Source organism: Aptenodytes patagonicus, chromosome 4, assembly GCF_965638725.1.
Source record: "Aptenodytes patagonicus chromosome 4, bAptPat1.pri.cur, whole genome shotgun sequence".
Lineage (NCBI taxonomy): Eukaryota > Metazoa > Chordata > Aves > Sphenisciformes > Spheniscidae > Aptenodytes > Aptenodytes patagonicus.
Window position 1 is genome coordinate 53545767 of NC_134952.1, and position 1117863 is coordinate 54663629.

The 1117863-nt window shown below is 40.1% G+C and overlaps 5 protein-coding genes across 11 annotated transcripts; 4 read left to right on the plus strand and 1 right to left on the minus strand.

The window, feature by feature from the left end:
* The first annotated feature begins 66998 nt into the window (after nt 1-66998).
* GRID2 (glutamate ionotropic receptor delta type subunit 2) lies at nt 66999-822992 on the plus strand. Of its 6 annotated transcripts, none has more exons than XR_012995185.1 (17): nt 67169-67275; nt 220065-220220; nt 507207-507491; nt 524705-524910; nt 579480-579533; nt 587621-587794; nt 592950-593111; nt 600982-601101; nt 658729-658830; nt 676003-676200; nt 683175-683487; nt 707461-707599; nt 717266-717461; nt 747223-747389; nt 818064-818304; nt 819930-820325; nt 822424-822471. XR_012995185.1 is itself a non-coding variant. In XM_076336770.1 (16 exons), exons 1-16 carry the CDS (start codon nt 67188-67190, stop codon nt 822844-822846), a joined length of 3024 nt encoding a protein of 1007 aa, XP_076192885.1. In that variant the 5' UTR covers nt 66999-67187; the 3' UTR covers nt 822847-822992. The 6 variants fall into 6 exon arrangements, 4 of the variants coding, with proteins under 4 accessions (XP_076192885.1, XP_076192881.1, XP_076192883.1 ...); XR_012995186.1 differs by lacking the exon at nt 822424-822471 and adding an exon at nt 821138-821228; XM_076336770.1 differs by lacking the exon at nt 819930-820325 and having other exon boundaries at nt 66999-67275; nt 822424-822992.
* A 16621-nt stretch (nt 822993-839613) lies between these two features.
* Nucleotides 839614-840483, plus strand: ATOH1 (atonal bHLH transcription factor 1). The gene has a single exon (XM_076337638.1). The coding sequence runs from the start codon at nt 839614-839616 to the stop codon at nt 840481-840483; it is 870 nt and encodes a 289-aa protein (XP_076193753.1).
* Nucleotides 840484-934278: 93795 nt separating this feature from the next.
* SMARCAD1 (SNF2 related chromatin remodeling ATPase with DExD box 1) lies at nt 934279-980242 on the plus strand. 2 transcript variants are annotated; one of them, XM_076336771.1, is made up of 24 exons: nt 934279-934392; nt 934685-934943; nt 944966-945140; nt 948411-948588; nt 950638-950701; nt 955031-955119; nt 957163-957252; nt 957916-958000; nt 959481-959872; nt 966754-966956; nt 968203-968293; nt 969538-969637; nt 971162-971221; nt 971421-971496; nt 971974-972109; nt 973153-973290; nt 973598-973693; nt 974574-974691; nt 974953-975074; nt 976230-976418; nt 977324-977442; nt 978395-978577; nt 979307-979416; nt 979701-980242. In XM_076336771.1, the coding sequence occupies exons 2-24, from the start codon at nt 934742-934744 to the stop codon at nt 979760-979762; spliced, it is 3078 nt and encodes a 1025-aa protein (XP_076192886.1). In that variant the 5' UTR covers nt 934279-934392; nt 934685-934741; the 3' UTR covers nt 979763-980242. The 2 variants fall into 2 exon arrangements, with proteins under 2 accessions (XP_076192886.1, XP_076192887.1); XM_076336772.1 differs by having other exon boundaries at nt 973601-973693.
* A 2583-nt stretch (nt 980243-982825) lies between these two features.
* Nucleotides 982826-1013211, minus strand: HPGDS (hematopoietic prostaglandin D synthase). Its single transcript, XM_076337639.1, has 6 exons — nt 1013153-1013211; nt 1001243-1001384; nt 989757-989849; nt 987004-987113; nt 983957-984055; nt 982826-983312 (listed from the first exon to the last, which is right to left on the minus strand). The coding sequence occupies exons 2-6, from the start codon at nt 1001373-1001375 to the stop codon at nt 983148-983150; spliced, it is 600 nt and encodes a 199-aa protein (XP_076193754.1). The 5' UTR covers nt 1001376-1001384; nt 1013153-1013211; the 3' UTR covers nt 982826-983147.
* Nucleotides 1013212-1046556: 33345 nt separating this feature from the next.
* Nucleotides 1046557-1085690, plus strand: LOC143160090 (melanopsin-like). Its single transcript, XM_076337640.1, has 10 exons — nt 1046557-1046649; nt 1062615-1062757; nt 1065069-1065202; nt 1066704-1066907; nt 1067308-1067479; nt 1069268-1069423; nt 1070556-1070663; nt 1076557-1076731; nt 1080924-1081073; nt 1085304-1085690. The coding sequence occupies exons 1-10, from the start codon at nt 1046557-1046559 to the stop codon at nt 1085688-1085690; spliced, it is 1722 nt and encodes a 573-aa protein (XP_076193755.1).
* Nucleotides 1085691-1117863: the final 32173 nt, after the last annotated feature.

Sequence of the window (1117863 nt, forward strand, 5' to 3'; positions counted from 1 at the left end):
ATTTTACTTGACCACTATTAATGGTAGCAGTGGGAATAAATTCTTTTTCACCAGAAATTCTTTCAAGTTTTAAGCTTACATAGCAAATTTGAAAGACGACAGTCAGTTTAGAAATATGGCTTTATGATGAGCACTTTGATTCCCATTACCCTGTGAACACTTCCTATAGGATATCAACAGTAGATTTCAACACAAACGCCCAAACTATTCCAAGTTGTTACTTGTATGTTTAAGTATACGAATACCAACTTTGTAATTCTCCAGTAACTATTGGATTTTCATATTTTTCAGGTAAAGTATTTAGCTTTCCCAAATATGAAAGTTACACTTTTGGAAAGAACAATAAAATATTTTTAAAGTTAAAATCAGGACATTGAGACCTTCTTTCTCCTGAGTGTTCTAATAAACACTGTTACAGGATGCTCGGTATCAAACGTGTGTGCACTCCTACACAATGATTTTTGTTCTGATTGACTCCTCCTGTTACAAAACTCAGAAGAGCTTGGAAAGAATGATCCCTCCATGGAAATCAGCTTTACTTTGTCATCACATGAGGAGATGCAAGGTTTTTTCTTCTCTTCAGTGGCAAAGCTTATATAGTTATACAACCATTCCTTGAGATCTTCAGGAAGTCAGGGTTGTCCATGAAAAATAACTACTTCAGGTCTCGCAGTCCTTCTTTTGGCCAGAATTTTTGGCAGGGGGACTCTGCTAGCATTGCTTTCACCATGTACAGGAGCCTTGGGAATACCAGGTAAGGAGCTCTATGTAGGGTAGTGCCTTCTGTAAGTCCCTAATTTAAAAAAAAAAAAAAAAAGCCACCCACAAAAAAAACCAACCCCAAAACCCTTTCTTTTTTTATGGAGCTTGCAGGTAAATGTGGATTCTTGGCATTATCCACAGCTTGTTCATGTCAGACTGCTGTGCACCAGCCTGTGAGGTGGATGCTGTGGCATTCATTTCAGTGTAGTCTAAAATTAAACACTGAATTATTATATGAATTATATTTATATATTGTATTATTTAGAATGGAGATGAACCCCTTTCTCTGTAAGGTCATACATAGAAGAAGCGTGTTAGTGTAAAACATTTTCTTTGTAAACGCACACCTGGAATTTATTACGATGCAATTAAAAAGATCCACAGATTAGCCACTGCTTGATTTCTTCAGGCTTATGTATATTTTTGAGAGCTTTTTGCATTTGTAGCTACCACAATGAAGACAGCCTTCTGCAGATACACTGCTCTTGGAAAGCAAATGCTGTACCTACATAAGTAACTAACTTTTTTCAGGCACTGCCTTTAAGGGGAGAAAAAAATCCAAACTTCTTAAAGGTCACTTTGTAAACCAATAGTTTGTGTCAAATGCTTCTGCAGCTCTGGACACTCTCTAGTGGTCACCTATAATTGAACATAGTAAGAAAATGTCACATCTTTTTGTCACTTGTTCTTTATCTCTCTGAGGGGCCAACTTCCCTCCTCCCCCACTCCCCCACTTGCTTTTGCATTTAAGTAGTTCCATGTCAGTGTGTCTTGTTAAACAATATTGCAGATGGCCCTATAGGTATTTTTTTCTCCACAGCAGAGAAATTTATCAAAATTATTTCTTTCCCCGATAAGAAAATTTTAGAAAATAAGTGTTATGTTTCTACCTTCCAGTCTTTTTTTTTTTTTTTTGAGTAATGAAATGTGAAACTTAATTCTTAAAAATGTTCCTTTCTATGTTTGTCAATCCATTGCATAAGAATAGTGCCAAATTACCTGTGTATTTGTGCTCATTTCCCTGGTTTGTATCACGCTTAGCATAAAAAAGGAAGTGTTTAGTTTATTTCAAGAAGAGTTTGAGATGCATGGTTTTGTCTTGATCCCAGCAGAACACAGTTCAACTATAGAGACACCTTTGGTGATATTTCTCCCACTCCGCCAGCATCTTCCAGCCTTTCCACTTGCTTCTCTGGCAGCTGGATGGCAAGCCATATCACCTTGTTCAGTCTCGTTTTCCTTGCAGACAGCGCTAGACTGCAGATGTTATTTCTGTCACCCTGGGTTTCAAGATGACTTCTGCTGTGCCAAACTGCAGAGGTACTCATGACATGCAATTTGGTAGCTGGCTTGAGGAGTGCCCACAAACTTTAGTCATTACCTGGAGTGTAGTGACAGCTGAAAATAGCTGCTGGGCAGCTGGGGGTTGGGATGCAGAGCCCCGGAGTGCCCCGTGCTGCTGCTCAAGGATCTCTGCCCGCATGAGTCTGTCTCCGCCTGCCTTGTTCTAGGTGGCAGACAGTGTGGCTTCTAAGCCATTGGTGACTGCAGGGTGCATACGGAGACAGACAATCTTGCAGCACATGTGAAGGAAGAAACAGGAGGAGGGAAGGCAGACTGTTGTCACCAGACTAGAGATACAAAGTTGCTGACATTAAAGTTTCCTGTAGCCATTCTTAGTATGTGAAATTTTGTTTGAATGTTCATCTTAAATGATGATGTACTATTATCACCAGTGATAAGTTGGTCTGTCTGGAACTTCCTTTTCCATGATATTTTAATATATTAAGTCAAGTGCTTAGTTTTGCTTTTATTTATTTATTAGTTGGCTGTCTATAGCATATCTATGAGGAAATTCACAGATGTGGTTAAGCCAAAAGCTTTTAGTAAAGTTTTGGGAGAATATTAAATTACTTGTGGAAATTAATCTTATGAGAATTCTGATGTAACGCTTGCTAAACAGCACATCTGTACTTGCCTGAAGCCTATTAAGCTTTATAGGCACAACATGCTCTGCAAATACTACACTTCACAGCATCCCAGAAATTTGAAATAAGTATCGCCTTAAACTCTTGTACCATGCAGATATAGTATATCCCATGGTAATGCACAAGACAAGATATACATACAAGATGTAAATCCTGTTACTGGAAATGTGCACCTATGGTGTCCATCACTGACTGTCTCTCTTGCAGCTGGGCTGATATTGTTAATTGTGTTAATTTCCAGTTGGACAAATCAGTAAAGAAAATAATCAGTGTGCAGGGTACTTGCTTTATGAAAACATCTGCTTTAAGTTGTGCTAACAATAGGTAGCCAGTGAGAGTTATAAATAATGTTTTGGGCCACTGCATCCAAACTGGGAGCTGGTGCCATCTTGCCTTCAGCCTTTCAAGTGCTCTTTCAATCACTCTCACCTAACTGCTTAGCATATAACTGTATTTTGTACTTGGCCCGACTGTGGTACAAGTGCAGCTTCATCATCTGCAACAGTAGAAAATAAGTGGGGTCCTTGAAAGAATGATAGGCAAATGAATCTCACTGACGGTAGCATCAATTAACTTAGTAATGTATTACAATTGCCATCAGTAAAGAATACAAGCCTAGGCAATCTTGAGCATATCAGAGCTCCACAGGATCCTGGCCTTGCACACCTTGTTAGTGTAGCACTGCTAAAGGGTAAAAACAGCCAAATAATCCTTGCAGAACTAATGAGTAACACTTCCAAGTTATACTGGTGGGTCCAGTTCAGCGTGCCTGCTCCTCCCTCTCCTCATGCATTCACAGTTTGAGACCGCCCTCACCAGACCATGCTCTACATACTCATAATTGATCGGTAAAGAGCTTTCAGAATAACACTGCAAATGCATACCACCAGCAAGCTGGTGTTGGTGTTGCTGGAACCATGCTGGTTAATTAGGGCTCTGTGGACTTCCAAAGCAGCCCGTAAGCACACCACGGCTTCAGTGTGCTGCTTCTATCCTCTGGTTCTCTGTTGCTTGCTTTAGCTGCAGGAAGATGGGGCAAGTGTGTTAAACAGGTCCTGGAGACATTATTATGGAGGCATGACTGGTCAGTCAAGGTCTGTAAAGAGATATTGCAGGCAATGATGCTTGTTCCTCTCCCTCTGTGAACCCTAGAATATGCACAGGGCAAGGTAGTAACATGGTACTTTACATTTTTGCTACCATGCATGTGACTGGCATGGTACCTGCATTTGCAGGACTTAGTTGCAACTTCATAGTGAAATAACCCCCATGAAGAGCTAGTTTAGTTTTCACCTACCCAAAGATGATCTGGTAAAGAGCCTTCTTTAGTAACTGTCCTTATACCAGTCTTTGGTTTGTTAGATAGAGGATTTCTTGAGGGAAGGTGACCCTTTGAAGTTGATGTTATCAATTCTAAGCTCTTAAATTTCAGTGAGTCATTGATGGATTTCCTGGTTAAAAAGCTTAATGTCCTGCATCGTCTTCAAAAAAAAAAAAAAAATCAAAAGTCAAATATTTGAAAGTAAGAAAATGCAAGAGTGTTAACTGCAAGAACACTAATTCCACATGTTGACTTTTTTCTCCCCATTTCTGTGTGCATTCCAAAGGTAGGACAGCTTTTCTAAGAAAGAGAAAAAGAGGATGTGACTGACTAATGAGTGTCTGCATCACAATACCTACTTAAAAGGGGTAGGATTAAGATGGAACTTATTGTAGTGCTTGATTTTCTAATTTAATGTCCTCTTGTTACAATTTCCATGGTTTCCATTTCTTTTGGAAAGATGATAGTAAAGATTAGCACTTTCTTCAAATCTTAAAATAGAAATATATATATTTTTGCATTTGGCATTTTCATTTTTTCCTTTTGCCTCCATTTTCTGAATGCAATGAGAATATGCAATGTGAGGGAATTATTTAATGTTTTCCTTTTCACCTTTTTAAAAAACTTTTGTAAATGACAGCTTTCCCAGACTTATAAACTTTATATCTTTCATTGGTATAAGAAAAAAATATAATTTTTTAGCTTTGTTTCTTGAGGGTGGCAAGGCACCTCCATTTTCTGAAGGTTTTTTTGTTTACTATTTGGTTACTTGCATAAAACTGGAGGATTTTAAAGTTTTCCAGCACAATAGAAAGAATCCTAGGCCTGCCGATAGTTTTAAACATATGGAACTTTAGATATGGATGATAACATATTTTTAAAATAGTAATTTGCAGGAAAGAATGTACTTGCAAGCTATAACTTCCTGAATAATTATTGAAACTTGATTTTTTTTTTTCTGTTTTGACATAGCTGACTACCCTTTTTTGATAATATTTTTTTATGATGATGACACGTTTATGTTCACAAATGTGGCCATCTCAATTCCTATGAAAATGATGCATACTGTTCAACAGAAGTCTTAAGGATCATTGCCAGGCACTCAGCTAATGATATGAAATTTCATTATGCCCTTATCAAGGAATGTACTATGTAATGTGATTATAAGTGATTTTTTTTCAATTAAGGTGTACCAGTTTCCAGTTATAACTCTCTTCCTAGTTAATATTTCTTCAGTCTCATTAACATATGTTGTGCAAGTAAACATTGAGAACTATCATTTAGTTCTTCTGCAAGTAACAAAAGCAAAGAACTGAGGAAGGACACCCAGCTAGTTTGACAGTTCAACCTTACATAAACACTTTTAAACCAGGGCTTGAAAAAATAAAGCATACGGTTTAAACTTCATTCAACCTCCTACATCAAACCTATTCCTGGTGCCCTTATTGCAGAGAAAATGCTGTTTCACCTCCGGTGGTAACTTCACATCCAGGCTTACAGGACACAACTTCCCTTTGCTTTTTAAGGACTCAGTCTTGTTATGGGAAACAAATATCTGTAATTTCTCAGCAATAAAGGTTCAACAAATTTTGTTAGAGCTCGGTGCAAATGTAACAATCCTGTGCATGTTGAATGGCTGCTATCTATCTAGCAAAAGTATAAGGAATACTATTACCATTTTATTATATAAGTATTCCTAATAGTAACTACACTATATAACTTTCTGCTCTCTTTTTTTTTTTTTTTTTTTTTAATTTGGATTTTATTAAAATTCAGCTCTGATTTCTGCCATTCTTTCTGCTGTTGGGTAGTAATTTTCTCTGCAAATAGTAACTCAGGCTACTGGCAACACAGTGTTGTTCAACATAATTAAGGGTATTGGTATCACCCTAAACTGTTAACTTGTGCAAATACTATCATATTTGAAGTTCTTGCTTTCTGGAAATGGGGGAAATTGATCTCTTAAAGTGAGTTAGAAATATAATATTAATAAATTGAGATTTATACATTGAAACATCTTCAATGTAATTTGTTTTGTCCAGATTATAAGGCATAAGGGATATTTTTTTCTCTATCTCAATAGACATTCAGTAGTCTAATAGATGTGCAAAAGACATATTCATTTGAACTTCCTCTCCTGTGATTTAACACATTCACATATAGTAACCAAGGCATAGACATTTTCCCTGAGTTACTACACTACAACTTAAGCAATAATACCATAGTTTAAAGACCTCATGGTTGGATTGTCAAGCAGAATATGTTTTTGTCCAGTACTTATAGGGAACGTTAGCTGAAACATCCACAATGAGAGGAAATGAAGATTTGGGGTCCGCCAACACCACTGCTTCCCCGTTCCTTATAGTTCAGATTGTGCCTCGTTAAATTCACGTTTATATTTAGGTTGAGTAGAAATGAGGGGTTGCATATGCATGCAAAATATGGGCTGACAACAATTCCTGCCCTGGGCACCTCTAGGTGACTCAGTGATTTGGTGCTGAAGGTGGTTACCTGCTCTTATTCACAACAACAGGCTTCTGGGCATAACAAGGTTGAACTAGACTAAAAGTCTAAAATGTGAGAGAATTAGCAATGACAGGATCCAGGTGTGTGAAGGAAAAGCAACTTTGCTGCTGAACTTAAAAGGCAATTTTCTTTTTCCTCTCCCCCTTTAAACTTAATGAAAAGAAAAAGAAAATAATGGTGAAGCAGTGAAAGAGAGACAGTTTCAGACAGTCTATTCAAACCATGAGGAAAGATATTATGAGGCAAAATAGCAGGTTTTGTGACACAGGTTAGACAAATATATATGGGGATGGTTAACTGCACATTGCCAGTTTCAGGTTCACAACTACACCAGCTGATAAAGTCGCCTTCTTCCTTGAGTTCGCATTCACTTTTGAGAGAATGCAGAGTTACCATGTAAATACACACTTCAGGCAAGCTAGTTACTCATGAAAAGTTGCCTGATACTTACAAGTTCTAAATGGACTTTTACCCTTTGCCACATCCATTAAGCCATTGAATGTCCATTGTGATTGCAGAGCAGAAGCATCACTTGTGCCACGTGAACAAGCTGTAACTACTTTAATGTGAAAAGAAAAGCATGATGTGATTATAACTAATATTAGACACAGCATTGTAATCCTACACTAATAGGATGTCTAATATTCCTTATGTCTAGTTCCGTATATCTAGTTCCTTATACTGTGTTTAGATGCAAGTGGAGGCAGTGACAGGCTGCAGCTAAGGAACACGATAGAAAAGAATAGATGATAATCTTAAGACTTGCAAATACTTACTGAACAAAATATTAAGGGGGCACAACTCTAGAGCAGCAGGGCAATCCATAGAAGCTCATGCTGCCAAGGACAAGGCAAAAGAAGAGACTGGCTAGAGGAGAAAACAATATAGTTGTCAAATAAGCTTCCTGCACTGAGGAACAAATAGAAGTAAAGACTTGACAGAAGATCTCACGAAGTAGAATTTAATTAATACCAGAAAAACAAAGGACTTGGAGATAAGTTAGACAAAGACCAAGGACAGTAGATGAAGAGAGAGAAGGAGTGAAAGGGTCGAGGAAAGACAAAAAAAATGCATGTGAGAAGACAGGAGATTCACACCAGTATGAAGATGGGGTGTCATAAATAACTTTGAAGCATGAAGGGGTCTGTCACCAGAGTACAATGAGGTGGTTGCTGTCTGCTGAGAATGAGGACTGATACAAACATGAAAAATTCACTATCAGACAAGTAAGATTTTTAGAATGGCTGTCCAGTATGTGTGGTAAAGGTCAAATTCTAGCTGGTTTTGTGTCCTGGTTTCAGCAGGGATAGAGTTAATTTCCTTCCTAGTAGCTGGTACAGTGCTGTGTTTTGGATTTAGGATGAGAACAAAGTTGATAACGCACCCATGTTTTAGTTGTTGCTAGGTAATGCTTACACTAGCCAAGGACTTTTCAGCTTCCCATGCTCTTCCGACTGAGAAGGCTGGAGGTGCACAAGAAGCTGGGAGGGGGCACAGCCAAACTGGCCAAAGGGACATTCCATACCATGTGACGTCATGCTCAGTACATAAACTGGGGGAAGCTGGCCGGGGGCGGCCGCTGCTCGGGGACTGTCTGGGCATCGGTCGGCAGGTGGTGAGCAATTGCACTGTGCATCACTTGCTTTGTGTATTATTATTATTATCATATTATTATTATAATTTTATTTCAATTATTAAACTGTTTTTTATCTCAACCCATGAGTTTTTTTCTCACTTGTGCTCTTCCAATTCTCTCCCCCATCCCACCGGGGTGGGGGGGAGTGAGCGAGCGGCTGCGTGGTGCTTAGTTGCCGGCTGAGGTTAAACCACGACAGTCCTTTTTGGTGCCCAACGTGGGGCTCGAGGGGTTTGAGATAATAACAGATTAACCGGAGTGTATTAAGGAACTTATATCTGTTAATAGTTGTGGGTCACAATGTTGGTTTTTCTGTTCTCAATATTGATTTGTATAATCTGCATCGCGCTCTTTTTCCTGCTGTACATGTTAAAGATGGGTGTTGGGTTTTGCAGTTTGCTGTGGTCTGCAGTGAATAGTGATGTCTCGCTTGTGAGGTTTGTTTTTAGAACATTGACCTTGACGTTTCTGTGGTATGTAAATTTCGCAATGAAGCCGTTACTGTACCACGGAGACCATTTCGTGGAGACAACTAGCAATTACAGTGACTTTTCTGAGAGTTTTTTTACAGAGGAAATACAGAATGGCAGTGTCACTACCTTCTTCTATGATGTTTCCTCTTTCATTACAGTAACTTTTCAGTATTTTGAACATCCTTGGGCAGTTAAGATACTTCTATTAATACTTCTTGGGAATATTGTTTCGGTTTTGTCTAAAGTTGGTAAGCAATTTAAGAATATCATCCAGAGATCTGCCCCAAGGCTGAATAGTTATGAGTGGCAGGGTGTGTGGGACAAGATGGGCAAGTACCTAGGCCAATGGGCACGCCCAGTGTTTTGGAACTTCACCCCTGAGCAAGTGCAGAATCCTGAAAAGTTAGTAGAATATTTGGAAAAAGTATGCTGTCACCCTGGCAGCTCCAGAGAGATGCAGATCATTGCAGCATGCTGGGGCCTGGCCCATGCCTACCGAGCCCTGTTCAACACCATTCAGTACCCTCAAAGGGAAGAGAAGGTCTCTGGCTCTGACAGTAAAACGACACGCCCTGCGGCCACTCAGACCCGGGCAACGCGCCCTGCGGCCACTCAGACCCCAGCAAGATGCACTGCGGCCACTCTGACCCCAGTGACACGCCCTGTGGCTGAACCAAAGAACCAGCCTGTGCCGGTATCAGTCGCCCCTGTACACAAGAAGAAATCTTGGAAGCGGAAGTCGGCTCGTTTAGTAAGGGAGGAAGAAGCTTCTTCTAAAAGGGGGCTGGAGGAAGAACTGTACAAATAACCTGGAGAAGGGCCATCACGAGAACGGGAGGAGGAGAGACAGCCGCTGACTGGGGAGGAAGAAGAGGAAGAACTCATAAACGAGGCAGTGACCACCTGATCTCTATCCCTGAGTGAGCTGCGAGATATACGAAAAGATTTCAGCCGTCGTCCAGGTGAGCATATTGTCACCTGGCTGCTCCGATGCTGGGATAATGGAGCCAGTAGCCTAGAATTAGAGGGTAGGGAAGCCAAGCAGCTGGGATCCCTTTCTAGGGAAGGGGGCATTGACAAAGCAATTGGAAAAGGGACACGAGTCCTCAGCCTTTGGGGGCGACTCTTGTCAAGCGTGAAGGAAAGGTATCCCTTTAAGGAAGATGTCATATGTCGCCCAAGCAAGTGGGCCACCATGGAGAAGGGTATCCAGTTCCTGAGAGAATTAGTTGTGCTGGAGGTGATTTATGATGACCTGAACAATGAACAACTATGTAAAGTTCCAGACGAAGTCAAGTGCACACGACCCATGTGGCAGAAGTTTATAAGGAGCTCACCATCGTCATACGCCAATTCATTGGCAGTGATGACCTGGAAAGATGGAGAGGAACAAACAGTGGATGAATTGGCTAGTCAACTCCGGCAATATGAGGAAAGTCTTTCTTCCTCCATCGTCTCGGCTGTGGAGAAACTGTCTGAAAAACTGTCCCGGGAGATCCAGCAACTCAGAGAGGATAGGTCCTACTCCTCACCTGTACGGACCAGTATCTCGGCTATTAGAAGTAAGCGTTCTTTTGCTCAAGAGAGAGAATATAAAGGGTACACACCACGGGGCACCCTATGGTTTTACCTGCGTGACCACGGAGAGGACATGAGGAAGTGGGATGGGAAACCTACTGCAGCCCTAGGGGCACGGGTATGTGAGTTGCAAGGGAAAACAATCACAGAAAGAGGTTCTTCCAGGAAAATTGCTGCTCCAGTTTCCAGCGGGCAGTTCCCCAGAGAGAGTAGAAGGGCTGATCTTACTCCTGATCTTAATGAAGAAACTTCTGACTGGTACGTACAAGAAGTGAGAAACGAGTACTGTGATGAGGATTAGAGGGGCCCTGCCTCCAGCCAGGGGGAGGAAAGGGACAACCGGGTTTACTGGACTGTGTGGATTCGGTGGCCTGGCACATCAGACCCACAGAAGTATAAGGCTCTAGTAGACACCGGTGCACAGTGTACCCTGATGCCATCAAGCTATATAGGGGCAGAACCCATCTGTATTTCTGGGGTGACGGGGGGATCCCAACAGCTAACTGTATTGGAAGCTGAAGTGAGCCTAACTGGGAATGGGTGGCAGAAGCACCCCATTGTGACTGGCCCAGATGCTCCGTGCATCCTTGGCACAGACTACCTCAGGAGAGGGTATTTCAAGGACCCAAAAGGGTACCGGTGGGCTTTTGGTATAGCTGCCTTGGAGATGGAGGAAATTAAACAGCTGTCCACCTTGCCTGGTCTCTCGGAGGACCCCTCTGTTGTGGGGTTGCTGAAGGTCGAAGAGCAACAACTGCCAATCGCTACCACCACGGTGCACTGGCGGCAATATCGCACCAGCCGAGACTCCTTGATTCCCATTCATGAGCTGATTCGTCAACTGGAGAGCCAAGGAGTGATCAGCAAGACTCACTCACCCTTTAACAGTCCCATATGGCCAGTGCGGAAGTCTAATGGAGAGTGGAGACTAACAGTAGACTATCGTGGCCTAAATGAAGTCACGCCACTGCTGAGCGCTGCTGTGCCGGACATGCTAGAACTTCAATACAAATTGGAATCAAAGGCAGCCAAGTGGTATGCCACAGTTGATATTGCTAATGCGTTTTTCTCAATCCCTTTGGCAGCAGAGTGCAGGCCACAGTTTGCTTTCACTTGGAGGGGTGTTCAGTACACCTGGAGCCGACTGCCCCAGGGGTGGAAACACAGCCCCACCATTTGCCATGGACTGATCCAGACTGCACTGGAACAGGGTGAGGCTCCAGAACACCTGCAATACATTGATGATATCATCGTGTGGGGCAACACAGCAGGAGAAGTTTTTGAAAAAGGGAAGGAAATCGTCCAAATCCTGCTGAAGGCCGGTTTTGCCATAAAACAAAGTAAGGTCAAGGGACCTGCACAGGAGATCCAATTTTTAGGAATAAAATGGCAAGATGGACGTTGTTGGATCCCAATGGATGTGATCAACAAAATAACAGCCATGTCTCCACCAACTAGCAAAAAGGAAACACAAGCTTTCTTAGGTGTTGTGGGTTTTTGGAGAATGCACATTCCAAATTAGTCTGACTGTAAACCCTCTCTATCAAGTGACCCAAAAGAAGAACGATTTCAAATGGGGCCCTGAGCAACAACAAGCTTTTGAACAAATTAAAGAGGAGATAGTTCATGCAGTAGCCCTAGAGCCAGTCTGGGCAGGACAAGATGTAAAAAATGTGCTCTACACCGCAGCTGGGGAGAATGGCCCTACCTGGCACCTCTGGCAGAAATCACCTGGGGAGACTTGAGGCTGACCCCTAGGGTTTCGGAGTCGGGGATACAGAGGATCCGAGGCCCGCTATACTCCAACTGAAAAAGAGATATTAGCAGCATATGAAGGGGTTCGAGCTGCTTCGGAAGTGATTGGCACTGAAGCACAGCTCCTCCTGGCACCCTGACTGCTGGTGCTAGGCTGGATGTTCAGAGGGAGGGTCCCCTGTACACATCATGCAACTGATGCTACATGGAGTAAGTGGGTTGCACTAATCACACAACGGGCTCGAATAGGAAATCCCAGTCACCCAGGAATCCTGGAAGTGATCATGGATTGGCCAGAGGGCAAAGATTTTGGAATATCGCCAGAGGAGGAGGTGATGCGTGCTGAGGAAGCCCCACTGTATAATAAACTACCAGAAAATGAGAAGCAATATGCCCTGTTCACTGATGGGTCCTGTCATCTTGTGGGAAAGCATCGGAGGTGGAAAGCTGCTGTATGGAGTCCTATGCGACAAGTCACAGAAACTGCTGAAGGAGAAGGTGAATCGAGCCAATCTGCAGAAGTAAAGGCCATCCAGCTGGCTTTAGACATTGCTGACCGAGAAAAGTGGCCAGTGCTCTATCTCTATACTGACTCATGGATGGTGGCAAATGCCCTGTGGGGGTGGTTGCAGCAATGGAAGCAGAGCAACTGGCAGCGCAGAGGCAAACCCATCTGGGCTGCCGCATTGTGGCAAGATATTGCTGCCCAGGTGGAGAACCTGGTTGTAAAAGTCTGTCACGTAGATGCTCACGTACCCAAGAGTCAGGCCACTGAAGAACATCAAAACAACCAGCAGGTGGATCAGGCTGCTAAGATTGAAGTGGCTCAGGCGGATCTGGACTGGCAACATGAGGGTGAGTTATTTATAGCTCGGTGGGCCCATGACACCTCAGGTCACCAAGGAAGAAATGCAACATATAGATGGGCTCGTGATCAAGGGGTGGACTTGACCATGGACACTATTGCGCAGGTTATCCATGAATGCGAAATATGCGCTGCAATCAAGCAAGCCAAGCGGTTAAAGCCTCTCTGGTATGGAGGACGATGGCTGAAATATGAATATGGGGAGGTCTGGCAGATTGATTGTATCACACTCCCACAAACCCGCCAAGGCAAGCGCCACGTGCTTACAATGGTGGAGGCAACCACCGGATGGCTGGAAACATATCCCGTGCCCCATGCCACTGCCCGGAACACTATCCTGGGCCTTGAAAAGCAAGTCCTATGGCGACATGGCGCCCCAGAAAGAATTGAGTCAGACAATGGGACTCATTTCCAAAACAACCTCATAGACACCTGGGCCAAAGAGCACGGCATTGAGTGGGTGTATCACATCCCCTATCATGCACCAGCCTCTGGGAAAATTGAACGATACAATGGACTGTTAAAGACTACACTGAGAGCAATGGGTGGCGGGACGTTCAAACATTGGGATACGCATTTAGCAAAGGCCACCTGGTTAGTCAACACTCGGGGATCTGCCAGTCGAGCAGGCCCTGCCCAGTCAGAACTTTTACGTACTGTAGATGGGAATAAAGTCCCTGTAGTGCACGTAAAAAATATGCTGGGGAAGACAGTCTGGGTTATTCCTGCCTCGGGCAGAGGCAAACCCATCCGTGGGATTGCTTTTGCTCAAGGACCTGGGTTCACTTGGTGGATAATGTGGAAGGATGGGGAAGTCCGATGTGTACCTCAAGGGGATTTAATTTTGGGTGAGAATAGCCAATGATCTGAATTATGTGATGTTAAGTACTAATTATAGTTATAATAGTTATACTAATAATACACAGATATACTAATAATACTATTATATGCCATACTAATGTTATTACAATAAGAATCACCCAGACTAATGAAGAATAACTTCAGTGAAACCAAGCAAAGCACAGTGATGATGGTACCAGAACTGACTTCAACATGAAACAATCCAACACCACATACCATCTCCATTTTTTCCTGCCCTGGAAGATTATTATGACAGATGGAGCCCGAAGTCATGGACTAAATGAACTCACCAAACGTTTTAGAGGGATGGCCCACAGACTAAGGGAATGATATCTCTTTCTGTGTGTGTGTATATATATATATATAAAAAAAGGGGGTGGTGATTAATGAAAATGTACTGGAAAATGTGAGACTTGAGCATGATGCAGATGGTATAGAATAAGGGGTGGATATTGTCCTGGTTTCGGCAGGGATAGAGTTAATTTCCTTCCTAGTAGCTGGTACAGTGTTTTGGATTTAGGATGAGAACAAAGTTGATAACGCACCCATGTTTTAGTTGTTGCTAGGTAATGCTTACACTAGCCAAGGACTCTTCAGCTTCCCATGCTCTTCCGACTGAGAAGGCTGGAGGTGCACAAGAAGCTGGGAGGGGGCACAGCCAAACTGGCCAAAGGGACATTCCATACCATGTGACGTCATGCTCAGTACATAAACTGGGAAAGCTGGCCAGGGGGGCCGCTGCTCGGGGACTGGCTGGGCATCGGTCGGCGGGTGGTGAGCAATTGTACTGTGTATCACTTGCTTTGTGTATTATTATTATTATTATCTTATTATTATATTATTATTATTATTATTATTATTATTATAATTTTATTTCAATTATTAAACTGTTTTTTATCTCAACCCATGAGTTTTTTTCTCACTTGTGCTCTTCCAATTCTCTCCCCCATCCCACCGGGGTGGGGGGGAGTGAGCGAGCGGCTGCGTGGTGCTTAGTTGCTGACTGAGATTAAACCACGACATTTTGAAATTAAGCTCATTTAGTATCTGAAAATACACTATTTGGCACGGCTGGCTGACCAAGACCATTCCTTTTGCTCTTATACACATAAAAAATGCTGCTACCTAAAAGGAATGGTTGTGATGTATTCAGCACACTTGTATGAAAAGATCTCAGACAGCAATGGGGTTTCATGGTTGTTTTTTCTTATTAGATCGTCTCTGAGTTAGTTTACTTTGTAAATGTCACAGAACCTCAGTAGCACACACACCTATAGAATAAGCAGATGTTTACAGGGAATCCATTGCAGCTCATATGGTGTGATAGGAGATGAATGGAGGCTTCCTGACACTCAAATTAAGGGAACAAAATGGAAATTGAGTGTGAAAAGTGCTTAACAGTGCAACAAAAGGTAGATTTATTTTCTTTAGCAACCCTATTTTGTTATGAAATTGTAGCTTAGAATTGTGACCATTAAAAATGGTCACAGCTCTCTAATAATATCCCATTGTCCCTAATGCAGGAATGAGAATGAAAAGAATGAGTATTCTGTTTTGATCTGAAACAGTTGTTTTAAAGTAGTGTTCAGATGAAGGAAAGAAATTATAATATGCAGTTATTCTTTATTTCATCACTTTAATTCATTATGTACATAGTTTATTATAAATGTATACAGTCTACAGAGGTTATCGGGATAATTACATGATTTCCTTCTTAATCTAACAGTTGGTAATAAAAAGAGTTCAAAAACAGTAAGCAGGCTTTGCTGGGAAAAAAAAATGTTGTGTTAGTGCTTGTTTTGGATCTTGGTTAGTTTTGATATGCTGAGGGTTATTGAACATTTTATTTCAAGCCATAGCAGTGATTTTTAAATTTTTTTTCTCTGAATTTTTGACTGAAACAAACCCAAATTTTAAAGAAACTCAGTCAATACTATTTAATCTAGCTATATAATAGTACATTTTAAAATAAGAATTCTTCACACCTTTATTGAAAAACTCATAAAGTTAAACAGATCAGAGCAAAAGGAGATGAAATAGAGAAAATTGGCCATGCAGCACTTGATCTTACTCTCCTATAGATAATGTTTGCCTTTCAATGATTTGTGCAATCTGTAGTCACTTTTTCACTCTATCCTATTGCACTGTTTTTCTGGACACACATCCCACTGCTAGAGACCTCTGTGGCTGCTTCTTCAAGATGACAGATGCTATCATATTCAGGTCAACAAATTGATATTCTTTTGTGTGGATAAGTGTTACTATTTAGCAGAAGGTTTAAAATGCTTTCCAGAAGGATATTTTATTATTGGGGGCTGTACGCTACCAGCATGTAGTGAAATCTTTTACTTTTCCAAAATGGAAGCTGCAGACTGAACTCCAGATGGATTAAAGCTCAAAATCTCAAGAGAAAAATGATAAAAGGATGACTTATTTCCATGTGAACAGATCAAAAAAAGAGAAAATGTGGCATTACCAAAAAGAGCAAAGTCCCCTCAGACTTCCAGTACTTATTCCTGCTTTACAGACAGCACGTAGCTTCTCCTATACACTATATTCAAAGTGATGTGAAGAAGACAGATCGGTATGGGTAAGAGTATGACTTAGGATGCTTAGAAATACCTTTTAGGATGGGTGATCTGTTAAATAGAAAACAAGTGAGAGGTGCTGGTAGCTTGATTTGAAGTGCTTTTATTTATACTGGAGATACCAGTATCATTAACCCTAGGACAGAGGGCTGCCATTGTAATGGTTTCCCCCGAGCAGTTAGAATAACAGCTTCCCCTGCCTTCTGTTTTAAGTTTCTTAACCTAGGCCCCCCAAATAATTACTTCTCCACTTTTATTCAGTGCTATGTTAAAAATTCTGTTCCTGTACAGAGATAAATGGCAGGGAACAGTGACTATCAGAAGAAAGACTACACATCTGGTAAACTTTCAGAGTTGCCTAAATGATTAGGAACCACTTGTTTGGTGGTTTAAGTCATTGTTCTGAAACAAAAGACAGAGATGCCTCTTGAGCAGAAAAATCATGGATGGGTGAGGATGAGATAACAGATGTTAATGTAAGATGACATTTTTGGCTAAGCTGGTGAATTTCCTACATCAAAATATGAATGACTTACATGAGTACAGTATCTACACCATGACTACCACAAAACTGAAAATCTGAGTAAGGCAGGTGTCACTTTCCTCATGTGTTTTTTCCCTTTATTTTTGGAGACACTTAACAGGTGGGGGGAGGGGGAAGAGAAAAAAGAATCCCGATAGAGATGCCAAATCTTGAAAAGCACAGTGGATATAGCCCAAACATACTGAGAAGAGATTACTGTGTTATTTCTATAGGACAGAGTGGAAGACTATTAGAAAACAGAGGGAGGGAAGGACTTAGGGGAGTCCTTCCATGTGGGGAGCCTTAAGGATAAGAAGGAGGATAATGGTGATTAGAGTTTGATCCTAGAGCAGAATGTAAAGGTTAGGTGTCATATACAGTGTCTGCTAGTAAATTCTTATTATGTTTCTTTTCTGTGATGGAAAGGCACTGACATAAAGATTGATTAGGTCCAGGTCAACTTTATCAGCTCTGGGAACATAAGTGAATAGACTTCCTTTTGAGCAGATACTGTTGACTTGCCTTGATTATGTCAAGTAAAACTGTCCTATACCACATGTGTTTTATCCCAGTTATTCCTGTGACCTAGAAATACTTTGCTCACATGGAACTTTGACTTTGAAGAATGTAACTTATAATATGAGAAGAGAAAGTGCAATGTAGAGCAAGTCACAGATCCATTGAGACTGAAACCTCGATAACTGAGAGAAGAGAAAAAGTACTTTGATACTCGTATGATGCCCTGTAATTGAAACATTGGCTCATTTGAGTTACTGCTTCTATAAATTCAAGTGCACAATATGAAGTGACAATTTCCTCATGGGAAAGAGGCAAGACCTTGGCCCTTTAACAAGATATATTCAAAATAATGAGGTGCAGTTCTATGCGTTAGCTTCAGAAATATTTGCAACTTAAGATGTACCAATTAATAAATCACAAATGTCTTAATTTGCTGTTCTTGGCATGAGAAACTACCTTATTAAGTCATCAGACTGACATTAAAAGTAATAAATTACATATACCAAGTTTATTTTTCATAACTGAGCAAAAAAGATAATTATCAAGGCTGTAAAAATAATGGTTTGGATAGATTAGTTATTTATCTTTCAGGAGAGTGGTGTGGAGTTTGTTCTTTTAAAAACTTGATGTGCTTTGCAGGATTTTACCCATCTCTAAAAATGAGCTCTAGTCTTGCACTATAAATGTTCCTTAGCTGTCCTTGCAGACACGTCATCCTCTCCTTGGGCAACCTTAATCACAAATTGCTATGATCGTATATAACATTCCGTGCTATACTATAAGCAATTGCAGAGTAAGGCCCTCGCTAACTGGGACTTGCTACTCTGTTTTGTAGTGCTCTTACTTCAGTAAATGGAGTTCTCTCTCCCCCCTCCCCCTTCAGAGGACATCTCTAAACATTAGAGAATAGAAAACAATTAGATACTATAGGAAAATTTATGTGTCAATGGCTGTTAAAATAATTAAATTATTGGAACAAAAATATTCTGCTGTTTCATCTAATAGAGATTTTATCCTAGTAATTTTCATGCTATAGGAACCTTCCAGCTTAAACAAATTAAAACATGTGATTAAGCTCATGTGTGTGTTGTGAAACTAAGAAAGAGGTTTATAATAATAACCTGGTCACTATCTGCTGTAATAGAAATATGAGAGTCTTTCCAAAGAAGCAGGCAATTATTTACAAGTACTCCAGGGTACCCAGCATTGGAACTGTCTAAGAAAGAGAAATTATTTTAATTACTGTTTTAAGTAACTTAATCTCAGAACTGGCAATTTTTTTTTTTTCTCAAGTATTCATGAGCGATTTTTTTTTCATCAACATGATCTCCCATTACTGAATGCAAGAGCATTTTAAGCCATTGTAAATTAAGGCAGCATAGGTTATAAGAACACACCATTTGGCTTTCTGTGCTGAACAGTAAGTAATGTCCTGCACGAAATTACTTAATATTACTATTTGTAATGCAGCAGCATGTAAACATCTCGGCTACCACTGATGAGCTTGAGACTGCACCTGTAAAATAATTATCTATATAGTCCACAATGGAGGAGGAAGCGGTGTTTTCCTGCCAGGTCTCAGACTGCCCTCAGTCATATGGGCGCTCTTAGGAAAAGCTGCAGCTTGAATCCTGTCGAGTGGAGGTAACCACACCAGTGCCTTTCTTCCCAGCAGCTGGAGTAACAGCAGCCAAAACTGCAGAAGCTTGTAAAGTTCAGCCAATGCAATTCAAAACTGAATGAAACTAGGTGTTAGTCTAGCTAGTTAATTTACAATTTGAGAGGCATGCACTGGGATCCTGAAACTGATCTTCTCTGCCTGACTTCTCTGAAGCATTTAATAGTGCTGCAAAGGTAAATGGGATTTTCAATGGTCTACTTTTTTATCTTCGGGCAACAGACAGAATGTGATGTCATAATGATCAGCTGTAATGCCATCATGTCTTCACTGTTGGTGAAAGTTGTGGCTTTTCTTGTCCTATCTCATATACTACATAATACTAAAATGACTGGAACAACGTGTACTTTATTCATGTTATCTAAGGCTTTATCTGCTTCTTCTCTTACCTTCTGTGTTTCTCATTCTTCTTAATGGTTACATAAGAGTTGTATTAATTCTCTAAAGTGAATTTTCCTCATTGATAAAATAGTTAACAACAAAAAAGGGTTTTTCCATCCCTCATATAAATCAGCTTTGTTTTCTTCCTAATCTTTATATCCATCTTGAGTTGTTTTCACAATATATACTTCTGTTGAAATCTCAAAACCATGGACTATAAAATGACTGCATTAGCACTCTAGTCTAAATTGAATCCGTGTGTGTTATTAAAGCCCCATGATGCAAAAGAACTGCCAAGAACCTGCAAACAGTTTTGTTTTATTAATGTAATATTGCAAAAGTAGTCCAATGACTGCAATGGGAAAAATAATTCCAAAATGAAAAATATTAGATTCAAAAAATTTTTATAACTTTTCTGCAGTGTTCACTTGTAACTTGCTGTCTCTGTTAAGTGTGCTTGTTGGCATTCTACTGTGCTAAAATATTCCTTCTACCAGACCCCAAAATGTGAGAAGGATATGACTATGTGTCGTGGTTTAATCTCAGTCGGCAATTAAGCACCACGCAGCCGCTCGCTCACTCCCCCCCACCCCGGTGGGATGGGGGAGAGAATTGGAAGAGCACAAGTGAGAAAAACTCGTGGGTTGAGATAAAAACAGTTTAATAATTGAAATAAAATGATAATAATATGATAATAATAATAATAATAATACACAAAACAAGTGATGCACAGTACAATTGCTCACCACCCGCCGACCGATGCCCAGCCAGTCCCCGAGCAGCGGCCGCCCCCGGCCAGCTTTCCCAGTTTATGTACTGAGCATGACGTCACATGGTATGGAATGTCCCTTTGGCCAGTTTCGCTGTGCCCCCTCCCAGCTTCTTGTGCACCTCCAGCCTTCTCAGTCAGTAGAACATGGGAAGCTGAAAAGTCCTTGGCTAGTGTAAACATTACCTAGCAACAACTAAAACATGGGTGCGTTATCAACTTTGTTCTCATCCTAAATCCAAAACACTGTACCAGCTACTAGAAAGGAAATTAACTCTATCCCTGCCAAAACCAGGACACTATGATTGAATAGCTTGCATTTAAAGCATCAATTCCTCATTTAAAAGGTTTGGCTACCTTGCTGATGTTGCAAATAAAGAAAGAAAATTCTAGCTGTCTAGTACTTATGGTTTTATTAAAAAAATTGAATGGAATTACTTTTTTAAGTATTAATTTTGCTATGATTTGCACAGATCACTTTCCTATCAGGCAAAGGGCTACAGAAAATCTGGTCATCAGTGGTTCTTCTTCGGTTTGCCTCAATGTGACACTGACAGCCAGCAGTTGTTGATAGTAGAAATTCTTGTTTCTAATTCTCTGCCCCCCCAAATCATGAGCACTTTCTTTTGTTTCATAACATGGATTCATCTGTGTGAATGGAAAAGTATTTATTCTGTATAAACTCGATTATAAAGTATCACCATGCAGAGGAAAATTGAACTACTTTTGTCTTCTGAAGTGGAAAATAGAATATAAATGTCTGTTTATATACTTTTTATATCTGGTTATTCACTTTTTCTCTCATAATGCATATTTCATTCTATTTGAAGTGTCTTTGTGGTACCTTTCCTTCATGATAGCAGGAATGTAAGTCAATAAATCAGAGACTAATAAAGACGTAGTATTCATTAGAGATATTACAACATTGGAGGATCTTTCTATAAGCTGAAATCAAATACGCCAGTACTGTAAATGCATTTCTACCAGGAAAAACTGCTATCCCACATCACGGTTTCAAAGAAAATTATTGGTTCATAATTAGGCAGTTGATATGTGGAGTTTTTAGATGTTGAACATGGTTCAAAGTTTGTGTTTCCTGCATGTTAAAATGCCCATATACATATGTTGTTGTGTACCAGGGTACATTTGGCAACAGGTGATAGACTACTAGAAAGATTGCTTCATTTTAAGTGGTAATTTTCCTAGTATTCAGAATGACAACTTGTTTTTAAATATCTGGACATTTGGGCCTTAGAATTTGCTGAAAGGATAAACCCCACTATAACCACTGACCTGCTACAGCAGTCATATATGAGGCCTTCACCTGAATCATTGTGCTCACAGGATTTAACGTGACCTCTGTACAATTGAGTATATGAAATTTCTAAGTGGATGATATTGTCTTCTTGCTTGCAGCTACAGTACTTCAGTTTTATTTAGTTTTCTGTATTTATAGCTTAGCATCATGGAAACTGTAGATAGTTATAGGGGCTTCTTAGGTTTATCAACAAGAGATATCTGAAAGGTAATGGAATTAGATGACCCAGGAAAGAGATTAGACCTTTCTGCAGAAAATAGCTGTAATTTATGGTGCAGACTAAAGAAAGTTTACTTTTTTGTTCACTGTAAACTTAAAGAGCATGTTTTTGTCATCTTCTTTCAAAGATATTTAAAGGCATGGGTCTGTGAGCAAAAAGAGAGTTTGCTGCACTCTTTAAGAATGGATTCAAACAGACACCAAATCTTGATTGGACTTTGGAACTATTGGTGCAGGGCTGTATCTTTTCCTGGTTTGTGGTTTTGTTCCCCCCCCCCCCCCCCCCCCCCCCTTAGATATGAAGGAACAAACCCAGAACTTGGACAGACTTAAAAAAACAAAGGCAAAACATGAAATGGGAAAAAATTGTGTAGAACGTGACATTTTAGTTAATGCGAACTAAGTAAAACCTATTTTCACTGCTCAGATGTGTCGATTGACTTTAACAGAGATGGACCCTAAAGCCAGATTAGCCTTCGATTTGAATAGTATCTTAGTCACTGTTTGCACACTTTTACCCTAGATTTTAACCACATAAGGACAAGACTAATGCGTTCATGTCAAGACAAATTATTAAAAGCTTGGTTAATACAGATAGAGGTTGCTAGAAGGTGAAACTTCATGTGTGTATCAAACCCTCTGAGTTGTGCTTTGCTCTTCCAAACATCACTAAGTGCCATTTAAATACTGTATGTGTCTTAAGAGGACTGAATCTGAAAGTCTCAAAGCTGAAAAGTTGAACTGAAGTTGAAGTTGAAAAGAGGTCCCAAAGCTGAGATGGATTGAACTGTTGGTAAACATGTTCAAATAGTATTAAATATGTCATTTCTGTATCCATTCAGCAAGAATTTGAAGATTAAATTGACTTTTGACGTATATATTAAGTGTAGCAACTGAACTACAGCAAGGAGTAAGACACCTCCGTACTACGTATCTACTGAAAATGCTAATACAGTTGCTTTCCCAATGCGACAAAAGGACACATCAGAAGGACAGCACAGATAAATCACACACACAGGGCAAGCTCTACAAAACATAGGGCTTGCCACAAAAATGGAATAATGGATTCCACTTAAAGTGTTTTATTTAACTAGTGTCAGACAGGAATAGTTTCTAGGCATCATGACCACAATAAAGTCAGGATTTAAGGTGAGATCTAAAAGGAGAGTTTTTCTGAATACGTCTTCCATAGGAATTTTTTTCTCATGTGCAGAAGGCGTGCTGTGGAGGGAGGGAAAAGCCTGAAGGTGGTATCACCATTAGATTATGGTGAATAGAAGTAAATTAAAAGACCCAATAGACAGGAAGGAGAAACACTGAGGTCAGTCAAAGCAAAACTGTCCATTCTGGTGCTGTGCAACGGTACTCTAGAGATGCTTATTTCGGCTTCCTTGTTGTCAGCAGCCTTTTCCTCCTGGGCAGAACTGCAGGTGTAAGTTGGCTTTTCTGTCATTAGTGAGAGCAGTATTTCACTCTGAGGGCCTGATCCAGCTCCTGTTATTGATTGACATGAACTCCACTGAGAGCAAGAGTGAGCTGTGCCAGAGTAGTGTTTCTTGTCAACCGTGGGAGTCTGGTAGATGTACCCTTTAGGTAGCATACTGTGAAAACCTGTCAGGCCCTCATATTCACAGATAAGTAGTCTCTAAGAAAATCCAGAAATGTAATTAAAGTATACTAATTATTTGTAAAACCTGGTTCAAGGAAGTACATTCTACTTGCAGATCAAAGTCGAGACAAGATTTAGTTGGGGGGGGGGGGTGTTGGGTGTTTCATTTAAAGTGGGCAAATGAAGGGGTATGCAGAAAGATTCATGAGCAAAATTCAGATTAAAACGTTGGAAGTCAATGGTTTAGCTAAGGACAAAGGAAGGTAATATAATGAAAAGGTTGTACTGGGACAGGCTGAACATCTATCTAGCCTGCTATCTTGTCTCTGATAGTGGCTGGGGGATAAATGCAAATGCTTGAGAGAGCGTATAAGACTGAGGCAAGTGCATAGTAATACTTCATTACTTTCCTAGCCTCAAACCATTTATAACTTGGAAAGTTACTTGAGATAGAAGGGCTTTCTGTGTATTTTTTAACCCTCAAAGTTCCATGAAGATACTCAGGCTTTCCTTGAACTTGTACTAACTTGCAGCATCCTGTGGCCAGGAATCCCACAGCTTCATGGCAAGCTACGTGATGAACCACCTCTTTTTGGTTATTTTAAAACTGTCACCTAGTAATTTTTATTTGGGACACCTTAGCTTTTGTATCAGAAGAGGTGGTGATCATTCTATACCTTTTCCCTCCACGCCATTCATGATTTAGTAGGTAGTTGGTGCATATCTTTCTCTTTATCCAGACGAATAAGCCTGTACCTATTCATTCATAGAATAATTCAAGTTGGAAGGATTTCAGGAGGTCTTCAAGTTTAACCCCACTTCTTTGAACAGAATCCATCTAATCCTTTCATCTTCCTTTTTTGAACTGTCCAGTTTTACTGGAGCCTGTGTAGACAGAGGATCACGCTGCACAGTCCTTGAGATGCAAGTTTACTATGAGTTTGTAGAGTGTTATAATGATGTTTTCTTCTTTGTTCTTCATTCCTTTCCTAGGTATTTGTACCTATCTGTTGTTTTGGTTTGGTTTTTTTGTTGTTTGGTTGTTTTTTTTAACTAGCTTCTTTAAACTGCAGGTCATGTAAGAAAAGATTTTATACGTGATAAAGTTGTGTTTGTGAAGAAAAGTCATGTGCAAAGTTTTTCCAGTTAAAGTACAGGTACTCGTTGAAAATCTGAACATACAAAATATGTTACACTTCAGTTGAGAGCTCATTATATCAGTGGAGTTTTATAAGAAAAGAAGTAGTAACTGTCTTTCTACTATTAATATTCATAATAATGACATAAGATTAAAAGACAAGACCTTGTACTTAACATGATATTAAAGATAGAAGATGAGGGAGGAAATATATCACAGAAAAACTCTCCCTCAATTACTTTTAAAACTGGGGCAAAGGGTAAAATTACAGCATTTTGCAGTGAATAGCACAGCATATGTTTAAATTGTGGAATTCATTATCCACACAAGACTTCTGTTGTATGTATTGTAAATAGCAAATCTATAATCAGGCTTTAGAAAATCTGAAATTTTATCCTAAGAAACTGTAAATTTATATCTCTAATGTAGACCGGTAACAGTGGAATTTTGATAACACTGCATTTCATTTGGATGTGCTTCTGATGACATAGGTCATACGCTTTCATAGGTATGCCACTTTTGATCATATTGGTAGTTATATAAAGATAGTCCAGACATGGACAAGGACCCAAGTCTAATGCTATTGAAGGGAATAAACTACATAAAGGTACAGCCTTCATCAAAGAATATGTAAAGCAGAGGCAGTATATGACACAAAGACTAAGGTTGTATCAGACTGAACCTTCCCCTTGCTTCGGGCAAATAAAGCTTTCGTGCAGGGTGAGATGTGACAATAGTGGGTATAGAGCCCATTCATCCTTTCACATCTGCTATCACTTCTTCAATGAATGTAAAAAATACCTTTTCGCCAATCTGTAGAACTGTGTCTGAATGGAGTTTTCATGCTGGTCATGGGTATTGCTGAATGTCTAACTTTTATATAAAACTTATTTATAAATGTGCACCACGTTTGGACTTATCTTTAATGTCATACCCGCAGCCCTCTGAGGAATAACATGGTATTATTGGTGACTGTGCTTAAGGGTAGATAGACTATACAGATGCTGATCATCAGCAAAATGAGGAAACAAGACTTGCCTACTGCTTTATCAGTAGTGGTGAAACCTTAGCTTAATTACCATTTCTAACTTTTTGCACCATGCTTCACGGAACTAAGGGAATAAAGTCTAGAACATTTCACTGACAAAATGATAGGAAGCTTAAGAAACTGTAAGGTTTGGAAAAGTCTTGAAGACAATGGATTCTGGGATATAAAGAAGACAGACAAGGTGATAATTTTCAAGTATATGCGAATTAGCTGCAGTGAGAGAATGAATTAAGTATTTTGCATATTCTCCTATGTATCAAACACAACATAATGGCATAAAATAAATTAAAGATGTTTTTTGTCATGTTAGAGAAGTTTTGAAGCAGATGGAAGGAAAGCTTGAGGAATCTATATCACTAGAGGTTTTAGAAAGAGGTTACAGAAATGATATAGGAGTAGTAGCTACTGTCTTGCCACCAGGAGATGGTCTCTTGCAGATGTTTTCTGTATGTTTTTTATGCAGGATAAAAAATTTGCAGTAAAGAAGTGATTTTTTACCTCCATTATTCTGTAATAAAAGTAATGTTGAGACTGGTTCTGCTGCACTGCATAATCTGATGTTGGTAATTAATGGAACAACAACCTGAAGATAATGTGGAAAAGAGCCATAGAAAATGATTGACAGGCTTGATTAAATGTACTAATGGGCTACTTTAATCTAATAGAAGAATCATAACAAGAACTAATGGCTGGAAGCAGAAGATGCATAAACTCAAATTAGAAATAAGACACAGATTTTTATGCTGAGAGTGATTAACCTTTGAAACAAACTGCCAAGGGGAAGTGTGGACCGTGTATTTCCTGAAGATTTCAAATTAATACCAAATGTTCTTTCTGCCAGTTAGGCTCCAGTTAGGCTTGGTAACAGTCCACAAATAGTCTAATCTTTATTACAAGTGGAATTGATGTTTGTTTTGGGTTGGGTTTTGGGGGTTGATTTGTTTGTTTTTGTTTGTTTTTCATTATTAACAGTTATCCTGATCAATTTTGGCTTCTTCCACTCACCTTGCTACAACCACAACATCACTTACTGACCTTCCTTTTGGATTCTAGTTGGTATCAGCCCCTGGTTTAAATAGAAGGTGTAACCAATGGGTCATAGGAAGCAGTAGCACTGGTTCAGAGTTTGGATGTGGGAGGTCCAAAATAAGCATTAGATCATTATTTATTTCTTGTTCTGTTGATGATAGTCAAATCTTGGTTATTGGCATGCTACAGGGAAAATGGGCAAAATTTTAATTGGTGAAATACTGGAAATCAGATCAAACGATGTAATGATGCCTTGAAGACTATGAATGTATTAATTCATATCCAGCTACTACTAGGAGATGGCAATGGTGTGATTACATCTTTTTAGTAATTTGCACCTTGCCTGCTCTAATGCTATTATAGGTCAATTTCTTAAGTAATAAAAGGCAATAAAACATGTATATTTTTTTTCCTTTTATATCATCTTGATTTGGGTCTTTAAAGTTCACCTGTAAATTGCACTATAAATTTTATGTACAATGTCATTCAGTATTAAATCCAATGTTCTGTGCAGCACTAAATTCAGTGATTTAACTACAACTATAGCGTACAGAGCATTGCAATCAGCCCAATGGGGTTATACAACATTCACATTGCCAGGCTCCTGTAAACTGTTTGACTGTCGCTAAGACTGTAGTCATGATAACAAAGATCTCTTTACAACTGTCCTGTGTCCTTTTGTAGGTATAAGAATATAGCAGCATTTTTAAATTGTACAAGTTTACCAGAAATAAGAAATCAAAAAGTCTGGGGGAGTGTGGGGGGTGGAATCTCTTCCCTTACTCAACATTTTGTCAACAGGAGAACTCAGCAACAAATATTAGATTCAGGATTCTTTCCTTGCTTAGACCGCTTATTTACTACCTAGTTAATATTTGTATATTCAGTAGTGTCTAACAGCACTATCAAAGCTTGTTCTGCATACAATAAAAGCTAGTCCCTGGCTAACTAAACATAGTTTAAGTGTCAGCTTGTAATACCCTTGCTCATTTTGCAAAGAGATATACTTTGCAAATAGTCGTTTTGGATTAAGCAATGTACTACTCAGAAGGAAGAAATGATACGAAATGTGGCCCTAAGGATAAGATTCATCTCCCTTAAATTAGCTATTCAAAGTGCAGTTAGACATTTCCTACTTGATCCCTTTTAATATTGATTCAGCTCTCTGGCCCAGGCAGACACTTCCCTTGTATATCTAATGTACTGTACTTTGAACAGTTAGGAGCTTGACTTATGCAGTGCACTTCTGGGCTCTTAGGCTTGCTGTGATTCTTAGAGCTCCCAGCCTTTCCCTGTATTGGCTTCTTCATAGACGTCTGCTGTTTGCTGTACCTGTCCCAACCCCTTTTTGTAGAATCATAGAATCATTTAGGTTGGAAAAGACCTTTAAGATCAAGTCCAACCATTAACCTAGAGCTGCCAAGTCCACCACTAAACCATGTCCCTAAGCACCACATCTACACCTCTTTTAAATACCTCCAGGGATGGCAACTCAACCCTTTCCCTGGGCAGCCTGTTCCTTTCTGGGTTTTGCAGAAAGACATTTGAGGTATTCTGTTCCCAATAACCTCATATAAGATGAGGCCCAGGGGAGCAAAAGAGTTGCAGGGAAGACAGTGGCCAAGCTGAAAACCATGACAGTGCTTATGTCTCCTGGCATTGTGTATCAGGATCACCTGGATGCAACACATGATTTCTCTCCTGCCCACCTCATTGTTTCAGACTTGGTACCTGAAGTAGAGGTTGCTTGCTACTTGGTGCAGAGTAGAGGTCTGAGGCAGCAGGGCAGCTATTCTGGATAATTGAAGGGTTTGACACTGGGATGCCATCGGTAAGAAATGGTGGGAGTGACAGGAAAACCTCTTTATCATGAAATGGCACGTGGGGAAGGAGGAAAGGGAATATGCTGGAGAAGGCTGCTCCACAAAGACTCATGCTTCTCTCTCCTTTATGAGAACTCCAGGGGAAGAAGGTGAACTTCAGAAACCCTTTCAGAAACCTTCGACAATATTTCAGAGTAAAAGGTGTCTGTCGTTGCCCCCCACCCCCAACTTGCAGATGGGGAGAAATCCCGGAGTTATGTAGTTGTGCTCTACAAGCATCTAATAACTCAAAAGATGCTTACAGACATTTGATCTGACGGGCTAAGCATGGGTCTAATCATTGCTCCTGCTCCCACCTCTGCATGAGCCAGCTGTGTAATCTTGAACAAGCATCTTTTCTTTCTCTCGCTGGTGGTTTCCCTATGCATAATATGAAGACCACAATATCTAGCCAATTAGCTTCTGAATTTCGGTGCATGGATGTCACTAAATTTTGTCCACTATACTAAAGAACTAAAATTATCTAGAGGATGAGTTAATCAGTACTGCTTACTAACACCCACCTACTTGTGAAGTGCTCAGGCATTATGTCAACTACTGTATGTTTGGACTCATTATGCTAGAGTGAGCCCACACCTGTCTCTACAAAGATAGATTATGCAATGCTTAGGTTATTCTCTCTCTCAGACCTTGGCTAACAATCTGGGACTGTTGTAAATCTGGGATGGTTATAAATCTCTGCCGTAATTTCCATTATACCAGCCTAGGAATTGAGTTTTTCTCTTGCGTGCTTATGGTAATGAATTGCGGGTTACCAAAATTACCACTTATTGTATCCACCAAACGCAAGCCTCTAACTGACAAAATTACCAATTACTATAATGCAGGTAATTGTTTTCCTTGAGGTTTTAACTCTTCTTTTATGGGATTCTTAATTCCTTTAGATGTTGTTGGTATCCATCTAGCCAGCAAAACAAATAGATCTGCTGCTGCTTCCTCACCTTTAATGCGGTTTTTTTAATAGGTGTTTCTTATTCATCTTGGGTTCTTATGTGTTTTCTGAGAAAGTTTAAATGGAGTTTTCCACCTTGGAATAAATGTACCTATAGAATAAGTATCTATTTTCTGGAGGGTTTTCATTGAACAGTGTGTATGCAGAAGAGCTTATGCAAAAAAAAAAAGGGGGGGGGGGATCGAAACAAGTGGTGTATAAATATTTTATATCAAAACATTAAGTATTATGTCTAGATGTAACTTGATAGTTTTGTTTGTCCTTGTAACTACACTCCTGCAGAAATGCTATTCTATGCTTCCCAGAAAACTTTTAGCAAGCTACTTAAGTATTTAGCTAAGGTTTATTTGGTGTGGAGTGAATAACGTAGACAGAAATCTCTCCCTCACAGATATGTGCTTAGGGACAGTTAGCTGGAGAGCCTAATCCTGCATTTCTTATCCATAGCATAAAAGGTTGGGAGGCACATGTGCCTTCCCAGTGGTATTGGCACTTGTATTTGAACCATTCATGTGGAGAGGAGAGCCACCTTTGTTTATCAGTTAAGGAGGAGAGAAGGTACTCACTCTCTTCTTTAATTTGTCCCACCTTGGTTTCCATGTGCTTTGAGAGATCTCCAAAGAATACAAGTTCAGGAAACTGGTAGAGAAACAAAGCTTTAGTTCTGCAAGTGGCGATAGGAAACTCTCTTGCAGCAACCGAATTTAAAGTTTGGGGAAGGTTTCTTTTAAAACACTTCACTTGGCCCACAGTATCCCATCCCTCTGCTTAAATAGGCATTTCAGTGGTACAGGCCTGTATCTGTCCTGCATCTGACTTGCAAGCTGAAGTTCTCCGAAGGTGCCACCACCAGTATTGCTACTGGGATATTGGAGAGAAGCAACACTTTCTGGAGATCCATAATACAAACTCTTAAATATGTTTGTAAGGACTGTAATGAAGTCTGATTATATTGTTTCTCAAGAGCTAAAGGCAATCTTTGTCTATATTGAATCAAATATTAAATGTTTTCCCACTGAATGAAATGCTCTGTCTTATCTGTAAATGCCAGGTGGCAGATTTTATTTGCTCATCTGTCTTTGAGGAATGTATAGACAAGTTGGTCTTTCTTGCAAAATCTGATAAAGAGCTTGTCTCTTCTTTTGCCCTAGAATTTTAATCAAATAAATTGTTCCCTGCTTGTGATAGGGTTTATCAGGGGAAGCCTACTGCCATTCACTTGTATAGTATGGACAGATATTTAATCTGTTGGAATGAGAGACACTTGGATTATAGGGCAGTGAAATGGTCAGCAGGACCCCCTCCCTGTTCACTTCCAGATTTTCTTATTTTTATGTGATCTTTTCTTTTTGTTGCATAAGTAAAAATGTTTTTAAATGAGAAAGTGCTGCTGGTGTAGTACAGTAGGTATATTCTCTCAAGCTTAAATCCTACTTAATAAAAACAAGTCCACAAACATTTAGACATAATATCTATGTCCTGACCATAGCACGTAAAAAGATAAAAACTAATGTCTTCCAATTCCTAATGGGAATAAATGCTACTCACTTTTAAGGTTCCCCTATGTTTCTAACCTCTCTCTTCAAATGAATGCTTTCTTACACTATACCACGTTGCCTTTTGTTCCCATCTTTTTCCAGCATATCCTAAATCCACAATTACGTGAATCCATGGTTGCCTGTTACGTTTCAGTTCACACTTACGAACCTTGTCTAGATACAATTCTTTACTAAGTTAGACAAGGTAGCTGAATCTTTAGTCAAATGTCAAGGGTTAAATTCGTGCTGTTGATTTGAATTTCTGTCACCTGCCTTCCTGCTCTTCTCTCTACACTGTTTTATGTAGTTTCATAAAATGTTTAACAGGTGCTAGAAAAGAAAAGCTGGTTCAGAAAAAAAAAAGGTCACTCAAATAAAGACACAAAAATACCAAATGCAGCTAGAAAAGCCTCAACCATTTAAAAGGTCAGATTAAATAAGACACACTGGGGTAATTTGCCCCCCAGTTGCTTAATTTTCATGAAAGATGATGAAAGCTCAAGTGAAAGCTCAGAGGTGAAGGAGCTGTGTTTTTTAGAAAGTTTCTGAAGCAAAATTTGATGAAGATAGATGTCTCTTCTGTAAGTTGCCCTTCAAAGATACCTATCCACTTAATAGGTGAATATCTTTGTGCAATGATCACAGTTGTATTGGCTCTCAGGTCTCATAAAGTAAACACTCTCAGAATTATAAAGGGACAAAGAGGGAAGGAAGTTTAAGAGCTGTCTTGGTCTTTGGTGCATCTGCCCTTGAATTTGTGTGTGATGCCTCTGAGTGTTGACAGATTGAAAGCTGTATTATGTGTGGCACATTTGCAAGTGATAATTTGTTTTTATTAAATGCTTCAATTTTTTTTCTTATTCTCCATTGAAAAAAGTCATGTGTTTCTGTTATTTGTAGTGTATGTCAGTGCATGCTTTAGGAAGGTCACATTGTCAAAGAGCTTTCCTGTGTGTCTGTGGTAAATTATCTGTTTTACATCCATCTTTTCCCTTTTACGTTATAGATAAATGTTCAATGAGGTGTATTCAGAGCAGTTCTGTTTCAAATATATTACTTATCAGTTTCAGGGCAACTCTTTGGGGGTGGTTCAGAAACCGGTAGATAATATTCTAATTGCAATGAAAAGAGATCATATGTTTGTGTAAATATGTGCATAAGGTACTGTCTTACAGATGTTGATCATAACGAGGGCTAACTTAGTGAAAGGAAGGAGGAGGAGATGACACTGGCTATCGAAGATGTTTGTCTCAGAATCTGGGAAAATCAGGAAAAACTTTGGGAAAAATTGTCTTCTGTCATAAGAAATTTCTTATATTTAGCTGGTGTTCTCTCCAGTTTTCTCCAGTGTTTCTGCAGAATGACTGGAAGGGTTAATGAGGAATTGTAGGTTACAGTAGGATAGTCACATGCCTTATTTCAATTGTCATTTAGTTACCATTAAGGAGTGTCTTCTGTTGCAGTTGATGCTTTTGTATCTACAGTGATTGTTATTCACACAAGAAAGGGGGTTTGAGGTGTGGTGTTTGGGGGTGTGTGTGTGTGTGTTTTGGGAGGGATTGTTTATGTAATTTTTTACTTTTCTAACTTTCATCCAACTTCCATCTGGAGAGTGCTATTTCAGACTATATGTAAACCACACTGGTAATCCTGATGTTCAGTCCCGCACTGAGTAGGCATTGAACCACAAGCAGAATTCACTAGGAATTTACAGACCCTTAAATGGTATTGAATTTCCCTCTTCCAGAGGCTGTTTTTCTTGCAAAGCCATTGTGTCAATAGCAGAGTTGGTAAAGAACTGAGGCTGCTGCCCCCTTCATTTGAAGGCCAGGGAGCCTGGCCACATGCTCTCTGCTGGAGATAGTTCTCACAGCTCTCTCCTTGGTACAAGGAATTAATCTGCAGGACACAAGAAGAAACCTCTTTTCTCTGGTTTCAGGAATTATTGAAAACGCAATAAATAGAAAATATTGTTCCATGGTGTGAAGCTTGTGTCTTAAGTGACTGAATTTTGAGGGTTTTGTTTATTGGTCATATTTTAGGCAGATTAGTCTGATTGCCTTTTATTCTGTGCTACTTTTATTGTATTATATGTAAAACAAAAGCACTGAGAGCCTAGCCCCACACCTTCTCATGTGTCATGTTAACATTAAATAAGAGGTGTATTTAGTCAATTGGATAACATTGTCACCTGAAATACTTTTAGCAGTCTGCCTGTTTTTTGTTTGTTTGTTTGTTTGTTTGTTTTCCTTAAATAGTCAGTTAACTTGAAATATTCTGGTAAAGATGACTTTTTTCCCCACAGTTCTGTCCCATATTTGTTCTTAGGGGTTCAGTTTGCTCCATCAGCTTTGACGTTTAATCTTTGTCAAATTTGCTTTCTGGTTTTCTGGACAGAACAAATTGTTGCTAGCCGTTAAGTTTGATGCAACTACAAACTTAGTGTTAAATTAGGAACTGATGGTTGTCGTAGCAGGAAGGAATGTTCCAGCTGAATCGTAATATGTATTTTATTACAGTATATGCTTTCTCTGACATAATCAAACACCCCACTTCTGAAGAAAATTCGGTGCAGAACTCCATAGTACCTATGAAATTCACCAGTGTCGGGGGCCTATAGTTGAAAGTTAAAGTACATGTTAGTTAATAGGACCTTTAGCATACATTTTAATGGGATTGGTAAATCTCGTTTGGGTTCTCTCTTCCATGTTACTCAGAGTGCTCCTTTTAAAACAGCTGAGGCAAGAGGGATACCTATATGTTCATAAGTATACTATATAGAGCATGCCTTTGAATGTGGGGAAAAAACTTAAAATAACATACATCAGTGGAACTCTCCTAGATTTTCCTTGTGCTAACATGGTATGAGATTTCTTTTTTTTTTCTCATGAAGTTGGATTAAACTTCAGAGATACATACATACAATTTACAGTGCTTGATTATTCTTGGATTGACATTCTTGCTTTAAAATTTACATTTTTAGCTATAGGATATATTATGTTATACTGCACTTGGTGGCAATCTTGAAAAATATTTTTGTATGCTTTTCAGCCTTCTCCAGAAAGCACAAACAATACCCAGTGTATTGTTGGAGACCACGTAGGAGATGTGTAGGTGTAGGAGACCATGCAATACAATCAGTAAATACTTGAAGCAATAGCTCCAATAGTTTCTTTGTATACATAATTGCTTTATAATTCCAAAAATAGATGTTTTTGTTCCTGTAACACTACACTAACACTTCACTACAGTAGCATTCTAGTTGTATTTACTTCATTAAGTGTTTTTCTTTGTCTCAGTCTAGTTGGGTGTAGTTCTGTGAATCATTTTAGTATTTTTAAAGGCAATGGACTGTGCACTCTTGTGCAAATCTAAGTTCCTATACCTTGTTTGATAAAACCAAGCAAAGCAGAGTAGTTCTGTTTAATGCTTGTGTATTAAAAAAAAAAAAAATATATATATATATTACTCAGACAAATCTGCTGCTAAAGATGCATTTTTCTGACCATGTGCTATGGGATAAAATTCCCCAAATAATGTGCAACTTTCTGATACTGACTTTCTACTGAGAGGTAATCTTGAGGTAGTCACTGCTTCTAAAAATAGAAGGAATCAAGAATTTTTCATCAAAACGCTGTAGTCATGGAAGATTTCAGATACCTTCTTTAGAGTCTAACTGCTTACAACTTATTTTGTGGTTTCAGTTGGATGCACTACTGTTTATCACTACATCTCAAGGTAAATGAGCTGTATGCTGGGCGAGCAATTATACTTTCCTGGTGACTATAGCCATTTCTGTACATGGCAGCATGTAAAAATTCAGAATGAAAAATGGTCTAAATGACAGACAACACGAGTTTATGACATTTCTACTGAGCCATGCCAAACAAACTTCTGTGTTTTACATTCAGTAATTAGTTGATCATGCAGATAAGAGAAGGTAGTAGATGCAGTAAGTGTGGATTTCATTAGGGCATTATTAATCTTTGCCAAAATAACATTTATTTGTTGGTTTGCTGTCTTTTTTTTTTTTTTAAGGGTGTATTGCTCACTGAAACATATGCAGTGCTACACAATGGTTAGAGCATGTTACATTGCATTACACTTGAATCCCATCGTGCATGCCATAAGGTAATGCCACTATGATATGGTACTATATTTTTACCCTGTAATGCTCTCATGGTCCAATCCAAACCCAACTCAGTTTTCAGTATCTACTGCTCCTGTTTTAAAGTAAAATCAGAAATAAACATATGCATAAGCCAGCTATTAGATTCTTTTGGCATGACCTACTAGATTTTCAACAAACCCATGCTGTTTATTGGTTTTCACACGTTTACTCCCACACGTTCACATACTGTCTTCCTTACTATATGCCTGATTACACTTGCTAAAACATAGAGCTGTGTGTCCTGTTTCAATGTTTCAATCACCAGTTAGCACATCTTCCTTTTACCAGTCCTCCGTTATTTCTCCTGTTGTCTGATTTCCTGAAGACCATTTTTATGCCAGTGGGACTTCTTTGGGTTACTTTGTTTAAGGAGCAGCAGGCTCCCACTTGAAGATAGGTGCTCATCTCGCAGACTTGAGCTGTGCAAAATCCTGAACCAGCACAGCGGAGGAAGCAGTGCTCAGAGGCGACAGGTTGAATGGACGAACCAGAAGCCTGAGCAGGATGGGAAAAACTGAAGATACTGATAACACAATAGCAACATGGTGCATTTCGAGACACAAGCTGCAATTAGGTTTTAGCTCTTATATTACAAGCCATTTCCTCATTTTGCCCTGTTACAACTGCTTAACACTCAGTTGTTGGGGGTTTTTTTATTATTTGAATCATGCCTAACTTACAGAAAGGCATCCAGTTTCATTCTGAAAATTCAAACGCTCCTCTTTTCCTTGGCGTTGTACAGGAGTTGAGAATTCCTTTCAAACCTAAAAAACCCTGCATCTGATTTACAGCTTCACCCTGCTTGAGTCTAAAAACCACTGGGCACAATAATCCTGACTCAGCATTTTAAGTCACTAGCCACCAACACAAATTCTAGTACAGCTGAAATAGTCTTAGTGGCTGATTAAAAATTTGGATCAGGCCTTCAGCTGAATGAGCAGCACTGAACTGAATTTTTAGCTGGAATGTGAGAAATGGCAAAGGAAAAAATCCTTATTTTTGGATGTTTGATTTGCTTCCAAATATTTTGCTTCCTGTCCGTGCTTTATGGCCATTTGCTTTTTACTAATTTTAGTGAGGATAATATTTTGCCAGGAAGACTGCTTCTAAAATATGAAAATTGAGGCTGCGGGTAGAATACCTTTAATGGTTAAGGACACACTATCTCTGCTCCTGTTCAGATGTAAAGAGTAGTGTGAAGGAGTAGGCACTTGGCTTATCCCAGCCACCTCTGTGACTCTAGCCAAATCGTAGAAAGCCTCTTCTAATTTTCCAGCTTCCTGACTGAGAGTAAATAAGTTGAGGGGGTGAATGGAAACCAGAAGAAAATCTGACTTCAGTCCCTGCTCACAGCAGGAGGGAGGTAGGCAGGTCTTTCCATGGATGAGAAGAAATTATTTCTGCTTTGTCCCTCTTGGGCAAACATGGAGTTAGAGAAACTGAGGCAGTCTAATTTTTCTCTGTTCACAGGGTAGTTTGCATTAAAACAGTAGTCCCAGCCCCTTGTGTGAAGTTAGGTCAGCCTCTCAAAATACAGAAATAGTGTGTGATTAAAATGACACATCCAATAGGTTAATAATAGATCCCAAATAGTTGGAGAGCAAAGAAAAAAGCGAATAAATGACCAGTTCTTACTCATTAATCGGATTGAATTGTTATTTTTGTAGAATTTTTTGTTTGTGTATTTGGAAATAACAAATTACTGTATACCATGGTCTTTTCATAGCCCATTTAGGTGTAGAAAATATGTTAATTTCACAAAATAGAAGAAAAATTCATAGCAACAATTAACTCCAGTGTTTACAAAAGCAGATGTTAGTTTCTGAAACTTTAAGACATTTCCTCATCAAAATACATTTTGAGAGGGAAAGCCCTAAATATAAATTAGATATATACTTTGTAGAAAAGGATCTGCATAGATAAGTGAACACAGTAAATGTATATGAAAGAAACTACTGAGCATTTGGAAAGGTAATGATAGAAAAAAAAATGTTGCTAGATTAGGACAGCATGCAGTACTACTCTAGTCAAAGTACAAAAGAATAATTTTTTGTCACTTTCAGTGCAATGTATAACAAATATATTCATGTAAATAGAAGTTCTTCTCATGTACCAGAAAGTGAAAGATAAGATATTTATATTCCAAGTCCTAATGTTAAAAAGTTTTAGGATTGATCTCTGCTGGCAGATATAATTCCTATTTTTTAAGACTATTCTCATTTATTATACCTGTCAAGCTAATAGTCCTGTTTGTTTATTCCCTCTCTTTCTTTGTACTAATCATTGAAACAAGAGCCTACTTGTGATAATGCGTTTGTGTGTGGATCGGTGGTGTCATCATGAAAGGGTGACATTGAAGTTAAAAGAAACTACTAAAGAGGGACTCAGGGGACGTGAAGCTAATTAGTCAAGTTAAAAAAAAAAAGGGGGATAATTCATTGCAGCCTTTGTCTTAGAAATACTTTTCAAAGTTTCATTTCCATTTCAAAGTTGCAGACTGTAACTTGCAGAATTATCACGATGTATGTAGCTGGAGAATAACAATCTGGTTCTTTCTGATTGGTAGCTGAACAATATTAATGGCGTGAGTCCCATGTCGTCATCATTTAAAAAAAAAACTTAGAAGACCACATTTCGGGGTGATCCCTCTCAGTTACTCTGAACATGTTTTCCTTCTTTGCTTTTTTTTCTTTTTCTTAGAAAGCTTAAAAAATAATATGCACATACATATAAAAATAAAAATTTCTGCCTTTAAAAAGCTTGGCAGTTTAAGTTCTGCACAGGATTGTGCAGCAGTAGATTATTTGTCTCTCTATGTTACAGAATATAGAAGGTACGTGGGCAATCAAAATCAAGATAACCCAAAATCTGGTTATCTTCACCAGAGTGAGCTGGTGTGAGAGCTGTGGCATTCAGTATAATTGAGGTTTTGTTTTAATTCCCTCTAATCAGAACTGAAAACTTTCTGAATAGTTTCACTTTGGGTAGATAACTTTTGATCAGCTCTTTCAAGCAAAGTCACTTTAGAATCCAAGGAAACTATTGAAATATTACTTCTCTACTTCAAAACAAAAGAAAATACATTAAAACTTTTCCAGCAATTATAGCTCTGAAACAACGTAACTTATAATGAGCAGTAGTTTATAATCTGTCAAGTGAATGCTCCAGTGATGATACATTTAATTGGAATGTGCCAAAAAATCTTGTTTCCAAAACACAAATAATACTAATTTTATGCTGTCATTTTAAGCTAAAAATTACATGGTTAAGGAAAGTATCTAGATGGCAGGAAATGATCAAGTTAATATTCCATGCTCCATGTTAACTCTACCTATTGCATGTGTATATCAGGATGTGTATGTTTTTTCAAATTGTGTTTATAGTACCATATAGCTATGTCTAATATAGACACTCATCTTCTCATGTGATTAACTACAGTTTATGGCAACAGAGTATCTTCATATTGTTTATAATATAAAAAAAACCAACAAGCAATTCCTATTCAACAAGCCAAATGTTAATTATAACAATGTAAAATGAGAGAGAAACATCTGACACATGATACCTGAATCTGCAGTTGAGCTAGCTTTACAATTTAAAAGGTTATTTGGGAATACATATATTTTGAAAGCTGAAGTGAACAGGTATACCAATGATTGCTGACTGAATTGGAATATATAGTCTAGCCAGAAGATAGCTTACCCTATTTGTCTATCCATAAAGGCCTACTGGAGAATTATAAGGAAGCACCTAAAGCAGAAAAGAATGAAAATAATAGCTGAAATACTATGGGGGATGCTTAATCATGTAACTTAAGTATTATTATTACTGACAGAGAATAGAAGTAAAATTAAGATTTCTCCCCTTGCAAGTGTACAGAATACAATAATTTCTCAAGAAAGGAAGCACTGAAAAAGACAGTAAACGGAGTAACTTAATATAGAAAATAATTTAATACCTGTAACCTACATAAACTAATTTACTAGTGTTTTGCATGAAATAATAATACATAATATAATTAAAATATTGTAGTTTGAGGAGTAGACATGACCCTTGTGTTTAAAGACCTGATTCCACAAATAGATGAGCAGCTACAAATCTCACTGAACTCAAGAGGTTGTAGCCTTAAAACACAATGGATTTGAGTGTGTCTGATGCTTGCAATTCTAATTCTAACTAATGTGGTCTGGAAAAAATCCTCCGAGGGAAGACAATACTGTAGAAAAAAAGACGTAGTGCAATTTCTGTTGCAGACAGGTATTCAGAAACTTGAAGAGGGTCTTAGATGGAAATGCAGATTCTGATTTGGCAGGTCGAACTATTTCCTTAGTGAGGCTGCAGCAGTTAACAATGCAGGCCTTTGATATACAGAATTTTCTTGAAAACATGAATAATTTTTCAGTTTGATATTCAGAGCTTTTTAGTATCTTTCTTGGTGCTCTGTGACGTATTGAAATAAACACAGAGCTAGTATTCATTCAAGTAGTAGGTCAGTATACTCAATCACCTCCATTTTTTACTATTTTTCTTTAACAATACTGAGTGAGAGAAATCATTGGGAATAATTTTGTTTGTGAAACACTTAAATTGATAGCATCTGCCAACAACCTGGCCACAAAATGCAACAGTAACAAATTTCCCTATATGATATGGGGGTTGCTGTCCCCTCCCCTTTGCACTTTAGAGGAGCACTTAGTCAATTTTCTTTACATAGACAGGTTTATTACAAAGAGACCACATTAGCTTAGGTTTTCTCCATTTTAAGCTTTTAGCATTTACGTTGATGGGAGACAGGGTGGTTCTTGACCTCTTGAAGTCATTTTGCTTTGGCCATTACTCACTTGCAAGCTCATTTGAAGAGCACCTCAGTATCATCCTTAAGGCAAGAACTTCACTTATGTAATTATTTTACTATACAAAAGGAAAAAATCTCTACTTGGTAGTAGATTCTGATAGTTTAGATGTGTGTTTTCCCCTCATTCCAGTGGAATCCTAATTATGCAATTATGTCAGCCAGTCTTTTATGTCAGCAGACAGTCTTTTTCTCAAAAGACTATTTACTCTATTATGTAAGTCTGTGAAGTAATCTTTGCTCCCTTACGACCAACAAAACCCTGTGGCATTGTGACTTCATTTTTGTTTAATTCCCTTGTGAGAAAAATTCCCTCTACAGAAGTCCTGCGGAAAGCAGCTCTTAGCTTTACTCACTGCCTATGTAGAATACCAGAGTCACCAGTGATGGAACAAATTTGCCTGGTGTATTTTGTCCTCCCTTGTCCTTTTCGTGTCTGGGTGTTCGTGTGTGTAGTGTGTATTTCTTGATTATTTTTTGTTATTTTTTAAAATAGTGGGAGGCAGTATGTAACATGGTGCACCGTTGAGTGGGTAGCTAGTTGTGTCTGTTAAATGATGTCAATTCTCTGTCTGAAATGCCTTTTAAATAAAGTGTTTGGACTGAAGCCTACTGTAGTCAAGAGGAAGATTCTCATTTACTTGCATGTGCAAGTCAAAGGGCTCAGATCTGCCAAAGGATAAGCGGTACTCTATCTGCCTGAATAAACAGTACCATTCCTTCAATTAATAGGGCAGCAAACAGGAAACTTGAGATATGAGGTGTTGGTAAATGTTGTTTTCTAATAAAATGATAATTTAAAAAAAATCTTTTAATACTAAAACTACTATTTTTTTTTCTGCAGTTACCCAGGGTAATGCACCATATTAACCTAAGACATCAATGGTAACTTTCTCTCCATCATTTACAAAAAAAATGAGCCGCAGGGAGACTTGCTAAGAGAACTTATCAAACTGTAGAGAAATATCTACCTTTTTTTTTTTTAAGCAATGGGTCATTCAGCCCCATAAGCTGAGGATGAAACTTCTAATTAACTAGGTCATCATCATAGTTTGAGCAGACATGAGTAGAACTGTTTAAGACACTGTCATATTTCAGACACAAGACCCCATTTTCCTACATGGTGAAGATAAATCCAGATATTCCACTGTGTCAAGAAGCATAAGATGAAGCAGATCTTGGTTTCTTCTCTTTAAATGACAGAAGAAATAGAGGGAGATTGAGATGAAAATATATTGGACTGCAAATTAAAAATGGAATCCCCATTCCACATGGGGATGGTTACAAGTAGAGGCCACCTTTCTTCTGTGTAGAGATCACCTTACTTTCACATTGGCCTGTATCCATTCTCATATGTAAAGCAGGACATAAGGATTGCTTTTAGTTTCAATGGGAGTAAAGAGAAATGTGTATTTCTATGAAATAGAAACACTACGTCTCTATGGTCTATTGTTCCAGTTCAGTAGAATATTTCATCTATGAATACTGATAAAATGAGCGATGTGTTTCTTAAGAAAAGGCAGGTCTCTGCCACTGCCTTCTACTGTTCACTCGCTCAAAGCCTAAGTAACACTTAAAATATATAGAAATAATAAGCCATTAGCCTAGTTTCAAGAGGCAGGTTGGAGCAGATGACCTCCAGAGGTCCTTTCCAACCTAAACTATTCTGATTAGTCACTGCAAGAGACAAAACAAGCAACAGTGTAAGTACAGTCTTTATATTGAAGTGCAATAGTATATTATTAGGAAACACAATTTTTTGGGGCTTTTTTTTCCCCCCTCTCTTTTAGGTTGAACTCTAGTAAATCTTCACTGGACTTTCAGCTTAGAGTTCACCAGCTAAATTATTCAGATTATGACCTATTTAGGCTTCTAGCAGATCCCAGAAATCACCAGACTCTTCATAAATAATCTCTGCAGAGTAGCTGAAAATTATCTGTTCCAGAAGCGTAAAGCATTTTCCTGCAGCTGTTGTAATTGTACAAGTCTGGGTGCTGTATCTGAGGACAGAAACACTTTCTCTCGTGATTGCAGAACTGGTATATTAGCTGCATTTCTGGTTCTTCTGTTGGAAGAGTCATTGTACAACCAATTCTCATTCTTTCTCTCCTCTTTACTTAAGATTTCAGACTTCTAAATATTTAGTCTGGGCTTTTTTTGACAGCTGTTGAGTGTTGCCCTGTGCGAGAACAGAGTGCTACTGTTCAGACCATCCCATGGCTTTCGTGGAGCATGTTCGGTGGTGGGAATGGCTGATCCAGAGGTTTGGGGCTAGAAGAATACAGATTTGTTAATTTAAACCAGGTATCACTATGTGAAGCTTATGAAACATTTGTTCAGCGTGTAGAGCAAATTTTTGATCACTTACGCCACCTGTTTGAACATGGTGATTACACTCAGCTCCATCTTGAAACTGTCAGTTTGTGTGACTCTATATTCTCCTGCTATTAATTTAAACGTTATGAATGCAGTGAAATTTTTAGACTGGGTCAGTACTCTCCTGCAAAGTAAGAAAGAACTATGTTTTGATTGGACTTTCTGCCTGGCTATCATTACTATAAAAGTGGTTGAGGGCACTCTATCCCCCATCCCAAAATTACAGACAAAAATTTAATTGATCAAAATAACAGTGACAATCGCTGTTTTGCTGGAAGTCTCGCAGCAGTTACTGCATTGAGGGATCTCACAGATGCACAGCAAAAGAGCCACGTTACAAACAGCATTGGTCTGTGCACAGGAAGGTCATGCTGAGCAACATCCCCTTGTCTGAGGATCCGCTACATGTTAATATATGCATTATCTTCATATTTGAGGAGAAAAAAGGGTTGGGGGATTTTTAAGCCCAAGGACAGTCAGGTATTCCAAGCACTGTTTCCTCCTTTTACATGATTAACATTATTATGGTGTTAAGGATGTCAAGAAAGTATTTGCCAGCTCTGCTTGTCTCATGGCTGTGCAGTTAACTTGGGGACAAGGATAAGGTGCCACAGCTGCAGGCTGCTGTACAGGTCTGGGGAGGCACAATACCCTAGCTGTTAAAAAAGAAATTGATTGTTTGTCTGTGACTATCTGTCTAGTGCCTATGTAGAAAAACATCATGAATATGAAAGCTGGAAGTGCAGATGTGCTATGAACAGAACTGTAATGTAAACCAGCACCAGTGGTTCATGCCTGTGGTCTAAAATCCAGAAGGAGGGCAGGACTATATTATCTATGATGTGGAATGTATGCAGGAGACCAGGATGCATATCCTGAACTACATTTTTGCCATGGAGTTGTTCCTGGATGCCCTTTAGGATGAAGAAGGGAAAACTGAACAAGAATGGGAGTTTAAAAAGGGACCCAACAGGACTTGTGGACTTTATTCAGTTGTTTATGGGCACAAAGTTTTGGGGCTACACTTTCCTGGCATATAATTCCAAAGGCTATGATGGCTGCTTTCATAGAATCATAGAATAGTTCGGGTTGGACCTTTCAAGGTCATCTAGTCCAACCCCCCCGCAATGAGCAGGGACATAGAATCATAGAATAGTTTGGGTTGGAAGGGACCTTTTAAAGGTCATCTAGTCCAACCCCCCTGCCGTGGGCAGGGACATAGAATCATAGAATCATTAAGGTTGGAAAAGACCTCTAAGATCATCGAATCCAACCGTCGACCCAACACCACCACGCCCACTACACCATGTCCCTAAGCACCACATCTACACGTCTTTTAAATACCTCCAGGGATGGGGACTCAACCACTTCCCTGGGCAGCCTGTTCCAATGTTTCACCACTCTTTCAGTAAAGAAATTTTTCCTCATGTCCAATCTAAACCTCCCTTAGCGCAACTTGAGGCCATTTCCTCTCGTCCTATCACTTGTTACTTGGGAGAAGAGACCGACACCCACCTCGCTACAACCTCCTTTCAGGTAGTTGTAGAGAGCGATGAGGTCTCCCCTCAGCCTTCTTTTCTGCAGGCTAAACAACCCCAGTTCCCTCAGCCGCTCCTCATAAGACTTGTTCTCCAGACCCCTCACCAGCCTCGTTGCCCTTCTCTGGACACGCTCCAGCACCTCAACGTCCTTCTTGGAGTGAGGGGCCCAAAACTGAACACAGTATTCGAGGTGCGGCCTCACCAGGGCCGAGTACAGGGGCACAATCACTTCCCTACTCCTGCTGGACACACTATTTCTGATACAGGCCAGGATGCCATTGGCCTTCTCGGCCACCTGGGCACACTGCCGGCTCATGTTCAGCCGGCTGTCGACCAGCACCCCCAGGTCCTTTTCCGACAGGCAGCTTTCCAGCCACTCTTCCCCAAGCCTGTAGTGCTGCATGGGGTTGTTGTGGCTGAAGTGCAGGACCCGGCACTTGGCCTTGTTGAACCTCATACAGTTGGCCTCGGCCCATCGATCCAGCCTGTCCAGGTCCCTCTGCAGAGCCTTCCTACCCTCAAGCAGATCAACACTCCCACCCAACTTGGTGTCGTCTGCAAACTTACTGAGGGTGCACTCGATCCCCTCATCCAGATCATTGATAAAGATATTGAACAAGACCGGCCCCAGTACTGAGCCCTGGGGAACACCGCTCATGACTGGCCGCCAACTGGATGTAACTCCATTCACCACAACTCTCTGGGCCCGGCCGTCCAGCCAGTTTTTGACCCAGCGCAGAGTACACCTGTCTAAGCCATGAGCCGCCAGCTTCTCAAGGAGAATGCTGTGGGAGACGGTGTCAAAGGCTTTACTGAAGTCCAGGTAGACCACATCCACAGCCTTTCCCTCATCCACTAGGCGGGTCACCTCGTCATAGAAGGCGATCAGGTTGGTCAGGCAGGACCTGCCTTTCATGAACCCATGCTGGCTAGGCCGGATCCCCTGGTTGTCCCACTCATGCCTTGTGAGCGCCCTCAAGATGAGCCGCTCCATCATCTTCCCCGGCACCGAGGTCAGGCTGACAGGCCTGTAGTTCCCCGGATCCTCCTTCCGGCCCTTCTTGTGGATGGGCGTCACATTGGCAAGCCTCCAGTCGTCCGGGACCTCCCCCGTTAACCAGGACTGCTGATAAATGATGGAGAGTGGCTTGGCGAGCACCTCTGCCAGCTCCCTCAGCACTCTCGGGTGGATCCCATCCGGCCCCATAGACTTGTGAGCGTGCAGGTGGCGTAGCAGGTCATTGACTGCTTCCTCCTGGATTACGGGGGGTTCGTCCTGCTTGCCGTCCCTGTCTTCCAGCTCAGGGGGCTGAATACCCTGAGGATAACTGGTCTGCCTGTTAAAGACTGAGGCAAAGAAGGCATTGAGTACCTCAGCCTTTTCCTCATCCTCAGTGACAATGTTCCCCCCCGCATCCAATAAAGGATGGGGATTCTCCTTGGCTCTCTTCTTGTCATTAATATATTTGTAAAAACTTTTTTTGTTGTCTTTAACGACAGCGGCCAGATTGCGTTCTAGCTGGGCTTTTGCCTTTCTAATTTCCTCTCTGTGTGACCTAACAAGATCCCTGTACTCTTCTTGAGTTGCCTGCCCCTTCTTCCACAAGCGGTAAACTCTCCTTTTTTTCCTGAGTCCCAGCAAAAGCTCCCCGTTCAGCCAGGCCGGTCGTCTTCCCCGCCCGTTCTTCTTACGGCATACAGGGACAGCCTGCTCCTGTGTGTTTAAGACTTTCTTCTTGAAGAACGTCCAGCCTTCCTGGACCCTTTTGCCCTTCAGGACTGTCTCCCAAGGGACCCTTTCAACCAGTGTCCTGAACAGGCCAAAGTCCGCCCTCCGGAAGTCCATGGTTGCGGTTTTGCTGCCCCCCCTCCTTACTTCACCAAGAAGCGAGAATTCTATCATTTCATGGTCGCTAAGCCCAAGACGGCCTCCGACCACCACATCTCCCACCAGTCCTTCTCTTTCTCTTCAACTGGATCAGGTTGCTCAGAGCCCCCATGCTTTGTTTTCAGTCAGCTTCTGCAGGAAAAATTGGGCGTGCAAATAATCACACAAGGTGGTAAATTCATATGCATAGAAGTACCCAACCTGAGTATATGTTTCATAGACTCCTCAAAATTTTTACCTATGAAACTAAGCAGCTTCCCTCACGCTTTGGGCATTGAGGGCTGCAAAGGTTATTTCCCCAATTCTTTCAGCACTGATGACTCACAACACCCCCCCCCCCCCCCCGAGTTACTATTGCCAACAAGATGTAAAAATTTTGAGGGAGGCCTCCAAATCATACAGGAATGGGATTATGGTGATAACCCAGTGCACATCCTGTGAGAAAGAGGGCAGTGGAAAGGTGGAGGCTTATTGCTGTATAAATCCCTTTCAAGATACTACGCTGGCCTCCACTTGCATGTCCATGTACCTGTTTATGTTCCTTAAGCCTAATGTGGTTGTGCTCCTTCCTCTCCTCTAGATAGTTATCATCAGAGGAAAAAGGGGGATGTTCAGCCTCCTCCATTCAATGATTTATATACGTGGCCAAAAAGTAAAATATTCAAATCTGTCATGAGTTACAAGGTGATTAATATTAAGTAGGATCCTACTCCTTGGATGGCTATGCAGTCATTGATCGGGTGCTACAGCTTTTGAATCTCACGGGTGCTTTTCCCATGGTGCTATCGAATGCTACCGTGAAAATTACTGGAATCCTCTGGCAGGTGCCACCTTTGGATATTTGTATTGCACAACACAACAAAAGGTGGACCACCCCAGAGATGTGCTTTTTAGCAGCAGGATAAATGCCATTGCTCTAATTGCAGAGATCCTATTTTGTATAAATGCTTATACATTTATTGAAGCATAGATTTTTGTCTCTGGTTTTGATACCTTAGCTGAATGCCTCAAATGCAAATAATGAAACAACAAACACTGAAAGCAGTATCTGCTTAAAAATTTTGTGGGCCACAATGTTTTTCTAAGATATGTACACAAGGAATAAAAGGCCCTGTGTTGATTCGGGAACACTGGGGTGTCCTTTTTTCCAAGGTCTACCCTAACTGTCAGATGATGTCTCTATTGATGTAGCTTTGTTCATGGGGTTTTCTGTACAGCTGAGGAAAAATAGAGTAATGCGAAGAAGGGATTCGCTGCACAGGATTACTAGCAGATCTTGTAAGGTTGACACAAAATCAATCATGAGAGCCATGAAGACATTGAAGTCATGTGCTTTCCTGAGGCTTTGAAATTCAAATGTCCCACTGATTTAGGAGCACAAATCCCAGTGAAAATCCTTGTCTCTGTTACTAATACAGAACAATGTATATGAAAGTACCAGTAGCCTGCATAAAGTAGAACCCAGATTTTTTTTTCACATGGTTTCCCACTAAGCTGCTATTAAGCAGAATCTGTTACTGAAATGCACAGACCAAAAAAATCTTCAAACATCCCTTCACAAACCACAAAAATAAAACCCTTTGGACTTGGTGACCCATTGTTTTATCATTGAAAGATATAACTGCTGGATGAACTTGCATAGTCTTCAGCGCACTGTAAATAAAATCCTACAGGCATTTTAATGTTAGATTTATGCAGTGAGGTCTTGCCAGAAGATGAGAAAGATATCAGAAGTATGTCTTTTAAAATTGTCACTCCAGGTAAAATATGGGCTATTCATATACTTGTTTTGTAGGGCTCTCTGTTCATTATATCTCACTTGTTTTGTTTATTCTCCTTGTTTAATATTTACTCATTTGTAACATAAAATCTGTCTTGCAGCCCTGCAAGCATAGCTTAGATTTAAGAGTCAAACTGACTTCTTTCCTTTTCATTTACTGTCTGTAGTCAGAGAAAGCCCGCAGGCCTGTCATTTCCCCTAACTTTTCCTGCACAACCCAAATCTTTTTGGATTATTCCTCTGGGCTGCTGATCCAGACCTATTTAAGACTAATAGGTATATACATGTGTAATTGAGTGAATGAGCTGAAGTCAGAGAGGGTTTTGCAGATGTACCTGTGAGTCTGCAGTCCTTCTTTTACTTAGGTTAATGTGTTCTATGAGAAGAAGCTGATAGAAAGGAGCATCTGATCCCAGGGAGCTCACAGTGCTAACGTTTTTATAGATAATAAATATTTTATAAAGAAGTCAGTGGAAAAACCCTGCCCGTGGGATTCCCAGTGTTGTTTCCAAAAAGGTGTTTTCTCAAGAACCACACATAAGATCAGACTCTGATGCTATTCCTGGAAGATCTGTGACAAATAGACTGGTGAGATCTGAAATTTTCTAATTTCCATGTAAATTGATGTTCCTGCCATAGGAAGTGAAACCAAGAATAACTAAAAAAAAAAAAAAAATTCTATAATTTCTATGTCCTAGTGATTACAGCAAAGCCTTACTAGATACTCTGTTGATTGAAGCATTAGTCAAATAATTTAATACAGCATCAGTGGACCTAACTGTTCATGGGTCGCATGAAGACGGATCATACTGTCATCTGTTTAGATAGAGCTAAGTACTAGGCTGAAATACTACTTTGTAACACAAAGTAAATATACCAGAGAGCTGAGATTCAAGGTACTAAGATGCACCTGTTTATAAATGCAAGCCTTACTGCTTTAATGCGAGTTGCAGCACTGACTGTATTGCCTTACTGAACTGAACTGTATTGCCCTAAGCTAGTTATACAGTTAATCATTGTGGTAGGGGCTATGCTTCGGTGGGCTGTTCTTATATATGCTGGTCTAAAGTGGACAAACTGAAGTAAATTTTTTGGAGTACTTATTTCTCTTGTTTTTATGAATCTGGTCAGATTAGTTTCAGGGTTTTTTCTCTCTTTTTCCCTGGGAAGTTGTACAGTTTCATAGGAACAGTGGTTTTTGGTTGGGGATTTTTGTTTCTTTGTTTCTAATGTGAAATAAATAAACACAGAGTGCTGAAAATACCTTGAAAATATCTTGGTCACATTCTAACTTAATTTGAATCTATACTAGTTGATAAAGGATGTGTTCTTTCCAAAACCATCAGCCATGGGTAATGATCCCTTGAAAAGTGATATAGATCATGAACTGCTGGTAATCGTCACTGTTCACACTTGAAGTTCAACAGTACATACGTATACAGTGTGGGGAAGGAGAAAAATTATTCAAATTTCAGAGAAAAAAAAATTTGAAGACATTTTAAGAAAGGAAAATGTGTAGAATTTGCATGTATTTATTCCTTAACTTCTAAAATGTGCTTTGTTTGACATCTTTGTCATGTGATGGTGGAAGTAAAAAGTAGAGAAAAGTGTAGCTGATTCAGGTATATGTGAGAAGAGAGCGTGTAGTTGAGTCCTACCCTGGTGTCATGGCAATTTGAAATGTGACATGCTGCACAATTAAATGTGCTCAGTCTTGTTCTGACACTAGATGACAAAAAATTGACTGTAGACAGAGAGGCAAATTGGAGAAATCGGTGGAGTTCATGAGAAACAAACAACTGTCAGTGCCTGGAGAAAGAAGTGAGAGCTGTAAAATTTGCTTATAGTAAATTTTGACTAAGCAAATCTATCTCTGTAGAAAATTATTAAAAATTCACTATTGTTTTACATAATGGAGTGCAAATTACAAAGACTAGCCGAATTTATTGCATAAAAGTTGGAAAAACTGCTAAACCCATGCTTTATTTCAGACTTTATTTTTGAACTGAATAGTTGTACAAGGAGGTAGGGAAAGGCATAGGAAATCTCTGGACCTTAGATTTTTGGAAGTTCAGAGGCAATCTTCTGAAAATATCAGTTGCCTCATTTCTTGTATTTTCTACTTCTTGCACTATTTAGAGAAAGTGGACATTTGCTTTTTGGCCACAATTAAGAGAAGATAGTGGTTAGAAACCAGTCTAACCAGTTTTATTTTATATTCTTATTTACAGTGTGTGCTAAAAATGTACTGATTTACTAGGTCTTATACTGGTGTTTCCCATGTTGTTTGAGTGTATAGCATCAGTGCAAGTGAAATCCAGATCCATAGTGTGAGCTCACAGCTGCAATAACAATGATACTGCATGATATACACGAGCTCATTGAGTTGATCCTATGTTATCTGAGTTCAGAATCAGTAGTTCCAACAGATCTTTCCCAGAAATCTCCAGTTAATCTCAGAGTGGCCAACACAAAACATATTTTTGTAATGCATCTTCAAATAGGCTCTTCAAAGCCTTTTATGTAATATAAGAAATTGGAGGTAGAAATTCAATTTCACACATTTAGTCCACAAGTACAGTTTGCCCTAGCTAATAGAAGTCATACCTTCAGATATGCCAAAACCAGTATTCTCATGTAATTTTCAAAGCATTTAAGGAATGTTTGTTAAGTGTGTGTGTGTAGTCAGAGACAGACACAAAAACACAAGACAAAAAAAGAAAACAGTCAACTTTTTTTATCTGAAAGAATAGTGGGGAACAATTAAAAAACTGACATAAATACATTAGAAGAAGAGTGAACATGGGATATCTGAGGTCTAATCTGAGCATTAGAAAAAGGAAACTATAACTGAGAGGAATGAGGAAGTAGTAAGAGAAGCTGGTGAAGCTATCTGAACTCTGGTGAATGCTGTTTGCCTTTCTGAACCATCTGTTGGATATTTAGGAGAGACTCTGCAAAGAAACATTTTGGACAAAAATTAAGATGAGCTTGGGCCCTATGTACAGAAATGAAAACTGCTCAGGGAAGCTTGGGGTGTCTTGGAGAAGTACTGTCTTTTTAAAGCAAAACTCTGCTCTGCTTCCCTAGCAAGAGTTTCACAACCCTCAGTTCTACCGGAGAATATCATGAACCTACAATGTGATTCTGTATGTCAACACTTCAGATTATTCAGATCTGTCTAAAAAATCAGGTATTTTCCAAACTCTGTAGGAATGAGGCAGTTAAGGAGGAAATTCCTTTGCTGGCAAATCTATTGAAAATGTTGGCTGACTGTGGCAACTTGAGAAGTTTTAATCAGGCATGGAATTAATATTTGGAGAAAGCACAAAGTTTAGACACACACCTTCCTGAGACTAAGTGAATGCCAGGTGAGGACAAGTAAGTTTTCAAAGTATGTGTTTAAAAAATGGAAAGTAAAAACACATGCTCCAATTACTAAAGAAATTTTATGCACTCAAGGAACACCACAGATTGACAGCTTTGAGTGAAATGAATACATCAGCCGAAAGAAATCAGAATGTCTGAAAGTGAACAAATGATGTGGAAACAGTCTGATGTATTTAGATAAGTTGTTAAAATGTCAGCAGAGTATTACATTAGCAAAATATAGATCCTCATAATTGTCAGTGTCCCACACCTACTTATAAGTATTCTTGGTGATCAAAGTAGCATTGCTAGACATAAAAGACAAATCTAAAGAATACATAAAAATAAATCTGTTAGATCTCATTGAGCAGATTTTATTTATGATAAGGGATGATCGATATGTACCTATCACCATTACATTTAAAAGGAAAAAATAAATTGATACATAACACTGTTTTTTATTGTTTTCATCAAATTAGCTTGTTCTTTTTCCCAACTCTCTCTTAAAAGCGATCTCAAAGATTTGTGGACCTATGATTCATCACCTTGATGCTCATTTGCTGTTGACCAGAGTATATTTGTGTTTCAGTCAAAATTATGAGCATGAGCACTGAAGTAAGTATAAGATGAACTCAGCACATTTTAATATTAGAGGGAAAGCCTTCAGGAAAATTCCTGGGCTGAGAAAAAGAGACGAGGAGCGGAAGTCATACTTTTTCTAAATGCTGTTTGATTGATGTTGTACATTTATTATCGCCATGATCATTAACTTCCATGATATGGAAGAACAGCTGAGATAAGACACTTCTTTCAGAGAAATGAAATACTTCAGGGTATCCCATCACCTTTCAGTATATACTATACACCTTTCCAGGGTACAGATCTGGAGTTCTGGATTTTTAACTACTATCATTCTAATTGTGCTGATTAATGAAAATGGTTGATCCTCTGAAGAGGAGTAGTTTAAGTCTGCAGCTCAAATAAAAACCCTAATGTTTCTAGGAATTCATGAATGTTTAAAGTAAAACTTTGAATCTTGCCTTGCATGGCAGATCACATTAAGACATGTTTCATACAGTGAAAACAAACCAGACTTCAAAGAAAATATGTTTGGTTGCTGAAGTATGTGTGCGTATACATATTATATGTGTGTGTGTGTATATATTTTATATATATTTGCGTGTGTGTATATATATGTAAAGTTAAAATTTAAAAATTGTTTATTGACTTGTGAAATATTAATGCTCCCAGCTTTATCTGACATTTTTCTTTACTATTTGGGGGGTATGTAAGATATGCAATAAAACTAATATTTACATGCCTTATTGAAAGTAAATGGAAGTTATTGAAATGTTGAGAGGGAGGACTTTACTGTTGGTATAACAGGTTGTAGCTTTGCTCTTCTGTCTTTTTGGTAGCTTATTTAGTTCAAAATGATGTAAGTACATATTTGACTTTTAGAAGTTTTGTTTGGGAGGTTTTGACGGAGTCTCAAAACCATTGTGTCTTTCAAGGAACTTGCAGGTTTTCCACTATAAAGGAAATGGGCTTTGCTCAGTTCTCTAGTGAGACAGTATAACACTTTGTCATATAAATATCCAAGGCATCGAGCATAGAAAGAAAACGAGTATTAACGGAACTTTTAGCAAGAACTGAAAGCTACCTCAACATAAACAGAACTACCCCAGGTAAATTCAAAGCCAGTAACAAATTGTGTTTATATTATATACTGTATATGAAAACAATGCAGGAAAAGTTATCTTAACTTCAGAAGTTTTCTAAGGTTCAGTGCTAGTACTCTAAACTTTGGGAATGAGTTTTCTTTTTAAAACCTCAGATCTACTCTCAGAAGTGCAGTTATCAGTATACATGTAACTTTAAATTCAAAGTGCATACTGATTTGGAGGTAAATATATGTGGACATTTGCCTATCAACTATAGGCACTTTTTTGCCTCCTTTTTAACTCTGCTCCACAATCAAATTATGAAACATGACATACTTGGAAAGCAAATTATCTGAATGTATGTGAACATACAAGTTTCCTAATTACACAGACAAAACTCAACGAAGTAACTTACCTTGTCTTATACATAACCGTGTTGTCTGTTGTGTACCGTTATGATAAAAAGATGGCTGAGCCAGCACTGTTAAAAATAGCATGGAAACTTACTTGACACAGATAGTTTTCACATACAGTGTGTGTCAGTAACTCTGAGACGATGTGGACTGGAACTGCCCATTAGAAATCATCAAGCAGAGCGTTTCCCTGAAAACTGGAGAGCTAAAGGTCTCCTGCGTGATAGTCTAAGTGGTATCATAAATGTCACTAACCAGATGAAAAGTTTTGGAGGGGTTCTTTTCCCCCTTTCTTTGAGGCTAAGATGCATGTTTTGGAAATGTATGTGGGGAGGTTCAGTTGCATGAGGATGCATACGCAAAAGATTATTTTGCTTAAAAATCAAACAACCGAAAGTTGCCTGACAGCTATTGTGTATCATTAACACTTAACCTTTGTTAATAGTTTTTAACTTTTTTTCGTAGCACAGCATTAGCTCTGCCCATGGCACCATTCTCTAGCTTTTTCTCTCTAAAGATTTTTCTGACTGACTTCTATCAAGGGGTGAAAAATGTGCAAACGGCCAAGAGTAATGGGGAGTGTTACTTGTTGCTAAACACTGACCCTGTTTCTCTGTCTCCTTGGCAGTTTCCCTCTCCTAAATTGTTCTTGTCCCTCCTCTAGATGTACTAAAAGGAGCTGAAACAAAGGGTAGTCACTTTGATATTAGGCTGGAGTTCAGGAAGAAGTCCGTATATTATACACTGGCTTTCTTTTGAAGGGTTATGACCTGCTGAGGATGTGTCAAGTTGGGGATGGGCTCTTCTACTTGTACTGACTTTTACTGCAAACTCTTATAAAGACCAGGTGAATATACTTTCGATGCTTTCATCTCATAGTCTTTCATTTCTTTTTTTTTATTTTTTATTTTTTAAACAAAGATGGGTGCACATCTTTGTCTTTTGCCTTATGTCCCTCAGCACTTTTAAAACCAAAGTTGAAATCACAAAACAATTTCAGTGCCACTGGCTCACTCTGCTATGGCAACTTCTGTGTAACACCTTAAAAAAAAAATAATTGTGGAGCCATTTAAAATATACATGGATTTGGTATGTAATACAAGCAATCTATTTCACAGATGTTTTAAAAGTTTTTAAATCTGTGTCCTTGCCGTAATTAATCTTAAATCTTACCAAGTGCATCCTCAACAAAAAAAAAGAAGGGGGGGGGGAGGAAAAAAAAAGGCATCTCAGAATAACTGCTACTTCTATGGACAGGACCATTCACTGCAAAAGTAGAAGGTCCAAATTAAATCATATGTGAGAATGGCCTAAGCAGAGAATCAATCTCCCTTAGCTGGAGCATTATTTATAGAAAGTGGGACAGCTCTGTCAGGAGCAGCTCAGGTGCATTGTTTAAATTGCTGTACCAAGGAGTACTTCTGAGCTCCTAGCACTGCATATTCACCGTCGCTCTGTCAGGCTCTAGTCCTAGGTGTGTACGAAAGCCTCTGTCCTGCCAGTGATTTGGTTATCTAGGGAAGGCAAATGTTTCTGTTCTGGCCAGGTCCTCTCTCAGGGAACCATGGACCTGAGAGCTCTGAGCACCAATCAGCCAGACCTTGCTTATAGCCTAATAATTCAGGGACTCGCCTGATGTACTGAGATTCAGGTTCCAGCCACTGTGCTGCCTTAGAGCTTAATCTGTGATGATACTGCTTCTTCAGGGGTTTTTTGTTTGGTTGGGGTTTTTTTTTGGATAGCAATGTATCATGCAAAGATTTTGTTTCAACTTGCATTATTTTTCCTTTTTTTTTTTTAAAAAAAAAAGAAAAATTAAATTGATGGCAAAACTCCAACTGTCTATTAAAATGTACACCGTTCTTGGATGAGTCCCTTTGTATCACTTTGTATACCACAGGAAACTGAGCCTGGGATTCAAAATTCACATCCAGTCAGTTGGTTTGGTATTATTTCCCATAGGGTTTCTAAGAGTCCCCTCCTTCTTCAGTCTTTATGCACAGCCCTGTGTTGTTTTATACATGGGTCTAGATAACAAAAGTTCATCCAGAAGAAGGAGGAAATATTGAGGGTGTTTTTTCCCCTTAGTCAAAAATGCTGGAAAAATATTGTATCGCTACCTACGAAAATAGTTTTGCTTCCTCTGGATGCTTTTATGATAAGTCCCTAGAGACTTCTTTTGCTCTTTCGTGTTCTCTCTCTCTCTCTCTCTCTCTGCCCCCCCCCCTTTCTTTAAAAGTGGCTTTCTGGCAAATAGGGGAGGTCATTCCCTTATTTCTGCTCCCCTGAGTAGACCCAAAAATTCAGGTCTCATTTCATTCTACTAAAAGTCTCATTTTTTTATATTGAAATAATTCTCATTTTATACCTAGCTTGATAGAAGACAGAGCTAATTAGTCTAAAGTGCTTAATTCATTACTTAATTTTTTAATTCAGTGTTGCCTGCTGGACTTCGTCTGTGTAACCCTTTTCATGATTATATTCAAGTTCAAGTCCAAGTTTGATAGCCTTGCAAAAGCAAAGTCACTTTCTTTTACAAATGAGCAGCTGTTTGCTTTCTGTTTGTAGTGAGACTGAAATCAGACTTCTACTCCGTATTGTGCCTGGTCATTTCGTCCAAAGTTAGGGGTAGAAGAATCCCTCTGACAGTGTGTTTATTAAAGTTGCTTATGCTCTGTCATCTACTAAAGTACATACAGATATATTTTTTTTTTCCATTTAACTCTGGCAGCCAAAAAGGAGACATGGCAGTTCCTATGGTTTATTGATTTTTAAGCTTCATTTTCTTAAGAACAGCAGTAAAAAAAATGTTATAGAGAACTGATAGACAAATAGTATGCCGTTAAACTCCAGTCCTTCAAACTTTTATTTGTGTGTTCAGCTTTCTGTATATGGGAAAAGCCTCTGATTTCACTGAAACTCGCTGAAGCAGAGTTGAGCAGATGTGTCTAGCCTTGATTTAGTTGAGACTTTAACTGATTTGAAAGGGAGTCAGGTAACCAAGTCTTGATGCTAACACAAGTTTCTGGATATGTTGGAAGTTTTAAACCCCTGAGGTGATTTCCTGCTTTCCAGTTCGTGCCAAGAGTCACCCGTCAAAAATGTTTTAAATGTGATTTAATGCAATTATTGTTTACCCCTCACTGGGTGCTTCCTGTGTCAGTATGGAATTCACTTTGCAAGAGTGGCAGTCTAAAATCTGGAACTGCAGCTCATCAATTAACTTGGACAAGTCCAGGGCCACAGTCTGATGTGCATACCATTATCAGCCGTCCTTTGCTCCTTAAGCAATTCCACTATGCTTCCCTGCAATTACTTGAGGAGTAATGTATATTAAAGGACCACAACTCTATGTATTTGCATAAATGTGTCACCATGTCTGTATACATGAAAAAGAGTAAAAGTGGGAAATAATAACACGGTATTTACAGCAGACCTTCAGTGAAGCAGAACTTACTGAACCTGAATAACTTTTTGATACCCAAGAGAAGTATGCAATCGGGCCACAGATATTCAGGCTAAATGGTTTACAGCTTTTCAAATAAGTAGCTCACGTGTCTGTAGAAGTCCATTCAGATTTGTACGCGTACGGAGGGTCATAAAAGATGTAACTACTTATCTACAAGAATAATTTATATGCATTTGCAGTGTTACACTACTTGGAGAATTGTCTTATAAAGTAATTAGAAGGTGGGGGGTTTTTTAAGGTGCATAAAGTGCTCAGCTTTTTCTTTCAGCCATTGCTAAGCATTCAAAGGATGTTGTTGTTATAGTGTAACATATGCAAGCATTCTGTTTATTGAACACCTTCCCTTTTTTCCATAGCCAAATGACCAATAGAAGTACTGGATATTATTGAGCCATTCACTACACTTTGACAATATTACTGTTGATATTTTATTTTCTGAAGATTAAAATGAGGCTTTATGGAGTAACTTTTTGGGGGGAGGGTGGTTATGCTCTTAATTACTGGGATGTAGAAAGTATTCAGTGCAAGTAACACTTAAAAGAGCTAAATTATTGTTACCACTTGCCTTTTCAGAATACACCACCAACTTGAAAGGCAAAGGACAACAGAATGGGGCACTTTGTCATCGTCCCCGGTGGTGAAATTATTCTCAGCTTTTCACCCAACAGGTAGGTGCTCAGAAATATCTTATATTTCACTGATCATCTAAATGTATACTGACCATCTGCTTATTTTTTGTGACTTAAGCTGATGAAAAAGAGACAGAACAGAAAAGTAAACATTAAAGAGGAAAAGTGAAAAGAGATTAAAGAACATGGAGAACAGTAACAGTTGGAAATCTTGTAATATAAATAGTGTAGAATTTTTGTGTGTGTGTGACAGGGACGATGCAGGAACATTCAATATCTGGAGTCATCCAAAACACATTTTACAGTCATGCTAATAGAAATTGTTTCAATTTATCAGCATGACTTCACTAACGTGAAGAAAATGTTTTAACTAGTCAAAATAGAAAATGCATCTTTTTTCTTTTCAAAATTCACTTTTTAGTAATTCTAAGCAAATGAAGTAGGCATCAATGAAAAGTAGGTCATAATAGGAAGATAATTTTACTTTGTGTTTCTTTTTTTCCGTCTATTGTAGGGTTTTATTAGAATTGTATGTTTTCGAGAGGCTCTTTGAAACGAAGTCTTTCTGACTGGCTTTCATTGAAATAGTAGCACTTCAGAGTTGTGTGGCCTTTCCAGTCTTCCTGGGATGGTTATACAGGGTAAATATTACATGAAAAGTAAGAAGTAAGACCTTGCAGAAGCCAGGTCCAACTGAGAAAAATAGGTTGTTTATTTTAATTTTAGGTACTGTACAGACAAAATTGAATTATCTTAAAAATCACCACAAATAATTTATCATGTTAGTTAGGTACTTTCTTCCTTGCCATGTCATCAGATCTAATGGTTCTTTCTTAATTTATGACAGAAATACTGTGGAATAAGGTAAATGTCAACTATAATGATGCTGTTTGTTATGATGAAAACAGAGAGAGAAGGAAATTTTATGTTTAATGCATCAAAGCAAGAAATTTCAAATAGGTTATTTCAGCTACCTTGATTTAGTATTTCTTTTGGGGAGAAAGGAATGAAGGAAAGGTGAGGAATTCTTACTGAAAATAACAGTGTGAAAATGTGCGTCATAAAGAACAGATAGAGAGTCTTAGATATGGAAACATATTTCTCTCATAGATGAAGGACATATGAACTCTTTCAGAGACTACTAGACATACTAATATCCAGCTATGTAATGACCAATTAGTGCCTTCTGGCATGGAGAATTATTTGAATCTTCACATAAAGACTAGTGATTTATACAGTTCTCAAATTTAGCAGTCATCTTTCTCTACCTGGGTCTTCATTTGGTTCAGTTAACTTCTTGTTTGTTGGAGAAACCTAGCACCAATAATTATACTGGACAGCAAATCCTAGGCAAGACATGAGATTTATTTCGTACTGAGAATTTTTTTTCTAAAAGCCAGCATGCAGAAAGTAGCACACACCATAGTTCAAATCTTGTGTTATAAAAACTTATCAAACGTTTCTGGGATCCTGATCCTAAAAAACATGTGCAAGTTCACAGGTAAAAGTAATTTTTCTCATGGTGCTGCCTCTGCTCGAAAGAGACCAGATGGTGTTCAAATGCACCCAGGAAAGAGAGTGCATAGTTTTGGTGGGGAGTTTCCTGTACTGCAACTTGGGAAATCCAAATTCTGCTTCGGATTTTATGATGTACGACCTTGGGAACACACTTGACTTTCTTGTTTCCCTTCCTGACTCTTGTTTTTCTTGTGTAATCAGAGTGTAGTGTATTTGTGGTGAGGACTATTTTGCTATGCATTTTGTGCTCTATCTGCCACAGTGAAATCTTAGTCTTGCTAGAAGTCCCAATGTAACACTAATGATTACTACTAAATAAAGATGCAATAGAAAAATATGTACAGCTTTGCAGGTGCCAGCATAACTACAGTGTTAAATAACTAGCAATGCCTTCACTATTTGTCCTTCACAAATAATTGAGTCACTTTTGTTAAACCACCAAATTTAACAGGCTTCCTGCTAACTTTTCCAAATAGGTAAAAGAATCTAATGTGCCGGATTTTCCCCTGCTTGAACCATGGGCTCACAGAGCAACAATAATTCTGTTTTCCAATACTAAGCTTTTCCGACTATCTCTTCCACCACCTGCAGTAATAAAGACTGAGCTGATTCTGGTCTTGCATGATATGAAGCAAACAGACAGCATGTGGCATTTCTGGTTCAGTGATGACTTCTGACTGGCCTTTCTTTTACTGTCACAGTTGAAACTCCCTCCTCTCTTCTCAGCAGCAGTGAAGATGTAGAGTGAGATCAGTTAAAATGGGTTGTTCTTGGTTGGCTCTTTCACTCCATGTACTATCCAGAATAGTTTGAGTCCTTCAGCTGCGTAACACTAAAAGGCTACATGAAGAGCTACTTGGATCTGAACTGTGACTTCACCGTGCTCTGCCACCGCTCTGCTGTCTGTCTTTCATCAAAGCTTTTCTTACAGATTCCTCTCCACTACGTGTCATGTTCTCAAAGCTAATTTTCCAGCCTTCCTGATGACTTCTCCTCTGTGCACACCTTCCCCAGTGACTGGTGTAATTAGCTTGGTGGCTTCTCCACAGAACATAAGCAGCCCTTGTTCTAGTTATATTGTAGCCTGAACCTGTGGCTAGACTGAGCCAAAAGTCATTAACGGTTGTCAGCAGAGGAGCTAGGAGTGAGATGGATAGACATCAGACAGAAAACATACACATCTTTTACCAATTGCTAAGAGTGCTGTCTTTACATGTCATTCATACCCTACCCAAGCTCTTAGACCTGACTGAGCACTTGCTGAAATGACTTCTCTCCTGCTGCCAATAGAATATCCATAGGTAGAAATTGTAGCTGTGGCTGCAGGTGTCAGCATATCCCCTGCTTCTCTTGCTTCCCCTACTGGCTTTCTCCACCATTTGTGACTTGCTTTTCACCCAGCATAATTGTGAGGTGGCTTGGGCAGAAAGTGCCTTGCATCTCTTTCACGCTTCTACAGCTATTGAAGTGAAAGGAAAGAAGGGATAAAGGGAAGATAGCAGCAAGAGCCATGATTGTGAAATGTGGTGAATAATAGGAGGAGGAATATTAGAAAGACATGAAGTGCCAGCAAGAGAGAAGAGTGAAACTGTATATATACAGTGTTGAGGTACAGTAAGGCATCTTCAGGAGGAACTGGGAAAGTCCTTGAGGAGAAAACAACTCTGCAAAGTGGTGAATAAGAGGGAGTCTGAGAGAGATCCTCAGAGGTGGAGGGCAACTAGCTGGGTGCTTACAGGGACAGAGAAGGATTTGGCATTAGAAGAATTTGGTTTGATACTTAGTACTTACTGGGCAGATGAAGCAAGAGAAGGGAGAATTTATTCTCTGGTTTCCTTTTAGCCTAGGTAAGATTGAAAAGATGCTACATATATAGACATCTCGGAGCACGGCATTCTCTCCTGTGCCAATGAAATTAATGACTTGACATCATTTTTCCTTCTGTTTTGTTTTCTCAAGTTTTTTTTCTGTTCAGATCATGCCCAAGAAGTCTTACTGCTATTAGGCACTGTGTCCTCCCTCCAGTAACATAACAGCTTCTAAACGAGGTACGTAACAGGATGGCTCAGACAACAGGAGATCTGTAACACAAGTTTAAAGGGAGGCAAAATAAATCTACCTCAGTAGCAGTCCCTGCTAATTCACTCTGATAACATTGGTTGTTCCTAAGGGTTGACTTTACTTCATAACCACTTTCTGAGTTTTGTGTAGTGAGCCTAAAGGATAAGACACAAGCTCTCAACTAAACTCAATAACAATGTAGTTTTAAAAAAGCAAAAAGCTTTGAAATTCTTGCGATGTACTGCACAAATTTTTTGGGATTTCTTCTGCCCAGCAGAATAACTCTTGATTCTGGTTTGGTATTTGTTCCTTTGTGATAAGATATTCAAGGCCATAAGATGCGCACCATCTGTTGAAATGCAGTAAATATTTAATGTTCTGTTTATTTGTATAACGGCCAAATGAAATACTTTCTATCTATTTATCTATCTGCATGTGCACATACACACACACTCTTGCAGATATGCAGATGTTCACATGTTTAAGCTATGGAGAAACAGGATGAAGGAAATTGGAAAAAGGATATAATACTTTGCATTTGAAAAAATGAACTAATTTAGTCCTCAAACTATTCCGGTAAGTAAAGGCAAGATTATCCCCATTATTCAGAAGTGGTGACAGAGGCCTAAGAGTGCATGTTTCACTGAAAGTGTGACAGGACAGATGGAGTCAATGTCTGGGCCGCTACTTAGAATTCAAATGGTCCTATTAACCTGGACCTCTTTCATAATACAGAGAACAACCTTAAAGTTGGCAGTAGGCTAAAGCTTTCATTTAAAGGTTATTTGGCGGGTCACTGAAGCAAGTCTATTTCCTAATGGACAGATGTCCTCTTAACTAAAGCCCTCTCAGATGACTTCTTGTTTGAAGCTATGCCAGGTAAAGCAAAGACTGAGTAGACACGTCAACTGAAGTAATCTCACAGAGCTAGCAGCTTTCCCTGAGAGTCTGGGCACCAGCTCAGTGGCGGAGGAACATTTGCTTGTGGCACATGGTCTCTTGATGGGTCTGTCAGTCAGTTGCTTTATATCAGCACTTTAAGAACGCATTTATTTTAAAAAATACAGCAATGCAAGGTGAGGGATATTTGTCAGTGTGTGTTTTTAAAATGGGGGAAACTCAGTGTTAGTTAGATTGAAATAGCATTGTCAAATGGAACATGTTGTCCTACATAAATTAAGGGGTGGAGGCCCATGGCTGGTTGTCTTACTATCATGAAATACTTATCTGGCCAGCCTTGAGTACACCAAGTTTTAAAGTTAGGCAGATCTTCTCACATCCTACATCATAGTAATCACAAGTAACAAGAATTAAATTAATGTTAATGATAACTTTTTTTGCCTCATCACATGTAAATTAGGATATGATCTGGGAATGGCATCCTTACGGGGAAGATCCTGCGCCCACTGAAATGGCTCTCTGCAGGGAGCTGCCTATGCTGATCTGGTTGCCGAATCTGCTTGTTATCTTACGAGAATTGTAGTACTGAGGGTGTTACAGGGTCCTGTGTTTCATCTATAATGTTACTATATGGTGACAAATCAGAACTTCCAAATATAGTCTGAAGAGAAAAAAAAAGCACATGCTTCCGTATAGCCATCAAAGAAATATGGAGATTCACAGAATTACTGTTAATTTTCCCCTGTCAGGAGCATTCATTTAAAAAATGACCCACAAAGACTCGAAGAAGCTGCAGTGAAAATGAAAACAAATAATATTAAAAGTCCAGAAATAGAAACCAATCTTAGCGATAGTAGGTGGGCCTTCTTGGCCTTTCTCGCATGTTCAGATGGCATCAATAACAATTTGGGTATGACTGTTACGTATTTGTGCTTGATGGTTCTCTCCTGTAACAGATGATCAGTTGTTCTTAATCCCATCCCTTAATGCAATAATATTGAACTGTCTTATGAAAGAGAGGGGAGTAAATTAGAACCAAGTAAAAGAAATGTTATTTTTCACAGCCAGTTGGCACTGCTGGAATTCACTGTTACAGAAGGTCACTGAGTTTAATGCTGATGGTTTTTTTTTTCCCCCCCTTTTTTATTTATTTTATTTTTAGGATAACTCTGTGACTGTTAAGCTTTGTAACTATGGAAGCTAAGATGAAAAGTTTAATTGAGTATCAAACTTCAAGATAGGAGGTGATGTCTTAGGAGGGTCAGGAAGGAATTTCTCCTATCTCCCTTTATCACTGTGCACAGCACAGAACAGTGGGACGGATGCATACTGGGTTTTTTCCGTTGAAGTAATAATTTACGGGCCTTCATGAAAAAGGTGTTGGAGCAAATGGACTGGTGGACTAACCTAGGGTGTAATCCAGTTTCATTTCATCTAAACTTTTTGTAAGTTTAAGCAATACACTCGAATATAAAATATTAAATTCTAATGTGCAAAAGGCATATTTAATGCTCATGTGTGGGAATGGTAAATACTTTCTCTGTAATTTAAGATTGTCGTTTATAAGGCTTAGCTATTCTGTTTATCTCCCAACACTGAAGGCTGTAAGCGAGACTGTTTTATCACTATGATAATTTCTTCAAATACCCAAAGGATCTCCTGGGACTTAGAATTAAACAAGTCAAAAGTTGACCTCTGCATGGTCAGATCTGTTTGTATCACCAACCAGATGAGAAAAGGGGCATAGCACTGTCAAAAATAAGGCTTTAGATGAGTGAAAGGCCTGTGAGACTTTTGTATTTAGCCATCTTTCCTCTGTAGATAGAAGCTCAGGTCCCAAGCTGACTTGGTAAAGGTAGCAGAGTGTTATGTGTGGGTGTGAGGAAATAAACATTAGATGGATACTTTTTTCCCCCTGCTGCATCTGTTTTCCAAGAACGTCCTTTCTTTGCTGCTCCTCTAGGGGTTGCATTAATGTGCAACACTGTAATAGCTGATCAGTGGAAGCATACGGTACATCAACCATTAACCACATTTTAGTTAGACTACTGGAAAGAAGACAACTACTCCCTGTTGTTAGAAACATTGGCTGGTCGATGGTGGTGCTTCTCCCATTGATGCTAATGGTGGAGCTGAAGTGATGTTGATGGGACTGAGGATGTTTTGGGAGGGAAACTGTAGTGAAGGAAGAGCAGCACGGCTGAAACCTGCGGGACTTAATTTTTCAAAGTGCCTGAGGCAGCAATCACTGAAGTCCTGAGAATGGTGCTCATGGCTTATTAGAGGCCTGCATTCACCCAGGTCTGATTAGCAGGCTTTTTTTTTTTTTTAGGATAATATTTTCACAGTATCAGTAACTCCTGTTCTGGAATTCTTTTTTTTTCCCTAACTTCAACTTTCTGTAAATGTTTAGCATATATTGAATAGAGAAGACCGTTATCCTTTTTCAACATTTTTCTCTGATACCTTGAACTAACCACATAGGATAAGATTTTTCAGTCTATTTAAATGGATGACACCAGTTTTTGTTTTTAACGAATAAGAATTGGAGAGAATGAAAGTGAGGAAGTGCAAATTATTTTATCTCTGTGGTGGATGCATATTAAGTCAATAACATGTTCATTATTTAAAGTAAGTTTATTTGAATTTGCTTTTTAAATTTACTTCAGTCTCATTCCTCTCAAATTTTCAGGTAGTGTTCTTTACCACTGGAATTATTATTCGGTGCTACATTCCAAAAGCATTTTTTATTAGTTAGGGGGTATTTGTGAGCTACAAACTCTTGGATGTGCCTCCTGTCCTGTTAAGTATGTCTACAGACTTAAGTGAAAATTTCCATTTAGTGTGGCAAATTCAGGGTACTGGATGCTTTAAAGAGTCAGTAAGGATAGCTGGTTTCTAGATAAGGCCTCAAAATTCTTAGTATTATCTAAACTGAGGATTAAAAAGTTAAAATTTTCCAAAGGTTTCCATTACATTTCCTATTCTGCATGCTGTGCGTTGTACATTATTAAAGAGTACTGCTCTGACATGCCCCCCAAAGAAGCGAATTAACATTTCTTGTGAACTCTGTTCTTTTGTGGAGAAGTAATAATGACTCAAGCAGCTCCAAAAGTTTCTCAGATGAATCAGAATTTATTACTTGTAAAATTAATGCCTATTACACTCACTGATACTGTGCATAAACTGTCATTTATAGAAAAAAAGCCTTTTTTACTGTTTGCTGTTATCGATAACAGATCTGTGACTTGCACAGAGGATGTGGACAAATGCAGCATGCGAGTGACATAATTTGTGAGACTTTTGCTTCACACTGCTCATCTTTTATTCTCTTTACATACCTTTTCTTTTGTCTCTTAAAGTCAATTTTAGTTGTGATTTGTTACAGCTCTTAGAGGGAGGAAGCCCATTCTAGCCAGTGAAAAGATGAGCCCTGCCTTGTCCTTTAGATCTGGCTCTTGAAGCCTTTTGAATGTTACCATTTTTAGGGAAGTACTCACCTGCCAGTGTGGACCTAAGCAAAGTAGAAATTGCTGCTGGTGTTTTTTTAATAGATTCAGTTATCTTGCCCCTTTACATTGATTTTGTTTGTCTTTTCTTAAAAATCTTATTTCTTCCTCTTGAACGAAATCGTTAAATTTCGTAGGTATACAAGTGTGCTTGCTAACTAGTCCCCATGGGTGAAAGGAGACATATGCAAGTCAGGAGAAATATGCAAGTCAGATATGATAAACTTAATCTAAGTGCTATAACTAAGGAGATGCCTTCAAAAAAGGTTCTTTCTGAAGAAAAGGGGTTGATCAACCTCTATTTAGACTTCTAAAAGGACTACCAGGTCTTATCAATGGCTTATGTGAGTTTAGGTTATAACCACTATGTTGGAGCAATTCTTTGAAGTCTGTGTCCTGTCTCTAGTGTGACTAGAAAAATCGAAGTCAGAAGAAAGTGTAATAAGACATAAAGCAGAGATTTAGACTAGTTTATAGGAACATACTTAACCTCTCTGTGCAATTCTGTATCTGTGTAATGGGGAGAATGTATTTAACTACAGCATGAGAAGTCTGAGGATTAATCGGTTAATGAATTCATAGTACCCTGAGCATGAAAAGTGTGCTCTAAATGTTTTCCCATAGAAATTTCTCCACTACCTAAAGAGAGACGAAGAAAAAAGCCAATTCGTTGCTTTAAAGAATTGTGAGAATTCCATCAAGAACACGGATAATTAGTGTCATATTAATAGATTTTTAGGTCTTCATTTTCCCCTTGAGGCCAGGTGTCCCTGATTTTTTTCTTTTTTTTTTTTCTTTTCCCCTTCAAGCAATGTCCCTGACTCAGTTGTCAAAGACCGAGAAGCAAAAGCGCCCATCTAGCTTTGAACTTGATACCTGCGGGGGAGTTACAAGGTTAAATAAATGGGGGGGGGGTGTGGTTTGGGTTTTTTTTTTTTTAAGCTGAGCATAACACTTCGAAAAGATCTTCTCCCCCCTCCCCTGACCCTCCCCATAATGTATTTTTAGGCTGTATGCACTCCTGCCTATGTCTCTTCCTTAGTCCCAGCTGAAGATTTCAAGGGAGATGAGAGCTCTATTTTGTTTCTCCCTTGTATTGCAGATAGGGGGAGGAGGTGGTTATTAGAGAGAAGCGCTCTCGCGCTCTCTCTGTTTCTCCCTCTCTGGCTGATAGCACTTCTCTCTCGCGCTCTCTCCTTCTCCTAGGTGATCCATTTCTAGGCAACGTGCTGGCTGGTGCTGGCGCTGCCAGCTCGCTCTGCATCCCACCAGCAAAGCAAGCTCCAAAAGCAACCTGCAGACCATCATCTGCTTTCCTCTGCCTTGCTCCGGGCATTCCTCCTCTCGCTCCTGCCCTGTCCAACCACTACCTTGCGCGACAGAGACAGCACGCTGGGCTTGAATTGCAGATTTATTTTTTTTTTTCCTCCGGTTGTGGGAAGCAATTTTTTTAAGCGAAGGGTGGGGGGAAATCTCTGCATTACTATCTGCATTACCTTGAAGTTCACTTTGTTTTTTGGCCTCCGGGGGGGCTTTTCCTGCAGGAATCTGGCTGCTGGAAGCGGGATCGCCTGCTCTCCCGGTTGCCCGCTCCTCCTCCCTCGCTGAAGGCGAGCTATCTGCTGCGGGCTCCTGGGGCTTCTCTGGCCAAGAGGGTTTGTGTGTGTGCTTGTGTGTGCGCGTGTCTGCGTGTGTGTGAGCGTGTGCGTGGTGTGGGTTGGAAGTTGCCGTGCAGCAGCCGGGACCGAGCGGATCCCTGGACCCGGCGGAAGGATGGGGATTGTCTGACCAGCAGAGGCGTCTGCTGCCCGCGGCGGCGCCCGGGCTGGATGGATTTGGTGCCGGCGCTCCCAGCAACTCTGGTGCTGCCCAGGAGCCCCCCGAAGTGACGCGGGGTTTCGCCGAGGAGAGAGGCGCTCGGAGCCCCGGGCTCGCTCTCTGCCCAGCCGCGGCTGTGCGCCAGCCACCGGGATTTACACGCTCCGCCGGCGGCACCTCAAACTCTTAGGTTTCCTGCGCCGCGCTATCCTCCGCGGTGGCACCGTTTGGCGAAGAGATCTGTTGTTACAAAGCCTGGACCTCCGGAGGAGATGGAAGTTTTCTCCCTCATCCTGGTCGTGTCCGTCTGTTGGACTCGAACCTGGAAAGCGGCGATTGCAGATTCAATCATTCATATCGGTAAGGGGGTGCTGCGTCTGCTGGTGCTGCTGGACACTTTTCCAGCTCTCCTTTGCAACCTTCCCTCTCTTGGCAGGCTTCCCCCTCCTCCCCCCCGCAGTCCCCGCTGTCTTTTAGCCTTTGCTCGCTTGCTTTTTTTTGTTTGTTCCCCCTCTTATAATTGCTTTGCACCAGGATCTTAGGCTTCCTGTTTTTCCCCTACCGCTCTGTGTAAAGGTTTCTTGTCGGCGGGGTATGTGCGTGCTTTAGACCTTGAGGTTTTGCGCGGCTGATGATCTTGGGGGGGCCAGGGCTCGGGCACTTCCCCGGTCCCTCCCCGCAGCCCCTCAGCTCCAGCTTGCCTTCCTCCTGCCCCGGCTCGCCCTCGGGCGGGGGGGACCCCAAGCCTCCCCCCGTTTCCCACGCCACCGTGACAGCCGCGCAAAGTCCCCCCGCTCTTCCTTCCTTCACCCCCACCCCCCATCCCGCTTTCCTCTCCCGCGGCGGAACAGGTGGTTTGGCAACGTGAGCGCTTCCCCTCCCGCGGGCAGGCGGCTGCAGGGCGGGGGCTTTGGCTGCCCCGCGCCCCCCTGCCCGGGCCGCCTCCCTGCCCGGGCCGCCACCCCGCCGGCCGGCCGGGCGCCTCCCGGGGCCGCGGCGCCCGGGAAGTGTAGCGGCCTTCCCCGCCGGCGGCGGATGCAAGGGGGGGGCAGCCGGCAGCGGCCGCGGGCCCCCCCTCCCGGCGGCGGCGGGGCAGCTCTGGTGATGCCCATGCACGGCGCTGCCCGCACTCCCGACCAGGGAGAGGGCGCCGGGCTTCCACCCCGCCGCCCGTCCCCTCTCTCTCCCCGTTATCCGGAGCCATCCCCGGCCCGGCAGCCCTCCCTCTCGGCGGGCGCATCCCTGGGAAGCGCCGAGCCCCGCTGCCGAGCGCCGTTTTGTTCCCGCGACCGGCGAGAGCGGGTCGCTCCCCTGCGCCGGCCGGGGATGTGCGGGGAGGGGAGAGGAGAGGAGAGGAGGGCGCTTCCCCCGCGGCCGCTCGCCCATCTGCAGGCACCGCACGCAGGCGGAGGGGGAGCCTGGAAACGCGGGGGCGGGCGGGCGGCCGGCGCCGCGCTGCCCCGGGGAAGGTGCATTTGGGGGCAGGGTCCCGCCGGGGGTTTGGGGAGGTCCCCGGGGCGGTGCCGGCCCCGGCCGTGGGGCAGCCGCTGCTCTCCCCGGGGTTGGATTTATAAACATGTCTGCCGGTGCCTGTCGTGGGGATCCGTAGCGGGTTTCTGTGAAAGGGGAAGTGCGAAGAGCGTTTGGAAAGCCCGGCCGTCAAGAGCTTTCCTGCAGGACACCGATATTTGGGCACCGATGCGCCAGCCCTTCGTGTAGCCCCCCCACCCCGGAGCCCACGGGCTACCGCTTCCCTTAGGTACCGCAACTTTATAGGGGTCAGTCCTTATAGCTGCGTGCGACTGGAGCAACAAATGCTGCACAGGGGAGGCAGCGCTTTATGCCCTCCTTTTAAAGGGAGAATGACTTTTTTTTTTAATTCTTCCCGGTTGTAGGCTGTTAAAGCGACACTAGGAGACGGTTACGTCTTACGATTGTTTTCTTAGGAGCTTGTAACAAGCCGATCAAATCTTAGGAGTTGGGGGGAAATTTTGACTGTGTAGCCGATGAGGAGTTTCTTTGCAATCCCCCGTCTCCCATCCTCCTGGCTAACGGAGCGTTGCTGGGCGAGCTGTATGCCTTTGCACTAGCATCAAGGGAGACGATAGCTTTTCTCTCTTCACGTTAATGACAATTTTGTTTGTTTCACTTGTCTATATATGATGAATGCAACCCATCTTACCACTGATGTTTTCTATAATGCTGTTAGTGATTAGATGCATCAACGCAGTAAATCCTCATTGAAAGCAAAAAAAAAAATAGCCAAGTAGTTGCTTCTCACACGATTAATTTGTCTTGAGAGACAATTAGTACAGTTGACAAGGGGATTACCTCTTTTTATAGACTGGTTTATGTTGCCATGAAAATGGCAAACTGGTAATTGTTACACAGAGCTTTAAATCTATTAGAATGAATACATGGAAAATAAAGGACCTGAAACTAGAACTAATTTAACACTAAATGGGTAGACAGCTGAATATTCCAACTTGTACAGCTCACAGATGAAAATTTGGCCCCTAGTAACACCAATGTATTTTGTAACCTGGATGTTCCGACCCCCTTTTGGTTTCTTCCACGTGTACTGAGTAAGCTTATGTATAAAATATTTAAGCATAATAAACTGTATTTATTTATAGGAGTTACAAAAAGCAGTAGTAGGGTACTCTATGAACAAATTAACTATAGAAGAATTCTTAAAAGCCAAAGAAGAAAACAAAACGCTCAGTTCAGGGGAAAAGAAATACTACCAGAGGTAGTACTGATGTCTTAGGCAACAAACAAAATAAATGCATTATCCTTCTCTCCTACAGTGTTAAGATACTCAAGTGGAAAATATTTTCCCACGTTTGGGAGGGGCAGATGGTCGTAAGAAATAATGTTACCTGTGCATACCCTTTTTCTAATAGCACTTACTTTTTCAGTATAATGCACTAACAGTCTTGCTTGCCTATGTATTACTTGATGTGTTTCCTGTGAAGGGATGTTTTCTGTATCGAATTATGTTATCGGCCATCTCTTAGACAATGACAGAAAATGTTACAATTTAGTGAGTAGAGATTAACGACTTGGTGATGGCGGTGGGAGAGGTATGGTGACTGGTATTTATCTGTGATAGGCTTTTTCATATTTCTGTCTTCTGAATGATTATAGCTGCTTCTTTTGATCATTAGAGCAGGTCTGTGTGTATGTAAATGTGCACATTTAAAAATAAACATTTTCCTGTATCATATTTTAAACGTTGGTAGGGGTGCTTATAGCCCGTACATTTCTGCTGCCCTGCTATTATAAATAGGAACTGGCAGTTCAGAAAGACTACATTAAGCACTCTTGTGAAAATGTTGAAACGAATCGACTCCACTGTAATTTTCCTTAGCCTTATATAAAAGAGAAAGGGGCAGGGTTACCATGTCAAAACTGCAATTCTGTATTATGCTGCTTCTCTCAGCCCATGCATTGATTGAGTAATTTCATCAGCCCCACATTACTTGATTGCTTAGAAGTTTCCTAATGATCTGTATGCTGTAGGAAGAATCTGAAAGTCGTGAGTGGAATGGCAATGATTTTGTGTTTTATGAGGCTATTCAAAAAGTCGCTCTGATTTATGTAGCTCGAAAGCGCCAAAGTCTTTGAGATTAGCCACGCTGCCTGATATTTTCTTCATACATCAGTCGTCCCACACTCCTCGCTCCCTGAACAGGAGTTTAGAACAGTGCTTTAATTAAGCAGGGATTAGGTGGCATTCCTTGTCAACTGCACAATTTGTGTATGCTTTGTATCTTCTACAGTTGGTCTCATGCTTTTATATTTTGTACTTTGTGCTCATTTTTTTTCCGTTGATGTGTACATAGCAATACAGCTGTATGTGCATATGTGGATTTCCTATTGCGCCTGTAGAAATGTATGCGCAAATATGTGTGTATTAGGTGCAGCAAAATCACCTAGGGCAGCGGTCACACAGTATGATACAAAAGTTTTTGCTGAAAAAATACACTGAAGTATTTTTAAAGGCTAATTCATCGCTGCAGTGTGCAGCAATAGTTCAGGCGCCCTGATTACTGCAAGTTGCTTTTTTATATTTATCAGTGGCTTCAGTCATATGCAGTCAGTTGCGTACTGCCCTTAGCTTTTTTATTTTCAATGGCAAGTTCAGAAATATATATAGTATATAGTTATATATATGTGCTTTTACATATATTCATACATACACTTTTACTATATATTTTTTTATATATACTGTATTTTTTTCCTAAGACAGAGAATTAGATCTGCTCTTCCCTTACTCCTCTCAGCTTTTAGACTTTGCAGGCCAGGACTGCTGCATTCCTTGTGTTAGACAAGTCCCCAGCATCGCTGGGTCCTGAGTTTTGGTTCACACTTCTAAGCTCTTCTGTACCATGGATAATAATATCAGGGCAATTCCAACATGGGGTCTGTTGCTTACTTCTTCTGTTAATATGGTAGTGCCCTTAAAATTTAAATTTTTTTTGTAAGGGAAGGGGAGTCATCTAGCTTGGTGGCATGCAGGTCCATGTTTCGTCTTGTAAGCTGTTGTACTACAATGCAGCTTGGCTTGTATTGTGTTGTGCATGGGTAATAGGAATTTAATTTGCTTTGCTATTGGTAAAGCGTCATTAGAAGGTATGTAGTGTATGTCACTAACTGTTCATTACACTATTCTCACATACATTTTGTAAAGCGCAGGACAAGCAAGCAAAACAGATTTATTTAAAAAAAAAAAAAATCTCTATCTGCCTATAGTGTCTACAGATAAGCGTTCATGTCTCTTTTTCCTGCTCTAGAATGTGCCAAGGTTACTTGCTTGTTTTAAACATCCATACAGATGAAGACCTGGAATACAGTGTGCTGTGGCTTAGCAGACGGCAGGTTTTATTAGTAACTATGTTCTACTTAAACGCACAGCATACGTGACATACGTTGTGTTTCTATGTGCGCTATTTCTAAAACTCTCTCCAAGGTACTTAGATTTGTGATAGTATTTCAGTCTCTGTAACATGTTTTAGTGCTCGTTACTCTGCAGCTGAACAGGCATCATTTTCCATGCCACAGATGACAGCTTGCTATCCTCCAAAGGCATGCTTGCCATTAGGTGTCACTGCTTTCTGGAGTGTTTCTTGACGATCACCAGGGCCTGATCCAGAGTCTGTCATAATTCAGGTGAGTTGCTTAGTTGACTTCAGAAGATTTTAAACTGAGCCTGTGGATTGCTGACTACAGCAGGTGGCTCCTTTTCATGTTCTTAAATAATTCTTAGCGTTATTTCAAGTTCTTTGTCCTTGATAAAGACAGAGAAAAAACCCCAACCATCCATTTTCAAGTGGTGTCCTAACAAATGGCTGACATGGCAATCGCTGCTGCTGTGTGCTTTCAGATGACTACTTATGGATGCACAGAGTCTTTATTCTCACAATGCCATCTTTGAAAAAACACACTGGAGAAAAATCTTTTGAGACTGTGACTACATAAACCTACCGACTAAGGTTCATTTAACTTAATGAACGAAGGCATTAAGTATGGTTCTCTTCCACTCCCTGGCCCTGTAAAGCAAGTGGTATTGGCAGGAGATGACTTTTGTAAGCCATTAGGTTACTCCATAGATACAGACTTGAACTGACATCATTTTCTTCCATTTGATATATAGCTATCTATAATCTGCCATGACAGTCTGTTTTTTGCTGAAATTTATTGGAGGCCTTTGCCTTTTGAGGTTTGTATTTTTACTCTTTGTCACTGCTACTTCATTGCTTGATTTTTTTTTTTCCCCAGCACTTTAACAATGGTTTTAAAAATATTTTGTATGAAAGAGTAGTTCTATTTGGCTATCAGTTTCTAGTTAATTTTCCTAATTACCTGAATTACATATGACAGCATGGTAAAACTCTCTTCATCTACACACTCTCCAAAGATAATTTATGTTTTATGTCTTCGGTGTTTAAAACACTTATTAGACATAGACAATTACTGTTGCTGTTTGGACTTAAGAGTGACCAATAGGAAAAGGAAACAGTATTCATGAACTGATCTGTATTTTGAGCGAATATGAGAAAATAATTCAACTCTGAAAACATGTAAGTATATATTACAATACATGATAGCTTGGCATGTGCAAAGTGTTGACTTCAGGTGATACACTGGTAATGAGACAAACTAGGACACCTTGCTGCATGTGTGCAAACTCAGATGTCACTTTTTGTTTTGGTTTTTGGTTTTTTTTTTTTAATTAGATTTGAATTCCAGAAGGAATAAGTTATTAACTAAGCTGGTGAAATTAGAAGAAAACTTTGCTTTCAGAGGCAGGCTTGGCATGTCTGTCAAAACCTGGGTGGCTCCACACTTGTGCATCCTATAGGCCTTACAGTCCAGTTCATGGGTCATGCTGACACCTGTCTCTGAGGGCCCCAGATATACTCATCTATTTGTGCTATCTAGAAGTGCCAGAGAGGCAAGTATGACAGTCACAGCCCAACAGTAAAGTATAACGCGCAGTTTGCTGGCAAACTGTCATAGTGGCTGGGAACTGGGCATGAAAGCTCATGTTTCTTTGGAGCATTTTGTACCCTAGACTGGCTGTGCAGCAACTAGCTTCCTACTGGGCTTCTTGGATACAGATGCGATTCCTTTTCTTCTGTGATGTTATTTTATCTTCCTGCACTATCTACTATGTCCATTAGCAAGTAGGAGATGACCTGTGGCTTGCAGTAGTTATCAAAATGAGCTACATTGGCATTTTTTAGAGTAATGTTGACTTATGGCTTCGTTGCTTGTCTAGGCTAGTAGACTGAATTGGAGAAGGTGCAATACTGAGCTGGTGCAATGTGATACTTGGCGTGGAATACGTGCTAAATGCATGTTAAGTAAGTAAGTGTGGCACTGTGCTAGTTAAACCATCCTCAACGCCAGGTAAGGAAGGCCCAGGCAAAGCCTTCTGGGCACAGATTTTAGCTGGCTCGTGCATTTGAAGCAGCACAGGGAGGAGAGGAAGTGCTGTTGTCTCCCACTATGAAGTAGAATTTAATTGTGTAGTCTTGATGTAGAAGTAGTAATTTAAACATAGAGACTAAAATGGAAGCACCCACTGGAAGAATGGGTGAGGAAAAGGTGTCTGTCTTGCCATACCTTTCTGTACTTCAGTCTCTTCCCATGAGCACCAGCAGGGCAGTTTCCTCTGCTATTCTTCATTATAGGAGTCAGGCTTTGTTTTCTGGTTATTGTTGGCCAAACAGTTATGTGAGAGATGATGGAGTAAGGGAAAGATTCTCTTGTGTCTGCAACCACTGTAATTAATAATGGTTTATGTGGCTTGGAGAGTTATAACTGATCTGTGTAACAGGGAGGACACAGGCTGAAATTGAAGGTTAGTAGATTAAATGTACTGGCGTTTGGATGACAGTTATGAAACTTGGCAAGGAAACGGGCTTGAAATTGTGCAGTGCTGTAATTTTGTAAGGTTCAAAATTTATATCCTAGTTTCACTGATAATATATTTAATTCAGAGAAGGAGGTGTTTTGTATTCTGTATTGTACCGCAGAGTGCACTTCAGCTGCAGAGTCTTGTTCCTGCTTTGGTCTGGGGTAACCGCATCAGCTCAAGGAAGGGATATTCTGTGGGCTCTAAGTGTTGCATTAAAAAAACCCCAACAAAACACACACAAAAAAACCCCCAAACACGTAAAAAGTGACACTTGCTTAATGAGAAAGGATAATATTGTAAGTACAGTATTCCTCTGTAGCACTAAAGTTGTGGTGGGAGAGGCGGTACTGTAGTTTTAGTCAACTGTAGACTGGTGGATTTGTAAGTGCAGGGTTAGATTTAAAGTAGGTTTTCATTGCACACATTAGTTCTGGAATGAGGGTGGGAGTAGGGTGGAAAAAAACATGAAAGGGAAAAAGTTTCTTGAAAGTTATGCTGGGTTTATCTGACAAGCTATGCTCAAGAGGAAATTGAAAAAGAAAATGAGTAAAAATGCAAGGAGCAGAGGAAAATGAGATATCAAAGACGAGAGCCACTAGTTCTCTCTGTTTCTTTGGGAGCTGTATAATGTTCCTCTAAGTGCTACGCTAAATGGAAATGTTCTGAATCAGAAAGGGGAAAATGTGAAGATACAGAATTTAAATGAAGAATTATGTGTATTTTAACCTATTAGATAACACTCTGTGCTGAAATGCTAATTATTCCTAATTGTTATATTTGCTTTACCCATGAATAAAATATCACATATCTAATAAAATATGCAGTGAAAATCACTGTAAAATTCCTCTTGGAGTCTTTCATGCAGACTTAAAGGATTTAATCTCTTATTTTTTCATTGCTTTTTAAATCATTAACTTTCTATAATCAGCTGGATTGCTAAGGCCAATATCCAGTGAACCTAACAATAATTGCTTGTTTTGCAGAACAGTTTTTTGTTAGTCCAACCATATCTTTCTCAGAGGCTTAAATCGAGTTGGTGATTTCATTATAATAATTCACTTGTGATAAATCAAAATCAAATAGCATCGCTCTGGTGCTGCGGAAAGTAGCTCTGGATGAGAGCTCCGGAGAGAGTAGAGGATGGTGTGTAGCAGCAGACCTGAATGTCAGGCCTGGATTTGCTCTGCCTTATTTTAATGTATACAGATATAACAATGACCACTTCTGCAAATCAATTTTAAATAGAGAAATGAAAATGTGCACAGGGCAGGCTTCCCTGCCTTGGGACTCCAACTCAAAACCTGTGTTCGGGACGCAGACCTGATGACAAGACGGTAACTTGATTTGTTTTTAAAGTGCACAGGAGCTCAAGTCTGACTGACTGCCAGCCGAGGTTAGGCTCCTGAGCCATTGAGATGTTTTGAAGATGTCAGTTGTCTTTTTCAGGTGACAAGAGACTATTGCAGAGTTACCTCACTGATTGCAACCAGTATTAAAAGTTGTCTGGCAGTATACCATGGGCTTGAAAGCACACAGCGGGGACGTCTCCAGACCAAACACTCCTAAGTGAGGATATTTGTTGTTGTACCCTTTGCCTTCTTGCAGTCTTTATAGTGCTGAGCTTAAAATATATGAGAATGTTTTAAAATCATTTTATGTACTGGAGAGCTGTTAAAGGAAAAATACAGTAGAAAAGATCTGGTGCTCTTTCAGCGAAGCCAGTGTAGAGTACCGGCAGTGTACAGCCAGTGTACAGTACGGGCTGTATGTTAAATGGCAAGTGAAAGGTGATAGCTATTATTGGTCGTATTAAAATACACATACTTCTCCCTTTCACTATTTTTATTCATTTCTTTCTCGTACTCCAAGTTCATGGCAAACAGTTGTGATGGCTGCTATGTTTTATACTCTTAAATATATGTTTTTTTCCGTCCAGGAAGAACAAAGTTAAACATACCGTAACACAAATATCTGTTATTTGGACAGATAAAGCTGGTTATTATTTCTCTGGAATGCCACTTATTTGCCCTCTTTTGAGACAAATATACCCCCAGAAGTTGATTATCCTGCTTAAGAGTAGTCTTTCTTCAGCTCTCCCCTTTGTGTACAGACGCAAGCAATATTGCAGTATATCCACTAATATATTTGCTATATATATCTTTTAAAATGTACTACTCAGGTACTACTTAAATTTCCAGCTCCATGATACAGGTTAATAACTAGCAATGGGGTATATATTTATGTGTGCATATACAATGTATAAATACACACTTTTTCAGTAATCAGGGGGATTATTCTTTTTGAAAATATTTGACTGGATTTTTCTTTAATTTGGGATGACATTAGTTTCTACCTTAAGTAACAGCACAGAGATTTGGGAGGCTTTCTTGCAGGAAGTCATAACATGAATACAAATCATGAAATGGCACCCCACTGTGCTAGAAGCTGTACAAATATGAAACAAAAAGTTGGCTGCCAGAAGATTTCAAGACGAAGTAAAAGAGAGGGCTTGGATCGCTCTGCAACTCAGACAGTTTGTACACCAGGAGACAAAGTTGCAAATCTTTTGGGTCTTTTGAGGGACAGATTCATTCATTCATGTTGGTGAATGATCACTCTGGGTACGAAGGAATGAAAGCATGTAGATATGTCTACAGGGATGTACTGACAGGGCAGATGCGGCGTGGCTGATGTCATTACTTCCCTGGTTTGGGGCACGTGATAACAAAAGTTACAGTGCTGTGAGGTAACTAGCAATGTGTGTATAATAGTTATCTACAGTGCTTTATTGCCAATAACACTGGTTAAATTGGGAAAATAAAATCAGTCCTTATCTCATCAGCTGCCAACATATTACTCTCTGGCTTTAACTAGTGTAGGAACTAATACATGGTTATGCACATGCGTGCTCTCTCTCTGTCTCTTTTGTTTGGACAAATATTTCATGGTACAGTTTTGGAGTGTGTCTAGGTAGAATGGAAGAAGCCCTTTTCAGGAAGGTGGAACAATGTATGTTGCGAAATGCCTAGTTTGTTTAAAAGAGATATTTAAGTATAACCCAGTGATTTTAAAAGCATCTGCAGCCTCGTTACCTAGCCTTGCGGAGTTTCTGGAATGTTATTGAAAGATTATTGAAACAATCTAGAGAAATTATTTTCCAACTCCTTGGAGTAGCTTTCCTGTTATGGAATTCCGATTCCATTGCATCCTGGAGATACACGAGAAACACCCATCTACTTGAAAAAGCGCTCTCATTTTTGCCGGTGCGACTACTTCAAATGAAATGGCTGAGGGGAGCGGGCAGGAGAAAAGCGTGTCCTGTATATAATGTATATGCTAGACAGGGAATGATCAGCAGCGCTTGGTGTTACCATCACGGAGGGTGATGTCTTAGGGGACATCATCGATGCTGTGTCTAGCTGCAAGGAGAGGAGGAGTTTGCAGGTAAAGGACAGCATGAGTCGGCAGGAAGCAAAGCATTATCGGGGGTTTCTCTGCAGCAGAGGGGCTCTGGGAGCACGACTACTGTGGGGAAGGTTCTGATGGTGCCTTCTACGGGGGGGTTTTGGAAGGGGTTGGAGGGTTGTGGTTAGCAGTGGTGGGAGTTGGTTGGGTGGTGTAGGGGTGCGGGAAACATTTGGAGGTGGCTAGCCTAAGTGATGGGCCAGGCTAGCTTTGTAAGAATACAGGATACTTCTAGGGAATAGCAGGTAATGTTACACTTATGTGGACTGGAGACTGGGCTTTAAACATTTGGGACAGGCCATATAGAGGAGGTATATGTGTATGCATATGAGGAAAGTTGGGAAATCCAAAGGAGTGAGGCACTGGAATGGCCCAAATATTATTGAAAAGAATAATAATATAATGCAAACGATGCTTTGAGAACAATATATCTATAAGATAATATTAAGTTTTGAAGAAACTAAATTATAGATTAGAAAATAGGATTGTTTCTCTCCATCCAGCCTCTATAGTTTTATTGTAAAGCATTTGATTTGTGTGGTAGATCTTAATTTTTTTTTTCTTTAGCTGATAATTGTACCTGGTTACTTTGCAGAAAAGCGAGATCCATTTTATCTTTATATTGTCTAGTACTGTTGTACACAGATACAAACAATGAGTACTCTGCTCCCAGGATAACTCCGAGCATATTGTACCTCCCTGTGCCTTAGCATTATTCCTCTGATTAAATAATCTTCCTTTGCTTCCTCTGTGCAGCAGTTTATTGCCAGTCTGTACCGTGCCTCCATGTAAGCTCAGCTTCTGTGGCTGGCGAGTGGGAGGAAGGGATGCACAAAGCCACAGCTTCTGCTCCATTGACTTCTGACCTAATTTAGGAAGGAAGGAAAGGGAAAATAATGCAGCGTGCTTCTGGATTCAAAGCTTGCGGTGTCTTCTGCGGAGTGAGAGGGAGAGCTCTAGCTTTCTCCTCCTCTCTTGAATAGCTGCATAACTTGCATTAAAAGTTAGACCTCTCTTCAGTGAAGCTCCAGAGTGGTGAGTGGATCTGCTTTCATGCTTATCTTGCAACATGTGTTGTCATTTGGGCTGGTGAGGCTAAAGTCCGTCAACATCAGCCTTGTCCAACCCCCATTCAAAGCAGCAAAGGGACAGCCACTGACTTGCATTTCCTCTAAATGAGGCACAATAAGAGTTGGGGATAGTAAGTTTTTAAATATTTTTCTGTTTGAGTTCAATGATCTCTAATAACAGGGCTGAATGTTGTATGGGAGGAGGAGGTAAATACTTCTTCAGGGGAAGGTAGATAATAGCATTTGGAAACTGCTATTGCTGAAAATCATCTTCTGCAGTAGTAAAAAAAATAAAGCTGTTCATTAAAGTACTGTGGGTTTTTTCTAGCATTTTTTTTAAAGGGATGCATTTCCCCCCCCCATTTTTTGTAAGCCTGCCAAATGTCCCTGAGGCTAGAATTAATTGGCTCTTTGTGTTGTGTCAAGTAAGGAGTACAACTGTTTTCAGAAAAAACTAGGTTTACAGACTCCCATCCAGAACATGAAAGGGAGAGAGAGGCTAACTTTATATAAACAAGGTCATTGCATCATTTTATACCACTAGCTTGGAGTAACAAATAGAATATTGAAATTGTCAGTGCTTTGGAAGCTTTTAACAAAGTCATCCCTGCAACCCTCATCCCTTCGTTCTGCCTAATCCTCCCTGTAGAACAAGCGTGTGCCATTTTCTTTCCCTCTCACCTCCAGGCATTTGCAATGAATAATCAAATGTCTGCTGCTTGGGAATAACCAGCATTTGGTTTTTGAGGCAGGTTCAGGAGTAAGTGCCATGGAGAGGTATTTTGTTGTTAGCATTGCTCTAGCAATACAACAGAGGTTACCGGTTGTGGTTCGTTTCACAAATTCCCCCTGACCATTTTGGATTCTAAGGTATTTTATCACTTTTAATACTGCTGTTTCCAAAGCCACTTCTCATGATGGTAAGAAGTCAGTGGACGGCAGCAGATGTAGATGTAAGCTTTGAAATGGCTCTTTTATGGAGGGGTTTGAGGAGTATGTCTTGGAGCCGTTGCATTAAAATTCCAAAGCGTTAACTTAAATGTAATAATGCTCTGACAAAGTGCTACTACCATCTGCTAGGGAGGATTAGTACTATTTAAAAATCTCCGTAATTCCCAGAAAGAGCAGAGGAATCATGGCGTGAAGAAAAGTCTAACTCTAAATTAGTATTTTAGTTCAAGGAGTCGCAAATTCTTTGTGGGGACCACTTCCTACTAGAGATTTTGTGTCACACTCTCAGCTCACATAAAGGAGTAAATATTTGTGGTATGTGACTAGAGTGATGCCCATTTCTAACAGTTTCCCGCTTGGCCCCCAGTTTTGCAGCAAAATCCTTTCTATTTACAACCGCTTCTCACTCACATCACAGTAACAATTCAGCGGTTAACTACAAATACAGTTTGTATGGCAAAATAACACGGGAATGTGCTCACCACAGGTATTTAGAAAGCTTCATTCCTTATCATTTAGCTCTCGTGGACTTGAGAAACAGTTTTTTGCTTAGTGTTTCTATGGGGTTTTGAACACCACCTAAACACTCAGCCCTTTCTGTACGTGAAAGTCAGTCTACACTTAGAGGATGATCTGCTGCTGGAAACGTTCTCAGTAGCAGAACATCTCCATCCCCAGACTTCTCTTAGCTGAACATGCAGAAATAATTCAATGTTTAGTAAGACAAGGGTCAGACCAGCTTCCAACCTATTCCAAAAGCCAGCGTAACTTACTGGTATCTCTTAGGAAATGCTTTCTGCGATGGTATGAAGGCTGCTTTACTCATATTAACGAACAGCTACATCTTGCACAGTATTTAAAGAAGGGAGCAAGAAGAGAAATCTAGTAATGACAGACTACATGTAGCTGTTGATCACCTAGTTTAGGAAGGATTTTGGAGATCCGTATTAAAAGATGCATTTTATAAAAATTCCAGTTGAGAAGAAAAGGGAAAATGTGGCCAACCAGAAGCATTTTTGGTGTCTTTCTCTTCCCTTTTCTAAAAAGGATTCACTGAGTTTTATTTATTCAGTGTTGAACGGACTATAACTAATGCCCTTAACTAGCTCTGCAGAGAAGTAGATCATCTCTCTCATACGCCTTTAGCCAAAATAATTTTTGTCAATATTTCTTGCTGGGGTACCAGTAGTGTGTGTGCGTACATATGCCTGTTGGTACAATGGTTATGTGGTCCATGTAGCCAAGACATACTAAGACCAACTCTCCTTGATGATATACCAGTTCTGCCTTTTATTCTACTTATTTATTGTTTTTCCATGCTGAAAGTACAACTGGAACTGATTGTATGTTTGAAGAGTCAGATCTCTTTCACTTATTACTTTAGGTGTAAAGATCTTCACCTCTTCCAAACTGCCCATCAGGAACCCACACTGCTTTCCTTGTTTTTCATGTGGAAGGGCTGATAACCCATAAAGTTACTTGCTTTAGGCGAGTCACTGTAGATCCAGGGTAAATGAAAGATTCCTTCGCTGTCTGTTGCTCAATCCAAGCAACTATGTTGTCTTGTACTATCACTGAGAGGTATTTTGGCTTATCCTAGGTGAGAGAGGGAGTAGAGAGAGCCACCCTCTGTTGTGTTAGCAAACATCTATCTGAGGCACGGGGAACAGAGGCTGTTTGTACTGTGAGAGTAAGGTCTTATCTTAAGGGTATTCTTGTCATGCTCTTGCTTTTTGCTCAGACAGGCTTTTGTTTCCTTTCATATCTGGTGTATGCGGAGAAGTAAGAACAGATGGATTTTCCACACGTTTACAGTGAATAATAGGCTGTTGAAATAGAATTGGCCAGTCCACTGCCGTCAGTCAGTAAACCTGCCCCTTCGAGGGATCTCCATTTATCATGACTGGGTGCTGAGTAATCTCTACCAGGTCTGCCGCATAGTGACCCTGCGTGAGAACAAAGTCACACGTATTCCCACATCATTTTCCCTGCTTGTCTCCTCATACTTAAATGTTTATCATCCCTCTTAAAAACTGCTTTAGTACTGACAGATTCAAAGTGTATATGAGCAGGAACTGAACTTTATTAAGAGGCAGCTTGTGATAGGGCTAGGGAGGGCAATTTGCATCTCATGAATCCTCATTTTTTTGCAGGACTCGCAGCTACCTTTTCACTGATCCCTCTCATTCCCCGCACCTTGACAAAGAATGGGATGGATTTCACCAGGAGCAAGGGAAGGAAGTGCTTGTTCTAGTAGCACCAAAGAGTAAGGGACAGGGAAGTGAGGAGGTGGTTTGGTTGCAGGTCATCATGGAGTTCTTGCCTCCAGTCTAAAAATGGTAAATGCTGCACAGTGCACATGTTCATTAGCTGTTTCTTCCTTTAGAATCACGGGCTGTAAACATTTTTAAAACTGTGCAGAAAGGTGCTTTGTGAGATTTAAAAAAAATTTTTTAGAAGTGCTCAGAAATATAGTCTTTATGGTGAATCCTTCTCAGCACCTACCTCTATTTATAGGTAAGCAAATGTCTTAAAACTCTTTACTTCTCCCAAGTAACTAGCGATAGGACTAGATAGAACTAGCGATAGACTAGAGGAAATGGCCTCAAGTTGAGCCAGGGGAGGTTTAGATTGGACATGAGGAAAAATTTCTTTACTGAAAGAGTGGTTAAACATTGGAACAGGCTGCCCAGGGAAGTGGTTGAGTCCCCATCCCTGGAAGTATTTAAAAGACGTGTAGATGAGGTGCTTAGGGACATGGTTTAGTGGGCATGGTGGTGTTGGGTTGACGGTTGGACTCGATGATCTTAGAGGTCTTTTCCAACCTTAATGATTCTATGATTCTATGATTAAAAAGCATGATTGCCAAAAGGTAGAGCAGCCTGGGTGAAAGTGAGTAATGTCGGGGGCTTAAATGAGACAAAACTGAGAGTGAGTTAGCCCAGGAATATGCCAGTATAGGTTGCTGAGGAGCCACTCACAGTAGCTAAGCCAGCTCATAGCTTTGTGTCAGGCTGGTTGTAATACAGGGCCAGTGTAATGTTGCCCTCCTTTCATTACCTTCTCACCAGATAAACTAGGACACGCTCCCGGCCACCCAACCCTCCTGCTTTGTGTGTATGTTACTGCCTACCTTTCTCATTCCCAGCAAGCTGCTTTTATCTCATCCCATCCCAAGTTTGCCTTTATCCTCCTACCACAGAAGCCACTTCCAGGGGAGAGTTAAGGCTTTACCTGCATGCCAGCAGTTTCTTGCGCTCATGAAATGCCAAGGAGTGAAGCCAAGCAAGCGGAGAGTTTTCTGCCACTTGGCTGGTACTTATCTGCCTGTCTCTCTCACCGTGTCTTGGGCCGGTCCCTCCAGACTGAATTTAATACCTGCAATGACATTTATCATCACAGTACCTATTTTGCAAACAATACCCTTGGCTTTTTGGAGATCCAGACCTTTAAGATAATGTGACTGAATGTTTGTTGATTGGCGTGTAAGTATTTATGTTGGGATCTGGCATAATGGTAGGAAGAAGTTTCTGGGGCAGCAGCTTTTCAGGCAACAGCTGTCAGCTGAAATTCGTAGCTAAACGGCAGGAGAAGTGTACCTTGTGTTCCCTGATGCTATTCATCTAATAGCATTGCTTAGTATCCATGTTGTGGTAATAGTACCTGAGATCATGGCCCTGTTTTACATGCTGTCTGTGTACATAGTAAAAAGCAGTCCATGGTGGAGTTTCTGTAATCTTGCTGTCTTGTTGTTTCTCGTCAGCTCATTTACTTGGTCTCATGCCCCAGGACAATGCTCTTGTATTCATGTTACCAGAAAAGCAAGGGAAAGCGTCAATAATAGTTTTAGCGTGAAACTATGTGGGAAATGTTTCTGCTTCTATTACCTCTTATTTTTTCCCATCTGTGCTGACAGATTATATTTATTAGCACAACATAATTTTTGGAGCCAAAATACTTATTAAAATCCTCTTTAAATTGCTTATTTATCAGTCTGCTTCTTGTAAAATAGGATTTTTAGGTTCTTGCTGGTGTCATTTCCATAGTATAGTATAATGCCTTTAAATGGCATTGGTTTGGGTCCTAGGGCTAACGCACCTGGGCAAAACATCAAAGTCACTTTTCCTTGGTCTTCTGTTCAGTGTACCGTCTGTATTCAACTGCTTTTATACACAATCAAAAGTGAAGAGCAGATAGAGAAATTCTATTTTTTTTTCTAACCGATAATCATAAATTGTGCAACCAAGAAGTTTATGCAGTGGCATAACAAAGGTTTTTGCATGCATTTGTTTATATGTCATGCAAAACAGTGTTTTTTGCTTTCAGCTGCTGACTGAATACAGCCTTGAAATATTCTCAGACTTAAAGTTTTTCCTAATGTGTAAAGATCTGAAAGAACTTGTCATTGTCTCATCTCACCTGCTGAGCAACCTGGACCATAGTGTGCATTTGAATGTGTTGCTGGATTTGGATGGAACTTTATTCCTGTATTATTTCTTTTCTAGGTAATAGCTCCTACTGGAACGGTCATCAGGATAAAGACTGCTAGCCACGCTCCTTTTTCTTATTTCTAACTGGAATGTGACAAAGGGCTAACAGCATTTTCAAAGTAGTCACTGACTGTCACTTTTTCAAGCAGGGCATGTAATTCATAGCTCACATTATTTTCATAATCCCTGAGGGTTGTGGTTGTGTGGCCACTAGCACAGTCTGATAGACGTGTGTGTGGATAGTATCTTTTTTAGGAGATATGATGAGGAAAAAAGAAAAGATTTCCCATATCACATGTTAGAAAAAGCTGCCAGAGCCATTTAAAAGGAAACAAAATGGGCTATAACTCTCTTCTTACAGATGATTATTTTAGAGTAAATATGTCCTCTGTTGTAGAACATTTGGAGAAATAACATGTCTACCATTAGGCCTAAAATCTGTTCTCTGCTTTTTCAGACTCGGTCTTACATGACTTCTGAAGTCACTATGAATCATTCCGTTGGCTTTATTGGACTTTGGATCACATCTATGTTTATCTGATTCCTTCTTGTCCTTTTATCCTTCCCTTCTCCCTCCTGTCAACTACTTCTTTGCCTTTTTTTATTCAAAGTCATTAGTAGCTGCCAATACTCATAAGCAGCCTTTCACTAATGCAGTGGAGTATTCATGTGTGCGTGAACTGAGGGAGACCGATACGGGAAATCTGCACGTTTCCAGATTTAGACATAGGTGGAAATCTCACTGACGCATTATTCCTATTATTGTTATAATCTTTTGTATTGCTTTAAGTATTTTTGTCTCAAGATGCAAAAACCTTATTCAGGAGCTAGTTAATTTTCAGTGAGCTTAATGTCTTTCTGACGCATCGATCACTGTCAACTACTAAAGACAGGACAAGATGGACCATTGGTCTACATTGATGTCTGTCCAGGGCAAGCCCCATATATCTCGTACTCCATGCTTTGTTCTTATTTCCACTAATAGGAAAGGAGACAAAAAGCAGCTTTATAGTTAAGGAATAAGACTAGAATTTGTGAAAGGTGGATTCAGTTTTGGGCTCCTTTCTGACCTCGAGGAAGATGTACAATGATTGAAGCATATGAGCTGTCAAAATGAAACCATCGGGGCTCCTTATGAGCTAGAGTTGCATAGGCTGGGTTGTACCCTGTTCAGCTGTTGTCTTGACTTGTTGAACCTCTGTTTTCCATGTGGATAGTTATATCCCCTTTCCGAACACCTTTTGTCTTGTCTGCTGAGTTTGCACTCATCAGGTAGAGCTCTGTCTCATGCTATGTTGTATCTGCGTGGCCAATCACAGTGACACCATTTCAGCTGACAGCTTTGAAGTTTACTGTACAACTGTTAGTTGTAAAAATGTATTTTTTGCATCAGTGACTAGAACAAGCTATTCTGTTTCAGGAATGCAAGATTTGGATGCAAGCAATGAGCTTATTCTATGATACGCTTCCAAGATGATTGTTTGTGGGTGATGGATCAGGACTGTTCGCTTAGTTACACTGGAGGGTGGAAAGTGCAGATGTGGATTGCTACTGTTATGGGCAGAAATTGGGGCTTTAGGTGCAAGTTGCATATAAATATATATATGTGTGTGTATTTATGAAAGCAGTCAAGCTCTAGCTTGTGTAAACGTAGCCATGACAGCGTTTCAAACAGCACTGTAAATGCATCTCCACAGGTATGTGAAACTACCTGTTTCTTTTTTGCATGTTCTTATCTGCTGTTGCAGACGAACTTGCATTATCTGAAGGAATCGCTCTATTTTGCATTTGCTGCAATATTTTCAATTAGAATCTGGAATATCCAGTTTGAACTAAAACCAAAAACTGTAAATGATTTCCTGAATTACCAGAGGGTTATTTGTTTGTTGGGTTTTTTTTCTCTGACATATAGTAAATTGTAAATCCATTGTATAGCATTGTAAATCCACCAAATAGTAGGCTAATTAAAACCCTGTCATATAGTCTACAACGCAAAGCAAGTATTAATGCAGAGAAGTGCGCATCATTTTTTGAACTTCTGGTTATATTTCAGGTGAGCTTTACAAGCTTCTTTCATTTCATAACGTTCTTCTTACCATAGTGCTGTCTTTAAACACAAAAGTACTTTTGAGAACTACATTCCCATTGGAAATATTAAGAGAAGACACTGTAGTAGCAAGCTATTCTTGGTAACTGTGACAGACATCATGTGTTTTTGAAGGGAGGGCACCACTAAATTGGTGTGTGCCCTGCAAAATGTATACAACATGTAAAATGGTCTTAGTGATCAGCTGACTTTCAGAGTAATACATGTCTAAAAATGGTCCACAAACAGGCCCTAAAAATCATCTGTAGGGTCATTGCTTACGTTCATCTTTCAAATACATTTTTTTGGGGAAAATTAGGGCATAGGTATCAAAAAACGAGGTGAGCCATGTCACCTGAGCAAAGAAAAAATTATGTATTCTTCCACTGAACAGGGCGCATGCAAGATGAGTGTTTTCTCTGCATGTCCTTACTTATATGCTGACACTTGATCAGCTTTACCTTTTTTGTGATTCAGATAATGTCCACTGTTATGTTCTGAAGGATGTCCTACTGTCCTGTTTTGTGCCTGGAGTTTCTTTAATTTGGGATTCATCCTCCTCATCTGGCTGTCCTAGTGTGCGTGTGTCAGTCTCTCCAGTTGTGTCTCTTAAGGGCAGCAAACTCCAACTTTGTTTCCCTGTTCCATCTGTACAGGTAGCTGAGGTGTACAGGTATAAAGCATATCATACACGTATTCCTTTATTTGTCACCTCATGGGGACGTCTGTACACTGAAGTCCATGGGTTTGCAGCATCGTATACTTAAGATATTTGAAGGGATTAAATTTGAATAAGCTTTAAAAAGTTCATGTACTTCACAGCTTATTTTAAAGTAGTTAAAAGTCTTCATCTGGAAGTCTCGTTAAAATAATGAATAGTTTTATGGTATTTCATGTCAGGCCAAGCAGTGTAAAAGTAGGATTTTTTTTAAAGTTACCCCACAATTCTAAGTCTTAAATGTTAAGCATGAATTCACATTTTAGGAAGATTTGGATTGTTTATTATGCTGGCTGGATTAGTCAAATCCTATTTAAAATACTCATAGGAAGAAATGTCAGCACTCAGTGTAGAACTTCAGCTTTAGGAATATCTTCTGAGCAAACAAGGTCAGATTAGTAGCACACTTTAGAAGTGAAGAATAATGCTGTGGTTAAAGCACTTGCACTCAGGAGATTCCCATATTTTTTTGACATTTCCACAAATTCTTGGGTGACATTGGGCAAGTCACTCGTCCTGTTTTATTGTGTGAATAACTGTGAGTAGCACTAACTCCGTCACCATCTTCAAAATATTATTTTGCAATTATTAGGATTTAGAAGGGAACATGGAAAAATTGGGGCATCCTGAATAGATAAGCAGTATCCAGAGCTTCAAAACAAACAAAAGGCCCAGCCTTGAGCTTTTCCATGTCACTTTGAGGCACACTCAGAATGTTCTGTTCCCTCTGAATGATATGATCTGTAATATGTAGCTAACGTTGCATTGCCAGATCTTGACAAGGTGATGACAGCATATATATAAAATGTTTTAGTGTGGCAGTGGGAATACTTTCTAGACTGTTCATACACTTTTACCTACATAGTCACATGCAACTGCATACTTTTACTATTTTGTTCCCCCAACGATATTCAGAGAGACAATTTACTTGCACCATTACTGAAAATGGAATATTGCTTCTATTTCAACAACTGATTGAAAATAATTGTTTGAAGAATTTCCTCATTTCTGATTGAAGGTTTGTTGCAGAACCATGGCTGACCCACATACTAATATCAAAAGTAAGGGTAGTTATATGTAAAGAAAAAAATCCCATACCTTATTCTTTTCTTTTTATTAAAGACAAAGAAATTACTTTGGTGGGCATTTGTTATTTTTATAGCTTAATGAAAACTTCCTTCTAAGTTTGTGTTGGTTTTTTTTTTTTATGCTGTGCTGTTTAAAAATGATGCCTCTACTCAGATTGAGACTTGAGTACTTTGGCTATATGGATATCTGCTATCCAAATTGGTTAAGACTTGTTATCGTAGAGGGTAAACAATTCTTTCTGGTTACTAATGTTTATTTTTCCTGCATACCAAGTATTTTTCCTTCTGTTCCAATATGCATATGTCGCTCTTCTTCTATGGGTAATTCTGTATTTGTTTGTATAATCCTACAGTGTTTTCTGATAGATTAAGGAATTAATTTGTCTTCTAATTTTCCTCTTCCTTATTCATTGTTTGTAACTATGTAGAACAATGATTAAGAGAAGAGGGAAGAAATGTAGTGTGTTGATTGTTCTTTAAATGCATAGCTGCCTATTAAAAGGGACAGTCAGCTATAAACTCTCTTTATCAGTTAAACATAGTGTTTATTTTTGGAGGGGTGTGTGTGTATAATATTAGCAGGTAGGTGGTAGCATTAGCAGGTAACTTGGCCTTCTGTATGTAAATATTGTTGTTTTTGTGTACCCTACTGGCTTTAGTAATATTTTGCTGATATTCTTGAACTAGACCTAATGCAGTATCTAGTTCTGTAGGAAGCAAGTAATTTGGTTTCTGGACCACAACAGTTCTGAAAACTTCCTACAAGACTCTCTGTCAACTTTGCCCATTGACTTTGCTCTGAATGGAAAAAAGATTTATTTTTCGCTATATGAAAAGGTAGGAGAAATACATTTCCTGAACTCTGAAGAGAAAGCAAATGAGTGTCTTAGATGAGATTAGCCTATATATTTTAACCTTTTAAGCCATTCTGGAATGATACAGTGAGTTGTTAGATTACCTGGTCAGAGTTGTGCTGGAGGATGATAAATTTTAGCCATTAGCACATTAGCAATGTGGAAAAGGGAAAGAAACATACGTCTGTTAACAGGGCTGATGGACCAGTCAAAGTAGCTGGAAAGTCATTAGGTGATGTATTTCCATCAACACATGTCTGTAGCAATTGAAAAACACTTAAGAAGTTGGAGACTTCAGATTATGATTCAGACACTTGCCTTCAGGAAGGCATTTGTTTTTGTGCTGGCTGTTGTGCTTAGAAACATTTCTTAAAATCCTACAGAGAACTACTCTGCAGTTTCCTAATCCTCCTATCATTGTGCAGCTATCTGATGTCTGCAAAAGGCAAAAGAATTTAAGGCTATGAAGAGTGAAAAGACAAATACAATTTGCAGAATTGTTTGCTTGATTTGTGTGTTTTACCATATATGAGATTGGTGTAGAAAATGAACGACGAATATATGACAAGTAATACATTTATTCAATCTGTACTTTCAAAATACGAACATAATTGCATTCTGGTACTTGTTTGCAGCACTGTTTGCCTGTGATAGCTTCTGGGCTGCTTGCCGTCAAATGTGAGCAAAATCTGGCTTTCACAGCATCTAATTCAGACTCCGTGGCCCCTTGACTTCCAACTGCTGGCTTGAACAACTTCTGCCTTAAGTAATTTGGGTTTTTTGTTCTCTAGTAGGACCGCCCCCCCCCCCCCCCCCCCCCCCCCCCCCCCCCCCGTCTGGCAAGTGATGGCCTTCAAAAGATTTCTCTGCAGCAGAAACAAAGAAAAGCCATAAGGGCTCTAGTTGTTCTCTCCCTCCTGTGTACAGCCCTCTGTAAAATATTACATTCTTTTTAATCACAGGTGCCAGGCCATTGCTGCCTTTACACTCTGTTGTGGTATTTTCCAAGGAGAATTGTTGCTCTTGGAGTAAATGGTAGCTGAGGACAGAGAGAGCAGGTTATCTCAATGTGTTCTTGGGCTAAAGAAAGTCTGCGGTTTCTTCAGAATCATTTCTTGGCTCAGTTAGTTCCTCTGAGGACAACAGCTTTGAGGTAACTTGCTAGAAAATCAGTGGAATCTTGGACTTTTTGAAAATCAAGTTAAACTCTTCATGCATATTTAATGAATGCTTCTGTAAAGAAACGGCTTCAGTGTCCATGTGCCAAATTACAAAGTCTCTTTCTCTCTCTCTGTATATGTACAAAGTCACTGAGTAATTACCAGATTAGTCACTGAACAGCTACAGTGCTTTAAGATGAAGACACCTGGCTCAGCTGCTCAGCAGAGTTCGTTATCCCATTAGCCTCCAAGTATCTGAGGTGAATCTGGGTTCCCTATCATCTTATTTCCAGTTGCTACTCTTACTGTTGATCTTTATGCAAGAAGTTGTGGTGGTATCACTGGCATGTAGGGAAGGAATATGCGTTAATTCAGCTTGGATGAACAGCTAGCCCAGTCCCTCAGTTTAGCAGAGGCAGAAGTGAATACAGCTCCGGTAAAATGAAGTGACAAGAAGTCAATTGAAAATATAAGTAATATTATTAACTTTATTCTCAAAAAATAACAACTTTAGTAACCCAACATATTTACTAACCCAAGAAATAAAGGGGAACCACACAGAAAAGGACTTTGCTTAAATTACTTGGTGGTGATGGTACCTTGGTCAGGTTGGTCCTTTTCCACTGGTGTCTTTTGACTGAGCTGGTGTTCATCTAGTGGCCTGGGAGCTAAGTTTAGTTTGTGGCAAGGAGGTTGGGGTTGATGCCTTGTGATTATTTCTGGCCTTGGAAAAGATTATTCAAGCTGTATCTTGCACAGTACTCATGGAAAAGAATCTGTAACTGAGAATTTTCCCCATGGTTCCAATAGCAAAAACTGTAAGAAACATCATTATTCACATAAAAGTAATTTGGGTTAATTAAAAGAGAATGAATATTCACTTTCAGTTATCAGAATTTTATTTGGTTTTGTTTCTGTTCTGCTGCAATTTTAATTGTAAGTATATATCTTACCTGTAGCAGTCTTTGGATAAAAAGGAATACACCTCCATCCTGGGGGAAAAAAAATACTTTTTTATTCCACCTTCTCACACCTCTCCTTCTAACAGTATTCTCTCATCATTGCTGATGTTCTTTAGAAAGGTCTCCTACCACTAATGCGGCTAAGTTAGACAAACAAAAGTCACTACAGCATAGGAAATATGCAGACCATCCTGTATTTGGCTTTAGACACTAGGTTTTATCGGGGCCTTGAAAAGGCCATGGATTGTCTCTTCTTGAACAGTCGCTTTCTGTGTAATTGTCATCGGTTTAAGAAATATGATCTCTTGTCTCTCAATGTTCAGCTGTATTGATTTTGGAACAGACTGGGGCATGCATACCTATACGGAACGCTTTTCGGAGAACTACAAAGATTTTCAATTTGCTGACACGCAAATTGAATTTAATGTGACTATAAATTTAAACACAAAACCAAATTAAATAACTTTTCTATAATTGTGTATGTATTTTGTAAAAAGCTTTATATGTATCATGTTACTTTTGTCTTGAAACTGCAGACTCTAGTTTTAGGTGCGTTGCAAGCATTATGAATTGACGAACTGGTTGAGAAGAAAGCAAACAGATTCTGCTGTGAATTAAACAGGAAATTAGATGTACTATGTATAAAAAGCATAAAGTATATGAAGACGATTGCTTTTTTTCAGTCAGTGAGGCTGCGTTTTGCTTTGTTTCTGTACAGGGCTGTTTGTTTCCAGGTGGGAAATACACTCCACCTGAGAGGAGGAAAAGTAGTGTGCAGCTGTTTTCTCTTTTTGTGCCACATTTGCTGATGTAGAGTAAAAACAAAATAATCCGAGCAAGCTAAAATTCCTGGCAGAGGGAAGTGTTAGGTGTGGGGAAATGGTATGGAAGAAGACAGACAACTTTAAACTGCTTTTTCAGAATTTTGCTGGTCAAGGATTGCTTAAGAACTTCTCACGTGTCTGAAGTGAATAAACCGTGGTCTATGAATTTCAGTAAGCACTTGGTGTAAACGAAACTTCAGAGGAACGGTGATGGTAACATTTGCAATTGCCACACTGGTAGCTTACCCCCCAAATATGACCACTTTCCAGAGGACGATCCCACATTGTGGGTGAAACTAGCTGTCCAGAGACTTGAAACTGGTTGAACCCTACAAAGTCACTTAGCAAGCGTGCTGAATCTCACCAGTGCTGCTTAGCGTAAGAATGACAAGGCTCCGAGTGACTTGTTGCCACACCACCTGTAAAGATTTGTGGCTTGGGTTCATGGATTCCCCAGTGAAAGATCTCTCACACACACATGCTTACTTGGGATTAACAATAACCTGTAATCAGCAAGTAAGAACTGTTTCATACCATGTAGTAACAAATTCCTGAGCCTCCAGTCTCAATCACGGCCCTCTCAATGCTGCAGAAAGAAATAGGTTTTTCCAGCAACAGGAGGTGACCCTGCCTGTTGGGGTAATGGGAGCCCCTCTGGCACAGCCATCAGCAGCCTCTTCCCAGCCTGAAGGGTTAGCAACGCAAGCTCATATTTATAGCTGGTTTCTCAGCAGGCAGTGCAGGTCATGCCATGAGCCAGTGTTCTTTGTCTCATGAGTGGCAATTTCATACGGGATTCAGTGTTTCAGGTTGTCCTGTTTGAGGAGAGGAGCTTTCAGGGTTGCTGAGTTTGGGCAGCATTCAAGGGCAGGGGCGCACGCTCGAGCTTTGACAAGATTCAATGCCAAGGATGAATGCATGGACACACTTGTACAATTTTGCCTTGTTATTTTATGGTATTGTGTCTACTTCTCTATGTGACAGCTTGAAGCAAGTGTGATTAAAGCTTAAATATTTTGCTAAGCGTCCTGTCTCTTTATACAGGGTTTTGCTGTCCCCACTAGAACACCATAGTAAATTGCTACTTAGGATTCTCTGTGTGAACAAAGAGCTGGTGGAGGGCTGGTTACATGTAATCAATTGATAGCTAAAGAAATCAAATGCTATTATAACATTTATTTGATGCTGCTTAAAACAAGAGTCTGTATAGATTAGGAAGTATAAAGCATATAACTTTCCTGCATGCCCTATTGACTTATATCAAACCAGAGTAATGCATATTGATTCATATATGCAGTTCTGTTGGTGTGTGACAGTCTCTCCAACAGCATCTGCTGGTTTGGTTGGATTTTCTTGTAGTGATATTAAATGGCCCACAATAAATCCACCTTAACAGGTCTCCAAAGCCTAGCAGCATTGCCCCAGGACTTGGCTATAGGGCAGTTTGCAAAACAACAGGGTAATGATGTTTTACTATGTTATGTTTTGCCCTCTGAGTTGGTGAGGGACTCTTAGGGTAAGCAGATAGTTGCAGATATTTCTATTATTAGTACCATTAATATTAGGAATATTGAGAAGTACTCATGTAAATGTGCAGTTTTATTGTTTCTGTTGAATAGGAATAGAATAGTCTATATTTGAACTTCAGAATTGGGAGCCATAGGGGCTTGTGCAGAAATTATCAGTTACATGTTATGAGAGTCAATCTTCTGCTTTCTGGTTGGGTACTCCTGTAGCATCTGCTTAAAAACATATCATCCACCTTGATTTTAGAGCTCTAAATTTTGCTTTAATTAGAAGTGACTTGCATGTCAGTTGACAATAAAATGGATAAAGTTGTCTTTACTAAAGGTATTTATAAGAACTAGGCATGTTCTCTAGCTTCATCTTAACAAGCCTTTTCACTTACAAACCTTAAATGCACACTATTCTGTTCTTTTCATCTAATTTGTTTATGTGGCTATCTTCCCTATGCCAAAATTCCCTCCTTTTGAATACCACACCTTTGACCTTTATACTGGAGTTTTAAAGATACATGCACAACTTAACAGAAATCTTAACTTTATCCCCTTTTCTTTCTTGCTTGCTGACTCATACTACAATGAAAACAAACTTTTTACTTCCTCTTCTATAATCATTTAGTTAAGTGGATGCTGCCCAGGTGAAATCAGTTTGCCCTTGTTGAATTTGTTTGACTCCCTTCTGGACAAACACTAACTGCCTGGCTTTTGTAACACATATCAGAGAACTGATATCTCTCCTTTTTTTCATTAACACTTCTTCTACAGAGTCATTTCTTAATGAGATCAGGGACTGGGTAATTTATAATCTACAGCTGAGGAGGTTACAGTTTATTGCATTAATAGAGTAAGTGTTTGCTGCTAAACCACTGAGATCTGCTTAATAAAATAGATGATATCATGAAGGAAGAAACTTTTCCAACCATTTGGACAAATATATTCAAAATAGTGATTGTGGGCGGGAGCCTAGGGATAGGATGCTATCCAGACACCTTTGTCGGAGCTTAAAGGAGTAGACAAAGATGAGCTTATGGGTCTGAATTGAAACCAGGGAGGCTGCTACCTTGAGAACAGTGTTGTCTAATGCCACCAGAGCTTTATAACCCTTTATAATTTTTCTGAGCCTTATTTCCTTCCTTTATTAACTTTGTTAACTAACATTGTTAGCACATGCTAGCACTAATCCTGGCACCTCAAACCATCAGCAGCCATCAGTGCGGCTTTCCCTGGCTATTCCCACAGTCTCAGAGACTGGCATGCCACAACTCAGCCTGAGCAGAAAATATGATGCATGGGGGTACATTACAAGGCCACAGCAGCCTGGCTGCCCTATGGTTTCATTTCTGGGGTGAGTAGTGGTGAGTTATAATCCAAGTGTGTGTTTCAGCTCTCCTTTTTATGATGAGACTGAATGGGATAGATTTTTTTTTTTTTTTGAGATCCTTACTGGTTAAAAAACATTAGAGTCACTACTGATATAAACCTCATATTTACAGAAGTTTATATTTGCAACAGAAGACTAAATAATTTAGGAAAGCATGTAATGTACTTGCTGTCAGTCTTATTTTTATTTTAAATTAGGCAAAATCTTAGCTTTCAGAGAATTTAATTACAAGTAAGAAACCTGTGATGATTGTAGGAATGATAAAAGCTTTCAGACAGCTGTACAGAGCAGGAATACTCCAAAGGTGGATCTTCCAAAGAAACAGATTTAGTGTGTTTTTTTAGTATTGCATGTACATGTTTGTGTGAAATCTCAGACCTATTGCTGTCTTGACAGATGGATTTTGGGTTTTATGTTGAAATAATTTTATGGATAGTCAAAGTCGGTCTTTGAAAAAGTCTTTGAGCTTATCATCTGTACAGCAAAAGTTCTTCACTGTCTTGCTTTTTGGACAGAAAAGAAAGATAGTATTATGAGAGAGCATCTGCCAGTTAAGAAGAAAACCAAGGAATATAAATCATACATGAAAAAGAAGGAAGTTAAGAAGAATTAAGAATATAAATCATAGATTTAAAAGAGGAAGATTATGGACTCTGTAATAACAAAGAATTGGGGTCTAGCAAAAACAAACACCCCTATAAATTGATAGTTTTAGGGATTTGAGGAGAAAATAAGTGCACTGTGTTCATTAGTTATAAAGCCCTTCTTCAGTAATATTCTTAATCAATAGACATGTTTTGTCCTGTAAGATCTTACCTCTTCATTGAAAACTGAGGTAATGACTATTGATGTTTCCTGGGACTTCTGAAAGTGCGACTGCCTTTAATATGCTAGCGTGAACTTAGCTGTTGCTACTATTTTGCCTCTAATAAAAAACTGGACGTACCATCTTCTTTTTTTTTTAGTATTGACTGTATGCCTTATGATATACTCCAGCAAAAGTTACTGAGAGACAAAATTAGCATTTTTGTATGCTCACACTTTATAACATCATTTCCAGAATGCTCCTAGGCTTCTGAATTCAGAGAGCATGACTATGGGACCTAACTATCCTAGTTAGTTGTTCTGTTTGGCTGGCGTGTGTAACCTTCTCCTGCAGCAGCAGATAGCTATTAAATGATATTCAAGGAAGTACTTTGAACTAACTTGTACAAGCTGTAGTCACTAAAACTTAGGACAGTTTTCAGAGTTTTCAGTATCTCCTCATGTTTTGTTCTGCTTTTGACAGATGTTGCTTTTGACAGATGTGGAGTGAGCTTAAAGTTGCTTTCTATAGCTTATGCTACCATTGTGCTCACACTTAGATGAACAGTTTATTCTTAAATCAGGATACTCACATGCAGACAGTGGAACCTAAACCATAGCTGAGCAGACTTGCATGGGACCCAGACTTGGTCTGACAATATGGATATTGGGCTTGTTAGGTGTGTCCATTTGCAACCTGGTTCATAAGAGGAAGAACAAGGCTGGGTATGACAGGCTTTCAGCAGCCAAAGTCTGGCTCATGCACAGGCAGGATGTTCAGGTCTGCTCTCAGGCATTCGGAGCTCTCTTGCCTGGTCTCCTCTCTCATGAGGAAGTACTCTAGGAAATAAGAGGGCTCACCCTTGCCTTGGACTTAGCATAAGCCATGGATTTACAGCAACATTTATGGTGCTGGCAAAAATGGAGTTGGGCTTGTTCTGGTTTGTAACCCAGGCAGATACATTCCCAGCACCGAGTGCCTTATATACTTTCAGGAGGTTTCAAGGGTTTAGTTTTGCTCTGACTGAAATTACTAGTTGTACTCTCCTTCAGTTATAAGGTAGAGTGGGAAGAGAACTGGAGGATATACATTTGCATATTCAGTTCTAAATGCTGTTTGGATATTTCTGTTACCAGTAGCTTTTCCATTCTTAGTTGCACATTACAAATAAGAATAGCATATTCATATTCTATAGAATAGAACTTGAAAATATTTGTTTCTTTCTAGTCACTAGTCATCTTTGTCAAAGTCTCTGTGAGGTGATTATATTGTTTAGAGGAAACAGGAGAATTTTTAAATCTTAATTTGAAAAGTTCATTTCTGCTTGCTTGTTTGAGCTAAATCTGGCTAGGAGTTAATCTACGAATGACACATTTTTCTGAATCACGGGGCCATTTTATAGTATATTCAGCGTAGCCCAGACAACAGGATTTAACTATTTTATTTATATAGAGTATACCTGATTATTTACTCTTGCAGTGTTAGAAATCTGGACTAACTCTACAGAATACTATTAAACCAGTGAACAGTTGTAGGTACTGGAATTAGTAGTAGTACTGTAGCACTTGGAGACTCTGGTCTTTACCAGGGATTCTACTGTGTTACTATGAAACTGATAAAGAACAAAGATAACTTGAAATTCTAAAGCGCCTACAGTGTGAATACAAGATGAGACAACAGCTGTATGTAGGCAGTTACATCCAGACAGATACTGTGGGACTGGATTAGTCAGCTTTGTAGGCAGTCCCAGAAACATTACTGTAAGAAGGGAGAGGAGAAACAGGTCCAGTCTTTCTTTCTGAAAAACATAAAATGAAAATGTGGGGTTTTTTTATTACCTGAGCACCAATGAAGCATCAGAACTGACATTAGTTGCTAGTATTGCTTGAATTCTTGGTAACAAAGGATGAGTGAATAGGAAAGATTACACGAAAATGCTGTCTTCTAATCTTACAGAGAAAATGGAGGCATGTTTCATTCCAGACGACCTTATGACCCTTTATAACCAGTGCTCCTCCATATCAAGTAAGCACCACTGATGTGGGCATTGCTTCTTCCTGCTGTTTCCTGGATTGTCAGAGGTGAAAGAAAGGCAATGTTGCAGCGTACCCTGAACTGACATTAGTGTGAACAGAGAGGTTCACACATGGAGGACTGGACACGTGCTCTTTGAGAGATGCTGTTTTCCCAACAACTTATTTTATCCATTAAAAGTCTCAAAAGTAATTTTAAACTATAGATCAGTGCTCCTCAAATGAAACTGAAGCAGTTTTATAATGGTGCTGAGCCTCAGACTCCTCTCAAATTCAGTGCCATGGAAGGTGATTGTGCTCTTTTGGTTTCATCAGATATGCCCACCCACCCAAATCTGACTCCCAAGCATGTGTACGTGTGTCTGTGTTTGCCTTTTTTTCTCAAGTAATGTTTTCCAGAATGTCAGTGTCAAATAATAAAGAAAGAGATTATTTTGACAGAAGCTTGGGGATGCTGTGACTGGAAGGGGCATGTCCTTCACAGTCAAATCATGGAAATGTTACCTTCAAACTGATGTTCTCCTGGAGGCAGGCCAAGAAGAGTGCAGTGCTTTACAAGCCAGTATGACAAAGGAATAAAATAGTGGGGAAGAAGGGATTTAAGAAATGGAGGTTGTGTGACTATCTAGATGTGATTTTTTTTTTTTTTTAATCTGATTTTGCTATTTTAGTTTCTAAACCGTTTGCCAGTGAAAAGCTGAGAAGTAATTACTATTGACAGTGTTTTGTTTTGTTTTAATTTGATAAACCTGGGTTGGCTGGAGTGTCTGATTATAAGCAGTTCTTTTAAGCTTCGAGTCTGTTAGTTTACTGCATCACTTTCTGAAAAAAGAGGATGCTAATACTGCACTCTGTGTCAATAACCTTCCTTTTGATACAGCTGCTGAGTTCAAATGAAACACCAACATGGAGAATGGAGCATGGATCTAACACTGCATCATGATTTTTTCATGTAGAAAGAAGGAAGGTACAAGCACAGGAACTTCAGATGGTGGAGTAGTATATTTTCTTCATTGTTCATTAATTCGACATTCCTCATGGAGTCTGTCAATAGGTAGTACTGAAGCATTCATTTGGATATTTTGTCCTACTTCCCTTCACCAAAGTTGACTACAAGTCCTGAGCAAAACAAAAAGATGTTGGATGCACAATTGCTTATGTCCAGCAAGCTGAAACACCTTTTCCTAATTTGATGCCAGAGACATTTCCACAGGCATCTAGTCCTCTGCAGTGTCAGAATTTCTACCATTTGTCACAGGCAAACCTGCCTTGGCTTGCACAGTCCCCCGAGGCTGATGAGCCTTTCAGACCTACTCAGACGGAGACCCCGGAGTCCGTAAAGTTGAGTCCTCAGATTGATTTCTCCTTTCCAGTGGCATTTGGTATCATATTGGCTTTTCTTTATTATCAACTAGTAACCTAACTCCACTCTACAAGGTAGGATGAAGAAGTTACTGGCCTTCAAAGAGTTCAGAATTCTGAAGATGAGCAAAGCTGTACTCATTCCTGTTTTAAAGGTCTGGACTATGATGCCTACTCAGCTCTGTGGACTTGGCAGGTGGGAATTCGTATTCTTAGTTTAGGCATATTCCTGCTGATATATATTATACGTGTTTGGTGCCGCAGAATGAATTTTTTCTTGCCAGCAATGAATTTCTGCACTGTTTGGATCTGTGATACGCAAGAAAGGTCTGAGTGAGGTTTTTTTTAAATTTTTCTCTTTTTTTTAATTAAAAATTCAGACCTTGATTGACTGTGGAACTCTGAGATACCAGTTTTGTTTTTGTACTTTAATTATACCCAGCTGTTATCTAAAGTTTTATCCTTCATAACCTTCTTGGAGTAAAGGTCTTTGTTACATATTTGCACTGTAAGTAGTACAATTGGCTAACAAAGCACTGACATAAAGATGTTATTCAAGTAACGCTTGAATAACTGTGAAAGGAATCAAATTTTAATCTTTTGAAATTTTTCTTATTGTTTAATTAAAGTGCTAGGGTTGGGAAAAAAAGAAAGGAGCTGTCTGTTATGAATTCACTACTTTGTCTCCATTTAGAGGAATGAAACAGTATTTTGGTCACATCTCTGAAATATCCAGCAAATTAAATAAAATCAAATAAAGATTTGTGTAATCAGGAAAATCAAAGTCTTTAATTAAACAAAAACACTTGCTGTTTTAGAATAAATCAGTGTCTCAGGCCGCCTTTGCAGGCAGTGAAACAAAAACATAAGTGTGCTGGTTTTGGCTGGAATAGAGTTAATTTTCTTCGTAGTAGCTAGCATGGGGCTGTGTTTTGGATTTGTGCTGGAAACAGTGTTGGTAACACAGGGATGTTTTAGTTATTGCTGAGCAGTGCTCACACAGAGTCAAGGCCTTTTCTGCTTCTCACCCCACCCCACCAGCGAGGAGACTGGGGGTGCACAAGAAGTTGGGAGGGGACATGGCTGGGACAGCTGACCCCAACTGACCGAAGGGATATTCCATACCATGTGAGATCATGTTCTGCATATAAAGCTAGGGGAAGAAGAAGGAAGGGGGGGAGATGTTCGGAGTGATGTCATTTGCCTTCCCAAGTAACCATTATGTGTGATGGAGCCCTGCTTTCCTGGAGGTGGCTGAACACCTGCCTGCCGATGGGAAGGAGTGAATGAATTCCTTGTTTTGCTTTGCTTGTGCATGTGTGGCTTTTGCTTTACCTGTTAAACTGTCTTTATCTCAACCCACAAGTTTTCTCACTTCTACCTTTCCGATTCTCTCCCCCATCCTACAGTGGGAGGGAGTGAGCGAGCAGCTGTGTGGTGCTCAGTTCCTGGCTGGGGTTAAACAGCAGTAACAGCTATAAATTCAATCTAGCACATTCTAATTAAATCTGTCGTTATCTTGAACCCTTCGAGCCCCATGTTGGGTGCCAAAAAGGACTGTTGTGGTTTAACACTCCGAACGTCCCCCCTTCCTTCTTCTTCCCCCAGCTTTATATGCTGAGCATGACGTCATATGGTATGGAATATCCCTTTGGTCAGTTGGGGTCAGCTGTCCCAGCCGTGTCCCCTCCCAACTTCTTGTGCACCCCCAGCCTACTGGCTGGTTGGGTGGGGTGAGAAGCAGAAAAGGCCTTGACTCTGTGTAAGCACTGCTCAGCAATAACTAAAACATCCCTGTGTTATCAACACTGTTTCCAGCACAAATCCAAAACACAGCCCCATACTAGCTACTACGAAGAAAATTAACTCTATCCCAGCCAAAACCAGCACAATGTCATGGATCTGTTGCTTCCTCTTTGCTATTAGCTATAATTTTCCTCCATTCTGGTTGTCTTCCTCCCCACAAGCTGCTAATGCAGCTGCAGTAGGGTGATGATTTCTGTTGGCAATATTATTCAGCACTACTCTGCTTCTTTTTGGAACAAATAAAAGGTTCCACTTGGTCTCAAATGTTTAACTCTGTGATCCTGTCATAGCAGTGTCCTCAACTGCTGCAGTGAAGTTGGCATCTAAAAGAAAATATTACCAACTTCAAAGCAAATGATACCAAAGTATGCTGATGTAAGAGGTAGACACTGACACTAGAGGGTTCTGGCTTGAACACCGAAGCAACAAGAATTAAACGTAGCTTCCTAATTGAAAGAATTGTACAAAGAAGAGAGGACACACTATTCTGGTAGTTTTCTAGGCTCAGTGCCAATTTATTTTATCCAACTGAAACTTTCTAGTAGGAGTCTGAGTAAACTGGCCATCTGAACAGGATGACTAGACCTATGCCTGGGATTATTTCTGCCTGTGTCCTCTCATTCACTCTAAAGGAAAATACTAATGGATAGTGTTTGGGTTTTATGACGATGGGAGTCTTTCTGAGGGCTACTTGGAAGAGACAGTATCCCCCTTACAAAGCTGGGAAAAAGCATCTCTGCCAGAAAGCTGGCCAACCTGGTAAGGAGTGCCTTAAACTAGGGGCATGGTCTGGGGCAGCCAGCTCTAGGTGGCCCTGCTTGAGCAGGGAGGTTGGACCAAACAATCTCCAGAGGTATCTCCCAACCCCAGCCATTCTGTGATCTTAATTAACCTGTATATTCAAGTTGCTTCTATTAAAAATGAGCAACTTTTTAAAAACAGTCATGTCTGAGATGATTATTTCCTGTAGATCAACAAAAAATAACTGTGGTAATTGCTTGGGGTTTTGGGAGTGACTGGTGCGTATGCATATAAAATATTTCCATTCCACAGAATATACATAATGGTCTGAACACCAGGGTTGCAAACTGTTGTTAATCTAGGTGTGATTGCTGGTTCTCTGGACTGCTGCAGGTCTTCTAAACCATTTTCTTTGGGGTTTTGGTTTTTTTTAGGGGGTGTTTGTTTTGGGGGTTGGGTTTTTTTGTGTGTGTGTGTCTATTGCTTTCCCCCCGCCCTGTTCTATGTGTAACTTGGGGTTAATGCTTCAGTACTGGAAAGCAGCTGTGAAGAGATTAAGTAGATAACCTCAGAAAACCACTTTGGTTTTAGCAAATAGCTGTCTATGTATGTGTGATAAGCAAAACTTTCTGAGAGGGCATTTAAAGAAGGTATGGTAAACATCTGTATTTTGATGAATTCAAAATTTGAGAGAAGAGCAAAAGTGAGAAGAAGATACAGAGACTGAACAGACTGGTTTAGCATGGGGGGAAAAAACAAATAGGAAAACAGAGTTGTATAGGCAAGTAGGGAAGCATGCGAAGAAATTTAATCTCTACTGTACAAAGGACAGTCAATGGAGGGGGCAGATAAGGGCCATGGTCACATCAGTAGAATTAAGAAGGTGGTATCTGTCAGTGCAAGAGTTTGTGTGGAGGCAAATGATTACACACACAATAATCACGTTTTCTTCTTAATAAACAAAGTTAACAGGAACTTTCTAACAGCAGCATGTAGAAAGTGGCTGGCTTTTTTTTTTTTTTTTTCTTTTTAAACTTGTCTACATAACTTGTGCCATGAACACCTTTTCCTTCAAGCGGTAGATCTGCCTTTCCCGAAGGAGCAGCAGGATTTGAACCTCTATCTGTCAAATGCAGATAGACCCATTAGTCATTTATTTTGTGTGGTGACTCAGTAGGTGACCCAGTCTTACCTTTTCATGCTCATCTTGCACAACAAATTAAAACTGAGTCTATTACCCAGAAGCAAAATGAGACTGAAAGCTACTGACGGGCTTTCCTTTCAATTAAGCTTTAAAGTTTATCAGCTGACTTTGGTCCTGGCTTTCTGAAGGCAGATTTGAAGATGCAAATCTGGGATGTTTCTCCTTCCGATAGCTGCAAACCAGAGCTATGGTGAGCTTTCAGGTAAAAAAAAAAAACAAACCCAACCAAAAAACCTAACAAACCCAAAGTTTTTTCACATACCTGTTGAAATGCTCTATAGTTCTGCCATAGAAACATTTGAATTACTGTGCACCACACCTCACTTACTTCTAACAAACTTAATTAGAATAGCCGCAGTACTGGGATATCTCTCTAAGGGTAACCTAATGATACGGAGATGCAATGACTGCTGCTTGATCAGGGTAGAATTAGTCTATGTTCTGCTCAGTGGCACAGCAGCTCCCTGCTGCTGTGCCACTAAATGTTGTTTAACCAGGTGATAAATAAGTGTGAAATTCTGAATCCTGATCCCTTTTAATGCAGCAGATTAAAATGGGAAGCAAACAAATTGTGGTAAGTCTCGTTGTTTTTAAATTTTAATTTGTTTTAAGTTTTATCTTGCTTTTCAGTCAGGGCCTCCTTCCTCCACCAGGAGGAAAAAAAAAAATTATTTAATTTTAGTTTTACAAATGTTTTCTATTCTGTCATATTCCTTTTGTGATTTGAGGGGTGACCTTAGACCTTTTCTTTTCAAGCATTTCTTCACTGTTTGCTTCCATTTTTGAATTTCCTGTGGGGATTTAAGAAAATCTTTGGGGACATGGTTAGCCATAACAAGAGAGAATGTATTTTGTGTTTCGGCTGTTTTTTCCAGCTCTCAACAGATGGGGTAAAGCTGCAGGTCAGATGCAAATAACATGATATTCCTGTTTGATTCTGCTAAATATCTTCAGAACAGCCTCCCTTTTACCCACTTTATCCTGTCCATTCTTATCTCTGATCTAAACAAGGAGAAAATCCCAAACAGCTTAGAGAATTGGACTAAAGTCTCAAAAATGAGAACATGTACGATGTACGTGTGTCACAGATGGGCAAGGGTATTGCTCATGGCTGCTAAGGCTGATCTCTCGGTTTAGCTGTGTGTACATTTAAGACCTGGATTGCTAGATGACACCTGTGATAGGCACCAAGATTAGTATATTTTTTATTAAATGAAATTTAAAAGTTTTGAAGTAATATTGATGTTAATTTGGGTCCTGGTCCATATCAGGGGTCACTGGGCACTACTGCAATGCTAATGGGAGTGTTGTTGGGGAGAACCAAGAAGCGCTGAAAAAATGGAATTTCAAAAAGCTTTCAGCTGGAGTTTCTTTTATATCTCATTTGAACTTGCTCACACATCCAGAGTGAAAATTACTGCATAGAACATTTCCATGAAAGCCTTCATCTTTGTTGTACTTAAAGAAAAAAAACAAACCATAAAGTATGGATGTAATGACTGCTTTGTTAGGGAACAGCACACTTTAAAGTTCTGAATGAAAGCTTTTATCTAGTAGCCGGAAATTTTGCTTCTTGGAAGTAGCAGGAAGACACTTCTCTTGTAGGTCTGTGTTTGCCTATATGCAGATGCTGCATAAGCATTTAGGAAAATTGCATTTGTTCAGTGTTGTTGATAATCACAGGAGTTCAAATTGTTTTCTAAGGTGTCCCCAATGTGTAAGTACAAAATTCCAGTGCTGTACAAATAGCACGGGACTTACTGCTTTTACAGGTCTATTTGATGTAAGCAGTCTTGTCAAACAGATAAAAAATTATCCAATAATGTGAAAAACTAATAGGCCTTGACTGTAGCTTGAAAAAATGCTGATCCTGATAAGGATCTAAATCATTCATGATTCAGTTGGATCAGCAGTGAATGATTTTGTGCATCTTTGGCTCCATTCCAAATCAAAGGGTTGGATTTTTGAAAGTGAAGGAATTGGATTTATATGTGACTTACATTCCAGCTTATTTTGTATTCGAGCAATCAGATGGAGATTTTTCCTGAAGCTGGTAAATGTTTGGGTTGCCCAACTCAGTACATCCTGCTTTTTGGGAGTGCTAACCATCTGCCTTCTGGGTTTGGGCAGAATCATTAGTCCTTTCCAGAAATGTTGACTTTAATCTTTTACTTAGTTCTTAAGCTAGCTAAATTTTTATTTACTGGAAAACTGTCATGTAACAGTAATTGTACCAGTATATGAAAACCAGAATGGTAAACTGACTGTAATACAAAGAGAAAATAAATTTAGCAGTGAAGAAGGTCCAAATTTAAACTGAACTGAGTCCCAGTATAGCAAACAAATACGGGAGAAACTATGAATTTGAGTAACCTCAGGAAGTGTGGGTATGATGCTGGCCTTGTTACTTAGCCAAACTGAGAACCGTGAAAAGAGGAATCAGTATTAAGCAGAATAAAACCCCTTCAACACTGTTAAAACTATCATTTCATTATTTTAGGATGCTATAATAATTGTTTACTTCATTTCTTTTAATATGTATTAGGTTGTAATGGACCAATAAACACCGTCCTTTTTCAGGGTATTTACAAATTTGAGAAAAGCATTTTGTATTACTACTTTAAGTGGAACTAATCATGGAATTGACGTCATGTTGATGGAAGTCATCATCAAACTGCCCATTGACTTTAGCGTGTATGACCCATACTAATAAGTCTGCAAGACAAGAACTGCATTTTAGATGTAGCTTGTATGTTTAGGTCATACCAGTTACTTGTCTATGCGAATAGAATATGGAGATAACAGTCACACAAATAACGCCAATCAGCTAATATAGCTTCAAAAGTCAAGCGTTCACAATGCTAGACAAATATTCTCCTTGTGTACCTACATTAATAGTCTTTATATTATGTTCTATTTTTTACTCTACATGGCTTCTACCTCACAGTGCATTGGATAGACTGAATGGATTCCTTCTGTTAGCAACTTTGATACTTTGCTTTTACCTTGATGTTCAGTGTGTATCCCTATATCTTATTTACTGCACTCCATTTAAGTTCTTTCTGAAGTCAGAATTACGCATTGTCTCATGAGCTTTTCCATGGCACTCATTGCCATAGTATCTGAGTGCATCACAGACATTAATGAATTTATTTTCACAACAGTAACTTCTGTTGACTTCAGTCACTGTTGCAAGTGCTCAGCACTTCTGCAAATCAGACCCTAGGGTCTCCAGGCAGGCAACCAGAAAATAAGAGCACGCAATTGCTGACTATCTGTAAAAGCCCACTATATGTGGGTTTTTGTCAGATGGGGTTCATAGATGCTTGCTGATAGCAGAGTGCTGGTGAGACTGGGGATTCTTGGTTGTGTTCCAGGCTCTGGTGTGGAATATACTCCATTTACTCCAAATTATCCCATGTCTGATTCCACTTTTCTCCGTTCCTTGTTCTAGGCTCTTTCTCTTTACTTACTGAGACCTTGTTTTCACTACTTAGGCTTCTTGCCAGCGAGTCTCTCTCTCCCTCCTGCTTATTGTATGAGTCAGTCTTTTTCTTCTTTCTTTTTTTCCCCCTCTTCTTCTTCTGATTCTCATTATGAGATTCCTGTTCCATTCTCCCTGTCCTCTGGATCCAAATTTAGACTTCATTGTTTCCTTCCTGTTCCATTGTCCCATTCCACCACCACTACCTCAGCTCCCCGACAGTCCTAGGTTTAGTTCAGATCTTTGCTGTTTTCCTTTATATCAATTCTATTTCTTCCCCTTAGCTCCTCCTTCTCGTATTTTTTGCAAAGCAAATCCAGACTCCTGCTTTCCAAATTTTCTACGTTTTCTTATATCCTATCATTCATATTCCTGTTTGTCCCAATCCTCATCCAAAATGTTATTTCATTCCTGCTTCCTCTGCTTCTAATGAAGTCCCAGTTTCCCCCCAGGGCCTTCTGGATGCCTTTCCTAAGCATCTTTTCCTTGAATTTTAGACACCCCCCCCATTTCCCTTCAACCTGTCACTGCCAGTTTCCTTCTTTAGTCACTTTTCTTACCTACCCATGACCGTCACTCACTTCCCCCCGCCATTTTGCCCTTATTCTTGCATACCCCTCCTGATGTCTTTCTTGTCCCCCTTTTGTATTCTTGTCAGGAAGGTTCCTTGGCTGTGTTCTGTCCTCCTTTTCCAATAAATCTGGGAAAAGTACTGGAGGAACGAGCTGCCTGTTCTCTGGGCCTGATTTGCCTGCAGTCTACTAGAGCTGCAGCTTCAGGGACAGTCTCAGTCAATCTCGGGCTGGAGCTCCACCACTGTGGAGTAGGTAGTGAATTCAGATCAGAATAGACCTTGTGAATCGGATGTCAGTGTTTGTTTGAACCCTCTTGTGTCAGAGGTCCATGAGGGTGGCTGCGGCATACCTTTGAAATGAAACCTGGGGGGACTGGGAAAGGATGCTGAAACGGCAACATGAGGAACGCTCTCTCTTCTACAACACCAGTTTAATTGTCTTTGTTTAAAAAAGATAAATTAGACTCAGAGAGATACTCACTAGAGGGAAAAAAAAGTGCTCAGGTGGTTATAACAATGATAAGGAATTTATAATTGTCATATCGGAATACGTTTGTCTGAGTGAGAAATTGACATTATCACCTACAGATTCCCCCTTGGCCCCCCCCCCTTTTTTTTTTTTCTTTTCAACAGCCAAAGGTAGATGAGGCATATTCGCATCAGGTAATCAACTTTTAGATGAATGCTGTTGTGTCTCTGCACTTTGACTTAGCATGTCATCATTTTGTACATACGCAGCTATATATATGTGTGCACAGAAAGCTATTCCATTTGTTGGTATACATAAAAGTGGAAGCATTTCCTAGGTTCTCAGTATTTCAGTTGATATAGATTAGTGTAAGGAAACATGAAATGTTCATTTTTTTTTTTCCCTTTTCTGTTGAATAGTCACAGCAATTTTATACTGGCTACTGGGAGAGGTGAATTCTTTTAAATATACATTCCTTACAGAGAGAATTTTAGGGAAATAGTTTTAATTTTGATATGTTGTTACAGAGTGTAAAGAAAAGTGGAAAACTAGGATGGAAATGGGCCTCAAGAGGTAATCCTCTTACCCCAAGTCATTTTATATGTATCGTTCCAAGCAGATATCTGTCTTGCCTGTTCTAATTACAGACTTTCCACATCCTCGCCAGGCAATTTGTCACAGTCTGTTACTCTCTTCACTGTTTGAAAGTTTCCATTATGTTTAATATGCATTGTTCTTGCTGCAAGTTGAATGCATTACTGAACATGGAAAACAGGCTATTCCCGTCCTCTTTGTTAGCAGCCTTTTATGTACCTGTGGATTATCATCCTGCATCTCCTCTAGTTTATCTATAGCCTGTCGTCAATGCTGCTACACATTATTTTGCTAATCGCTGATATCTCAGATGAGAGAATTTTATCCCGGCTTCTTAAGTACTATTTGTTGGAGCTTATCTGAAATTCTGAAAAGGCAGATACTATATCCAGGCAGCCAGATGGGTAGATTTAAAGGGCTGAAAAAAGTCCTCCTTGTTTACCTGGAAGAAAATTTCTCCACTACGTTTCTTTAAGATCTCTGGACTATTTTCATACCCAACTTGTTGTCCCTAACAGACTTTTCTCTACTGTGTGTTGTAGATTTTTTCAGTGACTTTTTGTCTGCCTTAAATTCAGACTGTCAAGGTGTTCCTGCTTCTGTAACTGCATAATGAGTTCAATGCATTTTAGAAGTAACTGGGAACTAAGTTAAATGAAAAACTTTTTGCTTAGACAAAACACTTCAACATCTTTCTCAAAAAAAAAAAAAAAAAGAAAGTGATTGTTAGGAAAATGTCTATTTATATGTGTGAAATTTAGACAAATTTGTTATGGTTTGGGAAACAAACCACAGATGATATAACCTGTTTAGCTCCTTTATATTTTTTGAGCAATGTGAGGGAACACTAAGAACATAGTTAAATTTTAACATGTGGCTTTGGTGTCTAAGCATAACTGTCTATTCAGTTGCTTTGCCCAGCAGTATGCTGCTGCACTTGTTTTCAGTGCTCCCCATCCTGTGAGCTGAGCTAAACATTTTGTTGCCCTGTTTGCGTGGCAAGAGGATTGTTCAAATTGGTTTACTTCTTCCTCATGTCCCCATTTTTCTTAGGTTCCCTGTCTTGATTTTCAGTAGTTGGCAGCCTTGGACTTCACCCCCCTGGTGAAGCACAGTAAGAAAGCATGAGCTTCCTTAAGGTGTAAGCAGGTGTCTGCAGGAGAGGAGGACTAAGGAATAAGCTTGAGGCGCAATGGGAGAACAGTTGAACTTGTACGTATTACTCGTATTACTCGCCAGAGCCTGGGCTTGAACTCGTTCACAGTTAACTGTGAGGATTGGTGAGACCTGATTTGTAGGGTTGACATCTCATATTCTTCTACAGATTGTCTACACAGAGGATCACAGTGTGCTTGTTAACAGTTCTTTCGTAAGCTTATTGTATTAATCTAATTACATGATCAGGTGTTGTTTGGTTTGGTTTGTTGGGGTTTTTTTTCAAATGCTGTAGGCGTGACAACCTGTGCTATGGGAATGAAACAAAGTTGCATAGATCATCTTTTGCTTTCTTTATTTGCTGCAAGACACATAGAAAAAGAGGCAGTGGAATAGAAAGCAAAATAGTCTGGAAAACTTTGCTATAGAGAACCAGCATTTGCTGAATATGCAGCGAGCCACACAAACTTTCATGATTGTTCTTTTCTGGCTCCCCCACTTGATATACATGATATTCACTTGAGGAAGTTCTGAGTGGTTATACTGTTAATCATATAATTAGAAATGTGTTTCATAGAGATATATAGTGGGTTCTAAGATATTGTTTTCTAATTAGCCAGCTACAATTAATTGACTCATGGACAATATTACCTTTCATTGCTGCCCCTCTGTTCCTTGTGTATAATATGGACCACCTAGTTTTACTGGAGAGTTATGATGCAAGATTAATTATGTTTGTTTAAAAGAGGAGCACACTAAGATAATACAACAAGAGAACCATAGAAAGGCCATGAGGAAAGTAATAATTCTGTATTCAGTGCAGGGTTTGGCTTGTATCCAGTAAATACACTGTGGGATTACACTCTGGGTAGTGCATGTGGAAAGAAAAGATGAATAACTGTCAGTTGAGTACTATCCATACCCTGCCTTGAACAAAACAGATGTCCTGTAGAAAGATGATATTTGAATGTAAATAGAGAATATGCCATATGCATACAAGGATGTCAGGGAGAGTTTGTTTAGACAGGTTTATTTCTGGAATCATCCAACGTCTGAGGTATTGAATTTGCTGCTGCCGTATTCTTTAACTGCTAAGAGTTTCTGTGGGGGGTTGTAAAATTCATGATACCTGCATTTTATAGGATGCCTAGCTTTAATTTAGTCTATTGCTATAATAAGCATACTGGGAATTTTCTGGAAGGAAAACAAGTACTGGGATAATAATAAGGTAATATATGAAAGAGTAGGTCATGCACGTGGAGAAATAGTGCCAGGTAGTAACTGAAATGCAAGGTTATATCAGATAAACAAATTAACTATGTCAGGGAGTAGTTAAGAATCCCTATTGAATTTCCAGGCCTAAATTTAGTATAAGTAATAAGACTACGTTGATAAGTGCTTGATCAGTGGAGACAATGAATGTGGCATACCAGGAGAGGTCAGAGGCACTTGTCAGGAAACACAAGAGAAATGTGTTATTTCAGCTCACCATGATTGCTGCCTCCCCATGTCAATTGGGTAGTAGCTGTCAAGCATTTCAGACTAAACTTTTAGACACCATAAATGACTTTTCATTGAGGAAGCTAATCAGGGAATCAATAGAGGGGCAGTTTATTGACACAATGTTATTACCAAAGTACGTTCTGTAACAACGTGCTTGAACTCATCATCCTTTCAGGAGCAACAGAAGTCAGAAGAACCAATTCCACAAACAGACTTCTAGAAAAATGAGGATGTTTGTTAAAAAGAAACTAAGAGAGGTGGCTAAAAAATCATCTTTACAGATGACATGGATATTGTTTCAAGCCACTGTATTGGAAGCTAAAAAAAAAAAAATATGCATTAAAGCATTTTAGAAAGACCAAATTAAAAAAGCATCATTGTTAAACGCCAAGATTGGAGAGATTACTATATACACAAATGTTCTTCACAAAATTGAGTCCCCATTCCAATATGAAAAATAAAAAAGAATGCAAAATCTGTTTTGTTAGATGTAAAAAATGTAGTAAGGCAGAGCAAACAAGATTGAGGAGGAACTTCCACAGACTTTTCTCTAACTTGTTAGGCGTGGGATGCCTGTCGGGTAGTCTGTAAGGCCAGTGGAGGATCAGAGTATAAGAAGTTGAAGGACAGCACACACACACAAAAAGGATTTGTTGCAGTAACAGTAAATGCAAAGTAAATTGGGCAGATTCCCACATGGTGACATCTTTTTTTGCAGGAGTTGATTAGAGGATGTAATTCAGTAGAAGAGGCAGCAGAGCAAGCTGACAAAATAAGCAGTACATATTGGTTAAAAATATCTGAACATGGTGGCATTTGCCCAAGAGTTCTAGAGGATTTTTAAGGGTGAAATAGTTAAATTGAACTGTATTTACTGTGTTGTCTCTTGCCTAACACTTCCTTGGTACCAAAAAGTTGGAATAAGATTAATGTGATGTCAAGCTATAAAACGATATCTTGAGAGTATCCAGGGAACTACTAACTAGTAAGCCTGCGTTCAGCAAATTGATAGAAACTATAACAAGGAATAGTTATTGGACATATAAATAAGTATGATATGCTGGGGAAGACTCAATATGGCTTATTTAGTCATTCCTCACTGTTAGAATTTACTTTGGGGGCTAGAGTAGTCCTGTTGATACGATCTGCTTAGGTTTCCAGAAAGTATTTGGAAAGGTTTCTCACCAACAAGACTATTGAAAAAACTATTGTAAAAAAACCACCCCAAAACAACAGGGTGGGAATTAGTGTTCAGTTTTCTTAATTGAGAGGATGTCATAGGATTTTGCACAAGGGTCTGAATATTCTGGAGAAGTGGGTTTATAGTGACTAATGACGAAATTCTCATGAGATTGCTAAACTAGCCAAGATAATGAAGAGAAGAAGCAACTTCTAAGAGCAGCAAAAAAGCGGATGAAATTCAGTCTAAGTAAATGTGAGGACATGCACATGGAAGTAGAAAAAAATCCCAATTGTAATCATGTACAGTGATGTAGGTGCTGCAATGAATAATTCTAGGCAGATGTCCTATCTCTCTATGGCAATAAAAAAAAAGGTGATATTAGAAATTATTGGGAAAAGAGTGGAAAACCCCCAGAAACACTTTTTTGTGGCTTTGTATAAGTTTACAGTATGCCCATGTCTTGAAGACTATCTTAGAAGGATATGTTAGAACTTGCAAAGGTAAGAAGAAGAATGACAAAGTTTATTCAAGAATTGCTTTCTCCTAAGTAGCAACTGAATAATCAAGGACTCTTGAGTCTAGAAAAAGGTATGACTAAAGGGTATATGACAGGAATCCAGAAATCATTGTTAGGCTGAGGGAAGATGAACGGAAAATTATTATTTACAGTTTCATTCTCTATAAGAACAATAGGGCATCAAACGAAGCTAGCAGAAGGCAGTCTCAAAACGAGCAAGAGAAGATGCTCCTCAGAAGACATAATTAAGCTGTGCAAAACTGTGCTGTTGGGTGTTAGGAATGCTGAGTGGTTTTTCTGGATCCAAAAAAGCAAGTGCACAAAAGCCGGGAAAGAGATTCCAGAGGGCTGTTAAGTATAAATATACCACCACTGATTGAGAAAGCTCCTAAGCAGCAAATCACTGGAGGTAAGGAGCTTTAGAATGATGGCACAAATATGGGAAAGGAGAGACAAAGTGTGGATTTATGATGAAAAGAAGCAAATAATAACAGTGGTGAGGAATGGGAAGGTGTGGATGTGCTATATGAGAAAGGGTGGAGACAGAGAGGAAGAGTGAGCAGAGCTGGTAGAAACTGCAGGTGGCTGAAAGTAGCAAGAATGGGAATTTGGCACCAATGCTGGGTAGCACTGATGTAATTTAGAAAAGGAGTGGTATGAAGACCACAAGAGAATGGCAAAGGAAGGGAGTCAAAAATGCATATATTTTGTGTGTATAGCAATATTTCGTTCTTTGATTGAGTGTTAGAAAGTCTATTGATCCTGATCTAATAGTACACTGTAGGTTAGTTGATTTGAAATGTTAGATTGATTTAATATTTTTAAAGTACAAGAATTATATTTAAGATGTTTGCAGACTATTGTGGTTAAAGAAATTAACATAAGAAAGTTTAAGAATTAGAGCTGTGTTGAGATGTAAATTCAAGTACAGTCAAAGTTTCTTAAGTATGTGTTTTCTCACATGTATGATAATGAAATAGGGATCATCAACTAGCTTAGTAGATTCGCAGAGCCCATACTGTAATTTCATTCCTGGTCTTGTCATAGATCTCTCTCATATCTGTAGAATATATATTACTTTGTTTTTATGTTGTTTTGTTCTCTTACTCATTAGTTCTTTATTTTCTCAGAGCACAGTCACTTTAGCTTGTTTGCATAGCGAGGATCAACAGAAACATCAAAATCTTCCAGGTATCCAAGCAAAAGAAAGTAGAAATGAATCTGGCTGAACTCCACTACTGCATGTTCTTTAAAAAAAAATTCCCCAGTGAATGAAATGATATAAGCTTTCCAAAGAGTTGATTACAGAGAGGCTCAGGAAAGGCCACTGAGTATGAGGTAAGTGCCTATGTTTTACATTAGGCTGAGACATAAAATTAGGGCTGATAAACACAGTGCTTTCAAAGGCATGCTGAAGTTGAGCTCAAAGTCATAGCTAATAAAAGAAGCAGGGAAGAGGACATTTTGCTTACCGAGTAACTTTTTTGCCCAAATCACTGGTTAATCCTTAATGTAGTTATTTCCAATGTCTAGTTAATTCAGACATGCAAAATACTTCCCAATTACATATATCATAGAAAACAGAAATTACCCAGTAGAACGTCAGTTCCAGGAACTCTGCTAAATCATGTTGATTGCTCTCTAACATCTGCTAGTAAAAGACAAAAATTTTGTGGGGTACAGTTTTGCTAGATTTATTTGTCTCGTTTAGATCTAAAAGAGGATTATCTTCCCTTTGAAAGCTGATTCCTTTGATTACTATCATGCATAGTTTCATTTCCAACCTAATATTCTATGCAGAATGCATTGCACATGACTCCTAAGTAGTTCTGTTATTTATTTGTCCCGCTGCAGTGGGAGCTGGTTCAGAATGAAAATCCTGTATTATGTGTTGACAGGTATTAAAGGCAAAGTGTGAAACCACAGAAACCACAAGGTTTACCTGATGATTGTTTTTTACTGCAATTATCTTAGTCTCAATGTAACTAATTGGATTACATGTGAAAATGCAAATAACCCTGGGTTTTCAAGGTTTGAATGAGGAATAACCATTTTGCAATAGTTTTTCACACTAAAGGGAGTTCTCTCTGAGGCTTAGGTCCTACCTGTCATTCAAATGGATTGTGATCATGATTTTGGGCCAACCTGACAAAGTTGCCTGGCAGTTGGTAGTTATCTGCCTATATAAATGCCAGCAGCTATTCTAGGACCTGGGGATGTTCAATGAGTTTGGGTTTTCCTTGAGAGATGCAAAAACATCTCTCTCTTCTCCTCTTTCACCAGTTGTCTGAAGATTGTTTCTTGTTTCAGAGCTGGCATGTGATACGGAGATAATCTGTCCCTTTTTTTTAGGGATGAGGTTAGGAGAATCTTCTCGTTGACTTTAAGGTGTGACTGAGGTTGCCAATGAAAGCTGATGCCATGTCATTTGGTTTGCAGGTATCTAATTTCTGTGTCATACAGAACCTTTCACAAGACCATTCGGTGACTGCTACTTCCTCAGATGGACCTTCATAATAGCCCCAGTTTTTAGGTCTGATTTTGTGACCAAATTTGATGAGTTATTTGATTTGACTCTGGTATACTTACAGAGAGCTTAGGTCTTTGCCTGACTGAGTTTTCTTACATTGCTTTTTTAAATGCATTCTGAGTCGAAGCAGAATGCTGTTTTTCTACAGATGGAGCCTTTTCTGTCTGTCATATTTATTTGTATTTTTCACATTTTCTGTGTAAAATGAAGGCAATTACTCTATGCCTCATTGTGTTTAGACGTTTTTCACTGGGCTTGCAGTGTTGCTTCTGTTATCATTCATTTCTAGAAACCTTTTTATTTGTAGTTCTATGGAATGCTCAAACTATATATCTGCTTCAGTTTTATCTGTCTGGCATAGTCTGTCCGTCTAGGAATACTTAACAGCTGTGGAAGAACTTTGCCTGTCTAAGAGCAGTTTTCAGTGATAAAAGGACTTCTGCAGAAAAGAAAGGAAAGGGTTATTTTACAATGAGTTGTAGAGATATTCAGAAGAATGTTTTGTATTTGTGATTCTGGAGTGCTGATGCAATTTCTATTGAAATAGTGACTTCAGATGGATAGTGTTTGGTTTCAGGCATAAAGGGTTTGTCAGGAAATAGCGAACTGAGTTGCATTTTAGGTGGGAATTGTAAGATTCCTTGGAGACTGATCTGCCATTTCTAGTACATGCTGGACTGCCATTTAAGTCACTCTGAGTCTGGGATGCCTGAAGAATAATCAGGTTGTTTCATCGACTTCAGGTTTTTTTTTTTCTTTATTTTAAGCAATTCGTTGTAGTGAACTGTCACTGGGTAAAGGTAGAGGTATATTTTAGGTCCTCACACCTGTTTGAAGAACCTATATCATCTGCCCAGTATTGCTGAGAATTGATTAATCTAGTGTTTTATTGCTCTGAATCACTGACAGGGAATGCTACTATACATGCTCACATGCTGTCATCCTTCATTTGATGAACACTAACAAAACATAAAAAAGTGCTGATATAATACAATGGAGAAATGTATAAGCCTCTTGACTGATAGTTTCACTTAAACAGTATTGTGACAAAATAGAGTAAACCATATTTCTTAATCCTTTCAGTATGTAACTCTACAGGGTTCCCCCCCTCCCCCAGGCCCCGTTGATCTCAAATGCACTTGAGTTGTCAGGGGAAAGCTCAGTGAGGTCATCAAAACACAAGTATTGGGAAGGGAATATTATTTTCCAGAATAATTTGAAATTACGTGGCTGAAGATGTTACTGTTACCAGGTAACCTGAATATTTAATTTGAGCCCTTTAAGTGTGTTTTGAGTGACCTCATGGCAATCTTTGTTACCAGCACGATGAGACAAATGCAGTTCAAGACCCATTAAGACAAATGATAACCATGTGAATGATACTATTCAAAATGACTCTACTAAAAGCTCTGGCAGTGCTCTTTTATACCGCCCAAAATTCTACTACTAGACAAGCAAGTTTTAAACAGGGAGGCCACAATGAGAGCTTGGTGTGGTTTTTATGTAGATCTGTATTTTGCAAATGAATTCGTCGTTGGTTTTTTCTGTCTTTATGGGTCCTATGATTCTTCTTCCTTCAGCTGCAAATGACATGGAAATTATTTCTTTCACATCAATTGATGGATCTTTCTTCAACCGCTTCTGAAATGTAGAGGGTTTCACTTTCAGTCCATTTCATTTTTTTTCATTTCATAAACACAATATACATACAAACACACACATTAGAGGTTCTTGTGCATGCATGTTCTGGTGTAAAGTGACAGTTTCATGAAGACTTCTGTGAATGCTATTAGACTAAAGATAAGTTCCTAAACTTACCGATCTTTATACATGTAAAAAGTTAGACTAATCATAGATTTAGATTTAGATATCTTTATTTACATAAGGACGGACATAGTTTCAACAGAGAAAAAGACTATTTTTATTGTGGGATGTTAAAGTATGGCAAGTTACAATAAACACTTCACTGATATTTCCAGTGGAAATCTTAATTCCTTTGGAGATCTGTAGACACCATGCTAAAAAAGACTGATGAAACCTAATTACAGTTGCTTCATAGTTAAACTTTCAGCTGTGCACTGAATAATAAAATCTTTTTTCTACATTTTATTCATCATCCCTTCTTACTGAAGACCTAAATTTGAAAGATTCATTAATGTTTTCTATAATTATATGTGCTTTCAATAAAAATTTGTTTTTACTTGATATAATTACCATTTGCATGTAGTAATTGAAATAAATTTGCTTATGTAAATCAGAATACTTATTCGCATATAAGCTACTTTTAATAGCCATGTAATTTTATGAAGTTCTTTATCCCTTTAAACCAGATCTTGTTTTCTAATTTGTATATGCCTAACATGCAAATTACTCGTGTTCCCCATATCTCACTAATGTTTTACTTAGTTTTAATTGCTAAACTTCTTTTCAAGTACTTTGAATGGGAGAGTTACACTGTCTTTCACACTTCTGGCAAATAGGATTTTATTTTATGAGCCTCTACATAATAAAGAGACTTCCACTGAATCATGATTTGAAAAGCAGATTAAATAGCAAACCCCGTGCTACTCCTCTTCTTTCCTTCCAATGGAGTCCATGCAGTAGCAGAAAAAGAATTTAGGCATAATCCACACACCTTCTCCTTCCAGTGGTCCTTCTAATTACACAAAGGAAGATTTTAAATAATAATAATTAAAAAAAAAGTTGCTTCATTTCCTGTCTTCCACAGCCACGTGGCTGTTTGCATGGCAGTGCACTAAAACTGATGCAGTCAACTGTTTGTTGCTTTGTTTTCTTTTTACTCGTGAGTATCTACTGCTACTAATGTGGTTACCCAGTGTAGTTGTTTGTAGATGGAATTTGTTGCTTACCGGTGCTGTAGGAAGTGAAACTGGAAGAAGACCTTTGCTGAAGAGGAACTTTGAATATTTCATCATTACCAGTCCCTTGCTAATTTTTTCTTACTCAATTCTATTTTTTATGGTCTTGTTTGACGTTTTTGGCAGCTCTGTTAATTAAGCAGAAGTTATCCCTGATTAATGTACTGTAAGCTGCTTCTGAAGTGCTATAAATAATGTGGTGATTAATTGCTGTATCCAAACGCAGTCATCCCTTAGCATACTTCACAGATGGATTATTTTGGTGAAATGATGTCCCATTCTCATACATTTTAGCGACATTGATTGCAGAAAAACTTATCACTCAGTTTTTCTGTTTTCTTCCAAAGAATTTATGTCTCTTGATCATTAGGACAGTCAGTATAGAGAAGCCATTTTGAAAATACAAATGTAATATTCCTGCGGATTCTGTACAAGACCATGCATTGCAATTGGAAGAGAATAACATAAAATGTCTGAGCTCTGGAATTTTCAACTTTGTTCAGCTCTTAAAATAAAGTTTACTAACCATGCACAAAGCAAATACACTCTTTGGAGGATAAGGAAAAGATTTTAATCTCAGTTAGCAAAAAAATTGTGGTTTTCATGTTTTTTCTTGCAAGTAAGGCACAAAATACACAGACAGAAGTGTGATTTTTTTTTTTTTTTTAAGTTGGTAATGTCCAATTTGTGTCAGAGAAAAGGCTGAGTATAATGAACCAAAAGCTTATATTAATATTTCGGAATAAATCATCTTTATTTGAGATTCTGATTTTAAACATATTAACTGGAAGGAGATTAGTAGTGCTAAAATCAGCAAAGCTTTTCAGAATTTGTCCCTTTCAGAAAAGGAATTCTCTGTACCACAATAGCGGAACTGTTCCACTTGCTTTTTAGAGCTGCTTAACTATTTTGCTTCTACTAACATTGACAGAAAGCCAATGATCTTTTCCCACACCTGTGAATAGGGTATTTTAAATTGTGTGTGTGTATGTATACATGCATGCATGCACGCGCAAAGAAATCTGTGGGAAAGGGGTGGCACTTGGCAATATAGACAAAGCCCTAGCTTGAAATTAAAGATCTGACGGGATAGTTGGACATTTTCATGCAGATACCCAATTAGAGTAACCTACTACAATGACTTTTGTACAGGGGTGGACACTTTATTGATCATGGTTCTGTATTGGCCATGAAGGCCTGCCTATTTGCTTCATAGTCCACTGGATCAGACTTTGGCTGTGTTTCAAGGACTGCAGCAGTGAAACAATGTGGTTCAGAAATTTTGCACTGTTACTCTGTGTGAGAAAAGGTGTTTGTCCAGATGGGATCTCACTGAAGGACAATCTATGGGTTTATTATAGAGGAGGGGGTAGGGATGACTGTTATTTACAGGAAATTTCTAGTCTCAAATGCTTTGAATATCACCTTGTAATTGATGTTGCTTCCCACTTCTCATCTAGGACTGAGTCATGAGCAGTTTGTAGTAATATAAATAAAATCAAACTTGCATTATGACCCCACTCAATAAATCTTTTGTTTAGTTTGTTTAGGAATAATTTTATCCCATCATTTTAGAGAAGATGTTTTTGAAAATTCTTAATCTCCTAAACTCAATTCCCTCCTCAATTTTTCTAGAAACCCAGATGGTAAATCTAAGTGCTATCTCTGTTAAGAGCCTTGCTCATTCAGCACGAAATAGTATCATCCCTGATCCAGACTGTGGGCTTCTTTGTTTCTACATGATCTTAATGATGACAGCGGGATTCTTTGCTGATATGAAGAAATGGCTGGCAGTCTCAGCCAATTGCCTTTAAGTGTGGTGTTTAAGACGTATGGTTTGGTTTAGCCCGTTAATAAAGTTGTCTTGATTCTAACATAAACCAGTATTGAACTCTTGCTCTCAAAAAAAAAAAAAAATTAAAAAGCATACTGACCTCTCTTCATGACTCAATAGCAACAATCTTAAAGATGATTGTCTCTTAATTTGCAGACTGTCTTCACAGTCCAAATTTGTACCATAATCTTCTTTTCCAGTAACAGAAGAGAGATGTATTTCTGTAATTGTCCTGGGCAATTCAGAGAGTAGAGGAAAATGAACTGCTGGCATGTCCTTTTTTATAAGTGGTGATGTTTCTTTTCTTTACCATCTTGGTATTGTGTTTGTATTGATGTGCAAAATGCAGTACTTGAAAATGGAGAAGTTAAATCTTCCTGCATTTGCAAGCACAAAAACCAGTGAGAAAAGGTAACATGGAATGCTAGGGAATTCTCAGTTTAATGATTTGTAGGAAAAGGGTAGGTGTCGTGGCATTTGAAATAGCCCCTTATTATTGATACTTCTAGCTGATCTATTCTTATCTTTAGTCTAATTATTAATTAAGTCTGTGTGCTGATCTCAACTTCTTACTTCTTTCTGTAAATTTAAGAAAATATGCTAGTACTGCTTCAAAAGTTCCCCCCCATTTGAATACTTTACAACAGATATAGTAAATGCATAATTATATAGAGAAAGAAGATAAAAATAAAGTATTCCATCAAGTATTTCCTGAATTGATACTACCAATGTAGAGCTCTTTGTACATTTTAGAGTCTGCCCTACATTTGAAAGTACTCTCATACAAAATTTATTGTAGATGTTTATAGTGGACTAATGTACTTCTATTCATAAAGTGCAAACAGATGACCCTGAGAGCACTATGAATGAAATGTTTAAGAAAAATAACATGTATATTACAGCAGATTTATTTATATGTTTTTTTAAGCCTCAGGAATATCTTCCCATGCATTTTACACGCACTATTTAGATCAGTAATTTATGAAAACATCAGGTATAGCATACATTCAAACTGCAAACACAGCTGTTAATAAGAAGGGCAGTATATTTGCAAACAGGCATCGCGCTCAGCCAGAAAACTTCCTGTCTTCACAGATGCCCTGCTCTTTCTAACAGGAATTAAAAACCAGCTTAATAGAGTTCAGCTGGCAGGTATTTTTCACCAGTCATCTGTTGCTATTGACCGTATTTCCAATTAGTGCTCTCCTTGTGACCATAGGACAAAATGCTGTTGCTTTGTCAGCCTATATATAAGAAAGCAGAGAAAAATCCTAAATCTTAAGGAGAGTGCTTCTCTTCCCCTTCTCGAGAGAGATATATTGTCAGATATATCCTAGAAGTAAGCCATAGAAATTGAAGTCTAAAATCACTTCAGTCATTTCGCAGACTCCGGTTCTCACAAATAATGTCATGTGCTACCAAAAGTTCGAGAGAACTGAAACGTGAAAAACTTACTGAGAAGATGTCTTTCGGCTGAGGACAAAGCCATGAGAGCAATTATTAAACTAAGGGTATAAAGTGTCACATTTATTGGGTAGGGAGATAACAGATTAACTATGAAGAATGACTTAGTGATTTGTAAGACTGTATCAAGGAGAAAAGGGCATGCAAGAGCTTGTGATAAATTATATATAATTTCTGTACTGAAATGTACAAAAAGAAATGATGTGAATGCAGCTGATAGCTGCTAACTGTGAAATAACATAGGTAAGGCTAAATGTCTGAGTAGAAAAAAACACTTCAAGAGTGTAAATCTGGTGATCCTTGAAGAAAAGATGTTGGCCCATAATGTGAGTACCATTAAGAAATGAACAATAATATACTACTGCAGGAGGCAGGCTATACATAAAAACAACTTGTGGTGGCGAGTTACACCTTAGCAAGAGGTATTGCGTTTCACTGCACCTGTATTGGACATTATGGGGTAATTAGGAATGTGATATTTTGAAGATGTTCACTTAGAGTTGCCAGTTGATCTTTGTCTCAAGAGATATGTGCTGTAAGAAATACAAGAAGTTGATTTTCTTTTAGGTGTTCAGGTTGGGGTTTTTTTTGTGTTTGTTGGGTTTTTTTGTTGTTGTGGTTGGTTGGTTGGGGTTTGTTTTTTTTTTTTAAATTAAGCTAGTATTTGATGATCTTAGCTTTGCTACTCTTATGTTGATGTGTACCTTATGCATTTCCTTGCAAGGTCGGGCTTAAACTCCTCCTGTTAAAGGGATTCAGATCCTTCCCTTTATTGGCATAATTGTATAAAATAATTGGTTTGTTTTCTGCCATCTTGGGAAGTCAGAAATGCAAGTCTATTAAGCTTTTTAATTAATTGTTAAAAAAATGTAGTTGTTTTAAGTGAACAGATGTAGTACACTCCAAACTATAGCATATACTTTCCGAAAAGCTAGGATGGAACACATCTTTCTTTGCCAAGTGTCCTAATTTGTGGTCTGAAATGCAGTAGATATACTGTTAAATATCTATATATTTTTTTTTCAAATGGTTGTCCAGAAAGAAGTGTTATATACTCACCTCTCTGAAATCTAGAATTCAAGGTCAAATTAATTTTAAAATATAGCGTGGAAGTAAAGTTTTATTGAAACAGCTTTTATAAAGGTGACACCTTTTACAGTGGCCTTTTTAAATTGAAAGAATGTAAATTACATATTTCTGAGGACATAAAAGTTATGGCCAAACTGCATTTCCTGGAATAAGGACACTTATTCCCATCTGCAAGAGAAACTTTATATTTTGCAGTACACTGTCAGAGAGTCGGTAAAACTCAATTTCAAGTCATATTTAACACTCATTTTTTCACAGTTTTTTCTATCTAATGGGCAGGTTAGTAGAGCCTATAGAAAAACTAAAATCCAATGACAATTGGTAAGACACATGTAGAATCATTCTGTTGTGGTGGAAGAAATTTACTTTCTATAGTCAGCAAAGAAAATAGACTTACAACTGGAATAAAATGTGTGCTTTTAAATATCTGGTTAAAACAGTAAAGTTCTGTATCTTATTTTTACTTTTGGGTAAACCACTCCTCAAACATTCCCCAGGTATCTCTGTAAGAAATGAAGAATCAAATCATAATCATCTGCCTTACTTTAAATTTTGAGTAGCTAACTTGAGTTGTTGAGTTGTTCTTTTGAAGTAAGTGGGATTATGTGCTTAAAATTAATCACGTGTTTATGTACTTTGTAACGGAGTGATCTTAATTTGCAAGAACACTGAAGTCTTCTGACTTTTAAAGGCAAAGTTCATATCTGTTATGTATGTCTGTCACGCAAGTATGAAAAAAATTACCATAGCTGCAATGTTAGGTAACATTTTCAAATTTACACTGGAAATCCGTAGTCTGATATTCAGTTTTATGTGTACGGTGCTCACACTGGGCAGCATATGAGGAAAAAAAAAAGTATCAGCAGTTCTATGAGGAGAAATGTTCTCCTAACTCAGAGTATTGCAGTCAATGAGAAATTGTCTTTCTGTATCTGCAGCATACAGCCTTCACGTTACTATTCTGCCTGTGGTGGGTTGGATGGCTGCCAGATACCCACCCAGCTGCTGCCTCACTCCCTCTCCTCAACAGGACAGGGGGAGATAACAAGATGAGAAAGCTCTTGGGTCAAGATAAAGATAGGGAGATCTCTTACCTATTACATCATGGGCAAAACAGACATGACTTTGTGGAAATTAATTTAATGTTCTGCCAATTAAAAACAGAGTAGGATGGTGAGAAACAAAACCAAAAATAAAAACACCTTTCCCACCCCCAGCTTCTTCCTCGGCTCAACTTCACTCCTTCATTCCCAGCTCCTCTATCTGCTCCCCCCGAGTGGTGCAGGGGGATGGAGGGTGGGGGTTCCAGTCAGTCCGTAACAGCTCCTCTCTTCTGCTCCTTCCTTCTTACACTGTTCTCCTGCTCCAGCGTGGGTTCTCCATGGGCTGCAGTCCTTCAGAATAAACATCCTCCAGCATCGGCTCTCCATGGACCTCAGCATGGATATATGCCGGGGGCCTGGAACACCTCCTCCCCCTCCTTCTTCACTGACCTTGGTGTTTGTAGGGCTGTTTCTCACACATTTTTTTAACTCTTCTCTACCAACTGCTACACAGGGGGTTTTTTTACCCTTTCTTAAACACACTTTCCCCGAGGCACCACCATCTTGGCTGAGGGCCTCAGCCGTGCCCTGGGGTGGGTCGGTTGGAGCCAGCTGGAACTGGCTGTGTCTGGCCTGGGGCAGCCCCAGCGTCTCCTCACGGAAGCCGCCCTGCAGCCCCCTGCCAGCGCCTGGGCAACTGCACCCAGGACAGCGTCCAACCCCTTATGCCATCTGCTGGTAGTTTATTGTCCTTTGTAGGTTTTGTTACAGAGTTTTTCATGAAATATTCCTCATTTTAAGCATTTGTGTATAGTGGGGAACAAAATCAAATCTTTCTTTCAGAGCATGATTTGACAACAGCGAAAGCAAGCCGATAGTGTGTAAAAAATAAATATACTCTGTATTTATTTGTCTTTGCATAATCACATATTGACAGAGGTGGGAAGCATTTTTTGAGACGTTTTGGACATCAGGAAGGCAACCAGAGAATATTTTTGAGAGAGGGTAGAAAGATTTCCTTATTTTTGGAAGGGAAAGAACAGTATGAAGTTGTGTTGCTTGGGTGTCACTGGCTTGTCAAAGTAATGGAAACTACAGTACAGAAGAAAGCATCACCAGTGAGTTGACCAAAGCAGTAATAATTACACATGTGTATTTGAGGTAACTGTTAAGATTTCCTTATTCAACAAATGAAATACTGTTGTGAAACTCTACTTTTATTTTAGGGTGATGCAAAAAATTGTGAAGATTTCCTCCAAATCTTGCCTGTTTGGTGCTTTGCCCAGGAAAGAGTGAGATGAGATACTATATTGATATTTATCTACAGAAAAAATCAGGCCCACCACTACAAAAACTGTTTTATGACTAGCAGATTAATAGCTGTAGATAGATGTTGTCAACAGGACACAGTCAAATTTTGAAGCTGAATGCCTAAATGCCAGAGATCATGCTGCTTCTGGGCCCCTGCCAGGCCTCAGCAGGGCTGTGGGGACATTGGCTATTTCTCCAGAAGAAAAGGATATTGGGGGTTTTATGTGTGTGGGGGGTACCCCAAACCTTTATATTTTGCAAACATTAACTACCTAGAGTTATGAATGCAGCAAAATTGTTATTTCCTGAACTAACCTAATTCCTAAGTAATCAGCAATAAGTGAATTATTGTTAGCTCTAGAAATGGACTTTTTCTCCTCCACTGGAAACACTGATAGCACTGACTGAAACACAGTAAGATTCAAAAAGTTTTACCTTAAAATAACTGCAGTTATCAAAATAATAACATTATTTCTAATATCCCAAATGCCATACAAAATTAAAAGTTAGTCTGTCATTTCTTTTTCAAGTAGTCCTTAATATGGATTTATTGTGGAAAGTAGCGAGATTTCTCTCCCCAGCTTTGGACTGTTGGGCCTAGAATGGACAGAAGTTTCTGTATTCAGATTATAGCAAGGTACCGGTCAGGGTACTGCTTGATATCCCAGCCTTAGGTGTGGGAAGGGCTGAAGAGTAACAGAAAACAAGACAATGCTTTTGGCCAGATGCACAGGGGTGCAATGGAAAAGCGTGTGCAAAAATGTGTTGGCATTCCAAAATGTGTGTAAAGTTGTTAACATTCTCCTGTCTCCATCAGAGAGTTCTAGCATGTTTATTTCTAGACAAGAGACAAAATGCTTCTGTTTTAATCCTGAAATTCATGATTCTTCCAGTTTATGTCTGAAGGCAAAAAATGAGAACTGAGCCCCAACCATATTAATTTGTTTGTGAAATTGTGCAGTAGATTAATGCCTCCATTTCCTATACTGCGATATTAAAAAAATCAATATTACTATGAACGAGTAATGCTATATAACAAACAAGCCTATCAGTGATCATTATTCTGTCTGATGTAAAGCAGAGTATAAACAACATAAATTTTGTGCATATTTTTATATGCATATTCTATATTAATCTTTATGCTGATCAGAACTCATCTGCATTATGTTTCAAATTAATGTATACATTAAATGCACTTTAGTCATGCATTTCTAGATGTATTTGCATATAAGTTATTTATTAGTAGGGGAGGTGACAATTTTGAGAGAAAAAAGATATCTGGACAAGTATGGTTATTTGCTGTTGTTACCAGGACATGGAATTAACATAAAGCATTGGCACTTATGTTTTCCTTATTAACAGAAAATATAGTATAAAAGATATCAAAACAATTAAAACAAGATAGGTTTTAAAAGTTTATGGATGAAGAACTAAAAGCACTTGGTGATATGTCCATGATGTGGGGCTGCTTTCACGGTTAAGACTTTATCCAACGTGTTGGAGGCTGTGTTAGAATTATTTTTTTTTCCTATTCTAATGAAGATATAAAATTGATGACTGAAACTTTGAATTCTTTCTGTTGGTTATGGCTTTCTAGTTATGGCTTTCTACACTTTCTTTTTTGAACTTGAAGCCCTTCCTCACAATATGGAGGGAAAAAATAGGTAAAACTCAACAGAGCAATTTTTGAAAGGTTTTTCATCTGTTGAGGCAAGGCAAAGGCAAGGCAAAATTTCTAGTACTTGTGACACTACTGCCAAGTAGCGTTGACTGATAAGTATAGGGTCTATGTAAATGATTGAGGCTCTGGGATGTCTTTGCCTATGGGATCTTCTGTATCAGCAAAAATCTCAAAAAAATGAACATTTCCCAAAGACAGGATTTCTTTACCTGCGTTCAGCTGTAGCTTATCATTTGCATCACTTACGGTCACTGAATATATGTAATATCCATGATGCTGTGTAGGGTCACCCAACTTATTTTAACCTTTTTTTGTGTGGTTTTAATAGAGAATAGGAAATGCTTCTCTGTAGCTTCTTGTCCTTAGCTGCTTCTTATTCAATTGATCTATTTATATATTTTTTGCTTGTGAACTCTTTTAAAAGGTACTGTTAGCATAATGAGGTAAATGTTATGCATTGGTGGTAGAGCATTCATTGAATCCCCCCCTCCCAGTAGTAGCTTTAGGGAAAGGGTTTTTTTTGCCTGGACCAAGACAGCATCTCACTATGAGTTAAATCATACTTTAAAATGCCTAAACACCAACTTCAGAGGCAAAATTACCTCAGATATTGTATGATTTGATTCAGGAACTGGTCATTTGGTTAGAAAAAAACGTTATGACTTGGGAAGGACAGAATGTACTTAAGATGTTGAAATCCTCGTAAATAAGCCATTTATTTCATGATGCTAGTTTTATACAGAAGACAATGAGATCTGTGATGATCATGTATTAATAATGAAGGGTAAACAGATGTTCTGCAAAATGGATTTTATGTGAAATGTTGGATTTGTTTAAGGCAAGAAAACAGGGTCAGATCCTCATCTAATGTTATATCTCCATGGAGAACAGTAACATAGATGCTGAAAAATAATTCTGTATCTGTGGAGGTATTTTTAGCATACAGAATAATAGCAATAGCATTAGATGATCAAAATATGACATTATTTAGTACAACCGGACTTATTTTTACATAATGAATTTGTGAAGTATTTAGTTATGTGCCTTTTTATTATTTGCTGTGCAGTTGTCTTTTTAATTAATTTCTTTTGGCATGGGTGGAAAGAAGAGCAGGGAAGTTAATTCTGAAGTCAAGACTATTTGTTACTTCGAAGTAATTGTTCAGCATTTGGTACTGGCTTCTTTTCACTTATTTATTCCCTTTTAGACATTTGCCTGCTTGTATATCTAAAGCTCACACAGCGTGACCCTTATATATTGTGCTGACCAATCCTTTCCTTTCTGGTAGTAAGAGACAACTTGGAAGTCTTTGATTTGGCCTTAGTTAATGAAAGGTTGAATTTGTTAACGGTACATTTAGACTGAAAGTTTGTATTTCTGCCGCTCTTAGTGCTCTCCTTACTTGCATCTGGAAATGTTTTTTAACCTACGTAGCTTGGCATCATTGCCACTGTATTGTCCTCTAGCTGTATGGGCTACCATTTATTAGTTGTTGGAAACAGATGCGATTCCTGTAATAACTGAATGAAGAAAGCCCTACAGCTACTTTCAGCCTATCTCAGTATAATAATTTTGGCTAAAATACAAGATAAATTAGTGCTGATTGAATTTAATTATGACTGTACAAGACCCAATCTGCAAGGGCAGAATGACTATGCAAAGGAGCATAGTACCACGGCTGCTGTGGCTGGCTTTATGGGGATATTTTATGTACGGTGCATAAAGCTGCAAGTATATTTACATTAATGGAGCTGGGCATGACCTAAAATATTTGATTTATTATGTTAGATGGGAAAGAGCAAATTTTGGTCAAAGTGCCCCAATCAGTCACAGCACTGCTTAATTGTTTGCCTGGTGGAATTCTGCAGACCCAGAAAGGGATATTTTTGCCATGTCCCCACTCTTCAACTGTATCGGATATGCATGAAATAAATAGCATTTAACTGCTTAGAGTGTTAAGAAGATTGCTTCCTTTGTATAAAGAATGAAAAATACTGCTTTTTCTTGATAGAGTGTGATAAGTTCTGTGATTGGGAAGAAAAAAGGTATCATTTCTACACAAATGATTTCAGTACTGCTTATGAACTTATAACCTTTAAACATAGCCATTTAATCATGTTAGTATTACAGAGGATTTTGAATGTAGCCTTCTTAAACTTGGGGGCTGGGGAGCACATTATAAATATAATGCATATAAATATATGCATTGGAGTGCAGTGTGTATTCCTGTCTGCTCTTTTCACACACCCTTGAATTTAGGAGTGGAATGACATTATAGTATTATGCTCTGGTTAGTTGTAAACATCCCAGGAGCAGAAGCAAAACAGCAGGTTGCTGTGGCTTTATTATGAAGTACAATATAATTTAAAACATTATTTAAATAAAGATACTTTAGATTCAGTGTGTTGTCACTGAAGTCCAGGTACCCAGAGAAGCTACCTTCAGTACAAGTGCAGACTTAGAAGTGGAGGAGAGTTAAAGCTGGGGGGGGGGGGGGGGGGGGTGCATGAGAAAGAGAGAGAGAAATCAACAGACGTAACAATGAAAAAAAAATTCTCCAGAGATATCTGTGGTAACAGTTTTAAAAGTAGCCTTTATCTAGATGTGCTGGAGACCTTCTGTATGGTTTTGGGAAGAATTCTCAGGCTAAACCAGCTAAAGGGTATGGAGTGCCTCTGCTAGTCTTTCTTTTCTTCCTTTCTCTTTCCACCTCAAGTCAGGTAATGTATTTTATTTTCTGCTAACACACACAAATCTCTATCTTGTATCTGCATCCAGCAGTTCATTTCTAGCTTGCTTCTCTGTCACCTGCTCTGTGCCTTGGTTAGTATGCATTAAACTGTCCACCTATACGTAACTGTAGATTAAATCAAACTTTGCAACTCTGTATCCGATTTTAAAGTTGGTTTTTTTTAACTCATATTTTGGTAAATAAAATTTAACCAATATCTCAGTTCCCATCTGTACAAAAAACCCAGTTGTTATGAAACATGCATGGTAAATATGTGTACTTTGCTAGGTGTATTCCTGTTAGACTGAGATCCATATATTCATGGTTGCTTGTTGTGATCAGGACACAATTGTTTAGATCCCCTATGGCTGCAGGATTAGAGAGTAAATTTAAATACAAATTCAAATAAGAGGTTGTTCATCATCCATTAGTTTATGTGTGTCGTCTTTTTCTTTTCTTTTGAAGGACAAAAGCAATTTTGTATAAACAGCACATTATAATATTGGTGAAAATATTACTTAGATTCTGGTGGACCGAATAATTTAAAACAGAAATCAGCAATAGGGCAGTAGCAGTTTATGCCAGCTGAAGAGTCTTGTCAGAGGAATCTGACTAGGCAAAGACTTAGCACATGTTAACTTGTGAATAGATGCAAAAATCTTTACAGAAGCTGTGTCTTCATAACTTCTCACTGCTAATAATATTTGTCTTCCTGAAACACCAGAATAGTACTGATCTTACGGGATATATGACATATTGAGGTAAAGAAGAAGGTTTGCGTGGATTGAATTCTGTGATCAATCAGACAAGATGATAGTTCCAGTTTTCTTCCTGTTGTTGTTCTTTTCCCCCAAAATAAATATACACGTTAGCTCAAATGAAAGAGATTGTCATTCACCAGCCATTCCTAAAGTGCACAGAAGGAATATATTCTAAGTGATTCTCTATATTTTCAGGGCAAGGCTGCTCTCTACCAGCTCTGTATTAAAACACAGTTGTGGCCTGTTGTACTGTTTGTGACTCGTGACCTAGTGTATAAATCATGAGCTGCTGCTAGTGACGTGCACTCTTGCTCTCAGACCTGTAGTAATGTTCCTCCTTCCTGATGGCTGCTTGCGCTCTGGCTCCCCATCCATAGAAGACCCATTGTAAGCATTCTCTCCCATTATATACACTTAACACACAGTGTTAAAACCTTTGGCTCCTTAACAGAGAATGCCTATGTCTACACTCTCTTAGCAGAGTCAGTGCTAAGTAAACCACACTGTCTTTATCTTCAAAATGTTATGAATTACCCTGTATCACTAGTAACTGCATTGTGCATCCACACATGTGTTGAGTTCTTTGAGGGTACTGTAATTGGATTAGCAAAATTCAGGCTTGATTAATTTGTCATTGTAATCAGGTTACTAAACAATTCACAATGCTCTTGATAACTCAGGGAATGATAAATGGCTTTTTATGAAGGATTAAAGAACAGCTGACCCTGCTTTGGGCAGGAGGTTTGACCAGAGGACCTGCTGAGGTCCCTTTGAACCTGAATTATTCTATGAAAAACTATTAGCATACATTTCCAAATGCCATGGGCAGATCTTCAGCTGGCGTGACTCAGAAAACTTCCTTCAGAAACAATAAGCCCAGGTCACTTCACATTTACCCTGAATTTTTATGTCACTAATGACTTTTTTTTTTTAACTAGCAAATTTTAATTGTCATACTATGTCCTGATGAATATGCCTTTCACCTGGGGCCTTAAATTAGGCTATAAATATTAGTTATGCCTCAGGATTCTTTGCAGTATTATAAAGTACCACAGACTTCAGTTGTAAAATAATCAGTGGCACAGCTAGGAAAAGAATCCAGGAGTCCTAAATCCTAATTTCCAGCTATAATCAGTTAACTACACTTTCTCAATACCAACCATCATGCTGATTTGCTGTGCATCAGGATATGTATGCTGCTCACAGCATTCCGTGTAAATAACCATCTTTATTCAAAATTTGTATTAGATGTGTACTGATAAAAAAAAAAAAAAGAAAAGACTTCATGCCACAGGCACAGCAACTTTTCCAAATGTGAAAATTATGTAACGCTGTCATGCACTATGACATTCAATATAGTACTGCATGACATGCAACGTTAGCATACGTGAAAGCTCTGGGGAAAAATATGCAGGAGAAAGGCAAAGACATACTCCTTACATTCTGCTTGTGCTAGTTTTGTATTTTCTGTCTCAAAATTGTTATTGCAGACCTAGAAAGAACCTTTGATTTTAAAACACGCAGTGTGTCACAAGAACAGCCTGAGGAAGGAGATGCAAAGACAAAGGAAGAAGGATCATTCTCTGTTTGCCCTTTGCATTCATCAGCATCTTTGTCTCGTTCCGTCTGCCAGCAAAAGTTATGGGTAAAATAGCGTCAAGATGAAACAAAGCTTTTGTGAGTCCAGCTGTCATCCAAACCCAGTATCATTTCCTGCAAATTACTGTGAGTTTTAGATAACCCATCTATTGGAATACCTTGTTAGGAGCAGCTGAGTGATCCAGACGGCTTTTATGTTGCCTTATAACCACTCACAGTTCAGCCTTAATTTTTGCCCCTTTAAGTCTGAAAAAGTTAAAGTTTACTAACTGTGGGAAATGGAGTAGGGATTTTCTAGTCTGCTAGTAATTTGTTACCTTGGTTCTTAATGAAATGCACTTTCAGCTGTTACTGTCATCTTTGACTAAGTCCACACTATGGCTGACTCCCAAACCAGATGCAAAGTTGCTTTTGTCCTCATCAGTCCTACAGCGAAGTGGGCACTACAGAGTGCTTGCCCTTGGTAATCTCTACATCCTTTTATCATAATGATTATTTCTGGGTTTTTTTTTGTTTGGTTTTGGTACAGATTAACTGAAATAATGTGAAGCCTGTGTTGCAGTCTGCTAAAGTTGTATTTTTGAAGCAAGAGAACAAGGGTAGATGCTACATGCCATAGGACTTGGTATAAGGGTGCATGAGAGTGTTTGAAGGGACAGAGCTCACTGGGAAAGTGTTGGAAAAATGTTTCAGGTGTGCATGGGGGGTCAAATGAGGTCTAATCTTGTCCATACTGCATATGGGAAATAGTATCTGGAGCAAAATTATGTCAGAGCAAGCTGGTTAACTTGCTTGTAAAGATGGTTTGTAAGTGTGGAAAATTAGAGGAGCAGGACTCAGGAGCAGAGTTCCAGGATAACATAGTCATGATTGATAATGTAAGCTTGATAATAGACTGAAAAACCCAATGAGTTTTCCAAGCTCTGTTGAATGTGTCTTGAAAATTTAAATGGGGTGAATGTGTAGGATGGAAACAGATGGCCTCTTCCACCCAATGTGATGAGACTCCTAAAAAGCCAGGCTTTTTTCTGAAGACATTAGAGAAGAGAAAGGAATAGGAGCTTTTCTTAACTCCATTTGCCAATATGGTATATTATAGAGTAGGAGAAAAAAATCAGGGAAGAGGAAGAAAAACTGACAGTATGTTTTTCTTCTCATATAAAGCCTGAAGAACATTTTTCTGTCACACCTTATTATATAAAAACTTAAAACTGACCCTTTTTTCTGATTTGTCCTTTAAAAATACACACTGCAAGCAATGAGATTTGCTTCTATTATGGGAAACTTAGCCCTTAATAGCTTACTTAAAACACTATATTATTCTTCAAATATCCATTTGCTATTTAAAAGAAAATCCTGTGTCACTAGTTTGCTAACAGCAAGCGTTGCCTTCTGTTTTTCTCACAGCATCTCTAAAAATACCGCTGCTTTAATTAATTCCATTTCCACTAACTTCTTTATAGTACATCGTTAGGTCTTGTCACTTAGAAATCTTGGACAAAACCAAAAAATAGTAAAAATAATGGATTTTAATGTTTTCCTCACCTCTTGTTTACTAAAGCTAAAAGCTTTGTGAGAGTATGTGGCATACCTGAAAGATCCTGTTTTGTTCATTTTTCAGTTTCTGTTTTGTTCTGTTTTTTAGTTAGTAAAGACGAACTATTTAGTAGTAATAGAAATTGGTCTCGCTTTAATGAAATATACTCTTTATTTCAACAATAGTTACAGACCTTTACCTATAATAATGTTTTTCTTTGTTCTAAATATTGTTTCATACCTCATATTTGCTGTTCTGGAAGTCTTGGAAAGTTAACTTTTACATTTATTTCCACTGTTAAAATGTTGTTACAACTCTCAGATGTTTTCTGTTCTGTGAGGGGATGGGAAGGAAGAGGTAGAAATTCAAAAAACTTCATTTGCATTGTTACATAGAAGTATGCATTTTTTAAAATGTTTATTTTTCCTTCCTAGGGAAATAATTATGTCTGTTCCACTGAGAACACTCATCAACTTAAAGCTTTTAAAGTTTTACAGTCAAGTAATTAACAAGAGACTTGGATACTGTCATCTATGTTAACAGTTTTATGATGAATGTTACTTAGTGTAAAATTACCTTGTACCATTCTTATCCGCTTCGCTGCTGGAGGAATTTATCCACTTTACAATCAAAGAAAGTAAGTATGAGTTGCTCCTTGTAGAACAGAACAGTATTTGTAATAATGTGCAAATTTTCAATAATTGTTAAAATCTCAGCAGCTGAGCTTCATCTTCTACCTGATGGATGGCATGTGGTAGAAAGGCCTCTCTGCGGGCACCTCCCTGCTATAACTTATTTCCAACTCCTATTCAGAAAGTAAGACATCATCTAAAAAGTGGGTGTTGCTGCATGAAGAAAGAATGGATGGAAACACACTGGTCAAATGGTACACACCAGTTTTTCATTAAGTCCCTGTAAAACAATTTCTGCTTTGTAGAAATAGTGGAGGAGGATGCTTTGGGATCTTATCCCTAAAAACCCTTAGGGGTTTTTTGTGGCAACTTCTCTGTGAGGACATAGTTTCTGCTGGTGCAGAGGGGAGGAAGGTGTAATGTGAATACATCTCTGAGTCAGCTCATTTATATGAGCATTGTCACAACTTATTTATGGTAAGTGATTTTCATTCCCAGATGCTATTTATTTCACTGTCTAAGAGAGAAGTCCTTTGGTGAAGGCTGCAGAGGGAGGCAAGTCCTGGGGGAAAAAAAAATATCAGGTATCTCTTGAGCCTCAGTTCAGTATGTGAAACCCCCTTTTTTCTAGGAAAAGACCTTATGCTACTTACGTTGTGTACATATGAATAAAGATGAAAGTTAGCCCTTCCAAAAGTGCTAACTATTATGTTAGCATGTGTCAAGCAGATGCTTGACTCTGTTGTACACGTTTAGAGGTATTCGGGTCTGAGTCCAAACTGTTTCTTGAAATGAATTTATTGATATCTATCTTCCTGACCTCTTTGCTGTAGAATGTGAACTTAGTTATTATATAATTTCATCTCTAGTTGTACCATTATTTGTGAAGGCAAAATAAGACCTGGTGGGACAGCGGCTTTTGAATTTATGCCAAGGGCATGTAAAGCACTCCAGCCATCACTCCATAATCTGCATGACCAAAATACTGTATTGATTAAATTTGAGCACTTCAGTAAATGGCACAACTGGTGTTTAAATTAATAGGAGTATCTTTTCACAAAAGATGTGTTTGGCCTTGGCATGTTGGAATGGTATATAAGCCAAGCTTATTTGCTTTTTCCTGCTCCTACTTCCCCTGCCTTCCCTGCCTTTGCCAGAAACATTGTTCAGATGCCAAATTTGCCATTTGTGCCCATCTGACTGCTTTGCCTCAGCTGTATAATTAACATCACTACCTAGATTATGGCTGAATTAAGTTTAAGTTCTTACAGGATGTCATATCACTTACTCAAGGCTATTTTGGCTCAGTTTGATTCTTTGCCTTTTTTACGTGACCTCAAAAAGAACCTCTCCTGTTTTGGTCCAGGCATTCAAATTGAGTCTTGGTCCAGGCATTCAAATTGAGTCTACCCACTTTAACTGCATTTTTTTTTCCCCAAGATTTTTTTTCTCAAGGCAAGAACGACTTCTCTGTTCCTCTTTATATAAGCCACGATCACCCAAACAAGTCAGTTTGGTACTGCTTTCAATGCCTGGGCCAATGTTTCAAGTTTCTGAGTTAGTTGTCTTATCTGGACTTGGTCTTATATCTTGCATGGGCAGGTAGTGCAATGCTAGGAACATGCTTTGGAGTTCAAACCAACACCCTTTCCACCTAGCTCTTCTGATTCATCACATAGTGATTACAGTTCCCTAAAGACATGGAGAAGAAAACCTAGTCCCCTTCCAATGATATTTTTAAATAGTGTGATATAATGCTTCCTTTTTTCTGAAGGGGATCTGAAAAACCAAGTAGACAGTATTTGCTATCAAATACCTGTTCCTAGAGCTGTTCAGTTAGTGTACTACCTCAGCTTAATGAAAGATTTTGGTTAGGAGAAATGTTGGCCACAAATTCAATTCTGCTCTGCTACAACCTGTCCTCAGAAAACACTTTGCTCAAACCTCTTCCTCTGCCTTCAGTTTTATATATGAAATTTACAAAATAAAGACATTTGCCAGAAGAGTTCCAGTTGGATTAGGGACAGAGTTAAGCTAAATTAAATGAGATTTTATATACTGTCATTGTTGATCTTAATACAGTGAGGTTAGTTTTACTTGGTGGTACATAACACCTACCATCTTCTGAGAATGAAAAATGTGTTCTGATCTGACTGGGTGTCCTGGTTTCGGCTGGCATAGAGTTAATTTCCTTCCTAGTAGCTGGTACAGTGCTGTGTTTTGGATTTAGGATGAGAATAACATTGATAACACACCAATGTTTTAGTTGTTGCTAAGCAGTGCTTACACTACTCAAGGACTTTTCCACTTCCCATGCTCTACTGACTGAGAAGGCTGGAGGTGCACAAGAAGCTGGGAGGGGGCACAGCCAGGACAGCTGACCCAAACTGGCCAAAGGGACATTCCATACCATGTGACATCATGTGCAGTATATAAACTGGGGGAAAGCTGGCCAGGGGGGCTGCTGCTCAGGGACTGGCTGGGCATCAGTCGGTGGGTGGTGAGCAATTGCATTGTGCATCACTTGCTTTGTATATTCTTTTTTTAAATTATTATTATTTTTAAATTATTATTATTATTATTATCATTATTATTACTATTTTACTTTATTTTATTTCAATTATTAAACTGTTTTTATCTCAACCCACGAGTTTTCTCACTCTTCTGATTCTCTCCCCCATCCCACCTGGGGAGGGTGAGAGTGAGCGAGTGGCTGTGTGGTGCTCAGTTGCTGGCTGAGGTGTTAAACCATGACACTGGGACTTTCAAATGCCACTTTCAGAACTAAATTGTAGTCTTGCCTATATTTGCTCCAATGTGTTGTTTTTCTCTTGTTACCAGATTTTCTTTGTCTTTTTTTTTTTTTTCACTGCTTTGTACGGAAGAAAGAAGTCACAATTAAGTGTCTATCAGGTTATTAGCAGCATGATTTTTCTGTTTAATCAATAGAATTTTGTTCTTGGTAGGCAGTGCTGGGCTTTGGATTGCTTTTTGATAAACCTTACTGGAAATCAGTTTTCTTCCTTACTTGCCCAGCAGAAGCGTGGGAAATAAATACTGTGTAGGAAAAGGTGGCTCTCATAGTTGCTGCAAGAGAGCTCTGGGGAAACTTTTCTCTCAGTAGTATCCCAGCCTAGAAAATATGTGGGCCTAACTAATATTTAACCAGGTGTGTTGCCCTAGAGTGAAAGTGAGACTTTTTTGTTCTCACTTTTACCTCTTTTTGTGTCTAATTCAGCAGTATTTAAGCAACTACCTAATTTTAAGTGCATGAACAGCCCAATTGATTTCACATGCTGAAGTGCCTTAAACTCTGGGGCAATGCACTTGGCCCTTTATTCCTTTTGAGAAAAGGAACATTGGTGTTTGGGGGCAGCACAAGAATTACATTTCTCTTCTAAGGAATTGGAGCCATTTGTTCCAGGAGAATATTCATAAGAATTACATTTGTTGTCTTGAAGTGAGAGTTGTTACCAGCAAGTAGTTTTTGATGTTAGAAATGGTAATATTTTATGGAAGTAATTCAAGACGACTGTTTATATCTTTCTCTTTTTTTAATTTTCCTTTCCACCAAGCAAGCATGATGATACTGTGACATCTTTTAGCTTCTGCACTTCAGTCTCCTTATAATGCAAAGGTTCTGCCATGTAAATGCTGTCTTTTGTTTTCTGATGGGAATAGTGTTCATCAAGTGTCAGAGAAGATGTTTGTGTGTGTGTGTGTGTTTGTTTTCTTCCTGGGATGAGAAGATCCCTTGGATGATTCCTTGAAAAATGTGAGACTTTCAGGAAAGTAGGAAAAAGGAGGATATTTGAAGTCAATAGGACTATCACAGCATGTAAAACCAGTACATATGTGTGTTTGTGGAGGGGCATGTTCTGTGTCTTGCTGCAGGGAAGCCAGTGTCAGGACAAGGCATTCATTTATACTTATGTGAACCTTATTGTTTTGTTTTCAGTGATAAATTACTGGTTGCATATAGAATATTTTTTTCTTTGTTTGTCATTGTGTGAATTAATGTACATCATATGTAACTAACCTTAAAGCACTGGAAAAAAACCAAGTGATTTGGTACATTTCAGAAATAACCCATGTCAGCTCTAATTAAAGTTTGAGAACAACCTTAGTATTTTTGCATTTGAATAATGGGGGTATATTATGTTTCTACAGAATACCCACATATGTGCTCTGGGGAATCCTGTGGATATAGTGTTGACTTGTGCAGTATTGGAAGCAGCTCTAGAAAAATCAGTGTTCTAGAGGATGGAGCTGAATATTAGAAAGAGGTGAAAACCAGTTTTAGTTAAAACGAACATTTCAAAGTTTGCTTCCTGTCTTTTCATTCCTATCTGTTCCTTGCTGCATCCCACGAGGAAAAAAGTCAGTTTGGGGTGAAATAAGAGTACATTTTTCCCCCCCCCCCCCCCCCATTTAGTTTACTTGTTGTTCTAGTGGCCTTTCAAGTAAGGAGATGTATTTGTGTGTTAGGTTGATTATTTCCTGAGAGTGACCAAGCTACATAGCATGTGAGCGTTAGCAGGAAATTTAACCTGCTGCTTGTATTTGCTGGTGATTCAGATGTTTCTATTTTTCATGCAACATTAATGATGCTTTTTGCTAAATTGCCTCACCAAACTAAATAATGCTAGAAAAATAAGCAACTTTCTTCTCCTATTTTGATGGTAGCATAGTCAAATACATTAGTCCTCGAATGAGTTGTTCAGACATTTAAAAAGACAGCTTCATCAGCAATACAAGGGTTATATAAATAATCATGCAGAAATTATTTTCTTGTTATACTTTCTAAGGAGTTTCTGTGTATCTCTTTGGTTTAATGATGTAGAATTGCAGAATCACTCAGGTCAGAAGAGATCTCAGGAGGTCCCTAGTTCAAGGTCCTGCTCAAAGCACAGTCAGAATTAAATTCAGACCGTGTTGCCCAGGGCTCTAAAGTCTCTGAGGACAGACCTTCCACAACCTCTCTGAGTTCTGATGCTTCATTATCCTCATGGTGAAACCCTTTTTTATCCCCCCTTTACCTAGTTGGAACCACCTATTTATGGGTGTTGTCTCCCAACCTTCCCCTGTGCACTGCCATGAATAACCTGGCTCTGTTTTCTCAATAGCTTCCTTTTAGGTACTGGGGGTCTGCCGTTAAGGCCCCTGGAGCCTTTTCTCTTCAAGGCTGAACAAATCCTGTTTGCTGCAGCCCCTGACCATCTTGGTGGCCCTCCAGTGGACTATCTCAAGTTTACCATAATCTTTCGTGTTATAGCCCAGTAGGCTATCAGCCTTCATTTATTCCAGAGTCCACTGCTGACTCATCTTTAGCCAAACATCCACAAGGACCCCTGGATCCTTGTCAGCAAAGCTCCTAACCAGGCACTTAGGCCCAGCATTACCAGTGGAAAGGGTCAGGGACTTTGCCCTTGTTGAATTTCATGAGGTTCCTCATGCAATATTTATTTATATAAAATAGTGTATTGTTTGTTTAATTTGTACTTTGTTGTACAGTGTGTCTTACAACCTATTTTCACAAAAAAACATAGAAAGGTAGACCAGGAAAAATCTCAGGAAGTTATCCAGTTTGTTCTATCTGCTTGAGGCAGGATTATGATGCTATTGTATGATGATGCTGAGACATACCACACCTATTTTTTAAAAATTTCATATAGTAGTATGCATTAACTGTGAAAGCATTTATATTTTTTACAACACTGCTTATTAAGTATTATCACTATGAGGGGAGAGAAGCAATGGCTTAGTAGATAAGACATTCACTTGCAAATTAAGAGACTTGTACCTTGTCACTGACCTATTATCTACCTTTAACAAAGATTCTGCTTGTATTTCTCACCCTTTTTTTTCCCATCACATTGTCAAGGCATGACATTCCTCCTGCCACCTCTAGTGAACAAGTAGTAGAACTATGGCATCTTCTTGCTTTAAAACTTAGGAGAGTATTGAACCTTGATTCTCAATGTAATGTTTATGTTCTCCAATGGCTTACAAGTTGGGGTATGGGGTAACACAGAAAAATAAATAATGGCTTTAATTGGAGGTGAAAGAACACACCTTTAAGCAGGTCATAGTTATACTGAAATTTAGAAAACCATCAGAAAAATCGGCAATTACTTTTTCTAGTTTGCACTATGGAGCATTCTCTTAGGCAACATTTGGAAAAGGTGATTGCTGCTGTGAATAAAAACTTAATTTCTTGTAGAGCCTGTGCTTTTAGGTCGTTCATACTGGGTACCATTTTTAACCAGGTTCTACAAATGACACAGTTATTCTCAAATTTCCCCTTCACCTCAGCAGTCATTGGCATAACCAATTGTCTTTCGTTTTTGACTTTTTTTTCCATTTCAAAGAATGTCAGAGGTGCTATATCATCCCTATAGCGATTAATATCCCTGGAAGTGCCAGATTTTTTACAGAAATATGTGGCCAAGTTTCCTTGCACACTTGGAAATCTTAGTACTACTGTGCGTAACTACTCTTGTTTGCCTTCTGTCTCTTCTGTCTTTATTGGAGACTGTCCAGACATGGTACAATGTACTTGTGACAGATTCTGTCCTACTGTAAGACTTACTGTAACTGATCTGCCTTGCAAAACATGGTCAGTGAGTCTTAGTTGAGTCACTTTTCAGTTTATAGAGGTGACAAAGGTTACAAGAATACCCTTCAGGAATAGGTCATGCAGAACTTAGTCCGAGTGTTAGCCTTGCTTTAACTCCAGGTATGACCTATTCAGCCAGGAGTTCCTCTGATGGAGAGGAGGAGGATATTTTGAAAGGAAGATGTTCAATTGCATATGTTTGCTGTCATTGAAAAGGAGAGGGGAGAAAAAGGAGGGGGGGTAAGTGAGGAAAACTGGACTGAGTGGATGTTTGGTAGGCAGAAGGATCTAAGTCTTCCACATAAGTGGCCATATCATCCTGGAGGCACTGATGTTGACAGAACTACTCACTGCTAACATGTAGGACTCTCTGAAGATGGAACAGAGTCAGTTACTCAGAAAATGAGTGCTACACTTTTTGAAAGAGAAAATCCTAACTGTAATGACTGTAGTGCTTAGTTTTTGTACTGTATCCTGATTGCTGATTATTTGTTCTTACTTGATCTGAAGTTGTTTCTTTTTTTTTTATCATTTTATAAGGCACTTTTAAACCCACTCAGGATGAGGGGACGTGCTTTCAAATGGACTCATAAAAGATTATGGTTTCAATCAATTTTGAGGTCAGGAGTTAATTCAGAAGCCTTAGACAGAGCTCACAATAGCCATCACCTGTAAGCCAGTATGTCTAAATTGACTTTCTTTGGTTTACAGGGCAGTCTTTTTCTGAGAGCTTTAAAATGTCGAGTAAGTGAGGAGGATGTGTTATTCACTCTACCAACGCTGTATTGACTCAGCAGTATTGCCCTATTTACACAGTGGGCAATTTCAGTTCATTATCCATAACAAGCTTGTGTTTATGCTCTTTTTCCTAGTTAGATACTTTGTACATATTGGCATTTACAAATTAAAAGGTCTATTTTTGACAGATTGGAAAACGTGTGTAATTTCTTAGCACTTTTGTCCCCCACTCCTTCTCCTCTGACTTTGCAGATTTTTTTTTTTTTTAAAGCAAGTAGTCGTCTTTGTATTGAAAAGGGAAACAAATAGCAATATACATGACAGCAATTGATCACTAAAACAAAATATAATTGATTTCAGTATGCGGGAACTCGGGAAGGGAGAAATGCTATCTCTCTATTCCGTTCCAGCAGATGGGAATTCCATTTCTGGGAGTGTAAAGCTAAAAATATCAATGCTGGGTATGCTCCCCCCCCCCCCCCCATATTCCACAATTCCTGCCCCCCCCCCAATATTCCAGGGATTGTCCTGGTTGTGGGACATTTAAATGATTGTTTGTATCCCTGTATACATGTTGTATTTAATTAACCTTGTGCTTTGAACCAGTTTCTGGCTTGTAGAAGAATCAGCTGCTTTCTGAGACAAAACTGTCAAACAGTGTCACTGTTGACAGTAAAAAAGGCCAAGAGCAGCCAAATGACTAAAAGCCAGGCTTGCCTTTTCAAGTCCAACAAAGTACTTTATGTCAAAGGTAAAACCAGCTGATGCACTCTCTCCTGTTAGCACTCACTGTTTCTCTTTAGATGGAAATAGGAGTGATTGATTAACACGATGTATTTCCCTACTGAGGCAAGAAAGGGATGGCATCTTAGTTCTGTGAACATTGAGACCTTAATATGATGGTGTTTAGTACTTTAGATGCATGTGAAAGTATGGAGGAATTTTACAAGGTATTCTAAGAAAATGAAGAGCACGCAAAAATCTGCAAGCAAGGTTTGTAGGCTATTAACCCTGTAGGCTTTGATTTTTTAAAATTACTCTTCTAAGGCCTAGTCTAGAAATGTGAAAATACAAGGTTGTAAAGAATAGCATCTGAAGTCCCTAAATTTTTTTTTAATTGATTTCAAAGTATCACACACAGAGTCAAAGAATGGTTGGGGTTAGAAGGTGCCTCTGGAGGTCGTCTAGTCCAACCCCCTGCTCAGAGCAGGGTCAGCTAGAGCTGGTTGCTCAGGACTGTGTCCGGTTGGGTTTTGAATATCGCCAAGGATGGAGACTCCACTGCCTCTCTGGGCAACCTGCGCCCAGAGATTTCAACCACCCTCACAGTGAATAAGTGTTTTCTTATGTTTAAATGAGGTTTCCTGTATTTCAATTTGTGCACATTGCCTTCGGTCCTTTTTCTGGATACCACTAAGAAGAGTCTGGCTCCATCCTTTTACTGCCCAACATCAGGTATTTATACACATCCAGAAGATCCCCATGAGCCTTCTCTTGAGGTCCTTTGCTGGACTCTCTCCAGTATGCCCATGTCTGTGTTGTACTGGGGAGTGCAGAACTGGACTGAGCACTCCAGGTGTGGCTTCACTGGTGCTGAGCAGAGGGGAAGGCTGTTACCTCCTTGATCTGCTGGCAATGTCGTACCTAATGCAGCCCAGGATTCTTTGCTGCAAGGGCACATTGCTGGCTTGTGTTCATCTTCTTGTCCACCAGGACTGCGAAGTCTTTCTCCTTGGATTCTTACATGTTTCATGTGCTATTCTTGTACACTGCTCTTGCACAGCCGTGTATTCCTGAATCAGGCAGAAAGCAGCATTGCAGTTAAGAGGCCCAAATCCAAACAGGAACTGGGGGTACTCAGCCCTGCAGGATGTACTTGACAATTAGCATGATTGGGTCCTTAGAAAAGGACTGGCATACCCAACAAAAATGCCTCAATAGCCTACTGCTAGCAGTTGCTGCCTGATTTTCTTTTTACGCTCTGCTCTGGTTTCTTTGTTGAGAAAATGTCTCTATTTGTGCTTAAGGTATGCTAGAGGTTCTCCTTATGGCAATAGAGAGGCTAAGGGCAGTAATTTTTTTTTTTTTTTCCCCCAAGCAGACTTTAACAGAGAAGTGATAATGGGAAAGAAGCATCAATTTTTTTAACAGTGATGACTTAATAAAAGCTTGGGTTGTTTCAGGAACTGTCTAGCTGTTCAAGGTGTCCTTTTTACTTAGTTCTTCCAAAGCGTGAAAGTACTTCTTGATTCCTTTTCAACTGGAAGATGATCAGCTTTGGGTTAATTGAATCTTTTAAAAATCTTCAAAACATATTCCTGTCAAATATGTATATGTAGTTCACAGAGCATTGTGCTTGTATTTGACATGTACTTCCACTTTGTCGTGGTTCTAAATTGGCTGCTGTTATTACAAATAATGAGTTTGGGAAAAGCTAATACAGAGGTTTGCCCAATTTACTACTATTTTACGCTGATGTGAAAAGCTCTCATTTTATTTGCATAGGTCTTGATTTATAGATCTACTTACAGTTTACTACATAAAACGGGAAATTTCATTCTTTGACATGAATTGTGAATTGAGAGGGCTTGTGAAGGAAGACTCTGTGGGAAACCAAAATACTCTAGAACAAGAAAATCGATTAACATTGAAATGAAGAAATAATTATAGAACTCCCTGTCATAAAAGTCACAATATTTTTCACTGCTTTTTATTTTATCATGGAAGTACCTGTTTTTGCTTGAGTATATATAAGGTATACTCTTTCCCCTACAGAAAAATGTATTGTTTGTTCACTCGGAAGGAAAGTATAAGAAGGAAAAATGTGGAACATGGTTATGACACTGGAGAAAATTGTCTTCTATTTTTCCCCTGATTTTATTTAATCGCTTTAATTTTTAGAAAATTGTATTTTAATATTTGATTTTTAAAAAATTATTTTATTTTTTATCACATAATCCTTGTTTCAATACTACATGTAACTTCCATAAATGTTTCTAAATTCTATCTACAAAATGTCTATAGATTTTCTACTAACAATTGGCCCTAAATACTAACCTGAAGATTTTACAGGAAGTGCAATAGGACGGTAAAGCTTTCAAGCACCAGTAAGAGTTTGGGGCAGTTGCTATTTTTCAGAACACAGTTTTTCTCATGATGAGATCTCTGAAAGAATAATTAACCTAAATGATTTCTTCTGCACTTTTCCCCTTTTCTCAAACTGTCTTATGCAGATATTTATCAAGTTAATACTGAGACTTAGATATGCTTAAAGTAATGTGAAGTTACAGTATTTTTTACTCAAGTATAGTAAGTTCTTTTTAAGTCAAGTTGGATTTTGCTCTGGGTTACTCAAGCACTTCACATCACAAGGTATCAGGGAGTATATAATGAGTTGTGCAATTGTCCCCACTCTTCCCCCGTGCAGAGACAGTGTTAGGTTCTGTGAGGAAGACTGACTAAGAAGACACTATTTTCTCAAAGTCTAATACTTTCTGTGTTCAAGCTATATTTCATTTAGAAGTTTGCTTCTGTTTTAATTCTGGAATCCTGGGGATAACGCGTTCAGTGTCTGAGTCCAGTAAAAAAAGGGAAAGAAGTCTCCTTTTCTGCCTTACTGTAAAAAACCTTCCTTCCTGTCTTACTGGGTTAGTGTTATTTCTGTGCAAGAGAAAAACTGTGGCGTTTAACCAGCATTTTCTATGGAGTTCAGTCATCTGACTTCCATACTTTTAGGACAGCATATATATATTGAAACACAGTGATTGTAACTTCTGGAAGTTGAAAATTATTGGGAATTGGGCAATCAAATTGAATATTCTGAAACTGAAATTTGGATAAAGCTTCACCCATTATGCTGCCTTACGTTATTTAGTGTTCTCTCATTGTAGCTGGCAAGAGGAAAGAAAGCAAAATGGTAACTGTGTTCTCATTCACACGGCATTAATTGAAATTCAAGCATATGGTGTCAAAAAGGTAACATCTTGCTGAAAGTTCAGGTTTACTTGCTAATGTAAATGAAAATACTGGTATGAAAAGTGGCTGTAAAACTAGAACTTTATAAATGATCTCATTATACATAGTGTATCTAAAGAAATGGCACAGATAAAAGGTTGCTTCTGACCATTATATTTTACAAGACTGTATTCTGAAGCTGGATGGTATATTTAAATTGTTTTGATAAATTACATTTCCATTGGTATGAAAGTACATCTCACTATCTTGATCATAAACCAAGAAAACAGTATTATTAAATGCAAGTGCTTAAAAATTGTTTTGGAACTATTTACTTACTGAATATTTTATGGTTCATATTTGACTGGCTATTAGATTGTATTACAACAATTGTAAATATAAAGCAGTTGGAGGATATCTTCTGTTTGCATAAATGTACAGCTTTCATTAAAGGAAGAAAATGGTTGTGTTTTTAACACAGAGCTGCTGCTTTCTAGGGTTAGCCATATTTTTTGTAAAAATATCTGTGATTCTTTGTGTATTTCCACTTAAATTTTATTAGCTGTATGGCTATGATTGGATATCTTACACATTGAGATTGTGCAACTTGATGAGTTTTACCATTTCCCATCTCTCTCCACGTTTATGTTCCTATTCTCAACCTCCATTATGCTAGTCTGACAAGCCACTCTTCCTCCTAAACAGCCAGTATATAGCTTTAACTTGGGCCATAAATATATATACAGTTGTGCATATTTTAGTCTAAGCCTTCATAAAGCATGATCACCACTGCTGGAGGAGGTAAAAGTTGAAATATATAGATGGGGGTGGGGGAGTGAAAAAGACATAGGTGAGATCGGAAAGAGGAACCGATGGGTGGAAAGTGGAGTATCCAATGATTTAGCTGCTTATCTCTCTTCTTCCTTTAATTGATATCTTGGAGGCATGCTGACTATATAGTAAATCAATACTTTTGCGTAGGAAGCAGGTTTTCTACTTACATGTAATTTTATTACTTTGTATAGCCCGTGGATTTAACAGACTGTTAAGTCTGCAGATAAGGAAGACACTGTAGGTAAATGAGACACAGGTACAAAATGAGGGTGGTCACAAATGTGCCAGTGATCATAATTGTGAAAATAAAGGGAAGTGACCATGACTCGAAGACTTAAATGACAAACGTATTAAACAACATCATTTTCAATATCACCTGTTCATATTTTGCTTGTGTACATTATTATGCATTTTAGTTTTCTGTATTAGCTACAGGATATTCCTCAAAGAACTCCTTGTATAGGTCATGACAGACCGAAAGAGATGAATGAGACAGATGGAGAATGAAAGGTTGAGGTGACAATAAAGCAATGAACGTAGATCTCAGCTCAGCATCATTTTGATGCAGATGCTTATTTAGAAAGCAAATAAGGCTTTAAAATAATTGCAGTTGATTAATTTTTGTAATATATGCTACTTGTCAAATGGTCTTTGAGCTATTTCAATAGTATATTTTATTTTCTGTAATTCAAGAAAGCATTAGGTGATGATTTTAATCTTGACTGCCAAAATACAAAAGCAGCCTATAATAGTTTTGAGAATCTTTTTCCATATTTTTAAAAATTTATCTTATATAATAATGTGAACAATAGAATATATGAAGCATCAGTTATGCCTATATTATTATAGTACACCTGAATGTGAAGGTCTGGGTACTCAGTTGTAGCAGATTGTTTGAATGTATCATTAGATAGTAATAAAATCTGCAGCTTCTAAAGTGCAACTGATATGTTCTTCCTGACTAACAGGCTAACAAACAGAGTGTAATGATTCATATAGGAAAGGATAAACCTACATTTTAATATGAAAAAAATTCTAATTTAGAAGAGCTTGCACAAGTTGTCAAAACTCCCACAATGTAGAGTTAACAGTTCCTACTCATCTGCAATGAAGTCTATTCGAAAGACTTCATTAAAGAAGGAAACTACAGATGGCAAATTATGGTAACTGTGAAATAAGTTTCCTCAGGGGCACTTGGAAAACTCGTAGTTTTCATTTTTTATCAGGGAGTGATGGTCAGTGTCAACAAAATGCAATTTGGTATTTTTTGCCTTTTTCTCTACAATTTCTTAGGCTTGGTTGTGGGATTTTTTTGGGTGTGGGGTGGGTTGTTTTGTGGGTTTTGCTTTTTTTTTTAACTGGTATGTCCTATAAAATTGGATCCCTTCCCCAATAAAATTATTATCATTTTACAGCTATTGGTATTTCAAAGAAAAATGATTTTCCAAATGGTTTACTGAAGCTCATCAGGACAGAAAAAAGAGATCTAGAGCAAAAGAAAAGAAAAAAGGTCATGTACCAAAGCACTATATTTTTATTAGATGAGAAGGCAGAGTTTTGTGATTTATTCTTTCTGGAATTTTAGTAGTTTATTTCCTAATAATTCCTTATATTAGTCTGGAATTTTACCTGTACCGAAATTGTGGTATGCCAAATTAGAAATATTACTTCCTAGTGTAGTAGGTAGTCAACAGGATTGTCTGTAGGAATAGGGTGTTCAATTTGATCTCTAAGAACTCTACTGAGACCTTATTACATGAATCACTCTGTCTCTGTATATGATGCCACAAGGCTTTTAAGCTGGATTATTACCAGTGTAACATGAAAGGGGTCGCTGGCTTGCAGACCTGCTACTCTGGAACAGGTTTTTCTGCTGCTGTGGAATGACTATCAGGGTGTGCACAGGCAGCTGTAGAAACTCATGGGATTTGTGTAGAGCTTCTGGTTGGGGATGCCAGTGGGTCTTAGGTACAGCCCTCCATATTCATAGTTTAGAATACTTGACTGATTTTGTTGTTCATACTGCTTCTCTAATTTACCCAGTTCTCTCCACTCTGAGCCCTTTTGAGAGCATTATGCTACATACTGAAAGTATTTGAGAAGGGAGGAAAAGAGATCTGACTGGTCCTTCTGTGCTTGATGAAGGATGGTATCTTTTCTCTTGTTGCAGGGCCTGAAGGTGACAGGACAATCTTGTGTTCATGCTAAATATTTCTCTTGGGGGGAAAAAAGAATTTTGAAATGAAATAATATTTTAAGATATTTTCATAGAATCATAGAATAGTTTGGGTTGGAAGGGACCTCTAAAGGTCATCTAGTCCAACCCCCCTGCCGTGGGCAGGGACATCTTCAACTAGATCAGGTTGCTCAGAGCCCCGTCCAACCTGACCTGGAATGTTTCCAGGGATGGGGCATCCACCACCTTTCTGGGCAACCTGTGCCAGTGTTTCACCACCCTCAGCATAAAATATTTCTTCCTTATATCTAGTCTGAATCTACCCCCCTTTAGTTTAAAGCCCTTCCCCCTTGTCCTGTCGCAACAGGCCCTGCTAAAAAGTTTGCCGCCGTCTTTTTTATAAGCCCCCTTTAAGTACTGACAGGCTGCAAGAAGGTCTCCCCGAAGCCTTCTCTTCTCGAGGCTGAACAACCCCAACTCCCTCAGCCTTTCTTCATAGGAGAGGTGTTCCATCCCCCTGATCATTTTCATGGCCCTCTTCTGGACCCGCTCCAACAGGTCCGTGTCTTTCTTATGCTGAGGGCTCCAGAGCTGGACACAGGACTCCAGGTGGGGTCTCAGCAGAGCAGAGTAGAGGGGCAGACTCACCTCCCTTGACCTGCTGGCCACGCTTCTTTGGATGCAGCCCAGGATACGTTTGGCCTTCTGGGCTGCGAGCACACATTGCTGGCTCATGTCCAGCTTTTCATCCACCAGTACCTCCAAGTCCTTCTTGGCAGGGCTGCTCTCAATCCCTTCATCCCCCAGCCTGTATTGATACCGGGGGTTGCCCCGACCCAGGTGCAGGACCTTGCACTTGGCCTTGTTGCACCTCATGAGGTTCACACAGGCCCACTTCTTGAGCTTGTCCAGGTCCCTCTGGATGGCATCCCGTCCCTCTGGCGTGTCGACCGCACCACTCAGCTTGGTGTCATCTGCAAACTTGCTGAGGGTGCACTCGATCCCACTGTCTATGTCATTGATGAAGATATTAAACAGTACCAGTCCTGATACGGACCCCTGTGGGACGCCATTCGTCACCAACCTCCATCTGGACATTGAGCCGTTGACCACTATCCTCTGGATGCGACCACCTAACCGATTCCTCACCCTTTACGGGACAGTCCACCCATCCAATCCATACCTCTCCAGTTTAGAGAGAAGGATGTTGTGGGGGACCGTGTCAAAAGCCTTACAGAGGTCCAGATAGACGACATCTGTAGCCCTTCCCATGTCCACTGATGTAGTCACTCCATCATAGAAGGCCACTAGGTTGGTCAGGCAGGAGTTGCCCTTGGTGGAGCCATGCTGGCTGTCTCGAATCACCTCCCTGTCCTCCATGTGCCTTAGCATAGCTTCCAGGAGGATCTGCTCCATGATCTTCCCAGGCACAGAGGTGAGACCGACTGGCCTGTAGTTCTCCGGGTCTTCCTTTTTTTCCCTTTTCAAAAATGGGGGTTATGTTTCCCCTTTTCCAGTCAGTGGGAACTTCTCCGGACTGCCATGACTTCTCAAATATGATGGATAGTGGCTTAGCAACTTCATCCGCCGGTTCCTTCAGGACTCGCGCATGGATCTCATCGGGTCCCATGGACTTGTGCACCTTCAGGTGCCTTAGATGGTCTGGAACCTGGTGTTCTCCCACACTGGGCGGCTCTTTATTCTCCCAGTGCTTGCCTTTGCCTTCTGCGGCTTGGGCGGTGAGGCTTGAGCACTTGCCAGTGAAGACCGAGGCAAAAAAGTCATTGAGTACCTCCACCTTCTCCGTGTCCTGGGTAACCAGGTCTCCCATTTTGTTCCGGAGAGGGCCCACATTTTCCCTTGTCTTCCTTTTATCCCCGATGTACCTGTAGAAGCTTTTCTTGTTGCCCTTGATGTCCCTGGCCAGATTTAATTCTACCAGGGCTTTAGCTTTCCTAACCTGATCCCTGGCTGCTCAGACAATTTCTCTGTATTCCTCCCAGGCTGCCTGTCCTTGCTTCCACCCTCTGTAGGCTTCCTTTTTGGGTTTGAGTTTGTGCAGGAGCTCCTTGTTCATCCATGCAGGTCTCCTGGCGTTTTTGCCTGCCTTCCTCTTTGTTGGGATGCATCGCTCCTGAGCTTGGAGGAGGTGATCCTTGAATATTACCCAGCTTTCTTGGGCCCCTCTTCCCTCCAGAGCTTTGTCCCGTGGCACTCCACCAAGCAGATCCCTGAAGAGGCCAAAGTCTGCTCTCCTGAAGTCCAGGGTAGTGAGCTTGATGCGCGCCCTCCTCAGTGCCCTAAGGATCTTGAACTCCACCATTTTGTGGTCACTGCAGCCCAGGCCGCCCTTGAGCTTCACATTCCCCACCAGCCCCTCCCTCCTTGTTGGTGAGAACAAGGTCCAGCATAGCACCTCTCCTCGTTGGCTCCTCTACCACTTGGAGAAGGAATCCATCATTGACACATTCCAGGAACCTCCTGGATTGCTTATGCCCTGCTGTGTTGTCCCTCCAAGAGATATTGGGGTGGTTGAAGTCCCCCATGAGGACCAGGGCTTGGGTGGAGCATGAGGCTGCTCCTGTCTGTCTATAGAGGGCCTCATCTGCTCGGGTCTTCCTGGTCAGGTGGCCTGTAGCAGAGCCCCACTATAATGTCACTTGTCCCTGCCTTCCCTTTCATTCCCTTTAATTCTGACCCACAAGCTCTGGGTCAGCTCCTCATCCATCCCCAGGCAGAGCTCCATGCACTCCAGCTGGTCCTTGACATAGAGGGCGACACCCCCTCCTCGTCTCCCCTGCCTGTCCTTCCTAAAGAGCCTGTATCCCTCCATCCCAACACTCTAGTCATAGGAGCCATCCCACCACGTCTCCGTGATGCCAATACAGTCGTAGCCCTGCAGGTGCGCACACGTCTCTAACTCCTCTTGTTTATTCCCCATGCTACTTGTGTTTGCATAGAGGCATTTAAGTTGGGCCCCCGATGAAGCTGTCTTACTGGCTGGAGTTCCTTTGTGCTGCTCTTCAGGCGCTCTCCTGCTGACCTGGGTTCCTCCTCCAGGCTCCGGGCATTTATTGCTGGCCCTGGCATCAAACTGGTAGGAGTGATTGCGGTTCCCCTCCCCCGGCATCTTTCGTTTAAAGCCCTCTTCACCAGCTTGGCAAGCCTATGACCAAAGATGCTCTTCCCCTTCTCTGACAGATGGACCCCCTATTTTAATTAAGGCTGATTTTTTTCTTTTTAATTATCATTTGCTGCTGAAGGATTTCCTAACGTAGATTAAAAAAGGGAAACTTGCAGATTGTGTTTGAAACTTGGATGTAGCAGGGAGCAGAGCAGAAGTAGGAAAGCAAAGGTTGAGAAGACCAATGCAGAGAGAGGAATTCTTGTATCTTGGGGGCGTGATGTGACATGTGGTGACTAACATAGATAGCCCAAAGTCAACAGGGCTGCATTAGAAACATGGTGCTTAAATGAAGTCTTTTAACTCATAAAAGGCTGAACTTAGAACGTTGTATCAGCAATGAAGAGATGCTTTAGTTCTCTTCATCTCGCATGTTAAAGATGTGAGGTATTTACCCTGTTATTAATGCAGGCAGGCAACTTGTTTAGTATGTGGAGAATAATAATAGCTTTAAAAAAAAAAAAAAACCAGAAAAATTATATTCAGATTATACTCATATAGACCATTTTGTAATGGAGAAGAAATGAAATAACTGGAAGGAGCAAAATAAAACAGTACAAGTCCTCATAAGTGAAACTGACAATTTAGAAAATTGTCTTCAGTATTCATTTGTCCTTAATTTAATACTTATTTGCAAGTATGTTGCCACCATATTTTTGTCACAGCTTACAACTGAAACAAGCAAAATTTTGAAGAGAGACTAGAAGCTATTACACACTTCAGAATCTTTTGTTGAGCACTGTAATATTAGTTGTAATGGAAAGGATAACTGAGAGATTGCTGTAGGTTGTTTGGATCTACGATCTGTTATTGTCTTTGAAAGTCTTAAATTGTGGAAAATATAATTCATTAATTAGTAGCCATCTTATTTCACTTTTTCCCTGGGAATAGATTAGCTGTCCATAGCTTTTTCTTAAATCACTGTGTGGTCATGACATCACTTTAAAATGCCCCAAGTTTTCGGGCACTGAGAAATTTGAAGTCAGGTGGCAAATTACTGAGAAGGATTCTTGTAGTTTTTCTAGATGGGCTGTCAGAAGAAAGGGCCAAACATTATGTGGCACTGGGTCCTCATGCAATTCCCAGAGCAACCATGGAGACTAAATTTAAAATCTGACAACCTTGTCCACCCGAGTTCTGTGAGGCATTTTCCATGGGTGAAACTAGGTTTCAGATTTCAGTTTAGTTCACTAACACTAGTTAATGTTTGCACACTTAAGCACTGTAGTATAACCTTACAGAAGAGCAAGTCTCCAGTCTGAATGAGACTGAAGTCTGAGTTGAGGCAACGCTTCCCTGACTAAGAGTTGCTTTAGATTGACATGTCTGGTACACTTCAGTATTTCAGAGATAAGCACTACAAACATTGCCAAGAGTGAAAATTACTTTTATTTGCATGTACAAGGTATATTTATGCCTCATTTTGGTATTTTCTAACCTCCTTACTTTTCAAACAAAGCACATTAACACTGCTTATTCATATAGAAAGCTTTCCATGTTTTGTCTATGTATAAATACAAATTTCATATTTTTAAAAAAGTGACTATAGAGATACGTGTGCAAAATGTGCAAGTATGCAGGTATGTTAAAAGAAAATACCATACAAGGGAGCACGTAATGGTGGTGCATGGTACAAGGTTTCACTAGCAAAACTCATATCTGTTCATTCTTACGGTCACTTTGCAGATTTCTATGTAACAGCAAGTAAGCAATCATAGTAGTTCTGTCATGAAAATTATATGGGAGTCATTTGGGAGTTTAGTGATTCAGAGGAGTGACCTTCCTTCTTTCCATTGTTGTGTTTTTAGTATAAATGTTATTGGCACAATAACAGCAGTGATGGATATTCTTTCCTAAAAGAGAGAATCTCTTAGCAGTGAGTATCCCTGAAGTCATTCTTACAGCCTCTTCAGCCATCTGTCTTTGGAGCTTAACAAACAGCTTGAGATGCTGTTATTGACCCCGTGGTGGGACTTTATCAGTGTTCACAGTTTGTTTTGGGTTTTTTTGGTGTGTGGTTTGTTTTGGGTTTTGTGGTTTGTTTTTTTTCCAATAATAATATTTTTTAAAAAAGGGCGCTCTCATCAGGAACGAACAATGTTCTGTGACGTGGTTATTGTTAGGTGACTGATTTTCCCATTCTGGTAGTAGAAAATCAAAGAAAGCTAATGGATTCTTTGATTGCTTAGCCTAGGTTAGCTCAACATAGTTACTTCATAGAGCAGACCTCTGTATTACTGATGTTTATATAAAACTAGCATTTTACTGGTATGTTAAATGTGTCTAGAAACAGTAGTTTGTAATAGTTTTCAGCTTATGCTTCAAGAAGTGGGGTGGAATAGAGCAAATGAAAATTATTTGACATTTCCCACAGGCAATTTCATAAAGGTGGGCTGACTTTCAAACTGCAACTGAATGAGAATCTCAGTATTTCCTCTTTTCACACTATGAATATTTTTGCTAAGAAATCAATCAAATAAAAGTATTATCTTTTCAGTTATATCTAGCTATCTTAGTCAAAATCTTTTTTTCTTCCCTTCAAGCTAAATGGCACTGAATAGAGACCTGACCACTTGTGAATGTTTGGAGTATATCAGAAAATTTTGCTTCTCTTTTAGCCAACAGCTCTAATCCATCTTTTTGCTTTGGTGGATCACCTTTGGGGTGGAGCATTGGAAATTTTTTTTGGGATGACTCATCCCAAAATTCCATTTAAAAATGTCCAAGTAATCTCACATTCTTTTGCTCTTAGGATATTTGAACTTTTGCAGCTATGAAAAATAATAAAACTAACTTATAAAGGAAGCTGATTGAATGAACCAGAAGGAAACAATACAGGTCTCTTTCCACCTATTCTGTGTGTAGGCTGAGACTGGAGTTAAACATACAGTCCAATTTACCAGTCTTTTCTGCTGCTTCTGTTCTGCCACCTCATTATTTTGTGGTTGGGAGTTACAAATTAGTACATCCTGTACGGAGGCAAAGATGTTCTCTCCCAGTAACACAAAAAGATACTATATTGTTGAGACATAAATTTATGATCACAGCTTAAATACATGTCCTTTCATTTTAAAAGTCCAGCTTGCAAGGCCATTAGAATGATACTTGCTTCCCTCTGTCAGAAAATAAAAAGTTGCATAGAGATGTGTAGACTTTTTAATAAAATGCTTTAAATCCTTACTTAAAAAACTTAAATGAATCGTAGTTTAAATAAAGACCTTAAGCTTCTGTTGTTCCTATCTGAAGAATCATCATTCAATAAATTTTCCAAGTAATTTAAGGAAGTTTGTGATACCTACAATGTAGGTTTTTCAGGCATGTGTTTATTGCCCTCTTTCTTTATATTCTTTTTCCCCTCTACTTTTGATCTGAACCTGTGCACTCTTCATCTGCTAGGTTGCTTTTTCTCTCCAGTGAAGGCCATTGTTATGCTTGGAAGCCTACAGGGTGATGCTGCTGTTCTAATCTTTGGCACTGGGTGGGTGTAGCAACAGCAGGGTAAAAGTTTCCATGTTGTTTTCATAGCAGGCAGCCGACGCCTAGAACTGATTCAGACTTTCAAACAGAATAGTTTCTTTTCAGAGATACTTCATCTAAAAAATTGCATGATTTGTGTGAATGCAATTTTGACAATTTTCAATAGCAAAAAAAAAAATCCACATGAGTTGAGAAGCTGTATTGAGAGAAAAAGAGATAGTTTCCTTTGATAAAACATTTCATATTTTAATGCCAGTAAAGGTAGAGTATCCAGACTAAAATGAAATAAAAATCTTCTAGTAAAAATGTTAGAATGAAATTAATTGTAAATATACAGAAGGGACAGCAGTTTTACTGACTGAAATATAACATTTTAATCTGAATTGAATGATTCAACAACACCAAGTTTACATTCATATTTCAGTAGTCAAAAAAATAAAAATATTTTCAAAACAGAATTTCATGGGAAATTTTTACTTTTGTTGGTGTCAAAACAAACTAAAAACTGGAATGTTAGGATATTCGATGAAAGGCAGCTTTCTAATGAAGCTGCTGTTGGATTCTTGCTTTAGTCTTTCCACTGATGGGTAGGAATAGGAGTTCCCCCTAAAATAAATAGAAGGGACCAGTCTGCCACTGTGATTATTGGCCTATCCCAATTTTAAAGGTTTTGCAAATTATTTTATGGTGCCACCTCTGATTTTCTGGATGCATGTATGGCTGCAAAACTAACACACACTGCCTTTCCAAATGTGCAGTCTGAATAATTGCTTTTTTAATTCGATTTAAAAAAAAAAAATACCATCAGGATGATCTCTCAGTTCATGTTTCTCTCAAATGTAAATTGGTGTGTGAATGAGAAGCTTGGCTTCCATTAACCTCCATCTTTTCCAAAAAAGAAATCATATAGAAAATCCCCAACTCTGGGGCTTAAAGAAATGAAACACCATCAACAAGAAATAGAATTTATCCGCTATTGGCAAACTGAAAATACGGCAGCAGCATCCAACTTTCTAGTAGGCAGACATCTGCCTGCAAGAGGGAAGACCTGTTCATTCACACATCTACTATCACAACTCTTGAAGAATGCAGGTCCTCTTAGCAAATCTAGATACACAGTCTGTTTCTTTTTTGAAACAGCCTTAAATTAGTGGTTATATACCATTCAAGATACCTTTTTGATGAGTTTTTAATGGCATGACCTGTTTACCCATTCCCCTTTTGCATCCAGTGAAAACGGGATGATTCATTCCTTTTGAAAAAGACAAAAAGAAAAATGCATTTACTTTCATTATCTGCAGAGTGTCAGCACTATAAATCTATGTCAAGTTTATGTAAGGAAAATGTATCAAGGAAATTCCTACTACAGTATATGGAACTTCTTATTCTTCCGCATTAGCAGAGTACTTTTTGGTCCAATGCCAAATCAGATTTTAAGTAACATCTCAAGGGTAAAGCTTCATTAAAATAGAAGGATTAAACCATCAAAAGTGCTCCCAAATTATGTAAGTCTCTATGGCGCTTTGGTTAACTGGAGCAAATTCAAGTCAGAGGCTAGCTTTCTGTCCTTCATTCTTTATATATATTAACATCACAGAGTCATATTATGGAAACACTAGGACTGTGTCTCATTCATAAATAACAGAAAGGATGAACACAACATGGAAAAGTATTCTTCTTGGCTATAACCATTTATTCAAGGCTTTGAAGTTGTGTTTGGACTGCAGGTTGGAGCAGGGTAGTGGAAGAGAGTCAAGTTTATTATGGATGTATTTTTAAAAACAAAGAAAAATCCAGGCCTTCAAGTTTTGATGCTGGGGTTGGTTTTGGTTTTTTTTAAATAAAGCCCCCCAACTTTAGTAAGGTTTGCTTGTTACTTACTTACTGCTCGGTATTCTGTGGCTACGTTGAGACATCCAGCATTCTGGTGTGATGAGTTTATTGTAAAATGTTGTTAAACTAAATGGTATATAAAGCTGGTATATCACTGCAGTGTTTATTTACAAAATCATGAGGGGGGGATCTCTTCTTTTAATGATGGACTTCTCAGTCTCACTGGAGGAAGTAAAGGCTCATATTTTGTTTCTTATGACAATTATTTGAATGCTATGCATATGTGATGATGAATTACTGGGTTGTTTTTGAAATACAGTTCTGAAGGTGAGAATACTGAGATGTAGAAGTCTCTCTGCTTCTTCGTTTTTGATAATAAAATCCTTGATTTAGTTTTTACAGAAGTGTTTCATTTGCACTTTTTCACATCACAATTTTATAACTAGTTAAATGAAATAAAATACTTTATCACGCAGGGGTTTTTTTTTTGGTGAAAACTTATCTAAAATTAATATCTTGTGAATGTGGAGAAAGCTGATGACTCTAAGCTGTGGTCTGTCCAACCACTTTTGAAGGTACCGCTAAAAAAAAATCATTGAAAAAGCAGCTGGTGAAATAATGCGTGAAAATTTAGAGTGCTAGAGTCTTGGCTTTGAACACTGATGTTTGCTTCGTCACAGAATAAGGTAACATTAAGGGCGATGTTGTGAACCAGTGCCAGCATAAAGTGCTGTGCAGATCCTTGTGGTCTACCTGCTGATTTCTGCATCATTTTTGCCAAGAGAAGTGCAATACCACATTCTCCTGCATTGAAATGGAGCTTCTTACTCTGCTTTGCTACTAATGTAGTCAGTGGAAGCTGCAGAACAGACTTTTCCAATCATAGGTTTCTGGTACCCAAGATAACTAGGAATGCGTGTAACAGTACACATATTATTAAAATATTTTAGCAATTTTGTAAATGCATTTTTCCAGCTGTGATTCCAGGGACACTGGCTTGTGTGTGTGTGTGATTGGCTTTTCATCTGAGGATATCGGGGATATTTATCATTATACTTGCAGCATCAGTAAGAGATAGTTTAGGCGTTGTATATTATCTACATTTTTAAAATGGCTAAAGTACCTAGAAGTGATATGATTCTCATTATCATTGCTGAATATACATTCCAGGAAATATATATATATATATATAGTAAGGTTCAGTGACAAGTGCTAGTCCTTTTTCTCAGTAGAAATAACAGTTTGGAAGACAACAGCAGCAGCATGATGGAAATCTGGTGGTTTGTCAAAATGCCAGTCCAGGACGGAAAAAGTTATTTGGAACTTGCATTCTATGGAGATATCTATGACATATATATAGGGATGTAAATGGATTATGCATGACTAGGAATCAGAATTTGGCAATATTGAGAAAGAAAAAGAAAGATTTCTGAAGAATTTACTTGCTTTGGATTGTCTCTTATATTATCTAATATCCATCCAGGTTTGCAGCCTTTTGGGGTTTATAAGACCTCGATGGAATTGAAAGAAAGTATGCAGGGGGAGGAGAGACAGCATGTTTCCACATGAAATTAATTATTGTTGCTGTTGAATTAACTCATCTGCCCAGTGAAAAATGTAGGGTTCTATGAGAAAGTGTTGTGGCAAGGGATCTTTTCATGCTGAAAAGATGAACAATGTGATAAAAAGCCAGGTAGAGGATAAAAAGATAAGACACCAAGATCTGAAATAAAAAGGTGATAATTTTAATGGAGTTTGGACAGAACTTGAAATCTGAAAAACGTGCTAATAGTTTGCAGTTGTGCAGAGATTATGTGTCCTGGTTTCGGCAGGGATAGAGTTAATTTCTTTTCTAGTAGCTGGTACAGTGTTTTGGATTTAGGATGAGAACAAAGTTGATAACGCACCGATGTTTTAGTTGTTGCTAGGTAATGCTTACACTAGCCAAGGACTTTTCAGCTTCCCATGTTCTACCGACTGAGAAGGCTGGAGGTGCACAAGAAGCTGGGAGGGGGCACAGCCAAACTGGCCAAAGGGACATTCCATACCATGTGACGTCATGCTCAGTACATAAACTGGGGAAAGCTGGCCGGGGGGGCTGCTGCTCGGGGACTGGCTGGGCATCGGTCGGCGGGTGGTGAGCAATTGTACTGTGCATCACTTGCTTTGTGTATTATTATTATTATTATCATATTATTATTATTATCATTTTATTTCAATTATTAAACTGTTTTTATCTCAACCCACGAGTTTTTCTAACTTGTGCTCTTCCAATTCTCTCCCCCATCCCACCGGGTGGGGGGGAGTGAGCGAGCGGCTGCGTGGTGCTTAGTTGCCGACTGAAGTTAAACCACGACATTATGGTGACTTAAAAAGCAAGATGAGCTAGAATAAAATCAAAAGAAAAATCCTTGCAGAATACAAAGTGAACTACTATGTTCTAAGGATTATGAAATTACCGTTGTTGTCTTTGTAAATGAAAAAATTCAACCTGATACCAAATGTCACTTCAGAAAGAAACAGCTACATGTATTAGATTAAAGGTATATTATGGAAGTCATGGCTCTACTATGTTAAAGGAAAAGCAAGTGCATGGAGACGTTTTTGCTTCCCAAAGTGACAAGGGGTCGGTCAATCACAATGTCTTTTTTCCCTCGAGGAAATAGTAGTGGGGCTACTTACAGAAAAATAAGTTAAATATCGAAGAGAAAAACAGAAGTGAGATGTGTGTAAAACATCAGGATTTTGATAGTTATTTTTTAAGATCGATAGTAAAAAAAGGTTGCTTTTGACTAAAGTTGAAACCAGGAGCCAGAGAAACATTTTGAGGCAATACTGTCTCTTATATTTTCTTCTGGAACTTTGAATTTTGGGTAAATCCCATAAATAAGAACCTGAAAGTAAGAGACCTATGAAATCGTTGTATGCACAGGTGAGCAAATGTTTCCCCCACACACCCTCAAATGTACATGTATTTTCTTCTGTTCTTCTTTTCTCTGAAAGATACTTAGACTAAAACTAACCTAAACTCACCTAGGTAGAATTCACACATAGATAATACAAGTGTGCATTCACACATGCACCTGCGTGTACTCTGTGCCTGGTGAGACATCGATTGTAAACACATGGGCGTGTGTGGGTTTTTTTTCTTCTTTTTTTTTTTAAGCTCAGTCTATTTGAGGAAGATTTAACACGTTCATTTGAAATATGGAAACTTCAGTGGAAACTGCAGCTGCTTCTAAAAGCCCTCCTTATAGCTCTGTGGGAGCAGAGAAAGTGATGGGCCAAATGGACTTCCAAGTTCATGCACTGTTGCATGCTGTACCACCAGAGTTGTATTTGGTTGCCTCTGTCCAAATCTCCTCTTTCCATTTTAGGGTCGTTTTTTGTAGTCTTGCCTCTGACAACTATGCTTATGATGTCATTGGCTTTTTCACTAAAACTATATCCCACTGTAAGGGGGGAAAAAAAGGGATGCTTGATCATGCATGGGTACAGGGTCATTGTGTCTTAGATTTGCATCAGTCTTGATAGCAATCCTCAGAACTGCAATTATGAATGTAGACTTAGCTGACAAGCTGATGGGGCAATTCCTACCAGCTGAGTTTCCTGAGGTAACATTAAGCTGGTTTTTGGATAAAAGCTATCCAGCAAAAATCATTTAATGTATCTGGTATATTTTTTAGATTACATAGTAAATCCTAAAACGCATTGTCATGCCATCTGCCAGAAGCTCTTCACAATATTGGGCTGAAAGTATAAGCTTTTTCAGTAGATAACTGAAATTCAATTCTTCTAGAGCTGGAGATATAACTGAACATAACTTGGAAAATAACTGGAAAATTCTGCTTTCATGGCTATACAAATTGAAGCTTTCATTATTTCACTGTGTTACAGTTCTGAGAGAAGGCAACTGAACTTCTGGGGTGTCTGAAACAGTCTTAGAGTATAAAGATGGCCTTTTATTACAAAGGACACCTTTAAGATGCTATTTTTTTACACGGATAAAAATGCCCCATCCTAGAATGTAAGATTTTTCCTATCTCCTCTGATTGGTTATTTCTAGTACCAAAGCAAGAATGAAGGGTCTCAGCATCAGTGCAGCCTAACAAAGGGGAGACTGTGTCCCCTCACATGACTGTTTTCGATGTCCATTAAAAAAATGAAAGCCTGGTCACATTATCTGTGGATTGTTTCAGTCAGGAGACATTGTTGATGAAAGCAGCTCTCTCTGATGCAATCCTAGTTAAGTACAAAGGATGTATTAGGTCCAATCTCTCCATGCATTAGTGAAATCAAATAAGAGGGAACTTCTTCGTTGACATCAGTCAGGATTTTTTAGGAAGCATTTGTCTTAAAATACCCCAACAGTCTCTTCCTAGTTTTTTCTGTTACTTCATTTTGTTTTCCTTCTCTTCTGAGATTCCTTTCTCTCTCTCTCTCTCTCATATACCTCATGCTTTAGGTCTCTGAGCAATTTCACATTTGCCTTAGTTTGTGGCACCAATAGTTGTCTAGCTCTACATGGTCTTAGAGTTGTTACAGTCTTTATAGTTGTTAGACCTCTGCATAGTCTCGGGCATCTCCTGCCATAGTGGGTCTTACTGCTATTTTAAATGAGGTTGACAATTAGTCTTCTGTTATGGTGCACAATATTAGGCTTTTGGTTCTTTGAGCTTTTTTCAGTCCTTTATTTGTGCTGGATATCCTTCCTGGTACACTGCTTGGGTTACGCCACAGTGCAAGCACAAGCCAGAGCTTAATACTTCAAGTAAGCAATTAGAAATAGTAAGATAATATGGAACAGTATCTTCTCTCTATGTTCTTTTTTCCTCTCTTCTTTAAATTTCTTTTAGTCCTGCGGGTTTTATCCTGTTTATCCCGTGGATTCAGGGTATTACAACTTGTTCTGTCTACAGTTCTGCTCTGGGCTCTACGTTTAACCATAAAGAACATATATATAATCTGTCCAGGTCCCCGTGTATAAATAGGATCAGTCCTAATCATTTCATACAAAATGGCTGTTTTGGACAGCAACAAACCTCAGAATAAAAATATAGGGCTTGATTCTAGTGTCTGACACCTAGGTAATGATCTCGCAGAAATCTATTGAACTACTAGTGACAAATGTAGTGTCTTATTGAAATACACTCTAAACAAAAGAGTATTTTTTGAGTTTTACAGAAACATCACTGTTGATTTCTAGTTTCTAGTTGTGCCTAAAAGGTGCTAGGTTCAAATCTACTCACACAAAAGACAACAGTCTATAACAGGAAGAATTTAAATCTTAAAGGAGGGGAACAACAAAAAAAAAGTCAGAGTGCAATTGTGCTGTAAAGATAGATGACATACTGATAGCGAGGCCTGGTAGGAATATAAAGGTTTTACTCTCACATGCTCCACAATGCTACCCATTGCATTATTAGTTTACCTCGAGTTTGTGGTTGGGTTGGGTTTTTTTTGGAGGTAGAGTGGTTATTGTGATGAAGTTAATTGTTGTTGATGGGAATCCTTCCTGTGAAGGACAGGGAGTCATTATAACTAGCCACATGAATAGTCTTCGTCCTTTACCAGTTACCTGTATTGCTTATGGTTCACTGACTTAAATTCTAATCTAGTTGAAAAGGATGCATTATGTTAACACACAAAACTTGATTTGTGGATCAATGGATTACTCCTTCTATACAGTGGGCACTTAAGTATGAATAGAAATGAGTCACTCATACAGATACGTAATTGTCCCAATTAGGTGGCTGTGTATGGTTATGCTTGCCTGCTTGCCTCCCCTTAAATGATGGATTTCCTGAACAAAAAGTCATTTTGTTAATTTGATTGCTATACTTACCAACTGTTGTCAGTTTTTTATTGAGCTGTTTTCAGTGAAGGATAAGGTATGTGCTTAGTGGTTTGTCAAGTACGTAAAAGAATGATGGCCACATGCAGTGAGGTATGTAAAGGATGCATGTTAGCAGGAAAAGCAGCAAAACGGAGAGTGAGGAGTTTCACGTCTGTTCTTTCTACATAACAGATTAATTCTGGAAGTGAACATCTACTCAGGATTCCCTGCAGCTGCAGTGCTCTCTGAGGAATAAATAAAAGCAGCATGTGAATAATTTTGTCTTGCTCCTCCCCACCTGGCTGTTCCTATTCTGTGTGTTAGTTTTGCTGCAGAACAATGATTGCCTATGACTTTAATTTTTTATTTCTTAGAAGAGCCTACCAGAGACTGAAATGGATTGGAATTTTAAACTTCTCAGCTTTCTCTAAGTTTTATTATGGTTTGGTTATCCTGTTTTTTGACCCTAGTCTGTGGCAGGAACTGTTACTGCTTATGTTAGTACAGTTCACCCTTGATACTAACTCGGTCTAAATGACACTAGAAAACAAATGTAAAGTCAGAATTCTGATTCTGCCCCCCCTGCTACTAGCCACTTCTCTTGCAAAGGGTAAGTTCAAGTTCTGGCCTCTCTCTCTTTTTTTTCTTCTTCTTTTTTTTTAAATACCTATCTTCTAGAGCATCATCAGTTTATCCATTTAAGAATGGGAGGGGATCCTGATTTACTGAAGCATCCTTATAAAATACACAACAGGGATATGTACAGGATAGACTCTGAGAACATATGATGATACATGTTTTCAGATACAACTGAAAATAGAAGAGTAGTTATGATGTTGAAGCCTATTTTATTCATCTTCATTAATTTACAACTGGTTTGTGCCATGGAAATAAAAAGAAGAAAGAATGGGGGTAAGAGCAAGCTGCAGCCAGCTGGGGGAGTACCTCAGAACAGATGTATCTGTTCTTAGAGAGGCTGCATCCCTTGCATTCCTTTTCCATTTGTTTCTTGTTCACCTTTTCAGGGTGTGGGCCCTGTGCAGTCAATTCTCTATTAGAGAACCCCCCCCAAATATAAAGAACTGGTTCTAACAGTATTTCATGTGATGCTCTGTTGTTGTCAGGTACTACAGGTACGATAGTAAACTTTGTAAAAATGACCAATAATAATAATAAAAAATATTTTCCATTGGGGAAAAAAAAATCAAGGATAAGTGAGAGTATTTTTATTCTCTGACAGGAAATCAGCTCTTTTTCCATCCCAAACTGCTTAGAATTATTTCATTGAGAGTTATAGACTATCATTTCTGAGGCCTGCTGAGATCCTGCTGCATGAAGTTTCCAAAATATTTTTTTGTGATATTACTTTGTATGTGCTATAGACCGCCTAAAATCACTTTGCTTTGATAAAGAAAATGAATTCTAATAGTGACTTAATCTGTCTTTCTGCTCCTGAATTTGATCTTACTGTACTATTTTGTAGAACACTCTCAAAAGGAGTTAAATTATTCTGAAAGCTTTTTACCATTGAGGATTAATCCAGACACCTTTATTGCTAAGGCAAAAATACTAAACACAATTTTTTAATCTGTGCCTTACGTAACTACTGGGTCCTCTTGGGTATCTTTCATCAAAGCACAAAGATCTCAAAGCAGCTTTAAAGTCAGTGTAATCCCTCCAACACTCTCAACTTTAACACTGTTATCAACTGGCAGGGCCTATGGCCAAACTGGGAAAAGAACTTGCCAGCTTCCCATCCCCTGGCAATTATTATAAATAGTACAAACAGACAGGAAGGCAAGTTTACTAGACTTATTTTTATGCTCCTGGGCTCTTTAGCAATTGTAGCCATGTAGCATGAATGACACATGGAAGTGCTGGTAAGAAGCGTAATTTTTGTTCTTGCCTTAAGAAAAGGGTAAGGAACTGAAAGGATAGGTCCCTACCATTTTATATTAATGTTTCTCTCCTTTGATGGAAATGTTGCTGGCGGGATAATTCCTATATCATTCGTTGATATTAGTATGCTTAGCTACTTATGGATGCTGGGCAGGGCTAATCAAAGTGCGTTGCAGTGAAAGCTGCGATCTAGAGAAAGGAACTACGAAAGCCCTTTGTAGGGAAAAACCTAGAAGTAGCTTGGTCTTGGAGACATAGCTAAGGAAGCAGTAGTGGTTCAGAAAGGATTCGGGGGCTGATTTTATACTATGGCATATGTGTGCAAAGGGACTGCAGATCATTCCACGTGAGGACAGAGGACCTCTGTATATGATTCTGTATTTTCAGCTCTCCTTGGAGTTATTTGGAATCTCAGAAAGGTATTGGTAGACCTTTTGGTGTAAAATTGACTGTGTAATGATTACGTTTTGTAATGGTAATTCCAAGTAGGAAGCTCTGATTGGATTTCCTTTGCATATCACCAACCTGGGAGAGGAACGTTCATTATAGATGTGGCTGAGCAGGAGAGTTCTGGCAGCCAGCTGAAAGAGCAACTTGCGTGTTTAAGCCTAAGGGAACTTAAATCTCAGTCTTTCTGTTGATGATCTAGAAGAGCAACAGCAGCAAAACAGCTTGCCATCTTGGCAATGAGAGAACTTGACACATGAGTTGAAAAGCTCTTTCTGTAGGAAGAACAGTTTAAAGGTTCTTAGACATCAATATTGTACTTGACTCAATGTTTTTGGTTTTTTTTAGCAGTAATTGGTTGTGTCATTTGCATGTAAAGGATTCCTAGTGTGCGAGTCAGTAGTTCTTTCGGTGCTTAGAACGAGAGGGAGGAGAAAGCTGGTTTTCCTTAAATCTTAGCATAGATTATTTACCATGAGTGTATCCAAAGGTATGGTTTTAGTCACATTTATTGAAGCCATTTCATAGAAGATTCTTTTAAGCTAGCTGTAAGTAGCCTGTTGTGTCCCAGGCCTTCTACTGGAAGTGGATGAAAGTGTTATAACTGCTTTCAATCCTCAGACCAGGCTCTACAGTCATGGTGCGATTTCAAATGGAAGTTGTCTGTTTCAGTGTGCAGGTGTGCTGCCATTGGCTCTCATGCCTTGGTTTGTCCATTCAGGTTTCTGAAGTGGAAGAACAATTGAAATATGTATTTCTATAATAGGTGTCTTCCAAACCTGGCATGTGTTTCCACAGAGTTGCCTCTCTGACATCAAAGCAGCAGGAAGAGGCAAGAAGGGAAGTAAATTTCTTTACTGAAAAAATTTCTTTACTGAAAGAGTGGTTGAACATTGGAACAGGCTGCCCAGGGAAGTGGTTGAGTCACCATCCCTGGAGGTATTTTAAAGACGTGTAGATGAGGCGCTTAGGGACGTGGTTTAGTGGGCGTGGTGGTGTTGGGTCTACGGTTGGACTCGATGATCTTAGAGGTCTTTTCCAACCTTAATGATTCTATGATTCTATGATTCTAAAACAAAGTGAGTTGAAGAGTGGCTGCCCAGGCACTTTTTAGTAAGAAAGTGCAGCTTTATGCCACAGTTGGGGAAGCATCAATACTGGAGAACTGCTAAATCTTACCAAGCATTTTAATGGTCTCAAGACCTCCCAAAGCTGTGAAAGCAATCTGGGAAGGTAACAAAGGATCCTTTTTACTAGATATCCAGTACAATTTCCTTCTTATCAGTCTTCCACTGTGGGAAGTGTCAGCCTTTCTTAGTGTTGCATTTAGCCTTGTTGAGAACACAGTCACAAAACTGTAAAAATTAAGATTATAAATGTTTTTATTAACCTGTTTTGACTATAGAACCTCAAGATTGAGTTAAGTTTAGGTATCCAGTAAATAATGGATCCAGAAAGTTTCTCCTTAACTTAATCTCAGCACAGAAAAAAAACAGTAAGCCATGTCACGCTTGGCAGTTTATTTTCAGTAATGGAGGTCCTGCCAGTTTGAAACAATCCTAGGCAGATGAGTTAAAGGCACTTGCCTGCCTATAGAAATTAGAAAGGAGTGACCAAGTAGTTGATGCACATTAAATGAATATATGCTAATTCTACACAGGGGATGTAGAGATTGTTCTGCCTCATTGCACACGGCTAGCTTTTCTTTAGTGGCTGGCTTTTAGTTTACTTGCTAACCTAATTCTCTAATTCTCCAAAAAAAAAAAAAAGGGAAGGAAAAAACCTCACAAATTTCCAAGTAGATGTTTTGGTGCAGTGCTTGTACCTGTCACCAAAGCTTTTACACAACTAGACTCATTTGTTTTTTGTTATTGCTGTGGGTTTTTCTTTTCCCATTAGATGAAACATAAGTGTTACACCTTGCCTTAGATCTCATTAGTTTGCAGTGGCAGTGTTGAAGAACATTGCCAAGAACAGTTTATTTCCTCAACCTATTACTTCCTTCTTATTTTTAAAAAAGGAAAGTTAGATGGTAAATTGGTGGTGAATAGTTCCCTGAATGAGCACTGAAGACCTGTCAACATATCAAATATAATTGAGTCTGCGAATACAGATACAACCTAGATACACTTCGTAGCCTGTTTGTAGTAGTGCAGTGACAAGTAAAAAGCAGGGACGATATCCTGGAATATATATATTGCACTTGCGGTGGTGTAGGTCTGCAGTTCATTAATGCGTGCTGCAGACTCTTAATTTCAGTGATCTCAGAGCTGATTCTAGACATCTGCCTGAATCTCAATCTGTTTTGTTTTTTTTTTTCCCTTGGTTTCTCTGCTTTTAGGGTGATTTTCTTTACTGTGTAAAAACCTTCTATGTTCTATGACAGGAACACATTAGGTTACATGTCAATGGAAATGGTGTGACTTTTTTCCTAAGATTGAATTAAAAAACCTAAGAACAAAGCAAAGAGACGACTTAATAAAATTACATATTTAATTGTAGTTTTTGCTTCGCTTTCTAAGCACGTTTTCTACTTCATGGCAAAAGGAATATGTGTGTGTGAGCATGTGTACATCTGTGTGTGTGTATGTATACATGTCTATATAAATCAAATATATGTAAATATAAACCAAAATCTTGTTATTGATTGAAATACGCTTTTAGCCAAGTCATGCTGGCTCAGGGATAGATAAAAATGTAATCTGAATAGATGACGTGTGCTACTCACAAGAGCTCAGAAGGACTAAGTATATGTGCTGTACAGGATACCTGTTTAGGACATAATTAGTCCCTTTATCAGATAATATATTAAATTCTTATCTTTCACTTCAGCAAAGTGGGATAAAATTGTGCTTCATCTTTATTAATGTGTTCTGGCATCCAGGCCCCAAATTCCAGGGAAAAACAGTGAGGCCAGTAATGTCTATCTCAAATACAGCTATAGATAATTGGTTAATTCAGTTGATTGAAAAAAGGGTTAAAAGGTATTATTCCCCCATTATTATTATTATTATTAAGAAAGTAGCCATCAGGATAGCTAATGTCAAAGATTTAGGAGCTTTTGAGCTATGTACATCAGAGGCACTTCTGAACAGTCTCATAAAACATAATGTCGTTGCTATTCCTCTCACAATATTTGGATTCTCCTTTCAGTGTGCAGGTCATTAGGAAACTGTGAAGCAATCAAGTAATATAAGCCCAATGAAATTACTCATTCCATTCCTGGGCTTATAGGGGACAGTGGATGTATGAAAGTCTAGCTGCTAAGTAGAGCCTGTGCTGCATAGCGAGTAGTCTTCATGTGAAGACTACAAGGTACTGAAAACTAAGGATGTGTCAACTGACCATGGAAAAACAAGTGCAACCTCATTTAGCTTTGCATTTTTTCATGCAAATGTAATCACAAAACAATCTGTAGCTTTAGGACTAGATATCACTGCGTAGAAAGAGACCAAAAAAGCAAAGAAATTTAGAAATACAGTCGTCCATAGCTAATAAAGCTGCCCTCTGCCTTCTACCTTTTTTATTAGAGCTGTGTCTACTCTTTCCTCCTCTACCTTGCAGATCTTTCTAGTCTGCACCTGAATACTTAATTCAGTATTAATCTGTGTGCATTGAGAATGCTATGCTCCATGCCAAAAAGGAGAAAGGGATGCTGAAAGAAGTTAGACTACTAACTTAGGTCTTCAGGTAAAAAGAGTGATTTTTGTGCTGTGAATAGGAAGCAATGTTTCAAAAAATGACAGGGTTATGATGGAGATGGATTGCTTTAGTTTAGGGGAGCAGAAGTGTTGTGCAGTTAGGGTTCCTGAGACCAGGAACTAATTTAAGCATAAGAGAAGGAAATATATCTTCCTAATGTCTGTATAGGTGAAAATGTGACAGCAGAGCTAAAAATGAAGTAGCCACCTCAAATACTTGACTAAAAATGTGAATTCTGGAGGTTCATTGATATGAAGTTGGTTCCTAGGTGTTCAGCGGTGCTTGGATGGATGTCCCGTTTGTTTTAGACGGGTAGTGAGAGGCATTAAGATTCTGAGTGGAAGTTGCTAATCAAACCAATGTGTCTGCAGAGCAAGCAAGGAAACTGTGTAACTGTGTCTTAGTATTTCTTGCAGAGGGGCTGCTATGGTCAGATTTTTTCCTGAAATGTAGGTTATGTAAAATTGAAATTACATGATATTAAGCCAAGTACTGTAATGACTTTTTGAAGAGGCAAACAACCCCTACTACAGACTCCTATACAGAATCACTGTTCAGCTTTTTAAAATATTTCCCTAGAGTGTTTGAGATCCAGATGATACAGGAGTGTCCAGCTGCTTGAGAACCTGAAAATAAAATTAATGGATAAATTGATCAATCTATTTTTATCATTCATGAACTTTAAAAAAGCAAAGTAGAATGTGAAAAATCTGATTGATCTGATTTTCTGTTTTGTAAGCATTTTATAAATACTTATTAATCTATTTCTTGAATCATTTCTAGTCAAATGGGAGAGTATTGGGAGGCAGTTTTGTAGATTCACCTGGAAATGTGTGGGCTTTAGGCTGGGGTCAAATACAGGCTTGTAACTTGCTATGATATTGTACGCCTGGATTAGTTGCTCTCCGTACCTCCTCAGTACAAATTTCTTCATTTGCAGCATATATTTTTAAAAAATCTCACTTCCTCACTACTGGATGCAACCAGCCTCTTATATGGGGAAAGCTAATCTGGGATTGGGGAATGGGCAAAGTCAGGGCTCAGAGCCATTTAGAAAAAGCTCAATGGGTGGGTAAAATGTGATGTGTAGATATCACTGAAACATCAGAAGAGAGATTAAGGCACCCAGTTACTGAAAGGGGCGGCAGGGTGACTCAGGCTTTTCTGTAGCTTTGAAGACAGAAGAGGAAATTATAGAAAAGCCTAGTCTGTAAAAGAGGTTATAGTGATTGCTTTGATTAAATAAAAGAGGAGCTGGAGAATACTCTGTGCACAACTTTCATATAGTTAAATAGGATTTATATTATTCATCAATGATGGTGTTACAGTTAAATCACAAGGGTATTTTCTGTAGTTCTTTTCTCATCATTAGTAATTAGAATGATATTTGCCTGTCAATATAAGTCATCTCCTCACTAATTAGCACACTACTCCAGTGTGATTTGTTCATTGAAGCTAAAGAAGTAGAACTGTGTCCGTGACTCATCCAAAAATGCAACTCGGCTCAGAAAGCAGGAGGTCTACACCATACTTTATAATCTGTTAGCAGAAGAAACAGGTTATTTCAGAAAGAAAAAGGCTTTAGTGACTAAGACTCCAATAGTTCAGCCTAGTCTAATGGAAATCAGAGGTGAGGCTCTACTGATTTCAATGTCATTGCGTAACCTTTGAAAATCAGTTGAGTGGCTAGAAATCTCAACTTCAGGCATTAGGATTTTTTTTTTCTTTTTTACCAATAATTCAATATAGTAATGACTTCCCAGTAGGAGTATCTATTTTAAGTGTGCATTATGTTAATATGCATATTCATATGCATGGGATATCATAGGCAGCAGAAAGGGGACTGGTCTGTGTGCTTTTCTGGTTTGAAACTTCCTTGAGATAGGAAATTTCATTGTTGTATATTTTCAATTCAGTTTTATGACAAGTTTGTACTGCTTCCTCTAACGAAAACCATTTGTAACCCAATTCTTTCCATGCTTTGAATTTCCTTCAGCGTAAACAGTCTTCTTCAGAGTGACATGTAGTAAACTGTTTTTAAGAAATGAGTTTTTGTTCTGTCCTTACTGCTTTTTCTTCATATTTTAACTTCTCCCTGGAAGGCTTCTTCTCTGAGGGTTGCGAGATGCACATTATTTGTTACATTGGTGCATATGCTACTACATTATATGTTGCTGGGTTCTTTGCTGAAAGGACTGAGAGCACAGACTTGGTAATGAACCCTGAAGATGGCAGGGGGAACAACAGTGGAGATTAAAAAAAGTCAAAAATTGTACTTAAACTATAAATTTTTCAGCTTCTTAATTGTTGAGATCTTAGTCTCTTACCCTTTGGGAGCAAGTGCTTTCACTTGTTATCCAGTTGTCACAGAATCTTCTGGCTATTGATGTAGTGTCTGAGTGTGCAGCAAAGCCTGTGAGACCCAGGTGCCAGACTAAAAGAAAAAGCAAGGGAGGGAGCCAAGTCTTTTTGATTGTCTGGTTGTAGGTTCTCATTTTTGTATCTCACACCGTGATCTGTGCCCGTGGAAGACAAATGTGACTTAAAAAGCTGGCAGGAATAAGTATTTCGAAACTAAAAGGCTTCTTAATAGCAACAATTAGCCTTTTTCTGTGAAAAATCTGGGAGAAGGGAGGGCGAGAGGAACCAGCAATACCCATGTGCCCATACCCATTTTGTGGGTGTGTTAACTTCAATTTCTATCCCAGCTTTTTTTTTTTTTAGTATCTCTAAATGAAATGAAATAACTGAAATCTCAAGTTCTGCATAATTAGAGAAGTTCTGTGTTGACTGTTGGGTCAGAAGGCTGCTGACCAGAAAGGAAATGAGTAATTGATGTTATCTGTGGCATTAAGGAGGGCTCTGAAAAAAAGAGGTCTAGTGGGATGTTGGCTTGAACATAGCAAGAGTGATGAATTTCACCTATCCTGTAGAAATCTCTAACCCTTGTTTCTGTTCTTCCAATTAAAGCAAGAGGGGAGGAATTTTTGCAATGCAAATAGAAGTGGTAGTGCGGCATTTTGGGCAAAAAGGAGTATTTTCTTTGAACTGTGGCCAGATTGCTCAGTGTACTAATGGAACTGGGTAAAAAGTTAGTAGAAAATTAGTTGCGCTGCAAAAACGCAGATTTTTTTAAACAAAACAGGAAATTAATTCCTATTAAATGAATCAGTAAATTGTTCACCCCAAATGCTTTGTTCCATTTTCGTATTGTTTATTTATGACATAGATCTACGTGATTTCCAAATTCTATTATTTTACTTAACAAATCTTTTTACAATTTCTGAAAGCAAAGCAAACCAGATTAACATAAAACAATTGGTTTGGAGCTGTCAAAAGGTCATCTGTAGCCCAGTGCTAAATGATTTCTATTACCCAACTTTTCAAAATTGCTAATGAACGCCAAAATTATTAAGCATGCACTTCTAACGGACCAATTGTGTTTGAAACCTGGAATTTCAAGATAAGGAAAGTAGGAGATGTTGAAGTTGGTTAGTGACAAGGTTGTTTATGGTGTCTGTAAGAATTAAGTATCATTTACTTGTCTTTGGGATTATCGTGTTGAACTCTGCCTTCTCATCAAAATATTTGGAGGGAGAAGGAAGAAATATGTTCCAAGGATGGAGTAGGAAATTGCATAGTTAAAAATAAAAACTCCCAAGGTGTTTCTTTGCCTTCTTAATTTTCCTCTTGAAGGTAGAAAGGGTAGTGAAGATTATAATACAAAAGTTAATATTCGTAGAAAGATATCTAAAGCTAAAACAGACCAATTTTATACAGTGTGTGAAAGAATATATCAGTTGCTAGTAGCAACTGCTGTCAAATACTTTCCCTTGTAACTCCCACTTTTCACACATCTGTAGTTTTCCTTAACATTTCCTCTCTAAAATAAAATTTTCTGAGGATTTTCCTTTCAATCATTACTCAATCAAAAGAAAATGTGAGAAACATTGTCTAGATTATTTTTTTCTACCAAGCTTTTTTTTAATAGAGACATGAGAAAATTATTTATCATTTGAACTGGGTGTATTACTAATTGAAGGTATTTGATTTTTCCAATATAAATCCTAGATGTGGTAATTGCAAGCTTTGAATGGTCGTATGAAAATTAAGATTAGTTCTTCTCTTGCTTTGATATCTTTTCATGGTATCGAGACCATTATCATATGACTATTGTGAAAGCTTTTTCATCTTTAATCAGATCAAATGTTAGTCTTAGATGTTTTAAGGGATCTCTAAAGCTTTTGTAAGTGTGCTGTCAGTATTTGGATTGTGTGAATAAATTAACCTCTGATGGTTTTTCCCTGGGGATGATTTCAGGGTAAGGGAGGCAGGCTGTAACACATTCTGTTCCTGGAGTACAATGTGGTTATTGTCAGTCTTAGGGTTCTGGGCCATTCCGTCAATGCCCAGCAAATGAATGTTTCACGATCACTCTGTATCTTCGCCCCAAAGCAGATTTTATTTTGTAAAATCGTAATTAATAGGATTGGAAAGGACCTGAAGAGGTCAGGCACTTATCCCTCCTGAATCCTAACACAAAAGTTGTTACATTTTTATGTTGGGTAGGTAAAGCAAGTTGACAATAAATAAATAAATAAAGAGTGAGGGGAATTCCATATGAATTTTCTTAAAACCCAGTGAAAATCCCTTACTGTTCTGTTTTCAGAAGTCAGGGAAGCCGGAATTGTTTTCCTTCACACATAATGGCTATTTTTCCTTCTCCAGGATTAATACTGTTGTTGGAGAATCTGGGTACTTCAAGTGCATAACCACGCAAGTACAATTTAGGACAGGTGAGACAGAAGCTTTATGTCACAGCAAGAGAACATTGGGACGGCGTCTCCCCCTCTGTGCCCCTGTGCTCTGCCAAGTGGTTGCAGAGACCCAACCTATAGACTGTTTCAGAAAAAAAGAAAGAGGTGAGGAAAAACAATCATTTCAATCTTCACAAAGCCAGGTATTCATCCCTGGGAGGGATGGACTCAAATAGCTTGCTAACTGCCACAGTTCAAAGAAAGGATCAAATGGTAAATAACGTGAGAATGTGGGGAGATGGCTCTTGGTGGAGCCTATAGGAGTGGCACACCGAGTATTACCCTAGCTCAGAAGTGGGGAGTTGGAAACAATCACAGACTCTTAGCTATTTGTTAAAAGGGATGTTATTTTAGTAAAGATAACTTCTTAGCTAGACCCCTCAAATATTAAATACTAATAATTTTACCACCACATTGTCTTTCCTTCAATCTTTCCCCACGGACCAGGTTTTCTAGGTCTCATTGTCCTCACTGATGTTCTGTTTTTGTGTTGTGTTTTTTTGGGTTTTTCTCTTTTTTTTTCCAGAGGACCATCTTATGGTCCATCACTGGACTTACATTTTTCTTTAAGTGATGTGTGCAAAGTGGAATGCACTCCTGCAGCTTCCTTGAGAGCACTCTGCAGAGAGTGAAAGAATTAACTGATGTCTTTTATAGGCTAAACACCGTTTTGTACATCTCAGTGTGATGTTTATCTTTCCCTGTAAAAACATAACAGTGTTTACTTATGTTGAGTTTGTGATCCATTATAATATGCAAATTGGGTTCTGCAAAAATCTTGCCTAACTTCTCATTTTTCATCTTCTATTATAGAAAACATGCTGCACCCAATGGGGCAATAGTCTTTTAAGAATTCATATGTTTATAATTATGCTAAACAATTAAGAGCTCATATGACACTTCTGCTTTCAAGATTAGGGGCTTGCTTTCTGTGCGTTTCTCTCTTCTTTTATCATAGGAAATGATGTGCTTCTGTAGTGGCTCCCATCCCAGACCTCAACACATTTTACAAGTATTAACTAGGTAACCTCAGCACTGATTTTTTTCATAGAGATTCTAGGTCCTTAGGGGGAATGGTTTATTTATTATGAGTGCAAACACGTCAAACAATTTCCCGTATGTTGTCTAGCATTAGTCAATGATCTATAAAGTTTAACATCATTTTTATTCCCAGTGAAGCTAACAAGATTAGTCATAGAAAACGATCTTTCTTAGCTGAAAGGATCATACCTCTGTACGGGCTTGTCTAGCAGTTGAAATCCAACTAGAGAGGCTTGTGTGATTATTATCTTGGTACTGTTAATCACATCAATCATTAGTAATATCTGGTTTTCAGAATCCACCTTCTGAACATCTTAGATTAGCAAACAAAATATGGGATTAACAAATAAAAAAACTCAACCCTCTCAAAAACTGTCTTGGAGGGTGGATTTTTTTTTTCTTTTGAGAACTGTGGAGGGGTTTTTGTTTCCGTTGCTTTTTTTGGGGTGGTTCCCCCCCCCCCCCCCCCCCCCCCCAAAGGTTCTTTTAGTTTCAAAGCATGAAAGGTCACCATAATGTGACACAGGTCACAGCTAATGTGCCAAATAACTTAGATGGACTGGGCTTCATCTACAAAAACCAAAATGTTGTTATTCTGTCAGAGGTATAAAATTTCTTGTAATCTTTTTCAATCCTTATTTACTATAATCTCTCCTTCTACCCCAAAAATGTTGTGGAATTTATAGCGGGTCTGTTGTTTCCTTATCTGGTATTTGTGTCATCAGACTTTCTTCACCAATGATAGAAGTTTCAACTGCTCAAACAGTGCAAAAGGCAGTAAATACTGAACCTGCATTAAGTTTTACTTTTTTTTTGTTGGCATTGTGCATTACTTCTAGCCAAAGAAGATGCAAAAGACGTGACATGTTGCAGAGGTCTAGCTGTGGGCTCTTCTGTAGTCAGTTGAGAACAGGCTATTTGATACTGAGAGTGAAATCTTCTAGATGTCATCTTATGAGTCATCACTGCATTTCTTCAAATGCATTTTCTTATCAACGTAACAGGGCTTCATGCAATGAAAGGAACATTGAATTGAAACAATAGATTACATTTTAATAATATTTGACCCAGAATGCACCAGAAAGATGTTTCTTGCTCCGTGAAGGATGGCACTCTGATCCCAGTCTTTTCTCTAATTTAGAAAGCTGTGGCACTGACATGGCAGGACCGTAATTTAAACGCTTAGAATGCAAGTTCTGGTGATACAAGTCCAGCAAAATATAAGTGGTAGCAAAAGCATGCCTGTTCAGATTGCATCTACTTCTAATCAAGTTTTTCCATGAGGTGTATTTTAACTTTCTAAAGTTTTCTTTTTGTAATGTTTAATTCAGGCCTTAATCTTTGTTAATGTTGAATATTTATTTTTACTATTGTTATTTTATGGCATAAATCCTGCATGTAGACTGCGTTTTCGTTACACTAGACGCTGTTCAAATTGCTAGGGAGGGTGCTGCCCTGCGTTATTCACAGTCTAGGCAACTTTAGAAAAAAACATTTAAGACTTGGCTGGAAAGAATATATTGTTCTCTGGTGCCTCAGTCCATGAGTACAGCAAAAGTTGCTGTAAGTTGCTCATTATTGTCCAGTTGCAAGGGGACTAATTTATTGTTTGCTCAAACATTATCAGTTGAGCAGTGAAATTCTTAGGAATATTTGAAAAAGTAAATATTACACATTTGAACTTTGACAATGCACTTTTACTTGCAGCTGATAATGCACAGATTAATTCTGAAAGATACCACTCTGTCTACAGTGTTTGTTTCTAGATAATTGCCTTTTTCGTATACTGCATGCTGTGAAAAAATTACTCAAACAAGAAGTCATTGTTAAATCCCGAATACCGCGTATCAGAATTTTTCTTTTCTTGGGAATTCTTTGGAAAGTTGCCGAAAGAGTTTCCAAATTTCAGGAGGTGCTTTATTTTATTGGCCTTCAATGTAAGGCAGTGTTGAAGCAAGGTATAGCAAGGTGGGTTACCTTTGTGCACTCGCAATTGGGGCCTTACAGCATTTTTTCAGCTAATACCAAAAAAGTACAAGAGCAGTAATACCATTTTTGTATGTTAGCTGAAGAGTTCCCATTTCCTCTTTAGGGATGATGCAAATTGTAATGATAAAGATATACTTCCTGGTTGAACACTGTTTATTTTCCAGTATTCTGAAATACTTTTTTTTTAATGCTATACTACTTAAAAATATGACCATTTTCTTTAATATATTCTGAAGTTTGTGATTTTAAAAAGCACTGAAGGGAAAGTTAGATCAGAGACTTCATTACAGATTCTTCGGTTGTCTTTAACCGTTATCCACATGTGCATCATTCCAACTTAAAAAAACCCACAAAAACAAACAACTGAGAGATGTCATGTAGTTGTATATATAGTAGTTATCAAATGCTTGATTTTGCATTTTTATTTCAGTGAACATGTCACCTAATCTGCTACATCCACTTGTTCTTACCTCCTCTCCCCCAGTGAACTCTTCATGATATAAGAATCTTTCTTTTTTTCAGTTCTAGGATAGGCTTTTTGAGACACTGTGATCATAGCTGCATGCAGTATTAATTAAGTGGCTACACCAAGGATTTGCAGAATATGAAAATAATTTATGTTTTATTCCTTCTTCCTGTCTGAAGAATTTATTGAGCTGATGTATTCATAGAACTTGCCACAATATTGTGCACTGGGAGGTTTCACACAGTTTTTCGTAGGAAGTTAATACAGGTTTCCCCCAAACATTTTTCTATGATTTCCTTAAATATGTGGAACTTACTATGTCAATTCCTAGTTGAAAGGCAGGAGCAGAAAAAATGCATTCACTGTGTAAACATATTTGCAGAAGTGTACTAAATACTGTGAAGGCAGAGTTTCACTCTAAAGCTGGCTCCACATCAAACAGTTTTAGGGATTGATTTAAAAAATGAAGATATATTGAAATAATAAGTGGAAACTTATAATAATAGATTTGTACATGGGAGGATAGTTGACGTGTACAGCTGAGATCAAAGTACCTGATTTGCTAAAAGAATCAGTGTTTACTAAAACACCTTGAAGTAAATTTCATTTTCTCTGTATTTCCAGCAAATAAAGGTGACCTGCTAAGGTGGAGAAAATAACCAAGGGAGCAACTATTTCAGACTTGATTCTAACAAATAGCGAGGATAGAGCTCAGAGTCTGAAAGCAGAAGGCAATTAGGATGAAAGTGTTCTGAAAACACCTTAGAAACATAATACTTCAAAGGACCACCTGGACCACTGAGTACCATCTCTCTGACTATAAGGTAAAGAAGGAATGACAGCAGAAAATCAGCGGCAATGAGCATTGAAAGGTAGACTTCAGCCAACTTATAAAATAATTAGATAGAAGAAGTAATTTAAGGGATAGAGGTCTTGGGAAAGGTTCCTTAAAGAGGCAATATCAAAAGCACAACACAATGATTTTGATGTAAAACACAGATAGGAATTATATTAAGAGAAAAATATAGTTTAATCAGAGCTTTCTAAAATCAGAAAGAACTATATTGTAAGTGGTAATAGCACCATCTTGCTAATGGCACGTATGAAAGGGTGACACAAACATGTAGGGACAAAATTAAAAAGATGTAGAAAGTTCCTGTGACTAAAAGACATTAAAAGGCCATAAAAAGTGTTCTGTTCGCCATATTAGGTGTTAAAAGAAAACAAAGGAAAACTATAAATCCATTGCTTAAGTGGGAGGAAGAGAAAACAATGGATAGCTCAAATGAAGCTAAAATGCTCCATTTTCTTCTGTGTTTCAGGCCTTTTAAAAAAAGTTACTTATAACAATTTAACATAATTAAAATCAACAGTAGGATGAGAACATAGGCCAGAACAGGAAAAGCACAAGTCAAAGAATATTTATCCTAGCTTGGTGTATTTAAGTCAGCTAGGTCTGATGAGGTTTACGTACAATCCCTCAGGAACTAACCGAATGAATGGCTCAGAAACCGGCAGTGTTTATCTTTGAGAGCTCATAGAGCATGGGTTGGCCCCAGAGGGCTGGAGAAGGGCAAACATAGTAATTAATCTTTCAAAAGAGGAAAAGCAAGCGTGACTGATCTAACAGTCTTTCTTTCCTAACTTCAAGAGTTGAAAAGAGGCTAGAGCAAATTAACAAACAACCGGTTCTTAAGAACCTAGAGAACAAGAATAAGCCAATATGATTTTACAAAGAAAAAATAACGTCAAACCAATGTGACTTCCTTCTGTGTAGGAAAGTTTTGCCTAGCACATGTGATATGGTGAGTTCTTTGGTAGTCTCGCACATGACTTTCAAAACAAGAAAATTGTAAATAATGCAAATGCAAGATGATTCTAAGATAATTACGCCTCATTGGTAACCCTGTCTATAGTAATCATCACTAGTTCTCTGTCATTTCATTAAGAAACAGGGATCACAGTCCCAAAGGTTGTAAAATTATATTGTTATAAATTTTCAGAGATTATCTGAGATCAGTAAGATGAAATTGAATAAGAGCAAATATAAAAGGTTTATTTATATTCCTACTTAGGAATAAAAAAAAACTGGATTCAGGACTGGAAAATGGAATAGCTGGGTTGAAAACAGTATGATAGAAAATCATCTGGGACCTGGTGTTGAAATGGAGATAATGGAGCAGAAACTGCATGACAAGTTAACAGGGTAATGAAAAAAAAAACCCCCAAAACCCCCCAAACAAAAAAAGGATTTAATTAAGGACTGCAGTGTCAAATGTAAGGCTGCAAACATTTATTTCACTCTCTTCATCAGCAGTGGAAACTCTTATGTAGAGTTTTCTGTTTCATTCTGGCCTCTGGACTTCAAGAAAATGTTGGACAAAGTCTATAAGAAGTTGACAATAGTAGGAATGCTAGAAAATGTGTTTTTTCTGTGGATTGTTGGAATATCTGCATTGGAAGAGTTTGGAATAAAAAATGTTGTGATGAGATGTGATTGTCTTATGTATAACAACCCTTTACAAAAATGGAAGTATTCAAATTTGTATTGGAGGAACAATAGGAGGAGCTGCCTTAACCAAAGTGAGATTTAGTTAAGGCATACGAAGGAAAACTTCTAGCTTGGAGAAATTGGACATAAAGATGAGACTTTCTTGGTGCAAGAATGGCTAAGTACTGGACTAGGCTGTGAATTATTTGTGCTAGGAGGGGATGTTAGAATGGGTAAAACAAGCACAGGATTGTCTGACTTTTTTGGTGAGGGAGATAGGTGGAGTTACTTGAGGTACTTTCTAGCAGTATGTTTCTTTGTCTCGTTTCTAACTTATAAAAACAAGGTAGAAGATATAATTTAGTAATATCTCACTCTAAGGGTAATGCATTTTTCTGAATTTTTATTCCTACTCCCTGATGATGTGAGTTGACCCTTGAGTGCAGATTGTTGTAGCTGGAATTGGCACGGGGCAGGAGCATGCTGTTGCTGAGAGCCTTTACCATGAGCAGTTTTCCAGGTGGATTTTTTTCTCTCTTTTTTTTTTAAATAGCTGATGGTCAGCACTCCCCATTTTAACAGCACCTGCTGAGTACATGTAGGCAGAGCTGATGGAGATCTTAGCTTTGACCTTTTCTCTTCTGTAAAGGCACCTCCACAGCTTTCAACTGTGTATTGTACCTCAGAAGGATCACTATGAAGATGCAGCAGAAGAAAACCATATGCAGTCTGCTTTAGCTTCAGTTAAAGCATGGCTTTTTGTATTAAAATAACTTCCTGTTGTAATGACAAATCTGTTGGCCCCTGCAGCAATCACAGAGGCAGAATCTGAATGCCTTCCCAAGGAAGAAAAACCTGCTTTTTTCCTGTAATTCATGGAAGAGCACATTTTTCTAAGTGCAGCTTATATTTTAGTTTTCTCTGCATTCTTGTTTTGACATTATACTTCAATTTCTTTCTCTTCACAGAGTGGCAGTGGGAAGTAGCAAGGATCATTGTACATTAAGTTAGAAAGCAACATTTTGCTGGTGGTTTTTGAGGACCTGCATAGCTTCCTCCCCGCCCCCAACAGCCAAGGCGCTGGCGAGCAAGAGCAGGGAAGGAGCTAGACACACAATATTTATGGGATGTGATAAAAATGATAAAGGAGAGGTCTCTTCTGGAGATGGAAAGAATTTACTACAAACCACCAAATCAGGAAGCCAAAGTCTGACCAAGACCTGAATCTAGGCAGCCAGGCAAATAGGTCATCACCACTGCTACTCACAGACCAGTTTAGATGCAACCTGTCTGTTTCGGTTTTATGACAGTGGATAATGGCATTTATCTCATCTCTCAGGGGAGGTGTAAAGCTTAATATGCTAAAGGGGGGCATAGAAGCTTCAGTAAAAAGGAGTCTTTGCTAGATAACGGGAACCTGCCAGCACATCTTCATAAGCTGTCAAGTGTATCTGGTCTAAAGAGTAAAATTAGGAAACACAAAACATGGGAATTACTTAGGTGTTTTTTCACACTACTTCAGAAATTTCTTTACTATAAGCAAATATGTATGTGTGCACACACACATACACATGCACAGGTGTGTGTATGTATATATATGTGTGTATATACACACATACACACATTTTTTGTGTGTATATGTATCTATATCTACACACACGCAGAGGGTGAGAGAGAAAAAGAGAAAATACGTATTAATGGTGCTTCAACGGCAGTTTCCTGCAGGTAAAAATAAAGCATCCAGAAAGAGCTTAAGACTTCAGTAAAGGACTAGATCGGAAAGGTGGAAAATGTTACACAAAATTAAAATAATTCCAAGAAATGACAGAATGATTGCAAAGAAATACCAGAAACATTGTTAATTTTAATAAGCAAAGTGTAATAGAAATATTTATGGACCACATGGGTAACATATGGGTACTGTAGTTTCCTGAACTCCCCACTCAGTGCTGGAAAGTAGGAGATCAGGAAGCAACCAAGTTAGAATACTACAAATTACAGCGCAGTCTCTAGTGCCCCAAAATACCAAGACAGCAGAATCATGATATTATTTTGAATAAAATTTGAAAGAGATGTATTAATGACTATGCTCCCTAAGTAAGGATCATTGAGGCAGAAGCACTGAAGAAGTTGGAATAATCCTTTATGATTATGCTCATCTACATGATTGGCACAGCAGGCAAACAAACATAACAAATAACTGATTTGTATAAGGGCCCAGGGGAATATTCGTACTTCGACACTGTTGAAAATGCACTGAATCTGACCCAGAACATTGTAAATGTGGAAAAGCAGGAAGAAAGAGCTTATGACTTTTACCTTTTTCTAGTTGAGTTGAGACAAATGTCCTAATAGCAGAAGATATATTGCTGTAAGTCATTTGGATAGCTTTACGTGAACCCTTATAAAAAGAAAAAAAAATCCTTATAGATTTTTTTTTAAAATGTCAGTTCAGTGGTTTGTAAGGAACTGACTCTATAAATCAAGTAAAGCTACTACGGAGGCTTTTTGGAAAAGTTATGAAGAGCAAGGAAGTTGTGTTGCCTTCTGGTAGCATTTAATATGATACACATTTACACTACAGAAATAACATATCCTTTGGTAAATTAATTTGTTTTAGTTTGGCACTTGTCCCAGTAATCCGTTTCTGAAAGGGTTACTTGAAAGGTGGCAAACTTTTGTTTTAACAACAACCTTCATACACATGGTCATTCAAGCACCCCTTTTCTCCTGTTTTCTGTCAAGGACTTACGTTTTGTCCTGCAATTAAATACTTCACCTTCTCGTACTTCAATTCTTCTAATATGTTTTGGCTGTGTTTAAGGCTGTGGTAACCTTTTGCTGTAGTTAGCCATAGACCAATGCTGGATAGTTGTGGTATTATTCATATAGTGGATGTCTGTCTTTCTCTGGTAAGTTGTTTATATTTAAATTGTTGCAGTAAAGATAACTGATTTTTATTTTGTGTTTATGTTTATCAGTGGTGCAAGAGAAATATTTTCCACTTGGCAGAGCATTTCTCAAGCAGTGCTATAGGTTTGACAGTTACAAAGAAGATTTGTACTGAGATTGGCAGTCACTGTGCAAGGAAGACTGACCTCAGGAGGCTGAAAACCCTATAGCTATTTTTAAAGTTTTCAGAAGCTCCTTTCTGCACTAAGGAAAGTCTGCCTGAATGTTTGTTTAAATGGATTTTCCAGTAGGAATAAACCTTTAAAGCTTTCCAATGACTGTGAGGGCTTTCTCCTTTGCAAGACAGAATTCAAGATAGCTTTTGCTGGCAAACCCATTTTGAAGATTAGGATTTTTCATTTGAAAAGTCAAAATAAGGCTTTTAGAATTTAAATGACCGTAGGAATTTCCTCTTCCTATGCTTTTGCTCTCAGCCAAGATAGCACCCAGAAGAACTACTGTGTAAATGAGTAGGGGATCTAGATTGTTAGTCAGTATTTCACGTGTGACTAGCTAGGTTTTTTTATTTTATTTTGGTTTTTACTTTAAGACCTATTGCTAGGTAACTGAACTCAACCAACATGATTAAAAAAAAAATCAGCTGTCTTCCTGCTCTTCTCCCATAGCTGGTAACTGTAGCAGCAATAACTCAGTTGCTAGAGGATGAGCAGGAATATGAGAAATATTGGGATGCTCTCTTCCTTGAAATTAATTAGACCATCATCTCTTGTTTTAGATCACTGCAACCTTTTAAAACAAAAGGAATCTCCAGAAAGTAGAGGAATAAATACAGGGGTGCATAATTTATTTACAGAGCCTGACAGTCTTACTGAGCTACCTTGAAGGATTCAAAAATAGAAACTGATAACTTGAAAGACCAAGAAGGTATCAAGAGCAATAAAATATTAAAAGAATTAACACTGAAGTAAAGTAACTCACAGCCTGAATTAGAACTATTACTTCCTTCTTCATAGCCTTTGGTTACCTTGGCCTTTGAATTCAAAGTGACACTGATGATGCCAGCTTGATGCTACTTGAGTTCTGCTTCGCTCTGTGGAAGAGGTGTCTCCACCTACTGTATAAATTTAGCATGCTTCACTAAGATACAAGCTGCCAGGTTTTACTTAATTTACTTTTGTTCTCCTTCAGAGAGTTCATATTCTTTGCATTTTAAGTTTCCTTGATAATAGGATGCTTCCAGCTTAAAGTTGCGTGGCACCTTTCCATATCATTTTCTGCCAGCGCAATTTTGTATTCTTAGCTGCTCGGTCAAGGTTGCAGCATCCTGACATTTCTGTCACAAAAAACCTGGACCAGAAAACTTTGTTCTTACATAATGCAAGTGCTTTAAGGAATCGATCTTACCTGCAGCTAATGATCATCTGCCATTGCGGATCATTTGAATTTAAATCTGCAATAGATTGCAGTATATTTATTTTTTTTTTAGTTGACAAAGTGAACTACGTACATATGTGTAGCATACTCTCAGTATTAGGTACAAACTGTGCTGGCTCTTGAAGAAAGCAAGTGATCAAGTACTCAAATCATGTATTTCTTTTTTTGTGTGCCACACACTCCCTTGTGAACACGTGCCCAGAGGGTACTGTTGACTCATGGTTTTAGAATGACATTGGAGCTCCTTAAATCTGTCCCCACTGAGCCACTTATGTGTTTTATGACCTTTGGCAAATCATATAATTTTTCTCTTTTTCTTCTTTTTTTAATTTATCTCTTGTGATGGAAAGAGAGGTTTAGCAGGGATGTCCAGGAAAGTGTTATGTAGTTCAACCTCAGGATTGTGCCATCTGATTTTTCTCAAGCCAGTATTGCAGCTAATTATTTTCTTTTTGTTTTCTGGTGATTCTTTAAGTCACAACTGCATAGCATGCACATAAAATTAACTGATTTGTAATTTTAATGCAAGATGGACGGACAGTGTGCTCAACTCTATGCTGTCACGCTTAGGGCTAAGTCTGCATTTTCAAGATACAAAACTACGAAGTCTGAGACAAGACCAACATAAAGAAGGGAAAAAAATCAAATAATGACTGCTGATCCATAGTCTGTCATCCAAACCTAATGGATATTTTCAGTCTCATGAATATATTCTTTGTGACTCTTAAATAGTACTAAATCAGTCATGAAGATTATAAATTGTGAAAATGAAATGCACTAATGTAGTGTTTTAAATTTTCATACCAGTTTGAGTACTTGCATGACCTTTACAAGAGAAAATAAGCTTTCTAGGTTTAATATGCACAATTCAACACGCAGGTCAACTTCCAGGTCTAATGAGAGGGGGAGAAAGAAATCTATCAATCTGTTGGGTGCAGTTAACTGATAACTTGGCATTTGTGTGCCACCTTATGCATTCAGATATTGATAGGTGAACTCTGTAGATGCATAGTCATGTCTACCACTGAGGTTCTAGCAGAGCACCTTGGGTTTTTTTCTGCAGATAAAATGGTTATGGCTCAGAGGACACTTTATAGGTAGAGACTGTTTTGATATTGCCCTGAACTGTCCTGTACTCACTTAGTATGAAGGAAAAAAAAAAATGTGTTTTTAAATCAAGGGAACTTACCTGTGGTTCACTTGGTGAAGTTCTGCTGATGGAAGAGAGGTTTCAGTTTTTACATGAATCAGGTGGTCTAGGTAACTAACCAGTATCTGTGAATCATGCAAGTACTTAATATCTATGGTTAAATTTATGATCTCACGGACTGTGGAATTTTCTAGAAACAGCAAAGCGACAGGTTAACAGTCATTGTAACTTTCACTTTATTAACCTAATAGGACAGCGTCTGCAAAATCAGTCATAGTACTTACCCTTACATATTGTGAGATGTTACTGTTTTTCATTAGGTCTTTACTGTTTACATACTCTCAATTTTGTTTGTTTTCGTGACCTTCACTATCTTTTTGCATAGCAATAAGCCTCTTGGTAATTAAAATTCTGTCAAGATTTTGTGATGGGTTTTCTAATGGACTGTCACACACGCAGTTCGTTAATTGTTTCTGTTCTTAGTTAAGATCATAACTAAACAATATAAACCTAAAGTAATCATGTCCAGTTTTTATAGCTGTGCACGCAGAGGTGATAGCCATGAGCATCTCAGTTTATCTGGCATGCATGCATTTATACAACTATGTTAGTTTGTATTCTCTTCATATTTTACGTGCATTTACGTGTTAGAATATGTATGCGATTAAAAATCCAAACAACAGTGGACCTTCTTAGTGTTGTGACAAAAAAATGTGGAGTATATCTTTGTTTTGTATCACCCAAAGTTACAAATTTAGATATGAACCAGCGCAGATGTCAGAGTATCATAGAAAGTTAAAATCTGGTGATGATGAATGCGGCCTGTTTTGCGGTATTACTGAACTCTTGAGAGAGTAAAGTGCTACTTAAGTATCTCTAATTGCCAAGACTTCTGGTTTGATGAAAAGTGCTGTGTGCTTTGAGGCATGGATAGCCTAATATTTGCCATTCTGGATGATGTTTTGTAGACAGGGCTCTAGCAATGCTGAATAACAACATCTCTCTCGCTGCTTAGGCACCGTACACTCAGCTGTGTGTTTATCTCCTGCTTTTTCAGCTTCAGGTTTTCAACACTGGAAGATTTGGGGATTTTAAAACTGCATTTTATTAAAATGATGTATGGATGTAAATATCTTCATGACTTTCTGCACAGAATAATAGTCCTTTCCCAGTGCAGACCACTCTAAAAAGAGGAAGCAAGGCAAAATTTTGGCCCAAAATCTGGTTTAGTTGAACCATACAAGATGTTGTCAGCAAACTCTGAGTCATTAAATTTATTTACAGTTTTCAGGACAGCACAAGGAATAAATCTAAGGACTATAAATAATCTACAAATAGTTTACAGTTCACCATAGTGTTTTCCCCATTCTTCTTGATACTGCAGTCCCTCAAGAGCAAGCATACTTTGATATGTGAGTGATTTCCATTTAGTATTAATTGCTCAGAAGATGGTTGTCTTGCTGATACTGTGCTTTGCCTTTTCTTCATTAACATCCTGAAAAGCATCTGGTTACTAAATACTTGCCACATAAACCCCCATGTTTAATAATGTTGGGGTTTTCTGGTGGTTTGTTGTTTTTTTGGGGGTGGGTTTTTTGGGGTGGTGGGGTTTTTTTAGCTAGTGAAGTAGCTAGCCTACAGAGGTTATAGGTTTCAATTAAGATTTTCTGCTGTTAGTTCTGGCCCTGGAGTCAGCCAGTTGCAAACGGAAGGGAGCCTTGTGTAGAGAAAGGAAACAAACTTTTGCAGAGTGTTCTTTGAACAAGCATTATGAAACTGTTAGGGGAACCATCTAATAGAGAAATCTGTCAGAATTAAGATACAGCTTTATAGAAGAAGAATCTTGGCTTAAACTTGAGAGCTATTTTCAATCCCCAGGCAAATCAGCTTCTCTTCTATTTTATTTTATATTTTAATGGTACCCCTTGGGTTGCATCTCTTAGTAGCACATTCTCTGCAGAAGTTGGTTTTTAATGCAAATGCAATGATAAAAAATAGGATGAAGCTCTTTAAAGTAGCAACAGTATATAAAATATATTAGGTGTTCTGATCCTTTTTTTCATTCTCTATGTAAGTTTTCTTTAGCTATTGTTTCTGATTGCTCTCCAGGTGTTCTGAAGAGCCCAGAGGCCTGAGAAATACTACGTTTTGGACTAAAGTTGAAAAATGGTACTAATTGTTGCAGAATTATGTGCTAATTTCCTAACATTGTCAGAAACTATAATTAAAAGTATAAAAGTGAAATAAATTAGTAAATATGGATTTTTCTAAGGTCATCGTGAGAGAGAAGCCAGAAATTAGAAAAGACCCTTTCATGCAGTCACGTACGAAACCTGAGGAGCTGTGAGTAAGGAGCTAGTTCTATTTGGGCAAACCACACTGAAGCAAAAGCTCAGTATTTGTATTATTCGTTTCTAGTGTAGCTCACAGTAAATGTTTTACTATGCTTTTAAAATACAGAATAAAATGTACCTATTTCAAGCCTACAGAGGAAATAACTGTAGCTAAGCTAATGATCAATGTTTATTGCTATACTGTTTATTAATATTGAATTTGTTCAAATTAAATTTTGCTGACAGTCTTCTCAGACGATTCCCCTAGAGTTTCGTATGAAAGTATCTATAACATTTTAATACACTTTGAAGGGAAGAAGTGCATATAAATATTAGTGTAAATTTGAGGAACTGTTGAGAAACTGTTGTCTAAAGGAGTCAGAAGTTGGGTCACAGACCTTCTTGCTTCCCAGGTACAGTTGCGTCCATTTCTTCCCTCAGAATTTTTTTTTCTCTTCTACCTATCAAAATCTCATGTCCTCTCCTTTCGCTCCTTGTTGACCAGGCATTAGGGATGATTGTGTTCTTGTTTGTAGCATGGAAGACTTGTTAGTGCTTGAAAAGTTTGTGTTGTCTACTCTGTTTCTCTGTCTCCAGCCTCGTTCTCTGGAGTTGCTTCAGTCCCTTCACATATCCGGGAACTGAACTAATTAATGGTGTATCAATTTTCCATAGGGTGACCACTAGGAGCTCAAGCATCTCAGGTTATATGTCATTACATAATCTGGTGCAAATCAGCTGACAACTGCTCAGTTTAATGTCATTTTTATTCATAGCTGCTTTGGGCTCAGTATTGAGACAACAGAAATGCCTGAGCTAAAAGTCCAGAGGAAAGTCTTCTTGCTTCAGGGCCTTCAAGTATATCCAGACCTGAAACCTCAAAGCAAGTGCTGTGCTTTTGGATCCTGTGGTTATGTATATTGCATTGTGGGCAAAACCTCTCAGTCAAGCCTGCCTCATTGGTTAAAGATTGTTGGAATAGTTGACTGATGTGTTGCTTGGCTCTTTGTTTCCCTTCTCACATAATTGGCCTCCATCTCTGTACTCAGATACAGATTTTACTTATTATATCAACACACACATATATATATATGTTGTGGTAATTACTGTTTATGGGAAGAAGTTCTTTAAATTTCAAAAATAACATGAAGGCTCATCTAGAACATGGGGCATTAGTCCATTAATTTAAAAAAAAAAAAAAATCCAGAAAAATTAGTAAAATGTTCCCTCTCTGCTTCTACCCTGTGCCATTACCCTTTCAGAACAGAAAACCAGACCAAGTCAAGGATGAGCTTTTCAACATGGTAATATAGGCAACGTGACATCTGGAATAGTTTTCCAAAGCTCCCTTTTGAAATATGCACTGGTCACAGTTTCTCCTAGCTGCAAGTAGTTACTGTTCTGAGATCTTTTTTTCTAATAAGTACAAGAAAGAAGAAATTATGGTAAGCAAATACAGTGAGAAGCATGGGATGAAGGGAAGGAACATGATGAGCTTGATATATAACTTTCAGAGTTTCTCCAGAAAGAACTATTTTCTTTCTCAAGCATTAGTGGATTTGAGTTTCTTAAAGATATCTTGGTTTCCCTCAAGCAACCACATTGTAGCACACTCTTTTAGTTTCGTTGTTGCCTATAGCCATACTGTTTTAATGAGCAGTTTGAAATCTTGGGGACAAGTTAAACAGTTAGCTCTTAGAAGCCTATCAAGTCTAGAACTCAGCTGTCAAAGAGTTTTAAAGAGAGCTCTAGAAGGTGAAATACAACTGGGGGAGTGAACAGTGAAAAGCAGTTCCCTGCTGCTTTCTTACAGCTATTTGGTTTTGGTTTTCATTATTTTTTTTTAATATAAGTAACTAAGAATTAAATTGAACAAGAGATAGTCATGAGGTTTTGCTAAGTGTAATTCAAGTAAGTTGCTGCAGCATCCTCTTCACAGTCTGAAATAGAGCTGGGTTGAAGAGTTCAGGTTCACATTTACATATAGTGTGTTTGACTGTTGACTCTGAGTTTTAATTTCTGACAGCCCTAAGTGCCTTAATGGAATACAGACCTAAGAGCAGAGACTACTTACTTTTAACAGCTCATCCTATGAGGCACACAACCCTTGAGTGATGCATGTAGAAAAACACTCAAAGGCTGAGCTGGTTTTGTTTCCTGCCATTCTTTTGAAGGGAAAGGAAAAGTGTGTTACCATGTACTACTGTGTCCTTAGGGCTGCACCGTTCTGTGATGCATTAAGCCTGATTTGAATCCAAAGACCGGTGGTAAAAATGGTAAAAAAAAAAAAAAAAAAAATTAGATGGTCAGACTGAGAGAAAGAGCTGAAAATAACTTGAAACAAAAGGAGGGGAATGTAGAGTTTCTATGCTGTATTCTTTTTTTCTTTTGATTCTGCTGCTTTATGATGTAGGTCTAGAAGGTTTAGATTCTTTTTAAATTTTTTTTTCTTACCAGTTTTATCAGTTCTTTTGCTGGAGATCTTCCCAGTGCTCATAGCTCCTTTGGCCCTTAATCACAAGGATTTCCTTCCAACTGCTTTGCCAGATGTCTGAGTTAAATATGTGTTCACCAAAACAGAATATTTAAGAAACCTGAACAAAAGTCACTTTCTTGCTTATTAAGTCAAGTATCACATCTTCATGGTTCTGAAGACATAATTCTTACAAGATTTCCAATGCATATTCATCTGAGGAAAAAAATATCCTGTAGATTTTTTTTTTGAGGCCTTTCTGTGTCTTTCCAGAGACACTCATTATTGACTCACTTTAAAATACGGAAAGATATAAATCATTGACTAGTTCCTACTTCTGCATATCACTCAGATATCCACGTCAAAGAACGGTGAGATCTTTGCCAAGGGATTTTCTCAGCTTGCAAGTTCCATCAAGGTTAAACCTGCATTAAGCAGACTTGGCCCCCAGACAAGTATCAGGGATTTTAATTCGTTAAAAACTTTTTTATTTCAGTATTTCTTTTCAGTCCATGTTGGAAGAAAATAATAAATGAAAGGGAAAAGCATTTTGAAGTAACCAGTAGGGAATATCATGTTCATTTGAGATGTGAAGGATCCAGCTCCAAGTCAGGACTGAGTCTTTAGCTCTGTCTCAACCAGAATTTTCATCCTGGGCTTCAGAAGCTTTCTTCACTGATTGTTGTCCAAACAAAGGAGTTAAATCTGAAGGACTAGCACTGTTTGGGGAAAACGTGTTCTTGAAAAACTTTGAGACATAGCAGGAGGGTACAATAGATACAACTAAACTAATCAGAGCAGATGATAGTATTTGTACGTCGTTGCTTCTCATGTCAAGTATTAAATCCAGGGAACTGTTGCTTTCAGGTGCGCTTAGCAGATTAAATCTGGTTGGTGTTTCAAAGCATTTGTTGGATTTCCAGGTTAGAGTGCAGCCTGGGTCATTAAAAATCATTGAGCATTTGTATCTTGGCTTGCAGGAAGGCAGGGCTTTGCTGTCAGACTCTGGATGTTATGCCAGCTCCCTCCTGGCCTCTTGTCATGAAAGAGAGCATCTGGCATGTTGAGGTGGGCACGTTGCTTGCATAAAATTTTGGCAGAAGCCAGGCTCCCTTCAGTAGTGTCTGTGGGACTGCTAGAGGAGGTGTTAATGCTGTTCAGGTTTGGATCCAGACAAACTAAAGTTTGTCTCCTGGGTGTAGAAGCTGCAGGTGCCAGTCACCCTGTATGCCCACCTTCTGCAGTGCTCTGCCAGCTGCAGGAGCTTCACGTCAGTCCTGGGATGGTTATGGGCTTTTGAGTCTGATGCTCAAAAGTCACCTGAACACCAGCTTTGTGAAGGTTTCAAATGTTTTTCGTGGTCTTCTGGAAAATTTTGTGTTTCCCTGTCCATTCTTACAAGTGAATAGCAGATAATCTCCCAGCTGTGCTGGGATCGGGAAGAAATGAGCTTCAAGACACAGCTCTATGAAGACACTATTTTATTTATTCTGTTGGTATTTTTTGAAAGCTCTCAGAAACATTCTCACTGTTTTTCTCAACCTAAAATTTAGCCCATCAGTGTGGCTGTACTGAAAATGAATGGGAAAAAAAAACCCTAAGCAAGCCAAAACATAAGAGAACAAAAACCCTGTACAGTAGAAAGGCAAATGAGCATTAGTATAGAAAACATGAGAATCCTGTTTGTTTCACACTGACACTTTGAACCACTCCTTGAAGAAAGGTTTAGCAACTGTCACTGTCATTTGAGTCAGTTTGCTGACCTTTTGCTGGAGGAGCTAGATCTCAGTTATAACTCTCTGACTTTTATTTCCTTCTGTGGTAGTAGAAGCAGTATCATCAAGGTCTCTGGTATTTAAGGTTTCCAGCCCCCACCAACAGCACCTTTTTTCCTGCTTGAAATCTTGGATGTGAATTTTTTATTTGTTGTTGTTATAATATACTGGTGCCCAACCATGCTAATGATTCTTCAGAAATAAGCAAGTCACCTTACCAGCAAAGTCCAGTGCACTATATTATAAGATTTTTATGTTTTTCCCCAACAGTCTTCCTTATCCCCATGAAACACTGTTGACATCAGAAAGCCAGCTAAACAGAAAAATGTACATTCGGCTTTACAGTTCCAATTATGACAGGGGCAAGCATCATCTTGTTTGGATCGGGAAGCAAGTACAAGGGCCACTGCTTACCACTGAACAGTAGAGAAAAGCATTTTTCTATTCCTAGTCCCCATGGACAGCTTTGGTCTTTTAGCACTTCCATGCTACACAGAGTTCCAGCTATCTTTTTTTTTTACCCTCTTGTTTTTTGCACAAGGTCATCCCACAGAAAACAGCCACAGGGAAAGATTTTACAATATTCATGCAGAATTAATGCAGATCTACAGAAGAATTTCTATGTGAAGGAGAGCCTACTTCTAATTTTTTATTTTTATTTTGGGTCATTTATTTCTGTTTAGAAGGTAATGTTCTGGCATCAAGACCAAATTTTGCCTACCGTTCAGGCACCAGTTGTTTGTCTTGCTGCCTAAGACTGTAAGCTGTAGTTTTGAGCTTTGCAGGTGAGAATTCATCATAGTAATATTTACTACCAGTTAGACATGTTAATTACAAAAACATGTTAAGTTTAGATAGGATACAGGCATCTCTGCTTTATGATGTGTATCCTCACACCAAATGAGTTTTCTTCGATTTATGTTAATACAATTAATAAGATAGGAATTAAATACATGCAGACTATTGTTCTATGTTGTTAAGTATTTGTGTTTGGTGTTACAGAATCTCCTGTCATTTAAAGTCTATATTGCTCTTTCTTTTTTTTCTTTTCTTGTTTATCTACATTTCAGGCTTCTCAGACAAAAATCATTAGCTAATTCTCAAACTGAGTTGCTCCAATTTCCCTCTCTAATTGATACATGCAAACCACCCTTTCAACAAATTTCTTTGTGACTCATCCAACCCACCTGACTGTTAACCTGAACAGATGTCCAAAATTTTACCTATTATAGCAGACAGCTATCATCCTTAATCACTTACTGGTGTCAATGATGAGCCATTTTCATTGAGGAAGAGAGAAAAGGGAGGAAGAGATTTGTCTGCTGTTTGTTAGGCTGACCTTTAAGATGATCTTTATTATTGGAATTTTCCACCTTTTGAGTTGTTTGTTCAGAGCATATTATCTGGTACCAGTGATAATGCAATAACTTAACAACAAGCTGGTAGAGCCACTTGAAGATTTGGCTTTCCTAAAATGAGATCTCTGTTTCCACCTGAAGACAGTTTTGAGACACAAGCATTCTGAACTTTAGGAAGGTATGTGCTAATATATATACTTACAATACAATGGTCTTCTCTTGATGCCACATCTATTTTGTTAGTTGGCGAAATTGTAGAGAAGAAGAATCAGACAGAGAGATGGGTGGCTTAGGATCAAGCTGACCATGGCTGTACATCAACTGAAGCTGTACATGCCCCAGACATAAGTACTTTTATATTCAATGCAGTTGTAAGGGCTTCTGGTTCTAACACCCTGTGGCAGGCAATTATTAGAGGAGAGAACTGACAGAAGGACTGCTTGTGCATGCAATGAAATAGCTCTTTTTATTCTAAAAAAAGGCACGTCTACTCTCCAGGCCCATCTCTGGAGGTCAGTGTTGGTGGCTATCAGCTGTACTATTAAATGCAGTACCCATGCAGGGTTGCATTCTTGATCCGTTCTTGGACCAACTGAATGACAAAAGCATTCAAGAGACATAGCACTGAGACAAAACATAGCAGCCGTGGCAGTGCTCCGGTAAGCTGAGTTACCCAAGTTCTTTCTGGTTTGACTGGCAGCTTTTTTTTTTAATATGACAAGAGACCAAAATTCTGACATTGGCTTGCTAGTGAAGCGAATGTAGGAGTATTTCTAGGGAGAAGGCTATTCATGATCTGGATAACCCAACCATAGCCATTCTTAAACTGGTTTTATATGTTATGGTGAGGATTTACACATTCATCTAGGCTGTAGGGCGAGAGAAAATATATCCTCATGACATTTTGAATTGAATTCTATAAACCTTTTATTAAAAGGTTTTTCTATAAACCCCTTTTTTTAAATTAATATACACCTTTTGAAAAGCTAATTATATCTGAGTGAATCCTGCAGGCAGTTTTCCCCTCCTAGGGTTTGCATGCATTCTGCAATGCAGAAAGGGACGTTAGCTGAGTTTTATGATGGTTATTTGGTGTTTGGCAGGTAGCAGGTGTTTGCTTTACTCTTGTCTGAATTATATTTTAATGGGAAAGACACATGCTGCAACAGCACAGTTAACTGGAAAATAAAGGCCTTTTTACTTCATTAATAAAGGGTATGAGAGAAAACTGAAGCACTATGAATTTTTTCATGCTGTAATCTGTTGGCAAACCTCTTCTTCATTAGTGGATGAACTGCCCTGAAATGCTGTGGGTTCGTTAACACCTGAATGAGAAGTGGAGGTCTTCTGCCTGCACTTTTCATTTTTTTTGAGGGTGTCGTGGTTTAACCTCAGCCGGCAACTGAGCACCACACAGCCACTTGCTCACTCCCCCCTGTCCTGGTGGGATGGGGGAGAGAATCAGAAGAGTAAAAGTGAGAAAACTCGTGGGTTGAGATAAAGACAGTTTAATAATTGAAATAAAATAAAGTAAAATAGTAATAATAATAATAAAAGAATATACAAAATAAGTGATGCGTGACACAATTGCTCACCACCAGCTGGCTGATGCCCAGCCAGTCCCCGAGCAGCGGTCACCTCCCCCCCCGCCAGCTTTCCCCCAGTTTATGTACTGAGCATGACGTCACATGGTATGGAATGTCCCTTTGGCCAGTTTGGGTCAGCTGTCCTGGCTGTGCCCCCTCCCAGCTTCTTGTGCACCTCCAGCCTTCTCAGTCGGTAGAGCATGGGAAGCTGAAAAGTCCTTGACTAGTGTAAGCACTGCTTAGCAACAGCTAAAACATCGGTGTGTTATCAACATTGTTCTCGTACTAAATCCAAAGCACAGCACTGTACCAGCTACTAGGAAGAAAATTAACTCTATCCCAGCCAAAGCCAGGACAAAGGGTTATTTTATTCTTTCAAATAGAAGCTGAAATCCTGTATGGTTAGATATCGTAAATGGGGTGCTCAGTTTACTGTAACTGAATGAAGATAACTTGATATTTTAAAAACATTCTGCAGGAGAAGGTAGCCATAGGTTTTGTGTGGTTGAAGAACAGCAAAATTGGACGGTGTATTATTTTCAGTTTATTATACAGAACCAGTATAAGCAACTGAATTCAAAGGACAGATCTTTAGCTACTCTTCCCTGTTTGTGATAATAATAAAAAAAAATGCTACCAGGGCTTCATAGATCATGTTAAATCCCCCAAAATTTGACCACGATCAGGCCTGAATATTTGACATTAATTTGTGTGTTTCATTTTTATTTGGATTAAAATAAACCATCAACAATATATCCCAGGTGATTGCACAAGTTATAATTTAAGATCCTCAAGTATACAGACATCTAGATAGCTCAACAGTAGACTAATTATGTCTGACTATATTTTAATTTTTTATACTGTTAAAACAGCAATGCAGGATTATATTATCTGGTAAAATTATCTTCTCTGAAGCTTGTGAAAAAACACATTCTACTATGTGGCAAAGCTTGTCCTGTCTCGGACAAAAATTATGCAGCTTGGTGGTCTAATGAAAGTAGCAATATGGAAGCATTCACCATTTTTCTTTATTGGGGCTGACTAATCTTGAATGTCTGATTACTTGTGCTCTGTTTTTTTTTCTTTTAACTTCGATTCCCCTTTTAACTTTATGGTGACATTAATTTACAGCGTAATTCTTTGTGTGTGTTTATAAGCGCTGGTGGAAAGTAGTACTTTAATGGGATGTTGACAATTTAAAATCTTGTCATTTTCAAAAAGATCAATTTCATAGTGATTTCAGAAACTGCATCTGATTCTGGGTCAGCCTGCCAATTTTGTTATGTTCTTATAAATGCAATTTCATGTGTTTTATCTCCCTTCCTGTGTTGTTTAAAATAGTAATATACCAATGAAAATGAAAGCTGACTTCCTGACTATAAAAAGAGGTGTGACAATTACTGTATAAGGAACTATGTGTAGTTCATAAAGTTAATGTTAGGAATAAAAGACTACCTGATTTTTTTTTCCCCCCATCAGTATTTTTAGATACAGTTAATATAGTGTGTTTGTAACACCAATAAAGTGGCACTCACCTCTTCAAATGAACATCAGCCTTTTTTAACTGAAGAAAATTCATTCAATACGGTGTGTTTGTAAATGAGTAACTGTGACTAAAGGTTAATACATCTTCAAACTGTAATATATTCCTTGGACTGGTCATCTGAAATGAGACAACTGTTGGCCTCTGTCTGGAAACATGAACCTTTATTTCTTGAGCTAGAAGGCAAGCCTGGTAATTTAGACTCTGCAGTTTCAGAATCGTAAAATGTCTTTGGGATTTACTGAATAGAAAATGGTGTGCTGTGTCAGTTGAAGTTGTACTTGTTCACCTTAATGCAGAAGCCTTGCAAGTCCCAGTCTGATTCTGTTCTGTACAAAAGGAAAATAGTTTTGCAGTGAGGGCAGAAAGATATTTCTAACCCAGAGCAATTCACAGTCTGAGTCATTTGAGGCTTGATAAACTACAGTCAGAATCAGGTTGGCTTTCATTTAGAATAAATTAAAAAAAAAAAACCAAACCAGTTAGTGTTTTCTACAGAAACCAGCCAATTGCAAGATGTTTCAATTTTGATAAGAAACTGATGGTTATGAAAACCGCACAGAAGCCAGGCAGGGTTCCAACAGAAACGTTCCTATTGGAGAGGAGGTACCATCAGAAACTTGCCTAGTTTCTTGCCAGTTCTTTTTCTGCATGCTTGGCAAATGGCCTGAATGATTGCAGTTTATTCTTTGTCACCATCCAGATCTACTCCTGGCCAATCTCCTTCACCTATACGTTCCTCTAATCTATGAGCCCTTTTCTGGAAGTAGTGGGTGTCTGCTTTTCATTGCTTTGACCCCTCATTCTTCTGAGTGGAGAAACCTTGCTTTCAGTTCCTTGAAACCCCTCTATGCCCTACTGATGCAGAGCACAAATCTTGCAATGATTAGGCTCAGTGTTTCTCAGACAAGAAAAAAGTTTCCCAAAGCTGCCAGAGCTCTCTAGTCTTTATGTTCAGTAATATTTTTACCCAAGATCTTCCCATCTGAAGACCTACCAGTTTGTTTCTGATGTTCTGTGTTTCCTCTGTAAGACAAAGTAAATTTTTAAGTAAGAGGTGCATGAGGTGGTCTTAGTACTGCCACACCTATTCTGGACAATGATGCAAGAAGGATAAAAATAAAAACCCCAGAGAATCTAGCACTGTGGAGGTATTCCCCAGAATCTGTCTTTGAAGGAAAAGACAGATTCTGACTTAGGGGAATCAAAGCAGCAGTGAGCTAGCTCTGCTGTGGAACAGAAATACATCTCTTGCAGCTACTTAGTCTTGGCTGGAAACAGAGTTAAGGTGAATCAAAGCAAGAGGAGAGTGAAAAATGAGCCTAAATCAAATGAAAGAGGTTAAATTTCTGTAATTTAGTCCTTACCGGAAGATAGCTGTATAGAAGAAAACTTCTAAAAAGTATATTCTGCAAGAAATCTTCCACACTAGAATTACTTATGTTGGTCTTAAGTTTCTTAAGCGTGCCAGCACAGAGGAGCCTTTGACAAAGAAAATGTTTAGCATGCAGTATTGATCTGATGGTTAGAGGTGCTGAGTACCCAGAATCTCATACAGAAAAGGTGAATGGAGCACATCTCAAATGCCTTCTAAAAACACTGCTTGCATACAAGCGTATGCCTCACTTCAGAAATCAGAGCAATACTGATTTTACTAAGACCATTACGTGAAGTTAAGTACATGTTATCCTTTCGTATTAGGAAGTAAAATGCTGAGTCTGTGTTCACGCCTGTCAGACATGGGGCAGAGCAAGGGAAGTGTTTCAGGTTCCAAGTATGAGGGATTTCGGAGAACAGCAACAAAAACGTTTGCAGATCAAGGCATTTTACAAGGAAAAATGCAGAGTGTCCAGATAGCATGGTGCAGTGCTCCAGAGATTATTTGGTATGTAAATGAGGTAATTTAAATACTAGAAACCTTACACCTGTTTTAATATTTCATTTGGGTTAATCTGGCTGGGGAAATATATACTCTGAGTTAGTACCCTGAACTGAGGCTATAGGCTGACTGACTTGCAGTTAATTTCCATCTGTGTTAGTACATTAGCAGTAGACCGCAAGACTCTAGGTTTTTGATTCCAAAGGTTAATATTACTAGGCTTTCAATAAAGTTAGTAGCTATTGAGTTAGAGAGGAATCTAAAAGCTTGTCTTCAAAGGCAAGTTCACTTTTGTAAGGTTAATGGTACCTGGCTTTTTTTAATGTATATATCTATAATATATATATATCTATGTGACTTTTTCAACAAAATCATCTGTTCCCAAATGAGTGGAGGTGAAATTCATGCAATGCAGCATGTCCAAGCTGATGACATAAATTCTCTTAGAGCAGCATGCCCTCAGGAGGACAGACAGACGTGAATTTTTAATCTCTTCTATCTGATGGAGGGGTGAGGCAGGAGGTGGTAAAGATCTATCCTGTTGTTACTTTGATTTCATAGACAGCAGAGAATGAAACTTTTCATAAACTCGGGCTGAAAAATTCCCGCTTGGAATCAATGTTTGTAAAGCAGTGCCAGAATGCTGCCTCTTGGTAACCAGAAATAACAGTGAGTACTAACCTTCAGTGGATTAAGAAGTCACCAAGTACGCTTCTAATGACAGCAACAGAATATTGTCTGAAGTCTGAAAGCTTTTCAGAAGGTTATGAAATTGTGCCTGATGGGCAGGCTTCAGCGGTAGGTGAGCGCCTTGGGCCGTTCTGTCATCAGCTGTTTGCTGCGTGCTGTTCTTTCCCATGTTAACTTCATTAATGTCTGACACATCGAGGAGAATTACATTGACCGATCTCCGGCAACAGCCTGATTCAATGCCCAGTGAAGCTAATGGATGACTTTACACAGGCATAAGTTGATTTTTAGATTCCAGATGCTCTTCATTGCATATTGTAATTAGCACCATTGTTCTCAGAAAAGAGAAATGACATCTCTGATATTGGAAATGGCGTATCTGCAAAATTATAGAAATTTTTGCTGTTGCGTTGGGACTGATTGATTTCAGATATACTACTTAATAATACTACTAATAATACTTAATACTACTTAATGTAGTATTTCTATTTAAATTAAATGAAGCCAGACTAAGTCTAATGATGTAAAAAGTTATGTTGAAGTCCTTCTAGAATAAGTAAAAACGTATACTCCACATTACTAAGTCTTTATATAAAAATCTTTACAACATATTTCATTACTAATACTTAATATTGGAATCATTGAGCTAACATGTAACATCAGATTAGCAATGCTGCAGGATGTTGTAACGGTAATTATTACACGTAAAAATCTTCTCCTGATAAAATGGCAAATATGTAATCACTAGAAGTTCATATATGGGGCAAGTCTGGCCTAGTGCACTTCTAAAAAAGAAAACTGATAACTATGCTAAAGCTTTTCTGATTTTAGCTACTGGATGATAACAGCAAGCAAATGCTCCAGAGAGGAATCCAGGCTAAGGTCTCCCGACTTCCTGAATTCTCACTTTGATAGATACATTTGCATTCCCTTAGAATATGGACATTTACTGATTTTCTTTGAGTCGTTACACAAATCTGAGGTCAAGACAAATTCCACCTTAGCGCTCCAATGGTGATGGATGATACTTAGCCCAAACCACTGTAGTATCAAAAGATCGCACGGTTCTTCACGTACTTATCTTCATACAATCTCTGTGAGATTGGAAAGTGACTATTATCAGAAGCTTTTGGAAAAATGTTATTTTTTCTTTCAAAAAATAGGGCCAAAATACAAATGATGACATATTCTGCTCTTATTTCCATTTGCAAGCAGCCAATGATAATTTAATTATGTTGATTTAAATCTGATGTAGGCTTCTGAATTGAGTTGATTTATAAAAATAGAGAGTTTTCTCTTAATGCTTGCACTCCTTTCTTGTAACCTCCATTTACTTCTCCACCTACTTACTTGTGTTTAGGTTGCAAGAAAGTGGATGTAGAAGGAGTGCAGCAATTAGGGTTTGTCATGGAAAAGAAGTAGATATGCAACTTTAAAGTAATACTACAGCTGGAACCAGGGAAACTGAAGTCACAATTTCTTTTAAATAGTTTTGTTTTGAAGAAGTCACTCTAAATGTGTAACTGAGAATAAAAGTTTGGGATAGAAAATATATAGAAGTGATTAGACTTATTTTTTTACCTTTTCCTATTTCATTTGTAAGCATTGTATTTATATTCTAAAGGCAGACTAGGATTTATAGGTGTTATTGAAAAACATGTTCCTGAGAGAGACTGCAAGGGAATAGAAAAGCTTAGCAGATGAAGTTAGGAATAGATGGGAGATAGTGTGGTAAATGGAGCAGAGAAAAAAATTGGAGCTAAGGCTGAAAGGGAAAGAGAGGAGGTGAGAACAGAGAGTGCAAAAAAGGATCCAGGCATTAGTGAACAGACCACTAAAAACCAAGATTAAAGAAGAAATTAATGACACTTTTTAAGAGGACCCTCACTTGATTGTGTCGTAAGCTGAGGTCACATAACAAGTTTCTTTCAGGGATGTTTCCCACAGGATAAAAATGGTATTATTTGGTAATCAATCCTATTACCCAGTTAGCACGTTAAAGTTGAAGCATGTAGGTGTAAAAAATTGCCAAGGGGAATTTGTTCTTTTGTTTCCAAACTCTGCAGATGGTGCATCCCAGAAATTTCAGGATTTGCTCAATAATCCCTTAAAAATACAGGGATTTTTTGTTGTTTGTTTGTTCGTTGTTTTGTTGTTGTTGTTGTTTTTTTTAAATCATTTGCAGTGGGTCATGATCAATGCAGAATGCACTGCCCAGTCTTTTAATACCACTCAAAACATTTGTCAAAGAACTCAACCTTGGCAAGCCATTTCATTTTTCCCTGTTTCTTCATAAATTTGTAGAGTTTGAAGAAAGAATCTTTCGTACTTGAGTGGTGTCATCAGAAGCAGCATAAGGTTGGGAAGCAGTAATAAAGTTGAAAAATCTCGTGATGTGTAATATGCTGATCAGCGGTAGCCTGTTAAGTCCTGCAACCTTAAGTGAACATCTCCTTCCCCCCCTCCTCCTAGGAGGAGCTATGCTGTTTATTCAACTTCTGGATGTCGCTTTAGGATATCTTGCAGCTTAGAAAATACTCTCCTTTTTTTGCAGGTGCCCAAACTTTCCTGAAACAGATTGATAGACCTCTGGGTTTTTTGATCCCACTCTCCGTAACATCATTTATTTCTCGTTTGATTCCCTGTCATTGCAATAACCTAGGGGTCCTTAGAAGCCTGTCTTCCTTCCTGAAGCTTGAGGGTTAAAAAGAGTAATGCGATGCAGTCTGTGTGATTGATAAAGAATAGATATCGCAGTCTTTCCTATTTTGTCTAGCAGGGTGACTTTCTGCCATCCATCGCTTTGACAGCCTCTCCCTGTAGGTTGTAATTCCAGTCTTCCTTCAAACGTGTGTAGGCCAGAACCCTGGCAACTTATCTTTTTATCATCTTTTGATTTCATTCATAGTGGCTGCGGTATAAGCATCTCTTTAGGCAGTTCCTTTACTTGGCCACAGGGAAGGCAAGACATGGCATTCCCTATGCTGACAAACGTGTTGCTTTCCCTAAGGGGGAACCTGAAAGGAACCAGTTTGCAGTGTGCGTACATTTTGTTGTTGTTCTTTAAGCTCAAGGCTAGTTGCCAGTTTAATCTGTTTTGAAAATGAAACAAAACCAAAGCTGGTTTCTGGCATGTCATTGACTTTTAAGGTCTTGCAAGTCACTGTCCTTGCTCCAGAAGTTCTGAGCTTGAATCTTCGTTAGGCCTTATGCTTTTTTGAGGGATGGGTTCACCCACATGTTTGTTTACCAGTAGAAAAAAACATCTGAATAAGGTCCAGACCTTACTGAAGTCCTGGACAGTGTTTTTTCAGGAACTGTGTCCGTTTGTGACACTGCAGGTAAAATATTTTCCTAGAGGATAACACCTTTTTTTCCTTGTTTTCACCTCATCATTTATAAATCTCTTTACAAGATAAAACCATTTTTATTAGCATTTACTAAGTTTCATTTCATTTTTTAACATTTTATTTTGGCTTAAAGAATTATTTCTTTACCTGGATGTGAAAAAAATGTAGAAAAGCTGCAGGTTTTCATTAAAAGCGGTAGAATAGAAATTGTCTCAAATACCTGCAGTGCATTCAGCCTTTGCCCATGTTTGAATCCTAACTTGCATGTCCCATGTTGAGGTTTCTAACTCAACATGAGCTCTTTCTGCCCACAAACACAGAGCTGGCTTAGGCTGAGTTATCGATCAAATGACTGGTCAGGCTGCCTATCTTTAAAAAGAGCATGATTAAATTTTGGAAGGCTGCTCCCTTCAGAACCTAGTCGTTGTAAAGCAGTAATAACAGATGCACACCTACGTGTATATATGTATATGTGTGTGTATGGCAGCACACATACATGCATTGGAGAGGTGTGTCCACCCAGCCAGCGCCTTCTTTTGAAACTCTCTCGTCCTTGTAGTGAGGAGAGAATGCAGTGAATTTCCCCAAGAGATTGGTTTAGTTTCAAAAGGAGAAAAACACTTCCTGCTTCCTAAGGGGTTCTTTTTGGAGTCCTTTTGAAAAAAAATTAAATTAAACGTGCATGTGATTCTTTAAAAGAGTGGCTCCGGCAGATGCAGCATGGTTTGCAGCATATTCTTCTTGAATCCAACGGGATGAGTGTAAGTTGCCAACAACAGCAACAAAAGATGGTGGTGGGGGGAGGCAGAGGGAGAAACAGAAAATGTGTTGACAGTGGATCTGACTGACACAGTCCAAAACAATAGGATGCATGTTTAGCATGACTGGCTCTATTCATTCTCCTGTCAGCACTTGGCGTGCCTGCCTCTCAAAGGCAGCAAAGCTGCAGGAAGTGTCTCTTCCTCACACAATATATAGAGAAATTTCCTTGACACTATATTCTTCAGCTGCAAATGGATGGTCCTGGTGGGTTTTTGGTTAGCGAGCAGCTTTGAAAGATCTGGTAACTTAATAGTAGTGATGCTAAAGAATAATATGCATGTGTGAGAAAGGCCTATTATGTAGATCAGCCTAGTGAATGTTGACTGGGTAAGCTTTTCTCTTGTGCTACACAGCACAGTATTTGAGCCTGCTGAAATGTGTAGGAAAAACACTGTCTGCACCCTATAAATGCTGTTTTTCTGGTTCAGATTTACCTCAACTACATTGAGTCCTAGGGATGGCACATGATCAGCTGTTCTTCAAGAATGTGTTTACCTTGCAGCTGACATGCAGCCCGTGCCACATTTTCCTTTAAGTACAACCTCAGGCCACTATTTAATCACCTGCCAAGCCCTTTAATTTAGCAAGAGAGATGCTTGAAAATGACTTGTAAAAAGTGAACCTCCAATTACTCTATATTTGCAGTACTTCAGCATAGTACTTCACTTGCACAATAGCATTCTATTGCAAAACAACTGCGGCCACTTTAGGTTGCTTGGATAATGCCTCCAACCCCACTGCAAATCCATGGGAAGTAATGCAAAGCTAGAAATTCTTTTTTAGTAACTTGCTTCCTATTTCTGCCTCTTTTTAATCTCATCTGCAGCTTCCGGAGCTGCTCTTTTCACAGACTCTTGTTTGTAGGATTTGCAATTAAAAAAGCAAATATATTCAATATCTATTCAAATATATATATATTTATATAAAATATATTCAAATGTATTCAATTCATTTATAGCGTAACTTAAACTGATGGATGTGTGAGGATTCCTGATGAAGGGTTTCAGTCTGTATCTTCTGGTGATTTGTTGCTCCCTGAAGTAAGAGCTAAGCTCTTAGCATTGGTTTCCCATGGTTGATAAAAACCTTTGTTCAATTTCCATGCCCTACCAGCATTGAGTCTCCAGTGCTTGGTGAGAATCTGGTTTTGAATGGTTTTGTTTTAAAGATGATGATATGTGCTCAAGCCATGCGGAGATACCGAGTAGTCCTGCGTGTGTTGATAATCTATTGAAAAATGTGGGCCAAATATCCAGCTCTTCCTGAAACCCACAGAGTTTTTCAGGTTTCTCAGGAAATGTGTCACAAATAATCTTTCTGAAAATTAGTTCTAGTTTCTCAAAGAAGCACTTGATTATATCCCTACCAAGACTGTTTCAGTATATGAACAGCATAAGTAGGTGAAAGGTGGATAATCACTCTGCAGTGATTATCACGATTGATTTCCTGCTTGCTGCTTTAAAAAACTCTTTTATAGGCTCTCTTTTTATTGAAATGGTAATAAATATTTTTTAAAAAACACAGATACTACTTCCAGTATCTGAGGGTAACCCGGTACTTGCGTGCTTTGCAGTAGAGCCACCAGACACTCATTGAAACTTGGTTCTGCACTCCTTTACTTTCAGAAGATGATACCAAGATTTTGATATGGTTGATAAGAACTGAATGTAGTATTCAATAGTGAAAAGGCTGCAAAAAGCAGCCCAGGAGATACTGGAAGATATTTTCAAAAGCAGATTTATTTGTTACTTAAATGAGAGTAGAATTGCAGATTGCAATTGATTCTTCAAATGTTTTTGGAAACACAGGCTACAAAATAAAGATGCTGCCAATGAAAGGAGCATGGACAGCTGTTTACTGCTGGATTCTTAGAAAAAATAATCTCGTTATGGGAGTTTATTAGAAAATATTTTCCCTTTTGCATTTAAGAAATGATTATGGCTGCTCAATCACTCTTAATCATTATTTGATGATCTTATTGTACATAAATTTTCCCATCTCAATATGAATTCAGGTATTATTTTTGTTCCTGCAATTCTCTCTAACTCTTCTGCATATTTCTGAGAATAAAGTAACCTAATATAAAAAGAACAAGTGCAAAAGAGGCAGGTAATATGCAAATCTATATTTGTAGTATGGTAAGCAGTCATATGGAAGAGAAAGTTGGAAGATTTTATTTACGGAAATTTAGATGAAAATTATAAGGTTTTATAATGACTCAGTAGCGTAAGTGCTTACTTAAAGGAAGCAGAACTGACCCCACAAGCTTTTTTTTTTTTTTCTTTTCCAGATTCTCTGCTTTTTCACTTTTGGGTCCTTATTCTTTGGGGTTATAACCATCTCTGAAAAACGAAGTGAGACGTGGACTCATATATAAGGGACTATATATGCTAACACTGAAGAATTGTAATGGAATAGTTAGTCTTCGTTAGCTGCTTTGTCCTTATACATTCTAGAATAGAGCTTATAAATCCCAAATGACCTCCACCTGACCATTTTTTATTATACATTTACAAGGCTCTGGCTTCACTTCGAAAATACGATGTGCCATTTCTTTTTGAGGAAACATGTTCTTTTGCTTCTTCACTCTCTTTCAGAGAGTCTGTATGCATGAGTATGCACAGATGATAATTCTATATGGTGTTCCCCTTCTGTGAACTTGTACATGCGTTTTCATTTTTTAATCAAAGTTTCCATGAATTTCATATTGCAGGCTGGCTTATTTCAGACTGTAAATATAACAATGTGACCTTTTAGAGTGATGTTTTTATTTATATACCCTGCATAGATAGGAAAGGGAACTTCCCTGCCACCTTACATAAAGAAATACTAAGGGATTTTCTAAAGTAGTTGGAGAAGCAAAATATGGTAAGTCATTCATCTTCAAGCCCGAGTCATAGTTTTCTTCCCAATTTTCTGCACATATGTACTCAGACACAGAGAAGTAAGATAAGCAGAAATAGAGACTAAAAGCTTCTGAGGATAAGTAATTCTTCCAAAGCCAGTTTATATGAGATGGAATAGCCAGCTTTATGTATTCAACAGGGTAGAAAGTTATGCAGGCATCAAACTTGTATCAGCTACTGGGGCTCAGATCAGAAACACTCATGGTCTGCATGTGTGTATTGTGGTTATGTTTGTTCTGAGATGACCAAAGAGGAAACCTGAAACTTCAGCCAAAATACATCTTGGTTTCTGTAAGCGTAGCTGGTGACAAAGGCATGCTTTCAAACCTGGCTTTTTCCTGAGTTGTGAGAAGCAGAGAAGTGTAGTATGAAAGTCCTTTGGGATTTACAGCCTTGAATCTTCTACAGGAGTCGGATGCATGAACTCCTTTACCTATGAAACACAGTGGAATGTGGGGGGTCCTGCAATTTCCTCGTATCGAAGAACTTGTAAAAAGCACTCAAGATCTCTGCTCAGATTTTTCTGTCTCACGAGTTTAAACTATGTCCCATGAAATTGTCCCGGCCACCATCACAGTGTCCTGGTACTCTGCAGCAGATCTATTTTCAGCACTGGTGAAGATGTTTTACTATCCAGAAAATAATTGAAAGGTTATTGATGCAAAGCCCATGGAAGTGAAGGAGGGATGGGAAGAGAAACGGAAGATTCTGTAGGGTAATGACTCATCTGGCAGGGCTCTGCATTCTTGTCCCTTCTTCAGTGCCTGGTGTAAATTTTACCTTATGCTTCAGGGAGTCTTGTTTTGGCATTCTATTTCTAAGACCGAAGAGGAAAATGATGTTATCTGTATGTGGAAAAAAAGAGAAAGGGAGGGGGGCGGGAAGTGGAAATGGTTATGTATAAATGGTGTGTAAGATGTTTTGTGAAGCTTATTTTTCTTCAACCTGTAAAAGGAACCATCAGGAGATATTTCACTGGGATGACTAGAGGCTGGAAGAGTAACACTGAAAGAAAATCCTCTACAGTCCAAGAATCGGAGAAATACTTTTTGCTTGCCATGTCAATCCAGTGAATAATTTTTTTTTTCTGTAAAGTATTAGCTATTTTTGAGTTTTGATTCCCCCCCCCCCCCCCCCAAGAGGAAGGAAGTTGAATTTTGCTCATGACACTGTGGATTGCAACCTATAATTTGATTTTAGAGCTGCGTATCTGAGTATAGACTCGCATTGCGTTATATCTGGAACACAGGACATGGAAGAGGAGATCTAGATGTGAGCACTTGCTGTAGTCCCATTTCTTCAGTAAATATTCCTCTTCATTAAGGGCCAGTTTAGTATACATACTCTGTTATGCAGCATGTACATAGCTCTCAAATCCTGGGCAGTATAGTTTTCCTCTTCCTCAGGAATTTTATCTTACAGTAAATTTTACTTTGTTAACAGTAAAAGATTGTACAGTGATGATCTAGCATGGGAAATCATGACTTCAGTAAAGAAATATACACTTTTAAAAATGAGGGATTTGGAGTCATGCCTGCAGCTGCGATCTAATTCCTAGAAATGCCTTTTCTGTTACTATTAAATATAGAATATTTAGATATCCTCTTTTTGCTTGGAAACAGGCCAACAAGAGACATATACGGGGGTGGGGGATCTTCTAAGAGGCCAGTTGTGTTTGGAACAGCATGCTGGGGAATCCCTGTAGCAGTGGTTAATTTTGCAGGGTTTTTACTAACCTCTGGTAAGGAAATCAAGTACCAGGAGTTATGGGTGCAAGAAGCATTTATATTACGTAGAATTCTGGTGTAGTCTTGTGGAGTCATTTGGCAAATTAATTCAACATTCTCCCAGATAAAATGTGCCACAATATACTCAAGGTTTTCTGTATTAATTGGTAATAATACAGTAATAATTAATTGATAATGATGCAGTAATAATTAAGTGATACAGTAATAATGAGATTCAAAACCTGTAGACAAATTTTAAAGCTTTATGTCTAATCATGTGACTGGCCTGCAGGCAAAGTCAGTGTGAGCTAAGTTTACTCATCTTTTCCCAAACGATAAAAGGACTTGATTAAGGTAGAAGTAACTGGAAAATGGAGCTAAGTATATCTGCTGAAGTATTTAAGTGCAAAGGAGGGCAGAATTTGGATTCTAGGGTTGAACATAACGTGTCCTTCTGCTTTGTAAAACAATATCCCAATTTCCTTTAATGTTCATATTTTCTATGTACAGTGATTACTGGGGCTGTTTTCTCAAAGTTGCAGAAATAGTTCATAAGAAATGTCTTTTCTTAAACTAGTGAGCTGGGAGAGTTGCTAATACTAAAAGTGACTACCAGAAGAATGCTATGAATGTTATGCTTCTCGCATGGGTTTCCCTGTGCATTCATCACTTGGGTACTTACCAAATATGACAGAAAATAAAGTGCACATTTTTTTACAGGTACTGTTCTGCTGACTCAAAGAAAACAAAACCTTGATCTGTTCCCAGGATGTTGGTAACAGGAATTATTTTAGGTTATATTAGTGTTTTGCTAAAAAGAAAATCTTTTTTTTTTATGATAGTGGGGGTTTTGCTTGTATTTTTTTATCACTTTCGTAAATTAATAAGAATATTTTCTCAAAATGATCAGCTGGCTACAACCGGCTGCTGCCAAAGTACTTCTCACTTTGGTTGGCTCCTCACAAACTTGAATTGATCAGTAGAGATCATGCAATAATAACAATTTTTATCCCTCCACACATATCACTTCTGGAATTTTTTTTAATTCATTTTCCAGTTTCTGCATTGCATGTTTAAAGTTGAATATGGTTAATGACTCAATATTTTTTCTTGGTTTTCCTGTATAATTTTAACTTTTATTTTCTTTAGCTACTTTCCAGCTTGCAATTTTTTTTTCCAATTTCAATAAGGTGTTAGAATTTTTTAAGAAAGTCTTTGCCTAAGTTACTGGATATCAAGTCTATTCAAGTTAGAGCGATTTTCAAGACATTAGACACAAGATTTTTGTCACCTTCAGTTTACAGCCACTTCACTTAAAAACAAACAAAAAACCCCATACCCCCCAAAAAAACCCCCCAAACCAAGAAAACAAACCAAAACCCACAACCTCCCCTCCTAAACCTCTCCAAACAAAAAAACCCCAAGCCCCTTTTCCTATGAAATTTTCAGATAAGGTGGGATCTATATTAATAGCATACTTACTGTGATTTTAATATCAGTGTTCCAAGATTATACGTGTTAAGTGATAGAAATAAAGACAGGTACTTTGAATAATCAGGTTTTTATTAAATTCTTCCAATTTTGACAGGCAACTAATTACTGAGTGTCGGAGCAAGTCACTGTACATCTGCTTCATATTCCTTAATCTCTAAAATGGGAATATAATTATTCACTTCCATATGGCTTTTTTTAAGTGGTTCTTGACAGGAGATAACTTAAACCAAATGTGTGGTTCTAGGTTTCATTAAAAAAATCAAAGGTCAGGCTAGTTTCTCAAAAATATTTGTGAACTTGGGGTGATTTGAGTTTATAGCAACTGTGGACTGGAGCTGGAGGTTGAAATTATGCTTAATTTATTTCTTCTGTGGTTATTTCTTTAAATGTTAGAGCAATAGGTTCTCAGCCTCAGGTTTGTAAGTAGCCTATTGTATAGCACTATCTTAGGAAGTTGGAAAGAGGAAGGGAATATTTGGATTGAAAGAGGTGTCTGACACATCCACAGTTTATGGAAATAGCTCCGCTGCTGCCTCACTCTTACCTTTTAAGTTTGCCTTCTAAGAGCACAAGAATAATAGAAGCCAATGGAAGAAACAGCCATTCTTAATTCCTCACACAGTTTCTGTCTTAAAATGAGAAATTATGACTTGATTTAAAAAAAAAAAATTACAGACATATGTTGCACCCTGGAAACTACTCTTTAGCAGAACTCAACTCATTTAATTGACTTGCAGTGAGGCTTTGGGAAATGTAAATTCACAGGCATTTCATGTGACAGTGTTATAATTTTCAAAGAGCTTTATGTTGCTGAAGAACTGTAGGGCTATTAAAAACAAAGCATGAAGTCAAATTGCAGCAGAGAATTGAAGGAATTTAAAGCAGACCTTTTTGGTCATATTTGGTGTGTTTCATGTAGAATGACATTAAGCTTTCCTTATTCTCCACTTCTTCTTTTGCCCTTTCTGAAATAGAAGGATCATTACCAGAATTTATTGGGTGAAATTTTTGAAATAAAAAGTCTAACTCAGCTTATCTGTGAGTTATATTCTGAGAGTCTATTTTTTTTAATACACGTGTAAATTATGAGTTGTGAAAGTAGAAGTTATTCTCTCTAACATGAGTAAGAACTACAAAGATGATATGGCACTAGCTTCTATAAAAAATGGTGAGGAATTTAAGTATTCAACATCCAAGATCATGAAGTCACTTTGAGCACATAGCCCTGAATATTTGGAGAGCAAATTTTAAAGCAGCATGGGTTGTCCTTTTACCAAAATGATAAAATACAAAGTTTACAATTAAGGGGAGTAACACTAGTTCAGCAAAATGTCTACTGAGAAGTAAATAAGAAACATGTTAGTTGAAACAGGGTCATCTGTACCCTTCTGGAAAGTGGCTATTTCTTAGGGCATTTTTGTATTTATTTTTTGTGTTGAAATTGGAAACCAATTGCTTCCGGGTTTGTTACCCTCTGTGTGACATAAGAGTGAAAGATGTTGCATATGTTAATTTTCAACTGGAATGTAAATTGCACTCTACAGGACAGTCCTGCCTTGGTGAGAAAATGGGCTAGATGACAATGAGACTAATTTGTTTGGTTTGTCCCATTACCATTCAAAGAGCGTGTTTGCCTGTAGATTTGCTGAATGCCTCTCCTCCAGCAGAATAAAAACCTGCTCTAAAGAATAGAAAAGAAAAGCTGTTTAAGAGGAGGATTAATTTCAGAGTCAGCCTTTGCATTTTTAAACAGGCACATAAAACAGTTTTTCACTGCTGCTTTCCTCCCTGTTGTTATTTAATTTTTGACTGTGGCATTCATAACACTACGCGTGGGATCAGATAGATTTGTAAAAGCAATATATTTAACAGGTATCTGTCTGTACTTCTCTATGATACCCAGAGAAGGTGTGGATGCCCCATCCCTGGAAACATTCCAGGTCAGGTTGGACGGGGCTCTGAGCAACCTGATCTAGTTGAAGATGTCCCTGCCCACGGCAGGGGGGTTGGACTAGATGACCTTTAGAGGTCCCTTCCAACCCAAACCATTCTGTGAGTCTGTGATATGCTGACTCAGCACCTCTCTGTCTTATTTTTTGCAATGAATAGAAGGCTGGATTTATATACTGTGGTGCTCAAGAAATAACCTCTCATTCCTGTAATACCCTCCCAATGGCAATCTTTAGTGTCAACACCTGTGTTTCCGTGTTGTAAGCCAGGCTGCTCCACTGCATGAAATGGTTAAACTATTTGGAGCAAAAGGCTTGTGTAAATTTAAAAGTGAAATAGGAAGAAGAAAGCAGAAAAATGCCCTCCAGAAAAATATCACACTGTAATCTTAGCACTTCTATGTCTGTGTGTGTATGTAGGCATATGTTTGTGTATTGACAACATCTCTAACATATTGGTAATCTCATTCTCCACAAAGTTCAGCTGCTAGTGGAGTAAGGTGCTGCAGCTGCTCCATGTCATAAATAAATGGTTTGGCAGCAGTCTTCCCTCCATCTCTACCTAGCAGTCTGCAGCATTTGATCAATTAAAGCATTAGTTTGTCTTTCAAAAATCACAGAGCAGAATTGCATGTAGAGGCAGAGCAATGAGGATGAAAGCGGAAGACAGTAAGCAATGACAAATGCTTAACAACAATTTAGGGTTTTTTAGGATGCAGTCCTTGTTGACATTGCTTTGTGAGGTGTTCTTGCATTCACAAGTAGGGGCTAATAAAAATGACAAAATAATACATCGAATCAGTGTTTGCTCTGGTTCTAAAACAACATATAAGCAAGCTCTGAATGGACATTATAAGGTTTCTTTTAAATATTTTTTTCAAGAATGCAGATACTATTCAGCAAATTTATGATCATCACACCCATACTAATGGGATATTAATAATGTGGCAATAATATCTACCAAACCAGATGCTTTTCACAGCTAGACCCCAACTTGATAGTTATGGATATGATAGAAAACATGAAAAGCTTCTCATTATTATCAGCTCATTTGTTGCATAATGAATGTGGAGGTATTATCACTGTAGTTAATCACCACATCAAGTTTATAGTGGAACAGTGCATAGAAGATATCTTAATTCTTATCCTGTGAAAGGTACATTGTGTATAGAATGTGTTGTTTATATGATGATACTATTGTGCCCTGCTGCATCTACAGAAGTAGATAGCAGTCTCCAGTGCCACAACAAGCATTTGTGCAGTATTTTTCAATTTGCAGGAACAAATTCTTTGTGGCTCTGCAATTTGTGCAATCAGTTAGTTGGCTATAAAAAATGCAAGATGTATGTCAATTGTTATTCCTTTGATAAAGTAGTTTTTACACTCATTTTCTACGGAAGGATCACTTAAGTTAATGAGAATATAGAGCAGTTGAGAAGGGATTTTATTATTTACCAGGAGATTTTCTAGAATTGCCTTTTTAAGATGCCTTTGATTATATGTTGCATAGAAAAAACCCACACCTGAATAAATGCATTTTTTAGTAGGACCCCAGTGTTTTGCGTTCCTCTCCCTCTGCCCTCCTCTTCCTTGTACTCTCTAGCCGACAAATAACCCTTCCCAAAAAGGGACTGGCAAATGACAGCTGTTTTTTTTAATGAGATTAACGAGACTCAGCAGATGATTTTGACAAATTGTACCATTTGTTGTATTAAATGTAAGTGTAAAATGGTGGTTTAGAACTTGAGAACAATTAGAAATGTCTGTCAGGATGAGCTTAAAATAAATCAACGGTGATTGGAAAGTGTTCATGCTTGTGCATCCGTGCCCAACGGACAGAGTAAAATCTTAGAGTCTGTTCTTTCCAAATGTGAACATAATTCCCAATGACAGTGATGTGTATCCACAGTGTTGCAATAGAATTAAGCAGAAAAAAAAAATCCAATGTGTGTACTAGTACTGCAAACTGTGAGAGCAGTAATTCCCAAAATTTCCTAAGAGCTCCACAGATCTCCAGCACCTGTTGTGGCCAAATGAATTGACCCCAGACTACCTCTAAATGTATTAAAATTTAATTTCATAAAGGCAATGCAAAGACAATTGATTCCATACCTTCAGGCTTGTGTTTCAACTTTCCTAGAAATTCTCTATTGCTTTATAATTAATAGGTTTGACATACAATACCTGTAGCATTGGCTGTCACTGTATGTAAATCTGTTCAGAAAAACTCATAAAAAGCTGAGTCTTTATTTTCTTTGTCAATGTGTCAAACCACCTTAATACTTCCAAAACTGGGTAGTATACTCTAGAGAGAAAACAAAGAAAATAAAAAAAAAGAAAAGGTGTAATACAGTGGAATACCCTCCTGTAGTCAAATCATTTAAAACAAATAACAGACTTCAGAAACAAGCAGAGCTATAACGGTTGTTTTACTGTGAGATTGGGACATTAAAAAACAACCGTGCTTCAGCAGAAGAATGGAGAGACTTTTCTGTGTTTAGATGATAACTGCACTTTTCTTACTTTCGCTGTATTTGAAACAGACTTTGCCTCTAGCAGTTTGCCAGATTGGAAAACCTGTAAAATTCCTCATTCACTGCTTTGTTTCAAGTATTTAAAGTTAGAAAACAAAAAGCAACAAAGAGAAGGAATTGCTGCATCGTTTACATGATGCAGCCATATAGCTGCACTGGGAACAGGGGGTTAATCACTTAAAAAAGGAATAGAAATGGGCTGTGTATTTTTATGGTGTATCTCCCAGAGTGAGCAGGCGTACCTTCTGCAGTGGTTAGAATAAGTGGTGCCATACAAAGTTGGCAGTGCCATATTAAGCTCAGCAAAGAGTCTCGTTTTAAGGTGTGACTTGAGAGAGATTATTCATATGCCTAAAGTTAGGATTATGCATACAAAGCTTTTGCTGAACTTGGGTGTGAATGGGGAAACACAGTGGAAAACTCTTTCATTCTCCAGTCCAGCTCTTTAATCTTTGATTTAATTGTTGTGTCCAACTAAAAGGGTAGCTTCTCTAATTCCTTAAATAACAGTAACATACAATTCACTTGTATATGTCCACCAGATTGCAGGACAAGATGGCAAGATTTGCAGGGAGGGTGGCTTCCCTTGAAAATAATGTGGTTTTTTTTTGTTTTGGGGTGCATTTTTGTCATGTATTCTGATTAGGTGTGGACTGTGTATTTACTAATTTTGCTATTTTTTTCATTAGATTAAAAATGGATGCAATTGTGGTTGATTAAAGAATGTGTTTTGGAGATAGCAGCAACCTAGATGCAGGCGTATGTAATGCATAGTCAACCACTGTCAGTGATCTCAGGGAAACTGGCACTGCTTATGGCATGGCCTGGAAAAATATCAACCCTTCTCTATCAGTAGACCTTTACAAAAGTCCATTGAAAAAAAAATGACAGTAGGCCTGATGCTTCTTTCACTTGAGCATTCTTGCATCAGTGGTAATCCAGAAACATCACTACAGATCCTCTGGTCTCACATGTGCTGCTTAAAGTCACAAGTGGACCTTCCATACGTATGTGTAGATTTAGTGTTGGCAAATACATTCTGTTAAGCTGATTATTTTAATATTCTTTTACATGTCTGATGATAACTAGTGAAAGATATGTGCTGATATGTTGTTCAATTTCTTGAGCTGTGCTTGTAAAAATACAAGATATATAAAGTAGAAAGAGAAATCCTGCCTTTACAGTTTGGTGGGCAGGGGGACATTACTTTCTTTGCAGAAGGAGCTGACACAGGTCCTCCTAGGAGGAGGAAAGAGACCCTGCTGTCTCTTTCACCGTCATCATGGGAGCTTTGAAAGTCTTGAAAAATTAAAATGAACAAACAGGTAGTCTTTTCAAAAATTTCAGCTTGGCCTAGATGCACTCTGGTGCTGAGATCCCCGTGGTGCAGAGCAGGGAGCCTCTGGGGAGCAAATGCACGAGGCTGATGACTTAAGACGCAAGGGACTGGCTCTGCCCTGAGCTAGAGCCCCACGTTGGCCCCGTGTGAGCCAGCCGTGGTCCCCGAGGGCTGGGGGGCTTGACGGCTAAGCCTTGTGCCACGCCTGGCATCTGCAGTGTGATGTGTGAGGTAGCTGAGGACACGTCTGCTGGAAACTCCCTCCTGATGCAGAGGTGATGGAGGATTTCCACTCCCTTTGTTCTGCAACGACAAAATCAAGCTTACTGTGCCCTTTCTAAAGGGTTTCTAAAACTTAGTCAACTTAAAAGAGAAAGGTGAAGCATGCTGATGTTTTCTCTTCACTGACAAAATCAAGATGTGATTGCACATACCCGGCTGCCTTTCAGTCAATAGAGAAACTTAACAGTAGCTCTGTGTCACAAGTGAAATTTAGGCTCCAGCTGTATTAGTGTGTGCTGAATACCATGATAATGGGAGCTGCATACGCAAGGGAAGGTCTCTGTATGTGACCTTCTAAATTCCTACATGAGCGCAGCCAGACTCTCAAACGCGTCCAGTCCCTCTTGTTCTTGTTGACAATAATTTCATTGTAATATAATTGGCCTTCTACAGTTGTATGTATATATTCATTCAATCAGACATGATAGTATGTGGTATAGCCAGGTATTTGCCATTATAGTTAAAAATGAATGGATTCTATAAAAATTTTCCCAACCAGACACTCATATGGCCTAGATATAACGTGGGATTTTATTCTACAATGTATGTCAGCATCTCAAATATCAGTCTCATTGATTTAAGCCCCAATAAATTAGTGTCTCCTAACCTAATTTCTTATGGGGGAGCTAGACCTGTGGTGATGCACTCATAGCCCTGCAGGACACCTCAGATGAGGTTTTTCATGAGGACTCAAAACCCCCAGCTTCCAGTTCTGAGTGTTAACAGCATGGCCATCCTTCTGCCAGCAGCTGCATTAAGTTTCTTATTCAGAATAATAATGTAATAGCAGCAGTTGAGAAAATACAGTGGAATTGGATTCAGACACTGGAACAGGCTGGCAATATCGATGGGACAAAGAATTTTCATAGAATCAGCAGCTGCTGAGAACATCAGATAGTTGCTCAAAAAGTTACTGCATTTTACATTTCCCCTTTTTCTTCCTTTTCTCTCCAAACGTTCCTGGACTTGTGAACTAGTAAATTATTGGGCAAAGTGTATATTGCTTCTATTGGTGAGGTATGTGTGTGCAATGTTATAAAGTGAAAATCAAACTTTTGTGTTGAAATTGAACTGTGACCTCAATTCACAATGGCATTTAATCTATGTACTCCCCCTCCTCTTTGAAACAAGGTACTTATTTTCCTGAGACTAATATGGGGCACTGAGGTCCAGAAATGTCATACTTTCATAGATAATAAAAATACAATACTTGAAAACACTGCAAGCAGTGGACTTTGTCCTTTCTTAATCAATGGAAAGATGAACATTGGTTTAAATCTCTTCACACTTCATCCTTGCAGTCATGACGCATTTCTTTCCCATTTTTACGTTTTCTGGGCTGATTCCAGTAGACTCTGCAAATTACTCTAGAAATAGCTGATAATACCTAATTTGGATTATATTTTTATATGTATGGGTCAGTAGGACAAGTGATCTTTGAAAAGCCGTTCTAATGATGTCATTGGTACTTGGTGAACTTATTGAGCATTTGTATGATTTTATCTATATTCATTTAAATTGACAGATTTCTGGTGACATCGTTGAGTGTGAATGCGATAGTTAAACACAAAGAATTCTCTGCTAAGCTACAGGACATTATTGATGTGCTGAGGGTTTTTAAAAAGCCAGTAGAGAATTACATTTGTGCTGTCGTCATCCAGATTCTGAAATAAAGCTGAAAGTAATGACATGCTAATAAAACAGTGGGGGGAAACTGGTGCAAAGTAGTTGCTGTGTCAGCATGTCGACTCCTGATGCAATCATGGGAATACTCCTTGAGTATAGTTAGAAATGACATGTTTAGTGTGAGGCCTGTTTCAGCTGAGGTGAACAGTGGGGGTGGAAGAGAAACAAACAGCATCTACTTTTGTATAATTTTAAAGACTTTTTCCCTTTGTAAATAGTTTTTTTGGATCATTTTCCAGAGAGCGGGTGTCTTACAGTATCTGTAGGAATAATTTGCTTTTTCTCCTCAGCTGTTCATTACTTTCTGTAACAATTTTTCCTATAGCTGAAAGGGTTCATTTTGGACATGTACTCCAAATAAGTTTGCAGTCATCCCAGTTCTCTTATTTTGCCAGCTGTACATGAGGAAATGAGAGAGCATATAGCTCTCACTATAGAAGTAATTTTAAAGTATGATACCCTTTATTTGTTCATTTGTGTTGTTTGTTTGTTTGACCCGGTTAAAAGACTATGTTTGAAAGAATAAGCATCAAAACTCCAGTGCGATTTCAGGTCTCAGCAAGGAAAGAAAATCATACCTAATACAAAAGTAGTTAGGGCAGCATTTTGAGCTAGCTGTAAAAATTTCAATAGACTTGTTTCACATCAGAAAATTCACTCCTGTCAACCAGAGGATGATTCCTGAAACCACAGGAAAAGGAAAATACTCCAGCAATGTTAGCACAATCCAAAAAATGCCTTTTACCTTGTCATTGAAAAGGCTTTTCTTTTAGAAAACAAACAAAAATAATAACCCCCTCACTTGTGTAATGTAGAGAGATATATAGACACATGGAATATAGTTGAAATAAACCACAGGGACCTAAAAATGTATATATGAGAGTAGGAACAATTTCAAAATGATTTAGGGTTTTTGTGGTTTGTTTTTGTTTTGTTTTGGTTTGTTTTTTTACTTTTCCAATTTTATTTGAAAACTGAAATTAAACTTTGAGAATCAATTATGAAATAAAATTTCTCTTATCACTGTTTTAAGTGTAATGCATGTGCTCCTGTCCACTTCCATCTCCTGAAAGGAACAGTGTCATCTTTATTATATCTTAAAAGGTTTTTTGTGTAGCTAAGTTAGATACTCTAATGAATAAGGCCTTAGTTTCTGAAGGAAGACAATCTAATTCCTGCTAGGATGCTCAGACAAGAACTATGGTTACAACTTTTCTGCAATTCACCTGTATTTATTTGTTTTACCTATGGAGATACTCCTACACTAGAGCATGGGTAATGTCTCGTTTCTGTGAGGTAGCTTGTTTAAAATGTCAGACGTAGTATTGGTTAGAGGAGAAATTTTGAAATTTGCCTCTGATACATGGAGTCATGAAGGAACTAAGCAGTGGTCAGAGCAAAACTGGAGCAATTGTACTACAGTGAGAAAGAGCGTCATTTGTGAGGGCTGCATGGAGTTTCATCTAAGCTGGTTCCTTATATGTCCAGATGCCGTCAGAGGTAGGATTTGTGTCAGGCTGAGAAATGGGAGAAAAAGCATAGGAGTTTATCAGGGTTATCTGTGTGTGAAAGAAACAAGAAAGGTTCTCAAGAAAGTTCATCTGTTGAGAAACTTGATGCTGGACTGGCAAATGCACTGTCTTGGGAGCAGTTCTCTGCTGCCCAGTGGAAGGGCTATGGGGCTGAAGGGGATTTTTATGTTGGCACATGCAAAAGAAATGCTAGATAACTTGGACTTTTCTGTATTGTCTACTCAATAAATGACCTGGATTATTTTGGGGACAAAGCCAGGCTTAAGATGACATTTCCCAGCTGTAGAATAAGAAGCTGTACTCCGCAGTGTTGGCTGGAAGATCTTTGTTTGGCCATGCTGTTCTGCAACACGGTCAACAGCTGCCCTGTGAGCGTGCACGAAACCTGTGCACGTTCATTTCCTTCTAGTGTGGCATTTGTTACAGAATTACTCTACAGGGATAGAATTTGACTAATTACTATCATTAATTTCCAACTTTTTTTTCCTTCTTAATTTTAACCTTGTTACTTAGTAGTTACTTAGTAAAATTGTTCCTTCAAGTGTTTATTAACGGTGTTTGCTAGGCTATGTCATCATCATCAGTATAGGTGTATCCCAAAAATGCAGCATGTGTGGTGTTGGTTTGAACTGTTCCATGAGGTTAGAAACAAACATGCTTTAAGGTGTATCATTTGACAAAGTCTTTTGTACCCTTAAATGCTGCCTGGATACACAAATAGTCATCTTTGTGGAGAAGACACCGTTTGCAGCATCTTGCGTACCAAGCGTATTCTGAGTAATGTGCGGCTTTGCTTTACGGAGCTAGATAAAACAAGGGAAATAGAAGTGGGGGCAAGGGAGAAAATGAACGTTTTCAGCTGAGGTTTGCACAGAGATGACAGGTGAATCAGGTGGAGAGGTAAAGAACAGCTGTTCCAGGTGGCAGCAGCTTTGGGAGGGAAAATGCTGGAGTCAAAGCGGTCAGATTGTAGGAAGAGATGACACTTATGTAGGATGAGTGGTGCTGGCAGGGAGATGAGTGTTGGAGGTCAGTGGGAAAAACATGATAAACACTGTGTATGAAGTTTATTTCTTTTAAAGTAGCCGTTTCCTGTAAATGAATCTTTTTCAGTTCTTTTCAGTACTGATTGCAGGTATTTACCTGAAATCATCGGTGATCCACATTTTCTATTATCGTTGGCTGCCTTGCCACGTACGCTGCCTTAGTTGAGTTTTGTATTGACAACAGACACTCAAGAATAAATAAGCCTGAAAACTGAAGAAATTTCATAATGATTAAATACGGTTTTCAAAAGTCTGTTTTTGAAGCATCCCTTCTGTCTCTTTAATCTACTGCCTGGAAATGAAAGCTTTAAAGGTGCTTGAAAATCTAACAGCCCTGATTTTTGAGGGTTTTAAACAATATAGCATTCTTCATAGGACTATAACAGTGTAATTGGAGCCATCTATACATAAATAGTTCATACAAGAAGCAGATGTAAAATAATAGGAAATTAGTAATGCTTAAAGTGACACTATAGTTTAAAGAAAGCAAAAAAAGGTAAAACCTCTGGATTAGCCTTGGAGTTCTTTTTCAATACACCTGAAGAATTGGCTGTGCAAGGGTTGGACACCCTCACCCTGCTAACTTATCCTGAGTTTAATGGTTTCCTGTTCACGATGCTCTGCTTGAATGTTTTGGGGAAAAAGGCAGAACAGTCACTTTCTGTCACATTTATAAAGGCAGAAATTATTTTAATTAACCGCTTCAAGTTAATTTACTGACTTCAAGAATCAGACAGTTAGCTGGAATGGTTGTTTTACAAATCCAATAGGGATTAGACCTGAAATAGTTTATATCAGCTGCTGACCTGTCTATTGATCATGGTTGTCAATTCTAACTCATTTTCCCAGTGCTGCTACCATTTTAGGCTTATTCTCACTTCATTTGAACTTTTTATTTTTAATTGTCACTAGATATGATGTTAAATGTATATCCTAGCCTGTTGCAGTCATTCCATGTATTAAATGGCACCTTTGGAATAGGTGCCGTTTAATAATTAATTAAATTAGAATTAATTAAATTCTAATTTCTTGGCCATGTTCCTATACAGATAACTTGTTTTGTGCTTAACTAGATTTCTCCAATATTTCTAGCTGGAATCAATGCTTCTCTCCAATTTATGTCTTAAATTATGTCAAAATGTAGAAATTCTGTATATTGTGAAGTAGCTTTTGGGCTCTGTGTTGAGAGAACTGCTCTTCAGGGATGAGTGAAGGGATGATGTTATAGTGTAAAATGTCTTAAGTGCTTATGATTAATGCTTTGGGATACTGCAGGTAAAACGTGCAACGTTATTTTTGTTCTTTTTTTTCCCCCCCCCCCAGGGGCGATATTTGATGAATCTGCCAAAAAAGATGAGGAAGTTTTTCGAATGGCAGTCGCTGATCTCAACCAGAATGATGAAATCTTACAAACGGAGAAAATCACGTGTTCAGTGACATTTGTGGATGGCAACAATCCATTTCAGGCAGTTCAAGAAGGTAGGACATCTAAACAGATTTCCTGCTGTTGTTTCTGCAGAGACATGCAAAATACTACCCTGATAGCTTCCTAGTTTTATGAGAAATTTGTAATTTTTGTTGGTTTCTTTTTACATAGAATATCAAATACTGCATTTAATTTTGGATTGAGCTGCTATGGTTTGTGTTGGCCTAGTGACTTCAAGCTATAAACTTAGCTTTTATACATTTTGTAAGTAAAGGCTCTTGAAAAATGGTAGAGAAGTCAGGCACAGTTTGCCTACATCTTCCCTCTTTTGCAGGCTGTTTTGAAGTTGTTGTCAAACCGATAGTCCTTATTTATGACTTCTTAATACTACCTTTTGGTTTAATTCTGTGCAACTAACAGCACTTAGTTGGAAAACATAGGTTGTTGTGTGGATAACCTTTTCAGCACATGCATACACCTGAAAAAGTTACCTATTTTATAGCAGGGATTAGAGATAACCTGATGACTCAGAAAGCCACCTGTGTCCAATATGATTTTGTACTCAGTCCATCCTTTGTCATTCCCCAATTATTGGACAAGAGATGAGGATGTTGCTTTGGGCTCCTTTGATAGCGGTAGGATGATAACAGGGCTCAATATTTGAAATCCCTGTGAGCTGGATTAGTAAATCGCCAGTGTGACTGAGCAGTTGTCTGGAGAGACAGCTGTATGAAGTCTTTAGAAATATGGATTCAAATTTGTTTCCTAAGCATTTGTTATTTCTTTGCTGTTCTGGCACACTAACTTCTGAGACGCGGATGATGTTTATTGTAGGTATAATATTAAACTTTTCTTAACAAGAAAACAAAATTTTGATGACTTTCTATATCCTTATTGACTCTGTATTGACACGAGGTAGAACTTGAGATTTAAGCAGCAAACTTGCAAACGGTTGCTCTGATACTTGTGAAGTCAAAGGTCAATACCTGTTTGGCTTCAATGGACTATTGACAAGGCAATGTTAATGAAAAGGTCTTTAACGCTTATATGACAATTTTTTATCAGTGACGTTCTTAATTTTTGAGAATTCAGGAATTTTTTTGTTTTGTTAAATTTTACAAGTGGATAGACCTGTGTAATGAGAAGCATTACAGTCTGGGCTTGATAAGGCTGAGGCAGGAAAAGAAGTGATTTTGAAAGTATTCCAATCAGAATCAATTCAATCTATTTCAATCTGAAAAGGCCAACATAAAAACTGAAGCTATTGGACACTTTTAGAATCTAGAGGGACAAAATGGGTAAGTGAGGTCAATCTTTTTTAGATACTTTCCCCACTGTTAGTATTTAGGCTTTTTTCCATTTGTCCAGGATGGGTAATGTTAGCTGATGCTCTGTGATTAATATTGATTAATACTGAAACTTAGCAATTAATTTCCTTTAACATTGTTAGAGCAGTTGCAAATTATTTCACAGAACGATGTTTTAAGCAACTTATTTCTAACTTAAAGAAAGTAAGTGTTTAGTAAAGTAGAACATTCCAAAGGAGTTAATGACCCAATATTTCAATATTCAATTGCTTATTTTTTGCAAAAGTTACATTTGTCATTTTTTAATATACCTTGTTATAGTCAGTATTTGAAATGTGAAAGGAGTAAATCTGACAAAAATTTTATTACCATTTGTTGGGCGGGTAAAGTTCTGTTGTGATATTGATGAGTTCAAGAAAGTATTTGCCAGTAAAAACTGTTTTTTGTAAATACATGGTCAAATACAGCTATGTGGCTAGCAATGCCTCATATTCAGTCTTTTAAGTGCCCTGTGTTTTGTTTGGCATAATTTGAGTGAAGAACAAAGGTTGCATCTTTTGCATGCATATATCTGTGAAATTTTGTTTGTCAAAATGTTTTACCACAGTTAATGTCTTTTAATTTGTTTTAACTGAATATAGGCATAAGCTGCGCTGTAATGTTTCAATTGCTTTGCACCAGTTTCCTCCCTTTCTCCTTTCCTCCACATCTTTATGTCACTTGCCCCCTGTTCTTAATTGGATTTCTTACAGGCGTTAGTAGGAGGGAAGGGGACCTCTGTAACTGTTGCCACATATTTCACGGTTTATCCCTTGGAAAAACGCTTAGCCAAAATGCACTATACTAAACACCAGAAGAAGATCATTTAAACGCTCAGGCTATTTCTGTATTCCATTTGTAAAAGAAATACTAGAATGAGGCTAAATCTCATGGTTTTAAATGTGTATGGCATTCAGTATGCCCAAACTTGCCGTTTCCATGCCAGCGTGACCCTTTCCTTGGAAGCATAACAACACTATTATGAGTCTGAGGTACCACGGCCTCTCCTATCAGGTAGAGCCTAATGTGCAAAAATTATATTATCTATTTATTATTATATTCTACTATTTATTTTTGTTATTTTTTATATAAACTGCTTGAAGTTTGCTTTGTTTTGGTTCACAATATCTGTTTTTTTTTATGGTTTTGACTTCTTTTCATCTTGTCTAAAATTTTTGTGTCTTATAAAATGTTAATTTAAAGCATTAGAGCCATAATAATAACTTAAAATTGGTCTAAATTTGTCTAAAATATGCCCCTTTTAGTGAATAGAGAAAGTTCTTAAAAAACTTGCCTAGGATTTTGGATTTCAAAAAACAAGAAGTCATAAGCAAAGATCTGATAAGACATTAGGTAAAGAGGAGATATTTACAAATTTATTTTTCATAATGATCCACTAATGGACAGCATGTATTATTTCTACCTTTTATTTCATTTTATTAGCAAAATTAGGAAGTAACTCCCAAACAATGTAAACAGGAACACTCAGATAATACTGATTTTGGGTGTAAAGATAATTAATTTGAGAGGATCGGCTGCTGTGCGGTACTTACTGTTCTTCCCTCTGAATGTGTTTTTATAAATTATTATGGTGCCCTGAAATGTCTTCCATTTGTTCCTTAGGACATCCCATTAACAGTTCTGATTGGCGCAATGAGACTGTATTGCAAAGCTGAGTGTTTTATCCTAGAAGAGCTGTGAATGACATGCCCCATAATATCACTGGAAGTGCCCTCAGGGATGATTTATAGGCATGTTCTAGTGCACGGAAATAGGAGGTGAAATTGAGTTCCTTTTAGTTAGGGAAATTTTTCTCCCCTTCAGTATATGCTCTGTCAGAGAGGGCCAACAGCGAGTGTGATGCATGCGGTTTACTGTGCGACTCATGTTTGCATGTCAACATTGTGGGGTGGCACGGGCACCCATCAGGATGGTCTGAGGTTGAGGTTGCCCCATGAGGGGGGAGGCGAGTCCAGGGCAAGCCCAGTTGGTAGGTTGGGGTGAGGACCAGTGAGGTGCGTGGCCAGGTGTGTGTAGCTCCAGCCTGATGGGCGCAGGGGAGAGTTTGCGGAGGAGGAGAGTGGCTGGGAAGGGTGGCTGAGGCACGTAGATGGTGCATCCCAGGCCCCCGTGGCAGCTGCAGCCCAGTCGCTGAGATGTGTCACAGTGACACGCACCTGTGGAAATGTTCAACACAGCATGTTCCTTCCTCTCTTCCTTTCTTTCTTTAATACAAAATACTTCATAATATTTATAATAATCTTTTGTGTGATGTCTCGAAATATTTGTGTGCTTGCGTGATTGAGAAAGGAAGAATATTGTGGCTGGCTTTTTTATGCTGTGCCCACGTCGGGTGCTACAAAGGGAAAGCAGGAATTTAAGTTTTCTTTGTATAGACAATGAAGGAAGTAGGGATAGTCAGTTTTTGCATGGTAGCAAGTCGGTATTTTAGCACTACGAAACAAGGAATTGTTATGCCAGATCCATACTGGTGGCAATAATAATATATATTAGCGTAAACTTTACTTTCTTGCTTGCGAGACTTGAATTTACAGCAGAATTTAAATAGGGGTGGGACAGGCCTATAAAAGATTTTGAGTTCTACAATATACTTAAACTGTAGTTATTTTTGAAGAGAGTCATGTTTCTATATTTCTTTTTAATGGACTTTTTTTTTCCTTTCATTGGGAAATTGGGTCGAAATAAATACATCACTTCTTTCTTGTTTGTCAGAAAATCATTGTGTCCTCTTATCTTTCTCTTACTTTTATTATTCTTGTGCTTACTTCAATACACTAATAATTAAAGCCTAAATTTTATGGTTCAAAGCCTGCTATTTCCTCCAATCCTTAATTTCTCATTAATAATATAATCATATGGTTGCTGAATGGCTAATGTGAAATATGCAATAGCCTATGCATTTTTGTGGGATTGTCTGCTGAGGTACCTTGGTAGACAGACTACTAAATATCTGTTTCAATCCACTGCTAATGATTCTCTAAACCCTCCTTGTGTTCTAAACATTTTCCATGAAGTCGTATTCTTGCAATACTGATTTACTTATATTTGGGAGAAGGTGTTTTCCATTGATGCAGGTAGTATTGTCTGCTGTAATTCCTATCCTAAGGGAAGTGGAGGGAGGGGGGGCTTTGGTCACTTGAACCAGAGGTAACGCTTTGGCTCGTGCTGATCTGCCTCTTTGGGTAGCACAGTTTCTACAGCCCCCATGCTGCCATTTCCACTTGCATGCCAAGAGTTACGGAGCAAACTCTGCAGGTGTTTGCAGTGCTTGAGGCATCTGCAGCATCTGGAGGGTTGGCGGAGCTCGGCAGGACACATGTCCAAAAGTGCGTTAGGGTCCTTGGAGATCCATTGCCAATATTTTAAACCTCATGGCAAACATTTTCTTTTTATTTGTTGCTGATACTTTTTTATCCTGCTCCTTTCTCCTACCTCCTTTTTTGAGAATATCACGTTTTACCTATCTTAAATAATATCTCTATAGTAATCCAATGTTTTCTTCTGTAGGCTACCTATAACACATGACAAATAGATTTGACTGATGCTGTTTGAAATCCGCTTTGTTTGACAAGTTTTCCTATTGCCATCATATATATGTGGGGTTTATTTTTAATTTTTTTTAAACCAACCTTTTTGTCATTCAGGTTAGTCACCAGAGTATGCTTACAGACACCAACTCAAGCCTTCGTAATGGCTTTTGAAAGCTTATTGTGATCAGTGAAGTAAGTAAGGCAGTGAGTCATAACTAAATGGGATTCAGCTGTAGAGTATCAGAGGTTTTGTAGGGCAGCAATATGTATGAAGGTCACATGCAGGATTCTATTCAAGCAAAGTTTTATGGTCAGAAATTATGGCCTGATGGATACATCTGCTTTGGCCTTTGGGAATAGACTGTCCTTTCCCGTTTCCCTGATTGCTGTAGAAACCTGTTTAAATCCACAGATTTCATGGACTGCTAAACTTCCTTTCACTTTGTGTCACTTATTTCTTCAAATTTCTCAGCCTTCCTTGTGCTGTTTATTAATCAGTACATGTTCGGTTTGAGATTAAACCTTTACAGGGTTGCACTTCTTCACTGCCCTTCCATTTCATTCCAGGTTTACGTTCTTATTTCCCAATAAAATGGATTTTGATGTGAAATGATATTACTAATACGGAGGAGGAAAAAATCATTTTCAGCTAGGATTTGAACTATAAAAACTTAAGGGAGAAGAGGAGGAGAAGCATTTCAATAGTGATATAAAACTCCATTGTAAAATCAGAAACTGTTGGAAATGTTTGCAATTGCAAATTGCTTGTATCATCAGTACTTCAGAAAATACGGCAAAAAATCTCTTGAATTACCTATCCTCTGTGCATCCACTAATGTACCAGCAGTGGTGGCACTGTGCCCTGTTCTCAAAGTGCTGGGTGAGAAGCCTGGTACTCTTACACGGGCTTTGTTCTCATTTTAGTCCTGTTAACCCCACAAAATCAATCAGATCTCCAATCTGCATAAATGTGCCATGGGAGTCCAAGTGTTGGCAGCTTAAGAAAAAAGATTTTACAACACTGGTGATAACATTGTGACAGTTGGGAAGACAGTGGTTGCATGGGAGAAGATCAGGGAGAAGGGAAGAGTGAGCATTGACTGAACTAGAAAAGGAACACGTAATAGAGGCTTAGTTTAGGAGGAGCAGGATGCATATTTAACACATTTTCAGCAACAATTTCAAAGCTATTGTGACCTTCCTTTGCCTGGAAGAAATCTACCCAGAGCATACTGCAAACTGTAAAAGGGGATCAGATTTAGTTTGAGTAAGGCCTCATACTGTTACAGCAGTTACAGTAATTGCAAGAATTCCACCGCTCTCCAGTCTTTGAATTTTGGGCTCCAGTGTTTTCTAGTTCCTAATTCTTTCTGTAGTAATGTTTTCTTCAGTTGAAGACAACTTCCATTATCTTTGCTTCCAGTTTGAAAGCAAACTCTGGCAGCTGTAAGCTGTACTACACTTTCAGATACTTGAAGATAAAAAAAATCCTTTATCTTCAGCTCCAAGAAAATCCCCCCCCCCCCCGAATCAAATAAATTAAAAAAAAAAAAAAAATCAGTCCATCAAGAATGGATTTCTGCAGGATAGTTTAAGCAATGTAAGAAACACAGTTTGAGGAACAGTGGTGCAAACCTCATCAGTCCTTAGTATTCACAGATGGCAAATCTAAAAAATTTAAATTACAGATAGTGCGGTTGAAGAGCCTTTTCTGAAGTATACTTTCTAAATCACTGAGCCAAAGGGGGGAAAAAAGAGGCTTTCTCCAGTGCAAGCTAGGGCAAGATCCTGCCATCTTTTAATTACTGTTATCCATGTTGTCTCACAGAGTGCCTAAAACCCACCAAACATACGCTTTATGACTGCTGCATGTCTTTGTTGTGGTTTAAGGAAAAAAATATTAGTGTTTCTATGGAAACCACTTTTCTTCAGGTGACCAGGAAACCCAGTAGCATCCCACTGTTATACTCAACCACATCACAGCATTCAGATGCGACGATACGGCTGGAGGTATTTAAGTAGGACCGCACATCAAACCAAGGATTAATGTTTCAGAGTTTGCATTACCTATCCCACTGCCTTTCTGCAGTCTTTTTTCCCTTCCGCTTTCTCATGACTTTAAAACAGCAAGAGTGATTTTCCTAACACTGATGCCATTTGCCATTGCCAGTTGCCGAAGTTTGGCTCAACATTAATTTTTATGGCAGGTTTTGACATTTCTATCAGAGCTTCCACTTTTAAATGACAGACAGGAATTTTAATAGGCTTGAAAGAATTTCCTTCCCAGGCTTTTGCTTAAAAAGCACGTGACTGTGAGGCAGGCTATTAGCCTCTTTACCTCTTTCAAAAAGGTGAATCAAATAAATGAATAAATAACTGGACAAGTGTGATGCCCTTTGATGGTGGAGTGCTGAGTGAATTTTATCACATTACTGTAGGAGTAGCTAGATAGGCTGATATTCTGCAGTACTTACACTTTAAATCCAGATTGGATCATTTCTGATTTTGCAATATGCGTATTTCCAGTTGCAGTTCACAAGTGCCCAATATATGTTTTCATACATTAAACACGGTGCTTCAGTCTGCTGTGTTAATGTACTCTGACATGCTGCTAGTGGTTTACTTTTAAGAGAGCTATACAAATTGTGATGTGATTAAATAATATCAGTAGTACATTTAAATGTTTAAAGCCACTGTGCCTGAAGGCTTTTGGGGTATTTTAACAAACAGAAGTATAGAGACAAAGCAAATGAGAGATGCTTCATCTTCCTAGATGCCAATTATTTAGATAGCACCCTAGGCTATCAGTCCCCCAAAGTAATCGCCTTAAATAAGTAATGGACCCCCTATCCAGATTCCCTTCCTGTCTTTTTGTGATGCAATGTCCACTAAAATCACTATAGCAGTCAATCATCACTGTCCAACCAGAAATGTATATTCCCAGACAGACCTCACAACCTGCAAGCTTGCAGCAGGTTGTGGCAACTACCAAGCAATAAACTACTGCATTCAATTGTTTTCTGCTATACAGAGTCCTCCCGAGTCCTCTCGTAAAATAATGTTAATTTGGGATTTTGCTTTTGCTTTTTCTGACTAAATTCTTTGAATTAAGTGGAAGTCACTAAGTCTTTGTTTCACCTGACAGTTTAGGTACAAATATGTATCCGACTGCATACAGATCTGTATTTGCTGTATGCACCTATATGTGTTTTTGTCTAAAAGTCAATGTAATTAATTAATTCTAATTAATTTTAATTAATTGCTTAATTAATTTAATTTGCCCCTTTGAGCCTTCCTTGCTCTTCTTCCTTCCCTTCTCCAATATCTTTTGTTTCATTTACAAGCTTTTGTTGTTGTTGTTGTAGTAATCTGTTAGCTCTTTGGGCACAGGCTGTATTCTTAGTAAGTGCACTGATCTGTATTTGAGGCAATTGGGTATTTATGTGATGCAAATAATTTTAAACATACTCCTCTCTATGTATATGATCAGAGACAAAGTGTACTTTATGGAGGACAGTAGTGTTTTAAAATCTAATTCTGATAATGAGGAAATGAGCCATGACACTCTAGAGGTGAAGCCTGAAGTGAATTATGAAGGTCATTCTCTTAGATGGGGGAATTAATTACATTTTAGCCTGGTTCCCTGTTACTTAGACCCTTTATATTGTACACTACCAAGTAATTTTGACTAAATATCAATTTATGAAAAATTATCTGAGCAAGAGAGAGCAGTTACAGGGACAGATTTTGAAACTAGGCAGTGTTTTATTAAAACACTAATCATATCAGAAAACCATAACCTTTCATGTTATCTTTTTGAAAGGATGCCTGCTGTGGGATTTTAATGCTCATTCGATTTGAATGTTGGTATGCCTTTAGCTTCTGTGATTACCGGCCCTTCTGAAACTTTGTTTTCTCCTTAAAATCCAGTATTTTGCAATTCTTCATTGTGTAGTCTGAAAGAGTATTGAGGTGAGCCAAGCCACTCTGAAGGATGCAGCCGTTAAGCGGAGCACTCACAGGGGGACATGCAACAGGTAGTGTTGATGGTAGTCAGAAAACATTTACTCTGAGCCTGGAATAGACATGGGAGCCTTGCAGAGCCTCTCATGTGCTGCTGACACACAAGAGGGAGTTTGCGTTTGGGATCTTTATGTAAGGGTATAAAGCACTAACACATGGGACTTAACCTCATGTGGAAATTAAGCACCTGCTTAAAGGCTTTCCTGAGCAGGAATATACTTAAGCAATCCCAAATCAGTGACTTAATTTTCTTTGGCAGCTGGTATTCATTATTTTGTTTACTTTAAGGGTGTATTTTCTCCAGAAACTTGTAGATCTTAGCAGCGTTTTCGCATCCTGCACCTCTGGTTGCCTGAATGACTATGCCAGGTGGCTGTAGCTCCTCTGCTATTGCTGGAAGCAGAAAATGTGGCTGCAGGTCATGGCCATGCCCTGTGATATCTGGAAAAAACTTTGAAATCAAAACAAATCTTCCAGAGTGCCAGGCTACAAAACACAGTTAAATAAGTAAAAGCCTACAGAGGTTTTGCTTCTGACACTATGTTTTATGACAAGAGGGTTATGATGTACTGGGCTTGGTCATCACAAAGTACCAGAGAGCTGTACTCGGAAATTGCAGTTTCATGTTACAGGTAAACAATTTATGTTTGTCCCATCCCTTCATGACCTGGTGCAGGAAAGGAAGCCAGCAAGAAGCTACTTTCTTTTTAAAAAATGTTATGTTATGTCTCTTTAGTACCAAGTTGTGGCTTGGTGGCAAGCCTTGTGATAGCCAGCCCTTGCAAAGGGCAGAGGAAGGGAGCGTGATCCCCCCCTTCCAGGTGCAGCCAGGTGTTCGACCAGCTTTGCTGTGCTGTTGGGCGCCAGAAGCTGAAAGCAAACAGTCGTTAATTGGTCAAATACAGAAGCAGCCAGCTGCCCTAAGAGAAGAGACCTTTGCATTTCTGAGATGCTGTTTCAGTGAAAAGGGGTGCCAGAACTTTGTTTCCTGATCAGAGAAGAGGAATGTTTGGAGAAGATGAAATCCATTCAGACTACCAGAAGGAGTTTTAAAAAAAAAAAAAAAAATTACCTAGGTTATAACAGCTAACACGCCCTCTAATGGGTGCAATCTGAAGTGTGAGGTGATGCAAAGAGACGGACTTGTCAAGACACTTGTAAAAAGGCTCGGTAGTTCTACTTGAAAAATAGGAAATTTTAGTTTCTTCTTGAAGTCTTTGCTAATCCTAATTCGCTGATAGAAGAAAGGAAAACGGAGTAAATGGATATAGATGAAGGAAGAAGACAACTTCCACTTGGTTTTCTTACCTTTCCAATACTTTCTATCTTTTTAATATATTTTTCATGTCATTTTAATTTGGCACTGATGGATCAAATGCTGAGCCAAAATCATACTCTTCTGTGTGCTTGGCTCATTGAGTTCCACACATCATGGGGTAGAAATTATTTCCTCTGATGAGAGGGGAAGAGAGTCTAGAGATACCTGTGCAGCACAGGAGCAAGTAGTACCTTGCCTAACTTGGTTGTGTTAGACACAGTGACCTTGATTTAGAATAGTAGTAGTAACTGAGTGTAAAACAAACCTCTGAAAACACTAACTTAAGAAAACATTTTTAAGTAATTTCTTTGCTGTGTTAGTTCACCTATGGCATTAAAAGATGTACGGTTCTACCTTATCTGTATCTTGAAAAAAAAATATAACTATTCAGAAAAGCATTTTTCTGTATTCCAGGAAGCAAAACTTTTCTTTGTAGTCTTTGCTATTTACTAGCAAACAACTTCCTTCCTAATAGGCAAATTGTATCTTTCAATGCCAGATAACAGCATTATATTGATAGTTCACAGGAATTCTGTAGTTGGAACATTTTTTTTTTAATTGACTTTCATTATTTGGAGGATTAACCTTTTAAAAGAAGGTCGGCATCCAGGGAAGCCCCGTGCACAGTTGTTGCTTGGCCCTATGAGTCACACTCAAGTCACAAATTTTTAAGCATAAAACATACTTCTTTTTCAATATTTGTCAACTTCTTTTTTGGAGAGCCTTGGAGAAAATCAACATTTTGTTGTTTATATTACAATACACCATGAAGAATTTCTGTAACACTGTTTTGTTTCTTTCTCTCTGCATAGGATCCCTTGACCCTCATCAATTCATGCCTGAAAATACATTATTAAAATTCATTGTGAAGGTTTTTTTTGTGTCAGAAGGGAGGATAAGCAGTCATAATTAATGTAAAGTGCTACTTAAATCTTCCACCAGCTGAGCCTTTAGGTCAATAAGACTTGCTTGAGGTAGCTTCTGATTCTTTGCTGACAAAATGCCATCAAAAATAATTTGGCAGATTGCGATGTGTTACGTAGCATCAAAATTCTTTAAGAATTGGTTTCCACATATAAAAAGCAGTTGTGGATGTACAAATGGGGCTGGGTATGGCTAGTCTTTCCTCCTCCTTCTTTCAATAGACTTAGCAAGAGAGGCGATGTGTTTAAGATACTTGTTTTTAGCAAGTGCTGAAATCTTAAGACTCCTTGGAATTTGAGCAGAACTAGTTCCAAAGCTCAAATCATTTTTTAAAAATGAAATGTACCTTAAATGTATTTGATCAAGATCATATCTTGGAAATTTCAAACTCTGCGTTTTGTGTCAAGTCCCTAAACTACGTTGATACATGTAATAGCTTTGCCAGTTCACATACATTTCTCCTCTCTCTTTGGGTGATTTTCTGCTCTTCAGACATTCATTTCACATGCAGTCTAACTTTATGGGAAAGTTGGAAGCTGCTATGAATCAGCAGATGCTGTTTTCTTACCTAAAACTGAAAAAGTAATTTATTTTACAACATTAAAAAAAAAAAGTGAGTTTAAAACTGTGGATAAGTGATTTTTACATTTGATTTGATAATGAAAAGCAGAATTTTGAGTAGTTTTTCTTCATGTGAATGCTTCTTGTATTGCTAAACTATAGTATCCTCCTCCACAAACAAATTCTAGAGAACTGCTTGAGCTTTTCTTTAAGGGATGACCATAACATATCCACTCCTCTCCCCTTGCCCAATTTATTCCTGTTGGTTATTTTGGGCTGGTCATCGGTTATTTCTGACAGTGCTTGTTTTTATCTGACCGATTTTTATGACATGAATATACAAGAATCTAGAACAAAAGTACTCAGCTTTAGCTGGCATTACAAAAGAATAAAAATTCCAGGCTCAAAATTATCTCTGAAAATCAGTGTGGTTACTCATGCTTGGAAGCACCAAGCAAATCTTTCTGATAACTTCAGTGAGATCAGTTGTACAATAGCAAGTTGGAAAATATTACATGTAAAAAAAATCCATGGACTCAACAATGTATCTGTTGTAGTGATTTTATTCAAAGGTAAATCTGAAAATAATAGAAGCAAAATGGAATCAACATAAGTTATCAGCTTAGTGCAGTATTCTGTGTGTTTTGCAAAGTTTCCTCGCTGCATGAGATCTTGGTGGGTGCCACTCTTCAGTAGAATTTATTTCGGAGTTCAGCTCAGATTCTTCACAATGCAAAGGGGTGTTCAATCTTAGTAAAAGTAGCTGAAATACAGGAAATTTAAGAAAGGTCTGTCAAAAAGCAACAGAAGCAATGTAGCAAATGAGACAGACTGCCATCATATTTTTTCAGAGAAGATTTCTTTCTTACAAATTGATAAGCTGAACTGTGCCACTGATGTATAGGAAAAGAGTGAGGGATGGTACAAAGTGAAAAATGTGAAAATAACATTTAAAGATTAGTTGGTGCCTTTCCAAACATGCTTAATATCATGCATGTTAGAATGCAGTGGTGTTAATGCTAGAGATTTTGATAAACTATCCAAAGGGCAAATGCAAAAAGTTCATGGTGGCTTTTTAAATGCTTTCTAGAAGATGTAGAAGCAAAGTAAACAAAAATGTAGGCGTTTATTGACTGTAGCACAATCAAAATGGCTTGAAGTCTTCCTTCCCTGCAATCTCCTCAGATTTTGAACATTACTGGTGATATGGAGCCACTTGGGAAGCAGTGCAGGATTCATTGTAAGGCTCGTATTACTTATATAAGAGGACTTGTACGTTTTTGAGAAACAAACATCCCAGCTGGAAGCAAGAAATTTTGAATGCAGTTTTTGGTGAGATCTCTGCATCATAGGAGATCTCTACTTGCTACTTGGCTGCAGGATTACAGAGTGAATGAAGGTTCTCTTATCTAGGAAATTATCACTTTCTCCAGCTTTTCAAATTGCTCTGTTTCTTGAGGTGAATTAGGCTGGCCATTTTGATTTCAAAAGATAAGTGTAAGTCTTTACACTTTACTATTCAGACGCTGCAGAGTTGGAGAGCTTTAGAAGTATTAGGGTGTCTGCGTGTGGCTACTGAAGGGGTTAACAGATTTTTAAGTCAGAAGAGTTTAGTACTAAATAGTTCTCTCTCTTCTGTAGAGAGCTGTATTCTATAAAGACTAAGGAAAAGCTGGAGAAACACTCGAGTACAAAAAAATCTGTTATATTTCTTTCTGTTTCTTTGTGGAACCTGAAGAAGAAAGGATTGCAGCCTCTGAGGGCCTCAGTTGTGATGCACAGAACTTACACAAAATTAACAAAATTTATTTTAACTGTAAATATTTATCAAACGAGTAAATTATATCATTCCAAGGTCTAAAATGCATTTGTGTATCTAGTTCTTTTGTAATGGGAAATGAAAGAAACCTTTAGAAAAATATGAAATGCACCTACTTGTCATGAGTTGAAAAATTTAAGTCTAGCATGGCTGACTAATCCAGGATTTCCCCCCCCCCAATTTCTACTGAGGACTCTCAAATAATAGAGTTGAAAAGCTGTCTCCCATGGGTTGGGTTATATCTTTTTAATTGGTGTATAGATCACAGAAAGAGATATGAAGGGTTTAAGCCTAATTCTTTAGCTCTCACTTTCAAAATAGGAATTGAGTAGAAGCTCATGCCTGTAACCTCTGTTGGACTCTGTAGAAAGCCTGAACAGTGACATTGCGAGAAAGGAATGGGATTGCATTTTTCAGCTAATATAAGGAATTTGAGGTTATTTCTTCAAATCAGTCATCTGTATAAATTCTTGGTATTTATACCTAGCAATGCATTAATGAAAGTACTGCAATCAGAAAAAAATCCAAAAGATTAGTTTTGGGTAGAGATGTGTGTGGGTATGTATGGGGTATTGACTTGTGATAAAATTCTTATAGTTACCGAGGCTACGAGAACATACATGATGTCACCTTAAAATGCATCAATAATCTTTTCCGTTAACCGATCATCATAGCAGCAACTTCAGCATTTGAAATAGACGTTTCCTAAAGCTTTACCTGGCATAAAAATTACTTGGCAAAAGTATCTTCATGCAGAGTCATTACATCTGGCAGCTGGAATATATATCTAGATAGAATAGATTGCAGTTTTGGAAATGTCAGACTTTTGGAAAAGTAAAATGTGATTCCCAGGTTATATGTTACACTTGGATGAAAGTGAACTTGAAATGTTTACCTGCTTTTGGTAGCTTGTCTGTCAACTCTCCTGGAGCTCACTCAAAGTCTGCAATCTGATGATTATTTCTTTAAATTGTTTCTTTATCTCCAGATTCATATAAGTTAAATTTAATAATAAGATTTCCTATCTTGACTGTCGCTATAGAATTACATAGAGCATAAGTATGTAAGGGTAAACTTAAATAGTCTGTTTCATGAGGTTTACCTTTGCTGTTTCCAGGCTGCCTCTTGAAACAGTTGAACAAAGTTTTGTCTTTCTGTGTACCGTGTCTGGACTTCACTAAATTTGGAAGGAGCGCATGCTCCTTGGCTGGGTTCCCTATGGCAGACCTCCTCATTACAGATCTGCAGGGCTGTGGTCATATGGGCTAGTAACAAGAAATCTACAGTGGGCCAAAGTAGGGTGAAGGTTTCTTTGTACCCAGAGAAATTTATTTGTGTTAAGCTAGGATATGAATTGAAAGGGGAGTAACTATTTCTGATCGAATCTTTTTGTGGTCTCTTCTAGCCTGCAGAGACTATTGGCTGTGAATCTCCACGAAGATATTTACTTAAGAATAGCTATTTTGGAACACATTTCCATGCAGGTAGAATCTAAGGTATTCAAATTTCAGAGTACCTGAGACAAAGATTCAGCATAATGTGCAGGGGAAAAAAAAACTAAACAAAAAAATCCCTTACCGTTTAGGACAGTTTGCCTTGGTTTTCTTGTTGCTTAATATTCTCATGTGTGAACAACTTACCTGGTTTGGAGAAGATGGAAGAAGAGGGTCAGGAGGGAGCAGAATAAAACTTCTTAGTGCTCCTGGAGGTAGAATTTTCCTATCATTTGGTTTAGTGTTTTATTTGGCGCTCTGCCTACACAACATGAGGTTTTGGATAGCATTTAGTTTTCTGCAGAATAAGTAACTTAATAAGACTTCATTACAGACAAACTGTCTTGTGATCTTCCTAGGAGCTGCTCTAGGGACACTTGTCATTTCATGCAGTTTTGCCTCTCCAGGTAAATAGCAGTTTATACAAAGCATAATTTTTGAATTTTCTAAAATATATTATAAAATATTTATTTTCCCATGAGTGTACCTGCACTGTATCTCAGCCTTATACAGTTATCAGACTGATTGGTACCAACTATAACCTGTCCTCTAATTCTTTATCATCTCTATAATTTTTCGTTATTCTGTTTGTGATGGTGGATACCACAGTGAGAGGCCTATAGTTATTGGGTCACCCTCCTTCAGTATTGCAATAGTAACATTTTTAGTGTTGCAGAAAATCTCCACTATTTCAAAGTTTTATTTTAAAATTTAGTACTGGCATATTAGCAATTATTTCCTCAGCTAACTTTTAGGATTCTTGGATTATAGACATTTAGCTTTACTGATTTGAAAGCATTTCTCCTGGATGAATGAGATTGTTTCCAGAAAATGATGTAAACAGGTACTGCAAATGCATCCTCTTATGAGTGGTAGTGCTGTTTTCCTCCACTGTCTCTCTGCAGCAGCCCACAGGCTTCCTGTCTGATTACAGCATCAGTATTTGGGCTGTTCTGAAGGGCTGTCCGCATTGTGTGATGATGATCCATCAGAAAAAGAAAGGCTGTGATAATGCAATGCAGATGTCCAAGTAGAAGAGAGAAATGTTCCTCAGACTGAGCTAATACCACTTGCCATTTGCAAGTTTTGGAGGCTCACAAGAGTGTCATTTAGCATAATGTGTGGTGTTGGAGGCTGAGAAATCCAGGGCTGGGGCAGAGGAGATGTTTCAGAGGATGATAATTGCTATCACTTGAAAGGCACCATACCTGAGCAGCAAGAATTTGACATCCCTGAGCATCATGAGTCTGTTCCATTCCCTTCACCCACTTCCTGTGGCATCACGTTCTGGTTGTTTTCAATAGCTGTACAAACAAATTAAATCCGTTTATTCCAACTAAAACTCTGAATACAGGAAAGACAAGGCCAAGTTTATTGCCTGATTTACTTTTTGCTCCTTGCTTTGCATTATTGTAAGAGGGCAAGAGAGCTTCAGGTTTTATTCAGTTAATATAATGTATATTTAATTTGCATTTTTAATGTTTTTGAAGGTGAAGGATAACAACTTCAGCATCACTGAACATGGTAATTTAATTGGTTGTAGGGCAATCCTAGGATTCTCAGAAATGGCTTCATTGGGAAATCTTGCACAACCTTAAACAAGCGTACCAGTCAAAATCTCACTTGTATGAAACTATCACCCTCACCCCACAAAGTAGCAGGGAGTTACAACTGTGCAGCTGTCTCAGTGTTGCCTGTTAATTTCAAATGTTTGCAGGAGGAGAAACAAAATCTAAAGGGATGAATAGAGGCTACCAAGGCATGCTAAACGCTGCTGAATGCTTCCTTTAATTTCTCTGTCACTGGAAGTGGTTGCAGTTATCATTTTGTGTATTACTTGTGTACCTAAGAAATGGAGGAACAAAAAAATGGCCCATATTAAAAGGGAGTATATAAAGTTTGTGATAGTGAAATTTATGTCTCCTAATCCAGTGTCTGCCTGCAGGATCAGGGCTTCTAAGACAGCATTTTTTACCTGCGTGGATTGCATGTTATGAAATATACCACAAATAAGATGAGACAAATACACCCCAGGACGTCTGATGGCTAGTGTATGCCATTTGCTATGTTGCTCCTGACATAGAGATGGCGACAATTCTATCAAGCAAAAGGATCTGCATTCTCCAAATTAGATGCTGAGGTGATGATATTTTCAACCAGCTAATAAATGTTCTGAAGTGCGAACTCAGAGAAATCTCTTTAATCAAATTAAAGTAATTAAAGTTGGTCCAAAGAGGCTGTTTATCTATAGTGTGTAATTGTACCACTCACATTTTATCAAGCTGTGATTACCAAAATAGAGATCACTTAAAAAAGAAATTAGGTACTGTTTTTACAGTGTTTTTTCAATATGGCTGAGTGCCCGCTTTTTTGTACTACTTATAAGATTGGTGGTAGACTTGCTTAAGAAGATGTATGTCAGCAAAGCTGGTGTCCTAGTACTAAACTACATACGTATCAGAGGCACCATATATGCTTTCCTCTTCCAAGCCTGCTGCTACATCTTCATTCCAATATATAGTTCTAGACTAGCACATAATACACATCTTTTACTGTTTTCTTCTTTTCTCTAAAGCTTTGATTCTTTTGAAGGTTCCTGAAATGCAAGATTTTTTTAGTGTGAAGTTGATAGTTACAACATGGATATGAAAATAGCCACAGTGTCTAAAACACGATTTTTGACCGGAAGTGGGTGAATCTTCCCAAGATTCCTCTCCTGCCTGTTCCTACAGTGATACATCTTCTTTTGTCCTTCTGGTGTATTTTTTACCATTTGGAAGCCAGAATTACGAATATACTCATTATTACTCATCTGAAGTTGATGAAGATGTTCTGTACAATGTGCAGGACGTTGGCATTTTGTTCATTAACTTTCTCTTCATTAGGCAGATTTTTAGGCTGCTTAACTCCATAATGTATACATGCATAATGTATGCATGTATTTGACATAAGAATCACCAAAAAAAAGATGGGTATGTTGTGACTCACCGGATCAAATATCCTTGCACCTCCTACCACCCCCTTGTAGGCCAAAATATACACATAGAATGGGTCAGGGGATGACTTCATTGAAAACACTGATTTAAAATTACGTCACAATAATTTCAGCAGCATCAAGCCATAGCGTTTAGAAGTTTAATCCTGTATGAATTATTGTTTAGATAAAGGTTATTAATTACCAGCTGCCATTCAGTTAATGGCAACATGCCAAGAAAGCACTCAGAGGCCTCCCTGTTCACTCATCTATCCATTGTAGTGAGTTGGAGTCAATTCGAGTATTTGGCTTTAGAGCAGAAAACTTCAAAGAAATTTGTCTGCCAGGCTTTTAAATTCTTCCAATTATTCTTTCTATTAAGAAAATGCAGATCTGCAGCATCATTTTTAATGTCCAGATTTAGGTAGAGAGGGAGGAGAGAAAATTGATTGGGAATTGTATTAGTACTGTTGTGTCATCCCATCTACTAGCAATTGTTAAAATTATTATTGCAAGTACATTAGTAATAAACTCCAGTGAAAGCTGTCTCCAGTTGTGGCTGTTTTCCTAAGTCATTGGTCTCTTTTGAAAGGTACTTAATTTTTATTGCCTATTCAGTTATAATTGCTTCTACCCATCACTCTTTCCTTTTGTTTCCCCCAAGAATATTTGTCTTTGCAAGACATTACCACACAGTGTAATATATTTTTATCTGGTAACAGGTTACCAAGGCCCATTGTATTATTACAGCACATACAGTGCAAAAACCTATTCAAAAATATGAAGAGAAAATCAAGGGAGAGCAAATTTATTTTCATTACACTTATGCTATTTGACACTTGTAATTTTTTATGTGATGAACTAGTGCTTTCAGATGAAGAGCAGTCAGAGAGTGTGTAATTCATTTGTGTATATTGCAGTGCCGGGTTGTGAAGGAAAAGTAGGACACTTCAGTAACTACGTAACTCCGTAGTTAGGACACTTCAGTAACTACTTAAGTAACTCCGCAATACAAGCGATAACTTCCTCCAGCCAACTCCTGCATAGCACTGGGAGCCCTGGGAAGAGCATCCACTGGCTAAATAAGCACATAATCCCCAAAGAAGCAATGGTGGGAATTTGTCTCCAGGGCTGACAGACATAGTGCTGCTTTAAATGTGCCTTTCTTTTATTTTTAATTTAACTGTACAGCAAGAGGCCTGAAGGGCACCGTGCGGAGATGGTTAAACACTTGTGCAAAGGGGTTTCTGTATTTATAGTGAAAGAATAATTCTGGGTCTGAAGCACTGGTTTAAAAAATGGCATTAGTGAATGTCACGGTCATGTTTAAAGCAAGCAGCAGAGTCCTACATGGTATTTTGGCAAAAGGCAGCCAGTGTTAGGCTCTTTCATTTGTGATATAGGTTTTTTCCCCTGAGATTACCCTGCTCAGTTATAACCAAAGAGCTCTCTGGTAAATTGTGTAGGTACAAATACAGTTTTACAGGAGATGTCATCATTTAGAAACATTTTTACAAGAAAATGTTGTAAGGCCTCAAGCAGAAGCTCTTAAAGCAAGAAGCTTTAACATTATGTATTATTAAAAAACTATAACATGTAGAGAGAGCCATGTAAAGAATGGTTACTGAGAATTGTCCTTGAAGCTGTCCAGATAATCTTGGCACCAAATAATTTCTTGTCTTTTTGTTGCATATTTTATTTCTGTGTTTCTGTTTAAGATATGAGAGTGTATTTTATACACCACAATGTATATAAATAAAATGCGAGACTGCAGCAAACAGGAGGCTTAGCGACCTTTTGTCGCTTGGTATGCTTGGTATGTGTATTAAGACATTACTTATCTATCTGTCATACATCAGTAGTGCTTTAAACCATTTTTCCAGCTAAGATTTTTACTTTGACTATGTTAATAGGCCAAATCAGCAAATGAGAAAGCATGATGGGATAAGGAGGAGAGGAACTGGCGTGTGGCTTGCTGGCTTTGATGCAGAGTGTGTGACAACGGGTTGACTCCAAGAGGAGGTAGACTGACTGACTGTAGTCTTTTCTTCCTGTGGTGGTAGGTTTTACCCCACTGATGCTTGCAGATCGTAACAGCGCGATTCAGCAGGCTGGGGTTTCATACCTGGAAAGTTACAGAAGTGCCCAACACTGTTACTCGCCTAGGTACCTTTGAAACTGATTTGTGCCAGTTCAACACAGAGTTAAGAGGAATTTATTTATTTCCATAAGGAATTGTGGGGCAAGAGATGAGAACTTCTCATCCGAGGAATAGTTCTGCCTGTGCTTTCACTGTAGATCCACATACCAAGTAAGCCCCACACCCCTGGGAAAGAACCGAACCCAAAGCTTGAGATGTATAACAACTTTCTGTGAATGACTGATGTTCAGGATATCATTAAATGTAACTGCAGGCAACTTTCTGTTATCTCACTCTTCCAGTGCAACAGTTTTAGACTAGAGAACATATTTTACGACACCTTCTCGCCTCATGATACTCCTACACTGAAGGAGCTGCTGTTTCCTTTCATCTCATCACTTCATTCATTGCTCTGTGTGGTTGTAGGAAGACTTTATATTCAGCTTGGTACACATATACCTGGCAGCACAGGGCAAGCATCTGAGGATACAAAGAGCTGCTGGAAACTGAAAAGGCCCCTAATATCCTCCCTATAGGGAGAAAGAAGGGGAGAAAAGAGCTATGACATACGCGTTTTTGCAGACAAGTGGAAGGAATGGGAGAAGAGGTACTGGCAATCAAATGTCTTGATTCCAGCAATGGAAGGAAGAGGAGATATAAAATGGTGACTGATGAGAAACTGTTAAGAATACTTATTGTATTTCCACTTTCAAAATCTACAAGTAATGTCTTTCTTCCCTCCACTAAGGTACAAATGTCCAATATCCTGACATAGGTACATGCCATGCTGCTGAAATTGGCATTACTGGGAAGGAGGTAATTTTTTCATGCCATCAAACCAATATGGTGCTAAATCAAGAACTCCTTCCAAAGCATTGTAGAGGTAGATGCCTCAGCTCTACAGGCATCTCAGTAGCAGATGTGCATGCAGGAGAAGTGCTGAGCAACACCTGTATTTGCTGCACATGGCTTCCTGTGCTTGCTTCCCAAGCTTCTCTTTGTGGATGTTGAGCAGAGCTTTCAGTGCCAAGTCCCCACGAGCTGCTGTCTTGCTCCATGTCTTTTTTCCTCCGAACTCTGGTGGTTCTGGCCTGCTCTGGACTTTCCATGTTTGTTGACTCAGTTAACTCTATTTGTCCACCTTTTCTGTCTACCTATCTCTCTCTGGAATTAAAGAGCAAAAGCCAAATTTGTTGAAGGGATAAACTGAGATCATCTTGTCGAACTCCATATGTGATTAGCTAGAATAAGAATTATGCCTCCTGAAGTCTGTAAAGCATTACTGTATATTATCAAATAGTGTCTTTCTTTTCATCCACAGGTGGATGGATATTGAGTTAGACAAACTGGTCCCTGAACAGTAATTTTTTTTGTACCATATGAGGTTTAGGTTGTATTTGAGATCCTATTTGAGGAGACAAGCTATGCAGAGAGAAGCAGATCATGTGGGCTTTACTGATGTGTAAAAACTGGTTTCTTCCTTTTCTGCTTTTGCAGTATGATAGTCAGAGGGGAATTTGTTAATGGTTCCAGGAGAATGATATTGCTGGGTTAGTAATAGGGATGTGAAGTGGAAAATATTTTTTGCCTGACCAAATGGCCAACTTTCATGCTTGGTCATCCTGTTCCACTAATACCTATTGGGGAATTCAACAAATATTTTATTAGGAGGATCATAAAATTCTACTTAGCCAGCCTATCTGGCCTACCCCATCAAACTTGTTTGATGTGATGTTAATGTGCATGTGCTTATTCTCATTGTCTGGTTTGTTGTTAAGATGATCATCCTCTTCTCTCATAATCATTATAAGTGGAAACAATGAGTCTTTGCATCTGCACTGATAAGTTTTCATGGTCATTTTATAAGTCTAATTTAAGCAACTGTCTATTTGGGAGTGTAGGGATTTCTTAATTAAACACAGTTAGGCTTGAGCTTATGTTTTTTATTTCTTGTCAGAGACAGCATCAAGCACTGTTGCAGGCATGTAGAACAATTGAGGCTTAATTGCAGAATGAGATAAGCAAGCATAAAATCCAATTTCTATTATTATTGATCTCCCATCTATTTCAATGAGATAATTTATGCCTACGTACAGATGAGTAGGTCAATTGGAGAGCAATTTATACCTTCTTCTGAGGCATCAGATCTTGCTGGAGGAGCTGACAGACTGCAGACATCAACCATTCCACCCTTCAGCATGGTAATAAGAAAACCTTCGTTAATGGACTTACTGGATTTGTTCTTTATTGGGTATTGCCGTCAGTCTGGAAGCATGAATACAGATAATGCATGATGCCAGACTTCATTTAAGCAAGCTAACAGTGGTACTTAAAATAGAGTGTGAAGACTTATTCATTCCCAGTTTGGTGTGTGACTTGAAATCCCTTTGTGAAATATGTCTATTTTGTATACGTAAATTTTTTTTTTGTTAGTTTGTCTATTGAAGAGTGGCTGTGTTTCTAAAATGTAATGAGCTCTCACACAGCACTGCTTAAATAACATTCTGGCAGTGTTATATTTGGAGCAGAAAAACCTAGGGCACAGTGCTGTGATGGGTATGGATTTCACAGTTACAGGGATTCTGAAGGCAGGAGCTTTCATTTTTATTCCGTTCTTATACTTGGCAGCTTTTAGCGTTATGCCTATTAACTTTTATAGATGTCATACATTTTTATGTTAATGGTGCAGCTTTGAGTATAGTGAGAAGCTCAACTTCTGCTCATCAAACTAGTGTACAAGCAAAATTATGACACTTCTTCAAAATGGTTAAAAAGCTGCTTTTATTGTTTAATGTCAATTTATAGATAGTGTGTTTTTATGGTAAAAAGGGATTTTTTTTTTGAGTGTATCAGGACTAGCAGAACTTCACACCTGTTTAGTAGAAGGATTTATACTTAATTTTATTTTTGTAGGTGTTGGCACTGGCAATTTCAATTTTGCTGAGGCTCGTGCCAGATTTCACTGTGAGGTAGTGGAAAAGCACCTCTGTTTCTGTGGAGCTTCTTTTCATCACTGGATAATGAGTGTTATGGCAGTTGTGTGTGCCTTTGCAAAGTCCCACACCCAAAGAGTATACAGCCTTGTTTTCTTTCCTTCATTATAGCTAGAGGCAAGTTTCTGATTTCATACAAAATCTTGTGTGATTCTTGCAAGGGAAACACCATTTGTAATGTAGGCTGATGAAATAATTGAGAAGCCAGTCTGTATTAGAAATCTTCCAATAGCATGAAGTAGCCAGTGAACCATGCGGAGAAAGAAAAATTAATCCACCTCTGTTCTGCTGGGAGAGCTCCTGGCACAAAAGAAAATACACTGGCAGAAGGCTGCTTCTGTAAGTCATCTGTCCTTTTGCATGTGGCTACTTTGGCAGATGTTTCTTCCACTGACCTATACTGTTTCCTCACTTAGCAGCTCGCGCTCTCCCATTGTTCTGGTACAGAAAGGCTAGACACTGTGCTTTGGTTTTGAGTAAGCTTAGGGTGTGTTGGATTTTTTTTTTTTTTTTTTTTCTCCAGAGAGAGAAAGGAGACAGGTGTAAACTTTGGTTATGATTTCTTGACCTACGTGAAAAGATGCTAAGAAGAAACAGTGTTTGCTTCCTTCTCTTCTTTTGTTTCATAAGTTCCATATCCAGCCTCATTGCTAGGAAAATGTCCTTATTTACAAACAGACGTCCATCAGATTCAGGAAAGTACAGAGTGGAATGCAATGCACTGCAAAATTTGGCTGTAAAAGTATTGTAGTAGTGTTTTGCTTTCAGTTTAGTGTTTTGCAAATACGAAGTTACACACACACTCAAAGTCAGTGTTCGTTATGGACTACTTTCTGTTTTACCTTGCCTATTTAACTTCAGATAGAGGCAAAACAGAGAGGATGTAGTCCACCTCTATTCCTTGTGTGACCTTGGTCAAATCGCTTCAACGCAATTTCCTTGAGATAGAGAAAGTAAAATGGTGTCTGTAGAAATAGTTCCTTAAGTTTTACAAACTGTTGGTAATTGCTGAATATGATGATGTTAATATTCAGAAGCTTCTTGTCCTCTTGAGTTATACAGTGATCTAATCTATCAATAGACCTTAGCCCAATCACCATTTTTTTTAATGTGTGTATGTGAATCTGGACTTACTATAAATTAAAATCATTAGAAAATTCACTGTTCTTTCCAATATTGGCTTCTCATTCAATCACATGCTGTTCCTTTCTTGGAAGTATGGTGTAAGATTATTTTTTTTTAAAAAGTATTTTCCTCTTTTCCCACAAACCAGTGCAACAGTTGCTATTTCTCCATGGTCCTTTTCATCAGCTTGGGTATTTTTTGATTTACAAATCATAATTTACTGTCGTTCCATATGGACCTTTCATACCAATGTGGGAATTTTTTCATTACACAAATTCTAACCAAATATATGATAAATAGCAGCATTGTCTGTGTCCCAGCTAGAGATGGCCCTGTTCCAAGACAAGAGATTTTGTCCATTTGAGCAGTATGCAAGTTTGGAAGTTCAGATTTGTATAGCTGAGCTATATAACCCAAACCCCAACCAAAAATCTTATAAATGCCACTTAATGTACTCAATGTTTGCTCTGTGATTGAAGAGAATTATGATGTATGTGGCTTATTTAGCCATTTATACTCTTAACTATAACTTATACTCTTATACATACCATATGTATGGCTGTGATTGTCCACTGACTTGCGTTACCTATACACGTCTCCACATAATAAAATAAGGGAATGTTAGAATTATTTACGTGACATCGCTGAGGCATACCAGATAAAAAAAGAAATCAATGCCTCTCTGAAACCTTTCAAAATTAATTATTTGCAAAATCTGGATGGAAAACATTACCAGATTAAAATGACACTATTTTTCGATCCAGTTGGCATAATTTGTGAAAGACCATACACAGGTGCTAATTAGGAGAAAATCAGCCCCCGTCAGCCAAGGTGGAAATATCAAAGATGAGTAGAAGATCCAGTGGAAAAATGTCTGGTATATTTGCCAAGTAGGATTTAATTTTTATCTGATGTCATTTCTGTCTGTGACTTCCAAAAGGAGAGCAATGATATTGTTATGAATGCTGATGGGGCATGAGAAAGACAGGATGAGCACTGCTGAGCCCAATGGCTAGGTCAAAATAATTCAGTAAATTCAGTTTACCTTTGGTAATACATTCAATAAACTTATTAAGTGCAGTTAGAGCAAAAGCAAAACAGAAATGATATATAAAAATGACAACAGGAATGAGCAGTGTTTGGCAGAGGTAGACATGACCCCGTACCATGAGAGGCCTGATATTAAAAGATTCTCTTTTTTGAGAGTGTATCTCATCTGTATGGTGTGTATTCGTCAGTGAGTTTCTCTTAGTTTTGAACCAGGGCCATGTAATTTATTCCTGGAATTACTTCAGTAATGCTACTCTCAATTAGTACTAATCTCTCTCCTTTGGGATGTAATGCAAAAAGTGAAATTTTCAAGAGGGTACTTTTAAATCATTATTTTTTTTTACATTGTCTTCGCTGCTCATTATTATTGTTTCTTTCTTGCCCATTTTCCTTAAGAAATATAAATTATAAAGGAAAAAATATTCCTTTATTATTACAAACAGAAGAAGCCTTAACAGATCTCAGCCACATTAAGAAAAGTGAAATGTGTAAAATCTGCATCACGATTCAGATAACTTTGTTGTACTGTAGAATATATCTATTGTACTGTAACAAATGAGTGTTAGATATTTGCTGAGCATAGTGATAAAGGGTCAGATCTGGTAAGGTATTTAGGTTCCTAATTTCTGCTAATATTCTTTGAAGATATTGGAATTGAGAGTTAGGCCTTTGAAAATCAGTGACATAGCTTCTTATGAGATAGTTATGCATAAATTGTATCTACTGTATGTTGAGTAGAATCTTTTTAATGTGATATACAGACAGATCAAGAAGATATAGTTCATGTACCATATAAAAAAGTGGAGAATTTCACACTTTCTTTTTCTTTTCCTGTGGTGTCTGTATCCCTTATTTTTGTTATATCTCTTATTGACTGGATTGCTTAGGCTGGGAAAATAAGAAAGGTGGTATATCCAAAAAAGTCTAATTTAGAACAGCACAAATATCGTGTAGACTGTAAGATGTATTGCTAACCAAGTTATCCACAATGAAAGAAATTACTGAATGGGAAAAGCAAAGGCTCATTAAATCTAGTTAAGTGGTGATTTTGCCTCCTTCCTTCTCACTCCAAAAAATCACAGTTTCTTCAAAAGGAAAAAAAGCAATCTGGTATGAGAGCCAGCAAGGTAAAGCACTGTCTTTGTCTACTGTGTGTCTCATAGATTCTCATTAGCCATCCCATTTGGCAGTCTGCACAGACTTTAGATTAGTTTGCTTTGCAACCAACAAAGCATCAAAGACAGGAGCCTTTTGCTATCAAATAAATTAATAAAGTGGCTTATTTATCTATCCTATCTATTCGGTAGGAATCAGAATGTGTTTCTATCATTAGAAAGATGCAAGAAGCAATTAGAAGGCTGCTGTAATAACATATATATCCTATATATATATAAAAAAAGAAAATACATTTATTTTGGATTTTATATTCGCTCTACCTGAAGAAGCTTTCTGATGCGGGCTGTCATAAGCAGCTGGGCAACTCGACCTGTCCAGAGTCATCCCCATCAAGTGCAGGATGGGTGAAAATCTCAGTTCTAGATTTTCAGATCAGAAGATAACTGGCACTGACCGTTTCTTTCTTTTTTTAGTTTCCAGCTCCTGCAGCTGTACCTATAGTGAATCTAGTACTGAGGGGTAAATTTCTAGCAGGCTTTTCCTCCCAGCACCATGCAGCAAAATCCCTTTGTTTGTAAGTGAAGAAGGACGAATATATACCCTATAAATCTGCGCTTCTCAGGGATATGTTTTTCGTATAGCGTAATGACCATGCTAGTCCAAAGGTGCAGGGTACTCTGTCCGTGACTAAAACTGTAAAGGACAGAAAGGTACAACTTGAAGTTAGATAGGAGCTAAGAAGTTTTGAATTTGGCTGCTGACAGAAATAATCAACATTAGTTCAGGGTTCCTTAGGCATCCTTGTGCTGAACATCTGAAAATCCTACAGTACCATTATTTTCTTGCAAAAGCAAACTTGGCAATCACAATCATCTGTAGGGAAAGCACTTCAAGCATTCCTTCCAGTTGGCGAGATTGGTGGTGGGGTGGGGTTTTCGGTGGGTTTTTTTGTTTGTTTTTTTAAATTGATTCTATATTCCAGTGATTGAAAACACTTTCCATATCATTGGAAACATTTGTGTTTTACTGCAGTGTTTAATATTCTGTTTATCTCCACATATGCAGACTTTCTAGCTTCTCTCACACTGCCCAGCCAAGTGTTCCTCGCAACATGAATTGAAGCCCCATTAGGTCTAGCACAAATACCTATATATTGGCAGGAGATTTGTAAATAACGTTAATATTTGCTGCCTCTGGCATGAGGAGCAGGCGGTCAAGTACGAGCTGGTATTTTTGCATTTGTAGGTATTGTGAAATTCGCCGAGGTTTTCGGACAGGGTACAATGCAGCTCTGGTGCACCCAGTGTTTCTGTTAGTGCTTTGCCCAGATTGCAATTTTGTGCACTCACACATGCCCTTTCCAGAGTGCAGGGTTTTTTTTCCACTGCCCTGGCACAGCAAACTGCTTTACGTCCTGTTGCTCCGTATCCATTGTACCTTTCAGGTGATGGGAGTTGTTGCATTTTTTTCCTTTCTTTCTCCCCAGTGAATGTCTGTTACCCCACTATGCACAGAGCCTGCCGATACTGAAAACTGCATGAGGGTGAAGCTCAGCGGAACCTCTGAGAGCTGCCTGGTACTGAATTAGTATTGCTCACTGAGCTCTGTGCCATCACAGTTATTTGGATTTGTTATTTTAAAGCTAACTGTTCCATTGTAGGTGGATCTCAGAGGTTCAGCTTCCTAATTCCTGCATGCCAACATAATGGCCTCTGACCAGTGTCTGATTAAAAAGACCTAAAATAGCTTCTTTGATCAGATACATTCAGAATGAAGGGGAGAAAAATGTAACCTTAGGAAAGACCTACAGACCTGCGCTTCAAGCAGAGGGTAGCGTTGGCTTACCTGTAGATAAGCTCTGCAATTATGGCTTAAGACACGATGCTAAGTAAGTTAAGTAAGCTATGAGGAGCCAGAGAAAATTCTCCCAGGTGCCTTTCCATAAGTTGTGCTAACATAAAGGAGATATCAGTCACAAAATTTAGAGCTTGGCAGAAATTTCCTATCTCAGGTCAGGTCAACAGGATACTTCAGAAATCATTTTGGGATGGAATCATCTTTCCCCTTCTCTGTTGCAATTTGTGCAGTTAGCCAGCTTAGCATCAAGGAGGCAAACTGAGGTAGAAGTAAAATTTCTACAAAATAAAACAGATTATGCCCCCATTCTTTCCAATTCTGCATGATTTGTGTGTACTCTATGGTGTCCAGTTGAAAAATGACCTGCTCTTTGGGCTAATACTGATCGCATCTGTCAGCAATACAGAAGTGGTGACAGAAGGAGAAATGATACAGATCTGAAGTGCTCATCAGGATGGCTACCCCAGCATCCAGGCAAGAGGGTGCGAAGGGTCTCTCAGAGTACTTTTGTGTGTCGGGTTGGCTTTTGCTTCTAGATGAGTTAACGTCCTTCACTGCTTTTTGCATTTTTTCACACTTACATTAACATGTTGCTTAGGAAAGTGTTTAATCGCATATGGGACGCATGTTGAGATGAGAACAAGAACCATGAACAGAACTGATAGGCCCATATTTATAAAATGATTTCACTACATCTGGGTTGCTACTGTGTTGTCACTGGCAGGAAAGGAATAGGCTGTTGTTCATCCAATTTTAAAGCAGGAGTGAAAGCGGCTAATGGTAGATAATCAATTTGAATGTCCTTTGATTTTCCAGCTCCCTTAAATATGCTATTCCTGGGACTGTTGTCCCAACTCAGCTAATAATATTATCTCTCAGATGTGAAGAATCAAAATTGTCTTGCTGTTTAGAAAAGAACATGTATTTTTATTCGCTTTCTAGGTGGCCTCATGGAAAGCTCACTACATCCAGTAGGTGAAATGGGGGGGATATAATGCGGATATTGTGCCATTATGTTGCCATGAATTGTGTGAGTAATTCTGCTTTCAAAATTGGCTGTGTGGTGACAGCATTGTGTCAGGAGATAGGCAAGTCACTTTTTGGAATGTAGTTGGAAAATTATGAAAATTTTGGAGTAATTGCTTTCTAGATGTGATGTGCCTGAAAATTAAGATAGGCTGTTTTTATGAAAGCTTGAAGCAGGCACCTCCTTTTTATTGCAATATCTTTTGTTTCTTCTAGGGTCAACTTGAGGCCAATAGCTAGCACTCTGTAAACAGGATTATTATCTTAGAAACTTTATTTTACTGTACTTTGTAGCTAATGGCTAATTTCAGTGAACCACAATTCTTAAAACAATTTGGGTAACAGAATTGACAGGAGCGTTTCATTTCGGTATCACTAATTGTTTCTGGTGACAGATTTTAAGCGGTCCAAAAGAGGATGGAAGTAAGAATTGAGATTATGGTGAAAGAGGGGAGTAAATCTGTGCTCTGTCCCCTTCCCAAATCAAGGCCAGTTGATTAGCACAGCAGTGCTGAAACCTTTTTGGACAAATGTCAGCAAATCAGGCTACAGGGCTTGTTCTGCCTGTAGTCTAAACGGGTAATAACTCCCAAGTGCCTTGAAGCCAGACAGCTTTTCAATCCCCAATCTGAATTACTGCTGCAATTTTAACCTGGTTACGTGAATAAATCATCCTAAAAAAATAAAAGTAAGAGGGTATTGAACAGCCTAAGTATTTATGGCCTCTGGTTACACTGGTGCCGGACACAGGGCAAGAAAACCAATTTCCAGGGGTGGCCTGCTTCATACATCACTAGTCAAGTATGCTAAAGTGGTGATGGCTAGGAACACCTAACTATGCATGATTAGACCACGGTGGCAGCAGACGTTTTTTCCTTTCATGTTACTTGGTTTGAAATTTAGAGGACACATCACTCTTCAGCTTCAAAGATCAGAGGTCAAGAAGTTTCAATCTCATCCTTCTCACATCGCAACCCTTATTTCAGTTTTCTGCCCCAAACACTATTTAGATCCATGATTAGATGCCATGGTGAGAGGCACTAAAATATCTGTCTCTTTTGCCTGTCATCTGTCTGTCTCAACAAACTAAATACTATGAACTAAATGTGAGAAATAGCTAAATAAGGCCAGGTCATTGCAAGTATGTCCCCTTTTTCTTTGTTGGATGTAAAGCAGACTAGGACTAAGGGGAGTGACTCGGTAGACTACCCAGGTGTTTGCATTATCTTGCATAGGTGTGATGGTGGCACAGACCAGGAAGTCTTTGAAACATGAAAAACGTGAAAAAATTGCAAAGATGAGATTACAGCCCTATGCCGTAGGCCAGCGGCTGTGAAACTGAATCTGTGTTGCAATTCGACGCTCTAATGGCATCCTCCCAGACCTTTTGCTGAGGGGAAGTTGCATCATTTGGCTTAAAGCAGATGAGTAAACTCCACGCAGAAAAAAGTTTTGCCAAGACTCAGGATGGGTTCTTTAATCATGGTGATTGTTTATTGACTCGCAGGTAAGAATTTTGAAATATCTCAAACTGAGCAGAATCCTTATATTGATTGATTGCTCTTGGGTTTTTTTGTCCTCTTTCAGTGCCTAAGAAGGAATCAGTGACAGTTTGATTATGAGCCAAGTCACCTAGGTCAGGATCTCCGAGTTCCATATTTCTAGTATTCAGGCTTTGCAGCTTTGTCATACAATCCATCAGTTGACTTGTTAAAAATATGTATTTAATATTCCCTACCAGAACGGACCAGAGCAGTGCATTACATGCTTGTACCATCATTAAAATTGTGAAGAAGGGATATAAAATACCTCTAAACTTGGTGGCAGTCCCTTTGTGCAAGTATAAATGAATGCAGAAACTGCCAGGTAATAAATAAGCAGATCTCGCAGTCTTCATTCCTCAGATGTATTTGAGGAGGTAGTTGTTACCTGAGAAGGCGGTTCTGTGTTATCTCAGTCTGGCCTGGGAGTGCTGGGACTTATTAAATTATTAATATTTAAATTTTAAATGTGACTTATTAAATTATTAATATTTAAATTTAAATTGACTCATTAAATGTCATAATTTAATGCATAAGTGAGGTTGCATGATCTAACAACTTCTTCCCTCCCTCCAATCCTGGCCACAGGCTTTTTCTGCCCCCCTGAATGATCTCTGTTGGTCACTTACTCCCTTGGCAAGTCAATTCAGTTTACCAATCTAGGAGAAAACCAACCCAGCCAAAAAGAAGCAAGTCTCTTGTTCAGTGGAAATATGACTGTGAGTAGGAGGCCAGGTGACTGGGGTTTGATAACTACCTGTTTTCATAAACAGCAGCTTGTTGGATCAGCTCTCTTGTGAAACTTCATGCTCAGAGCAGTTTCAGGAGTCACAGCTTCAGCACTCCCTGGCTAGGGTGCTCAGCAGAGGTCTTCCTCCTGGCAGTGAAGTGCAGTGCAGGCTTATATAAAAATAATTTTTATTAGCTCTTGCTTAGCTTTTAAAAAATAATTTAAGAAAATCTCCACATTATGATGAGAGTTACTAAGCTCTGGATGTGACTGCAGTCCCGTGAAATGTTTCTGACACAGGGAATCATGGACATTAATTCAGTTGGTATGGGGTCTGTACTTCTTAGAATAGGAAGTTAAAAGGTTTTCCTTGCATGTGCATAGGGAAGATCTACGGTGCTGTTGATTCTTAAAACTGCCTTGGACTTTCAGTCTTCATACTTGAAAGAATTAATAGCCTCGACATGTACGAAGACATTTGCTATAACAGTATAATGGTGTACAATAGGATGTGTTACGGAGTTTTTGCTCTCTTCTGAACTATCTGTTAAAGGTCTGGTGAAGGCAGAAGTTGTCATCATCCATTTAGTACAGTCTCCTTTGTTCTCCTGTGCTTTGCAGCCATAAAGATAGGCAAAACAGAATCAGCCTGTAATACAAGGACTTCTTTTTATGTTCAATAACATTTATAGTTCTGCATACTAAGAAAAAATAAGCAAAACCTGTATTTTGGGATGCATAATAAATACTAGAAGAAAACAACAGTTGTCCAAAGCAATTGGGTAGATGCTGTGTGGTCAAGCTCCCTGAAGCCTCTGTCACTGGCTTACTGGTTTGATAGACCAATAAATACCCTGATGCAGTCTGGCAAACTCTGTGTTGTAAAGACTTCAGCAATGCAGTTTCTGTATGATTTTTAAGATTCGCTTAAGGAAAAACATATTTGAATGCATTTTTGTGTAACTGTAAATTATTCATTTCAGCAAATTTGTAATCTCCTTTTCTCTGCATGACAGTCACCTTTCTTTTCCCCTCATTCACACAGCTGAATTCTCCTTTTCTTTTCCCTCATTTCTCTCCAGTTTTTATTACTGAAAATGTAGCAGGCATATTGGTGCTTTGTCACTGCCCTCTGAGACCCAGAGTTGTATAATGGAAGACAAGGTCATGCCACAAATGTATGAATTCCATTTCAATTTGTTAATATATGTACAAATAATAGAAATTATTTGAAAGTGGATCAAGTTCTTAAAAAGGAGAGTAGAACACAATTTGTACCAAGCAGAAGATGAATCAAAATCCTAAAATACGTTTTTGCACTTTTTTCAGTAATCCCAGACTAAATAGTGATGGAGAAGTACAGAAAGTTGGCCACAGGTACCACTTGATTAACACTTTTGTTTTCAATATTTCCACATATAAAGCTGAGCAAGCAATTCAGATATTTGTGGGGGATAAATGAACTTTGCTGAACTTCTTCAAACAAACTCTGTATCCTCTTTTCCTTACTCACTAGTTCTAGCATGCAACTTTGCTAGCATATTAGTATGTTTCTAATGACAGTAATGATGTGTGAAGAATGCAACTTTAAATTGCTGTACTTAATTATAACTATTTTTCCCTCTCTGCTCTCCTGCAAAATTGTTTCCTTTTTTATTTAATAGCCAGTGATCAAATGATTTAATGAAATGATCTGTGGAGAATTTCTACTGAAAGCAGATTTGACACCTCTAGTAATTCAAGAGGTTTTGGCTCATTTCTTAGGAGAAATGGCTTTAAAGAGTCTCCAGGGCTTTAATATTAAGTTCTGCCTATAATTTAACTTTTGGATACTGTTTTTAAGAATGCAGTCTCTTCAAAATTGCATTCTTTGCTATTTAAAGCCTAGTATTCAAATGATCTAATGAAATTACCTCTGGAGGTCCACAGTGGTCTAAAGCAATCTCTCATGATAGACTTCAGCTACCTTTAGATTGAGCTATAAAATGTTACATTAGTTACTAGGTTTCAGGAAGCACTGTCTCCATCCAAGAGATCTTATTAAAATCTATGGACCCTTTTAGCACTTGGATTAGCTGCCAATGCTCTGGGTAAACATATTTGAAAGAAAAAGGAGGCCAGTGTCTTTTCTTTAAAGTCCTCTTGGTTATCATCTCAGGTGTCAGTAAATTGGATGTAGAAATTTGAGGTAGAGATGTGCTTTTTCTCCTGCGAGTGAATGTTTCTTTTGCCTGTAGGGCACAATGTGAAGCCTACTGTCTTCTGCTCAGGGGACGTGTTGCATGATGACAACAGAAGGGGAGTATATTTGTATTCTTTTAAATTCTGACTTCAAAATGCTTTTAAATTTTAACTGCAGACAAGGGTGGGAAGAGGTTTGGGGCGGGAAGGAGAGGCACAGGGGATGGCAGGGGAATCGGAATTGCTATGAGCATGTTAGAACAAAGCAGCTGAAATGGAAGAAAAAATTGATATGCTAACTTATGCCTCCTGTTGCCACGTTATGATAGAAACAAGTTATGCAGAAGATAGAAGTTTATGCTGAAGTTATTGTAGCAGACAACAGCATCTTTCTGGTGCATATATGAGCTTGTGAACTAGCAGAATACCTCTCCGAGGGCAGAGATATTGGCAAAAGAAGTGTAAGATGCTCTCTTTATCCTTTCCACTCCATTAGTGCAACAACGTAATGAAGTTTAAGTGAGGTAGTTTGTTATGATGGAAGCTCTGCCTTGGTGCTAACCCATAGTGTAGAGGAGGTCATGCACTGCAGTGTCAAAGAAAATCAGTGCTAATGGAGTAACTTAATTAAAATTAATTGGGTATGATTCTGTCTCTTAAATGTAAGATTGATGTAGGTTATTTTCAGCTGCTTCTGTGCTTAAGGTTAAACTCAGTTTGCTTAAGATATCGAATGTTCTTTCTTTTCTTCTCTTATTGACATACAAGTTGAAGAACAGTGAAATGGTTCAAAGATTTGGAGAATTCAGAGTTGGGAAAGAAGTACCAGGCCATCTAAGTCTGTTGTTCTGCTAGGCCTCATTAGCATCTATTCATTCCCTCATTCCTCAGCATGTATGTTAATTGATGTCACAATAAGGATTGTGTTTATGAGAGCAAAAAAGAATTACATGTGACAGGACATGCTGCATGTTACATATCATCTGAACATAAAATCTGGCCTTTTCTCATTCAGTGACATTTTCAGCACTGCCTCAACTTTGATATGGTAGCTGCAGACTATGGCCTATAAAAATGTATTTTTCATGTCATTCCATGCAACTGGCAAATGTGTGTCAATGGAGGATGAAAAACAGGTATCCTGTTATGTCTTTTGTAGAACAGTAATTTAGGTGCTTACTTGTGTTTTGTATTGCCCTTGGGTAAAGCCTATAGAACGTACATTTTCTTATGTCTGATGTGCTATTTATTTACTATTTTTGCATGTACCAGAAGGTAGCATTTAAAAGTATAAATATTTGTGGATGGAGAAGAAAAAAGGAAAGGTAGCAAATACAGTTGTCTATATTCTTGTTGTTGAAAATGGAATATAGTGTTGATTCATGTTATCATCCCATTTTTGCTGTAATGCGTTCCAGGGAAGATCAAATTCCCTTTATTCATGTCACTGTCACCACAACTCTGGGACAGTACCTGTACATACCACAGACTGTATAATCTGCCACAAAATATTATCTAGTTTTACTGCATAGCTGACACTTTCTGAAGTAGAAAAATAAAAAACAAATGGCAAAATCATGGCAGCCCACAGTGCATCTCTTGCTTATTCTTGTGCAAAGAACTTGTGCTTTCAGTGTGGTATTTCCCTTGTAAGATGGAATTCTTTGCTAGCATTTTGCTAGTATGAGCGAATGCTAATACATTTTTTCTTAGATAACTCCTGTAAGCTGCTAGAGAGATCCCTCAGCTTTCTACTGAAAGACCAATGAATTATTAGCACCACAGGAGAGAGTTGTAATGAATTCTGATTAATCTGTAATACACCACCACTCCAACATTCTTTGTTAATGGAATTTTTGATTAGATTAATATTTGAATTATAAGGGTTTTCATCAATTCTTTCTGTAAAAGCTGTACATGCAAGTGGCATTACCATTTGGGAGTATTTACTTGGCAGAAACTATAGAGGAGCAGTCCCATCTTGACATCTCAGTCCAGAGTCTGCAGGAATCTGATCGTTCTTGTAATGGTTTTCCTCAGCTTCTCTTACAAACTAATTATAGTGACCAGTCACTACTGCCAAGATGTTTTCCCTACCTACTCTTTTCACAGACTGATGCCTGCATTTTATTCCTTTCTAGGCAGATATTTTCAACTTCTTAGCAGACTGACTGAAAGAGGATTAGGTGGGCAGTGGGTATCTGGACTGGGTTTTGGTGTTGTAGTGCATAACCTGCTGTGTCAGAGGCTGAACCTGAAAGTGAGGCAGTATCTCTAGTGTACTCAGGTGGTTCCCCTTGTAGGATTAGCTGTCCTGAACAGGTTTTATAGTCTTTTCTCTGTTTAAAATTTTGTATCTGTTTCATGTTTCATCCAAATTTTCTTAGTCTTCAGTGAGGCAGAACCTCAGAACATTAGTTACTGTATCCCCACCTCTTGAATCATTGAGTATACTGTGCTCCAAATCCTTGGATGATTTTTATGAAACCTGGAAAAATAAAAGTTCTTTTAGTTCTGCAGGAAGCTATCAGAGAAGCTTCCATGAGAGCTTTTAGGTGACGATAAATAGCCTTAATTTTTGAAAGTTTTCATGCTGCAGGAACTCCGTAAGGATAACAGCAAGCCTCCTGGTTGCCTTTCCCAAGCAGGGAAAGGCAAAAGGCCAAAGACTCCTCAAAAACTGCCATGGATCTGTTGGAAAATGAATGGGTTTGGGCAGCATTTAGATAATAGACTAATATTTCTGAGAGATTGTAAAATAGATGACATATAAGGTAGTTCCACATTTGTATATACCTCTCCTCCCTTTTTATTGAAAAACACTTCAGTTATTTAGCAGAGAAAACTCAACTGTACTTACCGAACAACTATTTGACTTATTTTGTGTATTGGTATATTTACCAAATAGTGAGGAATATTTGCCAAATATGAGGGAGATAATGTTTCAGACTGAATTTCTTGAAGTGCAGATAAAGTTCTAGAGAACACCTCGCTATAAATGCATTTAAACGTGAATTTCATCAAAGTACTTGATAAACTAGAGCAGTTTTTTAATTATGCAAAATAAGCCGGTACTACCACTGAAATTATGAGAGAGATCAAGCGTTACCTGCAAGAAAGATCCAGGGAGTTCTACTTAATAACAATAAATCATCAAGGAGACCGGCATTGAGCAGAATAGAGTAAGTGTTTTGGAAATTAAGACTTACTGTATACAAGCCCATTTTTAGAAAGCTAACTTTCCAATGAGCGTACATAATAAATTTTAAAAACATGACTGCAGTTCCTAAATGCAAGAGTCATGATTTTAGAAGGCTTCCTGGCAGATTTGTGATATCTATGGGAGAGAGGGTGCAAGCAGAAGTGAAAGTTTGTGTGTGGGTAATAAAGCTTCTCAGTCTTCAGGTGAGAGCTCATGAGTTCATATTTTGTGCGATAGAAAAGTTTCACAAATATTTGGCATTCTGTAGGTGTGATGAGACTGAGTCAGCTACATCTTCTAGGTGGATTTGTCTCGACTCTTCTCTGTAGCAAGTGTCCCCAGAAGACAAAAATAGCTTTAAATACAAAAGCCAGACTCGCCTTGAGTATAAATTATAACAATTAATATTTTAAAGCAGAAAAAAACCTCAAAATAGCCATGTAAACTGAAACGGATGTTAAAAGTTTACAAATTTTACTCTGCCGGACTTCTCTCCACTTGCAGTCTTCACATGCCTTCCCTGGTACCACTACAGCCTTTCTTCCAGGCCGTGTTTCATTCAGCGATTTTGTGGCTAGAGAACAACGTTTATGTGGTCTCCTCTGGGTCTCCAGATAAAGGCTTTTATCCGTCACCTCCAAGGCCTGACTGCGTGTCTGCTGCTCACTTCTCTCAGCCGTTTCTGCTGTCCAGGCTCATGTCCCTTTGGTAAGCTCCCATTCACAGTCCTTCTTCCTCCCCTCTCTTCACTCACCTTGCATCTCAGCCCCAAGGAAATTGCTGTCCCCAGAAGCTTCATCATGACCCAATATGCAGCAGCAGGACAAAGCAAATAACAGCTTTCTCCCTAATGTGCACCCCCAATGTACTACGTTATAACATACCTGTTGTGGTTTAACCTCAGCCGGCAATTAAGCACCACACAGCCGCTCGCTCACTCCCCCCCAGTGGGATGGGGGAGAGAATCGGAAGGGTAAAAATGAGAAAACTCATGGGTTGAGATAAAGACAGTTTAATAGGTAAAGCAAAAGCCGCGCACGCAAGCAAAGCAAAACAAGGAATTCATTCACTCCTTCCCATCGGCAGGCAGCTGTTCGGCCATCTCCAGGAAAGCAGGGCTCCATCACGCGTAATGGTGACTTGGGAAGACAAATGCCATCACTCCAAACGTCCCCCCCTTCCTTCTTCTTCCCCCAACTTTATAAGCTGAGCATGATCTCAGATGGTATGGAATATCCCTTTGGCCAGTTGGGGTCAGCTATCCTGGCTGTGCCCCCTCCCAGCCCCCTATGCACCTGCAGCCCTCCTAGTCGGCAGAGCATGGGAAGCTGAAAAGTCCTTCACCAGTGTAAGCATTACCTAGCAACAACTAAAACATCGGTGCGTTATCAACTTTGTTCTGGTCCTAAATCCAAAGCACAGCACTGTACCAGCTACTAAGAAGGAAATTAACTCTATCCCTGCCAAAACCAGGACAATACCTTATACAATATACATATACATTATATAGTAAATGGCAAATTAAAAGTAAAACAGATGGTGGTCATCACAGCAAGACATTGCATGTTTGCAGAAGAATGTAAACACAGAAAATCAGCAAAAGTCTAGAAGTGTTGGATGTGCTGTGAAGTCTGAATAATATGTAGAGGATAAAAAGGTACATAGCTTTTTTTCACTAATGGTCAATTCATGGTAATACTAAGGTCAATGGCAAAGCCTTCCATTTCATTAGAACTGGATTTGGCCTTAGTTACTTTTACTTAAAACACCCTGCAGAATAAAAAGAATAACCAGAGTTGCAGTGAAAAGGATAGTGCAGTGGATACAAAAGAGAAAATATCAATAAAGTGGAAATGTATTTAGCATTATGATATATGGTCTTGTTAACCTCAGACTTGAAATACTATGCATGGTTTTGGCCATCTAATATAACCACCTGTTATACTAGCAAGTAGAAAAGCAAGACCATACGTGAGTGGTGATCACGTCAATGCAGGTAACAAAAAAGTATTTTATGAAAAAACAATGCAAAGATAAAATTTTAGATGAGGGATAAGAGACTAAGAGATGACCTCATTTTTTTTTTTTTTCTCTACACACATTAGAGTATTATACACTGTAAAAGAATATGAAATATGACTTGTTCTTTTCTACTTGCAGGAAAGACCTGTAATTGTAATTCATAGTCACAGCTGGAGGCAGTAGAAGTTTGGGCTAGGTATATGATGGGTTTTCTTTTCTCATAGTTCTTAAACTGCAGAACAGTTTGTTGTATAATGCTCAGGCATTCACATGTGACTAGCAAAGAATGATTTTTAAGGAAGATGTCTTCCCTCTGTATTCTTGATAAAAGATACAAATAAAAGTATTCTCTCTTCCTTCTGCTATATTTTCCCTACCTTCATCTTCATATCAGAGCTGTTCTTTTGTATGACTGTAGTTTTTCTTGGCAGTCTTAAGTGTATTATGAGGTTTCAGAGCTGACATTCAAGTGTTCAAACTTGTTCAAATGTAATTTAGCAATGCTAAAAGAAACCAAAACAATTTAGAGAATTCATTAAATACAACAACGACTGTCCCGTGGGGTCATTTGCTGGCAGTGGTAGTGCCGGGTCTTTAGGAAAAGAATAGAAAAGTACTTTGTTTGGTTTGTCCTCTCACCTTCCTGCTACAGCTGCTTCTTTGTGCTTTGGAGGCCTGGGTGGGCTTCCATGAAGTTGGTTAATCTGTTTTTGAATGCACATATGCTTGCATATGTAGCCTGTAAAAAAACACCCCCCAAAAAAAACCCAAAGTATGCTTTTTTATTACATATTTAATTTCCAATAATTCCTTTCTCATCTCAGTTTCTCTGCCATGAATTTCCAAGACAGCAAAACTTACTGTCTATTAGATGGGAGTACCAAACAACCTCTCTCTACCTAAAATATCATCTGCAAAAAATATGTGAGTGTACTTCATAGTTACGTGAAGCAAGAAGGATCAGAAATTCAGCTGTAAGCTCTGTGGGGATCAATTTGAAAATCTACGTGCATGTATTTTGTAGTTCAATGTGAGGTCTTAGGACATGCAGGTGTACTAATTATGGACCAAGCAGACTGATGTTCCAAAGACAAGAATGCACCAAGTGGATCTTTGGTCTTGTATAGACAGTTCTGTTTTCATTTTTCCTTATTTTCTTCTCATAAAACACAATTATGAAAGCAGAGTGTTAGTGATACTGTAGATAGCTGTGCTCATTTTCAGTTAATTAAATGCAATCCTAGGATACTGCCTGGCTTTAAGAAAAGCATAGTTCATGAAAGTCATTTTCTTTCATGTATTGTGATAATCCTTAATTTAGTCTGTTATGAGTTTACGTGCTTTTAACTTTCAACTGCAGGTTATTTTGATCATTTAATCTTCTTTCAGTAGCATGGGAAGGGCCATTCATCTTCACACTACTTTATTAAAACAACAAAATAATGAAGATTCTTTCATGGATAGCACTGGCAATCAGATCCAATAAGAAAAGCACAGAGAAGAACTAATGGCCAGGCTAGAAACATAATTGATTCTTTCCTCTGGACTTTTAATTAGAAATGTATAAATCTCCAGAGGTTCAATTTACTTCATAGAAATGAATCATCTCTCTCAAGTTCACCTTCATATGTTTTTTTCTCCTCTAATGGGTTGTATCTTACTTATGTTCCATAATGCAGTCTAGTTTTCCATACATTTTTTCACACAGTACTGTATATGCAAGGCTGTTGTCCACATTTTATGTATTTTTGTTCATTTGTTTGTTCCCGAAACCCTATATGGAACTTTTTCAAGTAGAAATACTTAGACATCAAGCCTTGGGCTGTACGGACATAACTTTCCACTCACTACTTTGGTGCTGGTTACCTCTGTTACCAAATGCTTAACCAACAGGGTGGAACCATTTCCTTTTCGCCGATTCAGGAGACTCCAGTTTCCAGGGCTTTGTCTCCTCACTAGTTTGCTCAGGAGAGAAATTGTGTTTTGCTGTTTATTGTTTGCAATGCAGATATATGCAACCATTTTACAAAAGCTGAAGACGTAGTCCATTGCGATTATGGCAAATAGTTTCTGGATTTTGTCATTTAGCTGAGATGGGACTCTTTGGATGTGACATTTGGACAATCACTAACCATCATGGACCTATGGCTATGTCTAACATGCAACGACTGTGCTTTCTTTGGTGTTTTGCCTTCAGGTTGTGTATTGGGTGTAGGTGTCTTGTAGGTTTGTTTTGTCTTTGTTTCTCACCATCCTAGTCTATTTTTAATTGGCAATAAATTAAATTAATCTTCCCCAAGTCGAGTCTTTTTTACCTATGATGGTAACTGGTAAGCGATCTCCCTGTCTTTTATCTTGACCCGTGAGCTTTTTCATCTCATTTCGTCTCCCTGTCCTCTTGAAGAGGGGGAGTGAGAGAGCAGCTGGGTGGGCATCTGGCAGCCAGCCAAGGTGAAATCCACCACAGGTTGTAAAATTACTTACTTTTAGAATGGTGCAGTTTACTCTTTGAGTGAGTTAGAGAAGTACAAGGTGCTGGGAAAATACACAGGGATCATGGAGGAATGCACCTTCCCCATCCAACCTGGGACCTGATCTCTGGGAACAGCAACAGATGTGTTGCAGATCTGCATGACAGATGTGGTAGGGTCTGAATTTGCTTGATGATAGAAAAGGATGCAGTGAACCTTCATTTTCTAATGAAGTAGTATGGAAATTCCAAACTGTTTCTCTGAATATCAGATGCGGAAACTGTAATTACAGCTATAATGAACTTCTAATGTCTCTGCTTGCCTGAGGATAGAGTAACAAAACAAACTTCAGTAGAAAAGCTTCAGGGAACTACTTTTAATCTGTACTCTCTTAAGAAGCAACTGTAGTTTGAGAGCATTCAAGAACATCTGGATACAGATGAATCTGTATAGTAATACTGGGAATTATTCTATTCACCTGTTCATGGAATCATTAAGGTTGGAAAAGAGCTCTAAGATCATCGAGTCCAACTGTTGACCCAACACCACCATGCCCACTAAACCATGTCCCTAAGCACCTCATCTACATGTCTTTTAAATACCTCCAGGGATGGTGACTCAACCACTTCCCTGGGCAGCCTGTTCCCATGTTTAACCACTCTTTCAGTAAAGAAATTTTTCCTCATGTCCAATTCATGTTCTTGAATTCCTACAAGATTTTTCTTATTTTCCAAACCAACTGGAACAGGGTAGTGCTAGAGAGATATTATTATCAGTTGCTTTGTCAGTCGTGCTTTTCTTCTAAAGTAAAGAGGGAAGGGGGAGAGAGGAAAAACAGAAGTTATCTGACAGCTATATAGCTTCAGGTTTGTGCTTATTCCAGTTTGATCTTTTAGCAATGAATAATTAGTAAAAGCAGAAACATTTGCTGTGCAGCACTACTGATATGCCTCACAGAGCAAGAAGAATAGAGTTAGTGAATGCCTCAGTATTCTGACGTAAACATTCACACTCTGCCCTAAACACTAGTTTTGTCGTGTGTGTCCCCCCACCCTGACTGTAATGGTCTGGGATAAATCTTGTCTTCCAGCCTACAGAAGTACACTTGAAATGGCTGTAGTTTGGTATGTTAAATGTCTTTGATTTTATTTCTGGCTTGCTCAAGTGCTTGTCACAAATTAGAGTAATACCCCTCCTCTTTTTTCTGTATTGTATTTCCTTTTCTTCTTTTTTTCAGAAACTGAGTTGCCCATGAAGGTATGTTTTTCAAATACCTTTCTGCATTTTACTTTCTAATTACATGACAAAGATGGAGTTATTAATGCTGTAATAAACTATCTGACTGAGTTAGCTGGAGGGAATTCCATTTTTGCTTAACTTCCAACATTTATCAAACCCTAAACTGCTAAAAATTAAATTGGGCCCTTAGAGGTAACACTTCCTTACTAGTGTTGTGTTGAATCTGACACCAACATCCAGGGGTTATATTCAGTATTGCTTGATTGGCATAAGTAAAAATCAAACTAAAAATTACATCACATTTCTAAAACATGAGATTTTATGTTTGCTTATAGGCATTGCTTTCACCTCTCATTATAAATTAAAATTACAGCTAGATGCATCAGTATTCTGTACAAATGATGCCTAATATTATCAACTGTCAGGTCTAACAGATATCAAAGGCAATTCTTGGCCCATGTTGCCTTGACAACACATCTTGGTTTTGGCCTTCTTTGTCAATTCAAATTCTTGAGTTCACAGAATTTAATTAAGCTGCCTTTTTTTTTCCCTGAATAGGAATCATTCAGGGATGCCACTGAATTTGAAATAGATTGAAATAAAACAATTAAGAAGTGGATGCTATAACAATTTGTTTATATTATCTGCTGGAAACTGAGCGTATCTTACTTTCTTATCATCTGCTCTGCTATGAGGTTTCAGTGTGTGGGACTGTCGCCTAATCAAGACCCATTCACTGCAGTTGTTTCTCCCCCTGTGCCGCCCGATCATTTCTCTAGATTCAGTGTTGGAGGTTGTGAGGGGTCGTTATTGCCCTTTAACCAGAGACCTTTCTTCAAGGAGCCGTCACTGAACTATAGAACTGTGCTTTTTGGAAAACCCCGAGCTTAACGTTAATGTTTCTAATGCTGCAGAGCTGATGTCAGCCCATGATAAGGTGCTTCAGTGGTTCATTGCCTCCAGTGTTGAAAATATCCTCCTTATTTTTAGACTGTATTAATCTTACTTCAGGTTTTGGCCATTCGTTTGTGATTCTTCCATTATCAAATTTTTCTGCTTCGTGTAGTTCTTAAAGACTATAATCAAGTCACTCCTTCATGTTTCTTTAGATCAGTGAAACTGATTACTGCTCCTTTTTATGGCACACTTTCCTGGTTCTTTAGGCTCAGGGCTTGAGGTTGCCTTTTGAATCTTCTTCAGTCTTCAACAGTTTTTCTGAAGTATGAACAGCCAGGCAAGACCCAGGAGTCCAGTAGCACTTTGATTCAGTGATAGATGCAGAAGTACCAGGACCCTCCTGAGCCTACTCAGTGTTTGCTTACCTATACAATTCCAAGCTCATTTTTTGACCTACACCATTGCAGAGAGTTGCTCAGGTTCATCTGACTAGGTGCTGTGACCTGTAAATCTTCATCTTCAGACACTGTTCCCTAGGAGAGTGTTGCCATTCAGTAAATCTAGTCTTTGCTGTTGACTCCTAGGAACGTAAGAGTATAATAGTCTACATGGAAAAGTAAGAAAAATAAGGAGAAAAAAAAAGCAGATGGTTTAGTTCAAAGCCGTCATTACAAAATTACATCCCAATTTTGTATGAGAAGAGAAAAAAAATCAGACTTTGGTATTTGTTTTGACTCCTGTCCGTACAGATTCTTTTCCTTAATTTACTTGAAATTCTGGGTTTACTGTCACTCAAAGTCACTATCTATTTACTGGTCTGCTGCTCAGTAAAAGGGTAGCAAAAGTGACAAATCATCAATCAAGCTGCAGTATAAGTGATCTTTTAATATCGTTTTGTTTTCAAAATATATAACTATTGAACGACAAAGCAAATGACTTGTCTACGCAACATCTTGGTTATTATCTGTTTTTAGCAATTTCCTTTCTATTGGAAATTCAAACTTTCACCTCTGATGCAACTCAGCCCACTTGCTACTATTGCAGCACAAAGCCATATTTGTTATTGCATTTGTGCCTCTAAATTACTTACTTTAATAAATACCTGATAGACCATGTTCCAGTTTCTGGAGAACCTTTTAAAATTTAATTTCACCATTTTCATGGATATACATTTCAGGTGAAGATTTTATCAAGAAGGCATTTTGTACTGCATTTCTTCAGTTCCATTCAAAGAGCAAATGGACAAGTAACTTTGTGGTGGGATATTTAATTATTGCCATTTAGAATGGGAATACACATTCAGTTTTGGCTTCAAGAAGCTGAAATAACACAAAATGGTGAGAAAAAATGACAACTTCTTTACCTACATTCGTCTGTTTGAAGAAATACACCAGCTGTGTTATTCACATAACTCCAACAGCTTGTAGGTTTTCTGTAACTATTTTGATGTGGAAGAAGCCAGGGTTTTTTTCTTTTTTTTTCTGTTGTGGGTTTTTTTTTATGCTGTTAGTGATTTATGGGTTTGTTTGCGATAGCACCAAAGGTCCCCAGTCAGAAATGAGCTGTCATTATCTGTTCTGTGCTTAGCTGCCTTTGCCTATGAATGGGTCATCTAGTCTTTTAGTCCCGTTAAAAGGAAAACGCAGTAATTAGGATTAAAAAATAGGAAGAGAAGGGAGGAATGACAAAGTTCAGCATAACAAGGTATGACCATGATTTAAGATAGCTTTATAGTTTCAAAGTATTGCTTTACATGTGTCAATAAATGCCAATAAGTTTTCTGCAAGTGCCACTCAGTTTGGCCATAATTTCTTAACTAATAGCTTTTATGAATCATAGGCAAGAATTAATCCTGAAGAGATTTACTGGAGAAAAAGGCAGTGTGTAGAAGAGCAAGGTACCCAAATTAAAAAAAAAAAAAACCCAAAACAAACAACTTGTGTATTACAGAACTGCCATAGAAACAACTTTTTTTTTTTTTTCCTCTCAGACTGCATCCTTTACTCGCTGTGCCAGATTAATTTGGACTACAAGGGTGAGACATCTGCCACTGTAAACTCTGTCTCAGCGTAGGGAAAGCTGCCCTTGGCACAGCAGACCGTGGGGATTCTGCAGGACGGGGGACAGCTTGTTGCATTCATGTGCAAAGAACTATCTATATTCAAGGCTTCTTGTTTTACTCGCAAACTTCTCTTGCCATTTTAAAAAGCAAATATTTGCTTAAACTATAAATATCAATTTTAAAAAATGCACATATCTTTAAAAAGCTTTATGCTAGTACTTTACAAATATAGCTGTTCCACTTGACATGTATGATTTTTATCCCTAGCTTGGAAAGTATTGTGACAGACTTGAAAGCATGTTTAAGATATATTTGTGGAGCACAAATTCTGAAAAGTTTGGTTTGCAAGGAAGAGTTATAAGAAGGCTCTATCAGAGAAATTGGAAAGTGGTTCAATTAGCCCAATGTAGATTTAAAGGAGGGAGTTTGAGCTTTGAAACTATTACTGGTAATTCACTTTTCTGAACCGGGAGTCCAAGGAAGTCTCAAAATGATTCTAGACATTACTCATTTTTGTACCACAGGAAAATCTGCACCTCAAGTATATTAGCTCAAAAGGCTTGGGATAGACCCATGAAGAGATGCTTGTCGGATTCAGTCAGAGCCTGTATGAATATCATGGTATCTCAAGAGGTTTTAGGTTGAAAGAAGTGTTGATAAGTTTTGTCTCACTTTCTCCTCTCGTCCCTCTCTCCAAAGGTACTATTTGACTTTGCAGCAAAGGACCCTGGTTCAGGTAGTGGAGCTCAGCCCGTGGGTGATAACTTTTTGTTATCAGCGACAAAGAGCAATACCCAGGTGGTGAAGGGCTAGAGAAACCTTCTTAGAGTGGTTTCTTGGTGGTGGTCTTCCTCTACCCCCCAGCAGGTATTGCACATTGTTTTTGAGAGTGCATTGGCCAGTGAATTCAAAATAATGGGGAAAAGCAGAAAGAGCGATAGTGGACCCGTGCTTTTTCCTTAAAATTAGGATAAGCACATTGCGCTGTTTTTTTTAATAATCGTTTTTGTAGCTGTGAACATTTTTCTCTGGTACTCAGATACTGAGACAACATTCTGTATGTCAAAAAGGGTGGCCTTCAGTCTGCAAAAAAGAGTGAAGAGCTGCACCCTGTGGCAAAATTGGGATTGCGCCAAAAGTAGGCTGACTATCCTGATGGGAGCTAACGAGAAACTGATAGCACCATCACGGAAAAATGCTAGGAGTAGTCAGAGTTGCAGACTTTTAATCAGCAATGAGTATTTCTGCACATGGTTCTGCATATGCCATTTCACTGTGTGCAGCTCAAGTAATAAATATTCATATTTATACAACTTTGCAAAGCATCATATGAAAACTTTCAGCCAAGAAAATACACAAAACAGAAGCAAAGAAGCAGTCTCGAACTGCCAGCATATACAAAAGGAGCAGAATACATTTTAGTGTAGGTTTGTAAAGAAATGCAATGAGTGTAATGTGAGAAAGTAAAACGCCATGACACTGCACTCTGTATTCACACATGCTAAAGGCAAACTGTGCCTGGCCATGCAGTTCTTCACCCCAGAGCTCCTAGCTTTGCCATCAACCTCAGCAACAGTTCCAGAGTCAACTTACAGCCACCTAACAGCTTGGAAAATCCTCAGGGACTCAAGGACAAGCCGATGAAAAATAATACTGTACAGTGGCAACGCATATTTTTTTTTCAGTGGCTTTTCTCTTTCTGCATAAGGCAACAACTTCCTTTTAGGGTTAGGTTTAGTGGAGAGCCCCATACTTTTTGGCCATTTTATACATGTTTATTAACTACATTATGAAAATAAACTAAATCAATGGAAACATGAATACTGTAGTTATCTACAAGTTAGGTAAACGTGACAGACATTGTTCTTGTAATGAAATAAGAGGTCTTTAATTTTGACATTTCCACTAAGCAACTTGGCAAAAAATCATGAGTTATTGTTGTGTTGTGCAGCTTGAATGTAAGACCTATTTTCCTAATTATTTTGTGCTGGGTTGTAGAACATCTTGTAACATCAAAAACTCCTTCCATATTTTCTGAAAGCTGAATCTCTCTCCTAGTATTAAGAAAATAACCTTGCTCGGCAACTTTTTTGGCACATCAGTGGTATGTTCTTTCTCTTGGTTGGGAAATGCATCAGATTGCCACGCAAGATTTATCTAACAGTTTCCCCCATACATACGTTGTACAGACTGTACATCCTGAAGATATTAGATTTTGCCACAATTTTTTAGCAGGGGACCAATAACCTGCCAAAATCTTGGATTTATATGAAGCGAAACTTTGAATAATAAGTTGCATAAGCACAGACGGAATAGATCTTTGATACCATTCATGGGTCCTCTAGGAAACGATAGTGAATGTCCCATCATGTTGCTTGATTATTTCTTTGAAACGTTCTGTATAATCTGTGCTGCCAATGCAGTATAATTTAGAAAGTTGCCATTTAAATCCACATATCTTACTGTGATATTAAGTGTATTTAAACCCCATAAAATGCCTTCTAATTTATTTTTCATTTAGTCCATTTAATAAAATAGCAATAATGTTCTTTCAAGTGAAGGTTATGGAAGGAAAATTGTTCCTACTTTTAAAATATACTCCTCAATTTGCTGTACCATTTATTGCACTGCAGAAGTCATTTACCCTCTGGAACATTCACTTAGAATAAAATTATTGCTTAATTTCTTTAAAAAACACTGGAGATTGGTCATGTTCTTCATAACTTTAAATGAAATTTTGTACATTGTTAATGCTTCACGGTTATGCCTAGCAATAAATTTGAAATTTAATTTATCCTTGGTATTGTTTTTGATTTGCTTTCTGGAAGCTTTGTCTTCTTCTGCAGTCTTTGGAGAGGTATTAAAGAATGACAAAAACTGTTATACTGATGATGATTAAGTTATCTTAAAGTGTTTTATGATCCACTGCTGTTGCTCTCAGGTTTCTTCTTGTTACAGAAGAAACCAGTTTTAATATAGCCTACATTGGCTTTGAAGACGTATGGGGAAGGCACACTTGGTTCACCAGCACTGCTGGGAGGACATGCATTTCTGATGTTCCCACATGCTTGGAAGACATCTAGGAAGAAATGTTAAGTTAGCTTTAAGGCTCTTGAGTCTGGTCAAAGTCCAAGCACCATTTCTGCGTTAGGAACCTTTTGTTCTCCTCTTCTCTTCTTGCATCCCCATGTGCAATCCTTTCCTTCAATCAGTACTGTATTCAGAGGGTGAAAGTCCAAGACGGAGAACTGGATCTGCAACCATAACATTTTAGAATTTAATTTCTGTATTTCAGTGATTTTCATATAAAGTATTCTCAATTTACAAGCAACAATATGTGTTTTCTAAACTGCCAGCCCTACGTAGTACATCTGGGAGCTGTAAATCAGGCTGTGTTGCAACTTTAATGATGTTGCTGTGCTTAAATGATATTTTTCCTTGCTCTCCGCTTACACCTGTGTGGTCCTGTTATTTTCAGTCAATATGAGTAGTTGTAACTGTTTGGAACTGCTGATTTGGTACATAAGAGTAGAGCTAAAATCACTAGTTTGCCTTTGTTGTCCTGCAAACTATGGCCTTGGTTTATGCATCCCCGTGGAATAGTTTCGTTGCTGTCTAGTTAAGCGTTACACTTGCCACAGTATTTTATGGATAAAAAACCAGACAGCCTTCCTGCCCACCCCGGAAAAAGATACTTCCAAGATCAGTTCAGTTTAGGGATGTGAGGGTACATAAAAATTACCCCTCTTGGACTTTCAGCTTGGGTTTAAGATTTTAGTCTCAGGCCACTTGCTATTGTCTTCAATCAGTTCTTTTCCTGAATCTCTGAGATTTACATCTTAGGCTCTTAATTCTTTCAGATATATCTACTTAGTCCCAAAGACTTATATCTTTGTTTGGGAAGGTTCAGGAGTACGGAGCTTGAGTGACTTCTTCACTCTTAGGTAATTTGGGACTCTTACAGCTTTCATCGCAACTAAGAACTGTCTGCTGTCGTTTCCAAAATAGAGAATTAATCCATTTGTCACACTTTTTCCAATCTGAAACAAGGTTTATTCTTTCACAGGTATTAAATGCCAGTGATAATAATCATAATTTCTATTTATTTACTTATGAGACTTGATGGTACTAAGTGAGTTTCACTTAGGAAAGTTATTGGTCTTCTTTATGGTTGTCCTATTATTTGTTTATCTTGCATCTAATTTCTTTGCCATTCATTGAGTGGCTCCTAAATATCTCTTCTCAGTATAATATCCTGCCAGACGTTAGAGCAAATAAAACTTGGAAGATACAGATAACTGGCCTAATAGTGGAAATCCCAGTGGCCTTAACAAAGTAATTGTGTTGAAATAGAAAGCTGTAAATAATCACACATGCTGTCTGGCATAAAGACAACACGATTTTTCTTCTTCTGTACATAGCCAGGTGTGTTGGTGGAGGTCGTGTGGTTTGTGAGTATGTGAGAGAGGGTGGGCAGTCACATAGTAGTCAAATGTAACCACAAAGAGTTTTTGGCCAAGCTGGCTAAAGAAATAGATTGGATTACTTTGTTATGAAAGGTCCTTCTTAAGAAGGAGCAAATATGACATAAGAAACAGAAAAATACTGGATCATGCATGAAGTGAAAATGAGGAAACATAGTAACTGGTAGCAAAAACACACACGTGGAGGAAATAAAACAGTCTAGGCTCTCATGTGGTGCTTGTGGTTGACCTTAAATCTCTACCTGGGTAATGAATATTTGAAATGCAGAGCCTTTCTTCCTATTCATATTCTGATGAAATATTTTATTAAAGAGGTAATTTTTTTCAAAACCCACTTGTGATTTTCAAATTGTTTCCGAAGAACTGAGCGCATAGCAAAAGTCACTGCTTTAGCCCCACGGTGCGAAAAGGCACCTTTGAAAATGTCTTGCAATTATGGTGAAATAGAGGATGATCCTTTCTCTTTGTACAGGAAGGTAATGCAGAAGTGTTGTAGCAAGTGTATTTATAATTACCTCTGATGGTAAGACAAATGCCTAGATTCAAGTCTTTAGAATATCTTGTTGTACTTATATACAGACAGAAACACCTACAAACCTAGTTTCAGGATGGCAGTGTGCCTTGTGCTGTAGTTAGTTAGGAACAATTTGTTTTAAATATTTCTTCCAGTTTCAAAATTAACGTTATTGCATTTTGGCAACACTTAAGACAGCTTGTTCTGTTGTTCCTAAATTATTCATGAACTTTCCGTAATACCTTTTACTTTGTTTGTGGTGCCATTGCAAGCTCCGCAAATGGGCTTAGATTTAATTTAATGAGAATTTCCTGTATGTACAGAACAGTGTGGGTGTGTGTTTAGAGATGCACAAAATTGTGTGGGTTTAAAAGCATGATGATTTGTTCTTTTGGTGTTTGAAAATTAATGTTTAATTCCCAAGCTCTTAATGTTTTTTACTAGGAAAGTATGAGCACTTCTGGTAGTATCTGCATGAACATTTGATTTCGTATGCCTTGTGAACAGAGGTTTCTCTTAAACTGTCATGAAGGGGAATTAGACATTATCTGGAGTCAGAACTGTGTATAGACAGATAAGACTAGACTGGCACTTGCTCACTTCCCTTGTGAACATATTAATCCCACCTGTCTATCATTTGTCCATCTTATCCCTCCCCCTTTTCAGTCCATTCTTACACACAGTGCAATCTCCACATATTTCCTAAAAGGAGAGTCTGGTTAAGTTAACATTTGCTTTACTGAACTGAAAGGCATCATAGGAAGTGTCTCCTTTTTTCCTTCTCTTTTTTTCTTTAGTCTTTTGTATAAATGAAGCCTAAGTACTTACAAAGTGTAAGAAAAACAGTCTGTGGGGGGTGGCATTTGTTTAATTTATTCAGCTCTTAAAATCTGTTATCTAGCTGCCTCAGGTCTCCTGGATTTTGAGGTATTTAAGATTGTTTGTTTGACAAATTACATTTATGGTGTTCTCTTCTCAAGTTTACTTGGATTCCCGGAATTAATGCTGTCTTTTCCTGAGGAGCAGAGTGGGGCGGTGCTTTTGGAGATCGTGATCACGGTCCCTGAGAATGACTTCATATCGCACAGAAGTAGTCAGTGCTCTTGAGTCTTTTCAGAGAATGATAAGGATGCTGCACCCTGCCCTCTTCAGCTTGGGAAAGAGTTAGCTTGGAGATATTGTGGTGTTTTGAAAAGCATGAAGGCAGTGTATCTGAGTTAAAGTAGGGGTGGATAGGAGCTGCTTTGCACGCCCCCAGTCCCCATAAAAGGTATTGCAAGAGGAAGCTCGCCCTCCTTTATCAGTAATGGTCCACCTAGTGGTTGAGGTATCAGTAGCATCCATAACAGCTTCTTTCTTTGAAAGCTATTTTTTGTGAGAAACAATTAACACATTGATAGCAGTGTTGTTTCTTTTTTTGTGTCCTTTTAAACAGTCGTGTTGTCTTTAGGAAATGTTTAATTTTCACCTGGCCTTGGTTGTCATTTCAAAGGGGCTAAAGCAGAGCTCTTCATCTCCTCTCCATTAGCGCAGGGTACAGCCTTCCTAGTTGCTGTGGGCAGTACCATCTCTTTTCTGTTGTTTGGCCTGTAACCTTGATCTCATTTTGTTTTGATTACCTCTTATATCCTGGCATCTGCTTTCTTCTTACATGATTTTCTTCTTACATGACAGCTCTAACATACAGCTTTTGTTAGCCATGCACAAATCTAAAAGTCATAACATTTCATATCCCGATAATGCAATATTCTGTTTTCTGGTCTTGGCAGATGCCATATTTTCTGATCCACATCTATTCAGAGCTGCTGCTGAAATATTTTTCTTAACCTGTGACTTAGAGCATTTTGCCTGCTCTCAGCTAACCTATCTCATGGCCCTCCCTTTCTCTATCACGTCAGAATAAGATGCATATTTTTCTGTTAATGACGCTGAAGGCCCTTCCCAGCCTATGTATTGTGTGACATCATGCCATAGCATCCTGTTTCAGACAGCCCGTGATGTAAGGATTTTGTCACCCACATGTTAGCATGCTAGTATGCTTCCTCCTTGTAGCTTGGGAAGCACTTGCATCGACACAAAAACATCTACCACCCTGTTTCTTCATTGTGTCTTTCCTTAATACACCCCTTGTCTCTAGGAAGAGCTTGACAACAGTCAGGCGACTGGTGTGCTTGTCATGCTGACTACCAATATCTCGTCGTTTTCGTATTCTCCCTGGCTTCTCTCCATCAGTTGTCTCATGCCTTGTACTTGGACTGGCAGGTCTTTAGGGCAGAGACCGTCCTTTTTGTTCTGCGTTTGCAGTCTGACAGGTACTCGGGAAAGGCTCCCAGTTAGTACAAGAGGATAAAAAAATGCTAAAAATACAGGAATAATGTATATTGGAAATGACTGATATACAAGTTGGTAGTTATATAATGGCTACTTTTAATAGAAGAGCCGTGCCTCTAGAGTCTGTTACTTTTGAGGAATGGACAATTTTCCTCTTTGTCTTTTCCCCTTTTCACATGCTACCACTGCTTTGAAATTTTGTTATCTATATGTACTAAGAGGATGGTTTGTTTGCCTTATTTAAATATATATCTACAGGCTGAAATTTTTCTGCAGAAAAAGGAAAAGGAAGAACTAAAAAAAAAAAACCTGTTGGATAGTTTTCTAAAATTTGAGGTGAGCCCAAGGAAGTGAATTCTGAAAGTAAAGAAAAAAATGCAAAGCTTAGAAATTGCTATAAAGGAAGTTCCACATAATTTTGCCTTGAACTATGAAAATCTGTTTCAAACTTATAGCTTTGTATCAGATATAACTTAAGACAACCAGGCGTCTATTGAAAACTTGTTTGAGTACACACTTAGGAAATATTTACGTAAAGCTCACTGTTCTGACTAATCTGATGAAATGTTTTACTTGTAATAATATCCACTTAGAATAGAAAAAAACAGGATATAATTCAGGCAAATGAAATTTGTTTTCCAAATGTAAATATCAACGCAACTGAGCTTTTTCAGTTTTTTATTTTCCAACCTTTCTGAGTGAGACCTGTCCTTGGCATGCTGGAGCGTTAGGAGCCAGGCACTGATGGTACAGTTCTCCACCTTGTGGGCTTTACTGATGAGCATCATCTTTGAGCTAAATCCCAAGACTATTTTTTTTACCCCCCTGAGTCTTTCTCTTTTGCAGTGCCATCTTTTTCTTTTCCTTCCACTTTTTCAAGTTCCAATAATTTGCTGCAGCATTGCTGCTTTCATTTCTTCTCGGAAACAGAACTACAGTGATATTTTCAACCTATCAAGTATAATGTCACTTTTCAGGGTTCTCCAGCTGGTTTTTGTTTCCTGGTTTTTGGGGTTTTTTAATGCTCTTTTTGCACTTCACCACCACTGGAGTAGCTATGTGACTTGCTCTACAAGATAAAGCAAATGGCCTGTTGAGGCCGTGATCCCGCTTGCGTCAATGGCTAATGCTTGATGTGTCAGAGGTAAACAGGGCAGGAGAACATACATTGTGTCTTGCTGAAGATCTGAAGCTATTTCTAGAGGAAGTATTCCTTTGTGATCTCTGTGGTGAAGTCCTAACACCCAAGAGTGTGACATGGCCTCTTCACTCCACCTTTCTTGCTTTAAACAAAAAAACCTGGTTTCTCTTTTTATACGTTATCAATTACAAACTCATAATATGAATATTTTCTGCAGAAAACAAATCAAAAGGGAAGGAAATCTTATCTCAGTGTACTAGTAAAATAAACTATTGTATTTTATCTTAGTGATTTATCTTTATATTTCCTATACTAGTGAAATAGCTTCAAGTTATTAAAATGATTGTGCTACTGTGCTTGCTGTTACATTTATCATCACTGTAGTAAACAGGTATGGATTTGTAATTATACCCATGTATAGTACTTAAGCTTCTCTTCCACACATACAGCAAAGAGCATTCCAATATATAATATTTCCATTTGAAATACGGCTGGCAAAAATGTGGGAAAATTATTTATTCCAATGCATTATCTAAATTATTAAGTGTTTTCAACCCCATTCATTCCATTGTAGCGATAATGATAATAGTTTAAAAATTACTTTAATTAATAGGACTCATTTGTGATGATTACTGGCATCTACTCTTTAATGGAGCATGTCCGTAGCCATGCTTCAGCTGAGGGGTGAGGGACTGCTGTATATTGAGACCAAAACTGTGCTCACCTTGTGCAATGTAGAGGCAGGTGGCCTGCGGTTTACTCTTTTTTTCCCCCTAATGCTGGGGCTGAAATGGCCTGTGATTTCAGGCTGAGCAGCAGTGTGGACTTCACTCGATCAGCTGTGTTGGTGAGACCTAGTGCTGCCACATCACCCACATCGCCTTTTCCCATCTTCCTGAAATACTTCTTGAAGTCCACGTTTTGCTATTAGAACAGTAAAGCTGAATCTTAAATGGGGCAAAAGATATGGCTTATAATTTCTGAAATATTCTGAGCTCTGTATTAGTGAGGGCTCACGTGTATATATGCATGAAGCTATTTTCTTTGAAATTTACTTTTCTATATGTTACAGTGTTTAGCAGCTAAATTTGAAGTAGTGAATTTGGTTCAGACTGTTTCAGAGTCCCTTGGGATGCATTTAAGAAATAGGAGATAAGTAATACCCAGGCTTTCCAGACGTTTTCAGATTGCAGAAATGAGGATTTGGTTCAAAGCAGTACTGAGAATCACAGATCCTGAACTAGAAATAAAGATGCACTCACATATGTATTTACTGATTTGTCACATCAATAAAATTTCAGCCATTTTTGCCAGCCAAAATACTCTTCCAAGTATTTCTGGAAAAGTCAGTCACTTTGGCCAAAGAAGGCTGGGAGACACTAGGACATGATTCATTTAGGGGTGTGATGTTTGGGGAAGCTTATTTGAATTTCTTGGGCATCTCTTGTCACAAAGTATCCTTTCAGAAAAGAATGCAGGAACTGTGCTGTTGGTCTTTGCAATTAAACACTTTTGTCACGAACAGCCTTCACCTGTGAGATGCACTTCTCAGATTCTCAGTGCCCCTAGCATGGTTCATCCCTCCCCTTCTCTTTAATCACTGCTCGTCCTAGGCAGGACATACTGTATTTGCAGCACAAAAGCTTTCGTATATATTTGACTGGAACAGAATGGAGGGCTAAGCATGGGAGGTTGGATTTTCAGAAGCGTACAAGTAATCTGGAAGCAGTTTCTTGGAAGAATCAATGGGAGCTGTGCTCCCATGTCATGTAGGTATTTTTGAAAATCCCAGTGAAACATCGAAGGCTTTGTAAAAAGTAAACAGTCTTAGAGTCACTTAATGAATCTTAAGGAAGGTGGAAAAAGAGAGACTCTCTTTGAGTATGCATTTTGCTTTTTCCTGCATGTAAGCAACTAACGCCAATATACTTGCATGACCAAATTCACCCGTTGCTGAGCTCATGCACTGTTTAATTCTATAATGCATGCTGCAGTAGTTAGTTTTATCAAAATAAAGGAATGATAAACACAGAATATTCTTGAGTCCTTAAGACTTGGTTCATGTTTTGGTCTTCTGCTATGTTGTTAACTAGAAAGCAATCTATTTGTTATGAGAACCATATTCAAATCTTACCTCACTAACACTGGAAAGTTCATTGGAAAGATCGTAATACTTCCCCACATAGAACTTTCTGGGGTTGAAATAACAGTAAGGAGGAAAAAAAAAAGAAAGATATTTAAACTGCTTTAAAATGTTGCTGTTAATGCCTTAATACTTATGTTCTTTGTATTTGAAAAGGGGCTCATTGCCTCTGCAAAAAAACATACAGTTTCATATTTTTTCTTTTTCCTGTGCTTTTGGAGAGTCGGCAAGGGATGGAGAAAGCTGCATGATTTTAAAAAATTGCAATGCAATGCAAAGCTTGACCCAAATTTTCCAGACAGTTGGAAGGTTTGAGCAAAATCATGTTGAAGAAGAGACAGTGTGGATTTGAAAGAACAGTATTGATGGAAAGAGTAAGCATTGCTAGGTTCAGTAGAGAAGAGAAAAGATCGTGGACTTCATCAATTAAAAGAGAACTATTACATTGACAACTCCTCGATTCCTACCACTTCCCCTGCTATCACTGCTGTCTCTGCTCCCTCCCCATCCACACACATCCTAAAACTCAGTTTGAAAGAGAGCCCTGTATAAGTTGACCTCTGTTTCTTTTCCTTCCTTCCTTCCATGCCTGTTTTCTTCCTGTGTCATTAGATTAAAAAAATAAACAAAACCGAAACAAAACAAAGCAGAGAGGGATTAGAGGGATGACTTGTGAAGTCGGAAACTTATAAATTAAGTGAAGCCCTGATAATGAATAGTATTAGTGGAGTTGTGTAAGACTAAGGAAATAATTTTCCTTTTAAAAAACAATAAAAAATTCTAAGAGTTTAATTTTAAATTTCCTCCTGGATTTGACAGTGACTGAGAGTTTCCTTGTAGGACCAGTTCTGCTCCCATTCTCACTAGTTACTCTGCTTCTGAGAGGCTCCTACCATCAGTATTTGCTGTAGCTACCGGAAACAAGCTGTCAAAATGAGCTAGCACATGTAACAATCTTTCTGCAGTGTCCTAGCATCTAATTTGGGGATTTGTTAAATAAATTTAAAAAAAAGAAAAAAAAAAAGAGGGGAAATTTTTTAATTTAAGAAAGATCAACTAGTCCTACTGTAGAAATCTTGCTGGCAATTCTGAGGAACCAAATATTGTGGAGTTTACAGGTAGAAGTGGAATTAGGTTCCTTATGGAAGGAATGAATTAATATATTTTCAAAACTAGCGGTTGTCAGTTTCCATTTAATTGGAAATAATACCTCCGGTTCAAAGATCACCTCTGAGCTCTGGGTATAATACGATAATGACATAAAATCATCCAGACCTAAATCATTTTAGAGATTGCGTTTTCTGAGCTGCGTTACACTCTACTAGTGTCAAGTAATAAAAACATAAATCAGCTGCAGTTTTTCCTCCTGCATGCATTTGTGCACAGCATGTCCAGTATTTTGATAGACAATAGCTAATGGATCAGAAAAGACCTCAAAAGACTTTTAAATCTCAACACAAATCTGATCTGTGTTGCATTCATAGTTTGCTATTATTTTGAATGAAATAAAATTAGGCTGTGTCATGAACATCATATTCAAAGTAAAGATCAATACATACATTTGTTTTGTGACGTGCTGATTTTAATTTGGGTAAACCCAGTTTTCTTTAGGTACTGCATTTCAAGTTTTAGAGACATGTACGTGGGTTTAGTGTGTCACACCAAGTAGCTGCGTATGCTACTAGAAAGAGGTGCAAAACAGCAGCACTGGTGGACTGCAAAAAATAATGATTAATGAAGTCCTACCGTGTGATATGTCTTACAGGCTGAAATCTGGATATAGCTGTCAGTTGTGTATTTCACACCTTTTCCAAACAGAAAGCAGGAAGATGCTTATTCTCTTTATAAGGGGTTCTGGGCACAAGAACTGCATCTTTTATTTGTTACGTATCCAGGCTGGGTTTACGCACATCTCGCCCTCATCAGTTAGCAGGCTATCCTGAACAACCAGGCCAGACCCAACAGCTTCAGGTAAAATGTGATTATTCATTGTTTTTTAAATTTAGGTCCTGCATGTATTTCAAGGCTGGAGCTGATAGCAGCCATGAGCCTGAGCCTGAACCACCTGTCTGTGTTCACATAAACAGCAGACATGCTAGAAGGATTATGAGATTAATGTTTCTACCATGTGCTCTCTAATTCTTTAGTGTTTGTTTAAAACATGCTAAGCAGTGTTTATTTTATGGTTGAACAGTTCTAGCAGCACGTTGGAAGTTGCATCTGTTGTTGGCTTTTTAACCCCAACCATCATGGGAAGTAGAGTGTGTCATACCTGTCACAAAAGTACAACAGCAAACACGGGACCGAGCACCGAACCTTTTTTATTATTATTGTTATTATCAGTATGCTCTGCAGAGTCAGTGTCACAGGCCTTGATTAACGCAGGGCAAGAGATGAGCTCTTGTGAATTGATGCTAGCAAAGTGCTGGGGAATTCAGAGTAGCACATTCTCTGGGCATTGCTTATTCCGTTACACCGCACTGCTTGCCTATCCTGTTTTTACATTACCCATTTCCCAATGATTGATTTTCAAAGTGACAGAACATATTCCTTTTATATCATAAAGAGCTTAAATGTATGCACAGAGATTATGCAATGAAAAGAAGCAGACTCTCCTACAAAGTCAGCTGAATGCTGTAAATGTTTTTTTTTCTTTGATTAGGAATCAGTTCTTGAGGAATCGGTTATACGCACTGTACAATTCAAAGATAGAACCTGTCTCTGCACAGGGAGGCTAATGTGTATCAGATGGCAGGATAAGTAGTGTTAGAATTCTAAGATAAGATGGGTATTTATTGGCAAAAACGATGGTTGTGAATTCTTTTCCTTCTCAATTATTATTGAAAGTCTACATTGTATGAATTTCAATGAAGAATGGGTAGCGAAGTGGGGAGGAAATGAACCGGGCTGTATTTATTATATGGGAATGTGCAATTTCAATCTGGTCTTCCAAAAAAATAGTGAAAAGCATGTATAAAAAAAATCACAGAAATGTCCTGTCTTGTGCCATCGGCACAAGAGCCATACCAGTGGCCTTCTGTGTGCTAGGCTCGATGTGGTTTCCAAAACCTTAAATACAAAACCTTATGTTGGCACCATGTATGTGTTCTTTTGTCTTTATATTTTATTTTCCATTAGATACCAGGTGGATAGTAGTGCAATCTGGTTGTTGACTGATGACCAAGCTGCTGTTCCTGCCAGTCAGGAGCACCCCCTTCTCTTGCTTATATACTTCTCAAATCTTTTGCATTCTCCAGAAAGATGGCATTTCTCTGGTCTCCAGGCTAGACCTGCTTTGTTGCTTGTGTGATCTGGGCATGGGACTTGCTTCATATTCATTTGAGATTAGAGATCCTTCCCAGTTCGCTTTGTTTTCTGTTTAAATTATTTAGGTGCACTGTTGTGTGTGTTAGGTTCAGGTAGTTGTTTGTGTCAGTCTGAAGTGCGTATCTCCTTTTTGTCAGACAGTCAGCCCAGAAGGTATCTAATTCTTGCAGTTCAGATTCCCACCGACGTTTGGAATAAGTTGGGGAAAACAAAAATTGTTGCTTCTGCTTCTAAGATCAGGCAGGTTTGTCAAACCAAAACTTTCTGCAGGAATACTCTTGCCAGTTTTGGCAGTGTTAAGACTTCTCATCAAAAGTAAAGGCCCAAAAGTACGGGTACGGAAAGCCAGGATGCAAATTCCCAGCCTACCTGATTCAAACCCTGGTCTCAAATATGCCAGATTCCTGCTTCGTGTTCTTTGAAATCTTCTCATTTGTAAGTATTAGTAATTAACTGCTCATTAGATCTGGAGTTTGAGCCTTGCTGTCCTGTGCTGTAGGTGAGTGACATTAAATAATATTCAATTATTTGTAATAATGCCAGGCAGAGAAAAAGTCCATCCCTGCAGCAATGCAGCAGCTAGGACACTGTCCTGTGTCGAAGGAGACGTAGGTTCAAGTGCAGCCTAAATTGGTCTGTTCAGGAGGACCTTGGCTTGGGATCTCCGAGGTGAGTGTGGGATGATTGGCAGTTCTGCTTAGCGGTATGCTTTGCTCTTTTTGCTTTATTCAAGAAAAAAAAAAACCCTTCATGCTTGCATGTGAACTTCCATAGCCTTTTAGCTTTTGTGCTGAGCAGTGGAGATTCTCACAGCACAGGAGTAGTGGGGCTCAGCTCATCATTCCAAACTGCTAAACCTCAATTATCAGCAAAGAGGCTTTACACTGAAAAACCGCTAGTGTCAAAATAACTCCATACAAACAGTAATAGTCTCAAAGACTAAGATTTTTCCATCAATTAATTCCAAGGAACAAAAAGCCTATATGATATATTAGATATATAAATTGATTTATAGATACCTATAACAGGGGTCTAAAGAAACAATTCAGAACACCTCTGAAGTTGAATAGAGAATAACACCATTTCTTGAACCTTCCCACAGTGCTCAGTGGAAGGGATACAATTCCCTTTCAGACGTTGTAGGAAAGTTCAGCTGCATAGCAAGCTGAGGGATTATTTATGAAAATCTTTAATGATGTGAACAGTTCCTTATAGCTCTCCTTTATCTCTCTAGTTCTATTATTAGCAGACATTGCAAAACATAATTCTCTACTTGTAAAGGAAATAGACTTGAAACATTATGTACAATTTCTAGAAAGACAATGCTTGGAACCCTTTCTTTTGTAGAGATCAGATTTGCTGAAGGATGGTGCTCCGTTTCAGCCTCTTTTTCACTTGCACTGTGTATATGCCTTGTTTTTTTAAAAACAGCCATCACTTGGATCTAGCTAAATACTGTTAATAACTCTGGGAGCGCTAGTCTAGGTGGCCATCGTCAGAGGTATCCTGAATGGCACATCGCTTACCTTGAGCTGGACTGCTGCTGAAAATACTGGTAATAGTACTTGGTAGTCATTGAAATAATCTCAGCAATTTTAAAAAAAATTTTTCTTTGTGTAGGCTGGGCTTTCTCCCTCGCATAAATTGTACAGGAGAACGTGTCACATACGACAGTGTCCCTGAGGTGAAATGTAAAGAAGCAACTGCTGGTTTGTATTCTCTGGGATGTCAGAAATCTGCCCGTCTCTCATTAAGCAATTTTGTATTTTGACCTTTGTATACTGAAACAAAAGATCTTTGGAAGTTTCTGAAATGAAAATGTTCACTCCTTCTCCCCGAGTGCCTCACTGAAGTACAAGTATGTAGTTCAAACTGATTAGAGAGCTTGGAAACGACGGGAAGTAAGTATATGTCACAGCATACATTTGCAGAGAAAACAAAACAAAGGGGAAAATAGGTAATGAAAATGAAGTGGAAGTGAGTGCTGTTTTTGTAATGTCACTGGACTATGCATAAATGTCAGATTTTCTCTGACATTTCACTTTTCATAACTCACGTTTCTATATATTGCTTTATTTTAATGTTCCACATTAAAAATCTTGCACATTCAAAAAGGTGTCATACTCGCTTCCATATTGAGAATGAAGACTCTTGGAGTGGCCCAGTATAAAATGCTCATGTTGCTACGAAAGACTGAAATTAAGGGCCAGTGTGGTTTGATTTGGTTTGCACAAGGACACATTGGATCAGTGGAATCGAAGGACAAGTTTTTCATGTTTCACTCTTGCAGGAGAGAGTAAATAAGTCACAGCCTGAATCCTGCCATTCATAAAGAGCTATCAGAAATCAAGGCAAGTTTGGATGTCAGTTAATTAAAATGTAAAAGGGAAAGGAATTATGAAATGTAAATAGCCTAATGAAGTGAAAATTGGAGGATGCATGGCTTTTGAATCAATAAAACCCAAAATTTTGAGGATTATTCTTTATGCACCATGTTAAGTGTTTAAATCATATGCATTTGACTGGCTTAGCTTTGCTCAAAGATGTACTAGTCCCAGTAAAAAATAACCTGCCTGTTGTTATTATATTTTAATACACTTCTATATCATTAGAAGCCCTTTGCACATGAGATTCCCCAGAAGTAACATAAATGAATTTAGTGTTTAAATCACTAATTAAATGAAAGAGGATAAGCAGAATTTCTCTGAGCAACTTGGATTGAAAGAATTCTCTAGGTATAGAATATAACTTTAAGTCTTTGTGGCTGTGGAATTTCAGTACTAAAAGTATTATGCAACATTTTAAAATATAAAATATTTATAGTAAAGAAAAACTTTAATACTTAATGGGAAAATTCTCATTGTAGTAGTTGTTCTTGCAGTTTTTAAAAATAGAGATAATTCTGTATAGTGTGGCATGCCAAAAAGTAAGGAATATCTTAAGGCCGTACTCTGTTGAATCAAGAAATTTAGAAGCTCATGGTAGAAAAACAAAGGATGTGCATGATGGTTTGCTGATGGAGTCCTAGGTAATCAATTTTTTTTCTCTTGGCCCTCCTCCTTTCACACTCTGACCTGTGTGTTGCTCCCTTGTTTTGCTCAGTTCTTTCTACGACACCTCTTTATCTGTGCCTGTGCTAGCACAGTGTCGTGGTTTAATCTCAGTCGGCAACTAAGCACCACGCAGCCGCTTGCTCACTCCCCCCCACCCCGGTGGGATGGGGGAGAGAATTGGAAGAGCACAAGTGAGAAAAAACTCGTGGGTTGAGATAAAAAACAGTTTAATAATTGAAATAAAATGATAATAATAATAATATGATAATAATAATAATAATACACAAAGCGAGTGATGCACAGTACAGTTGCTCACCACCCGCCGACCGATGCCCAGCCAGTCCCCGAGCAGCAGCCCCCCCCCCCGACCAGCTTCCCCCAGTTTATGTACTGAGCATGACGTCCCATGGTATGGAATGTCCCTGTGGCCAGTTTGGCTGTGCCCCCTCCCAGCTTCTTGTGCACCTCCAGCCTTCTCAGTCGGTAGAGCATGGGAAGCTGAAAAGTCCTTGGCTAGTGTAAGCACTGCTTAGCAACAACTAAAACATGGGTGCGTTATCAACTTTGTTCTCATCCTAAATCCAAAACACTGTACCAGCTACTAGAAAGGAAATTAACTCTATCCCTGCCAAAACCAGGACACACAGCTTTGTGCAGAGAGATGGGAGTTCCCTCAGCCTGTGCTCTGAACTACCGCAGGCTGTGTGAATGTGGTAAGCACAGTCCTGAACCCGGGCTAGAATACCCCGTCTCTTTGAACAGATTATTTCCTCGGGCTCAGGCTTTGCTAATGGCAGTCTCGCTTGTTTGGTCAGCGGTGAGGGCACACGGGGCAAGCGTGTGCCTATCTGAAAAATACCGTCTATTTTTTTGTGTGACTGTGTCACATGCTGGGTCACTCTGAATTTGCCCCCTTGTCTTTAGTGTTATACCAAGTGATTCTGGGTTCGCTGACACTGCATCTGCATGCACATCATAAACTCTTGCTTTAAAACTGGCATTAAGTATGTGTGTATGGTTGTTAGAGTATATCTTCGTATTTGCAGACCTTTGCTATTCCTAACTCTTGTAATCTGTTGGGTTTTTTAATTTTTTTAAACTGTATTGTTGAAAAATCATCTTATTCCTTGAGACATATTTCTAAGTGTTGCTAGAAGTTAAATTTTCATACTAGCAGAATACATTCACACTATGTGAGATATTTTAGCTCTAGTCTGAAAAATACTGTTAAAAAATCCCAGTTCTAACTGTGGTCTCTGTATAAGCTTATTTCTTCTTCTGCAGTATGTGTGTGTCTGGTATTTCAGTTATGCCTAATTACAGTGATCTAACAAATTAACATTGAAAAATACATTCCCTTGGTTACGATCTGCTTGCAGATAAGCTCAGTAGTCTTTTTTAGCATTATTTTTTAACCACTATAATAAACATTTCATCTTTCAATCAGCCATAAGAGCTATCGTCTGCATGTTCATCTGAATCTTACTGTTGGAAAGATTGCTTCAATTTTGAAATTCAAAGTGGTGGTGATTTATCATCGTGGTGATTTACAACAGTCATGGTGTAAATGTTTAAGATGGAACACAGTATTAAGCTTTTTGTACGCAGCATTAGACAATTTACCTAAGTGATCTACAAAAGGTATTTTTGCAGTAAAATTTTGAAATAAAATAGTAAGTAGGTGCAACATTGGGTGCTAAGTAGTAATTCTGTAATATCTTACAAATTTATGATCATATACTGAAGAGGTTGTCGTAGCTGCAGGTTTCGAGGAATTGTGTGTGATGACAGTGGGGAAGTTTAAATGGTTAGGTGAACACTGGGCAATGTTCATCTTGCTATGTAAGTATCCTAATAGGGAATCAAACTATTACAGTGAGCCAGGGAAGATTTATTGCCTGTTAACCTGATGGCATTGTTAAAACATCTCTGAATCTGTGAAGATGAAGTCCCGGCTCACTGCTTGTGACTGCCCACACTTTCCCTGTGGGTTTTAAAAGAAGACAGAGGGAAATCTTCTATTCCAGATATTCTATTTCACCTGTTCTTTCTGGGAAATGTAGATGGCTTAGGATAGGATCTCAAAAAAAAAAAAAAACCAAACCAAAAAACGGTCTTCTGAATTCATAGTTAGGGGCCAAAATCAATGGCGTGTGTTTCTAGTACTCGGCAGGGGGAGATGGAGGGGCCGGCAAGATGTCTGTAACAGGAACCCTGAGGTGGTAAATCCTTTTGAACATCTGGACATTTGTTCAGGTGATTGTTTTGAAATTTATAAGTGTTAGATCATTAACACTGAGATTATTAATATGATCTCTGCCACCCTAGCATCTAGATGTCTCCCAGTTGCTAATGAATGCATCTATGCAGCATGGTAATTAAAAAAAAAAAAAAATTATCTCCAGTTTGTGGACAGAAAATAAATATTGAGTATTGCTACATTCCCAAATCTGCTGAAGACAGTAGAGAAATTATCTGTGATTTGCCTAAAGTGAAAGAAATAGAAAATATGTGACAAGGCTGGGAATGGAACCCACAACATTTGGGTTCCAGGGCAGACCTTACCTCTGTCTTCCTCAATAAGTTTTGAAAATTATAAAAGCAGCCTGTCATCCCACAGAAGACTCAGCGCTTTTCATCTAGAGGTATCAGAGGGTATTTAACATTGCTAATGTGAATTCTAATTCATGTAAATTACTTCACAAGTGTGGCACATTTCTACCCAAACAGTTTTTATTTCACCGAGTACTTAGAATTTAGTTCAGCTGTGGAGGATGATTGCATGCTAAAACATACCTGACATAATATGAAAACAGCAATATTTTGTGGAAGTGATACAGGAATAATACATGGATAATAGTGCTCTGGTGACAGTGATACATAACAGCCACTTGCTTTTCTTCTAGTGAAGTGAATGCAAGCTAAACACGTTCATTTTACGCTACTAAAAACTCAAAAGACCCCATGATTATTTTAGTCCTTCCTTTCTTCTTATTTTGCATACACTTCTAGTTGGTAAATGGTATGTTAACCTCATTCAGAGGATTCCCCAGTTCCTATCTGAAAGAGGAAGCAAGGATTTAATCAGCCCTGTCCTCATTAAAATCTTTCTAATGTAATCTGTTGTTCTCAAAAAGCTTAGCCTCAAATCTACCAAACGTATTTTAATTATGTTTTAGATGGATTGTGTCTGGAACCATCTTTTTTTGCTGAAGCAAATTAATCCATTACATCAGCCAGTTCAAATTCTTTGTCTGTATGAGAATATTTACAAAAGATTCACAGACTAGCTAAAGACACTCAGTACAGCTTTTGGAACAGTGGTTTTTTATACTTAATCTTTTTGTCCCCCACCTATGCATGGAATCTATTAAAAAAAAAAAAGATGACAATGTATGCTTCAGTGATGCATATTTTTAGCTCACAGAAGTGGATATTAGGAATGATACTTACCACAGGTACACTCAGCAGTGAAGCTATATTAATTTATCTAATTCCATCTAAAATCTGTATAACCCATAATAGAATTGCTACAATTAGGAATTTACTACAGAAAACATGCAATAAACAGTAGACGCAGTAGATGATGTTAAATAGAAAAATAAATTTTCAGTTAAAGTGTGCTATCCTGGAAGAGTTCATTTTCCATGGCAAATGATCACTTCCGGTTTAATAAACAAACACTAAACAACTGGAGAAGTCAGTGTGTTGACCGATTAATTAATCATTTTTTAAACCTTGCTAAATACAGTTTATTGTCTTCAAAGTACTGCTAATGACTTCAATTAGCTTTGAAGTGTATCCTTTCTCTCTCTGACTGTGCCTGTAATTTTGAACCCAAGAGAGCTTTCTAGTCTTTGGATGTGTTCGTTCCTCATTTCAAGATAAAATCCAGACCCAAGCCTCCTCTAACTGCCTGTATCCATGAAAGAAATCTGGGACATGGTCAGAACTTTTCCTTCTCCACCTATCTGCACTCCTTGGGTGAATGGGAATCTGGAAACCTGGTGGACCTGTTGGTGTTTGGTCAATAAACAAGTATGGTTGTGGTCTTTATTCTGTGGGTATTTGTGAGGAATGATGGTAAGCACATAGTTAGACTGTGATTTTAAAAGAAAAATACTTAAGTAAATAGACTGATGTTGAAAAGAGTTGAATATTCAACAGCTCGTGGGTTAAGTCACTCTATACTTGAAAGTCAGACCTATTCTTTTGGCAGCAAAGTATGTATTTAGGAGCTCATCTACAGGGTATCTTATTTCTGGAAATCAGAATATGAGATTCCCAAGGAAGCTGAAATACCAATCCTCATTCCATTATCTGCTCTCAATCTATTATCATCTTCAAGTCTTGGAATAGGAAGGTCGTCTAATAAAATGCAAGGTAGGGGAAAAGAGGGTAAGAGGAAGAGTCACACCCAGAGAAATGTTGAAGGAAGGAAATATTTCACATGCTTTTTATCTTTGCTCACGCTTTTCTATCTCTCTCTCTTCTCATTCCTTCTTGTCAATTTATGGGAGGGGATGTTTTCAGACAACAGGGATGCTGGAGGAATCCCAGCACGAAATAGCAGGACTGCTCAAGACGCTGTTAAAATACACCTCAGAGGAGCAGCCACCTCACTCTGGGTGTGCTCAAAGTAGACAGATCCCTTTTCCTTATTAGTTAGTCAGGGAGTGCTGATGGAAGAGAGTGTTTTCCCTGGGTGCAGCTCAGTTAGGAGCCCTGGGGCCCTGCAAATGGGATTGAAAGCTCAGCAGAGTTTGGCATTTAAATGCGCTTTGGCCTGCGCTCAGTGCAGTTTAGCGCAATGGCATGGCACAGGCAGAAAGCTCAGCTGCAGAAACAGCATTTTGCTGCTCTGCTTTTGGTTATTCCAGCGTTAAAGCGCCACCCAGGAGATAGTCTACATGGGCTGGTGGCTGACTGATCATTTATTTTCCATAGCTTTCAAATTCCTATGGCTTGCATAATTAGACCTTCATGTGCTAGCTCAGACCTTGCTCTTGGAGTCCATGTTTGTGAGAGTTCCCAGTAATGTCATGTGAGGTGAAGGGTTTCTTGCAAAATTGGAATCCTCAGCTGGTGATCTTAACACTTAAGCAAACATAGATCTCAATACATTCCATATTGTCTGCTCTTTTTTTTTTTTTCTTTTTTTCTTCATTGTTCATTTCCTTCCTGGTAAAGAAAAAACATGTTGCTTGGCAGGATAAATGACTCCAGGTCATTTTTCACTGGGACTGTTTTTTCCTATCTGTAAAATATTTGGGAGTCAAAAAAGCTGGTTATTTCCCTGATAATCTGTGGGTAAGATTTTTAAAGTGGGCTTAAGTCTACTAAAGAGACAGAAGTGGATGTATCTCATAGCCATATCTCCAAATATCTGCCCATGCCTGAAGTCATCTATAGCGGTGGCATTTCAGTTCTAGTTATTAACAATTTTTATGTTCTGTTAAAAGCTTTGCTGTACTGTCGTATTTAATGAGAAAAATTAGAGCTATGACTTGGAAGAAACAGTTTGAGATACATAAGCTCCATTGCAAGATAATTTTTATACTTCCAAATACTTGTATGGACATATTTGCTTTAATCTTACCATTGCTTTGCTATGGAGTGGGAAAAGGAATGAATACATAAATTATACCAGTTAATAAAATTGTATACATTCTTACAAATGTTGCTCAAATTTCATCCTTAAGGTTAAAGTTTAAGTCGTATTCATTTATTGAATTGATTCTTTCAAACCAACTCAGCTTTGCTTTGACATATACACATTTGAAAAATGAACCCCATTTAAAACTACAAAATCTTACCTTATTTGGCATTAAAGGCAAATATTATTTCATATCAGTTATGTTGTGTATCACCTTTAGATTGCTAAATTAGGGAGAATTTCGAGGTCCGTGATGAAAACATGAAATTGATGATGTTTAAATTTTTAGTTCTTTCTTAGGTGCACCTTTCTCTGCACTTGAAGTTTACAAGCTTTTTCTATGCCATATATACCTCTGCTAGGCTTTATATGTCTTTGCTCTGATTTAAAGGGAAAACATTCTTCTGATGAGCATTAGCATTGTCCTCAGTGAGGTTGTCTTATATTGCAAGACAGCAATTTGTTGCAGTAAGTTGAAATTAACTAGAAGTTAGTGAAATTGTTTGAGCATGAATTTTCCTTAGCATTTCTAGTATCCTTTCAGCCATCTGTTTCTGTGAAAAATGCTGGAGAAGGCTCATAGGGGACCATGTATAGTGCTTGTCTGTATATTATCAAACTTTATTTTTGTTTTATTCAAAATGTTTTGCCTGCAGGCTGCTGAATATATTTGTTGACCTGTTTTCTCAGCTGATGGTTGCACTTTCAATCATAGGAAAATTGATCTAATATGTTCTCAAAACTGAGAAGATAAAAAAAACAGTTAAATATTTTAAAATTCAGAAAAAACATTCAGTATAGGCACCAAATAAAGGTTTTCTTATCTGCTGTGAAAACATTTTTCTATGTCTTCAGACTGAACTGATATCTACAAACTCAATAGGTACTTTTAACTATAACCAAGTCTTGAAAAATGTTTTTTTTTCCTAAACAGAAATATGTCATATTTTCATTAATATGTTTGAGAAAGTGAACCCTTGCACCCCCAGCTCAAGGAAAAGAAACCTACTGTGATTACAGCTTATTTGAACAAGGCCTGACTAGCAAGCTTCCTTCTAATGTGACCAGTATTGAAACCAGTTACTGATTTAATTCTTGAAATATGATTACAATTTGCTTGTCTTTACTTTGATTACAGGGGGAAAAAAATTAAGGGGGAAAAACATTAAATAGATTACCTTTAAGGCCAAAATAATGCACAAAACATTAGCCTTCCTGTTGACTTCAGAGACAAGTGCATTGCGTGTGATACTTGTTGACTTCAATCAATACAGCTTCTGTGATGACCTATGTTTAAGTGTCTGACTTATTGGGAAATTTGTGCAGTCAATGTATTCAGGAGCTGAGTAAAACTTAAATAGATATCGAATGATGAATATTAGTATGATTCTTTAACAGCACAGCAAAGGAGGAGGGTGCGGTATGATGCAATTTTTTTTTTTTTTTTTAATAAATGGATCAGGTATTTTTCCTAACTAATAGCTTTCAAAACAAGGTAGATTATATTTTTTTTTCTCTTGCGTTTTTTTGCAAAGTTTCTGCCTGCTTTTCTAAAGGAAAGTGTGAATGCTTTCGTTACGCCTGGAAGGCAATGGAAAAAAGAAAACAGTGGTAGGCTGAAAGGCATACAACCCCATAAAACTTGTTGAAAAAGAAGGAGCACCTTACAGAATTGCTATTTTAAAACTAATTTCACATTTTAGGTCACAAAGGTGTGATACACTTCAAAAAAACCCCATATATATTGTAGAGAAGCCAATGCATAGTCTAAACTTGTTTTAAAGAAGGTAAAACAGTTCTGCAGTTAAATATTTTGAGAACTGCTGACATAATTGGTGTATATATTTTCTGCAACGCTTTCCTTTAAAAGAGTGCATTGAGTCATTTTTTATTTCTGTCATTTTGGCATAAACACAGAACAAGTCCATTTTTTTCTTAACTGAGATCAGTAATTAGGCATAAAGTTCTCTATGTAAAGAAAAGTTATTCCCAGGAACTTTCCCACCTAAACGGTCCCCAGCTTTCTGAACTATGCATGATCCTCACCCCAAGAAATTTATGTTCATTGGAAAAATTCCTTGGTGTGACCTGGATCAGAGCACTGATAAATCTCTGAGGATAAATTCTCATTTCAAATCTGGAAAAGTATTCTGTGGAATTCCCCTAGACTGGAGAATGTTCTTGGGTTCTTCAAAATCTCTTATGCAAAAAAAAAAAAAAAAAGAGAAAAAAAAAGTAAGATAATGTATTAATTGCATCCCAATTGCTCTGTTGTGTGACCCGATTCTCATCCATGCAGATATGTTGTCTTGTGTCAAAGTTAAATGTAAGATAAATTACTAAAATACTGTGGGTGGCAATCTTTTTTTTTGGGTAACTATTAGCATCAAAAACTATATTGGATGATGTGTTAAAGCATGTGTTCTCTCTTTTGATCTTTCTAGGTGTTGAAGTGCTAGCAATGGTATTTGCAATATTTCTGTTTGATTTTTTTTTTAAGTTTACAAAGCTAGATATAAGCACTGAATGTTCTCAATGGAGTTAAATATTAAAGCACCCTGAAGCTACTTTTAGTGCTGCAAAATGAGAAAATAGAGATAAGAAAGAAAAAACATGCTCAGCATGTAAATTTACATTTCCAAGTAATAGGATTTGGCTCAGAACCAGTTCATTGTATTCCCCGCCCCCGGCCCCCCCTGCCTCCCCCCCCGCCCCCCCTTGACCTGTAGTGTTTAAAGCAGTAAGAATGTGCCAAGGAGTATTAGATTTTTACGGTGGTGCTATACCACTGGAAACAGGAAAATGTCTAACTCAGCAGGCTGTCATTGACTATCGTGTGCTAGATTTCTGAAGACTTCTTGAACAGGATTCGCGTGGCTGACAACAGTTAGTTAAACTGCATTTGTCGTTTGTTTGGAACAGACTGTATCTGCTGCATTCTCACTGCTGTCCTCCAGTTATATGCATGGAGCCAGATTCAGTGGGAATTTTGGCCTGCTTTTCCTATATAATTTGGACAAGGCATGTGTGATCTTCCTGTCTCTGGTCTCCTTCCGAGTCCATGGATTGGTTGTTGGACTCAAAAAGCATTTGATCACAAGCCCAGTTATCTCAAATAACATATCTGAATAACCATGAAGAACCATTTCTTCTCAAGATGTCATGCTCTTGACTTTCTCCATGCAACGTGAAAGCATTATATTCCCTCTTATTTTCTGATAGTATTGAAGAGCTTCACTACTGCCCTTCCTACATCTCTGCTTTCTATGGAAGTTTCAATGTCTCAGAATCATATGAAAGCTCTGGACAGGTTTCGCCCAACCTCTGCCACATTTGTATCTTAATAACCGTTATAATCTGTATTCTTCTAGCTGCTGCTTCTGATTGTGACTTATATTCTTGCTGTAATTTGGATGATAGATTTCAGAACAAAAATTGAGTTACATTTTTAGCTTTGTAACTCACCGTGAAAAGTGCTGTGATTATACAACTGGGCACTGCAATAATGAGAATTCAGTGTCAATATTCAGTGTCAGTACTACAAGTTGAATTTTCTTTTGGTTAAATACAATTGTGAAACACATTTTTAAGAAGAAAATAATGTAAGAATAAATAACGGAAGGGAAGGAAATTTAGTGTTGTGTGGAACTGCTAATACAGTTTATACCTATGAATTCATTTTCAAAGCAACTGGATAAATTCGGGTCTCACTTATGCTTTAGTCATTCCAGACAATAATTTCTGAGATTGGTATCTGAGGTAATCATTTTGAGTACAAAATTTTGTCTGCACACTTCTGAATCTTACTTGTAGCTCTTCATTGCTTGTGCATTAGTCGTTGCCTTTGTTAATCTGCTTAGAGATTGAAATAAAATCAAGATGAGTAAACTGAAAGACAAATATCCAACTGGATACAGCAACAAAGAACGCTGTTATAAATCTTAGTTACTGCTTTTCTTTTACATTTGTCTTCAAATCAACAAACTATTCAAACAGAGAGAAATATGACCAAGCAGTATTGACGCTGGTTTCTGTTGAGACTGAGTTAATTTTAGAAGTAAAACTACTCTTTTTCTATCCTTGAGAAGACAGCCTTGTGTTTCTTCTCAGTATGCATCATTTCCATTGGACAGAATCTGAGCTAAGATCCTCAATTTCTCTGTCTTGTTCCAATGAGAGTAAGAATTGGATGCTTAACTTCTGAGTTAGGGAATACGATATCCATCCTAAAAGGAAGAGTGTCTGGAGTTCCTTTATAGACTACCCGGGCAAAATCACTTCCCTTCCCTACCCTTTTTCTTCTTAATCTTTGAGAAAGACGTCTGTAAATATTTGGTTAGAGTCTTATCTAGAGTGTAGTGAGGAGCGGAAAATAAAGAGAGAATTCTGATTTCTGGCATATTCAGTGCACATGAACCCCAAAATGCTGTTCTCTGCATGAGTCTAAGTTTCAAACTTCACTGGCTGAGTGATAATTGGATTCAGTCTCTTGTAAGTGGTTTCAAGAAGGCAATTTTGTCTTTAATTTCTATCAGTAACAAAAAGAGCAAAAAGCATATTATAAGAAAACAGCTTTTATGGCAAATCAGTGTAACAATACACTGATGAAAGAGCTGATCTGCATTTGTGCTTGGTATTGCAAAGTCCAATGAATGTTATGCATTCATTTTAACGTTGATAAATGTGAAAGGGATTATACAAAATCTACCCTTCCTAATTAATTATTTTACAGGATCATAAATCTGTTTTGTTGTTATTACTTTATAGTAAAATACAGGTGTATATAGTATATTGCCCTTAAAAAGAGTACAGCTGTCCTGCATTCCTGAATATAATTTTAAACCTCTAAATAATTACCTAACTTAGAATATTGGTCCTGTTTTATGCTTTTCCACTTGTACTTTGTGACGGTAGACACTGAATCACCATAAAGAAATCAATGTCTTTCTAAGCAACAAAGAAATGGAGATTTCACATAGGAACTCTCAGAACCATGTGCTCTAGTGTAGGTGATATGTGGACCTGCAAACCTGACCTGACATCTTCTTACCCACACAGCTATTAATGTTAAGCAGAAATTAGCATCGCCCAATCCTTCAGCACTAACCACATGCTGTGGTACGATGCCTTCTGATGTTCAGAGTCACTTTAGCTTCCAGGTAACCTGGATAGGGGAAGGCATTAAAAATGTAGGCATCTTTTCTCTCGTCACAGTTCACTTTCCTGCGATGTGTAATTTTAGGATAACACATTAAGGTACATCCTGAATATTTTGTTGCTGACTGCACTTTTCTTGTCCCTGTTACTACAGCCTCTGTAGCTGTGGTGGGTTGACCTTTGCCAGTTACCAGACACCCACCCAGCCGCTCTCTCATTCCCCCTTCTTGACGGGACAGGGGGAGAAAATCAGATGGAAAAGCTGGTGTGTTGAGATAAAGACAAGGAAATTGCTTACCAGTTACTGTCATTTTTAAATTGATTTAATTTATTGCTAATTAAAATAGATCTGGTTAGTGATAAACAAAAACAAAAGTTAAAACAACACGTCCCCCTCTTTCCCAGGTTCAAATTCAGTCCTTCATCCCCGAATCCTCTACCTCCTTCCCCACCCCAAGTGGTGCGGGGGGATGAAGACTGGGGGAGTATCTTGCAGTACCTTGCTCTTTACTTACTACGAAAGCTATTTCCTTATGGAAAACATTTTGCTTCTGAAATGCCTTTTGCAGCCTATTAGGTCTTGGAAATCCCCTTCAAAATCTGACGTGACAGAGTGTGGAAGCTGTGATGAACTGCAGTGGTTTGACATTTGAAATTGAAATGGATGAGTTTGCGCATCATGTTGTTTAATGAAGCAAATCTTTTTTCAAAAGGTGTTTCTGATTTTCATCATGCCTTACCTGCTATTTCTGCCTTTGCCTTCCAAGTTCCCTCTTGAAGGAAATGCTTGCGGATTGATCAGAGTTCCCCCCTTTCTCTGCCAGCTGTCCTTTTCTTTGACTCTGTCCTTTATCTCTAAATCAGAATGGCATGAAAGAGTTCATATAAAGTTAGCTTTGGAGTCTTGATTTAAAAAAAAGTCCCAAAGAAAGGCTGTCTAATTTTTTTTTTTTTTTTTTTCATTTGCTATTGCAGTTTGAATAGTTGAAATGTTCAGGTAGCCTATTCATAGGATTTTTTTTACTTGTGTCCAAGTAAAACAGTTTCTGCCATAACTTCAATAGTATTTTCTACTAACATTTTCTGCTCTTTTTTAATTTTTTTTTAATTCATCTATTACTAGTATTAAATTAGATGAGTATTTCAAGAAGTAATAATTTGAAAGTTAGAATTAATCCAGAGCTCTGGATCTAAATTCAGAATTTCATGATAGTTCAATTTCAAAGAGATAATTAGGTAATCCTTATCTCATATGTCTTTAGTCTAACATATTTTCTGCAAGTCAGTGCATGAAGAAAGTAAATGGTCATTTTGGCTTTGGTAGAAAGACATGAATGTATACAATTTTTCCTGATCCCAGTAGAGGATGTCAGCTTCTCATGGTGAGAAGACACCATATTTTTCCTTCGAGTTCCTTTGAGTTCCTTCCATAGGCTTCAGTTCAGAATTGTCATCCTTACCCTCTCTGTCTTAAGTGAGCAAGCTTTTATGTTTCCCATGCATCAAACGGATGTTATACTGTCAACTGTAGACACTATGTCAACAGCCTTGGTTTGCTTTCTCCACAGGCTACCCATTGATTTGTTTTTCATGTTGCCTCATAGGCCTGACATGGACTATATCAACTTATGTGCCACGTAAGCTTGCTTGACTTGAAATCCATCCTACAGTCTTGTTATTTTTGATTGGTCTTCCAGCTCTGGTGTCTGCTTCTACCCCACTAGTACCCTCTAGCTTCTTAAACCATTAAGTTTCAGCATTAATGTTTAATAGCTGTGGCCTCAGAATTGATTAAATGCAGTTGACTTCACCTTATTTTGTATGTGAGCAGATTTTAAGCTTGTGTAAAAAAACAGTACCTGATTTTTCTCTTATGTAACACTACTGTCATAAATAGGAACCGGTTCAATAAAAAGGAAAATCTGGATGTATTAAGAAAGACACACATTTTTTTATTTTTCATTTAGTATGGCATTATGGCTAACACTTCATTTTGAAACAAAGCTCAGAGAGGAAAACCAGCCTCTTTATTTTCCTGTAGAAGTAGTAGATAGCATGGAAGGTTGTACAGAGCAATTGTTTCATTGTCCTCCCTACACAGCTAGTGCAACCTCCCGCCCTCCCTGAAAAAAACTAAACAAGCAAACAAAAAACCCCCCAATCAAACAGAGTATAAAATATGAAAAGCCAGTGTTGATTTATTGTGTATTCTAGGTAATTACTTCCAGGGGTCACCTCAGTTGTGTGAGAGATGTCAGTTGTTTGATGGTATTTTGAGAATCAGAGATTGGGCATTGTCACGCCAAGTGAAATTTCCTTTCTTTCAGCTGCACCACTTGAAAGGTGAGAAGTCTTGTGCTAGTATGGTAGAAAATTGTTTTTATTTCACTCTATTTTCTTTTTTTCTCCTGTGTTCATGCAATACAAGACACATGCCGCCTTAGGACTGTCAGTATATAAAATAAAAGAAAAAAAAAGGAAAAAAAAGAAAATTGCTGTAAATCTCCATGTGATATTAAAGCCCCACTTGGCTCACACTGATTAGTATAAATTAAATATAATGGTAATCAACCTCAGCATTTAGCATGTGATATGGAAATCTGTGATTTCCATTGATTGCAGTGAAATTATACATATGCTATTTACGTAATATGCGAATAATGCAAAAATACTTTTTACCACTGGTATTAGTATATTTTGCAATTAGGCTGTATCTTTAATCCTAGGAGGGTACAGAACAGTTCACAAATTATGACTCTAGTATAGCAACAGTGATTAAATGCATGCTTAACTTGAAGCACTTAAATAGTTTCAGTGAAGTCAACGTAATGACGACTGAAAAATTGCACTGGATTTGGGTATGTCAGTACCAGCGGTATGCAGGCAGTGCTGGATATCTTGTGTGTACCAGTAATCTTGTTGACACCCAGCTGCCATCAGGGGAGTTGTATGCGCTAGTACTTCTGGTTCTTTGCAAACCCCTCGAAGACACTCTCCTTAAAAACTTCTGTCTCTGAGAATGAGGACGTTTCAGCAATAGTCGTCTATGCTTTGTCATCAGTTGTGTTTCCTCTTGTTAAACCAACGAATTGGCTTCATGGCTGGCTTCACCAAGATCTTACCCAACGGTTAATAAAGAAACACATTTACATTTACAAAGTATGTCTTCTGTTAAATGAATATGAAAAAGTGATGGGAAAATGTGTCCTTTAAGCTCTACTAAAATAATGAAGTATGCGGACTTTATGTTGCTACAGTGTTATTCATTCCTAGAGGAATTACATTCCTTTACAGCAAGTTAAGTAATTGTGCCACATTGATGCTCTCACAAGTGTAATTTTTAAGCGACATTTTAGTTTAGTTGCAAATCTGTCACTGTAATTCAGATAAGTTATTTACTTGCTGATATAAAAGCTTCTCCACTAATGCATGTTTTTCATTTCTTTAAAAATACATTTTCCCCTTACAGGTAATAATAACTGTTAACTCAGCAGGTAGACCACCCTGAGGTCTAAAACAAGTGTATCTTTAAATAAGGCTAACAAAATTCTAAAAGCAACAAAGTGAGTGAGGCTGAGCATTAGCTGTAGGAAAACATAAAGGAATGTCACAATACCCAGTTGCTGCAACCACTTAGAAAACCCTCTAGACAGCTGAAGGATTCGGCAAGTGAGTACAAATTGGGGGAAAGCAGAAAAATAAGGTATTAAAACCACAAAAGAACCCTTGTCAAGAATAAATTTTACGGAATGTGATAATAACAACTTAAATATGCATAGAGCCTTCCAGCCCCCCAGTTCTGAAGTGCTTTGCAAACTAATGATGACACTGCTAAAAAGACATCCATACATGAAAAGTGGCAGCTTTCTAAGACACAGTTAGATAGAAGAGACAAATAGTTTTCGAACAAAACTGAAAATTGAGCAAAATATCCGAGCTATTTCCCATATGTGAACTCCAGACAGTCCAAACAGTCTGAGTTTGGAGATAAACATACTGCTAAAGGATTTTTCTACTCAAATATTACTTCATCATAAAAGCATAAAGTGATTAAATATGACCTGTCTGTTTTGTACTATTGTGACATGTAAGCTTGAAATCAAACTGTAAAAATGAAGTATTGGAATTTGATTGCACATTTTTCTTCCTTGAATTAATGTTGATTGATTTGACTTTGATACAAACTTCATTTCCAGTTTTGAATGTTAATGACATGCAATAAAAAAGTTAAATACAGGCACGTACCTTGTAGGAAAAAAATCAGGAACAAAAGAAAAGTCATTTAACGAATCAAAAGTATGTGGAAATTTGGAGCAGGTTTAATCCTGGTTTTATACTTTTAATGCTTTTCTTGGTGACATCTTGTTATGAAAGGACTCTTAGAAATCTCTTTGGAATAAGAATGCTGGAGTCACCTCTCTCAGCTTTTTGCACATTGCACCTGTCATTGCTATATGTAAAAAATCAACAGGACAGAAATATGCCCTTCTGCAAAGGACTGCCATTTTTATTAATGCTTGTATCGATGAAGTTATGGGTCATTAAACTATGCTTAAATCTAGGATTAGAATCTGAATTTGGGAATTCAGATACTGGACAGGTCTATTGAAGAGTCTTGCAAACCTACTAGGATTAAGATGGTGGTTAGCACCTGAAGGATGCTTTGGTTCATGTGTTCACATGCATCATTAGACTATAATTAAAACAAAGGTTAGGGCTGGTTTGAGGAAGAAGCTACTGAAGACCTCTGGTTATTAGTTTTCTTTAGGCTTACAGAACTGAAATTATTTTTGATACCAGGTGGAACACTACTGACGAAATGGTTAGCTGTTCAATGTGTGCTTTTGTAAAGTTAAGATCCCTTCAGCTATGATAAAAACTAGGGTTAGGGCTGCAGTTAGGAGTAAGATTCCAGCAATCGGGGTAAAAGCACTGTATTTCTTTTTGTGCTGTGCCAGTGCCCCAGATTTTGGACGAGTGCTGGTATGAGGAGGAGCAACAGCTGATTTCAGCTTTCACTATGTAAGAAAAGTATGAGGCATTGCTCTGGTTCAAATTTCCAGTTAAAGTAAGGGGTTTGGAAAGTAAGAACTTAAAGATACTCTCAACTGTGTAATGAAGGAAGACCTACAGGACTACCTGCTGCTAGTTGTGTTGACTGGTTAAAGCTAGAGGTCAGGTTAGGTTTTGGGAATAAAGGATAGAAAAACTCAGTTTATTGCAGGTTTTTGCAGGGTCTCAGGGAATAATACAAATGACAGAAGAAGAGACTCTCTTAATTTTGGTGGTATTGTGGTTCATTGCCATTTTGTTAAGCTTGAATTAGGGCTATGGGAAGAAAAGACTTAAAATAGTCATATAGTAGTCACGTAGGATGAAGATGGATATGAAAGCAGATTGCGTAACTTTATTTTGGTGCAGAAGTGTGTCCAATGGACTGCGAATAAATACAGAATTATGGTTAGTATCAGAGCACAGGAAATCAGTGACCAAAGTGCCCTCTTTACTGTAGGACTATCCAAAGCATTGGGTCCTAGTCCTTGTATTGGAGGAACAAGTATCTTATATTTCTGGATCAGGGTTGGAGTTTGGGAAGTTAAAAATCTAGGAGGTCAGTTTATTGAGCAAAGCCTGGAGGAATGTAAGCACACTGTGGTGAAGATGTGGGCTGGAGAACTTTAGTTAAAGCCAAAGTTACAGTTAAGGCTTGGAAGCGCAAGCGTTTATGGACTCAGTATTTCAGGAAAGAGCAATGTTCAACTAAGCTAATGTGGAATAAAAAATATGTCCTCGTTAATTTTTTCTTCTAGAAGCCAGCATCTCCACAAGGAGAGGTAAGTGTTTAAATTCCAATGATTATTCAATAGAAGGTTAAATAGTACCTAAAGACTGATTAAAAGCTAGATAACTGAGTAGATAGTTTAGTCCGATGGTCGAACTGAAAATGCGTGTGATTCTACCGTAAGAGAAATATGATTATAAGCCTAGCACTTGGATACAGCCCTGAAGAAACTCAGAGAAAAGTGACTGTTTCAACTCATCCGTGAACAACAATATTGTGCACAGACTCCAGATACACCTTAAAACGATGTACTTGATGTCTTGCAGCTGTATCACTCTTGCTTTGACTGTACACGTTAGCATTCACCATCAAGTGGATGCCAGAAAAGGAGTGGAAAAAGGATTGACGCTGCCTGTATATGTAATTAGCAAAGGTGATGGAAGCAAAAGTGAAAGTGTAAGCTGAGAGTTTGTGCTTTTAGGCTAGTATACCTGGAAGAAGACCCCAGTGTATGAAGTTGTTCTTTGCAGTGCCTTAGTAGCAAATGCGGTGGGACTTTTTTTTCCATTCAAAAATGAAATACGTCACTATAGTTGCCAGACCTTTGATCACTCTTTACTGTGATCATTTCTGGGCTCGCGGAGTTCCTCCACAGATGGTAAAATAGACTGATGTAGTATGTCTCTGAAATGACAAGACTTCTCATGCTAGAAAGAAGCATGGCGTGCCTCTGTGAGGGATATCTGCGTTGCTATCGCTAGCATTAGTTTACAGGTAATGCTTTGGACCTCTTTTTTTCATCTTTGGGAGTTGGTGTGCACATAGGAAGGGAAAACAAATACCAGCATTATATAAAGGGGTATGATTTAAATAGAGACGTTATAAGTTACAAACGTGACATCTGCCTTTCTTGGCAAGAGAACTGAGAACCTGGAATGAGAATGTTTTGGAACTATGGGGATTCATTTCAGAACAAGGTCAGAAACATAAAAGCAAATTACATGGGCCAGTCTGAACATTATTTTTCATTAAAAATCAGTGCCCAAGCTTACTGTTAGATGCATTATTATGACCATATGTTAGGACTAAAGAAAAACTAAATGCATTTGGAAGATGCCATTGATCTTTAATGAGTGTGCTGTCTGTGGCTTAATGAAGCATATGGCTTGTCCAGTTCATGAAGTGGAAGGGATTTTCAATGGGGACATGTTGACATGGCAAATACTTGGTACATTGTAGCCTTCACATTGTCATTTTCACAGTATGGCTTGCTGCAGCACTGAAGTTGCTTCGACCTTCATAATGCAGCAAAACAACAACTGGAAGTTGAAAAGAATTTCCAGTAAAAGGAAAATTTGACTCACTATGGCAGCATTACTGGTTTTGAGAATTAATTTTAAACTGAATTTAATTCTTGTTATGTGAGAATGAGGTATCATTGCTAATCTTGTGTGTAACAAAATGGTATCATCTCGTCATGGTATAAGCTTTTTAACATCATTTCTTCTAGAATGAGGGGTGCCAAAATGCATGTGCAGCTTGGAAGTCAGTATTTCAGGTTTATCAAGTTTCTGGAGGTTTGTCAAGTTTTTGAATAATTTAATTCCATCGAGTTCGGGAAATTAATTGTCCAGAATTTATGGAATTCCAAAATTCACACAGATTTCACTGTGAATGATCAAGAACATGTCTAAAGGAGAAAAAAATGCAGTTGTTTACCCAACTGTTTCCATTGCAAAATCAGTAGAGGATTGTCTCGATGGCCAGCTTGGTAGCTCCTGTTCCTTGTCCATCACTGGCAAGGGTAGGAGAAGTGTGATATGCTCGGGCTCTGACAGGAATGGACGTTAGGGTAAGAAAGCACTTAAATAATGACCAATAATAAAAAAGGGAGAATTTTATACCTTGTGTTTGGGGGTTCACCAGCCCATCACTGAGGGGGTGGGTAGTGCAGGACTCTCTCTCTGCCCTACACAGGCATCTCATGCCTGCTGAAGGGTCCCATGGGCATGATGAAGCAGTGCCCCCACTTGCTGAGTAAGCCCATTATCATTTTCATCTCAGTGACTCTTTGGGAGGCTCAGGTCAAGTGCTGTGCTTCGCAAGGGAGAAAAACGTGTGTGTGTTGTCAGCTGGAAACGCAAGAGGCTGATAGAGTCCACAAGTGCAGTTTTCTCACAGTATTAGCCACTTTTTATGGCATTATTTTTGCAAAAGCAATCAATTCTACATGTCATAATGAAGTTAAATGAGGTGTTGGCCACTACTAGTATATATTTTTTGAGCTAGCATGCAACTGAAATCTGATGTGCTCCAAAATACTAGGGAGCATCACAAGAACTCATTGAGATAAAGAAATATTCAGATAAATGCTGCAGAATCTGGCCCTTCATACTTTGTCTATCATGCAAAATTTTTAAAGTCTCCAAGTGTCGAAGATGACTTGCATGATGTTTGTTCTTGATATCTCTAAATCTTTGATTTCTAAAAGCTAAGGGGTGTGCTGAAGGGGAGGTACCAGTTTTCTGGTATCTTGCATCTTTGCACATCACAGTCAGCACACTGAGTAAATGGATCTTTGTTCAAAGCCATTATGCGTGTTCCTAAATTTTTGCATTATCTTATGCATTTCATCTGTAAACATAATTCACAGTAAAAGTGCCCTAGAGAACTGAAATTGCATTCAAGTACATATAATTGTTAAGCTTCTTTTCTTTACTGGGCACAGAATTGCCTGAGACATCCTAGATCTTTGTCAATACGATGTTTTCAACAGGTTAAGTTTCTTTTTTTTATATATATATATATATTTCCCCCCTACCTGATGTAACTCACCTACTTCTTGAATATTAAATTCTGGGACTTGTACAGTATGTTCAAATTAATTGTCATATTAATCATGAACCTGAGTACACAGCCTCATCTGTCAGACAACCCCCAAGTTTTTCCTAATTGAATGTCCAAAGCCTGAAAATGATGGACAGAGATGACAAAAAAGCAGAACTAATTTTTAAGCAACATACAACTGTCATTGATTTTAGGTGTTATTTATTGCAGCAGGCAGTCCCTTTCCAAAGAGGTGCTGTATTAAGAATTCATTCCTTTACATTGGTAGATAAGAAAAATGAATAGAAGGTATGGTACAATATATATTCAGTTAGTATAAAAAATTAAGCACTGAAATGACAACCAAGGCTAAGTTCCATTTTCAAAACCATGAAGTCTTATAGGTGTGTAAGACAAACTTGAAAATGGAATTTAAACCCCTAAGCCATTGAAAACTGTTCCTAGCCTTACAATAAACTCAAGCAAAGGGACTAGTCATGTGTGTCAAGTTAGGCATATGCATAATTCTTTTACAGAATCAAGGCCTAAATTTGTCACTTTGAATAGCACTGGCCTATTTTACATGCACAGATTAAACTGACTCTTCATTCGAATCTCCTCACAGCAGGAGCTCTGAGCAGCTCCTTGCAGTCCAGGTGCCTAAGTGGCTTCAAAGTAGTCTCCTCTGTAAAGCAGGAAAATAGAGGAAAATAAAATTGATGAGAGAGGGGGAAGAAGAGAACTGGAAAAAGGAGTTAAAAAATTAAACAAGATGACTGTGTAACAAACACCAGTAATTTGAAAATTAAAGGCTTGACTTTCAGTTGCAGAGAATCTGCAGCTCCCATTGACATTTGCATCTCTTCTCACTCCATTAAAAAGAGACCCATAGTCAAATCATTACGTGCTCTTGTAAATTGTACACACAGATATTAAGATGAGTCCTTTTAACGTTTTTATTTTTGAAAGAAGGGAAAAAATAATTGTGTCCTATTTGTCTTGTTGCTTTAAACACTGCTACATCATGTTAATATTCTGTTTGTTCAGCTGTCACCTAAATACCAAAGTTGTGTTATCTCACTTCAGAATAACATCATACCTGACAACTTAAGGATCGAATGGCTTATCTGTGGGGATGCGCATTATGTCCCTTTAGCTATTAATCATTGCAAACATTCAGAAAAATTGTTTGTAGCCCAAGGAACCATTAAAAATATGCAAGTATAATGGGTTTGGAGGAGGGCAAGACTGTAATGCCATTCTGTTGGGGGAGGAGAACTGTGTTGAATATAAGTGGTGGACCTTGGCAAAACTCCCGCTGGGGAGGCCAAGGGTTCTCCGCTCCCTTCTAGTATTTACATCAGAAGTTGTGCGGGGACGGTGGTGAGGCTAGCTCAGTTTTATGACATGGTTTTGGAGCACTCAGCTTCAGAAGCTTTGAAGTAAACAGATTGTAAGTCTGGCTATACAGGTGCTTTTTAGTGCTTCCAACTTAAAAATAGCTTGAGCTTACTGCAAAACTCTTTTAGAAATACCTGCATACAGGAAGCTTCCCTTTGCATATTGAGTGCAGTGTGGCCACTTCATTACCTTTTGTGTGGAGTGCTCCAGGCACAGGGAGCCCCACTTTGCCTTGTTTTTGCCCACTTCTTACCAGGCACAGTGTTGTGGGGGGCTGCTTTCCTTTTTTGCAGAGTCTGGCAGAGTTTGAGGGAGTGCAGGAAGAGCTTTCCTCCTGTAGAGGAGAGGCAGGGGAGTATTGCTGCGCTCTGTATAAATTGCCTGCATAGCTTCTTAATGCGTAAGTCATAATCCGACATTCGTGTTACACTGTCCTTACATTACCATGGGTTCTCTAAGTTGATGAAAGCTGGAGAGAGGAACGCCAGGATTTGCTTGGATCCCCATCCTGTGTATGTATGTGTACGTGCCTCTCTGTTGGTGGATTCCTTATGGCGATGGGCTATTTTCAGACATATTCCATATATAGCTATCATCCTTACATAAACCAATGCTGACTCTTAGTTTCTGACTGGATGTTGCCCTGCTGCTAAAAGCTACTAAAAAGAATAATGATGACATTTCAAAACTTACCGTTATTTTTAATACATTTTGACATTGAAAAAGGAAGGGTGCTTAAGAGCACCCAGTAATGTTATGGCTGTGTGTAAGTTTTTCATATCACAAAAGTCATCTCGCTGTTTAGAATTAAAAATATTTAAACTCACATAATATTTTGTAGATGTATTGAAATAACTGTCAAACAGAATTAGGCATATTAAACTGCTCAGTGGTAATGTGTCATTTTGGTGGTGATCCTGGTTATCAGTAAACATTAGAAGTCACTTAAAAGTTGCAGTTAGCAATTCTGCACAACTGTTCATCATTGCTCTCTTCCACTCCCAAGCCTCAGATCAGTTCTCTGACCAGAAATTTGCACATTGTCCTGTTTTTGTAGCATGATGAATAACTGAACCTCATTTCATCCACTATCAAACAGCTACAGTTGTATTTTTTAATACATTTCATACCTATACCTTTGGAATACTTGAAGCTTTGAAAATAAAACTCTGCACAAGACCACAGTTTTGACTGGCTCATTGGAACAGACCATGATGAATAGGTAATATTGTGTTTTCTTACTGTAGTGTTATCACTGTGCTTAGGTTTTACACAAATAATGAGGTGAGTCCTGCTCCAAAAAACTTGTGATCTTATTTATTAGCTGTACTAAATCTTAGTAACAGAGTGGTAGGAGGTCCATTTGGCAATTAAGAACTAACTTGAGAGATATAGCTGTAAGTGCGTTAGCCAAATTCTATAGAGCCAGTCATGCAAAGAAAGTGAAATTATATATAATATAATTAATTACTCCACACAATACTTACTTTGAAGCTCTTTTTTCTTGTTACTGGTTTTTTAAGTCATACGGTGGCTTAAAGGATCATGATGTAAGCTAGTATAGCTTTCTGCAGAATAATTTAAGCAATTTAAATTTGATCAATGCGATTGTGAATTACGGGGCATTTAACACCTTTCTCCCCCCTATTGTATCTGGAACTGGGTAATGCAATTCAAAAGGATGTTTTGACTTTATCAGTTTTGTCTCCACATTGAAAACTATTTTGATTGTCTTGCAGGGGAGAGAGAAAAGCTTGCTAGTGTATGACACTTTCCGTTCCTCAGAGAAAAACTCACCGAAACCAAATATAATAAATTATCAGGCAAAGGTTCTCTGTCTTTGAATCATACACAAACTGTCTTGCTATCTCCAGAAAAGAGCAAACTGACAATTTTACAGTAAATACAGTGAAAGCTTTGCCAATAAAGCTTATCACTGTTCTGTATCATGATGGAGACATTAGATTCCTGTCTTATCATAATGATACCAGAAAGTAACTATTTTAATCTGACATATCCTTCTGAGAATGAATTAACATGATTTTTTTTAGACTGCATTGTGACTGTTTTGCCAAGAAGTAACGTTTTGTTTTGTTTTGTTTTGTTTTGGATACAAGCCATTTGTCTCCTGTATGCTCTGAATTAATATTACCAATCAGCAGAGTCCACCTTAATTTTACTTACACAGTTAAAAAACCCCAAACCCTATACATTTCTTTTGAAGAGAAGCCTGCAAAATTTCTCTTATTTTGGCCCATCTTTATCTTTCCTTGTTTAGGAAACAAAGTATTTATGATGCGCTTTTTGTGGTGCTGTTTGTGTTGTTTATTCCTTGGGTTTTCTCCTTCCATTCCCCCCCCCCCCCCCCCCCATTTGTTGATCTTATGCTTTTTTGTGTCACCACTATTCTTTGGCAGAGCCATTTTAAAATATTTTTATGCTCAGGAAAAATAAAACCATGCTTAAGGTTCTGTAAAAAATGTAATTATTCTTACATGTAATAGAAAAACATAGAATTACTATTTCAAACAAAAGTTAAATTTAGAAATAACTTCGCTGTTGGTTGAGCCAATGAAGCATGTGTATGTCCAAGAAATCATATGCTCCATCCCCTCAGGGAAGCGTCAAAAAAGGCAGCTGTTTCAAACATACTTGAGAATATTGCCCCTTCTTTCTCACGGACTGCTGCTAGCCAAATTGCTCTTTGAAGCTGGAGGATGGCAGTGGCTGAAGCTGTTGCTTGCTTCTTGCTGATGAAACGACAGGAAATTTGGTACACTTCACATTGGAAAAGTATTAAAGCATTACTTAATAGCAGCTCACAGTAGTACAACAAAGCCCCCTAATTTACCAAAATGTCAACGTAAGATGCAGAACTAATTTTGTCCCGGGAACCAAAAGGCCATCCCCAATAAAACCTACTTAATCTCTGTGGCACTTGAAGCAGGTACGGAGAATTATTGCCATTGTGTGGGTGGAGAGAGTGAGGCAGGGGGGAGCACGTGTGATTTACCTGGCATCTCACAGCAGCCAGCGCCTCGGCTGCAGGGATGCTGAGGAGTCATGCTTACTGCTTTCCCACGCAGTAAACAGCAACTCTGACTTTGAAAGAAATGGGAGTAGCCTAGTATTGCCAAAAATGATGATCTCGGGGAAAATGCGAGCGGGAAATGGGAATAATGTATGCTGCAGCACATGGCTTACTCAAGTTTAAAAGAAACATGACAGAAATTAAGTAAGAAAAACTAGTCGAGCATATTCTCTTTCCCAGCATATGTTGTTAGTAAAGTGGGTTTGCAAGGTCACTGCTAAAGTAGCATCACTTCACAGTCTAAACAGAAAGTGCCCTCTGTCAGCTCAGCTCAAAAGTTTACCTTAAGAAACTTCTCCACTTTAATGTCCTTAACAGATCATAATATAGTCAATGAAAGTGGGGCTCTTTTCCCCTTTTTGGTCACATGTGGTTGTTCGACTAGAATGTGACAGGTTAATCTGAGACCTAAGACAAACAAGCAAAAGAAAACGTCTATATTGCTGGCAGCATCCCATAAAAGAAGGGGTAGCCATGAGCATTTTAGTTATGGGCTTTTCCCATATAAGTCATGCATAATGTACAGTAGCTCTCACTAAAGCCAATGAAAGCATGAAGAGATACTGCTGGAAAAGTTTCAGTAATATGCTGCAAGGAATGGAGCTTCTCAATAAGAAGCAAATATCTAGAGTAGATAATGATAATCTATTTGCTTTCTTTAGGATGCATTTTAATCTTCGAAGATTAGTTTATAACCTACAGTCTGGTCCACAATGACCCTTTCAGCCTTATTTTCCTATTTCCCCTGTGCATTTTGAACTGCATTTTCATTTCTTTCTTGGTACTGCTAAGTTGGTAGAGATCGGTGGTGTTTACTACTTTCATTTTAAGCAGGGTATTTCCAAATGTCTGCAAGGGCTGCAACATCTTAAAGGCAGGGGAGCAAAAGCATATTAAAGACTACGCTTCTCATTTTGCTCATTCTCTATCCTTTTATATGGGAAATTACACAGCCCCTTCAAAAGCAGCCTGTTCTCAGCACCAGATCAAATTAAAAGTGTCAACACAGTTTGGATGCTTTCAGTTTCTGGTTTTGATGTGCCCAGCCTCACATTGTAGGTTCATGGCTACAGGCCGACAGATCCGCAATTCCAAATTCCAGCATTTCTTGATGGATTTTTTTTTTTCACTCTTTTTTTCTGTGGAGTGAAATTCTTCTTCATAAAGAGGACCAGAAAAAAAGGCTTCCTACCATTTAACAGTGTAAGAGGAACTTCAGTGGTCTGCAGGTGGCTTTGCAGAGTTGAAGCATATGTGCCAGAAACCAGATGTTGATAATTTTTGCAGACGCACCTTTACCTGAAATGTATAATAGCAGCTGGGGAGAGACTGTTTCCCTTCACCAGCTGATGCAAAGGTTTTTATGTTAAATTCACCATGTCAGATAGTTGTCTAAGCCCTTCGAAAATAAATGGAAAGGTAGATACCTTCCAAGGGTAATTCATCCTATTTTAAGATAGATGAACTCAAGAGCCCTTTGGAGCTTCCTCTTTCCTTCCATTGACTAAAAAGAGTATCTGTGTGAGTGGCTTAGATTTAAACAACTGACTCTTAGGCATCTAACTAAATTCTTTAAATCTGGTTAAGATGTGCGTACCAAAGTGTGGCTTTGGTCCCCCCTCCTCCTTCTTAAAGGCTGCCTTTGACATGATGCCCCTGTCGTGAATGCCAGAGGCTGGCCTAGTGCAAATAGCATTTGTATTGCACCTGCCACCTCAGCCCTTTCGAGGAGACAAATTATATACAAGTACAATTTTTGTGTGGTTTTATTCTTAATCGACTTTGGACTGTATAGCATTAAACTTCATTGTTTATTCCTGTTCTCTTAAAAAATAGGCAACTTTTATATGTATAACGACAATGCTTTTGGCACTTGATAACATACTAAGGGATTTTTTTAATCTCAAATTGTATCCTTCTGAGACTTTTGATTCTTGGAAAAATGATCAGAAATCTCCTGGGAAAAAGCTTTCTGATAGCTCCTTAAAATCACAAACGGAGCAGAAAAATGTTGAGTTTTTCTATCATGTTTATAATTTTCTCTCTTAAATTTTAATTCGCTTGGGAAAATCAGGAAGGGAAAAGAAAACTCTAAAGCTAAACTTTTTAAATTTCAGAAAAATGGGTAATTTATGTATGTGATGTTCCTCATTTTAGCTGAACTGGTCTCTCCATCTCTTATATGCAATCACACCTCAAGTTTTGCATTTTCAACTTTTGCTACAGGTCCATTAAAAACAGTAGAATTAATGCATTTTCTTCTCTCATTCTTTGTGTGTTATTTTAGAGCTAGAAACTAGTTAGCTCTCTATTTTTTAACATCATCACATCTGATTTATCAGCTCAGTTGCTGGATGTATGCATTGTTTAATTCAAGGCCAGCTAACAACTGTACTTAGTGTACAGACCTTTTAGTCCTCAAAGTAGGTTTATATTTAAAACCCTAGCAGTTTATGACCTTGATCAGATGACTTAGTGTGGTTCTCACCTGGTTGGTTATTTTACCTCCATAGGTATCAGAAAGTAAACCAGGATACTGTATTTGTGTTTGGACTGTATTACTGTACAGTAATGCATTACTGTACAGTCCAAATGCCTGACAATTTATCTAAGAGAGAGGTTATTGTTTAGCTAAAGAAAGAACACAGTTCTATTGATGTGTATAGTATCCATAAAACGTAGCGATAATGGGATATCAAAGTTACTTCACTTATTTATTTTTATGCTTTTTTCCTGATCTTCCCAGTCAACCTCTCACACCTGTACTGTCTTCACAAGTACTTATAAATTGGTTTGGTATGTAACATAGTTGTTAGATGATTTTTGTTGTTAAGCAAGTATATGTTTCTGAGATACTTGCTTGAAAGAAAGAGAAGTTGGCAGACCTTCATGCTATATATTTCAGAGCATTCACAAATGATTTTACACCGATCAGAGTCTAGCCGTGCATTCAGCAGAGTCCTGATTCTGCAGCATGCAGAAGCCCTCCCTTCCTGCCCCTGCTGCTGTTGCATACTGGTTGCTTTTCACAGAAAACCTAAGGGTGTGGCCCAAACGTCACTTTGCATGGATGCCATCCCAGGTGATCAGGTGATCCATGTCGTGCATTATACAAGAATGCAAAAGCAGCCCAAGAGACTATATAGGTGTTATCACCATCATGAGGAGAACATCCTCCTGTGGTTTCTGAATTAGATAATGGTAATGCTAGAACATTCTTTCAATATTGACTAGTCCAGGTATTTTCACTGTGACCGTATATATGATCAGAAAGAGACACAGTAGTTTTGCAAACTAAGTGCTCGCTGGTGATCAGTTAATGGATTACACTGGTTTAGACAATTTATAAACAATAAGCTTATTAACTTAAGGAGCTCAACAAAGCATTATCACTGGACATATTTTATGCTGCAGGCTTAGCAGATGTTTTACTAGCAAAAGTGTGATAAGGCTGAGAAGGATAAGATTGCCATTCCTGCTCTGCTATATGTACTGATATAAGCACGAAAAGAATATGCTTTTTGTGGGGTTTATTCTTTTTAAGAGGAAAGATTTGACATAACAAGAAATGTTTAACAAAAATATGTATTTGGTGCACTAATTTAGCTCACATGAATTAAGCCTCAGTCTCTCAGTGTTCTGCCCACCCAAAGTAATATCCCACTGATGTTCTCATTTATCTAGTACTATTTGATTATAGTAAAATAATTCCTAGCTCTGAGAGTAGTACTGATAGTATCTCAGAGCTGGTGCTTCTTACACTCTTGCATGTTTATGACCGGTCTTTTTCAAGAGAGTAATAGTCTAATGCTGGGTGGATTTCCCTGTAGGACAGGTTTTATAGACATACAAATAAAATGAAGTTTGCGCTAGAAAAACTGTATTCCATTCAGCAGACAGATTTGTCTTTCCCGTAACTTCAGTCTGTCCTTGCTGAAGAATTTGTTACGGAGATTTACGTTTCTCTTGGAACAGGTAAGATTTACGCACATAAATGTACGGCCATACATCCTACAGACTAACGTGTACCTTTAAGAGTGGTGCAGAATGCTGATAGTCAGAGAGGTTTTGCAATCAGGGTATCTCACTTTCCCAGGTTCAACCTTTTTGTATACATGTGCAGCGACAAAATACTCTACTCCTAGGCTGCAGTGATCCATGATCCTCAGACAGTGAAGCTCACTGATGTCACTAGTAAATAGTTCAAATCAGACTTACTCATTGAGTTTCTTCAAGAATAATTCTTTACCTCAATTCTTAAAAAGGTTAAGGACCAAGCAAGAAATAAGGTCCTATTCAGAAGGGCATTCAGCCATCAGCAAACTCATCCCAAAAATCTAAATATACTAAGATGGGGAAAAAATTTAGGCAAACGCTACCAGGAAGGCTGAGACTGAATGTTTTTTGCAGTAACTGATTATTATAAGGTTTTATGCATTCAGCTCACCTTCATTTAAAATAGTGCCATGAAGTTTTTACTGTTTCTACATCACTGCTTGAAGGTCAATAAAAAGATCAGCTAAAAGATGACTTTTACTTACCTTTATCTTCAGTCAGATTATGTAAATCTGACATTAAGATGTGTCTTCTCATAGACTATCCAAATATTCAACTGTATTTCTTAATATTCTTTGTGTTGGAAGCTTTCTAGTTTCTTCAATTTCAGATTTCTTTTATATGGTGGTCAGTCCAATAGCAGACTGAAAAACAGGCATTTTTGAGGCAAAATGTTCATCCTTCAGCAACAGCAATGAAAAAGCTCTGTTGAAAAGACTGTGTTTGCAAATCATATTAGAGAAAAATATTTACCTGCAAGCTATGTATTATATATCAGGCTTTAGAAAAAGAAATGTTTCAGAAGACAAAGAGCAAAGTGTTGTAATTGAAAATCACTGAAATGAGAAATATACATGTGTATATAACAGACTGAGCAGCAAGGAAGGGAGAAATTGGTAGCTCTTTCACTCTTGCAAACTTACTAGAGTGAAATGAATTGATCCTATTAGAGGCAGAAAGGCACTTACATTAACACCACTGGGACCAGAATTTTACTTGTGTGCAGTTTCCCTGCACCTGTAATCCTCTCTGCCCTTTCATCCTGCCAAGGTTTCGCTCTGTCCCATAGTAAGTAATTTAAGGGATGTGATATAGGTATATGTAAGAGAAAATAAGTATGTTCTTAGATTATTAGTGTTCTTTGCATTTATTTCTTAGCAGGCACTTTCACTGGCAAAGCATAGGAACCCTGCTTTGGCTATTACTGACATTAGGTTAAACTGTTTTGTACTCTTCAATCGACTAATACCCGATTAATGTAGCTCAGCCAGATAGAACTTGACATGAATTGCACAGTTCTTAAAGACTTTCCTGCTTTTCTTTGTAGCAATCTGACATAAAAATCCACTTAGATTTTTAAGTCAGTTTATTTTAAAAATCCTCTAATATAACTGATACTCTTTGACTTCCACTCTCCCAGATGCGCCTGCTGCCCCTGGATGCAGTCCAAGGATGCCTGTCACTTACTCAGGCAGTTTGTACCACATTTAAATCCTTTCTTTTAAAACAGAGACTTCTCCTAAATTAGATAACTAAGGACAAATTCTTATCTTAGTAAAACTAGTGTAAATACAGAGAGACAGATTCTGTACAGGTATTTTTTTTATTTCATTGTATATTGTATATTGTAAAACCGGTTAGCCAGTAGTGTTACTCAGTTACAGAATCATAGAATCACAGAATAGTTTGGGTTGGAAGGGACCTCTAAAGGTCATCTAGTCCAACCCTCCTGCCGCGGGCAGGGACATCTTCAACTAGATCAGATTGCTCAGAGCCCCGTCCAACCTGACCTGGAATGTTTCCAGGGATGGGGCATCCACCACCTCTCTGGGCAACCTGTGCCAGTGTTTCACCACCCTCAGCGTAAAAAATTTCTTCCTTATATCTAGTCTAAATCTACCCCCCTTCAGTTTAAAGCCATTCCCCCTTGTCCTGTCGCAACAGGCCCTGCTAAAAAGTTTGCCATCTTTTTTATAAGCCCCCTTTAAGTACTGACAGGCTGCAAGAAGGTCTCCCCGAAGCCTTCTCTTCTCCAGGCTGAACAACCCCAACTCTCTCAGCCTTTCTTCATAGGAGAGGTGTTCCATCCCCCTGATCATTTTCATGGTCCTCTTCTGGACCTGCTCCAACAGGTCCGTGTCTTTCTTATGCTGAGGGCTCCAGAGCTGGACACAGGACTCCAGGTGGGGTCTCACCAGAGCAGAGTAGAGGGGCAGAATCACCTCCCTCGGCCTGCTGGCCACGCTTCTTTTGATGCAGCCCAGGATACGCTTGGCCTCCTGGGCTGCGAGCGCACATTGCTGGCTCATGTCCAGCTTTTCATCCACCAGTACCCCCAAGTTCTTCTTGGCAGGGCTGCTCTCAATCCCTTCATCCCCCAGCCTGTAGTGATACCGGGGGTTGCCCCAACCCAGGTGCAGGACCTTACACTTGGCCTTGTTGAACCTCATGAGGTTCACCCAGGCCCACTTCCCGAGCTTGTCCAGGTCCCTCTGGATGGCATCCCATCCCTCTGGCGTGTCAACCGCACCACTCAGCTTGGTGTCATCTGCAAACTTGCTGAGGGTGCACTCGATCCCACTGTCTAGGTCATTAATGAAGATATTAAACAGTACCAGTCCCAATACGGACCACTGTGGGACGCCACTTGTCACCAGTCTCCATCTGGACATTGAGCCATTGACCACTACCCTCTGGATGTGACCATCTAACCAATTCCTCACCCTTTACTGGACAGTCCACCCATCCAATCCATACCTCTCCAGTTTAGAGAGAAGAATGTTGTGGGGGACCGTGTCAAAGGCCTTACAGAGGTCCAGATAGACAACATCCGTAGCCCTTCCCATGTCCACTGATGTAGTCACTCCATCATAGAAGGCCACTAGGTTGGTCAGGCAGGACTTGCCCTTGGTGGAGCCATGCTGGCTCTCTCGAATCACCTCCCTGTCCTCCATGTGCCTTAGCATAGCTTCCAGGAGGATCTGCTCCATGATCTTCCCAGGCACAGAGGTGAGACCGACTGGCCTGTAGTTGCCCGGGTCTTCCTTTTTTTCCCTTTTCAAAAATGGGGGTTATGTTTCCCCTTTTCCAGTCAGTGGGAACTTCTCCGGACTGCCACAACTTCTCAAATACAATGGATAGTGGCTTAGCAACTTCATCCGCCGGTTCCTTCAGGACTCGTGGATGGATCTCATCGGGTCCCATGGACTTGTGCACCTTCAGGTGCCTTAGATGGTCTGGAACCTGGTGTTCTCCCACACTGGGCGGCTCTTCGTTCTCCCAGTCCCCACTTTTGCCTTCTGCAGCTTGGGCGGTGAGGCTCGAGCACTTGCCGGTGAAGACCGAGGCAAAGAAGTCATTGAGTACCTCCACCTTCTCCGTGTCCTGGGTAACCAGGTCTCCCATTTTGTTCTGGAGAGGGCCCACATTTTCCCTTGTCTTCCTTTTATCCCCGATGTACCTGTAGAATCTTTTCTTGTTGCCCTTGATGTCCCTGGCCAGATTTAAGTCTACCAGGGCTTTAGCTTTCCTAACCTGATCCCTGGCTGCTCAGACAATTTCTCTGTATTCCTCCCAGTCTACCTGTCCTTGCTTCCACCCTCTGTAGGCTTCCTTTTTGTGTTTGAGTTTGTGCAGGAGCTCCTTGTTCATCCATGCAGGCCTCCTGGCGTTTTTGCCTGCCTTCCTCTTTGTTGGGATGCATCGCTCCTGAGCTTGGAGGAGGTGACCCTTGAATATTACCCAGCTTTCTTGGGCCCCTCTTCCCTCCAGGGCTTTGTCCCATGGCACTCCACCAAGCAGATCCCTGAAGAGGCCAAAGTCTGCTCTCCTGAAGTCCAGGGTAGTGAGTTTGATGCGCGCCCTCCTCGGTGCCCTAAGGATCTTGAACTCCACCATTTTGTGGTCACTGCAGCCCAGGCTGCCCTTGAGCTTCACATTCCCCACCAGCCCCTCCCTCCTTGTTGGTGAGAACAAGGTCCAGCATACCACCTCTCCTCGCTGGCTCCTCTACCACTTGGAGAAGGAAGTTATCATTGACGCATTCCAGGAACCTCCTGGATTGCTTATGCCCTGCCGTGTTGTCCCTCCAACAGATGTCGGGGTGGCTGAAGTCCCCCATGAGGACCAGGGAGCTTGTGAGCGTGAGGCAGCACGCCTCTAGAGAGTGCATCCAGTCAGCAAATGGGTGCCTCCATACCTCTCAGAAGAGAGTCGACTACTACTGTCACCTGTTGCCTTTTCTTAGTGGCGCTGGTTGTTATACGGGGGGCAGACTGGGCTGCCCTACTCAGCTCCAGCGCTTCTCCTGGTGTGACAGGACTTTCCTCTTGGGTCTGCAGAGGAGTGAAGCGGGTCTGCAAGGGCACCTCAGGCTTCGGGGGAAGTCTCTTCCTCCTGCTGGTCCTTGCCTTTGCAACCGTCCATTCTTCTGCATTATTGGTCCCCCCTGCTCCCTTCTGTGTGTGCCGGTGGGGGAGTTTTGGGCTGTTTGGCCGTGGGCTGCGGGTCCGCTGCAGACTGTGCTTGGAACCAGCTATCTAGCTCCTTCTCTGCCTCCCTGATGCTACGCAGCCTTCTCACTGCCTCCTGCAGCTCAGCCACCTGCTGCAGGAGGTCCTCCACCTGGGCACACCTTTTGCAGGCAGGTCTGCCACCTGTCCCTACCCCAGGAGAGAGGTCTAGGCACTCCCTGCAGCCTGAGGTCTGCACCGCAGCCTCCCCCTTCAGCAGTTCCGTCTGCGCAGAGGCATCGGCCGCCGCTGGGGTAGATGGTGCAGACCCCCCAGCTGGAGCCGCGACCTTTACCCTCAGACGAGTGCCCACCATTCTGCCTCGAGGGTCGGGTAGGATGAGTGCCCTTGACCTGTGCCCCGTTGCTGGGTTATGTGTACGCCGAGTCCCCCACTCGGCCCGTGGAATGCCTCTCCTTCAAAGAGGCGCCCTCCCTGCGCACCCTCCCTCACGAACTGCCGTGCAAACTGCTGTGCCACGCCCTAGCTGACACACCGCGCCCTGTTTGCCCGTCCTGTTGGCAGCGCTCCTGGCGGCTATCGCTCCCTGGGGCTGCCTTGAGTGGGAGTGGGGGGTGGCAGCCGTTACTGCTGGCCCTGCCCATGCCTCGTCAGCCGCCCTGGTGAGAGCTGCCGGCTCCCGGCGGGTCCCTGCGCTCCCCTGTGGGTTCCCCGGCTCAGGAAACCCCCCTGTATGCCGCAACCCACCGATCCGCTGTGGGACACGCCTGCACCGGGGCTGAGCACCTCTGCGATCAGTTGTTTTTCTTGTTTGGCAGAAAGGTTTTAGAGCAGATGTAGCACCTAAAACTATACTTTTAACTCATTTTAAGAATGACATAGATTACCAATTTTACTGGTTTAGACCTATAAAAGTCTCTATAAGCATTTATACCAAATTTTGTATACATCCTATATACAAAGTATTAAAGTACCATATAAACTACTACAGATTCTGCACAAATGTCCTGCAGCTAACAGGAGGACACTTACTTTTTCTGCTCTTCATTCATATTATTAGTCTTCCCCAGTCCCACTGCACAGCTGAAACTTAGATGTGTTTGTCTTAGACCATCGATGCCAGTTTGACAGAATTCATCATATTTGTTACAGATAAGTCAATCTATGTACATTCTTACTTTAGGATGCCTGAAGCGGACTGAATGTTGAATAGGGCCATATTTCTGTGTGCTTACTCTGGGTTAGACTGATTGAAATTTTGATGCTGGAACGCACAAGGAAGCAGCCAGAAGCATCTGCTTTGTAGTATATTACCTGCGTAATGCTGTGTAATGTGCATGTAGTTCATATTTGGCACAAATGTAACATATCCGCTGATGACAGTACAAAAATACACTCTGGGAAATCTTGGTGCAAATTGGGAAGGGTATGGCATTAAATATTTCTGGTCTCTCGATGAGCGAGCAGCTTGTACCAATGGAGAAAAGGAATCGCATGAAATGGAGCACCAGAAAACAGATGGACATATGAACTCAGACATCTAATTGCAGTACCTACCATATTACTAAAAATGAGCTGTAGGGAGAGGCATCAGTGAGCCCTATAATACAGTGTGCGGTCAAAGTGAGACATGGTAGACACTACACCGAATCTACATGGAAAGCTGTTGGAATGATATTTAACTGGAACTTTTTTATCTCTTCATAACTGAATGGTTGTGTACTTATTCAACTTCTGAGAGCTGAAAAAGAAATTTTAAACAGCTCTCAAAAACATGGTGATAGTTATATATCTGGAAAAACTTCTGGAAACAGTTTTTTTTCATTCAGGCTGTATCTTGAATACTGGTAAATGGACAGAAATTTGGGGAAAGAGCTATAACATCTGGAAATTAATTTGTTTTACTGATTTACTTTAAATAGCTCCAAAATAATAATACAAGAACTCTGATGCATTAAGAAGCTCTAATGAAAAGTAAGTAGTCAGGGACCTCCTGCATTCCCCAGGAGTTAGATATCATTGTCACTACTCCAGTAAAAACATCTGCTTAGTGCTGAGCAACCATAAAAACATTAGGCTGCATTAAGAAAAGAATAGAGACAAATGCTGAAAATATTATAAAGCTGTTGCTTACATCACTGGTGCAGTATTTTGTGGAACACGATGTTCACCTTTTCTGCCCCATTTCAGACAAACCTGTATCAGGTAGGGTAAGCATGTAAGGGACATGGATTGTAGGTGGTGGAAATATACTCAACGCTCTTGTTTTTCTCTTAGTAAACATCACAGCTTATTAAAAGAGATTATTAAGGCTTTCTGCGCTTGACTGCAAACTTTGAGAGAGACTGAATGCATTAATATTTAGCATCAAAATCCCAATTTCTAAGGAGAAAGCCTTGCAATGAAATATCAGTTGGATTCCAGAAAACATGGCCCTTATAAAATTGGCAGAGCCAATGCCGAACATGAGCTACATAAACTCTCACTATAAGTTGGTGTCATTCACTTCAGGTACCGTATCACTTTCAAGTTGACTGAACACTTAACGTGAATTTAGGCAGCTTTTTGCCCTGTCGGCATCATGTATTCTCCCTTAATTTTAATAATGTTAATGCTATTTTTTTTTATTTGTACTCCTGTCTATCCTCACTTCTGTTAAGAAATTTTAAGCATCACAATAAAGAGTAAGCAGCTGTGTTTCAGATTGTGCATTGTTATAATTAAATATATTAATATTGTTAGAGGCCATAGCAGTGACATGTTTATTGGAATAACAAGTGCTGTTTTCTTCTTCCAGAGCAACAAATACCCATTTCAAAAGTTTCAGAATTTTAAACCTGCAGTATGTCAGCCATTGCTTTGCAATTTAGGAAATCATAAACACTAAGATAGTTCTATATCTTCTGTAAGTCTACCCTTGGGGCAAATTACCGAGACTTCCACACAGCTACTTTAGGAATTAATTTGACCCGTAATACTCAGAGCATTAAAAAGATTTAACCTCTCTTTGCTATCTCCTAGCTTTGGGAAATGTCCTGTGTTGTGAGATCCCATGTTCCATTTAATTTTACCAGGACCTGAGGGAACTGGCTTTTTAATTATACTTCTGGCTAAGAGGACACAGACAGGATGGAACTAGATGAATGATATTTCCTGGAAAATCAATGGGCTAATTATACAGAAAAAGCAAAGCTCCATTTCACTTTTGCTTGAAAGTCAAAGTGCCCTTACAAGATATGACTCTTGCTTATAGAAATGGTTCCTTCCTTCATTTACGAATGACACAGAGCATCTTGATTAAAGACATGGCAACAGAATACAAAGGTTGGGGAAGGAAGACATCACAATTTTGATTTTGAAATCAGCCATGGGTTCAGTATGGTTCTTATTTGAATCCTTTGTGTTTTCTGGATGAGTCAAAATTAATTGCTAATTTTACAGAAGAGTATTAGAATATTCAGAGACGTAAATAATCTTTTGTGCCATAGTGTAGAAAGCTTTACTTTTTTTTTCCTTTTAAATCCATTTTAAAAAAGTATGGATTCTTCCTTTTTTGTCAGTTGATTTCATTTTAGAAGAAATGTCTATCTGATTGTAGTCCTTCTTTGGATAAAGTCTCCCATTGCTGTGAGTTTCTTCTGACCAAGTGTCAATACTGATTATGTATAAAGTGAAGATCGTCCCCCTTTTAATAAGATCTAGTTGATGTGATTTATGAGGCTATCATCACTGAGTATTAAATATATTATTATTTGAAGTTTCACGGTACAGCTCATAATGATTTCTGTAACTCTTCACCAGTTTGCATAGCTTCAATAGCTCTTCACTTTCCTGTTTGAAAACTTACCACTCAGTTAATCCAAAAAGTGCATGCTAAGTTGCTGCAGCTTGAGTCTTTAAGGATTTTTTTTTTTTCAGCTGAACTGATATAAAAAAACCCTAAAATTGAACATGGAGAAATTCCCAGATCAAATGCTCGGATCAAACATATTCGAGCCTTTAGAAGCATCTTATTTCCGCTTCTAATTTTATCTGTAATGGTAGGTTCTCAGCTTTCTAGACTGTTATGTGCCAGCCAAGCTGTTGTTCAGGTCGTTGTGACTATGTAGGTATGACTAAGTGTGAATTAGGTAGCAGAAGTTTCTATATTGATCTCTGGCCTCATGTACTCCATCCCGGCAAAGACTGCCTGGCAGCCCTCAGGGTATGATGCTTTTACAACTTTCCTAATCAGAGAACATTACCTTTAATGCATGATGTATCCTATACCTTTGCCAATTCTGTTAGTGTATGGGGACCCTCCATCTCAGAATTAGTTCCGGCAGTATGTGCCTTTGGTTTGTAGTCTAGTCTTGCATAGCCTCTTTCTGTATGCCCATTACATTACAAGAATACTGGTGCTCAGCAGAGTGTATAGGAGGGAAGCAAGCAGTGAATTTGGAAAACAGTGGAAAGTCTGAGGCATCACCAGCTCAAACCAACACATCAAATATTTTTTTTCTCTTTCAGGAGCTATGGACAGACCCTACCTTCTCTGGGTTTCATTTTTTCCATCTTTAAACTTGTTATTGTAATCCTTTCCAGCAGGCAGAGGAATGTTGTTAAGTTTAATTAAATTTAATGAACAGCTTTGTAATCCTCCAATGACATTCACTACAGGAACATCTTGTATCAGTATTTACTTTCCAAATGTTTTTACCTGGTTAATGTGGGAGAAGGTAAACAAATAACATGTACTGAAGGAAGAAAAAAAATGGTCAGTAGATGGGGGAAATTACACAGAGAAGAATGGTAAGAAAGAAGTAAATGGGATAAAAAAATGGAAGTCAGGAGAATAGCTTACCAAAAAAAAGTAAAGATGATGATGAGAAAATCTGTATCTGAGTGTTCTTTTATGCAGCATATGCACTTTGTTTGGCAATATCTTTTAATATATGCCTAGTATACATATTCTGCTATATTAGAAATACAGATTAATTATGAGCACAACTGCATTATATGTATGTTATCTTTTATCTGCCATATCTGAAGCTCTTTAACAGTAAATGGAAAAATTTATCTTTTTTTTTTTTCCCCTCAAGGTTTACTTTCCTATTTCTGTTACTCCTCCTTGTTTGGGATCACTTCCTTTGTTGCTCGTTTCAGAAACCCAGTAAGATTTTTGTCATCTTTTGTATTTTGTGTTGATAACTTGCACAATTCATGCTTGAAATTCTTTGAGTGAAGCTCACTGTCTGACAATTTTTCTTTCTTTTTTTTGTAAGCTTTGTATGATATGGTATGGTTTATAAATTGTCACTTTTAAGTTCTTAAGAGCACAGATGTTAGGAGTGATGATTTGCACTGTTTTTTGTATAAATCTGTCTTCTAATGTCTCCTAAAAGAATTCTTCCATCTCTGTTGACTAAGGCTATGATTCTAACAACAAACAGTTTGGAAAGTCAGAAATTCACCACATACTAGTTTCCTAATCCAGTAAGAAGGTTAGTCATACTTCTGTATCTGAATACTTTTTGAGAATGCATTAATGAGTGCGCAGAGGTGTGAAGATCCACAGCGTGCTGTTATCCAAAGTGCTAGTGTTATTGCTGTTTATTTTCAGGCCAGTGGATGGAATAAGTTTTGAATTTTTGCCCATGGGAACCAACTTGTTTGACTTTATACTTACGGAGGAAAATGCTGCACTGCTTTTGCAGCTGTTTATTTTCTGATGATCCCACATTTTCTATTCTTGATAGGTCTAAAGTACTGTACTCCTAAATTCTAGGTTGGGCTTGTAGACAGGAGAGGTTATAATAAATGTAATGAAAGTGTCTGTTTCTGAGTGAACACCTAGACTGAAGTACTGCAATGCTTGGGATTTGCCGGTCATCCAGAACGCACTACTCAAGTCCTTGTGTGGCCATGAGTGCAGACTGGATCAGTAAGGATACTTCAAACTTTAAAACATGTTCAAAGAGCTCTTTCTAGTCATCAGAATGTCTTACATGTTGCTCAAGAGAACATGTGCACATTATTGTTTCCTTTTTATAAAAAAAGAACTCCGAGATGGATGGACACTGAAAATGGGTGCCAGAGTTGCCTGGGATCAACTAGGTATCAAACATGCTAGCTTTGTTGATATTTCTCCATAAGGTGAGAAGATGATCTGGAAGGTCTGCAGAGCTGTACGGGGTAGTAGATGGAAAGATAGCTATGAAGGCGAGTTCACAAATATTGCATGTAAGAGGTTTGGCAGTGAGGAAGGAGCCTGCTTAACTGGTAAATGGCAAGTGAAGGGTGCACTGGACAGGTGACAGTGACTAGTTGCAGGCTACTCAGTCTGTCACAGTGACAGCACACTCAGGGTTCATAAAGTCCTCTCACAGAGAACTTCATCTACCTTTTTCAAATTTGCTCCCTTTCACTGTTAGGAAAAATAAGACTCAGAGACGCTAAACACAGAAGGCAAATCTTGTTACTTCCCTTTTAGTATCCTATTACTGTACCATAGGGTCTGCCTATTAAATTTCAACTGTTTCCAACTGCTTAGCGCTTCTGAATTATTTATATTGAACTTCTGTTGTGACAAACTTTGAGCTAGGAATGAAAGTTGTTTTGAACAGCTTTTTTCATATGGCTATCTTGAAATTAACTGTGTTTTACTAGTTTAAAGAACTTTCACTGCACTGTTTCAGCTATTGTTGCAATGATTAGGTTATGTGAGCATCACCAAGTTATTTACTCTTAGTTTAAGACTTAGCTGGTGAAAGACGTATACCACGTTTCTCAAAAGTATGACTTTACTCATATCTGCAATGCAGATAATTGACTTCAGGGTCAGACTTACAGTGTACATCCCAGCACGTTTTTAACATTAGAACTAAATACTTGAGTCTTTTAGCACTTCAAAATGTCTAGTGAGTCTGATTTGGTTTGTATGTCATTCTGAATGGAGGGGTTTTGTTTATTTCTTAGACTTTTTATTTGAGAACAGACTTAGAAGGGTGATTTTTCTGGGACATGCATAATTACTGTTAGTGCTTTAAATGAATCTCATAGTGAGACTTTCCAGATGTCCTAAAGAATAGTTGTCTTCGTTTTACTTCTTTCTTCTAGAAAGCGGTTGTAAGATTTCAGAGTTAGGTAAGGTCCATCTTTTTGTATAGACTTTGGAAAAGCACTGGAATATAACTGCATACTAAAATTTCTCAAAATTTGCTCATGCAGTATGTAACTCAAGGTTTCCCTGGAGCATCAGTATTTATAAAAGATGCAAACTGGAATGAGAGCACTGAGATTATAATAACACATCGTATACCTAATCTAGATAATCTCATAGACAGATTTCTGTCTTGGATGAATTAAGAGGCTGCCAAAGGAGATACTTAGTCAGGAGTGGGAAAGCATTTGAGACAGTTGGTCCAGGCCTAACCTACACTTTGGGTTTTGAACCTGCCCCAGATGTGAGTGTGTCGTTAGCTCTTGAAGCTTTTTCCAGCGCTTTTGGCTGCGTGATGGAGATCACAAAGTATATTTCAGACAGTAGCATGAATATTTCTCTGCTTTCTGTAGCAGACTGAAAAGGGCATTGGGGGGGCAACAGCAATAGAGAAAGCAAAATTTAGCAGTGAAATGAGGGTAGAGTAGGAAAACCGAAGAGTTCTTACTCCAAGAGTGAGGTCTGGGCTGTCAGAGTGATGATGAGACGCTTCAGAGACTTACGTTTTTCGATTAAATACTAATTGAAGTACTGTTTTATCAAAGGGAAAATAAGTTGACAGGAGAAAGCAGGAAGGTTCTTAGGAACCAAAAACAGTATTAATGGACTATGAACCATGAAGCTGTATTTGCGAAGAGGACAGGTCATGTAGTATTAGCAGCTGCTCTGAAATCTTTACTCTGACCCTTTTAACTGGCATCAGGGGATGTTTAAAGAGTGTCTGCAGTTTGAAGGTCACACAGTCATGACAGGCGTGTCAGAATATTTGAGAAATGGTGTATAACAGGATAAACAATTTTCCATAGTGGCTTTTTTTCAGTGATCGTGGGGGAGGAAACAACTATGGCATTAATTGTAGTTAGTAAGATTCATACTAATGCAATAGAGGATGCATATACACCCATATAAATACATACCATACAAATTGTTGGCAAGTTATCTGTACTTTTGGCACTTATGTGAAGAAAGGCCCTACTTTACTAGATGTGCAGTGAGACTTATGGTTGCCATGGGAACTGCTACTCTACATTTTGTGAGAATGTGCTTATTATTAATGTTGCACTCATATTGAGATTTTAACACAGGCTTTTTTATTCTAATTGGGCTGGTTGTGTGTATTCCTGCCCAGCTAAAAAGCAGCTCAGAACAAATGAGTGTTTTCATTATTAGATGTTTATCAGATCCAGAAACACAAAGAAAATTGCTTTCTGTCAAGGCGAGGGGAGAGAGGAGAGCCACTGAGCCTTTGTCTCATTAATTTTACAAGAAGGAAAGAGTAGTTTGCAGTTAGCACATGAAGATAACGTCGGTTTACTTTGGTAAACCTTACTGGAAACTTGATAGGTTAAATTTTAATACAATATTTCTGTAGGCTATCATGAGAACAAACGGAAGTATGATTTTATTAGAGCGTTTAGACAGCGTTTATTTTTCCGATCTTGCTTTCACAAGCTTTTGGACAGACCTTAAACAGAAAAATCCGTTTCAAGTAAACAGATTATAATATTGAATTTTCAGGAAAACCTTGGAGACTTAAGAGGAGAATGGTCAAGAGACTGGCAATTTTGTATTAGTGGGATGATAATAACAATTATGAATGGGTTATTCTAAAGGGACAGTAATCTTTTGTAGAAACTGTTCTGGTAAGCGTCCAAAATGTAATTTGTTTGGCTTACTGGGAGCTCTCTAAAAATTAATCATTGTTGTCAGAATGCATTCCTTAAATTGATACAGTCAAGTTTTTAATAAAACTTTTATTTTTTATAAATAATGAAAATCTTCCCTCTGCTTTCTCAAAGGTGCATCTTCCTAACTATTTTATGTGTTTGTGTATTTTACATTTAGTTGTGTACAAATGCTTCAACCTTGTTAGCCGACACGCAGGTTCTAGACCAGGACTGTTAATAACTGTGGATAGAGAGACAGACATATACATATGTGTGTGTGTGTATTTTTATAAGTAACTGAAACAGTTTTGAAATTCACTGTGGATTTTTATTAGTATTTCTGAATTAGTAAGTAAGGACATTTTTGGGACCTTCTGTAGTACATTTTCATGACACTTTGTTCATGTGGTACTTTCTTTTGGATTTCTTTTCTTTATCAGAGGTTTACACTCAAAGAAATAAATTCCTAATAGCAGAACTGAAGGCAATTAATTACTCAGAATGTAATGTTTTCCAGCAGTGAGGTGGTTCAGCTGTAGAACCCAACTTCCTGCAATAACTTGTTTCAATAGCACAGACCCTTTTAACTAAGAACAAAGTAATAAAAGTAATGAGCTGTTAATGAATCTGTTAAAGGAGCTGAGATGAATGGGAGTCACTCAGGCTTCTTGGAAAGCAGACTTTTGATAGTTTCTTTGACAGCATAGGGCAGTAACAAGTTACAGCTGTGCTTGGTAGTATTCTGTTAGGCAACTGTGGCTGAATGCCTTCTAATAATTTAATAAATGGGAGATAAGGTGTCATTTCCTTTCTGATAACTAGAGAGCAAGAGAATTGGCCCTCTTGAAGTAATTATGATAGATTTAGATCCTATTTGTCTTTACTTCCTCCTCTGCTCTGTGCTGATTGCTCAGTGGCTTCCTACTCAAGATTTCCATTAGGAGATCTGGTAGGCATTACTACGAGAAATATTTTGTGCCTTTTCAAAACAAAGTCCCATAGAGGTGGGATACTGCATGAATGAGTCCTGAGCTGGGCTGCACGAAGCGGGGAAAGGTAAAGCTGTAAGAGGATGTGGTGGTTTGCTTTTCAAAGTAAAGTTGACGTTTGTTTTCCATACCTGTTTAAGCTGCTACTTCAGGCTTGAAAAGCCTAGGAAACCTGTTATCAATGGAAGTTTTGCTGGGCAGAGATTAAAGTATTAAGGATATAGGGATCACAAACTAAAATGACACATGTAAGATGTGAGACTAGCAAAATGAGATCATAATTATTTTCTGTGAGAGGTTATCTTATTTAGAAAAATAAGTCTCTCTAATCTGAACCTCAAACACACAAGATGTCAATAGAATTGCACACCTGGCTGAGCCCAGTACACTTTGCCATTCCAAGGCTTAGTAAATTTTCTTTAAGAAATATTGGTGTGATATTATGAAGTGATAAAAAATCAATGAGGCAATGATTTCCCAGTCAGATGGAGTGCTTTGTTGTTAAATTAATTCTTTCACCTGGGGCTGCAAGGGCTAAAAAAAGTTGGAAAGCATTGCTGGGTGACTTGATGGAGATCTACTTGCTGTGTTATTTCAGAGAAGGCTAAAATGAATCTGCAAATGATGTTTTTGACTACAGTAGGGCACCTGCAATTATTCACTTTGCCACTCATGGAAGACATCATTAAATTCCAAAGCCTATTGACTGTAGTGGTGCAGCTGATTATTCTCATCTTGAGATTCTGCATTTAAGGGTGCAGTTAAATTAAAGTTGTTGTTTGGTTGGTTGCTTTTTTTAAACAAAAAGTAGAGATATGGAATGTGTTCACTATTAAGAGAGCTTCCCTCTGAATTATTGGCATTTTGTTTCTGGCAAGATAAAATAGGAGATGTAGGTTTAAGAACTAAAGTAAGAGGTAGGTCTATTTGCAATGGAAGACTTAAGTTATTTCCCGTAGCTTCTGGTGAGATGGTTAAAACTGAGCTGAAAGATAGACAAGAATACCTCAGTTTTCCATGTCATTTGTGTGATCTGCTGCTATTATGACACTCATAAAATTATGAAAATGCTGTACTGAAAGTTTCAGAACTGGAACAATCTAAATAGCATTGGCTTTTACAAAATGAGACGAAATTAATGGTATTAAGGGCTTTGGCATAAAAATGAATCGGCTGTCATGTAAAAATGAAGCATGTCGATGTCATCCCAGGAACAAAGAAGAAACTGTTTAAGTCTGAGTGACTGTAAAATTAAAAAGGAAAGTTACTTTGTTTTCAGTTGTGTTATCAGTAGTAAACAGAGAAAATCTTTAAAATCCTGCTCCTCAGTAGGTAACTGCTGTTAAAGTCTGGTATGTCAACAATTTAATTTCAGTAGAAAAATGTCTTTGAGAAGGAAGTGGTCTCTTTAGATAAGTTAAGACAGATATAACTATCACACATGAATCTATGTCGACAGATATTGAGCCATTTTCTGTGCATCTGTTTTGATCTCTACCTGTATGCTGGCCATTACCTCTCCAATTTAAAACACAAAAGCAGTGCAGGATGCACACCCCAGCATACTTACAGATAAAGTAAAGACAATGACAAAGTCTAGATGACTGTGGCCACTTCAAATGGCCTATGAACTCTGCCGTTCTTTTTTTGGATAGTGAGTAATTTAAAATGTTTGTCTATGTATTTAGTGAGAGTGATGGGAGAAGATCTTGGTGTCTCGTGTTTGGTATGAGTCCTCTTGCTACTGAGTTATTAGATATTTTAAAGGAAGAACAGTGACATTCTTTTCTTTTTTAGGTAGAAAGTAGTTTAACTACCTGACTGGCAGAAAGTTATGGGCCTTCTGAACCTGAAATTCTCTGCATCTCTCCCCATCCTGGTAGTGGAGCTCAGATTCTACTGATTATTTAACTTGTCTTGAGATTAAGTATATTGAAATCATGTTTAAATGTCTACATTTCTTTGTGAACCTGGCCTTGATGGAATTAGGTTTTATTTTCCGTAGGCAGTGTCCTGATTACACGTTGGCTGTTACTGGTCCCATTTTGGAGTCACCCAAGTCTTTCCCAGAGCCTAGGTAGGAGATAAGCATGGGTGATACCTCCACAAATTTGAATTGCCTTCATTGGTCTAGCTCTGTGTTCTCAGTGCTCATCGACATTTCCAGCTGTGTGAGCCTCGGGAATCTATAGAAGTGGAGTGATCAGTGTTTATTGAGATAGGCCTGTTAATGGGGAACAATAATTCTTTTCTGGCTTCTGCTACTTTCTCCAAATAGGAAATGATGACTTTGGGAGAAGTTAGAGGTTAACAGGGGGAAAAAAACCCAACAGAACTTTGAAAAAGTTATGTTTTAAAAAAAACAACCCCAAAACTCTGTAATAATAGCTCTTCCTGTCTTTGCCAATGCTTGTGAATTACTGCACTAGGCGAAAAGACAGGAACAAATTTGCTTCACAACTCTACCTGGTTTTGTCCTGTAAAAGTGACTGAGGTGCAATATGCAAACTTTTTGTTTTAACCCAGTGTGGGGTTAAATGTGTAATGAGATAGCAGAGTCTCCTTGCAGTAATACAGGTGAATTGTTTTCTGTTCAGTTGGATTGTCTTCTAGTGACGATGTTGGGTTAAGAACTGTAAGAGTTTGTCAAAAAAAACCATTTTGATAGTCATCACTTCTTTCTTAGGGAAATTTCAACTCCTTTGTGGTATGACCGAGACCTCTTAGCCCAAGTGCTTTTCATGGTATTATGGTCTCAAACTTGAAAGTTATCAGCTGCATCTGTAAAATGCGTAATTGTGAAAACTTGTCTTGCAGTTGTTTTCATATTCGAATAGTTTAGAAATCACTGTTATCCTTTTCAGCAACTGAAGTCTTGCTATCAAAGAGTTTTTTTGATGAAAGAACAGCTAAAACAAGCATTACTTGCCAATAGTGCTTTAGTGCTGCTGACCCTCATATGAAAGAAATGACCTAATAAGCCCGGTTTTAAAATACTTTATATTCTGTCTTACTATAAGATGCAAAGCCTGACTTTCCCTTCTTAAAATGTGTGGGATAACAGCAATAGCAAGGGGAGCACTGAAGTGCTGCTGGTGAAGTTAACTGGCAGGTTTTGCTGCTTGGGAGGTTTTAGGTGATAACTTACACAACATTAACTTAAACTTCAGTGTTTCTGAACTTCAAGGGCAACTAAAAATGAGACCGTATACTCTCTCATGAAGCAAAAGTTATTCCTGCTTTCTGAAAAAATTCCAAGAAGCTGATGAAGAGCTGAGAAATGCTAGTTCAAGAAGAAAACGTAATTTTGTATTTATTCAGAGGGTATTATATTTATTTTCTAGCTTTGGACTTGTTTTGTGCCTTTCGGTCTTCAGATCATTCAGATTGTCATTCCAGGAAATAAAGAAACGAGGTACTTCTACGTGAAATACTTAAACAATAACTTCCCAAATAGAAGGATATATTAATGCACAGAATTAGAGTTGTTCTGTCTCAATAAGAGGAACCAAAGCATCCTGTGTATGTATCAAGAAACAGAATTTATGGCACAGCATGTGAGGGTACCCCAAGAGCTTTGGTGTGCAAAGGTAAGTGGGTTTACTGGGCAGAAGGGCAATGGAATACTAAAGATTAAAGTAAAGATTAAATCGCAAAAGAAAAGAAATACGAGTTCAAACAAATCCAACCAGATGCTGTAAAGATTTAACCAATTTTCAGCAGAGGATGGGGTCATAAGGAAGGGCAAAAAATGCTCTTCTAAAGTCCTTATGTTTAACTCTTTCACTAACATCTGGGTTTAGTAAGTTAACTGATAGAAAATTTTTCTGAGATTGCTTATTGCTGAAAAAGTAATCAGGGCAAGGTGACAAACAATGTTATAAGCTCTTAATATTTTACCAAAATTGCTGAAGGGCAAAAGTCTTCTAGTGCTGGTGACAGAGTATCAGTCCTTTGTGGCAAATTGTTTTAGCAAGAAAATTCCATAACTTAATAAATGCTGAAGTTTGAAGATGAAGTGTTGCAATACGTATGAGCCTAGGCCATGTTTAGATATGTTAACTGTTGGGGGTTTTTGTCTCCCCCTCCCCCCCAATGGAACACTCGAGGTATTTTTATTTCTGGCTTAAGCTGGATCTAGACACTTGTGTCAAAACGAGAATTTTACTCCTGTAGTATTGATTTCTCTGTACATTGTAACCCCCTCTGCCTGCCTCTGCCCTGTAACTTCTTCCTGAACTACCCAGTTCAGCTGTGTCTCTTCCAGAGATCCAAGGTCTTGCTCCAACACAGCCCAGCTACATAACCTGGGCTCCGATGTCTGAGAAAATTGTGAAGTTATGAGAAAGAGCTGTGAGAAAGCCTGTAAGAAAAATAATAAAAAAAAAAAGGTAAAATTACAGGCAGAGGCAGAACTGTAGAGACAAGGATTGTTAGTACCTCAAAGAATTGAGAAGAAAAGAGCCAATGTGGAAGAGTATAAAAAACTAAAGTAAAGAAAATGGAGAGGCTGGTTGGAGGTCAGGAGATGTAGCTGTGAGCCAGTCAGGTCCTTGATGCCAGCAGAGGTGGTGGGGGGTGGCAGCTTGGCCGCACGGGGAATCTGCTCCAGGGAGCTCCAGAGGCTGACCCCTCTGCTCTGGGCTTGGGTCTGCCTAGCCAGCAAAAACCCTTTGAGTCTTTTATCAGGGTAGTGAGTAGCCTAGCAACTCTTAAACTTGCTGTCTTGCATGTGTGCTCATCAATAAATAATTGCTTTATACTTTTAAGCTGTGTATGTGCTGCCGGTGCAGTCTCTTTGCACATGCCCGAATAAACTTACACGAAAGAGGGTTGGCAACACACCCACCCACCCACTCACCCAACCAAAAAGGTTATTCCAACAAGGTGTCTAGGTATTTAAAAAAAACACAAATAAAACCAAAACTCCAAAACACTTTTTCAGCACAGCATATCCTGTGCTTCCTTTTCTTTCCTTCCTCGGTGATGTACAGGTAGGACAACTTAAAAGAGAAGGAAGTGATTCAGGGTTGTTGAAATCCAGTTGCCTTCTCACTTCTTATTTATCTGCCTGTTAATTGATGTTAAGGATATGGTTCCAAAGATGAAGCATACCATTACTGATGATTCTCCAAGTATTTTGTGTTGTCTGCAATTTCTCTTGCTACTCTTTCAATAGCAATTGTAGAAGGAGTATGATTAATCAATATTTCCCCAGCAATTCAGGGTTGCATAAGGTGTGTGTGAGATGTATTTTGATATTTCAGATTATTTGTGTTTTGTATAATTTCTCAGTTTAAAATTATTTCAAGTTTTAGTATCTGTTGATCCAACTTGATTTTGTATCCTGACCTTCAATATGAAAAGCTTAAATCCACTGTTTCAGCAGCTGCTCAGGAGAAGAGTTGACATTCTGTTTGGTTTATTTCCTTGTCTCTCATTTAATTTTGTTTTGCATTTTGATTTTGGGTTTTTTTGGCTGAAAAATCAGCTTAGCTAAGAAGAGACTTATAAAATATGTATCACTGGAAATCATATTTTCTGCTTTGAAATTTATATACCTAGTATGTGAGTTCAATCCACCCTCATCATGTCTTTCGGATAATAGATTCTTTCATGTCCTTCTTCACCCAGCCCCTTTTCCTTTCTTTCTCTCTCTCTAATGTAATGTCCTCATTGAAATTAAACCCTATGCAGTAATAATCCTTTTCAAGACATCATTGCTAAAATGTACATGACATTTTAAAATATTAAATTCATTGAGAAAAATTAATCTAGTCAAAACAGGGAGATAATGACATCTTTCTAAAGACCACAGTCAATTTATAAGGAACCAATATTTTATTTACAGCATGGTATGTTAAAATACTTGGTGAGCAGCACAAGGTGAATGCTCTGGACCCGATTGTTATTTTAAAAGGCTGAAATTAGTTTACCCCATTAATTTAACTAATATAAAGAATGGAAACGGGCAGATGGTTAGATGACTTCTAAGACACTATAAGAGAAATATTTTGTTTGGTCTATAAATTCAAGATTTTCTTAAAAGTACTGCTACTTGGTGCAGCTCAGAAAAAGAAAAAGCCAGGTGAAGAAAGAAAAACATAGAATAAAGGTTTCAAATAGATGTAGTTATAAAGCTAGTGGTAAGTGATTGTGGCAGAGCCGTGAATGGAGAGAAGGGTACTGAACAAATGCGGTAAATGCCGTAAGGCAGTGGTACTCTTTCTCTTAAGTCCTATATTGAAGCTTCTTGGATTTCTGTAATTTTAAGCTAGTGCTGTGTTCATTGCAGGTGTAGGACATATTTAAAGGAGGATTTATGCTTGTGTTAGCAGAATTAACTCAGTGGCTGGATGCAAATCTATTCTACTCTGGACTTTAAAAAATGCAGCTTGTTGAATGGGTTGCAGATGAATATATAAAACTAGAAAGAACAATGAACAAAGAAAAATATCACATGCAAAGATGAAGGAGAAAATGAAAGATGAAGGGCTTTTCCTTGAGTTGAGTTAAAGGTGGTGGTGGTGGTGGAATCTGACAAAGAGGAAACATACTCGGAGCGAAGACAAGAAGCAAGCAACCTGACAGATAGACCTAAGGATACACAACAAAAAACGAAACAAACCCTGCTGGGAGGGTTGGACTTTCAAGTAGCCCTACCTTGTTTTACACTTCGGTCAGAAGCCAAGCTTCATTTATGTACAGCGTAGAAGTTTTAAAGGTGAGGTTTTCAGTAAGGGGCCTGAAGAGTTAATGTTTAAGACTTACTTTTTCAGTAAGAAATTATTGATCCTGTTTCACTTTTGTGGGTTATTTTTAATGAAGCACTACTGACAGAAGCAATATATATGTATCTAAGCTTTCTGCTTCTCTTTTGAGAACATAATTGTTTAGAAGTGGTCATACAGACTCTGTTCCATATATTGTCTTCCTGCTTGCTTGCTTCGTTCACGTGACATCCATCTGGGAAGCTTCAAAGAGAGTCCTGAGCACAGTATGCCTATAGGAATAGGAAAATTTAAGTCCTCATGCTAGAACTGATAAGCAACTTGAAATAAAATGACTGCAAGAAATTCATATAAAGGTTTATGAGTGTTTGTTTGTAGCTTACAAGCAACTCTTCATCTGTCTATGAAGTATTAGTAACTATAACAATGCACAGCTTAAAATGGTCTCAGACAGATCTGATAGTTTGATAGGCAAATTGGAGCAGCATAAACCTTTGTCCTGCTGTGATTTAGGAGGACTAAGAAAAAAGCACCTTAGACAATTACATTCTGAATTGTTTTACTTTCAACTTCTATTGGTTTCTACATTTTTATTCAATTGAGCAAGTGTCAGCTAAGCATTCTGTCAATGGGCTTACAACAGTGATTGATACAGTCTCCTTCACCAGAAGAAATTAATTGATTTTGAAAGATGAAGCGGTTAAAGTGATTTTTCCAGAGCACTGTAGTTGATGTGTGTGTTGGTGTGTTTATCTGGCTGGTTACAGCCAGACTTGGTAGTGTGATAGAGGGCCTCCTAGGTAATTAACTTGCTGCAGATTTCCTGTAAGTATACAAGCAGGTGATGGGAGATTCCCTCACCCATTTCTAAGAGGGTTTTACAAGGTGAAGTTAAGTGTGTGTGTGTGAAAGAGAGAGATTGAGATTCTCAGTGTTAATTTAGGAAAAAAATAAAATTGAGACTTCCTCATTTCAACAACCATGGCTTCATTGGATTAGACACACGGAGTAGGATGATATAGACACAGGTGTTAAGGTTGTAGCTTTATTTTTATAATGTAATTGACATGACTGTAATTGAGCATAGGTTGCATTTAGTACATGGATATAAGGTGACCACTCAAGATGGTGAGGATATTAAAAAAAAAAAAAAAAAAAAAATCCTTCGGGGGGGAAAAAACAAGGAGATGCATTCAGCTGAATTTGAAGTGTTTTTCTCCTCCTTTCCAAGGTCATGGTCTGCCAGCTTGGGTTCTGTAATGGGTTTTCTTAGTTACGGCTCAAGAGCCATGAGCTTGTTTCTGGATCTGCTAATTGCAGGGGCTAATAACTAAAGCTCACCTGCTAGGTCTTTTGATAGTTTGCTAACTTTGTGACAGCAGAGGAACACCTGCTCTGGGCAGCTTCTGTTTTTTCCTGATGCTCTGGAGGGGTATGTGATTGGTCCTTGTCCATAAGGAAAGTACAGTCTTGCTGGTCTCTGCTGTATTACAGGACCATGTGCTTGTAATACGGATGACTCTGCTTCTGTTACGGCTTGCTAAGGCTGAACAAAGGAGCTGCTATTTACTTTTTGGCAATTTGCTAGCTCAGGTGAGTTCAGACTTATGTATTCTTGTGCGCCTAGCATGCAATCATCTTTCTTATTGGGGCTCTGATGAGGGTGGCCATTAGTGAGTCATCTTCCTGCCTGGCCAAATCTTTCACTAATGGGAAATCTCCTTTTAAGAGTAAAAGTTTCCAGGCAGAATCTGGGCAGGGCCCTGAAACTGTTATTGTTACATGCAGCTATTTGAGACCGGGCACATAATTGCTGAGAGCATCACGCAAAGTACCGCTGCCACTGAGTGATCATTAACAGCAGAGTCTGGACTGAATTCAGCACTTCCCAGCTGGCCATCGTCAAGAAATGGGATTACTAGAGTAACTATCTTAAGCAAAAATATCAGGATTTGTGTCTTTGCATTTTGCGTATATACAAAATAGTTGCATGAATACATTTGTTGTAGCTCGAAATGCGAGCTTTATTCTTAACTGCATAGTAACTGAGCTCGTATTAAAAGGTAAAATAAGCTTCAGTAGGAAGCCCTATATTAATGATCAACAACAGATTTTTACTGGAATGCTTAACTGCATCCCCTGTGCCAGTATTTGAAATTATTTGAGTTTGGATTACAGCATAATATAATTTGACACTGGTAGTTCTGTAGAAATTTTAAATATGTAAATGCATATGCATGAAAACCTGCTTAAGTGATTTTTCTATTCACTGCAATGTGATTTGGATGATCAGTCATTAATAATAGTAATAATAAAAAACCAAGAGCTTATGCCCTTCTTTAATTTTGGGGGATTGCGATAGCATCTGTGGGATTTTATCATGCATCTCTGAAATGAGTAGCAAAACTACTGTTGACTTCGGAGGCTACCCTGTTAGTATTTACAGCGTGCTGGCTGCTTCTGGGCTTCACAGATGGTACCTGCATTGGGCCTGGAAGGATCCTCTTTGACTTCATTTGGGCTTGGGCAATGTCCCACCTTTGAAACTATTGGTTAATCCCAGTGGCTGGAGGTCACAAAAAAGGGAAAGAATTTAAACAGTCAAGTACAAGATGGATTTGAACTCTAGGCTCGTGTCCCTGAAATTGCTTCTTAACAGAACCTGCATGCATATATGGTGAACTTGAAAGCTGGGGCAGATGTGGAGGACTACCAGTTCTCCATTTATAAAGCTATCACTTGTATTTGGAGTGCCTTCTTAGTAGGTCAGTAAATCTTTGACAGAGAACATCTGTGCTTTTTTATACATTACTGAGCATTCAGATTCTCTGGTCCATGCTCCTCCACCCTCAGTGTTTTAAAGATACAAAGGCTTTGTGTGACTCAGAATACAGTGCTAGTCCCTACAGGGATCGTTAGAGGTATTGGATGAAAAATCAGTCAAAATAAAGTTGAAGGAAAAGGAATCGGTGCTAATGAATATGGGAGGAAGAAAATTATATAAACTATAAATTGTATAAAGTTAATTGACATTAAGTACTTGAAGCAGTATTCATGCATGCACCTTCTTTCTTGTATGGGAAGACATTCAATTTTCAATATATTGTGTGTGACGATTCATGGCAGGTATGTTATTTTGTACAGCAGGATTATATGATTCATTGAGCTATTTGCAAAGGACAGGATGAAATAATAAGAGGAAATAATGGGTGATTAATTGTCAGCTCAAATTCAGCCTCTGATCTTGATGTAATTTTCTGATTTGGACACATGGAAATTGTGAAACTTGCCCGCTTTCCTAGGGTGATAAAAGCAGCATTGCAGCTGGGCCTTTTGCATGTTTGCTGTAAAATGAAATTTGACTACTTTCACTACTTTCACATTTGTAAGTTGGAACAGCTTGTTGTACAGGTATTTTCCTTCCCATCAGAATTTAATCAAAGTCCTGGAAACTGATCCCCTCAGTGCAGTGTCAGCTAAATTGACTGGTCACCGTTGCGTTTGCATGCAGCCACTTGTAACGTGGGCATGTAATACAGGTTCCTTCCCCCAGTAACCATATCAGTTTACAGGTAATCTGTGGCAAGTAGGAAGAGGGCAGGATTGCACATCTGGAGATTAAATTGAACAACTGCATGGAAACATCTGTATTTACTGCAGTTGTGCAGACACTTCCCCCCCCCCCCCCTTTTTTTTTTTCCAAGTGGGTGGCTATTGTTAAGATGTTCTAGCATGGCTTGCAGCCTCTGTTACAAAACACAGTTTCTCTTCGGGATTTGCTTTGTGAGGAACAGTAAGATGCGTAATGGTTTGGAAATCTAAGCCTGGAAAGAGCCAGAAGCTGTGAATGGCTCCTGTTGTAGGGCACAAGCTGCTGCAAAGGGGGGATGTTTTGGAGGCAACGTTGGTTTAATTTGCAAATGGGCTGAGGAGGAATCGTAATATTGAGTATGATTAAATGAAATCAGTGTACAAAAAAATCCTACAAGCAAAGACCCACACACCCACCCCACCCCCCTCAAAAAAACCCCCAAAACCCAACACCAAAAAAACCCCAAACCCCTAACACCTTATATTGTCTATTTAGGGATGTTTTAAGTGCATTACACTGATGAAGCACTGAAGATGCTATTTCACATCAGGACTGTACAGATAGGTACTACTGAACTTGATAGGAGAGTAGCAAATGTCTCACGGGAGGCCTCTTCATCATCTTCACATCAGTACAGTGTAATGAAAACTAAACATCTGGGCTTAGGATGCCTAAGTCCTAGGATGCAATCTTAGCCTTTTTCTCACCTCTGGGAGAGCAGCTCTCTTCTCCACGGGTGTTTGGCCTCATTCTCAAAATTTTGCATTGCTCAGCCTGATTCCCCGTCACCGTTCAGAAAAAACCTCCTCTCTGCTTTTCTCGTCTTTCTCATCTTTCCTTGACATTGCTTAGATCCTGAAGTATTTCTGAAGATCCAATTCCTGTTGAACTGAGAGCTTTTGAAGTAAGCACATGTATATTTAGAATTTACTGATGCTTCTTTGAAGAACTGTTCTTGCACTCTTTGAATAGCTCTAATGAGTTTCCTCAGTTTGATTTAGAAATATAACACAGCTTAATGTTATTGTAAAGACTCTAGGTATGTTTCATAATACATCTTATGGAAATGTTTGATGCTGCAAAAGAAAAAAGAGAATGTCTGGGCTTGGCGGTTTTATTTTGTTAGTGAACTGGCAGGCAAAGAACAAACCAAGAACAAAACCTGAAGCTACACCCTACCATTTGACATGATAAATATTGTTTAAAGATGTCTGACACCAACCAGATGCAATGCAGATAATAGGCTTAGTATAGGAAATCGGTTTTGATTTTACATGAGAATGACTCAGCACTTTATTAAAAAATGGGATCTATTGCTCAGTTAATGCAATGAATTAAATAAAATCACTTTCAGAAATTACCTCGGGAAGGGGAAACCTTGTCTCTGATGCTTTTTTTTCTTCTTAGATGTAAGTGAAGGGCTTGGAATTGAGCACAAAGGCATGGACACAATAAAGAAAACCTAACTGTCTTTCATCAATAGTTCTTGGGTAAATGTGTTAGGAAAGCTTTGGTGTGTTGTCCTTACCTTCTCGTTCCACTGTGCATTAGATCTCCAGATAGAGTAAAAGTCCTTAAAACACGCCAGTGGCAACAATGGCTACATGTCAGAACTGGGTACTGCAGTGCAAATCAAAAAGCATTGTTAACATCACTGGATTTATTCTGGGGTTATATTTAAAGAGGAGTGTTTTCTCCTGGAAAAAGTAACCGAAGTGATGTACCTCTCAGAAAATGCCTTTTAGGAACTTGGCATCCTTTAGTGAAGTCTCTGGCTTGGTGTTTGCACGTGAATAGACGTACTTCAGAAGTAATCTAAGAACTGGATGAGAAGAGAAAACTGACTGAGCTGTTGTTTAGTTCCTCTCTAGGCAATTTGGTTGCAAAATATGGTACCCAACACATTTTGAATAAGAGTATTTGTGCTTTGAGTATGGCCTGGGTGGTTCTCCTGTTTTCGACAACCTCTCTTCCATCTTCATCCAAATACTGTATTAGCAGAAAATACTGACTGTAGTTACAGAAATACTTCTGACTGACAGTGATCACGAAAATATTAATCAGTTTTCTTCAAAATCACACGGAACGTCTGCTGAATATCAACTATGGTTTTTAGAAGTACCATCCCTGAAAATCTCCATAGTCTGAGAATTTGATGGAAACAATTTATTTTCCTTATATTCAGCCCTGTGACATTTTTTCTTTTGGAAATGGAAGTGTGGTAGCTTTTTCTTGTTTTGTGGGATGGTGGGATTTAGATAAGTTTTGGTTCTTTTTTCCCCCTCTCTCTAGGTGGGGAAGAATAATTACAGCCAGGCAAATTAGGGGTAAATTTGTAGTTCACTAGCTAGTCTGTGGTTGTGCTCAGTGTAGATACTCTCAGTTCTTTACTCCATTGCAGAGAGATACTTTCTAATTACGGTAAGAATCCTTAGAAGAAAAAAGGCAGTTATGAGGAAATAGTGTGCTACGCACTAATGTCCTTGCCTATTTATATGCAAACTTATCCTATGTAGAGAAGCCCCAAAAGTATTACCTACAATATAAATTCATGAGTTTTTTTACCTGAGAAGTAATACGTGAGAATCAAATAACTTACAATTTGTGTTATCAGTGATTTGTCCAATTCTGTCTTAGTGTTTTCTGCATTAATTTTGTTTCTTTGCTTGATTGTTAAACTTGTTTTGTTGTTCTGGAGAAATTATTCAGGGGGAGTATAAGATGTGTTGATGCCATCTGTTTAATATTGAATTTTTACCTACAGAAGTAATGGATTGGGAGAACAGAGGTAATGGATTGGGAGAACTAAACCCCATTTCAGAATATAAGAAAATAGGTAATTGTAAATATCTCTTCCTCCAGGTGGATTTGGAGGCATTTGCCTTCATACTTTCATTACTATGCTTACAGGAGACTTCCCCATCCCCCGCGCCCCGAAGTGCTCAGCATCTGCAACTCCAAGGTGATGGGTGATGAGTACACTTACACATTGAACCAGAGCAGTTATCTGATAATGCTAGGGTCTGACCCTTACAAGTTTTCTCTACTGAAAAAACATTCACCAGGAATTTGAGATCAGTCTCATAGTGCCTAAATAAGATCTTTAACTCTGCATGGTTACCTCTGTGGTTGTATGCATTCTCAGACCTATTTGTGAGTAACAGTGATTGCTTTAAGGCAAGGAAAATGTTTTGTGCTCTGTGTGGGAAAGACACTAAGTGTGTAAGTGTGTTCCCAGTTAAGCATGCAATTGCTAGTTCTAGCTGGGAACTGAGGTGCATAATGTCTGGAAAATTGCTGTTCATTCAGTGTCTGTGTCAGATCATCAGTTATGCACCTGCAAAAATGTCTCGCTTCTAGCTTTGTTGAGTAAGTTTCCCATGATCATTCCCAAAACATGTACCAAAGTGGAGCTGCTCCTTTTCCTGAGGATAGGATCTTGGTAGTTTTTACTGCTTTTTTAAAATTATTTTTTATTTTTTTAACTTTATCATGTATTTAATGTGTTTTTCTAGTAAACAAAAGCAAAAATTGCCTTGTGCTTTTGAGCCAGTTAAGTGTTCATGACAGTAAAAGAAGCTCCCATTTGGGAGCAGGGACATTTAGAAATTGTCGATTTCATTTTCTGTCTTAAAATTATTTGTTGAGTGATGGTGGAGGGAAAAAAGCCACACACAAAAAAGCCATTGAAGGACAAACAAGACACGGTTGCAGTAAAGCAAATAAAGCTGCTTAGCTCACATCTACCAAATGCCATAGGGAGTAGCTGCTAGTGAACTGTACAATTTATTCAGCTATAAATACTCTGAAGGGGTTTGTCTTGAGTGTTTTGTTCATCTGGAGAAATATGTTCCAAGAAAAAATAATCCGAAAATTCAGAAACCTGCACCAGTGTCTGTGAGTTCACGTTTGTATAAAGCTAACTTGCAAGCAAGAACAAAGATAAATGCAAGTAAATGGTGCATTTCATAGTGCAGGAGTTACTGAGGAAAAAAAATCTGAAGACAGGCATTAGCTAACACCTGGGAGATGTTGCAAACCTAGATACATCACAGATTCAAAAAAGATTAATAATTTGCTTACATTTTATCAATGCAGTTGCTACTGAGTGCTATGAGAAGGGTGGTGTTGGGGCAGCTCTGGAGAAGAGCAAGGAGAAAGCAAGAACAAGGGAAAGTGGAGGAAGTGAAGGATAAGAGAGATGGAGGTCTGAGGGGAGAGGGGCATCCAGCCAAGGTAGGAATGAAAGGATAGGGGCCTGATGGAAAGGGAAAACCTGGCCCTGTAGGCTTGGTTATGGAGCGGTGGTGGTGGTGAGAAACAGAGGATGACATTGGTGGAGGAAAACTGGAAGCCACAGAGGCGAATTTAGGATGTTAATCACAGAATCATTTAGGTTGGAAAAGACCCTTAAGATCGAGTCCAACCATAAACCTAACACTGCCAAGTCCACCACTAAACCATGTCCCTCAGCACCACATCTACACGCCTTTTAAATATCTCCAGGGATGGTGACTCAACCACTTCCCTGGGCAGCCTGTTCCAATGCTTGACAACCCTTTCAAGTGAAGAAATTTTTCCTGATACCCAATCTAAACCTCCCCTGGTGCAACTTGAGGCCGTTTCCTCTTGTCCTATCGCTTGATACTTGGGAGAAGAGACCGACACCCACCTCGCTACAACCTCCTGTCAAGTAGTTGTAGAGAGCGATAAGGTCTCCCCTCAGCCTCCCTCACCATTAGTGTTTAAAATGTGTCTAAACCATCTTTGGGAGGATATTTTGCTTTCTATTCTAGCGTTGTTATTATTACTGAGACTTCTGAAGCCTCGGGGAGGGGGGGGAAGAGATGGCAGGAAAAATCAGGCCGTTTAGATCCAGAGTGTGGCTAGCGTGCTGAGCTCAGGGTACCGCACAGCAGGACCCAGCAGGCACTGTGTAAAGGGGCAAATAGTCTTTTCACTTCCAGGCAGAGGATGTGCTGGGGAACTGTTATCTACACATCATCGCTTGCCCTTCAGAGAAAGGGCAAAACCTACTCTGCGGGTATGGTGTCTGGATAGGGCTCTACGCAGGCTTGATCGCAGCAGGGGGAGGCATGTCAGTGCTTTCTTCATATTATGGTTGGAGCAGATTGCCCTGAATTATTCCACCCTGATTATGTGCATCTCGCGTTCAGACACACCTGAGGCTTGCAGCACTCCTCCCTGCCCATATCCTCTTAGTATGTAAAACCTAGGCTAGCAGCTCTCCAATGCAGATGGTCTTTATCTGTCAAATGTGGTCACGCCCCAGAGGCTCAGTCTTTCTGCTTCATGCTAGCATCCAAAGGGTAGGAATTCTCTACTTTTGATGTCTGATGGTCTACTTGGAAAAATTCAGACGTATGGAACCATCTTGGAGTGCTCCCAGAATAATAGACTCATCATTATTCCAGGTTTATGGAGCTTCTTTCCTGACTGTTTGCAATGAATTGCAATACAGTATTTTGGATACAATTCTTGGCTGTTTTCTTAATTGCGGAGGTTCTGCCTGGCCACTGATAGAAGCTGTGGCCGGCTTGACACCAAACCATAGGCCAGCCTTTTCTCCTGGCGTTGACACCAGTGAAGTTCTGTAGCACCTGAGCGTGGCCTCATGTGCCAGGCTCCGTGAAACTGCATTTATTCCTCTTCATATCAAGTTACCATGTTATAGAATTCCTGCAAGGTGACGTAACTCCTCAGATGCTTTGACTGATGTTGGTACTCTTGGACAAAGAATTAATGAAAAGTGGAAAAGGGAAAGTAACAGTCATTAACCATGCAGTGATAGTTTGAGAAATGTAACACCTGTGGGACTGGCCATCTCTATATCTTTTCAACCATGAGCCTTTTCTTTTGTGAACCAATTTGTAAGTCGGTATTTTAGACCCTGAAGCACTTGCAGACATTTTGAAAGAGCTTTTCTGAAAAGGATAAAACATCTCTGCCCTGTCTGTCTTAGACAAGTGAGCTTTTATCACATTGAAGGCCAACCCCTGCCCACCACACGTGCTTACTAGTTCAGTTGACCTTGGCTCTCTAAACAGAAAGCGCTGTGATCAGATCTCTTGATTTGTGGACAGGTTGTCCTGGTTTCGGCAGGGATAGAGTTAATTTCCTTCCTAGTAGCTGGAACAGTGCTGCATTTTGGATTTAGGACAAGAACAATGTTGATAACCACTGATGTTTTAGTTGTTGCTAAGCAGTGCTTACACTAGTCAAGGACTTTTCAGCTTCCCATGCTCTTCCGACTGAGAAGGCTGGAGGTGCACAAGAAGCTGGGAGAGGGGGCACAGCCAAACTGGCCACAGGGACATTCCATACCATGTGACATCATGCTCAGTACATAAACTGGGGAAAGCTGGCCGGGGGGGCCGCTGCTCGGAGACTGGCTGGGCATCGGTCGGCGGGTGGTGAGCAATTGCACTGTGCATCACTTGCTTTGTGTGGTGTTGCTGTTGTTGTTGTTATTATTATTATTGTTGTTGTTGTTATTATTATTGTTGTTATTATTTTATTTCAATTATTAAGCTGTTTTTACCTCAACCCACGAGTTTTTCTCACTTGTGCTCTTCCAATTCTCTCCCCCATCCCACCGGGGGCGGGAGGGGGGAGGAGTGAGCGAGTGGCTGTGTGGTACTCAGTTGCCGACTGAGGTTAAACCACAACACAGGTACAAAAATTAACAAAAGATTCTATAGGAAATCACTTATGACTGTTTTTCTCAGTTTAACTACCAGTGGATTAATTTCCTTGCCTTGCCTTTCTGGAATAGATGGGAACAATCCTAACCAAAACTCTTGTCAGGTTAACATCAATAAATCAAATTTCCTCCTTCCCCACCAAGACAGTAGCAATGTTCTCCTTTCTGCAGAGTCATTAGACAGAAAAGGAATTTTCATCCCTCTCCTGTCTATGAAAAAGAGAGGTAGGGGAAACACAGATGTTCTGCAGTAGCTGCAGAAGCTGCACACCAATTACATTTCTTTAAGTAATCAGCGGAGAACAAATTTATCCTTCTTAAATGGAGGCCCATATGGTCATTGATTGCAGCCATACTGTACAGGCTGCTGTTCTGGGGGGGTAAAGAAGGCTGGAGGGAATAAATGTATTTGGCAATATTAAACCTTTTATTGTAGGAGCAGGAAAGCATTTGTGATCGCTGTCAGGGTTTACTGCAACAAACTGAAACATTCAGGTAGAATGATCTGTGACCTAACGATTGTATGGATCTCTCATCAACTAATACAGATGCTCTTTGCAAGTTTAGGGTCAGCACATATTTAGGTATTCATAAAATCATAGAATGGTTTGCTTTGGAAGGGACCTTAAAGATCATCTAGTTCCAACACCCCTGCCATGGGCAGGGACACCTTCCACTAGACCGGGTTGCTCAAAGCCCCATCCAGCCTGGCCTTGAACACTTCCAGGGATGGAGCATCCACAGCTTCTCTGGGCAACCTGTTCCAGTGCCTCACCACCCTCATAGTGAAGAATTTCTTCCTTATATCTAATCTAAATCTACCCTCTTTCAGTTTAAAGCCATTACCCCTTGTCCTATCACTACATGCCCTTGTAACAAGTCCCTCTCCAGCTCTCCTGCAGGCCCCCCTTCAGGTACTGGAAGGCTGCAATAAGGTCTCCCTGGAGCCTTCTCTTCTCCAGGCTGAACAGCCCCAACTCTCTCAGCCTGTCTTCATAGGAGAGGTGCTCCAGCCTTCTGATCATCTTCATGGCCCTCCTCTGGACTCGCTTCAACAGGCCCATGTCCTTCTTATGTTGGAGGCCCCAGAGCTGAACGCAATATGTTATATTGCTGTATTAGGACGCTGCTGAGTCACAGAGGCATTATTTCCTTCCTTGTTGTTAAACCTTCTGCCAGGCAGTGATGGCTTGAAATTATATATGAAAGCTGAAGGACATGGCTTAGATAAATATGTATCCTGGAAATAGCATGCGTGCTTCAAATATTTTTAATAATGTGAAAAATTTCTTTGCTGTGTGGATTGGTGTACTTGTAAGAAAATATACTGTATCTTCACTTTGTAAAATGCTGCATGTTATTCAGAGATACTGCGTGTAGTTTGAGAAATTAAGTAGTTCTAGAAAAGCCAAGGATATATGGATTTTGAGGAAAAAAGAAACTGTTTCAGGAAATACTTCAAGATGTAGAGGAACATGTGGTGGACTTGTGGCTCTAAGTACTACTAAGAAATGCCTCTCATTAAAGCTGTTCACATGTGAGGATTACAGAATGATGAATAATATTAGGGAAATTTTAAATACGTTTTTGCAAAACTGAAGATTTCTGGAATAGCACAAAATATCTTGATGTTTACTTGCTCATTAGAGTATCTGTCATAACAAATGTAACTGTTACTTGCCTGTATTTGTGGGAGCATGAAAAGAATTTTGCAGTATGTTTTTAATCAATTATGTTTCTATTCCATATGTCAGTAACATCTGTATGTTCATAATTTATGCTAATTCAGGTGTTTCAGGACAAAGCTGATCTTTGTAGTTATAAACATCTTGGAATTTATTAACAGATATGACTGTCATAAAGCACTATTTGACTGGAATTTATTAAACTATTAACAAATGTTTAATACCTCAGAGGGGACTGCCAAAGGTGAATGCTATTATCTAACCATGTCTAGACTACTTGTCAGACTAGCAGAAGAATTGGCAAGTCTGCTATTTTTAGTTAGGATTAAAATAAGTGACTTGAACTAGAAAGTGAAGTTTGTGATATCCAAAAATATCAGGTAATCAGCATATGTTTTATCTTTGATTATGATCCCTTTTTATCATACTTACAATGTATAGGAGTTGTATGAGTTTAATACTCACAGTACTTTAATGAGAGATGCTGTGAGAATGATAGTGTATTACCACTGAGCAGTACTGAGTATTTCAACTATTTGTATGTATTTAATGTTAGTTCTTTGAACCTATTCTTTATTTTAGATTGGAAAAAACCATAAGAAAATAGTAAAATTTCTGAAATGTCCTTTTCTGAGTGACTATGATCAAGTCCCAAAGTTTGCTGAAGTCATTATGAGTGTCTCCTTTGATTCCTGTGACCTTTGGATCAGGTTGTAAGCACTTCATGTTTTCCTGTAATTTCTCTCTTCTTTCTTTGACATAGTGACATACTTGGGACGTATCCTGAAGTGCTCTGGGAACTGAATTGTTTTGCTTCTGAAAAATTTATCTTTACTGGAGATGTCCTTGGACTCTCATTCTTTGCTTTGAAAAAGTATTTAAGCATCAGGGCATTACACACCTCCAACAGACATGAGTTACTAAAGTAGTTGATCTCAGTGAGGTTTTGGGTGTTAAACATTTGCTATCTGTATGAACACTATCATTTTTTCATTATATTGACCAAAAAGAAAAAAAATATTTTAAGCCATTAAAACTGGCTGATGATTTCTTACACTGAAGTGAATCACAGTGTTCAAAATTCAATTATAAAAAAGGAAAAAGTCCTGTTTCCCCAAATGCTTTCTTTGTGCAAACAGCAGTATTACTCATAAGTAGTGTTCACTCCAGGCTTACTACTTGGAATATCAGGAAAAGTTGAGTATATCTCTGTACCCAGCAAGGCATCATGTTTACTGAAATTCTGTGCTATTTAGCACACAACCCACAATAGAGAGATTGTGGGTTCACTGCATATTTCTCTACCAGAAAGTATATTTCTCTCACAGTTGGGCCCAATTGAATTGTACTCTTTTATAGGACTTCAGGGAACGCTGTGTGGGGTTATTAGAATCATATTTGGTTTAGACCTAGATTCTGTCTTTAGATCTGTACATTGGGTTCCACTGAGGTTTTTATGTGTCCGCTGATAATAATAGAAAATCTTTACATGATACTACAGCTTCAAGTGGATTAGGATGTGATTACCTAAGAGACTGCTGCTTTTGCACGGCCATGTTTCTACAGCTGTTAACAGCAAACTCACCCAAGATGAGTTTGGTGCATGGGAAAGAGGAGTCAGGAACGCATCACCTCCCTGCAGCTTCTGCCTTCCTGGATGGTTTGCAATACCAGCATTTGCTGGTGCCTGCCTTCTTACCATCTGTGTATGTAACTCTCATACTTTCTTCTTGTGGCATCCAGATTTGGGATTGGCATCTGGAGTGGGTGATCTAGTCTCTAATTAAAATAAGAACAATACAAACTGCTAAGACAACCCTGCAGCCCATTTCTCCCTTCAGCTTTGAAAAATCTAGTACGTTTTTTGTTTTGGTATTTTTAGGAGGAGTGTGTCTGTCACTGTTGTTCTGTGCATCCAAGGAGTAAGCTTCAAAACCTCTGGAGGAAAAGACACAGTTATTAAAATGTAAATAAGAAGTTAGTATCTACCAAGTTTTGGTAGCATCTACCAAGTTCTGCTTAGCATCCTTTAATACTTTGAGGCATGTGTAAATACAGTATTATTCATTGTCATTGTACACCTTCCTACTGGAGCAGTGATTAATTTGTCCACATGCATTTGCCTGCTGCGTTGATTGAATTCAGACATTGCATTCAAATACGAGGTGTGCTTAGGAACTACAAAACATAGGCTTTGGCTGCTTGTTTCCGACCATGGCATCTGGGTGATTGGCTCTGTCCTCCTCTCTGACCTCTTGTCCAGCTCCGCTGCTCAGAACTGTAGCAGCTGTGAAACTGTCCATAGGGGCTAGCGAAGGGTTAGATGGCTGCTGGGTAATTATGCAGATGTGACTGTCAGGAATTTAGCTCCCTGTTTGATGTCTGGGAACATAGAGCAAACAGCATTCTGATTTTTTTTTTTTTCACAGTCTCTCTACAGACCATGCACTTGTAATGGTTTTAAAAGACCGCCTATAGGTATTTTCTTGGAACATAAAAATAAGCCCTCATACTCTGACCCCTGAGCCAGTATGTCCTAGTGCTGCTGTTACTTACACTTTATATTTGTGGGTCAGTGACGTATGGGGGGTTACACTTCAGAACTATTGGGTGCTTTTTTGTTAGTTAAAAAAAAAAAGGGGGAGGGGGATGAAAGAAAGCTTTGGTTTTCTTCCAGATAAAAGTATTATATTTATTTTCTTATTCTTGGGACAGTGACAAATTAATCCAAACCAGTAAGATGGTATTTCATATTATTAACAGACCTGGGTCTGCACCAAACCTCAGAGCATAGAAGTAGTCCATAACCAGATGGGACTTCGCCTGTCTCCTTCTCTATCACTTTTTTAGCAGGGTTTGCAACCCCTAACTGGTTGTCACCAGGGCCCGCACATCAAGATTTGACTCCTTTCTACTCTGGTACTGATGGGTGCCGAGTGCTTGCCCTCTGCCAGGCCCTGCAGCTCATGCTCTTCTCCCATTGAGATCTGGAGGCTTCTGCGCAAGGAGAAGAGGTTTTCGAAATAAAACTCCTGCAGAGCTTGTAGGTGCAGCACAGGCGTAAGTCCCTCAATGGTACAGTCCTTGCCGTCTGGGATTTTAAGCTCAGAAATGTTAGGGGATGAATTGAGGTCTTCCTTAATGAAATATTTGAGAAGCCTTGGGCAAAACTTGGATCATGTAATGGGCTTGTAATCAGGATAACTTTGGTGGCGTGGTGTTTTGTAATGACTGCTCTATCCAGTGCTAACAGCCAGCTTTAGTAGTTACACCTCATGCCTCAGTGCCAGTTTACTTTGGTGGCATGTGACGTTAAAGAATGAGTATTACTTGATGTCGGATGCATCCTTGTGTTGAGTTCCTTACAAATAACTTAAGCCAGCTATTGATACCCCTACAATGACTTACACCTCACTTACAGTTAGACCCACTGCTGTGTATTTACACTGCAAATTACAGGGTGACAGCTGAGCTATTTGATCTGACACAAAACCAGTTAGCTTGAGTACCAGTAGTAGCATAGCTGTATCAGCTCCAGAACCTGCAGCAGCCTGAAATGCTACCAAGTGTAGGATAAGAGGTATCAAAATCCTGCTGTGCGTGGCAGAGCCACTGCAGGAGGGAACCCACAGGAGAAGTTGCTCTGTGTTTATTGTGACACGTGAATGTTTACAGGAGAAGTGGTGAGTGTGTTGGTCCTCATCAAAAAGTTTGTTTAAAAGTAAAACAACAATAAAATTTGGCATGCTGTCAGAACCTGATTTTATGATGGCAATATTATAATAATGTTGACTTTTAATTAAATGAAGTTGACATATTTTAAGTCTGCAGATTAACCATCTGTTGCTGCATTAATGAATATCCTTCATGGCATCAGATCAGGACCCATGTTTTGTTATGTTTTGCTTTTTTTTTTTTTAATTCCCCCAGATAGCTTTCTGAAACATATAATTGTTGATTAAAGCATGAAATATTTGCCAGAATCAATTTGGATTAGGCATTTACCCACTGCTGGGAAATGAACTTTGTGCACAGGATTATATTTTCTGTATTTCTGCACTCCTTCTAGGTTAAAATGTTTCTGAGCAAGAATTTCTGGTAGTCGTCTTTACTACTTCTCCATGCCAAATACCTTCCTTTGAACAAGGCCGCCTGATTTATGGTTTGTGAGAAGTCTCTGTTAACATACATATCTTTTGCATAGGCAATTAAACTTAGAAGTTCTTCTGGTTTTCTTTATAAAGGTGGGATGTTTCAAATGACTGTTAACTTAGGCAAAATATCTTCATGTCAATATACAATGTTTTGTATATTGAAATTTTTATCTTCAGCACCAGATGTATTGTGCATAAAACAAATACTGTTTCGTAAAAATGACTCCTGCAACCAACAGCTAAACAATATGCTTAGTTCCATAATGGCAAAGAAAGTAGCTGTAAAGAAGATGTTATGCCATAATTTGCAGCTGCACTTTGCTTTGCTTTAGGTATTTATACTGCTCATTACTGATAGGAATTTTCTGTTTATAAAATGAATTAATTTTACTATAGCTTAATGTAGATGAGCATTGTTTGTCCTCTATTGTTTTTCTATAGGGAGTTGTTTGGATATTGGATGTGCTTCCTGACTTACTTTCAGCATGTCATTTTTTTGTAGATTCTTACTGGTTTTGTTTTCTACTCAGACCCTTTTGTGAACACCAATTAAGATGTCTTCCTTTCTTTGAATGCCAGAGATCTAACATTCAGTTTTGCTTCTCTTGAGAGGGAGCTTAAAATAATGGCAATGGTCAAGCTGGTTTTCATGGAGAACTTTACTCTTACTGGTGACTGTGGAGATGGGAAGGGACAAGTCTTCTGTGAACAGTAGGTGAAGCACAAGTGGCCTCTGATATCAGACTCCTAATGTTGGTCCCATTCAGAAAGTAGACCATGTTGAGCACAGCTGGAAAGAACAGGTCTGGTACTTGATTTTGCAGTGTATCTTTTCCAGCCCTACGTTACGGATCTTTGTCCTTGTGTTATCCTCAAACCAAATGGTTTGGCTAATGAGAGTTGGGTTTTTTCTTTTTTTTTTTTTTTTTCTCCTAACTTAAGGAAGTATGGTAGCTGACAGAAGCATGTGAATAGCTTGATACACATCATGAATTGTTTTTTTCACAAAGGGTGTAAGAAAGGCCCAGACACTCGAGGTTGATTAACAAGTTTATTGCGTAAAGAATGGAAGTAGTAGAAAAGGTGATAGCAATAATAGAAAAGGTGTTAGCAGTCTTATGTCTCTTCTGATGTTAAGAGAAGTAGTGGGCAAAGTGATAGCAGGCTTAAGTCCCTTCTGATGATGGGAACCTTGGCTATCGCAACACCAGATGAACTCCTTCAAGTTGATCACGCTACGCAGATTCCGTCCATGATGAGGTTTGTTGGCATTGTGGTCTTTGGAGGTTTCATAGCATTTTCTTAAAAGTAAACAAACATATTCATCGTTTCTGCTGTCGCGTAAAGGAATGTTACATGTAGGTATGCTGCTTAATCTAAAGGTAAGACAAGGTATGTAGATTGTGTCATGCACATGGTCTAGGTGGGAACCACATACAGCCTCCTCCATTACAAATTCATCATCTAAGTTTGTCCAGCAGCCACCGAGGTGTGCTGAGAGCAGCGCATTCCTATGTGTCTCCATAGGAACAGGTTAAAGGCAGTCATGGTATATGCTCAGGTTATATAGTGGTTCCTCATGCTAACATATGGGTCTCTACAAGCAAAGCCTGTGGTTATACTCTCCCTAGGTTCTGCCTGAAATCACTGTCTCCTCATTACATCATCTTCTGCAGTGGCCTGCTACAAATTCTTAGCTGGTTTGTGAAATTGCCAGATATAGCTAAGGTGCCCTGGAGCAGCCATTTGCGTGGCATGGTGTTTGCCAATAAAAACCTCATGGTGTGGTCCAGGCGTTCCCCTTGCTGCATGAAGAAGCTGAGCGATGAGCAGCTTTGACAGACGTCCTGTTTTATTGAAGCCACCTTCTCTGCAGCAAGGGTCACAGTCCGGCTCCTAGGATGAGGGACAGAAGGAGGAAGAGCTCTGTGCCTGAAGTCCGCAGGGAGAAGGCCTGACGTGCTGATCATTTAAAATCCTTAAGTCAGATGCTGTCTGAGTCAAGATGGATACCTGGCAAAGTAATGGGGAAGTAAAGGCAACCCTGTCTAGGGCTTTAAAGTCAACAGTGCTGTTTTAATATTAATTTTCCATTTTAAAAAGCAGCCTTTGAAAACATCTTCTATGTATCTGCAGGGATATAGCGTGGTATCTCCCATTAATTTGATCAATTCCATATTTAATAATGCTCTACAGCAAACAGAACTCACCAGTTAACTGCTGGATTTATTCTAACATTTGAAGGAAAAAAAACCCTCTTGAGTGTATAAGAAAACTATTAGAGTTTTTTTTTTTTTTTAAGAATGGGAAAAAAGCTTTGCACTTCTGTTAGTATAAACATTGTTAGGCTTTGATATACACATTTTTCACGCCTAATAACTCATTGATATCATTCATCAGTATAATTTGAATCGTTGTTATCCTGAAGGGAATTGCCTGATTGAAAATATTTATCTCTCAAGAAGATGAAAGAATGCCAACGTATAAAAGATTAGCAAGTCAAATTTTCTAAATTCAATGCAAAACCAGAAAGTAAAAGGTTTTCTTTTCCTCTTGCAGCAGCAGAGTGTGAGGAGCTAGCCTCCCCCTCGCTGTATTTTCCCTGCATTGGAAGGAAGAAGGTTAAGCTGCTTGGTGAGCACTTCTAGTTTTGAGATCTTCCTGGTAAACAAGCTGTCAATACTGATCAATCCAAATGCCACTTCAGCTGTGAAAGGGCTTGTGCCTCAGCTACTATTAATGACTTGTGATAGAAATTAAGTTCATATTCTTATAGGTTTTCCTTCTCATTGTTACCACCTGCTCAGACACATTACGGCAATTCCTCTGGAAGCCAAGACTTCACCCTGTGTCTGTCTGTCACTCTCTCAAATTCTCTCCCTTCAGCTTTTGAATATCAGTTCATTTAAATAGACTGCCAGCTGTACAAGAGAGCTGGCCTGTAGCAGCTGTCTCTCCGGAGGCAGTTTAACCCAGCCTGGTGCTGTGTGGTTTGACAACCTGAAGCTGCGGGAAAGATCTGTGAAAATTAATGGGGCTTCCACCAAGAAGGCAAGGACAGACTTCAGAGCCCTGGTCCTTTGGTGATGGGCTCTGCAGCTAGCTGAGGTTCAGCAGCTGTTGCGGGTAGTGGCACAAGCGAGCACAGCTCTGTCCAAGCCGTACTGGTCGCACTGTGTTGCAAGTGCCAAGGTGATGGTAGACTAAAGCAACCTGTGGAGGCAAAGCAATGGAGTTGCCAGGGAAACATGATTTCTTGAATCTGAATGAACATAGAATATGAAATAGCAACATAAATACTGTTATGCTTCATTTCCTGAGGATGCAAACTCAAAATAAATAAATAAAGTTCTCAAGCTTTATTGTTTCTATCTGCTCTGGAAATTCTGTTAATTTTTAGCATGATGAGATCTTCTTGTCGACAGAGCTTATATTCATGTGTTGTGTAGTTTCTGTGTGCAAACATGGGAGCCTAGAGAGCAGAGCACACAGGTTTGTGGTTAAAATCATAGAGTTATTTAGGTTGGAAAAGACCTTTAAGTCCAGCTGTAAACCTGACACTGCCAAGTCCACCACTAAACCACGTCCCTAAGCACCTCATCTACACATCTTTTAAATACCTCCAGGGATGGGGACTCCACCACTTCCCTGGGCAGCCTGTTCCAATGTTTCACCACTCTTTCCGTAAAGACATTTTTCCTCATGTCCAATCTAAACCTCCCCTGGTGCAACTTGAGGCCATTTCCTCTCGTCCTATCGCTTGTTACTTGGGAGAAGAGATCAACACCCACCTTGCTACAACCTCCTTTCAGGTAGTTGTAGAGAGCGATGAGGTCTCCCCTCAGCCTCCTTTTCTCCAGGCTAAACAACCCCAGTTCCCTCAGCCACTCCTCATAAGACTTGTTCTCCAGACCCTTCACCAGCTTCGTTGCCCTTCTCTGGACATGCTCCAGCACCTCAATGTCCTTCTTGTAGTGAGGGGCCCAAAACTGAACACAGTATTCAAGGTGCGGCCTCACCAGGGCCGAGTCCAGGGGCACGATCACTTCCCTACTCCTGCTGGCCACACTATTTCTGATACAGGCCAGGATGCCATTGGCCTTCTTGGCCGCCTGGGCACACTGCCGACTCATGTTCAGCCGGCTGTCGACCAGCACCCCCAGGTCCTTTTCCGCCAGGCAGCTTTCCAGCCACTCTTCCCCAAGCCTGTAGCGTTGCCTGGGGTTGTTGTGGCCCAAGTGCAGGACCCGGCACTTGGCCTTGTTGAATCTCATGCAGTTGGCCTCGGCCCATCGATCCAGTCTGTCCAGATCCCTCTGTAGAGCCTTCCTACCCTTAGGCAGATCGACACTCTCACCCAGAAGTCTGTGAGGACACCAAAATGGCTATGTTAAGACTCCACATAGAGCACGTTTTTTGGTTACTTTCTTTTTAGCTTGTGCTGGTTAGTAATGAGTTAGTGATTTATGGTTTGGTGGAGAGAGTGTATTGGAAGGTGGTATTTTGTAGTGAAAATTCACTGGCTGGAAATAATGTTTTGGTAAATGAACATGACAACGAGAGTTGATCCAGAAAGGTTACAATAAAATATGTCTAAGAAGTATCTAGCACTATGGAGGTGTGCCGGTTTGGCATTATATTGCATTTAAAGTATACAACATTGCTGCATCCTTGTGAACCTAAAGTAATCTGTTCTTGTGTGTGACTTTAAGTGTGGGGTTCTCTTTTGCTTTAACAAAAAACTTCCAAGGTTGAACTGCAGACTTCTAGTCTTCTGGTCAGAAAGCAAAACACGTTAGGGGGGAAATAGTATGAAGTGCTGGAGAATTTGGGGGACATAGCTGGATGCAAACTCTGCTCATACGCTCATATTCTCTACTTGTCTGAGCTTGTTTTGCCCAGCAGCTCCCTTTCCCAGTGACTGGAGCAAGAGAAAAAAGTGGTAGGAATGTGCTAGCATGGTGTGAAGCCTCAGCAAATAACCTCTGCCCTGAGAAGGGCGGTTTTGATCTGGGAAAGAACTGTGACTTAAAGAAGGGCTATAGTACATGCGAAGACAATTATCATTTGATTGCGTGCATGTCTGGCCTCAATTTCTTGTATGCCCCATTTATCTTCATAGGATGGGAGCCCAGCATAAAACGAAATAATGTCATGGGAAGTTGTTGCTGTAAGATTTTGACAGCCAGAAGGAGTTTAGATAAATCCTTCATGTAGCCAGGCAGAAATACTTAAAGGTGATACAGAACTACATTTCCAAATGGGGAAAGCTATGAGGAAAGCTCAGGTTCTTATTTTAAAATGTGGGATTGGAATAGAATTTGAAATTCTAAGTAAATGAAGACAAGCTAGCACTAGAGGAGGTACTGCTGTAGCAACACTCTACTACACTAAAGCTAATGTATGTGGATGTACTGACTCAGGTAGTTTTGCCTTGTTCTCATTGATGCAACATAGACATGCATGAAGTGGATCAAAGTCTACTGTCACAAACATGAACATTAAGCTAAAACTAAGTATATTTAACTTAAAGAAAAAAAAAAAAAAGAATTTACTCCAGGACTAAACTGTGGTAAATAAAGGAGATCAGGCACTGTATTATGAAAGCTTATGGCACAGGCAGCTAGGGTGGATAGATGAGCACAGCACTTCCATGTGTCTCTCTCTGTAAGGAGCATAAACAAGAATTTGAAATGCTGCAGATGGAATCGTGAAGCTGGGGATCTGTTGCCACTTTCGCTGTTAAGTGTGTGTAAATCTGAGGAGGACTTGTTGCCAGTACATCCATCATTCCATTTTCCTTCAGAGATAATTGTCTTAAAATAGCTGATACTACAGTACAGTCCTTGGTTTTTATTTTTTTAATTATTATTATTCAGTTTGAATGGGAAATGAATCAAAGCATGCAGTTCTTGCCCTTTAATAAAAAAGGCTATCTCTAAGGCCAGCTTTCTTCTTCTACGTGGCTTTTGGTCTCTAGGTGTGTAGAGAGTTAGATAGATATCAAATGCAAACTCAGAATAGCATGCAGCATGTCTGGTTTGCCTCTTACTGAAGTTTTTCCTTTCAGCATGAAATACATCTGTCTGCCTGATGGGGTTTTTTTCCAGCATTGCCACTGGCAAATGTGAGCCTCCATGGCCAGAATGGCAATGTATCAAAGTCTCGCTCAGTGCATGACTTGAGCAGAGCACAACTTGGTCAAAAGGTAGAAGGGTGTAATGAGAAGTACATCAAGCCACGGACAAGAAATCATATGGAAGTGATTTAGATTGACGTTTAAATATGCATAAACTATATCTTAATGGCATTTCTCAGTGTTTCTTAGCCACATGGGTTTCCCTTTCACAGTGTATCCAAGCCATGAGGATTTCCCTTTCCACATGACATACCACATGCTAAAACTTTTTTTCCACTTCTAACTCAGAACTTCAAAAGCAATCACCGTTTCTGACAATGGCAGCTGTTTGGTTAGTAGCTGAGCTTAATTGGAGTTGAGCTTGATCGACTGTCTTGTATTAAGTGTGTTGGAATCATGCTTTGGTTAATATAACTAATACTTATAAAATTTTGTTCCAGTTTGCTGTAATTTACAGTTTATCATTCCAAATGCATCCTTCTAATGCAAAACTCAAATGAAAACTGACAGTTCTTCACACAGTGCTTCTTCAGAAACTGTCACTTGGTGAATACCATTATCAGCAGAAGTTTAGGTTGTTGAGTTTTTAATAGAAGTTTCCTGATATTAATTAAAATAGCCTGCAAATATAATTATTTAGACATAAACAGCATGTAAATACCCATGGTTCTCTTTCTACAGGAAGAAAGCTCTTTACAGAAACATTCAAAACATACCTTAGATGTAGGAACTGTTGATGGTATTTCTTGCTGCTGGTGACAGATTGACAACTGCTTAACCAACTCTTGCAAATCTGTGTTCATTATCTGCTGATTATTACCCGTTGACTTGTGTGCTTTAAGTCCCTAAACTTTAGCCTATTGCAGGCAAAGGGTGAGGAACACAAAACTCTTTTTGTCAACCTGAGAGCTATGGTTTTGCAAGCATTAATCTGAAACATCCTGAATACAAAATGCAGAATGGGAATCTTGGCCTTCTTTAAAAAGATATCATGGCCTAGATCTTCTGTCTTCTTTTACGCTGCTTTGCACTGTTCCGGCAGATAGGAGCAGCAGGGCAGCTGGCACAGCTTACTGCCCAAGGAGCATGCTGGAGGGAAGAAAATCCCTCAGTGGCGTCATGCCAGGAGAGCTGTCTTATTTCACTCCTCTTTGCAGCCTGCACTATGAAATATGTGTCAGAGGACACCTTGGGGAGCAGGGGGAAAGGAAACAAAATTTGGCTAGAGTAAATCCCGGAGTCCAGAAGGGCTTTGTTTACTCTATCGCACTTGAGCACAATTTAGAGCAGCCTTGAGGTGGCCCTAATTTGTGATTTGATGATAAAAGGAAAAGGGGAAGGCCAAGGTATAGCCACCAGTGCATCAACAGGATCAGGATAAGCCTTGCTGTGAAACATTCATCTTTAATTTATTGATCGTCAGTGTAGAAGGACGGCATGCACAAACTGTAAAGACAAACATAACAGAGTTCAGTTGCAAAGTTTGAAAAACAGAGATAAAACTTCCATACCTTTTCCTCAGCGTGAATTGGGGTTATGGCTAATTTCAGAAATAATTCTTCAAGTGGACTAGATGAGAACAGGAAACCTGTGTGACTTATACTATCAGCCAGCCTGATTTTTGAAGTGTACAACAACAATGGACAGAAATTGCCCATAATCTCATAGGAACCCTATTGCTGCACTTTGTGGTATGTTTTCATTTTCAGAGCAAAAGGATATTGAGGAGTATTGAAAAGCTAAATTTCAACACAACTTCAGAAAGAAAGTGTCAAGATTGCAGCCAGCTGATCTGTTTCCATTTAGTTGCCAAGGCAACAGTTGCAAACTTCTGAAATTTGACAGGAATCTTTCTATAATGTATATGCACTCATATAAGTACAAATTGTGTCAGAAAATATGAATGTTAGGATTGCAAAAATCAGGTATTTGAAAGATAGGAGATACCAGAATTAAAATTGCCTTCTATCAGTAATCCATTACCTTTTTGTATATAGTTATATTGTAAAACATTTTTTCCTGTGGGGTCATGCATTATTTTCTCAGAAGTCTTACATAGCGAGGAAATTGTCGGTTGTTCAGTGCATGTACTTGTACTTTTAATCCTCCCCGATGTATATCTGAATGTTGTATTTAGTGCACTTCATTGCAACTTCTTGCTAAATACATCATCATTATCAGTGTTGTAGGGGGAATTTTGTATTAGAGGGCCATGGTCTTGAAGTGCTGCATAAACTTTAATGAATTTATCCTAACCATACCCAAAGGGGAGTTATTGCCTTATCTCTATTTTAGAAATACACAATTGACTTTTGAGGAGATTATGATCAAAATTGTCAAGCAAACATTTGTTTGAAGGGCCATGATCTGAATTTTCAGAAGTATCACGTTTTTATGGCCATGTTTCCATTCAGAAAACCGCTCCAGTCAAATATAGTTGCAGTTTGAATGCTTAGCACTTCTGTAGATCAGGCCTCAGGTGTTTCCCACTGTGCATGCAGGAAATGAGAAAGACACAATTAGTAGCCATCTGTGAAATGTTTGCCCAGCATCCCACTGGAGCTTGATGGCAGAGATGGGGATGGAATCCAATTCTCCGAAGTAGCATTCAATTGTCTTCGCCATCAAACCCTCATTTCTCTTCTGTCTGTCTCCTACTCCATCCTACTCCATTTATTAACTCCTTGCAGCATTGGCAACAAATGAGGCATAGAGAGCAACCTTTCCTACTCGGCCCTGATTCATTCGTGTCATATGGTCCCACACTACACACTGGATGAAGCACTCATCCTGCGGGAGAGGAATAAAAAGAACCTTTGTGAAATTAAAACCTGATAGTGTATAGAAAACTGAATACAGGCTTTTTCCCTAGGTTTTGAGGACTTGGCATTACATCCTTAATATTCTTTTAGCACAGGTCTTTTGAGTTTGAAATATTTTATTTTTTATATATTTGTGTGTGCATTTGCGTGCTTGTGTATTTAAATAATTTCTGCAATAATGGCAACTGTTTCTAAAATCACATGCAACCTAGACACACATTTGAAATATTAGGTACTGTAAGACTTGTAGTTGAGGAGTTTGGGAAGAAGTTGACATTAGTAGTAGTAGTAGTAGTAGTATTTTAAGCTTTGACTTGAGAGTAGAAATGAACAGTTCCTAATCTGGAAAATGCAGACCAAAAAGAGAAAAGGAATCAATACACCTTGGGAGTTAATTCAAAACAGAATGTCAAAATGATAGCACCAAGGAAAAATGTTTCAAGAACAGAGCTGAATAGTGAATTCTTGCTAAATACCTGGAAGGTAACGTAAATACAGGAAGTCAGTAGTTTCATGTTGTTTACTGTATGAAGCATGCCTTGGTTTCACAGATTTACTCTTCTACATTGAGACAGTTTGCTCCATTGCAGTGCCTATCAAGGAACATTAAGGTCTGGAGATGAGAGACAAAGATGTGGGTTTTTTGGTCTCCTTCAGGTTTCCCCGAGGACCTGATAATAAAAGATTCTGTGGCAAGAAAATGTCGGGAAAACAGCTTGAATCTCAGACACTCAGATCACTGCTTAATGTAAATCAGTTTGCCAAATGCATTTTCATCAAGATTTAGAACCTGAAAACAACCCTGTAGATTTTCCAGTCAATAGGATGTTCAGATCTATTAGACTGGCTATCACTTAAGACTTTCAGATAAGTTAACTGTTTAGATAAACTACATAAAAACCCCAAACCTAGCTGTTTGTGTGCAATGTGATACTGTCCTGGTTTCGGCAAGGATAGAGTTAATTTCCTTCCTAGTAGCTGGTACAGTGCTGTGCTTTGTATTTAGGAGAAGAGCAAAGTTGATAACACATCGATGGTTTAGCTGTTGCTAGGTAGTGCTTACACTAGCCAAGGACTTTTTAGTTTTCCATGCTCTACCGACTGAGAAGGCTGGAGGTGCACAAGAAGCTGGGAGGGGGCACAGCCAAACTGGCCACAGGGACATTCCATACCATGGGACGTCATGCTCAGTACATAAACTGTGGAAAGCTGGCCGGGGGGGGCCGCTGCTCGGAGACTGGCTGGGCATTGGTCGGCGGGTGGTGAGCAATTGTACTGTGCATCCCTTGCTTTGTGTATTATTATTATTGTTGTTATTATTATTATTATTACATTATTATAATTATTTTATTTCAATTATTAAGCTGTTTTTATCTCAACCCACGAGTTTTTCTCACTTGTGCTCTTCCAATTCTCTCCCCCATCCCACCGCAGGTGCGGGGGGGGGGAGGGAGGAGCGAGCGAGCGGCTGTGTGGTACTCACTTGCCGACTGAGGTTAAACCACAACAGATACCCACAGGACATGGCTGGTTGAGCTCTGTTGATGAGGCTTCGAGGGCAGCAGCAAGTGGAGGTGGTGTGCAAGGAGTACAGCTGCGTTCAGAGTATGGGGGTCAAGGCACAGTCAGGGATGGGTGGGTCAAAGAGCCGAGAGCTGGACTGAAGCCATCAGGGTCTCTGTGTACAAAAAAGCTCTCAAGTACTGTACTCTGCAGACTCTGCTTTCTGCCTTTAGGGCCCTTCTGCACTCAGGGTTTTCTGTCACTGAAACCAGTCAAAGCCAGTTCTTGATGTTCTCCAGCATCTGTGTAAACAGCATCACTTGCTGATGACTCGTCACTTGCTGGTCCCCTGTGGGTCACTACACTTTTGGTGTGTTAAATGGTATATTCCAAGTAAACACAAGCATGCTCCATCTGGGTTTGCAGCTGAACCAAAGTCCTGTGACCACCCTGTCATCTGCTGAGACCTGCTATGTACTTATCGTTGCACTAACAAAGTAATGATATTTGTCTTTATTATTATTTTTTGTTATCCAGAGCCAAGCCAGCAGGAGTAGATCATTGTGTAGGATATTTTCTGTAGACATTTTTTATTAAATAGAGTCCAGCAAAAAGTTATTGTTGCTTATGGCTGCTTAATGCCACTACATAAATAGCAAAATGGTGACAGCACATGATCATCTGTGTTTTATTACCAATACAGGATAGAGCATTGGAACTGCAATATTATTAAACAAAAAAAAAAAAAAAAGATTTGAATTACTGATGGAAGTCACGATCCATGTCAGAACTTGACACAACAGTTTTTCTTGTGCTCTTTCATATACTTAATGTAGTGAATTGAAATGAACTTTTTTTACATGGAACTTCAATCACTATGTATAATATTTCTTGGTTAATATTAGAAGTATATGTCTACATAGGAACTTTAGGCAAGGGTACTGATTACAAGAATTGGTAACAGACCTGTGATGTTGATAAATATGTAGAAAATGCATGTGTGTATATGATTCATATGGATATATTGCATGTAAATGTTACTGTACCCTTCCTTAATCCAAATGAGAGACAATTAAAAGCTTCATAGTAGATAACACACTGTGTTATAATTAGGGATAAAATTCAGGAGACCTAACTCAAGACTTTTTGTTCTAACCACTGTTCCTGTAGTAACTTTCTTAGTGGAACAACATGGTCATTTCTACCGATATTGTGCCTATAGAGACTATGTAATAGTGACAAAAGGCACCATTAGGAGAATCCATGGGTGAGTGGGATGAACACAGCATTGTTATACTTAGCTTGCACATCTTGGGATCAACAATGTTAAATGCCTTACGGGAAAGTTCTCCATACTGTAAATTTTATAGTTGGATTGTGAATATTTGAGCTTAAAAGAACAGTTTTGACTTACATTTTTCATAGTCTGTATCCTGTGTTTAGCTGGAAAAAATAGGGGAGGAAAACCCCAGAGGTAAGAGATTTCATATGTGCTGAAGTATGCATTACTGTTCCGTGAGTTGTCTATTGAACTGAAGTGATTTACCTTTTTGTCTCGTAATTCCGGAGGGTAATTGCCATCTCAAGTGGTATACAAGCAGAGTAATAGTATGAAACTCTCTGGTGGAAAAATAGTATTGATTTGCTCTTGTTTGCAATTAATATAATATTTTTTTCTTCTTATGTTAAAGTCTGTAGTTAATTAATGAATTAAATTCTGTGTACATATTTGGACATTCAATTGTTGATGACCTAGAGACACCTAGGAGCTGGTACCAGAGAGTAAAACCAGCAAGATAACTGCAGCTTGTATGTTAAATCTTTAATACCTCTTTAAACCTTAGGCAGAAACCATGTATAACCAGCAAAATGACCTGAAGTTTTGATGTTGTCAAAACTGAATTAATCTAACTAAATCAAAGTACTTCTGGGTAGTTTGGTATACAGAATAACTGTATTTACTACTACTAATCTGTGTAGTGCTTCTATGGGATTTCATAAGCCTAACAAGGTTTAGCTGTGACTTCTGGTATCAACATAGGCACTGCTGGAAATAATGAGAGGTGTCCTCTTCCCTTTTCTTTTATGCTGTAATGGGACTTAAAAGTACTATGCTATTTGCGCTGTTGTGCTTACGGTGAGAGGTCAAGCTAAAGTACTGAGCAGACTGTTTTAAACCCTGTGGTACTTTTGCAAGAAAAGGTATGTTAAATTTAACGTCTTGGACAAATTCCAGTATGAGCAATTTAGACTGTTTTCCTCTAGTATGACTTGTACAATGCATCTGTGTTCAGGGATTTCTTTTTAACTTAATTTTGAATTAATCTAAGAGTCTTGATGAGGTCATAAAACTATTTTGACATATCTCAAGAAAAACTGACCTGAATTAATGTTTTATTCTGGAGCCAAATAAAAGTAATTTCTCATATGTTGTGAGAGCTCAGGATGTTTTTGAGCTTAGATGAATTAAAACTGATAAATCGGTCTCAATAAATCCACGCAGTGCTTGGATAGATCAGTTTCTTCTGTAGTTCCTATTACATACCGTGCTGTATGAACGCTACTATTTTGTTGCAGAAGGGAACTTCCATAATTTATCTCAGAAGTGATTAATTCATCGTGTTAGACAGCAAGCCACTAGAAAACTGTTTTTTTTTCCGTACCATAAGCATTGGACATCAGAGTTACACATCTGCCATCTGTAGATGCATAGTGTATCATGAGTTTTGCTGTATTTTGTGTTAAAGGTATATAGGCTAACTGAAATTTTAGGAGCATGAAAAATGCCCCTTTTCAATCTTAACTGCTACATTGTCAGCTTAAAACACTTACTGACTAAAGCCTTTGGATACTGAAGAATCATTTAAAAAAATAGCATGTATAGCTGGTGAACTTCTGTCATTATTGGACATTAGTCTATCCCATGCTCGTAATCACCATCTTGGGAAAATGCCCAAGAAAAAGCACTTTGGCTATTTCTGCTGTGTGGTTATCATATTATGAAATGTTATAAGAGCAGCTATGGATTCTTATCAGTCATCACCATCCACCAATCTTGAAGGTGTGTCTACTTTGACTTCAGGTGTTCGTGGGCGCATCTGTACTGCACTGATAGGCTTCCCCAGGGATCCAGTTTCCCTGGATAGTGCCTAGCAGTGCTGGTAGGGTGCCCCATCTGGTGCGTGTGGGTGAAACCTCAAGAGCACCCACCCTCCAAAGTGTGTGCAGACAGTTTCAACGACTCGCACTTCACAGGGACCCACTTGGAATGACCCAATTCTGCCAACACATCTCTCTAAAGGACATATGGCATGGGCCGCACCATCCGTCTCCCACTGCTGCTGGGATGCTTCCACACATGGTGTGCTTCTTTGGAGAGTTGCTCTGCCCAGAGCTCAGGGAGAAGATCTATGCCTTCCTTTCAATATAGAGTGTGTACCTGCAAAACAGTTTTAACAGAGCTATCCACAAAGCCATGTGGAAGGTCAAGGAGGTCTATTCTGAAGTAATAACAACTGTTCATGGAGGTAGTCCTCTTGCAGAGAAGATCTAGAAGGGCTTTGACAAAGAGGCTACAGTCTGAAATGTGGAATAGGCACATCTTTGGGAGGAGAAGAGAGAGGGAAAGGAAGCACACCAGACTTCAGGAATAGAGGAATGTCTTGTAAGAAAAGTGGTCAAACATCTTGCACATTTGCACAATTGCAAGCTTCCCTTAACCAGCTCCTTAGACAGCTTTAGAAATGTCATATGGCCAATGGAAAGCCTCTTTCTGGGGAGACTGTGCCTCAGTCTATCTGTTGGACCAGCAGCTGCCAAAATATCTTCACCAGTTCTTCTCTAGAGCTGTAAGGTAGCCAGGAGGAATCCACAGTGAGCTACAAGGGTTCATCTGGACCACACCTTTTTTCCCCACCCTGAATGAAGGGGGAAGGCCTGTGTCAATAGTCTCTGTTAGGGAACCCACACCAGCCCCTTAAGAAGTAGGAGCAGCATGTCAATGAATGCGTTTCTGGATCACCTTATATTATGAATGAGTTGAAACTAGATGAGGGATCCTGAAAGAGGACTGCAGGATAGCGTTAAGAGGCAGTGACTGCGCGAAGGTTGTTCCCTGACCCAAACCTTACATAAGTGCACTTGTCTTCCAGACTGGCATATGGTTTAAAAAAGATAAAAATAAAAAAGCGAAGGAATACTGGTGACCTGTTTAAGGAGTGACAGCCGTTTTCATCTTTTTTCTTTCCAAAATATTGTGTATTGAGAACAAGGGTTTATGCTGACCTTGTCATCTCTTTTCACTCTAGTGCAGGATAAGACTGCAGAAAAAGTAGTGTCTCCTTATCATGCACTCCTTGCTTGTTGTGACTCAGGGTGGACTTTAATCTGGAAATAAGAGGTGGAGAGCTACATCTCAGATTACAAATGCTTCAGAGAATGTCTCAGAGTCCCTACGAAGGGAGGCAATAACATAGGACCAAGAAGACTGTCATGCCCTTCTGGAGCGGTAGCTGGAGGTTGAGATCCCTCAGCATCTAAACTGGCACTGAGACATAACACCATGAGTCTTTGGCTACCAGTGGTCAGGACTGGGAGATCAGCCATCATCTCCTCTTCCACCACAAGTGTACTTGCTCCCAGACTATGTCCTGCACTCTCTGGACTGCTGAATCTGAGTTCAGCTGTGTGATTATGGCTTGTCATGATGCCGCACACATCTGAGCATGGATGAATAATCTGATAACAGACGTGTTCTTGAGTGCATCTCTCGTATTTTGTAATGTAATGTGTAATGGCTTATAATTTTGATGCAAGGACTGAAAAAGACAAGGAGGGGAGCCTAGTAACTTAATTTTTAGTTGGCATAGTTAGATGGTCTTTCAGACTATCAGTCTTTCTGAGGAATGCTTTATTTTTCAACTTCCTATAAGGGTCAAGACAGACATGGTTTGTATTTATGTTCCTTTTCTGTGTTAACTGCCCTTCCATGGAAATAGCCTCTAGTATAGAAGTAAATCTGAAAAGATCTTGAGGGATCTTTTTCTGTGGCTAAGTGCTCTCTTTTAGAATAGTACCAGTTTGTATTGGCCACAGTAAACAAAGGTGGCCTGTATAAAAGTGTTTCATAGCTATGCTTTGAATATTGTGTACTTGTCCAGTAAGAAGAATAAAAAATAATTTTATTTATGTAATCTGACTGTGCTCTGAGTAAAATATCCTAGTGTCACTGTAAAGGGACTTACCTTTGTATAAATGTTCTCTTTTGTATTTGTTTTTTTGTTTGTTCTCTCAGCGGATGGGTAAATCCATGCAGTGCTGCTGAATGTAGGTTTCAAGGTTAAGTAGTCCCTTTGCAAGGCCAGTACAGTTTGTTTGCACTTAATGAGACCTTTTTTTATACTTGACAACAAAGCGTTTCTATGGTTTATAACATATTTTCTGGATTTACTGCCCTGTATACAAGTGTGGTGGCCCCCAGTGGGACTTTGCAACTGCAGGAGCTTCCAGCAGGGACTTGGCCTGGCAGCCAGGGGACTATAAAAGGTCTAAGACCTGGAGCTGCCAGCAGGATTTGTCTTGCCACATGCTAAGCTGAAGCTGCAAAACATCATGTGCTTCAACTACCCCAACTTTCCAAGTGCTTTTGGCCCAGCAGCTGAACAGCCGGGATTGTGTGTTTGTATGTCTCTGAGTGAGTGTTTCCCCAGAATTCTAAACATCTCTGCTTGAGTGGTAGATCACCTACGCTCAACAAAATTAAGCTGAATGTAGGTTGTATCTGACTAGTTACTACTTTGGGTAAAAGGAGCAGAGACAACAGAGATGGGGAACATGCAGGAGAGAAAATGAAGAATGAATGCTAGGGAGGAGCAATAGCACCTGGGTTCAGACTATGTGGTGGCACTGTGGGTAGGGAAATATTTGGGCAGTGTATAGGTGACACTGTACACAGGCCCTGTGGTGAATGAGTATGTGGGCAGGCTGCTTGCTGTGCCCCTACTCTCCCATTCCTCCTCCAGCACCTACGTTGTGGTCCTGAGCTGCCAACATGATGAGTGGGAGAAGGGTGGGGAAGGTGTGCGCGTGAGGTGGGGACTTCTTAGGAAGTCCAACAAGGGTTGGGCTTGGAAAAGAGTATTCATCCTGACACAGGCTCACATGGGCTAAGGCACTGCAGGGTGTCCTATGTTTTTAGGAGAAATTATTTTTGTCTGTGTGTTTGGAAGGATATATGAGGGAAGGGTACAAGCAGGCCTCTTCCCTGTTGTAGGCAGGTTAAAAAGTAGCTCAGAAAATAAGTGCTTTTCACGTGGTATATTTATGATATACAAGAAGGGAAGGTCTTTTAATAGATCAGGCAGGGAAGTCTAGCACGGGCTGGCAGTAGAGTCAAGAAGTGCTGGGGGAGGTTCTCAGTATCCGATGATGTACCGCTTAGGCACCCGGCAGGAAATGCGCTCTTGGCTAAGGTTTCCTTGGGTACTCCGGCCATCAGGAGAGGCCTGAAAATAATGTGGCAGTAGGAATAGGTGCCCTGATGTACCTACCTACATCCTGGCCTGTCATGGGAGGAACATGTGAAGTTCTGAGGGATGACAATGTTATGTAAATAACTTGTCTGCCTGATATTGTTGTGCATGAATCCTCCTGTTAGCTGGGGATGGGTCTGAGGATCAAAATGGAGTGGAAATGTCTTCTTTTAAAGGACCCAGTCCACAGACCATATTACCTTTACTGTGGTCCTAGAGAGAAACCTGGCCAATTTAATTTGTCTATGAAATAGGAATCTGTTCCCAGCTGTTATCACACAACAAAAATTAGTTTTGATGAAGGTAGTATGTTTTTGTAGTCTTGTGTTCCATACCTCCACAGGCTACTTTTCCAATCTACTTCTTTAAAAAAAAAAAAAAACAAACCTACATTTGCTTCATTTTTTGTGGCTCTAGCAAGTGCATATAACATGTTTAATATTTGCTTAGATTGGAGATATTAGGTTCCAACTGTTGGTAAGTAAGATTCAGTGAAAACTTGCATCCTTTGGTGGTCATAGTTTTAACGATAGGTGGGGTACAGAATGTTTCCAGGAAGTTGCAGCTGGGATAGTGTATAAGACAGTCTTAACCCATTGCCACTACATATACATACCTCCCCTATACAGCCAAAGCTGATGTATTAACTTTGTCAAGACTTGTATAACTTCTCATGCCAATAGAGTTGTTGAAAATTGAATTATAGATGGAGAAGTAATACCGATTTATTTAGAAAGGGTAACTTTACACAGCATTTGTAAGTCTTGATTTTTAGGTTGTAAAATCATTAGATATATAGCGATTTCTCTTCCCATTGCTTGCCTTTTAGCCTGCAGAAGGAAAAAACTACAATAAAACCCTCAAGCACTGGCAAGTATTGCAGCTTGCTTCTCTGTTCTTATGTAGGGCGCTTTGGGATTGCAGAAGGGTTAGGAAAAGATTTCTGAACAATTGACCTGTTCTGTTGCAGACAGCAAGATATCTCAAATTCAGAGAACTTCTGCGGGCTATACAGTTTATTCATTCATCCTAGAAGAATCAATGTTCTATATACATGTGTGTGTGGATATGTTGAATGCGGGTGTCTCAGTGGCTCTGCTTTGTAGCAACTGTCTGAAAGAAAATATAAACCCTCCCATTAGTGAGTGATGGAGATAAAGCTAAAAGCTGTCCAGTAGAGACTGATGTGTTGGAGAGGAAATTTTATGAAGTCTCTTTTATATGTCAGATCTATGGTTGATGGCCAAATGTGGCAGTCTCCCTGTGGTATCTCTCCTGCGACATGTTAGTTATGTTTCTGTTCCTGCATGTCCTGATCCTCCTGACTTGTTTTTAATGACACTTTCCAAAGTCCTTCTTCTCTTGATCCTGATTTAGTAGTAATTATATTTAATTAACAATTCACTGGTATTATTTAGAAGATACTGTAAGTTTATATACTTATAATTTTTAAATGTGGTGCACTTTCAATTGGCCGTGTTGGCTAGGGAAGTATAAAATGAAACAAAGATTTCTGGGCTGTATTCTTAAGAGATGGAAGGATTTGTTTATCAGGCCTTTAAAAATATATAACTGCACTTTTTATTACAGTACTGTACAAGCAGTGTGAGCTATAGCATGTGAAAAAAGGCATGTAGAAGCTCTCAGGAAGATTTACTTGAGCATTATTAGTGGACCAGTGAGTGGTCTGGAGTTCTGTCAGTTTAAGGGGTTTTCCTATTACTGTAAAACAGGTTTATGTGGGGTGTCAGAAAAGGGTGGACTAACAAGTCACAGTCTTGCAATGTGCTTTTTTACAGTTTGTGTTGTACAGGGAGAAATTGATGGATATCTGGTAATTTGTACCTCAGACTTGTAATGACATGATAATGTTTTATTTACAATTTTTTAATCTTAGCCAGTTTCTCCCATGGAAGAAAAAGAACTACTTCTTTGGGAATTTACTCGCATATACTGTTATCTATCATTTTAATAGTACTTAAGCTGATGAATGGTATGTTTATTATCTTTATATTACTGATTTTGAAGTCTTTCTTAAATTATTGATTTTTCATAAGGGAAATATAATGTAGACATGAGTAGAGTTGTTTTCCATATGAAGAGTTGTAGGACATATCAATATGTTGGAGCAGAGGTTTGTGCTTCCAGATCAAGCAGAGTCCTGAGTCAGTAAGTCTGTACCAGAAGAGTAAGTGCTAAAGTGAATACGCCTACTCAGGTCAAGAAGCACTAAAGCCACATTAAGTAAGTAAATTGGCAGCCAGGAAATATTAGTTGTGCCCCACCACACTGAGAATGTAACTCTGCAACTTCTGAATCTATGTGGGCTTATACATTTGCCGTGCAATTGTGCTCCTTCATGCTGCTGGTCTGTAAGTCTCTGGCTGTTAAAGATCGTTTGTTTTCTACTGTTTCCCTGTTTCTCCGTGAGAGTGCTGCTCTCAGTTCTTTAAGTGTCTAGTAAAGGTGTCTACGTTAGCTGGATCAGATGGGCTGGAAACTTTTCTACATATCCCCCAACATGCTTTTTTCTTTCTCTGTCTTGCACGTTTGAAGTTGATGTTACTTATGTTGGTTCTTTCTACTTGTGGTTTCTTTTTACCCTTGAGATCTCTTTCTACTTGCATCTGATTTTGTGCCTCAGATTTCTGGCTTGTACACCAGCCTCACAGTATTGTTTTATGCTTAGTAATTGCAGTCTAGTTTCTGTTTTCCGATAGGCTTCTTTCTTATGTTTAAAGTTAAAGAAAACTCATGACATAGCTAAGGTGGCATCTATTGCCGTACCCCTAATTAATGTCTCCTTTATCCCTCAGACTCTTGAGATCAGTCTTTTGATCGTACACTAAGTTAAAAGCTCTTTCTGCTTCAGGGCAAGCTGAATCCCTTACCCATACTATGGTGTGTAAACCTCTCACTGTGATCTGTCTTGCTTACAGCTGTGACCAGTTTCTCTGCGTCTGCCTCTCCAGCATCCCCAGTACCATCTAGCAGCAGCAGCACTGCTGCCCGGGGGGCAGCAGGGTGGCAGCGGGGTCCTCGCCATCCCCAGCAGCCTGGTGGGCACACATAGATAGCTCCTCAATGCAGTGGGGAGGGATGGGTCTTTCTAGGAGGTCCTGAGCATGGAGCCCATAGGAGGTGTGAGATGAGCCCACAGTTACTGCCCCCGGCAGAGCGCATCTCCCTGCCTACCTGGAGCTGAGCTGAGCACGTTCAACTGGGAGCAGGAATGGAATTAGTATTCATTCAGAAACATGAAATCCGTGATAAGTTAGCTTTTTTTTTTAATTACTGTGGGAAGGATATTCAGAAAATAATGGTTTTTTTGAAAGATAACTATGCTGTCTGGAATGCAAATTTTAGTGGGTCTTTTTTTTTTCTTTTGTGGTGAGCTTGCTGTATCTTGATGTACTACAATAGCTTCCTGTACCCAAGATGATGTAAGCACTTAGTAAGCTCATGACTTGCTATGCTAAAAGTGAGCGAACAAACAGAAATCATAATTATTGGGTTAATCCATTTCTTATACAGAACATTAAAACCAATCAGTTGGCTGATATAATTTGTGGTCTATTCTAAATGAGCTGCTGGCTGTCCTTTTAGTAATTTGCCATTTCTTCTTTGATAGACTGTATTTTACATTTGGGTAAAAGAAGCTAGGAGAGAAAAGTTTTAAATAATGAGCAGGTTTTTTCCTTATTAGTCCACAGTGGGTTCTGGTAGTAGTCATTATTATTTTTATTAATTGTTTTTAGAGGAATTTAGAAGAATTGTTAGAAACTTCTTGCCATTTATCCAAAGAAGTTGGTTGAACACATTGGTCTTATTCTACCTAACAGGCAAAAAAAAAAAAAAAGTCAAAATCACTGTTTGATTAATGCAGTAATCGAAGTCCCAGGCCCTGAGCTGATTTGCGGTTTTTGTTTGTTTGTTTTCTACATATCCATTGCTGTGATATGAAAATAAAATGTTAATTAGTACACATATTTTAGTCAAGGGGAAAAATTACTTTTTAATTGTATTAAAATGTTACAGCAGTGTGCTTTAAGTTTTAGAATCTGACAGATTAACAGCATTAGATTAATACCTGGTTACAGTAATTGGATATTGGTAACAGTGGTGTTAGCAGAGAGATCCTATTAACTTGTTTATGGAGCTGCCTTACATGGCTAATCCAATTTGGAACTTAGCATTAATTATAGCAACGTGGAGATGAATGGATATTGGGTGCAGCACCTTTCTGCGGGGAAGATAGTTCTGGTGGGATAGTGTTAGTAAAGCTGCGTGGATAAATGAGAAACGTCTGAGTTTGATAAGAGCATACCCAGAGAAAGCTAATCTGTGCAATCATTGTGCCTGGAGATCAGGATTGTCTGTACTTCTGGAAAGGAGCAGGCTCCACAGGGGTGTCCTTGTTCCTTGCCACAAAGTGAAAGAGGAGGTGATTATAATTTACGTCTATGAGAATGCAATGCAAAGGTTTGTTTGCACACTTTTATTCTGTGTTTGCATATAGTGTGCTCTAGGTGTTTAGTTATCTGTATGGGCAGAAGTGTGTGCTGGCTCACAAAACTCTTGCCATTGGGAGATGTGAATATAATAGTCTGGCTGAATTTGAGGACAGAAGGAAGGAAATGATCCCCTTAGACTGTCATACATGATACTTGCATACAAAATTTGGTTGACCTTATGCTAAAGTTGTTAAACTGGTTGACATAAGTGAAATCAGGGCAAAACTAGGTAACTCACTTTCCAGTCCACCTAAATGTAAATGATTTGTGTTGATGAATGTGGGGTTAGCTTGCTTTCCACTCTTGTATCCCCTCTTCTAGATGAATCTATAGTCTGCATGTTAATGAATATGGCTATGAGTATTATTTTGCTTTTACCGCAGTCAAACCAAAATAGATAGGAGACTGGTTCAAATACTATAAAGTGAAAGAATGGCTTAAACTCTGGTGTTGCACGTCTGGGTTGAGTACTTTTGGTTTTTTGGATGAAAGTATGCTTGTGTTTCTTGCTTAGTGAATTTTTGCTCATGTTTTTTTTTTTTCCCAGAGCCTCTTTCTATGTGAAAATTCGCAGCAGACTGATTATGCATTGAAAAGATTTGCTCATCATATTAAGTGACATAAAACATCAAAAAATATTATTGCAATATTGTTTTCCCTGAAAAGTATAGGATGAACAGAAAGGTGGCACTAATTAAGACTGCTTTTCTGTGTTCTGTGTGGCTTTCAGTGATGAAAAGGATCTTAACCAAAACCCACATTTAAAGATTTTTGTAGCAGAATTTACGAGCTCGTGAAATGGTATAGCTCTGCACATGCAGTGTGCTTACAATGCATAGATGAAGTTGATAGTCAAGTAAATTGCTGATGTTACAGCCTTTCTATTTTCCCCCTTATTTCTTTTGCAGACTCCCCAAATTTGGCCTCTCACTCAAGTCCTCCACACAGAGCTGTTTCTGTCTAAACTGAGTGCTCCATTTTTCTCCTGCACTTTTCCTGCAGCATCCCCTATACTTACACTTAGTATTTCAGAGCTGACAGAATTGGGTATTCATGGAAAACATATGCAAGATTCACCAGCCAAAGATTTTAAATGTCACAAGGTGAAATTGTAACACTTTTGAAGTCAGTGACAAAACTCCCTTCAACTACAGCAGGACCTAGATTTTATCCTCAATTTTTAGGCCCAAATAAGCACTTCAGACCTGAGATTACCCACTTCAGAGTTCGCAGTGAAAAAAACTGACAAACAGAGAAGTAATGGCTGTTCCATAAAAAGAGTCAGCAATTAGATAATGATGAATTAAAAACTGTGTTATATATTCTTACCTGCTTGCCAAGGTCATATTATGCTTTCAGTTTCTAGGCTGGTACTCATACGTTACAGACCCATGCAATGGTATGTAACCTACTTTACATTGCAAAACACAAAAGAAAGGGAAAAATGGTGTCATCATGTCCTCTCTATATAGTGCTAATGCGGAGTGACCAGGTTATTCGAATTAAAATCAGTTTCTGTCCTTTTATAATCAGACAAGCAAGTTTAATGATTTTACGTAAATGTTGAGTGAAGCAGAAATGCAGGTTTTAGTCAAAGTGATTTGGAGGATGTGCTTTCTTTCTCCTTTTTTTTTCCCCCTCCCTCCAAGACTGTTCAGCAAATGGAACAGACTATCAAGTAAGCATGCCCATTTCAACTGCCCATGCTAAGCTTTCAAAACATGAAAGCACAGTGTCCTGGTTTCGGCAGGGATAGAGTTAATTTCCTTCCTAGTAGCTGGTACCATGCTGTGTTTTGGATTTAGGATGAGAACAAAGTTGATAACACACCGATGTTTTAGTTGTTGCTAGGTAATGCTTACACTAGCCAAGGACTTTTCAGCTTCCCATGCTCTACTGACTGAGAAGGCTGGAGGTGCACAAGAAGCTGGGAGGGGGCACAGCCAAACTGGCCAAAGGGACATTCCATACCATGTGACATCATGCTCAGTACATAAACTGGGGGAAAGCTGGCCGGAGGGGCCGCTGCTCGGGGACTGGCTGGGCATCGGTCGGCGGGTGGTGAGCAATTGCACTGTGCATCACTTGCTTTGTGTATTATTATTATTATCATATTATTATTATAATTATTTTATTTCAATTATTAAGCTGTTTTTATCTCAACCCACGAGTTTTTCTCACTTGTGCTCTTCCAGGTCTCTCCCCCATCCCACCGGGTGGGGGGGAGTGAGCGAGTGGCTGTGTGGTGCTCAGTTGCCGACTGAGGTTAAACCACGACACACAGGCACAGTTTAATTAAATTTATCCAAGAAATCCCCAGACTAAAAAATAGATAAATATACAACACTAATGAGACTGTTCTTCTCTCCATTAATATAAGTGGAAGTGTGTGTTTATGGACATAGGAAGACACCCCCTGCCACTGTATATAATGATCAGTTTGTATTCAGGACTCACAAAGATGTTTCATCTGACTAATCTCTTCAAGCGTTCTTTTTGGAGGGCTGAAGTATTTGTTAGAAGTCTTCAAAGTCTGAATGACTGATTTACAATACTCATAAAACTTTTGTTTGTTAAATTGAACCTGTCAATACTACTTAGTTCATGCTCTCCTGTTTTCCCTTTTAGACTTTGCTGTTGAACAGGAGAAATAATGTGGTTTGAAATGAGACTGCGATGTATGATGTAGTGGTAATAGTTACCTCATTTCAGCAGTGTGGCCGAGCTCCGTTCCATCCAGGACAGAGGATGCAAATAGTAGCGTTTCCCTGCGGGCTCTCTCTCTCGGGTAACTAGAGAAGGTTGTTTGATGCCAGACTTCCTGTGAAGTGCTAACCACGACTCAGAGTGGATGTCCTTTCACGCTGATGTCCTGCTCAGGCAGGAGCTAAGCGCCTGAGATCTGTTTCTGTGAGTTAGGTGATATGCCTTCTCATGAGCTGTCACGGTGACCTACACAAGCACCATCAGCAGCAATGATTCAAATGTCAACAGGATTAAGCAGCAAAGGAGCTTCATCCTGGCCTTTTTGTTTGCTCCTGCAGATTTACATACGTAACAGGTCTGTATGGGATCACAGTACCTTGGCTCTCAGTCGCCTTGGCAAGCAGTCTTTGCAATGTGGTTGGCATGCATAGAATATATGGGGAAAGACCACTTCTGAGGTGCAATGTATGGGGGAAACCCGTGTTGCTTGAAGACATATTGCTTAAAGCAGACATACCTTCTGTAATCTGTGCCACACAGGTGGTGTTGCTCAAAACCGATGGAGTCAGCACACAAATGGTGTCACAGGAACATTAAAAAAGAAAAAGCTAGAAAACTTTTTAAAGGAATAAAAGTCAATTTCAGGAATATCATTTTAGAGCTGCTGCTTAAGAAATAAAGCCTGCTAGATCACCCATATAAACTTTCTTGAGCTTGGGATGTACTGCTTAGGTAAGAGCGAGTATAATAGGTCACCTGTCATAAATCCACTTGAAAATCTATCACTGCACGCTCACCAGATCGTTGTGTTGGGTGTCGTGTTGCTGCGCCTATGTGTTTACAACAGTCCTTCATCAGGGAAAGCTGCAGCCCTTGTTCTCTATTAAGGCATGCTACGACTCACAAGTCTTTCACTGGTATGGATCCTACTTGCCTAGGTCTCAAAGATCAGATATTTCCTTCCCATTATATCCCAATTGCAAATTTTGTGAAAGTTCTGAAATCAATCATTCCTCCTTTTAAATAGCATGAGAAATGCATACATCTAAACAAAACAGTAATTTGAATACTTTCCTTCACTTTTCTCAGTATTCTGAGGTGTGTTGATGAAGACATATCAGCATTCTTTCAGAGACAGTGGCTGGTCCTATGATTAATGATTAATCCCATTTTCACAGAAAAACTTGACAGAACTGAGTTGCCAGTTCAAACTTTTCAGCATGCCCCCTGTTGTGCCAGAGAAAAGATGCTTGTCCTGTGTGTAGGTGAAATGAGGGACAGGGAAGAAGTGAATGCTTTTTTTTTTTTCCTTCTTTCCCCCCCCCTTTAAAAAAAAAAATCAGGAAGTTAGTGGTGCAGAAATTTCATAATGAAAGGAATTTATACTAGTACATGGATTCCCAAGTTCTCTTGCAATTCAGTTGAATTCCAGTTGACTTAAGGACTGCATTGTAGCTGCATTCCTATGCTGGACCTGCTGAGAGGAAAACGAGGTTGTTGACCATAAACTTGTCAATTGGTACTGTTCAATGCTTGTGAATAAACTGAATGCTTTTCCAAAGGAAGGCTTACAGACTTCCAAAACACAAAATATGATTTCATTGTCCTTTAGTTTGAAAAGGTGGAAGAATGAATCTTCTTTAAGGCTCAGAAAAATCTTCTAAAAAAAAAAAAAAGAAAAAACCCAAACAAAACCTCTCAAAACAAATTAAGATCTCTTTCATAAGAGGAAGAGCTAGTATAATGTACCTTGTATCTGTAAAGATAAATCTCTACTGTTTTAATGGGACAATTATTTCAAAATAGAACTCGTTGCAAAAATCCTGGATGTTTTTGAGACATTCATTCTCCCTGAATATAAGGAGGCAAATAGCTTTCCATTTGCCTAATCTGGAGGCTGGCACAAACTTTCTGCCCCTCCCTTCTTTAGTCCGGGTGTTACGATGGAGCTTCTGTTATGCCAGTGGGCTTCACTACATTAGGGGTCAGTCTCAAGTTATGTTAAAGGCATTGCATGGACTTTGGCTATAGTTTCTCTTTGGTTTTGGTGATAATCATGTAGATAAAATATGAGCAAATTTTACTATTACATTAGATTACATTTTAAACCTAATAGAGATAATGTGCTAAAGTCACAGTTACAACACATTGTAAATGAGTTCAGTAATTATGGTCTGCAGAAGCAATTCTGCAGAAGGGTTGTTCAGCTTTCGATCTGAAAAATTTAGCAAAGGTTTGTCTAACAAACGTTGAGAGAGACTGAGGAAAATGTCTGGTATTGGAGTGTCTAATTTGGGTTTATATCTTGGTTTCAGTTTCTGGGAGAGGGAACAGGCACATTCCCTTGTTGGTGTTTGAGTCAAATCACATTCATCCTTTCAGAATTTAGGGTTTCTCAAGAGTTTTTGCCTACAGATGTGGTTAATAGGCTCTTTCTGTGCAGTGGAAGTTACAGTAAAATTTGTGCTATTTCAGAGGGCTTCTTAAAGACCCTCCTCAACTACAAATGCCTTTCTGTGTACTAGGAAGAGACATGGAAAGAGGCAAATGGTTATACAAAAGGAGACAATAGAAAGGGAGTGGATATACCATTCTCATCTGTATTATGCCATTGGGAGGTTTTTTTGTTGTTTGGGGTTTTTTTTATAATTTCTGTCCATTTGTTTAGATATCTGTGGTTTTTTGGGGAAAGAGACAGCCTTTTTATTTTGCCAACACACGCTGGTTTAGCATTGCTGTGGTCTTGCTCCAGAACTGCAGGTTCTAGGATAATAGTGGCAACAAATAATAATGATGCTGAGAGTTGGTCCAGATGTTTATCATGAGGTTAAAATCATATAAAAAATACAACCGGACATGATTTGTTTTCTCTTCTTCCTCCTAAAGCAACGACATATGACAAGTCAGGATGGTGAGCAAAGGATGTTCTTAGCTGTTCTCTTAACCAGTTCAGCAGCCCTTTTGCTCATCCCTATAGCTTCATCTAACAAACTGGCATCACACAAAAAGAATTTTGGAAAGCCTTTATTTCATAAAGCGTTTCATGAATCTGAAAGGAAAGCCTTTTCTAGTAAGTCTTCATACCTGAATTCATAAGAAGTAGCAGGTTAATTTTTTTTTTTTTTCCTTAACTGCATTTGAGGTATTGGTAGCATTCATTAGGAAGCCTGTTGCAGAGTTCTGTAGCTGACTTTATATAGAAATGTTTGGGTTTTAGAAAAAGAAAAAAAAATCCCCCCAAACCGTCATTGCCCATTTACAAAACATGACTGAATTGAAATGTTTGTCCAGAGAGAACATGGTTGGCAGCTGCATGAGGCTTAATTACTTTTCCTGCAATTGACTGGCTGTTTCCATTTTGCGAAGAAAATGCCATTCCTCTTTGCGTAAATCATCAGGAGAGCAGAATGCAGTAGTAATGTTGCTTTCCTTCTCCACCCCTCCCACTGCCCTTGGAAAGTGGGTGATACACAGAAAATCATCTTTTTTCCACTTGCATGAAGATCCCACTCCTTAAAGGTGCTGATGCCCTCCTGAATGGTGGTGAGTGGTAGCAACGACCACGTGACATCAGTGAGGACTGCTGGCACGATGCAGTTCTTGAGAGGCACTTGATGTCATCTCCTGCAGGATAGGTTTAAGATGCACAAAGGATGAAATCCTTTCTCACTAATTACAGCGATGGCATTTTTTTTCTCATGTTTCTGTTTTGTAGGCTGTAGGTTATGAGAGTGAAAACAAGTGAGATGTTTAAAGGAGCACCTAGCTGTCAGAACAGTATCTTCCCTACCAAAATATCCTTGGTTTACTCTCATATGTAAATGACAGGTTTAATTAAAAATGAGAGGGGAGGGGAAAGGTAGGTCCTACCACCTGCTAAAAAAAGCAGTTTCAAAACTGAAGTGAATAAAAATGGTACTCTATTAAAATGTCCGTACAGCTTTTTCTTCTTTTGCCCATTGGGTCTTGTCATTAAATACTTAGAATGACCTGAAATGCATTTAAGCAGACAAGAAACAGCCACCCCTGCCATGTTTTGAGAAATTCAGGTACTGTAATTTGGTACACGGGAAGTACATTAGACACTATCTGTCTTGAAGTAGAGACCATTTAAAAACTGCAAATCCATATGTTTCATGCTTTGTTTTTCTGAGTTACGCTTTGTCTTGCATTAGTAAAATTGGTCCTGAATCAGGAATCACTTAAATGCATGTTTTTCCTTTTCATTAAGGCGGGAAAAAAAAAAAAGAAAAGAAGGATTGGTATATCATTCATTCTATACAATACTGGCTATAGAACTTCCCAGAATTATTCCTGTATAGAGTGAAATAACTTAGGCTTGCAAAAGCATAGCTTCCCATGTAGGTTTAAAGAAAAGCACAAACCTCTCACCTCTAGGAAGTTATGGATATTCTATGGTTACCAGTGTAATTGTAGGCATGTTTTTTAGAGCTGGGCTGTTTCAGTCCATTCCTTTTAACTGCATTATTGAAGTCTTTGGATATAAATTGCATTAAAACATGAAGCCTAATTTGACAGTGTTTCTTTAAATGAATAACATATCAAAGTTCTTTTTAATAGTGTTCAAAAGGAGTATAAAAATGCTAAGATTTGGTTTTTAAGGAAGAGAACTTAAAAAAAAAAAAAAAGGACATGTTAATATGGTCTCCAGCATGAGTAACACTGGGTTATTCATGCAAATTGAATGTATCAAGCTAGCTTAACCATTCAAGCAGGCTTGGAGCCAAGTGGACTGAGAGCAATACTGACAAAAAGTTCACTGAGCTTTTAAAACTTCTTAATTTCTAATAACCTATAGCGTTGCTATTTTAAGGGTTTTCTCTAGAAAGTTAATGATACTGAGTTTCCAATTGGTTTTTGAGAGAATACAGTTCAGCTACTGACTCCAGGACTTATCTCAGGGAGGGAACTTACCACGTTTTGGGGAGCTTTAGCACTGATATAGACTGGGCAATAAACGTTTTTTCAACTGCTCTTGACCTCAAAGGGCAGTCTGGTTTACAAGCGATAAATAAGAAGGAGACACGTTAGATGGGCAATAGCTGAATTCATCTGTTGTTAAAACTCACTAGTGGAAAAAAGAAATCTTCAAGTCTTGTGAATCGGGTAGGTTCTGCGGGGGTCTCTGTAAACCCATGATACTTCCTTTCCACTTGTTGAACTTTGTTTGCTGTTTGGGATTCTTTGTGCTAGCTTGAAGATAAATGTCTTTCGGGCTTGAACTGGAGTATCTGCCTCTGTGGAGAAAGAGCAGTTTCTCGAAAGAACAAGGTCCAGTTGTCAGGTGTTGGGATTTCAGCTGCTGTCACCGTTGCTTGAAGTGCTGTGGCCACTAGCTGGTTGGTGATCATCAACTTGGGGTTTAAGGTCCTGTGCATCCACCTTTCAGCAGAACTCAGGGGCAGTTGTTCCATCTTTCCTTAAGAAATATCGCCCTGGATTCTCTTTCTGGGTTAACGCTAGTGTAGCACAGGGTTGTTTCATCAGCTCTATATCCCATGCAGGAACGCCTCCTCCAAGGCTAAATTCTGTCTGCCTTCTATTCCTTGTGAGGAACAGATACAGGGATAGCAGTGGATGCAAGGCAATATCCCATATTAGACAGTGCAATACTCAAAACTAGTGAAAAACAAGCTCCAGTATGAGAAACGCTAAACTGTGCTTTTCTGTTTCATCTGCCCAGGCTCATATGGTGAGCAAAGATCATTATGGCCTGAGTAAATTTACAGCACAATTGCTGTTTGATGATGAATAGAGATGTTATTTTAAATGTGTGGAAATAATTCCCTATATATATTCTCTCTATGGTTTTGGTATTTTAAAAATCCTCAATGAATACTAAGTGTCTAGTTTCTGAGCCCAGTCCACAGACACTCACGACAATCTGAATATTACCTCTGACACACTGAAACCTACTGGTTTATCTATTTCTAAGAAAATAACGTGTGCATGTGTTTGATTGATATTTAGGAGCAAAACTCACCATTCTCTCTTACTCCGTGTCACCTTGGTGTTTGATTAATGCAGTTGAAGCTTGACCTTTCATCCCTGGTGTGGCCTTCTTAAAGAGGTTCACAATTAATGTGCTGCTTCAGAAGAGGGCTTTTTGATTATTATTATTGCACATAAACTCAGGGTGGAATCCAGCTGAAATTTTTGAAACATACTCACCAAAGTTATAAAGAGCCACACAGACTGCATGCCCCAGCTTGGATATAAAGGAAATGGCCAGTAAAATATTTTTGAGGAGCATCCCTGCAATCCTGTGACTAGGCCGACTTCCATAGCTACAAAATCCTTCAATTTGGTTTTACTATTTTTGTAACTAAACAACTTGACTTTTCTGGCTTATGTGGCTGTTGCACATCTCATTCATATTTCTGCCTTTTTGATTCACTCTTGGAAATCTATACTTCCTGCAATTTCTTCCAAGAGAAAATTGATGTGATAAGGGGGCGACCCCTTTGGCTTATCTTCAGCTCCTTTTGCTTATCCATGTATTTACTATTTTCAGAAGAAATGGAAAGTATCCAACTAGAGTAGTGGGGGTGATTTCCAGATTAGTTTTAGCCCACACCATAACACCTACAACCCTGGAGCTGAAGGCCCCTGTGTCACCAGTTTCCCTTTTTTCACAGTCGGCCATACGCAACAGGAAGGTTTGTAAGTAGGTTTTTATTGTAGCTGACTTGGTTCCCTGGTGCAGAAAGCACGTCAGAAAAACATATCAAAAGGTTATCAAAGCACATGACAGGGCTAGTTCATTTGGACACCAGTGGCTAGCCCTAAGAGGGAAATTGTGGGGTAAGCATAGGTGGCCTTTGAGCTATGATAGGAGCCTCTTTACTCAGTGACCCTCTTACCTCCTTGGTCAGCATAGCCCCTAAAGGTGGTGTCTGAAAGTTGGATCTTTACAGACAGAGTGCAAACTAGAGTGAAGGTGGCAGAAATCTTTTAAAATATATTGTTTATTTACAAAATAGCTATTAATTTATTTTTAAAAACCAATAACATACGATCTTTGATTAATTTTTTTTTTTTTTTTTTAAAAGTCAAATTTGGAAAAAGTTCTGATAACTGAAACATAGTAGCATTTAATTTCAGGTGAGGAGGACTATTTCTTTTTGCCTTTTTTTGCCTTTTTTCCCCCTACTACAATAATAGAGGAAAAAAGAAACCCAGATTGACCTAAAATCACACACACAAAATTGTTTAAGTATTTTTCACTTATACCATCAAAACAAAATAAAAATGTTTGTTCAGCTCTAGCTAATCCCATATTTCACAATGAGTCTTTGGGTACCTTTGCATAACCTTTGACTTTTATGCTTCATTGTTCCCTCTGAGAACAGAACAGTTTGTTGTTTAGCAGATGGGGTGGTTTGGAGTCAGTTATGCTGGAAGAATATTTTGAAGACAAATGAACTGTGCAGCTGGGAGAAGACTACTGAAAGGAAGACCTTGAGAACATGCTGACGTATCCCCTCCTCCTTGCTAAAGCTGTGCATTCCCCTTTATGTCAGAGGGATATTTCTTTTAACATTGAGAACAAACATAAAATTCAATTTAATTTTTAAAAACAGAGATACATTTTAAAATTACTCTGCGAAGTTGCAGTTGCGTGGAGCAGGGGGGAAGAGGAGCTGAGAGGGTTGTAGCATTTATTCTCTCTCCGCCTTAGACTTCCTTTGTAACCCGTGTTAAATTGCTTAATCTCAACACCTTAAGCTTCTGTTTGTTAAAATGGGGATAATGTTCTCACACTTCACGGGAGGTAAGAAATGGAATTTATTCATATCTGCAGAGTGTTTTGAAATGCCTATAAATTAGGTGTTATAAAAATGCAAAGTATTCTTTCTTGATAGCAATTTAAATGTGAGAGCAGCATTAAAACTTAGCTCTCTAACTTTTTCCTTTACAAAGAGGAGCCTTCCCTGCAGAGTTCTTATTCATCGTTACTGAGGTGTTTGCACTGGAGCACCTCCAGTCCTCCAAACATTTTCTCATGAGATTGATGTTGGCGAAACAGTTACCTGACTTGGGTGGGTTGACATATGGCTAGGAATTCAGGTGCTGCTTCACTTACGGTAGAGACAGCCTACATGCATTGCAACTTCCTATAAGTTTTCATGTATTTCCCCCTTTCTATTTTGCATTTCAAAGGTCAGCACGTGAATTTGGCAGAGAGTCTCCAACTGTTGTACAGACAAATGGGTTAAGGCTTCTAACGTTTAGTTTTACTTTTATTCTTCTAGCTTAAAGAAATGGTTGGTAGGGAAATAGATGACCTGACAAAATTTTATTGGGTAAGTTTATGATTTTATATTCACTTATAAAGCGATCATGGGACATACAGGGGTTATTCTGGCGTAATGTAGAATTTAAGATCAAGCTTTACTCAGTCATCTGTGATTAGGTCCTTAGGAGCAATAGAGTCTTGCTGCAGAGTAGCGTTTTTACTTCATTTCATCATTATTTAAGAGGGATGAATAGCATGCCTTCCAGTAAAGACAGCAATAGCTGTGAAAATGCATGACTGTAGCCCAATAGATAAAGCCCTGTCCCCAGGAAGAGGCCAGCAGGTCTCTTGTTGATTCTGCCCTTCACAGAGATGCAATGAATGGCATGCGCCTTGGATTCTTCCTTTTTTTCATGTACCGTCACCTCTTTCTTTCTGTCCCTTTGAATTTTGCAGTGTTTCTCAGGCACTTCTTCCATTTCAAGAGAAAATGCACTGAGGGACCCAGTTTAGACTTGTATCGACCAACAGTGAATAAACAGAAGGTTTGAACTGCTTCTGGTAGGGAAAAGATTAGCCTGCAATCCTTCACCTGCTACCAATAGGTTGTTATTGCGGAGATGCATATTTCTTTTTCTCCTACTGTGTTTCTGCTGCTTTACTTTGCACTTAATTGGGTGTTGTGAGCTTATGTCAGGTGTGTGCTGAGCTACTCACAGGTTGTAAGTGCAGTGGCACGTAGTTTATGAATCCTAACTGGCCTTACGCAGTAGAAGCACTGTGGTGTTCAGGTTGGCCAATAATTCAGTGCTGCAGTTGTGTGCAATAACAAAATGTCTTGTAACGCAGTATGATTTTCATAATAGTTTTAGGCACTTTTAGATGCTTTGGCATATAAGCATCTGGGCAGGAGGTTTCTTAAACTGGCGTGTAAGATTTATCAAGACAGCTAAAATCTGAGTGGATCTTCTGCATATGTCTTTAGTCACTCTGCATGAGGAAATAGTGTGTGCGTATGGTCATACAAATTGTGGGTGCAAACTGAGAAAGCAGTATCACATACACTTTTGCACATAACCACTAGGTTTCTGTCTCCTAAAGTCAGCTGCTGAGTCTCAAAGGTAGTTAGCATGAACAACTTGACCCTCATAGGGTCTATCACCAATCTGCCACCCTCACATAGGGTGGCACACGTAAGAGTTGAAGCAGCAAGGTGGGTTTTGCTTTTAGGGTTGTGGATTGATGGAGGCTCATTTACAGCTCATCAAGAGTTTTGTGTGATCTGTACTAGGCTTTGCTTACGAGCCAAGCACTGAATATGATACAGACAAAAATGCCATTATCCAAACTTAGCCAGGTGTGCTTCATCCATATTTTCACTGAAGTCTATTGCATTTTAAACCATATGGTAATTCACATTAGTCTTAAAACACATAATTGTAAAAATGCTGGAAATGAAAGATTTAAAAAAACCCTCATAATTGGAAAATATCACAGGAAAACAGGTATTAAAACTAAAGATGAGCTTCCTATAACTTACAGGCTATGATAAAGAGGAAATACTGTGTACCATCTGAAATCAACTGTTCCATTAAAAATGCTAAAGCCTACTTCATACCATGTGATAAAACATCTCAAACTTCAAACTCATTACTAGTATATCTGCTTGAAGCAAAAACAGTTTTATCTACTGAAAAAACGTGGCGGATATTGTGGAGTGGGGGTAGGTTTTTATGCTATCTTACGTTGGACAACTTGCGGATCTGAGAGGTCTGTTTTCCAAGTAATAAAATCCTTTCCTAGCCAGTACTTTTGACGGTCTTTTAAGACCTGAGGGCCTTTGAATCTTGCTAGCTCACTACAGCTGAAGCAAGCATGAATGTTGCACAGCGTATGTAAGCTTTCGGTGCATCCTCAATCTACTTGGAAAAAAATGTTGTGGGGCATTGCTTTTTGAGCGGTACACCTTCACTCGAGCTGCGCATTTGAAGAGTCAGTGATGGCAAGCTTTCTTTTTTCTGAATCTCAGTCTATCAAAGGAAACAAAGTAGAAGAGTTTCACTGTGGAAAGGAGATTTCCTGATGATATCACCTAACAATGCACTTTCTGATTTCTGTATCTTCAATGAGAAACAGCTACAATAATGCTGGCAACTGAGGGACTGGTAAAAGTACTTGCTCTTGAACATCAGCTAGAGTCTGAAGAAAGTTTCAGTAAGATCTTAAAAATGCTGTACCTCACGCTTCTCCACTGTTTGCCCTTTTTTTTTTTTAAAGGCATTCTAAAAATCCTATTTTCATTAAATCTCTTTAGCACACCTAGTGCCCTAAATCACTTGCCAGTAGGAAACCTTCATCTCTAAAATTATCAACAAATGCTGTACAGGAGAAGTACAGGATCCAACGTAGTGCTTTCCCTTTTATTTTATAAAAGTATGTATGCAGTTGTGGGCATATGTGATCAGTGAGAGTTTTGACTTGATCCTATGCAAATTTAATTACCGATCCTTTCTGGTGTGATAGATTAATTTTGGTATAGCTCGAGCTGTTTGTATAGCCTTCATTCCCAGTATATAGTATTCTTGGCTACACGGGCAGGCAGTATAGGCTGTAATGGTATTAGTAAGGGCTTTCCATTGTAAAATAATTGTCAATTCTCTGTATGGGTGCATCAAAGCAGAAAAGAAACCCAGGTGAGTTAAGCCAACATGCTCGCATATGAAACCCTGTGGTTTTCACCTGTCTAACTCTTTCTAGTGTTCATTTACATAATTATGTCAAAGCAAAAACTGTCTTTCACTTGCAATCAATTTGAACGTTAATTGTGCATGAACGAAATATTTTAATTCTTTCTTTTGTGACTGGAGAGATTAGCTGGTAAGGCATAAATGAACAGTGATTAGAAGATTGAGCAAAATGGGGGATTTGCCAGTGGAGGGAAAGTGTGGAAATAGGTATGTCTCTGGCCAAGTTTCACTCTTCTTTGGTTCATGAGGTTAATGACTATATCCTAGAGATTTGCTTCAGGCTACTGAAATTGCAGGCAAAAGTCTCAAGTGAAAGAAGGGTCAGAAAGGGAATCCTCTTCAAGCAAAACTGCTCTTTTATTTAAATCGATGCCAGAGGAGACATCTTTGCTCAGTGGCTGGAATATATTATCCTTTTCAAAAGGCCAGTTGAAAAAGATTCAATAGATAAGCTAATTTTAAATCAAAAGCTGTGTGATAAGACATTAATCTCCCCTCGTCTGACACTATCCACCCAGAAAAAAGAAAAATACACAGGCTTGGGCTGACCCAACATAAGGAATTTGACCTACCTGCACAAGTTACAAGGAGGGAGAACGCCAGTATGTGCCCAAGGGCAAGATTGTCAGGGGAAGCTGTGAAGAAACTGAAGTCTTGAGCCACTGTAAGGTCCCACAAAGCAGTAACAAACATATTTCAAACAAAGCTGCAGTTAAAAGAAGCACCATGAGGGTGCATGCCTTTATAGTTCTAAAATCAGCCTCCCCAGACAGTGCTTTCCTTATTGATTGAAATTAATTTCTTCGTGTCTACTTTCTTTCCTCTGGTCCTTTCCTCTGGTAAGGGAAATGGCGTGTACTGTGTGAAATCTTCACAGCCATCCACATTGTATGGTTGGGAATCACTCTTGAAGGTGAGTTGATTATTGTTTCTCTCTTTTTGGGCAGTTCTTATTGAAACACGAATTTCTAAGGTTTATGGACCGCAGCATACCCTGTTTTCCATCTCTGGACATAACCTGCACTGTGCATGTCTCAAATACAACTGGAGCTCTGTACTTGCCAGTTGAATAAATTATACTACATAAAGGCAATTTGTCTCTCAAAACTGATCAACCCAATTGGCTTAAAAGTAAAGAAGCCAAACGAAAATCATGCAGGTCTGCTGAAGTTGCACCTGTGGTACAGTGATGTGTCTCGCTGGCTTCACTTGAATCAACAGCCCACAGAAGTGTCTCAGCTTCTTGAGAGTGCCTTACTCTGCCTGCTGGCCAAAGGGATCTGGAAGATGTATTATTTTAAAACATATGATATTCCCTTCTTGTTTCCTGCAAAATAAAGTAGATTTTTCTCCTGAATTTGGGCCATATGATGAAAGCGCTTGTATTTTTTTGATCTTGCCTTTCAAGCATCCAGACTGAGAGGTGGGAAGGGCAACTGTGAAGATGAGGTTGGTGCGGTGCTGTTGCTATGAAGGGAGGATCAGGGACATGGTTTAGGAAGTTGGAGGCAGATAAATTATGGAATTCTACTTCTGACTGGTTTTGTTAAGCTACAATTTGTATGTGGCATTGGGCACATTGTTTCTTATTCCTTGTCAGTTATTCCTAATGTGGGAATGGATGTAGCAGGAACCCCTTCCCAGGAGGTGCGGCAGGTAAATAGGAAATCTCTTTTTAAATATCTCTTTCTATATTCTTTAAAAAATGGCAGCTATCTCTTGTTTTCTACCCGGTTTTGATGAATATCTTTGCAGTTCAAGCTCAGCCACGTTTGTAAAGCAGAAGAGTAATTCCAAATTTAATGCAGGCATTACAAAACACGGTATGTTTGTGACTCAGTAGCGTTACGCCTCAGATCTCCGATGCAGCTTTTCTCATAAGGCCCTGACTTGCTTTTGTGTGAAAGATGAAACAATGAAGCTGTTGCAGAAACAGATCACCTACGAAACCGTTTCCAGCAAACAGCATCCAAGAAAATTCGCAAGCACAAGCAGTGCTTAATGCAATCAACTGAATTGTTTTAAGTTCTGAAAACATATTATCTCTTATTAATGCCTTAAGCTCACTGGATGTTGTTCGTGCATTTATTTCCATAGTATAAAAATAAGAAAACCTTTCTTCCAAAAAACAGTTATTAGACTTTTTGCTCCTTGTCTTAATTTGAGTGATAATTAGTAGTCATAATCAAATGTTTAACTGAGGCATATACCCAGCTCCTGAATGTGGGCTGCCAAGAACTAGGATGAAATCCTGTCCAAGGTGATATACTTTTCTAAAGATATATAGCATGTAAAATGTAGTGCTAGTATATAGCATTAATCAGGATGTCACAGCTTCTGAAATGAGCTCCTGTCAGGGAGCATATATCGGTGCTCTGGCTGATAATGACCTTGCTAATTTACGACAGACTACCATGTCTGTAATAATAAAAAATCTCCTCCTTGTGCTCTTTTGATATTTTCCCATTGATGCATGTCATTTTTTGAACAGGATAAAACAGTTCTGTCATAACATATAATATCTCTGTTCTGTAAATGCACAGTATGCTATTATATAGAAGGAAAATGTTATACTGTGCTGTGTAGGCAAGATAATATAAACAGCTTTGTATTGTGTTTGTTCTTGGGTAATGGAATCATTTAGCCAGTCAACTCTTCCCCTCCCCTCTGTTTTGAAAGAGGCTTTTTAGAGAAATGTACATAAGGTTTAGTTCATTTAAAAATGAGTTTCTGACTTCAAGAGTGCAGAAGGTTTAGTTTCAAATCAGTAAATTTATCTATTGGTAAAATCACCATTTTACAAATCACAAATAACAGATTATAGTAATCCCTTGTTGGTAGTGAATCTCTCTTGGAAAGAATTCTTTATTTGAATCCTTACGCTACCTTGTTCTTAGTTTAGACTTATCCCTTTTATGAGTGGAGCCTTTTTTATCAGTGAAACAATTACAGGAAGCCCTTTGAATGGTCTGTTTCTGAAAGTATAATTCATTATGCCTAAGTAAAAGGTATTTAATATAGTTTGTTCCTAGTAGGCTCTACTGCTTGTAATTTGAGTGCTAGCTTTTTGGGTAGATTTTAAGAAACAGAGTTTACTAGTTTTGCAAAGTCAATAACTAGGTACTGCACAATATATGGAAATTCACATTTATATACTCATAGTGTGTATATTTGCAGTATGCAAGAAAATTGCCATCCAAGTTGAACACTACAAGATGGTTAGAAGAGGCTAAGATATAACCTATTGATGTATCTCATCTATTTTTAAGAGAAATCAAAGGGTTATCCTTGAGAATTCTTGCCTGAAAAACTGTGTTGCTTTTGAAGGCTATTTTGGCACTAGGGGGAGTGCAGTTGGATGGGCCGGTGTTGCTTCCAGTGAAAATGCAGAGCAGCTTTGAAATTTGGGCATGCTCAAATACTTTGCTCTCAGCCGTCAGGTTAAAAAAGCCCCTGAAGTACTCCAGCCAGTTCATGCCAACTTCTGCTCTCAGTTTAGGAGATCAAAAATACTCTTCTTAATAGTGAAAAATGATAGCAAAGAGTATTTTCATGTTGACTACTCTTGGATTTTCGCAGATGTGTAGTGTCTCGCTACCTATATATAATGTTACAAGATGTGTGAAGATAATGGCATAGGATAGTCATAAGAAGTTGTTACAGTCATAAGCGACTGGTGGAATCTCAAATTTCCTGATTTGCTGACCCACTTCATTGTAGCATTACTCGTTGTCAAAGGCCTGGCAAATGTCCTGCCCACTGGGATGTGGGTGCATGCCCGGAGATTCAAATGCTTTTCTTCACATCTTCCTTTCCTCCTTCTTTGTTGTCAAAATACAATTAGCAGTTCTTTAACCTGTTGGGGAAGTCTCTGGGGACTACTTCCAGCCCCCCACCACAAAGACATTTCTTGTGTCCCTTCCCCATAAAACTGATGAGCGCAATGCTAAAGGGATGGGTGTCCATGCTGAAGGTGGTGGCCTCTGCAATATATCCTCATGGTGCTCTCCACCTGTTCTGGCAAGCTTCAAAAATCTCTGCTGAGCATTTTGATCTGTGACTAGCATGGACTCCCCAGGGAAACTGGATGAAGGGAAAATAAGGTCTGTCCAGCAAAAGGATAGAGACAGTAAGTGAAAAGATTAAAGGATTCATAAGTAGTTTGAATAAATCACTGTCTGAAATACAGGGCCATTTTTCTGTCCGCCTACCTCTCTGTGACGTTTCCCATCAGTATGGTATTGTGGAGCTATTTGAAAGTCATCAGAAATGTTAGTATGTCATCTAATAAACCAATCTAAAGAAGTCAGTTTCCTAAAGTTTTTCTTCTGTTCAGAGCTCTTTAAAATAATACTGAATAGCTTTGGGAAATTGGCCCTTTGAAATACCAAATACCAATATTTCTTGTGGATCAGGTTGGGCATCTGACCTATATTTTGAATCATTTCATTGAATCCTTGGCAAATATAATTTTCTAGTCTAATGATGACTTCATCTTTAACTCCAAAAATGAGATCCAAAAAAGGTAGAAAGAATGAGAGAAATATTTTTGGTGATAAAATAAATATCACCACAGTTTAATTTATTTTTTTTTTTAAAGAAAATAGAGGTAAGGAGTATAGGAGAAGTACAAAGCATAAACACCTTCTCAAGAAGAAAAATACAGGATATATTTTTCTAATCGGAAGAGGAAAGCATAATAAAAAGTAAGGGTGGAGAGCTAAAAGTGGGTAAATTCAAAAGATTTAATGATGATGATGTGTTAATTCAGCAGTGACATAAGCCACTAGACAAAATAGGGAAATCTCCAGTGTCTTGATGTCCTCACCCAGGACCAGGTGCCATTTCAAAATGTGTAGCAGTAGTAGCCAGTTATCCATTGCATGTCTGTCTAAGTCTGCTACTCTCGGTGGTGCTTAGAGTTTGGTGCAGAGGACTTGCACCAAACCTCTCACCGTTTTCTTCTTCTCCCTCTCTGTCATGCACTATGACAGTTGTGAACAGGCAAATCCTTCCCTTCTTTTTGACTTAAGTTCCAGGCAGCAGAATTGAGCAGAAAATAATTTTTTTATGTATCATTGAACTACGCTGGTGTTGGAGGTTAACCCCGGTAGGCAGCAGAGCACCACACAGCTGCTCGCTCACTTCCCCCCCGCCCCCCAGTGGGACTGGGGAAGAGGAAAGGCAAGAAAACTTGTGGGTCAAGATAAAATATGTGTAACAAGTGAAGGAGAAGTGGAAGAAGAGGGAAATAAAATAAAATAAAACAAGTAATGCAAAGGCAATCGCTCACTACCTCCCACAGGGAGACCAATGCCCAGCCAGTTCTCGAGCAAAAGATGGCTAACTCCCCAAAACCCCCTCCTTTCCCCTTTTTTGCTGAGCATAACATTATATGGCATGGGATATCTCTTTGGTTAGTTTGGGTCATCTGCCTGGTTGTGTCCCCTCTCAACCTCTTACACACCCCCCAATCTATTCACTGGGGGAGCATAGTGAGAAGCAGAGAATGCCTTGATGCCGTGCAAGCACTGTTCAGCAATAGCTAAAACATTACTGTGTTACAGCATTGTTTTGGTCACAAACCTAAGACACAGCACCATAGGAGCAGCTATGAAGAAAATTAACTCCAGCCAGCCAGACCCAGTACAACTAGGCCAAAAAAAATGTCATGTGAAAGGTAGTTGATTTTTTATTTTTTCCAGAAAAGTAGTGCAGGTGAAAAATTGGAATGTCCATTATCATAGCAGTCCAATAAATCCAATCCCCTGCAGGAAGCTTAGGCTAGTAACAGTAGGTGGAAGTCAGTAGAGTATGATGGTCACCTAGCCTGGAATGTTGTTGTGGTTTAAACTCAGTCGGCAACTGAGTACCACACAGCTGCTTGCTCACTCCTTCCCCCCCCACATCCCCGGTGGGATGGGGGAGAGAATTGGAAGAGCACAAGTGAGAAAAACTTGTGGGTTGAGATAAAAACAGTTTAATAATGGAAATAAAATAATAATAATAATAATAATAATAATAATGTAATAATAATATAATACACAAAGCAAGTGATGCACAGTGCAATTGCTCACCACCCGCCGACCGATGCCCAGCCAGTCCCCGAGCAGCGGCCCCCCCGGCCAGCTTTCCCCAGTTTATGTACTGAGCATGATGTCACATGGTATGGAATGTCCCTTTGGCCAGTTTGGCTGTGCCCCCTCCCAGCTTCTTGTGCCCCTCCAGCCTTCTCAGTCGGTAGAGCATGGGAACCTGAAAAGTCCTTGACTAGTGTAAGCATTACCTAGCAACAACTAAAACATCAGTGCCTTATCAACTTTGTTCTTGTCCTAAATCCAGAACACAGCACTGTACCAGCTACTAGGAAGGAAATTAACTCTATCCCAGCTGAAACCGGGACAAATGTCCATTAGTTTATTGACCTTAATATGGGAGACCTGAATTCAAGAGAGTCATTTGGAAACTCTTCAAACCCTGGTGGTACTGCATTACTGGCTCTTGTGCAATGAAAGTTCTCTTTGGAGCCTGAAAAAAATCTTCTGTGAAACAAGGTCCAATGAAGCTGATATATTTCTGATGGGGAAGGTGGTGGTAGTGGTGGTTGTTTATTGAGCCTTTTCTGGTGTAAAATGACATAGTCGAACATTAAACTTCACTTGTTGCAATAAAAGGTTCTGCTAGATTATCTACATTAGCATGAAGGTGGTATTCTTGCACTGCTTCTTGCACCTTTTTATTCCAAAAGTAGTATTTACTACAGTCTTTGGTTTTTTGGGTTTTTTGTTTGGTTTTGTTTTTTTTTTAATCATTATAGATCATCATCTTTCTTCATCTTTATATATATAAGGGACAGACACCCACACTTATGCATCCTCTGTATCATATGTTGGCCTATAGTCAGCAAGAGATGTTTTTAGAAGAGTCCCTGAAGGTATCAGCATAAGGAACAAAATTTATTTTTCTACAGCTAGTACAGGAGATAGCTCATGTCACCATTTCTAGTAATACACACAGACACACACACACACATATTTCTATGTTATCATAACTTCAATGAAATTCGACCATAATGTCCATAGGAAAATTAGTTCTGGAAACATTATTCACAGGGGTCCAGGAGACAAGGAGCCTCCTGAAGCTGGGTGATTCAAGAGACTACTTCTGTCTGAAGTAAAACTTCCTAACCTCCTTTTATCAGTATAAGAACTGTCCTCATCAGCATTTTTGGTACATACTGAATTTCAATATGAAAACTTAATTATTTCCTGTATAAGGTATATGGACAAAAAAATGCCTGTGCCTTTGTGGAAAGTTCATATTTTAAACATGAAAATTCTCATATAATAATGCTATATAAATGGAAGGCTGTTATTACTCATAAAGAAAGGTAAGACTTAAGAAGGCTTGAGTATAAAAAACAACAGGTTACCTTTAAAGTTGTTTTAATTACGAAGTAGAAAGCGTACTGCATAATGAAAGGAATTTCCTGGAAATGCTGTAGACTTCAAAGGCATAACATTTTTCTCCAGTAAGCTATTTGTAAAATTTATTTAATAAGTCCATCGAACTTTTACTGGGAAAAATGGATGTTGAGTAATGTCATTATTAAGAGGCTCCTGGAAGGTAAGCGTGGAACTGACCTCACTCAGACCAGTGGAGAAGAGGCTTGAAGGGCTTTAGTGAGACTGCAGGGTGGGACGCTACTGCAGGGAAAGGAGAGCTGACACACTGACTAGTGCTTGACGTTTAGCACCTAGGAGACCTGACTGCTATTCTGGCTTTGCTTTAGATTTCCCAGGTAATCAGTTGTTGGATGATGCATGTGGGCAGTCCAAGGAAAAGGGATTAGGGTGACTTCTTTCACGTGAGTTCTCAAATATGAAGTTGCACTCCTTCCTCTGCTTTGTAAACCTTGATTTATTTTCACTGTGCTGCACCTCCTAGCTCCTTATTCAGCGTGCTGCATGGGGCATTTTTCCCTCGGTAGGTATAGAGTTAAGCCCTCCTCTAGCAGAGGGGCAAGAACGAGCCAAGCACTGTCCTTTCCTCGCTATGATTTCCCAACACTAGGTTATTGCTTATGCAAGGTGAGTAAGGACAGTATCGCTGCTGCCTCTTCCACTCTTTGCTGTGCTTTGCTACAAAACCAAAAGAATGAACATTATATAGTCTTGGGCAAACAGGGAATAGGTAGGTGCCCCACAAGGAGGCTGCTGTGACTGCTAGACTACGTCATTTCAAGGTGCCTCACATTATGGAAGCTGCAGCGTGACAAGGATTGACACCATTTGCGGCATACTTCTGCTGGTGAAGTTTTGGCAGTTCTATGATCAACCTGCAGACTTCAGGCTGTTTCTTGCTCAGTTTGTAGTGTCAGTGGAATCATGAAATCTGCCGATTTCTAGGGTAGGGACCCTGAATGCTGTTTGTGCTCTGTGACGTTGTCATTGGAAAGTTAGATTAAAGATGTGCGAGTCCTTTATTGGATTTGATCCCTCGTTCCCAAAGGAAGCAGTAAATAGCCCTGCACTTCATTTTTCTCTCTCTCTGCTGTATCCCACAGCTACTGATGAACATCCAGCTCATCGCTGGTTAAAAGAATGTGAAGGAAAATGCCTTAAAGCAAAATGTATTGATTCACAGTACAAGAATGAAATGCGTGATAAGAAAGCACTGAAACTTTTTTTTCCCTGTTCGAGTAAGTATAATGCACAGAGGGAAGGATTCAGATCAGTGATTAAAAAAAGGAATTCATGGTAAACAAAAACAAGTTACAATAAAGCTTTTCAGAAACAAATACACAGAGGTTGCAAACTATGAGTGGCTTGCACTGTTTCATCTCTGGATGAACAGGATGCCCAAAGGCAAATGCAGAGACCAAATCCATAGTCACTTTAAAATGAATGGAAGATGAGTGGCAGACTTGCAGTCCTTTTTCTTTAAAATATTCAAGCCCATTTTTTTTAAAGAACAGCGTCAGTGGGAGAAACTGGGAGCACCTTGCCGAAGCCTATGAAATAGCCAGATAGTCACAGTGGGAGATACAGCTTCAGCTCCCTCCGATCAAAAGGGGAGAACCTGTGTTTCGTATTCTGTGCAAGCCCCCTAACTATTGGCAATGGAATATAGCACCAACCAATGTAATCTGTGACAGTTTTGCATTCAAACCTCAAACATTAAACTCTGGTTTCAAACTATCATGTGCATATGGCTTCAGTTAGCAGCTAATTTCAGAAGTGAAAACATTTTTCTACAACCAACCTAACTGATGAAAAGCACTTGTGTTTCACTAGGTTCCACAGTCCTCAGTGAAGGAGAGTAGCTGTTCCTAAGCTAATGCCGTGCCCCCTCTTGTCCAGGCTCTTAGAGAAGCTGGGTATGAATCTGGAAGCTAATCGAACTAATCTTCTGTGATGTCTGAATGATAGGCATCCCTTGACAAGGAGCCTGCAAGAGATCTGTGCACTTCAGTATTCTTTAAATTCAGTTTTGAGGACTTCACTGGGACTCGCATTATATACAGAGAGTTGCAGTTCTGCCTGCTCCTTTTAAAGAACCAGACCTCCTCTGTCCACACAATTTGAACAGCCTTGACAGGACTTGTGTACAGTGGATAAGTTACTCAAATGTTGAGACCTCAGAAGCTTATGCGGGGCAACAGTGTACTTCAAAGGTCTGAAAAAGTATCTTTTTGTAACTTTTTTGAGGGCCATTTTTTTGCTTCTTCCTAGCTCTCAGCTAAACAGTAGTGATGTAATTTTAGACATGCTGTATAAGTATTTTTCTATAAGCATAAAGAAGTATTGTGAAACCTTGGAACAACAGCAGATTAATTATTTTTTCCTCAGCTGTAGTGCCTTGTGCTGGATTGTTTTGAGCATTGTTTTGTTCTTGCTAGATCAGTCCGAGACAATGGAGTGCCTTCATGTCAGTAAAGATTAGCTGGTTTTGTCTTTTCTGCTTCAGACATACAGAGTCTGAAAGGAACTCTATAAGGGGATCAATAGTGGACCATTAAGACGACAAAAATACGGTCTAGAAGTGGCAGCAACGGATTGGGACTTGAAAATCTCTTTTCCACTCCTGGCTCCTCCTGTGGCTGGACAATTTACTTACTGTCTCTCTGCCTTACTTCCATCACATGTAAAATTATTTAGTCATTTTGCAACAAGAATGACTATTAAGGTTATTCCTATGGCTGTGCAGTGCATGGAGAAATAGTGTGTTATTTCATACCCAGCATTAGAGCAGCCCAGGCAGTAAAGCTTCTTGCCTGCAATTAAGCTAGATACTACATCCAGGACCAGGGGCTGCCATTTTCTGTGTAGAAATTACTGACCTGCTCAGGGCAAGCTGGTATATGTCCGTGTGACACTGCATTCCCTTTCCATTGAAAGGGAAATGTTGGACGGGATGTACAGGATATTAATAAGTGTATAAACACCTTCCTCTCTCTTCCAGATCAGTGTATATGGCATTTCATTTCCAACAAAAGAGACTTGTATTTTTAGTGGATGTCAATAGGTAAAACTCAGTGGAGCTCGGCTGATTTACAACCACTGAATATTTGGCCCTGTATTTTCTTCTGCCTAATCCTAATTAAATGTAAAGCAGTGGTTTGATTCTGTTTCCTCGCTGAACACTGACTGATGCTGCAGTGCTTCATCTCTGATTTTATTGCTACTGGCCTTTTCTGTCAGCAACTCTTTTCCAGATAAACGTGGGGAATTTTTATTGACACCTTTTTTAACAGACCTTATGATGAAGGATGTTTCTGTTGTAGAGGTAGAGAGCAGCTGTGAGATGGGTTTTACTGGCTATGATCCAATTTATCTCAGTTGTCTGTCTTGCTGTGACTCATCAAGTACTATAAAAAGTAGATGTGAAATGGGCAGGGGAAAAAAAAAACAAACTCACCTCAGAGTAAAAAGGCACTTTGTGTCATGGTGTCATGCATTAAAGCAGGCCAAGAAGAGCAGACTCATGCTTCCAGTATCTTTAGGTAAAGGTGTGTGTGGTGAAGTTCCTGTCTAAAATAGCAGATGAATTACCGCATTGAGTTCAGGTGTGGGTCTTGAAAAAGGATTGCAGTCAAAAACCAAAGAAAGACAGCATTCGGAGTACTTGCCCTATCTAGGTACTAGTTAGTTTACATGTGTACTGTATCTTCCTGCCTAGGAAATGTTACAGTGCAAGATTGGGCCAATTGCCCCATTTTAAATAGAGCCTTAACATGAAGAGACTGACTCACCAGCTGTATCTGATGGTAGGAGTCGATGCTTCGCTTTCCTGCCCTTTGGGGAGTAACAGTTTGAGAGACGTATTTTGGTGGCTGAGTTCAAATTAAATGATACTTTCAGCTGCACAGTCTTCTTAAGAGACAGTAAGTAGATGATAGTACATACAGTGTGTGTATTTAATTTTTTATGTATACATACAGGTGCGTATATAAAATGTTACATAAATTCTATATAAAAGTATTACTATTATATTAAGCTTATTTAATTTCTTAAAGGGTTTTGTATTCTGTATGGGTTGGTGCTGCCAATGTTTATGAACTATACGTATTACCCAATGACTCATTTCTGAGTGAGGTGAAATCCTATACTTTAACATTTCCAAAGGAACCAACCCAAGGCTTATTGGCATCTTGAGAAAACATGAACTTACGTGGGCTTCATCTCAATCTCTAAACAATTAAATCGGGTCTGTGCTTTCTAGCTGGAGAAGGTTGCTCTAGTGAAGGAAGAAAAGCAGATGAGTGGTGTTTCAATGAACGGTACTTGCAATAAATGGATAACTTTAAATAACTCATTTCTAATATCTGCTAATTTCTTTATGTTTTAAAAACCAGAGCTCCTCTTCTTGTTGACCTAACATTGCTTTCATCATCTCCGTTTTGTGTTAACAGCAAACATGGTAGGAATCTGGAAGGACAATAGGCCTTTGATGAATTTCAAAAATTTAAAAATATATATCTTTTCAGATTTTATCTTAATTACATCCTAATCACTCATTGTAGGTGTTAATTCAAAGCCTATTCATTTTACTCTAATTAGTTTCAGGTAAGTCTTTAGTGACTGCGGTTATGAAAAAATATTTATCAAATATCTTACTACTTTTAAAAAACCACAGTATAAGCAGCTTAAAAATTTCTTCCCTTTTTTTTCATCTTCTTTGACCCAAAAGCTATTCCCTTCCCACAGCAGTATCAGATGTCCCAATGTAAAGTGAAAATTTATCAAGCTTTAAAAAAAAGATGCACACAAAACCCAGTAATCAGAACAGTAATTTCTTTTGGATTACATTTTAAACTAGTATCTTCTGGAGTGTGTTAGCTCAGTACATAGGATTTGGAAGTTAACACTGGTGATTAACATCTGTGCTGGTTTTATTGTTCCAATTTTAGTAGCCTTTGGAAAGAAACAAGAGGTTGAATTATTTCTGGTAGAAATAGGAATAATATTTTTAAGTCCTAAGGTTCTCATTCATTTCTAGAGGCTTCTGTTTGCATCATGCTCTTGGGGTTTTTGCCTTTTTTTGCTACAAACTTAAATACTAGCAAAACATAAAGGGTAGGTCAAGTTTCAGTCATTTCTTAAATCTCTCAGTAATGCATCTTTCATGATTTTAGTCACAGTGGGGGTTTTTTGTCATCATGATTGCACCATTAAACAGGACTGTCTCTCATGGAGACACTCTTCTAGGGTACTTAAACTAAGATAAGCCTTTTGTAGAATTAGTTATGATTTTTTTTTTTTTTTTTTAATTTATAGAGACTGTTCACCTGGAAACGGTACACTGTTTAAAGGTGCTTTGCCACACTTGATCCTTTTTAGTTTGTCACAGATAAGCTAAAGTGGGTAATGGTGAATGTACTTAATTTTATGAAACCATGGTAAGGGCTTCTGATTAGTAACGTGCAAGAAAACCTCTTGAGGACGGAGAGTGGTAGTAACAGCGACCATTTTACTTGTTGCTTGAAAGGTATGAAGTGATTTCCTCTGTGGAGGCAGAAATTCCTCATAAGTTGATAGCTGGGACTCGACTTAGTGTCCTTGAGAGATTTATAAACTGGGGAAAGAAGTAATTGTCCTTTTTAAATATTTGGAGAGGTGACCCCTGAATTTGCAAGGTTTGTGAAGAAGTTGCTTAAGCATTGCTGTATGACTGATTAATCCCCCAATTAATAACATTTATACTGAAATGGCTTCTTACATTAATAATGGGACCAAATGACCTTGACATATTTATGCATAAAACAACTTACTATATATACTGATGATATTAAGCAGTTTTTGCAATTTGCAATTAAATAGCTTAAAGAGGCTTGTACCCTTATTAACTGTTTAAGCATCAAAAATATTGTACAGCATATTTTCCTACTTTCAGCAGTTATCCTTGAATTTACGTGTTCAGACTGCTTGTAACACAGAGTAGACTTTAATTAAAATATTCCTAGAATTCTCTGAGTTAGACTAAAATAAAAGTTTTCCAAAAGGAAAAAAAGAGGTTCCTGTTTTGTTTTTGCGGTCTTGAAAAATCATGTGTGATATATTGATTTCTGTAATCATCACTGAGAAAAAGGTTTCTTCTGGAAGCTTTCTTACCTACTTTTTTAGTGTATGGAAGTAGAATTTTCTTTAGGAGCCTTTTTAATTAGCCTGAACACATACTTCATGGAAGAAAACTGTGCAATAAAAGTAGAAATCCTTTAAAGTGTATTTTGAAATTTGGTAAGGGTACAGACAAGTTTTTAAAATCTCATGCTGCAAAGCATTCGTTATAAGAACAGTTTAGTTTCCCTGTTTCTGTTGATGCTGATGTTTGTGCAAAAATGTAAAATGTAGGTATTAGCAGCAGAATCTGGACCTAAGCAAGTGGAAAACATTGAGAGAATAAAAAACCTTACAAAATAGCACTTAGCGGAGGGATAAATTGACGGTACTTTTCTTCTTTAGTACTTGAATTTCAGTAGAAAGAAAAGTGCGGATATAGTGTAACTAAGTATTTCACAAATCGTAACGTGTCAACCTGAAAGCTTTTTTTTTTCCCCCTGGAGTGGGGATTTTTAATCTCACAATATTGCTTCCACTCAATTGACTATGAAATACTGCAATTCCTCAAAATCAGGTCCACAGTTCAGACTGACCCTTGGAAAGAGGGCTACACTGGCTATTAAATTAGGCTTTAACTCAGGTAAGTTATCCATATGGTTACAGGTTCCGTTTAGTTGCCCTCAGAGGATTCAAATCATGGGCTCAGTTTGCGTATTGGGATAAAAGAGCTCTGCCATTTTGACTGATGAAATCGTAGCATTTTTTAACCCACTGAGGGGTTGTTTTAGCTTTGAGTTTTATTTTGAATGAAACTAAAGGAGGGGAAGGAGGGAGAAATGACCAGAGAAATGAAGCTTCCCTCCTGTTGCAGACCATCTTTTTGGGGACTCCTGAGGTTCTGAGAAATGTCAAACTTCCTTTTCTTCAGCCATCCCTTCAGTATCTGAAATGAGTTGCTTACGGTCATCTTCCATTCAGACAATGTATTACGCGCTGTGTTCCATCAAACGTGTTCGGTTACTCTCATAACTCCAAGATTTTTTTAAATATGCTTTTATACCACAAAGTACACATACTGCTATTAAGTGAGCTTTCAAGGAGCGAACAGATTTCTTTCAGGTAATTAGGGGATTAGGAACTCACCAGAAGTAGAGTTTGTTTGTTTGCCTGGTTGTTTATTTATAGGAGCCTAAGACTGTTCAGATAAGCTGCGGTTCCAGCCTTGGCACCTGTCAACTTTTTAATTATTCTTCTTTTAAGTAAATTCTTTCTTAATCCCCTTTTGCTGTTCTGTATTCTTCATGTATTCTTTCATGGTTGTAGAAACGTTACCATTTTTTCCTCTGCATAGTCTGTTTTTCACCTTTCTCAGAATACCTTAAAATTTCATTGGATCTTAATGAACAGTTTGGGCTGGTTTCATAAAAGTGATAAATAATGCATGGATCATTAATAAAGGGCTTTTCAGTCTTTCCCTCCCTCCCTGTCTTGTGAATATTCCATACTTTTTCTTGTAAATTAAATGATCTGTCCATCCATTCATGGTAAACTTAGAAGGGTATATGGACAGAATGGAAGAGCTGACTAACACCGCTGATAAAATCTACAAGAATAAATGCAAATGACAGATAATCCTTTAAAAAAACCAAGCCAAATTAACTATATCAGAAGGCTGTTAAAAGCAAGGAAACCTTTCCTTCCCTGTGAAGTCTCAAAATACAAGATAATAGAATAAATGCATGGTATTGGTGAATACACACCTGATTGGGAGATTTAAAAAGACATGAGTTGGGGTCCTGGGTGTCTCTGTCTGACTTCAAAAGCACAATTCTCTTCCCCCATTTCCCATCTGAAATTGTGAAGGAAAAATATGTGCTTGCTTATTAAAGTGCTCCTAGAGTTAAGTAATATTTATGCAGTATTTTCACAATACAAAACACTGTTTTAGGCTCAAATATTACTGGTATTTCATGTTATCTTGTGATTCTTATTGTTTTGCATACTTTCACACCTCTGAGAATACAAAAATACAACTTCTGTCACATACTGAAATTCCAGTCTCTATATCTGCTGACAGCATTGCAAGAGGAGAGAAAGCATTATTTTTAGTACAGGTTGCCGTTGTCACAGGAAGAAGTATAGTTAATATTCACTTGGATAAGTTATTGGGATCTTAAGTTATTTTGCTAGTATTCAAATGCCTGCTTATTTTATATTCTAATGTTTGACTGCAGCAAATATGTCGCTATGCCGTTAGGTTTCTTGTGTTAACAGAGGAGGGTGCACACACAGCACACACCTGCTCAGCGGCTGGCAGTCTCAGAAGGGTGTATTCGCACAGAGCTCTTACTGTTGAGCCCCTACAACCCATGTACAAGCAGGGAGTGAAGATAGTGGGAATACAGTAAAAAATATGTTTATTATTTTGTTAGTTTTTCTTCTTTTCTGAATTCTTCAGCAAGTTGAATATGTGACCAAGTCCCATGTTTGGTATAAATCTTTAGCATGTGGTAAGAAGATTGGAACTATCCTAAAGATTGATGTACTGGGGTGAATGTCCAAATCTGCATGTGCCAGTTCCCCATCCTCTGTGCTGGTCTCTTTGAATTATATTCAGGCTTCTTTCACCCAGGTTGTCAGGAGCTACTGTGGGCCAATGTAACAAGCGTTTCTTCTCCCCAAGGAACTGTTGATTTATGAAACCAGGGAGACACGCATGCTTCTCCACATGGGTTTTGTCTGTTTTGTCTTGGATCGCAGCTGCTGATGCTTCACAGGTTGTTTTTCCGCAAAGTTTTTGTTTTCATTTCTGTTTGGTCTCTGACACGATCCTTGCTCACAGAACAAGCAGTGCACAGTGTCTTTTCTGTAAATAAGCAGTTCACATCCCCCCCTCTCACCCTGGGAGGAAAATTCTGCCTCCCTGTGCACCTTCCAGGCAGGTTTCCTCTTATATATGCACTCTTGTCCCTTGTTGGGCGGAGGCAGACGTGACCGTGGGCTGAGTTTTTGTCCCCTTCATTTCCCCACGGACTAGTTCATAAAAGACTTCTAAAACCGGCAGAGTGACCCTAGGACTGAGGAATCAATTCCCTGGTACATGATCGTGGTGATCACCTTCAAGCAGAGGAGAGATCAGTGTTGTGATTTTTCTCCCAGTTCAGTTTTCCGCTCTTGAGTGAATGTGGGTGTTGTTTTGTTTTGTTTCTTTTTACCCTCAAAAAGGATTTTTCAATACATAATCATGCATCATCTCCCTCCAAAGCCTTGGAGGACAATTTAGGTCCCTGTAGCCCCTGTAATTTTAGCAGCTACTGAGAGGCATAGTGGTTAATTGGAGATGATTGGAGGCAATTTCCCTCAGTGTGACATTTTGCTTTGCCATGCACTGGTAGAAAAGGCAAGGTTTGATAGGAATTTCAACAAAATGGAGATAGGCAGGTGCAAACAGGTTAAATATAAATATAATATAAATATAAATATAATATATAATATATATAAATATAACAGGTTAAATATGGACAAATAATATTGTCCACTAGTTCTAAGGACAATTGTTTTGCCATTGAGATGCATAAGACTGCAGTATATATGCAGAGCAGTGAGTGGGACAACTGGGACTGCAGAGAACAGAGTTCCTCTTCTGTGAAGCATCTTATTTATTAGTATGCAGATATTTTAATCTGAGGGCATCCAGGGGTTACTTTAGCTGTGATGAAATGGGGAAAAAGAAAAGGTTTCTCTGTCTTGAGAGTTTGATTCTTCTGTTGCCTTTGGCCCTTGTTCTGAAAAATATAAAATGCTTGGCATGTTTTCATTTGCCATTAAGACAGCATGTACCTAAGGTTAAGTATGCAATTAAGTCTCCTCTAATAAATGTGCCCTTTGTCAACACATCCTTTTACTCTCTGGAATCTAATATAAGCATGTATTTTCCTAAAATTTGCAATAAACGACCTTTAACAGTTCAATAGATCAAATGGTGCTGCTGCCTCTTCCGCTGCGTTCAAAGCCAGTTAAACACAATGTATTCAGTCAGCAAATGGCTGGCTATGTAGCCATTTAGGCCCTCAAAAGCATAACCTGTTACTAGAGATTCCGTGTTGTTCATGCTCTTTCTGTGAGATAAATGTACAGAGGAGATAATGGGCTGGATCTCCTGCCTTCAGGAGGGCCAGGAGTCAGATTCCCAGCGAAATACTGGGAACTACACTCATTTGCACAAGCTGCAGAGCCGGCTCTGGCTCTCTGTGTTACAGTTTCTCTCCATCTCTAACCTGTTTGTAATGCGGCTTTTACTGTAGTTTCCACATCTTGCACTCAAAATCCAGCTTGATTTTAAAACTTTGTATCTCCAGTATTGTTAAATTGTCTTCTATGATGGTCTCCTCCTGGATATTTTAGTTGTAATTTGCTGGGGGCGATTGTGGTTTGTTACTCAGGATCTGCTTGTTTGCTCCCATTTGCAGCTGAATGGGACACCATATAATGACACCAGTATTTGCATTCTGTGTGTGCTGTGTGAAATCCCTGACACCTGATACATGTTGTGTGCAACACTTGGTGTTCCTGTGGTTTACTCCCTGCTAAAGACCAAGTATCACTTTTTTTCCTCTGATTTAACGTTGTCTAATGCCTGTGTACTTTAGCCACAGTATTTGCAGCTTGTTATTTGTTAGGAGTGTTACATGTGTCATTTAATACAGTGACGTGCTCCAAGGTACTGTATGTGAAAGTCTCTATTTGGTTACGCGTTCCAAAGTTAATTAGTCTTGGATCTTTTCAGTTGTTTCCTTGGAACAACTGTGGAATAGTCTTACTAAAAGTTAGAGACGTACTCTTTCCTTAAGAAATTATGAGCAAAAATAAGGTGAAAAAAATTACAGTGAATCTTTTGAAATCAGTTTGAAAGTCCACTCTCTTACTGCCTGTGATTTAAAACAGAAATATATATTACTGAAACACAGCATTCTGGTTTGTGTATTTCTTTAGCTGCTAGCAGAAGGAAAAAAAGGAAAAAAAAATTTCAAGCCCGTATGACTTCTATTGTACAATAAATACAAAATTATTGATTCTAAAATGGTGTAAGCATCCCCATATTCCATAAGTGCGTGTTCTCTCTAGAAGCAGGCTACTTTTAAAAGAATACTGAGGCTCAAATTTCCACATCCCACTTGTAGGTATTTCTATTTGAAGTTTTAGCTTTTAATTTGTTCATTTTCGTTTGGTACTAGAGAAAGTAAAATGTAAATGTGCATTTCTGGGATCACTGGCAGCGATGTGAATTGGTCTTAGAATATGTACATACATATAAGTTCAACTGCTTTTAATGTTGATATTAAGGGTCAATATCTAGGTTGGGCACTAGGCAGAACAATACCATGAAATAAATGGTGAAAGAAGTTGAGTACACCTGTCGTGGTTTAACCTCAGCCGGCAAATAAACACCACACAGCCGCTCACTCACTCTTCCCCCCCCCACGGTGGGATGGGGGAGAGAATCAGAAGAGTAAAAGTGAGAAAACTCATGGGTTGAGATAAGAACAGTTTAATAACTGCAATAAAATAATAATAATAATATAATATACAAAGCAAGTGATGCACAGTACAATTGCTCACCACCCGCCGACTGATGCCCAGCCAGTCCCTGAGCAGCGGTTCCCCCCGGGCCAGCTTTCCCCCAGTTTATGTACTGAGCATGACGTCACATGGTATGGAATGTCCCTTTGGCCAGTTTGGGTCAGCTGTCCTGGCTGTGCCCCCTCCCAGCTTCTTGTGCACCTCCAGCCTTCTCAGTTGGTAGAGCATGGGAAGCTGAAAAGTCCTTGACTAGTGTAAGCACTACCTAGCAACAACTAAAACATCGGTGTGTTATCAACAATGTTCTCACCCTAAATGCAAAGCACAGCACTGTACCAGCTACTAGGAAGCAAATTAACTCTATCCCAGCTGAAACCAGGACAACAGCTTAGTGTTTTGTCAAAAAAAAGTCTTTGAACGAAAGCATGTAAGGTTGGTGTTGTTGATATAGCTTATGAACGGTAATTATAGATAATTAGTCCCTTGAATATTTAGCATTGAGGTAGTCAAAGAAAAAGCCCTAGTGTTTTGCAATGCTGGTAAAGAGTCTGAAACAAACCTGGTGTATCCTAATAGACTCCGTCTCTTGGAGTGCAGTGGAAAGGTCGGGTTGTGAACGCTAATCCAAACTGCATTTCTTGCAGGCAAAGGGACTAGACTCTGAGTTGGTTCTTTTGAAGAAATTAATCTTCTAAGTGATGCCGCATGACTGCAGATAGTAAAGCACCAGATCTTAAAGATAGATAAGACCACGCCGTGCTCTTGCATGAGGTTATGATTCCCTAGCTGCACTCATTTCATTATAGCCTGGAGAAAGGGAAAGCAGTGTGACAGAGCATGGCATCTTTCTAAACAACTACATCAGTAGAAACCCCCTGCAGAATTTTAAGTCATTCATCATCTTCCCACCCTCATCCCTCCTCGCTGTGCTGATAAAATACTTTGCATCCATTATTAAAACACATCTTTCTGTATTAGAATGGCCCTGCAGCCAAAGCTGTTATGTGAGGCCAGAAACTATACAAACTTCTAATTCAGTGTGTTTTCTGACAGTCTGGTGTTGCCAGACTGCTTTTGGCAACTAGCTTTCTTTTTTCCATTCTTCTCTTGAATCAAAAATCTGCAAGTTAAAATGAGGTGACATATTTGTTTGTGGTTTGCATAAAATTGAATGGAAAGACTTAGCACAAACTTTGTGGAAAGGAAACACAAGACTTTAATAATGGGTGTCCAAAGCAAATCACCCAGTTTTAATTCTAACCCAATGTGAGTTGTAGACTTGGTAAAAATGTTGCCTGTGCCCTGCCATGTTGTATCTGGTATACAACATCACCCTGAATATGTCTTGCCTTAGCTCAGTTAGTCTTAAGATTGGGTGAATTTAAAGTAAGTACGACGCACAGGATTTATTTAGTTTTTGTGTGAATCTAAACAGAGTAGGCTGTAATGTGTGACCATCTGTCTAAAGGAAGAATGAAAATTATATTAGAGTTGTCATACGTATTTTTAAGTTTTATTGGAGGCTTCTGATGGTATGAAATGACATATTAGATTAGTATATAAAGGAATAAATTGAAAGGGAGAGAGTGTGAATGAGGTCCTCAAGGACTAACGCAGTATTTTCTCATATAAAAGACTTGTTTACGTAGCTGGTTTTCTTGTATCTGAAAACAGCAAAGACGAGACAGAAAGGTAAATCTCTGAATATTGCTGATTTCTTCCCTGGAATGTTATTTGCCTGTGACAATAGGCATTGTCATACCCTGTTGCAGTGGTAATCTTAGAGCATACGCAGGCATTGCAGGAATGGCTTTGGGTTCTGCTTTGGCATGCTTCATACACCCTAGCTTTCAATATCTTCCTTTAGTGGGACGGATCAAAGGCTCATAACAACCTGCCATGAGCACAGTCAACCTGGACTTTCCATAAACCTGATGCTGGCAGAGTTGATTGTAGTGGTATCACGGGTATGCTTTGCTGACGTAGGGTGACTCCATCAGTCCTGTTTTCTGTTGTCAGGAAATGCTCTCTGTCGTTGCTGGAAGCCGTGAGAATTAACATGGTACAAATAAGTTTGTATATACCCATTTACAGATCATAGAATCATAGAATCATTGAGGTTGGAAAAGACCTCTAAGATCATCGAGTCCAACCGTCAACCCAACACCACCATGTCCACTAAACCATGTCCCTAAGTGCCTCATCTACTCGTCTTTTAAATACCTCCAGGGATGGGGACTCCACCACTTCCCTGGGCAGCCTGTTCCAATGTTTCACCACTCTTTCAGTAAAGAAATTTTTCCTAATATCCAATCTAAACCTCCCCTGGCGCAATTTGAGGCCATTTCCTCTTGTCCTATCGCTAGTTACTTGGGAGAAGAGACCGACCCCCACCTCGCTACAACCTCCTTTCAGGTAGTTGTAGAGAGCGATGAGGTCTCCCCTCAGCCTCCTTTTCTCCAGGCTAAACAACCCCAGTTCCCTCAGCCGCTCCTCGTAAGACTTGTTCTCCAGACCCCTCACCAGCCTCGTTGCCCTTCTCTGGACACGCTCCAGCACCTCAACGTCCTTCTTGTAGTGAGGGGCCCAAAACTGAACACAGTATTCGAGGTGCGGCCTCACCAGGGCCGAGTACAGGGGCACAATCACTTCCCTCCTCCTGCTGGCCACACTATTTCTGATACAGGCCAGGATGTTTCCTTTTATACTCAGAAGGAAGGAGCAAGAGAGATTTAGGAGTATAGATGCTTTTCAAAGGAGCTCTTGAGGGGAGGAAAAAAATTACTTAGTTGAAGTTTTGCAAGATAAAGACCAGTGCCTTTTGGGTGTTTGAGTACAAAAGGGTTAAAAACAACTTGCTATTTCATTTGAAGAAAAGAGCAAATGGAAGACAACAAGCCTACCTACCAGTAAATTCTCAATGCTTTTTCAGTAACAAATTTCCAAATCCTTTGTTGCCAGGCAGTCACCAGGGTCTGTCCTGCTGCCATAAGTGTGTGAGGAATTCATAGAGCTAATTCCCGTAACACTAAGAGGAATTTTGCATGTAAATCTTTCACAAGGAGATTTCATATGTATTTGAATGAGACATTGCATTTTATCTTACCGGCAATCTACAGACTTGTATTTTCCTTACTATTCTGACAGACCATGACAAAACACTTAATAGTGACACAATGGCTCGTTCACAGCTGTTATAGTCTATTGTACTGTATGGCGGTAATTGGGGAATGTTTTAATCCATTGACCTGAGTAACATGGATTATTGACATGCTACACCATGGCAGCACTTGCTACAAGCTAACAGTCAAACATCTCCAAATGTTCCACAAGCTGCAACTCTGTATTGCACATATGCTATGGAAGATGTATTGTAGCAGCTCCTGATAAACAGTAGACAAAAATCTTCACAAGAATTGTCCGGTGGGTGCTCTTACACACCAGTATCCTCAAAGTGTCAGCCTGTAAAGCTCTGTGTTTCATCGAGGGGGTGCTGCTGAAGAGACACACACCCCTAAGTTTGCAGCGCTTTGCTGAAACAAATGGCATCAGTTTTATTTGGATGCTGAAGATCCTTGAATGTGTTACGCTGTGGAAATAGGCATTTCCTGTTTGTGATGATTTCGGCTCTATCCGATCTAAAGCCAGACATCTGTGGTTTTGTGAATTGGAAGTCATCTTCAGTTAATTTTAGTTATCTTTACATATGAAAGTATGTAAAGATTCATTTAGCCTAATGTGAACTGGGGGTCATCCTTGAGATCTGCCATTCGTTCAGGGAAGCGGCAGGTTCCACCGCCTATATAATTGACTGTAGATACAGAACAAGATCTAACCAGTGGAAACCACTGATACTTCCAGCTTATCATTACTAGCTTTCAACTTTGCATATTTAAATATAAATTTAGAAGACATCTCCTCATATAGAAAGAAAAGATATGCTATGATAAAAGAGCGATGTTGAGTGGCCTGGAGCCCCACATAACAAGAGTAAACAAGGGATCCTGTTACTTAAAGAAATTTGAGAATATGGGAGAAGGAAGAGGAGAAACCCACAAAGAGCCCTGGAACATTGTATTTCCCTGGCCTGTGGTGCACAAAATTGTTGATAAGTTGCGGGAGAAATATTAAACAGAGGCCTGGGCCTCTTACCATGTGTTGGGCATCTTAGAGTGTCTTAGCGTTGGGAGAGGGTTCTAAAAGTCTCTGGAACAGATGCAGGCAGTCGGGCTCTCAGGGGGAGTTTTCTGGGAAGATGGAATTCAGACAATGGCTGAGGGGTAAATAATTTAATATATAGAAGCACAAGTTGTATGACCAACTAGTTGGTGGCATCATTAACTTCCAGCATCAAATGTCTTTGGTAAATGATTAAATGACAAAGCAGAGAGGCAAGTGTATTTTGCTGGTATGTATTTCCAGCTTTGAATAATTCAATAATCTTGACATGAAAAATAAAAATACACAGTTTTGATGTCTCTCACAGGTTTGGAAACTCTGATGTGCAGCAGCTTTCCAAAAAGCGTGTTGGAAATTGAGAAGCTTAATCAAAGCTTAGGCTGCCAACTGAATCTGCAGTAGGCAGGAATTTCACAGGGACAGTTTGTTTTGCAAAGTATCCTGCTGCTGCTTTTCTTCTGGGATGGAAATAACTAAGACTACATTCCCCCCCCCCCCCCCCATTTCTGAGCTTCAGGTGGAAACAGAAAATGTGAAGGAGTACAGAATTATGCATTCTCTTAGAGTAATAGGACTTATATACGTAGTCAGAAAGAGGATGCACATGGTACATGTAAACAAATGCTGTTCTGTGTGAGCCTACAGCATCAGGGCTTTTTCCTAGCACCCAGAAATGAATTGTCACAAGCACTCAAAAGTGACTTGTGTTCAAAGGCAACTGTGTATAGTGAGATTTATGTACTTTGTGCTGCACAGTACGTACAGAATCATAGAATCATTTAGGTTGGAAAAGACCTTTAAGATCATCGAGTCCAACCATAGATATATTGAATAAATAAAGTACATAAACAAAGACACTCTTCAGCTCCTTGGAGTTCTGTTTGGGCATTTCCCAGCTCTGAAGGCCTTGTTCTGTCACACTTAGCCAACTATCAGCAGGTGTCTTTGCTAAGAGTCCCCCTTTTCCCTGCCAGAGCCGTGCCCTTCTCCTGAAAACACAACCTTTCGCTCTTCACTGAGCACACATGAGCCCAGTGGATAGTAATAGATTCATCAGCCTGTCCTCCCCTGAAGGATCACAGCTAACCTGATTCAGCACAAATATTTGCTAAGTTAATTAGACTTCTTCTTTAATCACAGAGTAATTTGAAGTAAGGTTTGGGTTGATCCTTGTAATATTTAAATGGATGTACGTGTTCTTCCTTCTTTCTTACAGTTTCTAGTTTTGTCATTGTGAAGCCATCTGGTAAAAAATGGACTTTTCATTCAATTATTCACTTATTTTATATGATCCTCTTACAGATTTACATATAGACTGTGCTATATTTCTGGAATGACTAAGTAGCTTTGTCTACCTGAGCCCATGTAGGGTGAATCCCATGGAGCATTTCTATGGTAGAGAAAAAGTTAGTGGAAAGTCTTCATAAATCTTTCGGTTTCTGTTTCATTCTGGTAGCATCTTCACCGAGCTGATCAATAACAGAGTCTGTCATTTCTCTTGGGCTTCCTGACCTCTTTAAGGAAGATACAATGTTGTCAAAATCACAAAAGGACATACTTCATCAACTTATATCACCCCCAGTGTAGCAGGTTAGAAAATTGAGATGTCTCAAAATGATTTTCAGATCATCTCCTAAAGATTACCTCCTTAAAGTTTTCCTAGAGTTTACACTTTCAAACATTTTGATACCTGTGGGATTGAAAGTGGAACATGTTTTTTCCTGTCTCCTTGGAGACCTTGAAATTGAGATGGTGTTTATTTTAACCTGTAACATAAGCAAACTTTAAAAAAAATAAAATCTTTCCCTACTCTGCTGATGGCTCATAAGCATACTCTAGGAGTCAGTTCTGTAATAGCCTGACGAATGGAAGATTTAGGGGATTTTTTCCCACCCTTTTCATTTTTTATTCTTGTAGAAATATTATCAAGTTTGTTTACTGGGGGTGGATTGATTCAGATATAAGCAGAGTTTTGGGAAGAACTAAATCTGTGAGAGCAAAAGTCAACTCCGTCTCTTCTGCAGCTCAGTGTTTTTCCATCTCCACTGACTATTCCCCCACCTCACCCAACTTCTTTGCGGGTGGAAAAAGCACGTCTGGGTCCAGAGTTCTGCCTTGCTCATAGCTATGTTAGTTCACAGGCCACTTGAAGTGTTAGTAAAGTTGAATGGCTGACTTACATTTTTCATACATGTGGCTTAACACTGAACACTTTTTTCTCTCTTTAACCAACATCCTAAATTGCTTCAAAGTAAAAGTCAAAGGTAATTGTCCTGTAAGTGTTCCTGAGCAGACCAGAGCAAAAAATGATCTTTGTATGTGATCAAAGTTTTGGATCAAGTCTTTTGTCAATCAGCTCTTATTCAAAGGTACAGAGATATTTCAAACAAAGTATCTCATGCCTCCTTAAACATGTGTACAATCTTACACACACCCACCCACCCCCCATTCTGTCTGTTTTGAGGTGATTTTCTTGCCTGGAGGGTTAATTCATTTCAATAGTAAGTCGCTGACACTTTGTGCAAGGCGGGAGACCCCCCATCAGACAAACACTAGTCTTTCTGGAGTTATGACAGTACTGCACTTTGTTTTCACATTCATGCAAAATTATGTGATTGCTTTGATGTAATTGTGTAAAACTGCATGATACTATCTGAGGAACTTGCTTTTTTAAAATCTATTATGTTTGCAAGATTCTCAGCAAAGTATTATTGGACACTAAAAATTCACTTTGGAATAAAGGTCAAAATTCTTTTTATGATATTACCGTAATACCTAAAATAACTTACCATATGTTAGAAATAGAGCGAAAGTAATTTTGATCCATAAAAATGAATGATTAGTTGTGATTTTTATTCTTTCAAAACCAATTACGCAGATTGAAAAGCTAGGTTTGAATCAACTGCTAGATGCGTCCCCTGTAAAATATGGGCAAATCCGCTGAAATTACCAGACTTACACCAATTAAGTATAAATTATATAAATATTCATGCCGTTTTTAACAGTCATTTGCTATTTATAAAGGAAAGTAATATTTTCAGGGAAGATTGCTGTATGTAGTGTTTGTGTTAATCATCACTGTACACTTTTGTTATTAACAGGATTTCTAACGTGGTAATATGAAACCCCGAGTTCTTAATTTCACTTTCCTCTAAATTTTCATAAGTTCTTACTTGACAGTGGATCTTGATCTGAAAAGGCAATTGAGTAAAAGTAATCTACAAACTTTGGTAACTTATTACTGTCTTCAGAGTCAAGTCGATCTTCAACCTGCAGCTTGTCATTTAGAGGTATCTTCTAATATGAGTATGGAATTTGTCTAGCATAAACCGGCATTAATATATCAGTGTTTTCCTGCAAAATATGATGTCATTGTTTACCTAAGCATGTCTAGTGTCTGCTGTAAATAGCTAAGATTGTGATGAGGAGCTGGGGATGCAGGAGTGAAGTTGAGCCTGGGAAGAAGGTGAGAGTGGGGGAAGGTGGTTTAGTTTTTGGTTTTTCTCACCATCCCAATCTATTTTAATTGGCAATACATCAAATTACTTTTCACCATGTTCTGTCTGGTTTGGCCGTGATGGTAAATAGGTAAGTAATCTTCCTGTCCTTATCTCAACCCACGAGCTTTTTCATCTTATTTTCTCCCCCTGGCCTGTTGAGGAGGGGGAGTGAGAGAGCGGCTGGGTGTGCATCTGGCAGCTGGCCAAGGTCAACCCACCACGTAGAAAGAAAACGAAGATCTAACATCAAGTTGAAAACAGGTTTAACTCCGTGATAAGCCCAGCAAACAGACCTTTCTACAGAGGGCAACAACATTTGATCTCAAAACAGTTGTTCCACCAGTATATTCGCTGAAGTTCCTCACAGGAGATGAAGGAACAGGATTCAGTATTCAGACTACCTGAGCTTGTCTTTTTCAGTTCTTCATGTTCTGTCACTAAATTGACAAGAATAAATTGTCTTTCAAATTGCGAAGTCCATTTAAACCACAGGCTACGTTAAGTTCAGGACAATAATTAAACCGAAGTTTTCTGTCTCAGCTGGTAGCAGTTTATGGACTGCTCTTGAAACAGGTTGGTTGATATTAGCTTTTGGATTTTTGAAATGCTGAGACAGACATGTTCCTTTTTCTCATATTCAGGAGAGTAAATGGCTTGCTTGCAATTTACCTTTTAACTGCCAACTTCTGAATAGCGTCTTTCTTTTATTTTTCTTTTACATTGTCTTTTTTAGTTCTACATGTGCCTGAAACATTTTTTTCCTGTCTGTGTGGGTTTACAGGATTGACCTCTGCCTGTAGATTTTCCCCTCAACTCTTTGTGATCCTGGCATACCTATGGACTGGATTCCTAAAGTGAAAATGAATTCAATCCTTCATGCTTTATAAAAGCAGCTGAGTTGTGTACAGTCCACTTACTAGTTTCAAGTATTTTGTTAGCCACAGGAAATTTCTGGTACAAGTAATCTAGCTAGCAACATTTGTCTTCCCCTGAACCTGATGTCTCTTATTATGTTTTAGTTTCCAGTTGGTGTGGTTTAGACAAGGTAAAGATACTCTTGGTTACTATTCCATCTGCATGGCTAGGTCTGTGTAAATAAACAGTAATAATACTAATAGTGTGGAATCCTTAAGAAGTTCATGATCTTTCTGGATCAGCTAGCAAATAATGCTTGCTTACAACTATCACAAGCAGGCTGTAAGTGCATAAAAAAGCAAACTATATCTTGGGTCCCTGAGACCTTTTTCTCCTTTCTGAAGCTGATTAAATAATGTAAATGCAGGCATACATACATAATAAGCATCTGCGTGGTCGGACTGCCAGAAACAAACACATTTATCACCATTGCTAAGGACTTGTTGTATCATGCAAATGTGTCGTCTAAGTCGGATACAGTGGCAGCGCTGTGACAGATTTAACAAGATTAGATGACCTCCAAAAAAAGCTTTACAAAGCATTACAGATAATGCTATGCAAATTGACAAGCAGCACAGACAAAAAGCTTAATAATTACTCCTTCTCCCTTTTAAAACATTTTTCTTTTTTGGAGGTCAAGCCAGGTTAATTTATAGAGTCTGAAAGTGTCTGTTACACACACTGTGGTCATTTTTCAGAAAATCAAGGAAAAAACCCAAACAGTTTAAATTAGGAAAAGTGATCAGTGCAGATTATGTTAACAGGTCTTCTCTGAGCCTCAAAGGTCAGGGAATTTCAGTTTACAACTGGACAAGCTCCAACAGAACCAGCACTCAGAGTTAATGTGACCCTGCTGGGTTAGAAAATGATTTAAAAGGACCAAAAAATCCCCAACGCAGCATTGAAAAGTAATTGCTCCGGCAGTGATACCCTTCTGGATAAACTCAGTGACATCTAATTTATGGGTCATAGTTCCCGTAGCCTTGTCTCATGAATGCTTTCCGACAGCACAACATTTCTCATCAGAGCACTTCATCTATTGAGGAGTTTGCAGAATTTTGCCCATTGGGTTGAACTTGGATCAAATATTAAAACTTTACTGAAAAATCTAACTCCTTTCCTTGGTCCTACAGACAACAAAGTGATTAACTTTGGGTGGTTTTAGTAGTTCTGCCAGCTTCAAATAGTTATATGCAAGTTTCAACATTTTTTAGGCAACTGCCTTTAATCATCCACCATAATCTTAAGAGGATCCATACTATAGCAACTACAGCTTGTGTAGATGGACTTGAGCTTGTTTGGTAATTGGTTATACTTCACGAAATCAGTGTGAATTGTAAATCCACTGCAGAATATGGAAAACTGAAGATTTTTTTTTTTTTTTTTTTTTTTAAAAAAGGACAGAGGCATGGTTTCATTGTGCAGTGGAGGACAGAGTCAGGGGGCGAGCACTGTTGAGTTTTCAATCTGGATGGGGATTTCGCTTTCGAATCATATCTTCTAACCATCCCCCCCACCTCCTAAGAGTAAACTTGGAGCACCCTGACTAGATTTCTTTCAAGTGAATTTCAGTTGGCAAATCTAGCCTGTTGACTGCAGGGCATGCAGTCCACAGGCCCAGCACAGCCTCAAGTTAACCCCCTCCTGAAACATGGGAAGTGTGGACACCGTCAACTGTCACTCCTCAGGTTGGCACTTGCTGGGCCTTGCTGCTAGCTAATGTGGGCTGTTCCCTAAGATACCTTGGGAGCTGGAAAGTGTGCTGTGGAAGAAGTGCCTGTGTGGCTAAGCTGCCCTTCTTAGTAAGGGCTTATCAGCATTATTGCACTGGCCATCTGTAAGGCTTTCCAGGGTCAGTCATATGTAGTACTGACCACACTGTGAGCGTGTCAGATCATGGCTTTCTAGACCATGACTAACCATGACAGGTGAACACATAAACTTTAAATGTCTAAGGCAGAAGATTGCTCACCAGCCTGAAAGACAGTCAATAGCCCGCTCGGATTTAAATTTAGTAGTGGTTTGGGACAAAATTCTCCTATGACATTTTGAGAACTTCTCTTGAAGTCTGTTTTGAAAATGAGACACTGATGACTCAGTCATTGGGGCAGTTTTGAGAAATGCCTACGTGAAAGTGGAATGAGCAATAGAGATGTTGATAAATAAAGAGAGAGCTACCAGTGCCTTTTACGTAAGACTCTCAATGCAGATTTGTGGAAGGCAAAAGTACTTGTAATATCATGTTCGGTGAATGACTGGTTTAAATTACTAAATTTAATAATTTAATGTTAACCTTCATGTAATGTTTGACACAGCTCTGAAATCCATTTTGCAGCATTTTCATTAAAGATTAACAGCCCAGGGTCAGAACTGCTTTCCCAACTTCACTGGTGGTGAATAAAAGGTGAAAAAAACAAACAAACAAAAAAGTCATGGTCCTTCAGGGAGAGTGAAGAATTTGGTCAAAGGTTGTCTAAAGAAGTAGTGTGAGTTGACAACATCAGTATGGATCTGACTCGGGGTTCTGACTGCAGGGCAAAAAGAGGACCTAATATTACACATGAGCGAGCTTTCATGGGCTTTTTCAGGTTAGTGCAGCTTGGTAAATAACTTTTTTTTATTCAAATCAAAGCTCAGTTCCCAGACTGTTGATATTTTCCTGTTATTAATCACAGCCAAACTTTGGAGTCACTAGCAAACCATGATGAATGAGTAAAGGGTCAACGGAAGGTAGCAGAGCCCTAGCTGATATTGGGACCGCATTGCTCTAGGCAGACATCGCACAAGCACGTTGCAGGACCATGTAGCAGAGAATGGGAGAAGACATAGGAGCAAGGGGAAGTGTGGTGTTTCATGTCATACAAAAAGCCGGTGTAACAGTAAGATAGAGCCTCCTCATCTTTTCACTCGAAGGCTACAACCTTAGCCACTTGGCCTTTTTGCTTACTTGCTGTTGCGTTTTATTTGTATGCTTTGGTTGTTTTTTAATGCAAGATCTGAATGGTAAAGGAGGATGAAGAACTGTCTGTAAACCACTATGGAGGTTTCGGTGTTGCACTGTTCAGTGTGCTCCAATATCATCCATTATATCATTTGGAAATCTAGGGATAAGCAACTGTCTACAGTGCAGAAGTTTCGGTGTTAATCTGTTCAGTGTGTTTTAGTATTAATTAATAATAATGGTTGGAAATCTAATCATTTAGTTAGATGGGTCTCTTCAGTATAATACCTTGGACTTCTGCCAACTAAACACATGTAATTCATTGACCAGGTGGCCTCAGCCCTGTCTTCAATTTTGCCTTTTTCTCTTCCTGTTGGCTCACCATGGATGTTTAGAGAATTTTTGCTTCATTCAAACTGATTATCTTGGTAGGGTAAAAAATTAATCTTAGACAACAAAGAAAAACATTTCTGCATTGTAAGTGCTGAGAAATTGTTTTTCAAGGCAAATGATGGATTATGAAACAATAGAATAAAAACTTGGAAGATGAGAATCACAAGACCACCAGGCTAAGATAACCAAGAAAGCCTTTAAAAGTATTATTCTTTTTTCTACTCAAGGTGGTATATTGCTGTGTTCGTTTGTTGCCTTGTTAATTATGGGTTATGATTTTAGTTTTTCTGCGTTGGGTTCTTCTTGTATTATAGAAGAATGCATCTTGTAAGTGGGTTCTAGGCCATCACCTCCAAGATGAGTATATTGTTGCTTGTGTGAAAGTAAGAATAAACAAATCACGTTAGAAAATAGAGGCCGATTGATGTAAGAATCAATTAAAGAAAAGAAAAAGCCAACCCTCCTCTATGTACAACACTGCTTGGGTGGCTAAATGCATTGTGGTTTTATCTACTGAGTTACAAAGCGTTAGCTAGTGGCCACTGCCAGAGGCAACCTGTTGTATTACTTCAGTCAATAGATCATCTTTTGTCGCAAATCCTCTGTTTCTTTGAGATCAATAGAATGGCGGGACTGCCTTCTGTTTCTGAGTTTTTCATGTTCTGTAACAGAATGACTCATTTATAAATGTGCATTTTATTCATGTTAAGGAAACTGATAATTTAAAAATTGGTCTTTTCCTCACCTGTGCAAACATAAGAAGAAAACACCAACTGATAGAATTAATTTAGGGCTAAAATTCAAATAATCTTTTGATTTCTGAAACTTCAGTGTTCTCAGAACAGAAAATACTTTTCAGTTCATGAACCCTAGCTAGCTTTGCAACTGTTTACTTCTCCCTATCCCCTTTTATTCCCTTGATATCAATTTATAGGAATTTCAACAAAAAGACTGCCCAAGGGAAATTAGTCTGTAAAGTCCATTTGAACACTAGAGTTCAAATACCTTCTCTACTGAGCAAACAAGAAGAGGAGTAATGAATATTAACCAAGTCTGTCCTCATTACAGCATAACACCTGAGAGAGCATAGCTATAATCCACAAGACACTGGCTTTGTAGATCTGTGGCTTTTTCTAATATGAAAGGGTCAGGTCCTCCTGACCAGGTGCATGTAAATTATCATTACTATATATTGACTCTTCTAGATTTATTTTCACGTAAGCTAAATATTATGATTTTTCTTTCACATATAATTGTCCTGGTTTCAGCAGGGATAGAGCTAATTTCCTTCCTAGTAGCTGGTACAGTGCTGTGTTTTGGATTTAGTATGAGAACAATGTTGATAACACACCGATGGTTTAGCTGTTGCTAAGCAGTGCTTACACTAGTCAAGGACTTTTCAGCTTCCCATACTCTGCCAGCGAGAAGCTGGGAGGGGGCACAGCCAGGACAGCTGACCCAAACTGGCCAAAGGGCTATTCCATACCATATGATGTCATGCTCAGTATTTAAACTGGGGGAAAGCTGGCCAGGGGGGCCACTGCTTGGGGATTGGCTGGGCATCGGTCAGCGGGTGGTGAGCAATTGCATTGTGCATCGCTTATTTTGTATTATTATTATTATTATTATTATTATTATTATTATTATTTCCCCTTCCTTTTCTGTCTTATTAAACTGTCTTTATCTCAACCCACGAATTTTACTTTTTTTTTTTTTTTTCCGATTCTCTCCCCCATCCCACTGTGGGGGGGGAGTGAGCGAACGGCTGTGTGGTGTTTAGCTGCTTGCTGGCTTAAACCACGACAGTGCTTTTGGTGCCCAACGTGGGGCATGAAGAGTTGACGTAATGACAGATCTGACCAGAGCGTGTTAAGGCAAATTTGTTACAAGCATTCATCAAATTGGTTCAACAGTTGCTGGTCACAATGTTGATTAATTTGCTCTCAAAGTTGTCGCACTTGCTTTCAAAGTTGTGTTATGCAACACCTTACTTGCTGTACGTGTTCCCTGTTGTGCTGTCTGTCACCTCTGGGACCTGGGCCAAGGATATCATTTTGCTGCAAGGTGTAACACCAGTTTATGACATGATAATATTATTGGTCATGAGACTAATCAGGTATTTGTACTTGGCATTGCCATCACCTCCGTACCTCGGGAGCCACCTTTCAGAAACTATTAATAATTACACTCTTTACCTTTTCTCCTCGGGGAACCAATCTATGGGGGAGACATGGGGAGACACTTTCCCCTGTGCCTTCACCTTTCCTTTCTCCTTCAGGGCATCGCTCCAAACAAAAGATCCTCCTCAGTCTTAGTTTTGAGAAGAAAATGTACTGTTATCACACAATTGAGGTCCAGGTATTAACTATAGTCTCCCAGGAGTTGTAGTTTATAAGAAGATATTCTCCAGAATGGAATTAACCCAAATGATCTCAGCTATCTGTTATTTGGCCCAGTTGCATGTTCAGAATCCTGTAAATAATAGCCAAGAACTTGCTTAACTTGCACACAAGTACATTTTGTACACAAAACATAGTTACTTCTTTGTACAACAAATATTTATGTTGTGCAACTTCTTGCCAAATGATGTAGATACTTAAAGTTTATATAGGTTTAAAAAAAATCCAAAGCAATCAGACAAATTCAAGGATGAAACAATCCGTGGAGGACCATTAACTAAGGGACATGAACTCTAGTTTTAGCCAACAGTAGTTGAAAGTTGGGCAAATATGCTAGCGGGGTATTTACTTTCTAATTATCCTGTGTCCTGGGCTTTGTCTGGATCTCATTTCCGAATGATAATGTTAGAGTAAGTTTTCAAGTCAGGGAAGGGGCGCCCCAGTTTATACCAAAAAAATCCATTTAGAAAATCTATTTCAGTATGATATCATGCATTATGGAAAATACCAGACACTTGGATATGATTCCTGATTGCCTTGTACACTGATGAAATAATAAGATTCCATTTGTACTTTGAAGGAAAAAATATCTCAGATTCATTTGATAAATTTAATGTAAGTATCGATAAGTAACTCCTGTGATACTTTCATTTTTTTAAATAAAAACCCCAAAGATTCTGCATTCTCTGCCTTCACAAGTAACACTGGGATTTCAAATGTTTTGAAAAGTATATTTTATATATTGTGTCAGACATCTAACTGTTGCTTGTTACTGCTTTTAGGAATGTAGAGTTCAGCAGTGAAAGGTGAACAAAGCTCTTGAGCATAGCGCCGACATTTCTAAAGAATATTGCTGATAAATTAATTAAGAGCCGCATAAAGACATTGAAGCATCACCATTAATGTTTGATAGCACAGCATAAATCTTCGTAGTTACGTTTGATTCATTGTAACTGGGAAGCAGATCATTACAGGACATAGCTTTTCTGGCATTGTTTTTTTTTTTTTCCTTGTGAATCCTGAGTAGTGTCACATGAAACTGCACAACGAATTCATCCTACATATTTACAGACTGTAAGGTTTGTCATAGTTGACACACATTTAAGTGCATGCTGGCAATTATTTGTCAGAGTTGCTTTGAAAAGCAAGCCCTGCCTGATAGTATTATCCAAGTGCTGAAGACCATGTAAAAAGACATTTATTTCAGACCCAAAGTTTGTTATGTTTTATAAGTCAGCGGTGTACAAATAAGGAGGGAAAAATAAAACCAGAAAAAAGCCAAAATTCCCCAGGCTTTTGTAGTTTGATGCATAAACTGATCTATAGTGAAGCTGAGGGCAGGTGTACAGTTCAGTTGTTAGCATACGGCCAGCTAGACCCTTTGACTTTATTGTGCACATTAAATAATCGTGTTCATGAGTTAATTTCAAACAGATGTGTTTGTAGCATAAAGTATACATGACTTGGAAAATATGGCCATAAAAGTCTGAAATGCCTGTTTCCAAGACTGCAATGAAATGGTTTGTATTAGTAACTGTTGAAAGCAGGCTGTTCTCAACATAAATTCATTGAAATGTTTTGGAGAGCTTGCAGTCAGAAGATAATTTTGCATTTTTACTGGCTTCATTAAACATCATCTTCAACTGGGAATCATAAATATTTTCCAGATTGATATTTCTACTCTCTTTGCAACATAGACTCTCTGTTTGGTGTTAAGTCCTTACAATTTTGAATAAGAAACTTGCTTTAACATTGATAAATATTTTTTAGGAAATATTTCTAGTTTGGAAGCTGGTTAGACTGGTTAATAGAGGTATTATTATTCTGACACATTAAATCACAATAGATACTTGGACTATGCTCTTTTGACTGTGATCTGTTTTTTCCCCTGTGGCTGTTTAAGTCCTCATCTTTCTGTTTCCTTGCATCTTCAGCAGTTGTTTGCCTGTGCAAAACCTAGTCACTCAGCTAGAAGTTTGCGCTCATCTGCTACATGTCTCCATGCACAGAGGGGAAAGAAGTGGCGTGAGCGCCACATGTTTCCAGCCTATTAGTCCTCTGGAAAGATCTAAAGCCACAAGCAATTTTAAACAGATTTAGAACATACAGGTCATATTAGGGTCCTGGCTGGGCAATTCTGGATATCTAGCTCACTTCATTGTTTAAAAGGTATCCTTTGCGGTGATCTTTGTCACACTCTTTACCTTTTTGCACTCTTTTTCTTTGTTTTCTCTTCCTTCTCTTTACTTCCTTGCTGCCATGTCATTTTTATATAGCTGCTTTTTCTAGTTGGAGTGGAGCTGTATAGATAAGGCAGTATTTTGCAGCTGTGTTTCATCTTTTGACCAGTCCATCACTTACACAGCAACTGGAGCTTGCTTTTTGTATCAAACTCTCCCCTGTGCCCAAGCCTCGCGTGCTGCTGGGGAATGCAAGCAAACAGGTAGGCAGCTAATGATCTCATCAGGTGCTGCATCTTGTCCTTGTGTCCCTCGTAGCAAAAAACGCCTTTTGTTGCACCAGAACTTAAACTGGCAGCACCCCAACAAAATCTCCAACAAACGTTTTTGCTGTGTGGTAATCTTCAACCAGCTGGGACTGGAGAGCCTGAGGAATTGAGTTATTCCCAGGCTGAGATTTCTAAAGAATATGCTTTATACTGACTTATTATGATACAATTTCTAGCAGTGGTACATTTTAAAATACTCCTGTGATAGCTCTGGGATCTGGCTGTGTGTCTCAGTGTGTAAGTAAAACTTCAATCCTCCTTCTTAGAGTTAGGTGATAAATCTTTCTGTTCACTGATAAAAATTCAAATCTCTATTTCAGTGAGAAACCAAGCACTTTGAATGTAATTCATGACTTCCTCCCTGAGTACTCCATGAGCTTATTTTAAATAAAACAGCCATAATTATTAATAATAAGAGCTGGAAAAAAGAATATCTTGCATAAGCTGGAAATTGTGATTTATTCTGGCAGTCACGTGCTGAATTCAGGTGAGTAAGATGGGGGAATGCCTCTGGTCCCTGATCTATTCTACTCACCTGACATTGACAGCCCATATATCCTTGTGTAGGTCAGACCAAACTATTATGTTAGTAATAGAGCATATAAATGTAATATAAAAATGTAATATAAAACAGAAAAGCCCAGAAATTTATTTTGCATGGCCACTGAAGCTGTGTCCCAGGTGTAACATGGACAGTGTATTAAAATCTGCTCACAACTGAGATGAGCAGAGATGACGTGCAGCCTGGTTGTTCTCTAGGGAGACAGAGGTGAAAAATCTTAGCTTATTTTCTGTGCTCTTCTAAAATGAAATCTTAGGTACCCTTAACATCTGTGGCTAAAAAAGCATTTGTGGCTCATTGTGGGTATTGAAAACAATAGATGCTGTATAGGCAACAATATGTAGTGGCATAATCTGAAAGTTGAAATTGTTTTTGAGAGAAAATTCAGCAGCTTTTACTGCCACCACTGAAAGATAAATGGCAACTGAAAATAATTTTGTCTTGCTTTTGACATCTTAGTAATAATAAGGTTTTTAATGCCTTAATAATACAAAGGTAGACATGCAGTATCATATTTCATCTTGTTTAGCCCGTGCTTAGCTAGTGGGGATGAAGAAAAGAGTGCTGCAAGAATTTATAAGGCAAATACTGCTCTTCCTGTAACTGCAGTAAATCTAGTCTGATTTATTTGTCTACAGAAGATACAATATTTCAGGAGGAAAAAGATGATACAAGGGCTGTGTCCTTTTGGACAATTAACAGTTTCCATGACTGGTTGTACCCTGACTTGATTATCGAAATGCCTCTATTCTAACAAGTGAATTTGGTACTTTTGAAAGCAGTTTTTTAGTGTTGGATTGTCATGTGGTATTTTTCATTGGAAGAAGAATGAAAGCAAGGATTTTTCTGTTAGTAAAAGCTGGGATTATTTTTTTTTTTCCCCTTTCAACTGCTGACAACCTCCTCTACTTCACAACTGGAACAATCTGCGCATGCAATGCTGTGTTTCTCAGGAGTTCTCCATATCATAGGCAGAGGCGCTGGGAGAGAAATATTTATCTCAGTGATGATTTTCACTGATCGTGACTAGCCTGATACCCTCATTTCTAGGTTTGGGGTTTTTTTAAGCTGGTTGCAACTAATTACTCATGATTCAATACATATACAAATATGTGTAACAATGAATGCAGCTGGGAGGCTTGCAAAAAAAAAAAAAATCACACTGGTTATCACTAATTTTAAAGAGTAGACGGAAGAGCTAAGGTTACATGACTGTCCATGTTAATTCATTTTTTCATTTTCAGAAGTCTGTATTTATTGAAAGATAATTTTACAAGATGAAATGATGACTGGGTAACTGTAACTCCCTTAGTGAAGTTTTGCTTTTGTCACTATCTCATTTACTTCAGTTACTTATTTACCTTCTGGGGGAAAATTCCTTCATATCATACAGGTTATAATATCAACTGGGATATATAGAACAAATATTTAGTCTAATCCCAACCGGAAACTTCTAATAGCTGGCCATACCCAATATTAGCCAGCAGTGTTCAGACATATAAGTATATTGCAAGCTGTTTCTTTGTGCAGCTTGTAGTACTGCTGAGCAGCTGAAACTTCTAAATCTAATGCAGGTTTCATCTAAAGTAACAGCTTTGGCTTGATACACCTTTACCCATCTGTTCAGAATAGTTTTAGAAGGGTAGAGGTTTGGAGGGATTAGTCTGCTAAGATATTTTTCCATTCCTGTAGTTTTCTCTTGTTTCTTCTGCATCTTTCTGTTGCACTTCTGTTCATCTCAAGGAAAAGGCCAAGCTCAAAACCTGACTCAAACATTTCAACAGGGCTTCAAAGGGGACTTCAACAAACCCTAGCCATCTCATGATAAATTTTAGTATTTCTGTGCATAGTCTTAATATTCAAAATGGCTCTGAGAAAGGAGAAGGATCACTACTTTGCCAAGAGCTCTTGCCAGGAACTGATGTTTTCTCTGTAGATTTGTACGCTATATGTCTAGTGGGGAAAAAGAATCATGGTAGCATAATTGAGCTGCAGATATTAACATCAGGAAGATTTAAAATCTGGGCCCAAGGAGACCTGAAAGTTGAGGAGAAAAAATAACCAGGCCTTATTTTCAGGTTCTGAAAGGATAAAGCTTATAGTACTTTACAAGGAAGATTGCATTGTGTTTGCGTGTCTGAATATAGCTTCTGTTATAAAGAAAATTTGTGATGATTAGACTGTTGTGGGCTGGATTCATTAAAGGGATTAGCTTGTGTTTGGGCATATGTGTTTATGTAGCTATATGTGTGATATGTGTATATAAATCTATTCCCACACAGAAGACTTCGTTAGCTCTAACTTCAGATTGCTAGACAACATATCCCACCAACACAACCTGTAAGAGGGGGAGGAAGCTGTTCTTTCCTGTATTCCTCACTCTATGTTGTATTCATTAGTTATATCTTTTAATTGCTAATTACACTTTCCATGCCTTATGCAGAAACTTTGAATCTCTTTTCATACCAGATCATAGTGAAGCAGTTCAGACTTTGACCTATTTTCCTGAATATATGGTCATTATTTTTTCTGATGATGGCTGAAGCTGTTATCAATGACATGATATGTTCTTCCACATGTTGTTTTTCATAGTTTGTAAACTTACAGACTTTGTAACTTGCATACTTTTATGTGAGACAGGACTGCAGATGGCATTTGTGAAAAAAAACCATCTTGAGTTGTGGTGTTTTGGAAATTCAGTGTTTCATGTTGGTCGTCTTTTGTTCTCAATTTGCCTGTATTCACCTCAACTTCCACTCTGCTTTTAATGCGGTCTGAGGGTACGTAAGCATTATTTGTGATAATGATGACATATGGATGATTTATTTAACATCAGTCAATGAACTGTGGGACAGCTGATCTTGGTGGGTAGTGCCAGGGCTTTACCATGATAATTACTGTGGGCAGCTCTTAATGTGGTGATGCCTCAGGAGTCATTCAGTCCAAATATGACTCCCCTTTAAGAGTTCTCCCTTCCTATTCTTCCATTTCTACTTTGCTTTGCAGAACATATCCTCCTAACCTGTGGTTTGCATTCTCAGAAGTTTATCTTTGCCAGAAGAATGCGGCCATAGCCATCTGTTGAAGGATTGCTCCCTAGCGGCTTATCTAATAAAATGTTTTTTCTGGAAATGTCACATATAAATAAAGGCCAAAGATCATTCGGCATCTCAGCCAGACCCTCTCCATCATGCTACGCTTACTGTCACAAGACATTTAGTTTCATAAGAGAGCAGCTGTGCCAAGTGTTACTAACAAAAAATGAGTACTAGTCAAAACTGCTTGGGCTTTGACTGCAAAACCTGCAATTCAGGCCAGGGTCATAAAAAGCTTGCAAATAGGCATCAGAAGTCAGCAGCCGCTGTTGCTCCCACGCTGTCTGTGGAACGGGTGGGCTTTCCCTCAGGTTACCAGTGCTCTACTTCATGTTACTCTCCTTGCATTTGCCAGGGGTCCTGCGTGGTGGTTTCCTCTGCTACTGGAAATCAGCATAAGGACTTCTGCTATGGCCACAGGCTCCTTTCCTAAAACAGGGGAGGGCCAGGAGGCTGCTACATCTAGGACGCAGGGTTTTCTCTAATGAACGGAACAATTTCTTTTAAGGTGATTGGGTTTTATGGAATTACAGAACGTGGCAACGTTGGCATCTTGATTTATCTTTTTTTTTAAACCATGATGAGGGAATTTATTACATTGATTGAATCTAGTCAGTTTGCTTATATATTCTGTGACACATGGAAGTACATGTTATCTGGGCTGGGGTAGGTAGGTGTGTCACTTTTGGGTCTTTTTTCTTACCCTCCTGCTTATCCATACTACACGTCAACATGGCAGATGAATAATGTGTTCTTTAGTCTAACCGTATATTTGCTCTACCTAATTTCTCTTGCACTTTCCAGGTCTCGAATTCCTTTCTCCCCTTGATTGGTAACCATGGTGCTTGTAATGTGCGGCAATTATAGATTGGAACATACCAGCATAGAGTAATTTATGCAAAAGTAATTACTTAAATGACTCTTCATTATATTGCAATCAAATCCTAGATGCTCTGGTATAGATGTTACATATCCGATCTCAGCATGCTACTTCAAGTCTTTGAGTCCAATTCTGAGATGATGTAAATCAGTGCAGCTCATCTACACAGCTCCAGTGCTTTGAGAAGGGCTGCACAGGCTACTGCAAACTGATTTACATCTATAAAAGAAAAGAAATTGACCTTAAAAACTAACACAGAAAGGTAGATCTGAGTGAGGCTAAAGTATTCTGAGAACAATAGTCTCAACAGTGAGAATGACAGCGACCGTATTCTTTCTTCTCTGAAAGTCCTTTGAGATAATTTTCTGTGTTGTTACTTTAGCCACTGAGTTAGCCACAAAGTGGTGAGTGATGCTTATGCCAATTTAAACTGTAGCTGGGGTTTTTTGTTGTTTGTGGGGGGAGGAGGGGTTGCTGGCTGGCTGAAGTCCTTAGCAGTGTGGTAGTCCCAGTTTATCTTTCGATCCTGTTTAAGCTTTATAATAGCAAAGTTGCCTTTGACTGTTCTCTCAGCAATTTTAGGCAAATCTGACAGTAGCTCATTTGGAGGGCTGCATTGTGAGATGCGTAACTGAGGCTTCAAAACGTCCTAATGAAATTAGCATGTCTACTTTATGTTGCAGGATACTGACGAGCGTTTGTAGAGGCAGTTGCTTTAATTCGAAGTATTATAATTGATTGCACTCTGAGTAATGTGGAAACTCAACCTCATTTCCTCTGTAATTCAGAGTGAGGTCTAAAAACGCCCGAATCCTCTCACGATGCACAGAAAGGTTATTATCCACCATGAAGTCTTTGTGCAAGCACTATTTCTGCATTTTAGGCTACATAGCTATTTTTGCTGTGGTTTGAGTGAGTGCAAGGAAAACCCTTTTTGCCGATTCCAGTTTTCATTATATTCAGAGATTTGCATAGAGCACATTTAGTTCAATCAAGTCTTATGGAAAGCAATTCCAGGAAAGTCTAAAAATCTCTCAGCTATGGTACTTAATGTGGTCAGCAGGAAATGCCAGTGAGAATCCATCCATCTTTCTGGTTCAACTGCTTTGTCATTAGATAAACAGCATGGCATCTGTGTTTCACAAAAGTATTTCTTCCAGCAAGAAACTGTTTCCCTCTTTGTATGAAACAGTTTAGTGCTAAGTGTCTTTATTTCTTTGCAGTTCCACCTCCTGCCCTGCTTTCTGTTTATTATGAGACAATGGCAAACTGCTCTCAGTTTGTGTGTGACGAGGTGATGCCTCATGTGAAACATTCTAACGTATACCCTTGGCTAAGTTTGTTTATACTAAAGCTGTTACTACTTTGATTTCATGATTTTATTAGTTGTCTAGTCTGTGGGAGATTACTGAAGCTTTATTTACATGTGAACATGCATGTGAACTTCACTTCTAAGTTATAGCTGCATCTTACTGTATGTCTAACATACCATTACCAACCTGATCTCCTTCTATGACCAGGTGACCCGCCTAGTGGATGAGGGAAAGGCTGTGGATGTGGTCTACCTGGACTTCAGCAAGGCCTTTGACACTGTCTCCCACAGCATTCTCCTAGAGAAGCTGGCGGCTCACGGCTTAGACAGGTGGACTCTGCGCTGGGTCAAAAACTGGCTGGATGGCCGGGCCCAGAGAGTTGTGGTGAATGGAGTTACATCCAGTTGGCGGCCGGTCACGAGCGGTGTTCCCCAGGGCTCAGTACTGGGGCCGGTCTTGTTTAATATCTTTATTGATGATCTGGATGAGGGGATTGAGTGCACCCTCAGTAAGTTTGCAGACGACACCAAGTTGGGCGGGAGCGTTGACCTGCTCGAGGGTAGGAAGGCTCTGCAGAGGGACCTGGACAGGCTGGATGGATGGGCCCAGGCCAACTGTATGAGGTTCAACAAGGACAAGTGCCGGGTCCTGCACTTCGGCCACAACAACCCCATGCAGCGCTACAGGCTTGGGGAAGAGTGGCTGGAAAGCTGCCCAGCAGAGAAGGACCTGGGGGTGTTGGTCGACAGCCGGCTGAACATGAGCCAGCGGTGTGCCCAGGCGGCCAAGAAGGCCAATGGCATCCTGGCCTGTATCAGAACTAGTGTGGCCAGCAGGAGTAGGGAAGTGATCGTGCCCCTGTACTCGGCCCTGGTGAGGCCGCACCTCGAATACTGTGTTCAGTTTTGGGCCCCTCACTACAAGAAGGACGTTGAGGTGCTGGAGCGTGTCCAGAGAAGGGCAACGAGGCTGGTGAGGGGTCTGGAGAACAAGTCTTATGAGGAGCGGCTGAGGGAACTGGGGTTGTTCAGCCTGGAGAAAAGGAGGCTGAGGGGAGACCTCATCGCTCTCTACAACTACCTGAAAGGAGGTTGTAGCGAGGTGGGTGTCGGTCTCTTCTCCCAAGTAACAAGCGATAGGACGAGAGGAAATGGCCTCAAGTTGCGCCAGGGGAGGTTTAGATTGGATGTAAGGAAAAATGTCTTTACTGAAAGAGTGGTGAAACATTGGAACAGGCTGCCCAGGGAAGTGGTGGAGTCCCCATCCCTGGAGGTATTTAACAGACGAGTAGATGAGGCACTTAGGGACATGGTTTAGTGGGCATGGTGGTGTTGGGTTGACGGTTGGACTCGATGATCTTAGAGGTCTTTTCCAACCTCAATGATTCTATGATTCTATGATTCTAAATAATAAAATTAAACCAGGTGCTGACTGAAACATACTGTTCATACAAGTTTACTTTCAATTCACACTTTGAGACTACCAAAACAGAGGTAAAAATGAGAGGTTTGAAGAGACACTTGGCTTATTTCCATTACCCCTCTACTTTCAGGACGTTTTATATGTCAAATATCTTGTTTACATACAGAACAGCAGTGTACAGTTTCCCATTATTGAGTCTTAGAGGAATTTTTTTTATAATATCAAAGGATTGGTTTGGTCAACAAGCTTTTGTTCTATGAAAACACTTTAATTGCTAGATTGACCTAGTGACCTTCTGTTCATCACAGCAGGGACCTGTAGTCAGAATGGGTTGTTGCACTCTGAAAGACATTGTATGAAAATGGCATCGTACGGTGGCATGCATCTTGAACAAAACTTCGGCAACAAGTTTAATGCTGACCAGAGAGACAGTACAGCTGCACTAGCGTAGTGCTACAGTTGGGATAATAATCCCAGACTTAGGTATTTCATTGCAAATACATAGCTTTATATGAAGAAAAGACACTTGTTATTATTTTGCTATTATGAGTAGTTTTCGACTATCTAGCCTGCAGAGATTTATGGAGGCTTTACTTAAATTTGGATGCAGAGACCTGAAAGGTAGGTTACTCAGAACTGGTGAATGTAATGACTAGCTTGAATTGTAAAAAACCACAGATTTTAATTCTTCAAGAAGAAAGGAAAGGACGTGCATCACGTGTATTTCAGATCTGCTGTGTCACCGTTAGTCCTGTTTACTTCATGGGCATGATGAAGGTATTTAAGTCTATAACAATAATAATGCTATATATTTAGAACCATAGTGGAAAAGTGTTTCCCTTTTTTACAATACACAGTCATATAATTTCAGACTCTACACTGTTTTTTAGATAAAGGATCATCCATTTGTCACTAGTTCTGGGCACATTTAGCTCATTTTACAACATTTGGAAAGACAGTGCATATCTGAGGCAAAGATGTCCATTTCTCCTGCAGATTTTTTCAATTTGGAGGATGCGTCTAGCTAGTAAATCATTAGTATGTGATTACCCCGTGTGGGACTACATGGGCATTTTTTCAGCCTGCCAAGGGAGCAGGACCACTGAAAGAGCGCAGATTCTGGCAGTCTCTAGCTTGAAGTACCTGGCAGGTTGACGGATGCAGTGAAGGCCACACCTCTGGCTTTGCTGTTGTCCTTGTGCTAGCTAAATGAAAGCTAATATGGGGTTGTCTTCCTGGCTAAAATCCTACCTTCATGTAGTACATTGATCAGCTTAGATTGTCATGCACTGAAAGGCATAAAAAAGCAGCTCTACAACAGATGTGTGTTCCCATACAAATGTCGTCGGTGAGAAGTGATGATTCAGGAAAGCAGACCACAGCGGCACAGTTCTTGCTCTCAGCCATTTCTTTCCTAAATATACATCATTAAGGCCAGAGTGCCCCTTTCCCTTTTCTTTTCTTTTCTGGATTACCAATTTTGCTAAAAGGAACAAATTCATTTGAAAAACAAAAACAACTTTAAAAGAGGGTATATTATTTAGGTTATTTGAAACTGAATTAGAAATACATAAAACATGAAAATTAGTGCTTTGAAATGTGTGCCTGGGGTCAAAATTGTGGGTATTGAAAAAGCATATATTTAGCTTTAATTGGGTCCCAGCTGAGCCCAGTGGTGGAGGGGTGGAATGGGGGCAGAAAACTGTGTGCTTTTGTTAAAGATGATATAAAGATATAGCAACTTCACGGTCTTCGTTTTGGATATGGGCCCTCTGGTTTTTTGATGGTCCAACCCTTTGTTTTTCTGTGATGCTCCAGTCTAGTAAATAGGTCAGATTTCTGTAAATTCTTAATTAAATTAGTGAAGGAATTTACCTTAGTCCTATTTGTATTCCTTTTTGTCTCTTTCCAAACACTCAAGAGAGTGTATGGATTGGTGTTTCAGATCCGCTGTGTCACCATTAGTCCTGTTTACTTCATGGGCACGATGAAGGTATTTAAGTCTATAACAATAATAATGCTATATATTTAGAACCAGTGACTTTTTATTGATGGTAAAATGCACAAGTAAAAAGAACTTCTGTCTTTATGAGGAAAATCTGAGCTGAAGATTTGTTTGTGAAGTTTGTCATTTTGGGTTTTCTGTCTCTAGTTTAAAATTGTTCTCTTTCTGGACTCTTTGTTTTTAATCTTGGCATGGAACAAACGATTTCTTCTTGGGTAAGTATAGAACTGTATCTTGTACTGGACCCTTCAGGAGTTTCATTTATTTACTTACGGGAAGTGTCTGTCTCATTAATTTACTTAAGATCACCCTTGGCTAACAGAGAGATAGTGGACATTTCATTAAGTAAAGCCCAAGAGTCTGTGTGGAGAATGAGAATGAAAAAAACAACAGCATGAGCTCCTCTGTACCATATTGTGTCAGTCAAGCGGTTACTTTCAGAAGTCACCATATTGAATTGGAAAGAGCAATGAATTTCCATTCTTTTTTAGAGATGAAAAGGAGAGGGAAAGAAAATCTTTCATCTTATTATGAGCTGTCATTAGTTAGGATAAATTTTGTACTAAGGAACGCATATATGAGTGACATGGTTTGGGTACTTTCAACATTGGTGAGAAAGATTATCTGAAATCTGTAACTACTTAAAACTGCATAATTTAATAATTAGATTTAATTAAGGAAAACTGTATCCAGTTTTGACAACCTGCAAAGCAAAGTTCTCCCAAATTACCATTTTTGTGTTTCTTTATTTCAATTCACAAACTGGCAAATTGACTACAGAAATACTTTGCACTGATGTTAGAAACCAATTAAACATTACCTGTAATTTCACATTAAACAAAATATATTTCATAAACTGCCAAATTATAACACTTAGGCCAAAATTTACATGGACCCATTAATTTTGACAGGGTAAGCACCTAAATTATTTTTTTGATCTGTCCCATAGTTCTCTGCTTTGAAAGTTGTACAGAATTAGCATTTATTTTTATCTCTTACTTCTTAAATAGGATGTGTTAAAGTGCTGAGGTCTTGAAAAGGGCTCCTGAAATCAGGTTTTGTGTTGTATTCCGTAAATACTAAATTAATCTTGTGTTAGGATTTCAGGTAGTATCACAGTAATACATCCTTGTCCTGGAGGACCCGCGGTTGTTATGTTATAATGATCCACTTTAGGTATCTTTCATGATATTTGTTTTCTACAGATACAGTGTCTGCTTAGCCTTCTACTATAGCGATGTGAAATCTACAGAGACAGCAAAAATGAGAAAATACTTGAATGTATTTATCAACATTGACACTAATAATGCAATTTACCAAGTTATTCTCTGTAGCCCTCAGCTTCACCAGGATTACTAAGACCCGCCTTTTTTTCCTGTTTTGGAATGCCTGAGAAATGCACAAAGCTCTTGAGGAATTGGAGTTACTCCAGGGATAACAATTATTTCTTGAAAATGTGATTCTGCTTATTTTATTTTTAAATGCTTCATTTCATGACTGCAGAAAGTATTACTCTAATTTGCTCCATGAAGCTGTATGTCCTGTCTTCCAAGGTATCAGAAAAAGATCTGATATTTCAGAGCTGTTCTGTTCTCAAATAATATCAGACTTCACAAAAAAACCTTCTTCCAGTAGAAGTCTCAGACCATAGTATTTTCTGTTTTGCTGATAAACACACTTTCTGGGGCTAGGACCGTGGTAGGCAGAATGTGGCAAGGCTGTTAGTAGCTCTAGAAGAGACAAGTAACAGTCGTCTTGGCACAAGAAATGAGCTATCAAAGGGAGAGTAAAAAGGCTGGGGCTCTTTGGTTTGGAGAAGAAAATGTTGTGGTGAGGATATGACTGAGATGTACAAAATAATAAAGTAGAACAGGGTCGCATGTGCCAAAACTATGGGAAATCCATTTACAATGTGGAAGAGAAAGTACTTTGTTTGTTTGTTTTCTTTAAGAGTGGTATTGAACTTCTGGAATTTGTTGCCAGAGCAGAAAATGCAGACAGACAAGAGCGGGAGGTTCACAGGGGCTTAGTCAAACCTGTGGGCCAGGTTCATAGTAGACCATGCGGGGAAGGGGTAGGGAAACCTTTTCCATCCAACATTCCTGGGTGAGTGACTGGAGTTGCCTGGGAAGGGGAAGTGGGAATGGACAGACTGCAGATATCTGCTTCCAAATAGCTTTTCCTACTGCCACAGTCAGAGAGACGGGGTAGATCGGCATGCTCAGTTTCATGTCAGGTAGAGTGATCATTGGCCAAAAGAGCAGGCCCAGGAGGATATTTCTTACACTCTTAAGTAAATCTGCATTTTACAAAAATATCCACAAAGTGTAGTAGGAGTTGCTGAATTTTAAACATAATTTGTTTGGGCTGTTTGCCTGTCTCATGGTTTTCTTTTGCCATTATCACTTTTAGCACATGTGCTCTCTTCTCATACATACAGCAAGAACAAAATTTCCAGAGGGCTTCAATCACTCTCTCACTTTTCCCGCACTGTTCGCCTGTGTATGTTTACCCAGTTTTAGTCCTGTGACATAAAGGCGTATGTATTGCACGTACACGCATTTGAATCTTGTACAGTTCTGAATCACTTCATAATTTTGTGATAAAATCTGTGTAGTGTTGTTCCAGACAAATCATAAACTCAAAAAGTGTTACCTGCTGCCGACCCAACTGCAGAGCACTGTAACAGGTTGTATCTTGTCCATCTAGCTATGAAATATGGCTGGACTGTATCTTTGGGGGAAAACCAAACCACAGCCGTTTAATGATGCTTTCCCTTATTGTTGCTGTTACTGACTTCCAATACGAAATTAGTCTCCAGTTACAAATGCAAGTGGACGTTAGCTATGGTTCTCTGGTGGTGTGGTTATGGAAACAGAACTAAGAAAAGCTACTTGACTTCAGTAGTCACACCCTGGGAACACAGTGCAATTAGTGGTCTTCAGCTAGCTGAAAGTCTCTGCACAGTTTTCCTTCAACTCTGCAGGAAAGTTCAAATGAACCAAATGCACAGCTTTGGTAGATAAGTAATAAAACAATTTGGATTCTTGGTAGGTGCTTTGAGATTTGGGGGATGGTGACTCAAGAAGCATTATGCAGTTTAGTTTGCATTGACCAGTGCTTGCAGAGTATTGATTATCTGTCATTCGTATATCCAAAATCGTGACTGTTAGGATGAAAGGATCAAAAAAATCCTGCTACAAGATGAAACGTGACACACTCACAAAGGAGATAAAATCAACATGAACACCTGTTGGTAATTCCGAGATCTAGAGAGGAATTCCACATATAAGAGAATAACAAAGAATAAGCAAATAGCTTAAAAGCTAAATTGAAGGAAGGTTTCTTGAATTGTTAAAAAACACAATGTAGTTAGTAAAATACTTGATCTTACGAATTATTTGGTGGATAAATGACCAGCTTACAGCTTTGCATTGGATAGCCAAGACTGCATTTGTTTATATAACTTGGTGCTGCACTTACTCCCATCTCTGTACATTTGCCCAAGAGGGCATAGAGAGAATTGTTTTACTGAGTTGTTGAGTTAAGCACTTGCTCACTGAAGTTTTCTGATTCAGAACTAATGTAAGTGAGAAGCAAGTTTTGTAGTATATCCTGTGTGGCAGTGGGTGAATACTGTGTGTGTGTTCCCAGGATGCTAGCATAGACAGCTGTTCTCGTAGACTGGAATGATAAACTTCTTCCTTCAGAGAGTATACAGGGATAGAGGTACGCTTTATGTACTGCAGGCATACCCAAAGATTTTGCCAGGAACCCAAAAACATCATCAAGTTCATAAATGAGCATGGTATTAGTATTCCTCTGTCCACTCTAACCAGGATATTTCATGCATTCTCATAATCTGTGTAAGAAACTGTTAAGCTTGTGGTACAGAGAAAGACAAAAATCAGTAAGTATATGATGGTTTTTTCCATGTGGGATATTGCTTAAGGAGCAGGACCCCAAATTTCTATCTGTGAGCTCTAACACTGTCACCCCAGAAATGACAGTCTCACCATTGCTTCTATATTTTTGCCTCTTTGATCCCCAAATCTCCATCAAGGATAAAATAAATTGAATATAAAGGTTGCACACTGTCAGTATAACATAGTGATGTGAGTACACCTTACATAGTTTTCCCAGGGATAAGCAGTGTTGGCTTGGAATTTTGTGAAACACCCTAATCCAGTTCATCCCGTAGCCTCTCTAGAGAGATTAAAATATCCCATTACCTTTACATGCTCCCTTTCGTTAGGATTAGTTGCGTTCCTCCAATGAGAAAGAATGGTGTCATGTCATTCATGTTGACATGAGCAACAACGTGATACCCAAATAAACCAAACAGCAAATACTCAGTGCTCTGTAAATGAGCTCTGTATAGAAGTTTCTTTCTAAGCAAGTAAAAATCCTACTTAAAATGCATTTAGAGGAAATTAAAATAGGATCTAATCCAGAGCCCACTAAAATTGCTAGAAGAGTTTGTGCTTACTGCAGTTCTGTGTGATAATGAATACATTCAGAGAAACTGTGATCTGCTTACAAATATTTTCCTAAAGAGATGAATAATATGCATTTGCTTTGAATTGAAACTGTGCGTAAAAATTAGTGGTAGATCCTAAAGGCAGATTTTACTGAGAGCTTTCTGGTGAGTTTTTTTAATTCATAAATCTTCCTGCAGAGATCAGCCTTTGCATACCTTCACTGACAAGCTAGAAAGCTTTGACAATAGTCAGAACTTATTAAGGGCATAATTGCTGATGAATGGCAAGACATTTCACTTATAATCCAAAGTGTGCTTCGTACATCAACCTGAATATTTTAACTGTTATGTAGAATTTAATAGAGAATTAAATCCCTCCTGTCAGATTCTAGAGAATCATAAAAAGAATCTGTAGAAAGTTTATCGCAATTTAATCATTCAGTTCTGGTCTCTGTAAAACCTTTTTTGCCTCTCCACAGAGCCCTGCTGGTATACTCACATTATAGGACTATTTCATATGGTATTCATCAGCTAAATTTCAAGTAAATGTTTGTTACTATAATACAAAAGGGACTGCTATAAAAAAGTGAAATCAAGCTATACGAATAGGAACATTTCAAGTGCTTTAAAATGTGGGGTTTGGTTGTTGTCTCTTTTAATGGGCAAATGCCAGTAAATTTTGGCTGAATTCCTAGGCAGCATCAATCATTTTTAGAAACGATTATGTTTACCTCGTATGTAAATGACCTTGGAGAAGGACATGTAACAAAAAGATTGTGCCACTAGCAAAACCAAACTTTGGCTGATGCTGGTAACTCAGACTTTGTGTTGTGTCCTTAAATACAGTATGTCTCTAATCCATTAAAATAATCCAGTACTGCTTTCTATGCCAGTAGAAAGTTTAAAGGGCAATGAAACTGAGACCCAAAAGTAATAATACACACACTACAACAGGAAAAGGGAGAGAAATGCAGACTTAAGAAAATTATTTGTAGGTAATACAGTCTGCATAGAATACTACATGGCAGCAGAAAAAAGAGGCAAGGCCTGTAAATGGACAATTATGCTTATAATTAATTTTAAATTATTTTGGCACAAATTGAAGAAATAATAGAATTGCATTTGGAGTAATTTGTGCACTTCCAGTGACCTTATAAGAAGGAGGACATTGTTGAGATTAGGTTGCAGCAGAGACAGTCTGCAAGATGCGAAAGATTAGCCAAATTTGATCTGTGACGCTCTAGGGGGACTAGAAAGAGGGAGGTGTATAAAAGGTATCAAGGTGTATAAAACCCTGGGAGAGAGGGAACAGGATTGATGTTAATATCCTATTTTTAGAGATAAGTAACCTAAACCACCAAGATATATAAGAATTTGTAGATTGAGAAGAAATTAATTCATAAGAAATTGAATCACTTTCTCTATGTAGAGAGTAGGTGAAAAACAGACCTAATGTTCTGAGTCAGCGTTCAGTAAATTGGTCCAAGAGGGAGCTGAGCGAGGTTTTGAAAATGTTAGCTTGTGGACAGATTTGGTTTTGGACAGCCATGTTTGCTACTTATCAAGGTTTCTTAAAAATAGAGCTGATGTCCAACTGTCACCTTTGCACTTGGGGGTGAGGGGCATATACCCACTTACCTAAGTACCTTTTCTTTCCCCGCTGAGACAACACTGATTGTTGCCCTTTCACAAATGGTGATGGGGAGGGAGTGCCTGCATGCCTGAATGGCTTGCAGCGGTCATTAGTCCATTTGCTGTTCCCAGCTAATATCTGTTGAAGACATCTTTCTACCAACGGAAAACAGTGGGTCAAAACATCCCCAGACAAATTGTTTTCTTCTATCAGAAAATATGTGAAGCAGAGAGAGACTCTGCCATGTCTTTTTAAAGATCACAGTGCCGTAAACAGCACCCACTCACAGAGTATTCAACATTTCCTTGTGCCGTTCCCAACTGTTAAAAATGTAGATGTATAAAGGCAATGAATTCTGTAGGTGCTGCTAGCAGGTAATAAAACTGGCAGTAATGCTGTTACTGGAGGTGTTGCTTTGTCAAAAGGAGCTGTTCTCTCAAAAGGAGCTGCGCTAGATGATTCATCTCTAATTTGGTTGGCAAAATAGTGATCGGCATGGTAGAGAACGCATCAAGGACTCACCTGCTCTCCTAGACAACTACAGAGAGATAATAATGAAATGTCATTGGCTTAGGCATCATTACACTTATCTTTGAGATCCCTTTCAGTGTTTATCAATTTGATAGCAGCTGCAGGCTTTTTTCTGCTTTTTGTCAGGCCTCATTCATTTGTATTATTTTTTCTCATTGGAGAGCTGTGTAATTTTTCTCAAAGCAGAGCTATGCATCTTCTAGCACTAATAAAATTCTTGTCTCTTTTCATGGCAACTTGCCTCCAGAGCAGGGCCTTCTAACATACTTTGCAGCACAGGAGATAAAATAATCAATAAGCCCGGATCTGAAAATGAAATGCAACATTTGTTTTGTTACTGAGCTCTACATGGCCTAAACCAGATGGCTTTGTGATGATGCTTTTAGTGTGCTCATAAGGATTTTTGAGTCGTGCATGATTTTTATTTTGAAAATATAAATTGAATGAATGGCTACTAGCACAATGACTTGACATCTATTATCCCCCTTCACAGATCAAGAATTATAAGTGATGTACAATTAGAGCAATGCTTAATAGAACTCTTGAAATTAAATGGAACTGTAGCATATTGAGTGCATAAAGCTCTCTCAATGTTTTATGCTGAAAAATATTTTAGTCTATTTTTGTCATTGCTTGTACGGCTGCTTGCGTATGTTGGTCTGTGCTTCTCAGCTTACACGGTGGCAGAGAGTGAATGTATACGCATCAGCATGGTTAGTAAATATTATTTATCTGACGGTGGCAGGCGTGAGACAAAATGTGGGGTTTATGTGTATTTATCCTTTCTATATTCCTCTGATTAATTTTTCTTGCCAGAATATATTAGAATTCAGTTTCTGTCAGATACAGTGTGGTAGTTTAAAAATAAGAAGAAAGAGCACCTTCGTACTGCTGCATAACCAAAGAGGAGGTGTTTGACTACATAAGAGATACCCCTTATCTGGGTTGAGAGTTGCTCCATTATTCCTGGGCATTCAGGGAGCGCAACGTTGTTATGGCAGTCTTCCAGATAACGTCATTTTTAAGGTGGATAAAAGGGATAGCCAGAACACTTTAGGGAGTGAGTGCTATTTGTTATTCTCAATTGGTAAGAAATTGTATCCACGAAGAGCATCCCCTCCTACGTCCATGCATAACTGCAGTCAAGTCCCGATGCCTCTTACTCAGTCATAGGGCAGCACTTAGCTGTGATGCTGTTAGCACAGGCAGGTGGCCATTGCCCCCGAATTAGGACACTGACAGAGGCAGCTGACAGAAATGTAGTAACTGATACACGTGTGCTTAGACAGTCCAAGCAGATCTGAAGCTCTTCTATTGCCTGAGAGCTGTCTCAAAAAATCTTGCGATATCCCCAGTACACCTCAGGAAGCAGTAATAGCTTAAATGCACATGAAGAATTCATACCTTCTTTGAAGTCAATGTGCTCTTGTCACAGACGGTTATTATAGCCAAATAAAAAAATAGTATCAGCAATCTTTAAAATAATTGCTATACATAGGATGCAAAGCATTTCAATCAGTCAGCTAGTGAAAACTTGTTGCATTAATAAATGTCAAGGATTCAAAACAAAACTATTGTTCAAGATTTTTGTAAACTTTGACAGAGGCAGAGAAACTTTCAGTTTGCCATTTACTTAGGAATAGTATAACTTCATTTTTGTTGAATGTAAGTGAAACCATTGGTGGAGAAAACTCCCTAAAACCAACAATCTTCTGAAGATGAAAGATATTTCATAATGCCGTGGGTCGACTGATCAGTCAGTTACCTTCAGGAAGCCGTGGAAGTACTCCGGTTCCATCCATTGCCAAGGGTTTAGTTTCCCCAAGAGGAAAAAGATGCTCTAATGGCAGGCTGTGGGAGATAAGGAGTGCTCTAGCATTTGGCCAGAAACCAAAAGCGCTACTGGTTTGGGATGGATATTCCTTCTAGAGGCACCCAAAAGAGGCAAAAAAAGCGCTTTGAAATGGTTGAGTACCCGCTTTTTAAAAATCCAGTACCCTCAAGAGTAGTCAGTCAGATCACGTCAGGACTTGGAGGAGGAAGAGGGGGATTTGCATCAGGCTAATCACATTTCAATGTTTAGGGATATCTTGATTTTCTTTTTAACTTCACCTCAACCCAAACATCTAATGTGGAGTGTAGGCTGACAGTGCAGATGGTATGCCTTAGAGGTTTAAATGGAAATAAAACACAAATGGGACAGAGAGAATTTGTAGTGAAAGATACAAATGTGTTCTTCCCAATTTGTAAAAATGGTCAACTCGTTTGTGTCCTGAAGTAAGAAGCAGTTCTTAATACTGCCTACTGTGCCACTAAATTGAGCAATCTCAGGGAATTACAATGAAATTGACTAATTTATGGCAGGGATGTGAAGTAAACGCTGAGAAAACAAAGGCATCTCCTTGAAACATTTTACATTTCCTTTAAGAGTTCATATGAACATTAAGAGGCTTTTAACGTAACCGTTTCATTGTGAAATGTAATTTGCATGCTCAGTGCACTAAAATTTCTTTGATAGGGAGGGATTTTGTTTCAAGTTTTGCTGCTGAAACATTTCCTAAATATTAATTTTTTGTAATGTTGCTCCTTCATCTCACTGATGTAGAGATGTTGTCTGCTGATAGTAATTCATCTTTTATGCACTCCATAGGTCACTAGCATTCATTTTTGTTACCAATAAAGAATGCATATAGTCCTAGAAGTAATATGTGTATCTGTGGTAAAAGCATTTTCTGTTCAGAACTGTGATTCCTGACTTTATGAATCAATGGACTATGATCAGTTCTCAAACATAATATTCAAACCACCATAAAGCATTATGAGAGTTGCGCTTGAAAATACTTTAATAGTTCTGCCATTTACTGTAACCTCACAAGATCATGGTTTGGAAATCACAGAAAAACTGGGAGTTAGACTGTTTAATAGAATAAACACAATAAAACAATTTGTAGGTTCCACTGACATCCACTGGAGCAATGTTGGAAATGCACATCCTTTCTGGATGCAGTGGAGGCAGTTGAGCCTTGGGGGTTCACCTGTGCAAGATGATGAGTAATATTTGTAATTCTGCTCACTTTAAAGGCTTTATCAGAAAAAAAAAAAAAGAAACTAAAATTTACAAACAAACAACAGAGATTTCAGCAGTACTCTGAATGGGTTACCCTGGCCTTACTCATTTCTCTGCCCAGCAGAGGCTGTGGAGACTTGCACTGGCTGTACGAATAAAAGATATAAAGCTTTACTTTCTTTCCAGTTAAAACTTAGGAAAGCATGGGCCTCAATGTAGAATAGGTTCATTATATTTGGTTTTAAGATTTAGAAAAACAGAAAATTTATTTCTGTTGCTAAAAGAACAGCTCTGATTACTTAGTGGAACTCTGTAATTATGAATGCTAGATCTCTGCTGATAAAAATTAAAAGAGCTAAAACTTCAGACACTGAGCACCTTTAAAGTGTTTTCCAACCTTTAGAATATGAGCTGTCCTCTTTCATTATCACCTTTGAGGCAAACCCCAAGGGAAAGGTCACCTCCTTGGAACTGGGAGGAAAAAATGATCTGCAGATCAAATGGCACTGCAACTGATTGCTAACCAAGTCATCAAGATTGTCAGGCTGTCAGTCATCTTTCTTTTCGTACTACCATGATTCTGACTGACTTACTAGCTATGAAACAGCATTCCTCAGCAAGCACATTTCCTGCCATTTTTTTCTTTCATTTTAATCATATGTGTGTACTAAGCCAATTCAAGTACCAGTGGAAGTGATTTCTGGTTTTCACTGTGAGTATCATTGTTGATCTGGTTTTACAACAGAGGACGGAGCCTTCACAGTGTCCTGGTTTCAGCAGGGATAGAGTTAATTTCCTTCCTAGTAGCTGGTACAGTGCTGTGCTTTGGATTTAGGTTGAGAATAATGTTGATAACACACCGATGTTTTAGCTGTTGCTAAGTAGTGCTTACACTAGTCAAGGACTTTTCCGCTTCCCATGCTCTACCGACTGAGAAGGCTGGAGGTGCACAAGAAGCTGGGAGGGGGCACAGCCAGGACAGCTGACCCAAACTGGCCACAGGGACATTCCATACCATGTGACGTCATGCTCAGTACATAAACTGGGGAAAGCTGGCCGGGGGGGCCGCTGCTCGGGGACTGGCTGGGCATCGGTCAGCAGGTGGTGAACAATTGTACTGTGCATCACTTGCTTTGTGTATTAATATTATTATTATTATTATTATTATTATTATTATTATTATTATTATTATTATTATTATTTTATTTCCATTATTAAACTGTTTTTGTCTCAACCCACGAGTTTTTCTCACTTGTACTCTTCCAATTCTCTCCCCCATCCCACTGGGGGGGGAGGGAGGAGTGAGCGAGCAGCTGCGTGGAACTCAGTTGCCAACTGAGGTTAAACCACAACACACAGTAATACCCAATCTCTCTGCTAGTCTTTAAACATCTTAACTAGTCTTTATAAGGCCATACAATTAAGTTCTCTAGGTTCATCACTTCAAGGAATATTTGGTGCGTCTCCAGAAAGGCTAATCGCAGTCCTTAAACATGGTGATGGCCGTTCTTCACTGGCATCTCCATCTCATAGAAATGTTCAGGAGTTATTGGCAAAGATAAAAATTTGTCTAGAAGGATTTACAGCTGCTTTGTCTGCCTTGGTGGCTGTCAGATACAGTGAATTAGCAAAGTGCACCTGTGAGAGAATGCCTTTGGCATTCTTGTGGTGTCGGTAATCTCATGCCACTCAGAGAAAAGATATTTCTTCAGTTATCCATCAAGAAATCAATGGACAGCCACAGTCTTGCCAATGTGGATCCATGTTGTGTACTTGCTGTTACTTCCAACCCTGGGAATTACCTTATTGATGTCACGTCATTATGGAGATCTTTTATCAATAACACATCTTCCAAGGGATATTAAGTCATTATGTTAGATCCGATAAAGTTGCTGGGGGGGGGGAATTCAGGGCCTGATGGAAGTCCATTTAGAGTGCTATTTTTTTTTTTTTTTTTTTCCAGTACAATTGCCTAAAGACTTGATTATTGACGGTGCTGGATAACCTGTCCTTTGCAGCCCTCCTCCTCTCCCCTCCTCCTCCCCCAAATCCATTACTGGTTTCATACATTAACGTATAAGAAAGTATTTTTCTATTGTCTGCTGTATAATATAATAAAATATATAATATAATATATATATTATTATATATTATTTATTATAATATAATAAAATATTATTATTTTAAATTGTCCCTGCCCACAGCAAGGGGTTTGGACTAGATGACCTTCAGAGGTCCCTTTCAACCCAAACTATTCTACGATTCTATGATTCTGTGATTTTTCTAGGATCAGTAACTGTGAGTATAGCTTCTAGTCTAATCATACTTTTGAAGAGAGAGAGAGAATAATAACCTCCTTCTGGTTATCATTTATGATGGAATTGTGGTAGATGGTCTGAAAAACTCTGCAGCCACGGGAGAATACATTCGTTCCTGTCTTCAGCTCATCAAGGCTGATGTTATAAAAAATGTCTTCCAAGAGTCTAGCTTATGGAATGTCAACAAGGTCTTTGGATAAATGAAGATGAAACTACCTTACCTTATCTAACTTATACTTCAGGCAGAACAAAGGCAGTGAAGAATGTACAACTGAGCACCATCCTTAAGTTATCTTTTTATTTATGCTGCTGATGCTGCAAAATGGGGCTAATGCTGCTCTCTCGATAATTATCTTCCATTGCAGAGGCCGTAGAATTAAAAACCAAACAAAACCGCTAGGGAGATTGTTCTTTGCAACAATTTAGTCCAAACTGCCTTCCTGACTCTATCACCAGAATGTGAATTTTTGTACATAATGACAGACAATTTTTCTGAACCAAATCCTCTCAGAGTTTTATTCTCAACAAATATCTTGGAAGAGATGCTAATGCCTATCGAATTAATTACTCTTTTAATTAATTGACTTTGAAAAGTTGAAAATCATTATTTCATAAACACTAGCAAACTATGGGCAAAAGCAACTGTACTGTAACTGTAAAGAAATAGACTAGCTTGGTGCAGCATTTTACAAATGAATATAAATCTGCGGAGGCATATCAAAATAAATAGAAAGATCTCTCTCGGGACAGATTCTGCATTGGAGAAGCAGCCTTACTGCCATTGTTTTCAGTCCATCAACACAGGTGGTGAATTTCTCAGGTTCTGCATCAGGACTTGGGCTGCATCTTGTACGTTATGTAGGGGAGATGATTTCTTTTAGGTTTTTCCAAGCTTTCTTAGTATTTCATTTCGGATGAAATTCTGATGGGATACCATTTTGATTTTTCATTCTTCTTGCCATAAGCTAATCAAATACCTAAACATTCAAAAGAGAACAAAACCAAACACACAAAAGCTTGTAACTACCTCAACAATTGTCTGAAAAACAACACAAAAATTTATTTATTTTTTAAGTTTATCTTATAACCTTAAAAAAGGCGGGGGGTGGGGATGGTGTGTAAAATTAGAGACTTACTGCAATGTATTATTGATTTCACGGTTCCTTCTTAATTTTATCCAGAATACTGTTTTGGGGGAGCAGTGGGGAATGGATGAATAAAAAAGAAACAACGAATATGTGGGCTTTTCCTCACAGACATGCAGCCGCTGCTTGGCTGAAGCACAAAAAGCTGTGTGTTAATAGCATATAGCAACAATGTAAGGTTGGAAATAAAGAATAATATCATGCCTAATGAAAACTGCCAATGCAATTTATGCAGGTAGGATGCAATTACCCGAACTGGAATATAATCAGACATGAAAGCATCATACTTTCCGTTTCAGAAAATGCAATGGCTACTTATGATATAACAAGTAGGAATTTTTTCAAGATATTTGCACATCCAAACCCTAGTACTTTACATGCAAATGTAAGGGATTTGTATATTGCTGCCTCAACCATTGATGTATTTTTGTGCTTTTAACATACTTAAGAAGAAGAGTTAGGCAGCTATTTGCCTGAATCTTTAAAAAAAACCCCAACACTTCCTGTGATACACTGTTCTAGATGTTTTGTTGCTCAAAGTCTTAGAAGGATTTATATAGCTCGGGCACATTTTAAATACATGACTTACCAGATTTGCTTTTAAAAAAGGCATTGCTGTGGGAGTATGTTCAGATTAAAAAGAGAGTGTTTGTTTCATACCTCAGTCTTGTTGCAATTTTTCTTCTGAAAAACCCAAACAGTAGATAAACATTGAGTAAATTATTCTAGGACAGTATTTTTCTGAAAGTTGCTGTATTTTATGTAGAAGACTATGATAATACAGCAGTCATTTGAGGCTGACTTTAGAATTGATATGGAAAGTGATGTAGTTCAAGACCTGGACTCTGATATTACAATCAGTTCCACTTACAAAATGTCATTTACATGCCCTTGAGCCATGATAAAAGAAACCCTAAAGTTATGGTAGAAGGCAGTTCTCCACCCTTCTCATGTGTGCTTTATCTACGTGTTTTAGTCATTCTGCTGGCTGGATTTTTTTCATGAGTGTCTTCTGCGGTTCACCCTGTACTACTTTCCATACTGTATACCAGCCTGGGCAAGGGGATCAGATGACCTGCATCATTAACAAGTGAATGTGAACCTGAAGCCCAAATTCATTTCACATATGACTGAGGGCTCGAAAAACACAAAAATCTTATCTTTTCAGATTCTTTATGTGGGCTTACTTAGGCTTGCTTAGATCCACTTCTGAATATTGCTCCATGAACAAGTGTTAGTCCTGGTTTATGAAATTAAAATATCTTCTGTAATCTTAGGCTTTCTTTGAAGTTTAATTGAAACCAGTGGGACCTATACATTGTTGCCTTACGAAAGTGTGTTCCTGATATTGCCTTTCTACACCTACAGACATTCCAATAGTGCAGTTTCACTTAGTTTATATGTTCTTTCAGGCATATAACTAGTACGCCAAGAAGGAGACTGAACTTCTTTCATTGTTTAGCAACCCAAGATTTACTTTGGGTTGGTTTGACTGAACTTGAGAGGTTGATGGTGAAATGGCACTTTGGAGAAATGCCATATAAGCGTAAATCATTATGAAATAAGCTTAAATTGTCCTTAACTGTGGCTCTTTAATCCTGTTACAGAAGACTAATTAGTGCTAATGCATATTTTGGAACTTTTCAAATCATGGTTTCTCCCTACTCATCATACATTAAAAGGTTCACATTCAACTGGCATATTTTTTACGTAACTGAAAGAGAATATGGCAAATGTACATTTTGAATTTTCTCGTATAACATCCATTCATGATACCATTCAGATGTTGACACATTCTTTCTGAGACTAATCAAGATGATTTCATTAGCAGTACTCATTTCTGGAAAGAAAAAAAAAAAAGAAATAATTTATCTTAAGTTGACATTTGAGCCTTCCTGCAGTCCTCAGATCTTTGTTGTCATTATTGTCCTTACTTATGAAGGGTTGGTTCCAAACAGCAGACAAAATAGGCAGTAGCACTAAAGACAGCACGAGACTGACTATGTTGCTGAAGCCAAAGGAGACAAGTTTTGGATGTTTCAAGTAAGCGACCAACCTGATTGTCATCTTTGGCTAACCCTTTGCACCTGCCGATGTCCGGTGCAGCAATGGAGGGCAGCTTTTCCGAGGAAACGATAGTCATCTCTTTGCCAGTGTCAGCAGGAAGAGAAAGCCCTATTCATCTCACCTCTAGTACTTCTCAGTCCTCCTCTTTCCACTCTTTTTCAATTTACCTGTCCTACTGCAGCCCAGGAGCAGACCCTCACCCTTTCCTTTCCCTTTCCCATGCTAGAAAGACATGGATGTGTAAAAGCTGACTTAATGGGAGAAATAATAAGCAGGGCAGGCAGAAATAGTGTCAACGTAGACAAAGGTGTAAAGGATGCTGACACTGTGTCCCCAGGCACTGAGTCAACTGACATGAATAGCCATCGTGTATTCCAGTGAGTTCAGCTTGTCTCAAAAAATCGGGGCGCTGAATAAAAACACCCATTGGGAATGGCCCCTGGAATTTCGTAACCTCTGCACAATGACTGGGAATCGCTGCTAGCTGGCGTGGGGACCGTTTCACATCCTAGTGTGGGAATAACCTAGGGGAGAAGGAGTAACACAAAGGTGACTGGGGAAAGAGAGAAAGGGGAAGACATCTCAGGTGAGGGCAGATTACAAGGGAAGAAGACTTTCACAGGTAGTGGGGTAGTGCCATTTTTCATTATACAGACCTTCCCCAAACCAGTCTCCAAGACATTTTACCCCCAAAATTGACCCGTTGGTGTCAATGACCATTTGAGTAATCCACTGAATTCAGTAAAGAAAGCATCCTGACTAGCTGAAAATTTCCTCCTATATAGCTGTGATAACATTTTGTTTGCTTGATTGTAGTTATATAGGGTATATTTTAAACATTTAAATAATATTTTCCTGAAAAAGATGACAATTTCTTTTTTCATAGTCAAGCACATTTTATTGTTTAACAGCCTAGTTCTCATTTAAATCAAAGGGAATAAGGTATCTAAACACCTTTGAAGATCTGAAGTTACATCTAGAAAGATTATTAAAAATGTAGGGCTCTGTGGTACCTCGATATAGTAGATGACAGAAATCAGAGAAGATGTTTCTAAAAAAAAAAAAAGGATGCTATGTTGGTATATGCTTACTTAGTTGTAAAGAGGGTGCTGAGTTTTTGGTGCATGCTTTAAAATATATATTTACTTCATTGTAAATGTATTTTCCAAATACTGAAAATGTATGGGCTGGGTAATTAATTTGCAACAGATGGGCATTTTCAGAATTAGTATTTGGCCAGCAAAAGTCTACTTTCAAATATATATTTAAAAACTTTTCTTTTGCTGAACATGCCACTGAATTAGCTGTAGATTAGATAATTATCTTTCATTGTCCTTACATTAAAATCAGCTGAGCTTCATTCAGCTTTTTGACTTCTAAGTCTTGTAATTAACTTTTTTATAAAATATGAATAGAAGACAGAAAACCTGGGAGTTTCTTAGCTGCAGGACTTGGAGAGTGACAAATTAGCAGAAAGAGCTGAAGAGGTTGAAAACTCTACCCATATCCTTAGTATTATTGATGGAAGTATCGTGGGGGAATTGAGGTCATGACACTGCTAGAGCTCCACATGTATAGCAAGACTGACAGGTATAAAGACTTTCATCCTCTCTCTCTGATATCCGTATGTTCTTCCAAATACAGTAAGTGTATAATACAATGACATTTCCCTCTCCAAAATTGGTATCTAGAACAAATTTCTAATTATTTTGCTTTTATTCTTTTTTGATGATAAAATTTTTACCATGGAACACTAATGTTCACAAAAACAATATGTAACGGTTGGAGGGAATTTGTTGGGGAAAAATAATGAAAAAAAAAAGTAAGGATAATAATAACTTCTAAAAGAAAGATTATGGAGGAATAGCAATGAAGATAACTGGGATTATGAAAAACCCTTGTGAGATAATATTCCAGATCTCTGAAGAAAGCAATCTAAATAAAAAGTAGAGTTGGATAGAAATGAAAAGCATGCAGATGATCAGAGGGCTGGAGCACCTCTCCTATGAAGACAGGCTGAGAGAGTTGGGGCTGTTCAGCCTGGAGAAGAGAAGGCTCCAGGGAGACCTTACAGCAGCCTTCCAGTACCTGAAGGGCGCCTGCAGGAGAGCTGGAGAGGGACTTGTTACAAGGGCATGTAGTGACAGGACAGGGGGTAGTGGCTTTAAACTGAAAGAGGGTGGATTTAGATTAGATATAAGGAAGAAATTCTTCACTATGAGGGTGGTGAGGCACTGGAACAGGTTGCCCAGAGAAGCTGTGGATGCCCCATCCCTGGAAGTGTTCAAGGCCAGGTTGGACGGGGCTTTCAGCAACCTGGTCTAGTGGAAGGTGTCCCTGCCCACGGCAGGGGTGTTGGAACTAGATGATCTTTAAGGTCCCTTCCAAACCAAACAATTCTATGATTCTATGAAATAATTTGTTCAGGGGTTCAGGCAAAGCTGTTATTTTCAAACTCAACTTCCTTTTTTCCAGTCAGTTTTCTTGTGCACAGACCTTTTTACATATTCTGATCATTCTACTTATAAAGAGATTCATGATTAGCATGTAGAAAACACAGAGGCTTTCATTTATGAATTAAAGCTTGTAGTGAAGGCAATTCCACAGCAAACCTGTATGAGCCTGTGTCAATATACTGGACTATAGGAACCCTTTTTGCTTCTTGTTGTCTAAAAACTTCTGGCCTTTGGTGTTGCCCTCACTTATGTGCTTGGAAGCCATTACTAAGAAATCTTCAAATCATTCCAGCCACAGATAGCTCCTCCTGGTGTTGTATTACTGGGTAATGTTTAATCTTTATGTTTTCAGAAGTCTAAGAAAAAGGGATACAGCAGTAGGAGAGACTCGAATCCAGGTTATGCACATACTTAACCTGTTGTGGCAAATCAGATCCTTTAGGGAAACAGTAATACAGTTTATACAGTGTATTTTGGGTTCACAGTATGGCAAGGCGCAAGTTTTAGTCCTAAAAAACCAGATCATCTCTGTTATTCTCTACTCTTTCTGTGCAGAAGAATTCTTCTGCCAGGGATTGTTCATCCATAAAGGTAAATCTTTGTAACTGCTTGAGAATATGGTCAATGGACACCCTAGATGCCACTGTATTTTATCTTAATGCTTGTGCTATAGGGGCATCAATGACATTTCTTTCAGACATTCATTTTAATATATTGTAATAGTCCTTTGGAGTGGAAGCAAAAGAGGGTTCACAACTTTCTAAATCCTGGATTTCCCTCCTGCTCTTTCCCTTCATAAAGCAGTAATCAGACATTGAAAGAGCTGGAAAGTGTTGCTAGCCAAGGCTGGTAGAAGCAAGGTAGCTCCAACTAACAAGGAAAAGGTTGCAAGTATATTTCCATAAAGTAGGAATCAGTAGTTGTGCTGCAGGCATTGGCACAGACACAGGGAGAAAATCAATAGTGGAAGTTATCTGTAACTGACCTAATGTGTGAATGTAAGGTACCTCACCGGAAAGAAGTTACTGTAGCACTAACAATTACTTACAGCCAGGGGAATTCTGCAAAATGTTTGGAAAAAATACCTTAACAGCATTCTGTATGGGCTTCCGTATAAACAACACTAGTGGTAAACTCAAACATATTTCAAATATATTTGAAAATAAAAACACTAGTAGCGGGCCATACTCTGAGATGTTTTGTAGCATTGTGGGATTTACCAGAGATTTTGGGGGGCCTGACTATAGCCCAGTTTTGTCTGCCGTATGTGGTATGATTCTAGTCCTTGTTGGTTACAGCATACATGTAAAATTATTTATTTTTCAAGTATGAGTTTCAACAATAACAGAAGGCCTAAATTAGTGCTTTGAACTAGCATAAATTGGTGTGGTTCTACTAAAATCACTAGAGCTACACTGATTTATATTGGTTCTGCTTCTCAAAGGGTTTTTTTTCATTGGTCTGATGAACTTGTTCCTACAACAATTAAGTGAAAGATGATAGCTATAAGATGATATAGCAGCATCTGATTGCTGCTACAGAACAGACTCTTCCAGAAGTAATTTTTCAAGTTAATGCATTGCATCTAGCACTCATACATGTTTCTTCACATGCAAGCTTTCCCTGAAACTCCAAAGCACTTGGGTATTACTGAGATGTAATGCTAAATAATTGAACTGCTTACCTATTCAGGTTTTTAAAATGCAGCATTCACCAAGGTATCTGAGTACCTTTCACAGACACTAAGAACACTAATGCATTAAGTCATAGAAAAACCTGTTAGGCAGACAGGCATTACAATTTATGGATTAGTAACATGGCATGACCCAGGTTTCTGAGCGAGGCATGTGCAACACTCGATGGGCTCTGTATTGGGATTGATGAGAATCTCTGCTCCCAGGTGTAAATGGTTCCTGTATGAAGTCATTAAGATCAAAGTTTTGCTATTCTTGGTAAAGTATAAAGGACATTAGTCTCACGTCATTTCTAAAGAGTAATTCCTGAATTGATTCACAAATTTGTTTGCATACCTCCCTGAAATTACTGATGCACATCAAAGTGCTAAGCATGTGCAGAATCGCAAGATTTCGTTTCCCAAGTGCCTTGCTCACTTTATGTGGCTCTTTCTCTCTAGTTAATACATACTGCATGTCAGACTGTGATACGTGGTGGCAAAATGGACAAGTTCTGTTACTTTCCCGGTGTGTGAATGTTGTTTAGGAAATCAGTGATCACTTTTTGTGCAGCTGCCACATTGTACAGCAGAAACTGTACATTTCTAATAGGCCTGTATCTCACACAACTGCGCAATAGCCATTTTAGCATAAACCAAAAGGCGTATGCCCTAGCTGAGGCTGTTTGGGCAAGCCTGCAGACGACCCAAAATACTAATCTTGAGAAGTATAAAATTCTCCCATACATAGTAGTAAGGTGTTGATTCCAGAAGTCAGCATCAGCACCAGAGCATACTGAGAAAATCATGCAAGAAGGAAAACAGGAGAAGTCTATGAAATATAGCCAAGACTTAGTGGATGGGAGAGATGCCTAATATTAAGGGACAATGAAGACTAGCAACCTCCTGACACGTACTTTTTTATTTCTTTTTTCTGCCTCTTCCTTGTGGCATTTTTCCATATTGGAACAGACCTCTTGCCTCACGTGTGCTAAATTCTGTTCATGTAGCATGTGGCTCCCACTTTACAAAGCAGCAGTGACTGCTGTTTAACTTTCAGTGGTAAATTTTTTATGGTAATGTCTTTAATGCTAACTTTTTTTCTGTTGTCCTTCAGACACTTCTTGCTAGGAAGAGTAGTCCTGTACATAACCTTCACATTCTCCTTCATTTCCTACACGGATGTTGAGGATTATCTGGCTGGGCTGATCTCTTGCATCTCATCACTAATCTCTTTTGTCAGCTTGTCCATTCTTCAGATGTTATCTATTCTTTTGAAGTTCCTCACTTCTGTCCCTCGTATTCACTGAAGGAACAATGACAAAAGATCCAGTGAAAATAGCAGCATAATTTACATATTTCAGCTCTTTCTTTAGACTAATGCTAAATGTATGGCATTATGGTGTTATGGCCTTCCTGGTCTCTTCTACCCATTGTTTCATACCTAGGATTTATTAAGACTGTGTTGATCAATAAGAGGTAAAAATTATAGCTTGTTGGACTTGTATGTAGTTGAAAATATTAATATTTGACTCTCAATCATGATGGAGGACTCTGTTCCTTTTACATTTTTTCCTTGTTATTAACTCTCCCACACCAGCTGTCTTCAATACAAAGGCAGGCAGATGTCTGCTGGCAGCTGTATTTAGAAATTGAAGTGCTTTCCAGATTTGAATCCAGGATCTAAAATTTTACGATCAATGCACAGATACTGTGGAGGTGAGAAACTGTTGTTTTCAGACGGGTTTCGTCTGAGTACTACATTGATCTATCGTTCCAATCAGTGTTTCATCATGTTCCTATCCTAGGAAAATAGCAGCAGGCAAAATTGCAGTGGTTCACAGAAGCTCAGCAAGCTGATATTTATTTTTGAGAAGATGCCATGTTTTTGAGAAATACAATACAAATATATGAGACTGATGACGTAGTAATCCTTATCTCTGAGGAAGTCCACCCAGGAGGAATGTTAAACTGGCTTCATATGTTTTCAGCATTAATTAGCATTCCAGATAAATTACTGCGAGTCTGAGCCCTTAGGTTGCACCAACACAGTATCATATTTAAGAGCTGTATAAGCAGAGTAGAATTTCTAGTCATGTTTTGTTCCTCTACCTCTGGCTTTTGTAGTCAAATATCTGTCAAACAAGTTAGTCAGAAAAGTTAAATATCTTTATAAAGGCTGAAAGCTATTTTTCCACGTGGAACCATGCACCTTGTGGTGTAGAATTTTGGAATGGGGAAGAGCTTTTTTATTATTATTATTATTATTATCAACCTATTCAATATTTGTGCTGCAGCGTCTGGGTATAAGAGAGGCTCCTGCACTTCTCATGGTGGTTGGGGGGGGAATAAGTTGTTCCTGATTGTAATTTCAAGCTATGTTGTGAGAAATAAAAAATTGTTCCTCAGGTGCGTTGGCCCCAGCCAGCAGCCAAGCACCCACCCAGCTGCTCATTTATTCCCCTCTCCCACAGGATAGGGAGAAAATGAAAATAGAAGGAAGGTGAGAAGACTGGGGGATCGAGATAAAGATGGTTTAGTAAGCGAAACAAAAGCTGTGTTTGAAAGCAAAGCAAAATAAGGAATTTATTCACTCCTTCCCATTGGCAGGCAGTTGTCCAGCCACTTCCTGGAAAGCAGGACCTAAGCATGAGTTGCTTGGGAAAACAAACGCCATGCCCACAACCATCCTGAATTCCTCCACCTTTCCTTGAGCTTTTATTGCTGACCACATCACAGAGTATGGAAAATCCCTTTGGTCAATTTGGGTCAACTGAATCCCCTTCCAACTTCTTGCCCGCCCCCAGCCTACTAACCAGGGTGGCAGAGTGGGAAAAAGAGAAAACCTTAAAGCTGCGCAAGCACTGCTCAGCAATAACCAAAACACTGATGTGTTATCAGTGCTGTTTTAGCCACAAATCCAAAGCACAGCACCATTCAGGCTGCTACGAAAAATGTTAATTCCATCCCACCCAGATGCAGTCCACTTCCTCATCTCCTAAGTAAGAGCTGTTGCTACTGGTTTTTGGAGTCCAGCAGCAGTAGACAGTGTTCTTCTTCATTTAAACCATTGCAAAAGCATGCATCATCCTGGCAGCAAAAGGTCAAACTTGGTGAGCATCACTTTAGGTTGACCACTGCCAGCGGCCAGTGCCTGACCTCCAAACAGTGCACCCCGCCTTCCTTTCACCCACTCAGAGCTCTCCTTGGTGTGGTTGACAAGGCTCTTAACTGCCCTCAAGTCTGGGCTTTGCCTTAAAATTCACTGCTTAACCCTGGGTGTATTGCTGTTGTACCTTGTGTCACAGCTCCCTGAGCCACATAATAATTCCACATGCATCACCACTTCCTCCCACAGTAAAAATGCTTGGCATCCAGAGGTGGCATTATGGTAAAGATGGAGTCCGTGCTTCAGGAGCAAAGGTCTCTAAAGGCTAAGAAATAGATTAGTAAAAGCTACAAAAGCAGCTGACATATTATATACGTTATACAATACTTTTGTGAGGTATTTGAGATTCTTGTGAAAAAATTAACCCCTAAACTCATCATATGTCCATTTTTAAAACAGTTTTGGTTCTTATAGCCAATATACTTAAAATTCTATTTAAACAGTTTATGAGATGCCTGTAAGATAAAAGTTTTATTCATTGGAGGGTTTTCTTCTCTCAAACCTATTAAAATTTCAAGTGTCAAAAATTCCAAGTCCCTGAGCCAAAATTCATAAAGCTTTTGATACATTATTTTACATAAACAAACAGCCATTGTGCCTGGTGAATTGATGTTGAATGTGTTATATTAAATTCTTAGATTCACCGGTTGCTCACATAGGATTCTTCTTTGCAGGATTGTCTGGTTTTACTTCTTGTGTGATAAGGTAAATGATTAATATACTCATTGTCTCTAGAATGTTGTATCTGTTCTTCCTCAGATTCAGAACTGATCCCACTCTGAAGAGCTTCCCCCTACTCCTCCTCCACTTAATGAAAGTAATAAACCCATGCCTTTCTTTTTCAAAAGTAATTGAACCACTTTAAATGTGAAAGCCTAGATTGTCTCTACACTGTCTCTTCAATTCTCCCACGCTGCTACTTCCCCTCTCCTAGCACTTTCCAATAGCTTCATTGCCTTTTGCTTTCAGTATAACAGCCTCTGTTTCTTCTTAATTTTAGCTTGTCTGAATGCCAGCTCTTTTTCTTATTCTTTCTTCCTGATGTTGCTTTGGCTGCTAGGTTTTCAATTGCCATGATTTCACATGATCTACTCTTCTTCAATCTATACCCTATATATCTTTTCTCCATTGTTTTACAATACTATCTCCTCTTACTTGTTCTTCAAAGTATGTGTATCTGTCTTTGTCTCATTACTTTCCTAAATTCACTTTGACATCTGTTTCGATCCCACTTTCCTGATAACTTTTACTCATTTTCCCGCTCTGCACCAAGTCTTTTTTTCCCCACATCTCTTCCTTCCTTGTGACTTCAGAATGTTTTGGTGGACCTAAAAGAGGACGCTGGCCAAAAGGAAGGTTTGCTACGCCAACTTCCAAGCCCTATGTGCAAAATGAAGGAGTTTGATTTTTTATTTCTTTTCCCTCCTCTAAATAAAAGCAGGGCTTGCTCCATATTACAGTCTGGTCATCAACCAAAGATTTTTAAATACATTTCTCAACTTTGCAGGGGCTAAGAAGCATGTCCCTTTTTTTCTTGGTGCTAATTTATCATTTTATGGCAAGTTGTGTGGAAAATTATTTAAAAACAAAATAGGAAACAATCAGATAAGAACTTTCTTGAATCTGATTACGGCAAGCAAGGAATTTTCCTCAAGAAAAAATAATGACATTAATAACAGATGTTTTGGGCAAATAAGACCAACATTTGCTTCTGTTTATATTTGATACACTCATTAAATATAGATTTAGGTTGCACGAGCTGTTCAGAAAACAAAATATTTAGCTGCTACTCCGACGTTAATTTGTGGTCACAGGCCCCACGTGTGTAATGGGATGTGGTATTACCATATTTATTCTGAAGACCAAGTAGAAGTTCTCATTTTCTGAAATTCTGCCTAAAAATGGCACTGGAATTCCAGCCATAGCCTGTGACTTTTCTACATGGACAAAAGTCTGCCTGCATGAAAAAACACACAAGCAAAAACAAGCGTAACAAATTCATGACTGATTAATTACACAAAAATCTTTATTACACTCAACAAATGATAATGACAGCTACCTACCACAGTGGCTGAACTTCATCTGTTCTTATTATGATTCTTTGTAAGGCTGTATGTAGAAAACCAATTTCAGCAGCATTTCCCAAAGAGTTACAGGGGGTTTTTTGTGGCTGTAAAAACCCTTTCAGTCTAAGGACAGAAAGATTTAGTCAAGTGGTGTATACTGCTGTTGTGCAGACTTCAGTTTTCCCTGGGCTTGTTTGAAGAAAGCAGAAAGCTTAATCTGCCTTCTCTGGCTATCATAATCCAGCCAAATGATTGTGTAAGCAGCTGGCCAAAACTGGAAGATGCTGGCTTGGCTGAAATGGTGGAAGCAGTAGCCCAAATGGTAAGGAGCCTGGGAACAAGGAAATGAGGCAGCATTATTAGGCAAGATTAGGCAATTCCTGTTGTTAGGAAGGCAAGATCTGTAGTGAGCTTGGCTAGCGATGGCTAGATGGATTAAAGGAAAGTAGCCAAAGGTAGCTGCTGAAGTTTGAAGCTGTTTATGCTCCAGAAAAGTTGAAGTGCACAGTTAAACTTCATTTGAACTGGCAGAGCAGCATGGGTGACAGAGAAGGCCCTGGTGGGAGGAGTTACAATATCCTCAGTTTATACTGATGAAGGCATGAACAGGAATTTTAGTTATATGGGAAGCAGGAGGAAAGGTGGGTTCATGGAGGATACTTAGTAGAAGCATGCAATACCGGCTGTTTCTTCTACTAAGTACCCTCCTTGAACCCACCTTTTCTCCCGCTTTCTGTATAACTAAAATACCAATCCAAACAATCCTCAGTGGAAAGACAGCTAAAACAAGTAAGGGCTTTGGGAAAGAAAAAGGTCTTTTCCCAAAAAGACAGCAAATCTTTTGCTGTATTAAGTTCAAACTGAGGGCGAGTCTTCCAGGAAGATGCAGCAGAGAGATGGAGTCAGTAACATCAATCCTGCACATTCCAACATAGTTGTAGGATGGGCACAAAGAGTATTTTTTATTTTCTCCCTCTCCATTGACATTCGGACTTTTGGTTTACCCTTTTCCAGTGTATATTTTCAAGATCCTATCTGCAGTTATTGTTTTGAATACTCTCATCTCTCACTTTTAAAAAAGTTATGCTGAGATCTGCCTATGATCCCAGCCTTAGAGGACTACATAGTGTTGAAAAGTTTGTGGTAAAAATATCTGGTTGTAAATTTCCCTACACCTTTGATTCTACAGCAATAACAAAGTTGAAATTTAAGTATAATTATGTAGCTAACTAAGGGCATACTTAGAACACCCACATATCTGTTGAATTGTCCAGTTTGGAGGTGTATTTGGATACATCCTGAGCCATGTTATCTTTTTTAATAGAACTGAACTGCAGACTAGTCTACTGAGGCTGCTGGTTAATGTGCCTCTGTCATGTTCAACATTTCAAGGATCATATTTCAAAGAGAGTTTATTTTTAAATTGCATTTTAATGTCTGATATAGTGTCTGCAGTTTTGAAAAAAATCAGCAAATGGGGCTAAGTAAATGCGATCACTTTTATCCTGTCAGTATTAATTTTCCACACAATATTTGGAATGATTTAATATTTTGCTTAAATGGAATACTTTCAGTTCTCTCGGTGAAAAGATAGTACAGCTTTTGAATATACGCATTGCCTGCTTTGCCTCTGTGTACTGCCGGTGCCTGCTTGCTTCACAAAGTCATATCTGACATAAAGCTGACTCTGTGTGGGAACAGATTTTTGCTTTTAGTTCCTCCACAGTGAGGGCTGGAGAGGCAATAATAGCTGCGAGTACTGCAACTCATTCCTACAGTAACTTTAATTTTGAAAGCGGAAATGGAAAGTATGATCGTCTCTTTGTTATGTGCAAGACAGACGAATATAGGAGCTTGTTCAATGAAATAGTTGGATGAATTACATAAATTTCAGTGCCTTGAATTCCTTTGAAAAATAAAAGGAATTAGATTATGTGTTTCCATAGCTAAGGCTGGCATAATTGCTGTCTCAATTCAGGAAACTATCTTCCTATTACGATGTTTGTACAGTTTAGCTAATCTGCATCATGGTGGTAACTGACATGCTTGGAGATCGTTTTATATTCTTCTACTGAAAGAAGAAAGCAATGAAGCTTCGCTTTTTTTTTTTTTTTTTTGTGCTACATAAAATGAGGCTGTAGAAAGAAATAAAAGCAGACGGATTTTGCTTCTGTGTTTAATCAATAAGCGTAAGGAAGCCATTTGAACAAAAAAGCAGACTCAACTTGTAGGGTCGTGCTTCTTGTGGAGTCAGCAATTTATTGAGGAATGCTGTGGCACAACTTCCAAAGGTGCAGTCATGGGGAAGCTTTTTGGGCATTTCTTAGATCTAGCATCAAGGACGGTTCTTTCACCCAGCATCTCAGGCTTGTCCAAATCACATTTAGTGTAAGATGGAGTGCATGTCTAACAGGGAAGGAGATCTTGTTTGGGAGTATGATAAATGTCTCTAAGACTCATTTGCCATATCTGTAGAAAAGAAACAATTCAAACGTGATGTTAAGGCACTACAAAATGAATGGCATTGCCATCCTCTGCAGCCTGGCTACAGGGAAGGACACTGTTTACATGGGAATATTTATGTATCATGTTTTCTGTTGCTGCTGGTAGCATTTTCTGATGAGAAAATTTTTCTCTTTCTCCTTTTGCCTTTTGTATAACTTAGATGGTTTTAAGAGCTGGAGTTCTGTTTTACCTGACACATTATGTCCTGTTTTATACTGAGGAACATCTTTCCTTATATCCTCCTTATGAGCAAGGTCAAACCCTGGAAGAGGGGTTCAGAGAAGCCCTGGGATTTCCATTCCTGGAGGTTTTCCAAACTCAGCAAGGTGATGCCCTGAGCAACCAGATCTAATTTTGACATTAGCCCTGCTTTGAGCAGGGGGTTGGACTAGGTGACCTTAAAAGGTCTCTTCCGAAATACATTTTTGTGCTTTTCTGTGGTTGTTAGAACTGAGTTGCGTTTTTTCAGGATAATTATCAACGTGATATTAGATAGCCTTGAGACTGATCTATTTTGGCACAGGAGTGAGTGATGGGAGTATATAATTCATTTCTAGAACAAGTTTTTATTACCATTCTTAAATACATAACCAAGGAATTAGACTTACAGATAGGGGGGTGGGATGGTTTAGGGCTAAACCAGCATGACTATAGGTTATGAAGGAGGAGTAGCTGTCTCTAGTGACTGGAATCTCTGCCATCTGTCATTTGTTTCATTTTTGCCAACCCAGAGAAATTGGGAATGATGACAACTGTTTAGTTTGTTTTGTTTACAACCCTGACATGTTAATATATTTTCTGATTGCTTGTAATATGCAAGTGTACAGTATTCCTATAATTAATAGATTTCAGATAACTGTTTATCGATCTGCTTAAAGAACAGTTAAGGAATTACGCTGTCTAAGCTTTCATAATGTCTTTAATAGGTGGTTTACAAAGAGGTTAAGGATGTTGTATTGCAGTTTTGGAGAGCTGTCTCAAGGATGTGACTCGCTAGTTTTGTGGACTATCAAAAGAGGTGGAAGAAACGAACTTTTAGTTAACCTTAAAGAAATGTATCTGCTGTTGCAGAGAAGTATATATACACCATTCACAATTCCCTTACTTTTATCAATCTAAAAAAGCTCTGTAGCTTGTAACCAACTAATAAGTGGAGAGGGCATTTAGGACATCAGTAATACAGTAAAAGTTATGTTTTAGAGCCTTTTGCTGAAGATAGCATTTCTAAGCAGTTAAGATGATCCCTGGTTTTAGGAGCCTGTGGTATTCACACCTCTAAGTTAGAGTTACACCTCTAAGCTTTAAAGCATAAAGCTAGTTCTCTGGAAAGGCACCCTGTTGCCACTGTTGATCTCTTGTTTTCACAGAAGCTGTAAGACTGCTCCAGGGTGGACTTCCATAATTCACTGTAAGAGCGAAGTAGAGCCTGTATTTCACAGAAGCCTCAGGAACTGCATTTTATAGCAAGGGCACCACATTCAGTAAAGCATGTGGGTGTACATTTGCGCAATTTTTTCTTCTTTCCTTCTTTGACTAGCGCAGCACAAGTTTTTAGTAGGAGAAGTGAAAAGAAGCTATGAACTAGCAACAAGACTTGCTTGAGTATGTTGTCCCTGGTTTTCTGGTCCTTTTGCAGAAATGCAGCTCAGTTAGTGGTCTAGTAAATTGTATTGCTGAACGCTTTTGCCTAAGTTTGAAGGTTCCTTTGTTGTATTCTTCCATGAGCTGAACTACTATATAGGGGATGAAGAAGAGAGGAACAAAAAGGATTGTCCATTAGAAATATGAATATATTTGGCAAGGTGAAGGAATTGGGTTTATTTAACTTAAAAAAATGAAGACAGTAACACTGTTCAGTGATGTCAGAAATGACTGGAAGAGTGCAGGAACAAAGGATTCTCCAAATGTACTTAGGGCAAGAAATAATGGAAGTAGATTGCAGCAAGGGAGCCTGAGGTTAGATATTAAGAAACACTTTTAAACTGTAAAGACTGTGAAGCATTGAAATAGATTGCCTGAGGAGACTGCAGTATTTCCATCTTTTGGAGGTTTTTAAGAATAGGTTAGACAAATATCTGACAGGAATAGTTTATATATAGTTGATCCTGCTGCCGCGACTTAAATGACCTCTTAAGATCCATTCCAGCTCTCTTTTTCTGATTCTTTGTAAGTAGTATGAATTGTGCAGACTTCTCAAGATGCTTGCTTGAAACCCAAATTTTCTATATTATCTTTGTTGCCACAATCAAAAACTGCTTTGTGTTCAAAAATGCAATGGATTATATATTATGTTTGGTCATATTGTGTTTGGTTGTTATGTTTGGTGTTGGATGGATAACACTTATTATTACGAAATACTAAAAGTAAAGAAGTGTGATGTAGGGAAAATATGATTTAATGTGTCCCAAGAATAAAAAGGAATGGACTCTTTTTGTCAAAAATTTTCAGTGGAAAAAGTTACAGAAAAAAATCCATATACCTCTGATTACATTGTATGGACTTTGATTAAAATTCCCTCAGAGAAATATAATGGGAAAATTATGAAATTTCAGTTCAAGCAGAGTTTCATTTTAATTCCAAGTTTTGCTTTTTCATTTGTATGGTGTTTCATGACATAAGTCAAAGCACAAAATACGACAATGTTTTTTGACATGTCACAATGTGATTGATATGTCAAAATATGACACGATTGATTTAAAAAAAAAAAAAAGTTGTGAAAATCAGTAAAGGTAGCTAGTAAAGATTAGGGCATTTTCTTTTCCTCGTCAGATTGTCCCTTGATTGTTTTCTAGTGAACCAGTTGGATGCAATGCAATGACGTGATCTTGTTTTAACATAATATTATATACGTGTTACTGAAAAGAGCTGTTCACTGAGTTAGGACACTGACTGCTAAGCCTGTTCCTCCCAAATCAGTGCGTCCTTTGCATTTCAATTTCAATGAATTGCATTTCAATTTCACCCTTCATGCTGTAACTTTCAAACAAGTCAGTCTCTTCAGCCTCCTTGAAAAGTGTAACAGAATAGCCAATGCTGATGCTACAGGTGGAATAATTGAGAAATTAATAGTGTAAGCTAGTGAATGTGAACAAACAAGATTTTAACAGTTATATTGTTTATTTTATGGGTTTTCACTTATTTGCCACTTGTTATTAAGGAAACATTTAGTTAAACATTAAAAGCTGCAAGTAGAGTGTGAGGGATTTTTCTTATTGGCTCATTAGAGTTACTCCCCTGTGATTTTTTTTCTGTAGATCATTAGTGTTGCTACACCTCCACACCTGACTCTAAAGATTATCACCTGGGTTTATCAGGTTCTGGGTTTTATCAGGGAATGAAGCAATAGATAAATTGGATCTTCACAAGTTGGTTTGCTTTTGCCACTTTGAACTAAGGAACTGACAGGACCTAGTAGATGTTTGACTTCCTGATGCACCCATATATGAAACATTTCCCAGAAGGTAAGTGAGTGTAAGAGTGTTATTAATATTACAATAATCAATCTTTACTGTGAACTTTCTGCTGTACAGAAATAGAACTATGAAGTAGTAGGTGATGTACTGGATTTAAGAAAATCCAGAAAGATTTGAGTGGAGGTAAATTAATCTCTTTTTACATGTTTAATAAAAACATATTAGTGTGAAGTTTGCATGACAGAGGCATAGTAAAGAAATAGTTATAATCTGTTAGAGTAATCAAAAGCAAAATATACAGTAAAAATTTTAAAATAGATTAAAAGTATTAACATATTCGGCTTGCTGGAATTACTAAAGAGAGAGAACTTTATTCTAGGGGTGAAAAAAACAATGGATAATGAAATAGCTTAGAGAAGGTTGTTGGTTTAGATGAGAAATGACAGGAGACAGATTAGATAAAAACAGCTTAGATCTTTGTATCTATGATGAGAAAATAGTTTTCAATAAATGTTGAGAAAATAAATAAATTATGTTCCTTTATGTCTCACCGTGACCAGAATCAACCAATTCATTTGGGCTGCTGCATAAAGCTATTGTGTATTCTGGAAAGAAGAAAAGCCCTGTCTTAGTGTGCAAAATACGGTGTCAGAGTAGCAAAGAAGGCGGCGGTCTAGGCAGTTACTGGTTTTGTAATGCGTAGAGTTGGCCATTTGGCATTTCCTATGTTTTCTGAAGTCTTCTCCCAGTATGCGACAGCTGCAGACCCATAGACCTGGGTAAGAGCAGAGCAAGGATGTCAGAGGAGAGTCCTTCTGTGGTTGTTCTGTCCTCCAGGCCAGGAAACTGAAGACATCAGCAGCAAGAGTATGGTTACCTAAGCGCCGGGTGCTATATATTCAAATGTTTAAATGACTATACAAATGTGTGATCGTATAACATGCGAAGGCACGTGTTTTGCTAAATTTGTATTGTGATGATGGTGGTGCATGTGCAGCTGCAGTGCTTGTCTCTGCAGTGTGAGGAACATAAAAGGGGATTTTCTTCTTTTTTTGTTTGGTTTTGTTTTTTAAAAGTACTGTGTGAAGTTGTTGTAATACCTCAGCTGGGCATCTCTCTCGCAACTGTTAAACTGTTGCACAGAGTCTAGTGTAGGTACAATGATTCCCTCACGCGCTCTCTAATCAGCTGGTGGGTGGCTGGGCATTAATTAATGTTATTATAGGTGTGTGTGTGGGAAAGACCAGAAGGGGATAACAGTATAAAAATACACTGTTTATCAGTAGCTCTGTACTTTACCTTTTTGAAGTTGTGCTATTTTAAAACTGAGTGTAATTAGAAGAATAACACGGAGGGGAAAGAGGAAATGTTTTGCTTGCTTTTGCTGATAAAGGTTTGCTGTGCTCAATATTTCTTAGAGTTGGGATCCTAGTTTGAGGGAAAAAGAATGCTGTTTTCATTTATATTGGCTTTGTAATGAAATACCTGTGGCAGTCCCAGATAATAACGAGACCTGTAAAAGCCCATGCTTTTATCAAATATATCTAACATTTTTATTTGCCCAACATGAGATTTCATAAGGAAGCTTTGCCTTCAGAAAGTGCCGAGTACTCCTGTGCCAGGTACCTGTGTGATAGCACAGCTGTGAGGCTCACTGAGTGGTGAAGAGGTAAAGGTTAACTAGTGTTTTTCATTGCTTCACTTGGAGTGGGGAGCACGGGACACTCTGGAGAGCTGCGTTTTCAGAAATGGAATACCTGGCATAGTATCAAATATATCTAATAAAAACATTAGATATATTTGATAAAAATATTGTAAAGTCATCAGTAGGCAAAGAGCAGCTTCACTTGATTTTTGAGGAAAAAAAAAAAAATCTCACTTGGTTAAAATAGCTCCTTTGTTTTGTTAACAAGCACAAATACAACTTTGAGAGTATATATGATTTTTCTAATAGTCTGAGGACCAGGAAAGTTCACAGTTATAGTCTGACAGTATTTTGAGACTTCTTCCCTTACAAAATGAGGATTTGACCCTTTAGTCTGCAAGCGTCTTATATAAATCCTTTTTAATACACAGTTTATTGACAAGATAAGGAAGACTGTGACTCTTCTGTAATGCTTTGTAATAGTTCAGTTTAGATCCTTGGTGAAAACTTCATTGAATCAGGACCTTTAGAATTATAAAATATTTGGAGAAGGGGAAAAAAACTATTAGATTATAAAATCTGTTCTTTCTGCTGTCTCTCAGGCAGAAGGTATATCTGATATTAAACTGTTGCTCAACTTGATCTTAGCCAAAGGGTTGGGGTGATTTAAGCTTTGTAATAGCTCATGTTTAGGAGTTTTCACTGGGGTATGAAGACATCATTGTGGCCATCTGTAATAATTTAATTACAGGTAACTTTCTGAATGACAGATAAGTGTCTTCCAACAGTTTTTATTTGAAGAAAATTCTGGGAGAATATTCTTGTATTGTACATGAAAATTAAAAGGCCATTTGAGAAGGTAGATGCCTTTTTTCAGGCTTGATTTTGTTGCCCACATTTGCAAACCATAAAATTAATGTTTATTCAAACAAATATTGAGACAAAAGCACAATGACATTGTGGTAATGAGAAAAACAAAGGGAAAAGTTTGTTCCATGGAATGATGTGAAATAAGATCTCATATAGCACACATTTGCTAACTAAGGAAATGTATGGATTCTAATTGGTTCCAAATACTACTCCCCCCCCCCCCTTCGTTAAATTATGCAGTTAAAACATATTAATTAATTGCAATATCAGGGCCCATTGGTTGATACCTTCTGCTTGTGGCTTTGCATCCCTTGAGGGGAAGGAGGCTGTGCTATAGCTGAAAAAGTCATTCATGTTGTAATGAAATGTAGTGGTGCATACGTAACCTTATATCCTAAGGTGAAAAGCATGTGCTTGTCTCATTTTCCTATTGCTATGTACGGCACTTTTTGTACGTAATTGCAAGTTGGCTGAGATCCAGGCCTAATATATAGTCAGTCACAATTGAGAATCATAGAATCATAGAATCATTGAGGTTGGAAAAGACCTCTAAGATCATCGAGTCCAACCGTCAACCCAACACCACCAAGCTGATGTTGAACTATTGAGATCAACCACAGGAGGTATTCTGATAGTTTTGGTGCTACTGGAGAAAGAAAAGAAAAGAAAGGAGAAGGTACACGGGGATATTGTCAGTGTTGTGATACGGGCATTTAAATAAAATGTAACATCTGGCTGATTGCCAAGCAGTTTATTGGGCAGATGCAGGATTATTTTAGCACTGCAGTTATGCCAGGTTTGTTGTGGTTTGTTTTTTTTTTTTTTACACCCCATTTAATTATCGAACAGGAACTTTTGTGAGAACTTCACTAAATTAACTTTGGGGGAGAACATGGATTTTAAGATAGTTTGCAGATTCTGATCATTTTTACTCTTCAGTGTGTATAGCTTTGCAGCTTTACTATTGTGTAGTGTTTCTAAAAAACCCCCAACACTCTATTTGTGAGTATACCTGTAAGAAATCCTTTTAAAAAATGTAAATGGAGATTTTGTGAGCCTGGTGTCTGTGTGCAGCTACAGTAACACATCTCTCACTGACCTTCCCAGAAAGCAGAGTTCTGCCACAAGCTGTGCCTGAGCTTGTGTATGGCCTTGTGGTCTTCTACGGTAAAAAGGCACGATTATTTCTGATGCAAAGTGGCAGAATCTCACCACTAGAAATGAAACCAGTATCGTCTCCTCTTTGTTTGCTGAGGTATTCCCTTTGACATTGATCTTTGCCATTTTTCTGCTGCAGCTAAAATGTAAAGGCTACGGCTGGAGGAAATGTCCCTTGGCTGTCATGGAGCAAACCTGGACCTATGACATGGGTTTAAGAGTTGAGTTCAGAGCTGAGGTGCTCTGTTTCACCCCCCCACCCCCAAGAGGTGGTGGCTGGGTGCTTGGAACTACAATGTTCTCCTAAAACCTGTAGGGGAGGGAGAAGCAGCAGCAGCTCTATCAGTGCTAAGTCAGATGAAGTGGTCCGGTTTTCTGTGCTCAGTGTCATGTAGAACATAGGGCCAGTTCTCTATTTGGTTAAAATTATTTGTGAGAGTCTACTGATGTATTTCAGATTGCCTGGTGATTACAGGAAGACTGAAAATTCTGTAGGGCTTTTACTTTCCTTCTGTCAACACCAACCACTCCACCTCCAGTCTCACAGCCACAATAGCCAGATGTCTTACCCAACCGAGCTGTCAGAATAGCTTTTTTTGAATTTCAGTGGAGTGCATAAGATGGAAGAACTTTAGATCATTTCTGAAGGCTCGAAGCAGCAAAGATTGGCTTTAGCACCATATTTTCCTGGTCCTTATCTTACCTCCGCATTATCCTTTCCAAAGCATGCATCATGCAGTTGGCCTCTTGCAAGTTCAGCGGAGTATGATGGATAGGATGTCAGTGGCATAGAGGCTGTTTCAGGTATAAAGGAGCTGGAGATTTGAAGGGGACCCATACTGAGATCTAACAAGGTTGGGGGAAAACCCTGTAACTCCAATGCTGTAGTAAAGGTCTGGCAAGCTGGGTTGTTTCAGGACACTTTTGCATGTGGCTGATATTGAGGGTTGTTTGGGTTTTTTTCCTAAGATCATTTGAATATTTTTTTAATGCATTATTTTCTTAAATGGGCAAGCCTGCCCTTCAAAGTTTAGGGAGGCATGCTGCTCTCTAGCAGGAATCTGACTTCAATACAGGACTGGCTGCTAATGAATAATAGAAGATAGGAAAAATGTGAGAGCAGATGAGAAATTAATAGTTGTATCTAAATTTGTTTGAAAGTCAGTGTCAGTGGTTTAATCTGAACTGGAGTGCACAGAAATCCCTTGAGCCATTCTGGTGGCTTTCAGCTCGAATGTCAGTCAGTCTATGCAGTGAGCTGGTTACACAAGATTTTTGTTACTTTGAGTTCTATCTGATTTCAAACCCCGTTATTCATTTCTCATAAGGCTTCATAAGATCCAAACCAGAAGATGTATTTGGAGCCAGGAATTAAAATGTAATGCCTGTTCTTTGAAAAATGGAGCAGGACTAAGTGTGATAACTCTTCTTTTAGTCTGGCTTTTGAGGATGTTATGTTTCCTGAGCACTTTGAATGAAGGGTCTTTTTTAAAACTAATTTTCAGTCACTTTTAGCAGCTATATCCTTAATACGAATAAGAAATGACTTGGAAAACTGCAGTGAAAACTGAAAACAGGGGCTTTGGGCATTTAGTCTGCTTCAGTGAACTATAGATCGCTTTCCACAGCTCATGCCTGCTGAATGCTGCAGGTAGAGAAATACGGCAAAAAGAATCAGCAGTAAGTATGAGAGAGGGGTTTGGTAAAAAGATTTGACTTATCTGTGTCCTCAGTAACATAAACCTTAGCTCACTTGTATTAGTTTTTCTGTCTGCCTTCCAGTCTTTTTTCTCAGTATGTATATTCGTATTTAACCTCATATTATTCTGATTTATTGACCACTTCCAATTAGCTTAATTCATGCCTATCCTTCACTATTTGAAAAAAGTTACCAATACGTTTTGTTCCCATCGCTCTTGGTGATGTTAATAGGCTGTTGCTATCATGTTCGCTGTTCTACCTTATACGTTTGTTTTGGAGTGCATTTCCTTTGTGAAACAGTGAAGGGACAGGGGACTGAATGTGCCAACTTCTTGCTACTAGCCTAAGGTTCACTGTGATTAAATGGGGAAAAGGTTTTTCATAGATATTTCAATGGAATGTAAAATCCATAGTGGCAGTGTACAAATGCAGTCAGGTTCAGATGAGGCTTTGTGACTTACTTTTCAAACACAGTGCTATTAAAAAGATGGTCAGCTGAAATTCAGATTAGCTGAACTCTGCGATTTTTAGGCACAGAGAATTTAAATAGAATAGGATTCTTGAGGAAAATACAATCGTGTTGTCAAAAATCATGAGAGGGATAAACAAGATGAATAAAGAGTTATTCGTTTATTCACTCATTGTTTCTCACAGTACTCGAATGGTTGTTGTATGGTGGGGAAGAGTCCATGAAATCATGTCAGAGAGTGTCTAAAGAAACAAAAGAACAGTCTATAGGCAGTAGGACTCATTGCTCCAGGAACTTCTGGTGCAACAAGTTACAGTGAGTTCAAAAAGTGGGGCTTTTTTGCACTCATCTTGGTATACTCCCTACTGTCTGGGCGGGAAGCACAGGGAAAAAGCAGATAAATCTGCCCATTAGGTAGTGAAGTGGGGAGTAAGTTAATGCTTTTATCCAACTGATTTGCCATAACCAGATCCAAACTGTCTAGCATATTTTTCAGAGTAGTGTGCTAATACCTCTTTAAAATCCATTCAAAAATCTAGTTGGAGACAAATGAGGCATAAGAAAAGATGGCAGGCTCTGCAACCAACTAGTGTGCTGAATAGATATTGCATGGTTTGTATGAATTTGAAAGAAGAATAAGAAGGGAAATCGAAAAATTGGAGGGGTCCGTATGTGTGTCATGGTACATATATGCACGATGTATGATATATGCATGGCAGTGTTAGGTTTACGGTTGGACTCGGTGATCATAAAGGTCTTTTCCAATCTAAATGATTCTATGATTCTATTCTATGTAGAGTCTGGTCCTTAACCCTTGTTCAGCATAGATGGTGCCTTGCTTTATGAATAGCCTGGTTATCCCCCTGGGGGAAGAGTAATGCTGTTTGTCAGAGTGGCAAAATCTAGTTCCTTGAATCCAAACGGTGACATATCTTGTTTACTTTATCACTGCTTCCTTTTGTAATCAATCTGAAAGTTCATCTGTTGCAGAGAAGTGACAAATGGTTGGAGCCCTGTATCTGTGGAAACTATGTGGGAGCCTTTGTAAAGGCTGGTGAGGCTGTAGCTGGTAAAGATGTAATCTCATGAATGGCAGAGCAATTGCAATCTGAGAGGCAGAATGGAGATCTTAAAAAATAAAAGAAACATTGGAGAATGCCTGATGAAATCAGATAAAGCTGTGATTTATTTCATATGGAAAAGACTAAGATGCTGACCTTTGTGTTTGGCTGCAGGTTTGTTGAAGCATTTTCAAACAAACATGCTTTTTTTTTTTTTTTTTTTTTTTTCCTGGCGGCCTGGTGTTTCTCAAGAGGTGTGTCTGAAATTAAATGTTTTGGATCTTTCCTCCTTACTGCTTTCTTACAACATTTAGAGGAAAGGTAAATGCAGGTGCAGTAAAGGTCTCATTTTAATTTCACCCTCAGTTCTCCAGCTTTTTTGGGAAATAACATTTACACAAATAGGTAGTGTTCTATACATTTAAAAATGTTTTATGAAAAATTTGGTCCTTGAATTTTAAAAATAAAAGAGCTGGCCTGAGTTCAAGCTGCTTTTGACATGCAGCAGCAGTGAGTGGAAGCGTGGTCTTAAGTTGTATTTAACCAAACTCACTTAAGCACTAAAAGGATGTTAAAAAAACAAAGAGACAAAACCCCCCAAAACCACACCACCACCTCTCCCCACCAGCACAAAAAAAGCTTCCTCAACTGAGGAAGGAACCACGAGCAGAGTATTTAAATGGTTCTACTTAAATAGTAAAAAGGCAGGCTTAAGAAAGAAACCTAAGACAGAAAGAAGACAAAAATTAAGGCACCGGCAGGGTGGGTGCTCTCTACAAAACAGCTCTGTTTTGAAAGTATTCAGGGAGAGCACAGAAGATGGCCCACAGCTGTCAAGAGCTGCTGTTTGGAGTGTTTCTCTTCGATTCCTGGCTGGAGCCTAGTTCCCAGCAGAGCTTGATGGGAAAGACTGAAAACCTAGGGAAGGTACAGGAGAGATCAGTGGCCCTGTACAGCGAGGGCCTCTCTGTATTAACAGGCATCACTGAGTGTGGAAGGTCAGGGTCAGTCCCACTGGGAAGCGATGGGCATAAATCCAATTTAAGTGGGCTTTAAACACTTTAGAACCTCTCTCAGAGGTCTCCTATGGCTTACTTATTTCAACTGCAATTACATGTTGATTTGCACCTGTGGCACTGGGATAACAAATCATCACTAATATCTCCCTAGATATTTAGAATTAGCCACTAACTGAAAATTTCCAAAGTATTATGTAGTTACCATTGCTATCGAAAATGGCATGCTTCTGCATATAACTCTGCAAGTGTACTGTGCGTTTGATCACTTTGATGATTGGGATGGTGGTGGGCTTTTCAAACAAAGTATAGACTGAACACCTTTTAAAATCTATTTGCAAAGGTATCTCGTAGGTCTTTCAGTAGAAATGTTATGCTTCTGGTTCCTTTAACCGATGTTACTTAAAACTCTGTTCAGACCAAAATGAAATCCCACACATTCCAAAAAGACTACATGGACTTTTCAGAATCTTAAAATACATAGTTGAAAATTATTTTTAATTCTTAAAAAAGAAAATTATCTTATTTAAAAATAAAGCTCTCCTCCATCTAGATTAAATAGATAAATATTTCTGCCGGAAGAGGGCAAAGAGAAAGCGTGTTTCATTCATGTAGCAAGCTGCTATTTTACACTGATGCAAATAAAACTACATGTGACCTAACAGCTGCTCTCAAACAGATTGCTGCATCTCACAATCTGCTAAGGGAGCACAGCTGGAGAAATCTGCAGAACATTTTTATCTGACAATCAAACATAAATTAGGAAAGCATTAAGTACTATACATGTAATAGCATCAATGTTTACAAAGGGTTTCCCCATGCTGTACGTAGGGGAAATGACTTCTGTTTTTAGGCTGTCTTCTACAAAATATCCAGCCAACCCATAATTTCCAAGGTATTCATTCCTACCTCAAACACTTCACTGTCTGTCGATACCATGCAGATGTTTTACTGGACTTGTGCAGGCTTACATTTTGTCTGGCAGAATATGAATGTGAGTACCACTTTGACTTGAAGTTGTGTTGTGTCCTTCCTTTGAGTAAGATGTTGGTCTAGGGTGGCCAACAGGTACTCAAAGAAATCCTCATGTCAACCCTAAGAGAAGATATTTCTGACTCAGAGAAGTCATTAAATCTGTCAAGCAGATTTGCTGCCTGTTTTGTTGTTTGAGAAGACAAACTTTTCTTCTTTCCTCTAGTGCATAGTTCAGACCCTTGAGGAAAGCCATGAAGGCTGGATCTGTTTCTAAAGGAGTGAAGAACAGTTACACTTTAAGCGTTCGTAAAGTTAGAGGTAAAGTTAGAAGTGACATCTTTTGCCTTAACTAACTAACCAAAGAAATAAAACCTGAAAATCACTCAGTCGTAAATTGGGAAATACAAGTCTGTAGTACCTATCTTAGTATTTTCTCACCCCCAAAAAAGTCACTTCTTGTCACCAGAGAGAGGTAAAACTGTCATTCATCACTCTGGACCATAGCTCTGTATTAGCATGACCATTTTGACTGGCAGAAGCTAGCTGGTAAGCTATGCCAAGGGTCAGCATGGGAAATGATGAAAAGGGAACCATCCGAGACGGTTAGTTAAACATATAAACTTCAGAGGCCGTTAGGCTAGTAGGTAAAAGTGAAAACAGTGTATTAAGCCTTTGTATACTGGAGATTTAATGAATAAATGTTTGTGGAGTTGCTGAAGGCAGAACAGACCAAAGCATGCAGACATATCAGTCCTTTAAAGAAAAGATTTAGCTGTTTCTCTCAGCTGGAGTCTTCAGCATGTTATGCCATAGCAAAAGAGCACAGATACATATCTCGCATACAAGATACAGTATAAAAGAAATGTGAAGTGGTATATTTGAAGTGTTGTAAAGCATTGCATTGTTTATGGCTACGAACGCCATGGCAGGTGATAGGTTATGCTTAAATATTTACATAACTTCCAGCAGCAGTTGAGAATTTTGACTGGAAGAAAATTATCTTTCTAGTGCTTTTAAAGATTTACCTTTGGTTGTATTTTTTTTTTCTTCTTAATATACTAGGTAACATTCAGCTCTTTATAACTTCAAATGCTTGTTTTCCTTTTCTAGATCAGTACCGTAAGTGCTGAAAGGGCCTGATTCAGCAGAGCATCCTAACAGGTACCCGTACGCTTTGCTGCATCAGGAATATTGTATAGAGAACTACAATTCTCTTTAGTTCACATAGTTCAAAAATTATTATCTGAAGTCAGTGCCTGCTGCTCTGGTTCTGTCCCTTGAACCAGAAATTATTTCTTTTTACATTATGGTGTGAAACAATTGCGTTTGCTCTTTGGCAGTTTGGTTAGTGGCCATGGTACTGTGGCATTTCATTCACTTCTTTGTCCTCTGATTGTTTTGGTGTGTCTTAATTAGTTATAAATAGCATTTATTTATGTTCATGCCTGGTAACTTCCTCCTATGCTTCCAGGTTAAGTGGAGAGATGCAAAATTCTGCCTTTCTATGGAAACAGCCGTTAACATAAGTCTACTGGTTACGAAGTGATATATGCTGGAACATAGTTTTTAAGGAACAGAGATACGTCAAGAAATTTTGCAAGCTAAGGAAAACTTACTAGTGGGATGAGAGTTAAAATGTCTCCTTTTGTGGTGAAGGAGAGTGTGTTTTTTCTGGATGTCTTTGATTTGTCATTAGAGTCTTTGTTCTTTTCTAACTTCTTTAGCTTGTAATGAAAGTTTTATTTTTATTGCTTAAATACTGCTTTAATTTCCGGTTAAAACAAAGTGAGTATAGCTGTAATGAAGCATTATCTGCAACGAGTGATTCTGAGTTATAAATACCTTTTTTTGGAGGCACGACAACTTATTTTTTATTTTACTGTGCCATGCTTTTAGCTACATTAAAAACAATCTGATCCATAATATTTCATATTCAGGCATTGCTTCCTGAATAAGAGACTAACTTTGTTATTAAAAAGGACAGCTGAAGCATATAAATAAGAAACCTAGAAAGGCAACCACAGTGGAAAAATATTAGCAGTTTCTATAGTCACATTAAACAAGATGCAAATAAATTGCTTTGTTTTCCCCCTGCATAGATTAGAGCTCTCTCTTCTGAGGGTATGCAAACACAAGATGAAACAAACTAGCAATAATTGTGGAGTATATAAAAGCCATTTAAATGCCCAAAACTTGTCTTATGATACTGACGTGTCCCTAAACTCTACTTTTATATCAAATAATTCCACCCAACTCTGACTTACAAAAGTGACTAGAAAAATTTTAATTTAAATGAACTAGACTTGTTAAACTAGAATTACTTAAGCGATTTACATTGCAATTGGCTCTACTTATTGTAGCTCTGAACTCCCAGAAACAGCAATGAAACCCCATATAGCTTTACTAGGAGTTCTAACATTGTTATGGCTTGTGTTGATTATCAGCTGTCCAAGTGTCCAAGAGTGCAATGCATTTTCATCCCATTTAATTCTGGGGAAGGAGAAAGGGGCAATGATGTCTGATACAGAAGCAGCTTTCAGCCATAAGAGAGAAATGAAAGGTGCAATTTTTTGTGAATCAGTCAGATAAGCAGTTGCCAAATGCAGATTCGAAGTTAAGTGTTTGGTGTGTGGGTTGTTTTGTTCTTTTTTTTTTCCTCTTTATTTGACCTTGCAATCAGGTTTATGCTGTTTGAAGTAATATCGCAGTTATTTGTTAACTAAAGCATTTCAGTACCTTACACACTATTCTTTTGCACTGGAAAATTGACTGCTGAACCATCCTCCTTTACGTTTCACAGTCAGAACAATAGATACATTATTTTTAAAACAATCTATTTAATGCAGATTACTCCTGGAGGATGAAGATAATTTCATGTTGAAATTGCAGAGACATGCTTGATCAGAAAGGAAAAATAGAACAAAATCATTTTTCATCAAACTAGCCTTTGCTTTTAAAGTGACTTTTTTTTCAAGAGAAAATTGAAGGCTATTAGATTAAAAGGGAAACTGGCTTATTTTGGTACTGACAGGGAAAGCAAAACTTTCAGAAATTAAAATTGAAGTTCTGTAACAATTAATGTTGAGGTGACTTTTGACATCTTATTCAGGCAAATGTGTACTAAAATGCATTTGTTGTTATTACATTCTGAGTTCATTTTGAAGGGTGTTTTTTCTTCACAACCTGCCTCGCATTCTGGTGCAAGGTGGAGAATTTTCCCGATCAGATTTTGTAGGGGGAAATAGAGGGTTCTTTTAAAAAAACTAAATGGGAATAAACAAACATTTATGTAAGATTTAAATGAGCTGAAGCTACCTGGAAAGGGCACAATACAGTTAAGCCTAAAAGAAATTTTTTAAAAAGTATAGAATAATTTTTCTCTATTCACCTCATAACCATCCCAATGCACAGAAAACAAATCATGAATATACACTTTGTATGTGTGCGTTACTTCCAGTAATATTAAATAGTTTTGAGACATTTCTAGGGGAAATGTGCCATAACACAGCACTAACAGAAATTAAAGACAGAGATTTGTTCTAAAAGCATCCCCATGTATTAAGTTTTCAGAACGCAAGAAAATATTCAATAGAAGTGAACAATGAATCTTTCACATCTGTCTTGTGCAAGTAAATAACAAACAAAAGGGAAATTATTCCACACACAGAACTTAAGTTTTTAAAAGTTTAGCCCCTACATCAGTAGCTAGATGAAGTGTGCGTTAGTATTCTTGAAGGAGATCAAATGAAGTCTTGGGGACTTCATTGCTTCAAATGAAACAAGAGTTTCCACCTCCTTTCCTCAGACCATGGAACAACTCAGGAGCTTGTCTGTGCCTCAAACCAATGGGATTGGGATGCAAAGTGCTGCAAGGGGTTCAGTTTCTAAGTGTTGTGTACAAAGGGAATGAGTAAATTGCTAGTCATTATCATCCAATTGAAGCTTCAGGTGATTTCCAGAAGGCAGTGTGTGATACAATTCTCAACTACAGCTTTCTTTTAGTGTAGGTAACTTCTCTGTGCTCCCACAAGGCTGGTTTTAGAGAATGTACTGCAACAGAACGGTAAAAGACATTGTAAGAGCTGGGTCTGTGCTACATGTCATATTCACAAGAGTATGAAATGTACGGTGCTAACAGAGGCTTGCAACTGCAAGCGAACCCGATTTAAAATTTGATACCTAGGAAAGAAACATGGGCATCTGGGTTTGGTTTTGAAAGAATGTATTAAGCAGGAGTGAGAGTAAAAACAACAAAAGCAACAATAGCAACCTTCGGATAAAATATATTAGTGTAATTAAAGGGCATGAATTATAAATATACAACATGGTAAACACTAAGAGAGAAAAAGAACTCATGGGCCCTCCAGAGGCAGTGTTGGCATAATTGTACGTACAGACATCATGTTTTACTGTGGTTAATGTTCTAGATAGAAAAGACTCATAGGCTGTAAGAGAAGGGCAGAGTGCCCCTGTTTATTTTGTGATTACCAGTTGTTCTGAGATAGGTGCTTTTTTTTTTTTTTTTTTTTTTTGCGCGAATGTTAGAGCTTGGACTTCCCAGTTTAGTCCTGCCTCAACAAACCAAATGTGTATAGAGAGGTTGGTGCATTACTGTTTTGTTTTTTTTTAAATAAAACCTGGAAGATAAAATGTATTTTCAACCTGTTTCACCTTTTTCCCCATCTTCACCACTCTGCCAGAAAACAGGAAACCTGACCATGTCAGGGAGTCCTTTATACTAATGGTATTCTGTGCCTCCTTCATTGGAGAATCATACCCAATCAGAGAAATTAAGGATGAACTTATACAGCCTATATAATTCCCATTTACTCCTTTTTTTCCTCATTACCATATATAGTCATTCCCTTTAATTAATTTTCTTTATTTTTTTTAATATTTCTCTGTCTTAATTAAGACAACGGCTGTCCATAAGACATTACAATGTTAGATGAATCTGCTAGATTGTATTATGGTTTGTTGCTCATATTTACATCAAGTCTTATACCAATGCATGATATTTTTATTTGGAGTAAGCATCTGGCATAAAGCCAGGAAGACATGGTGCCAAATCAAGTGTCATTCTAATAGGATATCAGAGCAATTTCTTCTCAGATTGCTTTTCTTGGTTTTACCTTTCATTTATCTCCTGTTTTGATTCTGTTCTTTTAGTGACACTTTCTGTGTTGCCGCCTTCGCTGAAAATAAGATAAACATTCAAAATAAACTTTTGAAGACTTCTTGCCATAGTGGGTGTTTCAAAAAGCAAACTGAGTTTACAATTGCCAGCAAAAAATACTGCCTATAACCACAACATAGACCTGGTACTATGCTTCATAGGCTTTATGTAGCCAATGTTTAACAAGCACTTCGAATGTCAAGCTTTGCTTATACCTAAGGGCCTCCTAGTTTTTTAATATGGCACAGTTAATTATATGCAGCGTTAGAAAGCACACGGTTCTGTTCAAGGACTTGCCTTTTTGTCTTCCTTGCAAGTATGCTGTCTGCTGTACTCGGCTCTCAAATGATTGAAAGAGGAATAAAGATATTATAGGAAAGTAGTCGTGTACAGTTAATTGCCAGATCTCAATTTAAAAAGAAGGAGCAAGCTGGTTCGCTCTGTTCCCAGAGATATAATTGGGAATGTCTCGGAATGAAATTCACTCGGCAGGGGAACGTGGTGTATTTCACTTTTGCCTTCTCCCAAATGTGTGCAGTGGCATCCTGTGTGATTTACTTTTGTTTCATTAGAACAGACTTATTAGAGCTGCGGCATCAGTGGGACATCTCTGATGAGACTGATTTGGCATAATGAGAGTGAATGGAGATGACTGTGGCCTAATTGGGACATTTTAACTAAGAATTCCACTTAATGAAGATGCATTCAACAAGTGCCAAGGGGTAAAAGTGCGATTAACCAAGACTTCAATAAGCATGAAATTCTAGACTTTGTCCGTTTAATGTAGTTTCCAGATAAAGCTTAAAGGAAATGAATGATTATTTTTGTATTTATTATTTTGTTTTCATTTACTTTCTTCAGTGTGTGTGTGTGTGTGTGTATACGTGGGTATGTAAGTGCTTTAAATATCCAGTTGCCTGAGTCAGGACAATGGCTGCCCCCTGAGGATTCTGTCTGAGTTTGTGAGATTACAGAGTTTCTTACTTATTTATTGAAAAGTTTAATTAGTGCTGAATGACTCAAGCATATTTACAATTTGTTGTACACTTGCCAAAACCCAACGGAAGCATCAGTCATTTATCAAATGCTGGGCAAAAGCTCCAGCTGTGGTGAAGCACGTAGAAATAAGACAAAACTGGCCATCATTATCAGATACTTCCACTTCTTTAGATCTTTTGTAGTTTATCTAAAGTGGATCTTAACCAGCCCTGTTTGGGGATTTTCAGAAACAATCATTTTTTTCCCCTTTTTTGGAAACAGTGGGCTAAGCTACTTACACTGACAAAGTATGCTAAGTATCAAAGTATGGCAAGAACCTCAGCAAAGCAACAAGCAAGTGGAAGTGCAGGATATTAGAACAATTGTCCTGGAAATCATATAAATAGTTAATATAATGTATATTTATTTGAATATATTACTTTTCCTGCAGTGCCAGCACCACCGAGGGCCGTGGCACTCTTTAATAAGAAAGAGCCACTATGCAGAAGATCTAGGTGTTGAAGGCGCCATCAGACCTGGGGGGAACAGCACTATGGCCCTGTCTGCGCAGTTTTGTTATACTTTGCTCCTCTTTTTCTGTAGAGTAACACCAAGATAAAGGTAGTTGGAAGCACCTCTCTTGAATTCAAAACATTTGCATTATAATGTTGCAGGAACGGCTGTCTAGTTTCATCTCCTGTTTATAATTGGACTAAAATCTAGGGCTCTGTAACTTCAGCGGCATCGTTAGTTGCTAGCTGCACCTGAAATGTGATGGGCAGTGTTGATGTAATTGATGATATTCTTTGACAAATAAACTCAGATAGAATAGAAAAGGAGTCATGAGTTCATGTGAATTTTCCTATTCATATCTGAAAATTCCTCTGTCTTGGGACCTTTAAGTTTGTTTTAACAGGTCAGTTAGACCTTTCTAGAGACATTTAATAGGAAGGCAATAATGTAACTTCTCTAGATGTTGAAGTGAAAAAGATGTAGCACTTCTGATTGAGAAAGTGTTGTTTGTAGAGATACAGAGTCTTGGGTGAGTGGTTATCTCTGGGCAAGCAGGACCCTTACCCCGTACCCACGAGCCCTAGGATGATGCTCAATGTGGAGGACCAGCACATAAACCAGTGCTGCTGGTGGTCGATTTTGTATGTAAAAGACCTTCGTGTTGGTGATCATTTGTCGTTAGATCGGTGGCAAATATTTTTTGTGAGATATTGCATGTTCCAGGGAAGCGTGTGTGGTTTGAAACCAAAGGGAGTGAGGGATGGTGAAGGGAATAAGGCAAAAAGGTAGGTGTGATTCTTCCTGTGGTCAAGGACTGACTTGACTGTTCCCATGGCAACGGAGCTCAGTGCTCTCCTTAGGCAGCTGCTGATTACACTTTGAATTTTATTTGCATTCATGATTAAGGAGGAGTATAAAAGGACTGAGGTAAAGAATTAAAAAAGCAATAAGAGGATGAAAGACCTTTCAATCAGTGCTCCTTAGAAGCTTTAATTAAAAAAAGTAGAAGGAGGGGGAGGGAAAGAGAGAGAGATGGAAAATGATGGTAAAATTTTGGAATTTTTTATTTAATGGGTGAATTGCTGTTTCCAGAGGTATTGGAAGGATTGCTAGCATCACCATGAACTTCTCATATTTCATAGCTTTATACCATGTAAAAAGTAGATTTCTTCATTATAGGGAGAGCTACTGTGCTTCAGTATAAAAAATTCACTCTAAAACTGTATTTAAGTGAAGGCTTTACATTATGTTAAAACATCTTGGGTTTTTCAGACCTGACTCTACTTTTCATAAGGCTGCTCTGATAATGCGTGTCACCCTGGCTTTTTAGTCTCTTTTATTGTCTTGCATTATTTTTATCAATCATCAGAGACTTCTATATAATAAACACGTTGAGTGTATACTACATCTTTGTATGTGTGTATATTACATATGCATTTATTACCCCCATGTAGAGAGGGAGAGGCTACCACTGAAATTCAGAAGCAATGGCAGTTTCCAAAAGTCTCCTCTTCTACCCTTAATAATTGATGTGCAACTCAGTCAAATTTCTGATGTCATTGAAACAAAAAGCAGAATTTGGCATTTCAGATATACTTTGGAGTAGGTGATTGTGAACTTTTTTACATTTCTTCTAATAAAATAAAACTTTATAAGAGTCTGACAGTGCACAAACAGTCCCTTGCCTTCCAAGAAAAGGGGGGTTGTTGATAGGAATAGGATTTACAAAGGAGGAGAGTTTAGCCATTGCCTCCGGTAGAACTAAGTTTTCTCTATGGATCTTCATCTTCTTCCAAGTGCTGCAGCCCAGTCAGGAAAAACTGCATTTTTCATGACAATTGATATGTTTGTATGATATCATTAATAACACCAAGTTAAACAATTGTAAAACATTGCAATAGTATATAATTATACAGCTAGTTAATACATTTATTATTACTGAACTGCTATGGGATTTGTCATGTCCAAATACAGAAACCTGACTCTAAACAGCTTTATTGTCCGATTTCTGTTTCTATCTGCTTTTGTCTAGCAAGTCTCTCTCTAGCCAAATACTTTCCAGATTGCAGTTATTGTTGTGGCTATGTATGCCCTGGACTGAACTGAAGTGACACCAGGGAAGTAGGACATTTCTCTTTCTGAATCAAATAGATACGGAGAGTTAGGTGCTCAGTCAGTGAGGCAGCCTGCGAGTATTTACACAGAAGAAGGGAAACTGGGGCACCCATATTTTTGCCCCAAGTTGAGAGGAATTTGACCATGGATACTGTTTACAGTCTTGTCTTTTTCTAGACTGCTCTGTATTTGGTAAGCACTATCTGTTGAAAGGAGGAGCTGGTTTTAGATAGCAGCTTTCATCTGGGTGAAGAGATTTGTGGCTGTTTGGTTAAGCGATCATGGTTAAGAGGTATTCATCATGTCTGGTACATTGCAGCAAATTTTTAAGCTTATTTGCCAGCTGGTGGAAATATTCTTTGGAATGATGTATGGCAAAGGAGACATAGGCTAACAGAAATAAACATATGTAAGTATCTAACCTCTAGGTAAATACACACAAAGTTAGTTCTACAGAGTTTTTGGAAACTTTGAAATTGCTGTCATGTTGCAAAATTAAAACTGATGCATTTTGATATTAGCTGTTAGAATGAGAGGTGTATAAATATGAAAAACAGGTTCCTAATATTAAATCCTCATACCTGAAGAGGTACATATAAGGACTGAGCAAAACAAAATATATAGCTTTCTATTGGGAGATATTTATGTCTTTTAACAGACAGTTCTAAAGTTCACCTCTAGAAATACTTTCTTTTAAAATTGTTTAAGGTTTGAATCAGCCTCTGTCTTCAACAACAAACTAACTATCTGAGCTTTTCGGCTAAGATAACTTGACTTGGTGTAGACATCCTACCTACTGAATGCCTCTTTCCCTCCTCCAGTAGTATTTGGAGTTTTGATCCTGCAAGATATTTTTTTTTTTTATTGAACCACTAGCCTGTCTATTATGTCAAAAGATGATTCAAACTTTTAAAGGGTACTCAGCAGGGAATACTGAAGAAAATAGGTATTGAGAAGATGAGTGAGAAAAAAACGCAGAGGGTATAATTTGTCACTGCTGAAACGCATTACTGATGTGAAAGAGATCTGTGAAAAGCTGAGCATTTCTATTAGAAAATGTCAGAATCATGTTTAAGTGAGATTTGTAACAATATATGTGATGAAAATGAATGTTTACTGCTATGTGCTGTGGTAAATCTGATGCTACAAGGAAGCAGCTACAAATATACCCAGAGCACTGACCATTGTCTCCCCATCAGTCCGATGGGGAGATCCCTTCAGGTGTCAGATGTTCATCTTGTGTGGATGCATGGGCCACAGTCCCTTAGGAATGTCTGCTTTGCCATGGAGCACCTTCTCTTCCTCCCTCTGCTCCAACTTTCGTCTTCTCTGCTATTTTCATGGCCCCCATCCCCTCTCTGTGTTCCCTCCTCCTCTCTCCCATGTCTTCTACCCTTTCTTAAACACACTTTCCCCAGGGCGCCACCATCTTGGCTGAGGGCCTCAGCCGTGCCCTGCGGTGGGTCGGCTGGAACCGGCTGTGTCTGGCCTGGGGCAGCCCCGGCCTCTCCTCACGGAGGCCGCCCTGCAGCCACCCGCTGCCAGCACCTTGTGACGTGCACCCGTTAGCAAATGTAATTTTATCTGTTGTTGGTTTTGTTTTGTTTTGTTTTTTTTTAAAGAGCATGCCAAGAATATTAAAACAGTTACATTATTGGAAAACTGTTCCGGTACAACGTTGCTTTTAAAGAAGTAGAAGATAACTCCTCAGGAGAGTCACAGGTTTGACAAAAGATTGGGGAGGTAACTGCATGTGTGTACCCACACACACACAGAGACATGCAAGACGCAATATTGTTATTGCTGATGGAGATAGCGTGCTGTTGGAGAATTACAACAGGCCACCCTGAAAATAGTGTTTTGGATTTATAATGATGGTGTTATTTCTTCATGTTCATCAGAGGATATTGACAAACAAGCAAGTGTCCAGGACTGTATTTTCTGCACTGTAGTTGCTAAATTAAATATTGGGACTAGGTATGTATTTTTATATACAGTTCCTCCCCCATATGCCACATAAATCATTGTCCTGGTTTCGGCAGGGATAGAGTTAATTTCCTTCCTAGTAGCTGGTACAGTGCTGTGTTTTGCATTTAGGATGAGAACAAAGTTGATAAGGCACCGATGTTTTAGTTGTTGCTAAGTAGTGCTTACACTAGTCAAGGACTTTTCAGCTTCCCATGCTCTACTGATTAAGAAGGCTGGAGGTGCACAAGAAGCTGGGAGGGGGCACAGCCAGGACAGCTGACCCAAACTGGCCAAAGGGACATTCCATACCATGTGACGTCATGCTCAGTACATAAACTGGGGGAAAGCTGGCCGGGGGGGCCGCTGCTCGGGGACTGGCTGGGCATCGGTCGGCGGGTGGTGAGCAATTGCACTGTGCATCACTTGCTTTGTGTATTATTATTATTATTATCTTATTATTATTATTATTATCATTTTATTTCAATTATTAAACTGTTTTTTATCTCAACCCACGAGTTTTTCTCACTTGTGCTCTTCCAGTTCTCTCCCCCATCCCACCGGGGTGGGGGGGAGTGAGCGAGCGGCTGCGTGGTGCTCAGTTGCCGACTGAGGTTAAACCACGACAATCATGCAGAGTGGTAGATCCTGGCAAAATTTTAGTAAGGAGAAGTTCTCAGCTGTTAAAAAGCCAACAAATATCTTTCTGGTGCTATCTTTTTAGTATACTGTCATTTTTTCAGTCTAGGAAGTATACTGCGAAACTGCTACGTCAAGAAAACAAGTTCATCTGTACAAGTTTCCATGGAGTATGAAATAATCTCATGAAAATAATCTGAGTTTTTCCCTGTATTTCCCTTCTAAATCAAAGTTGTAGAGGAAAATGACCCTAGATTGGTAGTGTCTGTGAAGTGATTTGATTGTAGAAAATAACTTTCACGTACTAAACTAATGCGACTGCTAGTTAAGCTAAAGAATAAACACAGGTTGCCTTAAAAATAAGGCACTTGAAGAAATGTTTCCCATTCCTGAATAAGGAATCTTTTACATGTATTAATTTCTGAAGCGAACATAGAGGTTTTCTATGCTTTAAATGAATTGAATTCAGTGTGGTCTGAATGATTTGAGATGTATGCTTGCATGCATGAATGTGATAAAAATAACCAAATAAAGCACATAAATGCTTGAGTAATGCATGTTGTAATTGTAATGTCTAGCTTTAGCACTTGCAAAATGATTGCAATATACATGAACGGAAGGCCATATTTTTAAATTTGCGGCCAAAATGGACTGCAGTCAAATTTGAGCTAGCTAAAGCATTTGGAAAAAGTTCAGGTAGTTGGCAAGCCATGAGCTGGCTGTTAATGAATGCAGGATATACTGCCATCTTCTTCTGGGCACGTGGATGTTTCTTTCTGTACTTTGATTTTAGTGAGTTTTTGGATAATACATATGTTTACTTGGTTATATTCCCCTCAAACACCACCACCCCCCATCCCCAAATTCTGTTTTTAAAAGAAAAATGTTTGTCTGTCATTCTGGCAAGCAGTTTATTGCATAGTTCACATCATGGTGGGTGTGGTGTGCTGTTTGAAAACTGCATTCTGATGAGAGTTAGTACGTGTTGGCTTGGGAACAGTTTTTTTTAATTTAATTTCTTCCATTCTAGATGCCCCTACTCCTAGGAAATCACTTATTCTGAAAAGTGAACATTTCTCATGTGCTGAAAATATGGGACATTTTGATAAATTATTGCATCTGGTGAACAAGGTTCTCTCTGACATCTGCGAGTCATTGGCGAGCCCCAGTCCTAGAGGTCTCTGGTTCCAACATCTTTTTTTTTTTTTTTTCTCCTTTCTTCTCCTCCTCCCCTGAAACTGGCAAATGCGATATAGTACGGAACTAATGCCTCTGTCAGAGCAGCTTGCACTTAAATTATAATGGATTGATTGGCCTGTGTTCAGGCCAACAACCATTCTCACAAGTTTCTATTTTTGCGGTCTTTGTCCATATGAGCCAATAGAGCACTCATAACTAATATGCATTTACATGAATTTTTTTTTCTCAGTTTCTTTTTTCCCCTCTTTCTTCTAAATAAGCTAAAAATCAGTGCAGCTTTCTGGGGATGCAATATCTCTGCTGTTTGATTTCTCTATGATAATGCTACAATAGTGCTTGTGGTCAAACATCAGTCACTATTTCCCACAGAGAAGATTTTGGTCCTGAAGTTGGACTTGGCACATCATGGCCAATCACCCCATGGCGAGTGAGCTAGCAAGAGTAGTTACTGTCTCTGTTTGCTCTGCAGGGGGCCGTTATCTAGTGAGATCACCTTTGCACATCACTTCTCTGTAGCACCAAAAAAAATTTATACCTAGAAGACCTATTTCTATGTTCACTTCTGGCTAAAAAAACAACACTGTATCTTGTGTATGTGTTTTGGGTTTGGGGTTTTTTTTGACAGCTTCTTAGCACTTTCCAGCTGATGACTCACACAGTTCCCCATTTCCAGGCTATTTAGTCAATGTGATGGCTCTCGGGTAGCTGCTGATGTGGGCTGTCATTGTGATCTGACATTTCCTTGGTGGAGCTAACGGGAAGTCTGCTTCTGTAAAGGCCATGAAATTTGGAGCCCCCTTCTTGCTTTTCTTATAAATCAGAGAATATTGATTCCTCCAAAGCCTCTCTACAAATGCCAAAGGGAGTGGAAAAAAATAAGCATTTTCTTCCCTGCTCCACTTTTTTCTTATCTATGTTTCTCTCAACCTGCTGAAGCTGTTTAGATGTGTGTCTCTAACAGCGTTCTCTTTACAAGTCCTTGAGAGAGATGCTGTGTAGCAGTAAGATGTGGCAACACCTTGCAATCATTTAAGGAATCATTATTAAAAAAATCCAAGACTAATTTGCTGCTTGTTTCTGTAAGCTTTTTTTATAAGTACATTCAGGCTAGGGACATGCCCGAGCCACTTAGAAACATAAATATCCCTTGTATCAGAGTTAGTTTTGGCAGCAGGAAAGAAAGATGCCATCCTGAGGTTCGATGTCCAGGCTTGCATTTGATGCAAGAAGGATGACAAAGAAGTAAGGGGACAAAAAAGTTTTAATTAAATGTCATGTTTTAAGGATGATCTGATGGCTTAGATCCCATCCAATGACTCAGCAACCTGAAATGGCCTGTGTGTAGTAAGTAAGGAGGAAAGCATCCTTGATGTTGGTATCCCCTACTTCCTGAGGGATAACCAGGAGTGATGAAGCCTCTCTGTTAGGATTAGAAGCGGTGTTACCTCCAGCAATCTAATATGATTCTCCTGATGTTACACGGTGCTTTTCTTAACCTCAGAGTACTGAACAGTACATCCCAATTGATACAGAGCAGTACTATCAGGTAGGTTTAGTAGTTCTCTTATCTTTCTAGTAAGTGTTATGGGATAAGGCAGCTTCCCCTAAGAAAAATGGTACCAAAGAGGTAGAGGGTAAATGAAAGCATAGTGATTTTTTTTTTTAACAGTTCCGTAACAGCATGGAGTTCCATTTGCTTATACTAGCTTTGAATTTGACCCAGTTTTTCCACTCAGAACAAATTAATTATTGCTACTGAGAATTACACTGACACTTTTTTCCATTATATGTAACAATGGAGCTATTGTGCATGCTCCAGCAGAACTTACTTGGAAATATTTATGCAGGTCCACAATGGAATTTTTTGTTTTCCCCAAAGCAACCAGACAGGTTAACGTGGTGACAGGATGTAGAAGATTTGCCTTCCTATTTCTGTTTTCAGTGATTTTTGGATCAGCATCTGGAACTTTTGGTTTCCCCCTTATCCCAGATGAGTGCCATGAACATTATTTCTAGCTTATTGTGGGATGACCCTGGTTCAGTCTTTCCTGTTGCAGCAGTTTCAATCTATAAAAATAAATACTCACCGATCCTTTTAACTTTTCTCTTTTTCGCCTGCACTCTTTCACTAAATATAGCCAAGGTTTGAAGGTTGGTCATTGTCATTTTTGTGGTTTTAATGTTCTTGATAGCAAAGCTTTTAGATGTATTGATTTTGTTCAGATGCAAAGCAATGGAGATTACCGAAATCTCAAAATATCTGTGTGAGGTAAATGGTCTCCTATGTAACTCAAAGTTCAATATCTGTTATCACTGTCTCATGAATAAAGCTGTGTGTGCTCATTTGTAGTCCCTGCTTAACAGCATATCTGTCTCGTAAACTAGTACAGCCAAGAGATTTCAGTTCAGGAAAGAATAGAAGCAAAGCAGAGATAGAGGAAGTACAGTGTGGATTCCTCTAAGTGCCTAAAATGAGGCTTTTCATTTTTATATTTTTGGTTTTAGTATGGTGAGACGTGTCCCTAGTTTCTGTAAGAGAATATTTGGGATGGGAGCAAAAGGTTTGAAGGGTTTGATTTTAAGATATAATCCTTGAAGCATTGTATGGTTTTAGTTTCTTTTTTTATGTTCAGACATTTTGCTGTCTTGTTTGCATTTCCTGTTTGCCTGGCAGGTTTTTAGTTGGGTTGGGTTTTGGGGGGGGTTTTGTGGTGGTGTTTTTAAATTTGAATAACACAAAGAAGTGAGCCCTCTTAGACAATTCCTCATAAGTATTACTTTCTTTGGCAATCTAAAAAATGGCAAAATAATGATTAATCATCAAATCCTGTTGTGTACTTATTTTGATTTCATAATGTCATCTACCCTAAATTAAATTAAATAATACACATTTGTCTTTCAAAATCTATGTAAAGCATCACCACAGGATTCTTTATATTGCTGGATTTGAAGATTCTATATCAGGGTTTTTTGTGCATGGATTTCAGAGGGACATCTCATTTACATTTAAAAAGAAGATTACGAGACTGTGGCATAGAGAGCGTGTTATCGGGTACTAGGACAGAGTGTAAATTTATGATTTGTCAAATGCTCTGTAACTATCTGCAGTAAAAGGGATAAGTTACCTTACTGTTCTCACAGGTCACAACAGGTAAGATTAAATACATGAATTACAATGGTAGCAATGTGCATTTACCCTATCTCACTTGAGTGCCATATCATTTGTCCTTAAGAGGAATGAGACAATTGTAATTCCTTTCCTTTAAGATGCTGGATATGTGTTCCATATACCTTTTCAGCAGTCTGATGTGGGATTTCATGCCTGTGTGCAATTAGACTTCTTGGTTTGGCTGCTGACAAGAAGAGATTAAAAGAATAAAAGACTAAAAAAAAACTTTATTCCAGTAGACGAGAAGTATCTGCTTTACCCGAAGCAACGTGGTTTGTCTGAAGTTTTTGTAAGAAGCAGCAAGGGAGGTGAGAGTCTAGATTCACAGAATTCCTAAGGGAGGAGATTTTCTTCTTTTACATAACTGAATGATTTGTGCACACAGTCAGGATATAGGAGGCACAAATTCTTTTCTGCCACAAAGGATTTCAACTTGTATCTCTCATAATCACTGTACTATAAGGACAGAGTGTCCGATGGGAGAATAGCAGGCTGCTGGGCTCCTGGGTTACAGTCCTTGTTCCATTACATGTTTGACAGCCTATGCCAAGTGAAATGGTCGGAGAGGCAGTCTGGGGCTTCACCACCCAGTATATTCCTGTCCAAGTAGTAACAGGCTCCCTTGGACTGGGGCACATGAGGTGGTGGTGTTAAGCAAAGAAGAAAATGGGGTCTAAATCCTCCACATCCTGAATGATTGCTTTAATTGTTTATGTGTTGATTACAAGTGTAGGCATTACTTACCAAGTGGTAAGTCTGTCCCAAGTAAGCAGGGCAACAAAAATTGTGTTTTCCAGCAAGCCTGTAATTAATGAAAAAATTCTCCCAGTACTGCAGGTCCTCAACGAATATCTGCATTTGGGTTGTAAGGGCTGCATGACATAAAGGAAAAGTAATTTAGCACTGTGGCAAAGCAAGTGGGTAAAGAGAAGGGTTTATGAGCCCAGATTCAGGTGAACCAATTTAATTCTGGAATTTGAAGGCATCAGCAGCCTTCTGGATGAAAAACTGGTGCCTTTTGCTTGCAGATGCAACTGCTGGTAAGAGTTATGAAGAGGTCCTGACTTAAGTCTTGTAAAACACTGTGTCTGTAACATGATAGTTAAAATCCTGCAGCAGCCTGTCAGTGTGGGGGGTTTCACCCATCCTGCCTGGAACAACTCTACTGGTAGTGATAGATTTCCCAAAAAAATGAAGTCAAGGCTTTACTTTCAATTCCACTTTCTGTCATATAGCCTTAAATACATCCGTACGGATTGACCTGAATCGGTAAAATTCATAACGCAATTGGTAAGAACTCTAATAGTCCTTTTTTTAATATTATATTACAGAGTAAATGCGTGGCATAAGAAGTAAACAGAGTACTACAGTGTGCCTGCATTGGACTGGTTGGAATTTTTTTCCCTGTAATTTAGGCATGTGCTGGCTTAGTTCCATTTGTTTAAATTTATAGTATATCTGGCAGTGACCCCTTCCTGTTCACACCAGCTTGGAAAAACAAATGGTATTGTAGATGGAAGCTATGGGGTGAAAACAGTAAAAATCTAGAAAGATGGAGTTCTCCTTTGCTGATGTTTTAAATGAATGTGGAAAGAAGCATGGCTGTCTGTAACTAATGGCAAAGTTGGACAAAAAGCGATCTTTGCCAGCCAACAGTTCCTCCTTCTCTTCACAGATGTCTGCCTCCCCAGTGCCGGGCTGTCTGTCTCTATGTAAAGGTTTCCCTGGTCTAGTTTGTCCAGGCTTACTTAACATCGTAAGGATGTGCTATTTAAAAATCCCCTCACTTGAAGTGGTCAGGTTTCTGATTCACAGAATTGCTAATCCTCTTTATTTCAGCTGCAGGGAAATGGTCGTAGCCTGTATTTTAAAACAGTTGCCCTACTAATTTTATCATTCTTCATGTGAGCAGCATTCCCTATAAAGTGTATTGTTTTGTCTAATCTATTTTTCATAACAGTACTGTTAATTTTAAAAATAAAACAATGGTATCAGTCCACTGAAACAGTATTATGTGCTACAGTCTTCCTTCGTGAAAGGAAAAAACACTTTACAAATAACAGTAGTCCCTAGCTCTGCAGCAGGATGTGCTACTGTGAATCCCTGAGCCTGTGCTAGCTCCTATTAACAGCAAAAAGGCAATAACTGAAGGCAGTGCACAGTTTACATATTCTGCAGCCAGGAGTTTCTATTTCTGTTATACTCCCAGGTGTAAAAAACTTTGCATGTGAAGAAAGCTGTCCTTTAGCTGATAGAAACATGCAATACAGTGACATCTCAGTATACGCATGATTAAAAGGCAGTAGGATATGGTTAATTGGGGATTGTATCTCAGAACTAGCCATGGCCTGAACAGCACATTTGTTGTTCTTGAGAAACAGCTGAATGAGATCCTAGAAAAGGTGAAGTATGAGGATGGCTTGAGGTCTGCAGTCCTCTGAAACTTCCTACCACTTCATAAGAGCTTTTATGGTACCTTTCATTGTTGTTCTCCAGCGAAATCTGCAAACCTGGCTTTTGGTGGTAGGCTTGGAGGCCTTCCCAAGAATCTGTACATGGAAATACACAGGAACTGAGCTCCCAGGCTCCTCTGTGGAAGTTCATGTAGAGGACTTTACTGCAAATCACCAGTGTAGCTAGAGGAATATCTATATAGCCGGTTGTCTTTATGGCAAACATAAAAAGTGAGATTAGCGCACTAGTTCCATGGTGAAACTGTGGCTACAGTTTGTTCCACTGCAGAGGGTAGGCACTAGGCTGAAGCACTTCATACAGGTCTCTTCACGGCTCTATGCCTGCATCTCCTTTGAAGAGAAAGGAAGTCTTGGGAAACAAGGCCACCCAAGATGGAGTTGGGATAAGGCCATGTTGGTGATGCCAGACCTGGGAGGCATTCCCAAGGCATTTAATGTAGTTGTAATCACAATTTCAGACTGCCACCAAAACCTCAGAATCTTGGGATGCCTTAACTGCTGATTGGCACCAAGCAGTCAAAAAAAAAAAAAAAACAAAACAGAGGTGATAGGAAAAAAAGCGTTTCTTACTGGAAGAAACTGTTGAGGATGTTAAATTAGTGGGAAAATAGCTTTAAGCAGAACTTTTTACTGCATTTCCAGGGCTGTGTCCTTATTTTTCAAATAGATAAAGACTGAGAACAGAGCTGGGTGTTTTTTTTTCTTTGGGGTGTTTTTTTTTCTGTTTTAAATACTCTACCAGTTTCTGTTGTTTGCAAATCTTGGCAATGCATGAAGATACTAGGCTTACTCTTTGCCATTCTTTATTTAACATCCCTGGATTTTAACAGTGTTTGGTTTTGGCTCTAGAAATGGCAGTGATACTGAGAATAAGAGGATTCTTTTTTTTTTTCCTCCCTGCTTTGTGTCCCCTTTTATTTCTTACTTTGGGAAGTGTGGTAATTTGACAGTCCTTATATGTGTTTCAAACTTCTGTGCAAATCATGTTATTCCGTGGTATTTGACATTGCTCATCTGCCTTCATACAAAATAACAAGGAATGAAAGCTGCATTAATTCAAATGTCAGTTGCAGGCTAGAAAAGGCTTTCATTTTCTGTTGTGGGGACAAAAATCACTGGATTTTGGGTCATCGCTTGCACTAATACTAAATACGCACCTGTGTTAATCGAAGCTTTACAAAGCACTGACCTTAGACTTTTTCTGTGGTTGGATGGCTTAAAGGCTTATAAATGCAGGCAGCTTTCCTAAATGATGGAGACTATGTTCTTAAAGTTAAAGCCTGTCTTTTTCTCTTGGTTTTGCATTCGGCCCATGCAGCTTGTCCCAGAATATTGCTGTGCACAAGGAGAAGTTGGAGATAGTCATGTGATATTTTCTGTGTATACATACATATTTGGGCGGGGGGGGTGTGTGCTGCAGACATACTAAATAAGAAAATGCTTGCATCTAAATCCTAAAAAAAAATTCTGGTGTATGGACCGCATTCCTATTAAAAATAAGCTGGTATCAAAAGCAGTAAGGGGGAGAGAATGAGAGAAAAATGCAGGCTAACTAACAGTGCCTTAGTATATAGCAGGCTGAAATTCCCCTGCTAACAAAGGAAAATAATTGATTGTATGGAACTTGAGAAATGGCAAAGTGTACTTGGCTCTCTCCTCACTAATTCATAGGCAAAGATCAGGCATAACTCTTGGAAAAGTCAGAAAACTTCACACCTTTCAAAACTGGTGAAATGAGATCAGGGCTATTTGCTAAGCTTAAGCCTCCTGTTTTATACAAGTTCTGCAGAAATGGACTTACAGTCAATGGAATAATGTACTGGAATTATGCAAACTCATGCGTTACAATGCACTTTGAAATTATGTACTCTTGGCAGCTAGTTAGCTGTAATTAAACTTCTGAAAACTGACCGTCTTCCTTTTTTCCGGGGAACGCCTCTTGCAGCACACTAATAAGATGCAGTGGGAAAGGTAGGCAGTGTCTGTTCTTTGATCAGACCAGCCCAATGGCAGAAGGACCATGTAGGCATTACTACAACGGCCTTGGCAGTGCTCATGTTACTAAGAAAATTGTGCTTTACTCAGTCCTAAAGAAATATTTTTGAAACGTCAGCGCTTTTTCTATTGTGCATGCAGGATTCAAGCAGCAGACTTGCGTATTTAGAGTGGCACTTACATATAAATGGACCAGCCTTTTACTGTTTACCTAAGTACCGGGCAGAAAAAAGAGACTTGTGTTTTGTAACTCCAGCTTTTCAGATGTGCTGCTTAATCTGTTATATACTTAAGATGTTGTGGTAAAATGGGAATAACTATACTTCCTTGCTTTCATAAAGTGTTGGACGTGCCTGAATGAAAAGAATACTGTTTATGCCAGTTCTTTTCTCTTTTTTGCCTTTTTGCTCTCCTTTGGCACGGTATCTGTGGTACTGTAGATCAGACAGTCGTATGTAGTACTCTGGTTTAGTGCCAGTTTCAGGGCATCCCTGCAAGCTAAATGATGGTGGGCCCTTTATTCCACATGGGCGCAGAACTCAGTACTGGAGCTAAACGCACAGGTGTGATGCCCCAGAGGCATTTGACATCTGAAGCAAACATCCCTGAGCTTTGTGCCTCCCCTGTGATGTTGCATAGAAAAAGCAGGCTGAAAGGAATGACGCTATTTGCAATCCACAACCAGGAGCTCTCGATACACACAATAAGCCTGGTTCCCCTCTCATTCACATCCAATAGTGACAGACCACCTCGCTTGAAACTCATGAGGTGATACCAATGCAAAATGAGTAAATGTGCCAAGAAGGCAGAATCCTGTAGTGGAGTCAGTACTCTTGTTGTAAGGAGTTATTGTGGCAGTGCGTTTCATGAAAGAGCTGGAGAAAGGGGAGAAAATCATCTCAAGTCACTACATGAAATGCTGCACCCGCAGGATTGAAGACGTCAATGAAGGAGTAAAGTTGCTGGTATCTGAAGTAACGCGGTGAGCATTGGTGCTTAGATCCAACAGCAATTAAAAGTTTTTAAGAGACCTAAGAAGAAAATTGTAACTTCGATTTGAGGGAAAAGCAAGCGAGCAGACTCGGCAGTTCAACTGCTTCGCTCCACGTGGTGTTCCTGCACGTGGCACTGCTGCCTCTGTGCTATACAGGCTGTGGAAAACCGCTTCTGCTCCAGTTTTGGAAGCTGAGACTGCTTGTTTTTTCCTCCCCACGTGGTTTGGTGTTTGTCAGGGAGAGATACAGTTCTAAAATGCTGCTTACAGGCAAAGGGAAGCTTTGCCTCTGATTCCAAATAGGATTTGTGTCAATTGATTTCTGATAGTTGGTCGGGTATGTCTTTTGTTGGACACCTGTCCCTTCATTGTCAGAGACAGGTTTTAAATCTCCTAGCAATCCTGTTTTACCATGGTGTGCATGGTTTAGAACAACTGCTGCTTCCAATTAAGGTTGAGTGTTTAGTGTTACCCAAATGCTCCTCAGTGAAAATGTATATTTTCCATTTTGGAGTTATGCAAATTTCTTTTTCTGTGACATTGGAAAAAGTCAAGGGAAAAGAAAAGCTGCGTTACCTTCTTTTCCTGGCATCCCTTGCAACCATTAAAGTCAAAGCAATCTCAGTAAAAGGTTGCAAGTGGCACCAAAGGAACACTGCACCATTATTATTCCTGGAGTAAGAGAGCAAAAATAGACTCTCAGACTTAGGCCCGTTTTGTCTTCTCTCTCCTTCTCTTCACATGCTGAGGCTGCTGCCAAGCCCTGCTGCTGCTTTGTCTATAGCATGGACCAAGTTGATTTTTCCTCAGTGCCCTTTTAACTGACACATTTGTCAATGCATTGGCTACCTACCACTTCGGCTGTTACAGTACCACTGTCACTGGCCTCCTTGCTGTATCTTCTGCTCTCTTCCGTTTCTCGCACATTGCAGCAACCGGCATCCTCCTCCTTGATGTCTACATGGATTTATTACTTCCCAACTGTGAATCTCACTGCCTCGTCACTTACCGGCTAACATTTAACATCCTTCTCTGTGATCTCAAAGCTGTGATTACATCTCTTTATTCTTCATATTCCTTTATTGTTGTTCCTTGCAAAAACCTATGGTTTCTCTTTTTTGCCATCCCCATGCCTTCCGCTAGTACTGCTTTAACATTTCTGAATTCATATATTCACTATATAAGCATTGCACCCTCAACCCTTTTTAAATGTGTTTTTCTGGGTTTCAGCGTCTTACGTGGTTGTCAGTGAATATATAGCTTATCTGAGGTTGTTAGGACCAATCATGCTGCATGTCAGATATGAAACCATGTTGAGGATGTTTGTAAGTAATACGAACTGAGATGCTGGATTCCTCTGTCGCTGGTGCCAGATACCCAGTCTGATACAAGTATATACCTTTCTCCAAAACGCCTGATCGTGAGTGTTTATTTCCCAGGAGCTGAATTTTCCATGCATGTTTTTTTTCCCCCCTTACCCCAATACTTCATGATTTCCCTTCACTTGAACACTGTATCTGTAATTTTCCTTGTGAAGTGATTACTCCTTTATTGAACACTTCTACTTAAAATACATTCCCCACATCTGCTGTCATTTTGTGTTGTCTGCCAAGACTTTGTCTCCCACCTACAGCTCTGCTTTTATTTACCTCATTCACTCCCCATTACGTACACGCCTGTGTCTCAACATTGTGGCAAATGCCACCCATCCCTCATAATCAACAGTGCTCTTGCTTTGGGGTCGGTGTGCATCTGGAACTCTTTGTCACTTAATCCCATTGTTGTAGGCCACATCGCCTTGCCTTTCAAATCTTTCCTCTTCATAAAGCTTAGCTATATTGGGCTGAGAACATAAAACGCTTCCAATGGCACACTAATGCGCAAAACAAACAATGAAAAGCTGCAACAAAAGACTTTGTTTTCAGTCTTTGTGCATGTTTTAGCTTGGCATGGAAAACAATTTCCTTGCTTTGCTTTCTGACCTTGGGCAAGTAATTCCCCTTGGCACATCTGTTTTTTTTTTTTTTCCTTCTGTGAAATAGAGATGAAGATGCTGAGCTGCTTTGCAAAGCATTTTCAGAGCTACAAATAAAAAAGTGTTCTATAAAAGGTAGCTGATATTTTTATTCTTATCATGATTGTTATTCTGTGTGTCAGTCAGCGAAATAAACACAATGTCTATTCTTAGCAAATAATAATGGTGATAGTTGTTTTGACTCATCTAAGGTTTTCTTGAGTGGCTAAGTTGCGAATGGAACTGATGTTCTGAACTCCTACAGACTTCTCAGTTTTTTTACACCCATGTATTTTTTGCAACTGATGTACTGTCTTCCTTGCTTTTTATTCTCTTACAAAGCTCTTTTATCTTGATGTGGAGTCTGTTTCCCTCTTTCATGGCAAATGCAAGATCTGGCCTCAGTATTGTTTGCTCTTCAGATTGCTCTGTTCGATTCACTTGTCTAGTAGAATTGCCTCTTTTTTCTTTTTTTTTTTTTTTAAAGAATTAAAAGTGTGGGGTTTTTCTGGCTTATGAAAATACTTTTCTCTCTCGACAATGCCACCAAAAAAAAAAAAAACCAAAGTTGCTCTACTGTCCCCTTAGCAGAACATTCCCTGAATTTTTGCTGTTTGCGCTGTAGGAAAGAAAGCTCTCCCAGACTGCTGTTCACAGATTTCTTTTCCCTTGGGGGACGGTCTTATTTTGAGCAGTATTGTTCAGTAATATCTGTACTTGGGAGAATGCCAAGCTCATCCAGGGCAGCACAGGCAGCTCTTTCCATTGTAGGGCTTCCAATTAAACTAATGCTACCAGCTGTGTGTTCTTTTGTCTGCCCTGGACTACGCTGTGGTATTGTGCTTTGCACTGCATCTCTCCAGCAAAGCCTGTTGTCTCCATACTAATAGTTTGGGCAAGAAAGGGGAGCTATGAAACGTGAGCATTCAGAAAAGAGAGGGGATGTAAAGGAACTTCTGGCAATGTGAATTATGCTAAGAAATGGGCCTTCTAATCTTGGAAAAAATGGTTGGGGGGAACACAAATGTAATCCTTTGTATTTAGATCATGCAAAAGTGTTTTACAAAGGTGTCAAAGTATCATAATCACCAAAGCATAAGAGAAATCAGATTACTCATCAAAAATTAGTCATGCAACAAAGTAATGGCAGAGGTGGGACCAGGACACGAGCCTTCAGATTCTCAGTCCAGTGCCAAGTCCTCTAGATCTTGTTGTTTCTTGACACTGGAGGAGATGGGGTGAAGTAGGTGGGGAAAAAACATTTTAAAAAAGAAGAGGTGGAGGGGAAAACATGAAGAGGGAGAGCAAGTTGCTTTGCCTGGCTAGAGCATATCCAAAGGAGAGAGGGAGAACAGGCAATGGGAGGATGAAAGCCAATGTTCTGCAATGTTCAGGGGAAGAAAAAGCAGATAGGAAGGTAAAGTTAAAGTTAGAACCGAGATAGAAAGGCTGGATGGGAAAATTGCCTGACAATCTGACTAATAGGTGGCAAGGAAAGTATAATTTTTGTCAAATGGCATCAAGTTCAGTGTTTTATTCTCCTAACAAGAATGTTGCCCTGGCTTGTTTTGAGCAAGTCCATAAAATGAGAATTGTTGGTGCTTAAGATTTAAACAGGTTTTGTTGTTGATGTTTTTTTCCCCAACAGTTCTACACAGACTTTCAGAGAACACAGAACTAGAGTAAATCCCTATGATTTTATCAGGATGTTATCTTTTGATAAAATTGTCTTTAATTTTATATTAAGCTGCTTTAAGACTCAGCCTTTTTGTTTCCGTATAATTGCTGCTATGCAGCAATTGTCTGCTCTGCAGCAGGCAAGCTAGCTATTAAAAAGGGTATCAGACATTATGTGCTGCTTAGTAACTTCTCAATCAGTGCTGGTTAGGGAAATTAAAAGATTCAGCAACAGTGCAGGGGTGAACATGAACAAAGTAAGGGATGGAGCAAGTTGCACAGTAGATTAAAGTAATATATGCTTCATCGTTAAATAGGTAATCAAGTGTAATCTACCGATGGTTACACATGAAGTGAAAAGTTTTCATGTTGCTGAATGGATGAATGGAAATTGCTCATGCAACACTTTAAGCAAGGATGCTGGCAGTAGGTGAGGTTTGGCTTGTGTCAGTGAAGGATCAGCTCAAAAAAGGGAGGATTTTGGAGTCATTCTTGGAATCTAGGCCCAGATTTCCCTGCATTCCTTACTTTCTAATGGGCTACATTAACTTTGCAGATAGACATCCCTGTTGGGATGTCAGGATCCTAGAGGTCAATTTTGTGATGCATCTCTAGCCCTTTCTCCAATGAATGTCACTGCCTGGTTTTAATTGATTTAAGCTCCTTCTTTCCATGCCCCTCGTCACCCATTAACACTCATATCGAACCTTTCTAAAACTGCACTGGCTAGCACAGTCTCCTCTTTCCAGGTCTGTCAGCACTGCAGCCTCTTTTTACCTCTCAACTATAAGCACCCTGAAAAGCTGTGGCACTTTTGGGACTATACTCATGTTCACGTGCTATAGGAGATGGCAGCTAAAGCCATTCTTCAGCTGAAGATTTGTGGCTGTGTAACTTCTTTAAAATGTTGGAGGTTTTTTTAATGTTTTTCAAAGCAGCTCAGGCTTCTTGAAGGGCTAGGAGCCATCACTCTTCTGAGGCAAAGCCTGGGTGCAATTGTTGAATACCAGGTGAAACCAGATTTGAAAAATATAAGAAGTTGTACTGCTGTTTCTCTGCCTGGTGTGGTAATCTGGCGAGATACATGCCCTCTGTGTGCCTCTGTAGAATTGAACAGAAGAGCTGCAGGTTGGCTTGCAGGAAAAAAAATAAATCTGGACTTTTGTCCAAACAGAGAACTTGTGTTCTGTTGGAACCTTCCATTTGGTAGCCTTTGCAAGTTGCACTTCTGTCAAGCTCTCCCATTGCATCCTGCGAGAGGTGGTGTCAAAATACCTTTTGTGTATAATTCTTGCCTCCCTCCAAACTTGTGAGACTTGTAGTTTATTTTTTCAAGGCTCAGATGAATTATTAAATTTTAATGTGATGGATTTAACATTACCAGAATTGGCAAAGCCTGTATACAGGAAGAAATCTGACCTAGAAAAGACTCTCACAAAGCGCTTTTCAGTAAAAACATCCAAGTGGTTGTGGTGTTTTGTGCAACAGAGATGCAAATGCGTGCTCTGGTAATATTTTTTACTCTTAGATATCAGAAGTTTGGATTATTTTTCCCAAAGAAAGAAATCCCAAGGCTTAGGAAGCACAGCTGTTAAGACTCAAACACAAGTTTGTTTTACAGTCAGGACAAACTAAAATCCCTTAAAGGTTAATTACAAGTGAATTTAAAATACTGTTAGCAGTCCGAGTTGTGTATAATGTAGTGGAAGGGAGGGGGAGATTGGCTAATGTTTACAGAGAAGATGTAAATGAAGTGGCTTTCTGTAACCTTATCAAGAAAAGGAAGAGGATAGACTCTGTTATCTGCACTGCAGAGGAGAATATTCTTTAAAATCCAGTCAATATTCCCACCCCCCCCATCTTACCCTTATTTCCTTCTGAATGGTTTTCAGGATATATTAAAAATGTGCTGTCACTCATCTTGAATTCAGTTCTAAGTCTGGGATGAACCATTGTGTTATGAAGGAAAAATAATTTGCAAGAGCAGAATTGCTATCCAAAAGTGACTAAAAAGATTTATTGAAAATTTGAGGCCAGACTCACTTGATCATGGGTCTCATAATCACATTTTATCCTTACTTCTTGCATCTGAGATTATGAACACCAAACAAAAAGACCGGTAGTTTATCTGTTTAAAGTTCCTGTAAGTTTTCGTGGCTTTTTTCATGTGAATACATTTTCTTTCTGCAATGAATTCATGAATGTTTTGGGACTGTTGCTTAAAGGTGACAGATAAAGACCAAAAAAAATGGCATTGTGGTTAGCATGGCTACTTGATGGGGAGCTAACAGAACATCTCAGTGGAAGAAATCCAGACTTTAACCTTATTCCTTACCCTTTGCAACAGGGAATTTTCATGCTACAGTCCCTCAGTCTTCATCAGCATCCTGAAACTAAGAAAGGATTTTAGGAGCAAATCAAGAAATAATAGCTTATATTTTCAAAGCTATATAGAAGTTCTGATTGCCTAATATCCATTTATTAGGTGCTCAAGTCACCTGATGTTGTATGTTGCCCCTTGAATCAGCTACCTATCCTGATTTGGACGTGGATTAGTACAAATAGGGTGATGGAAGGGATGATAAATTTCCAGAATGTGTTAATAAATCTATAAATACTCTCTTCATGGCTAATGTATGGGGAAAATCTGAGGTTCTTATGGACTAGATTTTTCTCTCTGACCTCTGACTGGATTGTAGGTTCCTGGCTATTTTGTTGAAATGGGGAAGGATTCTGAGTATCCTTCCAGGTAGCCTGTGATCCATCTGGTGGTGAATTGTACAGACCCCAAAAGAGAGTAAGAAGATAAAAAATGTTTCTGTGGAAAGGCTGTACTCACCTCCTACAGGAATCAGGGGAAAGCTTATTTGGCCCAGTTGTATGGAGCCCTCCTGGTTTCAGAGTCCTTGGAGCACTTCCAAAACACAGAGCAGATACACAAGGAAAATACTGTTTATAACCCTTCACTCTCCATCCCAAAACAGAGATATTGGTGAAGAGAGTTTTTTTTTCCCCAGCTTCACATTCAGCTAAATAGCTTTGAGGCACTACACTACATGGGTAATATGTGGAAAACATCCAGGAGCGGTGAGACTGAAATGATGCCAGCTTTGAAAAGGATGTCCAGAGGAATGACATTGGGGTGTCCACGTCAGGCCCATAGGACCAGGACTCTGGGAACGGGGTTTAGATCTAATTTCTGTTCATTCAACATATACTCAGTCAAACAACACTACTGTTCTGGAAGGAGCCTGGTAGTTTCTAAATTATAGAAGATGAAAAGGATCCTAGAATATCTCTCTGATTATTTAAAGGGATACTACCCACTCTTTATGCACAATATTTAGCATTTTCAAAAAAATGTTAAGAGTTGGTCTGACTTTGTTTAACCAGCAATTTAAATGGGAGCAAGATTAAGCTGTTACTGAAGTCTCCAGAGATCTTATACTAATTTTTTTCACTTTTGCTCATCAGTTTGTGGTGTATGAGGGTGATTTGTTATGATTTATGAAGAAAAGGGGAGAAATAAGTAAGAAAATGCTCACATTCAGAGCAATAGTTAAATCTTAGTAGTCCTTTTTTTTTTTGTGCTTCTTATTTATTCCTGCATCTGTTTTTAAACTTGCTCTTAATTATAGAATTATTTTTTTTTTCTAGATTACAGCACTAGTAGTTATTTAAGGACCTGCCATTGTTTCCATTTTACAGAGAACGCATTTTAAGGACACATTTGTAACAATAGCCATTTAAATTCTGCTTTGCTGGAAGTGCTTATACAAGCCGATAGCCTAGATGTAAATTATTTATTTCAAATTGTGTTGGCTATGCTCTTTATTTTAAAAAATAGCACAGTGAACACAAAATTAGGTTTTTTATTTTCTTTAGATGTCATGCCAAACTAACTTAGAAGAGATTTTACTCTAAAAGATCACTTTTTTTGTTACTGGCAATCGGCCCACCAGTGTTGGAAACTTTGCATTTTGAGAAAGACAAGATAAGCTGAAGAGTTAAATGTAATACTGGGTGCATGCTAGTGTGTGCTATGCATGAGATAGTCTCTTTGTATATCTGCAATGAAGAAACATTTTAAATTATCTTATTTTATAGACATTCCTGATATTCTCTCTACACAATGTGTAAAATTCTGTGATCAGTTTTATTCCTTTAGCTGGTGAAGATCCAGTTCTTAATAGCATCCGCTATCTGGCAGTTATGTGGGCAAATTAATGTCTGGACAACTTATGTTTAAACATAACTTATGCTATGAAACAGTATTTTATAAACACTATTACTAATTTTCTGTTCCTTTGTTAAACTTGCAATGGAGCTGTGTACAAGTCCATTTTAATTTGACATTTCTACTGTCCTGAGGTCTTAAAAGACACAGTAATATTTTTCTTTCTCTAGTTAATGGTAAAGTAATATTCCTTGATCATATTGGCAGTAGACTAAATAACAGCTTGGAAATACAATCTCTAAGGAGGTCATAGCAAATTAAATTGCAACAGAGTTTTGAATGGCAAGGCAGCATTTAAGTCCTTTTGTGTGTGTATATACATATACACACGCACACGTGTGTGTGTGTGTGTTGTTTTACCACACATAGGACAAAATATCACTTGGATATTTCAGGCTCAAGAAGGAATGCAATCAGGATTTCAAATATGTTTGAACTAGAGCTTTGAGTCAATTGATGAGATATGGTTGAAAGATTTGGATCACTAGGAAAAGGATTTAATAGAGCTTTTGTTTGTGAGGGGGGAAAAAAGGGTTAAGAAAACATGTAGACCTCAGTCTTACACTTTTTACCAGTCAACTCTTCTACTGGAGCCAACAGAATTTCTGCTTGGCTAAGGAATATATGAATATCATACATGATAGTTTGACATATTGTATAGCCTTTACTTTATATGTGTATATATTGTAGAAATTATATTTCTATTCAAAGAATAATCCAGTTAGACTGACTCAGAGGCAAACTCTGCAACTCATGCACTCATTTTCTAGAAAAGCTGCCTCTGAGATAACAGCCCCTTCTCCAGCAGATAATTCTCTGTGTATTAGATAGTCTCTAAGTGTACAGGAATAAGGTCCATTTGCAAGCATAATTAAGTGCATATTGCCCCAATCCAGCACACACAATTCTCCTAAGTGTATCATGGAAGAAAGAGCCACATGGGCAACTTCAGTCCTGAGGCTATTGTAACAAATGTGATGCAGTGTCGAGAGATGATTTTAATCCCTTATTCAGTTTGTTTGCCAGTATTAGCATTCGGCCCTGTGGAGCTAAATGTTCTGTGCTGTTTTCTTTCTCTTCATGTTTCAATAACAATTTTCACAAAAAGCATGTTTCCCACTTCATAGTATTACAGGGAGTGTATTGGTTATTCTCAGTCTGAAAGTGTGCCTGGAAATTGAGACATTTTCAAGCAATTTTTGTAATGCAGTCCAACTCTGCTATATTTTTAAAAGTAATGTTTGAGAGACTGGAGGGTCACACTACATATTTTACTCGAACAGGTGGCATCAGGGCCATGTAGACTTAAATTTTCATTGAATTAAAAGCAGGCTTTTGCAAAATCTAACATCAATTTTTTTTGTCTATTAATATTTAGCTATAAGGATATCTATTGAAATAAAGATAGCTACAGGTATTTATTGATTGATAGATCAATATAGAAATAAAAATAGTTTGTTTCTCAAGTAGTAGCATTCTCACTGGGATATGCAACCTAGGTATTGCAGTACTTGGTGCAGGAGAACCATATCAGGAAAAAGATTCAGTATCTCCCTAAAAAGATAACTTGACAAGCCTTTCATCTTTGTTGAAAGTGATGATGAAGAATGTAAACAAGCAGCATAAAAGATGAATAGCTAATAAGATTGTTTTGAAATGTTCTGAATATTAGAAACTTGTGAGATACTGATAATTTTTTTGTCCAATTACCAATGATATTTGGTAGTTTTCTGAAAAAGGATACTTGTGGTTATTGAAAATTTATTACCTTTAACCTGAAGCCCAGAAGCTGGCCCAAAAACTGAGATATATTCAGAGCATATGCAGAGGGAACACTTTATCCTAAGCCAAAACACTTTGAAACCTCTCTGTGGGAACACTCACCCTCCCATATTTATCTGCATGAAGGAATTCAGAAGTGTTCCTATCAGACGGAGCCTGAGTGGCATCAGTACACCCTGGGAATCCACCATGGCATGTACCAGATCTCTGCATCTTAACGAGAATAATGCACTGGCTTTAGGAGAAGGTAATTCTCCGCATTCATGACCTCTGGTGCTGTCCTTTGGCTATGAAGTCAAGCTCCACATGGGCCTGTGTCGTGGTTTAACTTCAGTTGGCAACTAAGCACCACGCAGCCGCTCGCTCACTCCCCCCCACCCGGTGGGATGGGGGAGAGAATTGGAAGAGCACAAGTTAGAAAAACTCGTGGGTTGAGATAAAAACAGTTTAATAATTGAAATAAAATGATAATAATAATAATATGATAATAATAATAATACACAAAGCAAGTGATGCACAGTACAATTGCTCACCACCCGCCGACCGATGCCCAGCCAGTCCCCGAGCAGCGGCCCCCCCGGCCAGCTTTCCCCAGTTTATGTACTGAGCATGACGTCACATGGTATGGAATGTCCCTTTGGCCAGTTTGGCTGTGCCCCCTCCCAGCTTCTTGTGCACCTTCAGCCTTCTCAGTCGGTAGAACATGGGAAGCTGAAAAGTCCTTGGCTAGTGTAAGCATTACCTAGCAACAACTAAAACATCGGTGCGTTATCAACTTTGTTCTCATCCTAAATCCAAAACACTGTACCAGCTACTAGAAAAGAAATTAACTCTATCCCTGCCGAAACCAGGACAATATCCACCCCTTATTCTATACCATCTGCGTCATGCTCAAGTCTCATATTTTCCAGTACATTTTCATTAATCACCACCCCTTTATATATATATATATATACACACACAGAGATATCATTCCCTTCGTCTGTGGGCCATCCCTCTAAAATGTTCGGTGAGTTCATTTAGTCCATGACTTCGGGCTCCATCTGTCATAATAATCTTTCAGGGCAGGAAAAATGGAGATGGTATGTGGTGTTGGATTGTTCCATGTTGAAGTCAGTTCTGGTACCATCATCACTGTGCTTTGCTTGGTTTCACTGAAGTTATTCTTCATTAGTCTGGGTGATTCTTATTGTAATAACATTAGTATGGCATATAATATTATTAGTATTATTAGTATATCTGTGTATTATTAGTATAACTATTATAACTATAATTAGTACTTAACATCACATAATTCAGATCATTGGCTATTCTCACCCAAAATCAAATCCCCTTGAGGTACACATCGGACTTCCCCATCCTCCCGCATTATCCACCAAGTGCACCCAGGTCCTTGAGCAAAAGCAATCCCATGGATGGGTTTGCCTCTGCCTGAGGCAGGAATAACCCAGACTGTCTTCCCCAGCATATTTTTTACGTGCACTACAGGAACTTTATTCCCATCTACAGTACGTAAAAGTTCTGACTGGGCAGGGCCTGCTCGATTGGCAGATCCCCTAGTGTTGACTAACCAGGTGGCCTTTGCTAAATGCGTATCCCAATGTTTGAACGTCCCGCCACCCATTGCTCTCAGTGTAGTCTTTAACAGTCCATTGTATCGTTCAATTTTCCCAGAGGCTGGTGCATGATAGGGGATGTGATACACCCACTCAATGCCGTGCTCTTTGGCCCAGGTGTCTATGAGGTTGTTTTGGAAATGAGTCCCATTGTCTGACTCAATTCTTTCTGGGGCGCCATGTCGCCATAGGACTTGCTTTTCAAGGCCCAGGATAGTGTTCCGGGCGGTGGCATGGGGCACGGGATATGTTTCCAGCCATCCGGTGGTTGCCTCCACCATTGTAAGCACGTGGCGCTTGCCTTGGCGGGTTTGTGGGAGTGTGATATAATCGATCTGCCAGGCCTCCCCATATTTATATTTCAACCATTGTCCTCCATACCAAAAAGGCTTTAACCGCTTGGCTTGTTTGATTGCAGCACATGTTTCGCATTCATGGATAACCTGGGCTATAGTGTCCATGGTCAAGTCCACCCCTTGATCACGAGCCCATCTATATGTTGCATCTCTTCCTTGGTGGCCTGAGGTGTCATGGGCCCACCGAGCTATAAATAATTCACCCTTATGTTGCCAGTCCAGATCCACCTGAGCCACTTCAATCTTAGCAGCCTGATCCACCTGCTGGTTGTTTTGATGTTCTTCAGTGGCCTGACTCTTGGGTACGTGAGCATCTACGTGACGGACTTTTACAACCAGGTTCTCCACCCGGGCAGCAATATCTTGCCACAATGCGGCAGCCCAGATGGGTTTGCCTCTGCGCTGCCAGTTGCTCTGCTTCCATTGCTGCAACCACCCCCACAGGGCGTTTGCCACCATCCATGAGTCAGTATAGAGATAGAGCACTGGCCACTTTTCTCGGTCAGCAATGTCTAAAGCCAGCTGGATGGCCTTTACTTCTGCAAATTGGCTCGATTCACCTTCTCCTTCAGCAGTTTCTACAACTTGTCGCATAGGACTCCATACAGCAGCTTTCCACCTCCGATGTTTTCCCACAAGACGACAGGACCCATCAGTGAACAGGGCATATTGCTTCTCATTTTCTGGTAGTTCGTTATACATTGGGGCCTCTTCAGCACGCGTTACCTCCTCCTCTGGCAATATTCCAAAATCTTTGCCCTCTGGCCAATCCATGATCACTTCCAGGATTCCTGGGCGACTGGGGTTTCCTATTCGAGCCCGTTGTGTGATCAGTGCGACCCACTTACTCCATGTAGCATCAGTTGCATGATGTGTACAGGGGACCCTCCCTCTGAACATCCAGCCTAGCACCGGCAGTCGTGGTGCCAGGAGGAGCTGTGCTTCAGTGCCGATCACTTCTGAAGCAGCTCGAACCCCTTCATATGCTGCTAATATCTCTTTTTCAGTTGGAGTATAGCGGGCCTCGGATCCTCTGTATCCCCGACTCCAAAACCCTAGGGGTCGACCTCGAGTCTCCCCTGGTGCTTTCTGCCAGAGGCTCCAGGTAGGGCCGTTCTCCCCGGCTGCGGTATAGAGCACATTTTTTACCTCTTGCCCTGCCCGGACTGGCCCCAGGGCTACTGCATGAACTATCTCCTGTTTAATTTGTTCAAAAGCTTGTCGTTGCTCAGGGCCCCATTTGAAATCGTTCTTCTTCCGGGTCACTTGATAGAGAGGGTTTACAATCAGACTGTAATTTGGAATGTGCATTCTCCAAAAACCCACGACGCCTAAGAAAGCTTGTGTTTCCTTTTTGCTAGTTGGTGGAGACATGGCTGTTATTTTGTTGATCACATCCATTGGGATCTGACGACGTCCATCTTGCCATTTTATTCCTAAAAATTGGATCTCCTGTGTAGGTCCCTTGACCTTACTTTGTTTTATGGCAAAACCGGCCTTCAGCAGGATTTGGACTATTTCCTTCCCTTTTTCAAAAACTTCTCCTGCTGTGTTGCCCCACACGATGATATCATCAATGTATTGCAGGTGTTCTGGAGCTCCACCCTGTTCTAGTGCAGTCTGGATTAGTCCATGGCAAATGGTAGGGCTGTGTTTCCACCCCTGGGGCAGTCGGTTCCAGGTGTACTGAACGCCCCTCCAAGTGAAAGCAAACTGTGGCCTGCACTCTGCTGCCAAAGGGATTGAGAAAAACGCATTAGCAATATCAACTGTGGCATACCACTTGGCTGCCTTTGACTCCAGTTCGTATTGAAGTTCTAGCATGTCTGGCACAGCAGCACTCAGCGGTGGCGTGACTTCATTTAGGCCACGATAGTCTACTGTTAGTCTCCACTCTCCATTAGACTTCCGCACTGGCCATATGGGACTGTTAAAGGGTGAGCGGGTCTTGCTGATCACTCCTTGGCTCTCCAGTTGACGAATCAGCTTATGGATGGGAATCAGGGAGTCTCGGTTGGTGCGATATTGCCGCCGGTGCACTGTGGTGGTAGCAATTGGCACTTGTTGGTCTTCGACCTTCAGCAACCCCACAACAGAGGGGTCCTCCGAAAGACCAGGCAAGGTGGACAGCTGTTTAATTTCCTCCATCTCCAAGGCAGCTATACCAAAAGCCCACCGGTACCCTTTTGGGTCCTTGAAATACCCTCTCCTGAGGTAGTCTATGCCAAGGATGCACGGAGCATCTGGGCCAGTCACAATGGGGTGCTTCTGCCACCCGTTCCCAGTTAAACTCACTTCGGCTTCCAATACAGTTAGCTGTTGGGATCCCCCCGTCACCCCAGAAATACAGATGGGTTCTGCCCCTATATAGCTTGATGGCATTAGGGTACACTGTGCACCGGTGTCTACCAGAGCCTTATACTTCTGTGGGTCTGACGTGCCAGGCCACCGAATCCACACAGTCCAGTAAACCCGGTTGTCCCTTTCCTCCCCCTGGCTGGAGGCAGGGCCCCTCTAATCCTCATCACAGTACTCATTTCTCATTTCTTGTACGTACGGGTCAGAAGTTTCTTCATTAAGATCAAGAGTAAGATCAGCCCTTCTACTCTCTCTGGGGAACTGCCCGCTGGAAACTGGAGCAGCAATTTTCCTGGAAGAACCTCTTTCTGTGATTGTTTTCCCTTGCAATTTGCGTACCCGTGCCCCTAGGGCTGCGGTAGGTTTCCCATCCCACTTCCTCATGTCCTCTCCGTGGTCACGCAGATAAAACCATAGGGTGCCCCGTGGTGTGTACCCTTTATATTCTCTCTCTTGAGCAAAAGAACGCTTACTTCTAATAGCCGAGATACTGGTCCATACAGGTGAGGAGTAGGACCTATCCTCTCTGAGTTGCTGGATCTCCCGGGACAGTTTTTCGGACAGTTTCTCCACAGCCGAGACGATGGAGGAAGAAAGACTTTCCTCGTATTGCCGGAGTTGACTAGCCAATTCATCCACTGTTTGTTCCTCTCCATCTTTCCAGGTCATCACTGCCAATGAATTGGCGTATGACGATGGTGAGCTCCTTATAAACTTCCGCCACATGGGTCGTGTGCACTTGACTTCGTCTGGATCTTTGGATAGTTGTTTATTGTTCAGGTCACCATAAATCACCTCCAGCACAGCTAATTCTCTCAGAAACTGGATACCCTTCTCCATGGTGGCCCACTTGCTTGGGCGACATATGACATCTTCCTTAAAGGGATACCTTTCCTTCACGCTTGACAAGAGTCGCCTCCAAAGGCTGAGGATACGTGTCCCTTTTAGAAGAAGCTTCTTCCTCCCTTACTAAACGAGCCGACTTCCGCTTCCAAAATTTCTTCTTGTGTACAGGGGCGACTGATACCGGCACAGGCTGGTTCTTTGGTTCAGCCACAGGGCCTGTTGCCGGGGTTGGAGTGGTCGCAGTGCATGTCGCCGGGGTTGGAGTGGCCGCAGTGCAAGTGCATGTCACTGGAGTCTGAGTGGCCGCAGTGCATGTCGCCGGGATTGGAGTGGCCGCAGTGCATGTCGCTGGGGTTGGAGTGGCCGTAGTGCGTGTTGCCCGGGTTTGAGTGGCCGCAGGGCCTGTTGCCGGGGTCTGAGTGGCCGTAGTGCATGTCGCTGGGGTCGGAGTGGCCGCAGGGCGCGTTGCCCGGGTCTGAGTGGCCGCAGTGCGTGTCATTTTACTGTCAGAGCCAGAGACCTTCCCTTCCCTTTGAGGGCACTGAATGGTGTTGAACAGGGCTCGGTAGGCATGGGCCAGGCCCCAGCACGTTGCAATGAGCTGCATCTCTCTGGAGTTGCCAGGGTGACAGCATACTTTTTCCAAATATTCTACTAACTTTTCAGGATTCTGCACTTGCTCAGGGGTGAAGTTCCAAAACACTGGGGGTGCCCATTGGCCTAGGTACTTGCCCATCTTGTCCCACACACCCTGCCACTCATAATTATTCAGCCTTGGGGCAGATCTCTGGATGATATTCTTAAATTGCTTACCAACTTTAGACAAAACCGAAACAGTATTCCCAAGAAGTATTAATAGAAGTATCTTAACTGCCCAAGGATGTTCAAAATACTGAAAAATTACTGTAATGAAGGAGGAAACATTATAGAAGAAGGTAGTGACCCTGCCATTCTGTATTTCCTCCGTAAAAAAACTCTCAGAAAAGTTACTGCAATTGCTAGTTGTCTCCACGAAATGATCTCCGTGGTACAGTAACGGCTTCATTGCGAAGTTTACATACCACACTAATGTCAAGGTCAATGTTCTAAAAACAAACCTCACAAGCGAGACATTACTATTCACTGCAGACCACAGCAAACTGCAAAACCCAACACCAATCTTTAACATGTACAGCAGGAAAAAGAGCGCGATGCAGATTATACAAATCAATATCGAGAACAGAGAAACCAACATTGTGACCCACAACTACTAACAGATATAAGTTCTTTAATACACTCCGGTTAACTTGTTATTATCTCAAACCCTTCGAGCCCCACGTTGGGCGCCAAAAAGGACTGTCGTGGTTTAACTTCAGTCGGCAACTAAGCACCACGCAGCCGCTCGCTCACTCCCCCCCACCCGGTGGGATGGGGGAGAGAATTGGAAGAGCACAAGTTAGAAAAACTCGTGGGTTGAGATAAAAACAGTTTAATAATTGAAATAAAATGATAATAATAATAATAATATGATAATAATAATAATAATACACAAAGCAAGTGATGCACAGTACAATTGCTCACCACCCGCCGACCGATGCCCAGCCAGTCCCCGAGCAGCGGCCCCCCCGGCCAGCTTTCCCCAGTTTATGTACTGAGCATGACGTCACATGGTATGGAATGTCCCTTTGGCCAGTTTGGCTGTGCCCCCTCCCAGCTTCTTGTGCACCTTCAGCCTTCTCAGTCGGTAGAGCATGGGAAGCTGAAAAGTCCTTGGCTAGTGTAAGCATTACCTAGCAACAACTAAAACATCGGTGCGTTATCAACTTTGTTCTCATCCTAAATCCAAAACACTGTACCAGCTACTAGAAAAGAAATTAACTCTATCCCTGCCGAAACCAGGACAGCCTGAATGCGGAACTCCATTCCTCACACTGTAACTATTCCCATTTAGATCAATAAATGTTTGTGGAATAAAACATTACTCACTGTGAGTAAGAGCCATATGATACAAGACAACAGGTCTGGTGCTAAAATATGTTTTCTTATTTTGGGGGGAATATATTCTCACATGTGGGTTTCTTGTTTTTGGCTGCACCTGTCGTGTGTGCAGAATATTCCTGCAAAATAAGTAATTGCGCAGTTTAGTATTAGATATGTATATGTAAATACATATTACTCTTTACCATCCCATTACCTAATTTACGTGTGTAAATGCAGGTTAACTGCACGTGTAGCTTTGCCAGTAGCAAATCGAGTATTTCAAAATTTAGCCTTGGGTGTACTCTGGGGAATTATGCTACAAGCCCGTGTTCTTCATTCAAGCTTTCAAGTCTGTTAGAAACCCAATATAAACACTTGAGACTGCTTTATTTCACAGGGTAATCCTTCAAAATTACAGACCTAATCATGATTAATTCTTTTGATATTTATTGATTGCATTAACATTAATCATGATAAACACCTTTGGTATTAATGTGGATGTCATTGGTATTGTACTTCAGACTGTCTGCTGTAACTCAGCCCTCATTAACAGGACCATTAGTTACAAGGGGTTATTTTTTGCATAAACAACTCCATGCCTTTCTTATGGAAGTGAGGAGAGTAAATGTATGTAAACTGTTCACTGAATTTTGAAAACATTTTGCTATTTATGAGACTAGCCTTTTTTTTTTTTTTTTAAAAGAATAAGTTACATAAGATTATTGCATATATCTCTTAAAACCTGAAAGCAACTCATTTTTTGCTTGGACAAGTTAATGTACATAATTATATTCTGTTGTCTTCAAAAGTTGACAGCAAGCCTGAGCTGTTATTTCTTCAGGTTTTCTCTGTATAATGCAAAGATCCTATTCATGGAGCTGTTGTGCTAGACTTTGAAGAGTGCTTATCTCCTTGGGTGGTCATGTTAATTCGGTAGCTGGAATCAGTTCTTACTGTTCCTCAGAAAGCCCAGGGATGGGTCTCATTTTCAAGGGATAATTCATTTCTGGGCAAGGTGGATGGGGCAGTCTTCCAGCTTTGACCATAAGGCAGCTCAAAGCGAATAGAGAAGCCTCGTGATTTTCATGAATTTCAGGTCTGAATTACTCAATGTGCAAAATTTTATCCATATTTCACTTGGTTGAACCTGTTGTGTTTCAATTCCCAGTGTTTGCGTTTCAACAGCAAAGTAGGCCCTGTGCTCTGAACCGCTCTCATCTTGACTATCACTCTGTTTTCTTACAGCTTGTGACCTGATGAACCAAGGCATCCTGGCCCTTGTCAGCTCCATCGGCTGCACCTCAGCAGGATCCCTGCAGTCGCTGGCAGATGCCATGCACATCCCTCACCTCTTCATCCAGCGCTCAACGGCAGGAACGCCAAGGAGCGGCTGCGGGCTCACAAGGAGCAACCGCAACGATGACTATACGCTCTCCGTCCGCCCCCCCGTCTACTTAAATGATGTCATCTTGAGGGTGGTCACGGAATATGCCTGGCAGAAATTCATTATTTTTTATGATAATGACTATGGTAAGTATTTATTTAGCAGGGTGATTTTTGTCAAATCCATAGTTCTGTTGAAAGCAGTCACATTATATCTTTATAGTCTTCCAATAGATTATGTTTTGCTTGTGAACATTTATGGTTCTGTCAGCATTTCACAACACCTCAGAGAAATCTATTTCTAAAATCCATCAACGGTTACAGGTTTATTTGATAATTTCTTTGCTAGAGTTAGCTGATAAATGGAGAACATATCTGGCTTTCTATTCTACCAGTGTTTATGAAGCATAAAAGTGTTTAGCAAGCTCTCTTGTTTTTTGGACTGTAGAAATATAAGATGACACTTAAAGAGGCAATGTGTATGATCTTACATTCTGTAGAATTGTTTCTTGCGTGGTGAATCTCTCCTGTTTATTGGCATATATTTGATAGCCAGGAGCTGAAGCAGTGGTGAATGCAGGACAGAGACCTTGGCAAGAATGAGCTGCTATTCATAAATGTAAAACTTGTAGAGAGAACTTCTGTAGAGTGAAGAACTTGAGGAGGAGGGCCTTGAGAAGACAATGTTCCTCCTTTTTTGAGTTCATTCAGTGTTCCCGAAAGGTGCTGAACTGATGGTGGTTGTGTGATAGAGCAAGTGTGACACAGACGGCAGCAGCACAAGACTGCACCATCCAGCTTGGTGACTCAGTTGAGTTCGGTACAGATATTTTCTACGGCTGAGAGGAGAGCTGGACAGATTTCTGTAGTATAGGTGCATTATCTAACTAATTTTATGATCTTTTTTCTATGGAAAATTGCTCTGAAACCAGACCGCTTTTCTTCAGATGCATCCATTATTCATAAGTAATCATGACTGGTTTGGATGAACATTTTAAAAATTATTTTCAAAGTTAAACCTTCAAGTTAAGGAAAAATGCTCACTTCAGCGATTTGCTGTGCATAATATCTGGTTCATTCAGGTCAGGTGTTATTGATTTTTGTTCCCTGGCTACATAATAAATTCTTAAATTAGAAAGATAGAAAATGATGAATAGGAGAGCTCCTACTTATAACAAAGCAGCACCTAAAAGCACCAGCCATAGGATAAGGAACATGCACATAAAAAACTATCCAAAAAGCTTGCAGCAAAGAGTATTTTTGTTCATGTTTTATGAGTTTGTGCATTTAAGTACCAGTGTACCTATGAAGACCATAATCTTGCCAGCTAAAAGATACCTTTTGCATGTATTTTTGAGTTTAAAAATCTCAAACAAATTTTATAATTAATATTTTTGAATAATTACATTCATAAATACTAGTTTTAAATTATTCAAATTTCATTATTTAATTTGAGAATGCAGTTCAGACACCATGTCATTTTGTCCTTGATTTCTGGGTAAGAATCTCATTATGGTATGACTTATGTAACACAGATGCCTGCCTGCAAGGAATAAGTTTCAGACCAGTAGCTCATTCAGTGACACATCATCCCCAGACGTGACATGTGGCAGATATTAAGTCTTTCCACCAGCCTCTGGCATTCTGACTTCAGTAGTCTACAAGCAATGCCATACTGGCCAAGACAGATTGATAATCTGACTCTGATCAGTGAGCACTATCACGTACATCAGGAAAAGGTGCAAAAAAAATTTCTTCATTTAGTATATACTGAGCAGTCTGTCATCTTTCTAACCACTTGTGTGATTTGGGTATTTTGGGTGGGTTTTTTGTGGGTTTTTCTGGGTTTTGTGTTGACTTTTTTGTTTGTTTGTGTGTGCGCATAGTTTGGGACTAATACCATGAATAGAAAGATTTTAAATGCAACCTGAGTTTTGAGTTATCCTGCAACTCTGAATAGGGCTATAATCTGTGCAAAGGTATAATGTTTCTTTAAATTGTGCTAAATCCTTGATTTCAACAGCCATCCTAGGGCAGCAAGCAGTTTCTATATTCTCTTTATGCTTCCTACAGTTTCTTTATAAAATTTTATGTTGCTGATTTCATTGACTATATCTCCTCCTCCACTTTTAATAAGGAACAAGAGAGCAGAAGTTTCAGATCACCATCTCTAACCTGAGGCCTCTCTTGTTATTTCCATTACCATGAGAGTTGTTCTCTGTCTCTCCAATCCCTCTTCTTGCTCATACTGGAATGCCTCTCTAATTCCTCACTACCCTGTTTCAGGTGAAATCATTAGGCTTGACACAGTATTTTGCCTGTTCTTAATTCTCTTAGCCAGTTTTTGATCTATGGCAGTAGTTTTCCTCGTACCTGCGATGACGTTATTTTCTTAACAGTCCCTAGAGAGCAATCTTGCCAGGAGCTTATTATAAATCTTAACCAATTAAGTTGCTTTTTCTTTTTTTCCTTCTATTTTATTGATATACTCAAAGCATTTCCAGTATGTTAGCAGTGCACGTTTTCTCTTCCCAGGTTCTGTATTGACCAAAGAGGGGCTTGCACAGAGGGAGGGGTGGAGAAATTCAGGGTGTGCAAAGAGGAGCTGGAATCAGTTGTTAATGGATTATAGAGTGGAAAAGTCTGAATTCAGTATTCACCCTGCTTTGAGCAGCAGGTTGAACTATGTGACCTCCTGAAGTCCCATCCAACTCTAATTATTCTGTGTTTCTGTGATGTTTGAGAAAGCCATTCATTTAAATGGGTCTATAGATGTGAAATACTAAAAAAAAAAAAAAAAATTCCCAGCATCAGTTTGGGTTTTATAAATGAGAGTTGGCCCAAGAGCCCCAGAAGAGCTTGAGGAAGGGAACATTACCATTAGCTTCTGTGCCTGTTTTAGAAAGAAATCAAGACTGGGCATGCAGACATGGGGTGGAGGTCCAAGGGTAAGCCATCCCGTTGGTCAAAGTGTCAGTGCAGCTAAGGGTGGTTGCAATTCCCTCTGGAAGATCCTGGTCCCATTCCTCAGCTTGCCTGAGAGGATCTGCCACAGTATGAGATTTATCTCTTCTCTCAGCTCATACAGACCAAAAATCAAATTCTGGTTGGAAGCTTTGCTCAGTTTAAGTGCATGCAGCAGTTAATATTAGAAATTTTAATGTAATATTTAGTATTAAACATTAAAGTAGGTGGGAGATCAACCCTTGCATTAGAATTAGATTCATATTAGGAAGAGATTATTGACATGTTCTGCATAGTCCTCTGCAGAACTGACACTTGTGCAAACAGAGCAATTTCTTGCCCCGGTGGGTTTTTTTTTTGTATGTGATCTTTTGTCCTCAAGGTGTGTATCATACCATTAAGTGATGTCTCCATAGCAGTAAATGGGACTTGAGAAGTAATGGGAATATAGATTCTGATATGTGTTAATCCTTTATTTTTTCCCATTGTTGCCATCTTTTTGTAAGTTAGAAAACATGAAAACACCGTTAGACTGGCTGGTTCCAGCAACCAGCAGAATTCCAATACTTTCCTTTATAAGAAATTATTTTGTGTAGTGATTTAATTTAATGATTTATAACAAAATACTTCAGTTGTATTACTGAAATTATTTCCATTAATAATTTCGCTCTGTGAAAGAAAATGTGGCTTTTGTATTTAAAACAAATTTTCCTACAGTGAAATTGGGCTCATATCCAAAGTAAATACTGTGCTAAACCAGATCCCTTGCACCTTTAAAAGAGGCTGCAACCATTTATGTGTCAATTTATCACTATCATAGTTTTTTAATCCTATGAATTGAATTGCTTTTGATTTTTATCTTGCAGTCTATCATAGATTCCTTTTCATTATCAGAGAGTTAGGGAATGGTTTGTAATTGGAAATGTGTCTTTCTGCAGGGCTGAGAGTTATTTCCCCAATGTTATCCTTTTTTATAACTCCCAAATTCTTCTTTGAATATAAGTAGACAAGTATATTCAGTTTTAACATTTTAACACTTCTTCTATCTAAATGCTAGAAGATTCAAGTCTACTTAAAGGTTCTTTACCAACAAAGAAAGTTAAAGTCTCTGAAGTAAGCAATTCTTCCATTAAGTCATAACCAGCTGGATGTTGAAGAAGTGATGTAGAAATGCATTTCTGAAATAATTGACATCTAAGTTTTTAACTGATGGGTTTTTTCCAAGTAAAATTGTAGGTAGGCTGACTATTCTAACACAAAGCAAAACAAAAGACACCTTGATAATAATCAAAAAAGTATTTTGCTGCTGTTGACTTAGTTAAGCTGAGTAACTAGTGAAAGATTTCAGTAAAGCTGTAGTCTTTTGTCAGTGGTAGAGCCTTGCCAGTAACAAACGTGAAGCTAACACACAGTAACAGTTAATGAGTGAGGAGATAAGAAAAAAGAACATTTTAACTTGAGCAGACTTAGGTGGTGTTTGTTTGTATTTCATTTACTACAATTGTATCTTTACCTTTAGTGTATGAACTCAGATGAACTTGTGAAGATCAGAATGAGATGAGTCGTCTTTTCCCCCATCCTTGCTCTCTGCTGGGATGATCTAGATCAAACTCCAGTGAAAATAGTGCAGTCAGTCCCCTTGTATTCAGTGTGTTTTGCTCCTTGAGGTAAAACAAGATAAAGGCTTGCCCAGGACATGAAATCTGATTTTGTTTAAGAAAATTTTCATATGAGGATATTAAAAGTGTTCAAGGACAATTCTATGCTTCTTCAAATGCCATTAAGGACAGTCTTCTTGCACAGTTAAAGAGTAGGTGGCATGAAATGCAGCAAAATTATGCAGTAGATTGATGCCTTTCTCAACCTGCTATTAAAATTACTATCCACACAGTATGTACAAGCCAAATTTACTTCATTTAAGCAGCCAAATCAGCTCCTACTCTTTTTATTCTTGACTGCTCAGCTCAAACCGTAGAATCACTGTGCTGCAGAGGGTAGCTGTGCATCTCCTTCTTACAAGCTGGTGTAGAATCATAGAATCATTGAGGTTGGAAAAGACCTCTAAGATCATCGAGTCCAACCATCGACCCAACACCACCATGCCCACTAAACCATGTCCCTAAGCACCTCGTCTACCCATGTTTTAAATACTTCCAGGGATGGTGACTCAACCACTTCCCTGGGCAGCCTGTTCCAATGTTCAACCACTCTTTCAGTAAAGAAATTTTTCCTCATGTCCAAACTAAACCTCCCCTGGCGCAACTTGAGGCCATTTCCTCTCATCCTATCGCTTGTTACTTGGGAGAAGAGACCGACACCCACCTCGCTACAACCTCCTTTCAGGTAGTTGTAGAGAGCGATGAGGTCTCCCCTCAGCCTCCTTTTCTCCAGGCTGAACAACCCCAGTTCCCTCAGCCGCTCCTCATAAGACTTGTTCTCCAGACCCTTCACCAGCCTTGTTGCCCTTCTCTGGACACACTCCAGCACCTCAACGTCCTTCTTGTAGTGAGGGGCCCAAAACTGAACACAGTATTCGAGGTGCGGCCTCACCAGGGCCGAGTACAGGGGCACGATCATGTCCCTGCTCCTGCTGGCCACACTATTTCTGATACAGGCCAGGATGCCATTGGCCTTCTTGGCCGCCTGGGCACACTGCCGGCTCATGTTCAGCCGGCTGTCGACCAGCATCCCCAGGTCCTTTTCCGCCAGGCAGCTTTCCAGCCACTCTTCCCCAAGCCTGTAGCGCTGCATGGGGCTGTTGTGGCCCAAGTGCAGGACCCGGCACTTGGCCTTGTTGAACCTCATACAGTTGGCCTCGGCCCATCAATCCAGAGACTGGGCAGTTCTGCCACTAAGTCTCTGAACTCTTCCTTAGGACCATCAGCACCCTTTTCAGTGAAGGCATTTTCAGACTGGACACTATAAATGTGTAACTTATACCTTTGGAAATTGCAAAGTTTAGATTTGTAAAAACAGCCACTGACATCTGTAAACATTTTGAGCAAGCTTTGCCAAGTTATTACATCTTTACTTTATGGTTTCAAGTTCAAAGTAAACAAAATGCAGTTTGAAACAGCAAATCCTGCCTCACCCACAGACTGGCATCTGACAGTGACCAGTCCCTAAATAGTAACATGAAAAAGACCCTTATGCATTCAGTCGCAGAGGAAAACAAATGAAATAGTCATTTGAGATCTGAATGTGTGAGCCCAGGCTATATAAGCAGAGTAATTGACGTAGAATCCCAACATATTGTTGTTTTTTCTCTCTGTGGTGTATCAACAAGGGGCAAGCTGTTGTAATTCATATCTTATTCTTCAGGCAGTTTACAGTTCACTGTATTTTCCAGGAATACATAGATACTTTTCTGTAGTAGTAAATTCTTTATGAAGAAACCAGTCAATCATTGCAAGAACATAATTGTGAATTTTGTGCAATTTACAGCGTAGGTATCTCTGCATTTTTAAGATGAAAGGGAGAAAGTCTAGCTGTTTGAAACATTTATTTTTAATGTTTTCTTGGTGCCAAAGCAGATAGAAAGATTCTGCACTTTATCTAGAAAGGTTGGGGGAATAAGATTATTTCTGGAGAACTAATTTTGTCTTATTTCCTATTCTCTTTTGTAGTGGTGGCAGTAATATTTTAAAACCCTTCTGTATTTTACATTTTTAAAAAAAAAAGTTAAGAAACCCCCCTTCTCTGTCCAAATTTCTGGCCTAACCTTGTGTTTTTCAACCACCATGCCTTTGATATGCAACCATCACTGTCCATTTATGCCGTATTTACTGATTCCAGGACTAAGTTATCTTTGCTTACAGTTTTTTGACCTTCCTACTAATACTATGTATATTTGGCAATGGATATTTGCCATTCCCTTAGGTGGTAATTTAATTTTGACTTCTGTAAAGAAAAGAAACAAAACAAGCATTAAGGCTATGAAGGGGATTTGCTCTGTGAGGCTAAAGGAGACATTCCCATAGCAAATGGAGGTTGAAGAAGTAATTGAAGACCTCACTGAAAGGGAAGGGAGGAGGTTAGCAGTAAGAAAGAGTTTAGAGGGCACCTGTTTCGTAGAAACTTCCTCATAGGTCTCCCCTCTTGCTCCTCAGCATACACAGGGGTTTCAGATTATTTGTGCACCAGGAAAGGATGAACGTACCTGTGTGAGGTACCTGGTCACATCACTAAAAAGATGACTCGAGCTCAATCTGAGGGAAGATTTTGGAGAAAGACAATAAAATACAATCTCAAAGAGGAGAGCAATGAGATCTGTATTACTGAGGATTCCAGCCTAAGTAAAGTCTGTGAAACTATGAAGACAAAAGAGAGCATTCTCCCCATCCCTGCCCCAGGAAGGTGGTTGTTTTCAAATAAATTGAGTGTAATGCTATAGGATGGGAGTACTGTTCTTTAAAGATCCTGGAAAAGAAGGGATTCTACCTGGAACTCAAAAGGCTGAGCTGCTTGCAGAGAGGCTGCCTCCTGTGTTGTAAGAGGGGTGATATTCTGAGATGATGCCCTCTGTACATATGGGCCTGGATTCCTAGTATCTCCTTTAAAAACCATATAAAGTAAGCAATTCCATTGGCACTTTCCTGCATACACATTTTCCAGAAATAAATATATGATGACCACTGACAAAGATATGCTTGAAACCATAACATTTTCAAATCTTTTAAAGTTTTAATGCAAGTTTAATAAAGATTCATAAAAGAATCATACTCTCTTTAATCGATTGCAAATGCTTATAATTACCCTGAGGCTGTTTTCAGCTGCCTGATGACTATAATATTCTCAAGTCTGTCTCCAGACAGTCTTAAAACTCTTTATTACTCATCTGGCTCTTTGCCGACTTGCCATGCTCATTTACTTCACTGTGCCTCAATAAACATATAATTAATTCAAGCTTATTATTGAACTTTTTTTTCATTAGTATTTATTATGTCATCCAGATAAGGAAAGGAACATGTATTTTTCATCTGTGTAACTTTAATGTGGTGCTTAATTATATTGCAAGTTAGCAGCTGTTTGTGAGAACTTTCATAACAACTTGCTTTTGTTGGTTGACATTACCACTGGAAATTGAATATATATTTTGGTTGACCATAAAATTATTCAACTTCTGAGATAGAACTATTCTACAAAATTTCTCTAGTGGAACAATGGCCATGCTTCTGCTTTTTAACCACATAATAGTTGGGGAAATGCATTCCAGGAGCTGTAAGTGAGTATGTAGAAAGGTAAGAGAGGGTTTGTCATTCGCTCATGTTGCTGTCTTTAAGGATGGAATGGATAAAGTATACGAAGGCTTGGCCTGACAGCTATCTCTGTTGTGTTAGTAAGGAAGGAAGACCAAATTTTTTATTATATCTAGAATTTCAATGCTGAGGTCAAAATAAAACTGTTGATGTTCTCCTAATATCTGTGTAATGGGTTGTCGCTGTAAATGAGGTGCTATCTCAGGGTTTTGCAGAGATCTGAGATTTCTTTTGTATATGCACAGTCTGCAAGTGTCAGAAGAAAAGTGAATTATTTCAAGAATATTTGAATACCTGAACCTTGCACTGATCTCCACTATTGTTTGCTAAGTATTTTTCAACTCTCAATGCATTGTTTTAATATCTTCTCAGAAGTATTAAAATTGAGTTTGTAAACTGATATTTTGGTAGCTAAATAAATGAACAGTTATCAAAAGAGGAAACTATTGAACAAAGTACTTTGTGGAATGGAAGAAATTATATCACCATTGGAAAAAAGGCATGATAATAATAATAAAAAAAGGCATAATAATATCGTAAATGTCAGGTAGTATCATAAATTGGAAAGAAAACTTCTCTCTGAGAGTTTTAACCAGTCAAGAAAAAGAGGAAGCAGGGAGACAGGAAGAAGCTAGAAGATATTTATTACAGTATTTCTAAATCTTAGTTTACCAGCATTGCTTTTGTAGCTTGTGTTCTTCACAGCACCAGTCCACTCATAAAATATTCCGGTTCCTATATTGTAAACTTTTAATCAACTGAAAAAAATTATTGAGGAGCAGATTGATGCACAGTCAGAGAACAATTTGTCTTAAGTAAGATTATAACACACATAGTCACACTTGGTTTATTACCAGGAAGTCTGCAAGGACAGTCACTTTGCTGTTCCCCACCACCTCCTTGAAAAAGGATGCATGGTTCCTCATGCTTATAAAAGCCAACAGGGAGCAGTAGGGACCTACAGGGAGATTTGGGGTATCATACAGACAGAAGTATAGAATACTTGCTGTTAAATAAAGGCATATATCTAGGCGGAGATATGGAGCTCTGTTGCACAGCTGTATAGGATTTAAGTATAATTTTTCAAGTTTGTCATGATTTTTAACAGGAGAGTAAATGCTGAAGATAAACAGCGCTGGGCTTTAAGCCATTATCATCTTTGGAGGCACTAGGCAGGGAAAATTTATTTCTTTGCAAGAGGTTGTTTTACTCAAAGGCAACTCCTAGAAGCCTTTTGGAAATCTCTAATGCAAACTGTAGTCAAAAAGAAATTGAATGAAGAGGTAGAAAGCAGGTTACACAGTCAAAGGTATGTGATTATAGAATTTATTGGCTTGTCAGCCTCCACAAGTGAGGGGCGATCACAGTCTGACTCCCTTTCTATTTTTGAGAAGCTAAGGTAGCAGCAGATGCTTTTAAGGATTAGTTCTAGCTTCAATTCTATTTATCTTTTTTTATCCTTTTTTTTTTCCCCTTCCTTTCCAGTTAAAAAACTGAGAAACTCAAAAGAAAAATCTTGTGTCAATCGCCAGTAGGGTTGGAAACGTAAGTCTTGCAGGATTTGAAAACTGGAAAAGTTACTCTCTCGCGCGCAGCATTGATTCAGCTACTTAGGACTATCTATATTGATTTTTCTTAATTAAAGTATAATCTCTAATAATTGATATATGGCAGGAAACAAAAAGTAGCTAATGTAAATGACATTTAGACGATCCTTTAAAATAAGGATTACATAGACATTTCAGTAGTGCCACAATAGTTCATGTCAAACAACAAAATTGAAGTTACATGTTTTTATTATGGTTTGAAATGGAAACATCTTCAAAAAAGAAAAAAAAAAACTATGTAAGTATATTTTTCTTCCTTTTTCTCAACTGGCTGATATTAAGAAATTTGAGGAAATTTGTTGTCTTTTTTTCGGATGTGTGAAATTTCAGAAAATTGCAAGCAAGGCAGGAAAAAAGAGTCATTCTTACCATTTACCTTTACCATTTTCTGTTTCCCCCAAGAAATATCATCCCCACTTGCTAGGTTCCAGAAATTTTGATAATATAAATGAGATTTCATATGTAATTAAACATTTGAGCTTAAATTTATTTATGAGTTTGAACTACTGCTATATTCTCTGAAGCTAGATCATCCAGCTGAAACAGTTCAGGTAACTGCTCCCTCTCAGTTCCCAAATGCTAATACGAAAGAGCTATGTAGATGGTTTTTTTGTTTATTTTACTTTGGAGGTTCACTGAATTACATATAAGCTGACTAATGAGAGGGAATCCCACTGCTGTGAAAGTAGGATGAAAGACTGTTATTGAATCATCATGCTAAATTGTTGTTTTCCTCAGTCTAGATCCTAACCATGTTAATAAATATCAACACATGCACAGGAATGCGAACACTTTGCTCAAGGCTTTAAGCAAAGCAGTGGCACCATCAGAGTCTGGCCAGAGCTGCACATCTCCCTTGTGTGCAGTGCATTTCCATAATTAATAGTTGCTGTCATGTTAGCCATCATTGTGTAAGGAATAATCACTGCACTAGACTTATAAAGCTTTCTTGATAAGAATTTGAACGGTGTCATTTGTTATACAATGGTTTTTCTCATCAACTGTGCAAATAAAGTGGTCTTTTGTGTAAATCAGCCAGTGAATATTTGACAGGTGCATTCACCTTTACTGCCACAGCTGAATCAGTTTGTATTTATCATCTAGATACTATGAAGAAAATGTTCTCAGATCTGAAATGGTATCAGAGGGAGGATGAGCTAATGACTGTAAACTAGGTTTGAGATAACCAGTGCTGAGTAACAGTGAGCGCCTTGTAATTTAGGTGGAATACAATGATAGAGGTGGATAGATTAATTTATTACCATTGGTGAACCGTGCCATCTTTCTCTTCTCCTGGTCGTAGTGTGATCTGAAATTTTTTTAGAAACTTTTTCATCTACTTCTAACTTGTACATTTCTCATTTTTTAATAAGGGTGGAAGAGGTACTTAGCATGTGAGTTGTTTATTTGATATTTGCTGTATATGTTATACAGCTTATAAAATCTTCACTGCATATACATACTGGTTTTCCTATACGAGATGCCTGAACCCCAGCGTATTTTGTTCTAGGGTGTCCTGATCATTAGACTTTCCCCAAGATGGATTAGGGGACTTGCTCCCTCTGAAATTATTCCTCCGCATAGAAACACAGATGGCAAAGGAAAGTTACATAGGGCCAGAGAGAACAAAGAAGTGAGAGGAACATCTGATCCAGTGATAAAAAAACCCATGTGGGAAGGACCACGTTTATTTTTTTTATATTAAGATCAGGTCGTAGAAGTCAGGAATCTTCTTGTACGAGGTGTATCACATATACAGTGTAGAGACGTCAATGAAAAGAGAGCAAAGACACAATTTCTCCTGTAATCTGGTGTCAAGTAAAGCTGTGGATTTTAAATCCTCCTGATCTCCTGAAAATACCGGCTCCTTTTTCCTATCACCTGGCTGTGCATATTTTCTGCCATGCAACTGCTGAGCTTTCCATTAAATGGTGCTATCGATTGTGTTAGGTGACGTCTGAGTGTTCCTGCCGGGTTGGTCATTTAAGAAGATTTAGGTATAGGACCCGTAGTCTGTGAAGGCTGCTTAGCTCTCCTCTGGGCATGCTCTGCAACAGCGTTTAAGATACTTACCCATTTCTTGTGGTTTCTCCAGTATCGAAAAGATTGTTCAATGAAAAGATGGTGTGGTTTTAGGTGCTTGCACTCGATTTGACTTGCGCTTCATTTCCTAAGTTTTTTCTTAGGTCAGGTCCACAATAACTGACATAGTAATGACGAGTCTGTGGTAAAGCTGGCACCTGAATTCAGATCTCAGCTTGACTCATGTCATGCATTTGAATATATCAGTCAGGTCTTCAGAGCTCAGGAGGCCATGGGCCTTGTGCTTACCCACGCAGGATGCTCTGCACGTGCACCTCAGCTGCGGCTGCAGCCAGTCTGGTGTGTCCAGTGTTGGACCTTCTGTGCACCGGCAGTGCAGAGCATAAGATCTTCCTATAGACCTCTGCCTTGTGGTGGCATGGTTATTTATGGGTAGTCAGGCAAGGTCATTTCCAACAGAGTTCTTGATAAATTTTGCTTGCCTTACTCTTTGTTTATTAGACTTTCCAAGCCAACTTCACAATCTCTTAAATTGGTCACAATTTTGATTAAAAAGAGAATGTTTGGTAATGTTTCATTTGAATTTCCAGCCTGGTTTACCCCTATAGCTGATGCTGAGTATCTGCAGAATGGTACTATGTTCTTGGAAGTGATGGCTGTACAGTGAAAAAAACAGAAAATGTAATACTAACTAATAGTGACATGAGTTGGGAGAGGATAGCAACTTTGGCTCTAGCATTGGTCTGTCTCTATATGGTAACTTTGGCTTTCATCAGTAAGGAGGATAATTAATACTGGTGATAATGGGCAGCTCTTCTGCATGTCTGGAAATGACCATGACTCATCTGATTTAAACAGAAAACAGAAATGTGTCTTCTGGCTGGGCAACAGGTTGGCTAGCAAATTCAGGGCGAGAAACACCTGTGTTCCAGACATGAACAGTCCTGTGTCTCCGCAGCTGAGCCATCTGTGCCACAGGTTGCTTGCCAGATTTTTCTGCAGAAGGAGTTTATCTATTAGATGATTCCACAGTGCAGTGTGGATATGTGCCACTTTCAGACAATCCACGCAGGAAAGATAATGCTGCCCATTCAGTGGCAGCATCTGTTCTTTGGCATACGCTTTGAATATGATCACTGCTAGCGTCTTGCCGCTGAAATATTGGAAGCACCATCATGATTTAAATAGCATTTAAATAGCAGGGTGTTTTTATGTGCTTTCTGCTGTTTCATAGCAGCAGGTGAGCATCACCAGTATCTCCATTCTTCTACTGGGTAAGCTGAGGTATAAGCAAAGTCTGTATGTATTTCCTGCCCACAGCTTTGTGTTGTATCAATGCCAAAGGCAGAAGTAGCAAAGAAGTTTTATGAATCCTGGTTTGGTATCTTTTCCATTAGAATGGTGCTATTTTCCTAAAAGCGTATCACACAGATACCATACTGTTGGCATGGTCACCTAATAAATGTAGAACTGTAGAATAATACTGGACCTCTATCCCTTTTGGCCCTTCATTTGGTGAAGATTCAGTATAATTGTTCCATTGTTTATATTTGCAGATATTTGTGGTGAACAAAGCCATTTGATCCCATAATCTGGCTTCTGGGACAACACAGATTATACAGAATATCAACCAATAACTCCAGTGTGTTTATAAATTCAGGTCAAGTGAAATTACATTCTTGTTTTGAAAGGACAAATAAAACTTTGGTGGTTCCTGCCTACCCTGTTCTGGTGTCAGAGAAGAATTTATGGATTTATGCTATAGAATTTAAGTTTTTAAAAAGGCTTTCATAGCCTAAGTAACTTTTTCCCCTGATATTTTGATGGTGTATCTAGATCCCATCTACATGTGTTCCTTGTACATCAATAATTTTGACTCCAACTGGTCAGTTTTATTCAGTTTTTATTCCATTTGTCTGGACGTTGAGTCACTCTCAGAGTGGGTGAGCCTCAGGAACTGTAGAACGAAGGGGTTAAAGTGGAAAGAAGTTACTTTATCATTTGCATAAAACTAGGCATATTTGTTAACAGTTCAAATAATCTTGTTGCTTCTTAAATTGGTATTTAAAGTGCCAAAAAAAATTCTAACATCTCTGATTAGACTGAATTTAATTTTCCTGATTTAGCTATTAAATAGAAGCTGTAATTAGTATCTGATTCTCTTATGGAACTTTATTTTTAGGGTAAGGCTGTACTTTATTCGTGTTTAAACTATTCTTCAAGTGTTTAGTAATACTGGTATTTCGGCAGTGTCTGAAGATGGGGTTGCAGTGCTGAATGCCTAAAATAGCTTAAATGCCTAAAATAGAATTTCTTTCCAGTTCATGGTATTTTAGAGCTCTAGACAAGAGACCCAACTTGCTGATTGTGACAGTCCAACTTCCAAGACTAATCCTGTTTGAATTATTTTTGTGGACTGTTTGATTATAAGCTATTACATGGCTACTTCTTTATAATTTGAATATCTCAGTAATCTGGTGCCAGAGGAGGATGGCTATCTGTAATACTCTCTAGTTAGTACATCTCTGCTGGGGAGACAGGCAGAGCGTTTTCTCTACCATGGAGACTGAACTTTGTTTTCCTTATGCTACCGTTTGTGGCCAAAAATAAGAAGATCAAGGTGTGAATGTCTAAGCCTCAGGTCTTCTTGATAGGGCTGCTGGACTTCTGTGAAACCCAGAACTTCTCAGGTAACTTATTTTGCCATAACCTGAAGTCAAATGCCAAAATCACCTGTGTTTGTCAGAACGTTTAAACTTCAGAGTATGTTGGGCCCCCCAAATCCTCAAATGTATCACTCAGTAAAAAGATTATTCACTAGGCTTGGAAAAGAGGAAAGCTTGAATTTAGTTTTGGTAGTTTTTCCAGCAAAGTCAGCATAAAGATTTCTAGCTCGGGTATTTCCAGCTTTTCCCTGAAGGCCCATCAGGTCTGGACACTGGAGTATTCCTGTCAGGCTCCCTTTCGGCCGTGGTTACTAGCCAGACCTTAGTTGCATTGATCTTATACTTTCATCGTTATAGTTCCCATGTTAAATCCATGTGTAACATCTCCATAATCTTCTCAAGGGTGTGTCACACAGGTTTCTCTGTCATGGTGCTGATGCTTTGCTGGGGGTGGGGAGTCACAGAATTCTCCCCCTGCATCGTGGACGTCCTGCCACGTTTGCCTCATATTTGCAGGACTGACCACAGCTGAGTGCTGGTAGTACTGCTCTCGCGATGGCTAGCGGGGAGTGTGGGGATGTAGGCAGTTTTGGGGGAAAATTTTAGACTTCTTCACAATATTTTTCTCAAAAGGAGTGATTTTCATTATTTCCTCTGGTCTTAAAATAAACTTCAGTTCCTCTAAAAGCTGTCACCTGTCAGTGTACCCCAAGAGAATGTAGCTACTGGAATCCCGATAAAGTAAAACAACAGCTACATGCTCCACTATTCTCTGTGGTTTATCTTGGGGTTACCCTGAGCTGTTATCACAATGCGCCAGCACGGTGTCACTTGTAACACCTGCAAAATAGACCATCCTAAGGGCCAGCAAAGAGCCCTTTCCTGGTAGATTTTATGGCTGTTTGTGTAACATCTATTCTATGGCTTAGAGTCTGTCATGCTCAGGCAGCCCTCCAGTCTGCTTTCAGTCTGATTTTCCAGCCTTTGCTGTCCTCTCGTATCACGTGTGAGCTGCATCTAAGGTGCTTCCAGTAGTATGAATGCTTTTGAGATTCTCCATCCCACGTTAGGATTAAATAGAGCCTTCCATCCCCCCGGATAAGAAGGGCAGGGAGTAGGAGAAGATGATAGGTGATGATGAAAGATCTCAGCCAAGCAGTTGTGAGAATCTAATTGGAAGTTTTCTCAAATATAAGATGTTTCACGAAGAAAGACGCATGATCAGCCTGTGGCCCCAGGTCTTACCATTCCCCTGGAAAATGAGTGATCGAGACAAAGAACTGATAGAGCACCAGGGATGTAGGAGGGAAGCAGAGCAGGAACTGCCATCCAACAGGGATGGCATTGAACACCACACGCCTAGGAGAGCCCAGATTTGGTATTCTAATGGGATAAATATTTTTTTGGTGGGTTTTAACCACAAATGCCCTCCTAAACCTGAGGAACCTTTATTTTCAAAGAAATGTTTCTTCAGATACTCCTTTTTATGTTGGGTTGCTGGTTTCCTCTCCCCCCACCCCCCAAACTAATGCCTGTGTCAGACAGTGTCTGTTTTGTTGGCTCTAAGGCTGCATCTTGTTCCTCTAAATGAGATCAGATGGGTGTGCAGGAGCCTGGCATACCAGCAGGGTAGGAAGGTTTTCCTGCTGAATGTCCTCTGGGAGAGCAGGTCTGAGCGACTGCCAGGGAGAGGAATCACATCAGGGAACTGGTGATTTAGCTCCAGAAAAAAGACTGAGAAACTGCAGTGGTGAGTAGGGGTCAGACAGCGAGGACTCAGTGAGGCTGGAGGGATTTTCCTGAGGTCCAGGAGACCCTGCTCTGACTTGTGAAGTCATTGAATAATTTTAAATTTTAAGCTCAAAGTTTGGTTTTTTAGATAAAGCCATTCAAAAAAGCAGGGAAAAACAAACAAACAAACAAACTTTTTGCTCACTCTTGTGGAATTCACTACTGGAAAAGGCCTTTCAAAGGCTTGGGCCAGCTTGAGGTAGCATCACAATGTGAGAGTATCCAACCATTCCAGTTTGGAAGAGACATTAAAGTTATTACAAGCTAGGTGGTGAACACAGTCAGCATTTTGCTGATCAATTCTTCCTTTCCAAGTCATTTTTAAAGAAGGATTTACTCAGAGTGAGCCAGAAAGCTCTGCTAGAGCAGTTTGCTATGGAAGAACTTGTTAAATTCAGCCAGCAGCAGTGGTATCAGACGAGAGCAGGCAGTACCATTGCAACTATATGTCTGGCTTTTGTTTTGTTTTTGAAAGAAATAAATAGCTGTGCAATTTAGAACAGCATTAAGACTTTTTGATGAGAGAACAGCTCAAACTTCACTGAGATACATTAAGCTACATAGCATTGCAGTGGATAACACAATTTTGAGTCCCACAAAAGAAGAAAACCTGCTTCCTGCCCCTCAGTTTTGCCCTCTGACGACCCTCACTCAAAGGAAGCACTGTGTGTTACAGTCATTATAGCTTGACTGCTGTTATGGATGTTAGTGTGAAAGTCCTTTAAGAAAAATAAGGAACAAGTGTGATGATTGAATGACCAAATCAGGAAAGTTACTAGAAATATTTGTAGGTTTGTTTTCTAGTGGTTCTTTTGGACAGTAGCTGATGTGTGACCATTTCTTCTCCTCTTTTAGTACTTTAAGAAGTGCCATGAGCATAGCTCAGGAAGAGCTCCATTGAGTATTAAGTGAAAGCCCATAGGGGTCTACCTGACACGGAACAAAATGCTTCTGTGAGATGAATTGAACAGTTATTTGTGTCTTTTTTCCACTTACGAATGAACATCTTGTTTGGCTTTTGATTTTCCTAGATATCCGTGGAATACAAGAGTTTTTGGACAAAGTATCTCAACAGGGAATGGATGTAGCATTGCAGAAAGTAGAAAACAACATCAATAAAATGATCACCGGGCTCTTTGCCACTATGCGAATAGAAGAACTGAACCGCTACCGGGACACTCTGAGACGGGCTATTCTTGTAATGAACCCCTCGACAGCCAAATCATTCATAACAGAGGTATGTGTTTATCACTGGTAACTTCTTGTTTTGTTGACCAAGACTGCAGCTGTTTGTCAAAAGATTCAGTTTATTTGACTTCAGAAAAACAAAACACCCCACCCTAAAACCCCAACTAAAAATTTAAATATTCTCTCTTCGAAGATCATTATGCAAGGATGTTTTTTCGTGCTCATAAATGTGCATACAGAACAGTATAACTACATTCTGCATGAGCAAAAGCATTTAGGAAATATGCAGAAGAATTAGCCCTCAAACTTCTGTTTGAAGCTCGTGGATATTGTATTGTTATTTCCTTGTTCATTGTGTCCCTCACTAAAAAAATCTTTACAACTGACAATGATTTTATTATTATTTATTTTTATTTATTATTTTATATGGTTTTATTATATTTTTATTATTAATAATATGTATTTGTGGACAAAATGTGTTTACCAGATTGGTACTTCATTTTTTATATAAAATAATGTTCGATAATGATCATGTACCACTGAGTAGTAGTAAGGTAATGAAATTTATGAACGACTGGATCTGAATGAAGAATTTAAGACGACAGGCTAAAGTTATGCTTATGTATTTAAACAAAAGCTGCAAGCAACATGGGCAGAATTTTCAAAAAGCTCTTCAGGATTTAGAGATGGAAGACCTGCATATTGCATTCAACTGTGACTTGTGTAATTTTTTAAATGAATGGCATGGTTCTTTTTACACAGCACTGTGCTGTTTCAAATGTTGGTTTTTTTTTTTTTTACATGTGTGTATACTCTTCATCACCAACCAATGGTTAAAAATATATTTGTTTTCTGTTCCATAGAAATACGCTTTCTCTCTGTAATAATTTCTCTTTGGATCCATTTGTAACTTGCATTATTTTTCTTTTATACTTTCCTATTGCCTAGGTCTTCAGAAATTGAGGCTTAAAAACTAACTCTGCATATGTAGCCTCAAGTGAATGCCTTTTAGGAATGTTAGTTGGAAGAGGGCTTTTTTGTTTCTTTTTGAATTTTTTTTTTCTTCTTGTTTCTTTGGCTAGAAATTCTGCTGTCCTCATTACACACTGAAGCTTGCTAATTCTGAGTAATGAGGGTTTGCTGCTTTATCCAAATATCTGCAGTGCCTTCTATGATGTAAACAATTTGTGGGCATGTTTTAGATTGTTCTGCACTGTTTTCATCACCCAAGTCACAAATGTTTTATTTTTCAGTAAGTGGCATTGTAAGATGTTTCACATTTCAACCTGAAAGCAGCAGGGTTCAGGGCTCTAGCAACAATAACTCAGCAAGATAAAACTCCTGTACTGTTCCTAAAGAGAAACACTTTTTTTTTTTTTTAAAAAATACACTTTCATTTTCATTTATTTTTACACACCCAAGCATAGTAACAAAGTCATTGTCATCTTTTGAAGTTGCCATGTATGTGTTGTCAAGAAAGTAAACAGTTTATTTTAGAGTTCTCACTTTGGCATTGCCAATCAAAACCCAAAAACCAACGAAAAAAAAACCCATAAACCAAACTGACAATCCCCCTCCCCCCCAAAAAAAGCCCAAAACCAAACACAAAAAAACCCCAACAACAAAAAACTCCCAATGTTTGTCCTTTCTTGGAGACTGTAAGACTACCAGGAAAGGTCATTATCTTCTTTTGTGAGTGGGGTTCAAGGAGAGAGTCTCACATCAGGCGCTACGTTACAGGTTTTGCCAGCATAACAGCATTTATTTGGGGTATGATGTTGTGACTGGTAAAACTGACAGTAGGAGCCTCTCAATAGGAAGAGTTACTCATATAGAAGTATGATTACTGCCGTACTTTATTTCTGTTGGTGGGGGGAATGAACTACGCAACAACTGCACTCCAACACGCAGTGTCTGTGCAAGGAGAAATTTGCTGGGATAGCTTTGCCAATGGATATTAAAAACTGTTATTTTGCAGTTGAACCAGCAGCTGTGCTGTATGGGCAAACACGTTATAAAGCCTATGGATGGCCAATGTGTTAAGATATTCCTAAACAATTCAAGTGTGGACATGCTTATTCCAAAGACTGTGTCTTGTGCATGATCAGTTTAACTTGGAAATTCAGTTTAACCTAGTGGATTTAGCATGTAAACCTTATGAAGTTAGTAAGCAACAACTGCATATGTAGACAAGCCCTTGTTTTTTTAATGGCTTTTCTGCCCAGGAGATGCTTTTGGCTGCCTAGTTGGATTCAGCTGTCAGCCTCTCTCCCCAGACCTCACATAGTCTCTGCTGCTTGGTCCCTTCTTAGATGACTGATTTGGCTGAACCCCCTCATTGTTTAGCTGAGAAGAGGGTCCATTCACTCTGCAACAGCTGTAGTAAGCATGGGCTTGATTACTATGCAAGTAACAACTTTTCCAGGGTAAATAGTCAGACACTGGCCTGTGTAAATAGGCAGTCTGTAAACTGGAGATTCCTTGTGGTAGAATTTATCTTTGTTCTGACTCTCTGAAATTCTTATTTTTAAGAAAGAACATTCTGGGTTGGAATTTTCTTTTTTTTTTTAAGCAGCACTGCTTTTTTATGTTAGATCCCTTCTTTCTCTCCAGCTTTTGTATCTCTAGAGCTTGCATAGATGAGATCTATACTTATATACTCAAGAAAATTGAGATTAAGATGTAAATACGCTATTCTGGCTATGGAGATAAAAACCCACCTTCTCTTTAACCATTATGTATTTGTCCTCTGTAGGGCATGGAAAGGCAAGAAGACTTGGGAGCAAGTATCACAGCATCTCTCCTTACTGACTAAAGGATTAATGTAAAGAGAGAGGGAGGGGCCAGCCAAATTCTCTAATGTCCTTCATTGCTTTGAGCTGGGAATGGAGGGGCAGAAGGGAAAAAATTCTGCTGAAATAGTGACATTCAGTGGGGCTAAGGATTGTGGACGTATGGAGCTAGTGGAGATTGGGACCTCTCCCCAGATCAGTCTGTGGCAGCATCTGGGAAAATCCTTTGCCAGGGATATACTTTTGACTTGTTCAGTTTTTGCAACAGGGGGAGGTCTTTCTGTACCCTCAAATAATCACTCAGATCCCACAGGTGAAGCAAAATATTTCCATTGAAACTTTTGTGATTACTGAAAAGCACCTCAGAATTAATCATCTTGCACAAAAATTGCTATGCTATCTGACAGCACTAGCGACTGATGTGAACTGTGTGCCGCTTGTTTGCTTTTTATTTTGGGGTGGGGTTTTCTTGCATGTGTTCTTCTGATCTGTGATGAATATGCAGGATATGAAAAGGAATAGGATGTCCTGGCCAGCTCAGCACGAGAGCAAAAATCCAGGGTCAAGTAGCAGAAAACAAAGGTAGAAAAAAGAGAAAAAATCACCTGGTGTTTTAGCAAAAGAGCAAGGGACTCTTTGGGCCAAGAAAGTCTCTATCACCATGTCAGCCTTGACAGGAAGGTATCTCAAAACAACAGTAGGAAAGGGGAGAAACCACTCCTGTGTTGAGCGCACCTTGCAAAGCGAGGACTTCTAAAGCCAAGTGTGAGAAGTCTGGGTAGGAGGCGGAACAGGCCAGGAAACTCAGGTTGCAACGGAGGTTCTGGGGATAACAAAGAAACTTTGGGAAGCAAGACTTTAGGAAGCAAACCAGGTGTCCTCAATGGGGCCAAAATGCTGTCAGTACATCTCTGCTTACAGCTTTATTTCTGTTTAGCTAATGAAACTACCTTATCAACTGTGTGCAGAAATATGAATGTGTTCTTCTGTGCAAAGACTCCAGGAGCTGATAAGAAGTTTACAAGGGAGGGATGATGCAGCTGATTCAGTTTTTTAGATATAGAGGAAAATTATGTCGACTAGCGGAAGACTTTACGTGTTGAAAATCCAGTAAGCCATGGGTGAAAGAGCCCTAGTATCAGCCAGGGATTTTGCTGGAGTTTTGACAGGCAAGCTTGGGAGGGCCTTGGTCTAGGAGCTGAAATACGGCCACATCCAGCTGTCAGTTCTTCCCCTCAACGGAGGGATTACCATCCCAGCAGCAAACTCTGCAGATGTGACTGTATACCTTGCTGCCCCTTGCTAGGTCCCTTCTCTTGGTTCTGTTGCAGGGGTAGTGTGCTCTTACAGAAAGAGGTGAGAACACTTTTTAACTGCAGCAGCAAGATTCAGCAGTTAATCTAGCAAAAAATTCAGAGCACTGGCAACGTGATTCAGCCAACAAAGCTGTTGTGAGGGCTTGACAATTTCAAGGCATCAATGCAGTAAGCATTGTCAGTTCCCAGATTGGAGAGAGTACTGCTCTTCAGCTCACTGTACACTATATGTTTTGTGTAATTAAAAACATTAACTTTTCATTATTCCAAAGGCTCCGTTCTGCAATAAACTTGAAGCTACTGAGCCACATAATGTCAGGACTTCAAGCATGCAAGTGATTATGCTAGAGAGATTGGAAATGTTTACTGTTAAACATCTGTATAAAGTTAAGCTCACATGCATCACAGAACTGGGTTATAATTATTTAAAATGTATATTCAACAAAACTAGCAGCTGCTAAACTTGAGAGTTGTAGCAATAAGTCCTGTATGTTGACCTGTGTGTATGCGGACATGCTTATTGTACCAACCTGTATAGGTGCCATTTTATTTGTCTATATTAATTTTCAAAGAAAATTAAAATTATGTAGCTTTTAGGCATTAGTACAATCTACTACATGTGATTTTTGCAAATTAAAATGTATTTTTTTCTACCTCAGGCTGATGTGGGACAGTACTAAAATAAGGTTACCTTGGATGAAAAGAAGCTACGCTACTACTTTCATAAATAAAAGAACTCTTTATAAATGAAATGTTAAAATAGACAGGGAAAATAGAATAAAGCATATAAATGAAGTACTGAAGAGTTCTTGCCATGTAGTGGGCAAGTGAAAAAGAGAAAAGTAAATGTTTAAGGAGCAAATGTAATTTAAAAATGCCTTATGTTATTGAACCTTCACCGTGTTTTTTTCTAATGGTTACTGTGAATGGAATGAGAAGTAACATTTATTCTGTGAAATGGGATTATACCTGTGGCAAGTGTCCTGGTTTTTATTGTATTTGATTATTATTCCTCTGTTGAAAATAATAGGTCATTTTAAACTTAAGTATTTGAAAAAATACAGTTTTTTTCATATAGTGACATAGTTTTTTTTTTTACCAGGTTTCAGCTTTAGATCTGATCATGCAGCAAATCACAGATCCTTTACATCTAAAGACAGGGATTTGCTTTAGTGTTACATAGCATTCTAAACAGCCTTATTTCTTTAAACAGCTTATTTGCTGTGAATTAGGAAAGTCTGTTCAACAACTTCTCCACAAGGTTTATTCAGCCTTTGTGTGTCCAAAGTTCATGGAAGCTCAGTTGTTGGGTTTTTTTTGTTTAACCTTTATTCTGTGATGCTGTGCTCATTGGGTTTTACGTGTATCCTAAGGAATGTTATGACGACATTTGGCTGTTTTATTCTTCTCTTTCTTTGTATTAATAAAGAAAATTATCCTGTCTTTAGTCAAAAGCATGATATATAGACATGCAATGAAGTGAATGCAGCTGAAAATAGGAGTTAAGAATCCAATGCACCTGGGTGCTCCTTCCACTGAAACCTGTGGCAAAAATTCTATAGTTTCCAGTGGGAGCAGATGGCAGTGGTTTTAGTTGAGGTATGGACAGATAACACGCATAGCAGGGAGAGGTGGAAGACTCCAGATAGATACCAAGTCCACATAATTAGCTCTGGAGACGACGTTATCTAATGCATCCCTTAACTGCATGTGCTAGGTGGTACCTTGCCTCTATTTGTGGCGCAGCTGAATTTGTAGCTCCGCTATTAGCTACTGTTTGCCACAGATGCCTCTTTAAAATCTTGTAAATCTGAGCTTTTGATCTTCTGCTATTTCAAAACTGCTGATTTGCCTTTTACATGTGTGCCATAGGCTGCCAGTCCCAGGTGCATTCAGGAACAAGCGTCAAATTGGGATTTAGGAAAGCTGGATTCTCTTCCTCTGCCATGCACGTGCTATGTGACTTTTGAACATGTTACTGAATCACACTTCATTACTTCTTCCCTTGATAAAAAGTAAGAGTAATGCCTGCATACCTGTGTATAGTGCATAACAACTAAATAGTAACATTATTTTATGTACATCCATATGTTTTCTGCAAAAATAAAAGCATATTCATCTACCATCAAAAACCCATGCTGGGTTTTATGTTTTTAAATGAACTCTACTGCCTTGAAGAGTTTCTTCTTGTCAAGGCAATGTGGAGATCGGACGAGAAAGGATTTGTCAGTTGAGTTCAGCAGTGATGAACTGATCTAGTGATGGACTGGAAAAGTATCCACAGGTCTCATGGGAAGCCTGTTGGGTTTACCATTAGGCTGAAGGGTGACTTGGTGGTTTATCACATTTGTATGTACATCATAATTTTCTGGGCACTGCTGAATGTAGTAGTAGCTAGTAGCTGGTAGCTAGTTGATGATAATAATAAATAAGGTAATTTTTCCATCATGCAGATATGAAGGATCATTTCCTTCAGAGCTTTTCAGCATTTTCTTTGTGAAAGTTTATTCATGATCTCTGGGAGTTTTTAAACAATCCTATTTACATAAAATACAAGTCTGAAGTCTCTACAGGCAACAGTTGTTCAGGCAGTTCTCTTTTAGGTGGCAGTGATGAAGGTGAAGGATCAGCAGCAGCCATATGAACTTGCTTACTGCTATATTTTATCTTCTTTTCCTGTCATTTTATCATAAATGTATACGTTGATTATGAAGAATTATGCTGGAATTTATCTAGGAGAGATGGTCTTCAGAGGCTAAAATCAGATCTTGCACTGTCAGTGACTCTGCTCCTCTGTCTTTCTTATAAGAAAGCTGAATGCTCCAATCTTTAAGGTCATCTTTCTCACCAATTTTTTTTAAAGAGTGTTTGAGCTTTTTAGACGTGCACTCTCCTGTAGAGCATACTTGCCTTTTGTGTGTCCGTTCTCTACATCATAGCTTATGGTGAATAAATCCCATTCACCATGTTCCAATGTAATTTGTCGTTGTTAATGTGACAACGTATGTATCTTCTTGTTAATGACAATATGTATCTTCTTTTTCTGTCTTTCTCCAGCATTAAACACAGAATTTATAGCTGCAAGCTGAGCTAGAGGCTTAAAGGACTTTTTACTTCATAGGATCTTCCAAATCTCTAGTAAAGGGATGTTCAGAAAACATGCTCAGAATGCTGAACGAGTTGAAACTTTCATCCTTTAAATGTAGCAGAAGAGTCTCTTTGCTGACTTTTTTTTAACCAGCAAGAAGGGAAGCAGGGGTCTTGGAGGATTCTAGATTTTACCTTTCAGTAAAGATTTGAGAAAGTTCTTGGATTTACCATTTGGTCCAATTCCTTGACTTTTTATGCTCTTGCAGCCTTGAGTATAGGCCATCCAGCTGATGGCTGAATGATTGGATGTGAAAATTCCTGTTATTTTCCTATGCTTGATGAACAGAGTGATGTTGGTATAGATTTTATATCCACTTGCTTACCACAGGGTACAGGTTCAAAAATAAAACATTTTAGTTACAGAAAAATGAAAGAGGAAAGAAAGTCTCAGTGGTGAAATAAGTCATCTTCAAAGGGATTTGTATCATATGTGTCGTTACCGTGACCGTAACCTAAAGCAATCCTTTCTGTTTCTGTATTTTCAGGAAAGTATCAGGAGAGTGAAATTCAGGTTTGCAATGTAGTGATGGGGTTCTTGGGGCAGAATGCAGTGCTCTCTGTAGCTAAGGTGGTTTATTTTAGTACCCGAAACAAAGAGGAAATGTCATGGGAAATCTATCCCAACACAGAGGGTCTAGATCTAGAAGAACAGGAGCTGGTAGCCGTCTGCAGGTCCTCTGCACTGATACGAATTTTAGAACTAGGGCTGTACCTTGCTGTTCCTGAAAAGTAAGGTTGCGTATCAGGCTGGAGCTCAGCTGGTACATTTGTGTTGGCTGCGTGTTGGTTTTGTTTCTTCGTGAAGGTTGCTTATAACAGCAGCTGAGGAGAAGCAGGATATGGGCATGGTCATCTTGCAATCAGCCATGCCTCATATGCTTGTGATGTGAAAAGTGAGACAAAAGCATGCCTGATGTTACAAGTCTGGTGGTACCAATAAACCCTGAAGACCGTACCATGGCTGTCTATGCATTTACATCCTTTACTGTGGTTTTGGTGGTATAAGGAGACCCTTCTTGAAGTTTGTGTCCAAAGCTAATAGGAACTGGAGCATTTGTGTGTTTTATAACATAAGAAAGTCGCAACATATTTCTGCATTCTTCTTCTTTCTGGATTTTCTTCCTTTTGGATTTATGGTGTTTAGTGATGTGACATTTATTTTACGTGGATATTCACATGATGCTGGTTTCCAGCCTATGCCAGAGGATAGCATAATTGCGAGATGTGAACCAGGTCTACCTCTCTGGTGTCAACAGCAAAAGCTGTAGTGTATTATTTTGTTTATAAAAACAACACTTATTTTGTTAATAAAAAAATGCCTATATGTTCATTATATAGATGTATGCATGACAATATGCATGACTATAATTGCTCTGTCTTGTTATCAGTACAAATATTTACACTATCAGAAATTTTGTAGTTCTACAATAAAATTCTTCATCCTGGAGTATAATAAAACAGAAAAATACCCTGCTAAATGTAAGCTTAGACCAGTATTCTGGATTTGAACCTACTTTCTTCTTCAAATTTTGGAACTACCTAATGAGCTTTTAAAACTCTTCTATCCTTAATTCTCTTTCTATCCCAATGTGTAACTTGGAATGCAGAGTCATGAGTCTAAGCACAACTCTTTAGTTTCATTATAATTTCATAAGTATTTTATTACAAATATTTACAAAAACTATAGTTAAACTGCTAGTGTGTTTATCTGAGAGAAAAGAGGAGCTTTAGTGATTAAGTACTGAGTAGAAGATGTAGTATGTACTTTATGAGGATCTCATAATATTTGCTGTTGTGCAGACAACTGTTTGGTTATGCTTTCCTATAAATTTCTTTCTGTTACTCTACATGGCTTTTAATGACTCAGTCTTTGACATTCTCTTCTTTGGGATCTTGCTGGGTATGCCGTTTTCTGGACTAAAATAACTGAGGGGCTGACCTCCCTTGATCTTTAAAGACATAATAATTATTTTCTTCTATTTGTGTTGGCTATTCTTTGTCCTGCTTTCTTAAATTGCTGTCATAGTTAATTATATTCTCCTGTTGTTATACCAGTGATTTTAATTGGATCTGATAGTCTGGGTTACTGCTTATCCTTCCTCCCTGCTTTTATAGCTTCACTATAAACACCTCTGTTGTGTTCCTCTTGAGAGACAAATGTTTTCCCATAGAGAGCAAATTGCTTCAACCAGCCAAACAGAATAAATAAATTAAAAAAAAAAAAATATATAAAACACACTAATGAAACAAAGCTATTATATACACATTGGTAGAGGCAGTCAGTGTATTAAAGTACGTATTTTCCACAGAGCTGAGGGTGGCTGATTCATGTAGGTGTTATAAAAAGCCCACTCTGAACATCTGCAAAACTAATATGCATTTGACTGCCACAGGTTGAGTGTCTTTTTGAAATAAAATGACAGCTAGACAGGATTAACTTAAAGTGGATATAAGATCTGACAAAACTATTTCTAATCCAATTCTTCCTCCAAAGTCACATTGCCTGATTGGCAGAACTGTTCTGCCTCCTTCCTTCCCACCAGTAAATAGAGGTACAGCCAGTGCCTTAGCTTACCTAGGTTTCCCTGAAATGTAACTGATTTCCTAGCTACCATGAAAATTCAGTGTTGAATGTTTCTAACCCTGAAGCACAATTGACTCATAATCAATGAATATCTAAATAGTTTTGTCCATCTGTTAGACTGAAATGAGGAGAACTAATAGTCATTAGTTCTTCTATTTTAAAAACGTTCCCTGTGGCATTGATGAAGCTATCTCATTAGTTTGCTGTAAAGTAAATATAGAAGTTTATACCCTGTCACCCCTTTCATAGTGTTTACTGGGAGTTTGCTTATGAAATTTAGCTGAGCAGGATCTCCCATGGTTTTTCTCCTTTTTTCAGTGTGCATGTTGTAGTTTTATTCTGGCTGTAACGTGTTTGCCACATATGCTACAGTAATGTTTGTGTCAATTTAAATTCTTTCTTTTAAAATTTGGTTGACCAAATTGGATAGTTATCTGCAAATAGACTAAGAGCACATTAATAAAAATGCTTAGCACACTTAGAAACAATTGCTATAATGATGAGTACCTCAGGTTTCAGCTTGCTTTTGTGGATGCTTCATAATCAGCAGTGATATTTTTGAAGACTGTTGTAAGAGAATTTATTCTGTTTTGGAAGTACTTAGCAGACTTTGTGGTCTCCACAGACCGTAAGGAGTTGTGGACTGCTGATATCAAGAGCTGATATTAGCTTTAGGCAGTATTAGTTTCTCACCTCCCCACATAATTTTTCCCTAGTTAGAACTTGTATTATTTAGTTTATTTACAAATGGTTTCAAAAGATTTCAATGAACCTGAACGTTGAAGAGGTGGTCAGTGGGGGGCTGGACTAGATGATCATTAAAGGTTCCTTCCAACCCAAACCATTCTACGATTCTTTGATTTTCTGAAACAAAGTCTGAAAAGTGATACCATACTCCAGACTGTTAGGGTTTCTTGAAACTTAATCTTGAGAACCATATGAGATTTGCTGGGGAAGGGAATCAAAGTTTATCTTAAGATAGATAAATATTTTTATCTTACAAAAGTTCCTGTATTTCAGAGCACATAAAGAATGAGAAGCAGTAGGAGTTTATGGTGTCAGCACAAATTAATTTAAGAAACAGTGGCTGGACATGAAAACACAAGGAGAATGAAAAAGAGGAAAATGAAATTTGCAAGAGGATACTATTGGCCTGCTGTGTTAAAAGAGGAAAGAAGGCTGTTTCGTTTGGTCTTTTGTGCTTTATCCGGCTTCTGAGCCAGCATTGCTGAGGAGTTAGATGGACACAAATTCAGAAGAGATTAAATGAAGAGATTGATTTTTGTCAACTTTCTTTAGGGATTAGGTAAATGAAGTAGCCTTAAAGAGTGGTTCACATATGATATTCATTTAGTTATACAGGCACCAGAGCAGGGGCTACTTTTCACTCCTCAGGTAGTTGGAGACAGGCCACAAGAAGGCCTTCAGGCAGTGCCAGCTTGCCTTAGCTTAGGGAAGTAGACTGATTTTCATCATGTGACTGGGCATTTCTCTGTGGGATTATAGTGGAAAAAAATCCCACAGATTATTACACATGTTATTTGCCATTTTTGCATTGAACAACAAGTGAGATGTGCTGAGGGCGAAGTAGGTGAGGGAAAAGGAATTGGATGATTCAAGCTTTCTCTAGTTTCAATGAACCAATGATGAAAGCAGCTTCCCACAAGCTCTAATTTAAAAAGAGACTTTAAAAAATAACACACTTGGCATTTTGAGATGCTCTGAGGAATGAAAGCTTTTCATGTGTGATCTCCTTAACACAGAGTTCGTGTTTGAATTGCCTGGATACATATGAACAGAGAGAGATAATGTGTCCTGAGAGCCCTTGCAGCTTTCAGAAATAGGTATGTTTTTCATAAATAAACACTGTAGTACTGAAATTTTCCTCTCTCAGGACAGAGAGTCTGTTGGGTCTACAGAATTCCTGCTTCATGGAGAAGCCTGCAGCTGGGGCCCATGGCATCTCCAGCATCCCCAGGTGATAACATGGTAGAGACGTACCTCGTGGAAGCGTCAGGGTACTTTGGGTCAGAACTTTTCCAGGTCCTTTGATGTTCCGTCAAGGGCAAAATATAACTTTCCATCTCTTCAGCTGTTCAAATTGATGTGAGCTTTTCAAACCTGAGCTGTACAGTAGCTCCTGGTCCCCTCCAGAGTGTGATCGACGTGTCAGTCTGGCTGTAAACCATTCCGTTGTTTATAAAATATCTGAGTTATTTTTGCCTCCTCAGTGAAGATCTGTTTCTCTGAAGGCTTTGGTGGTTTGGTCTCAGATGAAGTTAGATGGTAGTCTGGAGGGTAGGTGGTGCATGCTCAGGTCTTTATCAATGTGGTTGTCTGTCAGATTCTAAATTGGGCAACTTTGAAGAACCAGTGTGTGATAACCAGGTTTGAACTGTGCACCTTAGAGCTAAAAGCATTAGCTAGTGTTGGAAAAGCTGAGTTGCAGAGCCTGTCCGTGTTCTGCAGATCAGCACAGAGAATAGCCTGCAAAATACACTCAGCTGGTTAAAATGTAAACTTAAAATGTGTAAATTACACCACACTTCATATCCCCTGTTAATTCTTTGGCACATTCTCATGGTTGCAATGTAAATGTGGATCTGATTTGTGCTGCTTTGATTTTTTAATTTTTTTTTTAAACAGTTTTCCTTAATTTTAGGAAGTGGAAATTAATAATTATAAAATAAAAACATGTTTTATTTATATGTCGTTTCACATATATTTGTCTAACACATAAGCCAAAAAGTGTGCTTGTAGTGCAGAAATCATGCCAGCAGTACGCTGCTGTTGGAATCAATATTTAAGGAATAAAGCCTGTGGCTTCTGTTCTGTAAATTAGTTAAATGTTGGAAAAACTTCATTGGCTTTAAGAGCTCAGATCCTGACTGAAGCCAGCTAAGAGGCTTTTTCCATCAAAAAATTTCAAGTTTCCTATGGTCTGTGGTTCCAAGATAGTCAGGCAGACTACCTGAGAGCCTGGGCTCTGAAATCTCTTTCATAGAATTTAAAAACTCTTGGGTTTCATTCCAAGCTGGAATAAAACCAGATTTTCAAATATCTACATCCTCTGCAGAGTTACGTGACCTTTTTTCATGCTGCTTTTCTCCTGACTAGCTTTTAAATTTACTTCCAAGCCGAGCGCTTCACATTTCAGCCTGGTGTATTATGGTCATGGGTCTTTCATTACAGAGAGAACATTACTGTTTTTGCTGTTAAGGCATCCATATTAGGGCATTTAAGTATCTGTATTGCTAACTGCTGAGTTTGGGCTGAAAGTACTTTTTCATTGTCCATTTCATCAATCTTCATTTTAATCTTGTTTAGATAGTGGCTGCCAGCCTGCTATTACTGAGGAGCCTAATTAGGCTTGCAACAGTGAATCCAAGCAGATTGTCAAACCAGTGTTCAAAGAGGACGCAGAAAGCTAAGTGTTGTCTTCAAACTAGTTGACAGACTTACGCAGGCTGAAGCGTAGCTGGATCTACTACATGCACAATGAACAAGAGAGGAGGCAGAACAGGGTGAGAGCTCCCATAATGTACTACCACTTCCCATCCCAGCTGTCTGATCACACCTGAAGTGTGTGAAAAGACAAACCCCTCAGACTATATTCCCTACCGTTGCCATTGCTCATGGAGATGAACCATGGGAAACTTGGTGAACCACGTCAAAGACTGCTGACAGATCCAAAAATCGGTGCTGTCATCTGACTTCTGTCCATTATCAGAGGGAAACAACCAACTGAAGAAAGAAATATGAAAGTGCCTGTTTAGACCTGAGGTCTAAAGGTAAACTGATAGGTGGAAGGAAGGACATTAATATCTGATTTCTTACAGCTCTTTTGTCACAAGCAAACTTACATATAGTATATGTAGGTATATGTACTAATAGTACAGAAGTTCCGTGAAGGAACTAGTAATGAAATATAGGGTCAATTCTTATAATTTACAGATGTTTTTATTTGTGCTAATTTTTTTCTAGTCTGGAGATCTGAGAGACGAGTTGGGATTTATTTTCAGAAAACAGTATTAAGAATATATGAAATTAACTGACTTTCTATTTGAATCCAAAATTAAAACTTAATCTCACATTGTCATTTCTGTTCACTATCCTTGTTACATCAAGCAGCCAAATCAGAGGCTTTGCAGTGAGTGTATTGTCTGTCTCTATATCAGTGCAGTGATGTTCCCTGAGGTATAACTGTTAGTGTTTGCTCAAGGAATTTTTTCTTATGTTTGTGCAATACTAAAAAAATACATATAGTCAAGGTTTTTGATACTTCTACTGTATGTTACAAAAAATAGGGAAAAGAGGTATGTCTCAATTGCATAATTGAGAATGCTCTCCCTTGGGAGAAGAGGAATAGAGGCATAGAATTCCCCTAGGAGAAATTGTTGGAGCTGCTTTCAGTTTTGACAAATACTTTGTTTGGATTTAAAAATAAATTTGATAGGATTAAATTTGTTGACTTCAAATATACACATATGTAGTAAGAGTGTGAAATACAATTTTAAGCCTGGTACAAGTGTGCATCCCTTCACAGCACTGGGAAGTAATATTGCTTGATGTGAAAAGCTACTGTTCTGATTGAGGTATTCTGTTGCAGAAAGACTTGAGAAAGTGGAAAGAGTCAATGAAGGGCAAGGAAAATTAATGATTGTTGAGGATCAGTTTAAGTGAATAGATTCAAAATAAACATATTTCCATAGTTTGCTTGCATTCTGAACACTTGATATAGTTTATACTTCAATACAATTCATATAGTTTCCACTTAAAAGCATTTTATTCTTTGACTGCTCTTTTGTATATATTTACCTCTTCTTTTTAAGGCAAGTCTTACTATAGCGAATTTTCCCTTTACCACAATATATTATGAAATTCCTTTAATGTTTAGCCTGGTAAATCTTCCACTGAGTAAGATTTTCAGGATGCCCTGCACATCAATTGTTACTTAAAATCAGGTGTATCACTTCACGCGTCTTGCCTTGTTGACTTTCTAAGATTTGCATGGAAACATACATATAATATGGCTATGGTCTCATTCCTTTTGTATACGAGTTTTAAAGAAGATTTTTGCTACCTCCTTTTCTTAGGAATACAGAGTTTGTCTGTCTTCACCTCTAACTGTGGAATCATTTGCAGCCTCTCAGTCTTAAGTGATTACTGCTTGATTCTATATTGCTTTGGATAGATCCCTTTCTGCACATTGCTGCCTTTTCTCCCTTTGTCGCTGATGCCCATATGGACCACAGTCAACAGCTCGCTGTCTTTGTGGGGCCTACTGCATATTGTCAGAGGGAAAATCAGCATGCAACTGCCACTTATTTTGTATCCGACAACAAAATTTTCCATATCTTGTCCCTTCCGATCAGATGACATCCTGCTTTTCATGGGGCGACTGAGTCAGATCCTCCTTTGTGTGATGATCTTGTGTTCACACAAAGTCCCATTTGTGGGTTTTGTTTTGTTTTTTTTTTACCTTGCCAGGAGTTAATGCCCTGCTGACTTGAGATGCTCTTCCTCCTTAGTAGCCCACAGCCTGCTAGCGTGGAGATATGACTGCTTTATGACGTCCCTGCAAACTTCATCAATATGCTATTTTGTCTTTTTTAATTTATCCAGTTCAGTCAATCTGACCTCAAGACAGAGTGCTTGGGATTTGAAGATGATGAGCTGTCTGCCTTCTGTGCACATTTCTTGCTTGCCCGAGGCAATCACACCTACTGCACTCAATAAGACTAAACTGGTATTTTTAGCTTCTGGTTGCTTGAAGATTTTTGGTTTTGTTTGATCCACCTATTAAATTTGATGCTTGTTCTCATATTCCTGGAGAGTCAGGGTGGAGAACCCCGTAACTTCCTCACAGCTCATAGTTCAACTTCCATTGCAGCCTGTTTCTCCTTTACTGTGTTGACTTGAGTTCATTCTGCAGTTTGCTTAGTCCTGCACCTCTACTTGCTCAAGGATTTCACTTCTTGTCCTGATGGGTTTTGCTATTTTGATTTAATATTATGTTATATACAAAAATACCAGATTTTCAGCAAGGAAAATTTCATAACTTTTGCCAGAAAATGCAGCACTTAGTGGTGAAAGTTTATTCTGAGGCAGAAGACAGTTGATGAATTGAAGAGAGAGTATTAGGTGTTTCTCACAAGAGCATATTTCACACCAAAGCATATCTGTGCAAATAAATAGCATTTTTCTACTTTTCTGCAATCAATGTTTCTCACAAAAAGTCTTCCCTGATTCCTTTGTATGACTTTTAACTGATTTTCCTGGTGGTGCTTATTTTTTCAAGGAGCTCATATCTCACATGATACCTGTAGGGTGGATTTGTTTGGCACAACCCATTGCTGTTAATATCTTTTGTTCAATGTGTAGAATTTGATTCTTCTGTCACATTTCTGCACATTCTGTACAAGGATGTTTCCTTTTTTCTACATTAGTGATGTGTATTATGTTTTTCCATACTGGTCATTCCCTATGAATTGAAGTTCTCTGTTGTTTAATGGTAACAAAGGTATAAATATATTCACATCATCCCTTCGCTACATGATAATTTTAAAATACGAGAAATCACATTTAGGATGGAAATGGAAGTTCTTTTCTCATTAAGATTTTGATGGTAATAGTTATCAGTCAACAAAATTTATCAACATCAGTAAGTCCTTATCTCTCAAAGGTTACTACAGTGAGTGTTATCAATCAAATAAATCTTAGTAACCCGAGATTTCATCCTATGCATGACTCTCACAGTATGGATGCTGGTGATTTGCAATTGGGCATAATTATTTCCTGCTGTCTTCTCTATGTACGTAATGTCTGGAAAATTATGTTTGTGAACATAAATTCAGGATCTGCTCTGTGCTGATGACTCACAGATTTACCCTCTTTCTGGCTCTTCGTCCAACTTAAATGTGTTCCCTGTCTTTCAGACATCTGTTCGGTGTCTAATCACCTAAACTTAAGCAATTTTTAATCTTTACTTGTTTACTCTAATCATTCTGGGCAAGCCACTACATCCTCATCCATCCCTTATTGCTCAATTTTGCCCTTTCTCAGGTTCTTCACATCTGTCCAGTGTTTAAATATAGCTAATTCTGTCTAGAAAGCAACTTTGAGTTGCAGACTTTCTCAATAAAAGGTGCACAGATACAATTTGTTCCTTGCAATTGCACAATCTCTTTCTTTGGTCTTGATAAATACAATCTCACCCAGCTTGAAGCTATTCAAAATACTGATGAAAGGTTATTTTTCTAGCTTGTTGCTCTAATCATCTACCTGTTCTTGGGTCTGCCTTCTTAGTGGTGTAGAACACAAACCTTTTGCTTTTTCTCAGAGCCTTTCTGAAGTATTGAATGTTGGATTTTATATTTTAAGTAGTGTTCAGATGTCAGCTCGTGTTTGCTTTGCCCATCTATCATTGTTCATCGCTTGCTTTCTCAGTGATCTTGCTTCTGCCATGACTTTCCCTTGCACGTGGAAAGAGCATGCTACTAATTCACACTAAACCAATTCATTATCCTGCTTCAAACCTTTCCTTGGAAGGTTTTTGTCACCTCGCCTATGATTAACTTGACAATGTACAGGCAGCTGTTACACTGAGACAACTGCTTACTGTGGTGACTAATATTCCATTGCTTCTTTGTACTCCTCATCCAGCTGTCTACCTGTCTAACTACATAACCTATCTATCTTGTTTTTACACTGTAGATGCTAACTTTCAGAAGGCAGGTTCTCCCTCATCTTGATCCATGTGCCCAGATGGGTTTTGTCCTATAGGACTTCCTCGTGCAACTTGCAATGCTATTAAGAAGGTACTTGTGCTGAGGCCCCACACTAGCCTAATTTCCTGGCTGCTGTGGTCCCACCCTCCTCTCTGTCCCTAACTGCATGTTGCAGCTCCTTTGTGCCAACTCTTTCACTTGTTCGACTACTTGCTTAGTTGTTCCAAAGTGCTATGATTCTATGGTTCTAACCCAGCAGGTAATTATCCACTTTTCATGTAAGATGGCTACAATGTTACTTTCTATTAACAGTCTTCAAATAGATGAAATGCCTTTTTTTACTGCACCTGTATCACCAAATAAAACTTGAAATGTGAAGTGTGTTTCTTGATGTCATAAAGCCATGAAATAATATTTGATGTAGCTCTAGTATGAATCAGTTGGTACAAAGAATTATTAAAAGTCACAAACTAAATTATTACTGAAGACCCTGGAAATAAAATAGATAATCAAAAACCATCTCAGGTAACAAAAAATATGACAAAACCCCTTACAGTTAAAAGTGAAATAATTCCAATAAAACTGGCAGATTAAATTCTTGTACCATTGTGAAGGAAGAATGAGGTTTTGGTTCCCATAGTTAATGCATTCAAATATATTGTAACATAAAGAATGATACTTAAAAGAGCTGAGTAATACTGAATGCATAAGTATGTGTAGTTGTAATGACTGCACCATGCAACTTGCATCTTTTCTAATTTACTAAGGTTTTGTTCATTGACACTTATCTCTCTGATACCTGACCCTGGTCGTAACTCCTCATCTTCCAAGAGCGTATTCTGTCAACTCTGATTCCTCTTGGGGGAATTTTAGTTACAGAAGACACTACATGTTATAATTTCATATGTCATATTTGTAGACTAGTCCTGCTGAGCGCCTACTTGCATTAGGTACTGTAAAAGCATAGGAGGGATAAAATACCTCTGCTCTAAGACTTAGTTCAATACTTCAATCTAAATTATGGTTTGCCTTATTTTTACACATCAGAACATTAAATCTGGATAGAAGCTGTTATTCAGTGTGCATATCCTAATTTAATTTCTTGTGCTGTTTTACAGCCATAGCCACTGAGGTGCAAAATTATTGTCTACATCTTCCTTCTATCTATTGTGATTACTGAAAGGGGGGGGAAAAAAAACCCACAAACATTTGTTCAGATTAAATCGTAGGTGTTCTTCATAAACCAAGCTGTCGTAGAGAATTTCTTAAGTCATCGGTAAAAGTAACAACATTTAATTTTCTGCAGTTTGAACACATTGGTTACATGTGGGTTTCTGTCTATTGTTAGTCTCCTGCAGATAGTTGCATACATTTTGATTTATCTAGTGCAACATTACCTCCACAGTTGGCCTTCTGCATACACACATTCTCTGGAAAGAGAAATTAGCCTTTTATGCTCTCACTTTTAACATTTTCCAAAACAAGTGTGTTCTTCAATATTTGTATATTCCTATAAAGAGACGACAATGCATCTCTGGCTCTAAGGTTGCATTTTCTTCCCTCTTGCATCCCAGATGAATTATCTTTGACATTTCCAGTTTTGGTGATGATGGAACCACAAATCTTTCATTTTTAAAGATCAAATTATCCATAGCAATTAGTTCCTCATAGCATGTCAGGAACAGTGTTTTGTGTGACAGATGGGTAAATATTTTCCATTGGTTAACCAACAACAAATGTTTCTGGTAATGTGGAACGTTGGGGCATCATTTAATTACAATCTTCAAATCAAACTATTTTGAGGCATACATTTATTTAATCTTTGTTAAACTTTCTATAGTGTTTCCATCTCATGAACAAGGTGGAACTGGCATAGTAAGACTGTAGGAAAAATTTCCAGAAGTGGTAAGATGTTAAAGGACCTGAAGTCTCGCTTAAGGTGAGGGGCAGGCATTGATGCTTGTAAATTTCAGCAATGCTGAAATAGACTTACCATCTCAAATACCGAAGTCACTCTAAGGGAGAGGTTAATCAGAGGTGGAAGTCAGTATCACAGACCACCTGAGTCTACATGACTTGCCAAAGCAGAGGACCATATTCTCTCACACTGCAGATTCCACTTGTGCAGTGGAGTATCTTTCATTTGTATGAAGAAATTACTTGCCTATATCTATAATCCCCAAAGAGTTTATGAAATTATTTTCAAGGAATGTACCTTTGTTTTCAGTAACAATGAAGTGTTTTCAAGTCTTGATAATATTAAAGTAGTTTGTTTATTTCAGTAGGACAGTACATTGTGAGATTAACATATCGATTAAGAACTACGTGCCAGTATGAGAAAGAGAATGGAAGGTGGACTAAAACATAAATCTTTATTGCCTAAATTGAAAATAACAGAAAATTCAAAATTGATAAATAAGAGGTCATTTACTTTTATGTCTGTGTGGCATTACTTATGCCGAGTCATACATAACTTAGAAAAAACAGTGACAACAATGTAAGCGAGCAAAGCTCATTCAAGTAGCATGTGTGGCCTTAAAATAGGCTGCCTCTTTACCAAGTAAATAATTCTTTCAAGGACATGGTGTTGAACTGACTCTCCTAAAGATGCTTGCTATGATGTTCAGTGGCAAGAGAGCACACATTTATTTTGCTGTTGCAAACTTGAAGCTGTGTTAACCTGTGCCCATTCACACTGAAGAGGTGACTACTATTTCTGGCACTAGTTTGTGCCAGTTAGTATCGGACACAGGGAGCCCTCTTGCTGAGGAGGTTATTCAGAGGTTATTGAGATGATGTCCATCTCTTGGAGAGAGACAGTTTGGTTTATTGTGTCCTGTGACACTGGAACTGGTTTTCTTACCCGTGCAGCTCTAAGCACAGGCTTGACAAAGGTTCTCATTTTACATAGTGATTTCACAATGTCTCTTTCTTTTTTGAAACAATTAGGCGTACAGTAAGAAAATATTCTATATTAATGAGTGCCAATATCCATTGCCCTTTTATTATTTTTAGTAAAATTACTTTCCATATCCATGGCTTTTTAAATTTTCAAAGTACTTCACAAGCGTTAATAGTTTAACTAAGAAATCCAGTGTTTTGTATTGCTGTTGTAGCAGCTTTCTTGCTGCGTAATAGAAACTGATTTTGGAGATGTTAGGTGAAAGACAGTAAAAAGAGGGCAAGAGCAAGTGACACAGCTACTTAGAAAATGTGAAGTTAATTATAAAAGCAGCAAACATGAGATTCCCATTGTTTCAAATATGGTAGCTCAGAATTGTATCAAATTATCCAGTCTCAGTCTTTGAACCAGTTAAAGACCTCACGATTACAACAGTAAATTGTGCCCATCATCTTGTATTAGATGCGTGTAATCTCTAGGCTGGAGCTGAGACTCAAATTTTTTTGGAGACTGCAGAGTGGATTTGGAGAACTATTAAATGAAAAATTCATTTCAATTTTTCAGAGGTTTTTTATGAGTATGGAATAATATCAGAGAGAGATTTGTTCATAAGTCTGTTTGAAATAGTTATGGAGATGGTTACTCTGATGACATCTTTCAGGCTGTATGTTATATTTCATATATACTTTCCTGCAGTTTTCTTTGCTGAAGCTCCTTCCTCGTCACTACGTTGCTGGAGCTTGTTTTTTTTTTATGCTTAGACATAACATACAAACATATACAATCTAAATAGTGAGCAAATGTAAAATGGTCTTTGTTTTGATTAATAGATTAGTACTGTCCTTAACTGTCTTTATTGTAAGACTAATAATTGTGCTTTGCCCTTCATATAATTGAACAGCAACAATAATTAAAATTTCTAAGTGTCAAACGTGACACTTAAAGAAGTACTGAAGTGTGCTGAGATGAGGTCTACTGTTTTGAGTAGTATCATGTAGCAGAAAGTCAGAAATATTCTCATTGGTTCAAGTTGTAGAGGAAAAATATGGTGACTCAAACTGAAAGTTGACATCAAATTTAAAGAACCTAGGAGAATTAGGCATCAAATTGCCATTAAAACTGGGAGTTTACCAGTCAGCACTTGAGTTTCCTAGAAGAATCTGTCCTTCACAGTTGGAAATGATCAGGACCTCTGTCACATGTCTCATTCACATGATTTTATGTACGTTATTTGAAATTAGTTTAGAAAAGATTTAGGGCTGTAAGCAAAGACTCATTAAAATTGTCAGACACAATTAATTCAACAAGCTTTCACATTGCGATAGGAAAATCAAGACAGGTCATGCTTTTAATTTCAGAACCAAAAAAGGGCAAGATATATTCCTGCACTTGCCTCAGAGAGCAGTGAGGTTTCCAATATCAGTGCTACCAGTCCTTAAGGTAACTGCTACTCTACAAGGCAGACAAGGAAGTAAGCTTTGAGTCTAAATTTAGATACCCACGATAGGCTCCTGATGTTATGAAATGGCAATACTCCATCAAGCTATTCATATAGATTGGGCTAAATCATCTAGTTTCAGAATCTGAAGGCAGAATGACTTGAGATGCATGCCAATATTCAGTTTAAATTCTTTAATATATTAAACATTACAAATGTTGCCATTAAATCTATACTGATACCTGAAAATCAATTGCTGACATGTAGGGGAGGTTAAACATTTAAAATTCCCTTTGATTTTTACCCACAGTTTTCCTCAGTGGAAATTTATATGATGTAGACCTTTTTTAATCCCAGCAGATGGGTTAGTGTTCAAGTGTGCACTTAGGTGTTGCTTTGGCTACACTCTTTTAAAAATGTTGGCTTTATGGTATAATATTTTGATGCCCATAAAATATCACACATGCCTTAGGTATCTCTTAGAGGTAAATACGCTCCTGCGTTTTATTTGGTGTATCTAATTATTTTTTTATATATAATACAAATATGTTATACTTATAACAAAATCACTATTGACATGTAATGTAGGTGTGAAATCCGTGGGGTTACAAATCTCAAGTCATACGGATATACGTTCAAACTTCTGCTATTGTATCGGCATCCTGATCAAGCAACAGCTCAATATCTGTGGAGATGGCAGAAACTGGAGAGACAAAAGATGCTCCTCAAATAATAGTAGGCAAGTTCAGCCATCTGCATTATAAATTACTCATTCAGAATATCCAAAAGAGAATTCCATTACATGTTTAAGTGTATATAAAGAAGGGAATATTTTCAACTTTAGCTGTAAAGGGACCTGATCAGAAGAGAGAATTTTTGAGACCTCTAAACTTTAATGAGCTGCAATGAAAAGCCAGTATTTGAAAGTTTCTTTTGGATTGTAAAGTTAGGAAAAGAAACCCTTCTGAAGCATTTTCTTTTCATGATGCAAAAATATAACTAAAAGTATAAATACAATACCATATTAATAATAATAAATATACAGGCATAAAAGCACAAATCCATAGCAACAACAATATCAAGATGTTTGGATGTGGACGAAATGAGAAAGTAAAATTAAATTGTTCTGATATTTCACTAGAGAGAACGTATTACAACTAGCACATTCTCATAAACCTGTGAGTTCGCACACGCATAGGAGTTTTTGTAATCCCCGTAATTGCGTTTGTGTTTGGAGTGAGAGGCTGCTAACAGATGAATTTCCTAGGGCTGTGCCTATGGAATACATTTTAGGCAGACATGAGCTTTCTTTGTCCACATTTAGAGCGGGTAGGAAGCCCACCGAGTTCAGATGGTGTAATGTTGAACATCACTTAATTAGTGTATCCTTCTCCTGACTTTCAGGTCAGAGTGTGGGTGGAGCAACCTCATATTTGTTCATAATATATTGTGCAGATGCAAAACCTGAAACTAATCAAAATACCGTTTGGAAATACTGTTAGAGTACACGTGGCTTTGGGTTACTGAGGTTATGATCAGATTAAATGGATCTTTGAGTAGTCTTACTATTTTAGAGAGAGCTAAACCTTGGTCACAATTCCTCCAGGTTTTTAAATCTTTCTTCTGGGTACAACCAGTGTATTTATAATGGAAATTTCAGTGGCATTTTTCAGGAATAGAACACTTTACAAATCTTGATTCTTGTAATGCATATTCATCCATATATACATAAATGGTTATAGTCTTGGGAGGTAATGTGTTATAAAAGAAAGGAGAGCTTGGAAATCCAATTGTGTAATTAGAAGGTTTTATACTTAATGGACTGTACCACAATTTCATCTAATGTATTTATTTTCTACTGCCTAATAAGTACCATTATTCGCCCCCACTCCCCAGATCACTTCTCTGTCTTGAAGTGATGTTGTTAAGTCCAAACTGGGCAATTACATAATGTAGAGAGAAGTAGGGGAAGCCTCTTTTTGAGTACATTTGCTCATTAGGTAGCTTTTTTATATTTAAATATGTTATAAAGCGGTTCCCAGGAGTCTTTTTTTCTCATCTTAGGAGCCATGGTCTACTGTCCTCATGTCTTTGTCAGACATACATGCTTCCCCCCCCCCCCCCCCCCCTTGACTTCTGAGTATTAATATTTTAGAGAGAGACATTTGGAGGAGAGGAGGAAGGTCACAAACTATACAACAAAGCTTGGGAAAACACCAAATCAGTTTCAAGGCTACAGAGAACACATGCACTATCGTTTAAGCCTTTAAAATTATAAAGTAGGTAAATTGGATTTTTATGGAAATGTCACAGAAAGGCTCATATTTCCAAACACCAGTGTAATATCTGAATCGAGGTGAAATCCGCATGAGATTTGCTGACTTTAAAATTCAGGACTTTCATTTTATGCCATTGAACAAAAAACTAATTTTTTTTTTATCCATATTGCATAACTAACAAAATGAAATTTTACCCTCTGTTGACTGGCAATACCTTGCGTTAGCCAAGATGAAGTCATTAGAGAAGCATTATAGCTTTGCTGCATTTCAGGGTCTGCTGATGTTTCCATTTACAAGCCCTGGCTTTCAGGGTTATGTAAAACTAGAAGTTAAAATTTCTTTCCAAGGAAAATTGAAAACTTCTGTGATCATGGAAGCAGGTTTTTTTATAATAAAATAGAAAAACATTTTTAATAATAAAATAATGAGGATATATGATGACCATTTGCATTAATTGTAGGGGTCAGTAATCTAAACTCCTATACCTGCTAATGACTTGCTCTGTAAAGGTGGACAAGTCCCTTCACTTCTTGGTGGCTGCCACACCTTTGTCTTTTTTGAAATTCAGGTACTTGGGAAAGGATCCTTTGGTTATGGATTTTAGCCACTTGGCTTAGTTTAGCCCAAGTAAAATGACCTAATAACAAAGCTGTTCAACGGTGTGAAATGCAGGAGCATGTTTCTATTTTCAAGAGTAACTGAAGGTGTGGAAGGTAGATTGATCTTAAATGACATTTGCTTGAGTCATTTCAAATTGGACTGATTCCAACCCCATCAAAGGCCAGACCCTCAGCTGTATCTCCCACTGAATAAGCTACGTTGGCATAGGTGGTTTACGGATCTCAGTCCCAATTTTTTGTCATGCAGAAGACCAAGATTAATGCAAAAACTGTTTTGCATTCTGGCAAAGTATCCTTGTCTTACACTTTAAGGTGTTTGAATAATACAAACATGTGAAATATAATTTGTCTTCTGATAACTTATCTGACACCTTTTTCTCACACGGTTTTCAAGATTTGTGCTTCAAATGAGGCAATTTAGTGATATATCATCTTTATCACTTCAGATTCCTCAACAGTATTTGGAACAGTCAGGAAAAAAACCTGTTTATAGTCAGAACTGTATGTGTAGTCCAAACGCACCGGTAAATGGTTCTTCCGGCTAGAAGAATTAGCGCAATCATTTGTTGTTTGGAAAGTTACTGAATAGCTGCTTTAACAAGCTTAAGTCAACACTGTAATTCAGGAACTTTTCTAGCATCTTAACAAACTCCCAGAGGAATGTCTCACTAGCCTGATGTCTGAAAAGTGTATTTTTCTGAAGTGTAGAAAGCATTTGAAATATTTACTTGGTGATTCAGGCTAGAATGCTGCAGATAGGGAAAGTGTTTTACTAGGTCTCCAATGTGTTTTCAGTGGCTACAGAATGAGAAATTAAGTGCAGCACTTCCATGGAAAGGTCCCTTCCATTTCTTTCCCTACCTTTCCTTTTGAGTAGCATGGCTTCTACACTGTAGTGCAAGCAAAAAAGTGGAAAAAAGAAGGGTTTCTTAGGCCCTGTTCTGGCATTTCTGTTGTGTTTCTGGTTTTGTACAGCAAGAACACAGGGCTCATGCTTCTGTAAGCACTTGAAAAGTACTCTCAGAAACAGTAGGAAATAGAAGATTGATAGCTGCCTTTTTGGTAGAGGCTTAGTGTTTTAGAGGAAATGCATACCTGGAGTTCAAACCTGAGTGCCTGGAAGAGACAGTGCTAGCAGCTTAACTGTTTTTCCATATAATGCTCTTTCCATCTTTAGAAAATGCTGAGCTGCAATAGTGGAAGGTCCAGGTGAAGGAAAGCCCTGCTGTGCCTTTATCTGAAAGGTGGCTGCTTACAGTGGAGAGAAGAGCTGAGCAAGAAGGGGAAGAAGGTCTTCTTGGTCTTCCCTCTCTTTTAACCTGATTGTAGCTACCACAGTGAACTACAAGAAATGGTCATGACATGCTCAGACACTGTGGGAGAAAAGAAGCAAGTATGATCCTGTGATGGGTAGAGGAGTCCCTGCTGTCCTAAACAATGTGCTAAGACACTCCTAGCAAGTTATAATCACTCTCGCAGGTTTTTCTTTGTTTGTTGTGTTGTGGGTTGTTTTGGGGAGGGGGGTAAGTTTGAAGTTGGACTAGAAATTAAAACAGCACTTATTTCTTATTGATATCAAGTACTGCGTATAAGCTATTAGAATTTCCTCCTGTCTTTTATACTATGAAAGGAAAGGTCATGCTATTGCACCTGTGCCCACTAAAGGTAGAGAAAAAAGGAGCAGTGCAGAGGCCCTTCTTTCTTCTTTTATCTTATCTTGGCTGTGTTCAAGGAATTAGAGGGCTATGAACTGAAACAGTCCCTTCAGGATGACTCCTTTGTTCCATTTCTTCCATACGTCTTCCATTTTCCATCCTCTGAATCAGTGGATTGTCTAATCTGGCTGTTCATGTTAGGTAATAAAAAACATTTTTCTTAGGAATTTGAGCAGTCATTAACTTTTGTTTTTGATTCCTTCTAGCAAGTGTAGTTATGCAAAAGTAAAATCCTGAGTAGTTATGCAGTTTATTTCTGCATATAATCTAAATTTTGACCAATGCTGATATTATATGCATATTAAATACCCTGAACAAATCCTGTAAACTGGCAATGAATGTCATGTAAAGAAGCTTTCACTAGTGGTACCTTGGAGAAGACAGAACAGAAACGTGCAAATCCAGAGCAAGAAATGAATCCCCTTACCAGTAGTCACGTAAGAAGCTTTTGCAAACTGAAAGCTACAGAGATATTATTCTTAATACACGTTTTTAAAAGCAACACTCCTCCTATATTTTTATAGTATAGATTATATCTTACCCCAGAAATCATCTTACAGTAAGTATGCTAAAAAAAGATACTCTGCTATATAGAATCTATACTATTAAAATGTCAAATTATTGCTAACCAAAGCAATAGCTTTGCATGGAATATTGATGTATATATTGCTATTTTTCCTCAGAAACACAGCAGATGAATTTAAGAGAAGTCAGACGTGTAACTAGCTAGCTTTCTGCTGATCGCTGACATGCTCTCTGAAGAATACCAGTCAACCATATATTGCAGTTACAAAAGACACTGTATTTATACTGAAAAAAAATATGGGGGGAAGGAAAAAAAAAAAAAACCAAAAAACCAGAAGCAACATGTTCTGTCCCTGGGAAAGGTTTTCAGCTTGGCTTTATTGTGATTTACAATTCGAGCTCGGTGTACTATTGGTGGAGCTGGGCAGTGAAGAGGGAAGAACTGTACCAGCAATCAGGTGTCCTGAGGAGACTGACACTACCTCTTACTTTCTCATATTCCACTCAAATAATTTTGGAGACTAAGATGTAAAGACAGCAATGTAGATGCAAATGGACATTCAAAAAGTTGCGATTTCTGTTGTTTGAATTAATCCTGTCCTTAGGCATTTAAAAAAGATTTTATCTGCAGAATTGTTCCACATATCAAGGGGAAAAATCATCTTTTGCACAGATTTGGACATAATGGATGTTTACTCACATCAGGACATCAGGTTCATATAACTGTCTTTTTGAACCGTCGGTAAGCTGGGAATGACTATGTTGTTATGGTATAAATCCAAGGGCCTTAGGAATTAGGTAATGGGTTCTCATGAGGTTCCCTTATTTCAGGAAGGGGCAATTCAGGTGATGCAAACAGCTTGCTACATTTGCCAAACAGAAAAAATACTCTCCCTATCTGGTAAGCCAAGTGTTTCTGAATATAATTTGAAAAATATTTGGTTGTCAGATTCTCAGGAGAGAAATGCCAAAATGAATGCATCTTCCTCTGAGATCTCCTGGCTTCACTTGCAGCATCCCAGCTAAGCAATGGCTAAAATTATTACCCAGAAATTGGCACTACTTTACAAGAAAATATCAGCAGAAAATAAAATATATATAATAAACACCTCATGAGAGAGTAGGAGTGAATCACTTTGAAATATTAGACCTGTAGAATTAGAGTAATGAAAAGTACCTAGACTACAGAATGTGTTGCTGCATGAAACCATTTGAAATAGTTGTATGCAAAACATTTACAACCTAATTAGAAAATGTGGCCACCCCCATAAATACTGATGCAAATGATTATTACTTTTAGAAAATGAGCACTCTGACTTTATCATCATCTTCAGGCTACCGTCCTAGTCATACATGGTTTATTTCTTACTGTCTCGTAAATTCTGTATTACAATCAGAATGGAAAGAACAGGGTTTTGGTTTTTTCTTTTAGAAAAAGCCAGGAGACAACTTTGAAAAAAGAAGTGCACAAGCAAGAGATCTACCCCAGAGAGGTGGTCAAGTGTCTCCGAGCTATAATATGATATTGTGCCTGGCATAACTATGATACTATCCTGGGATATTGTGTTTAGCATGCCTCCCCCCCTGCTCCCGGTATCTCCCTCTGTCCTTGGGCATCAGTTTACTAAAGTGAACGTAAGAGCCTCCTCTTGTTAACTGAAGTGCCGTTTTCACCATTCTGGGTTTCTGTCTGATTAACAAAGGAATTTGCCAGGGTTGGTCAAGAACCTACAGAAATTACACCTCTTTCTTGTCGTCTCTTTTTTTCCTCCATCTTTCTTTTCTAACTGTATAGCTATAGTTAAACCTGAGAAAGACTTTTAGGAGGCAAGTTCTGTATTTTTACCTCCTCTCATTTACATCTGAAGCCACTTTGCTTAGTTTTACTTTCATATTCCATTTCTTTTACTCAGTTGTGACTGAAAACGTAAGAGGGGAAGGTAGTGGAGTAGTTTGTATGAGAGAAGAAAAAGGGTTTTTCAATCTATACAGTTGTTCCATAAAAGCTCTTCCAGAATGATTTCTCTACAGTCCACTTTTCCACTTGGAATAGAATGTTTTATTCTGTTACAAATTAGTTCTCTCTGAAAGTGAAGGTTTTCTGATGAAACCAAAGATGAACACACACATATCTTGGGCTTAACTCTTAGAGCCATGCTGAGGCATAGTATCTGTTGTGCTTTTTAAAAAACATTGAACCCAATATTAGTTGAATTTCAGGTATAGATACACTGAGTTTTATTTTCCTGGACCTCACTTTTGTTCATGATTGGCTATTTCATTCCACTGAGCTGGGTCAAGTTATCCTTAAATGAAAGGAACTTTAATTTTGGGTCAGTTTAGGACTTTGGCTATGGAAACATAATTTGAGTCTTAGAACATATGAGAGACTAATGCCTGTACAGGAGACAACTTGATCAGTGTAAGTGCACATGAAGTTATCTCATCCCATATGAAAATTTCATGTCAGTTCCAAACTTTTCTTATAATTTCCTTAATACAGCTTTTCTAAATAACTGTCTTCCTCTTTTTATCATTTATAGCTTTACTAGCAAATACTCGTGCTGTTAAACTGCTTCTTTCATTCTGATACTCATATGGAGCATTATAGAGGCCGATACCGACCTCCTTTCTCAAATCCAGTAGTTCCTTCCACTCAGCTTTCTAAGCATTTTAGAAAAGTGCTTCCCAGCTTGCTTTTACTGCAATACCTAGGAATTAGTGAAGTTAACTTTTTGGGAATATGGGAACAGACTTTCACAATTGCTTTAAATTGGCCAGACGACAGGGCTTCTGAGATGCCCTGTCCTTAAAATAAAGTTTAAACAACCAGTGCATGATGAAACGGGAAAATAAACCCTTCGAAAGTTTTTGTTTGCTATTACTTTCTTCAAAATGCTAATAGCTTATGGCTTCTAATAATAGAAGGTTTGATCCTACAAATCATTTTAAATTCAAGCTGCAGACAGTGGGAATTGTTTGCATACAGGCTTCACAGCACCTCATTAGCTGGTGTTACAGCAGCTCTGCTATTGCTTATTTTAAATTCTCTCCGTGTAGATGCTCTCCTGGACATAGTCTGTGGGCATTCAGAAGAAAATATTTGCTAAATAATGAGTCAGGGAAGTGAAAGAAATCACTGTTGCAACAGAGATTTCCTCCTTATTTCTCAGGACAGTCATTTTGTTGCTTGCTGGCATTTATGATCCAAACAGTGTACTAAGAAAGAGGTGGGAGAGAATGGGAATTGAGGTGAATTTTCATAAATGTACATTAGAGGCAGAAATTTTGCTGGTCCCTTGAAGTTGCATGGCCTATTTTTATCCCCAGCTTGCAGTTCTCTTTGTTTTCCTGGTATCTTAAAACAATTTAGTTTTAATATGGATTACATCAGCAGTCTTATTAGGAACGTGCCAGCTGAGAGAATGAGGCTCCAAGATGCATATGATCTCTAAAGACCATAATAGAAAATGGAAAGAAGTGTTTTAAAACAAATGTGCAGGTTTGTTTTTTTTTAAGCAGAAAAGGTTATTATTATGGTGAGGTTTTTGACAACAGGTAGTTGTCAACATCCTGCCCCTGTCCTTGTCTTGTGCTTAATTTACTGCCAACTTTAGCTTCTCTACAAGATGCAAAGAATGACATAGTCCCTGCGCTGTGACAGCTTTTTAACCTTAAAAATCCAGGTAATGTGTAAAGCAAGAGATTCAAATCAGTCACCAAGCAGGCCACGCTCTGCAGTGGCATATGTGTCTGATGCTTTTAACTCAGTGAAGAGAAAGGAGCCGCTCGCTGTCGTTTTGCACAACAAATTCGATGCAGCATTTGATTCTTGGAAAATACAAACAGTGCTTGGAGAAGGCAGCCGAGTCTATAGGCTCTCGCTGCCCTGGGAGCCCTTTGCTCCCCCTCGCCTTCCCAAGGGAGGGCCACGTTTCCAAGTGGGTGTCACAGAGACAGCGGGACCCTGCAGCCCACAGCGGGACAGACCCGTGCACTGGGGATTTTGCATTGTAGGAACAGCAATGGTTCCTTTTTTGCAGGCAAAGCAAAAGAAACCATGGGTTTGAAAGGAGAGGTGGATCACCAGTGCATTTTGTTCTTTTTCCACGTTGCTGTGCTGCTGGCTAGAGCTTCAAGAGCAGCATTTCTTGGCACTGATATTTGGGGGGTGGGGGGTGGGTGGGTGGTGGTGTGGTGTCAATTCGCACTGTTTACAGTAATTGCAAGTAGGCAGCCTGGCACAGAACAGTGTTTCAATCTCAACACTGCAAGCCTGTCTTAAAATAAAAAATGAAATTCTTCAAGTACGGGTTTAATCCTGATTTATTTATTTGTCTTTTTAAATAAGGAATGACAGATCTGGTACTCTGGCTCTTTGCCCTGCTCTGCCAGGTAGTGCTTATGCTGTCGTTTGCAAAGGATGAAGGGACTTGCCCTCTGTCTATATTTGTAAAGCAAGCCAGAAAAATATTATCGCTGCTCCTCATTAACAGTTTGTCCCTGTTTTCTGCTGTTTTGGGTGGTTTGTCTTTTTGTTCACATGAGGCAGCAGAGATGCTTCACTGACAACGGTGTGTCCAGGTCTTTTCAAGTAGAATTGTGTACCGGTTCCTTGCACTGTGAGGCAACCTGTTTTTGGGGGGATTCAGGTACGTATCCATTACTCTAAAAAAAGAAAGAGAGCAAAAACCCTATACCTGAAATGTCTTAATTACCATGTCTGGACAGGTGCCTAATGATCAAGAAAATTGGCTGTATTCTGTCTTTCGTTTCAGCTCTGAAAGCTGCAGTATAGAGAAATACTTGAAGAAGCTCTCACTTATTCCAGTTGGACAGACATATCTATTGCTGGGTTCCTGCTTTTGATATACTCCACTTCTAATGGTGCTATGTGTTCATGATACAATAGAAGTTACTGGGACTTTGTGTATATATGTATATACTATAGATCTATATATACTGAACTGGCCTTGTCTGCTTTTCCGTTTATTCTTGACCAATGCAGTCTCTGCCTGCTGACCCGCAAGCACCTGTTGTGTAGGGAAAAGATGTAAAAAATCAATCACAGCAACAAGGAATGATTGCTTAGAAATTGCGCATGAAGAGTTCCTTGATAATTTTAGACCTGGATCAGTTCTTCTGCCTGTTCACCAGACAAAGTAGGACAGGAGAGGAGGCACTTCAGGAGGGGGCTTTCTCACAGGTGAACAGGGTGGGTTCATGGGCAAGTGTCGTTGCTGTGACAGAGCAGCGAGATGGGTTCCCCCCCATTTCATAATTGTCAACTAGCGGTATCACAGAAAGACTGGGGCTTTATCTGGAGGTTTAATGAATTGCAGTCAGCAGGATGTGTGTGTGTAAGGAGTGATCGAGAACTTTCCACTGACCGCCAGAAGTGTCCTTTCTCCAGCAGAAAAAAGGACTTGTTACAGGATTTTGTCAAGTTGTGTTGAGTGTCTAAGGCAAAGCACAAGAAATCAGTTTTCATAACTCTGTCTATTCTAGCAAATAAACTTACAGATTCTTAAGCATTTGAGTTGTACCTGCTATTATTTATATAAGATTTAGGATTCTTAAGTAACCTCATAGTTACCATACTGTTATTTCCGTATTTCTCCACTGAACACCAACTGTATGTTTTACATATAATTGGTAATGCACATTGTATATTAATATGGATTGCGAGCTCGCCAGAATGCACTACAGAATGTGGAGCATAATGGATTCCTACCCTGAACTGGAACTATTAATTACCGAAAATAATAAAGCCATAATAACACCTTCAGTATGTATATATTTTGCAGGGAAAAAAAGGAAGGAGAGAGACAAAGATATGGTTATTGCCTTGACATTTTGGTAATGGGATTTTATGCTGAGCTGGAGTTCAGGAGAAGCACAGCAAGGGAAACTAATAGAAAGTGGGAAGGAAAAGAGCAAAGGTCGGAAGGTACAAGGGGGAGCTTTGAGGTGCCGCATAATTATGCTCATCTCCTCTGTAGAGCTTCCCCTGCTTGCCTGTCTGTTTCTGACAACATCAGCTCTGAGCGGGGGCGGGGGGCGAGCATCACTGCAGTGGCTAAAGGCATCTAGCAGTTAGTAAGCATCACCATAAAGACAGAATCTGTATTTTCATATGTGTCGCTGGGGATTATCTAAGAGCTTTTTTTTTTTTTAATAACAAACCTGTGGGAATTATTACATGCAAGTAGATAATATAAGGGGAAGCTGGTCCCCCTCCCTCTTAGTTGGTCAGTGTCACAGATGCCCCATATCTTGCTTTCCTATTAGTCATTGCTTCCTTTGCTCTTTCCCATGTTTTCATATTTGATTTTGTTTAGGCTGAGAGGGTGGGGGACTTGGTCATTTTGAGAGTGTACTGGCCATACATCCTATGTTTTCCAATTTCTTTATTATTGAAAGTTTAGATGTTTTGCATGCACGTAAAGGCACGTGCACACATTCTTGCATGCGGTTGTGGAACTACCTAAGTGTGTATTTCATACTAGTTCATTTCTCATTTTGAAAGTAGTTTTATTTAAGATACCCTTTGAAAGCTTATACGTGAAGATCTCAGCATTGCTATCATTGATTCAAGCTGTGGGGAATCATTCCCGTAGGTGTTATGGAACTTTCATTTTGGATATATATAATTTGACATGAAAGTGCAGCGTGCTAGTTGGAGCAAATAAGAGATGGGCTTAGCAACAGGTAGCCTTGTGATTATAAAAGAGCAAGTGGGCCAAGGCAAAAGTCATTATACATAATTAATAGGGTTTTGTTTCAGGCTTTGGGTTAAGAGGGGTGTTTGTCGTCTTCTCTTCTTGTTTTAAATTGTCAGAAAGGTTAAAGTAAACTCCCCAGATAATATATTCTTATATGCGGATTAACCAACTGCCATGAGAATTTAGTGAGGCTATAGAGTATGTATAGGGCTCTATGTGTAACTCATTTTGGCTCAGGGCCCCAGAGAGACTTCTGAATAGAAGGATGTATGGATGCATGTGAGATTTTTGCTTTTTGTGCTTCATTCAAATAGTTCTTCATTCGGTTACTTTTTTTAACTTTCTTCTGACTTTTCTCTATATCTGCTGCAAGTATACTACAGAAAATAGATTGTTTAGCATAAAATGCATCTATGTATACATATACGCAGAGCTACTTTTTCCCTGTTGCTGAAAGGTTTCTTCAAAAACATACATCTATAAAATGAAGATAAAATAGTTATAACTTATCCTGGAAAAAGCTCAGTTTCTCAATATTACCTAAGAACATAATACTTTGTTTTGTATGTCAAAACACTTCAAACATAGTTTTGCAGGGCTCGTGTACATATTGCCTATGAGCAAAAGAATCAGTTTCTGACAACATATTCACATGCTTGTATTAGCAAACATAATTAGCATTAATAGGTTTGCATTTAGTTAGGATAACTTAGGTACTTCTCTGTAGCCTGATTATTTTTGGAGTGCCAACTATCCGCTAGTCTTCGTAAGTGCTCAGAGCTACTAACATTGAAGCCGTGGTTCTGTGTCCAGCAGTATGCCCCTGTTGATTCTCCTGCAGGAGTAGTCTGAGAAGCAATTATCATGGTGAGAGAAAAACCTAGAAATAAAGCTCTGTTTTCTCTGATTATTCAGAGTGTTTTTCAGTATGTGGTAACATGAATGGGTAAACTACAAACAGTCCCAAAGTTTGGTGACAATAAGCATCAGAGGGCGTGTCCAGCTAACTAAACAGTCTTGAGTCTGGAAAACACCTAAGAATCAGTTTTCAATAACTGCTGTAATATTCCTAGGTTCTTGCAAGATCACAAATACTACAAGAATAACTGTTTTCTCAGGGTATATTTTAAAACCTAACTTCAGTCAAATCCTGGGAACTGAAAATCAACTACTGTTGAAGAAAACTCTTTTCAAAACTTTGTGGAATAATTTGAATTTAGTTCCATTCACTCTTTGATTCAATCAGACTGCCAATTTGTTACATGAAAGCATCTTGCTTGCTGTAATTACTTATTTCTTTTTTTTTTTTTAATGAATAGTGAGCACTACAGATTTTGAAGGCAATGATTTTGTGAAAAGAACCATAATGAAACATTTATTAGGAGAACTGTTAATTGTCTGTTTATTGGAATCCCTAGAATCATAGAATCATAGAATCATAGAATCATTGAGGTTGGAAAAGACCTCTAAGATCATCGAGTCCAACCGTCAACCCAACACCACCAGGCCCACTAAACCATGTCCCTAAGCGCCTCATCTACACGTCTTTTAAATACCTCCAGGGATGGGGACTCCACCACTTCCCTGGGCAGCCTGTTCCAATGTTTCACCACTCTTTCAGTAAAGAGTGGTGTGAAAGTAGCAACTAAGCAAGAAGTAAATAAAATACTCTCTATTATCCAAAAAGTTAATGGTTTCATCACCAGGACTATGCACAGTGTCTTAGTCTTGGTTAAATTTGTGTCTGTAACTCATTTTGCATTTGAAATAAAAACTTTTGAATAAAAACTTTCTCAATAAGTTATTCATAGCTGAGTTGTAGATCCGGTGGTAAAATTTCATGCTTTCTCTAAATTAAAAGGAAAAACTGTCTTAATAATGGGAATGAAATGAGGCTAGCCACTATGGTTGATGTGCTAATATGCTGTTTAAAAAAAAAAAAAAAGAATTAATTTGTTGCTATGATAAATTCTTAATTTGAAAGCAAGACAGATTATATCAGTTCCATAATTAACTGTAAATGCTTCACCCCAAGGACTTGGCTTAGCACAGTAACTGATTGAATAGAAAGGATTGAATAACTGCAAGTAAATCAACAGGTCTTAAACAGCTTGTGCCCAAACCTCTGTTCTCTCTGTCTCCCCCAAGCATTGCCATGGTACATCAGTAATTAATTGCCTCAGAAGGAGAAGGTGTAGTCTTGATTTATTTTGTAAAATCTAAGCTGGTATATTGATACTCTTCTGGGCTCTGATGTGCAGCTTCCTGCAATCCATGAGCTAAAGAGTTTGCTTATTGAATTCGAAGTTCACATCCAGCTTCAAATCTCATCGAGAAATGGTTTACACTGAATATCATACTCTATCTGCGTAATTTCAGGCTAATTGTGCTCACTGTAGGAATGCTGCCTTTTTCACTGTAGCTCTTATATGTGATCTGGTTTAAATATAATAAGTTTCCATGATTTATGTTGGGGGAGGGGGTATGTTGTACCACCATCTGTCTCAATGCATTGCACTGCAGGACTTTGGTGCCTTCAATCTGAAACTGGATAAACCGTGAAAAAGCACAAACCTAATAAAATAAGACATGGCCACATGGGGTTGTGTATGCCTGGGACTGTTTTTTATTTATTTATTTAAAACAAGCTTGGTAGAGGCTAACTTTTCTTTGTCAGTATTTGTTACGTGCTTTACCTGCCTTAATTACAGCGCTAGAGACATTTTAAGAAATTAATTCATTGTAGTTCCCTCTGTCCTTAGTAATTTGCATTGGAATTCATCTATGAAGAAAAGACACAGTAACACAAGGAAGGTGAGTTTCTCTGTATCTCAGTGTGGCAAAATATCACGGTCACAAAAGCAAGGGCAGATGAGAGCCCTTCACACTGAAACTCTTTTTTTCAAAATATTTGGAAAAGTCTTTGTAAGTATCTGTATATGATTATTTTCAGACATTTTCTCTTCATTCCCATGAGCAAGTTGTACTTCTGCCCTAATAAATCCCTAATATCATCCCCTTATTCTGGGAATGCAGTGATAGCACTGGCAAATAGCAGCAATTGGCTGAAAACAGTCAGCTTCCACTGCATGAAGCAGGGTCAAAGGTCCTGAGGCTGTAGGTAAAGGTTTGTTTCTACCTTTAAGATTGAGGCAGCAAATAGACCTTTAGGGGAAGTATTTCCTTGCACCTAGTTTCCACAATATAAAATATATAAAAAAAATTAAACTATAAAATCTTTTCTCATTTTAACTATGCATATTAAAATCTGGGTGTCTAAGCTCAGCAAGTATAAATTGGCAGAGGTCTGCTGACTTAGCTCTCTTTTTGGGGACCAGAAGCTCAGATGGTAAAACATTAGCTTATTGGACCTATTTTACAGCACAGTACTGTGGTAAAGAGAAGTCACTTGTTTAAATGAACGTTACACAGCAGTTTTCCAGGGTATGTAAGGACAAAGGCTGAATCAATTTATATTGGCTTCATTATCTCACTAGCCAGCATAGATCCTTCACTTCTAAGTTTTGGACAGTGTCATAAATAATTCACATAAAATACTATAAGGTCCTTTTACTAGGTTTTTCTGTGCTGTCACGAAAAAAATATAATTTGTTTTAGTGTGAATAAAAGCTTCTTAAAATTATCTTTGTAAGGGATATAATTTGGGACCAAATTTAATATGGCTACATATCCCTCTTCTATTGTTTTTATATCGTCATTTTGAGCAAAGAGGAAGGTAGAGGGTTGAAAAAGAAGGTGCAGACTTTGAAAGATTTGTGTTCCCTTCCTGAGATTGAAACACAATGCAAACTGAGCCAAGTAGGTGTAAACTGCAAATGGTTCTTCTCTGTCTGAGGTTTTTTGTTGGCTGAGGCTCAGTGCTCTGCGATTCAGTATCCACAGAATTTCCCTGATGTTTCCTTCCCTCTAGGAGGGTGCCATTTTTGCTTTATTTTATAGGTCACATTTTTAAAATCAGATACAGTTTTTTGGATGTATTCTTTCATATCTGTAGTTAGTGGCACTTACTGTAGCTACTGAGTAATAATATTTAAATAGTGCTTATACAGAAGAAGTATTGGGGGTTTATTAACGTGTATGTTTAATCCAGAGGCAGTGTGATGAGACTCTGTTCATTTTCTTCCTCGTCCTTTTTCTTATGGCTTCCTTCAGGTTTCCTCCATGCTTACACAGCAGAAATGGTAAAATTCCAGTTAATTAACGTGCTTGAGATTATAAAGGAAGCTTTCCAGACTAAAATATAGAAAAATCCATTATAATTGCATCAATGTTGGTCACTTTATTATCTGATTTAGTACTTTTGTAGGTGCATTCATACTAGCACCAACACATGCTCTAACATAGACAGGCCTCAGACAGTGTTCAGTCAGCATTAATAAGGTTTGAATGCTGCTTAAGTGCTCACTAGCACCCACCAGTTCAGCTGCAACAGTGCTGGGGAACTGGATATTACTTTTGCTAGTGTGAATATAGCTGAGAATGCTCCTGCTTTGCTCATGTGGCTGGTAGGCAATACCTTCTTTCTTGCTTTTTCAAAGCAGGAGACTGGTTTCAGAAAATTCAGTCTTTTTTTTTTTTTTTTTTTTTTTTTACATCACCGTTATTATAATTTATCTGTAGTAATGTGTTTTCCAGCTGAGTCTAGGACCAGAATCCCATTGAGGACAGAATTATATTAAAAATGAACAAAACCCATTCCCTGTTATGTTTTGTTCCATGTAACTGTTGTAGCACATTTCACAATTGTTCCTTTCAATATTATCTACCCCGGAAAGGAAGGTACAGCCATACATCCTTCCTCCTCTTTCCCATTTATATGTGCCCTGATCGGTAAGGTGATAATGTGACAGAATCTGAAGTGAGCAGAGGGGAAGTAGCACCCCTACTTAGAGCCTTTTTGAGTGTCTCAGTAATTAATTTTGACAGTTGTAAGTGGTGTAAAGCCCAGGCTCCATGCCCCAGTGCGAAAAAGCACCCATAGCTAATACGCAGGAGGTCTGGTGCATGTTCACCATGCCTGTATATCTGCAAAGCACTGCCCTGTCTCAAGCGCAACAGATGGGAACTCATTGCACATGAAAGCATGGTGTGACACCTTCCTGTGTTTTCCACTTGTCCCTAGGACCAGAGGAAGAGCAGAAAAAAAATGTGGTTGCAATATTTTTACTTGTAGGGACTTCAACTTACAGGTCTGATTAACCTAGCATAATGTTTTCAGTGCCTCCATCTCCCTGAATATGTATGCACATGCAAAAAAACACCATAGGCTTTCAAGAAGCATACATCCACAGACTGAACAAAGCCTCAGAGACTTCCAAAGGAGGCAATCCGTGCACTTTTTTCCAGCTAGGTGTTGCCAAGTACATTTGTACTTTAAATGCCCTTTAAACAAGTGAAACACAGCTGCGGGTGGCTGTGGGGAGCCTTGGTGCGTGTATAAGGGTATACTACAAATGGAGTGGGTCCTGGAGTGTAATGAAAAACCTGCTGCCTCCAAAAAGAGGTTTTGTGCTTACAGCATGAAATATTCCAAGACATGAACCTTTATTTTAATTGTATTAGGTGAAGGAGTATGACTTTTCATTCCTTTCCATGTATCCCTCCTCATACTGAACCAAAGCAGCAGTTCTTGTCCTGATACCTCTAATCTTAGCTACTCTCAGATCAAATCTGATTTTGGGGTTGGGAGATACGGTACTGCACATTTAATTCCAAGTTTTTTGTTGCATTTGTTCTCGAAGTAAAGGCAAAATTATAGTCCTTTCTTTAAAATGTCAAAGTATAATCATAAGAACAGTGATAACTTCTCGCTAGAGAAGGTATCTCTCATTTGTTTCAGATATTGCTCAGTCACGTGCCAGGATGCCATTGTTAGACATCATACAAGTGCAGAACAATAGTGATAAAAATATCCTTTTTTGCTATAAATGTATATTAGAAAAAGTCATCTATTGGCTATTGAAACGTACATTCAGGAAGATTCACATTGTGACAGAAATATGGCACTCCTCTGTTTTTATCTTCTTTTGCCCAGGGGAGAGTGAAATAGATACACAATAAGCAATTCTGATGGCCTCTTTTCCATTTTGGAGACATGTTATGGCGTGCAGAGGGTCGTGGATCAAAGTTTGAATCTTTTTCAGTAGAAGAAATTTTCTGTGATGTTTATGAGGAAAATTTTCTGTGTTCCAGGATCCTGGAAAATAAATTTGTAAACCTGTGTAAAGGACATTTTCACATGTACAAAAATACATTTCTGATCTCTCAGAAAAAGCTGACAGCATATAGGACAGGACATGGTAGATGAAATAAATAGGAATAAATGTGTGGTGCGTGCATATATGTATACATGAATTGTGTGTTCTAGGACAAGAGGAAAATAAGCTTTTTTTTTGTTTAGTCAGAACAATGTTATGTTTTCAGATAGCTGTATTTTGTACCCTATGTTGCAAGCATCAGACATTGCAGTAATGAAGTTTTTTAGTATGTTTCAAGGATGCCAGTGCAGAAAATGATCTGAACCTGGATTTCTCATGATTCCTTAGAGCTTTTGTCTTTCTCACTGCGCTTTAATCCATATCTGTCTCTCATGAACTTTAATACATATCTATAGAAAGTCCTTCCCTTTCCCTTCTCCAAGTTTCTGGTTGATCGCAGAAGAGATTTCACTTTTAATTTTTTCTCTCTTTCATTTTTTTTAATAATTCTCTTGACTCCTCTAGAAAAAAACGCTTAGTGTGCACCTAAGAAAAAGTACCGTAAAAAGATGTGGTACGAAGGCACTGCCTATCCAAGTGGCAAGAAGTGGAAGCAAATGTGTCACAGCTTCCCTGGCTCCTCTTGCAGTGACAGCCAGGGAGAAGGCCTCTTGCTCAGTAGGGGACCAGCAGCCAAAAAAGCTGAAAAAACAGAGGGGAATACCCAGAAAAAGCAATAAAATACCCAGCAAAGGCTCTGCTGGTGCAGTTTTCCCCTGCCCCTGAAATCTTTCTTCTCATCCTGATGGTGCTTCAGTGATGGAGATAAAATGTGGCGTTGGCAGACGAGAAAGCGTGGTGACTCCAGGCAGCGGTCTGGGGCTGACAGGGTCATAAGTGCCCATCGTCAGAGTAGGCAGTGCCATATATGAAGCACATAGAGGGAATATAGTGTGCCCCTAAAAACAGCTATAGAAATGCGTTCAGTTGCAGTCAGTTAGCAGTGTCTGAGCAGATATGTTTAATTGCACGGCAGTGTGCAGTGATCATGGTCCCTTCTTGCTTGCAGGTGGGGTTCCTGGCTGGGGAAGGGATGGGGGACAGGGGAAGGGTTTTCCCCCATCCTGCCCCTGACTTAGCTTTGGGAAATGGCTCAGGCAGTTGCCTGACATTTGACACAGCTCTACTGGGATGTGCCAGCCTGTCTGCCTCGAGTAAGCTGGGATTTAATTGAACTTGAGATGGGCCATAATTATGCTCACACATTCAGAATTTCGCTTAGGTGAACAGCAAACTTCACTGTAATTTACTTCTTCATGACAGATGTCTATTTCTCTTACTTCCTGCATAATAGACCAAATAATGACCTTCCTAGATCGTAGTGATTTTTTTCTTTGTCTTTCTTCCTTTTTCTTTATTCTTTTGACTGGCTCAGCTTTGCACTCTGTATACTTGGAGGCCCACAGAGGACTTCTGATGTACTTGCTCCCAGCTGAAAATACAGCCTTATAGCCAACTTGTTTTTCCTATCAATCAGTCTGGAGAGAATAGTGCTCTATCTTGTTGATCATTCTTGTGTAAAGCTCATGTATCACTTCAAGGATTGTCTGGCTATTGGATCTGTCAGTTTGCTTCTATCACCGTCCAAAAGCAAAGACTGTGTGACCATAATATTAATAGTCGGAACAGGAGAGATATATTACTGTTCTGGTTCAGGTTAGTCAAAAAGGATGATTGAAAGAATGCTACCAAAATGCAGTGCTTAAAGGTAAAATGATGTTTGACAGTACCTGTGAGAAAAAGAAATGTGATTCTAGAAAAATTATGACATTCTGTAATGTGCCTTTCATAATTTACATCAAGGTACCTGTGCCGGTAATCTCTTATACATATGAATTATTTTCATCACATGAGTAATTTCATCAACTGAGTATTTACACTGACTTTAGAGGGACTGTTAGCATAAGTATGAGAAGTTATTTATGTTTGTTGATCTAAACTAAAAAAAAAGGCAATTAAAAATTATGGTTTTAGCTTCTTTTTCATGAAAAAATACAGCTAGAATCAGGGCTTAGACTAGAATGGTCTTCAATACTTTGTGCAAAAGTTAAAAAGGTCATCATTTTTCTTCATAACTCATTTTGCTAAGGCTATTGTCGCTTTCACAAACTTAAAATGCAGAAGTAATTGTATTTTTAACAAAATGCATGCTGTTTTTCCTTTTCTGGAATGCTCAAATCGTCTTAAAGTTCTCCCACTCTTTTCTCCATCAAAGCTTTCCAATTTATTTTTAAATGATGATAGCAAGGATCTAATTTAAGCCTCTTTGTTCAGTATGTCAAAAGAAATGGGCAACTGTTCCATAATAAAAATTCGAGAAACAATTCTTAGCAACTTAATCCCCCCAAATTATTAAAGAACTGTACGGAATGGCTAAATTACGCTGTGTATGTTAAATGCTGATAGTTTTCTGTTTTACTTATGATTGCAACCTTTGCCTCCCCTATAATACCTCTGCACTTTGTTTTAAATACCTTAAAACAGAAGTGGTTTAGAATATCTAGCCATACTTGATGACCAGAAAGTTTCATCTGCTTCTGTAAATGAATGCATGTTGGCCACTTGTGCTATCCTTTCACTGATAAAGTACTTTCCAGTCTGTTAGGATCTGTCCTATATCAGAGCCGAGCTGATGTCCCAGGTGCAGCTGTATTTCAGGTGTGCCTGAGCCACAGGCAATGGCAAATTGCCTCATTGCCTCACACAAACAATTCTGGCATGTTTGTATCCCCAATATCTGTCCTTCAAAAAAACAGATGCTGTTAGGACACTTTGGATCCAGATGCAGTTACTGTGTGGAACCAGCTTTTAAACCAACATCAAACAATGATGACAAAAATGTACATAATTTCTTTCTTTTTAGGGCTGGAAAATAATTTAACCTGCATCAGTTTCTGCTGAGTTGTCGTACTTCTGTTAGCTTAACCATTAGCAGCTATAGGAACATGGTAATACACAGGGTGCTTTGTATTCACCTTGAACCTTACTTTGTTAATAACTTTCAATGATATATATGAAGGATTTCAGATCTAAGGTATGCAAACAGATTTCTGGCCAGCAGTTTTTTGGGGAGAAGCTGAATCTGAACTGCGTTGCATGGTCAATGTTAGAACAGACATTGCTTATCATAAATATGTTATGGTACTGTTAAAAATCTTTGAATTATGGCTTAGGTTCGTGTAGTTGACTGGCTGAAAGTTGGGTAATAGCAGAATTTCCTAAAATGTAGAGGTACTTTATTAGGAAAATTATGAAAAAAGGCTGCTGTTTCAATCCAAGCCCTCTCTAAGACTCAGCGAGTCCCTGTGCAGATCTTCTGGGCTTGCAATGCCTTTGGACCTTTAGTAAGAGTGATCCATTTTATTGATCTGTTGTGAAGCACAGAAACCAAAATGGCTGATGGGCTTCGCATTTGATATTGCAATTTGGTGGTCAGAATATTTTTAATATGTTTAGAATAGATTTTGTCTTGTTACGCGTGCTTTTGAGAGGATTTTTTTTCATAGGGAGCTTCAAGCCTGCAGCCACTTAGAAGTCTATTAAACTACTCTTGATTCTTAAACTCCTAATACCAGAAAAAATGCTTTCAGCCTGCGTACTGGGAGAGGAGCTGAATGCTAAGTTTATGTGCAAGTCAGAAATGCAGGCTATCTCGCTTGAACCTCTGCCACTGTTGTTCTCTACAGATATGTGAAATGACAGGAGAGGCACCACCATAAAGCTGAAGAGCGAAAAGAGCCGATGGCTTTAGGGATATTTTGTCACTTGAACGGTGACCTTTGTTAATAACACCTGTGGTAGGAAAATGAAATACTTTCTGTTTCAGTAATGTCAGTCTGATGCTTGGCAACAAATGCTTTTAAGGCAGACAGTGAAGAAGAAAAAAGAACAGCACCGCTATATTCTGTAGTGTATGTTGTTTAACATTTTCCCTGCTACACAGTCAGACTAGATCTTGAGTTTGCTAACAGATGCAAAAGGAGTTGAAACCACATTTCCGTATCACTAATAAAATACACAACATGCTGCCAGCATAATCAGGGCTGGATTTTCAAGGCATTCAACTTACATTTAAAAACCTGAATGGAATGGGCAAGTTTTCAAAAGCACTCAGTATCCTGCAGCCCCTGTTGCGGGAAATCTGGCTAACTTACAGATGCTGAGCAATTCAGAGGGTCTGGCCCTAAAATATTCCCTTGCTATTCTTGGAAAAAGAAGGTGAACTAAGCCATGCATTTTCAGTTTGAAGATAAAAATTCAATCTATACGTTTAATAGTTCTCCTACTTAAATTCTTTCAAAACTTTAAAAACAACAGCACCCACACCTAGTATCAGAAAACAATTAACCAAAATTGGCCAAACCAACTATTTTAAATTCAATTGGTTTTGTTTTGGTTTTTTTTTATTAATTTGGGTTGCTGGTACCTGGGGTGGACAGGAAGTTTTTCATGGAAATTGGCTGCTATTAAGAAAACTAGTATTTTGCCTTTGGGTGTTTTGTTTGCTTGCTTTTAAACAGTGGCAGTCTAAAAGTATTTGTTCACACTACCAAATAGCTTTCTGGATCAGTGATCCTGTTCTTGTATTGCTGTTCTTCACTTACTTCCTTCAAGTTCTTCCTCAAACCCCATGTTTTTCACCCCTTTCTGACAGTGGTTTCCATACTAATTAACTATTCTTCTTATTTAAACTGGTGTAAAGCAAGAGTAACTGCACTACAATCTACAGAATTACTCAGGTATAAAATCAGATATGGATGAGAAGGGCAAGGTTATTTAAAAATACTACCTTTACATGATTCCTTTACAAGTTTTATTCGAATCAATGTCCTTTTGCTGAGTGCAGTCAACCCATACTAATGCACACTGGGAAGGAATCTTGTGCCTTACAGGTGTACTTTTCTTCAGTCTAAGCTGTTCACTGCCTTACAAAAGTGATAACTTTATCTGGTTAATCATGATTCCCAATTAAAAGCATTATGTATATGTTTCCATATTGGCAACAGGTTTAAAAATACGCAAATTCATATTTACTATCTCTTTATATGAGCTACCAAAAGAGCGTGTGTTGAAATTATGACAGATACTATTTTATCACCTGTATTTTTTTTCCTGCAGCCTCCAGAGCTCTCTTCATTAGCAGCCTAATTACCTAAAGCGTATGTTAAGAATGATCCATTGTCAAACTGACATTCCTTTTTCCTCTACAAGTTAAAGCCTAGAGTTAATGGCTGTTTGTCTGAGCGTCTCATGTCACGTTAACAGGTTGAAAGGTTTCTTCATATTGGTAAGACTTGGCATAAACCTGCTGCTACCTATAAAGTCGGCAAAGGGTTAAAAGTAGGAATTGAACTTTTCATTCTGTTTAGAAAAATAACTTAGGTGTATAGATAAGATAAATTTAAATCTATAAAAAAACTTCATTAATCCCCAGCTTTCCCTGTTGTGGAGAAATTCTGGCCTTGGTGAAGTCGGTTACAAAGATGTCAAAATCAGCAAGGCTGTTATTTTCCCTCTATTGGAGGACTTGTCCACAGCCTTTAACCTAGAGTGAGTTCACTCAAAGGGTATCTCCTGAATGTGTTGGAGTGTGGGAGGTGGTGAGGTGTTTAAAACAAACAACACAGTTTGGAGAAATCTCTGATTCTAGCTCTTAATCCATACAGAGGAGGAAATTTTGAGACTTTAGCATAGATTTAGGCTTCTTATGTTTGACTCTTCACCTTCAAAGGTGATGACAACCAGTTTGTTTCAAAGCCTGTGTTCAACCCGAATACTCAAGTTTTCTGCTTAGATTTCAGACTTCCAAAGGGTATTCAGCTTTTAAAAAAAAAAACAAAAAAAAAAAAGAAAAAAGAAAAAACAAGTAACAGATGAAGAACAAGAGATCTTCAGGCATCAATTTAGTACTATCACTCTGAACAAAATCTAGTTATGTATAAAAGAGATTACAAGAAGTTCTTAACAAGAAAGGAAGGTACAGGCAATTGTACAACAGTCATGAATCTGAATTTCTGAATTTACATGAGGGTTTGAATGACTTCGTTACTTTGAAATAAGCAGTTTCTAGGTGGGAGGTACATTATTGTTCATTAAGAAATACTATTCTACATTCTAGCAACTGTCTTCCAGTGCAGGTAGCGTAATATGCTCATGGTTCTGAGTTAAAGCCAAGTAGTTTCAGAACAGATCTGTGGTGTTTTTGTTGGGTTTGGGTTTGTTTTTCTTCTTTTTCAGAGTGGTTATTACAAACAGTTTTCATGAGCATAATCGGAATATAAATCAAAACATAAATTTGGAAATAACAAAACTGACTGTAAGAATAAAATAATCCTTAAAATTAAAGATTCTTAAATTACTTACAAGTATTGTTTTAAACCTATAGTCTACAGGTTGACCACAGAGGAGGATGCATGGTTTTAGATTCCTATAAAATAAATACATTATTAGGTTTTCTCAATGATGAAGGAAATGAAAAATTTAAAATGGCCATTTTTACCAGACAGAATGCATTTTTATTATGTGTTCTCAATACAAGCCTATGGTCATACTCACTGAAGTATTAATGCTGTGTTTATTTACTTCTATTGAACATTAACTGTTGACTTGTTTTCTTTAGCATGGGGCTGATTTCTCTACTTGAACTGCCTCCATCTCTTAAAATTTTAGGGCAAGGGAGATGAAATCTTCCCTGGAGCTTGACTTGTTTCAAATATAATTAGGATGGCAAGCCAAGTCAATATAAAACTAATTATTTAGTGGAATAACCCAATTCTTTTAGTTTAAAAGTATCATCTTTTGAAATAAATCTGAAAAAAGGGAAAACTGATCCAGTACTTCAACTACTTCTTTCTTTTTCAAAGAAATGCGCTCTTATGAGACAAGCAAATGGAAGCCATATCAGCCATCTCACCTGTCCTTAGGAGGAGACTAGAAGATGTTTCCGCCCCCCCTCCCCTCAAGTGCTGTAGAAACTTGCTTTTTAATCCTTGGTACCTAGGTGACTACTGGCGTAGGGGTTTCTCTATCAGATTTCACCCAATGTATTCTTTTTTTTGCTTAGAAGGAACTTGAGGGAAAGGAATCCCAGAAAGGGATGATACTCCGTAAGAATAAAAATAAGTATTGCCATGTGTGGGTTTTTTCCCCTCTCAAGAGTGGAAATGGGTAGAGATTAAAATTAGATTCCAAAAATACTGCCTTTGGTGAAGAGAGATTTTTATGAGCTTTATTTTCTGGTGTGCAAGAATGAGCTTTATAAATCAGCAACTGATTTCCCTACTGAGAAGCTCAAAGTAGGAAGTGCTCTCAGAGCGGAGACACAGAAATGGTCTTGCTGTGGCACCAGCAGGAAGAAATGGTATAAATAGCCTGATAAAATGGTGGTGGTTTAATGAACTAGCAGCTAGATGGAAAAACAGGAGGAAGAAAAAAAAAACCCACAACAAAAAAAACCTTGGAGACGAGGTCAGGATTTCCATGCACAGGTCCTGCAGTGTTTAACTTGGTACACCATACTAATTAGTACAACTCCATGCATTTACCTTTCCAAACTTCAGATTAGTTAAGGCAGTCTTCAGTTTATCACCTAACTTTCTTAGTACTACCTGTACATTAGCTATGTAGTCTTAACTTTCATATTTTGCTTTGCATACCACTGCTTGAGGAGCCATCTATACTACAGAGACTGCTCTAGGTGCCCAAATTAGTCAAATCACATCTCTTCAGTTAAAGGAAATGTTAAGAAATGGCCTCTGACTTCTTCTAATTGTTTGGTGGTTGTTTTTTGGGTTGGTGTTTGGTTGTTTTTTGGGGGTGGCGGTGGGGGGGTGGCTTCCTGTCTCACATATGTGTACAGGAAGCCTGGTTTTTATCATATCTTAGTGGTCAGCAAATTGCTATGTCCCTGGGAGAGAAAGTTAGGTCGAGGCATATATTCACCTATGAAACAGCAGTGGTGACTCTAAGAGTTTGGTCTATGAAAAGACACGGGCAACAAATCTAGTGGTATTGGACGAAAGCAATTTATCAGCCTTCCAGCTGGAGGAGTGCAGTTCAGATTACAAGATGGTGTAAATGGGACATATGGTAGACAGAGGAGGTTTGGAAGAGGTTAGCTGAGAGTTTGTGTCCCAGCTCAACTCTTGGGAAAACTAACTTTCTAAATCACTTTCTAAATTATTTCAATACCGGCCAGTTCCAAAACAAGGGATTATGCAATGCCATCTGCTGGCTTTTGTGAAAAATCAAATGGAAAATGAGGTTTGCTCAGTGGTGGTCCAGCAGAAAGAGATTCACAGTAACTACCACAGCTCCTGGTGGAGCAGAAAGTGAACAGGAAGGCCAGCTCTAGTTGGAGACACTTTTCTTCAGCATTTTGAGAAATGAGTCATGGCATCTGGGTGGCTTGTTGTAGATCAGTCCCAACTGTAGCAAAGGTAAAACTGGAGCCCAGGGTTCTCCCCTATGTTTCAAACAGGAGACACTTGGGATGGCCAGATTCTGTATGGATCTTTTCATACACACAATGTTTCTGCTCATTAGATGTTTGCAAGACTCATCCGACTTGTTGCATGTGTCTGGAGATGAATTTTGAAGACCCAGAACAGTCTTCCTGGGTTTCCTTTATAAGGGTTCTGATCTGTATCTTGTAGTTTTGGCCCACTCCTGTGGGCCCATATCTGTAAGGAAGAAGAGATGTAGAGAACTTTTTATGTCATTTTCCATTAAATTACATGCCCTTTTTGTTGGAAGCTATTTTGCTTTCTTGCTTGCATACAAAGAGCTTGCATGCTGGCACTACTACTGCTTTACTTGCTTTAGATTGTCTTGCATTTAGCCCATTTGAAGGTTTGAGCATGAACAATAGAAATAGTTGTGGTAAATTGTCAAGCTCTTCCAAAGATTCAGAAGTTCTGGAGTTACTGCCAATGACAGATGGTTTGTCCTTGCTCATAACTTGTGTTCTTGACAGCATTTTTCTGCTCTCTGCAAAATCTCCTTTGGTGTGTACTTGAATTCTTTAGAAAAAGAAAATTATTTTCTGCTTCATCCCTGTTCTTGCTCATTGGTTCAATAGCATCCGTGTTTGACTAAGTGAAGCAGAAGTTTGATTTATTTTAATAGGGTGTTAGGAGAACTGCTGGAGTTTGACATGAGCGCATTTCTAAAGTTACAAAGATGTTAAGAATGATCTTTTATATCTGTTTCTGTGGATTTCTATGACTATGAATGGCACTGCGTACTCAACGGGTTGTATCCTTTGCTGCAAGATTTATGCAACTAACGACACAATGTGTTTAAACAGTCCAGTGTGAAGTCTCAGTCTGAGCAGTGGTTGTGTGGGTAGAGAGTGAACTTCTTTTTTCAGTTTTTCCACAATTTCATGAAGTCTGTTTCAGAACTGGCCTGCTAACTTGCTGCTTTGATTCTTAGTGCTGGAGAATTATGTGATATGGCATTAAAAATAACTGAACACTAACAGCCTATAGATGAAAAAATGCTGAATTCATAAAAATTGTTCTTTGAAGTTGTTGGCTGTATTGGGTGTCCTCTGCTTGTTCTCTGACATCTATTTAGTTGGGTGAGACAGGAATGTGTGAGTTGCTACGGGCATTAGACTGCAAGGACGCAGCTCCCCAGTTCATACTGGAGTTCATCTGCTTATGTATGTTCCTGCACAGTGGAGGTATTCAATGGCACAGCAGAAATGCGATCTCAACAGCAAAAAATGCTTTTTTTTTTAGTATTGTTTCAAATATTTACCCTTTCAGTAAATAAAAACGGTCTGAACTGCACAACAGTTAATACCTAATTAATAAGTTTCTGCTTCTTTTAGCTACTGCTAGTACGATTCATCACAGTTAAGAAAGCAAAATATATTTGGAAGCACAAAAGCAGCCATCTTGGGTTAGACCAAAGACTGTTTCGGTGTCTTATCTCCAGAGGTGGCCGTAAGCAGATGCCTGAGGGAGCAGTAAGAACAGGGTAGGCATATGTGATACTGTCTCCTAATACTCTCTCAGCTAGCACCTGTGTTTAGCTTTAGAGAGCTTTCTGCATTGAGTATCACTTTGTGTGTTTAGTAACCCATAGCTGAATTCTTGTACGATTTCCTCTAGAGGAAGTGTGAAAAGATAATTTGTCAATTATGTGCATGGTTTTCATTGTTTTGGAAAGGATCAATTCTCCTCCATTTAGTATCTGTGTAGGATTTTGGTGTTCAGCCCTCATTATGAATACACACTCTAGTTTTTCTCAGTTTTAGCTTAAGAGGCAGCTTAAGAGGCAGCTGCCTAAACAATACTTTCATCTGCCTTCTCTCTTGTATGGAAATTTCCAGTCTGTCCCTTGCTTTTCAGGAATGCACAGTTCTGCTTCCTGTCACGGAGCCAGCAGAACCAGTGGATAAATCTGAAACTTGCATTGTATTAAAATGCTTGGGGTCTTGAAGCCCCTACCTCCTCCATCAAATTGTTTTATTGCTTCCAATTTACAGGATATCAGATTTCTTTTTCATTACTGCCCTTATACCTTTGCAAGCATTATCTTGTACAGTCGTTATTCCCTGGCAAAAACACAAGTTCATGCCAGCTCACTTGATATGCATGCAGATGTGAATTTCAACCAGGAAAAGATCATCACTCATATAACAAATGTGTGTTTTAACTTTCTGAACATATTAGTCATAGAAACCTTCTACACAACTGCATTATATACTTCTATTGAAGCTGTGTTATATCTGCTTTTAGGTTATGGTCAATTTTAAGCAGAACCAGCCATGCTCTTTTGGATTTTTTTACTTTAATCTTATTTGTTATCATCCCTTCCAAGTGAAAATGCAGTGGCTTTTTTAAGTAAACAAAACAGTAAACTCAGTAGATAGACAAGGGCTTCGTGGAACATTGTGTCATGACTGTAAAGGCTTGTTGTGTCCAAGTAATGACTGTTTTACTGACAGATAATTGGATCTAGGTTGTGTTGCTGCTGGCTTTAGATATTTTTTTGTTGTTTTGGAGTGATTTAATATAATCTTGAACTTGTAAACTTGTGGTTATTAATAACTGCTGATCGAGAGAATCTTCTGACTGTCACATTATGCATATGATTACTGTTAGTGTTTGAAGAAAACTTTATAGAGTTGAACAACCTTTTCCTTCAAGCATCAAAACTGAAGGTTTACATAGTACTGTAAAACGGTGGCTGTGCCTGTGCATTCTTCTACACTGAAAAACGTAAGAATCGCAATAATTGGAAAATATTGGAAGACTATTAATGATGATGATAATAGTATAGTGCCCTGCAATTCATACAGACATAGTCAGAATGTGCACTGCCCAACTTTAAAGTCAACTAAATGCACAATATAGGCCATACAGGGAGAAGAGATATTCAGAGGTGAGGGACTGAGATGCAGCAGCCTGATCCTGCTGAAATGGACAGCTCTTTTGTGAGTGGTACCAGTGGGACTAAGATTTCATCAGGTAAGACCAAATGGCCCAAGGGTGAAAAGGTGGCCTTGAAATCCCAATCTCATGCTGAGTCCCATTTTAGATGTAAATCTATATTTCATCAAATAAAATAAAATATAAAAAAAAATATCTAGCAACTTTCTCAGGGCATCATCGGTCATCTTTTTAAGCAACCACTGTCAATCCTAGAACAAGCTTTGGGTGGATGGGCTAAGGAAAATGCCAAAAAGCAGCTTCTGGCAGACTGAAAGGGAAAGTGAATTCTTGAATGAGGGGTATTTGTAGCCCATCTAAACTTAGAATATATTAGTTTGAGTGTCTCTGAGTACGTTACAAGTTCATCTCAATTTGACATAAGCTTTTTGAAAATGGCTTTAATGTTAAGTAGATTCATGAATGCATAAACTTTAATGGATAAAACATGATCTTTCTGCTGAGGAGTCTCGACTGTAACTGAAAAATAGATGCATTTCATCTTATTATTTGCAAGTTGTGAATAAATCTGTCACAGGTAGCCTGAGCTGCTTGAAATAATGAGTGACTTGTGAGACCAGTAAGCCTCTTCCAGAGTCCGGCTTAAGTGGTCTGTGAACTGTACATAATAAAAACAGCGACACTTATAACCATACACTGTTGAAAAGGCCTTGTCTAATTGAAATTTGAGAGCCTAGGCAAAGTAGATACACAGAACCAAGTATTTATAAAGAAAATAAATGAACTGAAACCAAAGTTTTAATGGACGATAAAGTGCATTAAAATCTGATTATCCGAAGCTTCAGGCACAAAGAAGTGATCAACCTCGCTTTTACTGTGTTATTAAAAAAACTTAACAGAAAATGTAAATTTTCATTTTGTGGATTCCTTCATTCTGAAGTTTCGGTTGACTGCCATTTTGAAGCAGAGAAAGAGCTTAGGGGCCATTTGTGGAACATAATTATCATTGTCATTCCCCTTACACCACTGGAAGCCTTGACTCCAAGGGCGTCCCTCTGGCAGGCTGCCTTGGAGCCACAGGAACCTCAGGAGACCTCATCTTGAGCACAGTAGTTAAGGCAGAGCAGACATTCCTAGCGGGACATCCTGGAGCCAGAAGTTAGGAGGGACAAGGTTGCCAGGAACCTGACAAAAAATCAGAAAATGTCAGATGTGCTGTGTTTTGTTTTGTTTCGTTTCTTTTTAAATTCTGCTTGCTTTCAGCAGAAATATATGTAGATTGACTAGCAGAATTGCTTCTGCTTCAGTAAGGTGTTGATTTGTTTTGTCTTACAGAAAATTTAAATGGCATTGCTTATGTTGTAACTGGCATAAACTTTCTATGCTTGGGAACTTTATATAAGGAGCAAATGCTCCCGTGAGAACTTGGTTACTATTCTGTCTATTTTTAACCTTTCTCTGTTCCTGGATTTGTTTGTCTTCCAACTGGTTTGATATGAGAGATCTGATTAGAACAGCCATGCTCCAGCTCAAGCATCCTGGCCTGTAGTGATGCCTCCCATCACTTAGTTACTCAGTTTCTATCTTGTTCCTTTATATGTGCTGTGTGGACACCTACTGTGGAGAATGCAAGAAAATGTCAAAGCAACACGACAAAATACACTGTTTTCACCACAGAGAAAGAGTAGTGAGTCTAAATTCCATGTAAAGTGAGGACCCTGATTCCTACTGCTAATAATGTTGACATTTTCCAGGAGCACATTAGCAGCTATGGCTTTCATTTCCCCTCGGTTCTTGTTGGTGCTGTGAGTTTCAAATAAGAAGTCAGTTCATATATTGCTGCTCTTGGGTTTTTTTCCAGTCTCTCCAGATCAGAATTTCCAATCTTGCCTATCGTTCTAGTAAATAAGCAGTGACCCCAATTCTAACGGCCTTTGAATTAATAATGAAGGTTATCAGTATGGGATCTTTTGCTGCTCTTAAGATTTGTGGCCAGTTGTTCTCCTTTGAACATGGCACAGTAAATTGCAATCATCCTTGGCAACCGCTGTTTGTGATGGTCATCATTAAAAGCCAAACATGACTGCTGTGCAATGGTCCAAGTAATAACAGCCCAGCACTAGTCATCTACTTGAACATTAAAACATTGTAAGTTCCAAGCCTTGTTTCAATTTTGTCTTTGTTTTTTTCTGGGATTCAATGCAGGTTTAAGTATCCAGTAGTTTTGAATTGTGAATCAAGATGAGCATGGTGATTATACAAATAAAATGGGATTAATTATGTTTTAAAATGACTTCAGTGTCAATGCTAATTCATTTAGAAAAAAAAAGTAAAGGTGTCCAGCCTTTTCTGTAGTTTGTTTCTGGCCTCCCTCCTGTCGATGATTTCTTTCCTAGATAATGAGAGCAGACCAAATGAGTTTCTACTGCGAAGGTGAATCAAACATGACACGTCACAAAAGTTTAGTGGATTCAAGGAGGGAAAGAATATGGCTGAGTGGAAGATGAATTAGGAAGTACACTTTCATTCCAGCACAGAGGCAGCTCCTGGAATAATTTTCAGGAAAGGAGAGGGTGCGTGGGAGGAGGATTAGAGGCCCTCTGTGCATGGTGCCTGGGGCAGGCCATCATTCATCATCCCTGTGACAACCCTCTTTCTCAAGAGAACCCTTTCCTCCCCGCTCTTTGCATTTCTATGAACCCCATCGTTTGCGGTGTGGGTTTTTTTGGTTTGGGTTTGTTTTGGTTTTTTTAAGTCGCAGGCTTCCAGGGTAGGTGTACACTGGAAAGGCCTTAGAAGCAGGAGCTATAGAATTCTGACAAGGGTTACTTGATATTCATTTTCCACCTTCCTCTCTGTTGCTCCCTCTTAACACACAATATTAAGGCAATAACAATTTCATTTTCTCCTCAGTCAACTGAAACATATTCTCTTCTGTGATGCCGGCAATGAAATGTATTTTCCATGTTTAATTAGCAAGTCAAACAATAACACATGCTTCTGCAGAATTTTGCTAAAGCTTCTCTATCCTCAGTTGAATAACAAAGGTCTTCGAGAGCATGTGCTTTGGTTTTTGTCATTTGCAGAGAGCATCCATTTAAATTTTTTTCTAGCTTTCACAAGCAAGCTGACTGATAGCTGATTTGTTCTCTATTTCAGGTCGTGGAGACTAATTTGGTTGCTTTTGACTGTCACTGGATCATTATAAATGAGGTAACTGTCAAGTGAACATTGTTGTGAACCATGCATCCTGTTCTCAGGCTTACTGGCAATATTCATGCTGATCTTGACTTCGCCAACAGGAAGCAGTAGCTACGACAAAGTTCAGGCATGCTGTGGGAGTGCATGTTGCTTAATAAGAATAGAATGACAAGTTCTTGGACTTCGCTGTTTTGTCTTGCGTGTTTTAAACAGAAGTCCTTCAATGAATAAATGGAAAATAAAATGAAAATAAACCCTTTCCTTCTGAGTATCTTGAGATTTCACATTTGACTTGAGATGACTGTTTTTAGAGGATCTTTTTAAGGTCTTTTTTCATATGTAATCTTTCATAATGGAGTGCTTGTGTTTTGTTTACATTTTAATGATTTTTCTTAATAATAAAAATAATAATTAAAAAATCCCATCTTTCACTTTCCTTTAAGAATTCCCCTAGAATTCAGTCATGGTTGATACCCAAACCTATTGATATTAGTGGGAGGCTTTTTGGTGCACTTCTGGATCAGGTCATATATGGATGTTCATGAAGGAAAAAAAGGAAGAAAGTTAAATTGAGATCCTGTTTTTAAACTGTGAAATAGGTTCTTCCATGAACTTTTGTCAGCTAAAATATGACAAGTCAATATGTGAAGTAGCTTTGCATATATAACATTGAACAATGCAGTTGTTCTTAGATTTGACAGCATTCAGATTTTTCTTTTGTTTTATGAAAAGCAATTTAGTCCAGAACGGCTGAATTCCCTGGGGAGATAATTCTCCCCTAACATGTAGAATGTGACACTCCTGTATATTCTCAGGATAAAAGGATGCTTGGAGACATTGCGTGTAAATTCCAGGTCTACTCTCTGGATTTACTGTGCACTTCTGTTTTCATACTTAATTACTAGATTTTTATTAGTACAGTGGTGCTAATAGTGAGGCAATTTAATCCAAAACATTTTTTTCAAGGTTACAGTAAGGGATAACGTTGTTGCAGTGGGATTGTACTTTGGCCTACTCGTTTAAACCAGTGGATTTTTAACCGGTTTTCCTTGGAGAAAATTATACCTCAGAAAGTGCTGTGAAGACAACCCAAGTCCAGCAGAAATTATTGGTTTGGGCCCTGCATTGCTCCTGATCAGTAACGTGTGTGTTTTCCAGCACTGAATGGGGTGGGCCTCGCTGGTTGAGAACCCAGCTTTAAGCTACAGATGGTCATGAGAATAACATACGTGTTTTCTTTTTCCTGTCAGATTAAACTAGAATTCACTTGTAGTGAGTGGAATCTTGAAGTAGAGTGTTCATCTCTACTCTTCAGAGTTAACACTTATTATTTTAAAAAGAGCATTAACTAAATCTAAAGCAGTCCACCATTAACCTCTGTATCAACAGATTAGACAACTATTTCTTAGGCAGAGCCCAGATATTGGCTTGCTGTTCAAGTTAAAGACACTGCCACTGGTTTTTCATTTTAAATGTTATTCGAATTGGAAAGTTCAAAAGAAGGTGCTTGCTTTTAGCTGTGTCAGATCCTCCACCCTCAAAAAGCAAAATAAAACCGAGGATCCATGCCTAATGTACACACTTTCTCTTTGCTTTTTATTCAGAAATTAGTGTGTCTGTGGAAAAAATTCTGCTTTCTGATCATTGTTATTTGCACATTGCAGCAGATTAAATGGCAGAGCGATCGAAGTGGTTACCGCTCTAAACTGCCTTCTCCACTCCAAAACTTTTTCTCTGGGCTGCGGTCCCAACAGCTAGGAGAGCTGAATGATGTATGCAGAGAAACATACATCGTCCCTTCTTAGTTTTATAGTCTTGTATATGAAATGGGTGAAAGACACCCATTAATGGGTGAATTAAGTTCATTCTGACAAACTGTGCTGTAAACCATAGTCATTAAAATCTCTGTATCTCATTCAGTCATTCCTGCTGTTGGTTATAAAGAAGGTGAACATATTTAATGCCATCGCATCTTAATCTGCTTCTGGACCTAAATCCATATTCCCACTTAAGTAACTTACTTGCAAGCTCTCTTTGTTTCAAAATGCTAAAAATCTCAGTATTTTGTGGACGCAAAAATCAGATTAGTAATAAATAAGATTTGTAGATAATGATATGGAAAGAATCATGTTTTGCCCTATGTTTCCTTATCGCTATGCTCAAATTACAACAGAAATGTAAATCTTTCCTGAATGATGAATGTTGCATAACATTACTTGCTTATCGCAACATTTTACCAGTTCAGTAATAAGATCGCAATGCCTCCACTTCGGCAGTGCAAGATTTGGAAATGCAATGATTTGTAGGCCCCTTACTGTGTGGTATATAAAATATCTATCTCAACATCCAAGTCCATTTGATATGGTTGTCCATTAGCTGTTGATGACCACAGTACTTCCATATGACTGTGATGAATGATCTCAGAGCTTTGCCCGTTTTGTTGCTTACATAAATCTTTTCTGACATCTTAGACAACTTAGACATCTGTGTTTGTGTGCCTGTATTGGCTAAATCAGGCTGTCAACTAAGTAACTAACACTGCTTCTCTGGCCTCCTAATTTGAAAATCTAAGATGAGCTATTACAGTGAAAATGCATTGTTTTGCAAAATCCACACATGATTCAAATCATTCCTTGCAATGAGATACGAAAATAAGCTGGAATTGTCTTTCCTTTTCCATCACTGTGCCAAGGGGATACAACACGCTTACTGAGTATAGTAATACATAAGGAAAATACCACCTTCAGTTCTGTGATCAGGAATCTGCTTAGGCTTTGTGAGGTAACATCTGTTATTTTAATTGCTCGCTTTAAATGCTATAATGCCTGGAAAGAGTTCCTTAATTTTTATTGTCCTATTAGTTGCTCTTTTATGTAATACAGCAAATTTGCTTGAAGACTGTGTATCATAATGGAAATGCATGTGTGGAAGGAGGGGCGTTGTTCCCATAAAATGAAAGGATTCCTAATTTGCTAAAGCATAATACATCCTATTAGTCCTTTGCAAATAATACAAATCTCTTCTGATCAGTGCAGTCAGCTGAGGAAACACTCTCCAAATAAATGTTCCTATTTCTTCAGGGCCTTAAAGCAGATGGTGCAATTCTTTATTTAAAATTTGCAGAAGTCATAGATTTTAATGTAGTCATGGTAAAATATGCCTTAACAAAATGTGAGAATGGATTTCTCACTCTCTCTCTCCCCCGTCAGTCTGTCTCTGCTTGCTTCTTTTCCTCTGCACAATAGTAAATATAAACCCAAAAAGCCCAGGATAGTAAAATTATATTTCTTTATGACTCTTAAATCACAAGTGTACAATAAGCTTAGATTTTATTTAGTGGAACTGAAGAAGGGGCGTTTGTATGATTTTCATCACTTTTCTTTCTTTTGCTCTTCTTAAATGAAAGAAATGTCTTTTTTAAAATTTTAAATCCAAGTCTCTCTCAAGCATTTCCTCTGTTAAAACATTCAGGGTCATCTTACTATGCCCAAGGCTGCCACCAGTTCTCTGTTACTATTGTTTGCTCAAGGACAGCCCAAAACACTATCCACTGCCTACAGTTACCAAACAGGAGGTGAAAATATTAATGCTACTGTACAAAGGATTGATTGGATTTTGTCTGCAGTAATGTGCACAGTTATGACCAGCTCTATTAAAATTAAAATGGAACAGGTGTTCAGAAAAGCTGATTTGTGTGAGAAGAGACTGAAAAGGTTGGCTTGATTGGCCTATGAAAACAAAGACTGAAAGAGGATATGCTCTCTGTTTATAAGCACATACAGAGCGTGAATAAATACATCGTTGTCAAGGGCTAGAGGACAAGGTTGGCACAAGAACAAATGCGTTCAAATTGCCCATGAATAAATTGAGGGCAAAAGTTAGTAGAAGGCTTCTAATTACCAGAGGCATCAGAGTCTGCAAAAACTTCTTTGAGGAGAGAAGGAAAAAAAACCCCAAACTCTTTTAAAGAACAGTTCATGGAAAACGTTCCAACAGGTTTGCCCATCGTAGCACAAGAGAGGACTGGAGGACCCACAAGGCTGTATTCAAAGCCTACTTTCAGATGAACACATTTTTCCTAGGAGAGGGCCGGTCCTCGGCTGATGCATTCAGCTTGTTCCATTGTGTTTCAGCCCAATGCACTCCACCATGAAGAAAAGCATAGAGCATGACTATGTTTTAAGCTCGAGCAGCTAGATCAGGGCCTAAAATCACAGCTTTGTTCCAGGAGCTCACATAATTCTACATTTTAATATGGATAATTGATTAATAGTAGCATGAGACGTTCATCTGAACGCTTACATTTTCCAATGGTGTTGGCAGGTCACATGTGAAATGCCACCCTCTTTGGTACAGGTCAGCGACCAAGCTGCCAGCTCTTTTTTTCAGACAGATGAGAGCCAATGGACAGACTGACTTAGCCCTGCTTTCTCCAAACTCTTGGATTTTTTTTCTCTGTGAAAGTTAAAATTTGATTTCTCCTTGTCCTATCATTTTTGGTTTTTCATCATCCTCCCCAGAACCTAGAAACCTAATGGAGATATAATGGAGCAAATGATTATGCAGTTCAAGATCTCCCTTTACTTGTTTTGGAGCTTCATCTAGTTATGCCTTCCCCCCAACTATTCCTCTTTGGAAAGTGCTGAGAAATTCAGGGAGGGCATAGCACAAGTACGCCATGGCATGGGCAGTGGCAGCCCAGCGGCCTCCAGGGGTGTGCAGTGGCCACCCTTTCCTTCTCTGCCCTCTGCTCACTGCTGCTGGCTTTTGGAGGAGGAAGAAACACTCTCCTCTCCGAGTGTCATGAAGGATGTGATGAAGACATGGCATGGAAAATAGGACATGTCCAGTATATGATAAATACTGGAATCTTCTTTTTGGCCCAAAGTTAAGATGTTTCTGTAAGAAAACGTATTGCTGCCTTTGTTTGGTGCTTATTACAGGAGCATGTGAATAAATTCTTTCCCTCCATGTCTTTCGCTACTGGTGCGGTTGTTCTGTGGTAAATAATAAGTCTCTGCCGAGGTTGCTTATCTTAAAATAATGAGACGAAGCTGAACGGCAATGTATATTAGGTGTCCAGTATGTAGTCTTGCTTCCCACTGGAGTTGTCTGCCCGATATGTCAAGGTGATCCTCCTCAGTTCCCTTTTCCTAATTCACCTGTAAAAAGCTATTAATTTAAAGTAGCATTTCTTTCCTTATTTACTTGCCTACTCAGATGAAATGTACATCTAATTTTATCCTCGTTGCATTTGAAATAGGACAGCCTCCCCTTCCTCCCCTTTATTCCAAGTTCAGACCAACAAAAGAAAGGTTTGGAACTATATATTGAACTTCTAATTTTTCCAAAAAAACCCCATGTAACCTAGCTTAAATTTATATAGGTGCCAACTCAGTTCAACTTGGCCAACTTTGTAATTTTTTTTGACATTTGGTGCTTGTATAACAGATCATCTGCCATCCTTATGTCATTATACTGTATCCTCCTTTGAAGTGCAAATGAAAATTGTTTCCTCTCATACAATAGTTGCTGTATATAGTTTTCTTAAGTCAGATCCAAAATTCAAGAATGAGAGATGATATTGGAGAGTCATTATATAAAAGGCTCGTCACTCAGTCAATGCCAAGTATTAAAAAAATGATGAAGAAATATATAAATGACTAAAGTTGAATTTGGGTTTGCATGGCATTGCTTTGTTGTTAACCTAAAATCTGAATTTGTGGTATAATCGGTAGAATTCACAGCATTTAAAATAATAGCTGTCATTAATCCATTGATGTATATACCTCCTTGGCAACCATACAAAAATCTCTTTGGTGTGTGGATTCTGTTATTAGTTCCCAGGGGATGTATAAAAATACGAGGTAGTAACCGAAAGGTTAAAATGAGAACACTCTAATTAAAATGCACCAAAAAATTCTAAATACAGAAAAAATAAATACACTTTTGAGGCAGAAAAGATAAATGTTTGAGCAGCTGAAAGTAAAAAATATCTTTTAAAGTATTATTTAGCAATATAACGTGGCCACGCAGGTATCAGCTTTTACATTATTAGAATGAGTCTAATAGTCTTGCTGTTACAGTTTGGGCACGGTGTGTAATGAAACCAGGCAAACTTTTTTTTAAATTCTCTGAGAAAGGATATAGTTTAAAATCAAGATAAGTTTCTTGAGCTCTCCTTTCCGATTATTTTGAAAGTATTATAAAAAAAAATACATGCATTTTGCTAAAAGAGCATTTTTTTTTTTTTTTACCTTGCAGCTAGTGAAATGATACAGTCTAAATGAAAAGACGGCATCTTAAGCTGAGAAAAACTATTATCTATGGTACATTAAGGATTAATCGACCAGAAATGCAAGATATTACACTGGACACAGCTGATGCCATGTGTTATTTTTGTTTTCAGAAAAATCTATATTTCATAAAGAACATTAATAACAGATGAATTCAAAAACTATGACGATCTGTGAAGAAGAATAAAATACTTTTACTGTAGTCAAGAGAGTAGAAGTTAAAATTTACATCTCATGTATTTTTCTTCCAAGCTTTAAAGGAAATGAACAAATGCCAGTATGTCTGAAGAAGTTGCTTCAAAATAATTAATTTAAAGAATTTTAACTGAAGCTCCAAAAAACAAAAAAAGCCAAAATTACTGGGATAGTTGTCTTAACGTTTAAAGAGCTGCTTTTTCAAAAAGGTTGGTTTCCTTTTCACAAGAAAGATTCTCTAATTTGAATTCAAATCTATCTCCTGGTGTCTCCTAAGTTCTTGATTATGGGTATAGATCAGGAAGCTAGACGCAAAAAAAAGATTATGGCGCTTAGTTACAGGTATAACACTGCAGATGTGCTGTATCCTTAAAAAAATGAAAAGTTATAAATATACCAATGAGAATCTGAAATAGTCAATACACTGTGGCTGTATGCAAGGGTGTGATAAATGCAGGCTGCTAATAGGAGCTCCTCAAGCACCTCCCTTACTGGGGGGGCATCCACAAATTTAAATGTCTAGAAAGTTTTGGGGCATCAGCCTCTGTAATTAAGACAGATTATGGACGAACAGTTCAGTATGATGAAAAATAGATTCTAGTTAAAAAGATTGAGCAGTTTTGTAGATTATTTCTTCTGCTTTACAGAAAAATACAGACACAGAATTGCCTTGAAAGCTACCAGCTGACCCTGTTTGAGTCGTCAGAAGAAACCTGTATTTAACTTAAGTTCAAATTCTTACGTGAAGGTTGGAGTCAGTTGCTGTTGCTTATGAGCCCACGCTCCTCTTGTTCTGTGTTCCCCAAGGGCCTCATCGTTCAATGGTGTAAAACTCCATGTTGCCAAAATGCAGGAATTTATCCTATGTAAAGAACTGTTTTTCTGGTTTCCCTAACCTGCCTTAAAGTTAATATTTTAAGCTTAATATTTCACATATTGATGTATTTACTTAGTTATTTTTTTTCTTCTGTAGAGCTGAGTGTTCAGCTGTAAGCCTTAATAGGTACCCTATGGAGTAAAAAGTTGGTTTTAAATTAGGTTTTGCTATAAACAAGCATGTACACACCTAGAATGCTCTAATGTATTTTCTTTGCCCTTTTGGTAAATTATGTTTTCTAACTTGCACATTGTTTATAGGTTCTTTATATTCTGTTTCCAGGAAATGAACACTTAAGGCCTGAATAATTGTCTGTACCTTCACAGCTCCTAAGTAATGCTACACTTAGAAATACATCATGCTATGACTTCCTACTGATTTACACATTATCTGCCAAGGATGCTGTGAAACACTTTTAAATAAAAGATCAAAGGTAAAAGGAGAGGGAGAGAAAACCTAAAATGAAACAACTAAGCCCAGTTATATCTACAAAGATTGTGAGGTTTGGGCACAGTACATTTTAAACTTTTGCAATTACTGTAAGGGTGGTATGTCAGGTGTTTTAATGAGCATACATACGTTCTTTTTGAGGCTATGGCAGAGCTTGACAATAGCCATGTAGCAATCACACGCCTCTTAGTCCTCTCAATTTATTTTTTGTTTATAATCTGGTGGTAACATTTCTATATTTTAACTTCTATGCATATTCTCTCCCTTGCCTTATCTTCCAGGAAATAAATGATGTGGATGTTCAGGAGCTGGTGAGAAGGTCAATTGGAAGGTTAACAATTATTCGACAGACGTTTCCAGTCCCCCAAAACATAAGTCAGCGCTGTTTCCGTGGCAACCACAGAATATCTTCATCACTGTGTGATCCGAAGGACCCTTTCTCCCAAAGCATGGAGGTAGTTCATATACCAGTCTATTCCCACCTGGGAACTGTCTTTCTAGATAAGTTCAAGGTTTTTCCCCAGGGCCTTAGTGTAATTTAATGTTTATTTTTCATGTCCTCTCTGACATGTAGTTTAATGGCTCATGGCATGACAAGAAAATACTTGGGCAGGGGGCGGGTGTGACTGATGGACAAGAACAACTCGCCTGCTCCACAGCAATTGAGAAAAAAGTCCACAAAAGCCACCTGATCTCCAGGCAGTGGGGTAGTTGTTTTGTTGCCCTGCTAAGTTTTACTTTTTGTCATCTCGCCGAGAAGAATTTCTTCCCCATAGCCAATGTCTCCTGAGTTGCTGTGCTTCTCTAAGCCTCAAATGTGTTGTCAATAGGAAAGCCTTCCTGGGGAGCACCCACATCATCTGTTTCAAGTGTCTTGGTGTACGCACCTAAATCTATGCTTATGTTCCAAAGAGGCCTTATTTTCAGGGTTGTTAATTACAAGTCACAATTAAACTACAAGAGCATTCCTACCACCTGAAATCAGCAACAGGATCATGGTCACTGTCCTCCTGACTTCACATAGTTTTTCCAAGAGCAAGTCCTCTATCTCTCTTGTATATCTGGTTAGGCTTCGTCATGACAAACCTATGGCAAATCAGGAGTGTGAAATTGGCTTAAGATGTCAATTTTACTTTGGGTTTTTTTGCGTGGTCATTTATGAAATTGTGGAAAGGCGACTGCATCAGCAGCGGTGCAGGAGGAGCATATCTGACTTAGCAGCAAAGAGAGCAGTCGTCTTGTGATGCTGAAGGAAAGGAGTGAAAGAAAACAACGGGAGAGAAATAGGGAGGTGTTGAAGAGTGTCCTTGCTTAGAATGAAAACATGTAAGGGGAAAAGGAGGAAAAGTGTGGTTCGTCTTGCCCTGTTTCAAGTTAGCTGTAAAAGCCTTTGCCTCACTAATTGTTCACAAAGCAGCCAGTAAGCAACTACTGATGACGTGAAAAACTTTGGCCATAGCACACTGCACAGTGATCCTATTAGAGTTCTTAAAATAAACAGGGCTCTGTAAGGTCAGTAGATGCATAGGATATCTCTAGAGGCTATTTAGGAACTCTGAAAAATCTTTAGGTTGCGCCATTCTGTTATGGCAGCATGGTCCTAGGGGGAACTTCAGTAGTCTATGGATAATGCGTAAAAGCTGGGGGTGTAATTACGTGCAGCCACTAGAGATTGCAAAGAACAGTTTTCATGAACAAAGTTACTAACTAGAGCAAGGCAAAAACCAAGAATCGTGTATCGATGGGAGGCTTCATGTTTTGATTTATTTTCTCTTCAACTTCACTATCATTTCATTTTCACTTCAACAGTGAACTGACTCTAGAAAAGAAAAGTTCTAGAAATCAACGTTTATTCTCTGCAAATTGGCAAATTCCATTTAACATGTTAGATTGGACCATATACCTTAATCTGTCCTTCTCGATCAACCTATAGCTTGGAGAGCTGTAATATTCCTATTGAAAGCTTTCATAACGTTTTGGTTCAAAGGAATAATGGAAGCTTGACTGGTTTAACTGTTCTGCACAGTTGAGTTGCTTTTTCCATGCTTTCCGTGAGATGGCTGCACTTCATTAGTAACTGAGTGGGACAATACTAAAAAATTAAAGGAAGAAAAACTCTGACACAGTTTCCCTGGTGTCTTCATACGATGCACAGACCTTCGAGTAGCTGTGGGGTTTGTTCGCTGTTTCTTTGTTCTCCCCAACAATATTATAAATTAACTTCTATTCCAGTGGGGAGTTGAAACAGTTTATAAATTGAAATTTCTAATGCTTTTTTTTGTGCCATTGAAGTGTGACTAATCAGAAATATTCTCTGCAAATTATAAGGGTGGATTTCTTGATTTATTTTTTTCTGACTTACTCCCCCTAAAGTCCGTGTGAATAATTAAATTTTTTTCAGCATCTTAATTAAAACACTGAAAATATTTTGGTGAAGATCTCTCATTGTGTCTCTGGGATTGTCCTAGTTGAAACAACAACTTCTATAAATTTGTATCGTTTTGGAGGAAGTAAGTTAAAAACTGGATTCACGAAAGTATTTAGTACCGTAACCCTTTTGTCTAAAAACTATGTGCAGTAGTCTAGGTATGCATAAAAGAAACACCGTTAATCCAGATTAATCACTCCTATTTAATCTGATTGCTAAATACCTTTCTTCTACACACTGGAACAAAAAATCACTTCTGAATTTTGAATTACATCAACGAGAAGTTATACAGTTAGATACTGCTTGGTAATGCAAGTGTCCAGCCATTAGTCTAAGAGACTTGGAATAAATAAGGATCAGTAATGGATACCAGGCAATGCGTTAAATGTCCCAGTACATTTATGTGGGGAATGAATTAAAGTGTAAAGTGACTTTAAATTACAGCCCCACTCTGTGCATCGGGACAGTTACTAATGAAGTATATACTTCTGGTAGTGACAGGGAAAGGTGATTTTGAGAAGCAGAAATTAATCATAGTGTCTTTATCATTGCATTATCAGTGATTGATTGCTGTAAATGTTAAGCTGAACTATTAGTGAAGGAATAACAATGCTTAATAATTGCTGAACTCTGTACTCCTGAGCCCTGTTAGTACTTGATGAAGGCCCAGCTATATTACTCTTAGATTAGTGAGTGCATCCTTCCTCATGAACTGTGATAACAGTCTTCTATTCCCATGATATTGGGTTATGGAAGCTACCTTGAAAGCAGTGTCATTTTTTTTGGGAAGTGATGACTTGGCATCTGTAGCCCTTCATGTACCAATTTAATCTCATTAGTGACCTTATTGTCTCTGCTCTCTAGAGGGTTGTTTTTTTTTTTTTTTTCCTTTGCCGAAGGCTTATGTAAGATAAACTTGCCTTACAGCATAGAAATAATTCCTTCTTTCCCCCTGAAACAAATGTCCCTGTGGTGCCAACTTTTTGGAGGAAATATGGTTTTAGCTGAAATGCTTTGAATTCTTTGTAGGTTTACAATACACAGACAAATCATCCAAGTTATTTTAAAAGTGCTTGATTAATCTGAACCAAGATCCTCAATCCATGCTTTTAATCCTGTTATGCATAGTGATGCCTGGCCTGTGCATCTGTGGAAAGTAAATTAGTTCCTGGGTGAATACTGAAATGGAAATATTCACAGCCACTGGAGTCAAGGGAGAAGCTCGAGTAAGAATAAAGAAGCATTTTCCAGAAAGAGGGAGAGAAGGATCATTGTCATTTAAAAAATACGGATCAGAAATTCTGTGCGTTTGTGGTACTAATGATGTAGAGTTGTAAAGGCAATAGAGGATCCCAGGAGTTTATCGGGAGGGAAAGCAGCAGACCATTAGATCTCCTTCGATAAAATGTGGAAGGCAAAATGCCCCAGGAAATTCTGGCCGGGTAAGGAGAAAGACGACCTCTTTCCTGGATGCTAGGCAGGGAAGGAGTCTGTCACAAAACGTTCCTGTGAGAACTGTACAGAGCAGATTGCGGATGACGCAGGCAAAGCCAGCATAAAGATGGAATTTACATAAGAAAATAAAAACATAAAAAAATAGGTTATATGGAAAGGAATAATTAGGCAGGAACAGAGGGTATTCTTTTTTTTTTTCTTCCTTTTTTTTTCCTTTTTTTTAAGGTGATATGTGGATTTGCCAATCAGTGTCTCAGATCTTCGGCATTATTGTGCTTCCTTGGCATACACCCCCTCCCAATAGCTGCAGGACTTTCCCAGTCTTTGGATACTTTTAAGAGGTAGAATAGGGGCATTCTCCACAAAGTTGGCATACTTTGCTATTTTAAGCTTCCTCCTTCTTTTATGGTTTTGTGCAGACCATCTGTATGGAGAAACCCTTACACAGAGCAGTCAACATATTCCACAAATCTGGGAAATGTCTTTTGGCTTGTCTGTTACTGATGGAGGAAAAAAAACAGCAACCTTGCCTCAGTTAGCAAATTGCTGCTGGCTAATTTGTCTTCGAGCACTAGGAATGGTCTACAGCCCCCTTCATAGTGCAGCTGTTAAACTGAGTTTCCCTCAATAACTTCAGGCCCCATGGCTTCAAATGACCACTAAGTTATCGAAAAATAGTATTCCCAAAGGTCCTTCTCATTTCTGAACATCATTTCTCTTCCTGAGAACCTCTGTTCAGGAGAGCTGAGGTTTCTCTTTATGATAGTGTTAGTAACTTAAATGTTCCTGCCATTTGAGGACAGAAATGACTGAAATAAAGCTATATTGTAAATTACTTGTTTCAGAAGTGTTCATGAATTCTGAGCTTCTGTTCTGTTACGTTGAATTGTATCTTTCACATCTGACTTTGCACTGTGTGCATTTAGAAGTACATACATAGAAATAGTACATGGTAAGTGGAACTGGCACACAAGTGATTTCTTTTCTTGAGTTCAACTGTTCTCTGTTTGATGCCAAACTGGAACTTCCTCGCACTGTATGTGTGTAACTATGCTCACAATGAAACATATACACATTTGCTCAGTAAGAGTTTCATCCTGCAAGGAATTAACAGCCATTGCCAAATACTCTGACAGGAAACACTATCAATTGCAGAATCGACATGCAACTGCACGCTGAGAAAGATTTCATCGGATCATATTTCATTCCAGAAATTGCCTCAATCAGAAGTGACTGCAAAAATCAGGAACAAAAAACGACGCTGAAATGATTTATTTGCCTTTTCAGAGTTTCTGTTTTTCAAAAGAACAAAACAGTCTTGAAGAGAATTTGATGGTGTCCAAATATCTTGTGACTGGAAAATCGAAAGTTGCAGGCAACTGGTTAAACGTAAAAGAAAGTCTGTTTACGTTCACGAGTAGGGCTTTAAATCCTGCAAGTGGAGCTGTGCCAGTGATTGGGTTGCCTGTACTTCACATGTAGTAGTGCTTTGTAGTGTAGTAGCGTAGTTTGTTGCTGCAAATCACTTGTAGTGTGACAGCCCCTAGCTGCAGTTTCTACCAGAGCCAAAGATAGGACTTCTTGACTCTTACAGTTTCTTCTTAATACCAAATAAGTCGTTTAATTACCAGAGGATTATGGGTGAGGCAAAACAAATGATAAATTCTGGCTGCTGGCAGGAGACCACAAATAATAATACTAATAATCCCTTTTTAATGTCTTTGCAGATTTCAAACCTGTATATATACGACACTGTCCTCCTGTTGGCGAATGCCTTTCATAAGAAGCTGGAGGACAGGAAGTGGCACAGCATGGCCAGCCTCACCTGCATCAGGAAGAACTCTAAACCCTGGCAAGGAGGACGATCCATGTTGGAAACCATTAAGAAGGTACCTTTTCCCTGTATTTCCTCATCTCTGATTTCTGAAATACTTGCATTAGGCAGTATTTCCTTCTGAGGTGCCTACTATTCTTGCCAGTACCATCATTGTCTTTTCAAAGCAATAGTTTTGATATATTTACAGTTTCTGAATGAAAGTAGTCTTTAATTATTTTTGTTTCTTTTCCATGTCATAATGAGCATATTTGAAATTAATTCAATGAGTTTGTTTACCAAAACTACCAAACTGCTAGAATTTTCAAGTACGAATAATATCCTATTGAAAAAGTGTCACAGGTTAGGAGGTAAAGCAGATAAATTTACTGTTTTATTTGTAAAAGAAAAAAGAAGGTTGCAGAATTACACTTGGGTAATGTTCTGTCGAATTTGCTGTTGCACTGCTATTGACATTAATATAGTGAAATAATAGAAATGAGAGTGAGGAAAACCTTAACTCATCTAGTCTATATCCTGCCATTGCGGAACCGTTCCCTATAACAGTCTCTACAGTGCTTTATCTAATGTTAAGCTCTCGCTACTTCCCTGTGATTATTATTTCATACCTTAATCGTGCTCATGCCTAAGATGCTTTCCCTGTTCTTCAGTCTTTAAAGATATTTTTTCTTAGTTATTCCCTTTCTTCATGATGTTCACAGCCTCCACATACTTGGAGACAATTATCACAGCCTTCCGGGTCATTTATTTAGTCAAAATATGCATAGGTTGGTAGTTCACCCTTCCCTTTAAGTTATTTGGTTCAGCTTCCTTATGTTATTGATGTCTTTCATAAAACTGCTTTCTAATTTGTCTGCATGTACTTCCTGGTAATAAGTAGGTACTTAGGTAATTAGTAAATACTAATTACTTAGGTAATAAGTAAATACTTCCTTTACTTAAAGTGCTGGCAGTACCTACATTCTAAATACAAAAAAAACCCAGGGCAGTTAAAAAAAAAATGTAAAATTAAGAAAAAAATGGTGCTTTATTCATGGCTTTCATTAAAAGATCATAAAAAGTAATTTAAAATATAATGTTCTTTGAAGAAGTTGCTGTTCTGCATTAGGTCTTTAACTACACCAGAAATTATGATGATGCAGGCAAAATGTAAGGTGCCTTTGAACACTGCTTATTTTTTCCCCAATCCTGGGTCAGTCTGCATTAGCTCCAAAATAACAGTTTGAGGCTTTCTTTGGTGGCTGTCCCCAGTTTCCATTCTAATAGTTTGAAAGGATAATCCAGGACACATTTCAGGGGCAGGATATGGCTTTAAGGGGCTCTAAACTGTATTGCTCTTAACCTATCAAAGCAATTTCAAATTCACATTTGGCAGTCCCATGTATTTTAAGCTATGTTTCAGGCAAGGCTGGTTCTGGAACTTTTCTTATCAACTTGCATTTTGTAAATACTGTTGCACACTTTTTCATTAATAAACTAAAAGCTATTTCTACTTACTCAAATCCGAATAAGATGCCTGAGCCGGAAAAGTCAAAATGCCTGAGTTTCAGGCAAAGTCTGGTAACCCTACTAGCATCTCTAAATTTAGAAGTACTCCACCATGGAAAGGGCTGCTGACTGTTTTACATTACGATTATTTGCTTGCTTGTGTTGTTTGTGGATGTGAGACTGATCCTGTTATCTTATATAAACATCCTTTATGCTGTTTCTTACCACCATCTCGTCTCTTTGCATCTCAAACAGAGTTTATTCCATTCTTTGCCACATCGTTCTAGCTATCCAGTTTATCATCTTCCAATTCTCACCTCCTAAAATTATGTGATTAATAAAACAAACTCCTCCTGTGACCTTTCACAGAAGAGTTGCACTGTGTTGAAGATCAGTTTATAGCTCTTAACCCTGAAACATGAAGAGAAATGGCCAGGAGAAATATGAAAGTATTCAAGAAGGCAGGAGCAAGTGGAAATTCCAGGGCTGTGGTTAGCTTGCTAGAAAATGAATCAAATGTCACGGAAATTCCTGATGTGTGCAGCTAACCAGGCTTGTGTCCTGTTGCTCTTGGGTTTCTCTGCTATTTGACTGAGATGGCTTTGATAAGAAGCCATTTTATTCGTGTAAATTGAGTAATCCAAATACTCCTTATATGGCGTTGTGCTGACAGAGATGAATTTCTGGAAGTAACATGCTAAAATTGAAAGTCAAAATTTAATCTAAAATTAAATACAGAAATTTCCTCTGTGTGTGTGTGTCTACCATTTCAATCCCTAGGCAGAGGAAAGCTTTGAAAGAAAACAAGAAAAAGTTACCATGTGGTATTTAAATAGTTTCTGAATATAAGTTTCTGTGTTTTCTTTGAAATCACCACTGTTTCAAAGATGTAGTGTATAATGGAATATCATAAGAAGATATTGTTGTAGTTCAGGGTGAAGGAACATTCTGAGATTTCTTAAATGCTCCTGGAAAAAGAACTTCCATCCTCTGCACAACTTTAACTCTGCCTTCATAACGACCTGTATCACAGAGCCAGAATCACCGTTTTGTCCCTGATTGTCCCTCACCTCAATGTAGTTTCAGTGGGTGTCACATTGTAGCCAAGTGTGGTGGTGGTGGGGAAAGAGTTGAGGAAGAGATGCCCAATTCCAGCCTGCCTGCCTTAGAAAAGGACTAGCAACTGAAGTAGCTGTTCTCCTGGCAGCAGCAAAGTGGAGGTGATGTTGCTATCTACTGCTGTTCACAACTGAGCTCTTGTTGCTAAAAAAGCAGGAAAAACTAGTTCTAGAAGAGGAAGCTTTTCTAGAAGAAAAATCTGTCTTCTAGAATCAGAGATCCAGAAACAGGAATATCTGGCAGTGTTTTAGCTGCAGAGGGAATCTCTCTGATTTCTGGAGGGGAAAACAAGAAAAGAGATGGGAAATCTCTATAAGCTACACACTGAAGAAGGTAAGAGAAAGGGATGCTGATGTTCTACCTGCAGCAGCACTTGTTAAAAAGAGAACTCTGGTGGTAAATAAACTAATTTCTTTATGACTAATGAGCTAATAGAGAAGAGTAGGGAATGAGGGGGAATTAGAGTTTCAAACATTTCTTGAAATGGCAAAGTAGCTGTCTGAATCATTCCCTATTGTCATTTGTTACTTTTCACTGTTGAACACATGATTCCTGTGTCGCTATTTCTACAAACAACTCCAAAAGCTGTTTTTTTCTGTATGAATTCAGCTGATTGGACAAAGCCTAAAAAAACATTTTAAACCCACTACAATTATTAAAATCTAATATCGGTTTCTACCCATTCTGGAGCTGAATAAATAGTTAAATTCATCAGGAAATACAATCCTTCTAATGAATTTGGCCAGCTCTAGCAATTAGTTCTAAATTCACTTCTGTAATAAGAACTATTCCCAAACACATGCTCACTTGTTTATTTCTCAGTAAAGCTATTTCACAGTGAGAGAGAGAAGTATTACTAGAAAATAATTCTACTGTGGGAAAAATTAATCTTCCTGAATAGCCTGAGAATAAATGTAAGTAGGATTATATGGAGGATCAACTCAGAAAAATGACATCAAGTTACTGCATATATCTTCTTTCACGCTTACCTGATCTCTTCCCAGTTACATTTGTTTAGCTCACTGACAAACAGCAAAATTTAGTGCTAGCAGCAACGTAGAGCCTATTCCTTTGTGGAAAATGAGCTGTACCTCGTGCTGTTTCATGAATCGTGTGGAATTGTCAACTAGTTCTTGTCTCAGAAATGTCAGTGATGTTCAGTGGTGATGTGCAAAAAAGATGCCAAATTGATTTTCAGGCACTAGATTAGGAACTCTTCGCTAGCAGCTAAAAATGGTGTGTTGAGTTGAAAACTCAACAATGTTTTCAATATCAGATTTTTTTCAAGAATAAAATGTGAAACTCATTTAATGCTTATAGCATTTTTTTTTCTGCCTGTAATGACAGTTTTTCCCTTAATTGCAAAATAGCTAGTGTCTGAGCATAACCATATTTTGAAAAAAAGAGGAAGTTTGAACAGGAACTGTGAGATCAAGTACAATATTTTATAACTGATGCTTGGCAAGCTGACATTCCCAAGTGAGGTCCTGACTGCTGGGTAAATAGTGCTTTCTTCAGGGACTTACAGTATAGTAGTGCCTAAGCATATATAAACTGCAGTTTATCTTGACAGTCTAGACGGGACTCAAGTAGGCTTTAACTATATTGCCAAGCTTTAGAACAGCTCTGCAAAACCCAGAGCAGTGATCAGCAACGTAAGTAAAACATTTTTGTCCTAAGAACTGACATTCCACTCTTCAATTTTAAATGTGTCAGGAAATTACATGGTTGCAGCTCAACCTTATAGGAATTTGAGAGAGTAGATAATAAATCTATCTTCATTTTTCCCCAAATAGCATTGTTTCTGTAAGTTAAATGGAATGAAAAATTTCTTTGACTCTTGCCCATTATCGTAATTAACGCTAAAATAACTTAGGAAAATCTCATCAGGAAGTTACTTCATCAGTTACTGTCATACAGGTGGCCGTTTTCTCTGTGATCTCCTTCCACTATGCATTAGCGGAGGGATAAAGCACATGCTGTAAATCAAGTAAGTGTTTCAGAGGGATCCACACTGTGAAAGACTATGCAGAAAAATTGGAGTAACGTCCTGAAACTCTTCCTAGGCAATATGCTGTCCCACTCCATCAGCCCTAAGTAATAAAACAGGCTCGTGTAAGCCTTGTAAAAAGGATGTGTGGGACAGTGGAGAGCAATAATAGGATTGCCTGGCCTGCAGGTCCAGCAAGGTAGGTCCCAGGCAGGGAGGAGGCATCAGGACCTCCAGGAAGTTTCCTATCAGATTTAGTATTGTTGTTGCTATTATATGGGCAGTTCTTCACTGTTTTGTCTTTCTACCCCTGCCCTTTCTAAGCCAGGAGCGTTCCCATCTAATCTGAGTTCTTATTACGCTATTTGCAGATGTACACAGTCTAGGAAAGAAAGCTCTAATCAAAGACACTCTTACATGAGAAATTTTCAAAGCATGATAAAATTGCCAAAATAGATGAATGAGAAAAATTGTTGTTACGGTTACCGCTGGATTTCAGACAAATAAAAATAACTAACAGGCTTACAGTTTGTATCTGGCCCAACAGTTGCAGCCATGTAAAAATCAAGGTAAATAAACTTACACAATGGTTTTGGATAGAGATTCAATTCCAAAATATAGTAGGTAAGTCTGTTAACCTGTACTATATGTTAGGGGCTGTGTATTTCCATGGAATCCTGTGTTTTCTTAAAAAGTGGATTTCATTACTTCAAATGTAACTGAGGTGAAATACTTCTTCAAATGATCTTTTTTTAATCATATTTGCTCAAATAAGGACAAAAGTTATAAAAAATTAAAAAATGACTAAAATTTTAAGTTGCTGTCTCAAGTCTCAAAAAATCATTTATGTTTTAGACATGATTCTATCTTTATGTCCCATAAATTATTGTGGGAGCACTCTCAATTTGGAAAATAAAGTCACTTTAATTTTCTATATTGGAAGTTCCCAATTTAAAGCTACTTTGTCACAAAATAAGAAGAAAGGAAAACACAAACATCTGTATTAACAGATATTAATTTTTTTTGTTGAATATTTCCTTTCTTTTATCATTTCGTTCCAGAGTTTTCCCTTTTTTTTTTTCCAGAAATTGCTTGTGGCTCACTTGAGATCATGGTGCAGCTCAGGGTAGTCTTATAGCAGTTTAACTAATTTTCATAGTTTACCTACCTCAGACCCACAGGTTTAATTCACATTGTGGGGGAAAAAGTTTTAGGAAGTAATATAGGAAATATGAAGTATAATATAATAAAGGCAGTATATGGTAAGGGGTCAGAGTGGTGCCAGGACTAGGAAGAGGTGTTATACTGTCAGGGAGGGCAAGTCAGCCAGATGGAGGCTTTCGAGGGTCAGATGGGGATCCCAAGCCTTGCAGATCTGGGCTGCTTTGCAGGCATTTCTACATCACATGTACCGTGAAATTCTGGCTTAATTAATCAAAAAGCCAGATGAGACCATATGAGAAAAAAAGGTATGTGGATCAGTTTTTTATTTCTGGTTCATGAATAAGATGTAGTCAAATTTAAGTTAGCAGAAAAGGTTTATATTTGTGAAACTCGGTTATTTACCGAAGGATATGTTCAAATGATTTTGCAGGTAAACACAAGCTCACTCTGTCTTTACTCTGAACCAGCCAATCTAAAAACCATGAAGGTGTGATTATTACAGGATTGTGCTCAAGCTAATAAGTAACCTCAGTGTCGTGCTAACCATAGCAACATGCATCAAAATTGCCTGGCTGGCTCTCACTGAGGGCAAAATAACCTGGAGTCTTCCTGCAAAAGACTGTGCAGATGTACCCTCAATCAGGATGTTGTTTTTTCTTTTTTTTTTAAATTTTTATTCTAATATCTTATCCAAAAAGTAAATATTGTAGAAAAGATTTTAAAAAGATTAAAAATATGTATATACACAAAGTGTTATCGTTTTTAACTGGCACGCCATGAAATATTTATGTATTATTCCCTGACAATACTAGTCTCTAGTAGTCTTTAGTAAGTTTTAAATGTATTATCTCAATGATCAACTTCCTTATTTTTATTATAATCATATTAATGTTTTATAAAAGGATGACCAAATTTTGTTAGTTCATACTAATCTCCAATGGATATGCAAATTTTGTACTCCTTCCTGGATTGTCTCCAAACAGAAGATGTGAGAATAGAGCTTGTAAAATCACGATTCAGCAAGGCTCATGTGCTTAGCTAGGTAGCTTATATTGCAAGAGTTTATTTTCAGGTTTTTTTCAGTTCAGGTAATAAAGCTCTTAACTGAAAGAGCAATCACAACTGCAAAACTCTTGCCTTATGTTTTGAAAAAAAGCTGTGCATTTCATATGGTTTTACACCAAAGGCAGATTTTTTTCTTGTGCATACTTAAAATATTGTTCAATTTTGTTTGGAAGAAGTGGGTTAAACATCTAATTTTCCCTGAATCTGAAAACTGAAGAAATTTTTTAAGGCTAAAGGTTTTCATTGTAGGCATTTCCCGTGGCTCTGTTGATTTTACTGTTCAGGTCATCACAGTTCTTATACAAAGATGAAATGTGTGTCACGTTGAATTAACCCTGGAATATATTTTGAGTATTGCTGTGGCATGTATAGCCCTGTCAACTCTGATTCTTTATAGTAAATATTCATTGTTTCATCTTTACTGTTTTAACCCCTTTGACTAAAATGTAAATAAGTAAAAGCAAGTTTGAAACTATGCTGCATTGTTGCTCATCTCATGCATTCTTAGTAGTAGAGAAGAGTTGTGGAGAAAAACAGAAAAATCATTATATTCAGCTAGGCAAGCCCCTCTTCATTTGTACAGATCACTTATATTGGGCTCAAAAAACACCTAACTTGGTCCAAAACTCAACCTGATCTTATGTGGAAATCTCTTTTGGTTGAGAAACATTTAGGGGAAAAAAGCAATAATAAACAAACAAAACTAATTTCTGTGCAATTTCTTTTTATATATTTGTCTTTAGTTTTGCTTCCGCTAAAATTAGTCGAAAAACTTTTTTTTTTTATGGGGCTAGAATGCCTATACATATACGCTGATGGGTCAAAGAACAAAAATTGGAGTGCAAAAGAGTAGGACTATTGCTTGTATTGCATCTGCTTAGCATTGTTGAGTTTGATTCTTCTGTGAAGAGCTTAAATGATGCAGGAACAATTTAGGCTTCAGAATTTTTAGGGAAATATGGTCTTTGGAAAACTGTCCTAATTCTGGTAGTTGTGTATGTATTCTGCATACTTAGTGCACAAATCCCTTGGAGAAACAAAAGGTTATTATAATTGGCTACTTCTGAGTTTTCACTCCATTCTCCTTTTTTTCCAATAGGGTGGAGTGAATGGCTTGACTGGAGAACTGGAATTTGCAGAAAATGGGGGGAATCCCAATGTGCATTTTGAAATTTTGGGGACAAATTATGGAGAAGATCTTGGCAGAGGCATCCGCAAGGTGAGGCTACATATATTCAAACAAGAGACTATTTTTACTGATTTTTTTTAAAACCTTTCTTGTGTTCCCTGTTAACAGAAGTGTGTTTGATGGCAGATAACGTGTTGTTGTCTGTCGTTAAGAGGAGTAAGAAATGGGAGAAAAGTCTTGAACTTCTAGTTACCCATCTATTTTATTATTGCAAAGAGGCCTTGGAGTAGGCCGCATTGATCAAGCTGCTGTTTGTAATACAGAATGGTTAAGCTGCTGATCGACTGTCCCAAAAGACCAGTGAAAGCTGTTGTTTTGTAACCCTTGCAACCCATTTCCAAAATAGCAAATTTTACATTGAATTATGTTTAGAGCACCCAGATTGACACTTGATACTTATGGTCAAAGTGGGATGCTGCAACTGTTAGATTATCAAAATTCATAGGTACAGAAAATCTGTTGTAACATAGTCAAAATTTCTGTAATGTCTTGTCTTCATGAAATAAGCACACAATGTTTTTAGTAGAAATTAACTTTTACAGAGTAAGTGTAATGTTATGTATTCAGTTGCCAGACACGGTCCAAATACTTGGACTTAGATTGAGGAAATGGCGTGCATCTTGAGCAAAATTACTTTTTCTTGGTATTTCAGTTTTGCTAGTCTGTAAAAATAAATGTAAGTCCTGTGTAAGGAATGGTGGAAGCAGGTCTCTATTTGCAATGTATACCCTTAACTTTGGGCAACTGCCCATCTGGGATGGCAAAAGTAGCAAAAATCATATGGTACCTCTTAGGAAAATAAAAGACTAAAAGGCTTTTCCAGGAGCAACTCTCCTTCAAAGACAGACCTCCTGAAAGATAATACCAAGATCTCTTCATTTAGTGTATCAGATTACACTGGTTTTCATATGTGAGGAACCTGAAGTGATTGTCTGAAAGCAAATGAGAGAGAAAGTTATCTTAATATATGTAAACTGGTTCCATGTGTCAGTGTCACTGTATGATGAAGTACATCATTTGTCTGCATACCTTCTGCAGTAACAGATAAGTGCTCTGAAAGAAGGGAGAGATAAATAAGAAGTTAAAAGTGTCTCTCAACTCCTGAAACTTCTCCTCTGCTTTTCATTGGAATTGTTATTCCATTCCTGCTGTTTCATCTGTTGTCAATACCTTAATGTACACACGTGCCTATAGCTATGTCACCTTGAGCAGAGATCCTGACATGCTTCGGAAACTAAATGGAACTGGATCTTGTTGATATTTGGAGGTGCACTTTGCAAAGTCTTTGGGCGACCAGAACATTGGATGAGTCCTTATTCCCTCACCTAGAAATTCAGTCTGTTTCAATATATTTTGACTTGATTTATTTTCCTTGCTATGCATCAAGGAGCTATTTATTCTTTAGAGCAACCAGGTAGTCCTTTTTAAGACAAATCTGTATCTCTTCATTTAATTTAATTGGTTGACTTTGGCTGGTTTTTGACTTCAGGCCTGTCTGGGTGAATGCCAGAATGAAGCATTAAATTGTGTTCTTCCATTTCACAAAAAGATAGAAGAGAGAGACCCACAGAAAGATCTTGGAAATATAAAAGTACAAAAAGACTCCCTAGCCTTTCTAGCTCTTTTCCGATGGTATAATTTAGATTTATAGTGCAAATTTAAACTATGGTACAGTTTACTTTTAAAGAAGAGATTAATGACCACGGGCACATGTAAATTGTGCAAAACAATGAGATTGTACAAACAGGCTTTTTGAACTTTCCTTGTTTACCCTTTAATGATAAAGTTCAAGGACAAAAAGACATTCACTGTCTTTGAAAGGAAATAGCTTTGAAGTTGAATAGAGTTTTGCACAGAATACAATTAGACCATGAAACTCAGTGTCACAAGACCCTGTTCAGGAGAAAAGCAAAGTTAAGAAGTAAGATACTGAAAGTACGTATTTTTTTTATGTTTGCCGAGATGAGCATTTAAAATTAAATACAGAGATTATAAGAAAATTTTCCTGTTGAAGGTTGCAATATAAATGTCTATCCTTAGAGTTTTGTGATGCGCTGCAGCTGGTTAAAAAGAAGAAAGTGTCCAGAGCATAACAGATTTAATCTGTTCCAATTTTTTTTCTAAACAGCATTCAGTGAACCAGAGAAAGCTTTAGAAAGAGTCCTGGTGTAGAGAAAGGAATTTTCTTCAGAAAGAAATTTCTGTATATATTGTGAGAATGTGATAATTGTTCCTGGAAGCATCTTTCAAAAAAAATTCAAAATAATTCCAATTAAATATTGTATTTTTTACACTAAATTGAATAGTAAAAGGATTCAAAATAAATATGGTACTTATAATCAATGTCACAAAGTTAAAAAAACAAGCTGGGGATCCTAAAACATTTACATCAGAGATAGAGAGGAAGATAAAATTTTAAGGGCAAAATGCCATATGTTGGGTTTATTCTTTTGACAAAAGTTCACATATTTTATCTTTGATTAGGTTTTACTTTACAGTGTGTGAGCCACTAGTGTTGGAAGCAAATCACAATAATTACAGGAGTCAGATATATTTTTGTTAGCTACACTAATTAAAGTGCACTTCAGATTTTCATGTATTTAGTGGTCTGACTACAGAACTACCTAACCATTTTTATTTCTCAACTCTAGTGGAAGCAGCTGCAATTAGCAGACTGACTGAAATTTCTAAACAAAAGCATCTTCCCTAATTAACATGTTTCCAAGTACTTTTATAGGCGATAATGAAGGATGAAATAATGACAAAAGCCCCATTGAAGCCATTGGGACAAGAAGTTCACACCAAGTCAAGTGTGTAAAGAATTTTATTTTTTTTTTCCTAAGGAACAATCAATTGATTTTAATGAAAGCAAGTAAAATTTTAAAACACACTCGAATTTCTCAAGAGTCCAAATTCTACTTGAATTTAGTTCTGTTTGGGTTCCGGTTAATATTCCTAGGACTCAAAAAAGCAAACAATTTAGGAAACACCAAGAATTCATGTTTGTGTTTGTTTTTATTGCCCAAATTAGGCCATGTATCTAGCAGAAACTGTCTGCAAGTCCCCTCCTTCAAATTGCATGTCATACCTGGAAAGCAGCGGAAGCATTCATGTGGAAGTTCATTATGTTGGGGTCCTTCATCTAGTGACAAGTTAGCAAATTCAGGAGTGGGATTTGTCTGAAATACAAATATTGTACCGTTACGTCTGTAAATGCCGTCCATCACCTTGCAGACCACGGATCGCGTAGGCTATATGTGTTGCCAGAGTTGGGTACTTGGAGTAACACAGTCAGAGCGCTGCCAGATACTGATTTTATTGACACCAGTGGTGTTACCATCCCAAAGGAACTGCAGAAAAACTCTCGCTTTTACACATCATGCTGTGGCTTGCGTTTGTGCAGATATAGTTATATTCAGTGGAAGACATGGGTGTATTTCTGACATTTCTCTGTTGGCATTTGTCTGTTGGTATTTGACATTTGAGTGTGTATTCTTTGACATTTAAATTTCAGTGCAATACTTTTATCTGTACTGCTGAAATAAAAGCTGCCATTCCTCTGAATAACCATCCAACAAACAAACAAACGGGAGTTGATAGCTCAGAGGAGTACTGTCTTGTATCTTAGTGGTGTAGAAAACAGCACTGCAGAAATAAAGTGGTTTTCATGTTTCTTCCAGTGCTCCATGTAAGTCAGAATGGGCTCATCCTCAAAGGCTCTGTGCTACACCTTTTGAAGTTTAGAGGACTTTCTTCCTGTTCCCACACTGGTTTTCTTACCACGTGTGGACATTTGGAGATCCTGGTGCATTTTACTCTGCCTCCATATCACTGTTAGCATACACCCACCTCCTGTGCGTTTCTCTTATCTTCTGAAAATGGTTTCTGTTGTTTCCTCCCAGTGGGGGAATGAGATGACACACCAGGCTCATGCACCTCTTCCTGTCTGCACCAGGATGTCCATGTCAAGGCTTTCTTTGCATTCAGGACACCTAGGGGATGCCTTGGAGCAAGGATAGAGCCATGGGCATGCAGGAAAGCAGATACCCTGGGTGTGGCACGTGGGTAACCCAGGATGCTTTGAGCCCTCCACATTTGTCCGGTAGGATTGTAGGGCTCTGTCCTAAATGATTTTAATTTGATGACCTTAAGGAGGAAATGTTATCCATTTTAATCCGAGGGATATCTGTAGCGCAAAGCATTTCATATGAATGTGACTGAAGGCCTTTGGCCATAATGCCTGACAGTTGCTCCTCTCTCCTGCCAGTGCGAATGGCAGGACCTTCCCTGTGGAGTCAATGCATGCAGGTTTTTATTTCACAGATTATTAAGGGTTACGTGGAACATTCTATAGTTGTGTTATTTGTTCAGAGATGGGAAAATTGTATTGTATTTTTTTGTTTTCATTCTAGTAAAATAATTGCTACTTCTACTTCATCTGAAAACAATTGTTGATTACAATAGTGGCAATTGCTTTGTTATCCGGTATATAATTTTTCTTACGTTTGCATCACGAAGCAACATATATTCCAAGTGTATATTTTGATCTTGGGGAAGTTGCTGTCTCTTCTTATAAAGTTAAAACGTATTTTTTTGTATCTTTTATCTCTTATTCCCTTTTGCTTCATTAGGTAAAAAGACAAGTTATACAGCTCTGCTGACACTTAGTAACTAACACTATTTAGTAACCAAGAGCGGACAAAGTATTTTCTTCTTGGTTAGGTTCTTGGTTAGCTACTTGAGGTAAATGATGGGTTCAGCTGTTCCCTTTGTGATCGTGATCAAAGGTAGAGCTCTGTAATGTGATTTAAAAAATGTATATATATCAGCACCTGGTACTTTAAGCTGTGATCTGTTTCAGCTGTTTCTAAAGGCTGACATGCAATTTATGATGTGACTGAAAGATATACTTGCAATTTACAGAGACATGCTGTATTTTCTAGTGAGTTGAAAAGAAATGTTGCTGTGTCTGGCTGCTTTGCCTCTCGCATTGATAGAAAAGATGGACCTGGCGCAGTACTAACATGATACTCTCTTTAAAGCAACTTTAAATACATAAGCAGCCTGCTAGAAATGAAATAAACTACTTAGTACTAAAGGTAAAGAGGTAATTAGATACCGTGGTGAACTGGGACCTGCTGTTCCAGTTCAGCACAGTACTTAAATCTGCTGTAAACTGCTGAAGAGCACCATTTCCTTCCTTTATTTAGTGGTATGCAATAGATGAAGATATGGTCACTGATTCTTTACTTTCTGCTAGCTTCTGCAAATCTTTTGTGAAGTTTCAGTGAAATTTAATTTGGCTGGAAAGTGTTGGGAATTTGCATGTTATCACAATGAAACTAGTGTTAGTAGAGAACTGTGATTTATTTGAAAGTGCACTTCTGTTTAGCTTAAAAGTCAAACTATAAATGCATATTTGAGTCTAATAGAAAATGGAAAAAATGCCTCTATCCATAATTGCATTCCTGAATTTTAAAAAATTTAAAAGTTTAAAAAATTTCCCTCTCTTTGCTTTTGAATAAAGCATTTTCTTTTAAAATCTGAGACTGCAGGAAGAGAGGCAGACTCATTCAAAGTAATCAATAGTTTACCATTTGGAGAATTTGTCATGTTTTGGACTCTCTGAATCAGATGAGAGAGGAGGGGGGAAATCTAAATCTTGGTGCTGGATTGTCCAGGTGCCTGCCATGACCCCAGGCTGTTTGTCTGGATGAGTGAGTATTTCAGTGTTCATAACAAGTGCAAAGTAAAGAAGCCAGAGATGGATTCGGTGGCTTGGTGGACGCTGCCACAGGAATATGGAAGACCAAGGTTCAAGTCCTTCTAGTGATCATTAATAAATGCAGAGCAGAGCTGCTACTACAGGCAGTGTTATAAGCAACCAGTTCCCCGTGAATTATTCACCTGTGGAGCAGGACATCCACCAGGAATACACGAGAGCCAGGATCAGGTTTATGAGCAAAATCACCCAGGACACAAACTCTCAAACTCCAAACTAATGCCCACAAAGCCAAGGCAAACGTAGTGTGATAGAGACATATTATCCCGCCTATTTCTCCTTAGAAGCAGCACAGTCAGCCATGTCTGCTGAGCTCCAGTGTGCTCAGGCATTTTGAACATAGCGGGACTTGTTGTAAAACAGTAAGGTGATTTTAGGCTGTAAGACAAGCGGGTGTCCAGATTTCCCAGGCTAGAATAATAAGGTTAAGTGCCTGGGTTAAAATTCAACTCAAATAATTAAGATACAGGTTTATCCAGTTTTCAGCACGCAGATGGATGGCTTTTAGCAGTGATGTTTATAGGGCTAGAGGAGGGGGATTTGAACCCCCCCCCCCCAAATCTTTCAAGCCTCTGAGTATCTGCAGCACTCTGGAATGAAGAGGGGTTTGCTCCTGCATTGGGAACAGTGGGGAAAAAGGGAAAATGCAGGGTGGCAGGAGGGGAGAGTGCAATGGGACCCTGGGGAGAAGCATTGATGTCAAACAGAAATTCCCCTTGGGACCTTGGTGCTCTGTAGTATTTCTCTTGGCAATTTTGGCAGGTATTAGTCCGTCTCTCTTTTGCTCAGAATTTCCATTCTTGTCAAAACTGATATGAATGTTCTTACTGAAAACTGCTTTCAATGGATTGCGAACTGCCTATTTTGACTGATTGCTTTCATTAGAAAAAGACAAATCTTTTTTATGCGGTTTAAATTATATAGTTTCATGGGTTTTATTAATTTTTGTTCATTGGGATAAGAGGTTACATTTTACCCGTCTCCTGTCGAAAATGCAGTTGTCTTGACAGCAAAGAACAGGAGAAATATTTTCCACTTTCAAAGCTGTGTTTTTAATTTCCTTTAGTATCTTGTTATGACAATGGAAACTTGAGAAAGATCAGTCAAAAAATAATAATAATAAAAAAAAGCTAGGAATTGTATCAGTAACTCCTGTTTTCTGTTGATGCTGCTAGGCAAGTGCCTAACCACAGAGGCTCCTGTGTGATTATTCTGTGCTTCAAAATGGGCATAAGAGCAAAGAATGATACAGAATTTCATTCATTTCTTTTTTGCAGCAGAGATTTTTTTGTCTTGAAAAATTTTGAATAGCAGAAATAGCGTGGTGGTTTTTTAATAACTACAGTAGGAAAGAGAATTTGGATTTGAATGTTGGTCAGGTTAATGTAGCATGTGAAACTTGATTCGTATCCGTCAGACATTTTTGCTTCATTTCTGGGTTCCTCTCTTCTTCTTGAACTGCTTGCAGTTGGCCACAGGTCAACCAGGCCAGGGGATTATATAACTTTTATTTTTCCAAACTCGATATTTGCAATTAGTAACCCTTTACAGTTTTCAGGATGATTGGTTGGGCCACTTTTGAAGTACCTTTACTATGGTCATATGGCTTTTTCTTCTGCTTGAGTAGCTGTGAAAGCCTTCCAGTGAACATGGATCTGCAGAACTGGCTGGCAAGTTGTGGTGAATTTTTATCCTCAAATACTTCAGCTGAGCAAATTAGCTTTGTAACTCACTTCAGAGGCCTGAAGTGCTTGGTAACTTTGAAGTGCCTCAAAACTGACATTTTGAATAATGTCAGAAGGAACTGCGTATGTTTTAAGAATGGACTTAATGCTTCATTGACCTCGTAGGCAGTAATGCTTCTATGCGATTTTGGAAATCCCATTACTCTTCACCTTTAAGGGAGCACTCAGTGGGTGCTGCTTCAAGAATGTGGTTCATCATCTTTGAAATGAATAGGATAAAACACTTAGCTCAACTTGGAATTATTTGTTTTAAGGTGGGGATTCTTAATGAATTATAGGTACCTTTCAGAATTAGAGTTTTCAAAAGTTTTCAGTGCTTGTCTTTTGCTCTTTAGACTTGGCTTGTTTTCAGTCAAAGCTATCATCTGATGAAAATTGCTTCATTTCACGAATACTTGTAACTGGAACAAACGTACATTTTCCAATAGTAGGAAGACGTAGTAAGTGCATTTAACCCTCCATTAATCCAAAAGAAGGGGGTGTTGTAGCTAATTTATCACATGAAGAGGGAGATAATAACTATATCCTCAGTAAGTTAAATATTTCCATCCAAATTTGGATGTAAATTGGGTATCCTAGTCAAAAATTAATAGTAATTGGAAAACCATGTAGACAGGAGAGAAGAATGATAAAAAATTGAGCTGCTGCTTTTAACAGGGGGCATGAAGAGATGGTAGTAGGAAATGGGTCATTTATCTTTAGCTTTTGAGGGTGGTGAAGGGTATTGTTCAGTTCTCAGAGTTAAGAGCTCAGTGCACAGCCTTGGGAAGGCTGACGTGTCTAAGGGTTATAACACAGATATTAGTCCATAACATGTGGAAGGAGATCTACACAGATTTCACAAGATTTGATAAGTTGCTTTTTTCTTCAAGAACCACAAGCCAAGACTGACACGATCAGATGGCCTGCTATGTCCTGCCAACCATGTCTCCCCATGATAATGAATCATAGAATTGTAGAACAGCCCAGGTTGGACTGGTCAGATCATCTGGTCCAACCTTTCAATAAAATGTTTCTAATTTGCACATTTTGTGAGGGACTTCTCCTTGAAGACTGTGTTGTTTTGTAGGCTGATGAATGTTGGATGAGCCCCTATGGTACATCTGAAAGGCCTGGAAGGCTCATATTGATCAAAACTTTGCTGGTACAAGTTTTAAAGCAGGCAGAACTGTCGTCTTTCGCAGTAAGATCTCTTTGTTCCAAGCTAGCCTATTAGCAGGAAAATAGGAAAACGTGTCTTATTAGACACTGAATATTCATGTATAGCAGAAGTGAAAGCAAGTTGGTTTGGTTTTTGTTTAGTTTTTTTTGGGGGGGGCTGTAATTTTTTTTTTTTTTTTTTTGTGGAAAGACTATTTCATTGAGCATGATGCTGAATGGTGTTTTGTTGACAGTAGTAGGCAGTATTTTCCTGCAGTGGGGTAAGCGGCCCTGATAAGCCCAATGGCCTTTGCCTCTGTGGCCATAGAGTATTCAGTGTCACTTTCTACTAAAGCAGGGAGAACCCAAACATTTAATCACTTTAGTCCTCTCTCCACAGGCTGTGGGATCTAGAGGAGCTAGCCAAGTCATAAGCTGATTGGGAAACTGGTAATTGCGCTCAATGAAAATGCAGGGCCTGTGGATTTCCACTGAGAGCACCCTCTATATATCATCTGTATATCTATATATCTCTCTCTCTACATAATATCTACCACCCTCAGCCTCCACAGCCATGGGAGTAGATTTACAGTGGGCAGGAATGTGAAAACATCCACGAAGCTGCTGAAGGCTCCCAAATTCATCAGAAGGACGTAAGCATCTGTAGGCAAGTGTCAGAAAGAGTTATGTTAGCGAAGAGTCAAGGATCAGTTGTCCCCTGGTGAGAGGGGGAGTGGCGCCCACTGGGGAGAATGGCTTCAGTCGATGGGGAGTCTCGTGTTTGGGTTTAACAGAAAGTGCATGTGGGTACAGCGGTTAGCCAAAGAGAAAGAGGAGAAATGATGCGTCGAACTGTGGAAATTGCTTTCCGCTGTTGTTAGCACAACACAGCTGAAAGTACAGTAAATCTTTGTTTGTTGTGGTGTTTTTAAGACAGGTAAGAAACTAATCGAGATATTTGAGAAGACAGAGAGAAGCGTCCCTGTGATTTCAACTTGGATGCTGTATCATTGTTTATAATGTAGTTTCCGGCTAAATAATTCAGCTTATGTATTTCAAAATATGGCAGAGTTTACTATGCATAAATGATCATTTGTAAAGTAAAAGTTTTTAATTACTTTTTCTTATCTGCCAAAAGAACTTTAGAAGTAGAAGTGATATTTCATTTTGTGTCAATATTGCATTTGTGGCAATACTGAGAAAAGTTTCCCATAAAGTGGTTATTGTTGTATCCTGCAATTAAAAGAACCTTAAAAGTGATTTCCAGAGATAAAAAGTTACTTCTGTGTAATTGGTAGGGGCCACCTCCTTGCACCTTTTGAGTTCTTTACAAATGATAAAGATGAGGATGATGAAACTTTTGATGACTTCATAATATTTATAGTTCTTTCATAGTGTTGAAAGATTTTTATGATTCAGCTTTAAAATTACAGTGCTCAGATTTTTGCCTGTTCTAAAGTTATGACATAATGCCTTAATCAAAGGGTAAGTTACAATAAAAATTAATAATAAATACTCTTGTCATGGTGTATTCCTGCTTTAAAATGCACAGCAGAAGTAATAGAAAGAGTGATATGTGTTAAGTCTCAAATACTTTACATTTTCATCTCAGTAAAGAGAATGAATTTAATTTGTTAGAACCTCTTTTTCTGAAAAATAAAGCTTTTCAGGAAATTGTAAGCATTAACAAGGCTTTGAAACTCTTTAGGCTAGAAGTAAATGGGGGGAAATACTATGTTTTAAGGAATTTGGTAAGGCATGTCTGGCACCTGTGGGAGAAGTCTGTTAGAAAATAGTCTCATCTTTACTTCCAATCCTACTTCTCCCCATTTCTCAAAACCTGTGAAACTTACTATGGCCATTTCTATCTCAAGTATAGCAGTGGATAGAATATTTTTCATGTGTAAACAGAAAAGGATAGGATGGAATAAATTGCAGAAGGGCTTCTACTGAAATTTTAGCTCAAATTAACTTCAATTTTGGTCATGTATGTAAAACATTTTATGACTTGGTTTAGAAAAATGTAGCGTAATGTATCAAAACTGGTATGTTTGATTTAAAAAAAAAGAAGTTGATAACATTTGGATTTAAACTAATAACTTACTAGCTATAAGTAATAACTTTAACATATTTACAGACAGCAGAAACATATATTGAGAATAAAGTGCATGAAATGCAATGAAATGGTGTGTCCCTTAAACCCCTGGAAATAAAGCCCCTTGTTTTTTCATGGACTTATCCGACATTTCTATCTAGGAGAGATGGATAAAGAAGCCAAAGCAAAACCAGAGATTAGGAGCCAAGCCATGGCTAGAGCAAGAAATAAGGGTTGTTTTGCTATGGCTGGGCCATTCGCTGTTTCACAAGTGATCCCAGTGTTATTGCAGATATTGCCAGAGTTATCTCTTCTCTATTACTGCCACACTCCACTCTCCTGTGCTCATCATGCTATCCTTTATGTGTATTATCTTTGGCAGTTTTCTGTGCTTCCAATTCATTTACCTGCTGCTTTGCCTCTTTGTATTTCTTCCATCTCGTCTTTGCTTCCTCATTGTGTCCCTTGAAGCTCAGATCTAGTCTCATCTTTGCTGCATTTTCCTGATCCATGCTGAACCAGGCTGCTTCTACGCCTTATCTAGTCATAAAGCTATTAGTCTGAAATGCTGGATCTGTTTATGTTTTTTTTTAAATGCACTTTTATAATAATTAATGTACTTATAGCTCATAAAAATCTGGTTTAAAGTATGCATTCTAATGGAGTGGCTTAATAATGAGCCATTGGTGTTTTATATGAGTATTTTCATGCAATGTGCAGTTTGTATGCACCTCTGCTGATTTTGCATTGTAACTTGATTGCTTTTAAAAATAATAGAATTATATTTTAAAGCCGTGCTTTGCATCAGTTTGGCTCTAGAATGTTTCAGTACTCTAAACTTATTAGTATTCTGAATTAGTACTCAGGTACTCTTAGCTCTCTAAATTTATTAACTACTGATAAAATGTGTGATTTCCCCATTGAACGTGCATGTCTGAGATCTCATTAGTCAGTTTATTTTAAGCTCTGTATTATATTACTTGAGACAAATATTTGACGTAAACATACGAAGTAAGAAAATAAATATTTTAGTTAGGATCTAGTTAAATAGCATATATCCATGATTAAACCACACTTATCACTCACTGGAACAGTGTCAATTAATGCAATTTTGTTAAAATATTTATTAACTTCTTAAAGGGAGTATCAGTCCCACTCATGCCACAGCGGTTAAACATTTTTATATAGTCTTTTTCCTTGTATCCATTCCTGTCTTCATTAAGAGTTATCTTGATCTTCCTATTCATCTTTGCTCTGCAGCAGCTACCTTGCCTTGCAATCCCTGGCCCAGCTATCCAGGCCTGCTGCGAGGTGTATGTTTCTTGCTGCTTCATTCATTTTTTTCCCTCAAATTGCAAGTTCTGCTTCTGACGTTGGAGACTGCGTGAGCCTACTTTGTCTTGCAAAGTGCGTCACAAGTAAAGTTGCATTAGCAAAGAATAGCATCTTGCTGCAGGCAGTGGCATAAAATGCATGAAAGGTTCATTTGCACACTGGAAAAACCTGCTCAGAAAAGGTTACAGGAGGGGTAGTCCAAGCTTTGAATTAGAGAGGGGGTCTAGTTCACTGTCAGAGTGGTTTTGTTCACACAGTGGATTTTAGCTAGTGATGGGGGTCAGGGGGTATAATTCCATGGAGTTTATTCCAGAACAGGGCTACAACCTGGAAGACGAAGTGCCACATGGATGGATTTTTATGTTATCTCTGTAACAGTCTGTTGCAGAGGAAGGAACAGATAAGGTGGACTTTCTGTTCTACAATGGTAATGATATATGGAAATATTTTATCCAAAAGCCCATTCTATGGTACTTGGATAGTCAGCGTGTCTGGTTGCTAGCAGAAAGATTTTAAAGTACAGCCTTTTGGTCAGCGTCGACTAAGGTAAATTGTATTTCCCCAATATTTTGTGACCTGTTTGCTCACGAATTACCTTTTCAAATATGTTTGAAAGACTAGAATAATTCACAGCTAGTTTGGTCTACAGTAAAGTTATAATGAGTCTCTTGATACGCTTGATTCTGGATAGTTAAATTGATTTCTCTGTTTGGCCTTGGGGCATGTTGTACGCTGAACAGCATGTGGAAGTCATTGTCCTCTCTCACTACTGACTTTACTGCTGAAGACCTTACACCCTGCTTGCTTCTAGCTTTGCCACTTATTGTGTCTGCAGGAAAGCAAACATGACAGGACCAACTAAGTGATGGATATCTTCCCACATGAGAATACAATCTTTATGTCGCTTTGTGACTGTAGGCCACCAACAGATTGCATTAAACAGGGATTGATGCACTGAATACAAATGTTTTTAACATCCCTAGATGTTGAAGCATTTCTGTTCAGTCCAAAGGGAAGTGAATTTCACATCAAACTGATTTCATGGCAAAGATTTTCATGCTGCTTTTACAATTTGGGGGGGAATGAGGACAAACGGGATAGGAAACTAATGAGAAATTCTGATCTTCTTTTTCTGATAGCGTACCACATTCCCATTTGTTTAATGTGTTCCGTATGTAACATCATACCCCACATTTATTACTGATCGATTCCTCTGAATTCTTTTTGGTTCCAGTTGTATATTCCTTCTAAGTTTTATTATGTTCTTTTCTAACAGCTTTGTAGCATCTAAATTGTCAGTCAGTGCATTAGTCATTAGAAGCTGCTTTCTAGTTTGTTGTGCCACTTTAGCATATTGAGGCAAATCATTTCTGCAAGAGAAAATGAAAACATCAATAAAGAAAACACAGAATGTCACGATACCTTGTTAAAGAAATGTTTGTCCTCATCATTATTTTATTTTGTATTTTCTTATTCATTCCATTTGCCTTAGAAAGAGAGGAAAAGCCCATATATAGATGTCTGGTCTAGTTAAATCCATTTTAAAAATCAAACTTAAAACTGCTCTAAACCTTCAAAGACCATTGATAAAATGAAGTGGAAGTATATTTCTCTCCCCCCCCCCCGCCCCTTTCTTTTCTTTTCTTTTTAAACACTTTTACCGTATCTTTTGAAAGGTGCCTTGGCAAGTGCAAATATAATCATATATAATCATGTGCCAGATTATATTATTATATTATCATCAGTGTGATCTCTCTTAAATCCTGTTGAACATAAACCCCAAAATCTTTCTGTAGAAGACAAAATACTTTCCTGTGGATTGCATCTATCCATTGAAAGGTTACATGTTCAGTTGTTGGTTATTATCTTAGCTCAGCAAAACAGTAATCTTCACGTAGGTGTGAAAAAGAGAAAGGTGCTCGCTTTTGCCATCTGTATTTTTCAAACTGGGGGGATAGCAGTAGACCCAGAATTGCAAGAGGCCATTGACTTGAAGATGCTGCAGTCCTTTGGAGACCACAAATATCAGAGTTATGACAGATATTTTAATGAAAGATTTTGGAGTAGGACAATTTAAACTTTTCAACCTAAAAGTCTTGAGATAACCTTAGGCAAAAAAATGGATATACAGGCTTCTTAAAAAAAATCAGTCATCCCGAACAACACAGCTGCTTACCTGTAACAAGATCATTAAGAGCTGGGAACAAAAGCAGCCCTCTAACTTGCCATTTTGGGTTTTGAAAGAAGATAAAGTATGGGACAGAGCTAAGCAGTAGAGCCCCACATTCTGGAGAAGTCAGCTAAAATTGAAAATGAAACTTATGCACTGCTATGAACCCGGCTGCAGAAGGCAGGTGTTTCTTAATATTCTGCTTTGAAAAACCTGTCTGAAATAGAAAAAAAAGTAAAATCTTTTTTCATAAGGATTCATAGTTTTATCCATAATCTCCTATTTTTTCCAGTTCCAAACACAACAGTACACTTACTCAAGGGTGGGAGGATGTTAGTTAAAAATAATACAGCATCAGTTGAGTGCTCCACAGAAATTAAAATTAAATGTCTGCAGAGATTATTTGCTCTTATGCTTGCTATAAAGGTATATGGCTCTTGTGTGGGATCTTCTAATAATTTGAGATATTTCACTGCCCTCTCTTGGTGAGAGTTAAAACTGGTCTCTTTTTCACAAACCTTAACCCAAGAGCAAAAAGGATTTTTCCTTTGGTGCAAGTGTTATTTGCCAGGAAATCGTAGCAAGTTGGATATTGTGGATTAATAAGTATCCATGAAATTGTGATGGTTGTACTGTTTATTTCAGCTTGAAGTTTGTGAGTGAGCTCACTGGTTTGATCTATGATGTGTGCACATATGTGTACAGGAATATCTATTTATGTATTCAACCTTATACAAACATCATGACAATATATCCTTTTCCATAATTGTACAGAAATATTTTAAAAATACCTTAAACAAATTCTGTGTGTCTTGTGAGCAGTGAAAAAGCTAATGGCATTTTAATTGCTTGCTGGAATAATGAGTTAGTCACTATTTTATTTAAACCTATCAATTTTAGACAGCTAATTCAGGTGCATATGTTAACTAATAATCTCCCTCTAAAACATGTAGAGGGAGATGCTGCCCTAGAAGGCAGTTCAAAACTGCAAAAGGTATCTGGAGATATTAGCTAGCTAATTTCACAGTTTAGTTGCAAAGCCTATAATTATCTTTCCTCCTCCAAATCTCTGTGAAAAGAAGATCAAATTTTGCAAGCTCCCTGAGTTACCCCTGAACCAATGCTTCTTGCCTGATATCTGGGAGCACTAAGAAGTCATACATGGCGCCTTCAACCATGACCGATTTCCTAACCACATGCTGTTATGAAAGGTTTCGTGAAACACGTCACAAAAACATGAGCTTTGATTTCTGTGCCATGATTAAATCTGACTAAATTAAATAAAGGACTGTAGTTAAACTTTAGTCAATTCTGTGTTTTACTTCAAAGTAATCAAGCAAATTCTTCAATGATAGCATTATTGGTTCAGAAAGGCTGTGAATTTATACTGCAGGAGGGGACTATAATTTAGAAATGCCACAGATTTTGTATATATAGCTTGCAACTCCTAAAGGGATCATTTTTGATTAAAGTTATGTTTTGCCATATATTTCAGGAGGTCTATGTTATGGCAATATTTACAAGGGAGTGAATGGGCAAAAATAAACCAACACGTCTTGTCTTTTGCCAATGTGTTTTTTTCAAGCCAAAGAAGTAAAAAAAAGCAGAAATTTGGTACATGTCCAGAGCCAGGTAAGCAGCTCAGAGTGCATTGTGTTGCTGAAGCACAGGCATGCTGCTTTGTACTGAGAAATATTAAAATACAATTTGCCATTATTGGTAGCATAGCAAAATTATTAATCCGTGTTAGATATTTTTATACAGAGCAATGACTTGTTCTGTACCAAATGCAAATTGGCAAGTGCCCCTGTCCCAAGCTGCTTGGTTTGAAAGGACAGAGGAGTAGACATGTCAGCAGTAGAAAGTTTGAGCAACACCAAGAGTGCAGCAGCTTCCAAGGAAAAGGCTGAAAGGGAGGCAAATCATGATGGAAAGACAAGGAGAGCCTGCAGATGCTCGCAAAGGGAAAGGATTTGCATGTTTACTGCCTGAAGTCGCTATTACCCTCCAAGTAACTCTTTGTTACTACGCAAGATGTCTTCCAAGCAAAGTTTGCTTTTTTCCTGTCCTGTCTAGCATTCGGTAGGCAGCACTATGACCTGACTTTTCACCAGAGGGTTATCAGGAGCTCTGCAGATCACCCAGCCTATTGTTTGCTGTCCTGCTTGTGATCTGCATCCAGCAGCGGCCCTCTCTGAGCATCTAGTGGGGAGCGGGTGGGCTTTTCTGACATGTGGCAATATCAGCAGGTCTGACTTTATAATGAATGAAGGTCATTCTTTATACGAATTCTCTCGGCTCCCCAGCAGTTTAGCCAATCAATCTGTAAGGAGCTTCTGCAAATGTCACCTTGCAAACTGACTACACGCTTTGGCAGGAAATTAGAAGGAGCAAAAACAATTCAAGAACCAGGTTGAGAGATGGTTATTAATTTTTTGTCCATGTCTTTACTGAAAGAGGAAACAATCGTATCTCTCTCAACACAGCAGAAAAGAGGAATCATGACACGTTTTAAAAATGCAATATATTTGATGCAGCAATCTCGGTACACAGTGTTGTCAAGTGCCTCGGGGCTGCTACACAGTTCCCTGCCTTCTTTCTTGTGTAGCTGTTATTTCAAGTCAGTCTTGTGGAATATGTCCCTATTTTGTGGGATATCCCCTACTGCATTTTTGAAGGAAACAGATTCACGACTAGATGGTATTCTCTACTGACTATTTCTGTATTAGTAGAGAGGCCAACATTTTAACTTGAAAATACAAACCTGGCTGGCTGCTACATTTCTCCACATAGCCCGTGTATGGGTTCTGACTGGTCTGGAGAATCACCACTTGAAGGTGAGTTTTAGGCTGAGAAGTGGTGCAAATTAAGACGTGAGCATGGGGCATGCCCGTAGGAGATCAAGGTGGGTGGTAGGGAAGCCCTTCAGTAGTGTTATGGAATGGCGAGTCATCTCTTTTCCTCTTTACTTTTAGTTTCTGATATCACTGGGTGATACAGCAGCAAGGATGTTCATTCTCCTGTGCCTCTGTCGATGTGGGAACAGAAGAGTTTTGAGGAAGAAACACTGTTTTGGGAGAAGTGTGGGAAGGGAATGAATATGGCTGCTTCCTGTGCTGGCTTTCCATATTGTTTGTTTTGCTTTGATTTTGCTGTCCAAGGGTTCCAAGCACATGTGGTCAGTGTGAAATGCCAGAAGCTGGATACAGGTATCTCCTCTGCTCCCCTTTACAGTTGGAGGATCACTGTCCAGCTTTTACTACTGACTTCCTAATAAGTTGAAAAAATAATCAGGAAGAAACATTTATTTTTAGCTTTTGCCACTGCCCTCAGACTTCTCCCCATAATTCAACTAACAAAAAGAATTCCCAATGTGGTGCCTGCTTGTAATTTTAAGACTCGAATAATTTATTATTTTTATATCTTATTTATGTAGAAATAGTTATAATGCCTTTAAATTGCACCCCTCTCTTAAAACACAGAGCACTAGGAAGACCTGGGATAGCTGAGAAAAATTTTTGGCTGAGCTCATTTTCATTTTAAGTTCATACAGAAGCTCATTAATATGTATGCACATATACATACGTACATATAGGTGCATGCACACAAAAGCTGGTGGCCTACAGTTTTCCTATAAAGCCCTAGGCCACAGAGCTCTCTGTGTGAAAATAGATTGCCCAGCCTCAAATACAGGATGTTCAGAAGTCCTGAATGCCCCAAAGGTGAGATGGACTTCTGACTCCAGGTCTTTCTATCTATTTCTAAAGCCCTGAGGCTTTTCCTTCCTGGCGATCATACATCTTTTGGAAATCTCTGTTTCAGAGGGTGCTTAAGTTCCTGGGAGGGTTCGCTTGCTGGAAGTCTGCAAAAGACTCATGGGTTGCTTATGGACAGTAGCACATATTATTGGCTTCTCTTTGTTTTTATTTCTGTTCTTTCTGTTGACCCCTCTTTGAATGGAAAGTCACCCCATCTCCTCTCTTCCCAAGTGCCAATGGTAAATTCAGAGCTTTGCCATCACAGTATTCTTTATAGCAATAATGAATACGTTATGCCTGAGACAGTCGTAGGAAATTGTGCCTGGGGTTTAACTTCTGAGATTAACAGCTTTACAGGGAGCCATTTTCCTTCTTGATTTCTCTTTTCTTTTTAACCTCCAGCACTTTTGTCCTTACCTTCTTAACTCTTAATATTTTTGTCATCATTTTTTTTTCCTTCTTTTTGCCCCTCCCTAGCATGATGATAGATAGACAAACTCAGGGAAGCTATCAAATTGTATTTTCTTCTTGTTCTGCCAAATGACTGACTCACCAGACTTTTATCACTCTAATGTAAGTGTGTAATGAGTCAAGTGGCTTGGATGGGGAATTAGAAGAGGGTCACTTGCCGTCTATTTTTGGTTTTAGGCTTTGATGGAGCAGTTCATTAGAGCTACCATGAGTCCTGACAACAGGTTTATGAGAAGGACATTATTTTATTTTATGCTCTTATCTTATGTCATGCTATGGTCTCTGGTCATGATTGGATATCACTTCTTATAGTCATTTCTATCTTGTTTTGGATTTGTTTTTTTCTGCCATGTGGTAGTCCTTAATGTTTACTCTTCAAATTTTGTTCTGATGTTTGAGCATTACTGGATTTGTTAGACTGCATGCTTTATCTGTGGCATATTGGATTGATTTTTCTATTGGCTTGAGTTATTCTTTGTGATAGATCCTCTTCGCTGTAAGCCGTTTTTGTCTTCCTGTAGGCTAGATAGAGTTCTTCTTCACACACACAAATACATACATACATATACATACTTTTTGCTGGAATGCTTCATTTCATTTTTTTTCTTCCAACAAGACTAAATTATCTCCAGAAAATTCAGAAAAGCTGCTTGAAAACCCTTAGATATGTTAGACTTTCTTTAGGTGTAAATTTTCATTTCTGACCCTTCAGGGTACTTTAGAAATGGTGTGGTGGAATGTACATTAAATAAAAAAGCCCACATAGCCAAAGTTCCCGTTCTTTCTTGTGGTAGGATATCTATATAATTAACACATCAGTAATTAAAAAAAGAAAAAAAATGTATATGTTAATCATTAGACTGTAAGACTGTAAGATGAAGCAGTACACCGTGTGAAAGCATTTTTAGCTGTTTTTAAGTCTGTGTAATGTAAATAAATACATATATGTTAATTTTATTTACATAATTGTTCCTCTGAGAGGGAAATATCCCACACTAAAAGTATACTCGATGAAAACATTAGAAGCATAGAGAGTTGTTTTTTGCTTAGTAGGGGTTAGATATCTAAATTTACAAAGTTAATGGGAGCTAAGAGTCTTAAGCATCTCAGAAGATGAAAGCACTTAGATTTATATGGCCAATTAAAGATTTAAGTTCCTAAGTTTAGGTGCAGAAGTAATAACATTTAAGGCGTTTTTACAACTTACAGGTATTTAATCCATTTAACAAAACGTTCAGAACTGTATGGTCAATTAAGCTCCACAGATTATTTATCCATGTGAATTTTAAGCACTATATATTAATTTGTGATTTCTTGGTTACTTGTCTGTTTTTTTGCCATGAAAAAAAGTACCTGCTTAAAGGCAAATGTGCTTTCTGGTAGCAAAGCTACTTCCTGTGAAGTTGAGTGTCTAACTTACTATCATCTGGCATCTTCAGATGCCTCACCAGATGAAAGCGGTGTAGTATGTCGGAAAAAACAAAGGGAAACTGTAGCCCGTAGTCTCAAAGATCACATGGAGTGAGTTTTACTCCTTGAGGTAGTAATTAACTTTGCTCTCCCCCTGCATGTTTCCTCCAGTGAAGACATATGGTGTCCAGAGAGCATGCACAGTGCAGTCCTGGAAAGCTTTCTGCTCATTTCAGCTGCTTTGGGGATTGTGCTACTCTTCACACAGCTCTTCATGATCTAAGGGCCTGGGCACAAGCAGTTTGTTTGAACTATTCACATTGGACCTGTCTGAAGTGATCTCAGAGTTGCCCCTCCTGACTCCTGGCCCCCACCACACTTATTCAGGCAGGGGGACAAAAGGATGAGGTCAGTTAGTCACCATGACCATCTCTCACAAGGGCTGGTGCAAGTCCTCTCATCTCCTGCATTTGGTCTGCAGGAGCAGAGCTTGCTGCCAATAGTGCGCTGTATATAGCTTGTGGCATTTAAAATGTCAGTGAAATACCTTTAAGAAATCAATGTTTTCAGACAGAAATCTGGTTGTTAGGGGAGCAGTATGCTTTTTTGTTTTCCTTCCAATTTTAATTTCAAAATCCTGCAAGTTCAATTACATACGAGTTTACAGAGAACAGGGGATAGGGAAAATTAGTTCAACCTATTTTTAAAATCTACATTTAATTCAAGAATTAATGTGGAGTGTAAACTGCATTTTAAAAGTTTACTGACTTTTCCACATAAGCATTTTTTCCTTTGCTGAATATCACTGCTTAGCCCCCCTCCATTTTGTTACTAAAAACAGTAGGGTTAGGACCATATGTTTTGGAGAGACTTAGTGAGACTGTTGAAGATTTTTCATAGAAAGAAGTATAATTCTAGACACTGTGTAGAAATAAATGTGTAAATGTTGTAAAAATTATTACCCACCTACTGTTCTTTGGTGAACAGGGCCTACACGATTACAGCTGAGCATCTGAAAATAAGATGAGGGAGTTTGGAGGTATATATGTGCCTTCATTTTGTAACTTACCTCTTTAAAAAATACTGCAAAACTTCATGGTTTTGAGACTGGGTTTTTGAAGATCCCAAGACAATATGGGGAAAACTTTACAACTTCTGTTCAAATTATACATCATCTGCAGCTTGTGAGGCTGATGTTTGCTAGCGGCTCACCACAATGGTGCTACTGTGCTCTGTCAATGAGCGAGTGTGCCATTATAAGGCAAAACCCAGAATATCTTCCTGAATGTCACAGCCTACTTAACAGCAAAAATCATTTGAACGGCCACAGTTATCAGACGAATTCTTCACTCCCGTTGATGCTGGGAAGAGAGAACCTGTGTGCTTGCTACTGGACCAGCTCTGTCTTTCGGAGCAGCAGCTTGATTGCACTTCCCTTCTCAAGGGCCATCGTCAGACTGTCTATATTGATTTGCATTAAAGATGCATTGTGCTTACCAGAGATTCCCAGCATGATCTGTGAACATATCATAGCTTCTAATCAATCCTATTCTTGTCCTTCTATTGCGCTACAATTTCTGTGCAGCTTAGCACCTCAATAGAAATTGTCTTTTTTCTTATTATTATTCTTTTTAAGGAACTGAGCTGATTGCCTGAACTATCTTGCCTGATAATTAGCTGTTACCTGTTAAGTCTATTGTGACATATAGTAAAACCTTGGATAACTGGCAAAGGCGGCCAGCTATACAACTACACCATTCGTGGGATGTAAAGACAGGGCAAGATGTTTGCTGTATGTAGAGAGAACTGGAAAATTTGTAAGTCTACAGTACGGGGTTAGTATCTACACAGCAGTATCAGAGGCAAGGAGGTATCAAATGGTGTAACTGACATCCTCAGCATCAGGTTGAGGTAGTACTCCAGCCTGGAATGGAGACCTTTCCTTTTTGTACTTGTATTCAAAAAAATGGGAGCTTGGAAATTCCTTAGGTAGCATAGACTTCATGCTTCCCAGAATTCACAATATGAACTTTAGTGCACCAGACCCATGTGTATCATGGCTTCTTCACCGATATCTGCAACCAGTTATATACATATATACACACAAATAGACAAGATTATCTCTTCATATTCCTTGGCCTTAGTGTTTATAGTGCTTGATGTTTATTTACCATATGAATATACTTTTATGTGTTTTTATTCTGACTGGAGAAAGAAGTTGCCTCTATTCTAGTGTAATACATCTTTCCTAAGTCCTAACATTGCATCTCTCTCTTTCACATTTCTTTTTTTACTTCATTTCTCTGCCTGCTAGGCTGTCACTAAATGCAGAAGTGCTTTTAAATGCATAATTGGTATGCACATTACCATGGGGGCTCTGATTTGTAATTAGAAAGACACCAGGAAATGGGTTCCTAAATAGTTAACTCTAAATAGATGGGCATAACGAAGCAAAGGGAGGAGCTTGAACTGGAGCTTGACACTAATTGTTCCCCACAAGGTTTGTAGCTTCTTCAAATAACTGACCTCCTCAAGCCCCTTCTGATTTTGCACGTACAGAATGCAGGTAGTTTTATTAGAATAAATTTAAGGTGCTTCTCTGTCTTGTCCCTTCTTGAAATATATCCCCTCCACCCCAAACATCAGCAATTGGGTATATCTTGAATTAGAGTAACCTCTGGTTTGAAGATTACAAAAACAATCTCAAATGACAAATTTTGCAAATTTTACACAGTCAAACATGCTTTATAAGACATTTTCAGTTTCATTTTCAAAATGCATGGTATTTGGATATATTCCTACACTAAAATTTAAAGTTGCTGCCTGCAAATTTACCACCTTGGACATCTGCATTAGAAGAAAGACAGCTATAATCCAGAAATTACAAAGTGGATTTAATGTATTTCAAGTATTATAGAATGTGGTGCTGATTTGGGGTGGGAAAGTTTCATTTATCTTTTGTAAAATAAGGCAAATTATATAAATTTAAAAGATTTTATTAGGTTCTAAGTTTTCCCTTAATCATCTTATTCACACTAACATAATAGCTCAGTTTCCTTTTTTGCTTTCTGGGGTGGAGATTTTATCATTATGTTTACCATGTGGTCTTGTAGGCAAATATGAACTCATTCTGAACTGAAAAATATCGGTGTGCTACATGAGTGCAGTCAAACCCAAACTAAGTAAACTTGATTCTTAGTAAAAGTCCTGGAGAAGGGCTAACACAGGCAATTTTTTTCTATTTTTCTTTATCTCGGAACATGAGCTAAGCAGCTGCCTTGCATCACCACATTTACCAGTGTAAATATAGATCAGCTTCGTACTTTATATATTTAGAGAATTGACAAAAGCAAATAAAAATACTGAAAATGAAAAACTCTGTGTCCCCATATGATGACACTAAAAATACATTAAAAAAAAATCCTTTAACTTCATTGGGTGTAATACATATAACGAAAATGCTCAAGTGGGTTTCTAGCAGAGGCAAATAACTGGAGACATTTATAAAATTCACATACTGAATAACGATAAGTCTACACCATACAAGTGAACCATGAATATAAATTTAATATACTTACTTATATCATTTGGCTCACTCAGTACAGACATAATATTGACTGGAGCTCACAATTTAGTTCTGGGTTTCGTATCTATCTAGTAATTTTTGTGTTGCCATTTCGAATTAAAAATACCATAGCCAGAAGATATGAATAAATTTTATTGGGGAAAAAAAAAAAAATCTATGCAACTTCATGTAAGTTTTGCTGCATTTTACTTATCTAGTAGAAATTGTCTGTTATGCAATCTTTTTTCCCCAATTAAAAGCCTAATCCCAAGTCCTCTCCTTCCTTTGAGTCCAAAAAACTTTTTAGTGAAATTAACTAGCTGTTTGAATCCACAAGTGAAATTTTGATCTCAGTGAAGTTCAGTAGCAGAATTCCCACAGGATGTCACTTTTCCAGCTTACACTTTTTCAAAACTAGTCATTTCTGACTTTTTCTTCATATGTAGATGTTGTGGTTTAACCCGGCAGGCAGCTAAACACCACACAGCCATTCGTTCACTCCCCCCCCCCCCGCCCCCACAGTGGGATGGGGGAGAGAATCAGGAGAAAAAAAAGTAAAATTCGTGGGTTGAGATAAAGACAGTTTAATAAGACAGAAAAGGAAGGGGAAATAATAATAATAATAATAATGATAAAAAAATATACAAAGCAAGTGATGGACAATGCAATTGCTCACCACCCGCCGACCGATGCCCAGCCAGTCCCCGAGCAGCGGCCCCCCCAGCCAGCTTTCCCCCAGTTTATGTACTGAGCATGACGTCACATGGTATGGAATGTCCCTTTGGCCAGTTTGGGTCAGCTGTCCTGGCTGTGCCCCCTCCCAGCTTCTTGTGCACCTCCAGCCTTCTCAGTCGGTAGAGCATGGGAAGCTGAAAAGTCCTTGACTAGTGTAAGCACTACCTAGCAACAACTAAAACATTGGTGTGTTATCAACATTATTCTCATCCTAAATCCAAAGCACAGCACTGTACCAGCTACTAGGAAGGAAATTAACTCTATCCCAGCCGAAACCAGGACAGTAGAGCTGGACTAATCTAGTAGAAACAATGTCGTCAAAAAAACCCAACTGTTCAATGTGTGAAGCTTCTGTCTGGATATGCAAGGGTTGTAGGCATGGGAGGGGAGGCAGTACTATAGAGGAATGAGTAGAGTTGTATTAATGGGAGTAGGGGCGAGTGTGAGTATTTGCACATATTGTTTCAGTGTTTTGGAGTGTAATATTATCACAAAAAGATAGTGGTAGTATCTAATAATAAATAAGAGAGGTCTGATTTTGGCTACAACAAATCTATTTCAGATAATATAAGAAAGGGTTGGGAAGGTCCTCTAGTCCAATACACTTTGTTGAAGACTGATGGAGAATGCTTAAGGAAGAATAGAAAAACTTTGCAGTCCCTCCATAAACTGTCATGCTTTCCAGCAGTGCAAGTTTTAAAGACTTCTTAGATTAAGATAATGCCTTTATGTTTAATGAACCTGGATTAATGGATTTTTCTTTATGCTTTTTGAAGCCTTCTAAGGTTTTGATATTCATGCAAATCTGGGACACCTCCCATCCTTCCTTTGTCCTTTTATAGTTAAATTTGTTCTTTCCAATGTACTTTACTCCGCATTTATCAACGCTGAATGTCATTTGTTGATGTATCACGGTCACTCAGTACTATGAGATCTATCTGAATTCTTTGTCATCCATTTTCATGTTTACTCTTTTGAATTATTTAGCACAATATGCAAACTTTGTCACTCTGCTGTTCATCAACTTTTCTAGATCATGTATGAATATGTCAAACAGCACAGATCCCATGAGATTAGTACAGATACCAAGATATAAGTAATATCCTGCTAATATGAAACTCTTCCTTTCTTCTTATCATTTTTGTCCTTTAACACTGTTTATCTAAGAAAGGACTTTCCCTTACATGCATGACAGCTTCTGCTATTTGTGACTTTAATCTATAACAGGCATGTTGTTTCCCCCCATAATTCTGTATTTAGCAGCACAGTTGATAATTCTGTTTAACCTCTCCCAGTTTCCTGGAGGCTGTGGCTGTTTCTATCTGTGAACAGTGCACATTTTTTCACCCCAAGTCTTGGAAGAAAAGAAGGAAACCTTAACCATAAATCTTGACCACTCAATAATCAGTCTCTCCTAGAGCTGGAGTTGTCATATCAAATGCATATTTTTGAAAATGCTGCTTGAGTTTCCTACTGAATTTAAATTTTCCATTTCCTTAATTCAGAACTTTGCCTGGAACATGAGTTCTGCAGTATAACGCTTTCTATAAGTGCATTAAATATCCTCAGACTCCTAAATTTCTTGTTAAACTGAGTATCCTAAAGTAGAAGTAATGTAAATAAGAAGTAATGTGCACTCTAATTGTGCAAAGGCTCTGAAATCATACCATATTAATGAAAGTTTTGATTAATACTTCCACATAAAACTAGAGGAGACAGAGTAAAGCCTTTTCTAGTAGCTCCCCCACCCCTGTTTCTGCATTTTAATGAAGCTTTGTTAGTATTTAAAATGCATTTGAAGCCTCGAGCATATGGGAAAGCTATGTAATTAAAAAAAGATATAGACATTTTATTAGGCAGAGCTATTTGAACAAAAGGATAAATGTCAGACTAATAATGCCAATGACAAACTCTGCAACTTGCAACATAATTGAAGATTTTAAAATATATTTTGCAGTTTCATCCTGTACCAAAAGGAAAAAAGTCATCAACCAAATACTTTGCTCATACTTAGACACTGCAGACAAATTGCTGCTGATTTATTCACAAATACTTTATTTAATAGTATATCTTTTGTTAAATACTGTAACATGGCACTTGTGGGCTACTGATGTGCCATGGGACTACAATAAATCAAGTAATGTGTTCCTGTTAACTGAATGAAGTACTTTAATAAGCAAGCCTGATTTATGTAGACATTTCCATTCATCTGACTTGAATATTGTGCTGTGTAAGAAGGATTTATGCCCAACATACTTTTGATCGTGATTTTTCTAATGGATTAATTCATAGGAGGAAAAGAATACAATCGTTTCAGATTTGACACTTAGTGTAAAAAGCCCCTGGAAAAAACCAGCCAGGTAGAAAAAAAAAAGAATTATTTTTCTTACTGCTCAGTGCATCCAGTCACAGAATGCTCTAAACTCCCTTGACTTGTATTTAAAGTAGATGTGTCTACCTTTAACAGCCAGAAGCTAACCTCTTCATTCAGTACGGTCGTATAGAGCTTTAAAATAAAGTGCGTCATGTTGTACTCTGATGGTGAACTGCAGTTTGCTTAGCAGACATTGCATGGGAATATGATGACTTGATACGTTCACATGAGCCAAAGGTCTGTCTTTAAAGTTTGTGTGGTTACAATTATTGTCTTATAAATAACTGGTGAAGTTAGATGGCCTTGCAAGGTCCCTTCCACTTTCTTCTTCAATTATTTCTTCTTTACCTCCCTCAATGCTTAGGCAGGGAATAATCTTTCTATCTCTTTCTTTTTCTTCTGGTTACTGACAACCTGGCCTCTTCCTTTTCCCTATTTCCTGGATGTGAGTTCCGCCTATTTGACATGGGTAGAAGAAAGGTAGGAGAAATTTGTCTCTCTGGATACCATATTCCCAAGTTCACTTGACCTATGCGCTGTGTCTTGCTTGTTCCATGCTTATTCTAGATAAAATTAGAACTACAAATCTGTGGACACCACTAGAGATCTTCGGGTTTTTTTTACAGGTCAAAAAGCTGTATGTTTTGTCCTCTGGATGTAAAGTGATTGGATTGTTTTACCCAGTGAGGACTGATCTAATGAGGCATTGATTTCAGTTGATATTGTCTCTTCATGGAACTTCTATAAAAATCAGTCCTAGATTGTGGAAATTTGAGTGTCTGGAAATGTACGTACTCTAAAACTGTGGCCATGTTTGTAAGCACAGGTCTTTGACTTTCTCATGATCATCAAATGTGTATTAATATATCTGTATGTGTATGTGCGTGGACATGTGCGTTCATGTAAACTACAGTTAAAATTATTTTGAAAGATTTTTTTTTTTTGCCCCTAATTCTTAATTTTAAGACTAATTTAGCACATCAGAAATGCTGAAGTATGATGAGAAGTAGGTGTCTAACAGCGTAATCTCTTTTACATATCCTCATTGATTTGTTTATCTTCATTTATTCTAGCAGTTGAAATCAGTGAAACTACTCATGTAAGTAATATTTGGCTTCAGGCTTGTAGCACCATTATTTATGAATGACTGAAGTCAAATGCTTTAAACCACAACCTTAAAAACTTGATATTGCTGCAGGATGGAATATAGTTATCAACCATACTCGCTTTGCTTTTTCAAAGATCTTCATCCCTCTGTAATGGTATCTGATAGGTTGCAAAATTTGGTGTTCCACAGGGCCTAATTTCTTACTACATGGTTTTATCTTCACATATTCTCCCTCATTGCTCCACACCAATGCATTCACCTGTATGCACAAACACGTTTGTGGTCAGCAATCATTGTCCTACCAGTAATAATAACAGGATTTAATTCTGAGCAATGATAATCACTTGTGAACTGTGTGAAAAGAATAATTACTGTGCAAAATTGTTTTTACTAGTAAAATATTCAGAAGATAATCTATGTACTATGGTGATTTGTACAGTTTGTGTACAGCAAAGCTGAAGTAAGGGCAAGGTAAGAGAGGGCACCAGCTAGACGGCAAATACTCTTGAGCTCCACCAGTTGCACGCTTCACTGCTACTACCTCCAAAAAAGAAGGATTGCTGCCAGCAGTGCAGCAGTGACTCGTTAAGAGTCTGAGGAAGAGGGGCAGGAATGCAGTAGGTGCAACTATAGCTCTCTCCATAAGTCTTTAACCGACATCCAAAAATAGATAATATATAAGCTGAAAAAAACCCAGGTGCCTGGCAGCAACTCTAGAATAGGATTAGGCAAGATCCTCCTTGGCAAAAGAGGGATGTTACACCTCAGCACAGGAGAAATCCTAGCTTTATAATGCTGCAGCTGAGGTTGCCTGGTAGCTCTTCAGGTTATTGTGGAGTGCGAAGCAGTGGGGTGGCCCTGTCTTTTTGCAGCATTTTTGATGGTTCCTATCAATTTCTGGTGTGGTGGAGTGGAGTAGCCTGCCCTGCCTGTTGCAGCACTTGCTGTGCTTTCTTCCTTGTCCTAAGGCATCCTGAAGTTGTGCGGGCAAATTCATTGTTACGTCTTGAGAACAAACTGCTATCTACATTTCCTTTTTTAAATGGCTTTTTTTTTTTTAAACTGTATATCTGATTCTTCTCTCATTTTCCTCTTATGCTATCTTTCTCTGTCTTAGTTGTGGTGTGAATTACTTTGTGTTTCATTTTGAGTCATCTTTTTTTGTAAAGGAAACTCTCTGCACTGCATGGCATTTATGGCTAATCATGAAATCAGTGTTTCTTTCTCCATCAAAGTTGAACATGGTGGTTTTATAGCCTCTTTTTGTGTTGCTATTAAATATCTTCTGTTGCCTGTTTACTGTAAAAGCACTTTTATTTGTCTGACCGTAGATGAAGAATTGTATATATTTTCCTTAAATAGTTTTGGATGAAAATGCTTCATTGTGAGACAGAACTGCAATTGTGTAAACTTGTCTTAGGTTTATTGGTGCTATAAATGTAAAATCTGTCCTATTACAGTACTTAGAGTATTTTCTGCCAGAGACTTCATGAAGTTTTACACTGATTAAATAAGAGGCAGCCTGAATCCAAGAAATACACGTGTAAACATTTTCCTTGTGCATTGGGATTTTATGTTAGAGATGGAATGTCAACATGAGCTTTTCTTTCAGCCTACGGTTAAATCCTGGCTCGGACCCTACTGCAGAAATGACAACCATTTGATGGGTTTCTAGCAGCCTGTGCAAAAGAGGTTGATGTTCTCCACCCCCTTGAAACCAGAAAAAGACATTTTTTTAAATCAGAAATGACTGCTGTATCCTTTTGTGGACAACCAATTGCAGGGATGGTATTAGACACAAGCTGTCTCCTCATTCGAGTGAGCATGATGCACAGACATACTGTGAGACGGGCTTGCGCCCAGCTATGTCGAAGTTCTGGAGATGAGATTTTCACTCCTATCTGTAATCCCCTTGCTGTGCTTAGGTCATTATTCTACATCTTGTTAGAAACAGTCTCCTCCCACTTGCAAAAAAGAAAAAGATCTTGATATGCTGAAACAATCTGTGTTCAAAAGTAAGACGCAAACTTCAGTAGAAAAGTAGCTTAACACAGTAAAAGCCAGTGTAAATGCACAGGTAGTGCACAGTGCTGTTTAAAATATGTCCATGCAATTTAGTGCTGGAAATTATACTTTTAACCCTCTCCAAACAACAGCATTTGAAGACCAGCCTTCCATTTCCTGATGCAGTTTGGGTTTTCTTCATGTATCCCCCACCCAAGCACAGAACTGACTGGTATTATTCAGACTGGGAGAGCTGCATGCCTCTTAACTTGATCTGAAATGCCTGCCAGAAGAAATGCAAGCAAAATGCAAACAGCTAGACTAATGACCAAGTTACCTGTCATCACAGTTTTAGCATTATAGGCTTGTTTGATTAGATCATTAATTTGGAAATGCCAGGTTGTCTGGTTCTGGCTAAAATTAACAGGTTTACTTTTGCAAGGACAGGGCTATGTTAAAACACCTCGAGAGAAAAGTTGGGAGTAGAAGGAAAGGTCAGTGTTTACTTAAGAAGAATGATAAATCAATGGAGTGAACTGAAAAATCTTGCACTTAAAGAAATTTAGGCAAACTGACTTTGAGAGAAGGGAGAAAAGGTGATTGCAGTACTGACATCCAGTCTTGTATATATATGGTATATGATATCTACTTCGGGCTCTTCTCGGAAATCAAATAAAAGATGGAAATAACTACATTTCACTATCTGCAATCAAATTGGGCAACATTTGACTTGATGTTATTTTTTGGAAAAAGAGAGACATCTATATAAAAGTAATAATGCTTAGACCCTATTAGCCACTTCCATACCCATCTACCAAAAATAGATGTCAGTCACTTTCTTATAAAGGCATCTAACAGGAGTATAAACCTCAGCACTGTCAGTTAAATTGTATCCATATTTCTTTCATTTTCATTTGTTTGTGTGTGTCATGATTTTGTGTTCCACTTCCTCACATGATGATCAAATAGCTTTATGTTGGTGAAATGTGTGATATAAACCAAAGAATTTTTTTCCTTCATTGTTTTTCTTCTGAGTAATTTACACTTATCAGAGAATGGGATAACTGAATTGCCTGATAACCTGGCAGGGCAGGCAAGGTATATAATTTTCTTCATTCACTGGAAAATGTAGTAAGGTAGAGTTTTTCTAAAGTATATCTTTGGCCAACAAATATATTTTTTTAAAAGTCTTTTTAGAAGCATTAGGTTTTTCATTTTTATTTCCCAGTCAGCTGATACTGAAACTTGAGTATCAAGGGAATATACGCATTTTGGAAACATCAAGGGCACCTTTATCTGCATTCTGTGAAACCTCTGTCTTGGAAAATGTGAATGTTGCTTTTGGTATATTTTCTGGCTCTTTTTCCTGGTGATAAAAAAAAAGTGTCTTGGCTCATAAAAATATTCTGAGATGATAGCAGGAATAATAAATGGTACAGAGATCTGACACCTTGCAAACTGTGTGACTGCAAAATATATGTTGTGTGGGCCCATGGCCTACATCTACACAAGAGAAGACCACAAATTTGGTATGTGCTGCCTGCTAAGACAGCATTATAGTAAGTCTTTAAAGAAATAAAAATGCACTTAATGAACAATAAATTAAGAAGAAAAAAATAGCCTTATTTAATGATCTACAGAATTCTTTTTTATACCCTTAAAATATTTTTGCACAGGCATGGCTCATGGAGGTTCTAGCTACATCCTTTTTGACAAGATACTCATGTTCCCTTATTTTTTTAAAAGCTATTAACATTTTCCCAATCAAGAGAACGTGGCTCATAAATCCCTGTTCCAAATTCTGCAACCCCACGGGCTCCATATGTAAAAGGAGTCTCCTGGAGAGGTGTGCAGCAAACTGGAGAAAATAAGCGCTATTTATTTATTTGTGGAGTGAAGGGAAGACAATGGGAGAGGGGGCTGAAAAGGGAAAGAGATTTTTCCTGGGCAACTCACCTTTTTCAGTGAAAAGAAACAAAGCTTTTTTTTTATTTATTTATTTAAAACTGCCTTTGGGGTTTTGAGCTTGATTTAGCATTGTTTGTTCCAGTGAGGTAGGCAGCTGATGTTGGATTATATGCTTCACATTTTATAGTTTTTGAAGGCACAAGGCTGTTTTTGGGGGATTTAAGTTTCAAGTACAGATGTTAGAAGTAAATATGTACAGGGCCAGATTCAGGTAAACAGTTAAGGCCATGCTTAAATTCATCTTTACTGAAAATAATAATAGAGCAATGAAGCACGTATTTAGTTGCTTAAAATGTGTTCAAGTTCCAATAGGACTAAGCAGGCTTATGTGGTATGTGCTAAACTGCATAAAGCTAGTTTCCTAAATAAGGTTGATAGATGAGGGTTGAACATCAGTGACGTTCTTTTGGCAATGCTTTGTGATATGGCATGTCAGTCTTTTGGCTTTGTAGGACAAGAACTGTTGTACGAAGTCAGACTAAAAATCAACCTAGCCCTATAGCCTGTTTCTGACAATGGCAGTAGTTGCTGCCGAGGAAAAAGTATTAGAAAAAAGTCTTCCTGCATTCTGGCTTTGTGCTCTGTAGATATTTCAAGCAAGCATATGGGACTAGCAGATACTTAGTTACTCTACCTGTCTTAGAGTTGGTGTCCTGGTTTCAGCAGGGATAGAGTTAATTTCCTTCCTAGTAGCTGGTACAGTGCTGTGTTTTGGATTTAGGATGAGAACAAAGTTGATAATGCACCGATGTTTTAGTTGTTGCCAGGTAATGCTTACACTAGCCAAGGACTTTTTAGTTTTCCATGCTCTACCGATGGAGAAGGCTGGAGGTGCACAAGAAGCTGGGAGGGGGCACAGCCAGGACAGCTGACCCAAACTGGCCCAAGGGACATTCCATACCATGTGACGTCATGCTCAGTACATAAACCGGAGAAAGCTGGCCGGGGGGGCCGCTGCTCGGGGACTGGCTCGGCATCGGTCGGCGGGTGGTGAGCAGTTGTACTGTGCATCACTTGCTTTGTGTATTATTATTATTATTATTATTATTATTATTATTATTATTATTATTATTTTATTTCAATTATTAAGCTGTTTTTACCTCAACCCATGAGTTTTTCTCACTTGTGCTCTTCCAGTTCTCTCCCCCATCCCACCGGGGGGGCAGGGGGAGTGAGCGAGCGGCTGCGTGGTGCTCAGCTGCCAACTGAGGTTAAACCACGACAGTTGGTAGATGACCTTACACATACTTAAGTGACATTAAGAGTATGAAAAAGAAATTTTTCTGGAAGATGCTGGTTGTCCGGTTTTAATATTGTTGGTATGATACAAGTTGACCATTCTCCATCCAGTGCCAACTAATGAACTCCTTTGTTTTTAATTATGGCAATTGACTTTTGAGTCCAGATAAATGTTATTACTTCTGTGATTCCTAGGTTACCATTTTCTAATAATCCCAGTCTGAAAAGCACTTGAGTCTTTTGGCACTTTCTTGTTTTAAAGTAGAGGCTAAAATTCCAGTGATATCCGTAGCATTTTGGTAGATAGAAGCCAAGCCTCACCATGTGCTTTTATTATGTTCCTGAATAATATCCACTGCTTTCTGCAGGGATGGAGAGATTGTGTCTAGCAGACAGCAGGAAATAAGAAAGGAAAGAGCAAGGGATATAAAGAATGAATGAAAGATAGAGTCATAGACCCAAAGAGGACAGAAATAATATTGGCATATTGGAAAAGAACTTGGAATAAACAAAAAAAAGCAAAATCAAACAAGACTGTGTGTTTAACTAAGTTAACTAATTCACCAATTAAATTAGTGCCCCAAACACAGAGGCTTAGAATAATTATTAGAACAGATGCTTCTAAGCTGTATTTTGAGATGAGTTCTAGGTAATTTAAACTTATATCACAGGATGCATGTATCACACAAAAGTATGCGTTGTTTTTATTAGAAACTTTATTACAAACAGAATGATTTGGAGAAAGATTATTAGAAAATGTTACCAAAAGAGTCTCACAGCATGTATGTTACAATCAGGACGGATCTGTTTGTTAGTCAACTGAAAATCCTGAAGTCAATGATAATTAGGTCAGAAGAAAATGAAAACGAAATGAATTCAAGTGTTTTATAGAAGGTGAAATGAAAATGGAAATTAAATATGCTGTTATTCATTTTCTGCACCTGATATTTTTCTCTTGGTAGTTCTCAGGTGAAGTGGTTTAATTCAGTGTTGTGTCTGAGAAAACACTTTAAATGTGTCCTTTTTGAAAAATATATTATGTCTATAGCCTGTATTATGATCTTATGACACACCTTGAAATGGATTTAGCACTCTCGCCTTTAAAGATGTTTTAAGGCTCTTTTGAAATCCTTAAAAGCAGAGTCTGCAGATCGAGGCCAGTGCTATCAAGACTGGGAATAAATCAGTGAATCTGGATTTATACCTGAAGCTCCCAGGAGGGGAAATTCTCCCAAGAAACACTTCATGTGACAGGTTTAAGCTCCATAATGTTTTCTGCGTTCAGGTGTAAATCCTTTTATAATGAAGAGGAGAAAGGGTAGCAGAAGTTTTGATATCAGATATCCCTTATAAAATCATATTTTTGCCTACATCCAGATCCAATTGCAAAAAATTCTACTCCCTGAAAATCCATCAAAGCGCTGACTTTTAATAGATGCCCTAGCATTTAATTTTAGCTCTTAGCATCACTCATTATGTTGAAAGAAACCAGGAAACACATCAAAGAAATTATATAAAAGAAAGTGTCATATGATATGCATTCACCTGAAAATGTTCATGACAGTAGCCTTTATTTTGTTCCTCCAGTCCCACCACCATAATAAGATTAGTGTTACAAGTAAGGGTTGGTGGGATCAAGTCCTATTATTATTCTAGAATAGAGATTGCTCAGTCTTTGTGAAATTAACATCCATATTGACAAATTATACAGAGCTGGAAAGCTGCATCTCATTTACATATAAACTGTCTTTACTTTTTCAAGCAAAATAAATACTTCTAGGGTCAGACATTCTCATGCTAGAAATTGTCATAGCTCCAATTCTAATTTACATCAGTGAGGATTTGCTCCACTGCCAACAACAGAGTTAAGTAAATGAATGAATTTAACTCTTATCTGAGTTCATTTAATAATAGCATGTCCACAGTTCATAAACTAATCCTGCAGCCCCAGGATAGCTGTGGGCACTGTTGTAGACAACATTTTCAGCCCCTCCACTGCAGGATTTTCTTTAAAAGTGTGCAGTTGAAAGTACTTTCACTTCTCTTGACAACCTGCCTATCCATTTTATTATTGTCATTGCTTTCCCTCAGGCTCTGCCAAGAAGTTTGCACTTGCAGCTTGATCAAATTATATGCTTTTCCTTGATATGAACATGTAAAACATCATTGTGCTTGGCTCAGGAAATGATAACAAATTACAGAATATCCCTTACTTACGTCACTGATTCGAATCCAGTCCAAGCCCCTAGTGACTGACTGTCATCCCTAAATAACCCTTATGAAACTGGAGAGAGTCTTAATCATTTTAATTTTATAAATGAAATATTTCTTGAATGCGAATGAGAAAAATCTAAAAATTCACATATGGTGTAGTTGAGCTGCAGCTGAGCTTGAGTGGAAAAGGAAAATATTTCCAGCAGATGCTGAACTGTAAGGCAGTGCTTGATTGACATTGACATCTCAAAATGATTCAGGAACAGAGGTTGCTCCTTCTTGTATTTTAATTCACCAAATGGGAGCTTTAGTTCTTCTCCCAATCACCATTATGATGATAATATTAGTACTGATTAGGTACCTAAATACAACAGCAATAATCATCATAATACCACCACAAAATAAATAGCAAAGGTAGTAATTTACATGAAAAGTACTATTACCAATTACCTCTAATAATGAGAAATAGAGGAATGTCTCAACAAACATGCCGATAATACTCTTCTCCACCCACTTTTAGAAGCTCCAAAAAGAGAAAAATCAACCCAGTGTATCCTAGTTGCTTTTTACATCAAGCTTTGAAGTAAGACTATCAAGTCTAATCACACAAATCAGTTATGTCTCAAAAATATAGTCAAGATAGAGTTTGAGGTCTCGCTTGAATGATTTAGTGTGTCCATATCAAAAAAAAAAAAACCAAAAAACTTTTCTTTCAGGCAAGTAAGGCCACGTTCTGTTTTACTTGGGTTTCACTTCTATGATTCTATGATTCTACACTTCCTTGGTATTTGTGGTATCAAAATTCTTGCATGACTGCTCATTTGGTGCTGGGTCATTAATTTCTTCAGTTTTATGCATATTGATCCCTGAATTTTTCTCCATCAATATTATTATTTTTAGGGTGTGGAAGACAGAGTTTAGTCAATATCACTGTGTTAAAATAGAAGTGCTGTCCAAGATTCTTAAGATTTATTTGGTTTCACATTAAAATTAATCAACTTCATATGATTAATAATCTTTGACAATCACATAGAATTCTTCCAGGTAATTTGGTATGTAAATGAAATATTTAATATTGGATCACTGTTTCTGAGAATGCATACCGTTTGGGATTTCATATATGATGATGGATCATAATCTTGCAGAGAAAGGTATCTGACTTCTTGTCAAAATGAGAACTGTCTCTGGAAACTTTCAGAAATCTCCTTGGCCTCCACAGCAATTTATGACATTTATTTTAAAGTACAGATATAATAGCTATCAGCTTGTGTAGCTCAGGAATTTATAAGTTAAGCACATCTACATCATATTTCAGTTTGTGTCACTGAACTGGAATTTCTTTCACAGTTCCTGTTTGATTTATCCTTTTAAAATATTGTGGCATTATTTAACATAGCACTTAAGTTAGTCTCATATTACAGATACGGTTTTGTGTATTTGATAAATCAGCATTCAGGGTAGGAAGCATTTAACTTGGTCATGTTTGTGGTATCAGATTGTTGATATGGTGCAAAGAAAATTAAATACGCTGTTCTCATTAACAGCAGTGGGAATTGAATTTACAAAGTGGAGAAGAGATATCTATTCTTGCATTGATTCTGCAGGCCAGCTCACACCTCATGTTAATAGAATTCCCGCTGTGTTACCTACCAGTTTTCAGCCTCTCTTAACAGTAATCCGGCGTTTGACTTGTGTTTTCCATAGCATCAACTGCCTGTCAGCACTTAATAAACCATGCAATTTTGAGAGCCACAGGGTTGAAACTAAAATATCATAAAATAGGATGTTTGGTGTTGTCATGAGTGCTATATGCAGTGAATGTGGCTAGAATTTGTGTGAATGTTTGGCATGAGTCAGCTTCACAGGAGACAGTTTGTACTGGAAGGTAGTGAGGTCGGTATTACAGTTGTCAATGTATATGGTAAGCAAAGGAGTGCTCAGACTCTCTAGGCAATCAGCTCAGGGCTGATTATGTGGCAAAGGGAGTGCTGGGATGTCACAAGCTTCTAAAAAGATGGAAAATTTTGGTACAAAAGTGAGTTCTGGAGTCTCATTCTGAACTGTTCCAGTTTAAACTTAGGCCTGTAGTTATCTAACCAAATACTTGTGTCACTTCAGTATTCGTAAAAGTTTCTTTCTTTTAAATGGTGATAGGCATTTATGAAACTATACTCCTAGCATCCTAATGAGGTAAGGTAGTTAATCTATCCCAATTTACAGAATGGGAATTCAGGCACTAAGTTCAATGCCTATTCAAATTGTTGGAATCCCTTGGTATGACTTGAATACAGACCAAGATGATGTAATAGTTGCGAATGGCCGCAGTCAACAGGGATCACTCAGTTTATCTTTGGCAATGAGATCCTTATGTGTTGACCAGCAGTAAGAAAAGAATCTTTTTTAAAAGTAGTTTTTTTTTCCCCTATCCTTTTTCTTTTCTTTTGAATCTTATCACTACCGACGTGTTCCTACTGAATTGTGTTTGAAGATCACTTGGAGTGATAAGTGCCCTGTGGAAGAATTGTTGGAACTTTGGCTATATTGTACTACAGTTCTCACCAGCACTGACTATGGCTATTTGAATTGCTGCTCTTATATGAACACCACATCAAGGAAGAAATTCAACGCTTATGTTCCTCTTAGATATATATGGCTTAAAAAGCACAACTTTTAGAAAAGGGAAATTCTTTCTTCTCATCACAGCTGTCAAAATTTTACCTTTGACTATATACATTTTAAGAGGTTCATTATGTTCCTATGGTTTCAAAAGCAGGAGTGTGAGGTGGAAAGGGAACAGAGATTCTTTAATGTGATGTTGGTGATAACCTACCCTTTAAGGTTTAGAATGGGTCATAAAAAGGCAGATCATGAACAAAGGAGATAATGAAGACTTATGAAAAGATAGTGAATTTTCACTGAGTTAATTGGATCCAGAACTTCTTGGCGAGGACCTTTGTCCATTTTTTGTGTCTTTCCTTGAGGGTTTTTTTTTGTGTGTTTTCCTCTTTTGCAAGAATACACCTTTATGTCTGAGTCTGCTCATTTGGACAAGATATTGGATATGGGGCAGTGGGAAGCTCCTCATCACCCTAAGTTTCTCCCACATATCCCACTTGGGACTATAGGCATTGCAAGTGCAGAATCTTCTGTGCTATGGAAGAGGCTTCGTGTTCATCCTAGCTGTGTTTTAGAGGAAGATGACATAGCTTCATTACAGGAAAAATCCTAACTCCACTTTTAACTTATGCTTTATAAGTCCAGTTCCCTTGTGCTTATGGGCTTTGCTGGATCCATGTAATTGGAATGAGGCAAGAAAAAATTGTAAATTGCATTAACTTGCATCCATTATCCATAAATCTTAAGGAGGTACCTGATATGGCAGCAGTAAGCTTTAGGAATAGGTCTGTGAGAACTAGCTAATTTACATGTTGTGCAACCTGGCTCTGAGCCAAAAGAATTGGTTTTGTTTTTTTTTTTCCGTGTATTCTCTACACTTGCAGATGAACTCAGATTATATTGATTTCTGCAGCTGCAATGAATTTGACTATTCTAATGACACACAGTATCTTTTCTGTCATCTTCTGGGTTTTTTTAGTTTTTTTGTTGTTGTTGTGCTGTTTCACTGTTGCAGAGAAAGCAAATAGCAAATACATAGCAAATGCATCTGCTTGGCATAAAAGCAAAAGCAAATCTGAGAAGCCTGATATTAAACTCTAGATTTTAGAATTGCAGGTCTTGTGCTGTAATAAATAGAGGTTTTACAAAATTGTTAACACAAAAAATTCAGGAGAGAGCTTTTCTTATTCCAACTAATCCCATCCCTGTGGTCCCACTGCACACCTGTTATTTCTTATGGATTTTCACTCTCTTTGCTTATTAAGTCATTTCATAAATTCTAACAATACGCTGAAGGTTTTGCTTATGTGTTTTGTCTAGGAATGCTGGGACTAAGAGATGCACCAATATAAGACTCAAAAATTAATATTTGCAGATATTAATTTGATTCCATGCAGTTTTGTAGCCTACATGGGCTGTTAGAAATCCTGATGCTGTTGCCAGGCCCATGGCACAGCCCAGAGCTGGGAGGTCTGTGGGGATGGCTTGAAGTCATCCATTGTAGCTCATCTTCCCTCTTTGGCTAGGAATTCTCTGCTAAATACTTGTGCCAAGGATGTGCCACAGAGTCCTTTCCTATTAGATGATCCAATAAAGAGTTTCAGACATCCAATCAAAAAAGTGAAATGCTGAAGTGACGGTCTGAGGCTCTGCCATGTTCTGTTTTTTATTAATTCTATCAATACCTAAAAGCTATGAACAAATCACCAGGAACTAGGGCAGTTCATTCCATGAGATAATTTATTCACAGTGAATTTTTCAGCCACATTCCTTAAGAATTTGAGAAGAGCAAAATAAAAATGGGGCTGAGCAGCCTAGCTGGAGCACTCTGATCAGAGATGCCTGAAAGTCAGTACACTCTCATCAGTTTCTTGGGTCTTTGATTTAGGACTTGAGTGAAAGATTTAGCTGTTTGCAAAATTCTTTTTTAATATGATTTCTGTACTAGCTAAAGAATAGAAAAGATATTATTTCTTGAGTGTCAGAAGTTGCTTTATCTTTTGTTCTTCTGCATTTAAGGCGGGGTGTGTTGTTTTTTAAGGTATTAATTCAAATTATGATATGTGCCTATGATTGATTTCAAAGTGGGAGAGTTTGAGTTAGAATAAAATAGCCAGCCTGATGCCTCGAGAAATCACTGAGTCAAGCTTACCTTAGAAAAGACAAGTTTATCTTATTCAAAGAGACATTTTTCCTTAGGTATTCTACATGAGAACTAAACAAAAAAGAAAAAAGAGCTCTTTGCTTTAAAGAACAAACAGCCATTCCTGATGCTCAAAGAATTGTTTCATTGAAGAAGAAACGGCAGAAATCAAACCCATAAAATAGTGTTGTGGGGTTTTTATGACTGATTAGTAGCAAGCCATTATCTAATCTGTCAGAAACAGCTTCATGAAGTCCACAGGAAATTTCAGGTTTTCAACGCTAGTAATACATACTCTTAAAAATGCCTTTTGTGGTGTGATTGAAAACAATCTCTAAAAAGCCTGCTAAAATCTAAAGCTCTAATTCTAATGTTCTGAGCTATGAATTAAGACTTCTGTCCCATTCTGTCAAAAAAACGCATATTAGCAGGATTTTAAAATTTGTCTAAAGCAGATTTACCAAGATGATCTAGCACGTGAGTTGTAGGACAGTTTAAAAGTGAAAATAGCAAATGGCGCTGTTTGCCTATCTCAGAAATGCTTCAGCTAGCGTATGCAAACTTTTCACAGACTGTTTGTTTCCTTCCTGAATTCTGCTTCCTGTCCCAAGTAGCATTAAAAGTAGGTCATGATACCTTTAGGTTTTTTTTAATTTTGAGAATACGTTTTTTTCTGCAATCTTCCTTTTGCAAAGAGTTGGAAAAATTTTGCTCTAGTTTAAAAAAAATAAATTAAATGTCAGTCAAAGACAAAATCTGGAACAGTTCCAGCTAGAAAATGTGAAACAAGTAGAAAAATAGTAGGAAGGGAACTTCATAGAAGTTATGCTAAAACACTACCTACTGTATTATCACTTTAAAAAAAGGCTTTAAAGCACTTCCAAGGTTGAATACTACCCCGAAATTAGAAAATGACCAATTAATTGAACACCAGCTTTCATAATTCAAATGATATGTGTGTATGAGTTATGACAGAGTTTACTGTACCCCGAATTGATATTTGGTATGGAAAACTTCATCCTATGTAGTTCAAATTGCCAATATCAAACAGATGAATAAAGGATGCTTCATAGCACAAATCATAGGGTGACCTTAATAATTACTGATTAAACCTCCGTCTATTATACCTGTCTGATAATACATCAATTTATGCTTTGATTCTGTACTCCAGCTGCTGTTAGTTTTGAGGTCTATTCATATTCAAGCAAAATGGCTTGTTTTCCTTTTACATATTTTTATCAACCTTCTTCAAGAAACTAGACAATCATCATTGGTAAAATTTGCAGATAACTAGAAGAACAGTTGTCTAATGTAAAAAGCAATCTGGATTAACTGATAAACTGGGATTTGAAGAAACAGGATCTTATAGGAAAAGAGGATTGTTTGGATGGAAGATACAGATAGAAATTGCTTGGATGAAGGAGAGGCTTTAAAATCTCCAACATTTTTCTTCACTCTCTTTACAGAAGTTTGCTTTCCCATTTCAAAGACATCAACTGTCTGTGAAGCACATGGACAGGATGTCCTGCTTTGATGCCCAGAGAGCATCACCTTCAGATGGAAAGGGCTGTCCTTCACTTCTCTTTTAGATTATGTCTGGCATCTCACTGCTGTCTGACTGGAAACCTGGATCATGTCCTTCCCTTCTTCCCCCCAGTTCTTAGTTTCATTAACAATGCTGACTGTATGGCCTTTGAGTAATGACATCTACAATGATTTTCCTTTCTTGGGAAAATCATGGTTTGCAGTGACACAAAAGCTGTTTCTTTTAAACAAAATCTCTTTGGTCCTCTGTTCCCGGTGTTTGGTCACTGTAACAGCAAAGAATTGCTTTTGCTGCAAGCTATGACTGTTGCTTTCCATTCTTTCATTGTGCACCACTACCAAGCAGTCTGGCTCCACCTTCTCTGTAACCCTCCCCTCCACCAGTTATAGGCAGCAATAAGATTCTTCTTCATATCCTCCTCTCCCAGCTAAACAAACCTAGCTCTCTGCTGGCTATGCTGTTGCTAATGCAGCCCGGGCTACAAGAATATAGACCATGTCAAAAGCCTTGCTAAAGCCAAGAAAACTGCCATCTCCTCATCCATCAAGCCAGTCCTCCTTACTGCAGAAAGCAATTGGCAGGTGTGGCTTGATTTGGCTGGTAAATCTCTGCCAGCTGTTTTTCAGCACCTCCCTGTTCTTTGTGTCTTTGGAAATGCCTTCCAAAGGGGTTTGCTCCATAATCCCTCAAAGAACGGAGGTTACGTTGGCCAGTCTTTGCTTCACTGGGTCCTCTTTCTTGTGCTTTTTGAAGATGAGTGTGATGTTTGCCTTTTTCCAGTCACTATGACCTTTCAAACATCAGAGTTTTGTAGTGACATCCACCAGCTCTGTCAGCCCTGTCGGGTGCAGTCCCATGGACTCATTTGCTTGTTTAAGCATCCCCTCATTGATTTCCCTGTGTCATGGGTAGTACTTCATTCCTGCGGACTCTGACACTAGGTGCAGGAGCTGGAAAGTCCAGGAACAGACCTTGCCAGTAAAGATTCAGGCAAAGAAAGCATGTTCCTCAGCTGTTTCTGTGCTTGTTGTCTCTAGGTCCCCTGCCCATTGAGCAGCAAGCCTGTATTTTTCCATAGCCTTTCTTTTGCTATGGATATGCATGGGGAGCCCTTCTTTCAGTCCCTTTGTATCCTTAAATCTCCTAGACGCACATAACTTCACCTGAGTGCTATCCAATTTCTTGCCTGCTTTCTGCAGATAGCTGACAGTGTGCTAATTAGCAACTTGCCTGTGCACTCTCTCCAAAAAATTGATCATTGTGTTTTGTTCTAGAGGTTAGTAGTCTTGGCAAACAATCCTATCATGGTGTTGAGGTTGAAGAGACCACCTTCAGGACTTTCAGGCAGGCTATTTTACGTAAGGAGTTGCTATTTATCTAGGCCATGATTTTACCTTCCCTAACTGTGTTTTTGGCTTTTTGGTTTACTTTGTTTTGTTCTACAACTCCTTTTTGACCTATCTCCATCGTAAGTAATCTATTATAACCAAGGACAGTCAGGCCTATAGGGAAAAGGTTATTTCTTTTATAAGACCAAATAATACTGTTGGAGAAAAAACAAGACAGCGTTTTTGTCTCAGAGGACTTTCATTAGTTTTCTGAGCCCAAAGCTTGTTCTCTCCCCTGTCTATATCTCTTGGTCTAATAAAAGATACTACTTCTCTCTAGAAGCCTAGCCTGTTCAGAGAATTACACCAGCAGAGCTACAATGACACTTCTGTATGAGCAGGGAGACAGAAGCCTACACAATTCAAATTAATGTGTACATGTTAAGGTTATCTGTTCAATATAGTCATTCTGAGCATAGCAATAATTAGCACAGAAATAGACTAGGCTGATTAGAGATTTTTTTCAAAAGAGATATGACCCTAATAGCTATCTGGAGATGGGAATAGAAGATGCCAGTGCATTAAAGGTAGGAATAGACCTAGTGGAGTGGCTTAAGCCTTGTTTTCATCAGGGAAATAGCATATAAGAAGTAATTGCAAAGAAATATTGAGGAAATTCTGTTAGCTACTGAAGTGAGATAATTATGAATGCCATTAGTGGGGGGAGAAGAACATTAGTGAATATATTATAGTTTAATATATTGTTAATAGTTCTCTGAGTTTTCAAATCTATCTTTAAAAAAAAAAAAATCACAAAACAACTAGACAGACTGGTTTAGGTGCCAGGGGCTTGGACTTACTACTGCTTGTTTGCCTAAGGACTTAGTCAGTTTTGATTGTACAAGGATTTTAGGTTTGCTAAAAACTCAATTACTGAGAGTAGGACTATCCATGTGCTGTGTAATGCTTACACTAAGTTACTGTTAATGCTTACTTTAGAAAGTATGTGGTCTGTATTTTCATGGGTTCTAAAGCTGGTAAGAATTGAACTGATAAATGCAGATGTTCATGCCAGAAACCTGATAGTCTAATCACGAGACAAAGATGTTCGGAAAGGGCAATGTGTCCAGCCAAATAAACCAGCATAGCTTTCGGATTATTGAATGCTCTGGAGAAACTGCCTGTAATCTCCATAACAGGAGCTTTTAGAGGATTTTATTCCATGAATAAATTTGTATATGAAAAATAGATGAATTATTCAGTTAGTTTTAGTGCATCTTGCATAGAAACATTTTACCTTTCCTATAACAGTACAAATTCTCATTTTAATGAGTGTTTTAACGCAATGAAAAATGAGCTGAGCATAAATCCCAGGTGTTGTACTAAAAATGGAGACATATTCAGGACCTATTCTAGGAAGAAACATAGTTGCATTTGCAGATGTAGAGATAGGGTTGGATCCTCAGCTAGACTAATGAGGCTTATTTTCACTAAAATACTCTGACTTACATCAATCAAGACTCTAGCCTTGAATGCCTTATATTCAGGTTCACGTTTGCAAAACATGATTGCATATTAGTACAATGAAGTGCAGGTTAAATGAATAATATATAGCTATGTCAACACAGTTAATGAAAGTGTCTAGAGTAAAGTGTTTAAGCCAGAACTAATGCTGACAGGCTAATAGTCTTCATCTCCGCTTTAGACGATGGATAGATGCCACACCAGGTAATAGGCTCTTTTGGCTTTTTTTTTTTCTCTTCAGCCTGAAGTAGCAGACTTACAGCATGTTACCTGGGATTGCATAGATGGAGGGTAGTCTGACAGTGAAATTTTAAAAGACCATGATATTAAAAAAAAGTAGGGGAAGTTTGTGTTAAAGTCTGAAACTATAGTAATAATGTCTTCTTTCTAAGTTTATGTAAACCAGTAAAATTCTCTGTTACAACTATAATGGAGATGAACGCTCAGACAAGAGTAGTCCAGACAAGAGTCAGATTTCAAGCAAGCACTCTTAGCCCTGAAGATATTTACACCTTCTCTAGTGTGGCTGTTAACCTTAGGACCTACTGATTGAAAGATAATTGGTGTCCCCAGTGAAAAGCTTTGAGTGTGCATTGGACGATAATGCAATGGTACCCACAGGCTGTTGAGAAACAGGACTCCAGGATTCTGTTCCTGGGCTGTGCCTAACATTGGGAGGGATATTATTATTTTTAAGTCACCTTTCCAACTGAAGAAATTTCTCTCTTCTCTTGGGAAGGAGCTTAACATACTTTCTTTCATCAGCATAGCATAAAGGCTGTGAATCTGGCATATCCACGCATAGATCATACAGAGAGAGAATTCCTGGACATTTCTGATCCCTCAGTAATTCGTTATACAGGGGAAACAGCCTCGTAGCTATCAGGCAGGCAACATAAACAAGGTATAGCTGAAACTCGGGGAAAAATGGGGACAAAATACTTCATTTCGGCTATATCTCTAATGATAATAATGATTACAGTAAAAAGCTCCATTACACAGGTTACTAATGCATACTGTAACGTAGTTCCTACCTCAGATTGTTTACAGTGGGTGCTGTTGAAAATGGGAAGCAACAAGAGATCAGGGCAGGTGTAGTAGCTGTAATGTGCCCAAAGGGCAAGTATAGTAGCTGTAATGTGCTCAAGAAGGTAATTTGAGCCCAATTACTGATTTGTTAATATGAACATAAGGTAGACATTTCTCCCTTCTTAAAAGTAGTGGATCTTTTCAAATGGAAAGATCAGTTTAAAATTTATATTATCCCTCAAAATTAAATCCTAGAAACACTGTAGTGATGAGCACAGTATAACTACTTAGATGGTTAAATAATCACTGCCATATATGCCACAATATGTTCTTAGAAGGAGCTTTGCAATATTAAACTAACTAAAAAAAAAATCTTAGTGGTTTAAAGTTCTTAGTTTCTTTATACAATTTCAGCACTGTGTATGCTAAACAGGATCTACTATGGGAATATAATGTACTAGCAAATATAATTCCCATCCTTTGCAACATAGATTTATAATGTGTTTCTGCAGTTTTAATTACTAAGATATATTGCTAATTTATTTTTGTGGCAAATCCTAGTGTCATTAAAGCACTGATTTTCATTTGTAATAAAAATTTATTTTTCTGATTCAGCTATTCTAGAGAGGGCTTATTAGAAATGTCAATTCATCTTTTAAACTAATGGTTTGCTATTTTCCACAAGGATCCTTTATTTAAGCCTTCAGGTATTCTACTGCATATCATTTACCATTTAAATGTTTATGATATGTAGATTGTCCTGACAAGCTTATTTACCATAATAAGAGCAAATACTTGCACTGTATGGAGCAATGAGTTTGTAAAATCACTCACAGTCAGCCATTCAGGTTCTTCAGAGCAATCTACTAAAAATGTTTTGTCTTCGTAGGCAAAACTCAGCTTTTTCCTTTCCACAATTCTTTAGCCTTCCAGTTTTGTCCAACTGATGGTAAAGTAGAAGAGATTTTTTTTGTTGTTGTTAGCACTTCTCAAAGACTTCTTAGAAACTTTGTGTCTATTGTCAGAGTAGTTTTTTATGTATCAGAGTGATAGCCTGTCTCTGTAATGCTATTTTATTGTGGTGCTTTTTTATATTTTCAATAGTAAATAATAGTCATATAAAAATGTTTCACTTTTTTACAAAATGTTATACTACTCATCTGAGCCCTTCTTTAATAGGCAACCTTTTTTCCCACCCTTACTTCAGCATATGAAATTTATACTCACTCATGCCTCTGCTTCTCTAATACAGAAGCACCCATTCCTGTGTGTGGCTCCATTGAACTAGCTACTAACAGATCCTGCTAGGGTTTAGATATTCTTCTGTGGAGCACTGATTAGTAGTAAATACAGTGGGCTCCAAACTTGCCTTAAACCATATATGTTGTGTAACATGCAGAAGTGTAACATAAACATTTTGAACAGTTTTGTACAGTCTAACTCTCAGCTGTGATTGCTGTACAGCGTCACCACCAGCAAAAGCCACTGTGCGGTAAGAATTACACTCTTCCTGGTAGTCAGATGACGATGCCTCTGAGGTGTCATTGAGGGCATCATCAGAAGGCTGTAGGAACACAGGTCTGTCTTAGGGACAGCCTTTCTGCTAGATAATGATGTAGCAGATGTCCTGTGGTATATAGAAAGGAAAGAATCTGAACATATTGTCTGTGCTGAAGGTGAGTTTATAGTGCTGGTAGTTAGAGAGGAAATTGCTTTTGATTATTACCAGTATAACATTTGGTTATCAGTGTAGCAGTTCTGTCAGGGCCTCTAGCACAGAAATAATTTCAGTAACAGTTTAGTGATGCTAAAAAGGCCTGTACTTTGGAACTAACGCTAGATCACCTGGAAGCAAAAATCTTAGAAAGGATTATCTGGACCCAATGGAAAGAGGGGACCCCTGGTATGAGACAGACCACGACCTAGTTCCCCAAAGATTTCCCAGTGCTCAGTGCTCATAGCCCCTGTGCTGATCTTTAGGACTCTAGGTGAACACATCTGCTCTCATTGCAGTTGCATTTAGTGGGAAGAAGTTCCCTTTCATAATCCAGGTTGCTGGCCACGACCACCTCCTCAAATTCACTCTTGACCCTTCTGTTCTTCATGGCCCCAAGCCTCATGGTCCAAAAACAACCCTCAGAAGAAGCTGTTGCTGCTTCTCAGCTGTTGCTGAGAACTGGTACTGGTACTCTGCTTGGTCACTGCTGTGCTAAGTTTTTTGATTTCTTCATTGTCAGTTCTGATTCCTAAGAAAGCTGCTCTGTGCTGAGGGAGTGGAAAAAACACCCCAAAACCTTATTTGCTTTACTACCAAACTCTCAAAAATATTTGATCCAGTAAATCACTTGTAATATCTGGTCCATAATGCACTGAGAACTGGTGACACTCTAGCCATACGCCCTGTGAGTGTGGGTTATGCTGGAATAATACTTTCTAACATATCAGTGACAAAATGCTGCTTTAATTTACTAGCCAGCACCAAGCTAGTAAGTTTATGACATATCCAACTTAGCAAGCCTCTTTTTTTCTGCCAACACTGAGAATAAATCCTGGATTTAGGAATGGAGTATTAATCTATGTGTAAGCAAAGATTGTTTCAATCTCAACATTTCCCATTTAAGCTTCACGGGAATCTGGAGAATCAACGGAAAGCAGTTTATCATCTAGTGCTATGCTTGCTGCATTGTCATGTTAGCTTCTCTGTAGTGAGAAATTTGAAGGCAATATTCAAGTAACAACTTGTTTTGGTTTGTCCCTTTTCACCAAAGGTCTCCATTCTTTAGGCACTCTCAGGAGTGCCTTCACATATGCATACGTAAAATGGAAATTAGTTAAACTGGCCTTTCATGTGAATTTCTCATGCTCCATCAGCATTTTTTTTATTTTTTTTTTTTTTTTTGTCGTTGGTGTTGATGCTTTGTGAGCAGGTGTTTCATAGTCCCTGTGCCTGGGAAGCATGTTGCACTGGCATGTATGAATAGGAGATGCTCTCGGCGGATCTCTCTTTCTTTGTACTACATTTAAGAAGGAGCTGGCAAATTCTGTGCTGAACAACAGAGAGTGTAAGCTACTTTGATGTTGTGTAAGTTTGAACAGCTTCTCAACAGGTACAAATATGCTTTAAGATACTTATATCATCTGTACTGAACAGTGGTGCATGTTCTCACACTACCTCCATACTAATTCCTTTGCCTCTCATGTCGGTGATGAGAGGGTGAACGTGTCTGAGGAGACAGGGACCCACATTCTTTGGGATAAAAATAGTATCTTACCACACGTGCCTCTCTCTGACTTTGTATCTGGGATTTGGAAGGAGTGTTTTCATGCCAGTACATCAGTGCCTTGAGTAAAGCAGGGATGTGTTTTTCTGTGTCTGTTTCTTATTCTGTGTTTCGTGCTGAAGTTAAGAATTATGTAGCAGTGCCAAACATGCTAAGTGGAAGTACATATTTAAAAATGAGGGTGTCCTCTTTCAAAGGTTTTCAGAACACGTATTTCCATGGAATGTGCATCCTAGGAACATTTCCCACCCTTTACCCAAGTCCTGTGAATGCAACTCTTTTTTCATGCATAAGGAAAATCACAGCAGCAGTACTGCTTAAGAAGCATTCAGTAGCTAAATAAATAATCTACTTTTGAGTAAGTAGTGGTGGAATACTGCTTCATTTAAAATTCTTTAGCCTGCCAAAGAAAAAGGGAGATTCCCATATGTTACACCTGGAAAAAAGTATACTTCATAACATTGTGCTTCATATGAAAAGATAACCAGATGTAGAGTTCGTTGACGCATTTCTGTGCAAGCAGTGGTGATAATTCTGCTTACACTTCAAAAATAGGGCTAAAGAGGTGCCACTGAGATTAGTCCAGATGTTCTGTAGCCTCATTGGGCCCCACATGTACACAGTGTTCCTTGTCAGCTGCCTTTAAAACAAGCACAGATTTCTTTAGTACAAGCACAGGTCAGTACTACTGTTCTACTGCTGCAGCTCCTGAGCTGGAGCTAGACAGCAGCCTTTCTTTTTCTTCCCAGCTTGGAGAGTGATGAAGCTAATATGTAATTCTTCATGTGGATTTACTTCCAGAACTGACTCCCGGACTGCTAATTCTGTGGTTATATTCAAGGGGAGATTTTCACTGCAGAAAAAAAGCCAAGGTGCTTCACAGCGTGCCTGCTCACAGAGCTGACTGCAATGCAGTGCAGAGTAACTCAGCACTGGCAGCGGTCTGCTACAGAAGCAGGGCGTTCAGCGTAGGCCAATTTACTCTACTCCGAAGGATTCACTTATGTGGTTTATTGGACTGGGTTTGTTCAGAATCCTGTTCCCTAAACCCACTTCTCTTCAAGTGAAACAGTGCTGGTTTTGTTCTATGCTATTACAATTTTGATTTATTTCTGGAACGCTGCCCCTGGAATTTTTGAGCCGTGCAACAGTGCAAACAGTTTCTGTTTATATTCCATTTTGTCAAACCCTTTCTGAAAAATCAAATCCCCAAAAAGCACCTTACTAAGCTGAAGGGAAAGCTGGGAGTCTATTGAAGAATGTTCGTATACTCCCAGGGAACTGATGAGAAGCTGAAATGTGCCACGCACGTTCTATTGCTACCTGTAGAGAGGGAGCTTCCCACAACCCAGTGGAAAACAATATTTTTCATTGTTTGTTGCTGATCGGGTTTGATAAAAGGTTTTACTATGATACAAAAATCTTATATATTGTGATCTAATACGAGCTGGAGTAGTAAATTTGAATATTTTTCTCTTTGATTTCATAAAGATGCAGTGGTGTCCCAGCATGAAGTGGACCAAATTCAATTATAAACCCTGATTTTTAATTTTTTTTTCCAGACCTTACATGATTTTTTCCAACCTCAATGATTCTATGATTCTATGATTTAGATAAAAGACATCCTTTTAAACTCTTAAAATGCTTAATGAGAAAGGAGACGAGGATTTGCAATTAAAAATCAAAGTGACTGTATTTAAACTGCATACAAACCTGAACTTACTTGGTATTATCAATTTCCCTGGAATAATTCAGATCTCAGTGAGCAAGCTTTCCATGTAAAATGAAAGTGATAGTCATGAGTTTTACTCTGGCAGTATGAAGAACTTTGGTAGTCTAAAGGAGGGCTTGCCTCCTGAAGAGAAAAAAAGTGTGTGTTTTGGGGAAAGATTATTACTTTCTCTTTTTTTGGAGGAGGAACAGTCTATTTATGTCATTTTAAATCAATTTACATCACCTCATAAACTATAACAAGGTGATAACATGGACTCTAGACAGTAAAATATACTGTTAAAAAAATTCACATAAAAGTAGACATTAGACTTAATGACTAATATCTGTCTTCAGTGAAGTTTTTTTTTCCTTCCCAACTTGCTGTTGTTCACAGTGTATTCTGGGTGATACATGGCCAAGTCAGGTTGAATCATAAAGTCTGAAAAGTCAGTGTGTTACTCATCTTGGGTGGTTACTGGCCTCTCTGTAGCTGTTGACCAAAAACCCCAGCCACCAGCAACATGCTTTTGTCAGCTGTTACACTCTTACCTCGATTTTCAGCAAAAGGAGAACAAAACCTGCCTCCTCACAAAGGTCTTTTTGGCATTCAAGCAGTGCCAGAACATGCCAGTAGCCTGCATGCATGCGCTTTCTCTGTGCTCTGGCATGTGGTACAGGATGAATGAAGAAGGACGGATGCTTTCCCAGTGAATGCTTGCTGCACGGCAATCCCTGAGCACCACCGGCATTTTCCACAGGAGCTTTTTCCTGCACAGCGATCCACAATGCAGTCACCAAATGGCAAAGGGGCAATGAACAGACTTTTCAGAGTATTTGACTTTAATTGAAATATGGAGGCAGTGGGAAAGAGATCACCATCCGGCTCATTAATATCCTTGTCTGGGTCTTTTCCTCAGGGTTGTGTAAGGATTTCAGGGGACAGGAGTGAAAAGAATATGAAAGGTAAAAGCAAGAGAAGCAGGGCCATACAGTAATGTGTTTTGTTAAGTCCCGTCTCCCTCATAACACAAGAGGAGAGGGAGGGGAATTTTCCTGAGAGAGAAGATTGCCTGAGAGAAAAGGAGATCCAAGGGCTAAAGAGAAACGAGGAAGGACCCAAAGTGATTTGAAAGATGAGTCAAAGCTGGATGAGGTGAAAAGTGAGGTCCCTTAACCAACCCAAGCCCTAAACAAAAAGAGCAAGGCAGGAAAAAGGCACAGGAAACAGCAGGGAAGATCAAGGGAAAGAAAAGCAGAGGAAAGAAAGTATGCTGAAAGTACACAGAGAAATGGCAAGAGGCATTGTAATATAGGAAAGAGCAAGATAACCACAGGTTAGGGAACCGCTGGGAGTGTTGAATTCACAGAGAGGACTAGAGAAGGAGAAAAGGGTGTTTTCCAAAGATAAAAGAGAAGACACTTAGAAGTGGGAAATGATAGATTAAACCCACCAAATTTCAAATGAAAGGGAAAGTAGTAATAGAGAAAGTAAGCTAGAGATGAAGGGGGGGAAAAAGTGAGGGACCATTAGAATGACACCGCCAGCTTGGGGAGATGGTTAATTATCTTTGAGATGTAGTGATTTACTATACTTTCCAAAAATCATACCATTAGAGTTCCTCTGGAAGCTTGGCCTAAGCACTAAGCATGAGCTTCATGAGTGGAGCACACAGTGTGAGAACAGGTATGCAGTCTATGCTTTTTTCCCCATATATTCAACATTTGTCAGTGGTCTGAAACATCCAATTATAACTTCTGGCACCAATCTGGGTGCATGAGTCCTTGAGAAAATATTGAGTCAAGAGCTGGTAGGCAAACAAACAGCAGGTTACCAGCAGGTAACTTGCCATTAGCTTCTTTATTTCAATTCAATAAGAAAAGGAAATTTGGGCAGTCCCCAAAGCAAAACATTTTATTAACTGTGTGCAGCATTGTTCTGCCATGTGCTTTGGCTTTGAGGAAAGAAATTTTTACTCAGGTCACTTGCACTTGTGTCTATGATCAGTTAATAAAATAAATAGACCACCTTGACTGCTGCAATTATAATCCTTAAGCCACTGGATATGAAACTAAACTTGGGTATTCACATTCTCCTAACGCAGCTTGAAAATAACAGAGCGAGTCCAAGGGCAGGACATTCCTTCTAGTCCAGAGAGAAATTAAAGCAATAAAACATACTGTACAAAATAATTAACTGAATGCACAGAACTATATAGGTTTCGCCACACAATGTAGGAGAAACAAGTGCTGCTATACATTATCCAATTTGTTGAACACAGTATTTTCTATTGATTTTAACAACTTATTATTTGCTGACTATTACCTAAGCTCCACTGAAGGGAGAAGTTAAACACAGAAAGCTTTCCTGCTAACCAGTTGTATTAGGAAATGGCTGTGAAGAACAAAACTGGTCCTTGTTTCTTTAATCAAGCCCAGGAGTACAAAGGCTCTCGGTTAACCCCTGGCCATCAGACTTTTTGCAGATTCGGTTGACCAACTGTTGGGTGCTGGCTAGGGAGCTGAACTGAAAGGACTCTGTAACCAGGTGACAGAGTGACTGACTAGATTTTTCATAACTGACAGTATCAGAATGGCAACCAAAACATACTTTTTCTGGCATTTCTTCTGTGAGACATAATCTTTCATCTATAGGATTTAGTCTGTGATTTCCCAGTCGCTGTTGGACATATTAAACAACAGCTGACAAGAGGCATCAGGAATACTCTGTGCAAAACTGTTTCTGTGTTATTCTGCTTGAATTTTGCCTAAACTGGTGTCCTAGCAAATTTTGTAAATGCTGAATCCACACATCACAACAAACCCCCTTTTTCTTCATTATTTTTTGTTGTGTATCCCATTTTGAGTCTTCCCAGCACACCTGGGACTTAGAATCTCCTAGGTGAGTGCTGTTTCATGACAGCTTCATAATGTCTTTTCCAGTTGTGTGAATTTATTATGCTTTGGAATGGAAGAGGGCATTATTAACATGCATTTCTTCTGTTGAAGTTATATCTTGGAAAAAGTCAGTTCCTAAAAAAGGTTGGACCTGGGTGGAAATTGAGAAAGGAGTTTCTGAAGAACATATGGGTGCTGCAGGCGAGGAGGCTGGTATTTCTGTGCTCTCTTATGAGCTGCTAATGGAGCAGTTCCTCAACAGTGCTCTGTGGTGGGCACTTCCACTGGAAATGTTTTGTCAGGCTGTCTGTAGTAAAACCAAGATCCTGTTCTTTTTTTTTTTTTTTTTTTTTTTTTTTATGCCAGGAAAATAAAGGAAAGAGGAGTGATAGTAATCCTGGTGTCCTGATCGATTCCAGTTGCAGATGTAATGGTGTTTTATCTTTCAGATTTCCCTTGCAGCTTCTCTAGAATGTTTTCTGCTCTTGACTGTTTTGTAGTGTTGCTGTGATGCTGTCTGAATTCAGAGGTGGTTGCAGTGCTGGATGAACCAGTTCCTGTATATTTTCTATATTAACTGAAGTAACAGAACACTCTACACTCTCCTGGAGTGACAAGCACTTAAGTAATGCATTTGTATCAGTATTTTGGTTTTACTTATTTTCTGTGATTGTCCTCAACTGTGATCACACCAGGCCAATGTATTTTTCTCGATTAATTGACACAGTTTTAATCTACATTTTACTCTGCCAGAAAAAAGTGAAAGCTCTCAGATATTCAGCAAAGTTCACTAATTTCATAGGAAGTAGGGGAAAAAATCTGGCTGTAAACTCTATTGTAAAGGCATTATAGATTTTAGTGTTCCAAATTCCTTAAAAATCAGTGCCTGGAAATTGCAAATATACGTAAAATAGATATTTTGCCTATTTTAAGATCGATATACAAATTACAGACCTTCCATAATGCATAGTTCATATAGGCAAAAATTTCTAATGAAGAAGCACCTCTGCAAACGGTGGCCAATTTTTGGCTCTGCCAGCAAAACAGGAGAGAGAAACCCATTCTAATGATGGTGATAGAAGGGATAACAATCTGGGAGGTGGGATGATCAGAAAGGGCTTGTAAGTTGGATATCAAAGGAAGCAGAACATTGTCAACTTTTCCATCTTCATCATTTTATATCTGAATGTAGCAGAGTGAATGCTGTCATTAAAATAAACAAAAGTAACTGCACCTGAAGCACGAAGCACTATAAATGACAAAATTCATATGGCATGAAGATGGAAAGTACTGTGCTCAATAGAGAGTTCCCACAACCCATATTGTTCTACACAAATCAAGGAGAATTAGTGTAAGATTCTGTTATTGCCTGATCTATTCTCTCATTTCAACTATCAGAGACATAACAAAAGAAAAAGGAAGTAAATGCAGAAGCAACAAAGGTTTTGCAGAAGCTGTTAAGCGAGCCACAGAGCTGAAGAGGTAGCTTCATACCACCCCCACCTTGCTGTTTCAGCAATAGTTACATTTGCTCCTTGCTGCAATGACGAGCTCAAATTGTCGTCGATAAATGTTGATTTGTTTTCACCTAATAACAGTAAGCAGGTCCCACTCAAAATCAATTTCAACTTTATTGGCAAGGCACTGCACATTTGTCTTTGCCAAGGCTGTGCTGCATAAAGGAACAATTGAATTGAAAATTAAATTAACAGTAATTGAAAATAAAATGTGTCTTTTTAAAAGGAAAATTGGTGCTATGCTAGATTTCCAGGAATCAGTTATGTTGGGTATTTTTTCGTTAAAAAGGTAGAATGGATTGGGCTAAAAATTAATTATATAAATATGTACAAATTAATGTACATCATTGAAAATGGACTTTAACCTCAAAAGGATACAAAGGCTCTTCAGTAACTTCCTAGGGTTTTAATCTGGCAAAAGCTGTACAGTTTCTGCAGTAATTATACTTCCAACACATTTGGATATGCTAATTGGATCTAAGTTGTAATTAGTTTCTTTATGTGACTAAGAATGACAATCACCAAATTAATTTAATGTACTTTTGTTCTGAACTTAGTGCCGTTTTCAATATTTTTAATACAGAAAATGTAGACTATCAAATGCTTTGCTTTATAGGATGGCAGTGGTTAATCACATACAGTGTATGGTGCACACACTTCAAATACATTCACTACATTTCACTGCATTATTACAGGTAACACACTTCAGCAATTAGGTTATTCAGCTCAAAGTGTTGGAGGGCTTTGCCCGAGGAGTGATGAGGACCTGGGAATGTCAGCAGTGCATCCGTACCGCTGTGAACAGCTAGACACGCTGTGGAGGTATAGAAGAAGGAGCAGAGATGGCTACTATAATCTGTTGTTGGTCTCTGTGGTCGGATGGGGACATGAAGTGAGGAAACCGAGCAGTGATAGTTTGTGCTTTTATTTAGAAATAGCTATTGGAAAGATGAGTAACTGCAAGAGATGAATACAATGCCTCATACTTTAGTTCCTCCTTATATCCTATTGCTACTTTCAATGATTTCTGCTGGAGTTCTGAATCCAGTAGATCCTTGATTTAGTTATTACTTGAGATTAAAAGTATGCTCAGCATTACCCTTGCTCATTCCCTGACAATAGTATAACCTTAACTTCAAAATGGGAAGAATTAGGACAGCTCTGAGCACTCCTGAAAATGGCAGAGAGAAATGACTACATTGTTTTAAGGCCATCTTCTATTGGGAGACATACCTTTATATCATCACAGAAAGGTTTGTGTTTTTTACTTTTTGAGGCACCCATTTCTTAAGGAGGCATCTTCAAAGAATTGATATGAATATATTGAAATTAAACAATTTAGAAGTTGCTCTAAAATAGCCTAGTGGGTGTAATGAAGAAAACAAATATTTCATATGGTCCACTTCTTAAATTGTTAAATATGCATACTTGGAATTTGTCCCTTGTTTTGCGTCTCACTTTGAAAGATCTATGAAACACATATACAAAGGCTTTTCCCATGAAGAACTGAAAATAATGCTTTCTGTAAAGTTGTGTTCAATCACGGTCAGCAAAGGTACTCCCCTTCTTTCACAGACCCCTTCAGCTGATTCAGGCACCTTGCCATTTCTGTGACTATGTGTTAAAGTACAGTAATGTTTTGGATGTTTTACAATTGATATTTCTCACAGATTATAGGGTTGAATTCTCTGAAAGACTAGTCTTAGTAGAGGCCCTAGGGCCCAGCAGTAACGTACTGATGTTAATTTTGGTTTTGTCAGAGCAAGACCTTTTGTGCCTTTAAATAGGGACATGAAAACCACCTGGGTTTAGAGGCTTAAGTTAGCTACCGGAGTCAGAAGATGAGCGTCCCTCCATAGATTTCATGCACAGTCCATGGAGAAGGCAATTCAGAGCAAGAACTGGTACCTGCAGGTGCCTACCTCTTTCTCTATATATTTGACCGTATAACAGGTTTACATAGGCAATTAGTTTACATGCCATAGTTGAGACTCTGCTCCAAAGTCTCTGAAGTCAGTTGTTGTCCTTCTGTTGGGTTTTGGATTTAACATTGCTAATTGTACAGGCCAGATGAATGTGGTAATGAATTCCAAAAATGAAAGCAGTAATGTTTGTATGTGGTGCTAGGGGATGAGTGGTTGGTGGTCTGTTTCTCTGTACCCAATATAAGCACCGACCATCACGTAAGAATGTAGGCAAGTTATATTTTCAGAGAAGCTAAATTACAGGTCAGTATCTACTAAATCCAGATTGAAAGGCAGTTAGCCCTGGAGAGATCCCTGAGAAAAAGGTTCTGTCCATAGAAGCCCAATAAATAACGATAGCACCAATGCAAAGCATCTCGTAGCTGAATTCCTTTTTCTGCATTATCTGTTGCAGTCCTTTCTCAATACTGTGATGTGCCTATCCAATGGTCTTTTCCTCAAACATCTTTAAATGTGATTTTTAACCTGGCTAAAAACCACTGCTGTTTCATTATCAATGAGTAGTATAAGCTTTAATTAAAACTAGTATAATTCCTTTCATCAGAGTTCCGCTAGGAAAGATAGGCTGGAGCAGACAGCGTGCTAAAATTATGGTAGCTATTATTTCTCCAATTAATGTATTACTGAACGTAAGGTAGAAATATTGTTACAGCCATACTACTTTTTAAATGTTTTTCGTTAACAGAGAAGTCCTCCCTGAGCTCTTCTAAAGCAATACGTATACCCCCAAACCCTGGATGCTGTCATCCATTGCACACTGGTATTTAAAAGCACAAACTGATTTCCCTAATTGCTTCATTTGCAATTTAAAAATGAATCTCTGCACAAGCCCTTCCCTGACTTTCCATCCCATTGATTCCAGAAGATGTTCTGTTTATTTCATACGTTCCTGCTTAAAGCCGCCTAAGAGGAATGACTGGCAAAGTTTTATGGGCAATGAGGAAATGATTTCTGTTTTCTCTTTCAGCTGGGCTGCTGGAATCCCGTCATTGGTCTGAATGGGTCACTAACAGACAGAAAGTTGGAGAATAACATGCGAGGAGTGGTTCTGCGTGTGGTGACTGTGCTGGTAAGCTGATCCTCATCCTTTTGCACTAGCAGGAATGTATTTTCTTCCTCTTGCCTCATCTTTTTATTAAGTACACCATTTTACCAAGAACTTAGTCGGTGTTTGAGTGTCTGATTTCAGCTTGTCAATACGAGAGCAATGGAGCAATTTCCACAAAATAAAATTATTTGTCAGTACAGTTCATTTCAGAGAGTGAATCAAACACATTAAAACCAGTTTCTTCCACACACACATACTAAATTAGATAACATGACCATATGAACTGGTAAAGGGCAACTTTAAGTGCCCTGTTAGCTAAAGTTACCTAGCTGAAACTCTAAATGATTCGTAAGATGTAGCTGCCTTCCAATTACCTTGCCAAATTGAGTGCAGTCTGACACGAATTGCCGCACTCGGAAAATATTCAAGATGAGTGAGGTTAGTTCAGTAAAACATCTACTGTCCCCTCCTAGCTCTTCTTCAGCCAGGTTCTTCCCCTGTGCGGACACCTTCCATTAAGCAGCTGCAGCAAAGCTGTTGGTTTACAGCTGAACAGAGAATGTCTACCACAATAGGAAGGTATTTTGTGATATGAGGCCAGTGTATTCCCTGTCATAAACTTTGGCTGCTTGAGCAGAAGTTGCTAGAGCGGAAAAAAGAAAGAAAGAAAGAAAGAAAGAAAAAGAAACGAGTATGAGGTGTATAGGCCTCTTTGGACCGATGCCCAAACACAAAGTTGACCCAGAGCTGCAGAACTGTAAGGGTTATATTGAGCTACTTCCCTCTCTCTACTATCTACTCGTGTTTTTCATTATCGATTCGGTGTTTGAGGGCCTGACCACTTGCATATAAAGAACAAGGCAAGAGTGGTTTCCACAGTTTACATTGCTGACATTGCATCATGAAGGAAAAGGCTCAGTCAGGGGTGGAAAGTGAAATCACCAGACTGTGTCAGTGCCACAGATAGAGCAGTTTTGTACCCCTCCAATTATTTTATGGGTCTTAAAAGCTATTATCTGTCAGGGTGTCCATTCTGTTCCAGCTCTTAGTACACTAGAGAACTTCCTGTGATAATATCTACAAAACAAAACAAACAAACCAAAAAACCCCAACCAAATAAGGATGAATGCACAGAAAAAGACAAAGCAGTAGGGTGGGGGTTTTTATACTCTAATTGCATGTTCATCAGAATAGCATCATGGTGGCAGTGGTTGGTCTTTGTGTTTTGCCTGATACTCATGTTAATTGATTCAGTATAATTTTCTGTTGACAGAAATGATCTGTGGATGTTGTCTAGCAAAATAAATTCAAATTAAAGTCTTGGACCTTTTTTTCCTTATTTCTTCTTCTTCCCTCTCTCCCCACTCTATTCCTCTGATTTCATCCCGAGTTATTTTAGTTAGCTTGCCACAGAGAATTTTTCTTTCAAGTCATTATAGCATGAATATTTAGCAACTTGCAGAAATATGAAAAAGTCATTAGTTATGCTGATAGGATTCTATATTAATAATAAAAACAGAAGGCAGACATTTAAAGTTCAGCACACAGCACATGGCAGTTCAGTCTCCTCGCTGCAGTCCTCACGCACTGCCTCACGTGAGCACACAAAAGCCATTTGGTTTTGTTGACACTTTTAAAACAGAACTGGTGGCATCTTCCATGCACAACTAGTGAAAAACACAGTTAGTCTGAATTGTGCTTTGTTAAAATCTGCTAACTTACCATTTTGCTAACTGACTCTCGTTTTATGTAGAATGTGCACTGAAGGCAATATATGGGGAAGATGCAAATGATTCATACTGGCTTCATAGCATAAAACTTCCTTTATTCTCTTAAAACTGTAGAGCTTTGCATGGCTGGTCAGTGCAATCTAGACAAAACCAACTGTGAACTGCACTACAAATCGAGGTTCGTTTGATTTTACTCAGCAAAGATGAGAGGCAAAGATTTTGTAAACTGCATGAATAAAGGGAGGAAGCAAATACTTATTTAAACTCATAGGCCAGAAACAATATTTTTCACTAGCAGTTCCCTTGACTGATGGTACTTTCCCCAAATGCCAGAAATCAGGAGGATAAAATACCATTTCTCCCTCATCCACAAACTCTAATGGCTGAGAGAGAGAGAGGCAGGCAGACAGACACTGACAGAAAATCAAGCTACTAACTGAAAGCCTGAAGAGAAGTTGGATGGTGCAGATGCCAGAACTGCAAAGTGCTAATTATTTCTAACCTCTTCCAATCTTTGGAGATCCACAGGTGTTGCTGCCACCCCTGTGGGTGACAGAGCATTATTTAGGGTGCTTAGCCTCTAGCAGTTTCTCTTACTGCTCTTACTATGCATAAGTAAGGGTTATTCATGAGGATATGCCGGCTTCTAAGTCTTAGTTTAATCTGAGACTTAAAATATAGCTGTCATTAGCATATCATTACTTCGAACATATATGTTGCTATAGGATAAATTTATAGGGCCTTTACTTGTTGCTAATTATAGCTTGGTTCCCATCTTTATTCATGTAGCTTATTACAATGGTGCAATTATGTTATTTTTACTGGAATAGAATGAATAAATAGATGTAACATTTGAATTTGAGTGGAGTCTTAGCTGGGATGCCATAACACTGGAAATGAAGCGAAACCATAAACAAAAAAGTATTAATACTTGTTTTCTCTCATTTTAAAATTAGACTTTTAGTCCCTCTATTTGTTGTTATTCAATTTAGAAAAATTTGTTCTTAGAAAAACTTGGTCAACAAAGATACTGACTAGAATTTCATTAAGCCCTATTCATTTTACAGCTATTATCAAAGGAGATTTGCTGTTAAGGCCATTAATTTTCTGAAATAAAATAAAAATTTCAAGTTATCATTTGGACAAATCAGCAGATCTCTTTCAGGTAAATCAAGGCTATAGTAGTATGTGAAGGTGCAGTGTTCATCTGGTTTTATATCTGCTGGACAGGACAAAACTGGAGATTTATATTTATCCTGTGTGATGAAAATGTGTGCTTCTTGCCTTTAATGTGAGTGCAGGAGGGATTTCACCCATCAACTTTATTTTAGCAATGATGTTTATCATACTTCCTTTTCCGTATTTCTCCAAATTCTTCAGTCAATGCATTTCTGTTAAAAGTAAAGAATCTATTATTGACTATGAATGATTAGTTATTGTTATTAATTCTGCCAGTTTCTAACAGTATGGTCTTGATCCGGGGAAACAGAAAGCTTATGTTAAAAATAAGTAATAATACCTTTGAATATGAAGATGTTTCTTTTTCATTGAGATTTGAGAAGTTAACATTATTTTGTTAATTTGTTCTGTTAACGCTTCGAATCTCTCGTGTCTTTCTAGATAGCAACCCTTCTCCTCTTCCAATTTCATTTTGTTATGCCTTCAGGTTGAAAAGGACTGGTTCTAAAAATTGCAGTAGAATTTGAAAGGATAGCAAATTGCAACACCTGGGTTATACTGCATTATACTTCTTATGAAACGAAACATTCTGCAGTCTGAAAATGATAAATGATTGTGACTAATTTCCCCAAAGCAGTCCTTCAAAAAGCAAGTGGTGAACAATTCCCATCATCTACATCCATCTACTAATTCCTTTCCCTAGATAAATTTAATAATTATGGGCTACGTATCTGCAGATCCAAAACAAAATCTCCTGTGAATATGACAGAATACAGTATGTCCCCAAATTGGAAATCTCTGGTTTCATTTGGCAGTGAACCCTGGCTCCCATGAAGCTAATGGGAATTCTCTCCTTTGCATAAATAGGAATAAGAAACAATTCTTTGTGTTTTATTCTGAGGGGAGCTATAGTCATGCCTGTGCACATGTGATTCAGCGTTTTAATCTGACTTGGATTAGTACCACACTTTCTACACTTCTAGAAAAGGATTATTTTGTCTTACTTAAATATCAAATATTTCTGTCATGGACTCCTTCCCCACATGCAGCCGAAGTTTGAACTTTGTATTTGACAAATTACTTTTAAGTTCAAGTGAATTGCTGGTGAATTTCTGAAATGTATTCTGAGTTTCTAAAATGTAGCTCAATCAAAGGTCAGCATAATAACTCCAAACAAATTCAGAGTGTCTTGAATGAGCAATTGTCCAAGAATAAATTTAGCTAGATATACATTTTGGCTCTTTCAGTTTATCCTCCTCTTTTTCAGCTGCTCAGTTTTATTGAAAGGGAGCTAGAATACAGCAGATATTCTCATAATATCATTTTAGTAGCAGTGGCAATTAATGAATTATTCATATGAATGTTAAGCCATCAGAAATGGAATGAGATTTTGCCTGTTTGACAGTGAATAGGCCAGCAGGTATTCGCAAAATCATGTTTCTAAAAAAGCCCCTGTTTGAAAAAGGAAAAAGTTTGAAATTCCCTGTTTTAAAGAATTAACACCTTGATTGAAAAGTACAGAGCCTTTTCTGAAAGTGCATAAGGTATAACTTTCTAATGCTGCAAAATATATTTGCGACTTTACAGGAAAATTTGATACAGCTCCCAAACAGGAGGCATGTATTTTCTTATCTGGATGGTTCTGAAAATGCAGGCAGGATGAAGGAAAGAAAAATAATAGCAAGCGATGCTGAATTATGTGTTGCCGTACATCCCTGTGTACTATTTCTTGAGAGTTATTGCCTAGGTAACTCGCAGAGAGCTGGGTGGGAGCAGAGGCAGTTTGGTGACCCTTGGCTCCGGGTGGGCACTGTGGGACATGGTGTAGCCAGAGGGCTGGCGGAAGTGTAGACAAGCATAGCAAAAAAAGAAAACATCATTTACACCAGGGAAAATATTATCATATGTGGACTAGTTTAATTCTCAATGGTTGGCGTTAAATGCATGAGCATTTGTTGCCCAGATCAGGAAAGAAACAAACCTGAAAGCAGACAATATCTTTAGGCACACGAGCTGGCGGGAAGTCTGCATCTTCAGTCCCTTTTTCTATTGAACTTACCACTCAAAGAAAAGATGAAAAGTAAGATACGAAGCTAAGTCCTGATTTTAAAAGCTGAGAATGTCTTTGGTATTTGACTTCCAACACTGGTTTAAACAATGTATTAAAAGTCCTTTCCGAGAAGCTGGAGTAGCTTTCAGAGTGACAGGAAAAAGGAAAGGCGTAAGAGAGATGAAATAAGAGTGTTTAAGCATACGCAGAGGAACAAACAGTCAGAAGTGATAAAGGATAAAAAAATGGCAGGACAAAAACATCAGTGAATGACTGTAAAATACAGATTAACTGTGGCAAGGATTATGTGTGGGATACCTCAGGAAATACTGAATAAATATTTTATAATAGCGTACAATCAGAATAGTCTCATAGATAATGCCTCTTCCATTTTCTCCCATTCTTTTGGTGCTTACTTTTCTCATGTAGTCCTGATCCCTTTTCCCACTTTCACAACTGAATGGTGTGCACTTCTGTGAATCCTTCTTCGTTCTGTCAGGCTGCACTTTGTATGCACCAGTGTCTATAACTTTAAAAAAAAATAATTTTAATTAAGGCATGTATTATACTAAATAATATTTTGCTCTGTGTCTCAACGTTATCAGCATATTGGACTATAGTGCACTGTAGTGAATTTCCTATGGCAGCAGAAATGCCTTAGGAGGTGGTAAGTTTAAGAAACATTACTTGACTATCTTCATCAGTTGTAGTATTTGTGTTTTGAGCAAACATATTTTACTCTTTTACCTGTAAGAGATAAATCCTTCTTTGATGGCCATTTATGCATCTGAGTTTGAATGGCAGAAAAGCTGAGGAATGTAGTTTATTCTATTTGGAGTCTGTCATAAAATCTCTATATACTATAACACAGTAAAGTGTTTAGTATATACCATGTGTGCTGCAGTTAAAATATTTCAAAAATACTTGAAGTTTTAGAATATTCCATTGCTAGTTGTAAAGAATGCGTAATTTCCTAGGCAGCAACAAATCCCTGTGTCTTGATTTCTCTTCCTTTTTGCTGCCCATATCCATCTTTGAAAGAAAGTTGGAAAGAATAGATCCTTTATAGAGAAAGACATCAAGAAATGTGTTCAGTGAAATGGTGGTAAATTATAGCAACAATGGTAGCGTTGTTCATTTCATTGGTAAATGAATGAAATCATCAGGAGCAATGATGCACGACAGGGTTAGGCTCACTATTTACTATTCCTCAGAGTTACCCTGGTTGTTGGCATGAAAGCTGTCATTTGGTATGAGATATGCATGACGAGACTGGCTTTTGCCTATGGAAAAGTCAGGTGGTATTGGAATATCTTTTCATGGGGCAGATTTTCCTATTTGGAAACTTGAATTCAGATTTCAGGGCATGATTCTGGACAAGCATTTATTGAAACTGAAGTATTGACATTAAAAAAAAGAAATTATTCACTTTTTACAGGTTTTAATAATAGTTTGCTCATTCCTAATGTAAAGAAGATTTTTTCTAAATGGCTTGGGATGCATGCTGACTATGAATCAATTTTTACTCTCCTAAGAAGTTGTTATCGTATGTTTAAAATTAAAAATGGAACTTAATTGCTCTGGTCAAAAGTTTTCTCAATGATTTTAAGGATAAGCGAACTATTAATAGTTACAGCAAATATGTCCCATCACAAGGTAAGTGTAGCTCTCAGAGCTCCTATTACACTTCGTAATGCCAAGAATAATTAGGCATTCAGTTGTAAGAAGGCTGTGGACTCTGCTTTGTCAGAGGTCTGTCCAGGAAGAGTAGAATCATGTTTGTCTTGCTTAGTTTAGGTAGTTTTATGCTGAGTCAGAGAAAGGAAAGAAGGTTTTAGAGATTCTTTCTAGCTTGCATTTCCATGAAACCGTATCTGTTTATAGGCAAATAAAAGAAAATAGGTTGGTATTACTGGAATAAATGAACATAGTAACATATATAGAGAATTACAGACTAAGGAGAGGGGTTTGCAGGAGCAGTTTGTGTTGACCTAACTCTGCTCAGAAACTTTATTCAGAATTACTTGTAATTTAGGTATTTTTAAATATAGAGTATACAGGAAATGCAATAGTGTTTTTATCCCCAGACTCTATATAATGCTTCTTAAGTAAAGATTTCATCTTATGAAGGTACTGGTTAGAAACAATTTAATTGTAAAAACCAGGCACTTTTATTGCAGTTCTAAGCCTGATTATGTTATCTCATGCTCTTCACATAGAGACTTCAATTTCTGAAAATAAGGAAAGACATCTAGACTTCAGTTTAGCCAGATATTGTTAGAAAGCAAGGAGATAGTGCTGGGAAATACTAGCTCCACAGTGAGACAGCTTTTTCCTGAAGTTCCCTAGTTTTTAGCTTATGCTCTCAAGCAGATAGAAACTTTAAGGCTGAAAGTTGGTAATAATTGCGTTACGTGGCAGTTATAATTATTAAGAACATTCAAGAGAAGACTTGATATGTGTCTTTCTCCCTTTTTACCCTTTTTCCTTACTTACCCTGCATAGCAAATAGCACCTACTATTTTTCTAGCTTGCACGCCCATTCAGCATTTCAGGAGCTATTAGCATATAAAAGTTGCTCCTTAAGCTCTGGTGCCTTCTGGCACTGACTGTAGACAACCTAGTGTACTGCACAGGCACAAACTTCCAGAATATGTATTAGTGCCATACACTGAATTAAGCCCAAACTTTCTACACTGTGCTAGTCAGCTGGGATGCTAATCCCTTCCAGACTTCTATAACTTTATCTCTGCCATTATATTGGCCGTATTTCAACACTACTCCTCCCCTCCATATATGCAGACAGTATGCCATCGTTACATGCACATCAATGCATTTAATATACTTGGGTGCTTAATGAAAAAATTGAATCTTTAATACAGAATAGAATCATAGAATGGTTTGGTTTGGAAGGGACCTCTAAAGGTCATCTAGTCCAACCCCCGCTGCAATGAGCAAGGACATCTTCAACTAGATCAGGTTGCTCAGAGCCCCGTCCAGCCTGGCCTTGAATGTTTCCAGGGATGGGGCATCCACCACCTCTCTGGGCAACCTGTGCCAGTGCTTCACCACCTTCATTGTAAAAAATTTCTTCCTTATATCTAGGCTAAATCTACCCCCCTGTAGTTTAAAACTACTATCCCTTGTCCTGTCGCTACAGGCCCTGCTAAAAAGTTTGTTTTATCATTGCAGAGAAAGTGGCAGTATTAAAGCAACGAAGTGGAGAGGACTGGAATTTGTGCATTTCTTTCTTGGGGACTAAGAACGATGACCCATAAACAGAGGTGGAAGAAAATAAGGTCCCTAAAATGCCTCCTGCCCTCAGCCACCTGCCCTGCTTCTCTTCCAAGGGTTGCCAACCCTGTTTAGGGTTACTTTACTAAGCAGAAAATGGGGACGGGAGCCATTTCAGCTGTTCCCTTGCAATTGATCAGTGTTGATAACTGAGCACCGTAATTGGTGCACAAGTACCCATTGGGGCAGAGTGTGCCTTGATTAGGTATTCCTCGTTTTGCCAGAGATTTAGGTTTGGTGTAGTCTCCTCCCCCTAATCCTCCCATTCCATTTTCCTCTGTCCGCAAGCATTTGCATATGTGTTACAGTTTCTTTTGGAAAATACTTTGATTTTTTTTTTCCCAAGTGGTACTGTACTGTGATGAGATTTCCTAAAAATATTAGTAATTAAAATTATTATTATAACAACAGAAGCTGATATCCCTTGATAGAAGCAGAGCCTGTTTTCCATTCCTCTTCCTCCCACCACACCTGTACAAGGGCCAAATTGAAATTGCTACTGACCGGACACAGGTTACATTTAATAGCTGTTTTATGTCCCTTTGAGCTACCTAGCTTGTATTAAAACAGGTAGGTCGTAAACCTTACAGTTATTCACACTGCACACACCTACTGTGATCATTTGTTTTACAAGCTTTAATCTCAGAGCCAGCCCCTTTTCTTTTCAATTGATATTTCCAATCCATTTTTCTAAAGTAGCAGGTGTTATATACTAGATGAGGTGAATATCAAGGAATTCAAATGTTTTGGGACCTGGCTGGGGCCACAGTTTGACAGCAAGATAGGTGCAATGCAAATTCTGGTAGGACCAACCTCATTCATCTGTATGTCAAGGGCTACCTCTCAACGCTCCTTAGCTCTTATCTTCTCTCTGACCCTTACCCATCTGCTCTGTGGGCATATTTGCATTCCAGAGCGATTCGTATAGTTCACAGAGCACACAGGAAATTTGGCTTTTAAACAGAAAGAGGTTCTTACTCTTATAAGAATTGTAATTATCCTTCCATACCACGCAAGGTAGAAAAGGAGGTGAACTGCATGACAGTGCAATGTCGTGAAGTATTACGTGAATTTGTTATGAATAGGAGCTCTTGCATGGCTGCTGGAAGAAGTATAATGCAGCTCTCGGCAGGTTAATATACCCATACTACACTTTTGCTAATTCCAGTATCTGAGCTCGCTACATTAAAGCTAGCATTGTGCTGTTTAGACGTACTCTAAAACACTCCAATCGATTCCAGTCTTAATCCATATTCCTATCATATAACTATAATGGTTCAGAAAGAGCTATTAGGTGCATTAAGTTATTGTGAATTAAAATCAATACACAAAGCTTGGCTGCATCCTAATAGACCATTGCCATAGATCGCTTTGAAAGAAACCTTAGTGCTATTGCTCTGCAATGGGTGGAGGGGGAGGGTGGCTAACATTTTTTGTTTGTTTCTTCTAAATAGCACTAACCTAAATAGCATAATAAATCCAGAAGCCACCATTTGATTCAGGAAAAAAAACATTGTTTAAAGTACTGTAACTGAAAGCACAAACTTGTGTCTTGTTGAAGATGACAATTAAACTGTCATTAAAAAAAGCGAGAGACTAAGCACATGCGTAAGGACAGTGGTAAATAAAGGCCAAATTTAAAGTCCCCTTCCTTTAATATTGTATTCAGCTTCTGGGACATGAACTAGCTTCTTGCTGCAAGCAAGGTGACATTTCTGTTAGTACAACTGACTTTCTAATCAGTCTATTTGAAAAGCACAGGGTCTGAGAACAGTGGGTTTTGATGCCAATACTGTTACACAGCCCGTTGGCACAATAGGATATTGAATGAGTATAATACCTTAATTATCCGAGATTTTGTAGGTTTGAAACCTTCATCTTTGTTTTAGTGTTATTAAGGGGTGGGGATTGTGTTATGTTTTGCAGCAACTTTTATAACCGTTGCTAGTGGGAGAATTTCTGAATGAAATGTTTCAATTAAATTTTGGTCATTGATTCTAAAATGAAGTAACGTACATTGCTGTTCAATTAAAAATAACAAGCTGCTGTGCTGTTCCTAGCCAAATAAAATTCCCAAAACAGTGGTCAATAAAGCACTTGAGGAACTTAAGTATTTAGGGCTGCATATTTTACTGAAATCTTTTGAGGAAAGAAATGCAAAATGGCTAACATTTAGAAGTGGGGGGGTTAATTATTTTATGAGTCAAGAAAAAAGTAATTATGCCTAGCAACAAGGCAATAGCATCCTGTGCTTGAAAATGTTTTGGTATGGTTTATGAGACTTAGTGCTTCTTGTCGGTTATAATGGCTGTGCTTGGTCATCCAGCAGCCGTTGGAAGGGAGTTGAGAGATCCAGTAATGAGAGTGGATTTCACTTTTGGGAACAGTTTCTTACCATTTGCAGGTGATGGGAGTTTTAAGTGTCACAGTGAATATTTACTTCATGCGATTGCCGAGGATTTGCTTGGGCTATGTGAATCATTTAATGTGCCTGTCCACTGTTTCTAGAGTCAGTGCTGAGCACAGATTGACAGTCTTGCCCACAGCTGAGCTTCATTTCTTGCTTCTGGTTTTTTCCTCTCTCTTTCTACTTTCAGTAGAGAAGAAGGGAAGATTTAATGAATACAGAGTCTCATTTAATGACTACAGAGTGTCAATATTAAAGTACTATATCTCAGTGCGTTCAGAAATTTCTAATGAGTAGGCACAGAGGTCATTTTCATATGCTCTATGAATTCTAACCACCCATATAATTACCTAATTTCAAAACTCTCTCCCAAACATAGTAGAAGTACATAAGGCCATCCATCTGCAGTTTTAGAGTCAAGCCCCAATATGTGTTGTAAATTCCAGCAGTGATCAATCTCTCTGATCTCACAAGCCAATGACTTTCTGTTTACTTAATGATTTCTGTATAGCCTCCTGGCTAGGAAGTTTTTCTGCCCATGCTAAGGGGAAAAGAGGATTCAGCTAAGCAGGAGAATAATCTCAAACATTTTTTTTTGCTTTTGCTTTTCTATTTATAAATTACATCCTAGCATTTTCTTAGCATTTTTATCTTTAGAGCAAGTGTAAGACTCATAAATGTATCATGGCTCCATATAGCTTCTATCCTGAAATGTCTCAACTTAAAGCCACAGAATCCACCATTGTAATTACAGAGAAAATCTGTATTGTTGCCCATTCAATGATCTCCTGATGATGTGGTGTGCACATAAAATCATTAACAGCTGGGCTGAGACCACCACTTTGTTGTAAACAGGCCACTGAATGCAACTTTTTATTCCTCTCCCGTAGTTAGTTACAGTGCTGTGTTTAAGATTAAGGTGCTTTTTCTGTTCTTTCAAGAGAGTTTTCTGTAATTTGTCCAAAAAGAGAGAATCTACACAAAAATACCAGAACCTCCAAAACCTGATTTTCATTGAAGAACTAAAAGATGGCTATCAAAGCTTGGAATTTAAAGTCACTATTCTACTGGCTGCTAAAAATCATCCCGAATAGAGACTCTGGGTTTAGGGATATACTTTTTCCCTACATTTAAGTTGTCCCTGAACGCTTCACAAGCAATCGTTCTCTTGCTCTCCCTCCCCGCCTCCTCTAAGGCCTGAATTTATTGCTTGACTTTATCACCCACCTCTGTAGCACAGTTACAAACCAGTGTTTCTCTTTGATTGTCTAATTAATTAACATAACCAAGTTAAACTCAGAGTAATTGTTCTTTTCTACTATTTAGCTTGAGTATTGCTCCTTTCGTTTTCAAAATGAAGGCCTTTTGTGCCCAAAAGCTTGTCTCTTCTTTCTTATTTTTAACTTTATTAGGTGGTCTAGTATAGGATATAAAAAGATTGCTTCAGACCAACTGTTACATCCAAATTATTGGCATACGTCTGAGAATTTCATCAGAGTAAATATTTTGTGCTTTTAATCTTAGATTCTTGAAGCACTTACAAAACCTTGTGTTACTTCATTTTCATGTGCACCAGAACGTAAGTCCTGGACAGGCAAAACTGTTAGCCCTTTATCTTGTTGGAAAAAGCAATGAAGTGCAGCATTTTTTTCTACTAATCTTGAATCTAGACTGCTCCAAGCTCTATACTATCAACCTCTGATTTCCACTGATATGTTTAAAACAAAATACTCTATCCCCTACTTCCCACTGTGTAAAATTTGGGGCAGGGGTTGAGGGCTGGGTTTTGGATGTGTGACATTTCTTTTTGTGCCTATATTGCCCTGCTGTCAGTTCTCCCTGGACTAGGGCACATTACAATCTCCGTTGTCCACTCGCAGTTTTACCCTGGCAAGCAGTCTTTTCAAGAGTAAGACTTTTCTCTCCCTGAGTCTAGACATCTCATTTTTGGATCCCACCTTCCTTTGTTCTCACCTAATGCTTGCTTTCCTCTATTGGTTTTCCTGCTCTTACACTCACAGTTCACCAGAACACAGATACATATGTAAGTACAACTGTTTTAAAGCGTTAAAATAAGATAGAGGGAAAACAGTCTATGGTTAAGGCATTTGTCCCTGACCCAGCACACTTGGATTTACTTCTCAGCTGTACAAGTCTTGAAATCTATGCATTTCAGTTCCGCATGTGGAAAATGGTGGTGATAACTCTTCTTACTCAACCAACTATTTCAGTGATAAACCCTAATTTGTGAAATGTGCTCAAATTATATTGTGTTGCGTATCTGAAGATAGGTTTGGGTAAGATGTCTGAGCTGCTTAACCATCCCCTGATACCAAAAAGGGCACATTCTTGGTAATTCCTCACTTCTGCTTGTGCAGTCTTACTCCATCGCTTGTCCTGGCTCTTGTCTGTCCTGGCATTTGTCTGGACCCCTGACAATCAGATCAACTCACCTGACAAAAATTGAGTAGACTTGTGTTGGTTGAGTAGTAGAATTACTTTAATAAAGCAACCAAGCATCACCAGAGCTATTGCATGAGAAGATAGCTAGTTGCTCTGGTGGGAGGAAGATGTTAAATTATATCAGTCTTAATATGTAGCGTGTTGTTCACCTATGTCAGTCTTAACGTGTAGCTTCTTCCTTAAAAAGTTTTATAAACCTAGTGATAATAGGTAAATGAATGGAAACAAGTGTTTTTGTGAGCTGCTTTTCCAATGTATTTATACTATCACGTCATCTTTCCCAACACTTTCCTTTTTTATGCCATGTTGCTTTAATCTTGGGTCTGCCTTTAGCCTTCCTAAGATGTGCTAGTCTGCTAGCATTTTGCAGCTTCTCTTGCTCAGGGGGTAATCATCTACGGAACCTGACTTTGCCTTCTTACAGTTGTAAAAAGCAATATGCACAGCTTCACCCAATATAAACTTTACCTGTTTGCTGCTGACTTTCATTTTGCTGCAGGTAGTATTGGCTGTGTGGTGCTTAGCTGTCTACCAGGGTTAACCCACAACACTGTGTAAAATCCATTGATCCACATCGAGTCTTAAACACATCCTCCTCTGTATCAGGGCAGCACAGCTTAGATCCCAAGAAGAAACCAGACAGTGATAACCGTGGAGCTATTTTGAGAAGGAGCCCTTATCACAGGCTTAGTAATGCTGCATTCAGTTGGCAAGGAGGCACATTGGGAGTAAAGTAGAAGGAAAGTAGCTCCTCTCTTAAAGGATCTCCATAAAGGTTGGATGCAAAGCCATCCCCTAAAATATATCTGATGGCTATGGGCGCAGTGAGGCAGATCATCCATCTTGCAAAACCAAGAAGTTAAGAGGGAGCAATCCATTAATTTCCTTTACTTCTCCTCAGACATGCATGTTGTGACAACTTTGCTTTTTCCAGACTTCCCTGACTTTACAGGCTGTGAAGTCTGCTCTTGCCCCACAGAGGCTCGTCAGTCCCCTAGAGAGGTGTCTCCAAAAGTGGAAGAAAAGGAGAAGCAGGAACAGTGGCCTTCCTTTGATCACTTCACCGCATCCATCAAACAATTTAGGTTTGAAGGGACCCTTGGATGGCATCTGTGTGAAGCAGGGCTAATGTTAGAGCAGGTTGTTGAGAACTGTGTCCTTGTGAGTTTTGAGTATCTCCAAGGATGGCGATTGTACGTCTTCTCTGAGAAAGACCTGCTTATATAGTCTGAATTACCACTTGCTTTGGAGAGAAAGTGTATCAGGATTTTCTTGAATTTATTGGGGTCGAATGAAAGGTTCATCATCCAGGTTAATTTTGCCACCTCCAAACTCATTAGTTAGCTTGTGAGTTTTTGACCTACTTTCTACAAGCTTATTTTTTCTTCTCATTTTTCTGTTCAGTAGAACATAGAGAAATGTATTGGCTGTTTTGGTTTTGTGTATTTTCTTTCTACAAGATCTGTTTTCTCAAGGATGTTGACAATCATTTTAACATCAATATTGTAGGGATGTATTTCTCTTTCCATAGGAGCTCCCATAACACCCTCCCAGTGTACAAAAAGACAACTGGTATAGTTTCAGCTTGCAGCATTTATAGGGGGAAAAAAGTTTTGTCCTCTTTCAATGCTGTCTGAGAAATGTAAACAATTACAAAAAACCCATAGCAATAGATTTGTTTTGTTTTGTTTGGAATATGATTAAATATTTTGCTGCTCCAGGCTTCAATAGAAATTGGGAAGTATTAGTTGCTTTGCACAAAGCTATTTGATTATTTATATTTCATTAAATGTATAGCACACTGGACATGAGGGGTTTTTTTAAATCTCTCAGCAGCAAACAATATTACATAGCTTAACAAAAGACTGAAATTAGTTGTCACAAACTGCATTTTAAACAATGTTTTAAATCAGTACAATTAGCAATTGCTTTTTAACTAACTGAATAAAAATTCAGTTTATGAGGAACTATTTTCTAGTAACTTAGAAGTGATAAAAATAAATCCTTTCTAATATGAAAATTATCAACTTCTAAAACACCCTTTGTACATATAAATCTTTAGAATTTTGTGCATAATGTGCTTAGATTGATAAATTACAATATTTATTTTTTTCCAGCAGTTTTGAGTCTATATGTAGGGAATCTCTCATCCAAGTGATCAGCAAAGCTGAACTCACTCTGTGTTTTCATTTAGGAGAGGCTTTCATCAACTTAGTCTCAATTCCTTCAATGTTCTTGGAACCCAGGCGCTGGAGAAATACTTTAAAAATTCTCTTGCACCTGCTGTCCTCCATTTTTATTCCATTTGGCTGATCTTGGAAAATTTGGAAGAAAGAAATTCTATCTGACAGTTGGGAAATAATAACTTGAGACAGTCAACCCTTCTGCTTTTTTTTTCCTGGTAGTTTTTCATTTGGTTGGGTTTGGGTTTTGGTTTGGTTTTGGGGGTTTGGGTTTTTCTTCTGGATTTCCTGCAGTCAGAAAAGAACGTCATGACAGTGCAGTCTGGTTGCATCCTTGCTTCTTTGGCAGCATCCTCAGCATGTGACTAGCCTCATGAATGTTACTCAAGCATTTACAAATTATGCTTTCTTATTCCGAGAACATCCTGCCTGCGATTCAGTGATACCTGTTCATATAGAGTGACATACTATAAACTAAAAATATTTAGTGAAGTATTAGTGAAAATTTTGTGAAAAGCGCCTTGGCTTCAAAGTTGTTGACAGAGATGAGTAGTAGAATAGTAAAGAAAAAAATCGTTTTAAACCCCCAAAAAATCATTTACACACCAACAAAAATGCCTCTGGAGATACAATTAAAGTTTGGGCCACAAATATTAAGGAAAATCAATTCTGTTTTCTTCTGTATGGTTGTCAGTGATGCAGACTAGGAGGAAGTGGTCAGAAAGTGGTTTCATGTGCTTGTCATGGCCAAGCCATGATAAGCCAGAACTAACTTTCTGCACCTCAGAATAGATGTTTCTGATAAACTCATACTAAATTACAGCACGATGTAAAGAATTAAAAGGAAGAAATGTAGCATATTTCCAAAAAAATACCCAAGGGTTACAGTGCCTTCATGCTTTTTTGCTCTACTTAAGTAGATCAGACAGACGTTCTCAGAGAAAATAACGAACAAGCATAAGTGATATCCGTCTATGGCAAATATATTTTTTGTGCTCAGAAATACGATCTCCTTTTTGTGTTTCATTTTAAAAAGATGTGAAGGAGAATGTCTAGAAATTAAATACTCAACAGGAAGAATAATAGAGAGGTGAAAAAAGAAATTAAAGTTAGCCAAAAAATCATCTCTTTCTGAGAATATTATTAGAAATATTAATTAAAAAATGGAGAAAACAATTACAGATCTTGGGGAGAAGGAAAAGAAAAACCTATCGTTTGGAAATCTTACCAACCAGTTCCAACTTTCAGTATCTATTTCCATCCTTTATTATGGACATCTTTTTGATGAATATTCACCGATTGTTCTTATAGACAAACTTCAGTCCCGTAATTGATTCTCCCTGAACTAACCAAATGGATGCTCTTTGGATAGAACTATTTAAAGTCAACCAGCTTATATTCAGATTCAGATTACAGTAGAAGGACAAGAGAAATGCATGTTTCTGCAGTACGACCTATTTTGCCATGTTTTGCGTTCCTTATAGCATGAATTAGTAGTTGCGTTTGTCAGATACAGTGTTTGCCCAGCCAGTGGAAACTGGCAGCGCTGTAGAATCCTCTGTGTTTATGGACAGACACACGAGTGCATGTCTGCCCTGCCGAGCATAAGTGCGGACAGAAGGCATTGCTGAAAAGCGTTTCAGTTGTAACGTTACAACAGAAGATTTACTTCTGAAATACATAGTAGAGAAGAAAATTTCTCTGTTGAAGTAAATACATAACAAAATAGCATTTTGCAGAATGCAAGAGGCACCACTAACAATGTGTTGTAGGAAAGCTTTGTATAAATGGTATTTAAATAGTTCCTCCTTTATTTAAAAAAAAAACAGCCCCCAAATGTGGCATGTAATTGCTTTACTAACAGTTGCCTCCTTTGTTTTCTATTAGGAAGAGCCCTTTGTCATGGTGTCTGAAAATGTTCTGGGAAAACCGAAGAAGTATCAGGGCTTCTCAATAGATGTGTTGGAAGCCTTGGCCACTTACCTCGGCTTTAAATACGAAATTTATGTTGCACCAGATCACAAATATGGGAGTCCTCAGGATGATGGGTCATGGAACGGACTGATAGGAGAACTGGTATTTAAGGTAAGGTTATTAATAACTTACTAAACAAGATCATGTGATAAAGCTAAATAATACATGGTATACTACGTTTGCATCAGCCAGTAACCTTTTTTAATGAATCAGTGATAGCACTTTGTTCATTGCCTGTGTCGCCAGCATTTGATAGTATGCCCGGTTGCATTGGGCGGTAAAGAAACAGCTAGAAATAGTGCTTGCTGGTAACTGTTTAAGAAGCAGGGCAATCTCTTTTTTCCAACCAAAGTACAGCAGTATGAAATCTGAATACAGTCAAATAATGGGATGCATAGCATCCTAATTAATTTGGCAAGACCTGACACAAATGAATTGAAGAGGCTGTTCAAAAGAGGAAAAACTGGTGTTGCAGTAATTAAGTGATACATTACATAAATAATGTATAGCACTTAGAAAAATGTTGGTGTGATGAATACATGAAGTATATAATCAACAGAAAATGTTTTATTGATATATAATAACACTTACATTATGTTGATGTATGAATCAAGAGTAGTATATTCTCTAATCTGTAATTAATAAACCATTTAGTCTACTTAATTTTACATTAAATGTTCAATATTGTATCATAAATAAATTAAACCAAATAAATGTGCCACGTTTTTCTTTTTTTCCCCTACTATTTACATCTTGTCTGTTTGCAGTTTCTCCCACTGAGAAAGACAGGGCTATGCAGACTCTATTCTGTTGATGTCTCATTTGTGCTGTGAACGTGTATATTTTATTTGCTCTTAGTTAACCTGTAGAGGCAGCTTTTACAGCTATAGAGACCTACATTTGCTGTTTTTCCTTAAATAACTGCAGTAGATATTCATGTAAATAACTTACTGATTGTTTATGGAAGTACTTTTCCAAATCTGCAGGTGGAATTTAATTGATAATCACAGCAAAGAATAAGGAGCAATGTGGTTAGATATAGAACCTAATCATTAAATACTTCAGCTAAAAGTTAGCAAAATGCTGGAAAATAAGTCTTGCAGTAAAGGAAAAAAAAAAAAACAAAAATGGAAAAACGATCCTCATGGGAAAAAAACCCTAGTGATAGGTTTAACCTATTCTGCTTTCCTGAGCAGTAGGAAGCCTGTTGGAATGGAAAACAGCCACACATGCCGTACCCGTGGCATGGGTAATAGTAATTAGTAATAAACTTCCTTTGCCATCTCCCTATGCCCTTATGAAGCTGGAAGATGGAATGCTGTGATCATAGATGGTAAGCTGGAGCCACTTAAAAAGGTGTATTTTCCTCCATCTTCTAAACTTTGACAGCTAAAAATCCCTCGTCTAATTATGAGACGTAACACCGCAATGGCCTATTGATTTATTTTTATCATTTTTTCGGCTCCTTAAATCTGATGTTATACTATACCCTACTCTCTACAGTACTCAGCAAAGGACTCGGCAGGCCACTACATGCCACAGGCTGGAGGGGTCTTAGTCCTAGATGGCTCTGGAGATGGAAGTGGGCCTGGAACATTTTTTATTTTTTTAAAATGAATGATTCGTAAGGCAGAACTCGTAACAACTGAAATCAAATGGTCCACTGAAAAATATGTATAGCATACTTGTCCCCTTAGTAGGCAGGGACTCATATAACTCCTAATAACACCCTTAAGGTAGTAACCGCCTAGATCTGTAAATAGATATCATGAGTGGAACAGATTTACCAGTCTGTTACAATTTTGCTGTAAATGAGTCTTAATGGGTATGAAATCTTTCTGTACAGTTAGAAAGTATGAAGAGTTAATGGAACTGCATTTAGAATTCAAAAGACGTGTTTTCCAAATATTATGGCAGTGTATAATTTTTTATCTTCCTTACCCCTTATATAATTGACAGTGAAGTTTCACTGTGTCCCTCTCTCCCATTGTCTGTCCCTCTTAAGGCAAAAGAGAACCTCTGGGCAAGCAGCCAGTGTGTATCTACCCCTTACCAAGTGCAAGCTGTTCTTGAAAGGCTGCTTTCTTTTTTACGGTGAACTGAGTTCTGCTCCCAGAACTCAAATATCTATCTGCTTGGCAACTTTGTAAGGGGAAGCAAAGGAGTACAGAATAGTTTTAAATTAAAGGTCTAACCTGTTTCAAACAGAGTGTTTCCTTGTTTTCCCCAGCAAGTCTTACATGATAGTCTGGCCAACATATGGAGGAAATCCAGAAACAGGGAGTGCTCTTTGCCTGTTGGTGCATGAGCCAGAAATGAGTGGGGAACAATGTATTTCTGCAAAAGACAAGTCCCACTCAAGGGTAATGGAAAATAGCTGCCTTCTCTTTTTGAGTGCATCTCATTGAGAAGGATGTCTGTGGCCGCTACAGATGATGTGCCATATGAAATGGCAGTTGCTGTAGCAAGCACATAATTTCTGTGTTCAAGATCAACATATGCTGTTTGCATTAACCTGATTCAGTGTGCCGCAGGCTCTGGTGCAGGTCCTGGTATCAGTGAGGCAGCCTCGGGCTGCTCCCGTTTGCAGCAGCTCTGCTTGGACTGCAGTTCAGGGCAGAAGCCCTGCGGTGCCAAGTACATGCCCTAGGTCCACAGCTGGCCTCGCAGACGTGAGATTATGCCAAGTTCACCCTGTTCCAGCTTTGAAGACGAGGTCCCTGTTGGCTGCTAAAATAGGAGCTGGAATCAGAAGATCAAAGCAACTGGTCTTCAATTTGAATTTGGAAACTGATTCAAGCCTCCCCTTCTTCGATTGTCAAGACCTAGGTACACCCTTGCTCTATACACCTTCTCCTGTCAAAATAAACTGAATGTAACCATGCTATGGAAAGCTTTCTGTTTGCTGAGCACCTGAACCAGAAGGTCTACAGAGGATAAATGCTCTTTGAGAGAGGCACGTGGTGCTCTTGTTCCTCTCCTGTCAAATGACTGGGGCTTTCAGTGCATCCCACAGAGATTCAGCTCACAAACATGATTAGTTCAGAGAGCAGCAGCTTTCTGTGGAGAGGCTAAAACCATCTCAGGGGAGCAGCGCTTTACTGCAAATCTTTCTCGTGCTGTTAGTTATCTGTGTCTTTTCACAGTGCTTCCTTTAGTTGTCCTCAAGTCCACATTACCAGAGGGATGAGCCTGTGTGACAGGCAAGAGAGAGTGGCTCGTGCCACTTCTCGGAGAGGACAGTAGGCTTTCCAGCATGGCTCTGGACTTCCTGGTGATATTCACATCCATCAACCATTATTTCCCACATCTCACCATGCTACCTTGATTGCTAGGATTTTTTTCCAATGAGGAGCCATCAGGAAGCAAATAGAATAGGGAAAACTGTCTGATTCCACTGAGGTCCATCAGAAAAGGAAAACTAAATACATGCCTAAACATTTCTAAGAGAAACTGTAAGCCAAGTAAAAGCCTCTTATAAGGCTCTTTTTTTAATGCACCTTCCTAAGGGGAGTAGCATAGGAAGGAAGCATACTGGGAGGACAAATTGAGAAGAAAAAATAATAGCTGAGTAAAAGGAGAATTATTTGGATGTATGTGTGTTAACTTGAGCAAAAATGTCTCTGTGATTAATTTTTGCATGTCCATATTAATAACTGCGTAACATGTGGGACTGTGGTTTATTGCTTCCAGCATTCGTTGAAACTTGATTTAACATTGAAAATGGATAAAATGAAAGGCCTCACAGGAGCAATTTAAAGTAGACTCATTTATTTTTCCTGTTCTTAATCATGAACCTCAGGAATCATCATAAGATTGCTTTCTATGTGTATGAGATGTGCTTGCTTAAGCAATAGCATAGGGGCATTTCAGGTATTTCTAGGCTTTGCTGATGAGCGAGCTGGTTCTGTGACACCAGTAACAATGCTATCAGACCCACTTGGTCATTTATTTTGGATTTTCTGATTCTGGTAACGTTGCTCTACAATGACCTCAGGAGAACTGCTGTTAATGAATATAAATTCCTAAGCAGGTCACGTAAAGAAAAATAATGCCCTCTGCTGTTTTTTCCAGTTAGTTAGCTTCAGGAGTCATAGTTTCATTCATCAGAAATGTGTTAAACAGACATCTGAGATGCTGATAGTTGGTTGATTTTGGCACTGCGAAAACTTTGTGAGTGGAGAGTTTTACATGTTTATAATTCAGATTGGCAGCTTTACATCTAAATATTGACATAATTGCATGCATTTGCCTTTCTATCTAGAAGCACTAAGTGAACCTTGACTTCAGACTGATGTCTTCTCTGATCCAATCTGACATGTTAATGACAAGCATTTAATTTTTTTCATCTTCCAATTTTGATACAAGTTGGCCAAATCTATATGTAATTAAGAATGCTTGCCATCAGTAGATCAACTATTAAGTTAAGCCTAAGCTTGGTTTTGTGCTAAACAGGTAGTTTTCCAGTAAATTGGTGTTTATGATTCAATTTAGTAAGTTAAGAATATGAGTTGTCAAATTTCAGTGTAACCTTTTTTTTTTTTTTAAACAGCTAAACACAGGAGTAGTGAGAGGTCAGGACTTATCTCTCTCCTTTCTATTTTTCACTTTACTACCACTATTTAATCACAAAACATAATTATATCACAATTGCTGCTGCAGTATGACAAAAGAAATGCAACATTTCCACTAGGACAACATTGTTCCTCTGTCATAGCTGACTGATAACCAGAGCGGAACCATAACGCTGGGGCATTTGGAGAGACTGCTCCCCAGAGATGTAAAATGGAAGCAGTATTTCCACAAATACCACAGACTATGCTTTTTCATGCAATGCCCTTCAATGTATTTCATAGAGAAATATGTTTCTCTTTTAAAAAAGGGGAAAAAAACACAAAAAATTCTATTAGTCATTCAGTCGTATGGTAATCTATTATTTGGTAGAAGTATCTTTACTTATTTGTATTGCTTTTCAGTGGAGAATCTTTAAACATCTTACAAATACAACTTGAATTAGCACCTCACAATAATCTAGTGTGGTAGGGAAGTATTTTAGTAACACGCTGATAATTAGTAACACAGCTAAAGTTAAACAGCAGGGGCTAGGTCTAGGACTTTTTTTCTATGTGTCCTCCTTTAACCCTGAATTCCTATTTCACTTTTTGATATACATTCAGGAAAAAAAAACAAAACAACCCTTATTCATTAAATATAACCATATTTTCCTGTTTGACAACTATTGGTATAGAGCATTGGATTTTATATTTGGAAATTATTTTAAAAATACATTTATATTCACAGTTGTGGGAAACAGTTCAAATGATGACTGCTTTGCAGCTTGCTCACTGGAGTTAGGACTTAACCATTAGCAGATACTTTGAATCACTCGAGTCACTTGTTGACCAGAAGTTTGATAATCAGAGGATAGAGACTCAGATGATCTGAATGTTTCCATGGACAATTCTGATGAAATTTTTACTTGGATTACTGACTGAGTTTGCTGCTGCCCGTGGGCAAAGGGCAGTTAACATCACTCACAAAAAATTGTTAGGAAGGGACGTGAAGTGAATTCATGAAGCCATGCTTTCAGCTGTGCACATCAACACAGCTTCACTTAAGGCGCTAGAGAATCTAACCCACAAATTAAAGCTGAAGCTCTAATTCATGGCTTTTAAGCAAATCAATATTTTCAAACACTTTTTTTGTCTAAATCATCAGCCTCCAGCTATCTTCTGCCACTTTCTCAAGCCAGTGAACAGTTAATATAAAGTTAAAGTAACACCATTTAAACCGAAGTCTTAAGTGCACTGTGATTAAAAGTATGTTTGTACCATGGGCTGCAGAGTGTTTTGAACGTAGTATTAAAAGAGCCCAGATGATTTGCAAATTTGATTCTAATCAGTTTCAGCTGCCACACCTTCCCACTTAATATTTCACATCACATTTCTAAGGAGCTAGTAATCTCTGCTTTCTTCGGGCAAGAAGAAAGAAATTCAAGAGAGTTAATAAAATTTGACATAGTACTGAGACTTTCAAGCCTTTGTGCTCTCCTCATCCCCTTCCAAAGGATCACACGCTGCTTTAGGCAGAACAGAAAGGGATTAAATCAAACTAGTAGCAGCTTAAAGTGTTTTAAGTACTCTTTTTTCATATTAAAATATCTAGAATTTATAGTCTTTTTTTCAGTATTTGGGCTTTTTTAAATGGTGTTACCGTGTCTGCTTTAAATACCCTTTCTTGTTTTCACTGCAGTTCTAATTGTACTTGTGAAAAGTAAAATAGCACCTGCTGTAGTTGTGCCTGGTGTCTCTGGAGACCTAATAGCCAGACATGCTGCGAAATACAATGATTAGAGCAAGGAAAGTTATTCATCCTCTTCTCATCTGAAATGGGTTCTTTAAATTACAAAAAATGTAAAAGGCACAAAGCAAGTCCAAGGTAGCTGCAGGACAGATTGGCATAGAGAGGAATTGCTTAGCAGGACGATATAGAGGAATAAATAGTGGAGGAACTGTGTGGAATATCTGCTTTTCTGCACTTCAGACTCTGCAGCCGAAATTGATGTTTTCCAGAATTTCAAGTGCCCGAAAATCCCAGGCTATATGAGATGCCCTTTATCGTGCGGTAGCCCTTTGTCATGATCATCATGTCATCAAAATGTTGGATATCATGTGGCTCTGTCAGGCAACTAATTTCCTCTGATTGGAAATGCTATACACAAGGTCTGCCTTTTGCCACAATGACAATGGTGGCTTCAGTAAACCAGGCTGATAAAAACGACCAGAAGGAGATTTATTCCAGCCATTATCTGTATTTGAAGTATTTTGATTCCTTGGAAAATAACAATGTGGAGAGATAATGTGCTCAAGTCCACAAAGTGAGGTTTGCTTGCAGAAACTAAGACACGTGGTACAGCTATTCTGTTCAAGCCTTAGTCACATTTCTGTGTTCACATGTATGATGCTTAAGACATTGGCCTTGGCATCTGCTTCTCCATAAGTTTAGCTGCTATAAATCACAGAGGAACGAAGATCTTTTCTGTAGCTCCTACTTATGCATGTTGTTCTCTCTCCCTCTTTCCTCAGAGAGCTGATATAGGGATCTCTGCCTTAACCATCACCCCCGACAGGGAAAACGTGGTGGACTTCACAACGCGTTACATGGACTACTCAGTGGGCGTGCTGCTTCGAAAGGCAGAGAAGACAGTGGACATGTTTGCCTGCTTGGCGCCATTTGACCTCTCCCTGTGGGCATGCATAGCTGGCACTGTGCTGTTAGTAGGGCTACTGGTCTACCTCTTGAACTGGCTCAACCCCCCGCGCCTTCAGATGGGATCCATGACCTCCACAACCCTCTACAACTCCATGTGGTTTGTGTACGGATCCTTTGTGCAACAAGGTAAGAGACAGAAGGAGACTCTGCCTCTGAGAGAAAACCTGTATGTCCTTCCCGTTGCTATAGAGACCTTCCTCTTCCCTGCATCCCTCCCACAGCCCACAAGGGACTGGGAGCACTGGAAAGCCTTGTGCTATAAGGTTTCTAAGACATTTGGCTGCCCAGTGTGGGAACCGTGAGAAGTTCAGAGCACTATATGCTAGCTTGTTTTGATTTGTAGTTGTCTAATTAGAGAAAGATAATTTTTCTCTGGGAAAAAAAAAAGTATTTCTCATCATCTGCTGGAGAATTATTCATCGTTAATGTGAGTGCTGTGTTCTTATGCAGTCAGACAGAAAATGTTGGGATTTAGCTTTTGAACTAAGTTTAGATTAGCTGCCAGTGCTAAATGGTCTTATTGTATCTGATATTCTTTCCTCCCTCTTCTGATTTATCTCAATTTTCCTATATAATTTTTAGACTCAACCTTCTCTGGCCTTCCTGGATGCTCTCAATCCCTTCTAGCATCTGGTGTAGCCCAACCTATTCCCCAATTCTGTTTATATTCCCAAGTCCTTCACAGTCTCCCTCTTCCGGCAGAGCTTTAACCATGCATCCTAAAGGCATCAGGGACTACAGATCTTGGCTTGGTATATACTACTTAAAATTCTGGTCTACAAATTAGGGTTGTAATGCAAAGTGGAATCAGAAAATACAGCTTCATATGAGAACAAAGATTTTGATAATAACAGTTGACAGCAAAACAGAAGGAATACCTTCTGGCATATCCATGTAATTGCTCGTCAGTAACTACTGGCACTGCAGGTACACCTATTTGTAATTGCACAGAGCATCTGCTCTACAAAGAGCCATGGCCACTGCAGCCTCAAAACTCCCAGATAGTTTTTTGGATTTTAACCATGAATTTGGATGGAACGCTATAGGTAAAAGCATCATAATTATGTAACACCGGCAACATGTAATTTGGAAATTACATTATTCCCCGTTAGAAACAATCAGATTACATCCATACAAGCTAAAGGTATGCATGAAAATCAAGCATGAAACTCCTAGAAGGGAAAAAAGCTAAATTAACACCACCATCCAAAAAAGAAGAAAAGCTGAAGTTGACAATTTCCACAAGAGGTATGATTTTAAACACGTTGACCTAGAGACTTTATTTTTAAAATTATCGTTTGCATTGAGCAGTGATGGCCAGATGACGAAAGCTGAAGATACTGTTTCATGTTTGTTGTGGTTTTTTTTTAAAGAAAACCAAAGACTTCAGAGCCAGCTGAGAGCTACAAAAGTTTTTTGAATGTATGTGGGTGGGTTTATAAAGTTTTATTTCTGTCCAAAATATTCCGAGTGTAACTGTTCAGGGAATCCAACTGTGAGAGAGCAGTTGGTCCGTTACAGAACTAGACTCATTACATCTGTCTGCTTGTTAGGTTAAAACCAGTGAATTAGTTTCCTTACTGCATGAATGCGAGTAATTTTACATAGGTTTATTGCTTGGTATTAGCCTTAGCATCCCTGCTGTACTCCCAGCATCATTAGTGCCGAAAAGCTTTATAGGAGACTGCCCAGCAAAGGTTTAAAGGAGGCAAAGTTAGTTTAATCACACACTTCAATCTCATGAATTATTGTCTGAATTGTTTGCCTTATGTCTGTCCAAGTAAGCCTGTGTTGCCCCGTGTCCCGAAGTTTCCTAAGTCATAGGTCCAGAGTAGTAGCCTGCAAGGGAGCTCTTCAATAGATGCTCAGTTAGCTTACAAAGAAAAGGTTTTTCTGACCAGTCAGTAAAAATGAGTGCTTGAGGAGGGCTTAGAGGGAAGCCTTGACTTAAGCATGAAGATGAGGAAGAAATTAGATGAAAAGAAGTGGGACCAGATGACAAAAAGCAGAATTTACTGGAAAAAGCAAAGGAATTTGCTCAAGGAGATCTGCATCTACTCCCCATGGTAAGAGGGTCATAAGGTGCAACTCAATATTAGTAAAACCTGCTGGTGGGACACAGCAGCTGGGAACACCAAAACTGTTGTGGGATTTCAGAAAAAGAAATTCACAGAACTTGGAAAGTGAGAGGCATTTATTTGCAGGGAGACAGATCTTGCCACCCTACCAAGTGAATTTTCAGCACAACTCTATCCACTAGAATAATATAAAATGTTCACTTGGTTCCTACTGAGTGAGGGGAAGCTATAGATACATCTCTCCTTCAAACAACAAGAGGACAGTCCTTAATTTGCTAGAAGGAAAAATGACACAAATTTAATAGGGTTGATACCAAAATACATGAAACTTACAGAACAATTTAAACATAAAGACTCAGAAGACCTCAGAAATCCAGCGCAAAAGAGTAAGAGATCCATTTATAATGTCAGCCTGTATTTCACATTCAATTTGAATATAACAAAAACTATATTAGCTGAAGCGTTATTGTTTACTAACCCTTGTGAATACAGACAAAGGAAAGTAATTTCCATTGACAGGCTAACTGGCTATTGTGGTAATTTTGCTTCTGTTTTCACTCATCAGCTCTTCATTCAGCAGAAAAACTCTGCAGGTTTTATTTGTTTTGGAATAGCAAATCGGTTGCTATTAATTGTGATTGGCGTATCTTAAGTGTGGTAGCATGGGACATTTCAAATACTGCCACGTTCACTTAAGAAGTCTTTCAGCTGCTGATTTAAAACATGACAAGGTACTCATTTCTGTTATCAAAACATACAGCCAAAGATGCTTTTATATCCTGCACTGAGAGAAACAAAGCGGCATGAACCAGGGATTGTTGGTGCTTTGATAGTGCTGGATTCTTTGTTTGGGGCTAGTGAGTGCGTTCTGGCGTCGTCTTCTCTTTCTTTCCTCTAGCTAGAGGAAAGATTTGCAAGCACACAGGCTGGCTCCAGACCTGTCACAGCTCTGAAGACGAAGAGGCCTTTGGTGCAAAAATACAAGCCGCTCTTTAAGGGAACTCATAACCTATTGTGATTGAAACAGAAAGAACTTCTTCTGCTTGTTTCTTCAGAAATAGTTAAAAACTCTGCAGATTTTAGCAGGTGGCTTCAGTCTGCTGTGTCCCTTCGTATGTTCTTTCAGCCTTGACTCTGATGTTCTGATCAAATTCTATTAACAAGTTTTAACCTTTTGCAATTTTTGAAACATCACAGAAAAATACTGTGTCATTGTCTGTAGGCTAGAGTCAGCACAGATCATTCCAATAGTTTTTAAGGCAGGTCTATGATTATTGTCATACTCAGTAGCAAAATTTAAGTATTTTTAATTGTTTCCTTAAAAGTAGACTGAAACTTAGTGTCACTGCTTCTTATATCATTTAAACTTAGGTCTTGAACTTGGCTTTCAATTTCTTTTTTCCCCATGTTGGAGTGACCAGTCTAGGTACCATTTTGAGACTCTCATAATATAGAAGTATATTTTCTCTTAGTTGCCCTTTTAATTTTACGTTCATTCATTACAGAGATCAGTGTGTATGTATTTATATATGTTATTTTTGTAATTTTAAGATACATGCGATTTTTGATTAGAAGAGACAATTCTGAGGATAGAGCTGCAATGTAACTGGGGGGGCTCAATTAATATAAAAGTATATAAACTGCAAGGTGGGGTTTTTTTATTCTGTACTTAAGCCCTTCATTTAAACAAAAAGTGATGGCCAGTGCATCGAAATGCCTTGTCTTACTACCCGATATACCCACTGAATCTGCAATATACTGTGACCACTAAGAAGGCAGAGACTTTTTGGTGATCTTGGCCATGCAGTGCTGTGGATTATATTAAAAACAAATGCTTCTGACTCTGAACTACTCATCCAGGCATGAGATTCTGTAACGCACATCTGTTACGTCTGAGCTGTTTATTTACGTCTAAAGATGAAGCAAATTCGTGGATTCAGCCTGTGGAGGATTTCAGTTCTGCTGAAATTTAGCATCTTGGCTTCTGAATTCATTCTTTTCCACTTGCTCATCTTAGAAAACTAAGTGGCAAAAGCCCTGTATTTTGCTTCTTTTCAAAATTAGCTTTTGCCAGTTGGACAGAAAATGGTGTTAAGATTTCCTTTTCAGTGGGTTTCCTCTCTCCCTCCCTCCATATTTCCCCTTGGCTTCTCAATCCACTCCTCACAGGTTTTGCTCTCTGCCTACCTTACACTGCAGCTGGTGGTCACCATTGCTGTAGCTTTCTTCTTGGGTATCACTCATGACCCCACTGGTCCTGCTGCTCCTGCTCTTCCCCATTGACTTGGCTCTTCCCCAGGCCTCTATTATTATATATTCAACAAAGCTCAACAAAGAGAAGTGCAAAGTCCTACCCCTGGGGAGGAACAACCTGTCGTGGTTTAACCTCAGCCGGCAACTAAGCACCACGCAGCCGCTCGCTCACTCCCCCCCGGTGGGATGGGGGAGAGAATCGGAAGGGTAAAAGTGAGAAAACTCATGGGTTGAGATAAAGGCAGTTTAATAGGTAAAGCAAAAGCCACACACGCAAGCAAAGCAAAACAAGGAATTCATTCACTACTTCCCATGGGCAGGCAGGTGTTCAGCCATCTCCAGGAAAGCAGGGCTCCATCACGCGTAACGGTTACTTGGGAAGACAAACGCCATCACTCCAAATGTCCTCCCCTTCCTTCTTCTTCCCCCAGCTTTATATGCTGAGCATGACGTCACATGGTATGGAATATCCCTTTGGCCAGTTTGGGTCAGCTGTCCTGGCTGTGCCCCCTCCCAGCTTCTTGTGCACCTCCAGCCTTCTCAGTCAGTAGAGCATGGGAAGCTGAAAAGTCCTTGACTAGTGTAAACACTACCTAGCAACAACTAAAACATCGGTGTGTTATCAACATTGTTCTCATACTAAATCCAAAACACAGCACTGTACCAGCTACTAGGAAGGAAATTAACTCTATCCCTGCCGAAACCAGGACACAACCCCATGCACCAGTGCATTCTGGGGGTCACCCAGCTGACTGAGCACTGGCACAGGTTGCCTGGGGAGGTTGTGGAGTCTCTATCCTTGGAGATATTCAGAAGTCATCTGGACATGGTCCTAGGCAACTGGCTTTAGGTGGCCCTGCTTGGAGGCCAGTCTTTGCTCAACTTTTGTGCTATTCTGTACAACCGCATTTTTCTTTCTCTTTAGCCCTGATATTGTTGCTATTCCCTCAAATTTTGCCCTCATTAGAACATGCCAGTGTTGGAAACCTGCCATATGACTGACATAGGACCAAAAAACTGTCTCAGAGAGGATATTGGGTTTACTAAAAACTTTACTAAAAACTTCATCGAGATTAAGTGAATCAACTCACTGCAACGGCATAATGTCTATTTATACTTGCTGAGAACTTAGTTTAATCTCCTGAAGGTTTTCTATTAGCTTCCTACTACTTTATGGGCTCTTGTTATGAAATACTCTAGAGAGCACTCTGCTCTCACTATTACTGGAGAAACCCAATGATTTAAGAAACAGAAGTTCAGGATTTAGAGTTATTCCCAACCCTTTTTGTATAATAGATCGTTTTTTGAGACAGGTGAAATGCTGCATAATTTTTACCAAGAACTTGCAGAGGTATGTTCTAGAGGATTTTATTTTGAGAGCAGCCTCTCAAATTTTGCTTCAGAATACAGTGATAAGTTTACTCAGTTTGATAGAATTCAACTGAGTGTAGACAAAATAATGAAATTATATAGAAAATGACAATGTTTTGTGTTTAATATAAAAGACACAATAGAAAGACTTTGTCTCTCTTATCCCACTCTGTTCATTTTTCTTTGAATTTTTCTGTAAGAGGAGGTATTTCTGAACTGGGCTGGCAGGATTTTAGATTATGCAGGTAAAGATGCAAAGCTCTGTTTCACTTGGAAATGTCTGTAAGAAAGAGAACCAGGCAGATGATTTTTTTTTTTTTTTTTTTTTTGCTATAACAGGAAATATCTTTAAAATGGCTGAATCATTCAAGATTTAATCACTTCTCAGTGATTGCAACAAAACAAACATTCATTATGGTTTTATAAATAGGGTTTGACCATAGGATAACGGGTGCTTAAAGTATTACCCGCAAAAGTATTATTTTCTTCAGAGATCTTAATACTCTTGCTTAACCTAGCAAAGTTATGAAATGAATGATGTGAAAGCATCACTGGTAGGCCATTTTTTTATCCCCTTATGTTTTAGTTAGTTTAAAATGCTGGTCACAACTGGAGGTGTTGATTGGTCATCAGTGGTGTCAGTAATGGCCAATTATGTTCATAATGCCCAGTAAATGAGCAAATATTACTGTTTGCCTTATTTAAATTACATTTCATAAGAGCAATAAAATAGACTCCAAGCCTTGGCACTTCTAAGTCATTATAATACTTCTCGGATGGTTAAAGCTGCTCAGACTTCTCAGTCTTGTTCCTTGTATTACCACCCAAGGTGTGATATAATCCTCCTGAAATGCACTGCCTGGAGCGTGCTGTTGCTTAATAAATTACTCCATCTTGCTTATCTCACTCTCGGCATATCCCAGCAGCAGGAAACCATTATGCTGTAACAACGTATTTTCCTAGTGATATTTTCTCTTAATTAACTGTACACCAATCTCTATGTATTTAATATTCAGGGGAACATTCTAAAAGCATTTGGAAAAAGATGTGTTAGAAATCAATTCTGTCTTCACATGCAATATTTAGTGGTGAAACCTAATTATTTTTTAAGTTTAGTAAATCAAAAAAGATCCAGTATAAAGGCTTTAGGACTAAGACCTAGTTCCGAACTTGGACTCTGCATCTGATCTGCTGGCTGTCCATAGAAATTTCATTTAATATCTTGTATATTAGGAACCCAGGTCAGCAGGAGAGCGCCTAAAGAGCAGCACAAAGGAACTCCAGCCAGTAAGACAGCTTCATCGGGGGCCCAACTTAAATGCCTCTATGCAAACACACGTGGCATGGGGAATAAACAAGAGGAGTTAGAGACATGTGCAGGGCTACGACCTTATTGGCATGATGGAGACGTGGTAGGATGGCTCCCATGACTGGAGTGTTGGGATGGAGGGATACAGGCTCTTTAGGAAGGACAGGCAGGGGAGATGAGGAGGGGGTGTCGCCCTCTATGTCAAGGACCAGCTGGAGTGCATGGAGCTCTGCCTGGGGATGGATGAGGAGCTGACCCAGAGCTTGTGGGTCAGAATTAAAGGGAATGAAAGGGAAGGCAGGGACAAGTGACATTATAGTGGGGCTCTGCTACAGGCCACCTGACCAGGAAGACCCGAGCAGATGAGGCCCTCTATAGACAGATAGGAGCAGCCTCGCGCTCACAAGCCCTGGTCCTCATGGGGGACTTCAGCCACCCCGACATCTGTTGGAGGGACAACACGGTAGGGCATAAGCAATCCGGGAGGTTCCTGGAATGCGTCGATGATAGCTTCCTTCTCCAAGTGGTAGAGGAGCCAATGAGGAGAGGTGCTATGCTGGACCTTGTTCTCACCAACAAGGAGGGAGGGGCTGGTGGGGAATGTGAAGCTCAAGGGCAGCCTGGGCTGCAGTGACCACAAAATGGTGGAGTTCAAGATCCTTAGGGCACCGAGGAGGGCGCGCATCAAGCTCACTACCCTGGACTTCAGGAGAGCAGACTTTGGCCTCTTCAGGGATCTGCTTGGTAGAGTGCCAAAAAGCCCTGGAGGGAAGAGAGGCCCAAGAAAGCTGGGTAATATTCAAGGATCACCTCCTCCAAGCTCAGGAGCGATGCATCCCAACAAAGAGGAAGTCAGGCAAAAATGCCAGGAGGCCTGCATGGATGAACAAGGAGCTCCTGCACAAACTCAAACACAAAAAGGAAGCCTACAGAGGGTGGAAGCAAGGACAGGTAGCCTGGGAGGAATACAGAGAAATTGTCTGAGCAGCCAGGGATCAGGTTAGGAAAGCTAAAGCCCTGATAGACTTAAATCTGGCCAGGGACGTCAAGGGCAACAAGAAAAAGATTCTACAGGTACGTCGGGGATAAAAGGAAGATGAGGGCCCTCTCCGGAACGAAACGGGAGACCTGGTTACCCAGGACACAGAGAAGGTGGAGGTACTCGATGACATTTTTGCTTTGGTCTTCACCGGCAAGCGCTCGAGCCTCACCGCCCAAGCTGCAGAAGGCAAAGGCGGGGACTGGGCGAATGAAGAGCCGCCCAGTGTGGGAGAACATCAGGTTCGAGACCATCTAAGGCACCTGAAGGTGCACAAGTCCATGGGACCTGATGAGATCCATCCACGGGTCCTGAAGGAACTGGCAGATGAAGTTGCTAAGCCACTATCCATCGTATTTGAGAAGTCGTGGCAGTCCGGAGAAGTTCCCACTGACTGGAAAAGGGGAAACATAACCCCCATTTTTGAAAAGGGAAAAAAGGAAGACCCGGAGAACTACAGGTCAGTCAGTCTCACCTCTGTGCCTGGGAAGATCATGGAGCAGATCCTCCTGGAAGCTATGCTAAGGCACATGGAGGACAGGGAGGTGATTCGAGACAGCCAACATGGCTCCACCAAAGGCAAGTCCTGCCTGACCAACCTAGTGGCCTTCTATGGTGGAGTGACTACATCAGTGGACATGGGAAGGGCTACAGATGTCGTCTATCTGGACCTCTGTAAGGCCTTTGACACGGTCCCCCACAACATCCTTCTCTCTAAACTGGAGAGGTATGGATTGGATGGGTGGACTGTCCCGTAAAGGGTGAGGAATTGGTTAGATGGTCGCATCCAGAGGGTAGTGGTCGACGGCTCAATGTCCAGATGGAGACTGGTGACGAGTGGTGTCCCGCAGGGGTCTGTATTGGGACCGGTACTGTTTAATATCTTCATTAATGACCTAGACAGCGGGATCAAGTGCACCCTCAGCAAGTTTGCAGATGACACCAAGCTGAATGGTGTGGTTGACACTCCAGAGGGATGGGATGCCATCCAGAGGGACCTGGACAAGCTTGAGAAGTGGGCCTGGGTGAACCTCATGAGGTTCAACAAGGCCAAGTGCAAGGTCCTGCACCTGGGTTGGGGCAACCTCTGGTATCAGTACAGGCTGGGGGATGAAGGGATTGAGAGCAGCCCTGCCAAGAAGAACTTGGGGGTACTGGTGGATGAAAAGCTGGACACGACCCGGCAATGTGCGCTCGCAGCCCAGAAGGCCAAGCGTATCCTGGGCTGCATCCAAAGAAGCGTGGCCAGCAGGTCGAGGGAGGTGATTCTGCCCCTCTACTCTGCTCTGCTGAGACCCCACCTGGAGTCCTGCGTCCAGCTCTGGAGCCCTCAGCGTAAGAAAGACACGGACCTGTTGGAGCAGGTCCAGAAGAGGGCCATGAAAATGATCAGGGGGATGGAACACCTCTCCTATGAAGAAAGGCTGAGGGAGTTGGGGTTGTTCAGCCTAGAGAGGAGAAGGCTCTGGGGAGACCTTCTTGCAGCCTGTCAGTACTTAAAGGGGGCTTATAAGAAAGATGGGGACAAACTTTTTAGCAGGGCCTGTTGCGACAGGACAAGGGGGAATGGCTTTAAACTAAAGGAGGGTAGATTTAGACTAGATATAAGGAAGAAATTTTTTACGCTGAGGGTGGTGAAACACCGGCACAGGTTGCCCAGAGAGGTGGTGGATGCCCCATCCCTGGAAACATTCCAGGTCAGGTTGGACGGGGCTCTGAGCAACCTGATCTAGTTGAAGATGTCGCTGCCCACGGCAGGGAGGTTAGACTAGATGCCCTTTAGAGGTCCCTTCCAACCCAAACTATTCTGTGATTCTGTGATGCTATATCAGTTCTCAGTTGTAAAATGGAAATATTACCTATCTTCTTTCATAAAAACATGTTTTATATCTTCTGATAGAGAGGAAGACTTAAGTGCCAGTCTCATTAATTAACAATTTTAATTGTTCTTCAAGCTAATGCCAGGTCTTGACATATTCCTGTAATAAGGGAAACAGACTTGCTGAGCCTAAAATGCACAGCACTAAGCTGGGAAAATGAAAGGCAGATAGCAAACACGTTAGGAATCAAACCAGTCTCCATGTTTTTCTAGCACATACACCAACAGCTATATTTGTGACATTATAGTTCCACCTTTAAACATGAAACCCCCAAATTCTCATTTTATTATTTTAAATCTAGGCTTGCCTATTAGTATGTCTGTGTGCCTTCATATAGTCATCTCTCTGAAAGAGGTACTGCAGCCCTGTGGTACCCATGCTCTTTTTCCGCATGTCTCAATGATTTGGCCAGCCCTCTTGACAACGTCAGAAAATAACTAAATTTTGGCAATTGTGTCTGTCTCAAATGTGTTTGAAACTACAAGTGATCACTGGAACTGACAACATATACTGAGAATTATTGTCATGTATACGGTACACATTTGCAAACACTGGATGTAGCTTTATGTGCATAATGCTTTCAGAGGTTTATTTGATTCTCTCTTTTGAAAATGTAATTCCAAGGAATAACCATGCTCCAAGTAAAATGTTCAGTAGTATGAGCATTTGTTTGCAGCAATATGATATCACTAGCATTAAACTGCCAGGGGATATGCTTGGATTTTCCCCTAAATTGAAGTTAAGACTCAGGCAGTCCTCAGAGGCATCTAAAATAATGGTTTTCTATATCTTGTGTGCACCTGCTTGCTTGAATAATAGCACTGGGTACATGAGGCAGTAGATTTAGAGGAGATGTGTCTGACACACCTTCTGTGAGGAGGTGGAGAATGAATGGTGGTGTGAAAGCCCAAAACCCACCTTCATTCCCCTAGGACTAGCTCCAAGCCTGATTAATTGACCATGAGAAGGTAATGTCTGTCTGGCTATAGTATAAATGCTGATCAAGACCAAATGAGGCAAAAGGGAAAGTAGAATTGGACGTCTGTGGCATCTATCCATCTTTCTTTCAAAAGCATCCTAAGGTGAATATTTTACTCAGAACAGTTTCTTTAATTGTTATGATTTCTGATATGAGTTTATACTATATTTGAGTAAAGAATGGGTAAGTTAGATTGAGATTAAGTAATCAGTTTTGACTTTTCAGACTTCACCTGTGTATAATATATATTTAATTGAGGAAACAAGGAAGAACAGTTTAGCCAGGAACTGAATGTTTCTTGCATGGAGGAGGACTGTAACCCACATTTTTATCTGCAAAGATGTTTAGAAGCTGAAGAGGCAAGCCTTACTTGTCCTGCTATTTGATTTTCCTGCACAGAAGCTTACACTTAAGTTGGCAATTTTGGCTGTTTAAGGTAGGGAGGAAGTGAGAAATGAGTTTTAGCTTTATTCAAAATACTGTCCCTCTGCTTGGATGACAGCAATTTCATCTACAAACTGATCAGCCTTTTTCAGCGGAGGATATCCAAGGCACCAGATGAACATGGGTTTAGAGGGGAACCCGTGGTAGTTTTCCATTGCTTTTCTGGTCTGCAGGGAGTCCCTCCTCTGCAACAGCTGTGCCGTAGCTGTATCCACCCATACGACTCTTCATAACACCAACTGGTGGGTAGGTGCCAGGAAAATTGCCTGCAAACTGTAAAGGCAGGAGTGGCAAAGAGGTTTTGAAGCTGCTGACAGGAAAGTCTCCCTTCTTCAGCTGTTGAGATTTTTTTTCCTTAGACCTCTTCTAATATTAAAATGTGCATAAAAGGAGTAGGCCAAAATTAATATCGAAAGGAAGCAAATAATGATACCAAATGAATCTTTTGATTAAGTTAACCAACCCATTGCTTTCCCTGATTGCTGAGAGGAAGGTCCATTCTCAGCAAATATGGGAAAATGAGAGCTCTTGGGTTTTTTATTTCTATTTTTAATTTAGTCAGCTTCCCAGCATGCAAATTAAGGGGATTGCCTTCACTATAGCAGCATCCCAGTATAGAAACCTCCTGCTGCTTCATTTTTATTCTTCCAGTGTCAGCAGGGGAGGGAGAGATCATAAAGCAGGACTTTACCTTTTCAGTGCTTTTGAAGTTAGTGAGATGGTGTTGGGTTAAAAATGAGCGATACCTCATCTACCAGACAAAAACTGAGATGAAGGAACATGTGTGGTTTTGACTGAAAAGTCTGCTTCCCCCATACTAGGATAGTGTAAAGATAACAGTGAAGGGGAAAGACAGAAAATCTTATGCAAACAGGCTGTTAAGGAACAGTGATAATAAATCTGTTGAGTGGGGGTGTTCGTTGTTCATGCCTAGATATACTTAGTAATAGAACATGTTTAGGTATAAGCATGTATTCCATCCTTACAATAGCTTCTTTCATTTTTATATCTACCCCCAAAGAGGAAAATCCTTGCTATCCAGTAAAGTAATCTTTGAAGCCACTTCTAACAAATCTGAGTCGTGATCTTAAGCAGGGTGATAGCTGATGTGCAGTAAAAAACAGGTTATTCAACTTTCAAACATAAGCAGTTGTATTAGTGATTTTAATCAATAAATGACATTATAGCATTATTCTCGGTGAAACTTAAAAGGATGAGGGTTTTCTTCTTTCCTCTGTTCACTATGAACTGTCATAGTATTACTTTAGGTTATCTGAGTTTTAGAGATCACTGTGCTAACAACATTACAGGATGTACCTGAAGTGGAATTTTAGTCTAAATTTTAAAATGTGTTATTTAGGAACATAATTAGAGCTCCTGCATTAGTGATGATTGAATTCCATAAGGTTAGGAGTTCATTGCAGAGAAGCACTCTGAAAATTAAAGGATAACTAGAATTAGTGACGTGAAAACGGAACTAATGTTTCTGAGATGCCTGTGATTCACTTGCCTCTGAAGTAGTCAGGTGCCACTCTGTGATGACAGATGCCTGGAAATCTTGCAAGAACAGATTTATGAAGTATTATGATACTTTGAAAGTTCAAGCAAAAAACTATCTTTCAGTATGTGATCTTTTTAAAAAATTCCCTTCACCCCAAAAATCTGGAGTCACAGAGCTGTGTAGAGGTAAAAAAAAGATGGTAGAGAAAAGTACCTGTCAAAAGATGCGGAGGCTTTACTGGAATTATTGTTTGTCCTTACGATCTCACTGCATTGTCTTTTGTTTTGCTTGGTTCATAGTCACTCAGTTTCAGCCAAAGGGGACTCTTTCTCCCTTGTGACAGGCTTTTAGCTAAAGCAGCACTTTAATACCTCATTAATGACATTGTTCAGTTTAATGTTAATTGTACGTACAGATGGCCTGTTTTCAGTCCGCTGTGCAGAGTTCTTTTTGCCATCCCAGAAGGTACTATGTACAACACTGTCAGTAGTCTATGGAAAGGCCACCACTATGCAAACTGTATGTGACAGTTAGCTGCTTAGCCGCTTATGAATATGTACCATAGATGATCGTTGTGGTTGATTGTTTGAGGCTTTAGAGCATTTATATCCAGCCATTAGTAATAGGGAAACTGGGTCTCAGCACCTCTTGATATCTAATAGGAAGGTTGCCAGTGTGCAACGTTATTTGGTAAGATCGGGTGACAACATTCTCTAAAATAATAGCTAGCATATATAATTTTGATGCCTTCACAGTGGCTGCAAATAGTGCCTTTATATGGGCATGCAGTCAGGTGCAATCTTAAAAGCGCACATCCCTGTAGAAGAGGATCCCCAGAAGCAACTTGTGTTTGTTACACACGCATGTTGAGTTCTAGTCTGTGTTTGCCTCCACATGTGTGTATGTTTATAATTATATCATGTAAAATTATTGTCCTGTGTTGTAAAAGTGGCAACAAAAGATTATCTGGTCGGAGCTTCTTTTGAGCAAACAGCTGTTGGTAAAATTGCTAGGCTTATTGCACAATTATTTATGATTATGTAATGGAATGGTACCGTATTTGGTAACCCCAAAATTAAATTTGAAACCTGCTAAGTCTTCTGATAAAACAATGCATTTCAGCAGCATTAGTACGACAGATTTTGGCCAACTTATTCATTAGAGGTGGGCAGCAAGCCTCACAGTTCCAATCTGGTCATAGTTGTAGCAATCAAAAGATTTACTTTCAAATATCAAGACTTGCATGATATTTCAGCATCTGGATATGTGTAGTATAAGTCTAGTAATGCTTCATCTAAGAGCTCCCAGTAACTTTAGCAAATACAAATAGACGCCTCCATTTTCAAACTTTAGCTGCAGTCGTTACTCTTCTTTTGTAATGACAGCAGAAGAGAAAAATGAAATACACTTTTATGATACATTTTCCAGAACTTTTAGAAGCACTGTAAAGTCTATCCATCCCCTGTGTCTGTGTAATTATGTTGCACAAGTCACTACGATGTATTGGCATTAAATTACTGCATGCTATTATTTGTAACATTTTCTTTTATCTATGATGTGCTTTGATTTTCAGTTGAAAACATCATATTTTGCTAATTCTGCAGAAAGATGGAATTTGACCACTGCAAAGTTGCTAATATCTGAAATAAGTAATTTATTTTGTGGGTCTAGGCTTAAAAGCTGGGAATTAATTCCTGTAGCTCTTGAAGACTCATACTGTAAATACTACATAATAGAAATGCAAATCTGATTAATATATGTTCTTGAAGTATCACCCATACCAGGAGAAGCTAGACCACAGCCATTTGCTACATGGGGATATGACATGCTTCCCTTTCCAACTTTGGTCTCATTGTCGCCGTTTCAGCAAGATGGGTGGAAAGAAACGATTTATTGTTGGGAAGGGAATTATAAATATACTATAACTAATATGTTATGCTAACATCATTTTAATCACGTAATTATTGAAGGACTGTTTGGCCTTTAAGGACATTGATTTAATGGGAATTAATTTAATGATTGAACACTGTTTGTGTAACATTATTGTTGCTAGTGATGCAGAAAATTGGAATCTCAGCTCAGCTGAAAAGAGGTTAGACTTTCCATTATCACATTAGATCCCATTCTTCTGGAATGCAGTTATTAGACCCTTTTTTATACTTTCAGTATATATTTAAATGTTTGAGTTTTATCTAAAAATTCCTGAGGAGAAAAAGTAAGTAAAAATGTTCATCATTGTACTGTTCTCATTTTTAATCAGTCTTGAATTTCTGTTTAATGTAGCCTTAAACAAAGTCCATTGGATTTTGGTTTTGACTTGCTGTTGCTTCTCCCATGAAACAAACTTTCTCTGTTTTCATTCTCTGCTTTCTTCTCTGCAAAGCTGATCATTATGTTTAGGATGAATAGGGTTTGGTTTATGGAATGGTTTTACAGCTATAAAAAAGCAGCAGCTTTAAAAAGTAGTAGCACACAAAGCGCAGTTCTATCTAGATTATTCTGAGGCTGAATCCTGCAGGGTCTAGTCACAGCCCAGGAGTGATTTAAAAGAGACTCTGACCCATTCATTCTAAAAATGGAAATGGTGAACATTATAGAAAACCTGTATTCAGTACCTGAGGATTAAGACAGAGTTAAAGCTGACCTTTATAGGTACAACTCCCATTTACCTAAAGGGATGTTTGTTGTGTCTGGCTGCCCTCCTTGATTTGCCCTTAGTAGTGCTATTGTCATGAATTATTTTTCAGCTTTATAGAGCCTCTAACTACTGTTGTGTGTAAATTAGAGCCAGGGAGAAAAGGGGGGCTCTGCATAAACAAGTGATTGGAAGCATGTAGTGAATAGCTGTGTCTGACAGGCTTTTGCAGATAGATTAATTTTCAAACAAAATTTTAATCAAGAATGTCTATGACAGTTCCTGCTGTATCTTGGCAGAGTTTTACAAGGGAGTCTGGTGGCCAAATGATTAGCCCTCTGTCACTAGAATGAAGCCGTTGCAGTAGAGACAGCAAGCTGGGCAGGCTTTGTATTGAAGACAGATAGAAAAATAATTTGACTGTAGAAGTAGCAGAGGCTCAAACTTATAAACACTCTGTAGGTTGCTAACCCAGCGGTGAGCCAACACTGTAGTAGGCTGAAATGCTTTGCGCTGGGTAGCACTAGCCCTTTCCTTGGTGCTAGAGCATTTTCTAGCTTCAGAGAGGAGGGTTTCAAAGAACATGACTGAGGATCCTGTGTTTCATGCAAAATAGTTTGTGAGTAGTCATTTGGGCTGTCTTTTGGATATTTCTATTTGGCCATCAAGTTATGTGTCCAGGCCCTTTGACCAGATTTATGAGATGGGTAAACTGGGCCGCAAGTCGACGAGGGCTTAGCGACAGTGCCACTGGTCCTTGATTAGCCCCAGCATTTGAAATCTCAGCATGGGTAACCTCTTCCAATTATTGAGGAAACAGAGCTGAGCAATGAGCCTTAGTATGCAAGTCAAATGCCAAAGACACATCCAAACAGATGCACAGCAGTAGCAAACAGAGGATTTTCAGAGGGAGTTTGCAAGATATGAAATATAACTTGGAGGTCATTACTGGCCAGCAGTAACCAAGAGTGGCAAGGTAGCATGGTAATCTCCCTTTCAGATTGGAGCTGGCTCATGCCTGGCTTCCTTGGTAGGAGGTTGTAGAGAGCCTACATCTGGACAAGGTTGTGCATATACCCACAGGTTAGCTGGCTTCCAGAGTTGTTGATAAGTATCTATAAGCATGTATAAGATGCAGTTTCTCAAAGTACTTTACAGATTTCAGATGACTAGGAGTGATTTGAAATAAGCCTGAAGGAGAAGAAAGATCGTCTCAGATATTCTCCCTGTCATATAAGGGGGAGAGATAAATGAGGAGAGCTTTCTTTTGTGGATCATTGCTTCCCTTCTGGGAGGGCAATGAGGGCAGTGCTTCCCACCCAGCTGAAAGGAAACAATCTTCCAGGGAGCAAGTGTAATGAGATTAGTCGGGGGATCATTACACTAACAACAATAAATGGGAGAGAGTAAGTGATCGTTTAGTTCAGAAGTAAGACATTAAGGGGGGGAGAAAAAAAAAAATCAGGGCACCAAATGACAAAGTGAACACATTCTTTAATTGTCCATAGACCAGTGCCAGAAATTGGAGTAATAAACAAGAACAGTTGGAATTACTCATAAATATAGATTTGGTCTTTGTGGTGTTACTGAAATCTAGTAGGAACATATAACACTATGAAGTACTGAAAGACAGATGGACAAGATGGGCAAAAGGGGAAGAAGAGTGTCACTATGTCAAAATGGCATTAGGTATTTCAGAGGCATTGAATACTTGGAAAGAATTGATCTTGATTTCTTGTGGGACCGTGTGCTAATCCCTGGAGCACAAAATAAGATGGGAGTCCCTGTCTGCTGTGGGCCACCTAATCACACTGGAGTAGAGAATGAATGGCTCCTCTAGTGCATATCTGTAACGTGTAAGGGAAAATGTGAGATACAATAGGGGAATTCAGTCTGATGTATGTTTCAAGTCTCAGGCTGCCCATGCTGAAGCATCTTGAATGCACATATAGAGCAGATGGAAAGAAAAAGAAACATTGATCGCACCAAAGAGTTAGAAGCTACAAACTTCAGGAAAAATGACATGGGGAGCAAGTGTACGCAGAGGTGAGTCAGAGTTGAGAACAACAGGAAGGAGGGCTTTGAAAATTTTATTAGGAGCTAAAGAAACCTTAATGATAATGGTGCATTAGGTGAAGGTGCTACCATTCAAAATAGTTATGCCAGAAAGGCAATAAATATTTCTCTTCTGTGTTTAGGAAAAAGCAAATTAAAGACTTTCCATGTCAAGAGCAACTCAAGAGGATCTTAAATGGCAGCTACTAACGTCAGACATTTTCAAATCAGCAAATCCAAACAAATTTCACCCAAATGTTTTAAAAAAGCTTGCTAAGGAGCTTCCAGGACCACTATTTGTTGATCTGAGTCTTGGGGCATTGGGCAGGTTTAAGAAAGCTGACAAAAAAATCTAATGTAAAACCTAAAGACCAAACTGAACCTTCAACTCAAGTGTTTCTTCCATCTTAATATATGGATGTAACAACTTGAAAGACTTCACAAATATAGACAGACACTTAACACTTCCAAAAGATATCACCATTAAAAAGTCTGGTATTGAAAATACATATTTATACAAAACATTAGTATTTCTCAAAGAGTACAGCAACAGTCCTTCTCCTCAAAATCATCCAGAGAAGGAGAATAACCAGAAGAAGGAAGCCAAGGCATGTCCATGGTGTAAGTACACCAATGGCATACAGAAAAATGCTTTATAATGTATTGTTGGGAGCAACACCCGAGCCAGACACTGAACAGTACCTGAAGAGAGAGAATACTGCTGGAAGCTGACAACAGAAGATACGCAAGGAGATTTTCAGTATAGACAGAGATAGGATATGTTTGGTTTGTCCCTTAAGCACAGTGTTTGACATATAAAAGACTTGTGTTCAGCAAAAAGGATAGGCCAGGTATAAACTCAGAAGAGCTCTGATGCTGTTGGAGTAGGCATATGAAAATGTCTCCTCTTTCAATTGTATGCTAGAAAGATAGACATCAAAAATTTATCTAATATTTCAAATTTTAAGATTAATGAATACCAACATTTCCATGAATTTACAATGGCTCCACTAAATTATTTTTATGGTAAATAGAAGAAAATATGAACATTTCTAAATACTTCAACATTTTTAAATGTTTCAAATATCTCTTTTGAAGTGGTTTTTGTTTTTCATTTACTTCATGTTTATTTTTAGAAAACTAATATGTGAGAATAGCTTGACAATGAAAACCACCGCTAGACATGACTTGTACTGTTTTATTAAAAAAAAAAAAAAGTCTCTTGATCTTTTGAATTTGACGGAAGCTTTTATAATTACTTTAGTAAAAAAAAAATGGTTCCCTTCCAATCCTACTACTTCCAGTGAACCAAAAAAACAATTCCTCTAACTAACTACCTGATGTATTTGGAGTATTGTCACAGTATTAATAGTAATGGTAGTAATAATACCTAGATGCAATGCCCTCTCTTTAGGAAGTAAGACCTATAGAAAAGTTTCATGTGTGAAACAAAATATCTGAATGTCATTTTTCATATATATTTTTTTTTTTTAAAAAATCACTACATTTTAATAAAAACAAAATGCTAGGGGAGAAACAGGTGGTGTGGTAAATAAAAGCAATAGCTGGCTCTTGAACTTGTCCAGACCTTGTAGAATCTGGCTGCCAGCCCTGCCTCATGTTCAGTTCCTTCCCTACTCTCAGTCCCCTGCAATCTGCCAATATTTGCAAGGCTAGGGAATTCAGCCACTGATTTACAAGCTTATTTGGAAGGCATTACTGATTCAAGGGGTTGTATTCTCCTGTTGAAGAATACATGTCATGCCTGCTGTGGTCAATGGGTGTTAACTTCAGCACACAATGTAGTATTACAAACTCAGGTTATGACATGCTAGCTTATATGTTATGGAAATGAATGCACTCTGCACAGTTCAAGGAAGAATGGAAAAGTACGGGTGAAAAAATGAAAAGAAAGGAAGAAAAAGTAATGATGAGAGATTTTCCAACAACTTCCAAGCTGCATTTATTTCACAGCTGGTAGAAATAGGTACAGGCTTCACTGACTGTAAAGTTTTTTTTTTGTCCTATACTGCACTGAACATTTCCAATTGAAAACAGGAGAGATTTTATATTATCAAGAAAGTTTTTAACAGAACAATAGCAATAGCTAATGCCCTGAAAGATTCTGCCTTTGAAGAGCTCTACTTTGCAGAGATTTGTAAAGATAACAGAGCTCAGTCAAACTTCAGGTTTTGTTTCTCATGGCAAAAATAGCTGAAATATAAAATGCCTTCACCTCTTTGTTAATACAAACTACTCCCCTCACACCCGCTCTCTGTTAAATGTCCCTTTCACAAAGAAAACATAAGATGTACAATGATCTAAACTGTTTGCAACAGAACTCCACGCTTTATATTTGTGCAAATGGAAATTGCAGATGCACAGCATAATTGATGTGACTGTTCTAACAAGCTAAAGGCTAAACTGCAGCCAACTCCCAGTCCTTTGTGTTTTTTTCCAAAGGCCAATAATTCACTGAATGTGGACAGAATTTTTGCGAGAAAAAGCAAACCCAACATCTGTCCCCAGATAACCCACCCTATTATTTCTTCACCTTCCTTTTCCAAGCACAATCAAGATCCTTGCTTTCAAGTTTGATTGTATTAGAGTTCCTCAACAAAACAGTCACAATTAACATCTTTTTCATGGGTCTCAAAATTATCTGAAAAAAATCTGGCTAAAAATCCTTACACAGAAATTCAGCTCACTGCAGCCCTCTAGCAGAGGCTATTGCAGCTTAAATGATTGAAATTTGATGAAGTTATTCACAACTGAGATATGTTCTTAAAGTGAGAATGGTAGGGTAGCCTTGATGGTAAGCATTGGTGACAAATTGAATTTTGTCTATAATAAGAACCTAGTCTTTGGGATTTCCCTGGCAGCTGTGTTTATCACAAATAGAAATTCCAAGCCGTGATTCTTGTAGTGTCCTTCCTGCAGGAGAAGCGCAGAGCCTTCTCATCCAAGCCTCTCTCTTCACATATGGAGTTGCTGCAGGAGGCTCCCAGTCCAGCTCTCAACTCCCCCCAGAAACATCATTTAGTGGAGTTATCAAATTCAGGACATAGAATAATGGTGGTTTATGGCTTTTGTCTGTGTGCAGTTGTTTATAAAGTACTTTTCAATAATTAATCTTCAAAGGGCATTATTGTTCTCAGTAATCAATTCCGAGTTTTCTCAACATTGTGGGCTCTATGCTGCCAAGCTATTTGCTTTAGTAATAGTAAAAATATTATTTTTGAGCTATTAAGCAAGTGAATTTTATTTATAAATATTGTGCATTCCCAGTAAAGTTGTTAAATCGATATTAAATCAGAGAGAGACCTTATCTTGCACATTTACTGCCTGGATGACTAGTAACAAAATTTGCATCACTTTTCAGCAAGATGGCTGCCACCAGGCTTGATCTCAGAAATGCCAACTGCGGTTAAACTTCTCCAAGAAACGTTTCACTGTTTCTTTTTGCCCACAAAAAAAAAAAAATCCCTTTCTATCTGAAACACTTGCATAGTTCTGGACTATGCAGATGAACACAGTTTTTCTTCAACTGACAAATCCCTGAGAACAAGATGTTTGGAGAAACAGCCTATGCATTCTGAATTTTTCAAATTTAGTCCAGAATTATAGAATACCAAGATCTCACCAGGCTGTGATCCTCAATTTCCCTGTTTTGCCCATTTTTCTTATGATTTCATTCCTCCTTCTTGCCTTTAGTCGTCTCGTGATTTTTTGACTTGAAGAAACCTTTAAACTTACTGCTAACAAGGGAGAATAAGTTAAAAGACATTAGCAATCTGTATGGGAATTGTACAGGTTCACATTTTATCTCCTAAGGTGGGTTTTTCCTGATATTTAGGTCTGTCATAATTATACGTTATGTTGTTTGCATTGTCAAGACAATGCGTTATTTTTCTTACCTTCTGATATTTAGCTTGAAGCACTTGGAAAGAAATGGGAATAAACAAAAATTCGTAAGATAAGTTGCAGTCTAAGCCTGTCATCTGAAGCAGGCCAGCATTAAACTGGTCTAGGATTGATGAAGGAGTGCTGCATTAGGTGAGAGTGGGAGGACAAAAAGTAATTTCTTTCACTGTCACTTCTACGGTAATTCAGGTCTTTCAGAAAACTCCCAATAAGATTGCTTTTTGCTAGTTCAGTTTAGTCTGGAAAATATCTTTTCCTTCCTGCACATGCAATCTGAAAATTTTAAAGGCAGATTAGAAGCGTCAGTGCAAAGATTTTAGAGTAGGGGCGGGAGTGACGAATTATTCTGATATGTGTTTCTTGTATGTGTACTTGGATGTAAGCTTTGTCCTCAAGCTTCGTTTATTGACTGCTGATATACAAGGTACAACTGTGAATTAGGAACAAGACTTCACAAACACCTGAGTGAACTAAAAGCACTTGGATGACCAGCACTCACAGTTTTTTAAAGTCTGTTGTTAACATGGGTGTTAAGAAAGAAAAGTAACTGAATAGTGGGGACAACCCTTACCGATGTATGGGAAAACTGCACCGTATGAACAGTAGGGGAATGCTGTGGCTGAGGGGTCTGTGATGGCTTTCATGGTCACTTGTAGCACAGCATCCTCTCTTGAAAACCAGAAGGCAGGTGCGTGACTTTCAGTGGTCCTCTCTTTTCTGACATTTTATTTCAATAAAAAAAGGTGAGAACTTAAATTTTTACTCATTAAGTTGAAAAATGAAAATGCAAATATGTTCAGATGATCACTGGCTTCTTCTCTACCACTCTACCCATTTCAATACGAAGATTATCTGCAGGGATTGGCACCTGAAATGTAAAAGGACAAACAGCCTGTTCTGATAAATTGATATAGCTGTCTGCCCATTTCATTTTATTAAAAATCATTTTTAAATGAAATATTCCAAAGACATTTCAAAAACTTGTAAAGTAGAAATATTCTATTAAAAATCATTTAAAATTGATGTGGGAGAGAAAACCAAATCTTCAGATGTTGAAGTTAATGTTCATCTTCAAAAGTCCTTATATTGAAATAATATCTCCTGATCTGATTGGTAGATTCTTATTTCAGATAATCACATGGCATCTTGGAAATAAAAGGAAATTTATTTCTGACTCCACAGGTCTAATACAGATTTTGTCTTTCAATACTGGAATTCTTAAAAGGCAAAGGATTTCAATACTTATATACCAAAAATATAAATGAATGGAGTCAGTTATTATTTCACATGTGGTACAACTCCACATCACTGAAGTAGGAAAAAAGCTTCAAATTTGTTTATTGTATGGTGATGCAGAGTTCCCAATGCTTTGTATAGGTAGGACAAACTTTGAACAAAACAGTAAGGTGATCCTTCATATTCAAGCATTGATTAAATATCTAGTTTGTGTACATAATTGAAAATTATTTGTACTTGGAATGGGAATAATTGTAATTTGTATTCCTATTAAACCTACTTGCTGGGGAAATGTGAAGGAGTTTTTACGTAAGTAAAGATCCAGCACAAAATACTTATAGATGATTGAATCTGTAACAAACTGCTTTTGCTTTTGAAAATCTCAGCTATTGTACCATCATAAGATTTTGTGTCTGAGAAAGCTACCTCAAAAATAATGACAACTTTTCAAATTGCGGAGTGTAGGGGGAGAGGAAACGGGTGAACATCTTGAGCTGTTGACTGTGAGTGGTTGCTGCATTCACCTGTCCCCCCAGTTACTTGTAGCTGTGACAAAACTTACGCTGCAGACAAAATGGGTATTTTTAAAACAATGAATTTTCCTTCATGTAAAAATCTGTGGTTCATACGTTTTTAACTGAAAAAGTTCTTTCAAAGACTCCAAACTAGTGTGTTTTGGGGGCAGCTATTTGAATAAAAAATAATGCTTTTCATGGCTTGCTAAACTGGGCTCTGTTCACACAAGCAGTGGTGTGCAGCTCAGATCCTGGTAGGTTTAGTTGCTGCTAACGTTTTGTTTACATAGCAGTTGAATTTTAAAGGAAAGCAACTATGGGAATACAAAACAATTTTGCATTCTTCTTCAATACATGTGATTTTTTTTTTTTTTTTTTGCACGTCCAAGTTCACTTGCAGCAAGTTGTACACATACATATGGCTCTCATGAGCATCTGCCTGCCTACAGAACTGCGAAAAATAATTGTCTTGAGGTTTTTTTAACTTTATGTTCTCAAGCATGCAAGAAAAACTTAATTAAGGTTTGTAGATAAGATCTCTAAGGAAAGAACATTGTAAGAATTTACTTTTGCTCTTTTTGTTCTGAGATTTTGAAATCTATTTCTATTACTGGACAGGACTGGCAGATGAATTGCAATTAAAGGCACAATAGCAAAAGAGATTAAATACAGTCATGACAGCTGACAGCGTGGGCTTCCTTCAGTACTTTTCATTGGATAGAAAGTGTGGCTCCAAGTCCTGCTCAGTTTACTATATCAATCTGCTTTAGTAGAACCCTGCTGACCTTGGGGCCTAGTTCTCCTGAGCAATGCATGAGCAATGAGGATCTGGGTTTCTTTCTGCCAAATGAAAATTCTTGCTTTTCTTTCTTCCCCACAGGAGGAGAGGTTCCATACACAACCCTGGCAACCCGACTGATGATGGGGGCTTGGTGGCTTTTTGCTTTGATTGTCATCTCCTCCTACACGGCAAACCTAGCAGCTTTCCTCACCATCACACGCATTGAAAACTCCATCCAGTAAGTTGATAAAGAATGAATTGAGGGAAAGGAGGGTGAACATATATATACGTGTAGAGGGGTATGAATGTTCTACTTAAATGTGAGAAAAGGGAGAAATTTTTATCATCCTGAGAAGTAGTTTGGAAGCTAAAAAAATAGCAATATACCATAGACTTCCTGTCTCCCTGGAGACACTTTGTCTTTAGGATCAGAATTGTTGGCCTCCGGCAGATACTCTTCTGTGGCACATATACATACGTATGTATGCACACATGCATATTTTGAAAGAAGCAATTGAGTTTAAGATAACCAGTGTATCAGTATTTGAAATGGGAAAGTACAAATTGTTGCTGTGTGTTTTCAGGCTATGCTTTCCATTCAAATGCATCCCGTGCTCTAACACTTTGATCAGGAGGACCCCAATGCTTCTTCAATGTATGGGGAGCTCAAAGCTGAATTCATCTTTTCTTGCCAAGGCAAAGATGTGTTAATAGCAGCAAACAATAAAAATTCACTTACTAGTCATCTTTGCTCCTTCTGCTCCCAGGTGCTCTTTTACTATGTTAACAGATCACATTGTTCTCTTTTTTCTGTCTATTGGTTCTTTTGCTTCATGCCTCTCTAACGTGAATGTCCTTGTCTTCTCCTGTTCCTTTTATGGTGAACTGTTTTTCTGTCACACCTGCCAATCCTTTTTTCCGGATCATCTCATCTCTCCATACCACAGGAACCTTTCTCGGTCTCCTACCCTCTTGCTCTGCCCTTTTGTTCTCCAGTCTCCTCTCCTCCAGCAAGCTGCACGCTGAGTTATTCTCGCTCCCACTGCTCCAGTGACGACCTCCATCCCCAAATCTTTCCTCTTGGGTCAAAGCAGAGACTAGAAAATACAGTGAAGCATTAGCTAGCCAAGCACTCTAAGAGGCAGCTGGCCATTTTTCCATAGCAGGTTTTTGATCTTGAGGCTACAAGTCCATGAAAGTATGCAAGAGTAACAAAGTTAGCCTTTCCCATAAATCCTTCTTTGCAAAAATGATAGAGTGGCTTTAAAGAAGAGAGGCGTGTTCTGCTGTATTTCTTCCTCCAGAAAGGTAAGAACCCGACCTTCAAGTCAGGCTCAGTGCTTTCCAAATCTCTTTGAAATGGCCCCTGACTGAGCCACTAGTGTAGACTGGGCAGGGGGAGCCTTGGCCTCCTGTGAATTCATAGGTTAGGTTCAAGTGTCACTGCATGCCAGCCAATCACCGTGGTCTCACTAAGGCACTTGTCCTCTAGGTGAGGATTTTTTACATACTAAAACCAATCCAGGCTTTAACAGCACATGGACAAGTAGATGTCTGCAATAGCAGACAAGTTTTATTTGCAATTGGAAGCTGAAGCTCAGACCCGAGAGCAGAAGCAGCCCCTCACTTCGAGTACATGGTTATCTCCTGACTCTCCCCAGTAGGAGCATCCTCTTGCACTTCATAAACCTTTTCTCATTCTCCCTGCTCCTTGGATGAAGGGGGGGAGAAGTTGGTGTCTCGTGGCCCGAAATGCCCAGGCATTACCAATCCTTACTCGTTCCCAATTGGAAATGAAGTGTCTATGGTTGTTATCCTTCCTTTCTGGGCTAACAACCTCAACACTTTCATCTATTAGAGGGCTAAGCACTCTAAGACAGAGACACGTAAAACAGACTAAAATCACCTGAGCAAATCATTCCCCTGTCACAGTTGCATTACCAGTTAAATCAGGTTATCATTTTCTTTTGAGATCCGAATAACAGACTTGGAGATAATGGAGTGCTGCAGGGGTATTTTGACACACCCAACTGTTTGACTCGGTAGTCCCAATTAGAATCCCTTCAAAATTTATAGGGGAGTAAAATGATGTTCTGCATCAGTGTTTGTCAATATTGATCTTAAGGTTTTGAGGGAGGCTGATTTATTTTTTTTTAAGTTTAAAAAGCCTTACATTTGACTAAGGAGCGTGAAGAAACAATATGGGCATTTGTACACGCAAAATAAATAATAATGATATATTCAGTCATTCAGTTTGTCCTTAACAAATATGAAATATGACTCTGCATTCTGCTTTGAAATTACATCCCTTCTAGTTTTGAAGTAGTCCAGAAAAATGTTCAAATTACTGTGACAAATGTCTGAATTTTCTTATCATGTGTAAAAAAGAATAAAATATACCCAAACTATAATTTAATACATCTTCAGCTTTTTCTTGCAGTTTATTATGATGTCACTAGAAAACCCTCAGTGGAATTCTGAGGTTATTATGTATAGTTGGGACTACATTGGTCTTTGTGCTGTATTATTTATGGGCAAAGTCACTGAAAATGTTTTATTCAGTAGAAAACGTTGCAGCTGGAAAGCTTCTGGAATGAAAGAATGGAGACATTTTTCAACAGCGCTTGCAGCTCAAAAGTAGAGTAATTAGATGTGTTAAGTATCCATTAGGGAATGAAGTTATCCTAACTATGGTGGGAGTGTAAAACTTTAGTTACAAAACTGCCAAAATTGGAACTCAAACCAGCACATAAGAGAGAGGCTGTTTGTTTACCATGCTGAATTACTGCAAAGTGGGAAACATGAATAAGCAATAAAGAAAAAAAGCTGATGCTCTTTTTTTTTTTTTAACAGATCAAATTGTACCTTGGGGAGCTTTGAAGGCCAGAATGGAAATGAGTTTAAGTATTTAAAGAAAATAAACCAGATTCTGCTTGTAGTGCTAGCCAGCCAGCTTCAGAGAAGTCGGAAAAATGAAAGAAATTGAAGTCAGTGGGTTTGCACAGATGTAACAAGTAGTTAATAGGTTTTCATTTCAGATTTCCAGCTAGCATCAGATATTACAGTGTATTGTTGAAGGTACTGTCCTTGTGGTATCTTTTATGAAAGATAGGAGGATTCAAGCAGCCCACAGCACATTTTATTTCCATGAAACATTCTGGTAGTTACTGCATTTCAGCTTTTGGATGTGTAGCCAGTTTGTGTTCAGAGCTCTTGCAGCTTCCCTTTCTCGGCTGGTATGAAGGTTGGGCCACTCTTCCTACTCAGTGCCTCACGGTGTCAGAAGCCTATTTTGAGAAGAAAAGCATACAAAATTTTGTTAGGCAATGCACTAGGGAGGACTAGTGAAATGTTCCCTTTCCCTAGAGAGTCTCGAAGTAGAACTTTGCTGTATAACCTCACTTGAAGTTGATGGCATTTGTTCTCTGCTTCACTGATTAATTTGGATTAAATTGTTACAATTCTTAAATGAACTTAGAGGAACAAGACGAATAAGAGTGGGCATTAATCTCCTTTTCCAAGCAAATGGCTACTCTTAATACCTTTGGGAGCTCAGCTTTTCATCTTCTGCCAACAGGCAGCATCAGGAGTAGAGGTGTGCAAGTCATAAAGTAGTTTGTAGATGCATCTTTTGTTCACACTTGACCCACATTGCAGATGACATTTAAATGAAGGCAGTCAGCATTTCAAATGCCAAAACATTGTGGCAGCAAAGCAAAGCAAATTTCTGTGTTCCTTAAATCTTTAGATCCCTGTCTCAAATGCAACATGAATGAATAATAATTAAAAGGGGCTTTTCTTGGTAAATGCCAAGTAAATTTGGAGGTCTCGAGCTGTTTCTCGTAGGTGCTGATGCTGTGAATTTCATCACTGAGCCAGTATTGCCATTACTGTGTTTTATGATTCCCTTAGGACAGAATTAGAGTCCTTTGGCAGAGACTGATTTTACTCAGGCTGCTGCACTGCACTGTTTTCCTGGGTAAAGGGAGGGTGTCACCACCTTCTCACAGGCACTGAAATTTTGCAGGAAAGTTGAGGGGGTGAGGTGGGCAGAGGGAAAGTCAAAGGATTTGTCATATGAAAGGCCAGTGGTTTCAAGTTTAAATCTAACCCACTTCTTAAAGCGTGTAAGCTTGATTAAGACTTTAGATTGTACGTGTTATGGGGGAGAGTCTGCATCTTGTGTCTTCTGTAAAATAAGAAGTTCACATATTACGTTCTCTATGTTGTAAGTAGTATGTCCTGTTTGATAGGTGAGACCTCTGCCTCTGAATGATGGAGGCATAGCAGTAAAGCATGCCTTTTGTCGTCCTTGTTTTGCCTAGTCATTCTTTTCACAACATTTTTCCTAAACCATGATTCACTTGAAGCTAAGATGTCCCCAAGGCTTTAAAGAGCTCAATACAACTGCCTACAGGTTTTCTGCAAGGGGGGTTACACAAGAATGCGGTAATTGGAGTAGCTATTTCCTTATGCTGAAAAACAGAATGTTCTTTAACCTTTCCTTTAATGCAGTCCACCCAGATCTTCAAACTGGCTAGCAAGCAGTATTACTAGTTTCTGACACAGCTGTCACTGCCAACAGTCAAATCTCTTGGATTCTGTGCCCTGTTGCCTAAGCATGCCTGTGAATTAATCCTGAATGTCCTAGAAAAAAAAGAAAAAAAAAAAAAAAGCATTGGAAAGCTTTATCTGAATTAGTCATAAATAAAGACTTCAGTCTAAGCCATGACATCAGTTATTTTCTCCTAAAATTTAGTGACTACTTCTTGCAGACAGTTCTGTGCAACAGTCAAGTCTAACAACGTGGATAGCCTAAATCGATCTATAATCCAGATCTACAAAGATACTTTGATGCCCAAGCCTCTGACCTCAGTAGTATTTAATCACCTAAAAAGGAATTTGGTTATTCCTTTATGGGGCTGACCTTTTGTTTTTCTACATTTTCTGTGTATTTTTTAAACACTTTTAGCTGACATATATGAACAACATTTTACCAATTCTAAGTCTAGGATTTGAATTCATAGAAGAGGGTATGCTTTGGGGAAAGAAACATATGCAAATCCTAATATGATTTTTTTTTCCTTTGAGTTGAAAGCAGAGATAATTTTTTAAATTACAAAGTAATTAATTTGTACTAAGCCAGAAAATGAAAGTGACCTGACAACTGCTGCCTGATTAAGGTGCAGAATACTAAACAAAATCAACAAGTGCTGAAAAATACATGTAGCTGTTAATAATTCATCCTCAAATGACTCAATTCATCCTTGGAATAGCCTTATATTTTAGTTAATTTGTATGGGATAATATTGGTATTATCCCAGTAATTGCAATGAGAAAAAAACTTATCATAAAGACATGTAACGTTTTTCCCCACAATGCTTCATGAGTGATAACCAAAAATAAGCTGAACTGTGGCCTGACTGCATAGTCACTTCCCTATAAGTAGAATTTTTCTATATGCAAGCTCAGTTAAAGGTATTTTATTTTACAACAATTTTTTCAACTATATCTGCTTTTTTATTTTTAAACACTTTTATCATTCATTACCTTGTTGCTTCAGAATTAGAAATTCAAAGAGAAAAATGTTTTAAAATGTGGGATTATAATTGCCTTACTCATGTTAGATGTGTGCTTTGCTTTGCAGGTATTTCAACTGAGATCAGTAAAACTATCACAAAATTAAATTCCCATCCAGCGTGGATAACGGTATCAGAATTTGGGCATCAAAGGATACCCCGTAGGAATTAATCAGTTTGACAAATACTTTTTCCTTATTTTGAGATCTGGTGTGGCAGCTGTGTGGTGAGACTGGGTGACATAGTGAGGCTGGGGATTTATGTCTCCACTAAATGTATTTGTCTGAATAGAGAATGAGTTGTTTAATTCAGGAATAAAGGTACATCGAACAACGTGTAACCTACAAACCAGCCTGGAGACAAAGTAGTTATAAAAATTCTTTCTTCTGGAAAGGAACCTCAATGGATTAATAATTTTATTAGTTCTGTCAAGGTTTGTCATTTCTCTTTGTTTTGCTGTACCTTGGCTGCTAGGTTATGAATGTCATGCCAGTAGTCTGCAGAGTTGCAGGTTATAAAAAACAGTTTCTGAAGGAGGTCATATATATTATGATCCCATTTGACATGTTTGTTTGAGGGGGTGAAGTCATTGACGTGATAGGTCTTTTCCATTTTTGCAGCTTGCCTACACAGCAGCATACACACGTGTACACCTCAGAGGCTGCAAAACTTCTTTCTCGCTCCTCAGCGTAGGGTCAGGTGAACCAAAGCCTGGGGTTTACTGCTGACAACAGCGTTTAGCGCATCCGTAGAGTTTACACTCATACTTGTCTTGCTCCTGTCCTCTCGCCGTCATTTTCTCAGCATAGAGCAGCACCTACAACTGTGCAAAGATGTAGAGCAGGGCAGCTGAGAGGCATCCTGTGTTTTATGATAGCACACCAAACGGTAAAGAACTGCAGACTGTAGTCAACGCCAGACCTGGAAGCTACAACATGCCTTCCTGAAGGCATTGACATAATTCTCCTCCTTGTTATTTCCCCGCTGGTGATGCCTTTGTGTGTGGTGGCACTCTTACTTGCTTCTCAGACTGTTTGTGGTGCGCTTCCCATACCTGCTTGTAGTACACTTCTGGACTAACAACTCATGTCTTTGTTGGCTTACCTTTCTGAAAATAGCAAGGTTGTTTTTATAGCCACAAGATATACAGAGGAGCTGTTTTTCCTTTTGTGCTGTTTCTAACTGTACTGTTTTGTGGCAGCAGCTACACGTATCATTTATATACCAGTTAGCAGTAATATTTCAGAAGAATGCTTTGCTGCTTGTTATATTAGAAATCATATGTCTATACAGAGTCTTGTAAAGTAATGATTGCAATTTTGCTAGGTGTTGTCACTAGAAACTGGAGACTCAGTAAATACTTTTTTTTATACTTTTCTAGTAATATGTATGACAAATAACACTGCAATTACAGGACATTACAATATGCATCCTGTGACAGTTTGTTGCACTTCAGAGCGCTGCCAGGAGATACGGAGGTGTATTGGCAGCAGCAGCAGCAGTAACACAAAATGGGTGAATATAGTATCTTGTATTTCTCTAGTGCCTTTTATCAGCGATGTAGAAGGCAACCAGATTGGTCAGGCATGAGATACCTTTGGTAAATTGATGTTGACTGTTCCCAGTCAGCTGCTTCTCCTTCATGTGCTCAGAAATGTGCTCTGAGAGGACTCATTCCATGATGTGGGATGACCAGCCTTAATTCCATGAATCATCTTTTTTATCTTTTTTTTGAATATAGTCTGGACATCTCCTTTCTCCAGTGGTCAGGGATCGCCTCCAATCTCCTTCATCTTTCAAAAATTAAAGCAAGCGGCTTTGCAAGGATGTTGGCCAGCTCTCTCAGCAGACTTTGATGCAGCCTGCCAGGTCCCATGGACTTCTATGGGTCTAGTGCTCTCAATCAATCCCTGCCTTTCTAGTTGGGATTTACCTGACCACCTACTGCTGGTTGTTCATTGCCTGCTTGAACCCTGCCTCTACTCACAGAGACCTGGGAGACCTTGTTGGGGAAGAGTGAGGCAAAGAAGGCACTGAGCACCTCAGCCTTACCTGTGTCTGCTGTCCCCCTCAACAGGTCCACACTTCCCTTGTTCAGCCTTTTAGTTCTGCAAAAGCTGTTCTTGTTACCCTTGAGGTCCCTCGAGAGCATCCACTCTAGCTGAGTGTTGGCTTTCCTAATGCTATCCAGAGTTGCCAGGAAGTGTTTCTAAATTCCTCCTTTGTAGCCTGTCCATACTTCCACCTTCTGTATATTGTTTCATGAGATGAAGGCCTTTTGAAAGTCTTGGGTTTTTTCAGTAATTTCAAAGTGTAATAGATGATTGAATTGCTTTCCCTGGAGAAACCCACTTGGTGGCTATGTCTAATCTTCAAGACTGATCTTTAAAATCATATCAATCCTTATTTCAGTTTATTTATTAAACCTAAGTATAACATCTTAGTTGTTTCCTTTTGTAATTCCCCTGATTACCACTAGAGCCTTTTAAAAATATTTACTGTTTCCCTTTCACACACTGGCTGTAACGAGGTTTCACATTTTTGCGAACAGCTCAGGCATTTCGTATTTAATCTTTCAGAACTCATAGGTGTTTATCTGGACTTGATAATGATTTTTTTTTACTTTTCAGTTACAAATTATCTGCAGTACTTACTATCCTGATACCTTAGTCTACTAGAGTCTCACGTTTTTCTTCCTAGAAGGGGGCATGTCTCAGTTAGTCCTCTCATAGAAGACCAATATACTTGGTTTCAGGAAGAGCTTCATCTAGCAGCTCACCTTTGATGATCCCATATGTGTACTGATTCTTTGCAGGTTCCCTGCTGCTTATGTTCTTGAAGAGGAATGCCATCTTGTTGGATAAAGAGGAGAAGATTATGGGGGTTTTAATACCATTAGTTATTTACTCTTCAAAATTAAATTTATCCCTTCCTTATATTTGCTATATATTATCTGCTTAGAATTTAGCTCTCGTTCAATGTTTTTTCTAAGCCCCTATGTCTGAATTTCAAAGGATTTCTTTTTGACTCAACTAACTTCTAAACCCTTGCCATTGAGCTCTATTGGTTTCTTCTTTTCCTGCTTTCTGTTGTGTTCAGAGGCATACATATGCTTTGAGATCCGATTACTGTTTTCTTCAGTGCCATCCCTGGAACACCTAAGAATTCCATTTTTTTCCCCCTGTAGGGCCATTTTCACTTGCCTCTATATTTACATGTTTCAGAAACGCAACTTGGAATTTGATGAGATTCCTGTATTTGTGTTTGCATTTCCTGTAGCTGTGATGAGCTTTTACAATTTGCTATTGCCTACTTTAAGACAGCACTCAGACCCTTGATTTGTCCTTAGATGTCATCCACTAGATTTGTGCAGTTTATACAAAGTTAATTTGTGCCAGGAAAGCTATAATGGGTTTTAGGCACTAGACATATTGCAGTAGTTATTTTGAAACTTTAATGAATGCCATTGAAGAAACAAAGGTACAGGAGAGCAATTCTATAGGACAGGAAAATAAAGGCCAAGAGGTAAGGAGACTTTAAAGTGTTCTGATCCACCTTTTTAAGTCCAAAGCAGGGTTGACAAAGCCATATTTGGGATGCTTTAGAAACTTCTAAACTGGTTAATTTTTCTTGCTTATAGGGAACAGATAAGACTAGGTAAGGTAGAGCAAATTTATTGGACTAAATGACATGGACCGTGATGAAAAGACAGTTCATGAAACCACAACAGAAATCTTCCTATTGCTGAAAATAATGTAGGATGTGACCTGCCTTGTGTGATGGGTGCACAGTTCAGCGCAGGAATACCACTAAAAAGCTGCTCTTCACTGTGTAACCCAGGAGCACATAGAAGTACTCAGGCCAGGTGCTTTGGGCTAGATTCAGTGAGTTCTGGTGCTGACACTCCTGCTCCCCAGCAGCAGGGTGTGTGGTGGCACCGTACGGTCGTAGGTGGTTACTTCTGTTGAGCTTGCTGCGTATGGCTGGAGGGACTGCAATGCTCCCTTCTCTTCTTTGCCTCTGCTCAGAGGAGCTCTCGGCATTTGACAGGATCGTCTTACTCCTTCCGTTGTTCTCTTTTCACCCATTTTCATTTTTTTCCATCCCTTCCTTTCACTTCATATTCCTCCTTGTGTCTTAAACCATAAAAACAATTTTTCAGTCTCACTTTGTCTTTTAAGAAAAAAAGAAAAAAAACCCAACAACAAAAGAAACTGGCTTGACAGCCGTCTTCCTATGTGTTGCCCTTTGCTTGCCTGCAGCTCCTTCCTCTTGAAAATGTGGCTTCAAGTCTCCTGTGTCTCTTTTCTTCACCAACAATTAAGGTCTCTCCAGGATCTCTCAAGGCAGACGGATATTCCTTATGGCACTGTCTTGGACTCCGCAGTCTATGAGCACGTCCGAGTGAAAGGGATGAATCCTTTTGAGAGGGACAGCATGTATTCCCAAATGTGGCGTATGATTAACAGAAGTAACGGCTCAGAGAACAACGTCATGGAGTCGACCGCAGGCATTCAAAAGGTACTGGTATGACTTACTTTTTGCTTCCCATTGGAGATGCTCTCCTGTAACACCACATTTGCTTAGTTGTTGCTTTTAACTATAAGGGATGCATTTGCACCCAAATAATGGTAATGCCTGGTACCCATTTCTGCAAGTCCATTGCATCGGCGTGGAGGATTGGGACTTCTCAGCTATGTAGCTTGTTTTCAACCACATTTTAAAATGTAAGTACCTAGAGTGTTTGCTCTGAAAAGGATTTATAGGCATGAGAGATGAATGCATTTGTCAGGATGCAAAATAGGAATAGGAGCACTGGACTTATAACCCCAGAAGACATGGCAATGTACTGTACAAAACTTAAAGCACTATGAATACAAGACATTGATTAACTTATTATTGTATACTCCTGACACTGAAAACTTTGGCTTTCAGTTGTAGCTCTGAATCACGTACGTTTCGAGAGAGGCAGGCAGAAAAAGATGATCTGGCTTTAAATAAGAGTCTCACAGCCACCTTCTGTAGTGAGTTCAGCAGTGGAAAATACTTTGAGAGCAGGAGTCAATGTTTGTAGGTACATTTGTGAATGCAGTAGTTCCCTCCCATGTTTTTGTTGACAGCTACAGCTTTTATAAGAACAGTAGTACATGAAAGGGTTCAGTATGAGCGTGAACATAGGTTAATGAGTGACTGTATACAAACTTTATCCCTACCATTGTATCTTCATATTCAGAGTTTTAAATCAAATTTGAGAAATATCATATTTTATAGATTTTTATTTTAAACTTCAAAATGTGAATGTTAATTGGAGGAAATATCCATGAAGTTGTGTGTTCACTTGTTTTAAGCTTGGTTTAGAGACTTCTAAAAATCCAGACAAACTCTGCCTTTTGTCTCCACCAAAATCCATTTGCCAGGAAAACCTGTAATTTCTGGTGTTTTCACACTGGACACAAACATGTAAGAGAGTATGTTAAAAAGAATGATGAAGTCACTGGTGATCTCTTAATAATAAAAGAACCACAAAATAACAAAGATTCTTTGGAGTTTTAAAAATCACTAATCCACCCTCTGTTTAACTGAGATCATATTTTCTCCTCTGAAGGACTAAACAGCATGAAAGAAGACACAAGAGAGGCCCTGCGGAGCTGCGCTTTTGAAACCCCTTTAGAAAAAGTCATAAGCTGAAAAAGCAAGAAAAAAAAAGAGTCTGAAGATTTATTTGCTAGATGAAATTGCTCTTTTTGAGAAAACATGTTTTAGCTCAGTTTGTAAGGGGCTGATAAAGCTGGGTTTTGCCTTTTGTATAAAAAAACCCTGCCCTCCTTCTGGTTTGCCTTCCCAAGTTACACTAAAGGTTTCAGAAGAATCAAAAACCAGAGCACGTCAAACACAGCTGTGTTGACTAATGGCTTTTAGGTGAAAAAAACAACCCGTGTATCACGCTGGCAGGTAATTCCAGATTAGTCTTTGATTCCTCATTCCTGGAAACATGGCAGTTGCTGTCTTAAAACCTACAAAACCAGAAATATCTGGGTTCTTTAATTTCCCATGCCTCTGCTTCTCAGGAACAAGCACTTGCAAATCGTAGTGTTGAAAAACCAAGTTGCAGCATGTGAGCAAGCCAACCACCCTCCAATTTTAAAATATCAAAGCGTTCAGGCCCAACTCTAATGAACATACACATCCACCTATGTGTGTGCAGTTGCTCCCCTTCTTTCACCTTACAGGAAGAAATGACACAGAAAAAGATTATTTGCCAGTTGCTGTTCTCGCAGAAGCTTTTGGGAGATTGTATTTGGCCTGCTCAGGAAAAAAGCTGGATGAAGAATGTGATGTTAAAAGCTAGTCTTAGGCAAGGAAAACTAATATTTAAAAAGGTAACTGATAAGAAGCAGAGATTATAATCTCCGTAAAATACTTCAAAAAAATGAAAACATTTCAAAGGAAAGAATTCATGGGTTCCCTTGACCTATTTATATACTTTGTAATGTTCTTCAGGGTCTTGAACGGATTTAACTGGCCACATCAGAGCTATTCACTCAACCAGATTATAACCCCGGACAAGCTAAGCCTGGACAGGTCTCCCTCTGTGCTTCGTTTTGTTTCTACCATTAATCAGTGCTAAAGCATGACTGAATAGCAGTTTGTCCAAGCTCTCCGAGGCTGTTACCTCGACACACACTCCTGGAGTGCTAAGCAAGGTCTGAGACTTAATGAGTGCTTCCAAATGGGTACGGGGAAAGGGATTTCCACTAGGCTGCCTAATGACCATGAAGGGACTGTGATAGGAGGGACCGCCATGGGAGAGAGGTGTGCAGGAAGGATGTTATGGACGCAGTGGACATGCTCTTCTTTAACAACACTCCCCGCTGCACCCTCTCTGAGGTTAAACAAGGTTTGCAAGTAGCCATCGCAGAAGAGGCTTTGCCAACCATTTTTGTTATATCTTAAAAGTACTTTAGTTTTTTCTTGCTTTTATTCTGCAAATTACAGTGTAGCTGGCACTCTTCTTATTTTGAGGAAAGTAACAGTTTAATAGTAATGTATACATAAACAGAGGGAAGGGGAGGGGGATCAACCACTGATTTACTCAACTCATCATCCCACTTGCTCAGCAGGACTTCATGCTTGCTGTACCAGTGACTTCATGGGGAATGGCACCTGTGTGAGTGAAAATACAATACAGCCAAATGACAATGATTGCATAGTCCCATTTTGCGTCAGGCAATCTACCGCTTTGACCTGCTTTTCCTGGCAGGAGGGCAGGGTGGGCAAGAGAAGTAAGATGGTAAGATCATCGTTGTAAGTTTTCAGGTTTTGATATTTATTGGTCCTGTTCTCATAAATGAGGTGCATACGTAGCACTGTGTGTGCTCCCATTCCATCCATAGTGAACAGCTATATACACTATCAGATCTGGTTAGAGAGCAGCTGGGTAGATTTACCCTGAAGAGGGAGCAGAGTTTTAAATACCTCAAACAGGAGACAGCCTGAAAAGCACAGGCACTTTAGATGTTTTTTGCCACTTACTGTCTCTTCCTTTCTCAAAAGGCAACAAAAAGCAGCTGAAGATCTGAAGGTAGGGAAGCATTCAGTTGTTTGTCTTCCTGCTCTTGTCAAATCAAAATGGATGGGGAGGTAGCTGTATTCCTATATATGCTTGGGTTATCCTGGAGAATATTCACTTTTATTTTCTTTTATTCTTTATTATTCTTGTTTCATGTATCTCAAATTGGTTTTCCTTTTTTTGCATAGGTTATGAAATATGCATCTCATTCTGTCAGAGGAATCTCTATTTTCACGAAAGTTATTTATTCGGAGAGGATTTACAGAGGCCTAAGTCATGCCTGCTTAAACATTCATTGAGGACTCCAAGGAAAATCATTTAGGCTTAAACATATCACATTACATACCTCTTTATGTCTTCTTAAAAAGCACATTACCCTGCTTAATCCTTTACAAGCACCACAGGCTTTCCTATCCTTGGAACTATTCTCATTTAAAATATAATGAAGCGCTTCCATTGTGCCCCTGTCTGCTCTTTCTTCCCTAGAGTATAATAGTGCCTAATGCCCTGTCCTACCCACCTTGTTCCTCTGAACATGATACCATAGCCCACAGCGTCTACATTTTTCTCAGCAGTACAAAGTGGAAAATTCCTTTCCCAGGCTGCATAGGCAGAGTCCGGATGCATTTGAAACCTCTGTCTATTTAATTCTATCTGCAAAATATTTAGCTGGTAGGAAACTTGTGAATGACTGGCAGGTGAAATAATGCTTCTGGATGGTGCATTAAAAGAAACTCCTCTTAGGCTCTCATAATATTTCATCTACAACTTGCACACAGTACCAAAAGGGATTTGGTCTTGAGATTTTGATTTTCTTGTGATCCTACTTGCATTGCCAGTGGAAACATGCTAGCAACTGCTGAGCCCTTTTGTTTTCCCTGGACACTGTGGATGGCACTTTTACCTTCCCGAGAATACTGTAATAGTAACAATATTGTTTAAACTACCTATGAATAGGCCATACAAAGCTTTGCTAAGGTGATTTGTCTGGGGAAGAAAGGTGTAATAATGATTAGTGATTCTGTACTAGAACAAATTGTTAATAACTGGACATGGTTATTCTTAATTTGGTTTTTGGCAGTAGCAACAGCATAAAGATTTCTATTGATGGGCCAAAACCTCCTGAATTAATTAATTATCCCGATTTACTCACAAATTTGCCATTGGAATTGCTGTTCTGGTGGCAGATACACTGATCACACCACAAAAAGATCTTGTTAATATATGCAAGTCCATACATCTTTGTTGTGAACATTTCTGACCATGGAGTTGGCCAATAAAAAGACACTGACAATGAGAGATATCCAAGAAACGCTTTTTGGATAGTGGATCTGTACTGTAATTCAGCAGTTTGACAGTGGCTAAGAAAGGGATAGGAAGCAAAAAAGGCAAGAACGTATAAAAATGCTGGGACTATACTCCAGTCCCCCGTATATCTTAATTCTCTACAAGGGGATCAGCAACACTCTGCAGCTGTCGGTTAGCAAACTATTTATCAACCCAGACACTGGTTCCCTCGTTCCCCTCTGCCTCCGGAGGTGATGCTTCTTGGGCGGATGAGATGTTCTGTTGCTGCTCTACAAGTAAGAAGGTTCAGGAGTACCCTTAAGACCTTGACATGTTCAGCCCCACAGCTGAAGGTTCAATTTATCTATTTTGCAATTACCCTCTCCTGCACAGTCCATGACTTGGAGCTGACAGGTTCCTGGGGATACCAAATGCACCTGCTGTCCTCACTTTGTATTATCGTGGGTGATCTGGCTCCATCTTATTTGTCATGTAGTGTCCTTTTCCTGGGAAGCAAGTCTCAACATAAAACCTGAGCCAGATTTGCCAGTGAAGTGCTGTTAATAATGACAGGAGGAACGCGTGATCCACTGACACTAGCATGTTTAATCTCTCATAGCTTGTCAACATGTCAGTTTATGGGGGCGGGGAAGTGGGGTATATTTCATTGCAAAGCATATTTCTCATAGCTTTATCACAAATTGGCTTCAGTTTGCATGAGCCAAAAGAATAATCAGCCTGGAGAAAGATTTTTTTTTTTTTAATTTCCTATAATCCTGTGTATCTTTGCTTCCATATCTAGGGCTTAAACAAACTTGCAGCAGTGCAAAAATTTTGAATCCTGACCAGAAAGCACTACAAACGCAGTGTGGCATTACTTTCAGGCATTACCAAAAGGCTAATAGTCATCTGGATTAGCTTAGGGGGGTCAATGTGTTTTGGAAGTATAATAACTGACCTGTGACAGTTATCAGAGCATGAAGAAGATTCTGTGCATAGCTTTAAAAATGAAATGTAAAACTGTTTTCCTACTGCCTCATTTTCTCAGAATTCAAGAATTCTGAGGCTCAACAAAAGGCTTGCTCTCCCTCACGAACGCTCCTAAGCATATACCAAAATTTGATCCAACTTTGACATTCTAGAGAGTTTTCACAGGTTTTATCTTGAGTAGAACACCTGTAAAGGTTATTTTCTGCAGAGTTTGGCTTTATGCAAATGAAAATGTAAGTCAAAATTTGAGTCAGCCTACATATCAAGAAATGGCTCTACACAGTCATGTGTTCATCCAACAGCTAAGCAAGCCAACTACTGCCGTATTCCTTTTGTCTCCGAAGTTTCCTGAAAATTTTATCTGAGTTCAGCTTCTCCTGTTTCATCTTACGTGCTCCTGTATGTACCTTCCCCCTTTTGCTCTCACTGAAATTCCATCCAAGTTGCTCATGACTTCTGTTCAAAGGTCAGTCTGCATATGCCTGCCAGTCACTTTAACAGCCTTAGACGTCACTGATTGATGTCCTGCCGTGGTGCCATGACATTCTACCTTCCATGACTGTCTTTGCTTGCTCTCTCTCTTATTTCTCTATTATTTTGGAGAATTTTCCAGATCTGTCCTCCAATTTTTGTGGGCCATCCTACATCCAAGACCATAGTTTTTTCTATCTGTAGCTCATCCCAGAGTATTCTCAAGTCCAAACAAATTCAGCTAGAGGCTCCAGGGAGACAACCTGCAGTTCTGCTTCTCTTACACTGAACTGAGCTCCTCTTATCTGAAATAAAATGTGTGTGTTTTCCTCTACTGTCTTTTCATGAATGTCTGACCACTAACGTAGTTCAACCTAAAACCTCCAGTAGTTGACATTGTAGTCTTCATTTTTTCCTGTGGCTTTCTATTGCTTAAGCTTGTGTGTCTATTTAAGTTTTGCCAATTTACCTTCCATAACATGTCTATGATTTACCCATACAACCTCCAGTCTATCACTTCAGTACTTTTCAGTGTTATTTTCTCTGGCCTTTACAAAGCACCCTTTCCGCATTTAGTTCTATTGAAAATGCTCCGGGGGGTGAATTGTCTTGAGTTTCAAGGCCCTTTATGGTTGGTTCTGACTCTCCCTGTAGCTTTCTCATTTCTGAATTGGAAATCATCCGTGTGAGCTTCCAGTGCAACTCCTTTTTCAAGCAAGTATCTTTATGCTTTCTCCAAGGACTCTTCTGTAAGGTACGAAGTTTTCCCTCAAGACAGTAGTCTTGTCTTTTCTTCAAACTCCTTAGCACTCTCCTTTGTTATTACACTAACAAAAACCTTGACAATTAGGTCTCTGGTGTACTACGATCGCTACCCATCAACTGAGCAGCACTGTTTTGTTGTTGCTTTATGCTCTTTCCCTTCATTTGGCTTATTTTATAACTGCCAAATAAGAGGGGAGAGAGGAACTCATACTGTAGTCATCTAAACACTATCATAGATGTGTTGTGGGTGAAACCAAAGAACTACTATAGTACCCCAGAATGAACTAAGTTAATGAACGTGACCATTATCAGAGGAAGAGTATTTCTCAGAAAACCACCTCTCTGTATCTGACCTTTCAGCCTTCATCCTCAAAGGAGAGCTACAGCCTAAGTTCAAGAGATGAGCATGGGAGCTAAAGTTTGTAGCAGTCTGATAGAATAGAAAAAGATGGGGGGGGGAAAAAAAGGTTTTATTGAGCAATCGGTCCTTATTATCTCGTTTTCTCCATCTTCAGTGGTGCCAGCTACCTATTTCTCTTGAATTGTCTCATTGATTACCATAATTGCATTAATCTCAGAGTCAGTTTTCTAATCTTGAAGTTTTCTGCATGTTTTCAGAGGAGGTTTGTTTGCCTTGGTTATTTAGGGGTCCCACCGCAGATGTATCCCTTCTTCTGTTTAAAGGTAATTCTCTCTTAAAACCTTGCTTCGCTTAGATCCTTAAACTGTCATGGCTACAACTATACTCCCATCATGTGTAACTTTAGGTGCCTAATTTAGGTGCCCAAGTTTCTTTCCTAGCTATCATAGACAATTTCCTTCTCTAGAGAGTGGCTGGGAGTGCCTAAGCTGGGAACCTATTTTTCTCAGTGGCTTATTTTGTACAGTACCTATCGAAATAAGATCATATTCCGTGACTAGATTTGGCAATAAAAATAAGAAATAGCAAAATATATCCTGAGGAACTAATTTTGCTTGAATCCTGTAGAATTGCATTCTGCAGAGAGCTGAGTCCAGGCTTTTCAGCTGGAGAAAGGATGGCTGACAGCCCTTTGAGGAGTGAGCATGGGATGGGGGGGTCCCCACCCTTCATTCTGATGGCCAAATGCAAAGCTAAGTACTTCACACCTTAGGCTGTCTCTAACCCTGTAGTCATCTTTTTACATGGCAAAACAGTCCAGAGAGGAAAATTGGTTCCTTTGTCGGTGGAGATTTCACTTGGGGTTTCTCTTGTGTAGAAGTGGACTAACTAGGATGGCATCATGAGAGGAGCACCTGGAGAGGTCCTGATGGTAGGAGACCAGCTCTGTAGAAGTGTGCAGGTGGCTGCCACTCTAAGGCACCAATTGCATTGCCAGGCAATTGGTCTAAAACAATCCTCAGGCACACACAAAAAACAGAATTAATTTTGTGTTAAATAGCCCTCAGTCTCTACCTGTAGAGATAACAAATAAGAGTTTCCCTTTTTTTTTTTTTTCTGGAGAACTTTGGATATTTCTGATAGGTGGGGAAGGTAGGACCGCAACACCATGCTCTGACAGCGAGTGTAGCTAGACCACAACATGCAGAGTAACTGCTTGTGGCTACCTGTATGAGGAGTTTGTAGCTCGCAATACTTAGTTTATCCCCTTTATATCTCCTTGTGCCTTTTTCTGGTAGTGTGCAACTCTGGGAATTGCTGCCAGACTAGTATGTATCCCCATTTGTTTCCGTGGCCATATCACATCTGAATACCATAATCCTGAGCTTTATATGTGGGAGACTTTAAATTTCTGAATAACTAAGCAGCATGAGTGCTGCTTTCATTTGCACTGGCAAGTGATTAATTGCAGAAATTCCGAGCTCCCTCCTGAAGCTGGAATTTTTAGAGGATGGGAAATTTTGGAAGGGAGCAGGGAGTAAGAAAACTGACAATTAGGAAGTAATTTAAGAAAAAGTGTAAAAGCTGAGCATGCATATCTCAGGATAATGCTCAAAGGAAATTTTTTTGCTAGCTTTATTTGTTGCTGGAGTTTTCTCAGCTGGCCACACTCAGTATTAGGGAGGCACCTGTTAGAAAGGGTGGCATAAACAGAAAAGGATGCTGAACCCACCCCTACAAACAAGTAGCTTAATTTGTGCATATTTGGGTCTAACAGAGCAATGGTATTGTCACACTCCATAAAAAAAGGTTTCTGAATATTTACTATGTGATGAGTCCATTTATTATGCATTAGCACAGGAGAGGTCTGAAAGAGAAACAGCTCTCATGGGTGCTGTTATAAACCACCTCATGAGTAAAAGACAGGCTTTAGTAAAGAGTGCAAAACAGGAGATGTCTTTATGGATATATTTGCAGCAAAACGGAAGTTCTGCTGCATGTTAGTCTCTCAATTAAAACCAAAATAAGATGATGTTCTCCCTTCTGTTTATCAGCTGCAGAGGCCAGGAAGGGTTTGAGAGAGGAAGTCTCTTTGGGGCATAAAGGTACTGAGGGTGCAGTTTTGTGGGGTGTCAGTTGTCATTTGGGCACTGCTGCTAGAGTGACATTGGTCCTGATGTGGCATCTTACAGTGAAAGCGTGTTGGGTATATATAATGAAGAAGCAATACAGGGAAGCTTTTGCTAGATAATAAACTTTTGCTACTTTTTCCAACCCATAAATCTACTTCTCATGCAGTTGCTAAAATTGTTTGTACTACCTTCCTAGGCTGTTCCATCTATGGCATTGTCTTGCCAAAAAAGAGTATGACCAACAGCTTTACATGACCAAAAATTGTAGAGGGGTGAGCAAGCTGTGCTGGGATGCTAGCAGAGCAGTGAACTTCCCCTTGTGTGTGTCAGCAGCTTGTGGAGGGATACACCCTTCTCTGGATTTTTGAGTAGCACGTACGTTAACTCAGGTTTTATTACTGTGGGGTGACTTTGAGCTCAGCACTCACTGCTCTGCTCTATTAACGCGTGGTGTCTTCAGAAACTGGGTGTGCTGCTTGCATGTCATTCCACTTTGGCAAGCGGTCATTTATTTTGATTTAGCAGGAATTGGAATGAATATGACATAACAAGTCCTGTAATCCTTTAGGCCTCTGAGATTGCTCTTTATTAAACAAGAGAGACTCCTGACGGAAGTTACAAACTCCTATGAATATGCTTTCCTAGTCTGGCCGCATCAGATGTGGGCCATTTCTGTGCAACCTATGGGGAAGCAAAGCTTGGGGTGAGTAAAATGTCCTCCTTGAAGTATTTTTTGTTACTTCTTCAGGTCACTTCTTGTAGACATTTTCCTATGGGAGGGTGATGAAAAGATTTGAATTTGTGTAGTTTAACAACCACGCATTTTCTTTTGTGCCCAGATCTAGTTACATATTCCTTTTTCAAAACCATCAGTGGAGAAGGTCTGTCAAAAATTGCTGCCTCAGGGAGTAATAGAAATTTGGATTATGTCTCCTCCTTTGTTGGTTCCTCCTGTCCTTCCCCTGCTTTTTTTAACTCAACTTATGCAAAGGCAGTAGTAAAGCCACAGCTCCCTCGCCAAACCCTCTCTGTGGCTCACGTCCCTTTCCGTGGCAGACAGATGTGTCTGTGCTCTGATTCCTCATTTTGGATTCTCGTTATCCTAAGGAAGAAAAACTCTATGAAGTGCCTGACGGAGAAGAGTAGTTTGGCATTTGGAGCCCTCTCATTTGGCTACAGGGGACACGAAAGGTATTAGGCATTTATTATTTTGGTCCTGTGAGCTCTTATTTCTCCATTTTATCTCCATTAACTTAGTGGTTTTCCTACAGAGGTTCTGTAACATTTCCAAGTTCATGAAGATGAATAACACCACCATACCGAGGGTGTCTGGGGACTAGACAGACTCCTACGCAGCTCTGGCAACCTCGGCTCATTCTTTTCCTTCTGAATTCTCACTTCACTTTGTTCCCTCCCTCTTACTTTTTCATTTTTCTGCTTTTTGACCTTCCGTCCCTTCTGTTTGGATACCAGCTACTCCAACTTTTTCCCAGCTCTCTGAGCCTTTCTTCTTTGCACCCTTCACCTCTCTACGCAGTCACGCATCTCCTTTGCGATCTTCATCGGCTTACGTTGTCTCACTGTTTATCTGTGCAATGAATTCTGTGACTTTCAGTTCGCAATCAGATTAAGCTTTCCAAAACCCTGACTGTCACTTTGAAGCCCAGTTGCAGGCTTACAGTGTGGTGGGTTGCACTAGGGACATATCACACACAGATCAGGGGAAATGCAGACCTTTTCTAATGATCAATAGATGGAGACAGGAGAGCACACTCTTGCTTCAGGCACAGAACTTGATAATGTATTCACTTTCTTGCTTAAATGTTTCCAGCTATCATTTTTGTGTATTAACATATTTTAATAATACCCAAATACATTGTGATGCATTAACAAATGCAAATGATGGGATTGAATGTAAGGTTGTTTAAAGGATATATGCGACAGAAAAAAGACATGAATAGAAGTAATGAGAAAGGGATGTATAAAATGCGCTGTATATTCCAGCTCTAAAGCATGGCTTGGACTATGAGGCTGCAAGTCTAAAATGGTGAGAGAGGTATAAGAGGTAACAGAGAGGTCTTGTTTCATATTTTTGGAGCTGCTATACCAATCGTTCATAAAACAGTTTGACAGATTTATATAATTTCTGTTAAATAACTTGTTACTAAACAAACAAACAAAAAGTCTAATCCAGAGACCAGCAAATGTAATTGTGGTGAGTAGATCTGTAGCAAGTTTCCGGGGAACTACAGGCCTGTCAGCCTGACCTCGGTGCCGGGGAAGATGATGGAGCGGTTCATCTTGAGGGCGCTCACAAGGCATGAGCAGGACAACCAGGGGATCCGGCCCAGCCAGCACGGGTTCATGAGAGGCAGGTCCTGCTTGACCAACCTGATCTCCTTCTGTGACCAGGTGACCCGCCTAGTGGATGAGGGAAAGGCTGTGGATGTGGTCTACCTGGACTTCAGCAAGGCCTTTCACACCGTCTCCCACAACATTCTCCTAGAGAAGCTGGCGGCTCACGGCTTAGACAGGTGTACTCTGCGCTGGGTCAAAAACTGGCTGGACGGCCGGGCCCAGAGAGTTGTGGTGAATGGAGTTACATCCAGTTGGCGGCCGGTCACGAGCGGTGTTCCCCAGGGCTCAGTACTGGGGCCGGTCTTGTTCAATATCTTTATCGATGATCTGGATGAGGGGATCAAGTGCACCCTCAGTAAGTTTGCAGACGACACCAAGTTGGGTGGGAGCGTTGACCTGCTCGAGGGTAGGAAGGCTCTGCAGAGGGACCTGGACAGGCTGGATCGATGGGCCCAGACCAATTGTATGAGGTTCAACAAGGCCAAGTGCCGGGTCCTGCACTTCGGCCACAACAGCCCCAGGCAGCGCTACAGGCTTGGGGAAGAGTGGCTGGAAAGCTGCCCAGCAGAGAAGGACCTGGGGGTGCTGGTCGACAGCCGGCTGAACATGAGCCGGCAGTGTGCCCAGGCGGCCAAGAAGGCCAATGGCATCCTGGCCTGTATCAGAAATAGTGTGGCCAGCAGGAGTAGGGAAGTGATCGTGCCCCTGGACTCGGCCCTGGTGAGGCCGCACCTCGAATACTGTGTTCAGTTTTGGGCCCCTCACTACAAGAAGGACGTTGAGGTGCTGGAGCGTGTCCAGAGAAGGGCAACGAGGCTGGTGAGGGGTCTGGAGAACAAGTCTGATGAGGAGCGGCTGAGGGAACTGGGACTGTTTAGCCTGGAGAAAAGGAGGCTGAGGGGAGACCTCATCGCTCTCTACAACTACCTGACAGGAGGTTGTAGCGAGGTGGGTGTCAGTCTCTTCTCCCAAGTAACTAGTGACAGGACGAGAGGAAATGGCCTCAAGTTGCGCCAGGGGAGGTTTAGATTGGATGTAAGGAAAAATTTCTTTACTGAAAGAGTGGTGAAACATTGGAACAGGCTGCCCAGGGAAGTGGTGGAGTCCCCATCCCTGGAGGTATTTAAAAGACGAGTAGATGAGGCACTTAGGGACATGGTTTAGTGGACATGGTGGTGTTGGGTTGACGGTTGGACTCGATGATCTTAGAGGTCTTTTCCAAACTCAATGATTCTATGATTCTATGATTCTAAGTCTCCACTGTAAGACTTCATAGTCTCTCATTAAATCATTCAGAAGTTTTTAATTCTAATACTCTTACAGCTGTAAGTAATAGGAAAGCAAAAAAGGATAGCTCAAGGAGAACCTGCAGCTGCTCTGATAGCAAATTTTTAGACTATCATCCTTAAATAATCAATACATTAATAAGCATATTGGTAGGCAATGAAATGCTAGTGAAGTAATAAGACTGGTGCAGGAAAATTAAACTGTAAACAAAAAAGCACTGGCAGAATACTTAGGGAATCAACCTTTCTAATCTCTAACATATATAAGTATCAAGTATCTAAGTATCAGAACCTTTAATTAAAACAGATGATTGCCCTTAAAGTCATCCTAGTCTCAAAACAGGAGGGAGAAGAAAGTCCAGTCTGGTTTAAGATATCATCTAGAGAAATAAAGCACAGAAAAGGCTAATTTTTCAAATACAAAAGAGGAACCCAAAATTTTACCTGTGCATCTCCACAATGGTGTTTATGTTTACAAACTCCAGGTCTGTGCTTCTAAATGCCTATGTGCATTTAAATGCAAGTACAGGTTGTAGAGCCAGAGAGATCTCTAAGGTCTGATCTTAAAATATCTGGTCTGGGAGACTGGAGACTGAGCAGACTTTTGCTGCTGGCTGCTTTTTGACATTGTCCTCAGTCATCTGATTATACATAGTGGGAAATATTCTAGTAAAACTGCATTTTGTTGGAATATATCAATTTATTGAACCCCAAGTGTTTTGAGGAAAAAAAAAATGTTTATGTTGTGTTTAAGGAGGGAGAGGACCAGTTTGAAGCACCAGATCTGGTCGTTCAAACTGGATGGTTGTTACACAAAAATAATTGGTGTCCTACTCAGCAGAGTGCCAGAACATATGATTAAGTTTTGTGGGCTTAACCCATACTCTTGCCAACAAAATCCTGAGGTTGGGTTGTAGGGAGTTATTTCTTTAAAGGACACTTAAAGTAAGCAGAAAGTCTCCAGTGTGGAGGCTGTCAGGCTGCACTAAGGTCTGGTGTCAGGACATGATCAGCAGCTCTTGCGGGTGCTTTGCTCTCTAGCCTTATTCACTTGCCTCCTCAGGAGCAATGAGAAATGAAAACACACCTCTTTAATTCCCACTAAATATTTCAGGGGGTTTCAAATCCCATTCAGCCAGAAGTTTCACACAGCTTTCTTCCTAACATCTGTGCAGGGCTCTGAAATCTAGGAGAGGAGTGTTCTGAACTAAAATGGGACTCTGCATGCACATCGTGGCTGTGCATACAGGCTGTGGACGGCTCCTGGGCTGGACCAGGGAGCAGCCCTGCAGGGCATTTTTTGGGCACTCCCTCCTGACATTGTCTCTCTGAGCTCCTTTGTGGGTGCGCAGAGGAGCTTTTCTAAATATTACCTAAACAGTATTTTCAGCTCCTGCAGGTTTTGCATGGTTATAGTCACCAGCGTGGCAGTCCCAGCTGAGTAGAGTAGAGGGTCAGATGGATGTAGAAAAATGATTTTCTCTCTCCTGTTACTCAAACCTGCAAGACTGGCCTGTGTCAATGGTGTACTTGCATAGGCAGTGACAAATGAAAATGATACAAGACCTTTCATTCTCTGGCATTAGCCTGGCACCTTTAATACTCAAAATCCTTAGAAAGCCAAACAAAATAATCTTTTTTTTCTATACCATATATTACGATGCCTCCTGGTAGTGTCTTTTTCTGACCTGATTCAAGCAACTGAGAAGATGTTTTCTGAGTGCTTTTCTTGGAAAGAAATGTAGATGGAGTGAACTTTCCAGCCATCAAGTTAAAAATTTAGAAGTAACAGCACGGCATTGAGAAAGATAGGCCAGGTAGGTAAGCTGGCTTTCTTAAAGTGTCTCAACTAAAAATAAAGCTAAAATTCTTCTGTTAAATAAGCAGAATCTTTCCTTAGGCTGAAGAGTAATGATAATTGTGGTTTTTCCACCATTTTATTCTCTTTAGTTAAATTGCCAGCAAGCAGTTTATGTCTCTTTGTATTTGAATTAGGTGGCAGAGTTGTCCAGTTTGAAAATGTGACTACAGTCAGTTTCTTTTTAATAGCCAAGCTATGGGAGGAGAGGATTAAAGTGCCACGTGGAGTATTTTAAAAAGCATTTTAACCAGGCTGTAATCACATTTCATTCTTCTATCAGTTTGCATAAAATATCCGATCTGGACAGAGTGCACAACTCCCTCGCTGGGATTGCAATGGCAGGAGAGGGTTGTTTACCATTCCCTGCTCTAAAGCTTTCCCACTGCACGGGGGTTGATTGGTGTTTGTGGCTGTTTTCCGAATGGCTAGTTAATCAAAGAAAACAGACCCCATTCCCTGCTGAATATAACAGAGGTAGGGATATAAATACCAGGGACTGTATCAAGATGGGTGGAAAATACAATGCATCTCTAAAGAAAAAAACAGTAGATAAGCAGCTGTATTATACAAGTCTGTAAGTACCAAGGGGTTCTGGTCATAACATCAATCAAAGAGCGGAAGCTTTGGTTGTTTTATCACTCTGACCTCGGGACGGGATTTGCTTGTAATACTGTCATGGTTTAAACACAGCCTGCAACTAAACACTACATGGCCATTTGCTCACTCCCCCCTGGTGGGATGGGGGAGAGAATCGGAAGGGTAAAAGTGAGAAAACTCGTGGGTTGAGATAAAGACAGTTTAATAGGGAAAGCAAAAGCCACGCATGCACAAGCAAAGCAAAACAGGGAATTCATTCACTACTTCCCATCGGCAGGCAGGTGTTCAGCCACCTCCAGGTAAGCAGGGCTCCATCACATATAATGGTAACTTAGGAAGACAAAACGCCATAACTCTGAACGTCCCCCACTTCCTCCTTCTTCCCCCAGCTTTATATGCTGAGCATGACGTCATATGGTGCAGAATATCCCTTTGGTCAGTTGGGGTCAGCTGTCCCAGCCGTGTCCCCTCCCAACTTCTTGTGCACCCCCAGCCTACTGGCTGGTGGGGTGGGGTGAGAAGCAGAAAAGGCCTTGACTCTGTGTAAGCCCTGCTCAGCAGTAACGAAAACATCCCTGTGTTATCAACACTGTTTCCAGCACAAATCCAAAACACAGCCCCATACTAGCTACTATGAAGAAAATTAACTCTATCCAGCCAAAACCAGCACAAATACCTTTCTAGTAAGAATTCTCAACCTGTGAGCAAACCAGTCTAGCGCATGGCACCTTCCCATTAGTGAGTTTTGTCCCTAACTGGGATACAAATTCCCAGGAAACCTCAAAATTTCTCATCAATCTTCCACTAAGCACTGGCTGCAGTTCCTGAGTATTCCTTTGTATAAGAGATGGATGGCCAGGACATCTTTCTTGTGATTGATCCAAGGTACTGCAACATACCTTGGTCCAAACCATCTGAATTTGTGACCTCTGGGAAACACTGAAAAAAATAATATGTCCTGCAGCATGGAGAACTGGCATGGGCTAGCTTCCTGCACTGCAGGTGGTCAGAAGAAGATGACAAATCCAAATTTGAAAACCTCTAAATTTTGTTTCATGCATGGCAGGAGTTCTGAGCACGGTTGTGTTTTACGTGACACTTCAAGTATGCACTGGGGAGGCTGCTGGACTGGGCCTCTCAATGGGCACTGGTACCCTGTCACCTTGTTCATAGGTCTTCACTGAGCATTGGTGTGAGAGGGGACACAGGTCTGCTCATCCCTTATAGAGGAGAGGCACACAGCTACTACTTGCTCAAAAGCAGAATTTGGCATGAAAAAAATTAGGTGCTTATAAGCAGCAGTATCTTCAGAATCAAAATTTTGGCCTTAAGTGCTAAAATTTTGCTCAAGTCTTGTCTTCACGCACAAGTTGTTATATGAATCTTTCTTGGAGTCCCAAATGTTGCAGTTCACAGCATAGTCTGGCGACAACACACAATAAAGTAGGTGCAGATCAGGCAGGTGTAAACAGCAAAGGCGGGAACAATTTCTCACAAAAGGAAAATGTGAGCATCAGTTAATGAATGTTTGCAAAACGCTTTCAGTCCTTCAGATGATGCTATTATTAAATTGAACATCTTTGCTTATGCTATAGTTGTGCTGAAAGCTAAATGGAGACAGTTTTCTTTAAACAGTATCTTATTCTTGATTAGCTTGGTCATTAAATCATTTTGGATTTAACAAAGTGAGCGGCAGATGGAACACAACAAAAAGTGCAGAACAACAAAAAATGAAACATGATATGAGATCACGGAAGAGAATCAAAGTAGACAAACCCAAACGTAAATCGAAAGAGCTCATACCAAAATTCTGGCTAAAATAACAACATATAGCATATGTTTGGGAATGACAACATTTTTGTGGAAAATACTCAGGGTATTACTTTGTCTTTCCATAGATGTCAATAAAATCTTGAGTTAGAAGACTGTACTTCTGAATACGTCCTCTCATGCTGTGGTGTTGAGAGTCTCCCCTCATTAATCAGACATGATAGTGGTTTTGCAAAATTAAAATGAAGTTTAGTGGAAAGGAGTGGAAACATCAGCCGAGCACATAACTCAAGATCACGTGAATTCTTTGCATCTAATGGCTTTTACTACCCTTCTTGCTGTACCTCTCCACTCTCAAACTAACGTCCCGCTTTTCAAAATCTTGAATTGCCCAATTCAGCCTCCCATCAACTGGCTTATCCACCTGTTTCTCCACCTTCCTCGAACATCACATCAAAGGTTTGACGTGTCTTTCTACAACACCCTTTCTCATATCTTCAGACTTAATTGCTCCCTACGTCCAACATGAGAAATTATTAGCTCAAATTTGGCATCCATTGAAAACAGTTTTACAAACGGCTCTGTATTTGCATCCACCAATTTGGAAGCTGACTTGACTGTTCCAGACCTCATGAACTGACTAACGTGGAGGGAAAATCTCATAAGAGCAAGAATTACTTTACATAATGTTCTATAACATCCAGATCCATTCCTAGCTGAACAAAGATAAATTACACCCAAATAACAGAGAAACTTGCAGAAGGTTTGTTCTGAATTTCTTTCTAATAGTAGTCCAGGCCTGGTGGAGTTTCTTCGGTCCCCATAGAGTTTTACATGATACACTTTTTGACAGATACTGTGTCAAATTGTATTGTATCCTTTCATGATTTATGTTGCACACATTCTATACGGCTTTCAGTATGTTTTAGCTTTTACTACTAGTAAAAGCTGCAAGCTATGAGGTGTTTCTAACACCCCATGTCAAGTTTTATGTATATTATGAGACTGCAGTTTTGATTTAATCTTTATCATATTACACTCAATCTGTAGATTTTTTAATTTTTATTATGCTCTTGACATATTTTATGCACTTACAGGTCTGTGTTTTATCTCTCGGTTCATTCAGCTTGAACATTGCTAGGCCTAGGTTCTGCTCTGAGTGTGTGCCCCTTGTAGGTACAGAGTAAGTCCACTGAACGGACTATTACTTATTCAGTAGCTGCCAAATGTAGATGCCTGTACTGGGCCTTAGATTCCCATTGAACTTGCATTATTGAGCTCTAAATAATTTGAAATACAACAAAAAGAATAAACACAGCTAAAAAGAAGTCAAAAGAGACAAGAGAAAATATTATTGTGGTTTTATGTTCTTCAGCTACAATAAAATACATTCTTCATAGATATGTCATACATAAGATAAAGGAGGATATATTTTCCTGGCATTGTATTTCCTCTGCTTTCTTGTATACATCTTGTGAATTAAACTTTTTCTAAAATTTAACATGAATGATATAGCAAGAAAGATACTACATTGGACTTGATGTAGATGTCCATCAGTAAGAATCATGCTTTCCATTTGTGTCTGAAGGGATCATACTTTCAGAAGAAGAACCCACGTGTGTGCAGTTGCATTGCATATGGTGTTTTAATATAACTGAACGCAGAAAGGAGATGTATCTACACACAGAGCACTGCGCAGCTGCATAGCTGTTTGTGTGGGTTGTGCATACAGATGCAGGCACGCAGCTGCTTTTCCTGAAAACTTGGTCGGGCGCATATCGCCAATTTGTGAGAAGCTGTGTAGCGTCCTTTACTATCTCCCTAAACAAATGAAGAAGAAAATTGTGTTCATTGTTTTCCATTTAAAAATCCATACTGAAGGAATGAGGAGCATGCCAATACAATAGACCTGGGCAAGTAAATTTTTTTTTTTTTGCCTTGGCAGCCAGTTAAGGCCTTTTCTCCACCCTCGCCACTGTGCTGGCAGCTCACATGTTCCCAGGTGCAGTGAAGTACTTTGGCTTCCTCTAATTCTTCCAAAGCCAGAGAAAAACTGTAGTTCTTCCCTGCATTTAGTATATATGTGTCCCATGTACTGTCCCTCTCATGGCATAGTTCTGTAAAAGAGAAGTTATTTTTAAGTTAGGTTACAATATAAATGTAAATAAAAAATAACCATCAGTTAAGATATTCTTTCTTCTTATAGTCAAGGTCCAATTTGTTTTTCAGTGAAATAAATAAGATGAATGAGATTACATTTCCTAAAAAGGTAGTGGTATTTTTCAAGCCATCGCCACACAGATGCTAGGTGATACCTGCCGCACATTGGATGAAGTGCTAGAATGTCAAGTTGATGATTTTATGGTGCTATTGCTTGTGTTTTTCATTTTCCTTTCCCGTTGTTTGGTGCTAACTAATGAAATTATTTCATTCACTCGAGTAAGATATTTACTGGTCTACATGATTAGCTGGGTACCTAGCTGTCCACACTGCATGCACAAATACCTGATTTGCAAGTGCATTGTGTAAATAAGAAAATCTCAACTGATGTTCCCAATTCTAGGTGAAATGCTACTTCATTTTAAGAAGGCAAATCAGCTGATTGCATTGTTTCATCACGATTGAAATTGAAAAACCCCTGTACCATCATTTTTTCCATTCCATAAATATTTTAACTCCACTTTTCTCATTACTCCTCTCAAAGATGCCTTGGCATTTTTACTGATGTGGTAGGACTAGAACAAGTACTTGAATTTAACCCAATTCTATTATATTTTTCAAAAGAACCAGTGACACAGGGTATACATATCAAACTCAAATTAAGAAAATAAATAAGACTGGCTAATTGCATTGTATAGTTACCAAAGAACTGTTTTTCTTGTTTATGATATAATGAGATTTCACAGCATATTTTGTCCAAGTTTGAATCTGAGAGGCTTGGGCAAAACGTAAGGAGACATAAGTTTCCACGATTTAGCAGACTTTTGGGAAAAGTAGACTGAAGCAAGAAATACGATTGCTTATTGTATTAATGATTCTATTTATAGATGTTTAGATTTTTTTTTTTTTTTAAGATGCTTACAAACATAGATCAAGTAAACCAGAGTGAGTTGTCATTAGGGTTTTATCCACTGGAATATTACAGTAATTGAAACTGAAACTGTGTAAGGAAGGAGGTATTTTTATAAAACTTTGTTTACCTTTAAAAACTCTAAAATTGTCAACATGTCATCATAGGATATTTCCATACTGAACTATTAACTTCTGATCAAAATGGTTTTTCATTTTGAAATGTTAATCCATTGCAGGGAAAATAATTCAGGTTGAAGTCAACTTTTTGGAATAAAATATTCTACAGTTTGGATTTTTTTATTGGTTTTAGTCCCAAAATTTGCGATACTTTTCCTTAATTCAAAATCTTGAAACTCCTTGTGCAGAAAGATAAATAGCTCCATTTATCACTTTCCTCAAACAAAAGCTCTGTTTACATCATTATCTCTCTGAGTTTGTGTCAAGTGTACTGCCCAGGAATTTCTGTTGAGTTCTGCTTCAGGAGAAAGAAAGGATTAGAAATCTTCCTCGAAAAATATCAGTCCTGAATGAATCCTCCAGCACGATAAGGAATCGAGTGATTGTTTTACAACATTTATTTTTTTTTTAGTTGATGTTTGGCTGCTGTTTCCTAGTTCTGTCAACTGTAAACTCATTTCTGGCATCTGAGCTATTGTGTGGGCAGGTCAGGATGAATTAGAAACAAATATAATGTGAGTCTGTGACTTGCACTTCATTTGTTATTTACAGAGGTGTGCAAAATGAATGTTACAGCCTTGGATAAATGGAAGTGCCTGCACAGGTCGTAGCCAGAGGTGAACTAAGTTGCGTACACTTTGAGGCAAAGGCTGTGAGTATTTCACTCTGTAAGGATGCAAAAGCCCAACTATCACCTGGAATTAGAGTTGCAATAAATATATAAAATCCTTAGTTGGATGTAAAAAGTGCTCAGATGCATAAGTTACACTGGTTTGGGTGCTGTCTGAACTTGAAACTCCTTCTGGACACTGTTTACATCTTTATTTACCTTTGTACATAAAGAACCTGGGTGCCTGCTCCTTTACCTGGACTTGCTCTGCCTGGCAGAGGCTTAGTTGTGCGTTTTAAATGACTGGAACCGTATTCTTTGTATTAACTGTTTTACATGAGGGATTTGACTTCCTAGTTGGTGACCGCAAAATGCTGAGTGTGTTGGATTGCAGGAGATGTGCTGTCTGTATTTTTCACCCTGGCACCCTGCTCCCCCTTGCAGTTTGCTGCGGGGCAGGCAGCAGCAGAGAGGAGCTAGCTTTTAAGACTACAGGGACAATACATGACAACTTGTTAGGTTGTGTCATCTTCTCAGTTGTCTGCATGGTGATAGCAAGCAGTCAATCTGAACTGAGTAAAAAATGCCGCTGCACTGGTCTTCCTCCTCCCACAGCTCCTAATGTTTTCCATGGGTCCTAAACTGCAAAAGAAAGCAAAAACCTTCTTAGCTCAGATCTGTAATGTTTTCCTTTCCCATGGGTTCAAAGTATCTTCTTGTGAGAATTAAAATGCATTCAGGAGCGGGGTCTCCAAAGACCAGTGACAAGGGGCGGTGTGGTGGCATTAGGAACCCACGTGTTTGAGGAATAACGGCTCTTAACAATGCACTGACCTGGGGATACGGGAACATTTATTTGTGCAGCATCTGCAGTCAAAAGGGACTGACCCACCTGCAGGAGACCTGATCGGGCCTAAAATGGTTGCTTTAGCTGGAAATACCATAGGGCAGAAATTTCTCTGTGGAGCTTTTCCGGAGTGCTTTGCTGGAAACCCTCCATGGCGCCAGTCTGTGCAGCAGCCTGAACTTACAGCCTGAAAGAAATACTTGGTTAGAGACACCCTGTGGTAGCCCTTGTTGAACTCTCAGGGAAAGGGGATGCCAGGTATCACTGAGAGGTAGAAACCTTAAGGGGTTGGGACAAATCTCAGTCTGCTTCTTTCTGCAGCCACGTGAACCGCTGCACTTAAAGGGAAGATTCACTGCTAGAGAAGATCGATGGTTTCTTGCAGGTTTTCCAGAGGAAGAAGTAGCTTTCAAGACCACCAAAGTCGATATGAAAGCAAACTGATGTGAAAGCACTGAGCTTTTATGATCCAAACCTGTTCTTTCGTGCCCCAGCCCAAGCTTGTGAGGTGCAGTGCAGGTTGCCAGCAGTTAGTGCTTCTTGTCTCCTGCAGGGTACCAAAATGAGGGGAAACATGCTAAACTGCTGTGCAGTGTAATTTCAGAGGGAGAAAAAAGAGGAGCTGGGAAGCATTTATTTCAGAGCTTCAAGATACTGTGTCTAGATTTGCAGTGCCAAGCTGACTCCATCCAAACCTGGGCAGGAGATGCTTATCAAAGAGAGAAGGATAAAATGGTTCAAAAGAAGATAGTTAAATTCTTTTGCCTGAGTAATGGGACTTCCTGAATCCCGTTACCACTATGAAAGTGATCAGAGCTTTTGTACAAGGAATATAAAAACCTGAAAGTTAAGTCAGTTTCTTTAAAATAAGTTTCTAAAATGAAACTGTCTTGTTTCAAATTAGCTTTTACTGGAGGATTTTTCAGTAACATTGGTAGTTTTGCAAAGAATTTTCTTGTGGTGAAAGTTCTTTTTCAGATGATGAATGGTTTTGATGAGTAGTTTTTTTGGCTTTTGATGATATTTCTATCCTTGCAGTTGGTATTCAGTAAGTATTTCTTTGAATAAGGAATGCTGCCCAAGAATTGCGGTTAGATAGACTCTGCTTCTATTCTAAAGAATGGGGACAAGCACCCTTCAGTTAGTGTCATGCTGGAGCGATTTAATATAAGGAGGGATGCTGCTTCTCTAAATTCACCTGCATTTATCTTCTTCCTGATACTTTAATCCACAGAATTTTACTTTTTCACCCAAATTAAGAGGATTGATCTGTGTACGTTTCCTCATTTAAATGTTCTTTTATTGAGGATTAGCTGCCACAAAAATACAAATATATCAGAAGGGGGGAGTCACTTTAGTGACATTTTATTTAAATTTGCCTCATTATTGAGACTGCCACTTGGCTACCACAGATCTAAGTTTTTGAGGAACCTGAAGTGCTTTCATGTCATTTCTGTATATGACCTTCTCTGGTGATACCCTTAAAATAGTCTCCATTACTATCAGCAGCACTTAGTTGTCATAAAATAAATGAGATGCTGGCATAAAAAAAATTTGTTCCTTACCTTTCAAAGGTCTGCTTTGCTGAGATTTTTTTTCCCCCCTGTTGTTTTTTTCTCCTGTTTCTCTTCCATCTGAAATTAATATTAGCTGTAATGAACCTGTGGTTCAGCTGCATGTCAGTGATCAGCGTGATCTGCTGCCTTTTTAGTGCTTTGCTGTGATTACCTGGAGAAGCAGCTGGCTCCGTTCTCCCACCACCCTCAGAAATTGTACCTTTGATTGGCCTCCCCTCTGTTTTGCTCTGCTTGTTATTTTTCTTTCTTGTAACTTACAAGATGCATTTAATTACAATGGCAAAATGAATGCACTGAACACTGGAAAAATTCTAACACAAAGACACCCTCTCATTACAGAGCGCTCATACCTGAGTAATCCTTCTAATTCCGGATGAATTATTCAAGGTCTGCCCAGTGTAACAAGTGAACATGTGATCATGAGGCTTTTCTCAGGAAGTTGGTGGCAGGTTGCATATGAGGAATTAATGCTTTTCCTGATGAAGTTTTATCTGGAACAAATAGACACGCCATTGAAGCTGATATGACAATGTAATGAAAGATAAACTTCATACTGAAGAGGAGATGAGGCTGGGATTTCTAACCTCTTCTTTCTTCCCCTAAGCTCCCCGGTGTTTCATTTCCTGCTGCTGTTCCTGGGCATTAGCTCAATAACGCTTTTAGAAATGATTCTGCACTTTTCTGTTTGAATAAGTACAAAGAATAAGTTTCAATGTTTGTCAAATACTGTCCCTTGAATTTAAATAGCTTTCTATAGACCCTGCAAAATGACATCCTAAAGGGTTATTATTATTATTATTTAATTAGCTGCTTGCCTTGATGACTGAATAGAGTTTTATGTATATAGGGATTTTTATTCTGTGCTCTAATACCACCACGGGAATCCAACTCCTGTCATGGACCGCAGAGAGCTGTCGGTCAGATTCGTATTCTGTTTCCCTGATTGCATGACTGCATTTCACTCTTAAGTTATGCAGATCAGCCACATGTGCTGGCCTTCAAGGGAGTGTGGGGCAAGAAGCTCCAAAATTGTACTTCAGAACTCCAGAAAGTTTAGTTTTGAGAGAACTGTAAATTAGTGGGTTTTATTGAACAAAGCTGAAATGGGAGATTTTATTTCACTGGGATTCAAATAGAAGTTAGCCAGAATTGTGCCCTTCATGAACAAAACCAAGACTTGAAACCTTTGTCCCTGGAGGAAGACAAATTAGCAAACAAGAATTTCTCTGAAGGCAGAAGATCTGACCTCTGCTTCAGACCGATAAACAGCAACTTCATTGGCCTCTTGCAAGAGGATTGTGGAGATCAATGTGTTTCCGTTCCCTTCTGCTGAAAAAACCCTCCGTTGTGAATGCCATCAAGCTGTTTGGCAACATCTGACAACATAAAAATCTAGATTTAAGCTTCCACCACAAATTTTGTCTTGGCCTTTTCCCATTTTGAAGTACAATATCCACATTATGTATATTAGCTCTCACTCATATATTTGCAAATGTTCGTTCAATTTTGTTCCCTCTTCTTCATTCCTCATGTAATAGCAGCCTCGGCGAGGCTGTTTTGTAGAATGGAGTACAGCTCTCTGCAGGCTGCAGCTGCTGCATGCTTGCTGAATATGCAAAGATTATGTCAAAAATTTAATTTCTGTATTTATATATGCTGCAGTCTCAGGTCCACACTGATAGGCATAGGGCTAGCAGCATCGAATGGTGTTTTTCCCCTGTGTATTCAGTGCAGTGGAATGGTCCATATTGGAGAACATGACCCTCAAAGCGCTGTATGGAGCAGGTGATTAATCAGTGTCCCTGATTGGGTTTAGGTCGGAGCTGGAGTCGCTGCTGCTATGCTGTGGAAGAGTCTGTTTCTGTTCATGTGTCCTTGGCTAAAATACAACTGACAATTTCGTAGGCAGGAAAAGGTGTACAGCAGTCGGAAAGGAAGGATGGCGCCTGACTCATAATGGAAATGAGTAGAAAAAGCATCACCACTGTGCCACCAGGGTGTAGGCCCAGAGTATTCAGAAAATGTGCTCAGCGTTATCTAATAATTTTTGGATTTTCTTCCAGGAAATTAATATAATTTTAATCAGTTGAAACTTGACTTAAGATTTCCATGGCCTTAAAAGTTGCATTGTTTTTATAACAGGTAACATATTTTATGTATGATGAAATATTTAAAAAAGTTCTGCAGGAAAAATAACTGCCAGTTCTGCTTAACCTGCAGCCTACTGCGTACATTTTTTCTTTTATGAAGATTCTTTGTATTTCTTTTGAAGAGGAATTTAAAATACAGAAAATATATTGTCCAAGAATTCAAGTATGAAAAATTGCAGTAGTTGGTTGTTGTTTACTTACAATTATTTTTTTTCTGAAACTTATAATTTTCTAGACCTGGAAATGTGTTTTTAGAATGCTGGAGTTGTACACAAATACATTTTTCAGCCTACTCTGCATGAATGGTTTAGCTGTAAGAAGAAATACTATCCACATCCGTGTTGGCATAAAATATGTGCCTATGCAACAGTGTAATGGCTTTAAATGCTTTCCTCGTATAACTCAATTGGGTTTTGGTGGAGTCAACAGAGATAAATTTTAACTAATATCTACAGGCAGGGCTTCAGCAAATAAAAATCTCGTAAATGTGCAGTGATAGAAAATAGAAATATAACAGCCTTATAGAAATAGTTTTACCATCTATGTGCTGATGGTCCCTATTCCGTGTAACAGCTCTTTTTACAGTAACTCCTTCGGAATTGTTCACAAAACTGTGAAGTCAAGTCAAGCATTTCTGTCTGGTACCGTACCTCCCAGTTTCACTTAACGACCAGTGCAGTGCCTGAGTTCAAAATACCCTGATGAACAACTAACAGGTTCAATTTTGCCTGTAATTTTTTTTTTTCCTATGGCAATAGTCATCAGGTACTCCAAAAATCTTCTTAGCCTCTGCCATACTGACAGGCGGGATGCCACGGGGAAGGAGACTGAAGTGTCAGTTCTCCATGCCCTGGCAGACTGGAAAGCTGGGGTTGCTGCTGAATGCTAATAGGCTGCCCTCCTACAAACGCTTCCCTGGCAATCCTGGGCTGCACGGTCGTGTGTGAACAGCATTCAGATTTGCCACCATCCTGAAATGTTATTATCTCAACACAAAATGCCAACGTAGTGATGTGGAAATGTAGAATCAGGGATGCAGATCTTCTGCGGGTAGCGAGTTATGTATATTACAAAGAACCATTTATTTTTCCAAGGAGATTTTGCTTTCATTTAGCCTCCGTAAATGACTGACTGCAAGCTCCTTAACTTTTTCTCATAATGCAGAGCTGGAATTTTTGCTATTCATTTTGAGGCCCAAAGTGGAAGTCTTCAGCATAGCTATTGGAAAGCTACAAAATATGTGCTTCTCATAGTAAGAGGGAGAGAGAGAAGGATATAGGTTTTTAATTGACATTTTGTTCTGAAATTCCCTTCTCCTTTCACACAGAGCATCATCCCCCCTTTTCATAGTATAGCTACCCCTTATTTGTAGGTGCAAATCTGTAAAATATCAGCAGTGTTCCATATATGCTATATTCTAGCAACTTTTTATTCATAGATCTTTAGGCTAAAACCAGTCTTAAGCTGTGTGAAAGATCCATGGGCAGACGGTTTAGACTATGAATCTCAGAAGAAGGGTATGCTAAAAAGGGAATCATATGCCTCCTGAGCTGCCAGATAACTGATTCTCTCTTAGCGAGACAGGTGTTTTTCTCATATATAAAAATTAAGAATTGGAGACAGTTCAAAAATAGTGTCACTGATAATGGGAGGACTGAATTGATAGATTTGCAAGGAAAGATTGAAGAAAGCTATATCCAGCTCAGCTAACGGAAAGGTTCATCAATATTTGAAAGGTGTCAGCCCCAAAGCGAGAGTATTTAGAACTGCAAAAGGAAAAATAACTAGGAATGACATAAGAAAGTTATTTTTTTTAAAAAAGTAGTAAAAATAAATACGTTGAATAGCAATGAAAACTGTTAGACTGAGGAGTAGTTCCATAAAGAGAGTGATTGCAAGCATGACAATTGCAACTTAGGTTTGCTCCATGGATTTGAATTCCCTAGATTTGTAAATGGATAGGGCAAAAATGCTAAAAAGGATGTATTTTACTGCATGGAGCAATCGTGTTGAAGGTAGATGGCTGGGATGATTCCTTCTGGCTCTTCAATCTCTTTCCTGCCCCATGCGCTTTAACTGAGGCTCACTGTGATCTTATCTATGAAAAGTAATATCTTTGTGGGAACCTGAACTGTGATATTATCAGGTCTGCTCTAAGGATCTTATATACACCACTTCATCATAGATATTGTTGGCAGTAAGTGCTTCTGCCACTTTTATATATTCTCACTGTGAGTTGTTTTACAGCAAGGCAGCCAAATCAAGAGAATTTTTCCTGACCAGCTGAGCAGCTGATAAATCTCTTTACAAGCACTTAGGTGAATTCAATGCACTAGGATGTTAAAAAGGTGGGTTAGGACAAAAGCAGGTGTCAAAACATAACCCTCTGCTCTTGCCATCACCTCAAAGGTTATCTCTCTGCATGTAAAATTACTCCTCTTTTGAACCCCATTTTTGCTTAATTCCTTTGTTTGGAAAGTCCATCTGATCCTTTTCAGGATTCATTTCCCCCCTTCTGATCTTCTGCTTTTGTCTCCTATTTCCTTCCCTTGCTGTCTGCACATCATGATTCTTTTTCAGGCTGAGTCATTATCCTTTTAAATGCTCCTAGGAAGGGCTTTTTTCACAGTCATGCTATCTACTTCTTAGCCAAGTGGTGCCTGTAGGAGGATCAGAATAATCCAAGCTAGGAAGAGCTCTGTGAGTTGCAGTGCCTATAAGACAAGCATACAAGTTGTATTGTTTGTTAACAGAGAGTTCACTTCTATCCCTTATTCCCTGGCCGTTTAGATAGACCTAAACCTCCACTGGGAGGCAAAAAAACCATGTTCTTGACCATTTTCAGAGCCTGAAGATTAAAACTGACCCAGTCCTGCATTTGTGTGTGTGTGTGTGTATTTTGAAAAGAATTTTCTTTATCCTGCCAATCATGCGGAGTCCACAGATAATATGGCTCCATTTCTGCTCCAAAATCTGCACAAATCCTCCCAGTGCCATGCCTACGAATGGAAATAGGAAATATTCCCTTTCCAGGCCTGCAGCGTCTAATTCAGATTGATTATGCATGAAAAGGAATGTGTCCCAAATGCAATCGTTCCTTGTGCACTACATCTTGTGAGCAAGCAGCCGGTGTGGCTTGCTTCAGTAACTTTTATATGTAAACAGTCTTTAAAAACATAATCTACATTGTCAAAGCCTAATCTAAATGATGTACTGACATTGCTTATTTTGACATGCTGACTTGGTTTTTAATTCTCTCTGGATTGCCTGGCCCCAGATGGCCTTTTTGTGTTTTGTTGACTTTTCACTTAGCTGTCACATATCTATTCCCATTAGAGGTACAAAGTCAATGGGTTCAGCCTAGTTTTACAGCTTAGTTGGCTAATATGGCATAGGGAAAGCGCTGAGTGAAGCCAAGCAGAGGGTCAGGAAAAAAGCAATGTGATTCTTCAGGTCTGACATAGAGACCAACGAAACAGAAAACTGGTAAAAGATCTGGTAGAGCAGCTAGAGATTGTTTTTTTCAGAAAAACATGATTTGACTGGAAACTAGAAATTCACTGAAATGGGGAAGGATTTGTTTAGACTGAATTTCTGTTTTTAAAGGCTTGCTTCTGAATAAATGCTGAAATTTTGTATACATCCCATATATTTAAATGAAAAGAAAAATCTGGTTTTGTTTCAAATGTGAATGGATAGTAAAATGTTACTTTAAAAGTTTTTCAGTATAGTGAGTTGGTTAGGATTTATCTTAGTCAAACAGTTAAAATGGCTTGCGTGATCTTGCTGTACGAAAGTCTTTGAAGATATGTGAAAACCTTTCATGCTGAGAAAAATAATCCCAAAAAAATCTAGTTGGCATGATCTTGCCCACAATCATGCACAGAGCCCAAAAGACAAATGAGTGTTCATGACATCTACGACAACCTGAAGCATGACTGAAATGTGGACCATCTTGAACAGTGGTCTTCCATCTGGATAGCCATGCCTACCCTCCCATGCTTCTCCCAGTGTGAATACCCACCTTCCCTCTAAATAGTTGTTTTTATGGCTCAGAGAAAAAACTTAGTGAGGGATTTGGAGTGGAATTTAGCATTGATGGAGGGAACCTGATGTTTCCTTTGTTCCTTGAAGAGGGACAGTACAGGTTTCCTGCACGGCACTGTTTCACTGACAGCACGTTCTTCTCCGATCACGTTTCTTCCATTTCTGCTGAGGTGCTCAGCCAACGCACCGCATGGCACCAGTCACAGTGCACTTTTTGTGCGGACAGCTGTTGGGCACCCAAACTTCGCTTTCTTTAATGAACAGACTGTGTTGAAACTGCCACATTTTTAGGTGCACTGACCTCCTTTTGGACTTGACAGTCCGTAGTCTGAGCTTTTCCTCTGTTTACCACAGGTGAAATATGGGAACTATGCCTTTGTATGGGATGCAGCAGTACTGGAGTATGTGGCCATCAACGACGCAGACTGCTCTTTTTACACGGTCGGGAACACTGTTGCGGACAGAGGGTATGGGATTGCACTGCAGCACGGCAGCCCCTACCGAGACGTTTTCTCACAAAGGTAAGGGTTTGGAGATGGAGGAGCAGGTCCTAAGGGAAGGTGTCTCTCAGCTCAGGACCCTTCTTTTAATTTAATTTTCTGTGAAGGGAAAACACCTTGTGCTTGCAATCCACTTAATTTCTTACATAGACATTCATTTCCCCGGAGACAGGATTATTTACTTTTCTAGAAACTGCATTAAAAATACTTCGTGTTGCTCTTATTCGAATTGTTCTTTTTTCTTTTGGAAAACATTAATGAGATAGGCTGAACTTCATTAGCATGAAAACGAGGAAAGAGTTGATTCATTTGTTATAGAGGGACAGCATAAGTCAACCCTTCCTGTTACAGAAGCCTTTTCTTAAAGAGAAAAAAGTAAACTTGGGCACTGATGGCAAAACTGAAGGGGATGAACAAGAAGATTTGATGTTTCAGTGAAAAGACCCCTATTAGTACCCAAAAGCTTAGATGCTTATCCCAATACTAATCGATCTCTTGGGCTACAAAAGTGAGATCTCTAGAGATGCTTCTGGTACTGTGTTTCTACTAGGATTGGAAATACTAAATTAATTGTATGTATTGTGCCTTTGCAGTATTTGTGCTTCACTCTAGTATTGATTCCTAAATCAGGATGTGTGTGAAATGGAAAAAACAACCAAACATTTAAAAAGCGTAATACCTGCGGTCTGGCTTTTAGGAGATGTGGGCTAATCTCATGATCCTTTTTCATTCTGAACCTATTCTCTCAACCCGATTTCTAATGGTTTGTGTTAGATGCATGTAACAAAATTTTACAGTTGCTGTGATGGAATTTCTTTTGTGTGGTTGCCATAATGAACGTGAACCATTATGTCATACAAATATGTTTCATTCAGGCTATTGCCTTTGCCTTCAGTCCATAGAATGAGGTGGGGGGAAAAAGTAGTCAATAAGTAACAATATGCAAATTCAGAGGAATCACTGTCTGCTCACACATACTGCATGAACAGAGAAGGCTTGAATTCTTCGAATCTGTTCTATGTTGGGAGTGATTTGGCTGAATTTTGTGCTGACATAGCAGTAACATAATACAAAAGTTCACAGGATCAACGAAAAATTTAATTTCAATGAAACATATATATGGTTTATATATTACGATTAGCAATATAAGCAATTATTTACTGAATACTTTAATGTTCCAGCCATGACTAGGCTGGCTCTGCTAAAAGTCTCTGGCTCTGTAATGTTCAGGGTCTCCACGCAAAACAAAGGAGTAACATTTCTTCCTGTAATCTTTCCAAGAAATGCTTCCAGCTGTTAAAGATCTCAGATGCTAGTCAAGGTGTTAAGTCATCCTCTTCAGAGCATTACCCATGTAAGCTTGGGTACAAAAATTTGAAGACATAGGGGAGTTTCATAGTCTGTGTCTTTATTACTAAATACAGTGAAACCTGCCAAGTGGCATGGCATGGCTCATGCCCGCACAGATGAGCATTCTTTACCTCTGCCGCCACCGCTCTCCAAGTCAAGGTGGAAGTATCCAAACCGCCCCTTAGGGACTGCTTCTGACATCATTTATATACTTGTTACAGTTCTCGGTACATGGCAGAAATGGTCACGGCTGATTCTGGTAAGCGATTATCTTCTTCACCACAGTATTCGGTACCTGGAGAGGCTAGGTTACATCCTCTTCTGATAGTCGCCTTTAGCGACTTCTGGATCATTGATCTGTGCAGGCCTGACATTTCCAAGTACAATTTTATTTCGTAACAAAATTTCAGCATTTTGGTGTATTATTATATATTGAAGCTGTAGGAAAGCAGAAGGAAGCATAAAAATTTGCACATATATAGCTCTTTTTATCTGAGGATCTTTGAAGCAATATTTAAATATTAGCGTCTCTTCGTGGAAAGTAAATGCCATTTCCATTTAATGCTTAGGGAATCCATAGCATAAGGAGACTTAAATGAATTCCCAAGGTCAGATGTTTTTCCCTGGTGGAATCAGGGATCATAGGTACTCATATTTCCTTATTTTCCATTTCCTGCTATAGTTATCAGAGTTCAGGTGGATTCTTTGTGAGATATTGTGCCACAGGAGGGTCTGGATGGATACGCAAAACTTAGCACTGATGAGAAAGTAACTCATTACATTATCAAGAGTAATGGTTGAACAGAGAAATTGGAATTTGCTTGGAGTGATGATACCTACTGGAGACTTTAGAGAGCCTGAGATATATATATTCTGAAAATGTGTGTGCTGCCCCTTAAATTTTTATTTCTGTATTATGAAAGCATATTATATTGCACTTCTAATTATGTTCATTAGTACAAATTTACAGTTTGAAGCTGTGAAATACCATAGAAACAAACACATGAAAGAGAAAGCATGCTTACAAGGTAGCTTACAAGGTTTTGTTCTAAAAACCCTTCAGTACTATTCTTTATGATTACTTCCATGTGATTTTCACAAGTCATCCTTACTTTTCTTCCTAATGAAAAGGCTGAACAACCTTCAGATGCTGCAGCCTGCATGCTAAATAGAGAGGGAAATAGATTTCACTGTATAGGATTAGCAAATGTTCACATGAATATTTCACATTCTTTAATGCAGTAGGGAACTGGTTTGAAATATATTGGCATTTCTTGATCTTTCCCAAAATAAATATATTTATGTGAAAATACAGGGCTTCTCTTTTATGAAATTTCATATAAAGCCATAAGCTGCACAGTGTTAAATCCCTAAGGTGCAGCTGTAAAAGGTCTGGCAAGCTTACAGGAGATTTTGGTCTCAGTGCAGGAAGCACGGGCACGAGTTTAAGGCTTTTCATTACCTTTTCTGAACATTCAGGCAATTCCCAGAGAAACAGGAAAAGAGATAGAGAGGTGTAAACACCCACCCCTTCTCTCCAATGCTGTGGGGCATGAGTCGCAGTCAAGATAACGCTGTGGTAAAGTTTAGGCATTTGGGATTTCCAGAAACAGTCTATGTTTGGGAAGTCTGCTGTGTTGTTCTCCAGGGGATTAACACACGCAAAATACTGTGGCCTTTGGGGACTGCAACAATATTCCCCTGCTCTGTGAAGTATTCCAGTCTCTATGGGAGTTTACCCATCAGTTAGGCTACTTAAGAAAGGCATTAAACCTGCAATCAGTTTGAAATGCTGAGGCGCCATCAAAACACACCCAGGGCCTTGCAAAATTAAATTCCCTCATGTCATTTCCTCCCGTAACTGATTGTGATGGCACGTCCCTTTATACCACCGGCAGTTTGTGAGGTGCTGAAAAGAAGCTTGAAACAACCGAGAACGTTACGAGAACCAAAGCCGTGGTGATGGTCCCAGTGGCCACGCACCTGCGTTTGGGATGTGGGACCGCAGCTGATGACCACCTGGTTATCTGGTACCCACCGCACTGAAGCAGCACACAAGCTGCAGTGCCCCGAGCATGGTGCGGAGCCAGTGCTGACAGCCGCCCTGCTCCCAGCCTCAAACTGCTGCTACCAGCTAGTGCCCGTGTATTTGCATGGGATGCAGTCCTACCAGTATGGAATGAGCCTCCACTTACCAAGGAACCAGAAAATGAAAATGCTGATATTAGGCTACAGCTAAATTAACACAAAAGGTTCAATATATACTTGATTTTAAATTGATGCAATTAAGCAAGTATGATACGGGAATGCATGTGCTGCCATTGAGGTACACTTGCTTGCATTGGTTTATATTATGTTTGTTAATTCTACAGATGTAAAGTGATGCCTATACCCTTTAAACAGTAGAGTGAGTGCTCCTGCATATTTGAACCGATGCAGTTTAAAATCAGAATTATTCTTACAAATGCAAGTTTGGGCATAGTGAAATATTAGGGGGGAGTGTGGCAAAATGCACATCACTTAGAAACTCCATGCACATTTGCTGGGCTTTTCAAAAATTAATTCCAGCCACACCACAGAAGATGAAACCCTGTTCAGGATTATTCTTTCCAGACTCAAGGAAATCTAACATTCTGGGGATGAACAAAATGTTTTTGATGAGAAAAGTTATACCGTTCAGAGCGCAATATCAATATGCCTTCAAAAAAGCATTTTGTGCAGGCACGGTTTAGCAAAGGAGAAGGGTAACCAACTGAAAGCACTGCAAAGAAACCGGTCTTTGAGACCTTTCTTTTTCGCATGCAGAAAATCTCTTCTAGGCCAAAACAAAGACATGAGCAGCAGTGAGTGGTCTGACTGCAGAATGAGATTGGCTTTTTGCTGTATTGGGATGGCAAAGTGGCCAGCTGGGGTCCCTCGTAGTGCCTGTGACCACTCTGTGCCTAATGCTCTCTCTGAAAACAGGTGCTTCAAGTCCATCCTGAAAATAGGTGTGTGGCTGTAGCACAAATAATATAGAAAATAATCTGGGTTACATTTGAATGATGGACCTGTCGTAGCATCCTGATGACTTCATTCACGTGTTGCAGATCTTAACAAACACGTCTGGCCATGCCATTAGGCAGCCAGTTGATGTGCTCAGGTAGATTGCTCTCCCCTTTTCTTTGCCACTAAGACTTAACCTTCTGAGCACCAGCAGCCTCCAGGCAGGGTGTCAGTTTTCTCTCTCTATATATATATTTTTCTTTCAAGTTAGTGACAGGGGCTTTAATAATAGGAACTGCCAAATTTCCTAGGAGAGTTTGAAGAGGATGTGCCATTTGGTTCATGAGGAACTGTGTGCTGACACTAAATTTGACACCTGTTAAGAAGTCTTTTCAGCCCTAAACTTTAAAACTTCCATTGCATCCCTGGGAGGTATAAATATAATTGCAAACTCTTTTCAGAGTATTTCATACGATGTCTGTGCTTCCTACAGTGCAGCAGCAATGGCTCAGGCGCTGCACTGGTGGCTGGCTTTTGGTGGGGGTCAAGGAGGGGGTGGGAGCAAAGCGCTCACATCCCCGCTCACGTCTCCGCTTCCTCTGCTGCCTGACTCTCTTCTTCTGCTCTACAGTCCTGGCCACACAGCGCATTAGAGGCAGAGGGAGAGGAAATGCTAATTTCATACTCATCAGAGGCCAGCGGCTGGCTTTTCACTTAAGTAACTAGAAGCTGTCAACACCCAGCACCACTGGTGCCATAGTTGTTTTGCATTCCTCATATCCCAAGAGCATCCATGTGCGTTCTGCCCCAAAGACTTCACTTTTAAATAAAAGGAAACAGTGACAATAGAAAAAAAAGGCAAGATTGCCCTCAGAGCCCACAGTGTGGGACTCTTGCTTGTTGTTCATCAACTGTGTTTCCCCGAATGGCACTCACCCTGGCCGTCCACAAGCTTACGGACACTTAAAGTTGTCTGTGTACCAAAAGAAGAAGCAGCAGTTGCATACCTCCAAGTGGTCATCTGTGAGGGGTGGGGTACGCAATGGGATAATATATGGAAGGTACAACTACCATATAGCTTCTGCAGAAACGTCAGATTGAATTTGGCATAGATCACAAAAGGTCGCAAAGAATTTGTGTTGCAGCTAGAGAAGCCAGTCACTTCTTTCTGTCCTGGGGGAGAAAAGAAATGAGTCTTAGAATGATTTCTCCATGGGAAGCCTAAAGACACCTCACTAGCAGCAAGCATTGCCCTTTCAGATGTCCAAAACTTTGGAGGCAAAGCAGAGAGCCACAGTGTAGCGTTTCAGACTCCCCCTTAGCAAATCATTAGGGATATGCTTTAAATAAATGGTATGGATTTTCTCTTGTTCTTCTTTTCTCATCAGCAAAACCCTGAGTTTTAGAAAGTTCCTGCCCTGAGTCATAAATATGTGTTCTTCCTGTCTCCTCGCTATTAATTCTCTCTCCTTAGATTTTCATTTTGTGTCTTGGAGGTCACTGATGTCCAAAGACTCCAGCACAAGGAAAATTACTTCCTTCCTAACTACCTTGATTTTTTTTTTCTGAGTCCTTGGGTCTATGTACCCCTTTGAGGAGATCCTCCCCTGTGCTTTTTTTTTTTTTTTTTTTTTTAATGAAAACCCAAGAGAGTGTCCCTTACTCTCTGATTTATCTTTTACCAGCTATGGGGAAAATAAGAGTTTTGGATTACATCCTAACCCTTGCAGAGGACTGACCATAATGATCTAACTGGATTTTTCATTATTAAATACAGTGATCATCTGCAGAACAGTGGATATCTTAGTAAGAGCTCAGCTTTGCTTTGCTTATTTGCTTAGAATTGAAATACTATTCTGAGCTCTCTATATAACATTCTGAAAAATATAGCAAAGAAACTAGTAAAATCTGCCCCCCCCCCCCCCCCCGGAACTTTTTTCTTATTATTCCAGAAAATTAGAAAACTCTGCAGATTGGGAGAATTATTGGACTTGCAGCAAACTCTTGAATTTAAATAGACAACTTTAATTCTTAGAGCCTGCCCTTAGATCATGTCACAAGTTCATATAACTGAAATTACATTAGTGAGAGGAAAAAAAAAATCAAAATTAATTCCAGATTTCTGAGCAATCTGACCTGAGAATCCAGTCTTAATTGATTCAGATATAGTCACTGTTAACAAAAGCCTTAACTTCAGAGTAGCACATGACAAGATGGTTTCTCAGATAACCAGGATACTAAATAAAAAACCCTATAGTAACACACCAATGTAATATTTCTCAACCATCCAAAATAATAGTCTATCCTTATTTTTTGCTGGCTACGTTAGACTCGTAGGGGTGAAACTGGGAATTGCATCAGGCCCTAGGTCTCAAAACATGTCCACCTTCCTTCTTCCTGACCCAAGTCCTGCAAGATAAACTGCAAGTAACCTTCATGCTGGGAAACTCACCTTATGGAAGTGCTGCTCAGATAGCCAGCCGCCTGCTCCGGCGGAGCCGCAGGGTGGTTGCATTCTGCACAGCTCACTCCCAGGCCACCGAATCCAGGCTGAAGACCTGTAACCTCAAATGGATTATAAGAAAACATGTAGCTTCATTCTGATTTAAAAATATGGCATCCGTTACTTCATATAAAGCCCTAGCAGAAAGCTTTTGTCCCACGACTATACTCTCTTCTTTTTTCTACCAAGCCCACAACAATCTAATCAAGCTTACAGTTTTCTGTAATCCTGTATGAGCACATTGCTAATAGCTTTCCCCAAGGACCAGATGATCTGACGTTGTCCTTTTGCATCTTACTCCACTAACTCCTTAATGCAGAGCTGAAGGTTTTGAAGATTCCTGCACTGTCCAGAAGTGTTTCCTGGCTTTATTATCCATTCACATCTCACTTACTAGCAGGGGCTGCTGGCTGTAGGACTGCAGAGAAGCTGTGGCTCCCACACATTGCGTTGTGAGAGCAGGAAACATGGTTTTATTGATTGCTGATGGTGTGTATCTGGTGCTTGCAGGTCTCACAATAGAGTCATGATTAGAAGTTGAAAGAGGTGGAGACGCCTACAGAAACACAGACTTTAGCAACTTTTTAATATGCTATAATATTAACTGATGGGGTGGGTTAAAAGATTCTGCAGCAGGTCTGAAGTTTATAACATGCACATAATGGAAAATTAATTAATGAAAACATAAAAAGGCAACAAACAGATTAGTGGGCTTTTTAAATATACCATAATATTAATTGATGAGATAGGTTAAAGGATCCTGAAGCAGCAGCACTGAGATGAAGCATGAGAAAGAAAATCGTAAGGGAAGGGCATTAGATCTTCTTGCCTTCATACAGCATAGAGCTATGAGAATCAGAGCGCTGCCTGCCAGCTTCATCATGGAAAGGCACCTCTGCATCCAAACAATGCTGTGCTGAAGGAGTTGCTGTGCGTTGGAAAAGAGGTACCATGAAAAAGACAGCTTCATGCCTTCTCTTTTTCCTAGTCGGTGTTCACTTTCAGAAAGGGCACTGCATTTAAAGTTTCAGAAAGGCAAGCCAGGTAAGCTGTTTATGCATATTAATTCCACATCATTACCCATGAACCACCCCAAAGATAACAGTCTAATTGTAATGTGTTAAATTGCCAATAGATATCGCTTTGCAAGCTATTTCTCACTACTTTCTATCCACTTCTCTAGCCTTAGGCACCTCAGACTTGGCGTCTAAAATGACCAGGTATTACCCAGTGACGTGTGTGCAGTACAGTCAGTGGAAGCAGTGTTGCTCATCCAACTATATGGAAGCAACGTTTCTTGTAAGCTGAGTTGTTCATGTGTTTTAAAGTTTTATAGAGCGAGTAAGTGCATGGCTGCAGAATTTGAAACTGCTTGGTTATAAATCTGATGACAGTAAAGCTAAAAGAAGTCTCAGCAAGTGGCTTCCCTCCAAGAACTTGCCTTTTTATGAATTCCTAAAGAAGAGATTAGGTTTACAGTTAATGCACTTTCCTGTAGTACATTTTTTGATTTCTGGCTACTTTCTCTTATGTTCGTGTGCATCAGTCTTGAGAGGAGCGAGTTTAACTACTCACTCCGACTCAGCTGGACAGCAGCATTGCCTTTGAAGTGGGGTGGAAAGTGAGTGCAAAGCTTTCCCTGCAAATAGGAAGGATCCCACCATGCAGCTGTCTTGATGACAGAACCGTAATCACCACAAATAAGGGTTTAGCTCGCCTACTCCATACCAGCGCTACCTGCCAAAGGTTCCTGCCTCTTGACCTAAGTTGCTCAAAACGCTGGTCAACCTATTTCAGTTAAAATTAGCAAGAGTAGCAAAATAGGAGAGAATAATAGATCTTTCCTAACCCATTTTGTTGGCTTAAAAGGTAATTAACCTTTAGCTGGAACATAAAGCTATTCTTCAGCTGGTCCTGTTTTCCAGATAAAAATGAAAGGCTTTTGCCTGAAAATAAAGCTTGTTTTCAAAGCTGAACTATGCTCTGGTAAATAGTGAACTTGATGGTATGACAACTGCAGGGATTTATCCATACCTGAGCTAAAAATTTGGCTTCCATCCATGGAACTGCTGCATCAGGGTTTTCCCCTGCCATAAAACACCTGTCTGCTATTTGTTACCCATCCTTGAATCGTTGGTAGGTGAAGGAAGGTGCTAGCCTTGCTTGATTACTTCAGTTAAGTTCAGAGGTAGGGAAAGGAAAAAAGAGTGCGTGGAAAGTCTCCAGAACATAGAGCCAAGGAACAGTGGTAGCATGGTTTGTAGCAGAGGTGTCTTCCCTTGCTGAAACAGGATGCGAGGAAGAAGAAAGCTAGTTGCAGGGACAGAGGGAGTGAGAGGAGAGGCACCGAGGAGCGGGAGGAGCTAGGTGCTGGTGAATGATTATGGGGGGGTGAATAAATGGAGCCTTCCTTATTGCTCAGCTCCGTGCAGGGAGGAGATTAGCAAAGTGAGAAATCTAAGGAAACTACCCAGAGAAGCTTTCTGCTGTGTCTCAGAGCAAGCCCATGGGATAGGTTGCTCCCTGGAGCAATCAGGTGGAAACTGGGAGGAGGAGTCAGACAGTATCTCCAGCAGGGTCACCAGTATGTCGGAGCATGGTGATTAGAGAAGATTGGATTAGTTGAAAGGTGAAGATGGGGTGGGGAAGCCTTTACTCTCTGAATGTATGGGACCTCAGTAGCCTTGAGGAAAAAATGCTCTGGGGATGACATATCACAAGGTCTTAAGGACCTCTGTCCAAATCCCAAAGAAGACTTGGTGGTGGCAAGGAAACCAAGGCAGTAAGCTGCAGAGAGGCTTGTGTCAAGATTTTTGTCTGGCATGGTGTAAACAGTAAGTGGCTTTGGAAAACTTCTGTGCTGTGTGCTTCCGTTACCACATAGCCTGGCTGGGCCGCACCGCAGAGCAGCCCCTGAAGGTCTGAGTCATGGGAAGCAGGCACGTAGACACCTGGAGTGTGCATCCAGCTGTCCTGCTGCTGCAGGCGTTACAGAGCCTCTGCCCAAGCCAGGCAGAGAAGTAGCGCTGCTGCGGCTTGTCCTGGCACGAGGTTGCAGCATGTCAAAACCCAGGCACAGGCAGCAGATGTGCTTGACTCGGCTGTGTCAGTTGGATCCAAATTTCCCTTGAAATATTTCACAGACCTAGTCCCTAGCATTGGCCTGGTTCAGAACAGGCTCCCAAAAAAGCTCACCTTGGCTCTGTAGTTTTCTGAGGGGTCAAAACAGATAGAAGCATTTGCTGACATGAATCAGTTGGATATGTTTGGGACTCTCATTTGCACAATGTGTTCTGTTTGCTGCTTTAGTGCTAATCTGGTTAGGTTAGCCCAAGATAAAGCAGGGCCCTGATCCCAGTTGTCATAGCTCTGATAGCTTTTATAAAAATCAAGTGGCTTTCCAGACCCAAGTTTTGTACTTAAACATGGCTTCACTCTGCTTTATGACTAAGTGCAAGCAGAAAGAAAGGATGATATGGCCGTGGAAAAACTGTGCTTGCCACTTTATTCATAAAACACTTTTGCAAAGTACATTTAGTAGTTTGCCGTTGTAACCACCTGCATGCAGAGCTTTCAGTGCAGAGCTCTGACACTGTATTTAGTTCATACTTTGACTGCTCAGCTAAAACTTCCATTTGTATGCATTTATTCTGCTTCACACATTATGTTATCAGTCACTTTCAATATTTCAAAGTCACAGCAGTCTTTTTCTGACATACGTTTGTCAGAATGAACTGCCTTGATTGCTATTATTACAGACTGCAGTTCCTGACTAAGGGAAAAGTCTTATATAGAACCAGAACATTGAAATGGCTCAATAAAACAATAGATAAAACAGAATAAAATTAGACTAACTGAACAGAAATAGATGCTTTAAATGACCAGCCAAAAAAATTTTTAAAAAGGAGGAGAGGAGGCCAAGGCAGGATTTATAATCCCACACAACAAAATTAATCGGGAAAAATCTGATTTTTTAAGTTCATATGCAAGGTATTGAAAATTGCTCTTTGCTGCTACCTGGTAGTGAGTCAGTAAAGTATGTCTTACTTGGACTTTCTCTTAATCAAATACTTTATCATATTCCTCTAATGATCACTCTCAATAGAAGGATTTTAATAATCAGTCCATTATAGTCACAGCACAGTATAACGAGGGGCTTTGGCCTAGCCCGAGAGGGTGCTTACACTCCTGATTAAGTCCTAGTGGTAGTAATTTATCATGGCACCTGAGCACATCTCTCTCTCTCGCATGTGCTTAATAGCATGCAGGGCCTTTGCTAGTTCACTCTAAAAGCCCTTACAGTTTAGGACTGAACCCGGGGGGAAACACACTTGTTTGGAAAGTTAATGATCCTTTTATGCTTATTGTAATTAAAAATTTTTTTTTCCTTATATTTGCTACTGTTGTCTTCAGCTGAAAGAATAGTATAACAATAGATGAATTTCCAAAGCAGTAAAGAAAAGCTGCCACTTACTTACCTTGCTTTGTAGATAACTAGGTACTACAGATGCTCCCACTAAAGCACAAAGGTTTCAACTAGTAACAAGGCATGAAAGGGCAAAATAACTTTTCTGGATACAGTTTCATAGGTGGGATGCCTAAACGTCACCAAAAAGATCATTGGTATCTCCAAAGACAGCAGATTCCTGCAGAAACCCCATAAGACAGATAAGCTGTTGTTTGTGGGTTTGGGGTTTTTTTAATTAAAAATTTTATTTTTTTAAATTAAAAAACACAAACAAACTCCATTACAGTAATATTTGGAGAGAAAAGTAGCAGAGTAGTAAGCACGGATTTGCAGCATTGAGAGCAGAGATTAGAAGATCCTGATCCAGGACTGAATTTTTTTGGCTTTGCTTGGGGTATTCCTAGAGCAGCATGTGAGAAGTGTGCAGAACTGAGCCTTGAATTAGCTGAGAAGTATGCATTCTATTTTTAATATTGTTTGGTTGTATTAATTTCCTTGGGTTTGGAGGGACTTCAGTTAATTAGCAATGGAACTTCAGATCATGGAATTACGCCAGATTTATACTGGTTTAGCTGACGGGAGAATTTAATCCTATAAATATGTCTTTGGCATAATTTAGATGTAAGGCTCAAGGTTAACATCCCCATGAAACAGGGAATTTATGTTCATTTCTTTTTTTTGCCTGTGAAGTACTATGCAAAGCTACAGAAACGTGTCAGCTCTGACAGTCACACTTGTGCAGCAATCAGGGCTTTCAAAAAGCCATCGGGGTTCACCCGCAGCATCAAATTCCCCTGCATTCTTCACCATTTTATATAAATATGCAGAAAAGTGTAAAATCCATAGAAGAAAAGCAATTGAAAATGAAGCATGGTTAAAACCCAGAGGAAGTGAAGGTTTGTTGATCTTCTTCATGTCCCTCTTAAATTAGAAACACCTACAATGCTTGCTTTTAATTAAGAGTAGCAATCTTGCTTCCTGTTAAATATATAAGCCCCCTTGAAAATAAGGGGGTTTAGATAGAACCACTGACAGGTGTTTAACCCACGAGCAGCTATATCCATGGCTGTACAGGTAAGTAGGTTGCTGTGGTGGCAGCAGCATTTATATTTTATTTTCACGCCCAAAATGAAATGTTTGTGTGCGTAGCTAGGCCGGCAGCAGAGAGCAGAGGCATACCGCGTAGCAATACCTTCTTCTTCTGCCTTGCAAGTGAAGGGGCTGTCACTCCAACTTGCAGTGGGAAACTAAGTTTGGGGGGATGAATGACACATCCAAGATAACTCCGCAAATCACTCAGCCAGCTAACAAAGCCATTGCTTCTCCCGCCACTCCTTCTCTGCCCATTTTCCCAGCTTTTCCTTCTTTATTCCTAGTGCAGGCCACATGGCTTAACTGTTTACTTGCTCTGAGGCCTTTTTTTGTAGAAGAAATCCAGGGTAGTTTTGGCATTGGGGTTTTTTTAAGGGCTAAAGTTAGGAGAAGCAACCTCTGCTTCCACTGAGAGCTGCAATAGCTGAGGTTAAGAGAGGCTGCAGGTAGTGGAGCCAGCACAGCCACGGGCTGCGCGCGGGCACAGCATCCTTCCTCTCCCTCCTGCCAGCTTTATTTCAAATTACCTGGTGCCTTGGCACCACCAGCTGTTTCCTTTTTTCTGCCCAAAGTGCTTTCCTACTGCTGCTTCAGTTAACACGGACCCTTTTAGCTGCTTCAGTGTTGTGTAGAAACCTGTTGTCCCTTGCACTGCCAAATAGGGATGGTGGTCTGCAGGGGGGCCCTGCGGGGTGAAGCCCCAGGTGGGTGCAAGGGAGCAGCCCCCAGCATGGCTGGGCAAGGTCTGAGTCCAGGAGGTGCAGAGGGCTGTAAGCGCTTGCCCCCTTGGGGTGGTGGTCTCAAAACCACCTTAAAAACAAAACTGGTGTTTGGGATCAGTACTGTTGTTCATTGTGAAGGAGAGAGGATTTTTTAATTTCCTTTTTTTCCTGGTTTCTAGGAAGCGTGAGTGGTTTGTCTGTTCATTGGGCTGAACTGTCGTCATCTTTTTGCTTGTGTTTGAAATAAAGCCTGGGTAAGCAACTCTCACCAGGAGACTTCTGTCCCGGGCTGGCAGGACTGGGAGCAGACCATGCTGTGCTCCTTTCAGCCTATTGCAATTCAAGATGATTCCCACAGTGCCGCATTTCAGGTTCAATTCTGAAGATTTTCTTGCTCACAGAGACACTTTCTCATCCCCCACAGGCACTTGCATACACACTGGTATCTTTTTCCCAATTGAGGAAAAAGTAGAGATGCCAGCCCTTCATCTTGGCTAGGCAACGATAAGCTCCTTGCTAAAATTTTTAAATGTTACAGCCCTTTAGATCACTAACATACATCTAGCCAATCCTTTACAGCTGGAATTATTGCAGGGCTGAATCATAATGGTAATGGTGCAGGTTATCTCTGTGTAAATAGCGCAGTATCTTTATTCAGCAGCAGAAATGCTGCAGGTCTGCACTGATATATTGATCCGGATAAACCGGATAATTTATTCCTAACCAGAGGCACCTTCTTAAAGTTCAGTTTGTGATGCTTGCAGGTAAAACTGATGATTTACTGTTCGTGGATATGGCAATATACCTGGTGTGCTGCCTACAAACCAGTCTTTTTTTCCGTAGGCCTGATGCTGGACTTCATGAGCTTCTTGCTATACTGCCAGCGCTAATGTAGACATTGCATCTGGGCAAGAAAGTTCCTTATTTCTGTCTGCTGTTCTTTTTGGCAGTCTGCATCGCTTTCATTTGGGGCGTTAGTGGTGCTTGCCTTGAGTCATAGTGCTTTGACAGCAGGGTTGCAGGAAGCTTTCTTGGCAACGTTTGCTTTTCTAGAGAATTGTTTCCTGCCTGGAGGTTTATTGCGCACTCTGAACTTGAGCTTTCTTTCAAAGAAATTTCAGCTAAGTTTTTGGACTTGGTTTTAATGAAATGGAGTAATTTGTGGTTGAAGGAGGAAATGGTATGATATTCAGGGATTATTTTTTAACTCAAAATGGGGAACAAATTATGAAATTATGAGGCAATTGCTCAAGGCCTTGTCAATCAGAACTGCTGCTCTTGGCACACCATTTCTCCTGTGTTACCCTGTCTGCTCCACGATAACATTGTAGTTAGCTAAATTAGCTAGTATTAGCTAGATACTTAAATGTCATTAGAAATTTGTAAACTGAATTCTTTGTTAAAGTTGAAAGTAGAAACCCGTTATTTGATAGAAATAAATAGAAAAGAATGCTTGTAATAATTCCAGAATCAGTCATCATAAAATGAGGAAAGTCTGCATTAAGGTTCCACATCAAAGAAACCTGAAGGTAAGGGATGCAATTAATTCAGTCAGCCAACTCAAAATCAGCCCTATAATGATGCCATGCAGTTAACCTATGCTTATAATTAAGGTATTTCCTTAGTTATTAGAACTTGAGTAGATAAAAACAAATGTGCTTATTTCTTTTCTTTTCAATTTTGTAAGAACATGTGAGATTTTTGTCTTCAGATGATTACTTTGTGGCAGCGATGGGAAGGCCAGTAAGCTGAAAGCTTAGGAAGTTGAAAATGCATGGGAGGAAAGTGCCTAATACTGATTTGCGCTCTGAAAATCTTCCTCCGGCTTTTCCTACATCAGTGTGAGATCCTTTGTGGACCAGGATGCTGGACTAGGTGTTGTAATGGCCTTTCTGGCCCTACTGTCTGCAAGGCTGTTCACTTCATTTTAAACTGCACTTCCCCTGCTACCAGCCTGCTGCCTTTCTCCTCCAAGCTTATAGTTTGCTCCTTTGCAGCATCTCTCCATTCTGTTCAGGGCAGTTAGGTCACCCTCAGCAGCATACGTGGGTAGCCCCGGGACACCCGGGGGATCCTCCAGATTGCTCACTGCCCATACCATGAACCCACAACTAACTTCCCGTGATCTGTTCTACTTCATTACACTGTTTATTGAATTTTGCTAGAGGTATTGTCTTTCGTACTCTTGGGACCAGCATCAGTTGTCATGGCAATTACTGTCAGATGGTTGCAACTTGTATGCTTGGAGGAGGGTAGGAAAGCTGATGGCCAGAAGAAGCAGCAGTTCAAAGAAGCATAAAATATCAGTTACTAATACTGCTTAGTGACCAAATTGTTTGGGGCTGTAGCAGTTGGTAGATAGTTTGACTTCAGTTAATATCCTGTGTGTCTTTCACATTAGCTCCTAGATTAATATTATCGGTTTGGTTTTTAATAATCACAATGGCATTTGAAACGATTGATGAAAGAAATGGGTCGTTCTCTATGAAGTCATTCTTCAAGTTGGTATAGTAGTCATATGTCTGCCCATCCTGCATGTGGTTTGGCCATATTATACTAGGAAATAGTTTACAAAGGAACCCCAAGATATGTTTGAAAAAACAGGGACCCTCGTTAATGTCCTTTAGCCTCTCCACGATGCTTAGCCCCAGCTTCCCTGACACTCTAGGGAAGAAAGACTGCAGAAGTGGAGGCTGACTGTACAGCTCCCATCATCTGACCATGTTACGTTGTGGATGGGGCCCACAAGCTGGTTTTTCCACCTCGGTGCTTTTGAACATTGGGCTTGCCTATTGACACTTCTAACATGGGTTGGTTGGTTTGGGTTTTTTTTTTTTATGAAATGGAGGCACAGCTAAGTCTGAAAATTTCGCATGAGCTAGAAGAAGATCCATGCATGATAACAGCATGCTATTACCGCTAACTGAATTATGGATTATTTTTACCAGATGATAAACACAAAATAGAAGGCTTCATACCCTCAACTACTAAACCTCTCCACCCACTAAATTTCTCCTCCAGGAATTTTGTCTGTATTGACTGAGGAAGTTGAAATCTTTGTAAATAGACATAAATTGATAGACAAAATGCAAGATAAAGAAAATTATGTAAACACGCCAGGTGCTCATAAGAGTAATCTTTCAATGCTCTTTTTGGTAAAACAATGACAGAGAAAATTAGTAGAGTGGGGCCTGGAAGCAGTATTGCAATATATACCTATTCAAATATGCTCTCCCGGGATCTTCTTTTCTTAAAATAAAACAACCCTTTCCATGCAAAACAAGTCTGGGAAGGAAAAGAAGTGCATATTAAATTTGTTCAGTCCATAGCTCCATAGACAGGTCAAATTCATTTCTGTCAAAACCTGGAGAAAATGCTTCACAGCCCTTTAAGTCAGATACACCTAATAGGACAACATTATGTCTCTGGCACATCTTGGTATGAATTTGTTATTTTGCTGAGCAACTTGACACAAACAGAGATATTTTGAAATATCCCAGACTGCTTGATGGCCAGTTTATGTTTAGACAAAGAGGAGAAGGATCTTTAGCTTGTTGATTGGCAAAAGCCTGGGCAAGAGTTGTCTACTTCTCTATTAAGAGTCTGGCTTTCATAATGGAGGGAAAAGAGGAATTTTGCACACGGGTTGTCACATATGTGTGACACATACGTGTCACTTTGCTACAGGGAGGCTCTGTCATTTGCCTGCTGAAGTTGCACAGCCAGTTTTCCAGCACTTTTCTTAACCACACACCTTAGAAAACAGCAAAGGTTTTTGCCGCATGTTGCGTAGCGTTTTAAAACCTCTCAACAGGGGATGTATCAATATTGATCTTGTTCTGGAGACTGCACTTCTTGATGCTTCGCTCTTTTGTAATGAACCCCTGTAAAGGAAAAAATGGGCTAATAATACTCATTTTACCAGGGTCTCAGGGGAATGGAAGCAGGTTTCTTGTCACACTTGAGCTGACAGTTTTCTGATTGATGCATTTGGGGGAAGTTGAAAGAGGATTAAAGCTTCATGGTGCTGGTTTATTTCAAGAACATGACATGTTAGATATGATAATAAAGTGGGAATTTTTCTTCTATGGCTTTTATGGGCTTGGGGTTGTTTAGGATGAAATTATGGATAAAGCGATGGCTGAAGTCAACTGTATGTGTTTCTGAGGTGGTCAGACGCAAGGTGACAGGAGCCGTTATAAAACCCTTTGCAGTTTTTTGCTACAGAGAACTTGACAGCAAAGCCAAAAGAAAACTAATACTGTAATGACTCATTTCATGTGGGAGGCCAAAACTTTTAACAGTGTTGGAAGGCATTTTGCTGTAACATGCTTTAATTTCATAGTTGTGCTGACATTGTATATCGAGGATTATTATCAGCAAAAGATGCTAGAGATAATGGTTTGAGATTACAGATATTTAGGGGGCTGGTGAAGTGAGAGTTAATCTTATAGTCCCTTGTGGACATGTAATGAGTGAGAGGAAAGAAAGTGCTTCCCAGTATCACATGTTAGCACGGAATAAAGAGTGTAAAATCTTCACAGAAAGGAGGGGTGGTCCCTGAACCATCCATCAACCACTTGGATTCAACCTTCAGCTCACTAGTATATGTGTTTTACCCACTAATAATAAAGCCAGAGTAACAGTGTTATAAGCCTCAGTACTAAAAGTGGGTTGCTTTAAATAAATCTCTGCTGGACCAGGAAGCCTGAAGTTAATAAGGAAACCTTAACTTTTGAGTAGAGTCTTCAGGGTCTCACCAGAGTGAAGTTATCATTATTAATATCCCCTGTGGAGCTCTGAAATAACTTTGCATTTACTTAGCTATTTAGATGCTTACTTATAATAATATTTTAAGTAAGTTTGGTTGGCATTAATAAAGCTAATGGTTCATTACTGTTATATAGCCGTTTTTATTTAGAAAGACGATTTACTCTAGGCCATTGAAAGCTAAACTGTTTTCAAAAGCCAGCTATTGGCAGCTGTGCACCGCACAAGGGTCTCCAGAGGTTACTTTACCTTAGGTTCTCCGAATTGCCTCTGATGTGGTCTTTGCGCAGACACATTTTCGCTGTACAGGGAGCTAGGTTTGGGGTTTGCAGCTGGGCAAGCCGGGTGCCCCACACCAAGTTTCCCAGACAGGCCTGCAGAGGGGGAGCACCAAGGGGCACTGGCAGGAGGAGGGCAGAGCGGAGAAGGGGAGGAGCGGTGAGATGAGAAGTCTGGTGTCCTTCATCCACCACGTGTCCCCCTTACCATTGGGGGAACACCAATGGGGCATGCCAAAACCCATTACTGTTGCGCTGAGGTGCTTGTTTTAGATCTGCAGTCCAAGATCTTCATTTGTCTGCTAGAAGACCCAAGTGACAAAGCTACAGGCAATTTGCTTTATTGTTGTTATATGACCGTAGGAATCAAAGGGATCTGCTGGGTCACCGAATCCATTATTCTGCTATGATAGGCAAGCACGCCATATGAGTCCTTTCATAACTTCATCAAGCGCCATCTCAATACCAGTCTGGGGGATTTTTGTTCACTTGAATGTTTTCCCCTGGGAGGTCTGTTGTTTTTCTGGTTCTGTTCCTGCTGGGAAGCTTTTCCTCCTTCGTGTTGCTCCCAGGGCATTCTTCACAGTCCGGATTTCTTCATAGACAGTGTGTAACTGTTTGCTTTTGTTAACATTGGCTTTTCCCTTATACTGCCTTTCTCTGTCACTGTTTCTGCCTTCACTCACTCTCAGTTTTCCTCTTTTTCATGCAAGTTAGAAAGGCTTTTATTCTCCTGAGATAAGGTCTCTGTTCTCCTGTTCATCCCTGTATCTCACATCTGCACCAGTTCTGGTTTCTTGAAGGTGGGTAAGGGCAGTTGTGCAGAGCGTGTCGGATGAGATCACCCCTATACTCTCCACAATTTGAATCAGAAATACCTTGCTCGGCGTATTCTGGTACAGCATTTGCCTCTTTCACAACTTCATCATGCTGGTGGTTGTCAGTCACTATTCCACACCAATCTTTGTTGTCCTCGTTCATGTCCAAGCGATGAATTCCCAGCTGGTGTGGTATACTGTTCCTCACCAGCTGTGCACTCCAACCCTCAACGTGGTAAATAATTTTTACTGAAACCTCGGTAAAAATGATAAATATAGGAGGCAGCCACAAGACAAAAGGCAGCAAACCTTTAATTGGGAAAGAAATGTATCTTATTGTTATTTATGCATTTATAAGTTGTATTTCAAAGAAAGAAAAAACTTTTGAAGAAACTCTTGTCAGGTTTTGAGTTTGAATGATAAATAAGAAAGTAATTTTCAGATGGAGGTATCACTCCATGGCAAATTGACTTCAGTGTCTGTGAAATTCATAGAGGTAATTACTATGCCCAGGCCACACAGACTTTTTGGGACGACTGTCATCTTTTTTCTTTTTTTTTCTTTTCTTTTTTTTTTTTTTGGGGTGGTGGTGGTGGTATTTTTTTGTTTGTTTGTTTTACTCTGAAACTGAAGATGGCCTTTGGTAGAAAAATCCCAATCGTGTCTTTTAGTAGCAATGTAGTAATACCAGTTCGTTCATCTGTGTAGGAAAGGGCCTCATGCGAATGTGTTACTGTAGTTCAGCAAAAAAACCTTTATTTCGTTATTCAATTTTTTTTTTAAGAGAGAGCTCGATTCCATTCACTTTTCTCACGCCTAGACTCCTTCAGCATAAAGAGAACGGTAGCACGGAAGAAAATGCCATTGTTGTAAACTACAGCTTACAGTTCTTCCAAGCAAGTCTCTGTTCTTTGCAAACCTGGAGAATAATAAATGCAGATTGCATCAGAGGTGTAGCTGATGATAATAACACAACGTTTGGTCTCTGATTATTCATTGTAGTAGGACAATTACAGCAATCTCAAATTTTTCTGTGGTGCTATTGAGATTTACTACACTTCATTGCAAAAAAATGCAGAACGACCCTGGTGAAAGTAGAACAAAGTCTATTTTTCTCTTTTTCTTATAGTCAGAGGTAGTACTTGTGATTGCCACCAAGAGCCTGGTGTCATGTAAGAGCTGTGAAATGAAAAACATAAATTGCCTCAGTGCTTTTCACCTGGGCCCTGAATCTTTTAGCAGAACTGGACCTGCTTTTGAGTCTCCGGCAAAAGCCAGGCACCGGTGCATTTCCCATGGGTTGAAATGTTATTGCGAGTATTTTGCACTAGAACTACTGTTATCTCTGCTTGATAGATAAATTCATTATGCTTTCTGATGGATTTTTACATGTTAAATAACATAAAATACTGTTGTTATTTGACAGGGATGGGCTATTGGAAAGTAATAGAGTCAAACAGAGGCACTTTCTTCCCCAAACACTTTCTTTGGATCGACAACTGCATGTTTTCATTCCAATAATTGGAAGTTTTCAGTGCAGGTATACTGCTATATCTGTAGGAGAGATGTGATCTGTGGTCATTGAGACATAGTTCATTTTTGGCTAGTACTAGTAAAAATAATTGCAATGTCAGTTCTGTACCTGAGTTACTTGTGATAGATATACTTCTGGATTAGGCAGTCTGCACTCTGAAATAATGAGAAATGTCAGGTTTTGGTTAAAAAATGAGCAGTGAAGTATCTCTGCCGGTTATTATCACTTTGAGGGATTGTGGTTCCTCTCCATTATTCCCTCCACTATTGTTGAATTGTCCAATTTAAGTGAATAACAGCGCATTCTTTCCAGAAACTGTTGGTGGGAGCCAAGAAAATAAAATGTAATAGAGGGATCTATTACATAAAGGATACCTGTATATAATAGCCATTGGCAAAGTTGGGAGACAATAGCCAGGAATCAAATTCACCAAATGGAGAGGGTTTTTTGTTCTGTTTTTCAAAACTCTGAGTTACATATACTGAGCAACCCAGTCCTACTAGAAAATGCTTGCTTTTTGTACGGTCCCTGCCAATATTGTTAACACAGCAGTCTCACAGGTTGGACACCTGCCTTCATTAAAACTCATAAAGCTGCTATTTAAACCTTTTGTAATCATGCATGAGTAACTACGCAAAGTGTTTAACTTCGTGCACTGTCACATTTGTAAAAAGGAGAGCTGTATTTTAACTTTTCAGAATTCACAGTTTTCCATATGTCCTGCAAAATCAGCTTTAATTTCTGTCCCTTTTTAAAAAGAGCGAATTAAAGCATTACCTTCCAGACTGACTGGGTAAAAGGCAGGAATAATTCAGAATTTTGCAAGTTTTTTCTCACCTATTCTCAATCATTGACTAGATCCCTGAGGATCGGCTCGTTGCAGCAAACTTTGGGGTTTTTTGTTTGTGCAATTTGTTACTGAAGCAACTAAGTATTTGCTGAAGTTGATACTTGCCTTTGACGGTTGCTTCTTTAGTGAGTATAAATATGCTCAAATTTCATTTTTAGTTAGCGGTATCCAGCCTCTGGTCATCTTAAAACTAGAACTTTTATGTATGTCAGCCTGCACAGAGGATGCTTGAAAAAAGCATTGTTCCCTGGTTTGTTTATTCCTTCAAGAGTTCTTGCCGTTTGGCACAAATCTGTTCCAGCATGCCGAGCATCCTTTCTGTGGGAGAAAAGAGTCGGATTCTGCAAAAAGTCCCTGTTGGGAAATTAATGTAGACCAAACAAGGGCTGTAGTACCACGAGGGATCTGTGGAGCTCTTCTTCTATCTCAGCAACATCTTGGAGCTTCCTTCCCTCACCTGGGTTTTGCCAGGTCCGTTCTGGCTGAATTACCCACATGACCCAGTGGAAATACAAAACTTACAGCTTTAAGGGCTTCAACGGCTTTAGGCCAGTTCTGATTACATATTTAGATGATGCATAATAGGAAGCTTTAAGAAAGCAAACTCTGTTTTTAACGATAGCTATCCTGTATGCTATGGAACTTGTTAAAATACCCTAAGCAATTAAATCATTATGCAGAGTTGACAGATTTCATTGTTTAGGTCCCAGCTGCCATTGTGGCCCATGAAGGCAGTATATTTCTAAATGAGGAACAACCTTCTTTTCTCTCTTTTGCATTTGAAAAGTGTAAGACAGGCCGAAGTGTCATGCTTAATTAATCTTTAATGAAAATGTATTTATTTGTTTTCATTTTGTAAGTGAATTTAGGATTTGGTCTGTGCAGGGAGAAGAAATGAAATCAACAACTCTTTTCTGGGCTAAGATCTTCTTGTGCTGTGTGCCAAGTCTTATTATGAAGCAAATTTTTTATGGCCACATTTCAAAGCCTTGTATAACAGAGATTATAGTAAAAATGTTCCAAGGGTCTACATCCATAACAGCGCTGGGTGTTGCTATTGTACGGAATTTAATTTTCTCTCATCAAATTGCATATTGCCACAGTATGTTGTATCTGTCTTTTTGATTTACATAAACAAATTTCAGAGTAGCTGGGGTATGCTGGCATGACGAGATGAACATGAAATGTCATCCACCACCTTAAATACTCTGCATTGTCTTTTTGTTGTTATTCCTTACAGGTAGTGCTGCTGCTGCTCTGTTAAATAGGTTTTCATTCATTCCCAGTCCTTTTCGTTCTATTTTACTTAATGATCCATGTCAGCAAGTAGATCCCAGTTTAGAACAAAACAAAATAAAATTGATTTTCCCAGCTGTATTAAATTTATTTTAAAACATAAAAGCTACCGGTTTGATTCTTAGCTGGAGCGGCAAAGGCTGCACTGGTACTTGGGTAGAGCCGTGGCAGCTGACACCCTTCGAGACGAGGTGAGGGTGCAGGTTAGCAGGTTCACATGCTTTTACCCCTGCAAGAAAGAGGCCAGGAAATTTCCCCTTGCATGCTTTCTCCCACGCTGCCCCGACTGGGGCAGAGGCAGTTCTGCAAATTGAAGAAAACCCTGCCCTTACCACAGGAACAGGAGCTGGAGATGGAAAAGGCTTGTTAGATTGCTCAGTTCATTTCCCTGACAAAACAAATCTGTCCTCTGCCTTTCTCTGTGCTTCTGCTGTCATGGGTTTTTTCAAAGTGGAATGAATCGAGTATTTTATCTAGTCATTAATAAGAAAAACCTCACTCTCCTGTGGCACTCTGTCTTTCTTGATACAGGAAATATTATATTATTAGTTTACCCAAGTTTCAGTGCTTTGTACTCCATAACAGTAGTTTTTTAGGCAACTGCTGTCTAATTTATATTAGATGAGCACTATCCGTTTGTATGGTGCCCATCACCGTGGTGTCTGAGCACGAAAGTGACAGCTTTCTTTTCCCTTCCTGTATGCACAGTGGGTTGGCATGATTGATGATTATCAGCTGTATTCTTAATACTTATGCTTGTGTGTGCGGATGTGTTTGTTTAAATGAGTTGCAGCAGTTTACAGAGCTTGCTGATTTTAGCCTGTATCAGCATTTTCTAGTGTGAGATAAGACAGGCTTTTCTATTTCCCAAATTCCCAGCTAATTTAAAAAAGCGAATGAGGAACAACTAACCAACCGATGCAAAAATGACTGGGTGCTGTGGTTATGGACAAACCCAGCCTTTCCACATCTGTGACTGGTGCAACTTGCCCAGCAAGGTCTGCCGGCAGTTTTGTAGCCTGCAACTGCTCCTCGGTCTGGTCCGTGTGAGATCCTAGCAAGAACAAAGCACCTGTGAGCCGGAGCCTTCCTGCCCTGGAGGCCCCGTAATTTAGGGTTTGTGATGGACTAATGTCGCTTTGCGTCCCTCCCAGCTTTCTTCTTCCCAGACCGAGGCTCCTCAGCCGGCAGCAGCACAGGGCAGAGCTGATCGCTGCTGCCTTTATTCCTCTGTGGTTTCTGCTAGCAGTTAGTAGGACCACCTCGCATTGCTAATGCTCTGCTTACCACAGTTTAAACGTGTTGCCTTACTTCAGCTTTAATCTCCCCATTGTTGAAAACCATCCCCGGTTAGGGCAGAAGACGACTCTTCCAACCTGCCAAGGTTTGTTGGCATAATGTTTACTGTCAATGTGCAGCCTCCTTTGGCTCAAAAAGTATACCACACACAAAAATGTTATCTCTGATTCCCTGCAAAATATCTGCTTTCTCTGAGAAGTTAATTACTGATTTCGAACCAGCTGAAATGAGGCCTAATAATGGCCTTCTCTTAATTTTTGACAAGTGATGGCTTGATTGAAACTAACTTTTTACATAGCTTCAAATGTGAAATTTAGTTGCGATACATTTCCATTTCCTCAGTTCCTCCAAAGACAATGCCAGAGACCAGTTTATTTTCTGGACCTTTAACAACACAGAAATTGCAAGACCAGAGCAATGCAAAAAGAAGTATTGTGAAAACTCTCAGCAGATGATGCTCGAGTGTGCAGCTGAAGCAGGATTGTAGAGTAGCTAACCCGCATGCCTAGCATCCAGGTAATAGCAAGGCAAGCGGGCCTTGCACATGGCAGGGCTGAAGAAGGCAGCAGGCAGGAGTGACACTGATGAGAACCTGAGGTTGCATATATTAGCTAAGCCAAGCTTTCAAGGTGGTTTCTTCTCTTGTTGTTGCTGTTAAGATGACTGAGCAAGGGAAATGGGTGAGTCATTACAAGGTCGCTTTCCTTGCCCCGGTGCCTGGATGACGGATGCGTGGATGGCTGCTTGAATTCGAATGGGCACACTTACACCTCCCCGTGCTCGCCAGGTCAGCTTCGGCTGTGCGGAGATTTATTCTGCCTCCTTCAGCACATCCCTGTGGTGCCCCGGCCTCTCCTCCCTCTAGCCCCACTCTCTGGGAGCCATGCTAGCTGGCTGCAGCTGCCATCCCTCCCTGGGTGGAGGCACGTGGAGCTGAGCCTGTGTTCCTCCTCTCCTTCCTAGTTTTGGGGAAATTAGTGTGTGCAGCCTTGTTTTCACAGTTGCACCACTGCTCAGTACGGCGCTGTCCCTCAGTTTACAGGCTTGTCCATTACCAGCAATAGGAGCTGTTTTCTGTTTTAAAGGGTGATTTCAGATGTTTCAGTTATTTCCTGGGCCGTTCATCCATGAAGCCATCAGTTAGACTATTATTTCTTTTTCTTGCCTTTAGCCTCTTGGTGGAAGGGTTCCATTTTATTTAATCTTTATTTTCCTTGTTCTTTGTTTTGTGCATGACCTTAATACTTGATTAAATTAAACATCCTTTGTCCCACCAAAATTTTTCAAACCCAACAGATTAGGCTTTTAGTGAGTTATTACAGAAGCAAAGCCTCTACCTCAGAGTAAGTGATTCCTGCCTTTCTATGTTTTCGTGCCAGAAACAATGAAAAAAGCCACAAGAGACAGGAATAATGCAGTCTTATTTAGTGAGCATCGAATGTAGAGTCTGTGTTATTTACACTTTATCATATTAAACTGAACTGAATATTTGCTTGACATCTACCTTTGTGCACCAGGCCTTATTCTGATGGCAGAAGGCAAATAAAAAACCCTGGAAATTAGAAGAACACTGACTTACAAATTGGTTGGACCTAGGCAATAGTGTTTGTCCAGATCCCGCTTTTCTTTGCTAAAAGTCTGGCAGTGGCTTTGCACTGAGCTCTCCGCAGCACACATTTTGGTTTGAATAAGAAAGCTCTAATGAGTGCAAACTTCAGCTCTTCGCCATCCCAAAACTGTAGGTCCCCTTGGATTCAAAACGCGTGCTCTTTCTCCTCATCTGGTCTCTGTAGCTGGATTTTCCATCACCTATCCAATGTCTGGTGGTGGACCAAAAAGTCATTTCTTCCTGAAGTTTCCCAGCAGGTTGTTCTTTTCTACCAGGAATGTCCTGGCCCGTACTGCTTCACCTGGGGAGATTGTTTACCTGTAAAGTCAGGGTGATGAAGTACCTTATGCCAAGCTATGATTAGTCTTTCCTCCTCTGCTTTACTATCCCAGCCTGCCACCCAGCCTCAGTTCCTCAAGCAGGTATCTGATAGCCACCGCTGCCGCTGCTCTCCTGGGCTGGAGAAGGAGCAGCCAGAGCCCAAGTGATCGGGGAAGCAGAGAGCTTTTCACACCTCGTAGCTTTATAGGAGGCTGTTTGAAGTCATTTAAAGAGGAACCAGGGAAGAGGAACAGTGAAGAGGGCAGAAAGATGGTAAAGACACCTATATGTTTACCCTTCTTTTCTAGCTCAAAAAATAAGGTGAGGTATTAATCATATTAGGTTGTATTTAAATCAGAAGATTATTGTTAAATCTTTTTGTGACTGAAGCCACCAGGGAAGCGTATATTTAATGTAATGTGGGATTCTGATTCTTAACATGATTTTACAATTTCACTGATTTTTCCCTTTCATTTCAAAGGCTTGCTGTCTGTCTTCCCCCTGGCTGTTTAGTAATGCTTGAAATTTTGACAAGCCCTTGTGCATTTGATCCATGAAGACATATTCGCTTCCCATCAGTGAACACAGCTGTTGGCTGCAAACTAGGAATGCTTTGCCATAGATAAATCTGCAGGTTTTCCCCCCATTGTCTCCTGCACGAAGGTCTCCACTGAGAAACGTCACTCACCTCTAAATCAAAACTGACCACTCTCCCTAATGACCGCGGATGGATCCTGCTTCGGCTTCGCATCTCCCTTGTCGCCTGCAGAGGCAGAGATTTCCCAACGCCTCTGCGTGTCCCCGCACGCTGATGAGCGCACAGCATCTGCATTGCAGTCCCTTCATCCCTGGGACACTGCAGATCCCTGCAGTCCCTGCTGGATGGGTGGTGGTGGGTCACCACCCCGCAGGGCGGGAGCAGGAGGTCCAGCAGGCTTTCCACCTGTGAGGGAGCTACCAGCTGCAGGGGTAGCTTTTTGGACTGAGCCTTTTTTTGGGTCCCTTCTGGGCTGGCAGGGTGTTCCCAGGTGGGAGCCCACCATGACTTCCCTCCTGCTCTCCTGCTATTTAACTGCTCTTTTCTTCTTCCCTTTTCTGCAACTGGTAGATGTACCAGTTCCCCATCACCCTCGAGATTTTACGATTTTGGAGAGGTGGGACAGGGAGAAGAAAGCAGCGATCGAACTCCAGGCAGATCCTGCATGACTTGGGCTGTTTCTCCTGGTTTCATCAGCCCTGCAGCTGCTCACGTGTCTCTACCCGCTGCCTCCCCGCTCACAGCGGTTTGATATTTTCTCCTCTGGCCCAAGGGCTTTCTCTTTGTAATTCGCTTTTCACTTCAAACCTCGTGGAGAGACAGCATGCCTCTGAGCTGGGACTGAATGGTGCATAAGGCTTTGAATCTCTAACAAGCAGCTGGCTACAGCTCTGAATATGATCTAATAGGGAGAAACATGCCCAACAAACTCCTGCCACGTTCACTTGAAGCAGGAGAGGTTTGTATGTACATGCTTTTGCTGAAAGACTATATTATGCGGAGCATGCAAAGTATCAACTGCTATCCATTTTTAGAGCCATTGTTAAACAGAAAATTAGCATCGTGGAAGAGGCAGTGGGAGATTTCTCCTTCTCCCCTCCCTATCCTGGTACAGTGTCTTTATTCTGTTTTCTCTAGTTCTCTTTGTCTTACTGGCATACTGGTCTTCTAACCATCCTTTGTTTCATTTATATTGAAATCAGCTGGCAGAAGACAAAGTTCACAGCGTATATTTAGAGCCTGTGTTTTTGAGACCGTTAATTATTATTTTCCTCCATCTTTCCCAGGAAGCTGCTAGTGATTTGTTTTCAGGTTCATTTCATGAGTGTTTACTGTCATTTACTCTGAACTCTGGTCTATTTCCTTTCTCTGCCTGTCCCTCAAAATGTTGACCACATGCTGGCTCTGCTTTGCATTTCTGTATCTGAGTTTGTATTTTAATATTCATTAGGTATTTGTACTGACAGCCCATCAATACATTAAATTAGTATATATGCAGCTAACAAGTATGGTACATGCTTAACTGACTTATAACGACATTAAAACAGACAGACACAACAGATTGTCTCAGCAGGGTTTAATAAACTGTATTTATCCACAGTCCCTCTGAAAAGCAGACACACAACTGCAATGTACAGTGCTCCCTCTAATAATAAGATAAACAGTAAATGCACTAAGCTAAACATGTTTTGTTCTTCCGATGAGAAAATTAAACTTTCTTCCATCATAGAAAGCTGCTTCTGTGGCTTCTATTCTTTTAAACAATTAGGCTTTCAGTTATAAAGTACCGTGCATTTTAATTCCGGAAAATATTTAATGAATATCAAATAATACTGGAGTTGATAAAAGGCATGCACGGTTATGCATTACTCTACTAATTCTCATGCAATGCTTTGAAGGTATTGGGATCTCTGCAAGTAATTAGTATCATCATTAGAATATCAATTTTTTCTGCTAATTAATGCTAATGTGATTAAAATGGGAGCTTTTTTGGATAAGAGGTATTCTCTCTTCTCTGTGTGAGTGAGAAAGTAGCTCTTCTAAAACAGGCAGAAGAAAGCAGGAGGAAAATGATGTCAGGTGAGAGGAGAAGAGAGCTTCTCAGTTTGTTCCTTTGCAAATGTGACTGTCTCCCATCCAGAAGTTTCCAGAAATCTCCTGCCTTGCCTCTTGGAGAGAGCACAGACCCCCTATTGCATTATGTGCATCAGAGGTGTCTTTTTAATCTTTCTAATATAAAATGTAAAATATGTGTAATATATATTACTCATATATCCTGTTTCTCTGTACTCAAAAATTGTGTGATTAAAAATGCACAAAAGTGCTATAATAGACAATAGGCACTTAAAAAACACGAGTGGAAAGGGTTTTGAAATGAAGTATTTATCTAATCTTTTTCAGCTTTGTCCTGAAACATGTGCTCATGTAATTAGATTTGCTGATGTAAATCATCCTTTAACTCCAACGGAATTCCTAAAGAAGCCTCTTATCCTGCATTAGGGCATTAGAGGTGCTCACACTCCCACCAGTTTAAACCACGGTGGTCCCTCTCCAAGCACTTCACTTACATCAGGCTCAGGAGTGTGGGTACAGTCGCTGCCGTGCTGGTGTGCGCTTGGGAAGAGTTTTGCAAAAGATGTAGGGCTTGAGACAATCCCCTAACCAGCACTGCCCTTCGCATTGTTTTTGATGGCACATCAGTCAGCTCCAGCCGCCGAGGAGCACAGAGAAAGCAGGGCAGTACGCTGCCAAAGGGGAAGCCAGGGTTAATGTACTTATGCACACGAGAATAAACATGGGGAGCATTTAAGTATGGTCCATGTAGCAACAGTCTCTAGGCAGCAATGTACTCGGGTGCTAGAGCTGCCGGCATCCTCCATGAGAGCACGCGGAGTCTCCCCGGGACTCAGGAGATTCCTTAGCAACATGTTTAAACACCCTTTTTAAAATAATGATTTTTTTTTTTTAATCTTTTTGTTTTCACTTGATCTCTATGTATCTATTTGTGGTGGAGAGTTGTTGGCTTGTTCATTGTTTAAAATATTCAAACTTGTTTAACTTTTTCTCTCCGTTAATAGACAGTATAAAGCACCTGAGGAACTGTCACTGGATGCAGCAGCAGTACCTCAGCAATGTCAGGTGACTCTTTAACATCAGATTTTGCTCATTTTCATAAGGAGGGAAAAATCAGCAGAAGCAGCGTTTGAGCTGTTCTTGCCCAGGTAATGCTGCTGGGATCAGTTTGAGGCATCTTCTCCGATAGAGAGAGTGAAAAGCCACCTGTTAGAAATCACAGGTAATTTCTTATGGCCTTGACCAGACTTTATATTCTGGAAAGTCAGGGGCCTTTCCTTGCATTTACATTTATTCACAGTTTTTTAAAAAGGAGACGAGAAGAGACCCTTAGTGTTAACTTTCTCCCCAGACTTGTTTCTTTGGGGCCTCCCCCCAGCCCTACGCCATCTCTCCTTTCCAGGCCACGTCCAGCCTCGCTGACGCCCAAAGCCAGAGCTGTGGAGGTGGGACACTGCCAATGTGGGATGGGAGGCCCCAAGAGAAAATTGCTAGCTTATTAGAGATACCTGTGCATTTTTTGCTGATAACGTTATCCCCACCCAAGACCATAAAGGTATGTTGGGTGGTTTACAATTACCATTGCTTTTATAAACCTTTAAGAGCATCCCAATTGTTTCTCCGTGTTCTTCTTTCTTATGGATAGTCTGCAAATTTGTCTATTTAGACAGCACCTAAAAGTCCAAGCTCTGGGTCAGGCAGTAATTTTCTTTCTCATAAACAGGCTCTTACAGACGAATCTCCATAAAAGATGCACAGGTCTGGGAGTGCTGGTGCTTTTAGTTCATTAGAAGATGGGTTTCGTTTCTGATGTGGCATTACAAATAACCCCAAAAGATAAAAGGGACTAAGAGATGGCTGTTTATTTTATTATTATTTACAAATGCTAGGATATAAAGCTTGGTGTAAAAACTTGGAAATAAGATATGTAAGTGGGGAAACTGTTTGCCCCAGAACTGGAGAAGTCTGAGAGCTGAACAAAGCCAAGATATGTTGCAAACATCTCTGGTTCAGGCTTGCTCCAGGAGTTTGCTCTTAAATGCGAACAAGGTGGCATTGAACTTTTGGCAGTAAGAGATGGTAGCTCCCAGGAATACTGCTATATATCACAGAGCTGCTAGAACATGTCTTAATCACTTTTATTGAGTACTTAGCCAAAAACCACCCAGGTAGTTTGGTAATTGTTGCATCTCAGCTATCAGACAGCTATTGTGAAAGCAAATTCATAAATAAATACCTTCAGGACGATGCATTTGTTGACACACGTTGCCAGGGGGGTCCCGCTGAGCCGGCAGGAACACATTGTGGCTTTTCATACTTCCCCTTCGTTTTCACCATTTTCCTCTGCAGCAGTTTGGAGGCAGCAAACAATCTGTGCAGTGCTCTCTCGAGCTGCGCCTGACGTCCATTGCAATTTTTCTGTTTTAGGGAGGTCTAAAAGCCTCTCTAAAGGTGGAAAATGCCCATTCCTCATTTTCCAAGGAGAAGATGATGACAAACAGTAATCAAGTTTGTGTGTTGGGAGAGGCAGTATAGAGAGACATTTCCCTTTCTAGTGGTGTTGAAGCTTTCCCCATCAGTGTTCTGGTGAGGTTGGCACACTGCTACAGAGATGTCATTTTCCAGAGGGGAAGTTTTCACTTGCGGTTTTCTAGCTAGCCCCTAGAACTGATTTTTTTTTTTAATTGTTAACCCCAAACCTATGTTTTTCCTCTCTTTCTCTCAGTTTGCAGAATGAGAGCTGCGTTTTGCTATTGCCCTTAAGCAAAACCTTGCATTGCTTCCAGTATTGCTTTTAAAAACTAATAGTATCAAAAACCTGAATTTACTATAGTCATTAATTTACTTTCCTCCCAACAGCCTTGGTGTTGGTCTTTTCTGGTATATGCATACGGTGCATTTCACTCATGCTATTTTTCTATAGAGCTTTAATACGTGATTTGGGAGGAAGAACTATATCATGCTATTTAAGCAAATGGGGCTTTAGGACTGCCACGCATTCCTCCAGTGAGCTATAATCACCCTGACTGTGTCACAGAGCCTGTCTGATTGAGACTGGGGGGCTCAATAATGAATCTTGAATCTGCTTTATCTTTGAATGAATCCAAATGCTTTGTTAGATACCAGTTCTGTTCTCCCTCCTTTCCCTTTTTTTTTAATCTTTTTTTTTTATGTCAGAATGAATTGATCCCAGGCTGCTCCTCTATACTCTGACACTCCTGAATATGGAAGTGTCACTGTAAAATGAACCATAGCAAATTCTTAATAAGCTACCTTCAGAGAGAGTTATAGTTTTTGACATTTAGTTATAGATTAATCCCTTGTGCAGGAAGCCTCATTCATTTCATGCATGCTAACCGTGGTGAGAAAAAGTCATTATTAAGTATTTTTCATACTTTGGTCTATTGAACAGCCACATCACATGCACTGTCAGGCTCTAGCAGGAGCAAGAGCAGGAAATGGAAGGAAGGGCAGCAGAAATGGAGACACTCTGTGTGAAACCTATGGGCCAAACTCCTTTCAAAGAATAATAGTTTTAGGGTTCCTGTACCATCATACTGGGTTGGTATCAATGCTGCATATTCAGAATGCTGCTGCCAGTTATCTGGGCTTATTGATTCAGGTTAGATCAGGGCTCTGCACTGACTTCCATGAACCCAACCCTGAAAGCAGCTATTTCTGTTGGTAATAAATAATAATTGTTAATGTAAATTTTTAAAAATATTTACATGTTAGATGTTAATTTGTTTTATATAGTACATGTTATCATTTTAATAAATTAATAATAAAAAAGATGATGATGACCACTAACTATGAAATTTATCACTTCAATTTGATGATATTGTGTCATTCTCACCTAAGTGTTTATTTAGAATAAATAAACTGAATAAAAACTGTAAACAAAATCCATTCATTCATCTAGCAAATCCCAGTTTTAATAGAACAGTGAGATGCTAAAGTTCTGCTTATAAAAAACCCCCAATGTTCTGCTTTCTGAGATAAATGCATATGGGTCTGGAAGCAATAATGCTATGTTCACCTGTTCTGTTTTTTAAAGTGATACTAGGCATAGCAATTTTAAATTGATGCTTTGGACCTGGAAAAAAACCCAAAACCTAATTACTATTTTGTTCCCTTTGGTACATGTAACAGTAAATATGTCATTGTAGGTAAAACCCATTCGAAAGGGGAAAGAGCTGTTCCTTGTCCAAGGAGCAGGATTGGAAAAGCGTATGACTATTTTCTTCCAGTAAGAAGCTTACAAACGTGTCCAGAAGGTACACTGTCCAGTCTCATGTTAACTGTGTTCACTTTTTGTTCCTAGCAGTGAGCAAATCTCGCTCAGAAAATTGCAAAAATCTCTGTTCCAGCTTAACTAGTAAGGAATGGCAGTGACTTCAGATACTAATATTTTTTGCAAGATATACAGTCTGTTTTGTAGTGTTGTTATCAACTCTCTCTCTCGTCTCTAAGGATATTATACCTCACTGTGTTTTTTCAAAATCAGGTGTAGCAGGGTATTTGCAGAAGTGGCACTGAAGCATACATAAGATAAAATAATAATCCTGCAAAATCAGGGAGAGATCCAAAACACACCAAAGCCAATTATTCCCTTTCAGGAATTTAGTAGACATTGGCTTAGTCCCCCATCACCTTTCAGCTTGTTTGCTGGGTTTTTTTTTCCTTTAGGAGAAAAACAAAGATGAGTTCTTGAAAATGGAGCAGTCTGTTGCCACAAGCACTGCTGCATACACGTGAGGGCAGCATGCCTGCTAGCTGCCTGCTGTGGGCTGACCCCCCTTTCGGCTCTAGTTTCCAAACTGAAAACTACCATCAGTGCAATTCTGGGTCTTCACTCCTATGCAGGCATGGTGGACATCATCATGATGCCCAGAGAGACTGATTTTTTGGGTGCAGTCAGACCCCCGGGTGTCTAACCAATACTTATTGTGTTTGCATGAAGGTGCGAGTAACATGCCCTGTGGTCACACTGATTTGCACCTCTGTATGGACTGGATGGAAAATGTCAAGTCTGAGTCCTGGGTGGTGGGATATGAGGCAGATTAGTGTGGAGGTACCTGATACAGTGCTTTATGAGCAGCTGGGGAGGCTGGCTGCAATCCTGCAGGCTGATAAACTCAGGTATCTGCTCTACAGGAGCAAGCCGATGCCAAACATCTGCCAGGAATGGCCTCAACAGCACCAGACTTTGAAAATTTAACCATAAAAGTTAAGTAGATGTGTTACTCATCTCCCCAGATAAAGATAACGTGCTGAAATACAAGGCTGAGTTGAATTTTAAAAAAGGAAAAAACCTCGTAATTGCATAATTAGACTGTTGCAAGCGATGAAAGGGCAACGCCGTGCAAAGCATGGCTAAGCAAAAAAAAAATTGATGAAATGCTTATCTACCTGATAAATAAGACTGAAGGATCTGTAAAGTGTCTCTCTGTGCATTGCAGGGAAATGCAGGTTTATTAATACCAAGAAAGACATAAACATTAATGTCTTTGGATTAGGAATAAATAGAGTATTATAACATCAATACCGGACCACATTTTTTCATGCTACTTTCTAGGCTGTTTTCGGTGTCCTGGCATGAATTCCTCATTTGATCCTGTGTGTTATTTTTATGCAATTCTATGAGACAATTGGGAGTAGTTATAGTAATTTTCAGGTAGATACTAATTTTACTGATCTATGGGGTAGTTCAATACAATTCCAACTAAAATCAGTTGCTAGATATTTATCAACTTCAATCAGAGCAGCTTTTTACCACGTATGATCCTGATCTGTGCTTGTGTGTATTTATTGTACCCTAAATTAGGCTGTTAAATGAACAGAGATGCACTTAAGATAATGCTTGTCCTACATCTCACAGGAGTGTAGGTTAGAGCAAAACTTTGATTAGTTTAAGGGAAAGAGTTCTGCCAAGCTGTGATGTATGTTGCAGATGGACACTGAAGCTGTTTGGAGGCTTGACACATTAGGAGAAGTCTCAGCAAAGAGAGAGATTTGGGGCAGGATTCTTTTAAGAGATCGAACATCCATGAAAAAATCAATTTATGTGAGTCTCTGGATTTTAATGCTACAAATGTAGGGTTATATTAGGGTTACACTTCACCTGGGGATGAGCATATGTAAGTACGCATATGCATTTTGGCCCAATGAAAATATTTGTTTTGCCCAAAATAGTATTTTTAATGAAAGAATTTTAGTTAAGGCTGCTTCTTTATTGTAACTAGAATTTTTGACAGCCTGTTTGCTCCTGATACACGGATGTATGTGTCGGACATGTCACACAGATCTATGAGCGCTCTTTTACAAGGTCAGCTTTTTATCCTACTCTACTTTTGTTTTACAAGCTGCTGGTAACCAAATTATTTGAGTGTTTCCAGTAGTGTCTTGAGCGGGCTGAATAACCTCTCAAAAGCTATTTGTTCTCCCCAGGTTTCCCCCGAGGCAAGGGGTGGCAGTGGGGTGCGTGTGGCTGTGTGTTAAGACGCCCCTTGCTATCTCTGTATGTTAGAAAAGGGAGAGTGCCCAGCTCCAGGGCACTCAGTCAAAATCCAAAGTGGTTATTTTTGGCTCTAAAGGGGAGGAGGAGAGATTTGGGACAGTCCTCCCTTCTGGTGACCTCCATTCCTTGTGTCCCATTCCTACTCACTCTCTTGTTTATAAAGTGTTCAGGTGTTAAAACCTAAGGTAATCTTTTACATATTCTGGGCCAGGGAGCATGTTTTTGTCTGGGGACTCCATTATCATCTAACGTAAAGAACACCCAATAAGTACTTTTCAACTGACACATAACGGTTGTGTTTTATTTAAAAAATTTAAAACAAAACAATACAATACAACCTAAATGCTTTATCAGATGCATTAATTAAAGAAGCTGCATGTTTCCAGCTATGGAAATTGGATGCTCACTGAAGTTCCTTTCTCTGCCAGCCTGTGCAGACTGATGCCTTTCTCCCCCTCCTTAAAAGGCCTAATTATGCCATAGGCAGCTACCTTGGTCTGTTCAGTCTCGTATTCTGCCACATTACCATTAGAAGCAGAAAGAACTAATTAAATAAATGTACTAAATGACTATTTTCTCATTCAATTATTCTCTGTCCAACCTCATTGCGTATTGCCTTTTAGTCAGGGGATAGATAGAGGAAGGCAGACCCTGTTCTTTCATCGGTTCTTGGGGGCTTAGGCTGCTATTAGGACCACTACAGTTATATATAGGTTATTTTTCAATTCCTTCTACATTCTCAGATTGAAATCCACTCCCTCGGCATATACTGTCCTCTACTTAAAGGCATCAGAGAAACCCAAAAGTTAATCCTGCTTCATTCCCACTTTGTTTCAGCATATTAAAATTTCAGCTATAAAAGAACGCTGGAATTCTTTAATAAAGACATATTGGATCAAACCAAACTCAGCAGCCTGTCCCTGATGCTGGTCATGCTTGCAGTTTACCAAGTGTATGAAAACCCGGTGGCTGATGCTCTGTGGGTTTGTACTGCTTTTCTGTGGGAAGAAAAGGAGTTGTAGACAGCAGCAGACGTCCCATTTCCCCACCGCCTCCTGTCTCTGTCGTTAGCCCGGGGAGGGAGAACGAACGGCGCTCTATGAAAGGAAAGGTCCTTTAGGCAAGGGCCAGGCTCCCGTTAGCTCGTGGGTATTCCCTTTCTGCCTCACGTCTGAGCAAAGGGCAGCTCATTGTATTTTAAGCCTCTCTCGGGATGTCAGGAGCAGAAGGTAGATGATACCCATCGAGACTTTAGGACACAGGGCTCCACGCATTGTGTAAAATACAGTTCTGAAAACTATATAATTTATCAGGCAGATGTAATTCCATCAAGGAGTTCTGGAGACGGTGCAAACCACATCATCCAATTATAGCCTGGAAATTCAGTTACTGTGCCTGCAGGAGCAAATACTGCTCTTATACCCTGTAGTGTGATTCTGCAAATCTTGTTTGGATAGAAGCAGTGCTGCCCTCTTCCCCCTCAGCGCAGCTGCAGAAGTATTTGTGGGATGCATTTTGGTGGAATACAGGCCGTATTAAAAATGTTACTAGCTGATGCGACAAAAGGCTAAGGTGAACGGAGTGCCATTTTTCCCTCATGAGCTCTTTACTTAAATTCCATTGTAACAGGTTTAGTACTCAGATGCAATCCGAGCAACATGGCCAGAAAAGCAGAAATGTTAATTAAATACGATATGCTGGCTTTAGTACAAAATACACAGAGCTTGACTAGTTTAAGTAAACATTTGTGTTTGATTAGGCTCTGCATGTCCTAATATAGAGAGACTGTTGTAATAGAAAAGATGATACAGATTGAATTTATGTCAATCTGAAGGATTTTTTTTAATAGGAATGAGAAGTGTTGAATTATCCAGAGATTGAACCTCTCTGTGGGTGAGGTAGAGTTTGTTTTAGACATGTTTTATAGTGTACCGTGAAGGCTTTTGCTGGATTTGCTGTTAATGTGCTATTCCTAAAGGAAATATTAATTCTCTTAGGGCCAAATTCTAAACCTCTGATATGCAAAAACAACTCCCAAAGTACTCATTTGGCATTACACGAGAGTCATAATCTTTAGAGTGTATCGTATTTTGTTACAATTGCACATGTTGACAAATGCTATCAAACCTCTAAAATATTAATTTATTTTGTAAGCGATATATTTCTTTTTATTCCATTGAAATAATCAACATCTATCTATCTAGTCTGAGAGGATGCTGCATCTGGCTTCCTAATATTAAAGTTTCCTAGATTTGGTCATAATCCTGTCAGCCCTGACACCTGAACTGAAGGCAGTTCGACCGAGTTTTATAGTATCTGTGTTTTCATGTGAGCTGTCTCCACCCTGGCCAGGGCATTGAAGGTCCTTTAGCATTTGTCTTAAGACCAGAAAACAGTCTAGAGGTCAAGACCAAATTTTTCTCTCATCTCCTAACACAGATACACTTCAGAAACCCCCACCATTCTGATTTTTTTGGATACCCCAGAGTGCTTTCAGATGTATCCCATTGCAGGAAAAGAATAATAAAAGCCTGGTTATCAGCTGTGGTACTAAGCCACAGCACAACAGTTGACCTGTCAGGCCCCACACAACTTTCTTACGCTGCCACTCTCTTTAGCTACATGGGATAAATAAAATGGATGGGGTTTAGTTCTAGCTGACTTGTGTGTAGCTTTTTAGACGTTGCTCTTTGCAGTTCCATACTGAGCTTTTGCAGTTGCGTATTGAGCTTTTAGAAGAAATTTTTTTTTTTTTCCTGAACTTCTGCATATTTGAATTCAAACTATTTGAGCGAGGCGACGGAGGTTTGGTCTCAGCTGAGAACATATAAAACTACAGGCAGACTTAGCAGTCTACACTCTCACTTGAATTTATTGCAAGAGAAAGGCGCACACTGCCTTGCCATACTAACTGTGGATGGATTGGTACCAGCAGATAGATGTGGCCCATCAGCCATCCACAGACCCTGAGCTGTCAAGTGTGTCCTGAGCGCGAGCAGCAGCTCAGAAGTAGCTCCTTCACAAGCAATGGTGGCCCTTCACGCTGTGCACTGTGCCGTGGGGCCAGCTCCTGCCTCTGTGCCTGCCATGAAGCCTCACACTGGCTCTGGGCATCATCTGGGTAGAGAGCAAGTTTGCAAACTGGGGTTTCCATTTGCTGAAAGTAAAACTGTAACAGAAAAGGCTGCTTTAGGATCTTTGCTGCATCTCGCCTTCCCCCTTACATCAAGTGTGATAAAAGCTGTAAAAGACCAGGGAAGAGGGGACGGCAAGCTGATCTTTGTGTTAGCAGTGAACGTCCTACTTCTTCAGATGGGGATGGGCCCTCACCTCTTGGCTGAAGTCATTTTTGGACTTCACAGGGCTCCAAATCCGATCTGTGGGCAGAGACACTGCTGCTTTTGGAAAGCTATCCTGGTTGCTAAATGCCCTGTTGTCATGGTTTAACCTCAGCCGGCAACTGAGCACCACACAGCCGCTCGCTCACTCCCCCCCAGTGGGATGGGGGAGAGAATCGGAAGGGTAAAAGTGAGAAAACTCATGGGTTGAGATAAAGACAGTTCAATAGGTAAAGCAAAAGCTGCGCACGCAAGCAAAGCAAAACTAGGAATTCATTCACTGCTTCCCACCGGCAGGCAGGGGTTCAGCCATCTCCAGGAAAGCAGGGCTTCATCACGCGTAACGGTTACTTGGGAAGACAAACACCATCACTCCAAACGTCCCCCCCTTCCTTCTTCTTCTCCCAACTTTATATACTGAGCATGACGTCACATGGTATGGAATGTCCCTTTGGCCAGTTTGGGTCAGCTGTCCTGGCTGTGCCCCCTCCCAACTTCTTGTGCACCTCCAGCCTTCTCCATCGGTAGAGCACGGGAAGCTGAAAAGTCCTTGACTAGTGTAAGCATTACCTAGCAACAACTAAAACATCGGTGTGTTATCAACAGTGTTCTCACCCTAAATCCAAAACACAGCACTGTACCAGCTACTAGGAAGGAAATTAACTCTATCCCTGCCGAAACCAGGACACCTGTTAAAATGCAAAGTTCCTCCCAAACAAAAGATTTAATAAAAGATCATTTTTCTTTTACGGCATTTTTTTACAACCACTGCAGTGTATGGTACCCTCAGTAGTTTTACAGCCCCCTTGCCATTGCCTTGAGTTTGCTAGCCATAGTAATATTTATAGACGGTGCAGACATTGTGCTCTGAACATAGTCTGCTAGCCAGCATCAAGGATGATTCACAGGACTGATTTTTTTATGTGATGAGATTTGCTAGTAAAACAGAACTCATATTGTATATTATTCACAATTTTTCATGCTCTGAAACATTCTGGTCAGCCTTCTTCATTTCACTAAAACTTCACTTGGAAGGATTTTTGCTTGTCAGTACTTGAGCTCTCCTGGTATTTTGAAATAAAGATTTCAGTTCATTTTTCCCTTTTACAAGGATGGATCTCTCTTAGAGCAGATGTAGGTCTCCCACCCCATCCTCCCATGGAAAAGGCTACTCTGAAGATATAAGATGGGGATGTGGGGAGAGGGAACAAAACCCACACATTTTATGTGATGAGGCAAATAGTTTAATAAATGGCAAAGTGAAGCGTAGCTTCCCCTCCAGCACTATCTCAGATGGTCATCCCTCTCAACCACAGCTGGCAGCATGGATGGAAAGAAGTGTGCAGAAAGAGAGGAGGACTGTTGTGCAAGGGGCTAGATCCCGAAGGACAGAGAAGAGGCAAAGGGAGATACAGGAAGAGGGCTTTTTTATTGTTTGATGATTTAACCAGTCTCCTCAGCAGTCTGTAAGTGCTGCAGTCCTATGCTCAACATTTTATTCCTTTAAATTCCGCCCCGATTGGGGCAGGCCATCTCCATTTTCCCCAGCTCCTCTCTGCCTTTCCCCTCATTAGCAGCCGTCGTTAGTGAGGAGGCACGGTTTCAGGAACAAAAGTAGAAGCAGCTAGGGTGAAAAGCCCAAATGCTGTTTTCCTTTAGTGCTTCTGGTGCAGGGGCACAAAACCTCACTTAGGACCTGCCACATCCAGGTCCTTGCTCATCTTCAGTTTTTTTCTAGTCCCATTGCCCTTCGGCAAGTGTAATGGTCTCTTGCATAAGATTGCAGGAAAATCCACAGATCAAGACCTGCTCCACTCTGCTTATTTTATTTCTGTGTATGGTCGTCACTTCTGGCCTGTACGGATATCCCCTGTATGTCAGAAACAAGGTTTGTCCTGGTGCACTGCTCCTGGAGAGACAGGGCTTTCTCCAAAAACACTTCAGATATACCGTAACTCCGCTTTCACGTGGATAAAATAGCTAAAGCTCTTTTCATCTTTCCTTCCTTCCCACATCAAAAGTCCCTCTGCCTCTGTTAAAACCTAATCACAAGTGAAGATGCCTCCCACAGAGGACCTCTTTATAACCATAGCAACTCCATCAGCAGCTCATGGTCACATTGCAGAGCTGCTTGTCGGGAAGGACAGCTTTTCTTGCTCAGAGGGGGCACCTGCAACTGTATTTTCCCTTTCTGTAATGAAAGCAGGAGAAAAGCACATCCAAGGCTCACGATTACTTTTTCTTGGACATGTGGTGACTCTTTACAAACCACACAGACTGGAAGAATGGTTACAATAACGTGAATGAGTGGGGAAATGTGATTTCCAAACACGGCGGTTACATTGCAAAAGAAGCTGATGATTCATGAGCATTAGCAAAGTGCTTTGACCATCTTTCCAAATGACATTAATATTGTTATTGCTCTCGCAGTGGCTGAGAACCTTTTATTGCATTCGTTTCCCTTTTAAAAAGTAATACTAAGGCTGTTTTCCAGAATAGTGGCAGTGTGTATCATAGCTGTTGTTCTGACAATAAATAGTTCAGTGAGGTGTGTTGGTTTATTCCAGCATTGACTGCTCTTGTATTAGCTCTCTGAAAATTAACTTTAAAATTACATCGCTGGGTCCAGTGTTTATAGTTTCAAAAGTTTTCAAACCAGTGGTATTCACATTTCAAACAGGAATATTTCTTTGCTTCCCTAGCTGCCAGCTGTGCCAGCTCAATGCTAACTTAGCGTTACAGTTAATAAAGTTTCTCCAAGCTGCATTTTGCCTTGAGTGACTCAGTGCACTCTCCTTTTCTTTTGGCATGTACTGGGGCCCTGCATTCAGGTTGTTACAATCCACCTTCATCTAAATAACTGTGCGCGTAAAAATTATTTCTCAGAAAGATGAGCACCATGTTCTTACTTAACTTGGTTCACTCTGAAGTGGAATAAACTGCATGGAAACGAGACCTTTGTAGTCATTGTGTCTCAGTTTTACAGTTTGCCTTAACCCAAATTAGCCCTCACAGAAATTGTGAAATTGTTGAGATTATTTCAGGAGGGAAAAGAAGGCAAGAGGAGACAAAATATGCTGGGATGGTGACATAAATTTCTTTCTCTTTCAGAAATTGGGCCCAAAAATGAATGATAAATATTGACATTCAAATTTTGATAACAATTTTTTAATTCAAAATTAATTTTATATCTAGTTGTCTTTCATTTCACTTTAAAAAATGAAAAGTTCTTAGATGCTTAAGTCTGAAACAAAGCATTTCACTCTTAGAAATTAAATTATCTTTTTCTATTACAAACAGCCCCTAAAATTAATTAATTAATTATTTGGAGAGTCCTAAGGAGAAATAATGGGAATTGAATATGCAAGTTGGATGCTACTGAGCAGGTAAAAAGGACTTGTTGTTTCTGTATGCAACACTGGTGAGATTTTTATTGGTCGTTAATACTAAGTTCATTTCTGGTACTGATGCATCACAAAAATTCAGAGCTATAAAAGCAGTCTGGAATCTGAGAAACATGACTTATCATGAAAGATGTTAGAAGCTCAAGCTATTCAGCTTATCAAAATGAGAGAGAAAAGGTGATCAATTGTGGTGTGATTATTGCGTGATTATGTGGGAAGAAAATTTTGATAACAGAGTACTCTAATCTAGAAGAGAAAAGCATAGCAAAGTCTAAAGGTTAGAAATTGAAGCCAGGTGAACTCAGTCATGGGGTTTGGGTTTTTGGTTTGTGTTTTTCTTTTGAACAATCGTAATCAAGTTTTGGAACAATTCCATGGGCAGGGAAGGGGGGCCTGAAAGATTTTCTATTAGTTAGAGATTTAAAATCTTATCTTTCAGACAGATGTGCCTTCGCTCTAGCACCAACTGGGCTTGCGGTGGGAGCTGTGGGCGGAATTGTCTCTCTCTCCCTCTCTCTCTTCTGCGGGAGACCATGCTGTGATGACGATCCTTTCTAGCCTCAAGTACCTTAAAGTTTGACGGCATATTTTACTTTCTAAAATCAGCATTGCTTATTGTCAAAACTTAGATTTTTGCCTAAAGGAAGAATGTCCGGACTTGATTCATGATTTAAGAGACTGTCTTCTCAATTTTGGAGATATGTGGTTTTAAGTTATTCTAGTACAGAAAGAAAGGAAGTGATTTATGTCAACATTATACAGACCTAATTTTAATTTCCAAGGTTTGAATCCAGATTTCTGGAATTGAGAGTCAAGCTTAGCAGTATCCCTTAGACAAAGTTCTTTTGCAGAAACACTTTCCATAATGATATTTATGGATCAAGACAGGAGAGTAGATACAGCCTATTGTATTTATTGTATTTGAATGAGGAGGTAGAAACTCTGAAAGGAATTACATTTTTGTAGAGGAAATTTATTTTTCCCTAGCAGCTCAGAATAAAAGATCGATTTGTACTTTGCGTTATTTTGCCTCCTCTCCAACGAAGTTGCAAATCAGGCTCTCCTATATGAGAGCACAGGGCGGCTGTTCCCTGGTAAAGAACTGAATCTGTATTGCTTGGCTATTCTGAATCTTTAACACAGAGCCAGCTCTTTTATGGATAGTAATGTTCAGAAATATTACACCTATCCCTAGGAAAAAAAGTTGCGAGAAAGCCATGACAGCAAGTGTATGAACAAAAATGGGAATCACAAGTATGAGCAGTTCTATCTGAACAAAAAGAGGAATTGCAAATATGAGCATTCCCATTTTAGCTGATGTTCCACAAGCCACCACAATAAATAAAATATTGAGTTAAAATGATCAAAAATTGAGCCAAACTGCCTTCTCAGAAATGAGTAATTATATATGCCAAGCTGGGTGCTGAAAATACAATTTGTAGTTTTTGTTTCACCATTGCAGCACTATATTTTCAAGTATTTTTTTAAAGCTCAGCTTGCATAGCTCAAATTTTGATTCACATTTGAGTGTAATTTTTCTACACAAAGTAGATCAGCTACTGGCAGCACTTGAATTAATGGTGGCTTATGTATTTGGACTGTGAGCAGTAAATCCTGCCTTCATTGTCACATTTGACACTGTGCATTGAGTAGGATCATAATATTTACAGTGTCTTGACATTTGCATGGAATATTTAGATTTCCTATTTATGTTGCACTATATATAGCTTTTACCAAAAACAATCTTGAACAGATGTTGAGCAGGTAAATGAATTTTTTTTTTTTTTTTACCATAGATAAATTAAGAGAATTGCAACTACTTTCCCAAGCAGTGCTTAGGATCGGAAATAAATCCTCTTATGGTTTGTCCCTATCAAGAATGGGTCCATGGTGGGTGATGCATTCTTGACAGAAAAGGAAATGTCCTTGTCGTAACTCATCTTGCAAACTCGAAGTGGACCGCTGAGAGAAAAACCTAATTCATGAAAATTGAGTGGAAAGAGACCTTTGGGCCTAACTCTTCTTGTTGGGTTCAGGAGGTGCACTTTCTCTACACAGCGCCACACTTGAAATTGTGTCTATCCCTGATGAAGGTGGAAATCCTGTTTCTGTTATCTCTGAGGGTCTGCCAGAGGTGAGTGGCTTGAGATTCTGGTATGGGATCTCTGCCCGTGACAGTGCTGTGGCCGTGCCTCTCATGCATGCCAGGTGGGAAACGCTTTCATGAGCTAGGCAATCCTACTTCAGATCTTCCACAAGTCTGAAAGCCGCCAGTATGTTTCCATAAGTCCCGCTGTTCTTTGGGCAGCCTTTTTGATGATAGCTTTGGTCACCTTCGTGACCAAATCCAATGATCCTTTCTTCTTCTAGTGGTCCACCAGGGGGTATACTTCAGCCTAGTTCCTTGGATATTTAAGAAAGGTGTAGTAGTGTGGATTACTAAGTCTGACTACAAGCCTGCTGGGAAATATACTTTTGGCCTCCTTCAGACTTCAGTTGCTCCTGTGGCATTCTACAGTGACACTTTTGAAAGCTTCAAGAGCACTTCTGGCACCAGTGTTGGGACCATCCATCCAGCATCCTCCCACTGGCATACCCCCAGAAGATCAGATCTGTGCTTCAGCCCTCTCTCCACTTTGACAGACAGTTTTCAGGAGCTATTGGGGCAAATAAGAAATACTTTCCAGCTGCAAGGAGGAGCAACGTCACACACCACCTCCAACTTCCTGATGGGATATTACAGATGTTACAGATACTACTAGGAAGTTGTAGCTCTGCCCTTTAGCACTGGTGTTCTTTTCTGTCCCACCTACCTCCAAGCAAGCAGACAGAATGTGTTTTCTGCCAGCTAAAGGACATCTGAGTCTGCTGGAAGCAGACAACTTTGTGGTGATGTTGATTACCAGAGTGAGCTAGTGGCAACAAAACATCTTTTCCAACCTATGGAGTGCTATGAATCTTCAAGTAGCTTCCTATTTTTAAGTCACTTCAGTGTTCTTCAGGAGTCCTCACAGCTGTCGCATCTTCTCATTGTAATCATGAACATGAGTTTTCTTACTGCACTGACAATGGGTTCCTCAAAGCTATGGCTGTGCATTTCAGTCTTTATGAAAGAGTATGCCTCTTTTATAAACTGCCCTGCAACCTTTCAGGAGCAACTGTTGATCAGAAGGACCTCCCATGTAAAGACTTCAGCTTAAGGCTTGCATGAATCTTTCATCCTGTATGTCCTCTGTAAGTCTTATGAGATGGCCTTAAGTCTCAGAGTTAACCTGATGCTCTCCAAGTCTTTACTCCCACCTAGGAGAAGCATGCTTTTGTGCAAGATCTGAAAAGGACAGGTTCTATATTCCCTCTAAAAGGATAACCCTATTAGAGAATTTAATTGAGTATTTACAACATTGCAGGAAAAAATGTAGCAGAGAAATGCTTTTAATGCTGTTTCTGTTAGGATATGAGCTGTATAAAATATTGCTGTATCTTCAGAATCTGCTGCAGATCTCCTTGGCCAGAGCCACTTGAGCATCCAGCATGTTAGGATGCCCTTAATGAATTTCCAAACATGCAAAGTGACAACTTTGTTCTAAGTTATGTGATTTCAGCTGATGTGATTTTTCAGAATTAACATCAAGATCGGTTCCCAAGTGGATAGTGCAGTGCAGTACTCAGTATTAGCAAAGGGATACTTACCGACATCAAGGAGGGTTGTGGGGTTTTACTTTCTTTTTTTCTTCCGTTTTGCTGGAGGCAAGAAGACAGAAGAGCGATCACAGAACAAAAAGGTTATTTGCCAATAACTCCTTTTCAGCAGTCTCTTGAGGAGTAGGCATCCACAGTACTCCACCACATTCAGCTTTACCTTGGAGATGGACAGAATAATAGGACCATAGGGGATGGGAGCAGGGACAGAAGCAGCCAGTAATACACAGCCTGCCACCTCAGGGCAGAGCGATGGCACCATTTCCAAGTGCAAAGAGGGAGCTTGGGCTCCAGGGCACTCCCTCAGCTTGCAGCTGAGGCACCAAATCTCAGAAGGTTGAGTGGATGCAGGTAATACTTCCTTGGGGATGAACAACCCCTTTTTGGCTCAGCTACAGTTTCCTAGAATCACCTAGCAGACCGACAGCCACATGGGGGGCAGAAGACGGAGGATCATGTTTTCCACCTCTGCAAGTTTGTCTGTTGTATTTACGGAGAAGAGAGATCAATGCCTGCCATGGCAAAAAACCCAACCAACCAAAAACCCCAAAAACCCACTGAGCAAAATGTCCATTGCTATTGATTTACTTTGTTGAATGTCATGGGATATTTAGTTCCATAGCAGGGGAGCTCTACAAAATGAATCTGCAGTCCTGGGAAAAAAATGGGTGTCTTTTATCCACTAGCACAATTCTGAAATGCAGTAAATACAAGTTGTGAGAGGTTAGAAGTTCAGTGCAGTGCGCAAACTGAGGTCCTATTTAAAGTGCATCCTCCATTACAACAATGCTGTCTTGTGAAAAAATTACCTTCCCATTAGAGGACAAAGCTGCTCTGTAATTAAGATAATGATTTTTTTTTTCTATAGCTGTCTTTTATCTTATTTTTCTAGCTAGTCTTTTTCTTTTCAACTATTAAGTTTTTGAAATTAAACATGTTGGGAAATCTTTTACAAGGTGCTAATAAGAAAAACTGAGCAACCGCTGGCTGCTGAAATGAGTCAGCTGAGGGGTGTTTTTACTTAACTTAGCCCAGTGGGAACAGATAATAATCTAGTGAATAAGAAAGACTCCATGTTTTAAAGGCCGTGGTCTCCATTCTTAATGAAGTGGCTGTGCTGGAGACCTTTTCTGAATCAGCGTCTTATCAGATGCAAACCATAAAGGCATCGAGCTAAGCAACATAGCTATGGCTGCATCACTTTTATCTCTGCACGGTGGGTACTGTATGTTGGAGGAAAATCTGACACTGTAAGTACAGCTTCATATGGCTGCTCTTCCCACCTACCCCTTGTAACCAAGAGGGAGCTGGGGAGTCGTCTTGTATTTTCTGTCAAGGTCAGTAATGACCTGGAGCTCATGTTGTATGAGCACTACGAGACAGGGACCTCTCTCAGCGCCTCTCAAAAACTTCGTGCGTGCTTCCATATAAATTGCTCCTCTAAACCATGGTAGCCTAATTAAGAGCTTTTTGTACCTTATCATACTTGATGGCTCCTGAGGTGAGCTGGGGGCTTCACGCCTCATTTGCTGTTCATAGCGTTTCAACGGGGCAGGATGGGGAGGGGGGGCAATGCTGTACAGTTTAAGAAGTGCTGTTGTAAGTAATTACAAGCGGAAAAATAGCTTTGCTGCTTGACTGCCATGTGTGCTATTGCATGCTCCATAAAGATGATGGAATTTGCCTGCTACCGTTCTCTAACAGGGCCACGTGCATGTGTCTGGTGGCCTCAATGCCTGCCCTGAGATCTTGTATCATACCAAAGCAAAAAGCACTAGTGCGAGAAATGTTCATCTCTCTTTGAACAGCATCTGCACATCAGAAAATGTTGCAACGTGTGCTCCTTGTGATCTAGTCGCACCCTTTTTGAGGTGCTGGCGTTCCCCAAACCTGCTGGCACTCCACCGGGATATTGCTGCAATATAATGACATACAAGATAGAGTCAGATATAAGTCATGAATATAGTCATGTCTAAGATGCAGTCATAAAAGGGAAAATTCAGTAGGGATTCAGTGAAGGGCAGGGCTTGTCCTGGTGGTTAGAGATGGACTGGGTGGACCTTTACCACCACTGTTTATAATGTGGCAAGAAAGGTAAAATGGCCCAAACCTATGGTCTATTTTTGCAAAATCCTGAGATGCTGATGTTATTTAGCTGCTTTGGAAAATGTTGCCTGAAATTCTCAGCTTGGGAGGTAATGTACTGGTGCTATAAACTGTGTGTAAGTATGAAAAGAAATTAAATTCATTACATTTTAAGGCCCCATGACTAACAAGTTTTGTGCCATTTTTCCATGTCTCTATGGAGCACATGAGCACCTGTCTCTCCAGTGCCACTTACCAGGTAACTCTGGTTTTTATCAGACTGTCATAAAAGCCCTCATACGTGATTTACTGAGATAGAAGGCAGGGAGACTATAAAATTAGCCCGTTTACTTTCCTTGGCTACTTACCTATGTTGTCAGCAGTCCCTCTCCAGCTGAATGAGGTCAATCAGCTTGACAACCCTGTCCCCTCCGCTAAACCTTTAGTTGTGGAGAGCAGCTCCAACAAGGTACGGAAGGTCAAAATCTCCTTGTCAGAGAATTAGGCACTAAATGCCCATGGGGCTGTGGGCCCTGGTTAGGGAGAGATTTGCCATTGACTCTGCTAGCACTATGCCTCCTTAGTGCGCCGACCCTCCCAGCCTCGGGACATCTCCCTGAAGCTAAGGGGGACTGCACCAGGGCTAGTGCTGCAGGTCCCTGTCCCCCACCAGAATTTCCTTCCCTTGTTGTAGGTGGCCTCGGTTAAATGTCCTGTCTCAGCTTCAGCCACCCAATTATCTCTACCAGCCTAATCACCTCCTGTTGGCTGCGCTGCTACCTGTCAGGTATTTACAGTCTCCACTTATGTCCCACCTCTGCCTCGTTCCTAAATGTATGATTGCTTGTCTCAGCCCCAGCTCATAACCCTTTATCCTCTAATCTTTCTTGGCTTTGCATGTGACCTGTTTTGCCTCCTTTTTAATCTGTGTTCTATAAAGCAGAAGTCAAGTAACATTATGAGGTAAATGGGAGTGTATTGCATCCCCTTGTTTGCAGGCTGAAGAGAAATAGCGAAGATCTAAAGCACTGCACACCCCAAAGCTGTGAATCAGAGTCCCAAAAAACAGATACTAGCTTTTCAAAAGGGATACATTTAAAGAAAAGGAAATGCATCTTTCATTTCCCTCTCTCATTTTTAAGCATCTTAGAGTGACACTGTGGCAGTTCTCCCCCATAGCAAGGCAGACTGCAAGTAATGAACAGCTAACGAAATGCAAACCTGAAATTTTCACTGGCCTTTCTCAGCAAGTACTTTAGGGAAAAGGCTCTATTACGAGAGCTGGAAATGCTGCCAATGCAAAGGATCAGCATGTCCAAGGAGCATGGAGGTTTCTCCATGCTTTTTCTGGACATAAGACTTCAGGCAACCCTGTGATCTCAAACGTCTCCCTTGCAAGCAGAGCCCTCCTTCCCGTGACTTCAAAATTTAAGCAGATAAACAAGGCTGAAGCATCCCGGAAGCCACTGTAACGTGGCCGCTTATCCAGTAAAGTCTCTTACTAGCCCCAGGGCCATGCACAGGACTGGGAAGACAGGTAATAGTGCCAAATGCAAAACAGGTTCATGTCCTCTGAAAAAAAATTACAAAAGAGAAACCTGAAAATATAGTGTATCCCAAAAATTATTTTAAAATTAAATGTGAATCTCTCTTTTTCTACTGAAACCTCCCATCAGCTGGTGAGTCTTCACATGGGATTTATTCTTTGCTTTATTTATTTAAGAAAAAGAAACAAAAAGCAAGCAGTAACTCTGAACCTCGTTCTTACCTCTAAAGGGTTTCACTTGAAACCTGGTTAAACTTAAAGCTTGCACTAAAAATAAGTTTAAAAAATCCATAGTGTATCATGTTGAATATTAATGCAATTTGCGAATATGCGCACAGTCTTAAGGAGCTCATCTATCAGGAAAAGAAGTAAAACCTGACTTCTCTTGTGGATGTGAACAGGAATCAACTGTTTTGTTAGTATTACTGCTCTAAAGTAAAATGGGTGTAAGAAGAGAATTAGTCAGTATAAGTATTTTTTTGCCTGCAAAAGCTTTCTGTGCTGGCCTGGCTTTCCCCTCTGCCAGCAGTGGCATTAAAACAAAATATGCCTCCCACCCCTGTTAAGCTAGTTGCTGCCTTGCTGCGCTGGCTTCTGTTTCCAGCAAGGGGAAAATCTCTGCTGCCCTATTCTGCAGCTGGTTCCATTTTCTTTGATCCCATTCACCTGTAATTGGAATTACACAATAAAAAGACACAGCCTGTAATTACAGAGTCCTTGGGCAACAGGTGTTGGTTCATTCCCCACAGCGTGGGCATGGCCTTGTGCTCAGTGTGTTGCTGGTTGGGATCTCTCTGGCTGCAGCGCTCTGCTCATCACAAGAGACAGGAATGGAGAGAAGGTAGGTGTCGGGAGGCAGAGGGTTCGCTCTGACTTCTGAAAAGTAGTCAGTGCTGCTGCTAGCCCTCTGTAATCTTTCTAACCAGTATAAAGAGCTTTTCTTCAGCAGGCAGCATGGGTGAGCTTTGCCTTTTTGCATCCCTGTCTTCCCTGTGCCAGAGAGGGCAATGAGTGGCTAGTGCAGGCTCTGGTCCAACAGCAATACACTGAAGGTGGTCCTTTCTGACAGAGAAATGCTGTGCTGGGTATTTAATCCCAGTCTTTGGAAGAGCTGGCTGGAAAGCAAAAATTCTGATTCGGAGGGGGGGAAAACAAGAAGAAACCTAAGCTTCAATATCTGTTTTTTCCAGAGGCTTACAGCTCTCCTTAATGCAGGCAGGTTCCTATATCTGATTGTCCTGCACCCTGCAGCAGTTTCCTAAACTAGAGATTTAGTTGAAGGGGTAGGAGTTTCTTATCACTGTCTCTGGCATGACTTCTCTTCTCTACCTGACAATCCCCTTTATAAAGGAGATCTGGCTTCCAGTCCTTGCTTTGAATTGGGCAAACAGGGTAGGAGCCCAGTTTGCCTACATTCTGCATGTATATCTTTCTGAGAAATTTGGCCAGAATATCCAATTTGACCTGAAGCCCAACCAAAAAGGGAGGATTGGAAGGAAAAAAAACCCAAAAACTTCTTAGTTTAGAATTGAAATCAGAAACTAGTCTAAACAAAAAAAAAAAACTCATTGGAATCTGCTCACCCCTAAATATCTATATAGCAATCTCCATGGAAAGCTCCCTCTAGCATCACTATCTCCACAGTCAATCACAGCCATTACTGAATTTATTTTTTTTTTAACCAATTCTCAGAGGTTTTTTAATCAATTCTCTGGCAAATCGACTTTCCCTCCATGCTGGTTAGAAAAATATTCAAATGAAACTTTAGCCAGATGCTTGGTGATTAGCAAAATCCTAATTAAAACTGGTTTATATAGTTGATCATAGTTATATGAATCTTAGAACAGCATGAGTGCACTGCAAAAAGCCCCTGCTCTTACTTTTCGCCAAGCATGAGAGGAATGAATCTGGGATTATTTTAGGTTTTTAGCTATTTACCCCCAGCTGCAGGCAGTGTCCGTGAGATGTACTGCAATACATATCCTTGATCTCTCTCTTCAGTCAAGTGCTCCCAGGGAGAGAAGTATCCCCTGGAGCTTGTCTCCAGGTATTTGCAGGGTCTGACCCAAATTAGGTGAAGAAATGGTAGTTAAGGACAGCACATTATGCAAGGTGTGAATGGTGCAGAGCTTCAAGGTACCAAGTGGTGCTATAAAGGGCTGGGAAATGTTACAGCTTTGCTGGCAATGTAGAGAAGGATCTCAGTCCCTTCTTCCGTCACACCCTTATGTCCCTGGCCACTGGTGCTGCTCTAATCTCTCTGGAGCTGGAGAGGAGCTGCAGTACTGCCTGGCTGCCGTGAGGGCCACGTCCCTTCCAGTCCCCCTGCAGCCCATTGCATTGGGGTTCCCCTCTGCGCCGAGCCTGCCCGGAGCTCGGCCCCACCGGTAACCCTAGGGCTGTGCCTGTGCTCAGGAAATGCCTGTGACCAGCAAGAGAGAAGCTGCACTGCAGCACAAGCCTTCAAAAGCTGTCATTGATGTAGAAGCTGAGCAATAGTCAGCCAACTGCTTGCTCGAGAAGTCATGGCTAATACACTTTCACATCTTTGGCCTTTTCGACCTGTCATGTGGCCTGCCAAACTTCTTTTTTCCTTGCCTTCTCTTTTTTCCCCCCTTCTCTTAGGAAAACAAATAAATATACCCACTGCAAAAGGGAACAGAGAGAGTAGGGACTGGGTTCAGCCACTGCTTCCACCACTCACCTGAGGTTTGATCTTGCCATGCCTGCTTCATGGTCTCTGCCTCAGCTTTCTTCTCTGTAAAAGCAGAGTGATAACACTTGGTGTTAATGGAAATACTTTTTTAGATTAGGTACTTTTAGAAAATTAACATAGCACGTTCCTGAAATTTGTCTGAAGTTATGACAACTTGCTTATAGAAATCCTCCTGTGGGAGAGGAGAGACAAATATTTTGAAAGGCTTACAAGTTAATGTGATGATAAATGCCAGGATCTTATTTTTCAGACTGTTCTGTTTTACCTTCTCTCTATTCCCTACCTGGAGGCTGCGTTACGGCTCTGCTCCCAGCAGTTGCAGGCAGCTGCTGGTTGCAGGGGAGAACTCCTGTGGCATTATTTATGGCAGCTCTCAGTGAGAGGACAGTGATTTACTGTGCGTCATCTTCTGCAGCTGTGAATTTGCAGCATGGCGACAGGGCCATTTGGTGGAATCCTAATTTTCAGTCTGGCACAGAGGTAGAGAAAGGTGAACTGGCTGGGTAAAAATAAGCACCTGTTAATATCTTCCTTTGCCCTCCCATAAATAAATTTTTACTTTCTGGAATTGGGAAATTAGGGTTGGGAATATCCTGCCATTCATGCTCCCATATCTCCTCCCAGACAGCTTTTCAAGAGAAGTCGGTATAGTCTTGATTCTTCCTCTAAACTTGGGAGATTTTTTTTTTTTTTGTTATGGCTCCCTTTCTCTTATGTCTCTCCTCCAAACTCTACTTTTAACTGCAGTGGATCTTGCTAGGGACACTCTCTGATGGGACCTGCTTGTCACCAAACCTGCCCCATGCTCTGAGCTGAGCAACATGCAGCGGGGCAGCAACAGGAGTCCTCATCTGGCTCTCGGATCTGCCTCTGCTGGCAGAAAGAAGGAGCTTGCTTCTCTGTGCTATCAAAAAGAAGCTGCAGAATTTGACCTTGTGCCCTTGATCTTGAAAAAGATATGCACAGATCATCTGAGCAGGCTCACTGGCTTATCCAAATTGAATCTCGGTGCCAAGTCGCTTGGTTTTGACCTATGCTTTAAAATTGTTAAATTCCTTACAAAGCCATTGGCATTCTGCAGGGGGGAGTTGGTAGAATAGCACCTGGGAACGCCTTGTGGTTTATTTCTGGGATTATTTCTTTCGGCCACAGTTTATCTGGCACAAAGCACAGGAAAATGGTGGGATACGTTTTGCAATGTTACACGGCAAACTCTGGCATTGCTTTCTCTCAGTAGTAGTGAACCACGCCAGTCTGCTGTGGCACGGTGTCACGAGAGCATGAGGAAGCCCAGTCCAGCGGCCCCTGTGGGAAGCTGCTCCGTGGGCTGTGCCTACTGGAGAGGGAGGAGAGGGAGAAGGAAGGAAAGGTTCACTTAGTGCTCCCAAGGTTCCTCCTCTGAGATCTGGATGGTAGAAATTGCGTAACTGCAAGTGAGATAAATCATTTTGTAAAAGAAGTGACCGTAGGTACAATAACGGAGGGTAAGTGTGTCCATTGTCTGGTCTGGCTGACGATGAAAGATTTTTGCTTCAAGGCATCTCCGTAATTGCAGATTTGGTTGGTCAAGCTGTAAAACACTTTCAGGAAACAAATGATGTGTGCTGTCATTGCTATGCAAGCTTATGTTTTGTGCGTCTCCTATTCCCCTGAGCTGAGTGGAATATAATCTTCAGGTCAGTTATCAATAGACTGGGGGGAGGGGAACCACACCTCTCTAAAACACAGAAACCTTCCAAACACTGAGAAACAATTAGAGGCTCCGAGACTGAAGAACTAAATACTGAAATTGTGTTGCTTACTTTTAAGAATAGAATCCAAGAAAATTGCTTAGTTTAACCATGTGGACTTTGGTAACCAAGATACACAGTGAAAGAAGGCAGAATTCCTCATGAAAATCACAAAATTCTGTTACAAATGTCAAATGCTTTAAAATCATTCAGGAGTTGGGGGGGGGGGGGGGAATCAGCCTGTACTATTGCTCTGTCAGGAAGCTGATTTTATTTTTTAAACATTCAATTTAAAAATTAAGATTGAGGTTACTCCATGAGACTTTTCCTGTTTACATTATTTCTAACTTATGTACATTTGCTGTTGAATGTAACCATTGGACACTCCAATATGAAATAGTAGAAATATAGGGCGTAAAAAAGGGAATGTTCTTGGGAGAGGCAAGAACTTACTCTACTTGCTCTTACTCTCTTATTTACTCTTCTTGCTCTATGGAAAAGTCTCAGTTCTGACCTGGATGGATGAGTTGCAAAGAAAAGTAGTTACTTCCTCCTGCTTCTGCTTGGGCTGAAATTTCTGATGGAAGACTTAGGTATGCTAGTGGCTTTGCTGTGTGTATATTTTGCCTAACAAACTTGTTTTGTGTGGAACAGGCATCCCTCAAGTTTGTGGGAATAATATGAGCCTAGATTTGAGGAGGCGTGGGTGGGGCCAGGAGTAACAGTGGCAGATTTAAACGTGGTGTAACGGCCACCAACCGTCACTCGCAGAGGCGCTCAGCTCCGGTGCAGGCGTGTCCCACAGCGGATCGGTGGGTTGCGGCATACAGGGGGGTTTCCTGAGCCGGGGAACCCACAGGGGAGCGCAGGGACCCGCCGGGAGCCGGCAGCTCTCACCAGGGCGGCTGACAAGGCGTGGGCAGGGCCAGCAGTAACGGCTGCCACCCCCCACTCCCACTCAAGGCAGCCCCAGGGAGCGATAGCCGCCAGGAGCGCTGCCAACAGGACGGGCAAACAGGGCGTGGTGTGTCAGCTAGGGCGTGGCATGGCAGTTTGCGCAGCAGTTCGTGAGGGAGGGCGCGCAGGGAGGGCGCCTCTTTGAAGGAGAGGCATTCCACGGGCCGAGTGGGGGACTCGGCATACACATAACCCAGCAACGGGGCACAGGTCAAGGGCACTCATCCTACCCGACCCTCAAGGCAGAAGGGTGGGCACTTGTCTGAGGGTAAAGGCCACAGCTCCAGCTGGGGGGTCTGCACCATCTGCCCCAGCGGCGGCCGATGCCTCTGCGCAGACGGAACTGCTGAAGGGGGAGGCTGCGGTGCAGACCTCAGGCTGCAGGGAGTGCCCAGACCTCTCTCCTGGGGTAGGGACAGGCGGCAGACCTGCCTGCAAAAGGTGTGCCCAGGTGGAGGACCTCCTGCAGCAGGTGGCTGAGCTGCAGGAGGCAGTGAGAAGGCTGCGTAGCGTCAGGGAGGCAGAGAAGGAGCTAGATAGCTGGTTCCAAGCACAGTCTGCAGCAGACCCGCAGCCCACGGCCAAACAGCCCAAAACTCCCCCACCGGCACACACAGAAGGGAGCAGGGGGAGTCAATAATGCAGAAGAATGGATGGTTGCAAAGGCAAGGACCAGCAGGAGGAAGAGACTTCCCCCGAAGCCTGAGGTGCCCTTGCAGACCTGCTTCACTCCTCTGCAGACCCAAGAGGAAAGTCCTGTCACACCAGGAGAAGCGCTGGAGCTGAGTAAGGCAGCCCAGTCTGCCCCCCGTATAACAACCAGTGCCACTAAGAAAAGGCGACAGGTGATAGTAGTAGTCGACTCTCTTCCGAGAGGTATGGAGGCACCCATTTGCTGACTGGACGCACGCTCTAGAGAGGCGTGCTGCTTACCAGGGGCTTGCATCAGGGATGTCACTGAGAAGCTTCCAAGCCTCGTACAGTCCACTGACTATTATCCGCTGCTGCTGTTTAACGTGGGCACCAGTGACACAGCCAGGAGCAGTCTGAGGACTATCAAGGAGGATTACAGAGCCCTGGGAGCAGCAGTAAGGGACTCAGGAGCGCAGGTAGTTTTTTCATCAATCCTGCCGGTCAAAGGGAAGGGGTTTGAAAGGGCCAGTCGAATCTGGTGAGTCAACAAATGGTGACAGGACTGGTGCCCCAGCCAGGGGTTCGGCTACTTAGACCATGGGACTCGCTTTGAGAAACCTGGTCTACTGGGGGCTGACAGGGTCCATCTGTCAGAGAAGGGGAAGAGCATCTTTGGTCATAAGCTTGCCAAGCTGGTGAAGAGGGCTTTAAACTAGAGATGCCAGGGGAGGGGAACCGCAATCCATCCCACTCCTACCAGTTTGATGCCAGGACCAGCAATAGATGCCCAGAGCCTGGAGGAGGAACCCAGGTCAGCAGGAGAGCGCCTGAAGAGCAGCACAAAGGAACTCCAGCCAGTAAGACAGCTTCATCGGGGGCCCAACTTAAATGCCTCTATGCAAACACACGTGGCATGGGGAATAAACAAGAGGAGTTAGACGTGTGCGCACCTGCAGGGCTACGACCTTATTGGCATGATGGAGACGTGGTGGGATGGCTCCTATGACTAGAGTGTTGGGATGGAGGGATACAGGCTCTTCAGGAAGGACAGGCAGGGGAGATGAGGAGGGGGTGTCGCCCTCTATGTCAAGGACCAGCTGGAGTGCATGGAGCTCTGCCTGGGGATGGATGAGGAGCTGACCCAGAGCTTGTGGGTCAGAATTAAAGGGAATGAAAGGGAAGGCAGGGACAAGTGACATTATAGTGGGGCTCTGCTACAGGCCACCTGACCAGGAAGACCCGAGCAGATGAGGCCCTCTATAGACAGATAGGAGCAGCCTCATGCTCACAAGCCCTGGTCCTCATGGGGGACTTCAGCCACCCCGACATCTGTTGGAGGGACAACGCAGCAGGGCATAAGCAATCCAGGAGGTTCCTGGAATGCGTCAATGATGGATTCCTTCTCCAAGTGGTAGAGGAGCCAACGAGGAGAGGTGCTATGCTGGACCTTGTTCTCACCAACAAGGAGGGAGGGGCTGGTGGGGAATGTGAAGCTCAAGGGCAGCCTGGGCTGCAGTGACCACAAAATGGTGGAGTTCAAGATCCTTAGGGCACCGAGGAGGGCGCGCAGCAAGCTCAGTACCCTGGATTTCAGGAGAGCAGACTTTGGCCTCTTCAGGGATCTGCTTGGCAGAGTGCCACGGGACAAAGCTCTGGAGGGAAGAGAGGCCCAAGAAAGCTGGGTAATATTCAAGGATCACCTCCTCCAAGCTCAGGAGCGATGCATCCCAACAAAGAGGAAGGCAGGCAAAAACGCCAGGAGGCCTGCATGGATGAACAAGGAGCTCCTGCACAAACTCAAACACAAAAAGGAAGCCTACAGAGGGTGGAAGCAAGGACAGGTAGCCTGGGAGGAATACAGAGAAATTGTCCGAGCAGCCAGGGATCAGGTTAGGAAAGCTAAAGCCCTGGTAGAATTAAATCTGGCCAGGGACATCAAGGGCAACAAGAAAAGCTTCTACAGGTACATCAGGGATAAAAGGAAGACAAGGGAAAATGTGGGCCCTCTCCGGAACAAAACGGGAGACCTGGTTACCCAGGACACAGAGAAGGCGGAGGTACTCAATGACTTTTTTGCTTTGGTCTTCACCAGCAAGTGCTCAAGCCTCACCGCCCAAGCTGCAGAAGGCAAAGGCGGGGACTGGGCGAATGAAGAGCCGCCCAGTGTGGGAGAACATCAGGTTTGAGACCATCTAAGGCACCTGAAGGTGCACAAGTCCATGGGACCTGATGAGATCCATGCGTGGGTCCTGAGGGAACTGGCAGATGAAGTTGCTAAGCCACTATCCATTGTATTTGAGAAGTCGTGGCAGTCCGGAGAAGTTCCCACTGACTGGTAAAGGGGAAACATAACCCCCATTTTTGAAAAGGGAAAAAAGGAAGACCCGGGCAACTACAGGCCAGTCGGTCTCACCTCTGTGCCTGGGAAGATCATGGAGCAGATCCTCCTGGAAGCTATGCTAAGGCACATGGAGGACAGGGAGGTGATTCGAGACAGCCAGCATGGCTCCACCAAGGGCAAGTCCTGCCTGACCAACCTAGTGGCCTTCTATGATGGAGTGACTACATCAGTGGACATGGGAAGGGCTACGGATGTCGTCTATCTGGACTTCTGTAAGGCCTTTGACACAGTCCCCCACAACATCCTTCTCTCTAAACTGGAGAGGTATGGATTGGATGGGTGGACTGTCCCGTAAAGGGTGAGGAATTGGTTAGATGTTCGCATCCAGAGGGTAGTGGTCAACGGCTCAATGTCCAGATAGAGATTGGTGACGAGTGGCGTCCCTCAGGGGTCCGTGTTGGGACTGGTACTGTTTAATATCTTCATCAATGACATAGACAGTAGGATCGAGTGCACCCTCAGCAATTTTGCAGATGACACCAAGCTGAGTGGTGCGGTCGACACGCCAGAGGGATGGGATGCCATCCAGAGGGACCTGGACAAGCTCGAGAAGTGGGCCTGTGTGAACCTCATGAGGTTCAACAAGGCCAAGTGTAAGGTCCTGCACCTGGGTTGGGGCAACCTCTGGTATCAGTACAGGCTGGGGGATGAAGGGATTGAGAGCAGCCCTGCCAAGAAGGACTTGGGGGTACTGGTGGATGAAAAGCTGGACATGAGCCAGCAATGTGCGCTCGCAGCCCAGAAGGCCAAGCGTATCCTGGGCTGCATCCAAAGAAGCGTGGCCAGCAGGTCGAGGGAGGTGATTCTGCCCCTCTACTCTGCTCTGGTGAGACCCCACCTGGAGTCCTGCGTCCAGCTCTGGAGCCCTCAGCATGAGACACACACGGACCTGTTGGAGCGAGTCCAGAGGAGGGCCACGAAAATGATCAGGGGGATGGAACACCTCTCCTATGAAGAAAGGCTGAGAGAGTTGGGGTTGTTCAGCCTAGAGAAGAGAAGGCTTCGGGGAGACCTTATTGCAGCCTGTCAGTACTTAAAGGGGGCTTATAAAAAAGGTGGGGACAAACTTTTTAGCAGGGCCTGTTGCAACAGGACAAGGGGGAATGGCTTTAAACTGAAGGGGGGTAGACTTAGGCTAGATGTAAGGCAGAAATATTTTACGCTGAGGGTGGTGAAGCACTGGCACAGGTTTCCCAGAGAGGTGGTGGATGCCCCATCCCTGGAAACATTCCAGGTCAGGTTGGACGGGGCTCTGAGCAACCTGATCTAGTTGAAGACGTCCCTGCCCACGGCAGGGGGGTTGGACTAGATGACCTTTAGAGGTCCCTTCCAACCCAAAATATTCTACGATTCTAAAAAAAGGTATGAGGTGAAATGCAAAGCTTCAGATTCTCCTGCCAATTCTTTCTGCTCTGCTTCCTCTAGCAGTGAAAGTAACGGTAGGTCTGGATTGTGCTGCCTTGTTCCAAAGCACAAAAACTCAGAGGCCAAAAAAAAAATACCATTACACACGTGAACAGGTCCAGCCCTTGCTTATTGCAATGCAGAAGGGACCAGAGGGCCTGACTAGGCAAAGTTTGGGAGACAAGAATACAGCCAAGCTAGCTGGCTATAGCTCTTAAACTGCAGCATTACCAGAGAGATGCCTTTATTAACAGAATAAACACTCAGTCCTCCTGCAGATTGTTATCTGGATTGAACGGCACTCAGTTCTTACCAAGGCACTTCTCTGTAATATGGAAATCTCCTGTAGCATGATCGGCCAGTAAACACTGTGCTGCTTAAAGCCCTGATTCCTATCATGCAAAGTAGACTGCAGCCCCTCAGGACACATACTGCAGTGGAAGGTGGGCAATAAACGGTCAATTATTAACTTTTGTAATCCCCAATAGCTAGCAGGGTTTCTGTCCCAGGCTGCTTCACCTCTCTGTATTGCTGGTAGTCCTGCGAGGGCACTGAAAGATGGTCCCTCTTCAAAATCTGTCAGTAAGCTGTCCTGTTGGCAGAAAATCTACATACACAGGGCCAGCAATCCAGCACACCGATGCATTATTGAAGGTAATCACTAAGTCTGGTGAAGAAGAGGGACTAGACCAATTCCTAGCTTATCTCTCTGTACATACAAGCAAGATGGCAGTAAAACGCATCGGTTAAGGCTGTGCACAGATTGAGCATAGCACAGCAGTCAGGCAGCTTCTTTGCTTGCAAAGTTGTACCGCTTCATCCTTCATCATTTCCCTCTATACCCAGGGGAGGCTAAAAGATCTGAATGCTCATCAAGGAAGAGAAATTTATGATCTCATGTGTCTTTGAGGAAGGCTTACCTGATGCACCTTGGAAGGGGAAGTAGGCAGAGCTAGCCCCAGACCAGCTGAGGTGCCCTAGGCAATATTTCCAGGGGCACCCATCTCAGGCAGATCTATTTGTAACTTGGGCCAGGCTTGTATCAAAAGTGTGGTTTAACACACATGTAGCCTGAACAGCAGGAGTAGCATTTCTCAAACTGCAAGATTTAGTGTAAGAAATCTTAGTTGTTTTTTTTTTTTTAAGGATGGTCAAATTCACTCTTCAGTGCCTCCTGTAAATTTGGCAGGGACTCTCATAATTTCCTAGGCAGAATTGTGGCAATTCCTTAGGCTTCCCCAGATAGCCACTGTGCTGCTGTGTGTATTTGAAGAGTATTCATTAGTCTGATTTGAGAAAGGCTTTAAAGAGAGTATGCATTTTGGGGATGTCTCTAGAAATGGTTCTTCTATTAAACGCTTTTGCTTGGGAGAACAAATCAAAGCAATGAATTAAATTTTGAAGCACTAATATATTGTATGGGCTTAATGTTTTCCTTAAACGTTTTCACCTTAATGTCCAAAGGATTGTTTGGAGAGGGCTCTCCTCAGTATAACATTAATCTATAAGGTTGGTTAGTGCAGTGTTCATGTTCAGAAGTACTGGTTTCAAACCCCAGTATGACACCATCTCCCACAGCATTCTCCTAGAGAAGCTGGCAGCTCACGGCTTAGACAGGCGTACTCTGCGCTGGGTAAAAAAACTGGCTGGACAGCTGAGCCCAGAGAGTTGTGGTGAATGGAGTTACATCCAGTTGGCGGCCGGTCACGAGCGGTGTTCCCCAGGGCTCAGTTTTGGGGCCAGTCTTGTTCAGTATCTTTATCAATGATCTGGGTGAGGGGATCGAGTGCACCCTCAGTAAGTTTGCAGACGACACCAAGTTGGGCGGGAGTGTTGATCTGCTCGAGGGTAGGAAGGCTCTGCAGAGGCACGTGGACAGGCTGGATTGATGGGCCAAGGCCAACTGTATGAGATTCAACAAGGCCAAGTGCTGGGTCCTGCACTTCGGCCACAACAGCCCCATGCAGCGCTACAGGCTTGGGGAAGAGTGGCTGGAAAGCTGCCTGGTGGAAAAGGACCTGGGGGTGTTGGTCAACAGCCGGCTGAACATGAGCCGGCAGTGTGCCCAGGCGGCCAAGAAGGCCAACAGCATCCTGGCCTGTATCAGAAATAGTGTGGCCAGCAGGAGTAGGGAAGTGATCGTGCCCCTGTACTCGGCCCTGGTGAGGCCGCACCTCAAATACTGTGTTCAGTTTTGGGCCCCTCACTACAAGAAGGACATTGAGGTGCTGGAGCGTGTCCAGAGAAGGGCAACGAGGCTGGTGAGGGGTCTGGAGAACAAGTCTTATGAGGAGCGGCTGAGGGAACTGGGGTTGTTTAGCCTGGAGAAAAGGAGGCTGAGGGGAGACCTTATCATGTTCTACAACTACCTGACAGGAGGTTGTAGCGAGGTGGGTGTCAGTCTCTTCTCCCAAGTAACAAGCGATAGGACGAGAGGAAATGGCCTCAAGTTGTGCCAGGGGAGGTTTAGATTGGACATGAGGAAAAATTTCTTTACTGAAAGAGTGGTTAAACATTGGAACAGGCTGCCCAGGGAAGTGGTTGAGTCACCATCCCTGGAAGTATTTAAAAGACGTGTAGATGCGGCGCTTAGGGACATGGTTTAGTGGGCATGGTGGTGTTGGGTTGACGGTTGGACTCGATGATCTTAGAGGTCTTTTCCAACCTTAATGATCCTATGATTCTATGTTTAAAGCCCTGGATGGGAATGGATCTGGGAAGCTTTCACTACTATAACCAAGTACCTAGGAGATAAAAGTCTTTGAGATATTTTTAAATGTCAAATTTCAGACACAAAGCATATTACTGTGATTTGATCTTCTGACTCTGTGTTTATCTGTCTAGCTTCTCCTATTCTATCAACAACTCTGTTTACCTTGGAGATAGCTTTAAACTATTGATTTGGGTTCTTTATAATCCAAATGATGATATTTAAAACAAGCTATGTAAATCATTCATTTAAACACTATCTAAAAGAAAATTTTGAAGGTTTTGGTTTTCATTTTTAAGGGCTTAAAAAAAAAAGCACTGGACAAAGTTTAAAAACTGAGAGAATCATCAGCTCTACATTTTGTCATCTTTGCTTGTGTAAATAGCAAATAAATGTCAAATATGCAAGTGCCACCTAGATCTCTTTAAAAATGAGCTGTTCTAGACTGTCAGTTAACAGGACTTAATGCGACTGATGTTTTCCGTTTCTCAAAATGTGGATGTAGGTAGTTTGTATAAGAATGAGGCTTTGCACTGCCTGAAGCATGACTCCAAGCAAAGATGATCGCTTCCAGATTCTTACACGAAAATGAAAGATTGTTTCCTGCACCCAATAACCCAAATATCACAGTGTGCTTAAGGATGATGCTGACATTTTCAAAGAACCACCCAAGATGTTCCCTTTCTGACTGCAGATATGCTCTGGGTCTCTGTGGGATTTACTGTCTTTTCCTTTTCAGCTCTCTTGAGTCTTTTTGGCTTGCTTTCATTCTGCCTGTTACCAATTCATTGGAGCCCAACTTTGATATTAGCAAAGACCATATTGTCACAGCTGTAATGAGTGCTTGACTTTTAAAGGTAGCATAAGTATATACAATCTATAGAAATTAAAGTTCACTAGTCACCACAACTCTTAAGATTAATCATGTTAGTAATTTGATTTCTCATGTAATTGCTTCTTAGCTGAAGATGAGGCTTGCGTATTTGTTTAGTGCTAGGTCAGGTTCAGTGAACTTGTTAGTTTATCCTTCTCATAGGACATGAGCAGATGGTCTAAACAGATTAAAGTTATTCCTTATGATCTAATTTTTTAAAAAAATATTTTTTTCCTTAAAAGAAAAGACAAACATTTTAATATTTCATTTTGGTGTTTTCTTAATGAGAATTTTTGGTGTTTAATTTATCACTTTGTGTTCAAACAAATCTGAGAATGAAATAGATTAAATAGTAATTGACCCAAATAAGTGTCTGTTTGCGTCTCACTCTTGAAAAAAAAAAAATGAAGAAGTCAAACTAACATACTTTTTTCAATTGTTTCCTTTCTCCTGCTAAGCAGGAGAGCAGTTCTTTACATGGCTTATTAACCACAGGGCTTCTCAGGCAGGAGGCCGTTGACAAGTGACACTGGAGGAAATATTCAGTCAGGTGAGATTTTGGGGAGAAGACGTCTAAGAAGTATGTGGTGACTGAAAGGGCACTTTCCAAGCTTTCCATTTTTGGCTAATCCAGGTATCCTGTACTGGCGCAGAAAAATGCCACTTCTGTCACAGCCTAACCAGACAGGTTGGATTCCCAAGTGGTTGGTCTCTGCTGTCTGTAAGTTAATGATGAAACTCCCACTGACTTTGGACATTGAGGTTTCCTGATTTTGTGTGAAATCATCAGTTATTTCATTTCTGAAAAGAGCTACGGATTTGCTTACATGCAGCTTGGGACCTGCAACTCAAGGCCTCAAGTTGCATGTATGTAAACATACTGTCTCCTCATATAGCCAAAATGGCATTTATGACTGCCTCTGGTGTTGCACGAGCATTATTGTAGGGGACAGTTTGAAGAAAGCGCTCCTTCCTAAAATTACACTATCTCCATTCCATGGCCATCATGTGCAACATCACAGCTGATTTTTGGATCTCGGAGACGATGTTGGAAGCATGGCAGATAGCAAGACAGCCTTTCCCAGTGCAAACTGAGGAGAGGAGGTGCAGAGCTGTCCCAGTTGTGGGGAACGCATCAAAGTCTGCTTCATTCTTCTGCAGACTCCACGAGCTGTCCCTGCCTTCACATGCATGGACTTGCTTTTGGTTTATGGTAACAAAAGCAAGAGGAAAATTAGGCCCCAGGCATTCATGTGGCCCTGAAGTACTGAATTTTTTATAAAGCTTAGTAACTGTCATTTTTCAAGTAATTTTCTAAAAGAGGACTGGAATACAGGTAGTGCACAGGAACCAATATACCTTGAAAGTACATTTCTTTATTTTAATAAGGTTGGCGATGTACCATGACTCGCCATAATGAATTAATTTTGGTGTTTACCATAACAGCACTGAGCTTAATGAACTCGTGATATTTGTGCAACTGTCTGTAGATGTTCTCTTGTCATTTGGGATTTATAAATAGGTACTAATACTTTTATCACCACTTTCTCCTGAGCAGGAAAGATCTGCATGGTGAAAGGCCAGTTAAGCTCACTTCAACTTTTTCTATATAAAAGTAAACAGAAGATCTTGAATAACTTGATTTTTGTCTTTATCTAGGTTTCTGAATTGTTAGTATTCAGCAAAACTATGTGGCTTGAATAATACTATTAGAGCTGTCCTTATAAAATTCCACCATAGTTGTGTAATAAATACAGTTAATATCTCATTTCTTATTACTGCAGATGCCGTTTCATTTAAGTTTAGCCTTCTGTATTTGAGAGAGTGTCCATGTAAGTTTAACAGATTTAAATAAAAAGTAGTTCACTAATTTGAACCAAGTGATACTAATTTATGGGATCCAAGTCATGAGTGCTGCATCTTCTGAAGCTAATGGTTTATTGCTGAGCAAAACAGCAGGTCAGCTGCTTTCTCTCTTTTAAGATTGTTTGATATGCAAATCCTTAATGCTGAACAGCAGGTCTGGTTTACTACTGCTTCTTCTATCATATCCAGAAGGTGAGATGCTTATCCTTGTTTCTGCGCACTGACTTCCTGGCGATGGCAGCGTGATGCTGAGCACTGCTGAAGGGCAGATTGGAAGGCAACTACCTGCCTGCCCTCATGGGGCACAAGTTAGTTGGGTTTAAATCTGCTTGGAGTCCCTGCCAGAAAACAGGCTTCGCAGCTGGATCCAAGGGCACTCTTTTGCTGGGTTAAGTGGTGGGAACGGGTGGAGTGGGAGCATGGCTTTGTCTAATCTGGCAGCCCAAGCTGCATTTGGCTGGTGTGAAAAATTTCCTCTCATGGAGCCTGTGACTGGGAGCTCATTAAAATGCTGGCTTAAAAAAAAAACATACAGAAAGACAGAAAACAGTATCTTCAAAACCAACATTTTTGTTTGCAGGTATCAAGACCTGTAGTCGAAGGAAGGACTGGAATAGCAATGATCTCTCTGCCTCCAGGTGCTTTGCTCATCTTGCAAGCTCTCCTAGCATCAACCTCAGTCTGCTCAGGAGCAGGCACTGGCACTGCTCCCCACTTTCTTTCACCTCGGGACAGCTACTTCTGCCCTACACCTTCCCATGCCTCCTTCACCTCTGGACTGTATTTTTCAATGATCTGGTGCCCCTTTCAATTCTAGGCTTAGGTCTAGGAATGGCTAACTGGGTAGTGCAGCTGGTGCTGGGCAAGCAGCCATTTCTGGATGAACACCTTCCCACCAGCTCCCTAAACACTTCTGAGTTTTATTTCTGACCATTCCCTCTCTCTTTATTCTGTGTGTTTGAGCAAGACAAAATCGTGCAGGAACGTTCCCCTCTTGTAGGTGAATACAGATATATCCTTCACTCTCCTCAGCAGCTTCATAATGGTCCATGGCTGTAATATGATGCAAACATGATTTGTTGGGCAGCTGGGGAATGACAATATTTGTTGGCACTGGGGATAGCATCGAAGTCAAGGCTTTGAGCATCAATGTGTGTCTCCTGCAAGGCCCCAAGGATAAGGTCTAAATCATGAAAACTACTCAGGTCTCAGTGAGACAATAAGGTGCCACTGGCCAGGGAGGAGATGAAAAGGATCCCCAAGAGCCTCCTACTTGCCTGTCTCCATCCTTATTCCCTGTTTCCCTCCCCATGGCTGGGACTGCCTCTTCCCCAGGCAGGAGGCAGCAAGCTGGGCTGGGCAGCAGCTATCCCTCTCCAGCACCAAAGCCCTGAGCCAGCCTCACAGGTGGCACCTGTGAAAGCTGCTCTGCTGCTGAGAGGGGGATTTGCTTTGCCAAAACCTAAAGCCTGCTCAGGGAGATGCAAGCGGAGTTGGCATCACTCCAGTTATTGCTGTGAATAAGAAAGATCTAGGCAGTCGCTTCACTGAAACAAAAAAAAAAAAAACCCCTCCTTGTGGGTTCCTACCTGTCTACTTTGATAACTGAAGGATGGTCACAAATCAGCTTAAATATCTTGTTTTACGAGAGGGGAACCAAATTCTGTGAAGACTTGGCAACAGATTTTTGTTAGAAAAGCTCTGGTGTGGAGCTTTTGCCTGAGGAGTTTGACTCTTGGCTAGCCACTGGAGAGATCTTTCCACCACCTGGCCCTATCTGCAGGCACCAAGCGCTCCCAAATGTGACTTGTGAGCTACCCAGGAGCTCCCTGGGAGCTGGTGCAAGGGCTGGGACCTTGGCTTGGGCCCCCGAGGCATAGCCCACTGAGGTACACAAATAGCTTTTTTTTATTATTATTCATTTACTTTTTCTCCCCCTTTTGACAGTGGGCATTCATTGCATGGCTCTGCGCACCTCCTCTCTGCAGCAGCCTGATCCTGGAGACTAGAGCCAGAGTAGCACCTCACCATCTCCTCTTCCTTGTCAGTGCCGATGGCAAAGTTATCCCTCTGGATAACACGTTCCTGGTGCAGGAAGCTGGTAGTCAGTAACCTTGGACATCTCAGACCATGCATTGGAAGCTGATATTCAGTAACCTTCGACATCTCAGACCATGCATTGGCGTTTCTGATCTCATTGTAAATGGCCTGTTATGTCTCTTGCTACTGATAACTCAGAAAGAATAAAACAAGATCAAAAAAACAGTGTTGTCACAGATGTCTCAATTTTGTAGTGTTTGTGACACCTTGCTATCATAATAAGTTGTTTTTTTTTTTTTATCTGTGGGTGTTTTGGAGGAGTAATTACACTTCACTGCCAGCAGCAAAGTATGTAGTTACCGAGTTGAATCCAGCCCTATTCCCATTGATTCAGTAGGATTTGTTCACATCACTGTCAGATTTGGAAACCACAGGCAATTTAGTTTTCTGTGCTTATATCCACTAGACCTCACTTGGCACTGTGAATTTAGGGCCAAATTAGTTAAAGTGCATGCAGACATTTTCTTTCATGCAGCTTAATAACTTTACGTCATTGCCTTGAAAAATGTTACTGTAACGGTTCGCCTGCTAGAGAAAAATATGTTAAGATCTGCACTCTATCCATAAGCAAGTTTTAAAGCTCATGTTTTTCAGACAAATCAGATTATTTCAATATATAGGCTTCTTTTGTAAGCTTTTCAAGACTGGTATTTCAAAACAGCAGGAACTCATGCACCCTACGTATTACTTTCCACCACTCTTACTACTGGCTTATGTGTTGCAATACTATTCCACGCCAATACAGCAGGTTCAAAGGAGCCAAGACTGTCGAGGAAACGTTCAGTTGTAAAAATCTGGGACTTGTGAGAAGAGGCGCTTGCTGGAATTATAACATTTAGTGCATCGTTATCATTCAGAGCATTTAGTTAATGCATTATTATTTTAGTCAGTTATTAAATTTGAAAATCAAATATCAAACTGATTGTAGTGTCTGCCACCCAACAGGTATCTGATTAGATTGTATAAGGGCACCCACCAGGAGCTGCAGCAAAAGCATGTATTTTTATGGAAAGAGTGCCATCGTGTGGGAAGCTCCTGCAGCACGCAAGTATAGCAGTGCATGTTGTGCACGCTTGCAAGAAACCTCCCTTCCTCATGTTGTTTTTCATGGAATTTCAATAAAAGTAAAATTTCTGTTTCTGAAAATGTGCTACAAAAATAGGAAGTTTCATAACTAGGAACAGGTTCGTAGCGTTAAATCTTCTTAATATGTTAACTATTATTTTTGGTTCCACAAATGAGTGAATTCAGAAACAAAGTGTTTACTAAGTCTAACAGAAGTGGGATCTCCCTTTTTCTCTGTATGAAGTTAATATAGTTAGATATTCATGCTCTTATAATTTCTCTTGATATGTGTTTTATCTCTCAACATCTGTTTTCAGCTGCAGTTTTACAAGGCTTCATTATAAGCTTTCCATTTCTCAAGTTTTCCATGTAATGATACAATTACTATCCCTGGTTTCTGCTTCTTTTTTATGTTTTCCTTTAAATAATTGAACTTATATGTTACATCCATGAAGAAAATTGCCAATCATTAGCAGGAGTACAATTAGGAATAAATCTCTATTAAGGAACAAGCTAAAGTTCAGTGTCTTTATGCAAATGCCTATTGTTGAAAAGATGTCTTGTGTAATCATGAATTATACTGACAAGTGAAGAATCATTTCATTAATGAGAATAGAGCAATCATTTGGATGGTTTGTTCTATTACTGACTGAATAAAAGAGAGAAAATAGCCCTGCTCGGGGATTAGAGCTGCTGCTGGAAGAAATAAGCCCCACACACAATGTTGTTCTGTTACTGCCTTGTGTAGATAGTACAGTAATTCCTAAATATAAAAACACACATGCCAAATGTTTGGATTGGGCATCGAAAATTAATCTTCTATTACTCCACAAGAACTTATACAAAAGGGTTCTGTTTATGCTGACTATCTGCTGCTCCTGCTAACCTGACAGACTGGAATATTTGGGCCAAAATACTCATGTAAGTCCTAATGCAGGATGCTAGGGCAGCGAGAACCAGAATTGCAGCGAGTTATGTCTGTAAGCACTGTATGCCATGATAGAGAGTAGCGTATGGACTGTGTTTGCAGTCGCAGAGGAGTAATTATGGTGGGAAAGGACCTCCAGAGGTCTCCAGCCCAGCCCTGTGCTCAAAGCAGGTCCAGTTAGGTCAGGTTGCTCTGGGCCTTGCCCAGTGAGCCTTTGAGTATCGCCAAGGATGGAGATGCCGCAAATTGTCTGTAACAGTCTTTGACCTCTCCCATTTTCCTTTTATCTAGTCAGAATTGCTCATGTTCCAGTTTGTCCCAGTTGCATCTCTTCCTGGCACCAAGTCTGGCTCCAGCTTCTCTACACGCTCCCAATAGGCAGCTGTAGGCAGCAATGACAGCAATCCTGTGTAAGGTCCTCATGCCTCCAAAGCTCCTCTGAACTTGGATGTCTCATAACAGCTATTCTGTCTCTTGCAACAGAACAGAGAGTCCTTCTGTCCTTGACTTATCTCTGCTCCCTCAAGAAGCTTCGGAATGGAGCTTCCCTAAGTTGGCATTGGGTTTGGGACAATTCAAAATATAGCCCAGGCAACTCTGACCTTGTTCACCGTTCTCCAGGGCTGGACCTTCAGTGATGTACTGTCAGCAGGCATTGCACAGAATTTATCCCACTTCTTATAAACACAAAGCTATGCGAACAAGGTGATTATGGCATCTCCAAAGCCACGCGTATCACCTGCAGTCTGTTCCTCAAAAGCACTGTTCCCTTTGGTACAGCACAGAGGTGGACAAGCAGTTCCCCTCTGAACAGGTCGGGATCTCAGCCACAGGACATACTCCTAGGTAGAAAGCAAAAACTCACTCCAGAGTTGTGCTTGTGCTGGGCTTTAAGCCACTGATGGCTGCGTGAAGTCTCCCATTCCTGGTAGGACCTGGTAAGTATATGGTCATTTGGATATGCCATAGAAAATGTAGTGGCTTTATTGACATGCCTACCTGTTCAAGTGGCATCAGAGATTGAATAATCTCTGTATACAGCAGTGTCCCTGTGCTTCCGAGGTGCATTCAAACTCCTTTTCATAATACTGTATTTTTCTGAGGTTGAGGTAGACCATTGCATTGAGCTGTTATGGTAGCCCTGAGTCAGTGGGACAGCTTTTCTTCATCCTTCAACGCAGTACAGTCTCTGGTAGCAACATACCAGACCTCTGCTGGTTTGTGTGCACTTGGATTTTTTGCATGCTGTGTCAAATGATTGCACATATAATTGTTTGCCTTCCAACACTGAAATGAAAAACAAATTTATTACATGAAGGAAAACATTCCCCCTGTTTTATTCTTTTTAAGTGTAATTGTTGAATTTTTTATTTTGGATAACCAGATGCACCCAGCTGCTACTCTAGTCGCTTCTGGATGTTTTTAAAAAACACACTCCTCAGAAATAGATAAGCTAAATATGAAAATCTTCTTCCAAACAAAATTCTCATTCCTCAAACTATTCGTCCCACAGGAAGTCTAGCTAAATACGTTGGCCTTGCAAACTGCCCAGTAAGTCTTTGGCGGTGGGCTGGGTATGTAGGTGCAAGGATGAGTGAGTTCCGCAGCAAAGAGCCTTCCTATGGAAATTGCTTACCAGCAGGTCTCATGCTCCCATTGAGCAAGATTAGTTTAGGTCTTTACTGACTGCAACTAATACAGTTCTGCTCTCTCTCCAAAGCAGCAAGTAAGTAATCTGATAAAGATCAGTTTACAATAAGGTAACATATATCCTGTGGTATGTCTGAACTGTATTTTCCTTTTTTTTTTTTTCTTGAAATGTCTCTTCTCCAGCGATTAAAATGCAAAATATATATTGTCAAATACCTAATGCCCTACAAAAGTCAATTGACATAGTCTGTAGTGAAAGCCAGTTAAGAAAATATGGTATATTAAGTAAAGCATTTTCATTAAGGGTCTTAAAAGAAGGAAAGAGAGACTTGTATGTGCTTTCCTGTACCTAGAGTGGAGCATAGATGTCCATATGCTCAGTCTTACAGGCAACCCCATATTCTGGCTTTCTTTTCTGGCTAAATCGGTCCATCTGGATTCATCAGCTGCTTGGCTTTCCGAGACACATGGGAAGATTGCAAGTAGTTGGATTATATCCTCGTGCTCTCAGGTGCCACCTCCACTGCCCCACTTAACCCCTGACTCTGTGCTTTCTCCTCAAGGATTTTGGAGCTGCAGCAGAATGGCGACATGGACATACTGAAGCATAAGTGGTGGCCGAAGAACGGTCAATGTGATCTTTACTCATCTGTGGATACCAAACAGAAAGGAGGTGCCCTGGACATAAAAAGTTTTGCAGGTGTTTTCTGCATCCTCGCTGCTGGGATTGTCCTATCCTGTTTCATTGCAATGTTGGAAACGTGGTGGAATAAAAGGAAAGGCTCCCGGGTTCCATCAAAAGAGGTATTAGACCCTCCGTTTCTCCTGGGGAATTTTCATGCACCCTAAAGATTGCTGCCTTGACTTAGAGCATTAGAGAGGGTGGGGAATCAAATTCAAAGAAATTTCCTTAGCTTCCTGACTTCTTAAGGTAAATGTTGTTCCTCAAAATCTCTTTAGTTATTCTTTCTAGAAAAGCTTGAATGAAAAAAAAAACGTATATTGATGTTGTATAAATATGCAACTATTCTGAGTAAAACATAACTGTTACTTGTAGCATAGTACATTATTAATACATCAATATTTAGTTCATTATTCCCATTGGTGAGAGCTAATTCTCACAAGTAAGTTCAAAGGTTTCCTGGCTTCTTCTTGAAAAATATATCCCCTAAGCTCAGTGGCTGAGTCTTTCAAAACAGATTTGCAAAGTTTAGCCTCTTAATCAGCAGTTAGCTTCTTAAATAAGCTTGTCCCCATTTTCAGAAATGTTAGCCTCTTGAGACTTCCATGAACTTCACTTCTCATTATTTAATCTGAAGTCCAGGGAAGCAAGAGTGCATTAGATTTTTCAGATTCAGGCCAGACTTATTTCTGAAATCTACTAAAGACTTGTTTCAGAAAATCTTGGACAGAGAACACGGGCAGATATGTTATTTTTACACCAGAGATGAGTTTGCTTCTACACGTGCAAGTGTAACGCTTTCCTTCCCGTGGCAATCTACCTGTCCCTTTACCAGCCATCTGAGCCTTATGCGGTCTTACAGCAAATTTCTTACCTTCATAATTAAGTCTTTAGCTCTAGAAAATACTAGAAAAACATTAGGAAAAAGGAAAAAAGTTATTAAAATGTACTTGGCAGCAATGCCCAAAGCCGAACCTAAATACGAGCTTTAATGTAGCACTATCAATTATAGCTTTTCTATCTGTGTAGCTCAGACATATCTGTGTAGCTTGTCGGGTATTGCTGTTAATTTGCGTGCAGTGGTCTCACCTTCTCTGCAGTTTCTCCATTGTGTTTATTCCTGCTAACCTAATGCTGTGTAATCAGGCAGGATTAATTACACTACCTAATTAGACAGCATTGGCACTGATGTTAGAATACGTTTAATCTTTTCTTGCCTGTTTTAATTCCCAAGCTTTTTTTTGTTCAAGATCTGGACCGGACCATTATTAAAAGAAAAAAAAAGACTGTCTAGTCTTTAAATTGGGTTTCTCAGGAATGGAAACCATATAGTTTCAACTGGTAAATTATTTTAAAAACCTAAAATTTACTTGATTGTTGTTTACCCAAACTTTCAGAACTTCATACTTCATATTTATCTGGTGCAAAACATAAAAATAAATAACAAAGGAAAAGAAAAAAACCAACACGGATATTTTATATAACTATAAAATTTCCTATTTCAATTTTCAAATGCAGAGAAATTCAAGTGTATACTTTCCACAAATGGTATAATTTGGCCTCCTTGATCTTTGTTACGTGGTCATTAGCTTAGCATTTAAAATTGCATCTCAACGCTAAATTGAAAAGCTTGGCTCAAAACTGAGTTTAACGTGGACGTATGTGCTGAATGTCCCCACTATCCTGGATGTGGGGGTCATTCAGGAAAGAAATACATCTTAACTAACTCTCTTAAAATTCATTTTAGCTTCCATGAAATCCATTGGCTCTTCCAGGCCACTAGTCCAGAGTCGGGGGTCAGATTGGGCCAGTTTGTGGTCAGCAAGCCAACCCTTTTTCCTGGTGGCTGCCATCTTGTGCTCCAGAATGCAAGCATTTATACTGAAAAAAATTGTCTTATGGTTGCGAAGATAACATTTCGGTCGCGTACCAGAAGTAATCCATTCAATGATGTCTGCCTGAGTCTGCAGACAGCCTTAAACGGTAGCTCTGAGAGAAGTATGAACCGCCCCAGTAATCTCAATGGGATGTTGACTCTGAAGCCTGATGATAATTTAAATGTGAAAACTGCTGAATATTTCACTACTGATCACACAAGAGAGAAGAGGAAAGATCATATTATGGAGATATGCACAATCTTACTGTGAGTGGGTCTCATTTTGGTGTATCGATTGGGTGGAGATCGGGTTGTGGGCTAAGCATGGGAGAATATCACCGCTTACATATTTTCACTGGTCTGACCCTAGCCCCAAATGCATCTCTCTAAGAGAAGAAAGAGCAGTATTTTGAGTAACTTATAGAGGCTCGGAAGTGATGAAATTCCAATCTTCTCCCAATTGGCATTTTAAATTACAAAGTGTTTGTATGTTTTTTCAAAATTAAAAACAAACAAACAAAACCAAAAAACCCACCCACCCCTACCCCCCCCCCAAAAAAAAGAAAACTATTTAGGACTGTCCCTCAGAGACATAGTCATGACTTGCACGCGCTAACAGAGCCTCTGTGTATTTCTTTAGCTTTCGATGTGGCCCCAGTTCTCCTGCATCCGTATGCAGCGCCAAAGTTTTTAGGAGAGAGCGTTTGGTGAATGCGTTTGGTTTTGGTGTCACCTGTGTGGTTGTTATGTGCATCCATGTCTATGTCCACATGTGAATAAACTATAGACAGAAAGCTAAGTCCGAGAAATGAGCACTGCATTTTTTCCCTCCCGTGGTGAGCTCAAACCAAAGCCTCTGTGGTCAGCGATTGTCCAGTCCCTGGGAGATCCCTGCTGCCCCGTTCCCTGCCCCTTTTCCCCCGGTTTGTCTCCCTGTCCCTGCCCTCGGAGGGTAAAATCCCAGAAGGGAGCTGGCCTCTCAGTCTCCTTCCAGTCGGGCTCTGTGTTCAGTGTGGTACCAGTGCAAATATTCGGTGATCCGTTTTGCTAAGTAGATGAACTCCTGCAGTTTGTTCTAGGTGTGGACTTTCTCAGAGTGCTTGACTTCATTCCTAGACAAAGGAGGGATCTCAAGCCCATTCGGTATACTAGGAGTTTTGCCATTGGTTCAGGGAGCTCTGGATCAAGCCAGTCATTTGAATTGCAGTAATCAAGGCTGGAAGTCATCAGTGCGCATCTATCAGCTGCCTAATTATCCTGTGTGAGGTCCTAGAGTGTGAGATATTTCTAGTGGCCTGGAAGAGCCAGTAGATTTCACAGATTAAGGTAAATTTTAAGGTTAGTTGAAATCGATTTTTGTTCTGAATGAGCTGCGCTACCTAGACAGAGAATACCCCTGTTATGTGTAAACTTAATGCCGCTTTGAATTAAGCTTTGCAGTTCAGTAGAAATACCTATGTACAACACAGGTGATTTATTGTGTCACCCAGGACTTTCTCCCCTTTTTTTAACTTCTGTGCATTTAAATTCTCAATTATAACAAACAAACAAGTTTTACTGAGTTGTCTGGGAGGAGAGATTTAAGAAGGAAAAGGGACAGAGGTAAGAGGAGGGAGGATATATTATAATAAATACCCTAGGCCACCCTCTCTTCTTCTCACCCACAAGAGCGTAATTCCATCAGAATCGATGGAATTGCTTCTTTGTAGGTAAGGGGAGAATGAATCCCTCTTCTGGCATTGTAATTCAAAATTGCCTGGTGTGCTCCTTTCTGTGTGATGTCAGTGAGTCACCAGCGCTTGGATTTTTGTCTGGAGGTTCAGCTTTTCTATGCCTCAATTTATATTATAAAGGCAAAAAGCAAGCTGAGATGTTTTTAGCCCTTCCTTAAGCCCTGAGAGGATGACAAAGATGGCAACCTGATCCCTCAGAGCCTCCCATGTTGACATTCAAACTTAGTCCTCATTGCGGAGTTGAAGAACTGGCATCATCCCAGGCATTTGAGATCATGCTTTGCTTTTATGGCACAAAGTTTACTGTTATTCAGCTGTTGCTAGTCCAACCCACCTAGCTCCGAGCCTGGCTTTTCCTGACGGAAACCGACCGGTAGCGCTTGGAGATCTGTTGTTCGGATTCAGGGTTTGAAGGTAGCTGTGGTGTAAGGGTCTGCCTCGGTTTGGCTTAGCCCACCCAGCTTCAGGCGGTGGGGGTGTTCGCTGGTGACCTTCAGAGATGCCGTCAGCTAACAGGCAGCTGTAGTTAATTGTGCGTTGGGCTTCCCGAGCAGTTCGGATCGTACTGTGAAGCTTCAGCCCAGCACAAATGGTGATGGTGAGCGGTGCCTCTTGTTTTTCTCATTCCCCAGGACGACAAGGAGATCGACCTGGAGCACCTCCACAGGCGCGTGAACAGCCTCTGCACAGACGACGACAGTCCCCATAAACAGTTCTCCACCTCGTCGATTGACTTAACCCCGCTGGACATTGATACTTTACCCACACGTCAGGCACTGGAGCAAATCAGTGACTTCAGAAACACTCATATCACCACAACCACCTTCATACCAGAACAGATCCAGACTCTGAGCCGCACGCTGTCTGCTAAAGCCGCTTCGGGTTTCTCCTTCGGCAGCGTGCCCGAGCACCGAACTGGCCCTTTCAGGCACAGGGCACCCAACGGTGGTTTTTTCAGAAGCCCCATCAAAACAATGTCATCTATCCCTTACCAACCAACTCCTACTCTGGGGCTGAATATCGGTAGTGACCCAGACCGAGGCACCTCCATCTGAGCATCAGACCAAGTTTCTTCACTGTTTCTTTTTTAGGACTCCCTTTGCAAGGAGCAGCTGTAATATTGTGGGACTAACATGGATGTAACCTTCTTTCTTTTCCTTATTTTTTGTTTTTGAGGGGTTTTTTTAATTTGTTTGGGGGTTATTTTCTGTTGGGGGGGGGTGTCTTTTTTTTTGTTTTATTTAAGAATCGGGATTATTAGTAACAACTCTTCCTCCTCTTCTCTGCTTTCTTGGTCTGGTCTCCTCTGCCTTCCCTTATTCTCTTTACTACTTGAATCACTTATTCTTTGGTTTATCGCCACGTTAGATTTTGGTTACTTCAGGCTTTTCATATACTTTAGATATAGGAAACGTGCAGCGATTCATGCATAGAAAAACCCTGAGGATTACTTTACAGAAGGGCATTCGCTCCTCCTCCCCCACCGCCTTTTTTTACTATAATTGCAATAACTTAGATCCTTTTCATGTATTCTGCTGCATCCAGTCAGCGCTCCACTGCTGTGTGTCCTTTTAACTGTGGACCAAAGGCAAACCCTGCAGTTTAAAAAAACGAAAAATTTAAAAAAAAGGCAAAAAGAAAAAAAAAATGAAAAAAATGAAAGCAAAACAAATGAAGTTAGAAGACCATTCAGGCCCCATAATATGAGAATGCAATTTTGTAGGATTACAAAAAGCCATTACTATGCCAGTAAAGACTACAGTTAAATCTACTTTTGCACTGCAACAGTGCATATGACCTTTATGTGATTGTACAGTGTTAAAAGTTTTTCTTATGTACAGTAAACTGTATCATATGGCAGAAGCCTCTGTTGTGTTAAATAAATTAGTATCTCATACATATATATATATACACATATATACACACAGGTATGTGTATATATATACACATGTATATATAGCTATAAAATGGCAGCCGTTGCTATTGCAATTCATTTAATAAAGCTTTAGTAAAAATGTGTTGTATACAGGAAAGATGTACAGTGCAGGGGGTCTTTTCATTTAGAAAAGACAGGTTGCTTTAATGTTATTCTGACTTGCATCGTTTGCCAACAGAGCATATTTTATACTTTTTTATTAGAACATCCAGGGCAATTTAACGTTTGTACCTAGATGTAACTCCTTTGGTTAGGTTTTGCATTGGCTATTGAGCATTCTATAAGGCTAACCTTGATAATTTTACTTTTAATTAATTAGACAAAAGGAACTCTCTCTTAGGTATACCATGTTCATGAACAACTAATATAGCTCTAGAGAAGTTTAAACTTAGGTCAAAGGCTAATAAATTATTTTCCAAATCAGTACAGTTGATCAATACAATAATGGTGTTAGTGGAGAAAAAAAAAAGCCCTTGAGAAATACAGATGTGGCCTTAATTATAATCACGTATTGTTCTAAGGGAAAAAAAAGATGAACAGGCGCTCATTTTAACCCTTTATATGTTAAGTTAGGTTTAGAGGAGCTATGTATTTTTTACTTTAGTGCCAACTGTATAGAACAAGAGAAAGAACAGCAGTGAGAGCAAAACCGGTGCCCACTTTGGCACCAGCTTTTTAAAGTAACAGTTACCTGTTAGAAACGTAGGAAGAGCTTTCAATTTGTAATCCTTAAAACTAAAAATGCGTAGAAAGCAAGCAGTTTATCCTGTGAGTTTTTTGGTTTGGTTTGGTTTGGTTTGGTTTTTAATGCAACCATACACTTATTTTAATCTAACTCATTCTTTGGCTAGGATTAATAGGAATCAGCCTATGTGATTTGCTTTAGGATAAATTAAAAGGTATATTCTTCAGATTTATTCTATTTTGATGCTAATTCTGTTCTGGGGGAGCATCTTGTACTGTCACTGTTTTTTGTACTAAATCTTCAAATATTGTCTACTGTGTAAGGCAGAACAAATTCTTATCGTGCAAAAGGCCATTTTGTTTCCAGGGTAGCAAGTGTCTAAAAGCATGCACAACTTGCTTCCTCCTTGTAACATTCATGAACTCATCCACACTTCCGAGTAAAATAAAAAAGAAAAAAAAAAAGAAAATTTCTTTCCAACAAGCTACGTAGGGACATACCAGATGTTGCAGTGATTTTAGCTATTAAAAAAACCTGTTAACCATGTACGATATTTAAAATAGGCCTATTTTGATGTGTTGCCTATTATACAGATACACAAAACACTTTTTGGAGGCCTCAGTTACAAGTGGCAGAGCTTTCTGTGTATAATTTGTCTAAATAATTTGTCTAATAAAATTGTTTTCTAAACTTGCGTTTCCTCCTGTTTAATTGCTGAGTGCTGTGGGATTTTCGGTCTGTGGCAAGACGTCCACTCGTCAATGTTTTTGCCGCACCATCACTGAAGGGGATTTAGCCCACGGGGATGGGATGAGCTCGCCAGGCTGCCGTGAGTCAGCTCAGTGTAGAGCACCCACGGAACTCACCGAGATTCACCATGTGTATCAATGCCGGGCTTAGATTTCAGAAAACATATACAGACAGCAGTTTGGAGAATGATCTTCGAGTTTGTTGGCACTGATGTGTACGGGGCATGATTTGTAGAACTACTGCGTCCCACCTCCATTCTTTTTAGTGTAATCTAGGAATTTTCTTGGAAGATGGTCATTATTTTTATAGAATCACGTTCTGCCATCTTTATTTGCACAGAAGTTAGTTGGCTGTGATACTGGCCATACACTGCCTTTAGATTTGACAAAAGCTTTAGTGTGAGAGAATTTAGCCCGCATCTCATTATGGCCTGCTCAATCCTTAAGTTTCATTAACATGTTAAACTTAATGGCCTAGTCATTAGTAAGTCGTGCAGGATGTACTGCAATAATGTCAGCCATGATGATTTAACTTGCGGCATCGAAAGCTTGTCTGCTGGCTTTTTACATTCAGTATATTTCATTCACTGAATAATAATTTCGACCTCTTGCAATTTTCTGTTAAGCTTAGCAGGCATTCAGGGGATTTCATTTTATAGTTTCAAAAATACATTGGAAGGAGTCCTTAATTCATAGCTACATTAAAAAAAATCTGAATCCAGATAACGTAAAAATCTAAAGGAAGTTAGATCGTTGAAAGTGACTTGAGGTTAAAATTAAAAGGTGCCTACGCTCTAATGCCCATAGGCTCATACGTCAGAGGGCACTAAATGCCTAGCAACAGGATGCTAGAAGCTTTTCTGATCGGGCTGCTTTTATTATTTCATAAAAATCAGCCAAGAGACAAGCTCTACTTATTTTCTCTGAGGCAGAGCTATGGCAAACTGAGGCACTGACCCTACAAGCCCTTATGCACATTACAGCGTGTCTAGTAGGGGTTCCCTTAGCCACAAAGATGCTTGCATGATCAGGGTCCTAATTTTAGACTATTCCTGATCTGTAAAGTAATCATGACCTCTTGGAAAGTGCTGTCCTGCTGGCATCACAAGTCATTCGCTTTATCTTTAACATAGGCATTGTCCCTGTCACTTATGCTCACAGACACACCCCTCTAGAGCTGGGTAGTTTTGCAGATACTACCTATGTACTCTCTATAACAGGCTACATTAAGGCAAACCCTATGTGATACTTCTCCCTTTCTTTAAATAAAAATCCAGTGAAGGAATAGTGTTAAAGACTGCCAAATGTTTCCGCTGCAGTAGGTCCACTGGAAATACAAGCCAGCTCTATCTAAAGATGAGTTGTTTGCAAGGTGATTCCAGTCATACAACCATTTTGACGTACCAGCTACAAACAAAAAGCGAGCAGTGGAAGAAAACATATTTATCCGATTTCAAAGAATCGCTTAGAAAGATGTTTCTATTGACCAACGGTGAAATACCTGGAGATAAAAAATAGTCCTGCTGCGCCAATCAAGTGAATGACTATAGCTCTCACTGACTCAGACGCAGCGTGACCAGAGCCAAAGTCCCCTGGGTTTCCCTCCTGTCTTCGCAAAACAAAATGCTAGTATTGTTTCCCTAATTAGGTCAGATTTTTAGAAGTATCTTTTTCTCTTTCTTCCCCACTCATGTAGGATGCTACGAAGTGATGAGAACATCAAGCTGTGCTTGAACGCTCGCTGTAGCTGGGTCAATACGGCACACTGGAGGTTAATACCCCAGATAAGTTTAATTTCTCAAATCTGCACAAAGATGATGACATGAACAGTAAACCAGCTTCCCGAGAGCATGCTCGTGGGTGTAGCTAATGAAAAAATAGTCTGCAGAACAGCAAAGGCATCATACCAACACAGCCCTGCTTTACCCGTTTTTCTCTCAGTCCCAATAGCTGTGTTTCCTCTTCACTCTGCTTCACACCGTTTTGCAATAAATGTCAAAATCAAGTAACTGCTCCTAAGAATGAGTCATAGACAAAGTTTTTGATAAACACTGGGACATGAACACACGCATCCACATGTCACATCAAGACCAGTGGGCAACTGCGAACACATCATCACAACCTATCAACTTGTCATGTCTCACACAAGGCGTCGTTCATGAGGTCAGAAATAGCCTCCAAAGGAAGGTCAGTGCAGGCAAAATGATTCACAGCCTAATGAATTCCTAACCAAAAAACTGTACCAATGCCCCAAAATTACAGGAGCCATGAATTTCATGGAAAAAATTACCTTTCAAGAGGTATAGTTATAAAAATAAATTTATTATCTGTCAAGACTTACAAAATCTGCCCCCCCATCCCGTCCATCACAGTGGCATGATGCTTTACATGTACTACAGAATTTATTTCTATAACATTCATCAGAAGGAAAGAAAATATTGCAGCCAGAAAACTGAACTGTCAAGTCATTAACTACTGTGCTCCAGGTCACAGAGGAAATTTGAGGCAGAAGCAAGAATTCAGCATCTCAGGACCAGTTCACTGCTGTAAGGGGAAAAAATAAATCCTTCCTCCCCGAATGCTCAGGGAGGGACTTTTAGCTGAGGATACTGGGGCAAGAGGGAGGAAAGCAGGGAACCAAGGAGAGTGTTGCTCCACCCGGGTGGGCTGGCAGTGGGAAGAGGCAATGCTTGTCCCAGTCACAGGCCAGAGACACAATTTCATCACTGCTCCTTCTGCCCCAGCAGTCATTTCAGACCCTTAAAAACAGCAGGGGCTGTTGCGGACATACCTGAGGCTTGTAGGCGGGGCTGCAGAGGCAGATATGTAGGTCACACATTTCTCCCTAGCTCCCACCAGAAGTGGTGTGTGAACCCACCAGCAGCTGGAGAGTGCCACGTGTCGGGGCAGGAGAGCCTTTGTACACCAGGTTAGCATCCCACAACAGGGAGCTTTCCCCAGAGGTGCTGGTCACGCTGCCCAAAGCAAGGCATACGTGAACAGGCGCAGTGACCGTATGAGCCCCGGTACAAATGCCTGGGATCAATAACTGCCATTCCAGTGGAAAAAGAAAGCTACCTGCAGCCCAGCAAGCACAGGACACCCCTCCACCATGACATGACAGCTCAGTGCTCCTGTAGCTGATTATTCCTACCAGCACTAGTAAGGCCAACCATTCTTTCAACACAGGATAATTCCCCCCCCCCCGCCTTCAAAAAAAAAAAAAAAAAAGCTTGTGTCCCATTCCTTGTTCCAAGCGGGTGAGTTTAAGGCAAACCCGTTAATTAATAAAAGGTTGGGAGGGGTGCACGTGCACATCTGCATGAAACAGTCCTTGAGCTCTTCAAGTAACCACACAGCTGCAGGTGCTTCCCTAAATTGCTATCCTGGCCCATGCCGCAGCCGGCGTGGCTGTGTAATAACGTGGCCCCACGGGGCGTGGAAACTGGCAGCTCAGGTACAACCTCTGCCGAGGTGTAACACCCAGGTTTGCTTTCGCAGCCCCGTGAGGGCCTCGCATTGCAGCCCACTGGATGAGTGCTCTGCAGCTGGGCTCCCCCCCACAGCTGTGTTTCAGCTGCTTGCTTGTCCCCCCACACCTCCATTTGACTCCCCAGCAGCAGAGTCAGGGGAGGCTATGGAGAGCAGGAGGAGAAAGGAAAGGGGTGTTTATTTCAGGGCAAAGATGCCCCCCACCCTTAATTTGAGGGTTCACACCTGGTTGCCCACTGGGACAGACAAACTTTGCCTGCCTTTCCCCTCCCTGCGGGGCTGTGGCAGGATCATTGCTACGCAGGGTGCAGTATCCCAGTCCCCCGTGCTGGTACATGACTACAAATGGAACATCACTGGAAAAATGTAGTAAGCCAAGGAGGTGGAAACCAGCCCCCACCTTCTCAGCAGCCCCTTCTAACTACGCAGGCTTTCCTGTTAGCTCTCTGACTATGTGCAGGATGTATCGTCAACCGGATCAAAGCCCCCTCTGCAAACATCCACAGGAACCGGCCTCATGAATGGAAATATCATATCCTCCTTCTACACATAGGAAATTGCCCCACCTGAATCTAACTTTTGTTGCCACTCAAAGAAAGGCTCAGAGGTGTCACTTACTTACTCCCCAACTTGACTGCAGAGGGACCATCCTTTCCCACTCGGCACAGCCAGAGGCAGCCAGAAGATGCTGTGGCAAGCATTTTGCCTGGGAGCCTGGTGTGAAGGTGGTAAATGTTATATGACTGCTAGAAATTAAAAAGCACAGTTGGGGGGGGGGGGGACACCCAAACACCTTCTCACGGATTGTTTATGTTACATTTGCCTCGCTCTGCCAGTCTAGCTCGTGTCCCTGTCAAGTGCCAGGAAAAAAAAAAGGGGGAGTGGGCAGCTCTGTGAGTGCATTGTAGCCCTGCCACTGCCGGTTAGCTTGCCTTTCTCCCCCACCGGCCAGGGACATGCTTCTTCACACACGCAGTGGGGAGGTCTTGTTTGGTTTTGAATATTCCCTGTATATGAATATTCACTGTGGACCACAGTAAGAGTAATCACAGCTGACCCATGTTGTTACTAATTAATTCTTTTGCTTACACACAGGGGAATGGGAGAAAGAAAGCAAATACCGTGAACAAAGCTAATAATGTGGTTACTTGCTACTCCTACCATCTGACACATTTTTAAGGAACAGTCTCTGCAGCATGACAGTGAACACAGCAAGAAATTGATGTAGTGTAACAGAAAAGGATGTTGCTTTACAAAATAGTGCTCAGGCAACACTGGAATGGTTTGTCTTGCTCTAATTTTACAGACCTTTCTGTAAAAAAAACCTGCTGCTGCTTGTATCGGTTTTATGTCTCTGCAGGTTTAGGAGACTGCAGGTGAAGTTTTCTTCTCTCCCCCTCACCCCTGCCCCGACAAAACAGAATTCTCTAAAATACTTTGTATGATAAAAAAAAATCCTGTTAGACTATCTATACAATACAGAAGGTATAGCTGATATGGGACACGGGGAGCTTTGTTTTTCCTACATCAAGATGAAAAACAGGTAGAAGTAGAGCTGATACACCTGGAAATCTGACTTCTGAAAGACATTTATTGTCTTCAATAAATATCTCTGTGATCCTCAGTTTTAAAGGCTTGCTGTATCATCTGACAAATGTAGGCCTATTCATATGTGTATTGGGCCTGTTATATCTTATATGAGTTGTTTGAAAAGGGAAAACTTATTTCCATAAATATTTCTAAACATTTATTCCATAAATATTGATACATACAAGCAGCTTTCCTTCTGAAACTTACAGCCAGTGGGTTATTATCCATGGTATACAGTAATTTCCTGGAGTACAAATAGAAGTTAACCTGGAGTACAGACATGAATTTCTATTTCACTATTGGAGCCATGTAAGGCTCTAGCAGGTGCAGTGCTTTTGTGTACATAGCTCCATTCATTGACCCACACTTCATCTTCCCGAGTGAATGGTGATCGCTTGCAAAAGCACAGCCAAAAAAGGGGGAAAAGATGGAAAAACCCCACTGTTAGCACCGGTTACTCTGCTGCTGGAGTCGGAAGCCCCCGAACCCAGCAGACTGTTTCCTTTGTACAACACGTAGCTGGATTTTTCACTCGTGAAGAGTTTTGGCTTTAATTGGTTAATTCTCGTACAAAAGTGACATTGCCCAGTTCAGCACTTGTGTTAATGACAAACAGACTGAAGGGGCTAAATTTGTCCTTGTCTCTTAGCAGTCAGTCCAAGCCAGGCTATCTGGCGTGCATCTCCTGCCTCAGATAACCATCGCACATGCTCGTTGATGGCTTTACCTGGCTCCTCATTGCTGTTACTGGCCTTCCACAGGTGAGCTGTGCTCCCCGTGGGGAGGGAGCCGGGGGTTGTCGGCCGGAGGCAGGAACCTGCTGAAGGCTCCCAGCTCTGCCCCGCCTGCTGCACAGGCGTCCCGCGGGCCCTGGGGATGCGAGCAGCCCGGCCACCTGCGGGGAGCAGGGCGAGTGTCCACACTAAGCCGCGGTGATGCTGCTGTTCAGGGAAGCTGAAGCTGAACGGCCTTTTGTCTTTCAGCAGCTTTGCCCGTTGTGTGGGAGCAAAGCCGAGTTTGAGGAGTTACTCTTCCACCAGGGAGGCTGTTGCCCCTCCAGGGACCAGCCTTTACCCTCAGCTGAGCGGGGAAACCCGAGGGGGGGCGGGAATCAGCTGTGGAGGAACGGGGATGATTTTTGCGGGGGGGACCGGCAGCCCTGCCCGCCCTCGCCCGGATGGTGGCGCTGCGGCACCGCCAACGGCTGCCGTACGGCGGCGGCGGCGGCGCCCGGTTCCCGCTCCGGCTCGCCGGGGCCTCGGCGGCGGGGGCGGCCCGGGGGCGGGAGGCTCCTCGTCCCCGCGAAGTGCCTCGGGGGCGCCGCCGTCGGCTTTTCGGCTCCCCCCCGGCAGGCGCTCGCCATCCCCCCCTCTTCCCCGGGGAGGAGCCGTTGGGAGGAGGAGCCGTTGAAGGGGAGAGACGTTGGGGGGAGAGCCGGGGGGGGGGGAAGCCGTTGGGGTGGGGCGCGCGGAGCCGTGCGCGGCCGCGGTGGTCCGGCGGTGGTCCCGCGGCGGCCGGGGGAGCCCCATTTCCCGGGAGACGGGGCGGGCCGCGCCGCTATGCCGCCGGGATAATGGCGGGGGCCAGCGCCGTGTCACCTCTTGTGTGCGCTTTCCAAAGAGGAGCCCGGGCGTGGCGAATGGGACACAGACCGCCATTGTGCCGGCGACACTTTAATCGCCCACACCTACAATATTCAACCTGTTGCCGGCAGAGGGGCAGCCCCGGGGCGCACACCCCACCCGAGGGGATCGGGGGGAGGGCGAGGACGGGTCGGTGGGCTTCGCCGCCATCTCACGAGGGTGAGGCTTTGGGGGGGGGCATCTTCGGTTGCGTGGCCCGGGCTCTATGAGCCCGACTGGCAAATGGTGCCCACCAAGCAGCTGCGCCACGAAAGCGGGTGCCCCGAGCCGGGGAGACCCGTCTCGCTGGGAGAGGTAGGAGAGAAATGCCCACATGCCCATCCCAGCAGGCTGTGGCAGGGCACGGAGGGACACGTGGAGACACCAGGCTCTTGTTCAGCAAAGCAGCTCTTGCTGGACATTGCTTGCGCGCTGCCTTCCCGGCACAATGTTGTCTCCTCGCACCCTCACCGGGATGCAAATGCACACAGGTCTGCAGCAAAAATAATTTATAGTGGCATGGGTGCAACAGCCGCGCTGAAGCAAGAGGTGGGTTTTTGCACTCACAAACAAGGCAGGGTGGGATGGTGGCTACTCCTGCCATCCCTCCCTCCAAAGCTGAGCCACTCGGGTTCTCACACTCAACACTTCTGTGACCCGCACAGGGGATGTCACAGGGACTGCGAGAGCTATAGACCCAGGGTAGTGTGAACTGGGGGTTTCTGATGAAAGCTCTCAAGTGCCTGGCCTCAGCAGGCCATCAGCTGTGTCTAGCCTCACCTTCTGCCTCAACATAGCTCTTGCACACTGCAGATGAGCATTAGGCTTCACCCTGTGGGAATTCCTGAAACTTTTACGGAGTTCAAAACATCCTGCTTGCCTGGAAAATAGCAATGCTTACAAACAAGCAAGTCTTCCCCCAGCTCCGGAGCAAACAGATCTGCAGCTTGGGGGTATGCCAGAGGTACAGATCTTGCCACTGGCAGGATTTTGCAAGCCTACTGCCAGAGGAGAACCATTTCCCAAAAGCTACAGGGCTGCAACTGAGCATCGCTGCCTCTGAACACAACCAATGAGGACACCTGTTGCAGGCACTGCGAACAATGCTCCGCTGAAGCTGTCTGTTTTCCCATAGACTGGAAAGAGTCTTCTGCACGGCTCGGCATTTTGAGATGCCCCTAAAGCTTAAGCCTCTCAAAATGGTTAATTTTTGTCATACACAGGATTTGTTTAAGAGCATTTTAAAATCTTTCTGTGCTGGGGGATGTATGTGTGTCTTAACCCCATGTAGAAAAAAAGATAATTATTCTGGTTCTACTTTTTTAACAAGTATTTAAAAATTCTTAAGACATCCTAATTTATGAGGTAGTAGACCAGATGAAGATGTCTTCAGAGAGGTTTGTTTTCACAGCCTTTCACAGGGGAAGTTCCTGAAAGTTGTGTTGGTGCTGTGCTGTGTTGGAAATTGATTGTTCCTAGAAGGCCCCATGCTCTTTGCTGTCAGGAATTAAACAGGAGGATTTCCCGTGGATGGCAAGGTAGTATTTTTCTTAGCTGACAAGTGTTTCTTTCGTAAGGAAATACTTTCTGCTCTGGGGGATTGATGTGAGGTGCTGATCAGCACCAGCTTGGATCCATTCACTCGCTTTTCTCCCCTTAGAGGGACCGCTGTTCCCTGCATTATTTTGGCTGCTGTGACTGTAAATATTTACTCTCTGCATCTTAGAGACCTTCTCTCCTTGGGAGACCTGAAAAGGTTCAAATTCCAGGCTGGCATTTCCACTACTAAGAAACCTCGTTCAGGCACACGGCTGCCTAATTGCCAAGAGCTTTGTGGGTGATGGATGTGAGAACCCCATATCAAAAGCCTAGTATGATTGAAGCAACCCCAACACGCTCCCAGGTTACTGTTCTAGTAACACTGTTGTTGAGAGGCAACGCAGACTGTTTAAGATGTCAGATTTTTCCTTTTTTCCTCTTGCTTACATGTCAGCTGTTATTTTTTCCCACTTGTCCACTGAAATATGTTACTACCGCACCACAGAGAGTCTGCAAGCTAAATTTTTAGTTTATACTTCAAGCCTATGATTAGAATCTTTTCCCAGAGCAAACCTTTGTAACTATACTCTGTGCAATGGCTAAAGCGACAGTGAAAGAGGGAATGCTGTGGCAGTCAGTTAAAAAAAAAAAATCTAATACCGGCAATTCTACATGCCTAGAAATCTGGAGTACTTACACTCCCCGGGCTCTTGTGCAAGAGCCATTGAGAGCAAGTGGAGGTGACCATATGTGATTTGAAGGGAATATATTGTCTCGATGGATGGATGTTAATTCTCCGATCTTAAACCAGATGAAGTGCTGTTCTTATGCTGTAAAACTATTGATGGCACTAGTCATTTTTTTGGTCAAGTGATTTACATCAGTAAAACGTATTAAGTAACAGCCTAATGAAAGCATGCTCTACAACACTCTATAGCAACTAGCACTTTCTAACACGCAATGTCTTAAGCAGGAGACAGTTACTAGCGTTCTGTTGTTGCTCATTTCAAGAGTGACTAAAATGATGGACCTGTGGGTGGTGCGTGTGAGGGCTCACAGGCCCAACAAAATTGTTCCTGCTGCAAAGGGTGAACAAACTACACCTGGAATAACATCGCTATTGAAGAGTTGAGGAGATCAAGGATGGGGGAAGGTATAAAGCCTCTGACGCAAACAGATCTCTTGGGAAACACTAGTATCAGAATACTAGTGTTTCTGTTGCATTAAAGCAGTCTTGCACTGCAAGGAAAAGCTTCCAATGCCATGCAGGGTATAATTTTTTTTAAGTCATTAACTCGTCTTCCTCCAAGGGCTTAGCTCTGGGACATGCTTGGTAATACAGATCCTAATCCAAAAGCTGCCTGTCTGAGCTATTGCCAGCTCTCTGGGTTACAGTTAACTGTCAGAAGCAGTAACCAAGCAAATGCAGACCTCTGTGCCTCTGTGGTCAGACTTTCCGAGCTTAGGACAGGAGGAAACTGCTTGCTGCCGTCCAAACCAGGTCCTCTGATCATCTGGGGCAATGGCAGTACTTACCAGACCATGGCAACAGCCCTGCAAACCCCTGCGTGTTGGTTCTTGATGGGTTTGTTTTGTTTTTCTGGAGGCCTGTTGTTGAAAGTGTCCCACAACTGAGACGTGCCTCAACTCTCAGAGACTTTGGTGGGAATGAAGGCATTTAGCAATTTTAGAGGAAACTCCTTGCCAAGCTGAGTGTAAAAACAAGAAAGTGTTCAAAAAAAAGTGACCAAAGGAGAATTGTTCTTATTAGTGATTCTTCCTTGAATATAAAGCTTTTTATTTTTAAAATAAGCATAAATTAAATCTTCAGTAACAACTATAGCCATTTAAATAAAGGGGCAAAGTGTATGTAGGTATAAATTCTATAGATAAGATTTCCAAATATATTACAAAGCTGAATTCATTACGCCTTACAATGACCCCAGGAGGTAGGCAAGTATTGTTACAGCGATGCTTTGCATTTCTCTTGGAGGCAGTGGGAGTACTTGCGCTAGAATTAACTGTACACAACAGAAAGTGTCTGCAGGGTTAGGCCTAGAGCGTAGGTCTGCACTAGATCTTTACGGGGGTAAACGTCACCAAGAAATGGGAATCGGTTTTATAGACCCTCAAAGAGTCGAAGCGAATGACATCAGGTAATTGTAACGATCTGCCCAGGAAGATTGCTCTGCGGAAATGAGGGCACGTCTGCTTCAGCGGCAATGTGATCCTGATTATTCACGAGTGGAAAGGGGCAGGTTTCACAAACGTTGGAGTCCGTAGTGATGTCCCAGGTACCTGGGCTTTTGTGTTCCTTGCAGTCGTCACTTCTAATGTGTATTTAAAACACATTTGACAGTAACGCATCAGGCACCGATTATAGGAAGAGTCTAAGGAAGACTTGCTGCTGCTTTAAGCTCACTTGCTCTGAATAACGTAAATGTGAACACTTTCTTTGGGTGAATATTCTGATGCTGCAGTAGATGAGACTGAGAATTATCGGGCTGTGTGTTATCTTTATGTGTTTGTTGTAGCTCACTGTAGTAGCTTCTAGATGGGGTTTGCCACTCCAGGGTGCAGGTCGGTCACCGGGTGGGCAGGAATCCCCCTTCCCTCCCTTTGCTAGAGGCGTGGGCAGGTTGCGGTTGGGATTCAACGAGGATTACCTGACCTTGGTAAGCGACACTCACAACTTTGTCTCTATCCACTCGTGCGTTTAACTGCCTGAAGCCCAGATCATGAGCCAGGGGAGAGACACGGAGAGGGTTCCCCCTGCTTTTCGAAAGGAGGGGAGGAAATGGGAGAACATGTGGAGAAAGTGGGGCAAGGGAGGAGAAGGAGTAAAATACTTCCTAACCGGTGGTGATGCCTGCAGAGCAGCCGGCTGATCTTGAAATGGGATTGAATGAGCAATTAGACTATTGAGTACAATTAAGCTGAGGGCTGACCCATGTGCTTTGTGTGCTTTGAAAATGTCTCTGGCTGTAATGATAGAGGAGGCTTTTTTCAAGTCTGTTCTCCCCCCGCTTTTGTAACCCATTTTTCTGTAACACTAATATGTGCCTGACCCCGAGTTGCTGCCTTGGCCCTTAACCAGACCGGGGGGGAATGGAGAAGCGGAGGGAAATTTGCATAAAGATACGGGGATAAGTCCAGTTTGTTTTCCTCTGAAAGCTTTGACACTTTCTTAGAGAGAGCAGATTCATTTTCAAGGCTTCCTACATTCCTGCTATTGTACAGTAAGTGTTTCAGACCGGTGTGCCTGTGTTTCCGACTCCCGTGAAGTTCCCTTTGCGGCAGGGCGTGCCTCGAACCGCTTCAAAAGAACCAACTTCTACAAAAGAAAAAAAGAAACTCAAGTAGGCTTGAACATACAAAGAGAGGGAGAAAGGGAAGAGAAAAGGGCCGGGCAGTGTTGAATACAAAATGAGTTCAGCCAGCCCCAGGAGTTCTTCATCACTTACATTTATCTTATTCTGGGAGAGCAGAGCTAAACCCAGCGCTGACATAAACCACCCTTTGCCTTTGACTTTGACTCTGAGTGCATGTGCGCGCACAGCGGATATGGGCATATGCAGAGCAATGCGTTTCAATGAAATTTTTTTTTCCCCCTCTGAGCGGTGGTGTTGGTGGGGAAGACGGCTTTTTGTGCGTGCCCTTTCAAAGGCAAACTATCGAGCGAGTCTCAAATGCCTCCAGTTTCAAAGTGCACGCTCACAAAACATGCGCTTGAAAAATAAGCAGCTGGTGGTGTTTCTCAGCCGGGCTGACCGCCCGAGGAACATGCCAGGGTGTTAGGCTCTGGTGTTTGGTCTCCCCTGTGCTCTGTAAAATCACTGCGGTCCTGCTAAGGGAAGCCCCCCCAGCACCTGCCGTGAGCCCTGGCCCTGCCGGGGGCGTGGGGTACCCAGAGGCCAGGGCCCCTCCTGGACACCAGTCACCCCGCATCTGCACGGGGTGCTAATGAGACACCGCTCCCTTCCGTGCCCGGGGTCTTGGCCAGGCGGCCTTGGGAAGCGGGTGGCTCGCAGGCTGGAGGATTGGGCCTGCTGTCAGGGAACAGCAGCCCCGTGGCCCACCGGCCGGGAGCGAGGTGTTTAGGACTTCAGCACCACACTGTCATCGCTTTCCCCATGCCTGCGAGCTTGCTAGGCTTCTGGAAACGCCTGCCAGAGGCTCCCGCCTGGCAAAGCTCCCGCTCATCTCCAAGCTTTGGCCTACGGTCCTTGCATCGAGCAGCTCGCAGCCACAGCGCCCGGCGCTCGAAACGTGGACACGCAGGCTTAACCCCGGGGAGGAGAGTACAGCCAGGGCTCCTCGCAAAGCAAGCTTGTGCCACCGGGAGCCGGGCGAGGGAACAGGCGGTGCTTGGGGACGGGAAGAAAAGCCGGAGGGTTGGGTATTTAGCTGGCAAACAGCACCGTTCAGCACGGTGGAGAGAGGATTTTTTAATTCTTTTTTTTAGTGATAAAAGCTTCTATGTGTGTGCGGTAATACGACAGGAGCTTATAAAAGTTGCTGCCAGATACAAATAGATGGCCTGCCAACTTCATGGATAATACACAGAAACAAGGCATAAACTTCTGCTCCTTTTCATCTTTCTTACCAAGTAAATGTTTTCATTTTGATCAGAAATTGACAACTTGTTTGGGGGGGGGGAGAAATCCAGCAGCTTGCCTTTGAAACATAATTGCAAGCCGAAAAGAATAGTGAAGGTTTGCCTCGGTTTCTTTTTAAAGAAAGCAAACCATCAACGTCCCGTTTGCTCGAAAACATCCAGTTGTTTGTGGAAGGTGGGCCCCAGGCGCCTGCAACGCGCTAAGCGCGCTCAGCCAGCCTAATAAACTAATAAGGTTGCTCATTTTATGTCACCGCCGCATGGCTTTGAGCTGCTGTGCTCCCTCGCTCCCTCCTTGGCTTGCGAGTTATTCACGTTTGAAAAAACATATCTACCTCATACTGTGCCCATCACTTTGTTCTCAACACGCCTATTCACATGAGTAAACCTCCACTTTTCCTCTTCAAGCGGGCGGTAGTGGCAGGAGGGGAGGCTGCTCGGAAGGGAAGTTAAGATGCGTGCACGGAGTTATTTCCCTCTCCACCACCTTTGGGGAGCTATTGTTGGCCGAACAAAAGAACTTGCTCGCGGGGGATCGGGACCCTGCCGAAAACGTGGCAGCTCCGTGTGCAATGCACATGTGCTGTCCCGGCTGCAAACGCCACCGTTTCTTCACCTACCGGGTACCGCGGGGCCTCCCCGCGCGGCCCCGGGACTAACGTGTTAAAATCAAAGGCGTACACTCGGCAGCCCCGCAGCTAAACCCCCGCAAAGCAGCGCAGCGCTTCGTTCACGGCCGCCTGCAGGGTCCGGGCTGCCGGGGCGCCGCCGGGGCACCCCGCGGCAGCGTCCCGGGGCAGGCAGCGCTCCGTACCGCTGGCTCGGGCAGCGTCGCTGCGGCCTAAGCGAGTGCCGGACGGACCGACGGCTACCCCCGCCCGGCGCGGGGAAGCAAGGCGCCGTGCCCGCCAAGGCGGGCATTTGCCGGAGCCTCCGGGGTTCGGCCGGCGGGGGCTGGCCGGGGACCCGGCGGGGAAGGAAACGGATGCTTCCCCCGGCGGGCGCGACGGAGCGTCCTCAGCGGTGGCAGCGGCGGGGGGGGGGGCGGGGGCCGGCGGGCGCCGGTTCCCGCCGTCGGCGGGGCCGCCCGCCGCTGCCCGGTGCGGGGCGCCGCGCTGTCAGGGCGCTCCCCGACACCCTCCCCCCCCCCCCCCCCCGCCTCCGCACCGCCGCGCGCGGGGCGGCCGCCAGGCGCGCGCCTCCCCGGGCGGGGCGGGACCGCGCGTGCCGCCGGCCCCGGCTTCCCCCCCGCCCCATCCCCAGCCTCCGCTCCCCCGCGCCGCGCGCCGGGCGGGCCGCGCCCCGCGCGCCATTGGCTCCCCGCACGCGCCGGCCCCCGCGCGCGCGCCATTGGCCGCGCCGACACGCGACCGGCGCGAGTGGAGGGCGGGCGGCGGGAGGGGTGGGGCGCGAGGGAGGGAAGGGGGGAGCGGGGGGGGGGACCCCGGCGCGTGCCGCTCCTTAAAGGGGGGCGCGGCGCCCGGCCGACACCGGAGACGTCGGGCCGCCACGCGCGAGGCAGGCGGGCACCGCCGCGAGCCGGCCCGGCCCTGCCCTGCCCCCATGGGCGCGCGGCGCCCGCGCTAGAGCCATGAGCCTGCCGCGGGCCGCGTGGGCCGAGGGCGCCCGGGAGCTGGGGGCGCCGGAGCCGCCGCTGGGGCCGGAGGCGGGCGGCTGCGGCTTCGCCCCGGGCTGGCTGGGCGTGTGCTGCGCCGCGCGCCTGCCCGCCGCCTCGCCCCGCTACCTGCTGCCCGGGGAGGAGGAGGAGGCGGCGGCGGCGGAGGGGAGCGCGGCGCGGGGCGGCGGGAGCGGCCCCGGCGGGGCGCGGGGCACGGCGGCGGGCGGCGGGCGGCCGCGGGGCGGCGGCGGGCCCGGCCTGCGGGCGCAGGTGAGCGGCGTGCAGAAGCAGCGGCGGCTGGCGGCCAACGCGCGGGAGCGGCGGCGGATGCACGGGCTGAACCACGCCTTCGACCAGCTGCGCAATGTCATCCCCTCCTTCAACAACGACAAGAAGCTCTCCAAGTACGAGACGCTGCAGATGGCGCAGATCTACATCAGCGCCCTGGCCGAGCTGCTGCACAGCCCCGCCGCCCCCCCCGACGCCCCCGGAAAGGCCGAGCACCGCGGGGCTCCCTTCGAGCCGCCCTGCGCCGCCGGGGCCGGGCCGCCGGCGCCGCCGCCGCCGCCGGGGCCGCCGCGAGCCTCGCCCCCCGGGCACGGCAGGACTCGCTTCCCCCCGCCGCCGGCCGCGGGGTGTTACTCGGTGCAGCTCGACCCGCTGCACTTCCCCTCCTTTGCGGAGGGCGCCCTGATGGGACAGAGAGCCCCTTCCCCCGCCCTCCTCATGCCGCAGCCCGGGCAGCCGCCGCAGGAGAGGAGCAAAACGTCGCCCAGGTCCCACAGGAGCGACGGGGAGTTCTCGCCCCGCTCCCACTACAGCGACTCGGACGAGGCCAGCTAGGGCGGGGGCGCCGTCCCCAGCACGCCCCCCCCCCCCCACCTCGGGCCGCGCCGGGGCCGCGGCCGCGGCCGCCCCTCGGAGTACGGACTCCGCCGCGGGGTGAGCAGCCGGCCGCGGTGCCGTCTCGGATGGCACCGGCTCCCCTCGGTCGCTTTGAAATCCGCCCCCTCTTCTCCCACCCCCGGGCAGCTCCTCGGTTTGTCCGGGGGAACGGCTGTTAGCGAGCGACTGTACCCGCCCGATCTGCCAGGGTTGGGTTTTTTTTTTTTATTTTTAGTTACCACTTTTAAAGTTTCTTTTGCCTAGAAGTCGTTGTCGTTCCCTCCTGCCAACACGCCGCCCTGCAGCGCGGAGCCCGGCTTGCGCCGCCGGCGAGCAGACGATGCACAAGGAGAAAGCCTGGCCCCGCTGCCGCTGCTGCCCGGCGGGCGGGGGTGCCGCCGGCGCCCTTCCCACCCGGGCCTGCGCCCGCGCTGACACCCGCGTCTTCCGGGACACCGATCCTGCCTTGGGTCGTTTTGCTGTGGAAACACACACACACACACACACACACACAAAATGTAAATAACGCACCGTCTTGTCCCGTAAATAGCGGAGAAAACGTGGATTTTTCCTTAGCGCACCACATCGGCGTCTTTTGGGGGGAAACCTGGCGCAAGCACTTTATCAGCGGCTGGAGATGCGATTTCGAGAGGAAAGCTACAAGCTAACTGCCAATTGGAGACCAATATTTAATTAAGCCACTTAATCCTAACGCTCTCTTAAAAACGAAAACAGTTTTGTCGTGTCAAACTTTTATGTCCGTTTTATTTTGCTTTTGTGGTAATAGGAAACGTATTTATTATGGAGTGTTTGCTACTATTTCTGCTTCTCTTTTTAAAAAAAAACAACTTTTCTACGACGAGAATCGTTTATTTTAATTTTAGCAAAGCCAGCTGCCATTGTTTTATGTATTTTAATTTTAAATTTTTTTTGAGATCAAATAAACGTGGGGAAAAAACCAAAACCAGCCTGAAAGCGCGGTCGGGTTCAGCTTTTCTCCTCGCGCGCCCCGAGCCGGGGTGGTGTCAAAACCCGGCGGCGGAGGGTGAGCGGGACAGCCCCCGGGAGGCGATGGCCCTGGGAGCCGGCAGACCGCGCCGGGCGGGCGGGACGCCCCGGCTCCCTGCGGAGGGACGGCGCGGACCCCGGGGCCGGGGTGGTCTGTGCCCCGCGTGGAGCAGGGCTGTCCCCGCTGCCTGCACCGCCGGGATCGGGCCCCATCTCCGCCCCGCCGTTCCCGGCTGAGCCGGGGTAATTGCAACAAGTGCAGGGTGAGGGGCTTGGCGCTGCTCGGTAGCCGCCTGTCCCCGCACCCGCCGCTCGACTCGCATCGTTCCCTTCTCCACCGCCCCCCCGGTCGGCGCCACGAGAGGGTCCCCCCACGGAGCCTCGTCTGTCTCGCGGGGGGAGGTGTAAGCCGTGCGGAAAGGGCTGGGAGCGGGCGGGGAAAGCCGGCGGGTTTTTGGGGTATTTCGGTATCAACGCGAGCAGCGCGGCGGGTCGCCGGGGGAGCAGGATGTGGCCCCCGGGCTCGGGTTAAACCCCGCGGGGGGCTGATGCTTTGCCCAGCCTGCCCGTGACGCCAGACCCGGGGCTAAGCCGGAGCCGTGCCGGTGCCGGGGTCCCGCCGGGTTCAGCAGGTGACACCTGGGGGGGGGTCTAAGGAGCGATCAGTTAACCAGGCGCGGACGGGAGCGAGCGGCCCCCGCGGGAGCGGAGCCCGTGAGAGTGTCGCTTTCTCCTGCGGAAACGGAGCACCTGCCCCCCCGGTAACCCCGGGCTGCCGCCCTGCCCTGCCCGCCGCAGACACCCGCGGCCGCCGCTGCCGCCGCCCCGTACCTGCCGAGGCGGGGTACGGTCCCGCAGGGTGAAAAGTTCGTCGGTAGGGTCATTTCCCTTCCTAGAAAAAGGCCGGCTTTTTCGGCGTGGGTCACCTTTGGTTTACGGCATTTATTTCTGGGCTCTGGGAGCCGGTCTCGCTTCTTAGGGAGCACGCGTGGGCTCCCAGCACGGGAGTGATGCGGGGGAGCAAAATGTCACCGACCGGGGGGGGGGGGGCTGGGGTTGTCGTTTTGTTTATTTGTTTTGTTTGGGGTATGTGCCCAGCGCGGGTGAAGCGGCTGCCGCCGTGACGCGGGGCAGCACCCCGCGGAGAGGGTCCCGGGGGTGCCGGCGGGGCGGCCGTGGGTTGAAGGGGTGCGCGCGCGCTCCCTCGGCCCCGCAGTCCCGGGCGCTGCCTCCGCGGCTGCGGACACGCGAAGGGGGGTTGAAAAGCGCAGATCAAAACCCTCCCCGCTCCCTGGGACGGGGTCCCTTCCCCCGACAGATGAGCGCACCGCATGGCGCAGTTGGTGCTCGCAGCTACAGCGCAGCGATCGCTGTCTGAGGGTCGTCGTCTTCTTTTTTTTTAAACACTTCTTTGAAAGAGACACCCAGCCGCATTTCCATTTTAAGGTTCAGCTATAGAGTTTGCATAACAACCGCTTGGCAGCCCCCCTCTCTTACACTCCGTTAACAAGCTGTAACGTATAGCTGCAGGTTGCTATAATCTCATTAATATTTTGGAAACTTGAATATTGAGTATTTCAGACTGCTCATTCCCCATATGCCAGGCCACTCCCGCTATGCTGGCTGGTTCCTTTCTCTCCATTATTAGCAATTAGCTCCTACCTTCCAAAGTCAGATCCAAGTATCCAAGATACTAGCAAAGGAATCAACTATGTGTTGCAAGCTAAGCATGCTTAATATCTCCCAAACAAACAAAGAGACAACATTTCTTTAAGTAATGAAGATGGATAAATCGCTTTATTGAGCTTGCGACAGTGTTTGTTTTGTATAGACTAGCGCAAAGTTTTTTAACAAGAGCGGGGACGCGCACCAGCCCCTGGATGCAGTTTTGCCCGCTTTGCCGCTTCGTGGGGTTTTATCATCTTAAACGGGCTTTTATTTGAAAAGGGCGAGTCAGAAGCGCACTATCCGAGCGTTAAATTTTGGCTGAACGCTAAATATCCTCCAGGGTGTGCAAAACGACCGGGGCGGGGGGGGCGGCTGGGGGAGGTGGTCGCCTTTGTGCGAGGCGCACGGCGGCTCCGTCGCCTTTTGAGCCCGGGTCGCCGGATAAACCTCAGCCGCGGGCTCCGGTGCGGAGCTCTGCCCGCCGGTTTCGGCGGCGGGTTTTAGCGCGGGGATTTCGGGGGGTCCGGAGGGGGGCGAGGCGCGGCGGTGGCGGGGAGGGGGGGCGAGTGTGCAGCGCGGCGGCCGGAGCGCATCGCTCACTGCCTTGCAGCTCTCCGGCTGCTGTTTGCTCAACCTCTGGCCTCGGGGAGGGAGGAGGGAGGGAAGGGGGAGAAAGGGTTAAACCCGGCGAGGGGAGACCAGAAAAGCGCAGGGACCACGGGGGGGGTGGAGGGGAGCTGGCCGTGGGGCCAGTGTTTCTTAATTAGAGCGGGGCGGACAATGCGATGGGGCGGACAATGCGGGGGACAGGGGGGCTGGGGGGCGGGGGGGGGGGGCTGGCCTCGCTCCCGGCCGCGGTGCGCCGTGTCTGGAGCGGAGCACGCGTTGTCAGCTGGTGAGCGCAGCGGCCTTTCAGGCGGCTCCCCAGGGAGCTGCGCGCCCGCGGTGAGCTCCATCGTCACCCCCTCCCCTCCATCATCATCATCATCGGCCTCCTCCTCCTCGGCGGCCCCCCACCCCAGCCGAGCACAACAGCCAGCATTCAAGCCCCCTTCCCTCCCTCCCCTCGCACAACAGCAGCGCAGTGGCAGCCACGCCACCTCCCAGCAACCAGCAGCACGCGAGGGCACCGCCGGGGCACCTGAAAGAGTCAAAGCCAAAGAAAGGGAGACAAAGGAGGAGAAAAGGATACGCAGGAACGGCCCAGCGTGTCTGCTCCGACAGCGCGGAGAGGCAGGCGCCCACAGAGGGACGGGCGAGCCCACGCGGAGGCCGGCACGCACGGGCGCGCACACGCGTGGACGCATGCACACGCGTGCACACACGCTCACAGAGGTCCGAGCCGCTGCAGCAGGGATGGAGACACGCAGTCACCCCCCGCTTCCTACCGTGCAGGAGCAGGGGGAAGCGCCCCGGCCTCTCTCCGCCCCACAGCCCCGGCCCCGCGTGGGGCACCTGCCAGCTTGGGCTCCGCTGTGCACCCCGGCACAGGTGGCCCCACCTCTGACGCTGCCACCCACGGGCACCGACCCCGGCACCCGGCAGGAGCCATCCTCGGGTCCGGCCACCCGCCCACGCACCTGCCCGGGACGTGCCTGCCCGGGGAGAGCGGGGAGAGAAAAATGCGGGGAAAGGGACGAGGGGGCGGCTTGTGCGTGGGTGAGGCGGGGACCTTGGCAGCCCGGCGCGGGGACCATCCTCTCCGCGGGCAGCCCAGCCCCGCAGCGCCCAGGCTGGGGCGAGGAGCCGCCTGCGCTCCCCGGGGACAAGGGGGCGAGTTGTCCGGCCCGGGCCAAGTCCTTGCAACGCTGCAAGGGGCTTTGCCTGGGGCAGGGTGTCCGGCAGGGCCGGGGCCGGGGCCGGGACGGCGGCGCGCAGCCGGCAGCCCTCCCGGAGCTGGGGTCTGGCCCCGGAAAGCCATATGCTTCTCTACCGCCATCCCCCCGTTTAACTTCAGGCTGACTCTCCCGAAGTCCTTTTTTCAGAGCTGCTGCACCCCCCGGGGAGTTAGGTGAGAGCGCGGCTCCGCTGACGGCGCTGCTCTTGTGCGGTGAATGCCCTGCCTCTTTCGGCTTTGGCCATTTCCAGGCTGCCCCGGAGCGGGGAAGACAGAGAGGCCTCTTCTGAAGTGCTATCAAATGGCACAGGATGCCTTTGGGAGCCCAGCCAAGGCGTGTCAAAGGCGGTTTGAGCGGCGAGCCATTTAAACGCTACAATGGGTGGCTTTCTGGCGTGTGCTTTTCTCCCTCCCCGCTTAGGACCGGGAGGAGGGAGGAAGGCGTTTTTACCGAGCTGCTACGGGGATGGGTGCGACACCCCCCGGCCCCCCCAGCCCGGTGCCGCAGCCGGGCGCTCCACAGCGGCGGAACGGCCGGCCCTGCCCCGTCCTGCAGCCGGGAGCGAGGAGCGCTCAGCTCCTCTGCCGCTTCCCGCAGCTTTTCGCCCCCCGCTCGCTTTAACCGGGGATGCTCGGTGTGTGTGGGTGCCGACCCGCCGCACCCGCTTCAGCGCGGCGGGTAGCCGGGACTTGCGATGGGAGCTTGTGCCGAGGCGGGGATGGGCTCTCTGTAGCGCTGCCAGGGAAAGCGAGCTTTGGGAGGGGGAGAGCAAATCTCCCCCGCTTATGAAGAGATTTCTTTCTGTGTTTCACCCCAATTTGTTTCCCCGTCCTCTCTCCCCGCCCCGGCTCTCCCCTCCCGTTATTTCCCCTCTGCTGCCTTCTTCTCTTCCTTTCCCGGTCCCCTGCGGCGGACACCCCCTTTCCTTCTTTCTTTCCTTCCTTCCTTCCTTCCTTCCTTCCTCCCTCCCTTCCTCCCGAGGCAGCAGCCCCGGAGAGGCGCGCTGCTGCCGCCGCCGCCGCCGGGGTGCCCGGGAGAGCGGCGGGCGGCGGCGCGCACCCGCCGCGGGCGAGCGGGGCTGCTGCACTTTTATGGGGCGGTTAATCAACTGCACGTCAGCGAGACAGCGCATCAGCCCATCTGCTTGATATATATTCAGGAGGGCTCCAGCCCTTTTGAAGTCTAATTTCTTCCCCGGGAGAACGCGCTGGGTAATTTACCATCATTTCATAGGCAGGGCGGCCAGCGGGTTAACCCTTTCCCCAAGCGCTGCCGCCGCGGGTTTTCCTCCCGAGCGAGCAGCTTTTAATGCCTCGTCGCCTCACCGCGAACTTGTAAAAGTGCCTCTTTAATGGTACGTGACTCGCCGAAATAAGACACCCAGCCCACCGGCACGGTAAACCTCTCTTCGGCTTGTCGGATTGGTGTTTAAAAGACCTGTTTGGGACAAGCAATTCCCTCGATCCCACCGGGTCAGCGCGTATAGTTTCATCTCCAACCACCCATTAATATTTTTACGTTTCAAGATCTTTGGTTTGGGGTTTTTTTGTTCCCATCCAATGCTCAGCAACACAGTTTTACCCAGAGGCAGAAGCAAGAGGTGCATAGGATGGGCAGCGAGCAGCGCATCGCGTACGGTCGGCGGTGCAAAACCGCGCTGCAAAGTCCTCTTGCGAAGAGAGTAAAACAGAGCCGTTGCCCGGCAGGGGCGTGCTCCCCGGCGCCCCCCCCCCCCCCGCCGGCGTGCTCCCCGGCGCCCCCCCCCCCCGCCGGCGTGCTCCCCGGCGCTGCGGGACCCCGGCACGCCTGGGGGACGCGCGGGCGGGCAGGCGGCGCAGGACCCCGGCACCGCTGCCGGCGATCGCTGCGCCGGCAGCGCACCGAGGCGGGACACGCCGGGGGGGGTGGCCGGTCCCACTGCTCCGTCCGGGGCCGGTGCGCCCGGGGCCGAGCCCGAGCGGGCGCCAGCCTGCACCCAGCCCCCCGGCACCCCCGGGGGTGCGTCCCGACAACGACCCAGCGGAGCTGTCGGCGCTCCGGCCTCGGGCAGGGGAAAGCGTTTGACTCTGCAGGTTTCTGAACTTTATTTCTTCTGCTTCCTTCCTCCAGGGCTCTGCCGAGCCGGCAGATAGATGCGCTGGCGAAGCGCTCGGCTACTCCGCGCCCCCCTTCCAGGTGTAAAGTTTTCTGGTTCAGGGGACACTTTGAAATAAGCCTGAGACCGTTTAGCGGCATCACCTGCTTCCCATAAAACCCATAAAGCAATCCTCGGGGACCCAGGCAGGAGCGAGCGCCGCTAACGTCCGCCCGGCGTCGTCGCCGTGCCCTCACTCTCCACCTGCATCTCGCTTATCTACAGTCAATATTTTTATCCTGCCCGAGGAGGGATCCCGCTCGCTCCCGGCTCCGGGGCGGCATCCGTGACCAGCAGCTACGCCCCAGCCTCCCGCCGCCCCCCCGGCAGCCGGCGGGCACCGAGCCGCCCCCGCTTCTCCCTGGGAGCAGTGCGAGGAGGCACGCTTATTTATTTATTTATTTATTTAACCCACCAGCCCAGTTTCTGAAAGAGCCGTGTGCGATAATGTCTCCTGCAACATCTTTTCTCTAAGATCCCCTTTTAAAAAGGGGCGGTGGTGCATTATTTTTTTTTTTAACGTAGAAAGGCTAGTCCTTTTGCCTAAGTGTTTTTTCAGGGCGAGTTACTACCCGTGCTGAAGCTGGGAGAAAGCTTGCTGCTGGTTTCCACTGGAGTGGGGTTAGGCTGTCCACAGGGTTAGAGCAAAGCTGGGAGCCAGGGGAGGCAGGGATCCCCATCAGAGCAGACACTGGGCTCTTTTGTACTCTGTTTTTAAAAAAGCAATGGAAAGTGGGCTAAATACTTCCATGCAGCTGATTTTCTTTGGATTTCAGTTGCTGCAGGCAAAAGTATCACTTTAGTATTTGTTTTGTATTTACCCACATACTCTTTTTTTAATTACTATTATTTTATTTTTCCCATGCTAGTGCTAATGCTGAACTAAGGGCTAGTGTTATATGAAGGTCCCTCAAAATCCTGACTCTCGGCAAGCTGTGATGATTTATAGGATGACTGTCACAGCTGTATACTCAACCCTACAGAAATAGTACAGTTGAGAGCTTGACTAAAGCTTATATAGGGGGTACTCATATAGTTCTCAGTCCCTAAGCCACTCCTCAGTGTCCTGGGGATGTATTATCCTGTCTGTGGAGAAGGACCTGAGGCTCGGCGACGTTAAGTAACTCACTGTGGACAACAGGAGCCCAGGGCCAAACCCGGGCAGTGCAGGCTGTGTGCCGCCTTCTGCTTCTCGCACCATGCACTTTCTTCCAGTCACTTAGCATTTCCAGTTACAAGACTGTTCAAAGCAGAGGATATTTAGCCTTGGGCTGGCTTTTCACCAGCGGAGAGATGGTTCACCCAGGCCGTGCCTCTTGGTAGGGTCATCCTTTCCCAGCACCTGGGGAAGCGGGATGCAGAGCAGATGTCTTGCCCCAGCTGTAGCCTGTTACTTAGGGTGTGTTGAGAGAGAGGGAGAGGTGGAGTTTTCTGTTGCAGGGTGAAGCTGAGCAACACTTTGGGAAAGATGGCAACTGGATGCAGGCTTCTGTGAGCAAAATCATTTTCCTGACCCATAGGTTGTTCCCTTGTCAAGTTTGATGAGGAGTACCTGGAGGTGAGGCAGCCAAAACCAGGCTGCGTACATTGCTCCTGTTGGAGCTTCCTCTCTGGTGTGGGTGAGAACATGGGCCTGAGGTAGTCTTCCAGAGCACGCAAGAAGGTAAGGCACAGTCTGATGTGCAGAACATGCAGTACCCACCAGCCTCGGTCACCTCTCAAGTAGGAAGAATATCTGTTATTTTTCCAAAATTACTAGTGATGCAATGTTTGTAGTGAAGCTGTGATAAATATAGCCAGACCTGCATTGTTAGGTTGCGCCACTTACCGGAATGCCTTGCAAAAATACTCTCAGCAAATTTTCATGTGGTTCTTCTCTGGTCATGGAAAGACTTCTGGATGAAATAAATTATACTTTTATTACTTGGCTAGCAAAGCCTCCAAATAACCCTCTTCCCTACCCTACAGTTTGGTGACTTCCTCTCTGCATTGCAGAATATCCTGAAAGATTTTTGTTTAAAAAAGGCTTGAAAAACTGAAGTCTAGTGCTGTGAGGGTGGAAACTGGGACAGAAGGGCTCTGAATTGCCATTAGGCTCCCAGGGTTTGCCTGTTGAGAAAGATAGCGAAAGCTCAGAAGCATTGCTGGCTGTAACTTTGGGTTTAGCAAGACAGCTTCACTTGGATGCTGCAGTTGCCTGTGACTGCTGACTCCATCCCTGACACCCCCCAGGGGAACTGTAGCGAGCAGTATTCAAAGCCGAGGCTGCAGGAGTGATGCACATTTTGAGGAAAGGCAGTTTTAGTTGGTTTCATTACCTAATTCTGCAAAGGCTGCTGGGAGTCATTGCAACGAAACCATTTCTCAACTGGGCTCCTTTAGGATTTAGGGGTGTGAAGACTCCGTGCTGTGTTTTTAATGGTGATTTCACAGCCTTGGCCTGCAGGTTTTGGCTGCTCCAGGGCCTGGGGCGTAGTTCAGTGCTATTTAAGCAGCTGTGAGGGACTGGCAGTGTGCTAGGAAGTTCCTAGTACTGCCACACACCTGCCTGGGGCTGCTGTGACACTTGGGTGACACCCCCATGGCAGGTATCCTTAGGCCTGCAGCACTTCCATGGCTGGAGCTTGTGGTGGCAGCCCTGGAGCACAACCTCCCCGATGCTCTCCAGTGCTGAAGGGTACCTGGCTGTGCATGGGTGTGTGGCTATTCAACTACGGAGGTGTGTATAGAGGGCACTAACCTCTGTGTATGCCTGGTTAAACAAGAGTTTAAAAAGTGCTTCATAGTTTTTCCACTAGTATTCCCACCCCAGGGGAAGTGGTATCTGGAAAGAATGCTTCTATCTTTGGTTTCTTTTTGTTTTGCAAGTAATGGAAGAAGAGCAAATAGAAGAGCATCATCCTGGCCCAACTGAAAACAGTGGGTCAAAACTTACCATTGAGACTCTGTGGTCGTAATTTTAAGTGTTCTTAAAACAGGGAGCAAGAAAAGCTATTCCCCAAAATAGAAATAAGAAAAATGAAAGATGAGCATCTAAAGCCAGGCTTGTGGTTTTCAAAAGCTGCTGAGTGTTCAGAGGTTTTTCGTTGTTTCTGTGGCAGTTGGACGCTTGGGAAGGGAGGAAAATTCAGCCTCTTAAATACCGAAGTAATATCTGTGGGTGCGTTTTGCAACCGTATTTGTTATACTTGCACACCTTGACTACATTGGTGGAGATGATGTAGGGACCTCACCCTGAGACTCCTGAAATAGATAGTGGTGCGGGATCAGGGTCTACGCAGAGGATCAGCAGGCGAGGCTGAATAAGACTCTTCAAAGTCTGCAGCAAATATTGGGAACAAATAGCTTGTTGTCTTCCTTTGGCAGACCTTTACCTTGTTTCTTCAAATAAACACCCAACAGATTATCAAAGTTGAGAACATTTTTTGTGAAAGCATCAATTTTGATGGATCCTCTTGATTTTCAAAAACTAAAATTTGAGAAATGTAAATGAAAAACATCAAGTCAAGGTGTCTATTTGACTGAAAGGAAAAATTACAGAGGCAATTCTGAGCAATGCCGTGCCCCACCAAAACTTGTGGCCCACTTACACGTCAATCTCAGTTTGCGTTTCCTGCGAATGTTACAAATCTAACTGGTGAGATGAAGCAAACCGGTTCTGATAATTCAATGCACTTTTGCATTTTGGTTAATCTGTTTTTAAGATCACTGGCTTCTTGGTGAGGTTACTTGAGTGTTAATCTTTTGGAAAGAAAACTGATACTCTCAGAAAAATCTTCAGTTGGAGCAAGTTTTATTTATCTTCAGTTTTATTTTACTAATGGGCAGCATCAGATAGTTTAACCAGCTTTGTATATTTTCATTTCCACCTCTGAGATCAGTTTCAGATTTTGATGATACTAAATTGGTTTGAATAACAGCGTTAGCATCTGCCCCCTACTGAGCTGTTTAAAGATATTAGCTCTACTTTTGGAGCTTTTTGAAAAGTTATTTGAACTGCAGTGCCAGCGTGATCCATTTCAGCTTTTCTATTGCCGTTTCAGATTTTCCTTTAGCATCACATTATCCAGGAAAAATAGGTGTTAATGGCAACCACCCTTCAGAAGTAATAGGCTACAAAATTGGTAATAGGAAATTCCCGTGTTGAGGATACTGTATACCCAAAGTGGAAAATCCATGAGGGGTCATAATTTCCCATTCTGCAGGATCAACCTGCAGGAAGAATAGTCTGGCCAAAACAGAATGTATTTAACAAAGCTTTTGTATTGTAAATAGTAGGACACAGTTACGTTTAACAAAATAACCTTTGAAGTTGTCTTATAAGCTGCTCTCTTGATCAATTTAAAATTTTAGGTGTACGCACCCCGCAATGAACTTTTTTATCAACATTTTACTGCAACTGAACTTCACGGCTTTTGCGCTCGCCTAATAAGAACGCGGTGGCTGCTCCGAGGCAGGTGTTCCGAAGGATGCCCTGAATCAACAGAGCGAGGTCTGACCTAAGTCAGAAATCGCCGTGAAAAAGCACGGAGCGGCGCCAGTAAAAGCCGCCGCGCCGCTCCGGCCGCGCCGTCGGTTACCCCGCTTCCCAGCGCCGAAGCGGCTGGCGGCGCGTCTGGAACTTTTGCACGGAGAAGTGTGTCCCTGTAGGGATTGCTCTGCCCGGGGACGCTACCTTCTCGCCGCGCTGGGAGCGCGGGGGCGGCTCCCGGCGGCCCCGGCCCCCGCCGGCCCCGGCCCCGGCCCCCGCCGCCTCCCCGCGGCCGGGGCTGGGCGGCGCGGCGGGCTCTGTCCATGGTAGCCGCCGCCCGGGCCCTGCGGCCGGGCAGCTCCCAGCTCTGCCGCCGTGCTGCGGGCTCTAGAGACTCTTTTGGGGTCTGTGGTGTCTTTTCTTTTTCTTTTCTTTTTCTTTTCTTTTTCTTTTCTTTTTCTTTTCTTTTTCTTTTCTTTTTCTTTTCTTTTTCTTTTCTTTTTCTTTTCTTTTTCTTTTTCTTTTTCTTTTTCTTTTCTTTTCTTTTCTTTTCTTTTCTTTTCTTTTCTTTTCTTTTCTTTTCTTTTCTTTTCTTTTCTTTTCTTTTCTTTTCTTTTCTTTTCTTTTCTTTTCTTTTCTTTTCTTTTCTTTTCTTTTCTTTTCTTTTCTTTTCTTTTCTATTTATCCCTGCTGCTTGGCTCCGGTTTTGTTTCTTCCATTTAGTCCCTTCCTGCCGATACCAACTCCTACAAAAAAAAACCAACAAACCCAAACCCACAAACCCACCACAGTGAAAACCTTTTCACCCCGCCCTGTTTAATGCAGTGTGTATTTTTAATCTATATAGCATCTATAGCCGTAAGACCCGAGTAATATGTGAAACATAGACGCTTGGCTCATTACACAGGTGACAGAGTAGTCATTTCCTCTGGGGTCAGCGGGCTGTCTTTTGTATAAACTGTGCAGGATGATTTTCATTATGCTATAACTGAAAACAGATGATATTGATCCAAGCTGTATTTCAATTTGTGAGCTTTAATATGAAACAAAATATTGAAGAAAAAGAAATGCTCAGAATGAACTATAAAGATACAAAGTTCTTGGAATAACTGTGCTAAGAACCAATCTTAAGACTGTCGAATCTTCAGGAATGCTGTCCATCGAGAGATCTACGGTTTGGTGATTTAATTTAACAATATTGCTCATCCAAAACAAGTACCATGTCAAAGTAAATTCTTCGGGCTGTTGAGTGGGTGATTTTTGACATATACATGAGATATACAAGGACTGGACAGGACTGGTAACTGTAGTAATTGTGTGTGGCATGGATCATATTTTCAGAGTGCAGAGCTGATAGACCCAAAGCTTCAAGACAAAATTCAGCACCCCCGCAGGAAGAAAGCAGCACAGGTGTCTGAAATCACAGGGAGTCTCTCCTCGCTCTTCCCAGTGCCTCAGTCTGCTAGCTGACATGAAACAGCAGTTCTGCTGTAAGCTAACATCAGTTAGGAGACATTAGCAGGTGGCACAAATCAGGGGACAGACTTCTTCAGTGTCTCCCTGTCTGGCTCTGGCATGCCAGTGTAGCACGCTGCACTGGCAGGGGTAAGCTGTGGAGGTATAGGCAAGGCCTTTGCTCTCTTCCTTCTTTCTTTAACCGGATTTCCTTCTAACCAGTCTCTGAAACCTAAATAAAGGATGCAATTGGCAGATGCAAAGTAACATTTTTGCCCAAAATATTACCCACAATTTTTGCATAACTCGATCCTTCTTTGAAGCTCTCAACATCTGAGGTCTTGGTCTTTTAAAAACTTACTTATTAGCTTAGTTTATCACAAGGAAGCAATCTCTCTCCGGAGCTCATAGTCTCTGGTCCTTCTCTCTGTTTACACAGCCCAAGTGGATTTATATTGGCAGGAGCCTCCCCCTGAACTGCCTCTGTGTAGGGAGAATCCCAATAGTCTGTGACTGGCAGGGAAATACCTGTTTCCTTCTGAGCTGGCTCTACCCCCAGGATGTTAACCTGTCCTCTGCTGCAGCAGAGCCTCCATCTGAGAGAGATGAGAAGCAAACAGGATGAAAAACTGGGTAGGAGAGGGGTATTTTCTGTGGGGGGAAAAAAAAAGTAAGACAGAGACATGAAGGCTTATCGCTGGTTGAAATAAAAACACTGATATAAGTAGGTTTTAAAAGGTAAAACAAAAGATAACAAAAGCAAGGATTATAAAAACCCAGTTCCTGCAGATCTATAATCTGTCAGAATTTGCAATTATATTACAAAGCAGCATGCTTGATAAAATTAGGTTGTTTGCATAATAATTTAGTCCTGATATAAAAATAGAAAGAAAGAAATGCTTGTAGCATTAAAAAACAAAACAAAAAACAAACCAGAAGTATGGCATTCGAAAGTAGGTGTTTCATTCCTATGAAAGAAACAATGGCAGAATCGTGTGTCTTGGATCCACGGTGAAACAAGAACTTTTCACCCTTCCAAGAACTGTACTTCCAATTCCCTTCTCTCGGCTTGAACCAGTGCAGGAATTGGAAGCTGTGGCAGGATCCTTGTTTACCCTTCTCTGCGTAGTTGTGCTTTGCTCAGGCATGGCTGAAAACAGAATCTGATTTTTTTTTTTCCATTGTTTGTATTATGATAACATTCTTGGTAAGCAGGTGAGCGTTGGAACGACAAGGGTGTAGCTCTTTATTACTCTAAGTCATCTTTATGCTCATAAATAAGCCTTTGGAATTGAATGGGATTACTCAACTGTGCAAGAGTGCACAGGATGTGCCCATAAACCGAGCTAAAACAAGCTATCCAACGTAACTAAAACAAGGATCCCACGCATGAAGCGAGAGCCCTTGTTGATGTTCTAAAACATTATTAAAACAATGATAGCGTATTTCATGTTGGTGTTGGTGCTTGAAGTTTCACTATTTCTAGCTTTGGTGATTTTACGTGGGCAGCTTTAGGGCCTGCAAAGCCCTGCTCACACAGACAAACGTATGTGTATTTTAGCTGGAGTCATACGGGTGTCTCATTTAGGACTCTAATGCGATCACTCAGATAAGGGTGGTAAGCCCTGGCTTGGAATGCCTCGTAGTCGTTTATGCACTTAATGTACGAATGTATCTGAAACCAATTAAAGCAGGTGAATTGACTGGATCAGTGCCTGGAGGATCTCTTCCACGCTCGTTAATCTTTGCCATTTAGGTTTCTGAAAACTTCTAAGTCATAGAACGCACCTCTCCCCTTACAAAAGAAATAGATCCCTTACCGGATTCATACTTTTATTTAAGTATGAAAGTACTTATTTCCAGGGGCATTTCTGTTGGTTGGGTTATGTGAGACAGACCTCTGCTGAAAAAAGAAGAAAGCAAAATAGGAAAGTTCATCTCCTTCACTCAGAAGTTTACTTCCTTCCCATTTCTGTAGCAGGCACAACCGTTAATTTGCCAGCACAGCAATTTCTGCTGGCACGGGAACTGCTCATTGAAAAGGCTGCTACTACAACTCTGTGTGAATCTTCTACCAGAGGGCTCCCAAACAATGGTGTTTATAGTGGGTGTCTGCCCTTTGCTACGCAGCCATAAGGGGTGTTTCAAAAGCTCCCTACACGAATGAATACCTATTCAGTTAGCAGATGGGGATTTGGGAGGATAGGCAGAGCCCGGTGTGCAGTACTGAGCCCAGCCCGCTGCTGTGCCTGTTTTGAAAATTCACGTAGCTGCACATGTGTGTGCATGCTATTTTTCAGTCTGAAAAGAGGTGGTAAGTCATTCCTAAGAAAAGGTGGTAAATTGGATAACTGAAGAGCAGTTTCACTTGATATCGATAGCACTGAAAGCTTTAGTCCTGCTTGTAACAGGGAGGTACAGTGTGACAATGGAAAAGTCAATGAATCAGCTAAATATTTTTCCAGCGTAGAGAGTTGGTATTCAGATTTCTTTGCATTTTGGCTGTAAGTTTAGCTGACTCAAATTTTATCCAGGCTGGGGTTCTCTTGGTGTTAGTCCTGTTCCTTTTTAAAATGATGAAAATGAAGTTTTCTGAATGGGCAATAAAAACTGAGCGCACACGACAGGGTGTGTGCTCGACTGCCTTACCAACGTATCCTGGCCAGGTGGCATAAGGCCATACGAGCGCAGCATAACCGTGTCTTGTAGCATTTTAGTGGTACTATAACGTGTATTTTATAGCTGAAATAAAACACACAAAGAATTTCCTTTCGAAGCTTTGTGTAAAACTTGAGTCACAGAAAGAAAAGAAAAAAGATAATTTACTGAGTTTCTGATATGTTATTTTTCTTTCTCAGATACATTGGCAATAGTGTGAATAAAGAAAAAAAACCCAAACAAACAACAAACCAACCCTGAATGTGACACACAGGTGGATATAATTTTTCAAAATGTCTTTGTATGTTTCTGATCTTATTAGTGGAAATTGTTTCACTGCTGAGTCTTTAAAAAGCCCTTTCATAAAAGTCTCTTGAGAGGATTAGAGTATTAAATTTCTCAGAAGTTGTTTTGTCAGTATTTAATTTTTTAATGCAAAGAATATAAAGGTTTAGCTGTTGGATTTAATTGGGAATTAAGCAACTGTGTATTTTCTTAGTACAAGATTTTCCTACAAAAATGCTTTGATTGTTTGCTAGATTAAGAAAGAGGTGACTTTTTGATTTATTATATTGTCATGATGATATCATTACTGCTTTCTCTTTCCCCAGTGTATCTCTCTTCCTCTTCTCCATTTTTTCCTTAGAATCTGGGATTTGGACTAGACAGAATGTTGCTTATTCTGAAATCCCTCTAAAAGCTTCCTTTCTTGCCTCTCCATTTCATGCAGTAGTTTCATAGTTACCTCATTCCAACTATCTGTTTATGTCCTCACATCTCATCTTAAATTTTCCTGTGTTTCCTGGTATCTTCCTTAAAAAAATTCAGGCCCTCTTTATCTGCCATATACCTATGCCGTCTTTTATTGACCCATTTCCTTCACCTGTGACTGCAGGATGCTTTCTACCTTCTTTCTGTTCTTTTCCTCTCAACAGAGCCCCACTCTATTTTCTTCACACTTTTTTTTGTATTTCATAGCATTTGCCATCTGAACACTGCAAGTCCTATTATGCACTTGGATGAAGTAAGCCGAAGTATCATGCCTGATTATGTTTGGAATTAACGTCTCCTTTTTAGATATGGGGGACCCAGTTCAGAGCTGCTTGTCTAAGCTCTGTGATACAGTCAGGAATGAGCCAACACCTCCTGACTCACAGTTACCACTACAAGCTAGTCTTCGAAAGCAGAAATGATCAGAAGTTAGATGTTGCCTCCTGGTGAGACACCAGCAGTGGTATTTTGGCTGGGATAGTTGTATTGCCAGGCTTAGCCCCGAGACCGGTGCTATCCAGAGCTTAGCGCTAGGTGCTCGTGTCCCACTGGCCACTCTTCATGTCTTCATCCCTCTTGCCCTGGAAACTATTTCAAGTGCATCTCTGTTTAATTCCTAACCTTAAACAATTAAACTTGTCAGGATTTTCCAATTAAATAACTTTGTGGAAAAGAAGTCTTGCTTTGTTGTGTGTTTTGCAAACTGTTCTGCAGAAAACCTCTCCGTTTCAAGTAACACTTCTTGAGATGTAGGTAGGTTTTGCAGGCTGCCAGGAACCCGTAACTCTGTCAAAGGTACTGGGCCTTGAAGGTCTTCTGCCTCTCGGAAGTCAGTCGTGATGAAGAGAGACTCAGACCTTCCAATGTGCATGGCTCTGGGGGAAGCCCCCAATATCAGGACCATCATTAACCTGGGGCAGCGAAAGGCCTGAAATCCCATAGGGCGTGGTTTGGGGGTCTTGGATTATCTTGAGGGAGCCTGAAAGGAAAGTGATCTGAAGCAGTGGCAGTGCCTGGACCTAGCATGATCTGCCCAGAGCCTGCGACTCTGCAGCTGCTGTCGGAAACTGCCATTTCTCTCATTGCACAGGCATCACGCGAAATAGCTTTCATTTCAGAAACTCTGAGGTGGCATGTTGAAAATCACATCTTTCTCTGAATTTCCAGTGAATGGGCACTGGAACAAAATCAAGTCTCAAAGCATTGATCTTCCAGCCAGCTTGACTAATTTCCTTCTCTTGAAAGGCAGAGGATTTACCACCAGCTCATTGTGTTGGTGAAAGTGCCACTAATACACAGGAATCTGATTCTGCCCTCTGCCAAGGGCACCACAGAGGATCAGGCCCCAAATTAATTGTAAGTGAGAGAGCCTTCTTTTCTTATTATTTATCAGCAGGCATGAATTTGGCTTTCCCATGAAAAGTGTAAACTCTAAATTACCAGGTTTTACAATTTACATGCATTTAATAATTCTTAGCTTCCCTTTTTGCATTTCACTTGTTTGTTTTATCATCCTGTTCTCTTTGTCGGTAAGATTACAGTATGTGATGCACTTAATTATATATATATATTAACAATTTGAACAGGATTTGTAGTTGTTTACATGATATATATCAGTGGGAGAACTGCAAAGGTGTGTCGTCTTAACTTTTTGAACCATCAACAAAACCAAGAACACATGCTTTACTGTTTTGGTTCATAAAATCCCAACCGAATGGGTATTGTGTGAACGATACGAAGTTCATCAGCACTACTCTGTATGTAAAAGCCCGCTTCAGTTGGTTTAAACTAGGCTGACGTGCATTCATTGTTAGTGCAGTATCTGAACACTCCTGGTTACAGCTGTAGCCAAAGTTTGGGTGCCTCTGATGCCAAAAGAAATGTACGCAACTTTAGCTTGAAAAAGAAAAAATGGATGCCCGGTATTTGAATTTCATGGTGTGCTTAGTCCAGATCACATGTACTTTTTTTTTTATTGTTAACCTGCAGTTTGGGAAGCTTCAGCTTCTTTGTGCAGGTGTTGAGGAGCACACCTAGGGCAAGCTGAGAGCCAGCACCTGGGCTCCAATGCCCACAAGTGACTCAAACAAAACCGCTGCTGGTGCAAAGTAATGGAAACAAGAAGAGGGCCAGGTCTTAGTTTAGATGCTGAGCTGGAAAATCAAATTAAAAATGAGTCTTCAGAAGTCAGGGCCAGCACAGGGAAGTAAAACTGAGCATCCCCTGACCCAGCTTTTGTTGCTGTGCAGGGAAGCGGAAGCTCGTCCCTGCATGGAGGGCTGCGCGTGCCCGTGAGATGGCTGTGCTTCACAGACTTCTGTAAGCTGTCACTTGCTGGTTGGGGCACAGATCATTTTTTGATGTTTGTGCATTGACTGACAAAATATGGTAATACAAGTGGTAAGTGGACACTGGTGTTTTGCTGAGCCACAAGGGGTGGCGAATTCAAGTGGCATTTGTGGATGCTGGGAAGATGCCCTGAGGGACAGGGCTGACATGGACTGGTGCTGGAAAACAGGGGAAATGTTTTAGAAACTGGTCAAGGCATTGGCAGTAATTTTCTTCCCGCTTTAGATGTTCTTTGCATTTTTTGTATTACTTTATAAAGATAAGACATATTTAATTTTGCTATGTAACAAATGCTGCAAAAATGACCTACAAGTAGATAAGTATTATAGCTCACGTTAACATGAAGTTTCACCTTGTTACACTTTTATTCGCTCCCATTTCTTTCTTTCAAACATGTAAGTGATATCAAGGCCTGTAAACCAAGCTGCTGGAATAAACTAGAAAATTGCATAGGCCAGGCAGGAGAAATAGGGTGGGAGGGATTTGGCTGCAGGTTATCAGCCATTAATTATTCATTTTGTAAACAATGAGGGAGTGTAAAAGCAGCCGGGGCAGGTAGGCAGAGGATTAGGTTGTAAGATAATAGAGATAGGGGAAAATAAGGAAAAAATCCTTAGCAAACAAAACTGAATGTTATTCATAACTGCCACAAGCCTTCCTATACCGTAAAAGAAAACACCAGTGAATTATTAATCATTCTCATTAAGGTAATTGCACCTGTTTGACGACAGAGTTGGATATGATGCATATGACTTCAAAAGCCAGAGTTTTATAAAACATCAATAGAAAAGACGTAATTTGCGGAAACAGTTGCAAGCATTTTTTACCTCAAGTTCGAGTAAAACCATGTCACAAATCTCAGAGTCGGTTAGGACAAAAAATGCTTAGGATTTTACTTACTTTTTTTTTCTTTTTTTTTAAAGTCTGAGTTTGGCAAGAGGAGGAAGTAGTGAGTAGAAAGACAGATGTGGTCATATGATTTTTTTAGTCTTTATGGTTTTCTCTCCAGTGTGTCTGAGACTACTTATATGGTCTCAGCAGCTTGTGTACATATCAGTCTTATGTGGTGTCCTATCCGTGAATATTCATGCAGAAATGATTACATTGAAGTTTTCTCGGCAAAAAGGAATTGGAAAATCAAGAAACATGTAGAAATAACATATCATCTGCACAAACTACTTTTTAGCCTGAAATATCTTATCTGAACTCTCCAAGCAAGCATGTAATTCTGGCAGGTAATTATACCTTAATCCAAATGCTGTTTAATAAAGGCAAAGGTCTGTTTTTCCAGGAGAAAGTAATTGCTATAACTGACATGGAGCGACACTTGTTGTTGCCTGTATGTACGAGAAGTAAGTGAGATGCCTTCCAGGAATCTGTTTTCTCATGCACAATTTAACTGTTAGGGAGATTATATTTGGGGTGTCTATTAGGGCTGCTGTTGCACGTGGGGTCCTGGCTTGGCTGAGGCAAGCTGGCAGGGCGAAGGGCTGCCCAGCCTGGCAGTGCTGCTGCCTGCCCGGGAGGTAGGGGAGCTCTGCGGCATGACCCGCCACCCTGGGCCCCGACTGCACAGCCGGTTGGGGAGTACCATGCACCCATCTGACCCGTGCACCCATGTTTTCTTCCAGGAAAAAGGGGTGGGGGCAAGGGAGGTGGATGCTGCTTATCCTGCTGTGGAGTTGGGGTATGTTGCGCTCGGCATGCTTGGGTCCCACGTTTTATGCAGAGCTACTGAAATCCACTGGCTGCTGCATGCCCGGCCACCCCTGCGATCCCTTCCCACTGAACTCCTGCTTCCCCAGGCAGCAAAAGCTGGGGGCACCACGCAGCTGCAACCACTTCTTCCCGGGTCCCTGTGCTGGGCTGTGCTGTCCCCTGCAAGGAATTAATGGGGATGGAGTGGGAGAAGGGTCCCCTCCACCCTGGCTCCCACCATCCCACACGCCCAAGAGAAGGCTCTGCTCAACATCTGTAGCCCCCCGGCAGGTGTGAGGCTTTGGCACAGCAGAGGACAGCACATACAATATCTTGAAGACTTGCTCTATTCTCCCAGGAGGGTTTGGCTTTTTTTACTTTTCTAAACAGCAAATGAAATATAAAACGGGAATTTTAGGATCCACCAATAGCCCCAGAGTTCAAGGTAGCATGCGTTACCGTGCAAGTGCTATAAAAGGTATGTCAGATGACTTAGTGACGCTCTTGTCTCCATTACATTGGTCTGCATTATGACTGTAGGCAATATTTTCACCTGATGAGCAGCAAAGCATAAAACCTCATAGTAGAGGGGGATGTGAAAAGTGAAGAAGATTTCAATAATGCTTTAATGAGGAGAGGGCTTTAAGAGTTGAAGCATGCTCCTGAACTTCACCGTGCGCCTTCTGCCCCCAGAGGACCCCGTTGTGGGAGCTGATATATGAGGTCATGTTTAGACTTGGAGTTCAGGTTATCTCAAGCATTTAATGGTCTCCTGGTATTTTTAACAACACTAAGGTCTTGCTATATTGCAGCTATGTTTCTATTTTTTTTATTTTTTTTTTTAACCTATTTGATTACCCATGCCATTTCAGATCAATATGACATCCGTAAGTCATGACCCAAGCTGCTGTGCAAGGCTGCAGCGCAGCACTGGCAATTGCTGTTTCGCCTCAGAGACAGCTGCCCTTCTGTGGCAAATAACAAGATCCCTGCATAGATCTTTTTTTTAATTATTATTATTTTTTTATTTGTTCCATCAATAGACCCTCTGAGATCCATCGAAGTTGTTGCATGAATATTTATCCTGAATCCATGTATTTATTTCTCTGGTTAGGGAAGACTTTTGATGCTTACTGAATGTTTAGAAATACAATTCATATGCACAGCATATTTAAACATGTCAAGAATTTTTTTTTTATGATTTGCTGAGCCCACTGGAAATAATTTTATTGTTAACCTTTTTATAATGACAAAATTTATTTCATAACTTTACTCCTCAGAGCTGAAACTGTTGAGGTAAATGCACTTGTGAATTAAGATGCAGGTATCGATACACTTAATGGAGCCTTACAGGCTAAAATGCCAAAAGAATAAAAGAACAACGCTCACCCATGTGTGTAGGAGCGAGTTGTGTAGGTTGTGGATGAAGCACAGGTTTCCCTTCACCTGGGAAGAGAGTACACTGGTGCTGTAGGAAGTTGCAGAGTGTTTGTGTGTTGGTGCTAGATTTTCCCTGTATATTCCTCATACTTGGGTCAAGCCCTGCCCAGTGTTAAAGCTCCACTGAGACTATTCTCTCTACTGTAATAATGTGATTTCTGTTTAAACGACCGGTTGTTACTAATGCTACTTTCTAAGAATCAGTTTTCAAATTATGTAGTTGCTGTAAGGTTTTTGTTTTGCCTGTAATCTCGGTAGCTTGATAATACTTCTGAAACAGCTGAACGGAGTCTGTGATCACTCCAATGGCTCTGAGATGTGCCTGAGCCCCATGAATAGCTGTGCGTGACCCAAAATGAACCATGCATGTTGGCACCAGGGCTGAAAGAAGCACTGATTTCAGTCAAGTGTTAAGGAGACCATGGAGATCTCTCTGCCCACACTTCATCTGCATGGGATTTTCACATGTGAAGGACAAACTGCATCTTCAAGGAAGATTCCTTCAGAGGACCGGAGTTGGGATGCTGCTGCTTCTCCCTCGGCGAGCTGGGTGCGTGCCTGTCGTGGGGCTCTCCTGGCAGGCAGAGTTGGAGGCGGCATGTGGGGCACCCGTTGCATTTGGCTTTCTTCTCCACCGTATGATGGGACACCTAGAGACATGCTTGACTCCATTTTAATTCAGGGAAAAACATCACTGAGTGACAAATGGATATGGGACAAAGTCTTGGAAGTTGGAGCCTTGATAAGGAAAGAAGTAATGTCCTACACAGTCCTTGTTTATCCCAGCCAGGGTATATCCCTATACAGCCTCTCTCTGGTTTATCCACCACTCTTATTTATGCTTTTCCCTACAAATACTCAGAGTATGTAGGCAAGAAGCAAACTCCCCGGGGGGTGGCGTGGCAGGCAGTCGGCTGAAAGGGGAGTGCTTCTCCCCACCCCCTGAGCCCGCAGTCTCTAATGAACAGAGCCACGTGCTGCATTTATATTACTTCCATAGCCCATCTCAAGTATTTTGCGTGTTGGACAGCAGGGCCGAGCTCGCACGTTTGCCCACAGTAAGGGCTGGGAGCATGTGTCCCCTCACACTTACAGGACGAAAGCGCAAATGGGAAGGTTGGGCCAAATTACAAAGCCAGCTTCTACTCGGGCCATTCTGCTTTCCACTGTTTTGCTTGATCTCTTCCTCTTACAGCAAATCACACCTTTAAAAGGCACTGAATTCAGCATCTGAAATAATTTTTTGAAACTAAGTGGTATATTACCACTCTTAAATGACATCTAATGCATAACAACCACAAAGGCTAAGGTACTGAGAAAAGCACAAAATACTTCCACATCCCAATCTTTTCAGCAACTTAGCAGTTTTCAGTGTCCCCTTCCCCTATGCGTCTCTATAAATCAATTTTCTGTGTTCTTTTATTGCTCCTTAGTTTTTACACCACATTAATTTTACTGCTAAAATAAAAAGGTGAAAACAGGAATTAGTTTAATGCTTATTTTTGCATCTATACCCCTGTACAAGTTTGTTACAGGCACGTTTTCTACTTCTTAGCGATGGTAGTTCAGTGCTAGCAAAAAGGGAGGGTGGATAATGTGACATGCATTTTACTTTCAGCAAGCTTGTTATACCAGCTCTGAATTTTTCATGAAGGCTTCAGTAACCTGTAGCCGAAGCTCGGGGGGTTTCCACCACAAAGAGGTGGATCAGCTTAGCTCTCACTTCCCATCTGGCACAGGGTGACAGGGACAGTCGGGGGCTGAAGGAAACCTGAAGAAGAAAAAAGTTCATGTGGGACATCCATTGTGATGCATGAAAAGCTAAACATGTGCCTCTTGTAGGGATGTAGCTTTGAAACACTTACTTATCTCTGGCTTCAGATTATATTTAGTCAGGGTGTTTTACTTCAGTCACCGGCACAGCTGTCCTGTCTGTAAATAATACTACAGATAGACTCCCTCAAACCTTTATTTTGCCAAGGCTGCACTTTCAGTATCTCTCGACAGCTTGTACCACAAATTCTGTGCCTGCTGCCTGGCTAAAGTGAGGTTTAAATCAGAGTCTGTATCACAAAAGAATTGCTTGTCAGTTTACTGATTTTTATTTTTTCTAAATAATAAAAAATAAAGCCTAGGCCAAAGGAAGTGATCTGATTTTTTTTTTTTTTCATTCAATTAGTTAAAAGCAACCTAAAAAGGGGTCTCTTCAGATATAAATTGATGTCTAAAACCACTCTGAAAACAGAACTGTGTGTTCTGCAGTCTTCTAGCAGTTGGTTCCCAGAAGCAATGTAACCTCCCTGTGTACGGGAGCCGAGCTGATGCATCCCTCTGAAGGGCGTTCTGCACACTCAGTTATGTACAAAAAGTAACCATCTAGGAATTATTTTATAAACAATGTAAAAGTTGGAAAGACAAAGATTTCAGAAGTTACAGGGTGCCAGACTAATTTTTGTCACTGAGTTTAGTGTCTTTAAATGCTCATGAGATTTTTTTTTTTTTTTTTTAAATTACATGATCATGGAGTATTATTCTTCTGCACAAGATGCCAATATTGGTTAATTAGTTAATTTGCTGGGGAACTGCTGTTGTGAGAGTATGTACTGACCTACTGAATACGTGGTTCAGCTGGCCCCTTACTGTACTTACTGGATGCAGTTTATATCCTACTCTGTACGCAAAACAGCTATTTTATTAGTGATTTTTTTTCTGCAGGTTTTTTTTTTTCTTCAGTATCTTGAGTGCTTCACAGATACCAGGTTTAGCTCCAAGACTACTCTCTGGGATAAGGCAGTAGGGTGGGGTGCTTGGGTTTTTTGGGGGGAGGCGGAGGCAGGAAGAGAAATAATGAGACTATGCCTAAAGTCTGGACCAGCTTGGGGTGGTCAGTCCAAGATGCTTATGGTCCTGTAGCAGGCACCACGCCTATCATTGCTTCAGCTCCAGCTGTTGCTACTCAGCTTTTCAGAAGCGGAGTTTTCCAAAAGGGATAGAAATCACGTCCCACCTGCGAAGAATTTGGCTATGTTCCTTGCCCACAGTGTTAAGCCTGTTCATAGCAGAGGACATGCCTACGGTCTAGGAAGGGTGCTCTCTGGTGCTTACTCTAAAGTGCAAGGCCACTCTGCCACCCCTTGACTGCTTTCTAGACCACTTGCGATTTCTGCAACCCATGAGACAGGCAGCAGCCTTTCTTGCTACAGAACCCTATTTGTTCCCCAAATGTATTAAATTAAGCAATTATCCTATAGCAAAAAGAAAATGGTCCGTGCTAACATAACTAAAGGAGGTATTGCAGTATGTTTGTAACAGCCACTTCAATTCTAGTATTTCCTGAATTTTTAGGCTGCGATGTTGCACCCTCAGATGCCTTTATTGTGATTTCTATGTTTAATTTTTCTAAGTTTTTAGTAAAGTCAACTAAAGTTTCTGTTGTGTATCTTCATATTCACATTTATGTTGGCCATCAACAGGACTAGATCCTTCTATGACTTGAGCTAACAGGTTACAGGTAACCATAGTTAGGTCTCAAGCTGGAAGGAAACTTGTTACTGATGGACTTTTAACGTCCATTCTTCTCTCAGGGTTCAGAAGTCTTTGCTGCCCCCAGGGAAGTGTTGAGGCTCGCGGTGCAAAGCTGTCTGCCAGGACTTCACACAACCACCGCTTGCCCTTGCAGCAGCCCGGCTCCTCCCGTGCTTGACCTCCTTCCCCACTCCCATCACATTGCTGTCCCAGCTGTCTTCACTGCCGTCCTCCCCGCTTTTCGAGTGAGTGCGAGCAAGCGTGGTCTCCTTGCCCTCAGCTCCTCTGCCCAGGGCTGCAGCTGCAAGGGAACCTCTTCAGGATTATTTAGTCCCTAGAGCCGTGGGATGCAGCATCCTTTCAGTAGCTCAGAGAATGTGTCTGTCAACAATTTGAACTTTTGCAAGCAGAGTTTTTCAGCGGCTTATAATTTGGTCAAGTCAGGTGCACTTTTGCATGTACGGCAAGAGATGCTACAACTGAAGATGTTTAGCCTTGCTATTTCTCAAGCTGTTGCCAGATATCCCACTTGGGATTGTGGTTTTTCCAAAGATAAATTGGAAATGTGAACAAAATAATGCAATGCATAACACTAAAACAGACCCTAGGTGAAATCTTTGTAACTTTTTCTTTTATAAAATGGGGAGAAAATCTCCCCAAAGCTACTAAGTTGCTTGGGTTTTATTAGCTTCAGACCATGGAATTTATTTAACAGCTACCTGGCACTTGCCTGTCGTTACAGCTACTTTGCTTCCTTAGTGAAATTAGTTTTCTTGATGATGGGTTTAATTTCTATGTATGTATTTTTGAGAAAAGAATAGCAAGTATATTCACCAGCCCTTCCAGCTGTCAGGATTATGTGGTGATGTGCAGAAACCTCTGGGCAGAAATGTGCACAAGACCTTACTTGGTGTGGCACGAAACAGCCTCCGTCGTGGGAGACACCAGGCAGCCGGGCCCTTCCTAGGAAGCGTCCATCCTTCCCTTCCAGTGGGACTGTTTGAATTTGGTTAAACAAAGAGAGCTGCTTTCCTGCAGTTCGGTTTCTCGCTCCTCCCAGTGGGAGAGCAGCTTCCCGGGGAGCCTTGCAGAGCGGGGCGAGCAGGGGCAGCCCCAGGCACGCCGGGGAGCCGATGACATGATGGTGTGTGCTGAGCACGGGGCTGCTGGGACCTGCGGTGACGGGCTGGGGAAGCGCAGAGCCGTCCGGGCAAAGTCATTCTGCCTCTGTCAGCGCGGCAATATTTCTGCAAGGGAAAGGCTCCTGGTGCCAGAAAACGACCATGTTTTCGGCACACATGTGGTGTGCGTGCGCACATATGCACCGGTGTGGTGTTACTGAATGTCAGGAGTAAACAACCCCCTGCCAGATAACAGACTTTATTAAAATTATCAGTCAATCTTGAGATGTCAAGGCACAGTCTTTCCATGAAGCCTTTTCTGACAGATAAATGTGTTTGTACTTGGATTGCAAGCTGATTGTCACCATTTATGTAGCAGGTTTAGGATAGGTGCTTAATGCCGAAACCCGTATCTGCTAGTGGCGATGGACCTTCTACTCGCAAATACCTTTTCTACCTGCCTCACGTTGTCTGCTCTTTCTTTTCAACCTGCCAAAGTGTGTTTTTGAAGCCACCATAAGCAGTCATGTTGTTCTTATGTGGCTGGGTGCTTTTTTGAACCACTTTACATCAGTGATAAGGAAAATGCTCTTTTTTTTTTTTTTCCTTCTCCCCCCCCCCAGTAAGATGCTCATGTCTATATTTGATCATGGGAAGTAACATGGCAGGCACCACAAAAAAAGCCCTGCAATTTTAAAGTCCAACCCAAATCCGAAAACTCAGACTTACAAATGCCCAGAGTCAAATAATTTTTTTGTTCTGAGCTGCATTTGTCAGTAAGATATTAAATAATCAATGTCAGGTTCAGCTTTTGTCTCTGGGGGTCAGTGGATGTAACCTGTTCCCCGTAAATTCACAGTTTATGAGGCAGTGGTGATCTCTGCACAAGCGGGAGATGACTTTTGAACTCACGCAGCGTCAGATGGGAGGAACATTACACTTTATGAGCATGTTTAGAGGCTGTTAAGGCTGTTTAGAAGCTGAAAAGTCTTCCCTCATAAATCATGTAATTGGCTTAAGAGAGACAATTCTCTTTATCTTTAGACAAACAAACCCGCCTTGCAAACACATCCCCTCTATCTATTCCTGCTGGAGAAAAATAACAAGTGCTGTCATAAATGTTATTTTCTTTGCCCTTTTCCTTAGGGAATGCATGCAGCTAAGTTTATTATTGGTGAGGAAATCCATAGCAATCTATACTAATGTTTTTCTTTTCTATGTTGCCGCATAGTCCTAATGAGAAATAACCCCTGAAGGGGAAAGAAAATGCAAAGTTTACAAGTTCAGAGAGTTTGCAGCTTGCCAATGCTGACTATATGGGTTTCTCCCTTCCTACAAGAGTCCGGAGCTTGTCTCTCCCCATGGGCTGTGAGGAGTCCATACGCACAGAGGATGCCCTGTGCTAAACTGCTGCTCCTCACCCATTTCCAGCCATGCACCGGCCCAGGCAGCCCAAGACATCTCTTGCAAAAAAGCAAAGGATGGGGGTCTCGTTGTCTGGAAGAGAAGACAGCTCGGGTCAGTAAAACCAGTGTTACTTTCCCCCTGCCATTCTGCAGAAGCAGCTCACCTGGCTTGTCTGCTCCATTTTTCACCTGTATTTTCTCTTCTGTTCAAGAACCTCAGAGCCTGGGGAAGGTTTTATCAGGTTAGAAGCCAGGAAAAGCAGACACACAGCTCCTCTGTCTCCTTTCAAATGCAGATAGGAGGGGGAGAGTGAAGCTTCTGCATTTATTTTGCATTATCTGGGGGGGGGGATGTAAAAAAGTTTGCAACACGTCCATTGGCATTTTCTATGTAAGGGCGACTTCTGCGGGAAAAGGGAATTGAAAACGTGAGTCTGATTCTGACAGTGACTTTAGCATCCTCCCCTCGCAAGTGCCTGAGTCTGTGCCTGAGCCTGACTGTCAGGAGCGAGCTCTGAGTGAACAAGTGTAACAACATTCAAACCCACGTGTCTGCTATGCACTAGCTCTCTGAACATCTATTATTTTGCACTTTCAACATTTTTTCCCTAATTATTTACGGACAGCCATGTTCATACTTATGGGCATTTTGGACTATTTCTGTTAAAGCAAGCAGAGCTTTGAATCCTGTTGTGTGCATTTGTTAATTAGAAAATGAAATAAAGGGACACAAAAAAATAACAGTTCTCCCCCTCAACTCAAAACCAGCAGTTAAGTACAGGGTAAATGAGATCAGACGGGACTGCTATTACCAAAGCCGGCTGAATGGACAGCCTTACATAACTATAGTTAGGTTATTCTTTCTCTACACAGTTGTTAGCAGTCAGATACATATTTAATGGAGTTTCATTATATCCTATAAATGCTGGCATTAGAGTAGTTTCCCCAGGGCATTCTCTGCATAAAAGAAAGGAGAAAATGATGAATGCACTTAGCACATACACCCACAACTTCATGATAAAAGCCAGCAGTTCCCCATACAACACCTGTTGTAGCTGGGTTAATTACTTTTCATTGTAATCAACTGCCTGAAATATTTATCATGGTGCCTGTAATTTCCCAAATCTGAAAGTGACACCCATAAAAACAACATCACTTTGACTCTAATATTCCAGGTACGGCATTCTGTGGGTTCAACTTTTTTTGTTTTGGATTCCTTGTGGGGTAGAGTTCTTAATTCTCATCAGAAACTTCCATTAATTCAAAACTTTTTTTTTAGTAAAAGTGAATCTTCTCTGATGTTACACCGAAACACTGCTGCTTACAGTAGTGTTTCTATAGCATTACGGTTACTAAATGTAGAATAACGTAATGCTTTCTTCTCTCTTAATACCATTTTCAATCCTCTCTCTCTTGCCTTCTCCTAAATTACAGGATCTGTAAATCATACAGACCTGTGGTGTGGCCCTGATGAATAATGTAGACTCTGTTTTCTTTGAGATATGAGATTTTTTTTTTTTTTTTTTTTTTTTTTTGAGAAGAGTTTTGCAGAAAGGAAAGAGTGTGAACGGAGGAGCCCTGTGGCTAAGCATCTGTGGTAGGTTTGTGGAAATCTGTCCTGCAAGCCAGCTGGCTGTACCTGAGTCTGCTCCTGTTGTAGGTGATGGAACATGGTTTTTGTTGCCTTGCACAGAAGCAGGGATGGATCTGGTAATGCCAAAGAGCACATAGCACTTTTCAACTTTTAGTACTTTATACAACAAAAACTGCACTAACATAACAATGACTGTCCCCAAATCCAGTTTCTCGGCAGTTTCACAAAGTGATCACAAAGTGAGTGTCGAGTGAAAACTTGAGCAACTTGAGAGAATCCCCAATCATTGCACTCCAGATTTTGACCAAGGGTGGTGACATCCTGGTACTTAGCAATGACTAAGTTCCTGCAGTGCAAGGAGATGGTTTATCTTCACAGTCTTCCCCCAAACCCAAATCCTTTATTCTTTGGAGACCCCAAGAATATTCATTCTTCCCATGTAAAGCTGAGGAGTGTTGTCTTTCCCCTACACCTAGAGAAGCCTCATTAGCACAGAAAATTTGTAATTTGGTTACCTTTGCAAAGCTGGCAGAAGTGGGAGAAAAGCAAATCAGCAAGCCATGTTCTCTTTTCTAAAGCTTTCCATTCCCATAGCTTTGAAGCACGGACTACAGTTGAAGCTAAGAGAGTATATGTGAGAAAGACAAAGCAAAAAGAGAAGGGAAAGCTACACTGTGGACTCTTGAGAAATAATCCATTTCCTAATCCCAGTGCACCCTAAGGAAATCCTCAGCACTCCAAAGGAAGCTGTGAGATTAAATGGTCTTGGCACATGTAAAAGATATTGGTGTGAGTGTCTGATAGGGTGCTTGATAAACGTGGTGCTTCTGCATCATTCAGCATCCTACACATGAAGGAGTCAGGCGTTGAAGGACAGGATCTTTTCCACCCCATTGTGTCTTTTGAGAATTATTCTCCTTGGTGGAGTCCTGTTAGCCAGGACTTGACTAAAACTGAATGGGTTCTGCTGTATGGACCCCTGTGGTTCTGCACTCCTACATTGCGCCATTTCGCTGGAGCTTTTAAAGTAAGATACTAAGCCTGAATGACTGTTGGCAAGTTAACCGAAGCCTTTCTAGTTATAAGAAGGGTAAGAGCATATGAATGGTATAGCAGGAAACAGATAAGCCTTTTTGATGCCCTTCTGGCAGCAGAGCAAGCAAAATGGCACAAAACACAGTCAGGTATCTGTCTGGAAGCTATAGTGATCGGCCCAAACAAGCGTCCCCTTTCTAATTTACCCTGATGAATGGATGCTTTTTTCCACCCTCTCCATGACAGTAATTTTTGGCATCCTTATTTGAAAAAGGTAGGAGAGACAGAGTTCTTTGGAAGTCATGCTCCCTGGAAGTACTCTAGTAACGAGATAATTTTCAACCAAAATGAATAGGTTTTCAAGACCTGGCTGCATAAAGCCCCAGGTAACCTGGTCTGATCTCCTAGCTGACCCTGATCTGAGCAAGAGGTTGGACTAGACACCTTCTGCTGTCCCTTCCAACCCAAATTACCCTGTGAGCTGAAGGCAAGGCACCTGCCTGTAACTACACATTAAGTTGTTGAGTGGTAAATACATGGTAACCAATGGTGCTAGCTCCTTACCTTTGTGATAAAGAAGGTGTGAGGTCTCCTAAAGAATGACTGCATCAAGCTAGTGGAAGCTGTAGTAGTCCCAAGGTGACTCTAATTTTTGTCACTGACTCTCTTGGTTTAGAAATCAGCTAGTTTTTTTTAATCTAAATTTTACTATTTGTTTCACCTTTTGTTTTTTCTAAACTGGTAGTCACTAAAAGTAATGTGTTGAAAATTTCCCAGTTTAAACCTCAGCCCCCTTAGGAGGGGGAAAAAAAAAGCTCTACCAAACCTTCAGCTGTTTTCTTGCACTTTTTCTCTGCTTCCCCTACTTCTCAGGTGTAGCCCCAGATGCTTACAACTCTCCAGCTTACTTGTTTGCTTTGGGAAACTTACAGTCTGTATGACTATGAATTGTATTTTTTCAAGTATAATTCTCAGGTTATAGGGGAGTGTGGTTAGTTGGCTGTTCAAGGCTTTAAACTCTGGGCAATTTAAAAAAAGAGTCATTGCAGATGAGCTGTCCATCAACAAGATTGTTATTCGTAGGTCTAATGTCATATCCATGTATAACAAGATTTTGATTGACAGGAAAGTTTGTTTTAGAAGGAGCAAAGGTCAACGTTTTGCTGACAGCTTAACAATGGAAATATTGCATCATCAGTATATTTTATGGAGAGATACATACATCTACATAAATGTAACATATGATGGTGAAACACTGGCTCAAGATGAAGCTCTGAGCTAGGATGAAGTTTTGGAATGCTTGGAAATAAAAAGTTATCTGTGCTTTATCCATCTTTTTGCGGAATAGACTTAAAATATCTGTGGGTATGGCTTGTGCAATGAATTTGACCCACATCACGTAGAAGCGCCTTCTCTGCAGGGCACTGTGGTTGAGTGGACAAGACGTTAATTGACTTTGTCAGTGACTTCCTTGGGGGACCTTGAACAAATGACTGCACCTGTGCATCACTTTCCCCTCCATTTAAAAGGGAGAAAGCATTTTGTCTGCCTTGAGTTTTAGGGATGAAAAACTCCCTAAGTACTTTTGGCTATAAAAGAATTAGTTTAAAAAACCTGGAAGATACATAAGAGATATCAACAACTGAAAAGCCAGATGTTCAGAATATCGGTCTTTCTGGCAGACCTCTCCCGATCCCTCTCTGCTGGGGGGTTTTCCCTCTTTCATTTCTTTTTTGAACCTTTCTGCTGTACTTTGTCAGGTGAGCTCATTTCCTCTCGTCCCAGCCTACTTCTCAAAGAATCGGCATTTATTGACTTTACCTATAAAATTTTTTTTTGCATTTAACATACATTAAACTAAAGCAGAGACTGAGAGTTATTTATTGCTATAACAAAATTAAGCTATCATGGTTGATATTTGAGCTTCTTTCTTCTGCATTTTCCTGTCCCATAGCACTTGAGACTCCCTTTTCCCAGTCTCTGCTCTGAAGAAGTTATTTTTTCATGTCCTCTTTTTGCACTGCAGCCTGTCAGTTTTGGTCTTCACAAGTACCCGTGCTATAAATCCAAAGAGACTGAACCGAATAAATGGGTGAAATAAAAATTTGGAGGACAAAGCTCTCCAAACATCCTCCTTGCACGCACGCAGCCTAAGTGTTTAGTTAACATTTGAATTAGACGCTGAAGGTCAACAAATTCAGGCCCTGCCAGAGCAAGTGGGTCACTGGAAGCTGTAGCTGAGAGCTCTCCCCGCTGCCCTGGTCCCTTTGTTCGCACATGAGGATATCACAAAAGGCATCATCTCCTCCGCATCAGGTTTCTTTTCCCCACTTCTCCACCACAGTTACCCCATGCCCTTCAACCACTAATACGCGAACTCTTTTCCTGGTATTCAGGGTCCCTTTCCATGCTGGGTGATAATTCCTGTCTTTTCCCACATCTGGAAAACTCTGGACCCCAGGCTACCCAAAGCTGCCTCATTTTCAGAGGATCTCATACCATAAAAGAGCAGGAGAAGGCATGATTACAAAAACAATGATAATGCAATGAAGTAGCTTCCAAGGAGTGTTACTCATCAAGTAATTAATTACTTGAATAATGGATGAATTTTTATTTTTAAAATCTAAAACTCAGTACTAATCCTTTTTTGTTTTTTAACCTAAAAAACCCCACGAGTTTATCTCAACCCAAGAGTTTTTCTCAGTTGTGCTCTTCCAATTCTCTCCCCCATCCCACCGGGGGGGGGGGGGGGGCGGGGAGTGAGCGAGCGGCTGCGTGGTGCTTAGTTGCCAACTGAGGTTAAACCACGACATCACCTAATCTGGTTGAAATAAAAATTGATAGCAGGAATGACAATTTTTACACTAAGTAATTCAGCTTTGTAAGCTATTAATTTTTTATTATCATTTTTTTCTTACTGTACTTGCAAGTACTAATGCTCCTGTTCTGTACAAGCAGAAAAAGGCAGAAGAAAAAAGCAGAAAAGTTGTGCCATTCATGCCTGTTAGATACTGATGCAAGTAAAGCTGGGTAGAAGCTGTGTTGTTCCCCTTCTCTTGACAAGAAAAGCCAATGGTTTTTTGTTTGTTTGTTTTTATTTTTTTTAATAGATTTCATCTTTTCATTAACACCTTCTGTAGTGATTTTTGACATTTTGGCAAATTAAAATATAAATCCACAATGTGTGTCCCCAAGCCAAAATATTCTGCTCCACCATACTGACTGGCGTATTGCAGTTTGGGTTCCTATTTCAAATTTCAGTTGTGGTGCAGCCACCTCATCCCAGGCATGCTGACCTTCAAACACTGCCCAGTGAAGGAAAAAGGCTGCTCTGGACTTTGGTGAGAGTAACTCCCTCTATGCAGAAATGCATTTGAGGAAGGGGAAGCATCACAAAACCTACCCCCTTGTTAAGAACCAGTGTTCATCCTGAAAAGCTTAGCAAATGCTCCTCCTGGGAGGCTTTAGTTGATTTGGTAAGGCTTCCTTCAGCACTTTGAACTACCTCTACCTGCAGCATCTGCCAAGTACATCTTCTTGGTGAGGACGAATGATACAGTGCCTTGTTAGTTCTGGTTTTAATACGGTTAACAACACTTCCATCTCTAAATGACAACTTATCTATAGATTTTGTAAACCCCGTGAATAAGTAGTGGCTGGCAACTTAGCTAAATATGGCTTTTTATGGGTGAACAAGGGATGAACGATGCCAGTAAGGTTCCTTTCCTCCTGATTGACCCCAACTGGTCCCTGAGATGACTGCGCTTACCTACTATAATTAAATGTTCTCGCCTGCCTGGTGCGAGAGCAGACAAGGTGGCTTCGTAATGCAGCAACGCGACCTGGTCGAGGGCGATTTTGACCTTCGTATGCTGCAGTTCAGGGTACTGATGAGGATACAGAGGGTTTTTAGTGGCCAGCTCTTTCCCAAAACCCCCTCCGGTGCAGGGCTGTCGCAGGCATTCTGCGTGCCCGTAGCAGTACCGGGCAGCGATGTTGCGTGCCAGGAGGCTGCCAGCCCCCTGCACAGCCCTGAGTGCAGCACGCCTGCTGTCCCTGAAGGATGGGGTTTGCTCATTAGGATAACAGGCCAGCAACAGGTTGCCTTTCCAGCAGTAGTCTAGATTTTAGGCGGTGTTGGTTGATTAATGTGTATAGCTGTGACTATTGATACAAGAGGGTGCATATTGGGTGAGTTTCTTTTGAAAGCGGGGATCCAGCAGCTTTCATGTGTGACAGTGGCCAGCAGAGGAATTGCCTTGCAGCTTCTTTCAGGTGGCTCAGAGCAGGCTGGAGCACAAATGCTTCCCTTTGCAGTTTGCTTTTTTCCAGTCCTGGCTCTCTGGTTGTCTGACCACGGGTCAGCGTTCAGCGAACCCCGAGCTGCTGGCGCAGGCTGGGGAGCAGGCGGGCGCGTGATGTTGCGTGCGGGCAGCATCATTATGTTTTGAGCCAACATAACTCTGTTGCTTTTAACGGTGGTGTTTTTAACCCTTGCAGAATTTGTTTGTATTTATTTTACTCTGCTTTACTCCAGTGTGGTTGCACCGGTGCGGTCCTTCGTATGCATGCTGATATACTGCTACAAACGTGCTTTATTCCTCTTCCAGTATAACAGCAGAAAAAGCTGGGGAAGCACCTGGCCGGTCCCGTTGTTAGGCTACCCAGCTGCACTAGGGCAAGGGCAGCCCCACATCTGTCGTGTGCCAGGGGGATGCACTGCCAGAAACCGGAGCTTATTTCTCTGCCAAGAGGAGCAGGAGCAGGGCCAGCGCGCTGTGAGCCCAGGCTATTCTGTGAGCTCGCACAGGCAGAGAAAGCTGACAGGCAGCTCTAATCCACTCTGCTGGTACCCGTAGATGACAGAACATGAGCTTAGGAAGGAAAAAAAAATTTAAAAAAAAATTGAAGTTGCACAACAAGCGGCAGGGTTGGTTCCTGAGAAAACCATAAGGAAGGGCTCTGTCGGGACCAATTGAGCACGTGCCTGTTAGCTTAGTGGTAGCAAATGTTGCCTGTATTTATATTTATGTTAATTCCCCTTTGCAGAGGGAGGTAATATGCCCTGAAATGGTATATGTTACAGATACAATGTAGGAAGACACAGAGACCACACCAGTGGTGTAATATAAACATGTTTGGTGTGGGTTTTCTTTAATTTTACAATGTAGGAGCAGGCATGAGTCTCATGTCTGTATTTCTAAATGGTTTGCACGGGACCGACTTTCAGGAACTTCCAGTTTTCATCCTCAGATTAAATTTATAAGGCAATATCACATTGACATTACACTGATGTCATTGCGGACGTTTTTTGGCGTCAAGTTAGGGGATGCAACAGAAGGAATACAAAGGTCAAATATAAGCGCTTTGGCTAAGCGATTGCCACTTACTATATGTTTGCACTATCGCAGGCACTATGGGCCCTAACCCCGCTGACTTCAGCTATTAAACCATAATGTTAATAATAATCATCGTAATCTGTGGTTTGCCGTTGCAATGCCCACTGCCTACTGGCACAAGCTTTCAAGGAGCAAAAGGGAAGGCTTTCTATCAAACGCACTTGCGCCCAAGTTCAAATTTACCATTTTTATCTTCAAAGCCCAACCCAAAGTAGGGAAGGGACTGCCTCATGCCTGGGAGATCATGACCTCCCATGACAGCTACATGCTTCCAAAACAATGGATCTGTCAGCCACAACAGAGAGACTTGGAAGTGTGGGAGACAAAGATCTCTAGGCAACTTGGCCCACGATTATGGAATGCCCGGAGGAGATCAAAACCACCACAAAACTCTCCACCTTCAAATAAAATTTAAAGACCATGGCTTTTTATTTGTGCTTCCCCCAGTATACAATCCCCTCAGAGGAAAGAAGAAAGTCGGTGTAAAAACACGTGCTTGTAGGGGTGTGGAGGCAGGAGGTAAGATGGAAATGTGGATCTGTTTAGCTGTTTACTTGCATGGGAGTGCTCGGGGTCCGTGAGGAAGAGTCTGGTATAAATGTTCAGCCACCTGAGCATAGCTGGAAATACTGGTGGAACTTATTACACTGACATTTATAGACATGTCTGCCTGACAATTTTCTTTACAAAGCGCTATATCCAGATCCTTATGAAACTACCTTAGAAGACTGATACTAAGTGTAAGTTGAGCACTAAAAATGAAGGCAGTTCTGAAATAAACGCCTGGGAAAAGGTGAGGATCAAGAGAATACCCCTGCTCAGTTTCAAGTCTTTGCTTCTAAGGATGTATGTGAGTACATATGAACAGGCATGGGCCTTACATCTACATTTCTGAATGCTTCCCAGGAGGTCCACTCTCATGGACACTTGACATTTCTCCTACATAAATTAAATTGAAGTGATGTCTATGTAATTTAGGATTAGAGAATCAGAGGCACCTCCCAGGGCCTCTCAAGAAAACTGCTGGTGTTTTGTTGATATTAGAAAGTATTTCTAATATGAAATATGTCCTTTAGTGGGAAGAACAACATTGTGTATATGAGGAATAACACTGTACGCACAGATGTTCCAGGAAATGAATTGATGTTTTTCTTTGTAGTTAGAAGAAAAGCAAGCAGAGAACCGTGATATTCTTCAGCTAGTGAATATCTTACCAGTACTTTCCAGTCCTCAATTCCCTATACAATCTTTTAATCCTTAAAATACGCACCCTTCTTCAGTATGTTTTGTGACATATCTATGTGTCATAAGCCTCACTTATTTGATTTGCTTTGTCATTAGAGACTTTATTTTGCTTGAATATTTTTTAATATATTCTGAAAATAGATTATGACAGCCATCAGAATTATTTCACATTGTAACACCTATTCTTTCTGTTTACACTTTTTGACTAAACATTGCATTCATTTAACAGTAAGCAAGGGTTCAGAGACAGCTTATTTTTTCATTATGAACTACCTATTTACACTCAAAGCATGATTTAGTCACATATATAATAGCTGATAGTAATACCACCACTTCACATTTTATCCCAAGCATCAACAGCTATCATGTGCCCTTTCCCATGGATGTGGGAGTAGAAAGTCCTGTGGTCCTGACCCTTCTCTTCGCAGTATATCTGGTCCTTTCCTCCTAGCCCCAACCCCTTTTATAACCCTTTTCCCCAAAACTTGGCAGATGCCTGAAAGTGACTGGGGGATGCACTGGAGACTGAGAATCAAGAGAGTGTTTTGTAGGGGTGTAAATGCAAATACAGTCACCTCTTTGAGCAAAAGATGTTAACTGAAGATGGGTGCCCCATACATAAGAGGAGGAGGAGGATGTTGCAGGAGTGGTGCAGATTAGAGATGGGGAGAGAAAGGAAAATAAATCACCTTGTCTACACACCCCTGTGATCCCGGGGGCCCTCCCCTGGAGCACCCACCTCCACCTCCTGACTCTGCTCCAGGAGACTTGCTCTGGCCCATTCTCCAGAGTTGCTGAGATGCCTTAATCCGTCCAGCTTGACATGTAGTATCAGCTGCTCACTTCTCCAATTAAAAACGAGTCTCTTATTTCAGTGCAACTGTTTGTTCGCTCATAGGAAATAGAAGTTGCTCAAGGTCAACTGCTCAAGACAGAGTATTAAGGTTTTATCCAAATAAACTAGTGTAGGTCTGCAGATGTATCAAGGGAACAGCTTCATTTACTTACAAATTTACACATTCTTGCAGTTCCTATAACAAACTACCAGTAAGCAGTAATTTTGCCTGATTAAACTCTTCTCCGAGACTATGCCCTTTGGTGACATCCTAAACAATTTCTTCTAGTGCAAACAGCAGTAATACCATTGTATACAATTAATTTCAGAGGACTTGGTAGTAAATTTTCTGGCATGTGAAGAAAAAACTCCCATTCTGTTGATAAGAATTAGCTTTGCCGATCGGCAAAAATGAGAAGAGCTAAGCACTAAGGAGCCACATTGGAATAAATAGGTGGCATACATTGAATATCTTGTTTCTTTTATATTAATCAAGCTTTCTCTTTTTGATAAACCTGGCTTTAACTGAGCTCATTTGTTAAGGTGTTTTAAAATTTCAGGTAGATTATCCCAGACAGGTGAAACAATTTCTACCCTCCAAAAAGCAACAGCAAAGTAAAGGTGCTTGGTTGTTTTCTTCTTGGGGCTGTTGCTTTAAAGGTGGGGACTAAGGACCAGAGTTGGGAAAAAAGAAAATTCTTGGTATTTTGGTCATTTTTGAATACCATTTCCCAAGGAGGCAGGGATGACACTTACTAGGCATTTTGTACCCAGTAACTTACGTATCAGTTTGTTAGATGGTAACACAAGCAGGAAGAGAAAGCAATGGCGTCGGTTCTTTTTTTTTGTTCTTGTTGCATCTCAGCGTGCAATACAGTGCTGGTCTTGATGTTTTGGTTTGAGTTTTTCTTCTTATTGTTTTTTTAAGACAAATCACTTGTTACGTGTCATCAGCAGCTTCCCTGCCTTCCTGCCATAAGGCTCAGCTGTGTGGGTTACTGGCCTGTGGAGACTTTATCCCTCCAGGGTCTAAGCATATTACTGAGGTACTTGCAGGAGATGCACTGCAGAATCAGACTAGTGTTTGTCACAACTGTGGGGCTTGAATTTCAAACACGGTAATCATCCTTGAAGACATGGGAGGCAGAGGTGACTTGCTACCCTTTGCTTCAACACTGGGCTTTAACTGGCCTCAACACAGCAAACCTGTGCTCAGGAGAGCACTGCGGGGGAGGTAGTGTCCAATCCCTCGTCCTGGGAGTTTGCTGAAAAGAATTTGAAAATTGCAAAAGGCATTGAATATGATGGTTTCTTTGCGAAACATTTTGATGCTAACTTCTAGTTCTGGGCAATAAAAATGAAGTCTTTTCTTGCTATGATACCTGGTTTCAAATAAACATGCCATATTCAGAGCTGTGCTGAGGCTGCACAGGAAGCATAAGTGCACCACCATTTAAAACGTGACTGGATAAACCAAGTAGAATATTTTCTGAGAGCAACCTGGCATTGCCAAATGAGATGCATTTTACAGTACAGCGTACTCTTTCATACTAATTTTTTTGTGTATTTCTGTTCTTACCCTTTGTCTGGAAAGATAGCTTCTTAGGAAAGCATGTGCGTGTTTATGTCAGTGTGTGTGTTGCAATTTGCTACTGATGCATTCTTTCCAAAATATTTTTGTGCTTTTATAAGCCCATTTTTGATATGGGAAATTCCTGAGGAGCATAACACTTACGATTTTTGTTGGATTTATAAAAGCTGGATAGAATGCATGGATAACTGTCTTCACTGGGGTCCATGGAGATCTCCCTTTCTAGCTTTCTGATGTTTTTTCATCTTAGACTGCAGCTAAATTAATATCTTCTTCAAAAAGAAGAATACTTAAGTATTAATAAAGCCGATTTTTTTTAATAGCTGTGAGTAGAAAATAGTAGTGAACGTCTGTCACGCAGGTAAACTGTTTACAGTTTTCATCAGCCACCACACTACATTAACATCTCTCTTATCAGAAGTCTGCAATGTGCTTTACTGAACTACAGACAAATCTCAGAGTCTTCACCCACGTAGAACATGCTAAATTGCAAAAATCAGTTTGCAGTCAGAGTTTTACTTGATAGACCTCTTTAATTAAAGGTTTAACTGAGTGCAGACATTAAGCCTGTGAAACGTTTGCCTACAGAAAGGCACCAGATTTTCCCAACCTGTCTCCTGATCTTTGTATTCCCGTGGGTGATTCTGGATGGAGTCCACCAGCTGGGCTTTAAATGCTCTTTATTTGACTGAAGGCATTTCTTGGTATGGGGGTGGCAGAAGCAAGTCTCCCTGTCCACACCAACAGCAATTCTCCCCCGTTAATCCTCTCCGTGTGGCTAATCCCGCTCCAGGTGTAGGTGGTGGCCGGGCACCAGAGCTGGTGGACTGGCAGATGATTTTTGCTCGTTTGCCTGTTTTTGCCACATGGTGTTTTCTTTTCCCAGAGGAAAATAAATTCCTGTCAATTCCAAAATGCCTACTTTGTACGATGACAGCCCTCTTTCCTTTTTATCTCCGAAGAGACCCAGAGCGAGGGAATTGTTTGGATGCACAAAGCATTTCTTTTACAGAAGAGAAATGCTTTTGCTTGTAGGCTGTGATGCAATTCAGCTTTCTGCAGTATTAGTTTCTACTTCTTTTGTTTTTCACTGTCAGCAAGTGTTACCGTGTATACTACACCACATTTTCCTGTCTGTGACTAAGAATTTCTGCATTGGCCGAGGATGGAAATAATAGTAAAAAAGGTCTTGGTGGCCGTGGGCCTTGTTCTTTTCAAAAAGCCCACTCCCATGGCAACAAGGCCTATTAGAAGGTAGCAGTCTTGTCACCACAACTTTAAGTCCTAATAATTCAACCAAAAAGATAAAACGAAATGTGGCAACTTTATCTTGCTCAATCTTTTACATAAAGTAATTTCTCAGAAACTTGATCAGTGGTAGAGACAACAAGCATTTAAAGGGGAGAGGCTTTGAGAGGAGAAAAATCCATTCACATCCGAGTTTTGAAAGATGAGTGAAAGATGGAAGAAAACATGATATTACAGCAATCTTTTTACTTCTCCTGCACGGCAAACAATTGACCCAAAGTTTAGGATTTTTAGATTTTTATGATTAGTAGGCCAGCTGGAGGTTTGAAATTTGCCTCCTGTCTGAAATAACATTTGCTTTATGGAATAATTATTGATTGCAAACACTTCTGCCAAAAAAACCAAAGAAGCAAAATGAAAAAAAAAAGAAAAATAGTTGACATATTCTTGATCAAAGCAGTTATATTTTGTTCAAAGACCATTTTAAAAAGTGGCCTATATTAAAAGGTACGTTGTTTCCTAAAGGCCGGCAATGTTGTTTCACGTTTCTGTTACCTGTCCTGGCTTCGGTGTAATTGCATGAGTGTAACTGACAGCGTGGGTTGGCTTTAGATGTTGAGGAATCATTAATCTGTGTAGTTTTTATAAGTGGCTCTTGCTTATACATTTCTGTGTAGTAAAGAAACGCCAGTTTCTGCCCGTCGCAATGACAAGTCGAGGTGTTAGCGTAGCATGAGATGGTTTGAGCTGAGCAGAAGTGATAATAGGGGTGCTGCTTCGATGCAAGATAAACTAGAATTTAACTTTCGGTGTGAAGTCCATCACGGGCCACCAATAAGGTTGTTGGGAGTAACATGTGTGGGGTTGAACCCGGGGTGTTTCGGGAATGAGGGTGGGACTCGCTTGTCCTAGGGAAGGTGGGGGAGAAACTGCCCACATCGCAAGCAGGGACTCATCTAGGTGAGGTGTGCAGATCCATTGCTTTAACAGAGCTACCTGGTATCCAACTTAAATTGCTGTAATTGGAAGACCCCAGGTCTGATAGGTTGCTCAAATGTACTGCAGTCACCTTCCAAAGTACAAAACAGGCTTGTGGAGCAAGCAGCTGAGAAACCAGACAAAATAAGCCAAACGGAAGAATGAAATGGCAACTGCAGAAGCAAAGGCGTTTCATGGGAGCTCTGCATTTTCCTTCCGAAGGCAGGTTTTGATGAGGCACTGCTCCTCGTGCTCTTTAGCCCACGCACTCTCTCTTCTGGCATTTGGTTGATAAACACCTGAGCGATAATCCCGCAGGAGGGCTGTGCCTTATCTTTCAAAATGGCTGAGACACACGCAAAGTGAGCTGAGGTTTATTTGTCACTGACTTAAAAAGGGAGAGAAATTGTGCCCAGTTAGGTAAATGAATCCTAATATGTGAGTGCCTGATATAGAAAAGGATGTAGCAGGTAATAAAAATAATGACAAAGCCATATGGTTTCCTTTTTACCCTGGAGCTCTCCTTTTTGGTACTGGGCACATCCTCGCATGAGGCCAAGTTACTCTGAGACTGGATCTCCTTTCAGAGATAAGGGCAGAGTAATTTGTTTCCCTTTGATGGGAACATGGGTTAAAACATTCTTTGCCAGTACTTAGATCTTTCTTTGTTCTTTTGTTGGTATAATCAGAAAAAGGACTAAAAGACCTTTTAGCCAATAACAAAAAAAAAAGCCAGGTTCTGAAGTTCAGTTTCTCTTCCCTTGTGAGGGTAATATCATTACAGGATTTTGTGATCTAACGCACACAAATTTCAGCACCCTCACTAAACACGAGCCTACGTTAAGTCCTTTCATAAATGAACAGGTAGCTTCAACCTTGGTTATTTTAGTGATGTTGATATTCCCGTGGATAAAGTTCTATTTTCACCAGTTATCTCTGATCAATTATTCTGGATATTAATTACCGTATATTAACTTCCACAAACCTGTTAAAATTTTATTTTCAGTAAATTTGGGTCTAGTACCTGATTCAAAATCCGCATTAGTTTGTTCTAGTGACTCAAGCAAAAACCTCATAATAGCCTCTGTGAGAAATATCAGATTAAGCTTTGCGCTTGAGGGGAATGGATTTCTTTGTCCCTAAGCAATGTTGACGCTAGCATGATTTTAGACATTGTGTTCCTGAGTCAAGCTGATGTGTGTGCATGCAGAGCAACATAAAAATGTCTCATACTTTTCGATACGTGGCATAAGGGTTTTCCTTTTACTTTCCTTCTACTTTGTTTTGCTGCTGCCTCTGGGTAATGAACTGCTCCTTTGGGTTGAACATCTTATATGAAATGTTTAAAAATGTCTTCACTACTGTAAAAAAACAGAAAGAGAAATAAAGGGCACACAACTCCTGTTTGCAGTGGATGCTCTTTGAGCTGGATTGGTAAAAGATGAGCTAACACATTCAGGCTCCAGCTCAGAAAAGGACCTAGTTTGAGTAGCTGTGTGCACTTCAGTGAACAGAGAACTAAACTAGTTAGTTTCGTTGCAAAAGTAGTTTAGAAAAATATTTGAAATAATGAAATTGAATTTCTTGTTAAAGGTGTGGGTTTTTCTTTTAGAGACAGAGCTGAGGGAATGATGGAAAGACACAGAATCCTTGTAGTTTCCAAGCAATTGCTAGCATCGAAAATGCCTCATGCCGGGACTACTGCTTCCCAGTCTGTGCCATTTTTTCCCCAGAGAGTTTACAGTGCCCGTGTACTGACCATGTTATTTACTGGAGCAGGGCAGTGAAAGAGTTACATAGTGTGTGAAGAGGGAAGTGAGTCCAGAAAATGTAAGGCTTTTGTTGTTTTCTTGCTTGTGTCTACTAAAGTACCATGCAAGATTCAGCTCCTGCTGCTTACAACGTGCACCTGTAATGGCCTACCCAAAACTTTGGAAGTGCAGAATAGGGATGTAAAAAAACCAGATTGATAAATACTGCGAACTGTGTCCTTATTAGAGTACAGTAGGGCTGGTACCTGGTGGAATAGTAAGGGTGGAGAAGAGGATTTTGACCACCTGCCTGACCTTCTGACTGTCCTGCAGTCCTGGGGATAGTGCTGCTGTGTGTGCCGACCTCGAGCATACAGCATCCCAGAGCACGATCCGTGCAGCTTGGGTTGCGGCACCCTGCAGATATCACATGAGATATACGTGCACATATGTCTGCTTGGGAAATCTCAGACAGAAATGGATAAACTCTCAGGACAGTAAAGAAAACTGCATTATTCTTTGGAGTAATGAGTGCTGTTCCTGGCTAGGGCACTTTTATAAAATGGCATAGAAATCTGCATGTGAATTTTTGTGTAGTGGTTAGTAGTGACGGGGCACATGCCGACTTGCTAAAGGCTGTGCTATTTATAAGCCAGTAAGGAATCAGGGATTTAAAAGGCTATAAAAATTGTTTTCTGCCATGCATAGATGTACAAATTGAGGTACAGTATTTTAGCACAGACCATTAAGTCACTTGGGTAGCGGATGTGCACGACACTCCTCCATCACAGCATTGCCTTTCATTTTCCACCGAGTTCTCTGGTATTTCCTTATACATTATTCTTTTGTAGGTTTTGTTTTTGTTTTCTAAACTCAACAGGAGATCACATAAATACAAACGCCCATGCACAAGGTATGACTTGAGTTACCGTCGCACCCTGGAGAGTAATACCACTTGCTGGTTTTACATGTCTCTCGTGTATGAGGATTTTCACGTGATGCTGCTCAAACAGAGCAACCGTGAGGCAGGAACAATGTCCCTCTATACGCCGCCGGGCCCGCATTGTTCTGTGCATAGCCCACTGATGAACGTGAGATGGCAAAGTCATCGTCATTAGGCGGAATTTAATAGTGAATCAAAGTTCGAGGGGAGAATAGGCTGATCTCAGCTTTAGCCTCCCTTGGGTCCTGCTGAAAGATTAGAGGGAAAGAGCAGGGCCTTGCTAAGTTGAACGTATCAGATTGTTTTTCGGGAATAGTTATGCCTCTTGTAAACCCCTGAGAACCACCCAGTTTAACTCTTTGGAAAAACAGATCCCACAAAGGCTGGGGAAGAGGGGGAAAGGACCTGTAAAAGAGGGGAAGGTGATGCTTGATTTTATTTCTCTGCTACCCATTGCAGAAAGGATTATTTCACAAATCAGAAATTCCAGTTTGTGTAAATTAAGCTACGATTTTCCTTAAGAAACAAAATCACTAGGCTTTATTGTACATATGTGACCCAAAGGAGGCAGGCTCCGGGAAGACTGAAAGTATAATCTTTCTTGTTTTCAGTGTACTGCTGCCACCCCAAATCCTTCACCACTGGAAGATTTTTATAAATTCTTTGTCAATTTTCCGCATAACTTCTCAAAATGCCGTACATGGGGTGCGTGACAGCTGTTGCCATAGGGCAGCGAAGGAGTTAATGCAGAGTGTGAAGAGGGGGAGTGACTCTAGGAAAACTCACCTACCAGCATCTGTACTTCAGGATCAGACAAAGCTAACAATAAGAAAGCAAACTGCGTTAGGTGATCTTCCTCTTGTGGTCCCTGCAGTGTCACTGAGCACTGGCTCCTCGCCTCTTATTTCCAGCTTCCTTTCAGTCAAGGCATTCGGTGAAAAGACAGATGATGGCAGCTCGGCATATCGGAGCCTGTTGATCAGCTCGGTTGTCCCAGCAGCTTTATTCTTTTGTTAATGCATTGGGATGTGTTATGTAGCAGCGATAAAATCGCTACAAAGAAAGCTAAACGTCAGCCAGAGAGATCTTGACATAGATGTGGAAGTAAAAACCCAACAAAATAGGCAAAACTGGCCTTGAGGCCCCTTTTTCTCCCTGCCTCCCCGGGAGCCTGACTCCACTGGGCTGTGCTAGGGGTTGTCTCCAATAGCATCTTGCACTTTTACCACGTTCCTTGCAGTAATCTGGGCAGCTTCTTATAATCCAATAAATCTCCCCCTGAAGTCTTTCCGGGGTCATTTCTGTGGTTTCTCCAGTCATGTCAGTGGCACATGCCTTTTCTTCCTTTGCTTTCTTAGGGGAAGCAGAAGCTCTTGAGGATGCAAGGATGTTTTGGGGTGTTTTGGTGCGTCTGTTGCTTTATGTTCAGGAAATAGATAGGTAGGATTGGAACACATTTGGGCTTTTGTGGATGCTTATCTTAGTTGCGTCTGTTTAGGTACTAGCTGCCAACACTTTGCAGTGCTGATCCATGCAACAGGAACAGCCTCACAGTGTTCATATGTTTTCAATTAGATGCCAGGCATTTCTGTCAATTCACATTATTGCAGAACCCAGAATTCTGAAAGTAACGTTGAAACTTCTTTTTTTTTTTTTCCCCATTTGTTTTGACAAGCCTCTGCTCCAAAATCCATGTGAATGCCCAGCAATCTCTGCTCTAGACCTTCTCGTCCTCCCTCCCAAGATAGCTTCAGCTTTGTGACTGGAGGAAAGCCACCAAATAAGAAATTGTACCCTCAAGAGACTTTTGTTTTTAAATCCCTTGTTCTTGTTGGAATGGAGTCCCGGTATTTGAAATGGACTGAACCCAGCCAAGTTACTGGTCTGGGTGAGGACATTATCCCCTTCTGTAACATCTGTGGCCCACTACCAAACACAGACACCTTCACTGCATCCAACCTGGGACTTTGATGAGTGTAAATCTCCACTCTCCTACGAGAATTCCCAACAAGTCCAAAGTATCAGTTTTTCAGCTGGGCATGTTAAAAAAAAAAAAAATAAATTTTATTGTGTTCTGAATGTTTTGAGGGTCTCTTTAAAAATTCAGCCTAGTTCACCCCACGGTCTTTGGTACACTCACTGCAGGTATGGCCCGTCCAGCACTGCCTGTACTGCATGGGGTGTCTGCCTGAGTGTTGGAGTGGATTTTAGCCCAAAATGTCTTATAAAATGTTCACAGATCGTGTTCTCTGAGGCAAAGCCACATCTCACAAAGGACCTTTAATTTACAGAAAGTCAAAGCACACTCACCTGGGAAAAGGGTTTGAGCCAAACATTTTAGAGAAAGAGACCCAGGATACAAAGGGCACCAGGAATAATTGCAACATTAGTAGGCAGAAAACTGTAGCTAACCATCCTGTCCAGAGAGGCATGACTTTGAATGCTGATCAAGGCTATTTTGTCTTGCTGACTGCTTATAGTTTTGAGAGGTAGACTCATGGGAGTCTTACTAAACCACTAACTCACCATGACTGACCCCAGTGTATCTGCCTTTCACACTACATGACTCTGCGCCAGCAAGCTTGAGTTTACTGATGTGTTTCAGACTAATTAAGGTTGGTTTTCTTTAGCATTTCTAATGAAATCCTACCTCCCCAGAAGTATGTGCTCACACAAAAAAAAGAGACCAAAAAAGAAAACCAAAATGAAACAAGAAGAGCTACACAATAGTGACAAACTATTTTCTCTCTTTGCTTTATTAACCTGCATAAATGTTGAGTCTCTCTCCTAAATAGCCTTAAGCAGTACAGATATTTTTTGCTAATACAAAGATGAGAAAAAAAGAATGCTTCTTTCTTCTTCAGAAGAAACACTGCCTCTGCAGTCTGTGTGCCTTTCCAAATTAAACCTGAACATTAAAAGGGGTCAAAGCATTTAGGGAAACACAAAGACTTTGGGGACAGCTGATGTTTAAAAAGATCCCTCCATAAGCTGAGAGTTTTCTTTAATTTCTTTTTATGATGTCTTGTAAGCTACTTGGCAGAATGCAAAATGAAAATATCGTCATACAAAAATACACTAATTCCCTGACAAAATTTTAAAACCCCATCCTACATTCACTGTCATTACCAAATATTCTAAAAAAGAGGGGAGAGGAAATTTAATATGTGCATTGCCTCATTTAAGAAATGTGATCTGCCTCTAAAGTTTTGCTTGGTTTTTTTATTTAAAGCTCTATTAGGAAATCGGGCAGCAGGGGAGCCTTTTGGACACAAGGTGTGTGATGAACAAGAGCAAGCATAGGGATGGTGCCCTTGAGTTGGGACTGTCATGCACACTTGTTGAAATGCAATTGCAAAGCCTACTTCCAAAACGGGCTTAGGGCTACCCTCCCTGACCCAGAGGGTTCTTGGCAATCTGAGACAGGAGCTGGGGAGCCAAGCGGGTGCTCTTGCTGGCTCTGTGCATGCAACCTAGGAAGAAACTCAAGACCTGTGCCAGTCTTGTGCACTCAGAGGTTGTGAATGCTTTCAGGACATTTTGGGCCCATAACATCAAAAAGGAAAGGTTTCCTGACCTGTAGATGTCAGTATTGTGTGCTCGTACCTGACACCACGCTTGTGAAATTCCACTTGTCCATCTAGGAAGGGTTCTCAAAAAACCCATTTGGGCAGACGTAAAAATAGACGAATTTTCCACTGCATGTGTGTTTATGTATGCATTTGCATGTATAGATACAGTATAGAAAAAGCATAACTATATATTGTATAGTATATTGATTGCCATTTGCTCATTACCTACGTCAACAAGTCTTTTGTAGTATATAGCTAGTTACCATACCTATAGTACCAATATAAGGAATTAGGCTGGTAATGTTATACGAAAATGTATATGTTACATATTTCTAAAGCAAAAAATTGCCATGATATACTTGATATCAGAACTGGAAGCTTTTTGGTTTTCTACAGTATTAGGAATACTACTATAGGATGCCAGGACACGCACGCACGCTCTCTCTCCTTCTCCCTGCCTACATATATTGTAAATCAGTGGTTGGGGGAAGGGAATAACAGTGGTCCCACTATGGCATTTGAGTTCTCAGTTCATGAAAACTGCACTAGACATTGCCTGTAAATGTAGTCCCTTAGAGTTTCAGAACAGGGAATAAAAATCTAAAAGAGTAAAAATGAAAATTTGTCCCGCTTGTTGCAGTGAAACCAGAGAGTTATAAAGGACCTCTGAACAATATTGAGTTTGGGGTAGCACAATCACATCACAAAAGATTTACCTTCACTCTGCAAACTCAATATAGGGCAATAACAATCTATTACAAGCAGAGCAATACAACGTCAAAAGAATATTTAAAAGAACTAGACAGAACCTTTAAATCACCAAAACTGAGTTATGTTCTCCCAAAGGAAATACCCTGGGGACAATTCCTAGCAAGATTTTCAAGAGGTGTTGTTCATTTACCAAAAGTTATATTTAATGTATATCTTAAATATAACGAGTACTCTGGCTTCTTCTAAAAACCTAGAGGGCAGTAAGCAAAAGGCACCAGTCCTCAAGGAATGATTAGGGTGGCAAAATTATAACGGTTGCTGTGTACAAGCATGTCCATGTGTCCCCTAGGTCAACATAAGTGATTCTGTTGTAAAGCCTCTGTCTCTGCATCGGTTGTGGAATTATGACACAGAATATCTATCACATACACCATTCCCTAAGTGGTCAAGTCAGCCTGCAGAAGAAGGAGATGGGATACGTGCCATGTGTCTCTGACAGTCTAATTATAGAAGTGACAAAACCAGCAGGTATAGTGAAGGATGGGGACTCCAGCAACACACCAGCTCTCCAGGCACAATTCTGGTTGATGGTCCTTTTTCAGTTGCTATTTATTCTTGCCATAAGTAAGTATTTATAAAACAGTTATAATTTGGTAAACTGTTGAAAGTAACCAGCACTGATGTTGCATCAAATATCCCTCTTTTCTGAAACATAACTTCTTAAAACTTGCTGCCTGTTCTGCACAATGCAATAGTTTGTGGCTAGAACTAAGGAGGCATTGCCGCAGAGCGATGGAGTAATCTGACTTGCAAGAGAAGCTGATCCCGGCTGTAGCGGCAGAGCTGGTCCCATAGACGCTGTAGGGCACTGCAGGAGTCATGTCAGTGCAGCCGCAGTTGCCTGTGCCTTCTGTGGGCTAAGACAGCGACAGCGTGGAGCGACCCAGTGTGGGATGATGAACCCGGCTCTCAGGGACACTGGAGCAGTAATCCTTCCAGAAAAATCCCCCAGAGCTCCCTGCCTGTGTCTAAAATCCAGCTGATAACTTAGCTGCTGCCTATGCCATTTTGTACAATTTGCTATAAAGACAGTCTTCCTCTATTACCTGCTCAGTTCCCTTGTGGCATCAATACAAAATCATTGCAGCCCTTGACTAGGGGCATATATAAGGTTTTATTTAGCTCACAAACAAGAGTGCCTGTCTAGTGACCAGGACCACCACTCTTTGCACGCAGGTTGAATACGAACTTTGCAATCAGTAATGAGGAGAAATGAGACAGAACTCATGCCTATTACCCTGCTTTTTCAGATGCTGAAAGATGGACAAAAATGAGTTTGATCGTAGTATAGGTAAAACAGAAACCAGTGATGAAGAAACTGTTTCTCTTAATGACGAGAAAGCACTTTTACCAAGGAGGCACTAAGCTCTGTATAGACAACTGCCAGCATAACTAGATGCTGATACTTTGAAAACGTTCAGCAAAGAAAACCAGATTCAAGAAGGTGATCACAACAAAACAACCTTCTCCACCGGTGTCTCACCGGTACCTTCGCTCTGAGGTGTAACAGAGTATGGATAGAGCCATTAAGGGGGTGAAATAGGAATTATTGTGCACCCACATTTCAGGAGAATTTGATTCCAATTAATGGAAGGGGCAGTTTGGTAGTTAACTAAACTGCCTTCAAATCAAAGGTAATTCAGAGCAGGTCATGGGATTGGGTTAACTGCAAAAAGCCTCCTGCTTAAATCCCCAGGTGATACCTGACACACCCAAGCATTAACTTTTTAGATGGGAGTACAGATGATAACTCAGAGTCACACAGTGGTCTCTTTGCATTTGGCCCAAGAACCAAGCTTAAAAATACAAACAGGCTGTCCTGCACAGAGGGCGAAATACTTAAATGTCAGAATAGTATTGTTAAGGCTCTATCTGTATGCATAGCAACTATCGTGTGCACAGCAGAGAATAGAGCTCGCTTCGTGAAGGCAAGCAGGAATAAAAGCCCCGTATCCTGTTTTAACCATTCCCAGGTGGCTTTGAAAAAAATTCTTTAGCAATTAAAATGTTATTGACCTCAGTGACATGTGTATCGTGTCTCTCAAAACCAACAGTAAATATACAAAATGTTTACGTAAATATATATGTTTAGTGCAAGTACTAGTCAACAGAAGAAACGTTTCCTTAACAGTTGATGAAAAGCTTCCTGCCTTTTCAAGAGGGTATTGAGAGAGATTTATTAACTTCTACTTTTTTCCACGTTCTTCAAAGGGACTATTGTAGGACATCGGGCCATATAATCATGTGTCTTTACACTGCAATGCAGAGGAGAGGGGTGGGGAGTGCAAGAAGCCAGGTTGTTCCCAGTTGTCTGTGAAAGAGCTGGGTACCACTGTAATACATATGTTTAGGTAACACAGCAAGTGTTATCCGTCCTGAAAAAGGCCTGGGCACACCAGGCTGTGATGCATACTCATCTCTTCTGACCTAGGTAGTCTGGAAAAACCGAGACACTCCTCCACTTCCATGGGTGGGGGCGTGTCTGCCTGCCCCCTCTTTCATGACACTGTTGGGAGAGCACTGGTAGCCGCTGCAAGGGTTTTTTTGTATATAACAGCATGGGAAGTACGTGTCATGTTGCTGCAAAATTAACCTGTAATTACATCACTGAGCTGAGTAGTCCCACGCACAGTGACAGGGTTAGTGCAGTCATACACCCGTTCAGCCTGAAGTAGAAGTAGTCTGGGTACCCTGCAGTCAAATTTACCATCGCAGTGAAGCAGTATGTTTCCCTCTGGGAACTGGCTCTTGGAGCATGTTTCTCCCTAGTTGCTTGCATTTGTGGGATCACATGAAGGTAACAGGAATTCCAGGAACTGGCACTGAGAAAGCTTGGCATATTTAAGGGCAGGCATTTTAAGTATCTAAAGGGACATTAAGTGGAAAGGGACACAGCATTGATTGTTGCATTCATTTTGCTGCTATGTACAGAAGTTTTCTGAGAAGGAGCTGAGGGAAAAAAGGAGTTATGCAGAAGCATAGTTCCCTTAAATTCCTTTAAGGGAATGAGTTTGGTCCTTATCGTCAATTTATGGGAATGCATCTGTGGTGAGACAGGGAAAAGGAACAGAGAGAACCGCTCCAGCAGCAAGAAGGGAACATGGGAATAGTCATGAAGAAGTGCTGTTAGGGCAGTCTGGCCCTAACAGGTTAGGGGTGTCGCCCCCCTCTGTTAGGGGTCTGGAGCCTCCTGGAAAGTAACTCAGGAAAGAAACGTGGCAGAAGATGTGACAGAAAAGGGGATCTCCTCGTCAGTCAGAAAGAAAAGTCAACTGTGGTCAGGGCTATGAACAAAACTTCGGAGAGAAATTACTTTAGGGGAACAAGGTCTGCTCCTGTCTCTCTGTTCCTTTTTACCACCCCGATTTCTGCAGTGTTTAGCAGAGACAAGGGTATTTTCGTATCTCCCAGGGAAGGAGTTAAAAATGAAGTGTTTTGCAGCTGACTTTCTATATGTATGATTAGTATGTGTGAAATATCTGTTGGACTTTCCCTGATTGTATGCTTTTGTTTTGCCTATTTTTTCATGTGGTAGCTACATAACTTAAAATATATTTTGCATTTTTTTAAGAGAAGGCCAAAGTTTCATTGTTCCAATTTTTCTCTGCTTTGTATCATGAAAACCCATGTAACTGTATTTGCTCTGCAGAACTTCAGTATCTAGATGCACTTGCTTGCAGGATAGAGATGTAATTTGCCATCAGTCTGTAAGGTCCAAATATAAGCTGCTGCAAGATAAATGTCGCTCCAGTGTATCATTTTCTGCAGCCTTCATTTCAGATAGGATGAATGTCAGTTATGGAAGTAAACTCTGGAAATTAACCTGAACCTGAAAGTTTTCAAAGTCTGAAGTTGCATGCGAGCTATTTCAGAGACAAGTTTTAACTGTTCTCTGTGAAACTTCAGCATTGTCCAGACCACCATTCTGACTCTGCTAATGATGTTCAAATTGTATGAGGCTTAGTCCATGGAAAGCTTTGCTAAATCTGTGGGAAATTGTTGCAAAGGAAGGTATTCCTAACCTTCCAGAGGTATTCCCAGAGTCTGGCAGAATCTGGGCCAATGATAGCATGTGTTTGTGCAGTAGATATATTCAGACTTGCATCTTTTCATTAATAAGTTATCAGGTGTGATTGTAGGAGCAAGACAGTGAATCTGGATCCGTGTAAAACTGAAAACAGAATAAATCAATCTCTTTGTTTTCTAAGAATGAAGTTTATAAGTTATGCTGCAAAAACATTATGCAATCCATCTGTCTTTTATTCTTGGAGTACTGTCTCTGTGGACGCAGCTGTAATAGGTCAGCCCAGTATAACCAAGACTGAGAGAAAGGAAAAATAAAAAGCTTTGTACTTTCTCCTGAATTGAGGATAACGATGGATATGGGGTAATGACGAGGACATACCAGTCTCACAAAGGAGCTGGCACCAAGTGAATTGACATAGGACAGTCCCAGCCTGCCAAGAGAGAAGGGAGAGGGGTACAACTTCAGTGGCCAGACATGAAGTATTGATAAGAAGAGAGGCATCTCCCCTTCTACTTGTTTACCCAAATCTCTGTCTGTAGCTCCTGTCATCAGTAATTTTGAAGCTCAATCTTTTTGTCCTCTAGAAATAGGCTCCTTTTGAAACTCCATAAAGTCGGAGATTCAACTGCAAGCAGACTATTGAAGGATAAAGTGCTTCTCCACCAACATTAAACAAATCCCTGCTGATCGGGACTGTTGGCAGGAACTGCTTTCCCCTGGAAAATAAAAGGTATGTTAACAAAAGGCCTCTAGACCTTAAAGAGCAGTAGGTGGGTAGGTCTTCCCCATCTATAAATTCTCATAGTGCTTTCATTTTCACTTCTGTGATGCTAATAGTTTCTCTCTCTAATTTCCTTTCTAATTTCTCAGCTAATTAGCTTATCTCTTCCATGCAGGTTGGGGGAATGAAAACATAGCTCCTGCTGGAGCGCTCTGATGTTCAGGTAGACATCTTGAGAACACAGATCGAACTGATAGTAGGCTATTTTATCGGGCCTTAGAAGCCACTAAGAAACTAGCAAGGCCCATTAGACTTTCTGTCATGCATATGATGAGAAAAATATACCAGCATAAAATCCACTTTATTGTCCTACCATGACAGCAGCAGCTATTGTGCTGGGAAGCTTTTTGGATGGTAGTTTCACCTTAGTGTTTCTGCTCTGCTGGCTGGTGGGGTTTCGGGGACGGTATCCAAACAGAGGGGGCTTTGTGATAGGCTCTCAGTGACTCCCATAAGGAGTACAACACACAACTCGCTGGTTTGACAAGAAGGAAAAGCTCAATAAAAGCAGAGTGACCTCTTTCAGTTTCCCATTTCAAGCCTTAACATTTACTTCCTCGCACAAATATTGTTTTGGAGACCTGGTACCACGTTATATTCCAGGCTTATCGCAAACAGAGTTTAGCTGGCTTTTCTTAGGGACATTTCTCCTTTGCACTTTCCTCTCTGATACCTTTAAACAGACAGGAGAAAATATTGCACTTTAACAAGGGTCCACATTCACTTTGTACCACAAATATTTTGCATCTACTGAGCTAGACATTAATGGCGAATAATACTTTTTGCCTAAAGTTATATTTTATAGTCTAAGTAATCTATAAAGAAAACAAGCAATTATTTGTTCTTTTGTCTTCAACTCATTGCTAAATAATTATTTGTCCTTTAACAATAACCGCTCTGCAGTTATACTGCAATTTATGAGCTAGAGAACCTGGAACAGCTCACAGAGTTTCACGAACTGTGCCTGCAAGACTAATTCAGACAGATCTTTCCCAGAGCTCCCTGTGAAAGGGACTGTGGTCTCTTGTTGTCATTGGGGTCCATCCAGCTGACACTACATGGAGAAATTCAGTAGTCAGCATGGAGTTACCTGTGCCAAGTTTCACCAGAGCACCTCTGGAGGTAGCCCTCTCCCTACTCCTCAAATGGAGGGTGTGTTCATGGAGCACAAACACTCAGAATTACCACTCTTGTAATTTTTCTAGTAACATTTTTAAAAATTCACTTTGGTTTGGGCTTGTGTTAGGAAATGCCTGGAAAGTGGCCAGGTTGGTGAATCTGGGTTGATTTTTGACCGAGTAAGCCTCTTTTTTGGAAGAACTTTTTCCTCTTAGCCCTTCCCTTCTCAAGATGATCTGTGCCAGCAAGCGTTTTAGTTCCTCTCCAGTGAAGCACCACGTTTATGCAAATTCATGTGTTATAACCTCTGAGCATGGCCATTGTGAGACAGTACTTCTATTTCTGTTCATTCAGGATGGACCCTGACTTTTTCTGGAGTCCTAGTTGAATTTCTGCCCCTAAAATACTCTAGCCAAGCAAAACGCTTGGGGATATTAGACATGACGTGTACAGACCTAACGGTGTGCTCAGAAGGGGCCTGATGGCATTGCCAGTGACTGACAGCTGCTGCTTATTCTTAATTGCTTATTTTCCAGATGGGTTTCCAGACTGTTGCGTAACTTCTTCTACCACCTCTCCTCTTGTGTTTAACTGTTGTGGCAGAGGAGGCTTGCATGAAGCCCCCTTGCAGAGCTATTTTGTTTTATTCCAGGTGCTGGCCAAAGATGATAGTTGATAGGTGACGTGCTTTTTTCCTTAACAAACTCAAGACATTATCTTGGCACTGTTGACACATCTTGCCAGCCTGGTAATGCTGGGACTCAGTTTGGCTTTCTGAATGTGTCAACGCAATCTACTGCTGACAGATGCTTCCAGTATGTCTCTGAAATATGTTTTAATGTGGGGTTTTTTATTCAATGGTGCTGAGTGTCTCCCTATTAAGACTGTGTTCTGTACTTAACAGAGATGTTCACTGCTTGCTTACATATGAGGAGAGTGACATATGTCTTTTGGAAGTTATTTTTCAATTAGTTTTCCAAGAATTTGTGTTAAAATCAAAATACTGGTGGTTTTGCTTCACGACAGACCATTGTTTTTTTCTGATTGAACTTTGTAATAGAGTAAGTGCATATTTCTAATTTACCCTGACCTTAAAACCTACTGAAGTTTGTGTAATTATGTTTAGAGAACTCTCTTTAAAGAAGAATCGATCCTATGTTTAACATACTTCACTAGTCATCAGAGGTCAATTCATAATAATATTCTTCAAGGGCGTCTCTGAAAGATACTATTCTTTCAAATGACTGCCAGCTCCCCTTCGTCTCAGACCAAAGCAGAGAAAACCACCATCCCTTACTTACTGTTTTGTATTATAGTTTTTATCTAGGAATGCTAGATCTGCATTAGTATTTTTCCCCAAAAAACAAAACCAGCAAAATAAGAACAAAAGAACAGTGCTCAGATTTCTCGATTCAAAGCTGGATTTATAAAGCTGGCTGCTCTTCGGTCAGCAAGTGTGTCTGTGGTACAAATGCAGCAGCATGTATCTTTTGTAGCCTCTGCTCCACCAGCCCGCTCCATCTGTGAGAGCAGGCAGAGTAATGCGAAATCCAGGGAATCCAAGTCCTTCTGTCCGAAAGCTGCTGTTGCCTTTATATTCACTGCCTGTTTTCTTTCCAGAGTGTGTATGGGGCAGTTAAACTGTTACCTGTGAACAGGCATTTTTCTCACTTAAGCACAGATGAATTCTGTAAGTGATAAAGCCAGCTTACAGTGGAAGCAAAACTGCTCTCTGACTCAGGTAATCAATCACAACTGCTGAAAATAATCCACGCGTAAACGCTGAGCTTCAGCTTTTAACTAACCACCGACTATGATCCCTGATTTTAATTTTCATATCTTAGTTCTAGAAATAGAAAACTTATATTTGAAAATGTTCACGTTATTTCTTAGACTGTTCCTGAGGTTTTAAAAGGCTCACTTGGTTACTTCACACACGCAGTGTTTCCAGTCTCTACAACACGCTGCTTTACTCCAAGCTCTGTACAGTCCCCAACAAGAGTTTCAAACAAATCAATAAAATACATAAACAGTCAAGGCAGAAGGTGATCCATTATCAAAAAATACTGGTTTCTGTGTGAGTAGTTTGAGGTAAATAGTCTTTGTTTTGATCAGAAATGTATATTACTCTCAGTCCATTTTAAATTTCGCTTTATTGTAATTTACATTATTTATGGTGGGCTACTGTTTGTTTTGTTGTTGTTGTTTTGTTTTAACACCCTCAAACTTTCCTTATGATTTAAAAGCAAACTTTTCTTTTTGATTCGGGCTGCTGGTAGAAGGCTCTGTCTGAGGGTGAGAATTAATGCCGACCATCCTGTCCCCCGCCAGGCTGTGCTGACTCCCTCCGCCATCCCTGCAACCTCTCCCATGCTGCTAAGGTCCATGTCAGACAGAGCCCCCTGTCATGTTCCCCTTTCACTCGCTGCTTTCTTCTGAGAGCTGTCACCACCCCCTGGAAGCACATCTTCAGTGTAGACACAAGGCTCCTACCAGCCCCGGCGGCAGGCTGGAGATGTGAAAGTAAAATTTATGTCTAGTGGGACTTGGTTTGCATCGGGCGTGTTCGAATTTCGGGTTATTGCAAGACAGGCTGTGCTTGCGCTGAGTATGGGAAATGAGCCGGCCTGAGGGCAAGCACAGAAACCGCTCGTGGCGAGTCCTTCCTCCTCCCACTGAGACTGCAGATCACCGGGAGATGTTTAAAAAGTCTTCAGGAGAAGTTTCCTTAAATGCCGAGAGGCAGGATTGTCACCTGCAGTATAATTTGTAATTGCTTTGCCTCGGTCGGTTATCAATAGCAAACGTGTAATGTATTAAGAGGAATTTAAAGTGTAAACAGTCAAGCACGGGAAAAGCAGGAGGTGCTGGAGGGAGATCATGTGCATATCTGGGTTTCTGTCCCTTGGCATACGCTCACCCTCACTCTCTTTAACTGTTTTGTTTTGTTTTGTTTTTTAAAAGACCAAATTATGGCCTTATCACTAAAATTTCATGAGGAATAGTATAGGGTGCAGGTGCCCAGGCGCTGGCAGCGGGGGGCTGCAGGGGTGGCCTCTGTGGGGAGAGGCCGGGGGCTGACTCTGGACACAGGTGGTGCCAGCTGGCTCCAATGGACCTACTGCAGGGCACAGCTGTGCTTCTGGGAAACTGTATTTTAGAAAGGGCAAAAGGCTGCCCAGCAGTGAGGAGTAAGGAAAAACAGTGTGAGAAACAGCCCTGAAGGTATCAAGGTCAAAGCAGATGGAGGAGGAGGTGCTCCAGACACTGGAACAGAGAATCCCCTGCAGCCCACGGAGAGCCCACGCTGGAGAAGGTTTATCCTGCAGGACTGCAGCCCGCGGGAAGGTCATAAGCTGGAGCAGGAGAAAAGTGTGAGGAGGAAGGAGCGGCAGAGAGGGGTTGTTATCAACTGACCACAATCCCCCAAATCCATCCCCCTGTGCTGCTCAGGGAGGAGGGCCGGGGAGGGAGAGGAGTCAGGAATGAAGAAGTGAAGTTGAGCTGGGGAAAATGGGGAAGAGATATTTCATCTTTGTTTCTCACCATCCAAGTCTATTTTAATTGGCAGTAAATGAAATTAATTTTCCCCAAGTCGACTCTGTTTTGCCCATGTTGGTAACTGGTAAGCAATCTCCCTGTCTTTATCTCGACGCACAAATTTTTCCATCTTATTTTCACCCCCTGTCTTGTCGAGGAGGGGCAGTTAGAGAGCAGCTGGGTGGGCAGCTGGCAGCCATCCAAGGTCAATCCACCACAGCAATATACAGATTTGGAAGGCAGGGGCAAAATTTTATTCACTTCATCTATTCACTAGGTATTAGTCAATACAAAAGTGTTTGCAAGTTACAGCAGTACTGCAAAAAACCAAAGTCTAACAAAGTCTCCACAGAAGCAAAGATAGTGAAGAAAATTCTCCACTTTGAGAAACTGTGTCATATATTTCTATTAGATAACGTTGACCAACTGCCCAGCTTTCTCATCCTTTTTATTTCCCCTGAACTGTCCTCCAGACAAAGAGTGTAATGGCTTTATTTTGGGGGTTTTTTTAAGATTGAACAACCTCTTCAAATGGCTGTCATTGGAGGCTATTTATATTCAGGCTTCACCGTATGCTGTGAATTCAGGACTGCTGCCGATAAGCATGGAAGAACCTTGTATGAACTGAATATTTCTCAACTTTAATTTAGAGTAATTAACATTTGGACCCTTTCCCTGCCCACACACCTCTCTGCCCCGAATCTCTATTTCCTTGCCAAGTCGTATAAGCCTCTGATCTTTTTTCCCAACTAAATTTCTGGACTCCAAATGGAAAGCAATATAAAAGTTGTACTGTTAGCCTGCATCAACTCTTCTTGCCCCTTCATGTCACAGCTGAGTTCAGCCAAGTTATAGACTCAAGGCAGAAGCCTCTTGACTTCCAGAGCAAGGGACCTTGTGGCATGCTTGTTTCCCTGAAATGTCCTCTTTGTTAGCCTTCACTTTTCTCACAGTGCCTTCAAGTGTCAACCTTCTGGGCATGATTCAAATCAGTTCTTCCAAACATTTCTATATGAGGTGAGCTTTGAGATTCGGATTGCTGTCCAGGCTGGAGGTAACTTCATTAGTATGTTGGTGCATTTCTATTCTTGAACAAGATGTGCAGCTGTTGTAGTTTCTTAATGTGTCAATAAGATAGGATGTGCAGCACATGCGATGGATTCATACTTGTCCACTACAGTTTAAGGAAAATTGTCTTGTATGACAGGTTAATTCCAATTTTAATCAAATATATCAAATAACCCTACAGATAAAAATGGATTAATTCTATGCACATCTTATTTATCTCTTTTCCCAATTCCAGTTTGGGTCCTATAAGCCTACACAGTTAGGGGTGCTTATGAAATGCAAATGGCAATGTTTTTCCTAAGCATGCATTCCCCAAGTTAATTACCTAATAATAGGATCTGTTCTAATAGGCAAAAGAATTTACAAGTTTCAGTGAGTTGAGTTAAACACTGGTGAAAAATGTTCTTGCTGACTTTCGTGAAAATCACTAACTGTGCTTTTGTAGCTGTGCACAGTAAATCCTACTGAATTTTCTTTCCTTCTTGAGAAGATAAAGCTTTAATCTTCACCTGGTCCTAGTCTCACTCTGGTCTGTACATCTACGTTAGATCCCTAGAAAACTGCCCTACAAGTTGGTGAGTGTATTTATACTCTCCTCCAATCTGTGCAGTTTGGCTTTAAAAGCCAAGTATTTTCTACAATTTACGTGAAGACCATTTCATCTGCCCCTGGACAGTGATGGCAGTAGTCATACAGGTATCCCAAAACATTTGACCGATGCAAATTACACCCAAATCAGCCAATGTTCATTAATAATGGGGAGTGTTACTCAATCCTATTAGCATCATGCTAAAAGGATAAATGGGATAAAATGTCATGTTCCTTCTGTCTCAAATACTGGATTTTGGCTAGCCAAAATCTAGAATTAAATTTCACGTTGTTTAAAAACAACGAAAAAGGAAAAAAAGTAAATGTTCTCTGTGAAAACAATGACATGTCCTCCAACTGGATAGTGAATATCTACTGCTTAAAAGTCCTTCTGTGCTAACAGTTAAGGTGATAGTCATAAATTGTGGTTGTATTTAATGGGTATTGCACAAAACTGATTTCGAAGCACACTTTTTATAGGTTGGTAATTCTGATGGATCAATTTTCTATGTGAAAATGGATCATTTTAATATAGCATGGAACAACTTTGCTTGTGTTTGAGGTTACCAATTGTACAGAGGTTTAAAGTCTTCAGTTGTTTTCATCACCTGGCTGTTAAATATGATTAAGTCAAATACTGAAAACAGGACTGCAATTTTAAGATTGCAGCCTAAAGACTAGCTATTGAACACTGTTCAGTGATAGAGGAGCAGTTTTTGCAATCCAGAATGAGAAATTGTCCAACATTGGCACTTCATAGTGATTTGTTTTTTTTTTTTTTTTTTTTGTCATTACAGGCAGGATTTGGATACATGCATTTAAAAAAGGTATCTTTAGGCAGGAAACAATGTGCTAGCCAGGGGAAATCCACACCTAGCATTGGAGGAGGATGTCCTTAACTGAGAAAACAACTTAGCACGGGGCTGCGCTGCACAATAAAATGATCAGAAGCAACGTACTTATTTGAAGAACAAAGGCTATCTTTTGACAGAAAGGAAAGGGTCAAGGCGGGGAAGAGTGTGAAATGTTGCTGTTCAAACAGTGAGTTTCTCTACGAAGCAGTGTCCCAGGATGTACCAGTTCTGTGGTTAAGACCTAACCCTTATTTAGCCTTGCATTCTATTGAAATTTTAACAGAGTTGATACACAGCCAAGGTAGTATCAGATATCATGGCACAGCCAGCCTATGATCTACTTCAGGTTTCCGCAACTATTTCTCTAACTTGTGGTGCCTAATGCAGCTGAGGAAGGTATGTCTCACTGTGGTTTCAGAAGTAGTCACAGAAATGTGGCCAAAGAGTAACATGTTCTTGGTTTTCACGGCACGTACTTGGTTTAATATCTAGAAGTTCTTTCTCCTGTTATGAGATCAGAAGCTTTTAGACACAAAACAGTCCAAAAGCGGCCACACCAGGAGGTGGGAGCTCATTCCCTATCAAACACGATGTTATTTCAAGGCAGCTGAGAGTCCAGTATCCCATCCTGGTCCAGTTAAGAGGCTGCTGTTGTGGAGAGAGGAAGATTTTATGATATGGAGCAGATTCTTATCTCTGTCACTCCCAAGAAAATCCCGTCACTCTGTTAATTTTAGTAGCATTGTCTGAACACACACACACACTGTAGTACAGATCAGCACAGAAATGAGCAAGTCCTCTCTTGGACTCGCATGTTCCACGTTGCGGGTTTTCATAAAGATTTATAGAAAGCAACTCTCATCAGGTTATTCTAAACAGCTTGAGGAGAAAAGTTTTTTTTCCCCATGGTGACAAAGCATATCAACTGTTTTGGAGAACAGGAGCTTTTTTCACCTCCCACCCCCCATACACATAGCCCAGGTAAGCACCAGCATGGATACTAGGTACTGTTCTCTTAGCATTGTTTCTGTTTTCACTAATCACCCAGGCTCGTGATGCTACTCTCTCAATGCACTCAGCCTATCCTTTTCTTCCCCAAGGATCTCAGCAAAGGCGTGCTTAGGAAATACCTGCCAGTTGTTATTTTTCAGGCTGTTAGGAAAACAATGAAATAATTTGTTTTAGGTTCATTTCTTGAATTGCAGTCAGTTACACCAAATCAGACACTTCTAACAGCTTCACTTTTGGGGGGATAATAGTCTTCTAAAAAGTGGTTTTTTCTAGCTTGGAACAGGAAACTGTGTTGAAATAGAGAAAATTGGGTGGCTTTTGAGACAACACTGAATCCTCTTTCACATTAGAGTTTCTGCCTAGAGCATTTCTTAGCCTTCTTACCCTTCCTCCCTATTCCTCTTTTAAGACCACAACATTTCAAAATTTTTTCCTCAGCCTTTTTGTTTATTAAAGTAATAAATTTTGTTTGTTAAAGTAATCTTTAACACTAGCAACTTTTTACAATTTATAGATCCACGTGACATGCTAGTTTCAACATTTGTCCCAATGTGGCTTAGAGGAGACTTACATTTGGTTGATTCATCTAGACTATCCAGTCTCAAAGACTGGAAGTCTTCTATTCAGTAGGATTTCAGAATAATTTCCTTGGATGGGTCAAACCTGATCCATCAGGATTTGGAACCAGATATTGGTACTATGTTTACTGATAGTAAATGCCATGGGCTGTATCTTGGGTGGTAGGTATTTCCAGTGTTAAGAACTATTAAGAGCACTGGCTCCCTGTGTTTCAGGTGACATGAGCTTCAGTTTATTGCTGACTACTATGGCAGAAAGCCTGGGACCTGTTGGAGTAGTCTGAGCCGGTTTAATGCACTGATCCTGCAAGCTCCTCACAAAGACCTTCCACCTTTGAGTACCTCTTATGTGATACAGGTGCCCCCACTTCTGCAGTGTTTCTTAGCTTTTAACAGGCATTCAGTGGGCTTATTAATTCTCCCTCCTTTGTATTTGAACATAAATCTAAGGTCTGATGAGGACAAATAGAGAGAATCTTTCAGTAAGCTATTGACAAAAGTCTTCAACCACAGCAGCACATCTTAGACCAAAGACAGTGCAAAGCAGGGAAAAAACACCGTTGCAGTAATAAGTGCACAAATATTGACCAACCTGGTAGCCTTATTTGTTGCAAGGAGTAAGAAGAGGGATTATCCACTGTTAAAACTGACACATTTTTGGCTGCTCCGCGTAAGCACTTTTCTTGCACGCTACTCACAAGGAGAGCTGGATTAGTAGGTGGTCATCACATAACAAAGCTTATACTTTGGTAATTGGGAGTAGCAGTTTCTTCCAAAAAGGAAGAAAGATACAGGAGGGTGAGGAAATCCTGTTCTTAAAATGTTAGGTGTCCAAGGAGTGGCTTCTGCACGAGGAATGACTGAGCAGGCTTGGACTCTTCAGCTTGCAACAGAGGGGACTTAGTGGGAGGATGGTAGGGATCAACAAAACAAGGAGCAACATGGAGAGAATGGACAGGGATGTGCTGTTTGTTGTTTCACCTAATACAAAATCTAGGGCTGTCAGATGATGTGAGGAAGAACCAGGGTCAAAATGAATGCGAGGAGATGGTTTCTTCACCCCAACATGAAGTAGATGCATGGAACTCCTTCCCAAAGGATGTAATGGATTTAAAAAGTTTACATGGGTTCAAGGGGAGAACAGAGAAATGTTTGAAAGGAGATCCATGGAGGATTAGTAAATAAGACAAACCACGCCACTCTTGAGAAATCTTCTGAGCTGAAAGCAGTCTGAGGCTGAGATAGGAGCTGGGGAAAGTGTGATACACTTTGTCCTTTCCTCAGTCAGGCACCTACTTCTGGCCACCATCAGAGATGCTGGCCTAGAGGGGCCCTTGGGCTGAATCAGCATGGCCTTCCCTGTGTTCCCCAACCAAGCTTGGCATCGCTCGTTGTGAGACTCCACTAAATCAAGATCATATTCATATTTTGCCTTGAACCCTGACAGGGGACTTCTTCCTCTCTTTAGACTGTGCCTGAAGCAAGTTTTCTATCCCACCCATTAAGTCCCAGTGAAGGATGGAGGCCACTTTGCACCCCCTTCAGGGATGTAAGCTCCAGGGAAGAAGTTTGCTATTTTCATCACATAGACTTACCTAACATAGCACATATATTAGCATACATAAAATGTTTTAGTACAGATTACTGCGACGTAACCTACCACCAAATAATTTACTCATGTGAAATGCCCTAAAAGAGGGAATGATTTTATTTGCCACCCAGATCAATTTCCAAGAGACATGTAATGTAGAGGCTCAAAAATTGCCTTCTTCATAAAAGGCAAAGCTGACAGATGCAGGTTTTGTGGCTTTAAATTAAAAAACCTTGTAGAGATAAAATAAAAGAGAATGCAATGCTCTAAAACAAAAGCAAATAAAAATTCAATGGGCCTTCATATACTGGTGTTTGTACTCAGAAAGCAAGGTTTAATAAAATTCTTTAATTTTATGGCAGAAGACATGTCAAGTGCAGTTTACATTTCTCAGCCAATAATCATATTTTCTTGCAAGGGGCTGATACATTTATTTTTTAGAGACAGACACAACAAATAATAAGGGTTTTTATTTGAGAGGAGAAACAAGCATTTTTATCAAGATGAAAGGGGTATAATAAATTTATGAGACCTCACATACAGCTATAATATAATAAATTAGGAGGATTAATGGAATTGTGGGCTACAGTAACCCTCACTAGTAGAATGCCTATTTTATGGAGCTTGATAATATAGTTTATCATTGACTCCATGGGAATTCCCACAATATATTAGCTGTGGTGTAACAATAAAGCACACACAGTAAGAGGCATGTCTCTTTTGACACACATTCTCTTCCCACACTTATTTTACCAGGGAAACAACTCCGGTGCAGTTTAATTAAACTGCACCGCAATGAATTAGTCCAGGTCTTAGCCCCCTGACAGTGAGGAGCCTGGCATTACCACAGGGGGCTGTCCCCCCGTGACACCAGAGACCGCAGAAAACCTGGGAAAAAAAGTGTAGGGTCTCTCAAGTGACACTGTCACTGTGCAAGGCTTTAGCTGTCAATCACAGGATCTGAAAAAAGCTCGGACCCCTTTGCATTCCACTTTATCTGCCTACATTTGTTCACTTTGATCTGACCTTTAGGAGGAGATCAGAAAGTGACGTGGAGAGGCATTTAGAAGACCTCCCCATTTATGAAGAAGGCGGACTTTGGTGGCAGATGAAAACCCACGTCAGCAGATGTTCAGCTGATGAGACTTTTGTTTATCTGCATGTTTTTTAAAGTTTTCAGGAATAGGAACTAATCAAAATTGGCGTTCTGGAGAAAAGCACTTTTTTGTAAGGGGAGGTGGCACAGGCGAGTGTCGAAATCCGAATCCAAGTGGAAATGTTTAAGTTACACAAGCAGATGGGAATCACAGCACCGCAGCCTGTGGGATTCCTTGGTGTTACACAGGCCATTGGACTGCCTGAGTTTGTTCCTATTTCTTTGAAACAGAACATACCTTTCTAGAAAAAAAAAAAAATTCCCTCTGTATTTAGACATTGCCAGGAACAGAAAGGGCATGACAGTCTTTGGGAAACGTGTGACTGGTTAACTACTATCCCAATTTAAAAAGGGACATCTAATTTTGTGGATGAGCTTATCCAAGTTACACTTGGTATATGACACCATTGGATGGTGTAATGGCTTGAGTTAAATCAACCGAAGAGCGATCTGTTACCAAAGTTCTGTTCACCCAGAGGTACTCAACAAGTGTGATCAAGTCACCTTAACTGGTATACACAGAGGTCTTCAGTCTCTCAATAAATTATATTTTCTACTCCTTTAATCAATGCTTTATATCTTGTATCTGTCACTAGTACATTGAAACAATCATAAGGTGATATACTCTTCAAAGAAAAGAAATTGATAATGATTTTTAGAACAAAAAATTGAATTGTATAATCTTGGAGGGGCATTTAATACAGACAACGGTATTTCCCTAGAGCCAAATATTGGAATGTATAGAGAGGTAATTCCTGATAAAACAGCAAAATGGTCGTCCATTATTTATAGATATGCTGGTATAGAACCTTTTATTAATTCATGCGACTATTTAGGAGTATAAAACCAGAATTTAATCTTTTTAAAATGTATTTTTAGTGAGAGTGCCTTGCCAGACTCAGCTTAACACTTTTTTGAACATACACACCGTGCCACGGAGGAATTCATTAGACAATGGCAATTAGATCTCTAATCATTTGGCACTGCTGGAATTACTGCACTCTATTTAAATGCCAGACATGGCACCTTAGTGATTGGTTCATCCTGTCGCCACATTTCCATCGGCTACCAAGCCTGAGAAATGACAGTCACATTAGATGTCATGTAAAGCATCTGACCTTGCTCTCCCAGCACTTGATCTTTGCACTTCAAGCGGACATTTATCATTGTCCTGCAGAGACAGAACTCAGGTGGTTCAGATTCACCATGGGTTTTCATGTTATAAAGGCATTATGGCATTCCCTTAACTTTATCCTTCTATCGCAGGAGGGATGGAAATACAATTTTGCTACCAGCTGGCCAGGTGAATTTACTCAGTGGAGGGAGAGAGGAGCAGGTTCCTGTGGGTCAAAAGACTACAAATAAGAGGTGTTTAGTCTCTGAGGGCATACTCTTCAACGCATACAAAATCCCGATGCTAGTAACTGCTTTGCTGGTAGAGTCGAAGACTTTTATTAATCAGTTTTCGCTGCTTTGTTCTTTTTATGACACAGGGAATGCAGAGGTCAGAGATTTTCAAACGGAATAAACATAGCAGGTAACAGCAACCATAGCTGCAAAACAATGGTCCCTCAGCTTCAAAAGAAACAGAAAATCCCATCTGTAATTAGTAAACTTTCCATTACATTTCTTTGAATGTTGAAAATAACTGCTGTGACTGCAGTTATCTTCTCAGATACGCACGTCAGGTTTCAGGAGGACTTCAGTTCAGTCCCTGTGAAGAATCTGGCACGGCGTGCTGTTCCCCAAAGGGATCCAGTAGAAAGCTCCTTCTTTATGCTAAAGTCTCATGAGGAAGCTGGTTAGGACTTTCTCGGATATTGGTGTTTCAATTTGCAGGTTTCTCTGTGTAGCGGGGATGCGTTAATGCAAACCGTGGGGCTGAAAGTCATCGTTAATCCCCATCTCTGTATAAGCTGACTGGCTATCTAAAATGGTGGGGAAAGTTTGCATCCAATTTCAGACTGCAAGTTTGGGGCATATCTCTTCTTTTAACACCTGAAGGGATAAATCCGCAACTGAAATAGCTTTTAAAAATAAGGTCTGCAAAATTGGGTTGATTTCACTTTAGGCAGAGTATTTTTTTCAGGGACTTTACCTGGGATTCTCCCTCATCAGTGCTACTCCTAAGTGGGGTTTTTTTGAGGCAGACAAGGAAAGTGGCATTTACAGGCATCATCTCGTCTGACTACCCACCCTTATTTTAATGTTTTCATGACCACAATTCTTATCCCATCCATTAACCTCATTTTGCCTCAGTAGCTAAACAAAATTTGCTGTGATTACAGAAAAATACAGCGAGAGGTAAGAGAATATAAAGTGGCTGGGAATTTACTGTAAAACTCAAACTATTCAGAGTTTTGTTTCCAACACCTGTTTTCAGTTGTCTTTCTATTTTTTAAAATACTTATGTACTAATTGATAAAATTACTGTTCAGGAACAGGGTAGAGTTTACTGGGAAATCCTGAGTTTTTGTTATTGTTTTTTACTTAACTTTTCAGGGAGAGATACGAGACTTTTTCCACTGAAGTCCCTCCCTCCACCCCCCTAACTGGTGACAACTGTCACCCAAAGGTGACAGACTTTTAGGCCAAGGCTGGGATCCTTTCTGATTTTGTTCAAAACTGACTCTGTAAGGTTAGGTATGAAAATAAAAATGTTTCAATTTTCAGAATGACTAAGAAACTCAGAATTTCCATCAAGTCTTAAAAACTGTTTTGCTGAGATCCACATCTTATATTATTTTAGATAACTTGCAAATTCTAACTAAACAATTAAAGATGGGTTGATTAATAAACTATTAGAATGTGGTGGGTTTGATTTAAGGGATTATATGGTAGTAAATTAATTATTAGAATTTCCATTCTGATTACAGTTTTTAAAAGTTGTCTATAATCCCAGTGCGGTTAGAACTGTAAACCACAAATTAGTGAATAAACTCACACTCCGGCACGTCGCCTTACTGTGGGAATAGACGTACATTTTGACTTCTGCGAGAGGCAGGGCAGACTCCATCCACGTATGCAAGAACAAAGGGAATGCTATTTTGTCTCGTGATTCACCACCATAGTTGTCAGCTAAAACCTAGCTGCAGGTTCTTTATTACTGCTGCCAAGTCAAAAGAAGTATGAAACTTTTTTCCTATGCCAAGCTGCAAAAATGAAGGGTAAAAAAAAAATAAAAAAAATTTGTAGCTACAAAATGTACAAATTTGATCTAGGAGTTGTTAAGAGAGCTTATATGATGCTAGACTTTTCTTACCGCAACATTTCTTGCCACTGTGGGCATGCCTATGGGATAATTGGTTCTAGCGTGAGTTATGCACCCAGTGCCAAAGGTGAGAGTCAAGGTCAATGATCTGACAGTGGCGTCCACGGCAAAGGGGATTTTTGTGACTCTCGATTCTCATCAAGGGAAGGAGCACTATGTTCTGTTGGAAACCCTTTACTTTCTTACTTCACCTCTGACTAGATCTAGTTTCTTCCTTAAAAACTTTACTAATTGTTTCTGTGATTTGAAATTGTAGAATAAATACATCAGCATGTCTGATCACGTAGCTTTCGTTAATACAATATTATTTTAGGAACACAACGGTAGAGTAAACCTAGAATTCTACATGAAAGGGTCAAACCATCTATCTTTTATGATACAGCTTTCACAATAACGCAACTTTAACCAGAAATGCAACCCATAAATTTCAGTGCAATGAAGCGATATTTGGGACTCTCTCATTGCATTTTGTGCGGATGAAGTCTTGCTGTGTCTGCATGCACTGAGCAACGGCTGAAATTCACAGCTGTGGGGTTTTTTTCTTAATCGCTGCTCTCCTGGATAGCAGGTGTTTTAAGAGGATGTGGAAATAAATCTATTCGAAGCAAGTTTATCAGCTGCGCTAACATAATTCTTAATGCCTGAGGACTTTGCATAGCTACAATTGAATTTGAAGGCCCTGTTGATTCTCTGTACCTGAGCTTGAGACTAAACGTAGTTGCTGTTCACTAGCTGGGCCTCCTGCAGAGGATCTTGACATCAAAGAGACAAACTAGCTAAGTCATAATTAGCCCCAAGCTTGTTTGGTGTAAATTGTAAACAATATATCAAGTTGACTAATTGTAATGAGTCTAACTACCAGACACTGAACCTTAGGGATTGGCGCGCCTCGTCGCCACATTAGCTCTTGATACGGCATCTGAGAGAAGAGCGGTGCACGGTCTGTGCGCCAGGAATCCCAGCACTTGAACCCGGCGCTGCTCGGGGACATCCATCAATGTCTGCAGCGGGCAGGAGTCAGGTGCCCCTGCTTCTCCGGGGTTTGCGCAAACAGAGCAACTCAGCTGCAGGATTTCTCACATTAATCTGCGCAATTTGGGAGACTCTTTCAGAGGTAAAAAGGTTGAAAGCCACCAGAAGAATCGTCAAGAAAGTTACAGGTTCTGTGTTGCCATTTTCGGTGATCCAAGCCGCCTTCTGAAACACATAATTTTATTAAGGGAACAACTGAGCCCCTTCTTTCCTATTCCATTTCAAAATGTTCAAGCATCTAGAAGCTGACATATCTAATCTATGGGAGGCTCACTAAATATTTATTATTTACCGGGAAGAATTTCCCTGACATCACACAAAAGCAAACAGCACTAAGCTGGGTCGGAGAGAGTCAGTGCATTTTAACAAACAACAAAAACCCTTGGACCAGTAATTTCACCCAACTGATACAGATTCACCGTACTCCCACATGGCCACATGCCACTCTTTTTCAAAGTTGCAGGTTCAAAGGCTGTAATAGGCACAATATGAGAAATGGCAGACTGTTTGTCTATGGGTGTCTGCTCTATCACAGTATCAACACGATACAGGAATAGATCAAAGATTCCAAATGGGACAAATTTTGATTAGTTCATATTAACTCTGAACATAGGAAATACACACATACATATATTTTAGGTAACGTGTAGTGACATAAAGGAACAAAGATTAATGTACTTGCAAACCAGCAAGCTATTACAAGATAAGAAAAAAATGTCCTTACGTTGTTTGGTGAGCCCTTGGTGAGTTTTTAGCAGCCTACCTCTCCTAGCAAGCTATTTTTCTCTATTTATCCTGAATAAGAGAATTTTTCCCTGTTCCTCAACTAAATTTGCTCTGGTAAGTATATTAGGTATGAAAAAAAAGGGAAAATATTTTTAGGAGCAAAGAGTGTACATAACATTTAATACCGGACTATGGTGCAATGAAGCAAATTATGAAAGCTGCAAAAATCTTTCAGAATTCAACTGATGTACACAGTGGGGCATAAAATGTCTGTTTGCAAGAATCAAGGAAGGGTTCTTTCATTAATCAGTCACAGCTTTGCCCTCTTACTTCATCGAAAAGTGAAAATATTTATCGGGATATTTCTGGCTTCTAAGAGCAGCGGGCATAGCTTTTTCTGCCATGCATGCAGACACAGAGCCTGATTAGGTCATCTTAAGCTGCAATTCTGAGTAGACTTTCTCCCAAAGCCGGAGAGAAGCACCCATGAAATACTTTCTGTCTCAAAGCGAACAAAAGAAATGCTGTCTTCAATCTCACAAGGACCCATCGTGAAAAGGGAAGACCTTTTTCTCCTTCCCTTTAAAATAGATTTAGTGCAAGGTTGAGGAAGTTGGAGATTGCGGCCAGCTGCCCACCAGCACCGTGCAGAATCCACTCCTCCCGTCAGAGCTGCCTTAGTCCTGCAGGGTCACGGGGAGGAGTGAGCAGTGCAAATGTATTCCAGCCATTAGTCATCTAGTCAGTTATTATGCGAAGCCCAGGAGAGAAATTATGAGTTTTACTTCCTGGCTTTTAGCATAGAATCACACTGGGAAAAAGTACGTGTCAGAGTCTTAATTTGCTAGTGTCCTCTTTCAAAAGGACCTTACTCTTGTGGTTACTCTCCTGAAGGACAGTGGTGTTCATATTTGACAGGATGGTTTTTGTAAATTATTTGTTGTGTTTGTGGTGTCTCTGCAGACTGTGTAAACCAGCATTTCAACTGTATCAAATTATCCTTAGCCTGTAATACCACTTCTAATCACTATATATTGGAGTTACCTCTCCCCTTTGACCCTTGATTAATCTGGTGGTGTTAATTGTTCATAAATGATTCAGGTGTTCCTGGATTTCTCACAGATTCTCTTAATTTAAACACTGCAGCTAAAAATTCCTTATATCATAATGGCAAGTTTGGGGCTTCGATACTTTATGAGACTGAGGAAGCTATGCATTCCACAAGCTCTGGACTGACTGGCTTCTGAAGCAAGCAGACTTTACAGGCCAGTTCACAAACACCAGAAAAACAGAACACAATCAATGTGTCCCCAACTGATATTGTCCGTGTTGGTCAGTCTGTGAAATAAAAACCAGTTTCTCCCAAGTGAGACTCACTGTCCCCTGGAATCTGAAACCAACTGTGCCGACTTAGCTGGTTTATTTTAGCGCAATGGGAAGAACAGTGAGTCTTTGTCATAATGACAAAGGTGTAATATTTGCTTGTCACCAAATCCTACCCAAAAAGAGGGCACCAAAGACATCACGCCGTATGTTTCAGTTTGTGACAACAATAGTATCCCTGTGGTCCCCAGCATCCCAGGAAAGCTATTCCCCATTTTGAAGGGATTCAAGATATTAAACAGGGACACACCTGGCACCAGGTCAGAAGTTTTGTTAGCTCAGAAGGACGTTCAGAACTGCAGATGTAGCTCATGCCCCAGGCTTAACATGGTCCCAATGCTCAATCTTATACTGATTTGCAGGAATGTGTTTTGGAATTAGCTACAACAAACCTCGCTGTGGCGCAGGACGATAAATAACCTTATCACCCCTGTGCTGAGCTGATAAAGGATCAGCCGGGCTCCGCTGCGCACACGCAAGTTGGTGCACTTTGGAATCGCTGTTTAATACCTGTATTACAGAACCTGCTGTTTGCCAACAGGGTGTGCTACCTGAGGCGAGTCCACGGAAGAGATGCGTAAAGCAATTACCAAGAGTGTTATTCTAAAGGGCCGTATCAGCTTACCCTTTTTATTACATCGCTCCCCCCCTGGAGAGCTATCACAGGGATCCAGGGAATCGAGCAATAAAAAACCCACCCCTTCATTAAGCCTGCATAGCCTCAGTTTGTAGCAGCATCATTTTTGGTTAGTATTTTTATATCTCAGAAAGCGAGTCAGATGGTTTCCCCATGGTTAATGTAGAAAGTCAAAGGAAGAGCTTTTAATTTTGGCCACCCACCATTTTAATCATACTCAGATAAGATTGTGTGATTGACTGAGTTTGCGTGAAAAAGGGAATACATCTAAAATACAAAAAGATAGCTGGGGTATGCATGCTTGTTACAACAAGGCTGGAGGAGCTAGCAGTTGAAGGCAAAAGTGTTAATATGTGGCCCATTAGCCATATAATCTGAAATCTGTATTATACATAACATAAGATTATCCTGTGCCTCAGCTACTGAGGGGTGTGTGTGTGTGGATCCAGCCCCTCATTTCTGCCTGAGTCTACATCTTCTCTGACCATTTGGTCAAGATGAAATCCCTCGACTCTTGTTAGCTGCCTTGATTCAAAAGGCTCTTCCTGTTTGGTTTTTTTATCCATTGGTAATGTTATTTTAGTAGCACAGCTCTTCTACCAAATCTTGAGATGAGCAGACTTCCCTCTGGCTTAAATGGCTTTATTGATGATGTGACTATTTTAAAGACTGTTACTATGCTTTGGAAGAGGACACTGGGAGTACATCTCATTTGCTGTTACCTCTTCAGGGATCACATTTGCCAGGTTTAACACTTTGGGTATTTTATCTAAAACATTTTGTGCCTCTCGTGAAAATGCAAGGAGTGAAGCTGATATACTGGGACTGAATATTTATGCAGACGTGTACAGGTCCTAGAGTGTAAATATATGTACACTGATGTTCAGTATCCATACTTTTAAAATGATGATTTAAACATTTTCACAGCTGTATTCTTGTAAAAGTTTCATTTAACCATGCCTTAAAGTATGCAGTTACTTGGAAAAATACATATATTTTTTAAACAGCCCTGCACTAAGATCTGACTGTATAACCAGAAAGAAAATAAACGATGGCAACATCATTGTTTCCCTAAATGCACAGAGGAAGTTTAACTCTGAAGTCATCTTTGTATTAATGCTAATATCCTGACTTGACTTTTAAAAAGAGGAGGAAGAAAAAAGTCCCTGATACTTCTCTCTTGGCCCACTACTGATTTTTAGAAAAAACGGATAATGGTAACCTATGCTTTCTTGTAGCCATTGCTGTAGGATCTCTGATAAAATTCAAACTGATATCCCAATATTTGAACTTATGTCTCTCTGTATTGAGCACAACATTTTGCAACCAGCTGCTTTTCTGCTCTCTCTTACAGTAAATTTGGTTTTTTTGTAGTTTGCTGTTTTCTTGGTCTCGGCGGTATATCCTTCAATTTCAAATGAGAACTAAGCCTATCCGCCTGTATTATATCATCAGTATACATTACTGTAGGAAAAAACCACAGCTAAAAAGTCTCTATGACAAATTCATTGTAAGATGTATAGTTTTGTCAACTAGGTATCAATTAGTGATCACCAGGCAATTAGGAGTGGTGTTTTGACCGTCAGTGATGTGATCTGTCCAGGGAAGAGAGAATAGTGTTTTTCAAATGAAATATTTTCATGATTATGCTAATTCCCCTTAGCATTTTTGCAGTTCAGGTGTGGTGCCCACACCTTGCTGGCTGTTAGTGAACCCTCCTGTTGTCACCACTTCCTTAGAAGACTCTTGTTCCTCTCAACCTCTGTGATATTTGCTCCCAAACCAGTTTATACGATTCCTGTGGGGAAACACCTTTTCATCATTTGGGTTCATCTAAGAACATACTGGCTAGCAGAAGTTATCACATCTAGGTGTCCCAGTTTATAGATTTGCTACGTGGCTGGGTAAGAAATGCCTTGTCAATAGTCATTTACTTTGAACACCCTTTACTTATGCCAGGGGGAAATGCTAACAAATATATTTGTTTAAAGCATCGTGACTAGCTGATACACTTCCAAATATTCATAAAAGATACAGATGAAGGAAAACATACCATCTACTTGCATCAAGATTAAATCTGAAATGGGATTTTTTTCCCCCTGCCATCCATTTTAGGTCTCAGTAGGATCAGTGAACTGAGCTGACTCACCTTACACCTCTGAGCTCCTAGGGAAACCCTGGTGCCAGCAGAGAGGTAGGAAGCATGTGGCCAGTTTTGGGGGCACAGTAATTTTTAACCAACTGGCCCAGCCCTTTATTTGCTTCTGATCTGTTCAGCTTGCTACTACTAGTCAGGTATTTGCTACTGCTCTGTTTAAGAGAAAGATCTGGCACTGCTTTAAATAGATTAAATTTGGGTGTCACTTTTTTGGAGATGCAAAAGTTGTTTTGTCAAAGCAGATGTCATCTCTTGCACTTGACTAGCCAGTTAACAACTCTGACTCGGCAAGAGGTAAAACTTTCTTTCAGTTTTCCTGACTTGCTTCATATTGTTCCGTATCTTAACATGTAGCTCATTATTAGATCTTAATTAGACCAGACATCACTTTGTGGTGTCAACAGGTTTGGGGTGATTATTCCCCTAAGCCTTTTTTCTGGCATTATCGTATCAGTGATACAATCTGCAAAGCAAAGCTTTTGAAGTGGCAGTAGGAGGGGTAGGTTGGTTTTGGTGAGGGGGGTTGAAGGAAAATTATAAGTAAAATGTATGTCAAAATAAAACTCGATTACTAGTCCTACAGATGTTCAAAAACATAAATTTATCTAGTCCTGTTCAAAATCTGAATTGGTGTCCATACAACAGGACCAAACACAGGGTTAAAATGTAGATGGATCTCAAACCAAAATCTGTATTACATGCAGCAGGGCTGGGCAATCATCACTAAGAACATCTGGGTAACGAGCAAGGAGGAACAGAGGAGCAGGCTGAATTCATTCCTCCCTTCATCCTTAATGGTAACCAGAAGTCTTGAGCAGATTTGCCATTTTTATCTGGCATCTCCTGGATAGAAGCATGTGCTATGCAGCACACATCCATGGGGAGCCCGAGACATCCGACTTTCATGTGTGTGTTAAATTGAGGAAGAACTGTAACTAGTGCACGCATGCTGTGTCATCAGTCTGTGCATGTGTAAAAGCCACTGGTGTGAAATTTGCATTCAGAACAAGAGGCTCGCGCTAAGTGGGGCAGCCTGTAAAAACCTAGACAAAAGGCCAGAGTCTTTGTATCCCACCTGGAGAAAATCCCCATGTGGAGAAAGCAAGCGTGTCTGGGAAATATGGACAGTCCTACTCTTGCTACTGTTTGGGCAAGCATTTCTGTGACCCCTTAGGGATAGACTCTGCCTAAAAAGATGCTGTTATTTCCAATTAAACTTAAATGTCTATTTCTACCGTTAGATTATACCCTAGGTATATACCTAGGGTATAATCTAACGGTATAGCTTCGGGGACTGAAGCTGATGAGACTGATGTCCCTGATCATACCATGGAGCTTGGTCATCTAGCTAGGATGCAAACTGTACTGGCTCAAACAAGCTTTTTGGAAATTGTTTTCCCTAGAGAATGGATGTTATGATGTAAAAATAAAAGGAAGAGCATGTAGTCTTTGCTACATGATTAATATATATCTAACTTTATAATGTTAAAGTACCTAAACAAAATAAAATAAAGCTGGGTCCTTGATCTGTTCTGAACGGAGGAGAGAAAGGGCAAGAGAAAGAAACTTCTTTTTTCACATGAAGACATCATAACTATGAGAAGCATTCAGGCAGCAAGATCATGAGTAGCATATACGACCCTATAATAACCTGGAAAAATAAATAAAGGTGGATAACATCCTGTTTAATTTATGATGTCCCGTATTGTAGAAGAGAGTGGCATTTTCTTCAGTTTGAGTTCCAATGGGACAAATAGGTCTCCTATTTGCACATCATTTAATGAGATACAGATTGTAAGAATGTGGCATGCAGAGATAGTCACCTCTTCTCAAGTGCTTTGGTTTGCATGTGGAAGTAGTGGCAGGTGCTTATGTGTTCTCTTACTTACTAGAACTCATTTGTGAGTATGTGTGTGAGAGAAGGTACTCTTTACTACGGACACTTTCCAAATCGTGGCTTTGATTCTCTGAGAAAGTATTAAGAACAGGCTGGTGTTTACTATGCCAGACAGAAATAAGCATCATTAAGCTACCAAAAAGTCAGAGAAATAATATAAAATCATCACAGATCTGATCATTTTCTAATCACAAACTGAGGGAACAATTTTCTGTTAAATGTGCTTAACTGTAAGAGTTACAGGCACCAGTTTTTCACTGTGGCATGTTTCACCTGCTGTGAAACTTTTACCTCCAAATCCATAGCAAAAAATACCCTTCCTTTTTTCCTTTCCCACTTAAAAATAAACAAAACAAATGGTTTTTAAGGACTATGTTTTTAAATATCTACTTCAAATCAATACTCACAAATATTTATAGTCAGTCTCAAACTTTTCAATACTGACTTCCACTGCAGATTAAGGAAATCCAAATGAAAGTTCCTGCACTAGTAACTATTAATGAAAGTCACATTTTCACAGCTCTGTAAACAAAGCACAAAAAGAATTTACGAACTTTACCAAATGAAAATTCAAATAATTCGTGCATTTAACTACTCTAGTTTGATTCTAAGCTCTCTTTCCTAAATATATGTTAGGTCGTGTTTCCCAAATGTATTCAGCCATGTGATATGTAGTACCAGCTCATTCATATCAGATGAAGTGTGACTGGAAATAAAGCTGGATCTTTTTAAGAAGACACAGTCCTTTGCTCCATATTTCCAAACCAAAAGAGCCAAGTTCATTGTATTTTTGCCTACATTTCATTACTGCTCTTCTTCCTTGTAAGTGAAGACTAATGTAAAGACAATCGCTAAAGAAGCAGCAATCATAATACCCTATACTAACTAAATTCAGACTTACGGCTACTCACAGGAGAAATACATGACAGATCCATTGTTCTGTATTAGCAGGATATTGTCCCAGTATATGAACACATGCAAACTTTGAAGGCTTTGAATATTTAAGGCAAGACACTAGTGGCTCATCCCAGTGGGAACCACAGAAAAGGGGAACCTGATTAAATTTAATGTCATTGTCACTTTTTTTTCCATTGCTAAGAATTATATAGGTAGCCATAGCTACCACACTGTTCAGACACCACGACCACAATATTCTCCCTCAGAGGTTGGCGTCAAGGGCTGAATTATTCACTCCAAGAATGTGATTCATTACTACATGTGATTCTCGCAGTTTAAAAGATTTGTCAGTATATAAAATACATGTACATATTCTAGCAGCTTATTTTAAAATTATTGTTACGCCCTCGCTAACCTTAAAAGACACCAATTTTTATTAGTATAATTTAAGTTTGGAGCACATCTGCCCCTGCCCCATTCAGAAAGCTCTGAAGTAACTGAGCAGCCTTTTACTGTTTACTGTACAACAAATTATGAAGTTGAAAACTAATGTAGGAATATGTAGGAGGCTACTTATAGACCCTGCAATTAAAATAAGAATGTTTTTAAACTAGTTTCTTAGAAATGTTTGCCTGCTTGAACTGTTCCCTTATCTATTGTTTATTCTGTCAAATGAAACCTCAAATAAATATTCTCCTTAACTGCGGAAAGCGCATAACTCTGTTTCTCCACTGCTGTTTCTGTTGCTAGCTCCCATCTTCCCCAGACTTGCCTCAGAGTGCTATTCCTAAGTTGGATAGACTAATTAGACTCATTTCCATCCCAAATAACTTCTGTGAGCATGCCTCATTTACCACTCACTGAGATACATGAATAAAGAAACGTCTCTATCTATGAGGATCTGCCCAGTGTAAAACGGCTGGTACCTCTAACGTGTTTAGAGAATAACGTTTTCTCCTGTATGTGATACTAGTAGCCAATTTTATCATTTTTCCTTTTTATTCACAAGGAAAACTGAGTTCTAAAATAAATCTCCAGCTCACGGTGCTGACAAAGCTTAATACCGCAGCAATCCTTTCACGTACACCGATTAGTCTGACTCAATACCGCAGAGTTTTGCTGGGTTTAGGGATGTGACAATGACGAGCACGAGACGGGCCGGACCATTAACATTTATGCAACTTGATCTCAACAGGGAAGCTGATGACAGGCAAAGTGGCAGAGAGCCCTATTCTATCCCCCCCTAACTGTCTCCAGTGTGTAGCGTATGGCAGGATTATCGGGAAGAGCCGAGAGGTGAGCCGAGAACTGCTCTGCTCCGAGTGATTTTTTCAAAACCCTCAAGTGCCTGGATCACTGCTCGGAGTCTGTGGGAGCTGCGCAGGATACTCACTGCAAATCAAGCCATAAAGCTACACAGGGCCTGCAGAGTGAGAGACAAAATCTGAGAGCTGAGAGAAGTACAGATACGAATACTAAATACTTGTAAACAGGTCTGCTCACCAAAGTTCACTTGAATGAATGAACGGAAGATGTTCTTTTTTTTTTTTTAAAATTAAGCTGGAGAAAATGTGTTCGTTGCAGAGTGGAAATTTGTATTATGTTACCCTAGACAGAAGAAAGCAGTTATTATTTTCCAGTAGTGATATTTCTCAAATTAATTGTTCTGGTTTGTTTTCCAGAAAGATTTCACATCCGTTACCCTACTTTGAATTCAAGAAAGGGCTTTCTGAATAATATAGGTATTATTATTTTATATATTTATTATATTTTGAGTAGTTAATGCTCTAGGTTAGCAATAGGTAATTTAACTACTGTAGCTTCTAACTTGCCAGATGCCCTTGCTCCAGTCAGGTATTTTCTTCTCCTGCAAGCAGCCCTTTGAAATTAAGGTGCCTACTCACAGCAGACAACTTCTGAGCTGAACTAATGATGAGGGAATCAGACCACCAGACCCTCCACTTAGTAAGACAACAAGCACTCTGGTCTCTTCAGAAATCGGAGCCTGTGTGGCTTCTGATTGTCATGCTGTTTTCTTAGAGGTAACCCAAATCCCAACAGAAAAGCTTGAATTTGTGCCAGCGCGAGGGAGTAGCACCATAAATGGCTGCGACCTCCTGGAGAGGTGTGCAGTTCTGCTGGAGCATGGTGTGCCCCACGCTGGTGCTCTGGCTGGCCCATCATGTGAGATGGAGTGTGCCCTGCCCCAGGCACTGCTGGTGGTGGGAGAGCTACTGGCCTGTCATCCCCTGCTCCCCCCGCGCAGAGGGATGCTTGCACTCTGGAAGCCTCTCTCAACTACAGAAGCAAGATAATCAGAAAGCAAATATTGCCCCAATGTAGATTTAAGTCAATATTTTGAGCTGCTGCCTGGCCTATTTGATGGCAGCCAGAGGTTGGAGGTCACCTACCTGTCGATGACGGCACCAGGAGCACAGGAGGCAGAGTCAGCAATCTTCCTTGCCACTGTTCAACTAGGTTTGTTTGCTGATTGAGTACGTCAATCACAAAACTCATCCCGTCCTCTTCACTGGGAGCTTTCTGCTGATACAGAAAAGAGGGACACAGAACCCCCCCAATTCTTCTTACTGATAACTCCTGTTTTTAATCCTTCTGAAAAGTTTTTTCCCTCTCAGAAATTTCTGGGAGATACCAGGGATAAATCCGGAGGGTTTGCCATTGAACCTGAATGGGATCAGGATTTGGTGCTAAACACTAGAGCTTGTGTCCACTGCATTAGTGAGAGAGTGAACACAGAGGCCATCTGTATAAAGCCTGTGGAAAGCCGGCGCGACTGCTCTGCTCTGCAAAGGAAGCCTGGCATCTAGTGGACATTTAGCTGTTGCATCGCTCCTGCCTTTTCGGTTAGTAGAGCTGAGGGCTACCTACACACCACCCCAGAACGGGTCCTGACCCTCAGTTCATGTGCCTGACCGCAAGTTGTAGTGAGCTTTAGTCCTAATTGCCATTAAAACCCATGCCGACTCTTAAATCTGACCAGTTGCCACTTAAAAAAGTGCAGCTGAGCTGTTTTAAATAGCTCCTCCATGGAACCTGCTTTTGTGCCATACATCCTATTTTCTGGCTTTTTTCCCCACAATGAATGTAAACGTGTGGAAAAAACAAAGTCAGAAGGTATATGAGGAAATCATCCTGAATACTTGCTCAGAATGAGAGATACAAGGTACAATATCCATAAAGGGTACTATGGGAAGAACTCACATTGTTGTCATTAAATGTCAAATATATTTTTATTAGTTGTTCCAACACGATGCGAACCCCGCTAAATTTCTTCTTTCCTTACATTCTGAATTTAATGTGAGCACACAGAGTACCTCTCTTTGAGTATCAAGTCGACATTTAAATGATTTATGTTTCTTTTTCTTTTCTTTCATATTCTTATTCAGAGTTTATTAGAGGCCAAGGTGTAAGTATGTGTTATGCTGTCTGGTTGCTTTGAATAGATTTGTTCCTTTCACTTAGAGCAATACTTTTCTGTACTTACTCATGCTAAATTATATCTTGCTATGCACTTCATCCTATTAAAAATAGTAGGATTGATTTTGAAATAAGGTAATATGCGATATTAACAGAAGGAGAGGACGCGATCCATGTAATTATTAAATTATTTTGTATTTATGAATGAAGTAAGATTTTATTACATGGGGATTTTACAGTATTTTAAAAAAGAAAAACTTAAATGCATCTTTTTTTTCTCAAAACTAATTCAGTATGACCACTATTACAGCTGACGGATCTCAGTCTCGGTAAAGTCTTAGCAGTCGGAAAAGGCGCGCCTTTAAATCGATCTTGCTGAGCGCACCGCAGACCCCAGCGGCCGTTTCCTCCCCCTGGTGGCCAGGAGAGCGAGATGGCTTCCCCTTCTAAACCGGCAGCACCCCGACCCCGCTCTCCCTGCTCAGGCGCTCGACGACCACATTTCTGCCAGAAATGAAAACCGCTAGTGGGCCAAAATTTAGCAGAGCAGTCATTCTTTGCTACAGACAGCAGTGGCGAGAGATTTCTCCGGATTGGCACTCAAGACATTAATGCAGCAGTACTGAAATTCTTGACATTCCGATGACGGAGCTTGACTTGCACTGGTAGAAAATTCTGCCGTGATTAGATTGTTTGACCAGATAGATAGCCATAGAAAAGACAAAGACCTAAGCACGTGTATTTTATTATTCTTACTCTTTTTAAAGGAGAGAATGTGCTTGAACTTCATTTGTTTATAAAGCTAAGACAGAAGTGACAGAAATGTTAATGACCTCACTTAATGAGTATTTGAAAACTGAGCTGTCAGCACAGCAGTGAGTTAGAAAATAAGGCACCACAGTACTTGCTAGGGAATACTTAGCAAATACCCTCTTGGCTTTTGCAATGTAGGCAATACAATGTGTTTATTTGTGTTTAATGTGCCATGCCAATTACAGGCACATTTTTTTTTTCATCCCAAAAGGTTTATTCTGCTTTAATTGAAAATCTCAACAAAGCCTTAAATGTGAAGCATGTCTTCGGAAACACTTATAAAATATCCCCCTTGCCCTGCCCTCCAAAAAGAAATGAATATAAAAAGTCACAAATGGAAAAAACTCTGGAGATTAATTCTGTGTGGTACCGAGCTCCTTTCGTGCTGGTTCTCACAGTGAAAAAGGGACCTTTTATAAACACGCGGTACAGGAACAAACCAGGGAGAACATTGCATTTATATGGGGTCATGTCCATTAGTCGATAGCTGCTTTATGGACTGCTATATCAGCTTGATTTCCCCACCTCTGGGGCTGGAGATGCATTAGCTGGATGACCTCTCTGCGCCAGCTCTTGGCTTTGCTGGGATCGCAGGAGGAGAAGGAAAGTCGCCCTGTTTCAGTGCTGGCCGTTGTTGTCCGGCTGTCTTTCCGACGTTCATCACAAAGGGTGGTTGGCAGCAGGGTTAAGAAAACTCGTCAGTCCCAGCCCTTAGCAGACCAGTGAATATCTGACCTCAGAAACAGCTGCAGTTACTGTAAGGGGCTGTGAACTCTGCCCGCAAAGCCGTGGCCTGTCTTTCCTTCTGTCCCTATGTTACAAAGAGGCAGAGACCATGGAGGGACAAAGAGGCGGGCAGGTAGAGGCAGTAGTATCTATCTCTAGGAGCTGTAGTTCAGTTCATCATAGCTTGAGAACCAGAGTCCTTATTCAGCATTTGCCTTTTCCCTCTTTTTGTTCTTACCTCAAAACCAGGAGCTGGGAATTTGGGGGTTTGTTACATTGCTAATAATCTAATTACAACCCATATTGTAAATAGGCTCAAACATTGTTTTTTCTCATTTGAAGTAGATGCATATTGACCAAAGAAAACTGTAATGTATTAAAATCAACTGCACAGGCTTGTTCACGTGACATTGTTGTCTTACATGGTAAAAATTAATTAAAAGGCTAAACTAAGGAAAGTCTCCATGAGGTCTACATGACTTTCTGAATTGTCCTGTGTTGTTCTTGTTCAAATCAGGTGCAAGAAGGCAGATTAAGAAGCTGGGAAAAGCATACTAATGAAACAGGGGAAGAGAGAGGAAGAATCATTAAAAAAATGTAGCTTGAAGGGGCTGCAGGAGATCATCCAGTCCTTTCTCTGCCCAAAGAGAGGATCAACTATACCTATGTCAGCTTTGACAGATGTTTGCCTAACTGGTTCTTAAAAGTTTCTAATGATGACGAATTCACAACCTCACCAGATGTTATACTCCAGTGTTTAATTATCTCCATGGATTGAAAGAATTTCTTAAGCCTAATGCAATCACTACTTGTTCTGTTTTTCATGAAAATAGGGGACAGATGTTTCTCTACCTCTTGCAGTATCTTTCTGTGTACTTGCAGACACATTCTCCTCTGCTTTATACTCAGCACATCCTGTTTATTTAATCTTTCTTTAAAGATCTAGAGAAATGAGAATATTCTGAGGTCTTTTCTGAACTATCTCCAATTCAGCTGCAACAAAAAAAGCTGTATGTCCCAAACTGGACGCAGTGCTCTTGCCTTACTGGGCACTGGGTATAACAGTTCTACTCAAAGAAAAGAGCAGTCTTGGGGATGTACTCGTTTTCATACAACCAAACATGGTGTTTCCGTTTTTTCATAGTGGCATGACCTGTTACCACTCCCAGATCTGCTTCTGCAGAGTGGTTATGTAGGCTTTTTTTTTCCCCTCAACTGTATTTGTGCTCCTCTTTTTTTTATCCTGTGTGGAACCTGTGTTTTTTGCTGTTGCATAACATTTTTTTTTTTTCAGACAATTTCTTTGATTTGCAAGGTCACTTTGAATTTTAATCTTGACCTCCAGCATGCTTACAGCCCTGTCTCAGTTTGGCGTCATCTTCAAATTTGGTATGTGCGGTGTGTATCCCTTGACCTGGGTTGTAAACACAAGGATTGGACAGAAGCCATGTGAACACACCCCATTTGATACATTCTTCTATGCTGACCATTCCCTATTGGGCCATTAACCAATTCTGGAGTTTAATCTGGATCGTGTTTCTATGGCTTATGAGTATGCTATAAGATACTCCAAGTTATGGTTATGTCATAATGACACACTGTAAAAAGTCTTGCTGAAGTCAACATATATAACATTTGCTGTTTTCCCCATATTCATAAGCCTTCCTGCTCCGATTCAAAAGAAGTTAAATTGGTTTGACATTGCTTTTTCACAAATCCATGCTGGCTGTTGCTCCTTAGGGGGGGGGGGGGTGTGGGGTGTGTGTGGGTGTGTGTTAAGTGCTTATAACTTCTTGGCATTTTATTGGCATAATCATTCCCTCTCATTAAAAGTGTTTCAAGCTTCAGCTGGTCGTGTTGTGGCCCTAAAAATTATCCTTCATTTTAGAGTAAATACAAAATCTCACTACACAGATACCAAGTCATCCTTTCCCCAAATGTGTGAAGCTTTTACTGTGTGCAAATAGCAGCCTAATAACAGTAATCATTACTTGCAAAGTTTATAACATGACAAAATTGAATTAAAAAACAGTTACTATTAAAAAAATCTTATGTAAATCCCAGTTTAACTATGTGAGCTTTTCTAAATCCCAAAGTTTTAAAGATAGCTTCTTATTGAGATTATCGTTTGGCAACAAGAAGTAAAAATATTTTTCTAATATTAAGATGTGTTTTTAGGAATAAGGCTTATTTTCCTGGAAAGCAAAGTACAATGAAACAAAGTGCATTGATCCAATTACAGAAACAGACATGAAGGAAGCAACACTGATCCTAGGAGTGGAAGTGCACCTGTATTTAATCTATTCTTGTATGCAAAATAAGGCATTTACACAAACCTTTACTCAAGTTTTTAAATATCAAAAACTGAAGCAACAGATTATAGTAGGTTACAAAGAAACTTGAAGAAAGTATAAAAATAGAGCAAAGAACTATTGAAGTTTTTCTTTTAGAAAAAGAACTGGTCTAAGTATATTTAGAATTAGCCGATTTTTTTATCCAGGGCAGGCAAAGCATCTTTTAGCACTCTATCTGCAGTAAAATGGGGGTTTAGAATTTAAAAGCATGAATTAAAGACAAAGGAAGGGGCATAAAAATAACACGTAAATGTATCTAATGAAAGACTGTATATGCCTTGCTCCAGTTTCTTTGAGATTCAGAACAGTACATGACAGACTCTGTTACTGCTTATGCATTAATAATGTGGCAGTGAATAAATTTTATTTGCTTAAGGCCAAATTCTGCCTTGAAAGATTCTGAAGTCCAGTTCAGTCCTCCTCTCTCTCAAAAGTAGCTGAGAAAAAATAGCTGGATCAGGTTTTACAAGTATAATTTGTAAAAAAAAAAGTGTTTGTGCAAATGTGTATTTGTTTATGTGTATTTATTTATGTTTGTATTTATTTACGCAAGCCCCGGTGATATTGCTTTGGTGAAATATGGGGACAGTTATATGAACGCTGGGCCAAAGAACTTTCATTCCCTGTTCATTTTTACTCTCAGCTTATGTACTACGCAATGTCAAAAATGCAACAGTATTTACAGAGTTACAGAGTTACAGCAGTGTATCCTCATAGCAGTAAGCCAAAAAGTAAGCACGTGAGCATACATTGGAAACTTATTTGTTTCACTTGAGTCATGAAGGACTAAAATACTTTTTGGCATGCACTTCTGAGGTTACGCTCCTCACCAAATTGTTCCTTGAAACAAAAAGTGATTAGTCTGTGATTTGCAAATAATATGGGAGGTCTCAGCTGGGGGTGACCAACCCAAGATCCTTGAGAATGATGTATGTTCATACACTTCTGAACCTAAGTTCCCTTTAAAGTCCTGAGGACTGGCAAACTGATGTCCACAGGATCGCTACCACCTTTAAAACCCAGCTTCTCATACTGACTAGTTTGCTTCTAAAGCCTTGTTATGGTTATTTCTTCAGCCATCAGCTATTGACTTTGGGTTTTTATTGATAGCCTTAACATGCTAGTTTTCCTTGTAATGTACAAACTCTGAATATAGTATAAAGAGAAATAAAAAATGTGTTTATAAACAATGGAAACTGTCTTGCTGAAGAACTGTAATTAATAAACTGTGGGCATTTTTTGCAATGTAACTTAGCAAATGAAGGTGCTGTGTAGAAAAGTATCTTCAAAAAGTCTGTCCTGGTTTTGGCTAGGATAGAGTTAATTTTCTTCCTAGTAGCTGGTACAGTGCTGTGTTTTGGATTTAGTATGAGAACAATGTTGATAACACACCGATGTTTTAGCTGTTGCTAAGCAGTGCTTACACTGCTCAAGGACTTTTCAGCTTCCCATGCTCTACCGACTGAGAAGGCTGGAGGTGCACAAGAAGCTGGGAGGGGGCACAGCCAGGACAGCTGACCCAAACTGGCCAAAGGGACATTCCATACCATGTGACGTCATGCTCAGTACATAAACTGGGGGAAAGCTGGCCGGGGGGGCCGCTGCTCGGGGACTGGCTGGGCATCGGTCGGCGGGTGGTGAGCAATTGCACTGTGCATCACTTGCTTTGTGTATTATTATTATTATTATTTCAATTATTAAACTGTCTTTATCTCAACCCATGAGTTTTCTCACTTTTACTCTTCTGATTCTCTCCCCCATCCCATTGGCGGGGGTAGAGTGAGGGAGCAGCTGTGTGGTGCTCATTTGCCGGCTGAGGTTAAACCACGACAAAGTCTTCCTAAGGTTCTCATTCTGGGTCTATTCTCAGCTTTCCAGAGAGCAGCTTAAGCTCACTGCCATAGCATCCTGTGGTGATCTGGTGGAATCAAACCCTAAGCACATGCCTGGGTTTTTTTAGATACGTCAAGTCTCTAGCAACCAGACAATTTAGGAACTGTTATAGCAGGTTTTGTCATCCACAGATCTGTATTTAAAAGAAACTTCCCCAGTTATTACAGCAGGTTTTGTCATACAGCTATCTATAATGTGAGAAATGTCCCCAGTTTTTAAAATAACATCTTAACCTTAGAATAATCTTCAAAATGTAATCCAGTGTGCTTCCTGACCAGTGCTGTTTTAAAAATAATGGCAAGGCTTACTATTACACTGTGTATTTCACTAGTTAATAACACCAGCAATTACTTACAGGGATAAGACATGTATGTCCCTTCTTATTGTTCCAAAGGTCATATATTTGACAGTTCAGGCAAAACAGATTTTCATGAAGCTGCATTTTCTTCAAATGTATTTAACTCCTTAAGTATTAAATAAACAGCAACTACCCCTCCCCTCCCCTCCCCTCCCCTCCCCTCCCCTCCCCTCCCCTCCCTTCCCTTCCCTTCCCTTCCCTTCCCTTCCCTTCCCTTCCCTTCCCTTCCCTTCCCTTCCCTTCCCTTCCCTTCCCTTCCCTTCCCTTCCCTTCCCTTCCCTTCCCTTCCCTTCCTAATTTTCTGACCCAATATTGATTCTAAGTGCTTAGGATATGTAGGATGCCACTAAATCAGGGGTGTTGAGGGAAGGCGAATCGTGCAGTGGATGATCATCCTTGACTATGCCCTATCAAGAATGTTTTAAATGATCTAAAGATAGTCCGCAGCTCTGTGGTGAATTCTGCATGGGCGATCTGCAGATAGAGCCCAAATGCAAGTACAGCAGGAGCAGAATGAAATGTGCAACTCCCTGATTGTTCCAATGAAAGTAATATACCAGCCTCAGACAGATTTACCTACAACTCCGCATGTGCTTGTAAGGAACAGATCTGGACAGAAGAAAGTTCTCTCCTCTGGTATAAGCCATAGATTTAAATGTATTTCATGAAACTGAGCTTTTCATCAGGCAACCTACAAGGCTAGTTCAGACTAGTCTGCTTTCATTTCTTACAACAAGAAGAGGAACTGTCAACTGTCAGGTTTTAAGGTCCACACCTTCAAGAGGTACATAAAATGGAAGTGGTACCAAGCTTTGTAGCTGCCACTCACAATAAAATTGCTACTCCAACAGATATGGAAAGCAGTAAAGTTTGGGTTTTTTTTTTTCCCCTGGACTGAACCCCCTACTTAAGCAATTATTCCAGTGCTGGTATTGCACACAGTTTAATTACTTTAAGATCATGAATGGATTTCGAGAAAATATATAGCACTTTAAAAGTAATATTCACATTTTTGTAAGCAAACAATTTATAAATGTCTCCATATTTAGATAAAATAAATGTTTTCAAATCTTGTTCCATAAGTAGAAAGTATTTCTGGGAAATAACTAGTGGAATTCAACTCTTTGTGCAATCGGCAATAGATTGGGCATTACTCCTTTGGATCAGTACCATTTAGCATGCTTCAGGAGCAGCTCCTGCTTTGTGTAGGAAAGTTTATAAGAATCATATTACATATGAAGAGCAAGATACAGAAACAATGAGGAAAGCCTATCTAAGCATGCAGGGGCATTAATAAGTAATACCTGGCCAAAGAACTCCCCTGATGTAGGCATGATCTTGCTGTGTTCCTTCCAAGACCTTACACATAAAGGCCAGAGGTGATGCCCCAGGAGAGCTTGATGGTGCAAGTACTCTAGTTTGCACTCCTAACCATGGTACGCTATCATGATCCTGTAAGGTATCAAGTGCTGATGCAACTTCTCAGCACCTAAACAGTCCAGACATGCCCTTTGGGCTTGTCTCCGAGATTGCTTTCTGAGAATGGCCCCCTGTTGCTCTGCTCCTTCCAAATACATACCCAACCCTCTCTCATCAAAATGAAGTTAGTTTAGACAGAAAAAAAAATTGTTTGAATGGAAATGCCTAATTGAAGTCTCCTAAGAGCTTAGAGAAAATTTAGCACCTTCCTTCTAGAATTATTATTGTAAATAAATAATTTCCAAGTGTCAAAATGGCATCTTCAAATGACTGTAGTTTACTACAGGGGACTGTTTGGCTGCTGTAACATTGAGCCCAGTTTCCTATGGAGGACGAGCTTCCAATCAGGCAAACTCTCCCTTCCTGCTCCCCACAAAAACTTCTGAAATGGACATCCAAATTTCAACCAAACTTGAAAGAGAAGCAGAAGTCCTTACGATAAGTAGAGGTTCCTTGAAAGTGAAACTCAGAAAGAACAAGGCAGAACTTTTCTGTTCCACAGTCAGCTGCTCAGCATATACAGCACGTGCTATGGTGAGTCAGCTCTCTATGCTAGGTGAGGGAATCATGCGGGAGCTGGGACACTATATAGAGAGGGAGAGAGGAGGAGCTGAAGGACAAAGACCTAAACTAATAGGAAACCAAGCTTAATTAACTCTACTGTTCCCAAAGTTGTTTACCTTCTCATTGAGCCATTACAAAGTAAAACAATGGCATACAAAGGAGCAGGACTACTTAAAATGCATGTAAGTCTTTGCAGGAGGAGGGCAGCACAGCGTGGAAAGGCGGAAAGTTGTGCATATTAGGCTCGAGCATGCTGCCATTTTGATCTCTGGAGAAATAGCCACCATCTTTACTGGTGCAGAAGCCACTTATTCTATGATTAAGTACTGAATCATATTGCATATTTCTTCCGGAGCATCATGCTGGAAAACACATGACGATAAACCTCAAAATACTAAAAAAAAATCAGTGGAAGTATCATAGGTGCATAGTTTCTGACAAGACATAGCCATCTGAGAGCTAGCCAGTTTGTAAAATATGTTTAGCTTGATTTCTGAGACAGCATTTGCCTAAGTGAATGAAATGGGTAACAAGCACAATGTCCTAAATTCTACAGTCAGTTTTTCTCTCTCTTGTTTCTTAATCAAATACATATAAAACCAAAAAGAGCAATTGACTACTTTAGAGAAGTGGAGGAAATTAAAATAACTAAGATGTGTTTATTTTTTTACAAGCAAAACAAAAAAAAAACCTATTTTCTGTAAGATTAATCTTGAAATAATAGTGCTTGAAATAAACTATCTCAAATAACCTCAGGTGAGAAAAAAGATACTGGAATAACACTTGCCTAGTAAACATGAACCACACTAGATACTTTTAAAGTATCTTCAGACACAAAAAAATGAGACTCAGGTAAAGTAATACCAATACAAACCCAGTCATACTACAAAACCAGTCTTACCCTCTTATTCTTCCCTAAAGGGTGTTCTTTCTTGTTGTCTGCTGAATAGAATAAGCTGTCTATTCAATGGACAATAAAAAGGAACACCCCCTTGGGTAAGAGAGAAAAGAGAGAGCTCTGGGACAGTTCCGACCTGAGGCCTTACTCTGTAATCACTGCGCAGCTCACACATCAAAACAGTTTGGATATTCATGTATTTAGGTATGGTGAGGTTGCTACAGCAACGTCATGTACTACGTACAACTCCCATCGCTTTTCCAGCTGCAGCTGAACTAGTTTCAACATTTTATTAGTTGGTTTTTTTTTAATTTATGATCAAGTACAAACCCATCTGAATTTGACAGCTTGTCTTGTTGCTCACAATTTATAACAAAGCAGAAACACTTCCCACCAATCCTATACAATATTTGGGGGCAAGCCCCAACAGATGTGCTATGAGGATCTAGCTATGCCACAGACCCTGTTGATTTTATACCACAGTACAATTTTGGTGTGTTCTCACATTGTCGTTAATGTAGACTTTCCCCCCTCACTTCTTTTTTTAATACAAAACAGCATCCCTACCAATATTCCTTGAAGTGACAGGGCACAAAAAGGGCATGAATCAAAGATGAAAGAATGATAGTTGAAACAAGAGAGACTTGTTAAGAATGGCTACAGACACATTTTGTCTTGGCTTACTGTTTACTAATGAACAACAGTTTTACTAATACCTTGTCAATTTGTAAAATGTAACATAAAATGCAACTCTTCATATCTGGACAGATTTTAACTCCTATTATCAAACCCTTAAAATTGAATTTACTTCTACTAAAGATAATGCAAATTCAATTTGCATCAATTTCAAAAAGAGTAATTTTAATCTGGTATTGTTGTTTTCTTTTGCTCCTCTCAGCGTTTGGGCCATTATTATGTATCACTGCTCTATAAACCTTCATAATTATCTCAGAAGGCCTACATACCATCTGGTGTGCTCCTCTGTATCACTGGCGTAGCAACAAAACTGTAGCTTGAGTAAAAACAAGTCAAATTTAGCAGCTCTAATGCTGCATGTAAAGCAATTCTGTATATAAATAGATTCTTTTCAAATTTCTGCCACCATTCTTCCAAAAAATCTCACAAATCAGCCTTCAAAACAATAGCAGACAGCAATCTGTCAGTTCTCCAGTAAGCACGAGCTGTCTAACCAGCATCATTAGCACCTCAAAAAAGACGTTTTGCCTGCCTTGCTTGCCAGGAATTCACGATAGCTTGTTAATAGTACTAATACCTACCAATTACCTAGTCTTTTCAAGTTCAAAGCACTGTAAAAAACTGAAATAATCTGCTGCAGCATTTTCTAGGTTCATGCTAACTCCTGTTAACACAATGCTTTTAAAATCTGACATGTTCTGGAGTGTTGAATTTAATCCCTCTCATTTTCACTGTTTTCTTAGCTTGTGCTTGCTTTCTCTCCCAAGTTCTGGAATTCATGTCTTTCCCGCTCCCCCCCCCCCAAGACTGGTGGTCCTGAGTGCCTTGTTGAGTCACAAATACAGACTGACCTGAGTGTATGCTCCCCTTTACACTTGCTTTCTCCAGTTTCATCTTTCTTTTCGCAACTCTTCTATTACTACTCTTTCAGCTTTTCAGCTTCACAGCCTATTAGTCTCTGTACATTTGCCATCATTGTTTGACTGTGTCCTCAAAGTCAGTCAAGCAATGTGGTTTAACGTCTATCACACGTGTATTTTGTTATCCTCTCCTCATGGAAAGAGTGGTCTAAGTCTTGTCAGGGTTGTTGAACTATAGATGTTTATATGTGTTGCTATAAGTTTGCATGAGGCAATCACATCAGAGATGCTAACACCAGTACTAATACTTTGCAAAGAAGCTGATGAGCTTTGTGATGGTTATCAGGTCCCAGGAAGGAGCTAAATCCACATGCTCAAGTGAAAGTGTCCTCACGGTCCCTCCTTCTTCCTCCTATAACCCTCACCCAGCTTAGGTTCTGATGTACCTACGAACTGCTTTATTCCCATTTTGGGGGGTAACTTGCCTTTCAAGTGGGTGGAATTTCAAGTTGGTAGTAACCCGACCCCGTGTTGACAGGCAGATCCCTCTCCCCTTTTCAGACTGACCTGCTGTTTGCATTATTTATCTTAGATATGAGTCGCAAAGCAGAAATCTCCTATGAGAGCCCTACACCAGTTGCCTTTTTATATGTCAACAGTGTCTCTAGCCCAGGCACTCATCCCTCTCCAGCACAATTTAGCCCTCCTCAGAGGATAACCTCAGGGGATAACCTCGGATGATCTCTGCACTATCTACTGTTCCATCACCAGCCACATCTGCAAATCCACCTGTGCCTTGGCATCCACCTCTGCGGGGGAAATCTGTCTTCCATTCAATTTACGCGTTCAGCTGCAACTTATTATTTGAATTTGGCATTAACACAATGCAGCTTCCAACTAATTTCAACTCATCTGCTATCCAAATATTGATTAATATTTGATTTGGAGGCAAGACATCTTCACTGAAGCTTGATTTGGAAAGGGGTTCCTCCAAATCCTTTTGCTCCACAAAGCTTCATCTGCCTGTTCAGTACTAAGTTTTATTTTCTTGCTCTAGCGCAGACCAAAATGACAAACTGTCCTGCCGCAGCCCTGAAGCTGGAGTAAGAGGAGACACTACTGATAAATACGAGAGATGGGTTTGCCACTTAGATGTGCAAGATGGAAAAGCCTTTTGAAGCCCGTACCACTTCTCCTTGTCATTTGCCTGATGGAAAGGGCAGGAGAACTGGAATCAGCCATAAACAAGTCAAACCAGCTGCTCATGTTGGGTGAACGCGACTGTTGAGCACCACGATGTGTTGTAAAAGGCACAGTGGCAAAGGGAGCACCGAACAACTTCCATGAGAGTCCCCTTCAGAAAACCAAACTTTATTATAATGATGAATATGATTCAGTATGAGGTAGCCAAGACCTAGATTTGCTGACTACTGGCGATAGAAGCTAATTTTGATAGAAAGAAATTTCCAGGTAGAAGGTAATGTATGTGTAGGTGGCATTTCTGGAAATACCTGGATCACCTCCAGCTTTCAGGCTGTAGCAAGTTTGTCAGACAACACAGTCAGCCCTGCCTCCGTGCAGCCTGGTAGTAATGCTGACAGCGGCACATAACCTAGTGCAGCCCAGCCATGACCCTCGCTCGGGTGTTTGGGCTACTGCAATTTAAATGGCAAATAACATCAATGGTGAAGGAGCTCTCTGCAAGCCTGGTGCTACAGAGCTGGCGCGACAGATGGGGAAGCAGCTTTTTTTCTGTTTTTGTTAGCTAGCACAACCTCTCCAGAATGTTTTTAATAGCTGCTGCACCTGACTCCCCAGTATAACACTTATTCATTTCTGCCAGGCTTTGAAGCACTGTTTCACAGGTGGCTAGTATTTGAAGGACAGATGTGTAAAGGTAGTTTTGATACCTCTCTGCCGCTTACAGTATTTAAGGACACCATTTCAGCCCTGGCAACGTTCTCAGTGCAATGCCAGCTAACCCCACGGGCCTTTGCCTGCACAGACCACGCTGCCTGCGCACCACTGCCACATGGCATCAACTGAAATCCAGTCAGGCAGCAGGTCCTGACCCAAGACTTCAAAAGGACGCAGTTTTCCACCTATCCTGCCAAAGGGACACAATCCTGGAAGCATGCTGAGGAACCTAGGCTGAAAACTGCCCTAAATCCTCTGTCTTACAGCTCCAGGGCTTTTATGATGGTCTTTTCACAGTGCCCCCCCCAACTTTTCAACTTTGGAGGGGAGGGGGGTAGGAGAGGAATACACAATCATTTGGTATCGAAATGGCATTCATGCACGACCAGGGGCTGGAAGCTGCAAATCTACTTTGTCATCGCGGTAGCGAAGCTGCGTGAGGCGGCAGTGAAAGCCAAACCCCGAAACGAGGCGCAGCCCCCGGCGGGGCAGGCCCAGCTGCCCTGACGAGGCAGGTCCCGCCGCCGCCCTGCCGCGGGAGCGCCCACACGTGGACGTGAGACCTCCGTGAACCCGGAGACCCGAGGGGACCCTCAGGAACCGCGGCCGCCACACGGGACCCCGCGAAGGCGGCGCGGCGCTGCCGCCGCCCCGCTCCTCCCCTGCCCCCGCAGAGACCAACGGTCGCCCCGTGCGCGGTGGAGGAACCAGCTCGCGCCGGTCTCGAGGGAAAAGGCGCGAAGGCGCACGCGCCCGCGCGCCCCTTCCGGGTGAGGTGATTGGTGGGGAGGCGGTGATGTCATAACCGAGCGCCGACGCCACCGCGCATCGATTCTGAAGGGAGCGGGCCGTTGCCGCCGCCATCGGGGAGCGTTGTGCTCCCCGCCGCCTGGGCCGCCTCCCGCCAGCCCCTCCCTCCCTCCCGGCCGCGGCGGCCAGGTGTCTCGGGGGCCGGCCCGGCCCGGCCCGATCCGGCCGGCGTCGCTGCCGCTCCCTCCCTTGCCCGCCCGCGGCCCCCCGCGCCCCGCCGGTGTTGGCTCCGGTGCGCGGCAGGTGCGTGCGGGGCCAGTCGCCGGGGTCCGGGGGGTGCCGGCCGTCGTGGGGGGAGGAGGGTGGCCGGGGGAGCGGGAGGAAGGCGGTGGGCAGGGGTGGGCAGGTGCCTCCCCGCTGCCTGACAGCGTCGCTGGCCTCCCGTTTCCGTGGGAACGGGGGCGCGCGCTCGGGAGCTCCCGGTCGGCGGGGCCCTCCGGCCGCTCCCGCGGCCGCCGGTCACTTGCCGGCGTTTTTCTGAGCTGTGTCTGACGAGCCCTGCCCGCCTCTTCCCTCTTCCTGGCTTTTCCCACAGAAACTGCCCAGTCGAGCCCGTGTTCTCTCCTGCCGACAGGAGCGACAGGTTACGAATATGAGTCTCTACAACTTGGACCGCTTTCGCTTTGAGAGGAAGAGAAAAAACGCGGAGCAGGAAACCGTGTCTCCTTCGGCAGCCCAGGTGCAGGCGGCTAATTCTACTGCAGCGGGTGGCGTTGCTGGAGGGGATGAGGATGAAGCTACGGATGACAGCAACAGGCCAGATACTCCAGCTTCGGATGTGACAGAGATAACTGGTGAGTCAGGTGTTTTGCACGTAGCGTAAGAACAGTGTAAGTACTTCATTTCTAGAAATAAAATAATTGTTGTCTTTTGTTTTGTTTTTTTTTCCCCTCTTTGCTCATTTTACAAATATGTTGTTCTATGCAAACATATTTCACAGCAATTTCCACAAAAGTATCCTTATTTGTAACGGTGCTTGCTCTAATTGAACCTGTGCATTTACATTCAAGTTGGAAACCTTCTGATAACTAAAGCTGAAATGATTTTTTTCAGTTGAGTAAACAAGCTACAATTTAAATGTTTAGAGTATGTTATGCTTTCCTATTTATTAATTATCTTTACTGATATTTATTTTACACTAATATAGTACCTCAAGGTTTTCAAAGGAAAAAAACCTTTTAGTTGTCTGATAAATGCAACACTACATAGACTTAACTTCTTCACTAGAGTCCTAGGCTAATGCAATGTGGAATATCACAGATAAATAAAAGAAACAATACCGTTCTTTTCAGTTAGGCCTGGTTTTGTAAAGAGCTGAGAAACCTGCTGCTGATTCTCACAAGCTGATTGTGTTAATAGTTTTGTTGCAGTGTTTGTCCTCTTTTCTGGCAGTGGCTTGTGGTTTTCATGGAAATGTGAAAAACTTGCTTGTGTAGTAATTTATTGGTTTGTTTGGCTGATGCACTAGAGGTGTGCTGTTTCTGTTTGGATTCATCAGTTAATACTAATAAACAACTGTAATGGCTGTCAACTGCATAATCACATTCACCAGTAGCTTTTCTGTTACTGAAGGAGTAAGAATGGAAAAACAAAAATTATTTGTTGCTGATTATTTTACACATTTCGGTCATTCCATATAACTTCTGATACAGATGTCAAGATACAAGTGTTACTGGAGAGATCAGACTGACTATGCATTTAGTCAGTAATGGAGCAACAGTATCAGTTGGTGTTGTTTAACTACATTTGTTTTGCATACAGCTTTCCCTTGGTGGAAGGCAGTTTATCATAGTACCTTATCTATGCGATAACAGAACCTTTCATGTACAAGGAGTAGTTCCTCTTTTAAAGCTGAGCCAAGTCAATATTATAGTAGATTGATATTTACTATTCCATGAATTTTGGTTTTGTGCAGGTTGACTGTTTTCAGTTGACAGGAGTGCTTTCATGTATACGTTACTAAATATCAGTTGGTGCTTTATGTTTAAAAAAAAATATAAAAACCCCTCAAAATCTTGGCTTGAGAGTTGTCCGTCTGGCATTTAGTAGCCTGTCCACTAGCAGACAGGATGTTTTGGTGGCAGGGAGAACTTAACACAAGAAGCAAGCAACTGTTAGTTGTGGCTTCTACATGTGTGTGCTTTGTAATGGATTGCATGAAAAAACTGGCACTCTGTGGAAGTGCATTTTGGAACAGGTGGTGTCTTCCTGTTTGTGATAAGGCATTGTCTTGTACAGTGTAGGAGTTACTGAATGCAGGTGCCCTTCTTGGACAGAGAACATAGATGTGAAGTAATGGATGGTGCTGCTTGTTTTGTGGCTTGATTTGTCTCTGTGATTTCTTTTTTTTTTTTTTAATGTTGTTGTTATATTTTTTTCCTTTAATCTGCCTGTGGACTTGACTTTGTCAGCGGAAGCATGTACGCAGACCATAACTACCAAGGCCAACAAACTTTGGAGCTTGTTGTTTTTCAAAATACTGGTGTCCCTTGGCTTATATTCTATAGGGGTAAGACTGAGGAGAAGAAATGTAATGTCCAATTTAGAGGCATGAATATGAGTTTAGATATGAGGTAATAAAAGGAAAGATGAAGAGCAGCCTAAAAGAGGAAGTGTTGTGGAAGGCTAAGTAATTGTTAGGAAAACTAGTGGGAGATGATGGTAGCTACCAGTAAAACAGAGTACTGTGGAAGTACAGACAAAATTACAGCAAGTGGCCGACTTAAATGAGTCCATGGACACAGATGCTGGTGTAGAACTGGGGTGCTAATTAACATTTAAAATCGAGTTGTAATTAGTGGTGCTTTGCATTTACGTAATGCTTCATCTTTCACAGAATTGAGCGTTTAAAGAAGATGGAGTGGTTTGGTGACTTTTTTTCACTTATTTGGACATCATTGTTATGTAACCCATTTAAAGGAATTAATCGTGTTACAAATCAAATAACATTTTCTACATCTATAGAAGTTAACCGAAAATAAAACACTCAAATATTGTCTGCGGGATATGAGGCACTTAAATGTAAAAGAGGAAACTAGATTTGATTAGCAGATGTCTGTCCTCCTTGTTTCCTAATTAGCGACAGGAAGACAGAAGTTTTCTTGCTTTGGGTCAAATAAAACTGGCAGCTATTTGGTCTTTTTCTTGTATTATCATGGAAAAGGTACAGAGAGAACCAGCTTATGGCACTGTGTGCTCTCTCTACTGCTAAATACATAAGTCAAAGTATGGAGTAGTTTTGTACAAGAAGCAGTTTACACCAAGTTAACTAAAAAATAACTTGCCCTAATGTGCAATAAGTCATGCGAGGACAACAATTACTCGTATTTCTTAAGACAAACACAGTGGATTCACAAAACACTGTGAAACTGGTAGATGAAACTGAAGAAACAAGAGGAGAGTGTTCTTTATTTCACTTACACAAGCAAAAAAATTATTAAATAGCTGATGGCTTTTTTTGTCCTACTTAATTTGGTATCATACATTCATACTGTGTATGTAAAAAGAATTTTAAAATCGGACTTCTTCCTTCAGGAGTGCAAATGGTTCAGTATCATTTCCTAGGGATTTCTTTGGATTTCTGTTTTGTCATGTGTCCTGAAATTTGCATCTAACGAAAAATATTATTGTTCTAATGTCATTCAACTTGGAAAAAATAGTCAGATAATGTCTATTGTGTCATGAAACACCATTATCTTTTTAGCTATTTTGTTTTGTTTTGTTTTCCCAGAACAAACTAATGTTGGTAGATTGTTCTGCACCCTGGGTATGTATGTACGTAATGCTTCTTGTTGCTTTGTATTGAACATGCATACCTTACCACAAATTGCTTTTTAAAGTGTATGATGGCCAGAAAAATTGATCGTCTTTGTAGACTTGTGTATATTCAAAATTACGCAGGCTTGCAGTGACTTTGCAGCCAAGTTGTAGGTGGTAATTCTGAACATCACTTAACTGAGGGGTAGAAACCAACTATGGGGGCAATTATCAAATTATATCTGAAAGATACCTCTCTAAAGAGTTGGAAAAATGCATTGGAGTGGTTTACTACAATTTTCTGTACAAATTAGTATTATTTAGTAAATAATATGCACATTTGGTTTCTATTAGTCTGTTAAGAAAACAGTGAAGCTATCTTCTTAATTTTCAATTAGATGTTTTTAATTATGTAAATAGCCTGGTGTGCTAAGATAATGAGATTATTCCAATTGTAGAAGTGGAGCAGAACTGTATTAGAGCTATACAAATTAGCATAATTATGATCATGAATTTCAGAATGAGATTTGTATTCAAAAAGCATGCTTACAAAGCTTCAGCAATGAATTGAAATAAAAGTTGTAGATGAAATTAAACTACTATATATAATCCTGTTATTGATGGTTGATTTTGTTGATGTCCTCTGTACAATTCACATGTATGACCCAAATGACTGCACTTTCAGGTTATGATGTTCAGAGTGTCACATCATTCACTTGCACTGGGACTGCTTTTTTTTTTTGTTCTCATCTGTTATCATTTTCTTCATGATCCGAGGAAGTCGTGTCTTTTGCTTATGTCACAGTTTGTACAGTATAATTCTACTTAAAGCATTTCTGGAAAAAAGTAATGATGGCGGTACCTAGTGAACTCTTCTGAGGATTCATGGGACGACATGTCGAAGTAATCATAATTTTAAAATGGTCTCTTTGAGAAGCACCTTAGAGTTACACTGATATTTAGGATTATTTTAGCAAATGAAAAGGACTTTCCTTTGAAAATGGAATATTAATTAGCTTGTAGACTTGAGCAGCATGCATTTGATACTGCTTTCCAAAACCACGTGGAAATTATTTTCCATTTGACAACGTTTGTTGTGCAGTGTCAGTAAACGTGGTAAGCCTCTTAAGTATTACCTCAGTTTTGTTTTTATTTGGGAGAGAAGAGGCTGGCTTTCTCTGAGTGTGATGTATGGTTTGTGTAGGAGGTTATATTTAGAATTATAGGGCAATGTATTATGGCTCTGCATTAGGTATATGCTTCCTGAAAGACTATAGAGAGTATGATGTAAAAAAAAAAAAAAAAAAAAAAGTTCAAGGTGGAGTGTTTTCAAGAGCAGTTGAAGCTGTGAGTTTACTGACTAAACTAAACAAAATATTTGCTCTAACATTATGAAAACAGTTGCATTTGAGTACCTTCATCCATAACTTAACACTGTCTCCATATAATCATAGACAGTTTGATCCAGTTATTCTCATGGAGTCTCTTTGTATGATAGCAAAAATCAGTTGTTGGGGTTTTTTTTTTTGTTGTTTGTCTCCAGTTAGGGATACTTACGTGTTTTCTTATTTCTGGCCTTAGAGTCAAACACTGGTCTTACGATTGCAGGCATTCCTTAATAGTCCTTTTTAATTGCTTATAATCAGGAAATTCTGCTTCCAGTAATTACATGCTGTGGCAGTAACTGTTTAATCTGTTACTATTCTACAAGGTTATAATTTGCTCTAAATATGAGGACTTTATTACATATGTGATTTCTGCTCCCCCCCTCCCTCCCCCCGTTAATAAAGGATTCTGTTCAGTGGAATAGGTGGAGGAGGGGGAGAAGGAAATACTGCTTTTTTGAGAGGGAGAATGCTTTTTGCAGGCAACTCAGCATTTCACAGGTATAGGAGTTAGGAGTTGTCATGAAGACTGGACAGTGATTGCTATTTAAAGTAAAAAATAAAATGAGAAATCACCAAAAGAAACAGTAAATACTCTTTTTATTTAAATCTAAACCTCTTCCAAGGTTTATATTGCAAAGAATAAAATTATTTTTAAGACCCTGTTATTCTTGTAGACTTTCCTTGGTGGTTTTTTGTGTGTGTTTTTTTTTTTTTTTAATGTAACAAGGATGCTTTTTAGCAAAGCTGTCATGAATACCTGTCACTTGCATGTCATGCTACTTGCAGGAGGAATGTGTTTGGAATATAGGCTAACCTACAAGGCAAAGATCATGAAAACTGGCTTGATCAATTCTGTTAATTCAGTAGATATGTGAGCTTCTCATGTTTCTTATAGACATGTTTTGATATTTCCAGTCACATCTTTTTATGCATCTCGTATTTCTGTCCCATTGTGATAGCCCTTGCTCAGCTAGCCCAACTTTATAATCTTCAGAATTTTTCTGCTTTGTTTTTCTTAGCTAGAGAGGAATTGCTGAAATAAATTTGCCCGCATCTTTATGTTTAAATGTAATAAAAATTTTTGATACATTCCCAAAGGTCTCTCTTGCTCTTCTCCTATATTCGTCTTAATTTACACGGTTTTCAGATAAAGCAAAGCAACTGTGTCAATGACAAGACATCTCCTTCCAAACATGGATAGATAGAAGAAGGTACCGCTGAGGAACTTTCTACTGCCCACATATTGGTCTTGGTTGCAGGGAGGCCTGGCTTGGGACAGTATGTTACTGCTTCAGAACTAGTAATTTTTAGGCCTTCCTAAGTTTACACATGTATGGGCTTTTCAAGATAACAAGATTACTTTGCAAAGTGAGACTTCTGCCTCTTCTAAAAATCATTACCATAATCCTCTATCATGTTTTGAAAGTGATAGAAAAGGTTTAGATTTTTATGATAACTCAATTAAAATTGAGGCCTTTTATCACAGACGAAGGAATTAGACACCATGTAGCTCACTTCTGCATTTGATTATCAGATGAATTTATTCTAGCCTCTTCTGTGTCTAGTCTGCTGGCAAATCAGCTTTGAAAACTGGTGTTATGCTCTGTAGTAGCTTGACTCAGCAAGTTTCTGTGTTAGTGAACGGAGGCAGAAGAAACTACCTTTATTTCCAGCTGAAATTTATGGTTCCAGAGTTAGCAGCTGAGAAAGCAGCACTGGTGTTTGGATTATAGGCACGTGAGTTTTAAGAAAGGATTGATGCACTAGAGGGGAGAGGATGCCCATGATGCTGTATTTGCATTATGAGGATGCAAAATCCTTTTATATGAGGACTTACACTGACAGTTCTATCACTAAAACTCAACTCTCCCAGGAGTTTTGTAGCCGACTCTCCCGCACCTTCCCTGTGTAATTGTTTTAGTCTGTTTTCTTATTCATGATTCAAAGATCTTTGGTGTAGGAAATGGGTGTGGAGATTTTTTTTTTTCACCCATCTACCACCCCAATTCAGAGTATAGTACTGTCTGTTGTCCTTCACTGAGGCAATTAAAAAACTTTTTTTTTAGCTATTTTTTCTCTAATTTTGGGGTCTCTTCTATCTGTTCTCTCTTGCTTTGTGTTCTCGCCCACCTTCTTACAACTTACATCAGATACTATTAACAGTGGGGAGCTCCTGTTTGTTCAATACCAGCCACATAGGTGGGATTTGTTGTGTTGTGTCACGGGGTAAAAGGCTCGTCTTTGCACAGAGGCACAGCGGTGGGTGGGGAAGCCTGAATAACCTAATCGGAGGAATGGCCCCTGCCCTGGCTTCTCCCAAGGCTGTCACAGGAGGGCCGTCAGCCCCATGAGTTGAGGGTGATGCCCGTCACCGTGAGTCAACAGCAAGGCTGTTGGGAGCACCGTTCAGGCTGAGGGGGGTTGCTACCTTTGGGAGTATGGGACTTATTATGAGATGCAAGTAAGAGCTTTTTAGGTTTGTACAAAACTTGCTATGGGATGTTTAAGGGGAGCAACCGAAGGTGGGGAAGGGGAGGGATCAGAGTGAAGAGGAACAAGCTTGGGAAAAATAGAGGGATAAGGGGATAACAGGGGTCGGTTACATGTAGACAGGTCAGTATACTTGTCTGGCCATGCCCTGTTCGTGATCACCAGAGTTAGTCCTGTCTTCTCGTTAAAATCCTCTTCTAGCTACTTTCCCGGGTGAGGGGAATCAGTTCTGTGTGCACAGGGGTCTAAGTGCCAGCAGCTGGAGTGAGGACCAGGGGTCACAGGGGCTCATGTGTCTGGGGTGCCAGCAGCTGGAGGGACCAGAGTGGAAAATTAAGTGACAGCCAGCGTAGGCCATGGAAGCCTGTGTGTCTGTGGTGCCACCCCCCTGCACAGCCCCTGTGGAGGGAGTGGGGGTACCAGGGGGCGAGCCAGCAAGCAGGTGAAGTGGCCTGGGAAGCCAGGGAGGGACCAGAGGGTCTGAGTTGCCAATTTGTGTGTGGGACAGCCCGAGCTGAGGGGACCTGGTGCCAGCCACCACGTAGAGGGTGGAGAGATCCATGGCGTGTGTGTCTGCAAGCCTGTGCAAGGGGGCCTGTGCTGACAACCTGAGTGGGGTGCGGGCCCTGAGGGCTCCTGTGCTCCCATGCCAGCAAGCAAGGAGACTGAGGCTCCATCCTTAGACTGGGTGTCTAAGGCCAGCGGCTGGAGGGGTCTCCATTGTGTGTGCGCGTTTGCTGCCAGCGGACCTTTGTCCTGATCAGCCAGGAGGGGAGCAAGAGGCGGCCATTGTTTGTGTGCCCTTGGTTCTGGAGCAGAGAAGTGAGTGCGGGCTGGGTGGCAGCAGCAGCAGATAGGAGGTAATACTTGCCAGTCACCTGGGAAGTGGATTCTTCTTTGGCATGAAAGACAGACAAACCCCTTCTTACTAAATCTGGTCAGTAAGAAATACGGACATGCCAGATTGTAGAGGTTTTTAGATGGAAATTAAAACATGGGTTTCTCTGCTGAAACAGGATGCCGAAACAAGACAATTCTTACTTGTTGTAACTAACTCTCTGACAGACTGTGGTGTTCTTTTGTGAATTAAAAGCTGAGATGATGATAATTATGTGCTCTTCCTTTTTCTTGCTCTTCTGTTTCCAAACTGATGGGCTAATGCCTGGTTAGAAATGTGTTTCATATTTTTGATAGGATTCTTCCTATGCGTAGCTAAGGTCATCTGAAGGCTTAAGGCTTCAACGATTGCTTTCTTTGAACTGTCATTGAACCCTTCTTTAATATCCATGAGGAAATGTAAATAAGTTTGAGGAACGCTCACTCCCATCCCTTTAACCAGTGTTAAGCTCCATTTTCAAGTTTTCTTCCTTTTCAGTAGTGCACTATGTAACATTTGGTACCATATTTTTTTAGTTTATTGGGTACCTATCCCTTTCAAAGCCAGTATCACCTGGTAGTTTCCCGTGTCAGCAAATTGCTTGTACTTTTAGGATTTATCTTTGTTTTCATCAAATGCTGCCACAGTGAGTTATTTTAAATTAATTTTCGGCAAGATTACTTTCATACAGAAAATGCTCGCTGCAGCTGTCATGTTCTCTGCTCCATGTGTTCTTCTTCCTCTCTGAAGTCATATGCCTCTGGGGTCCATAATTTGTCTGGTCTTAAACAAAGTTACTCGACTTACCAACTATTCTTTCTTTCCAGCACTGGCTGTACAAATGGTGAAGTGGTAGAAAGGAATGAAGTCTTGAATGCATGGGACTGCTGCACTAGGTCAGGCTACGTACGGTTCTTGGCTCATACCTTTCGCAAAACGCCTTGAGTGCTTTTCTTCAATTACTGACATGAAATAGCACACATAAGAGGTGGCAATTGCGTCCAAGTATTTAGTTCTGTTTAATGCAGCTTTAAAGGCAGAAGAGCTAGAAGCTGCATGTTCAAGTCCACATGTATCAACTAAAAATTGTTGTTTTTCCTTAGGGTTTTCTGAAGATGGTAGCAGAACAGTTCTAGCCTCTGTAGACAGTGGATTAAACCATGTGTTTTACCTTGCCCAGGCTTATACGGGAGCATCAGAGTTTTAGTTAGAACCACCTTGAAACACACAATATATGCAGTTAGAGCATACTGTGCCTTAGCTGCATTTGGTACTGTGCTGAAAGAGGGCGATGGGGCAAAGTCTAATAAAGCATAGGCTTTTTGATTTTGTTTTACAGTGTTCTAATCCTTCCTCCACTTCAGGTTCAAGACTTATTTTGTATGTCAGGTTTTGTGTAGATTTCCCTGTGTGGTCATGTTTTCCCCATCTAGGTATGTGCATGGAGTTGGTTTCAGGTGTAGCTGACATTGGGGGACTTAGTCATGCGTTATTCATGGCTAATTCAGGAATTATATTAATAGACTGGCTGCTTATACTTTTGGTTGTCTTACAAGCATGTTCAGAACTGAAAAGTTAATACATGCTAATGCACACATAGTGGCTCAATTTTGCAAGTGTCATTGAAGGTATTATATGATTCGTGAGATGTCTTCATAGTGACATATCCTGATATGTATAGATTCTGTATATCCTGATGCTTTGTATATAACACAAAGCATCCTTCTATATGCTAAGTTTCCTTTTTAAGGATCATTTGGAGCACAATGTGGAGAAGAGTAACTAAACAGATTATATCTCTCTAGGAGTTGCAACTTACCTGTCGAATTCCTTGGTGTAGCTTCCTAATTTTCTGCAGTATAACACAGATGTTCCCCTTTTGAAAAGCTATCAAGACAAGTAGATCATAAATCAGCCATCAGATACACCAATATGTTTCTATCCATGTCCTGATCAGCCTGGAAGTAGTTCAGAGGATTTTGCTGATTATTCATTTTTCCAAAAATAAAAATGTGTTTATAAGTAGTTATTAACCTAAAATACATGATGTCTTAAACTTTGTGGTATAAAAATTATTTGTTTGATGTAAGAGGGCTGAGGATCTTTTGCCAGGTAAATCACCACTTTAAGGAATACAGCTTACAGGAATTTTCTGTGCATAAGGATGTGAGTTCTGTTTAAAAGGTTGCTGTGTATAAGAAAGAAATCGTAGCTATCTGATGCTCTACGTACAGATAAATATTTGAAGTTGTAAGTCATAAGTCATTGTCTCCTATCTTTTCTCCTATTGAAATGGCTTGCACAGGGTACTCCACCATCCCAGAAACTCCTGAAGCCGAGAGGACGAGGAAACGATCTTATTTGAAGCATCGAAGAGGGGTACAGTTCCTAGATGTGTCTTCAGACAGCGAAGATGAAGAACCAAGAAACTTCAGTGCTGCGAAAGAAAACAGGGCTCCAAGGAGAGATGCAGTTGTAATGTATGCTTTAAGCCAGTTTTCTGTAATGTTTGTGCAACCTGATGTGATGTTCTAAATTGACATACTGAATTGAAAATCTGAGTTCTGGTTTACTGGTTTGTGATTTACCTGCCCCTAACTAAACTTTACTGGATTTCCAGGGAAGAAGAATCCAGCTCTTAAGCCATTTTCTCAGAGAAGACACTTACAAGGGAGGAGTTCTGTGATGTTGAATGATACGTGTGATGTTCATTATACGTTTGTGCATTTGCCCCTCTGAAATCCTTTTAATGACACTTGAAAGCTTAACCATAAAATACTTGCTTTATTAGTTTTAAACTATATTGGAGTGGATTTTAGCTTGTTTCATTTTTTTTATGAAACCATAGCGGACAGGAAAGTAAGTAGAGCTTCAGTGTGTAGTGTAAGAGGTTCCTGAGCACAAGTTAAGTATTAGTTGCATGATGTGTTCGCTTTGCTTAGTGAAAATTTTTTTTTTAGTGATTTGGAAGTTTATATTTGTGAATAAACTGGGAGAGAAGAGAATAGTGCACAAGAGTCACTTGCGTAGGTGCTAAAAAGGCAGCATTGAGACTGCAGGAGAGACAAGATGCAGACAGACATCTTGCACAACCAGTTGGAATGGTTTAAAGAAACCCCTGGTATTTATTACCTGCTAGTTACATGTCTGTGTGACTGAAATGTGGTAATTGTCTGTGCCCCTTAAATGTTCTTGTGCTAAGCAAAACAAGGTGGCTTAACCTGCTTTTTTGATAGTCTGGCTGAACTAATCTGCGGAAAACTTTTATGGGAATAGCAACCTTAACCCGCATAGTCTCTTGTCAGATTTTCAGTCCTTACGCAGAGCATGGAGTTACTGGAGCTTGTCAGCAGAAATGAAATAATGCATTTCCCTGCTGCTGAAATTATCTGAAATTTATCTGAAATTCTTGAATTTTTTTTAATACATCTTCCCCGAAGTTTCAACTTAAGGCAGATACTTGGTAAGGAAAAAAAAAAAAAAATTTAGTAGTTAGCAGAGTGAACCCCTGTTTCTGTCTATGGTTTAAGTTGTAGATTGTGCAAGGATACAGAGACGGCAAGCTGGTTGCATGCACCGAATTGGCTTGTGTGCAGTGCTGTGTAAACATAGTTACACTGCTTCTGGGATCAACCTGTTTTGGAAGCAGTACAAGCGGTTTTGTACCACAAGGAGCCAATGCTAATAAGACATGCAGGATCCAACTTGCAGAGCCACAGCTTGCTGTTTCTGTACTGTATTCCGATTACTGGAAGTGAGAGACGGACAGCAAAGTGGCCCTTAGTGGGATTGATGAACATAAGCTACATCCTCTTGTATTCTCCATTATTCTTGTGTAGCCACTGGTCTCTTATGCACCAGGCACCCCAGTGCCTTACACTTTGGCATGGTGTGTTGGCTCAGGTGCTAACTGTTGTGTACTGAACCCACTAAGCTGTCTCACAAGTGACGTTCTGGTTGAGCTAATAAACGAATTGAGAGCATGGCAGGAGTTAGCTTGGATCTGTCCAGGCTTATGAGCTCTGGCTTGTGCTGAATTTAGCCTGGCTTTGCACAGAATCAGTCAATCGAGTGTCTTTGCACTGTGTATTTTAGTGCATGTGTTACCTAGTGTTTGGGGGTTTTGTGATCCCCCCCCCGCCCCAGGGTATCCCAGCCCCCCTTATCCTGAATAAGTGATAGAGCAGAAAGCAGAAAGTCCAGAGCAGAAAGCACGTCTTTCCTAAAAGGAAGTGTGCCTCAAGCTTCATTACCAGAGTCACTGTCTGGACTCAGTTGGAAAAAAGCAGAACTCTAACACAAGGTTTTGTGGGTCGGAGTCATACTCGTTTAGTGGTTCAATGAGTGTTTCTTCACGCTTGATAAGAATGTGATTATACAGAGAGGACAAGATTTATGGTGTGTGCAACTCTGGCTTTGTTGACAAGTATCTAGATGTTAATCCCTGATAGGAAAGGATAGGGTAATTGCAGTGCTACCATTTCCATTTGGATTTATTTTCTTTTTTAAATGCAGTTTACAAAGAAACTTTTTTCCTTATCAAGGCAAAAAGATCTGAAATATGCTAATAGAATTTTAATATACCATTTCACTAAGGCTTTTTTTTAAAGGGGATGCTGGATTCACCTTCTGAAGCTTATAACTAGATGGCTTGGTGGTTTGAAGAGGAATTTGGGTTATTTTTTGTTTTGACGATTTTTTTACTCTACGAGGCGCAACCAGAGAGTCCACATGGCTGTATGTGCCTTTTGAACAGGATAGAGAGAAAAGGATTATTTGATGAACAGTTGTCTCAAAATAGTATGTATCTTCTACATAAGTGGCATGTTACTACTTTTTTCAGAATTGTATTGCAACCTGCCTGTCGCAACTGCTAAAGAAAGATATAGTGAGGAAAAGCAGGTTTATTTTTAGTCTTTTACCTATATCTGTGTAAAGAGACCTGCAGGAAAGCCTTTCTGATGGTGAAGTCCCTATGAAATGGCAAACTCATACTGATCAATTAATTTTCATTTGGGAAAGGAGATCTTGCGTGTCTGTGGAGGGCAGTAGGATGGGAGACCTGTGCTTACATTGTCTTGTCTGTGCAACTGAATATCGTGAAAAATATATAGGGATTGCTTTTCCTGCAGGTTAGCTCTAATAATAAATCTTCCAGTAAATTCAGGACTTTGCTTTTTTCAGAAAGGTTCTTCCCATGTTTAGATGTTTAAGACGCTGCGTAAGGATCTTTGAATTTTCTTTCTCAGTGAGCTGAGAACTAGGACAGAGAGTTGATACTGCACCTGGAAAGTTTTTACAAAGAACTTATCCACACCTGTTCATCTGTGGGGCAAATAAATAGTAGCAAGACTGTTTGAGACAAACTTGAGATGGTCTGATGTAATTCAGGTAGCTGAAATGATGAAATGTGTTAAGATGGTTGTTGCTAAATTGGTAAGTAACCTTTTATAGCGCAATACGAGGGTAAGTCGTGGTATTTCCCTTGTGTGTTCCTCCTTTCTTCTTTCCTTTGCTAAGCTGAAATGTCTTTACTGCAAACAGAAGACTGTATGTAGTCATACATGCTTTATTTTGTCCTGAATATGAGGTATCACTTTGGGTACAAGTTTGATTCAGTGTTAGTGAATGCATCTAAACACATTTTGTGTGATCCTGTTGGTTTTGGTTTACAGTAACTTTCTGGTAGAGTAAAACTTTCATAAGCAAAAATAAATTTTAATTCTTTTTCTTCTCCCCATATATTGTAGCTCTGAACAGTCTGATGATGATGAGCAGCTTGAAGATGAACTACCCCAGTTGGCGTATGTAAATGGTGGGGATCAGCTGCCAGCTGCGAAGAAGGGTGTAGAGGAAGACATCAGAGATGCAAAGCTGCAAACACTGAAGGAACTTTTTCCCCAGAGAAGTGACCAAGAATTACTACAAGTAATAATGCTCTGTTCTTTTGATTTATTTTGATGACTTCTGTAGGCAGTATTCCTAAGCCTCTGGCTTTATAAGAGGGAACAGCCTTAATTCTTGTTCGCAAAACGGTATATGTAATGTATTTTAGGGGAACTACAGCCATGTAACGTTTCCATATACACATGCATACGTGCACAGACACTTATGTATATATAAAAATGAATATATATACACACACACTTTATATATATATATATGTATGTATTAAAAAACTCTTTAGATCAACTCAGCAACAGTGAATTCCAGTGTATAGAAAATTTTTCTATTATTTCTTTCTGTTGTGACGTTTAATCTTAGTTATAGCTGTCTTGGTTGATAACTATTGATAACTGCCGTTGTTGGAGTGCAGCTAACTGAGTAAATACAGTATGAGTGAAATCATTGCCATCTTCTCCAGTAGATGAAACGTTGCACCCTTGCATTTATGAAATCTAATACTCAAAGCCTTTAGTATGTGCAATGAAGCAAAAAGAGAGTAGGTTTGAACTTACTATAATTTATTCTGATTATGCTGACATGTGAACCTGAGATACTCTTGGCCATTGTCCAGTGTACAGTACAAATCTACAGTAACATTATGGTAACATTACAGTAAAATATCTTCAGTACAGTAAAATATATTTTTAGTAAGGTTACTTTTCAGTGCTGATATGTAACTAGGTTTTCACTAGCTTTAGTTTTCAAAGCTAAAGGTGTTTAAATTAATCTGTTAAGTTTCCTGGTTGTTGAAATGCCATTAAAGAAATACAGAAATTTTACTGGTGCTCCTTGCTGGGTGTTTTTATCCCAGTGGATCAGGCTTTACGTTTAGGCTTTCTACTTTAGGAAGAAAGAAGGGGTTGCAAATAACAGTTTTAGGACTTTTCTCCTGGACGTTGTAATAAAATTTACATTGTAGATGTCCAGAACGTATGAAGTTTCAATTTTTGGCAATGTAGAATGTATTTAAACCAAAGAGTGATAACAGTTCATTGTAGCTTAGAAACTAGCTAGAAATGACACGTGGTGTGTCTGACTGCTGTTTTGTGACTTCAGTGGTGTTTTTCCCTACTCAGTGGTATGTAGTGCTGATGGTATTTATTCTCAGGAGAGGGTAAGATAGCTCCTGTATCAGCAGAACTTTGTAGTACAGAGAGGCTGTGCAAATTTTTGTCCACAGTTACACATCCACAACAGTTTTGAAGGAAGACGGAGGAATATTAGGCAAATCTATTGTTCCTTCATGAAGGATCTGGAACAGTCTGTCCTGACAAACCCTACACAACCGATGAAGGCTATTAAGGAAAAATCATGAGCCTTTTGATAAGGAAATTGTGTGTTTATAGCAAAGTTGTAAGATGCTGTTTACAAACGTGGATGGATACTTGAGAATCAGGATTCCTCATAACTTCATTTTTTGTGTTTTTTCATATTTGTAACCTTTAAGCCATTTGCTTCTCTGGAGTTATCTTACTTGCAAAAAGCATTCTAAAAGTCTCAAGATCCAATTAATTTGTAAAAATGATCTATTTTGAGGTTACATGTGGATGGAGAAAGAATCTAGGACTGTAGGGAAATATAGCAAAACTTTGAGTCCTGTTAGAAGTTTCATGCATGTACTTTCAGGAAATCGACCAATGTGACATAACAGCATACAGACATTTTATGAGCTAAGAAATCAGTTTTTTGGATCATCTGGTTTTGTGATAATAACATTGAATGAATAGTTTTTGGAAAAAAGCTTTTAAGTAAACCTGCACGGTGTGTTTGTGAAGTAGGAAAAAAAGCGATAATAAATGAGATTGTATTAAAAATGTTTTCTGGTAGGTTTTTTAAAGTGTTTCCAAATACAGCTTATGTGATCAGTCTAGCTAATTTGGTACCTGTTAATTTTGTTCTTGGATTTTATAATACATCTATTTTTGGGGTGTTTTTTTAAATTGTATTTCAGTCATGCTGATCTATCATTGTCCTCCTCTGTTCAACTGGATTAAATCTCACCACTTAGCAGTTGACTTTTTTTTTTTGCAGTTGATAGAATCAGCACGCACAATGGATGAAGCAATAGCTGCTGGTTTGAAGTTCAATGATGAAGGTATGTTTAACAAAAAAAAACCAAAAACAAAAACAAGCTTTAGAAGCTGTAGCTAATTCAGTGAAGTAAAGTTGGTTGGGCGGTATTTAAAAAGTGGTAAAGTATATGCTAAAAGTTATACTATTGTTTGTTTATTGTAATAACATAAAACTGAAATTACAGGCTTTGCAAGGGGAAAGATGAAAAGAGGATGCGGACCAAAATTCAAAAATAGAACAAAAAAGGGGATTTTGTTCTGTGAAGCTCAGGATTGCTTTACATGTGGGTCCTTAAGTGGTTTCTGTTCTTGCTGGTTCCTTCTTTGCCCAGAAGTTGAGGCAAATAGTAATGGGTTAGCAATAGTAATTCCAAATGTTTGTAGGTGAGAAATCTGGTAGTATGGAAAAAAATATACTGGAGTATGTAGTCACTCATAACTAGATATTGTTGTGTCAAGGCTCATCACAATTTTCTCTTCAAGTTGACTTCAAGACTTGCTTCTAATTCTGGATAAGAACTATTAGTCTTAAACATCAGACAAATCCCCACAGTTCTCTTGCAAAACATCCCCCAAACCATGCCTTTGAGCCCTCAGAGCTTACTTAGGGGTTTTTGTTCTGCATCTGAATTTATGCAGTCTCATGCTGTTATAAAAACAAACAAACAAAACCCACCAAACCAAAAAACCCAACACATGATGTGGGAGTGTGTAGAAAGTGGTAAGCATGTAAAAGGGTCATCATTCTTGGGCTTTGGGTTTGTTTCTTGACATCACCTAAGTCCAGGGTTAAATCTCTTGTCTTACATTAATCTTTTTGACTGATGTACTGGGGTTGGTGGGGGAAGAGTGGAAGATTGGTTTGAATATTAACGTCATTATAAAAAGCTGATCCATTTCAGCAGTCTCCATCTGTTTGCAGTTCAGTTGTCCATGGTTTTCCTGAGAGATCTTCATGGTTTGGGTACAATGGAAAAAGCTATTTATGATCACTCTTGATTATTTTAGTTGTTCTAAGTGGTTCATGTGTCTTTTCATGCAGTATCCTATGGATTTGGAAGCAATTTGTCTAGGAAGCTCATGTGCTGAGGGAGAACAGTTTTACTCCCTTTCTGAAGTGGAAGATTTTTTGCTAATTCAGTTCCCCCTGTTGTACTTACCATGTTTTCATCTTCTGATTTTTATATACAACTTCAAAGATTTTTAACAATTACCGGAAAGCTTTAAAACATTTGGCTAATTTTAATGAAGGGTTGCTTTCGTGTTTTGTTTGGGTTTTTTTACCCAACCAGACCAACATTTTGAGGTTATCACTGTGTGCATGATCAGATTCTATAGATGGGACTTCTTGGATGCTGGCAATAGAAAAACTAAAGCTGGCATATTTTTGAGGGACACACTACTTCTGAGTGCTGCTGCTCCTGGTAAACCCCTTCTTGGAAGACTATGACTACTTTTTAAGGGTTTTGATAATATTAAACCAATTTAAGCTAATATATATCCTTAAACTTCGTTGCAGTTCATAGTGTTTGAACTAAACCACTTTGATTTCTGGTATGTAGGCCCTGCCTTTTGGCCATTTTTGTGTTGATCTAAGAATGCTGTTTCCTATCCTTTCAATACAAGCCCACAGAAAAATCTTGGCAGCAAAATTCTCACTAACCACAGCTGTTGTATAAAATATTTAGTTAGGAGTAAGCATGCCTGAAAGTGATGGTATAAATCACCTCATTTTGGACACATTTTTTAAAAATGGTGACATTACTGAACATCTGCTTATCTATGTCAATTTATGATATGCTTTACTTGTTGTGAAGTGTTGACTGTGTGAGAGGTCAGAGACAAAATACAGTTTTGTGAAGCATGGCTTTGCTAAAAAAGTGTGGCCAAGTCATCCTCAAATTTTTCTGTCCTTTCAAAAGACAAAAACTTGTATTTATATGTTGAATTCAGTAGTTGTATATAGCTAAAACAAGAAGCATTGCAGATGATTTATAGGTATGAAGATTAGATGGGACACACTGAAAATATGTGTATGAATGAAAGATGTGAAGTTATAGTAATACCTGCTGCTTGTGATCTGTTTCTGATGTTTTCTGTACATCTTGAAGACCATGAAATTGGTGAGGGTGCTTCTGAGCTGAAGCCTCATGTAAACCTGTCTGATGTTCACTGCTTTTTGAACAGGCAGAAATGACTGTTTCTTTTGTAATGGCAGGGGAAGTCACAGTAATAAGGGTTTTTTGTAGTGGTAGCGACAAATAACAGTGGAAGTAATTACGGATGCCTCTCTAAATTTTGAAACCCTGGAGCTGCTTTTCTCATTGCTCGTTAATCATAAAATTTATAGAGAGAACAAGGATTCCTCTGGAAGGCCCGGTGTGCCCTGCTCCCACTCCAAGGATGGTTCCCGTCTAGCAGTAATAGAGTTTCTTCATCCCCTCGGCTGTATGCTCCCTTAGCACAGGAAGGAGTAATTAAGTGTACCTTGCAAAGTGAATGTTTTCAGAAAGTTGGGGTTTTTTTGTCATTTGCAGATGTGGTGGGTTTCAGAAGACCACATGTTAATTTCTAAATAATTATGTGTTCATAGGTTCCTGAGACCATGGTTATCCAGATCCTTTGCTACAGTTTAATTGCCTCTAAAATTGCTCACTATCGGGCTTTCTTCAAAGACTATTGAGTGCTCAGCCCATGACTTCAAAGCAGGAAGATCTTCAAAATAGTCTTACATGGAGCTCATGTATTTTTTAGGGCAAAGAGATTTGCAGGGTCACTGTTCCTATTCAGAATTATCCATCCTGTTGAGCTTAAGCAGTAATAGCATGAGGCCTCCGTGACTTCTAGTGCTTTACCCAACAGCAGCCTAACAGCCCTTAGCTTTGAGATCAAGACAAACGCACATTTCTCAGACTTAAGCTAGTAGCGTGGCTTTTCCTGGCAATATTGTTTAAACAAGGTTTTTGGGCAGAAAGGTCAGGGTCTGAATAGTGAAGGAGAGCCATCTCCCCTCCATTGGCACATTCTCTGGATGCTTTGAACTGTGCCTCTTGTATATATTTATACCTATATATAGAAATAAGTAGACTTTGAAAAAATCTTACCAGTGTTTTCTGGTATTTCTGGCAAGAGCCTTCTTTTAAGGAAGAATTGCTGATGCTTTACTTTTCTGTCTTTGGGATGTTTTAATGTTGTTTTTTATTTAAATATTTATATGTCACATCTTTCTTTGATGTCAGAGTGAGTGAGTGAGTCTGGTAGAAAAATTAGTATTTCCACACAAAATGTCTTTTTGTGCAAAGATGTGGCTACTTAATTTTCCACAACTAAAACTATTTTGATCATCCAGGCAGTCTTTTGGATTGGAAAGCAAGCGTGCTTTTTTGTGTGTGTGCGCGCGTGCGTGTGTGCGTGCTTGTTCACTGGTCTCCTTTGGCAGTGTGGGAGGGGAGGTTGGCCAGAGCTGCTGGTATCAGACATCAAAGCTCTGCAGGCAGTCAGTCTTCAAAAAAGATTTAAGTTGCAGTACTATTTCAGATCATGGACTAGGAATTTTTACAGTAATTTGGTCTGGTAACAGTTGCTGCTTCAAGCAAAGCTAATGTGGAGAAACAGTGGTAATGTGTTCTTGCCTTCATGAGCTGTGGACGGCGGCAGTCAGAAAATGCACCTGACTGGGCAGGTCTTAATGCTAAGATGATAATCTCTTGATAGTCACCAGGGCCCAAAGATATTCAGAAAGTTCTGGCTCATATAAACTATTCATAAGTAATATGGTTATCACTGATATTTAGTTATCAGCAACTTAATATGCATAGTTTTCTTTCAGACATTTGGATTTAATGTTGAAAACTGTTCGGTGTAACCTCTCTGGTGTGCACCTGAGCCAGAAATCAATCATCAGTACTTCCAGATTGGCAGTGATGTACATATTCCAACTCACGATTAGGGTTCAGCCTTGGTTAAATACCAACTTTCTGAAAGCAGTCAGCTTGAATAAAAACACAGACACGTACCTTTATGCAACTTGTGTGTAAAACGCTTGGCAATTATTAAAAAAAAAAAAAAAAAAAAGCTATTTCAGTTGTTATATATGAGAGGTAAGTGCTTGATTAATTGCCAAACTACTAAAGAAAACTTAGAGGTAAATAAACACATACTTTCAAGCAGCTGCTTTGCTTGAAGTTTCAATGTATCTGTGGACTGTAATAGGAAACTATTATGGAGACTGGTAAACATCTTGTGCAGTTAATAAGTAGCTACTATAGTGTTGGTTTGAATGATCCTACTGTTTTGGGGTGAACTTAGTGAAAGTAATTAATTCTTCTTTTCTGACTCGATTCTTTTTAAAGCTGCCTCTCGTAAAAGGAAACTAAAAGGTTCTCCCACAAATGGCAAAAACAGAAATGAGCAAGTCACAAAAAAGCCAAAAGCTAATTATGTAAGTACTGTTTTTTCTCTCTGTGCATTGTAAAATAAGTGGAATTACCTGACTTGGTCAATGACAGTGGTGTCATGAACTTGGTGTGTTTTATCAGAAAATCCAATCAAATTTAAATTTTGCCATCTGAATGAGGTTTTTCTACTTTCTTCTCATTGGCAATTCTGAATGGAATTACCTGCTTTGTTCTTTAGTGTTTGTGGATTTGTATCCCAATAGCCTGTTCACTGCTTTCGTGGAAGTGGTTGATGGCAGGTAGCAGTATGTGAGGCGCCGAGTACCATTCAGTTCTTGTGAACATCAGTGGGAGTTACAAGCTACGGATCACGTTGTCTCATCAGGTCATTCCTTGTGTTTCCTCAAATGGATGAAGTTCAACATCTGTTGCTACTGTTCTTCTGTGTTACAGGAGTAATGTTGTTTACGTATGTATTTGAAACTATGACTTAGGGAAAACTTTCGACGGAATGAATTGGTTACGTTTAAAGGAATAATTACTTTGACCTCTGCTAATAAATAGGAACTATGTAATGATCCTGGTGCATTCAGGTTGGTATTTGGCAGATCTTATGCACAGTCCTACAGTGCTGTCATGAGGCCAGCTCCCAGGCATCCCAGTAGACATCCTTGAAAACCACTTATGGTAGAGAAAGGGAATTCTACAGTAAATACTGGAGGCTGGATGGAGGATGGTGACTACCTTTGTGTTGAAATTTAACTAAATATTGTCCTCGGTCAGAACAAAATGAAGAAAACAGACTTTTCCATGAAAGCAAAAATAATATTACTCAGATATTCCCCTACTTCTGGAGGAGAGCTGTGAATTTTGTGAGGCAAAATTTGCTGGGGTTTGGGTTTGTTCCTCCTCACCAGACCCCTGGGTTCGGTTACAAAGGAGACTTTACTGAATTATTACCCAGCCAGCCTAGCAAACAGTGCTTCACTGGACCTGGTTTCATGCAGCAGTTTGATTTCTGTGCTTAACAGTTCCATTACAGTTAAAAGGGGAAGGATAGGGAAAAATAAGGCTGAAACATGGGTTTTTAGAATTCATAATAGAGACTTGTAGTGAGAAAACTTGCAGGGTTTTTTTTTCTCGCTCTTGCTTTTCCTCTGGTTCCTAAGCTGGTTCCTAAGACTAGAGCATACTTTGCCAGCTATTGTACATACTGTAGCTGTACTCTTGATGATACTATAAGCTCATTGAGGAAAGGAACCGTGTCCTCTGTTACTCGGAGTGCTTCTGGGTGATCTGGTCTGTGCTCTTTTAGCAAATAGCATCATTCAGTGCAATAAATATTGATCAAACCTGTTGGCATCTCTGCTGTAGATAAGTAGATCTGTAACCACTTTGCATTCAAAGCTCTGTGAAGAAACTTGCGTAATTCTTTGTGGTGAATACATAACAGCAGCTTGTGGCATGTAGAAGTTTTGGCACTCGTTCATAAGAAACCTCCCTTTTTGGAGGCTGATAGTAGCTGTTAGTGAAGCTATTATTGATGAAAACTTTTGCCAGCTTTTTATGTGACTCCATGGTGGTGTGACACAGTATTTGTGGATTTTTACCTGTAAATCTTCATATAAACACACCATTTGACATGTTTGTAGACTCCGATGGGTTAAATACTGCACGCTTGGTAATCTAACCGAACTGACTGACTGTTAACGCTGCCATCTTCTGCCTTAAATATCCAGAATCACTACTAACTTTTTATTCTAAAGAAATACAAACTAAATAGTTTTAAATTATTTATATTTAGGTATGTAACTTTGCACTGTGTATGCTTATCAAGTAAAGAATGCCAGTCTTTCATGACTGAAGACATTTTCTACGCTTATGAAAGCTTTGATCTTATTTCGATCATTGGCTATGTATGAGGAATCACTTCTGCAACTTGGATTTGTCTAAAGTGCTTTTGTCATTTAGAGTGGCTCTTTAAGGATAAGCAATATTGATTAGGTTTGATTGTTTTTAATTTTTTTTTTCTGTTTCTATGCTTGTAATTTACATTAAACCTAATAGATTTCTTTTTTTTAATGCAGGTGGATGAGTCAGAACCCCAAAGACAATGGGAGAGGCAAGAGATGCTTGTGAAGAAGCTGCAAAATACATTCCCTGGATTGGATAAGGAGGTGAGCTCATGTCTCTTGATGGCACATCAGGCTTTGACTTCTTAAGAAGATTGCAGCTGTTGATAGTCCAAATGAAACAGTCCTTACACCAGCAGCACTCTTGGAAAGACCCTAGGGTAGGAAGGTCTTTGCTGTTGCTGCTTTTGGAATGTAACTTGCCCTGAACTGAGAGCAGTTGGATGTAATCAGGACTATATGGAACTTCTCACCCTACTTTTTTGGTCCTGTGACAAGCCCGGCATAGTCAGATTTGATGACCTGTTCTAAAAATGCATGGGGAAATTATCCCTCCCTCTCTCTCACACTCTTCTCCCCTGGATGACTAGATATACTGTGTGCTTTGTATTAGTTTAGTACCTGACGATACTCAGCAACTGGTCAGGGCATTTTAATACTGTGCTTTAAATTGTTGGAAGCAAAGCTTGTTTATGTGTGTTCTTACCCTTTTGAAAAGTGGAGTGCAGCTCTGCCTAAACTGAGTGTGTAAGGTTAAACTGAAGGGTTTTCTCCTTTTGATTTCCTTTATTTTGAATCATCTGATTTACTGGGGTTTTCTTTGCCTTGTGCAATTAAAATTAAGTGTTAATACCTTAATGTTGTTATGCACAGAAATTTAGTTTTTGTTTATCTTACCACAATACGGAATTTCTTATCTTTTACTAGGAACTGAGAGATGTACTTCAGGAACATAACTGGGTGTTTCATGAAGCACTGGAGGCCCTGAGAGTATTTGCGGAAGATGATGAGGGTAAAGACTGATTTATAGTCCATTTTATCCCAAGATAAAACAGACTTGTGATACAAATCTTTTCTAATGTCCAGCAATGACAATCCTGACAGCAGTATGCCTAGAAACTTGCACTGATACTTGAAATCAGTATTATGGGATGGATAAAAGAAGGAAACTCAATTTTTCTGTATTTTTAGGTGTCATGATTATTTTATCTTTTGCTCTGTAAGTAGAGATAAATATCTTTGCCTTGTTAATACAGATTTACATAAGAAGTTGTAATTACCTATGGGTGTGTCATAAAATATATTTTGAAGTGTGTCAAAGCTGACACCTGCTCCCCTCCTGCTTGTTTAAAAATAAGTTTTGTTTTTTAACTGGAGTAATTTGTAAGTCGGTGATTGCAAATAACTGCATAAGTGACAAGTGACATACGCTATTTTATCCTTTTAAAATGTATTCTAGGAGAGAAAAATACTAGAAATAGGCTTTAAATTATGCAACCAATTTATAAATATCAGTGCATTAAATGTAGTAGGGAGCAAGAACGGTGATATAACTGTGAGTTATAACTTAAATACTATTTATAGTATTAAATACTATTTAATGAGTTGATTGCTTTTCAGTGTGTTACACAGCTGTCGGGTATGCATATGTTTTGCTGTATCAGCTGTTTAAGTATTCTTGGGATAGGGTAGTATTCTTAATTGGATTCTTTACAAGTGGAGAGAGCTATCAGTATGCATGAGGTTGGGTCCTTGCTGCTGCTTCTGAGGAGGTAGACATTGGGGTTGGAGTCAATCAGCAGCAAGCTGGGATTGGGCAGAAGAGAAAGTGTTACAAGTGGTTTCTCCCAAAGAAGGAAGAAAAACTTCTGAAAATTACTTGCTCACATTCTGTTAGATAACCCTACTGTCTTAAAGTAAGATAGAGGTTATTTTGGTCAGAAATACCTAATTCTTCCAGTTTCTTTAACAAGTGCATGTTTTTGTTGTCCCACCTCTAATGCTGTGCTGAGATGCATTAAAATGGAAAAAATATGTAATTTTCGTGGTGAAAGTAGGCTTGTTTTCTGAAATCAGCAGAATTGATATCTCTGCAGTCGGGTGGAGTGGGACCAATATCTCATCCCAGCAATATGTCGGAGTTCTTAACTATCTGCTTTTACCTCAGAGCTTCTGCAGCTCACACATATTACATAGCGTTGATCATCTGTATTTTAAGATAGTTACTTACAACCTTCTGCTATTTGAGCAGTACACAAATTAGCATTGCTCATCTTATACTCACAGTTGGTACTATTTACATGTTTTAAACAGACTTGTATGGTGTTTGCTCCTCTTTTCTTTTCTCTTAGTAACACCTGCTGTTGAGTCGTGTATTAAATACTAGAATTGTGTTTTATATCTAAATAGGTTTTATTTTGGAAGAACAGTGGATTTGAATTTGCCCTTAACCAGTATGCGTTGACTTGTTGCCTTCTATATTGCATGCATAGGCATGGAATTTCCTCCCAAAAGTGAAGCTTCTGACTGGACTGAAGCCTCGGCAAAAAGCCAAAGTGATGAGAGCAAAGAGAAGCCGAAGCAGAAATCTTCCGGGAAGGAGCAGAATGGCTTTCGGAAAAAGGACAAAGGCAAAAGGAGCATTTGGAATACTAAAAGAGAAACGGAAGACTCAGAGGATGAGTCAGCTTCTGAAGATGGTGGTAGCTCCCTTGACGAGGACTACAGCAGTGGCGACGAAGTGATGGAGGATGGCTACAAAGCGAAAATCCTCAGCTTCCTGCAGGATGCTTCCCCGAGCGAACTGACTTTGATTCCCCAGTGTTCTCAGAAAAAGGCTCAGAAGATAATAGCGCTCCGGCCCTTTAACAGCTGGGAGGCTCTGGTAGGTCTGCATTCTTCTTTTCCTATCCCCAGCCTGCCTAGAGTCAAGGTGGCTTCAGCCTAGGGAGGCTTAGATGGGTGGCCTTATCCTGATTAGGCTAAAATGCTATGTTCCTCCTAAGCCAATAGCATTTCAAATAGTGTCATATGACCTGATTTTGAATGAATTAAGGGGTGATTTTCCTGGAAAACTCAAGCTGATTGGCTGACATTACTGTCACTCACTCTGTAGCATAAAAAGTTGGTTGATTTCACTGCAGAAGAAGAAATAAGAGCTTTCACTTGGGAAGGAGGTGTTTGCTAGTCTGTTCTGAGCTCTTGTAGCTGAAAACCCATGCAGGAGGCAAGAACGTGGCAGGACCTTTACTGCAGACACTTGAATAGCAGCAGCAGCAGCAGCTTCCAGGGTAGCTCCATGATTGAAGGTGCCAGCATGGATATTTTCAGTTTCATACAAGAAACAGTTGTCTCTTTTTTTTTTTCTTTTTTTTCTTTCCTCCCCTCTCTCCTTTAATCTACTGCAGCTTAGTCTCTAGCATGGTTTTGCTAGCTGAGCAGTGCAGCCATTTTTTAGTGGAACAAGCTGCTGTGTTTTTATTAATAAAAGGTAAAGCATCAGAAGGCTAAACCACAATCCACAACAGAAGGGAAAACGGTATCTCTTGGTAAGTAGATTATCTACTGTCACTGGGGTGTTACTTTCAAATGTTTCCCATGGTTTGTTGCCTTCATATTTCATGCAGTTTCAGTTAACTGGAAGACATCAGACCTGGTAAGAGCAATGTCCTGGTAAGAAAATTGAAGTGCATTACGGCAGATTTTCTTGGTTTAATTTATTAGTGCTTAGGATTTTAAAGCAGTAACTGTGCGTAGGCCCTCTTAAAGAGTAATTGGTATGTTTTTTTCATCAGTATGTGTTCTGAAACCTCCCCCACTGATGTATGCAAGATCCGCTTGTATTTTTTCAGAGCAGAATAGAACTTCTTCAATATGTGTAAAACAATAACATTTATTATTTGGTGTGTGAAATGTTTTATCACAAAACAATAAGAGATACTAAACAGATTTTTAAGGAAAACAAAATGATCTTTGTATGTTGTGTTGCAAGGGGGGGGACAAGAGGGGAGGATACTTGGAAAAAAAAAAAAAACCCAAGATGCAGCTATGCTGCAAAAGAAATCCGTTTTGCCCCAAGCCTTTGGCTTCTCACAGAACATCTGTCATACGGCTATTCCTTTCTAAACTTGTTGGATTTTGCCTGAGCTTAATTATTTGCAGAAATATTTGCTACAGGGCTGTTCTCCTTTTCTCTGTGTAAAATATTTAACAGAAAAAAAGCTGCATGGGCCTGTTTGTGTTCAAAATTTGTCTTTCATAAAGGTTGCTGCTGTCAGCAACCACATGTTTATGTAGTGTTGTGAATACTTGCCCAGAGTAGAAGTAGTTTGCAGCAGATTTTAGCAGATGTTTCATATCAGTGTGGATTTAATTGTTTATAAAGATCCAGTAGCTCAGTGACCCAACTTTTTCCTACTAATTAATAAGAGTGGTAGAATAATGGAGAGAGGTGATTCAGTTTCAGCATTAAAGAAATTGGCTTAGTTTTAAGGTCTCTTTTTACTGTAATGATATCTTTTGTAACACAATGTAAAGCACTAGAAGTTGTTACCACTTGTTCGTTATTAGAACTGAGGAGGGTCTTAAGGCTCTCAGCCTGAGATTAAGACTAAAGCCTACTTATTTGCAAATTGAATGTCTTATTCCAGGAAAATGTAAATTAAAACGGCTTTTTTATTTTAGACAAGCTTTTTAAGTTGGACAAAGATTTTTTTTTTCAGATGGATTTAAAACGAATTTCAAGCTTGTGAAGTTATTACGTTATTAAGAATGCTTGAAAATACTTCTTTGGAGCAGGTATTTAAGACAGATGTTTAACTTGATCTAATAACACTTAAAATACACAGAAAAAAATTTAACAAACATGATTTTCAAAAAATAAATGGAGAGAGCTGAAAATGTCCTTGCTGACAAGGATTAATTCCTTTGGCAATTTAGAAATGCCCATACTCCAGTCTTCAGTGCTGGAGATAACTAGCTGGGAGCGCCTCCTCTCAAACACTAACTTGCGTAAAGAGTGCTTGGGTATGTCCTTGAAGCTTTAGGTGTCTGTCTCCTCATTCAGAGAAGTGATGCCTCTCTCCAGAATACGTTGTGTGCATAGGGAGAGTAGTAGGTAACAAAATAGATTGGGATGTGTGCTCTGAGAGAGTGCCTTTCTGACTACTCATATTCACATCTTAAAATTGCGCGTTGCTTTCTGAGGGCGGGAGGTTTCAAAGGGTGGTCCCAGGTGCCTGTGCTGTAGAAACAAGCCCAAGCGTGGAGCTGAGACAGAAGAGGTGTGATGCCCAAATGGGAGATGCTGGAGCAGAAGTTCATGAGAAGCAGCTCTCCACTGCTGGGAATTGGGGATTATAACACAAGGGGAGCAGATGGGGATGCAGGGGTCTGCAAACTAAAGGGTGGTCAGCAGAAAGCAGGGCTGTGCGGGCTAGGAGGAGAGGGAAGGAGGAGCACTGAAAACATGGCTGGCTGTGGAGGGCAAGGAGAAGATGAGGGTTCAGAGCAGACTGCAGGACAGGGTGAAGAGGAAAGTTCACCTCCCTGTGTCTTGGTCTGATGTCACATGTTAAGTAGCTTTTGTGCAAGGGGCCAGCATTCAGCGATGTTTTCCTCTCATGGTGCAGGCCTGCTCTGTACTGGCTTCATGGTCTACACCTCCTCCGGCTAGACACGTGTTAGTAAACTGACAGCCATTAGAGATATCTCCCTTCCTGGTGGGTCCTTTCCCATGTTGGCTTCCCACCTTCCTTTCCTGTTTGCTTCGGGATCCTGGTGACACCCCACTGGCACACATTGCAGGCCGTAGACAGCATGATTTCTTTCCTTGGTGGAAGCACTTCTGGGCACCCATCGCCCTTCCTCCTCACCCTCACTCCTCTAAAAAACTCGTTGGCACTTAATTATATTTTAACAGTGCTGTCTTTTCCAGAATGTTGGAATTGGCCAGTGTTGGAAATGGCAGATCTCAGCGCCGTTTCCTCAGCGGACAGGCTGTAAACACGGTCACATAACAGCAATACCTGCCTGTGTTCAGTGTGTGCCAAGAAACAAGGGCAGAGCCAAAACTGGCTCCAGAAACAGCCCAGCTGAGCTTTTGGGGTCTGGGGAGGTGTTCTGTTCCTTAGCCTGTTGTGTGTGCCCAATGCAATTTCACGCTGCCTCTGGTAAATGCAGGGGTATGAACTGGAAGGAGTTTAATGCTATTTAGCTTCTTATTTTTAAGGTTTATAATTGTCAAGTGTCTGGATTTCCTTTTAGCATAGAAACATATGTATCTGTATGAGATTTGCTGTATCATCTCATTTCTCTCATTTGCGGTATTCTATCACAAAATAAGCCATCTCTTTTAGCATTTAATGACTTTATGCAAATTGAACCATGTCTATTGTTTTTAAAAATTACAAATTCTTAAGGAGTACATGCAAGTTAAACTGACACAAAATATTACATAGAAATTCTGACATAGCATATATTTAGCTTACCACTTTTAGGGGAATGGGAGAACTGAGCAGTCAAAGATGGATTTATTTGTCCATCATACTCTGTATACTGCAATAGTATATGAGCTAGGAGATAAAAACTCAAGGAAGGGCAGCTTCAGCTTTTTTATCATCTCTCATTTTGTTTGGCTGCACATGTACAAACTGCTACGCAAACCAAACTAGCAGGAAATCCAGAAGCACCTTGCACCAAAGCAAACTGAAGGGAGGCAGCAAATGCATCAGGTTAGAAGTGGGAGCTGCTTAAAGTGGAACTAGGGTTTGTTGATCGAGGTTGAGGCTGACTTCCCCCCTTAAGCGGTAAAGTGAAATCCTAAATCGCCTTCAAGTGGTGTAAGGTAAGCCCAAGTAGAGCATGCCAGCCTGGTGGTTATGCACCGTGGGGCACTGCTGCAGCCCAGGACTCCAGTGGACCTTTCTTCGAAGCACACTGTGGAAGCTCATGGGTTCAGTTGTCCATGATGTTCTCACATTTTTTGGACCTCATTTGAAAAAAATGAACCTGGGAGGATGTCAGAACCTGTAGTAAACCAAAGCAGATCCTTGGGTGGCCTTTGTGTTCTGCACGACAGGGTAACATCGTGTGTTTCACATGTAAACCAGTAGATAAAGTTTTTCTTGTTGTAACTTGGAGATGAATGTTAACATGCTGACACGAAACAATACAATTTCTGTTAATAACAGATGGCTTATTTCTCCACCCCTTTATTTATAGATTACAGGATTTATATTCATGCCAACCAAAGCTTTAGGCATCAAAACAAATGTTGAATTTTTTTAATTGCCTATTAAAAATCATGTTCTTTCCATGTTTTTTTATTTCTGAATAAAGGTGTCTATTTAGAAAACTTCTTCACAAGTGTTGACATGTGTGCCTTAGCCTGGTTTAACCTATGAGTGTTGGTAAACTTTCTGGGTTTTGTTTAAAATGGAGCAAAACCACAAACAAACAAACAAAAAAAAAACCCCAAAACTGTAGCAGCAGGCTGTCAGTAGAGGGCATCACTACTTTTTTTTTTTTACTTTTGAGTCAAAGCATAGCCTGCTTGTACACTTCAGCTTAACAAAGCTTGCTTTTACTCTGCAATGTGGCAATATTGATCTGTTACTTAACACGTAATAGCTGGATCATATGACCCCTTCTTTTTTTAAGGAAGGAATTCTAGGAGAATATATGCCTTTTAAGTCTTGTGCTAAATTTTAACAGATCTCTGATTTAAAATTCAGAGAAAACTGTGTGGCAATTACTTCTGTTTTAACAAAAGAATGGCAAATCCAAAGGTTCTTGTACTCTTCAATTCTTTAAATCTATTAATAAAAAAGGACAATGTCTGTTCTTTACAGTGAAATAACTTTATGCATATATATGCATGAAAATACTATAATTACAAATATGACCTCAGTTACTGCAGAAATAAATTTATTAAAGGTTTTACACTGTCTGCAGTTGGCCCTACGTGGAATCCAGGAGAAGCTGATGGATCTGAAGGGCCTGTTTTGACATGACTTCAGGCTTCTTGGCTCTAAAATGGAGAATATCCATGTTATAGTGAAGATATGAAGTTTAGAGGAAGGAAATATAAAGTAACTAGTGTGGACTTGAGGAAGCAAGTGGTGGAAGTAAGGCTTCTGTGTCAAAATTAATAATGCTCTATAGTTCAAAAGGAAAAAAAAATCAGGAAAATTTAAGTTTTAATTAAAGACGTGGTGTCACATGGTAGGTCTGTGGCTGGCACAAGGTTGTGAGAATGAGACTCATGAGTAGCAATTCTCATAACAAAAAAGAAATCAAGAGCTCTTGGAGAAAGCATGTGTTCACGATTGAAGTAGGAAGGACTGTGATATGGAGCCATTATTTAAAAAAAAAAATTATGCTGGATTAGATACATCTTCTAGCAAGCATGAGTGAAGCAACATCTGCTCTAAGTAGTAGACTCAGAATACAAAGCAGCAGAGGAAGTTAGCCTCGGTCAAGGTGGGAACACTTGTTTTGAGAAGATGAGGACATGGTGGCAGAGCAGTTACAGCACTTAAAGATCTCTTCTCAGCCAAGCCAGGAGGGCATACCCTGTTGCGGGATAGGGAGCCACAGTGATACTGAATGTGGGCTGTCCACGTGGCTCAGTAGCAAGCTTTTCATTCAAACACTGGTGTGCTTCATCTTTGTAAACTAGGCGTGCTCAGGAGCGGTGGACAGGCCTTGTGTCAGTTTGTATTTACATAGAGGTTCTGGTATCTTGACTTGTCCTCTGCCAGCTTGTTTGCTAAGACATTTAGAAAATGTATTTGTCCCTCTGTAAAATGAGGATAATACTGACTTGAAACATGCACATGCAAAAAAATGGAGAAACTGAATAGTGCTAAAACCTTGTCAGGATGATGGTACTACCCATGAAAATGTATTGGCAAGTGCTAATGACCTGGTAGATTTGTGTAAGTTTGTGTTTCACAGATTTCACAGGAGGTCGGGTTTGTTTCAAGAAAAAAGAGTTTAGGTGAATCTTGGCTTGGTGCAGGAATTCTCCTCCAACACTGAAATATGAAGAACTGAAAAGAATGAACCAATTCTTGCTGATCTTTTGGGCCTGTCAGTACCTGGTGACCACAAAAAACCTGACATAGTTTTGGGAAACTTCTTACCCCTTAAATCTTTATTTTATTCCAGTCTGCCTAAGTCCGGTTTGAATGTGCCATTTGTGGTACAGTTAGAACTGGGACTGAGTAATGCTGAGCTCCAGACAGATTCATAACAAAATCTTAATAGCCTTCTTCATAGGTTGGTTTGCCTTGATGCCTACATTATGCTTAATCTTTAGTATCTAATAGGGATTGCTTAAAAGGAGATCTAATGATAATCAGTACGGGTTTTTTTTCTTCCTTTTGTGGTTTTGTTCTGTCAGTGGGCCTGACCTTCAAAGCTTGCTTTGCACTGTAGTGCAAAGCCTCCCCTTGAGGATTTTACGAGTTTAAAGCTCCTATATTTTACATTAGAAACTCTTCAGAGAAATTGTCTCTCTTATTTTAAGATATGTTTTACAGTGCGAGGAGCTATAATCATGACCTTCAGTGTGGATTTCACACAGTTTTGCAGTGGGCCAAGTGTGTAAGGAATATTTGAAGTTTTGAGAGGAGGTTGGGTTGCTGTTACTGTCTGCTCCTTGAATTACTTTCTGTCTGCAGCAGCTGTGGATTTTCACCATTGCACCTTTGCTGCTATTGCCAGTGTTCATAGTATTTTTTTTTTTTAATTATTTTGCAGTTTACAAAAATGACTAAGACTACTGGTTTGTCAGAAGACATAGTGTGGAATTGCAAGATACTGCTGAAAGAGAGGGACGTGGTTCTAAAGCTCATGAATAAATGTGAAGACATTTCAAATAAACTGACAAAACAAGTAACCAGGATTACTGAAGATGGAGGATGTGGATGGAACATAGAGCAACCCTCCATTCTGAATCAGAGGTATCTTTCCCTTTTTTATACTTACAAGGGTGTCGGATAATAAGGTATACTTGAAGACTGGAATTTTCAAAACTGTAGTTGCTGAAAGTAGAGTTGTGAATGTTTGACAATTAGCAGCTCTCAGTGAATTAGATAGTGATGTGCAACACTTGAGGGAATCCAACAAATGTTTTTAAGTGTGTCAGGAAGGCTGGTGAGGAGGATGAGAACATAAACCAAAAAGATATAACAGTGCTCAATACCTTGTTTTACTTGCTCTGGTTTTTGATGAATGTAGAAGCCAACCGTGAGTGACGGGATCATGAGCTGTTAACTTATTTCAAACAAAAGGCCAAACAAAACTGATTCTGTAATGGGGGACCTTACATTTCAAAGATGCCAAATTGAAATGAATCTGAGTAAACTTGTAAAGTTTATCAGCTGGGCTGAAGACCTCGGTCAGGAAGTTCAGACGTACAAAATGATCCAGTGGGAGGGACACGGGGAATGTGTTGGGGGAAAGGATTTATTTCAGAGAGGTAAATTGGCAAGGATCTCCAAAGCGGTATTGGGGAAAAGAGAGAGAGCTTAGGAGGAATGGAAATGGGTATGGTGGGGGGCATTATCCTAAGGGTTAGGAAGCATAGGGGTGAAGTGGGAATGGGCAGAGTAGGAAACTGGATTAGACTTGAAGGCTGTTAGTAGTAAATAGCAAAAGGATTTTCAGCTGTGTCAAAATAAAACCTGAGAGGAAGAGGGAACTGTTCGGAGGGAGCTTATAAGTGATGTTTCTTCTTTGGCAAAAAATGCTGAACTAAGTGACTTGCTGTTGAGTGTGTTTTGTGGATTGTGTGTGTTTGGGTTTTTTGTTGGGTGCTGACACCACCAGTAATTGTACAACAGAGCAAACTTAGTGATGCAGCTGCTAAATGCCACTTAATTTTTTGTGTATTTTAAAAATCAGCAGTTGTGTAACTGCTTTTAACTGGTTGTGGATCACTGATTTTAGAAGAAAAGTATTTATTGTAATGTTCATTTTGATCATTTAAGATGTGTGAAAACTACTTAGAAACTTCAGAAATGCTCTTTGGTATTCAGGTGACTGATTAAGTAAAGCTTGTGTTTTTCACTCCATGAGGAGATCTGGAGTGTATTAAAATATAGGCAATGTTAAACTTACCATTCTGTGATTAACATAAGTGTAAAGTTGTGTTTCGTGGAGAAACAAATAAAAGATGGTAACACAATAAGCTTGATTTCTTAACAGTTTGGAACTTAAGCCGTATCAGAAGATTGGTTTGAACTGGTTAGCATTGCTGCATAAACATGGATTGAACGGCATATTGGCTGATGAAATGGTAAGTGTGAAACTGGTTATTTAAGAATTGTTAAAAGTTTTGCAAAAATGCCTTTGTTAAATTCTTTCATTTCCTAGAAATCCCAAGCAGATTATAAGTAATTTGTTTTAGCTAATGTAACCTAAATTGCAAACAGCTTCTCCAAATGTTTAGAAGCTGCTGAGCTCTTACTTTCAGTTTGAAAGTCAAAGGTAGCCTAAGATTCACGACACTGAAAATTACAAGTCACATGGTGTCTTCTGATGCAATGGAAGCAGTTTCTACCACAACAGATTATCCTCAAACCATTCATTTTAATAGCTCCTTGGCCATAAGTATATTTCATTCTACTTGTCCAGCATTTTGTTGTAGTGAGCCCTTATCTTCTACACTTCTCCATCAGTTTCAAAACAGGTAGTTAACGATACAGAAAAAAACTAAGCAGGTAGAAACCTTTTCTGCTTCTCCAGCATTTCAGCCATCTCTTGTCATTACGCTCCCTGTAAGTTTTGAAAGAAGAGAGAAAAGCTTATGGGTGTGAGGGCTTTTTTTGGTGCTGAGTAATTGTACAACAGAACAAACTTAGTGCTGCAGCTGCTAAATGCTGAATATGTTGTCAGTGGCTTTTAGTCCTGGCTGATGTTCATCTTGTGACAAACCATGAGTGAATGGGTGGGTTTGCTTCACTAAGACATAGGCAGTGTTTCTCAACTTCCATACGTTTCGTATTTGTAAGAACTACCCTATGTGTGTATTTTGTGGTAGATAAGATAAATTTTTAAATCTATGATACAGAAGAAAGAAAAGTGAGTATTGGTGGAAACATAGGCTTATCTTAAAGAAATCTGATTTCCATATTAAATTCCACTTCAGAAATAGCTGGAATATCCTTTGTACAACTGGCTCAAATGGAAAGAAACAATTAGTTTCCAAGTAATCATTTGTCGGCAGCACTGTTTCAGGAAGGTAAATTTTTGAAGAAGATTTGAGGGATGAACTTGAACTAAAATGAAAAACTTCATAAATGGAAAAGATGAATCCCTGATGCTCAAATGTTGAGCTGAAAAGATAATTGAGTTTGACTGCGATTGTACTTAAGAAGGAGTTGTCTTCTGTAAAACACTGTGGTTAAACAGAACAATTTTTCTGTGCGGATTTGTAATCTTTAGTTAACATTGACTACACTGTAATTGTCTTATGAGTACAAAACACTAGTATGTTCTACAGGTTGTAAATTTTGTTTAAATGGATTTGTTTTCTCTTAGGGCTTAGGAAAAACAATTCAAGCTATTGCATTTCTAGCTTATCTCTACCAAGAGGGCAATAGGGGTCCCCATTTGATAGTTGTGCCAGCTTCAACATTAGGTAAGTTACAAGCTTCAAAATTATTTTTGTTTAAAAAAAAAAACCCAAACATAAACAGACAGTGAAACTAAGATAATTTTGTGAAAGAAAACTTAATTTTCTTATGATGATATTCAACTCCTTAAGTAATTTGAATTGGAATGCAAAACTGAAGGCATGCTTGTTCTGAATTAATTAGACCTAAAGTTTTTTAATATGCTCTGTATGCTTACAAAAAACAAAGCTGCTTGTTACAATTTGAACTTGTTTAGCAAAGTAGTCTTTTTACTTACTGAATATTGGCTGAAATTCCTAGTCTTCAGGCTGTGCTTAGGGTTAGGTTTCATGACACTTGAGACATTTAATGTCTTTTTTCCCTTTTTGCTGCACAGAATCTGTCAAAGCAGATCAAAATGCTAAAACGATGAGGCTGACTGTCTTAGTTGCGTGTTTTGATTGTTTAGTGACCTCAGTCGAAAGCAGGAAGAATATGGTGGAATAAAATATATCAGCGAAGCTGATGAGTTTGAGCAGAAACTAATTCTCCGTGGAGTTAAATTTGGTTTTGTTGAATAATTATAGAAAGGAGGAAGTAGCAAGTTTAATTTAGAAAGAAAATGCTGCTTTTAATATAAAATAGTTATTTGGGCTTCAAAAATGTCTCTTAACGCATCAGAAAAGCTTCCAGTTGTTCAACGTCAGTTTGAAATTGCTGTTTTCAGTGTGCTTTTAAAATCCACTAGAACCCATTTTTTTAAGTAACTTAAAAATGCATGTTACTTAAAACCTGAGGTGTACATAAAGGTGTAAACGAAGGTGCTTTTGTGAAGTGAATCGTAGAGGCTCATGAATTGTAGTGGCAGGTTGGCCCAAGCCATCCAGCACAGGGATGCCTGGGAAGTACGGTCTACCTGCATCTTTCCTGACACTTTTCCGGAGGCGTCTCCTCAGCCCTGATTGGGGTCTGGCCTGGGTCAAGTGGCATTTACCAGAGACCCCCTTCTGCTGTGGTTTGGGGTCAGCATTTGTATTGGCTGTCAAGCAGCTTCCCCTTGGGCATGGTAGCGTCGCCGGTGGTGGCTCTGCTGGCTGCACATCTGGAACTGGGTCAAGTTGTCAGGCTTCCTTGCCTACTCCCAGAGGCAGTGTCTCTCCTGATGAAACACTTCTGGATGCGAGTACCGACAAATGAAGTGATTTGCTTTCTGAGGAATTAACTGGCTAGGGAAGAAATCAGGCTGAAAAGTTAAGCGTTGTAATATTTTTTTACATGGTGGTTACAGACCATGCAGGGTCTTTCTATAGTAGTTTAAAGTGCAAGCTGGTTAAACAAGAATTACTTAAAGCCCAGTTGTGGGTTGTTTAATTTCCCTAAATATTAACAGTTTTCCAGCATTTAGACAGAAAGTTTCTTAACCGTCAGGAGAATTTAAAGGGATTTGCTTTAAAATCAGATGTTTGGTTTAATGCTGAGGTGTGTCTGAAGTTATGTAAGACATAATAAAGTATAAATGACTTGTTTTTTATTTTAATGATGTCTTACAGATAACTGGATAAGAGAAGTTCATCTGTGGTGTCCTGAACTGAATGTCCTTTTTTACTATGGTGAGGAATCTAATTTAGAAATTAATCCAATAATACAGTTGCTAACAGCCTAAGAAAAGATGAGTTGCTCATGGAAGCATTGTTTTAAGACAGTTGTTTAAATACATGTACTTATCGCTGAATGTATTTCTGTGTCTTAATTTTTATATGTATACAAATATATGTACTTGTACTCATTTTATGTTTTGTCCTTTTGTAGGATCCCAAGAAGATAGGAAACATCTCAGGGTGGACATTAATAATAAAGTTGTTGATTTCAATGTGATTGTAACTACGTAAGTACAGTAATTAAATAACAAGTGAGATTTAGTTAGCTCCTACTGACCTCTAGCGGTACAACAAAACAAACTATGTTTGGAGGTTGGTGAGAAGGGAAGCGAACTTATTTTTGTTTTCAGGTAATGGTTAACTAGGGTTTTATTAATGTGTAACGGATACTATGTACTAGATGCTTTAGATATTATCTATTAATCATATAATATGTGCCAATAGATACATATTACTTTGCAATAGATTTGCATAGTTTTTTGGAAAGTGTTACTGAGAGCACTGGCTCATGAAGTAAACTGTAATTATTTGCCAGTAGTAAACTGTGTTATGGTTGGTTACTTCTAGGCAGTTTTACTTACTGCACCTCCTGTATTCTCTCCATAACTCTTAACAATTTTAGAGAATTTAATTTGATTGTGATAACAGTATGTTCATGTTAAGTTTGCATTTAATGTGTCTTTTATGATATCTTTCACTGACAGATACAACTGTGCAATTAGCAGCTCAGATGATCGAGGACTGTTTCGCAGGTTGAAGCTTAACTATGCAATTTTTGATGAAGGTCACATGCTCAAGAACATGAGCTCTGTACGCTACCAGCACCTTATGACAATTAATGTAAGAGGTTTAGTTATTGTTGGGTTAAGAGGGGACAACTCCTGTTTCTTCTGTTCTGTAGTTATGGGCTGGGGGAAAATGGAGTATTAACTGTAAAGTTCATATACACATAATATTCCAGAAACTACAGTATGCAAGTGGATATAAGTGTTGGTGTGGTCTTAGGAATGGATCCTGCGTTGTGAACTCTTTCAGGGAGACAAGCTCCCAAAGAAATGTAATAAATTTCCTATAGCATCATTACAATGATGGTAGTGGTTCAGTTTCAGTATTAAGCAATTTTCCAGTTTTATCCCACAGTAGTAAAGATTGTAAACATGCTATTCTGATGCCTTGTGCTGAAACACTGTAGTATTTAAGGACCTACTTTGATAGGACTGTGCAAGAAAAGCTAGCTTTAAAATAATTTTTTTTCTTGTAGCTTGCGGCCTGAGTCAGCAGCATTTTGAAAAAGAGAAAATTTGAGTACAGCTTTTTCTCTGATTATTGTGATTCAGGACTGTAGTATTCATACAATAATAATATACTTATGATCATTTATTATGACTTACTTTTCAAGATCATATTTTCATCAAAAGCCTTTTTAAGAAGCTGATCTTTGACCAATTAAACTGTGGCTTGTACTTGCAATTCAAAACTTGTGCACAAGTACTGTGTGACATTAGAAAAGATGATATGGGAGCAACAATTAGCACATTAATAAAAAAAAAAACCCAAAACCCAAAACAACAGAAAAACCCACAAAACCAACCAAACAAGAAAAACCCTAATAGAGCCAGGAAGGCTTTTCTTACATCTGGATTAGGCTTCTTGAATAGTCTTAAATTGATATGTGCTCAGTTCCCCACAGATCTGTAAACCATTTTGTTGACTTAACCAGGAAATTATTTCATGGGATTTAAATATATATTAGGTTTAAATAGTTATAATTTAAACCAAGCTCATTTTCTCAGTTCTCCATAACGGTGTTGTTTCTGCCAATATTCTTTTTTAACCTGTTCGACTAATGTTTCTCACTGCTGTTTTCCACTTTGGACAACCAGGCAAAGAATCGCTTACTGCTAACGGGGACTCCGGTTCAAAATAATCTGTTGGAATTGATGTCCCTCTTGAATTTTGTCATGCCGCATATGTTCAGCAGTAGCACAAGTGAAATCCGAAGGATGTTCTCTTCAAAAACAGTAAGTACTATGTACTCTCTTCTTGAAAATAACATTTATTTGTTTTTTTGCTAGAACACTGCTGTTGCTGCATAACTTCTGTTTTATTGGTATCTTATGGAAACAGGTAGTGTGATTATGAAAATCTAGAAAATGAAACAATGAAATAAACCATTTGAAGTAAGAATGTGTCATAACAGGATATCTCAGAATACTAATGGTCCTGTTAGATCTGTCTGTTCTGGATGGGTTTTTCATCAAGTTAGAATAGTTAAGTTACAGCTGAAAACTTCACACTGTAATTGAATTCTTGCAATATTTTCCTTAGAAGAGTGCTGAAGAACAAAGCGTATATGAAAAGGAGAGGATTGCACATGCAAAGCAGATAATAAAACCATTCATCTTGAGAAGAGTAAAAGATGAGGTAATGTTTTATCTTTAAAATAATGGTTTCATGTCATCAAAAAGCCTGATGATCTTTGAGACTAACAGTAGAATTTAAGGTCAAATTTTGTCAGTGCTAGCTTTAGCTGTTTATCTAGGAAGAGCAAGAAACTTGAGCTATCTTTTATCTTTCAGGAGTTTGGAAGTAAAAACGTGACCTGCTGCAGCTTTGGGTTTTGACGCTGCTTATTTGCTGACTATTTACAGTTGGGAATTTTAGTTAGGAAAGATCACTGAAAGGTGATTCAGTGCACTGCTAAGCGATGAGAAGTGAGAAATCCTCCACATTAACCACAAATATATTTGTGACTTTATAGTAATGGTGTTTTATTTTAACGGAAAGGATTAAGGCAGTGAATGTGCATGTATGTATTTGTGTATATGTATGACTAGAAATGTGTGTGTTAAGTTATTTTGTTATCATCAAAATGTTTCTTCTTCATTCTAAAATCCAGAACCTATTTAAATTCTTCTATTTAGAATAGCATATATAAAAGAAAGGGAAAACTTAATAGTGATCCGAAAAGTGTTTCTGTGTACTTGCATATTTTAGTAGTCAGTGGCTTGAAGAGGGTATCTCTGATTAGCAGAGGAGTAGGTTCCAGGTATTGCATGTATTATTATTTTGTGCAGTTTTGGAGTGTGCAGACCGTGTTGCTTGATTGGGGGGTGATGTATAATCCAAATCAAGTTCTGAGTAAGTCGAACTGCTGACTCAGTTGGCGAAGTTGCAGCCAATGAAAGGAGTTGGGATGGGGAGAATGAATAGAGTAGCTTAAAAGGAGGCTTGTAAGATAGTACAGAATTATTGACCGTTCACTGCAGTACAGTTTTTACCTGGTATGTTTTTATTTTGTCAGGTCCTTAAACAACTACCTCCCAAAAAAGATCTCATTGAATTATGTGCCATGTCTGAGAAACAGGAACAACTTTACTGTGATCTCTTAAACAAGCTCAAGAAAACTATTGATAGTAATGGTATGTGAGGGTCTCGTTTCCTTTTGCTGGATTTTTTTCATGCCCAGACATATGTCGAATGTGACTACAAAGCCCTTGCTTTGTAGAAATGTCTAATACTCATAAACTGACTATATCCCTTCTATGAATTTTTCTGAAGTTCAGGTAATAGGTGAAATGTCAAATTTGGTTCTTACAAATAAAGTTCTCCTGAGAGATAAAGATGTGTCAGATAGGCATCTATGTGCTACTTCTGAATATACCTTATTTTTTTGTTTACAGAAAAAAACTCTGATATGGGAAATGTAATGATGCAACTTAGAAAAATGGCAAATCACCCTCTCCTGCATCGTCAGTATTACACAACTGACAAGCTCAGGACAATGTCCATGCTTATGCTCAAGGTAAGGTGATGAGATTCAGAAGCAATCCTTAATTTCTCAGAATTTTTAATGCAACTTAAATAGATTTTTTTTTTTTTTTTTTTAATTGTCAGTCCTCTGGTGAAAAGTGTGTCTTTGCAAAACTTAATTCATTGTTGCTGCTTTTTATTTCTCTGCATCTATCCAGTGCTCTAATCAAGCTCTGTATGGGTTGAACACTGATTTTTTGTATCAGATATTAGAATGGAGAGAACAGTTGTGGGACTGCAGTCATCTCCTTTTCATTAGCTCCTGCTTAACGCCTCTTCCCTCCACCCCAAAATTTAAAACCAGAGTACCTATGAAAAAAGTCTTGGGTGGGCACTTGAGTTTACTAGTATTTTCTGAGTAGCAAGAAATCTAGGCTGTACAGAACTAAAATAGGGAAGGCATAAGTATTGAACTGTTGAGGATTTTTTTTTTTTTTTTGTAATTTGGCTGGAGTTAATGCCTGTGGAGTTTGGGGAAAATTGTTGCTTCTTTCTAAAGTATAAAAAAAAAAAAAAGTCTGAATGTGCAGCAGGTGCTCTAAGAAAGTTGCAGCTGGCTTTGAATATCTTCAGCTTTGTTTTAAAATAAAGCCAGTCAAGGTTGGGGGGAAGGGAAGAAGTGACCCATTGGTTTATGAAGGATTTTTGTCCCTTTTTATTCCTACTCATACCATCGTACTCTCCAGATGTGGCTTTTCTTTTCCTCTTTCTTCCAGGCATGACATCCCTCTACCCACCCTACATCTTGGGCTGGGCTTCCCATGTCTTCTACCATCTATCCAAGGATTGGACCTCCCTTTTAGGGAATGTGTCTTCAGGGGAAGAGGTCTGATACAGGGGTAAAAGGTCATAGGGCTTGATGGGAACTAGGTAATTGCTATGGAGGTTGAGCATATACTTCTTAGTTTTTGGTAGTACAAGTTCTTGTAAAAGCTAACTGCGAAGTAATGATCCTCTACTATAAACCTGGGGTTGCAGAGTTCATCTTTTGTTGCTTGCATGAGCCACGCTTTGGCATTTGTCCATGTCTAGTTGTGCTACTTCGTTCTTTCAGAAATTTTGGATGTTATTGTGTGGTGTTTTTGTTTTTTCTTGTCTGTCTGGCAAGATTGTGTATTGCATTATTTCCCTTCATTTTTGCTAACAGGAACCCACACATTGTGATGCTAACCCTGACCTTATCTTTGAAGATATGACAGTAATGACAGATTTTGAGCTGCATTTGCTTTGTAAGCAATATTCTCACGTCAACGACTTCAAGTTAGACATGGATCAGATCTTGGATTCTGGAAAGTTTAGAGCACTGGAACGCATTCTCTCCGACCTTAAAGAAAAGGTGGGTACTACAGATGTCTGAAACGTCTTTTCCTGTCCATCTAAAGGGTGGCTCTAAATAACTGGTTAAATTAACATCTGCTAGCTGTATATGCAACCCAGCTGCTTTTCTGTGGAGTATTACAGTGTGATTTATAGTGCATGTGCAGTATTGCAAAGGTATACTTACAGCTTTTAATGTGCAGTCCTGCCTATGTGCGTCACTTCAGAGACAGCTGAAATAAGCTTTCCCATTTTTCCAAGTTTCAGAATATTCATCCTGAGTTAACACTACTTTCTCAATGTACGGAGGGCTAGCATCATTTTCACAGCTCATGAACTTTGACCTTCTTTTGGCAATTGAGTAAGACTGTATTACATCAGAATAATCATGCATGTGTTAAGCCAGTGTAAAGGTAAGAAGAGGTCACTCCTTTGACTCATAGATTCAAACTGGCTTATTTTACAAATAAGCATGTACCATAATACTTCAGAGTATCCTGAATTTGCACAAGTGTCCTGCGCATCTGTTCGATTATTTCAGACAAAAGAGTGCTACTGCTCTGTATTATATGGAATATAGCTTAAATTTAAGTTTTTAATGAAAATATTTTGTTGATGTTTATAGATGGAGTAGGTCTGTCACTTACGCATTTGACATGATTTCTAGATTGCTTGAGTCACCTAAGTACAAAGTGACTAAAAAAATTATTGCACTGACAAAAGGGTTAATGCAGCAGAAATACTGGATATGATATCTTCACTGAAAGTCAGTCCTGACTTGATGAATTTCAGCTTAGTCTTTTAGTTTGGAACACAGGGATTCAGTCAAAGTAAAATCACATATTTGCACCAGTAAAGTACTTGTGTAGTTCATTATGCGTAATTGACGTGTTTTTAAAACTTACTTTGCTTTGTCATTTCCAGGGTGACAGAGTTGTATTGTTTAGCCAGTTTACTATGATGCTGGATATCTTGGAAGTTTTCCTAAAACATTGGCAACATAGATACATCAGGTTGGATGGAAAAACACAGATTTCTGATCGGTATGTGACTTTCTTGCTGAAGATGAGAGAAAAAATGTATGTGTGCATGGAGGGGGGGAGGTGACTTACAACCCTTACTTTTGTTTTCCAATGTATAGAATTCTGTGGTCACTGGGCATTGACTATAGAACGGGTTTAATGTTGGATTTCAGATCTCCTTAGTAAGGATGAGGCTGAAAGGTGAGTTTTAGATGGTTGGGTTAGTCTTAACCATCGAAATGGAAAACTTGTATCTTCAGCAGTTCATGGTGTGTTTGATTTGCTTGTGTGTCAGCATGCCATAACAAAAGCTCACCTGTAGATATTCCTTGGAAGTATAGTATATCTCTGTTACAATAGGCAGATAAGCCCCTCTGTTCCTCTAGGAAAAACCATTTACTCTGTCCTTCACAGCTGAAGATGTTGCAATACTTTTCTTGTATTTGAGCTGTGCTGGTTTTCTGCTGTTTCCTGTTTCGTGATTATTTTTTTTTTAGATGCTCTTTCCTTCATTGCAAAAAACTGTCATTCTTGCTGTGGTATTACTTCCCACTTACAGCTGAAATCTGCTACTTCCCTTGTACGTGCAATTAGTACAGAAGACGGTCATGAAGCTAATTCCGCTCCCCGCCCCCCCCCCCCCCCCCCCCCCCCCCCCCCCGGTTTGTTTCAAGTACTTCAGTCTTCCCTCGTCCTCCAACTTGCTCTTTGTATTCTATGATCATCCAAAATCTTTTTCCAAGCCTCTTTTCATTCTTTGCTATCGATCTGTCACTCTGAGTATGTTTCTCTGGTCACTGCTGAGGACTCTTGGTACCCTTTTTCCTTCTGCATAATATCTGTACTTTTGAGCTGCTTTGCAATGCCACTGTCCTCCCTTTCAAAAGATCATCATCCTAACTTCTGTATTCAACTCTGGAGCTGGTGTGGTGTTTTCTCCAAGGCCTGATGCGTGTTTTCTTGTGTTCTGCAGGATACATCTAATAGATCAGTTCAATACAGATATGGGTATATTTGTATTTCTCCTGTCAACTAAAGCTGGTGGCTTGGGAATTAATCTGACCTCAGCAAATGTTGTTATTCTTCATGACATTGATTGCAACCCATACAATGATAAGCAAGCAGAAGACCGATGCCATAGAGTAGGTCAGACAAGGTAAGACTTTTTAATTATAATGCCTGGCTTTTCTTGGAGGCAAGCTCTCAAAGGAGGCTAAAAGGACAATATTTTATGATTAAAAATTCCATTATAAGCAGAGACTTGTGTAAACCAGCTCTGGGTTGTGTGGGAGCTAGGTAATCATAATTGTCTTAGCACATGTTGCTGCCAGAACAAACCTTATTTACATTCTCCTCTTTTTTCCAGTTCTCTATAACTCAAATTCTCTGTAATTCTCAAATTTCTGGTGCTAGGAACCATTTCAAGGCAGACTGAAGTCTTTGGGACTGTTTGGCAAAGCTGTTTGTTCTCTTCAGGAGACTTTAAAGCTCTAAAGTGCCACCCTGTCGTAAAGAGTGAAACCATGGACCGTTTTAGAGTCCTCCATCAGAATAAGCTAACGTGAGCAATAGAATATGTTTAATAACCGGTATTTCAACTGTAGTATGGGATGAGGGGGAAGTTGAGTTGTTTCTATTGATGGAGATTTCTGTGACCGTCCAGACTTTGCGGTGGCTGGCAGTGCAGGAGAAAACAAGTTTCCTGGCAGTACAGAGCGCAGTTGGTCCAGACAGGAAAGCTAGAAGCTCTTTGTATTGCCCTCTTGTTCATTTCCTCCTTCTGGTTTTAAACCACTGCATGCTGAGCAAAGGCATAGCATCCTTCCCTTTTGCACTAATCCAGAGAAACTATATAAATGGATTTATCCTATTTTGTGGTTTTCAGAGAAGTAAAAGTCATAAAGCTAATCAGTAAGGGGACTATTGAAGAATCCATGCTTAAAATCAGCCAGCAAAAATTGAAGTTAGAACAAGATATGACTGCAGCAGATTCAGGTAAGTCCTGAATTCACTTAAGTGAATTAAGGTTGCTGCAATCTATTATTCTGAGAAAACAAGGTTCTTGATGCAGACGAGCCTTTTTTTTTCCATGTTAAACTAGAAAGATGTATTTGTGCCGATTATTGTTCGGTTTGACAGGAAGTGCCCTCTGAGTCTGACCCATAAATCAATGACAGACTCCTACGAGTAGAGGATTTTGTACAGTTTTGGGGATCTAGACTTTTGTCTGTTTATGTGAAATATTTTGAGCTGTACTAACGCTTGCTTTTATTCCTCAGGAGAAGAAGGAACCATTCCAGCAGATATAGCTACACTATTAAAAGCTTCATTAGGTCTCTAAAATGTAAATATGTTGTGGAATTCAAGGAAGAAAGGTGATGTTGTACCCCAAGGACTCTTACATTACTGATGACCATGAGTTTTATGAACATTTATAACTTTTTGTAGTTTCTTTATTGTATTCCTCATGGTATTGAAAATTTTTAACACCAATGGCATTCTTTTGATGCTTAAAAACATAAATGGCCCAAATGTGCCGACATCGGATGCTGAATAAACATTATTTTACAGATCACTTTTCAAAACGTGGACCTAAGTAGTAATTGTTTTAACAAATCTGCTACTGCTTAAGATTTGTCAGTATTTTTGTAATTATTTCTACCTCCAAATATATATATAAACTGTCTGTTTCACTGGATTACATGTGTAGATTTTTTTATATGTGCCTTATTTGACAATGCTCGAGTCTGTTTCTGCTTGTTTTGGTTCATTTGATGTACTGGTTTTGTATCAACTTGTTCAAATAAAATTGCATAGATTAACAAAATGTTTTCATTTTGTGGTTATTTGGGGGAGGGGGGTGTGATAACTTGCGTGTTCTAAATCAAATAGGCAGCTTTCAAACTAGCTGAAATGTTCCACTTGAAGTGACTTGGCTTTATCCAGCAGTAGTTAATTACTAGTGTTTCATTATACTCTAATAACAATTGTGTTAGGATATTGGTTATAAAAACAGAATTCCTGCCAAATGGAACTTTCCACCCAGGTTGCAATTTTTTTTGTCAGTCCTCGGTGTTGATACCAGATTGCGCTCTGCCAGTGAAGTGCCCTGGACACAAAGCTTGTGTCTTGTTCTCTTCTTGAAGTTTCAGTGAATTTTGAACTCATCTCAGTGAAATGAAGAGCTTCAGTGGTATCAATGATGAGGTGTGCCTCCACCTGAAGTTTATAATCTGCTGGCAAGGATGTGATTTGAGGAGGTAGGAGAGGAGGATGTCCCTTTCCCTGGACAGAGGAAAAGACTGAAATTCGGTGTTTTGAACTCGGAGTAGTTAAGATTCAGACTGCTGCTTTTTTAGAAGCTGGGGGAAGGCAAAGTATGGGGAAGTCCTTATTGCCCCTGCCCTCTGTTAAAGCCTCAGCTGCTGTATGCTCTGTGGAGAGCTCAGCAAATCTGTACCAGGCTGAATCTCTTGGAGGACTGCGTCCTAGAATTCACTCTGGTTTGCAATATGGGGTTGCTAGTTACCACTTTTCTGTATCTGGTTATCACACTCAGAAGACACTTGTTGCATCTTTTGAAGGAACTTAAACAGTTTTATATTAAGAGTAGGGAAGAGGAGCTGGAGTCCATGGGTTGCTCAGTATTTCACCCTGTCTTCAGATACTGCTAGCGATTAGTCAGTGAGGTGATCTGTGAGTTGGGCATTGGTTTTTTTGGTTTGGTTATGGCTGCGAGTATTTTTTTTCCAACTGTGCATGACTTCTGCAAGTACAAAATGGATGGAAAATGAAAGCTTTTAAAATGTTTTAGAAGTTTGCACTACACTTTACGTGGCTTTTACTAGAAATCTTCCGTGGCTGTGCTACACATTCCAAAATGCACAGCTGAAATAGGGTGAAGAAATACTTCATTATATGGGAAGGGAGAAGGGTAAGAATCAGGTTGTCTACCATGCTTCTTTAATGCCACCTGTTTTGTTGGACTAAATAGTGGGATTTAACAGACAACCACAAGTGTTTAATGCTGCAGCTAATTAGGTTGTTTCTGCTGAGCATGATCCTAGCCCAACTCTTGTCCCATTGTATTTGCATGTTCTCGCCTGTTTCCTTCAAATGTGAAATGAAACAAAATGCCTGCCCTATAGGGTGGTTTGTGTGATCTTTCGGTTTGGTATGTGCATGTAATCGGTTAATGTAGTCTGGCTGAGCAGTGGTTACTCCTTCAACAATCACATCCCTAGACCCCTGGGGTCAATATCTGTCTTTAAGTGCTATGAAGCTCGTATGTGTTTTTGCCTTTTTTTGTTTATTGTAACTGTTTCTACCATCTTTAATTGGGGGTCTTAAGAGATTATAGAGTCACCATCCTTGGAGACATTTAAAAGCCGTCTGGACACGGTCCTGGGCAGCTGGCTCTTGGTGGCCCTGCGTGAGCAGGGGGGTTTGGACCAGATGACCTCCAGAGGTCCCTTCAATCTCAACCATTCTGTGATTGTGTGTCTCTGTGTCTCTGGTTGGGAAAGATGTACAGGGGGGAAAAACCTAACCAACTATCTGAAGTCTGTTGCTGAAGAGGAGAGTGGGAGGTGAAGAAGGAAAAATCTGTAAAGAGCTAGAACAAAGTGTGCAAGGAATTGCAAAGCAGGTGGAGATACCATATTGGAATGAGCAAAAGGTTGGACCTTGCTTTCAGTTCTGCCAATACCTGGTTTGTCTCTGAACTGTTAGTGGTTGGTTGGTGTCACTCATGATTCAATGAAATAATGCTTATGGTGGGAGGGAAAAGCAAGTGTGAAGGGAAATACTTTCCCAACAGTGGCCATTTTCAGCCCGGAGGATTGCCCAGCTTTGTTGTGGTTTTATCTGCTTACACCACACAGTGGAGTCCTCTTGCAAGCACTTGTCTCCCATTGAGTTTGTGTAAACCACTTGCATCTACAACTGTCCATGTTGCCGGGATTTCCACCTACCTGTTTTCCCCAATGCCGGAAGAACAAACTGTTTGTTCATTCATTTGTTCTAAACCTGGTTTCCACCCCTGCTGCACCGCCCCCCAATTTGTGTCTCCTACTTACTGGAAGAGATACTGAGCTGCTGAATGTTTTTGCAGCTGGTGTGCTTATGGAGAACTGGTGCTGGTGTGGGTACCAGCTCAGCTGGGCAGCTGCTTTTTGTTTTGGGTTTATTTGGTTGGGTTTTGTTGTTGTTTTTTTTTTTTTCCAGTGGCACAGCATAAACTTCAAGAGGCTAAAGAAAGTGCTTGAGAAGCTCGACATTTGTTGACTAAGTGGGTCTTCTTTTTCTTTTCTTTTTTGCTTAGTGTCCTTAGTCCTCCCACACATTTATCCTCTCTGTTAATTAGCCTGCTTTCCTCCAGATTGAAAGTCTACAATAAACAAAGTATTGTTGAGATTGCATCTCTCCAGGAAGGTTTATTCATCTCTTCTCCCTTTGAGAGCCCACAGAACATTTAATTGGGTTGATCAAGCGCTTTATTTGTAGTGGGGGGGAATGTGGTCAAAACCACACCTCTCCCTCAGGCTCTACTCTACTAAATCAGCTTTTTAGATTCTCTCCTATAAATGGATACAAGTGGTAGATTTTGATTTGGTATAGCATACCCATCTGAAATTAACTTAAATGATTCTAACATTAATAACTTAGGATGCTTGTCATGTTGAAAACTAAACATGCATTTGTTTTTTCCAGTCTGAACAGCTGATCTACATTATAGTCTTCGGTCTTTTCTGGATCCAGGCTGCAATAGCTGGAAGTGCTTGCACTCTGCCTCTGAGAGCCAAAAGCCTGGGGTAGTTGTCTGCCAGGTCAGGTTTACAGGACAGAAGTGTCGTACTGCACACATCCCAGTAGAAATCAGCCCACGTTACCTGGTGGAAATGGGAGAGAAAGCAGTAAATTTTAGTTGGTAGTCTCAAAAGCTGAGACTACTAATATTCTCGGCAAACTGCAGAAATGAAACATGAATTGATCTGTTTTGTGTAAGTTTTGTTGGGTTGTTTGGGTTTTTTTAAGCCTGTAATTACAGAGCTAGTAAAAGCCCTTGCTACAAATATTGTTATACTATTAAACTTTTCTGCTGCAACTCTGCTGCAGAAAAGTGTTTTAATTAGTTTCCAAACAGTTTTGGGTGAAAAAGGGGATTACATTTTCCTAGAGGTCTCTTTTTCATATTGTCCTATAAATTGATCGGTGATTATAAGCAGAGTTCTAAACAACTGCCATCTGTATTGACTAGTACAAAAGCATTTATAATGTCTTGTGTCAACATACTTCTAAACTGGTTTTGAAAATGCAGGTCCTAGTCCTGGTATGCCTCACTTTTCTAATAGTATGGAAAACAATTTTCACTTTGCAATTGAGTGGCCAATTGTGTATTGGTAAGAGCAAAGAGTTAAAAGAGTGGGGAGAGTTGTTTCGTGGGCTGGTATGAAATCCAGAAATTCAGCGATAGTCAATGATTTAATTTTTCTGGCAATCTGATTGGAATGGGAGAAGCAAAAATTATACTTACAGACTCCCCTACCAGCCAGTTGTTATCCCCTAAGAAAGTATCCAAATCTTTCAGTAACTCAGGTGCTTTGTTGGTGAGGATATCATCAAATGCTTGTTTCTGGGGGAAGAATGAAACACAAAGATGCACACCAATGCGTAAGCACAGCAGCCAGCAAAACTGAATTTTTGGGGGTTTCTTATTTGTGAAAAAGAAAAGCTGAAATCTGAAAAAGGTGACAGTGAAATCATTTGGTCTGACCCAAACTTCAGAGTACTCTCAGTTCTCTTTGGAAGAAGGCATGTGTTAACGTCCAAATCAGGATTAATATAGCAAACAGCAATTATTGAAGATAAGTAAATAAATGCAGAGGTAACTGTCATTTGGATACGTGCAAAGGGGCACTATAGAATTTAGGAAAGCTGAGGTAATTGCCCATGAGGTGGGTTAGATGCCCAAAACACGGCTTTCGTGGCTCAGTGAGCCATGACTTAAGCCAATTGCTCCCTTAATGAACACCTGAGAGCTCCTGGATGCTGAGATACGGTGCGTGGGGCGATGCTGCTCATTTATCTGTGCTAACAGCCACCCAGCCGTGGCAAGATGGGAGCCCTGCCATAGAGTGGGAAGAATCCATCTATAAAATATATTCCCAATGTCTCTCAGTCATTTTTTTGGAACTCTTCTGGATGTTATGTTTTCTAGTGTACAGGTTCTCAAATTTCCAGAATCCCTTAAGCTCAGTCTTTCCGCGTTGTCAGTCAGATGCCGGTCGGTTATCTTTCATTACCAGCCCTTCTCGTGTGAGATGTGGAACATGCGTTTTGAGCTTTTGCTGGGTTTATCTTTGAATTTTTATGTTAGCAGGTTATTCTGCTTTTTTGCCTCCGCAGCAATGAGATTTGAGGTGGTTAAAATACGTTTTTAAAGGCTGAAGTCCGCATTGAAGGGTATGGGCCTTAGTATTTGTATGTTAATGGATGAAGGATGAGGTGGTGTATGGTCGTGGTTCTCTGCTAGCTGTTCCCCATAGCAGAAAATTTTAAGGCCGTTTTTAAAGGGTTAGCTGTTTCTTTTGGAGAGGGGAAACTGTTTCTGGTTTTCTCTTCTCACCTGCATGGAAGCAACTGAGATTGCAGACTGTTGTGATCATCAGGTCTGACCCATGTGGCACAGTTCGTGCCATTAATGTGCTTGGCCTAATTTTGGAGGAACATACTCAGGCTTGGTTAAACAAGCACTGCTATACAGGAACGGAATTATTTCAACAGCTTTGAAATTCAGGTTAATGAAAAAAGAATAAAATTTGGAAGAGGCAGCAGCCTAAATGGTCCCAAAAAATGCAGGCTGAAATAAAATCAGTATTTCTGCAGACGCGTTTGAAGATTTGACATCATTTTCTACTGTCTGTTAAGAGCTTAGTAACTGAATGTTGTGACTGCAAGTAACAGCCAGAAGTTTGCAGTACGGAAATTTCGTATTTGTACCCTGTGCTGCAGCATTTCCTTCTTTTAGGTAAGTTCCCCTGCCCCCTCTGCAAAAAAACCCCCAAACTATCGTGTGATCATGACGGTAATGACCTCCCCCAACTACAGAAGTACACGCTCAAGCTGTGAAGCTGGTGGGGACATGACCAGGATCCACCTTCTGGAGTGGCACGACCTACTTGTCTCAACCCTCGAGCTCTCCAGCAATGCATGACAAAGCTTTTGCAAAGCCGGCTATTTTTTCTGGGGGGGTGTAGGGTGAAGGGAGAGTTTGTGCCTGGCACAGAGGGAGCTTCCATGGGCAGCTTCCACCTCTGCTCCCTTTACCTTGCTTGGTTTTCTCTTTGCTACAGGCTAGATAGCATAACACGTCCTTTCATCTTTCTCGGAGGGATGTGTGTTCCTGTAATCACCTGTGAGGCCTGGGGAAGTTTTCTGACTTTACTGTGTGTAAATTACTTAAATCTGGCTTTGTGAGATCATGAAATGCCATTTCTACCACAAGGTGGTGGCAGTGGACCCGGGAGGAGAGAGGGAGAACAGCGAATAGTGAGAAAAATGTTAAGAGATTCCCAGAAAGTAAGTTTCTCGATCTCCCGTGGTCCCAAAACACTCCCTTGCATGCATACGTGCATACAGGCATATAAGGGTTGTCTGTGAACTCTCTTCCCTTTTAAATTAATCACTGGTGACATGATCTGGGTCCTTATTTTGGAGAAGTGCTTGAGTACGAGTGTGAACACACGCAGGCGTTATCATGGGAGTTGGAGTTTCCCTGTAAAGGACTAGCAGTACTGTGGCAGTCGTGCTCTTCTACACTAACATCTTAGCAATAGTGTGGCTGTTTCCAAACGATTAAAAATCATGAGTCAACCTCCCCTCCCCAAATGAGGAAACTTCAGGAAATCACTAGGAGATTAAGTAATTCATGTTTTTGAATAGTAAAACCTCCAAATACACTTTCAGATTTTCCCCTGCAAGATTTCAGAGCACTTTCATATCATTTCATTATTTATTATTGTTTTTGGTCAACGTTTTGTACTCTCTGGTTTCTGTAATAAGATACCCTAGTCTATCTGAAATGTTACCTTTGAATAAATGGAAGGTGGCTGCACTGGTAGTTAATGGTGAGACCTGTTGTTACACTACCACTTTCCTAAAAGGGTCAGGTCATCTGCTTGGGTCAGAGCTGCGTGGAGCCATTGTAATGCCAGAGTTAACTCATCCATCACCCTCTTCCCCAGCAGCTGATCTGCATGCTTACATTTGGGGCTCTGGTGAGAGGGACTGGACTGATCCCAAAAGAAACCCCAAATGTTGTAGGACTTGCCCATGACTGTGTGTTAAAGTAGCCATGGCAGCGTGTTAGCCTGGCATCAGTTTCTGCAGAAGGACTGCAGAGGACCGAGGTGGGGCCACAGGGATCTGAAGAGCACGGCCGCAGTGACAGCGAGGGATGCGCTACCTCCCCTCTTCAGCACCGCCCGCTGTCCTACACCACCCTGGTTTCTCCAGAGGACATGCTCAGGTACAGAGTCATGGCTTATGTGCTATCTTTGTTTAAATTACTGATTGTCTTACTCTCACGTCCTGGTTTTTCTCTGCCCAAGGGAACAGTGTCATGAAATCATCTATGGTGTCCACAATGGCATCAGCTAGTGCCTGTTCCACAGGCGTCTGACCTGCCAGACCTGTGGGAAGCAAGCATATGAAGGGAGGTTAGAGACAGCATCAGCAGGAATTTTTGATGCCCCAAAGGTAAACTCTGTTCTTTGTGAACATTTCCATAAATATACATGCTCTCCAGGGCTTTTTTGATGCTGCTAACATGCATTTGACTCCTTGCATCCCGATGCAATCTCATCTACCTTTGCTTTTTTCCCCATCCAGCCTCATATAGCCACTGAGGTGGTGAGTTCTTTCCATCACCTGAACCCATGGCCTGACTACTGCTTCTTTATCTTTCTCTCTGCTTTCTACCATCCCAGGACGTTCAGAGAGGGTCAGCACTAATTCCTTTCTGTTAATCTTTTCCTATCCCAGCTTTCAATGTCCTTCTCCATCTTGTGGTCTTTCCATCTCTCAACACAACCTCCAAAAGTGCTTCTGTGAAAGCCTGCTTCTCTTTACCTCTGTCCTGTCCATTCAGCCCCATTTTGAAGCATCTCGTGACATTCTGCTTGCTTTTGATTACTTCATGGTAATCAGGCACCTTAGCCAAACTTTGTCTTGTTTACAAATCTGCTTTCGTCCCCTGTCGTCCTTTGGCTTGCCTGCAGTCTTCTCAATGCTACTATTTTTTTCCCCTCACTCTTGTTCCACAGACCTGCGTTCATGCTTTCAACTCTGTGCAGGTTCAGGTCATCCTTCTCTTCCTCTCTCGGTTCTTTAAGCGTCACCTGGAAGCTCTGTGGCTCCCATAAACCATATGCCCTTCCTCTGCAAAGTCATCTCCCTTACTGAAACTTTATGCTTTTGAAGGCAAGGGATGTGCCTCTCCTTTTGGGCATCAAGTTCTGTGAGCCTTCAGTAAAGAGTTGTTAGTGACAGGCACCTAAAAATCCCGTTTCTTAATTTTAAAGGCTTAGTGACACATATGCAGACTTAACAGCAGAAGTAACAAGTTTTCACTATGGATTTGAAAATAATTTTTTTCCCCCCTTCCATGCATGCTTTTTTCCCTGCTGTAGCTGACAGCGTGATTAACGCCAAAAGGAGAACAGCATGGTCTGAGTGTGCTAGGATTTGCCAGAACCCTAGCCTTTGTGGCTGTTGCAAGCTGGTGGAAAAGGTGTTGGGGGAATGCCTATGTCAGAACTTCAGACCGTAAAAGGAGCACAGCTCCAGATCAGCCTCCCGATAGGAGACGGGGAGGGAGGCAGCGTGGGTGGAAGGCAGGCTTTCTCATTGTTTTTCGTTACCAGGTGGACGCTCGTCATTCTCTTTTCTTGCAAGTAGTAGATTGTATCGAGGATGGAGGAAATGGGCAGGAACACAGTATTGCAGACATGCTTGAAAATATGTTGTGCTGGTGCCTTGAAGAATAAAGCTCTGCACTTCTGCCTGTTTCCTTAGTTGGAAAATGTGAGATATTTTGAAAGGCAGGTTAGATCTCTTTGCTCAGAGTGTAAAAAAGTAGGATAGTACTCGTCTCCCAGCCCCCCTCTTCAATTTGCTGACATTCGGCACACCATGAACGCGTCCACCTTTGACCAGACCAGTTTTGCAGATGGTTTTGAATGACAGCTTGCTGACCTAAAGCAAGCCCTGACTACTCTCTTGATTACTTGTATTACTAAGTCTTATATCACTTTATCTAACCGGTTGAGCACTTCCATAGCATGTAAGTATTTAAAGATGCAAGTGATGTCATCATCTGATCAATCTCTCTGCCAGCTCAGAATTGTTGCCTAAATCTGCTTCAGAGTGCTCTGCCCGCTGACTGTGATAATCTCTAATGCTTCCGAAACCTCCTCCTCCTGGTCATCTCTCGGGTTAGCCTGGCAGCTCCAAGGTTAGCTCCAGGGGAAACTGCCCTGAGAGCCTTAGGGAAGCCACAGGTACACGCTTTCTGTCGTGCAGTGACAGGTGAATAAAGTTTGTTGCCTGGAGAAGTCAGGCCAAACCCTAGGTATTGCATGCAGAGGGGAAACTCAGTCAGACGTAAGGGGGGATTATTTCTGAGTTGTCCTTTAGGCGTACACACTTACAGTGCAAATACAGAGCTCAGCCATGTGACTTCAGCTCTGAACATCACAGCACTTCACCCTACAGGTTGTTACTTTGAATATTCTTTTTGCCTGGTTTTTTACTTTCTACGTGACATCTGAGTGACTCTAAACCCCGTCATACAGCATCCTAGCAGATGTGCCTTGCTCTGTTTCTTCTTTCTGATCTTGGAACCGCAGGGGATGTAGCCTGAGATCTCATCAGGATTGCCACAGCAGCCCCAACCCAGCAAGCAAAATTGGCACCAAATTACGGTAAGGAAGGCTGCTGAACACGAGCATGCCACCATACAGCGCTCCTCGGTGCTTTTTAAGCCACCGCTCTCTGAGTGGCACCTCTAATAGCATCCTATATGGTATGCTGTGTTTCTGTGGTCAGCACTTGGTGCTGGCGGACAAACTACAGATGAAACGAGAGGCTGGTAACTATCAGCTGTTTGTGCCTGGGAAAAGCACTAGTACCAGTATTGCCATGCTGGTGTTGACTTCTGCTTGGTTGGGCTTGCCAAGCTGTTGGTTCATTTCTATTTTTGCTGTGGATGTATTTTTCCTGAGCATTAAAGGTGGGTGCGGAACAGAGCAAGAAAATAGTCAAATATGTGTTACCTGATTCTCTGGCAAGGTATCTTGCTATTGCCAGGCTCTGGTGAATGGTAACTCCGCCTACTTCCAGAATGGGGATTTTGCCGAATGGGATAGCTTGGAGGAGAAAGAAAAAAAAGAAAAAACAGCCAAAAGTTAAATCATAGCCCTTGACAGTGGGAATCTCTAATAGTTGCACTTTTGCCACTCAGAGGGTATGCATTGTTATAGCACTTAACAGTTTCACAGTGCTTCTGTAGGGAAATGCATGGACTAAAAAAAAAAAAAGTAAGGTTAAGGCTATAACCGGATTGCACTGCAAGAAGGCAATTATAGCATAGAAACCAGGTGTTGCATTTCCTATTTCCTAGCCTTGTGCTGTAAAGGCTGAACATGCTCCTACATATCCTGAATTCTTTATGCAGGGAAACTTTTCAGTGGAATCTTGGTTTTTCCTTCTCTTCCCTACTTTTTCCTCCCCGGGAGAGTGACTGCCAAGGTTAAGCAAAGTACTACTGAAGATTTTGTAGTGCAGGATCCAGCTGGGGTATGAAGTAAGAGTTTGGGTAAAGACTACAAAGGCGCCTTTTCATTTACACTTGTTTTAAATTCAGAAGCAGTGATTCAGAGAAGTATCTGTATTTCAGAACTTATATTGTGACAAGACATTTTACTTGACAGTCATCACCAAGAGACAAATATAGCTTTCACACTGAACCGCAAATGCTAAGAAGATACTCAAATTTGCTTGACTTGGCTTGCATTAAAAAAAAAAATTTAGCCAGTCATGGGGAAGAAGCCTCCAGACTTTAAGTACAGGGAAAGACAAACTAAGCAGGCATCATGGATATCTGTAAGAGAGTTTGAGATAAGAAATCAATCTTATTTTTCAGGTATTAATTTAGTAGCATAATGTACGTGAAAACTTGGACTGCTGTTTTGGCACGTTTTGGAGAAGCTGCTGGCATGATATCAAATGGGGCTGGAACCTCGGAGCAAAGCTTAAGCTGGGAAAAACTGCTGCATTTAGGGTGGTGAGAATCCGCTCGTGGGAACCCAGTGCTGTTCACTGGAGGAACTTTAAATCTCTGCATTTCAAAGGATGCTATTTCATAAATTCCAAGTACGTAATTGCAAGTGCTCATCATAGCCAAATGCTTCGTACCTGACTTTCATCTGGATTACACTTTATATAAATAAGATGTATGCCCATCTTAAGACTGTCTTGCCATGTAAAAGGGCGGTAGCAGGAAAGTGAGAATGTTGGCTATTGGAAACATGCAAGATGCTTTCAAACAGAGGAGAACTGTCTTTATGGGACAGCTGGAATGACACTTCTATTCCATGAGTTTTTTTAATTCTTAATGAAAAGGGAAAAATAATGAAACCTCATGCATTTGTGACCTGTTTATCAAGGCAGCTTCATCAATGATGAACGCTGCCACGTGGCTCTGTGGTTTAGCATGCAGTATGTGAATCACATCAGGTATGGGTTCTTAGATGGCAAATCTGTATCTGCAAAATGAATTTGGCAGCTGCACAAGACATCCAGGGCTCCTCCGTGCATTTTTTTTTTCCTGCACCTGAACACAGTACTCATGATACCCTTTTTTTTTTTGTTTCCGAAGTTCAGCACACTGTGAAGCCAGTATAAATTCTGATGCTGATGACTAGCAGAAGCAAGAGAGCTCAAAGAGCATTAGCTGCTGTACCCCAGGGGAAAGTGTGCACTGCTAGTTGTTATTGAAACAATAATAGATTTGTTGCACAGGAGACTTCATATGTTTATTATCCAGAGAGCAGTAAGGTCCCGGCAAGTCCATGTATTGCTTCATTGAGAATCCAGGGAGGAAAAGATGCATCCCCGAATGCTAAACTGAAAAGCTCTCTGGTTGTGAAAATGAGAAGCGCCTTGGTTCTGCACTGTAGATTAACGTGCCCTGAGCAGCACTGCCTGCAAAGCCACAGAGCTGTGAAATAACGTTTGCTTATGCAGGATACCAGCGCATCTTTCAAGCAAGCGCGAGTAGAGGGGATGAGAGTGCGCGTGACTGCTGGACATGCCTACAGCCATCTTCAGATCCCCAATGACTGACAACAGGTAACAGCAGAAGTGCAGCCAGCTCGGGAGCAATAACCGCCGCCCCTGAAGGAGTTAAGAGGCCTTTTTCTGAGGCCCCAGTAGGAGTGCTACTGGACTGATGCAGTTTTGGCTAGCTCAATGTGACTAAGCCAGCCTCTGTAGCAATAACTGTCAAAACACGATGAATGCTGCCCAGGTTGGGAAACTACAATTGCTTCATCTAGAAGCTGAACAGACCATTTTCTGCTGTGTTTACATACAGGGGAAAAGTCTAAAAGCCACAGCTTTTACTGATGTTTCACTCTGTCGGTCACTACAGGGAAAATGAAAGCCAGTTTGTTGGTATAGATATATATATATTTTTTTAAGAAGCGTTTGATTACAGCGAAAGGAGGGAGGCATCTTTCTGACAGTTGAGAAACATGGATTAAGGTGTGAAAGGCAGCTGGGTGGCAGAGTGGTAGTTATCTCTCCTGTTCTGTTTCTCAGGAATCTGGCCATTTCTGGATTCACTTCCCCCCCCGCAGCCCACAGAATTCAAGGGAATTGCTATTCATTCCTTGAAAACACGAGTAATGCCTACAAAGTGCTTCCTCCTCAGTGCTGAGATATTTTCATTAAGATCTGGTTATTCTTTCCTAGAAAAGAAACTGTTTACAATTAAAAAGATACAAATACAGCTTTGTTTTGTGTGCAGTAGAAATATTGATACACTTGCATGATTCATAATGCAAGTATAAAATTAATAAATGAGAACAGATTTTATTGTACATTGTCCCATGAGCCTTAAATGTCCAACAGGCGTTATGCGTTGATTTATAATGAGGCTTGGGGTTTTTTTTGCTAAGAGGCAGCATATCTGTTGTCATCATTACTAAACAATGGACTATTTAAAGCATAACAGATAATAAATGGGAGATGTTCCTTCCTTTCCTGTGTGTTCAAAATGCCGTTTGATTTTTTTTCTTATAAAGAACAGGGAAAAAAATTGTGATTTGAATATAAACATAGATTTTTTTTTTCTTGCTGATAAGAGTGTATGTATATGATTACACACTGACTTTTGTCAAGTGTTGAGTTAATATGCTGTAAATGAGTGCAATTCTGAGAGGTTTGAAGAAAGCACACTTGTGCTGTGCAGATCATTGTAAAAAATCTGTCATTTCTTCTTGCGTGCAGGGCATGCTATTCTTGCACACCAGAAAGTATGGCAGACATCCAGGCTGCTTTACAGCTGAAGAAAATAGCAAAGAACTGTCAAGGGGCAGAAAATATTTATAGTACATTTCCTCCATATTGGAGGAGAAGGTATAATGGCTTATAAAGTTCCATTTTCAGTCTGGAAAAGTTTAGGGAAAAAGAAAAATCTCTTTGCCTTTGAAACATTATTATCCAAAATTCATGTAACAAGACCAAAGTTTTTAGTAAGCTGCAATGAAGTATCTTTTTGCTCTTGTAACTTAAAAGAACAATTTCCTATATTGATAAATTCATAGCAAAACCAGAAGATGGATTGGATATATGTTTGGCTGTTGTGGGCAGGAATGTCTTGCCCGTAAAAACTGGAGACTTCTGTTTCCAAGCAGAGGAGAGGGGGGGTGGATTTATGTCACGCAGTTCATCCTAAGGAAGGATGCGAAGAGCCTTCATACTGGATGGGCAAAATTTGATCGCTGGAGGGTCAGGGTTTGACAAATGATCTCAATGCGGCCTCTAGACTCCTTGCTCATAGCCCATTTTTTGAAGCACAGCAAAAACCACAGCCAGGCCGTCTACTCAGGGGCTCCAAACTACAACAGAAAACCATCTGTCTGTACATGAATTTAAGCAGTGTAACCCTTACTCATGGATATGGGCTTCTGTGGCTTGCTTTGAGCTTCCTGTGGTGCTTTTGGCCCTAGCTCTGCTCATTGACAACACGTATTCAAGGAACCTCTGGGGATGTCCGAATGTGCTATGTGTATAAGCATTGTATTAAAACTACTAAATTTTACACATTTTTGGTGAAAGGCATGGTTCATGTGACTCCAGATGAACAAAACACATAGGTCGGTTCCTGCCGGGCTCCTACATTAGATGAGCGAGTGAAAGAAGTGGCACATGAAGCTGGAGTGTGAGAGGGATCTCATTTGGGGAGAATGAGGGTTGTGGGGGCAAATCATGAAACAATGTGTATCAGAGAGCAATAGTGAATGAACAGTTAAGCCAAAGTAGCGCAGACTGGAAGGGTGTGCGTGTCACTTTGCTAGTTTTTCTTTAACCTTGATCGGTTAGGGGACTGCTTCGTACTTACGTCAGTTTATACCCTTGTGTATCCATATGGATGTCCTTTCCATGTTTTTCAAAACAACAGTGTCTTGCAAAGCTTCCGACTCCCACTTAGGCAAATAAATTTTAAGAAGGAAAACTAGAAAAATCTGTTGCCATCATTGTACAAACAATGTCATTTTTCAGGCATGCACAAAATATATGACCTTTCGCTTTTAGTTTCTGCTTGCTTTGTTGCTCATCTGAAGTAGAAGGCGCTGTGAACGCTTGTGTTGATTTCCAGATTTAGATTGAAAACTCACTGAAAAGAGGAAGAGGGTTTTTAAAAAGCATGCTGTTTGGATAACTAAACCTGTAGTCTTCTTTAAATTGAACTTTCATCAGCAAATTCTTGCTTTTCCTACTATCTTGGTTATTCATTGGTTTTAGCATTGCATGCTGGAATGAAATCTGCACAGACTTTACACTGCCCAGGAAGAAAACCTTGACAGAGGGTGAATGTAAGTCATTAGACTGATCTGCAGTCTCTCTCCTCGTTTTAGGAAGGACTCACTGAAGTATTTGTACAGTGCTTAGGAGTTGGATGAATTCCTTTTTATACATTAATTTTGACTGGCTTCTGTGACTAGAACTGTGATGTTTATATAGTCTCTGCTGGATACTAAGCAGGGGAGATGAGGCCTGATGTGTATTAAAAGCACAGACATCTGTATAAACTGTCTCCATCCCATGAAGTCCCTAAGGGCTGTGATAACTATTCCCATCCTTGCATGCCTATAGGTTCTCACTAGTGTTAAGGTCTTCCCTTTGACCATGAGCTCCTCGCTCATCCTCCTGAGCATGACCCAGTGGATGGTGCTCATGTGGGCCTGTTTCCCTGTCAAGGACAGGGAGGGGAAACACAGCGCAGAGCCAAGCACAGTTTTGTCCAGGCCTGGCAGCTAGGCTGGTTGGCTGCTGGTGTGGAGAAACCGGAGCTTAGTGCTGTGCTATGCTTCTCACCGCTGTTCTCCCCCAGCCAGTGAGGAGCCCCTATGCAGATACAGTTTTCAATTTTCTCCTTCCCTTAGCTCTTTCTCCCTTTTCCACTCATCTTAACTTTTTCATTATCTTTCTCCTCCTCACCTCTGTTCTTTCCTCCCCACATTTATCCTGACTCGCCTCAGCTTTGCTCACAGATGTGAGTTCAGGTTCCCCTATTTCCCCCGAGTTGACCTGCTCTTCCCTGTGCTTCCTCCAGCCTGTATTGAAATCGTCCATGGCCTTGATGCTAAGCACCCTGTGTTTAAGCATTTGATTGTTCCTCAAAACCTGAATAATTAATGGTTTTTCAGTCAAGCAGCTTAGATTGCCATAGTAAGGCAGCTGGATTGGTCAAAGATGGGGGAAAATAAATGTCACAGCCACGTGTCCTGGTTTTGGCAGGGATAGAGTTAATTTCCTTCCTAGTAGCTGGTACAGTGCTGTGTTTTGGATTTAGGGTGAGAACAAAGTTGATAAGGCACTGATGTTTTAGTTGTTGCTAGGTAATGCCTACACTAGCCAAGGACTTTTTAGTTTTCCATGCTCTACTGACTGAGAAGGCTGGAGGTGCACAAGAAGCTGGGAGGGGGCACAGCCAAACTGGCCAAAGGGACATTCCATACCATGTGACGTCATGCTCAGTACATAAACTGGGGAAAGCTGGCCGGGGGGGGCCGCTGCTCGGGGACTGGCTGGGCATCGGTCGGCGGGTGGTGAGCAATTGTACTGTGTATCACTTGCTTTGTGTAGTATTATTATTATTATTATTATTATTATTATTACATTATTATAATTATTTTATTTTAATTATTAAACTGTTTTTATCTCAACCCACGAGTTTTTCTCACTTGTGCTCTTCCAATTCTCTCCCCCATCCCACCGGGGTCGGGGGGGGGGGGGGGGAAGTGAGCGAGCGGCTGTGTGGTGCTCAGTTACCGACTGAGGTTAAACCACGACACCATGCTTCTTACTACAACATCTCTGTCAAAATAAGTTCTCCTTTGCCTTGAAAACTAACCGTAACTGCTTTTCCTTTCCATTCATACTTAAATTGGATCATGAGAAACAAATATATGGGATGCTTTGCATCTTCCAATAAGAAGTATATGAAAGATGCATTTTTTGTAAGGCTGGCAGAGGAGCAAGGCCCCTGGGAAGTGATTGGCCTGGAGCTGGAGGCATCCAGAATCCATATCTTCTAGAAAGAGATGACCAGGATGGTGCTCTGATCTGACCTCAGCCCAGCTTTAGTGCTGTAGCTGTTACAACTCATATTCTCTGTGGAAGTGATTGCTAAGCCCTACTTTTTACCCAAAGATAGCAATTTACACATCTTAGCTAGAGCTACATAGCAGCAAGTCACTCAGGAAACAGGACAACTGCTCCCTTGAGGAATTCTTGCCTGCTGTCAGGTGCCTCTCAAGATTTATCTACTATCTTGGAAGTATTTTCAGTGCAATAATTAATCTGTCAAGTTTCCTGAGGACCTTTCGAGCACCATTCCACCCCTCCCAAACAGTTTATGGGATGTTCACAGCCGTCAATGCAATGAAAGCATCCTTTGCTATGACGATAAAGTCTGTGTAGTTGCCATTGCTTCAAATTCCCTCAGTGAGCCACAGAACAAAAGCTGTTACTCTGTGCTAGCCTAGTATCTCAAGGGGATGGTAACTTTGTGCACCATTACAGCGGATTTTCTGCTATATCATGACTTATGTCAGTGCAATGATGCTTTTTGTGAGGAGCCTATTATGTGGCAATACAGATCTTGAATGAGTATTATGTGATAGTGTATAGATCTTGAATTGACTACAGTTTAAATGGTGGCATGGTCAAGTCAAAGTCTGTTCAAAAGGAAATGTAAAATGTGAGTTTGTTTACTTATTTAAATAATTATTGACTTATATAGAGTGAAGGGTCGTGTAAAGCTGCTACTTGATATTCGTCTGTTTTTCAAAGTTCTGTGCTAAAGCTAGTCAACGTGCATACTTACATACTAGCTTGCTTAAGCTTATTTATATTATAAGCTATTATAAACTACAATCCTTGCCTGAAATCAGCAACTGGAAAATTTACCAAAGATGATTTGATTAGCAACAGATGGGAAACAAAGAAATGTTGAGATACAGAAATTTTAATTTCAGAGTGTATAAGCCAAATGACATAGGTTTTTATGTTATAGTATGCCTCCCTCTCATACAAAAAAAAGCACCACTTAGGTGTAAACAAAATTCAAGTAAGACAGTGTCTCTAGGAGCGAAGAGTTACTTATTTGTCTGAAGGACCATTAAGACGACAGCTTGCTGGGGGGAGCCACATGAAAAATGCCAAAACAAACAACAAAACCCATCATACTCTTCAGTCCAAGTCAAAATTCAACTTGCAGCAGCTGCAAGTCTGCTTTCTAAATGGTCTTTCTGCACGTTAATCTTAATGCACACATTTTCTATTTTCCCATCCATTTTACAGGACAACTAAGAAATAAGTCTTTTCTTCAGAATAATGACAGTATTTTCTGGTTTATATGGTATGATGATTTGGCTGGGAGGTTGGTATTTGTTGCAAAACCTTACCCTTAATTTTGTGAAAAATGATGAAGCAAACCTATCCTCTGTGCAGAGACCTGACTCCTTGTGCTCTTAGACAAACCTGAATTCTTTGATTTGTTCCCTTAGTAGCTCAAGAAACATGAAGCGCTCTCCTTGTCCAAACTTCTTCCCTAAGTATTTTTCCTTTATCTTACTTCATCATACTTGAAGTTTTTAAAAAGAGGGACATTATGTTGTACTTGCAAACTCTGCAGTCAAGACTGGTTTCAGATCTTTCACAGGCAAGTGGGTAAATGCAAATATGGTGTATGCAAGCGTGCATAGCAATTTGTCTGGTATTTCTTAATCTCACTTCAATATATAATTATGTAATTAGTTCAATTAATTGGACCAATTTTAATGATTTTTGAGGGTTGCAAAATAAGCGGTGTACCAAATTGCTATTACGTTAGCTGCTGTTACCTCAAAGGCAGCTGTAATTCCCCTTATCATTGCTAAACACTTACCACCCTTTGGTTTTCACCAGGATGAGACTGACTAGAATCTGCTACTTTATTTCTTTATTTCTTTTGTTTTTTGAAGTAGACCCAGTCCAGGCAAAATGGGGGGAAAAACATCCCGAGCTTCATAAGAAAGCTCTGAATACAGAACATGAATGACAGTAGTGTAGATCATCTCTCAGCAGAGTGAACTAATGCCTTTGTATGCGCAATGGGTTGGATGGATCCCTTCATTTCATATTTACTGTTGGACACAGCAGTAATTGAACTTTTCTGGCAAGGATCCTGTTACCTGCTTTCCTGAGGACTGGTGTTTTTTCCTCTTCAATCCCTGCCTCCACAGAGGGAGCTGAGGCACATTTTGAAAATTCGGGAGTGGAGAATAGTAGAGAATGCAAGTGGTTTGTTTTCCTTATGGTGAATGGTGCATCTCTGCTGTATGCAATATTGTGTAGCGTTAAGACTCACAGACCCTACACGACCTAGTCCCTAGCTAGGAGGCAACCATTTCTACTGTTGAGTCATGGCCTGCAAAGTCAGTGTTTAGGTACCTTAGGGCAGATTGGGGCAGTGGCTATTTGTCTTGTTGTACAGTGTAAGGCTGTTTACTGCAAAGTCCTGTTGTTACTTTTTATTTAGAGTTTTGCTGAATGATTTGCCTGTTGGAGATTACTTTGTCTGGAAATACCATGAGTAAGGATTGCTTCACAGAGGAGGAGGAGGAGGAGGTAGTCATCAGTTAGTTGATCTCCAGGCAATTTCCTTAGCAGCATTACATTGTTATGCATACAAACAAGATACCTTTACTCTTGTTTTAGTTGAAGAACCTCTTAACTTGCATATTGTCTGCAACGTGTCTGCAGATGCCACTGGTGGCAAATGCCACCATTACATTGGTGCTTGAGCTAGGATTCAGGGACCCTTCCAGAAGCAAACTTTTAGCATCCTGTTATGAGATGTAATAGCACTTTCAGACACGCATCCAACTATTTCTTTGTAGGTGTACATTTTCCTGGTCAATTAGCACGACACATTCCAGTTCCTGTCCACTGACCGACTGACTTGGTGTCTACAGAAGTCTGAAATTCAAAGAACCCTTAGGCCAGCATAAATTTTGCACAGATGATTTCACAAATCTGAGAGCAGCAGCTCCCACATTTTACTAAACTCCTTATCTGCTTTGGAATTTCATCTAGGGATCAGTCATAGTAGAGGCTGCTATGAAAGGCCATTATGCACGGAAAATGAAAAAAATCTTAATTAACTCTTGGTAAACCTGCTAACAAACTTTTCACATCACAGAAAGAGAAACAAAGGCGTCCAAAGGTTAAACGACTTAACCAACAGTTGCTAATATAGCAGCTACAGCTACAAACTGTATGGCTTAGGATTTCTGGGGTGCCTCTGCTCCCAGTGTTTTGGTGGTAATGGTGTTGCAGCTGGGCATACACTGTAGTGAACAAGTACTGGACATATAAAGCTTCACTGGGAGGTTCATGATGTGAGCACTGAAGAAAAGCATAGGAAGGATTTTTCCTGCATTGTTTCTTGCACTGGCTCGGACATGGGGGACATCATCAATATTCAAAGAGAGATGCAACGCCTTTACCTTGTCTGATAGATCTGCTGTTAGAACATCTTGTCCTAGGATATGAATGCCTCTGTAGCCTTTAAGTCACTACTTATGCTTTGTCTTTTTAAATTTTCTTACTTAAAAATCAGTATGCAAAACTCTACATAGAATTATACTTTGCTAATATTCTCTGAACTTTGTTTCAGGACATAAGTGGGTGTGTGTACGTGTGAATATGTGCGTAGTTAAGTATGAAAAAGGCCTATGCAGATCTTTCCTCCGTTAATCTGAATTCTCAATCTCACCTTTAGTTTCCACCCTGCTTCCCTGAGAATTGCAGTGGGAGAGAAATAAGCTATACCACATGGTCAACAGGCTTAAGCTCTTACAAAGAAAAGGTTTCTGAAGTCAGTCATCCCCAACTGAAACTATCCCGTTTCCACTGCTTCATTTACACTCTCTGTGGGTTGTTAGCCAGTGTTTTCTAGATTTGAGCACCACAGATGGCTTCAGCTGCCACTTGGGGAGCAGCGGTGCTTGAGTATTTGTCATTCAAGTCACTGCGAACATTATGGGAAAGACCAAATTTAACTGCACCCTACAAGGATTTGGTAGCCTGCTGGCTGGGCTTATTAAATGGTGTGAAAGCCTATTAAGAAACATTGCTTGACTAATAGAAATCACCTTGTTGCAGTAGTTGTGCGTTTTCCCCAAACTAAAGGCGTTATTCTTCATTCTGGATGTGAAAAGTCATAGCCTGTGTAGCAAAACACGGGACAAATCCATGAAATGAAGACACAGATATCTCTGATCTCATATCCCCAGTCTCCAAACTCATGATCTGTTTCATTTGAACTAATGCTAATTTAATGAACAGAAATAACAAATAGTTTTAATAGCTGAAAAGAGGTTACTTTAACTAAAAAACATGAAATGGATGGGGTATAGTAGCCGGCAGAGTACTCCCGGAAGGGCTGGTAGGGCTTGTTCTTAGGAACCATTATTTTCTAGCACCTCTTTTGATACTTTTTGTTTCTCTTTGCTATATCAACTGATTTCTTTTGTTTTCTCTCATCACTTCCCTCTCTGAAGACCTTTCTGTTTGCAAAGGAGTGTTCTTCCTGACACTTATTTCCAGTTTGGCTTTCTAAAACCAGGGTGAAGGCTGCAGTGTGGTCTTTGAGACCAAATCCTCCAAAGAAGCTGAGAAGATTAGCACACATTTGGTTAGCTTTAGGCAGACAAAAGCTGAACTGAATTGATAAGGAGTAAAAGCCCAGCTGGATGACAGCAGGTAAGTCATTTTAGATTGTCTGAAGATTTGGATCTGGACTTCTAAGACAGCGTCAGGAATGACGTTTTGGCTGTCTAGACAATAAAATTCCCATAGGCTTAATTAAAACTAGGAATTAAATGTATTTCTGCTTATGAAACATATAGGTACCTCTTCTATTGCTTTGCTTTTTGATAGCATTTCTAGCAGAGCTTTGGATATAAGATCCCATGCTACTTACTTGGTTTGATTTTGGGCCAGTCTGCTGCTTCTATCCTGTGGTCTTCATACTTCTTGCCCGAATAGGCAAACAGGTAGCGGCTGATTTCTGCTCGTCCTCGCAGATTGAAGTATGTCAGCTTGTACTGTGGCATGCTGGATCCCTGAAAGGGAAGACACCGTGTTGCTTTAGATATGAGTAACTCAACTCCTTTTTCCAAAAGCGCACCATATGCTTGTTTTTGAAAGACGTGCTTGTACAATGCAAAGGACGTATTACGTTAAGCCATGATGTGTTGTACTTTGCAATCATTGCATTAGCCACACCTTTTTGTTCTGCATTTGTCAGCCACAATATTCAGATGTGAACAATGACGGTTAACACCTGCAGTTCCTCCTTGTGTATCTCCAGAAAGATGGCTTGATTTTTTTCAGACATATTAAGAACTTTCAGCTTTCATTTATTTTTCTTGTGACTCCAAACTCAGGCCATTTTTATAAAGTGTTTTTCAGAGTGCAAATCTAAAATCATATACTGTAACAGAAGATAGTTGCTGTCTTGAGCAGCAATTTTGTTCAAGCCTGCCCTGCTCAGCCTCTGTTGCTTATGGAGATCTTCATCCAAGACTAGATCATGCGAATTGCCAAACTGTTATGATTTTTCTCATTAACTTTTACCCTAGTTGTGTAGGCAAGCAACCCAAGTTATTTTAGAAGGAAAATTTGCTATGGAAACCAGTCTACACTGTTGTTTTGAGAAAATCATCATCAAATTCTCAGTTTCTTGTATAGAAACCAAAAGAAAACTTGAAATGACTTTGTTAGGTTTTCATGTGTTTTTTTTCCTTCACTTCTAAGTTAGGAATCATGTAACAGGAAAGCTCTATTTGTTTCTCGGTGTAACAGGCAACAAAAAAAAATACTCATGAGTTTGCTTGTACAACAAGGACAGTGCAGGAAAGGTGAACAGCTAAGGCCGCTTTAAACCAAAAGTAAGCTTTTAAACTCTGCACACATAGCACCTTAACAAGAGATATCTATGAGCTCAGCTGAGATTTAAATGTACTGGCTAAAGGAAACTAAAACAACCATCCACCTCCTCACCCAAAGCAAAACCCTTTCTCATTTTGGCCTTGAAGTAGACCTTGCATGTCATTTACCATTCTTTTATAGCCATCAGATTCAGAGTGTTAGTAACAAAGCTTGCAACAAAGGAAAGCTGCACTAGGAAAGAAAGGGAACTTGCTTTTTTAATGAGTAAGTGCTACTACATAACCTTGCAATAGAAACAACCCCCTGTTTAGTCATCTTGTCTTTGAAAACATATGCTTGAGGGCAGATGTATCATCAGCTTTCACTTTAGAGGGAGAGGCTTTTTGTTCAGAAACTGGGAAAGCTTGCACTTAACTCACGTTGAAAAGAGTAAACTGCCTTTGCCACTTTCTCCTCAAAAGTCAAAATATCTACTTTCCACCCTTAGAGTAGCAAAGGCAAAAAAAATTTTCACAGCAAGCGAGCACACTGGAGGCTGCTTAATTTATTGTGAAAGTTACCTGTTCCCCTACAGCACACAGCAGGCTCAGAAGAGATTATTAGTAAATGGAGATTTTTCACAGCTGATGGCCCAGCAGAGAAGCAGGAGCAGAGACGGAGAGTTACCAATGGAGATATCTATAAGTGCTTCAAAACAAAGACACCACTACAATTATTTTTTTTAAGTCAAGCAAGTGTGCTCCTTTGCACTGTATAAAAGAGGGAAGCTGCAGGCAAAATGAGTTACATTAGGATGTGCTTAGTTTTCTAGATGTGTTAATTACCAGAAAATACTTTTGTTTGCTGCTTGGTGAACGCAGCTCACAGATTACAGATGTAACTGTTTCTTCCTCTAAAGAGAGAAATTTTGATAATTCCAAATTTTTCAAACATGTTTTAGGTAAGCGGCAAAACTTTGCTACTCTATTTTCAAATTTTGTGCCCTGATTTATTACTTATTATGCTTTATTGTGCTTATATAATAATACTATATATTATTATATTTATTTATTTAGGTAGGATGAGTTTGGATTATATGTCTACAAAGTTAATGTAAGAAGAGAGGATGAGATTGTAGCACTTATTTTTCCCCATTTTTCCCTGCTTCTGATTTTATGTGGTCATTTGAGATCAAGGAATGGCATTTTTAAAAGAGCATGTGTTATCTGAGGTTCAAATTAGACATGACTTAGTGATTTGGGAGCAAAAGGGGAAAAAAAAACCCACTTGATTCTTACTTTCCTATTTTTTTGGAGGCAAGTAAATACTACTGATTCAGTCTGCATTTGGAGAGGATACAACCTTTAACATGCAAAACCCACGGTGTCTGCTTCCCTTCTTTAGGGGTGTCCGCAGAGCTTTTTTCATAAACAGCAATAGAAGTTCCAGTGCCCTGGACTTACTGCAGCGCTCACACATGGCTCCAGTATCTCAGCTGCCTCTAGCCCGCTTAGCCCTGTGTTAGCGGAAAGTTGTCGGCTGGAAGGCATTTAAAAGCATAAGAGTAGAAGGTTTTGAGGTAGAGTCATGAGGAAGGCAGTAGACAGCTATATACAGAGCAGGCTGGAGATGGGTGAAGTGTAACATTTCTGGTGGCGAGTATTTTGAGAGTCTAATTCTTACTGTGGGAGAACTTTATATACGAAGACATGTATAATCAGGAGTAGTGAGATGATGTAAAGAACAGGGAATTTTGGCTGAAGATCAGGAAGTCTTTCTGGCTGCTGCAGCAGACTGTGGAATATTTTGGTCTGTCAAGGAAGCGGTGGAAACTATTGTTTGAAATGTCTAAAGCAAAGCTAAACAAATTTCTAATGAATACACCGTAAGGAGTAATCAAATATTTGCAGTGCTGATACACATTTAAGCTTATGAATTTTTTTCCATCTGTGAACAAAAAAACCCAACCCTACGAGGAGTTTACAAAAAATACTTGACATTTTAAAGGCCTCTATAGCTTTATTGTAAGGATGTTTTTTTAAATGTTTGTAGATTTTATTTTTATTTGTATTCATTGTGAAATGTCAGGAGTAGCGCTTCCTAAACAATTCCAGATACGTTTCTAAATGAAAGAAATGGTTGTGTTTGGAATAGCTTTTTGCCAAACAAAGTAAATTGTTGGTTTTTTTTCCTTATCCTCCTTTACCTCATTTTCCCAGTGTGTTTTGTAAAGGAATGGATCATGAGGAACAAATTAAAACCATTTTTAAAATGTCCAAAAATTATTAAATGATTGAAAAATGTCACTTCTAGAGGAAAAAGGTCTATTTTGGGTCTTTAGGTTTGTGCTTTTGTTTTTTTGGGGAGGGGGGCAGGAGAATCTTTAAAACTATTTAAAATTATTTCTCTTTTTTTAGGTTTTAGTCATGGCTTAAAAATACTGGAAGACGTTGGTGGGGGGAGGATCTTAGTGCCCAGACTTGCAAACTTTTAGCCACCTGTTTAATGCTATTAAATCTGTTTGGGTGAGTTCGTTGCAAAGCCAAGTGTCTATAAATGCAGGAGGGGGCTGATTTACCTTCCACCAATGAATCTGCCATCTAAGCAGTGGTTTTTCAATTTCTAAAGTGATGAATACATGGCCGGGACCCACCTGTATGCCTGCCCTGTCCTACATTGACAGCGCCTGCAGAAACCTCAGCCCCAGTTTTATCGCATGCAACTTTCAAAGCAGTGAACTCAACTAATCTAAATTTACTATTAAATTAGCTTTAATACTTGAAAGTTGTTGACCCGCTTAGCTGATTTTCTAGCTTTCTTCTGCAGCTTTCTTAAAGCCAGCTTAACTGGCTTTAACATACCTTTGAACAGAAGATTAGTGGATCTCATGATTAAATTCAACTTTTGGAGCCACTCAGTGACAAAATCAAACAGAAAATCTGAGAGAAGGTCAAATATGTGTAAAAGGTGGCATCCTCCGTGTTACTCATGAGTCAAAATTCAGGTTGAAGTTACAAGCGTCTCAGACACCTTAGGACAGATTTCAAATAATTTAAGACCGTTCGTGTCTTTATGGAGATACTGTATTACCTGATGAATTTGGGATGGTTTTATTCCAGTTGAAGCAGGACTGAGCAATCAATTTGAAAACTTTAAGCAAGGTTAGAGTTAAAAAACAGAGCCCAGGAAGGAATCAGCGTCATTCTCTGAGAATTAAAAATACTGAATTTCAGATAGTGCTGGTACAGAAGAGAAAAAGCACTGGCAGACTGGAAACTGTATGAACATACCTGGAGGACAGAGAAGCAAACAGTCCCAGTGTCTGCAAGGTATGCAATACTTTTGCTTTTACTGGATGGCAGCGTATGTGTCCCTGCTCTGTTTTGAAGGGTGAATCACAAGTGCACCACCTGCATTTCACCTGCTCAAGATGAGTTTCTGGTGTGTGCCCAGTGCAACCCAGAGCAGGCTGCCTCTGCCAGCCGGTGCACAGTTCTGCACGCCCGGCCTGAGCCTTTGCCCTGTGAAAGTAAACACCAAAACTCTGTTGGACTTTGTAGAGGAACAGTGTTTCACCTCTGTTTTGGAAAATCCAGCCCTCAAAGTAATACAAGGAAATATTCCTCAGGCTAGTAACAGACACAGAAACCTGGATGCAGATGCCCAGTATGTGAATTGGAGGGGGGGGGCGGAATGAAAACAAAAGACAGCACTTTATTTCACTTTTTTGGATAAGGTTATTAATATTTGAGGTGACAGGCAGCAGAGGACTTTTCCCTGAGCTGGGGTGGAGGGGGAGAAACCAGCTAAGTTTTGCTATTTGTTCACATCCATCCAAAGTCTGACAAAGGACCTCGTGGTGCAAAGTCTCCTTTAATTGTACTTTGCACTGTGAGAAATTAAGGGTTTTCTTGCCTTAAGGTTTCACCATTGTTAGAGGATTTAAAAAACCCCAATTGTTCCCTCTAGCAAGCAAGACCTGTAAGGTTGGGTTAAGGTTCATCTATGTATTTCCAAAAATCCGGGACTCAAACTGTCTGCCTGGAAGAGACAATGCATTGCACTGTATGTATATTTATTTAACATGAGGGTTATTCATTAATTTAGGAGTCACTTCTGGAAAGCACCACAGCTAGCATCTGACACAACACTGCCCCAGCTGTGGGCCTGCCTAAAAGGGGAAGCTGGAGGGAGGTCTCAGCTGCCTGGTGTCATCAGCCTCGCTTGAATTGCAACCAGACCAAGACACGGTCCTTGAGGGAGCTCCGTTTCATTTCCCTGTGCTAATACAACTTAGGGCTGCCTCTGTGAACTCAGGGCCTGTCATCAGCCACTGGGAGAGCAGGCTGGACCTCGGGATCTCCCGGAGGAAAGCCAGTGCCTGCTGAAGGGCGTGAGAAGGGAGGGTGCTGCCTTGTCTGCAGAGGAAGGTGAAAAAGTCCCTCTGAGGACTAGTGAGTGATGGTTCAGTCAATGGATACCTCTGTTTATTTTATTGTAAGATTCAGCTATTATATCAGTTCGGAGTGTTTGGGTTGCTGGAGCTGATATTATACATTCCATTTTCATGATTTTATAAGATGAAAGTATAACAACAAATCCACTTCCACTCATGTAAGCCTACAAGTATCTTTCTGCCAAGAAGCATCTTGCTTTATGAAGCATGAAACAGAGGTCGTGCCCTCTCTAAGCAATAATCTAGCTGAAGCTGAAAAGCTTTGTGGATGTTTTTCTTTTTTTTCTTTCTGTTCTTATTACTGCTTTTAAAGCAGTTGCTATTTCTTTACAGGATGTTTCTGCAAATTTGGCCTGGAAATTAGATGAGTAGGTTTGAAATAGATGCGTACCCAACAGCCTGATTTGGGTATCCTACTGGGGTGGAGGGAGCACTGCAATTTTCAGCCAATTCATACATTTGCTCACGTATTTCTGTGATGTCCTAGATGTACCATGCCATGTATACAGCTTGAAGTTCTTACAACCAGTATCAGCTGAACATTTTCCATTAATGGTAACATTGGGATTTCAGAGGGAAAACTATTCCTTCTCTTCCTTACTTCCAGTCACAGGGCCCAATAGTGCTAATGTCAATTAGGAAACTTAATTTAGAAAGGGAAAGGAGAGAAACTGGCTGGGTCTATGGGGTTTTTTCTTTGTATGTACAGACAAAAGAGTCTTTACACATTAAAGGAGAGTTTTTCCTTAGGCTATTATCTCAGGAGTGACCTATCCAAGTATGAAGCATGGATTTTTGGTTCTGATCCTTAGGGGTTGGGGAGAGTTGTGTTACTTTATGGAGTAGAAATAAAGATTTTTAACCAGGAAAGAGACTTGCTCTGCCTTATTTAACCTGAGAAACATTAGGAATATTAAGTTCAGTTTTGCCTGTCTTGCTTATTGTCCTTCTCAGATACGTGAATTCCTCATCCCTGTAATTGGAGAGCAGAGTATTAAAGCAGCTTTCTCCCCCCTCAATTTTAAAAAAGTTTCCCATTTCCTGTCCAAGTGGGTCTTCCTGCCTTCATTTTTTAAATTTTCAGTTTTCAGAGGAAGGAACCAGAGAGACAAGACTTAAATAGTTACTGTACAAAGCAAGTAAAGAAAAGCTTCCACGGCTATAACTTTATAAAATGCACTTTGCAGTTTTAGCATGGTAGGAAAGACAGAAAATGTCCGTGTCCAGTATTTCTTCCATTTTATTTAACCAACCTAACATAACGGTCAGAAAGGTTTGGGGAAAGGCATGCTTGATTGTCTTCTGCTTGAGCAATGCCGAAAAGGCAGGAGCCAGCTGGAGAGCAGCATTGCCCTCTCTTCACTGCAGTGCGAGGTGCAGCTCCCCTTCTGGTTGCAGATCAAATTGGTTGCTGTAGGAATGCCTTTATTTTTTTCCCTTGGATGAAAAATTATTATCTCTGAAGGCTCTCTGTGTTTATATTTTATGTCTAAATTCAGAGCTGAAATTACAGACAGAAATAGCGATGTATTGGTCCTTTTTAGAGAGAAAACAGTTTGATGGTGAGAAATCCATCCGTGCCAGCAAGAACTGGGTCGCCCTTCTGACTCCCTGCCTGTGAGGAAGGTTGGCGACTCTGCCTGGCGAAGGCACTGGCTTAGTCCAAGCTGTTTATCCACATATAAGTAACACTAAGACAAATAATATTTGTCTTTCCCTGAAAAAAACTGAGGGGTACAGTAGGTATCTTCTGTGACGCACCCATTGAATGGGGAAGGTAATGACTTGGGGATTCCCGTTAGGAAACAGAGAATTGATGAATCAGGATGATCCTCTCTTATTGCACAGTGAAAAGGAAAAATGCTCGTTTCCCTTTTCTTGAGCATGAACTCCTGCTTTTAACACGGAGTCAAAAATATTAGAGGCTTAAGAGATATTTTCAGCCTTTGAAAGCTAAAAACAGTAATGATTTTTCAGTTTGTGGGTTTTTTTCTGCCAAAAGATTTTTTTATTAATTCTTCTTTAACGAAGAAAATAAGAAAATCTCTGCCCTGTTTTTGGAGGAGAAGGATTGGAGAATATTGGCAGATTAATGCAAGACTTTGCAAATCTTCTAGTGGAAGATTTCCACAGCAGTCTGTATTTTGACACAGAGTAAAATGAAAGGCTTTGAGTAATTCTAATTCCTGTCAGCTCTCAGTTTGACATACACTCTCCGAAAAGCAATGGTCTCTTTTCCCGCTCTGCCCCCATTACAGAAAATAAACATTTTAATTTGATCCTTTCTTTTTCTATGCTAGATAGCAATCTGGACCTTGGAGGGAAAAGAGAAAAAAACTGCACACTCTTTTCTGTTTAATACACAAATAATCTGAAGTAAATGTTTATGCAATTTGATGTAGGGTTGAGTTTTGAAATAACAAATCTCAAATGTAATAGTTGCATCCTGATACTCCTTAGCCTGATTTTCAAGATTAGATATATGCATAGCTACAAGCACATGCGGGAAACTGGAGCTCTAGAAAAATCCTTCAAGGATACAGGGAAAAAACACATCTCGGTGAAAGCAGAGGATTGGAAAAGTACTTATTCTGAGAGTTTTTTTGAAAACCAGTGTGAAAACTGTTTAGATGGATGGTCACTGTGGTGTTGAATGAGAATGCCAGGGTCTACTGGGTTTCTCCAAGCTGCTTTTGTAGCTGCTGCTCTTCATGTGACTGCCCCTCAGGCAACTGCAGTCAAAACGATAAGAATTCAGGTATTTGAAGTTCACCCCATTCATTTTAATTGAAATGAATAAGAGATCACTTACATGTCAGCAGGTACAAGGAGGCAGAGAGGCGGTGATGGACAGGGCTTCACTGGGCTGCCTCGGCAGCGTGCTGCCGCTCCTGCCTTGCATGCCAGTCTCTTTGGTTTAGGGCCTGAGCAACTGTGATGACTTTGCTTTCTGTCTGATCCTCAGTCTTTTGATTTGCAACTGCTTGGCCCCGATTTTATGTAAATAACTTTTAAAATTGTTTTGTGCAACCTCCCAAGCTGTAATGAACTTCAAATGAATAAATTGCACACTTGAGACCACGAAATACATAAAATTGCAAGAGGATAGATCTCAGGAAAGATGCAGACTAAGGAGCGGTGTAGGGTAATTTCTCGGGAGGGACTATTTAAGTCTTTTATTTCCTCATCAGATGTCTTAAGAATTCCCTGAAGCATTTTGTGGTAGAACAAATGCCTAAAGAATTGTAATTCTTGCCAACACCAGACATTCCCGTAAAATTCATGCCTTGCATCTGTCTCTGTAGTCTTCAGATAAATCGGCACCCCCTCACAATATCCCTACAAAGCAAAGAGTGCAGTTGCGAGTCACGTTGCTGTGTGTTAAGTGGTTTAGTCAGCTCTCCAAAGGCAGCTGCTGGTTTTGCAAGGATGATTTCATGTCCATTTCCTGAACTCTCAAGCTTGTCCAGCACAGGAATTTGTATAACAACTGTCTTGGCCACCTAGCATCTTTCCTTGGATGTGAAAAAATGACCTGTTTTCCTATCCCAGCCATGTGTATGTGTGTGTCTGTGTATATGTACAAGAGGGAGTATGAATGCCAACTCCTTCCCCCTGCTAGTCTCAGCTACCTTGCTCTCGAACTGTCTCATGTTGTGAATCCGCTGTACAACTTGCCAAAAATAAACAAAATTACAGGCATGAAAGAAGAAGGATTAGGTAGGTTTTTCAGGACGACATATGTTCCCTGTAGGCAGGATGGCTGAGACTGAGCAAAGTTTTATTCATTTTGCAGAGTTTTCCAGCACCACTCACCAGGCCTTCTGGTCATGAATTCCTGGTGTCATCCTGCTCTGCCATAGGATGCCTGGCACATACCACCCTGCCCAGGAGGCACCAGCGCCCTGGGCTGGGGCACAGATCTCATGTATTTTCAGATATTTTGAAATTGTTTTCACAGCCAGAGTGAGCCTGGGGAGACCAAGGACCTCGCTAAAGTGCTCTTTGGACATTGCCAGACTTCTTGCGAGGACCAGCACTGGGAAGTGTGGACCCACAGCCCTGAGCAACACCTGCCCAGAAGCCTTGGGGGATCACCTAGATTTGGCCATAAGCTGAAAGCGTCCAAGACCCCATGCCTTATGGTCACAAACTGCTCGGTATGTAAAACCCCAACCTGTGTGTCCCTACACTTAAGAAGAATGTAGTGTCTGAGGAGCAGTTTGCAGCCAATCTCACCTTGGCTCATGGAAACACCAGGCAGAGTCTGGCTCTGGGGCAGTGCCCATTGCTGCAGGTTCCCTGCTCTGCTCCAGAGTACTCTGGCACAAAACTCTCATATATCTGAGGCATACAGGTTACAGACACTGGTGTCCCATATTTGTTCTTTCCTGTTGTCTAACATCAACTAAAGAAAGATTGTGAGACCTTTCGAACCATCCTTTCTGTATACCTTTCTTTGTTCTCCTTCTCCCTTTGCCATCTGCTACCCAAATCCAAAGTGTAGATTTGTGTCTGATGCATCTGAATGTCCTTCTTTTCTCTCCTATCCCATTTCATGCTCATGCTTTACAGAGTCATTCCAGCAATGCTTTTAGTTGCTTTTAAAGAGGTGCGAAATTAAGCATTTCATTTTTTCAGTTCATTGTAGTGGCTTATTTTATGGGAATTTTAGCAGATCAACTCCACATAAGTGAGGTTCTTTAAAATGATGACACTTTAAAATATATATGTAGGATTTGGCAGATTATTTCTCTCCCACCCCTTGGGCTAACTGGCAAAAGGGTAAAAAATTCACCTGTTTTGAGATTTGCAGCGTATATGATAAGCTGATGTGAATAAGCATAGCTTTTAGTAGCATGGCATGCCACTTGCTAATCCAACACCAGCAATATGTCAGTGGCTCATAGGCAGTGTAATTACTTGCCAGTGAGATTTTGGTCAAAGGTATTTTGAAAGTGAGCATTGTCTTCAATTACTTCTGCTTTCTAACTGTGTAGTAGAAGGTTGTGTATGGCAAACAACCAGCAGAAATGTTAAGAGCCAACCCTTAGAGCAGCAGCGTATGTTTGTTGGTGACACAGGAGTGTGCTGCACTGAAGATGACTGCTAACATGCTTGCGTGTGCACAAATCCAGAACTCTAAGAATTACTTTGTGTATATTTTCCATTTAAAATTTGGAGAGCTTCAGTCTTATTTATATCCAAATAGATTTGATTGTGTCTGGGCACGTGTGCATCTGCACCAGGGAGTAATTCACACTATGTATGCATTTTTAGGGAGAGGTGGATTCTATTTTGGATTAAAGAAAATAAAAGAATAAACAAAAGTAAAGTTGCAAAAGACCTCTGTGTCTAATTTTTTTTTTTCTTTAAAAAAGTTGCAACTTCTGAGTACGAAAGTACCAGTGTTTACAAACAGTTCTAAGGAGCATAGAAATCCAGGAAAAAAACTTTAGAGCTAGAGTTTGTTTGCTCAGATAGTTTGAAATGAGCAGTGAATAAAGGATGGCTTTTAACAGAGGAAACGTGTGCAGGAGGATTATGTACCACAGGCAAATGACGGCAGTTAGAATTTAAAGAAAAAAAAACCTGAACAGATATTCAGAATATCATTTTGGAGTAAAAGACAAAAATCAACAGCAAAAAAACCCTGTGAGTTCTGAAAAGGAGAAAAATATAGCAAGTGGAAGCAGATGGAGGAGGTTTTCCTCTATAGAATAATGGTGGGAGTTAGGACGAGAGTATGTTAATCCATTGGCGAACCAGAAGACAGGAATTTGGAAAATGGACAGAACAGTGCACAAAAGTGACCTGGAAGAATTGGTTGGTGCCGCTTAATATTCATCTAATTCCTCTGACATTAGCCTAGATTTGGTTTGGTTACATAAGTGGAGGCATATAACTCATATAACTCCCTGCAGAATGCCAGGAGCTTCCCCACACCAACTTTTTGCTGCTATACTGATGAGATTGTCTTTTCTCTGGAAGGTGTCTCTCTGACACGTATCCTGATTATCAAAGTAGCTCGGTACTGATAGCATCAGGCACTGGTGAGAAACGGGGGCTTGCTGTAACAACAGGCTAGTGATCTGCCTTTTTCCCTCTAGAAAAGCAGTCCATAATTTTTGAAGTCTGATTGTAGCAGTGCATGTGATTGTACAGATGTCTTAAGCACAGCAGGCAGTTTAAAGATGCCTGTAAGTAGCAAAGAAGGTATATAGGTGGGGTACTTGAGTTACACTTGCAGCCAATGTGTAGAGCTCATGGTTATCCCTCGCTATGCCAGTAGCACTAGTCAGAGACTTATGTTGAATAAACCTAACAAAACTCTAAAAATGAAATACTCTCAGTACTTGCTCTACATGTAGCATAATTGACAAGAATAACCCCCACGCAGCTGGTATAACAGTAGCCCTAGGGAGGGCAGAATAGGATTAGAAGAAGAAAGGGGAAAGAGAGGAGCCAGACTGTGGCAGTAAGCAAAGCCGAAACAGAACTCACTCTGGTGCAGCGATACGTGGTCCTTTCCTCAGTGCACAGGAATCCCTCTGAGTGCCGGCCTCAGTGGAAAAGGCTCATATATACTGTTTATTAATATGCAAACCACTCCCCGTGACAAGTATGCCATCATGACTCTTTCTCTCCCCCCTCTCACACATACAAAGCAAATGCATCATTCCCTCAGATAACAAGAAAGCTTTGTTACTTTTTTGGGCTAGTACAGTAAATTGAGTACTGGAGTTTTTCAGCTTGTATTCAAGGGCAAGAAATACTTTAAAGTGACATTTAAAAAAAAAAAGACAGACACTGGGGAGCTGAGTCAGATGATTTTTTTTTTTTTTTAAATGTAAAAAGTGTGAAGCAAGCCAAGAAACGGCTGTCTTAAATTATTTCTAACTAATGTGAAGCCCTCTAGTATCTGATCTAATTATAGAACAATGCCTTAAATATCTGCAATCTCATTAAAACAGAGCAGCAAGAAATAAAAAAAGTAAAAAAAAAAAACAAAACCAAAAAATCTTCCAGGCCTTTGTCATAAAGAACAAAGAGATTTAAGATTTTTTCTTTTGCTGTTATGAGTGAAGAAGGGGAAGAGGATTCGAGCAAACTCTGTCTATGAGTAATGCACATTAGTTGCTACAGTTCTGTGATGTTACTGCTTCTCACCACTTGTGGATGTTGCACTTTTTTGTTTGTTTTTTCTTTTTCCAATTAATTTGTACTTTGACCTTAACAAAGCCCATTCAATGTTGCTGTGCTTTGCTTTCTTCTTTGTGTGTGACCAGAACGCAGCAGCGTTGGAGCAAAGCTTTCTGGTGCTAAAGAGATAGGTCTGATGTGTACCACACAAATCTGCTTTGAAGCCTCGTTCACTTTGTATAAATAAACGGTTGTGGGTGTTCTTCACAGGTGCAGAGAGCAGTGGTAACGAAAGAGCTCTCCCCTGGGATGAGGAGGTGCCAGATCCTTGTAGCTCCACCATTAATAGAATTATAGAATAGTTTGGGTTGGAAAGGACCTTTAAAGGTCATCTAGTCCAACCCTCCTGCAATGAGCAGGGACATCTTCAACTAGATCAGGTTGCTCAGAGCCCCGTCCAACCTGACCTGGAATGTTTCCAGGGATGGGGCACCCACCACCTCTCTGGGCAACCTGTGCCAGTGTTTCACCACCCTCAGCGTAAAAAATTTCTTCCTTATATCTGGTCTATATCTACCCCCCTTTAGGTTAAAGCCATTCCCCCTTGTCCTGTCGCTACAGGCCCTGCTAAAAAGTTTGTCCCCAGCTTTCTTATAAGTCCCCTTTAAATATTGGAAGGCTGCTATAAGGTCTTCCCGGAGCCTTCTCTTCTCTAGGCTGAACAACCCCAACTCCCTCAGCCTTTCTTCATAGGAGAGGTGTTCCGTCCCCCTGATCATTTTTGTGGCCCTCCTCTGGACCTGCTCCAACAGGTCCGTGTCTTTCTTATGCTGAGGGCTCCAGAGCTGGACACAGGACTCCAGGTGGGGTCTCAGCAGAGCAGAGTAGAGGGGCAGAATCACCTCCCTCGACCTGCTGGCCACGCTTCTTTTGATGCAGCCCAGGATACGCTTGGCCTTCTGGGCTGCGAGCGCACATTGCTGGCTCATGTCCAGCTTTTCATCCACCAGTACCCCCAAGTCCTTCTCGGCAGGGCTGCTCTCAATCCCTTCATCCCCCAGCCTGTAGTGATACCGGGGGTTGCCCCGACCCAGGTGCAGGACCTTGCACTTGGCCTTGTTGAACCTCATGAGGTTCACACAGGCCCACTTCTCCAGCTTGTCCAGGTCCCTCTGGGTGGCATCCCGTCTCTCTGGCATGTCAACCACACCACTCAGCTTGGTGTCATCTGCAAACTTGCTGAGGGTGCGCTCGATCCTACTGTCTATGTCATTGATGAAGATATTAAACAGTACTGGTCCCAATACGGACCCCTGTGGGACGCCACACATCACCAATCTCTATCTGGACATTGAGCCGTTGACCACTACCCTCTGGATGCGACCATCTAACCAATTCCTCACCCACCCAACAGTCCACCCATCCAATCCATACCTCTCCAGTTTAGAGAGAAGGATGTTGTGGGGGACCGTGTCAAAGGCCTTACAGAAGTCCAGATAGACGACATCCGTAGCCCTTCCCATGTCCACTGATGTAGTCACTCCATCATAGAAGGCCACTAGGTTGGTCAGGCAGGACTTGCCCTTGGTGAAGCCATGCTGGCTGTCTCGAATCACCTCCCTGTCCTCCATGTGCCTTAGCATAGCTTCCAGGAGGATCTGCTCCATGATCTTCCCAGGCACAGAGGTGAGACCGACTGGCCTGTAGTTGCCCGGGTCTTCCTTTTTTCCCTTTTTAAAAATGGGGGTTATGTTTCCCCTTTTCCAGTCAGTGGGAACTTCACCGGACTGCCACGACTTCTCAAATACGATGGATAGTGGCTTAGCAACTTCATCTGCCAGTTCCCTCAGGACCTGCGGGTGGATCTCATCAGGTCCCATGGAATTGTGCACCTTCAGGTGCCTTAGATGGTCTCAAACCTGATGTTCTCCCACACTGGGCGGCTCTTCGTTCTCCCAGTCCCCACTTTTGCCTTCTGCAGCTTGGGCGGTGAGGCTCAAGCGCTTGCCAGTGAAGACTGAGGCAAAAAAGTCATTGAGTACCTCCGCCTTCTCCGTGTCCTGGGTAACCAGGTCTCCCATTTCGTTCCGGAGAGGGCCCACATTTTCCCTCGTCTTCCTTTTATCCCCGACGTACCTGTAGAAGCTTTTCTTGTTGCCTTTGATGTCCCTGGCCAGATTTAATTCTGCCAGGGCTTTAGCTTTCCTAACCTGATCCCTGGCTGCTTGGACAATTTCTCTGTATTCCTCCCAGGCTACGTGTCCTTGCTTCCACCCTCTGTAGGCTTCCTTTTTGTGTTTGAGTTTGTCCAGGAGCTCCTTGTTCATCCATGCAGGCCTCCTGGCGTTTTTGCCTGACTTCCTCTTTGTTGGGATGCATCGCTCCTGAGCTTGGAGGAGGTGATCCTTGAATATTACCCAGCTTTCTTGGGCCTCTCTTCCCTCCAGAGCTTTGTCCCATGCACTCTACCAAGCAGATCCCTGAAGAGGCCAAAGTCTGCTCTCCTGAAATCCAGGGTACTGAGCTTGCTGCGCGCCCTCCTCGGTGCCCTAAGGATCTTGAACTCCACCATTTTGTGGTCACTGCAGCCCAGGCTGCCCTTGAGCTTCACATTCCCCACCAGCCCCTCCTTGTTGGTGAGAACACGGTCCAGGGTAGCACCTCTCCTTTGCTACAGATCAACTCATTTCCATGAGATACATGTTTTCCCCTGGTGTCAACAGCTGAGTTTTCAACCACCAGCAGCCTTCACAGCTAAGAGAAAGTTTACCAAAAAAACCCCCAAACAAACCTCACCCAAAGTCTCTTCTAATTGGGACTGGTGTAATTTGAGTTTTGAGTCAAATTGTCAAGGCCAACCTTAACAGTGGCACTTCCTTGCTTTTGGACTTGCCTTGACTGCAGATTCATGCCTTAACATTTCTTTTCTCCAGCATGTCAATAGGGGTGGTGGTGGTTTTGAGTACATCCCAAAAAAGGAAGTTTAAAGTGGTGTCCTGGTTTCGGCAGGGATAGAGTTAATTTCCTTTCTAGTAGCTGGTACAGTGTTTTGGATTTAGGATGAGAACAAAGTTAATAACACACTGATGTTTTAGTTGTTGCTAGGTAATGCTTACACTAGTCAAGGACTTTTTAGTTTTCCATGCTCTACTGACTGAGAAGGCTGGGGGTGCACAAGAAGCTGGGAGGGGGCACAGCCAGGACAGCTGACCCAAACTGGCCAAAGGGACATTCCATACCATGTGACGTCATGCTCAGTACATAAACTGGAGAAAGCTGGCCGGGGGGGCCGCTGCTCGGGGACTGGCTGGGCATCGGTTGGCGGGTGGTGAGCAATTGTACTGTGCATCACTTGCTTTGTGTATTATTATTATTATTATCATATTATTATTATTATTATCATTTTGTTTCAATTATTAAACTGTTTTTTTATCTCAACCCATGAGTTTTTATCACTTTCGCTCTTCCAATTCTCTTCCCCATTCCACTGGGTGGGGGGGAGTGAGCGAGCGGCTGCGTGGTGCTTAGTTGCTGACTGAGATTAAACCACGACAAGTGGTTTCAATAAAACCCTATTTCACCAGTTTTTAATTGTTCATTGTACATAAAGCAGCCTCTATGGGGCATGGCAGTTCCTTCAGTTGCAGAGAAGCAGCTGAGATTTTTTTTTTACCGTCATTAGCAGAAAACTGAAGCAATATTTACGGTTCTCCAAAACTTTGCTCTTGGATAGAAGTAAATGGAAGTAATATGAAACAAACTTACTTTACAAATACTTGCAAGATTTTGAGCCACTGAGAAGTTCAATTTACTTGATGCTGGAGCAGAGAGTGGAACACAGCAGTATGTTGTGGGTTCTGGTTTTCAACTTTCTCAAGGGGAAAGCAGATGGTATTCTCCAAAAATTGTTTCCAACAGACAGCAGTTTCCTCCTACCTTGGCAGGGTTGCCAGTGATAATACATGGTAAAGCATTAGTAAGAACATTGGTAACCTAGCTTTTGCTTTTGATGTGAGGTGGTTAATGAGTTAAAAGTGTACCTTCGCTCCGAGAGTTCCCTTCACTGAGTTGGTATGAAGCACAAACTCTTCTTTGCACTACAATTATACCTCACATGAATGATGAGGTAGTAAAAAGCCCTTTTCCCCTTTGCCTGTAGGAAACATTTAATGCGGACCTGGGAGAAAAGCTTTCCAACCTGTGGCAGAACTGTGCTGAGGACCATCTCTTTAACTTTGTATTTTTGAATGGGTAACTCAGTCCCTGTCCAGTGGAAGCCATGCTCAGGCCATGCGTCATGGGCAGGCATCGTTCCCTCCCCTCGGTGCTGCTCTGAACACCTTAGGATCTGGCAGAAAGTGTGGTTACACAAACAGTAGGATTTACAAAGGTTGCTACTCAGGAGCACCTATTACTCAGGTGAGTACAGCTCTTTACAGGATCAGGAGGTAGGTTTCTTCAGGGGAAAAAAATAATTCTTCCTTTCTGCCAGATTCTGCTCACTGTACATGTGAATGATCGAATAAATTCCTGCGCTTCCTAAAATGGAAAGTGATTTGTGCCTGCAAGTTTAAAATAATGACGTTAGTAATGCGCTGAACTGATTTAACCTTAGCTCCCTCTGTTGATGATTTCTTACAGATTAAGCTCTCCATTTCCATTGCCCTTTCGGCCTGCAACAGCTGTTAACGGCATGAAAAATTTGCTGAACTGCCAGTTGTATGCAGTCAAGCTGGGACTGTGTATCAGTTTGTTGCACGAGGCTCTTTGCCTAAAGTGTCTTTTGCTTCTGTCCAACTTCTGGAGGCTTTAGGACTGGGAGAACAAACCGGTCAAGATCATCATCTATTAAATGAAGCGTGTATAAAACCTTGGTGGAGAGACATCCGTCCAGGTCAGACACTTTCCCCTCAGACTGTGGCAGAGGCGTTTTTATAGCAGGATCTGCAGTGAAACGCCCCGTGACTCAGTGGTTTGCATTTTGACAATTTGCCCTTTGGTCATGGAGCAACACCTAGTTTTCCTGCAGTCGGCCGAGCCCCGTGGACAGCTTTGTGGGCGTGCGTCTGGTGATTGCATGGAGTCACAAGTCAGCAAAAGGATGCTTTCTATGCGTTTTATACAGGGACGTAAAGACATTAACTAAATGGCACATTTTCTTTCTTGGTCAGCACGGAGGCTCTCCTTTCAGTTTGAAAGCCCTACATAAATGCAGATGAAGCCACGTGGATTAAAATTAAATCCAAGATTTAGTACAGCAGGTGTCCCTTTCAGAGCATTCACAGGCTATTACGGGATCAGTACACTACAGGGCAGATCTCTTGCCCCATGATTCCCTGAATGTTGTGGGATCACTCTGGCTATTGATTAGTGGCCAGCCCTTCTCCACCTCTTCTTTCCCAGTCACTGCTCCACCTTGCACCCCATCGTTAATAGTTAAGCAGAAGATTTGAAACAAGACACAGCATCTCATGCTTTTGCCCATGTTTTGTTGTAAGTCTCTGTGGTGAGATAGCTTGCTTACTGTGTGTGTCAGTAGAAACATCTGCAGCAGAAGCGTTTCCTGACGGCTCGCTTTGGGAACAGTAAGGGTCCAGTTCCCCCTGAGCTGAAATGGGAGTAAATGCACAACCACGCTGCAGGCTTTTCCCTGCTGGAAGGGAAATCTCAACCAGGCTTTTATGGTGAGCCAGCTTTTGCACTGGACCAGACATGACCATCGTATTGAGACTGGTAACCTGCAGTTAGCGCAGCTACTTGTGTGTCCAGGAGAATAAATCCACCCAAGCCAGAAGTTTCACTATAAATTTAGGTACAGCCATCGCGTTCACTTCCTTAGCAATTTCCTCACCCCATCCCTGCCTTTTTACTTCTTCTTTTTCTTTTTTTTTTTTTAAAATTACAGTGTTATGCTGCTATTACAGACTTGAGCAAATGAACATTTAGTATAAGATATAGGAAGTGAATAATGATACCTTTCATAATTTTTAAGCCCCTTAATGAGGAATATTAGGCCTGTATTTAGAAACCTGCAAATACAGCAAAGGCACTTGATCTTTTATGCTTATATGTAATAGAGCTCAGCAATTTAGCAAGCAGTAAATTCAGCCAGAGAAATTCAACTTCAGACAGACATAATGTTTGGCAAATGCAACTTAAGTTTACAAACAGTTTTGCTCAAAGAGGTGCCGTGTGGAGATTGAAAATACCGGGTATTTATTTTTGGAAGAGTTGACACAATTAAACTTCTTATTGTGAATTAATGTTCTCGTTGCTTTTTTCTAATTTGAAATATAACCGTAAAAAAAAAAGTGAGTGTACTTTAAAAACATCATCTGTGTGAATATAAGCACATTCTAACATTTGCAGCTTGCTTTGCTCATGCATATTGCGTTGTTTTGTTTATGAGATTTTGTAAAAAGTATACAGAAGGGTCATGAATGCATTTGAAAGAAATTATCCATTCTTAATCAAACATCCTTCCAGTGTTACTGTATCTCTAGTAAAAGGCAATGTTTAATGATCAATGAGATGATTAAATGAGCAATAACGAGATTTGCTTTTGAAGCAAAGCAGCTTAGAGAAGTAATCAACTGCAGAGAAGCCTGCAATTTGGGGGGTTTGGGTTTAGCCGATAACTTTTTGCCTCTGCTGCTGGCAGCAGGGAGCTTTTGTGCATAGAAGAGTGAAAAGCATCAGCTGAAAGATTCATCTTCAAATTGCTACATGGAGAGCAAAAGCAGTAAAAAGCAGACCATTAGAGACAGTTCTTCGTGTTCAGAAACGATCTCTTGGATTTATTCATAAGAAGTAGGAAAGTTCATGGGTGCAGGTGGTTGTGTATGAAAGACCCTGATCCCAAAGCCCAGTGAAGCTGGCTTAAGGACTTGTGTTGACTTCAGTGGGCTCTTGTCTCAGGTGCTGGTTTTGCACTTGAGAATATGAGCAGGGTTGTAATGGCTCATTTAGTTGAAGCATTTAGAGCTATTTTTTCTAGTGCATTTGCTTCAGCATTTCATGTAAGTAACGCTCAGTCCTGAGTTAGCTGGCAGACTATTTACTTTCTTTATCTTAGCATTCCTATTTATGAGAAACTGGCCAAGGTAAGGAAACCCATTACCCTATAGAATGCATTTATCCTAATAGCTTCTCTGGCTTAGCAGAGGAGCAATGACACTCTTCCCAACTCATAGGGAGTTACATGCATACATGACATTTAAGCACAAATTCTTGATGAATAGCCAGAGGATCCATCTATTCAGAGGATGCAGTTCAGCAGAGAGACACAGAGTGGAGGTCCTTGGTATGTCAGCTGATGGCTGACCCGTATCCGTTTGTGGTCTCTGTACTGATGCTTTCTTTGCCATTACATCCTGCAGAAATTCCTTCATGGAACTGAAAAAAACACATAGCCAAGTCAGGGCCAGTCAGCTGCTTTTCTTATTTCAACTAATGTTTTGTTATCCCTCTGTAAAAAGGAAGTAAGAGTTAAGAAATAAATATCTGTGTACAAGTTGCAGAAGATAAAAGAGCTTTGTTCCTCATTTCATACATGTGGTCAAAGTATTGATGAAAATTGGAGATGCTTTCTGTTTATATTTAGATAATGAAATCATGAGCTTTTGTCCCCTTGTGGACCCTTGTAATTATATCACATTGCATGAACGACTACGTAAAGGAATCAGATGTGCTTTATGAGTAGGAGAATAATCTGTGATTCACAGAAGTAGGCCAATGCAATTAGTGAAATGTTAAGCCTCGTAAGGTAATGTAACATGCGCTGTCTGCCAGATTCCAACCACATCAGTTTCAGCAGGGATAACATTACACAAATGTGTTACTTAACAAGGAAATATCAAAAGCTTTTAAAGAGAAGCCTTCTTAAAAATATTAAGCTGCTTCATCTTGTGAACAAGTACTGGATGGTCTCACTAGGGAGCTCCCGGGGAGTCCTGAGCAGGCACAGGACCTGGGCAGGGAGGGTACACTCCTTGTTTACAGATATGCACTGAAAGGCTGAAGGAGGAGAACTCTTTCACTTCAACCTTTTGAAATGTGAGAGTTCCCAAAAAAATAATTTTTCTACGCCATCCTTTGTGATTCAACAAAATGAATAATTCGATACCACAATCACTTTCAAGGGAACTAAAGTGGATTAAGAAGAACAGGGTTTAAAAACTCTGTTGTTTTCATTTTTGGGCTTTTTTGTTGGTTGGTTGGTTTTTTTTTTTCTTTTCCAGACTATTGCTGTAGGAGAAGTTTTCTGTTCCTGGAAACATGGGGACAATCTGGCAAAGTGAGTGAGACAAAAGGATTAATGTCTAAGCCTTAGTTTTGCTACCACGCAGTAGAGCTGTAGGTGCCTTGTGAAGCACGTAAGTGAAATACTTCATCCTGCCCAAAAACCAGGATTCTACTTTTAGAGGAACAAGGCATCCCCCTTGGCTCCAGTAGTGACTTTCCAGCAGCAACTGCTCTAATCACGATAGAAACCAGTACTGGTAAATCCAACATAAATGCACTAGGGCATTACTTGCTTTTGTTTCCAGATGACAGAACTTACCCAGTTCCATAGCTAGCCTACATCTAAAACTCACTGTCCCCCCAGTGTATTGGTATGCTGAAGCAGGTTAGAGGAAGTATACGTATAATATATATAAGAAAACCCTATTGAAAATACTAGGTGAGGAATGAACTTGTTTAGCTGAAACACTGGACGTCTTTGATTAATAGTTAATCTTGAGGAAGAATTAGCACCACGGGACTGAGGCAGTTCTTGGAACTGATTGCAGAGACAGGAGGAAGAAATGGTGAATCTCTGCGCATCAGAAACAAATCTGAACTCAAAAACCAGGGAAGCTTTGAGTGTGGAAATCAATAGAAAATTAACAGAAGTTAATAGAAAATTGTCTTGGATTTATGGCCAAGGAAATCATCCACTTATTCTTTTGTGCTTAAGGAGAAAGGGACTCTGCATGTTCTGCTTCTCAAAGACCATGGCAAAATAAAAATAATCTCATATTTGGATTACTAGCTGTTCTCCTTCCTCCCTGAATTAAGCAATAGTCTGAAGTGCTTAAACAGAAGTTTCTCAGGTGTTCTTTGTCTGAATTTATACTGGCTATGGAAAAAGCAAAGTAGGTAGGTAAAAGGGGGTTACCCTCCTCTATTCTTTGCCCCATTCATTTGTCTGACGATTTCTGAAGCTGCAGACAGACAGCTCTTGCCCAAGAGCAGCTTGATCATGTAGCGTGTGTGTTCCCAGAGGAGCTGGATGTGCTGCACCTCAGCCACACGCAGCACGTGGTGGTGCTTCTGGCTGGCTGAGGCTTACGGGGACTTCAGCTAACGTGTGCTGCCCTGCCCCATGGCGCAATCACTTGGCCTCCCAGCCTTTCCTTCGCATCCTCTTTTGGACTGATGCTGTGTTCAGACCCGTGGGTGTGTCTTAAAGGGTACTTGCTTCCAGTTGCTTGAAGCTCTGGGTGCAAAACCACAGGTACTGTGTGCGGTAGGCAGCTGCATTCCTGATTTGCCTATAGAAAGCAAAGAAGCACAAAGCTAGGTGCGTAGGCCTGGAGGCCATTTCTAAATCTAGCCATAAATATTCTACTGCTTTATCTCTTGTCTTGTGCTTGTCTGCAGTTGTTGAGGCCCAGAGGTTAAATATATTAAAGCAGTGTCTTTTGTTTAATGGCTTAAAGCGCAGCAGAAGGGGAAGGGAGCTAGTATTTATTTGACATTACACAGGTGCAAACTGCAAAACTAATTAAAAATTAACAAATACCAGGCATGATTAGAATGAGAATCAGTTGGGAAAAGCTCTGCAGGGAGAGCAACAGGGGTTGCCTTTGGCTTCAGACTTTCCTCTCGCAGCTCCGGAGAACAGAGAGATGTCTGCCCTTTTCCTTTTTCTCAGGTGCCAGAGAGCATAAAATAGCCCTGCCAGCATGGTGCATGGAAGGATGATCTGGGTCAAAATGCAGTTTCCAGCACCAGTGGTGCTCTATGTTCCCGCTCTGATAACCAGCCATAGTGGTAATTATGAAAGTGCAGAGCAAAACCGCAAACTCTCTTTACACTGCTTCTGTAGAGGCAAAATGGAAGAAATACTCTTTTCTGGTAACGTGCTCATTTTAGCTTTGGGGAGATATTTGGAGGTATTATTAAGTGCCTCAGATACATTTGGGTAGACAAGATGTGTCCATCATCAGCAATCAGCCAGAGATACTTGCTTATAATGGTACAGTTTCCAAAGTGACAGAGGTGGCACTGAGCAAAATGGCATAGCTGGAAGAAGTCACTTTTGGGTAAAATGATCTTATATAAAACCAATTCAGTTGCTGCTTTCTGTCAGTGCAAAATTATTCCACTTCAGTGATTTGAGCTTTAATTCATATGAAGACCAGAGCTTGCCCTGTTAGGATTCCTAGATTTGTCTTCTTTTATCCTCAGCATAACAGAAAATAATGTGAAACACATCCAACTTTCCAGAGACGAGCTTTCAAGGTCAGTATCAGTACTTTTATTGCCTTGCCAAGTCAGAATACGTTCCACCGTACTGTTGCTTCCCTTGCAGAAGTCTGAAATGATCAAGATTCCTGTTTGGCAAGTTGTTCCGAAGAGGTTTCTGGTTTTGAATGCTTGGTCCTCCATCAATCACGATATCGTGAAAATGCTTACTTCTGCCCTCCCTCCTCCTTCCAATTTTCTTTTCAGGAGATGCAGATAGCATAACAGTCTCTGAGAAATATTAAGACTTTCAAATGGCCACCATCCTTCAGTTATTTGTTCCTCTCCTTTTTTCCATAAACTGCAGACTTTTAAGGAGTGAAAATCAGAAGGGAGCCTCCTGCTTTTGACACGTGCTGCCATATAACCGACTTCATGCATCCAGCAAATACTGACTGTGAGGACTGTAAAGGGGCTGCATATATCTTGCTGTTAAATTTACAGCACTTTTTTTTGTTGTTGATTTTGAAATACAGAAATTCTTAGTGGCAAACTGCAGTGGTATTTGCACAGCAGCTTGCTCTTCGTGTTTGTTGCATGTACCGGGAATGTTACTATTGCGCTACTTAGAGGGTTAGACAGGTACAATTGGCACTTCACCAGAAATGTTTCTGGGTTTGAGTGCAACTGGTGTTTGAGAGTCCTTTGTTAACCGAAAGGAACAACAAAAAAGTTAAAAGTGCACCATGTGAAAAGACCGAGTTCTGCAGTGTTGTAGACATTGATATTTTTGTCATTGCCTACTGCGGGAAGGAAAAATACTTGAATGCTGATGTAAAACATTTGATTTACTTGTACATATTTTGGACAATTCCATCTACCCTCATAAAATCATAGGAAAACATAACTTGTTTGAACTAAAACTATTTTGATGACTTATCCAAAATATTTGCTGTAATCTTAAGGCTTTCGCAACATCATCTTTATCTGTAAGTGTGTTTTTCTTAATGAAAATAGATTTTTTCCAAGAGCGTTAAGTACCTGTGTAAGTTTTCCTTGTCTCCATGGTGTTTTTTTTTACTGTTCTGATAACTAAGATGACTTCTTACCTGCAATTTCTTGTGCTGATTTAACCTATTTAGCAACGTCTTACTGCATGGCACACGGTTTGACATACAATGCTGTTTTATACTAAGCATCAAAATTGTGAATATACAGCAGCCCACAAGTGACAGAGTCTCCCCCCAGCCCTCTGTATGTTAAGTAATCACTGCACTTCTGCAGGGGATGAAACTGAGGCAAGACAACGTATCTGTTTTCTTTTTCGGTGCTCAGCTTTTCTGGAAGTCGTGATGAAACCACTCACCCATTCAGACAATGCGTCCTTTTGTTTCCACTGATTCAGACAGCGCAGGAAAAGAGGAAAGCAGGTTGCAACATGGGGCTTGGAGGGCCTGACTGTGTTGTTAGGGTGGGGTTGAATGTCAGATGTACAACCCGCACCAGGCAGGTTGCATGCCTAAAGATAAAGCAGAGGTATTTGTCCAACCCTAAATGTTACACTGTCAGTCCAACAGCTTGCCTGCAGGCAGCTTTCTCACCTCTTTACCGAGCTCCTGACCTGTCTGAATGAGTGATTAGGGAGTTTTTGCTTATCCAGGTATTCTTCTGGGTTTTCTAGGAGTCACCCAAGCCATCCTGATCTTGTTTCTATCTCAGTCTCCCTGCTGATCTACATATAGCAAGAGCTGCTTCTTTCCCGTCACACAGCAAATGCCAGTAGCTCAGACAGGGCATGAGACCCCTCCTCAAAGGGTAGCAGTCAGAGCTGGAGAGACTCACCGCCAAGTGAGAGCTAAGATATTTAAGAGCTCACAGGCTGAGTGTCGTGTCCTGCCCAGGTCCTCGCCAGTGTGCAAGCAGGCTTGCAGTCTTGGCGTATGCTTGAGAGAGAGACAGAGAGCACTAGCTCGGGTACCACTGTCTCTTTTCAGATGCAATTTTCCCCTTATTCTCTTTTCCCGATTGCTGCATTCCCAGACACAAGATGATATTGTATCATTTCCTTCTGTACTGAGTGTGAAAAGCGTAGAGTCTCCTTAAGTGGTGAACACTATCTGCTTCTCACTGCAGAATACATAATCCTGATAAATGGATTTCCTGTCTTCAGGCAATAGAAAAACATTGCAGAATATGTTTACCACGCTGTGTATGGCTTCTTCCATACTAAAATGCTCCCTACTGAGTACTTTCTGCCTTGAAATTTCCAGTTTTGTTAAGAAGTCAGTAAACTTATGAAGTTCCTTTTAATTTTTCTTTTAGCCAAACTCTGCTATTATACAGGCTTTCAGTAATACACGTCCGTTTTTCCTCTAAAGAAACAGCAAAATCATTGGAGAGTTCTTCTGTCTTTTTTACCACAGTATTGAAAGAAATGAAAGCAGCTTTGTGTTCTTGATAGTTAATATAATATTTTGCAAACTTTTGAAAGCTGTTGAGTTAAAGTAACTGAAATTAAAGTTGTACATTCATTTAAGGAAGTCAATATAAAAAAAAAAAGAGGAACAGTGCCTATACCTTGCACTGCTGATCTCTTACCATGAGTGAGGATAATTCTGGCCAGAAAGGGAATGAGAAGAGTTTGCAGATGACAAAATCCAGCTAGCAAGGTAAGGAACCCTCTTTTCTGAGTTGTCTGTGGAGATTTCTGTCCCCAGTAGAAGCTGAAGAGTGACATTTCTCTTTCCAACCTGAGATGGATCAGTTACCTTCTGATAGAAATCAGAAGGGGCAAGGGCTTCGAGAACACTGCGTGAGACGCAGTGCAGTGCTCTGGAGTGCAAATACAGTAAGAGTTTGTCTGGGAGTAGCTATATGTGCACATTAGTGTTTGAAAGCAAGGCAGAATTTTGTCACCTGCAGAAGTACATGTGTTGATTTAGTTACTCAGTGGCTCAGGAATGTATTTGCATTCTTCAGGGGAAAAAAAAAAGGTAAAAAAAGTTGGCACGCATCCTCTAAGTTTAGCATAGTTCACACTTTCTCACAAGGTTTATTTTACATAGGTCCTTCTACTCCTAAGCAGAGAACTGAACCAAAAGCAATCACAGGCAATGCAAGGATTATCTCGTTTAGCACAATGAGTTGCTGGAAAGAGGATTTGCCCTTTGTATGACTTTGGTTGCAAACAATTTAGCTGGCCACTAATGCTGCAGATGATGTGTTTGTTCCATTGCTGAAGCTATCTTTGACCTCATTTCCTCACATTATCCACCAACTAGAGGCTAGTCAATAGGAACTATTTGCAGTTACTTGTAGCCCAATGAAAACTACAGATGATGCAAAAATTGATGTTGTATGTGCAAGAACATAGCAGTAATAGAATAATTTTTTAGTGTTGCTGCTGCAGATTACGGTGTTAATGTTAGAGTCATTTAGGTTGGAAGGGACCTCTTGAGATCTTCTAGTCCAGCCTCCCTGCTCAGGCAGGGGCAGCTAGAGTTGGTTGCTCAGGACCATGTCCAGTTGGGTTTTTAATATCTCCACAACCTCTCTGGGCAACCTGTTCCCGTGTTTGACCACCTTCACAGTAAAAAAGTGTATTCTTGTGTGCAGATGGAATTTGATGTGCTTTAGTATATGTCCATTGCCTCTTGTCCTGTCTGTGGGCACTACTGAGCAGAGTCTGGCTCCCTTATCTTCACCCCACTCCCCTCGGGTATTTACATACATTGATAAAATCCCTTGAGCCTTCTTTTCTCTAGGCTGAACAACCCCAGCTCTCTCAGCCTCTCCACATATGAAGGATGCTCCAGTCCCTGGGCTGGCCTCACTCCAGTAAGTCCATATCTTTCTTCTACTGGGGTGCCCAGAACTGTGACTGGAGCTGGTGAAGGTACACTCATCAGAAGTGAGAACCTAAAACTGTTCGTGGACTTGTGCTATCCTCTGGGAAAAGTTTTGCTACCTAAGTAAATTATGCAAATTTAGGACTTATTCCAGGAAGGTCTTGCACAATCTCAATTTCTGTAGCACCTGATGTGAGCTCTTAGCACTAAGTAAAAGACTTTTGAATCCTACACAACAGAAACATGAAAACAACCTGGCTGGTTCATGATTAAGTTAGACTTAAAACCACTTATCCCTAAGTGGCATCCTTGCAGTGGCCAAATGGTGATGTTAATTTGTAATAAACTGAGTAGAGAAGACAGATCATGCATGTCAAAACCACTGACGTTATGATCTATAGCTATTTTTCTCCTCTTCCCTATTGGGGCCCAGTCCTGAAAGTGGTCTCTTCTCTGAATTTGAAATCGGTAACTATCTTCCTTGTCACAGGATGAGAGAGTTATTTAGCGAGTCCTGAATCACTCTGATTCTGAAATAGTGAAGGCAGAAGCCTGGAAGCAAAGTTTCGTGTTCTTATGGATGACATACATGAGGAAATGTAATTCTCAGCTTATGAGTACTGTATACAATCAACCCAACTTATGGAAGTTTATGAAAGTGCTATTGTAAGTAGATTTGCCAGAAGAAATATTTTACCTAATTCTCAGAGACAGGTATCTTTCAAGCAAAGAGAACAAAGACTGCTGAATAAGTAATCCAGCGTTATTAGACTTCTATGCCTCAGAGAAATACTGGAAATTGATATTTAAATAAAAATATCTCCTAGTAGCACATAGTTTAAATAAAAAAAAAGATTAAATCCCTCACCAAGTCAATGGAAACTATCTGTAATTTGGTAAGGCCCAGTGTTTACTTGTAATATGCACATACTCACTCCAGAAGAGTAATAGTTTTTGTCTTCCAGAAGCTAAGGACTTGTCAGATTTGCTTATCTAGTCTCGGGTGTTCAGAGTGAGATTTGTTCCTTTAGACCCTATTTTCCAATGCTTTCTGGCTGGCATTTACCACACTTCTAGCATGGAAGTTTTGCTGCCCTCCCACTCCAGGAGCCCATGGGGTAGGTAGGACTCTACTCAACACGTCGAATATGTCAGGCCCCTTGGAGAATCAGAGCAGAGGCTATATGTGAGCTGGTGGAACGTGTCCTTTGAAGGCAGGTTCCCTAGCAGCAACACTGCAGTGTGCTCATCCCATTCACAGGGGCATATCTGCCACAAGACATGGTCCTCCTCACATGACCTCAACTTACGCACATGGGGTTTTCATTAGTTGGACAAATTTGATGAAGGCAATTTCTCAGCAGTTAAGAAATGCAGGTAAATGCAGCTGTTAGGGCTTTGTACTGGGAAAGGAGGACAGAGTAGTGAAGAAGCTTCAAGAAATATAACATTTGTGTAAGGATCGCTTTCCAGGAATGGATAGAAATGAGACCCTGACCAACAGACGCAGACCTAGCGGGGAGGATGTGAAACACTGCGGACTTCAGCTGCCTCTGTGTAAAAGACAGAGGAACACCTAAAACATAAGATACTTTAAGCTGGTTTGAGATTAATATTTCCCCCTTGAATACTTGTGTTCTGGGTGAATATTACTTAGCTTGTTGAAAGCCATCCAGTCACTTTTAATTCCAGTCATTCCCCTACATTGCCAGTAGGGTGCTTGCTAAACTGAAGTCAGGTCTGTGGGGTTGATCATATTGACTGGCAGGAGATGTCCTGCCTGAGAAAGGCAGTGGACTGCCCTTGCGGGTGTCCCAGGGTGGTCAAACGTGCCCTGTCACACACCCAGGGCTTTAGGACTCCAAAAAAGGGTATATGCTTTTACAGATAATTCAACCATCAAAAGCTGCCATAATATTGATTAAATGAAATAAAAATGTGGGAGGAGACCTAAATCAGCTTCTAATTAATAGCGCAAAAAAATGTTCTGTAGGCAGCAGGCTATTCCATATCTGCCTTTTGTAAGTCCTGGTGCACGTCCTTTGAAAGAATTAGTGGTGGTCAGTGTCAAAAGTGGGATCCTGTGCTGGGTGAAACTCAGCTCTGACTGCGACTTCAGTATGAATAGGGAATGGTTTCAGAAGAGCTGCAAGACAGGGTTATATAAATTATTGATACCTCAAAAGTAGGGCAGGGTTAAAGTAATGTCATTGTGCCACTTCCAAAGAATATTTTAAATCACAGAAGAGAACACGGCAGATTGTCAATGAATAAGCTTAAGGAATAGTGGATAAAACTACATTGTATAATTTAAATCCAAGATAAAAAATCAAATATTTGTTATAGGATGACTTATTCAGGAAAGCTCAGGTGAAGTGCTTTTTGGAATGACAACTGGGACAAAAGTTAAGATAAAAACAGTTTTCCAGCCCACACCCATTGCAATGACTATCTGCAGTAGAAAAGATATATGCATATTTTTTGCAGGGTTGAAGCTTAGCAAATTCTTTCTCTTGTTGCTAGTGTTAGAATCCTGTTTGTCCAAAATGAATGTTTCTAGTTATATATTCATGGAAGCTCATCTTGAACTCAAATGTGTCATGGCGAAGTGCTTTACTGAATCTAGATGTAAATGAAAAACTTGACAGAGTAAACTATAAATAAGTTCCTTAAAAATAAACTTCATTTGGAAACTCATGCTTGAATGAATGGTCCCGTTTTCCGTATACATCCACCCAAATTTCCAAGTTGCTTGGAAAATGAAACAATTATTGCAAAGCCTCATTGTGGCTTAAATTTTCCACATGTCCAGCATGTTGAAATGTCTGTACTAATTAACTTGGTGTTCCATGCTTAGTTTCAGCTTCTAAAATACCTCACTGCACTGAAGATGTTTCGGCTCTAAGGAGGTTGAGCTCTTCTGCGGGAAAGTGTGAGTGCACTGGCAAAAGGTGACACTGAGGATGGATTTGTGAAGGGCACTTCTCTCCTTATTAAAGGCTGTGAAGCCCCTGTGAAAGCAGGGCTTTTAGGTGTGCAGGAAATGTCCCCTGGCTGGTACAATTGATCACACCGCTTTGGATGATCAGGTGAACTCATTCATGGCATTGCTTTATATGCGCTGCATCTTTTAAAAATAATGCTGTTTTCCATGCATTCTGTTTGGGGCTAGTACAAAATATCCTGACTGCCTGCTATCTTTTGAATATCAACACAATATGTTTTATAAATAACATAAAATGGCAGGCAATGAAACAATTAATTGACCTTATAATGAAGCATGAAATCAAACAGACTTTGAGAGAGAGTTGAGAGAAGCTGGTGTCTGATCTGATTAAGACCAATGTCATTTTCTGCCCCAGGGGCTGCTGGTGAAGAAGTCCTTAATTTAGCAGTCATAGAACAATTTGACAGGTTTTACTTAGCTGTCTTAGGGGTCGTCAGTACAGTAGTGACATGGTTGTTTTGTTGTGGCCAGATTTATATCATGGGGAGAAAAATGGGACTGCAAAAAACTTCAATGGGTGCTTTACCTTTTGATCACAAAGATTTTGCTGAGCTGGAATGGGGAATCCATCGTGTCCTTATGGGTAAACACATGAGAGTACTTTGTAGAAACATTAGACATCAGTAGACTCCTGAATTTCTTTGGTTTTAAAACATTTCGATGCACAGCAGGTCCAAAGAAATTCAAGATGCCCAACTGCTTTTGCTCTGGGGTGTGGTTTTGTTTTGTTTTCTCCATGGTGCTTTCCATGCAAATGGTGACCTGGGAAAGATGAGTTTGAGATGGCAAGGCTTCTCTACCTGGGAGATGTTTGGCATCCACCTGGTGCCCCACGGACTTGTGTTTGCACAATCAGGATGTAGTTGAGAAATGTCTTTAAAAGATTTCTTGGATTTATAGAGCGATACACAGAAATCTCAGCTCCAGGAAGTTGTGGTTATATCATTGAGTAGTAGCCTGGGTGAGGAAATGTTCTTTACCTTGAAGTATAAGCAGAAAGTGTTAATAGAAGAATTTCTAGGAGAGTAATAATTACACTCACCTGATGCGTGCTACAGAAATCTCTCAGACTGAAGGGCACTATTATGAGAGCTAAGCAGGATTTGGAATTGCCCTGCACAAGGAAGTCTGGTGTTTGCACGCAGAGCTTTGTTGATATGACATGCTCATGTTTCAAGGTTTTTTCCTGGGAATCAAAGTCCTTAAAAATCAAGAATTTACAAATGTAGAAATATTTTCAGTCTCAATAAGATATTTTAATACTTCAAAGTTCATACATTGCACATGACTTGAACTACTGAAATCTTCAGTACTTATCCAGATTTTCCCATTTTGAGTGCCTTAGAAGGCTGGGCAAGGGGAAAAGTGTCCTTTAAAAAAAAAAAAAACCAAAACAAAACCCAAAAACTTTTATAGATATGCTTCCCTTACCAAAATAATTTTCCTGTGAATCACCTACTTTGTGTGACTTGCACACATCAAGCAGTTCAGCCAGAGAGAAACTTGTAATGTCATCCCTGGATGAGAATGGGAGTCAATATATTTCCTCTGGGGCAAAGGGACAGGTAGTTTCCTGTTTTGTTAACTGCCAGAAAGTAAATCATGTCAGTCAGCTCAGCAAAATGAAATACACTAATTTCTGTACGAGCCAACCTGAAATGAAATACTGTTGGGTTTTTTTAATATTCTAGATTAATACAGGAAATTTCCCATAAAATCTGTGCTTCCCTGGAAAAAGTTAACTGAAAATGCATTTCTGTTTGAAATAACCCCAATAAAGACCTCTTGGTTAGTTCTATGTAATACGTTAAACATGTATTTAGTCCTTTGCTAAGGTCTTGTTTTTAGCAAAACTTTGAATGTTGAGTAATATTAATACATCTCTGCAATATCACAGTGATTTTTTTTTCATTGCATTACTGAATTTCTAAGTTACAACTAAGAAACAGTATTAAATATTTTAATTTTTTAGCCAGGGTATGAAATGAAAAAAACAGCAACAGATTAAGTATAGAAAATATCTGCAAATACATTTTTTGTATTTTTGGAAGACAGTTTAAGAGAGTTCTTAAGCAGGCAAGTCAAAGGGAAAGTACTTATATAACCAAATATGGCTGTAAAAATTAATTCATTTAAATGACTTCTAGCATTTTAATACATTTTTAGATGTGATAAACTTATAGTGATTCTATCCTTCATTTACCCACAGGCTTTTAAAGCTAGGCTGGACAGGATTTTGCCATTGATGGACAAGAACGTGCCATTAACACTGGGATGTGAACTGTTGCAGCAGTCCATTTGCTAAGGTAGGATATCTGCCATCTAGCTATGGTTTTTGAAGGGCAGACCATGTGGTGTGTACGGTGTCAATCCTTTTGTGAAAAGTCCCTCCTGAACAGTAGCACTATTTTAACAGCGTAATGTGGCAGAAGCTTTACTGTGGGAGAAGCAAGTGCTATCTCCATAACTCATTATCTCTTCACTTTTCACAGGTTAATCAAATTTCAACAGTTCTTTATAGCTGGGTGAAATCATCACAGATCCATTATATTTAGCTAAGCCATACTGCTCTGTATTCACATTTTGAGCTATGGGTGAGCGCAAAGCAGTAGTTGAATGTAATGCCATTTTATGAATGTAATACCATTTTATGCTAGACCTTAGAAACAGAACAGGACTAGCTTTGTTAACAGACTTTCCTTGTTCTTTATACTAAGCAAGAATCCCGAGGGTTTAAAGTGTTGAGCAAATCTGTTAGTTAATAAATGCTAGCATGTTTTAAGAAATGTGACTTTTACTGCACTAGTAATACTCCAAAGGTCTAACCAATTTTTAGTATAGTTAACATTAAAAGTATATATATGGATACTTTTTTGCTCTGAAGCAAAATTAATTTCATTCTTGAAAAGCTACAAGATAAATCTATGCAACTAGTAAACTCATAGTTGGAAATTATTGGTCTGTTTTGGGGAATCCTTTGCTTTCTATAAAATGTGAAAGACGTGCACTAGCTAGCATACTGGCATTCAGAAATTCTGTTTTTATACTTGTCTACAAAATCTACCAAATATCCTTTTCACCAAACCAGTGAAGGTTTAGCAGTGCCTTTTTTAACTTCTGTTAACCATGAAATTTATTTGTCCGTATAAGCACCCAGAAAAAACATAGTTTTGGAAACTAAATCTAAACCCCAGGCTAAGTTTGCTAGGTACCCACTTCTCATACCTTGAAGCCAAAAGTTTTTTGGAAGACATTTTTGTAGCAGCATTTGTAAAGCTAAAATTATCACTTAGCTGGCACCCTGGTTGTTAAGTGTGCTGAGTTACCACTTTTAAACAAAAATACTTTATAATCATTAGAGCATATTTTATAAACCAAAAAACAGTTCTACATTTTCAGAGTTTTGACTGTAGTACATCTTTTAACAAGCCAGCTGTTAAATCAGGTCAGTGGCTGTAATTTTTCTGCCACAAAGGAAAAAAAAAGATGCCTTCATCAACTCCTCTTCTCTACTTTAATTCTTCTTTTCAGTTCTGCCTGAGATGCATTTTGCCTGCAGTCTTTTCATGAGATGTATGACATCACTAGGAAATACCATGTCCAGAAGCAATCATATGGTATTAACTCATGCTTACATTTCCTTTCCAGATGTGACCACTTCAATTAGCTGTATGTAGAGCAGCTGTGGGATCAGATGAAAGCGATAAGAAATCCTGTGGAGAAAGCAGGAGGCTCTCCAGGTGACACAAAGGCAGTGGTGATCAGGAGGCGGGGAAATGCTTATGCCGGGAAGGGACTGTAGAAATCTTTATGCGTGCCAAATCTGTCAAGACTAATAATTAGTATTAGCAATAAGTTATGTGGTTATCATCAGATCACAGTGAAATAGTGACAGCAAATTTAACAAGATGTTTATGTAGTTAATCCTTCGGTTGATGTATGGTTTATAAAGTGCTACAATGGTAATGAAAATGTCATGCCTTCAATGACGCCACTTAAATGAAATGAAAACAAGTTGGTGCCTGGGTAAAATAGAGGTTGTACAATTTTTCACAATGCCGCACTACGCACTATGCGATGTTCCTGTTAGACCAAAACAGGATCAGGGAGGTCTGAAGTGAGAGGCGCTGAAAGAAACAAGAAGCAGGGAGAAGATACAGCCTCATCTCAGGCAACGCTGCCCGGAGGCAGCTGGGGTGGAGGTGCCTGTTACACTGAAAAGACGTCTCTGAAAGACAGTGTCTGGGAGGGAGATGAGTCTGGGCTCTGTGGGTGAACAACGCCATAGGTCAGCTTTGGCAGGCAAGACAAGACGGTGGAGATGGCATGCTGAGTCATCAGCCTGGTTTCCCGGGCCAAGATACGCCTCAGAGAAATCCCTGATCAAGCTAGAAGGACAGACCAAGGTTAGGTTTGTTCTCAGTGATGTCATGTCTGTGTTTTTCTTTTCTAGCTTTGTTTCATGCTTGTAATCCAAAACTTAAACCTTGACTCTATTGAATAAACTTGTTGCATTTCCTTTTTTTTTTTTTCCTCCAGCATTTAAAGTCAAGTCAGGTGACTCATGGGTTAGGCTTTCCCAAGCCCCAGGACATGTGTTTCCCATACCACTTACCAGTAGGAAAGCTGCTTTGGGGCCCACCGGTATTACTTACACGCAGTGTGAAACAGCTCCCAACAGGAGACCAGGCAGTGAGCCACTGGAAGAAGTTTTCCAGTTGTCGAGAGACTGAAGCCTGCCTGGGCAAGGACAGTCAGCCACTTGAGCAGCCCTTTCTGGTCACACTTAGCTAGCACGAAGAGCCTCCCCAAGCAGAGGCGGGGAACCACAAGCTGCACCCAACAGCAGATGGTGGAAACAGACTCTCAAGGGCCTGTATCACATCCCTGCCCAGACAGGGACAACTGCAGCTGACCTGGTTATAGCAATCTACTATGTTATAATTAACTGAGCAGTGGCATCTATGCTTCTAGCCTATTTCAGCTGCAAATCACCATGTGTGAATATGCATTAAAAAGGAGATCTGGATATGTGATGGTCCAGGAGCAAAGGCGCAAGCAGCTCGTGTTGCTCAACCGAGTCAGGAACTCATGAGGCTGTGGCAATGCCGTCAGGTGCTATTGCTTCCCTGTATCCTGAGAGGCATTCCTATGGCCAGATGGTCCTTCAGGATCAGTTCTTCACCACCCAATGTTGCTGGGATCTAGAGACCCTGGAATATTCTGGTCAAATCTCCATTTATCAATTCTTGTTGTTGCTGTTAAAACTCTCAAATCATTTTGGATGCAAACACTTTAGTCGTACCAAACTACATCCTCAGCTATCATCTCTGTGATCATTATGTGGTCTTTGGCCAAGGGAAAAAATGGATCTTACGAACATATATGGGAGTATTTCAAACCTCTATGCAGTTATCCACAGCTATAAAGGAGACAGAAAGCAGAGGTTTTTCTGTCATTCCATTATAAACCCTATATAAATAAGGCCCTTTTGGCAGATTCATGTCTGAGATGGCTGCTTTCTGAAAAGCAGCAATAAAAGACATACAAAGATGTTACATCGCATATTTGAATAGTCTTCGCCTATTTCTATGTTTGACCATATTCTCTCCTACCCCTCAGTTTCTTCTCCAAGCTGCTGCTCATCTGTTTCTTTGTCATGGTCGGACAGATGTTGCCTTGTGCTCTGCTTTTTTCCTTATGATTCCTTTGTGTAATAACTTTCACTTCTGTCTCCAGCCTACCAGCCCAGCCAACTGGTAATTTATCTCCTCTTTTCACTTCTTCCTCCCCATTTACCTACCTGGTAGCCTTTTTCTGGCTAGCTTTTCAAAGGCTTAATCTGCTGGCCATGTCATCTGGTACTTCAGTTCCTTCCAGTTACCTTTTGTAGCCCTGATCCTAAAGCCATGACCCTCTTCTGAAGGATTCAGCTGTCTGTGGTCCAAGACCTTGCTGTGATACAGCACAGCTGTAAAACCTTGGCTCGGACTTCTAAGAAAGTTGCTTAATTATGAGAAAGTACAGAGACGAGAGCCATGAAAGATAAGAAAGGTAAAACTGCAGGCAGAGGCAAGATTAGCAGCTCAGGGGTTCAAGAAAAAAACCACAGTGATATGAAGAGCTATAAAACCGAAGGAGAAGATGGGGAGCTGGAAGATGGAAGGTCAGCGGTATCAAGGACCAGCCTGCCCAAGGTGTGATGGAGGCTGGCCCTTTCCCACCTGCCCGGCAGATCTGGCAGCAAAGGCTCAGCGGGCATCTTACCGAGAGCAGAAAGTGTATTAATCCTTATGCTAGTAGCTCCTCAGCCCTAGCTAGCTACTGAATGTATTAGTTGTGTATGGGCTGCTCACTGAGTTTCTTTGTAAAAGTTGCCCGGAGAAGGATGGCTACACAACACGTGCAGGTTTTTGTCTCGCTTCTAAAATCTGCAAGGCAGTGCCGTGAAACATGAGCTGTAGCAATTTTTTTTGTTGTTCTATAGCCAGTTTTTTGTAGCCTAATGTATTACTTTTCTTCTGCATTGCCAAGTTGCCAAAACCCTTCTCTCTCAGGACATTGGTTGTTACTGTGCGCTCTCTGTACGAAACCTGACCTGAGCAGATCTCACTGGTGATGGAACGAAGTACTGTTTGCCAGTCACTGAATATAGATTTAGGGCAGCATACTAGATATTCCAAGGGAACCTGGGTTCTGTTGGCAGGCAGCACTGATTTAGGTTTATCTAACCTTCGTGTTGAAATTCAGAAGCCCTGAGCAAGTAATCACATTTTTGGTTCCTAGCACAGTGCATTACTCTGCAATAACTTTTAATTCCTTTTGGCAGTTAGCTGTATTAGCCTAAATCGCCACTTTTGCAAGCATGTCAATATCTGCTCAGGGTCTGTTGCTTCCTGGAAAATTTGTTTCCTCCAAAACTGGTGGTAGATTCTCATTTTCTGTCAGAACTGTTAGCTACTGCAATGCCCAAAAGTCCCAGCAGGGGCTTGATGGCAACAGCTCTGTGCTGACCTCCGACAGGAGGAATAACAAAACCGAATTTGTATGAACAGGTTTTGCTGAAAAGCAGCTTGATATTTGTCCTGTATCTCATAACAAATCCAAATTTGCCATCATTTGGCTTTACTAGATTGAGATGGATGGAGTGACATTTTGATTTAAGTTTTATTTTATTAATAACAAAAAAGCCATGGCAAATCTTGCCAGTTGAGCACATGATTTTTTCCCTCCTTGGCTTATGAAGCTACACCGTTGCTGTGATGCTGCATGAGGTGTCTTCGTCTGTTTCCTTGGCATTGGCTGTTGGTTTCTGGCAGAGCTGCAATGCTGAACATAATGGTGTAGTTGGACAAATACTACGTCACTAAACATACCTGAGAGCTCACAAACATATGTTGTCTGTCTGAAAGAATCTGCATTAGGCACTAGCTGCTTTGTTTCCGCTGGAGCAAACCTGGTAAATTCTTCTTGTATTCCAGTTATAAAAGTGAATGGCTCCAGTCTATCCTTGAATGATGGCAATACACCGTATTGACTGATGGAGTCGGCAAGAGAGAACTGGGTGATCTAGCTGGATCTTTTCCATCTCTGAATTTTTGGTTTCTCAATGTTCTACTCTTTTCTTTTCATCTGGAAATTAGTTTGTGTAGAAGAAGAGCTGTTGTTAAGGCGTATAAACCTCAAAGAGATGTGCCTTGCTGCCAGAGTGTACCTCTGCTGAAGAAACATTTAGTTCCTTTCCTTTGTATCATTTGGGAAAAGGATGGAGAGAATACTTGGGAACATTGGGAAAAGCTTAAAAACAATAAGGGAACTGAAAAATTTATTTAATACTGTTTCCCTATTATCCTATGCAGCTATATTTCTTGAATTTAACTGTGGCAAAGCTTACTTTACAGTCTAACATCCCATTATGTTTCTGAAAGAGCAAAAAATGTTTTCTTCTCTCAGACAGCCTTCTCCTGAGCTGAACAGTCAGACGGAGAGTTCAAAATTGCAGTTGCCAGAAGAAATGATCAGTAAAGGCACACTGAACTTCAGCAATGAGAATTATTCACTACATTAAGAAATGGTTTTTTAATTGAAATGAATTGTTATCAAAGTGTGTATATGCACGCACACACATGCAGGCACTCCCAGCAGTTTAGGGTGTATAATCTGACCTATTTATAGCTCTAATCCAAAATTTTCTGTAATATTTTTGCATAAAATTGTGTTTTTAAAAAACTCGCTCTATTTGAAATGTTTAAAAGAAATATGAACCCTGTTTCAGATATACCTGAAATGGTCCTCAGAGTAGTCCTACATAATTCACCACATCTCCTGACAAAAATCTCCTTTTAGCCTGTTCTTTTAATACCTTATTCCATCTGCTTCTCTCTCCGCCCTGCAGTTTTGAGCTTTGGGGGAGAGTAGCTATCCCTGAAACCACCTAGAGCTGATAACTGCTTTTACATTCTGGCTACTCCTCATTCACTGTGTGTTTGGGACAAAAGTTTAACTCATTTCAAAGCTTTCTTGATAAATTATTTCTAGAGGAAGCAAAGCTTTGTCTCCTTCTCGGGGAACATGTACCTTTGTGTTTTGGTTTCCGTGAGAAATGCGGGAAAGCAGCTCTGGAAGTAGCTGTTCTTGCTTATGCTTGTTGCAAAGGGAAGGAGGACACCAGCTGGTCGCAGAAGCCCAAACACTTGAGTCCCATACCAACTTCCTTTGCGGTATTCATCGAGTCTCTTCATCTGTATGCACTGCTCTTAGGAAAGGGGTTTTATCTTAAATGTTTCATTTTAGTGAAGTGCTGGATTTTCGGTAATACCTATTTTGCTGAAGAAGGTAAGCACACCCTGATGACTTCTGTGCCAGATGGGATAGGGATTACAGAAATTCATGTGGCATCAGACCAAAAAAGGCCCAGAAATGGGCTCAGTCCATGACAGAGAAGAGATTATAGACCAGAAACTGCATGCTGGAGGGAAGAACAGGGTTTTGAGTAGACCTTTCTTTTGTTTCTTCTGAAAAAAGGGGGGCGGGGTGTGAGGGGTTGGGAAGTGAATTTAAGTATTAACTCTCTTTCTAAGGTGTTTCTTCCAAACTGTGTTTCTTTTTTTCTGGAGCAGAATTGAGTTTTGTGAAGATAAAAATCACAGAAGATTCTGCCTGAAAGAAAGATAAGATAATTTGAGTTTGTTTTTCTTTAACACCTGCATTTGAAAAGCAGTCTCTCATGAAAACATGTCAAATTGTCATCCAGAAGGTATTACTGATGGCTTATTTTCAGAGCAGAGATGAAATCCAAGTTTCTTCTCACTTCAGGATAAATGTATTATTATGCATCTAATGCAGCTACTGCACACTATTGCTTCTATTTTCTGAGGTAAGAATCAACAATGGGTTTTGTATTTGCCATTGAGTCTTGAAGATATTTAAGACAAGACTCTAAACAACATTTTAAATGAATTTGTGGTTTAAATGCCATTTTATTCTGGGTCAGCCTTTGTTTTAGGACAATTTTAAGTGAAAAGCAATTCAAAACACGGGACTGTTGGGCCTAAAATGGCTGAAGAAATTGTTATGTAATGATCTTTGCATCACAGTACATCTTGAGAGCTTCCAAAATTTATTACTATCTCATACCCTTAATTTTCATGGGAACTGGATTTTAGTTCCCATAGTTTGAGACTTGGCTGGTGGGAATAGATCACGGTGAAGGGACCTGCAGAGCTGGAACCGGTGTCTGATCACTGAGGTGTTACGTGTCAGGGCAAAGCTTAAGAAGGTCACATCCAGTTGCGCTTCCATCGCCGTACTCTGCAAAGTGCCATAGTTAGAACACAGCAGACCATTACCTGCGAGCATACTGTCTAGTGCACGCAGAGCCAATGTCGCTGTATCACCAGGGACTGTCAGAGCTGTATTAGGTGCCATGTTGGATCCCCTGGAGCTGACACTTAACAGGGCAGAGCATTTTCTGCTAAGTGTTTGGGGCTGGGATGTCGGGGCGGTAGCATGACTGTTGCCTAACATGTATTCCTTCTGGATTTTAACAGTTGTCCCCCGGCTTTTCAAGGACGTGCTGGTCATAGTTACTTTAGATCCAAGTATATTCTTCCCTCTTTTAGCATATAGAAACTGAAGACCTATAAGGGCTTCTTTGTTTCTGCGTGTCTCTTTTTAAAACAGTGTTTGAAGTAGGGAGCCAATACCAAGTTTGGGTTTCTTTTTTTTAACCTCATTATCAAGAGCCCTTTTAAGCATTGATAGGACTCTCATGCATTCAGCTTCCAGGATGAAATTCTCCAGGCCAGCCTTTTACACAAAAGGATTTTGTTTTAAGCATTTAAAGTGTGAAAATGTTTCTGTTTATAGAAATAAGTCACCTTTAACCAGAAATGGAAAACTTCGGTATAGAAGATAACAGTACAACAAAAAAAGATCTGTGTGGCTGTTGCTGCCATGACTTTGACAGCAGAAGTTGTGACTTTTCAGGTTTTTCCATAAGTTGTTGGAGAAAACTTTGTGATTGAATGGGGCCAGGGGAAAACTTGTGAGTTAGTAAAAAATCAGAATATCTTTTCTGTGGAAAATTCTGGTATCATAAAATGTGTTTTTTCAACCAAAATGGGGGTTAAGGGTAAAAATATTTTGTTTACTGAAATTTTGTCAAACAACCAGAATTCAGGGTTGGTTTACAGAATTGGTGGCACAGTGAAGATGTTGATCTGAGGACCCTCTTCCAGGACAGGTGATGTATTTCCATACCAGTTCAAACGGCCTTTCTAGAAGGTACGTAACAGAGCCAGAGGCAGCAACTAGGAGCCAGGATTCCTGTCCCCCAGGTGAGTGTCTCCCCAGGGGACTATGAAGTTGAATTCCTCTTCCCTCACCCTCTGGCCCTCTGACACCTGCATTTCTTCCTCTGCCATTGTCTGTCTCCAACAGAGATAACACCCTTTGGCTCTGGCTTAGTGCTGAAGCCCCTTTCCTGGGAGGCAGGAGTTTCAAAGGCCACAAAGACCATAAGATGTGGCTGAAGCTTCTCTGCTGTACCTGAGAAAATGAATGTCCTCACCTGAGGAACGAGAGATTGAGATTGGATCTTGGCAGGGTTGTTCTTTCCATGGGAAGGATTCTAGGAAAGGATGAAGCTCAGATGAAAAGTCATGGCTGAGTCCTGGTAACCCATTCCTGTTGGTAGAATAAGGGGATAGGAGGGATATCAGCCCCTATGGGGTAAGGGGAAGGAGGCTGGGCGAAGGGGATAGGAATTATGCTGAAGCCCCTGTTGCAGCAGGGGCCACCACCTTAGGTACCTCCAGCTTCTTGCTCTCAGAGTGGCAGCAAGGGTTTCTGTAAGCTTGGCACAGGCAAAGTAGAAAGAAAAGACAAATGCATAATTAAATTCCACCATTGGCATTAATATATGCCCTCTGTTAGTGGGGGAGAAGAAAAGAGTAAGGTTATACATCTTTACACTTTTGCTAGTGAGGTGACCTGTACATAAGATGTATCCTAGATAAGCAGTGCCATGTCTTCTTTGTCCCTTGCAAGCAAACTGTAACAGTGAGACACACTTTCTAATCCTGTGATTGAGTCTAACCCGGACCTTGATGTAAACTGGCTTCATTCATATCCTAAAGCTTAAATTATACTTTAGATGTTCAGCCATTGAAAAACGGTTGTTTTTCCATGATGACTAACCCTACCTGAGAAGCACTTGACTAGGCAATTTCTCGAGAGCTTTTCCAAGCCCTTAAGTTTCTGCAGTTCTTTCATTCACTAGACAAGCTGGCCTGGCCCATGCTAACTCTTTGTTTTCCTTTGCAATTAAAATGTTTCAGCTGCCATGTGGAATATGTGAGACTTTTCAGAGTTGTCAGAAGCTCAGCAGGATGACATTGAGTGTTTGCACTGCACTTTTTAACAATCCTGAGATTAGTTCCCAGATCAACCTTGTAGCTATTTTAAACCAGTGGAAGGTACGGACTGCTGAATTAATCCATTTTGCTCATTGGCATATGATTTTGTTCGCACTTTTTATTTCACTCCTCCTTATTCTACAGCCCAAAATACACTTCCAAACATGCCTCTGTGCCATCCCAAAATGAAAATGTGACTGTAGATTATCCATCAATCTTTGACAGCCTAGCCTTTCTTTTGGTCCGACAGCGAATCTGGAAAGGGCTTTGGATGCTATTTCTTTTCCTTTTAAAGCTAGAAGATACCAGTTCAGTGGCCATGTATTTCTCTTTCATTACACTCTCTTCTTTCTGCCAGTTTTTTGTTGTTATTTTTTTTCAATAATCATGCTCTGCTCGCCTTGTTTTGCACTGTTCCGTGATCACAGCATCAGTGGCCACAAGCATGGCCATAATTCCTTAAAAGGACTGAGATCCCTGACAAGGCTGTGAAAGAGGGGGAGCATGAAACTCGCTCCCATCCCACTGAATCTGTAGCCTGGAGGAGCTTTTCGGGGCTACTCTGCTTCCTTTGCCATTCTAGATAATAGTCCTTAATGTGCACTGAATTTAGCCTGCTTTGCTACCCTGTATTGCTAGTGTTCACAGATGTTTGAGGAGCTGGTCAGGCAGCCTGTTGTCAGACCCATATGCCCCAGGAGGCAGCAATTGTGAATCATCTGTCGGATGTGAAACACCTTTGAACCTCACTGTGTTGCCAGAAGTAATGTTTTTTCTGGAGTGCCTATGTTCAGGCTGCAATGAAGGAAAGATGACGTTGGTGAAGGCTCAGATCAAAGTTGGTTGTTGAAGCATGCAGCGCCTCTTGACTGACCACTGGGTCTGACTTTGTGCCTAGGTGTTTCCAGTCAATCTCTGCTCTCTCCCTGTCCAGTGAATATAGCACTCAAGCATTGTGAGGAGGGGGGCTATGGGTTGTGAAGGCACCTCACGCTGAGGCGGGTGCCCCGAGGAGCTGGCTCATGAGAATGTCTGCCCTGGGCATGGCAGGTCTGCAAGATCTGTGATAAAGTCTTCATCACCAGTGGTAACTGGAGAAATACTAGCACACTTTTCCCAACAACTGCTCAATCCAGGATTCAGCACCAGTTCCAGCTGTTGACAATTATACTCTCCCTGTAGCTTTGCTTAGATGCTGTGTTTGTCACAACAGATCTAACCTGTTAAACAGATACTGCTTTTTGCTCCAGCAGGGATGCCTTTAGTGACAGATAAAATGATTTTGGTGTACGGTAGATAACGTCCTTCAATTTGTTAAATTTGCCAACTGCTTTGGGAGCCTGTGTGATGAAAGGTGTCACAGAAATGTAAAGTGCTATTATTCGTCCTAAATTACTCTGTTCCATTTTCTAAAAAAAAAAGAGTGTATGCTTATTTCCTGCATTTTGTGCAATGTTTGGTTGGTTTCTTTAAATCCTCGCATGTAACTACGATCATTAGTCCCTTAACCTAGGATCTTGACTACCCTCACAAAGGACATTTGTCTGACCTTTGTTAGGCAGTTATTTACCTTACTTACTTTTTTAGTTCCTTGAGCAATCTGTTTTCTGTGACTAATTTTAAGGCACCAGATTTTCAGTGCTTTTTACTTAAACACATTGTGAGTTTAAGCATGCAAATGCAGTTCATAATGCTCAGTGAGTCCAAACACTTTGTCTCATTGTACTCACTTGACTGATTTACTGTATTTTCCCATGTCCCAGGATTAATTACAAAGAGCTGAAATAGAAAGGTTTGACGAAGAACTAATCCTGGTGTGAGTGCAAGGAAGAGAGATGTGTGAGACAGCAGTCCAGTAAACCTCTAGCTGGAGGCTTAGTTGCACCTAAACGCTGTCATTCATGGAGCCAACTCAAACCATCAATCAAAACCCTGTCAGTCTAAACAAGTCTGAAACTTGAAAAAGTTTGCTTTAGTTGGCATTTTCTCTTGGCATCCAATTCTTAGTTTTAATTAGAATATCTCACACAAAATAAGCTTCATTTTGAGTCCAGCTCCGTGAGGTATTGTGTGTAGTTGTGAGAAGTTTCAGCTCCAACTTGCAGATGTAGGAATGAAAAACATGAGCAAAGCGAGCCGTTCCTCAGAAAGGACATCTGAACAGTTTGTAGGGTCTCTCATTGTTTCGCAGAGCAGCATTTCCACATTTCTGTAACCTGTGGATGTTAGAGGGCTGATCATTTCTCATGCAGCCTGTTACTTCAAAAAATATTTAAAACACATTAGTGATAAAATACGCTATCAGCCAACAAATTATGAATCTACAGGTTCTGAAACTGCAAAGACAGTATATAATACTTCTGAAATTGTGTATAAATTTTCTTCTGAAAGCCAATGTTTATGGAAAAAGTTGTAAGGTAAGCAAAAACTTTATGCCTCATGATACATCTAGAACATCAACATAATATTTTTAAGGGCAACAAAGGTAATCTAATGGATCACATCATTTAGGTAATAGAAAGATGCAATGAACAAACTAAAAAATAACTATGTGACTGTTACAATGTCTAAAGTACATGTCATTTGGTGGATTCACGCTTGGAGCATATAAAGCAATGGAAAGACCTGTAGTTTTCTTCCAAAACTATCTGCAACCAGCAGATCACAGAGATCAAGTCAACAGGTGGACCTGAAAAATAAAGCATCAAGATGCCAAGGTACAACTGACTGTAAGAGACAGCAGCTAATACTGATCTTTTGTTTTACTGGGCATCTTCAGTGGAGGGAAGTAGAACCTGTCAAGTCAAATAATTGAATGGAAATAAGATGGTTCAATAAGGAATGAAAACCAAGGATGAAGTAATAATGATCAACATCCAATACCAGTGTCTAAATATTTATATATGACAATTATACCATAATTTTGGCTTTTATAATACAATACAGCATATTGTGTTTTCACTGAAGCACTTTTTTTTTTTTTTTCCCCTGTTCTGGTACATTATTCATTTTATTGTAACGTATCCATCGTGTCTTTGGGATATTAAATGCCAAAGCAAACTTTGTTTTGAAATCTAGGCCTCCAATTAAGGAAGTTCTGCTGTATTCTCTAGCATTTACAGATTATCTATACGGTACATGTTCACCATACTTGTAAGTTTTATGACTGTAGTTGAATTTCTATCATCTTTAAAATTATCAGTTAAAAGAGCTAATCTGTGGGCAAAACAGTTTTAAGATTCTCCTGCAAAGCTGTGACTGCTATCATGCCCCAGATGGAGAGGGCATGTGAGTGCCTTAAATAACATGTTCAAATTGCTGTTTCTGCTCCTCTCTCTACTACTTTGAGCCTTTTTTTCTTCAGACAAAGCTCAGTCTCACAAATCCTCTCCATTCATGTCTTTTAGAAGGGGAACACTGAAACCAATTATGTGGAAAATATTGTCAATGCATTGAAGAAAAAAATATAGGGATAGAAATGCAGCTATTTTTGTGATGTCTTTCTGGCCAGAGTGCAAGAGAAAGAGGCTCTCAAAGAGCATGCCTGCCATCAGATCCCTGCTCTTTTCATCATGTTTCAGCACCTCTGAAGAGCTCAGCTTTACAAACGTGACACCAACAAGGCTCTGTGAGGTTAGAAATTCCTGTGCCCCATTCGATGCCATTCACTCTATTTTCTGCAGTTATTCAAGCAACCCCGGGACAGGCGATGCTTGAATGTTGAGACATATGCTGCAGATGAAATCTCGGTAACTCCAGGATGAGTTGCTGGGAAGTGGCTACGTTTTATACCCAATGCCTGTTCCCTGACAGCCCTGCAAGAAACCCAGCTGTGGGTTTAGCCGTGTGGCTGCTCGTATGTGCAGCAGGGCAGAGCCGCCCTAACCTAGCTGTGGGGGTTTGTGGGCCGTGGGGATGGAGCACAGGGCACACAAGGAGAAAGCCAGAGCCCAGTTTGACGGCCTGGAGAGGCGGGGAGGTGGCGGGCGGGGGGGCCCAGCTGCTGTTTTCAGCCACCTAAGGGGGGTTATAGGGAAGGGAATGCCAGACTCCTCACAGAGAAAGAATAAGAGGCCACGGGCATGAGTCGCTGCTAGGGAAATCCCAGACGCCGCCCTCCGTCCCTGGCTGCCCACACTGCCTGGCCGGGACCACAGGGAGCAGGTACGGCGCAGGCAGGACCCTGGGGAACCAATCGCCCGAGGATGCGCAGCCTCGGGGTGGTACCCTCAGGGGCTCGGGATGCTCCCGGGCTGGGCTGGACAGAGGTGGCCGGCTGGGATGCCCTGGAAATGAGCTCCGCCTCGTATCCATCCTTTTAAAAAAAAAAAAAAGAAAGAAAAAAAAAATTTAAATTGTGGGGTATTTGTTTTTGGGTTTTTTAAAGTCATCTTTTTGCGCTTGAAACAGTCATGGTGGGGCCAGTCAGGCTGAATAACAGGAGCGGTGGTTTGCTGGGGGCTAGCGCTGCGGTTTGATATGCTCCTGGAGCTGTCAGGCTGGGAGCGGAGGAGGGCTTGCTTGTGAGTGGCTTTTTAAACCCTGGGATTTCAAATGCTCCTCGGGATGAGTCGCAGCTCGGCAGTCCTGCACAGAGCGGATGTGTGGAGGGAAGGGAGATGCTTTCAGCTGAACCCAAAAAGTACGTGCCTAGAGGAAGGCTTTGGAAAGTGGGAGCTGGGCAGGGAGAAGGGAAGGGACCGTTTCTCTTTTGCTTTGTTTTCTAAGGAATGGTTTAAATGAATTGCTTCTCCTTTAACAGGAAAAAAAAATCTCACTGAAGTTGTTGATGTAATGAATTTTGATTTATTTTTTTGTGCAGTTGACCCAGCTCTCCCCAAAGGGAAATGTATTTTCTTTGTGCTGTTTTGTTTAGATTTTTAGGATGGATTTGGAGTTTTGGCTGATGGGAAAACCCTGGCTATGCAGGAGAGGATGTAGCAGGTGATTGCTTATGATGGTACTTGTTGCGTCATTAAGATCTAGTTGATTAAACCTTACTGTGATCTAGTCATTAACAGCAGGAAAATTTCAATGAAAAAGGAAATATAAATGAAGTCCTAAAGCAGATTTCAGAGTTGTTATCCTTTTGTGGAGCCGATTAATGTAATGTAAACTGACCTAAATGAAGTGCTGTAGGAAGGTTTGTCAATTGTTTGTATGTTTAGCTAGGATTATTTGAAAACATTCATAAAAAAAAAAGATTATTTTCTTGTGCATTGCAAGTTAGTTATGATGATTTGGGGCAGAAAACTGAGATAGGTCAGCAAACTAAATATGAAGAATTTGTGTACCCCTGTCCTCATGCCCCCCCATCCCTGTATACCCCTGACCTTATACTATTACCATACTTTGTATAGATTTTAGTATAGAAGATTGCCTACTAAATCGTTCATAATTTGCCTGTACTTAATTTCATTAGCCAGCCCAGCCCTGACATTCAAAGAAGTTTACCAAGAATATTTGCTTCTTTTTCTAATTTTAAGAGTGGAAGAGAAAGGGTTGTGGGAGTGGTATTGGGAGAAACTCCAGCTTGGGAGGGAAGCTGTGGATGTCATCTCATCACAACAGGTCCCTGTCCTGGAATAAATCAGAAAGAAAAAAGTTGGGCAAGCTTTTCATAGAGTCCTCTTAAGTTAAGTAATAACTAAGTGGCAAGTGAACAGGAGTTTGAGAATGTAACTCGTAACTCCAAATCATTTAAATGCACTGAGTGCATTCTGGCACTGCTGAAGGTCTTCACTTCTAATTGATTTTGTCTTTTTAATGACATTTTTATCATGGTGGCTGTGTGTGTTATTTTTACTGTTAAACTTTCTCTAAAGTTTCCTAGGGAGTCCAAGTTTTGTTCCCTGCTATGTATTCACCAAATTTGAATTAGTTCACGTTCTGTATTGCTTTCTCTTGCCATAAACTAGGCTGTAGAAAAACATGCGTATGTGCAAATATACCTCAGTAAGTTGATCAAGGATTTTAGAGTTGAAATTTTTTTACATTGTTTGACTGCCTTCAGAGGTTGCAAATTATCACCCCCAGGATGTCCCCTACTTCCAATGTGCTGGGGTGCCAGCCTGCAGAGAGAGTGTGATTCCTGAAGATGGTCTGCTTAATCCAGCAGTCCTTGGGCAAGCAGTTTCAAGCGGAATTCACTGCACACACCAGATTGGGCCCAGAGTAGAAATGTGTGTCTGCATGTCGTTGCAGGTGATTAAATGAGGCTGATAACATTCTTGAACCACCAGAACATGGCAAAGCAATGTTACTAGATGAGATGATTCAGCTTTTGGTATCAATGTACCCAAGAGTTTCTCAAGGTTATGCAAACTTAACAAGAAAACATGGAGTTGCAAGACATTGCAGCTGAATACAAGCCGAGGTCTCTGAGCCCTGAAAAGTAGGAAATCTTAGTATACTGGTGCAAGTGAATTGAAGGAGGTACTCATAATGCAGCTGAGAGGCAACCGTCAGGCTGCCTTGCACAAAATGATTGTACTCTACCAAAGCACTCAAAAATATGGCCGCTAGACACCTTCTATAAATTCTTTGATGAGGACAGTCACCCTGGGAAACATCAAAATAAAAAGATGTTGTTCAAACTTAACGTGCAGCTTTGGTAGATACTGGAACTCGAGAGCATGTTTAGCAATGCTGGTTAGATAACTAACCAGTCAGAAATGCCTGATACCGGATGGTAGTCAGTGGTTCAACATGCAATGAGATGCATGCAGAATGTATGACATGGGTGAAGTGTGACTTGACTATGACAAGTAAGACTTGGGCTGCTATGCAGATGGATCACTATGTATGCCTCTGGGGCAGCCCGTTGCAGTGAGATCCGAGCCTGGAGTCACCAGCTCTCCTGCTGAGAGCAGACCCAGGGAATGGTATCAGCTGCTTTGTTTGACAGCATTTGCAAAGTTGAAAAATACCCTAGTAGAAAGCCCAATAAATAGGCAGATGGACTTTTCTGATGTTTGCCGTGCAAACGGACAGAGCACTGCGAGAGGCTGCTGAGTTTAATGGAGGATGCAGACCAGAAGACTTGAATGCCACATGGTGATATGTGCCTGATGCCCACGGAAATTTACTGACTGCCATCAGCACAGCTGTGCTGCCAACGAAATGACTGGCTAGATGAAGCCAAGTCCACACTGATTGGATGATGATGCAAACAACTTAAACAGCTACAGCTAGTCTAGAGTTAACAGAGCAGCGGGAAGGAGCATGCTTTCTTTGTGCCCTGTTAAGTTAGCAATGCCTGAAAAAGGACTTGATCTCAGGTGAGAAGGAAATGTATTTGTTTTTTTAATTATAAAAAAGACAAAGTACTTCCATTGAACTTTCTGCAAAAAATAACCCGTGATCAGCAAATTACTTGCCCTTTTTTTAGAAAGAAAAGCATGCATACTTTCATATATACCTGATATATTTTGCTACGATTTCTATACTGAAACTTGTGCTAGTATTCAAATAACGTAGCTGACTAAACCTTCACCATGGTAGAGAAAGAGTGAACACGGCTTAGAAACATGCAGTCTTGGCCTCACCATGCCCTCACTGACATAAAAGGCCCCTCCCTCCACAACACTGGAGTAGACTATTGCACAGAAGATGAGCATTAGCAAACGGTTAGCGGTGACAGCAAGAGCACCAGGGAGCCCCTGGATTAATGCTGGTGCTTTGGAAAACTCTCGTGGTGCTGCTGCAGGTAAATGCCAGTCAGTTACTCCTAAAGCAGCTGACGAGGGAGGCAGGTTGTCTCAAGTGCCAGAGGGCTGCAAGACCTGCAGTATTTGCAGTCCCTCCTCAACATGCATGAGGTAGCAGTCTGATGGTGTCCTGGGTAATGCTTCAAGTCCCTTAGGTAATCCATTTGCAACAGAATTATTTTGTATTCAGCCATTATGACTGTACAAGTGCTGTGAAATTGCTTTTCAACTCTGTTATTAGCTCAGTGTTTACCGGTTGATCACGACAAAACTAACAGCAATAAACTACTGTTAAAGTTCAATACAGGTTTGCAATTTGTTTTCAATGGGCTCTTTACTTGTGGAGAAATTTTAAATTAGTATCTCTCTTACCCCCCCAGCTGTTGTGAGCCAATTGTCCCTTCACCCATTTTTTCAGGGAGAGATGCTCTTTAGTGCAATGTTTTTCTGGAGTCGGGTGGGCTGAGAATGGCCCAGTGTGGGCTTAAATCTAGTATGAACAGGACTTGAGACACACACAATGCTTTGTTAGACTTACTTTTGTTTATTTTGTGAGAGTCTCCAGTGCATGTTATTTTGCTGGCTTGCTTATACGCTTTTTAAAAATAAAGGTTCAGAAGGAGCTAGTTTTTGTCTGAGATGAGAGGTAGGGCTCTGCAGAAAAAACTTTTGGGGCCTCCCTGAGGTTTTCTGACTTGGCACAGTAAAAACAGGTTTGAACCTAACCTAACTGGCTTGTGGCCTTCTCTTTTTGTAAAATGGCACTTTCCTCTTAAATCAGGAAAGGAAGCTGCCTTGTGCTGAGATTTTCTTTTCTGGTAGTTCATCATGGTTCCAAGCTGATGTTGCAAAGGCAATGTAGGAGTTGCTTCAAATGCACCCCGTATCTGGAGATTATTGTGAGGGTGAGACAAGATGATATTTCCTATATAGATGGGCTAAAACTTTTGTTACCTTTCATAGAGTCTTGAAAAGTGGTCTGTGGAAGTTATTCAGAGTTAAAGAAAATTCTCTATGTAATTAAAATGAGACCACATTAAAACAACTACATTGTCCCTATTTTCAGTGTGCTACACACGGCGGTGGAGAGGGAAAGGATGAAGATCCTTCACTGCTATATCAAAGTTTTCTTGATGCTTCTCCAGACCAAAGTAAAGGCACTTGCTTTCATGTGAGATATTGCCTTTCTCCAAGATGAGCACTGCCATGAGATAATTAAGTTTTCTGAGAGATACAGAAATTACTTTTAATATACGCACCTATTCCCACCAAATGTGTCAAAACATGCTCCATTATTTTAGTGTTTTATAAATCTGGGAGTCTTTTGATTGCTGTAATTGCTTTCTAATTATGCCCATACTGCAGTTCCTTATCAGTTTGACAGTGCTGCTTCAATCTTCCTCTGAAATAAGTCTTCACTACTGCAGTAGTTTGCTAATCGTAAATAGAGTTGCCAGTTTCACTAGTTCATTGGACGTTAGTCTGTTACTTTAGCACTGCTAAATCCGTAAGGAATTCATAAGTGCTTCACCCTCCAAGCGACTAGAAAAGCAATGATCTTCCTGTACGAGGGTTTGTTTTACTCTTGTTTTGGAGAGTAAAGGGAGGTTGTGCTACTGCCAAATGTTTTCATTTGGCAATAAAGATTTGCCTTTCACTGCAGAGGTGGGTCATCTTGACTATACCTGACCTGATCATTTCCTTCTCTTCCCAGTCATCTCCATTATCTCCAGTACCTGGAGGTAGGTAGGTAGTGGCTAGGTGCTTTATTCTAAACAGAGTGTTTAGAGTATCTACTGGGAATCTGTCAGACTAAAATGCATAGGCCATTGGACTAAACAGTGTATCAGTCAATGTATCAATGTATCAGTGATCCAGTAAAATTCTCTAAAATTAATCATAAATATTCCAAAGCCAGGCTTTCATGATACTTAGGCATTTAACAGTGCAGACGAACACGAAGGAGTATTTTCAACAACACAGAAGAAGAGCAGGTCTATTGCCACCAGTGCAATCAATAGGTGTGAAGTGCCTAAAATCCTCTGGAAATCTGTCTTTTCATGCAGACTTAAAGCCACGGTAGGAGAAACTGTTACAAATGAAGTGGAGCACTGACTGCAGCCTCCCTATCCAAGAAATATGGTCCCAGTACAGATTACATATCCACTAAAGCTAGGTGCAAAATGTGCATATAGGTTGATTTGGCTTTTGTTGTCTGTCCCAGTTCCTTGTGAAAGTAAAAGAAGGTAGGGTAGGAAGATTTTCAATTTACTGAGACAGCATACCTGTCCTCAAGTAACTGGCATAATATTTCATTTTACTTATGGCTTAAACCCATACTTTTTAACTGTCTGTTTTGGAGGGTTTTATTCCTGGCATCATGGACTATTTTAGGTTGGAAGGGTGGTTGTCAAGCCCCACCTCCTGCTCCAAGCCAGGCTAACTTCAACGTTTTGAAATTCTCTATGGATGAAGATTGTGCAGTCTCTCTGGGCCCCTGTTTCAGTGCTTCAGAAAACTCACTGAAGATTTTGCCTGCTGCAACTTGTGTCTGTTGCCTCTTGTCCATTCACTGTGCACCTCTGGGAAGAGTCTGGCTCTGCCTTCTGCATACCCCCCCTTCCAGGCATAGAGGAATATTAAACAGAAGCAAGCAGATATTACATGGGAATAATCCTCAGCTTAGAGTGATTAGACATTTCTTTGATCTAAACAGAAATTGAATGCTACAATGTTCATACTAATGTCACAAATGTGCTTGAAGTTAACAGATTGAGAACGTGCACTTGCTGTATTCTCCATGTTCTTCACCTAAAAGCACTTGTTGCCAGACACTGTCAGGTGTAAGATACAGGAGTTGGTGGGCCTCTGGCCTGACTCATTTTAGCAGTTTTCATGTACCTAAATGTATGTGATGGAATGATGCAAATGGCATCAGGAGGCTGGAGGTTGCTTTAAATTACCCTCCACCCTTATACCCACAAACAAAATTTCTTGTTGAAACATGGAAATCGCCCTAGTTGGTGAAGAATGTCTCTGGTTTCAGGCCTTCAATTAAGAATATTTCCTGCAGAAGAAAAATCGGGGGTTCTATAAATAGGGAAATGTAGAGAGCGAGGTGGATTCTCTGGTAAAACTGCAGTTCTTTACACTCAGCTAATAAAAATTGTAAATAAAAATTAACTGAAATGTAGTTAATAGAGGAAGTGTATTTCTACTATTATTATTGCACTTCCTTCATCATTCACCACAATTCATTGTAAGTTACAGAACAGAAAAAATATAGAGCAGAGAAACCAGCAGGAACCAAATGAACACACTGATGAAAAATATTAGCTATATGTATTTTTAAAAGTAGCATTAGAAAGGCTATATAGGATTAGTATAAGTTATTAACATCTTGCCTTAACTAGTTTATTAGGATGTGTTTTCATTTTGTAATCACCCTTTGAAAAGTTGATGTCAGTTCTTGATTTGTTTTCAGAATCCTTAAAAGCACATGTTTTCATGGGATCTATTTAAAATGCAGGGCCCACTTCTCAGAGTAGTTTTTGCACACGGATCTTCTGGCAGCAGCTGAGTGGGTCTGCCCGAGAAGCAGAGCAGTGCAATGGAAAGACTTCTAATGTCTAGACGAGATGCATGAAGCCAGAGGTGGCTGGTGAAGGATTCACTCTCAGTTATCAACAGTAAGGAAGAAAATATTCTTTTTTCTTTTTTTTAAATAAAGTATAAAAGTCTAGCTGTCCAGAAGCCAGAGTATATGTTGAAGCTCTTTGAAACCTGAGGGCAGGATGTTATATCCACTGGCAGAGATCAGAATTTCAAAATGTGGTGCCAACGTTTGTGGAAAGGCAAAGATATTTCTTTGTGTGCTCCTGTTAAAACCAGTAACGTGGCAGTTGCGCTTGCTGCTGCTCAGCCTGAAGCCTGGGGCTGTGGGAGCAGGAAAGGTCTCGGTCCGGGCAGGCAATGGGTGCTGCAGCACCGTGTTGCCATCAGCAAACAGTGGCATCCCATGAAATGTCTTTTGATGCGTGGCGGGCAGGCTGGAGCAGGAGCATCCCGGTTGGAGGCATCCATGGCTGGCGAAACAGGAGCAGCAGTCGTCTGGAAGCTTGGGATGAGTAAAATGGGCCAGGATGAGCTATAGGAGCTCAAGGGAGGCAGAGAGGGGAGCACATGTTATGCCAAAGTGTTACAGTGCCAGCGAGTTCAGAGCACTCTCGCCACTGAGTGGCAAAGGTAGAATAAGTAGGTAGGTGATCTTTGTGCAATTATTGAAGAGCTGCAGGTAGCAGTAAGATGTTCAGAGGTCTATGAAAGTATGATGCAGAATGCAGGAGAAGATAAAAACTTAAATATTTGCTGTAGCATATAAATGATTTCTCCCTGAAGACTGCAAAATTTCTTATATTGAAGGAAATAACTCCGATATATTTTGACTACACATGCTTTTCTTTAACATGCTCCAATGCTCTAAAAAGTATATTCTGAGATTTCTGCCTACTGCTTTGTTTCACCATGCTAACCGTTATCTGTTCCCTCATGGACAAACAAATATGCACTGAACTGTAATAGTCCAGCTAATTTTGATGCAGTGTTAGCATTGATTAGATTTGTTCAGCGTGCTGCTGCCTGCCTAGGCATGCATAGCTTGTGTTGTAATCTGAGGTGCATTTGGACATAGCATCAGATAATTTCAAAGGCATTTGTGGCCAAGGGGACAATATGGTGAGTGTCTCGGAGGTCATGTTAAGGAACTGGCTGTGCTGGCGTGCAAGCCTGTGAGAGATGAGAGGGGGAAGAGGGACTGAGCCCTCAACTCAATTGAGTATTAACAGCCTCTGGTAGTGGGCATTTATTTGCTTGTTTTTCGAAAACGCTTAAGTCATGGTTGAACTTGATTCTTCTAGGTTTTGCACTCTCGGGTTAGATTTGGATATGTTTAAATAGAACACAAAATTTCTGTAGAGGAAAATGTTGTGAAGACCTGGTTAATGCTACCTGTTTTGATTATAAAAGTACACCAGTACTGGAACAGAAATGCCCTCAGAGAACACGCCTTTGGTATCTTGCTTTAAAACTTTCAGGTCTCGGAATAAAACCCCGTTGCCTCAAGGTTTGATTATAGTAACTCAGATTAAGGCAGGGAAAAAAAAGTGCTAGTTACTTGCCAGTGCTTCCCCACAAAAACAAGGGAACAAGTAACGCAGCGCTCCTCCCAAGGCCAGGTTGCGCAGGCATGCTCAGTAGAATAACTTGTAAAACTTCCGAGTAAGCCGTCACGTTTGCTAACCCCTGCCCAAACAGTGCAGAGAGCTGGAACACAAGCTAGCTTGTTGGTTTTCAGCTGGGCTGATTTGTTGTTGTTGTTGTTTCCTATTTTTTTTTTTTTTTTTTTGTATTCAGAAAAGCAAATGTGTCTTTTATCACTGATTTCAGTGGTGTGGCTGGGGATGTACATGGAAAGCAATGTCCATGTGCTTTCCAGAACAGACTTTATATTTTAAGGTTCTTTTAGTCAGTCTCCAGAGAGATGAAAATATGCCCTTAGATACCTTTGTAGCAAGCAGACATTAAAACTTTACATATTTTCACTTTTATTGTTTACTTCTGATTGCTGTATTATTCTCATGTGAATAATTTTTATATCATGTCCTATTAATTATAAAACATATGAATTATTAACACCCCTAGCTTACATTGACTCATAACACTGGATATGTAGACACATGAGTTTGCCCACCTTGAGTATCTAACTGGTTTATTCTCATGATATTGAGAACTTGAACAGGTTTTGATGGTTTTCTCTTTGGGTTTTTTTGAGATTTTTCTACACACACACCCCCCACCCCCCCCAACCATGTGCCATTAGATTGTTTGCAACTATGAGAAGAAGTTTAAGCACAGGCACCAAGGACCTGTAAAAAAAGGATGCTGTCAAAGCAGGGGCTGTGCTAAATGTGAGATCTTAAGGATATATGCCCCAAATGAGTCTTGAAGTCAAATATTAAATGTTTCTTTTTCAACTGGCTGTCCAGTTCAGTAACAGCCCAGAAGCATTTGTGGGAATGGAGTTAATTAGGTGTATATTTTATTATAGAAAAAATTCTCAGGGTTTTTCTGCAAACATACAACCTTAGTCTGGATAAATACCCACCTAGGTCTGGAGCAGATGCCTGACTTTGGTACCCGACTGCCTTTGCTATTTGTTGTACGCAGCACTGGCAGTTCATGTTCTTGTCACTTTTGGATGAACTGCGTCAAATTCACAGTTCAGTTTGCTAAATCAATTGTCTTCTTGATTAAATGTGTTCTATAAATATGTGTTTGAGTGCTCCTGGCTTTGGCATGTGAACTGATTGGAACAAGCTGTGGAAGAAGAGTATTGCCCCAAGACTGATAAGAAAAGTAGCTTTTCCACATGTGGATGATCGCAGTTTGATTTGACTTTCTGAGGACCAAATTAATCTGTACTTACTGTGTAATGCAGTACAGTTGACCAGAGCTAGCAAAGTTGTTGTGTTGTTTTGTTTTTGTTTTTTAGTTGGTTTTTTTTTTTGGGGGGTTGTGTTTGCTTTTTTAATACCCAAAGTTATTAACAATATTTTTTGTAAGTATTCATTTTAAATACATCATATTTTGAAAAATATCTGACCGTCACTAGCTCTATCATAGTTGCCACATAGCAATGGTCTTCTGTTTGCTGATTCAAGAGTTCATATGTACAAGAGATTCATTAAGACCCCAATTTTGTCATCATTTCAAACCAACTGGTGCTTCACATTGAAATTACCTCTTACATTGACCGTCAGTGAAATTACAAGGAACTTGGCAAGTACTACCTGGTAACTGCTTCAGTTCAATGAACTGCTTCAAAAACATCTGCAGACTGGCACATGTGGACTGCTCCTATCTCACCATACCTAAATATTGTTTATTATTTTTCTTTAAAATTTCCAAGCGTGACTGCATAGTCTTAAGTTTTTTGTACACTAAAATCAAACTTCTACTTTGTGAATCCGCGTAGCAGGTCAGCACGGGGAGGCTGCTATGCTGTTAATTCACTCCCTTGTTAGTGCACATTAATCCCCCATATAAGCAAGCCCTTACTTAAGCTCATTTCAATGTAAATCATTTCCACAAGACGAGCTTGCATCCATGACCAAAATCAGAGCATAAATAAGGCTTTAGATACTCTTATATCCACCTAATGCCAATCATACCACCATTTCTGAACTCAATCCATTATTTTCTACCACTACCCACTAAGCAGGATCTGCCCTTGCCCTCCTGTTTTTTAATCACAATTTTTTTGTCTTCTGCATTGCAATCTTCATTAATCTCACCAGTTGGAAAGCAGAAACAGATGGCCCTAATCATTTGGACATCTTTTTATCACTAAAAATCAAATTACAAAAGCTTTCATAGAATAACTTTCCTTCTCTGTTAAGTTTTCCATCTTTATTTGGGGAGAAATAGACCAAGTTTATTTTTATATCTGGTGCCTGCTTCCTTTGCCAGCTAGTTGAGGGACAGCTGTTAATTTTTTATCCTCCATTTGCCTGCAGATCTGTTAGTTACCCTGCAAGGAAAGCCCTCCAAGCGGCCACGTAGGTGACAGCATTTTGATGTTGTAGTCACATCGCATATAAGGGTAAGGCCACATCGTGTTTTATGTGAGTTGTCAGGTCCAACATCTCATAGAGTCAAAATGCAAGTGATTGTAGCATTAATTTAGAAGCAGCCAAACAAAGTGAGTACAGGATAGGCAAGTATGCCGGAAGCTGGCCCCGCTGCAGTTACTGGCATCTTCATGGGCTGCTTGTTTATACTTGTATTTTTGAATGAAAAAATCAGGTAATTCTGGATGGTGTCTTTAAAATCTTCACTTAGGAAACGGATGTGTCTGCAGCAGAGTGCTTGGGGTTCTGTCCCAGGACTACAAACAGCGAGAGGCAAAACCAACCTGGTGGAAAAATGGACAGGTGAACACATCTCGCATCAGCCCTCGAAAACTCACTTCACTCATTACAGATTCAATATATCAGTTGAATAAAATGTAATGCCTTCCTTTATTATCTCTATCTTAAATCGCATCATTAAAGAGAAGGAGCCAGGCTGTGGCTTATACAGAACAAGCTTTTCATTCTACATTACGCGGCTGCAATGATACTGAGCACCCATAAATAGAATTTATCGAGATAGATGTGCTGAATCCAGAGCAGCTGTGCGTCACCATGGCAGTGTGAAACAGCTGGAGCTGGGGGAGCATCTCACAGCACGGCTTTTAACTTTGTAAGTTTTCCCATTGCGTTCTCAGGGAGTCTAATTTCATTGTTAATTAAATGAAAATGAATAGTCTGAAGTATAAATGCACAGTGTATTCTAGCAGTTAGAGAGCGGTGGCATGAGATGGATACAAAATCCATGCTTTGCTGAGCCTAAAAGGCAGGGCCCTTCCACTAGTATAAACTGATTTTTTGCTGATTCATACCAGCTGTCATTGACCATACATCATTTTGGTGCTAAAAGAGGCTAATATAGATGTAACCCGGTAAGACACAACAGTGACTATACCTGATGAAACCTGCTTTACTCAGCTGCTGTCCTGGTTACAGAGTCATCGGTAGAGATTTGTAATAGTTATATGGGTTTTCTTGGGTCAGAAAGAGTCACAGCAACTTGGAATATTCTCCTATAGTTTAATTTTATTCTTATTACTTGGGAAAACTAAAAGTACCAAAAAATGCATGGAGTGGTAACAGCTTTTGAGAATATCAGCAAAAAACAGCTTCTCGTTAGAGCTTGTCACCAAGCTTAGAATTTTCTTTCATATTCCTAGTCCTCATACAGTGAAATATTTACATTATCAAGTATGTAGCTTGCTAATCAAAATTACCAAAAAGGCCAGCTTCGCAGAGGTGGTATTGTAGGAAAAGAGAAAAAGCTTAAATTCTGTGAATATCTTAAAACCTTGATGAAATTAATTGTTTGTCTCCAGTTGAGTGTTATTCTGTTCTGAGAAAAAAGGGTCTGTATTAGAAAAGCAGTAGTTGCTCAACAGAGTAGATCTTAAATTCTCAATCTTAAGAGTATTTATATCTTCCTTCTTTAAGTTTTCTATTGTGAAATTATGCCAAATTAGTGAAATTAATTATGCAACTAAAATGAGGAATAAATTCTCTTTGATTAGCTTGCAGCTGTTTACTGGTTTAGCCTGTTTTATTTAGAAAATTCCCACTAGTTTAATGAAATAACTTTTATAAAAATTGAGGTTTTCTGTTGAAATATATACACATGTAGATATGCACATTTATCTTCTTAGATCCATATTACAGTGTTATAAATGGTTTTCTGTCTTTATCAGCTTGCCACACTTCATACAGCTGGATGCCTGCCACATCCTGCTGTCTCAGGGTAACACTGACAGAGTGAATACGTAGCCGTCTTTTCATTCAGATCTTAAAGTTGTTCTTACTGCTATTAACATCGCAGCAAAAGCGGCTGTGGTATTTTATGGACTCCTCTGAAGGCAAGATCCCTTCTCAAAGCCTGTGTAATCTAAACATCCCTCACTTTAGCTTCTCGCTGAGATTGCAGGCTCTGTGTAATCCCTGGTATTTACTGCCTTCCAAATCCCGCTCTGTAAGTGTCAATAGTTTATATTTCATCCAGTATTGCCAGCAAACTGTAATCTGAGTTTACAAATGTGTCGCAGGAGACATTTTTCAGCTTTTGACACAGCTCGCCGCCCGTAACTGAATAAATGAGGCCAAAACATCCAAGTCAGCTTCTCTTCAGCAGAGAGTTAAAGCAAGACACCTCTGGGTGTGAAATTCATAGTCCATTTCTCAAATGAGTTTCTGCAACAGTGAGTTCCCATATGATGAAGTAGAGCATAATGCATATGACAGGCAAGTACTACTTGCCCTGAATTACATCATCTATGTAATATCCCTCCATATAATAACCCTCCATATAGCGGTAAATCCTGAGCATGCCTAACAGATAAGCTGGAAAGGAAGAAAAAAAAGGATCCTTTTCCTTTCTCCCCAGTTTAGCCTCTTTGGTATGCATTGCCAGAAATGAGGCAGGGTTCCGATTTAGCGCACACACTCTGCTAAGAAGATTAGGTTTGAGGGAAGAGGAGAGGAGTTTATCATGGTTAATTTGCATGCCCAGGCAGCCCCGCTTTGAAAGCACGTCACTGTCTGTGCCTGGTGCCACCAAATGGCCACAACTGCGTTTCCTCGCGGGGCCACCTCCCCATGCGCTGCCTGCTCTTACACTACCTCTTGCAGCTTCTTCAAGGGTAAATGCTTCACAGGGTGACATTTTTACTTGCTGCTTAACTGCTGGGAATGGCAGTGACAGCCCCCTGGTGCAGCCAGCACCAGCAGATGCTCCCTTTCGTTTCTTTCTACTCTTACGGCGACGTTATCTTTGAAGCATCACATTGGCAGTAGCCATCCTATTATGGGTAGAGTCTATCAAACCACTGGGACAGCTTGGAAGCAGCTTTCTGCTTTGAAGTAATAGCTTTTGTACCATTTACAACATTACTTCAGCCCCAGGAGCTTTGCTGTCACTGTTTCTGTTCCAGACCTGCTGTTTTGCGGATGCTCAGGGCGTGCTATGCATCTCGTGGGCTGCTCCCTATTGCCAAATGCAACCCACCCCAGGGAGTACCCCAGTGGGATCGTGCAGTTAAGGAGGTAATGCCCACAGCTAGAACTGTTGTACAAGGAAGGAGCTGTAGTGCGTGCACTTATAGATGAGTGAGGAATAATAGAAGGCAGAAAGGAGAAGAGCAGAATGGGAGATTAGGAGCTAGCAACAGGGGGGAAAAACGGCTGTTCTCACCATTTTCAAATGGCCCCTTAAATACTACCAGTGGGGTGATAGTTATCATCTTGAACCAGCTCCTCTCCCGCAGGCCAAAATCAGCCTTGTCCCACACCCTGCACATCACTGAGCTGCACAGCGGCGAAGCGTGGCGATGTGGAGCAGGTCCTCAGCTGAGATGAGGTGCCATACCTTTGACAAAGCTGTCTAGATCTGACCGCATGGGTGAGCGCTCTGCGTGGCTTAGCTGCTTTTGACTTGGTAAATAAGAATCTCCATCAGGCAATTCAGACTCTTCTCATCGATAACACTAATGAGAGCTGAGTGGATCAGCTGTAGGCTGCCCTGCTGCTGAATTTAGCTGGTGATAAATATGAATTTGTTTAAAAAAAAAAAAATACGTAGAGAGTTGGTGGGGTTTTATTCATGTGCTGGAGATAAAGAGCAGTGAAAGAGGTGTCAAGAATATTTAATGTATTTGTGCTTACCCAGGCAATGCTACTGATGCTGTTTTACTTCTGGTTTCCTACCTTTTCCACGGGGAATTCCCAGGTTCTGCAGCACTAAGTTAGGGGATAGGGAGCTTGGGGAGACCCTGGGGATTTAATGTTTATGTGTGGGATGTGGTATCAGTGCTCCTAATAAAACCAAAGTATGACAGGCTATTCCTTGTTGAACTAAAGGTTGTGTTGTCAGCTAGCTCTGCGCCCTAAAGTGCGGCAGTTACCCAAAGCGAGTTTTATGCTGGCACGTCTTTGCCTTTTTCACATCATCATTGCAACTTCCTTAATATTTTTTTTCCAGTCTATTTTCCCTGTTGTTGTTTTTTTACTATAAATATGTACTGTTAAAGTAATGAAGGCTACCTGAGGGAAACTGGATTACAGGGGATGTGAAAAGAGTCACAGAGGTTTCTATTTGATTTGCACAAACTGTGGAAGCGAGTGGTCTGCCGTCCTTCAACAGGCTGAGCACGTGTCCCCTGTGATAAGCGTCCCGAATGTGCTAAGCTCTCCTTTTCCTCTGTTTTCTATTCAGGGTTTGAACATGGGCACCCAGCCACACACTGTGACCAAGGCAGAGATCCCTGACCATGTTCTTTACATTGTAGGAACATGTGTGCTCATTATTGGCTCCATTGGCATCATCGGAAACCTCCTAGTGCTCTACGCGTTTTACAGGTACGAAAATTCCTTTTACAGTTAATCTGACTGGCCTTGAGGTTCACATGTGCCTGTGTGCAGATGTTCTGCATTGGTTTCCGCTTGGATTAAATCTCCAAGCAAAGGCTTGTGGCATCGAATGGGGGGAAGGCAACACACTCCCACCCCTCCACACCACTGATAACCTCAGTGTAAATTCTTCATGTTTTAAGGAACCAAAGAAAATGAGAAAGCAAATACCGTGTTCTATTAACAATTCTACTGAAGTTTAAAGAAGAGTTTAATACTTTTAATGATAGAAACAGCAGACTTCTTCACTCACTCAGTAGAATTTGCAGAGATACTTGACAAAAACTGACAATCTTCCCAGCAGCCCAGATGTTCTGGTAGGACCAAGAAAGCAATGTGCTACATGAAATGAGCTCGTGCCATCAGTGTATTCCCTGCTTCAGGCAGATCATAGGATTTCTGTCAGTTTGTGTGCTGTCTTGGCTTCTGACAGTGTAATAGACAGCCAAAGCTACTGCAGCCAGAGTATGCAAAAATCTCATGGAAGAAATAAATAGCTGCCTTCTGTGCCACACTGTGATACTGGATTTCAAAATCCTCCTCACTCGCTGCTTGCTGTCATGCATGTTGATGCAGAGGGGGCTTACAATGCCAGAAACACCAGTGGGGTTATGAACCAAGCGTTAGTTTCCTATTCTTAAATGTTTAAGACAAATAAATTAGTTTTGTTATTTTGAATAACTGGCTTTTAATATGAGATAGAGGAGAAATTGAATTCCCTGCAATTGTAGATAACTTCATGATTTTTGAAATGCAGCACAAGTTCACCATTTTTCTTGAAACTTGTTTGTTTTAGCTGGTGTAATAAGAGCATTAAATTGTCAAAGTAGGAAAATCTCCACAGGCAGACAAGCACCTGTGAAGGTATGAACTCTGCACCCTCTCTCACTCGGTTGTTGCAGGCAGTTATGAGACCCAAGATTTTGTTAGAATTGCAGAAGCATTGAGATGGCTTTCTCAATTTCCTTTTCGGTATTTCTTTATCAGCATGAGGAAAGAAATTCATGTTAGCTGCGAGTACTGGTATTTTAAAGCACATCAGAGAGGCCTCAGTTGTTCAACTTTCTACACTGAAGGAGGCATTTGGGGTGGAAAGAAACATTTATTTCAAACCATTTGGAATTACTGCATGCAGGTTCCAAGAACAAAGCTATTTATAAAATCCCCCTTCCTCCCTATGTCTCACACAGTGTGACAAGTCACTTCTTTTTGTATTATATGTACCTGACACTGTAAAATGTCCTGAGTTCAAACTCTAGGTATCAAAGCTCTTTACTTCGCCATGCAACCAATACAGTGGTTTGCACTGAGGGACTACTAGTTGAGCATTACACCTTCTCAGTAGATCCCTCGAGAGTGCCAGTTTTAAGGCAGATTTGGGTGAGCTGAACTCACAAATTAATTTAACTTTCGTAGTGGGACATAATATTTGATCAGAGCAACAAGGGCATATTCAACCAAATAACCCCAAGTAAAAGTGAGAGGTTCTTTATCACATTACCAGTATCTCTAGTCCTCTTAGCCAGAGCCAAGAGTAATCTTGAATACCAGCTGGAAGTTTCCTAGGAGGTTGTAACTCCAGATATCCCTAAGAAATGAGACTACGTGAGGTGATGAGATGTGGGGAAAAAAACTGGAAGTGATGTTTTGTTTTCTTTGGATAAACTTTGCTTGCAGACTGGCTGCTGCTTTCAAGCTCCTTGTTGCGGTGTTTAATGTTGCCTGTTCATCTGCAGCTGAGTGTTTTTGTTATCTCTTATGAGATGTGTATGAACAAAAGTTTTGTTGGTTTTTTTTTCCAAATCCCTGTGCATGCTCTGCTTGTGCTCTAGCACTTTGCAAAGGGTCATTGAGTTAGTGGTAATGTGGCGACTTTTCAGGTCAGCAGCTTTTAAAAATTCACCAAAAGAGGGTCCTTTGGCTCTGTAACCTGGTCTTGTGTAGTGCAGGACATGCTCAGTGTTGCTGCTCTTATAGGGAACTGCTCTTCTCCTGAATAAATCCGTATTTTTCAAGACAGCTGGAATTTTCCTCAGTTTGAATAGGAAACAATCCATTTTATCTCCCCTGCTATTGTCGGTCATCATTTTGAAATGACTGTATCTGTAGCTGCAGTAATTGACTGATGACTAGCAATTGATTGACTGTAAATAACCACCGATTCCAACCTGGATTGTATTTGTTTATGCTAGTAAGCAAAGTTATAAAGTTAACTGTTCACTTTGCCTATTTAAAATTGCATATTTCTCATGTTTTTAAGCAACAAGAAGCTGAGGACGCCCCAAAACTACTTTATAATTAATTTGGCTGTGAGCGACTTTCTGATGTCGGCTTCTCAGGCACCCGTGTGCTTTGTCAACAGCTTGCACAGAGAGTGGATACTTGGAGATATAGGTACTTTTCAATGCTAATTCATACCTCACTAGCTCTACACTGTCCGCAGCCTATTTTAGCCATAACAATCTTGGCTTGTGCTGTGGAGACAGCAGCACAAAACGTTTGAGTGACAACCCAGGTTCTTGACATCATCAGTTAGCATGATGGCACATGTTTTGTGTTATAGGTTTGATTCTTTCATCTTACTTATTTTGGAAAGAAAGGAGTCAACATCAGCATGTAATCAGGTTACCCTTTAGCTTGTAAGGGCAGATGCTATGGCTGAAGATGGGTAGAAAAGTTTTATTAAGTCGTAATTAGTATTAGTTTAAGAGGGAGTTAATATTCTTACTTAGAAATGTATGTTGATATCCATTAGCATACTTCTAGGAATCTCACATTTAATTAGGAGATTTAAATAATGATAGTCAGTTGAGAACTCTCTGCAAATTTAAGCTCCTTTCTTTCCAACTGCAAGAAAGAAAAGGTGATGCATGCTCAAATTATAGCTGAAATGTGAGTATAGCAAGTTCTTCAGAAGGCTTGATGCTCTGCTTGGTACTGCTCATCACATCATTGGGTGAAAATTTGCACCAAGTAGTGGTCGTGTATTGGTGGAGCAAGCCCAGAGACCATGTAATATTTAGCAGCACAGAAGGGGCTCTTCTTCAGTTTGAGGATGTTCTTATTCTTGCTCATCCCCTTAGATAAAATCAGTGTAAATTATCATGCTGCCACAAATGAAGCAATTGATTTGGGTTGAATGGGATTTGGTCCTTAATTGCAGGTTACTTATAAAGAAGTAGTCTGCTTTAAGGTTGAAACTGGTATTTCGACTGCCTCCCATTCCGGTGGGCTGACCACACAGGGTGATGCAAGATCTCAAAAAAATGAACGATCATTCAACACAGGTTTCTGAATCAAATTAGGGACAGTGTAACTCTACAAGTTTTCATCTGCTAGCACAATGCCTGAATGCAAAGAGGGGGAAAAAATCTGTTTCATGTAAAAACTCTCAGGTTTTTTAAAAAGTGCTGCTATTAAATATAAAAGCTGGAGCTATGTTTTACAGCTGGTCTTTTAGCCATCAAATTTAAACCACATCTACATTTTTAAGCTACATAAACCAAAGTCATTTTTTGAAACATCCATCTGTCATTAGCAGACAGACATCTGCTGCAGCCTGTTAAGATCAATATATTGGGCAACAGTCCAGGAAAATGTAATTTTAATTAGATTGGATTTTCTTTGAGGCAGTTTTCCATTGACAAAAGGTTCCCAGTTGCAGCCCACAGTGGAGAGTAGGACTGTTAAATACATACATTTGTATTTTATTAATATTGGTGGTTTTTCTAATAAACACTTAATAATTATGAAATTGTGAGGCTAAGAAAATTCTTCTAATGCGAGAGAAGTCCTGAGCCAGGAAAAAATGGGAGGTTTATCATGTCAGGCTCTGAGAGAAAACATGCGTCTGCTTTAAGAAAATCCCTGACATCATTGCCATTTTCTGCTTCAGGCTGTGACTTGTACGCTTTCTGTGGGGCAGTCTTTGGAATAACCTCAATGATGACTTTATTAGCTATTTCTGTTGACCGCTACCTAGTGATCACTAAGCCCCTGCGATCCATACAGTGGACTTCAAAGAAACGCACCATGCAGATCATCGCTGTCGTGTGGCTGTACTCGCTGGGATGGAGCGTGGCTCCGCTCCTCGGGTGGAGTATGTTGTCTGCTCTCTATCTCTTCTAGTGTTCCCTACGAGGTCTGTTTTAGCCTTGGTCGGGGTATGAAAAAATTAGACTTTTGATAAGTTCTCTGGTGGATGCCTAGCCACCACCTGATGGTTTGCTGTCACACTGTGTATCTGCACCTATTGCAGTGCAGATACCCTCCTCCCCCCTACCCCCAGGTCATATTCAAGCAGAACAAATTGCAGATGGAGTATTAGGCGTATCTCGGAGTCTGGCAGTCAGGACCTCCTCTCCACGTATAATATGGCATGCATAGCTCTTGAAGACTATGTATACAGTATGGGGTTTTTTTAACTGCTCGGTTGTTGGATCAGCAACTGCGCAAGCTTTGGGTGTATGTGTAAATAATGTATTCCATGTATTTCATAGGTTCCTATGTGCCTGAGGGCTTGATGATATCCTGTACATGGGACTATGTAACCTACTCTCCTGCAAACAGAAGTTACACCATGATTTTATGTTGCTGCGTGTTTTTTATTCCCCTGATAATAATATTCCATTGCTATTTATTTATGTTCCTGGCCATAAGACGTACTGGCAGGTAAGCAACATAGCTGAAATAAGTAAATCTCCCTTTTCTTGTATTAGATTTTCTCAATTTCTTTAGCTGCAGAAAAATCTGAATCAAAAATTCACCTGAACTGAAATTGGAAATAAAGTGGCAGATCATTAACAGCTGTAACTGGAGAAATATTTTTGCCAGTGCAAAAACTGGAATTGGATGTATGTATTTTGGAGTAGGGAAAGAAGTCTCTGGTGGTTCTAATCTTAGCCCAGAGTGTGGTAATTAATAGTATATTGGATAACTTGAGAGTTTGGATTATTTGTATTTCAGATTTGCAATACAAGGAACACCGTCCCTGTGCATTTCAGCACGGTTTTCAGCCCCAAGGATTGATAAATAGCATGTAGCAATGGGGGCATCATCTGCCTTTGAGCTGCTCTGTAAACATAACGATCCTCATATTTTTTGACAGTTTTATTTAAGGCAGGCATCCCAGAAAACCCTGTGGTTCACTCAAGCATCACAACTGCACACACATAATCTGGCTACGCTTGTTAGGACACTTTTTTTTTTCCCAAATTCTTGGTCTATATTTGAAATAAAAAATCAGCAGGGTGTTAGATCTGTAAAGTAACTTCATTCTGTCAGCTATTTTTCTCCTAACGAGAACATGACTTATCTTTGGTCTGATCCAACACCAGCTGAAGTTTTAAGTCCTTCCTGCTGCTCGCAGTGTCATCAGCTCCGATGGCTTTTCTCTGCACCTATCTGCAGGCACTTGTTGAAGTCATTTGGCTTCACAAGGCTAAATTCCATTCTTACAAGCATGTTTAGCTGTATGCCTAAATTGAAGTTCTTACTGAGCTCTACTTTTGGCCTCTGTCTTGTTTTTTACTATGCTTTGTGCATGCATATTTGATACCAAGCAAAGGAGCAAAGAATGCATCCTTAAAACAATGGTGCCCTGTACACCCGTGAAGCACAGTGGCAACAAGATTTTTCTGTGCCTTTTGCTCACTAATACAGTAAACTCGCTTTATGGGTATGTTCACAGTGCACCAGGAAACAGCTTGTTGCCCTGCTGGCTGGTAATTACTGCCTTCAGCCTGAAATATATCTTCATTTAACAACACTGATATATAAAAATTATTATTTCTATGCTAAACCATATAAAGCCTTTTTTTTTTTTTAGTAAAGTGTGAGGTGTTTGTCTGATGTGAGAAGATAATTACATGGGACATTTTTTGGCAAAAATATTAGGACTGCCTGTCGTACTCCCCCCTGAAAATACTCTTCTCCAGTGAATAAATCTGCAGGGAAGAAAAAGTGTCCCCGTGAGCATTTGGGACCAGGTTCCTCAGAGTAATCAAGGTATTCCAGCACATGTTACCTTGTAAGCTAGAATTTCTGCAAGCTGTTCCCCCCTTGAAAAGGAAAAGCCATCAGATTTGATTTTGCATCCAGCTGTGCCTTTGCTTGCTCCACCTCCGAGAGCAATGAAGGGCAAGGGGTACCAATTTCTTCACCCTCCCAACCTGAAACCCTCCTTGTGTCAGGATAAGGAGATGGCAATCCCATCCTGTAGTCTCAGGGGTTCTTCCGGCACAGTCCCACATGCGGTCGAAGCTCAGACAAAACACCTGGGACAATTTTACTACATTAATTGCCTCCCAGATTTTTAAATATCAGAAGACAAAAGAATAGTTAGAGCAGGGAAGGACGAAATCTGCTTCATTTTGCATATTGCTGAGAATGCATTAGAGATGTTGCACCTTGCTTTTTCATCCTCCTGCTGACATATCTGTATTTTTTTCCCCCTCACAGAGATGTTGAAAAGCTAGGATCCTGCAGCCGGAAATCCTACCTCTCTCAGTCCGTGAAGAATGAATGGAAACTGGCAAAAATTGCTTTTGTGGTCATCATTGTGTTTGTCTTGTCCTGGTCTCCATATGCTTGTGTCACCTTGATTGCCTGGGCAGGGTAAGTGGAAACATAACCCAAAGAGCATGGGTTATTCTGAAGTATGATTAGTGCTGTTACCCACAAGAAACAGATCTCCCTTTGGAACAGGTTTTAAATAGTTATTACGTTAGAGTGATACTGCTTTTTTCACTATATCCTTCTGGATAAAGCCAAGAAAGGGATTGTCTATGTATTTTAAAACTGTTATCACTTTTTATCTACATTTTTGGTACACATTGTTTCTTCTCCCCCATGATACTTTCTTTGAATGAATTGGAGGAGTTACCTCTTTTCTCCCCTAGTATCTGTTCTCTCAAAAGGTTTCCACCATACACTGCTGCCTCTGACAGAGGGCAGAAAAGAGGTTAAATTCCCAGATCTTCACCCCTAAGCTCCCATCTTCCTCCAATTGCTCTCTGCTCCAAAGGGACCTGTTGTCTTGTCAGTGCATGTTCTTGATTTCAAGGTCAAGTTGGACGGGGCTCTGAGCAACCTCATCTAGTGAAAGATGTCCCTGCTCATGGCAGGGGGGGTTGCCCTAGATGATCCTTAAAGGTCCCTTCTGACCCAAACCATTCTGTGAGTCTATGATATTGATTGTGATTATCCTGTGCCGACACTGATCACATGTGACTGACTGTGGGAGCTTAAATCAAGAGGAGAATATTGCTTTCAAACCACTTCTAGTCCTCTCTTCCTTCTGCAGTGTTTGCAACTGAGTCATTGACACCCATTACTGGGCAGCACGGTTGTTGCTGCTGAAAGATTTTTAGGTTTCATTCTGGTTTCTTTTTTATCACCATTCCCTTTTCCCAGATGGTCACAATGGGGGTTGTTTGGTTTTGGGATTTTTTTTTTTTGCCTAGTGCAGAAACAGAGAAGGTGATTCTTTGTGTTCCTGGTCATCCTCAAATAGATAACTAATTACTTGCATGTCCTTCATCTTCTCCAAATGAATGAAACCAAGTGCACGCTGTCAAATGTAAGCCTTTCATCTGAGCAAAAAATGCATTTAAATGAATTAACGCTTCAGGGGTATTTCTTATCAAGAGATCACAGCACAAAAACAGTCAAAAAGAGTAATATGTTTTAGTAATTTAGTATTAATCCATGGCATAGCTGTGTGAGTAATGTTTTTGCTTTGTTTTAGTCGAGGCAACACCCTAACACCATATTCCAAATCTGTGCCAGCAGTTATTGCCAAAGCTTCTGCAATCTACAACCCCATCATATATGCAATAATTCACCCAAGATACAGGTACAGTAAACTTATAGGTATGTGTATAACTGTACATGCAAATGTGTTTTTTACAATGAACGAGCTACCCCCGTTACCCTCAGCCTTGCTCCATGCAATGCGTGCTCCCGCCCTGACCACCCCATGATGGGATCCAGGTAGCCAGACCCTGCACCTTGTCCACCTGTTACAGGACAGCCCAAACTGCACGGGGAGCTCCAGACGTGGCCTGAGAGGCGGCCAACAGAGGGGAACAGTCCGTCCCTTCACCTTACTTCCCCCTCACAACCCTGCTCTGTCCTGTGGAGCTGTACAACACCACAACTGATGGGAGGAGGAGGTGATGCTCAGGGTCATCTTTTGCCATATCAGGGATGGCTGCTAAAGAGCACTCTCCACATAATAGGTCCCAACCAGTGAGGCTCAAAAATCACATCACCACCAATTTGAGAAGCTATATATACCTATATTCAAGGTTTGGTTTTCTGAAATACTTAAGTTATTCTCTTTACACCAACATCAGTACTAATGTAAACAAGTTGCTGGTCTTTGGGAGAAGCTCTGTAAGAAGCAAACAGCATTTTCATAGAAGTTCTGTGCAAAGTGAGAGCTGTAGGAAGCTGGTAATCCAGACAGAGCTCCCTGCAAATGAGAAATATTTCCAAATATACTGAAAATACTGCTTTTTTATTAGTAGGCTCACTAACTTTGGTCAACAAGTGTTTGCCTTCAAAAAATAAAGCAGACGTTTCTGAAATACTCTACTTTTGTGGAAAGAAGTCTCTTCTGAAGGCTCAGTTTTCATATTTGTTTCATTTAGTTGTCTCAGGTAAAAGCTTTTCCGTTCTTTACCTTTTTCAAAAATATTAGCTTTGACTTAAAAAAAAAAAAAAAGTTTTACCCTACACTAATGTCGTTCACTGGGCAAATGTGATGTTCACTTCTCTGAAACAATTCAGTATTTTCTTGCAGACATGAAATATTTTGAACCTGTGCCTTCATAAGCAAATTATTCTACATTTTCATTCTACTTATTATTACAGATATCAATTACTGTATACTGTAAAACAGAAAACTGTGCCAACCAGCACAATTTCACTAAGAAATACTCAAACACTATCCAGTCTCAATAAGCTGCATGGTTACCCAACTTTTCTTGCCTTTTTATTTCCTTCTCAATTCCCTCACGGCCAGTGAATGAGTTTCTGAGCTGAAAGGTATTAATTCTACTTTTTATCCAGGCCCTCTGACTGCAGTAAGGTAAGGGATAGAGAATATAAAGATAACTTGTTCCCACAGAGTAGATGATTAGAAAGGTAACAAAAATTTCCATACTGTTGCTCTGATGGGAAACCTACAAGATTAGGTGAATAGAATGATAATTTAATATACCATAAAAGACATTCCTCCAAAGAATCAGAAACCTTTCCCTTCACAGAAGAAGTTCCATTATAATCTCATTTAGTAACTCCTTTAGAGCATCCCAATTGGTCTGCAGAGACCAGCTCAGCCTTCCCCAACATTTAGGGAAAGCATGAGAAGGAAGCACCTTGCGTTTCAAAAAGGTCACCTGCTCTTTGAGCTAGCTAGGACCTGGAGGCATGCATAATATGGACATAGCAAAAACGATTGTCTCTTCAGTCGTGTGGTCCTAAAAGGAGTTACTTTAGCAAGGAAATAAACTGGCATGGTGTTCTGCTGAATGGTTTCAAACAAGAACAAACTTACCCTGCACTTCCCAGACACTATGCAAGCTAAAACTACTTTTTTGAAGTCATAATTTTATTTAGAAATGTCCTCCCAGCTTCAACGGAGAAACGTGTTCAAGTACTGGCAAAGTCAGTCACTTCTGTTAAAACTTCTAAATACTTGGCTTCCAAAAGACCACCAAAAGTAGTTTTTTGGGGTGGCTGTTTTTGGGATTTTGTTTGTTTGTTTAATGTAAGGAAAGGAATACAACTCCATTGTGTTCTCAGCCTCATCTCCAGCATCAGATGAGCTCCTAAATATCTTTTTTCACCTTTACGAACTCACAGCAGTGTACACGGAAGAAGCTATACCTCACATAAAGATATAGCTCGGAGCTTGCAATTTCCTCCTGTAGCTGTACGTAATGTGGTTTTGAAACACTGGCAGTGAAAAATACTTTATTATATAAAAGGAGAAATTCTTGTAACAGAACTGTTAGTCGGCATATCTCTAGATTTTTCTGCAAGTCTGTCAAAGCGTGTCTACCACAAAGGGATGCTGTGCCAAAAGTTCAGACGAAACACGGGGGTGCCGTGGTGATGAATGTATAAATGCCACTAGATGGCAGGGTTAGTCGTTGGTATGAGGTTCGTCTCGCCTACGAAGAGGAAAAGCTGCTAGGTTGTATTGCCTGAAAACTAGGATTTGGGAGCTGGAAAGAGTTCATTGTTTTGAATGTCTGATGAGTGAAGGTGTGGTTGTAAGAACAGTTAAAGCTTCGCAGAAGGCTGGTGGAAATATATCCAGAAATGGTGAAAACATATATTTTGTTTGAAAATGTCTGTGATCGTAACTAAAACCGTTTGCATCCTCCAAAAGCCTGAATCCATCTTAGTTTTTGAAGGTTGTAGAGGATTTTAGTTTATAATAAGAGAATGATTACTCTCTAATGGCTTGCAGAAGTTCAATGAGCAGATTTGCATGGCTGGCTGACACATTATGAATCTGGTATTTTTTTCTGACCCAAAGCTATTGTGTTCAGTGATTCCTTATATTATTTTTGTAAGGTCAAGAGAGTGTTTTCAAAGCAGATACTATATAGTGAACTGCTTCAATCAGTGTTTTTCCTGCCAGCATTGGCTTTTCCAAGTAAGACTGTATTAAGAAAAAGGCTGGAGTCCACAACAAGATTTCAAAGACGCTCTTAAAATATGAGGGGTGGGTGGGGTGTCATGCTTCTTAATTTGTATTTCTAGACATATCAACAGGAGAAGTTTTTGTGCAGTTGTTTTGAAGACATTTTATAGACTTGGTAGTCATCCAGTCAGGAAAAGAAGTAATGTTGGGTCCCTTGTGACGAATCAAGCATGCAGTTTTGAAACTGAAAAAGCAGCTACAGTACACCAACAAGTCAGGGGGTGAAAATACGTTGGCAGGACCAATTTTGCTTGAACAGTGAATATGTATGTAAAGGTCAGGGTTTCTGGATAATTTCCATATCTTCTAATAACTCACATTGTGCCTGGAAAGTCACTTATCCAATGATGGATAAACGGGCCAGTCTGTTCAACCCAAAACTTATTGGTTTGGGGGGAATGAATTGCCATTTTGTATTGGAACTACTGAACTGGGTTAAATCTAAGTTCTTTTCCAAACCTTTCTAGAAAGAGGCACCTAGAAATCAGGCTCTAAAGAGTTCAGATGCAGCTCAAACCGATGATGCAACGCTACCAAAGCAAGTTGCTTTTTTGCACAGAGAATTGCTGTTGCTGCATCTTAACACCCCAAAAAAATCAAACAAGTCTTTTTGTGAGGTTTCCTTACCTTAAGCAGTGAAAAAAAAAGTACATTACAGTGAATGTAACTGAAAATGTAACAGTGACCTTTGTGCTAGCATTTGGCTTTTAAGAACTGGTCTGAGAGGTTAATTGTTATACACCCCCCTGCCCACCCACTCCCCACCAGTATGAAGGAGAAACGCACTTCTCTCCCTGATAGGTATCACTGGAAGTAACAAATGTGAGTAAGTAAGGAAATGTATGCTAAGTTTTAATTCATGAAATGCTGTTTTGTGGGGGAAGAAAGTTTTCACTACTTTAACAACCTGTACGTGAGCTGTAGAGAGCATCGCCTGGCTGTTGTTAGAGTTATTGCAGAAACCTCCTTAGATTTTTGGAAGTTTTAGGTTTTATAATCACTCGTTCATAGCAAATGGGGAAATTCTGCATCTCCATGTTTCCAAGTTGCTCCCAAGTGAAGCACAATTTTACAAAAATGGTTTGTTCAAAACTGCTCCATCATAAATGACTGAATAATCGTAAATAATTTTGATTTGCAATATTTTCTCAAGAAGTTGTTTGCAATTACTACATATTTGACTTTGTGTGACTCTTATGTTAGAGGATTATAAAAATGTCATCAAATAAGCACCTTAGGTTTATACCTATTTCGTATTTCACATGTACATTATTAAAACTCCCTTCAAAATCCATACTTTCATCTCAGCCCAGAAAATGTCCCTCAACAGTCCTACCAAATATTAATAAAATTGAAACTCTGGTCCCTCAAGACACCAAAAATGTTCTTACGTTGTCCTTGAAATTTCACCATCAGACATACCTTTCCTGAACTTCCAGTGTGAGGAGGTCTCTGCATGAAATCCCAGTTAATAAACAGGATGGTATGTTTTACACCAATTTGAAGTTATTGAATAGTTTACAGCCCCAGGTAGTCTGTGACAGACATCAAAAGCTACGTCTATGTCTGAGGGAAGTGGTTCAGCTTCTCAGCTGGGGAAAAAAGCTGTCAGCTGCTTTTTCAGCACCAGCCTGAGGTCTTCAACATGAAAATTAACTTATGGAGGCTTGGCATTTTCTCGTGTCCTGTAAACCCTTGCTGTTTGCTCAAAACTTTTTATTTTCTGCACAACATTAGCTCTTTTTTTTATCCAGCACCATATGGGCAGCCTCCTGCACCCCCAAGCATCTTGGTGGGGCTCTGCCAGCTCACTGACAGGCGTCTTGGCAGAATCAGGAATGATGGTGTGGGCAGAAAGCTTTCTTCAGTCCTTGTCTCCACTGTAGGCACAGAGCTGCTTGTTCAGTTGCCTTTGAAGTTAGAAAGGAAAGACATACAGAAGTCTGGTATATTGAGAGTGGTGGTGATGCCAAATATTGGAGTTTGGTGGTGGTGGTGGTGAGTTTCGTGGTTTGTTGTTTTGTTTTTTTTTTTGATTGACAAACTAGTGATCTCATCTTGTGATCTCCGAGACTTCAACATGTGTGATCTTTTCTGAGAATAGAAATGATGATTTAAAATGTACTAGTTATTCAACAAAACTGGTAACTACAGAAGCAAAGATTCTACAGTATACATCCACTTGACTTGCATCTCAGTGTAAAGTTAATATACTAACATCCTCCGTTGAACCATAAGTCCCACATATCAGTTGTTTTCTATGTGCCTTGTTGCTGCCTCGCTTCTTGACTTATTCATTTAGCTTTATGCCAGTATTAGCTTCATCTGTTGGGCTGAAATAATGGATGGCACTGGGGAGGTGTTATACCAAATGCATCACCCTGCCAGTCCTCGGTGGCAACGAGGAGCAAGGCCAGCTGGCGTCGTGCAGGGGAGGCTCTTGGGGTCTTCTGCTCCATGCAGGGTCAGGGCTGGGGCCGGGAAGAATAGACTCATACGACCGTTACTGAGATTATTATTTAATGAATTAGGCAGGTTTAAAGTTCTTTGGGGCCTAGATCATCCTTCTCCTCTGTGCTTGTACAGAGTGTTAATTCCTGAAAGGAATTTACAGGAGCTGCCGCGATACAAATAAACAATATCTGATTCTTCTGGCCCTCTCCCCCTTCCTTTTTTCTACTCGTCCTGTGTCTTTGCACAGAGAAGACCTTCATACCAGCTAACCTGAAAGTTTTCTGGGTTAACCTTTCATGCTCTTCAAGATATTTTCAATTCTTACTACTTATCCATGCAGCTCTTCCATGCATGTTTTGATTCGAGGCCCAGAAGTCACCTGCTATTTTCCTTTCAGCCTGTTGAGTAGTTTCCACTAGATATACTATGCTGTTTCCATGTAGTCTTTAAGACCTCCTCAATCAAAACAGAAGCCATGCTGAGGTTATGGAGATGGTACTTTCACCACATGATTTTCAAAGCTGCATCGTCAATGTGCCATTTGTGTTTTTTTTCTTCTCCCGTTTTCCTTCAGAAAAACCATCCACAATGCTGTTCCCTGCTTGAGGTTCCTAATACGAGTATCGAAGAACGACCTCCTGAGAGGCTCCATAAATGAATCATCGTTCAGGACCTCTCTCTCCAGCCATCAGTCTCTTGCTGGCAGGACCAAAAGCACTTGTGTTTCATCAGTTTCCACTGGAGAAGCTGTAAGTCTTTTATTGTTTCCATGAAGGAAAGTGAGTATAACTTTTCTCTGACTCACAAAATTAGTGACTCTATAAATACCCATTCAAAACTAGAGAATGGAAAAGGGGGGGGGGTAGCTAAATTTTTTGGGTCGTATGAGGTCATTTCTTCAAAGCCTTTCTGGGAGTTCATGCATGACGATTTCTGATCAGAAGAAGCATCCATCCCAGCATATCTGCATGACTCAGACACTTAATGGGACCATGGATATTTGGGTTAAGTCTTTAATGTGAGTTAAAAAGAGCCATTGTCAGGGACTCTCCATGTCACCAGCCCTTTGCTACATAATTCAGTATCTGGTGAGCCTGGAGGACAGGAAAACCATCTCCATCCAAAGTTTTCTAACCTATCCAATAGCCATTTTATTGTCTTAAAGGAAGCCCATTTTCTGTAGACAGGAAACTTTATTTGTTTCCCTGGGTTTTAACCGTGAGGAGTGGAAGATTCCCGCGCCTGGAGCTAGGTGGGGTGTTTTGTAAGCAGCGTACCCCAACTCTCAGTAAGGCTGGTGGTCTGGCTGAAGCTTAATGTGAAGAAGCAGTTGCCTATAGCATGGAGGCTTTTCCTAGGAAATAGTCACAGGTTAGAAACTCAGGATGTGTAACCTGTTGGTTTGGGTTGCATTAGGGGGGAAAAAGGCAGAGTGAGCCCTTTCTCTCCTTCCCAACCAAGCAGAATTAAACAGAAACCAGGTCTCGTAGCAGTAGGACTGAGGGAGTTAGAAATAAAAAGATCCCTTGGGGTTCTTCACAGCCCCTCTTGGCATGACCTCGCCTGCCTCTGTAAGTCACAAGAAGCCGGCCTTGCCCGCAGAGGTGCTGGGAAGGCAGCTCCCAGGGAGGGATGGCAGCCGCAGCAGGGGCTGGGCTGGGGCTGGCCCTCCCGGGGACCCGCGCTGCTCCACGCTCAGCTCGGGCATAAGACACCTCCCAGAGTGATGGCTGCAGCCAGTAACCTTTCACGAAGGCATAAATCACCGAGATGGGCTGAGTGGCAAACTCTTGGCTCTCCCCTTGAGCCAGGTGGCAGCGGTCTGAGCAAGGATGGGGCTCGGTTATTTGTGTGCTATAACCTGCATGCTGCTGCTTTCTGGGTGCTGTTGCTGAGAGTCAGGCCGTGGAGATGATTTTCAGTGAAATTGTAACTATGTTGAATATTTTTGGGAAGGCTGGGGTCCTTGATTTGGAAATGAACCTAGGACCACCAGGAAAACCAGCATGAACAGTGATTGAATTCTTGAACAAGATAATGTTGTATTGAATTTTCTGCCTGAGAATGAAAGTTGTTCCTTTCAGGTAACAGCACCAGGGAGATTTCTGAACTCTTTCATGGCAGACAGACAGTAAAGCAAACACACCTGAGCAAAAAATGCACTGTTCACTGGGAACCCAAGCAGTCCCAGCCAATGCTAGCACTGTGCCTGGGGTGCTGACAAGAAATTCAGGCCTTCTTGCTGTGAAATCAAAAAACAGAACAAAAAAAACCACTTTAAGTGCCTGAGGGAAAGGCTGACTGCCTGAGCCCTAATGAAACAATCTATCCCATTATAAAAGACAGGTTACTTTGCAGTCTATGCTGCTGCCTCTCTTGCACATTAACCATACAGCTGCATCAGGTAGACTTCCAGTTAAAATGACTAATTGCGCGTTACTGGGTAGCCTCAACCATACAGCTTGTGAAGTTGTGGACTGTTTGGGGACAAGGATCCTCTTCCACTTTGTGACTGTATATGATGTATCCCAGCAGCATTCCCAGCTATCACTAAACAGCCTACAGGTTACTGTATTACAGACAAGTAATAACGATGATAATTAAAGATCATGAAATCACTTAAATGGGGCACGTTTTGTCATTCAAAATTATCAAGTGTTTAAATACCATGCAATGGACAAGCTACTTCTCGCAAGAGACCTGGTCTAGAAGCGACAAGCTTTTTCAATAGTGTTTCATAAAATATGTCTACCATAAAATTTCTTTTAAATTAAAACAATAAATAGAAAAGTGAAAGGCCTCTCTTAGCCTGGGCAAAGCCTTTTTTAGCATACTGTTGTTCAGATTTGAGCCCAAATGAGTTTGAATTATGTGATGGGACTCTTGTGGCATGTGACACCACTGTACCACACCACACAGCATGAGGATCCCCAAATTTGCTTGCCTAGGCTCTCATAGTCTTCAGGGCATGGGGAGCACTTTCATGTTTATCTGTTTCCTGCTATATTAGGGCAAAAGACCTTAATGAGATAGAAAAAAAGAGTGACTTACTTTGTATGGGCTATGAAATTTAGTGTTTGTCTTGGCTCTTGAAGATATAAATAAATGCATAAGTACTTCTGTTGCAATGTAAATGAAAATGAGATAATCTATCCTGCTGATTTAATTCCATTCACAGACCACTGATTACACAATGATGCATAAGAGTACCAACTGTGATGATTTCATACACTGTAAAATACCCAGATTATCCTTGCAATATGAAGTTGGTATATGCAATGTGCCAATACCCTATCATAAAAAAAAAAAAGAGTATATTTTGCTTGGGATTGCTTAACAGCTTGAGCAAACAGAGCACCCACACATACCTTTATCCCCTTGAAATCATGGGGACTACTTGTCTGCTTCCACTTGTGCTTCATTCACTGGTTGTAGATAGCACGTGTAGCGACATGGAAATGTGTTGACATAGTTTAAAACAGGGAGGCTCCTCATTTACTTATTTCCAACCTTTTTTGCCCCTTGTACCTTTTAATTTTCCTTGACTTAAAGTTTATTCCTAACTTCTCTCCCCATTAATCCTTTGTTTGATGTCAAATTAGGTAATTTCTGCGGGATCACCCATCCTGATCCAAAAAGCTTTCTGTTCTTCGCTGTCGGTCACTACTTGGTTTTGGTTCACTGGGGTTAGCAGGTTATTGTGTGTGTTTGGTTGGGGTTGCTGTTTGAAGAGATGGGATAATGTCGATAAGAGGCTTCAGCCTTTGGCACAACTTTGGCTCAGGAGTCTCCAATAAAACACCTGCTGTTAGCTATGCGCAGCACCGTGTTGGGCCGAGTTGACACAGCCAAAGGTAATTGTTCTTGGGGCAACTGACAGCTCAGTGCAGCTGTACAGATTTTAGCTGAAACAGCAGCTGCTGAAATAAAAGCTAAGCTCAATGACTCTTGCATGACAGCAGCACCAAGTGAAATTTTGGAATGCTCCAATAAAGTATTGACAGGCAGGAATGACACTAGCAACACTGTAAAAGACACAGCTGTTGCCGCCAACACCTTCCTCTGTGTGTAATGTACATGTTCGTGTAGGGAGACAACATGTTCATGAGTCACAGAAAGTTGTATTTACAGTTTGATTCTACAAGGGAGGAGAAATAAACAGGTGGCAATACATAGATGTATGAGCAAGGTGATGCAGTGGAATTATGCACTAGCTTCCCACTTGTGTGGAGCCCTATCTATCTATCTATCTATCTATCCGTATCTAAAAGCTGGTGTGGAGAATAGCGGAATGATCTCATCATTGATACCCAATCAAAAAGTCACCACAAAGTTAGGGATGATGGATGGCCTCTCTCCAAGACTGTAAACGGAACGGCATGGTTGCAATGTCACAATTGTCCTCCATTGCTGGCATGTTCCTGGAAAGCCCACACGTTGCCTCCCATCCACTGATGACGGTTCAGAGAAGAAGCAAGCTCATGGGGCTTGAGAAGCCCTGGGTGTTCTGGGTATCCAGCTGGGATGTATACAAATGTGGTTTTGGACCTGTGCGTGTCCTCAGTTTTGTAGCAGCTGATGGTCACACAGAATGCCATAAGCCATATTAAGCAGATTGGTTGTACTTGCTCCCATCTTTAGACTTCAGGTGCTATGCAGCTATAAGCACAAGCAATGAGATAAAAAAGGGTGAAAAACATCCTGGTGAAAAGAGATTAAATAATTTTTAATTATTTCAAAGATTTTTTTGGTTCAGAAAAATAGTCCAGGGTAAGTGACAAGATTAAAAATCAAGCCTCTCCCCAGTGGAGTTTTGACTGTGAGACCTGTGTTAGAACAGCTTTAGTTTTCCGTAAGTGTGCACGGTTTCTGCTAGAGTTTGAGAACTTTTAGAATTTGAGAAAGGATGTAATGTGTGAAATCTTCATCATTTGTGATTAGACCTGGAGTGATGTAGAGCTTGACCCTGTAGAGCCAGTTCACAAGAAACTGCAGCCTCGCCGAAGCCATTCTTTCTCAACAAGTGCGAGACAGGGGAAGAGAGACCTGCTCCCAAAGACCTGCAGCTGTGATGCAGCAACTGCAGAAAAGGTAAAGAAAAAAGTCTCTGCTGGGGACTCTCCATTTTACTGTTAATCTTGCTACAGTATGTCATCTCTGGAATAATAATTCAGCCTTTATACCGATCTCTTTCATCTATAGGCTTTATTTATACTGATCCCGATGCCCTCTTCAGCCTTGCTGTTATTTCTTTTTTTGTGACTAATAAGAATGTCAGTAATGCCTTATTAACTTTTTTCACTGATATGTTGCCTGTTTTTGGAAAGCCAGCATCAGCTCATAGCTCCAAAGCTGCATTAAAGCACAGTCAGTAGCATCAAATGTAAGAAGTTGACTTCTTTCCCTCTTTGCATGTTTATCTACGCCAGCTCCGGTTCCTCCCATCCTGACCCTCGTATCTACATTGTGGCAGTCTCCTTTTATTACAAAGTCAGGGCTGCAAAACAGAGTTTGACATGATAGAAGCCACCCTTTTTCCTTTTTCCAGTGTACATTAAAATCTTTTATTTTTGTTGAGGGGGAAGATGAGAAAGAAACTCCCATTTCTCCCTAAGGGTGGGAGAGTCTGGCAGCTGCCACCCTTCCCTCACTGAAAGAGGAGATGGTGAGTACTCAGCGCATCTTCTGTGGATGCATCACACTCATTGCCCAAACAGCTGAGCTTTGGTGTCATGCGGTTAAGGATCACTCCGTTCCCTGAGGAACTGCTGAGGATGGGAGCAGTAGGTCACCCACGAGTCAGCTTCTGCCAGAACCATATCACCAGTTGCAAACCAAGTATTTGTATGGGTGGCACAATGTCAAGCATATATTGGTGCTGCATTTCCAAGAAAAGAAAAGACTTACAATCCCCTGCCTGTGGCTGGACTGAGTAGCACCCACTTTTTGATGGAGGCACCCTTTCATGGGGTTACTCTAGTGTGTGTAGCCAAACACCCGCACCTTGGGCAGCTACAGCATCTGCTTCTGTCCCCTGTGCTCCCCTCCAGCTCTGAGGCTAACTGTCTAGAGACAGTGTAGTTTAAAGCAGGAGCTGTTCTGGAAATTTCCAGCCATCTGATGACCTGGTTCCTGCACGCATCTGCCCTGTATTCTTTCATGTGTCTCCTTAAGATAAAGTCCTGAGAAACATTGGTCTTTTCCTGTAACTGTTGTGAATAGTATTGATGGAAAAACAATGGCTTCAAATGTGGCGGCAGGCAACATGGGCTCAAACCTACCACCCACCTCTGCTGCCCTCCATCAGTAGCCCAGTGTGTCCAAGGTTGTAGGCAAGTGGCAAAGATGGGAGATTGTCTCCAGGTGCTGGAGAACCACCGGCTTTCGGTCTCACAAGGAAGTAGAAGGAAAATAAATCTGAGACGGTTGCATAAAAGTGTTCAGTAATACAATAAATATTTCTGTATTCTGCAATTTGGTAACTGTGTAGCCCTCAAAAAGGCTCAGACACTATACTTTGTCTTTGAAAGACATCTGTTGGATTATTTTGATAAATAACCTTTAAACAGAGTACCTTCATGCTGAGGCTTTCAGTGGTGTTCACGGAGATGTGTGGAGTTTATTTACATTGAGTGTTTAAAGCCTCATTTGCTTTTCTCAATATTTTCAGCTAAGATTCCTGTGTGGTGTGAAGCTCCTTTGTGTGTTAGCTAAATGCATGAATATTCATTCTATCAGAATAAATATTTATTTGTCCAGCTCAGTTAGAGTGTTTTGCTATAAGGCCACCCATTTATCCTTAAAAAAAAAAAAACAACCCAACCAACCCTAAAGAAACCACACTGCATTTTTAGATATTTATTTTAAGGTTTTAATAGCATTACTGGATTGTCTATGACTGAATTCCAGTTACAGCACTTCCAAAAATATTCACCTATGGAAATACAAGTGTGAATTTGGTGAAGGGTCACCTAACTTTTTGATTTAACAGAATATGATGATTATTTTTTTTTAGGAAAAGAATCTTACACTTCCTTTGCTTTCTTTAAGAAGACCACCTCAACAACATCTAAAAATTTATATACCTTTAAATTCTTTTCACTGACTGAGATCAGGTCTCCTTAATCTCCTAAAGTTGCAGACGGGTTGTCGAAAGAGAAAAGTCATCCCTCAAGTGAAAGTAAAAAAGCCAATCAGTGTCCTGGGCTTGGTGCTTTCCAGAGCATAAAAACGCACGGGACTGTTTTCTATGCTGCCACAAAGATATGATCCAGCCCCATGACTTATTGTAGTTAGTTAGGATGGTAACAGACTTGATGTAGACTGACACCTGGAAACCTGGCGTGGCAGTGAAGAGGCCTTTTTTGGAAGCATTAAAATGCAGGCATGTATTATGAGGATAAGATAGGTTTGGATACTTGATTTCAAAGGAGAGTTGCCAAGTGTGCTCTGTGCATCCAGGTTTTGTGTCAAGGGAATTGCCCAGCGTGAAAACAATTTAAAAAAACTTAGAAGTGGTGTCCTGCCCACTAAGCCGTATCCAAAAGAAGCCTGTCCTTCTGCTGCAGTGAAAACAGCACTTGAAGCAGGGAGGAGTGGTTTTAGGTTTGGGGTTTTTTCATTCTATTGTTGTCATCGGTTTGGAAGAACAGATTTTTCTTCTCTGTCACGTTGATTTAAACCACTTTTTTTTAGCACATTATGCTTCCCTCCACTTGGGTAGGTACAGTGGCTGGAGAAATCGTTATCGATAGGGATTGGTAAATGATTCTTACTTGTGGAGTAGAATTACATTATGCTGCAGTATATACCAGTATCTAATTTTAAACCCAGACTGACAGAGAGACGGGGGGGGGAGAGAGACCAAAAATTTGTGAAAACCAAATGTGTTTGGTTTTCTGTTTGTAAAATCAGACTAGACCTATGCTCTGCAATAACATTCTGCTAAACTACTTGCTAAGACTGAGGAGATGACCCCTAAATCTTAAAAAACAAAACCAAAAACAACAACAAAAAAAACCTTTCCCTTTTTGACTTAAGGAACTGTTTAGTTTGTCAGTATAAAGGCAGTATCACAGGCCATGGACTAGGTGGAGACAAAGGGGGCCAAGATTACAGCCCCTGCTGGGCTGTAATCATACTAGAAACTGATCTAACATTTTAAAAAGATGTTTCAGCACCAAACCCCTATAAATCCATGGGAATTACATGCCTGAATGCTTCAAGAAGACTAAAGTTGAATTAATGAGGTTTATGACTGGAACAGGGTTATCTGCAATAGAGGAAAAATTTTACAAAACTATTATGGGAAGCTCAAGCTATGAAGAGATTCAGTGTAGCTAATTAATACACTTTGCAATCATATTAAGAGAAATAAATAGAACTATAACTCTGAAAGATGCTTTGTAACAATTTGAGTAAATCTTAGTCATACTCTGAATTCCATTAGGCTTCATAACAATGAAGTAAAAACTGCATTTTACTTTAAATGTTGATTCCCCCCCCCCCCCCCCCCCAGGAAGGAGGGACTTCTAACTTCTCTCTATATCTGGCACAGTGATTTTATAACCTTAACTGGCATTTTCTAAAGCAAGCCAAAATTTATCTCTCGTGCCTTCCATTGCCAGTGTATTTAAATATTAACTAACCCTTTCAAAGCTTACTTAGTTTACTCTGGTTTTGCATACTGTGCATGAAGAGTTATGGAAAGGTCATAGGGGACTTGCCATCAGGGCCAAGTTAGAAATTAGAGTTCTCTCGAAATAGGCAGACGGGAAATGGTTAGCAAAGCAAAATCATGGTCGCCGTTTTTCCCTTCTTTGTTGGTGGAAATTCATATGAATGCAAAGCCACCAACTGCCCCAAGGCAGTACCAGGAGCCATTTGGGGACACCATGATAGATTGTCACAAGGATGATGAAACTTTAAGCAAATAAAGAATACAGTGTGCTTGAGTCTTATCTGAGATCTCTTCCATGAGAGAGAGAGAAGTACTATTATTCAGTACCTTGAGATGTGTTAAAAATAGAGAAATTTTTTTTTAAACATAAAATAAGTCAGATATAGGAATGGGCTTTTCTTTTTTTCTTTTTGGCCTCTGCTGATATTTGAGCATGTCTTCTTTTGCTTCATTTAACATCCTGCTTTCCAAGCTGTGGATGTTAACACATAGTGATTTTCCCTCTTTCTAGTCAATGATCCAAGTGTTTTTAGAAAATATGACTGGTGGCTCAAATAGCAACTAGTGGAAATGAATTTCAAATACCGGTTTCCATAGTCATATGCTGTATGACAACACTAAAGCTTATGTCTCCGCTCTAGGTTTCACTCTCGTCCAGCTGTTTGGAGAAGGTGCTTGGGCGATCGGTCCTACGCAGTCCTGCAACACTCGTGACCAGCTCCCTAAAAGCAGCGTCTCTGCCTGTTGGTTTGAATAGCAGCAGTGTCAGCAGAGGAGGAGACTCAGACACCTCACAGGTGGCAACTCAAGAAAGTCAAGTTAACGGAGTCCTGGGCTCTATCATTAGCAATACAGTCCCTCGCATCGTCATCATTCCTACCTCAGAGACCAACCTATTTCGAGAGGAACTGGAAGAGGAAGAGACTGAATTATTCCACTTTCATGACAAAAAGGGCAATCTGCTGGACTTGGAAGGGCTTAGCTCGTCCACAGAGTTCCTTGAAGCTGTTGAGAAATTTCTATCATAAGTTTGTCAAAAGAAAACTTTCCGGTAATTATTTTCTTGGCATCTTCTCCACTTAATTATACCAAATAACCAAAGCCTTGTAGGTTAGATCATCAGACTTTTTGTATGTTTATATGGTAGTCACTAGGCAGCCTTCAGATTTATCTTTGTCCAGACCAGCTCAGGCATGGAAACAGGCTTTCTTTCAGATTGTGCTGCAGGAAATGAGCAGTGGAAGATCTGGCAGCGTGATCAAGTGGCATTGGTTGAGTCGGCTGCCTGCTTCATGGGTCCCTGATTTGTAACCACAGACGGAGGTGCCAGCAGAAGGAAAAATGACTGAGTGAGAGCAAGGGCAGCTGCTGAATGTTTCTGCTACCTGCACATGAAAGAGCATTCCTGTTCTGGCAGCTCTCTTCTCGTGGCGCTTCCCATCACCGTCCAGACCAGAGCTTCCACCAGCCCCAGTGGTAATGCAGACAGCTAGACGATCTGAACTATCTTTTAATCAAATTCTTTTCAGCGTTGGTTTTGTTTTGTTGTTTTTGTTTGTTTGGGTTTTTTAAATAGGCAGCTTGCTAAATGTAAATAAACAAACTGATGGTGTAACTGGGAAGTGACTGCTTGCTTTTAAAGTTTAGTGCTGGAAGTCTGGATTTTACCTCAGCATTAGCATGATCACCTGAAAGTCAGTGCAAGGTGCTATATGCTAAAACATACACTACTACCTGTAGAAGCATTTAGAGCACCTTCAGAGTTACAGTCTTGATTAAATATGTATGGATCCTAATAAGTCTGTGATTAAAAGGGTGAACGTTCACAGCTGGCTTGATAAGTCATTGACAAAAATAAAGCCTTGGCTGCTATATGTCACTTGTCTATTCAGAGGAGATTCTTCTCTTCTCCTCTGAAATGACTCAGCGGATGTCTTCTCCTACGGATCACTTACCAGAGGCTTTCAGAGGAGGTAAAACATCTCGGGGAGAAAACTCGACAGTACTGTGGTGTTTGTTACAGGATCTGCAGTCACATCGTTATCTGAGATTACTGATTGTGCTTATTTTATCTGTGCTTCACATTATGGCTGAGGCTCACAAGACCCTCCTAGCATTTTGTTCCTAAATGCATTCTTCCTTTCATTACTCATTTTCCCTTTTTATAACATGTTCTCCACATCCTCCCTTTCAGTCTCTGACTTTCAAATGTAGACAACAAGTTGAACTATATTGTTCTCCACATAATATCAGTATATCTTAGTAGAAAGCAGGCGTTTCTCTGGATAAAATAGTGCAAATATTTGGTCCAGTGAGTCTAGTAGCATTCACACATCCAACAAGAGAGTGAGAGGTCATGTTCATAGTCTCTGCTTGAGAGTATCCTTGACTGTAAAATAATCCTTGACTATATCCTAGATTGTGCAGAGACCACTGAGAGCATTTCCAAGTTTTGTGTATGCACTGGCTGGTCTCGAGAAGTAATTTCTCTTTTCTTGTTCTGCCGATCCAAAAAAAACAGATGGAAAGATGGAAAGCTTAGAAGTATTTTTTTTAATTATTTTTTTAATTACAGAAGAAGATAACACAAATCTTGTTTGCAACTAGCTAGACAGGAACACCACTGAAGAACAAACTAAACCCCAAAGCAGCGCAGGGGAGAGAGAGGAATGCCTCCAAATTCGCAGACCCGAGGCTTTGCAGGGTGTCAGCATGGCAGACCTTTGAGAGGACAGAGACATTTGCTTTTGGTATGGGCTCTGTTCTTTTTAGGGAAAAAAAAAAACCTCTGGTGAGTTACTGAGGTGGTTGCTGAGACGGGCTGCCTATTGCAATGCTAACACTCTTACGGCTGCTATTATTTGAGGCACTCCGCTGTCTAGAGACCTTCATCAGAAACAAGGCCAACATACCTCCTTACCCTGTGGGGAAGGGGGGAAAAGGGTGGTGGAGCCGCGTCACGCATGTGGTTGTCTGTGTGCAGCCCTGGTGCATGGTTCTGGGTGCCAGGGCTCAGCTGGGGCAGCACCACGCTGTGGTACCCACAGCCGGGCTGCTGAAGGCCGTGCCCACCAGGTGCCGGGTTTTCTACTGGGGCCAGGCATCATGCCAAGGTTGTCTGCAATCAGCTTGGCATTTCCAAAGGCAGTTCCTCCACTCGAGGACTGGTGCAGTGAGCAGGCAGCATGGGGCAGCTGCCGGGGACTGGGACAGGGACATGCTCGCCTGCAGCTCCTCGGTGCCAGGCTTTCATCCAGTGTGTGGTTTTGGCCACAATGAGTAATCAAATGTTAATTAAATACAATATTCAGGGAAAATGGGGGAGGCTTAATCTTAGGTTAAACATATTGTCCTGCTATCTCTGATTCTTTTCATTTTTTTGCTGAATCTGTCCTCTCTGATTTGTTTTTTTTTCCCTACATGAACTGTGCAGTCAGTGACCTTACTTCTTCTTGCATTTAATATCCTCAGCTGTTGTATCTCCTTTCTTCTTGAGCCAGATGTTGGGAAGCAAGTGTTCTTACAAGCCTTCCAAGTCTTATACCTGACTTTTACTGTTGTAATTACTCCAAATAACAATAAGAAAATGCATTTGGTGTTCCAAGATATAAAAACATGCCCTGGAGCAGATTTTGCACTCAGATGTTGACACACTTGTACTGGTAAGACTGTAGGCAGGATATTGCCATAGTTTCCGATAGGATGAAGAAAGTAAGACCTAAAGTAACAGTCAACAACCTCCTCTGTATCCAGATAAAGTTTTGCATTCTACTTGTTAGCCTACAAGATGACTTTCCCGTGATCTCTTGCGTATGTGCTGGTACTAATAAAGTGTCTCAGAAAACTAGTGGGCTTGAGGTATGTGCAAAGAAGTGTTTCATTTTTATACTGTTAATGTAATATACTATTAGTACCATTGCTTCTGAAGCTACTGTCAAGATTACTGTTTACTTCAACTGATGTAGGCTAGAATGCCAAATGAGATAGCAGTAGAGAAATAAAACATAAAGTTGTATGAAATATCATAGACATTACATTCACTGTGAGACTTTTGCAGAAACATCAGTCACAGAGTAAATGAATCTTAAATTGACTACCACAATGCAGAAAAACTTTGCAAACTTCTCTGTTGCCACATTAGAATAGATGGCACGTAAAAATGTACAATATTAACTGTTGCTTCCCATTTCACAAAGGAATGTATTGGTTCACTCAAATGGAATAAAAAATTCTCAGCAGTTAAAATAAACCATTCATTGTTTGTTTTTCTTATTTAATCATTAATTTCAGAAGCCAGGAGGAGGAACAAAAAAGTTGAGTCAAAGCTTTTGAAACCTGTGCTCTGATCCAGCGAATAGTAAGGTACATATATAACTTTATTTACACAAGCAGCTCCTTTCAAGTCATTTACACTGCTCACATGCAACCAAGCACTTGCCTACTTGAGTGCAGAGCATCTAAAATTAGCGTTCACCGACTTGGTAAAATCTGAAGTTGCTCAGCAACTTTTGAAATACAATGACTTCAACTGGGATGTCAGGAATCAGGTGAACAAAACTGAAAAAAAATTAACCAAAATCAATACATTAGAACTGTGACAGCAGTCTTTCTTTGATCTTTGTCCTAAATCTGAATGACAGTTAACCAGCCATTATTTGTTTCTGCTAAATCTTTGTATAGCACAGTTATAGGAAATGTTCCAGTTTTCATGAGTAACAGAAAGTTCAGACCACAAGTGTAAACATTTTCTTTTACCATGGGCAATGAATTTATTTTTTATAGTTAAATCAAGGGTTAGATAAAGGTCTCAAATAAGAAGGAAAAAATTACTTACTTGAATCTTAATGAATCTTGTTGCCTTGGGTTGGTATTAAGCAGGGCCTATACCATTTTCTTCCAGAAAGCTCATTCAGTTCCCAGACATCCATCCATTTCCCTCCTTTCAGGAGACACCCCTGAACAAGAAAATCCTTCCACTCTGCTGTCTGAAAAATGTTTATGTTCCAAGGTGTCATGTGATGAGCAAAACTGGAAAATACTGGGAGACAAATATCCTCTTTTTTAATTTCCTTACTCTTCTCCCCCCCCCTCCCCCCCCCCTTTTACAGCTGCTCTTTACTGATTCCCTGTGTAGGTTATCCTTGCTATTTTTTGTGTGGTTCTTTCACAAATACATGAAAGCCATGCAAGCTAGTGGGGAACTGTGTATTATGCAGTGTTTTAAGTGTGGACTCCTTTCTCGCATAGGAATAGATCAAAATTGACCACGGTGCTTCGGTTCAGCAAGTGCATGTACCAGGTAACTGCAGGATGAGGTTGGACAAGGTGGAAGCAGCTGAGGTGTAGCTGTCCCTCCTGGGTCATCTCAGCACAAGCTGGTGATTTTTTTTTGCTTTTCATCTCATCCATAGCTTCAGTCTATATGTCAATGTTCTGTCTGCCCACCTTGAATGGACAAGTATTTAAGTGGAAAGTTTGGTGCTGGGATGCTTTTATTGTGCCTGTCACATTTACCTGTGTATTAACATATACTACGGCTTACTAAGATTTCAGATGTCTGTCCATATATTTTGCTTGCTTTATGATGTGTCTGGGTTGCACTCATGTCTGCACTCTGGTTGCACTTGTTAGTGCTACAGGTGGTAGCAGAACATGAAAAGCTAACTGCAAAATGTCAGTCAGGTGTAAATCCACCATTACTAGTTCTCCCCTGTGCCAGCATGGGGATATATCTGCTTGTCAGCAATCCTGGTGCCAATACGTCATAGTAAAATTTCCTGAGAAAAAATTTCTGCTAGTCTTATACAATACATTGAAATTTTTATTCTGAAACATTTTTACTCTTTATTTGTGGTTATGTATCATGTAGACATTTTTATTTAAAAAGTCAGATGTGTTCTTCACCTTAAAGCAAACCTTCAGAAGACCCTTGTCATCTTCAGGACCTTGTGCTGGACTGAACGAGCCAAAGACATAGGCAATTACGTGAGGAGATGGGCTGCTACCGTTACCAGCGGTTGCATGGTCCTTAGGGAGATGCAACCCAGCCCTTTCCCTCTGTGCCGAGGAGCGGGTCTGATCCCCATGGAACAGTCAGACACATGTGCTAGTGGGTGCATGTGAAAATGGTATTTTCCAGAAATTTATAGGGAACTAAGTGTGGGTAGATTTTCATGGGGACAGCAGAAGATGCCTCCCTAGAGTTTCTCCTTGCCAAATTTCAGGTTCCTTTCCACTGTAAGCAGGTGGTAAAGCTCTTCAAAGAAACAGATGGATGTATTTAATGTTAACAACTAATTTTCCACAGGTCTGCTCTTGGAAACAAATGATCCCTATTTCCTGAGATGGAGAAAAAAAAATCCAGCCCAGAGCTGACTACAAGTGTGGAAAATGTGAGACTGAACACATTCGAGTTCGGTAAATGTAAAACAAATGAAAACAGCAGCTTATAGTGGAAATTGTTGAGCCACCAGGAGTACAGCAAAATGGCCAACTCCATCTTTGTAAAAGATGTAAAAAGCTGTATCCAACCAACTAATACACCCAGGTCTTTTTGTCTGTCCCCACCTATGGACAACCCAACAGAAAGCAATTTGGAGTCACTGGTGGCTTTGTCACGCTTGGGTCACTATCACCAGACTTGACCATCTGGGCACCAGCATGTGGAGGAAAGTGGGATGAAAAGTTTCTGTTATGAGAGCAAACTTAATTTGCCTTGTTAAACCCAGCAGAAAAAGACTGAGGGGGATATGACTGCTATCTTTACACATGTCTGCGGAGGAAAATGGGCTGTTCAAGAGAAGTGTCAATTTTGGCACAGGAATAGGTTAGCATAAACTGTCTGTGAATTAATGTATTCTGAAAATTACATGGGTTTTTTTTTTGGGGGGGGGGCGGTTTGAGCCTGGGTTATGTACGTTGTGGGGAGACAAAAGAAACAACTGTGTTTTAAACTGAGGTCGAGCCTCATACGAGCTATGCTGGCTGACCAGCTGTAGCCCCAGTGACAGCCATCAGTGGCCAGTCTCAGACACCGATTGCATCAGTAGAATAATAATTTTTTTGAAAGTGCAAATACCCACAGAAACAAATCCTGGCATTAAAAATGTCTTGAGATTACTAATTTGCTGATGGTTTTAAATAGGCTAGGGTTGTTCTGAGTGTCAGTGCACAGGTGACTGTCAGGAGACTGCACAAGGCAGGAGTCCTGCTGGAGAAATGCAGCAAATTTCCTGATGTACAGCCATCGAGCAAGTAACTGCTTCCGATTTGCTGAGGGGAAAAATTACTGAGTGACCAGTAGGATCTCTGTCATCCTTTTTGCAAACTTTAGTGGAAAAATTGCCTGTCCCCTGAGGTATTTGGCAATGTGGAAATAACTTGAGCTTCAGCTGCTTGGAAGGGCCGAGCCTGTGTTTTGTTATAGTTCCCTCCTCGCCATCACGCTGCCTAAAAGCCACACGCTTTTCTGGGGCTGGGAGTTGGGCTGGTTTGGCCTTCTCCTCCTGGCCCCAAATTGTGTTTACAATCGCAGTGCAGCTTAAGACCTTATTTTGCAGCATCGGAGAGTCCAGCAGCAAGTGCCGAACCCCCTGACAGGCTCCTGGGGCTCTCCACTACATGACTTATCCTCCCAGCCTTTAGACTACCAGATGTGCCGGTCTGCGAGGCCAAGGGAAATGGGCAAGTGAAAAGAAGTCTTCTGTGGTTTTCTGTGGTTTCACTATCTTGCTTATTTTGGGAGTGACTGGTTGTTTTTTTCTTTCTTTCTTTTTTCTTTCTTCTTTTTTTCTCGTGGATGCCTTGGCATGCATCCCTGCTGGCATAGGATGCTTCCTCAGAAAGCCTTTGTTTTTGTGCTGGTCTGGATTTATTTTCCCCATGTGATGATTTTTCCTGGAACAGCTTCTGAGCACTGCTGAAGGTGCCTGGCAGATGGTCCTTCACGGTTGGGTTGTCCTGCCACACTCTGGTGCTGCTGATGCACCAAGACATTTGCTTTTGGGTGAAGCTCTTCCTGTCCAGCAGGAATTAGTAACTAAGATTTCCAGAGGAGAAACTCCCACGGCATGTTTCCGTTTTGACTGAGGTGCTGTTTCCAAACTCGTGTAAGAGAAGGGCTGAAAATGGAAATTTTGGAGGGTGGTTTTAACCATCCCAGAGTCTGCTGGTTTGAATCTCTCTTCTTCACATGCCTCTGTTTCAGAAAAGGCTGTTGTGCACTGCTGGAACGTCATTGGTGTTAAAATACTGGCTACAGAGAAATCAGCGGTTCAATAACCCAAGGAAAAAAAGGGAGAAAATCAGTCTGTAGTTGGGAATTAATGATTGCAAACACTCAAACAAGCCAGACTCTAAAATAATCATGAAACTGGGTAAAAAGCAGAGGACTACCGCAGTGAATTTTCACGAGTCTTGACCTTCTTTTCAAGCTTTGCTCTCCAGCCTGAATAGACAGAAACACTATTTTTTGGTGCCCTCCAGTTCTCATAGGGTGCGAGAGAGCGGATGATTGCTGCCTGGTGGGCACCTTCCCTGGAGCCCCACTGAGGCTGCATCATCTCCACCGATGGTCTCCTCTCCCAGCTGAGGGGTCCCGCTCTGTCCACTTGAACCCAGGAGCTCCATCCCATTGGCACAGCAGTGCAGTGAAACCACTGGCTACCATGGGCAAACTGCAAAGCTGCTTTGGTTGCTCATCCCAAGAGGAGGTCCTGGGTCATTTGTCCTTGCCTTTGCCCCTGGACACCCTGATCTGGACCCTTGCCCCTCTTCTCCCACCGCAGTGTGCCCCTGCCCTCTGCCTGCTTTTCCAACAGCATTGCTGGGAAGTTGGGAAAAAGCCTGAAAAACTTGGAGCTGAAATGTGATGTGCTTGCAGTTAAAGACTATCTGCAAAATATTTACAGACTATTTAAGCGGCTGGCACGCACTTTGGGGAATAACTTATCAACAGACTGTCTCCCAGCTCTTCTGGGAGGGAGGAAAATGTAATTATCCTCATTTAAGATCAGCAGAGGCTGGGACATAACGTGATTGTGTGCCCAGACGGTAGCAGTGTTGTGGCAGTCTCCTCCTCTCCCCAGCCCAAGCCCAGACACCAGACCCTTCACTCTCCCTGACTGCAGCATGTGGCCAAAATCACTAAAATACTTGGGTTTCAGCTGTAGATATTACATCAAAAATACAAAATAAACCCCTAGATCCAAACAATGCAACAACCGTGATGTTGGATCTCAACTGGGATCCAAATTTTGCCACTTAATATTTCTAGCTGTATAATACAATGAATTTCAATGATGGATTCAAACGCCCAGCTGGAATTGTCACCAAAACATATGCCTGGGACCCACTCTAGGACACATGACTAAATAGCAGGCACTGGATTAATATTATCCTCACTCCTTAATCTGGCATGCCTCATGGCAGTAACCAGAAATTAATATAAAAATGGTATTTCTAATGGCAGGGTTTCCAAGCCTTGTCTCCCAAAGAATATAACTTTTTTTACCAACCAATTTGGAAAAAGTGTTGCCCACGCTTCTCTTCCAGCCTAAAGGATGTTTTCTTTTTTGCATAGTAACTGAATTTTCTAGTCTCAATGTTATAAAACATTGGCAATGACAGTGAAAGTCCCAGCATCTTGTGAGTGTGCTGCATGGGATGTCCTGTTAGAAAATCAGTATTATGCTTATATTGTCTTCGAAAGGAAACAGCCAAGGGTGGCATAAGGATGAGGATGCGTAGCACGTCTGCCCAAATGTCCTTGTACTGCCCTGGTGAAGCACGAGGAACACTGTCATCCCCAGCGCCCATCCTGCCTCCGCCAGCACAGCATGCCCTGCCAGAGCCACTGCTGCAGGCAGGCATCACCTCCCTTAGGCTCACAGACAGGTGGATGAGGAAAAGCCTTGGTCTGTTTTTGGTGCAGCAAACTCCAAAAAACCAAAAGGTAAGTGCCTATAAGCCCTGGCTGGTTTTCTGCAGCCCAGAGTAGCTGGGAGCATGGGGTGCCTCAGCAGGAGGTATTCATCTCCCCAGAGCCAGGGCATGGAGAAGCGACACTTTCCAGGGGCAGCCTCTGGTCCATTCAGGTCAACTAACAACTTGTGAATATATTTTCTCTGTCTGTCTGTTTGCTGCAGCTTAGAGAGAGATCAGTATTGCTTCAACACGTGTGATCCTTACTTCCCTTTGCCGATGCGGCTCACAGGGCTCACCCAAACATAAGCAAGTGAGTCAAGTCTTTCCTCCAACAGGCTGGACAGAGAGAAAGGCAGGGGGAGGCTGTTTTATTTTTAGCTGCCTGAGACATGGAGACCTCATGGTGATGGGGGGCAGATAATTACATAATAAGTCATACTAAGATTTGCTATTTAAGTCTATCTGGCCTCTTCCTTATCTCAAGTGCTGTACTAGCAGTTCCCACTCTGAATGCCCGTAATCAAAATGTAACACGTTTTCCAGGAATTCATTACATGAAGTAATAGCCTATTTAATGAGCGGCTCTTCTCCATACGCTGTTCTTCCTGGCTAATGCTAGGTGCTGCTGCGGTGGCTATATTGGTATCGCCAGATCTGTTGTAGCCCCACAAGCAAAACCATGGGTGAGCAAAAGAGGGTCATTAACAACCAGGGAAGAGGGCTTGCTTTTGGGCAGACTGTCAAATATTGCAGTTATTGCCTCCACCCCGCTGCTGCCACCCCTATCGAGGGAAAGTGGTTTACACGGAAAATGCACCTAAAAAACCCTTTCCGTTGATAACATCAACTTCTGTAGCCAATACGTCCTGGGTGCTTTCATGCTGCTATGACCCAAAATGCACCCACCTATGCATCACCCATCTGGCTGCAAAGGCAGCCTGGGGCAGGCAGGCAGGACCTTGGGCTTAGTCTCTTCCCTTCCATAGCGAGGATATTTCAGGTATTTTTAAAATTCCTCGTGATTGATTTAGGGACTTTATACCATGCCTGGACCCCTGGCTATGTCCCACTGAGCCCCCCTCTACACAAAGTTCGTCACGGGTGTCTCCACACCTACTTCATGGGGGTTTTTTGCCAGTAAAAACAGCTTTTCCCAGTTCCACTAGCAGCAAAAGAGGGGAGCAGTGAAAGCAAGGAGGCTGTTTTATAGATAAAGGACAAGGGAAGCTGTAAGGCCCTTTAGTGGCTTTATCCAGGGAAAAGCCACATATGTTACTGCAATTTGAAGCAGCGATATCTTTTAAAAATATAACCTTTTATTCTCATGCTGCTGTAAAGCACTCAGAGGAAACAAGCACATTAAAAATGAGGCAGCGGCCTGCAGCTCCCGGGAATGTCCTGTGCCACATGCCACAGGGGTGCTCTTGGATTTCAGGTGACGCAGAGGCTATATCCAGCTCCCGGGCTCCAGGGTGAATGGAAACACTCCTCGCCACATTAATAACAAAGGGCTAAACTCCAGCCGTCTAAACGCAAGCAATTCGTTGGTAGTTTGGGAAGAAACCAGAAACACTTGCTGCAAAGGTTTCTGTTGTATTGCACATGAACCACAATAGATTTTTTAAAAAGTGCACGAAAGGTCTCTCTATTTTTATATAGCAGAGTGAAAGTGTTAGGTATCTGTGGCAATATTTAGTCCGAAGGAAAGTGAAATTGAATCTGAGTGACATAATGAGAAAGTGTCTGGCAAGGCCCAGACCAGAGGAAAAGCAGCAGGGATCATTGCCTTCTAAAATTTAATTTTTAAGATGGACATGCAACGGAACTGAAAGCTACGGTATAGCTAACAGCTATTGTGTAGTGGAGGCACACTGTTTTGGGGGGAGAGACAGAGGTGCTGGCATTTTAAAGCATGAAATGTATGGACTATGAAGTGAGAGGGAAAATTTTACTAGCGTCAGCTGAAACTTGGAAGAGTTGCACAGAAAGGAGCAGCGAGCGGGAATACAGTGGGGAAGAACCAAGTGCAGAATAAAGGGAGGCAGGATGAAAACTGCCTAAATTGGCACAGCAGGGTAACTTGGAAAATAGTTCACAGTTGGTTTCAGCTCTTGAGCCTTTCTTTCAGGCACTCTTCTGCTACAGGTCTGCCACCGTGGCAGGTGTCTCAAGTTAACATCAGGCAACACCAGAGTGATTTTGCTCCCCTTTACAAACTGGGGCTGGGAGGGGTACTCCTGTAAAGGAAGGGTTTGAAGAAACAGCTCTGAGTCAGGTAACACTTCTTTTTGTTTCTCTGAGATCCTGTAGGAAATAAATAATGGAATATTTCAGTGTGAACAAAGTAAGATGTGACAAGTGAGAAACCCTTCAAATACAATGCAAAGAAAGATTCAAAAGAACAGGCAAATTTTGGGGGGCAGATAATGTGATTGCAGACAGCATCCCTTCAGCAGGCAGCAGTCTAAGGATGTGCCTGCCAGTGTGGCCTTTAAGTGCTGTGCGCACATATATATATATATGCTCAACTGATGCAATGAGGGAGAATTTGTTGGAGGGACTGATTTCTCCCTGGTGCTCTGTCTGGCTGAGCAGCATGCTGTAGGTCATTCTACCATGGACTGCTGGTTGTCACAACCCCGCTGACCCTGGCACCCTCTCCGCGATGGCTTGGTGCAGGCAGCAAGGGGAGCTTGAGGGCACGGCAGCTTCTGCTGGTCCCCTGCTTACACAGGCTCTGGTTCGTGCTGTGCCTCATGCCTTCCTCCTCTCAGCATAGATTTATCTCCCTGAGGCCCAGTAAAAATGGTACTAAGAGGTTATAGGGCCATTTTCCCAGGAGCAAATCTTCAGTACGCATCTATAGTTGAGTCCCTTTTCTGTTGTGCAAGAGGCAGCTATGGGGTTTCTCAGCTGCTTTTATTAGTATAGGAGATACTGAAGAGGTGTAGTGGTTTTTTCAATCTCAGGTACTCATAAGCCACAACTATGAGGCCTGGAAAAAATCTCTAGCACTGTTTTCCAGTCTGTCCTGCAGTCAGGTACTTTGTTACACCCAGGCATTATTTATTTACATCCAGATTCAAAAATGCTTGGTGTTTGCTACCAGGTGAAAATAAGATACCTTCAATTACTGGAGCTGCAGGTGATAGCTGAGTTGAATTTCTTCTGCAAAATCACTGCTGATGATAACTTTTGCTGCAGCCAGCAAGAAGTACAGAACTGGCTTCTAACAAGCTTGTTGCTACAAAGCAGCTTGGGAGAAAATTATCATGAAAATTATTGAATTCTATAAGCAGAAAAAATACCTTTTTTCTGCTGTGGCTTTGAAAGCTTGCCTTTGGAATACTCATAGTGATATAGGAAGCCACTAATAGGTCCGTAACTGTGAGATATACAGGCAAATTAAGCTTTTAATCAAGATGCTCCTTGGTTGTCATGCTCTGCATCCCAGTAATTGATGTGCTTTGCCAAGGCTGTCTTGCCACTTACAGTGCTGTTACCATATTATTGCTGGTGTTAATACGTGGTTGCAATCGTACCAATGGGAAGCATGCTGGCAGTGATGAGGAGGCAAAGGGCAGACAAAGGAGAAAGATGGACAAAATTTATAAGAAGACTGAAAGGATACTCTGCCACTCTATTTGTCTGCTATCAAGAGCCGATTCTTCAGTGCAGTAAAAAAATCCCAGTCTGATCAGTATTCGTGGCCACCCATCGTGCTGCTGGAATATAATGGATGAGATAGCAGCAGGAGTTGCTATTAAAGCAGTAGGTGTAGAAAATGTAACTATTAATAATAGTTATTCATTTTTCCATTAATTGCTTTCAGGGTCTTTTCTGGGAGAGACTGCAGCTCACCATTAGTTGTGCTCAGAGATGCAAAGGAGTTTATCAAGAGAAGAGCTATGTGCTGATTGAAGAGCAATCAGTCTTCTAAAAACAGACATTTTTGAAGTTGTGCTTCTCACTCTATTCCTAGTTTCATGTGCTCTGACCTGCAGGAGAACCGACAGTGGCTGTGCACCCTAAATGCAAAGTGAGCACAAGCAAGAAAAAGTTGAAATCAAATTGCTGGTTCTGCCCTGTGCTCTTTCAGGACTTTTTTTTTTTTTTTTTTTTTTAATATATAAGCTATTATTCAAGCATATTGCCCAAAGAGAAGCAATGTCTCCTTGGGGATTACCAGAGCCCCCTTCTTTTCCATTTTTAACTGGTAAAAATGGAAACATCGCTCTAAGAGTGTCTCGGGATCCCATCTGTTACCTAAAGCTGAGAGATGGAGGAACTGGAGGTCAAAGTTTGAGTTCAGCTTCCTGTGAGAAAGCAGAGCCGAGATTCCTTAAACATGTTAAAGCTTTGCTTTATATGGATTGTTTGTCTCCCAGTTCTCATGAAATACTTCTAAAAGAAGTATTTACATCTTAAAAGCATTCTTCCTTGGTTTCCATGCTTCCTCACTGAAGGTAACAGAGTAAATAGCATCTATGGCTTGGCAGTTCTCCCTTTTTTTTATTTTTCCTTTTGCTGTTTTCCAACACTTTCCAAAACATAGCCAAATTTTGGAAAGCTGCAGCATAACAAAACAAGCTGATGGAAAAGGATCCCTGGGCCACGTAGCAGAGCAAAGGGGGCAAGCAGGAGGAAAGAACGCAACAGAAAATCCAGCCTTTTCTGCTTTGATGGAAAACAAAACAAGCAGAAAAATCTCTTCAGAATAGAGTTTTCTGCATCTGGGTTTTTTTATGCAAAAATGGAATAAAAGAAAAAAACAAAAAAATAAATTCTGTGGCCAACGCTGGTCCTGGTCCATGAAATCTCAGCCCCCGTAGAGTTCGATCAAGAGCAAATTGAGAGGCAGTCTTAAAATGCTGACGGCCTCGCATGATTCGAGCAGCTGAACTAAGCTGCCTGGTTACATTTTTGCAATATATTATATACAGCATTGAATACTCAATGGCTATTTGCCTAATGGAAAAGAAAATGGAGAACACATGGGCCAGATTAATAGGGAAAAAAATTGGACTGTTTTTTCTTCTACTGGCTTGGTTCCACCTACTTTGATGGAGTTATTAATGATTTATGTTGCTATGCAACATATATAGCTAGCAGAGTAAGACTAAGGTAAAAGAACAACAGGCATTTCAAGTGCACAGGACAGTTTTTGGGGGGGAGGAGAGCTTAAAAAAAATAGTAGAGGGGAATGCATGCACTTTTCGGTTTTTTTTACAATAAGAAAGAAATGAGCAGGTACAGCACCCCCTTCTCCCTCCTCTGCTATCTGGGAGGGGAGACCCTGGAGCCTCTCCTCTTTGGAGAAGGGCTCCAGGGTACCTGGCTGCCGAGGAAGAGCTGTACATTGCAGGGAAGGGAGCTCTAGAGGGAGGCATTACTTGCATTTAAAGGCAAAAGTAGAAAAGCTACACTGAACCTTTCAGTTCTGGTTTGCTCAGCTATGAAAAAAGACAGAGCTTGACTCATGGGTTGTTAATTGCCTTTGATGGGTAAACAAGAAAGAACCGAATCTGGCTGAGTCATTTGTAATTTTTTTTTTTTCCAGTTCACTTGATCTGGAAATCAGTGAGATGCAATAAATAGAAAGCCATGAGGCTATCATTCAGAGAGCCGCTTTTCCTAGTAGAACCATGCTTTAAATCAGCGGGACTGTCAACCCCCTGACATGGCCAGGCTGTAAATACTCAGTCATCGCTTCACTTGGGGTGCAGGGGAGTGGTGAGAGAGGAATGACCGAAAGCTTTCCCAGAAATACGCTGCCCTGAGTATTCATTTGTTAAATAGAGGCTGTGCCAATATGTTGCTCTGCCAGCCTTATACCTCTATTGAAATGTCTCCACTGATTTACTCTCAGCATCTGCGTTCCCGCATGTGAATTCTGTATCTTTCTTCGTTTGCCTTCAAGGTCTATAGACCTAGGCTGAATTTTACAGGATGCTGCGTGCAACGCTGCAAGGCAAAGACAAGTTTCTTCTCTCCCCTTTTCAGCTAGTCTCAGTGCTCTTGTGCTTTAAAAAACATGTTGGGCTTTGTTTTGTTTTGGTTTTAATGTTAGTAAAGCTTTATCCACTGTCTGTAACTCTGCAGAAATTAGTCTGGGTATGGCCTTTCGCGATGCATGTGACTGGTCCTGTTTGTTTGGGCTGGTGTGTGAGGATTAAGAGATTTGGGAAAACTCATTTGCTCTTTCATTCTTTCATGATCCTCTCAGTTGCTCTGGCTGGTTTTCTGCCTGCCCGAAGCAGGGAGATGGAAATAAAAATGTGTGACTTTTACACTGTGCTCCTCACAACCAGCAAAACCTTCCACTTGTCCCTTGGCAGGAACCAGCAGGACTCCTGTACGACGGACTTGCACCTGATCTGTTTTTTTCCTACCTGTGCTTTTGGACTTCATATCATAATATTGACGTTGAGTGCTTCACATCAGCTGAAAAGACTGAATCCATGTTTTTTTCTACTATGCTATTGTACAGCTGCTAAATAAGCCCTGTCAGGAAACACAGTTGTATACCTGCTGCTAAAAGTGGTTGCTGTTAAATTCATTACAGCTGCGTCTTCAAACTAGTAAAGAGAGAAGTTTCTGTTCTTTGGCTCATTATACATCCACAGTCAGAAGTCCATTTCTTCTACTGAAGGTCAGCAGAAACCACTTCTTGCACCTCCAGTGGTTTTTATTATCAGATGCTGTTATGGGTTTACAGCAAACGTAGTCAACTTGAAAGTTGCATGAAATACTGTATCTAAGGCTGTGATTTGCTTTTTATGGAAGTAAACCTCCTTGCACAAACATCCTCTAGGAGAATCGATTATCAGGTTGCTGGGAAAGTGGCAAAGCCTGTAATTGGTGGGGTTTTGTGCTTTGTCTGCTGATACTAATTGCTTGAGGTTTGGTCTCTTTCCCCGCTGACATGATGGCAGCGAACTGGTTTCGGTAGCTATTCTTCATGGATATAGTTGTGGAAAAGCGAGCCCTTGGGCATAAACTGCAGCTTCGCCCACTGGCGCTCTCCTCCCAGGGCCACCCGTGGGAGGAGAGGCCTCTTGGGTACCCTGTAAAGAAGTCTTCTCAGCTGTGATTTGGGAAAACACTAGGTGTCATCCGTGAGGTTTCTTTTTCCAGCAGTAACATCTGCATTTGAGAACCCACAGCAATGCTGTTGATAGAGTATTTGCCCAGGATCATGATGTGTTTTTATAGGAAAGCCAGGAAGAGTCTCTGAAATCCCCGTCCCAGACAAGTCTAGCCAAGAGTTCAGGTTGTCCAGTAAAAACCATGTCAGGATTAGGTTTGATTTTTAAGTGCATAGAAGGCTATTTTTTAAAGCCTACTTTTATGAAGAATGAAAACATTATTAAAATACCAAGTGAAATAGAATTTTTCCTTTATTTGTTTTTTAGTTATCAGTTAGATCTTATTGAGGATTTTTTTTTCCTTTTCTCTCTGTTGCTCTTTCTCCTCTCTGCACAAATCTCTCCCTGTTGCAGTACTGCGTCCCTAAAATAAAATGGCAATTACCCTGTTGTTCAGAGAGATTGTTTTCTGTCGTTGAGACGTGAACAGCAGTGCACCTGCACAGCTCAGCCTCCTGGTCCAAGAGGAACTTTCTGTCCCCAAAGAGGGCAGGGAAGTCACTAAAAAACTGATTTAAAAAAAAAACAAAACAACAAACAATTACAAGGAGAACAGAGACAAATGCAAGGAGCTGAAGCTGCCCCAACAACTTTCAAAGAGGTTAAAACTCCTCAGGCGGGAAAAAAAAACCCTCCTTTTTGCCTCTGCTCTGACTTCACTGTCCACTGCTGAGTTCTCCAAACCCCAGAGAAGAAAAGGGGGTTTTTTTGACCACAAGGAGGAGGTCACTTTTTTCATTCTAGATAGCAATCCTTTCTCTTTTTCTCTCCTTCTTGGTCATCTCCAGTGCTAAGATTACAAGGATGGAGGTGGCAGCCAGAAAGAGACAAGCTCCAAAAAGAGAAAAGTCACTTTATCTATTTTCCACTTCTCTTCCTAGACATGTATGTGTATTATTAACACTAAATAGAAGATTTTTTTTTTCAGTACACTCTACATAGCTAGGATTTTTATTTTCTTTTTTGGAGAACCACTCTCTGAGTTGCTAGGAATGAGGGAGTTTCATCTGCTTGTGTTTAGGGATTAAACTCATCACAGATGCTCCAAATCCTCAATTAAGTCCTTGCAGGTGTCAGCTGTAGTTGTACTAGAGACTTGCAAATCCTGGCACCCACACAGTCTAGCCATAATTTAGGTTCAAAAACCTCTATAACATCACATTTCACAAGAAAGCGTGCACTCTGGGCTGGAAGAAAATCCTTTTGCCTCCCCTACCAGCTTTGGCAATATCTCAGACCCCCTCTATAAAAGGACTGTGGCTCAAGTGGTAGCATCTATTAAAGATCTATATTTAAGCTAAAATCTAATCTAGCACCTATGAAACTAAAGCAGACTCTCTTCACAGAGTCTGAAAAGTAAATGTATGGGCTAGTCCAGTTCCCCTTAGCTGACTGGTGCAAATCCTCCATTAGACAGTAAGAATAAACTTAACCTATGAAAATGCAAGAAGCCATTCAGGAAATTGCAGCGCGTGAGGAATTAGCTGTAAGCAGAGGAGACGGCAGCACTGTGGAAGAGAATGCTGCTGTAAATAGAAATTGGCAAAATAAAGCTTAGGGAGTTGCAAATGATAAAATAGCTTTCTATTATGCTTAAGTGGAGAAGCAGATTTTGGGTTAACCCTGTTAGGAAAAGGACTGCTACATGGAACAGTACTAGCTGACATGATTCTGCGTCACGCTCTGCAGTTAGCATCCAGTATCTGTAGCTACTTCCTAACGAAAAAGGTTTCTAAACAGCAGTTTTTCTCTCCATCTGAGGAAGAATCAGACTTTTCTCCATAGTCTGCTTCACTTCCCCAGCCTGAATGATGCTAGGTGGTAATTCTCAGCCATGCATGCTGCTGAGTGCTGGCTGTGCTTCACAAAGCCAGAGGGAAGGTGGGCAATGTGGTGCTCAAGACGGCTGCAACTAAACACAGAGTTAATTTTGGGGAAGGTCAATGCTTCAGGAGAAGCAGGGATTGGAAAAAATCATGCTTCACTGTTTACATTTTGTCTTTTGTTGTAGAGCTGGCCATTTTTTCAGTTCTTTGCCCATATCTCTGTCTCTGATTCAGCTCTCAAGATAGTCCTTAACTAACAATGTGCCTTACAAATGACTCCTAAAACAAGAAATGCACAAAAACTGTTGTGGACCTATGGTATGCATTAGCTCAGCTGCTTTTTTCTCATTTAAATTTAGCTGGAATAAACTCCTTTTTATTTCTATTGCTCTGAACTTTCCATCTACAGAGGTGATAGTGCTGCCCCTCACTTAGGTGTCCCAGCTGGAGAGCAACAGACAGTGGAGTGATTCCAACAAATTTGCCTACAAACCCCATGTTGTCTTCTCCTCCACCACCATGTTCAGCACACAGGTAAGAGGCTTTGTTTCTCTGATTCTCATCTGCTTCCCCATCTTCAGCCTGTTTCTCTCTTCCCCCTATGTTGTTTCCATCCTTGTGAAACTGCTTCCTTTAGCATTTAAAACAAAAAAGAAAAAAGCTAAAACCCTATGGCATGATCCTTCTCCTTTCTCGCCATTTTTCTAGTAAGCAATCCCTACTTTTGAAGTAGGAGGTGTTTGTGTTCAGCCCGTTGCCGTTGTTCCTCTGTTCCTGCTGAAATATGCTGGGATTGGTCCTTTAGGTGTAGCTTTACTCATCTGCAGAGGGAAGAAAGCAGTTAGCTACCTTTAAAGGTGCTCAAGATCCATTTTTGAGGAACACCTATGGGAAAAGGGAGGATTTTGTTCAAACCCTTTTTCACTTTATCCACCCCAGGAGACCTTAGGGCTGGTGGTGAGACCTTGGGAAGAGACCATTGTCCCTTGGAAGAAGGGCTCGTAACCAAATGTCAGCAGAGTAGTTCCACCCCATCCCCTTCAAATCTTAAAATTAATACTTTTTTCCTTGCTTTTACTGTAAGCCGCAGGGAATTTATGGACATTTATGTACATGGCCTAAACATGCCTTTGAGTGGAATTGAAAGACGAGGACGAGCAAAGACGTAAACACTGAGAGCCTTGGAGATGTGGGGTTTTTTAAAGCACCAAGGACCTACAGTTATCTTTCCATTAAATCCCTTTCATCACTTGAATAGGCTATTATTAGAACAGAGGTACACAGTCTTCTGCATCCATTACCTAAAGGCCGCTAATAAATCTTGTTTGCTTCCTTGCTGGCCAATGCCATTTCTCAGTAGAGCAATTTCATTATTGCCATGGTGGTTGTTGGCTGTGTCTCTGGCAGTCTGCAGTGGGAGTAAAATGCTGCCCTTCTGCTGTGGGATCATTTTGCATTCGCTGTGGGGACGTGTCCAAATGAACATGCAAGCAGCAAATGGAGACTCACACCCCCTGCCTACGCACGAGCTTAGATCAAGCAGCAAAACTACCCCCAGTTTGTATATAAATAGAATTGTATATAAAATCCCAACACCATTAGCTTACACAAATTGTGTATGCCAATCATTCTAAAAATTCTTTCCAAGCAAGCAAATCCTCCATAAATCTAAGAGATAATCAAATACAATGTCTTGCGGTCACTTTACACCTTCAGTGACCATCAAAGCATGCCAGTGCTTTGCCAAAATCCATGACTCTGTTTGCAAACTTTAGCTGTTCCAGAAAGTTTGTGCATCTGATGCAATGTTACTTTTATTAAAACTCCTTCTTGTTTTAGTGCCTCCTTTTAATTTAGCTAGGGTCAAGCCAGGTTTCTAGCCATTGGAATGAAGTTGAATGTGAGGACCGATCACTACTGGAATGATACATCCTGTATCTTGTCCTTTGCTAGAGAAATTGATACTTCACAAAGATATGGGAAAGAGGGAAAAGCCATAAACTAATGATTTATTCCTGGTATTTTAAATGTTTCAAGGATTAAAGATTATGTTCAATGTCACAAATTTGTAAGACGAAGTGGAAATGTAAAATTATTGAAGGCCATTCCCCTCTGAAAATAGCTGGCCTCCAAAACCGATTAATGCATATAAAGGTCAAGTGTGTATTATTATTCCTGATAACAGATACAATAGGTTCTAGTTTTATCGATGCCTGCAGTCTGAATGATATCAAAGCACCTCATAAGGTATTTGTCAGACTTTTTGTCTTGGCCTTAACAATCCAAATTCATCGATGAGTAATTGCAGCTTTCCTCTGGGAAGTTGCAAAGCTACGTGAAAAGAGGTGCTCCTGGTTTCCCTTCTAAAAGGAAAACCCGCATCACAACTGGCAGTAGACGCCAACCCTTTGTCAGTCTCAACACATGAAGGGAGATGTTTAAGAGAGCGAAACGCTCCCTAAGGCTGAAGGGACCAAGTCACGGTTCACAAGCCACATCCAGCCATGAAGAGGTTGGCCAGCAATCACCAAAGGCGCAGGCTGAAACGAACAGCCGAAAGTGTTTTCCAGGTTCAGTAGTTTTTCTTTCTGATTAAGAATGAGGAGGTAGCAGTAAGTTTGATGGGCCAGGCTGCTCTTATTTGGAGAAAACTGAAGATGTTTCAGAAACTACGCTTAAGTCAAGGATTTTGTCTGGGGGTGAGAAGAGGATCTACCTGTATTCAAGCAGGTGGAGAACTCGCAATGCGTTTTCTTTAAATTTGATTTCTCCTACAGCAAGCTAACTTGTGTTACACAGCCTTGTTTACCGCTTTCCTATTCTGCTCATATCACGCAGTCTTTTGTAAACAAACCAAACGCCATCCAGAAAAATCAGTGAGGTTGCCTTGTCCCAGCTGCTCTGAAGTTTGCTCCAAGATTTCAGTCCTCTGATGGCTGCAAGGCTTCCAAAGCCCAGCCTTAATTTATTCCACCCTCTCTCCGGGTTAAGAATACCCCCTGCAGTTATTTATCTTCAAAAAGAAGAAAACAGATTTTTTGCATTAGCACAGCCAATGGGATATGTAATGCTTTCCGTTTCAAAACTTATCCTGAGTAACTCTGCACAAAGCCCTCCCGCAGCCCCATACATCCCTTCTCAACACTGTTACAGACTCGTGCATTTCTTTGAAATTTCCCATTTCTAGTTTCTTACCAACTTTCCATTTTTTTGGTAGACATTCCCATTTCCTGCAGTTTGTTTAATAGCTTCCCAAGCAGTCCTAGATCTGATGCTTTCCTGAAGTGCGGGGAGATAAAATCTACATTTCTGTAGTCCAGCAAAGGGACTCTTCTATCCAGAAGAGCTATGGAATGAGTCCTACAGCACCTGTTTTTAGCCAATATGCTTAATTTTGTCTTACTTTTCATTCACATCTATATCTGCCTCCATCGTATGAAAAGCTTCTTTACAGTCCTGTATATTTCTGGGCTTGCGATAACTATATATGGCTGTTAAGCTCGCCTTTTTCCCCACACATTTGCTCTTAAGTCAGACCATCTCAAGTGGCTGATTACAATCCCCACCTGCTAGAGATGCCCACAATTTTGGTAGTCACAGTTTGGCATGCCCACCTTGCCCAAGGCTGCTTCAGCCCTAGTAGGCGGCTCTGGTGATTAGAGCTGTCCCTGGCATTGCAGGGACCTGCCCCAGCCCCTGGATCAGCACCTACGCAGGGATTAAGGCATTCCTAACACAGCCGATTTCCTAGGAAATCACTCATCAGGTTAGCCAGAACATGCAAGTTGTGCAGACAGACTGCCCGAATCGTTGAAGAGAGATCAGCGGGGCAGGGTGGGGGAAGTTATGCAAAAGTCTGGCTAGACAGACCCAAAAAAAGAAAAAACATAAGTCCACACCCTCCGTCTGGCGATCCTGATGACTGAACAACAGTGGAAACATGTTTAGTTGCCAAAAAGAGAGCTTCACTCCTTACAAGGAGCTGTGTACATTCATCCCTGTCTTTGTGGTCCTTGTAAGCGCTTGCATCTCCAGTGACAGGAATGAAAGACTGGTCAAAATTCGTCACTGGAATGAAATGCCAGTTTCCTGCCATCGCTCATCCTTTACCTCTTCCTTTCTTGCTGAATAGATAAGGAGGTGGTTCACTCCAGAAGGGTTTGTTTGCTTTATGAGGCATTTCAAGCAGAGCACCCGAGGCTGTAAGGTTAATGCTGCAGGACAGGGCGTATTGTTCTCGGCAGTCAAGTTCTGATTTGTGCAAGAAGGAAAAAAGTCATTTCTCATGCTGTTTTTGCTCTTGTAGATAGAGCTGGTTAGAAGCTTTTTTTTTTTTTTGCAAAAGTTTTGGTGAGACATGGAAAATGTGCTCTGTTCTCTCTGTTTGCAATCGGCTCCTCATCTTTTTTTAGTTCTAACAGCAGCTATTTTGAAATAAGTCTGATTAGCCTGCTCCTAAGACATATTTTGGCTTATGGCATTTTAAAGTGTTTTATGGTATGTATGTACTGCATACACGATGTGTTATTTTCTTAAATCTATCACCAATTTTTTTTTCTTCTGCCCTTCCCATCAGCTAAACAGAGATAACTGAATCTGGATGTAAATTTTATGGGTGGAGAGGGAAGGAAAAGAGGAGGTGGAGGGGGAAGGAGCAGCAAATTGTTTTGCAAAAAGTGTCTGGGCTGGAGCCATGCTTTTGTTTGAAAACATAGATATATACCCAGTGACTGCTCGTGTTAAAAATAACATAATGGTAATAATCTATGAGAGGGTCTAAGTTACAGGTCATGTAACTAGTAATGAAAAGCTCCTATGGCTCCTAAGTGCCCTTTGCAACATGTTTGGTTCGTGTTGTCTCAGTCCACATGGTTTGTGGGATGAAGGAAACCAGCCCATAGAGGCTAATCTGGTAATTCTTGTATGTGCCTTTGTCCCCCAGAAAATTGTCATTAATCCACTGGCTAGTCCACTGAGAAACAGGAATTGAGGTTAGGTGAGCATTGCTGCCTTGCTAGAGCCAAGCCTGGGAGCAGGCTGGGGTGGGAATGGGAGAGCAACCCGCCTTGGGGAGGGCCGGGCTCCACGCTTAGAGTCAGGGTCGTGCCCCACGGAGGAAAGCTTTTCGAGGAGATTTTTCCCTGCTAGGATAGGAGTGGTGGAAACCCTGCCCACAAAAGAGAGGTGAAACTATTTTAATAGCCACTTGTGCTTGCACTTCCCTGGATTATTCAAATACTGCAACAATGAATGCAGTAACACTTGCAAGTCACTCAGCTACTACGGTGTTGCAAGCTATATGAGGTAATACTGAAATATTTCATTCATTTCCAGGGACCAGCTCACTGGCCCTTTTCCAGCAGCACTGTAAACTTGTAAAACCGATGGATCAGTTTCCCAAGGGTCTTTATTACCAAGACTTCTGACTTCTCAGCAACTGGAACAGCCTTGTAAACTATTCAGACCATGCAAGATGCTTAAAATAAGCTTACAATTAGTGTTCCCTAGGGTTTTGTGCGGGGCTTCTTTTCCCAAAGACTCTTTTCTGTCATATTTAGCACAGGAGAATTGGATGTGGCTCTCCTGGGGCTTATCTCTGTCAACAGGAAAAGGGCACTTCTGAATGAAATTAAGTGCTACCGCTCCCTTCCTCAAAGGCAAAAAACACTGCAATGAGTGTAAGTTATGTCTCCGGTTGATTTGACAAATCCCAACCTTTGGGATGACTTGGATCTGGTTCCAATGAGGCTTAGCATAAATATGTGTATAACTGTGTTTCAAACATCGTTCTTCACGCAAATTAAACTCTATGAAACACTGTTAATTTGACTTTTGTCATATAAAATCTAAACTGGTGCGTGCCTCGTGTCTTTCAGCTGTTCTCCTTTGCTATCCCCATCCCTTCATGTCGTTCAGGCAACTGCAGTCTTCTGTTTGTTGATGTGCACAGCGCAGACCAGGTACATCACCATTACACATGGGATACAGGACTAATTTAATTTAAAAAAAAAAAAAAAAGGGTTGCCTTTAGAGTGATTCTGGTTTTGAAAGATGAAACAATATTTAGATGTATATACAATAATAATATGTATATAACATAATGCTATACTGACAACCTTTTTTTTTTTTTAACCAAAAAGGAAAATAAAAAAAAAAAAGAACATTGCCCATGCATGCTTCTGGATGATAAAAGCTGTCCCCTTCCCCTTCAGTTTCAGGCAAATAAAAATAAAATGGGAGCAGAAGAACCACTTTGTTCCCTGGCCCTGCCCCCGGGTGTATAAATAGCAGGTGTCCCTGCGCCCGGGTGGCTGCTGGAGTGCCTCTCATTCCAGAGATCTTTGGCCGCCCTCTTATCAAAACAGAAAGGCTGACTTCACTCCCGCTCTCCGCTGATTGATTTCGTGTTGGAAACAGGTAACATGACAGCGACAGCTTCCATTGTCCTTGAATTAGCCACCTACTTCCAGAGGTCAAACAAACAGGCTGAAGGTCCAGAAACTCACTTCAGCTAATTGCTGCCAAAATTCCTTCTCCACGAAATGAGCAGGGGCTGGAGCGGTCCCGGGTGACAAATGTTCTCCGGAGAGACGCACAGAAACCATCCTGGGAGGGCTAACAAGGGGTATCGAGCTACAGTGCTGGGGAAGAGGCGAAATGCGAGACAAAGCCCAGTGCCAATTTTAAACTTAGGAGCTGGAGCCACAGAAAGTTTCTACTTGATTTTAATAGACTTTGAAGTCTCAGTCACGCTGATGGTGGAGCAATAGCGTGAGGACAAGGCTGTCTGATTCAATCCCGGGGCTCAGGAGGTTCAGTTTCACACTGGGCGCTGGCATGGCCCTTTATTTGCTGAAAGTTTTCTATGAGCATCAAAATTTCCTACTGGCTTTCTGCTTTTGTATGTTTAGAAATAATATGAGTTTAGAGGCAATGGGCAGTGGCTAAAACTTTTCACTTTTCCCCTTCCCATTTTCACTTTTTTTTTTCCTTCCACCAGCTTTCTAGCTGTTGCTTTAATTAGTCTCTAATACACGTTTCTATCATGTAGCACAGACACTGCAGCTACTGCTGTGCAACCTGGGTCACGCATTCGACATGTACGCTGTGCCAAAGATGATTGATGCCACCCTCCTGTCACTGTCATATTTTCTTTAAAATGAAAGCTTAGAGAATGAGGAGATTGTATCGTTCTGCTTTGGAGGGTTGTCCTCATATGAAGAGAAGGAAAGCACAGGCCTGTGCCCAGCTAATGGATTGCAGGCACTTCACGTTCCTCCAAAGTCCTGTCAGCTCCTGCTTATCCCTGGATTGATTAATCTGACTACACGTCCCACCTGTAGCTGCACAGATGCTGTGGACAGCACAAGGCGGTGCATAAAGCCAATTGCATTAGGTCCTGCTTCACTTGCGGTTGTTTATATATTGCCCATCCTCTACAGGAACTGGCTTATATGTTTTTCCACAGGTGGGTATAGTCAATAAGCTCTTAGAGAATAACCCAGTTATCTACAGTTTTGGTTTATCCATGTTAGGCCACCACCTTGCTGATAGGAAGCATGGATGAGAGAGATTTGCCTTTCAACAACAGCTTTTTCTTTCTTTTCCTCTTTCCTTGATCTGTGTAAGAGAATTTTTTAACCTTGCTTTAACAAACCTAAACCAAGCCTAAAATACTGTTTTCCCCATCTTTCTTTTTTTCCCTGTCCTGTTTTGAAACAAACTGCTGTTGGCATTGCTAAGTTCTCTGCTTCTGCTGCCTTGCCAACATCGGCATGATAACTTTTTGTATCTAAGACATCGTGAAACTTCTCTGTACTTTAATACTGTCTCTCTGTTTCCTCCTTCACTCAGACCTCCGAGTGGCCTTTGGCTCCTGCTGGCTCCGGTCTGAACATCACTATAGACAGTGCTTGCAGCACTTCTGTGCTTTCCTCCCAGCCCGGCTTCTTGGGCTCACCAAGGGCAGCTCGTGTCAGACTAACCTCACAGCTTTCTTCATCGCTGCGATTATAAACAAAAGAAATGTGTCAGATCCCATTCATCTGGGCTTTAGGACAGCATCTGATGTCCTGCTCCAATCCTTATGCTGCTGAAGGCCATTGTTTTTATGCAAGGTGAGCAGAAGACTGCAGCAGGTAATACTGCAACAAAAAGTACCAGGCAGAAAGGTAGTTAATACGTACATATATATACACATATATATTTACATATATATAATTATATAAATATATGGTTATAATTAAGAGGTCTTGGAATCATTCCTGTTTAATGTTTTCTTTGGTAAACTAGGCACAAAGACTGCAAGTTTGCTGATGACACTTGTGGATGACAAAAAGTTGGGAGGTACTCTCAGGAGGGAGGAAGACCTGAAAAATGTTATGGGAAGAACAAAAATGCAATGAAGTTGCATATATGCAACTGAATATGCATATATTCAGAAGCATATATGACAAAAGCACACATATGGAGGTTACTTATCAGTAAGCTGAAAATGGAAGAAAAATAGGAAAAAAAAAAAAAATCAACTGGGCAACTCTCTGGTACCTCTGGAGCACCGATATGATTTTCTTTGGAGAAGAAGGAAATGTCATTCTGGGACATGTCAAACGAGATGTTTCCAGTAGAAACACTAAATCCATTACAGAAGACGACATCGGGAAGGTGTCCTCAGGATGCTATATATAATTTTGATGTCTCATGCCCAAGGAAAATACAAATCTGAACAGGTGTAAAGAAAGGCTACTGAGATCACCAGGAGTGCCATAATCTTTCCTTACAAATGGAGGCAAGGCAAGCTTGACTTGTTCAGCCCAGGAAAATGAAGGTTGACAGGGGATATGGTTTCCATCTAAAAATACCCAGGAGTGAAACAGCGGGGAGGGAGAAGAACTATTTAAACTTGTCTGTGACTAAACTTAGTCTGCAAATAAGATGCAGGTTGCTGGCCATTAAAACAAACAGAGGCGAGGACAGCCTTCCGATGGGAACAGCTGGGATCAGAAAAGCACAAGCACTTTTGTGTAAATTTGACTGGGAAGAAATGCTATAGAACCTCGGGAGGGAAAGGCTTGGGCTCAGAGACACTTCACGTTTGTGTGACTCCTGGATCCATCCAGGGAGTGCGTAGGGAGGTGACAGTTGCTGACTGCCAGCTAGAGATGCAGGATGCTCTCAGGTGCCTATGGTCCCTTCCATCCCTCCTGCTCTTCTTGATTTATGTACAGTGTTTCCACCAAAAATATTGGCACAGCAGGGGTTTCATTCTTCTGCTGGTGGCAGCCAACCTTGCAAAGCCAACAAAGAACCGGTGTTTTCACAAACAGCAAGAGGGATATAAATCATTGTAACATAAATACGCCACTTTTGTTTGTAAATTTGGTCCAAATTCTTAAAATGTATAAATATGAGCTTCTCTGGTGGTTTTTTTTTTTTCCTCCCCCTTCTCCTCTGTCAGTAAAGATTACATGTATTTTATTTACTGTGGGAATAGCTATTAGCAGCTTTAATATTTTTTGTGGGCAGCAGTTAAAATAAGATCTCCTTGATATGTTCTCAGATCTTACTGCTCTCATGGTTGGTCTCTTTTTTTTTTTCCCCCCCAGAGGAATATAACTTTAGAGTGGTTACAGAGGCCTACAGTGGTTTCTCTGCATGCAGAGGTTTTTGTATGGATTTACCTAAATAGTTACAAAATCCAGGTCAGTTAAGTCAATGCAACAGGAAAGCTATGTTGATTTTTTTTTTTTCTTTTATGTTTGTAAATGTATTGTTAGACCTGTTGATGCACTGGAATTTCACTAGTTTGGACTACATTGATTTTTGTATCAGTTCAGTTACGTGAACTGGCTGAAGTGATTTGCCTTGGTGAAGGTGACATGGGGTCGTGGTGGCTAGGCTCCAAACGGCATCTACCGAGTGCCTCTGCCTGAGCTGCAGAACAGATCTGTCTTGTGAAAAGGCTGTGTGAATTAGCCGTGCTTGTGTGAATTAGTGGTGCCAGTAGGAATAACGCAGGGGAGCTGCCTGCTCCCCTCCTGCAATGTCTGTCCAAACCTGTGTGCTGGGCTGCTCCCGACCTGCCAGGCAAAGCACTCTTCATGCCACAGCTTGCACCCGCTCCCTCCCTCGCTAAGGCAATATATTACATAAAAGATTATAGGCAAATCTGCACCTCTTCTCCCATGACATAAATTAATATAAATAACTGCAAGGATCACTCTGAAAGTTTGGCTGTTTACCTGCCAAACCCTACTTACCTGGGGTTCGCGGTGTATGTCAAACGTATCTCAAAGCCATCACTCAGCAAGCCCTTCCTGTGCAGCTGATGGACTGTAATTAAACCACACCAAGCCACAGATTTCTGGGTTAACTGTTCCCTGCCGTTAAGGAAAAGGAAATTTAAGCAGGTGGCTTGCTTCAAGAGGTAAGAGCGTGGATGACTGAAGGTGTTACTTCTGTAACATGCTTGGCTCTGTCAAGAATGGTAAATATAAAGTCTGATTTTTTTTTTTTTTTTATTTTTTCTTCCCATGAATCACTGTGGTTGAAGAAGCAGAAAGGGCTACGTCAGCCCGAGGTAGGGTAATCCGGTAGTTAGGAGCTGCACAGGAATTTGGAAGAACTGGTTTCAATTCTTTATCTGACAGTTGATTCCTTGCATGTATAAATGTTTATTGCCTCTGGTCACCATCTGTAAAATGAAGCTAATGCTTCACAGCAGGGCTGAGGATGAAGCTGTCCAGGCTGTGATGTACTGAGAAGCTTCAGATTGGTTTCAGTCCCTAAAATGGGCCACGTTTAACGTGCTAAGTATGTAACCTGGAGTTCCTCAAAAGGCTTCTCGTGTTCCCTGGAATTAAAAGATTTATTTGCCGTTTCATTGCGGGGAGGAAATGTTTAACCTGTAGCACGGGCTGTGGCCTCCACATAGGTGGTCCTTCTTTTACCTGAGAAGGAGAGAATAGACCAGATTTGCCTAGTTTACAGCTTCTTGATGAATGACCAGGCTCTGGATGCGGCCACTCAGTCACTACAAAGGAGTCCAGTAATAACATACACTTATTTCCTTTGTTTACACAATTTACCAAGATTCTGGGGGACATTATAAATAAGGAGTGTTTTATTAGTAAATATTACTTTTTCTTTAAAAAGAAAAGCACCAATAAAGAAAAACTAAAGAAGGCTTGGTAAGCTAAAATAAAGAAGAAATTAGGATACAAAAAAGACCATAAATCCATTTATAACATTAAGAGCTTTAATGGCTAACTATCTAAAGTGGGAAGACCAACACTGTTAACGTTTCAATCTGACGAAAGCCACGGGCTTAAAAACTGGCCTGACCACCGACATGGTGAGTGAACTGCAGGCAGAGAGAACGACAGCTACAGAAGCAGTAATGCGAGAAAACGTGCCTGGTGGAAAAACAGGCTGATGAAAAGTGAAGACAGTTGGCACAGCTGGAGGAAGAACCAGGGCTCTAAGAGGAGAAAAAAAGAGGTGACAAGTAAGAGTAAATTTGACCGTGGGGTTTTTTTGGCTGACAAAGCTGACCCGAAGTGAATTGGGTGGGCGTAGCTGCCCAGCCACCTGGATCCTGACCCCTGGCCAGCCATTCTGTGCCCCACCACTCTGCCGGCGGCTCCACGTGAGGAAGTCCTTAGGCTAACTGGAGTTATTGTGGTGGACAATATGTATGAGAGAGGATGTAATTCAGCACTGCGTATCTTTCCAAACCAGGGACAGGAAAAAGAGAAAAACAAAACAAAACAAAACCATGAAACACCAAACAAACAGAAAAATAAAAGCGCTTCTGTGATACCAGTTCGAGGCAGTCTGGGCTTCACCATGACCGGAGCATAACAGCTTGCCCTCTGTAGCTGTCAAAAGCTGACTGCAGCCCCTGCTTCTCAGAAACACGCAGAACATACCTAATTTATTTCGTTGTTCGGCCAGAGAGCTATCTTGGAACTGGAAATAAGCTGTGAGGCTACAGACGATATTCACATTAACCTGTTGTAAGAGAGGGTTACTTTATGCTGAACTCCCAGCTATATGCTGACTATAAATATTTGCATTAGCTTTACCTCTGGAAGAAAAGCAAAAGTGAAAGTAGCAGTGCAGCAAGAGCACAGCTCATAGTTCAGTGCCTTAGCATACAGAAAACTAATGTTAGATTAACTGCTGCTTAATTGAGAACCATTTTACTGTTCATTGTTAATCTGTTCATAATTTATGGGCTGCTTTTTCCATTTACGAGTGCCTTTTTGTACTTCAGGACCGCAGGTGATATTCTCTGTCAGAGTTTTGCAGTGCCCATTATCTGGCACCTAAGGCATTTCATTACCATTTAAACAAGACTGAAGTGCCTGAGTAATTTTGAGATAGGCTGTATCTGCATGGCTCGCAGACTACTGCATTTAATTAATTTCCAGACTTCTTCCTTCCTTGTTCAGAGGGAAAAATGCAAGCTCTGTCTAAAATATGGTGGTGGTAGGAAGAACAGGGAGGCCACAGTTCTGGCTGCTGCTGAGGTTTCTTGCTCAACATGCTATCTCTTATTTCACTATTCAGCTCTAATGAAAAGCTTTTTCTCAAAGAGGAGAATGTTTGAAAAGGGACCAAGAATGGAGAGATCTCGAACTAATGAGTTGCTTCAAATTTCTGTGCCCTGTCTCTGGAGGCAAAGGAAAACAGATTCATTTGTCACACACTGATCATGCTGCAGAAGAGCAATGACGGACTTAAAGGTGAGACTGCCAGCTTTGAGCTGGGAGTGGCACTGGCCTGGGTGCAACGGGTGGGTACGGTGCAGAGCACATGCAGTCTCGCCAAGCGTGAAACTTACTGTAACGCCTACCAGCAAAAGTCTGTCTGCAAGTTTTCCTTTAGTCCTGATGAATGAATGTAACGTGTTCTTGAGATGCTGCACTTGCAGATAGCTTGGGCAAGCTACTCCTCCATCAAGAAAAGCTGAAGGCTTTCAAAGAACTGAAGTGGAAAAGGATGGTTTTTACTGATGTGGCTAGCCGGTATTCCAGGCTAAGACCGCAGGCTGTGTGCTCTGGTGAGCTGAGAGCAGATTGCTACCCAAGCAGTCAGCGCAGGGACATGCTGACCTTGGAGATGTCACGTGAGTCACGTTGGGGAGTGGGGTCTTGGAGCTTTTTCTACTCTAATAAATAAAACAGCATGGGAGTGACCTAAGGCCCTTGTGACACAATGAAAAATCCCTGTGTTGGGGAATTTTTACCTCCATGAATTAAAATCATGTGAGAGAGTCTGTGTGTGTAATGGGGATTTTCAGTTTTGCCTGAGTAGAGATACTTAACAGGAAAAGAGCAGAGTAAAGAAGAAAGATTTCTGAGAGGTTCGGCTACACTAGTGTGGGGTTTAGATGCTTTTATTTTTGAGATGCGGTTTGAGATGCATTTGGCCTAGTCGTGGCAGCTGACAAGACACACAGCTCAGCGGGACAATGTTAAAATACCCCTATTAAAGTTCACGTAACTAGTACTCGCAGGACTGGGCTGGCCCATTTCATGCACACCCAGGCACCTGGGGCTTGGGTCTCCTACCCCAGCATCACCTCCAGCCTGGGGCCTACCGCTCGGGGTAGCCTGTGTGGGCATGGGCACAGCTGGGCCAAACTCGGGCTCCGGGCCTGTGCAGGTGACAACTGAAGCAAGGGACAGTGCTGCCCTCCTCCTAAATGGGGACGGAGAGGCTAGGCAGGGCTCTCCATGATAAGGACTGCATGTTGTGTCGGCTGGCGATAAGAATTTAAAACTTTCTTCTGCACTCTTTCTCCACAGTAAATCCATGCTTGAAGAGGGGATTGAAATCCTTTGAATTGTAGTGCTAATGGTACTGTTCATTAGACGCACGTTTCTTTCACAGCCACTTTTATTTGTAATGACTTTTAATGCATGTGATGTATGACAAGAACCTCAAGCCTCACCTAGCTGTGTGGTGCAGCTAAACACGAAACAAGTGCTGTCGCTTCACCTTCACCCTGTTCCTCCCTCCTGCGAGGCAGTGCCCGGCTCTGTTAAAGCACAGCAGCGCGCTCTCCCAGCCAGTCTGTCCTGCTTCAGACTCAGCAAGCTTGTGGATTATCAAACTGATAGTCTCTGTGTTAAATAATTATTCTGCTCGCAGGCAAGCATATCGTATAACATAATCTGATCAAGCATCACCTTAGAACCAGTTTGATTTCTTGCACCCACTCCTACGGAGAGGCTGTGCCAGAAACCTCCCTTTCCTCCTTACTGGAGGACCCCTACTAATTTCTGAGCCAAATT

Excerpts from the sequence above, each read along its gene's own strand:
- LOC143160090 (XM_076337640.1), top strand. The coding sequence starts at position 1,046,557 with ATGCCTGCCATCAGATCCCTGCTCTTTTCATCATGTTTCAGCACCTCT. Across the intron at positions 1,046,650-1,062,614 it reads CACCAACAAGGCTCTGTGAG|GGTTTGAACATGGGCACCCA; the intron begins GTTAGAAATTCC and ends TTTTCTATTCAG. Across the intron at positions 1,070,664-1,076,556 it reads ATAATTCACCCAAGATACAG|AAAAACCATCCACAATGCTG; the intron begins GTACAGTAAACT and ends GTTTTCCTTCAG.
- HPGDS (XM_076337639.1), bottom strand. The coding sequence starts at position 1,001,375 with ATGCCACAGTACAAGCTGACATACTTCAATCTGCGAGGACGAGCAGAA. Across the intron at positions 987,114-989,756 it reads ATACCTTGCCAGAGAATCAG|GTCTGGCAGGTCAGACGCCT; the intron begins GTAACACATATT and ends TGCTTCCCACAG. Across the intron at positions 983,313-983,956 it reads ACTGGCTGGTAGGGGAGTCT|GTAACGTGGGCTGATTTCTA; the intron begins GTAAGTATAATT and ends CATTTCCACCAG.
- ATOH1 (XM_076337638.1), top strand. The coding sequence starts at position 839,614 with ATGAGCCTGCCGCGGGCCGCGTGGGCCGAGGGCGCCCGGGAGCTGGGG.
- GRID2 (XM_076336770.1), top strand. The coding sequence starts at position 67,188 with ATGGAAGTTTTCTCCCTCATCCTGGTCGTGTCCGTCTGTTGGACTCGA. Across the intron at positions 601,102-658,728 it reads TTGGCAGAGGCATCCGCAAG|CTGGGCTGCTGGAATCCCGT; the intron begins GTGAGGCTACAT and ends TTTCTCTTTCAG. Across the intron at positions 707,600-717,265 it reads CGCATTGAAAACTCCATCCA|GTCTCTCCAGGATCTCTCAA; the intron begins GTAAGTTGATAA and ends CCAACAATTAAG.
- SMARCAD1 (XM_076336771.1), top strand. The coding sequence starts at position 934,742 with ATGAGTCTCTACAACTTGGACCGCTTTCGCTTTGAGAGGAAGAGAAAA. Across the intron at positions 957,253-957,915 it reads TCCCTGGATTGGATAAGGAG|GAACTGAGAGATGTACTTCA; the intron begins GTGAGCTCATGT and ends ATCTTTTACTAG. Across the intron at positions 975,075-976,229 it reads TGTCCATGCTTATGCTCAAG|GAACCCACACATTGTGATGC; the intron begins GTAAGGTGATGA and ends TTTTGCTAACAG.